Raw genomic sequence first — 954,743 nt, 5'->3', positions numbered from 1 at the left:
GTTGCTAAGATAGTTAACTATTAGGAAATAAAGTATTATAGTATCTAGTATAAATATACCTATATTAGTAACTAGGATAAATAGAATATATCCCCTTAATAGTAGCCTTAGAAAGATTTCTTATACTTGTATAAGCTTATACTTAAATTTTACTACCTTTACCCTTAATAGCCGCTACTACTATAGGAGTTACTTAATTAGGTAGATCCTAAAGATGCTATTAAGGATTGTAAGCCTTAGGCTTAAGGGACTTTACCTTATAGAGGGGGGGGTAGTGTCAGACCTCTACCTTAGTCTAAAGTTAGGAACTATAGGAATCCTACCTAGAGAGCTTAGGCTAACTAAGGAACTTGCTTAGTTATTAACTAAGTAAGTATATATATATACCTTTCTTTCTTTCTCTCTACTCCTTCTCTTCTTTTCTCCTTACCTTAGTCTTTTTATAGCTAAATGCTATATTGCCTCTTAAGCCTTATAACTATTAACTACCTTAGAGTAGCATATAATAGCCTTCCTAATATATACTTCTAGTTCTCTCTTTATATAGAAAAGCAATGTAAAAATCTATAGTATTACGCTTCTAAGTAGCGCCTAACATTATCTATAAGAAAGACCTCTAGGTAACTAGAAAACTATCTCCCCCTATTTTTTATCTCTCTTTTATTACTACTTTATCTTTTAGCCTTAATTATATAGGCCTAGTTATTTCGCTCCTTTTTATCTTGTATTAATACTTATTATAATCTAATAATATTCTCTACAACCTTATAGTATTAAGGAAGAAAAGAAGAAGGCTTAGAGCTATTACTTACTAACCTCTAGAACTCTACTAGTATATATAAAAGTAAGAGTACTTTTAAGTCCTTCTTTATAGTACCTTTAGCTATAGATATCTAGCACTTAAAGGCTATATTACTTATAGTCTATACCTTATCTCTACTAGCTATATTTTATAGTATCTCCCTAGGTACTTCCTAAGATAGGCAAGTACTAAAGCTACTTAGTAGTAGTAGTAGGTAGTACTATATAATACCTTAATCTACTATAATATATAACCCTATTAATAGGGATATAGATATTAACTACTAGGGGATAGTAATATATACCTAGGCCTAACCTACTTCTATTAGAGGTAGAATCTACCTTAATAGAAGCCTACTAAGTTAGCTATAGCTAGGTAGGAGCTATAGGCCTTAGGTCTCTTAGTATAATCTAGTATAAGTAGGTATAACCTTATACTAGGGAGTAGGTAAGGAGGAGGTAAGGTGATACTTCTCTTTAGATTCTATAAAGTATCCTTTACTAGTCTTAGTATATTTTACCAAGATATAGTAAGTATAGCTTTAATAGAATAAGTCTAGGGTACTAGGTCTTAGTAACTAAGTTAGTAGATAAGTAGAGAAGTAAAGAGTAGAAGTAGAAGTAGAAATATAATTACTACTAAAGAATTATTTAGAGAGAGAGAGTAAGCCTCTCTTATATATTTCTCTAGTATCTAGGATTATCTCTTATAGCTAATAATCTAGACTCTAGATCTTAGAGTTAATCTAAATCCTCTTAGAAGAATTATCCTAGCTCTATACTATTCTAGATTCTTTAAACTTTCTAAGTTCTTCTAGACTATAGTCTAGACTCTTAGTAGTTAGAGAGAGGCTTTATAATATCTAAAATATCCCTCTAGGGATCTAGCCTATTTTATATAGATCTAGACTCTTCTTTCTCTTTTAAGATTCTAAGTACCTTTTCTCTTTCTATAGATCCTAGCTATAGATCTCTAATTCTTTTTATATAGTCTTAATACTAGTATTAACTTCTATAAGAGGGAATTTAGTAGATAATCCTTCTACTCTTAGAATCTTCTATTCTAGCCCTAGAAGAGGCTAGCTAGGTAGCTTAGTCTAGGTAAAGATTTAGAGTAAGATCTCTAGAACTACTAGGCCTATTTCTCTAAAACTTATACTATATCCTAGGCTACCCTATAGTAGTCTAGGGGTAGAGGTAGTAAGGGGTAAATAATACTATTTACCTAATAGTTCTTCTAGGTCCTAAATAGACTAGGAGTAAGGTAGGGGCCTAGGGGTCTAATAGAGCTATTTAAGAGGTAACCCCTTAATTTAATAGTATTATTAGGGGCTAGATTATTACCCCTAGTTCTTTTTACTATTAGATCCTAGTAGATTTAAGTCTAGGCCCTTAAAGTATCTTTTTTTATACTAGGAACTCTAACTTAAATTTTATACCTATTTATAGTTATAAGGCATTGCTACTAGTACTACTAGAGAGCTTAATTTATACTCTATCTAATAGTAGTTTCTATTTTCTAAAAGGTGCTCTAGATCTATTAATATAAAGGTTCTAGTCTAGTCCCTTCTATAATATTTTAGTAGCACTTTTCATACTATAATATACAACTAAAAGAATTAACCCCTAAATTTTCTACTAAGACTAGCTCCATTTAAAAGAGTGTAGTTAATATACCTAGGGCACTAATTTTCCACTCTAGAAAAGCACGCGCTATAGTACTATAAGGGGTAGAAGATTATATAACTAGGGGTTAAACTTTATACCCTCTTTTTCTTAATAAATACCTAACTAATTAAGATAAAACCTATACTATTGAAAAGTATATACCTAAAAGCCTATAACCTAATACTTATCCTAGTAATATTAGCCTTAGATTAAGGGTAGAAGATAAAATTAAAAATCTCTAGGCTTCTATAAGGCTTCCTTATAGCTTTTAGCCTTAAAGAGCTATACTAGAGCTACACCTTAGTTCAACCTTAAGTTATATAACTTTTTCTAAACTAGCTAGAACTAGACTAGATTAGGATAATAAGACTACTATTTAAACTATCTTAGTAAGATAATTCTAGTAGTATTCTTAGAATAATTTTATTCTACTATCTTCCCCCTAAAACCCCCCTGTGATGCCATTCACACCAAGGATTCAGGATAGCAAGGTAGACCTAACTTAGGCACTAACTTAGGCAGGCCTTAGGAGCTATATAGGCAAGGCCTAGGTTAGTTATTATATACACCTAAGTAAGCACACATATAGAGTAGCTCTAAGTAAAACCTCTTAGGCTAAGGCTTTATCTCTTCTCTATAATCTATTAATTATCTGCTTAACTTAATCCCCTATAGCTTACTTATCTTATATTTAAAACCTTCTTTTTACTGCGGCCATATTAATATAAGTAAAATAGTTGATTCTATAAACCTATATAGCTATATATCTCTATTCCCTAGCACTAGTAAGGTAATAGGCCCTAGTAGGGATAGTCCTAGTAGCACTATAGATAGTAGTCCTACTGACCTAGTTATAAACACTAGTAGTAACCCCCTATCTAATAAAACTACTACTAGAAACTAAGCTTATAGAAGCAACCTTTAGAACAACCCTAATAGAAGTAATACTAACATTATTACTAACTCCCACGCGGGTAGCAACACTACTATTAGAACCCCTGCTAGTAGCACTACTACTATTAGTGTTACTATTAATAGCCTTTTTAATAATAGTATTAATCTATCTATACCCTATAGTATAGAAGACCTTAAAGTATAAATTATATATAATAGGAATATTATCTCCTAAGCTATTAAATAACTCTACTACTTTACACCTAGCTTAACTAAATATTAGCAGGTATAGGACCTAATCTATAACTACTAAGTAGCTAAGGAAATAGATAAAAGCCTACTTAAAGCCTAATAGTATATAGAAGTAGAACTAGCCCTACTAGGTAATAAAGGTAATAAAATTACTAACACTATAAAAGGTAAAATTAACAAGCTTAAGGACACTAAGGTAGAAAGCCTAGATAATTAGTTCCTATATATATATAACTAGCTATAGTTATAGCACCTTATAGGTAATAAGCTATAGATTTAATAACAGCTTATTAACTACCTCCCCTATACTAGAATACTTAAAACTAATTTAATAGGACAGCTTGACAAAGAACCTATAACCTAGGAGGAGTTTAAAAAGTACATCTCTAACTAGATCTATAACCTAGACTAGGAATAGTTCCTAGCCTATAATAATATCTACTAACCCTACTAGAAGGAGGGTTAGCTATTTAAAGAACTTATTAATACTATTAAATCATATATAACTTACATAGAACTCTATAATAAGTATAGTACCAGGCCTAAGGTAGTTAGCTTTTAGTATACTAAAGTCTACAATACTCTATAGAAGAAGATAATAGAGATAAATATAGAATTATATTTAACTATACCAGAGCTACTACTTACTAAGGTTAAGAAAGTTAAAGGTATTCTTAGATAGACTATAGTAAGCTCTTCTAAGAACTCTATAAAACATAGCTAGTAATAGTCTAGGGTAGGTTTAGGCTTATTAGAGCCTAATACACCTCTAGGGAAGTATTAAAATTAAAGCTATTCTAGCACCAAGCACACTTTAAATAAACTAGGTATAAACTCTAGTAGTAATAGTAACTAAGGCTAAGCTAGAGGTACCTTAAAGATATAAAGCAATAGTAATAGTAGAGGTAGCTCTAATAGTAGAAAGTTAGATAGTTATAACTCCTAGAATTAGGGTAAAAAGAACCTATAGGGTCCTACTAATTTAGGAAAAGAAGGGCTCTAGTTATATACCTTACTAGATTAGAGTAACTAGAGCTAGAGTAAGAGGTGCATCTATAGTAACTATTAATTATAGTAAGTATTAACTACTATATAGACTTAGGACTATATAAGGTCTTAGTACTACTTAATAGGGCTATAATAATTAACTTAATTAAAGAGGATATTATATATAAGCTAAAGCTCCTAAAAGCTATACTTTCTCCTAATTATAAGCAGCCTAATACTAAATTAGCTAATAGCTCTCTACTCTAACTCTAGGATCCCTACTATATTATAGTTACTATAAATAATTTATTAGGAAGGTGCTAGACTATAGGCCCTTAGATCTATTAGGTAATAGAGTCACCTCCTTACAACCTTATACTAGGTACCCTATAGCTATATAAGGGAGAGTTATAGATTAATTATAGGATAATAGAGTACATCTTTAGCAACTCTTAAAAAGGCTATAAGATTAAGGTAGTCTCTATAAAAAGTATACTTAATAAGCTTAGAGATAATAGGCTTATTTACTATATATAGACCTTAGGGTTTAAAGTAGAAACACCTAGGCTAGTTATAGTATCTACTATAAAAAAGTGACCACTAGTATAACTAGGAGGTAGTAGTAATAAAGTCCTACTATACTACTAGTCTACTAATAATATCCCTCTAGGGTTTAAAGGCCTACTACTAGAGTATCTAGAGTTTAAGGATGTATTTAATAATAAGCTTACTAGTATATTAGCCTAGAATACCAAGTATAACTATACTATTAAGCTAGAGGATAATAAGATACTACCTAACCTCCCTATCTATAATTTATTAACCTAAGAACTTAAGATTCTTTATAAATACCTTAAGCGGGCCTTGTATTTAGGATGGATCTAGCTAAGTAGGTCTCTATTAGGGGCACCTATCCTCTTTATTCTAAAACTAGATAGGTCCCTAAGACTATATATTAACTATTATAGCTTAAATAGAATTATAATTAAAAATCAATATCTGCTGCTACTAGTTAGTAAGATTATAGATTATATATTAGGCTCTACTATTTTTATAAAGCTTAACCTCTATAACGCGTACTATCATCTCCGTATTTATAGGGGTAATAAGTAGAAGACTACCTTTAAAACGCGCTATAGTTACTTTAAGTATAGGGTTATACCCTTTAGACTTACTAATATACTAGCATCTTTCTAAGTGTATATCTACTAGGCCCTTATAGGGTTGGTGGATATTACTTATATAGTCTATCTAGATAATATCCTAATCTACTCTAAGGACAAAGCCTCGCATATTAAGGATATTTAGAAGGTATTAGAATATCTGCGCAAGTAGAGCTTATATACTAAAATATCTAAGTGCGCCTTCTATATTAAAATAGTTAAATTTTTAGGTTTTATTATTACCCCTAAAGGGGTCTCTATGGATCTAGAATAGGTCTAGGCTATTAAAGAATAGCTAGAGTTAAAGAGCTTTAAAGATATTTAAGTCTTCCTTAGTTTTACTAACTTCTATTACTACTTTATCTAGAACTACTCCACTAGAGTTAGACTACTTCTTAAGTTAATAATAGAAGCGGCACAGCCCCCTAATAATACTAAGGTGAAAGTAAAGGGGGCTAAGCCTAAGAAAGGTCCTATAAGATAGTATAAGCTATAGACCTAGCTAGATAATACCTAGGAAGTATTCTAGTTACTATAAGTAGCCTTTACTATAGTACTACTACTCTAGCACTATAATCTATAGTATCTACTAACTCTTATTATAGATATATCTAACTATACTTATATAGGCATACTACTACAGCTAAAGGTTAGTAATAATAGTATAAGGCACTAGCACCCTATTATATACTACTCTAAGAAGTTTATAGTAGTAGAAATCAATTATAATATCTATAATAAGGAGTTATATACTATCCTTAAGTGTTTCTAGTAATAGTAGTAGTATCTTATATATATATAGGAACTAACCTAAGTCCTTATAGATTATTAGAACTTAAAGTACTTTATAACTATAAAGTTACTAACAGCTTATTAGGCCTGCTATATAGAGTATCTAGTAGAATTTAATTTTAAGATAGGCTATAGGCCTAGTAAATTAAACCTAGTAGATAGTATCTCCTATTAACCTAACTATAAGAAGGGTTTTAAGGAGATGGTGAAGCAGCTACTACTAGATATAATATTACCTATACTTTAAATAAAGCTATAAGTATAGGAGTAGGGTTTACTTCTTAGTACTATAATACTAACTAAACTAGTAGTAGATACACCCTAGAATAACCTTAAAGGTATATAGGACCTAAGTCTCCCTAATTATAAACTCTATTATAACTAGCTTATTGGGCTAGTATATAGTATAGGCTTAGTATAGAGCCTTTTACCTTGCTACACTATAGTTGCAGCTATAGTTAGTAAAATAGTATAGACTAATCCCCCTTAGTCCCTACTTAGGCTTATCCTAGATACCTAGTAGGTTAATAATCTTTATAGATGTATAGCTAAGGCTATAAGGGGAGAACCTAGTACTAGAAAGGTTAAGGACTATTATAGCCTTAACTTATATAGTCTAGTGTGCTATAATAGGTGTATTATAATTCTAAATATTACACCTATCTACTATAAGATCTTTATATAGAACTATAATAACCTAGTAGGGGGCTACTATAGAGTTAAGTATATAATAGCTATCCTAGTGTAGAAGTACTAGTAGTCCACCCTAGGAAAGGATATTACTATATATCTAGAAGACTGTAATACCTACCAATATAATAAGCTATAATAATATGTTCCCTATAGGCTACTCTATCCACTTAAACCCCTAATATAGGTATAGAAATATTTCTCTATAGACTTTATAACTAACCTCCTAGTATCCCTAGACTATTATAGATATAAATATAACACAATCCTAGTCCTAGTTAATAGGTTTATAAAGTTAGTCTAGTATTTCCCTGTCTATAAGACAATAAAAGTAGAGGAGCTTACCTTGTAGTTTTACTATAAAATTATTAACTAAACTAGTATACTAAAGGACTTAGTTATAGATTAGGGGAGCCTCTTTATAAGTAATAAGTAGAGCATGTTTTACTATAAGCTAAAAGTAATCTATAAGCTTAGTATAGTATTCTACCCCTAGACTAATAGCTAGATAGAATAGTAAAACTAGGAACTTAAAGTGTATCTATGTATATATATTAACTATAAATAGAATAATTAGGCTTAGCTCCTATCTTCTATATAGTTTATATATAATAATAAGGTCTACTTAATAATAAACAAGACCCTAATTTAGCTTACCTTTAGTATTTAATATGCTAACCCCCCTGATAGTATCCTGGAGCTAGATATCACCCCCCCTTAGAAGAGGGGAGGGGAGGAGGGTATAGGGCTGCTTAACCCTAATATCCCTAATAATAACTAACTATATTAGCCACCTATAATGGTCCTATCTACTGTGGAATAATATGTAGGCTAGATATAGGTATAGGAAAATATAGTAGCTGCTATTATATAAGCCTAAGAAATATAGCTTAAGTATATAAACTAGTGCTAGAAAGATATTGTCTTTAATATTAGTAAAAAGGTCCTCTTATCTATAAAGAACCTATATACTAAATAGCCCTGTAAGAAGCTTGATACTAAATAGCTTAGGCCCTTTAAGGTAGTAAAGTAGGTTGGTAAGAATGTATACTACCTTAAGCTACCTGACTCTATATTAAGGGTGTATCCTACCTTCTATACCTTGCTACTAGAATAGTACTATAGATATCCTAGTACTATACTAGAACTAGTCTAACTAGATAATAGTAAGGAATAGGAAGTTAAGGAAATTATTAACTATTAGGTTATAGCTTAAGGTGTCTAATATAAAGTTAAATAGCTAGGCTACTTGTATAAGTTTAGTAAGTAGGTGTTTAAGGATACCCTTAAGAACTATAGTAAGCTCTTAGACTTGTATAAAGTGTTATATAATACCTCCTATAATAGGCTGGTATAAAGGCGCGCTACTAGCTCCACTCTAATAGAGACTTGGTTAGTGCTAAAGAGAGGTTAAGGCCGCCCTAAGGGTGGACTTATAGCTGTAATTACTCAGAATAACTAGCTAATAGTAGATAGTCCTAAGTTAGATTAGGACTATAATAATAAGTAAGATTAGAAAATAATAGGGTGGGAACTAGGTGTTTAGGTTATAGAATTAAAGTGATAGATAGATAGGTATATGTAGAGGTTATAGACTAAATAGATTTATTTTATTCCCTATACTTACTCCCTAAGGGGACCTAGAACCACCCTACTACCTACCTGAAGCTGTAATAAGCTTAAAGGAAACTATAAATCCTTAGCCTATTAGCTACTATATACCTAATCTATAAAAAAGAGAAGAAGTACTACTGCTAATATGTACTAGATAATAATAACCTAGAGTAGACTATGCTAGACTATATTATACTTAGCCTTATCTATATTATCTAGCTAGGCAACCTTAATACTATAGTAAATAGGGAAGTTATTTAGCTTGGGATGACTATTATAGCTATAGCTAGCCTATATAGGTTAGTTAGTGTACTAGTAGTAGAATAAAGGAGACTTATAAAGTACTATACCTTCTTAGTATTATAAGATGTCTTGTAAGTGTACTTATAAATATTTTTATTAATTAATAGGTCCCTAGTAACCTTCTTTAGGTTATTCTTGTATGTGGTGTATATATATAAGAATTACTATATATAGGCAACCTACTAGAGTACCTAGCAGCTAAATTCCTTATTATTATTAATATTAGACTAGTCCTTAATATTGTTAGGGTAGAAGTAGTTAGTGCTAGTAAGGCCTAACTCTAGATATATACTAGCAAGGTCTAGGCTTATATTATACTTACCCTCCTTATTTATATACTCCTCCTCCTTATCCTTATTATATAGACCTACCTTATTATTAGAGTTGTTAGCACCACTATAGAGGTGGGGTCTATTAGGCTTATTCTTAGTAGGGCTGCTATATAGAACCTGATTAGTAGGTGCTACTAACTAGACCTTATTATATAAGCCCTTAGGGCAGCTATAAGGCTTCTTTAGTAAGCTAGGGTTGGAGATAACTAGCACTAAGAGTAAGTAGCTAGGTAATAGTAAGTAGCTAGGTAATAGATAAGTAAAAGATACTACTAAGTAATAATAGCTATAGGAGTGAGCTGGGATAGGAATATAATAGTAAGGCTTAAAGATATAACCTTTACCAAGGGTGCGCTTAACAACCTTGTAAAGGATCTAATTATAGTAGTGAAGAATTATATTATAAGTATATATAAAGTACTTATTAAACTATAGACCCTATTAGTAGAAGTAATACAACTATAATAATACTAGTACTTATAGTGTTATAAATATTGCCCTACTTCTAGTAATAGGTATAGAGGCTGATTAGTATATTATTAGTATAAATATAGTAAGTAGCTATACCCTTAATTAGGATATAAATTAGCTTAGAAGGACTGTTAAGTAAGGGTTAGATTATAGGCTATTATAATAGTAGTTTAAATAAAGCTTACCTAAGGTAGCTGCTTAAGGCCTTAGACTAATCGTAGATACCTCTAGGGCTAGTAGGGAATATAACCTAGTGAACCTAGGTATTTATATAATAGTAATAGGTTAGAGGCTGCTTTATTATAGGTATAGCCTAGAGGGCTAGAGTAGTCTTATTATAAAAGCAATACTTATTAATAATACTAGTGTGGGCTAATAGGAGCCTAGAAGACTAAGGTATATTACTAAGGGAGGTGGTATAGATAAAGAAGTAAAAGAGCAAGGATAGAGAGGTGTTGTAAAGGTGATAGTTAAAGTTAAAGTATAATAGCTAATAGCTAGACCTTTATACTCCTAGAGTAGGTGGTGTGCTACTAACCTAGAGTAGGTATATACCCTAGGGGGTTAGGTGCCTATATAGGTAGTAAGGTAGTACTATATAGTTAGTATAGGTAACAATATCTATAAAAGACATAGCTATTACTAATTCCTTAGTATTAATGGTATATATAGTAGAGGGTATTAACCTGTACTATATAAGTATATGCTATACCTAGAGCTATATATATAGGTACCTAAGGCTTACTAGATCTAGTAGGAAATAGTTTCACCTAGTATTATAAGCTTTATATTATAATTACACTCACTATCCTTACTATTACCTTATAACTATTAAAACTATTATTAATTACTTTAAGATCTATAATGTAAACACCTATAAATAATAATAGCTACTAGCGTCTACTATAAAGCAGCACTATAGTACCTTATACCTAGCCCTATCCTAATATTAGTTTAGGAAGCTTTTAATACTCTAGATAATACCTTTATTACTTTACCTAACTCTAGGGCCTACTAGTCTAGCTTTAGGGCCTATATATACTAGGTAGGTGTTACTATTAATTTTAATTTAATTATAGCACCTTATATAGTAGCCCTCTAGAGGGCTATCCACTGTATTTACCCCTATCTTATTAACCTTATAACTAGTTTCTATAAGCCTCTCTATAACTCCCTAAATAAATATAATAAGTATAAGCTCCTCTATCTATTCTAGAAATACTAGTTCCCCTAGCATAGCTAGTAGGGTAATAGTAAAAAGGTTATTAATAGGCTCTAGAACTTTACTAATATTATAATACTACTCCTCTACTACTCTACCTTAGGCTATAGGTACAGCAAGAACTATACCTAGTATATAGTAGATATCTTCCTTAGACTATATATATAGGTTATTAAAGCTAATATCTTTAAGACTAGCTAGATTATCTACTACTAGGAGGGTAAATATACTAACTACCTTAGGATAGCCTATAGCTATAGCCTTAAGAATTAAGGGTAGGGATCTAGGACAGACCCTTTTAAGGGGGGGGATAGTATAATACTATTCGCACCAAGGATTCAGGATAGTAAGGTAGACCCAACTTAGGTACTAACTTAGGTAGGCCTTAGGAGCTATATAGGTAAGGCCTAGGTTAGTTATTACATGCGCCTAAGTAAGCGCATATATAGAGCAGCTCTAAGTGAAACCTCTTAGGCTAAGGTTTCATCTCTTCTCTACAATCTATTAATTATCTGCTCAACTCAATCCCCTGTGGCTCACTTATCTTACACCCCCTAAAAGAAAAAACTAATATAAAAACTAGCTACTTTACTAGTTCTCTAAGTAACTAGCTTATACTAAGTAATAGTAGAGTTTATTTATAGCTTAGTTTATATAAAACAAAAGCTAGTAATTTTATATTAGTCATACTTCTCTCTTAGTTAATTTTTTTTTTAAAAGAAAGAGCATAGAAAACCCCCCCCAGCCCCCCCTAGGGGCACCCCCTAACCCAGGAATTAAATAAGAAATAGATAAGGTAGTAGATATTATTACTATTACCCCCCCTCTATAAGAACCACCCCCTAGGGTTATCCCTATATTAAAAGATTTTAAATTTACCCCCTTAACTACTAGGGGGTAAAAATGACTAAATAAGGACTAATAAGGTAGCTAATTAAGTAGGGTTAAGCCTAATAGCCTAACCTACCAAGACACCTTATTTTAGGCTAGATCCCTACTTATTAAGGCAGCAGATCTAGCACCTATATAAAGAGATTAAACTAAGGTCCTAGACTTTATAGGACTATTCAGGGAATTCCTAGAAATAGGGAATAGCTAAACAATTAGCTCTATACTATCTAGGAGTGCCCTGGATATTAAAAAAATAGTTAAAACCCTTAGGAATAAGGTTAAAAACTAAAACAACCTAAAATACTAAAAAGAGGTTTTATAGACAAAGGGATTTAAACCTAAAAAGCAACCTATAAAAATTTTAAAAATTCAAAACAATTCAGGAAAAATTCCTATAACTAATCCAACTATACTACCTACTTAGGTTAGTATAGCTAAGTTAGAAAACCTAGAAAAACTAAAAGAATTTATACTAGTAGCTAAGAAATTAAAAAATATAGTAAATATAGCAAAGGTACTAAAAATTATAGGTCCATTAAACTAACACCTTTTAGCCTATAAAAAATTACCTAATAGGAGACTAGTCCTAGTACTCTAGGTAACTACTTTTAGAATCCCTAATCCTAGGGAAATAAGGGATAAATTCAATTCTACTTTCTCTACTAAGGGGTATAAATGACTAGTTATCTCCTTAGTAGCTAAGTCCTATACTAAGAAGTTAATTATATTAACTACTATTAACTAATTTAACATAGATTTCCTATTAGCTAACTAAGCTATATAGGAAAATATCCTCCTAATCTAAAAAGCTTTAAAGGATAAATCCTAGTATAAAGTAGTAATCTATAGCCTTCCTATTACTAATTTTAATATAGAGGAAGGGCTACTACTTATCTATAAAGAAATCAAGACCTATAATAGCCTAACTACTATTAGGAGACTCTTTTAGCTTATATCCTAAGAGAAAAGAGCTACTTAGGCCTATAGATTAATAGTAGTCTTATTTTCTAATAAGACTAACTATAAAAAAGCCTTATCTACCTAGCTTAATATAGTAGGGTTAGGCCTACGCACTAAAAAGCTTATCCTTATACCTAAAACTTATAGGTGTAAGAACTACTAGCAATTTAGGCACCTAGAAAATAGGTATAAGAGATAGGCTACTTACTAAGTTTATATAGGGGCCTACCCTACTCCCTAGTACTATTATAGGACTAGTAGCTACCTAAAAGGGTAGACCTATAGCTATATAGAGCCTAAATATACTAATTATAGTAAAAACCACTAATTAAGCTATAAAAGGTATCCTAAATTCTTGGCAATAAAGAATAGCACCTAATAAGTATTAAGGAATTAAGAGTACTATAAATAAATATTAATAAGAGCTACTTAGCTACTAAAAGTGCCTTAGAAACAGCTATTAGGTTAAATATTAACCTTGTATTTATATAAGAGCCTTATTTAATTACTAATAATGTAGAAATACCCTAAAATTACCTAAACTTAAGGTCTATTAATTATCCATTATATAGTTCAATTCTCCTGGTTTATAGTAACCCCCTGGTTTACCCTAGGGTTATAATTTATAAGAGACGATCCCTAACCTTAGAAATTAACCCTAGGGAGGATATTATTAAAGATCCTGACCTAATAGTTATTAATATAATAGGCTTAAACTTTTAATTACAAGTCTATAATATATATAACTAAAAAGGTTAAGATAATAATTAAGAAACAATATAAAGGTATCTATATAATATTAATATAGACGCCCTAGCTATTATTCTTGGGGACTTTAATTCCTACTATCCTTGGTAGGACCCTTATAACCCTGAATTACATAATTTAGTAAGGCTATTTTATTTATTATTTTTTTTATTTAGTTTAACGTCCCTTTCTCAGTCTAAGACTATTAGAGACGAGAGTTTCCTCTATGTACATTGTGCTATAAAATTTAACCTTAAGCTTTTGTGGAACTACTAACTTTTATAGGTTAACCTATAAAAATATAGGGTCTCTATTATGGGTGTGTTTTTAATAATTGTAAAGTGAGATGATTTAGGCTAAACCCTTATAGTAAGAAGTATAAATAAGTGTAAAAGTGGGAACTAAAAAGCACTAACAAAGGAAATATGAGGGGTAGAAAATTCGGGAAGAATTTGCCAAATTTCTATTATTTTAGGGACTCCTGGTTAATATGCCACCTTTTAGTAGCAATATTAGTTTCTTTTATATAAGCTAAAGTAGCTTAAATTTTTTCAGAATTTTTGTAAATATTTTTATAGGTCAAATCCGCGTTTATAGCTTCTTTAAGCCTTTTTTTTTGTTCTTTGTAATCCTAGGAGTTTCTTTAGGAGTACCACACCTATATATACTATTATTAACCTTTTTAGTATAGTATAGGTATAATTTAAAATATCCATAACCTATTTTTAGCTAATAATAGGCTAATGCTAATTCCCTAGGAGTCCTATTTAGTATCCTAAGTTTATAGCAAGGTTTAGGAGTAAATAACCTTAAGTAAGATTTAGGAGATATAGGTTTAGCCAAGGCCTTACCTATAATCTTCTCCTATTCTATACTTATTAGGGATTTAACTTCTATACCTAATATAGCAAAGGAGGTAGGGTATTCCCTAGTCTTAGCTAGACTAGTAGCCTCCTTAGCTAAATCATTGGTAAGTTTATTACTGTATATTCTAGTATAGCTAGGGACCCATTCTAGTAAGATAGTAGCGCCCTTGTCTATGGCTATTTTAGCTATATTTATAGCCCGAATTTACTAAGACTAGCCTGGGTTATTAGAAGGTTTTATAATATGATATATTGCGGCCTGATTATCCACATATATATAGTATTTCTGGCCTTATTTTGCGTTTCTACCCGCGTATTTAAACACCCTTATAATACCCTCTAATTCCCCATTATAGACTAGGTTAGAAAAACCTATATTTAGGCTTTCTAACTTATAGTCTTCCTAGTTTTTAGGGATAATAGCAAGGCCTACTCCTATACCTTTACCTCTAGTTATACTAGAGGCATTAGTATATAGAGAGGTGGTATTAATAGACTTTCTAGCCTTAATAAGGTCTAGGTGTTCCTTCTTGGTGTCTTCTTTAGATAAAGGACTAATTCTATACTAAAATGGAATATTCTTAGCCTAGGGAGGAAAATATAGGTGGGATATAGGTTCTAGAGGTCCCCTACTCCCTATACTATTAAGAATCCTCTCTAGCTGGGTAGATTTCCTATTTTTAAATATAGATTCTTGCTTAGTCCTTCCTAATTTAATTAAAATAGGGTGGTTTTCTAGTAGTTTTAAGGCTCTAAGTGTGTATTTTTTTATACTAGTACTTAGCTAGGCCTTAGTAGGTAGGATACCTACTTTAATTTCTATTGCCCTAATATAACTAGTCTTAAAAACCCCTAGTATCTTATATAGAGCCTTATTTTGTAAGGCTTCTAAGGGTTTAAGAAGGTAGTCTATTCCTCTAGGCTTATACTATAGCTAGGAGCTATAATCCATTATACTAGTAACACAAGCTATATATAGCTAGTATATAGCATATGGACCTATCCCTAGCTCTATAGTAGTAAGCCTATAGAGCCTATAGAGGGCAAATCTAGCCTTTAATACTAAGGTATTAATATAGTACTTATACCGTAGTTTATTATTAAAGTAGATACCCAACTATTAGACTATCTCTTTAGGTTTTACTATAGTAGAATCTAGTAATTCTATACTACAGTTTTTTGCCTTTTTATTACTAGAAAAGTAGATAAGCTCTATCTTAGTAATATCAAAGCTAATACCCATTCTAGCCCTGTATTTGTATAGGTTTTTAGCCTCTCTCTCTAATATTTTAGTATTTTTCTTTACACTAGTAGATAATATAGTTAGACTAATATTATCTATATAGGAGAGAAAGGTAATAGCCTAGGATAGGAATAGTTCAGAGATATAAATTAGAAATAGAATAGGTGATATAGGACTACCTAATAGAATTCTAGTCTCTATAGGCCTAAACTCTTCTATTTGTCTATTAAAGGAGAGATATAATAGCCTATCTTTTAAGAAAGAATCTACCCAGCTAATTAGGCTTATAGGTAGTCCCTTATTCTTTAATAAAGATAGGAGCTAGTTCTTACTGATATGGTCAAAAGCACCTTTTATATTTAAAAATAGTATAGAGGTTATCCTATTAGATAGCTTATTCTCTTTAACTATATTAGATAATAATAGTACAGTATCTATAGCAGATTTTTTAAGATAACCTCCTATTTAACTAGGGTGTAGGAGTTTAGTTGTCTTTTCTACTAAGAATCTAAGCCTTTTAGCTATTATTCTTTTATTAATTTTGCCAAGGTAATTTAATAAAGATATTACCCTATAAGCTTTAGGACTAGTATAGTCCGGCTTACTAGGTTTCTTTAAAATTGCACCTATAGCTTATCTCTAATATTTAGGATAATAACCACTATTAAATAGTAGGCTAAAAACCCTATAGAAAATATTAGGGCAGGCCTTATAGGCAGCTATAATAATATCTTGGTTTATAGCATTAGGACCTAGTATTTTCCCTTTTATTTATATGGAGCAAGCTAATTTAAGTTCCTTAAAGTCTAATTCTAGCCAATCCCACCTATTATTAGGCATGTAATCATGCTATATAGGTGGGGGAGCTTTAGGGGGCTTAGGGAATAGGATATCCCTAAATATAGAATATTTTTCCTTAAAAGAATTAGCTAATACCTCTAAATTATCTTTAATTCTAGGGATAAAATTAACCTTTTTGTCCTTAGTATAGTCCATGGCTTTAAATATAGACTTTATATTATTCTTAGTAAGAAACTCTTACTAATACTCCCTTTTAGTATTTTTTATAGCTTAAAAATAGGCATTTCTTACTACTAGGCAGGCTCTTATACTTATAGGATCTAAGTATAAGACTTAGCTTTATTTTATAGTTTTATACTTATTTCTTAATCTAGTAAGGTTGTTATTCCACTATAGCTTAGAAATAAGCTTAGTAGAGAGTTTAGGTATACTAGAATTAGCTACTATAGTAATTAAATTACTTAGCTTAGTAGCTATATTATCTAGTTCCTCCTAAAGGATAGAACTACTTTAATCTAGTAACTCTATTAGATTAACCTCTCTACTAAGGTGTAATAAATTAGTAGGAGATAGTATTTCACTTTCTCCTATTAAATTATTAAATATAGTATAGAACTTGTTCCAGTCCACCTTATTAAGGTTAAATCTTTCTATGTAGGTGGGGTTTATTACTTAGTTAGAATCTAAGTTTTTAACTAAAAAGAATATACTATAATAGTTAGAACCTATATCTTTTAAGGTCTACTAATCTAGTATTTTTTCTTAGATATTTCCTATAGTAAAGGTTAGGTCTAATATAGATTCTCTTACTAGGTTAGGCCTATAGAAAGTGCCTTCACCTATAGTATTTATAAGAGTTAATCTATTAGATTCTAACCAATCTACTAACCTTTCTAAATTAGGGGATTTAGGGTTATAGGGATCCTACTAAGGGTGATAGGAATTAAAGTCCCCAAGTACTATAGTAGGAGAGTATTTCAATTTTATTATAGATCTCTCTAACTATTATTTCTTAATTATTTAATTAACCTTTCTAGTTATATATATTTAAGACTCTTAGTAGAAAGCTAAGGCCTATAATATTAATAACTAGTAGGTTAGGGTCTTTAATAATATCCTCCCTAGGATTAAGTTTAAGAGCTAGTAACTGTCTCTTATATATTAATACTCTAGGGTAAACTATAGGATTTTCTAATACTAGGAGAATTAAACTAAAGGAAGTATAATTAATAGACTATAAGTTTAGGTAATTTTAGGTATTATTACTATTAACTAGATACAGCTCTTATATAAATATAAGGTTAATATCTAGATTAATAGCTATTTCTAAGGCGCTTTTAGTAGCTAAGTAGCTCTTATTAATATTTATTTATAATACCTTTAATTCCTTAATACCTATTAGGTGCTATTTTTAATTTCTAGAAATTTAGGATATTTTTTATAGCTAGCCTTATAGGTATCGCTATAATTTGTGTATTTAGGACTTAAATAGCTATATTTTTATCCTTTTTTATAACTAGTAGTCCTATAATAGTGTTAGGGGATAGGGTAGTAGTTAGAGTACACCCTATATACTAGTTCCCTTTTATACCTATTTTCTAGGTATCTAAATTATTAGTAGTTCTTATACCTATAAGTTTTAGGTATAATAACTAATTTTTTAGTCCTAAGGCTTAATCCTACTATATTAAGCTTAGAGGATAGAGCTTTCTTAAATTCTTCTTCTATTATAAAGGATATAACTAGGGAGCTATTTTCCTAGGTTTCCCTTTTTATAGTAGAAGTAAGCTAAAAGGGGGTGCCTATAGTATTTAAACTATTATAGGTCTTAATCTCCTTGTAGATTAGGGCTAGGCCTTCCTCTATATTAAATTCCTTAATAGGAATCCTATAGATAACTACCTTATACTAAGATTTATCCTTTTAGGCCTTAGTAATAGGTAGGATTTTTTCCTATAATTCCTTCTTTTCTAGTAGAAAATTAAAATTGTATTTATTAGTTATAGTTAATATAATTAACTTTTTAGTCTAGGACTTAGTAATAAGGGATATAACTAGGTTAGTATACCCCTTATCTATAAATATAGAATTAAATTTATCCCTTATATCCCTTACTATAGGGGTCCTAAAAGTTATAGCTAATAGTATTAGGACTAGATACTTCTACTAGGATATTAGTAGAATTTTTCTAGTCTAATTTAGGGAACCTATAAAATTAGCCTTATTACTATATTTTACTATATTTTTATTTTTCTTAGCTACTAATTGGAAATCTCTAGGTTTTTTTATATTAGTATCTTAGGTTAGACTAGCCTAACTAGTAGTATTTTTCTTATTTTAATTAGATATCTACTAGGGGGGTGAGGAATTTTTAAATTAGGGGGTGGGTTGTGTTGCTTTTACTAAAGAGATGCTTTATAGTCTACTTTACTTTATAAGGTTTCCTACCCTATTTCTAAGGGTTTAAACTATATTTTTAAGGTCTAGTATAGATCTAGATAATATTAATCCTATAGTTTAAATTATGCCTTTTTCTAGGAACTCCTAGAAGAGTTCTAGAAAATTAAGAATTTAGGTCTACTAAGTAGTAGGAGCCATGTCTACTACCTTAATAAGTAGGGATCTAGCCTAAAGAAGGTAGTCCTAGCTAGTCTAATTATTAAGCTTTTACTTAGCTCCTAGTCTATACTCTAGTCTACTATATAGCCTTTTAGTCCTAGGTTAGTATTAAAATTTTTTATTTATAAGTTTAGGAGTAGTAGCTATAAAACTACTATTTTTAGCTTAGTTTTTAATTAGATTTAGCTAAATCTAAATAGTATTAACTTATTTAAGCTTAGTATCTATTAGTTCTCCTATCCCTATATTAGGGTGTAGATTAGGGGGTATTTTAGGTATTTTTTCCTAGCTCTTTCTATAAAGGGTAGAAAAATTAGGGGAAAAAATTTAGAAAAGACTTATATAGACTATAAAGAAAATACTAGCTTTTATTTTATATAAACTAAGCTATAAATAAACTATAGTATTGCTTACTAGGAGCTAGTTACTAAGAGAACTAGTAAAGTAGGTAGTTTTTATTTTATTTTCTAATTTTTAGGGGGTTTTTTAGTTTTTTTAGGGGTAGGATAGTAATATAAAAATTATCTAAATATACTATTAGATTTATCACGCCTAGATAAATAAAACAGTATTTTTTTCATCCTGATTAGATAAGGTTTAAAAGATATTATATAATGTGAGGTTAGATTAAGGTGTAGCTTATATAGCTCTACTTATATAATAGGGGTTTTATAGAAATCTATAGAAACTTATTTCGCCCTTTCCTACCTTAATTCCTAATATTTTTCTATAATACAAGTGTTAAATCTAGTAGAGTTAATACTTCTAGTTTAAATAAACTAGGTCTTATCTTAATTAGATAGATATTAGTAGAGTTATAGGGGGTATAAAGGTTATACCCCTTTCTACCCTACTTTAACCCCTTGTAGCACGACAGCGCGTGCTATAATCAAGGTGAAAGTTGGTAGGATAGGTATATTATTTTTACTAAGTTATATGGTACTGGTCTTAGTAAGGAAATCAGGGGTTAAAAAAGTTGGTCGAGTTTTTTTTAGTAAGGCTAGTAGAATAGTTAGAAGCTAATAGACTATCCCTAGTAAATACTATAGGTGAAGGGACCTTTTATAGGCCTAACCTAGTTAGGGAGTCTATAATAGACCTAACCTTTGCTACTAGGAATATCCTAGAACAAATATATAATTAGTAGACTCTTAGGGATATAGGATCTAACCATTATAGTGTTTTCTTTACTATCTATAATTCTAATCCCTTATTAGTGGATAATCCCACCTATATATAAAGATATAACCTTAAAAAGGCAGATTAGGTTAAATTTAACTCTAATCTAGTAGAATTAGTAGAGAATAGTCCTATACTAAACTCTAATAACCTACTAAGCCTAGAATAAAGAACTAGGACTCTAGATATACTAAATCAAGACCCTCTTCTAATAAGAGACCTTTATATATTAGCTTAGGAACTTAGTAATTTAATTACTACCTCTGTAAATAATAGTATACCTAAGATACCTAATAAGCTTATATCTAAGCTATAGTGGGATGATTCCCTAACTAATTTAAGGTTAGAATATAAGAGAAAGAAAGCCTAAGTCTTATACTTAGATACTACTAGTATAAGAGCCTGCTTAACTACTAAAAAAAAATATTTTCTAGCTATTAAAAAAGCTAAAAAAGAATATTAGGAGTAGTTCCTTTTAAATATAGACTACACTAAGGATAGTAAGGTAGACTTTATACCTTATATTAAGTCTATATCAGGGGAATTAGCTAATTCCTTTAATAAAAAATGCTATACTTTTAGGGATATGCTATTTTCTAAGCCCCCTACTACTCCACCTATTATATGGGATAACTACACCCCTAATAATAGCTAAAAATAGCCTAAGTTAGACTATAAGGAGCTAGAAATAGCTTATTCTATATAAATAAAAGGGAAGACACCTGTGCTAGATACTATAAATCAAGATATTATTATAGCTACCTATAAGGCCTGCCCTTCTACCTTTTATAAGGTATATAGTTTACTATTTAATAGTGGCTATCACCCTAAAGTATGGAGACAAGCTATTGGCGCAGTTTTAAGGAAACCTAATAAGCTAGACTATACTAGTCCTAGGTCTTATAGGGTAATTTCCTTATTAAACTATCTTGGAAAAATAAATAAGAGAATTATAGTAAAGAGATTAAGCTATTTAGCTAAAACTACTTATCTACTAGACCCTAGTTAAATAGGGGGTAGGTTAAAGAAGTCAGCTATTAATGCAGCTCTATTATTATCTAATATAGTAGAAGAGAATAAACTATCTAATAGTATTACCTCTATACTATTTTTAGATATTAAAGAAGCTTTTAACCATGTGGTTAAAAATAAACTCTTACTATTATTAAAGAAGAAAGGACTACCACTATCCCTTATTAGCTAGGTCTCTAGCTTCTTAAATAATAGGCTATTAAGACTATTATTTAATGGATAATTAGAAGAATTTAGGGATATAGAGATAGGGATCCTATAAGGAAGTCCTATATTACCTATACTTTTTCTAATATATATCTTAGGATTATTCCCATCTTAGGCAGTTAAGTTTCTATCCTATATAGATAATATTAGTCTTACTATATCATCTACTAGTATAAGGAAAAACCTTAAAATACTAGAAAGAGAAACTAAACAACTATATAAGCTTGGTGCTATAAAGGGTATAGAATTCAACCTTTCTAAGACCGAATTAATACACTTTACTAGCTGGAATAAGGCTAAAAATAGTTCTATTAAGCTTCCTAATAATAGTACTATAAAGCCTAAGGAAACCATCCACTAGTTAGGGATCTACTTTAATAATAAGCTAAATTTTAAACAACACATTAATATTTTAGCATCAAAGGCTAGATTAACCTTATTTAGGCTCAATAGACTTACTACTATTAATTTAGGCCTTAATCCACATGCTATAAGGCAGCTATACTTAACCTGTGTTATAAGTATAATGGATTATAGCTATTAATTATAGTATAAGGCTAAAAATATAGATAGTCTTATTAAACCACTATAATATATATAGAATCTAGCTTTATAAAAGATTCTAGGGGTTTTTAAGACTAGTCCTATAAGAGCTATATAAATAGAAGCTAGAATCCTACCTACTAAGGCACGCCTATTAGCTACTATTCAAAAGTATGCTTTTAGAGCCTTAAAACTCCCACCTACCTACCCTATTCCAAGAGAATTAAGTAGAATTAATTCTATAGAGAATAAGCCAAGGAGACCTACCTAGATTGAGTTTATAAGTAAAAGTATAAATAGAGAGATAGTATAATGTCTTAAACCTATAAAATACTATTACTTTCCACCCTAGGCTAGGGATATCCTATTCTCTTATAGAATTAGCTCTCTTAATAAGGAAGAGGCTCTTTTAGAGCACCTTAACCTTAATAGCTAGAGAAAAAGCTATAATACTACTTATATCTATAATAATACCTCTAGTTTACCTATAGGTAAAGGTATAGGTGTAGGATTAGTAGTCCTACCTAGTAATCTTTTAAATAGTAGGTAAGAATCCCTAAATATAGGGAAATCTAACCTAGTATATAATGGAGAACTAGAAGGGATTACTAAGGCATTTAAATATACTAGTAAAAATGTAGAAAATAACTATAAATTCTATGTATATTCTAATAACCAGTTAGCTATATATAGGTTAGTTAATCCTTCTGATAAACCTGGCTAATTATAGTAAATAAGGGCTATAGAAGCTGCTAAAATAGTAGCTTCTAAAGGTGCCTCTATAATATTAGAACGGGTCCTAAGCTATATGGGTATATATAGTAACGAATTAGCTGATTCCTTGGCTAAGGAAGCTATAAAGAAAGATCTAGGGAATCATCTAAAAGCCCTAGCACTTATAGGTATGGATATTAAAGATACTATTAATAAGGAGTAATAGGATATTATAGATAAGGCTAAGGCTAAGTCTAATAATTCCTCCTCCTATTATAGTATTTTTAATACTAAACCCAGCTATAAGCTTTTAATTCCAAGAGATATAGAGAGACCTATAGCCTCAGCGTTCTATTAGCTAAAAATAGGATATAGTTACTTTAAAACCTACCTATTATATACTAAAAAGTTAAATAATAGTATATATAGGTGTGGATATTCTAAAGAAACACCTATATACCTCCTACTATTATGTAAGGACTATAGGGAAGAAAGAAAATTACTTAAAAGGGATATCTCCTTATTAAGTATTAAAAACCTTTTTAAAAATCAGGAAAATATAAAGGCTACACTAGCCTTTATTAAAAATATAAAAATAGCTACTAAATAGTGGTATAACGACCGACAAGACACCTAGTAGAAGGGTTAAGGAGATAGGAGAGTATATAGGTTAACCTATAAATTTTATAGCTTTTGCTATAAAGTTAAGATTTCCTATAATTTTCCTATATTTAGCTCCCCTATCTATAAAATACTACTGTTTTGCTTTAAAATACACACTCACTTAGTATTTGCTTATTTCTACTTATATTACCAATTTAGTAATTTTGCTATAAGGGCTTGGCCCAAAATGTCCAACTATAATCATCAAAACTAAACATAAAAAGGGATTGCTATAAATTAGTATAACAGCCTACTATAGTTTAAACCTACTAGGCACTATCCTATATATAGCTCTAGACTACTAGAATAGCTATCCCTATCTCTTATAGTTGTTGACTTACAGAGGGACGTTAAACTAAATAAATAAATAAATAAATAGTAAGATACTTAAGGAGCACTATGAGCATATATAGAAGGTCCTAAAATACCTTTATAAATAGGGCTTCTAAGTAGATATAGATAATTGTAATTTCTATATATAAGAGATAAGGTTCCTTGGTATTATTATTATAACTAATAGCCTATATATAGACCCTATAAAGACTAATGCTATTATAAACTAGTAAACCCCTAAGTTAGTATAAGATGTAAGGAGCTTCTTAGGATTTATTAACTTCTACTAATAATTTATAGAAGGTTTTATATATAAAGCCAAGCCCCTTACTTGCCTTACTAGAAAAGATATAGTGTTTAAATAGGGACCTAAACAACAGTTAGTATTTAATAGCTTAAAGGAGATAGTTACCTCTACACCTATCCTATAGTATTTTAATCTAGTATTAGAAACTATTATAGAGACTAATACTTTAGATATTAATATTAGTAGGGTTCTCTTATAGAAGCACCCTAATAGTAAGGTCCACCCTATTACTTACTTCTCACGCAATATAATGCTAGCTAAGTTAAATTATATTATCTATAACAAGAAGCTATTAGCAATTGTAAAGGCTCTTAAGGCATAGGAGCCTAAGCTTAAGTTATATAAGTAGGAGCTATTCATAGTGCTTACTAATTACTAAACTCTATAATAGTTTACAACTATAAAATAGCTATAATAATGATAGATATAGTAGAATAAGGAGCTAGCTAGATATTCTTTTAAGATTATATACCACCCTGGCAAAGTAAATAGCAAGGTAGATACCCTAACCTAATATATATAGGATTATATAACCATAGATAATGCCTATTATAAGCATCTCTATTAAACAATACTTACCCCTAATTATTTAGATAAGTTGTGTAAGTAGTGGCAGCTAGAGTTAGTTATAGCTACTATATAATTAAAGGTAAAAGGTATAGGCTTAAGATTAGGCTAAATAGTGCTAGTAGTAACCATTACTACTAATAAGGAGGAGTAAGAACTAGAAATAACTAATGCTCTATTGCCCCTAGAAGATAATCTAATTAATAAGGCCTCTACCCTAGAGGTTAATAGTGATAATAAAGAGGTTAATAAGGATCTAATAAAGGTACCTAATAAGGTCCTTACAGCTAATTAAGCTGATTCTATAGAGATAATAGCTCTATATAAGGCTGTAAAAGACCCTAAGTCCCTATATAAGATGTAAGATTATCTTATTTATATTATAGGCAAAGTCTATATACCTAACTATACTAACCTTAGGACTTACCTCCTCTGCTATATATATAGATAACTAATGTTAGGCCACCTAGGCCTATAGTATATAAAGAAGGTTATTAGCAAACGCTACTACTTCCTAAAGATAGGAGAGATAATTACTTGATAGTATTATAATTATAACTTATATTAGAAGAGCTATATTATGCAAGGGATAAATAGCTATATAGAACCTCTCCCTATTAGTAAGTGCACGTGGTAAGACCTAACCTTGGACTTTATTACTAGCCTAGAGAGGACTATGAATAGTAATAATGCTATCCTTGTTATATATAATCAATTTAGCAAGGCTGAGTACTTTATTAAGTGCATAGCTTATAATAGTAGGACAAGTGCCCTAAATATAGCTAAGCTACTCTTAAAATAGGTATTCTCTCTATATAGCCTCCCGCACTCAATAGTATTAGACTAAGGACCCTAATTTATCTCTAAGGTATAGACTAAGGTAATATAATACCTTAAGATTAAGCTTAAGCTTACTATACTATATTACCTATAATTAGATAGGTAGACTAAGCGCGCAAATTAAGAGCTTAAGAATTATCTCTACTACTTTATAAATTATAAGTAAGATGATTAGGAGGATTAGCTACTAATTATAGAGATAGCTATAAATGTGCTTTATAATAACTCTACTAGTAACTTACTATTCTTTATCTACAACGCGTTTAAGCTGTATATAAGCTTTGACTATATACTAGTACCTAAGAGACTATGTACGCGCGTAAAATATATAGTAGCTAACTATATTAAAATAATTAAAGAGATATAGAAGCACATATACAATATTCTAACTCTTACTAAGTAAAATTAGGTATTCCAAGTAAATAAGCACTAACAGGACCCTAGTATCAAGGTAAATAATATAGTATATATAGACGCAAAATATATAGATATAGGTAGGCTATATAAGCTTAGCTATTATTAAGTAGGCCCTTACTATATAGTAACTATATAAGGTAATTAGGCTATACTAGACCTACCCTAGGGCTCTTACTATATTAATAAGTTTAATGTTAAACACCTTATACTTGCTAGAAATAACCCTCTACTAGGCTAGTACAAACTACTACCTCCACCTATATTAGACAACAAGCACTAAGAAGAGTTCTTTATAGATAAGGTGCTTAATATATATATTAACTATAGTATGCTCTAGTTCTATATTTAATAGGAGGGATACCTAGATAACCTAATATAGTAGGATATAGATTTTAGTAAGTTTAATAGTACTAAATTATAGATTAAGAGGTGGTATAAAGAGAGTAAGTATAAGTATTACTTACTAACTAGATAGACCTGATTTAATAATAGTTAGTCCTTAGGATAAGGACCTGAAGGGGAGGGGGGTAGTATAATAATTCTTAGTATAGATAGATTATTATTACAGGCGACGTCGCAGGCTTAGGCTATACAAGGATTCTACTAGTAATTCACTATACTGCTCTAAGGTAGTAGGGCATATAATTCTTACTTAGCCGCGCGCGCACCTAAGTCGCTACTACACCCTTAACCCTCTTGCAATACCACCTTTAGCACGTCTAGCTTAGTAACAATTATCGCTACCTTATTTAGCCCTATCTACTAAGTTCATAATATAAATTTTATAGCTCCTACTATAAGATTAAGGCTTCCTATAATTTTCCTATATTTAGCTCCCCTATCTATAAAATACTACTATTTTGCTTTAAAATACACACTTACTTAGTATTTGCTTATTTCTACTTATATTACCAGTTTGGTAATTTTCCTATAAGGGCTTAGCCCGAAATATCTAACTATAATTATTAAAAACAAACTTAAAAAGGGAATGCTATAAAATAGTATAATAGTCTACTATAGTTTAAACCTATTAGGCACTATTCTATATATAGAGCTCTAGACTACTAGGATACCTATCCCCGTCTCTTATAGTCGTTAACTTAAGAGGGATGTTAAACTAAATAAATAAATAAATAAATACTCCTAAAGAGACACCCTTTTACTTATTACTAAGTTATAAGGAATATAAAGAAGAATAAAAAAGTCTTAAAGAAGCTATAAATACAGATTTAACCTATAAAAATATTTATAAAAATTCTGAAAGGATTTAGGCTACTTTAGCTTATATAAAAGAAACTTATATTACTACTAAAAAGTAGTATATTAGCTAGGGGCCCCTAGAATAATAGAAATTTAGTAAATTCTTCCTAAATTTTCTCCCCCTTATATTTCCTTCATTAGTGCTTTTTAGTTCCTACTTTTATACTTATTTATACTTCTTACTATAAGGGTCCTAAATTATCTTACTTTATAATTATTAAAAATAGACCTATAATAGAGAGCCTGTATGTTTAAAGGTTAACATATAAAAGTTAGTAGTACTATAAAAACTTAAGGTAAAGACCTATAAATTTTATAGCACAATATATATAGAGGAAAATCTCATCACTAATAGTCTTAGACTAAGAAATGGACATTAAACTAAATAAATAAATAAATAGGGATAGGACGTCTTCCTATAGCAACATTCATGACGACAACAAAACACGACAATGACCACGGAACATGACGACCATAACAACCACAAATAGACGCGATGAGTATGGAGAATCGCGACGATGACAATGGTATGGTCCGATTTCCCATCTCCGCCTCTTATACTCTCGCTTGATGAGTCTTGCGCAATCTGGGCAAGGGTGTTTTGATAGATTCTTGCGCCGACCTACCTATGATCTATAATTACAAAGAGGGTTCACTGCGTACAGAGGTAGCAGTGTCCACCGTTAAATCAAGCATTTCTGGGCTTCAGCGTGGAGGGGGCGAAAAATATGCGTTGCGTAAGGCGTATCTGCGTGCTCCCGCATCCAGCTGACGTTGTTTGTGCACCCCAGGGAGCTTATCTATAGGTCGCCGCAGCACCTTCCATCCACCAACTCCATTCTCCCAACAACTCCATCTCCTCAGCTATGAATGAATCAAAACAATCGTACAGGCTCATATACCCAGACAGTCGTGGTAAACGGCAACCGCGGGCGCTTTTGCGCAGGTCCCGCGGTATAAAGCTTGTTGCTCTTGCTTGTCTTGTCTTTCTAGCTTATGCTCAATGGCGCCAGCTGAATGGCACTCGACCAGCCAATCAAGCCAATCGTGTCGCCCTTTCTGCCAGTCGCCTTCGAGACGATTTTGCCAAATGTCACACCTTACGCCAGAAGCCCCGTGACCCGAGCGGACCTCGAAACCGCAACGCTCGTGCCGTGCCCGGCAACAAACCAACGCTCATCAAGAACGCGACAGTATGGACGGGAGAGCCAGTTCCTGGAATGAGCGATGCGAACGAGGGGTTGAGTTATGCTTGGGTTGAAGCCGATGTTCTTCTGGAGGACGGGCTTATCAAAGAAGTTGGCGCTGATATTCCCGAATCCGACTTGCCCTCCGGTTGCCTAGTCTTCAACGCCAATGGACGCCAACTTACGAGTGGAATTGTTGACATGCACAGTCATGCTGGCGTTGATCCCCTCCCCGAGCTTGTAGGAGGTGAAGACACGAATGAATTGTCTTCGGATATTACGCCGTTTGTGCGATCCATTGACGGATTGGATCCATTGGATCATCAAATCCAAGTCATCAAGTCCGGTGGAGTCACTACGTCCCTGGTACTTCCAGGCTCTGGCAACAACATCGGTGGAGAAGCCTATGTAATCAAGCTTGCCGTGGGAAAACCAGATGGCCGCCCTGAAATCAGCGCGACAGACATGCTTGCTGACCCCGGGCGAACTTGGCGTTACATGAAGATGGCCTGTGGAGAGAATGCCAAAAGAGTGTATGGGAAGGCTGGGGAGCGTGGTCCGTACAGTCGACTGGGAGAATCATGGGAATTCAGGCATGCGTTTGAGCAAGCAAGCGCCCTGGTCAAGGCACAAGATGACTGGTGCAATTCGGCGTCAGTCCACGGGCCCGAGACCATGGACACTTACCTACCGCAAGAGCTACGGTGGGAGGCACTGACTGCTGTTCTGAGAGGACAAGTCCTTGTCAACACACATTGCTATACTGTCCCGGATCTGGAGGCCTTTGTGGACCACACGAACGAGTTCAAATTTTCTTTGCGGGCCTTCCATCACGCACACGAGACTTATCTAGTCCCCGAGGTGAGCTTTTTCGTCAGAACGTCTTGGAGAATATGCTGACTCCCTAGATTCTGAAACGGGCATGGGGACGCACTCCAGCTGCTGCCCTTTTTGCCGACAACATGCTTTACAAAACAGAGGCATACCGTGGATCCGAACAGGCCGGGAAAATTCTCTATGAGAATGGAATCACGCCCGTATACGTCAGTGATAACCCCGTGCTTAACAGCCAGCACTTGTTGTTCGAAGCTGCTAAAGCGTACCGCTACGGGCTTCCCTACCATGCGGCATTGGCAGGCGTCACATCTGCACCAGCGGAGCTTCTCGGCCTGGGCGAACGCATCGGAAAGATCAAACCTGGATTTGACGCTGATCTTGTGGTCTGGGACAATGATCCCCTAAGCGTTGGTGCTACCCCTGTCCAGGTTTGGATTGACGGTGTTGCTCAGTATGAAGATCCGTACATCCTGCAGAAGCCCAAGAGTGGACCAATGGATCCGAAGACAGAATCTCCCAAAGCCAATGGTCAGTCATTTGAGACTGGCTTGGTGGCTTTTACCGGAATAACAAAGATCTTGATTCCGGGATTAGAAGACGCGTTTGAAGTAACTGAAGGAACTCCCCAAAGTCTCGTTGTGGTGAATGGGACCATCACCTGCATCGGCGAGTGCCACTCGGAGATCTCCACCATGAAGACTGAGGAGGTGATCAATCTGGAAAACGGCTACCTGTCGCCATCATTTACGCTTCTTGGATCGTCACTCGGGCTCAATGAAATCGACGCTGAGGATGACACGCAGGATGGAAGAAATGGCAAAGGCGTTTTCAGTCGAGCAGTGGACGGGTTGCTCTTCCAGAACAAGCAACTGGAAGCAGCGTATCGACATGGGGTCACCAGAGCCATCACTGGACCAATGTTTTCAGGAGGCGGTTCGTATGGGGTGAGCGCCGGATTCCTCACCCACGCCTCAAACTCTCTTGAAGATGGCGCGGTGTGGGCAGACGAAGTAGCCGTGCACTGGACGCTTGGCCTTGGGGCGAAGGACGACGCGACTCCTTCAATATCAAGTGCCGTTGGCGCCTTGCGAGACAGTCTCCTTGGAGCCATCGATTTCAACGACACGATTTCAACCAAGTTTTCCGCGACATCCTATCTCCACCGGGTCGTGGCGGCAGAGATGCCCCTTGTCATCGCCGTCGACAGTGCCGACACCATCGCCTCCATCCTCCGCATGAAAGCCACTGTTGAAAAGGCAGCGAATAGCAAGATCCGCATAGCACTCGTCGGAGGCGCTGAATCGCATCTTGTTGCCAATGAACTTGCAGAGGCTGACGTGGGCGTTGTGCTCGCGCCTCTACTTCAGTACTCTCAATCCTGGGATCAGAGACGTTCTCTTACAGGCGCACCACTCACCAATGGTACAGCCGTCAATGTGCTCCTTGACGCAGGTGTCACTACCGCCATTGGAACAGCCGAGGACTGGGAGGCAAGGGACCTAGGTCTTATGGCTGGCATTGCCTTTGCAAATGGAGAAGGCAGGCTGAGCGAGAAGGATGCGTTGGCTCTTGTCAGCACAAACGTGTACAAGATGCTCGGATTGAGCAACCCTGCAATGCGCAGTGACTTTGTGGTTTACGAAGGTAGCCCTCTGGAAATTCGTTCGCGGGAGGTCGCAATCGGAACTGGCCAAGGGGGTGTCTCTGTTTTTCTTTAGGGGGGCGAAAAGCAAGAACCGCAGCATCACTGAACTCTATGGATTCGAGAGCATCTCGAAGCCATTCACCGTTACAAAACGCCTGAAATGCGTGAATTTCAAGATGTAGACTTCTCCGTAGTAGTAGGTACATCATGAGAGGACTTTCCAGCGTTTGAACTTTCGTGGTTTTCTCTCACAAGCGGTCCACGCGGGAAGCTTTTTTGGTAGTGGCGCGCCATTTGCAGCGCCCACATTATTTTCAGTCCTTCCGATGACATGAACCCCTGGAAGTTTCCTCCCACGGGCACAATCGGAGGCCGACCCGGCTTGCTTTGCAGCAGAATCCTCATTTCGACCCCTTGCAGCGCGTTTCCATTCTCTTGTTGCCCAGTTCCTCCCTTAGGAGACCAGAGTGCTTGCGGTGGCGCTCTCGTACCTCCAGGTAGGCGCAAGAACACCAACCTTCTTGTAGTACCGAGAAAGACGGTGGATGCGGGATTCGACGAGAATCATGCGGAACTTGGAGTCCTTGTCCTTACGCTGCTCGATCATATTAGCAAATCACAGCCTGACCCGTAGGTGCGGATGGGCGTATACGTTGCGTTCAAGGTGCTTCCTGATCAGGACAGCCTTCTTGATGAGCATGTAGAGACTGTGCGCAGTTAGCAAATGCTGGAGCCAGAGGTCAAGCCCAGAGACGCACTCTTCAGGGATCTCAGGAGCCAGGCCTGCATGAGCCCAAAATCATTCTGTCAGCCGAAACCGATCAGAAGCATAAGAGGTTTGTTTGTAATCGCCGATTGCATGCGACGAAGCAACGTGATTCAAACAGGGACCAAGTCATTCATAAGAGGCATACCGTTGCTCTTAAGAATCCGAAGGATCTTGTTGCCTGCCAAAAGTCAGTTTTTGCCAACCTGAGCCCGGATGTCCTACGCACCAGTCACGACCTTGACCTGAGCGATTCCGTGCGCTGTGAACGTCCATCAGTATGCGGCCATGGTCGTGCGCTCAGACGAATGAAGTATTACAGTCGCGCAGAGCGATGCCAATCTGCGAAGGCGTCGCGCCCTTGCGGGCGAGTTTGCAGATCTGCTCCCTAACTTGTTCCGGCGTTGTCTTGAGCCACGAGGCAGGACGGCGGCTGTACGGGATCGCGCTCGACGAAATACCCTGCGCGTGTTAGCTGGCAATCTTCACACCACAGTTGGAGATCCAGGTGCTTGAGCATACCTTGCCCTTGCTGTGAAGACGACCCATGATGTCAATTTGTCAATTGGAAACTCGGGGTAGGTTGTGGTGGGGCTGCTCGGGGCGGGTGCGTTGGTGGTTGCGATAATTTGGCGATGTCGTTGATGGAGAGACGAGCGAAAGGTCGGGCGTGTGGTTTGGCCGGAGCTTGTTCGCTTAATTGAGTGCAGGGTTATCTGCCTGCTCTCCGCCCCTCCTCCAGCTGCGTTTTCGCACACAGCAAATGCGCCAATTGATATTTTCCGCTTGTAACGCATCGGATGATAATCGCACAGGTTTGTAATGTCGTCTGATGTCAATGAAAATGAACGCGACTCGAGTGAACCATCTTTGGACCCTGAGTCATGAATTGTTAAGCAGTTCATATTGCATGTAAGCACACCACTTTTCATCGACCGGCAACGTGGCCGAGTGGTTATGGCGGTAGACTCAAGTCAACGACTTAGCAGCTGATTACAACAGCTGCCAGCATTCTACTGGAGCAATCCGCATGGGTTCGAGTCCCATCGTTGTCAATATCTTTTGCTTTTTGCCCTCGCTGAGCTTGCTTTGCTTTTGGTAGTTGACTGGAATGCGTTTTGCTGTTGGGATTGTTGCGTTGGCCGTTGGGAAGTGTGCGAGAATTGCTGACGGAGATCGCCATCCAGAGTGGAGAGCATCTTCATTGGTTACTCCGCGTACGCTAGACTTTTGGGCACGGAGACAAGGACAAGGTGAACGCTTTCGGGGAGCAGAGGAAATCACATTCAAATTCCTTTCTAATTTTCTGCTCGCTGGCACAGTTGCAGCATTCGGGGCATTGGAGCTGCTCAACGAAACGGCGAGACAGGGGTTGAGAGTGCCCCGAGATTAACTTTAGCCAGTAGTCTCTGCCAGTTGAAACACTGAGCCAAGCTTCAATTGAACGTGGTTGATAGGAATATTTTAGGGCTGCGCTCACGGTTGCGGCGTAGAGTGGCCGCTTCGACGGTCCAGATCACAGGCGCTCAACAACACATCTTTTAGAGTCCATACATGGTGTTGGGATATTTGAAATTTTGATTTTTGAGTAGGCGAATAGCCACTCATCTAGACAAAGATGAAGAAAGCCCAAGTGCTCTAGTTCTATAAGTTCTAGCCGTCTAACCCGCTCATTACCTCTACTTCTCCATGGTCTTGCCAGCCCAGACATAGACGCCCCGGGTGGCTCCCTCTTCGACCTGCTTGACCCACCTGCAGGTCTTGAAAGTGTGCCACAGGCTAACGAGGAAGTTGGTCTTGTCCTGGTTGTAAAACTCGCCGAGCAGCGGGCGGATGGCCTCGGTCGCCTCGTCGGCGTAGTAAAAGGGAATGCGAGGGAACAGGTGGTGAACGCTGTGAGTTCCGATGATGCCGTGGAAGAGGTGTTGGTCAATCCATCCAAAGTCGCGGTCGATGGTGCAGAGGTTGCCGAGGGTAAAGTTCCAGGTGCCTTCGGCGTAGTGAGGCACATCGGGGTGGGTGTGGTGCAAGTAGGTAATGGCAACGAGCCAGTGGTGCACCCAGAAGTACGATTGTCCGTACAAGAGGCCGACCATCTGCCAGCCGACCTTTTGCGCGGCAAGGTACAGGATGTAGCCCATGATGGCCAGTCCGAGGTCAGACAGGATGATGAAGATGGCCTGGCGCGGGATGAAGAGAACGCTCCACGGGTCAAAGTGGCTGCCGCGCTGGTTGAACCAGCTCGTCTTGTTGTTGTCGCGAACACGGCTCTGCTTTCCGGCCGAAACGTTGAAAAGCAGGTACGTCTGCCAGCCAAAGAGCTGGTGGAACAGCAGCTTCGCGGCATTGACGATCGGAGTGTCCTCGGCGAGTTCGTTCAGAGCGTTGACCGTGATCTTGAGCTTCGAGGCCATGTCCTCCTGCGTCTTGGGGACGAAGACGAGGTCCTTTTCAATGTGGCCGGTGAAGCGGTGGTGGCGCGCGTGCGAAAACTTCCAGGAAAAGTAGGGCACCAGCAGGAAGGAGTGACCGAACCAGCCAACCGTGTCGTTGAGCACACGGTGCTTGGAAAAGGCTCCGTGGCCGCATTCGTGGGAGAGGATCCAAATACCCGTAAAGATGAGTCCTTGGGTGAAGCCGTAGAGAATCCAAGCGGCAGCGCGAATCCAGAAGGTTTCAATTCGTGGAATCTGCAGGCCTGCCCATCCCAGGATGGCAACGAGAATGATGTCCCGCACCATATAGCTCATGGAAATGGCCACCGAGGGCTCAAAACAATGAGGAGGGATGGCCTTCTTGATGTCGCCGAGGGTAGGGCACTTGGAGACATCTCTCGTTGACTTGTCGGCCTTGACGGGCTGGAAAAGAGGTTAACGATGAACGTGGCCAGTTTGCGCGTGGTGAGCATACCTGAACCTCTTTTGTTGAGGTGAGGGTGACGGTCTGGGTAGCCATGGTGCCGGTCGAAGGGTTGTGGGCTGGCGGGCCAAATCAGACGGCGAAAAATGTCGTCTTGTGGATTGTCCGCTGGCGACGGCAGCGTGTCTGCGGTGTGGCGGGCTTTTAAAGCGAGCCACCAAGAGACAGTATCAAAGCTCGAGCTTAAAGGGATAAGGGTCTGGAGTGAGGCCCGTTCCTTTTCGGTGGGCTTTCAAGGAGCAGACTCTGCGCGCAGACGCTCCACCCTTAGTACCAAAGCTCAGCGATCTTGGTCGTGAGTGGACGCAGCGAAACCCGTGGGAACGCCTCGCGGGCACGGTGATTGACTCGACGAGACGGTCTTCATGGCGGATGGATAAGAGCAAATTTTTGGGCCCTCCATTTTTGTTAGGTACATGGAGATTGTTCCATACGAGATTGTGGTGTTGCGGCTGGTTGCACAGCAGCCGTGGACGCTAGTGAGCAGCGCGGACCGCGCTTGGAGGACAGTCTAAGCAAGCGTGGTGGTTGGCTTCAAAAAAGTCGTTTCTCACCTCTCTCTCGGTCCTTTTCCCATTTCGGCCCTTTTGCCCATGTTGTTCGGCGGCAATGCATCCAATCACAGCTGCTGGAGATGAAGGGTCTTGGGGGGTAGATCAGGGTCCCTCACCTCAGCCTCAGGGCCGCCGAGCACGTCCTCCATATGCATCAATGAATACGTGGTGTCAACATCGCCACGTAGCCATCTGCCCATTCCTCTTCTTCGACACGCAAAAGCCCTTGGCACACGTCCGCGGACAACTCACCATCTACTCTTCAGGGGGCATCTTTCTAGACAAAAAGACGCAAGAGCTCGGCTACCAGCATCAAATCTGCCTTGTCTTGTCCCTTGCCTGACTGAGTTTCAACCGATTTGCAACTCCTGTAGATCAGACAAGGCCAAGCCCCTGTGAGCTCCAACATCTGATTAGACCAGTCTGTGCCTAAACGGGCCACCCGAACTTGCCTCAAGGACATCGGGCCCTTCAGGAGCAAGATCCCACGACTCTTTTGCGCCTTTACTTCTCGGCCTTGGGGGAGGCAAGGGTACTACCAAGTCTTGCTCCTCGGCGCCAACGAATCAATCGTCCCTTTAAACATTTGGGATCACCCAAGGCCTAGCGGTGCTAATGTTCGCAGTGCCAGCCGCATGTCCGACGAGCGGGAACCACAGGAGGATGCAGCATGTGTAGATGCGCCATCCTGGTAAGATGCAAAATCTGATTCGTACATTGAATATGAAACAATCTCCATGGGCTTGTCCGTGAGATGGTCCCGGTCTGGGCCAGCTTGAGTTGCATGGAGGATTCGGGGTTTTCGACAACCCGGAGAAACTTGCAGTAGCAGCAGCAAGGAGGGGTGCCGGGAAGCAAACAAAACGAGATTTCAGCCCTACAAGTAAGATACATTTCGAACCGCTTTTCGACGCACGGTACAAATACACAGGTAGGGCTCCAGTCTGCCGCGAGCTGTTCGGCCGGTTCCGCTTGATAAGATGCGGAGTCCCGCGATCCCCGCAGCTTTTCGCGCAAGCCGTGGTCGGTGCGGCCCGTCGTGTGGCTAGGAGCAGGGAATTTAGCTGCGAGAGATCTGATAAGGGAATTGGTCATTCCTGAAATACTCGGAGATATTTGAGTGATGGGCTCGCTACAGCGGGAGAGACGAAACTCAAAACCTTTTGCTGTCTCATGGGCTCCAGGATATAAAGCTGAACCAAGGACCTCGGAAGACCAGCTAGTAAATTATTTCACAATGCCTTCTGCAATGCAGACGCCCGAGTTCCAGATTCCTGTCGTTGACATATCCGCGTACTTGGAAGATCCTTCCTCTCGCCAAGCCCAATCCGTCGTCGACTCTGTTCGTGCAGCTTGCATCACTTCGGGATTCTTCCAGCTAAAGGGACATGGAATTCCTGGAGATCTACGGGAAGCTCTATTCCAAGGCGCAAAAGCCCTGTTTGCCCTGCCATTGGAGGAAAAGAAAGCCCTGAAGAGACCCGGAACGAACAGAGGCTACGATGTCATGGGCGCGCAAGCACTACAGCAAGACGCCTTGCCAGATATGAAGGAGGTATTCAACCCATCTCTCACGCACTCCTTTCGGAAAAGCTCACAAAGAACCAGGGCTACTACATTGGCAAGAACATAGCCGTCGAGGAGGAGCAAGCTCGTCGCTCTTTCATGACTCCCAACATCTGGCCATCCGCACACCAGGTCCCCGAGTCCGCTTTCAAGAAACCAATGGTGGAATACTACGATGCAGTCGAATCACTTTGCCTTCGTGTCTTGGAGGTCGTTGCTGCAGCTTTACCATATGGCCCAGATGTGCTCGACGACTTTAAGAAAGAGCCGATAGTCGCTTCGATGCGACTGCTCCATTACCCTCCCCAAAGTTCGGCCACTGAGAAGCAATATGGCGCTGGCGCGCACACCGACTTTGGATTCATCACGCTTCTCTTGACCGACGGACACCCAGGATTGCAAGTTCAGAACCAGGGGACTGGACAGTGGGTACCCGTGCCGCCCAACGAGGACGCTTTCGTGGTGAATGTGGGGGATATGCTGCAGCAAATAAGTGGCGGCTATTTCAAAAGCAACATGCACCGGGTGTTGAATCTGGGGGACGCTGATCGTTACAGTGTGCCCTACTTTTTTGACGGTTGCCTGGACGCGAGGTTGAGGAGGCTGGACGGCACAGACGAGGAGAGGATCTTGACTGTGGAAGAGCATATGCTCGAGAGATTTGCGACGACATACGGTGCAAAGAAGGAGGACCAAGCCGCATAGTTCTCCGGTTCAGCGTAGGCTGACGTGCACTTCCAGCATGCTGGTATGCCTGATCCTAGTCTCTGGGACTTGGTCCTGCTCGTCATCTTCCTCGGCGGTCTTGTCGGATTTTTCGTTGACCTCTGTGCCTTGGCTGACCGCATTTGTGTCCTCGACGAGATCATCGATAGCATCCAGTGTGCCTGTCTCAAGCCTCACTCGGCATTCTTCCTTTTGTTGGAAGAACAAGGCTAATTCCATGGCCTTTTCAATGCTCCTCCCCGTGGCCTTGATGGTGACACTTTCGGGCCGTTCGTGACCGTCCACTGCTGCGATGGCGGCGGACATGATGGGGTCGTTGCGATGGTTACGCTTTTGGGCGAGGGCGCTCTGAGTAGCGCGCTTCTCTGCGACGCTCAACAGTTTCTGGACGCGTTTGACAGCAGCAAGAAATGGTGTTCGGGAATTGACATAGACAACTTTCTCCGTATCGGCATTCCGGAAAGGCGAGGGAATGGGAGGGCGAAGGAGCGGGCGCTTTTGAACCTTGGTATCTTGGAAACGTCAGCAAGCAATCCAATCTCTCGAGGCGGAATCCATACTTGGCGGAAGCCGAGGCAGCTTGGATGGCTTTGAGTTGCTGGAGTGCTTCGGAACATCGGCCATCATGAAGGTTGACGGTTGGCTTTTGTTGATGGAAAATGGAACGACGCGTGAACGAGACGCGCATCTCGCAGCCCGCAGCCAAATTCGTTATCGATACCGTGGCGCCCGTACCATCAATGGCTCCGTGCACTTTGTCCAATCACATGAATGCAGTATCAAAACACTTTCTGGACTTCAAATCCATTCATTTTCTTGGTCGACACGACAAAGTCGGCTACTTTTTCCAGGATCCAAGGAAATCTAAGTGTTGACCTTCAGCTGTGCCTCTTTGAATTTCGCATATCTTCCTCAGCTACATCATCTCAGCATGCGGTTAGGACATCTTCGCCTCGTAAAGCCGCAAAGACTTTGGCCTTACCAAGCTGTGTCCGAAATTCAAGACAAGGCAGTATCAAGATATTTAGCAGCCAAAGCCGACCCCTCTTTGACGCCTCCAAATCCTACCATCATATCCTGGGAATCCAAGCCGGTCTACACATGCGGTCGACGAGAAATCGGTACCGTCAGCCCGGAAACGAAGGCTGCTCTTCGCATGAATGGAAAGGCCGACTTTCACGAGGCTTTGAGGGGTGGTCAAACTACTTTCCATGGTCCAGGACAGCTTGTGGCATATCCCATAATCGACTTGAAAAAACACAAACTTTCGCCCCGGGATTACGTTTGCCTCCTTGAAAAGTCGGTCATCGACACTTGCGCTGAGTATGGTGTCAAGGCAATAACGACTGCAAATACCGGTGTATGGACTTCACCAACACAGAAAATATGCGCTATCGGCCTGCATATGAGGCGCAACATCACGAGTCACGGAATTGGGTTGAATGTCGCCACCGACCTCGAATGGTTCAGCCGCATTGTCGCATGTGGACTACCAGACACACGCGCCAGCTCTTTGCAAGAAGAGACTACCATTCCAGTCAGTGTCGATGACGTTGCAAAATTTTTTGTGGACAAGTTTTCTAAGAGACTGGGCATCGATGGTGTGGATCAAATGGACGACGAGGAACAATACATGCGCTACCTCGGGATCCCTCCTGCAAATTAGCGATTCGCCTTGCAGCGTTTATCAAACCTGGGGCGATGCTGGAATGCTCCTGTAGCTGTGTTCTCAGACTTAGTCATTTGGCGAGTTGGCCTCATGTGCCGAAATTTTGAAGTCAAGACACATATATGCAAGGAGTGATCAAACACCTGGCTCCCTCAAGACTTAGCTATTTGAGCTCTTGGAACGACATATCTACAGGAAGCTCCGAGTCTCCGGTCCTGGAGTTGCAATTTCTTTTGCGGACCCCTGTGGCCTCAAGCCTGGAATTAGCTCAGGATGTGATCAAGCAGTCCAATGCTATCTACACTAACGCCGAACTTTGACCTGGAAGATCTTTCGATACGAATCACAGTTCTCTGGCAAAAATGTTTGAAGATTCACCATGAGAAGAAAGCTTCTCGCATCTGCATTGGGACAAGATCCCATGGCTCGACCAGTCCAGAGTCACAACACATCTATTTGGATCGGCGCACGTATTCATACTGGCCTGTCACAGTCCAAATGGTCAAAGTGGTAAATAACGCCGGAATTGCCAATAATCGAGCTTGACCTGGATAATTTTGGCACCATTCTCATAGTCGCCGTGTCAGAGAGTTGGATGTGCACTGGCCCATATGGCAGGAGCTTGGATATATCCTTCTCCGCTGTTTCTCTCCTGACGCGTCCCAAGACTTGTCCGCCAGGGCTTGGATCTCACAATAGCGAGCACAGAGAGAGGCAAGCTGGACGGCGTGACGGGCAGCGAAAAGGCTCTGGCAGCGGCCACAGTAGCGCGAGTTGGTTCGCGAGGTGGTGCGCTAGGTGTTGCACGGATTGATAGTTTTGTGGAACGACATTTTCCAGTCGGTTCATTGAACGCAAGTCAAGCTGAGGCAGGTGAATGATCTTGTCCAAAAAGGCAGTTCAACTCCCCAGCACTTGCTTTGCAACATGCATTCGCCGTTTGGAAAGCGGCGTCTACTTGCCCCGATGCATTCCGTTCCTACCAAGTCAGTAAGGCGCCCCTGCCACTGCGCATCTAACAACGGCTGCTTCCACATTGGCAGTGGGACACTTCAACATCTCCAACACTTGGTCGGACCCTGATCAACACCAAGCCTTGATCTTAGGCGTTCGCACCACACCTTTTCTCGTCATCTTCGAGAGGCTGATCCAAGTCCAACTACCCCCTGTCTCTTTTTCCAGACCCGCATCACTACTCCCGTCAAGTCATCCTAACTCTAAGTCCATCTTTGACTTCGAATCATGGTCAGGGGACCAGCTCAGGACAAGAAGAGAGCATTTCGTGCGCAAGAGGAGCGTTCATCACGCAAATCCACCATTGGACAACCTGCCTTGAAAGATTACGCCTCCTCTGGGAAACGACGTCGCATACGGTGAGTAGGTCTCTGTAAAGTTGGTCGCCCGCTGACAATTAGTGAACAGGCAATTTGGACGGAGAGTCATGCTCATGGTCAAGTACTACTCTTGTCTTGGTAAGTCGCTTCGTACAAATTCCATGCTGTTACTAATAATATGGTTGGGCAGGTTGGCCATTCAAGAGCCAAGCTTCGGTATGGCAGCTATCCCAAGTGGACGAGTCCATGGTCCCTCAAAGCAGGCCTTCATCCAAAAACTCCGATCACAAGGAAGATTCGAGATGCGCATCGCCGGAATTTGCCAAAGACGCGAGTCCTTCAGGAGCCAAATGCGATGACGCTTCCAATCCGAGAGACCACAAGGAGGCTTCATCTGTAGCTTCGCCTATCGCAGAATCGAAGACAACGCAACTCAAATCCCGGAGTATCAATCTCCAGGACAAAGATACCCGAGACGGAGTATCTCGCAGCAGCCTGCCCAAAGGCGTGTCTACGAAGCCTCCCTGTCTGCCGCAGCCATGGATTGACACTTCAACTTTGGACGACATAGACCACACTTCATTCTTCAATCGTGAGACTACGGACTGTGTTGAGAAGGAAAGCCTCGAATCCATCCTTCTGCAAGCCATAGAAACACCTTTGCCAGAAATAGGTCCTTCCACCTTGAACAGCTTGTTGGACTGCCCTGGCGGGCAACTCGATTCAGAAGCATACATCGAATCCCTCTTTCAACAGGCTATCAGAACACCATTACCAGAAGAGACCGCCACATCTCGAAGTGCAATCACATCAAAGCCATCATCACCACGAGGAACCCTCGTTCTCCTACGGCCTCCTTCGTTGGACTTCTCTCCTCCCAATCATTCCGAGAAGAACACCATCTCCAGGGCTATGCATGCTACCCAAAGCAGTACCAAGACTGCCGGCAACAATCACACAAAATACCGTCTGCCTTCTCTACTCGACCCAATTTGCCTGACGCCACCAACAATCTCTTCATCAACAGAAGGTGCACTCCCCAAACTGGCGCACTCGGACACACGCCCCAGCGCCCCTCCGCGCATCTCCTCGCGTTACTCGCTCAGACTGCGCAGCCGCTTTGGCTCCAACAAGTCAACAAGATCAAAACGACACGACCAAGCAAGTCAGCCGAGTGACGGCGAGCCCGAATCTCCCCAAAGGCCTTGCGTGACGCGCCGCGACTCGGTCCTTTCTATCCAAGAGCAAGTCAAAGGAGCTTGGTCACGAAGCCCAACGCCCCTACCGCCAGTGGAAGTGTCGCGTGGACGGTACAAAGCATACGTGCCCGACTTTCCGCCCCTGGATCCATCGCTTTTTGCCCTGTCACCAAACTTCGACGACGAAGTACGCGTCGCAGCGGCGGTGCGTCTGCCCGACGGCGAGGACGACGACGACGACGACGAAGGCATAGACGACGAGGTGTACGATGAGGATGCGGATGTAGGTTTGGGCGTCTCTCCCACACCACCACCGCCTTTGCCTCAAAAGCAGCCAACTAAGCCGTTGGCTGCCCGAGCGCTGTCGTTGCGACGCCGATCCAGGGATGGTCTGGTTGCAAGTCTGACTCGATCTGATGCTGGTATTGGCGACGGCGATCGTATTCCGACTTCGACGTCAACGCCAGTGCTGGCACCAGTGCAAGTTGGGCAAAACATTCTCGAGGGTGTGTGCAATAGGTGTCGGGTCAAGTTGGCATCTGTCTGGCCCAGGAGCACAAGCGCGACAGTTGTGTGCGCTTGAGTTGTGATAGCTGTCTTTGGGTCATGGGTGTTGAAGAATGAGGTTCTGGTCGGGCCATGCTTCGTACTCTCGAGTCTTGAGGGCTACAGACAGATGGATTGCCGGCGTTGAAGGTCTTGCTTTTCGGTTATCAAATCCCAAGCAGCATCAAGCTCATTCTTTGACGAGCTAGCGACACTAAGCCGCAGACGATAGCAATGAGCATCATGTCGTTGATTTTGTCGTTGCTTTGGATGCCAGTCCCCGTTCTGATCGAGCTGGAGTCTCCTGTGAAATCTGTGGCTCATAAAACTCGGCACAAGGGGTCGCAAAAGATATGGCGAGTCAAAGGCAATATGAGGTACTTGAACGGCCCCTGTAGCGATCCTTGTACAAGGTCACAAACACAAGGAGCATTCGAGCACCCTGCAGCCCCTTGGAGTCGCCGTTTCGTATGCGACCTACTGTGCCAGTCTCCACTGTCATCGCGGAAGAATTCTTAGGATTTCACGCCACAAGAGACAAGGGCCAGCTGATTGATGCATGAACAAGGTTCCAAGTATGTATTAGCGAAGTTGATTATCGAGTTGAGGCCTTCGAGCGGTTGGTGGTGTTCAGCCAACCAGCGACCAAAAAAGCTGGTTGTCTGGACTGGCGACAAACACACAACACGCACCGAATGCGCAACCTCCACCCGACTGACCCATCATCCATCTGCCCGCTTGATTCAAAAACATATGTTCACTCGCCTCGACTCCACTCCGCTGGCACGCCATTCCAACAAAAAAGCGACCGACGACAGCGGTCCCAAGGCTCGCCGCTCCTTCCTTCTCCAAACGCCAAGCGCAAGACAAACAAATGGATGAGCAGAACTGCGCGAAAAAGAACGCTAACGCCACAGACAGCGGCTTTTCATGTGGAGAGGGGGAGAGAGAGGAGCGCGGAGGTGGTGGAACTGACGCAGTAGCAGCAACGAAAGAGAATGCCAAAGGCCAGGCAGGCTTGCAGAGACGACGGTAGTACATTGGGAGGTAGGTTGAAGAGAGGGAGCAGCCGAAAGCTTGCTTGGGTTTTCGTTGAGTCGGAAGCAAGGCTGGTGATCATTTTTCCTCCATCGGTCCATGCAAATCCATAGTACAGGAGTAGCCAAAAACGCATAAAAGCACAAAGTTCGCGTAGACCAAAAATCGAGCGGGTGGATTGACGGTTTGGCAGGACCAAGCAGAGAGAGAAAGAAAGGCGAAGGAGGAATTGGAAGATTCAGGGGCGAACGAGTAGCGACAGAAGTAAGGTAGGTGACGACAAAGTCAGGAGGGTATGGTAGGCGCCAAGATTCTACCCTACACTTTTTCCCGCCTTCATGCGATGGATGGCGACCAAACGACGTCCAATCAACTGTACCCTGGACCGGCGACTCAAACGACGCAACCCAACTTTATGGACTGAGAATGCGAACCAGGGAGAGCCCCATGACGCCGACCCCCAAATCAAAGCGCGCCCGCTCCTTATAGGCAGGAGACCCCAATGCTTGTGTTTCTTCTTCCCCAGGTAATACCCAAGTTCCCCGTGCCCGCATGTGTCTCGGATGCTATGAAAGTTGTTGGTTCGGCAGACGAAGATGAAAGCCAGATCCCGGGCACGGGCCGATGGGCTGAAATGACGAAGTGGAAAAAAAGACAAGAATGCATAATCACTCCTGCTCATGCTACAGCGGCAGCACCAAGTCTGAGAAGGAGAACCGGTCCGAAGCGAGGGTATTTGCGTTTACTCGTATTAAAAACAAATTTCGTATCCCAAAGGCAAGAATGTGGGAAAGGTAGCCGACGTGGCCTGCGCCTCATGGCAGCCGTCGATTGTCTTTGTGTTGTACATCAACCCCTTCATTGATTCATCTCGTGTGCTGTCTTTGACCGTCCAGGAGCCATTAGGACCAACGAACGCGGACACTGAGACGAGAACACGGTGTGAAAGTCTGGTGTGTCCAGAGCGAGTCGAGGGCAGTGTCTTGGCCTGGGAGAACCAATCAGGGAGGTCCTGGGTTCGTCCGATGGAAGGGAACGTTTGCCCATGACAGCGGGGTGCCGATGGCACAAGCATGTGTATCCTGCTGCAATGAGCGCAGATCGTTTCACCTCTCAAGCGGTTTTTGCCATCCGTTGATGTAGGCCATGATGCTCAGACCGAGAACCACAACTCCCACCATCGATGCATAGGGACCGACATGAGCAAGTTGCTCGCCACCCTGCGATTTGGTCGCCAACACCTGCGACCCGGTATCTTTGGGGTGGCCGTTTGTGTCTGAGACGGGCCGACCATTGGACAGAACCGACTGCCGTGCAGCCGCACCATGCTCTGCGACTTTGTCGCCAAGTACTGCTTTTTCCGCCCTGTCAGCAATGGTGGGATCGACAGTTCCGTCGACGCCCACGGCCGACTCGTCCGTGGCAGCACTTCGGTCTCCCTTTTCGCTGACTGACTTGGATAACCGCTTCGACTCGTCCTTGCGAATGCTCTCAACCATCTCGGCGAGCGTTTGGCGATCGCGGGCGCTGTCCTCCTCTGCCTTCTCAGCACGTAGCTTGTACGCCCCCATTTCCTGTCTCATGCGCTCCATTTCAGCTACCATGGAATCCAGGCGTTGCTGAAGTTGTGCAGTATGTGCGTCGGCGTCTGCCACAGGAGGCGGCTCGATGACAATCGTCTCTTCGCTGCGAGCGGCGGTCGCCGCATTATCTTCCTGGTCCGCATCTTTTGTACCGTTGGTGTAGGCCTCTGTAATGGTCGTGACTGAATCGTTTTTGTGCTCCATTTCCAAACGCTGAACGTGTTCCTCGGCGCTCTCTCGCAAGTGACGCTCGCGCGCCAACATGTCTTCCAATTCTTTCAACCTAACGCTTTGAACGTCAAGCTCCTTCTTTGCCGATGTGAGGGCCTCCACGAGGGAACTAATCTGCGACGATTGCTCTCCTTTGGCGTTGGGCAGTTTCGGCTTTTCCGTATCAATCCTTCGCAAAGACGGTTGTTGCGCGACGTCTGGCTTCTCAGGCAGGGGTTGCGATGGTGGCGGCGCTGGGGGCTCCGAAAACCTGGCCTTGATGTCGCTCTTGAGCGGTGACTTTGTAACGATGGGGGACGACTTGTTTGCATCCTTTTTGTGATCGTTTGCGAGTATCGATTCAATGTACTGGCCTGTCCTGTGTAGCTCCTGAGTCTGCTGCCGAGCTTGTTTCATCTCCGACTGTATTTGTGTCAGACCTTGAGATTAACAAAGTTCTTAACAGTACTTACGTTAAGCTTCTTGACTATTTGCTCCATGGTTACTGGTTGCAACCAAAAGTTGGAGTGCCGCTGTTGCGTCATGCTGATGTTGTTCGCAGCCATGTTTTGCGCAGAAGGTACGAGGCGCCCGTTGCTCATCAAAGACCCTGAACTATTGTTGCGCCCTCTCATTTGGCCTGGACCCAGGGAGTGCATGAGATTTCCGTTCCCCGCAGGATCAAGGTCCCCAAAATTCAAATCCAGTACATTGTTTGCGTTTGGATAAATGCCCGCGTGCTCGACCTTGGCAGCAACCTTGTGGTGAACGATGGTTTTTTGGTCCTCGCTGATGATGTCTATCCCAAGCTCGAGCATGTCCTGCTCACGGAGCTCGTGTGCCTCAGAGTCGCGGTTCTCCGGCGACAGCCGAGTCCCGTTGACAAATGTACCGTTGGAAGACTTGACGTCCCTGATCCAAACTTTGCCAGAGCGATCGGCCCAAACCTCAGCATGTTGTCTCGACAAGACCTTGGAGTCAAAGTAACCGTTCAAGGGAGTAGGTATGGTCTTGTTGTTTGTTTGGCGGCCGATGCGAAGGACTTCGGGAAAGTATGGAACGGTAATGGTCTTGCGCTCAAAGGTGCCGTTCAAAGGCACGAGGTGCAGTATGGCGGGAGGATCATTCTGCTGTCGGGGGGTGCCGTTGGGCTGTGCTTGCGACGAAGCACCGTGTTGCGAGGGAAGCATCGAGGAGGGCGTGTGCAGGGCAGATGTCGTAGAGGTAGCAGAAGGACCGGCCGAGGAGGAGGCCATGGACTGAGGACGAGCGGTGGACAAGCCAGCAATGGGTTCGGCCTTGAGAGCCGGCCACAGACCGCGAGCTGGTTTCTTTCTCGAGCCCCAGGAGGCGTCTGGGGGAGCGCTTGCAGGGATGCCGTTTGTCTGGACAGAAGACGAGGAAATTGTGGAGGATGAAGATGCGGTGGAAGCAATAGACGAGGACGAATTTGAACGTTGGACGCTTTTGCGAGAGGGCATAAACATCCTGGAGACGTCGTCGGCGGAGGAGATGCCGTTCTGCGGGTTAGGAGCGCTCCATCCTCCCGTTCTGGCAGTCGGCTGAAAGTTCAAGGGAGGAGCGACGGCCGTCATGGAGGAGGCTGCCAGAGAAAGAGTGCAAGTCGATGGGAGATGGGTGCAGCGCTGGAGCTCGCCTCGATCAATTGGCGCGTGTCGGCGTCAGACAGGAAGGATGGGGCAGGGCCCCCGTTCAGCGACGTCGGCGACGAGGAACGACAAAGAAGGTCGGGTGCATGGAGAGGCAAAGGCACAGCGAGGCAGAGACAGAGGAAGAGGCAGGGCGAGGGTGCAAAGTCGAGTCGCGGCGGCCGGGTCTCACGAAGGTCGTGTGCTGGCCCGTGTTGGTGTGCAGGACGGGACTCGGGGGCGTAGGTAAGAGTAGTGAGGAGGCACCAGACGAGGCGAGGCGCGGCGCAGAGCGAGCGAGCCTAGGGGCGGCAAAGGCAAGGCAAGGTATGCTGGCTCGCGCGGGCGCTGGACGGAGCACAACAAGAGTAGATGGATGGAGGAAAGGAGGAGAGATGAGATGAGGAAATGGTGTAGTGTAGCAGTAGACGACGCAGACAGACAGACAGGCGCAGACGCACAAGCACGAAGCCGACGGATGGGCGAGGCGGCGAGATGAGTGGTAGGGAGTGGCACTTGGGCTAGGGTGGGTTCAGGTTCAGGTTCAGGTGCAGCTTCAGGCTCAGGCTCAGGCTCATCATCAGCGGAGGCTTGGGCCGGGTTGAACTATCTACATGTACCTACATACAGCTACATCTGATGTGTTGTACGCTGTCTATTCGTGCAAATTCATGACTTGTCACTCTCTTGGTGGCCAGTCCCTTTGTCCTGTCACCCGCCCAGTGGGTTCCCGCGAGGGTCCCCATCACGTGACATCTCCAGCTCTCCCAAATGCTCCCGGTCCACCTCGAACACCATCACCAGATCGATCTGCGTCCCAGTCTCAAACTCCTCCACTCTCTTTGCAATCAATCCCTCCATCTGCCGCCAAAATGCCCGTCGTCGCCGGTCCCGCCATGCAAGGCCCCTCTACTTTTGACAAACGTACGCAATCCTGTACCCCGCGCCCAATTCTTCCTCTTGCTAACTTTCCCCAGTCAAAATGGGCGCCATGATGGGCGGCTGTATGTTGTCCTCCGATTCGACATTCTGATACTTGCTCCTACTCACGCTTTGCCCCGCGCAGCTGTCGGCCTCATCATTGGTTTCATCTTCGGTAACTACAATTGCGCCTCGGTCGCTTCTCATTCGAACGCGCTGTTGACGTAAATCGTTCCAGGCGCAACCAACATTATACGATTTGGTCCAGGCCCCAATGGCATGATGAGGACACTCGGACAATACATGCTGGGCTCTTCTGCCACTTTTGGGTACGTAGCAGCTCTCGAATCGCCGCGGCGCAACACTGGCCATCTGACGCTGCCCAGTTTCTTCATGGCAATTGGCACCACCATTCGCACCGACAGCGACCGCGAGACGACCGAAGCTTTCGCCAGGGCTCGCAGGCAGCCCATCATCATGCCCCGCTACACCCGTGTTCAACAGGAGGTCATGAGGAAGAGGCAAGAATAAAATCTTGAGTGGTTGCGGATGCTGCGATTTTGCTCCGAGGCATACTGCTTGTGAAAATGCATGGCGTTGAGGATAATGGCAAGTATGTATCTACGTTGCTCTCCCTAGTCCATATACCCTGTGCTCGGATATGGGAGGGCTTGCCAGTTGAAAAATATGGACTGCTTCTGCGTGGTGATACGGTAGCAGGGCATGTTGCACTCAGAAAAATTTGGATGGATTTGCGCAAAGAGTTTGGAGCGCACTCGCTGCAAGCTACAAACCAAGTGCAACAAGAGCACTCGCTCGATCAAATCTTGAAGATTGACAAGCCCTTTGGCATTGGACCTTGGTCTGCGGCCCTCTGCGCACCCGCCTCTGAACACCCACCGTGGCTTGGAATCAAAAATCTTGGCGCACAGCTGCTTTCGCTGCTCCCTGATCTTCGAATTGGGGTATTTGAATGCACTGGATGACTCTGCACACGGCACTCAGACACGCTTCAGCATGCATAGGATCCGTCAATGATCCCTATTCGCACGCTTTACAAGATGAATATTTTCCGGCACAGTCTCTCATGAGCCACGACTTTTGCTACCTACAGGCCTCGCAGATTGGGCCATAGCGCCCAAAGTGGAAGTGGCAGGTCTCTCTCCCCTTCCCTTTACGCCAGGTCATGCCACCACAGTCAAACCCCTCTCACTCCCACTGCGAACCTCTCTTCTCTCGTCTCTCACCTCTCACCTCATCTCTCATCTCTCTCATCTCTCAACCCATTTCACCCCTTTCTCCACGCTGATGTTCAACATACGAGCTATTATCTCTCGGATCTTCCATCATGACAGCCGTCCTTCTCGAGAGCCGGCCGAAGTCTCCATCCCTCTCATCCAGTTAATTGAGAGACAGCTCGAGGCCAAGGATAAATGCATTGACAGTCTAAAAAGCGAGCTCTTTGAATTGAGAACGCGAATGCAACTGCGGCAGATCTCCACCGAAGTCCTGGACACGACTGCCATGAGCGTTGACAGCACAGAGGACGAACTTCAGAACGACCACATGGAAGAGGTCGACCTCGTCCAGGCTCCTCAAGACAATGCGCAAGCAGAATCGTAAGTCATTATCTTGCTACTCCTCCATCCCAAAGCTAATGTATGCGCCTTTATTCAGGTATTCTGAAGCGAACCTCGAGTCAGACTCTCCTGATGGCTACGCCGGACCCTCTTCACCACCACGATTGCCAGAAGCAAACTACGCGGATTTTCGATCAGTGCCATCATCGAGGACTGTGGGACGTAGCGATGTCTTTCCCCCTCCTTCCAGCACAGTTGGCTTCAACGATTTCATCATCCGGTCATCTACTCTGACCTCTTCCCGTACATCTCAACCTAAGACCACGCAAATCATCCCCGGGAAAAGGCCCCACGACGCTGCATGTAAGGATGACCTGGACCTGGACCGAGACCGGCCGGTGAACAAGACGATCAAGAGGCTCCGTGATGGCAATGATTCGTTCCAGTTGAAGACACCCACCGCTTTCAAAAGACGTACGCTGTGGTCTCCTCCTGATGTCATATCTTCGGGCAACGAGGCGTCGACCCCCTTCAAGACCCCAGAAAACCGCCTCCTCGCAGTGAACATGGCCCCGCCTGCGAAGCCCAAGCCACAACACAAGTGCGGCAAATGGAGGCAGATTTCGAGTTCAGGTGGAGATCGCCCCGTTGAAATTTGAAAGGTTGTATCTGGCACTGTGTGTTGCGTTTGGAACAATGTGGAGCGGAAGAGCTACAGACAGTACACGATGTTCAATGGGTTCTGGCACAGTGCGTTGGTATCATACTCGCCCGTAGTATGGCAAGGGGGATTTGAAGAAGTTTGCTTTTGAGTTGCTCGAAATTTCTCTCGAAGAGGGTACCAAAGCTTTGAATGTAGAGAGCGCAAGTCGGGCAGGGAAGCACATCAGCCAAGATGAAGTCGACAAATGGAAGAGGTATTGAGTTGGCATCCTTTTCAAGATATTTATCAGAAGTAGCCTTTGGTGTTAATGGCAAAGAAAATCGCTATCAAACGATTCCGTCTCCAGATTCGTCGTGAAGCGCACGTGCCTGCGCATGTAGCTATGACGTCGTTTGGTGGTCATAACCCTGCCCGCAAGGTACAGGGAAGGATAGCTACATCTTGTAGCTCACCACCCTGCTTCCTCCGTTCTTCCCTCTGAACCACAACACTTTCCACTTCACAAAACACGAAGCTAGACCGACCATGGCCACGCGACTCAAGAACTTCGTCCTGGACGAAGCAACCCGTGTGCGACACTTGACCATCGGTGCCGCGCGCTCAGGAACCTACTTCTACCCCATTCGCGTGAGTTCTCCCCCCGCTTGTTGGCTGCTGAGAGCGCTTCGTCGCCGCACTCCTCCAGAACTAGACACTAATTCAAGCGAACACAGGGCATATTCTACTACATCTCGCACCGCAGCCTCTGGAAGCCGCTGACGTCGCACCTGGCGGCCATCATCAGCACCGGCGTGGGCGTGACGACATTCATGTTCTTCTTCACGTACCTGCCGCAGGCCGCGGTACTGACGCTGGTCAACGGACCACTGGCGGCGCTGACGACGATCCTGCTCGTGTTGAGCGAGAGCAGCACCATTTCCAACATTGTAGCGAGGGCGATGTGGGTCGAGGAAGCGGTGGTGGATACGTTTGATGGAGTGAATTTTCCTATTTTCCCGGGATGACTGCTTTGCTCCTGCCTGAACAACTGCTGACAGCATCGTTCTCTCAGACACTCGTCACGAAAGAGCAAACAGCACTCCTCTCCCACGGCCGCGCCCTCAAACCTAGCCGCGACCCCATCGGGGCGCTCGGCGCCGTCCTCAGCAAACCCTTCAAAAAGCTCTCGCCCACCTCGCTCATGCGCTCGCTAATCTACCTCCCGCTCAACCTCCTCCCCGTCGTGGGACCCCTCCTCTACCTCGTCGCACAAGGCCGCAAGCGCGGGCCCGAGCTGCACGCGCGATACTTCCAGCTGAAGGAGTGGAGTCCGAAGGAGCGGCGGCGCTTCGTCGAGGCCAACGAAGCGGCGTACGCTGGGTTCGGGTTTGCGGCTACGCTGCTGGAGATTGTGCCCGTCGTGGGGCTTTTCTTTTCGTTTACGAATGCGGTGGGTGCGGCGCTTTGGGCGACGGATTTGGAGGCCAAGGAGGGCACGGCGCCGGGTCTGAGGGCGCAGGCTGAGGCGGCGAAGAAGGCCGAGTAGGCGTGAGGGGAGTGGATTCTTTTGTGGTGGCGCAGGTGTTGCGGCGTTTGAAAAGTCAAGAAGGGCAAATATATGACGGCTTGCGAGCTGATCACGCAAGACGAAATAGGTCTCTTGAACGGGTCAGACGGAGTATGAACTGGAGGGTTTTCAATTCGGTAATCTTTGCAAACATTCTCACAGAAAGCTTTTTCTGCTTATCAGGCGAAGTCTCCGGGCGCCAATTTTCCCCTTTCTTGTCCACGCATGTTCTTGGTTGCAAAAACAGGCAGAAGACGCTCTACAATCAGCAGGCTCTCCACATGCTCAGTTTCTCGCATCTCTGGACCACGCCATCATGCCTGTAGTCAGAGCTCAAATTGTCAACCCGCCTCGCGGCGCGCGGCATGTCCAGCAATGCGTGCCTCACCCAGTATTCATTCCAGAGCCTGGTTCTCTCGCCGGCGGCTGTCCAGACAACGCCGATCGCGGACGGAGTATTCTACGCAAACAAACCAATCCAAGCAAAGGGCTTCCAGACGGGCAGGCAATTTTGAAAGTTGCAACGGCGGCAAGTCGTGCAATGAATGGGACATGTATGAACGCCGAAGCTCTCTCATGAAGTTCACCCACGCCACGAACCACGAGATTGACGACAGGGAGTGAGAGCGGTGGCGTACATGCCAGGCAGGTGAGCAGAATGGATGAGATGAATGCGGGAGTACGTGCCCCACCACCTCATACCATGTCGCGTCGATATGGCAACGGACGACCAACGGATGGATGGTTGGGAGAATGGGTCTATCAAGTCGCCCTTCTGCTTGCCAGCCACCTACCTCTCCTTCGTCTGCCACCGCCTTCTTTGCAGTGGTAGCAGCGTTCGTGGCCCTTTTTCTACTTCTCGTCCACTCCATTTCTACTTCTACGACCGACGACTGACTGCACCGGACCTCATCTTGTGACAAATCAACCGCCGACTAACTGGACTGGCCAGGCATTTTGAAGGACGAAGGACGTGGTCAACGTGTAGTGGCAACGAGGACCTCACCTCAGACAGTCAAGAGGTGGCACCACCCATGGAACGACGCACACAATGGGTTCACTTCGGGTTCACATGAGCGCATGACAAGCGGACAGGCGGGTTGGTTCAAAGAGGGCGCTACGCCCTCTGTTATATTTCTTTCCCGAAGGATGACAGCCTTCTACCCCGAGAAAGAGAGCAAAGGAAGTCTCCAACAACGGGTATCTGCTACGGGAGCAACAAGCAGGATGAGGTGAAGGAGGCGGAAGGGGAGGCAGCGCAGCCCCTGCAGTTGCATCTAATCAAAAAGCCCAGCCCAGCCAAACCACCCAACTCGCGCGCCGTCGTCTGCAGCTCGAGTTGAGCTCGGCAGGGCAGGTCTGACAACCCGAAGCAGCAGTATACAAAAGACAAAAAGGGGAACAAGCAAAAGAGGCCGAATGCGAGTGCGAGCGAGCAGTTGGCTACGCCGGGCACAACGTGCCAGTTCCATTCCATCGAAGGGGTGAATCAAATGTCAAGTCCTCCTCCCGACCGTCCGTCTCGTTCTGCAACAACCGCAATGACAACAAACAAGCGCAATCTGGTCTCGTTTTTGACCGATCGACTACCGATACCGGCCTCCGCCCAATGAAGAGTGTGGAACCGTCAATCATCTCATTAGGAGAGAAGAAAAATTGGAAAGGGAAGCAAAAAGAAATTGTAAGAACCAATAGTGACCCTTGCCTTATCCACAAATTAAGTTTGATCGCAAAGCAGGCGCAGAAGAGAAACAAGAGAAAGGGGTAATCATGAGAAAAGAAAAGAACCGACTGGCGAGTACAGATGACAAAATCAGAAGCAGGACGCATCTCAGACGAGCAGGACTGGCATGTCCTCTCGATATGGACAACAACGAAGAAAATACAGCAAAGAAACGGAATCAAGTCTACGCTCGATGGTGAGTTGTACAGCAAGACAAAAGAAAACTGAAAATCCACAGATGGAAGAGGGAGGAGGACCGGCTGCTTTTGGCGATCAGGTCGTCGTTCGAGGAGAAAAGAGGCCGGAAAGGAGCAAGGAAACAAGAGGGTATGCAAGAGGTTATCTGGAGAGGCTAACGGCAGGGTATCATCCGCGTGCTACCATCCGCCCAGACGAAGGATTGATGCGAAGAGAAAAAGGAGTTTTGGGTCAGCAGTGAGGTCCAGCTGCGGAATGGCCGCCGGAGCGTAGAATGGAACCCGCTCAAATACAGCAGAATTCAGGAACACGAACAAGACCCCCTTAGAAACGGACTTCGAATCGAGCCTGGATATCGCCGAGACATCGAGGCCATGGACATGACAGACTGCTGACGGACTTCCTCAAGTGGAGCGCCGTTCGTCCGTCATCCGGTCCGCCCGTCCCGCGCCGCGCTTACGCTCCTCTTTACAAAGCGCCAGGGTAACGACTGCCCCCGGCACCGCCAAGAGAAATGCCACCTGAAGCTGCTGCGCCTGGCGGCAATCCTCTGCCGCCGCCGCCGCCGCGCCCTCCTCTCATGTTGCGCACATCTCTGGTCCGGCCTGGGGCGGGGACGCCTGGCAAGCTGAACTCAGGGTTTGCGTCGAGGACGGCTTCTTCCGGCTTTGGCCTTCGGGGTGGTGCATAGCCGTAGCCGGGTCGCGGGCCAGTCATTTGTGGCGGTTGCCAGTTGGGGTTGATGCCGCGCTGGCTGATTGACGTAAAGTGAGAGGCGTCAGACTCACCGCCCGGCGAGCGCGGTCCTTCAAACTCGGGAATGTCATCTGCAGTCACCATTTGCGGTGGTGGTAGAGGCGAAGGGGGCGCGTTGCCGACGTGGAGTGGCGAGGGCACGGGAACCATTGGAGAAGCATTTTGAGAGCGGTTCGGCGAGAAACCAGCCATCAATGCGGACGGTAGGTTGGAGCTTTGTGCAGCAGCATTGTCTGGAGAGTTGTTTTCGGTAAACCGCGGGTCCATGTCCTCGACATAATTGTCGGCAGAAGGTTGTCTTGCGTGGCCTGGGTGCGGACTCGATTTAGACGTATTTGGCAGAGCGGCGGCCATCTCAGTAGGATGCTCGCTTATGGGAGAGGCGGCAATGGGCGAGAGCCCGCGAGCCTCTTGAGGACTTTCTTCGGGTGATGACTGAGAAGCATTGTTGGTGATCATGGGGTTGAGGGGAGGTGGTGACTCGCCCTCTTCGGCCCAATTGCGGCGTGGAGGGACGTAAACTGAGCTTGGATGAGACGGATGCGAATACTCGCTTGTGGGACTCATCTTGCCAGTCGACTGCGAGTCTTGTCTATGCGGCTTGTCGTCGCCATTGAAGTTGCCCTGTTGCAACCCAATCATACCCCTTAGGTCATCATCACTATCCCGTAGTCCGTAGTTGTTGACATCCCGTTTTGGAGTACCGGCCCGAGCGTCCATTTCCACTGCCTGGCCAATAGGCCCGTTTTCAGGACCGGCCATCATTCCGGGCTGTTCTTGTCCTTGATAATACGGGGGTCCATCGTATGCTCCTGGCGGCGGTCCGCGTCCGTTGGGCGCCGGGTAGCCGTAAAACCGATTTTGATACGGTGGGGGTCCTCCTCCTCTACCGCCTCGTGGTGCGCCCATGGCCATGCCCGGAGGTCCCATCCCTCCTCTGCCACCAGGACCGTTCCAACCCGGGGGAGGGGGACCGCGCATGCCTGGTGGACCACCTCTTCCCCTTGGCGGAAATCCTCCTCTTCCACGGGGTGGGTATCCTCCTCTTCCTCTCGATGGTGATGGGCCGTAGAATGGCGGCGGTCCACCTCCTCTACCCGATTGCATCGTTCCGTTCGAGCCCTGATGCCTCAGCGGGTGGCCGTACTGGTCTCGTGGTGGTCCCATGGGCAACGGAGGTGCTTCGCCGTAATATCTTCCAGGGTTGTTGCGATCATTACCTTCAGTGCTTCCGCTCCTGACAGATCCGTTCTTGGGATTCAATGGAGTGCGATCGTCCATGCTTGTCTTTTGCATCTCAAATGTCGCAAAGTCTGGACCTCCCTTATCCGAAGGTGACATTGAAGGCATCGGCGGCGGCGACTCGGCGCGGGGGAGGTTGGGGTCCTCGGTGATGATGGTGCCGGTGACGGGCGGAGGCTGCATACGGTTCGCGTAGTAATTTTGGCCATTCATTTCGGCATGCTCCTCAATTCGCTTTTTCCTGGCCTTTCTGCTGACCAGAGTACGCCTCATGGCACATGTCATGACTGCACCCACGGCGATGATGATGGTGGCAGCAAGGACAAGCCATCCTCCGTAAGCCATGTGCGGTACAAACAACAAGATGTCCACCAGGAACGCAAGAAGCGAAACCAGAAGCGTCGGGAACGTAAGGACGAGGAGGCCCATGAGGTATCGGGACGAGTGAGAGGGCGAGTGAAAGTGCGCAGCCACAGCGAGGACGAAGCACACCAGAGACAAAAAGGCCGCGACAGGGTGGACTACCAGAATGGCAGACAGGGTGTGGCGCGCGCCGGAAGGGAGGTCGAAGTCGCCATCTGTAGACGATTGGAAGAGGGTCGAGTCTGAGCCTATGAATCAGTATGTCGAGTCGCGTGGGGGAGATGGACGCGTCCATGTCAAGTTGACGTACCAGCGGTATAGCCAATGCCCATGCCACTGCAATCGCTCCCCTTGCAGTAGCCAAAGACGCCAAAGTCGATGCCATTGAACTTTGCCAGGGGAATGGCCTTGATGACGGGAGTGGTGAGGGTGCTCAGCAGCAACAGGACGAAGGCGGCAAAGAAGATGATGGACAGCGGCGTCGCCGGCCGTAATAACATAGTCATGGCCGGAGAGTGGCTGCTCGAGGGCCTCTCTGCCTATGGGTCAGGGCAGCAGAGAGGATCAGCGTTGGTGTTGGCGATCAGTCCGGCTGAGGGATGTAGAGAAGAGGTAGTCGTAGGGGTAGTCGAAGCGAAACGAAGAAGACGGGAAGGGCTCGGATGGGGCCGTATATCTCGAGCGGCGGAGGGAGGGCAGCGCTGAGACGGAGCCGCGACGTTAGAGTTGTGGGTGGCCGGTCTAGCAGGAACCCGGGGGTTTGGCAGCGGCGGAGGCGGCGGCGGCAGGTGTAGAGTTGTCGAACAAACGGCAGCGCGGCGCAATCATGTCATCCGGGTGATAGGGTGATTTGACGATAGGAGGTGGTGGTGGAGGCGTCGCGGAGGAAAGTAACGGGGACAGAAGGAGAGACGGTTGGCGAGTGGTTGGGAAGGAGGAAGCAAAGCGACGCAGTCGATTAGGTGTTGAGTGGTAGAAGGAGAGAGAAGCGAGCGTGATGATAGGTCTGAAGTGTGTCGTGGTACAGACGACCTCGGAGACGAAGGCGAATGGTGTGGCAGTGTTGGGTTGGTAGCGAGCAAGCGGAGGCCTGGCGCTCTAGGATTGCGGGGGGCCAACGGCAGCGCAGAGACCACCGACAAGTTCCTGATCGCCCAAAAGCGCATCCGCGACATGGCCCGTCCAGAGACCCACTGCAGACTATTTTATAACTATATGTACATGTACATGCCGTCGTTCGCCAGAGCTACAGTTCTCCACGCGCAGTCTTAGTACACTATCTCTACCTGCAGTGCCGCGAGTCAATAATGGGTGGTGGTGGCACTTTTGCAGTCAAAAAAAAGCCAACGGGCCCGAGAGATTTGACGGGAGCGCACGAGCCAATGGCAGCGATGCGAGTCAGAGGTCCTTGTCCGTCTCAGCCAAAATTGGTCAACACAAGAGAGAAAACATTTGTACGTAGCAGAGGGGCCTCTTTTTCTTCTTCGCTGTATCATGATGAGCTGTTTGACGGGTTTGTCGTGCCAGACTGCAAACTTGTCCATGACCTCAGCGACCCCGATTCAAATTTCCACATGCCCCCGGCCACCCACGCGCGCTGCATGCATGGCAGCAGTTCCTCATTCCCGTCACGACTCTCAGAAAAAGAGCCGCCGCATCCGCTGAATCAATCCGTCCCGCTCTAGCCAGCCTCTCGTCACGACGTCGCTTCTCTTTTCAATTTTCGCTGCTCGTCATCTCTTCAGGAACCACACAGGCCAACCCACTGCATCACTCTGTCTGCCGTGACCACGATGCGGCCACCCTCAGCATGTTTCACGGCGCCAGTCCCGTCCACTGTCTGGGCCGTCCGCCGCTGATGCTCATGCCGTTGTTGCTGGCTTGCTTCGCCGGCTGCTGCGCCGCGTCAGGACTCTGCGCTCTGCAGATGCGAGAACGGCAATGCTCCGGCACACATTTATCCAACTGCTACACTAGACATGGCCTCGAATCTCTGTGGCTGCTCGCCTGTTGACGTGCTTTGCGTGCAGCACTCTAGCAGCGAGCCTCCCTGGCCTTGCTCCTTGGCACCAACCCCCATCCTTCTCTCTCCATGGCGGTGAAACTGCATGCTGGAACCTTGTCCGTCGCCAGTTGCTCTCTTATCCGTCTGCCGTTGCTGAAGAGCGGAAAACCGCCAGATATCTCAATCGTCGGGGTGTGAGGGGTTCATCTCGAGCGACATGTAGACGACGCTGAAGACATGGATCACCAGAGCCGCAACCCAGGTCTACTTGTATCTTTTTCTACGCCATCTACAGTCTCCCGCACCTTTGAATCAGCTCCAACGTGCGCTGATCCAGCTACGTACCGTACCTCAGCTTAGCCTAACCACCAACTCCCTACACAGCTAGCTAGCCATCAACCGTGCCGCGCCGCTACCTTACTCCTGCCGCCGTCGGAATTCCTCCCATCCTCGTTCCCTACACATGTCCAAGTCGCCCCCCAGCTAGCGATTAGCTTCACGTCGATTTGCCGCGCCTCGTATGTCAGGCATGAATCCTGCCAGCAATGCGAACCAATCAGCCGCCCGCCAACATAAGCGGCGACCTCTGCTACTGCAGCATTTAATCAAGTAGACTGCCGATTCACTTTGGACTTTGGGTCTGCTACGGGAATTGGGGAAAATGCGGTCGGCCAAAGGACGCGAGACTCGTTTGGGATTTTCTTGCTGCGAACTAGCCACGCGAAACGGGTTGCTGTCTCCCCACTTGCTTGTTTGGGAGTAGGTTTTGCTGGAGGACGAGATGGATGGTTGGATGCGCCGGTTTGCACGTGGTTCGAGCGAGCGGTGCTTTGCTAGTTCTACTGCTTCATGTCTGGTGTGCTGGTGGCTGTGGTGTCTCGTCGCAGTCGTGGATAAAGCATTATTGGTGCTGGTGTAGTCGCGCTTGTGTTCTATATGAGCAATCCAACTCGTACCGTAGCAGCTTCAGATATTTTTCCAAAAGCAACACCCGCACCGTTGGAAAGAAGAAAAGGAGAACAACACAGAGCCATGTCTACCGGCCGGCCGCCGTTGGTAACTACTGTACTAGCCGCCAGCCATCTACGTCGACGGTACCGCAAGTGTGGTAGCACATAGTGCGTGCGTGTGCTCTATCTGTAACCCACACCACTCGAGACCGGCGGCCCCATCAACGCGAGACGTCCGGACTCTTGAGACACTGCGCACCCATTCTTCTCCACCGCTCTCCTCACGCCTTGCGTCAGGGCTTGTCGGATGCCTTGGTCAAGTCAGACATCCACGTGCTTGTTTGGTCTTGTCTCTTGTCTCTGTGTGTAGCCGACAATGGGCGGCCTTTGGGTGGAAGCGCCGCTGCATCAAGCAATTCATCCATTCGTCGCGCCGACTTGATGCAAAACTCGCCTGCATCACATCGAGCTGACGCACGCACGTCCATGCTCTTGGCTCTGACGACAATCGACGCAAGGAAACAGACTGAAGTCTCTCACAGGCACTTGGCAGCAGCAGCAGCAGTACAGATATCGGAAGTCAAGAAGCAAAAGCGCCTCGGGTGGTATCATGAAATTGGTTCCATTTTTGCATGGACCGCGTTGGTATTGAATTTTGTGGGCGCCGGCCCGTTCCTGGGCTGGCAATGGGCATGGCGTGGCTGCTATGGAAAAAGCACTCTGGACTCCTCCACTCCGACAGACCCTTCAACAACCTACCATCTCGGTTCTGGATATTTTCCCTCCTGCACGTCGTCGCAAGGCATTTACCTGGCAATGGCGGCGGCGCGGCGGCGGTCACGCTCCTCGGCGATGGTGAGCTGTGCGACGTGTTAGCATTTTGTTCGGCTGTCGACGCTTTTTGCGGTTTGTTGATTCGTACCTTGACACCCTTGCCCTTGGGCAGGCTGATCCAGGGCTTCTCCTTGCCGATGACGAAGACGTTGCTCTCACGGGTGGCGAACTCGTTGTCAACAGCGTCCTTGATGTGGACAATGTTGAAGCCACCGTCGTGACGCTCACGGTGGGTGATGACACCAACACGACCCATGTTACGACCACCGGTGGCCATGGCGATGACACCAGTGTCGAACTTGATGAAGTCGGCGATCTTGCCAGTCGCGAGGTCAATCTTGACGGTGTCGTTGACCTTGATCAGAGGGTCGGGGTAGCGGATGCTGTGTTGCGGCTCTGGTCAGTAACCAAAAATTCTCCATGGACTCACCAGACATCGCCCAAACTTGGTCCAACGTCTGATGGATGCGGAGCAACTCACGTTCTCGCATCGTGCGTAACCAAGAAGGGGATTCCGCCCTTGCCGAGCTGGACGCGCTTGACCTTGCCAAGCTTGTACTCGGCCTCCTCGTTGGTGATGCGGTGGACGGTGAAGCGGCCCTTGGTGTCGTAGACGAGACGGAAGTGCTCGCCGGTCTTCTCAATGGAGATGACGTCCATGAAGCCAGCGGGGAAGGTGACGTCGGTGCGGACCTTGCCGTCGACCTTGACGAGGCGCTGCATCATGATGGCCTTGGTCTCGCGGCCGTTGAGGGCGTACTTCAAGCGGTTGCGGATGAAGACGATGAGGGGCATGCAGTCGCGCAGCTTGTGGGGACCGGGCGAAGCCTTGGGAGCGTAGGCACCGGACAGCTTGTCCAGAAGCCAGTGGGAGGGAGCGCTAAGGCGCTTTTGGTGCTTGACGCTGTGAGAGGTCTGTCAGCCATGCCGCCTTCAAGGTGTTGACTCTGGCATCTGCTCTTCCACTCCGTCTCGCGTTTTAGCCGCGCATCTTTGCCGTGATCCACTTGTCAAAGCCTCTCGAGATTCCGACGATTCGTCTCAAGACTCGTCCTCCAAGCGGTATCGTCGAAATTGGCGCGGCAAAACGCGAGCGTTCGAAGCGGAGGCGGAATCCGGGCAGAGCGATGCCAATCGAGATCGGTTTGCGGAAGGACTTACGGTCCACGGGCCATGGTTGCGGTATCCTAGTTGACGGTGGTGAGGAGGGTGGTTGTCGAGTCGTCGCCGGTCGTGGTCGAAAAGATGGGTAGCGAGGCAGGCCATGGTTGATTTTCGCTGTGTGCGCTGACTAACGCGCTGGAGCCGATGATCACCCGTGGTCCGTGCACAAAAAGTGGTCGGCATGCTGGGGCAGGCTTTGGCAAACATTGCGGGGAACACGTTCTCTTGCAGACATTATTATGAAATTTTGGTCTTGTAGATGACTGAATCACTTGATTTTAGGTATCTTTGTTTGCTTTTATCTACCCTCCAAAATGTCCCAATCGTCAAAATTAGGCGTAGCCCTTGAGCACAGCAGCCTCCGCATTCAAGATGGAGGATCCAGCAGCACCAATGACGGCTAGATGATGGTCAGCTTTGAGAATTTCGTCCGTGTTTGCGGAAGGAACTTACTGTTGTGGCTGAGTGCGACAAACTTAATGTCAAAGATTCCGCTCTCATCCTCCCTTATTCTGCCAACACTGACGGCGTACCCTCTGTCCGTCTCCCTATCCAGCCTAGGTTGGGGCCTGTCGGGCTCGTCCATGACTACGATGGCTCTTTCAGGGGCACTGGGGCAACCCAGCTTCTGCGCCTCGCTGACGTACTCCCTCATGGCCTGCTTGACCTCTTCGGCGCTCGGCGCCGGCCTCTTTGCGAAGCGCAGACTGACGCAGGCAGTGTGGCCATCCAGAACTGGCACACGGTTGCATGCAGCCGAGACCTTGAGAGGCTGGTCAACAAATCCAGTGACGTCCCCGTTGACGGAACCCAGAATCTTCTGGGCCTCAGTCTCCAGCTTGTCTTCTTCTCCCGAGATGAAGGGCACCACATTGTCAATCATGTCCATAGTGCTGACACCGGGGTAGCCTGCACCCGAGACTGCCTGCATGGTGACGACAGAGACTTCCGATACGGGGCCGAACTTGGCCTGCAGCGCAGCGAAGGGAATGACGATGCCAATGACAGCGCAGTTTGAGTTGCACACGAGGAAGCCCTTTTCGAGGTTGTATTGCTTACGCTGGTGCTGGATGACATCAAGGTGGGGAATGTTTACAGTAGGGACGACGAGCGGGACGAGGGGGTCACGGCGGTAGTTCTTTGCGTTGGAAAAGACGTGGAGGTTGGACTTGAGGAAGGCCATTTCTTCAAAGCTCTTGTCAGCATCCATTTAGGACTTTCAAGCAGGAATGACCCACCAACGTCGCCAGCGACATCACTGTCCAGGCCCGAGAAGACCAAGTCGCAGTCAGCGAATTCCTCGGGGACGCACTTCTTCACGACAAGCTCGCCCAATTCCTTGGACATGGGCAGAGCCTGCTTCCACTTGACCGCATCCTTGTATTTCTTGCCGGCAGAACGCTCAGAGGCACCGACAGCATGGAGAGTGAAATGCGGGTGGAGTGCGAGGAGGAGGATAAAGCGCTGGCCAACGGAGCCAGTTGCGCCGAGGACACCTGTGGCCAATCTACGTCAATGCTTGCTCCAATGGGTGTCGCAATTTACTGACCGCACTTCTTCTTGGGAAAGTTGCGGTTGGTAGAGGTAAAGCTCTGAACGTCCATTATGGTGGTGTTGTGGAGGGTGATGTGTGAGGGGTGCGAGAAGAGTCACTGGCCGTTGTCGGCGGGCACTTTTTCTCGCGGGGCAATGACGCAGGGTCTCGCACGGGTGGTCTGAGATGAGGTGGTCCGTCCAACCACGAACAATTAGAAGTAATAATGCCATACTTCTACTGAGCCATCTAGCTAAAGGAAAGCCATTGTACTTTTGAATGCCAGTTGGAACTCATCGCATTCTAGATGCTGTCTTGAACCCATCAACTTGAAGACCAGAGCTCCATAATGGATGCATTTGAACCGAAACCATTCTATCCTCCCAAGTTCTCTAAAAGAGATCCCTTCTGTGGGGACGTCTACTTTTCGATAATTCGCTCTTAGTAGTCCATAATCTTTCCAGGATTGAGCAACCAGTCCGGATCGAGAGAACGCTTGACACTCTTCATCACCTCAATGGTCTCAGGACTCAGTTCTTTGACGAGATACGACTTCTTTCCAAGCCCAACAGAATGCTGGAAGACGTTAGCAAGTATGTTGACACACCAGTCGCAAACCTACCTCTCCGGTGCATGTACCATCCATCTCGAGCGCACGGTCGACCATGCTGTAAACACACTTCTCGACCGCTGCACGTTCCTTGGGGTCCTTCCTGTTGTAAAGGACGCCCATATGGAAGTTTCCGTCACCAATGTGGCCGAGGATGGTAGCAAAGAGTCCCATTTCGTCCATCTCCTTTTTGGAAACCTCTGAGACACGATTAACCACAGCCGGAAGAGTAGGATCTGGGGCACTTACCAATGATGTCGGGCAACCTCGACAATGGAACTGCCACGTCCGTCGACCATACCTCTTGATCGGCGGTCCTCAGTGCCAGCATGCTCCACAGACTTTCCTTCCTGGCCGACCACAGTTCGTGCTGCTCCTCGGTATTCTTCGCAAACATGAACTCTCCTCCCTTGTTCGACTTTGCAATGGCCTTAACAAGACCAATATTTTCATGCACGCCGGCCTTCGTCCCAGAGAATTTGAAGAATACCGTCGGCATCTCTTGCCACTTTCGTTTCGTAGATCCGACCCTGTTGATGACGCTCATCTGCACATCGTCCATGATTTCCAGCGCGGCGACGGGTATGCCTGCGCGCATGATTTTCGAGGCTGCGCTGGCGGCGTCGCGAATTGTCGGGAAAGTGACCACGGCCACGCTAGTCTCCTGGGGAATCACTGCCAGCTTCAGAGTGACTTCGGTGACAATGCCGAGCGTGCCTTCGGAACCAATGAAGAGATTGGTAAGGTTGTATCCAGCGGAAGTCTTCCTAGGTCGCCTTCGAGTCTTGATCACTGTTCCGTCCGCAAGAACAACAGTCAGGTTGACCACCCAATCCTTCATGGTGCCGTACCTTACAGCATTGGTTCCACTGCAGCTTGTGCCAACCATGCCCCCAATCTTTGCAGATGGTCCAGGGTCTACGGGGAAGAATAGTCCCGTGTCCTTGATTTTCGTGTTCAAGTCCATCCACGCAACCGATGGTTGAACAACGACATCCATATCGTCTTCATGGAGTTCCAAGATCTGATCCATGAAGGCAAAGTCGATGCTGAATCCTCCAAAAGGGGCGGAAAAATTGCCCTCAAGACTAGATCCACCAGAAAACGGGATCATCGGGATCTTGTACTTCTGGCATATCTTTGCAATCTGAGATACTTCTTCAGTTGACTTTGGGTAGGCCACGGCAACCGGTAACTGGTCAATGTTGATGGATGACCATTCCGAGTAGCCGTGTATCTTGAGGTCTTCGTCGTCTGTACTAAGCGCACTCTCCCCAAGAATTGACCTCGCCTCGTCAATTGCCTACAAAACGTTAGCCACCGCAACTTTCGGGCAATGCTGCCTATGGGAGAAATTTCAAAGGGGGTCCAATGTTTGTTGGTGATTGCAGAATTATGAACGACACGAAGGCCACATGCCAGAGCGACAGTACCTTCTCCATTTCTTGTCTCGTAGCATATTTGGGCGCCTTTGGTGTAAAACCTAATGACTTGAAAGAAGAGCCCGTCCCATTGAGTCCATACGCGTAGGTGAGCGACCCAGTCAAAGCAGTCAAAAGCAGCACGCGACCAGTGGTCCAGAATGCAACCTGGCCAGACTCCACCGAGGAACGATTTACTTTCTGTGCGGCGTTTCTCCGGGTCTGGCTCGAAAAAGACCCTCGAATTGAGTTGGTGGCAGGTTTTGGGAATCTTCTTGCTAACCTGAACATGGTGATGGAGCGGGCAGAGGAGGAAGGCAAATGGCGAACGAAGTGGAAGTTATTTTCAACAATCCATCAGACGGGGGAAAAGCTGCTTATGGCGTTATTGCTCGATGGAATCGATCGGCCTATTACTACTCCGTACAGGGGCGACTAGCTGGCGGGGTACGGAGCGTAAGCCATTGAAGTGGGGCAAAGTTGACAACCGCAAGGCGTATAATGGTGGATGGGGACTGATTGTGCCGGGCTCATGATGGCGTTGACCGGCAGATGACTCCGATGGAACAGACGAGCCATTGGCCAAGCAAAATGTAGATGGGTTGCGATTGGCCATGAGGAAAGCTTCGCCCGTGGCCCAAGGCGCGTGCAACACAAAGCAATTCCGCGTCTCGCAAGATCAGCCGCAGGGCAAAGGGCGGAAAAGATTGCGGGGAAGGTGATTGATGGAAGAGGCACAGCTCGCATTTTGGTCGAGGCCGCAATCGGATGACGGTTATCTTCCAGACTGCTTGTATTTGTAGTACTTCCAACTTGCTCACATTGCTTGGAGCCGACCATTCAATTAGTGCCGTCTGCTCAAATAATTTCAACCGTCATTGTCGTCCTAGGGTAAGGAGGTATCGAAAGATCGACCAGCTATCACATTGGAGGTGATGGCAATCTGCCGTGGTCCCTGGCTCGTTGTGAATGCGGCTATCGCTGCGTCATTCCGAAGGGCTTTGCACGACGGCGCCGCAAGCCAAGGATTCCGGTGTGACGCCAGCTCTGGCATTTCCCGATAAGAACAGTGGCGACGGTAGAAAGTGGGAGTAGTCGCGACGATGGAGGTCGGATGTGTTCCACAACAAAGATATGGAGGAACGATAGAAGAGTCGGATGATGAAAGAGAAGTCCAAGAGGGTGGAGAGCAAAAGTCCGAGGGGTCCGGATTTAACATGTGGTCCGTGCGTGACGGTTGCCGGGCAGGAAACTGTTTGGGTCAGGTCGGGTGGAAACCAACAACGCGACCGACGCGTCTCAACCATCTCGACACTCGCGACTGGCATCCCGGGGTCCCGACATCCGACAACCGATTCCATCATGGGCTCGTTGGATGTCTTGACCACCGAGGTCAATCGCATAGTTTCCTCTCCTTATGCTGTCTCCTTCAAGGTGTGTCTGTAAGGTCTGGACTGTTTGTTTTGCCCCCATGCTGACCTCTTACAATTTCAGAAATTACATGACATTCTCCTAGAATGCGACAGCGTTACCATACGTACCTGGGCTCTCAGCTCCAAGTGCGTTGTATGTCCGTTGGCAAAATGCGTCAGAGAAGCCTTGCAGCTCTGGCCGGATACCTTGCAGGTAATCCAGAAACTCGGTACCTAAATGATCGACCCTTTCTGTGTCATTCACCAAAAGCTGACATATGTTCAGCACTTGCGCCCCCTTTCCGAGATGAGTTTCTCACACAAGACCCTACCATTCTGGATGGGTTCCTTCGAGAAGCGAAAAGCTCTGGAAGTGCAGACATCTCTGATACCTGCATTTCTCTGCTTTCGGATCCATTGCCGGCTTCCATTCCACTACCCTACTCTGCCCAAGACTTTTTCATGCAAGTTTTCGAGAGAGCTGTCCAATGTACCAACGAGCAGAATGTTAGCAATGTGTACACGCTTCTGAACGGACCCTGTCACGATCTGCTCAGACTCCTGCCAACAGAATTCCTCGATCATTTTGAGGAAAGAAGCTACAGGTTTCTCAGAGAGAAGGGCACCACTGGCAAAGAGCTGGAGAGTTACCGAATGCAGATCCTCTACTTGGGTATCCTTGCAACGTTGCTGGAACCTCGTTCTTCTCGAAAGTCCTCGCACAGCGACCCCTCTTCTCAAACTTCACAGTCATCATCCCCCGGCCGCTCCAATCACAATGGATCCATGGAAGAAATCGTTCGAGTGTTCAAGGGCTCGGCCGCACACTCAACTGTCAACTGGATTACGACCATGGTTCTCAGAATATGCGCCACGGGAGCCAGAGACTTTGACGATGCTGCCCTCCGAAGCCTTAAGATAGCGATTGAGGTTCTTACGGTCATTCCTAGCGATGTCAGGCAGTCCTACGTGGAGCACAAGGAATCCTCAAAGTTTGTCGGAAAGCTGATCGAGAAGGCCATGAAACTCACTGCTAATCCAGTAGTGCAACTTCAAGTGAGTTATGACTGTCTTGAAAGATCAAGATTGATACTGACTTTGAGATGAGGGACTTGCCATGGTCGGGCTGCTCCACGAGAAAAAGCCGATTCCAAAACATGTGACCAGAGCATACTCCAAGGCCGTCCTAGCAGCCAGTCCCGCAATCAGCAACTTACGTCTGCTATGTGTTGCCTTGGATACGTCATGGTCACACTACGCAGTGAGCCTCGAAACTAGAATCTAAGAAATCAATTCTGACCAATGACAGCCTTATTTTGAAGAGGACTTTATCCGGGACCTTTTGCGGCACTGCATCAATGGGGCGATGGACTCATCAACCAGTGGCCTCGAGTACGGAAGATTGAGATTAATTGTCGACCTTTTGAATGGTGTACTCATGGAGTGCGCGCCTGTCCGAAGAGGCATCCTACTCGCCATCGCGGCGGACGACTTCCGACCACATTTGCAAAAGTTCCTGGCGCATCCAGCACAGCAGTCTGCCAAACCATCCAATACCGCCCATTCCTGCCCAAATTTCAAGCACGAGCAAAGCCAACGCCTTTCTCTCACCATTGCCTCCACGATCTTACGCGCGGCCCTCCTCTCACAGTCAGATGAGATTGGTGTAGAAGCGCAAATTGCGACCCAGCTTCTTCAAAAGCAGCTTGAACTCGCAACACCGATAGCCTCGTGCCGTCACGAACAAATGACCAGGCCAAACACTGGCACGCTTTCTCTGTTCCAACAACCGTGCACCCCTCGCACCCAACCTGAAAGCTACGACTGGCGGGATCGGCTTGCCGCAGAGCTGCAGAAGCAGGATCGCCTCCGTGTTGAATTGATCGAACGCCGAGTCGGTGAAGTGTGTCGAGACTTGGAGACAAGATGTGAGACCGTCGAAGAGCCACTTCGGGCAGAAAGAAGAAAGAACCAAGAGCTACAGGCAGAGATAGATCGGTTGCAAGAACAGAATCAGGATTTGGTGACACAAGCGAGCGAACTCGAAGGGAGAGAAATTGATCGAGAGCTCTGCATGCAAGGCCTCGAGAATGAAAAGTCTCAGGTGGAAGCGGAGCTCAAGACTGTTTGCGAGCGCAACGATACACTCGAGGAACGACTAGAAGACTTGCAAGGCTCTCTGGAAAAGGCGATTCGGGAGGCAGACGAGACTCTTGACGCTGCTCGTCGGGAGTTTGACAGGAAAGAAGCGGACCTTCGCGCACTCCTGATTACAACCGAAACTGCAGCAGAAGAGAAGGAGACCGAGATGCAGCGCTTGTGCACTCACACAGAGGAATTAGAGCAGAATCTGCTGGAGAAGACCCAAGCATTTGCAGAAGAGAAGACAGCCAATGTGGAGCTTGCACAACAGGTCGAGGTTGCTCTTAGCCAACTAGAAGAGGAGAGGAAAGCCAAGGCCGAGTCCGAGACCAAAATTTCGGAGCTTCAAGGAGAGATTGAAGCCTTCAAGTCGGACGGCGAGGTCCTGGCTCAGGCGTTGCGTGAGTCTCGCGCGACTGTAGAAAGCCTCCAAGAAGAGCATCAGAGCAAAGTCGCTGGCTTGGTCGAAGAGATGGAGGCTTTGCGTCGAACGAGCCAGGGAGAGCTGCAAAAGACCAGAGACGAGGTGAGAAACAAAGACCTCTACTCGTCTAGTCTATACCTGACATCTGCTAGGCACATATCACGCAAGGGTCACTCGAAGCAAAATTGCAAGCAGCTCAGGAAGAAATCTCAGGCCTCGTGCGGGGGCAAGAAGTTGGCAGACAAGAGCTTCAGTCTCGCGACGAGAGCATCGCCCAACTTCGGGAAGAGGTTTGTCATATTTCGCTGCATTGTACAAATGTCCCAAGCTGATGAGATTATACTTAGATCCGGATGTTCAAAGAGACGCTATCAGAAACCAAAGCTGATCTTTCCGCTGCTGAGGAAGAGCTCGAACAAGCCCAGGCCATGAAGGAGCGTCTGATGAACGCGATGGGCTTCGGACAGGAGACCAAAAGCCGCCAGTCCACTCGTCGCTCTCTTGCAAGAGCCTCGACTGTTAACGTCCCGAGTACACCCGGCCGCAATAGCCGTCGCCGGACATTCCAGGATACCGATTTCGGCTCTGAGGATGATGAGTACGGCGACATGGCTGCGTCGCAGCACTCGGATTTCCCGCTCTCTCCTGGAATGGCAACGGACGAGAGTGACAACAGGTACCGCAGCGGACCGACCCCCAAGCGCTCGAAGCCAAGAAGAGGACAGCAGGCGCAGCAGGCTGTGCCGCAGCAGCCATTCAAGGTGCCGACGCTGAAGCCCTCGATCACGGCACCTACTACGACTGCAGAGTCTCTTGGAGCCAGGAGACGATCCAGTAAAATTTCCCGCGGGAGGCCCTCGATGGCAACGGACTCAATGGTCCAGCGAAGAGCTTTGGAGGACGTGACTCTGCTCAAAGGCAATCAGTCGCCGCAACGAAAGCTTGCAGATGCAGGGCGAGGTGGAAAGAGTGTGGAATTCGAAGAATCAGATGACATGGGGAAAGCTAGAACGGAGGACATGAATATCGGCAGCTTTGATGCCAGCGAGCTCCTGGACGCTACACCTTTCACGCCGAGCGGAAAATTGGCCACTGAAAGACATGAGGAGTTCGGCGACGAGACTACCACTGAACTCTGAGTGTTTGCTTTGAGGGATTGGTTGTGATTCAAGTTTTGGGAAACCTGGACGCAAGAGCTGTGATACATACCCTGGATAGAAATGACCGATCGCAAGAAGCATTACTTGGACCTGATAGGGATGGAGGTGAGGTTTCTCCGATTTTAATATCCTCTGACATCTCGTACACTTTTCTTTTTGCCGTTTTGCGACTGCTTATGACTAGTCACATGCCGCCGACGCGTAGCGCGGTGCCGGTGCACAGGATCCACACCAGACTGGCGGATAACTGCATGGCAATGCCCCACGCGGACCTGCATTCCAGGATTTGGATGTACCTCCTTGGCAACAGCCAATCTCCTGATGTGGGCGTTTGTTTTGGTCAACGATCTTGCAAGGGGGCTCCACAAACCCGGTTCCGGGTAGCAAACGACGTCTAGCAGACACCGGGCCCCGAACAAACATCTTCATCCAATGCCAATCACACTCAAACGTCGATTTTCTCTGCAGCCAGTACAAAGCGCCGGAATCGCGTTCAAGGCTGGTCACTGGATTCTGATCTAGGCTTCGACAGTCGCTGCCGCACCTAGCAGAAGATTTAGAAAGAACACTGAAATCCTAAAAACTCAAACAAAGTATATTTGCCCCTCTTTGATACTGAGACGACACACTGATGATGATGGTTGAGCAGCACATCCGCTTCCAGAGCAGGCTGCCATGCAGACGCGTCAAAGTAATGGCGAGGCAAATGCGTATGCTAATGACGCATTGAGTTTTCGCGCTATAAGGCTGTCTTCTCGCAAAGTGCACCACGCCAGCAGAAACTTTCCACGAGGACAACCTAGAGGGAGGGAGCACATGGAGAGCATGAGAGGTAGGTAATCAGGCGAAGTGGCTGCAACACCAATCCATCCATTGTCCCTGATGGTGATTACTCGTTATCTTTCCTTTGAATTACCTGGATGCCTACAGAACCAGATTCACTGTTTGCAAGGTGTTGATGGCAGTAGTACATGGGCAAGGGAATTGACGATATGGTGGTATCTCGGCAGCAGACTCCAGGTCCTGAGGTCTTCCTTGTCCACCGCAAAATTGCTTGCATGCCATCTTCATCATCATCCTAAAACGCTCAACAGCAGCACTCCCAACAACACCGGCACCAGAAACATGTGGTCTTCAGCTTCAAACCAGAGCCCTTTAGATGGACAAGCGCTAAGTGCACGGACAGATGCCTGGGCTGCGGCTTCCCATCACGCAGCTGCCTCCCCGGCCATGTCTGCACCATTCACTCCAAACCGTTCCTTCCAAACGCAGCTGCCTCCATCTTCCACCACCCGGTACCCTGCCGACCTTCAAAAATCTTCCCCAGGACACCGCCGTGCGCCCAACCACCACCACCACTACACCACTCCCACCCCGCCATCGTCCAGACCCTTTTCGCGTTGGAGTTGCTCAAGCGCCTCAAGCAATATGTCTGGCTTTTCAAGCCCCAGGCCCCAGCGCGCCAAGATTGGTCCTCAGAACTGGAGGATATGGCACGAGCTCAAGATCAAGGTCGTTGACCTTCCCTTCAACACCACGACCTTGGATATCTACAAGGTGTTCGAATGCGAGGGTGAGATCTCCAGGATCGAATTGCAGAAGACCTCTCGCACCCATGCCAGGGCCTTTGTCTCGTTCAGGCAAGTAAGAACGCGGTGGTTCTTGACATACTCTAATCCCTCCCAGTCCTGTCCCAGCTCGGCCCTTTTGGGAGACTGATTATCATGCGTCGGACCCCCAGGGTATCCATCAGAGACTCCAGATTGAGTTGTTGGGCCCGCCGCGACAGCACACCTTGCCTAGCCCAGCGAACCCGAGCCAGATCTACGACGAGGTTATTGTAAGTCGTCTTTCCTAGAACCTGCACGCCCGCCTCTGCAACATTGGTATCCGATTGCAAGCTTCCAGCCAAATCACTTGCGGCGTCGTCCTGAACCTGCAGGCTCCAGCGCCGAAAACTTTGGAAGAGAACCTTCTTTGCATCAATTTGGTCACGCGCAGCGCCGAACATGGACAAGGCTGACAGAGAGATTAGAATCTCAGCGCGCAGAAATTGCAAATCGGCTTCATGTACTCGGCGTCGGAGATGATGGTGATGAGGGAAACCAATGCCGGTGGCCCACGGGGCAACGGCATCCGGATATCCGTCAACCTCCAGAGACGAGAGATGTCCATTCGCTTTACAATTCCCATGGTCAACGAAGGGAGGACGGAACTGGTGCCTCAGCAACTCTTCTTCCGACTTTCACTGGCTCAGATGGATGAAATCTTCGAGGAGACCGCTGCCGTGCACGGCTATGGCAATCAGAGGGCAACCCGTAGAATCTGGACGATTCCCCTCCCGCTTCCACCCCTGTGTTTCCGGAAAGTCGATGTGGATACGACTCACAAGCCCGAAATGGCGGTGTGGAACGAAAAGCAGTGCTGGTACCGTCAGACCGACGTGACCAATGCCCGCAAAGAGCTTAAGAATGTTCCAATCGCGCTCAGAAAAATGGATCCCGCCATCGACATCGGCCGTTGGACAGTATACCGATTGGAGATCAGTCATTTCGGGGACAACGGCGACAAGTACAACACAATGCGACGAGCGCTGATTGATTGGAACATCAAATTCAACGAAACACAGGTCATCACCACGATCCCGAGGGCGCCGTGCCAATTTTGGGACATGTTGAGCGCCAGTCGTTCAAACTCGCCTAAGTCCATGGCTAATCAGAGCCATCCGGCTGAGGGACCTATCAGTCTTCCGTTCGCAGTGCGCTATCAGCTCGAGGTCTGTCTTTCGAATGGCATCTTCAGTGAATACAACATCACCCACGAATTCATGGAACATCTGGCATCCATGGGTACCAACCGTGCCATTAGTACTCTGGAGAAGGCCGCAGAAAACTCCAGCAATCACTTCTACGATCCCATGGACATTTTTGACCTTCCTCTGAGTCGGAAGCCGGCTGATAGAACGATCCCCAAATACTGTGCCTATTCGCGATCGCTTACAATCACGCCGACGTCACTCTATCTGTCCACACCAACCGTCGAAATCTCAAATCGCGTCATCCGTGATTACGCTCAGTGGCAGGACCACTTCCTTCGTGTCAAGTTCAGTGACGAAAAGTACGAAGGCAAAATACATGGCACTGAGGGTGATAATGACAATGAGATCTACAGCAGAGTTTGGCGGACTCTGCGCAACGGAATCAACATAGCCGGTCGATCCTACAAGTTTCTTGCTTTTGGCAACTCCCAGTTCCGAGAGCATGGTGCATACTTTTTTGCTCCACTGATGGGCTGTGGCGAGGATAGCATGGAACCTTCCATCATCAGACAGGAAATGGGTGACTTTCGCGGCATCCACGAGGTGGCGAGGTTTGCTGCCCGGATGGGCCAGTGTTTCTCCACGACCAGAGCCGTCCACGGAATCGAAGTGGAAGTCAAGGGCGAAGAAGACGTTGTCCGCAATGGATACACCTTCACCGATGGGGTTGGGAGGCTGTCAATTTCTGTTGCAAAACACATAGCAGAAGACTTTGGCCTGCATTTCGCCGCCGAGGATCCTCCCTCACTGTTCCAGTTCCGCCTTGGGGGCTGCAAAGGTGTTCTTGCGATAGACCCGCGCCTCGAGGATGGCCAAGTCCGCGTGCGCAGGTCCCAGCGCAAATTTGATTCGTCAAACGACGGCCTGGAGATCATTCGATGGTCTCAATTCGCGCCTGCGACGTTGAATCGGCAGCTCATCATCGTGCTTGAATCAATCGGAGTAGAGGGCGACACTTTCATCAAAAGGCAGGATGAGCAAGTATCCGACTTGACTAAGGCTATGAGTGATGAGCTTGTTGCCCAAGATCTTCTTCACAAAAACATCGACTTCAACATGATGACTCTTACGATCGCCGAGATGATTGCAAGCGGTTTCATGGCAGCCAACGACCCATTTACCATGTCTGTCCTTCGACTATGGAGAAGCTGGAACACCAAGTACCTCAAGGAAAAGGCAAAGATCTTCATCAAGGACGGAGCCTTCTTGCTTGGTTGTGTGGACGAGACTGCTACCCTCAAAGGCCACTTCGAGGACCGGCTCGATGTTCCCGAGGTTTTCGTTCAAGTGTCTGATCCAGACAAGCAAGGCGACTACAAGGTAATCGAGGGTGTCTGCATCGTGGCCCGCAATCCGTCGCTTCACCCGGGAGACATTCGTGTGGTGCACGCTGTCGATGTTCCTGCATTGCACCATCTCAAGAATGTCCTGGTATTCCCTCAAACTGGCGATCGAGATCTTCCAAACATGTGCTCAGGAGGTGATCTTGATGGCGATGACTACATCGTCATCTGGGACAAGTCTCTGATTCCGGCCTACGTGTGCGAACCAATGGACTTTTCACCGCCAGACAAGATGTTTGTGGATGAGGTGCACCTCGAAGACGTTGCTCGTTTCTTTGTGGAGTACATCAAGAATGATAGTCTAGGGCGAATCGCTACACACCATCTTGCCCTTGCCGACTGGGAGCACCTTGGTGTCAAGAGCCCACGGTGTGTGGACCTTGCCAAACTCCACTCGACTGCAGTTGACTACCCCAAGTCGGGAGTTCCTGCCCGCATGCAGAAAGACCAGCGAGCTACCAAGTTCCCACATTTTATGCCCAATAGGAATCGGCCGGCAGACAAGATCTACCACTCCAAGAAAATCCTCGGCCAGCTTTTCGACCAAGTCCAGAAAGTCGACTTTGAGCCGGTTTATGACGCGAAATTCGATAGCCGTATTTTGGACGCCTATCAGCACTCTGAAGAGACCCTGATCACAGTAGCCGACATCAAGCAGGTCTACGATACTGCTGTGCATCGTATCATGGCGCAACACGGCATTGGCACGGAGTTTGAGGTCTGGAGTGTCTTCATCCTTGACCACAACAATCAAAGTCGCGACTATCAGATGACCGAAGAGTTTGGTCGTATTAGCGGTGCTTTGAAAGAGCGATTTCAGAACATCTGCATCGAGCAGGCTGGTGGCAGAGACTTCAAAACTCTCGCTCCTTTCGTCGCTGCCATGTACGTCGTCACTGCGACACAGATCGAACGAGCCAAGTCAGAGGCAGATCAGAGGGTCGACCGGGTTGAGATGCCTCTTATGAGTTTTCCTTGGATCTTCGCGCATATACTGGGCAAGATTGCCACCGGTGAACAGTTCGTCCCCGACTTCACTGTTCAGTCAGCTGCCGCACAACGCACGAAGAAGCCCAAGAACCCGGTCTTCACGACGAACGATTTGACCGCTGAAGATGAGATGTTGATGCGTGGGGACCGCAAGCACCACGAGGTCATGGACTTGTTCGGCGACGTACCAAGCGCAAGTCAGCACCCGTACATCGACACTCTCAAGGATGTCTCGACGATGCCGACAGAGCCTGTCTCGTATGAGGATTTCGTCAAGAGTGATGCTGCGAAAACGAAACAGGATTTGCTAAGCACAGAGAACCCGAATGTCGAGGATAACAAGCCAAGAGATCCCAAGAAAACTTCCTCATTGAGTGAGAAAGACACCATCGATGAAAGGAAGTCGCACACTGAGCGTCCGCTCTCTCCCAGTACCAAAGTCAAAGAGACTGGTTCCATCAGCACTTCGAAGGAGGGCATGGCTGGCAGTAACCAGCACATTGGAGGAATCTTGCCAATCAGGCCAAAGGATGCCGCTCACTCACCCCAGATTGGTGTCACTGGCACGCGGGATCTACAATATGTTTGCGAGGTTCTCTCTTCGCCTCAGAACTCTTCCTCTCGCGCTGTGTCTCCAATGGATCAGGACCACGCGGCAGCTGATAGGCCGAAGCAGTACATCCGCGACGTGTTGATACCAGGAGGACCAAACACGAAGCCCAAGTCGTTGATGGGCTCGGCTGGCGCAAGTTCCTTTCCCACTGGTCTGCCCATGAACACTCGACTGAACAGCGCATCGGTCAACTTCCAAGCCGGTCCCCCGGGAGTCCCCGCTGTTGGGATTGATCCAAAGTCTATCAATCCACCGAAAGATAATCGCCGCCGGTGGCCTGAGACAGCCCGGTCGGCCAGTTCGCCTGGCACCATTCACCAAGTTCTGTCAGGCGAAATTGACGTGTCAAGCCCGTCGACGCCTGTGACGCTTGTCGGTGATGGGGAGTTTGACCCGGTCGAACCTGCGGCGGCGGCATCGCGTCAGCCATTTGATGACTTGTCGCAGCTCATGAGCCAGGCGAAACGGCAGACAAAATCGACGCCTCAGTTACAGGCGGAGAGGCCGTTGGAGAGTGCTTCGGCGCCTGCAAACGTCTCTGGAAGCCAAGGAGGACGCATGTCCATGGAGAAGAAGGAGAACATGACGTCGTCCGTTGCTAGTCAAAGCAGGACATCAAGTGTGGCATCTTCGTCCACGCCCAAGACTGCCTTTGGAAGTCATGGAGGAGTCAAGCCCATGTCGCAAAAGAAGGACGTGACGCCGTCTGTCCATACACAAAAGGTGGATCGGATGTCGGCGAGCCCTGGCCAGAGCAGGGCACCGAGCGCGGCATCTGCGGCTTTCGATCGTTCAGAGTACATCAAACGCTTGATGGCGGCCAAAACCAAGACGAGCACGCCCACGAGCAACACTTCGACACGGGAATCATCTCCGGCTTCTGCAACTGGAGGAACGGCGGTCTCATCTGAGCAGCCTGCGTCGAAGGTCAAGGAGTCGCAACCTCAAAGCCAGAGTCAGGCAGAGGATGCAGTCAAGGGCACAACGACCCCCGAGGAGAAGAGAGACAAGATGGTGGATGACGACGAGGAGGATGATGAAGAGGTGACGCTCGAGGTGAAGCCCAACTCGACGCGCTCGCTGCTGTCGCGCTTTGGCTAGACGGACGGCGGCGACCGGGCGTTGAGATGACGGCGGAGGCGGCATGGGTACTTGCGGATGGTCAATTGGCAGACGTGGTCTCTTCTTACCCTCTCTCTTGCTTGATTTCTTGCACAGTGCCGATGGCATCATGGACGGTCTGATCAGAGGTTTTCCCTTTTCCCCTTTTCCCCCTTTCCCTTCTCTAATTTTGCTTGGAAGAACGGATTCAGAGTGACAGACTGACGGGAGTAACCTGTCGGGTTGGCTCGACGGGGAAGCTTGCTGGTCCTTCTCTTTTCCTCCTTCTCTTTCTTTGGTGCTATCATGGCACTCCACGAACGGCGAAATCAGAATCATGGATAAGGGAGCGGATATGCTTGGATAGGATTGGCGAGTGGACATGGGTGCACCACCAGATACCAGATTGCTTGAATGAATGAGTGGCATTTTGACCTTTTTTTGACCTCGTTCTGTTTTGAAGTGTACAGGTGCGGATGGAGGATACAAGTGCCTCGATTAACAACCACTTTGACGTACGTTGGAGTTGGAAGAAAAATGGCCATAGAGAGCTGCTCTACCACATAGTCGACGTTTCTTTTGCAGTCAAGCGCGGATGGGGCTTTCCAACCACTGCGAAGTGTCGATTCTAGGGCTCGAGTGAAGGTACAGGGAGCAAGCATTCAAACACATATCTCTCTTGCATTGAGCAGAATTCATTGATAAATATTTCCTTTTGCTCCAGGCAACCTTACTGCCCGCTGCTCCAAAACGCCAACGCAGCCCCAACCAAAGCAGACCTGCCAGACCCGGTATTTTGAAACGCCATAAGAGCAAATGATCCACATGATTCCGTACCACCACCACCGTCGTATCTACAATCCAGACCTACCTTCTCTGGGACTGCACACTCCCAGTCATCACGCCGCATCGTCTTCGGGCTCGCGTCCCATGACAATGTCCAGCGCCTTGCGGCTCAGGGCAAGGTGGTGCTCAAGCGCATTCAGCTTGGCCATGGCGGCAATCAGGTTGGGATCCTGACTCTCGACGCGCACCTTTTCGCGCACCTTGACCTGCCGCGTCACCATCTTGGTCCTCGCGCCGCTGCCGTCGCCATCGCCCTCGCCCTCGCCGTTGCCATTGGCACTGCCGCTATTGCTGCTGCTGGGCCGGTGCACAGGGACGGGCCCGTAGTCAAAGACCTTGTCGGCTTCGTCGTGGGCAGGGGCAGTGGAGACGCCCAGGGCGCCGGCGAGGGCGCGGCGGAAGCCGAAGATGGAGTTGTCGGACGACGAGGCGGGGTCGTGGGGCTCGAGGGTGCGCAGTTCGAGGATGATGGCGGCGTCTTGCAGGTAGATGTGGAAGGAGAGGTCGGCGGGGAGAGGGGGGTCGAATATCTGGAGGGAATCGTCAAGTTTCCTGCGCCGTGTCGTCGTCGTTTGTTTGTATCCTCACCTTTTCATCGACCGGATTGTTCCACCACTGCGGCCGCACGTCCGATGCGCCGCGCAGGGCCTGGCGCGCCTCTTCAATGTTGTCGTAGAGCAGGCCTAGCTGGCCAGAGATGAAGTTTGCATTCTTGGAGTCGCCGGTCCACGTCGTCACGTCGACGACATCCAGACACGAGTTGATGTGGGTGCGGGCGGCCGTCAGCTGGTGGACGACCAAGGTTGGGGCTTCGGGGGCTTGAGATATCAGCAGCGGGTAGCTGGCGGCGCCGCGCGGCGGAGGCAAGCTAGGCAGGCGGAGCTTGATGTCCTGAACAGCAGAGCGCGCAGGGTTAGAAGATGGTGGTTGTGGTGAAAGAGAGTCAGAGGCGCGAAAAAGCCACAGACGTACGCCCTTGACTATGCGAGCGCCCACGCGCGTCACGAAGCCCTTGAGGCTTTCGGAGCGCACCGTGGATACTACTAGCGTGGACCCGTTCTCCGAGGGAGCCAGCAGGGCGGCGCACTCTTCCAGACCGGCCTTGAGCACCTTGAGCGTGTCTCGCAACGACGACAGCAGCCATTGGAGTTCGCGGGCCTGGCTGTATTAGCTCGCGGGGTTTGGTGATTGCAGGCTATTTGGCTATCGCAAGTACCTGGGCCGCATCTTCTTCGCGGGTGAGCTGGTCGGGGGCGATGGGCGGCCAGACGGTGGTGGCCATTTGGGATGTACGTAGAGAGCTGACGAGTCAAGATGGTGTTGAGTGGCACCTTGGTGGAGCAGTTGTGAGTGGAGAGACATGGAGGCCCCGACTTGACTGGGAGCGGAAGCGGGAGCTTGGCCTTGAAGATCGACGGCAAGGGTGGTTTGCTTGTCCAACACTATTGAAGATGCACGTGGGCGGCATTACTCCATCCGGCAGCGATTCTCTGGTGACTGCGTTCCACTGGGCCCATGGCCATGGCGCACACACAGACGTCACTGTCGGTCGCCAGCCTCTTCAAATACTACCATTCCCTCATGTCTCTTACAGCTTGCATCTCTACCTAGTACCCTGACCCTCACCAGCATATCCTGTAACTTAGCGCCATGGTAGCCCGTAAGTTCTTTCGCTTCACCTAACCAATGCTCTCACTCACATTCCCCAGGACCAGTCCTCGGCCTGCTGGGCCAGCTCATCCTCGCCGGAGGCATCGTCATGCAGTTCCTCGTCATCCTGTCGGGCGGTGTCCATGGTGACCCTGAGAACCAGATTTGGTTCCTGCAAGCTTCCACCGACGGCGTCGCAAATTCGCCCAGAGACCCTTCGCGATGGACTTTTTGGTCCATTTGCGGAGTCGACAGCAATACCGGGCGCAACACCAACTGTGGTGCGCCCGTACCTGCGCTGCCCTTTGATCCTCCTCGCAACTTTGGCACCAAGCAGGGTCTGCCCGAAAAGTTCAATGGGTGAGTCGCTTTCGCCTCGCTTGTGGTCCTGGTCTCGGACTAACATCTGAATGCAGCACCCACCACTACTACTACCTCTCGCGCTTCATGTTTGCCTTTTACCTCATGGCCATCATCTTTGCAGCAATCGCCCTCTTCACCGGCCTGCTGGCCATGTGCAGCCGACTGGGCGGATACATCTCGGGCTTCAACACGTCGCTTGCACTTTTCTTCCAGACGATCGCTGCGGCGTTAATGACGTAAGACCTCGACCATCCTTCCCTTTTGCTGTATACCGCCACTAGATAACTAACCTCTGCCTCGTAGCGCCTGGACTGTGCAAGGTCGCGATGCCTTCCGGGGCAACGGTCAGTCGGCCAAACTCGGCGTCAAGGCTTACGCCTTCACCTGGGCCGCCGTCGCCTGCTTCCTCACCTCGACCGTCCTCTTCTGCATCGCCCCCCGCGAGACCTCCACCACAAAGGCCAACCGCGGCTTCTGGGTCCGCCGCCAGACGAGCACCCGCAGTCGCGGCAGCTTTGCCGACGTCCCTCCCAAGGACGGCTACGCGTAGACGATACCCGGAGTCCTCAGAGTTGGATGATTTTGCACGTGCCTATGATACCACTTTTGCGCCGCTTTCGAGCCTGCTTGCCATACCTAGTAGTCCTGCAGTTAGCGAGCCGTGCAGTGTCGATTGATGTTACGAAAGGAATGGACATTTACCTAGATAGCTTAATACTCACTTCTAAATCAAGTACTTGATTTGTCTCGTTCGCATTTGGTCGACGCTCTTTCAAGAAATGGCCAGCCTTGACTAGCCAGGAACCTGTTTGCAGAGACAAAGCTGTGCGAGGTGGACGTCGTCGAGTGAAACATGACAGCGACGGGCCGGGACGCAGCCCTGTGGAGAGCAGGTTGGGCCGCGGAGAACCTTGTCCCTGCCAGCATGCTTGCTACCTTGAAACCAGATAAAGATGATGCATCTTCCATGATTCTCCGCGGCACAAGTCTCCCTCTCACTCTCCTCCAACCTCCGCGGGCGGCTGACCAACCCTGTTGAAGATTTGTTATCGATAAGAAATTGCGCCATCGCCTATTCGCTGCCGTCTCCAAATCTTTACGCCGCCAGTCATTCGGCATCTACGGCCATGGCCTTTTTCCCTCTCTTTTTCCTCCCGTCTTCTGACCTCTTCTTATTTTCGCCCCAGAAAATTACATGGTTTGACATTGTCCCGTCCTGAGACTTGCCATTGTCTCTCGTTCTTTCAAACCTCGACTTGGCCCCGCCGCCATCACCTCTCCACCAATGGCCCCCGCCCTCCTCACGGCCGTCGACTCGACCTCCCACGTCCACTTGATCGTGGGATCCAACTCTCTCGCTGGCGCGCGATGCTCCAAAGCAGCTGAAGTTGGCGCAAAACCAATCCTCATCGCGCCAGAGGACTCGACCCTCCACTATGGACTCTCAAAGCGCATAGAAAGTGGCGAGGTGGAATGGCTCAAGAGAGACTTTCAAGACGGCGATCTGACGTCGCTGGGAAGAGAAGAGGTTGATGGTGTAGTGGATGCCGTCTTTGTGACATTGGGCGGCAAGAATCCGCAGAGTAAGTTGGACTTGAGGATTTACAAGAATTGGTGGCTAACAACACACCAGGCACTCACATCTCCACTCTTTGTCGCCGGTTGAGAATACCAATCAACGTGGCTGATGCGCCGAACCTCTGCACCTTTACGCTCCTGTCAACACACTCGGATGGCCCTCTGCAAATCGGTGTCACCACGTCTGGCAAGGGCTGCAAGCTCTCTTCGCGCATCCGTCGCGAAATTGCCGCTTCCCTCCCCACAGACCTCGGACAAGCAGTCGAGAGACTCGGCACCATGAGGAGGAGAATATGGGAGGAAGACCATGCTGCCGAGCTGTCCATGGACCCAGAAGCCGAAGAGGACGACACGGGTCAGAACGCTCAATTCAACAAGCTGGTCACCCCAGAGGACGCCGAAGCAGCTCGCGGCCGGCGCATGCGCTGGCTCGCTCAGATTTGCGAATACTGGCCGTTGCGGCGGCTGGCGTCGATTACAGACGAAGACGTCGAGACAGTGCTCCAAAGCTACGCCCATTCCGACTCGTCCTCCATCAACCCCAACTCCATCGATGCCCGCCGCACGCGCGGCCGCATCATCCTCGCGGGCTCTGGCCCTGGACACCCAGACCTCCTCACTCGCGCCACACACAAAGCCATTGTCTCTGCCGATCTCATTCTTGCCGACAAGCTGGTCCCCGCGCCCATCCTCGCCCTCATTCCCCGCCGCACACCCGTCCACATTGCGCGCAAGTTCCCTGGCAACGCCGAAGCCGCGCAAGAAGAGCTGCTATCTCTCGGTCTCGCCGGCGTCCAGCAAGGCAAGATCGTGCTCCGCCTCAAGCAAGGCGATCCGTACATCTACGGGCGCGGCGCCGAAGAATACGCCTTCTTCTCGGCGCATGGCTACGCGCCCACCGTGCTGCCTGGCATCACCAGCTCGCTGTCGGCGCCCCTCTTCGCCGCCATCCCCCCTACGCACCGCAGCGTCGCCGACCAAGTCCTCATTTGCACGGGCACCGGCCGCAAAGGCGCAGCTCCCACCCCTCCTCCCTACAACCCCACGCAAACCGTCGTCTTCCTCATGGCTCTGCACCGCCTCTCCTCGCTCATCTCCAGCCTCACCACGCCCAAGCCCGCCGAAGACGGCAGCGCCGCCGCCAGCCCGTACGCCGCGTGGCCAGTGACGACGCCGTGCGCGGTCCTCGAGCGCGCCTCGTGCCCCGACCAGCGCGTCATCCGCAGCACGCTGGGCGACGTGGTGGCCGCCGTCGAGGAGGAGGGCAGCCGGCCGCCGGGCCTGCTCGTCGTCGGCGCCGCGTGCGAGGTGCTGTTCAAGCCGGGCGGCCAGCGCTGGGTCGTCGAGGAGGGCTTCCGCGGGCTCGAAGACGGCTGGAACGGCGAGGCCGAGCTGGCGCGCGTCGTCGATGAGACGGAGGTGGGCAAGGCGGCGCCTGTTGTTGCGTCGTAGAGACGGAGGTGGCTGATGCGGAGTCGTGGCGTTGATCTGATCTTTTCGTCTTTTTGTCGAATGTGAATGACTGAATGGTGGGAGTTTATGGCGTTTTACAAGAAGCTGCTCAAAATGGGAACGTGGCGATCTACTTTTAACAGCGTGGCGCAGGATGGGAATCAGATACGGGGGGTTTATTCAACATATTACGACGCAGCACGATGGGGGGGAAAAAAAAAAAAAATCTTTTTGCACTTGTTCTGGATAGAAATCTTCGGCACTGTCAACAGAAGTCAGTCGCCATGTATAATCAAATCCAACACGCATGACTTCCAATATGACCAAAAGACCTTCAAACATCAGTGATTATATGGCGGGCAACTGAGCGATGTATGGAGCTGCAGCCGTCTCTGTAGTTTGGATGTTGGACACCAAATCGTCATCTCCAACTAATCACATCACAATCATCGACAAAGCCGCAAAGAGAAAAAGACTCGAATAGGTTTATACAATACAATCGCAGCGGCAGTAGCGGCTGACCTACGTACCACCTTTGCCGCCGATTTTTCAAACCACGAATATAACCCAATCACTGCCATCCAAAGGCCGCGGGCGGTGGGGGCGGCCGAGTAGTGCAAGTTCAACGACCAAGAAAATTGCCACCACCGCATACGCATATGCCCCTAGCCAACCACCATTTTTGCATCTCCGTCCATCACCTCGCGATGAGACGAAAGGGTGGGCGGAGAAGGGAGAGAGATACTTTTAGAACGACGTCGCAACTCTCAAAACTCGAACCAAAGGACGGCTTAGTCCTCGGTCAAATCGCCATACTCCCACATGCCCCTGCGGTCCGCCTTGGCCTCGTCCTGCTTCGACTGCAGCGCAGAGAGGATGTCGGTGGCGGCGCGCTCCCAGTTGCGGAGCTTGGTCGGCACGCGCGCCAGGCCCTCGGCGACGATTTCGGCATTGATGCTGCTTTCCTTGGCGTCGCTGTCGGGATAGAAGAGGGTGATGTGCCAGACGCCGTCGACGACCGTGTCGAGGTTGGCCACGAGCTGAAGGTTGTTGGTGATCTCCGACACAAACGACACGGCGTCGCGCATGTAGTCGGGCGTCGCTTCGGGGAACTGGACGAACGAGAGGACGGCTTCGAGGGCTTGCGGCTTGAGCGATGCGGTGCTGAACTTGGCGTCGAGGGAGCGCAGGCTGGAGTAGGGCAGAGTCTCCGAGTTGCCATAGTCAATGTAGACGACTTCGACCTTCTTGTTCTCGCGGTCGTGGCGGCGGACGCGAGCGCGGTACCAGTCTCCGTCCTCGCTAAACTTGGCCGACACAAAGTCGCCAACCTTGAAGTTTGACAGGGGCTGGTCGTTGGAGCGGTCCAAGTGGAAGTTGCGGAATCTGTTCATCAGACTGGTGAGTTCTGAGGTCCCGCCGCCAACCTCCTGCAGCCTCAGATGTCCGTTCTCGTCCACGTGCGTGACCATAACATCGCGGTAGTCTTTGCGGCGTTCTCCTGAGGTAGCATCGCCGTTGGTGCCGTTTGACGTCTGTACTGGCGATTCATCTTCAATGTCCTGCGAGGGATCCCAGCTGTGCCACATGCCCTTGCGTGCTTCCTTGGCCTTTTGCTCCGCAGCGAACAGCTCTTTTGCGTTGCCAGACTTTTCAGCAGAGTAGGCATGTACAGAAGCAAGACCCTCCTCAACGAGAAGCTTGGAAAAGCTTTCGCGATTGACGTAGAGGGTACCAATGAATCCACCGACCTTGTCGCAGTCCTCGACGTCAATCTCGACATCACGTTGCAAACACCTCTTGTTGGCAAAGTCGTGTGCCTCCTGACCGAACGGCTCGCTCTTCTCGTTGGGGTTCCTGGCAGACTTGGGCGCACGGATACCGGACAGCACAAACGTGAGTTTGGCATTCTCGCGGGGAACCAAGACAGTGAAGCGGGATCCGGACTTGACGAAATCGACAATGGCAGGGACCTTCTTTTGCCTCGAAAGGAGGGTAAGCTGCCTCTTGGCCTTTTCCAAGCTTTCGGAGTAGTCAACGTATGCCTTGGTAGAGGGAGCCTTTGACGACCAGATGCCCTTTTGTTCCTTTTGTGCCTGATCTTCAGCAAGGAGCAAGTCATCGTAAATGGAGCTGCGGTCCGCGTCGTCTGCGCGGTGCCTAATGACCGAACCGTAGCCGTTCTCGACCAGGAGCAGAGCGACGTTCTTGCCATTGTGCGTGACGGTCGCCATCTCGCGCTCGTCAAATCCATCCTGGGCCGGACGCTTTCCATCAATCACAACCTTGACATGCTTGCCAATCAACCTCTTCCTCAAAAACTCTTTCGCCTCGGCCTGCCAGGGAGCCTGCTTCGGGTCCGTCGTCTTGGGTTGCCTGACGCTGCTCAAGTTGATGCGCTTCTCGATGCCTTGCTTGTTGCGGAGATACAGTGTGTCCGCACTTTGCACTCTGCTAACAATCGCCTCAATCTCGCCAGCACTTGGCCTGGCCGTCGAGACGTGACCCTGGAAGACACCCAGCCTTTGATCCTTTGCTTTCTTCTCCGCCAGTCGCAGCTTGCCCATTTCTCCGCCCAAAAGTGTAGAGTGCTGATCCATACATCTTGCAAAGCCGACTTCGAGCAAGTAAGGCGCGATGTTACCGCGCAAGGGGTGCGCTACGGTTCCGATGAGCTGGTTCTGGGGATTCACGCCAAGAGGTGTAAATTTGACGTTGCGTTGCAACAGGCGTGTCTCGATGAATTGTTGGGCCTCGTCGCCAAAGGGTTCCGCGGGCTGCTCCTTTCCATCAGACGGGTTTACACGCTTCGTAGACGGCGCGCGGATTCCAGCGACAAGAGCCATGGTTTGGACGTGCTTTGTAGGCGACAGGAGTAGACGCGCAATTAGGCGATCTCCGCTGAGAACCTTCTCGACGATTGCTGTTTGAATTAGATGTTGTCCCAAGTGCCATCAGCGCCCATTGAATTGCATACCATTGAGTTCCACGCCCCTGTTTTGTTCGACAAACGCCTTGGGGTCTGGCAATTCGTACGCAGTCTCAAGATGTCCTCCCGTCTCAGCCCAGACACCCTTAGAGTCTGCGCGAGCGCGTGCTTCCAAAACCTCGAGCCTTTGCAGGATCATGGTTGATGCTTCGGAGTCATCTTTGCGGTCGGCGTCGCCGCGGAGCTTAACCCAGCCTTCAGCAACAGCAGTGTCGGGGAGCGTGAGGCCACCGGGGAGGGTGATGATGCCGTAGTCGCGCTTCGCACCGGTTGGGATGGTGTACAGGACTCGGAATTGCACAACCTTTCCGACGAGAATGTTGCGCAAAAAGTCTCGCGATTCAAAGGCAAAGGGCTGCATTCAAGCCTGGCGTGTTAGCATGGTGCACTAAATATTCAACAGAAGAGCCGGTCATGCTTGGAGACTTGGCGGAAAAAGTCGCAGCGATGCCCGGCATAATTGAATTGCCCACGAACCTCATCGCCCTCTCTCCTTAACCGCGGCGCAGAAACAAAGGCGAGGCTCAGGACGCGCTCTTGCTTTGGGTTATTGACGTTGTGCAGCACGACGGTGTCGCCTGAGAGAACGCTCTTGACCATTGCTTGGAACAACGCCATTTTGGAAGTGAGGTATCGTCTGAGGGAGTGTTCAACGTCAGCAAAACGCCGGTGAAGCATTGAGGAGCTTGTTTGGAGCTAGTTTCCGGGGTCTGATGATACTCACACGAGCTGGTTTTGGGGGTGATGCGGAGATGAATTTGCGACGGATGCGTTAGCAACCAGGTCCCTATTCTTGAAAGGGCAAGGTGCAGGGTTGCAATGAAAGGAGGGTGTAGAGGGATTCGGGGAGTCGATGGCTGGTGCAAGTGGAGGAGCTGTGCTGTGGGGTAGAATCTGGCCTTTTCGATGTGGAAGTCGTCACTCGGCGCGCCGAGGGACAGGAGGGTCCAAGCGGCGAACCTTTCGGAGGAGGTTGTTCGGTCCGGCGCCACTCATTCTCCTCACCTCACTGCTGCTGTGGCACGAGCTGTCCATCATTCATGCACCCTTTAAATTAAGTCCTCTACATATCACTTCACCCACGCGAATTCTTCAGACACGCTATTATTTTATTATAGCTACGCTAACCACCAATTTGTTCGTAGACCTCATTCACGTTTGTATCAACATTCCCCGTCGATTACATCTAGTTGGAGATGCCAATGACGCCTATGCATGTCTATATTAGCCTTCCGCCAACCCGGATCCACGACGAATATCCGCAACTTACCGCATGCGGGGCGGGGACCAGCGTTGCCAGTCTTCTTGGACTCCTCGTTGCCACCCTTGCCCAGGTCGTCGGTGCCGCCGTGGGTGACGACGGTGCGGCCGATGACGGACTCGGGACCAATGAGCTTGACAAGCTTGTCGGTGATGGAGCCAACGGCGTTGCCCTGGGCGTCGGTCTTGAGGTTACCAAGGTCACCGACGTGGCGGTCCTCGTCGGCGGGAGCACCGTGGCCCTTGCCGTGGGGGTTGACTGTGGCGGGCATTAGCAACGTCTCGTGGCGGCGGCTCCGGACAAAGTCTCACAGTGAGGGCCGGCAGAGGTGCAGCCGTTGGTGTTGTCGCCAAAGGCGTGGACGTGGATGCCACGCTCAGCGTTGGCGTCGTGGCCGGTGATGTTCCAGGAGATGGTGGTGGGAGCGGACTCGGACTCCTGCTCAAAAGTGACGGTGCCCTTGACGTTGGAGTCACCACGGAGAACAGCGACTAGATGTAGAGACGAGGTTAGCCGACTGAAGTGAGCACCTTGATGAGCTGCGGGAAGCTGCAGCCACCGAGCATCCGTCAATCATGGCCACCCCGGCCGTCGACGGCTGTAATAAACAGCGGCGGCCAACAAGGTGTTGGGTGATGGAGCCAATTGAGAGGGCACGTCGAGTAGGCAAGCCGCCAGGTGTCGAAAGAACATGCTCAAACGGCCTCGCAGCAGCCCCACCCTAGCCCAAGCCGGTGTGGCAATACAGCTGAGCTATGCAAAGTTACACGACTTACCGGCCTTGACCATTTTGGCGGATTGATGCGATTGGATTGGGATTTGAGATGTTGATGATGAGCTGGAAAGGAGGTTTGCGAGGTGAGAGAAAAGTCGAGAGGAGAGACGGACAGCCGACGAGAGTCTTGGACCAACTGACTGCGGGGCTCGATTGATGACGAAACTACAACGCCCGCCCCCTCCGGCCAATCACAGCAATTGCACGTGCCGTCAGCTCCATCTTCACCTCTGTCCATTCCTAAGCAGCGGCACTAGACCTTCCAATTCGGAATTAACAACATTTTTGGTATCCATCTATCTGCAAGAAATACGAACTACTAATTGCTGCATGAGACTATTGCATTCATCGTCAACGGCCCAATTCCCTAGCGCGTCCCTGGTCCCAATTTCGTCAACCCAGCTTTTACCCCGCGCAATCCGATATCGGATCACCCAATTTATGCCTTCTGGACCTTCTCTTTGATGATGTCCTTGAGCGTCACCGCGTCAGCAGCGAACTTGGAAATACCCTCGCGCAGCTTCTCGACGGCCATCTGGTCCTCGTTGAAGTGGAAGCGGAACTCGGGCTCGTTGTTGATGAAGGTCTTCTTCTCAATGTTGAGGCTGGACGCGTTGGCGGCATCGAGCTTCTTGGGGACGGGCGCGTCCGAGTTGTACAGGTCCTCGAGGAGGTTGGGCTGTTCGCAATCAATTAGCCATGTCCGGAAATACTATCCCGAGTCTGAACATACCGAGATGGTGAGGTAGTCGCAGCCAGCGAGCTCAGTGATCTCGCCAACGTTGCGGAAAGAGGCACCCATGACAATGGTCTTGTAGCCGAACTTCTTGTAGTAGTTGAAGATGGCCTCGACGCTCTTGACACCGGGGTCCTCCTGGGCGGAGTACTCCTTCTTGGTGGCAGCCTTGAACCAGTCGAGGATGCGGCCGACGAAGGGGGAGATGAGGAAAGCACCGGCCTCGGCGGCAGCAATGGCCTGGGTCTGAGAGAACATGAGGGTGAGGTTGGTGTTGATGCCGTGGTCCCTCTGGAGGATCTCGGCGGCCTTGATACCCTCCCAAGTGGAGGCGATCTTGATCAGGATGCGCTCCTTGGGGACGCCCTCGGCCTTGTAGAGCTGTGGACTTGTCAGATTTGGCTCAATTATCATTTAGGAAGAAAGACGTACGTCAATGATGCGGAGGGCCTTGTTGACCGAGGCCTGGGTGTCGAAAGAGAAGCGGGCGTCGACCTCGGTGGAGACCTTGCCGGGGATGAGCTTGAGGATCTCCTTGCCGAACTCGACGAGGAGACGGTCGAGGGCCTGGTCGACCTGCTGGTCAACGCTGCCGCCCTGCGTCTTGGCCCACGCAACAGCGTTGTCGACGAGCTTGGCGTACTCGGGCTTCTTCGAGGCAGCGAGGATCAGGGAGGGGTTGGTGGTGGCATCCTGAGGAGTGTACTTGGAGATGGTGGCGAAGTCACCAGAGTCGCAGACGACGGTCTAATCAATGGCAGAGTCAGCAAAGCTCAACAAGCCGCGAGGTTCCACTCCGAAGACGGCGGGGGGTAAAGTCGTCGGGTGGCGGAGGGGTAATGAGGGGCAAGGTGGACTCACGGTGCCGGCGGCCTTGAGTTGCTCGAGGGAGGAAGGCATTGTGAGTGTGTTTAGTGATGAGAAGAGTCAATTAGGGTATCGTGAACGTGTGGAAAGAAGTGAGAGATGGACAGATGAAGATGGAAGTTTGGGAGGAGTGGCGGGGTTTTCAAGGGCCTGACGAGGTATTATGTCATCGGTCGGCGCAGGGAGCAAAACGGAGGCGGAGCGCCTCAACGAGACAAAAGACCACGACATCGGTCAGATCCTCACCAATGGCTGCGGGCCGTGTCTCCCCTCGCGCCCCCCGTGCCCCCGAGCCTTCTCCAGATGTCCAGTCTTTGGCCAACCTCGCGTCAAATCATGCCCGTCCGAATGCGAGGGGAAGCTTTGTAACGGCTTGCCGCGGGGCGACGACTTCTTTTCCGTCGGCAATGTGCTACTTTCAACTATCGACATGCAGCCGTCGGCGACTGTTTTCCTGCGGGAATTGACCATGACCCAAGGGTGGATCTTTGATAACCGGTGCCGCCGAATGCGCAGTTCGAAACTTCATCGTCTCAGTTCTCTACACTTTAGACGACTGCCCCTCACGCCATGAAGACGATGTATTGCGGTATATTCTCTCAGGTCCTCAAGGATTAGTGAATAGGCTTCTGGCCCAGGGCTCAGTCGGTCCGAACGTGTCGCTCGCACGCTGCGCGAACATGGCCGAAGCCTAGCTCCCGTCTGCCGTCGACGTAGGTGGTGGTTGTTTGCGGTTTGCGCTTCTCAACTTTTCGATTGCGATGTTGAATCTTGCAGCTCAGTGCCCGCCGACTGACAAGCAGCGCGCACCTGCTGAAGCTGCGGCAACTTTCGCAGTCTAGCAAAATGCTCATGACCCATCGCTAGCCGTCGTCAGGACTACAAGGTGGTCAGTCAGTCGCGAAGAGCTTTGCTAGTCCCCCGCGAGTCAGCAAAGCTCAGCTTACATCATAGCCCAATCTGAACCCAATCTCCGTCTGCTTACCATCGGCCCAGAAAAGATGGACAGGACGCCGATTAGTTTCGAGGTCTGGACCTCTGTGACTGCGAAGACAACAACATGTCGCCCGCGACGTCACCGTCGCCACTCCTCGACGCTTCTAACCAGTACCCAAACCTTTGAAGCGACTCGTCTCGAAACGTAGAAGCTCGATCCTCGAACTCGACCCTCGATACTCTTCGGCTCCAATTGCGCGCCTCTCGACAAACGGGCGCGATGCCCTCAAATAGCCTCAAGATGCAGTCCGGAACATGAGCGCTCGAAAGGTCGCTTCGGCCGTCTGGCTGGAATGCCCTTGGCGGATTCGAAGTGTCAAGGTCGAATCTTTTCTATATTATGTGGTCGAAATGGTGCTTGTCAGAATCAACTGGGTCGGGTCGCGCGTCGTGGCCAGTCAAATAAAGACGACCAGGGCCAAGACATGAAAGAGAAATGTACATTTGTGGGCAGGGCTGACAAGGGATTCTAAAAACAGGCCGCGACAGGGGTGAAAGACGACAGAACCACGCGGCTGGGAGGCAGTGTCAGGTCGTGGATCCAGCCTCATGCAATCCTGCAAGGCAGAAACGTCGACACGTTGGGCTGGAACCGCCGTTGTCAACAAGTCCTTCTCGAAAACTTGTTGCAGGGGTGGTGATGGTGAGGCATGCTCCTGCCAGGGAAGAGACTCGGCATGACCGCGAAACCGCTCATGGGCCGTCCCGAGCCACGACGGGAAGCTTAAGACGATGAGTGAGCCTCGGGGCTGCAAATCCAGGCTCAGGACCTTCAACCGGGGCCGAATCGCAGGCACCGACTTTCCGGCGACTATTACAGCACCGCCCGGAAGCACTCCTTCAGCCACTGACAGTCGAGATAAGCACATTGCCCAAAGACACTTGCCGCCGATGCTCTCACCCGCAAGCTAACTTCCGAATTGAGCCAACACGCTAGTGACGCCATTCCATACATGTTCGCCTGCACGCTAGCTCGCCTCCCATTCGCCCTGCGAGGAGAGCGGTCAGCTAGAGATATCTCGGTTTCGTTTTGACTGTTCGTGGGCTGAGCAATATGGCTTGACATGACTGAAGGGGTTCCAGTGTTGGGAATCCTTCTGCTCTGACCGCAGAGACTTATTTCTTTGTCTCCCCCAGTCGCAAAGGTTGGGCCAGAACTTCGTCTTTGTCGTTATTTGGGCTTGTCAGGCTCTTACCTACCCTGCTTCACCTTTGCCTCGTCCGCACCCTAAAAGCTGTTGGCGTCCGTACATATTCTCATTTGTTTTGTACCTGTCTCAATCGTTACTTTTCAAAAACTTCAAGATGGGCCCACTTGCCATGTTCGCAGCTACTCTTCTCAAGAGAGCTGATGATCCCTCTAGCAATGGAACGTACCAGCAAGTACAAGACTACCGCGACAACTGCACGCTCTCGACATGTCCTCTCTCCGATTCCTTCTGGGCATACCGGCCGTCCCTTCCTGCCAATAGCTTCTTCCTTGCCCTGTTCGCATGCTCCACAATAGTCTTTCTATGCCAGGGCATCTTCAGTAGACGCTTCCTCGGCTTCACCATTGCAATGGTATCTGGAGACCTTCTCGAAGTCCTGGGTTACGTTGGACGCATCATGAGCTATTACAACCCTTTCAGCGAGGTGAGATACCCCAATTGAACGAATTGATCAACACTGACAATCTCTCGTAGGATGGCTTCCTCATGCAAATCGTTTGCCTGACCATCGCCCCCGCCTTCATGGCAGCCGGCATCTACCTCTGCCTCTCCCGGATCGTTTCAACCTTTGGCGCCGAAAACTCACGCCTCAAGCCCCTCTCCTACCCCCGCATCTTCATCCCCTGCGACATCGTCTCGCTGCTCCTGCAAGCCGCCGGCGGTGGAATCGCCTCGGGCGCCAGCCACTCGGACAAGGACCCATCGGCCGGCAACAACATCATGCTGGCCGGCCTCGCCTTCCAAGTCTTCACACTTCTCATCTTCATCGTGCTGGCCTGCGACTTTGGCGTCCGCACCTACCGGCGCGTGCAGCACCTGGGCGCCACGCAAGCGCTGGACCCCACGCACGCGCGTCTTCGCAGCAGCTGGGCCTTCCAGGGCTTCCTGGTTGCGCTGGCTTTCGCGACGCTGTGCATCTTCACCCGCAGCGTGTACCGCGTGGCCGAGCTGAGCGAGGGCTGGAACGGCCACCTCATCGAGACGCAGAGCTACTTCATCGGCCTCGAGGGCGCCATTGTCGGCGCAGCCATGGTCGCCCTCAACGCGTTCCACCCCGGTCTTTGCTTCCGGGAGGGCTACGAGGAGAGGAAGTGGTTTGGCAAGAGCAAGAAGGCTGCTGGTCCGCCGATGCCTTCGCTTGCCCACTATGACGACGTCACGGATGACAAGGCGAGCGATGTTTAGAGCGATGTCCGGGGTTTTTGTGCTTCATGGTTCTGCTGTTATACTTTTAATCCCCGCCTTTGATATCCAACGGTCTCGTAGATACCCTATGTAGATAGCAATGGAACATTTCCTTAGAAAGGCTCATTCCAAAATATCCGCGGAGGTGAGGTAGTCGAGCCATGGCGGGCCGCAACCAACATTCTCAAACAGATCTGCGGACCCGTACAAGCATGGGATTAGCCGCAGAGCGCATATACAAATTTGGTCCTTGTCCCCTTCGAACTCAAGACTGGCCTACCCTGCTTATCCTCACTCCTCTTCTAGTATCTTCGATTTCCGCACTTGGCCTTTCGGTGAAGTTTCCATCTTCACTCAAAGCGCAAGTGTGTAGCCCTGCGTCAAAAACGATCATATTTAATGAAAGTAAACCGGACGCCCGAGCGAATGAAAGAAGCTGCAACTAACTAATTCCTGTCAAACGGAAACCCCTGCCCAACAATCTCTATACCACAAAACCCCTTCGACCTTTTCTCTGAACGCCGATTGACATGACATCCCACAACGACACCACCTTCATCATCGTCACCGCCATCATCCCTCCGCTTCACCCTATGTCTCGTACCACGCCCCATGCCACTCTGCCGATCACTCCCTGAAAGAACACCTAAAGCCTGATCACGGGCTTTCCCGCCCGCCGAAATAGCCTCCTTGAGGTGGAACTTCCCCTTGTTCACGGAGCGAGTCCATCACTTGACGCACACGCATTATCGTATCCTCCCCGCGTGGCCAGGCAACTCCATCCACAACAGGCATGCTCAGTGGCCGCTCGTCCTAGTTCTGTTCCTGCTGCGAAGGCTGACCGTGAGGCCAGTGCATGTCTGACGGCGGAACTTGCTGCCCGCCGACGCCGCGCCGTATCTCGCAGGCCTCGGCGTCGTAGTAGTACCAGCTGTTGCTAATGTCGTAGCTGCCGTCCGAGTCGCTCTCGCCGTTGGCGTGCGACGGAGAGTTGGTGCTTGGTTGCGCATTGCCACGGCCGCGTGACGTGGAGTTGTCGTTGCTCTGTGCATCACTGTTGGCTCGAGGCGTGGAGGGTTGATTGCTCCCGGTAGCTGCGGTATTGTTGCTTCCACCGGCAGGTCCTTCGCCGTTCCTGTTCCTGACGGCACTTCGTCCGCGCCTCCGAAGACTCCCGCTGCTAGGTGTGCTAGGAATTCGGGTGGGAATCGGTGGTGGAGCCGGTATTCGCGACAGTCCCGAGGGCGGCGGCGGTGGCGTGTGAGATGGTTGAGACGGATGGCGCGTGGCCAAGGGGGACGGAGCCACAGCGTCTTCGAAGTTGGGGAGTGATCGGCTGCCTTGCCTGGGACTGGGAGTGTTGTTTCTACGAGTTGTGGCACTACCAAGCGCTGATGTCGATGTAGATGGCTGCAGCGCTGCAGGGCTCCGTGCGGCTGGAGTTTGGATGCCATGGTTACTGTAAACAGCCGTGTATCGCGGGATGCTTGACTGGGGAGGAAGAGGCGGGGAAGGAGGGGCGAAGTGCTTCAGCTTTGGATTGGGTGGTACGCTCAAACCAGGCGTCGATGGCGCTCTTTCGGGATTCTGGCTGACAATCGTTTCGCGAATGTTTGCTGAAGATGGCGTGACGCTTGATGTGCCTGGAGTGCCAGGAACCGAAGGGATTTTGGATTTAAAACTTTGGCTTTGTGTTTGGTCGACGACGCTGGCCTGTGGCTTTATCGATGGAGCGGGGTCTCTAAGGCTGTCCCCCTGAGAAGCCGGGGGCACAGCAGAAGTATCGTCAGGGATGGGAATGGAATCTTTCCTCGAATGCGATGGCACCTCTGCTGGCACGGACGTTGATTGAGAATGAGGGCAGCAATGCGACAAAGAATCCCGAACGCGTGGCCGAGTCAATGGAAGGTCATAATTCGTGGTCGGCAAGTGAGCATACTGTCGACAAACGAAACAATTACAATATGTGGGAGAATCGTGGCGGCGTGGTTGTTTCGGTGGGGGCTTATACGTCGTAGAAGGAAGGACACTATGCTCGCGGGGGATGTGAATTGCCGCGCTGCCTGGAGGCGACGTGGGTTTCGGTAACGATGGCGGCTGCTCACGAGGAGTCTCCAGACGACGTGGCTGAGAAGACCTTTTCGACACGGGCTGCATACTTGAGAGGCTGTGAACTTTCTGGGTTAGAGTATTTGCCCTTGCAACCAAGTTGGTGGTTGAGTGATTGTGTCCCTTGGGGCGTGGAATCTGTGTCTGCTCCCCACGTGGCCTGGTCTCATCTTTGTCGAGAGTCTTTTCTGGCACCTTTTGGCAAGCCTCTTCCAAGCCCGCGGCCGATGGCTGTGTCTGGATTTCTTCTGGGGCGGGCATTTTGTTGGTGTCACTCGTGCCCAAGGTCTGTGATCCTTGGGAGTCCTCGTCATCCGACTCATCAGGGTTGACAATCTCTGCAGATAAACCTTCCGCGTGAACGTGACATATGTTTGGCTTGTGTCTTGGAACTTCCTTGATATCTCCATTGGCAGCAAGTTGCCTCATCTGTCCGGCGGCAGAAGAATCCAAGATACTTTCGGCCAACTCCTCTATCGTTTGGGGGATCTTCTGGCTTCTCTTCGGGAGCTCACCATTGTCGGACATTCCAGGCGATCGTTGTTCCTATGAGAGCCATACTCAGCAACTCACTCTTGCAAATACGGTCACAAAAAAGAGCCGTGCTCACCGCTTCCAAGTATGCTTTGACCTTTTCGAAATATTCTTTGCCGCGCAACCCAAGATTTACAAACAGCTCGCAGTTGAGGTCAAGCTGGTTTTGGATATCGCGATGACTCTGAGTCTTTGCCAATAGTAGCTTTGCATGAGTAGACGCCATTCTAGCTATCGCTCCGGTCATGGACTTGAGGCGGACGGAGAATTCGGCATTGCATTTGGCGATAACGGTAGTCAGGACGAATTCTGATATGGTCGAGAGTTCCTCAAGTGGGAATCTCTTCTTGAAAATACGTTAGCGGAAGTTTGAAAACCAGGAGTCATCGGCCTACTGTTCGCGCGGCCGCCAAGTCTTCGACGACCGCCATAGCCGCCCACCACTTCATGTAGACAATTTGCAGTATGGTCGGATGGAGAAGATGTGGATCCAGGTACTCCTCGCATTTGATGTCTTGCACAGCTTCCCAGAGTTCTTGCCGCATACTGCCAGTTGCGTTGCAAATGTAGACCCGGAGCACATTCGGATGCGACCAGTCTGTCAAGATACCTAAAGCTTCCCATTCGAATTCGTTGAGGGTGGAGTCCCACACTGGCAAGGGTATAGATAGCCAGGACTCTGGTCGAAGGGTTAGTATGCGTCGAAGATGCAGCCAAAGAGATACACGCACGGTATAGAAGCTGCTCATTCAAAAGAGGTTGATCCTTCAATATGGCGAAGAGCCCCATACAATGATCAGATCCGGATTCGCCACTCTACTGCAACGCCGGAAGTTTGTCGACGCGTCCGGGAAATCCGTCCCTCGACGGATAAACCAAGCTTTGCTTTGATCAGCGATGTCATGCAAATTGCCAACACACATTTACATACCTGATGATGATTTCGGGTGGCCATGGGAGCTTGATTTTGATCAGACAATTGGATTTTGCGGAGTTGGATTCTGTATTACCTTTTTCAAATATTCTTCGATCGAACAGCGCTTTTTGGTCCATCCCGATGAATCTGGCTTTTGTGAGCTGTCGTCCCCCCAAAGACGAACCAGGAAAGGTACCGCAGGCATAAACCGTGGTAGGGAACATTTTGGTAGAGTTCTGATCGAAAGAGCGTGGAGCAAATGAATGGGTGTAAAATGTAAGCCGTAACGAATAGTTGATCGTGGTCTGAAATGGAGTGAATGGTGTTGTTCTCCGACAACGTTGCGACTTGCAATGCAGAAATGACTATCAGCGACTATCGTCGGCATCGCAATTGTCCGTTGTGGAAAGGGAGGCCCTCGTACTTGGCCACCGGTGCTGCTTCACACTTACGGACACTTCCCACGTCCACAGCTCGCGCTTTCCCAATGCAATGATTTATGGGCGAACGTGACCTGGACCGCGCTCTCAATCCCTCCAAGGATAGAGCCACGGTGGGTGAAGAAAGAAATTGCTAATCTGGGAATCTCTTTCACCAAGTTAAAACTTGCAGAGATGTGGAGTCCTCAAGCGCTTGGTACCTTCAACATAGAGAGAATTTTTCTCTTGATAGGTATTTACAGGGAGCATTCAAGCGCTTGCGTCTGAAGGTGCGACGGCAACATGAAGCTGGGCCTAGGTTGAATTTCTTTCCTCACCTACTATAGAGCCACTGGTGAGTGACGTCACAGATCACAGGCAGCTTGTCTTTCTCGAATCTCGTCTTCAACCTTTTGTGACAGGTTGAGACACTCGATAGTAAGGAGCAGGTATTTTCACACGGAGTTTTAGATAGTCAAACTCCGAGCCGAGTGCTCGATACCAATCACGAATGGAGTTCCATCGTCCTCAGCGGAATACCAAGCAAGGAGATCATCGGCGTAGTTGCCTGTAGAAAAACCCGATGGCATCCTGTGGCTCGTGATGTTGCACACGGAACTTGGCGGTACAAGCCGGCTGCGCTTCCGGGCTATACCCATTTTCCTGAAGTGATTATCGGGGCGCTTGCGTACACTGGATCCGTTCGGTGATAGCGCGGTATCAGTTGCTTCACTCTCAAATCAAGCCATTCAAGATGCTCTTCGGGCAGAGTCTCTAGGAGGACTTTTTACTCCGCGCGTGACTAGGAGATGTCATTGTCCAGGCCCCCATTGATAGGCTGCAAGTTTCGCGCAGGAGCGTTCGGAGCGCCGCCACTATGAGTGGATGACCAGGATGAGCAGAGCAGTTCTGCAACGCGAAGTTCGAATTGTTGCTGTCAGCCAATGTGGCAGGTTGTTCATTCGAGAGCAATGCTGGCGTTGAAAAATTGACAATGAAACTCAATACGCGCCCTGGAGGCGCGCGAGGATCCATGAGTGTAGAAACAGCCAGTTCGCATTGAGGTTCCGTTGTCAAGGATCGATCGTAGATTGTGCAACATTCATCAGCGGTTAGCCTCTCTACCGCATTCTCATCTGACCTCGGATTTGTGAAGTCAGCCGAGCGATAGAACTAGTGGCAGTATAAGAAAACAACAATTGTGCATGAGAGAATGATTCGGGGCGAGGATAGATGCGAGGTCCGAAGAGGCTCTGAGGTTTACTGTGTGACCACCAACAGCGGGGCGAAGGGCTAATCCTAAATAGGCATGGCCTGGCGAGACAAAACAGACGTCTTGCACTTTCTCAAGACGACCGACTTCATCCTGTTGCCTCAGCGTCTTCGGCATGGCGAACCACGCATCTTTCCCAGCGGAATGTCTGAAGACGCTTCCGAAGTCTTCACGACTAGCCGCATGCCGGCTTAAGAACACTTTTGATTGACCTCTGGATGCGAAATCCAGTCTGGGCTTAAGTTATCATTCAGGTACCTGCTCCAGGTAAGTCGTGAAAGTCGGATCAACCAGTCACAAGTCCCCATGGATAGAACGACATCTCTCCATGGACATTGGGCATAAGGCGTAATACCCCAGTCTCCTCGTCAAAGGGCTTCATTCTGTCAGCCATAAGCTATGATTCCGAGTTCAACAAAAAGAGGGCCTTGACATCAAGCTTCTGAATTTTCAAGTTCTCTTCTCGCAGTAAGTGGCAAGCTACGGCATCTGCACTTGCCTTGCATCCTAAACCCTTTTCTTTTCTCTATTCCATTCCCGCAGCTTGGGTGGAGAACATTTCCCAATCCATCGATCAACACGGATGTGGACCAGACGACACAAATTCAAAGATTCGGCCCTATCATCCTGTATTGTTCGGTCTTTCCTCTATGAATGAATGTAACCCGGACAAAAATTGGGTCGAGTGCTACCGTTGAATTTGCTACCGTGGCTGGTGCTAACTGCTAATGAGCTGCTCCAATGTATCCTTTGCAGAGCGAATAGCCGATCCCAACGTTTATCGACAAGTCTCGGTGCTTGCATAAATATTTTCTTCGGTCAACCGAAGCCTTCTTGCGGACGCATTCCATACGACTAGACTCGCATTGTGATGCGAGCCGGCCGAGTGTCGTCACCAATTTTTGGAAAATTACCGACGCTTTTGTTTGCGTGATCACTGACTATTAGAGTCGGAATGTCCGCGCGCTGTCGACTCCCTATGCATGCGCTATTGCGTTGATATCCGGTGAAAAGCGGATGTTAACCTGGCGCTTAGGTCTCACCAGGCACTAGCCTCGTCCCGCCCAACGCGGACAGCAACTAGATGGCCAGCCTCTCCACCAGTGTCCGCAGTAACAACCACGGCTACTCGCAATTTGTCCAAGGAGCAGTAGACCAATGCGCTCGGATGGTTTCCCCAAAAGGCGTATGATCTTCTGGAGGGATAGCTATGGACATTATATATGAGGGGGCCGCTGGCTCATGATCACTTCTCACTCTACCTTCAACAACACGTACAGATCCAATCTCAACGAAACACTTTCAATCATGGTCGCTCAAGCCATTCAAAAGCAGGACAAGCTCACAATCCTGGCGAACACTGTACAGTCTTCTGCTCAGGTGATTTCAGAACACTTGAAGAAGACGGGGCTCCCACAACCATCTTTTGACGCGAATGCTCCACAGACGCTGTTTCCCCCCGACACCACGGATCAAACCGTTCTCAATGCCCAGCACGAACTCCTGAGCGCAGCGGAGATGCTGCGTGCTTTGGCACATGGACCGGCGGAATATCTCACGTATCACCTCTTCCAATACTTGGAGATTATAGCATTCCGCTACGTCTACCGCTACAAGATTGCCTCATTTGTCCCTTTGGCATCGCCAGAGGCTCCACCTGGAACCGAAGTGCCCACCATCAGCTATGACGAGCTGGCAGCCAATGCAAGCGCAGCAGGGTACCCTGTCGCTACTTCGGACCTGAAGAGAATGGTCCGGACTTGCGCTTCCAGCATGATCTTCTGCGAGCCAGTACCGGGACGTGTTGCGCATACTGCGAGTTCGGCCCGGATGATCACTGCTCAGATGAACGATTTGGTCGGTCTCGGGATCGAGGAAGCCTTTCCTGCTGTCGAGAAAGCCATCGACGCGATCGAGAAATACGGTCCTGCAGCCCAGGAGCCTTCACAATCAGCATATGGCCTGGCTTACAACACCAAGGGAAAGGACTTTTACACCTACCTGACCGATGAGGGTGGCCCCGAGAGAGTCGCAAGGTTCTCACGCGCGATGAAAGCAATCAACGACAACGCAGGATATGGAACTCAGAATGTTGCGGACGCATACGATTGGGCAAGTCTTGGAAAAGCAAAGCTGGTTGATGTAAGTGTCTCATGCTCCGCTTTAAATGCAAACTGACAATCGATACAGGTGGGCGGTAGCCGCGGCCACAACAGCATGACGATTGCGCAGAAAAATCCAGAAATGACTTTTGTTGTCCAAGACCTTGAGTCCGTCATCAAGGAGGCCAACGCGACCGTCGTACCCTCCTTGCCGAGCAACCTTGCGGGCAAGGTCTCTTTTCAAGCCTACGACTTTTTCGGGGAGCCGCAGCCTGTTCACGATGCGGATGTCTATTTCCTCAGTCTCATTCTCCACAACTGGGCCGACAAGTATGCCACCAAGATTTTGAAGAGCATTGTGAGGGCTATGAAGCCCGGTGCTCGAATCTTCATTCTCGACGGGGTGCTGCCCACACCTGGAACCATACCGATTGCTCAAGACAGAGCGCTCAGGTAAGTGTCTGTGTTCTCCGGGGTCATCGTGGATGCGAGGACTTGAAGATGCGAAGAGCAATGTGCAAAGCACATCAACCTTATGCAATTGCTAACTGCTTTCATCTCACAGGAGCATGGACTTGGCCATGATGGTTTTGAACAATGCTCGCGAGCGAGACGCTGAGGACTGGGAAGCATTGTTCAAGCAAGCAGACTCGCGCCTGAAGCTAGAAACAGTGTCTGCCCTCCCAGGAAGCATTCTCTCGCTGATGTCTCTATCGCTGAAGGCTTGAGGCCCTGCAGCTGAGGCTTGCCACTGCATGCATGTTTCCTTGTCGCATCAGCACACGATAAGATGCAGCATTTTATCTCGTCCCTTACACAGTAATCAAACTTCTTCATTCGCTGGTCAGATGTTTTTGTCTCGGGAAGATCATGCCGTAAGACCCTGATTCGCCGGTAAACTCTGACGACCCTCCGGACATAGCTCCAGGTTTAGGCCCAGTGCCTACTAGTTGGTAACGTTTTCCGCACGGATGTGGGGAACACGCTCTTGACAGGTCATGTCGAAATTGGGGGCCGAGAATTCGCAGGATTCAGGGCTTCGACAAGCCTCTCGCTAATCTGCTCAATGTCAGAAATCCAATGCTCCTTTGACGCAGTTTTCGGGAAAGAAAAGTTTTGGGTGAGAATTAACCTCTATGAAGCCCATTTCTTCACATAGTCGCATTTCAGGGATTTTCACGTGGTGTTATCGCAGACAAAATGATCTTCGTGATGCTCCTCGGAGTAGACTGCCGCTTCCGTGTCTGTTCGCCTCTATTGCTAACGTATGGCCAATTAGTGAACATGCAATTCGTGGTATTGCTTCTGGACTCTGTATCAGCCCCCAAAATGAGGGAGTGGGGTTGCAGTATTGCAATATCGCCGATTGGACGTACAAAAGGGTACTTTCGTACTTAAGCTAAGAAGGACTCGCAAATGCAAAGGAGACTGCATTCTGGGATCTCTCTCCAAGAATCGCAGATACCAGCCGCGGTCTTCACGAATATATCTGGAGCAGCGCGGACGCTCCGGAACGAGTGGAAACCTTGAGCGGCATACCAAGCGCTGCAGCCTCCTATCCCCGACAATGATAGGACTCTTGAAGTTATTGGGCGAGCGCCCATTTGAGATTCTCGCTGCATCTGCGGTTGTCTACTTTGCATCAGTCGCAATCTACCGGCTGTACTTTTCCAACATCGCCAAATTCCCCGGTCCCAAGCTTGCGGCATTGACCTATTTCTACGAATTTTATTACGACTGGTGGCAACCCTACCGATTCCAGTTCAAGATCGCAGAGCTTCACAAAGAATATGGTAAGGAATACCCTAAAGTCGATGCCAGGACTTTCTTTGCATTCAGACGCTGATGATTGGAAGGTCCCATCATTCGCATCACTCCGACAGAGCTGCACGTTTCTGACCCTTCTTTCATTGACACTCTCTACGCGAGCGGCAACAGGAAGAGGGAGAAGTACCTGGCTGCCACCAAAAGTCTTAACCTTGGAGAGTCAGCCTTTGGAACAGTCACTCATGACCTTCATCGTATCCGTCGCGGCGCTATGAACCGCTTCTTCTCCAAGGCAAGCGTCGCCAAGCTCGAGCCGACCATTGTCCGGCTCTTGAACAAGTTTTGCGAGAGGCTAGAGCAGAACGCTGGCACAGGGCAGCCGATAGTCTTCGACGCGGCAATCAGCTGCTTCACCACGGACGTCGTGTCCCTGTACGCCTTTGGAATCGACACGAAGCTGCTGGACGTCGACGACTTCAGGAATGACGTGCGCATCACGCTCGAAGCTGGCTTGAAGTCGAGTCCGGTTTGCAAGCAGTGGCCCTGGGTTGGAACTTTTCTTGAGTCGTTGCCGGAGAGTGTGACCGTCAAGATGGCGCCTGAATTTGCAGAGTACTTCAAACTGCAGAACAATGCTATCGAAAACATCAAGCGTGTCGAGGCGGAGGTGGCAGCTGGTGAAAAGCCCAAGACCGATATGGGCACGACCGTCTTCCACGAACTTGTGGAGAGCAACCTTCCGGCGTATGAGAAGTCCGTGGAAAGACTGTGGCAGGAGGGCCAGTCAGTCATTGGCGCTGGTACGTGTTTCCTTAGATCCCCCTGAGATCGTTGTCGACATGCATTTTCTGCTGCCGAGTGCGAGCGCTAATGGGTCACCAGGAACTGAAACTGTTACCTGGACGCTGGCCGTCATCTTCTTCCACATCTTCACGAAGCCAAGGATCATGAAGAAGCTCATGGACGAGATTGTCCCCATCTTCCCCAATCCCGATGAAATACCCTCACAAGCATCGCTGGAGAGGCTCCAATACCTGACAGCGACCATTTTCGAGGGACTTCGCCTTAGCTACGGCCTTGTGACTCGTCTTCCGCGCGTCTCTCCCGTCGAGCCGATGATCTTCAGGAGTACAGACGGCAAGATCGAAAAAGTCATCCCACCAGGTGTGGCCGTTGGAATGTCTTCGCTGATCGTCCATCACGACAAGAACATCTGGGGAGAGGATGCAGACGAGTTTAGGCCCGAAAGGTGGCTGGATGAGGACGGCCAGAAGAGGAGAGATCTTGACGCCTACCTTTTGAGTTTCTCCAAGGGAACCAGGATGTGTCTAGGACTTCAGTAAGTGGACGGTCGCATCTTTGATGTTGTGGTTACTGATTGTTTGTAGGCTGGGCTATGCTGAGCTCTACCTTGCCCTTCCCACTGTGTTGCGAAGATTCGAAGGTCGGCTCGAGCTGTTCGAGACTGACATCACTGATATTGAGGTCGCAGCTGATATTATTGTCCCAAGACCCAGGTTGGACAGCAAGGGAGTCAGGGTTCTCGTCAAGCCGAAGGCGAACTAGAATGGAAGTTTGGGCAGGGGGATATCGTCTTTAGAGCCAATTATTTCAAAAATTGACATCTTTTGTTTCATCTCTCTCATCTACACGCTTTCCTGGGCAGCAAGGACGTGGAAATCGGGATAGACTAAGGGGTAAAGCCGAGGAGGCGGCTCGGTCCGTCCCGGCCAGACCCGGAGAGGTGAGGATTGCTGGTCTATTCGAAGATTTGGACCAATCTGATGTACTAACCATACCGCACTCGGTGTGATGGCAGCAGGTGATTGAAAAAGAAACGACTTGGGAAACAAGGCAGGCTCAGAGCAGTCTCCGGTGATTTGCAGCTGTGTCGAGATGCATGCATGAAGATACCTTCCGCAAGGACTGATCGTAAGATCATCGTGAAGTCAGGCGGAACGACGGTCGGCGGCGATTCGAGACCATGATCTTGCATTGGATTGCGAAGGTTGCGGACGAGTGCGCAAGAAAGAACGGCGATGGCGGAGCCCTGGAGCGCTGACCGCCCTCTGTAAGCGGCTAGCGTAGGGCTGGAATGACTGAATTGCCGTGGAATTATTTTTGTGCCATTACCACCATTGTCACTCGCTGCAGGCCAAACTCCACGCGACAAGCCTTTCTGGTTACCAGTATTCGACGTTCCACTTGTCGAATTCACAACCACCATCCGGACTCATTGGAATCGACCCTTGGCCCAAGGCTCTTCCAAAATCCCCATTCTACCATGGCCTCGGGCTCGCCACACCACGCATCGCCGGCGGCACCAAACGAACCCGCCTACGATTATGTCCCCAACCAAGGCTATGAGCGGGTAGAAGGCGGTGTCTCTCTGTCCGGAACTCAAACATCAGACGCTGCAAACGACGCCCCGCAAAACGAGTATTCCGAAGACGAAGATTACGACGACATCTTCGAAGATGAAGAGGTCGACGATGACTTTGCCGCCGACTCGCTGGGCGTCGCAAACCCAAACGACTACACCAAAGTCTATAACCGACAGCGTAAACTTCATGACAACTCGATACCCGAATCTCAAAAGCCCAAGACGAACCCACAAAAGCCGAGCGCAAACACGAAATCCTCGATTGACGATCAAGTTCGCTCGCTGAGCGTTCACGCAAGCAAAATCAAGCTTGACGATACAAAATATGGACGTAGGGAGAACACAGACAAGGACAAGTCCGATAGGGCGACGTCAGAGCAAGTGCTGGACCCACGGACGCGAATGCTGCTCTTGCAAATGATCAACCGCAACATTGTATCGTCAATCCATGGCTGCGTTTCGACTGGCAAGGAGGCGAATGTATACCATGCGCTGTCAACGCCTGATGAGGGCTCGCCTCCGATCCATCGCGCCATCAAAATTTACAAGACCTCAATCCTCGTCTTCAAGGACCGCGACAAGTACGTGACGGGCGAGTTCCGCTTCCGCTCTGGATACTCCAAATCAAACAACCGCGCAATGGTCAAGGTCTGGGCAGAAAAGGAGATGCGCAATCTGAAGCGTCTGCACGCAGCTGGAATCCCTTGCCCGGAGCCCATCTACCTGCGACTACACGTTTTGGTCATGGGCTTTCTGGGTGACCGTAAAGGCTGGCCAGCACCACGGCTTCGCGACGTTCCCTCAACATTGAATCTTGAGGACTCTGAAGCAATCGAGGCGCGCTGGAAAGCGCTCTACGTGCAATTGCTCGGCTACATGCGCATGATGTACCAAGTATGCCGACTTGTTCACGCTGACTTGTCCGAATACAACCTTCTCTACCACGAGCACAAAATCTACATGATTGACGTGTCGCAATCAGTCGAGCATGACCACCCGCACGCCCTCGAGTTCCTGCGCATGGACATCCGCAACGTCGGCGACTTTTTCCGCTCGCGCGGCGTCGACGTCCTGCCGGACCGCATCGTCTTCGCCTTTGTGACCGACTCGGCATCGCCCACCGATGTGCCGGGCATGGAGAAGACGCTGGAAGAAGCATGGAAGCGGCGCAGCGAGGGCGCGGATGCGCTCGAGGACGGTAATGGCCAAATTAAGGACGACGAGGTCGACAACGAGGTCTTCCGCAAGCAATACATTCCTCAGACGCTCGAGCAAGTCTACGACATCGAGCGCGATGCCGAACTCGTTGGCCGAGGCGAGGGCGCCAACCTCGTCTACGGCAACCTGCTAGCGACGAAGGCCAACGGTCACGATGCTGGGGAAGCTGCCGGGGCCGCCCAATCGGCCTCTGGCTCCGACGAAGAAGGGGACGACGATGAGGATGCTGGAAGTGACGAGGAGGACGGTGAAGGCAGAGAGTGGGTCGAAAAGGAGCCCCACCAGCCGCGTGGCCGCCGCTTCGAGGACAAGGAGGAGAAGAAGGCGCACAAGGCGGCGATCAAGGAGGAGCGACGCGAGAAGCGGAAGACCAAGATGCCCAAGCACGTGAAGAAGAAGCTTGTGGAGCGGGGCAGCAAGGGCAAGAAATAAATGGGCTGGGTTTTGTCCTTTTGGAAGGAATAAAAGCGAGGATTCAAATTTCTTTTTCATGCCAGGACTGTTCAAACGCATCAAGAAAATGCTGACCGAGGAATCTGATGAAACAGTGGCCTAAGGACGCGTTTTGATAGCATAGCGAGGGTTTCACAACCAAAAGGGACTGACGAGCCAATACCATGCTTTTTTGGTAAAAGGGGGGAAAAGGACGAGAGAAAGAAACAAAATACTTCAAGTGCTCAGTCGATCAGTCCATCGGCGCCTGCGAAGTGGTGAAGCCGCTAAAGACGGAAAGCCAGGGGGTCAGGGGTCTGATAGCACACATGAGAGCATCACCCCCTGACCTCTTGATTTATGATCCCCCCTGGCGACTTCTCACGCCTGAGGTCGCCACGACTCATGGCAATTCTCCTTCGCACGTGTTGTTGCCTCAGTCATCCCGAAGGAAAACTGCATCAAGAGCACCACGTACATTCAACGCAGCGCAGCGCAGCCCACACTCACTAAAAACCAAGAATCAAACGTCAGGTAGGCAAGTGAAAAGAAAACCCCCTTGCAAATGAAAGGGTCCGGTATGACGTCACAACTTTCCAATTCAGGACATGCGATCCATCCAACCAACCAGATCGTTTTAACCATCATCTAACTATCTCAGCCGGCTAACATGCTGGTGGTTGCATGCGGTTGAAACAAATTCGCGAGCAAAAATTTGCACACAGCACACTCGCCCTGGAAATAGAGTTGCCGTGGCCCACCTACAAAATGCTGCCTATCTTTCAATGAATCTCAAGTGTTTTTTTTTTTTTTCGTTATTTGAAGTCAGAGTCAATCCGCTTGGAATCTACCTGGTCCAAAGTCGAAATTTGGGCGGATTGATGCGATTACTCGGTACCGGCATAAGTATAACCACTCATCGATCCTGTTCCCGCAAATTTCAGATTGGACTGACCTGACCGTCCCCAACAACAGCGCCAGTCAGTGATCTGGACCACCGCCAAAACGTATATAATATCCCCTGCCGGTCTCTGTAGACGAGCTGCGTCCGCCCTGGAGTCGACATAAATTCCTACCGCCGCCAACCAAGATCATCACGGTCAACGATCCACCATCCATCTCAATCCTCACATCTTAAAACCACCACACATTTCCAAACCCGACGACACGACACGACCATGGGCCAACCCACCTGGTCAGCCTCGACGCGGCACTCGCTGCCCCCCGGCCCGCCACCCTACCACTTCCACCCTCTGGAACCCCCTCCCGCCGCCCACGGCCTCTGCATCTGCCTGCACTGTCAGACCTACACGCACGACGTCTCCGACGCCAAGGCACTGCGCGCGCATCTGTCAGCCTGCCCCTCCTACGACGACAGCGTCGAACAAGACAGCCTCCAGCTCTTCCCCGCCTACCTGCTGCAGCGCGCGGGCGCCAAAGCCATCGTCGGGTCCGGCAGCCCGTTCGACATGCTCGAGCATGACGCGTGGGTGCAGCTGTGCGAAAGACTCAATCCGGGAAATCCCACGGTGACGCGCCGGGTTGTGTTTGAGTGGCTGGATGAGGTGGTTGATGAGTTGGAGAAGGAGGGCCACAAGGTCAGTTATAGGAAGATTAGGGAGCAGATTTTGGAGGCGGATGAGGACGAGGTGCCGGCGCATATGTGGGATCCTGAGGGCCGGTACTTCAATTGTATGGAGGAAGATGAGGAAGATGAAGAGGAGGAGGAGGAGGAGGAGCAGGAGGAGGAAGGAGAGGAAGAAGAGAGAGAGTAAGCGCAGTCGGTGAGTAAATCGTCAAGGTTGATTGGTCTCCTCAGGGCTGCGCACTGACAAAATGGCAGTGTTGGCTATTGCGCCCATGAGGTGGAGTTGAGATATGTTGCAGAAACATATCGTGTCAATCTCTCGCGCGAAGGATAATAAAGGGAGGACAGAAGTTCGTCAGCTTTCCATCGGAGCGTTTAAGGGACAAGGCGTGGTCTTCGGAGTGAGTCCACGATGCTCTTTCACGTTCGGGGTCCTGGTTGTCCTTTTGATCGTAGCCGTCGCCGCCGAGGTTCTTGTACGGTTGTTGCTTTTCCTGGGGGTCTAGCTCTTTGAAAACGATTTGAAGTGTCCAACAGCCTCGTAGAACGACTCACAAACAAGGTGTCTCATTGATCCGAAAAATTCTAGGCTGCCCTTTGCTCTGTATATCCTGTATCTTCTCTAATAAGACCGTTGGGACCTTAGCCTCACATGCTTTGCAGTTGCCGCCAAAATTACTACGTCTCATCTCATCTTGTTTGTTCTGGAACTTGGGTCAAGAGCTTGCCCTCTTGTATGGCGAGCTTCAGATTGTCGAGCACCAGGATCTCCATATCGTGCTTGAATAATGTTCGTTAGTGCCGAATCCAGTGCGGAAAAGGAATAATGACGTACCTGAGTCTCTATCGTTGCAGTTCCAATGTGCGGCAGTAACACCACATTTTCGTTCTTCAACAAACCAGGGTGGATCTTTGGCTCTTCTTCAAACACGTCCAACCCAGCACTGTAAACCTTGCCATTGTCCAAAGCTTCGACGAGCGCGGCCTCGTCTATCACTGGACCTCTTGCGGTGTTGACAATGACGACACCATCCTTCATGTTGGCAAACTCTGGACGTCCAATGATGTGTCTTGTCGCAGGGGTTAGGCTGAGGTTCACGCTAATGACGTCGGAGGTGCGAATCAGCTCGTCGAAGGAAACGTAGGAAGCGTTTCCGCCAGCCGCCTCCAGCTCCAGCGATAGTCGCGACCGGTTGTGGTACTGAATCTTCATGCCAAACGCAGCGGCGCGCACACCGACGGCTCGTCCTATGCCCCCCATGCCAAGGATTCCGAGCGTCTTTTGACGCGGGTCATGGCCAATTCGAAAGCTCGATCCTCTCCATTGACCTAGGGCAAGTGTCAGAGAGGGCGTCATCTTAACAGGAAAGATTGCGCCAAAACTTGCCTTGTCGTACGGCGGTGAAGGGAATAGTGACGCGTCGAAGAGCTCCAAGCAGAAGGAAAAGGGCAATGTCGGCAGTTGCGTCGTTGACGGCAACGGGCGTGTTGGCGACGGAGATGCCTGATCCGCGTTTAGCCCAAAAGTCGTACCCTGGTTTAAGCTCCCGCATCTCGCTCACCTCTTGCGCTACACGCGCCTACGTCAATGTTGTCGTAGCCTGCGCCGTTGTGGCAGATGTATTTGAGAGACTTTGGAAGCGCGTTTACCAGCTCCGCATCGAAGGGGCCAGTATACTGTAGGCGATTTGATTAGTATGGGCGCAAGTCGGCAAGGTCCGAGGTCCGAAGACACCAAACGTACTTTGGTGGAATCGTTGCTCCTGTAGAGACCGACGACGTTGTCGTACTTTCCGCTGCGGAGGTTTGAGAGGAAGTCGTCGCGAGTGCCGTCGGGAAACTCCTGTATGGGAGGTCAGGGAGTTGGAGTGGGAGTTTTTGGCGTCGAACTGACCAGCAATCCGACCAATGAATTGAGCTCTTCCCACTCGCGTCTTGCGTGAACAAGATCGCCAATGAGTAGAGCTTGCTTCCCAGACGACATGGCGGGTTGGTGAGGGTGGAGAGGTGTTGGAGAGGTGTGAGAGGGAGTATGTTGAACAGATCAAGTCGGGGAATTGAATGGTATTTGAGCAGCCATGTTCCTGTCACCACGCGGGTAAACAATCGTGAAAGAGGGCATGGATCGGTTCATAGCTTGGCCGGGTCAGGCACGGCAGTACTCTGTAGCGGGAGGACGTGTGACGTGCTGCGGGTCCATTTTCAAAAGCCGGCGGGCGGCGCTCCGCTCACCAAAGCTGGGGAGCTGTGGACCCTGCCCATCACTCACCAACCACCTCTCCTCCGGGATCCACCACCCGAGTCATCCACAACTCCATCACAGAACAACAATTCAGCCGCATTGCGTGGAGTCTCGATTGTCTCGACCAACATCTCTACAGTTCCAATCCTCTTCGCGACCCATGTTGTTTTCACTCCCAAGCGCGCCAAACGCCATTAATCCCACGCTCCATCAACGCTAGCATCCCTACTTGTGGTTGAGTCCTCCAGCCACAATCAGTGATTGTCCGGTTATATACGGCGTCTTGCAAAACATTTCGACGGCATTGGCGACCTGACTTTCGTTAGTCTACGAGTCGGCGAATAGCAGTGGCCAAGATGCGTACCTCTTCCGGCTTTCCAAATCTACCCACGGGAATCGTCTTCTCAATCTCAGGAACAGTCTCGGGAAACAGACCCGTGTCCCCAATCATTGCCGGAGCGACATCGTTGACGGTGATGCCGAACTCGGCCAGCCTGGAGCTCAGGTTCTTCATCATGCCGACCTGACCTCCCTTGCTAGCGGCATAGTGCGCAGCGTTGACGCCAGCGCCGTACGCTGCAATGCTCGATATGAAGATGATGCGCCCCCAGTGTTGATCTCGCATTCCCTCGGAAACGCCCTTGGCCAGCAAAAAGGTCGCGCGCAAGTTTGTCGCAATGGTCAAATCAAATTCCTCGACAGGCACATCCCAGATGTGCGGAAACCTCTTTCCTCGGCCCGCGTTACTGATGAGAATTGACACCGGCTTGCCGTGCGCGCCGGCCGCGTCTTTGCACAACTGCAACGCCTCGTCCGTGGCCAGGTCGGCCTGGTGAGTGGTGATTTTGATGTCCGGGTAGTCTTTCTGGAGCTGGGCCGCGAGCTCTGCAACCGACGCCTTGTTGCTGGAGTAGTGCAGGGCCAGGTCGGTCCCGTATCCTGCGAGCTTCCGCGCGCAAGCACCTCCAATTCTATCCCTGCATCAGCCAAAACCAAATCGGGAGATCAGAACAGAGGGTGTTTACCCTCCAGACGCGCCCGTCACCAGCGCAAGACGTCCGTGCAATTCGTTTGGAGGAGACATGCCGTTGTTGAGGGAGTGCAATGGTTGGGGACTCATGATGGCAGTACCGTCGTCCTGTATTTCAACTTTGGATCTCAATCCTCTCACGGCGGAGCTCAAGCTCAATCGGGACGTGCGGGCCTAATAAGATGGATCGGGGTGCCGCTGCGGGGTAGAGAATCCGTGCAGCGCCGGGCTCCGTCGGCGAATATCTACTTCTGCTGTCGCGTCGGCCTTTGACTCTCCATCTTCGTCGCCTTTTTCGTTGACAGCATGGACATGCAGCCTCCGCCGCCGACGGTGCCTCCTTCGGAGCCTCTATCCCCAGAAAATGAGCCCGAAAACGAGGCCAAGAGCAAGAGAGTCAACCAGGCCTGTCTGATATGCCGGCGCCGCAAATCCAAATGCCACTTGTGAGTAGCACCATCTGCAGCGCGAGCATCCACTTTCGGGGATTGAAACCTCCACACAAAGGCCGACGACATGTCGAACGCCTGACAGAACCCCCATGACGTTTGCCAATCCCATGCCGACGGTCCTGCATCCGCTTAGATCAATGCCATTGTCTTGTATCCCGTTGGCGTTTGTGTCGAGGCTTGTTTCATTTGCTGTTCCCGGTTGATTCGTTGGCTTCTTCCAAAGTAGCAAAACTTAACAACAAACTTAGGGACTATAAGGACGGCAAGGCACAATTACCTTGCCAACGCTGTAAGCGCGAAAGTCTGGAATGCGTTCTCGGAGGATCCAACCGCGGAGGCCGCCGAGTGAGAAAGAAACCGCTGCCACAGATTGGAGAAGCACATCAAGCATCATCTGGAGTCTTTTCAGTGCCACCGCCCCCTCCACCCCCTGCCGCCGGCGACAGCAGCAGCAGTGTGGGATTCCACGGCCTCGGGACCATTGGCACAACGACAAACGGTTCGCCGACGGAACAGCGCCTCAACTTTAGGACCATTGAGACCAATAATGCTAGACCGCCACCACCTCAAGAGACGGCACCTCAATCCGCAGGAACCAACCCCATGGAGTTTGACAATTTGCAGAACCCCTCGGACGCGCTGGGCATCCTAGCCCGCGTGGCCGAGGAGGACACTCCTGTCGCGGCGCAGGACTCGACGCCCATGAGGGCCATGTTGCCAGAAACAACCCCCAGGTCCTCGTACCGGCTGCTGGCAGAAGGCAAGCTAACGTTGAATGACATGCTGCAGCTCATCCAGAGATATCGCACATGCTACCACCCATACTTTCCGCTCGCGCCGCCCCACGCGTTTGACGTTTCTAACCTCATCGAGTTTGCCCACAAGGAACCGCATCTGCTGACGGCGATTCTCGTCATTGCGACCAAAGACCTTGGCGAGGAGATGCACTTGTACGAGTCGACGTCCGAGTACATGAAGACTCTCATGTCGGACCTGGCGGCCGGAGGCAACGGCGGAGTCGAGGCCGTAGAAGCGTTGCTGCTACTTGCCGAGTGGGCACCGTTCACACAGAGGGTGCATGTGGGCAAAATCGGAAAAGGGGAGGAGGATAGAGAGGCGTGGAACTCGTCCGGGCTGGCCATACGACTCGCATATTACATGGGCCTGGAGAGATACTCGTTCAAAATCATCAACGACGGAAAGGACCCGCAGTTTAATCGCAAACTGCTTGTTTGGACAGGTGAGTCGTGTTGGGAGCTCTGTGTGCCGTGTTTGTTCGGAGTCATCTGTTCAGTCCATGTGCCGAATCTGCGTTCGTCTTGCTCAGTGTTGCGGTCCAAAGTGTCTTTTTGTGAATCAACTCGACCATCGCCTTTCCAGTGTTCTGCCTGATTGATTGTACGACGCCCGTATAGTACACTGCTAACGTTGAACAGCATGCTACATAGCAGATCGACAAATATCGGTTCGCATTCCAAACAGACATCCGGCAAGACGCAGCTGACGCGCGGCAGATTCGCATAGGAAAGGCGTTTTGGTCAAGAGGGTAAGTTGTACTGATGTACCCCAAGCATGATGACCAAATTGTCTGACAAGGGACTAGGCCTGGACCACTTACGACACTCCGCCGAGAAAACTACCCGTACTTGTTGCCGCAACGGCCCAACGAGGAGGATTATGCAAGCATTTTTCAGGTACGCGGCGCTCTGGAGCAGGCCCAAATTAATAATCGCCTACTAACACTTGAGCAGGCTACCCTGGAGTTGACGTCGCTTTTTGGCAACGCGCATGATGTCCTGTAGGCGCAGCGTCTCGCTGAGTTGACAGGTCTCAGGACTGACACGAAGACAGATACTCTAATGTCGGGACGAGCTTCCGGTCGAATCTTAGCGGCAGCTACGTCAAGTTTATAGACGACTTTCGAGCGGCGGCGTACGGATGGAAGGCAGTTTGTAAGTGGCAGGGAAAGCGTCGAGGACAAGAGGCTAATGCAACCAGGGGGCTGCTTGAGCTGCTCGCCCAACCTCAAGGCGATGCTGGTCATGAGCTACGACTACCTGCGGCTGTACGTGAATGCGTTTGCGTTTCAAGCAACGGTGCGGCGGGTGCAGGCCAAGCTGGCAGAGGACAAGGCTAGCAGTCCCATCATCCCACAATCGCCGTCGCGCGTCTTTTACAACAACGTGGGGGCAGTGGGCGACGCGCGGTTCATCTTCGAGGCGCTGGATGCGGCCAAGGCGATTTTGACGACGGCCAACAGCTTCATCCCGGCCGAGACAGCGCTACGGTTCATGCCCCTGCGGTTCTACTTGTACCTGGTGTACGGGGCCGTGTTCCTGTTCCGGGCCAAGATTGTGGGCGTGTTTGCAGGCGACGAGGAGCGCCTCATACGACGGCTGATTGACGAGACGATTGAGAAGCTGCAGCGCAGCGCCGTGGGCCCGCAGCACATGGGGGCGCGCTACGCAGAGCTTCTTAAGCTGCTCTGGCAAAAGGCAGACACGCATAAACCGCCGGGGTACATGCGCAGCAGCGGGCACCAGTACCAGCAGTACGGCGAGGGGGGCGTGTCGCAGACGACGCCGGCGCCGTCAGCTTGCAGCGGCAGCGGAGCAGTGGGCGAGAGCCCGCTGGGCGGCAACGACAACGGAGCAACGGCAGAGCAGCTTGGGGACTTTAGCTGGACGGATCTCAACACGATTGGCGAGTTTGCGACGAGCCAAGGACAGCTAACGGACGACGCGCTTTGGAGCGGGTTCCTGCCTTTGGAGGTGGACTTTGCTCAGTGGGATGCAGACATGGGCATGGGGTTCTGAAATGGGAATTAAGGTTGGCTGGACCCTTTTTGCAAGGAGGAGCGGAGGACAGAGTTTGGGGGGGCAGGGCGGAAAGGTGGAGGTGGAGGCCGACAATGGACGTTTGAAGCTGCGGCGACTCGTGCTGCCGGAGAACAAGTGCGGAGAGGGAGCCAATGGGAGGAACGTCATATGTGTGCCATGGCATGGTGTTGGCACGGAGGCGGGGAAGGGAATGCAGTGCAGAGCAGAGGCGCTGACATTGCGACCTCGAGGGTTCGCTGGTGCAGGTACCAAAGTACAGTAAGCGAGCCAATGGCCGTCGGGCTGTAGTAAAAGCGAGGCCGCTGAAAAATCAAGTCGGCTGCATTTGCCCGCATGCGGAAAGGCGTTGCGGCACCACCAAAAGTCGCCATGTCCAGAGGCAAAAATCCAGACGCTCTCTGCTTACAGAATGCGGGGGAACATGGGTGTCTGCGGATGGCTTGCACGCTAGTCGTCATGCTCTTCCTGCCAAACTCACGCTGCTCCTCGCTATAAAAGTCCTGTCCACGCCCCAACTGTTCGATCTTCCGAAAATCCCATTGCAGGCAATCTGAGACTGTCTGACGCCGATCCACTCCACCGTATCACCGCATATCTCACCATGGCTCCCGGCTACCAAGGTACCAAGCCCCAACCACCAACCTTCCCCTCCCCTGGGTCCAAATCTAACACACCATGCCTCCAGCTCACGCCGCCGACGGCCGCAAGAACGGCGACCTCTACCGCGACTACAATGACGACCGCGACGCCACCTCCGAGGACACCCTCTACTGCACTAGCAATGGCGTCCCCTACCCCCACCCTTACGAGACCCAGCGCGTCGGCGAAAACGGCCCTCTGCTGCTTCAAGACTTCCACCTCGTAGACCTGCTCTCCCACTTTGACCGAGAGCGTATCCCCGAGCGTGTCGTCCACGCCAAGGGTAGCGGTGCTCATGGCTTCTACCGCACCACCGACCCCCTTGACGACCTCTCATGCGCCGACATTTTCAAGGCCGGCAAGATGTGCCCCATCACCATCCGCTTCTCGACTGTCGGTGGCGAGTCTGGCTCCCACGACTGTGCCCGCGACCCTCGTGGATTCGCCATCAAGTTCCGCACCGATGAGGGCAACTGGGACATGGTCGCCAACAACACCCCCGTCTTCTTCTTGCGCGACCCAGCCAAGTTCCCCCACTTCATCCACACTCAGAAGCGCGACCCGCAAACCCACCTGTCTGGCGCCGACGACTCGACCATGTTCTGGGACTACCTCTCCCAAAATCCCGAGTCTGTCCACCAGGTCATGATTCTCATGGGTGACCGCGGCATTCCCGACGGCTACCGCTTCATGAACGGATACTCTGGCCACACGATGAAGTTGATCAACAAGAACAACGAGTGGGTCTACGCCCAATTCCACTACAAGAGCAAGCAGGGCATTAGGTTCCTTACCCAGGAGGAGTCTGGCACCAAGTCTGCGGACCACTCTCAGAAGGATCTTTTCTACGCCATCGAGGCTGGCGACTACCCCGGCTGGGACTGCTATGTCCAGACCATGACCCCCAAGCAGGCCGAGGATCTGTGGGAGACGCAGAAGATCAACGTTTTTGACCTGACCCACGTGTGGCCGCAGAAGGACTTCCCCCTGCGCAAGTACGGCGAGATGTTCCTCAACGAAAATGCAAAGAACTACTTCTCCGAAATTGAGCAAGTGTGCTTCAATCCGGCGCACATGCCGCTGGGTGTTGAGCCCTCGGCCGACCCGGTCCTGCAATCGCGCCTCTTCTCGTACCCCGACACTCATCGTCACCGCGTTGGCGTCAACTACCAACAGCTGCCCGTCAACGCACCGCGGGTGCCATACCGCTTCGCCAACTTCCAGCGTGACGGCTCCATGGCCTTTTACAACCAGGGCAGCCGTCCCAACTACCTGTCGTCGATTGAGCCCATCAGCTTCCGCAACCGCTCCATCGACCTCAACAAGGCGCACGGTCACTTCATTGGCGAGGCCGTCACTTTCCTGTCTGAGATCCGCCCCGAGGACTTCAAGGCGCCGCGCGCGCTGTGGGAGCGTGTCTTTGACGATGGTGCCCGCGCACGCCTCATCAAGAACATCAGCGGCCACATGAAGAACTGCCGCAAGGAGGAGATCATCAAGCGCCAAATCGCCATCTTCCGCGAGGTCCACGAGGACATTGCTGCCGGCCTGGAGAAGGCCACGGGCATCAAGGGCTACGCCGGCATCTCCGGCCTGCGCTTCAACGGCTCCCACAACGGCATGGCCAAGTCGGCGGACCTCCGCGCGGCCAACGGCATGCTGAGCAAGGTCTCGCTCAGCGCGACCAACAATAACGGCGCGCCGGCGAGGGGCACGCACAAGGAGGCGTTGCTCCACGGCAACGGTGTGCAGAATGGAGCATGAACAGGAGGTGGTTGAAGTAAAACGAAGGTTGATACGACGTTGATGCGATGATGCAGACGGGAAATTTCTCTCTTGGGTCGGCTGGCCTTTGTGTTTTGGCGTGTTGTTAGCCTTGTTTTCATCTCTCATTCTCTTCTTCTTTCACCATATCTACCATGCGCTGAATGAGAAATTGTCCTTCTTTCCATCTGTTCCCAAATCTGCGCTGTGCTCACCAACCAATCAACCAACTGTCAATCACAAGCTCTCCTTTCGCCCACTTCCAGCCCACAGCCTACCCACATGTATTCGTTGCCACACACCAACCCACCAACCCACCAAACCACCAACCCATCCACCCGCCTCGGCATCTGCTGCACCGAATCACGCGCCACCACAACCACCACCACCACCACTACCGCTTCCTCCCCACCCACCATCCCCATCCCCAAAAATCTCCTGGTCTACCGAGTGGAGGCTTCTCGGGGTACATGCGTAGACGTCCCTATACTCTCCACCTACCTGCCGAGCCTCCCAGCCGATCGAGTCCACCCTCCAGGCAGCCTACCTAGTACTCCAGCCCATCTGGTCCAACGAGTGAGCGAGCGAGCGCCGCCCAGTCTTCCAGACGCAAGCGATGGAGCGTCGCCACACGCCCGCCGCTACGCTAGTTACACTACGCTACGCCACGCCACGCATGCTTCCATCCCGCCGGACCGCCACACTTCCGTGCTCCTTCTAGTGCACCACCGTAGCACAGTACGGACCACAGAAGCCGCCAATGTCTCGTCTCAGTAGGGCGCTTGTTGTGCGTCATGACTTTCGCTACGCGCTTTTTGGCCCACTGCTTGAGGGCTTCTCCGCGGTGGAGCTACGCTGCGCCGCCACTGGACGGACACGGCGGTTTGAAGTCGTTGTTGTGTTGTGTCTTGGACATTTGGACTGAGTGAGTGGGTGGGTGGCGTTTGCCTTGCTGCAGCCACAGACGTATGTACATACCCACCACCTACTTGCATCGGACAAAGGGCGACACGACGTCATGACCGTTGCGCCTCTTGCGCGAGCGAGCAGTCTAGGCTGGCTGAGGACATCAATCTTTGAGCTCTGCTCTGCTCTGCTCTGCTCGACGCGTCCATGTACCTACACCTGACTGTGTCTTGCCCGTGTGTCCGTCTCCCCATCCGCCCAAGTACCCATCATCCATTGACGTCGAGAGAGACGAAACAAAGCACAGGCATGAAACAGAACCCCCACCAACCGACCAACCCACCAAGGCACGACAACATGCACATAAGCAAGCCGGATAAGACGGGAGACGAGACGAGATGAGATGAGACAATCATCAACGATGAGACAGATGTACGTGCAGAAAGAAAGCCCCCGACTCGCTGGACACGCATCCATGTGTCTCGGTGCGCACGCACGCACGCACGTCACTTCAGGTGGGCTTTGGATTCTCGCTACCGAACTGAAACTGAAATGGCGAGTTGCGTGGGTGGCTGCTTGCTTTCTTTCTTTGACAAGGAGTCTGGCCCGCCTGTGTACCTGGCCGACTGGCCGTACTGCAATGTCTGCCGTGTCTTTCAGCAGGCGTGTTGGAGCTGTGCGACGCGAGGCTGGTCTGGTGTTTGAATGGGCACCAGAGGATTTCAGGTGGTAGGTGTCGTACGTAGGTTCGTGTCAGTAGAAAGGTGGAACTGATGAATGGAGAATCCGTGTGAGGGGTGTCGAGTGCTGAAGCAGGGAGAGATGTTGGACTTGAGAGTCAAGTAGGAGAGCGAATGATGGATATCAGGGGGTTGTGATGGTGGGTAGGGACTGGATGCGAAAGGAACATGGATACTTTGCCGCCAGAACGGCCCCCTTTTGTGCTCCAGCCAACATCACCGCCACCACTCCACACCTCTTCGCAACCGCCGCCAGCAAAAATAGACAAAAGGCAGCCCTGTCTCCAACAATCAGCAGCTCCTCTCACACCTCTCTCCAAAATCCAATCTCATGCTCTTGACTCCCCCCACTCCACATCCCCAAAACCCAGCCAGGGGGTGGGTCCCGCCCAGTCTGGCCCCCCTGTCCAAGCTCTTCCTCCCCACCCAAAACAAATCACACCGTTACAACACGGTCACAAGGGGCAAAACGTTGCGTCCACTGGGACTCGAACCCAGGCAACTTGCTGGCTCCATCGTGCGATGATGGAAGGCAAGTATCATAACCCCTAGACCATGAACGCATGAGGGAGGTGGTTGAGAAGGTGGTATATGATGAAGAAGGGAAATGTATGGAGGGGGGGCCAGCGAGGAAGATGATGGAGGAAAGAAAGATGGATTGTGAGAGGTATGAGTGGGGGTAAGGCAGAGGGAGGCGAGGAATGTGGTTAGGAAATGTCGGGTTGTGGTGTCGAGACGATGATGGACAGAAACTCGCCGACGCGGGAAGCCACACGTGGAAGCTCAAGTAGGGGAACCGACTGCTGCGAATGAGACCAAAAAGACGGTGAAGACGATGAAAAAGCCATTGATATCGTTGCGCGTGCTGTCGCTGGATGCAGATGTACAAATCGTGGTCGTGACGAACTCGAGGCGGGCGTTGGTGGACTGAAGGAGATCGGCGCCGAGCTCGCGTAAGGATCCCGGAGCTGGAGCACAAGCTCAACGCCGCACCGCCAAGGTCAACCAACGAAGCGCAGGACAACCAACCTCATCAGCCTCGTCGCCCATCGCCAATTCTCCGCCACCCGTCAATTCGACAGGAGGCCAATTTGCGCCATGGCAGACTTTATCAACAATCTGCTGGGCACAAAGTCGACGCCCAGCGCGGCGCCTGTCGCCGACCACGACGCCGGTACGTCACGCCGCATGCCGAAGGAAACATCTCGAATCGTGGCCATTGGTTCTAACGCATTGCTTGTCCAGACTTTGCCGACTTTGCTGGCGCCCCCGAGCCCTCGCCGGCATCGATATCAGTGGCGAGCGCGTCGACAGCCGCCGCGGGCGTTGTCGCTGGCGCCACGGACGCTCCCCGAGTCCCGTACACCAAGTGGTACCGGGTGTGGGAGCGGACGCAGCCGTCCGACTTTTACCAAGAGGCCTTCATCTTGCCCTTCATTGTGCTGGTGGTGCTATTGCACGTCTGGGGCACGCGAGCCAACCGGCGCAGAGCCCACGGCTGGGCGAGAGCTCACGCGCCCGTCCTCCAGGAAGAATTTGCCAGCGTCGGGTTTGGAGGCCGCAGGGACAAGAAGCCGCCGACGGTCGAGGATGTCCAGGCGAGCGGGCTGGCGCGGCTCAGCGCCGAGGAAATGGAGGCCGTCGAGCCGGAGAAGCTGGTCAAGGAGGTTGCCCACAACGAGTACCAGTCGTACGCGACGGGCCGTCAAAACATTGCGTTTGTCGACGTCAAGCTGTCCATGCTGAAGCGCTACAACCCGCTGATTCGCTACGGCGAGACTGCCGCCAGCTTCTTCTTCGACAGCGTCTCGTCCCCCGTCGAGCGCATGGAGGCCACTGCCTACACGTTTGATGGCAAGGAGAAGGAGCTGGTGCCTGGCGCGGCCAAGGTCCCCAACTCGAGCTTCGACGGCTTCGTCTTTGCCATTGTCCATAAGGATCTGATGAAGCGCCTTCGCGACGACCGCTACGACCTCTCCCTGACCACCACCAAGGACCACCCCAAGCTGCCCATCTGGTACACCGTCATGAGCGAGTCGGCCGAAATCACTGACGCCTTGCTCACCCCTGAGCTCCTCAAGGTCGTCGAGCAAGCCGGCGACGCCCTCGAAGCCCTCGTCATTTCCGACCAACCCATGGACCGACCCAAGAAGTGCGTCGCTCCCCACCTCTCCCCTTTCCCACTCTCGACTAACACTCGCAGACTCGACGAAACCAACCCCCGCAAGCGCGTGACGCTCTCCATGACGCTCCCCTCGAGCGGCGACTACAGCGCCACGCTGCCGCTCTTCTCGTACTTCCTGCGGCTGCCGGACCAGCTGGTGTCGGGGGCGCACTTCCGGCCCGAGGCGCTGCGGCGCGTGCGGCAGACGCGCGAGGACGAGCTGCGCAAGCTGCGCAAGCTCGACGACGAGACCCGCGCCGAGGAGCGCAAGCTCGAGGCCGACAAGCAGAAGAAGCTCGAGCGCGAGCGCAAGCTCAAGAACATGAGCGCCGACGACCAGCGCAAGTACCTGGACAAGGAGCGCGAGAAGAACCTGCGCAGGAGCCAGCGCCAGAAGACTATGAAGGCGTAGTGTAGGTGCGCGAGGAGTTGTCGGATGCATGTTGTAGATGTTTTGTGGTGTTGAAGTCAATGGCGCGCCTACGAGTAGCATTCATGCGCGCGCCATGGATGGCTTGTAGTGTCCAAGTCAAGACAGGCGCACGCGTACAAGGAGCAGTCGTGCCGCGCACCATTTGACTTGGGCAAAAATCAGTTAGGTGAAAATTCATGAATTGTAAAGTGCCACTTTTCGCAGCTGAATCTGCGCCAAATAAATCTCTTGCGGACCTCCGAAGAAGTGCTTGCGAGCAGGGTATCCAGCGCCAATCCATCGAAACGTATCCGCAACACTATGCCATGCCATGCTATTCTGCGCTGGAAAAAGGGGTATCCATCCTCGAAACACCAGCCCTGGCGCCGCGGCCATCGGATGCTCCCTATAAATGCGCGCCAACCCTAATTCCAACTCCATTCAGTAAAGAGAGCACCTGTACGTCATGTTAACTCCTTGTGGATACACTAAAAGACATAGAAACATACCAAGCAAACAGACCAGCACATCCCATCTCAACCCAGACGCTCGTGCTTGCGGGACAGCTGACCGTCGCCATCGCCAGCGCCGTCTCCGCCCTCTCCTTCCTCGTCCCTGGCCCGCTTCACAGAGGCGGCAGGCGGCAGCAGAGGAGGGAGAGAGAGCGTCGACGACGCCGACGCGATCGTCGGGGCACGCGAGAACGGTGGTGAGAGCGGGAGCGGCGTCGTGGCAGCAGCAGCAGCAGCAGCAGCCATCTCCTCCCTCCACTCAGCATCAAGCTCCTCGAGCCAAGCCAACGTCTCGTCGGCCGTCGGGGCGCGCACGCGGCGGTCGAGGAGGACGCCGGCCCGCCCGCTTGTGGGCGCCGATGTAGTCGTGTCGCGCCAGCTGGCGTGGCGGCGGCAGCAGAGCGAGTACTTGACGCCGAGGCCGCCGCGGCCGCTGGCCAGGTTGGCGGCGAAGTCGGCCCACGTGTGCGCGAAGATGCCGTGCTTGGAGTCGTCGGGGACCCAGCGGATGGTGATGGGGACGCCGGCGGCGGCGGCGGCCCAGAAGTCGCGGCAGATGGATTGGGGCGTGTCGATGGCGGAGGAGGAGGAGGAGGGGGCGTCGCGGCGGCCGTCCCATTGCTGCAGAGCACAGAGACCGGGCAGGCAGTCGTTGAAGATGACGATCCCGGTTTGGTTGCGGAGGAGGTGCGAGATCGTTTGGACGGCGAGAACGACCGATTTCATCTCGGCCCACTTCGAGAAAATGCCGTCGAGTGAATGGTGGCTGTTGCTGGCATCCCACATGAACTCATTACCTTGGACTCGCCAGGAGACTGCCCATGCGGCTGGACTGTTTAGAGTTGGGCCACAGCTATCAGCATACAGGACAAGAGTGTCGTCTGTGTTTGTGAATCTTTCGCCCATCATGATAGCCAGCCGAACATCAAAGTCATACTCCCAGGTGATGAGTGGAGCCATTGTGTTCGTTCGTCGAGAGTGCCAACCGCCAGGGCACTGAGAAGTGTGCGAGCTGGGTGACTGCGGCGAGCAATTCGTGGCAGCGCAATGATTCAAGCCCCTGAATGATAGACTTGTAGAAGATGAGGGAATTTAATAACTGACTGTAGTGAGCTCTCAGCAAAATGAAGTGGGGTGCGATGCGATGTCCAGTCCTAGAAGATGTCCAGCTTGGATTTCACAACACCATGAAAACATCATGCGCTTAGGTAGTCGACGAAAGCACTGGCCGCGATCTGAGCCAGAATCATTCCCATTGGGGGTTCTCTGCCCTTTCTACACCATGACGGCCGTGCTCTTGAAACTCTACAACTATCCATGCTCTTTCACAGTCATCCTAGAGGTTAAATCGTTCCTGTTGGACACATGAAAAGGAAAGGACATCAGCTGACTTCACGACAGAAGGAAAGTGGATTGATGAGGAGATTGTTCATCATTCAAATCATCTATCCGTAGTCTCATAAAGAGCCGTTTTCGTTCCTCATAGCAAAGCCAGATCGGCAATCGTCAGTGTCGAAGGTCTATCGAATCCCTCCTTCTCAATTCGCCAGTGGTTGATCGCACCGGACCTCTAGGACTCCTCGACAGCCTTGAGAGCATCGAAGAACTCGTTCCAGTGCTTCATGACGTAGATGGCACCGCACTCCTCCTTGAGCATCTTGTACATCTTCTCCTGCTCCTCGCCCTCGTACGGGCCGACGTAGCCGATGAGAGGGATCTTGGCGTTCTTCGCGGCCGTGGCACCGCTGCGGCTGTCCTCGACGGCGACGGACTCGGAAGGCTTGACGCCAATCTGCTCGCAGGCGTACAGGTAGATGGCGGGGTCGGGCTTAGACGTCGGCTTGGGCAGCGAGGTGGCGGCGCTGTAGACGTGATTGGGAGGGAAGTACTGGTCCAAGCCGACCTTGCGGATCGAGGCCTGAACACGGGAGAGAGCAGACGAAGAGACGACAGACAGGCCGTACTTTTTCTCGTCGTACAGCTTCTGGATGACGGGCATGACGCCAACGCAAGGCTCGGCCTTCTTCTCCAGAGTCTCAATGACCTTGCCGAGCTCGCGGTCGACGTAGTTGTTGAACTCGTCCTCGGGCATGGTGAAGCCGTACTTCTTCTGGAGAGAAGTCATCATGCCGCGGAAGTTCTGGCCGACAAAGTCCTTCAAGAGTCCAGGGCCGGTGTAGCGGTCAGAGAAGCCGTACTTTTCGAGAATCTCGTTGGCGAGCTCGGCGCAAGCCTCGAAGGCCAGCTCCTCGGAGAGGACGAGCGTGTTGTCGCAGTCAAAGTGGATTTGCTTGATCTGGCATGGCGAGTGAGGTTAGCGGGGTCAGGCTGAGACGAGGAAGAGCAATTGGAACATACCGCAGGCATTTTGGGCAGATTCTGAAGCTTGGCTCTGAGAGGAATGGTGGTGAGTTTGTGTGAGGAATTGAGCAGGTGGTGAAGAGGAGTGAGGTGTGGAGAAGACTGGGGAATGGAGCAAGCAGGAAGAAAGTCAAGACTGGGGTTTAAGTAGACAGGAGCTCGGGCAACAAGTGACGTAAGCGGGGCACAAGGAACTGGAAGGGGGTGGTCCGAGCGGAGACAGCAGAAGCAGGAACGATGGGTACTGGCAATGAAGATGGAGTTGAACAGGTGTTGAAAAGGGGGAGGTGTAACGAGTCTAAGTAGACATCAGTAGACAGTGTATGTTAGGCTGGCGCTACTCTTGCGTCCGTCTGCCCTTGTCCGCTGCAGAGACGGACCTGTACCCCTGTTGATTGCTGCCGCGCGGGGCTGCCAAACCCACGACACCACCACGCAAATCCCGGCCTCCCACATACATCCCACAGACTTCCCTTCTCCCCGGCATACCGCTTCGCTCTCAACGCTCAACAGCCATGCCCCGAGCCGCAATTGACTGCTGTGAAACCGCGAGACATGTGCGTCTAAGCGCCGTCTGTTGCCCGGCCGCTGCCCGATCCCATCAAAGTGCGACGCACCGCTTCTGCGCCGACGCCCTTCTGGTCGCCAGCGCATCTTTTTTCGTCTCGCTTCTGCCCCTGGTGTTGGGCTGTCGTTTTTCTGAACCGTTGCCGCTGCATGCGCCATCTCTTCTGTGTCAATTTAGCCACGGCTAAGCTCGTTCTCAGGCTCTCAGGCATCTTTCTCAAGCAGCCAGTCTCTGGCCCACGTGCGCGGCGGATTCTGTCCTTTTGTGTCACCCATCCAAGCTCCTTGATGTGCAACTTCTCTCCTTGCTGCAGTCGACATGTCTCTTGCATCAAACCTCCGGTTGAGGTGACGATAAAGTGTGGACAGCCCTCCAAAGCCAAGTCAAAACAGGAAAAGCCGGGTTCCAAAGATGCCCGGTCCAACAACTTTATCTTGACGTCCGAGGTCTACTGGCAAGTTACCGTCAAAATGGAGCAACCAAGCGACCTACATTCTACTTTCATTCCTCTGTTTCCGATGATCTTGCAAGGCCACTCTTCCGGAATCCTGGGGGCAATGACGCACCCAAGTCAATATGGAAGGTTTTGACCTAGAAGGAAAAGTATCCACAAAATGTGAGTTTTTGAAAAGTCTTGACGAAAATCGCCCCCTCATCAAGTGCGTGGGCTTTCCGACCTGAGAAACCACCGACAAATCTCTCGGTTCAAATGGCGCGCCTTGGGACTCTTTTCAAGCCCCGGACTTTGGACGCAGGTGGTTCGAGAACTTCGGCATTCTTCAAGAACTTCGGCACTCTGAACGTGGGGCTCAAAATCACCAGGTCCAAGCCGAAATCCGGGGCAGAAGATGCCGAAATCCACCTTTTATCTGATACCGTTCGTATCGCTTTATCGTGCCCGGTCACCATGTCTTTTTCTGGACTTTGTCCCCCAGGACCCAATGATCTTCTTTCGCGAAGGTCGCTAGAAAATTGGGGTACGCGCGGAGAAGACCTCGTCCAACTCCCCCTACCAATCGTTATCTACAAGAGTGGGCGCGAAAATGAACGAGACAACAACACAACCCTAGTTGCCAAGAGCGTCTAGTATCTGTACGATAGAAAAATGGCCCTATCTGTTCCTTCATATTGACCCACAGAGAGTAGTGCGTAATGGCACTGTCTACAATGAGTAGGTCCATGCGGAGGAGCAGAGGGCAGCATGTATAAGAGGGGTTGTTGAAAGATTGTAATGCAGCATCAACAATTGATCTCCCCGAATTGCGACGGCGACGATGAAGTCGGCAATCTCGACCTTGGCGACTGGCTTGGCCGTCTTCTCTTTACTCTCTCATGTTGTCGATCAAGTCTCTGCAAGACCGAGTCCCAAGTCAAGCTCCAAATGGATGAAAGACAGCCGTGCAAGAGGGGGCCTGGGCGGCGCCAGAAAGAATCCCATCAGGCTTCGAGATACAGGTGCCTCGTGCTCTGCTCCAGTCGCCCAGTCCATCGTCGCACCCAAGAGCAATGTTTGGGCTGGGTTGACTGATGCTGAAGCTGCATCGGTAATTTCGTGGCTTTTCAGCCAAAAGGACTTGAATTTGACGACGACCGACGATGCTGGCGAGTGGGACAATACAGTCGTAAGTTGAATACTGGCCATTGAGTGATCCAGGCTGACATTTTCAGACTCTTGTGGAACTCATGATCCCCAACAAGACGGATTCTCTGGCGTACCTGGACGGCAATGCAACCGCCCCTGCACGATATGCTCACGTCCAATTGGATCATAGAGCGACTGAAGAGCCCTATTTTCAGGACATCCTAGTCGGCCCCTTGCCAATCAAGAACGGGACTACGCGGTACGAGCCGCTGACGTATCCCTACACAAGGAAAACCGACGGCCGAGTGCGAAACCTCGAGGCAGACTCTGACAGTCTCTCCGATTGGAAGCACAACGTCAGTGCTTCCATTGCTGACATTACCCTGGAACTCTTCAACGGCACTGCCACTGGACTGGACAACGACACGATCGACGTCTGGGGCCAGGATCCCTACTGGCAAGAAGATGGCATCGTCCAGTGGAACCAATTCTGGGGTCTTCCTACCGATGGCTTTGATGAAGGAACTCTCTTGCCTCTTGGCTTGTACTTTGCTGCCAACTTCACTGGTAGAGACCCAAGTAAATGGGCCTTGCTCGGCTGGTTCTATAACGACGTCTTCTACTCCTCGACGGAGGAGTTCAAAACAGCCTTTTACTCTGAAGGCTTCGAAAAGCTCAAGCCCAACATTGGAGGGTCCTGGGCGGCTACAGACCAAAAGGGTCCTGTGTTGCCCCTTGATACACTCTCACCACCCATGGCCGTGACGCCACAAGGCTCTCGCTACTTTGTCGACACTGAGCAAAAGTACATCAAGTGGATGGACTTTGAGTTCTACGTCGCCTTCAGCCGCGATACGGGAATGAGAATCTACAACATCAAGTACAAAGGAAAGCGGATCATCTACGAGCTCGGACTACAAGAAGCACTTGCACACTATGCTGGCAACGATCCAGTCCAATCCGGAACCTCTTATCTGGACACTTACTACGGATTTGGCCCCTATAGCTTCCAGCTGGTTGCCGGATACGATTGCCCCAGCTATGCCACATATCTCAACAGCTCATTCTACACGGCCGAGACGACTCATACGCACGTCAACAGTATCTGTCTCTTTGAAAGTACAGCCGACTACCCGCTGCAGCGACACAGCACGTCCGACTATGTCAGTGTCACGAAGAATACTTATTTCACTATCCGCAGTGTGGCGACTGTTGGTAAGTATCCAACCCAGAGATGCGTGGAGTCCTCCTGACACAGCGCAGGCAACTACGACTATGCCTTTACCTATTCTTTCCATCTGGACGGAAGTGTTCATGTCGAAGTCCGTGCCTCTGGCTACATTCAATCAGCATACTGGGCCAACAACGAAGACTACGGCTTCCACATCCACGACTCGCTCTCGGGCTCCATGCACGACCACGTCCTCAACTACAAGCTGGACATGGACGTTCTCGGCACCGCAAACACCCTCACAACAACCAAGCTCGTCCCGACAACCGAAACCTACCCCTGGTCCTTCGGCACCGCACGCAACACAATGAAGCTCACGCGCGGCCAAATCTCCAACGAAGACGACGGCAAGCTGTCCTGGGGCGACAACTCGGCGACCATGTGGGCCATCGTCAACACAGACGCACCCAACGAGTTTGGCGAAAACCGCGGCTACCGCATCATGCCAGCCACAGCGCCGATGCACCTGACGGTCCAGAACAGCACCAACCTGGCCAAGGCGGCGCAGTGGGCGACGCACGACTTCTTCGTGACGCGGCAAAAGGACACGGAGCCGCGCAGCGCGCACCCGGCCAATAGCCAGGACGTGCACGACCCGATCGTCGACTTCGACGCCTTCTTCGACGGCGAGAGCCTCGAGCAGGAGGACCTGGTGCTGTGGTTCAACCTGGGCATGCACCACGTGCCGCACACGGGCGACCTGCCCAACACCGTCTTCACCACCGCCCACTCGGGCCTGCAGATCCTGCCGCTCAACTACCTGGCCGGCGACCCGAGCCGCGAGACGGTCAACATGGTGCGCGTCGACTACTCGGGCGGCCCCAACGTCACGACCGTCGAGACGTTTGGCCAGCTGCTGCCGACGTGCGCCGTCGACCTGGCCGAGTATGAGCCAGACTTGCACAGTTATACGGGTGATGTTGTCATTCGCAAGTTTCCGTTTGATCCGAATGATCCTTATTTGGAGACGGATAGCATCGTTTAGGGGGGATGCTGCGGGCAGGGGGTTTGTGTTGGGCCATGTAGTCGGAGTGTTGATGGACACATTGAATCAAAAGGTGCTGAGGTAGGGGCAAGCTGAATCCATCGTGGTCTTGACAACAATCATATTCATCATCTGTGACAGCAACCCAATGCCCCGCAAAAGCTAACAATATCCATCCAAGTGCAAGAAAGTAAGAAACATTCAGAGACAAAAGCCACTATACATATGTCGTACAACAGAACAGAAAAACGCAAGAGCAAACCAACCTTGCGCCCAAAATATCCCAATGCCGACCTGATAAATCACAATCTGAGACGATTACCTTCAATCGCATTACCTCATCAAGGCGGCGTCACCACAACGACATTAAACACACCCGGCCCATGATTCCCACCGTTGCCGCCCGCTCCGCCATTTCCGGGGCCACCAAGCCCACCAAGGCCTCCAAGATTTCCACTGATGCGCTCATAATCCTGGAGCAGCCGATCAATGTTGTCCGATTTGACCTCCGCGATAGCGCGGATTTCACGATCATATGGCACGAGGAACGCGCCGTCGTAGTTGAGGCGGGCGGTGGGTGCGAGGTTGTCGCTGTCGTGCAGCGGCACGGCTTGGATGGGAGGGCAAAGGTTATGTTCGCCACGGAGGAGGCGGGGCGGGGAGGCGGTTGTGTAGATGAGGGCGTGTTGGCCGGCGTGAGGGCAGATGTCAGGGCGGGTCGTCCCTTTGCCTTGGTAGGTCTTGATGGCGCTGTGGAGGGGTTGGGTTAGTATTGTGTGCTGGAGGGTGGGTAAGGAGGGAAGGGGGAAAGGGAAAGGGAAGAAGGTAAGGAGACTGACAGGCACATGACCGTCTCTGCATCACGGTCGATGACAACTCCGCGGCGGAATATCATGTGCGGCTTTATCTGCTGGTTGGCGACCATGCGTCTGGTTCTTTCGTCCCACTCGTCGGGGTAGAGCCGGACTTGGATGATCTGGAAAGGAAGTACTGGTTAGCATCCAAGAGCTCCAAGGAAAGATGTACTCACTTTGCCGATGCTGAAGAAGCCATCTCGAAAGTTTTCAGATATGACTTCGTAAAGCTCTGAGTTGTGTCAGTCTCTTTCAGGTTAAGGGAGATCGACGTTTGAACTGAGTGGACGTACCGTCGCGGCTGACACCTCCTTGTGGCATTGCGGATCCCATGCGGCCAGATGGACGAAGAGGTGTAAAGTAACTGACTCCAGGTCTCACAGGGGTTACCACCTCGACTCGCTTGGGGGACCAGAAAGGCATTTTGTAGGTCAAAGGGTGAAGGAGAAGCGGGAGAAAGTGGGAGGTAAGTCCAAGAAAGCTGCAACGGCAAGCGGGCTTCTTCAAGCCATATTGAACGAAAAGGCGTCAGGCGGGTAGGGGGCGCGGACACTTTTGACCCTCTTCTCCCACGCTCCGCTCGCTCATGACCTCACTCCTTCGCGTCTCGAGTGCCAAGCCTCCACGATGGGAGCAGCCTGAAAGAGGCCGCAAGGCCCAAATGAGCCTCAGTGTGGCTAAGGTCGTTGCTGACGGACCATGACAGAAACGGTCCTCGTGATAGGGTTGCAGTCAGGTCTTGTGGCGGTGTTGGTGGTGGTAATGTTCTCCAAGACACGGGGCCGCAGCTCTCTGAAGGCGGAGGCGATCTCGACCAAAGAGCTCGACCAAAAGGAGCGTTGAGGAAAGCCATGGACAGGTAGACGGGAGTCGGCACAAAGAGAAGGATCATCTAGCTAGCCAAGGAATAAGATCAAAAAGGTAATGATGTTGACAGTTTCCCTGACAGCCTCCACCAGACTTGGGGACTAGACAACGCTGAAGCCCCTTCGTGTGTGGGCTCCAAGGCGACAGCTTGGAATACACAAAGGCGGTCTGAGCAATCATCAGTCAAAAGAGCCTCATTTCCCAATAGAGGAGGCGCAGTGATTAGAGGTGTGCGGGCGAGCGGGTGAGAAAAAGCAGACGCACAAAGTGCTGCCTCTGCCTCTATTTCTTCAAAGCCACACCTCCTAATCTCCAACATACCTCAGCCACTACAATGATCATCTTATAGAACCGACCTGAAGTCTGCGTGGGGTTTCTGCCTGACAAGGCTGGAGTGGCCAATTGTAATAACCGAATAGCTGCAGCCGTCGGTGGGCTGCAGACGTCTAATGACGCCACGGTCCTGCGAACACCCACGTGGAGCACAGCCTCTTCGAACTTCTCCAAGTAAAAACCTTGACGTAGTGTTCGCGTCGTCGGCCGAGGCTGCTGATGTCTCTGCAGGCGCAGAGAGCCGCTTCGGCTTTATTGTGCTATTGGTTCCGTTGAAAACGCTTTGCACAGTTTGGGCCTCGTCCGCCGCTCGTGTGGTGTATTTTTGATTGCGGCTCGTGCCGTCCCTGGCTGTGAAGATTGCGTGAGCGACTGGGGTTGAATGCCCTGAGAAATGGCGGGCGTCAGCTGAGAATCCAAGAAATCATTCGGCCCCCGAAGCCACACAAGCTGACCAACAATTTAGCACCTTATCGCAGAATCAATATTGGCTTGAAAATTCAAAGTCGAAATACCTTTGACGGTACAAAAGACATGCACACCAGCTGCGGCGAGGACAGGGCAGAGGCAACTAGCGGCTGCGTGACCTGGAAAGGCAACAGCGCCTGCCTCGTACTACCAAACGCCAGCTTTTAACGAGAACAACGAGAAAATGACACTGGCCCGTTTGTTTGGAAGGGCTCTCGGTTATTGTGTTCTTGAGACCATGGCAATGTAAGTGTGTCGTCAGTCTCATAAGCCGTCGGTGAGTCAGGAAGACATGGCACAACGAACGCTTTTGGTCTCCATGACTTTACTAATCTTGTAGCCACTGATAGGGAGCCCCGGATGAAAAGAAGCAAGTGGCTGAGTCCAAGTAGGTTTTAAGCCTTGTTGACCCTTGCAAACGGGGAATGTGTGTATTCGACGGAACATGGGACTTTAGTCAATTTAATATGGCGATTCGCCTGCAAACGAGAAATTTTGGATCTTGGGACAAGTGACAGATCTCTCTTCTGTTGAAGAGTACAGTGGTAGCGATTAGTCGAACCTTGTTGGAGAAGTGGCCTTCTTTGGGTATTGATATCCTATTTTCTAGTCAGAGATCGCAGCAAGACTCGGATGCATGCGAAATTCTCGGGAAGGCACGAGCAAAGTTACCCATGCCCAGCTCCACCGCCAGAACCTCGCTCAAAGACCTTCACGCCCCCGTCTCCAGCGACATGGTACAGGAGCTCCTTCTCCTCCCTTTTGTTTTCTTCTTTTTGCCAGCTCTCCTCAGCTTCTTGACCTTCCTCTTGATCGTCTTCGTCTTCATTATCTCCCCTCGTAATCCTAACGACGCCGCTGACATCTGCCGCAAATCCCGTGTCCAGCAGGCGCAAACTCAGCATCCAATCAGCCACATGCGCCAGACTCAATACCAGGCTCGCATGGCTTGTTTCAAGCGGTGTATGTTGCTTCGTTGAACCAATCCCTGCAGCGAAAGCAGAAGCATCTGCTGCAGCGCCCATAAGCGGTGCATCTGCTGCCACCGCCACCGTCACAGCATGGACTTGGGCGCGAAGGGAAAGGATTGTCGCGTTGAGAGTGGAGGGTGTGATTGCTGCAGAAGAAGCCGCGCTCGCTGTAGCGGCGAGTAGTAAGTCTGGAGAGTCGACGAGTAGGTGGATGCGACGGCCCTGAGCCGAGATGGATGCAAAGGCGGTGGAAAGGGTGGATTCCAGATGCTCGAGGGTAGCAGAGGTCAGATTGATTATGGGAGAAGGGGATGCTGTCGTTTTGGGTTGCGGGATAGACGCTTGTGTTGGTATTGGCTGGCCTCGCGGGTTTACAGTTCTTGGGCCGCGAATGGGAAGAGCTGCATTTGGAGCTTGCGCTGGTCCAGTCGTGGTCGCTCTTGAAGGGCCATCTTCAGGCTCTGAGGGAAGGAATAGACTGGAGAGACCATCGACGAATATGAAGCGATTTTGCTGCGCCAGGCGTGCGAGGTCAAGGCCCTGATAGTTGTGAGCTCCATGAATCTAGAATCCAACGGCTGGTGAAGTCATACCGCAGCTCTTCTCGCCTCTGTTTTCCAAAAGTCCCAGTCTCGCAGGAAGCTCACGAGGACGACAGCCGTGTCATCGCCCTCGAGCCCCGTCGTTGTGCCATCTTGATCATTCGCGCGCCGGCTGTTTGCAGGCTGGATCTCACCAAGGGCGCCGCATATGTATCGAATCAGGAGCCAGTTGGCGCTGGCACCGAGGACACTAGTCAGGAGGTGAAGAGAGCCTTGCGGCAGTCCTTTGATGTAAGGTTGGAGGAGGGGAGGAATGCGCAACGAGGATGGTGGCATGTCAGGCGTAAGTTGCAGCGTCAGTTTTTGGCGGGGCTGCGAGCTTGGGTGTGCTTGTGACGCGGGGATAGTCTTGGCCGACTTTCGAGCTGACCGCAGAGTAGATACTGGCAATGACTTTTTCAGGATTTTCTTCACCAATCATGTGGCTCATCCTACGTCAACACCTACATCGCAACCTAAACCCAGGCAAACATCATCACGACATTCAGAGGTATTTCAACCGTCAAAAGTCTGCTGCGCAAGACCCTCCTCCAGCCATCATGGTTCAAGATTCTTCGCAACACCAACCGCTCGCTCAGCTTCACGCACCCGGATGGCCTAACAGGCGGGACCACGCGATGTCGCAACTCCCATTGCTGTTTACCAGGAAGCACTACTCAAACAGCAGGTCCAGCATATGACTGAGTCGTTGTTTGGGAGTTTTGTCCTCGACTATCAAGTACATCAAGCTCAAGCAAACTCTTTGCTCCAAGTCCACAGATTGGCGCCTATCTTCTCGCCTGATTCTACCTTCATGCCTGAATGGAGAGTTGCAGGGTGGATAGAGAAGTTTGATCGAAGATTCCTCCAGAAGACGGCACTTCCTACGCGGGGCTTGATGACGAGGCCTTTGTGGGTCCCGGTGCAGTCCAAAAATCTGCAAAGCTCCGGGCTTTTGGGTTTTGGAATCTTTGGGAAATACGTGGCTCCTCCGACAACGTTCTTGGCCCGGAGGATCACGAAGAAACTGCTCTCCCGGTTACCATACGTTTGATTCAGACCGCCGAAAGCGTCGTAGTGGAGGTCGTAGTATTCCCCTTGGCCATATTTGACCAACTGTAGGGTCTCCATTGCCAGCGGCGACACGTAACCTTGAAATGCCGATGCTCGATCGACGACACACTCAATGACCGGATCGGAAAAGTTCTCACTCGGGCTGTCAGGCAGCTCCGCACTCCATGATTTGCGGTAGTCCACCGAAGCACGTTTGCTTGGATCCAACCCAACCGTAGAAGGTTCAAATTTTCTGATTTTGCTTTCGTCAATGAATCGACATCAAGATCCAATCGAGGCACTTACGCGAGAGATATCAAATGGTCCGCCTCATCGACAGTCACAAAGTCTTCAATGTAAATGAGGAGTGGATTCGTGGAAAGCAGGTAGGTGGTGAAACGCTTGGTTTGACAGGCATCATGCCATGAAGGCGAAAGTCCACCAAACAACGAGCGGAAAGCATTGAGTCCACGCTCCACCGGTCGGTTCAAAACTGCCGTGCTGATTCCCAGGACAAGAACCGCAACCAACAGAATCTTCCGAGACGTGGTTGGCAGCTTCCGATTCTGGCGGTTCCCCGCCTGGTGCTTGGTTTTGGAGTCCATATCTGACTCCGAGAGAGACGGCAAGCTTCGGCGGAGCTGAAGTCAAACGTCAGACACTGGGTACTCGAGTTGACAGATAATGTGTCTTTGACAGCACAACATACCATTGGGTTGAGTACTTGCTCGCAAGCTGTACTGTTATAGCCAGTATAGTTATCAAAAGACAATGGCCGGAGCCATGTGATGGGACGGCACCAGCCGGGAGAGGCACTTGGCGCAGCCGGACGGGACGGCTAACCCGTCCGAACAACAGGCTGGGCATGGGCGTAGAAGACACACCTCAATTGGCTCTTCTACACAGGTGCGGCGCAGGGTCATCAAACACAAGACATGCGGCTGATGCTGCATCCACGATGGTCCATCGTCAAAAGTTGCCAAAATCGCACCAAAAAAGAAGGCGGACCGCGGGACGCATTGACTATCATTCCTGAGGCAAAATTCACAGCACGTTGCAACGATGACATTACTGGTTACCGAAACCGGTAGAGTTAAGCCTCTTCAAAGTCATGTACGGCTCTTGAGAACTTTGGGTGACGGGACGTGCCCCGGTTCCGATCAACAGACTTCGTTCTGGCTTCGAATTTAGATGATGAGACGGAATGGGGGGCCACTGCCCCTCTACTTAGATCATCAGGACGCCATCCTTCTAAGTGAGATATATGCACCTTTGCCATCCAACACTCGTCTCTCAAACAAAATGGAAATGAACCAAGGCCCCGCCATATCAATCATCATAGCGCTTGTCGCTATTTTCCTGGGTGTAAAGGTTCTGGGTGCTCCAACTGGAGAAGGTGCGTACTTTCGTTCTTTCGTCGGCTTACGATTTCAATGACTTTCCTCTGTTTGTCCCCTTTCTTGCATCTTCATATCCCTATCGAAGAGTTTCAACAGACGTGCTCTTCATTTTCATGTCCTCAGCGTTTTGCCCCCGTGTCTGCGTTGGATTTCACCTCGTAAGTTGAGGGGCCCAACAAAACCAGGGGAATTTTCAGCCTTGATCATTACGTATGAACACCGGGAGTTATTATCTTCCATTCACACTTGACATCGAAATATCCTTCACGTTGATGCGTGCTCGTCTTCGCCATATCTGGCTTCATACAACTTCAGTTTGCAGTTTTCGACTCCATGTATCCGTCCCAAGCACTTTATCTCCTCTCAAATCTTCATCATTCTCTCATGATGTCGAATTTGCAACAAGATCCTACGTTAACTGTCACTGACATTTGCAGAACCTCAAAATGCACACCTTGAAGCACGCAACGCTCCCGAAAGTGGCCTCGCTCAGGACAAACAACCCCTAGAACCTCGCGATGCTATCCCGAACGCAGACGCAAACCCCCAACTACCACCCGAGTGCAATGTGCCTGACTTGGTGGCCGTCACTCTCAAAGGGAGATTCAAGCGTGACGCCAATCCAGACCCCGAGGCTCTGGCCGAGGCCCTTGCTGAGGCGGCTTGGTCACACCCTTCCTGTGGAATCGGCCACAGGCACAAGATGGAAAAAAGGGACGCAGCGTCTAATCCGGACCCTTTTGTGGAAGAGGCACTCCTTGAACGTCGCGCTGCTCACCCAAATACGGTCGACCTCGGCTTTTTGAGCCTATTCGAATGCGCCGTCGCCGCTGTCTCAGAGAAATTCAAGCGTGACGCCAATCCAAATCCTGAGGCTATGGCCGAAGCGCTCCTTGAGGCGCGTTGGTCAGGACCATCTTGCCGCGGAGTGGGTCACAAAGCGAAAAAGAGGGATGCTGAGCCTGATGCGGATCCTGTTGAGGAAGAGGCCAAGGGGATTGAGGAGCATCTGGTCGAGCACCTATTTGCTAGAACGCCTCCAAGTAATTCACGACCTGCCAGAAAGATGAGAGCAAGGATTGTCGAGAGGGATGGATGAGGAAAGTCAGCACGGGGATTTCCGGACGTTCTCATGGTTGAGACTGATTGCTGGAATCGTTTGCTCTGCCAGGGGGTTGATAAGGAGGCGCTATGGAAATCAGCGTTGGGCTTCAACTTGACACGGTCTGTGGTGGCAAACGAAGTCTCATAGAAGTTCTAGTTACGCGTCGAGGAAAGCAGAGGACATGTTCACTGACTAGAAGTCTTCGAATACAACTCTTTCCCTTGTAATCATTCCATTGTCTGCGCTACAACAGAAATGCTTCTATACCACTTGCCAGGGGCTATTGTGTCAACTGGGGCACACCAAGGTCAAACGGTTCGACTGGGAAAAAATTCAAATCGATTGATGCCATGATGTTCAATGTCCATCTCTCGCACCAAGATGTCGAGTACGTACCTCTTGGCCACATTTGTAAGTCCCGTCATGAATCATGAGGCTCTTACTCAGAACAACTAGCTAAGACCTTGCGGCAAATGCCAGCGATACGCACCCCCAGCAATGGGCCAAAATCAATCCTCCATGTTGCCGTCCAAATCGGCCCTATACCAATCGCCCCCTGATTTACCACAAAAAGTAAGCGGGCCTTGTGGCTTGTAATGTGTGAGATGCTGCTAAACGCTTTCAAGTGGAGTCGCGCTCATGCAGTCGACATCATGAACCTGCCACTTTCTAAATTCAGGCCTGACATGTAGCAAAAGTGAGTTGATACAATGTCCTGCAGAAGGATCCTGGTTGAAAAGCTCACAGACCAGCGGCTCACTCGCCTGTACCTACTTCGTGCTTACTTCGTACCTACTTCGTACCCCTTTGGACAGTGGCGCCAGAGTTTCCAAATAAGAATTGCTGGTAAGTTACCTTGGCTCGACCTCGCTTTTTTCGGATGTGAAGTCAGAGTCCGAGACCGGAGATATCGTGAAGCAATGGAGCCAATTTGGTGTTGAATCACCTAAACAGGACAATGAGCTCGAGTTTTTCTGGGCAAGACACTCCGCAATATCATAGGGAAGAGCCCCGCGGTACCGCGTGTTGACAGGCCAAGCCCAAAATGAGCGTGAAGATTTATCGGGTCAGGGGTGTGGCGTCGGGTCGTCCTGCTGCAGGAGAAGATCCTAGCCGAATGCTTCTACAATCTTCGAATCTTTCGGGGGTAGCTTGCGAGAGGAAATCACGCAGAAGTGGTGAATAACAGTCAGCCTATCCACCGTGAGGATAGCAACCCAAACCTCCTTCTCCATCTGGATTGCTCCTCAAAAGCAAGACCCAGGTCGACAGTCGACACCCATAAGTTATACCAAACGGGCCGGTCGCCGCGATTCCGAAAATTCCCTTTCTGCCTAGACTTTGTGAAAAGGCTGTGCATATGCCCAAAACAAGAGCTTGGTAAAAGTCTTGAGCTGCAACTGGTAAGGCTGTGGACCTGAGCCGCCCACTGAGTAATAATGATAATAATGCCATTGTGACGACAAGACTTGAACAAAGCTTTTGATAAAATCTTGGCTTGTTTGCTGCCTTTGTCTGTTGTGTCTCCATTTGTCCGCATTCATAATGGCCTGATTATCGGAAATGAGGGACTGTAATGCTGACCAAAGAACCCGAGATTCTAAAGCCGGCCTGCAACAGCAGTAACTGGATGTTGATTCTCCGGAAAATAAACAATGACTTTTGGCGCGGTGAAAGAAAGGGAGTGGTTCGGGAGAGACGGGATCGGCAGGCACGCCCCGGCAGACGGCCGAATCCGGGGAACCTTATCTTATCGTAGCTTGACCGTCTGCTCTACTCCGAGTCACCTGCCCTTCCTTCTCAACATCACTCCTCTTCTCCTCCTCCTCGTCAAGAACTCTCTCGTCTTCAGACGACCCCATCATGACGCCGCCCCCGTCCTCCGGCCAGGGTGGTGCGCCCCATCCCTCCCCAAAGCCTCAAGCCGCCCATGCCCGCACGCGAACCTCGTCCAACGCAGCTAGCCTTTCGAAACGCGGTAGCGGTACTCCGCTTGTGGAGCAAAAAGTACATTACACGGTCCTCATTCGACTTCCCTTTGCTCGTCGGGACTTTGTAGATCCTGCACAAGTGGATTGGGATCAGACCAAGGACCAGGCGCTGTGGAAGATAATTAGCAGGCCCAAGGAGGGAGCCCGAGATGACATCGACTGGCAGGACTTGGCTTCGAGATTTGGTTGCTCCTCTGGATTCCTACTCCAACAGGCTGCCTGGCTGTACGAGCGCCACTTGAACCATGTGAGGGCACAAATGCGCAAAGTTGGGAGTGGTGCTTCTGGTGGCGGCAGCGGCAGTGGCACAGGCAACGCGCCTGGAAGTATTCCTATGAAGAGAGGAGGTAGTGGAGGCGGGAATCCTGCACCGAGAACGGCATCTGCGCTGAGCATGAGATCGAGAGATAGCCCAGTCCCGCCGGCTAGAATATCTACTGCCGTACCAAGTGCTGGAGGTAAGTCAGGAAGAAGCAACGTTGACGGCCCTCGAGTCACACTTGCAGGTCAACTCTCTCGTACTCCATCAGCGACGACCATAACCCAATCCCGTGGTCCACAAACACCAGCCTCTCCGCGGCAGCCAGTTCGCTCTTCTTTTCGCTCCTCGTTCCCTCCTCCTCGTCGTGCATCTCCCACCCTCGAAACGACGGCAGAAGCTTCGCGTCCACACAGTCGCACCCTTAGTCCGACATCCCCGATACTTTCCGAGTCAGAGTCAGAATCTTCGAGCAGTGATGACGACAAGGACAACCCGATCCGAAGAAGCCAGCTCTTCAAGCGTCCTCCCCGCTTCATGGCCCGTCAGAATAAGCCTCCTCTTGAGCGTCTCGACGATGTAGATGTCGAGTATGACGACCCAACTGACTACGGTCTGCGTCCGGACGACGAGGATGAGGAGGAAGATGATGATGGATTCCTGCCCTTTGCGCACACTTCACGCCGCAAACAGCAACAATACCAAGCATCTTCCAGCGCAACAACCAAGGAGCAGCAACCCGCCGAGGCGAACCGTACCCGCAGTTATCACGACCGAAAGATGGACCCTTCCACAGCAAAGGCCAGCACAGAAGCTCGACGCGGCGGACGCCCGCTCAGTGAAATCGCGTCAGGCAAGCAGCCCATGCGGCTCGACTCGTCGGCAACATCGGCCTCTACCAACGACCCGCGGACCGACGACGAAGCTGTAAAACTGTCACGGCCTGGTACTGGCACGAACACTGGCAACGGCAGTCGCAGTGGCAGCGGAAGTAATCAACATCTCCATCGGCGCAGCACCCAGCCGTCCCCCTTTTCGCCACCCGAGAGCCGTGGTGGCCTTCGGCATGGGACTGGTGCGCTGAGTCCAGGCGGTCACCACCGTACGGAGCTTGCCCGGCTGGGCAGTCCACGGGGATTGGGATCGGCCCCGGGATCCAAGCGAGGAGGCGAAGGTGGTGGCAGTGAAGGCGCACCGAGCATGGGCAGCAGTTTCAGTGACTTAGACGGTGAGTCCAAGTGGACTTTTCTTGAATTTCCGTTTGAGTACGGAGATTAGTGGGCATGGGAGAGTGACGACGATGACGACTATTGGGTCGATGGAGAGACAAGTGCCACTGAAGTGTTACTCCCTCCTCTCCCTTCGACGTCGCACTCTTCTCATTTGTCCCTCTCTTCTTGTATCCTTTATCCACAACCGTCTATCTGCAACGGCATCCTACCTCTCACTTTATAGCAGCAGCTAATGAGTCATTCGCAAACAGATGCGAGCGTAACGCAGTCGGCGCTCGAAGAGCAGCTCCTCAGCCACATGCAGCACGCCGGTGGCCTGAGCAAAATGAGCACCATCAGCCAGGCGTTGAGGAGTCGGTATCTCTGATTTTTTAATTTCTTCTCATCTTGTTGCGGCTTCACTTACGTGGCGTAATTGCCTATATATTTACATACAGCTGCAGCAGCCAGAGACGCATTCTTATGAGAGCGAAGTTCAGCGGGGCAAGGAGTGATCAGACTTCAGGATCCCACTATAGCAGATATGGTACAGTCAGGGCTCCACTTATGAGCGAGGTCAAAGATGAAGGGTCACAACATTTCTGCCAAAGCATGAATCTGGTCTGGGAAGGTTGATAATGGGTCTCAGGAACGGTGCGCGCGTACAGGGAAGAAACATCATGGACCCTGAGACTAGTATCGGTGGTTGTCCGCGCATCTGCTTAGCTGCTACCCATCTGGCTATTATCAGATATGTGCATAGATTGTAAGTGGTTTGCGGTCGGCATAGTCATGTAGCTTTTCACGCATGGGACCGTTTATCTTCGCATCAACATCAATATATGCTCTTCTTGCTTCACTCTCTGGCCTTTCAGTGTGCGGGAAAAGTAAGGATCGGCTGGTGCTCAACTAGTCGTACATAATAGCGTGGAGCTTTCGTACGCTCGAACCGAGGCTTTGTAGGAAAAGTCGTGGCACACATAGGAGCTTGACCAAGAGAGAGCAATAAAGCAGAGGCGGCCATAGAGCAGTAGAAAGTTTCTATATTGAAAGAGATGTATGCAGGGAGCATTCAAGCGCCTTGCGCATTTGATATTGGAATTCACCAAGTCCTTTGCGTGGAGTTACAGGGAGCAGTCGTAGCTACGTGTGCCACGACTTTTGCTACCAGGTCTCTAACCTAGACGAGATGTCATGGGCAATTATTGAAGTTGTCAGTGTGTGGAGAGACATGAGAGCACAAGAGTCTCCGTGGTCACAGCCATTCTGAAATTTCAGCCTTAGCACGGAAGTGAAATCTGTGCATAGGTGGAGTCGTCGCACTCCTTAAGCGCGAGCGCTTGAATGCTCCTCGTGACTGCCCTTCAAGGGAGTATTATTTTCTCTCTATCTCCAAGGCGTCAGGAGCTTGATCACTCCCCATCCCCATGCTTTTTGACACAGCGACGCAAAGTCTCAAAGTGCCTTTGTCACCCATTGCGGAAGTGGAACTTGAAGCCAAAGTACGGTGAGGTGAATTCTCAAGATGGTATTTCTACGAAAAGACGAGGAAGCAACCTGAAAGTCCCGAACCTCAAGCAGACCACCTGATCAGATGAACCAAATGCCCCTGTCGCGGTCCGCTACTTTCTCAATCGAAACAACATTTACATGACAGACACGGACACCTTGACGCGAGAATTCCGAAAAGCCAACTTTTTTTTCTCTATTTTCAAAAGCCAAACTATTTTCCAAAGCCAAATTCCGCCAAAATACCAATCATCGATCCATCGGCCATCCAACCATTCTTGTGCCTCTGATCCGACTGCGAAAGTCGGGACTTCCAACTGTCGACTCACTTCCTTTTGCTTTGTCTAAGCACTTTTTCTTGCTCAATCCACTCACGTCCTTTTGCTCCATCCACTCATGTCTTTTTTCACCGGCCACTGACTCCTTTTTGCTCCATCCAGACCCTCGTCGAGTTCCACGTCCGTTCTCCATTTTCGCGATTGAAGTGAGGGTCGGAAAGGGTTGGCTGATGGTAGCGGTCGGGTGCTGTCGTCGCTGGCGGGTCACTCACTGGCCAACACAGACACCCTCGCTGGCCCTCTCCTCCTGCCTCTCTTCCTCCGTCGTGCGAGCGCGCTCATGCTCCCTCTCCATCTCTTGCGCCTCCCGCTCGCGCTGCTCCCGACGCTCCGCCTTGCGCCTGGCCGCCTCCTGGCGCTCTCTCTCACGCTTCGGGCGCGTGCGGGCGCGGTCGAGCTCGTAGGCGATGTAGAAGTTGTCGCTGACGAAGGCCATGAGGTCATCGTCGGTCATGGAAGTGTTGCGGTTCGTAAAAGTCGACGTCCACGGCTGCGCGAGTGATGTTAGTCTTGAGAAGCTCCTCGAGGGAACGAAGGAAACGCGGCAGTAAGGGGAGAAAAAGGGTGGGGGTAAAGGGGAAAGAGAGAGACTCACCACGAACTTCGCCTCGTCGAGTTCAGGAGAGTGCCTCAATCGCGGCATCCGCAGACCCGTGTGCTCAAGCTCTTCACCTCTGTGGCCATCACCCACGTCGCACTCGAATACCGTGTACCGGTTTAACGCTGTGACGTGGTGCGTGACGCGCTTTTCACCCACATCGCCCTCCCCACTGGCAGTCCCCTTCTTCCTTTGCAGTTCATTCCCCTGCTCGTCTCCGTTGGACTGCTGCCGCTCCTCCTGCTCCTGCTCCCGCTCGTGCTGCTTGATCATGTCAGGAAGCTCTGCCCTCACGCGCTCCCAGAACAGCTTCTCGCGCTGGGCCGCAGAGTTTTTGGCAACCACGGCGTAGTAGCGCTCTGCAGCGCCTGGAAACTGCGAAAGCGCGGCCGCGAGGACTTCGCTGCGTGCATCACCTGCTGCGTCTGCTCCAGTGTCGCGAGCACCACTGCCGTCGTTGGCATCGTCTTGGTGCCTTAGCTGATGCTGCTCGCTTCGCTGGCCTTGGTCATGTTCTTCTTCTCCATCTGAGAATGACAGCGTGACAGACGACGAGGCCGAAGTTGCCACTCGAGGACTGAAGCTGACCGTCATCGGGGAGCCCAGGACTGAATCATGACGCTTCAGTGTGGGGTGTCGCTCGGAGGGTTGAGAGTCAGTAGGCGACGGTTCGCTTTTCAGCGCACGCGCGAACGGGTCGTTCGGCAGGGTCTGAAGCGGCAGGAACTCCATGACGAACGTGTTCCACACCGATCGCTTCTTGGCCTTGTACTTCTCGTAACTGCCGGGTCTGCCTGACGTAGCTGTGTTGGTGGATGCTGAGGTTGTGTTGGATCGCGCAGAGGGACTGGGCGGGAACACGGCCGACTGTGAGGGCTTGGGGGTCAGTTTTATTTGTGAATTGATGGGGCATGGGAAGGTCAAAGGGAAGAAAGACGGATGAACTCCTGTCGGGAATAGGTGGAAGTAGGTGAAAGACTTACCGAGTCTTCTTCGTCTCTATTTACGCTAAAGTCCTCCCGCGAGAACCACTTGGACGAAACCGCAAACTCGAAAATCTCCTCCAAGCTGGCGAAACCTTCCTTCCACTTTCTGGGGTCTAGTCCCAGGAAGGACAGAATGGCGTCGACATCTTTGCTTAGAAAAAAGAGGCTTTTCTTGTCATCTTTCCAGTTAGTGTCCGGAACGCGCATCCACAACCCCGAGTGCCGGAACGACAGGCCAAAAGGGCGCGTTCCCGTCTTGAGAAAGTCGGCCAGATCACCGTAGGATACGTTGAAAAGGGCGTAAGGGACGAGAGATGGAGCAGCGCACATGACGATGTCGATTTGGACATAGTCCTGCTGCCTCACTTCATCTTCATCACCTTGAGATTGGTCGACAGCATCGCCCTCGGGGGCGTCTGCATCCTCATCACCGGCAGCCTTTGACATCGGAATCGCCAGAAACAGGACACCTTGATTTCCGAACCTTCCGAACCTTGCTCCCAAGCTCTTCTCAATGAGTTCCTTGCAGTCTGGCAGCAACGCTCCCTGGAGCTTCGGGGCGCGGGGACGGCAGACGACGAAGTCGACGTCACCGTGATCGAACTTCTCTGGAGCCTCGATGCCGACACCGGCGTGGTGAAAGAGGCCCAACAGACGCTCAGTGACGTGCGCTTTGACGCGATTGTACTGAGGCGTGGGCATCCTTGGGAACGCCATGGGTGGGTAGCGCCGGTTCAGAAAAGCGTTCCCGCCCATGTTGAGTGACGTATGAGGTAAAGATAGAAGTAAAGATGAGTGAGAATGGAGAGGCTGCTGGCCTCGTAGATTGATGATGCAAAGGAAGAGATCAAGATCAAACGTAGCCAGACTCCAACTCAAGACGAGAGTGGAAGGGAGCGCAACACCAGGTCGTAGGACCAGCCTGCTTTTTACGCCACCCTACACCAGTTGTCAGTTTGTAGAATCGCCCAAAACTGCGAGCGTCATACCAGTTTGAAGCAAGTTCGCTGCTTGTCGACGCTGAGGATGGGTTAGACCAAAGCAGCAGCGGTGAACGGTTGGCTGCAGATGGGTATGTGTTGGCGAGCGAGGTCGGCCGGTCTAGCTGCCGACGGTTTGGGTGGTAGAGGGGAGGATGTTTGGTGATAGTTGAGATGAAGTTGATTGGACTGAAGTTGATTGAGGCTTGATTGGATTGAGATGAAAAGATTGAGCGTAGTTGTGGTGGGAAACCTCAATTTAAGGCACACGTACGGTTCAAACGGAAGGAGCAGGGAGGCAAACGCTGCGGTTACTCTTTCTGGAGCCTTCACTCCCATTGGGAGAAATAGCCTTCCCTTCCGATGAGTCCAGATGGCGAGCACTCCACTAACCAATTCGTCAATACCGCGACTACATGTGACCTTGTTTTCAGGCCAAAACCACAAAGTCCATCAAAACTCAACTCATTGAGCGTGAAAAACTTTTTGATTGATTACCATTGAACATGAGTTTTGGTATCGGAACTACCGAGCGTCAGCGTCTTGAAGCAGCAACCAGTCAGTCCAACTCACCCAACAAGCAACACTCAACCACATGGAAAACAACAACCGCAAAGCTTTTGAGCCACAAACCCGCGAAAACCCGCTACAACCGTAGCGACGTCCCGTCCAGCACCCGCAGAAATGCGACGCACGACCCAAACCCAAAATGCATCAATCACCCATGCTCCAACGCTGCACCACTCCACTCCACTCAAACCAGAGACCAGCAGAGACGACGACAACAACGACGGTAATAACAGCAAAAACAAAAAGCAACCATTCCATTTGGGGGAAAAAAATCAATGCCAGCAACTCAGTCAGTTCAGTATGTCATTCCCGTCCGACCAGTGACCCACAAACCAACCGACCAACCATTTCGTAATGCACCCGAGCAGGCAACCAGCAACACCACACACACCGTTGTTCCCTTCCATCGTGAAGTCTGATTCGTTCCGTTTCACACCATTCTCAAAAAGGCAGATGACAAGGAGACAGAGATGATCTGGATCAAGGACGAAAAGAAAAAGGGAGTAGAGAAAAAGGACCTCCATCAATTCACCACCTCAACAATGCTTCCTCACACCTCTTTTCTTTCACCAAATATGCCCCCGCAATGCCATCATCCCATGCTCCAAACAAGTGTCGCATCTAGAGAGGAAGAAGGGGATCAATGAATCGGGGTATATTTTTCTATGCAGTGACAGGAGAATCCCAGCGTTCTTTTGCTTCTTTTTTGGTGGTCCACGTCAATGCTATGCCCAGTTCCCGTAACCATGGAGATAACAACGCATGCGCGATGACTCTTTGAAAATCGGGCTGGAGAAGGAAGAGAGGGGGAAAAGAGCAGAGCGAGAGGATGGAGAAGGTTATGTACGCCGTAGCTGCATCTGTTGGAAAAGACGCAAAAGAAAATCCTGATGTCAAGGGGAATTCAAGGGGAGTCTTCGTCAGCAATGAAAGAGTTTGTAGACGATGAAACAGGTTGCGGGTGCCAAGTGCTCCAAGACGAGTGAGGAAACGCCAGCCTTCGATGTCGTCTCGTATGGTAAGCTTTGGCAACTCGGCCCGTCCCATCACCTTAGCCTCATTCCGAAACAGGCTTATCGCAGCCAATGCGGCCAAGCAACTCCTTTCTATCACTGTGACCGGGGATGCTGATGCCACTCGTCCGTGGAGCGGTTCTCTTGTACAGCCTCTCGCTCCTCCGCCTCGTTGGTGTGTTGAAGGCCAGTCCTTCGACTCCAACCTCTTGCTCGAGGGGCTTTTGGTCGAGAGTCGCAATCTTGAGGGCCTCCGTGCCTGGCTTCTCATGGCGCCTCAGGCTGTCCTCAGGGTCGGCGCCATTTGGCCTGTGGCTTTCTTCCTCCTCGTCCTCGCCCTCGTCGTCTGATCTCGTGTCGTCTGCTCCTTGGCCCGCAAGAACCCTGTAGGCGACCTTGATGATCATGTAAAACCACAACACCGTAATGACCTGCAGCCCACCAAGAAGTCCCAAAAATGACATGCGGATCCGGTCGTTGAAGCACACGACGCCACCAGGATCGCGGAAGGGCTGCAGGATCTCCTTTGCGATTTCGCTGCCGCCATTCGCTGGAGTAGTTGGAGAGTCTGGCAGCATGGATCCTGATACAGAATCGTAGCACCCGTAGGGCATGACGACGGGAACGATTGACCAGATCGAGTGCATGACCATGAGGTACAAAACGTGGCGTGCAACGGTCCACGAGACGATAAAGATGCCAAAAGCAGTATCACAGGCCATCTGGTATCCGAGGTACTTGAGGATCTTGGCTCCCTGTGGATGATCAGCATCAAAACTCTCTAGCGCTTGTGGTGGGGTCTGAATTACCGAGAGGAAAATGTCCACAACGTCCATGAGACACAAAATGACGTTGCCAACCTTGGTCTGGTAGTAGCTGTAGCTCGTGAAGATGAGCGCACATGTGATGATGTGATGCGTGAACATTTGCCAATGGTCCTTTCGTCGTGCCTCCATGTTGATCACAAAGATTTGTTGCAGCCAAAAGGCGAATTGGACGAGGTAGTAGCGCTTCATGAGTCCGCTGATTGCGATCGTGGGGAAGTTGGTCCAGAGCTCCGTCAGGTTGAGCCAGTACGGTGAATGGTAGTAGATGTACTGCAAAAAGGCATTGTTAGTCAACCCATATACCAAGAAGCTCATTCGCGGAATTCATGTCCGACCCGTTGGGAGACCTTACCATGCCCACCGCCCAAGAAAAACTGTAGTAAATCGCCAGCCAGCCCTGCTCAGCGAAGCGAACGCAGGCCTTTTTGCTGCGAATTCCTCCAAGACGCGCCAGCGGCTTGAGCACATAGTCCATGGTGCCCGCTCTAAGCGCCGTGAACGCCACCACCCAGAAAAAGACGAAGGGAAAGTCGTCGTACCCTTGGAGATATCCATTGGCATTCTGATTGTAGTAGGACAGGTCGAAGAACTTGCGGGTGCTTTGGCGGGCGCGAGGAAAGCAAAGGTGGGTGAGCGCGAGGAGGAGCAAAAGGTTCATGGAAAGACCTGCGGGTTCGTGAGTTAAAGTAATAATGATTTTCGAGGCATTGATGTTGCATACCAATTTGATGCGCCTCAATCCACTTGCAAAATGTGCCAGCTAAGCCATCGTCCTTGGTGTTGAGCTGGCGCGCCTTGCGCGCCTTGACAACGTGGTCGTTGCCATTGACAGCGACCCTGGCGATCAAGTCATTCTTGTTGACCAGTTTGGGAGCCGAGGGCGAATTGACGACGGGCGCAGGCCTGGAGTCTTGGTCGAGCATGAGGAATTTGGCCTCGGTGGCGGGCGAGGCGAGTTGGTGTTCCATTGTGTTGGGGTAGAGCAGAGAAGCACACGGCGCGAGCCAAGTGTGTGCCGGGCGCAAGGAGGAAAAACGGTTGACTTCAAGGGGTCATTGAGATCAACTTGAAGCTCGAGGAGGGTTGTGGCACGGTCAATTGGTGGTTTCGAAATGTGGTGGGCTTCGCGGTTTCAGTTGAAGGCGGTGTATCTGGCCAGTAGTGGAGTGTACCTGTAGGGTAGGACGTGCACCGGGCCGCGGCCGAGGGAGCGACAAAGTGCAACGGCTGGATATCAAGGAGTGATCAGGGCTACGCCTGGTAAAGACAGATTGAGGGTGTGGTGTTGTTGTTGTTGTGGTTGCGGGGAAGCTGTTTGGGAAGCTCGAGCGCTGGCGGTGCGGTGCGGTGCGGCCGTGGAGCGAGAAAAGCACCGCTTCAGCGTACGGTACGAAACTGGTTGTGGGCAAACCTGATACATTGCATGTAATGTACACGCTGCAAGGGTTGAGCCCGCAGTGCAGCGAATGAGGGCTGCGAGAAAGCCATCGTGCCGACTCGCTTTGGATACAGAATCGGGGGCCTCGCGGCTTCGCCGACTGCTCCAACGCCACCTGTGCTCCCAACCACACGAGGCGCCTGTCAACGGCTGTCACTGTAGCAGTTCGGCGTCTGACGAGAGGAGTACAATGTAAAGCTATCTAGGAACTTCTATCCTACATCCAACGCGCAACCCTCGCGTTTCCTCCAGAGGGTATCAATGTGCAAGAAAGAAAATCGTAAACGAACGCCTGCCTCGTGACTTTACAATCAATCTCAAACAGCCGCCCAGGACCTTTTGCGTCCGGCAATGCCAACCGCTCTAACATGACCCAAACCGTCGGTTGCATCCCGCGCTACCCAATTTTTTGAACCTCTTGTACCGAAAGATGTAATCGTAACTCGTGAAAAGGAAAATAGTCGCCATGTGTGTTAAGGGAGTGAAAGATACCGGGTATGGTTACGCGGCTGTGTACGCAGGGGGCGCATCCATTTCGTCTTCCATGCGCCTGTCCCAGAATGATCCGGAGTCGCTGCTGCCAGCCCCGCGCGCCTCGCGCTCTTTTTCGTCACGCACCTTGCGTGCAATTTCGGTCGCCATCTTCATCATCCAAGCCTGTTCCAGAATGCTTCCAGAAGCTGGCATCTCGCCATATGGTAGTGCAGATGCTTGGAGGCGGCCGCTGGACGACGAAGGCGACGTGTATGAGTGCGCGTGCGAAAATGGTTTCTTGACATCGCGAAGGTGTGGGCGAATCGGAACGCTCGAGGTAGATGCGTGCGTGAGAGCTGGACGACTGGCGGGCTGCTCGGTTTCGGGAGTTTGTTGGACTTCTTGAAGCTTGGAACTCGTTGAAGTAACGGGAGCCTTTTCGATGCTGTTGCGCCTCGTCTGCTTGCCAGATTCCTGAGGCGGGGACTGGGGAGGCGTGACCAAATCCTCTTCCCGTTCCTCGTCAATGACGGACGAGCTGACCGACGCCTCGAGGGATGATTCGGGCATCTCAGTCGTGGTGCTCGCATCATCTGCAACCGTCTTGTCCTTGCGAAGATTGACAATCCTCCTCTTCCTCTTCCTCTGTGCATGTGCTCGCGACCTTCCACCGCCTAGACCCAGACTGTTGTATGTGGAGTTGGAGCTGGAATAAGTGGGTCTCGACGAAATGCTGCCGTCATCGGTGCCTTCTGAAACGCTGAGGGTGCTAGGCGTCGTGCTTCCAGCGAAATGAACGCGAGACAGCGAGGATTGGGTGAGAGGCGAGATGTGCGGGGCAGACGGCTCTGCTCGTTCGGCTGAGCCAGCCCACGCGCGGAAGACGGCATCGCGAATGGAAGGTGTAAAGAGCGAGAGTGTCCGATTCGAGTCGTTCAACGCAGCCAAACGCAGGAGATTCTTCTGGGAAAAGGACGCATGGATCTCGGCTTGCGGGTCGAGAGATAAGTCTGAAATTTGGCTCTCGTCCAGAGGATTTCCGTACGCGTCGATGGGATATTGCGGTGGGCTTGCAAATGGGTCGACTGGCGCCGGTGTGCTTGTTCCACTGTTGCTCTTTGTGTTCAAGACCTTTTCGTCCATTTCCCGGTACTCTGGAGACCAAAGCCGCAGCGATAGCCGGTGAAGAATCGCTGGCAAATCCTCCATGAACAGTACTCGCAGCTGCTTCTCAATTTCCTTTTGTAGATAGTCCCTCACGAACGGTATCGAGTCGAATGTAGACGAGACCTTGAGCGATTCCAGGGGATCGTTGCGGAAGACTAGTGTAAGGCCCTTATGCCGCGAGAAGACCAATATGACGAAGCCGGACAATCGAATGTCGGAGAGGGTGATTTGCAGCGGAATGGTCAGCCCGTCGGCGGCGGCGAGAGGTTGTGGTGATGCAAAGGAGGGCTTTGTCGAGAGGTAGGTGTTGAGCGGATTGGCCTGCACGCGCGTTTTCAAGGTCAAAAAGGCGTCGCCCGAGTATGTCATTTTGAAGATGCCGCGGAAGCGGTCTTCGGCCAAGTCTCCAATCTCCAAAATCTCGAGTTCTGGCGGGACGGCGCCGAGGTTGAGCTCGGTGACGATGATGTCGTCAACGATGATCGGCGGCTTCGGCGACTTGTTCAGCGCGGCTGTCAGCATCTCGCGGGCTCGCGAGGTGTCCGCGATCAGCGGCGACCAGTTGAAGTTGAATGCCATGTTGTGGTCGTCGCAGCGGTCGACGGTGGGGTGTTGGAGCGCTGGATCTGCAGACGAGACGAGCGGAGAGGTTGGGTGGTGGTTATCTAGTGTGTCGCGTGCCGCATGCCGTGGTCATAGCTAGGAAAGCCGAGGGTCTGGAAGCGGGTGGTTGGCGAGGTCGAAAATTCGAGGATGTGTAGGGTTGGGATGGCAGGGCAGCGAGGACGGTGTTTATGGTGTGACGACAAGACTGGGAGGACGATGTTTATGATGTGGTGACGGGCTTGTCAGTGCGGACGGCGGGCGAGCAAGGAATCGCAAAGGATTTCTTTGCAAACGGCGCATCACGTGCAAAGTCCCGCCTCCGGGTAAAATGACTTTCTTCGAGTCCAACACCGTCCACTCTGCGCCCCGTCTCCAGAAAATCCGCCAGCGCAACGACACTTGTGAAGTCACCCTGCAGACGGCTTCAGTGCCATCCTTGGTCGCTTGAGACGGACACGGTCGACCGCTGATCGCTCCATCGACAAGGCGACCTCGACCTTCCTGTGATGGCCCTTGGGACCCAACGCCGTCGTCCTACGTCAAACCCTGGACCAAATGAAGGCTGGGGATCAACATGACCGCACAGACTACAGCTTGTCAACCATGACTTGCCATGCTCCAGTCGGACCTCCTCGAATTCATCAGAGACAGACCCCACGCGTGCTTGTCGACTGACAACTAAGCCAGCCTCGGGTCACGCGCAAAAGTTCCGCCTCTCATTGCCTTTGCCCAGTCTTCAGTCTCGCCATGAACACGGAACATGGCCCTCACAAGCATCAAAACCGGCGTGGAGATAATGATTAATTCCAACAAGCCCCGACTCTCTGCGGCTATCCGGGAGGAAGCGGGCTTGCTAGCGCTTACCGGAACTATTGGCAACCTCCAATTCCTGGACTGCCCGGCGACGCCTCGTCGTGTTTTGGCCATGGCTGTGCCAGATTCGCTTTGAAGTGCAGGTCTACAAGGTCGTCCCTACTGCAAGTAATGATTGGGGATGTCAGGTCAATCTGGCAATCTGATGATCATGCGAGTCCAACGCAAGACTATCATTTTCATTCATTCGAATTTCCCCTGAAAACAGAAGCAACCCCATTTTCTTTCACCAAATATGCCATCCCATGGATTTGCAACAAAAGTCACTCTATCCCATGGGTTTTGCAACCTCCGAAGGCTCTTGTGTGCTCGACCCCAGCCCAGCAACAACCAACGGTCACGGCATCTCGAACAAACGTTGAAGCAAGGGATAACAGAAAAAAGGCCCGCCAACCAATCCAGAGCATGCTCTAGCCTGCCATCAATGGCACAGCATCCCGTCACTCGGCCACCGGGGCGCGGCGCGGGTTCCACGGGCCAACGCGGCCGGCCGACGGCTGGACGTCCCGAGCAACGCGGAACGCCCTCCCTTCCGTGCACCACCAAGGAACCCAGGCTCTCCGACAAGACAAATAATCCAAGGGTGCCGCGCCACGAAATTGCAGTCCGTTTGCTGTCGACTCACTTCATGTCCGATTGACCACCGTCATCCGAATCCGAACGGAGCGATTCCACTTGGTACCGTCCTCAATGCTGTTTTCCTCGCGTCGCGCCGGTCAGGGGAGCGCGTTTTGACACGCGTTTTGCAGACCAGCGGCGCGACGACTCGACAGCAATCAAGATCAGCAAAATCTTCCAGATGCATCGCGAGCAACCAGAAGTGCACCTCCTTCACAGCAATGCCAGAACGGCAGGCTGACATGGTTAGGTAGGCACGAGCGCTCGCTCGGCCTACCAGCCGAAACAGATCACCCATCCCTTTGCTTGTGCCCGAATTTCAGGACCTTTTTTCTGGCTCGTGCGAGACGTTCAATACGGACTGATCAGGTATGGTGAAAGCACTGCCCAACTCAACTTCAAGCGAGCAAAAAGTCGTGCCTCTTCCAACAGCCCAATCAGCGCCTGTACACTTGAAAGTCTCCACGCTCACCTAATCAACTCCACATATGATCGCTTGTCCTGAAAACAAGCAAAGGGATAATCCATCCTCGATAATCAAAAGGCCGCCAGGGAGCATCCCGATTCCTGCCGCGCCGCTTGGGGTTGAATGACTGTGAGCAGCCACGGCCAGCAAGCTGGCGGAGATGAGTCAATTGACACTCGGGTTCTCATGAACGCGTTTGTTTGATGTACGCGGAGCTGTTGCGGAAGGGAAGATCAGGGCAAGCAGAGCACAGCAGCATTACTGCTACGGTAGGTACTGGTACAAGCTGCGCGCAGTTGCAATTGAAGGTGCAAGCTCCATTGGCTCGAGCTCAAGCACAGCGCTCACATGGAGCCATCGTTTCTGTCCGACTGCCAAACCATGAGCAAGGCAAAAGCCACTTGACAACTCCCTCTACTCACACTTCTAGGCATACGCTTGGAAAAACACCCGGACTTCAGCAATTCGAGAGTCGCAGAGGGCCACTCCGTGGACGCTGCTCGCACACTTGTAGGGGCCATCAACCCCGAACCTTGGATCGACTGTTTTAAAAAGAGCCCTCCCTAATCAAGTCTCTGGCTAGGTACGAGGCACCCGAAGATGTAGTCGCCATGACCCGCTCTCCTGTTGGTCAAACATCAGACATGTGATTCGCATGCGAATCCTGCCTCTAAGCCCAAAGCTTCCTGTCCTCGCTCTTCTTTGATTCCTGCTGCCCGTGGCTGTGATTTCCTGGCTGAGCCTCCAGTCTCAAGAGGCTCTTTACTGTCTTGCAGCGGGCGACGAAAAAAAACAAAAATCGCCAACTCGAAGGCTTTCTGCGCGGCCAAGACAGACCCTGTGGAGCAGGAAGAGCTACGGAGAACCCCACTCACCAGAGGATGGCACGGTAGGTGACGAAAGAAATTGAACCAAGGCTCAGCCTCAAGTCGTCGCACTCTCAGACACAAGCACTTAGAGGCTCCTTGTGACTATTCATAGGAGAAGAATGTTCAAGACATTAAGCGCTTGAAGACTCCACGTCTCTTTGTATGTAGGTTCTGACGCAGTAATAGAAATTCTCGAAATTAGCAATCCCTTTCGTCGCCCACTGTGATGGTGACAAGGGTGCTCATGTATCGAGCTTGCAACGAAGCTCTCTGCCAAGGCTGGCTGGTCAGTATTGCCTTTTACTATTCACTGTTGGTATATCCACCTTCATGCTACAATGTGAGACCCAAGCAGACAGAACGTGAACTTCCAAAAGCTTCCACAGAAGCAACGCACCGGAGAAATCTTGGAAAAATTGCTGAGAAGAGAGAAAATGCCATGATAATCATTTGGTATGGAATAGGTATAAAAATCTACCTGCATCCATGTCCCCAAGTACGTACGTGACCTGAATGTGCCCAGAACCCCAACGCCATCCATCCATCCGCCCGGTCTATCACATCCTAAAGTTGAGTAAACCAGAACCAGCACCAAAAAACCGAACGACCAATTATGAACAGAACAAAGCGTTCGTGAATCCAATAGCCCGCAGCCAATCGACGACCGACGACGTACGTGATGTTAGCAGCCTCGCTATGTACGACTTTGTTCGAGAAAGTATAGGTGGAAAGATGAACAAGAGTTTGAATAGGCAGGGCAGTCGTCAAGTAAGCCCGTCAAATGGCCAATCCATCAAGCCCCCCGACCTTCACTCCTCGCCCCTCTGTTGGACATGACCACCGCCACCGCTCCACGTCCGCCTCTTCTCGGCGCGCTGCTTCATCGCCTCGCCGACGTGCTTGGGCGGCCGCACGCCCTCCTGTGCCGTCTTCTCCGCGACATCATCGCGAAGGGAAGCATCGGCTCCGGCGTCGCCCTCATCGTGGCCTTCGCCGTCCGCTGCGCGCTCTCCATCGCCCTCGGCACCCTCCTCGCCGTCGTTCTGCGTCGTGGCCACAATCTCGTAGCGCGTAGGCGGCAGAACGACGGCGGGGCAGATGTCCGAGGGCAGGTGTGTGCCCTGTGTGATGTGGAAAGTGTTGCGCGCGTCAAGTTCGTCTAGTGTCATGTTAGTTGCTGACAATCTCACTACGTGGGGTTTGAGTTGTCGACGCACCCTGATAGATCTTCTCCAGCTTCTTGGCCGCCTCGCGCGCAATCGCCTCCATCTTCCGCTCGACCTGGCGGCGCCGCTCCATCTCCGCGACGAGCCCGTCATACGCGTCCAAGAAGCCGTCGTAGAACTCGCGAAGCCCTTCCAGCGCCAGCACGCCCTCTTCGATGCGCGACTTTTCCTCGCCCCATTTGCCCTGGAAAGCCCGGCAGGCATCAAGGTAGGTGGGAATGTCTTTGCTAATGTCTTTCAAGAGCTTGTAGACGGCAAGTAGCGCCGTGTATGAGGCTTGTAGCGAGTCGATGTGGCCCGACATTCCGGACGCAAGCGCTTCCATGTCTGACACCCGGTCCCGTATCTCGGCGACGACGTCGTCGACTTCGGTCGCGTCGTTGGCTAGCACGGCGAGCATGTCGGCGCGTTCGGCTTCGGTCAGCGGTGCTGACGGGGGCGCGTCCGAGCGGAGACTGGCGACATCGAGGGACAGCTGATGCAGATTGACATGGAGATTCGGGTCCATGTCTGGCGGGAGGTCGGCGTCTGTGGGAATGGGCGATTCGGTCGATGTTGCGCGCGTCGCGGCTTCGTTGCCGCCCTCGGTGTGCTTGAGCGCCGTCACGCAGAGATCGTAGTGGCTGACGAGAGATTGGAGCAGGGAGGCGGTCTCTGTGGCATGAGACTCGAGAGAATGGAACGATTCGGGGAGCGGAGAGGGCGCATTGAGGACCGAGACTTCGGGGCATGCTGCTATGGCGTCTTGTAGGCGTCCGATGGATGCATCAAAGGTATCGATGGTGTCGCCCAGCGCCGAATCGGCTTCATTTGTGCGGTCGATGCACTGACGGAGTGACGCCTCGAGCTGGTCTACATTGGACGAGTCTATAAAGTCGAACAGGTATTTCTGGGAAGTTCCTGGTGCTTGAAGTTCGGGATGTATTAGGGTATCGCGGAGGGTCTGGAGCGTCGTGTGAAGACTATGGGATGATTCGTCGAGGTTGCTTAACAGAGCCTAGTAGAGTGATTAGCGTCAAAAGAGGTCGGGTTGGCAAGTCGAGTACCTTGAACTCGGCGCTCCCCTCCAAGCCGACAAGCTCGATTCCGTAGCGCAGAGCCTTGAGCGTCTTGAGCTGCTCATCTATGGCTTTGCGCAAAAAGGAGCTCTTGCTGCTGAGGACAGCATCATCCTCCAGCAGCTGACGGGCTTGGGTGACGACTTCATTTGCGCGCCATACGTGGTGAATGGACGAAAGGGCCCGCTTTGCGTTGACAAAATGAGTGACTAGTTGCTCTAGAGATGGCGGGCTCGCGTCTAGGCTTCCTGCCGAGGCGGCCGGCGACTGGGGCGATGCCATGACGGCGGCAAAAGATGAAGGGTCACATCAAGGAGAGAGGAGAGGGCGAGGTAGGTTGTGGAGTGCGTTCGGCATGGCGGGGTGTGGTTGAGGCGACGGGAGTGGTGTCGACGTTGGCGGTAAGCGGGCGGTCTTGAGCAACGGCGGAGACCCTGGTTGGCACGCGACTAGCCAGGACCAGCCTGGACAAAATTCGAAGACGAAGACGGCTTGTTGACTTCAAAGTTCAGCAACGGATGGTCAGGATTTGTTTGTGCTGCATATTCTATTCAGTGCTGATGAAATCGGACAGCAGAGTATTCGAGGAGTTGTCATGTCGATCTTCAATGCATCAAACTGCTGTGCTGCCCTCTTCCATGTCTCTAAAGCAAGCTTATCAAGGGGCAAGCAGTCTTATAGAGCAACTAACTCTATCTACAGCACAGCTGACACTTTTCACCCGGTGTTTGTGGCGACAGCGGTGGACTGGTCTTGTCCACTTGAATTCACATATTATTAACGAGGGATTTGTTATCGATCACGACTAAACGCAGGCAGACCATCAAGGTGTTTGCCACATTCCAGAATGAAGCGAGTCTGCTTGGTCATGGAATGAGGAGCTGAATCCGAGACTGAGACGGAGACGCAACAATTGCGAGATGCTGGTGTTGGGGGCACGCGCAGCATGTAAAACACCTTGAAGTCTATTAGAGCCCAAAAAAAGGTCATCCTTGCCTGGTGACGATGTGGATAGTGGCTCGTGCGGCTTCCCCAGGAAAAGGAACTTCTTGGCTCGATTGACTGTCCGGCTGCTCGTCCGATGCGGCACGGCAGGCTTGAATAGGAGATGATGGGAATGCCGGAGCTGCGCAATCGCCATGCAAATTCTGAGTTTGTAGAGCGGTGTCGGGATGCAAAAAGAGTTGTCAGAGAAGGAGTCTGGACGGTTGCGGAGACACGTGACCGGATTGCGTGCTGCTGCCCGGACGGACGCGCAAAGTCCCAAAGAGACGATTGCGCCACCACGTCCTCCCACAGGCTCATCACCACTCTCGACCAACGACTCGCCCGCACCTTGGCTATATCCTCTCACCTCATCCCTTTGCTCAGCACTGCCTTGCCGTATCCGTCCGCTCCCTTCGTACTGCTAGTCTCATTGCACCATCACTGCGACACATCCCAGCGCGCCTCCCCGAGCTTCCTCCAACACCCTGACCCTCCGCATCTCGCACGCCATCGTCTCTGCCAATCTCGACACTCGGACAGCGCATGGCCTGAACCACGGTCCACGCATCTCCTCCTACAAGACGACTCCTCCCCGGCCTCTCTTCCCCGCTCAATCCTCCCGACAACAACCATGACCAACAACTCGTCACCACCTTCGCTATTCCACGACCCTCACCACCACCGCCGGCGCCTGTCGCTGCGCCATCCTCCCCAGGTCACACCCGAACCTACCCACATCGACATGGACTCTCACGACCATGATCACTCCCGTCCGAGGACCCGACATGGTCAAACCAGCCCCAAGGCCGACAAGCACGCAGACGCCAAAGACGACTCGATATCAATATCTTCGACCAGCAAACAGGCTGTCGAGACTGTCCAGCCTTTCCTGGCTCAGCACATTCCCAACCAGTATAACCCTCTTGGCAACCATCCGCAACCACCATCCGCCGTGGACCGCTCCTCCAACACGAAATACTGTTATAGACATAGACCTGATATAAAGTGCAGACGGCAGGCGAATGAGCCGTCCATGGAGCAGCTCCAAAAGGTAAGCGCATGTCTATATTTTCCTCGTGAGGTGGCTAACAAGCTGTAGGAACTCGCCAGTCTCTCGCAATCCGACCAACAAGGCATCGCGCACGTTTGGTCTCTTTTTTCTGCCGCTCCAGCAAAGCACCGGCAGCTCATGCTGCAAGGCATTCTCGCCCAGTGCTGTTTTCCGCAACTCTCCTTTGTGGCCGCCTCCGTCCGCGATCTGATCAAGATTGACTTTGTATCCGCTCTTCCTCCCGAACTCGCCTTTAAGATCCTCTGCTATCTCGACACCACTTCTCTCTGCAAAGCCTCACAAGTCAGCCAGCGCTGGAGGCAACTTGCCGACGATGATGTTGTATGGCACAAAATGTGCGAGCAACATATTGATCGCAAGTGCACCAAGTGCGGCTGGGGGCTTCCACTTCTCGAGGCCAAGCGATTACGGACGGAAAAGAGGCAAATGCAACTGCGCGCCACTGGGCGGGGTTTGAACGAGTGGTCGCCGACCATCAGCCCACTTCCCGCCGATAACGAAGCGAACAGCACAAACCCAGCACCAGCACCCAACGCCGCAGGTGCCTTGAAGCGCCGGATTTCCGAGCAGGATGATGCTGGATCTTCAAAGCGCCAGTGCCAGGCTGGACCAAGTTTAAATTCGCAAGATTCGTACTTTGAACCGCGCACCAAGCGTCCATGGAAGGAAGTTTACAAGGACCGTTTCAAGGTGGGCACCAACTGGAAATATGGCCGCTGCACGACCAAAGTCCTCCGTGGACACACAAACGGGATCATGTGCTTGCAGTTTGACGACAACATCATTGCGACTGGATCATACGATGCTACCATCAAAATCTGGGACACCGAGTCTGGCAAGGAAATCCGTACTTTGGCGGGCCACACCGCTGGCGTTCGCTGCCTCCAATTTGATGAGAGCCGTCTGTTCAGCGCTGGACTCGACCGGAGTGTGAAGTTGTGGAACTGGAAGACTGGAGAGCTTTTGCGCACCATGTCGGGTCACAGTGGCGGAATCGTTACTTTGCATTTCGCAAACAACATTCTTGCCACGGGCTCCATGGACCACACCATTCGCGTGTGGAACTTTCCCGACAAAGCCACCTTCAACCTCAAGGGCCACACTGATTGGGTCAATTCCGTCAGAATCGACCCGGGTTCGCGCACCCTCTTTTCGGCCTCGGACGACTGCACAGCACGCATCTGGGATCTTGACACGAAGCGCTGTCTGAAGGTCTTCAAAGGACATGTTGGCCAAGTGCAACAGGTCGTTCTCATGCCACCAGAGTTTGAGCTCGATGAGGAAGAGACCGATCCGCACTCGGACGCCGAACAAGATCCTGAACCCGAACCCGAGACTCCGGATGATGTCTTTGGCGTCGCGACTCCTCCGCACAGCAGCGCGAGCGACGAAGGCCGACCTTTCTTCGCAGACCAGCCGAATCGTCCCCAGCCGCCGCGCTACATGATTACCGGCGCCCTGGACGGCACCATCCGCCTTTGGAGCGTTGCTACAGGCCGTTGCCTGCGCAAATTCTTCGGTCACGTCGAGGGTATCTGGGCTGTTGCTGCTGATACTCTGCGCCTCGTCTCCGGTGCTGAAGACCGCATGGTCAAGGTCTGGGACCCGCGGACTGGTCAGCACGAGCGCACCTTTACAGGCCATCAAGGCCCTGTCACCTGCGTCGGGCTCAGCGACTCGCGCCTAGTCTCTGCTGGCGAGGACTGCGAGGTCCGCGTCATGAGCTTCGGCTGTGGTGCTGATCACTCCCCGAGCGCGCTGCAGGAGTCAAAGGTCGAGGACGTGACTGATGCCAGCGGCGACGACAACGAACAGGCTGCCACGCCCACTGCCGCTGCTCCAGCAGCATGATTTTGATCTTTTGTTCCAACCACGATGACTCCTAGGATGTCTGTATTCCTTGTTTCTCCACATTTTCCCTCTTGAACAATTTTTGTAGCAAGGCGTTCCATGGTTGTTGTTGTATTTCCCTTACTCAAACTGGTGCTGGATTGGAACAGCAGGATTTCATAGCATGGACTGGACTGGACTAGGCTGGATTGGCACGACAACGGCGCGACATTTACGGCATTTGGATCTGGGGTTCTTTTCTTTTTCCGTTGTTTCCTCAAAAAGTACCATCATACTTGACTAAATACCCCTTTTGTTCTCTTTCTTTATTCTGAAAGTTTATGGGGCTTCTGTAGTAGGCGTCTCGGGCTTGTGGTCTTCTTGGGGTTGTCTAGGGCTAGCTACCTAGATAGCGTGGCTCACATGAGGAATGACTTTTGTCCTTCGCAATTGGTCTGCTTCGTGTCTCCAGGTGGTCTTCCTCGATTGACTTGGCCCAGAATCACGCGTTCTCGTCAACATTGGGAAATTGTACGTGTACCCAGCAGCTTGGATGGCTGGCTTCCTGAGAAGAATTGCAACTTCCGCACTCGGAACGCTGCTGCCGTCCGCGGTAGCTTTCAATTCTCTTCCCTCTTGTTTCCTTCGACAACCCTGTCGTCTCTCGCAATCGAGTTCTGGATTAGTTGGCCTTCCTCGGCTCCCCACGTTCGAAGTTGCAGTGTTCTCACATACCCAATTAGACTTCTTTGCAACTTCAAACGTCGTCGTCGAATAATTTAGCGCACTTTTTGAATAATTTAGCGCACTGACAGCAATCCCATTGCAGCATGGCCCAGGTTGTGGACTTGCAGCGTACCTGTGCTCCTGCAGGTACCTACCCAGGTAAGAATCCAATCGCGGGCGGAACTACGATATCTGGCTCGGTCGAGGATGGATGAAGGCCACTGCCCGCTCAACTTGGGGGAGGGTGCGGCGTGCGACTCGCTCCTTCCTCCTCCCTCCGCCACGCTCTCCCTCTCTCTTCTGCTCTGCGTCTCCTTTGACCAGACAACTCCGCCTAACACTCTTTGCCTGCAGCATCCGAATGCTCCTTGGACGTCCGTCGTCGGCTGCGAAACCATGACTATCTCTCTTGCAGCGCGGGTATGAGGACTCCTTGTCATCTCGTCTGTTTGGTTTGCTGACCGTCGACGAATACAGGCCTCTGCCGGGTTGAGGTGGCTTCCACTCTGACGCGTCGCCCTCACTCACTCACTTGTCGCCTCCACGGTCTCCGGTCTCGTCGAATTGGAGTTGGCATCACGCCGGTCCTCTCGTCATTTGTCCTGCTTCGTTGCTCCTCGCTATCCCACCAATTGGCCTCGCAGACCCATCAACTGGCCCCGCCCTACCACCCATTCGCCTCACCCCTTCGTCTCCTCACGCTCTCCGGTCTCGTTGAATTGACGCTGCGTCCTCTCGTCACCCATCCTGCTTCGTGGCTCCTCGCAGACCCATCAATTGGCCTCGCAGACCCACCGATTGGCCTCGCTCTGCCACCAATTCGCATCGCCCTACCACGAATTCGCCTCGCTGTCCCACCCTCATGTATTCCACCACCCCTTCCTGCCCTCTGTGGCGTCAACGCTTGGGCTGCTACGTCTCCACACGCTTGGGCATGGACTCCAAGCATTTTTACGTAGAGAGCTTCCATTTCCTCCAGAAGCACGACGCGAGTTTCTGGGCCGAGCAGCTCGAGGAGATTGCCGTTCCGGAGTTCAAGGACATCATGAATGGCGACCAAACCCCCTCCTGGGATGCACTAAGTACCCTCCCACCCGCCACCGATGTGGACCGGCTTGGTTGCTACGCCCTGCAGATCAGGAATCCATCCGACAACGAGCGCCATCTCTACCCAGGATCCGCCTCTGGAGTTGATCGCTGGATTTCCTACCGGATCTTTGAGCACGTCCACCAGGTGCATCCTTCAACTTCATTTCTCAACCGCCTCCTCGACGACCCTCTCAAGCCAAGGACCTGCACTCCTCGGGTTACAGGCATCTATCCCGCCCTGAAAAAGGGCGACCAAGAAGAGCTGGTTGTCATGCGTCTTGCTCTGCTCTTGTTCGAGGGATTCTCCATGGTCATGCTAAAGACCTTCTTCTCGGACAAAGCAGGTTCCACGAGACAGACTCTCCGTGAGCTCTGCCCCTGGTATGATGTTCAGCTCGAATGGGGTCCTACAAATCGTTCGATCCCTTTAGCCGGAAATTACCGTATTCCAAAGGCCCTTACAGAAGAGCGCGCGAAGTATGGCACCCGAATGCTCCTTGGACGTCCGTTGTCGGCTGCGGACCACGACCATCTCTCTCTCGCAGCGTGGGTATGATGACTCCTTGCCATCTCATTTGTTGTGTTTGGTTTGCTGACCGTTGACGAACACAGGCCTCTGCCGCCTTCACGGTCCCTGCTCTCGTTGCATTTCCGATCTCGTCACGCTGGTCCTCTCGTCATCTTTGCTGCTTCGCTACTCCCTGCTACGCCCTGCAGATCAAGAATCCATCTGACAACGAGCGCCATCTCTACCCCGGGTCCGCTTCAGGCGTAGACCGCTGGATTTCCTACCGCATCCTCGAGCACATCCACCAAGGCCGTCCCTCGACCTCGTCTTCATCACCTCCTCGACGACCCTCTCGAGCCAAGGACATGCACTCCCCAGCTCACCGAGTGCTCGGCCTGACGCCATGATTGGCAGCGCTTTGAACGACTTCTTTTTTCCTGATTCGGCAAGTGCTTTTTCAAGCTCAAGCGGGACCATGTTATACCCGTTGCATTTGTGCAGTACGACATGCGTCTGGCACTGCTCCTCTTTGAAGAGTTTTCCATGGTCATGCTCAAGATCCTCTTCCCATATGATTTAGGTTCCATGAGATAGACTCTCCGTGAGCTTTGCCCCTGGTACGATGTCAAGCTTGAGTGGAACGCCGCCAATTACTCGGTCCCTTTAGCCGAGAACTATCTCCCTGGACCCAGAAGAGCGCGCCAAGTATGTCAAGGCCAAACAGAAGGAGTACGATGCAGAGCGGCGCAAGGACCCCAAGTTCTACTCAATCCAGTCCTTGAACCGAAAGACCCTCCACATGATCGTTGATGCTGTTGAGGAGATGGAGGAGGCGGGAATCCCTCAAGCCCTCCGAGATGACTGGACCAAGCGAGCTAAGAAAAAAAAAAAAAAAAAAAAAGGGGGGGGGGGGGGGGGGGGGGGGGGGGCGTTCAAACTGGGTCCGTCTGCCCGATGATCAAAGACCCAAGCTCGCCCTACCTCCCATTTTCACGGACCCGAATGCTGCGCCAGTCCTTGGAACAAAAGGCACAGAGACCCGGCTCCCAGCCCCGTCGCACATCAATCGTGAACGGTGCATCTGCTACGCGGAAACCACTCCAAGGAGGTTAGAGGTGTTTGAATGCTCCCAGAGCACCTCGACCCGTCTGAGCTGTTGCCAGCTATGGATTGGCCCGACCTTCAAGAACGCTATCATCGCTCTATGGGGGGGAGAGGAATGAAGCCGACCTGCAACTCTAGAAAGAGTTTGCGGACCTGATTAACGTATTGTTTGTCCATCGGCCAGCTATAAGCTCTCACTAACAGCTGCTAGTACTTTAACATTTGGGCGCAAACTTCTACCATGATGAGACTGGCTGCTTATTTGCTCGGTATGATCCCATTTCGGCTTTCATGTTCACCATTAACGCATTGCAGGCTCAAGACTTGCTCCACTTACACGTAGCACTACATTATGAGGGTTCTATTGAGGAGACACGACAGCATTGTAAGTGGTTTGGTCCTGCACCAACACACGATACTAATAACCGGAACAGACCAGATGATTGTGCAGGCGTACACGGCACCAGTGGACGGCAAGTCATGGAAAACACAAGAGTCGCACACGCAAATTGGATCCAACAGAGATCTGCAGCATCTTCTGGAGTCCTCGTCAGCCTCCAGCTTCCCGAAGAAGTCCAAGGAGACGAAGTACATCGTCTGGGTCCTCGGGGCCACGGTGTGTGCTGTGGGTGGGCCTGTTGCCATGGGAAAATTTTCGGGGTGCGCCTCCCTATAAAGGGGCACCGCCTCGCCTTCACTGCACGCCATCCACGAGGCCCGCACTGGAAAAAAAAAAGATGAAGCGTTTCGTGACTCCCAACAGTCCCCCATCCGGAAAAAACAAGCGCCCAAAGAAGTCTTGGACGGAGTCTCCGACGCCACACTGCTCCCAACCTACCAGTGCATCAGTATTGCAATTTCAAAGAATTTCAGGCTGGCTGGATGAGGTTCCATTCGACGCGAGAGCAACAGTGAGCAGTGACGAGGGATCCAAATCGTCAGTAGAACTCGGGATGTGCTTCGCCCTGGCTGGCCGCGGCCGCGCCCCTGGCGGCGGCTGGCGGATCCAGGAGGGGCTTGCGCTCAGCCTGGAGGTCGCGCTCAGTCTGGTCGCCCTCGTGGAGCTGGTGACGGCGTGGTTGGCGGGGTTGGTGGTGGAGATGGGGGTGTTTTGGGGGGTGGGGGGTGGTAGATGGTGTTTGGGATAGTCTGGCCCTCTTGTCCTCTGTTTTTTCTTTTTTCCTTTATTTGTGAGGGTGGGCTGGTACGTAAGAATGAGAAGGAGGAGGAGCGCAGGGAAAAGGAGGATAAGGAGAGGGAGGAGCCGAGAGTCTGATCGACGAGATGGATAAATCCGAGTTGGGGCACTCTGAAGAGGATGATACCTGGGGAAAATTTGTTCGGAGCCCCCTCGTTCAGGCACAGGATACTTCGAATCATGGAAATTCTCACCACAATGCAAAGAGCGTGGCAAGACGCCTTCCGTCAGCCCCTTGTCACAAGGAGTCTTCGAAGCGCAAGAGGACGACGACATGTCTGAGTCTTATTTTCAGAGGGAAAAACAACAGGAATCTGAGAAGTGTGGTAATGAAGACAAGTTCGTGAAATCGGAGTGAGAAGAAGGGAAAGAAAAGAACAATTCGACAGAAAATGGTTGAGATTTCTCTATGTAGTTTTCTACTAGCGAACGTGTGAATCAGGATTTTTAATGAACTCGCCCTTTGAGGCCTGGTAGCAAAGTCATGACACGCGTAGCTACGACTGCTCCCTGCGACTCTACGCGAAGGACTTGATAAATTCCAATATCAAATGCGCAAGGTGCTTAAGAGCTCCCTGTCTATGTACCTTGTAATATGGAAACATTCTACTGCTCTGCGGCCGCTTCGACTTTTTTAGTTTCTCTTAGTCAAGCTCCTATATGCGCTACAACTTTTGCTACTAGACCTCACCCCCTCCTATTTTCACGAACCCAAATGCTGCACCAGTACTCGGAATAAAGAGCATGAGCACCTAACCTCTAGCTCCGTCGCATATTGATTGTGGACCACGGGCGAAAGTGTAACTCCTGCCCGCGCAAGTTTGCAGAGAGCGCCTTCTGGTGAGACCATGCGAAAAAGTATGGTAAAGTGTGCATTCTTTGCCACAAGAGCACAGCAAAGGCGAAGCGCCGATAGTCTCTCATCGATCCGGCCCCGGTCTTTGCGAAGGACAAGGTGTTTAAGTATGATAAGGCCTGCAAAAGAGTCCAGACCGCTCAGTTCATTCCCTTGCCGACGGATATCTAGTGGGCTCAACTGGAACACTCTGAGTCTAAGTAGAGGCTGCGCAGTGTCAGCCTTCTACCTCCTGATTCCCTTCTTGAGATCTTTTCTCTTTGTACTCTTCTATCTCTCGGGCAATATTTTTCCTTACGGTGGCATCTTTCTTCCCTCCGCTGAGGAGTGTCGTGCAAATCAACATGTTCTGGGTCAAAGCATCAAAGAAGTTTGCGAGTTTTTGAATGAAGCAGCTCAGTCCATTCATGCCAGCTATGTTCCATCGACTGAACTCACTGGAGACATTGAGACAACAATGAGTTTTCAGCAAACATGATGGTAAAGTGCAGTGCGTCAAAGTATGCGTCTGCGTTGCGCCAAAATATTCGTACAATGCGCTAAATTATTCGTTCTGGGTGTTCGGTCATAGACTTATAAGTGTTCAAAGTATTTGTTCAAAGCGTTCAAGGTTACTCGTTCAAAGTATTCGTTCGAAGTGTTCAAAGTATTCGGACATTGGTGTTGAGCGTTCAAAGTATCCAATCGAAAGGCTCAAAATACTCGGTCAAAGTATTCGGTCAAAGTATTCATCTACGTTCGAAGTTGCCAAAATCACCCATCGCCTGATTGGGCATGTCGGTTGCAAGTACAGACACATTTAAGAAGCATTCATACACCGGAGCGAGACATCAGCTTTCAAATTGCCAGACCGCCGCCAGTGCGCTAAAATCTTACTGCAGTGCGCTAAATTATTCATCGAGTGCGTTAAAATATTCGTCTACCTTTGAAGTTGCTGGAGTGCCTCATTGGGTATACACTGCAGCGTGCGTTAAAATATTCGTCCACGTTTGAAGTTGCTAGATTGCCTAATTAGGTATATACTGCAGAGTGTAACTTCAAACCTGGGTAGACCAGCAAAGTGCAAATTGCATGCATGAAGTCGGAGGTTGCTGGCTAAGTCGGGACGAGGGTCGCAACTTCGCCCACAGGTGTTGGAATCTGGCGAAAGGATGTATTTTCCGTGAGGTTTCGATTTCAGGGGATGGTATATTAGAGAAACGAAGAAAGACTACTCAACCTGGTATTTGTGAAGTCACCATCTGCAAAACTTCCGTTCAAACGCTTTCCTCACCCTTGGTGCCAGGGGCTTGATGACTCCCTGGCTCCGTACAGTCTACCTCAACCACTTAGATGCCTTGGGATGGAAGTTGCCCGGACCAGCGCGGTGTACAAGAGTTGAAACAAATGCTAAGAAACTTAAATGGTGCTTTTGTACGCAATTTGGGAATATGGATATGTAAATCACAAAGCGTCCATCCCATTCCCATCCTTCTTCCACCAGCGTGGCTTCTCCGCTCTGCATAAACACCATAAAAACACATTCAACCACCCTTCCCTACCATCTACAACAGCTTTTCATCAACACAAGCCGTCCGGTTCACTTTACAGAGGAACACGCATCACCTTATACCGGCGGCGCCTCCTCATAATGCTGCCGCAACGCCTGCGGCACTTCGTCATCGAGGCCCTGATTGGGCTGCTCAGGCACTGTGACGCCACCAGTCCACTCATCCCCCTCCTTGTTCCACTCGACCTGGCCGGTCGACACAGTGCGCAGGATATTGGCGGAAAAGTGCGACAGCTTGGGGCAAGTCTTCTCAAGGTCGCGCATATCTGAAGCCGAGGGGAAGGTCGAGTGGAGCGTCTTGCGCCGGGGATTCATGACCTAGAAAGTAGATTCTGTGAGCCAAGCACATTTGGAAAGATGGGTACAGGTTTTTGGAAGCTTACCGCCATGCTAAACTCGAGCGTCGGGTTCCCTACAATCTCGACTCGCTCGAGCTCCGGACACACCTTGAACGCCTCCATCAGCCGCGACTTGCACGCTTCGGTTGGCTCCACCTCGACCGTCGCGCTGATCATGAGCAAGTCCTTGTGTTTGCGCAACACCTTCTCCAAATCGTCCAGCGTAAAAGTGTACAGTGTGGTATTCAGCGCTCGCAACCCCTCTGGCGCATTCTCTCCCGTCAATGCATCAACGAGCGAGTGTGCCGAGCTCTTGTGGAACGCAGAGACGCCCTCCACCTTGGCCTTGAATTCTTCACCCTCCTCGGAAAAGTTGGTCGGGTCATCTGGGTCGTCGGTGACTTCGGGCGCCGCAATGTTGAAGCTGCACATGACCAGATTCTTGTTGATGAAGGTCGGAAGCTCCGTCGCGGGGATGCGCCGCAAGAAGTCCTCGTCTTCGTGCCGGAACGTGTAGTTGAATTGCAGAAACATGAGTTGCGACTCGCGTGGCCGTGCCGTCAGTTTCTCGCCTACGGACTGGAAAAAGCCGGGCCGTGCAAAGACATCGAGTAGGTGAATGGCCTTGAGTTCTTTGAGTTTGTCGAAGAAGGCGAGCGCATCTTCTTGGGCTTCTGTTGTGATGCCGCATAGCAACTGGCTGTAGGCGTCGAAGCTTTTGACGTGCGGCAGGGCGTCGGCCAGAGCGCTCAGAAAGCCTGCTGGATATCCCAGGCTGAAGAGCTCGAGGGTGAGGCTTTCAATCCCTTGGGGAAGCGCAGGAATCGGCTTGAAAGACTCGATTTCCTTGGTGTACTCGTCAAGTTTGATGTCCGAAGTCAGAGTCAGAGCCTTCAACCCCTGCGCCTCCGGAGGGAAAATAGGAAGCGCGAAGCTCTGGATAGGGATTTGCGCGCCTTGCGCTTGTGCAGGGTCAACCGAGCCTTCTGAGGCGGGGTGGTGATCGACGTCGGCCATGATGAATTCCTCGTCCCTTGATCACTTGGTCAGCAGCAAACGAAAATCACATACGCCCACCATGGCGGCAAATTGGGGATGATGAGGATTAAAAGACGAGTGTATTGCCTCCTCGACCATCCTGGCCCCACGAATAATCTAAGCGGGGTATGACGGAGGATGATGCGGGGAGCCTCTTTCTGGACCAACGCCCCGTTGGATGGAGGAACCGTCAAGCCTGATGTGTGCGGCGGGGACCCTGTCGAGCCAGTGCGGGGAAATGAAGAAATCAGGGTTCCGTCTGACTCGCAGTTTCCTGTCCACGTGGTGTACATCTGTGCCTGAACTAGTAACCAAGAGCCGTTGCAACCTGACGGCATGTTGCGGCATGTTTTCTGTGATTATCTAATGCTGATCAGCAAGAGGGAGCTTTGTCCCGCTGTAGAAATGCGAACCGAGTCTTGGGGACGCTGGAACCATCGAGCAGCTGGCATCAACTGCGCCGCACCGATTGGCAATTACGTTCCGAACGTTCCAGCAATGGGTATTCGAATTTGGTGACCGTCTACTCTTTGACTCAAGCTCTGTTCCAGGGCTGCCAATAGTCGGCAGCAGTTGTAAGCATCCGCTGCAGCCGCAACGCCAGATCGTAATCGCTTGATGCATAGGGCGATTCGGCTCAAAGCAACTCGTCTTTGCCCAGCAGCTTCGCCATGGGATCTTCGGCTTGAACTTTCTTTCGCCGATACTCTTCCATCTCTTCTTCTGTAATTCCATCCCGCATCTCTTCAAATGGGCGCTTTCTGTTTCTATCATCTGTGCCCCTGCGCTTGTCATCACTGCCCACAGCATTGGGGACATGCTTTTCAAGTGCCTTTTCTTCCTTCCACGCCTCGTCTTTGGATACTTCTTCATCCTCGTCTACGCCAGTCCGCATCTTCTCCGCCTCTTCAAAAGCCTTTTTGCCTTCTTCGCCAGTGCAGTAGCTGTTCTTGACAGTCGAGTGACAACATGCGTAGCCCCATTGAAAATTTGACCACCAGCTTCCCCATACCGATGTGTGGTTGTTGATGAGGATGTCCTCAGGGTACTTGGATTTCGCCTTGGTGACTGGGGCTCCTTTAATGCGACCTTTGGAGTCGTATTCGACATATCGCTCGTTCTCCAGCACAGCAGCGGCCTTGATTGGGTTGTCTTGAAGGTGCTCCTGGCCACCATACTTTGCCAACAGTTCCTTCTTCTTTGCTTGACGCTTTTGCTCGGCCTCCTCCGCCTCCTTCTTGCGGAAGTATTCGCCCGATGTCGGGTTGGCCTGGAGGTGGACCTTGTTCTTATCTCCACGTTGTTGAGACTCCCACGCCAACTTCTGGGCCTTTTCAAATTCAGCCGCGTCGCCTGATGCTCGCATGAAGCCTTCCTCGGCCACCAGTTGCGCCGTCTTGTCTGCGCTCACTCCGCCGTCCATCATTGTCCTAGTTTTTGGGTTGTACTCGGCCGAGTTCAGGTCGAGGCTGATGAGGTACTTTGCAGTGTCTTCTCTAATTCGGAGATTCCTCGTGCTCGTGGGTTGTTTTCTCCCCATGTCGGCCTCAGCCTCGTACTTGGCGTCCTCGTCGCCGTCTCCCTCCTCTTCATCATCTGGCTTCTCATCTTCCCCGCCTTTGAGCTTCTTCTTCATTTCTTCAATCTCCCTATGTTCCTCTACGACTTTCATGTATTCTTGAGGATCATATCCATTCCAACGATCTCGCTTCGCATCCCATCCCAGCGACACGTTTTGCACGACCTCATCCGCCTCGATGTTCTTCCCAGTCCAGCGTGCGCCTGCTTTTCGGGGCCGGCTGAGACACTCCTTGGTCTTGTGGCTCATAGAACCACAGTTCTCGCATGCGCCTTTGCGATATTTGGTGGCGGCTGGACCTGCCTTCTTTCCGCGATCATACCATTTCGAGTCTGTGGCTAACGAAGTCTTGTGGAGACGCTGATGCTCGAGGTAGTCGTTTGCAGAGGCGGAGGAGTCTTCGGCTTCGTCGGTGATGTAGAATGGCTTTTTCGCAATGAAACTTGGAATGTACTCGTTGCGCTCATTCTTTGCCGGTTCGGCGGGCTTGCGAGGTTGTGCGGGCGGCATGGTGGGCTGGATTGGGGTGATGATGTTGTTGGATGACGGAGGTTCGTTGCGGCGAGAGGTAGAAGTCGAGGTGGTCCGTGCGTTTACGACTCGCGTTGATGATCCGCGTCAAGGCCGTCAGGCTTCCAAACCAACAACACCAAACGCGTCCGCCGATTTCTCGCCACCCTCCGCTGATTACTCGCCAAACTTCCGCAAAGCCTGATCGCATGATGCTGGTAGTTCCAACAACCTTTGACAGACAGAAACTCAATCGGGCCTGGCCTTGATGGACGTCTTCCGCTTTCGTCTCAATTGCGTCGATCACTACCAGGCCACTACCACGAAATTCGACCCGCAGCTTCATCGCGGCCTTGGAATACCGTCGCAAAGAGAGCATGCCTTTCAAGTCCCTGTCATACGCGTCTTTGGAGCCACCGAGACCGGGCAAAAGGTATGCGCGCACATTCATGGCGCGCTTCCCTACCTCTACTTGGACTATGATGGCAGCCTGGAGCCGGACGAAGGTGCGCATTGATTTATTTGCCGTCGCAACGCATGCAGAGACTGACAAAGTGCTTTGCTAGTCGACGCGTACGTGAACTCCCTCCGCATCTCCATCGATCATGCCCTTGCTGTATCATACCGGCGCAACGCCTACGACGGCAAAGCGCTTTTCGTGGCGCACATTTCTTTGGTCAAAGGAGTGCCTTTCTTCGGATATCACGTTGGCTATAAATATTACCTCAAGGTCTACCTGCTCAACCCCTTACATATGACCCGACTGGCCGAATTGCTACAACAAGGCAATATCCTCGCCAAAGTAATGCAGCCACATGAGAGCCACCTCCAGTACCTTGCCCAGTGGATGTGCGACTACAACTTGTTTGGATGCGGATACATTGACTGCGCCAAACTGAGGTTTCGCGCTCCCGTGCCGGAGTGGGAAAGCTTGAGCCAGACAACACACAGGTGGCATGATCGGTCTATACCGTCAATCCACATCTTGCCAGATGATGAGTTTTCTCGCCAGAGTCACTGTGCAATCGAGATCGATGTCTGTGTACAGGACATCTTGAATCGCAAAGAAATCAGAGAGAGACCCCAGCATCATGATTTCATGGAACGGTTCAGCTACCTATCCCCTGACGAGAAACTCGTACATTCGATGGCAGGGCTGTGGAAGGATGAGACCAAAAGAAGAAAGCGTAGAATGGGTCTGACGGATCCATCAAGCAGTCCCTTTCCTCCGGAAGTCCTTGTTAGCATGACAGCCGATCCACGGGATACCAGCAAAGGTGGTTGGATACACGAGGAAGAATTCAGAGAGACGATGATGAGATTAGTAGAGCAGGAAAAGACCAAGGATAGAGACAGGAAAATCTCGTTTGACGGCTTTCTCAAAAACGCGACAGGGGAACCCAATGTCCGTACTGCCATGGAAAGCGTTGAGGATTTGTATCCCAAAAAGTTGGAAGAATATCAAGCAACGCAGAATCCCATTCCGTATGAGCTGTTGGATGACCTTTTGCCGACATTTGACGATAGCCTATCTGGCTTGCAGGACGGCGACAGCGCGTATGACTCCGAGGAGGACCAAGAGCTACCCCACCTCCCTGATGCAGAAGATCCAAGCGAAGAATGGCACGAGGACGATGGTGAATTTGGGAGCTTCAACGAGGATATACTGCACGAAATCGACGAGCAGCAGAGAAGGTTGTCGCCACATCTCCAGCGGCCGAAGAAGAGGGCAAAACTGGCCCACGATGACGTTGACAGCCTCCAAAATGGCGAACACGCCATGCAAAGTGCCTCATCTTCCAAGTCGTCCCGAGCCAAAGACAACTTCTCGAAGCGCGTTGCTTTTGAAGACAATGAGGAATCGGCACCCGCTAGAAATACCATGCACAAGCGCCCGAGCCAGGAAACCCCACTCAGCCAATCTTCCCAGAACAGCATCAAGGCACACGGAGTGAACGGGGCCAATACACTGTCGTTTCCAGTGGTCAAGAACCCAAATGATAGTGACACTGCCCTTCGCCTGAGTCAGAGAAGTGGATGGTCAAATTCGCAAAAGTCACCCCACACCCCAGCGAAACGCCAGGATGATTCTAACGCTAAAGAGTCTCCTGCAACTCCATGGAGCCACCTTGGGTCAAGCAGGACTTTTTCTGGAAGTCCTGTCGTTTCATCACAAGCGCGCGAACTAGCCTTTCAGCTACCAGAATCCTTCTATCAATCTACGGATTCGAAAATCCTCTGCTACGGGCAATTGCCACCAGCTGCAGACGAAGTAAGCGCAACCATGCTTGACCATGGCCGACCACCTGTAGTGTATCAAGATGCATACTACAGCGATGAGAAAGATGTTCCAGAGAGGCCTCGAGAGTATGCTGGACGAGAGTTCAAGCTTGAGAGCACTACCGTTCCGTTTCTACCTCCATTCGATCCCACGGGTAATGATCCAGCCAATTTTGGTGACAAACCCGGAGTTGTCATTGACAGGACAAAAGAAGACGCTAGGCACGAGCAACGCCAAAGACAATGTTCCTTGCTCCACTGGGAAATTGCTGCTGCTCCCCCGTCCTTTGAAGAGGTAGAGCAATGGCTTATAAACGAAGATGACAAACCAGTGCCAGTTTCTGAGGCTGGAGGGGCGAGTGACAATCATCGCCGCAACCTGGGTACAAAACAAAAAGGCAACATCTCCCAGGTCGAAGGTCCAACGCAAAAGAACATGCACGGCTTCAAGTACTCTCAGCGCCAGAAGTCGACCTCTGTCCAACACGAAACTCAGTACATGAGTATCATGAGCCTTGAGGTACATATCAACAGCCGAGGCCACTTGTTACCAGATCCTGCTGAAGACCAGATTTCGTGCGTCTTTTGGAGCATTCAGGCCGATGTTGATGAAATCGACGGGCCCCGAGTTGGCATCATCGCCTTGTCTAGCCAGGATGGTATTGCTGCCAGGATTGCGCGCCAAGTCAACGTTCAAGTCGACTATGAAGAAGAGGAATTAGATCTGATCAATCGAGTGGTTGACATTGTGCGAAACTACGACCCTGACATCCTCACCGGCTACGAAGTCCACAACTCTTCTTGGGGCTACCTGATGGAGCGGGCACGCCTCAAGTTCGAGTATGACTTGTGCGACGAGATTGCTCGTACCATATCTCATTCACATGGCCGGTTTGGGAAAGAAGCTGACCGTTGGGGTTTCACACACACGTCGACCATTCGCGTCACTGGCCGGCACATGATTAATGTTTGGCGGGCTATGCGGAGCGAGTTCAACCTGCTGCAGTATACCATGGAAAATGTCGTGTTCCATCTCCTCCATCGACGCATACCGCACTACGAACACCAGGATTTGACGCGTTGGTACACTTCGGAGAAGCCGCGCGACCTGGCCAAGATGCTCGACTACTTCCTTTCGCGGACGCAACTCAACTTGGACATTCTTGACGCCAACGAATTGATCCCCAGGACCTCTGAACAGGCACGGCTCCTTGGAGTAGACTTCTTCTCCGTCTTCAGCCGTGGGTCACAATTCAAGGTCGAGTCGCTTATGTTCCGGATCGCAAAGCCTGAAAATTTCATCCTGCCGTCGCCTAGTCGGAAGCAAGTTGGCCAGCAGAATGCACTCGAGTGTCTGCCTTTGGTCATGGAGCCGCAGAGCGCCTTTTACAATTCGCCCGTTTTGGTGCTGGACTTTCAGAGCTTGTATCCGAGCGTCATGATTGCGTATAACTATTGCTATTCGACATGCCTGGGACGAATCGTCAGCTGGCGCGGCACCAACAAGATGGGATTCACAGACTTCAAACGAGAGCCGCGCCTGCTTGAGCTGGTAAAGGACCACGTCAACATTGCACCAAACGGCATCATGTATGTGAAGCCGGAGATGCGAAAATCGCTACTTGCAAAGATGCTGGGCGAAATTCTCGAAACAAGAGTCATGGTCAAGAGTGGGATGAAGGTCGACAAGGATGACAAGACGCTGCAGCAGCTCCTGAACAACCGACAGCTTGCTCTTAAGCTGATTGCCAACGTCACATACGGCTACACATCTGCCAGCTTCTCTGGGCGCATGCCATGCTCTGAGATTGCAGACAGTATTGTGCAAACGGGGCGTGAGACACTAGAAAAAGCCATTGCCTTGATTCACAGTGAGCCGCGATGGGGTGCTGAAGTAGTCTACGGCGATACAGACTCGCTTTTTGTGCATCTCAAGGGGCGGACGCGCGAAGAAGCATTTACCATTGGCGAGGAAATCGCCGCCGCCGTGACGTCGCGCAACCCACGGCCAGTGAAGCTCAAGTTTGAAAAGGTCTACCACCCGTGCGTACTATTGGCAAAGAAGCGCTATGTGGGCTATAAGTACGAGACACGCAGCCAAAAGGAACCCGAATTCGACGCCAAAGGCATCGAGACAGTTCGGCGCGACGGTACGCCTGCTGAGCAAAAGATTGAGGAGAAGGCACTCAAGACCCTGTTTCGCTCTGCAGATCTGTCGCAAGTCAAGAGCTATTTCCAGCGGCAGTGTGCCAAAATCCAAGCCGGTCGCGTCTCCATTCAAGACTTTGTTTTTGCCCGCGAGGTCAAACTTGGAACTTACAGCGAGCGCGGCGTGGGCCCTGCAGGCGCCCTCATCGCCACGCGCCGAATGCTCGCAGACCATCGGGCCGAGCCGCAGTATGGTGAGCGCGTCCCATATGTCGTGGTCACAGGGGCTCCGGGGGCGCGTTTGATTGACCGCTGCGTCGCCCCTGAGAAGCTTCTTGAGGACGACCAGCTTGAGCTGGACGCGGAGTATTACATCACCAAGAACTTGATCCCGCCGCTCGAACGCATATTCAACCTCGTCGGCGCCAACGTGCGTGCATGGTGGGATGAAATGCCCAAAATCCAACGCATCCGTAGCGTCACGGCCGCTGCTGCCGCGGCACAAGCTGGCGGCGTCGAAGTCGCGCCGCCGGGCCCATCCAAGAAGACGCTGGAAAATTACATGAAATCGTCCTCCTGTCTCCTCTGTCGCTCCCCACTTCCTAAAGACCCCGTGATCCCGCTCTGCGTCTCGTGTGCTTCCTCTCCACACCTGTCTCTTACCACCCTGCGCGCGCGCCTCGCTGCCGCTGAACAACGCATTGCGGATATTGACACCGTCTGTCGCAGCTGCGCAGGGTTGCCTTTTGGCGAAGAGGTCCGCTGCGCGTCTCGCGATTGCCCGGTGTTTTATAGCCGTGTCCGCGAGGGCGCAAGGGGTCGGGCTATGAGGGCCGGTCTAGGGAGCGTCATTAGAGCGTTGGAGGAGCAGGTCGATAGGTTTATGGAGATGGAGGGAGGTGGCTTGGATTGGTGATTGGAACTCGAGTCTGGTGAGAAGCAAGTTGGTATCATTGTCATTAATGCTTACATTTGGGTGTTTGAATAGGTCACGAATATACCCTTGGTTTTGGGCGGCTGTTCGTTGCAAAGAATGGCTAGGGAGCGTTCAGCTCCCTTAATTTGTGTTTTTAACAGATATCCAAGCTTCCTCAGAGAGGTTGCTTTACATGAATTTCAAAAGTCTCCAAAAGTCTCCGCCTGGAACGCTTTGCTAATCCAACGATTGCTGCTGACCTTTCCAATTTAGACCTGGCACACGTAGCCGACCTCCATCTGGGCCCCGCATTAGCCGCTACAGCAGTCACTCGCCGAGGAGCAGATAACTCCAAGGAATCAATCTCAGCATCGCATATCAAACCAAAGATGTTTGTACTCACCGCCGTTAGCGGTGCACCTCTTGGCCTTGGCCTACGGCTTGCACACGGTGCCGACTTCCATCTGACCCTCGCACTTGCCGCTGCAGCAGTCGCTGGCCGAAGAGCAGACCTCTACAAGCAAAGAGATTAGTACTATCGATCAGGTCTGAAGATGGGAGCATATTTGAACTCACTGTAGTTGGCGGTGCACCTCTTGACCTTGGCCGACGCCGGCTTGCACACGGTGCCGACTTCCATCTGACCCTCGCAAACGCCGCTGCAGCAGTCGCTGGCCGAAGAGCAGACCTCTACAAGCAAAGAGATTAGTACTATCGATCAGGTCTGAAGATGAGAGAATATTTGAACTCACTGTAGTTGGCGGTGCACCTCTTGTCAAGACCGTCAAGACTAGGGGCCGCAATGGCCAACGCGGCAAAGAGGGAGACAAGAGTGAACTTGAACTGCATTTTCACAAGTGGAGGAGTTCTGGCGGTGGATGCTTTGTTGGAGAGTAAACGAAGGATGCTGTTGTCCTTCAACTTGACCTGACACTGGAATGGTCTTTATACCTTTCACGCCGGACCCGACCTGCACTCACGATTGAACTACGCACGGAGCCCCAAATCATTTCAAGATTCTCCGAAATCGGTCGTGGGGAAGTGAATGAGGATCATGTCTGGTCGTGGAACTAGAAAGATGCCAGATAGGAGGCGCATCGCGGTGTGCAAGCGAACCTGCGTCTGATGGACGACGTTTTGGGCTTCATCCGGAGGTGACAAGGAGCCTCTGCTACTCAAGATCTGCTGGAAACTGGACGAGGCACAGCTGCTTTGAAGCTGGATGGAACGAGACCAATGTCATTGCCCAAATATGCTCTTCGACAGGCCTTTCTGACACATCACTCTTCAACATACAAAGCAGGACTTAGACATGGAGGTCTCTACACCTTCACTCCAGGCTGCCGGACAGACCTCCGGATTGCTAGGACTACCGTACAGGCGCTCTTTGCTCATCCAGCGAGTCGCTGCGCGCCCAGGACCCACACAGCACGCCGTCAGAGAACTACGGACCGACAAGATGGGCAAATGCCCGCGTGCGCACATACCTAGTCTGGCAAGGCGTTCCTCCCGTTGGTGGCACCTTGGCTACTGCCAGCATAGTGGGTCGCAAAATAGGTGGCAACTCCAAGGTGGTGCGGGGTGCTCGAATGCTCTCTGTAGCTATCCTTTGACGAAAGGTCTAAGTCTTTGGGGAGCAAGGTGTTTGATCACTCCTTGTATGCACATGTCTTGGCTTTGAAATTTGGTTGAAGGAGGTCAACTCCCCAAACGACCAAGTCTGAGAACACAACAGGGAGCATTCGAGTACCCGGCCCTGAGTTGGCATTTCTCATGCAACCCTCTGTCTCAGTCTCTGCAAAAGAAACGGAGCCTTTGCTCCGTACGATTTGAACGAGGTTGATAGTCAGCCCGATTTGGGAAAGCCGAAGGTAGCTATGTCCAGACTGAGGTCAACTCCCCTTATCAGATGCTTAACCGAACATGCACAGGCACAGTGGGCCGCGAAAGAAACTTCAATCCCCAAAGCAGAGCAGGGATGCTTGGGAGCTCCCTGTTGTCCAGGCGTTATCTGATCTTGCTACACGAGGGCCAGTCAACCAGCTCAACAACCAGACACCGAACAGCGAGCTTAACGACCTCGGACATACGATCAATCTTTGCGATGGGATTGTTGCTGGAACTTATCATTGACTCTGCTCTCCGCTATATAGATTCCTTTTCTGTTCGCCCCTCGTATTTCAGCATTTTTTGATTACTTTCATCTGCCCGAGGAAGTTATTTGCGACCGACCAAGTCACCAAGACATAACACGTGAAGCGATTCCGGAAGGCCTCAAGGCCGCAGTCTTCTCCGTCCTTCGTTGCTTTCCACCGAACTGAAGAAATCCTTCCCATGGGAGTCTTTCCACCACTTCTCGCCTGCGCTTTTAGCTACGCTCCAACGCGATGGGCATTCAGACGTCTGGCGGCTACAAAGGGAAACAGTGTCAGTCAAAACGAACCACTTTCCCCTTTCCAATCCACATACCCGAATTGACCAAGTCCACATCCAAGGCCCGTCCCGAAAGCCCGCGCTTCTGGCTTCTTTTACCCCTCGTTGCCGTTTCTGCTCCCTTCACCTGCGGTCCAAATACTCTCGCTGGTGCTTCCACTGCCGCTTCCGGTTTCCTTTCGGCATCTTGTCCAGCCTTGTTCAAATCGGAGGCTCCGGTGGCAGCGGTGGTCGTGGAATCAGCTGCCAACATCTCTTTGGCTTTGTTGTCGTCCTGCTTTTCATCTGCCCTTTGCTGCTCAAGCTGCGGCTGCGGCACAGACACGGACATGGTCTCGGCGACTGCGGCATGTGGATGAATGCAGGAGTTGGCGTAGGCGTAGTGCGATTCTTGGTGCGCAAGGTAGCGGAAGAGCATTTGGAGGAGTTGTTTTTGTTCAAGTCTTTGGAAAGAGAAGAGGCTTGGTCGATTTATGGGTTGATCGAATTCCCTTGTCAGAGTAAGAGAAGAAATGTTGCACGACGTCGGCTGATGGAGAAAAACAACTCAGGGACAAAGCTCCAGTCAGTATATATACACTGACTACACTCCTCTTCGAACACCAGACAGACACTCGCGGCCCCATCCACCATCCGCACATCCGCCATCTGCCCGTTTCAGGTCCTCTCGTCCAACGAACAAAGGCTGCGGTGTGTCCTACGTGGGCGGGCTCAGCCCTACCCTAATTATCTTACCCTGCACCCCGTTGCATATGTCGCATGTGTTGCGGCGGTGCGTCGGCAGCGAGCGCCACGCCTGCTACGCTGATGCGCTCCCCTGGGCTGCCCTGTCCGTCTGCGTCAGCAGCCCCCGACATCACTGCGCTGGTAGCAGTACCTCAGCAGCTCGCACGCCTCACTCGCCAACTTGCTCTCGCAACGACTCGCTCGCTCACCGCAGAATCAGAATAAGCCAGCCTTCCCGTCCCGCAACGCCCCCATTTTGTTTGTGCACGAATAATGGAGCGCTGGCATGGACACAGCTGAGATGAGCCTAAGCCTGTGAGCATGAGCATCGGCTACCGCCTTTCTTCATTCACTTCTCCGCTTGTGTTTGGGGCCAATATCAGTCAGATGTCGGTGTGGGTGCGGTAGCGTTGGGGTTGAAAGAAACCTAAAGGGAGTGCGACTTGTCTCATTGGGCAAGCGCGGGGCGGGGAGGCAGCGAATCACAGTGTTCGCGATACAGAGGTGCCTGTCAACGATATCGATTGGGCAGGTACCCAGACACCATGGAGCTTGTGATGTTGGGCGTTGCTGCTGTTCGTGCTCGCCGGTCGGCATGACATGGAGTCAACGGCTCTGCATTGGCTGCTTCGTGGCTGCGAAAATTACTGGCACTTGCGTCTTTTCTTTCGGGCTTTGATGGAAATTGCTAAAGGTAAGGCAGGTGTGCATCGGGTTTCCCGACAGCCTACAGCATGTGGTTTGGTGGATTGGCAGGTGAGAAGTCGTTGGTTGTGCTGAGTCCCCCTTTTCTACCTCATGTTTGCTGCGCGTTGTTGCTGCGTTGGAAGGGGAGAGCGCCAACATGCATCGCTCCACGCACCCTTGAGACCCTTTCTTTTGTCTCCATGTCTTTTGGGATCTTCACCTGAATGCTCCTTAAATCCGCAGAGTATTCTGACATAACATAGATTCTTCACGAATGCCATCTAGTAGCTTCGCAGGTTTTGCTGTTGCAACAAGGCAAGCAGCACTGTTCCCCTTGAGCTACTAGACAGTGACTCAAATGCGACCAAAAAGCTCAACTCTGACCGGCACGGCCCCATATGCAACTCTCGAGTCGCTATTTGTCCAAGGAACGGCAATCGCACCCACCCATCTGCTCGATCAAGCAGCCAGGCCGCCGTCGTGCAACCCAGATGTTTTGTCCTACCAACGCTACCACAGCCTCAACCGCAGCCTCGATGCAAAGGAACCAGCCAATCGTTCACTGCTTCCCAAGCACTGCCTGGGGACATGTCTCAACTCGTCTGTTCGCTCTCCGATGGTGCGTCCGCCGGTCAAGTCAGGCCCCATGCATTCCAGCCTGGTCTCGCTGAAGTCTGCCAATAGCTTTCGATGCTTGGGAGAAAGAGTGGCGCACAATGACTGTAGATAAATGGCAAATTTCAATCTCACAAAGCGCGCTTACAGGGAGCATTCAAAACCACGGCTTGAAACAGCAAGAAGTTGTGAGTTGGGAACCTTCTCCATTCTGGGTATGTGACCTCTACTTGCCGATGCCATCTTCATGAGTCACTCTCGACCGCTTCGGTTGTTCTTCAAGGCCATTATCACCAACTTTTGTTCCTCCATACCCGCAATTACTTTCGATTTTCACCCCTGAATGCTGGCACCCAATCGCAACAGCTGCTCGCAAATATCTCATTTCTTTTCCTTGTTGGCCTTGTCCATCTGCGTGACCTTCTCCTCAAGAAGCGCCTGCTTGAGCTTGCACTCCATGGCATCAATCTTAGCGCGGATCTCGTCAAGGGACTTCTTCTGGTGGTTATTTTAGATGGGTGTTTTAGTCATTGGTATTTTTTGATTGACCTCCTGCTCACGAATGTTTTCGATTGACTTTTCGATGGCCGCAATAATCTTCGCAAGATCTACGACGTCCTCGGTGCGCTCAGTGGAGGTCTGCTTTGTTTTGGGCTGGTGGAGGTTAGGGTGAGGTCTGGACAACTCCATGAGGGACTTACTATTTGAGACATTTTACCAGTGATTGTGTGAGGTGCTTTGATTTGAGGGTTTTAAGGGGCTCTGTGCTATATGTTTGTCCGATTTCTGATTTTTGATTGTGGTAAAAATGGACTGTTGGGGAGAGAGATGTTGGGGTTCAAGATATTTTGTAGGCGCGCACCAGAACCGCCCGTGTGTTGGAACATTGTGAAGTGGAAGTGGAAGAGTAGCCTGCATTCATAATCACTTTACATTCAAAGATTTGGTAGAGGAAGAAAGTCTCCTTTTGAGTCTGTGGTACTTTTGTCTGTCCATCTATCCCTGGCTCCTCCAGAATGTTCCCCTCCAAATTTCCAATTTGGTTTTGCCATCTTCCATCTGAAGCAGTAATTTTTTCTTGTTGACGACGTCCGTGAATACGCCCCGCTCTAGAATGTCCTAAGGGCGGGGCCATTCGGTCGCTCACTCTGTTTTTTCGGTCTCGTACTTGTTCGCCTTTGCCTCGAGGATGCTCCTAGCCTTCTTCATGTTGATCTCGACAATATCCATATCTGTGCGAATCTCGGCGAGGGTACGCGTCTACCACCATTCCGTCAGTTCAACTGTCATCATCGGTCCCCTGGTTTTTGCACTTACCTGGTTCTCAACGTCGATGCGCAACTTCGCAATCGCATTGACGATAGAGGTCAGGTCGACGATCTCCTCGGGGTCCGCAGCGGGATAGGAGATGGTGTTGAGGAACTGTGCGAGGTGAGCATGAATCTGACCAATCAGAGGATGAACCAACAGGTGGAGACATGGTGGTGGGTATGATGGATCGAGTGGCGTTGATTATGGGGGGATATGACGAGTGATCCAGGGCCTGTCCGGCTTCGAACAGGTTTGGTAAGCCAAGGTGGATTGGAAAGCAGTCGAGTGGCGTGGATTGGAGAAGGAGAGGAGTCACAAGATATGAAAGGCATGCACATCAGGAGCATTCGTATCTTCACAAGTAAAAATGTGAAAGTGAAAGTAACTTAGGCACCTGTAAAAAGAAAGCATCTTTTGAGTCGAAATGTTTACATTTGCCTGTTTGTCCGTGACTGCTCCACAGTGGTGATGAACGAAATTGCTAATCCGAGAATCTCTATCGCCAAGTCAAAATACGTAGAGACGTGGAGTGTTCAAGCGCTCAATGCCTTCAACACAGAGAGAGTTTTTCTCTTCATAGGTAGTCACAGGGAGCATTCAAGCGCTTGCGTCTGAAGGTGCGACAACGTGAAGCTGAGCCTTGTTCTCTTCCGCCACGTTTTCAGTGCTTACGGTGGCCAGCAGATCGGTCATTGCCATAATCCACATTCCATCTGCGTCTCGAATGAGCAGATTGGCGTACTCAATGACGAGCTCCCGCCTGTTGGTCCGCCAAAGGTGAGCCCTAACTTCCACCGTGTACGTCGACGGGTGCGCCGACTCCTCAAACATGAAAACGTTCTCATCCGGGATCATGGTGTCCGGGATGGGCAGCTCCTCCTGGGGGACGGCAGTGAAAAGGGTGCCCCCTTTGGCGATTGGCACGGCCCAAGGGTGGACCTCCTCCACGTACTGCTTCTTTTTCTTAGGAATTCGGCCGGCGCGCCAGGCCTCCTTGTAGAATTGATAACTATATTCGCCCGCCAGGACGTAGGCGTCGGAAAGGCGGGCCCAAAAGAAGACCCTGTTCTGCTTTATGAGTGTGCCCTCGCCGGTAGGCCGTTGATGGAGCCCTCGTTGCAACCAAATGGCCAACATTCAGCCAGCTGCGTGTAGGCCAGCGAGCCGGCTTTTTTCCTGATGGATGGCGGCATGTGTGTAGCCGATGGCCTGAGAGGAGGGGTTGTCCTCGCCTACTGTGGCTCCAGATTCTCGTTGTCGAATATCCCCACTTTCCCATGCCAATGGAGTCGCTTATTTCTTGTCCACAATCCCGGCGGAGACGCCCGGTTCGACCATAAAAAACGGGCTCAGTCATTCGGCCGCGCAGAAGGTGACCGGAGCTGAGCCGAAGGGAGAGAACCGGTTGATGGGCGCGCCGGCGGGTGGTGGTGGAGGGATGTGCCACGGGCGAGGTGCGGTGGTGGTGGGAGTGGAGGAGAAGGAGATGGTGGAGGTCGGTACGGTGGTTCCGCCAAAACCACCGTACAGGAGGGAGAGGCCGGGGATCGAAGATGAAGCGCCATTCACAATGCGGGCGTTCCCGCTCTTTGGCAAGCAAGGCGCCATAGCTGCTGGTCTGAACTTCGCTGGCCATGTTGTCTGTCTTCGCCTTTGCTTCAAGTGACTCCCTCGCCTTCTTCATCTGGAGCTCGACCTTGCCCATGTCGGCTCGGATTTCAGCAAGGGTGCCAGTCTGCAATGAACGTGTCAGTCAAAGCTGTTCCCGCCCAGTTAAACTTGCGCTTACCCGCTCTTCGATTTGGGCACGCAATTTGGAAATTGCATTGACGATGGCCATGAGGTGGACGGCATCATCTGGGCCCGCGGAGGACGTGGAGACTGGGACATCGGAGGGCTGATTGAGATGAGCATGAGGTTTGATCAGCTAGAGGAGCAACTCACAAGAAATATGTTGGTGATGATGAAGGGAGAGGATTTGTGATAGGGTCTTGGTTGGCTCTGGATGAGTGGTTGATGGTGGTGTTGGTGGAGAGAGAAGGTTTCAGAGTCGCAAATATAAAAGGTCGTGCGCGCCAGGAGCATTCGTATATTCACATTTAAAGATGTGAAAACGGGTGTGAATCAGGCGGAGGTGAAAGTAATTTACCTACCCAATTAAGCATTTTGGCAACTTCAAACGTAGTAGATGAATATTTTAACGGCCTCTTCGATGATACGGTCCTGGATTCCCCGCGTCTCTCGCACATGGCTTTCCCAAGCAGCCTGGTCCTCGTCAAATTCCAAGGAAACTCCTGAAAACACTGCTATCATTCCAGGAGCGTAGTCCCATGACTTTCTGGGCGACTGGCGAAGCAAACGCCAGTTTGATTGTCAAGAGGTTGAAAAATCCGATGTTCGCGTCCTGCGCAACACCATGGACTGGCGGTGTCCGATGCATGGCAATTTCTGCGAGGGAACGGCGGCCGATAGTTCCTTTTCTCTCATCGACTTCGCTCTGGGCGATGTACGCGACCCGCGCGACTGGGCCATCTTCTCCGATCAGTGTCCAAGGCGAGCTTGATTTCAGGAACACTACTGTTCCTGTGCCGATCTGGACCGACTGAGGGCGGATCCTCTGCGCCGAGGCAAAATTTTCAAGCACACAGTGTGCGTCTTGAGTACTCTTGGGCAAGCTCGACCATCCCGATTCCCAAATTTCCAGCCATTCATCGACTTGTCCGAAGGTTTCGAGACTCGCGGATCCACTGACCGGTACGGCGGCGTGGATCATGCAACGATGCATTTTCTTACCCATGAGATGGGGGGAGGAGCCGAACTGACAAGTCTTCTCATTGCTTTGGTCCATCAAGGGAGAGGGGACCCATAGGAGCCGGTAGTCTTCGTCGTCTCGAAGAGAGACGCAGGTCTTCCACATCTCAATATCACCAGCAATGATCTGCTGTTGCAGGGAGCTCTGCATTGCGTAAAACACTCCGCCGCCCGTGAGGCCATTTGGGCAAAGGTCATGCCATTTGTAGGCATCGTACTCTTTCTTGAAAAGGCCTTGATGTTCTTGATGTTTCTGCAAAGTAGGTTGCAGAAAATCCGCAATGTGGATCCCACTACTTTTGAACTTGGTCGAATGGCTGGAGCGTGTTTTGTAGCTGCGAATCGTGTGTCTCAAAGCCCTCCGACTTAACTGCAGCCCCGGGTGCTGGAACCTTATTCTCAGTCGATGTGGCACAGAAGGTTGCGAGAGGAATGGCAACCAGGGTGGAGTGCTCGAATCTTTGTAGTTGCGTTCTCGGACTTTAAGTTGAAAATCAAAATACGTATATACAGGGAGTGATCAAATACCTTGCGCCTGAAAGACTTGGACGTTTGAGCTTGTGGAAGGATAGGTACAGGGAGCATTCAAGCACACCCCGCGCTGGCTTGAACTCGCCATTTGTTTTGCGACCCACGGTGGAATAGTAAATGCGACCAGGAATTCTTACTCCGTTGACTCATCGGCAGCCATTCGAAGGAGAGTGGTCCGATCGCCTCTTGTGAATTGCAGCAGAGGCCAAATCGTGACGGGATCCCTGGGAACCACAAAGCCGGGGCTAATCTTCAAAGCATTTGCGAGCAGGCAGAGATGGGTAATGCAGTCCACCCGAACCCAACTTGCAGCAGCATGGGAACTGACGCAAAGTAGATTGCAAGAAAAGCTTTTGTCTTTGTTCCGCAAGGTGGACCTTCTTAATTTGAAGGGAGGGGGGTTGTGGCCTTCAGCCTTTTTGGGGTGTGCTCGCTGGACAGCGCTGGGTGACGCCTCGCGTTCCTCCTTCATTTTCTCGCCAATCGACGAAACCATTTGCTGAGCCACGACTCACTTCTGGTTCTCTCCGCTGTTGTTTTTGTTGGCCTTTATGAGCTTGCGCTCAAGTCTTTCAATTCGAGCGCGGAGTTTGGTTGCATTGATCTGTGATTTTTGCATTAATTGTGGTTGAAAGCATAGTACCTTGTAAATTGTGTACTTACCTTCTCCTCAAGTCTCAACTTTTGGAGGCCATAGATGACATTGTCGAGCTCTCCATCGATTTCCAGAACTGAGAAGGCGCTGTTGCTAGTAGTGTCGCTCTCGGGCTATCGAAAGTCAGCGTGAGTCTCGGTAATTTGAAGGACTGCGTACAGTGGGAGGCATTTTGAAACGGTTGCCGCGAAGCAATGATTCTGAGGCGCTTTATGGGTGTTGTAAGGCAAGGGATGAATTGTTGTGGAGAGAGGGAGGCAGAGAGTAGCAAGTTGCTTTATAGCCGTGCACACCGGGAGCATTCGTGCGTCTTTACATGAGCTTTGTGAAAGTGGGCAAATGCGGGCAGCGTTCAAAGTGAAAGTTGATTTGGTCTCAGCAGAAAAAGGGAAAGAGGGAAAGAGCGACTTGGTTCTGCGCCTTCACACCGAAGAAACAGCAGCACAGCGCAAGAGCCGCCTTCCTTTGCGCAGGCAACCGCAACCTCAGGAGGCCCCAAATTTTTGCAATCTTTCGGTGAGTTCAAGAAGCATTCGTAGCCCTCGTCATCGTTTTTACGCGCGTCGTATAAGACAAAAACCCTGGTTCGGTTGCGGCGGCCGACGTCCAACTCGCATATAGTGGGTTGCAAGGAGCGTCTTATAGCGCGATGCGATTGTCGCCAGATTCGTTGCCAGTTTGAAGACAACAGTTGCGGCTGAGACGGCTACACGGAGTGATCAGCGGCTACTTGGTTTGGCAACTTAAGCTGTGGCGCACAAATTTGACGGAGCAATTCGGTCCAAGGATTTGCATCCAAAAACTTGGGTCGACGTACCTGGGAATCTGGTCGGCCAACAAGGGGTATGATTGTCGCTTCGGGGTCTCCGCATGCTCCCAGGAAGGGGCACGATGCGCCACAACAATTGCCAATTCCAAGATTTGAGACCAAAATTTGCGTGCAAACATTGACCAATCCAATTGCAAAGTCAAGATGTGTATGCATAGGGAGCATTCAAGCATCCCTGCTCTGCCTTGGAGTTGGCAACTCCCTGGCGACTTACTGTGTAGGCACCATTTGTTGCAGCGACCACCAACCATCTTTGAGGACTCTTGAGAGGGCACACAGGTGGAATCAAGTATGCTGTCTCCAATCAAAGCCTATCGGCATTTCTTCCAACAGCCATCATGGTAGATACTCGCGATGCAGCGGTCGCAACTCGTCCGCCATGCCAGCTAACGCTTCGAGCGAGACAAAGTTCATCGGTCACAGAGTCTGTCGCATCTTTGGGAAGTCGTTTGGCGGGAAAGCTGCTTGCCAGTCTGGTGCTTTCGAGATGCGTCGCCTGTCGTCGTCGTGGTTCTTTGCCGCGCGACGATCGTTGCCGATGTGTCGTTGACAGAACGCGATGGATCGTTCCTACCTCCACTAGAATCCGGTTTTTCTCTGCATTCTTTGCGGCTTCCACAGTGCGATCACAGAAGCGACTGCCTGTCGAGATTGTTCATCGCGTGGTGTCGCGTGGCTCGCGTGGTTCGCGTGGTCGGGCCCGTCCGCCCCACACACATGGCACCCCAACATTCAGAATCAAACATCGCCCGACAACAAATCGTGCAAAGAATGCTTCACGAGGCAGCCTGTGTGTATTTCAAGCATTCTGGGTGGCAAGATACACTTGCATACTGTCGAATATTGAGTTTTTCCATCCTGTCTCTTCTTGTCCTTCACTGACCCTTTTCTCATCACTTGACTCCCAAAACATCACCTGCACCCTTCCCAGACCTGAAAAGCAAAAGGACAAAAGAGATATGGCTCGACCGCGCATCCACCGTGTCTTTCGAGCACCTAAAACTACTTTTTACCATAAAAAATCACGTTTCCCACTTCTTAGCTTCTCCAGACCCCAAAACAACACCCTCGCCTCCCCCGTGCTCCAAAGTGACAAAAGCAAAAGAGAAGGGGCTCAACCGGGATTCGAACCCGGGGCCTGTCACATACAGGCATGTCTGCAGGACATGCGGAGAACCCGAAGCGACAATCATACCACTAGACCATTGAGCCAGTTGAACAGGTTGAGAAGCCCTTGTTGTTGATCCAGGAGCTTGGATCAACTTGTTGGAGGACAGAGAAACTTTGTTGCACTATATACTGCATTTTGCGTTGTGGGTGCGCTCGGGCTGGACTTAGAAGAAGGACCGGGCAGCCGGACCAATCAGAACACGGGAACGACCATCACACTTTCCAAAAAAACTGCCCTATCAAAAAAGTTCGAAGCCCATGGGACTTGTGGCTTGTATATGTGCTCATCGAGTCTCATGAGAGACTTTCAAGACGTCTCCAGCATGATTGCAGTTGAAATGGGACAAAATGATTGCGCAAGTTTATCATCGGAGTCCGCAGATATTCAGCGCGCTGACGAAACCACGGACTGAAAATTCCCACACCACGCAACACTTACAAAAAATCCATGACGCAAATTGTGGAAGTGCATGCAACACTTCTCTGCAGCATACTTATGTTCCAAATGCAGTGTCTTCCCAGGCGAAACTGACATCTTCCTGAATTTCGACAGCGTAAGAGACAGCGGAAAAGGGTCTCTCACTTTTCGCCTCGCACAGTTTTCATCGCGCAACGCAAAAGTCGCCAAAAGAAATGTGGAATTCTCGAGCCAGGAGCAAATCAGAGTACTCCTCACAAATTCCGAGGGCTTATGGAAGTTGGAGAATTAATGTCCTTCGCATTCGCATTCGCACCCAAGAAAGCCAAACATGTCATTACGTCACACCTTTTGACCACAATGGAAAGATCCGTCGGACCTCGCAAAACCAGATCAAGAGCCGTATGTGCAGGAGTTTACCACGGGGTGGAGCCGTGGAAAAAATCCAGTCGTCCTGTTGACCTGGGCGTCGTCGCAGAAATTGAAGTGAAAAGGGAGAAAATGACGCTTGAGTTTCGCGCATCGCGACAGACTTCCCGTGTCGACGGTCCTCCAGGGCAAACATTCAGCACATGACACACGACGAGCACTTCAATCACAAAGTCGAAACCAGTGTGTGCAGGGAGAATCCAAAGGCCTTGCCACGCGAAGACTTGGACATTTGAGCCCGTAGAAGGATAACTACATGCAGCCTTTCAATGCAGAAGGGCCTGAACGACATGTGCACCCCGATCACAGTAACTACAGAGAACTGACTGCTCACGCGGCCGCAAAGCGTGCGAAATGCAAGCAATCGACCAAGGCGTCAGCAAGAGGCTGCACTGCTCAATCCACGTTCGATCCCACATCACCACGTACGCAGCATTCGAAACCTCTCTCATTACCACCACGACCGCACCCCTCTCCTCGCTCCTCAAGCAATCTGATACGGATACCTCACAAAGCTCAACGAGTACTGCAAATCCTGCGAATACTTGTCCACCTCCCGAACCGCCTTGTACGTCTTATTGCGACACCTCTTCTTCGTCTTGCCCCCATCCCCTCCCACCTCCTCAAAGCGATCCCCAATCCAATCCAACCACACGCGCTGGCCCGCATACAGGACGGGGACATGGGCGACGCCCTCAAAGACGGCAAAATCCAGGTCCAAGTCCTCGCCGTAGGTTTTGCACACCTGCTCGACGAGCGCGACTGTCGACGGCGCCGGCGCCGACTGGTCCGTCGTGCCCTGCAGCACGAGCAGCGGGCCGCGCGGCTGGCGGGCGTAGTAGGCGGTTTCTTGCCTGAATATCTTCGCTGCGACGCCGTCGGGCGTCAGGAAGCTGTCGCGCAGCCAGAAACCCGCGGCGGGCGCGGTCGCAGCGTTGAACAGCTCGCCCAGCACGCTGTTGGCGCCGCGCAGCGCGCGCAGCAGCGTGTAGCGGCCCAGGCCGGCGGGGGTAAATATCTCGTCGAGGGGCGTCGGCGTCAGGATGGAGGCGGCGTGGCCCAGCAGCGTGCCGTAGGCGTTGACGCGCAGGAAGTCGGGCGAGCCGAAGAGCATGGGCTCGAGGAAGGGCGCGCCGCCGGCGGCTGCGGGAACGGCACCGAGGTAGTTGGACGTCAGAAAGTCGTGCACGGCGTTTGGTGGTTCGCCGTCGGGTTTGGAGACGGTCCAGTTTTGCAGCGTCGTCGTGGCCGCCCATGTCGCGGCGCCGCCCTGGCTGTGTCCGAAGAGCACGTATTCGGACGAGAGAAGCTCTTTGTACGCATCATGCGCTGCGTGGACGGCGTACAGCAAGTCTTTGCCGTGGGCATCAAAAGTTATCCATGGGTGCGGAATGTGCTTCCCATCGAACGTCTTGGACACGCCCAGACCGGCATAGTCGGGCGCTACAATGGCGTAGCCCTGCAGTGCAAGCGTAAACGGCGCCGAGTACTGGAACCAGAGGTTGCGAATGTGGGATGGAGCGCACTCGCTAAAGACGCCGCTGGTTCCGTGGGCCCAGCCGACCAAGGGGATGTTCTTGCTGGTGTCTTTGCCTTTGCCTGGTACCTCGCGGGGGTGAAATGGCCACAGGATGAATGCAGATGCGGGAACGAGAGAGCCGTTCCAGTCCAGGGTTTGGTACATGAAACGAGAGATGGCGATATTTGGCGGAAAGGTGTAGAGAGACGCGTTGGTATAATCCTCAACCTTGAGAAGAGAACCAGGGGGCAGATATGTGCTGCTCTCGGGCACGTCCGTGTAAAAGGGGTCGTCCTCGACAGATCCAGTGGCCCAATTTGTGCGTTCAAAGTTGACGGCTACGTTGACATTGTTGGCAATATTTTCAGAGATGCCTGCCGAGGCGATTTGCGATCCAGAGAGGCGGAATTTCGAGTTCCAATCGTCGCATTGTGGTCCTGGTAAGTTTTGCAGGGGCGGTATTGGCGGCATTGCTTGTCCCTGTGCAAACGGACTCGAGAGCAGCGCAGCAAGCGCACCGCATGCCAATGGATAGAGCATCTTGCCAGCCAGTGTCCCAAAAGAAAGACAGACGCTCAGTAATCTGGGAGGACGTCATTGTGATTTAAATGTTCAATATTGATTGCAACTCAGTTTTGCCAACTGCCGACAGTAGCTTTTTCACCACTGATGTCCGCACGCGGGGCGGATACTTACTAGCCGGACCAAGGCGGGAGGAATGAAGTCGGCGACGCCGAAAGCCGTGCCCGAACATGCTTTACTGAACCAGGCTTGACCTGGAGAATGGTATTGGCTCAATTAGAGGATACAGGTGCAACCAAGCGTACTGTAAGCATCAGTTGTGATTCGCGAAGAGATTAATGGAATAAACAACGAAACAAACTCTGAGAGATCGACAGCTAACCCCGCATGTTCAGCACCAGGGCGGATACAGCCGCACGCAACCAGCTGCCTGTTTGGAGCGTGTTCAATAATGTCATCATCGACAAGAACTTTCGGAAAACCCCTAAAATCTGTAGATGTGATGTGGTGGATCAGAAGACCCGCAAATTCATCCAACCTCTCGAGGTTTAACAGTGGTAAAGGGTAATGTTGAGTTGTACTCCGCCCCGCGGACGTTCCGTGGAAAGCTACAAGCTAGGTACAAGCTTTACAGCGGGAACCTCATGCGTGTGCACAACCGACCGGGCCGACGCGCATGCCGATATTGTGGAAAATGTCAAAAGATCCATTACTCAGCAAACATGCTTTCGCTCTCGGTTTGCTTGCTCAGGGGCGAGCGTCCGCAACACTGTCGTGTTTTTGCAACAAAGTCGAGTTCCGGCGTCATTTGCGAGGGGGAAAAGGAAATGGGATTGAGTTGTAAAGAAAATCGACCAGAGCCGCGTGCTCGACGGACAGAAAACAAGTACAGGGAGTCCAAGGAAAATTCGCAACACCAGTATGCGTGGGTATCTACCAAGACACAATGAAAATGCCCATTCTTACGGCACAACAACCACCTTCCGCCAGAAAAACGAGGGACGAATAGGAATGCAAAGGAACAAGGAGAGATGCGATCGGAAGATCAATCCTAGAAGAATTTCAGCCAAGATGCGTCTGCTTCAATCCTTCAACCCAAAGGCCTTCCTCAGCCCCGGAAACTTCTTCTTTTTGCCGTTTCTCCCCATGGCCACATCGGACGTCCTCGTGACATGCTCTTGAGAGCCATTTGCAGATTTGCCCATGGGCGACATGGCCGAGCTCCACCTCTTGCTCAATTTGGGCTTTCCTTGCGAAGAAAAGTCTGCAGTTGATGGTCTGCCCCGCGAGTTTTCCGGCTCTTCCTCATCCTTTTCCTCGGTAGGAGCAAGAGGCCATGATTCCTCGGCGTTGCAGAGCAAGGTGTGTCGACGGTGCTCGGTTGACGGCCGAGTCGGCGGATCAATGGCAAGCACCGCATCGTCGTTGCCTGCGAGCGTGGCACTGTTGGACGTTGCAGGCCGAGGCACCGAACTGTCGCGCTTTTTGCCTAGACCAAAAAGGCCGCGTTTGGTCTTCTTGGGCGGAGCTTCGGTGTCTGTAGCCCACTTGCTATCCATGAGGCCGCCTTTGCGAGGCGAACGGAGCTTGGCAGGCTCTCCGTTTTGACCAACAGGCGCTTCAGCCTTGGAACGCGATTTCACGTTCGATTTTTTGATCGAAGGCGGCGAGTTGGGCTCCCCAATGTCGCTTTCGTCTTCCAATTCTGTCGAGTCGCCATCGTCGTCTCGTCTCGGAATGCCCCTGACCGGCCTCAAGTCAGTTGGCATTGGCGGGACGTCATCTTCATCATCCGAATCAGCAATGCGCGACCGGAACACAGGCAGATCGGGTCCGTCTTCATCATCAGAATCAGCGAACCGGGACTTTTTGAGGGCGGACATCGGGGGCTCCTTTGTCTTCGCAGAACCGGGCTTTGCCATACGAGAGAATCTCGAGGCCTTGGGAGTGCTCGGTGCTGAGGCTCTATAATATTGTTGCTGATCCATTGCCGTGTTTTTCTTCTTGCCAAAGAATGAACCAGGAGGAGAGAGTGAGCGGATGCTCAGAGACTTGGGAGAACTCAAGGGTGGCGAAATGGGCCGCGTTGACTGCCTCGAAGGTGGTTCCATCAAGGAATCACGCATGCTTGACCGCATGGTGTATCTTCCTCTTACAGAACTAGGCGGTCTGCTGCGTTGGAAACTGCTTACTGAGACATCCGAATCGTTCGAGTTCGAGCGGGCGAGTGGTGGCATGGAGTTGATCCGATTCTTGGAGGGCGAAGGCAGTGCCGAGTTGGGACGTGGAGCTGATATAGCTACACCCATTGGAATCCTCTTCTTTTGAAGAGCCGAACGTGGCTCTGGCATGTCGACATTGGCATATCTCGATGCGGCGAGGCCTCCCGAGGGAGCTGGCCCCCGCAGTGAAGACCTCATTGTAGTGCGCATTTTCGCGCCTGATGGTGTTCGCTGCGGAGGCTGTGGCTTTTCGACACGCATCGTAGTTTTCAGCGCCGGCTTCTTGGGCTGAGCATTCCCTGCCCTCGGAATTGAACTGCGTCTTGCGGCTTTCGTCGCAGGAGACACGACTAGTGGCTCGGGCACGACTTTTGCCTTCTTTTTGCGCTGAGAAAATCCGGGTGGAACAATCTCAGGTTGGAACTCAGTAGCCGACTTTGAAGAGGTGGGCGCCTTTGTTTTTTCCATCTCTTGGCTGCGCTGTGTTTTGACCGCACTACCGCGTGAGTGCTTAGGCTTCTCATCCCCGTGTGGAGTGACTGCAGCGTTTAGACTAGCCGGTGTAGGCCCCTGGACAATGGCATCCAAAGACGCAAATCCTCCTTCAAGCTGCGAAAGATCCTCGGCAGCATCACTGTAGATGCTCTCTCCTTCTGAGCTGTCATCATCAGAGCCTTGCTCAGCTGTGCTTCCGCCTCCAAACTTTTCCAAATTTGATGCCGACAGCGGCTGATGCTCTGCTTCAGGGTCTTCCTCATCCACCGACCACGAGCCAGGCATGTCAAAAGCCTCCTCTTCCTCTCTCTCCGTGCCAGGAGTTGCAGGCTGGACTGCGATTTGGGGGACGTCCATTGGAGTTTCGACAAGAGGCTCTAGCGTAGATTTGTGCAACGTGCTAGACTCAAGACTTCCATTGCCGTATCCTTTGGTGATGGCATGGAATTGTTCCGAATCCGGAGAGCCCGCGCTTGAAAGCTCGTCCGAGGCGTAGCCTTGGCCTTCGACAGTCATCTCTTGAGGTGTAGGATGTGTTTTCGCAGTTTCGTAGCTCTTCATTTCGCGTTCGTCGTGCGGCTCGACCATGGTGTGGGATGAGGACATCGAGGACGGTACGTATTCTGTGACCTTCTCAGCGTGCTCTTCATCGCCATCCCGTCCTGCCCTCCGAACGCTTCCAAACGAAGGCAGAGTTGGTCGGGGTTGCATGGCGTCTTCCACAATTTTGTCCCTACCCTGTGCAGTCCGACCACTCCAGCGTGAATACCCAAGGTCGGGAGAGTTGGATGATGCAACGGAATCATCGTCTTTCATACCGCGATTGTCTTCAAAACTGACTCGAGCGCCCTTCTTCATTTGGCGAGAGCGTTGCAGGTCGAGGGAGCCAGAATCTGAGCCAGCGTCTGACGCGGCTTTTGCATGCGCTCTTGGAGAGCTTGTGCGGACCGAGGAGGAAGGTGAGTGTTTGAGGGCAGACTTGATTGGCGAGATGGATCTTGGCGGTGGTTGATGTCTTACTCCTTTGGAGACATCCACAGCATTAAGCGCAAAATGAGCTGATCGAGCGGGACTGATGGAGGCCTGTCTCTCGTGAGTGTAGTTGGCACCTGGCTGAAGTGTCAAACTGTCAACTCGCAGCCCTGAAAACGGCACGGGCTGACTGGCCGCCCTGGCCCGTTTGAACTCGGTGGAGGTTATTTTTCTGGCAGGCCCCACCCTGGTACGCGACCCTTCAGGGTCGTACGCCTTTTCCAATCGGGCATCCTCGGCGTCTTCAGCCTCTGGGGATTCTTCGACGGTGGATGGCTTTCTGACAAACCGCATGTTTTGTCTGGTATGTGGACTTGACAGGTCTGATTCCGCCGAAAGATCCGAAGCGGATGAGGAGCTTTGGGGTGTGGATGGAAGGTCGATGATCGGTTTGCGCGGTGGTGTCTTGGACTGTGCCGGTCCTTGCAGGTGGCCGCCCACCACATTCCCGGGCGTTTTTTCGACACTTGGGGTCATATCTCTTGAAGATCGTGTTTTCAACCCAGTCGTATTCGCAGGATTGTGTCTTGGTTGCGAGAGACCACCAGGAGCCATGACAGGCACTGATGATGTTCTCCGTACATTCCCTCGTGGTCTCACGTCATTAACGATTGGCCCGGTGAACCATCCACTGTGACTGACCCGGGCCGGCGGAGGACTGGACGGCGGAGTTGGACGAGGAGATATTGGACGCGAAAAGTTGATGGATGATCTCCTACCAACCTCGGCCTCGGGACTTTGCGACGCAGTCGAAGTGGCATCGGCGTCGACGGTTCCTTCGTCGATGCGTATACGTCTGCGCCCAGGCGCTCTGGGAGCCGGCGATAGGACCTTCATCGGGGAAGAGCCTGCGCTTTTTGCGCGCTTGTGGTTTTCGAGGTTTTGGGGGAGAGCTGGGACTGGAGGTATGTCAATGTCCATTGCTGATGACGCTCTGGCTCGCGACTTGTTCTGGACCGCGCTCGGTGAAGGAGAACGAAAGGTCCGCTCACTCATTGAGCCTGAACTAGCCTGCCTGCGGACACCCGGGGGACTGGCAGCTCCCCCTGATGTTCCCGACGCTGTAGAGCCCTTTCTCTGCATGCGCTTGGTCTGCACACTACCCACTGGGACCGGGGTGGTAGCATGCGACCGCAAGGCGGCGGCGGCTGCCGCAGATGAAAGATCGCCATTGGAAGATTTGCTCTTGAGAAAGGCCTGGCTCGCGGCGAGAGCGGCGTTCGGCGACGGGGTCGTCTTCTGCGGCTACAAGGTGCCAAGTCAGTGTTGCGCGCATGAGAGGAGCGGCAAGGTTGGTCGCATAGGTGAAACGTACCGGGCCTGAGACGGCGCGACGTCGATTCTTGAACATCTTAGCGATGAACGAAGAAGGCGCAATCAGGGTCGTCCAAGCATGAGGGGCTTGAAGGGGAGTAGATGGTAGAAAAGAGCAGGCAAGGGGTGTTGACAGTTGATGTCATGGGCCGCGGCGGATGATGCGGTGCTCGACGGCTGAGGCTAACAGAGAAGCTGATGGCTGCGCTCGAGCAAGCGCTGACAGTTGTGAAACACAAAGGCGCAGACAACCCACGCGACGGCGACGGCGCAGCAACAACTGCGGATGCGCTGGCAGAGTGTTGTGGTGTTGAAGTGAGAAAGTGCTGTGGTTGGAAGATGGATGTGCACTGGGGTGGTCCGGGAGGGTGGCGAAGCTTTCGAGCCGGCAGTCCGACGACTTGACTGACTCTTTGGATGGCTACGGCGCGTTGGAGAGCCGTCATTCCGGCCTTATTAGGTTGCTATTATGCGCACGCAGGAAGACTTCCTGTTCCAGACTGCTCGCGTCTCCAAAAACCATGAATTGATACAGTGGTTCACCAAGCTGTCGCTCCCAGAGTTTCTTAGCATGCAGATGTCAGCGGAAGCTCGGATCCACCCAGGCCTCCACCTCATCTACAGCCTTTGTCCCTGCAGCGTGCCAAGCGGGTGCTAGAGATTGCAAAATTCTTTGAGAGGCCGCTATACCTCAACATCTCAGATGGAACTCATATCAACAGTACCTCAGGTTGGTGCAGTTCCTTTCGGGCTGATGACTAAGGTACAATGGCTACCCGCGGCTATGACGTCGGCAGCGCCAGTCGCTTGGTCCGGCCTTCTGGCTCCCTGGTTCCCCGACACCGACCAGACCTCTCGCACACCATCGCCATATGGAACCGCCACTGACAGCTTCAAACCCTTCCCTTCTCGGGCCTCCTGTCCGGTCACACGACCTGATTTTCCCACACCATCTTTTGCAAATCTCCATGATCGCTTCCCCGCATTGTCATATGGCGCTCGGCTCGCGACAGTACTTGATTGCCTGGCGTGCCGCTCTGCAGCCCTGAAACTCCAAGGCTACATACCTTTTTTGCAATTGTCACGCCCTGCCTTTTCTTCTCGACTCACAATGGGGCCACCCTCAGAGGCCAAGGACCAACTTTTGCCCCCTCTCCCCCTGCCCCCTGGAATTACTTCCCGCGTCACCCAAAACACGGCCGCCGGTCTGGATATTCACATTCTCGAGGCTGGATACGATCCTTCCCGCACCAAGCCCTTGATACTGCTCCTCCATGGCTTCCCGGAACTCGCCTATTCATGGCGCAAAGTCATGTTGCCGCTTTCTTCCGCCGGCTACTACGTCGTCGCCCCTGACCAACGAGGCTACGGACGAACCACTGGGTGGGATACCTCTGGATATGCCTCTGTAGACCTCGGACAATTCAGCATGACGCGATTGGTGACTGACATGGTCGTTCTGGTGTCGGCCCTGGGGTACACAAAAGTCCGTTGTGTGGTTGGTCACGACTTTGGAGCAGTGTCGGCCAGCATGTGTGCGCTGATGCGGCCCGACGTCTTTGAGAGCACTCTGCTCATGAGCCATCCGTACAAGCCGCCCGCACCACTGCCATTCAACATAGCTCATGACGAATCCCAATCGCTGCAAAACCAAGAGACGATTGTCGGTCGAGACGTGCAAGGAGATTTGGCCAAGTTGTCGCCGCCAAGAAAGCACTACAAGTGGTACAACAGCACCAGCAATGCAGCGCATGAATGGGATAACCCAGCACAGGGCATGTCCGAGTTTCTTCGGGGATACTATCACCTCAAGAGCGCAGACTGGAGCAAAAACGAACCTCGTCCGCTGAAGGAATGGAGCGCAGAGGAACTAGCCAAGATGCCCGAGTATTATGTCATGCCGCGGGACAAGTCAATGCCCGAGGTCGTGTCGACAAACATGGCCGGAGAAGACGCAAAAGCGACGGAGCGATGGCTACCCGAAGAAGAGCTTCAAATCTATGTCGACGAATGGAGCCGCACGAAATTCCAGGGAGGGCTCAACTGGTACCGCAGTCAGACGGATCCAAAGAGAAGAGAACTTGACCTCTTCGCCGGACGGAAAATCGACGTGCCTAGCAAGTTTGTGAGCGGAAAAGCAGACTGGGGCAATTATCAGCAGCCGGGAGTGATTGAAAAGCTTCCCGAGAGCTGCAGCGACTTTCGGGGGGCGGTGTTTTTGGACGGGGCAGGACATTGGCCCCAGCAAGAGCAGCCCACAAGGGTGGCAGAAGAGATTCTCAAGTTCGTGACTGGACTGTGAGAGAGCCCATTGTGCATTGTGATGGTGTGGCTGGGATGGACGGCCTGAGGCTGGAGGAGATGATGCCGAATGGGGGCAATGTCTTGAATCAAGGGATGGAAATGTCGTGACTTGGGTAGCATTTGGCCATTTGTTTCTTGGACGATACCCTAGGCTGATGTAGACAATGGCACCGCCTGTTCGGGCCCATGTTTGTTTACTTTGGACGCATAAGTAGTGGCCGGCCATGTGTGGTCGCGAGTCGTGCTCCCAGTCGGTACCCGCGACTCGGCAGCGAATCGAAGAGGCTGGAAAGATGTGACTTTATACCAAGGCAGCACGACGGTCGACGAGTCGGGTGGGAACAAAGACAGAGAGGTGACGATTCTGTAGGCGTGCAGCTCGCAGGCTCGCACACGGAGCTAGGGAGCCAGCGGGGGCCAATCGCGGGAGGATCCGCCGTCAACGGGTGGTTGGTTTAACGGCTGCAGCGACACGAGCGGCGAAGCTCGCGAACCAATTGTTGAGCTCCACGACGGAGAGTGGAGCCTGGCCTGATATGGAGAGCTGGCGCTTACAGATGGAGGAGCGGCTGGCGGATTGTGCAGAGTACATGTAGGGGTGCACAAGAGTACGAGGATAATTTTTGTCACCGCCAGTCTGTCGTCGTTGAGACGTTTGTGGCCATTGGTGCTTCTTTCAATGATGAAGGTGAAGATGAGAAGATGAAGAGAGAAAAGACAGAACATCTCCCACTCTCTGTTGCTCTGGATACTTGCCCCAGGATCGCCGTGACTGCGGTGCCTGAACACATGCAAAGCGCGCCGGCAGCCCAGTGCACCAGCTCACGACCGGGGGATGGGCGCCCGCGACGGGGATCAGCTCAATCAAGACCAAAACACCCACAATTTCTCCCAGCCGCGCGCTTTATCCTTCGCATCATCGCATCCACTCCCAGTCTCCACTGCAGCTCCGACTCGCCCACGCCTGCTCATCGCCTCCGTCGTCAGCTTCCACCTCATCATCTGCACTGCACAATCCATCCTCCTCTTCCCACTTCCCCAGCCAATTGTGCGCCCACTTAAGATCCCCTCTGCCATTGACTGCCGCGCACTGCCTCGTCACCTCTTCCCTCTCTTTCTCTCCTCAATTACCTACCCCTACCCAAAAGGAGCCAAGAAGTTCTTTCTTGTCTTCCTTTCGAATTGTCCACGCAGTTCGAAAGGGCTTCAAGACAGGACGCACCGACTCCATTCAATCTGGACTTTGACGCCCGAGTCCCGATCCCCTTCAGTGTCTTCCCGTCCTCGTATCGGAGTGACGCTTCCACAGCTGAACATACAGAGGTCAAGGTAGAGAGCGAACTACACCTACCTGACCACCCTTCGCGCGTCGGACGGGAAGGTCACGCATCTGAAGCCGCCTACACCGTCCCCGACCACAAACATCGACGCGTCAAGGAAGAGGTTCGCTTCTACGAACGAGACCGTCACCGTCCCCACGTCCAAGAGGAAGAAGAGGAGGTCCGCATCTACGAAAAGGACTACGCCCGCCGCCCTCCCAGATCAGAGCGCGATCGCTTCGAGGTTGAATTCGAGAGTGCGCGGTAAGTGTCTAGTCAGTGCTTGCTTTCGTTTTTTCGTCCGGAGCCCATGCATAAACAAACGCACAATTCCTTTACGCCGCGGACCCGCATATACCTCTCACCTGTCGATCCACATTCGCCCACCGCCCCATGCAGCTATAACCTCGCCTCATGCCTCTCAGCCTCGATCCTCACTGACTCTTTTCCTCCAGCAACGACTACCGCCAGCCCTACCGTCGCTACGAAGAGGCTCAGATCAACGTCCCAGACCGTACCGAGTTCAAGGAACGCGTCTACGACAGCAAGTTCGACACTGTCCACGGTCCGGCCACCACCTACGCCGACTCTCAGATTGACTCCAACGAACGTCAGTTCCGCGAGTTCACCCGTCCCATTGTTGACGACGTTCGCTTCGAGTATCGCCATCAGTCAACCCACGGATCCCGTGCCGAGGACGTGAATGAGAGACGTCACCCTCACCAAGATCAAGTTCGAGTAGAGTCTACGACTTCTCGGACGACTGTCGACCCGCCCAAGCACAAGCGTGACATGGGATATTACGACGACGAAGGACACTACCACAGTCTTCGCCACGGTCTTCACAAAGCAGCCGATCGTATCCTGCACCCCATTCACGGCCACAGCCACCACTCTCACCACAAGCATCACGAACACCACGACCATCACGACCGCCCCGTCTCGGACCGCGAGGAGGTGATTATCAAGGAGACCCACACCTCTCCTTCCAAGCCTCGCGTCGCCGACTCCCACCACCGCCCCTCTCCTCTCCCATCCACCTTCGCCCCCGAGCCTAGGCGCGTCCGCACCTCCCGTACCTTCATATCCGAGACCCCCCGGACCAGCGCCATGGCTTCCTCCAACTCCATCACCATCCCCTGCCACCACATCCGCATCGGCGACCTGCTGATCCTGCAGGGCCGCCCTTGCCAGGTGATCCGCATCACGACGTCGTCGCAGACGGGCCAGCACCGCTACCTGGGCGTCGACCTCTTCACCAAGCAGCTGCACGAGGAGTCGAGCTTCATCTCGAACCCGGCGCCGTCGGTCGTTGTCCAGAACATGCTGGGCCCCGTCTTCAAGCAGTACCGCGTGCTCGACATCCGCGAGGACGGCCGCGTCGTCTGCATGACCGAGGGCGGCGACGTCAAGCAGGGCCTGCCCGTCAACGACCAGGACCACCTGCTCAAGCGCCTGAGCGAGGCCTTTGACGACGGCCGCGGCTCCATCCGCGTCCTCGTCATCAACGACTCGGGCTCCGAGCTCATCGTCGACTACAAGGTCGTCCACGGCTCGAGGTTGTAAACCCTGACCCCATCGGTAAGTCAGTCCCTCCCCCCCCCATCCAGCAACCATCACTTGTAGATCCTCCGACTCACACGTATCGCAGACAAGAACAACCAGTGGACCAGCCCTCTGCTCTGACAGTCGCGTCCTCTCACTCTACACACGTGACCGACCAGAGGTGCACCCGTCATCACTCTTTTCCCCCCATCTCTTGCTTTCCACACAACAGCACATGACGATTTTGAGATTTGACCTGCACACACCCAAACAAAAAGCAAAGCAACAATCATTGGAACTGGGGCAAACCTTCCTTTCGACCGGGTGGTGGTGGTGGTGGACAGGCGTTTTTTTATGTCGTCTTCCAGGTTTCTCTCCCGTGCTCTTCTTCCTTGCCGGTTCGCGTCGGCGAGGAAAATAGATAGCTGGTTAATCGATCGGATTTGAAGTGAGAGCATTGGATAGAGTCGTTGCTTTGATGTGCTGTGACATTTCCTCCACGCTGTATTGATGAGGGACGGCAAAGGCCCTCTGGTCTACGCTTGGGTGAGTGACTATTGCTTCATCGTGGGCTTGTAACCTGGAGAATCCAGACACGTCTATACCTTTGGACCTTGACGTCCAATGTCATCGCGTTGGAGGAAAAAAAACGCTAGTGGATAGATAGTATATGCTGTAAAGATTCTAGCGTCTAAATTATGCAGGAAACGAAACATGAGCATGCCACACGTGCAGCACCATCCCACCAAGAACATCACATCTTCGCCACACTCATCTCACGCCTTCAGGTCCGCCGCAGCAGCAGCAGCAGACGGCAAGACGTCCCTCCCCAAATCCACCTTCTCAATCCTGACCTCGTCCCTCACGGCAGCAGGGCCCTTGGCGTCCCTCACCGCCAACGCAACCATGTAATCCTCCTCGTACGCCTGAATCTCCATGCGCACGTCGTCGACGCGCGCGCCCTTGAACCACACGTCGACGTCGGCGACGCGCTCGCCCCAGGCGCCGTGCGTGGAGCAGCGGGCGACGGTGCCGGGGCGCGGCGCGCGCACGTTGCGGAACTCGAGCTCGCGCAGCCACGGCGCCAGCAGCGCCTCGCCCGTCAGCTTGACGTAGGCCTCCTTGAGCGCCCAGAAGGCGTAGAAGCGGCGGAGCTTTGCGTCGACGACCAGATCGGACGAGAAGGTGACGGCGCGCTGCTTTGCGGCGGGCAGCGGCTCGCCATTCTCCCCGATCGTTTGGGTTGCGGAGAGGTCGAGGTTGCGGCGCACGCAGCGGTCGTGGCGGCCCAGGTCCCACGCCGAGAGGTGCGTGCCGTCGAGGAGGGTGATGCCGTCGGCTAGGCTGAACTTCATGTCCCACATCTCGGCGTCGGAGAAGCAGTCGGCGTAGATGTCGACCCACGCGTCGAAGCCGTCGGCGTCGATGACGCGGTAGTCGTTGCGCTCGTTGACGCACACAATGTCGACGCCCAGGTCCGTCGCGGCCGCCGTCGTCCCCATCAGCGCCACCAGCCCCGCTTGGTGCGAGACGTTGAAGCTGATGGGTGGTGTGCTATTGTTGTTGTTGTTGTTGGCCGAGGGGAACGAGGATGATGGGGCGACCAATGTCGGCTTGCCGTGCACCGGGTCCGGTCGTCGCTCGAAGCGGATTGTATTCCAGGGCATGGAGAGCTCACGCGAAATGTAGGCGCGCTTGAGCAGCGCCGAGCCCAGGCTCATGCGCGCATCTTTGATGAAGTGCTTGCGCGTCACCGAGGCGAGTTCGTCGGGCGAGAGCAGCGGGAGGAGATCGGCGGCCTAGGCGGAGAGCAAAAGAGAGGCGGGTTCAGCGAGGCGTTTGTGAAGACGGGTGGATGATGGAGGTGCTACTGACTGCTTCGCGGATGTTGTCGCCAGCCCAGAGGCTTCGTGTGTCGAGAAGCCAGCACGTCACTGCTGGGGATGCCATGGTGCGGGGTGGTGGTGTTGTGAGAGAGTCTCGGACGCAATCCGAGCTCGTCCAATTCGTGCTGTCAGAGACGGCTACCGTTGCTCGTTCATGGGCGATTGAATGGAATGGCCCTCATTCATGTAGGAGCCGTGGTGGTATTCTTAGACATGAGGTCAGCTTCAGCTTTCGTGCCTGGACTCGGACGTCACCCCGCCGCGGCGTTTTTGCTCTCCCCCGCGGCCACTAGCCCAGGTCCCTTGTCAAAAAACTTCTAGGGCGCATTCGGCGCTCTGTTCACTCCCGCAATCTATCTCGCCGGCCCACACGCTCCCAACGTCATGACTCCCACTCCCACCGCACTCGAATCCCGTTCGAACAAGACACCAGAATCCAGATGGGACGGCAAATAACAATCGGCGTGCTGGCGCTGCAGGGTGCCTTCAGCGAGCACGTCCAGCTGCTGCGCAACGCCATCCGCGAACTGGGCCAGCGCGGCGTCGCCCACGACGCAGAGTGGAGTGTCATCGAGGTGCGCACGCCCGCCGAACTGGCGCGCTGCGACGCGCTGGTCTTGCCGGGCGGCGAGAGCACCACCATGAGCTTGGTTGCTGAGCGGAGCGGCCTGTTGGAACCGCTGCGTGATTTTGTCAAGTAAGTTGTAGAGTCATACCGGCCATACACTCAGTTGCATCCATACAGAAGCTGACGGGATTCCTAAAAGAGCTCATCGTCGCCCTACCTGGGGCACATGCGCTGGTCTCATCCTTCTCTCCGAATCGGCCAACCGCACCAAAAAGGGCGGCCAGGAACTCATCGGCGGCCTCGACGTCCGCGTTTCCCGCAACCACTTTGGCCGCCAGACCGAGTCCTTCACCGCGCCATTGCAGCTACCCTTTCTCCGCAGCGGCGACCCCGATGCTCTCGCTCCCACACCATTTCACAGCGTCTTCATTCGGGCTCCCGTCGTCGAGAGGCTGTTGGCACACAAGGACGGCGAGCAGGCCGAGGAGAAAGCGATGGAGGACACAATTGTGGCGCCAGCGAAAACGCCCAAGGACGAGGTCGCGCGGAGAGATTTCGATGCGAGAGTCGAGGTCTTGGCTCGCCTTCCAGGCAATGCCAAAGCCATAGGCAGCGGGGCCACAGCCAGTGACGAGGGCGAGGAGGGCGACATCATTGCGGTACGACAGGGCAACGTGTTTGGCACGAGTTTCCATCCAGAGCTCACGGGAGACGCGAGGATACATGTCTGGTGGTTGGAGCAAGTGCTGGCGGCGTTGGACAAGAGAAAAGACATTCCTGCTCGATGATGCCAATTCGAGGATAGAAACAGGCATAGACATAGACATCAATCAGCAGAATCTCATTCCCAATAATTTCAATTTGTGGTCTTGATAGGGGCGCACTCAAGCTGTGTGAGTCTACCGGCCCTTTGAAAATCTTTCCGAACCTTGATCTGCTCCTCCAAGAACCCGAGCTGGAAGCTGGAGATGCTGTCGCTCTCTCAGCTACTGCCAGCACCCTGCAAGCCTCGCCTCGAGCAGCCAACTTTTTCAAATGAACCCCAGAGTAGATACCGAATATGAGGGGTATCGATCGCATAAATGTGTTTGCCGGGATGCATGGAGCCTTTGGATGCCCAACCGCCTGAACGCCAACCAGTTTTTGGAATGCTGTTGAGAAACACATGGTCTAGTCCAGGGACTCAACGGTAGTCATCGCGGTACGGGTCGACGGCGCGTCCGTAGCCGCCACGTCCAGGGTCGTACTCGTCACGGTACTCGTCGCGCACTTGACCGCCCGACTTTCCACGTCTGCATTTTGTCAGCTCATAGCTCTCAGGTTGAGATTGCGATTGCGACCTACCCGTACTGACGGCCCTCGGCAAAACCCTCGTCGAGATCGGTACGGATGATGCGCTCGTCCAGCTTGGTACCTCCAATGTACTTCATGCAGTCAAGCGCGTCCTGGTGGCTGTAGTACTCGACGAAGCAGAAGCCGCACGGAGTTTTCTGGAAGCGGTCCAAGCCCATGACGAGGCGCTTGATCTCGCCGCACCTATCTCCAAATCAGCGCAAGTCTTGTTATATCGAGTCGCGGACGCACTTGGCAAAGAGCTCGTGGATCTGCTCTTCGGTGGTGTAGAAGGACCTTGGTTCCCATCAGCTCCTGTAGCCGTCTCACTTGGCTTGCGCGCTTACAGGTTGCCGACGTAGAGAGTGGTGGCATCCTTCAGCTTGTCCTCGAAGTCGGGAGTCCTCTCGCGAACGTTTTCTTCCTCGGCGCCCTCCGGAACATACTTGCGCTTCCTGTGCTGTGGTTGACAGTCGAATTAGACTTTGCGTGATAGCGCATTAGACGGGTAGGGGCGAGAGCAAACCTTGGAAGCAGCATAGGAGCTGGGCTTGTCGAGGCGATCGACAGTGTTGCGAGTGGTCCTCACTGGAGGCATCTTGAAGATGTGAGTTTGTGTTGAAAGAGGATGCCCGCGCAAGAAGCTTGAGGCAGCTGCGGCATGATGCGTCGGCACGTGCAGACTACAGGGGTCTTTATAAACCGAGATAATCCCGGGCATGATTGTCTTTGAGCTTCGCGCGTGCCCGCGTTTCCATGCACAAACACCAAAGCCCCGTCGCCCGACCTAGACAAATTGCTTCCGGAAGCAACTCGAAGCTCCCGCAGCACCACATGACCCGAGTGTAGCTGGCCCTGAGCTCTGCAGACTTCAAGCAACCACCACCACCGTCGCAATGCCCAAGGTCCTAAACCACACGCCAGCGTGGCTTTCGCGCCCAGCCCCAGGCTTTGAAGTCTTCAATCGAGCCCATGTCAAGGGAAAGAGCTCCTACAGAGCAGCAAATGACACTTTCAAGAGCGCGCCGGGCCCGAGGCGGACCATTGCCAACCGCGGCGATGAGATATTCGTGGCGGTTGGAAACGAAATCCGCTGGGCGAATCTTTTTCATTTGAGGGAGTCTGGGCGGAATCAGAAGAAGCAGCGCAGCTTTGGGAACAGCTGGGAAGGTAGCCAGGAACATGAAAACATGGACGGACTGGAGAAAGCGCACAGGGTACATAATCAGCTGTCTTTCTTTTTGACATCCACGAGCTGACAATGAACAATAGACCTTGAAAACAAATGTCTCGGGACAGATCACGGAGCTTTCGATTGCGCCAAATGAAGACTACATGGCAATTTGCACCTCCCACACCGTGCACATCGCCCTCCTCCCCGACTCCGCCCACCTCGCTTCCGACGATACTGGACCCATCAAGCTCAAGACCTTTCATCTCGGCCCTACATCACACGTTTTGGACTCGGCGCCGTTGGCTGCTGTCTTGTGGCACCCGCTTGGACGTCATGGGCGTTGCATTGTCACTGTCACCACCGACGCCAATCTGCGCCTGTGGGAGTTCAACCGCGACAACAGAATCTCCTTCAGCGAACCGGAGCTATCCATTGATTTGAAGAAGCTGGCAAACGGAGTTGATTCCATGGAAGATTTTCAGGCCGCGAGGATCGACGAGAAGAGCGGATATACTCCCGACTCTTTCGAGCTGGAGGTCGCGTCGGCTTGTTTTGGTGCATCAAGCCAAGTCAAATCGCGCGGATGGAGTCCTATGACTCTCTGGGTTGCAATGAAGAACGGTGACATTTATGCTCTGTGCCCGCTTCTACCCAAGCGATGGGAGTATCCAAGCCAGGGCAGGCCTTTTCTACGGAGCCTGGCTCTTCCAATCCAGGCGCGGGATCAAATTTCAGACCAGGCAGACGACGAGGACTTTGATCGGCAAACTTCTGACCAGCAAAGAGAATGGTTCGCTGGCATCAGGGGCGACTTGGATGAGAATCCAAAGACGGGCGAGCTCCTCGAGGTCTACACTCGCCCCGTCCATCCCGGACCCATTCCCCGCCTTCAAGGCCCGTTCATTCTTGACCCCGAAGTTCCGCTCGATGACTTTGAGGTCACAGACATTATCGTGGTCAATCCGGGCAATGATACTGATGCGGAAGAAGCCGATGAGGAAGCCCCTCATGATGATCCTCCTGTTTCCATCATTTGTATTGCTACAAACCGAGGGAAAATGCACGTGTGCCTTGAGTTTGAGGGAGTCGAGGGCGAATGGCTGCCGATGGACAGCGTAAGTAAATATCTGCGCAGAACTTGATTTTTGCTCACACCTCGCTAGGGTTCAGCAATAGTACCCCTCTACGACTGTCCACTGTTGCAGCTCTTCGAGACGGTCGAGTTCCAGACTGCAGATGGCAACGAGGTCTCATGCCACCCTGTTTTCACTGCGGATCCCAAGGGTGGTGCAACAGTTTTTGTTTCCACCGAAACGGGCATGTACATTGTCGGCATGAGTGGCTGGGTTCGCCCGCTGTATGATGAGCTCTCCAACCCTGAGCAGGGCGGTGCTGCTTTACGAATCGAAGCCATCTTGCGTGGAGCCGGCAGTCTGCTCGAGAGCATCACCCACTACCACCAGGACCAGTACAGAGATAGCTCTTCCCCCACTGCTGCCTGCATCGCCATTGCGAATCCTGAGCTGGGATACTTTCTACTCGCCTCGGAGGGATCTCAGCCTCACTCCGCCGTCATCGACGCCCCCGACTCCGATTACTACGCTGATGGACACCCCGTGGCTCCCTACCAGTGGGACGACGAAACTGGCGGTCCCGACTTCCGAGAGACTTGGCAACCGTACCAGCCCCCCCAAGAACTCTGGGAATTCCAAAGCAAGTTGCCCAAGATCGCGGACGAGGTGCCGGAGAGGCACAAATTTCTGCTCAAGGAAGAGATTCGCATGTCTACTGCTACTCTGGACATCTTGACCAGGGCGCACAGAGAACTCGTTGGCGAGACGCAAGTCTTGGGACAGGCGGCCTCGAGCTTGTTCACGCGATGCCAGAGACTGCAAGATGAATTGAGGGACCAAATACGCAAGGCCAATGACGTCGCCAACCGGATCGAGGACATTACTGGAGAAGATGAAGCTACAGTAGGGGGAGAGCTGACTGGCAGCAAGAGGATTGATGCAAGATTCGACAAAGTCAAGGCGACTCAAAAGGAGCTCGTCGAACGTACGGAACGCATCCGACAGAAGTTGTCCAAGATGGGGACCCGCGAGCTGAGCGACAAGGAGCGTGCGTGGTTTGCTGAAGTGGACAAGATGAAGGCAGCCTTGTTGGATTCATCGCCACCAGAAGAGGGAGAGGAGCCGACGCCGTCTCGGCGCCTTTTGCAAGTCAAAAATTTGAAGGATGATTTGCTGAAGCAGGTGCACGAGTTGAGCACAGAGGAGGCTGTTGAGAAGAGAGATGACGACAATGTCAAGGTTCCGGCCGAGTTTAGGAAGAAGAAGGTGGAGCAAATCATGGAGTTGCTGGACAGGGAGAGCGCAATGGTGGAGGCGGCTGCAAAGAAGCTGAGAAGGCTGACACTTGCAAGTGGAGGCTACTAATAATGGCATGTCTTGTCCGTGATCAAGACTTGGGTACTTGCAAAATCACTGGCAGTGCTGGTAAGTCGCAGTACATTTGAAAATGAAAACCCCGCAAAGAAGTTTGCCATGTCCATTTTGCTCAACGTTGGTTAGACACATGTCTCTCACATCAGCACCGCCGTGCGCTCGACTGACCTCATTGCTGCTCACAAGAGGCGGCAAAGCTGACCAAAAGCTGGCTTGGCAACGGCTGGCGCTGTCCATCTCGCGAGCATGGCGCCGTCTACGCCCATGGCGCGCGGCAAAGGCTGGATCACACCGTGGGGAGTGGAGTCGTACGCAGGTTGTCGGCCGTGCGTTGCGGGCGCTTAGAGCAATGCGCAGACAGGCCAGCCCCGTCACATCGCCTGCGAATCGCCTTTTATTTTCCAGGATGTCGGCATGCATGGTTTCCTCTTCGCGTATGGCCTTCCCGCACACCCATCACCGTCTTCTGACGATTCTGCGTCCTGAGTGGCCCATGCAAAAATGTACCTGGTTCCGCCTATCGCCAACATGAGAACGACAGGCGTGAGCTCGCCCGTGCTGACGGCTGCATGCCCGCCTGCACTCGCCCATTCTCATAGGCCTGCGCCTGCGAATGGGACGCGCGAAGCCAGTCGCACGGCGTTGGTTTGCCTCCATAAGGCGCCGCCTTCTCCGCGCCTAGCTTTTTTAAACTGTTCTTGACCTTCCTCTCACTCCATCTTGGCCCTGCGAGTCTCCGTGTTTCTGTCTGCACTTCTCAAACAAGCCCCCTTCCTCGCCTTTGGACTAATCCCGAAGCTCCAACTTGCCGCCCAGTCTTCCTTCTGACGCTTTCAAAGTCGCCGTTGCCGCCGCGCCGCTCGCCATGTCGAGGACTTGGACCTTGAAAGCCTGTGTGGCGGCGCTGTGTTGGACCTCTCTGGCTGCTGCCCACACCGTCATTACATATCCCGGTTGGAGAGGGAACAATTTGCACACAAATGGCACAAACGCGGATGGAAGCATTCCCACTGGCTCAATAGGGATCGACTACGACAATGGAACAGTGTCTTATCCCTATGGCATGCAATGGATGTATCCTTGTGAGTCGGCCTGGCAGGAAGAGCGATGAAATTTTATCAAGTCTGACGTGCTCTCCAGGCGGCGGTCTGCCAACCAGCACAAACCGAACCAAATGGCCGGTCAGCGGCGGAGCAGTTGGCGTACAGCCAGGCTGGTTCGCCGGCCACTCGACCGCGCTCATGTACATCAACCTGGGTCTGGGGACGGAGCCCTTGAACATGAGCCATGTCATGATTCCCGTCTTCCAGATCAACGGCCCGACGAACGAAGAGTATGGCGGCGAGTTTTGTTTCCCGCAGGTGCCGCTTCCTGCCAACATCAGCGTCAACATTGGCGACAATGCGACGATCCAGGTCGTTGAGGCCGCAAAGCACGGCGCCGCCCTTTACAGCGTGAGCGAAGATAATCGAGAATGGTTCCAGGAGGGTGTAGAGCTGACTTGTGCAGTGTGTCGACATAACCTTCGCGGACCCGGCAGACGTTGCCGAGGTCAACGAGACCAACTGCCGTAATACCACGGTGCCCGACCAGCTCATCACCATCGACTACGTCTTTGCGAGTTCTAGCCTGTCCGGGACCAACTCGATGCTCCCGGTGGTGGGTCTTAACACTCTGCTGCCCACGTTCGCCATGATGTTTGCAGCTTTCTTGTTGCTCTAGATTCATGTCACGAACCCAAAGGACTTTCGCAGACTCGACATGGCTCCGATTTCTCCATTCTTTTTCATTTGGGTTCAGGAAGTAGCGTTGGGATTTGATACCTCTCTCTTGCTGTTGTCTCATTGGAAGCAGACAAGTCGTTTGTTGTAAATACTGCCACGGGGCGCAAAAGGCCAATTTCGAATTGCCGCTGTCCAAAGGGCGACGTTGACCGTCTTAGTATTTGAATCGTAATGGAACGCACAAACATCCATTTCAACGCGTGGCTCCTTTTTGTTGCTCGGAATTGCCGTCCGATTCTTCCCACTTTTGGATTCAAATCAGCGGCAACGACATGATTAGCAAAGACTTTCGCGCTCACCACCACCAAGCGAGCGACGCAGTTGATATACAGTAAAAGACAGTCGGCCCGTTGCGAGTGGTCCCTCGCGAATAAACTCTGGCGCTCCGAGCGGGAGGATCCATACGACGCGTCTCACGTCCTGGGCGCTTTCCCGCACAGCCGCCCGCAGCCAGCGGCCAGCATCATCCCTCAACCACTGCAAACCGCCAAACATCACACGCACACGTTTTGGCCGGTTGCTGTCGCTTCGCCTTCGAGACGAGGTGCAGCCCAGTCGCTGCTAGCAAGGAAGAGCGCCTGAGCCCGCTCTCTCCCGCCCCAGGATTCTCGCACTCGACGCCTTCTCTCGTCTGCCTGCTCGTTGCCTGCAAACATGCCACCGCAAGCACCGAGCGGGACCAAGACGAAGGCTACGACCACGAACAACACCGGCCTCGACCACGCTCCACCTGCTCCAGCTCCAATTCCCACGCGCGAATCCGACAAGCCCAATCCCAAGACCTCGCGACCAAAAGCATCGCCGCAGCATCAGCAACAACCATCGCACCCATCGCGTCGTCACCGACAGCAGCACCACGAACAAAAGCAACCCCCCAGCAAATCCAAACCAGCCCGCATCCCGCTCGACGACGGCTGGACGCTCGTCGCAACGACGCATAAGATGTCGCGCTTCCGCATCTCGGACCTGGCCGCCACGCACACGCCCAACGGACCCGCCCCCGTAATGCCCGGCACCTCCAAGGAGAAGCTGCTCGAGCGCTTCGCAGCGTACCGCGAGCGCTGGCGCGAGAGCGTGTGTGTGAATGAGCTGAGGGAGCTGCTGGAGCGCGCCGATCTGGATGTGCAGCGCGACCAACGTCTGCGGAGTCGGCAGCAGCAGCAGAGGCAAGGAGGGGAGGGAGCCGAGCAGGGAGAAGAGCAAGGCGAGTGTGAGATGGAGAACAGCAGTGGCGCTAGAAAAACGATTGAGAATGCTGTGGTGCTGGGGCTGGGCAGCTTGAGCATCGACAACATTGCTGGCGGCGTGCGAAGTATGTGGCAGCTCGTATGCTTCCTCGAAATGGTAGCGCTGCTCAGCTCCAACAGCGAGGAAACATATGCAACAAAAACCGCAAGAATTGCAAGAGAGTCGGCGGCGATGCCGCGCGTCCACGTGTACGCCGAAGACCCCGTCTTCAATTCTCTGGACGAAGAGGTGCTGGCAGATCTAGGCATCGAGATAGTGCGGCCGCGCAAGGGAGGAGCAGGCGCCATCGAGGAAGAGGGCGGTTCGGCACAGCTGATAGGCTCCGCGTCGTTTGTGTTTGCGCCCTTCATGCCCAGCTTCGTCATGATGGAGGAGTTTCTGAGCGAGCGCGATCCGCTCGTCTACGTTGGCAACGACATTGCTGGTATGCTGGAGCTGGGCCGCTCGCAGTTGAAGTATAGCAGGTCAGTTTATCTCTATCTACCCATCATTTGCCAAATCCACATCTCTCAAAATCATGAAAAATCATCTGAAGAAAGATGCTGTGGTGACATCGACATTGTACTAAACCGTCTCTTTCCGACTAGTAGTGGTGCAGACGGAGATGCACACCGCACCCGCAAATGCATTGCCATTGCCGAAGCTTTTTTGAGCCCCAACCGCGGTGTTGCTACTATGCCCGAGTTTGATCTGCACCCGCATGCCCTGGCTGGCCAGATGATCTACTGGCGGAGGCCCGCTGCTGCCGCTGCTGCATCCGATGGCTGACCTGAAGGACGAGGGCGACGGGTCATCAGTGCTAGCTGCAAGACGCTCCAATTCGCGTCAATTCAGTGTGAAGACTGATGCGGCGTAGCGAAAATTGCAAGAGAAGAGGAGAGAGAATTCGCGCTTCAAAAGAAGGAGAGCGGCAAGGAGCCACATGCACCCTCGAGGAAAGAGAGACAGCAAGGACCGAGATCACTGGATAGTGGGATTGGAGCTTTCTGCCGTTAGCCAATTCGCTTATGGAGTCTTCAGTCTCCCAGGCCACTGCGTCTTTGGAAGGCTCGGGGGACCATGCCGCCGCGCGCGGGGGGCGTGTCAGCGGGAACGGAAGGAACGTGGACAGGACAAGGGCAAACGTTCGTAAGCTACCTACCTACCTACCTAGTTTACCCGGCCACTGCTCGTGGCTTCCTCTTCATGTTATATACCCAAAGATCATGCAGAGACAACTATTTTCATAGCACCAACCCGCATACGAAAATCACCACGTACGCCATTGAATGACGCGGAACCAGACTCCACCAGGAACCCTCCTCACCATGTACCAATTAACGCCCCTATCCACCCAAGCACACCCACCAACAACCCCACCGCCTGCACCTCGAGACTCCGTCCAGCCCCGGCAGTCGAACTGGCCGCTGCAGCACTCCCCGTCCCCTCTGACCCGCTGGCTTCCGTCGAAGTAGACCTCGAAGTGGCCATTCCGCTGGTACCAGTTGTAGAGACATTGCTAAACGTCACCGTTTTCCCATCAATCACGACGCCGTTTCGGCCCACGCTCACGCTCTCGCCATCCGCCAGCGTCGTCGCCACGGCTCCCGGCGTCAGCGTCAAAACGGCCGAGCCGTCTAGGCTCAGCGTCGCACCCTTGGTCAGGGTACGCACCTCGTCGCCGAGAGTGACGACGGCCGCGGGTGAAGGCGAGCGCGTGGATGCCGCGACGGTCGACCCGTCGACTACGACGCCCCCTGGCGCCAGACTGACGACCTGGCCGCCGACCGTTGTGTCTGGGCCGCCGACTGAAAGCGTCGTGCTGCCGTAGACAAAGGTCGACGCGCCGGGCGTGTAGGCATATGTACCGAGAGTCGCTGCTGCAGGTTTAGGGGCCACGGTTGAGCCATCAACGAGCACGCCGTCTGATGCCAGCGTGACGGTTTTGCCGTCTATCGTCAGAGCAGACCCGCCCACTGAGAGCGTCGTCGAGCCGTACGCGAGCGTGCTGGCGCCAGGTGTGTAGGCATAGGCCGATGAGCCACCGGAGCTGGACAGCACGACGACAGAAGAATCCCCCGATGGTGCCACGGTCGAAGCATCGACGACCACGCCGCCTCCCGAAGGCGCCAGGCTGATGGTGTGTCCGTCCGCCGTGATCGCAGGGCCTCCAGCCGACAGCGTGGCTGAACCGTATACAAATGTGCTATCAGCTGCGTCATAAGTGTAAGCTGCGGCAGCCGGTAGCGCGACGGCTTGAGATGTGGGACCTGCCGCTGTCGCTGGAGCTGTGTACGTGTTTCCATCAACAACGAGGCCGCCGGTCGCAAGTGTGACTTTGGCGCCGGATATCGTGATCGCCGCACCGCCGACGGACAGCGTGTTCGAATTGTAGACTACAGTTGGCGCGCCGGCCGTGTAAGTAAAGTCGTCTGTCGGCGCATTCACGGGGACGTGTTGTCCAGAGCCATCGTTGTTGTCGTCGTCTGCAGAATCTGCACCCCCTGACTGCGCCCCGTTTCCCCCTGAACCCGGCTCTTGCGTTGGCGCAGGCAGCGCGACTACCTGCGACTGCGCAGCACTCGTCTCGAGACAGTTCTTGTCCAGTCCACAAGCAATGTACGACCCGACATTTCCGCCAGAGCCCGCCGTATTCGAACCATCAGACTCATCGCCCGGCTGCACATATGTCGGTGCGCCAAGACCAGTCTGGGAAACCACGACCTTCGCCGTCGTCCGCACAGGAACTGTCGAAGGGAGCCCGTCGATGGTGGTCAGCTGGGACACGGTGAAGGTCGTCTCGCCCACCACCGCGCTCTCGACGACGCTCTTGGCGACGGTCGACGACGTGGCGTCATCTGGAACTGGCACGGGCAGCACGACCACCGAAGGCGAGGGCTCGGGGACGTCTGTCTGTTCCGGTGCTGCGTCGTCGCTTGAGGTCAGCGCAGGAAGAGCCGTGGCATCGTTATCGACCGTCTTATCCGTGATGATTTTTGGCGTTTTCCCACCTCGGCTGTCCGTCACGGTGCTCGTCCTGATGACATCTGTCCCTGGAGGTGGTGTCGTGGTCGGAGACAAGGTCGAAGGCGCAGTGCCATCTTCGACGACCGTCGTTTTGGCCTTGGTAGATGTGGTGTCTGTCGGCACGCGGCCTTGCGCAGTGGTTTCGGTAGGGAGCGTTATGATGATGGGCCTCGGAGTCGATGACGACGTTTCGATCCCGGGCAGTGTTGCTACCGTTTCGACTACAGACTTGCCATGGGTTTTCTGGATACTCTTTTCCGCCGACGTCGTGGTCGTCAAGGGTTCGTCAAGTGTTGGAAGCGCCGTCAGGCCTGTTTCGACGCTCTTGGGAACCGTGTACGATTTCGTAAAGCCTACGGGCGTGCTGGTGCTGGTGTTGACTGCTGTTGCCGCTGGAGTGGTAGGTGTCACTGGTACTGGTGTTGTCTCCGCGTCACCTGGATCTGATCGGCTGGCCACTGGAGATGATATGATGATGGTGCCATTAGTGCCTTGTATACCTGCCAACGCAATCATCAGCTTCTTCATCCTTATCCCCAGGCAATTTCAGATTCTTACTGATTTCCCCCGCAGCAAGCGAACATGAAGCGAGAGTCGACAGCCAAAACAGGCGATTCCACATGCTGGCGGCGGCGGCGTCCAAGCACACTACAAAATGAAGGATCAAACCAGAAAACGACCGTCCTGGCCCCTCGACCAGCGGCGCCAGCAGAGCTGACTAGGCAGTTATATGGCGCCCAGACAACATACCTAGCCCATCCACGACCGGGCGGACCGTCAGACATGCATAAGGGAAAAAGAGGGCTGAGTACCGAATGTACATGCTCTCAGACCAAGTCTCCATCGCCCACGCCGCAGAACTGGGTGCTGTACCACTCTAGGCTTGCGCTGCGGTAGTGCCAAGAGAAGCGCCACAGAAGAGAGGTGCCATGGCAGTCAGTCAGCGGGCCAAACCACGACAATCCAAAGCAGGGCGCCTTTTCCTCCGCCCAGCGAACGAATCGAGCAAAAGGTATCCCCGGGCGTGGCTCTGGCACTCGCGGATCTGGGGCCACGCCAAGGCTGCATACGAGACCAGTCAGCCATGGCCGTTACACGGATGCGTGCTTGGCGGGCTGGCATTTGGGGGGCCAAATCGCTCCTGACCGCCCAAATGGTCGCGGGACGGACGTGTTCTTGGAGGCGATTGGCTCGCTGCCCTATTCCCCATCCCTTGGATGTCCTTCCTGGCGTGCGGGTGCCGCGACTGATGGCGCTGAGGAGGGTGCCTCCCGGCGGTGGTGGCGTGAAGAGCGGGCGAGCGAGAGAGGATGAACATGGAGCTCGGGTTTCCCGCTGCAAATAATAGCGACTGGGGAACCCGCGGGGCTGAACTTGCTTGGGTTTGACGTCTGCGCAGACCTGGAGAGGTCTCGCAAAGGTTTCCCTCTCTCGTCCTACGTCTCTCCTTCTCTCTTTCACACGCTCTCTCTCTCGTGCTTACTCCAATCGCTCGAGGTTGGGTCGCTGTCGTTTTGCCAATGTTGGCGCCGCTACCGCTGCTTCGGCCGTGGGTACGCGCTGTGCTTCTCTTCCTCTGCTCAACCACCGTGTCCCACGCTCTCTCCAGCAATGGCGGCGGCGCAAAGTTGACACGGAGACAATCGTCTCCCGACCCTATAGTACTCGATCCGAGTCAATCATGGTGCGCGCGCCTTCAGGTACCCGCCTCAATTCTTTCCACGGACGGTGATTCTCATCATGCTGGACGAGCAGGGACGGCAGCGATGGAAAGTGGTCGACGTTTACGCTTCGAGTGGGCACGCCGTCGCAGTTGATGCGCGTCCACATTGCCATTGGCGGCCAGGAAACCTGGGTCGTGGCGCCCAGCGGATGCGTCGACTCGGATCCAAACGGCGACCAGTGTCCCTCGAAAAGAGGCGGTCTCTTCCAGGCCAACGAGTCGTCGACGTGGCAGTCGACCACGGAGATATGGGACAATACGGGAATATACGGGTTGGGAGAAGTGGTCTTGGACAGCCTCGGCATCAAAGGCGTAAGTCTTGAAAGTTTGGACATTTTCGTGTTTGCAAATGAAGTTTTGATTGCTGATGGACCTGCAGCAAGGCCAGTATGGATTCGACGTTGTGGGGCTGAATGCGGGAAAAGTGAATTTGAACCGGACCATAGTTGCGCAGATGAACACGCACAATTTTTATATGGGCCAGTTTGGAGTCAGCCCTCGACCGACCAACTTTACCACGGAAAACAACAATGCGTCGAGTATGAATGATCCAGTAAGTAGCAATCGCACTGCATTAGGAAGAGAAGTCCATAGAGCTTGGCCAAAAAAGACAAGCCACACGGGGAGCATTCGGGTACCGCCTCGCTTCAAGACTGCCCACCAAAATCAGTGAAGAACGAGGTCATGCCTTAGTCGTGGTTCCTTCCACCATCACCTTTTTTGCCCAGCTAGGAAAACTGACTGTGCCGTAGCAACCAAGTTTCTTCTCACTGCTGCGAGACAACAACTTGATACCCAGTCTGACGTACAGCTACACAGCCGGGTCGTACGCGCGCATCGGCACCCTCAAGAACAGCTGGGCGTCGTTCATCTTCGGCGGCTACGACGCGGCGCTGGTCGGCCCGGACGAGCTGTCCTTCGACTTCACTGCCGACGATGGGCGCGAGCTTGTCGTCGCCATCCAATCGATCCAGAAATCCGGGAGTAATGGCGAAGCCGCGTTGCTGCCAACCGCGGTCCTGGCGGCGCTCGACTCGTCGCAGGCCGCGTTGTGGCTACCATCCGAGGCGTGCGAGCAGTTTGAGAACGCGTTTGGCATTGCGTGGAACGACACGTTGGAAATGTACCTGGTCAACGGCACGGCGCATGAGGCGTTGGTGGAGGAGAACCCAAACGTCACGTTTACGCTGGGGAATGCGGTGGAGGGCGGGCGGACCGTCGACATCGTTCTGCCGTACAGCGCATTCGACCTGAACGCTACGTATCCGACCATTTCTGGGTCCGGGGAGGAGAGGTTCTTTCCGCTCAAGAGGGCGGCAAACTCGAGCCAGGTACGCTCGCCCGCTTCTTTTTTCCTGGCCCCTCGACGAGCGAGCTAGTAGTCTAACATTACCTCGCAAGATTACGCTCGGCCGCACCTTCCTGCAAGAGGCGTACTTGGTCGCGGACTACGAGCGGCACAACTTCTCGCTCTCTCAGCGCGTCTGGAACGACAGCGCACCCTCCGACGTCATCTCGATCCGGTCCGTCAACAGCGGGAGCGACAGCGGGCCAGCACTGAGCATCGGGGCCATCATCGGAATAGTCGTTGGCGCAGCAGCCATTGCGGCCATCGTCCTCGTCGCCTTTTGCATCGTGCGCCGGCGCTCCAGACGGCAGGCCGAGACGAGGAGGACGCAGCTCCGCAGCAACGACGCCTTGAGCCAGTTCAAGGCAGTAGAGGAGCTGCACGGAGACGACCACCGGCGCGAGCTAAGCGCGTATCAGCAGCAACATCATCGCTCGGAGCTGCCGGGCGATGGCGACAAGAACGAGATGCCGGCCAACGAGGAAATCAAGCGCCATGTCGAGATTGACGGGCTGGAGGCGCCGGCGGAGCTCAGTAATGAGAGGAGAAGCGTGGATCCGCAGGAGCTTCCGGGCGATTACCCGGCATCCGCAATGGAGCTCACGGAGCGAAGTCGGTCGACGCGGAAGTAATGCCATGTGTATGTGTAATATAGAGAATGAGATACCCGTCTACTGGACGTTAAGTGATTGCACGTACCAGCCTTGTTCGCTTCAAGAGCCAGGCGTGAAGGAACGAAAATTCATCTTTTTCGCATCCAAGCTGTCATAAAAAGGACTGGATTTCTCATGTTGGCCTGAATTTCCAAAGATCTGAGCGTCCTGACTTCTTCTTTCTTCTCTCTGCTCTTCTGATTTTTGGGTGTGCCACTTGCTTACCTGCTGCGAGACCAGATAAAAGGGAATAGAAAAATTCACTGCCTTGTAAAGCGGTGAAGCTGCTGACGTACAGAACCAAGATCCAGCCCACTCAAGGCCGAGAATGAAGGACTTGAGGTTGTTCAAAGAAGAGGGAAAAATGGAGGTGCTCGTTCAGGCATGGAAATTTGCCAAGACTTAATCAAATACAGCAGCTCCTTCTTTCACGTACGACCATAGCAGGTAGAAAACTCGGAACCCCGTCCGCTCTTCCATAGATAAGCTACCTTGCGGCCGATTAGTAGTTGCGTGGGTGACCAGCAGCGAATCCCGGCTGTTGTACGTTTTGCATTTTCTTTTTGTGCTGCTGTTCATTGGAACGACGACGATGCATCCGCAACCGGAAACGGTTGGCCAAGGGATGATGTCGGATCTTGCTTTTCGATGCCGTGCGAGCAGCACAGGATGTGATAGGGTTGAGGATTCTCGTATGCATTCTCGTATCGCAGAGGGGCGTGAAGATTGCAAAAGAAGAAAAATAGATGCCTCCATGCGCACGGTCGTCTTTTTGCTGAAGAGTCTGCAGAGTGCACACGAGAGGCAGATTCGTCTTCTAGACCTTCGCCGGCATCGGTGCATGGAAGCTCGCCAGTTGCCACGAGGCTGTTGACTGACAAGGCGAAAGACTCAGATAAATGAGGCTCCAGATTTTTAAAAGTGGCATGTTCTTCAGAGAGGAGGAGGCGAGAGAAAGCCTGGCAGGACGTGCGGGATATTTTGGCAGCCATTCGCCCAGACCGTTCTTTCTCAGGCGGTTCGATGGCTCGTGCTCTACAAACGAGACCCACCTGGTTGCGGTTGCGTCCGACCCAGCGTCGAAGGCAAATAATAAAATGACGGCAGCTAGGAATCCCAGCGACGATGATGGCGATGGGTTGTCCGCATGGTGGTTTGTTTGGCCTGCTGCTGCTGCGCTGGTTGGCCACGTGGTGGTGCTCGTATCAGAGAGGTCTCAAGAGGCCTGCATAGGGGAGGAGCGGTAAATGGTTGCAAGAAGCGTTGGAGCTGCCTGCAAGGAAGCTTTCAGGGGATGTCGAGCGGGTAGGGGTCAGTTGACGATTGAGAGCGGGGAGTTTGTTTAGGGGGAAAGATGGAGAGTGAAACGTTGGACGCAGGCGTTTCGTCGTCGCGATGGAGAAACAATGGCAGCGAAAGAACCCATGTCCTGGTCTCAAGAGAGAAAGGGAAAACGATTAATGAACGGCGGAAAAGCTCTTCCCACGCGGATAAGACTAGATGCGAGTATGATTCGATTGCTGATGCAAGGCGTAGGACACAGAATGTGACGAGTTGGTTATCTGAGGCGTTGTGTTTTCTGTTGGATTCTGATGTGCGCTCAGGGGGGAAACACAGAAAGAAGCCTCGTTGCCAACGGTCCTTGGTGCGACGGAAGTTTTTATGCTTCTTGCGCGAAACCCCCGCCGAAACGCGGAGGGACGGACATGCAGACAGCAAAGCAGGGAGACCAGAAAGACCCGATCAGGCAGACAGACGGTCGAAGCAGAGAGCACGCGGACAGACCATGGACCCTGAGAATGCAGTCGTCTTGTTGGGGCGACGAAGGATAGTACGGCATTCAGGCGGCCTACAGACGCCCGGTGGGGAGGACGCACGCGGGAGGAGGCGCCGCGACGAGTTTTGGCGGCTGAAACTCGACAGGCATGGTGGTGCCAATATTGGAGAGTCTTTCGGGCTTTCTCAGAAGAGGCGCCAGGGGCATGTCGTTTTGTCAGTATGTTTCTATGATGGCTGGCAGTGGTCAATGACGAAGTCGCAAAGCCCTCGTATGTGCGACGGCGACGATGCGAGCTGGCGCAGGCTCTATTGGCGCCATGAGTCGGCGGCTGGCGGTTGGCTTGGTGGAGTGCGAGACGGAAGCGGATGCAGGAACCTGCTAGAGGAGGAAGACTAGAGTTGAGTGACGGACGGGGATCGTCGATGATCTGGTGATGATTTTCTGCGGAGGTGGAGCGGATCGGCGAGGACGAAAGACGGTTGTCGGGACGGTACGGTCAGGTCAGGTCGGCGGATGCGATGGAATGGAGTTGTAGGCAGCAAAGAGAGAGGCACGGCAGACGGGAGAGAGAGGGCGAGAGGCCAGAGAGAGGCGCGGCAGTGGTGCAGTGGTAGGCTGAGCGGACGGCGGACGGCGGGCGTCGAAGGTGGTGGACAGGGGGCGTTCCTGGTCGAGCTTGCACGGTCGTGGAGATCTGGGGTTGCAATGGAAATCTTTGCGCATGGCCAGAACAGGAGTGGAACCCATGGCGCCCAGCACTGAAACCACATGCTGAATTATCCTTGCCCGCCCCGACTGCCTTATATCAGTCCTGTCCGCCCGTCCCTTTCTCTTCTCTCCAAACCCACAGTCATCATCCTCTACGTCTCGACAAAATGTTCTCTTGCGCCAACTACGAACGCGGTTGCCGTGGCCGCTGCAACTCTCCCAATGGCCGTTGCTCCTCTTGCATCACCCTCAACCTCCAAGCCCCGGCACGCTGCCCTAGCGCAAACGCCGCCTCTCCAGCAGTCACCTACTCGGCTCTGACCACCTCGTTTGCCTCTCTGGTCAACACTCCGGCATCAACATCGCCCAAGAGCAGATGAGCAACCAGACAAAGTTCCTTGATGAACAATGAACTGTACACCGACCATCGACGAGCTCTGGCCGACTCACTACTACCACTTCGACACTTTGACACCACTGTCTATTCACGACTTGACCACCTCTCCACATGGACCAATCCACTCAATCAACTACCCCGGGCTTCTATTTCAACCGCTCCCTCTTGACCAGGACCGCGACGCGCTTCCCCAGTAGCGTGAGGAGCTACTTTTTTCAGTCAGCCACGCTCAGCAACCAACCGAGCCTGAATTCGATTCGAGTCTGGGATCACGTCGGGCACCGCCACCAAGATCGAAAGAAAGAGAGAAAGAGGCCTTCTGCTGGTGGCGGTTTAGTCGGGAGGACTATGACTTAACGAAACAACTTGCGAGCAAAAGCATTCGGGACAGGCGCCAGGACCGTTCGATTCAACTTTCTTCCTCTTTCACCGGCACAGCACGAGGTGTTTGATCTTTTTTATTTCAGCGGCGTAGATCGTCTTGGGCCACTACTACAGACAGGGCCACTTTTCTTTTTACTTGCTTCTTGGTTCTCTTCGAGAAGAGAGATGATATCCCCCATTTGGCATGCGGAAAGGGCACTTTGTTTTTTCCTTTTTTAGCTACAGAGAATTCCTTTTTTGAGATTCTAATCCAAACGAATTGAGATGAGAGCGTCACACAAGACGCTGCTCTCTGCATCCCAAACAACCAACGCGCCCCAATATTTTTTGCTCGTCTCGAAATAGCCCACCCACGCACACTGCAGCCACTGTTGCCTAACATCCGCGCGATGCCAGCCGGTACCGCCGCCTCCTTCAAACCTCGTTGCTGGGACGCAAAATTTACGACGACGAACGTTTTCACAACTTGTGCACAATGCACAGCCATGTCGGACGGATGGCGGACCAACAGCTATCCAGAAGCCATCCCGCCAACAAGCTGCGGAAAGCTTGCGCCGCATCATTTTTCGTTCGCAGCCTGGGCATGAGCACAGCCGCAGTCTCTCCAGCGCGGCAGGGCTGTCAGTCAGCAACAAACCTATCGCATTCTGGTTGACCCTGCAGATAGGCCGGCCTACCTACAGCATGTATCCATACCCAAGAGACAGACAGTATTGCGCGGTCTTTCTGCAGCAACAAGCAGTGAGGTAGGCAGCTGCACCGTTTCGTCAAAAATCCCTCTTTCTTCTTCCTCAACGACGTCGGCATCATCACCCCGCCCCGCACCCACACAACCTACCTCACTTCAACCATACACAGCGAACAAAACAGCTTAGCTTGCAGCGTTTGGCTGTCACATCGGCCCTTTGCGCCTTGTCCGCGCATGCCATCTCTGATCGTTTTGCGCTCGGCGGGCCCGACGGACGGGAACCTTTGCCGCAGGCGCGCGTTGGTTCGCCCGCTTCAGCCAACTCTCAAGTCAGTTGAGTCGGAGTCGGGCAGAAGCGCCTAGACAGTAAACGGCCAGGTTGGTCGCGTGAACTATTCAACCGTCCATCTATCAGCGTGCGCTGAGCTGCAGCAAGCCGCACACAGCTGGACTGGGATTCTTTTATCGTGAGCAGCTTCGAAGGAGCGTTCGTTGGTTGGTTTGGTCGGCGGTTGGCAAGGGCGGGCGGCAAGGAAAGGGAAGGGAAAGGATGGAATGGTCAACGACCCGACTGGCGCGCAGCTTTTGGTTGTGGCGCAAACTCGCGCGCGTGCCGGCCGGGCAAGCTAGCAGACCACGCGAAGGGCGGAAGTCAATTGCGCAAAAGGTTTGAGAAGCGAGAGCGGGCGCGCGATGGAAATGGAAAATAGCTCGCGAGACACAAACGTTGTGTCAAAAATGCGAGCGAGCACCACGAGAGTTGTCGGGTCAGTGTTGTTCAAATCTTCTCAAGTCAGTGTGCTGGCGGAGTGCTGGAGGAGCTCACATCAGTCAATTCCAGCAGCTCCCTCGACAACCGAGCCGAAGATTCCAGACTTTGCGCGCTCACGAGCAACAATCCAAGCAAGCCATCCTTCGTACTCCGATCATTCGCTCTCAATCAGTCAGCAACATTTTGCGAACGTAAAACCCGGGCGGGATTAACGCTTCGGTGTCCGGCGTGTCGTTTTCTCGCTCTTTCCAACGCTGCTGACTTCGATGCCTGGCTGGCTCGTTGGCTCATAGCTAGGTACCGGCGTGATGGAAAAACACATCCACTACCCTACCTTCCCTACCCGTTCCTTCCCCATCGCTCGCACCCTTGATCCTTGCCAGGTCGAACCCCCGTGTCGGGTCGCCTCGGGTGCGGTGGGGGTCGTTCGCGGCCGCGCCGTAAAAGTTGACTGATGAGCCACACCAAACAACGAGCGGACGAGAGAACTCCGAGCGGATGCTTGCAAGGTATGTGTGCTCAGCACCCAGGCATCGCGGTTTGTGACTGGTTTGTTTCCCTAAGTGATGCCGCTGCCGGACCCAGTCTGTCGGCGCCCCACGGCCAGCCCGAGTGGCTCTGGTTTTCCTCTTGCTTCCTTGCCAGGCTGACGACGTCTGTCTTTGTGGTGAAGCAAGCAGCGAGCGCGCATGTGGGCAGGCGGCGTTGCGATGCAAGCACGTGTCATGGATGCGTACACTCATGGCAGGGTACGAGGGCGAGTTGGTAAGGCTGGGCTAGAATGGACTAGACACCTCGTTCTGGCTGTCTGGGTCGCTGACATCTGACTGATGGGCAGACGGCAGCGGGCCTTGACGTTTACGTTTGCCATTGGGGGTTGTGGCATAGCGCCAGCAAGCGCTCCTCTGCTCCCTCTCCGGGCGCCGAAAGAGATGGAAAAGAAAGATGGACGAGTAGCCAGATAATGGCCTTGGCTCCTGCTCGCAGGTTGCTGTATCAACTGGAACAGGAATGGGAGCAAGCGCCAGGGTGAGAAGACTGGACCTAAAGGCGGGCACCCAAGACGGTTGATTCTCCAACTGCAGCTCTGGCATTGAGACCACTCCCAAGACTGGCGAGAAAGGCGCGACGTATTCCCCAAACAAGCAAGTCAGCACACTTGCCGCCAGCCAGTCAGTCAGAAAGAGAGGGTTGACTCAACCCCGCGTGCGCATGTACGCCTTCGGAGTATTTCCCTACACCTCGGCGACCTTCCACGTATGGTAGGCACTCCAACACGTGCTCACCTGACTCTTACCCGGCCTATCCTCCTACTTCTTCTGTAGACGGACCTATTTCTCCTCGTGCCTTATCCGCAGAAGCAGGGAAGCGGGTGGAGTGCAGCAGTGAGTGGAGGAAACATGGTCGAGCGGGGTGGGGAAACCTGGTCAGCCTCTCTTCCCAAATGTGAAACCGGTTTCTGCACCCTTTCCCTCCGCGGAGTAGAATCACCTCGCAGTAGCCAGCCGGGAAAAAGACAGCGGATGGATACAGGATCATGTCGTCAGCGGGGCTTTTTGCGGCGCTGCGTGTGTGGTAGTATCCAGTGCCTCTGCCGCTTGTGGCTGGACTTGGCTTGTCTAGCTTGTGTGTCCGTCTTCGAACATACAGCTCAATTGCGTATTGCTTGAGTGAAGCGAGCACGGAAAATGGAAATAAAATGAATACGAGGATGGTCAAGGCATGTAAGAAAGCCGTCCAGAAGGAGGGAGAACTGTAGGCAAGGAAAAACGAGAGAGTAGACTGTGGTGCACCTGTCTCTCCGCAGGCGCATTCATGTGAAGAAGTTCATGATGGAAAGAAATTCGATGTATGGACGAATGGAGAACAAGAAAACGCTAATGGCACATGTAGCCCATCTCGACTGATGTCGAACTTCCTAGCGGACGAGCGGGACGGGTCGTGCCAGTAGCGCGCGTTGTACATGAAGTATACTCTGCAGTTCGTGCACACGCCTTTGTACACCAAGTTTACGCGTGATGTGAGTGTTGATGTCTGGCATCTGCTGTGTCCATCTGCTGCTGCCCATTGATGGCAGCACAGCAAGAATAGAAGAGTGCCGCGTTGCTACGTGGTGCAAATATTCCTGGTCGCTGCAATTCAGTCAGCGAGTCACCAGATGGACGCGCTTTTGGCAACAGCAAGGAGAGAGCAGACAAGATTGAAAGCATCGAGCAGACTGCCCGTCCGTCCCTTCGTCCGGTCTGGGAGTGCCACGCAGACAGAGAAGGGACAAGAAAGGCCAAGGCTGGCTGGCCAGAAGCTACACGTCGAACCGCGTCCCAAGAGTCGTAGTCATAGAGACTTGCCTGGCCATTCCGCCCATCTGACTTCTTAATGTTAGCCACAACGGTGTCGACACGGCCCGAGATGTGTAATCAGTTGCGGCGCAGTCATGTTGAGCATAGGGTTGCTTTGCTTCGGCCTCATCAGTGTCCGCGGGCGCACGCGCAAACGTTCTTGATCTCCCGCCTCTTCCCTGCGCCTACCGGAGCCGTGCGCTACCGCGTCCAGAATTCCGTTGGTGACTCTGCTTTGGCTTCCACGGCAACATTCGGGAAACGGACTTCGGTTTGCCTGCGCAACGGCAAAGGGACTGACTGCGCCCCTCCTGCCACGGAATCTGAAGGGACAGGAGGCCAGGCGCAAAGAGCAGCTGATGCCTGGCAGTCAGTGGGCTGCGCGAAACAGACCGTGTTCAGTGAGCAGCGCGCAAGACCAACCATCCATGCCAACCCCAAACACTGCATGCCCCTGCGCGTTGCCTGCCTGCCTCCGCCCATCTGCATTTTTTTTCTCTTTGCTCCCCACAAGGACCAACAAGCTGTCGTTGGATCGTATGTTTCAGTGGTGCACCTTGCCGGATCACGTCGTCTTGTTGTACATTTGCCCCAGCCTCCTCCCCAATCTGACCCCCTACCCCTGCATCTTTCAGCCTGGTACGTTGGCCATGGTGGATTTGCTGCATGGGGGGGTGCTGCCCCCTGTCATTTTCCCCTGCCCGTAAATCCTGGTCCCCCAATAGACAGCACAGGGATCTGGGGCCCAGAGCGTTCGAGAACGCGTCGGCCGACAGGGGTAGCAACCAAGCGAGATCCACTTGCGACGGAACGTGGTGGGGCCCACAGATACAACTGAGAGAGCAAGTGTGCACAATTTACTTGCTGCGCCGAACGGTGGCAACGTGCTGTTCACCGTACAAAGTCTAGCGGAGAGATTGGACAAACTGTGTGTTTCCATATCAATTGTGCCGTGCTGCCGCGGATATTGTCTTGTGCAGCGGAGCGGTGCCACGGGACGAGGGATCTCCGGGACGTAGGTGCAGCGGCATCGCAGGACGTGGCTGGCGGTTTTGGTTTAATCAATCTGGCGAGAGGATTGTCTCTCCTCACTGGTAGCTTGCGCAACAAAATCGGGGCGCCAGGCAGGAAACAAAGTGCTCAATAGCACGTCTCGGGCAGGCGCGCCGCGTCCGGCGTGTGTCCATCACGCAAGGCGGGTTGGACCGCCGCCGTTTGGACATGATTCAGACGTCGTCGTAGAAAGGGGATGGAGCAAGAAAGTTGATGGTCGTCAATATTGCTGGAATATTGGAAGTTTGACGTCAGCGGTATTGCCAAAGCTCTTGAAAACGAACGAACGAACCACGAGGAGACTGAGGATTATTTATGAACGAGTGCTCAAGATAGGCCCTCGTTCGGCTACAACCCGGAGTTCCACATTTTTGCGGATTCCACGTCGGCCTTTGGTGATGCGAAAGACTGTCTACGACGGAGACTTTCCACAAGTTGCTCTGCTCCGGACTGTGACTGTGGCTAGAGACATGTGGCTGTTCTCTTCCTTACTCATGCATGCGCGCGTTGCGGCGCAACCGCTGATCGCCCTCAATGCGCCACTGCACCTGAGATATTGGTGATACAAAACGGTCGACGTGCAGCCTCGTCAGCACACACCTGCGTCCTAGGATGTAGAACATCATTTCGGTGGACTCCATTAGCCCCATTTCCATGTCTGTCCTTCGACCCGCTCCTCTGTAGACCGCTTGCTGACTTTCTGCGTCAAGCTGGGGCGGATGGCAAGGAAAAGAGCAGGCCTGGCAGCAGGGAGGCTCCGCAAAGACAGTGGAAAGCCAATCACCGTGAGACTCGAGTTTGGCCTTGTCGGTTGTGGATTGCCCACGGGATCAATTGCAAGAGGGGCGGTCAACGCGTGCTCAAAATATCGCGGCGCTGGACGTGGTGCTATTCCAAGAGTTTCTGCGGTCCATGGCCCCTAAAGCGGTGACATGGTTGCCTGAAAGAAAGCTCCTGCGTGTGCTGGTGTCTTTCTGTTTCTCTGAAGACGTGGCGGAGGATGGTCCGTCGATTGTAATGTCGTGCCCATCTGAAGCGCTGCATCCAAAGTCCTTTGCTGGTGTTACCGAATGGCACAGAAAGCTCCAAAGTGGACGGCTTCTTCCTTGAGAGCTGGATACAGCCAATTAGACGTGCGATATGCAGCCCCAGATGCCCAAGGACGTGCGAAGAAGCGTAAGGGTAAGCCGGATTATGCATGTTCCTGTCTGTCCAGTCCATCGGACATGTTCCCCCACACCACCATTTATGTGGAAAGACGCATGCATACATGCGGGAATTCCATGGTGAAACGAAAAAGTCATCGGACCCTCCTTCTCGACAACAACAGCTGCGAGGCCGCCGATCACGGGTGGAGGAGCTCTAAAAGGTGCAAAGATTGGACGAAACGGGCATCAACAACTAGACGGTGATAGCTGCATCGGGGGTTGGCCCGGGATCGAATCGATTTGGCGGAGTGCGGGGCAGGGGCAGGGGCACAGGTAAAGACGCCTGTGGCTGTGGAGCCAGGTGGGCCGGGATAAATGCAGGTAGCAGCATTTGCGGCTGTCAAAATGTAAGGTTGAGTACTTGAGCGCTTACATGGTGTGCCAGACGCATATGTAGACTGGGAGGATGATATCTCATGGCTCTGAAATAATCTCGCTGCATTTTGGCATGTTGGCCGCCTGCTGACATGAGCCATGAATGACCAGAGGACAGGGAGCGAGCAGAGTCTGTGCGAGAAGGTCCTTTTGTTTGTGTCAAGAAAGCAGCTTGGGCCATGAAAGTGGCCTTTTGGTCCTCGTCTACTCGATGATGACTGGTGACTGACTGGGAAGCCATCCAGAGTGACATCGGGAAATGGGCCCCGGCTCCGGTCGCAGCCGGCGATGGATCATTTTCATAGCGTACACCGACTTGTTTAAAGTGGATGAGGTGTCGATGGTGAGACAAACTCGTGATGCCAAAGAGACTTCCGCGATTCAATAGAGTGGTCCGGTTTTCGCTGGAGTGGCCGTGGGCATCAACAAGGGCTGTTCTGTGCCGGTGCCCGACCGCCAAGCGATACGACGTGTAAGATGGCCGCGAACGATTTTCTGATGCTGCCGGTGGAGGTTTTGCTCTTTGTCGATGCCATAGCAAGTTGGTGTTGAGTTGTGAGGTACAAAGGCCCGTCGGGAAGGAAGCTAGGGCGAGCCTCGGCTCGGGCCTGCTGCCCGGTTCCCTGCCTTTACCTTAGGCTCACTCCAATGGCCCGCCGTGCTGCGCTGTCACTCTTCTCCATCTAACAGGCAACTTTAGCGGCATCGATGCCGACTTTGGACTGTCGCTTTCTGAGATCGTTGTTGAAAAAGGATGTGTCGAAGAATCGTCTCCAACATCGTGGATCTGCTCATCAACACCAGTCGATCCCGTCGATCATGCTGTCTTCCCCGCGTATGCGCCTGGTGCTCCGACAGTGCGGACGCGCTTCAAGATACGAGAATTTGGCAGAGGCCTCGACGACAAGATGCCCGTCCGGCCCAGATCATTCCAGTGTTGGCCTAAAAATCTTGCTCTTGGACCCTTTCCAAAACAACCCGCACGAGGCAACCATAAGAGCCTCAATTTTTAGAACGTGGTCTGATATCCTGGTTTCAAGGACAAGCTTCACAACCCAAAGCCACGCTTGTCGCGGGACTGACCCACTCGCCTCACGCATCTGGCGCCGAAAAATTGCTTCAGCATATCCCTACAGACGGTGGTGGAGAAAACGCCATCTTCCAGCAACACGACGAACCCCAAGCAATCATTGACTTCGACCGGATCTCATCAGCCAGGTTAGCAGCCATCCATCTCTTTCCACGGGAACTAGCCGCCGTTCGCGTTGGACTTTAATCCGGGATGCAAAGAAGCTTCTTTGCGGACTCCCACGTGCGAAAGCTTGTTGATCGCTCCCAGCGCAGAGAAGGGCAATTGTTGATCGCCACTCTTCCTGAATCCGGGACAATGGCCGGGACGCGCATAGAAATGGTTCACTCTTGAAGGTGTCATGACCTGGAGAGTACGAGCACACCAAATCATGCAGAGCGCAATGCCCGCATCTTACTGCTGGCATAGACCCAGACGGGCAAGTCGCTCGCCTCGAGTCGAGGATGCGGAGTCGGATCGCGCCGCCGATTGCTCAAGCTAGCCGTACTAATTAGACAAACTTTCCATGCTCGCAGGATAAGTATTTCCAAAGCCTTCTTATTTGATTCAAACGCGGAGCTTTGATAATTGTAGTCTTCTAGACTCGTCTTGCATGCTACCTCCGGCTGCAGCCTAAGCATCTGTTCCTGCATCAGGGATTCCCATTGTCATTTAATGCACCAAATCTTGAATGGACTCAAAGAACGTCGGAAACGAGGGCAATGAAATTGATCCGTCTCTCAGAACACCGACGACTACGGACGAGAGACCACCGCGGACTAGAGCCAAGTGGGCGAGACGCGTGTTGTCAGTAGGGACATGCAGACTGTTTCTTTGCAGGACTCATTTTCAAAAAGAAAGCCTAACGAGCGTGGGTCCAGCATTGAGTACACCCCCCCGCCCCCTCTGAGCTTACTGTGTATAAGTGGTGTCTGACTTCTTCATCATGCCGTTATATCGTTACGCTGTTGAGCCACGCAGAACTTGCCCAACTCGTTTGAAAGACTCGACTCGAGGCAGACAGCGAGTATTTGAGTCTCAAGAACACGGACCACGCAACCAGCGAGCGAAAAGGTCATAGTTACGTTGACAGACTTCTACACGTTCTGCTATGGTTGAGAGAAAATGGAACCCCACTGGGCAAGACTCTGACTTTATACCTCTTTCCTTTAGCTGGAGATCTATCTTGATCAAGTGATCGGGATTGAGGAAGGAAAGATCACATGTTCTGTGTCATCAGTCTTGTGGGCAGGCCCAGCTCTGATTCCGCTTTCTTCTACTGACTGTGGGGTATAAGATGCGTTTGTCTGCGTGTTCCTCTCTTCATCAGGCCTGCGCTCCCTCAGCACATACGAGCAGGCAAGACGTTTCTTGTACTCGTGCCTCAGCCATGATAGCATCATGTTCACACACTTCACTGCCTACTCGTCCTCGCGTGGTTGAAGACCTGCAATCGAATCACCCGTGGCCAATCTTGTTGAAGCAACAACACCACCCAATGATGGAGCTTACCATCGATCCAACGCAATACTGGGAGCCATCAAATGTCATGTAAACTTTCTGGACATCTTGAGCACTCAGTCACAGATGTCTCCAGTAAGCGACTGAACTACTTCAATGATCTGGAACTGCAGTCAACCATTGGATTTTGCGAAGTAAGAAATTGCCGAAGCTGCCTTCCAAATTATGGGGTAAGGGCTGTGGAAGCACAGTGGGTGACGAGAAAAGCTCAACTTGAGCTCAGCTTCAAGTCATCGCACACTCAGATATAAGCGCTTAAATGCTCCTTGTAACTACCCATCAAGTTCTCTATGTTCACAGTGTCATACGCTCGAATTTTCTATATCTCTACATGTTCTGACCTAGTGACAGAGATTCTTGCATTAGTAATTTTTTTTCATCACCTACCATGGAAGCAACCCATGTTTGCACCATTGCGGAGGGGTCATTCAGGGGGCAACATGAATTTTCTTCTAGCAATCTAACACGGGAGCCATTGACTGGAAGTGGGACAAAGTGCAGCGAGCAAACAGCAGATTTCATTATAGATTGCATGCTCCATTACTTACTCCTGTATCTCGCAAAGCAAAGATGGGCTGCTGTACGTGTTTGAGAACTGGTCATGACCCCTTAATGATCGAAAGTTGATCTGTCTGGTCTGCCAATTCCTACATGATACCCAAGAATTACTGTTGAACTTCTATACTGTGCAATAATGAAGGCTCACATGCTTCACAACGTGGAGCAAGCACTCTCTGGATAAATGTCTCCTTATACCTCCTGATTCTATTCACAATCCCCCTTCCTTGGAAAGCACCTTCCCAAAGGTTCCGGCACCTTCTATATGCACCTCCTGTATGCTACTTCCTCAGATAATTTCCGAGAAGCTCTCCCATGTCCATGATGCCGCAACAATCGTTTTCCATGCCTGAGGTTTCGTCCACTATCCACCGCAATAGACTGTACCAATACATTCTTTACCGTAGCCATGTCTTCACCGCCTACACCATTCGATAAACAATGTCACCCACGCTTTCTGAACTACATGACAGTGGGTGGCACCCCTCGCGAGTCGGCCGAGATGGAAGCCAGAGACGACCCCATCGCACCAAGTACTGGCCTAGTATGGGACGACGACAAGCAAGGGTGGGTGCTCCCTCGCCCGAACGCGTCCAATGGCGGCGGTTCGGAGGAGGTTCCAAAAGGTTTAGACTGAAGTTCCTGCATGGTCCATTGATCACTTCGTATGCTGACGGAACATGTCGTTGTAGAACTACCGATGACCGTCCAGCCCAGTCATAAACGCACAGTGCTTTTCCGCATTGGTAGGGTCAGTACTCCAGTTGGCGACGCGCTTTCCCATCTAAGAGCTCACCGGCCCGTCGTCTCATGCATTCTGGACAGGTGATCCAAACCAAGATATTCAAGCCGGGCCAAGAGAAAGAAGAGACGGTGTTCGGCGTCATCGTCTCGTCCAACAGCACAGAATCCAGATGCCTGTTCGTCTGCTCGTCCAATCCCTCAAACAAACAAAACAACAAACTAACCCCCTTCTCGCTAGCCTCATCGAAAGCTACAGCATGTTCGGCACGTGTCATTCGCACAAGACAGGGTACCCGCACGGCAAGCACAGCATGATATACACGACGCGCGATCCAACGTCACCCCTCTACGGCGAAACGATGCTGCACGCGCCCGTCTACGCCAGCAAGATGCGCTACCAGCACGACCTACCGCGGACGGCGCGTCTCAACTACAAGTACTCTTTTCTCGTCAAGCACGATTCCGCTGTGTTTGCCCTCGCGTCGGTCGAGGGCTACGAGTTGAAGACGCTGCACCAGAATTATGAGAGAATTACGGGCGAGAAGCTGGGGTTGAGGATCGGGAGACCAGAGGTGCCGCAGATGCCGCCGGGATGGAGTGCGCTTTTTTCGAAAGAAGTGCGGGTCGTCGAACAAGAAGGAGGGGGATCAGATGAGATGGTCGCGCGTCCTAGAGACGGCGATGAGGACGGGTATGACGGCTAAGGAGATGTGATGGCGGAGGCGAGACATTGGTATACGGGGAGGCGCCAGAGGCGCAGTCTCAACGTGGAGTTTGGAAAGCTGGAGTTTGCTTGGATGAATTGACGAGATCCAGATGGTCATCAATAGAGTAAAAAGGTCATTTTTGGTATTCAGCGCAGCCGCAGGCTTGATGAGCTGCGGCTTCCATGATGTTGTATCTGCGCCAAAGAACGCCGCGCCAGTGACAGTGACTAGATCCCATAAGCCATGTGATAAATCGCTCCAGCAAAGCAAAATGGTACAATCGCGCTCCGTCCCTGATACCCGGCCTTAGCCATACCAAACGCAGCATTGGTGCTATTTAGGTACTGAATAGCAGCGTACCCGAGAGAGGGTTCTTCGTCCGCATCGCCTTGTACTCGTCTGCGGCGGCGTCTCTCTCTCCGCGAACAAGCCAATGCCTGTTGTCGAGCAACTCCTGATTCAACTCGGCCAAGACTTGATCACTACTCTTGCCCTTGCCGCCACTCCAAGGCCACCACCAACTGCCCGAGCCCGCAGCCGCAGTGCTACCTCCATGCTTCGCCCTCCTCTCCTCTTCTATCCGAACCAGCTGCTGCACCATCTTCTCAAGGTTGTGCCGGCCTGCAAGCATGCAGTTGCGGCACTTGGCGCGCTGGTCATCGTCCATGTTGCCAATGTTGAGGGCAAGCTCGGCATCGGCAATGGCCTGGCGCGTCCATTTGAGGCCCTTTTCGCGAGACGATGGGGATGTCGCGTAAAGGATTTCGCCAATAAGCGTCATGACTTCGGCGTCGTCGCACAGGCTGGCCGAAGTGCGTCGCAAAGGCTCGTCGCCCGAGGGCGGCGGTGGTGGGTATGGCTTCTCGCGGATGAACCAGAGGAAGGTGGTGACGAAGTCACTGTCATCTTTGGCGGATTTGAGATCCGGCTCAGGGCCTTGCGGGGCTTGACGGCGTGCGCGCAGAATGGAAAGGAGGACGGGAAGCGCGCGATCAACATCACCACTTCGCGCTTTGTGCGCAGCAAATTCTTTGGCCGCGGAGAGGATGTTGTTGGTCACATATTTTGCCTTTTCTGAGATAATGCCGCTCTTGTCGATAATGGCATCGCCCTCAGGCACTCCGGATTTTGCAATGTCAAGCGCCAACTTGTACATGGTATCGGCGTCCTGCGTGCGACCCTTTTTGACGAAAAAGTCCGCAAGCCTGTTTGACGCCTCGATACGTTGGCGTGCGTTGAATCCCTTGGTCGTCAGTATTTTGATGTAGAAATCTTCCGGTGGAGCAAAAGCCGGCCGGCAGTCTTCTTCTCGTGGCGCCTCGGGAGATCCAGGGGGCACGGGCAGGGGATTGGGGTTGTTGGGTCCTATGACCATTGCGGGAGGGAAAACGATCAAACGGTTCTTGTCTGTCACCCAAGTGTCGAGCGCCTCGGCGCAACGTCCAAGACTCATCAGCACTTCGTGGTAACCGCGCCTCCAAGGTTCGCTTTTTGCCTCAATGTCCAGGCCCATTTTGCCCATCCCGAGCAGTTGTATAGGCATGTCATCTTGTTTCTCCACACCTTGGCCATCAATCTCCGGGTCCTCCAACCGTCGGACACAGTCCTTGTACCGCCGTCCCGCAACAACAGGATCACCCATAGCCAGCACCGACCAAGCTGGATCGTCCACCCCGCGTGCATCTCGGTAGATCCATCGGGTCAGCGACGACCATTCTCGCGGAGTTGGCCGATCGCGCTCGAGTCTCTCTTGGAAAACGCCGTACTGTGCGACGCCGAGGAACGCCGTAGCTACTACGCAAATGACGAGTGTGCGAGTTGTTATCCAGGCATTGAGTTTCCACTTGGCCTTCCGTTCAGTCGTCAAGTATCGAGACAGTTGCCATTGGCCTCCCTGTTTTCGATGTCGAAATTCAGTTGACGCGGGGTGGAGGAACGGTAGTTGCGGGCGTGGACTGGCGGGAGACACGACCAGCAGGAGCTGGGAGTTGTGGGTAAACGGACGCGGTTTTGGAGCTTGAAGCAGAGGAATGGGTGGACACAATGATTTCCGAGGAGAATGTAATTGGCGCACTGAAAACCGTACGGCCTGCATGGTTGGCAGGTGTGGCAGCGCGCAGTACCATGCGGAGAAAGCGATGGTCGTGAACAGAGCGTCGAGAGTTGGCTTGTGGGGAAGTGACTAAGCAGCTGCTGTCGAACAACTATTTCCTCTGCACAACACCAGACAACTCACTTCAGACATACGAATATCGTCAGTTCCTTCTGTCTATTTTTCTCCACGAGTAGAATTTTCAAATTCCCTTCGCTCGCGTGGATGTGTATACCACACGATTGGCGTCGTGCCTCAGGCGGTGTGTGAGAAGGCGGTGAGACTCTCTCTCGTGAATTATGCCAGCAAAATTATTTCTCGATTAATCTTGCGTCCCGACCACTCAACGCGCTCCGTTCCAAAATAACCCAACAACACCTTTCCGTCCCGCTCCCAACATGTCGAAATCCGAGAAGCCCGAGAAAAAGAGCAAGAAGGAGCGATCCGAAAAGAAGGAGAAAAAATCCAAGCGCGAAGAGGCTGAGGCTGCCGAGTCCGCTGCCGCGACGAGTTCCGCACCTCTCGACACCGGCGCCGACTTCGTCGCTCTCCCGACCGACGACCAGCCTGCCGAAGATGCCGCTTCTGAGCACAAGAATTCCAAGGCCCGCCGGAAGGAGAGGCGCGAAGCTGAGATGAAGGAGAAGGCGAAGGAAGAAAAGAAGGCCAAGAAAAAGGCGAAAAAGGAAGCCGAAGCGCAGGCTGCTGAGCAGGAGGAATCGGCTAGCAAATCCAAGGAAACGTCTGATAAGCCCAAGAAGTCGAAGAAGAGAAAACACGACGAGACCGACGACGAATCTGCGCCTGCGGAGAAATCGAGCAAGACCAAGGAGGCCAAATCCGAGAAGAAGGACAAGAAGAAACGCAAGAAGAACGACGGTGAATCAGCTCAAGCCGAGGCTCCGGCCGTGTTGAATGATGCTGCCCAAGAAGCATCGACTGGCGATGCACCAGAGGAGTCTACACAAAAGGGCAAGGCCGAACCCGAAGAGGGAATGTTGGATGAGAACGGCAAGCAAAAGACACGCTTCATTTGCTTCATCGGTAAGAATCCGGTTAATCTAGTGCATATCGCGTTTATGCTAATGCGGCTGTTAGGCAATCTCCCATACACTGCCAATGCTGAAGCTGTGGCCAAGCACTTTGAAAAGGTCCACCCCATCTCGATCCGGGCGCCCATGCGGGACGACAACAAGAAATCGAAAGGATTTGCTTTCCTCGAGTTCGACCGTTACGACTACATGAAGAGCTGCTTGAAGCTGTACCATCACTCGCTGTTCGACGCCGGCAAGGGCAAGACAAGAAAAATCAATGTCGAATTGACGTAAGCTCCCTTGATTCCAACATGGTGGACGATGGCGCTGACTGATGCTTTACTAGTGCTGGTGGTGGCGGCAACACTGAGGCTCGCAAGGAGCGCATTCAGTACAAGAATGAAAGGCTCAACGAGCAGCGCAAGCGTCGCTGGGAGCAGGAACAAAAAGAGGCGAAGCGCGCAGGCAGGAAGAAGGCTGCAGCTGGTGAGGAAGCTCAATACGACGGCGCCGCCGACGAGGCCGAGGCCGAGGATGCTGGAGAGAGCCATCATGCGGGCATCCATCCTAGCAGGTTGGCCATGATGCAGCGATGATTCCACATGAAAATGGGATGGTCTGAGAAAAAGGATAGGGCAACAACAATTGGATGGTGCTGGCTGGCTTTATATACCCGTACATGGACTCGCGGTCAGGGCTTCAATCTCTGGGATTTTTATTTGCTTTTTCCAAGGAGGTGTTGAAGTGGCTGAATTGGATTAGACATGGGGAGTGATGGTGCGCTATACGATGTTTGACCCGGAACTCTGATGTCAATGTAAGTCAATTGCCTTTGTTTGCTTGACTAACGGGAGGATGCAGATCAAGGGATTTGGCGCGCGAACGGGAACCCAGTGGAGGACATATACGAAGGAGATTGCGGTGTGTGCGGCGAGCGGCGAAGAAGTGTGGTTCAGCGGTAAATCCTCCGCGACACCGTTTCGGGCACAAGCGCCATGTTGCCTGGTGTTGTGGATGTTCGTCCAGGCACCATGCCCAAAAAGGCATGGTCCAGGGTCCTGCTGCCTGGAACGTCGACCATGATCGCCACACGTGATGCGCGTAGCCATACGAGTTGACCATCGCGTCCCCCGTCGCGTTTGCTATTTAACTGTTCTCTCTATCTCTCCCTCCTCGCCATCATCATCACCTCTCCTTCCCTTCACTTGAGAAGTCCACTGCACAAACAATCCACTCAATCTCTTCCCTTTTCCGCCCCCACTCAGCTCAGTACTCAATCATCCCTCGCCGCTCTTTGTCCGCAATGGCTGCAATCTCCGATACGACACTTCCTCAACTGCCTGTCAAACATGCCGACTTCATTTCGCATGTTACCGCCCACCCAGAGACACCCTTGTCCGAACTCCTGGCGCCGTACCAGCAGTATGATTCCAAGATCAGAGAGGTGTTTGCACAGGAGCCCACCAATCCGCTTCTGGCAGACAACCTCTTGAATGTCTTGCCAATCTTTGCGGGCCATGAGAAAGACCTCAAGGTCCGGGCACGCAATCCGCTCACGGAGTCAGATGAGGAAAAGGACAAGTTCCTGATGCCGCTGGACGACGATCAGCGCAAGCCAAACGGCGCACCTGCCGTAGTGCAGAGCTTTGAAGATTTCAAGACAAACTTCAACCTCTTCTCTGAGTCTTCTTTGACTGAGATGGACTGGAGCAATGTCGTTGCAGTGAGTCATCTCCAAAGCATTGGTCTCATTGGTACTAATCAGAGTCTAGGCTGGAAGCTCTGTCGTGACTTCACTTCTCCCAGTCCCCGAGCAATACGCCAATTCCAAACGTGCTCTCCGTCACTACTACCATGATGTCATTGCGCCGGCTTCTGACGTCGACCTCTTCATCTACGGTCTGGACGAAGCGCAAGCAATCGACAAGATCCGGCAGATTGAGGCCAAGATCAAAGACGCCATCCTGGAAGAGACGACCACCGTTAGGACCAAGAACGCCATCACCATCGTCAGCCAGTACCCTACCCGTCATGTGCAAATCGTGCTTCGCATCTACAAGTCCATTGCCGAAATTTTGACTGGCTTCGACGTCGACTGCTCTTGCGCTGCCTACGATGGCAAGCAGGTTTATGCCTCTCCTAGGGCATTGGCTGCGTACATGACGCAGGTCAACACCATTGATCTCACTCGACGCTCGCCATCATATGAGAATCGCTTGTCCAAGTACTCTCACCGAGGCTTTGAGGTATACTGGCCCCAATTAGACCGCTCAAGAATCGACCCCACAATCTTCGAGCGTCATTTCGCACGCACACTGGGCCTCGCAAGACTGCTGGTGCTTGAGAAGCTACCAACATCGACCGACCGCGACGCCTACATGGACCAAAGACGACAAGAACGTGGTCGACCTGCAATCAACCGTCGCAACCCGTACGCCAGAGCTTTTAGCGGCAACATCAAAGATGACCACGAAGACGAGGTTGCCGAATGGGTGGACGAGGAAGAGGTATCCAACTACCACACTTTCACGATTCCATATGGCGAGAAGTTCCATGCCCGCAAGATTGAGAAGCTCCTGTACACCAAAGACTTGCTCCTCAACGCTGAATGGAACAAGCCCAAGGATCGAGAAGTCAATCTTCACCGACACCCAGCATTCTTTGGTAATGTCGACGATGTCATCCACGACTGCTGCGGTTACTGTCCGAAACCTCAGACTATCGAGGAAGAGGAGGTGGCCGAAGAGGAAGCCAAGATCTACATTTCCGGCGAAATCTCCTTCATCAAAGACGACCCAGGTAGACAGGCAATTGGCAGTTTCAATCCCCTCACTGACGATGACTGGACCGAAATGGCCTACGTTGGCAACACGGCACGTCTCTGCCAGGCAATTGTCGACGAGGATCTTGAACACGTCCAAGACTGGCTTGCTCAGGAGGGATCAAATCCAGATTGCCGCGACTACACTGGTCGCACTCCTCTGCAGTTGGCTTGCATGTCATCCACTCCCGAGATTGTCAAGGCTCTTGTCGATGCCGGCGCCCGCATGGTTTCGCGTGTCGCCGACGGCCGGACTGCCCTTCACATTGCAGCTGCTCGCGGCAACGTGGAAATGGTCAAGATTCTCCTGACGAAGAGCGAGCAGAATGAAGAGGAAGAAGCTCGGAAAGAGGACCTTCGCAAGCAGGAGAGGCTCGCAGCCAAGGAAGCTAGCAGTGACCAGGCCTCGGTTGAAGAGGCTTCCGAGGAATCTGAAGAAGACGAAGAAATTGACATCGTCGATACCGACGACGAGGATGATGACGACGATGTGGAGATGAAATCGGCTACGACCGGGTCCTACGTCAAGTTGGACAAGCGTGAGGAAGCGAAGAACAGTGACAATCTGCCGGAAGACGAGGATGAAGAGGAACCAGACGTTTTCGATGTCAATGTCTTGGCTTGGGACACGCCATGCTCGCCTCTGCATCTTGCTATCGTCAATGGCCACTGCGACGTTGTCAAGGAGCTTGTCCAAAACTTTGGTGCGGACGTTCTCTTGCCTGTCAAACTCCTTCGCGACCACGATAAGGCACCTCGAGCTGCCATCCTCACTCTTGTCCTCGCTCATTGTCTTCCACTCGAGGAGGCTCAGGAGATGGTTCAACTTCTTCTTGACCTAGGAGCATCTCCTGCCCAAGCCGACTTGCATGGAGTCACTGCTGTGCACCGGTATGCCACGATTGACCAGAAGTTCCTGGACATGTTGATCAAACACGACAAACCCGGCGTACAGAGAGCTGTCAACCACATGTCGATCGAAAATACCCTCTGGAGGCCGCAACCCTACACGCCTCTGCTTTCTGCGATCGAGGCCAAGATTCCATCATCTGTTCTCACCTTGCTTGAGCTTGGCGCTTTCCCAGAGATCGAATTCTCCAAGTTCATGGATGCGTATCTGGCCCAGCATGACGAGGCCATCAACAACACGAACTCGAATTACTACAAGTCGCCTGAACAAAGCCAGCGCACCTACCACGAACATGTCCACCAGCCAATTATCATTGCCGCTCGGGCTGAGCTGCCCAAAATTGTCCTCAAGCTTCTTGATTGCGGTGTTTCTCCAAACACTCTTGATTCCAAAGGATGGCAAGTCGTCGACCACGAGCACGTGAGAAGGTACGACCATGGTCTTGCTTTGCTCGATGTAGTCCGCCAGAAATTGAAGCAGTTGAGAGACTACAAGCCCGAGTTCCCTCAAGAGCCCAAGGAACCGAAGCGCCCCTTCGAAGGCGACGGAGAGCAGTACATCATGCCTTTCAAGAGTGACGGCTATCAGAGCTGGACTGCCGTTTGGCAGGTCCAAACTGCCATCCAACGGTACGATGCTGCGATGAAACGCAAAAGCGATAAGCCCGAACCGCCGCAAGGTCTCGAGGAGAAGCAACAGGCCGTCCGCAGTCTCATCGTGGAATTCGAAGCAGTTGAAAAGGTTCTCCTTGAAAAGGGAGCGAAACCGTTCTACGAGCTCTACCCTGACATTCAGAAGCCTGAAGACAGGGGCAACCAATTCGGGCGTTACCAGCACGGTCACTCTCAAAAAGAGCTTCCCTTTGAGATCAAATTTAGCTTTCGAGTGCCAAACTTGACCCAAAGCATGACAGAGGGCTATATACAGCTGTAAGTGTCATTATTGCAACATAAATCAATGAAGTCGCCGCTAATAACTCTTCAGGTACGAGGCAGCTTGGAACGGTGATTTGGACACGATCAAGAATCTCACTTTGAGCTTTTGGGGTTCATTGGGCGAGAATTTCCCTCTCAAGATAGCCGTTCACGACTTCTACGGCTATAGTCCTTTGCACATTGCCGTGCTTCGCGGACATCTTGAGACAGCCAAAGGAATTCTCGAGATTTCCAAACTTCAGTACAAGCCCAAATCCGACGAAGTCCAGCAACGCTACGAAATGGCGGATGATGACGCCTCAAGCCAGGCCAGCGAAGACAGCGACAATGATGGAGGCAAGATCAAGCTTGATGTCAAGATCCTGGACGACAAATTCACCATCGAAAATGTCGGTGAAGTTGCCACTGCTGTCAGGAGCCACACGACCCCCCTCGAGTTTTTGGAATGGACCTTTGCGGTTCCGGAGATCAAACAGGGAGACGAGCCCTCCCTGCTTGGATTCTGTGAGCGTCCTCTGTCCGGAAAGTGGACTAGTTCTTCGATCAGTGGCATTTTCCAATGGGCTATTCACCAGGACGACCTTGCCCTGCTCAAGACTCTGTTGGCATGGGGCAACGAGTACGCCAAGCAGTACAAGAAGGTCGACGACGGAGAGCAAAGGTTCTTCAGACTTGATGAATCCGACCTCAGATTCGCCATCAGGCATGGACGGACTCGTTGCCTTGCTGAAGTCATCAAGCAGACCGGGACGGGTCTCCCCTTGGAAGAGCTTGTCAAGTCGAGTGGTGTTCAGATCACTGAGAAGCCAAAATTCTACCAAGGCTTGTCAGTCCATGGCAAGAAGCGCGCCGACTGGGCAAATGCTGGACGAGAGGTCAGCAGTCCAAAGGTCCAGTTCAGGCACCCACCTCTTCTGCTGGCGGCGAAAGAAGGCAACTTCGATGCCCTTGAATGCTTTCTGAGCGACAGCCCCGCCAGATGGTATCGCGAATTCGCCGAGGCGCACAAGGAGGACAAGAGGCTGAAGTATCTTGCCCAGGCGCAGGGAGGCATCGACAAGACCATCAAGAACTGGCTCGGAACAAGACACGATCTCGTCCTTCACTGCGTCGTTTTGGCAAACGTTCCTGTCAAGGAAAGCGTCAGGCTTATCAAGTACATCGTCGACGCCGTTCCCAAATCCTTGAAGACCAAGTCTCCGACAACTGGCCAGACTCCCCTCCACCTCGCCTTCCGCCTCGGTCACTACACTGCTTCTCGGACCCTCATTGAAGCTGGTGCCGATCAAACAACTCGTGACAAGGACGGAAACAATCTTCTCCACTCGATCTTGCGGAATGAAGATTACAGGCCTCACCAACTCTCCAAGATGCTTGGTCTTCTGGACCGCCGTCTGTTGGCTAGCCTGTTCACCGAACGCACCTCCGTCGACCTAGTTAGAAGCACCTCGAGCCTTCTCACCAGTGGCATCACTGTCGATCAAGCTGGAAGCACCCCACTTTCCGCATGGCTCCAGCAGCGTCTCCGCCACTCAGAGTGGGATGCAAAGATTCTCGCCATCCTCTTGGACCTGTCTCCAAATCTTGAGGAGCTCGAGATGGTCAATAGCGCCGGCGATACACCGCTCCACATTGCGATTAAGAGGCAGTACCTGCGCCTGGCCAACATGATTCTGGATCGCCGCCCGGAGTTGCTGCATCGCGAAAATGCAACAGGTCGCACGCCAGCGGAAATGGCCTGGGACGCACGCATGGCTCAGTGCTTCAAGGATCCTCCATATATTCCTCGCGATCCGTCAATGAGCATTTACGGGCAAAATGCGATCCAGGCCGCCGAGCGTGACCCGGTTGCCAGTCGCCCGCAGAACCGGTTCGTCAAGAAGGACAACGAGGCCAAGGAAGACGAGGACAGCATGAATGAGCAGACTCGGGTCCGGAAGATCTGGGACATGGTCAAGCAGCGTCTGAGCTTGGGCCAGGAGGCTGGTCAAGCGAAGAGGAAGCTTGTGTCTCTGAGCGAGGCGAACGAGGTTGCAAGACGCTTGGCCAAGAAGCAGAGGTCGGATCATTCGAGCAGCTCTGGAGACAACGGCGTTGATGAGGTCGAGACTTGGGTAGGGTCTGCACAGCAGTGGGTTGAGAACAGGGATTGAGAGGGCGAGGCTGGAGAGAAGCCTGATGACAAGAGTGTCAAGAAGGCGACGGGTGGAAGAGCACTTCGAAGCGCTTTCGGACGTCGCTGATGCTTTCAGTCCGGAGTGGGGTAGAGTGTTTGCTTTTCTATTTGATGAATTCGAATGTTGTTTTTCATTTGCTCTCTTTCCTAAAGTGGTAGCGCACCCTTCTCTTCTTTAGTCAGAATCCAGCGGTACAAGTCTTTTCAATTTGCAATCGAATTCTCTCTCGTCATCCTTCTTCCATATTACGAGTGGTTGTCCCGAGGTGCATTGCGACTCTGGCGCTGAAGTAATCTGATGTCTCCCTCAACGCTCACCTGAAATCTTGCAAAAGAAGAACCAGAGGAAGAAGACAGGTCACTTCTCATGCTTCCAAACATCTTCAATCACTCTTTGACAAACGAGCTCTTGCCACGCTACGAGAAGCTGCTGTCTATCGCTGCACACTACCATCTCGACTACAACGCCGCGTAAGCACAGTATTGGAAGCATGGGCCCGTCAACAGTCATTCGAGGATGCGAGCCGGAGAAAGATGTTTTCGGTCATGTTGCGATAGAGGCTAACTATAAAACGACTCGTGGTAGGCGCAGTTGTCGCGCGCTTGTTTTGTATGTAGGTAAGCTTCGCCTGACCAATAGCAGCGCCGTGTGGTGTTGTGGCGATGCGACTCAACCACCATCGCCAAAGTAGTTGCTAATGGTCATGTGTGGCCAGCGACTTGAGAGCAGAGGTTTTAGAAGAGCGTGGGTGTTGTACAGAAAGATATATTTGACTTGAGGTTGTTCACCGATGAGCAGTCACTACAGCAGCACCAACTTCATCCTCGTCCAAATTTTAACCCACAGCCATTCATCTCGCTCGCCAAATGGGTTGCCTTCCTTCTTTCATAGCACGCAGATCCAAAATCGAATCGAGTCCGCCATCACCATCTCTCAGCCGTTGCTGCGTTTCCCCTCCCATTGGCGGCCCCATTATGGTTCCTTCCCCTTCTCTAACACCTCCGCCCAATCCGCCAATTGCATACACCAAACTCACACGCAACACCCTCCTCCATGCCCTCGACCTAACATCCATCTACCTCGACCACCACCACAACCATCCCATCACCATCATTGCGCTCGGCGCCTCCCTCCACGTCCTCCACCTCCGCACGCGACTCACCACACCGGCGCTGCAATTCTTCCATCCCGATCCGAGCTCCCCAGACAACGCTGCACTGGCAGCAGCCGCTTCATTCGCCATTCCCGCCTCGCACATCTCAAGCTCTCCAACCGTCAAGGACGCACAAGGCGGCGACGTTGTCCAGCTCCAACCCGGGCCCGACTGGCTCACAAACACGGTCCTACTATCGCTGCCGCTTGCGCTGCAAATGCAGCTGGCGAAAGAGGCGCAGCGCCAAAACGACGTCGTTTACGCTTCGCCGTCGGGCTGTTTGCGAGTGTTGGCGCCGCCGTGGGAGTACGTTGTCGTGACGGCCATTGCACGGCTGGGGCTTCGATGCCAATGTGGCGACGAAGAGAAAGGCGAGGACATGCATGGACAAAGGAGAGGGCAAAACCAGGGAGATTTGGGCGATGCGATTGCGGCGTTGCGACGCTGTGTTGTGCTCAGGGGAGGTCGGCCGGTAAAGGGGATTGATGTCTTGGGTTGGGCAGAGGGGCTGTACGGTGTGCTTGTGAGAGAGGAGTGGGTCAGAGAGGTGGGAGGAGGGTATGAGAGAGCTTTTTGGGAGAAGGGCGTAATTTGGTAGTTTTTAGGATCGAGACTGGCGCGGCCAGAGAAGACGACGGGTAAGTGAGTGAGCAGTTTTTGAAGTATAAATTTCATTTGGATGATTTCACCTCCCACTACCTCTTCCCACTGCTAATCAATAGCATGTCAATCTTCGGTCCACGAACGTCTTGTTTTGCTTGTTGAAAGCTACTGTCGAACCCCTTCCTTGCTCCATCGGCTGTTGAAAGCTACCATCAGAAGTCAACGTTTGCTCCGTTGGCTGTTGAAGCCAGACCTTGCTTCTCCAAGAAGCGAACCTCTTCCTATTTGTGCTTGTTGAAAGCTACGGTGCCCAAACCTCCCACTCTGTTTCGAAAAATGTTGACGGTTAATACCTGCTTGTCCATCCAGCAAATTTCCTCCTCATTTCTTCGAAGTCGTCCGGCTCGCATTCTAGCGGTCAAAACAAGCGCCAACCGCCCCTTCATACGCTCCAATGCAGCCGGTGATACAAACAGCGATCAAGGGCCCTGTCTCGATGTTGACGCAGCAGGCAACGATGCAGCCGGTCATGGCCGCCGCATAACCAATGACGCACTGGTCGCAAGCGTCGCGATGGGGGGCGTCCTTGCAGGTTTTCTCATCGACCGATTTGCTGTACGCGAGCTTTAGTTTCCACCGCGCAGCCTGATCTGCCGTACAGACGTCATTTGGGGTCGCGTTCGGGTTTCCCGTGGGTTTAGGGTGGCTAGGCGTCTGTTGAAGATCCTCGTGGAGAGCTGAAGAGATTGGAAGGGCGGCCAGCCAGAAGACGCCCAGGAGGATTTTGAGAGGATGCTTCATTCCTGCGAGCATCCTAGTTGGGAGACGCGATAGTGTTGATGACAGATGAATGCAGTAGGTTTGGCCGGGGCGATGGTTCTTGTGAGGTTACCAAGATGGCTGGCTTCGACGTCTGGAATTTCAAGAGAAGAGGCATTCTTAAGTTCCACGATTTGGAGGAAGCATCGAGACTGTAGACGTGCTAGTGTCTGAGCCCCTCAATTGAACCATCGAACGCCCATCCATCATGAGTCGTCCTTTCTCCTACCAGCCATCAATCCACCGAAATGATAAAGCACAAACTCTTTTCACTGCTTCCAGCGCGGTCGCGAGTCGCGAACACATCGACTGATGCGCTGCCTCACGAGATAGCCCGCAATAGCTCGCAAATCACCCTCAATGTCCTCGACTCCTGAATTGCTCGCTGCGTGATGAGCCTTACGGAAACCGGTCCAATCGACAGCACAAAGAGCATTTCCGTGAGTGATACTACGGGTGTAGTGATGGACGAGGCACGGTGCAGTGAGCGTAGAGACTTGTGTGGCAGTGCTTGACCACGAGGATTTCTTCAGTGAGACTACCAGATCATACTGTGGGGTTGCATCTTCAAAAACAGCTTCCTGTTTGTGACAAGGGAATGTTTTCTAAAAATGGAAAAGAGGATACGGCGTCTCAATGCCAAATTCGCCTCCTCTTGCGAGCCAATGGTGAGCGGCGGATCACTTTACCCTCCCTTGCTATCTTTTCTCTCCTTCTCCTACACATAATCACACTCAACTTTTTCTTTCGGTTTGTCAACAATAGCCCCAATACTGTCTAGGCGCAAATCACAGTGCTCACTGAGTTTACATGTAAGAATATCGCGAGGCGGGGGTAAGTACGCCGTAGTACCACAGAAAATGGCACCGTAAAAGCAGTCTAGTCTTGCCGGTATGAGCGGACGCCCCCTTTCACACTCCTATTGTTATAACGATAATATCGAGTACGTTATCGCGGAGTATACGACTGCTCCATACGTAAGCCTTAGATTTGGTGGTCTTTCGGAGTCGCAGAAAAGAGTTGGTGGTTACTGGTTTGGCCCGAGCTATTGGTAAAGGGGAGAGATAGTTGAAGAGAGGAGGGAGTGATTCGCGTCTTTCGACGTGGTCAGATTCTGAAAGGAAAGATAAGAAGATATCTCGTATATCAGGGTAAAGTTAGCCGATAGGTCGTTAGTCAAGAAGTTAACTAGACAGGTGTGAGTACCATGGAGTCGGGGAGGATAGTTTTGCCTAATGCTACTTGATTGGCTAACTCCCCTTTCTCCTAGAGGAGAGGTCATATGCTATGCGCAGAGCTTATCTACCTGATGCCATCGAGATTTTTGAAAATATTCTGGCGACTCTGAGGGTGAAAGGTTACGTGTCCGGTAAGCCTCTCTTCTTATTTGCCTCTTGGTATGTAGTGTTTGTGGCTTTTGTGGCTTGAGGCGGGAACTTTCGCTCCAGTGTTTCCCCCTTCCTCCCCCTGCAAGCATCTGCCGATGTTCCGTTAGCGTTCCATCAAGCCCTGATTCTCAAAGTTCCGAAGTGCAGTGGGCAAAGAAAAGAATTTTGAACACAGGACGAAAGAGTCCAGCACCCTCAGAAGCACCATGCGGCTATCTATGAGAAGTACTCCGACAAGCGCTTCAAGCCCGCATCTCTGTTTGTAAAGTAGGAGATTGGTAAGGGATTCAAGTTCCTTCCGATCAAAAATAAGACGAGTACGAGAAGTATCACGGACCCTTCCCCACCGAATACCCGCCCGAGAGCCTTATGCACTACTCGCACATGAATGGAGACAAGTTAAAAAGCGGACAGATTTGCGGCGCTTTTTTCCTGGCACTGATTGTGCCTCTCCCGATATGATTTCATCATCTTCAAAGTAAGCGTGGTTTGTCGGAGGGGGTTGACGTGGGAATAAGCATCACTCTACGGGTCGGTCCATTCATCCTTGCCGACAAGGATTGGCTGAAACCCCATCTCTGTCCTGGCTTATGGTGAAGAAGTCGCACGCGGAGGTACACGCGCTTGAATTCTCGCAGTAACCATGCTTCAACGGTGGAGATAATCTCCATGTTCAGGGTATCGGAGGCTTGACAATTCCCTGCCTCCATGCGTCCATGCGTCCATACTAAACATCAGGAACTCTTGGAGTCGGCCATTCCATTTGTCAGTCATTATGGGAGCGTGAGGAGCGGTCGGAGGTGGAGGGCGCATGATACCAGGGGCGATTGCGTTGTTGCTCGGTTGCTGCTTGAGGGCGTGCGAACACGCGATCTTCTGCTGGAAAGACGGCGATGAAAGAAGAATCGCCAACTGGCATGCGACGGCGGGAGTAGGTTTGGGACCGCGGCGTTAGCGCCATCTCGTACCTTCTCCTTTGTGGTTGGTGACTGACCACACCGCTGCCATGACACGGAGACTTCAGCAGCTGTCGGTAGGATTGACAAAATGTCTGCAGATAAGGGCAAGCCGCAGGCTTCGATAACCGACAACGTGGTTGAGCGACAGGATCCTTGGATGAGAAAGATTGATGTTTTTTGGTTGCCGTTGATGGTGCCTGGAAGGTGAGTGAAGGCCAAAGATGAGACCTGCCCAAAAGAGCGCAAGCAGACGAGACGGGGCCTGCAAGAAAAAGGGATGGAGCGTCCGCAAAATGGTAAAAAGAATCTCGCTTAGCAAAATGGCAAAAGGACTTCGGTAGCGGCTTCGAACTGGGTATCTTCAGTCGTCGCTTGCTATCCTAGTGTCCCCCCGCAGAATGCTTTCACACCTGAAGGTGGCCTCTTTTCCCACTCAGCCACAGCGGCCGTGCTATAATCGGAGGTTGAAGGTAGGCTGACATTTTCAAATTATATCCTTGTGGCTCGGGGAGGTTTTCAGGCTAAGGCTATCCAGTCACCTTGCACTCTGCCTCGCTGTTGCCAGCCTGTTCACCAACCAGCCACCGTTGCCGTTGTGCGGTCAAGCCTCACTCATTCACCTACTCAAGCCACAAGTGTGTTGGTGCTGCGTCACCGCGAAAACAAGGTCAGCGACATCATGCTCGCACCTTCCCGTCACCACTTCACCTCCTTTCGCTCTCCGTACCCCAAGCTTGCATCTCAACTCATGGAGCTCAGACGACGCACATCATAATCTCAACCTTCGATTTGCTAGTTTCTTTCTCTTGCAATCGACTCAGCCACAACCTCGAATTTGCAGTGTCGCTGCCTATCATGGTCCTCCGACTCTCTCGACGTCTCGATCAACAGCAGCCAGCCGCGATCTCGCAAGCCTGCTCCATACACCCTCAAGATGAACGGTAAAGCCGCAATGCAGAAATCCTGCAAGAGCAAATCGATCTTGCTATTGGAAGCCAAATTACTGGAGTGTGACAGCACCGGACAATGGTGCTTGTGTACTTGCCGCAATGATGGCTACAGACTTTAATTGAAATGATTGGAGCACGAGGTCCATTCTAAGACACGAAGAGGTCGTGACCGGGTAAACAAAAGTAAGACACATGAGTATTTAATCGGCCATTGCCAGTAGAGAGTTGATTTCTGAAATAAATGCGCAGCTCAAAAGACTGACTGGCTTGCGAGCAGACGCTTTTACACTCACCTCATAGTCAAATCACATAAGTCTGCTGGGACTTTGGCTAAGGAAAAGCTCGCAAGATCAGTCAGCCCCCTTTACTGCCCGTGTGACCTCACCATTGCCGTCCAATCGGGAGCAAAATACCTCCAATCGGCGTTCTGCAGGAGGTTGCATAGAGTGTCTTCCAAATGACTCTCCGTTGCCCACGTGGCTGCGCACCTTCCGCGCCGGCTGGTCAGCTCAGGTATAAAAGGAACATGTTTCTACGCCTCAATCCTTACTTTGAATCGCTTGTATCAGAGTGGCAGAATTTTTGCATTGACACACGCGTGAATCCCACACTTTTTGCCTGAACAGGCGTAATCGACCTTATCACTGCTTCTCCGTTGGCGTCTTCGCGCGCGCAGTCAAGGCCCTTTCTTCGTAGACCCTCCTGCAACCGCTTTCAACTTGACGTGAAGACACGCTTAGCATCACGTGAAACTCACGATGCGATTCATCATCAACTAACGTCGCATATCTCGCGCTTTCTAGGAAACAGCTTCTCGTCAGGCGCCAAGCCAGAGAAATAAAGTCGAAGGGGAGAATCCGCTCGCTAGCGGTGCAGTTTTCTTGTCTTTAGCCTTGGATTTTTCATGGTTGAATCAACCAGCCGCCGCTTCGATGACGAGAAGTACAGCTCGGAAACGAGCGGGCTTTTACACCTGCGAGAGATCCAAGTTTGAGCGGTACGGGGCTCGAAATGTTCACGAGACACAAGACGCTGACTTCGTCACGAGGCAGACTTTCGCTTCATCAAGTGACTCGCCCAAGTGAGTCGTTTGATCGGGGAGTCCGGCTTCGGAGTACCTGTAGGCCATGCGGCGAAGGAGCCAAGAGGTATAAAAGCGCGTCGTCGCTCTGCAGACTGGTCTTCCTCACCAACCTCCTGAGCCAGCGTTAAAGACACAGATCATCAACGTGGAATGGACTCGCGCTGGCTGTGCCTGCATGCAAAAGTTGCTACTTTTCCTGCCGTCTTGCGCGTTGTGCTGCTTTCCCTTCACCGACGCGGCGACTTGTGACGGTTAAGAAGATGATAAGGCTCGTTTATGCTGGCGGACATCACTTTGTGATGATGCTCTCCACGATGATCGAAAGATGAAGAAACCCCCGAACCTTGACCCCTAACCCCTCGATTGACTTACCGGCCGTACAACTTCCGCAAAGAACGAAGTACAAGGTTCGCACATGAATGGACCCCAAACAACAAGTCGTACGGCAGGGGGTCGAGAAGAGCAGCAAGAGTGGCAGACTCCTCGTCGGCGCAAGGCTTGTGGTCTGCCAAAGACGCATCCGTGTCAAGGGATCGGTAAAGCTCGCCAACGAGTGTCTTTTATACCTTTGTCCTCGGGGGTTTCGCAAGCTGAAGCTACAAATCATAGACCACAGGCACACGCCACCAATTACAGTACCAGCTGCCTATCCAATCACTTGACCACGAACGACCACATCAACGAATCGCATGACCGTCTGCCATCTCCGGGGCGAGGACGGCAAGGCACGAGAGGTATAAAAGCACGTCTTTCCTCCGCAGAAGCCGGCCATCATCCAGAGCGCCCAGTTCCAATCAAGCTTTCGACGACCGTGTGGCTAGCTCACTGGCTCTGGTTGGCAACCTGGACAGTTTGTCACTTTTGCTTCTTCTACACCCTCAGGCAGTGACTTTGCGCCGCTCAAGCGGCTTGATTGAACCAGCGTTGCAGCAGCGTGACGATGAAAGAGAATTTATGATGAAGCTGGACACCATCGCTGGGTAATGCTGAGAATTGGCGACTGGAACCAAGGCCAATTGCCAAGCAGATCAGAGGGGGAAATGTCAGTTGCGTCCGCAAGAAGACTTCATGGTGTTAGGGGAAAGAGGGACTGGGCCCGCTCGAGGCATGCAGCAAGAAGGCGTACAGGAGCATTCCCCCAGACCCCAGCGTGCCCTTGATCAACACCGACTTCCTTGCCGGCACCGCAAGCAAGCTGAATGACGATACAAAATACGCAGCGATTGACTGCCTTGGTTGTAGAAGGGGACAGCAGATTTAAGAGACGATTATTACGAGTAGAAAGCTACCATGCATCTTCCCATGTGTGCTTTTCCCATCCCAAAATGCCAACGCCTTCAAATGCCATGAATCCTTTGCCTTTGCCAAGTCACAACCTATGAACAAGAGAAAGCCATACGGGGCAAGTGGGCGCAGTCTTCACGGCCCCTAAGCCAACACCCCATACGCCCACTTCCGGGCCCTGCCCCACACGCCCTCAAACTCTTCCCTCTCGCCAACCTGCCTCACCCGCTCGACAGCCCTCTGCGCCGCAATCATGTCCTCGGTGAACCACTCGCCGTGCAAGCCGTACGGCATGCGCTGCGGCAGACGCACGCGCGCCACCACGTCCTTCATTTGCGTCGCATCCAGAACCCACAGCTCGGAGACGGCGGACGGTGGTGCCTCGCCGTCGGCGTCGAGCTGCGCCTCATCGAACGCATAGAAGAGCAGGAAGCCGTCGTCTTCGGCGCGCGGCTCTGCTCGCGGGACGAAGCGGGCTTCTTGCGCGAACCAGCCCGTCGGCATGCGGAAGCATTGGATGGGGTCGTCGTGCTTGGCAGTGCCGGCGTCTTGCGCAGCCAGAATTGAGCCGATGGGGCGCATGTCGACGCAGCCGGTGATGGGAGTGGGTGGGTTGGCGTCGGCGCGGCGCAGCAGCGTGTGCACGTCGAGTTTGGCGAGGACGTCGATTTTGGCGGCTTTACCGAGGGCGGCGCCGAATGACGAAGTGCTAGTGCTGCAGCCGTAGACATAGCGCGCGGCCGCCATGGAGAAGGAGGGGTTGACGGTGGGAAATTCGAGGGGGATCGCCGAGAGCGCGAATTGATGTGAGATTGAGGGTTTATTCGAGGGGGTCAGTGGAAAGCGATAGTAGTAGAGCCGGCATTGTTCTTCCTCGTCAAGTGGAGAGACGGTGTGAACAGTTTCAATCATGGGAAAAGTGTCTTCTGGCTTCGACTCCAGGTCCGGCGCGGCATCGAATGCAGATTCGCGGGAGATGCGCGGGCTGATGGGCTTGTCTGTTTCGTCGAAGTCGTACTTGTCGAAGAACGACATTGGTTTCTTCTGTACAATGGAATAGTCTGCAAGACTAGGGTTTCCTAGGTTGCCCGCGGTATAGACCACAGTTGCCGAAGTCAAACGGCATGCCAAGAGGTTGACAGCCGAAACGTTTCCGTCCTTTTCCTCAGAATCCCATGCATTCGCGGTGTGGAATATGCAACATGCTGATGTTTCGAACCAGTGCACTTGCGACGGGTTCCGCCGTGGAAATACACCAAATCTGGAGGGTGCAGAAGGGTCATATGATAGGGTTGGTCGGTTCTTGAGGAGGTTCAAAGGATCCAAAGTCAGGGGCAGATCTAGAATTACCGTATGCTTTTGTGAAACGCCAAAATCATGCATCATTTTCCCGCCAGAGACTCCGCGCACTGGCTGGTTCAGAAGTTTGGGCAAACTCTGGGCCTTGGCTCCCGAACTTTTGGAGGCCGGGATGATGGAGTAGTGAACGTATGGAGGTGCGAATGTACAGTGGTAGAGCAGCATTTCTTTTGTCACAGGGTCGACTTTGGGGTGGCCGGTCGTCCATTCTTTCATGAAACTAAGCAGCCCGTCCCCTCCGAAACCAGCCTCCTTTTTCTCATCTTGCCGCTCTTCCTGGGATTCTCCGTCGGCGCTGTTGCCGTTGAACCAGCCAACGGTTTCCAGATTCGGAAGTGCGATTCGCATTGGCGGTCCGCTTTCACACGTTGCCAAGGCGCGGCCATCGTGGTAGTAAATGGCGGTATTCGCAACACTGATTTTCTTTATTGCTTGACGCGATCCGGGCAGGAAAGATAGTATAACGAGAAAGATGGTCCTCATGATACGCGAGAGAATCCTGATGAGGCCTGACGCTGGATTGACCAGCGTGGCGATGCTTGGGAGAATCGGGTGTCGTAATGACGGATTGGTTGTGGTTGCCAAAAAGAGGTCGGTGAGGATGTACTGCGCTACGAATTCGGGTTCAATGTCGCTGCCGCTGCCTCTCTTGAAGAGCACACCGGAAAGCATGCCGTCGCCGTCGAACCAGTGAGCATCGCGACCAAGGTCCTCGTTGGAGACGGGGTTGGCGCCATTGCGGACGTATTGGCCTCCGACGAGTTCTCGAGGAATAGTTCCAGTATATTTGCACGAGGTCAAGGGACGAGTCTGAAGGACTGGCGCATAGTTGCCAGAGAGATATCTGCAAAGAGTTGGTAAGTTGAATTGTGGACTCGTGGTTCCAATTGACTTACGGGTGCTTGTCGTCATGTCTCTTGAGAAGCTGCATTGCAATTCAAGTGTCGAAAAGAGGGCGAGTCAACGACACATGAAGACGGTGGGTGGCAGTCGCGAGGGGACATGTCGAGCAGGAGGGACAAGGAAGCCGGGGGCGGGGATGACGGTAGTGTCGACCAAGTTGGCACATGGGCAAACGGCAAGTGCATGGCGTCGATTGCGATGCAGTTTCGAGGAGCAACTAGGATTAGTCCAGCATGACATGACGTTGGCGGGCAAAGTGTGCGGGGACATTTGGTGAGCCGTGTTTGAGAGTAAAAGCGGCAGGGAGAAAGGTCGACAGCGATCGCCAAGATTGATTACTTAGCCGGGCAGTATTACCATACGCGCCTGGCACCCGTTGGAGCCGAACGAGCCCCGAACGAGCCGTTGGGTGCTGAGGTGCTGGTGGCTGGCAGCTGCTGGTACCTTGCTTCTACCTACTCAACACCATGTCGTCCCGCAGCTAACCAACTCAAAACTTTCCCCAATCCAATTCACCTTTTCCCAGCCGCCAATTGCTCTGCGCTCGCTGCGTCTTATCGCTCCAACGCCCTCTCTTCCTCTGCGCACGTTCCTGCAGCTCCCTCGCCGGGTAATGGCATAGTACTACGCACCTCCGTTGGCTGCGCAATGGGTTTCGACTATGCCCTTGTGTACGCTGTTTCACGCTCCCATCCCCAGCTCCTCTCTGACACGTGAGCTAGACATCTCAAGTATACCATCCCTCCAGCCATTGTCCTCTCGCTCATCTACCGTCCTCTGTTGACGCGCCTGGACCTGTACAAAATCGCCTTTCTTGTTGCGGTCAGTATGCGCCGCGCGCCAATTGCCACGCCTGTCTAACGGTCCTAGATCGCCGTTCTCTCCACGATACCTTGGGACTCCTACTTGATTCGCACAAACGTCTGGTCCTACCCGTCCAATGTCATCATCGGCCCAAAGCTATTCGATATCCCTGCCGAAGAGGTCTTCTTTTTCGTCATACAGACCTACAACACCTCACTCTTGTACTTGCTCCTGAGCAAACCAGTTTTCCATCCAGCATATCTCCACTCTGAAAAAAAGTCACAAAATGGCGGATACCTGCGGCTGTCTAGTTGGGCTTTGTGGAAGCGGGGAGGCCAAGCCACATTGGCCCTTGGCATTGTTACTAGCATTCGCATGATCAAAAACGGCGGCCATGGCACATATCTTGGTCTCATCGTATTGTGGGCATTTCCTTTCTTGCTGCTTTTATGGTATGTTCCAGAGCCACGACCCCGCGAGTAAGAGACAAAGCTAACAGCGCGCAGGAGTCTTGCATACCAGTTCCTCATCGGTCTTCCAAAGTACAGCATCGGTCTCCCAATCGTAATCCCCACCTTTTACCTATGGATTGTCGATACTCTTGCCCTGCAGCGAGGGACATGGGTGATTGAAAGCGGCACGAAAACTGGCCTTCACCTTTGGCCAGGCCTAGAAATAGAGTGCGTCACCATTTGACAAGCTTCCACTTTCGCTAACCTTATCCAGAGAAGCTTTTTTCTTCCTGGTAACCAATTGTCTCATCGTATTTGGTTTGGTTGCGTTTGACCACGCGAGCGCCGTCTTGAACGCGTGCCCAAAAAAATTTCCTACAGTTCCAAAATGGCCATCTCCGGTTTTGCTGGTTCAAGCCCTACTGCTTCCCACTTCCTACTACGATGGAGAATACCTTGATGCGCTGCGCGAGGCATTGGTCCGCCTACGCCAAAAGAGCCGCAGCTTTTATCTCGCGAGTGGATCATTTCAGGGCAGGTTGCGCATGGACCTGATATTGCTGTGGGTGGCTTTGTATCTTTCCTAAAAATGCGCTTGCTAACTTATCCGCAGTTACTCGTACTGCCGCGCCGCAGATGACCTGGTCGATGATTCTTCAGCTGGCCAGGCCAAAGATTGGATCGGGAAAATGCGCAAGTTTTTGGATATTTCCTATGCGACCAAAGGCGAAAAGGGACCTGCCTCTACTTACGCTGACGAGGAATTTCCTCCACGATTCAAATCAGCTTTCCGTTGTCTGCCGACAGCCTACCTCTCCAAGAAACCGCTTATCGATATGCTGGACGGGTTCGAGATGGACATTGCCTTCGAGTTGGCCCGCGGCGACGCATCCCAATATCCGATCAAAAGTGTTTCAGACTTGGACCTTTATGGCGCACGTGTGGCCGGGACAGTGGCCGAGTCCATCTTGGAATTGGTCTTCTACCACCTACCGAGCCAGGTGACGGCCGAAGAAAAAGCGCGGTTGTTGAAGGCAGGTGCGCGCATGGGGATTGCGCTACAGTATGTCAACATCAGTCGCGACATTGCTGTTGATGCGCGCATTGGACGCGTTTACATTCCTCTCGACTGGCTCGCAGAGCAGGATCTCACTCCCGCCGCAGTGATTAAGAATCCGGCCGGAACAAGGGTCGAAGTACTCCGATTGAAGTTACTGGCCAGGGCATTCCAAATCTACGAGGAGGCGAGGAGCGCCATTGAGGAACTGCCGGAAGATGCGCGAGGGCCGATGAGGGTGGCCGTGGAGAGCTACATGGAGATTGGCAGAGTCATCAGGGAGGAAGGGTATCAGGTGCGAGCAGGCAGAGCAACAGTGCCGAAAAGAAGACGAATTCGCGTCGCCTGGAGGGCGCTCAACGGACCTACTGGTGCGGTCACTGCTTCGTAACTATGAAGTAATGTAATGTGTACGGTGGGGATTGTAGTTAGTCTCGGAGATACCCATGCTGTTGCATACGAATTGTGCGGATCAGACGAACCACGATCAGCTGTTTTTCATCCAAAAGGAATTGTGAAGTCACCTCGCGAAGTGCTGCGCCGTCGGGTACGCGGATGGCGGGGAGGGACATGACCATTATCCCTGTCGTAGATCAATGTCTGGTGGCCAGTGCTTCTCGGCTCGCATCGGCAGGGATCCTTGCTAGACGTCATGCATCCCGTCCATGTCGTCGACTCCCAACCGCCATGGTGTTTGCACATCTTGCGGTATCCGTCCCTCGTCCTTTGTCATGGCGGAAAAAGGCAACCAAAAGACCGCCATTGTCGTTGGTACGTCACATTCCTCCAATTGCGCCCTCAATGGCTCAGAACTGATCTCCTGCAGGCGCGGGCATCGGCGGCGTAGCAGCATCGGCGCGGCTTGCCAAAGCTGGCTACAAAGTCACTGTTCTCGAAAAGAACGACTTCACCGGCGGTCGTCTCTCCACAATTTCGCATGAGGGCTTCGTAAGACATTTTCGCAACCCGGCCATCACCAATTGCCTAACAAGCTCCTCAACAGCGCTTCGACCAAGGCCCTTCGCTCCTCCTTCTGCCACACTTTTTCGCCGAGACCTTCCACGACTTGGGCACCTCGCTCGAAGCTGAGGGCGTGCGCTTGCTCAAATGCGAACCCAATTACAACCTCTGGTTCGGAGACGGCCAGTCATTCGAGCTGTCAACCGACCTTGCGCGCATGAAGACGGAGATTGAGAAGTGGGAAGGCAAAGACGGCTTCTCGCGGTACCTCTCGTTCTTGCAAGAATCGCACGCGCACTATGAGCTCTCTGTTGCTTATGTGCTTAGACGCAACTTTACGTCTGTGTTGAGCATGCTGCGGTGGGACTTTTTGAAGCATTTGATCGAGCTGCATCCGTTTGAGAGCATTTATGCCCGCGCGGCGCGATATTTCTGGACCGAACGGCTAAGGCGCGTGTTTACGTTTGCCAGCATGTATATGGGTATGAGTCCGTTTGATGCCCCGGGCACATACAGTCTGTTACAGTATACCGAGTTGGCTGAGGGCATATGGTATCCGGAGGGGGGCTTTCACAAAGTACCACGCCTTCTCCAGGTCAAAATGTCGCACGACCGGCTAACAGTCTCCAGGTAGTTGAAGCTCTTGTCACCGTAGGCCGCCGTCTCGGCGTGGACTACCGTCTTTCGACTCCCGTTTCTCAAGTCATCCTCTCCCCCGATAATGCCACTGCAACGGGAGTCCAGCTGGAATCCGGGGAAAAGCTCAGCGCAGATGTAGTAGTCGTCAACGCAGACCTTGTATATGCCTACAACAATCTCCTCCCCCAAACGTCATACTCGCGAGCCCTAGCCTCTCGGCCGCACTCTTGCAGCTCCATCTCCTTCTACTGGGCCCTGGACCGCAAAGTGCCAGAACTCAGACCACACAACATATTTCTCGCCGACGAGTACCGCGAGAGCTTCGACAGCATCTTCAAGCACCACCTAATCCCCTCGGCGCCGTCCTTCTATGTCAACGTGCCCTCGCGCATTGACGCATCAGCTGCGCCACAGGGCAAAGACGCCGTCGTCGTTCTTGTTCCCGTCGGCCACCTCCTCGACGAGTCCGCTCCCACGCCCACCCCCTCAACCCCTAATGCCTCAGGCACGCCCGCCACATCAACGCAGGACTGGCCCGCGATGCAGGCGCTGGCACGACGCACCATCCTCTCGACCATAGCCGCACGCACCGGCATCGACCTCACGCCGCACATCGTCCACGAATCGACCAACACGCCGCGCACATGGGCAACGACGTTCCACCTGCACCGCGGCGCGATCCTCGGCCTGGCGCACGACTTCTTCGACGTGCTGTGCTTCCGGCCCAAGACGCGGCATGAGGTGCCCTCGGCCATGACCACGGGCGTCCTGCGCCTGCTGGAAAGCGTGGGTTTGGCGGGCGGCCGCGTCGCGGACGTTGCGGGTGCCGTCGCCGCGGCCGTGGCACCGGGGCACGGCGTCAGGGGCTTGTATTTTGTTGGCGCGAGCACGCATCCGGGGACGGGCGTGCCGATTGTGTTGGCGGGCGCGAAGGTGGTCGTGGAGGGCGTGTTGGCGGATAGAGGCGAGCAGGTGCCGTGGAAGGGAAAGGGGGACGAGGTTTTTGGGAAGGCGAAGGGAGAGGGGGAGGGCATTGATCGCATTGAGGGAGGCGGGATGATGGTTGAGGGGTGGGTTTGGATGCTATTGCTTCTGGGAGGTGTTTTGGCGGCGGCTCTGGTTGTGGGCGGCGGGGGAGCAGGGGGCTTGCGGTTGAGTGCGGATTGGTAAGTTGGAGATACGTACATGTCGTCGGCATGGTTTGTTCGAAGGGGAGCACATAGTATCGCGCCGTAATCATTCGTGTAGTGCGTATTCAGCACACAAAAAACCTTCCTCAATTTTCCGTTGAAGCTCAATTGCTCGATTGCACGTGAGCCCTCCCTAAACAAAACCAGAAACATAGGGTTGGCGCGAGGACCTCCTTTCCGGCCCCCGTCAATCTTCCTTCCTTCCCCCTGCTTTTACCCCTGTCTCACGACGGACGGAGAAGGAGCCGGAGGATGGGGGTTGAGGGTGGGAAGGAGGTGCGGGAGCCCTGCATGCTCGTGAAACAGTTCATGAACGGGGAGGGGTGGGTGGGTGAGAGGGGAGAAGAGTAGAAGGGGGCACATAGGAAGGGTCACGACGAGAGGCGTGAAAGGGGGAAAGAGAAGAAAGTAAGAAAGACAAGTCCGATTTTACACTATCAATCTACCTTGTCCCATCCTATCCCATTCCCTCGCGTGTCACTTTCGCTCTGTACGTCGTGGACTAAAGCTTCTCACCCACCCACCCACCCACCCACCTGATCATTCCTCAGCACTCTATTGAAGGAGACGGGGGCTTCAGATTCAGATTCAGAGTCCCAACCCCAGCCCCCTCCGCTTCCCTCGAGCGGTACGAGCTGTCTGTACGATTGTCCAGCGCAACGCAACGTAGCGCATCACGACCGAGTGCCGCCGCATACACAATGCACGCTAGGCGGCACTGCTGGCTCAACTGCCAACAGTGTGGTGGCTCGATCGGGACGGGCCAGGCCAGAGGGTGTGGTAGCGCAGCCATTGATCTAGCGCAGCCGTGCCGCCTCGCTTCGCTTCGCTTCAGGAGAAGAGGGGAGGGAAGTGTCGAGAGAATAGAGAGGGGTGGGGGTCGTCGGGTCAGCAACAATGAAACGATGGCGGCGGGTGCATGTGGTGGTGTGGGTTGGTAGATAGGTGTGGGGAAGAAGGAGGCCACTAGCGCAAAAGTTGAAAGTGTGCGTTGGACGCTTTCTTCACTTTTCTTTTTTTCCTCTTGTCTTTGCCTTGCCGCATACAATCATTTCTTGGTAGCATCTCTATTCCTGCCTCTTTGGGTATACATGCACGCGCGAGACGAGATTGTGGGGTACATGTCTTGGGAGAAAGGGCAGCAGTGAAGGAATGAGGCTTTCATTGCGCGCGGTTGGGAAAGGATTTTGCCTGTCGAAAGCTAGGGGAAGACAAGAACATTGGCGAGAGGTGTGTAGGAAACGGCGAGCAGAGATAGGCAGGCGCGTGGTGGTTGGTCGGACGTTCCGACAAAAAGGTGTGGAGAGAGGGTAGGGACATACATGATATGCATGCAGGGGTTGCTTCGGAGGGAGAAGCCGCCCGCCGGTCGACGAGAGAAGCGAAATTTGATGCGTCTACCATCAAAAGTCCGCAATGCTGCAGGCGCGGGGAAAAAGGTTGCGGGACGGATTTCGAGGCTGTCAATTGGTGGTTGGCGAAGATGCAGCGTGGCTTTTAGGTGTGGCTGTAGAGGATCATGGACCATATCCACGGATTACTCGACTCGGCAGCCATGCAAGGTGCTTATACTGAAGTTGCAGTACAAGACTCTTGTGTTGCAGCAGCGGCAGCAATGCACGCGAGTAGTTAGCTACCGTTGTTGCCGCAGTGCATGCAGCAGCGTACTGTATACACTGCATAGCGTGCAGTAGGCCTGCTACCTTGGCTGCATCGTAGGTTCTAGCATACAGAGCGGCGCGGGGCGAGGAAGGACGACCTGCACAACCGACAGGTCAGAATGCAGGGATGCTGTCCTGATTTCCATCGAAAGACGTTGAAAGTCACCTGGGATGCCAGCGGTGAAGCATTGACCAATTTGGTTTCCGCTTTGGGTCATGTAGTCATGACTCGGGACAGCAATGTCATTGTTATTGCCCCAGGCACACGACCACGGAGAATTCGTGGACGCGGCCAAGGATCGGCAGAAAAAAGCCATGAATTGCATTCCTGAGCTGGCATGTTTCGCGGTGTTGTCGCCGAGAAAGGGGACGACGAGCAGTGAGTCGTCGCTCCCTGGGTTGTAGTTGTCGCGCATGCCGAAGATCCGCGCGCCCAGTGACGGGCCACAACCATCTCGACTGGCGGCGGCAGCGGGTGGAACGTGCAAGGCGGATTGGCGACAAATAAACAACAGGATCGTGAGGGGGAGGGGGTTGGCAGGTGACTGGATGCTTGCATTTTTCGCACGGCAACCAGGCGGGGAAAGCGGAGGTGGTGGTTAGTGATCTGAGATGGCTCTTGGTTAAGCTTGACCGCCATACAGGCTGGTGCATCAAATGCTCTCAGCTGACGGACTTTGTTTGTTTGGATTGATACTTTGGTGATACTTTGCCTGTAGCACGGGACGCGAGATGATCGGCGGACATTCGGGGCTTGTTGGGTGGTGACTGAAAAGAACAACATTTACATTTACAACGATATCGGACGACGTGACAATCTCGCCATGGGTGGAGAGACACGCTCAATTGAGAGGGGAGCGGCAAATCGGGAGCGACTCGGGGAGAGGAGAGAGGTGTCCGGCGACGGGTTCGGGTTGGGGCCGCAGGCGGGATGAGCAAGGAGCAGTGACCGGCCAGGAGATGTGCGGCAGGGATTCTGGCAAGCCTGGCGATCGCAGATGGAGGCGCGAAGGATCTGAATTTTGGGATGGCGGAATATATGCATATTGTTGTCGTTGTTGTGGTTGTTGACTTTGCGCAGAACAACAGCCCCCCTTTTGTCAATCAAGCAGTGCATTTGAACAGGAAGATGTTGTGCTATGTTGCCGCCGGGTGTGTCTGCAGCGCGAGGGCACACTGACGAAACGCCGGGCCCTGACTCGTGGCGTCCATGTCCAAAAGCTTAGGTCAGTCCTCCAAGGGGCCCGTGCTCAAGCTACCCCTGCCAGCCTTCTCGTTGCATCATAGACACCAGACCACCGCCAACTCTCCGCTACCGCTGGCGACCACTGGAAAATCTCTGCCCTAGCCATATTCTCTGACCATACCCAGCCTGGTCCTTCCAGCGCTGCCGGCGGCACACCCTTCCCGGCGCGCCACCATGCCGCCGCCGCCGACGTCTCCCTGTCTGGAAACATGGCCTTTTTCTCCACCTCATGCCTGTCTAAGCACCTCCAACGGCTCCTAACCATGCACCAGTTAATCGTGATCCATTGTCCAATGCGCTATGACACACCTGCCCAGTGAGGCCAGCGTCACAGCTATCTTAAAGCGGCCATAGACGTCACCTGCTAACCTGTCGAGCCCGCCCATTCTCCCCACGCACTCATATACCGTACCTGCGGCCCTTCTACCCACCAGGAACTCGTCGTCCCACACTCTTCCTTCTGTGTGCTACCCGTTGCTCGGCCTCCTCCCATTCTCTCACGGCTGCCCATCATGAATCAGCTCCACCGTAGAAACGACGCCCTGAACGTCAACCGTCAGTTCTCCGCCATTTCACCACTTGACATTGCTGACCCTTTCCAGCTCCCGTGGTCAATGGCAAGACTTCGGACATCAACATTACCGTCCGCGGTTCGGACTGGTACTGGGCTGTCTGCGCAGTCATGACAACTGCTGCGCTTGTCTTCTCTGCCTTGTCTCACACCAAGCCTCGCCCCCAGCGCCTGTTTCACTACATCACCGCTGGCATCTGCTTTACCGCCGCCATCGCCTACTTCTCCATGGGCTCTAACCTTGGCTGGACTCCAATTGATGTTCAATTCCGCCGTTCAGACTCCAAGGTGTCTGGCATCAACCGCGAAATCTTCTATGTCCGCTACATTGACTGGTTCATCACGACGCCGCTCTTGCTCATGGACCTCATGCTCACTGCTGGCATGCCCTGGCCCACCATCCTCTGGACCATCTTCATGGATTGGGTCATGATTGTTTGCGGCTTGGTTGGCGCTCTCGTCAAGAGCTCCTACAAGTGGGGCTACTTTACCTTTGGTAAGCCATCAAACTCAATTGGTATGGATTCATTTGCTGACGCGACTAAGGATGTGCCGCTCTCGTGTACATCATTTACCAACTCGCCTGGGAGTCCCGCCTTCACGCCTCGCACATTGGTCCTGACGTGAGCCGCGTCTATCTGATGACCGGCGTCCTGACCATCGTCCTGTGGATCTGCTACCCGATTGCATGGGGTGTCTGCGAAGGCGGCAACATCATCGCCCCTGACTCGGAAGCCGTCTTTTACGGTATCCTTGACATCTTCGCCAAGGTTGGCTTTGGCGCTGTTCTCATCTTCGGCCACCGCAACATCGACGCCGAGAGACTTGGCCTCCGCATTCGCGACTACGACGAGGACCCTGCCGTGCAGCCGTCCACCTCGGGAGAGAAGAGGACCAACGGTGGCTCCAATGGCGTGACCAATGGCACGCAGCAGGCCGCTCCCGCTGAGACTACCTCAACCAACGTGTAAAAACTTCGATAATGATTCCATCGATTTGAGGTTGACACCACGTCTGTCTGGTTTCCTCATCACATGATACCAAGCGCAGTTTTCTGCTCGCAACCCTTTTCTTTGGTCCTTGTTTTGCATTTGTTTTGGTCCTTCTCCAATCCTTTTTTCACCCAGCAATTCTTGCTAGAGAATGACTCAATGGGCTTACCATGTTTAGTCTGCTAAAGTTTGGATACTGGTTATCAATGCTAGGCAGGGGCAGCTAATGCGAACAACCTAATAATTGATACCCTCGCTCTTCAAATTTGCATGTCGTCGAGAGCTCTATGCCTTGAAACTGCCACGTCTCTGCGTGCCGCGCGCCATTGACCAGGATTCACTGATATGACTCCATCATGAAATTTGGTAAGTGTACATGGATGGAGTGGGTTTAGCGACGCTTCTCTCGGCGCACACGTCACTCGATATTCCATGAGGCGCACGGCACGAAAACGCCACAACGGACGAGAGGCACCGTTCCTGAAGAAAATGTCATCATCAAAGCGCGGCCGGTCAACGACAATGAGCAGCAAATCTTCGCAAAACACGCGCACTCCTGTCGCTACTCAATCCACCACATCACCTTAGTCAAAAGACATTATCACAAGCGCCAGAATTACCATTTCTGCCTCCATCCCCGCACCCAGTCCGTCGGCCTACCTAGCACGTGGACGACTTGCTCCGTCTCCGCCCAGCCTTAGCCGCACTCGCCTTCCCTGCCAGCTCACCGACGCCCTCCGAACTCTATCTCGAACAACATCATCCCCGATGACTTGACTCCCACCTCCACCGACCGGCGCTACCGAATTCGATCCGAAATGCAAAACGCGCCTGGCCCCGCTCCGCGCCGCTGTCGCTAGGCTCGTACTCTGCAGGGAAAAGTCAGGCATCCACCCTCTCCACGCTAACGGCCTTCACGGGAAGCCAGTTGCGCCTCCCTGGTGGAGTCTGCCGCTGACCGACCGGCGTGGTTTTGCTTGCGACAGGATGGGAATGCAGGGCGAAAAAGGGGTCCCATGGGCATTTTGGCTCTCCAAGACACGATTGCGATGGCCAGCTCACTCGAGAAGTTTCGCCCCCGCGTTTCACGTCGCCTCCTGCACACCGTAATGTATTGTACTTCCTGCTCGCCGCTTTCGTGATGTTTCAACGCGCCTGCATGCCCTCTCGTGTTGCGTGCTCGTTCACTGGTCCGTTCTGTCCTGTCACGTACATGTGGTTTGCTCTGGCTCTTTGCTGGCGACTCTGAAACGCTGCCCTCGATGAATGACTACATGACTGGGCGGCTCACACCTTGCCCTGCATCTTGTCTATCCAATTCTGCCCCCCAGCCCTGCCCAACCATCACTGAACCAAGCCATCTTCAGATACCTAGTCTCCTGTCGACTCCTGATGTGTTTCTATCGCAGTCAGTCGCCTCTTCAAACGCGGTACATGCCTATCACGTCACCATCGACATCCAAAGAGCCTCATGACGTCTGCTTGTTCGAGCCGGCGAATCTCCTGGTCGGCAGATCGCCTCGACATTCCCCGCCTTGCTGTTTCCTGAGTCGCGGTCAACACCAAATTGAATCCCCCCTGAATTCCCCAAAACGCCCCCTTGTGATCAACATGACTTACCCTGGATGCCAAGACATGAAATCTGACCTCCCCCTTTTCCCATTTCACCTCTGCTTTATGTGATCTCTTTCCATAGATTTCCATAGAGTACTTGTTTTCCTTTCAAAGGAGATTGCGAGCAACCAAGTCAATGGACGTCATCGTAGCTGTTCCTTCAACGAGCGTTCATGAAGGCCATCGTCTTCACGAAATCGGTTTCCAGGAGTACTTTGTGCCGCTTGAGCATGGAGGTCATGTCATCGGGCTCCATGTGCTAGACTGCCTGGCATGTGAGGAAAGATCTTGTCACGAGACTCCCGGCTAGTGTTCTCGTTCTGTATAAATATCAACTGCTGGTCTACTTGTTTCTGACCATGCTCGCAGAGGTGGTCTGTCTGCAAAACCCCATCGAAAAATCTGACTCTTTTGTCTGCTTTCTCTAAGCCGAAGACCACAACGACTGTGTGTGGGCGGCGCTCTTTGTCGCCGGACACCGCATTGCTTTGCAGACCCTTGGCTGCGGAATCAACCGAAGCTCCAATAAATTGCGCTGTTTGGAAGTGCTGCAGGGGACCATCATTTGGAAGTGATGAGAGGTTGTGTGTTCTTGCAGCTTTCTGCTCATACCCAAATCCAGACTTCCAAAGTGTCCAGTCGACTCCCCCTGAACAACCTTTGCCCTTCCACGGCACGCAAAACAAAACACCATCACCACTCAATCAAGCAACACGAAACTCGCTCGCTCACTCGTCTCCTCTCACGGTCCCACCTCCTCGCGTCGACACACAGACCGCGATCACCCTCCCCGAGCGTCGGACCCACCCACGCACATACCCACCCGCTCGTTCCGCACTCCCCACCAAAAATTTGACACAGCAAAACAAAACGCAAAACGTACAACAGGCGGGATTCGCTGCTGGTCACCCACGCAACTACTAATCGCCCGCAACGTAGCTTGTCTATGGAAGAGCGGACGGGGTTCCGAATTCTCTACGTGCTATGGTCGTACGTGAAAGAGGAACCGACAGTAATGTGTTATGAATGCAGGATCAATGAGGGAAGGAGCTGGGGATGGCCAAAAGCCCCATGCTGTTGTTGACAGGCTTTTGGGAAACCGGTGATTTTCTTCAGCATCGAATAATGGCTAGTCGTTGGGTTTGGTTGTTGAACTCCGGGAAGTGGCGGTTCGACTTGTGGACGGTTGCAGCTGGGAAAGGAAGGAGCGTTGACCCGCGACTCTCTCACACAGTGGATCGCGCACAGCAGGTGACTCGCCTGCGGTGTTTCTAGCCTCTGAAGTCCGCTAATCTTTGACTATGAATGGTTGCCCCTCTCTTCCACTTCCTTGACTTGAGCAGCCTTCATTTCAGAAAATTCTGGTTTGAAGAGTCCAACGAAGAGCTTCGACTGTCGGTCTCGCGGCAATTCACCTACCTTCAACCTACTTGCGGAGGGCTTTTGCATCGACTTGACAGCTTGAACTTTGCATGTCAGGGGCCCAGCGAGAAATCCCATGCGGAGCTGCATTATCTTCATATGGGGGAGGAATGCATCATTTGGAGATGACGGGAGTGCTGAATAACTTTACACCCCATCCGTCGATAGAGAAAGACTCTGTCGATCCAGGTAGCCATTTTCCTGAGACGGATGTTCGATTGGATCAAAACGGAAGCACATGCAAACGTTTGTCATGGGTTTTGATAGCAACAGGCCACAAAGCAGCTCACAATTCACAAGTCACGCGGGAAACTGCGGCCCTGAGTTCTATCGAGGGCTTAGATTTTGCCTATATATACACACCAACAAGCCCCTCTTGACTTCAAGACCGCAATAAGTGCTCAATGTTTGAAGAGCTGTGACAACGATGTGGACAGACTCTTGTTTGTCGCCGTTCCTACAAATGACGCGTCTACCCACTCCGCAGGGAATGGGATGTCGGCATGTGGTGCAGCTTTAAATTGTGGATTACGAAGGCTGCCGGGATGACTTAGTGTCGATTCAGTAATGCAGTGAAGATCATGAAATTGAGGTGATGAAGATGAGCAATTCGAAGCTCCACTGCTCTCAATCATCAACTCTAAAGCTATGTACTGTTCACTTCTGACTCTGAACTCAACGCAGAGTCCCACATCTGCCGTGCCTTGATTGTGGGCGTCGGAAACCAGAGAACGAAGTCGCCTCTTTGAATACGTCGCATATTCAGTCGAATTAAGTTGGAGTTGAACTGTGATGGATTTGGAATCACTGGCTCGGGTTGGCCTCAATTTATATGGCTTCCCCTTCAACAGAACTCTCCGATTGCGGCGGACGAGCCAAATCTGCCGCCGTAATGTGAGGCGTGACCTAGTTCAGTGCGCTTGTGACCCCTTTTCTGCACTGGCCATGGAACTCCGATTGATATAAATGCGACTACCCCGACCCTCAAATTGGTTGAGTCGCAAAGTCTTCTGCTTTAGCACGAAGCAATTCAACGGCGATTTCACTTGGAATGCAACAAGGACGGTTCGAGACCGTGCCCGGTCTCTCTTTGGTTGCTCTGGATTTTGGACTTTGGTATTCGTGTGAGGTCAGAATTTGCCCCTTTCCATACCTCGATGGTAACGCAGATCATTTTCAATGATGATGACGCTCTGAGCAGACTATCAAAGTCTTTTGAAAGCGATACGAATGACTCGAGGCTTTGCTAGAAAGCCCTTGGAGTGCTCCACGAATGTGACTCAAACTCACATCACTGACTTTTCCAACTTGCGGACTGCGTGTATTCGACTGCTCCACATGTCCACGCTCTCAGACATTGTGCAAACTCCCAACTTCAATTGCGACTCCATGAATGCTCCCTATGACCACAGGTGTCCGGAGCTTCATTGTGCCCAAGTCCTCGCGTGCGAAACACGAATGCTCCCTGGCGCTCGCCGGCAGCTGTTGTCAAGCCTCATCATTCCACAACGAAGACACGCACCACGCAACAAAGTGACGACTCGTAGTCCTGATACCTCCCCGTATGCCTGCCAGCCACAGTACGAGGCTTGCTCCAAAGACCCAACGCAGCCAGTCGTAGTCGCTGCGAAAATTGCCCCCCACAGTACCCGCACCAAAAACCCCGACTTTCCCCTTGCCTCCTGCTCCCAGGTGGCTTGATGGTCAAGTCACAGCAGAGCAGAAGGGCGGCAGAAATACTCCAGCAGGGCGGGCAGTGCACCGACATGTGCCGATGATGTCGTCGTCACATGTCGGTTGCGCGGCCTATGATGTCGCCAGGCAGCGCAGCCACAGGTCGATGCCTAGAGCGGTCATGTGGTGGAGAGCTTGGACCGATTTTCGGAGGTATTTAATGGCTGTCTGCCTCTGTGATGCAGAAGCCATGGATGGGGTGTGCCTGAGTGCATTTGGAGGGCATCATTTCTCGCACTACTGTTGTGGCAATGGTATGATTGTGGCACTGGGGCTGGCTGCTCCTTGTGTGCGCCAGGGGTGACATTGTGGTTTTGGCTTCCCTCTTTGTGCGCCTGTACAGAAAATACGAGAGCTCAACATCATGTCGTTGTACTTTTCCGCGACATCACGGGGAGGTATCGGACCACGACAGCAAGCCTCAACAGTGAACCCAGCCGAGGAGGGGGGTGGGAGACACCAGAAGAAAAACGAAGCTTCCAAGATTAGTTCCCCTGAGGAAGTTTGCTGTCTAGTCGCTCCTTCCACCTTTGCCGAAAGCGCACCAAACCGACTTGCTGAGAAGCAGCGACGACCCGACAGTCGCTGCCTCTGGAAACTTGAAACCCTTTGAAACAGATTCAGGTGCGCTCAATTAATACCAATGCTGTGCGAGCGAGTCCTTTTGCAAGCCCATCCAAAAATCCAAGTGCAAAACCAACAACGTGCGAGCGCTAAAAAGGAGACCGAAACCAACGTTAGAATAAGGGTATACTAAACTAATCCAAGCCATGACCGACCCAGCACAAGGAATGCCACCAAAAAAGCAATAGCTCAAACACGCGGCGCACGACTATTGCACCTTGCCCGCCTTGAGATCTTCGACCCAGCCCAAAAGCGCCCTCTTGTCATCGCACACGCGCGCAAACTCGAGGATCAAGCGGTACACGTAAATCTGCATGTCCTCCTTGCGCAGCACCTTTTCGGCCCAGTGCATGCCGTCGAGGGCAATCTTCCTGGCCTTGTCGTCGCGCGCGCCCCTGCCCGTGCGCCCCGTGCCCAAGAAGTATTGGATCAGGCCGTACATGTCGGCGTAGGTGTTGTCGAGCGGGACGAAGTGGATCCACGGGAAGAGGCGCGAGTCGTGCCACTCGCGGTAGATGGTGGCCTTGAGCGGCAGCGAGCTGGAGCGCAGGAAGCCGCGGTAGCGGCCCGAGAAGGAGTTGCCGTCGACGTCGGGGAGCAGCTTGTAGTTGTACTGCAGCCGCATCGGCAGGTCCGGCACCGGGTTGTAGTACGGCGCCGTGTACGAGCAGCGCGGCCCGTCTTCGTGCGGGAAGCAGAGTAGGTCGGTGAAGCCCGGGTCGGAGATGTGGGAGAGCCAGGAGCCCAGCCGGTGGTGCCGGTGCGCGTCGACGTTGTAGAGGTGCGGCGGCGGAAGCACAAAGGTCGTGCTGTTTGGGTCCGGGTTGTAGATGTGCGAGGGTAGCGGCTTTTGCTGCTTGTGCTCTTCCTCCAGGTGCTTGTACTGCTGCTTTTCGGCGATTGCCACCGTCGTCCCATTCATCATCGACATGAGCCGATGGCGCTGGAAATGCGGCCAAGTGTGCTCACGGTTGCGTCCACCCGTTCCGGAGCCTCGCCAGACAACCTTGGATATCTTCTTCTCCCATGGAACTCCATGTTCGATGCCACCCGAGTAGTGCTCGTCGTCGCTCCAGTACATTGCTGGTGGTATCAATATCTCGTTGTTTCTAGAAAGCTTGGAGCCGCCCATCAAAGGGATCAGTGTCTTGGTGATTGACGTAGATTGCGGCTCGACAAAGCTTCCATGGAGGCCGCGCAGATGGGCGTGCGTACACGGGTCCGTGGCGGTGGTCCAATTGTAAATATAGCCATAGTAGGATGACGGCGGAAAGTCCTTGCTGAGACCATTCAGGTACTCCACGGCCGGTATGGAAAGATCCAATTCCGTGTGGTTTCGACGAGCGGGACTTTCAGGGGGACAGCCGTCTCGAAAAGCCGGCCACATCTGTCGAAAGTCTTCAATCCATTCCGCGGGCGGCGCCACCGGGTCCTTGAGGTTGGCAAGTCCGCTGAAGCTCCGGACGACTTTGGAGGATTCCGGCATGTCTTTAGTCGCGTTTCCTTTGGCCACGTACTTATTAATGTCCTCCCATGGCGCAAATAATCGCGACTCATCATTGACGTTCATAGGCAAATCAACATCCGGTAGCATCTGCGTCTCCGCTATGCTGTTAACAAGGTCGAACCACAAGTTCATCCAAACACGATCCTCGCCATCTTTCTTAATTGCAATGCCGTTGCGGACTGACACGGCCGTTGGCTGAAACGCCGCCGCTGCCTCGCGAGTGTACTTGGCAGGTAGTCCCCAGAACGGTTCCAAATCGTGGTATATTTGGTCAAAAAAGTCTTCCACGATGATGGCATTGCGGGTTTGCGCATACTCGTACCACGCGTCGAATCCCGGCGGTGGATGTCGTCCTCGTCTGATGCGATAGCGCGCCGCGGCGCTCCGGACTGTGTTCGAACGACCCTCGAGGACCTGGGCGAAAGTTGTTTGAGCTTCCTCGATGAGCTTGTCTATCGGACTCGGGCCATTGTTGCTGCTAGAAAGGATGGGGTCCTCGAGTAGCGAAGACCACAGGTATAAGGATAGTGCCAAGTAGGTTGCGATGAAGAGATAGCGGCCTCTGCGTCCAATCGGCCTCCAAACTTGTAAACAACGTGGAAACATGGAGTTAGGTGAAGCGGTCACGGACGTTTCATGGCAGTATGTTGCCCTTTAAAGTTTTTGGGCGCGAACGTGGGAGCTGGGATGCCCTTTCTTGCACCCAACGCTATGTTGCATCTGCCGCCCGGACCCATGACATCGCACGCAAGAGCAGCGTTGCCGATGCCGGCCCGTGTGCATGGCAGGACTAGCGGTGCGGCTCTACCGTTGTAAGCAGCCCTGTATTTATTGTAGATCCTTTTACAACTTGCCTCTGAGGGTGTTGACGCGCCTACTCGCCTTTCCTTTCGTCTTGGGAACTTTTAAAAATTGACAGAAAGACCGTCGACCTTTTTTATCCCTTTCAAGACTTACGGCTTAAAAGAGCCGCCTTGCTTTTGTGCAACCAATGGGATCAATCATAGCACACGATAAGCCGATCGTGGCAGTAAGGAGTTCTTTCCGGAAATTATGATTGGCGCAGAAGACCTGTTCACGACGGCAAAATGCCATTGAGGTGTGAGGGGGTTGATGATGATGGTGTTCTCGTCGTTGGCCCAATTTTCTGATGCTTGACGCGCTGAAGCAATGGGCCTTGGGTTCCTGAGGGTCTGGCCACAGAAGGAGAAAGGCAAACCACGTCGCTCCCTGAACGAGGAGCGCAGGATTCGAGCTGTTTGTTTCGTATACTGTACCACAACGTCACTGGACAATTCTGTCAGTTGACAAAGTGGTTTCCATGACTCCTGAAGACTCCAGCACAGAAGAACATTTCATTCGTTTCGTTGCGCAATTTTCTTGCCTTTGCTCTTGAAACACCTGAAGAATGAGGCAACTCACTCCCCACGCGGGCCGGATCGACAGCATGACGCCGAAGGCCCGAGCTTCATCACTGCCGATCCGGACGGTCTCCGGACTCCTAATCGAGAAGCATCATGCAATGCTGCCGCAATTAAGAGGCCGTCCTTGAAGATGAAATAGTGCATAGAGATGACCAACCGACACCTCCAACTTCGCAGCGACAGCGACCGGAGGATCAGCACCTCTGCCACAGCCAAATCTCCCTTGCCTCCTCAGCGTCCGACCATTGGCAACACCTGACAAACCACGCACGCAGCAGCCATGTTGAAATTTTCCCGCGGCACGAGCTGTCTCTCAAGAATTATTATTCCCCAGCCCGCTTGCGAAGAAGCGCGAAGGAAACCAGGGTCATTCCCGTCGGGCTGGCCCGCGTCCGTCGCAACGCGGATCCAAGCACAACCTAAACGGGGCACCAAGTTGCTCGTTGCTCTGGGGCAGCGATGGTTTCAGACCAGGGAAGCAGAGAGCAACACTCGCTGGATGAGGCGGCTGATCGACGTAGTGGCGTGCTATTTTTGATGGTCCTGAGGTGTGCTGAAGGCGCAATTCTGTGGTGCGAATATTTAGAAGACGCGATTTGAACAGTCAGGGTTGACGAATACTGCATCTCAAACATGCAGTCTCATTCGAATGTGCTGCGATTCGGTCTACGTGCGTACTCCAAGACTGACTCGCGCCATTCGAATGAAAAAGTTCTGGGCGCATTGCAAAATCGCGGCACGCCGAAGACGAAGTAGAGACGCGGTTCTCAAAAAGGAGGCTTATCTGGTACTAGCCGCGAACGCAGCTTAGCCTTCCCGCCGGCAACAGCTGTATCCAAAGTCCCGGAAATCCAGAACTTTGGGGACGAAAATAGACGGAAAGCGCGCTCTTTCCTGTTTGGAAAACACTTAAGGCGTCGTTGCCGCTCACGCAACATTTCCTTATCCTAACGCGATATGAAGCTTGAGCTGTCATTGAAGAGAGAGAGTTGACGACGATGTTCGAGTGCGATTTGTGAAAATGTAAAGCTTGGGCGCGACATCTGGGGTTTCCGCGGCGGGCAATGCTACACCGTCACGACTGTAAGCGCTAGCAACCTGTCACTGCTAGTTGAACGTCAGCACTCTATTCCCGCGCCATTCGGCGCGTCAGGGGCAAGGGTACTTGAAGGCATGCATGGGAATGGGCGGAACCTCGCACGCGATTGTCTTCGTCGGCGCGCAAGTCGACATGTCTTCTTCTGCAACACACCAAGTGCTCTTCACGATCGAGTTGCTGGAAAACGTCCTTCTTCACCTTCCTTTTCAATCCCTCATTGCGGCACATCATGTTTGCCATCTTTGGAACGCCACCATTCGCCATTCGACCGTCTTGCAACGAGCCCTCTTCCTGACACCTGCACCCTGCCGGCGAGCAAAGAGTCAAAGTGCATCATCACCCGGTGATGAGGCCGTCAAATGTTGCGATGCGAAGAAAGTACCCAGGTCCATCAAACCGAAGCTGAACAAAGTGCTGGCCAAAAAATTCAAACTTGGCATCTTGAACGATCCGGAAGAAGGCTACGACGGGGGCTACATGCCCATGGTTTCCTACGGGGGCGATGCGATACTGCGCGGCGACAGGGCACACGACCCCAAGGAGGCCTCTTGGCGAAACATGCTAATCACCCAACCACCGGCGAGACGGGTCGAGATTGCCGTCTTCCACGTCGAAGACGGGTTGACGGAGAAGGATTGCGTGGCGGACGAAGCAGGTGTGCGAATGGGCCAGATGGTGGAGTGGGTGCAGCGAAGACCTTGGAGAAAAGATTTGAAAAGGAGGAGCATGGGATGGTACTTCGAGTTGTGAACTGCCAAAGAGCGAAAGTCCAGCGGTAGGAGCGGTTGCAATTTCGATTACATTAAGGTGTTGGGCGTTGTATGTTGCCTTTTCTCTGTAAAACATCCGCTGCATTGGAGGGCGTTTTCCTTTCTCTATTTCTCCATTCTTCCATCCATTTCAATATTCTCTTGCATACCCCATCTCTTTGTAACCATTTCGACAAGGAGGCTCACAGGCCCATCTTGACCAGACCCGGCGTCTTCTTCTTGGTTATGTATAGCGTATCCGAGTCCTCGAAAGATCGACCAAAAGCGACCGATGTTGGACCAACCAGATCCTGGCCTCCGGTGATCGATTCCCATGTTCCGTTGACATGGTACTTCTTGACGTCGTTTGCAGCGTTGCCGGCAGCGTAGATGTACCCGTCGACAGTCACCGCAAAATCATCCGCGATGAATGAAGTGGCGAGAATCTCAAAGGGCCCGGTGGCCATTCCACTGTCCGAATTGATGGCGACCCGGCAAAGTAGTTGCTTGTTCGTGTTGGAGTAATAGACATATCCGTTTTTGACTTTGATGCCATTAACCCCGATCGGGGTGGACGAATTTCCGAGTGGTGCCATGGTTTCGTCCTTCAGTGCGACGACGCGATCTCCAGTATCGGCCCCTACGCGCCAAACGACACCGTTGACGGAATCTGCCACAAGCAGGATACCCGATTTAGGATTGAGCGTCGTGATTCCATTCAGCCCACCGGCTTCTGGGATCTCGGTGATTTGCGAGGATTGGGACTGGCCATCGGACGTGAATTGCACTTTCCAGATGCTGAAGGTACCCGGCACCCATTCTGTTACTTCCATGGAAAAGTTTCCCCTGACGACGGCAAAGACATCTTTTCTGTATTCTGCAATGCCGAGGACGCTTGCGCAGCCATTAAACTGATGCGCCAGTTGGACGTTGTAAGGAGACGTGGCCGGGTCGATGGAATAAAGTTGAGGCTTCGATAGTAAAGAAACTAGGACGGTTCCATCTTGTCGAACGGCGAGGTTCTCGGCCCATGTGTTGTCGTCAAAGTGGTGGATCGTTTGTACATTTTTGCTGACGGTCCGGAGCTTTGTTCCGTTGCCTGGTGGCGGGCCAGGGGCCACTGAAGATAGTACTGGGAGCGCGAAGAGGGCCACTTTCAGCAGCAACATCGTGGCGGGAGGATTCTGTCTCGCTCTTGGCGATTCCACCCATGGCTATAAATCAGCGACGAGCGGATCCGTTGTCTGCCATTCTGATGCTTGAGCACCGGAACTTTCGCAAGTGCGCTGGTTCAGTGGCATACAGTGCGTCGAAAATAGAGGTCCTTGAAACGTTTGCAACGGTTCAAAACTTGGACACGGCCACGGCGTCGGGATCAGCCAATCGAAGTCGCGGTGGAAGAGCTCTGCTCTGATGCTTTGCCCGGGCTTTTGGCAATCACGGCTTAGCGAAGTGTCGACTGTGAAACACCAATCGTATTCACAAGTGATGAGGAGTCTAGCGGCTTAGTGATTTGTGAACGGCCTGCCTTTGGCACGAGTGACGTTGTTAGCAGAAAGCTTAGCAGGGCACAACGAGTGTTGAGGATTTTGACCGGACAAGGTCAAAGATCAAAGGGCCGAGCCGTTCAGGAGATTCAGGAGTGGAGCTTGGACGGCGCGGAGGTTGGAGAGACATGGAGTTGAGGCTTGACCTCGGTTTCTGACCGATATCATTGGTCCTTGTTCGGCACTCGGCAGTCGTCCTGAAGCGAAACGACAGCCGGGCGGGACTCATCGCGTGATGCGAAGCAGCTTAGTGAAAAAAAAAAACGGCTTTTGCATTTGAGCATCCCCATAAAGCTTCGACAGACAACATTAGGTGGACCGGAGTTGTTATGTGCTGCAGAGAGACGGGAAAGAGGTGACGGGACAGGACCTGGGATGGAATTTCGGATCCATTGTCCAGGTTGTGACGTCGGCAAACTCGGCACCGGCCCGTCCTTTCGGCTTGCCCTTCCCCGGGCCAACCAAACCGAAGACGAACAGCAATCAAAACAGTGACAACTCACCTCATTCGCATCTCAACTTTCAGCCATTGTGTTGGGCATCCATCCACGATGATCTTCTCTCCGTCTGAGGGAAAATTCCAGTTGCCAATGCCGCTGACTCCTTGAAACTTCTTCAGACTTCGACCAACCGCCCGGAGCTGTCGCCGTGATTGAGCCTCAACGAGAGGAACACGTCCAAGAATATTCAAACGCAGTGAAATGCAGCTTACCGCCGCTTCAATTAGCGATTTGGCTGTCACCACTGCATCAATGACCAACAGCTTGTCGATATGGTGGTGGTTCCCGAGATGATCGACTTTGATGTCGCGCAACACCATTCATTCCGCAGAGATTTCGTACCTCGTTCTCCAGCACCATCGGCCCGTTGCCGAAAACGTCTAGCGTGGAAATATGCACAGAATCTCCGGATTAGAAGACCATCTTTCGCTCATGGGCTTTTGCTCTTTCTGATGTCGTATGCTCCATAGACTCGGGATGATCCCGACTGCGACCGCTCTCATCTTCCAAAGACGACTGCTTCTAGATGCATTCTCAGATCTTCAAGACTGGCATCATCTCTGCAATCGTCTGTCCCGTCGACTTTGATGCCCAAGCTGTGGTCCAGATCTTGGCTTTCCCATCAGCTCGAGCGTCCTCTCTCGAGGATTCCATGTCTTGCCAACACTGACTTTTCACATCTTTCGCAGTGTTTCCATGGCAAAATTTCAATGGCGCAAGCCATCAAAAGCTTGAGTTGCCCTTTCTTGGAGATGGAAGTTGCTATGGGGATTAGGTGTTGAGCGTCCCAGCCGCCAGCCATGATGTATAAAACTAAGCATGATATGCTTAACTTACTCTTGGAAGAGTTTCCTTCGCTGCTGACAAGTTTTCCAGCATAACCGTGTTTGCAAAGCAACCTGGGAGTTTTGATTTCTAGTGAGCATCAGCATATCGAACCGTCCGCCCATTCGTTGAAATGCCTGGCAGCAATTCTACTCAGTACCAGTCTGTTTACGAACGTTTTCGCTCTGCAAATCCTTACGAAGTCCTTGGTTCTCAGCAAGCCAACTCCTTACCCAGCTCTCCGACAGCATCAAAGTTTGTTTTTCATTCTTCACCGTCAGAAGGCCCTCCATCAGGTGAGAGGCCAATTCCTCCTCGCTCAAGGGCAAGAGAGTACGTCCATGGAAAGGATCGAGACGGACCACAACATGGACAAGCCCAAGAGCCCAGACCTCCACCTCCATGGACCGGCAACCGCATCACGCCGCAGCGACCCACACACTTGAGGATCCCTAGAGAGGGAGGGCCGAGAAGCCACGAAGACGCCAGGCCCTCTCGTCCTGGTCCGGACCAAGCGCGGCCGAATGCAGGTTTTGTACACCAGAGGTCAACCTCCAACAGCAGCACGCTCAACGCCAGAGACTCGGTAAATGGCAACGGCAATCTTAGGAAGGAGCCCGACTCGGCGGCAAAGGAAGTGCGCACCGGCACTCAGTACGACCCCTTCATTGAGCCTCCTTTGGCCAAGTACCTGAGCCGACTGAATCACAACGGCCAGCCGCTCTCATTTTACGACATGAAGGAGCGCGAAAAGCGAGAAAAGGCCGCGAGCATGTCCGCCAATGATTCTCCTCGATCCAAACAAGGCAGAGACTCGTGGAGGGATTCCCGCTGGATGCCCCTTGGCCACAAAGATGAAGGAGGCGACAGTCCGCCCCCACCGCCGCGATACAAAGAGAAAGATGATCTGCTGCCAATGCGGCTCCCGTGGACCATGTGGATGAATACGAATTGCAAAAACCACTTTGTGGCCAGCCTTGGGGAATTCGTCGGCACGGCCATGTTTCTTTTCTTTGCCTTTTCAGGCACCGAGGTAGCCAAAGCCAAGGCCTCGACGCCCGCAGACTCGAGGCAGGTGGAGGGAGATCCGGCATGGGATCCGACCGTCTTCATCTACATTGCTCTCTGCTTTGGTTTCAGCCTCATGGTCAACGTTTGGATCTTCTTTCGCATCTCGGGCGGCCTTTTCAACCCTGCGGTAAGTCGGCGGATCCCCCACTGCAGTACGGACCCTCCGTCTGAAGCTGATGAGACGCTGATTAATGTCACACTGCAGGTGACGCTGGCGCTTTGGGTGACACGAGCGTTCGGGGCGTGGCGTGCGCTTTGCCTGTTTGTGGCCCAAATTCTGGGAGCCATCGCCGCTGCCGGCATGGTTCTTGCGATTTTCCCGGCTCCACTCAACGTGCAGACGACGCTTAGCGATGGCACGTCGATCGCACAGGGCTACATGATTGAGATGTTGATGACGGCAGAGCTGGTCTTTACGTACGTTGGTGCTCCTCCTTTGCTTGGTCGCGTTGGGCTGACATGGGGGTTCGGCAGCATCTTGATGCTGGCCAAAGAAAAGCACAAGGCTACGTTTATCGCGCCCGTAGGAATCGGCCTGGCGCTCTTTGTGGCTGAGCTCGCGGGCGTGTATTACACCGGAGGAAGTCTGAATCCCGCCCGCAGTCTCGGACCAGCGCTTGTGACAAACACGTGGGACTCTCACCACTGGATATACTGGGCAGCTCCAGCAAGCGGCGCAGTGATCGCCATAGCATTTTACTTTCTCATCAAGACGCTCGAGTACGAAATGGCGAATCCAGGACAGGATGGAGACGAGGCCAACGACCCGACCAAGAACCCGTCGCACGAGGTGCGCGAGAGGCAACGTGCGAAGACGGCGCGCATCCTGGCGCGGCTAGGCATGGACACGTCTCAGCAGGCGGGAGGCTCCTCGACGCCACAGATGAACGAGGTCGAGTTGTTGGGGACCAAGGACGCCATGTTGGACGTGGAAAAGGGCGTTGGCACGCACCCGGGATACATGGCCTCGAGCGCGTCAGTGGGTGGTGAGCACGACAGTCCGACGAGGCCTTTTGCAGCGCGTGGCCGCATGTCGCCAAGGCAGTCGATGCACAACGAGCCTGCGTGATGGGCTAACCAGGGCTTCGGATAGGCGCAAATCCGGGGGCGAGAGCGAGCATGTTGGTGGTGTTGTAGCAGAGATGTCGCGTTTCTTTTTTGCTTGGGTTCTTGGGCAGCGAGCGCAGCGCGATGGATCATTAAAGTTCGTGTTGGTAGTGGCGACGGCGGCGAGCAGAGATAGTCATCGGGTACGTAGAATTGAATCTGGTGGATCGGCCGCAGTTGTGATTTCTTCAGCGGGGCAGCGATGAAGTGGCAGCAGCCGGAGACGGAGACATTGACCCAAAGAGTGCCGGCCCGGCGCTCCAGCTTACATTCAATACGCACCCACCAGACCACCCCCGCGCCGCACGCCCGGACTTAAAGAACCAAATGTCTCTCCTGGGCCTGTCTGAGTCTCTTCTGCATCTGCGCCTGCCTGGTTGCTGTCACCACCTTGTACCATCGGCAGCAGCTCGCAGCTACCGCGCGCGCAGACCCACCCCCGACCCTCTCTGACCCTCTCTCCGCCTCCTCCAACTCCATCGCGACAATGGCTACCGCTCAGCCAGGTTCCTCTCCGCGCTCCCAGTCCAGCTTCGGATCCCAAGGCCCAAACATCGCCGCCTCGCCCCAGGATGTCGCCGAAGCCGCAGCCCAAGCACGTACCGAGATCGAGGCGCACGAAGACTTTAGCGACGCCGGCTACGACAGCGACGACAATGGCAGCATGACGACGAGCGTCAGCTCCTCGGTCCGCGACTACAACTTTGAAAATGGCCGCCGCTACCACAAGTTTTGCGAGGGTCGCTACATTTTCCCCAATGACGAGCAGGAGCAGGATAGGGAGGATATGAAGCACGCCATGACCGTGGCCGTCTGCGGCGACAAGCTGCATTTTGCCCCGGTTGGCAGCGACCCGAGTCGCGTCCTCGACCTAGTACGGCCATTGTCGACTTTTGGCGTGCAAAGATGCTGACGGCGCAAAGGGAACGGGCACTGGCATCTGGGCCGTCGACATGGGAGATACTTATCCCAGCGCAGAAATCATTGGCGTGGACCTCAGCCCAATTCAGCCCAGCTTCGTGCCACCCAATGGTAAGAAAGAGACGGTGCCTGAACGTGTTGAGCGTGGACGAATGCTGATGTGGGAAGCGCGCCAGTCAGATTCCTGGTCGACGACATAGAGAGCGAATGGGTCTACTCGGCTCCCTTCGACCTCATCCACGCGCGCGCCATGGCGCCAGCCATCAAGGACTGGCACAAGGTCCTCACCAGCGCACTCAAGTAAGAATTGCCCTGTTGGTCACTGACGTGCAACGCTGACAGCCTCGTCTCAGCTGGTTGAACCCTGGCGGCTACATTGAGATTCAAGAACTCGACTTCATGCCCAAGACGGACGACAACAGTATCCCGCCCGACTGGGCCTACCTCAAGTATACGGCAGCGGTACGTGACGGTCTCAAAGAATTTGGAAGCGATTTCCACGTTGGCGGCAAGATCCCCGAAAAGCTACGGGCCGCGGGCTTCAGGAACATCACCACGCACCAGATCAAAGTCCCCATCGGTCCTTGGGCTAAGAACCAGTTGCTGCGGACGGCCGGCCTATACATGCAAGCAGCCGTCATTGACGCCTTCAATATGGGGTTGAACGGGCCGATCACAAAGGGCCTTGGATGGTCCCGGGACGAGGCTGAAGTCCTGTGTGCAGAGGGAAGAAAGGCCATCAGGAATCCCAAGGTGCACGCGTACTATACCCTCTGGGTGGTTTACGGGCAAAAGTAGTGGCGGTGTGTTGAGGAGTACTTTTTTTTCTTCTTCCATTGGGTTCCTGTGGCTGGCTGCATTGCTTTGAATGATTCCCTTGCATCAAAAGGTGCGTTTCGGATCGTACGTAACTCATAGACCTAGCGAAGCGTAAGCATGCTGGCGGCGCTCCAGCGAGAGACTGAGAATGAGAGGGCTTTTTGTGCTGTCGATGACAGGTCATCCGCCATCCCTGACGAGAAGCACAACGGCACGTCATTGGCTGTGTCGCCACTGGTTGGAATATGTCGGTGATGCCGCGTCCTGGGTTTTTTCGTTGCAGCTGAGACTGCATATTTGCTGCAGCTGTGATGAAGAGGATCGATTCCAGGTTTTTGGCCAGCGACCGACAACGGCCTCGACGTGCAACCAAGGCCAGCTGGGGGCAGCACCGGTTCAAGTAGACGTGCACTGGCGCCAAAAATGGTCGCATTCGTACCGAGAAGCGCGCGGAGCCAGCGTGAAGCTAGCGCGCTAGTTAGCCGTTGACCGAGAACACGATGTTGCTTTGATCACCATGGTGGTATCATTGTGCATCGCATCGAGTACGAGGCGACACTGGGAAAGACTCGGCCAACGTCAGACCCGTCGGTGGCATCGAGGAGAGAAAATATGCAGCAGAGCAGCAGCAGAGCGCCCCTCGCTTTTCTTCAGCTCAAGGTTTTGCCAAGCTTTGGTGTTTGCGTCTGCTGCTTCGGGTCTGGCGCCCCGAGTGGAAGGGCAAAGGGAAAGCTTCCATCGTATTGGCACGGCCATCGCGCACCCCCTGTCTGTGTCTCTCCCTTCCGCTTGGAGATGTCACCCCCTCGTGCTCTCCTTGCACACCAATTTTTGGGGGATGGAAAAGAAAAAGACACGGGATGACCGCTCGTGTTGAACATGGCTCCTTGCTGGAAATAGCCCTGCAGATCCAGGGTCCCTCGTGTTGACGGCTGGCAGGCAGGCCATTGGCGAGCGGATGCGCTCGCCGCCTTTTTTTTCTCCGACCATACTACACCACGCCAAACTGCCAACACCACGCGCTAGCCATGGGCGCGCCGTCTCCGCCCTTTCCTGTCACACTCCCGTCATTCTTGTCATTGACGTGATCGCCACAGGCGACGTCTGTTAGACTCGGAACCGCCTATCGGGGGTTGCGCTGGGACGGACGGCGTCCCGTCCCTTCTCGACAGGGAAATTGCTCACGGCCGTCCCTATTTGATGACCACATCTGTGCAGAGCAGGGATCGCCAGACACGATGTTGCGGAATGACATGCCTTGGGGCGGAGGAGGGTCGGGCTCGACTGCTGCTCTGTTTTCTGTTTTTCTCACGAGAGATGCCCTTCAGCCCTGTGGCGGAGTCTGCTTCGATTCTTCTTCTTCTCCATATATATATTTCTCCACGCGGAGACGTCCCCTGTTAGTCCCATGCGCTACAGATACCCTCGTCCTTCAGTCTCTTCCCTTGTGTTAATCCTTTAATCCTTCACGATGAAGTTAATACACGCCCCCTTCATCGTCGCCTTTCTTTCTTCCGCCCTCGCGGCCCCCTTGAGCATTTCGCTTGGCGAGCAAGACTGGACGAAGCAAGAATGGGACGCCATCGTGGTTGGATCAGGACCTGCTGGAATCATCGTGGCCGACAAGCTGAGCGAAGCCGGCAAGAAGACGCTCTTGCTCGAGGGCGGGGGTAAGTCGTATGGCATCACTGGCGGGACGGAAAAGCCGGATTGGCTGGCGGGAACCAACATGAGTCGTGTCGACATTCCCGGTCTCTGTAAGCTTCTTTTCAACCTTCAACCTTGATCGAGCGACTGGGCTAATCGATCAACAGACAAGAGTATCTTTTCTGACCCTGGAGACTTGACGTGTGGAAGCACTGTCAACGCCTTTGGAGGCTGCACGATTGGTGGTTCTAGCGCAGTCAATGCTGGAATGTTTTTCCAACCGCCTTCTTCCGATTGGGATACTTACCACCCTGATGGTTGGAAGAATGCAGACCTCGAGGATGCGACGGCGCGGCTTTTGAGCAGGCAAGCGACCGTCACGGACTACTCTGCCGACGGCAACTACTACCTCCAGACTGGCTACGAGGCGGCCAAAAAGTGGCTCGTCGACGGCGCTGGCTACTCGAATGTAGTCATCAACGACCAGCCTCACGACAAGACCAAGGTGTTTGGCCGGCCTGCATACGACTACAACAAGGGGCAACGCGGGGGACCCGTCACGACCTACCTGCAGACTTCTCTTAGCCGCTCCAACTTCCTTCTCCAAAGCGGCGTTCGTGTCCAGCGCGTTGAGAGGACGGGCTCCAAGGCTACCGGCGTCGTGGCCACTTTCAATGGCACGACGGTGACGATTCCCCTTTCTTCCAACGGCCGCGTGGTCCTCAGTGGTGGTGCCATCCAGTCGCCGCAACTCCTGATGATGAGCGGCATTGGCGACCCGGCTACGCTCTCGCAGCTTGCTTCGTCCAACCTGATCCCCACCTCCCTGAACCCCTCGGCCTGGATCAACAACACTGCCGTCGGCGCTGGCCTCTTCGACAACCCTAATACCTTCATCGAACTCACTGGCCCCAGCATTGCATCCTACACCTACTCCTACAAGTCCCCCATCACATCCGACACGCTCATGTACCTTAGCTCCAAGAGCGGCCCCTACACCTTCGCCTCACAAACGTCCGTCTTCTGGACCACGATCCCGCACAGCGACGGCACTCCCGCAACCGGTGTCCAGGGCACCATCGACAGCGCGGGCTACGGCGACTTCGTCGACGACCGCACCATTACGCTCAACGTATACGGCACCAGCGGCCTCCTGTCCTCGGGCCGCGTAGTCATCGACTCCAAAGGCGTAGCCGGGCCCTCGGACGACATCTATTACAGCGACGCCGCCGGCCGCGACGCCAGCGACATTGCAACCTTCATCCACGACCTGTTTCAGGCGCTGCCCGGCTCGGGGCTGACGCCGCTCAACATCCCGGCCAACGCGACCAAGGAGGAGATTCAGACGTACATCACGACGCCTTCGCAGTACGCCAAGGGCCAGGTCAACCACTGGAGCTCCAGCTGCCGCATCGGGTCGTGCGTCGATGCCGAGGCGCTGCGCGTCAAGGGCACGGACAATGTGCACGTTGTTGATGGTAGCGTCGTTGCGCCGTTGACCGTCAACCCCCAGTTTGGCATCATGGTTGCGGCCGAGAAGGGCGGCGAGTTGATTGCGAAGTTGTAATGTGCCTGCAGTAATGTTTTTATTCTGGGGAGGAAAAGTTTCGTTGTCGTCAAGGCCCCGTTTAAGTGGTCTGTATGATTTCATGTTGGGAGGTCCATCTGTTGTCTTGTTATGTTGTAGACTGTCACATTTTTTGTTGGATACCAACTTATTTCTATTCCTCTTGGGAGGCTCGATATGGGGAGGATTCGGAGCTTTATTATACCCTCATCCTACCTGTACCACAATTCCATCACACATCCACCACCTGTTTCCATGTTCTCCGTCGCTTGCATCATCCCACCTATCCATTCTCCCTGTCCAGCGTCAAATCTAGGCAGCACGGTGCAAGTCGCCCAAAAGTCATGGACTCCTTCCAAGTTTTGCTCCTCGTTGTCGCAGCTACCCGTGTCGCGGTGCTCGGAGTGACGCAAACGTGTGCAACGGCGAGAAATGCCCCCTGGCCACCAATGCAGCGGAGTCAGGGGTACGGCGCGAAAGCGAATCAACAGGGTCCTGATGACATTTTGGCAATGCTAAGTAGTTACTCGCATCTTCGCGAAATTGCAACATGATGGTTAATGGTAACAGCTCCATTTCCTTGAGACCAGCGGCATTCTATCAGCAACTTAACATCTCACGATCCCCATGAGCTGCGATTGAGGCGATGGTCCACTCTGCCTACATTAGTCCGAGCGGGCCCTGCTGCGGCCCTGCGGGTGATCCATCGCCAGACGCTGGACTTGACGCGCAGCGAGCGGGTCCAGTAATTGGCCGGCGCACCCCTGCCACACATCCATGGTTCCCTGCGCGGTGACGTCGACGTGCGGCCTCACGCGTCCTACCCGAGCACCCTAAAGTGTTCAGAAAACTGGCTCACAAAACTTGCTGAGCATGATGATGCTGATGTCTGAGGCCAGCCAGCAGCGGCGGGGAGGCGGCAAGCCTTGTTCCATGCTGGGGTGCTTTGCCTGGATATAAAGATGTTGGCAGTCCGCCTGCCCCGCTCGTGTTGGTTCTGATTTATACCCACCTGTCATACCTGCCTACCGCTACGACGATTTGAACGACTCCTCTTTCCTACAGGCGAGCGACTCTGTCGAAGAGCTTCAACGAAACAACCAACGGAATCTACCTGCCTCTCCAACACAACGCCACCAACACCACCACTCAAGACCACCACACCACCAGCACATCCGCACCATGGCCTCCTCAACCTTTCCCATAATCTTCACCATCGCGGGCTCCTCCTCTCGCCACGAACTCCTGCTCATCTCCTCGGGCACCAAGCTGTCGGACCTGATCTCGCAAATCGAAACCGTCGTGCCGTCGTCGGTCAACACGCAAGAGTTCCTGGCCAAGTACGCAAAGAAGACGGCGGCGGACCGGGTCGAGACGGTGCGCGTGCGCTGGGCCGGCGCCGGCCGCGACACAAAGACTTTCCCCGCGACGACCGTCTTGACTGAGGATAACGTCGAGGCCGCCCTCCGCCTGATTGAGGCCAGTGGTGTGGGCAAGGATGTCCTTGAGGTGACGCTGGCGGCGGCGCCGGAGGCGGACAAGAAGGAGTAGGTTGGTCTGCGCCGCGTGGAAGTTGGGGAGCGTTGCTCATTGTTGGACAGGTTGCCCGAGCGGACCAAGTAGGTCGTTGATTAAATCGAAGAGAGTTGGTGTCGACTGAGGGGTATTGCACTGTGTTTGCTGGCATCGGATTTGGAAAAGCGAGCAAGTATCCTAGCGTCTAATATTCATCATTTCTACAACACCGCTCATCCCCTCATGTCCGTCTTGACCACCATCGCACGAGGACACGCGCCCCCGGCAGCTCCATGGCATCAGGCTAGTGTCAGTACGCCTTTAAAGAGCATACCTGAAGCCAGGATTCTCGCGGTCCGTCAGATCCATAAAGCCATCTCTCGTCGCCTCGTCCACGACTGTGCTGCTCCCATCACGCCTCCGATTCTCCCACCACATGAGCTGGCGCAACACCAACGCCGCGACGATGATGCCAGCATAGCACACTGATAGCGCGATGATGGCCGAATGGTACCGCGGGGCCTCTCGTGCCAAAAACACCTGTGCGCCCGCGACGTTTCCCGCCGCATAAAACACAAACCACAGGCCGGTGGCCAGGGCGCGTTTGGAGTGGCCGGCGACGTTGGTCGTCAGCAGATTCCAGGCGAGTATGATGGCCGCGCCGAAAATGTACTGCAACCAGCTGCAGCCGACGAGCGTCCAGCGGTGCGCCAGGCTCGTTAGCTGGATGCCGATGAGGCCGGCGAGCGGCGGCAGGCAGCTGACGACGAGCCACAGGGCGCGCGTGTCTTTGAAGCGGCTGGCGGCCAGCCCGCACAGGGGGACGACGCCGGCCTCTATGGCGCCGCTGGGCAGCTGCAGCAGCGTCGCGTTGAGTCCGGATAGCCCAAAGCCTTCGAGCAGCGCCGACGAGAAGTTGGACACGCCGCCGTTGATGATGCCGCAGGCCAGCCCGATGAGCGTCAGACACCACACCTTGGGATCAGTGAGGGCTTCGAGCGACTGTTTGGTTTGGAAGTGCGCGTTCTTGACGCCGATCATGTTTGTCGCGATGCGGTTGATGGCGACGACCTTCTCCTTGTGCGTGAGAAACTTGGCCGTGCTGGGGGAGTCAGGGGTAAGGATAAGCTGAAGATAGTCAGATGAGAACAAGGACGAAAAAGGCGGTTAGCCAGGGGTACTGACAAACAAGATGCCCCAAACAACATTCAGCGCACCAATGACCAGAAAGATCAACTGCCACGTCTTGAGCAGACTGCCCGTCGCATTGCCCAACCCGTAGCTCAACAGCGCGCCCAGCATCGTTGCGACGCCGTTGAACGCCAGGAACAGGCACATGCGAAACGGCTGCTCGTCGCGCGCATAGAACATGGACGTAATTGTCATGATGAGGGGCGAGATGCTGGCCTCAAACATGCCCATGACGAAGCGGAGGACCAGCAGGCCGGCATAGTTTTTGGCGGCGACGTGGCAGACGAGCACGACGGCCCAGCCGAGCAGCAGAAACCCGGTGAATTTGGCGACGGGCAGCTTTTGGAGCAGGATGTTGGCGGGGATGGACCAGAAGAGGTAGCCGAAGTTGAAGACGGCGGCGGTCCATGAGTAGCGTTGGCTGCGTCGAGTAAGCTATCGGTTCTGACACAAGTGCAAATTGGAGGATATTCACCCCTCGAGCCCCAGGTCCTCCTTGAGCGTGTAGGCAGAGGCGTAGTTGAGGGACAGCTTGTCCAGATAGTGAAGCATGCAGGTGATGCAGATCTACCGACAAATTTCAGTGTCTACCTCAAACTTCCCAGGTCCCTTCTTGTCTTACAACTGGCAGTATGACTTTGTCAATCTTCCGCAACACCTTCTTGCCTTCTGCCTCTAGCTCTTCTCTTGGATACTGTTGCACCTCGAGGTACAGCTCTCCTGCAATATCCCGTAGCTTTTGCTCGTCTGGCCCATACTCTGTCACGCCTTCGGTGATGTCCACCTCTGGTTTCTCCAGACTATCTCTCTTCTTTTCTATTTCTGACATTTTCGGTTGCCAGGAATGAAATCTCCTTACGGTACCAAAGTCTAGGAGGCGGATAGAAGTATTTGGAGACCTATTGTCCCTTCGAAACTGAAGCAGAATGGGGGGTGCTGCACGTTTATCAAGTGATAGGGAATTCCCGCAAACTTCGCGCCTGTAGCCGCCGCGGTACTCCACACGATCCCCGCTCTGGTGGCCAAACCCATCTTTTGACTGGCAGCACGGAGCGACAGCGACTTGAAAGTGCCATGGTGCGCGGCCCGGGGATGATAAGCTTATCACATCCCCAGAGCAAGCACGCAGCAGGCGTGAATACCCCGGATCGTCAGCAGTGGGTCACATTGTCGGGAATTGGAGCGTTTGGAAGATAGATTAATTGATCAAAAGAGTGACGATGTAGTAAAAGAAAGCCATCGAGTACCTCTGGATTGCGCGCCGTGAGAATATGATGTTGAATCATCGGCCGCAATCATCAATGCTCGATTTTGCCATGGGCATCAATTGCGAGCGCAAGCAACAGCCAGCGAGTTTCGCCGAACTACTTGTCGTAGCACAAGGGCGAAACCATGACGTCCACAGGTGGCATCGTCGTCCATCATTCCTTCACTTTGGCTTCCAGCTTTCCCTTGACATTTTCAATGAGTTCATCCAGCGACTCGAGCAGCTCGATACCAAATCTGTCACACACAACCTGGACGTTTCCACGCCTCCAGTATCCATCAGGGCAGGCAACGACGAGCTTTCCGCTGCCTGCGTACAGGCCAAGCTCCATCAGAGTGATTGGTGACATGGTTTTCTTGTCGAAATTCATGGCGATGACGTCGGCGCGGTCCTGGCAGTCGAGTTCCCAAACAACTTGTTCTTTGAAGCGCGGGTCCGAAATGTCTTGCTTCCAGTCGTTGTCCCAGTCGTCGCGCCGTGGGTTCATAATGGTCACCGGAAGATGGCACAGGTTCTTGGTGATTTCCGTCTGCCAGTCTACAGCCTTGCCCATTTCGATGCTGCCGGCGAGAAAGATTGAGGGGGTCGAAGTCGTGATCTGGTGAGGAGCTTTGAAAATGGAGGCCTTTCCAGCATTGATCTGCGCCTCAACCTCGGACGCGGATTGTTCAACCTTTTGCTCAGCAGCATTGGAAGCCACTTGCTCTTGAGGGGGAGAAGTCGTTGGCTCAGACATATTGTATAGTGAAGAAGAGAGTATGAAGAGGCTGGTTGGGAATCAACGAGTATTGGCCAAAAGGCTAAAAAGTGTTTGGATCTTGTGGATATGCTGCAAGATGGTGATGAAGGTCGAGAGTCAGTCCAGTACTTATAGACCCTGATGGACAGGATCGTCAAAGAGTGGAGATGCTGTAACAGGGCGGTGCACCTCAGCGAGGCTGAACAAGAGCTGGCGAGCCGCGAAAGGCTGCTTTGCTGCTGACGGCACCATACGACCACGCCTTTCCACTAAATCACCAACACGTCCATTTCCAACATATCAATCCAGGGAGTAGGCAAGATGAGACATTCTCAATGGTTAAGTTTGTGACGACTTTGGCGCGCGGCTGGTGGAGGGGGAGGCGCGGAGTCATCCAGCTCACCAACATAGCCCAAAATCGACTTCATTTGTTGCCCAAAAGACGCACCTTGTAGCTTTGGGTTGTTGGATTTAGACTGTGCCTCGTCTCTTGCCGCGGCACAGAGTTGTCGCCTTGTTTCTGGCGTTGGTCTCGCGGGCATATGGACGCGTTCGTGTAAGACCTCGGCCCGTTTGATGGACGCGAGAAGGATCAGAGGCACAGATGGACAATCTTGAGGTTGGTGGAATTGAGCTTGCAGAGTCGGTGACGGCGTTGAAGTTGGGGCTGGGGCTGGGCTGACTTCACACGCATGAGTCAAATCGCGGCGGGCGGTCAAGAAATTTTGACGCGCAGCACCTTTTCCGACTGCTTCGCGACCCCGCCACGGCCAGCTTCCTCTGTCTGCATGCGATTCCTGCGGCTCATCCACCGAACGCCCTTCGAAACCGCCGTACTCAGTCGCTGCTCCAGACCCCAAGGCCTGCCGCGCGCCTCAATCGCTCACCGGACTCGGTCCTTCCACACCCCATCTCGCGCTTTGTTGCCAACCAACCTATCACGCAAGCCGTTTGACCCAACCATCATGGCCGCGGTCCAATTTCAAGATCAGTCCATTGAGGACGTCGCTGCGACACTGAAGAACCTTGGTATCTCCGAGGTCCCCAAGCAGCAAAATACTCACCCGGAGGTCAACCCAGTCGACATTTTCCGCTCACACATTGCCGAGCTCGTGTCGCAAGCAAGCGGCGTCGATGTCAAGATCATCTTCCCAGTCATTCAAACGACTCAGACTCTGGACAAGGGCGACTTGACTCTGCCTGTGCCCGCACTCAGACTGAAGGGCAAGAAGCCCGACGAGACGGCAAAGGAAATTCAGGACAAGGTATTCCCACTACACACGATTTCGTCATTCTAGGGCTCACCCTGGCAGTTCCCCGAGTCTCCTCTTGTTGAGAAGCCCGTCGCGAACGGACCTTTCCTTTCCTTCTTCTTCAAGCCTCAAGCGCTTACCTCTCTGGTCCTCCCCACCATTCTCAAGCGCGGCAGCAAATACGGTCTCAACCCCTACGATGGTCTCAAAGACCCCTCGGATCCTTCCAAGGGCCGCAAGCATATTGTCATCGAATTCTCCTCCCCCAACATTGCCAAGCCCTTTGGCTACGCGCATTTGCGCAGTACCATTATCGGCGGTTTCCTTGCCAACCTCTACAGGGGCGCAGGATGGGATATCACCAGGATGAACTACCTGGGTGACTGGGGCAGGCAGTACGGAATTCTTGCAGTCGGATACAAGAAGTATGGCGACGAGCAAAAGCTCCAGGCGGACCCCATCAAGCACCTTGTCGAAGTTTACCAGGCCATGTCCAAGGTCCAGAGGGAGGAAGATGAGGAGATCAAGGCCAAGCAAGACAAGATTCAGGAGTTGAAGAAGGAGGGCAAGGACCAAGAGGTTGCAGAGCTGCAAAAGGAGGTCGACGCCCTGGTCGCCAAGAGTGTCAGCCAGCAAGCTCGTGACTACTTTAAGCGCATGGAGGACGGCGACGAGGAGCCCATGAAGTTTTGGGAGTGGTGCCGTGAGGTGTCCATTGAGGCGCTGAAGAAGTCGTACCGTCGCCTCAACATCGAATATGACGTTTACTCTGGCGAGTCGATGGTCAAGAACGAGTCCATGGAGGCTGCAGCGAAGCAGCTCGAGGAGACTGGCACGTCGGAAAACAGCGAGGGTGCCGTCATTGTTGACCTGACCAAGCACAACAAGAAGCTGGGCAAGGCTCTTGTCAAGAAGAAGGACGGCACATCGCTGTACCTTACCCGTGATATTGGCGCTGCCGTCGAGCGTTACAACACCTACCACTTTGACAAGATGATCTACGTTGTTGCCACGCAGCAGGATCTACACTTGGCACAACTGTTCAAGATCATTGAGCTCATGGGCCGCAAGGACATTGCCGACCGCTGCGAGCACGTCAACTTTGGTATGGTCAAGGGCATGTCGACGCGTCTTGGAACCGCAAAGGCGCTGGACGAGGTCCTCAACATTGTCGGCGAAAAGATGCACGAGGTCATGAAGACCAACCAGGCCAAGTACGAGCAGGTCGAGAACCCCGAAAAGACGGCAGACATTCTTGGTATTGCCGCCGTCATGGTTCAGGACATGAAGGGCAAGCGCATCAACAACTACGACTTCAACCTCGAGCGCATGACGTCATTTGAGGGTGACACTGGCCCCTACCTCGAGTATGCGCACGCCCGTCTGTGCAGCATTGTCCGCAAGGCTGGCATCCCCGAGGAGGAGCTGGTCAACGCCGACCTGACCCTGCTTACCGAGAAGCACGCTGTTGATGTCATCAGGATGCTATCTCAATGGCCAGATGTCTTTATGGACACGCTCAAGAAGAAGGAGCCCACCACTGTCCTTATGTATCTGTTCAAGATGACCCATGCCATTAGCAGCAGCTATGAAGTCTTGCAAGTCATTGGCAGCGAGGAGCAGGTCAAGAGGGCACGCATGGCGTTGTACGTCAGCGCTAGGCAGGTCCTTAGGAACGGCATGGAGCTCCTGGGCTTGACACCCGTCGACCGCATGTAAGCGCAGGAGTCACCATGACTGCTGTGTTTTCATAACCAACATTTCGGCCATGTTTGGATCGCAAAGTCGGCTGTTGAATCTACGTGCTTTGTAGAGTGACATCATGGCCGCCCAATGATGAAGATACCACCACGCTCGAGCGACTTGGGAGACCAACGAAGCAAATGATAAGGTTACCAAAAGAGAAGACCATCTCAGTAGGACGAAATGAATGCAAAGAGATTTAAAGTTCAGGTTTGAGCATTTTTGTACCTTGTTTTGATAATATGTCACTATACGTTTTGCGATTTCCTATTTGGGAAAAGTGTTTAGCGAGAGCATGCTCTGGCGATGGTGTTGGGGAATCAGGGTGCAAGTGATGCTCCTAATAGCTGGAGAGACAAACCCACCACGAACTTTCCAGTACATCGACGCATAGATCCTCGCAGTTGGAGCAGGTTCAGTCTGGCGTGTCGTTCAACCTCATTCCTGCCCCAACTATCGCCGAGCCGCCCCATTTAGCAACTGCGCAGTCCGCGCAGTCCGCGCGGGAGCACCTTGCGAATTTTTCATCCCTCTGTCAACTCAACTTCATCACCTTTTTTCCGTCCGGTCTTGATCGCATATTGGTTTCCTCGTCATTCTACAGCTCGCATTCATCAGGATGTCTGAAAACGGGGACCTGGATGTATCCGCTTACAACGAGGCTCCTTGTCGGCTCCCTTCCGGTGAACTATTACGGTTCAAGACTACGTTCATCAAGGGAAAACGCTGGGGAGAGGTCGACGTTACGGTTCAGTACCAGTAAGGACCAAGACATTCAATTAGGAAGAAGACTTTCTGACCCGTGTACAGAACGCCCAATTTGACCGACTGGGTTGATATCGCCTGGAGCAGAGGCTTCTTCTTCAATCGCGACGCTGGTCTCTTCAGAGACTGGAACTTTTTCGGTCCCAACAGACAACCTATTCCACAACATGTTCGAACCTTTCTCAGGTGTGCTTTCGACGGCTCGGGCAAACTGAAAGATGCCATTGTCGAAGTGGAAGATAGCGACTCTGACGGCTCTGAGGGTAATGTCCGAGTCATGCCTGGAACAGGAGCTGGCGAACGCCATTTGGGAGATGCCGCCAACAACACGCCTCAAATGAGCACTACCTCGACCAATAGTCTCCACCGCAGCAGTCAGGCAACAAACCTACGCTGCATCGGCGAGTACAGCTTCCTCATGATATTGCATCTTACCGTCGACATCAACTGGCGCCGTAAAGCAATCGCAACGAGAATCTGCAATGTCATGAACCGACTCGCGGTATACCGTTATCCTACACTCAAGTTCTCTGTAGTCTGGCCCCTCGGCTCGCCTGGCGACCACGAACTGACACCGGCCATGAAGGCTGCAAACATGGGCCCTGACCAGCTGGGACGCATTGCACAAATGACGGCTAAGGGCTTCTATCGTGCCTTGGGATTTGTGCCGCTGGGCACCTCCAGATGGTACGTCCGGAATCTCGACGACTACCGAAGGATGATCCAGATCGAGGCACAACGTACGCCGCAGGAGCGTGCAGAACGAGCCAGACGTTTTGGCACCAACGCGGACCTCGCTGACCTTTACGCGGTGGAGATGGCCCAGCTCCCCGTCCAGCTCCCTGTTCAAGACTATACGCAGGAGCAGGCGCAGCCCATGCAGGTAGCTCCAGTGGTGGTCCAACAGACGAACCCACCGGAGAGGGCGAACCCCCGAGTGACATCAGTGGCCCAGCTCCTCAATCATGACCCTACACCGGAGCAGACGCAAATCGTGCAGGCTCAGCCAGCGAACAGGACAGCACACCAGTCGGCGAACTTAACACAGCATCAGACGCAAAGCTTGCCAACTCAGCCAACGGACTACCCAGGACAGCAGTTGGCCCAGCACGACAATCATGTCTCGCAACAGCCCGAGACGCAAAGCATGGAGACGCCGTCGGAGAGCCAAGTAGCAGTGCAATGGATAGAATTTTTTCAGAACGAGATTCATCTGAACGAGATGGAAGCCATGCAGGCTCAGCCAGCCACGATCCAACAACAGCAGTTGGATTTCGATGATGAGCAGCTGGCAAACACGACACAGAACATAGAGACGAACTTTCAGTTCGAGGCGGACCTGCTCGCGGCCCAGCAATTGAATTCAGTGCCCCAGCATCGCAACGATGATTTCTCCACCCAGCAGCAGATGCAATTCCCGCAGACCCAGCCAGCGATTCCGCCAGAACAGCAGGGAAGCAACGTCAACATGCCGCAGGAGACGCAATCAGAATCCCCGATGCAGTCGGACGAGTACGTCGAGCTGTCAGTCGATTCTGACATCGACATGTCGCAGGAGCCGCAGTCGGACGAGTACGTCGAGCTGTCAGACGATCACGACATCAACATGCCGCAGGAGACGCCGTCGGGATCTCCGTTGCAGTGGGGCGAGTACGACGAGCTGTCACTCGATCAAGACATCAACATGCCGCAGGAGTCGCAGCCGGAATCCCCAATGCAGTCGGGCGAGGACGACGAGCTGCCACTCGATCAAGACACCAACATGCCGCAGCAGGTATTCGTAATGTTAGGTTTGGGTGAGCACGACGACGATTTCATCACGCTGGAGCAGCTGCATCCGGGAGGGTATGAAGAGCTGCCACTCGACGACAACGACAACATCCCCATGACGGAAGACGGACAGCGCATTTCCCCGATTCAAGCAGACGAGCACGGCGACCTCGTGCCACTCGATTACAATGACACTTCGTCCTACGAGTCGGCCTTGGAAGAGCACCGCAGCACCTACCACTCGCTGATGAACTCGGGGGAGCCGGACTCTAACGATCCGAACTCCAACAATCCGAACAACGTGTTTTCGGATCCCGAGGAAAGGCGCTTGGCTAGCATTGGAGATGAGCAGATTTGGGGAGACTTTTGTGCTGATGTTGATGTCAACAGAGACTGGGGCGATGAGTGGTCTTGAGCATCGCGTGGTCAGTCATTGGGTCGATTGTAATGGGAATTGGTGCTGGTGAGGATTGGGTGGTCAGTCATTGAGTCGATTTTGATAGGGACTGGGGACGGTGAGTATGAGGTGGTCAGTCATTGTTTAGATAGCGACGTTAGCATGCCATTAATGTATTCTTGTTTCACAAGACGAAGAAGTTCGCCATGGATATCAAGAGTGGTCGTCCACACGTGATTACATAAGCCTCAGCCCTACCGTCAGTGGCTACCGCGTCGCGCAGCGGGAACCGCATCTTTCTCACAACTTTCTGCAATTCGTTCTCTTCACGCCACCCGCACCTTTCATTCGAATTTTTGCTCCCTCAAGCTGCAGCAGCATGAGACGGTCTTGAACAATACATTGAACACGAAAAAAGGCCCGCGTAAAGTTTCGAGAAACCGCAGCAATCATGAACACGATTCGCTCCATCAAGGAGCTCAACAAGCGCGAGCTCGAAGCCGGCATTCCACCTGAGGCTTCGTGGCATGCTGATTATCGGGACACGGTACGTGACTCTGCGTCTTCAGCCCGGTTTAACCAGCGTCGCTAACCAATCCATCAGGCATACATCTACATTGGCGGCCTCCCCTTCAACGTTTCGGAAGGCGACATCATAACCATCTTCTCGCAATACGGCGAACCGGTGCACATCCACTTGATCCGCGACAAGGAGACGGGCAAGAGCAAAGGGTTCTGCTTCCTCAAGTACGAGGACCAGCGGTCGTGCGACCTGGCCGTGGACAACCTGAGCGGCGCTGAGGTCATGGGCCGCATCCTCCGCGTCGACCACACGCGCTACAAGAAAAAGGAAGGCAAGGAGGGCGAGGAGCCGGCTGGGGGCATGGACGTCAGCGTCGAGGCTCCACAAGACGAGGACGAGAGCAGCGAGGATGAGAGGCCCGTCTTGCCCGAGGAGAGGGAGCTGGCCAAGCTCATGCACGACATGGAGGACGATGATCCGATGAAGGGCTATTTGGTGGAGGAGAAGCGAAAGGAGGTTGAAGAGGCGGTCGCGCGGTGGAAGAGGAAAAACGGTGCTGGCGCATCGAAGAAAAAGTCGCGCGACCACGATCGCGAGCGAAGACACAGACACCACCACCGGTCACGGCGCGAACAAGACGCTGAGAGCGAGTCGGACGAGGACCGCAGGCGCAGGCGCAGAAGGCATAGAAGTCGCACTCGCTCGCCGGAAGACGCTGCCTCGGATGCGGATAGACGGCATAGACGCCACCGCCGCCGTGATGAGGACGACAAAGATGTTGAACGTAAGACGTCAAGACGAGATGACGAGGAGCCACCACGAGAGCGGCGGCGCGCTCGCGACTATGACGACGAAGAGGATAGGGACAGGCGGCACCGACGGCGTGACACAGAGCGAAGGGATCACGATGACGAGCGAGACAGACAGAGGGAGGATAGGAGGCAACGTGAGCGGAGAAGATATGACGACGAGGACAAGAAAGACGATCGGAGGGACCGGGACAGGGAGAGGCGAAGGGAGAGAGACGATGCGCGCAAAAGGTCGCCGTCATGAGGCTGATCCAAGGCGCAAAATGGTTACGCTCAAGGCGAATTAAGACATGTTGCGATAAGGTGAGAGGACTCGTCTGTTGGTATTCTAACATGATCAACTCGCATGGCTAGCAAGCAATACCATCTTCGCGTCGATCTTCACTGCATTGGCAGCCCGGTAACTCCTCGTTGCGCCTTCCCTGGATTTCTAGTGCAAATTCTCACGTCTTGCAGCTTCGTCACCATGCTGTCAGCTGCTCGTGGGGGTTGCGAAGCAAGGAGAATTTACAGTGTCGCCATTTGCCCCGTTGGCAATCGCATTGCCTACAGTAGGCCGCCAAAAAAAGACAAATCACCAGATGGAGGTGCGTATCATCAAGAGAGCTCAGGTGCCTGTTTGCTTAAAGACTTGGATATTTGATCTCAGAAGGACAGCCACAGGGGGCTTTCGAGCACATCTACCCTGCCTGAGTTGACATCTTTCGGCTTGCTGCGCATCGGTCTGGGCAACGGTTTGCAGTGCTACTCCCCTTCTACAATGGGCCAGTCGATGGACAAGCCCCTATTGTCTTTCTTTTCTTATGCAACCCCAGATTTTTGCTCCTACGAGGATGGCAAAGCTGGGTCAACATGTGGCATGCGCCATCCAAGTTTCTTGAGAAATTCAAGTGCCAGAGTGCCTAGTCAAGGTGTGCGCTCAAGTCTTTTATTTGTAGTTTTGAGATCTGCAGATACAAAGGTTGGTGTTGCACAGCAGCAAAGAGGTTGGAGGTGAGAAATGACAGGCACGTCAGCCCACGCCGGGCTAGGCAGGCCTTGCAGAAGGTCGCTAACGCAAACGCGGTGGCAGGGCAACCCAAGCCACACGGAGCGGGTAGGGCCTTTTCGGTTGACGGCCCGTAACGTACAGATACTACATGGATTATTGCTGCGTGCCCGATCGGTCAATTTTTTGGTATAGACGTCGCTGATGGAGTTGTTGACCAGAACCAAGAGCCGCTGAGAGCACCGCCGCGGCTGATTTTCATGCGCATCTGGGGATCATGCGGAGAGCCCGAGCAAAGGCAGCCCTGGCCAGGGGCTCAAGCGAGCGCTCCATCAAAGGTCAGCTCGTTCCAGTTGCCACCCAGGCAGACCAAAGAACAGCAAACGGGACCTTGCAGCTGCACCGCCAACCACAACAGCTGCGTATCCGCACAAGTATCCGTAGCCGCCGGGAGGACACATCCGGGCGCCCTGCTCCTTCGCCCCAATGGATAGGCACCGGCGCCACGACTTGGCTATGGTGACGCCGACGGACCTCGCAGCAGGATGCAAACGACAGGCGACAGGCCTCCAGGACCCATTGGCCCAGATGCGCACAGTCTCCAGTTTTCCCAAACACCATGTTTGAAACGCTCATGCACCCTCTGCACTGACGGCCAAAATGCTACCGTACATCTACTCGCTACTCCAGCCCTCCTCGTGATTTCTTGTAGCTCCACCTTGGTTGCTGGTTGCCCCGGTGTCTTTCCTCACCATCACCACCACCACACTTCCTTCGTTCGCTCTATTCCCTTCTCGATACGAGCTCCGAGGCTGGCCACCTCTCTTTTTGACCAACCTTTTCTCTTTTACATATCTCGCTTCTCTTCTCACTCTCCCTGGGCTTGTCTCTCCCTCGACGCTCCTGGCAGCTGTCATATTTTCTCTCATCACTCCTTGTATCACTCCACCAACCTTGAATTCCACACTGCTCCATCACCATGCGCTCCGCTTTCGCCGCCGCTGCTAGCATAGCAGCTGCGCTTCTCCCATTCGCCAGCGCCCAGACATACTCGGACTGCAATCCCATGAACAGTTCCCAGTTCCCCTGCAAAGCCAACACCGGTCTCAACACTGCCACGTACGAAATCGACTTTACCAAGGGCTCCAACCAGAGCTGGAGCTACATTTCGCCCGCCGTCAAGTATGGCGCCAATGGAGCCGAGTTTACCATTACCAAGCGCGGCGAGGCGCCCACCATCAAGACCGACTTTTACATCTGGTATGGAAGGGTCGAGGTCACCATGAAGGCGGCGCCTGGCACGGGCATCATTAGCAGCATCGTCATTGAGTCGGACGACCTGGACGAGATTGACTGGGTAAGTTTGATGTCTTTCACGCTTGCCATGACCAAGTCTAACACTGCGCAGGAGTTCCTCGGCGGCGTCAACAGCGCGGTCCAGACCAACTACTTTGGCAAAGGCAACACGACCAGCTACGACCGCATGCAGCAGTTCGACGTGGCTACGCCGCAAACAACGGCACACACGTACGCCGTAGACTGGACCAAGGAGCGCGTCCAGTGGATCATTGACGGCACCGTCGTGCGCACCCTCAACTACGCCGATGCCAACAACGGCATCAACTTTCCTCAAACTCCGTCAAACGTGCGTCTGGGTATCTGGGCCGGCGGCGACAAGGCCAACGGTGCCGGTACCATTTCGTGGGCCGGTGGCCAAACGACGTATGATTCTGCTGCCGGCATGCCGTGGTCCATGTACGTTGAAAAGGTCAAAATCACCAACTACAACCCGGGCGCCGCATACAACTACTCGGACACGACGGGCAGTCCGGATTCGATCAAGATTGTGTCGAGCGCCGCAGCAGACGCGGCGGGCGCTGCCGCATCGCCGGCTACAAACTCCTCTTCCGGTTCTGGCTTGAAGCCAACCCCCAGCGGCGGCGCGGGCATTGGATCCAATCGCCAGGGTGAAAGCGGCAGCTCTCTCGCGCTCACGGGCTCTCTGCCCTCGTCTTCCTGCCCGCCCATCGTCAAGACGCGCACCGTCACGCTCGCGCCGGGCGAGACAGCCCCGACGACGACGCTGACACTTGCTGGAACGCCGACGCCCTCTCACACGCTCCTCGCGTCGGCCGACTCGAACCAGAACACGGGCTCCTCGGCCATCAGCGTCGGCACGGGCATCCTCACGCTCCCCATGCCGTCGACGGGCAACCCGGCGCTGGCGCCCACGCCTCTTGCCGATGGTGGCAGCAGCAGCGCCATGGTGGACGGCTCGACCATGACTCCTGGCTCTAATCCGCCCCCGCTGGCGACCCCCACGCCCCAGACGAGCCACTACACGGGCGCGGCGGTGCCGCGGTTTGCGCGTGCGGGTAGCCTAGGGGGTGCGGTTGTGGCGGTGGCTGCTGCGGCGTTGGTGGTGTAGATGGGCGGTTGTGTGTGTTGATGGCACGCCCCGTCTGTCCGCCTTGCGCGTTGTGCATGCACAGCCTGGCGGGAGAGCAAACAGAGAAGGAGGGAGCTGTGGCCAGGTGTGGTTTTGATGGCTTTTGACAAGCCGCCCACCTTTCCCCACCCCTCGTGCTCCTCCCTCCCCCTTACCCCCTACCCGCTCCTCCCCTTCTCTTCTTGACTTCTTCTCGCCTCGCCCATTGCATCTCGCGTTGGACGTAGCCTTGGACTTAATGATTCCCCCTTTCTTTTTCTTCTCTTCTCTTCTCCTCTTCAGGACGGATGGACGGACGAACTCGACCTACCAAACTATTCGTCCATCCATCCGTCCAATTTTTACATGGCGAGCGAGCATGTGAGCGTTAGAGCGTCAGCGCGCGCAAAACAGCCCGCATTGATGAAGTGGCATCGTACGCGGTGGTGCAGGGATGGATGCATGGGTGGAGTGAGAAAGGTAGATGAGAGAGTGACCCTCTGATAGACTGGTGGTGTGCATCACACGAATCAAACAAGATTTACTTGAGAAGGAGAGTTTGTATGTGCCTTTTGGGTGTGCCTCTTTCTCCTTTGTGTGACCGGTAGACAGTCGCACTCTTTCGCTGTAGCTGACACAACGGCCACCGGAGTGGTTGGACCGCAAAAGCCATGTCAACAGTCAACTTTTTGGCGGGACGGGAGGGGAGCTCGGACGCTCCCTCCCTGTATCCGTAGCTGCTTCTTGTATCCTTCTACTCATTCTTAATCGTCCAAAGTCTTTTGGCAGCAAGAAAATCCTTGAGTCAGAATGGTCTACATGCATTTTTTCTCGACTAGATGGTTCTCCTAAACTCGCTGCATGCCAGCCATGCGACTCTAGCTCTCGTCAACCCCCTGCGTTGTGCCGCCTCCTTTTTCACATCATCAAAGAAATGCGACATGATACTAGACTTGTGGCGCTGCCCATGGTCAGCCAAGTTTTGATGCGTCGTAGTCTTTTGCTACACACAACACAGATGATCGTGAGGAGATGAGAAAGGGAGAGTTGATGGGTTCTTCTCTATCTGCCTGGAAGCCCCCCCCTTGCGCGCAAAGTGACGTGTGGGTAGGGCGCATCCACCCACACAAACTACCACAAATATCCCCACAGAGACAAGCTGCAAGCGAGCGATCAAGCGGCAAGCCATTAACGTGCCATCAAGAGAAAGCCCCGCAGTCGCGGACGGCCAAAATCCAACCAAGCAAGACGGAACCTCAAGCAGACTGGCCGAAGGGGAGAAGTTGAAGAGATAGTGGTCATTCTAGCAGGCATTTGCAAACGACCTCACATCCCAATCACAATGGCAGGTATATTCAGTCGTCCTCTCGACCTCGATCTCACCTCTTGCTCGACTCAACGGCCAAGTTATCTAGACACCTACCTACCTGCTCAACCAACAGACGAGCGCGCGATTGAGTATACACGCACCATCAACACCAACGTCTACATCTGTACATGTGCATCGAGACAACTAACCGGCCCCCGTTGAGATGCCCTCCATCCCACCCACATACATACCTACCTACCTGCCATCAACAGCACCAACAAAACCAACAACAACAACAACAACAACATTGCGCCACCTCACGCACTCCACTTCATCCACTCGACAGCCCAACAGCCCAACACCGACACTCCGCGTCGTCGTGATTGGCGCAGATCCACAAACAGACGCTCGTTTCTGCGCATCTCAAGGCGCGCATGCATGCACGCACGCATATGCAGAAGACTGACTCGAACCCTTCCCGCCGGCCGGTGCATGCATGCAGTGTGGATGGTGGACGGGCGGGCCGTGCTGGGGGTAAAAAGGAAAAGGAAAAAAAAAAAAAAAAATGGGAGAAGACGTGGGGAGGTGGGGGGTGAGGATAGGGGGAGGAAGGATATACAGCAAAAATGTAGAGTCGAGCGAGAAAAGGAGTTGGGGAGATTGCGAGGAGGGCATTTGCAAAATTGGTTCTAGGCCTGGGCCTGAGACTGGATGGTGGTGGTGGAGATGGTGGTGGAGATGGGACTGAGGTGGTGGTCTTTTGATCAGCCACCTTGGTACCTACCTACACCCATGTGTATCTTTTGGGTGGAGCCGATCCGACCTCAATCGAGAGAGGACGGGGAAGAGGAAGTGAGAGGGCGAATTCTTGCCTACTACTACATACCTTGAGTTCCCCACGACGATCAATTGTGCGCACAATGGCCATCTATCTGGGTGCACAGCCACAGCTCTCCTTTTACATGGCCGTCGCATCACATGGGCTTCGGCTTCTGCTCTTCTTGTCCTTCTCCATCATACTCCACCCCTACCCCCTCCCCCCCTCCCCTACCCCGTCTTTCGCAGTCATCTACCTCACCTTCACCATCACCAACATCATCCAGCCTCGCCTCCCTCACCGCGCACCTCCCAGCCATCATCGCGGTACTCGCACCCCGATACATGGCCTCCAAACCGCTCCTCCCCACAGCATTCTCCACTTGCGGAAATCGAGCGACCATCACCAACCAACCAGTCAAGCAACCATGTAGAAGCAAGCCAGAGGAGCACCGTCCGTCCGGTAGGCCGGTTGGCCGGTAGGTAGGCTGAACAATGAACGCTGGGCTGGCTGGCTGGCTGAATGCTGCACCGGTAGATGGGCAGACGCCAGCGCCCCCATGTCGTCATGCCGCAGCGCATCCGCATCCGCATGCCTGCCGACGGTGGTTGCATGCGGGGTGGGATGGGAACATGGGAACCTGGGAGGGGCAGGCGGGCGGGAGAGGCGAGCGGGCGGGCGGCCGGGCGTGTTTGTGGTTGTGGTGTGGTGTGGTGGCATTGGAAGATGAGTGATGGGGAGGGGATTTGATTGGCGAGTGGGTGCTGAGGATTGGATTTGTAAGGTGGATGGGGCTGGGGATGGGGCATGCATGGGTAGGTGTGTGAGTAGGCAGGTACTAGATACATGCTCCGAATAATTGGAAAGTCCTAGTATGCACGAGAGCAACTCTAGCCAGGAGATGGCGATTCTTCTTTGAATCTGTGTGTGTAGTCAGGGGTAATTCAAATATCGACGATGACGCGCAGAAGATTCGACGAGCAATAGTCGCAATTGTGAATGCCACGGCTTTTGCTCCAAGGCCTCGAGACATGTGCCTGTACATGTTGAAGTAGACGGAGGCACAATGTCTGTTGTCCTTCTAGTTCAGGAAGGTCGTTAGTACAATGACTCAGATCAGGGCAACATCGTCCTCTGCGCAAAGGCCTTGGCGCTTTGCCGGTTGTCAAACAGCTCTGCTCAACAGTACCACCAGTAGGTATAGACATGAGTACTGTGAGCCAAGGTCGTCATCAGTCTTTCTCCGCGCTTCGGCCGACCTCGCGCCGCCGCCACTGCACTCACAACGCTCATCCATCAGACGGATATCCCCAAGAGACTGTCATGGGATAGGTAGGCGACACGGCCTGTCCGTCTGTTGGTACGATGCGAGAAGCAAGTCAGCAGCGGGAAGGCAGCAAAGGCAGTGGCAGCGGCAGCGATACGCATCGTTCGTCCACTCATCTGCCAGCTGAGTGCGTTCGCAGCAACGGTGGCGCCAGTGGCAAAGCGGGAAGAATTTTTTTTTCTCTCTTCCCCTCTCCCCTCACGTTGCTCGTCTCGGCAGCGATGATGATGATGATGATGACGATGATGTTGAAAAGGCTTGGCTCGCTCAGTCATTCGCCGGTGCGTCGAGAGAACAGGCAACGGAACGCAAAGAGAAGCAGGCAGCGGCGCGCCTGACGACAAGCAAGAGAGGTCGTCGGCGCTGACGGCGGCAACGGATGTTGTCTGTCGCCGTTGCAGTCTCGTGCCTCATTCACATATTTTGCGGTGCCGGCTCGGGCCAGGGACGGTGCACGGACGGCGTTGCAGACATGCTATGACGAGCGATGACGGATGGCGTGTTTGGCGGAGGGCCATGATGACGATGATGGAATGGAAGAGTGAGGGGGAGAGGAGACGAACGAGGAAAAGGGACATGTGCGGCCCCTTGCCTCTTTGGGCGCGCCGTTGCTTCGCTTCGTGTTTGCGAGCTTTGCTTTGCGCGGTAGGGATCCGTGTCTAAGAATTTCTCGAGGTTTGAGCAGGAGAGAAGCGGATGCCGAAAATACTCAAGTCGTGCTCTTCTTCTGGTCAAATGCCGAGGGATTCGGCCAACCCTGGGGGCTTGCATGGTGGTAGCTATTTTGGTGTGTCGACAACCATTGCAGAATGCGGCAGGGATCCGCTGCAATAGCACGCGAAATGAGGCAGCGGCATGTTGTTGCTTTTTTGCGCCAAACGTCAACAACCACTCGCACATGTTTGACCGGCCGAAGCTTGACGTCGAATGGAATGGGCGGCTGGGTGAGTGGGTGGATTGGACGTGTTCCGTCAAGCTCCGTGGGAAATGACCAAGGCAGAGAGCGTCGAAGCAAATGGAGTCGTCTTGTTGTTTCGTCTCGCCGGGCTGGGCTGGGCTGCGGAAAAGAGGCCCGCTCCCGTCCAAACACCGGACGGACTGGACCGAACAACACATCCGACAGTCAGTGTCGGGCAGAGGTGCAAATGGTCGAGGCGACGAGCAGTGGGGTTTGCTGCCGTGGAGCCGGCCTCTATCGATTCGCCAGGACGTGGTCCAACAGGCACGCAGACCGGACGTCTCAAGCATCGACAGGAGACTGGCTCCATTATGGTGCTTTGACAGCAAAATGCAAGACGGGCCGCTGTGGTCGGACAGAGGCAGCCTCATAGCTGTGCAGAAGCGGCTGGCGGCATACGAACATGCTGTGATGCTGGTGCTGCTGCTGTGGCATTTGCTTACAGGTGGTACCAGATGCTGAACAATTGGTGCAGTGCTACTGGATGGTATTCACACGTGGAAGAAAAGTCAGTGGTGCAATGAAACCAGTGATCCACAAATACTTGGGCTTCAAGGCCGACGAGTTTTGCTGTGGTTGACCAAGGGATGGCCCAACTCCTAGGTTAGGTGGGGCATCGATGACGGCGGGCGGCTAGGGCTGATGGGCGAGGGAAACCTTGCGGATGACTAGACAACCAAGACTACATTGAATGTGTATAGAGAGGGCGCAGGGCGATCCGACTTGCAGCGCGTCATGATCGTCAGTCCAAGCACGTGGAGATCAAGAGGGCGGTGCGGGGGATTCGTCAATCACGAAAAAAAGAAGTTGAGAAAGACAACAAGATCCACGGCCGAGGGCCTTGTGCTGCGATCGGGACAGGAGGACAGACCCTTACAAGTCCCAAACCAGGATCAACTTGGCGCATGGCTGCCTCCCGTCTCAGGGCGCACTTTAGAGTAACATCGACTGCTATCTCTCTGATGAACAGAGGAGTTCGTGGAGAGAACAGGTCAAGTGCGAGAAGAGTGCAGTAGTACTAGCAAGAAAAAAAAAGTGATGTGGGTGGCGCGTCATCGACTCTGGCTGTCAGGCAGGATTAAACACCCTCCTCCGACTTTGACCGCCCCCAATCCCATCCCAACATCGCCTGCAGCCCGTCGCCTCGCATCGCTTCTCTTCTTCCTCCCGACCGTCCGCTTTTTTGACTCTGCTGCAACTGCACAACCCTGTCCACCTGCCTGTCCTGCATCTGCCGCACTGTTACCCTCGACCCACGCCCTCTACGGAGTAGCTTCAGCCCACTTGCACTCCAAACACGCCCGCGACCCTTTGCCCACCGTGGCCTCCCAGGGTGTCCTTGAAACCATCCACGTCTCCTCAGCACTAGCCCTCCAAAGCTTCGGCCAGCTCAGCGTTTTCCACCGACTAGCGTTCTGAATAAAACCTGTGAGCTCCGTCGCCCGCCGCCATTCCCCAGCCTGAGGCTCTGACGCTGACCCTTCTGCTCACCATGACAGGAGTCCTTGCACGCGGGCCTACGCCCGTTTCTCACCAAACCCAGCCTTCGAACCATCTGAACAGGCGTCTGTCCACCTCGCCTTATACTCATCCCACTCCTCAACACTATCCGTACTCTCGTCCGCGCGCCCAGAGCAACTCGCTTCCCCACGTCCCCACCTTGGCCTACTCCGCCCCTCAGCCGCGACCCATGGACTCGAGGCACTACCACCGCCCGTCTTCTCCTGGCGGGAGGCGCATAGTTGACCCAGCCCGGGCCTCGACTGGTACCTTTGGCGCCTACGACTCTTACTACAACTCGGCCTACCGTTCGCCCAGGTCCAGCGGGGACAGAGTCAACTATTCCACGGCTCCGAGCGCCGCGACCCGGGACGCAACGCGGAGCAGCTACGATGTCTATTCCGGGAGACCACGTCGCTCGACAGTCGACGCCAGAGAACGACCCGCGAGCACCTTGAACGTCCCATTGCGAACTTCCCACTATGATCGCTCAAGCAGTCCATCATCTTCGGTCCACACCTTTGGCGATACCACCAAGAGCACCTACGTCACTACATCCGTTCCCAGTGCAAGACCCTCGTCCCGACAGGGCCACCACGGCCACAGCCATAGCCATCGAAAGGTGTACAGTATCGATCATGGCGAAGCTGTACGAGTCGATCCCAGAGAGGTGGACTCGCGGCGACGAGATAGCGGCCGGGATAGCGGCCGAGAGGACAACTATGTCACACAAACCAAGGCCTATCACACGACCACCCAGCGCTATCCAGTCAGAGAGGTCAATGATAGCGAATACTCGTACACCGACCCCGCCAGCATGTACAAGGATACCGAGCCAACCTGGCGGGGTCGGTCCAACAGCATCGATTCGAGGAACCGCCGACCGACCAGCATGATGGATAGCTACGGCCCTCGGACGTCGGCCCGGGACCTTGGCGGTCCACCAGTCACCACTCGAGGCTTCGACAAGATCAACGGCCTGGCTGCGGCTGCAACTGTTGGGGCCATGGGTAGGACAAGCAGCCTTCGCGAGCGAGGTCGGGACTCTTCTCGCGAAAGGGCTCACGACAGGTCCATGACGGCCGATTCCCACTATCGCGATTCGGACTATGTGCATCGAGCTTCTACTCGGCCTGAGAGCGATGTACGAGACGACCGCTACAGCCACCGTGACTATGAAGAGCGCAGTGGATATCCCCCCCGACTTGACGACCCCGACGTTGAGTCGAGAGGATTTGGCATAAGACCCAGCAGCGTTGGACCAGGCGCTGACCCCTACCGCACATCCCATGACAGCATTTTAGAACGCCGAGCGGTTCCTCCAGTCGCCGCGTACCAGGTCGAACCAACCATCCCCATTCCCAATGTGAGCGACTACGTACCCCAATCCAAACGCGACGAGTACCGGGAACCAGCCAGGCACGATCGCGAGCGAGACTATGACCAAGATCGTCTGCGGGACAGAGACTTGGACAGGGAGCGACGAAAGGACTACGACCGGGAGAGGGAGCGGGAGCGACCAAAGGACTACGACCGGGAGAGGGAACGGGAGCGAGACCGTGACCGCGACCGCGACCGTGATCGTGACCGCGAGCGAGATCGTGATGCGGACCGGTATGACCGCGAACGTGACCGGGACCACCACTCGAGCGTTTTGCCAACTGCTGCTGCGGCAATGGGTGCAGTCTACGGTGCCCACCAGCTGGCAGAGCATCAGGGACGTCAATCCGAACGCCGAGAAGAACGACGCGAGGACCGCCGCGAAGAGCGCCGACACCGAGACCGAGACAACCGGACGGGTTCTGACGAGGAAAAGAACTATCGTCGTCACCAATCTTCCGATGACAGTGACGTCCCTCGGGAGAGACACTACGTCGACAAAGAAGGAACCCGAGACCGGGAGGAACGCCGTCGCGAGCCACGGGAAGAAGCGCCACCTGCTCTGGACCCCGACGAGGAATACCGGCGTCGTGTGCAGCAAGAATTGGAACGTGCCAGTGGCGCCAAAATGGAAAGGGAGGGAAGCAATTCGGGCAGTGACAGAGAACGCCGCCGGCGTCGCGAGCGTGACGCTGAGCCCAGGACGGAGCCAAAGGTGCCTGCGGAACGAAGCAGCAGCGTCTTTGGTCAAGGCATGACTGACGAGCCTGGCCACATGTCTGCCAATGAAGACGGCACATCTCGCGTCCGCATTGTGTCCCCACCAAAGCTGGACAAGGATGTTGAGAAGCCCAAGGGAATCCTTCGAAAGCCAACCGAGAAGTTTCCCGAAGACCCCAACCCCATCCGCGAAGGCGTTGCACCAATGAAGGACGCGAAAAAGGGAAAGGATATTCCCCCGGACGCCCGCTGGACCAAGATTGACCGTCGACTCGTAAACCCCGAAGCCCTCGAGGAGGCCAAGGAGCGATTCGAGGAAAGAATGGATTGCGTGATTGTGCTCAGGGTTCTCACCAAAGATGAGATTCAAGTCCTGGCCGATCGCACGCGGGAAATTCGGGAAGGCAGAGGTAAACACCCATCCGATGCTACAGAGCATTCAGCACCTAGAGCCCCCTCACCCCATGAGGTCGCTGCGGCAAAGGCAGACAAATTGGCGTATCGAATCGCATCGTCTGCCCGCTCTTTATCAGAAGAGACGGTCGCGACAGAGGCCAGCGGCGACCTCGAGCACAGCAAGCACAGTAAGCGCCACGGCAAACGCCATCACCGCCGCAAGCACAGCAGCGAGCCTGCGTCGAGCAGCGGTGACAGCGACAAGACTGTGGCGCCAGACGTGGCGGCAGTATTAGCTGCAAAAGAGAAGGACAACGACCCCAGCAACAAGCACAAGAAAGCTTCACTCAGCACCTTCATCACCCCCGTCCTCACCACAGTCTTAGACGCGCTAACGCAATCTGCCCATGCAAAAGAGGACGATCAGAGCCGCAGCGACTTTTCGTCTGCAGCCAGCGCCCAGCAGCTACCAACAGCGGCGGCGGCAGCAGCAGCAGCAGTGCCGTCCTCGCGCGACCACGAACGCCACCGCCGCCGCAAGAGCCGGCGCCACCAGTCGTCCTCGGCACAGCATAACGACGACTCGGACTACGACAGCGACGAGGAGGAGTCGGAGAGGGAAAGGGAGAGAGCACGCAACAGAGAAAGAGACCGAGACAGGGACAGGGAGAGGAAACCGCGCATGATTGAGCCGCAGCGAGAGCGGGAGCGCGAGGACTGGGAGAGGGAGCGCGAGCGCGAGTACTATGTCGATCCGTCGAGGAGGTGAGGTGCGTCGATGTAAAAGTACAAAGACATCCAGGAGAGCGGGGTTTGTTGGATAGAGGAGCATTCGCTGGTGTACTGGATGGATGGATGGAGAGCAAGTGGATGAGACGGGCCGGGGTTGGATTGGATGCGAGAAAGACGGATGCACGCGAGAGATACCACAGATACCACATTTTGCTTGCTTGCTTGTCTGCCCCTGGGCTCCTTGCGGAGAGTTGATGCGACGCGTGAGAAGGCATCTGTTGATATTAAAAGCAAAAGGAGAGGTAAAGTCACGCGAATTCTTCACGTCAAACCAACTCCAGTCACTTTCAAGCGCCCCCTGTTCAAAGTTCAAGTTCGCATAACAAATTATCCCCTCCCTACCACCTTCCTCCACTTGGCCACCCTCGTTCTCATCTCACACCAACCTCGACCCTCTCTTCTCTTCTCTTCTCTCTATCTATGCTGGCACCAATCTACCTACCTTCCCCGAATTCCTTGCCTGCCCCCTGACACTCCTATTCGCACGCTCTCCTCCCCCAATCTTCCTGACCAACCAACCAACCAATCAGTCAAACTACTAGCATCTCGCCCATGCAGCCACCATCATCTACACTCTGCCGGGCAACTGACCGCCGACTTGGTGGTGCTCACTCAAGTCCAACGCCTGACCGATTTTCTCTTCTCCTTGCCCTTTCCTTGGTCATGCAGTCAAATCGACCTAGACCAAATCATATCTAAATCAGTTACCCGGTAAGACGACATCAAATCATTTAGGCGGCGGCGTTTAGAAGCCTCCAAACCGCAGCTAGTACCTAGGGAATTAGGTGATGGTTATTCTTCCTCTCTCTGTCCTTCTCTCTGTCCTTCCTTCCCTCCTTCCTCCCTCTTTCTCTCCTCCTTCCCTTCTCAGAATTCAGGCCGAGACAGGTTGGTGGGGTAAGTGGCAACCAACTGCAAACGTCACAGAGAGCCAGAGAGAGAGAGAGAGAAAGAGAAAAGAGTATTAGTAACAACTACACCTGTGCTATATATACCATAATTCATTTACACCACCTTACCTACCTAATATATATAAAAACAGGGAGATGGATAATAGTTCACAGTTAATAAGTTAAATAAGGTATATACCCCCAACACACATGTACTCTCAAGTAATGAAAACAGGTATGGACATACTAAAAGTACCCAACTAATTAGATATGCTTTATCTAGTGACTAACTAGATCGGCGGGAGAAAGACAAGCGAGAGCGACGGACGGACAAAGGAAGAGAGGTGCGTGTTGAACGTACGATTGTTGTATTGTTGATTGAGTGTACAGTACATGCAACGGTAGGTTGAGCAACAGACTGATTGCCTACACCAGCCCAGACGAGAAAAAAAAGCGTCTTTCATTCCGTCCTGTATCGACTCGACTCGTCTTTTCTGACTCCTACTACAGTCGACCCAACCAACCTCTGCACTTCCACTCCCACCACCACCAGCTCCTCCGTGTCCCATCAATCCGACTCGACTCACTACTCCACCAGATGCTCTCTCCCCCTACCGCCATCCAACCGAGCAGACCAACTGCCACCATGTCACTGCCTCAACCTGCCAATCCTCCCTCTCCTTCTCCTGCCGCCTGTTGCCCATCCCATCCCTTCCCTTCCAAGCCCCACCAACCCATCATATATGCAATCATGAGTGATTTCGTATTCCCTCTTCGTAAGCCCCGTCCAATCGCCGTGTGTGTGTGTGTGGTGTATGCTTCGCGCAGGCTATCCAAAATGCGAGTGAGACCATCGCCAATGCCAAGAGGGGAGAGGAGAAGAAAATGTGCGGCCTACACACGCCCTTACCACAGGTCAAATAGAGACCATGTGGACGAGTTGAGCATGTGAGCTTTCCAAATGTCCGCACCAAGCAAAAGCAGAGGCCTGCTTGGCAGGAGAATTGAAAACGTAATCCAAAAGTAGCATCAAGCAGCCGTTGCAAAAACCAAAAGTCGTAAACGCCAGGGGAATGCAAGACAACTAAAAAACGCGCAACAAAACAAGAATGTGAGAGAGTGATTGACCCTCACCGATCAAAGACTGCACTCACACCCCAAACAAACAGGGTCGAGTACGCCGACCAATACCATCGTACAACGAGCGCAAGACCAGCAAATGACAGCATGCACCGCACAAGCCCGGTCTTTGCCCGTCAGATGCCATGGACGGCATTCCCTTCATCTGGGTTGCCAGGAGGAGGACCGAATTCGCAGCTTCCCAGAGCATCTCCAGTATCTACGCCTTGATCTCGCGTTTGTATCCTGGTATCTGGAGGCTCAGAGGGCGCGGGAGGGGGTATGTATCCGGCATCAACATCGGAACCGCCATGCGGAGGAGCGCCGTCGTCGAAGTCGTCTTCGAAATATTCGTCCCCTTGTCCTTCCATGCCATCGTCGGGGTGCAATTGCTGGTCGTCGTAATGGCCGTGCTGCTGGGCATGCTGGCTATTTGGGGCAGGTGCTCTTGGCTGGGAGTTTTTGCACATTTTCTTGCCCTTTCTGCCCTTCATCTTTGCCTTCTCCAACAGACGCCTCTTTTCAGCCATTCGCTTTTGCTCCTTGCGATCTTTAATCTCATATTGGCGAATCAAAGCTCGCGGTGGCTCGCCAAAAATGTCCTCGTACTCGCAAAACTCGCATATCCAAATGTCGTCGCGTGAGGGCGGATGGTGGTAGTTGGTGTACTCTTGCTGCAGCCGTCGACGACGCGCTGCTACCGCGTAGATTTTCTCTGGTTTGCGGCGGGGTTTCTTCGGCGGCTGCTGCGGGGCAGGCTGTTGGGCATTGGCTGGTAGAGGAGGCTGCTGGCCAGTCGAACCGGCTTGCGTCGTGCCATTCATCTGAGGACTGGTTTGGGTGGCGTGTGTGGTCACGCCGCGGGTCGACTGTGCAGGAAGAGGAATGCGGGAAGCTGGCGGCCCCGCGGATGATGAGGCTGGGGGAGGAGCACGGAGATCGGTCCCGCTCGAGTAAGAGCCGTTCTGGCCGGGCCAAGTCGGCTGATTCGGCGAACCGCAAGTAAAGGTAAACTGCGTCTTCTGAGGAGCCGCTTTGGTAGCTTCCCGTTGCAATAAGCTAATATTTTCCTTGCCTTTGACAGTTTGACCAGCAGCTTGAGCGTTAGCAATGGCCGTGGAGATGATGCCGTGGTCTACAGTGGAAGCTGTCAAAGGTTAGCATCCAAGTCGCGCTTGGGGTTGTCCAATGAGGGACTTGCCTTTGCCACCAGCACCTACTCCATTGAGTCGGGCCCTGCCAACATTGCCGTTAGCATAGGCGTTTAGACTGGAAGTTGAAGCTCCAAGGGGCCGCCGCTCGTTCGAGGACCGCGCTGCTGACCTGCCATACCGTCCTCTTCCGGCTCCAGAGATGCCGGTGCCTGAGCCAGGCACAGGCACTGCAGAGGATCCGCTGCCGTAGTATTGGCCCACAGAGTTCTCGCACTCTTCATGCGCAGCGCCGCCGCCGTGGTTGGAGATGCCCATACTGGCCATCTCGGCCGTCAAGTTCCCGTGATGACCAGCGCTGCCTGAAACCGGAATTTTTCGCTTCTTCTTGTTGTTTGTATTCTCGAAAGATTCGTAACCGTCTGCTGACGAGGTCGAGCCCGGCGGAATCGATTTGGTCCCCGCACCACCCGTGGCTGCGTCAGTTGTCAGAAGACCCTTGGCAGATATTTTGCGCCGAGGCTGGAACCAACCAAGCCGCTCGTCCTCGTCCTCCTCGCTCTCCTGCTCCGAATGATCTGCTCCACAGCTGCACTTGTGGTCCTTCTCGCCCCTCTGTTGCCGCGTCGACAGGCTCGCGACCTTGTCGGGATGCGTATACGGAAAATCGAACACTGGCGGCGAGCTCACCGGGGGCGTGGGGTAGGTAATTGACTCTGCTTGCTCGGGCGAAAGGCGTGAGCGCAGGCGGCGCTTTGGGAGCGCTGTGATTCCAAGTTAGCGTCCAGATTGTGGGATGAGCGATTTTTGAGAAGCGCCATACGCCTTATGGGACGGTCTGGGTATAGCGGAGAGACTGTGTCTGGGGAGGAGTGCCGGATTGAAGTGGAGCGCCAATCGTAGCCTGCCCATGAAAGTATACACATTAGCGAATACGTCGCAAGGCGTATGAGGTCCTGGAGCAAGGCGGCCATGGTTGAGAGGTGGCGGGTGGGCAGGGTTGAGTGGAAAATGAGATGGTGGTTGTGGCAGGTGGAGGCAGCAGGAAGGGAATATCAGGGCAAACGAACCGGAGCCTCGATATCCATCAGTAGCAGCTGCCATGGTGGACACTGAATTGCTTCCGGGCGATTTGCGGAGAAGCTGACGATGGTGATGCTGGTGACTCGTTGCGCTTTGCAATGCAAAAGATATGCTGCGACAGTGACGACGTTAGCTGAAAGATTCTCGCTGGCAGCCGTCGCAGTTGGGCGGGCGCTGATAAAGACTCGGCGATGCAGGCTGGAGCTGCTGGAGCTGCCGAGATATCGAGGAATAAAGATGTAGAGGAGCACAATGACGGTGGGCGCTGATGAGGACCTTGCAATGGCTGCGGCGTCGTGTGCAGTGGAGGACGAGGTGGAAATCTCTCGGGCGTGGCCCCAACCAGCGGTAGCGAGAGCGAGCAAAGGGAAGAGTGTTGAGAAGAAGCAGAGGATGCTGAGGACGACTTACTGGACGGTCGACGTCGAGATGATGTGTGCTGCTGGCTGCGCTTGTCACTCGGCTACGTTGCGGGCATGGGGAAGAGGTCCCAAGTCAGTCGAAGGTCCCCGTCGCAGGTGGCTAGGCCGCTTTGGGCATGGGGCTTAGAAATTGGTCCGGCATCAATCTTCCCGCCTCCCAAGTCCCAACGCCAATCCCATCACTCGCAGAACCGAACGACGCTCGAGCTTCGCGCGTCCCGTCAGGCTGGCTGGAGCTGGACGCCTTCGACAATCTGGAAACATCAGTCCAGGGTCTGCCACCAGGGGTCTCATCGACATCATTGCCGTTTAAACTTCTCGCTTCCGCTACCTACTCGCTGTGCCACCGTATTCTGTACACTGCCAATGTCGACTAAACTCCCAGAGTGCCCCTGTTCCAGTGCCGCCGACCTGACCGTGGCCAACGCCAAAGACAAGATTCCAGCCATCGCCCTGATACTGCCCCAACGCCAGAAACAATGAGACCCTTCAACCCTGCAATCCGACGCCAAAGACAATGAAACCGCAACTCGTCAAAGAACATCGCCCTACTTGTCTCGATGCTCGCCAAAGCTCTGCTGCCACAAGACGAGGTTTCTTGTGAGCACGTCCATCATCTCCAGGCTGTTCAGTCCATCGTAGTTTTCTTCTTTGCCGGTAGCAGCGGGGACCACCGCAGCCTTGCTCGCGTCTCCAGACGAACTCGCGTCTGAGCCACTTCCGCTCTCGCCGTTCACGACTTGCAGAGTCTTGACCACTGCCACGGCTGAACTGGTCGTGTTGGTCTTCTCGCAGGCCATTTCCACCTGGACGCGCGAAATGTACTCCAGCATATGCGCCGCCGTACCGTTCATGTCCTTCCAACTAATCTTGTCAATCTTGGACACTCCCGATTTCTTGTTCTTGGGTCCTCTCGCAGCAATTGGAGCATCGCTGCCGCTTCCGTTTGCCGATGCTTCGGCGCCATTTCCATGAGGCTCATCATCTCCTTTGTCCTTGAGACCTCGAGAGCCTGTGCGATGGGGAGACGCTGCCTTGTCGTTTGAAGGGTTGTCTCGATCCCGAGTGTATTGGTTGCGTCCGACGCGATTGCCCCCGCGCCTCTGACCACCTGCCTTGTTCCCTTTTCTCGACGGAGGCGGAGGTGCCGATGACGTGGTATCGCGGGTTGGGTTCGCTGGAGCCTCGGATCCGTGTTGCTCCGTCTCCTCTCGAGCTTCTCCAGCAGGCGGAGCTTCAATTGATTCTGCCGACATGTTAGCCTCGTCTTCAACATAATAGGCTTCAGATTGCGCACCCTCGGCTCTCCTACGCTCAGCCCGACCCTTTCGCTTTCCAACGGCCTCGGAGCGTTCCTTCTCCCTCTCCTTTTGCTCTCTCAGAAGACGTTCTTGTTGACTCCTGGCAGCAGCACCACGCGGCTTCTGCTTTTGGCTCGCCGAATTCGACTTGGAGCGGCCTTCTTCATCCGAATCCACGAGTTCCGAAGGTGCGGGGGAACTGGAAGATCCAGAACCGGTCCGTTGCCGTTTGATGCCTTGCTTCGCACTGCTCGGAAAAACGCCTTGGTTAGCCGGGACAATTACTCTGGGATTAACACGGCGGCTTACTCTTCACTTTCGTCCCGGCTTCTTTTGCCCTTTCGACTGTTTGTCTCGGGCTCTGCTGCACCTCCGTCGCCTTTGCTTTCTTCAATGACCTTGCGCAACACTTCGTCGTCGTCATACGCCGCGCGACTATTCATGGTCGAACGGCGTTTGGTATGGGCCTCAACACTTGCCCTCGACTTGTCCTTGTCCCTGCCGGCTTTCGTGTCGTGTTCCTTGGAAATCGAACCCTTTCGGATGTTTGTCTTGGGAGGCGACTTGTCACCAACGACGGGAATGTAGTGCGAGTACTTTTGTCTGTTTGTCCACGTTGTCAACAGGTGATCCAACAATCCGGGAAGCCGACTGAACAGAGCGTTTCCATTGGCGCCGGTGGCGCCTGCATAGCCGCGTCTGCGATACCGCCCCACTCAAAGGGTTGCAGAGAGCAGCGATGCTCTCCAACGGTGGACACGAGTCGGGATGAGTTGCTGTAGAGGTGGAAGATGATCACGTACCCTTTCGGACTCGACAGGAGCTTGTGGAGATCCTTACGACACTCCTCGCAAAAGTAGTTCTCTGGGACAGCCTTTTCCTCCATGATCCCGACACAGCCTCCGTGTTGCCAAACTTTGCATTTATCGCACTGGATGAAGAGACCACCGACATCTTCGGCTTGGAGGTCAGAGCCGACCGCCAGATCCTCATCGTCCGACGGCGGTCCTGGATACTCCTGATAGCCACAAATGCAGCGGGTTGTCTCTTCCTCGTCGTCTCCGATATCTTCGTCCATTTTGGCAGCTTCGTCTTCCTCAATGTCTTGGGCGCGTGTGCGACGTCGAGTGTGAAGCTCTTCGCTCTGACGATGACGGGCTGCGTCGTCGCCCTCTTCCGAGGAGAGAGAGCCAGGAGAGGCTGACTTGTGAGGAGAAGAGGCCTTGTTGTTTGAGCGGGTGGTGCGATCGCGGGAGGAGAGGGACGAGGACGAATTGCTGTGGACTGGCGGTGGAGCGCGCGAAGAGCGGCGAAGCGTCATGGTGCAATTCGGTTGCTAAAAACGCAGCAATCAATGCGGTATCGAATCTTCGGCTGGTATCGAGACAGAGGCAATCGAGGGAGAAGGATGGAGGGTTGGGGCGGCGAAATGGATGGAGACGAGTGTGGAGAGCGAGGAAACTGGCGGCGGGAGGGCGGCGGAGCTTCAAAGAGAGAGGCGGATTGGCTCAGTAGAGTCGAGGAAGCAGCCAGCAGCGGGCATTCTCTTTGCAGATTCGACGGGACGAGGGGCTGGTAGCCGTAGAGTAGCAGGTAGCTGGAGGAGTGGGAGCGGAGGATGAATCGAGTCTGCGTGCGGGCAACTTCACACAGCAAGTCGCGGCGAGAAACGCATTGGCGTCCAGCGCCAGACCGATGACCTTGCGCTCCAGGTCCGAAGAGGGCGCTTTTCCACTTCGGGACTAGTCCATCTTTGGCCCTAGCGCGACGTCAGGGCTCGGCGGCCATGTCACGGGCGGGCACCCGCTGGCTGATCTCAACTCCAGATGCGCCATCGTGGACGTCGTGAGCAGATTCGACTCTCGGGGGCTTGCAGCGCTGCATCATATCGTGTCGAAACGGCACCAGGCTTTGCGGGCGACCTGCGAGTTGCGAGCACTCCTTTGTCGAGTCGTGGGATGTTCGTGTTTTGGTGCAGGCAGGCTTTCCTAGCGACCTAAACTGGCGGCGAAGTCCGTGCCACCGTAAGCGAGGCCTCATCACGTGTTGATGCACTCACTTCCCCGCAAACCGTCCATCAACAATTCATCACCCTTCTCAAACTGTTTGAACTTCACCAGTCACCATCTGTGGACCACAATCGACTTCCATCATTATCCATTTGTCCCGGGCTCAACTCAATTGGCCCTGTTTCCTAGCTCGCTAACTTTCCTTTGCCTACCTCTTTTGCCTCGCACATGCCGTCCCCCTTGCTTTAGGGTATGCTTCATTTCCAAAGATCTTGATTTGGTTATGCTTGAAAGATGAAACCCACAATGCCAAGGTCCTTCAAACACCTTTGCAAAAACAAAATGTCCCCTCGTTTTTATTTACATCATCCAAAAGAAACCAAGAAAAAATCGCAGAGGGGAAAAGAGGATTACAGAAGTTAAAGTGTTGACTCTTCTTGCTGATGAAATTACAAAGATATCAATGACGAGCAAACTCTGTTCGCTCGAGAGAATTTCGAAGCGGTGACGAAAGAAACAAGCAAAACTTTCGGGAAAATGCTCATGTGTACCCGCCACAAGTCGACGAGACCAACAAGACGCGCAATGCCAGTTTTGTCAAGCCAACTTCAGACTCAATCCGCGTAGCGACTTCTCGCCCGGACAATCTCGCCGTATTTCCAGAAGATTAGGGGCGCCGGTATCAGGACCACCGAAATGGCACCAACGGCGCTTAATGCCCACTTGGGTCCCATGGACTCGAACATGGGCCGTGCCGCCACCTGGACCCCAGCCGCCACCATGAACCGTAGTAGCGAAATGGTTCCCAGAGCGCTCGCGGCATACGTTCCGTAGCTGTCCATGATGTATTGGTAGCTCGAAACGAGAATCGAGAGGAGAGCGTAGCCGAAGATGAAGCACGAAGCGCAGCCCCACCACGGACTTATCGAGGGATCGTTGGTCCAGGCAAGCCCGAACAGGGAGATGGCGAGGAATGGAGCCGCAATGATGGCGGGCCACAGCCGCATCTCTGGCGGGAGCTTGGCACGAGGCCCATCCTGTCGACGTCGGCGACGGAGCGTTTTGTTCTCGTTGTTCATGAAAAAGGGGGTTAAGATGAGGCTGAAAATGCAGCCAGCGGCAATGGCGAGGAAGACGGAGCCCGTCAGGCCGGTGTTGAAGCCGTATGTCCGAGTGAACAAGAACTCAAATCCAGACTGCAAGGTAAAGATGAGAACATTGAGAAGCATCAAGTAGATGCCCAGAATGATGATTACGGGCTCTCGGGTGAGGAAAATGACGGGGCGAGGCAACGCCTCTTTGAGTCGTTGGCCGAGCGTACCGCCCGTTTCGAGCGCGCTCATGTATCGGTTGTCGTGAGTGACTCGGCGAAGGTGCTGGGCCTTCCACTTGAGTAGAAGGGGAGAGTATGTCTCGGGGAGGAAGAGCAGCGCCGCAAGCCAGGGAGGGAAGCTCATGAGAAGGGTGATCCAGTCGGCCCAGTGCCAGTTCCAGCCTGACTCGACAATCCAACCACTGGCTACCGGAGCGAGAGCGCTGGCTATTTCGAATCGTCAGAAGCGATCAAGAGCAAGGGATATTGGTAACTTACGCAAAACGCCAGCTGCACACAAAAGGGGAAACGCCCAACTTCTCGTTCTTGCGTTGAACATGTCATCAACGCTCGCACCGTTCGTAGCAATCGTCGCGCTGGACCAAAATCCGACCATGAATCGGCCAATGACTTGTCCTGCAAAGGTATCCATCATGGCAGTTTCGGCAACAGAGAACATGTAAACGACTGTCGGACAGAGGTAGATGGCGTTCCTTCCAAAGGTTTCGGATAACGGGCCTGCGAAGAGTGATCCAACTCCTTGACCGACCAAGTACAGACCTGTCGCCAGAGACTCGGCAGTTTTCGAAACGTGCAATTCTCTTGCTGCTATCGACACGTTCATCGAATCGGCTGACCCGGCCCAGGCCTGTGAGAAAACGACGCACATGATGATGAACAACGACCAATATCTCCTTGAGTAAGGCCACGTGTGCGGATTTGCTGGATCGTCGGGCTTGTTTGACAGACAGTGCAGGTTGAAGTCGTCAACGATTTCGGTAGAAGACTGACGTACTGGTGTTGAGGTGGGAGGGGTGACGAGGTCGTGCTCATTGTGCTCGAGCAGTCTCACTTGTTGGAGTGAGGATGGGTCGTCTGCTTTTTCGAGGTCCGAAGACGACGACGAGAAGAAGCCGGTGCCATCGCTGATGGAGGATCGGAGCGTCGCGTCAGAGTCTTTTCGAGAGGTAGGCCACTCCCTCTGGCCATGAGTGGCCTCGACATATGCGCCAATATCACGATACTGGCGTAAGGACTGCATTGAGTTGGTGTTTTGGGAGAAGAACCTCAATGGCAGAACAACATCTGGAGGAGGAGCAACAAGTGGCTTCTCATGAGACAGTGGGGTACCCTCTGCATAATAACGGAGCTGCGAGTGTGGCCATCGGTCGTATTGAACAAGTCAATGGCCCCATGCGCTCTTCCAAGGGCATGGCCCTGACACAATCGAAACCGCGCATATCTGGGAATGGGGACAGCATTAGCTTAGGCCCAGCCCAGACGTCTACATGACGCGCGATTCAAGGCATTTTTTTGATCGTCTGGAGGATTGGCACTGATCGGACCAACGGTCTCCCGCTTCAATGTCCGAGTGCCAACATCTTGACCCTGGGAGTGGTACTAGTTTGGCCACATGGTAAGTCTACCCGGGAGGTCCTGCCCAGAATCCGGCTTCAAGGAGACAAGACTGGAACATCGTCCACGTCGGTACTGCTCCGCAGCAAGCTAAGAGATTGGCCCAAAAAGGGCGCAGCGAGGTAACTCAGACGGGCATGATTCCGTGCAGTACACACCACGGGGATCCTGCAACGAAAAGTTTTTGTCCTGGGCTCATCGATGCTTCCTCCCTGGCTCCAAGTACACCTAGTACAAGAATCGAAAGAGTACCGCTCAAGCGAGTCGGGCGTACATAGGGGCAAGTAGCTACGCCCCAGCTGCATCCAGCCGGAGAACATGGCATGCTTGTACCGTGCATGTTGCCCTGTGGGCAGGCAGGAAAAAGGTACATTCAACCCTCGATCTAAATTAGCACCCACAACTGATTCCTGGGCAGGGTCTTGATTGCTTACCATTTGACATCACATATGTCTGCCGGCCTGATGGAGATCCGGTCCCAGCCGAATTGGTCAACTTCACCCACGAGCCTACGTACGTGTGAGTCGACCTCCTCATCGACGTCAAGCTGCCTGGGCAAGGGTCCCCTCCTTGCATGCATCACAGCCTCAGATCAAGCATCGTCAGAGGCGCCGGCAAGCTACACTGACTGGATGTGATGGGTTGCATGCAGGGCATCTTTGCCAGTCAGAAAAAATTTTTGAATCGTCACAGATTCCAGACCAGACTTTGCGGTTCCATCTCATTCTGATTCCCATCCTTTTCACTGTTGAGTCAATACGTAAGACTTTGCTGCCGGGCACCAATCAAGCGTCAGTTGTCGAGGAATGAGATTCACGATAGCTTCATGTCTCGTTCACATTCCACACGTCCTGTCTCTTCCTCCCAACGTCATATGATGACATTTTTACCTTAGCGCACGCGCCCATCTGAGACCGACTTGGAGCCACTGCGCAGGCAGACAACTTGCACCCACACTTGACAAGATGACAAGACGACTAGCGCTGCATCGCGATCACCTCACCACTGCTCGTCGAGCACTTGATAGCGCTGTGCCGGCACAGCCCAAGGCCACCACGACAACGCATCCCCAATACTTTGCGGAACCTTATGGGGTGTACACTTGAGCGCCAAGGGCGACGCAGTCCCCTTCCCGAGGCTTCAGAAGTGGACATTCTTTCCCCATCGTCGGCGTTCGATCACGGCGCAACTTGGACCCTTGGATATGCACGCACGGCTCTCCATATTAAGAGCTGAGCAGAGATTGAAAAACCACGCTACAACCGTTTTGGTGGCCTGAGAGGTACCGTGGTGGCCTTGCATGGGGGTACACAGGCCGCGCAGTCTTGATGTACCTTTGCTGCAGGAGCGGTAGAACAAGTTGAGCGTGCGGTCGAGATGGGATTTCCAAAGGGCAAGGGCAAGCGATAGTTGGCCAGCTCGGCAGACGGGATTGCTGCAAGAGGTACCTTAGTCCCGTTTTGCGAGCGCGGCTGCTGCGGCGCGCGGGGGACCATCAAGAAACATCACAACCAGACAAGAGAGATGCAGCAGAGGATGCAGAGACAGAAGCAGGGACTGCAGCAAGCAGAATGGGGAGAAGCAGGGTCCGCATACTGATATGGCACGGCATGCGAAATCTGGCTTCGTCTTCAGGCCGGCATGCCAGATGACAAGATTGATCACAAACACTGTGCGTTCACAGGGCAAGAGAAAGACGCGCTGATGAGAGAGGCGCTTTGGCGAACTGTCGATTCATCGACAAACCCGTTTTGGTAGATGCTATTGGGACTTGGGAGTGCTGCTCTAGCGGCTAGTTCGACAGACGGCGGCCAACTGTATTGCGTACTGCCATGCAACCTCACATGGCGGCCCGAGAGGTCCCAACCGATCAGACGTCGATGGGAACAATCTACAGCAATCGCTCAGATTGCCTTGTCGTCGTGTATCGCTCTACAACGGTGCGGCGCAAAGACAAGAGGACTGGTGTTCCAATAATATCCTACACGCCACCACCACCTCTTCCTCCATCACTCCCGTCACTCAGCTCTTTACTCCCAATCGTCTCCCGACGCCGACTTGGACGCCGAGCGGCACTCCCAGATCTGCCCGACTAACCCCAGACCCCAGGCGGCCTTGCAGTAAGCGTACACTGTACCCACCCACCATCAGGATCCACCGTACCTACAGCATGCCGAACCTAGCCGCCGTCATCCTATCAAACCACCTCCCACAGAGACTACAAGAAATTTTTTGAAAAAAGCTTCCTCCCACCAACAATCCAGACCTCGCCGCAGACGCAGATTTTCTTTCGGCCACCAACCGGCACTTTCACCACCCAATGGCCTCCAAGTCGACTCCACCCGCCTGCTGCACGGATGGCAGAAGGTGCGCATGCTCGACTCACACCGAGCTCCAAGCAACCAACCCACGCTCGCACGCACGCCGTGCAGTCACAGGCTCAGCTCAGCAGCTCAGGGCACCCGCAAAAAGCAAAACTTGCCCATGCCACGGCAGAGGACGACCTCAAGCTTTCAGCAATCACAGACACCAAGCCCCGATCCCGTCACGTCATGCCGCAGCGCCATGCGCTACGGCACGCTAACGGCGCAGCTAAGCTCCGCCAGCCGCGCTTCCCCACGGCTGACAGCCCGGGTCCTCCATGCTAGCGGCGAAAACGGCGGACGTCTTCCGATCCTTTTGCAGTCGTGCGCGGCGCGCGGGGGAGGGGAGACGAGACGGAGGAGGAGGGGCTCTGCCGATGACGGCGGCGCCCGTCTAGCCTCGTCTCCTCTCCTTTCTCTCCTTTGGTGGCCGACGACCGGGACGTAGCATGCAAGGCCGACCGAGGAAACTCTTTTGCTCCTTCGCAGCTTGGGGGTTGAAGCTTTTCAGGGTCCAGAGGGTCCAGGTACGTATCCAAGCGGTGAGCAACGACATGCGATCAAGAGCGCCATTTGCCGATTCCAATGTCAATTAATCGATATCGATACAGCTGCGAGCTACTAATCTACCCAGGTACATGGCAGATGTACCCGTTTACCATGTTACCTCGTCATGAGACGCACCCAAGTACGTATCTTGCCAACCATTCCAGTCATATGTGTTGGCTGTCCGTTCGTCTGGTGCATGCCAATGATGTATTGCCGCAGCAGCAGCAGCAGAAGCAGCACCAGGAAAACTACTGACGACGTCCTGTAATTATCACTACTGCGACTACCGACACTGTGCCTACAGGAAGCTTGCATACACGTACGCAACCCGACCACTCAGCAGACCCCCTCAGCAGGTTCCCTCTACGCAGAGCTGCCCGCACGTGCGAGCCAGTCTAGCAACGTCTACCGACCTTTGTCGACCTCATGTGCACATCAACCATGGTAGCTGGGTAGCGTGTCGTGACTCGAGCCAGCCACAGCCTCTCGTCTCGTCGTCATCACCGTCAATCGTCTTCGCATTTCCCTGCGTCCACCCACCAACGCATTTCTCTAAGTAGCAGTAAGTAACGACGCCGGCGCCTTCCTCTCGCCCTCTCGCCCTCCACGCCACTGTGACTGGTGACGGCGTGGCTTCACGCAGAGAAGTGATGTGACAGCTTCCTTCGCGGCGCTGGTTGGCCCGCTGCGCACCCCGTGGCTGGCAGCCATCCAGCAAGCCAGCCGGATGGCTGCTGCCGCCGCCGCGGCCGTTGATCCGCTGGTAGGTGCCGGCGCCGTCGGGTGGTCCGTCGTCGCCGCGACCATTGCTCGCTTCGGCATTTGCAAGCGTGGTGGTGACGACGGTAGTGGTGGCTGGGGGCCATGATGATGGAGTATGTACTTAGGCGGGTGTGTGGGTGTCATGGACTATTCTAGACAACCCGACGCGCGACTGACCAACGTGGATGAGACGGACGGATGCATCCGGATGGTGGTGGTGGTGATGGCAAGAAAGCAACCAGTGCTAGCGACAGCGGCCCGCCGGACGCACCAGCCAGAAACCAATGTGCCAAAAGCAGAAGCGAGCGAAAAAGCTGTAAACAGGTATGTGGTAGTCGGTAGTCGTAGTTGCAGCAACCTAAGTGCATTGGCAATAATAGGTGGGTGTGGGTCGTCGCGCATATGATATCTGAGGTACTCGGCATTGCTACCGAAGACCTAGGCATTGATATTGGCAATGGCAATGGCACTGAAGACCTGGGCATTGGTACTGAAGACCTTGGGAGGTGTCGAGGTCAGGAGGTAAGTACCTATATTTGCGAGAAACGGCAGGATCAGGACGACAATTGGCTGGTGAAGATGAGGGAGACAAGGTGAGTTGCTTGGATGGTGGTGGCGAAAGTCGGGACCGAGGCTTGGTTCAAAATATCATGACACCACGCCGAGTATCGTGGTAAGTGAGGGAGCATCATTCAAGATCACTCTCTCTTCATGGCACAGCCACAGGGAGCAGTCGACTCGGCCGACAGGTGCATCCAACAACACCTTACCACCCAGGGTCAGAAGTCTGCCCGTCTTCGCACCGTCTACAAGAGAGCAGCAACACCCAGTGCCAGCATGTCCAGCAAGTACATTTCCGCAACACCCAATTCCTCAAGCGAGCAAGTGAGAAGAGCAAAACGAGACAAGCAAGCACCTCAGCAACGGTTCCCGTCGTTCGCTTCGCCTTGGCGCGCTTGCCGCCGCCGCCGAGCGAGAGAGCCCATGGCTATATCACACGGCACCCTGAGCTATATCATGCAATGCGACCAGACGATGCGTTTGGCACTCTGGCCACCTAGGCAAGTAGGCAGGTTGTTTGGTGGTGTCGCTGCAGCGGTGGATAGTGCGGCGACAGTATGCGTCGGTGGCTGCCTGGCTGGATGGATGGGCCATCTGATTGACGGACTACATACCTGTCTACCTAATTACTTGCGGACTGCGGGCTTCTCTGCAGTGCCGACGTGCCGAGTGAGTCCAAGATGTCCAGTGGTGTGGGCAGGTGAGCGAGTGGGTGGTGGGGTTCTACGGGTTGTAGCCTCCACTCAGGAGACGAGGGAATTATGCGGATGCGAAACGAGTGAGATTGTTCCAGACGAAGCAAGACGACGCAACAAAAAATGCGCAGAATGAGAGCCCAGCAAGTGGGTGATGCGACGCGCAGGCGCGGTAGGCAGGGCAAGAGCGTCTTTTTTTGCTGCGTGGGGGAACGCAGAAACGAGGGACAGTCCATTATTTCTCCGTCTGCGTTCGCCGCACATCTACCTAGTGAGAACATTGAAGGTGGCAAATTCGAACCCCAGATCGACCGGCAGAGGAGAGTCGGAGGAGGGGAACGAAGAGCGAAGAAGAGTGGGTTGCGGGGGAAAGAGCGACAGAAGGAAATGCGCTCATGAGGTGACGGCGGTGGCGGCGCGCAGCTCGTCAGTACGCGTCGAGTAAAGCACAGCAGCAGCAGCAGCGGGTACATGAGCGCGGCTAGAGTGAGTGCTTTGGATGGGGATGGTCGAGACTGAAGGGGTGGGAGCGGAGATGTGTGGGATGGGGTTGGCACAGCACCATGAAATGAGATGAAATGGAACGGGGGTTTGGTGCTTCAGTGGGAGAGAGATAGTGGCGAACTGTCGCCAACAAAAGCCCGCACTGCAGACTGAGAGGTGGGATTAAAGTCGAGGTCGAGGTCGAGCTCTCCTTTCTGCATAAGTCTACTCGGCTGCGTCTCGCCCTCTACTGCTGCTGGCTACTTGCGTGGGCAGCAAAAGCACCGAACGGGCCAGACCTCTGCGCAGATCGTCGCCATACCCCTTCCAAAAGTGTCTATTTCTGTGTTTCTGAGGGGGAGTGGGCAAGACATGAGAAACAAACCACGCAGATCGCTCGCAGATCGTAGGCAAGTAGGGAGATCTGCAGGCAAGAGGGGAGTGAGTGGTTAGCAGCGGCAAGGCGAGGAGTGCGGCAGCCGCGGGCTTGTTTGAGGCGAATTTTTGCGCAGTATTTAGGTGGCGTCGGCTGCCCTCGGACTCCTGTTGTTTTTGTCTTTCTTCCTTTCCTCTTCAGATTTTGGGGATGGTGTGAGAGGTGTATCATAAGAGGTGTGCGTGACAGGAGATGGTGATGTGTGTGGTGAGTAATGGAGTGACTGATGAATCAAGCAGCTCAGCAGATAAGTTAGCCACCATCTCCAATCCTACAGAGCTAAGCGAGAAGAAATTCTGACTCACAACCATAATAGCAGGTAGGTAGCTGGATAGTAGGCACAAGAAGGCATCCCTTTTGGATCACATTCACCGACTTGCTGACCTTGGCATGCCACCCGGTCAACTAATTACACGGCTGGGTGAGTCACCCCAAAGAACTGCAAATCCAATCTGCTTACTCCTCAAAAGGTCTTGCATCAATCGACGAGTCATCACTGTGTACGTCCAGGTGCTCGTGGAGATGTATGCTGAGACCACCTAAATGAACCGCCCGCCGTCAGTACATATGCTCAAAGAGAGGAAAGTGGCGATTCACGGAGCGAGAAATCTACAGACTGACACTTGAGCCAATTCATCCCCTCCTTCACCCCCTGGCCCCCTTATTTTCATCCACTCTCTTCCCTATCCAGTATCCTCCTTCCGTCCGTCCCCCATCCCCCACTCCATCGAACCTGAACCGCCTAACAGACAGCGAGTTTTCCAACCCCTTTTTCTGCTGCTACCTCATTGGAACATCCAACTGATACGACCAAATTACGCACTGGGACTTTAGCGCGACATGGAGGGAAAGAGAGATAGAGCCAATTTTATGGAAGGGGGTGAGATTTCCGTGAGCAGCGTTGTGTTGCGTAGTTGAATAGAAGTGAAGGATGTCTAATAAAAGGGCGCAAATCAAGAGAAAGCGCAGTGAGTTTCGGGAGAAAGGCGACTGACCCCCCTTTTTGAATTACTGATCCCTCCCATATTTAGTGTGTTGGATCAATTACATCGCTTGGGCCATAAATTGTCATCGCAAATTGTTCTTTGATATCTTGACTGCTCTAAAGTCTCGCAGTTTACCCAATCGTGCAAGGTGCCAATGATCTATGGTAGTTTACTCACTTTCTGCCCCTACCGCTAGCCTCCACGACCTCTACCTCTTCCCTTTGTAGTGCCTCTGCCTGAAGCCCTGCCCCTGCCTCTGCCAGCAGTTGGCTCATTGTCACTCTCAATTGAGAGCGAACAGGTCGTTGAGGGTTCTGGCGGCGCTTCACCTCAACAACAACACGCAACGTTGATCGTAGTCTTGACGCTGCTACCGTGCCTACGCCGCTTTCACCTTTATCTTGTAGTCCGCTCAAACTCTTTACAGTGGGCGCTGAGGTGCCTATGCTTTCGTAGCCCGCCCAGGCCATGGCATCGCCGCCTGAACCTTTACCTCGCGACCGTATCGCCTCCAGCACAAGATCTAGGCATTCAAAAGTAATGTAATGAGTAACAATCACGCCACGCCTGAATGAAAGAGAAAAAAGAACATGACCGCCAGTAAATTTCGCTTACCACACACACCATCCTCATCGCCAAAAGGGCAAAAAAGAGCAAAAAAACAAGTTGGACCTTGACGGACTCGAACCGGGATCTAGTCCACGCAATGGTCAAATCAAGCACCTTGTTACTTCAGTGTTGCAGAGCAGAGCATTTTCCACGCGGCCAAGCGGCCCAACTTGTTGAGAGCAGACTTGCGAAATCGATTTATAGAGTGGTGTCCGCAGTGAGAGCTGCATTGTCCTTGATCATGAGAGATTTGGTGGAGTGGACGGCAGGATTCGGGCGCGGAGCAGTATGTGATTTCGACATCGCCCATGAGCTCACCTGCGCGGACTGCAGTGGTGGGCTCAGAGTCGCTGGAGCCGTCGCTTGGTGGGCGCCATTGTTGCAACGTACGGTGGTGAGGTTGGTAGGTGGTAAGGTGTTGGTGGTGCAAAAGGCGCGCGAAGGTGCCTACCTTGAGGAGCACCAGCAAGCAAGCAGTGACGTCACTTACCCGATTCGGCAGTCAACTTTTGAAGATCGAACGTCGCATTTCGGCGTGCAGGCGCGAGCGCACGGGCCACTACAACAAATATGGCAGGGGGGTCAGAAATTCAATGGCCAAAAGAAAGGCGACTCCAAGGCGGTGCGGTGCGTACGAGATGCTTGAATGCTCCCCATAGCAATCCTTCTACGAGCTCAAATAACCAGGTCGTTTGGGAGCAAGGTGTTTGATCACTCCTTGTATACATATCTTGACTTGAAAAATGTAGGCACAAGAGATAAGGTCAACTGTCAACTTGCTGAACAACTCAGTCTAATAATAGCACAACCACAAGGAGCATTCTAGTACCCTGCGCCCCGGAGTTGCCATTTATTTTCGCAACGCACTGTGAAGGATGCAAAGAGGAACGAGATGGGGCACATAGCCAGCGGAGAAGTGGTAGGTTTGAGCCGCCTTTCGCAAGTGACATCATGATTGATTGGTGTGGAGCAGCACATACATGGAAAGTTACTACACAAACTCGCCACAAATGCATAGCTATGTACGCGAAGGAAGATGCTCTGTATATACAGCCCAGTACATCACCAACCCACCGCACCCTCTGTGCAAGTTTTCTGAACAGTATACACAACAGCACCCAGTCCCCTTCCCTTCCACTTGTATATCGACAGACAGGAAGACAAATCAGGCAGACAGAGCAGCAGCGGTGCTCCTCTTTTTCGCGCGCCGCTTGCACGACTTGCCCTTCTTGGAGCTCGTTGCAGACGCCGTGGCGCTTAGGCTGGGAGAGGCAAGAGTCTCAGCAACAGAGGAGGAGGATGAAGGAGTGGCGATGATGGTGGCTTGGAATGAGGCCTGGATGCTCGCGGTTTGGGGGGTTGTGGTGGTGGTGTTGGCAGAAGGAGTGGTGGTGGTGGTTGTGGTGTTTGTGTTTGAAGAAGAGGAGGAGGCAGCAGACGTACCGGAGCCGAGAGCCGACAGGATGCCGTCGTAGGCGGGCTTGGTCTCGAGGTTGTCGTCCCAGGGCAGCGCGGCGCCGTAGCCGGAGAAGGTCTTGGGACTGCAGGAGACACGCGTGTCAGCATTGGTCCGTTTGTCAGGGGTGCAGGGGGAGTAGAAAACTTACACCCAGCTGTACTTGTCTGTGTAGTCCCAGATGGTAATGCCGATGCAAGCATCCTTGGCCAAGCAAGCATTGACGACAGTCTGGTAATCGGTGCTCTGCTGCTGCAGCGTGTCGTCGCTGGCGGGCGTCTTGGTGCGGATGTCGAGCTCCGTGATGGCCACCTCGACGCCCAGGTCGGCAAAGTCCTGGATGGCCGACTCGAGCGCGTCCTGGGTGACGGTCTGGCCAACCGTAAAGTGCGCCTGCATGCCCACGCCGTCAATCTTGACGCCGTACGACTGGATCAGCTTGACAATGTTAACGGCGTTGGTGTGCTTGGTTGAAGACCACTCGATGCTGTAGTCGTTGTAGTAGAGCTTGGCCGAGGGGTCGGCGGCGGCGGCTGCCGCAAACGCTATCGGGATGTAGGCTTCGCCAATGGTGTTGTAGAAGACGTCGTCGCGGTAGTTTCCGTCGTCGTCGAGCGCCTCGTTCACCACGTCCCAGTGGTAGCAACGGCCCTTGTAGTGCGTCACCTCCTTCGTGATGTGGTTCTGCAGGATCTCGACAAGAGTCGCGTTGTCGAATCCGCCGCTGCTGACCCAGCTAGGCAGCTGGTTGTGCCACACAAGGTTGTGGCAGCGCAGCTTCTGTCCGTTTGCCTCGGCCAGGTCGGCAATGGCGTCGCCCTTGGTGAAGGAAAAGGTGCCGCGCGAGGCTTCGATCGTGTCCCACTATTGTCCCGATTAAGCTGCCATCCGCGCCATCACCACATTCCGATACCGCGCACCTTCATCGAGTTTCCAGGTGTGATCTGACCAAATTGGTCCGAGTTGTTTAGAATGGCCATGTAGTCAGAGTCGCTCAATTCCGGGTTGTCGGTGGCAGAGCCAAAGTACTCCAAGCCGGCGGCTTTGCCTGCCGCGTTCAGACCAGCTGCAGCGCGACGACTGTTGTCGTCAGTCAAGTAAAAGATAGAAGATGGAGGTGCTCACGAAATAGGGCCAGCCTGCACCGCAGACGCGGCGAGGAGCGAGGTAAGAGCGGCAGAAATGAGAGTCATTGTTAGAAGCAAATCAAGGCGGTATAAACGAAGGACGCAGGGCTATTGTGGCACCAGGCTTGAAGAATTGCATTTTGAAGCGCAAGATAGCGACCTATATAGTCCTTTCTCTACCGCTGTGGAGAGCTCTTGTAACAGGGACGAGTTCCGCATAGAACGCAGAGGCGTTGGCGGAGCGAGCTCAGAAGCGGAAAAACTTGAAATAGCGGCCAATGAAGAGGGATTGTAGAGGGTATAAAGGCCGTGATACAGACTGCTTTAGCTGGAGCAGGCAAGAGTAGCGCGCTCGTTTGCTCAAAGAAGCAGGTTGAAACACGCACCGACGCGCCACGCTCTGTAAAAATTCGGCAAAAACTACCAAACGGGCCTCTGGTCGGCTCCATCTGGCGTTTGATCGCCGCAAGCGAGCACTGATTCTCCATCCAATACGACAGTGGTTAAAAAGGAGGCACGATGTAAAGGACCAGCGGCGCGCAAGTCCGGCGGAGAAGAGGGGAAGGGAGATGGATATAAGAAAAAGTACATCCGCACTAGCACCTACCCAAGTAGGGACGGACAGGACCGTACCGTAGTGGATGCACACCGAATCCCTCGAGGGCCATGATGAAACAGGGCCTGGGTCCAGATGGCCGGAGGAGGTCGAGTTGTCGGCAGCGAAACGCGACGGTACGCTCGAGTAGTCGAGAGCAGTCGGCAGCTAAGAAAGTCAGGGCATCTCAAACGCGGGACCTCGAGCGACCTAGAGCGAGAGGATTTGGAGAAGATTTGAGCAGCTCCGCAGAGCAGAGGGAATCGAAAGGCGATGGCCGTGGCCAGACGGACGGCATGTCGGCCCTGTCAGGCGTCATGATGCGAGGGTCGCCAAAAGAAGCATGGGGTCAATGTGATTCGCTTGATGTGAAGAGTCAGCGAGAATGAGCACGGGATCGAGTGCATGCGAGGTGCAGCCGGTCATGGCAGCCAAGACATGGTGAGTGTTCAGGAGCAGTTGCCAGTTGTCGACTCGATACCGTGGCTCTTGGTGTTTGGTCAACGTTGGACACCGGCGACGGAAACCTAAGGCAACCACCTCCGCCTAATAGCAGCCGGTAAGGTGCATCCGTTGCAAGGAACCGGTGGACGGCAGACGGGCGGGATGGATTGTGAGGATGTGAAGCTGCCGAATGGTCGAGGCCAGATAATCGACGATGATCAAGGGACGAAAGCAGTCGAGATTGTGATGGTGAGGGAGAAAGTCGAGCAAGAAAGAGAAGGACAACGGCACTTCAGGCACCCATCGTCGCAGTGAAAGGGAGCACGGACCGCTTCACCGGAGAGCCCGTGGGTCCGTGCTTCAGCCCTGGCAGGCAAGAGCGACGACCCTCAGCCCTAATTGCCTAATCGAGCACGACCCTCGACCGCCAATGCCATGTCCTTCCCTCGACGCAATTCTATATAACAAGTCGTTGTCCCCCTGCTTCAATCGCCATTCAATCACTCCTGATCAATTCGACTACCAATCACTCAGCAACAATCACTCAACAATCAACCAACATGTCGCGCACCTTTTCCCAATCCACCACCTCGACTGGACCCTTGTCCGTTGACGCAACCTCACAAACCCGCTTCATCAACCGCCAATCTCAGCGCTCAACACCTTCCGCCGAGTCAAACTTCTTCGGCGCCCTCAAGCAAAAGATTCGCTCTTCCTCTCGCTCGCGGAGCAGGTCGAACAAAACCCAAGACCACTCCAGCACCATCCTCCCTCCCACCTCAATGCCAAGGGACAGCTCGCAAAGTCACACACGGCCGCGCGTCCAGCGCATGTCGTCAACCCTGAGCCGCGAATCTGGAGCATCATCGACAAGCACCGCCAACAAGCGCCACAGCACCACCAGCAGCTTCTACTCGGGCCGTCACTCCAACGAGTGGCTCTTTGGCGGCTTCAGTGTCACCGACACGGTCAAAGACGCCTACCATTATCTCCGCGAGAAGCGCGAGTAACCAGTCAGAGACTCGGGAAATTCTTTTTTTCAATTGCAAACCATCGCGGTGCCGGAATGCTGCCTTGAAACCGAGAGGATTGGATCCTCGCTTCGAATACATCGACGACGCTACAACCAATCCAGCCGGGGTCTGGAACGATAAGAGTTGATGCATAACGATCCAACGATACCAACCACCACCACTACACCACCAAAAGATTGCATTGGATGCAAGCCTGTGGACCAGGCCTGGCCGTTTTTCTCAGGAGATTTGCGCTCATCTTTTCCTCTTGTCGACCGAGACGAGATTGTATTTGCTGCCATGTCTTATGTCGTCTAGCGGTTGTTGGAACCATTATACCCCCCATTTTCCAGTTTCATGTAGCGATAGGTAGTCTCTGGGCTTCGTGCCCCGTCAACTATTAGATTTGTTGGAATCTGTGTCCTGCGCACTGTTGCTTGCGTGCTCTCTGTCGAAATTGCTCACTTTTAAATGTCTTGGTCGATCATGAAAACAGCTTTTCAATGATATTTTTGGTAGCCAGCTGTAGCCAGCTATAACATTACAGGTCGATCCATGGCCACTTTTCCAGTGCCGGGGGACCGACATGCCGACCGAAGAAGGTGTCGCTGAACTCCGGGTGCTGGCGCTATCGCCCCGAACCGAGTGACGAAGAGCGGATCCATTTCCTGACGACCGACATGATTGGGGCATGAATACACGATTCGCCGTGGAGCATAAACACCATCTTCCCATCTGACACTCGCACCGTCGAGGACAATCAATCCCATCATCTCCTGGGCACGGCTTCCTCGCAATTTCCTACTTGGCAATAATTCTCAGGGACCTCGACTGTCGACGCGTCCAAGCTTGGCTTGCCCCACCATCATGGCCTCGACCTCGTCCTCCTCCAACCCGGACCCCTCTTCCTCCTCGCACAGGCCTGCGGGGCTACCCGTCCCCAACTCGACCAAGTCCTTTTGGCACAGCGAGCCAAACCAATTCCTCCTGGGCCACCGCACGACTGAGGACCTGCCCGCCGAGGCCGATGTCGTGATTATCGGAAGCGGCATTACGGGCACGTCGGCCGCGCGCTTCCTCGCCGAGGATGACCGCGCCAAGGGCCGCAGCGTCGTCTTGCTCGAGGCGAGAGAGGCCTGCTGGGGAGCCACGGGCCGCAATGGAGGTTTGTCCTTGGGTCGAAACTCACCATTGAATTGTTTGTGTTGCTGATAATAGCGTGCTCCAGGCCATTGCCAGGTGCTGCCCGTGGCGCGTGACATCGACGTAACGCGCTTCGAGGTGCTCAACTACAACGCAGTCAGGTCGTACATCGAGACCAACAACATCGCCTGCGAATGGCGCAGCCTGGCGGGCACGCGCGCCTACTTCGACGCAGCCGCCTTTGCCGTGGCCAACGACGAAGTCAAGGCGCTCAAAGAGAAGGATCCCGAGCTTGGAAAGCTGGTCGAAATTGTGACGGACAAGGAGAAGCTGGCGGCCATTCGCATCCCCAAGGCCGTCGGGGCGACGCTGACGTTTTCGGCTGCCAGCCTGTGGCCGTACAAGCTGGTGACGTTTATCCTGGAGAAGCTGGTCAAGGAGGGCAAGCTCAACCTGCAGACCAACACGCCCGTCCACCGCGTGTCGTTTAGCGAGGACGAGGATGCTGAGTTCCCCAATACGCTGCACACGTCGCGCGGCTCCATACGCGCAAAGAAGCTCATCGTCGCCACCAACGGCTACTCGTCCGCCATCCTGCCGCCCTTCGCCGACCTCATTGTGCCCGTCCGCGGCGAGATGAGCGCCCTGCTCCCTCCCAAGGGCGCGCCGCGTCTACCCAACTCGTATGGCCTCTGCGGGCAGCCGGGGCAGCCGGCGCACAACGACGACTACCTCAACCAGCGGCCGTACGAGGGGGTGCCGAACCCGGCGGGGCACTACATGTTCGGGGGCGGCGAGGGGGGCGGCAAGCACGAGTACATTGGCGTGTGGGACGACAGCGCCATCGACGAGGGCATGGCCGCCTGGCTGCGCAAGACGCTGCTCCAGAGCTGCGACCTCGGCGGCGAGACTGAAGGCCTCGACGAGCTCACCGCGACTCACCAGTGGACCGGCATCATGGGCTACTCGCGCGACAATGTGCCGTGGGTGGGCAAGGTCCCCGGCCTCCGCGCCGCCTACATCTCGGCCGGTTACACCGGCCACGGCATGCCCAACGGCACGCTGTGTGGCAAGGCCGTCGTCGACCTTCTGCTCTCCGAAGAGGCTGGTCTTGACCCTGGAGCTGCCCGCGACAAGGTCGTCAAGGACGTCGGCCTGCCGCGTAGCTACCTCGTCACTGACGAGCGATTGACTGCTGCGCGCGCTCTGCCGACTGTCCACGAGGCCGAGGCCATGGGCGCCATTGGCAACCATGCGAGACAGGCGCAAGAGATGGCGGAGAAGGGGGCGAGTGCGGCGGCGGCGCATTTGTAGGAGAGTCGAGGTTGAAGAGTGGATATCATAGGTAGGTTCATGAGGTTCATAGACGTAGTACATGAAATGTGATTCTTTGCTGATGCTTGCACTGAATCTGTGCCATTCATCATCTAATGCGCTTTGAATTTTTATCATTACCAGTGCTGGAATATACAACACCAAGGTGGCGGGAGGAAGCCAGGCATTGCCGTCCATCAAGTCCGCCAGCCAACCAAACTGGAAGAGAGACGGGGACAAACAGGCAGACAAACCCCTGACACCCAATTCCCACCCCCATCCTCTCTAAAACAACCACGCCACAAAGCGGTTATAAAACTTGCCACCATTATTCTCCTGCCTCCACGCGCGCTCCCTCTCCAAAAACTCCTGCTCCTCGCGATCAATCTCGTCCTTGCCGCTCCACAGATCGGCCGTCTCGGGGCGGACGCGCTCCGTCTTGCCCCACCATTTGGCGCCAAAGATGAGGATGAGGTAGAGCGGGATGCCCAGGTATCCGGTGATGAAGTTCTTGTAGTCGAACTCGCCGCCCGTAAACACGGAAAAGTTCTTTGTGAGGGCAATGAGGATGCAGAAGAAGAGGGCGGCGTAGGAGCCCGCGGCGCCGCCAGGGGCCACGTATGCGAGGGAGGATTTTTCGACGCCCTGGGCGTTGCGCGCGCGCACGAAGAAGATGTGCGTCACCAGGATCGAGATCCAGGTGAGGAGGCCGAAGATGGTGACGAGGTTGACAAAGTACGAAAAGACGGTCTTGGCGTCGTCGGCGACGTTCATGTAGGCCAGCAGGCAGAAGAGGGAGGAGACGCCGAGCGCGTAGACGGGCACGCCGCGCGAGTCGGTGCGCGCCAGCCGCCGCGGCGCCTTGCCCTGCGATGCCAGGCCGTAGATGGTGCGCGAGGCGATGTAGAGGTCGCTGTTGCTGGCGCTGAAGACGAAGAGCAGGATGCACGCGTTGATGATGCCGGGGAGCGCCTCGATCTTGGCCAGCCGGATGGCCACCACGAAGGGAGACGCGGCGGCGCTGTTGGACTTTTTGGTCGCAAAGGCGAGCTCCTCGCTGTCGTAGGGAACGATCATGCCGAGCAGGAGGACCGAGAGGCAGTAGAAGAAGAGGATGCGGTAGAATGTCAGCTTGATGGCTTTGGGGATTGTGCGGCGGGGGTTTTGCGCCTCTGTATGCGTCGTGATTAGCCTCGTGGAATCACAAAGGGTTTGGGAACCACTTACCGCCCACAGTCACACCGACAAGCTCAGTGCCCAGGTATGCAAAGACAGCGTTGATGAGCGAGTTCCAGAAGCCAAGGAATTTGCCTTCGGCGCCATCTGTTGCAGTTTGTCAATCAACTGTCATAGCGAAGCAGGGAGAGGTTTTGCTCACCAGCAATGTACGGCTTGAATGCGCCAGGATTCTTCCAATATCTGAATCCTGTCCTGTCGCCCGTCGGCCCCCCGCCCAGCGCCAGAATCAACGAGAGCAGAATGAGGCCGACAATGACGACGACTTTGAGACTGCTCAACCAAAACTCAAACTCGCCAAAGAAGCGGATGCCAAAGTAGTTGATGGCCAAAATGGCGACCAAGAACACGGTGATGAAGACTCCTGGGTTGATCCTTTCGGCCGGTACCCAGTACTGAATCACCAGTGCCGCAGCCGTCAGCTGGTTTGGCGTCGTAATGAGATATTTGAACCAGTACGTGTAACCCAGAGCTGTTCCCAGCGCGGGATCCACAAAGCGCGTCGCGTAGCCCGAAAAACCGCTGGCAAGCGGCAGCCATGCCGCCATTTCACCTAATGCTGCCATGACGGCGAAGACGAGCAGCCCCACAAACGTGTAGCCGATGAAGATGGAACCGGGTCCGGCTTGTGCAAGTGCTTTTCCCGTGCCAACAATCAGACCAGTACCTGTGTCCTGTCAACAACGGATTCTGAGTTTTGTAAGGGGGTCCATCTTACCGAGAGCACCGCCTATGGCAATCATGGTAATGTGCCTGGCCTCGAGACCACGATGCAGCTTGTCCGCCGGCTGGGCCTCGCCCACAACCGGACGCTCATGAGGCGCCGCATACTGCGTCGAGTCGAACTCTGCCTTGCCGCTTTCCGAGTCGCGGGTCGTGGTGACGGTCGGCTTTTGGTCGTCGCTGGCGGACATGGACCGATCTGTCGACCAAATCGCCATGGTGGTTGGAGGAGTTGAAGATGAGAATCCCTTGCGCCCAAGTGCACCTTCTTTTTATCCTTGCTCTTCTTCTGCTTTTGAAAAGTCCACTCTACGTATATGACTCCAAGCAAAGGGATTGTTCCGCGTGATGTCGCGAGAGGTGGTCGCCGAAGTCGCCCTTCTCTTTGCGGTTTCCCCGCTAACTCGAAGCGGACGTGCAGTGTCCGCGAACAAGGTGTTCTTCAGCCAAACAATCTCCTTGGCCGAATTTCGATGTATGCTCGTGGACGATTTGCACAGGGTCGTCAGAAACGAAGGAGAAACACAACGTCTGCTTGGCTGGCGACTGGCGGGCACGTTGCGATACGTATACCCGCAGCAGTGAGCAAGGACCAGGGCAAAATGACGACAAGCACGCAAGCGCAGGCAAGCTACGCGATGTACGCTACGGCGCAGAAAGCTTTTTATGCTAAAAGGCGAAGCATTCGGGGAGACGGGGGCCAGTGGTGGCGGATAGACTCGGCCTTGCCAATTCTTACCTACCACAACAGTACTGAGGCGACGGTGGTCTACAGGCCAGGACCCAGAATGGATCCACGCATGGAGCAGAAGAGAGACAGCCAGATAGGAAACGGCTTGGCGGCGGAGACGGCGGCGGCGGTGGCACAGCTTTCCCTCAGCTGAGGAAAGGTTTTGTCTGCAGACAGCCAGCACCAGCACCAGCACCACCAAAATCCTACCTATCATCAATCACGCATGGCTGCTCTGCCCCGGAGAGAGCCAAGATGGCCAAGCGCAGACCCCAAGACCAAGGCCGAACTCGTCATGGCGGCACGCCCTTTGATTTGTCGAGCAGGACGGGGGCTGATAAGGCTTCGGAGCGGATATCTCTTAGCTCGTGGCTTCTTGTCACGATAAGCTCGCTCGACAAGGCGCCTTGAGTGTTGTTCAGTTTGATGGTGTTGTGGTCTCTGCTGCCTGTCAAGGCGTTGTTGGCAATACGAAGAGGAAGAGACATGAGCGACGTCGAAGTCGAAACAAACGCAGCGCGCGGCTGGGCCCGATTGCAACTGGTGGTGCCATGCGGGGAGGGCTGGTTAGCGGCCTGGCCTGTGCTTCCTGTGCGGACGCCCGCGGTCTGCTCGTCTCCTTCTGGAACTCTTCCGCTCCTTCTTTTCTGCCGGGTGCCACAGCGTCCACGAGACGCGCAATGTTCCGATCAATGCCAAGATGGTTGTTGGAATAAAATGAGCAAACAGAATTCTTATCACAGCGACTGACTGACGCCATTGACACTACACTCGGCAAGCATGTCGCTCCTGCAACTGGCACGCTTACAGACCGACGAGAGGAATTCGGCCTTGTCGTCTTTCTGCTCGGCCTTACTGCACCTCTCAAAAGCCTATATGAAATTGGGGTGCACAGACTGGTCACACAGATGCCTTGTGCGAATTGGCAGCCATTCTTTACGAGCAAGGCAGAACTCCGCGCTTGCGTGGAAAAAAGAAGCCGATGCTTTCTTTTGGTCGGCGTCGACTCCGCGGCAGCTTGGAGCATCTGCACATGTACTCGATCGAGTCTATACCGGGTCGGGAAATCTCTGTCAATAGATGTACCTAGCTATCCAGAGCAATGGGCGCTACTGCTAGCAGTGGTGTCAGAGAAATGAAAGATGCAGTCTCTGTTGGGTCCGATTGCTTCTCTGTCGACAATGCATTACATCGGAAATTGTTGCAAAATCAAACATGCATCCAGCAAAGACGACAAGTGTCCAACATGAAGACTCTCAGCAGCCTCGTCGAATACCGCTTTGGGCATAGCTCAACGGGCTCGGCTAAGGTCGCTGCACGTGATGTTGTCCGCGGCTGCACCGACGTCAAACGCTGCGTCATGGCAGCACCACCAGCCTCATTTTTCCCAGTTCCATGTTCCCATCAGCCCGGATGTCTTCGTCTCAGGTAATGTCTTCTCTCGATCCAAGACATGCAAGCTTCGACCTCCTGAAACCAGGCTGCACCTCGAACCGCCGTCCTGATCGTCGTTCGGACGTCGGTGTTTTCCATTCTGCTGGATTCCTATGACCGACTGTGTTGTCATTGAGCCAGAGACAGCCGTCAAACTCACATCCATGGATCAAAGTCGACAGGAAACTCAATGCTATTGTATCTCTGCTCTATCCCTAGGTATTGTGCTTTTGAAAAAAGGCTAAGACAGATTTCCGCCGTATATCTTCTCAAATCAAGTATGCCACCAAGGAATATGCCTTACAGGTCCCAAAATTCGTACAATGCCGCCGTAAAAGACAACGCTCTCGGCTACCCAATTACGGAAAAAAAAAAAAAAAAAAACTGCTAACTGATTGCACCGCCGATTCTTAACTCCGATAAAGACAGACAGGAGAAACTCTGCATCAAGGGTCAGCCGCAGTCCGGACTTGTGCCACAAGGAGACATACCGTATTCTTGCTTTAGCTCCTGCCCACAACAATGGCCCGGCTATCCACAACTTGCATGACCTCGCCTTGGCCGCCGTCGACCTTGATCAGGTTGATCCGGATCAGATACGTGCCTTCTTGTCTGATTGAGAGTTCAGAAAAAGAAGCGTAGCCGACGTCATCGTTGTCGTCTGCGATTTGGATCGAGCTGGCAAGACCGTGTCGCCCTCTCAGGACATCGGATCCCACAGGAGCATCTGAGCCGTCCGATCCGCGGGTGATGAGACTGACAAAGGCAACCAAGTGGCCGTCGTGGATGGATGCGGCAGAATTTGAACGACTGCGAAGACGGATTTGAATTGGACGGAGAGCCTGGCCCAAACGGACGCTGCTCGGGGGCTGATCGATGACGTCCATGACGAATGCTGAAGCGTCGTAACCGTCCGCTCGACCGTTGGAGTTTTGACGAATGGCACGAGGGTTGTCGAGGCGAATTCTCCGGGACTCAACGGCTCTGGCCCCGAGGTTGTCGTTGGTTTGCGTACGGCGAGCAACGTATGCCATTGTTGGAGATGATGTTCCGTTGACTAGAGGAGTGGTGCTGGTTGAGGATTCTGGAGCTGCTGAGGATGATGAGCGTTCTGCGATGCGGCTCGACCGTCTTAAAAGAGCAGAGGAAGAGGTCAATGAGCTCGTTCCTTGTCGTGAAGTTGATCTAGTCGAGACCCTGGAAGCACTGGCGTCGCTGATATTTCTTCTTCTCCCTCTACCTCTGGGCATCTGACGATGGAATGCTTCTGGAAGGAATCAGCCATGGGGAACAGGCCAACGACGCCCAATATCGAGTGCATGGTCGTGTTTGAGGGAAGAGCAGGAAGGCGGCCCGGCAAAAGAAACAGCCCAAAAAGGAGAAACAAAAGCACCGACGCTCGTGCGTCTCAGCCTCGACGAGATGAGCTTTGGCCCAACATGGCAGCCAGAAGATATATCAACATGTCAAGGCGTACCGCGGTCAGCCTCAGCAGAAGAGCCATCTCTTGGTCGACGGCCTCGAAGCAAGGCAGCGCGCAAAGTGGGAAAAGAAACAAGAGCAAGGGAGAATGGTGCGCCGCTGCCTGGGCCGCGAATGATCCCAGGCAGCACGCAGACGAGCAGCAGCCGCCGGATGCGGGGGTTGGATCGCGATACACGATCTCATCCGTGCCAACACCATAGCTCGCACGCTGGAGCAACCATTCAACGGCTCGCGGTGCAGGATCTGGAAGGCCGTGGAAGCACGCAGCTTGAAACGGCCTGCCTGGACCAGGGCAGACCCGGTTGCCAGACGCGACTCCTTGCGTGCGCCGCATGCTTCCAAGACATGTCGCAATATGCCTGATGGTGACAGGGAACGGGGCAGGGAGCATGCATGGTTGAAACGTAGCGAGATTGTCTTGGGCTCACCTTTTTGCTGGTCCCCGGCCCACGCGCACAACTCTTCTGGATTGGTTGCGCCGCAGCCTCTCGAGGCAATTCCACCAATATCAGCGCCTACGGGCTCGGCCGTGCGCGGATGAAGATTGGGCGAGTGGCTTGCTCCGGAGCTCGCTTGTCTGTTGGGTGCGACAAGAGGCGCAAGTGACGTCGGTATTTGCAGAAATCGACCGGCTCACGTTGTACAGGGGCGGGATTTGCGAGCCTGGTAAATCGGGTTTCCCACAGCCACGGTTCTTTTTGCTCGAGGCGCTGGGGTATGCCTGTCTCGCGGATCCCGGACAAGTCTTGGGTGCCGTCAGCTCGATGTTCCTGGACCTGCAACAGAGACAATGGTCAGCCAGTTTTTCCAAGTGGTGAAGAGGCCCGTCCTCTCGCTGCGCCGGGCTGTGCTGTGCTGGGGCTTCCAAGAACCCGGTTCCCAAAACACCATGTTGGCGTCGTCGGTTTAGAGAGGCGGGCCCCATGTTCAAACCGGCTAGCGCTGGGGACGGACGCGCGGGACCAACCTTAAGGTACGATAGCCGATGCTCCCGCTAGCGCTAGGAGCAGATGGAGGTCGAGTGAGAGATGATGGGGAGGAGGAGATGATGGTCCCGTCTCCAGCCCGGCCTCATGCCCCGTCTTATACGTCTGCTCCGGTCACAGCTGCGTCGTCTACGCCGGCCGAGTTTGTCCAAAGGCGCTCCGCCCTTGCGCTATTGGACTCAGATTCTACAAGACCATGTACGGAACTCGAGGCGACACGTCTGCTCTTCGAGGCTGCGATGCACCCGAATAGTCGATGCATGGCACGGCACGTTGCCACGATTGCGCAGCGCTACAGGAATGGGAGAGCCACGAGGCTTGTGGCGTAGAGCCTGCAACCTCGAGCCCTTCGATCATGTCCCTCTTCCGTGGGAGCGGGCCCACGCCGCGGTACAGATCTCAGCAGGCGCATGCGAGATGGGCTGGAGGACAGCCATGCGCATCGAGCAATTGGGCCATGGTTGATGCGCCACGGTGCTGAGCCGATGCCCCCGTGGCCTGGTGGCTGGGTCGAGCATGCCCGTCATGCTGCAAACATGAGCGCCGCCCTGCTGGCGCTGCGCTGCGGCTGTCATACGAGGATTTCCACCGCGACAGCGGCTCGTCGCCTGTGTGTCCAGTGCTTCGCATCCATCGCGGCTCAAGGCCTGCCTGCAGTTGCCCGCGGCGTGGCCTGCTGCGCTGCACCCACCCCCTTTCGGAAGGCGCGCTCGCGCCCCGTCGCACGCCTAAAAACAGCTCCATGTGCCCGTTGATGCGCTCTCCCCTCGCCAACTGCGTCCCTGAATGGCGCGCCGCGAAGCCTGTTCCTGACTTCATTCCTGTCTGTGAGACACCCGCGCGCCCCGGCCAACTGATGTCACCCTGGACCCAAGTTTGGCCCGCCGTGCTCCCTGGTCATTCGTTACCTCGACTATCCTCAATTGAAACAGTCTCATTCCTTCTGCATGGGTATTCCCCTGCTCGTTCATGTCTGTCCAGGTCAGGAAGGGCTACTTTGTCAAGGTCCGCAGAGGATGGGTTCCCGCCGAGTCCAAGCGTGGCCAGAAGGAAATCAGGAGAAAATGCCCTCCGGCCGATGATTGGGAGCGCCTGAATGCCTGGCGCCGCGATGTCGCCAGTTCAAACAACATGAGCACCAACAGCCTCGACAAGCTCATCAGAGATGCTTACGAGCAGCAAAAGCGTCACTGGCCGCATCGTTGGAAAAGGAACAGAGGCCACCTTATGCGTTCAAGCCCTTACGCCACGGCCCAGGTTGACGAGCGTACGGAACCACCTGCCGATGCAAGACGGGTCGGCGGATACTCAGATCTCACATCCGCGGCGTAATCCATGCCCCAGTCCAGACCACTTCAAGCCACTTATACTAATATTATGTTGTCAAACAGAACTAGCGATACACGTGACCATGACGCCAGACGCTCCGCAACCACCCTGTCCCCTATCCTCGAAGTAGAGGGCTCCGGCGGCACCCCTAACAACTCCCTAAACGAAACCCTCAAGCCAAAGCAACAACGCCAAGCCTCTGGATGCACATGCAAGCATCATCATCACCGCGAACAAGGAGAAAATGGCCAAAGCCATCACCACCACGGCAGCCACCCTTCCAGCCGCCACGGCAGCCAACACGGCAGCCAGCATTCGGGACACCACCACTGCTATCATCATCATCACCACCATCAGCACAGCCACACCAACAGCTCGAGACAGTCGCCCATCTCCCCTAGCACGCCCAGACGCGCCGGTACTCATCTTCATCCAGCAGACGCGAGCAGAATCAACCGCCGTAGAGAAAATCAGTCCGATCCCACGGATGAGCATGAGTCAATTCAACGTTGTAATCGCTGTGGAAAAAGAGCCCGGAATTCATTCTCACTTCCCACAACACCAGGCCAAGTTCTTCCTTCAAGATGTAGCCATCGCCACACGCCATCTTCTTCTCGAGCACCTTCAAGACAGTCAAGTCAAAGCTCGCTAAGGAGCGGCAAGTCGGCGATTGCGGCTTAGGCAGCGGATACGGCCGCCAAAGCTAGCGGCTATTCTGGGCCAGAGGAGTGGGAACGAATCGCACAGGCAAGAAAAGCGCGCAGAGAGATGATGGACGAGGTAAGAAGAAAGGAACGTCGGCGCATTCCTTCTTCCCATTCTGGCTTTACTTTCTCCGGGTTCTGAGCCAAAAAGAAAGAGAAGACTGATGGTTGGTCGAAAAAAAATCTTGATCCCTTCATCACACTGACCCCTGTCCAGCCCTAAACGAGATCTCTCTCGCCGCCCTTTGCAAGATTACCGGGTTGCCTGCACTGCGCATCGTCGGGCCTTGGGCCATGGTGGTGCTCGGACGCGGAATCGGACAGCGGCATCATCTTCCTCGTATATTGCTCGAGCACGTCCGGACATCGTCCTCTTTGGCTCGCCTCGGACCTCGACGACTTTGCTTTGTTTTCTTTTGTCGAGTTTGCTTTTTTGCTTCTAGAAGGCGGAAAAGTATCGCTGCCCAATTTCCGAAGCGTCTCCACCCTCGCCCTGCTCCTCAACAACGGTGAACAGGTCCCGGTCGGGGGCGCGCCACGAGTGCCGATATTTCCTCCTCTTGCTCATGCGGCCGTCGACGAGGTCCTGGGCACGTCCCTTGGTTGGCTCGCGGACGACGGTTCTGTACGGCGACATCACCAGGGGCTCTGGTCCAGGCCTCTTGGGCCGCTGCTGCGACGTCTTCCTTTTGTCCTGGGCGACGCCTCCGCTCGGGACCGTGGTGGAAACGACCTCCTCGCTCATGTATCCCTCGTCGACGGCCATGTTGCGCTCCATCTCGCGCTCCATGGCGCGCGCTTCCTCCTCCATCTCGGCGTCGCGATCCTCGTCGATCTGCTGGAGCCGTGGCGACGACGACCCACTTTCCGGCCTGTCTCGTCTTCTACTTCTTGTTCCTGCCCCTGCATCCCCTTGCGCAGCCGCCCTCTGCATGTCTTCCCCTGCGGCTGTCTCGTCGCTGCCCCCTCCTCCACCTCCTGCATCACCTCCACCTCCCCCATCGCACCACCGCCCCACATACTTGGCCCACCGCCGCGCCAACCGGCTCCTCAATCGATCTCTCGTCACTCCGTCTCCCCACAACCCTACTGCCCCTTCAGAAGACTCCCCATCTCCCATCATGTCCCCGTCCTTCGCGTCCCCAACTCCCTCGTCGTCCGACACGATGATGCCCGCGCTAAACGCCAACCCGTCGTCGGCGTCGTCAAACGGACTGCTGAACTCCTCCTCCGTCATGGGGCTGAGGAAGTGCGCAAACGGGTCTTCGTCGATGTCGGGGAGGTCTTGGTCGCGCTGGGTGTGTGCTCGTTGGCGCGAGGAGGACGATGAAGAAGAAGATGAGGAGCTTGTCGTCGTGCGAGACGACGACGATGACCCGGATGAAGAGGACTGTCGAGAGGTGCTTTGCTGCCTTTTTCCCGTCGTCGTCGACGCCGCGAGGTGGAAATGCACGGGCGCCAGCGAGGGCAGGTGGCGCGTCGACATGGGCGGCCAGGAGGCGTTGCGCCGCAGGTGCGTGGGGAGGATGAAGGGCGTCGCCGGCGTGAACGAGGCCATTTCTATTGCGTTCTGCGTCTTGTTGCGGTTTTGCGTGGTTTTCGTCTTCTTCGTTGTTCTCTCCTATAACGTCGTGGTCTTCCTAGTCGATGATGCTATTTCTTTCGTCTCTCCGTCTCGTTTGATTGTTCGTTGGTGTCCGTCTTCGTCTCCTCGGACGTTGTGCAAGGTGAGGTATTAAGATTACTCCCGAAGTAAGACAAGCACCTAGCTCGTCGGCCTTTCGTTCGTCTCGTTGCGGCCCGCAGGTAGCGTGGCGCGATGAGGGGGTGTTCGTGGGGTGTAAAGCTGCCAGCCGAGTCTTTTTCAAACAGTCGGCTTCGTCGTGGTCGGTGCGTGTGCAAACAGAAATGGCGACGCAAACAGGCAAGGTATGATGATGCTGATACAAGCAGACCGACCGACCAAAAGACGATTACAATACAGCAAGATGATAGCGAGTCTTTCTCTCAACGCGAAAGTGTCCTCTTCCCCTTACAAAAAGAGTATCGTACAAGGACAATGAGAAGAAGCGAGCGAGTGAGCGAGTGTACTGCCAAGACAGCACTCAACAACACCGCAGATAAGAGGAGGTAGAGAGGAGGAGAGGGGGGAGAGAGGTACGTCGTAGTTGAGAAAGAAGAAGCGTGCTCGAGTATGCGCCGGGGGGGGAAAGGGGGGCGCGAGTGAGGGGGACGTCAAGCCGATATAAGAAAAGGCAGCAGGCCACACACCAACGGCACGCGCACACCTTGCTCTCTGGAACCCGGGCACACTGCCACCACCGATGACGATGACGATGACTACAACGAGACGGCGCAGCGGAGGCGACGACCGTTGATTTTACGCGAGCGAGCGTTCGCAGCAGACGGCAGTAGCAAAGAAAAGAATTTTTTTTTTTTTTTTTTAGCTAGCGTCGTGCCTGCAGCATGCCCCGCCGCCGCTGGGTGTGGCAGCAGGACAGGTCTGTGGATGGGTGGCCGCGCTGGTGGCGTAGGGCAGATGGAGGCACACCTTAGACAGACGACCGATGGCGGCGCTAGGATGCGTAGTAGCAGTTGGCGGAAGGCGCGCGCGGGCAGGGAAGAGATGGCTTGGGTAGAGGTGGGGAATGGAACGAACGGCAGATGGTCTACCAACTGGGGAGGGGGACTAGGACCAGACAAGACAAGACGGAGCGTGATGATGGTAGTGGTGGTGATGGGGGAGGAGAGGAAGCGGAAGAAGCGGCAATGAAAGAAGGGAGTGCGGAGAAAGGGTTTGTGTGTTTTCCTCTTCTCTCGTAGTCTGTCCTTCTCTCCTTGATCTGCTTCTCCCTCGTTTCGATTGACTTGGAAAAGGAGATACAAAGCTCTAGCCAGCCCTCTTTGCGAAGGAGCAAGAGACGGGCTCGATGGCTGATGAGTAGTGACTGACCACTACACCGCTCTCGCGCGCCACGAGCGCCACAAGGGTAAGAATTAAAAATAAGCGAGCAAAAACGCTTCAAGCGCTTGACGAGGAGGTATCAAAGAACAGACAAAATGACGAGGGGGGAGAAACAAGTCCGCCGCGTGCACTCTTGATTTGAATTGCAAGAGACTGGATGACACGAGGAAACAAGAGCGAGAGGAGGACGGGTATCCGGATTGGTAATACGGCGCCCGTGTCTTTTTGGGACTGACGGTTATGGTGGTGGCAGATGCCGGGCAGGTAGACAGTAGGAGCGCTGAGTCTATGTACCGAGTGACCTCGGCATGCGGCTCTGGCGGGCGTGCCGCATGATTCGGCGTCGGCGGCGGGTGGGCTAAGTCTGGCACCAAGGACCCGCGCCGTGGCCAGGTGGGTTGGTTGATAGGTGGTGGTGATGGGAGGCAGCAGAGACAGGCGACGACTTGGGGCGCAAGTCGTTGGTGGTCTAAAAGGATGCGAATAGATTGCCGTAGTGGTGGGGTGGAGGTGCTGCAGGATGCGCGGGATCGTCGGGTCGAAAGCCGATGGAAAAAAATTCAATGGTGTGCTCGTAATCAGGCCTGCGAATGGCTAATGCAGATATGATGGTCGTCGAGGTGGTGGTGTTGAAGAGAATTACCAGTTGGTGGAGCAGAATGGACTGGACCGTCAGGCCGGCTGGAGCGGTGGTGTTCCTTGTGACGACGAATCAGGTAATGGGATTTGAAGATTTGTGAGCACAAGGAAGGTGAGCATAAGCTGTGAGTGGACCGTCGCTGCGGATGGCGCAGGTGTATTACCACGATAGGCGTCGTGATGGTGGTGGATTCGCGTCAAGGGCCATCACATGGCCCACACCAGATCGTCAGGTCGGTGGGGCTGGTGGTCTACATGTTTAAGTATTGTCTTGTTCATTGTCGAGCGCTCCGAACACGGATCAAAATAGCCCACGGTACGAGTCGCAGCGTGGGCGCGTCCGTGGGGGACGGCGAGATCGATGATCTGGATTTTGTCATTGTGCAGCTGGCAGAGGTTGAGTTGATGGAGGATGAGGTTGCTCCGGGCGAGCTGATTGCGGGAAAGCGCGCGAGTCAGCGGGTGATCGCTTCTTCGCAGTCGGTCCCGTGCACCTGTCAACACCACCCTTCGGCATCCTCCATCTGGTCCCTTCATGCGACATGGCCCTTAGGTTCCTGTCCTGATGTGTCTGCGTGACCTCTCAGCTGCCCAACCCAATATCATCCTTCCCGTCTCCTCTCATGCTTACTCGTCACGAACTCTTTTCCCCTTCCTCCCTCGTCGTCCACCTGCATTAGCCCAATCTGTATCTGTACCAAGACTCTCACCGCCATCCGTCTTTCCCCTGAACAAAACCATCGACCCCTTCTTTTCGACGTCGTTGACAGAGCCACCACCGTCATCGCCGATATTGACGTGCAGCAGATGAGTCCAACCACTCGTTACCTGCATCGCCGCTGTCTTGTCTCTCTCTATTCAGCCACCGCCACATGTTACTCCTCGGTCCTCATGTCCATTTGTCTTTTTCACAAGGACGCTCTCCTGTCAAGTCGGCATCACATCCGATGGCGTCACGTCAGATAGCCTTCTGCCACATTTCTCGAAGATGTGCCGTTTGCGCCGGGCCTTGCATGAGCGTGGGCTGAGGTGGGACGGCTGCTCCTTGGTGTCGGTCATCTTTCGCGGCAGGATCGCCGACGACCTCCGCCGAGAGAAGGAGTAGGTATGTGATGGTCCAAGTCGATGATGCTTTGAGAGCGCGCCTCAAGTCGCTGATGGTGGTACACTCAATGCCCTCAAAATCCAACCAAGACAATTGATTTTCTGTATCGCGTTCGTCCCCCCTTTTCATTACCCATTCCGTCAAGTACAACATCCCCGCAAAAGCCACCTCGACGGACTCGATGCCAAGGCGAGACTTGATCCTGATGTTCGCCATGATGTGCATGGCTGCATTCTCCTGCCGCCGCGCGCCTGGCCTTGCGCGCGCAAAGATTCCTCTCTCTGGTCCGAATTGCCGACCGAACCAAGGCAAGTCCAGCGGGCATGGCAGGGCTGACTGTAATCAGTCAAGCAAGCAGCCTTTTCAGCGCATGTCGCGCTTCGGCCGTTCTCCTATCTCGACACGGATTTCGATTCCGCATAAGCGAACTTGGTGGAGTTGCTGAGCTGAGAGCTTTGGCGTGTCCCGTGACAACCAAATTTGTCCTCTTTGCGCCTCAATCCGTATCATCGATGAGCCAGCCAGCTTCACAGCATCACAGGAAATTGTACCGACTGGTCCATCAAAACCAAATCCATCCTCTTAATCGAGCCGAGGTCCTCATGCGCCGCCGTACGTCAGTGACTGCTGCGGCCTCAAAGTTACACTTTGCCTGTCAGTGCAACAGCCCGTAGTCCCTCTACCGGATTTGAACTGTACCACGGCTCAAATGCAGGTCCAAACTTTTGCACTCACGCAGGTCCACCACGTTTTGTCGCTCGTCCCCAATTTCGTTGACCGGTGCAGAACAAGCAAAAGGCATCGACAGCCGCATCCCAATCCATCACATCTTCTTGCCCTGTCGTAGCGCTTCAAGGCCATCCCCCTTCTTTTGTTGCTGCCGGCGGCCCTAAAGCCAGCCTGCATGCAAGCGCAGTACGGCACCCACAAGGCCACCCAATCGCTCTTTTTTGCTGGCGCTTGTTTGCCTGGCACAGCAGGACCTGGGCGCCCCTGAAGCACAAAGCCTACTCTTTTCTTTTCTCCGAGCCGTCGTGTTTCCCGTCATGATCGACGCCCCCGGCGGCATGGCTTTTGGTCGCTCAACCATGGACGCGGCGAGACACTCTGTTCCCAATGGGTCACGAGAGGCGCAGCTTGGAAACTGGGAGTTGGGAAAAAAGGAATCCGCGGCCACCCGCCATGCCGTGGGACGCTGGCGACGCTGTCAGGGCTCCCTGCCGTGCAATCGACTCCGAGCCGAGGTTTGATGCCTCGATAGATTCTGTCTCGTCACTTTCCAGGCAAGGTGCTGGCGCGGACAAGCACGCAGCCCGCCCTTTTCGCAGGGCGTGGTGTGTTCAAGCCGCGCCGCCTCCTCAGGCGAGGGAGGTCTGCTAACTGGGCTGCTGGAACCAGCGAACCCGGGTGCTGGAAGGAGGTAAGTCATTGTGTCGTCGTGGACTGACGAGCCAGTGCGTGCAGTGCGTGCTGTGGCGCAGCGTCTATGCAACGTAGCCGATTCTCGCGCCTCGTTTCGGTTTACCCCTTCATGTCTGTTCATCCCTTCCGGGTATCTGAGGTCGACGAGCCTCATCTCTTCATATTGCTGCGTTGTTGAGGATGCATGTTGACTCGTCCGTCTCGTGGGCTTTACGAATACGACTTTTCAAAGAGTCAAGCATGTCGCTTTCTTCCCGCTTGCACTTCTGATTGATGCCGTCAACTCGTCAAGGTAGTCTCATCCCATCTCAAATTCTTCTCTCTCTCCCCCTTTGAGTCGTGACTTTTTGGTCAGTGGCTGATTTATTCTATACGGGTTCCTGACCGAAGCACGTGGTAATCATTCACCAATCCAGACGAGATTGGATGTCAAATGCGCCGGACTACTCACTCAGGCTATCCATAGCCAAGTTTTCCGCTTTTTGCTTCGATTCTAAGCGTCCCACTACCAAGCTGCGGAACGGGAATGGTCGAACGCGAATGATCGAACGGACGGCTGCTTCCGAGGCATTGGAGTGAATCGGGGACAGCCAGCGAAGAAGACCCGCAGATGCAAAGGCTTGAATTGAATTATTTGGACTCGTGCCATATTTGGAGAGGTACTGGATTGGAACCAACAGCGCGCACGAACAAGCAACCAAGGGAGAGAGACTGAGAAAGCAGTCTAGAGAGCGACCATAGAGGCGCGGAAAATTTCCAGCTCAAAGCGCACACATCTAGGAAGTATTCAAGCTCTTGATACACTCGAAACTGGAGTTCACCAAGTCCCCTCTAAGGTTCCGTCATATCAAGTGTGTCACGACTTGCTGCCGGGCCTCGATTGGTGTTGAGCGACAGCGGCAACAACTTTCTATGGACCCTTGTCGTCCCCCGCAAATCAGGGCGATCATCTACCCGCCGGGGCCCATGCGTTTCTGTGGAGATGCGTGTTTACCATCAGACGTCACTGCCAACCACCAGCCACCATCCCAGCCTCCCACTACATGTATTCTGCCCTGTCCCAGCCACCAGGGACCCAAACCCTTAACTCTCCATCCACACCTGCCACCGTTAGTCTCCATTCTTATTGTCACTACAACAATTCCATTGTGCGCTAAAGCTTCCATCCAGATTCTCCAAACTTTTCCATTCCACGCGCACGAGCGCAGCCGAGACCATTTTCAGACCAGACGCCGCTTGTTAACAACTACGAAATTTGAGCTGCATTGAGCAGCACAGCTTTCGACTGAGCCCCGGCTCAAGCTCCGCACTTCCAGACGGCAGGCAATACTTACTCAATCATGGCGCCCGTCCGCGAGATTTTCAAGTCGCTGCTTCGACGCGACGATGGCAGCACGCTCGCTTCCACACCCGTGGCCAAGGTGGCCAACAATGCAGCCCACGAGCTGGTCAAGCGGTCCACATCGTCTCCCAACTTCGGTGCAGGCTCGAAGCCCGCCTCCTCCTTCAACAACCAAGGCTTCTTCGCCCTCTTTGCGCTCATCGGCGCCGGCATGGTCCTGGGCAGCCTCTGGTTCTTCTTCTGGGCGCCCAACGGCGGCTTCAAATGGCGCCAGGGCGACTGGGACGACTACAAGTCGACGGTGCTCCGACGCAAGGGACCGGACGGACGGACGCTGTCCAACGCAACCAAGAGCACCAAGCTGGGCGGCGGTAGCGTCGTTCACAATGGCAGTTACGGCAGAGCGGCGACGGAAGCGGGCGACGACGAGTCTTACGTCGATGAAAAGGCGCCATCCATCTTCGGTCACCTGCGTGGCGGCCGCGGCAAGCGGTCAAACAAGTCGTCGTCCAAGGCGCGCGACCCCGAGCTCGCCAACTATCGCCATGAGAAACCAGCTCGTGTCGGCGGGTTGAACCGGCAGTCCGACGGGACCTTTTTTGACTACTCGGCCACCGATCCGTCGTCCTTTGGCTCCGAGGTCTCGCAAAAGCCGCTCGTCAAGGACGCGGGCAACAAGGACAACAAAAAGGCGACCAAGGACGCCAAAAAGGAGGCGGCGGCGCGGCAGAAGCAGCTCGCGCGCGAGCAAAAGGAGGCCAGCAAGAAGCAAAAGGAGCTCGCGGCGGCCGACAAGAAGCGCGAAAAGGAAAAGGCAAAGGCGATGAAGAAGTCGTCGACCACCACCACCACCAACAACAAGAAGGATTCAAACAGTCGCTCTTACTCCCCTGCCAAATCCGGCCCCGACACCCCCGAGCGCAACCGCCGCTACGCCGACGAGATGCGCTCCGAGGTCAGCTACTCGACGTACTCAGGCGAGACGGTGACGGAGGATGCGTACACGGACGTCTACACGCAGGCCAACACGGCCAGCAACGCCTCGGAGAGCTACTACTCGTCGTACCGGCCGCACGCCATGCCAGCGCGACCGCCGCCGGCAGCGCGTGCTGCCGATGGTCCATCCACAGGCTCGCCGTCGCGCAGCAATCACCAGCAGCAACAGCAGCGTCGCCAGAGCCGGCAGCGGTCGTCCAGCGCGGCGCGCCACAGCCGGCGCCAGAGCAGCCATCATGCCCAGCAGCAGCAGCAGCAGTCTTCTTCGTACTCCAACAGCAACAGCGACGACACGGGCACCAAGATCTACTCGCACCACATCCCCGGCCTGAGCACCGGCGGCGGTCCCGGCACCATTGTCCCCGAGGAGAGCGTCAGCAATGTCGGCGTGGGTCCGAGGGGTCGCGCTGGTGGTGGTGGTGGTGGTGGGGCGCGCAGGGGTCGCGATGTCATGGAGGGTTATCGCAGGAGTGCTAGGAGCCGCAGGGACAGCCTGAGTGACTCGGATTAGGAGCTGGATGACGTGGAGGGACGAGCATTGGAGTTGATCTCAGCGATGGATTTGGGAAAGCGGACGAGGCTTGATGAGGGGAGCGGTGGGCGATGGTGACTGCGCTCTGATGGTGTGTCTTGCCCACTAAACAATTACTTGGGGATTTGACGGCGTGTGTTGATTGATGGACAGGTACGAGTAGATGACTCTTCTTCTCCTTCTTCTTTCCCATATTTTTACTTCTTCACCATTTCCTTTCTCAACCACTTGGACAAACAAGCAGGCAAAGCTCAGTTTTGCACTTAGGACCAAATTGCTTCAGGGAAGGGGACAAGCGGGAGTTGGAGCATGCATGAAAATAGATCAAGGGCATTGAAGTATTTACTTTGCCTTGCGCTGCCACTGCAGGAGACTTTGTGTGGTTCAATCATAGAGTCAGTGTGATGATTGATGACGCAGCAAGTCGACAGGTTTCTGAGAGCATGACATGTTGGCGAAAGCGAGGACCTGTTCGATGCTAGTCGAGTGAGCAAAAGATTGATAAAAGCGTCCCAAGTCCTGGACGTGGCTCTAGAGGAAAGGAAAACAGTGATGGAAGATTCTATCTCTTTGGTATTTGACTCGCGCAATGCAGACAGCGGCATGGAGTAATTTTGGGCTTGAGGCCAACTTCAGACGCAGAGTTTTGCAACGTTGCGTTGCGCTCGTTGCCCAGTCGCCGCACCACATCTTCCTCACTGCTCCCCCTTCCTCTTTCCCCTTTCCCCTTTCCCCCTTCACACACCCCTCCCCCTCGTCCTCCTTCCCCTCTCCAGCCACCTGACATCCCCCATCGGCCAATGCCAACCCAACATCTCTTCAAAAAAGGCACTGCCCACGGTATAGAATCCCGTCAAGCCGCTGACGAAGCCACAGGCGCCGCCCGCTTGCTTGAGCGCGACCGAGGTGGCGGCGTGGCCGTCGGCGGCGGCGAAGTAGGAGGTGCCGACGAGCAGGAGCAGGAGCTCGAGGGTTAGGTAGGTTGCGATTGTGACGAGGTTTCTAGGAGAAAGGGGGGTTAGTTTGGGTGGGTGGGTGGGTACGAGGAGGTTGGGTAGGGGGAATCCAGGGGGATGGGGATTGGGAACGTACACGGCAAACGAGCCGACAAGGAAGATTGTGTTGAAGACTGTCCAAACTGTGCGCGTATAAGTCGTCGGTCATTCTAAATCAAGCTCTCTTTGGCAAAAGAGACGTCTGAGACGACTTACTCGTCATGTAAAAGCCCATCGCGTTGTTATACTCGACCGTATCGTCGCCGCCATACGCAGCAGCAACGCCAAAGGCCGGCGTCACGACGGCGCCGAAGCCGGCGTAGAAGAGTCCTGCGCATCGTCAATAGGCGTCAGAATATCGTGAGCAAATCAAAGGATATTGAGACCCATGACCGTCCGGATATTGGTGCCGGACAGACAGACAGCAAGCCAACAGAACTCGTTCCCAACCCAAAACCAAAGACCGAAAGAAGAATAGAAAACTACTCACCATACGCACTCAACGTCATGTACCCCCAGGTATTCCCGCGTGCCATCTCCCACTGCGCCGACACAACCATGCCGACGCCCGCGAGGAACAAGAAGTTGCCGACAAAGGCGTTGGTCGTCGTGACGCCGCGCCACTCCATGAGCGAGCAGGAGAGCGTCGTCAGCGTTGTTGCGAAGGCGCCTATCGCAAACGGTGTATGTAGCGTCGCTTCATGTTGGCTTTGCTCGATTTTGCGTTTTGAAAGGGGTGGGCATGGCACGTACTGCGTTGCGAATCGCTGGTGGGCGATTGGGAGGAGATTGCATGGGCGTCGAGGGTTGCTGGAAGTGGTGGAGGTGCTGTGGCAGCACTGGGGCTTGGTGGGATGGAGCTGTTGGACAACTGGATCCGCATTGTGAGGGCGCATCCAGTGCTGCCTCGACGTCGTCTTTCGACGCTGAATGACACATGTTGGGTTGCGTTGAACAGGAACGACTTTGAGACTCTGATGCAAAGGCAGGAGTAAGAGTCATGCGAGGAAATACCAGAGTTCTAGAAAGACCGTGCTGTGCTCATGGGTATTAATGAGGGCAAAGAGTTCTACTCCTATGCATTCATTGTCGTCGTGGCGTGAGCCCCTAGTTACGACCTCTGAGCTGCCGCCCCCAAGTCTTCAGCACTGTTCGTCATGGCAACTCCAGACAAAGCATGAAATTTCTGCAAAACATCTGAGCACTTCAGACTGCCTACAACCATCCAGTACCGTTTCCGTGGTGCAGTGTCGGCGGCAAGGCGATGTTTCGGGGAGTCGTCCTCCTCCTGCCGAGCATGCCGATTGTTGGACTTTTTCGGCATCTTCGACTCCCGGCACGGCATCCCTATGCCGTGCGAACTTGGAAACCCTCGGGGCAGTCGAAGAACAATTTGATTCATGGTCTCACCTGATGTCAATGGAGTGGTCGCTGCCAGTCGCATTCAGACCGACGACAGTCTACCGAACGGCACGAGTTTGAGCGACAGGATGAGCACTCGACGGGAGCTGGAAAGGCGTAAGAAGCTCAGCGTACTTCAACCCTTGGAGTCTACCAATCGCCGTGTTCAGGCGCATACGGAGAACGGGGAAACCCACACTAGTGCAGAGGAGAAAGTGATTCTGCCTACACAAAGTCAGCGATCAGACAACATTTCTCACACAATGAACGCAGTACGTACCCGCAGAGCCTCCCTCCTCACATTCACCAAACGCGCGCCAATGCGAATTGACGTACCTTATGTAGTCGCCAGAGGCCCCACCCTAGCATCTCAAGGGTCTTATCTCATTAGTAGACCCCACGCGTCATCCGCGATATCTACCCTTCAGCAAGCATCTTATCAGCGGCAACAAGCTTCCCGCTCCGTTGGAGCAACAGAGGAGGTGAGCGCTTTGATGCCTGTGCACCACGATCAACAAGCGCCACTTGCCTGATTAGGCAGTGCGGGGGGATGACGACGTGGATGGCCTGCAGAGCAAGCCGATGGAGAATCAGCAAAAGACTGAGGGAGAGCAAAGTCTGAGGAGAAATCCAGGAAACGAGAAGGTCTCGAGAAATTGGATGGGTTGAGGATAAGCTTATTCGCGGAGAGCTTGATAGCTAGCCGAGCCGAACCAGTGTGGAGGGAATTGGGCGACGGCGACGGCGACAGAGGCGCAGATAGCAATCGAACGAGTCTTTCCCCTCATAAGACGATGCCCATGGCGCTGTTCGATATCTAATGCAGAGCTGACTTCACTCACCGTGCCCAAAACTCTCCACACCTCGAGCTGCGTAAACCGTTGTCAGCATCTACCAAAGAAGCAGTTCAATTAACATGGGCGAACACTCCACGATGGCAGAGACCAAGAAGCAAATTGCGGCGGCGATCCCGTATGCTTGGCCACACGACGCGTCGCTATCGCGCGAGACGACCGCGTTGGTCATTATAGACATGCAGAACGGCAAGCATTGGCACGAATACCGACCAGTCGATATGTCAGACTGACATGGAACAAGACTTTTGCACAAAGGGCGGCTACATCGAGGCGCTAGGATACTCAGCCGAGCCTGCCAGAGCCATCATTCCGAACGTCAAGCGCCTCCTTGACGCATTTAGGAAGCTTGGGTGGCAGGTGTACCACACGCGGGAAGGTTGGGGAGTCATCGAGGTTGCGAAATGTGTGGCGGCCTGCTGATTTGGGCATAGGTCATCGTCCCGACCTCTCCACGCTTTGGTCCCGCACGGCATTCCGCGCTGGCAACAATCCGGGCGGCGCGTCCATTGGGCAACCGAGTCCGCTCGGAGGTCGGCTTCTTGTACGTGGCGGCAAATCGCACGACATTGTCGACGAGCTGTACCCGATAGACGGAGAGCCAGTGATTGACAAGCCGGGACAAGGTGCATTTGCGCACACAGACTTTGAGCTGCTGCTGCGGAACAGAGGGATCAAAAATCTGGTCATCACGGGAGTAACGAGTGATGTATGCGTCTCAACGACAATGAGAGAAGGTAGCGACAGAGGCTTCGACTGCGCCATAGTAAGAGACGCGACAGCTTCAGCAAAGGCGGAGTATCACGACTCTCACATCAAGAGTATGACGGAGGAGGGGGGCATCTTTGGCGTCAACCTATGCGTTGCGGACGTGCTGGAGGGTTTGTGTGTCGAGAGTGTCTGAATTTGGACCGCGGTTGGATCGCGGAGGGCTCAAAGTCCATGGAGGCTGAGAATAGTGCTCTGAGTCGAGATATGCTTTGGCGGGAAGACGGTGACCAGCCTACCGGAGATCAAATGCTCAAAAGACGATGGGCCTAATAACCTACTTCCCAATTTAGCGTTTATAGCCTTGCAGTTGCTGAAATGGTCGCATCCAGCTGGAGTTGATGGAAAGAATTCCCAACATGCCTTGCAGCGGCTAGCACAGGCGAGTGGTTGGGCCAATGATTGACTTGGGTGTGATACCATGCGCACGGGTCGACAGAAAGCTTCAGTACGATCGTCCTGGTCGAGCTCCAGGAATGGAAGGTAATCTGATAGACCCTAAAGTGCATGCGACTCCACGAGCCAAACGGAACGGCGGAAGAACCAACGTGATGTCTCAGCTGCTGTCACTCGAACGCTGAAACCCTTGGTTCTATAACAAGAGCAGCAAGAGCACCGGTCGAGACGAACACCGGTGACGACGGCTGGGCATTTGAGAACCTGACGCGGGAATTCCGTCGTTCTGGGGGCGGAGAGGTGATGACGCAAACCCTGCGAGAAGAGTGCGACGACTGGACAATTATAGCGGAGGGAGAGTTTGTAGTCGTAAGCTGTGGCGGGTGGCCAGATGGTGATTGGGGCGCAGCGGGAGGGGCGGCGGGCGATTCCAGGCCGGTCCGCGTCGCCGGCATCCTCCCGATGCCATGATGCCCAGCAAGGCCCTAGTGAACGTCATGGTGTAGGAATGCTGCGAGAGAAGAGAATCGCTGTGGGACGGGTGCCATTTGCCAACCATGGGTAGGGCGTAGGCTGGGAGGTCAAGCTCAGGCGGGCAACGGCTAACTCTAATCGTGGTGCTTGGAAGCCGACGTCACAGCTGTTTCGGGTTTCTTGTCATGTCGGATCAGATGCACATGGCTCAATGCTTAAAGATGCAGGAGAAGAGTGGAGCAGGAGTCGATTGCGACGATCTGATGACAGCTGAAGTGCAACGCGATCGATTGAGGTGAAGCTGAAGAGCGAGCCCGGTGATGATAGGTTTGCGGTGAGGATGATGCTGGAGCGAGTTAATAAATTTCTTTCGTAGTTCACTGACAGAAGAAGTCAAAATTGACGGGCGGCTGTCATGTCTCGCATTAGGGTGTACCCGCCGGGTGGTCAGTGACGGGGCGGGAGCTTGGGATGGTGATGCGAAGGACGTCGAGGGCGATTTGAGGTGGTTGCGCAGACGGCAAGGAAGCTGACGTGCGAGAGCCCGGGGCAGGCGAGGGTGGTGATATTGTGGTGGAGTGGTAATTGGAGATGGCATATCGCTGAAACGTAGGCCAGCGCACCCTGCCGAAGCGAGGGGAGAGAAAGAAGGAGGATATCTATCACCAACTCGCCCTTCTTGGCAGGAACGCTGTTCGGTACAACACCAACACTATTCACTAGCACATTCTCGCCGTCTGCACGCGTCCAGGCCACACGCGTCCCCAGCGCCCTCGATGCGCCCTCGCTCGCTCTACTGCTAGTACTGAGTCCAGCACCAGCACCGCCCGCTCGGCTTCGTAATTTGTCCGCCGCGCCCTGTCCTCTCCCCGGACGGTCCCCCTGACCACCACCTGCACCCAGCCGCGAATACCAACACCGTGCTCACCTGGCCACGTCGCTACGACCGCCTTCGTCCTCTTTCCTTTTTTTCTTATCACCTTCCCGCCCGCTCCTCATCTCTCTTCTCCGCCATCCTTCGCCTCTCACCGCTCCTTCGAAACCCCTCTCACCCCCGAGGGCCGCCGCTGCCCACCATGCTCTCCTTTCGAAGAGCCCTCATCGTCGCCGCCGCTGTGCTGACCCTCTTCTTCCTACTGCGCTCCACCCATTCCGAGCCCCAATCCCAGCTCGTCGTCCCGGCCGCCGATCCAGGCTCCCAAAAATCTCAAAAGGAAAACGCTGGCCAAAAGCCCAATGCCGCCCCGGCCAAGGCATCCTCTGGTGCAAAGGCAGACAAGTCGATAGAACGTCCGATCCCGAAGAAGCAGAGACCGCAGATCGCCCTCGAAGATCTACACACCAAGCCTTTACGCGACCAGCTCGAATACCAGTTCCCCTACGACCCTCAAGCCAAGTTTCCCGCCTACATCTGGCAGACATGGAAAGCAACGCCCGCATCTGGCGACTTCGACGAGATATTCCGCGAGCCCGAAGCTAGCTGGACAATACTACACCCGACATTCGTACACGAAGTCATTACAGACTCGGTAGCCGTCCATCTCATGCGCCACCTCTACTCTTCGGTCCCCGACGTCCTCGAAGCCTACAATGCCCTCCCAATGCCTGTCGTCAAGGCCGACTTTTTCAGATACCTCATCCTCCTGGCGAGGGGAGGCATATACACAGACATTGACACGTCCGCCCTGAAGCCGGCGACGGAGTGGGTTCCGGCCGAGGTGCCTCGCTCCTCGTACGGCCTGGTCATTGGTATTGAGGCGGACCCCGATCGCGAAGATTGGCACGAGTGGTATTCGCGACGGGTTCAATTCTGCCAGTGGACCATTCAGGCCAAGCCAGGCCACCCGGTCCTACGGGAGATTGTCGCAAACATCACCGAGGAAACTCTGAAGCGCAAAAAGGCCGGCAGAATCCTTAAGGACTACAAGGGCATCGTGGAATACACTGGTCCTGCCATTTGGACCGACACCGTCTTCAACTTCTTCAACGATGGCCGTTACTTTGACATGCATGCGAGCAACGGCAACATCACCTGGCGCAACTTTACAGGCATGACGGCCGCCAAAAAGGTCGGCGACGTAATTGTGCTTCCAATTACGAGCTTCAGCCCAGGGGTACGGCAGATGGGCGCAGGCGAGCCGGACGATCCCATGGCATTTGTCCACCACAATTTCGAAGGTTAGTTCCGCCACCATCAATAGCCTCTCGAAAAATTTCGTGTCGCCCTATCACACAACACGAACGCCGTTGGCTAACCTTATCAAACCAGGAACATGGAAACCGGAGAATGAGCGCCACATTGGGGAGTAAGGTTATGTGGATCGATCCGGCGTCTTCCTCAACGACCGACTACGAATTTCCTTGCGCGCCGCATATTTCCTCGAACCACAAAAAATTCTGGGATTGCATTCGCATCGCGAGGCATAGATCATTGCACACGTCCAACCACCAGGAGGACAGCTTGGGTACGCTCGACTATTGTCGTACCTTTTAATGGCTGCACAGGCACCACCTTCATCGAGTCCTGTCCTGCCTGACTCGATTTTTCTTCGTCCCACATTTGTGGGAAACCCAATTTTTTCCGGGGAGGTATCAATCTTACATGATGATGCCGATTCAGCCGGAGCCTTGGACGACTCCTCAGCTGCGAAATTGTTCATTGCATCCTCTTTACCAATTGCAGTGGGGTGGCCCACATCACTGCCGCTGCAACAACGGTACCACCCCGGCTTTTTGAGCTCGGTCACAAAACCATCCGAACAGCAGCAGCAAGAGCAGTAGTAGCGCGCGCCAGGTGCGAGTGCTCAAGCGCTGAGCCTCGCGGCCCACGCCGCCGCTCTGCCTGCTCGAAACTGGACAAATCCTGCCCTCGCATGGCAGCTAAAGCAGGTCCAGGTCCATGTCGTGGACCTGCCACCATTTGCCGGTGTTGGGGCGCCTTTTTTCTTTTCTTCTTTCTCACTTTCTTGAAAGGTGTGGGGAGTTTGAAGTTTTGCAAGCGCGTTGGCTTCGCGACTGTGGAAAGGGGGGAGAGGTAGGAGGGAGGACGGAAAGTAAAGAGTGAGGGCCACTTTAGCCCTCCTACTCCCCCTTTTTTTCGTCTTTGGTGTGTTTCTCATTCTCTGTATCTATCTATCCACACTACTGTACACGAGTGTCCAATTCAGGCGACGAAGGGTGGTGGGCTGATAGACGGGGGCGGCGGCGGCAGCACCCTCCAAGTGGAGGTCAAGTCGACGCAGAGAAAGCGATCGCTCATGCGGAAAAGGGCAGCTGAAAATGTTTCATACCATCCATCATCAAACGCCACTTTTTCGTCTCTCTCCCCCTCTAAGAAATGTGGACATGAATGTTTTCAATGATACAGATACACAAGCCATCAAACTCGACTGCTGACTAGAAAGTCGTCCTCGCGGGCGGGCTTTGCGGGAGCGTGGGTCTATGTACTTGAAAGCGTGCACGTATACAGGTATGTGCTACGTGCCACTACTTGCTGCGCACGGCCAATTGCCACTACTAGTCAGATGTGTACCAGAGAGAGCATGCAAGGTTTCCTTTTTCTTATGCCGACCGACTGCACGGCTTGGCTTGGCTTGGCTCGTGGACGTGCCTATCGTGTTGAGATTGATGATTGATAATTGATGATTGATGGTTGATGACTGCTAGCATTAATCTCATCACACAACTACCTATGTACTTATGCATTACCACATTCACTGAGACCTTCCTTTCAATTGCCCCTGCCCCTGCTCGTCCTCCCATTCCTGTTTGTCCACTAATTGGCTGGCTGGCTGACTTGTGCTGGAGAAAGGAGGAAGGAGGGTGGTGGCAAAACCCATCATTTCCGTAACCCATGCCAGGTTCATGCAGCAAGAAATCCTCTTGATTATATATACAAAGATGATTACAGCGGAGAAGTGAAGAAAGGAGAGAGGGAAAACAATCCACGACAGACCAGGCGTAATCGGGTCTGCTGGCTGGCTGGCTGGCAGGCTGGCTGGCTGGGCTCGTTTGAATGTATTACGGTGTGGCCGTAGAGAAGGTCCGCCGCGTATCGTGTCGTGAGGCTCGTTGGCGAACGTATGGGTGGATGCGGTGGATGCGGTATGATTTGATTTGATGCCGGGCGATGCAATTTGATAAGCGCGATGCGATGCGATGCCTTCCAACATAGAACGAGTGCTGAGGAGAGGAGTGGTCGAAAGCAGAAGACGGATGAAAGAAGGTGTGCCCGTTGACAGCTTGCCGTCGAGACTTGCTTGCTGAAGGTCCAGCTCAGCTGCGTGTTATGGCAGCGGCTGATGGGCATATCATGCCGCAGGAGACAGGAGAGATGGCGTGGAGAGTGTCGTTCGTTGGAGCGGTGGACGTCGAAGCTCCCCTTCTTCAGTTGACCGGCTCGTTTCCAGGGAGGCCCAAGTTGCTCTGAGGTAACCTCTACCCATCTGAATCCCACACTTCCATCTCAACTCCCAACCAAGCTCCTCGATCCTTTCTCGCTCACCTCCTCCCGGACGGCGTCTTGATAGCATCAACGACAACCCTGATGATCATGACCATCGTATCACCCAACGTGGGCCTATGCTCTTCGTATCCCCGCCTCTTCGCGGCCTTGGTCTTCCTCGCCCTCGCACCTCCTCCACTCTTCCTCCCCTCACTGCGCCGTACCGGCGCGCGTTTGCCCCGGTAGTACGCGTCGTCCTCCTCCTCGCGGTGCACGGCGGGCACCGCAGGCGCAACGTATGGCGTCATGCGGCGGTCTGCGACGTGGTGCGGCGTCGACGAGTGGCCGCCGCGGTAGATTTGGAGCTGTTGGTGCTGATGGGCCTGATTGATGGAGGCAGCAGTGGTGGATGGCGCGCTTGGAGCGCTGTTGTATGCCGCAGTGGACGGAGGAGGCGTTTGCGCAAAGGCCGAAGGGCGGTACTCTGGATGAGTTGGTGCTGGGGCAGCACGAACGGGACCAGTTCCGTATTCGTAGGAGCTGGACATGGTGGCCGGTGCGTCTGGATGGAGATGCTATGTCGTAATGATGGACGAATGTTCAAGTCTTTCTATTGCGTATGCTGCTCGACTGGTCTTGGCAATGATGTAGGCGTCTGTGGAAAGATGTCCGAGGACTGTCCGTCTGTGGTCCGGGGGACATGGAGTTTATAAGAGCTGGCTCTGCAGACGCTTCTGATGCACACTCCTCTTTTCGGGCTGCAAGACTGCTGACTGAATGTGATGGACGAGGTCCTAGTGGTAGACTCATGCAGTGACTGGCAGGGGAGTGAAGGACAAGTGTAGCAGGAAAAGGTAAAAGACGATGAAGAGAGTTTTGGATGGGACGGCAAGACGGGTGTGTCAAGAGAGAACCGGGGTAAAGTCCGACAGCGACAGGACAGGCCGCTCTTTTTGAATGATGGATGGAGCATTTCGTATATGGATCCTGTACAGGTCAGCAGTCGTAGTCATCTCAAAGTCGGCCATGTCTGTATGCTGCATGTCAATTGGGCAGGTAGCAGCATGCAATAGGCAAATAGCGCCAGACTGCAAGACTAAAACAGAGCACGTGGTTCGCCAGACAGCGGCAACGGTGCAAGGGTGCAAAAGACTTCCTGGCACCCATGACGTTTCGTATCTGAGAATGCTGACAAAGTCGAGTGTGTGGTGGTGGCAACCATGGTGGAGTGCGCAGCCTGACTGAGAGCTAGCGCGCAGGGCTGACTGCGAGGCTTGGATCGTCGGCACGGCATGCCGACAGAGTTTGGAGAGGCTCTCGGTGTGCTCGGTGTGTACCGATGTTGTCTTGACCGTTTGACGGATGGTGTTGACCTGATCGACGTTGAGAGGGCGGAAATGCTGTTGCCTTAGATGCCTCGGCGCTGAGCCTCGCCCACGCGACCGATGTCGTCCGGATGGGGAAACCCAAGCGATCAAAAGTAGACGCCTTCGTCCACTCCGCCCGCTCTGCGCCCCCATATCACCACCTGCCAAGCAAAATAAGCCACAGGTTTTCGTCATTGTCGCCCTCGCGCAACCATTACAAAGTCTCGTCTCTCTACTTATTTCCTTGCCGCTGTGCCCTCGTTCACTCCGCAACTTCTCACCAACCATCAAAGGATTCCCCGGCAAGCTCTGGCCATGTCATACTACGGACAACCTCCTCCAGGCGGCTACGCGCCACCATATCAACAGAACTGTGAGTTGCTGCGCAATTGCCTAGCACTTGGCGCTAGCTGACCGTCGCCATAAAAGACTCTCCGCAACCTGGATACAGTCAGCCCCCACCACAGCACCTCCATCATCAACCCTCATATCCTCAACAACAACAACAACAACAAGGCTACAATCAACCGCCCCCAATGCAGAACCAGTACCCTCCACAAGGCTATCCGCCCCAGGGCTACGGTGCCCCTCCGCCGGGTCATTGGGGACCTCCTCCCCCGCAAGGTTACCCGCCGCCCCAGCAAGGCTACGGCGCTCCCCCGCCAGGCCAGTATGGCTCTCCTCCGCCTGGCCAATACCCTCCTCCACAGCAAGGCTACGGCGCACCGCCGCCGGGCCAGTATGGAGCTCCCCCGCCACAGCAATACGGTGCTCCGTACGGCGCGCCCGTTGCGCCAACACCGCCGTCGCTCGGCTATGCCCCTCAACTGCCATTCGTGGACACGGCCATGCATGCCGAAGCTCTGCGCAAAGCGATGAAGGGGTTCGGCACAAATGAGAGAGAAGTCATCCGTGTCCTGTCCAAGCTGGACCCGGTCCAGATGCATTCCCTCCGCCAAACATACAACCAGCGCTTCATGAGAGACCTCTTGAAAGACCTCGAAAAGGAAACGAGCGGTGACTTCCGCAATGCGCTTTTGGCATGCGCGCGTGGGCCGCTCCAGCATGACTGCTACGTGTTGCATAACGCCATCAAGGGAGCGGGAACCAAGGAATCGGATCTCAACGACGTGCTTTGCAACAGGAGCAACGCGGACGTGCACGCCATCAAGAACGAGTACCGAAGAATGTTTGGGCGCGACCTTGACAACGATCTGAAAGGAGATCTTTCTGCCGGCACCGAGACACTGTTCCTCATGCTCACGGGCGGCCGCAGACAAGAAGATTCGGCGCCTGTTATTCCCCAGCAGATTGAGCAAGCAACGACGGACCTCCAGGGAGCATTCGGCAGCGGCGTGGTCGGGCTCAACAAGAACGGAATCCGGGCTTGCGAGGTGCTCACGTCGCAAAACGATGCCCAGCTGCGGGCCATAGACCAGACGTTCCAGCAGCGGTACCGCAAGTCTTTGCTCAAGGAAATCGACTCGCGATTCAGCGGACACATGAAAGACGCGCTGCACCTGCTGGTGGCCAGAGCGCTTGACCGGCCCAAGTCTGACGCAGAAATGCTAGAGGACGCCATGGCTGGTGCCGGAACTCACGACCGACATTTGATCGACAGAGTTGTGCGAGCCCACTGGAATAGGAGTTACATGGCGGCAGTAAAGCAAGCGTACCAGGCTAGGTACAACAAGGATTTGATACGCAGAATTCAAGGCGAGACGAGAGGCGACTACGAGAGGATGCTAGTGGCCATGGTGGAGTAATGTGTAATATGGACCCCTGCGAGTGGCGGGACGGGAGGATACGACGATCCTGTTTTTTTGATTTGATGTTGGCAGACGGAAGGATTTTGGGCCCATTGGCGTTGGTTGTTTTGGTGGTTCAAGGTTGGACTTGTATACCCCCTGCATTTGGTTAGGTCGCGAAACATGATTTCGAAAGGCATTGGTGCGCGCTAAGCCAGTGAAGATGTTTGAAACCGAGACTGATGAAACTGGCGCGTGTGAGAGACGATTGGGGGGCAGGACAGCAATGCGCTGGTGTTGTTGACCGTGAAAAGGGTCAATAAACGACGGCAGACGAGATGATGGACTTGGATGGTCAGTGCGGCGGATCTGCGAGTTTGATCTACCGGCACTTTGACCACGACTGCTCTGCGTCGTCTGCGCCTGAAGAAAGCAGGTTTTCCACCGTCTTCCCGATCTCTCTGGCTGCCCGCTCTCTGCAACTGTGTCTGCCCCCCGTCTATCGAAGCCCCTCCGTCGTCCTCCGACTGGCACAATACCTACCTACTTTGACAGACAGCCCGACGGCGGATTGGCCCAGACTGGCGGAAACGGCCGGTGACGTAGTAGCGCCCGAGCCCCGTGGCCAGGCCCTCCCAACCTCCAGTCTCTGTCCGGGGTGGCTGCCATTGACTCCCGGCCGTCAGCCCTCTTCCTCGCTCTTTTCATAAACACCCAACTTTTACGAGTCTTCTCCACCGAACATCTCCATCCGCATGGAGTCCTCGAGCCAATCTCAGGGCTCGCCGCCCGCTGCTTTACCGGGCCGCCGCCATTCCTCTGCAACTCCTGAAATTGTACAAGCATCGGCGGCAAGCGACCGATCCCCGTCGCGCCAGAGCAATCCCTCTCCATCTCCTCGCCGAATCCCAGCACGACCCGACCTGCTACGTCCTCAAACCATTCGCCTTCGTCGCCTGCCATCTGCCTCGATCCCACGACTCGAGACTATTCAGAGCCCCGTCGACGGACAACAAGCGCAGGACGAAGAGCAATGGCAATCCAACCGCCGCCGCAGCAGCTCCGAGCCGCAGCGTCCGTCCTTCAACCCGGCAGACTTGCCGCAAACCACACGGGCCCCGATGAATAATATGGCCACTGTTCCCGAGTCCACTGTTCCCGAGTTGCCCCCGAACCCTGATGGTCAAGAAAATTATGAACCCGTCGAAGAGCAGCGCCCGGCCACGGCCAACGCGCCTCCTCGTCCGCCAGGCCCTGGCCGGTTTAGAAGAATGAGCACTGCCGCTCTTGGTCCTTTTGCTCGCAATCGCGGCGGCGGCGGCGCTCCTGGCCAAATGTCTCAACTCCCACCGGAGCTCGAATACGATCCACGGATAGTGGACCTCCTCGATGTCATTGGTTGGTTGCTCAAAGCTCTTGGTCGCGTGCGTGCTGACGATTGCCAGATCCCGAGGTGTCTACTCTTACGTCGCTAACCAATGTCCAAAATTCCCTCTTTGTTCCGGACCTTGGAAGGTTACTCAACCGAAGTTCTGTATACCAACTATCGCGACATCCGACGCGCAGTGGTGAAGCAGGCCAAGGGGAGGAAAAGGTCGGCCTGGCCTCGATACCCCAAGAACCTCCTATATCAAGGCAAACAACTGCTGCAACTGCGGAACCACTCCAGACGGCTGAACGGCCGCAATTGGATCGTACCTTTAGCATCACATCGGCGCTGAGCGAAAATCGCCATGCTGTTCTTCCTCATGGCCTCTCCCTCGAAGGGTGGTCCGAAGACGAAAAACGCGAGCTCGACGACCATGTCCGACACATGCTGCATTCGCGCAGGTCCAGGATAAAACGATCTTTGAAAGGATTCGGAAAGTACGTCAGCACGCCGCTTGGATTTCTCGTCACGCTATACGCCACCCTCATCACCCTATTTGGATTGGCATGGGTGCTCTTTCTCATCGGCTGGGTCTACGTGGGAAACAAGCAGCTTTATGTCATCAACGTCATTGACAATGTGCTGGTCGCGCTCTTCGCCATTGTTGGAGACGGCTTGGCACCGTTCCGGGTTGTCGACACGTACCACATGATCTTCATCGCCCATTATCACCATCTCACCTGGAAGCTGCGCAAAAAGAAGCACTTGCCAAAACTTGAAAACAAGAACGATCTCCCCGAGCAGACCGTAAATGAAACAGACGTCGAGGCCGGACGTCTCGAAAAAGAGGAGCTGAGTGTCCTCACGGAAAAGCAGCAAAAGAAGCTCGAGCATCACGAAGCCAAGTTTTGCAAATCTCACACGTTTTACAAGCCCCACGAAACAGAGACGCACTACGCATTTCCAGTTCGCCTCCTCATTGCGGTCGTAGTCCTGCTAGACTTTCATTCAATTTTCCAAATAGCCCTCGGCGCCTGTACATGGGGCATCGACTACAGGACACGCCCCCAGGCTCTCACAGCAACCATCCTGTCCTGCTCCATCACCGTCAACATCTCCGCCGGTATCGTCATCAGCATCGGCGACCGCAAGTCGCGCAAAAAGGACGTCATCGAGCGCATGTTCCGCCAAGAACTCACCGAAGAGGCCATCAAAAAGATGGAAAAGAAGCAGGAGAAGCAGGAAGAGCGCATGCGCGCGATTGAAGAAGATCCCGAGGGCGAACACGACGCCCGCAAGGGTCGCATGTCATTGGACGTGTTCCGCAAGAGTCTGGATGTCACGCGCAGTCGCAAGAGCATGGACAAGCGTCGCTCGCGCCGGCCTGGCAGCTCGAGCAGTGGCAGTGGGAGTGGCGAGGGCAGCTTCAGTCTCAAGAGTCCAGTGCGCGAGACGCCTGAAGACACGACGCAGGAGAGTGACAAGGACAAGAAGAAGGGGCTTTTGGCCGAGACGAGCGAGCAGCCGCACGCTTCGAGTAGCCGTAGCTCCATGCCGCAGACTGGCATTGCGGGCTCGTCTTCATCGGGATGAGATGACAGGCCGTTGAGGCGTGGGATCGCCAGACTGCCCGATCCTCGTTATGCTACGAAAGCGATGGACGACGTCAAGCTAGATCTTTAAGCAGACGACCGCTTCAACCCCTCCTCGTTGCGCACTCGACCGACCCTTCGCCAAACCCGCCGCCATGTCTTTCGCCTGTCAAACTCCACGCATCGCTCTGCCAACAGCTGGAGCTCTCCCACCGCGACGAGCCTCTCGTCCATCACCACAATCCCCCTCTGTTTCCCCTCCCCTCCGCTCCCTCCCCTTTTCTTCTTTTCATGTCTTTCCATAATTCACACTTATCTACACTTTGTAATCACAATTGCACAACAGAGGGCGGACGAGAGGGGTAGACAAGGGGAAAATTTCACACCAGCGACATGTCGCTTTTCCGGCACGGACATGTGGCTCAAGAGAGCTGTGGCGCGCTTTCCTTATCCATACACGGTTCGATTGGAAAGCGGCATCCAGAAAAAATGGAAGTAATAGAGCCCTTTCTTCTTATCATGGAGGAGGCTACGAAGGCGGCGCAAGCACGTATGCATGCCCCATTTTGTCATTAGCATTGGCATTTGTATTTCCCTTTTGGGGATGTGGTGAGCGAGCTCATAGGCTACGAGATGGAACTGCTGGACGTATATACGTGAAGGCATCGACCGAGGCATCATCTTTGCCGAGCTTAGGGTGAAGGTATAGGGTGACGCATCGGCATAGAGAGAGATAAGGGGAGGATAAGGGGTGGTGGCGGTGGTAATAGACACGATATGATATGACGCATGGCATTTCCATACTCACTTTCCATTTCCTCTTTCTTTCCTCCGTCTCTCTCTCTCTCTCTCTTTCTGCTCTTCCCTGTCTACATGTCACATTTCGCTCCCACCTCGTCGTGCGCACCTTGTTTTGATTTTTCCCCTTCTCCATGCCGGTTCTCCCAGCCCCTCCTCCCGTAGTGCTGTGGACGGCTCCTCTGCGTTCCGAGAAGTTGGGAGGAGATTTTGAATTTCCGCCGCTGGCCCGTCCGCTCGGTACCGTACTCGTCGTCTCGGTAGCTGCTGCTACAGGTCGTCCAGGGTCCACCACCGGATGTCGGCTGCTTCCGGTTCCGCTGAGCGAGCGCAGCCAGCGAGCGGGCACTTGAGCAAAAAAGGAAAGAAGAAAATCCAGCAGCACTCTCGCACTCAACACACTTCCGTGAGAGGATGATGCGAACGAACAGCCGCTGAATCGCTGCTGCCGTGGCTTGCTGGATGTTCCTGGAGCTAGCTCATGCTCGCTCCCTGTCTCTCTTCCAGGGTAGGGAAGGGTAGGGTGGGTGGTGTAAGGTGTTTTGGCATTATTGGCATTTGCATTTTTGCCAGGCCAGTCCAAGGCTCGTTCTTCCACTACCCTATCTATCATTGGCGCCTGGTAAGTAAATCAAAAAGGTGAGACGAAGGCTACTCCTCGCAATTATGCAGTTACCGAAGACACCCGTGGTTCAGAACCCGGAGTGCATAGCGGCGTGAAGGACGAGGAACACCACCTGGCGTGTCCGGGTAAAGCAAAGTGGATTCTTCTTGTGGCAAGACAGAGAGTTGTCTGTAAATATGTATGCATTTCCCCAACCTATCGACTTACTTGTCTACTAACAATGTCCTCTGTCACATTCACCTACTGATCCCATCGTGGGCCCCCCCTCATGTGAAGCCGGTTTAGTGGTGTCTCCACACGCCATGTTCTGTCTAATATCCTCCTGTGCCATTCCAAAAGTTACTCTTTCTCCACTCCGAGCAAAGATGATGTTCTTTTTGCTTTCGTTTGTTTCCATGTCGAGGTCTTGCGCAAACGCCCCTTCGCTTCTCCGCGAGCGTCCTGTCTGCCTGTCGACCCAGCCAACCAACGGACTCACCATAACCACCACAACAGCAAAGCTACATCGCGATCCCACTATTCAGCCCACATGCTCCTGTCCTCCTGCCCTAACCTCCTCACAACCCAAACCACTTCATATCATCCTCGCCCCTACAAGGCACCGTATGCCCCGTCTTATCCGCAAAAACACTCTCCAACTTCTCGCCATAGCTCGTCGTCGTCCATCCCTGCTGCGGCGTCTGCTGCTTCCTGCTCTTGGGCTTGTCGTCCTCGTACCCAAACACGCCGCACCACTGCTTGACCTCCTCCTGGAAGTTGCTGGGGTTGAGGATGGCGTCGTCGGCGCCGTGCAGGATCTTCATGCGCGGCCGCTTGCTGTCCGTCGTCGCGCCCGCGTCCATGGTTTTGGCCGACGCCGCCCATCCCGAGGGCGACTTGGTGATTTGGCCCTTGGCGCACGCTTGCGACCATTCGTCGACTTTTTCGCTGTCGCTGCGGAAGCAGCCCGCGGGCACGCCCGAGTAGACGGTGCAGGCGCTGATGAGTTCGGGGTAGGTGGCGGCGAGGACGTTCTAGAATCACGGAAGGTCAGCTTCATCCTTCTTTTGTGTCAATCGTTTGGAAGGGTTGGGCTCACCGTCATCATGGCACCAGAACTGCTGCCGAGGACAAAGACTTTATTCTTGTCGACGCGGTACTTGTCAATTGCGTACTTGATCTGATTGGCGATACTGGTACTGTCACCGCCGCCATCGTGGCGCAGTGTCTGTGGTGAACTGACGTCCCAGCAGCCGCCCTGGTGTGGGCTACTTGGATAGACGACCAAGAAGTTCTTCCTTTGCTGTGCTAACCGCTGGTAGGGTGTTCCGTCGGCGTACCCCTGAGCGGAACCTTGACACCAGTGGCTGTTGTTGAATTGGATTAGAAATGGATGAAGAAGTGGTAGGTAAAAGGGATGTATTCAAAGGGCATCTCCCATCAATGCGGACGGTCTTGGAGGTCGACATACATTGCAACAACGAGACCAGGATTCTGTCTCAGCCCTGGCGGTGCGTATACAAACATTGAAACTCCTGCCGGATTGGGTCCATAATCCTTGATCTCCTGAAGTGGAGCGCCACGCCTTTCGAGGGCTGCTGCTTGCACCACAACGCCAAACAGTAAAGCAGTTGCGAGGATTGAACGGAAGAGCCGCACCACCAGCATGATAAAGAGTGTATGAGTGAAAGATCGAACTTCAAAAGCGACTTGAAAGAGGGTCTGGTAAAGAGTGACCGAAAGAATGACGATGCTTGGCAAAAGCTGGCGGGCGTAATGTCTGGGGAGAGAAGAGCGCTATAGGCAAGGTAAATAGCACTCGACACAAAGGATTACTACTTATCGGTTAGCACCCCACTACTACTGCTCGAAATGAAGCAACGGAGCTAGCCATCGCAACGAGAACCGAGCAGCACGCCCAGAATCCATCAATATGGCGCGGAATATGTCATCAATCAGGGACTTTCCCAACACCCCGGCTTGCGCAAAAGCAACGGTAGTTGGCTCGCCGATTGACCTGGGCTGATTTTTGCAACGGCGGCCCGCAGCGAACGGCCGTTCCGTGTCAGGAATAGTCATTGACCGAGGCCGAGTAAGGGTCCAGTGGGCAATGCTGCTTCTTGCCTCCATCGTCACTCTGTCTGAATGAGCATGGTATAAAGAGATACAGCGGAGTTATTCTTGAAGATATCTGGAATCTGTTGCCGGTCGAAGCGCATGTTGGACCTCTTCGAAGCCATCTGCATCATGTTTCTACGCTTCGTTCACGACGTCAGCGCCTTTTTCCAAAAATGGTCGGACAATAGTCAGGGAAAAAAGGAAAACTCCCCCCTGTTGCACAGCACCCCCGTGCATCTCGGCAGAATACTTGTTTACCAAAGCCTCGGTATCAGGTCGCAATGATAGCCAACGGTCGACAGATCCCTGACCGATTGCATGGTTGCGTGTGGGCGATTGCAGAATCCGAGGCAGATTCTAGCCCATTCACCAAACCTGAGGCGCCCGCCTGTCTTTCGGGTTTGCCTGGACAGGCATGCAAGCAGTGGATGGAGCGGAAGTGGCTGATGTGGAAAAGAGGCTCAGTTGTCAAACGTGATTTGCGTCGAGCACTAGGTGTTTCGGGATACGCCGTATTTGACGGTTGGGGGCACCAGGGGTATCGCGGGGATGTTTGGGGTTGGAGGCATCGCAATCGCAACACGATACGAGTTTGAAGGTTTGCGTCTCGCTTTTGTGGGGAAGGTTCTGAAGATGCTTACTGCTTTGTAGATATGCTTGAATTAGTGGATGCGCTTGGGAAAATATGCTTACCTTCCAGCTACGCCGAGAAGTCCTCCGCTAGAGAAGCTCTCAGCTCTTCCACAGCAAGGAGAAAGCTCCAGGCCTCCGCTTGGCTGCTGTTGGACGCTTCAAGCGAAAACACCTCGATGCCGCCTTACAATACGTTTGGCAGTGCCTTCTTCTGTTTCCAATTTCCTCCAACCACCGATCCCGGCACAGTATCCCAGTATCCAACCGGAGATTGTCGTCCAACGCTTGCGAAAATCCGGTAAACACGACCGTTACGTCCAGGAATCGGATTCGATAGATCAGCCCTACGGAGCGTTTGAGCGGCTAGTGTCAACGGTGGACAAGCAGTCGTTCCTGGATCGAGGATTGAGGCGTAGGAGAAAGGGGGGTCATCCTGGTCGACACCTGCCGAGGTGCTGGATGAAATTAGAATGAGCAGCTCCTTACCCGTCAGGCCACTAACCACTATCGGGATGCAGACGTCATTTCACGGTCGGAGGGGAATCGATCTAGGGCTCAATTGCAAGTCGGAGGCTGAGGATGCCGATTGACCGTTGTAGTTTCGATGCACTGCACCTTTGATGGTTATTTTCGCTGGCAGACAGAACGTAATGTTCTAACAGAGCCATATCGTCTTTTTGTAAACTCTGCCTGTGACTGGTCAGTTGAGCCGTCGACCATGTGCAGAGTATCGCTGGCAAGTAGGTTGTCTCGTTCCCTCTGCTTATGGAATTCGGTTGGACTGACGACGTCGCAGACGCTTGAACATGTCGCCCCTAGATGTCTCCATTCTCAAAGCACTGCGGGTAAGTGACGCCGGTGGAAAAGTGGTCGCCTTCCACTGAGTCGAGCTCGCCTGCATCGTCTCCAAGCGAGGTGGTTGGCGACGCGCAGCCAGCAAGATGTTTCTGGTGAGAATCAAATTTGGGCTCGCATCGGGCAAAGCCGAGCCGATGGTTGGGAGCGATGAAGAGGAAGACAACTTGGTTGGTAGTTCGGGACGTTGGCATGATGTGCGCAGGGAGTTTGAAGGAAAAGAGGAGAGGAGTGCATCTCCTGTGTGGGTCCGCACGTCATCACTAACAGCTTCCAGAACAGGAAGGCACTTTCCACGAAGGTGTGGCCAACATTTTCATGTCAGAAAACGAGCGCCTGAAAAACAACAGCGCTCAGAGGTACTCAAAAAGCCACCCAGGTTTTCAACGCGGGACTGCATATCCTTTCCGGAGGTTGCGTATAATTCCCTCATGTGAACAAGCGATCAAAACCAAGACCGGCGAACCAACATCAGGCCCACTTCCATTCGCAATGTAAAACCTCCCAGATTCCAGCAGCTGGCTACCAACGACCAGTTCTATACTACTCGCGCAAGCTGATCAGTTGGCTTCCGGTGCCATAGACTTTTTGGCACCTTGGGCAATAGAAGCCGGACCTCATCCCAAGCAGGCTCATTGAGTTTATCTTGTTTCGGCAATTCTCACCAGGGCAACTGTAGTTGAGGTCCGTCTCTTTTCCTTTTGTAATCATGTCCCGGAGCTCGAGAATATGGGAATGAACTCTTTTGGCCGAATGACTCATGTGCGACGTGAGTTTCGTGCGGAAAGACTCGCAAGTCGTTATCACGTCCAAAAATGCGGGATCCTGGAGGAGTTGACTCAAATGGTCGGTTGAGAATTCCGTAAGGACATCGTGGATACTCCGGTCATGGCCATCCATTGTGTATGGGATCAACTGGTGGAAGGTAGACACAGCCTGAGGTACTAGAGGCAAGGCCACTGAAGATTCAAGCCGGTAAAGGTGGTGAGTGAACCAGTAGGTCGCTCGGCGCCTAAGCGGAGCGACGTCGTAAAGACTTCCAACGTGGTAAACGTCCAGATGGAAGAGACAGTCTTGTTGGTATTGTCCGAAGCACAACTTGTCATAGTCTCCCGTGTACAGGAAAAGGAGGAGCGCCGCAACAGCGCTCGATGGATCGTTTTCCATCACGATCACGCCAGAAAGAGCTTCCTAGAAGGAGTGTCAGAGGAGTTGAGAGTAATTCAGGCTTTGTCAGGCAAGTGCATACCTTGAAAGCTCCATTGGCTGCTGCTTCGAAAAACTTTGAGCGGTGGCAGATGACCTTTTTGTGGACATGATACTCTTGTCCATCGCGAGTGCGTATGACTAAGTCAGAGGGTCCACGGCGCGCAAAGACACTACAAAAGAGTGAGTAATGTGTGCAATCAAGCGTCTTTTGTATCAGTCTCACTCTGCCAGATCATTTTCCGTGACTGCTCTTGATGCGTCGCTGAAGATTGTGGATAGTGAGCCGCTGGAGGGTGACGGGGCCAGATTCGGCATGTGCGGTTCACGCACATCAGTTTTATGGCTCGGCATGTTTTGGTGTCGTGGTGTTGACAGGAGCAGGCGTCGCAGCCCTCGACGAGCCCTTCACACCTGCAGCTACGTCTTAAGCGAGCTCTCCCAAAACAGGAAGATACTTGCCAAAAGTGCATGCTCGCGGGACTCTGGGTAAAGTGAAAAATCTCTTGTCTTTCTTTCACACGGTTCACAATCTTCGCCTGTTCCCAACATCGCGCAAGCCGTGGTTTGGCTGCATCGATGCCACGGTCCTTGCAATCAACCTCAACGCCTGCCCTTTCCTTCCCACCGTGAGCACGCAACAACCTCTGCTTCCGCGCAACGCTTGCTTCGACACCCGATAGACGCCCGACACAACGACTCCGATTCCCTCGCAAATAATGCCCGCGCCATGGAGATCGACTCATTGACCGACCTCACGTTCTCTCTCACACTTGAAACCCGCAATTCTGCCAGTGTCCCGAGCGCTCAACCTGCTGACCCTCATCGCGCCGCGGCTTCTACTTCGTCAACAGGCTGGAACCCATCCTCAAAGCTATGGGGTGCTCTTAACCCAGACCCTTCAACGGCTCTAGCAGAGTAAGGACTGCCGCACTGCAAACAACGGCACCTCATGCTCATCTTTGCAGGATCCTCTCGAGCTACGGCCCCTCCGACCTCAGAATCCGTACCAGCGATGGTGGAGAATACCACGTACACAAGAAGATTGTTTGTGGGGGCAGCGAATTCTTCGAAAATGCAGTCAATGGTCCATTCAAGGCGAGTAGGATGTGCAGCGCTCATGCGCAATTTACAAAGTATTCTAACATTGCCACAGGAGGCGCAAACCGGAGTTGTTGAGCTGCTGAATGATCCTCCTGCCGCCATCAGATTACTTCTGCAATTTCTCTACACCGGCAAATACAACTATTTCGTCAACGACAACGATGAGCCCAGTGCACCGCTTTGCCTATTCCACCTGGACGTCTACATATGCGGAGTGATATACCAACTGTCGGAGCTCCAAAAGTTGGCAAAGGCCTCGTTCCTCACGGCTCTCTGCGAGCGCAAAACGATGGCGAACTGCGTCATGCCCACAGCGATCGCGACACTTTACAAATCAACTCCCGAGTCCGACAGAGGTCTTCGAGACTATTTCGAAGACTATTCAGTCCGCCACATGCCGATGCTACTTCAAAATCCTTCATTTTTGGAGTTGATGCTGACTTGCAACTCCTTTCGGAGGGCCGTCGCGCGGGCCACGCACTATCAGCGCACAAGAGTCGCAAGACTGGAAAATCACATTGCTGATCTTCAAGTGCAAATCAAGATTCCGGAATTTGAGGCCAAACAGACTTCTCAAAAGTACCGCTGTCCAACAAAAGGCTGTCGCGTGATGATGAGATCTCGCCGCTTGATGGCTACGGACGACGTCTTCTGTGTCGGATGCAAGACCATTTCGGACACTTCAGAATGGAAGGAGGACAAGTCCAAGAAGGGGCGGGCCAAGCTCAAGAATTAGTCGCTGCATTTCTCATTTGACGAGGTCTTCTGGAGACTGGCAACAACTCGACAAGACGAACGATTTGAGGCTTTCGCCAGTGGTGCGAATCGCTGAAACAGTTGCCAAGCATGTCTGCAGTGCTGGATGGAGAGCAAATAGTCAGCTTGGCAGATCTTCTCGCTGCGAACTCAGGAAAGGAGGAGGGGATATCGGGCGAGCGGTTCATTGCAGGTGATGGAGGCCTGGCTTGATGTCTTCTGCGGGAGCGATCAGGGATTCCTTGCTCACAACGGTGCTACTCATGAAAGAAGACATGGCGAATCCTCGTCTGCAGATAGGCGAAGCGAGGTCTTCTCGAATAGGAAAATGCGTGCATCACCCCACAGTAGGCGAGGAAAGAAATTCGACCTAGGCCCAGCTTCACGTCGTCATCGCACCTTCTGACACGGGCGCTTGAATGCTCCCTATGACTTCCTATTAAGAGAAAAGTTCTCTCTATGTTGAAGGTATCAAGCGCTTGAGAACTCCACGTCTCTACGTATTTTAACTTGGCAACAGAGATTCCTAGATTGGCAATTTCTTTCGTCCTCAAGCTACGCAAACTTTTGCCTTGTCAGTGATTGCACTTTATGTTGGGAAACTTTTCAGAGTCTTGCTTTGCCAGGTATTGCACCACAGTGGGTGATGAAAGAAATTACCAATCTAAAAATCCCTATTACCAAGTCAGAGCGCGTAGAGATATGGAGTGTTCAAGCGCTTAATACTTTGGTCATAGAGAGAATTTTCTTTCAACTGAGGTAGTCCCAGGGAGCATTCAAGTGCTTGCGCCTGAAGGTACTGTGGCACGAAAAGGAAAATCACTGGTCAGGTGAGTGCGTGGGTGCATCGCGGGAAGCTGCAGCTCACGGGTTCTTCCCTGTCGCGTCGCACTCTTTCGCTCCAAGACCAAACGCACTCCTCCACTCATTTTGATGAGCAACACTCTCCACTCCACCATTCACCATGGCGTCCGCGTCACAGCAAGGGAAGTCTGTGGCTGTCAAAACCAGTGCCAGCCCCAGCCCTGAGACTTTGGAGGTCCTATCTCAGTAAGGCAATCCTTCCTTCAGCACCACCTGCGACTTACTTGGCGCAGAGCTTTTTCGAAATTTGGACCCTCCGACCTCACAATCCGGACAAGCGACGACAAAGAATTCCACGTGCACAGGAGAGTGATTTGCTCAAAATGCAAATTCTTCGACAAAGCAGTCAATGGACCATTTAAGGTGAGAAATATCCTGAGCATTTGTACAATGTCCTCGCCTGACTTCTGCACAGGAGGCAGCATCCGGTGTCATACTCATGCCAAACGATCCACCTGCGGCCATCGCGGCACTCCTCCAGTATCTCTACATGGACAATTACTGGTACTACCCCGTCGACGAGAAATCTCGTTCGCTGGATTACCTCTTTCACCTCGAAGTTTTCATCGTCGGTATCATTTACGATGTTGGCTTTCTCCAATGGCACGCACACCAAGGGTTCATGATCTGCTTCAAATTACACGGAAGACCGACTCTCAGCAAAATCCCAAGGGTGATTTCGAAGCTCTACGAATCGACACCAGAATCTGGTCGCAACAGCCTCAGAGATTAGTTCATTGAGTATTCGACCGATAAGTTCGAAGCTCTCTTGAAGTACCCCGAGTTTCTGGAGGTCATGATTCGCTTTCCAGACTTTCACAGGCCCGTTGCCAAGGCCGTCAAGGAAAGATCCAAGCTGCTCCATGAAGGCATTGCGGATCTTCAAGCAGCGGTTGATGTCCCAAGACAGCCAAAACAGATGCCTCCTCGCTGGTCACTCTGCCCAAGCTGCTCCAAGTCAAGAGTCTTTCGGGGTGTCTGCGACATGGAAAAAATCTATTGCACCAACTGCAAGAGAGTCCACGACGCCGAAGAATTTCTCGACAATTTCGATATGGCGCCGATGATGCCTCCGACCGAAGAAGATATCGCCAGGGAGTACTCGTGAGACAGTACGGTTTGGACTTGGGGAATCTCCGATCAATAAGTGTTGTTGAAGATCGTCAAAGTCTGAGGGGTCTCAGGGGGGGAATTCAGGCTGGCATTTTGTCTTTTACATGGCTAGGTCAGCTTGCTCATGGCGCTGATTTCTTCGACTAGCTTCTATTGAAGTGAGCATTCCACTTCTCCAGCGAAGTTCTAGAGCTTTCCCGGCTGGCGGCAGTTTGAGTCCGCTTCACTTGTTCCGTCTGCTACAAAAACACGTTCGCAAAAACACTCCTCTGAAACCTTCCCACAATTCGTGGGACTTTTTCCAATGTCTTTTTCCAGCGTATCGACGGCATCAACATCTCTCGACATTGATTGCGATGTTAGTAGGGCGGTGTCTACGAGGACGCGGCAGCAGATGCAGGAGTAGGCTGCACCTGTCTACCGACAAAGAAGTTCTTTACTGAAGATTGCTCAGACTGTTTCTCAAGAATCACGAAGACAAAGGACCACCCGACATCACCATCCGCACGAGTGATGGAGGAGAATGGCACGTCCACAGAGAAGTACTCAGCGGATGTCCATTCCTTGACAAGGCAGCAAACGGTCTGTTCAAAGTGAGTCTCATCCAATTTCGCAAAGCCTCCACCAGCGCTCGTGTTTCCCGATTCTTGACCACCACTCTCACAGGAAGGAACCTCCGGAGTCATCGAATTGCCAAACGACCCACCTTCCGCCGTCATGATCCTGCTCGAACACCTCTGCTGTGGCTGGACAAAAATGCGCCACCCGGACCTGACAAACCAGCGCGAGCAAGCTATGAGCTTTTTCTACCTCGAAGTGTTCAATATCAGCATCACATACGACATGCCACAGCTGCGCAAGCAGGCGCGCGCTTGCTTCGAGCCCACAATGGTCGGGCTGGCGCACAAGGGCTTTATCGATGTCATCCCGCGTGCTGTGACGGTCGCTTGGCAAAATCCGCTCGAGGACGAGGATGCTATGAAACAGCTCCTCATCGACGTGTCGGCGGATCGCGTAGAGCTGTTGCTCAGGCACACCGAGTTCCTGGAGGTCATGCTGGCTTTTCGGGACTACCGCATGGGAGTCTTCGAGGCCAAACAGAATGAGGCGACGCTCACGCACCTCCATATGTGGGAGCTTCAAAACTACCGCAAGGTGGTCCGTATGCGTACAACGGAGATGAAGTGTCCGAACCGACGGTGCCAGGTGATGCTGTGCTTCCCCTACTGGCCGGTCACACATCACGTTTACTGTATCGGGTGCAGGAAAACAACAGATGCCGCGTTATGGAGCATTAGAAGGAGCTCGGCTGTACTGACAGGTGGTGACGTGAAAATGCTTGATGACTAGCATTGTGGAGAGGACCCTGGCTCGCCACACTGTATTTCCAAGGCAATGAATCAGCTCAAATATTGGTAGTCTCGCGAATGAGAGAGAATGACAGTGGGGATTTTCGGGCGTGACTCGGACAGTCGTTGCGGGGATGTAGGCACAGTGCAAAGGACAAGAGAAGCCATTTGTTGGGGAATCTATCAGTGAAGTACGTCATCTTGGTAGCCCACGAGAGTTCTTCCGCTGCATCTGACCCTGCTTGCTGGTTGCTGCCTGGAGAAAAATGGATGACCATTTTTGCTGGAGGAAATCTGGAAGCCACCTTCGCGTAAAATCGGACTTTTTTGACGACCAACCGTCCGTTTTGTCATTTTTGACGTGGCTTTGGCGCTGCAGCTTTGCTCCTTGTTTCGCTTCAAGGATCAAAGGGACTCCTCCTGGAACCACCCAAGATGTGATTCCAAGTATCTGGAGAGGGTAAATTGTTCTCAACCCACAGCGAAACACACATCTCCTTTTGATTTGCGATAACAGCTGTCAAAATCCAGTCTCGCCCTCGACGAGCAGCATCCTTGGGAACCGACCAGGGGAAAATGTTGAGTGAGATTCTGAGTGCGAGGAACATAAATACTTTAAGACAGAGCCTTCCCTCGTCGACTTGGCAGATCATCGACTCACAACCCGTCCACCAACGCCATCTGCTCCGCTTCTCTCAGTCTCTTATCCCACGCACCTTTGACACCCTTCCAACATGAACGAACCTGGCGGTGTACACAGGGACAACATGAAGCAGTAAGCTTCCCGCCGCTCCCAACTCGAACAGTCTTCTGACCTTTCACTCAGCCTCTGGGAGACGGGAACGTTTTCGGACCTCGCAGTGCGTGCCTTGGACAGGAAGGGCGATGAACGCATCTACAAGGTCCACAAGGTGGTTCTGTGTGGGAAAAGTGAGTTTTTCTTCAACATGTTCTGCCGCGTCAAGTGGAAAGTGGGTATTTGATACGGGTTGAAAGGCGTTCATCGAGTCGCTGACGAGATACTGACTTGTCGCGCAGGAGGCAACAGAGAGCATGGTCGACTTGATGGAGGACTACCAGGGAGTCGTCGAGGCCATGCTCGAGTTCATGTACGTCGAAAGTTACAACCACTGGCCCGAGCTCTCGCACATCGACTATGATGATCACCTCTTGTACCACGCCCGGATCCACGCTGCGGCTATCAAGTACGGCATCAAAGGGCTCCCGGAGCTCTCGAATACGTTCATCGGTTGCGTCATCAACGGACAACCGAAAGCAGAACAGCTCGAAGCCCTCTATTGTCTCCTCCCCTTCATTGAGGAGGAGATCCCAGAGGCCGCCGACTCGGGCGTTGGGAAAACCCTCCAGAGGTTGGTTGTCGAGTCCCTTGGTGACTTCCTCGACGACAAGGACTACCACCAGCTCCACGCCGAACATAGTAGCTTTTTTCTTGGTGTTCTCGCCTCATTCCGGGAAGATCAGAACCCTTCTGGTGTTGTCGACTCCAAAGATCAGGAGTGGAACAAACCCAGCACCTGGACCAGCGCCTGGACAGCCTCGGACGATCCAAATAACCTATGGTAATCGGGTCACGAGTGGATTGAGAAGCTAGGGAGTCTACCTCAAGGGCTGATTCTCTTCATGGGCGTCATCGTGGACAAGGGAAGCCCCGCATGGAAAAGCGTAATGCTCTCTGCATGGACGGAGCTTTTTTGGAGTCACAGGGGTTGCAAAAGGAATGATGGCTCCAAGATGAGGTTGGGTGCTTGAATGGGCTATCTTTTTGAAAGCTCAAATGTCCAAATCCTTATCGAGTAAGGCGTTTGATCACGCCCTATACAGATACATATTTTAGGTTTAAGATTTGGGCATATAAGACGGGGTTAACTCACCACCTGACGAAGTCCAAGAACACAAACACAAGCATCATTGGAGCACCCGCACCGCCGTGGAGTCGCCGTTCCTTTTGCGACCCACTGTGGGGTCAATTCCGTGCTTCGATCTTCTCGCTGGGAGTCATCAGGGGAGGATCGCGTCTACAGGCGCAATTAGTTTTGCATGGGTTGAGCTCTTCGAGATTACTATTTTGGCATTAGTTTTTCTTCCTGGAGCTCTGACGTGATACCTTTTCTGCCATGGGCAAGTGGTTTGGTTGCTCTGCAGGAGTCTTCGGAATTGTTTTGTTGGGCCAGGGAGGCGATAGACGCATCCTTCTGTGCCCCCAAATTATTGAGACTGGATACCGCGATGTAGGAGATAACACGATGTACAAACCTTTCGTGCGGAGCAGTGGTATCAGAAGGGATAATACTAGTATGGCGCTTACTGCATGTGAAGATGTGCCATCATAGTGAAAGGATCGAGGATTCAAGGGGTATGATGTGTTACGAATAGTTGTAGGCAAGGCGGTGGTTGCCAGCAAGGCTGTAAGACCGGGAAGGCCTTTGTGCCATGATCAAAAATTTGGAAGCGGCTGGGTCCTGATGTAGAGCTGGTTGGTTGCAGGTATCTCTCGGTCCACTGAGTCAACAGCGAGGACGTGCAAGGCTTTTCAGTGGCAACTGCTCTCTTCCCTTGGTAGCTGAAAATCCCCGGTGATCTGGCTCAAGACTTCGGGCAGACGATACAACAGCAGTCCCAAAGAGCGAGGACCCACGTAGTAATCACGCTGAAGGAGGATCTTTGCAAATCGCTTTTCGTGTGCTGAAGAAAGGGTCGTGGTTGTTGGGAAAAACACCGAGACCCTTGATGAATTCAGAGCGGACTGGCCAATGGAGAACCCAGTTTGGCGCGCTGAGACACATTTGAACAGTGCGACAGAGTTGATACGAAAAGGGAAGCGGCTGGAGCGGGACCAGTGAAACGCATCTCACGGCCCGGAAACCTTATTGCTCATCTTCTCTGCCAAGACACGTAGATAGGCGGGGTCCTGGCGGGCCTGTGGGGAAGTCAGTCAGCTGAAGGACTAATAGAATGACGCTGGGATAGAAAGAACCATTGTAGTTTAACGAGGCTGGACGTCGAAGCATTTGTGGGTATGGAGAATTCTTTGAGCACGAACATTGAGCCAGTGAGCCAGCACTGAACCAATGAATGAGATGGTCTTTGGTAAATATTATTGGACTTGTCAGCAGATGAACAATGGGTCTGCGTCATTGAGCCGTAACGGCCCATGAGGGCGACCGGCCGCTGGAGCTTGGCAAGTGTGGCAAACACTCACCAGAGGAGTTGATTTCAAAGACGTGCCACGTCTGCTTGTCGATCTTTTCGGGCTCCTCAGCATCGAGCTGTGTGGGTGACAATGCATGTGTACCCAATCAATGTCGAGGGAAGGTCGAGTCATCACATAGCAGGAGGGGAGGTTTGGTCAAGGAGTTGTCGTTGATCTCCGCAGTCGCACTCCATCAAATTGGGCGCAGGCGACCAAGGTGTTGCGAGTTCGGACTCGAATCATTTTTGTGTAAAAGTTCCTCGCCTGATTGTGCTCGAAGCTTCTCTTTCAAAGCCTTGCAATTTCTGAATCCGTTCGCTCATGTGATAGAAGTCCTTGTTGGCTGTTGTTGACGATGGATGGCAAAAAGATAGAAAGGCGCAAATGATTGGCGAAGCCATAGGATTACTCAAGAACCAATCAAGAGTTTGAAGACTCCAGCTGCGGCATATTTGTCCGCACAATGATGGGGTCAGCTTGCCGTTGCACAAAGGACAACACTGCTACAATTTGTTGGTGGAGAGACGACGAGATCTTCGGGGACTAGGAAGGCCAGCCGAGGGTTTTCATGGTTGACCCTGCTGTGAAGCAGGAACAAAGTCAGTCTTGCATTGAGGTTGTGATTCTTTTTGGAGTCCAAATTCGACGACCATTCCGCCACGCCTTGAGCTTGCCCAAACCGTAAACTAGGCGTGTAGAGTTTATCCCATGAAGAGGAGGACTTTGACGACCGCATGGTAGGCGCCAAATCTCAGTTGGGCTGAGCCGTCTCCATCAGATGGAGATACCGTATTTTTTCAGTCCCAACGGTCATGCCGCGGCTCGGAAGATATCCTGCGTTGATCTGCTGACCAGTGACGCATTCTCAAATGTGGTTGGCACCATCGTAATCGCCACTGTCGAGATGCGAATAGAATTGGCATTTGTCGATCTACTATCATGGCTGTCCGTTTGCTGAGTCATTGAGCTAAGCATCTGCAGTCAAGCTCGTACTGCAGGTTGGGTACGAATGGAGATGCAGGATTCCCTGAGGTTGCTGTGCATGGATGAAGTCAGGACGGAGTTGGCCATGGATCCAATGATGGCAGCTTGGGACTCAGAAAACGAGGGCGAATTGCGACGTCGACAACGACAACAAGACCGGAGCTGCAAAAGCGCAATTGATGAAGAGAGACGAATGTCCAGTCAAAGGGACTTGCAGCTGGTGGCGAGGTCTGATGGGATCCGGGGTTGCGAAGTGTCGGCAGGGAAGGTGGCAGCCGGCAGATCCCCTTGTCCCCGCACTCGCCGGATCAAGCTCGTCACTCGTCAACTGTTTGCTCTGCACAAGCTCCCCCCTTCAACATCACACCAATCCCCATCGACCGCATGCATCCAGAGGCGTTCGCATAACTTAGTGGCTGAGCCGCTTGACAGGCCAAGCCTTTACCACCAACTGCTTTGACTTGGTCTAGCCAGCCCTCCGCATCGACTTTGCGGAAGACTCGGACATGTCAACTACTGCCTGATGTCGATGTACTCCTTGGGCTGGGAAGGGGATATCAAGTCGATATGACTGCAGATGATACGCAAGAGACTGGCAGGCATTGGCTAGGTCGGGGAGCGTCGGGTACCCACTCATCAACTGCACGTCTGCGTCCAATCCGATGAAAGATCCGAAATTCGCAAGGTACATGATATCACTGAACCAGTGCTGGTAGCAGAGAAACTGACAAACCCTGAGGGCTTAGCTCCTTCAGCTCTGGCTCTGCCAATCGCGCGGTGCCGTGCGGCCGGGATGCTTGCGTCTTTGCTTCAAAGCAACCATGGCTGGCTTGATGTCTGAGCACGGACAACACCACGGCAGAGGCTAACCTTCCACCTTGTCTATTATTCTAGCGTCTATCGCGCCAGTCTTCCAAAAATATGGGCTGAGGGTCCACAGCAGCAATCGGAACCCCTCTTACTAGGGAGGGCCACTGCTTCGGTCCACGTCGACTTCCTTGCAAGGGCTATCCGACACTGTTGAACAGGATTTGCAAACTCTCCCTGACTAGTCAATGTTCTCTTTCTACACTCATATACTACTTTTGTTAAGAATATCTTCTACATCTAAGACTTCGCGTTGCGTTTGTTCCGCTATTTCAATTGCTTGGATTGTCCAGTGAATACTCAACTCTCGAACAGCAATGGCTCCCCAGGAGAACATCCCCAAGGTACGAAGCCCCGCCAAGACTTGAGAAGCTCCCTGACATTTTTCGTCGCTGACCTATACCACAGTCTGCAGAGATTCTTGGAGTAAGTGCTCCAAATGATCTCGTGCAAACAATAACTGACCGCGCGGGTTGAAGAGTATCGGTACAGGTTAGTGGTATGTACAGCTTGAAAGCATGGACTGACAGCACTCAGTGTAAGACCCTGAACACAGATTCTGCAATCTCCTCCTAAAATTGCTGGTTTCCTAGTTGCTGGTGTATTCAGGTAGAATATCACCGCAGTTTTGTCACGATCTCAAGCTAATAGCCGGAGGCAGATCATACCTCAGTACGCAGTCCTCTGTTTGGCCTCGAATTGAAGAGAAGCTCAAAGATCCAGAATATGGTCGAATTGGAGATCCAAAGACACTGATGGCTTTGATGCCATATTCCCACTCCTGTGGGCTATTGGTCAGAACATCCTCTCTTATCTTGTGGTCAGCACTGACACGTTCAAGCTGCGGTTCCATTTGGCGTCTACAACATTGCTCAGGTTTGCAATATGGACCAAGCGTCGACCTTTTCACTGACTTCCAAAGAACTTCAACATTGGCGTTCAGATCCAACCGCAAATTTTCTGTGCGCTAAGCTATATTTGCTGGGCGCAGTGCAAATACTACAACGAGTAAGGCCAGTTCCACTGAAGAGTCAACACCTACTGACAACACAAGCAAATGGTCCAAGTTGAAAACTAACCTGGCCCTCCTTGTAATATGCCTGCTCTCGGCAGGCATCGAGGCCGGGCTGATCGTCGGTCTTCGGGTAGGGAAGAAGCCAGCCATCTGTCAAATCGATCGCTAACGGCGCCAACAGCCCGATTACCGTCGCGGAAACGAGACGCCGCTCACGGTCATCGGCATCATTGCCGCCATCCTCCTTGCTGTTGGTCTTTTGCCCATCCTCTGGGGCCAATGGGGCCGACAAGGCAGAGCCAAGAACCTGAGTGTGCTTCACGGCTCCTTCACTTTCAGAACATGACTTGCTGACCGCGAACCCTGTAGACTTCCTCTTCCTCTCCGTCGACTTCTTGGGCGCTGTCTTCTCGCTCATGTCGCTAGGTAAGAATCGAGCCCTTTGAGCCAAGCAGGCAACGCGGCATGGCGTCTACCCATGTCAACCAGTGGTAACACTCCTCAGTGGCTCAGCGACACTTTGACATCCTGGGCGGGATCTTGTACATCGTATGGTACGTATGGGTACCCTTTTCCCTGCATGCAACCAGGATCTTTCCTCTACCTTCCCTCCCCTTCCATATCTGGACCATTCTCCCCGCCCACCGGCGAATGGGAGAACTTCCCCACTCCCCCCTTTGCCGCTGTACGCTCCCGCAACTGTTCTAACCGTCTTTGTCCCTTGGCCTTGCTAACCCTGTCTCCTTTCTACCTCCCTCTCCCTCTCTCGTCTTCCGTGACTGACCAACTGCGCCAGCATGATCATCGAAATCTTCATCTTTGCATACCACGGCCTGTGGCTCTACCGCTCCCGCGCCGTCCGCGCCGCCGCCAAGCGTGTCGGCATGACGTACGACGAGTTCATCGCTCTGCGTGATAACGCGAAGAAAGACGCCCTATCGTCGAATACGAGTTCAGCTTCGTCGGGGGCTCCGACGCCGACGCCGACGAACGGACGGATTGATGATCTTGAGAAGTGACGAGTAGTTGTAGTCGAAGAGGTTGGCGTTCGAGAGAAGAGAGAAGACCCCGGTTCTTGAGGTGGACGTCGTGCAAACCAGGCGGCGAGACGTGCCACATCGAGCTGATTGGAGGAGCGACAAAGGGAGGTATGGACGACGCCAGTCTTCTAGCCTCGCTGACCGCCGTGGCCAAGAGTGAGTTGTTGGACCTCACTCGTAGCCCGTCGGGGGCACCACGAGCAAAAGTATGGCGTTGATAGATGGCGTCACGCCCGGGAGTTGTGGCACGAGATTTGAACAGCCAAAAGACTGTAAGAAGGGGCACGGGAAAGGTGGTAAGCAAAACATGGCTTGGGTTTGACATATGGCATTCCAGGAGACGGCGTCAGCTTCTTTCTTGCGCTATTCTCACTCACTTTTCCCATTCTCTTTTCTCCTCTCAAGCAGGGAGCGCGCTGCACTGTCTGCTTTTCCCTGCGGCTCCTAGATATAGAAAAACGTGAACGAAGGACCTAGTCATGAACTAAGAAGAAGCCGTTTCGAAAGCGATCCATCACCATTGATTGGCAATTTACGCCTGCCGACATGTTCATGATTCCTCCTGTCCAGAAAATGATGATCAAAGATATATGGAGGCTCGAGGCGTATCTTGCCCCTCTTCTAAGAGAACATCTTCCCGCAGAATAAGAAGCTTCATGGGATGTGAACGAACAACTTAACAGCATCCGGGAGAACGAGTGATTGACGCAAAGTCTGAACGAGGCGTGAGGCAGACTTGAATGAGGTCTGATGTAGGGGTTTCCAACTTTCCATTGGGGTTCGTTAGTCGGTGCGCTTAAGTGACTGAGACAATTCGTTTCCTGGCACCTGCGCTTAAGCATGCAAAGACCGCTTATTCCTTGACCTGCGTGTGGGCGGATTTGTAGACGTCGCGGGTTGCGTCACACGCGGCATTGAAGGTGAAGTTAAAATCTCCAGGCCCCAGGAAAGATCTGAATTTAGAAGCCTCGTTCGCTTTGCGTCCCCTTGGCGCATGGCCCAATATGCAGCCAAAAATCAGCCAATTGAGGTGAAACTTGAAAGCCTTTCCAGGTTCCAAGGAAACTGCCCAACTTGTTCTTCCCTAGCTCCTCAAACTTGTGTTTGTTTAACGTCTTGCTCAAAGTCACGTCTTCTCCGCGGCATGTGGAATCGATGGCACTCCGGATGACAAATCAGGTGCAGCATTCCTCTAGTATGGCCTGTGGTTGTTTGGTATTCCAAGGCCGATTCGTCTAGACTGTACAAAATCCGAAGTTCAATCGCGAATCACCTTCCCGCCACTTGACCACGCTGAGAATCCATGCGCTTAACCCCACCAGGTCTTCTTGCCCTGTGTAACCTGTCAATGTATGGCCTTGGGGAGGGCGGATGGCACCTACGAGAACGACACGGCAGGACATGTACATGGCGGCGCCGAAGCTGCCCCAGAGCATGACGTAGTAGGGGTAGAGGAAGAACTTGCTGCGAGGAGTCTGCAATTTACAGTCAGCTGGGTCCTAGATGACACACGCGTGGTCCCGAGCAGCCCGATGTAGAGATTGTAGAGGTTTTCGAGCGCGGGAGGGAGGATTTGACGGACCTTTTGCCACTGCCTCAGGCCATCGTGCTTCTGGAAGAGGCGCTGGTAGTGGGGAACGTTGTTCTGGCGAAAGACCCAGCTGCGGAGACGTCAGCGCGTTGGCTCCATGTTCAGGGCAAGTCGAAGCTTTGGGATGAAGGATTGGTAGCGCGGAGCTTGTGCGCGGCGGCGGCATCCTCCCGATTTTGTGCGATCGAAACGTACCCGGCCATTTTGACGTCGGTTGCGAGAGCGAAGAGGTGGAGTGGATGGGATTGGGGTCGGTTGCGCGGATAGAGTGGTGATGAGGTCGGTGGTACGATACAAGGACAGGGCAGGACCTGCCAAGAGTGTTATGTCAGCGAAAAACGGGCAATGGGCGGACCAATAACACGGCCCGAATAATTGCATCGCGTTAGTGAGGCGTGTGTGGAGGACGCCGCACACACGCACAGCCCACGCTGGAGCTGCTCACAACCGTGTCAACACCATTCCGAATGCCCTGGCGTCGCTGTTTGTGATGACCGGGTGCCAGCGCCTCTCAATTGATCGCCCCAGGCAATGCGCACGGCATTGGATAGGCTACTCGCCAGGCCATCGACATTGCGACTGCTCCGACGCATTGCAGCCACCCGCGAGCTTCCCCGGATAGCTCCACGCCGACATCTCTCCGCACGGTGGCCCACGCACGACCAGACGCATAATGGAGTGCGTGAGAAGCAGGAAAGCGAGGACGATGCAATGGTATCGAAGGACAAGTTGTTGCGGGACAATATCAGGAAAACCATTCAGGAAAAAATGCACACAACATCCTGGCAAGAGAGTGACACGCAGCCCAAACCAGACGCTGCCGGAGAAGACCTTAGAGTGTGGATTGAGGTTGAAGCCTGGACTGAGATCCTACAACGTATGCAAAGAATCCATGGAAGCGATGGCGTAAAGGTGGCCTGGGAGATGATGCGAGAAGAGCAGGTTGACATTCCTACCGCGGGACCTCACGCGGACGCAATATGGGGACTGCTCATTGCTGAAGAAGGTCTTCTCGACAGCGTGGTCTCGTATGCTTTTGATTTGAAAGCCAGGACAGGTCAGGCATATGAGAAGCTGTATGAGGGCATTATTGCCTCATTCTTTGCGAGGCAGCAGAATGCACCGATTTACGAATGGCATGGCAGATTGATTCAAGACTTTCCTCCTGGCCCCGGTGGTCTCAAGATGATTGCATCTCACATCATTGCCAGTAAAGGGTCCTACTCTGCTTTTCGGTGGATTTACTATCGCAACAACCAGCGCGACGTGTATGACACAATCATACCCGCCCTGCAGAAACAAGGGAAGCTTAGCATGGCTCGCAACCTGCAAGTCTGGTTGTTATCTCGCGGCGACATTCCTAAAGGTTCCCGTCCTGTCGAAGAATTGGTCGACATGAGCAAAACTCCATCGCTTTCAAGGGGCCGCTATAGCAGAAAAAAGACCGCTCAAGATGCCTTGGACCCTTTCGATACGACCGCAGTCTACGTGCGCCAACTCGAGACCATTGGAATGAGGCCAAAGAAAGTGGACGACGAATTTTGCGCACGACTGTTTGCGACAAGGGCGTTGACCATCAATTTTGCCACCAACTGCATCTTGATGATGGATTGCGACGAGATTGGGCCATTGAGCATGAGGGAAATGGCCTTTCGCTCAAGCGACTGCAAAACAGTCGTTGAAAATATTGGCAAAATCGTCGACGCCGGCATGGCCATCAAAAACACCACGTATTGTCGGGCGATCATGAGATTCGCTTTGCAAAACAACCAGGACCTGCTTCAAAGCCTGCTCGAGACCGATCAACATCCGGATAACTTTGACGATGAAGTGCTACAACACAAGTTGCTCAAATCGTACATCCGAGCAAATGACAGGCCTGGAATCAGACGCACTTTGGCCATGCTTACCATTTCGAAACTAAATGCTGAGAGTGAGGGGTGGAATATCATGGTACGCACCGTTAGCGACGGCGAAACTGGTCCGTGGAATAATCGCATGGCGGCGCTCAGTCATCTTCTGGAGGAAGGGGAAATGAGGGGCTTCAAAATTTCAAGAAAGACTCTTGGTGTTCTCCAACAGCAGCTCAGGCCGAGAAAGCCCGCCCATGCGCCGCAAACTCTCCCAGAGCCTGGTGTCCATGATGACATTTGGTTTACCAACGTCTGTTGCCTGGCTCTGAAGACCGGGACCAAAGTCGAGCCTTTCCGATGGCGAGAACTCTTCCGCCGCTTTGGCATGACAGAGCGCTTCGACCATGTCTACCACCTGGCACTCTGGCTTGCAAACTTTTACATGACGACCCACAACCTTCCAGAGGACCTGCTACGAGACTTCAACCATCACTTCAATCCAGACCGATACTGCCTCGCCCTCACCAACTCCGCAAGCCGAGGCCCCGAACCGCGTCAACCGACTGACCTGCGCCCCTCGCAACCAGGACACCCTCTCCGCGAAATTTTCAACGGACACCAATTGCGCGCCTTTGTCGCGTGGTCCATCCGCCGCGACTTCATCTTGCCGCACAACCCCAACAGGAAGCGCAAACATTTCTGGGCGCGCGGGCTCGTCCTGCTGCGCATGTTGCGCCAGAACGACGTTTGCGTGTCGGTACACGACGTACGCAAAGAGCTCAACACGCAACTTGTTCGTCTATTCGGTCGTCACGACCCTCTCTTGCGACGGAACCTCGGCCAGTATCATCGCGCCAGGCGCAACAATCCATACACGTTGGCCGAAATGGTGCAGCAGGCTAATGAGGCATATGGAAGTTTCCCTGAAGGAGTTTCTGAAGAGCCACTGCTCGACTTGGATAAGACGAGGAAGCTTGTCCTGGCGGCATATAAGCCGCCGCTGTGGAGGCATCAGCGCTGGCCGAGGCGGAAGAAGGCGGTTGGACAGACCGCGCCACCGAACATGGACTTGTGGAGCCAGTTGAGGCTCTGATGATATTGATGATGCCGATGCGACGCGTGTTTGAAAACTGTATATATGCTCAGTGGGGCTTCGTGTTGTAACATTGTGGAGGAAACTTGGACAGCCTTCGGCCTCGATTTAGATTTTTACAAAAGCTGCAGAGCGCGGAGTTGGGAGCCAACATGACGAATGTAAAGACCTGATTCAGAAATCAAAAGCGCGTAGTTTGTGCGAGCATTCTGGGGTGATTATTCTCAGAGCACAGTGAGTGAAAGCATTCACCAAGTCAAGGCGTCTTGGTAGCTGAGGAGGGCCAGGAAGACAGGAGAAACATTCAAATTCCTAATTGCCAGCCAGACTTGGAAGATGGACATGAGGAGCGATAGAGTACTTGGGTCTTTCGCGGCCTTCTGTCATACACTCGAGGGGTCGGCAGGCCGCGATTAGCCGTCCGCTTGCGTGGCTCTGTTCAGGGGCTATGAAGCGCAACAGCAGCAAAGTGAGGCGATTCGAGATTTCCAGGCAGGACATCACGATGGTTCAGCCGTGGGACAGACCGATGGATCAACGGGTGCAAATATCAGAGCAAGCCCTACTGCGATGTTCGGCTTCAAGGAGAGCAAACGAGGCCCCTGTCATAATAACCGAGCCAGGACCGCCGAGCTCATCTCCAACGCATGCAGCACCATTGGAGACTGGGTCTGGCCACACGGCGAAGCCGTTGAAGGCTGCAAGGAGACGGGCAGAGGGAATGATGCATGCAAACACGTGACAAGTTTTCGTATGTGGAAAAAAACGACGGACTGCTACAGCTCGCATCTGCATCTCCACTTTCTCAAGACCGAGTCGATTATGACAGGACCGGCAGCAGGGATGGGGAGCACCCAGGGCAGGCAGCCTGGAGGCGGCTCATGCGCAGCGAGGAGGTGGTAGTTACGCGTTTTTTATTTGTCCTGCTCTAGGAGGGCCTGCACCTTTGCGACCTTGTCCTCGAACGACTGCTTCTTGTCTGTCCGGGTGCCAATCCTGATGTCGGACTGGATGCGCACAACCCCGTTTTGGTGAAGCATGGAGTGGCATTGGCCGATGAGGCGCATGACGTCGTCCCAAGAGCCCTCTGGAAGATGCAAGGTGAGATTCTGCCTGGTTGACGGACTTACATGGACCGCGTGACGACGGGGAGTGACGGCTCACCGACAGTTGTTCCGGCAGAGTGCATTGAAAACTTGAGGCCCGATTTCTGGAGCAGGCGCTGGACGGCGGCGACCTCGTTTGAGACGGAGGCCGTCGGAGTGCCCAGGGGAATGAGACAAAAGTCGGCCGTGCACGCAGGAGGCGTGGAGAGGGCGGAGGGGGGAGTGTCAGAGGCGGATTGGGACATGGTGGCTGGTGTTGAAGGGGGCGAAAAGGGGGACTCGAGCAGCGGCAGAAACATTACGACTCCATGATGATGAGTAAGCGGCCGGCAGTTGATCGTCGCAAGGCTACAATCCCTGTTCTGCGTGGGGCCGCTCGCTGGTCACACCTCGACACCTTCGAGTCGCACTGTCCGCAAAATACGTCTTCTTCTCCGCCTCTGTTGCGTTGCTGCCACATATAAACCATCTGCATCTTCAGTCCCGCTGTACACCTTTCTCGTCGTCGTGCCTTCCCGCTGCCGCCTTGCATTGCATTGCCTTACCGCGCCAACCCAACCGCTCCGGCTCCAACAATGTTCACTCTTTGGCTCCCGATCACTCCCCATCCACTACACCCACAGCATATCTTACACCAGCATCACCCCACTGCGCCTCCGTCCGCTGCTCGCCGAAGTATCCGACCATGGTGAACAGGGCCTACATCTCCCGCGCGCCGCTTTGTATGTCCTCATTTCTACCTGCATGTCTCGACCCTACAGAAGTCGACCTCAAGTTCCTGGCCGAGGTATGCTCCTCCTCAAGCTCTTTTCCAATCGCAAGCGCTAACCACTGGTTCCAGGGCAACGCCAACGTGATTTACAGAATCGCCCCCGTCCGCTCTCGCCAGACCAGTGTCTCCCAACCCGATACCTTTGAGCATCTGAGAAAGCTCGATGCCTACAAGATCCTCGAGCCCGATTGGCGCTACAGCTCTTGTCCAGCACGACAGCGCTCCTTCAACCGGGAAATGGCCAAGGAAAAGCATTCGCTTATCAAGCCCTACAAAGATGCCGGCCTCATAGGCGCAGCAACAGACTTTGTGACCAAGTGCACTCGGGCCGACTTGACGGGCGCGAGTAAGGACATGTTGCTACGTCTCAAGAAAAAGGTTCCCTTTTATCAGGACGACAAGACGACGTACGACTTTTACGTGAAGACCATTTCCGATTGGATCCCGCAGCGCCATCTTGTCCAGCAGGACTTCATCAGGATTGACAATGATATCATTGAGAATTGCAACAAGGAGCTGCGCACGCAAGAGAAGAGCGGCCAAAGGGAATCCAAGCGACACGGCACCTACCTTCATGCCACAGATGCGGCCATTATCATGAGGGACATGAACAGCTACGACGCGGAGAAAAGTGTCACGCTTGAGTTCAAGCCCAAGTGGCTGTGGCAGTCTCCGACTGCTCCGCAAGATGCCACCAGGTGTCGTACGTGCGCATTGCGTGCGCAACGCAAAAGCAAAGGCGAGAAAGAGTCCAAGACGCACGGAGTCCTGTGCCCCATGGTCATTGCTACAGGCATCCAAGATTTGATCCGGGAGGTGGTCACGCAATTGGTGGACAATCCTTCCAATTACGTAGGCACTGCTCTGCCATGCTGGTTGGCGGACGGACATGCCACAGATGGAACCAACGGTCAGACGCACGACGATGGTCCGAGGTCCCGGTCTGACCTCATAGAAAAGCTTTGTCGCCATTTTTCCGCGTCGCATTACGACGAAAAACACGGAGACGGTTATCATGTTCTCCGGGGGCTCAAGAATATGCAAAAAGACCTCGACAAGCACGGGATCCTGGATCGAGAACCAAACCCCGACTTTCTCCTGGCTATGACATTGCGCGACTGCTCCCTGTATGTCCAAGTACACTGGGATAGTCAGCGTGTCGAGTCGCGATTGGGTGACCTCGACCCAAAGGTCTCCAAGGGGGGCAAGCTGGAGCAATGGCGAGAGACGGAGCAAAGCTTGCTTGACGGGCGATGGTACTACGCAGCGGAGGGGGATGAGACGTGTCTACTCAGCAGGCAAGCTCGTCCAGTCGTCCCTGCGTCCTCCCGTCGTCCGTCATGTGCACCCACTTGAGCTTATCCACTCGTCTCACCCTGCACCAACCCCCCCTCGACAATGTGACTCGTCGCACCTGCTACCGGCAAATCCTGCCACGCGCTGCTGCTAACTTGGTCGTGGCAGGCCGTTATTCAAGGACCACCCCCAAGGGTTGGTGTTCGACTATCTGGATCAAATCCCCGTATTAGAGTCAGGGGAATTCGAGAACTTCTTGTACACGGCTGAAGGGCCTGGCCCCTTTGACACGGCTGAAAGCCCTGGGCCGGACGTCGATTACCGCTCGGACACAGCTGGAGTCCCTGAAAACGACGTAGAAGACTCTTCGGACACGCCGAAAGTCCCCGACGAGAACGTCGATGACTCCTCAGGTGCGACGCTTGAGAAGTCCGACAACGACGTGGACAAGTCCTCGGACACGGCTGAAGCCTCTGACAAGGACGTTGATGACTCGGACGCGACTGAAAGTCTCAAGAACTCCGACATGGACGTCGATGATTCTTCGGACGCGACTGAGAGTATCCAGAGATCCGACGAGGACGTGGATGGTTCTTCAGACAGGACTGAAAGTATCCAGAGGTCCGACATGGACGTCGATGATTCTTCGGACAGGACTGAAAGTATCCAGAGGTCCGAGAAGGACGTCGATGATTCTTCGGATGCGACTGAAAGTATCCAGAGATCCGACATCTTTGTTGGTAACTCTTCAAACGATACCAGTAATGGCGAAACTGCGTACAAGTTACCCAAAATCGACAGCCGCCCCCTTGCTTCCGCCATGAAGGACGCCATAATCGGCCCAGGGTTCCATTTGCCGCCGCCAGACTCTCCGCAATCTTCAGAGACACCCTCAGAGACATTCTCAGAGTTCGGGTTAGGTGTTGAGGTTAATCGCGAGCTTATGGAGACCCATCGCGAGCTTATGGAGTTCCGTCTCGAGGAGGGAGTTCAGGGAGTTCAATTTCAGAGAGCTCTCGTAATAAGAGGCCGCCCGAGAAGACGCCCCCCGAGAGACCAACCGTACGCCGACGTGTTCGCCGACGCCAGCGCACAACAACTGGAGGCGCAACAAAATTACATGGACGACCTGATATTAGAACAAATGACGCGAGCCCGTCGTACCGGTGACTTCCAACATCCCTGGTGAGGGTTGGATGTCTGCCGACTTGGGCGCGCGTGGCCTTCTTTCGCTTGGCGCTACTGGCGCTTTTTGTCCGTCTTTCTTTTGACGTTGGAGACGCTCCGAAGAGCAAGCGTGGGATGTCATTCGTATAGTAGCGCTGAGAAGCACTGTAGTAGTGTGTAATGCATCTTTCCTGCCGTGTCCCGATTTCGGGAGAGCGAAACTCAAGTCTTGCTGGTTCGGTCGCTTTGTGTCCACATCGTAGTGATAAGGTGTTTTGAGTCTTCCTTATGCATATACAGCTTTGCGTGGTGATTAGGATAGGTGCTCTGTGGCTTCTGCGCCACGTTCTTGATGCCGAGCCTTGGATTGAATTTCCTCTTACGGCCCACTCACTGCCACTCATTGGTCGGACAGCTAGGTGACGAAGAATACGGTCAGCAGGAATGGAGATTTTGGGGTCGTCTAGGCGCCTCGTGTCCAGATGATGTCGGATTTACAGCTAACTGCAAAGTTTGATAGAGGGACTACTGGGGAGCAGGGTTGCGCTCGCTGAATGCTGAGCTGGCGTTTGAATTTTTTGTCACAGTCTGCTGAGATGGAAGAAGCAAGCAGAATCACACAAACCGAGAGTCAGGGTATTTGAAGTAGGAGAAGAAGGAAGATGCAAAATGCTCTTTTATGGCTGGTCCGGCCACTATGGCCAGATGCTACAGCTGCTGTATGGCTTATATATCAAAGTCAATCCATCCTTTGCAATGATCGCTCGCTCAGTATTTTTCATTTGCGGTCGTGACCTCCGTCAATGCGCAATGCTTTTCAGCTTCCCTCCCTTGCATTTCTCAATCGCAGCAATGCGGTAGCAAGGCGTCTCAAATCGCCAAACTGTCCCCGTCCATGCAGATATCCCGTTTCGGCAGCTATTCCTTGCCCAACATGGCGGCTACGTCGTCGTCGATTCCCTCGAATTGGTCGCTGCCAGTCGCAAAGTCCCGCTCGCCATCGCCCAGGCGCCTCTTCTTAGGATTGCTGCCATACTCCACACCATACCCATTTGTAGCACCACCGATTCCGTCATTGTCGCGCTCGCGCGTCTGCGGCACGATGCCGTGGGCAAAGTCTTGGACGTTGGTGGTAGTAGCGACGTCGGCGGCAGAGTTGTTGAAGGAGGACGGCGACCCGACGGGGGTGATGGACTCCACAGGCGGAGGTGTGAGGCCCTCGACTTCCGGGCGCTCGGGCTCTGGATAGGCGGCAGACGCTTGGAAATGACCGGCCAGACCGTCAAACGCTGCGGGTTGCTGGTCCGGTTGTGGTTGTTCGGTGAGACCGCGCATGATGTTGTCTTCGACCTCGCGCTTCTTGTTCTCGATATTCTGGCGACGCGCGCGAAGCTCCTCGTGCTTCTCTTCGTCTGTCGTCAGGGCCGCCTTGTTCGTGGTGAGCATCTTTTCGAGCTCTCCTATCAGTTCGCGGCGCGCCTTGAGTGTCTCAGCCACGGCGCCTTCGGCGGTCGCGAGGTTCTTGAGGACTTGGGAGAGGCGTGCGGCGTGAACCGGAGGAGTTGGGGTCGGGGTCGCCGGGTCGGTGATTTTGGTATATTCATCGTCGGCAGTCGTAACAGCGGGCTTGCGCGTCGTCTCGGCCTTGGTGAGAGCATTCTGCAGAGGCACGAGCTGCTGGAGCTCCTTGGGCGTCGAAGAGCCACCGAACAGGGAGCCTCCCAAACCAGCCTTCTTGCCCGGTCCGCGACTCTTGTCCAAATCTGTGCGCATTAGCTTTGCGCTGGGGTCGCGGATATCCATAGCTTACCATCAAGGCTCTTCTCCACCTGATCCTGAACCGCTGTGTCGAAGATTTGACGCTGACGCCAAACTTCAATCACACGTCGGATCCTTTGTTGTATATCATAGGGCGCACCTTTATATGCCGCTGCCGTGCCTTCGGCCATGATCTGGAGAACATCAGAGATTGTAGTTTTTGAAACGGAAATGAACGACTGACTGGCGAGAATGCTTGAACGAATTCGTTCCTCCGACGGGCTTTGGATTGTTGCACGACCTCTGGAACATGTCAGTAATAGAATCGATCGTGGAGACGCAGGAGAATGTGTACCATTGGCAAGATATATCAGACTCAGTCTCTTGTTCGGAGGAGAGTCCTTGACGCGGTTCATCCACAGGTTGACAGTGCGCTCGGCGTGACGCCTGTCGGGCAGAGGTCAGTTTGATCCACCAGAGGATTGCAATCAATCGCACCTATGGAACATGATCCATTGAGCAACCGTGACAATGCCTTCTTGCGTCTCGTTGAGAGCCGACAGCTTCGCCTGGACGGCATCGTCCGTATAAGCCATGATGACGGGCGATGATCAACAGATGCTTGCAGGATGCAGACAACAACCGCTTCACACAACGCAAGTGGATATGGGGTTCACGGCAGGGTGGATGCGATGGAAACCACTGAGAACAGCAGGGGCGCGACTGTTGGTGAAGCAGCGCAAGAGAGATGCGGAGGAGAAATGTCGTCGAGCTCTACCAAGCTTCCACTCATTCCGCCTCTAGCGCGGGTGCGGGCCGAAAGGCGCCAACGTCGGTTGCTGACTACACGCCCTCCTGTGCGCCGTACCGTAGCTCCAACTTCCAAGTCCGCAAAACACCAAGTTGTCCACCTCCGAAAGCTACTCTATCTCGCACTCCAACCCAATCCGTTTGCTCCTCATCTCTCCCGCCTCCGCACCATCGCCTTCCACCACCATGGCCGACAGATTCCCGTCGCTGGACGAGATCGACGCTGGTAAATACACCTTGCTCTCTCCCTGACGCCTGCCCTTCTACCAGCTTGCATCCTCTGACGCAATGAACCCCCAGGCCAGACTGAGACTCGTGGAGAGGCCAACTTCGACCTTGTCGGCGACTCTGCAGACACTTCCGACTTCCTCAGCCGCGAGCGTGCTCTCCTTGGTGAGGATGCCAACCAATTCACAACACCTGGCGACAATGCGGCCACCGTCGAAGACGACCTCGGCGATGACCTGCTTGCTGCCGGCGGCAACTTCTCGGGCGCTGACGGTGCCGACGAAATGTCTGGCTTTGAGAGCGCTTTCCCTGCCATAGACTCCCAGAACGAGGTCAGCTTCCAGCTCCAGCTTCATGGCCAAGCCTCTGCGCCCAAAACTCATGCTAACCAACCAATAGCAAATGGCACCTGGCGGCACCATCACCGGCAGCACCGCTCCTTTCCTCCCCGGCGCCCCGCAGACCTCCTACGCTCCTCCCCCGACTGATGAGCCCGAGCCCGAGGTGATTCGCGAATGGCGCGAGCGCCGCGACCTTGCCATCCAACACCGCGATCAGATTTCCGACGAGAAGAAGCAGGCGACCATCAAGGCCGCGCAAGAGGCCATTGACGACTTTTACGAAAACTACAACAACAAGAAGGAGAAGAGCATTGCCCAGACGCGCAGGGAGGCGGAAGAGTTCCTGTCCAGCCGTGACGACACCACTGCAGGCGGCACCAGCTGGGAGCGCATCGCAAAGCTTGTTGACCTGAGCGGCAAGGGTGCGCGGGGTGGAGGAAGCGGTAGCGAGAAGGCAAGGTTCCGCGAAATGCTTCTCAGTCTGAGGAAGGATGAGAATGCTCCTGGTGCCAAGGGTTTCTAAGCGTATTCTCTACGGGGGCTGGAGTTGCGGGATTCTTCCTTCATGCTCGCAGTTTTGGCGCGAGTAAATGACTCAAGATACCCCGAGCCAAGAACGTGCATACCACCTTCGACTTTCCTGCGTTTTTGTAACATACATGATAATTTGATGACTGGGTACTAGGGGCGGGAAAAAAGTTCTCGTAGCCAGCTGCTGCTCAAGACAAGTCCTTTCCGGTAAAAGCGACGCGGGAAGTAGTGCTTCCTGCATAGATGGGAATGGAATTCGAGATCCACCGGCAAGTTTTGTTTCAGATGTCGTCAAACGCCTTTTCGCCCATTGCTCCTCCCTTCAATTTCCTCAAAGTCGTCAATAGCGAAAGTGAGTTTTATGCCAAACTTCATACTGTTACCCTATTCGCGCTTTGTTGCGACAGATTGGGTAGTCCTGACATGTTTAAGGCATATCAAACTTAGTCAGTGCCTGCCTATAATACTTGAAGGCTGACTATAGTATGTAAGAGCCTCAACACCTTTTTAGATATCGCGACGATATTGCCCATTACAATCACCAACTACGAAATACGCCAACTCAGTCTTGCGTTCCTACAACGCTGATATGAATCCTGTAACTCTCCTCGTTATCCTGATCCCGTCAACTGCGCGAAGTATCGTATACGCCGTTTTTCTTCGACCGAGCCGATAATTCTGAAGATTGAGCTACCGGCATCCCTCGAAGTCACTCCCGCTAAGCACTCTTGCCTGAAAATTATCCCTTCACACGGCTACACTCGGAACTTTGGCAGCGCTTTGGGAGTGCCAAGTCCCTGCGAACAAATTCAAAATGCTGAAGCTAGCGATCTGCGCCCTCGAGTCCAGGCGGATTCCGCTGAGCGTCGCTGCTTGTCATTCAGGCTTACAGTCCTTTCGATTGAAAGAAGGCTGAGAGCTTCTGAAATGCGATGCTACAATCGCTTCAGGCCTCTTCGATCACGCAGCTAGTGACGCTCCGCATCTTTCAGAACAGGGTCTGTCTCGTACTCCTAAGAATTGCAAGACCGCTGAGTCTTGGAATACTCAAATGCCTTCGGACAGGACGCCTTTTGAGTTCTCTACCCATATTCAAACGCGTCTGGAGGTGCTCCGCATCTGCCGCAGCCTTCTTTTCTCAGAATCCTTCTACCTGCACCAACCTGAATCGAGCTGCTGCCGCTGGTATACCAATTTTCTCCCTCTCGACTTAATTCCTTTGACAAATCTGCCGCTAGAGGACGTTCGCTCCCAGCCGAAGCCGACGCTGCTTCCACGGACCCGAGCCTACGTTCCTGAGAGATCGTGTTCCAGAAATGCGTAGCGCTGGCGGGACCCGCAGCGCCGCGGAGGCGGAAGGCAAGGCCGATGGAGCAAACACTGCGCGACGGCGCTTGGGATTCGTGGCTCTAATCAGCCAGTATCCAGTTGGACACCAATACTTACGCCGAATCGAATGACGACGCAGACCGTGATCGTTTCTCGCCCTGTAGAAACCTAGATGATAACCGTTCAACCAAACGTCGCTTTCGCATCAGCTTGGCAACAGGAGAGGGGATCCATCGCGATACTTGTTTCTTGTAGTGACGTTGGCACTGACGCCAGCTGGGAAAACTTCAGCTCCTTCAGCGTGAAGGAGTTTCGCATCAACTTGATGCCCGGTATTCGGATCGGTTGCTGGACTCTTTTTTGTGGACTTGTCTTGGAAGAGGTCCCATCCGAGCAACGTCTGGTCACTTCGGTGACCCTCCACATGCAGATAGAAGAGCTCTTCCGGTCTCACTGTCCACAATCAACGGTGGCCCGCTGGTATTGTGTGCTGCTTGTACTGGAATTTCCAATCCGCTAGGGACGAACGGTCGCGATTGATTCGGGATGCGGTGGAACGGCAGAGATGCAAGCGACATTGATGGCGGCAGCGTCTGGGAAGCCCGCGCCCTGAGCAAGCCAGCTGGTTCTGCTGAGAACTTAGATACGACGATGACTGCGCCCGATTCGGGTGATGCCTTTGGGAGAAGTTTCTAGACGGGACACTCTGGGCTGTTTTTCGTTCCTTCTCAATTCCCACGGTGCTACCAACGCCTCCATCTTTCAGGGCAGACTGTTTGGTCTCTTTGAAGCGCAACGACCGCAGACGGATTCGGCAGAGGAGCTTCATTGGTTTCATTCGATCGGAAGCAACCGTCGAAGAATTGGGTGTGGATCCAAGCAGGTCGAAACTGCTGTGGCGGTGGTCGTGTTCCTCTCGCGCGCAATGTTGTCGCCCTACTCCCATTGTTGACAAAGCCCGAAACCCGACGCGAGGGTACTGGAGACTCCATCAAGAGCAGTGCTGTGTCCCTACCTGTCAAGATTTCACTCCGTTGTCCAGAATTCAGCAGTCGACGGCTCACTGAGACCGATGTTGCGGCGGAGTCGTTTCCGAGTCGTTTATCTGGTGCTGTCACTGGGCAACGGCTCTTCCGTCAGACACCCAATCCGTCTTTCTGCAGTCGACGTGACGACCATTGTCCTCCAGTCGGTTAATGTGCTGGTCTGATGAGTCGCTCGACACTCAGTCTAAAGCGGGTCACAGCAACTGTCCGTCAGTGATGTAGATGCAGACAAGGCGCAATGGAGATGACCAACTCGCCTTTCTCCGACAAAAACGGCTCTCGAGGACGACCTGTAGATTCGTTGGCAACAGCTCTTCAAGAGAAGGCGCGTCCTCTTTCGCCAGATGGAGACGTGTTCCAGATGACAACGAGCTAGTCGCGGTGCTCAATGTCTGCTTTTGGAGTGAGCTGGACTTCAATAGAACGACTTTTGAAGCCATCCTGCAGCGAGGTACCGTCATGATTTCAAGTCCTACCAGTGCGCGCACCCGCTGTTCCGGTCGCGCCCTGATTCAAGGCGAGCCTAGCAGTTTTGGACAAGTTCCAGCGAATCAGGCCGTCCATCCAGCTTCAGGTACCTTTTCTGGATAATTCCAAAGACGAGGCTGTCGACGAGCGTCTTGTAATTTCGTCTCTCGTGTCCCCAGGGCGAGGCCGAGACCAGCTGACAGTTTGGTCAAATTTGCAACAGAAGAGTGTAAGAGTGATGTTTGCAACTCCTCTGAGGTTCGTCGGCCGTATGTGGCTGATGAGTAAAGTCAGGGGATAAGGTTATGGCGTTGAATATCATGGTTTTCCGAGCCCCGACGCCCGTACCCAGAACGCTGCTGAGATGTCCCCCTGACTGGCGCCTTAGACTCGAGCAACCGGCGGGCATATCAAAGGCACCGTCGTTCCAGCGGGGTCCTCCTGTCATTAATACCAAGTCCAACTAAATAAAAGCAAAAGGTGGAAACACTTAGCACCACCAACTACCCAATGGCTCGGAAACGACACGCGGAGAATTTTAGAAAAGGGAGAAAATGGGAACAATCAACACGGTGCAGTTTGCAACTTGGCTACCCCACAAACGTAGTCCGCCCTTTGTTTACACGACGACGCCGAACATTATTCTGTCTGAGTAATGTCCAGAACGGGAAGGACAAGGAACCCCTAACGCAGCACCAAACCACGACAGCACGACGACGAGCGAAGCATTGAGCCCGGGGATGCGCAACTCGACCGGCGGCTACGGACGAGCATTTAAGAATGGAAGTTCAGACGTAGCAAGACGAAGAGCTAAACGAAAGGGGTAAGATGGCATCGACATTGGCGTTCGGCCGCTTGATTCAGGCCGCCCTGGCCCTGGGTCCACGGTTGAGGCGGGATGCCCAGGTGTTTCGAAAAAGAACTTGTCAGAAGCATCCGCTGCCGAAACGGATAGCATAGAAAAGCATGTTGCTGACCGTTTAGGCTTGGTACCAAAAATGTTGGTCAAACTATCGGGTCGCTGACGCTCTGATTTGTCAATGGCCTCCTACTGCTTTTGGACCTTGTCGCCAACCTTTGCGCAATCCCTGCCTTGACACGTGGGGCTGCTGTGCTTTTATTCATGGCATGCCTGCGAGGAGTTGTCGGGAGTTCTGACACTTGGCCGGTAGTTTGAAAGCCGTTTAGGCAGGGAAGGAAGAGTATATACGACCCGCCAGTCTCTAACTGAACAACATGCTAAAGACCAGGTCCCGCTTCAATACGAACTCCAGTGTCGTAAACATCCAAGGTTGAAAAAGCACTACCCAAACGCCCACGAGTGCTGGAAAATGTTACGCGCCTTACAGCACGGCCTTGCCCAAGTTGGTCTCGAAGTTGGCGTCCTTGAACGGGACGTTGGCCGAACCGAAATCGGTATCCGTCAGAGCCGTTTGCGCCGCAGTTGGAAGACTCTCCCAAGCGATCAATGGCTGCTCGCCGCCGACGGTTGAGGTGAATCCCAGGGAGTGATCGACGGGCCAGATGCTTTCGTACTTGATCAACGGACGGGTACCACTGAGGTTGGGGCTCGTGGTGGTGCTGAAGTCGCCATGGGCTGACGCAGCAACTCCGAGGATGGTCGGGTTGGACGAGGTCTCGTCATCAATCCAGACGACAATCGCTTCCCAGTCGTGGCGGTGGCCAATTCCAGTTGACGGCTCGTCCTGATATAGGTTAGTTGTCGAGGACTCCTTGTGGGTTAAGGATTACGAACCTTTGGCCAGTACCACGAATACTTTTGACGTCAGTCTTGCTCACTTCTTTTCAGCAGTATTTGACACTCACCATTATCGCATACGCGTCGTTGTAGCTCTCGGACCGCACATAGACTTGTCCAGTAGAGCTATCACAGTCACCCGAGGAGTCTCCAGAGGGCGCAAGGCCACCGCTTCAGGCCTGGTCAGCAAAAGATCTAGACAAGCCCATGAAGTGAGACACCCCACAGCGGGTTTTGCTACTCACCTGGTGTTTCCATCCGCATCCACGGCAGGGAACGGAACGCATCCATTCACAACCTTCAGCAACGGTTTATACTTGAGGTAAAGCTGACCAATGGAAGTGTCGGGGACCGTCTCGCTGAACCCAACAACCGCGTCATGGGCAATGACAGCACGGCGCTCAAGAGGCGCACCCGCAACGGCACCCGCCGCGACCAGGAAAGACAGACCAACGGACAACAAAGACATTGCGACGACGATAAGAGAATGAGGGAGCGCTTGGAGTCTCCATTACTCTCTTCAAGCGGCGCCGCTATTTAAGGCAGATCTAGACATCGCTTCCATCGCACGGGCAGAAGAGCCACATGGTGTTCTCGGATGGCTGCATTCCCGTATTCGCCCTCTACTCAGGTCTCCCTTCAAAAGAGATGATGCGCCGGAAAATCGGGGTTCGTGATACGCTGTGGTTTTAAGGGGACCGGGCATGTTGCGACAGCGTGGGATGCGCAAGGTACACGATTGGCCGAAGCTCGCCTTTCGTGGTCGGTGCGTATTTCCTGAAGAGGCAAGTGATTAGAGTAACTGCCAGATCTACAGAGCACGCGCATTTTGGCGCTCTGGTACGACGTTCGAGAAGAACTCTTTGTACAGGTCCAGGACGTGGCTGTGGACCAAAAGATCTGTGAATTGCAAGAATGCGAGCCTCGGTGACTCCTTGCGCATACGTTTGACAACGAAAGAAAGAGATGTGGTGCAAACAAGCATACAAATAGTGAAGGGGATCAAAAGGCAATCTCGGGGCGATATCGGTCAGGCCCTACGGATACGGAAATGCCCCTGCCGACAACGCCCTGGCACTTGCAGACCTCGCGATGCGGGGTTCAGCACGCTCTCAAATGGTGCGCCTTGAGTGGACGGATGAAGTTGTAGAAAAGTCGCCGGCTTCCGGCTCGAGTCGTCCAGTTCTCACCATCTCTCAAAAGTACATCCCAAGGACTCCTTGGCACCACAACTTGACAATTGATCTCGAAGCGAGGAGGCTTGTGCCTAACCGAGATACCGACCGTCGTCAAGACATGAAAGGGAGTCTTCATACACACGCTGCAAAAGAGATGGCCACGAGTCTACACTCCATGATGGACGTCTGCGGAGCATTCGGGTGCCGGACGTCGAAAGAATTCGAGTGAATTGATGGTTTGTCTGGTTCAAAAGACACGCACACCCCTAGCTAATGCTCGCTCCTTCCCAACTGTGAACATCTTCACCGAGTTCCTCGACGCAGGTACTCTCCATTCCCTTCCGATAAGATACCGGAACGTCATGCCCACGCAACGGTAAAGACACACAAAGATGCTCTCTACTTGCAGGTCTCCTTGATCATGGGTCTCTTTGCAAAAATCTCTCACAGGTCTCTCCAAGTCCTTCGCGGCAAAACAACAAGCTCCTCTTCTCTCCCAATCAGGGTGAATGTTCTGCGCCTGATCCCAAACCTTGTGCAACCCCAGGAGATGGTCCACCCGGTCGCGATAGAAAATATTACGACGTAGAGGACTCCATGAAAGAAAAGACGGGTCATCAAAACAAGGAGAGGGAGTTCCGTGACGGCGATGTCTGAGACTCTTATGATGGCTGGGCATGCTGAAAATCCAGAATCGGAGAGGTCCCAGCACGACCTCCATGAACTTGAAGTATGTCGAAACAAGAGGTGGTAATACCAAATTTTCCCTCGTTCGTTTCTGGGTCGTCACGTAACATCCTGCCTCGAGATCCAGTAGCCCCCCTTGATCGTTCGAAAGGTTCTCGTAGATGCGCGGCAGATTTCCATCCATTCTTCTTAGATATGCCGCTTCGCTCCTCTCGTAGCGAGGACAGTAGCAGTGCTGTCCATGATCCAGAATGTGCGATTTGGAAAAGCGACGCTCGAGAAAAGTGTCCAGTAGATCTTCCAAAAAAATCATGAAGTTCGAATTTGTGGTGAATTGATTTTCTTTCTTCAAGCGGTAAGTTGTTGGACTTATGGTAGTCGAGTGGCGTCTCTTTCTGGCTTTGTGTTCGATGGTTGCAGATATGCGAGCCATGTCAGAAATCAACATGGTTGAATATCTGAGGGCCAGACAGTCTGCTGTTTGGGGACAACTGTTGAGGGCGGCCATGCTGGTGTGTTGGATTATCGGCAGCGCAAGCAAGTCCGAATCCCGAGTATTTATACAGCAGGAGCGTGGCGCAGCAGAGCTTTTGTCGCCCTTCTCAACACCGTAATTCTTCTGGTACGCCTTCCTCAGATCATCCCTTTTTGTCGGCGCCGAAGCGGAGCACAGAGACTGCTGCTGCGAGGCTTGATCACAAAAGCCGATTCCCATGGAGCGCGGACAAACTCGTCGACAAATCTATGTGATGATACTTGATTGGTAGGAAATGTAGACGTCGCATTCTAAGGAAAAGCAAGGAAAGAAAGCCGGGCTTCAATCACGTCTTCTCGTGAGGATGATAGGGAAGTACGTGTGGGCGTTTCATCGCTAAAGGCGTTGTAAGTGCCGACGAAGCTCTACACCACCTTGGATTTCACACTTCTCTTACGACCCACTGTGAGGCGACATGATTCAGTCATGTTCAGTAGTCATGCCGCAAACTATGGCTCAGCATGCCTTTTGGTATACCCTCCTTAACAATTGGAGATTGGTAGGGTCTTCGCAAAAGAGCGCAATCTTGGGGTGCCAGATTCTCAAAGTGTATTTTTGAAATCCAAAGAATTCAAGGCTTTCGCGTGAAGAGACATAGGGAATGGTCGGACTCATGGAAACTTTGTTGGATGAAATGCAGAGAAGCGGCCATTGTTGTGCGCTTAGTCTCTGAGCGCTGAGTGGTTCGCAAATCATCCCTTTTGAGGTTCTACCGGCCCTCGGACGTTGGCGCAGACATTTGTGCCGTCTCCAGAGATCTATCTATCTGCCGAGTCTCATCTTTTGTGCCACTAAGGCAAAACCCCTCATCGTCCCGTCCAACGTTCCTGACGGCTGCAATGAGAAAAAGAAGACATTGAGAGAAGTATAGGACCAGAAACTCAGAGCATCAGAAATCCTCTCAAGGAATGAATGTGAAGCTTACTATTGATTCCAAGATGCCGATAGGGGAATTTTGACCGCATCTGCACCAACCGCAACTGCCCAGATGCGCGTAATGGGCTCAAAGACCTGCAACAACTCGGCCGTCAATTTCCGGTTATAAACGGAGCACTTTCAGAAGGGACGCGAAACTCTAGCCGGCAAGCATTCTGCGACGAAGTATCTTTGCATTCTTGGGGATTATCAATGACTTGGTAAGCCAAGGAAGAAATTGTTCTTTTCTTGCTCAGAAAGGTCTTGGGATCGAGGGTTCAGTCAGGGGCTGATCCGGAACGGCCCGCTCGCTCATCTTGGCCCACAACCCCCGATTCCGAGGCTCCCGAGCCACCACCAGTTTCTCGATCATCAAATTCAACTCTAAACCCGATTTCTCGCTCCGACCGCTTACGAACGCTCTGGCGTCAAACCCGTCTCTCAGACTCAAAAATCCGACTAAGTTGTATGACTCAACTGGCTCAGTCTTACGAACGACGAACGCGCGGACGCGCGACACAACCGTGGGTCGATTGAATGTGGGCATCTCATGACCAAGGTTCGCCAACAACCTTATCTGGACAGTTTTCTTGTCGGATCACCTTTATAGATAGAAATCGAAGACAAGCTGTGTCTCCAGCGAATTTGGAATCCTTTTCCCGGCAGAAATATTTATCCGACCCTGTGTTAGAATGTTGATTGACCAGCGGCTTCGAAGTTGATGCACTGCGGCGGGGATGCTTCGCTTTGGAAGATGGTCAAGTCTAATTGCACTGGCCAACAGCGTTCCTGAGCTGGCAACCTTATAGCTCTGAAGTGTTCTGCCACTTTTGCCGACTGGAGCATAAAGAAATTATTGGTCGGCCTAAACCCTGTAGCTCCCGCACTATATTATCACTTGCATAGTCCAGTAGCTGCCCTACGAAATTCAGGTCTGTTAATTGTTCATCATGCGCGCTTTTCAAATTCTCGTCCTCCTCGCTTCCTTTGCCATTGGCTGTTTTGCCTTGGCTGCAACGACTCCGAATGACGACGTTGATCGAGACAAGAACGGCGTGCGTTTCATACCATCGGGGCGCTTTCGCGAATTGAATTGAGCTGACCATCTGCAGAATCCCATTTGTACTCCAAAAGAGTGCAGCATCAAATGCACCAATGACGACCCTTGCAAGCAGCCTTGCAAAGACCCAGCAACCACCTTTCTTGTAGGCAACTGCATTCACATGGAAGGGGGTGTAAGGGGTTGCTTCTGTAGCGTGCGTAATCCCCAAATCCTCTGATTTCCTTGGGATCTCACGTTGATTCCTTTCAGTGCGTAAACGACGATCAATGCAATGGCGTCTGCGGCGGTCTCACGTACAACAGCAAAGACGCAAAGTTGAACAAGGCCTTCCAGCTGTACACCGATATTAGAACTTGCATCACCAAAACGCAGCCCGAAAAATTCAACAACGCTTACGCCGGATGTCTTTGCGATGTAAGCGCAAGCGCCAATGCGCATTGCCTCCTGCAAGAACTCAGCTGACTGTCATCGCAGTTTGGATCCATCGACGCATGCACGAAGTTCTGCACATACCTCAATGGCAAACCTATCAAAGGCTACCCTAAGGATGGGTCTTGCTCTTGCCCTCCCCCAAAGGAGTAAGGCTTTGGGCAGTTTCTTCGGGAGTCACCGTCTGCTGGTTGTATACATGTGTACGGCTCAAAATATTCGTCTTCAAATAAGAGTTAATGCACCCATTCTGTCGCCTAACCCCAATTGCCTCCGTTCTTGACGTCATGCTTGGCCAAGTTTGCGTACGGGATAACGGATACTCCCGGCGGTTTGGACTTTTTGAGTGCCACGCGACTTCAGGTGTGCGATGTTTTCGGGAGCGTTTGCACCACCCACGCCAACTTCAAATTGCGGCTCAACACTCTCCTCCCCTTGCTTTGTGACAACGAGCGGAAGCCCCTCCTTAACATCGAAGACAGATCTCACACGAAGCCTAGACTCCGTGTTCATTGTCTCCCCTCTGTAAGACTGGTCTTCAAATTGCCCCATTACGCAAAGACACGCCTCCCTTTCACTTTAACCCTCGCAACAACCTCCTGGGCGAATGAAACTGAACAATTGGCATAAATGAGTCAACGTCTCTCCGCCCACCTCTTGCCAAAACCCCCCAATGAAACCCCCTTCTCCCACCAGCCACCCCCACCGCACTGAAAACCATTCCCGGATCTTCGCCCGATTCCAAGTTGACATGTTCATGAACCTAAAAACAGGCGCCCAATAACTCTACTACTAGATATCCTATAAGCAAAGCTTCTTTGAAACAAGATGAAATCTCGCTCAAACCAGAAGAATTGGAGCGATTTCATTTAGCTTGGGCCATGCGGTCATGTGGAAAGTGCCTGCAATCCGGCAAAGGGGGAAGAGTATGGGCGGCGACTCGCCGATGGTTCGCTTGCTCTACTACCAGCACATCCCTCTTTTCGATCTTAGATTTGCCTGTAGTCGCAGAGATAAATCTAGATCTGAATCTTCCATGTTCGAATGTGCGCAGATGAAGACTATTCGCACTTATGTGTCAAGTGGATGCGCCGGTGGACGTGCAGGCGGATTGGCCATTGGGAACGACTGAAAGACGATGGAGTGGCCCAGTTGGCCGGAACAAGTACAAAATCACGAGTGCTCCACGCACCTATTGGGAAGTACGGCAGCGTTCGGGAACAGCGGCCGGTCGTCATTGAGGAAGGAGCAGTCTTCGTGCGATGCAACTGACGCCACAGCTATGGGTGAAAGAGGCACGAGCGAGGTACAAAGACATTCATCTTGCTTTGAGTAATGGATGGGCGATTTGAGGTGGCCATGTCGAAAAGCAAGCAGATGAGGAGAATTCGAGCTCTCATGCTGCGCCACTGCACGGGCGGTCGTGACTGCTAAAAGCAATCGGAAAGCGTTGCATTGAGTTGGCAAGAGCCGGGAAGGAGCGGTGCAATGCGGCAACCCCATCGTCACTTCAGACTCCTCCCATCTCTTTCCACTCAGCTTCACTCCACCCATTCCAGTCCTCGTCCCAAGAATTCGAGCCTCATCCTCCAACGAATCTGCCTCTCCGAATGAAACGCGTTCATCTTGCGATCCGCCTCCTTGTTCACCTTCAGCGTGGTGCTTCCACATCAACGTACGTCATCCTTCCCTCCTAAAACCTTGTACTCAAGCTCTTTACATGCCTTTTGACTGCTCATAACAACATCTTTCCCCAAATTAGAAGTTGAGCTAATGTACGAGTCTATGGCAGATCGATCACGATCACGGTCATCTCATCATATCGTCGACGTCGCTTTCCCCGTCCAAGTACCGCTTCCGCCTTTCTTTGGACCGCCAACAAGTCCGATACCTGCCGCAGCTGATCCCTCCATGGATACGTACCTTTGGATTTTGCCGTACTGTTTTCTCTGCAACACTCCGCGACACAATAGACTTCCTCGTGCCCAGGAAGACACGGCGAGCATACAATGGTCTGGTCTCTCACAAATGGACAACATTTTCCCTGTTGATAGAATTTTACAAGGAGCATGCAAGTGCTTGCGCCTGAACACTTAGAGCCACTCCATTGTTGAATTTCTTTGTCATTACTGTACAGCGAACTCGTCTTCCAAACGCCCAGGTCACAATGCTCGCCGCTTGTCCTCCAGGTACCTTGGAGTGAAATCGAGGGCTACCCCGTCCACGACCGTTCCCGAACTAGGTGCGAGTCACATCCGCCGGAAGCTCAACAGGGATTGAGTAGGGGTTTGAGAAGACATTTCCGGGATCATACGCGCGCTTGATCTCGACCAGGCGAGCCACATTATCGCCATAGTAAGCCTCAAGGTGATCCACGGAGATGGTTGCGTCCATGTATCCAGAGTAGGAAGCAGGACTGCATCAAGCAAAGAAAAGCGCGTTAGCAATGACATTCGAAACTTAGAATACGCAGGGCAATGAAGATAAACTTACCCAACGGCAGGCCTCAGCACCGATTCCAACTCTGTAAAAAGTGTCTCGTAAGTCTCTTGTTGCTTCGTGTCATTGCTGCCATGGATCTGGAACTCGAGATGCGCGACCGCCGTCTCGCGCCACGGGAACGCGCTGTTGCCCGCTGGTGCTGCCGTCAGATTCCACGCGTGCCATTCGCCCCAGATTTGCGAATCGTCGTCGGCCGAACCGATCAGCTCAAGCACACGCGACAGTACGGTGTCGTTCAGGGGTGCGTTCTCAAGCACGAAGAACGACTTGCTCATGCGGAGGAAGCGAGACCAGGGGTCTGCTTGCGTGACGGTTGAGGACTCGGTGACTTCCTCGTAGCTGAATTGCGGGTAGGACTCGTACTGTGAGAAGGGGTCGGGGACGACGTTGAGAATCTTCTTGTCGACCTTGTCATCGGCTTCGCAGGCGAAGGAGGTGTAGCCGCTGAATTGGAAGGGTAAGTCAGCCCACTTTCTGTCATAAGCATGTCTCTGGTCATGCTAACTTACAAAGTGCGCATGTTATCAGTGCTGCAGCCGCCGAAAACGCCCACAGTAGCGTTCCCAAGCGAGGTCAGTCCCGAACTATCAACGAGCGCCTGAAGCTCAGCCTGACTGAGTCCAAGACCGACACCAACGATGGAAATGGTGTCTTTGTACACATTTATCTGCGAAGTGACTTCCTTGCGCAGGGCAGGACCCCATTCAAGGAACCGCTTGGCAATATCAAGACGAGTCTGGGCATCACCAGCACTCCACTCCAGGCTCATGGCAGCAAAGCGAGGGAATGTGACAAGCTTGACAGTGACCTCAACGACGATGCCATATGTGCTACCGCCGCCGCCACGGATCGCCCAGAACAGGTCGGAGTTGCAGGATGGCGAGGCCTCGACAGTTGTGCCGTTGGCCAGCACCACTGTGGCTGATGCAATGTAGTCGGCACTCAAACCCATGGCGCGCATCTGCATGTTGAAGCCACCAGCGGACAAGAGTCCTGAAAGGCCAACGGTAGGGCAGATACCGCCGACAAAGGTAACATCATGCTCGTCCAGCGCCATGTACAGCGCCCCGAGACGGATGCCACCACCTACCGAGGCAGTCGTCTTGTCCGCAGACACATTCACATGATTCACGTGCGAAAGGTCAATGACCAACGAGCCGTTAAGCGATGAGTAGGCAAGGAAGCTATGAAGAAGACAAGAGTCAGTGTTTAGACAGGGGTAAGGGGCCGAGGCCCAGGGGAACTCGTGTGAGTGCTCACTGATGTCCGCCGGACCGTGCCACAGGAGGTACTCCATATGCGACGGCACAATTGACCAAAGGGGCGATTTCCGACACGTCTTTTGCGTACGCAATCAGCGCGGGAAACTCTTCGAATCTGTTGGGTTCCGTCAGTCAAGGACTCGGAGGACGATGATGGCGTTGGAGGACTGACTGAATCTTCTCCCCCAGGCGTGCATCTGTGTAAGTCGCATTCTCCGGTGTTACGATTCGCTGGCTCGGGTCCGACGCAGCAAACACTTGGCTCACGCAAGAAAAAAGACTGCTGCTCGTCGCGACAGGAGACGCCACCGCCGCCGTCGCGACAAGCACACTGCAAGCAATTGAGCGGACAAACATGACTTGCAGCAAGTCAAACTCCTTCCAAATGCACAAAGACTGAGGTGTGTTTATTGAATGTTTCCTTGGCTACTTGACCATTTTCGACTATTTGAGAAGACGACCATCTGCTGCGACGTCGACATCAGCGCTTTGTCATGTGGTCGCCTGGTGTGGGACTCACCTGACTGGATTCCATGACTTTGCGGAGGCCCGCAGAGCCTCCGTCTTTACGCGGAGCCGCGAATGCCGGCAGTTGCCGGCACTTTTTGAGCCTCAATCGTGCCATTGGTGGATCTTGCGCTACTCATGCGCAGTCGGATTGTTCTATCGCCGGTGTCACGACTTGTTGCAGTGGAAGCAGGAGCGTCCGAAGAGATGATGGACGCGCATCCCTCAAACGAAAAATTGAAGCGCTCGTATTGCCACGTCTAGACCTCTACCTGAAGATTGAAGGAAAACATTGTGCTCATTAGCAATTTTTAGAGATAATGAAAGATTAGAATGCGGCCATCAATCGTTTCTCGCCCTTGAAGCGCGCCCAGATGGCGAGCAGGGCACCAAACAAGAGGGATGCGGCGGTGAAGCCCAGGAAACCGTCCCAGTCAGTCCTGTCGGACAGAAGTGCTCCGCCAAGTGGGGCTCCGGTGAGCGCTCTTTAGAAAATTAGCAAGTGCTCTGTTGGAATCGTTGGAGAAGGCTCACCCGAAAGAACAAATGGCGAGCATGAGGCCAATGCGGAGACCAATCACATTGAGATGCGGAGTGATGCGCGTCACGCAAGTGGCTTGGAGCGAAATCAAACCACCAGAAAACAGACCAAAGAGGACAGAGAAGGTGACGGTTCCCGCCAGGCTGTAATCCTCTTGGTTAGCGTAGAGACCCAAAGCAAGGACTCCAGCAACCACAGAGCAAATAACAGTGATGTTGAAACTGGAGAAGATTAGCGACGTGCCAGACAGCCATGCAAACACTTACGGTCCAATCTTGTCTGCCATCCAGCCGGAAAACAGACGACCAAAAAACGATCCTGCATTCAGGTACGCCAGGAGGTAGTTTGCTCCGTCTTTGCTCATTCCGTGGCTGAGGCCATAGGTCGGCAGGTAGTAGAATGGAAGAAACATTCCCCAGAAAATGAAAAAGAATGAAGCCGTTGTTACAAGATACTTTCCATCCTTGAACGGGGAGCTGAAAGCATCCTTCGGAAGCGGAGGCTTCGGGCCCGAGGTCTTCTTCTCAACAATAAACCACGAAGCGGGGATCAGAAGTCCAAGGCAGATGAAGGCAACAGTGCGAACCGTCCATGCGAATCCAATGGTGTTGAATAGTTTTTGGATGATGATGGGCCACACAATACCGCCAATGGACGATCCGGAGATCACAATGCCCGTAGCCAACCCTCGTCGGTGGCTGAACCAAGACTGGATGGTTGAAATAGTCGGGTAGAACCTTGAAGATGACGTGCATCAGTCAAACTTTGCGCTTATGAGTTTGAAGCATATTGAAGTCGACTCACAACATGGCGTTCGCGATTCCGTAGAGAACACCCTGGGCAAGAGCGAGCTGGTAATACTCTTTGCACAGGCTGGTCATCATGAGCGAAAACACGTAGAGCACTCCCCCGGGAATGAAGACTGCGCGCGCTCCAAAGGCGTCGAATGCTGGACCAGCAAACATGCCGCCAATGAACAGGAGGAAAAGCTACCATGGTCAGCTGTCTGTCCTGACAAAAGTCTGAGCTACTCGTACCTGGATCGACCCAATCCATGAGATGGTACTAGGGTTGTACCCGTGGAGAAGCTCATCGTGATAGTAGGTTTCAAAGGTTCCAAAAGTGTTGAGCAACCCTAAGCATCGAGGACATTAGCATCCGTCAGTCTCCAGAATGGCGGAAGCTTTACCAAACGTGACGAAATAGGCAATGAATCCACCCGCAACCACTATCGCAGCCCGAACACGATTGGGTTTATCCGCAGAGCCGTCATGCGCGTCATCTGCGGTATAGGAAGGAGGCAGAGCCTCCGACGACGAGTAATTAGACTCGGAAACGTCAACTTTCTCGCTCATGGTTGACCGTTGGCGATTGAACTCTGATGGTGCGGCGCTCGCATGATAATTGGCCTCTATATTCAACTCAAACGCCTGGTTGGCCTCGTGTCCGTCCTCCCGCGCAAAGTCCCCGTCCGCGCACGGAGACGCGGCGCGAGCAAATCAGGGCAGCCAGTGCCGTCACTGTTATAGCCCAGATGCTGCGAGAGCCGCAACTTTGAACGGCAAACATGGAGACCAAGGCAGTTTACATTCTCTTTTGCACGGTGGTGGTGGTTCTCGTGGCCGTGTCCAGGGCCAACGCGTCGAAAAAGCTGAAGCGGCCGCGCCTCGGTGGACCTCCGCTGCTTGGAGATGCGGCTGCGTTTGCCAACAATCCGGTTGCTGCCATCAATCAGTCCGAGTCGCAATGCGGTCCCATTTTTGCGGTGCGCATGCTTTTCCGCGACAATGTGTGGCTTCGGGGAAACAAACTGAACAAATTCTACACGCACGTCAAGGAAGACACATGGTCATTCGGTGGTGGAATGGTGAGTGCCATGCAATTCTCGAATCTGTCAAATTTCATCTCCGCTGGCATTTTGCTCACATTCGTCCAGGGATTGTTCTTGAACAAAGTTGTTGTGCCCGGCTATTTCGATCATCTCCGCACCCTCGTCGGCTCGCTGAACCGCTGCATCAACAAAGCAGAAGCATTGAACCACTATGCTGGTGTTGCGCGCGAAGAAGCCGCCAAGTCTGTTGACGACTGGGCTCGCTCTGGCACGGATATTGAGCTCTTCGAGTCAGTGTCCTACCTTGTCCACAAGATCATCGTCCGCTGCCTCATGGGTCCCGACTTTTACGAGAAGAATGTCGACGACTTGTACCACCTCCTGCACGCCGTCGAGGCCGACATTGGAAACATGCTGCACTTCCTTCTGCCAGACTGGGTTCCGCATCCCGCCGCCCGTCGTTTGTGGAAGAAGCGCGATGAGATGCAAGATATCTTCCGGGAGCGACTGAAGGAACGCGAACAGAATCCGGAAAAGTGGGCGAATGCTGAAGACTACATCTCGCACACGCTGCGGGACAAGGTCGCTCTGCCACTGAAGGAATTCTTCCCGGCACACCACACGCTCCTCATGTTCGCGGCGCACACGAGCACTGTTGCCAGCATCTCGTGGACAATCACCGAGGTAAGCTTTTCTTCCTGGACCAAGATCGGCCGGCGCGGGAACTGACGATCTGCTGCACAGCTTCTTCGGAATCCCGATATTCTCCAGAAATTGCGCCACGAACTGAGCACGGTTGACAGCGTCCACTCGTCGCCGCTGCTGGTCGCTTGCCTCAAAGAGACTGGTCGTCATTACTCTGGCGTCAACATGCTGCGTCTTTCGCACGACCAAGTCACTCTTCCCGAGTCGAATGTTGTCGTTCCGGCGGGCTCCATCGTCTCCATTTCCCCATATCTGACGCACCACGACCCCGACAACTTTGCGCGGCCGTACGAGTGGCTCCCCGAGAGATGGATCGACGGCAAGGCGCAGCTCATCGCGCCAAAGGCAGCGGACGCATCGGTCTTTTTGGGCTTCGGGCAAGGGTCGCACAGGTGTCCTGGAGAGAAGATGGCGGGGTTTGTTACGCGAGAGGTGGTTGGATTTTTGGTCAAGGAGTGCACGTTTGACTGGGGAAAGCACGGCCGCCCCGCAAAGTTTGACCTCGACTTTACCAAGATTGGCAGTCCGTGGTTGAAGGGCGACGCCTTGGTGCGTGTAGCGCGCAAGTCGGCTGCTTAAGCAAGCAAAATAGTTCCGTAGTTGAGGATCAGTAATAGAGGTTGTTTTGACAATTATGGTATTTTGCTCCAATCGCTTCGTCTCCCGAAACTCGTGGCTGAATTGCCCAAAATCATCCTCGAAAGGCAAGGTTGCAGGGATAGCCTTGCAATTGTTATCTCTTCACATCCAGAGTCATGGGTCACTTACAGCTAATCATTGCACTTGGCAACTGTTGTGGAAAACTTCTTCTTTTCATCTCGTTCTCGAATGCTAGCCATTGCAAAGCCCAACGCCGCCCATGTGTATCATGATCCAAGGAGACAGTAAAACATGAATCAGGAGAATCCAACCCCAGACTCCAGATGGCAACGAAAAAAGAAGAAACAACCCAGCCGAATCATGCTGCCCGCCTCTATGCATGCCACCGCCCCCTAGCCAGCCTCAAAGTGCAGAAAGAACACGCCTAAGGATTTCCGTCAGTTCACCGACATGGTGGCGGTCGAACGCCCCGTCGTGATCCCCGCTGAAGTCGATGACTTGCAGCCCACCATCAAAGTCACTCGACTTCCACCCCATGGTTCCTTTGTGCTTTGTAGGAAGCGCACGCCTATATGGTGGTTTGAACGTCGTACACCGTATGAGGACCGCCCCCGTCGAGCACTTGCGCCGCAGGAAGCCCTTTTGGCCGGCCTCGGAGATGATTTCCAGTCCGTTTTTGATGTGCTGCCGCATCCTGCAGAAAATGAGGTCTCGGTCAAGCAGGTCGATTTCGTCGTCGAGGCTCTCTTCAGTCCCGTCTTGCGAGTAGCATGATGATGCGCAGGAAGAACAGACGGAGCAGGCGCAGGAGGAGCCATCGTAGTCGAGGTTGGAGGGTCCCGTGGTCATCCGACTGGCAATCGCTTCGAAGAGCCCATTGGCGCGCTTCTCGAGCTCGGGAGACTCTCGCAGCTGGCTCATCGTCTCTGGATTTGCAGAGTCGACCATGATGACGCGTTCCACTCGTTGCCCCATGGCTTCGAAGATCTGAGCCATCTTGACGGCAATCATGCCGCCCATCGACCAGCCCCCCAGCAGATATGGCCCTGTTGACTGGATCTCGCGGCGGATTCGACTGACATACTCAGCGGCGAGCTTGTCAAGAGACGCTGGAAGCTGGTAGCGGAGGTCGCTGTACGTCGGCGATGTGATGCCGTAGACTGGGCGTGCCAGGTCGCTGGAATCGAGAGGGCCGAGAGCAAAGTATGGAAGTGCAAGCCCGGAAACCGCGTGCACCAGGAAGAGAGGCGTAAGGTTAGAGTCGGTCCTGCCCTGCAGAAGCTCAATGGTCTCCATGTTTCTCTCCCTGTATGCGGCTGACTTGTGGTAGCAGGACGGTGAAAGAATAGGGTTATTCTTTGAGTCGCAAAGTTTGAGGCTCTTCAAGGTGCCGTACCAGCGGTAGTTTTGATATCAGAGAAAAACAGAAAAAACAGGCTTCCATGCCTCGTAAGGGGCGTCGTTCTGAGTCGCGGTGCTGTGCATCCCGATGCGGCTCCGCCCGCCGCTCCGTCTGCTCCGCTGGCGAGCGGACACACCCGGAGGCTACTCAACTTCGTCAATTTTGTATGGGGTTGATAATGAGCTGGAATTGGAACGCGATGATGGCTGCAATTCCAGGCAAGACTCGCAATATCGTTCGACCATGAAGCCACTCAGCATCTCCTTCCAAGCCCTCCTCGCATTAGGCGGTCTGGGGCGTGTAGCAGCCGCGCCTACCCAGGCAAGGTCTTGGGAGATGCCACTGACTTGGAATCATTTTGGATTCCTAGCGAAGGACACCATCACTGTCGGCACGCCGCCGCAGAACGTTACCGTCTTTGTCGACTGGACATGGATCAGCCAGTACCTCATTACAGAGACTTGTCACGGCACCAACAACACCAGCGCCTGTCTGAACAAGGAGCAGTCGTATTTCCGCACGAAAGACTCGTCGACGTTTCGAAACGAGACTGTCCTATTCCCGAGCAGGACGTGGAATCCAAACCACTTTTTCTTCGATCTGGACCTGACTGTCGACTACGCCTCGGATATCCTTGCCGTTGGTCCTTACGGGCAGCGCACCGTCGTCCAGGCCGCCGATTTTCAGTTTGACCAGGGAGAAGACTTCTATCCCTTCGACGGCGTTTTTGGACTGTCGCCTGTTTTCGCCAATGACAATGGTAAGTTGTGCACATGGCCCCCAATCTGCTCGCAGATCACACACAAGCATAAACTTACACATCATGCCACTCACAATTAGCCTCGTACCAATCGCCCTTCTTCCAGGGCTGGCAGGCGGGTACCTGGTCGACTCCGATCGTCGCATTCCACTATTGCTACAACGGCTCAGTCGACACGCTCAAAGGGACTTGCGGTGGCGCCGACGGCCTGCAGCAATTGGGTGGATACAACCCGGCGCTTGTAAAGGACGAAATTTTCTGGTACGACAACATCGTGTTCCCCGAGGTCAACAACGTCGACTTCATCTACACGCCGCCAGTCATCAACTACTGGGCGCTTACTCTCACGTCCCTGAGCATCGGCAATGAGTCGCAGGCGCTAAACACCACTGTCGGTTCTGGTGCCATCTTCGACCACGCCAGCTACGGGCGCGGAGCTCCGCTGTCCGTGGACGCCTACACGCGCCTCGTCGAACTGACCAGCGGCAAGCCAATCACCATGGCAGAGCCGCCCAACAACGGCGAGCAGTCCTTTTACGAGGTGGAGTGCGGCCAAGTCGGTGCCTTCCCTACGCTTTCCTACACGTTTGCCGGTCACGACAAGGTGTGGGAGATCTTGCCGTCCAATTACGTCGAGGATTTTGGCAACGGCACCTGCGTACTCAACGTGCGCACGCTGGGCTACGGCGACATGGTCGCCGGCAACTTTGGCGAGACGTTTTCCAAGGACAAGTACGTCCTGTTTGACTTTGAGACCCTCAAGGTCGGTCTCGCCGATCTTGCCTGGTAGAGCACTGCGCGACTTTGCAGACCGGTCATGGGAGCAGAAGATGGAGCAGCTGGTGGAGGCATTACTCAATTTTCTCATTCTTATCACCCTCCGCGGTGACTCCATTGTGTACATTGAAATTATTACGCCGAATAATGTGTGGGGGATCTGTTGCTGGACGCTGTCAGGTACTGTGGGTTCATAGTAGTAGCTCGTAAAACGTACATGGTTTCGAATGACTGGCTCACCGCACAGCTGTGCGCACGGAGCCTCCCCGTGCAACGGCCTCTAGTTGAATGCTCAATACAGCGATTTTTCTGATTGGACGTGGTCCCAGGCCGGTTTCGTGAGGTACTTTTGGGATGGACATTGTCTCGGTACGAATAGCTGTGGGGGCTAGTCTGCCGGCGTGAAGGGTGGGTCACAATGATGGTCTGTGGTTCCGCAACACGATGGCCATCTCAGCATCTGCGGCGTTGATGCTGAGGCAAAAATTGACCGTTGCTCCAGTGTTTGTTGAGAAAATCCTCCACATGCGGGCGATGGTGGAGGTCGGAGGAGACTTCCGATGTAGGGAGCGTGCCCTGTCGATCCAAAGTACCCCGGCTCGACCAGACTCGACCCTTGCGCCACGACATGCCTTTAGGTTGTCCGCGTGTCGCTAGCACTCGCGAGTCAAGCGAGAACGTGGTCAGCCACCACCAGCACTTCGGCGCGATCCCCTGCCATATGCATGGGCAGTTACCAGACAAGAGATATAAGGTTATGTTGGGGGACTATGGGCTTGCGGACATGTGCGGCTAAGTCTGTAGAGAACCAAGCTCAACATGACGACCACCACATCCACAGCCAAACAGTCTCTCCGGAGGAGCTGCCGCTTTTGTCGCGCCCGGAAGATCCGTTGCTCTGGCCATGGGATCTGTGATGCTTGTCGCGAGCGCGATATTGACTGCGTCTACGACTTCGAAGTCCCCAAACCAAGAGCCGAATCTTCGGACGCAAACGCCTCGACACCGTCACCTTTGACCAGCAGTACACCATCGAGTACCACGACCGTCGCTGCCGACCTCGAAGCAGACTTCGCCGCTTCATATCCTCCGCCTTCGGCTGCTGGACCTTCGCCTCCTCCGCGCGCCACCCGCGAACACCTCGATTATCACGATGTTCTGCCTCTCCTGGTCCAGGATTTTGTCGGTCTGGCAGCGGTCAAGCTGGGCAGGCTTGGCTGTCAACACATCGTCAATGGCGGCGGTTCTCTCTGCCGCCGTGGCATTGCTGAAGATACGACCGAGACAATGTTCGATCAACCTCCCGTCGATCCCCCGCTTGCTCGCTATGAGGTTGGGAGCGGACGCCGTAGTTCTCAGATGATCGACATCTGGTTCTCCATGCACCCGCTCACAGTCATTGTTTCCAAGACACTTCTTCTCCGCGGCCCCAAGACAAAGCCAATCGACGAGGCTCTGTTGGCTGCAATTCTGGGTGACGCAGAGCTTGCTCAAGAAGATGAAAGTGCCAGGGAATGCGGACGACAACTCCTCGCATGGGCTGCTCATCAACTTCGGTCTCGTCCTTCGTCCACCATTGATCTTTCCACGGTCCAAGTGCTCCTGATTCTGGCATGGCACGAGCTGTGCCGGGGCTCGTTGCGGAGAGCTGCGTGCTATGTGCGGTATGCTGGTCGAATGATGGCAACGGTGAAGGACAGCGCACCAGATACCCACAGCAGGATAAACGGTATCTCAGTTGCAGAGGTAAGTTGGACGAACCAGGAGGTATCAACGTCGCTGACGAATTGCAGATTGAGGCGGAGCTCCTGGCGTACGCCTGGTGGACGACTTTTGCCTTGAGCCTCTGGTCCTTCATGCAGGATGACCGTCCATTTCTTCCTCTTCTGCATTCTTTTTTGCCGCCCAGCTTCCTCCCGACAGAAGGCTCAGCCTCGGTCTCGATCAAACTCGACATTGCGTCGGAGAACCTTTCGACGCTGCCGGCTCAGCGACGCATGGTGCGCCAGATCTGGTCTCTGAGCCACATTGCCTCGGCCGTCGCCCACGCCTATGCCTCTTGGCCACAAACCTCGGAAAACCTCAACAACGTGGCTATCTCAGCCAACTGGCAAGAAAGGTCTCTTCACCAATTCCGTCGACTCTTGAGGTTCAGTCAGAACCAGGAAGCTGCTGAGGTCTGCAACACAGCCCGCCGCGTCTTCTCTGACTGCATCGCGCTGTTTCAGGAGCAATCTTCCAATCACGTCACATCGGCGGTAGTCCTGACGTCGTTTTACATCCTCCTCATTCACTTTGTCTTTCCCCGGAATACGAAGGAAGACACCTCGCCTGCGATATCCGATCCGGTTGAGATCCACCAGATGTTGCGGGATTTTCTGTCCTTTGCCGACGCTCTCCTGTCCCTGATGGAGAAATCAAATCAAATCAACTTTGCAGGATCCAAGACCGGTTACCATTCTTGCTTGGCAGGACTTCATTTGCAAGCTGTCGACGCCTGCAGCCGCGGTTTCGAATTTTTCGCTTCTTGCGCACAGAATGGCTTGTTCCCCATTACGAGGACGATAACTGCGCATGCCGATGGGCTCTACAGGGCGGCTACTCAGGTCAAAGGGTTCGCCCAGGACAAGGTTGAGGCTCCGGCCAAGTCTCTCCGGCCCGTGATGAAGCGCCTCAAAGCTTCGCGTGTCTTCTTTTACGCCTGCAGCAAGCGGGACAGGGTCGAGATCGAGCAGCCGCAGCCTGGCCAGGCGGTCGGAGAATGGGTACCAACTCCAGTAATCACCCCGAACGGGTCGGATGACTCGAGCAGTAGCGAGGAGTCGACAACGCCCATCAGCCGCTCTAGGAAGCGCTCACCCGTTCAAGGCCTGTCACGATCTCCAAAGCGTAAGATGGCCGAGTTTTTGGCTGACTCCTGGGACAACATGGGGTACATCGCCAGCGGGTGCGGCTCTCCGATGCTGCAGGGCCTGGACGATGGACCGATGCTGCCGAACTTTGCGCAGTTTCCGCTCCGAAAGAAGCGCTCCACGCCAGACGGGTCAGAGCCGGTCGGCCTCAATGGCAATGGCGACTTTTGCTTCACGCAGGCCTTTTGCAGCGCCACGTCGCAACCCATCACGGCCACAACCGCGGGTATGGCGACGCCTTCGCTGACACCCAACGCGAACCCGGGTTCAGGAACCAATTTTGGATTTTTCGATCCGGCTGGCACAAACAAAGACTTTGATGTGCCTTCACTGTACCTCGGAACATCCGAAGCCGACTTTTCCGCCACGCTACTGGCAAACGAGCCACAGATGACACCGGCCAGCCTCTGCTCGTCCAGCCTTAGCAACGCGTCGGCGACAACAAGCCCGCAGACCGACTACTTTGGAGCGACGGCGGCAGGGCCGGGAGCGACCGCTTGGGATTTCCAAAAGAGGCGATGGCCCAGGTACGATGATCTCTTTTTCGGAGAATGATGCGCTACGAGAGCCATTTCCTTACTCTTGTCTCCTTTGTCATGTCACGGTTTCTTGCTTCATCGTTGGAGAGATTGCTCGTTTGCTTCCTTGGTAATTTGTCACGTGAATACCCTTGGTAGTTGTTTGCTCGTTTCCTATATTGCAGGTAGTCAGAAATAGAATCTTTGGCAAATGGAACACCACTTCCTCAATGCACGTGTTGACTGCAAGCTACGAGAGACCATGCAGGTGACAACAACGTGCATGCAGTGAGACATCATATGGAGCGTACCTAGCGTCATTGCGATGCGGAGCATCGTCATCTCAACGGCTTCAGCATCAACATCTCGCCATCCACCACCGCACCATCTCCCAATGAGAGGCTGAAGCGGCGCGTCGTGAGCCAATGCCACGCCAGCACCATCCAGGTGTGCGGATTCAGAGTCATGGTCCTGGTACTATGTTTCGCCCGGAGCAGCATTGAGCCGCGAGCCGGGATTGCGCGAGCCCTCAGGCAGACAGGAAGACGACGGGTGTGGCAGGCGAAAAGGTCGTCCATCTCCCGGCATGGCAGCAACAGGCGAGAACTGCGGCGATCCACGCCCCCTGGCTGCCGGTAAGTGTCGGACAGGATGAAGGGTAGGGCATGATAGATTAGGGTAGGGCAACAAAAGAGGTGTCGGGAGAGCAGGTCTGGGGTCCAGGACGTGAGGTGAGAAGTTTGCGTGAGGTGCAGGGGCGGGCCCGAGCCGCACAGCGCCAGTACCAATGGGGCTAGTGCACTTAGGGAGTATATCGGCCCGGAGCGCTAAACCCCTGCCGGCGCATCAGGACCGAAAGTTTATTTCTACCTGCCACGGCCTTCATTCGTCCTCCATGCGCTTCTTGACTCTCCTTAAGACCGATCCGAGTCGGCGACCTCTCTCACTTGACACCCAGGCGCCCCCTCAAGCCGGGCTGGACCGCGCTCTTGGCACCGTGCCCTGCTTGACTTGGAAAATACGATTAATGCGGCTCCCGCGCACACCATGGGCTAGGTACCAGTCAGTTCGCCCGTGATCCTGTGGTCAAGTGGGGACTGGTCACAGGAGCCATGAAGTTTGAAGCTTTTTTGACTTGCACATCTCTTGTTAAGCTTTGTTGGGTCGAGGCCTGACCTATTGGACGACGGCGAATACCGACACTGCGCTCATTATGAGGTCTTCAAAACGGAAAACCGGTACCGCAGTGTCTTCTCTACGAGACGCAAGGCCTGTCAAGAAGCAGACGAACCGGTGTACCCGCGAGCTGGTTCCTCGTCGTAGCCCCGCAACGTGTCCCGGATGGATGGACGGATGCCTTGAGAACAGAGCATGAGCCTTCAGAGGCACCGAGACGCGCTTAGCTCCACCAACTGCCGGCCGTTGAGTGCGATGGTACGACTGGCAGAAGCCGAAACAGCCTGAGTAATGGGGCATCAAGGCTGAATCTCAGCCAAAGCAAACTACTCGTGGCAACAAGACCCTTGCCAGAGTGATCAACCCCCAGAGATTGACATCCGATGTGCGAGTCAAGCCGCCACTGCCGCCATGATTCGCATTGTCGGGCTCGCTCGCGCCACTCAGACTAGCCGGTACGAATAGGCAGGAGAACACGACAATTTACTATTGTGCCATTTGATTGTCTTATGGGAATCAGATTGAGACTGCATTATCCAAATTACCTACGCCAACAACATGAAGAACTCTCCCTCAGGCCATGATTCAACTGCTTCTCCGCGAAATGCTTGCATGACGTTTCTCCCGCCTGTCATCTCCCGCACCTGTCATCTGCACGGGATACTCGTCTCGACATCCTGCACCTGACCGACCTGGCGCTACGCCTGCCTATTGCATCTTCTTGTCCCTGCCTAGCGCGTCAACGGAAGGCTGATAGCCATACAACCACTTCAGGTACCACATCCAGACCCAGGCAGGTGCATAACCGTAAATCAGCTTTCGAATGAACGGGCCAAATCCCAACGGCAGGTTCGCCGTGTGCACCTTGGCGTAGCTGGCCGAAAAGTCGGCAACGGCTTTGGCTCGGTCCTCACGCTCCCGCGCATAACTCTTCAACACATCTGGTATATTTTTGGAAGACGAGGAGGAGGGGGAGTAGTGTCGGTGCAGCATGTTGGCCAGGATCGTGGCGTCTTCGATGGCTTGACAGGCTCCTTGGCCGAAGAACGATGTCATCGAGTGGGCAGCTAATAAAGCAAGGATCAGACTCATGTCGTAGTGGCTGATAGGGTCTGCGGGGTAGGAGCAGGGGGAGCTGTGGTGTCCAAAGGGAAGGCGGGGGTATCCAACACTTACCATCTCCAAGCAGCGCGACACGTCCACTCGACATCGTGGGAAAGCTGAGCTCCGAAAACACATTGCTTGCCACAAAACGCTCAGATTTGTTGACGACTGGACAAGAAAAGACGTTAGCGTCAAAGTTTCGGTTTCAGTAATCGTCTTTCTCGCTTTCGGCTGCACTGACTACAAGCCGAATTGGTTGCCTGCAGCGCGTAGCCGACCTCGAAGCTCACGATGGACCCAACTTACTTTCTTCGAAACGGCCATGCTCCGCAAACGGGTGGAACTTCTTGCCGTAGACGTCGTTGATGGTATCGAGAGTCGTATTCTCCCACACGGAACGGTCACTCCTGACGGACGACGGATCGACAACCTTGACGCCAATGTACCACTGTCTGTTCTCAACGCACGGCCAAGTGGTGAGGACCGAGTCGTCGAAAAACAACCAGTTGCCCACGCCCAGGTCGGACTGGCTGAGGTGCTCCAGCGGCTGCGTGTAGCCCGACATGTGGACGCGCCCGGTGAAGCGGATAGTGTTGGCGGCATTTTCCATACCGCTGTTGCGCGCCAGGATGCGACGGACGACGGATCGAATGCCGTCAGCCGCGACGAGCATGTCACCCGTGAATTCGCGGCCGTCCTCGAGGCGCGCCCTCACCACCTCATCCTTTGGCGCGTCCAACACATCGACAACCTTGGCGTCCAAGACGACGGTCTCGTCGCCGCCGGCTGCCTCATACAGCATGTGGTGGAACAAGTGGCGCTCAATCGAGTAGACGGGGTACTTGAACCAGGGCTCCATGTCGAAGTCGAGCTCGCGCCAAAACGTCGTGTTGTGGTGGATCTTGATGCTGCGCAGCTTCTGGCCGTGCTTCTGGATGGCGCCGTACAGCCCCATCTGGTCCAGCACGCGCAGCGCATTGGGTGCCAGCGAGATACCGGCACCTGCGGGTGTCAGCTCCGCCGTCCGCTCCAGCACTTTGCACGAAATGTTGATCCGGCGCAATATCGCAGCAAGCATCAACCCGCCCAGTCCACCGCCCACGATGAGCACCTGTGTGTCGGCCGCGCGTTGCTTCTCCTGCGTCGAGTCCATGGCCGGCATCTGTGAAATCGTAGCTGACAATTCGAATTGGAAGGCTTTCTGTAGTCAATACAGCCGGTCAGACCAAATAAACAAACAAAGCAGGGGCGGTATAAAAAAAGGAGCTCTTCAACAAGTTCGTGCGTGCGTGCAGGACCTACACCATCATCTCACGGCAACTCGTCCTCATAAGGCTTGTCTGCCAGCGCCGCCTCCATCACTGCATCACCACGTCGACCGTCCAGCCGTCTCATCGTGTCTCCGGTGCCGCCTCTCGCCGCGCCGTGTTGCGGCGCCGCATCCGCGTCGGAGCGGAGCGCGGAGGTGCCCCGCCGCAGCTCGGTCGCGACGCCCGATAACGTGATATCCGCCACTTTCTAACCCGTTCGGATCCTTCGAGAAATCAGCTGGAATTCAGCTTTCCTTGTCCTTGGTGTTGTTGCCTGGGCTGAGTCGACTGACTGGCTGACAGATTGGTAGATTGCCTGCCATGCCTTCCCTGTCACATGGTCCCCTTGCGCCATTGGAAACGAAATGTCAACTCCATCATTTAGTGCCAAAGTGTCGCAGTGAGCGGCGGCACATGGCGAGTATTCAAATGACCAAGTCGAGAGCTCCGTAAATGCAGAGCATTCAAGCATCTTGAGCTTAAAGTCTTCGACATTCGAGGTCGTACAAGTAAAGCCACAGGGAGCATTCAATCATTCGGACTTGGCTTTGAAGCACTCGGACTTTATCGTTCAGCACTCGGACTTCCTCGCCTAGGAGTCGACGACTTTCTCGCGGTCCGCTGTGCCTTCGGTTGGTGCGGGACCTACCTAAACCTACCCAAACTCAAAATGAAGCCCAGGGACCCAAGAAGCAAAGTTTATGCACACCGGGAACGCGTAATGCCGTCCATGCGAGAGTTTGGTTTTTGGTTGGTTAAATGAGGTCCACGGGTCTCCCTGGTTGGTTGAGAATTCTAGATTAGTGGTCTGTCGGCTTCGTCGCCGCCCTCTGAGTAGGCCAATTAAGAATTGTCAACAACAAGATGGAGAAGGGTTGCTTGAATGATTCCCAGGAATGCGTATCTTGACTTGGTGTACCTTGAAGTTGTCGTTTCTTTTGCGTTCCACTGCATCCTTGCGAAGTCGTGCATGTTGGATCAATTGTACATATATTGTATGTGAATCGGTGTGCTACCGACATGTCCGATATTGTGTGTGGGTTGACGTAAAATGGATTTGGCCGAAGCTGGGAGGTCAAGACGCGTAGAAAAAGGAGATTTCGCGCCACGATTTCGTTGCGAATCGAGGATGCCGGTGGTTTCTTTGCTGCGCTCAGGGGAAGTCGAACAAGAGGTGCAGGAATTCGGCTACTGAGTGGATTAGCGCAACCACCAAAAACCAGGACACGTAAAAGAAAGAATATTGCGGGGAAGAGAGAGCAATTGGGAGTCATCATCTTGATCCAGTCGATGGCTTCGTAAAATTGTCAAAGTGCCTCACCTCGCCTTGTCTCCTGCAACGGCTTGTGAGATGGCCTCGATGCCCTCTCTCACCCACATCCGTCCTGCTCCTGCGAATTTTTGGTGCATCGGAGGACGGCTGGAGGAGTGAATTATCCACTGAGACGCGCCCATGTCGTTTGCAATTACCACACGCCTTGATGCGCCATCATTCTTCTAGCCCTGTTGGAGTCTTTTACGGTCAGCAGAGCGATATGGATGGGCGAGCGTCGAGGTGAGGTCAAGCGGTGCGGAAGGGTTGGGGCCGATGAGTGAGCGATGGGGTAAGATTGAGGGCGGGAAAGACGCAAAAGTCGTGCCTGCCCACATGGCTGAGGTAGGAAAGCAGCCGCTGCACCTGCCTACATGATGCAGACAGAATATCAGCCGTCGTGCATGCCGCAGGTAGGAAGGTAGAGGGCGACTGCCACGGTGTCTTGCAATGGTTCTTTGAATGATCGCATTGGAAGATAAGGTACTCTCAGATATAAGCGCTTGAATGCTCCTTGTGACTACCCGATCAAGAAAGAAATTCTCTCTATGTTCAAAGCATCAAGTGCTTGAATGCTCCCTGTGGCTACTCATCGAGAGAGAAAATTCTCTCTAAGTCCAAAGCATCAAGCGCTTGATCGCTCCTTGTGACTACCCATCAAGACAGAAAATTCTCTCCATGTTCAAAGCATCAAGCGCTTGAACACTCCTCATCTCAACGTGTTCTTACCCGGCAATAGGGACTCTCAGAATTGGCAATTTCTTTGGTCACCCACAGTGATACCGTCATGCGCTGAAGTTGAAGGAAAGACACAGTCACTGGGAGAAAGTCTGTCGGAAATCAGAATCGCCACAGAAGTTTCACAAGAGAATTGTTGGAATCGAATATGAAATGAACAAGTAAATTAAAACAAGTCTACAAAACATTACCAAGCCAAACAAAAGCCAAAACAGAGAAACAATTGCCAAAACAGGTCGAGCACTTCCAAATCCAACACCAGGAAAAACAGAATGTACAAGAACTATTTACATGAAAAACAAGACAAGGGCGAAACGAAACTGGGCACTACTCTGCGTGCCTCTCCCAGACCTCACTCAAGTACTTGCCATCAACAGGAGGACAAGCGACACTCTTTCCAACCTTCGCCAGCGCCTCATCCGTCTTCTTCCTGTCGAGCGAGAAGATGGTGTGACCGTTGTTGAAGTAACCGCGGAGGACCTCCCACTTGAGCTTGCCATCCTCGTCCAGGCTAGTGGCGTGCTTGTTGAGCCACTCGTCGAGCGGGATGAGCTGGCCCTCTTCCCTGCCCGGGTTGATTTGCGGAATGACCTGCGCCAGGTCCTTGAGCTTGAGCGGCTGCGGGTTGCCGATGTGGAAGATGGAAATGTCGTCGTGGGACAGCTGGTCGTGCGTTGCCAGCGTGTGCATTGTCGTCGCGAGCGTGTCGACTGGGATGAAGTCAATGTCCCAGGCCGGCTTGTTGGGCTCGTCTGCGGGAATCAGCCCCGTGTCGACCATGCCGAAGATCATGCGGCCGATGAAGCCGTCAGAGGGCTCGGGAACTTGAGTGGCGGAACTGGCTGTGACTGCTGAGGCGCGGTAGATGGTGACGGGGAATCCACGACGAGCCGCCCGACTGAGTAGGCGCTCGGCCACCCAGCGCGTCTTGAAGTAGCCAAAGTCGTCGGTGGGCGGTGGCGAGAAGTGCTCAACGTCTTCTTCAGCGATAGAGATTGACTTGCGCGTGAGGTTGGCGTTGACCCAAGCCTGAAGGTGTGGCACACTCCAAGTCGAGAGGTAATGAATCTCTGCCAGGGAGTCTCCAACTCCAGACAGCTCGACGAGGTCAAGAATAGGGCCCACGTTGGATTGCTTCAGGTCCCGGTAATTCTTGAGCAAATTGACATGTCCGCCGAGGTGGAAAATGGCGTGGACCGATTTTCCGAGAGCGGTGAACTGTGAGTCCTTGAGACCGAAGTGAGGCTTGCTGAGGACTCCTCGGACTGATCGAACGCGAGTGAAGATAGCCATTTCCATTTCTTCGCTGAGCAGGCCATAAGTCTTGAATTCTTGGAGAAGGACTGCCTTGTCACAGATTTCTTCGGACCCGAGGACGTGAACAGTCGTATTTGGCTCTTCGCTGAGGATGGTAGCGAGGAGATGGATTCCAATGTACGACTCGGCACCAGTCATGAGGATGGAGCGGATCGCAGAGCGCGCAATGGCAGATTTGGCGATGACCTGGTATTGCGAAGCCGAAGGCAGAGCAGACTCTTTCTCCCAATCGATGACCGAATCGTCTGATTTGCGAGACTTGGAAGGAGCCGACTTGCCACCAGATTGGATGAATGAGCAGATCGCTTCGGCCGTCGGATTCTTGAGGAGTTGCTGCATCGAAGGAGCGGTCTTGAAGGTACGCTTGACCTTGGATTGGAGGCGCAGGAGAAGAATGCTATTGCCTCCAATCGCAAAGAAATTGTCCTGGAGGCCGATTAGAGTATCTCTGCCGACGACGTCTTGGATCATTTGGAGAACCTTGAGCTCATTCTCCCCGAGACCCTCATTTTGAGTCGCAGCTTCGGTGGTCGACGACTGCTGCACTTGAGTTCCGGGGTAGACGAGATCCAATTGCCGGTTCAGCAAGTTCTGACGGTCGACCTTGCCGCCGATGGTGACAGGGAGGGAGTTGAGGAACTGGTAGCCGCTGGGGAGCATGTAGGGGTTCAGGTTTTTCGCGATGCGCTCGTGGAGCATGGTGACGTATTGGGCGCGTTCGGCAGGAGACTCGATGGGAATCTTGGTGACGATGAACGCGACCAGCTTTCGGTTGTCAACCAGGGAGGCATCCAGGGAGTCATCGTCAGTGCGCGCAACGACGGAAATGTCGACCAAACCTTGCGAGCCCTCAAAGGATTGCTTGTAGAGTTGCTGCTCGACCTCTCCGAGATCGATACGGAAACCCCTCAGCTTGATTTGCTTGTCTCCAGCGATGCGTCCATGGAATTCAAGCTGAGAGTCGGGGCGGAAGCGACCCTTGTCACCAGTCCGGAACATTCTTGTCCAACCTCTCTCGCGGTCATCGTCGGAGCACCATGGGTCGAGCACAAAAGAGTGTGCATTGGCGTCTGGGCGGTTGAGGTATCCAGCACCGACCTGGGCACCTCCGACCACGATCTCTCCAATCATGCCGGCAGGGAGTGGGTGAAGACGGGAATCGACAATGTAGTGGCGGCAGTTGGACATGGGATATCCGATGGGAATGCTAACGACGTCTTCAGCGGGATACTCGACTTTGTGGATGGTCGTTTGGACGACGAGTTCGCTGGGGCTCCATGTGTTGTAGGCAGTCGCAGGCGTTTGGAGGTCGTAAAATGCCTTGGCGACTCGCACGGGAAGGCGCTCTCCAGCAAAGTAGGCGACTCGGTAGTTCTTGCACTCGCGCAGCGCCTCTGAGTTGTGCTCGAGAAGCAGAGCGAATTGAGTAGGAGTGAAGTAGGTCACCGACACTCCTTCATTGCGCATGAAGTCGGCCAGGGCCGCGGGGTCCTTTCGTGTGTCGGGAGACGCGACGCAAACAGTGGCGCCAGTGGTGAGCGCCGAAAAGATTTGGACAATGGAAAGATCGAAACAAATTGAGGACTGGTGCAAAAACGTGTCGGAAGAAGAAAATTCGTAATCTCTTTGCAGCGTGCTCAGCATCGCCTGCGTGTTGGACTGGGTGAGAACGACGCCCTTAGGCTTTCCGGTGCTTCCCTAAAATCATGGCGTTTTAGCTTTGGTCCATGGTCGTGGCTGACCGTCTTACCGATGTGTAGATCATGTAGAACGGATCTGAAGGGCTCGAGACGGGAGACTGACCCAACTTGCTCGCCTCTGAGGCACAGCTTGCAATACCAACAAGGCGCACCGACTGGCCCGCCTTCTTCACAACCTCCTCTCCAACAGACTCCAATCCTTCGCCAACCAAAATCACCTCAGCACCAGAATCGGAAACCATGAAAGCCAGACGGTCGACGGCAAAAGTCGGGTCAAGTGCGACATAACCGTTGCGTGCGAGGAGCACTCCCAGCATGCTGCTGATCGCTTCAACACCGGGGTTCGACAGAATGGCGACGCGCTGAGACGGCTCGACACCAGATTTGGTCAGGACTGCGCCGATGCGCTGCGCCTTGTCCACAAGCTTCTCGTAGGTGATGCTGTCGCCGTCAGAAGTCTTGATTGCGGTGGCGTTGGGGCTGTCTTCCGCAGCACGCAAGATCTTAGTCAGGACGCTCTCTTCCTTCCAAGCATTCTCGGTGTACTGCGTGTTCCAGTACTTCTCCTTGAGGTGAAGTAGCTCCTTGCAGCCGGACATGTCAATTTCCTCAATCGGCTGACGGTGGTCTTTGACACAGCTTGCGAGGAAAGTCAAGAAGTTGTCGAGGAAGCGCTCCATGTCTTCTGCGCCGTAAAGATCAGTCGAGTACTCCAAATTGAGGTTCAGACCGTCAGAAACCGCCAAGGCTTCGAGCTGGAGATCGCAGGCCGTGGGAATGTCGCTGGATTCTACGTTGTCGATGTCGAAGTCGCGAGCGGAGAATGTTGGCATCTCTCCGTGAATTTGGTAGTTGACTGCAATCTGACCGATCGGGAAATGGCTCGAAGTCTTCTCTGCCTGGACTACCTCAACAATCTTGTCGAAGGGGACGTCCTTGTGGGACATCGCATCAAGGGTGCGACGGCGGCAGGAGGCGAACAAATCGTCGAAGCTGGTCTCGCATTCGTCACGGCACCGGATCGGGATCATGTTGACGAAGAAGCCAGTCACATCCTCCAAATCAGGGTGAGGACGGCTGCCGTCGATCATCAGGATAGTCATGTCCTTGTCTTCGGTGTACCGGTAGTAGAAGGCACGGAAAGCCGCCAGCAAGAAATGGAATGGGGTGGCGTTGGACTGCGAGCAAATGCGCTTCATGCGGTTCAGGAGGTTGAGGTTCAGCTTCGTCTTCAGCAAAGCCCGTTCGCGGCTGTCTACGGCCGGTCTGTTGCCCTTGGCAAAAGGCAACAGCCTGGATGCCGCGGGCGCATCCGCGAGCTCCTCCTTCCAGAAGCGAATCTCGGACGCGAATTCGGGAGAGGCCAAGAGGGCGTTGTGCCAAATGGCGAAGTCGGCGTAGCCAATCGATGGCCATGCAACCGTAGATAGGTCCTTGTTGCTCTCGATTGTGTCGTAAATGGAAACAAGGCGCTGGAGCCACGCCTTGGAAGAACCGCGGTCCACCGCGATATGGTGGAAAATGTGAACGACAGCAAATTCATCCTCGCCGAGCTTAACCATGGTCGCTCTCATGTTTTCGCCAGCCTCGATGTCCAACTCCTGGCTCTTGGACTCTGCGATGAACTTTTCCAGTGCACCTTCACGGTCACGGTGGCTCGACAGGTCCATGAAATCCATCTCAAAGCCATTTTCTTCCAACACCTCTTGCTCCGCAAACTCGTCTCCTTCGAAGTAGGAGGTGCGGAGAATCGCGTCGCGACGGACGATTTCGCGGTAGGTTTCAGCGAGGGCAGAAATCTTCGGGCGGCCCTTGAGATGGAAGACGGTGGAGAGGTTGAGCTGAGACTTGTCTTCCGCGAGGTTGTGGACCCACCACATGCGGCTCTGGAAAGTGGACAGCGGCACGGGTTGAGACTTGTCAGCGACAGGAATATCACCCAAGGTGGATTTCGCAACAACCTGGGTGTCTTTCTTGCCTTCAGTCTCCTTGGAAGCCTCCGACTCGCTGGCAGCAGCGGTACTGGTGCTCTTGGCCTGCGTAGCAAGCATCTCAGCAACCTTGGTGACCAAAGCGTTGATCGACTTCGCGCTGAGAACGTCAAACAGAGCGATGTCAACACCAACGGCTTTGCGGAACCACTTGCGGAATTCGACGGCGACGATGGAATCCAGACCATAGGCAGAGAGAGGGTTGCTGGCTTGGATGATTTCGACTGGAGTAGCCAAAACTGCAGCAACCTTGGCAATGAATGCCTCGAGAAGAATTGCCGTTCTCTCCTCGAGAGTAGTCGCCGCTTCCAACTGAGCCGTGAGGTTCTTGGTTGCCCCAGAGGTGTTGCCGGTCTGGTTGAAGTCGTGGTTCGCGTAAAGGTTGCGTTGCAGTGGCTTGGTAGCCCAGTCGACGTCTTTGCGAGAGAGGTTGAGTCCAGTGATGATCTGATGCTTGTCAACTCCTCGGCTGTCAACCGTCTCGTTTTTGTTTGACTTGACGGCTTCCTCGAGGAGGTACAGCAGCTCTTCTTCGTTGACGAGGTCCATGCCGATACGCTCCATATGCTTCTGGAGCGCAATGTCCTCTGCAACGACACCAATGCCGGTAATCGCTCCGACATTCATCGTCGTACCAGCAAGACCGTGCTCGCGGCGCTGGCGCATCAGCGAATCCATGTAGTTGTTTGCAGCCGCGTAGTTGGCTTGAGCCTTGCTGCCAATTACGCCAGAGACAGACGAGAAGCAGACGAAGAAGTCGAGAGAGAGACCAAGCGTGGCCTTGTGAAGGTTGAAAGTTCCGTTGACCTTTGGCTGGACACACTTCTGCCATTGTTGGAAGGTCATCTTTTCAAGAGGTGCGTCCTGCAGAACCATGGCGGCCTGGAAGATACCGCCGAGCTTGCTTCCAACCGACTGCACGCAGCCCTCGACGTCAGCGTAGCTCGAGACATCTCCGCGGTACACATCAACAGCGACATCCCGCTTCTTCAACCAGTCGATGGTGACCTTGGCTTCCGGGCGGTCCGCGCCAGATCGAGAAAGGAAGACGAGGTGCTTTGCGCCCTTCCTCACCATCCACTGAGCCAAAGTGCGACCGAGACCGCCTAGTCCGCCGACAAGCAGGTAAGCCTTGGAGGGGTCGAAGATGCTGGTGTTGCGGTAGCTGGGAGGGAGGACGGGAACGACATCGTCTTTGTGGGGAACGAGCACCACTTTGCCCATGTGCTTTCCCATCTGAAGAAGACGGAAACCGGCCTGTGCATCAGCGTATGATACCTCCTTGACTTCAGGAAGTTGAATCTCGCCTTCATGCACAAGCTCGCAGCACTTTCGGAAGATGCGGGCGCCAAGAGTCTTGTTGAGCTCAAAGATGGTGATCAAATCGACGCAGGCAAAGGTGACGTTCTTGCGGAAGGGGTCCATATCGAGCTTTGTGTTTTCGTGAATATCCCTCTTGCCGATTTCGACGAAACGACCGAATGGAGCCATGCTGTTCCAGGCAGCGTGGAGCAGCTTGCCAGCAAGACTGTTCAGGACAACGTCGGCACCCCTGCCATCCGTTGCCTTGAGAACACCCTCGACGAAGCTGTCGTCACGAGACGAGAAGATGCAGTCGTCAGGAATGCCGTACTTGGACTTGAGAGCATCGCGCTTGGCCTGAGATCCGACAGTGGCCAGCACTTTGCATCCGGCGCGCTGAGCAAGCTGCACCGCCATCTGACCAACACCACCCATGGCTCCGTGGATCAGAATGTTCTCGCCAGGTTGCATGTTTGCGACGTCAACCAGTGCATAGTAAGCCGTGGTGATGATGAGCGGCAGTGCAGTCGCAGCAGAGAACGGCATGTCCCCGGTAAGCTTCCAGCAGAGAGAGGCCGGGTTGCGCACGATGCCGCGGTGAGCACCCTGGCCGGGCCTCCATGCCACAACGCGGTCGCCAGCTTTGAAGTCGTCCGGGTTGACCTTGGATCCAGTGCGCATGACGATACCAGCGCACTCGTCGCCCAGCTTGTAGTCTTCGATGATGCCCATGGCCGACGCGATGTCTCGGAAGTTGATGGCGGAGGCCTTGTTCTCGATTTCGATTTCATCGTCCGCGAGTGGGTTGTCTAGAATTTCCTCGTCCTCTTCGAAGTAGAGGGTTTCCAATAGACCGACCTTGCCGACCTTGAGAGCAAGTGGACGCCTTTCGCCGAATGGTTCCAGCCTGGGCTCATGTCCAACGCCGTTGCGGAGCTTCGAATTCAGGGAGTCATCAGCCTCCACGCGAGGAATATAGGGAACGCCGTTGCGCTTTGTGAGCTCGTCCTCATTGAAGCCGGGGTTGAGTGCTTGGGCGATGGTCTCGACAGCCGAATCAGCGGCAAAATTGTCTTCGAGGTCAACCACAACAAGACGAAGTTGATCGTTTTCCATATGAGCGACGCGAGCGAGACCTATTACCATGGCGTGATCTGGGTTGGTGCTTTCCATCGTCGCTCCATGCGTGAGCCACACCGCGTTAACAGCTTCCTCCTTGAGCAGAGCCTGCGCGCCCTCGTAGAAAGAGGGCCTGTCGAAGCTGTCGCCAAGGCTGGAAAGAACGATGAAGTTACCGGCAGGAGGGGCGTCCTTGGCCAGAATTGGGAAGGTTGTGGTGGTGATAGGAGCTTTGAGGCTCTTGCGCAGACCAGCGAGGATAGCGTTGGCGACGTCTGACTTTTGCTCTGGCATGATGACATTCACAGCGCCATTGATTTCGGGCTTTTCTTCGGGCTTCCGCAAGACAGTGAGGTTGCCAGAGGAAAAGACGCTGGTGAAACCGCTGAGCTCTGCGCTCTGTCCGTCGAGAATCGCAAATCCACCTGCCTTCACCAGAGAAGCAGCGTCGAGATCAGCCTTCCCGCTGAGAACAATCAAATCGTAATTGTTCTCCGTGGGCTCAGAGAACTCCACTAGACCGGAGCGCTCCTCCTTCAAGCCGTCAAATTGTTCGGCAGAGAGAGAAGGAGAGAACACATCAAGCTTCTTGAAGCGGCGGCGCTCGTACTTTGTGCCACCAAGGGTCTGGAGCACCTGTTGAGTCCTTTTAATACCCGAGGTGAGATGGAATATCTGAGTGTCCGGGTACTGGTGCGCAAAGAGATCAACAACGTTTGCCAAGCTGTCCAGGCCAGGAATCTCCATTCCGGGCTTGATGAGCTCGAAACAAGGCTGCCAACGCTGTCTGAAGAAGAGGGAGCGCTTGGAGTTGCCGTCATCATCGTCCTTGCCCAAAGATGTGACTTGGAGGCCTTGGAGTTCAACCAAGAGCTGATCAGCATCCGGGGAGTATACCAAGAGGTCGTTGATGGCAACTCGGGCAGTGGGGAGCTCGGTCAAAGAGCACACCTTGAACTCCTTGTCCTGGAAGAGAGGGGCGTTGATGAACGTGCCCGAGAGGGTCAGCGAGCGGACAAAGTTGGGGACGTAGGGCTCCTGGAGCGGGCGACCAAGACGCGATTCGATGGCGTTGAAGATGACGTGGAAGACAGCGTCCAAAAGACTCGGGTGCAGAATCGTCGCGTCATAGGGCTCCTCGCTTCCGACAGCAAGCGGCTTGTACGTCAAAGGCGCAATGGCGTATCCCGGAGCGCTTTCCAAATCTCCGGAGATGAGGCGGAAGTTCTCCCCATACGAGAGACCAAGCTTGTCGAGATGTCTGTAGAACGCATCGCGACCAACAGAGCGAACAGTCTCTTTGCTCAAAGCTTCGAGGCTCGGGTAGGAAGCCAAGGTTTGGACAGCACAGGGCTCGCCATTCTCAACGGAGACGATACCGTGGCAGTGCTCAGTGCAACGGCCAGACTCGTCGTAGGAGGAGACAATGAACTCGTGCCAGATCTCAGAATGGCTCTTGGAGGACGTTCTCAGGGGCTTGAGCTCAAGAAGGATCTCCGAGCCCATGGTGGTGTCGCTGAGAGTCAATGCCGACTTGATGACAATGTCCCGGAGCACCACAGACTTGATGGAAGACAGAGGTTGGTCGTTCAGGCGGATTGCAGCCTCGATGGCCATGCAAACGTAGCCAGCACCGGGGAAGATGGTCTTTCCGTCAACAACGTGCTCTGTCAACCAGGGCAGCTCGTTCAGGTGGAGATAGTTCCTCCAGCGTGGGTGTCCCTCGACAGAACCTGGCACAGGAGCTCCGAGCAAAGAGTGCCTGTGCTTCCTCTGGCGATGCTCCTTGATGTACCTTGTCTCGGCCCAGTATCGCTTGTGGTCCCAGGCGTAGGTTGGCAGATCGAGCAGCTTGGTGCCGGTAGGGACGCTAACACTTGGGCCCATTTCGGACAAGAAGTGGTCCCGGTTGACAGCGTCCAAGTCGACAGGGTAACCGTGAGCGAAGAGCTGACCTGCAAGCTGGAGCAGGCAGTTGTAGTCGGGCTCGTTCCTCGTCAAACTGGCCAGGTAGGGGACCTCAAGACGCAAGGACTGGATGACCTGACGAGAAGGTCCCTTGAGAGCAGGGTGAGGACCAATTTCGACAAGCAGGTCTACGTTCTGAATGTCCTCGTCGTCCAGGAGAATTCCAGTGAGAGCGTCAGAGAATCTAACAGTGCCCTTCATGTTCTGGGCCCAGTATTTGCCACCCATGTTCTGCCAGTCGGCGAGGCGAGCGGTGACGGAGCTGAACATGCGGCAAGACGGTTCCTTTGTCTTGAACTGTGGGCATGTGTTCAGGGCACGCTCGTACGCGGGAGCCAAGGGGTCCATGTGATGGGAGTGGAAGGCTTGGGCGACCTGGAGCTGGCGAGCAAAGACCTTGCGCTCGGTCAGCTTCTCCTTGATTTCCACAATAGCGTCCTCGTCGCCAGAAAGGGTGATGCTCGACATGCTGTTGATGGCAGCGATGCCCACGCGACCCTTGTATGGCTCAAGTTCCGCCTGGCATTCGGCTTCAGTCAGGCCGACTGCCATCATGGCACCCTTCTTTTGAACAGCGTCCTTGACCTCCGTCGTGTTTGACATGTAGAGACCTCTGTAGTACGCGGCGATGATGGCGCTTTCAAAGTCAAGGACGCCAGAGGCATAGGCTGCGCCCATTTCTCCGGACGAGTGACCAATGCAAGCAGAAGGCTCGATACCCCAAGCCCTGAGCTGGTCCACGATCGCGAGCTGCAGAGCCGTGCAAATGGGCTGAGAGAAACGAGTTTGGCCCAGTTGGGAGTCTTCCTTTCCGCGAGACAACTCCTCAACGACAGACCAGCTCGGGCGGTCAGGGAGTGATCGGAGCACGCGGTCGCACTTCTCCAGAGTTTGCTTGAACAGGGGCGACTCGTGGATCAGCTGCCTACCCATGGCGAACCACTGGGCACCCTGACCGGTGAAGATGAATCCTAGGCGCGGGTTGGTCGTGTTTGCGTTTCTCCAGTTGGCGACTGGGGGCGGCTCGCTCATGTCCTTGATAAGCTCCTCAATGTCCTTTCCGATGGCGAAAGACCGAGCCGTGTGACGAGTACGGCGCACAGAAAGGCTGTGCACGAGGTCGGCCAACTTCGCGCCGGGATGCTCTCTCAGATATTCAATGAGCTGTCCGACCTGCAGTTTCCCAGCCCTGTCGGTGTGGGCTGAGAGAGGAGCAATGAAAGGCCTTTTGGCGACCATGGGCGCCAGGGGTTCCGGGAGGAGCGGCAGAGATTCAACGATAGGTTCAGGCGGCTGGTAATCTTCAAGCACCACGTGCGCGTTGGTGCCCCCATACCCAAACGAACTTTTGTGTTGTGTTAGCAAAGATGGCTATCACAGGGGAAGGGGGAAAAGGGGGTGAGTTAGGACTTACTTGATACTGGCCCTGCGGGTGCCGTTTGGACCAGGCTTCCAGTCCATGAGCTTTTGAGGTACGGTGATTTTCCAGTCGCTGAACTTGATGGCCGGGTTGGGGTCCTCGAAATGCATGTTCGGCGGAATCTGTGCCTTTTCGAGGGCCATGGTCGTCTTGACGACGGCTGCAAGACCAGAGGCACCCTCCAAGTGGCCAATGTTGGTCTTTACCGAACCGACAATGATGTTGTCAGTTCTGTTCGGGGAAAACACTGCGCCAATGGCCCTAGTCTCGTTCGGATCTCCCGCTTTGGTGCCCGTACCGTGAGCCTCGAAGTACTGGGTTTCGGCGGGATCCAGCCCGGCATTCTCGTAAGTGGCCCGGATAAGCGCCTCCTGGGCGTCCGTGTTGGGGTAGGTGATGCCCTGTTTCCGACCATCGTGGTTTACTCCAGTGGTACGGACGACCGCGCGGATGCGATCTCCGCTCAATTCCGCGTCGCTGCGGCGCTTAAGCACGACAGCGCAGATACCTTCGCCACGAACATAACCTGACCCCTTCTCGTCAAAAGCCCGGCAACGGCCGTCGGTTGAAAGCATGCCGAGGTCGGTCATGGTGATGAAGATGTTGGGATCAAAGTGAAGGGAAGATCCCACGACGATGGAAATGTCGGCCTCTTTGTCGTGGAGAGAGCGGTTGCCCAGGTGAAAGCAGACCAGGGATGAAGAGCAGGCCGTGTCCACTGTTACGCTGGGGCCGTGCAGGTTGTAAAAGTAGGAGATTCGGTTGGAGAGGATTGCGTTACCCGTACCGGTGACCGTGTACTTAGGGTAGTGTGCAAGGTCTTTGGTGGTCATTGCGTTGTAGTCGTTGGTGAAAGATCCGCAGTAAACAGAGGTTTGGGTGCCGCTGATTCCGTCGAGCGTGATTCCGGCATCTTCGAGGGCCTCGTACACAACTTCTAGGAGCAACCGCTGCTGCGGGTCCATGGCCTCGGCCTCTGCGCCGGAAATACCAAAGAATCCAGGATCAAAGTTTCCAATGTCCTGCTCGAGGAAGTAGCCCCACTTGGAATTTGTCTGCACGGCGTCAGTAGATTTTGGTGTTGATCTCAGGCAGATACTTACAGTTCCCTTGTTTGCGCCATCGGCATGAAAGAAGGTGTCCACGTTGAAGCGGTTCTCGGGCATCTTGCGCCGCATGTCCTTCTGGGCGACGATGTGGTCCCATAGCTGGCGATAGTTCTGGGCGCCAGGCACGCGGCAGGCCAACCCAACAATGACAGAAGGGTCCTCAGAAGGAGGCGCTGAGCTGTGCGAGGACACCGAGGCGGACAATCTGGGGCTAGAAGCCTCGCTAGATGCTTTAGGAGTGCTTGAGGTAGACATTATTAGAGACGGGGCGGAGGAGCAGGTTTGGACGAATGGCAAAAATGGATAACCTGCAGTACGAAGGAACAAGTACTTGAATATAAAAAAAGTTAGATTTACCTCTGGTCTAGATAATACCTGAATTGGCATGGTGGTGTCCGCGGTGCTATCCGTCAGCAGGCGGACTGCAGGGTATCTGGCCGCCGCTGCGGAACGGAGCGCCGACTCGTGGAAGCGACGTGCAGCGCAGACGAACACCCATTGCTCCGCCACTCCGAAGTAAAAGACGCCCTCACGCACGAGCAGGATTGGACCTCTCCGCAAGATAACCTGATTGTTGTTGGTAAACATGGCGCAACCTCTCCGTCTCGCCTTTTTCGGAGCCACCGGCGGCTCCATCGCGGCGAGCCTCGTTCTCGCGTTGCAAGGCGGCTATCAATGCTCGACGCGTTTGTGCTTTGGCATCCCAGGACCTGACAGTTAAGCGCTGATTTCGAGATTGCAGTGGTTCGTAGTGAGCAGAAGCTACTCGGCATCCTGAAAGAGCGCAACGTTTCCGACGCAGCCATCGCAAGTCATCTCCGCATCGTCACTGGCTCGGTCAAAGATCCCGAAGCTGTGTACCGCACCCTCGAGCCAGCCGTCGACATAATCATTTCTGGAGTCGGAGGCAAGCCGCAGTTCACACCGAATCCTCTGAAGCCGACCTTGGATGACCCGTCCATCTGCCAGGACGCAACTCGTACAATCTTCGATGCAGTCCGTCGCCTCGGAGGGGCGCGACCTCAGCTGGTTGTGCTCAGCACGACTGGTATCAGCGACAGTGGTCGAGACATTCCCATCGCCATGATGCCTCTGTATCACTGGTTGTTGGCGGTTCCTCACAAGGACAAAAAGGTGATGGAGGATATGATTGTGGCCGAGACACAGAAGGCTGAAGCGGAGCGAGCCATCGACAGCGCTCTCATCATCCGGCCCAGTCTGTTGACAAACGGTCCCATGACATCGATGGACAAGATTCGGGTGGGTAGCGACAAGGAGCCGCAGATTGGGTACACAATCAGCAGAGATGATGTGGGCTTGTGGCTCTTTGAAAGCATCAAGGACGGCAAACGCGGGGCGGGCGCTCGGATCGTCTCCATCACTTACTAAGCAACAGCTGGTGGAGAGACGGTCGATGGAGGTGAGCGGCCATGCTCTGGTTTTTGTTTTTGTTTTTTCTCCTCTTTCTCGTCGTTGGCAAAGCAGCTCAAGTGTAATCTAATGAATATGAATTTTCATCCCTCGTTTCACTTCCTGCCTCCGATGCCTCCCAAGCCGACCAACAAGTTTTTGCGATAGAGCTGACAGAATGGAATTAAATAGCCAATCAGGGCACGGGAAGTGGAAAGCGCATTCATTGAGGCCGCTCGGCGAGTACGCGACAAATCCAATACGATAGATGCATTGACAACGCCCGATGTAGACGCCTTGACACGTGACTGCGCGATGCTCCTCCGGAAAGGTGCTTGACGGCGCCGCTGCCGTGCGCCACACTTCAAAGAAGGAAAGATGCCTGACAGAGAGTCGCAAAAGAAATGAGAGTTTGGGGGAAAGGTGCTCGACTTCTCCTTGTGTTCTCGGACTGTGTGCATAGGGAGTGATCAAACACCTCGCTCCCTCGAAACTTCGACGTTTGCGCTTACAAAAGGATGGCTTTAGGGAGCATTCAAACGCCCCGCACCGCCTCGGGGTCGCTGTTTCTCTTGCGACACTCTGTGACCTCTGCCGCAGTACGCACCATACATGATAATCAAAAAAAAAGAGAAAAAAAGACGAAAAAGAAAACAGAAAGGGAGAAAACCGAAAGCAAAAGCCATGAACCTGGCACGCCAGCCCTGGGTATTCCTTTTCCAGACTCCTTTACTCATGGAACTCAATGCAGAAGGAGATCAGACAGGTCAACAAAGAAGAAAAAGAGAGAAAACACAAACTTTAAAAGCAATGGAGCATGTTGTAGGTCGCCTCATGCTCATTGCAAGTGAAGGCCGGGAGTGACCGTGAGATCTCTTCGAAGGGCTCACGGCGCAAATTTCTTTCTGAGAGCCTTTCCATCATCTCAGAGAGCCCGGTTTCGGGTTGCGGCTGTTCTTGCAACTCCAGGTGCCCGTTTGCTGCTTCGAGGGCCTCACGGCGCGCATTTTCTTCTGCGAGCTCTTCCATCATCTCAGTGAGCCCGGTCTCGGGTTGCGGCTGTTCTTGCCACTCCAATTGCCCGTTTGCTGGCAAGTGCTCTTGAGCTTGCCCTATGTTGGGGTCCAGGGTGTTTCCCGCTTCCGTATTTTGCGCCCCAATGAGGTAGCCGTCTGTGTCATACACGTAGGGCTGACTACCAGTATGCATGGGGGTTTGAACGTCCATCGGGGGTTGACCATACGGCGGGTATTGACCGTGAGTCTCGGCTTGCGCGGACATGGCGGCGTATGTGTCGTGTGGGGTTTGGTTGCCACCGTCCTGTTCTGTCCAATTGTGCATCCCGAGATCCTGGTGCCAGTTTTGTCCGTTTTGGTCGTGGACCTCCTGTTCTGGAACATTCCACATGCTTGAATTCAGGTTTGAGTGCGGAAACCCATTGTGCACTTGTACTTCGTGGGTGCCGTTATCCAGACCTTGGAAATTACCCATGCTCTGATGCTGATTGAGGTTCAGCTGCGAAAACTGCCCGGTCAGAGTGCCGTCATCCTGTCCTGTGACATTGCTCATGGCATAATTCTGGTTGAAGAACGGGTTCCAAGGTTGTACGGTTTGGTTCCAGCATTGTACGGTTTGGTTGCCGTTGTACGGGGGCATGTTCTGCCCCGCGTATGCCCCCGGAGCCATCCCGCCAATATACTGGACGGGTTGCGCGACAGGTTGCTGGACGAGTTGCGGGATAGGTTGCTGGATGGGTTGCGCAACCGGCTGGACAGGTGGCGCGACTGGCCCACACATGGCAGGCCCGGGGACCGTTTTCGACTTCCTCCGTTTACAATGCGGCAGGCCCTCGCCGAGATTTTCATCGGCTTCGCGACTCCTCTTGTTCGCCTTGGTGTCTTTATGGTTGTCTGTAATGAAGACGGGGGCGGACACAGCTTGTGCGACCATGAGCCCCTGGTCTGTCTTGAGGGTAAATAAGATACTAAATCCGTTAGTCAGAAGTTCTTGGAATGAGCAATGACCAAATACTTACCGGTACCCGGGTTTCTCAACTTTGTGATGGCGGCAGTAACAGGCAATGCGCACATGAAACTTCATCTCCCGAGCGTTCCTCCCGGGGCAAATGTCCCAGTTTCTGTACTCGTTGGAGTTGATCATCAGTGCGCGATGCTTGGCGTACGATTCCCAAATGGGGTCCTTCTCGGTGCGACCTTTGTCGCTCTTTCGCCCGGCGCGCTTGTTTTCACGTTTCATGCATGTTGCGCATATTCGGGCCTCTCCTCCCTCGGACACCTCGCTCTTGGGTTCGAGGCCGTACTGAGCCCTTCGCAGGGTCTCCCGCCGGAGATCCTCTCTCTCCATGGCCGCAGAGCTTACCAGCAAAGCCTGCAAGGTGTGTGTAGCTGACTCTGCTTTCTTGGCAAGACTCCTGCAGTTCGAAAGCCGTTCCCGAGGCATGTGCAGACTTCCAATCCCAAGGGGTCCGTCGGCCAAGGTCAACTTGACCTTGATTTGGGTTTCGGCACGCGAATACCCCTCGCAATCCATCTCAATTGTGAGACTTGGCTGGGGCGGCTGGTTCTCTGGAAGCCCCTCAAAGTTCTCCGGGCCCTGTGTGTTCTCAGGGACATGCTTCTTGCAATTAGTATTTTGTAAATGAATTGGGCTCTGTATGGCTTGCACTTACATATTGGGCCTGATTGGCAGAATAGTAGCCTGGGTTAATGACTTGCGACATTGTGAATTTGGAGCTGTAGATTTGGTAAAATTTGGAGACGGGTATTACAAGGCTGAACCTTAACTTCTGGCGTCGGCGCTGGTGGTCGCTGGCGTAAAGTGCGTTTGCTGGCGGTCGAAAGGTGAGGGTGGAGTGGACAAGAGCGGCTTCGTGTGCTGATCTTTGGAGTTTGATGGAGGATGTCGGCGGGCTCCGCGGCTTTTTGAAGACTTGATGCCTCGAGCTAGTGATGTGTGGTAGAGCTGTAACCACTGTTTCCCATTGAGAATTCGAGTTCGGACTGCCTCTCGAGCCCTTGTGATGCGCCTGGTACGGCATGTTGGAGTCACAACCAACGCAAGACTTTGGGACCGCGGTGAGTTCTGGATGAGCGAATATCGGTAGGCCATGTAGAATCGCTAAAAGGCTGCCTGGTTGAATGTCCCAACCCATCAGCAGAGTGGAACAAATTTCAAGCAACCGCGCCATGTCCAATTGTCGCCTAGCCCACATGTTGTATCTGAAAGTTGCAGCACGGTTCCCTCGTCCAAATCGAGAGATCGCCTGGGTTTCGGCTGTGGCCGAGCGATCTGCGGGCCTTATTGCTCCATTCCCCGCAAAGTTGCGGAGATATCGTGGTTAACTAATGTTGAGCTTCATGTTCGAGGTTTATGCCCACATTTTTTTTCTGCTCCATTAATTTCCTCACTTTACATTTCAACATTAACCCTTGCGCTGAAGGGTTTGAGGGAATACTTGAGGAGACTTTTTGATGCTCCTCCTTTGCGTCTCTGGTGATGCTCAGTACTCCGTACACTCCGCCGACAAAAGGACCGAGTCGTTCCAAACGTGAGTTCCTCACCAGTGGCTCCATTGACCTATAGCAGCTAGTCAGTACCAGAGCAGGCTTTGATTCGCGTATCGCCCGCGAGCGCATGGGCATACGATTCATGGAACCGAAGTGGACCGGGGGCATGCATTGAATAGATCACACTGAGCAAAACTATGGACCAGCAATCTGATGGTACTGGGTCCAATCTACCAGCGGAGCGCCCGGAGGTCGTGTGATGGGATAACTTTTCGCGTGTTGGGAGGACTTGCCGGCCGTGGTGTCGAGCGTTAGTCGAAAGAAACGTGGCTTCGAGTGGCACTGCTCAGCTAGATGCTGCTCTCTCATAGTTTTTGCATTTGCAGTCTTCGCGCGCAATTTTCAATGGAAGTCAACTCTCGAGTCATCAACTCTTCCATGGCCGCGTATTGCAAGTGCGATCGTAAGCCGATGGTGGCCGAATTGTGCGCGTTGTGCCATATACACAACTATCCCTTTTCAAACGATTCGTCCTCATTCTGCATGTCCAGCAGCATATTGTGATCCGGTTCGTCTCGAATACTCATGATATGGCATACCAGGATGCGCATGCCCATCTCCAAAGCGACCGTGCGCAGGGTGGTCCACTCTCGGACGCGCTCGCGCAGCGGTGCCTCTGTGCTGCGATGACTGTCTAATCTTGGATCCTTTGCCGCCAAACGGAGAAAGAAATACAAGAAGAATTCTCTTGATAGTATTGCGTCCCTTCCAGGTATGGGCGATGCAAAAGCACATTCCGAATCCAGTCCTTGGTCGCCTCGTTCTGGTTGGTTGTCGCGTCCGTGCTTGTAAACGCGTCGCAGCGCGTTGATGCACACGGCGGGGTAGTTTCGCGCTTGGCCGGGGAAGAAGTCCACCTTTTTGGGGTTTATCAGTTAATGGCCATATCCAGACGCGAATTACCTTGATGATTCCATCTCCTAGCAGTCCTTTCGGAAATACAATCTCGTCTCAAAGTCCTTCACCTCCAGATACTCTCAGTCTGGCTAAGAACTGCTGGACATGGCAAGTGTCCCCAGGCCTTGGTGTGCTTCTTACAATTCCAGGATTGTTCTGAACAAGAGCGAATTTCGAGCCTGCGTGAATGTATCATTGATGTCAGCTCCGGAAATGTCGTGTTGTTCAGACAGTCTTGCGTCGCATTCATTTGGATCAATGTGGCTACAGTCCTTCACGTTCCATGTTGGCGAATCGAGAACTCACTGAGAAGCTCTGGATAAGACTGGGCGTTTTCGGCGGCGCCCAGCTGCAAAAGACGTCGCCCATGCCAGATATAATTTTTTCGGAAGTTTCGAAGCCATGGTGGATCATCACTGGCGACAGTGTGGCAAAAGGATCCTTTGGTGTTTCTATTCCGTCTTCATCCAGTCGTAAATCTTCCTCTGACGTCGGCAGTCTTGATGGCACGTCCTTGGTGTTCTGCTCAAATATGGGACAAGGGACTCATGACAGCTGTATCCAAGCTTTGCTGGAAAGAAAGGGCTGCACAGTTTGGGACACCTTTGCGCAGCAAAATCCCTGGCCTCAGGATTCACATCGTCCAAATTGAAGTAGATTTGCCGGCAATGCTGCGTGTTGGCGTCTGTCATGGCCCAAACACAGTGCACAGCAACAAAACATTCATTGGTGCGTCTAGCGTACGGAGCGACGAACGCCAGGTGCTTCCAAAACCTGCCATAAGCGGTTAGTTTCTCTGTCCAATCTAGCCCAAGAATGGTGCGTTCGAAACTGGGGCTCCGCTGCTTGACTCTCGCCACTTGATAGCTGGGCTTGTGATGCTACGGTCTGCGGAGAGACAACTCCCCAGGACAAGGCTTTCCACGCCCTGAACATTTTGCAAGAGCTTTCTGGGACAAGCGACCTTCCCAAACGCACTCGTGGGCGAGCAGCAAATCGGCTCGTCGGTTTTCATTCCATGATAATCTGTGTGAGCTGCATCAACCGCTCTCGAAACTGCTTCGCGAATTACGTCTGTTGGTCGCTGGTAGGCCGCCTGAAGTCAGCATCGGTTTCGGCTCTCAACAGCGCGCGTGCGACTGGTTTGCGCATCTCGCAATTCAATCAGCTCCTCATCGTGCAAGGAACCACATCATGCGAGGGCGCGCTCGTCATGTTTCAGTCGGGCCGTGAAGATGTTGGTGTGGATTTTGCCCTATAGCACGATTTGTGTGTTGAGGTTGTTTGCCAGCGTTACAGGCTTACTAAGCGCCTGAGCTTAGCCTTTTCGGGCTAGTCCGCAGTCTGTGCCTTCTCGCCGCCGGCCTGTGGGCCTGCTGCAAATTGTCAGTCAACAAGTTCGAACATGCAGCCTTTTCCAAAACGCTTCCAGAACCGCCCCAGATCAAAACAAAAGCAAATGGCATAGTTATATTCTGTCAAAAAGACAAAAAGAAATGCGTCGGCCGGGAAAACGCAGTCGCTCATACCGTGGCTGCGTAATTCAACTTTTGCGCCCCCTGCCCCCTGACGACCCCTTTTTGACCCCCTGAGACGGGATCCTGGTTTCCACAACAGCCCGGAAAGCTTCCCAAATAACCGGTGCGGTCGCTGTACATCTGTAAGCAAGAGAGCGTCGGCTCGGCCGTTTCTCAGCCTTCCCTTCACCAAAATTGCTGAAAAAAAGCCAAAAAGTCTCGAAACGCTCCCAAACCTTCACCAACTCATTCTAGAGCTTTAAGATGTTAAAATTAATGCTCTAGAAGAGCAAAAGAATAATGCGTCGGCCGGGAATCGAACCCGGGGCTGATCGAGACATGAATTGCAAGCCCAGTAAATACTCGTAAGCCTTACTTCGAATGGCAACGATCAATTTTACCACTAAACCACCAACGCTGTTTGTGATTGATTTATGAAAGCATGGCCGCTAAATGTATTTATATACCTTTTTAATATCCACCAGACCATAAACAGCCATTTGATTGATTGATTGATTGATTGATTGATTGGTAGTTTTACGTCCCGGTTAAGCCCTAGTGGCTATTCAAGGCGGATCTATCTACAGGAATTGCCGTAGTAAACGTGTAAAGAACTTGGGGTTTTCGCTGGAGACGCTCGTGCGCGGAGTAAGGTCGAGAGTGGTTGGCCGAGGCTTGTGGCTCGTTGCGCCTGTCGTCCGAGCTGTAGTTCGCCCTTAAGCCACCCCTTTTTCGAGAGATACTCACAGAGGGTGACGAAAGAAATTGCTAATCCAAAATTTTCTATTACCAAGTCGGAACGCGTAGAGACATGGAGTATTCAGGCTCTTGATGCTTTGAACATAGAGAGAAATTTCTCTCTTAATGTGTAGTCATAGGGAGTATTCAAGCGCTCACTTCTAATTATGTGACGACTCGAAGCTGAGCTCAAGTTGAATTTCTTTCGTCACCCACCGTGTACTCAAGCTCCTGGACAGTTTTGGATGATTGGAAGTTTTCAGAGTGGGCTGAGCCCTACAGCTTTTGACTAAGCGGAGTACCGACATGTTTCGAAGTTGTTGGAGTGGTATCTCTTGCGGCAACAAAATACCAACACCCCAACATCCAAGATCAATTTTTGCATCAAAAGACACAAATGTCTGCTCGCGCACTTGGACAAAGAAATCTCGCGGTCTCTTCAAGTTACATCAAGTTGTAATACCAGTCTCACATGTTAGCGTGCAGCATTCGCGGAAGGAACGACATCACCGCGGACCTACTTCTGGCGCCGAACTGTGACACCAGAAAAGAGACCAGATGAGACAACCACTTTGCGTATCTAGACTACTGTCGTGTTTCGACTTCTTCAAATCAAACTTCATCGCGCCACTACTTCCTTCATCGTCGCAGTCTAAGCTCAAGATAAAATGACTGCGCCGCTGCTGGACGTGCAGTTGCTGACAAGCCTCTTTCCTCACGACCCACGAGGGCTGGAATACAGCCTCGCATACGTTTACGCCGCCGCAGCGCTACTCGCTTTTGCAGCTGAAAAAAGAATCGCAGAGCTCTGGCAGCAGATCGCAGTTTCCCATGCCGGAAACCCATCGGCGCAAGCAACGGCAGCGCGACGCGTCCGAGAAGCCTTGTTGAAAGCAAGCCCGCTGGTCGGGTTTCCTCGAGTATGATCATTGCAGCCATGAACGCTGAATTCACAGCTAACAGTGGTTCAGGGTATCAACGGCCTCGCCATCCTCCGATCCGCCATCCACAGCACCTGTCCGCGCGTCGCAACAGAAGTCGAACGGGACCAAGAAGCTCGAGAACAAGTACCAGTGGCCAAGCGACTGAAGCGTGGAAAGGAGTTCTTTCGTCGTCTATATGCGCAACACACTGAGCGCGTGCTACGCAATCTGAATACTTCTTCTGGCGGCGTGCTCGGAGACGTTGCAGTTTCGTGCGTCTACGGGGACTTGATGGCAGACGAGCGCATTTTGGACGCAAAAGAGAGCGCACTGCTCGAGTTTGTTTGTTGCTACGCCGTTTCGGCGGCGCTGCAGGCCAAAGGGTAGGTTTTCGCTCGATGCTTTGTGATTGCCAAGATATTTCTTTCCCCTTGCAGCTAACAGTGGTCAGTCACATGTACGGCGCGCGCAATATGGGCAACTCGGGAGTTGAAATCGACGCCGCAACGAAGCTAGTATCTCACATCGCAGAGGTTTTGCAGAAAGACTTTGACACAAGAGAGATGGATTTTGTAGAGCGGGTAAAGGCATGGTAGACGGGTAATGACGTATCTACTTGATGTCAGGTCGTGTAACGTCGCATAGACAAGAGATCCTGTTTCTAAAGCCAAGAGGACTTCCATAACGCTTACACAGCAGTGATAGTCGGCACATGAGTTGGAATACGGTAGATCTGCGAGTTGATCCTCCTGCCAAGATGCATGGCGAGATAAAGGATTAGATATTAGAGCGAATGGGACGTTTTGCGGACCAAATTTCCGGTTTAGATTCTGGTCAAGCTTTTGAAAGTAGGGACATAAGTGACAGAAGCCCTGAAACGTGAACGGCTAAAGAACATGTTTGGTGCTGGGCTCAACGGCGGCCGTTGCGTTGCTTTAATTGTAGCCACTAGGAGATGCGCGACCGGGATCTCCGCCTACATTACACGGCAGGCCCACGTTAAGTAGCTCAATGCGGCGAAAGGTTATCTAACCCATGCAAGGTAGCCAAGGCCAATTATTCGCCGAACCACTTTTTAACAGCTGTTGTCGCTCGCATCTCGCATTCGGGATCCATGTCAGACTAGTCTGGGTTTGCGGCTCCCGACTTTTTGGTTCAGCATGCGCTTGTTCGATTTTTTGTACGTTGTTGGTGTTGGAGTGCCTGCGCTCGCCTGCGAAGACTGCTATGGACCGCAGAACGACGTCGTCATGACCCGCAAGGTCAAGCGGATGCAACCGGACGCCAAAGAGGCACCGTATCCACCTCAAAGACCACTTGAATGGGGTCAGATCAACTTTCTGCATACGACTGATACACATGGCTGGCTCGAGGGGCACATTAAAGAGGAGAATTATGGCGCTGATTGGGGTGACTTTGTTTCGTTTGTGGCCGCCATGAAGCAAAAGGCCGAAGATCTCAAAGTTGATTTGCTCCTGATTGATACTGGGGTAAGACAGCCCCCTACTGGAGAAAGCATCACTGAGGCTTGTAGGACCTCCATGATGGCGCTGGTCTTTCCGATGCAACGGATCCCAACGGTCAGCTTTCGAATCCCATCTTCCAAAACATCGATTACGATTTGCTCACCATCGGGAACCACGAGCTCTACGTGACAGAGATTGCGTATGAGCACTTCAACCAGTTCGCCAAGGTGTACGGTGACCGGTACTTGACGTCCAATGTCCAGATACTCAACCCAGCGAATGGCCAATTTGAGTACATTGGCAAGCAGTATCGGTACTTTACCACGGAACGAGGAATGCGCATCATGTCGTTTGGTTTCATCTTCGACTTTGACAAGAACTCCAATGTCTCCAAAGTCATCAAGGCCGATGATGTGATCAAGGAGCAGTGGTTCCAGGATGCTCTGAACTTGACGCCGGTAATCGACTTGTTTGTCATCATCGGACACAACGCGGCGCGGACCACCGACAAGACCAGCACCATGGGAAAGTACTTCCGCGCTATACGCGAGAAGTATCCGTATACACCCATCCAGGTGTTTGGTGGACATACTCACCAACGAGATTTTGTCGTCTATGACAACAAGGCCACTGCGTTGGAGTCCGGGCGGTATTGCGAGACCCTGGGATGGCTTTCGATTACAGGCTTCAACGAGTACCAAGTGGAGCCGCCTAAAACAGTTCCACTTGCTTCTCGTCCAGCTAAACGGGTCGAGGGCGCTGACCGTGACTCGTCGCTTCCAGAGTCCGATTCTCCGTCTTCGCTGCTCTACTCGCGGAGGTACCTCGACTGGAACCGGTTGACGTTTGCCTATCATGCCGATGGCAGCCAGGACACTGATTTCGACACCCAACAAGGCAAGGCCGTGACCGCCATGATAACCGGAGTCCGGAACCAGTTGAATTTGACCAAGGTCCTCGGGTGCGCTCCCAGGACGTACTGCATCAGCTGCAAACCGTTTGGAGAAGAAGGCAGCATCTACAAAGTGCTCGAAGAGGCCATGGCCAAAGTTGTGGTGAACGAAGAGCGAAAGGACAAACCTCGCATCATCTTCACCAACACTGGAAACATCCGCTTCGATTTGGTACAGGGGCCATTCACCTATGATGACTCCTTCATCGTTAGCCCGTTCGAAAACACCTTCAAGTACATCAAGGACGTACCATGGGACGAGGCGAAGACCGTGCTCGCAACCATGAACGCTGGACCCTACCAAAAGCGTTCTCTGGATCTTTCGACGCGCGACTTTCACTTTACTCCCCTGACCTTTGTCGACCAGGAAGAGTGTCTGGATCCTCCTGTCATACATGACAGTCTCAGGAAGCGTGGCGAGCCTAACAGCGGGCTCGTCCGCCGTTCGGATTACGATCCCACGCCCGGATACGTTACCAAGGATGATTTCGGGGAAGACGGAGACGATACGCCGCACGTGAATATCACGACTTACGAGCTGCCAAACGACGTCCAGGCGAATGCATCCTTTCCAACGGATGGCAGTGACCCTGACAAGGTGGATGTCATATACGTCAGCTTCATTGAAAAGTATGTGATTGATGCGCTGAACAAGGTCGGAGGGAAGTATAGCTCAAAGGACTCATCGTTGTACCTCCCCGAGTCTTTCAAGAGCAATCAGGTCATGCCCAAGTTTGCGGAGCTGGAATGGCAAGCAAACATCAACAACTGCCCGGTCGGCAAAGGCGTTGGATATGACAAGCGGAAGGCATAGTCGGGGGATTTGGGATCTGGTTTCGGCAAAGAGGAGGATAGATTGATCAATGTATGAGGTTCATTGGAGCCATTCTTCAGATGTTGGTAAAGTGTTTGAGTTGGAACACCTTGAGGGATGGACTGACCTAGCGTGCCGCAGTGCGGAATAATTCCGCAAGAGCTCCCCACCCTAGCTTGATGCTAAACAACGGCTCTTCCAGTGCATCCGGCTCGACCTTTACAACTCCCAGTGTCCAACCGATCTTTCCTTCAATTGATGCTTCTTGGTCGTGCGCGAACACAGCTGATTAGAACTTGTCGACCTCGCAGCGCCCCCTCAACACCAGCAACACACGGCCGCACCTGGGTCGGAGCAACCACAATGGGCACCACCAACCCCGACATCCACAAGCCAGGAACCGACGATGGCTGGCATGGTAGGATTGCTCGGGGCAGCCAATTTCCACCAGAGTTGGACCGCTACCACCTCTACATCGGTACGCCGCGACAGCACGACAGCACCCCGCAAGCCCCCGCCCGCTAACTACGACGCAGGCCTCTTTTGCCCATTTGCTCACCGCGCGAACCTCGTCCGACACATCAAGCACCTGGAACAATTCATCGACATCTCCGTTGTTGCGCCGTATCCAAAGGGAGACGCCAAAGGCTGGCCCGGCTGGCGATTTCCCGAGACCGACGACGAATACCCCGGCGCGACGGTGGATAAGCTGTTTGGGAGCAAATACCTTCACGAGGTGTACTTCAAGGCGGACCCGGACTACAAGGGGCGATACAGCGTCCCGCTCCTGTGGGACAAGAAGACTGGGACGATTGTAAACAACGTACGCGTGGGATCTTTCTTGAGGGGCAGATACAGCACTCACAACTTGGGCAACAGGAATCCGCCGAGCTGCTCCGCTGGCTTCCTTCAGCATTCAACACACTCCTTCCTCCACATATCGCCGCTATCAACCTCTACCCTGAGCCGCTGCGTTCCCAAATCGACGCCATCTCCACCTGGCTACAGCGCGACCTCAACACGGGCGTCTACAAGGCGGGCTTCGCGCCAGACCAAGCGACATATGACAAGAATGTGATACCGGTCTTTGGGGCGCTCAACAAGCTGGAGCGGCTGGTGCACAAGAACGGCGGGCCGTACATTCTGGGTAAGGAGCTGACGGAGCTGGACATACGCGCCTACGCGACCATCGTGCGCTTCGACACTGTCTATGTGCAGCACTTCAAGTGCAACCTGGGAACCATCCGTCATGAATATCCCGTGCTGAACGCATGGCTAAAACATGTGTACTGGAATGTCGAGGGCTTCAAACAGTCGACGGATTTTAAACACATCAAGGAGAACGTGAGTGTCTTAGAAGCAGAGGTCGTAGAGAAATGCTGATAAGCGGCAGTACACCAAAAGCCACGCCGATATCAACCCCAAGGCAATCACACCAATGGGGCCGTGGCCGGACGTTGAACACGGACCCTCGGAGACGGATTACAGCAAATTGACGCCCGGGGGCGTGATGGCACCGGAAGTGTTGGAGTATGAGGCGAAGCTGTAGGGCCGACTTTCATTTGACCCGGCTGCTTTTGTTTGCGTGTGTTTCGCGAGAGTGTTGATCTTTTGAGTTCTGACTGGCGTTATCTGGCTTAGGGATCGCGAACAAGACAAGCCTGTCCAGACGCGGGGCCAGGAGTTCTCGTTGGATCGGTTGTAATCTTTCTAGGAATTTAGCAGGCGACGGTTTACAACAAGCAGGTGAAGGACACGAAGTTTCGAGCAAATAAAGTCGCAAAATGGTGGTTGGTTAACGTGTAAAATTGAGGTAGGTCAGGGAACTAATGAGCCCCTTCCCCCGTAAACTGATATCATAAAGTGTCCATCATCTTTCGAACATGAAAAAATCGTGCCAGTGTCCTTCCTCCACAGCGCCAACTCCTTCTTGGTGGTTCGGCAATGTGTCAAATGTCCCAGTGACCAATGACAGTGGTGACGTCGGGGATTGCTTGTCGCATTTGCCGCATCCGAGACTGGTAGGCTGGGCGCTTATTGGACGACGCACCAGCAGGACTCCTCGCAACCGCAGCAGCCGCACTCCTCGCCGCACTTGACGGGCTTGGGCTTGATGATGGAGATCTTGGAGGAGGTGCTGCCAGGCATGGTGGTGGTGTTGTGTGGTGGTTGAGGAGGTGACTGCGGAGAAGCTGTCAGCAACTGGTCGAGAAGTAAATTGAAGGACGCAGGGTCCTGTCAAGGAGAGCAAACTAACAGTTTGAGATAGGTTGATAAGACGGAGAGGGTGTAGAGCGCGATTGGAGTCCGAAGATGCTGATGTGAGGAGGATGGAGTTAGAAGAGCGAGGAAACAGGACAAAGCAGTAGTATTTAACCTCGCCGGCAGCGCGCCTTGGAAGTGGCTAGAAGACCTATCATCCGCGCAGCCTGGATCGGAAAGCTCAGCCCGGCATCAGCGACAGTGTGAGCGACAAGCAGGCATGGGAGCAACCTACGCACGGGCAGGGCAGCCAGATGGCGTACCTTGTTCGTTGGCTACTACGCGCTACTACCGGGCTACCAATCAATCCTAGTGGCAAGCACCACGACTGCTCCCTGCCTAATGTACGGGTCCAGTCCAGAGTCAGTTCTCCGGCCACTCAATCACGTATTCGGCCATGACATGGCTAGCCTGCTCCGAGTGCAATTTGCAGTCAATGGCGACTGGTCGACATGGTGTCCACACAGCTACTCCCAGTCACCACGGAGACGGCATTGGATGCCCGCGCTCCGTCCTGTACTTCCGGTGGCTCATGAGACAGCCATCTGTGATGCATGCTGAAGACCTGGCCGGTCACTGAGATGACGTCGCGGTGCAGCGCAGAAACGCTGGGATCCCCAGCAGGGCTGCCCGCCTAGTGCCCTCGCTATCGGGCTGACGATTGGGGGAGTGGTGAGGTGTGCGGCAGCGGCAGGTTTGATCAGGACCTTGAAAGACGGGAGCCACGTCAGCCACGAGCTATGTCGCTGCGATTCGGTGCGGACAGGAGGTTGTGCCGCCATGAGGCCCAGTAGTGGTGGCTGTGGCTGAATTTTGGAAAAGACCGGCCGGACCTGGGAGCGTCCTTTTGTCTGTCTGACGGGCACTCCGCGTTGCTGTTCCCCCGTCTTCAATCTCCCAGTTCTGCTTTCCGGGTCATTCCCAAACGCCAGACATGCAGATTTTCAGGGGCTCCAGTCTCTCATTTTCCCAATCAGCCCGGCGTCAATAAAATGAGACGACGCAGCGCGGCGGCAGCAGGATTCTTCGGTTGGTTTCGACAGCGGCTGCGGTTCCGTTTCTCTAACCCGAGCTGGGTTCGGGTCAGGCCGGCCAGCCATAAGCTTCGCCAAGGGTGCCCTAACGCACGACAAGCTTTCTGCCCAAGGCTTAGCATTCGCGGGGCAGTCAACACCGAGCAGGGTCGATTTCTGCACCGCCTCCTCTGTGTCCCGGGCGTTGCTGATGCTGCGTTGTCGATGCGCAAGATGCGCCACGGCTTGTACTGTATTACTCTTCGCACCTTTCCTCTGCTTGCGTGTGCAGCTCCACCGCTATCGCGTAGTTGTCGAATTCAATAGAGGCCGGGTCGATCATGGACAAAGATCTTCTCTTGCAGTCGTTGCAATGTGGCTTAGCTCGTTGCTGCGTCGCTGTCAACCACCCACGGCCAGTATTCCGACGTGGCGCAGGTGCGAAGCAGGTAGGCTATGCCGAGTAAGATTGGGCGAGTACGATAGGGCAGACAATCAAACAACGGATCAACGCACCTTGCACTGCTTCTTTGCCCTCGCACACTGACCTCTAGCCGCGCTCGAGCGCTACTGTAGGCAATGCATACCCGCACACCACCTCGAGCCTTGGTCCGCTCCCATTGATGTCATGGAAGTGTCTAACGCACCACCTCGGACACTGACACTGACAGGCGACAACAGGGAGACGAACATTTACTTTGGCTCAAAGGCGGGCGTTGCGGATTGTCGTCCAATGGAGTCTTACGCTGCCCCTTTCTCCAAACTGCATGCACTTCACCACAATGTGGCTGTGATCCACAACTTTCCCGTCCACAGTGTGCAGTTCTGGGGCGGGAGCGAAGCCTGGGGAGCCGCCGTCGAAGTCGTCATTTGCCCTGTTGCTGCCTCGGTTCAATCGCTGGTTCGCTCAGCGCTAGTTCGCGCAGCGGCAACGGAAACGACCTAGACCGCGCGACTTTCTTTCCTTGTTTGCCGCATCAACGAGGGCGTTTCGTGCGTTCTGGAGTCGCAGAATCACGGAGGAAGCGAGCAAACCTGACGCTGGAGGCTGTGTTTAGGCGGTTTCCAAAAGTCGTATCATCGGCGTTTGTTCACCCAGCAACCAACTAACTCAGGGTCTCCCATCTTCCCTTCTTCGCAGGGGACCCTCGGCCTGTCCAGTATCTCTGCAGCTCGCGCAGACCAATCGCTTTGACCATGCTCACTCCCCGAGTTTTGCGATTTGCTACTCCTGCACGCGCTGAATCGCCCGCCTGCAGTCCTTGAACCAGCCTTGCACTGTGCAGATGGAAATGCAGATGTCAATGTGGCTCAGCAGCGGCAACAGATTATCATCGGAGTCCGATGAAAATCGCTCATTCGTCCCCGCGGGGAGTGACCGTTGGATATTCGCGCACTCTGGACTCTTCCGGGAACGCCCTCCCGCACTTCCTCCCCACCGAATAAACTACAACGGACAGGGCGTCCAGCTTCGCCCTATTTCAAGAACCGGTCCCGCTGTGGATCTGGTCTGGACTTGGACCCTGGCGACAAATCCATGCGCATCTAGGGCTGAGCCATGAGCACTGTATTTGAGTTGACGCTTCGAGACAGGGGTATTGTGTAGGTCGCCCTGTTTCGTCAGCCCTGCCATCACGACCCATCATGTGGTTATGGGAGTGGTGAAGTGTTTTGCAACCGTTCAAGATATCGAAGCCGGCACGGGCGCTGGATGCCGCTGCACACAACTGCAGTTCAGGAAAGCAGTGGAATTCTCCTTCAATCCTTCTGCCGAAAGGCCCAAGCTGGATTTGTCGCCTACAAATCAGGGGGCAAGAGGATACGCAGCACCTTGCTCGGATCACAAAAACATCGACAGAGAATCGGCGCACGGAAGTTTCATGTGGATTTCGTCTCGAAGGCATGCCATCTGGGCGGGAAGTCGTCAGATCTAGAGACGGAGGCTACGTTGGTATGATCGATTCTTGAGGTAGCGTGGAAATTTCGATACGGATTATCCTCTTTCTCGCTCTGTGAGCTAATTCCTGAGCAGAACAAAGACCAGGCGCTTTCCAAACAACTCCAAACTCTCCTCGGCATTGTGTAGAGCGGCGATTCAGCACGAGCTCGCTTCACCATCTCGGTAGACCATACACGAATCGCTGGTATCTTTCAGGCCTTTGTAAAGTTCCAGTAAGTCGCCTCGCTGAATGTGATGGTAGCGTTGTCCATTCGCAGGCCAACGTTTAGCCGCCCGATGGTCGGCCAAAAATTCGGATAGTACTCGTCCCCAACAGCGTTGGTACCGTTGGCCCCAACATCTCCCTCTCCTTGGTCCATATCGAACACTCCCAGGGTAGCACCGTCGGTCGACTGACCTGGGACTGTCTTGGCCCAGTAATCGGTACCTGGTAGCTCACCATAGAAGCCATCGTCGGGACCGGCGGGAAGAGGAGGTTGGACCAAGGTAGCGTCCACGCCCAACCATTTGTACAGATCCGTGCTGAATGGGACGTTGTTGACCAATGTTGGGGTAAAAGTCGTTTGGAACCATGGCTTAGCGGCTGGCTTGGATTCGGTGGAATCTCCCTCGGTATCGTATGGGTAAATCTTTACAGTCGTGCTCCCGTCCGAGTTGTCGGTCCAGTCGAATCGGGCAAGGTGCTTTGGAATGTCCCAGTCTACGTAAGTTAGCGACATGTACTCCAAAATCCAACAAGAGGCACACGTACTAAGTCGTCCATTGTAGCACGTGTACTTTTGGCTAACGTAGATTCGCGAAACACGGACATTCTCCTGCTGCTGGCCTTCCGCGTCATCGTATTTCCAGAAGCCGGGGACCAGGAGCAGTTCGTCGTATGGTCCCACAGGACTGTCGGTGTAGCGAACAATTTGAATGTTGCCCAAACCACCGATGAACTCGCCTGCGTCGGTGAACGCCGATGAGGTGCGCTCAAGCGGCGGGTACGCCTTGGTTGGCAACGGCCCTGTCAATCCTAGGTCGAGCAAGGTAATGACATAGACTTGGCCGTGGAGAGTCCATGGTGCAGCGACTTGAACGATGGGGTCGGTCGAGTTGTTTGTACAGTCTTGACATGCGCTCGCTCCAGACGTCAGAGCCAGGAAAGCCGCCGCACAGGTCGACACAGCGTTCGAAAAAGGCCGCATGTTGGCAAATCCGAATTTGGCGCGCGGTTAGGGGATGCATGGCGCGCGCAGGTCTTTTATTCTTTCCATGACAGTCTTTCATCTCTGCGTTTTCAGCAAGACGTCCTCCGGAGGCTTCAATCCGTTATCCGCGCGAGTAATGTGCCCCCTTACGAGCAGATCGGCCTACCGGCTTGCCATTTCGGTGCTATGCGATATTGGGAGTTGGGGGCCAAGCTGTGCTGTCATCCTTCTCGGCATGTTCGGGCACTTGGCGACAGGTTCAGTCGAAGGCTTCATTGGTGAAGGAAACAACACAACGCCTCCTGCAGCGGACGCGCCGACAATGTGGCTTTTCCAGAGATCAGACTGTCTGTGAGAGCACGACTTTGGACGCGCAGTTGAAGTAAACAAAGCGGTCGACAAGTCTTGCTGAGCGATCAAATCATTGGACCGCGATGCGGAAGGTCAGACGCGTTGTTGAGATGGAGTGCGATGGCGACAGGTTAGCGGTCGGAGGAAGGAACGCTCGCTCGCTTGTCGCGCCTGTTTCGGTTGGCGCGCCGACCTGCTGCTTCTCAAGTCCAACATCTTCTTGAGTAAACAGTATTTTCGTGACTCGCCATCAGTAGGCTTCTTTCTTTCTTTTTTTGTGTTCGTTTTCTCAATGACCTGTATCTGTCAATTGCGCCACAGCAGGTGAGGAAACAAATTCAACCTAGGCCCAGCTTCAAATCGCCTGTCGCACCTTCAGACGCAAGCGCTTGAATGCTCCCTGTGACTACCCATTAAGAGAAAAATTCTCTCTATGTTAGAAGGTATCAAGTGCTTGAGGACTCCATATCTCTATGTGTTTTAACTTGGCGATAGAGATTCTTGGATTAGCAATTTCTTTCGTCACCCACTGTGGCGCGAGTTCTTTGAAATCTCTCCGTTTCCACCGTCCACACATTTCTCGAAACCCAGAGAGCAGACTTGGGACCCATCAGCATTCCAATGGACTGTTCAGACGTACCTTTATGATCGGAGCCTTCTGAGTCTTCTTGTCCGCCATTTCTGAAGATGCTAGCTCCGCCTGCTTCTATTCTCTTGGTCAACCGCTGAGTGAGAGTTTTCAGAGAGTCAGCCGCAGAAATGAAAAAGAGCGAGCAATATGTCAGCTTACAGCATGTCGTCAAGCAAAGATTTGGGCTGATGAAGACACATGTGGGGGCGCATTGGGCCCTATCGCGTAACTTGCTGCACAAGGTCATGATCCACCTACAGTGCACCCCTTTTGATAACGGTGTGGGGTCCGAAAAAGATCGCAGTCCACTCACAGTACACGCAAGATAGGGACCTGGAACAAGTGGGGCTTTGAACAGGACTGAAAAGCGAGAAGTCGTCGCTGAACGTGGACAGTGACCGAGTGCTTCGATTCCCGCATTTCAAAAAAGGGCCCAACATGGCGCCGTTCACTCTTCCTTCGTTATTTTCCAAAGTGTTTGAATACGAGCCTTTGGAAACACCAACTTCAATCCGATTGGTCACAATTCTACCAGAATCAAATGGCCTCGCCGAACCTACTATTGCCGGGGCCGATGTCATTCACTGCACCCTGGAAACGGTTAATCTCAACGATGCTCCGATATACGACGCACTTTCCTACACATGGGGGAGTCCGTTTCCCGCTGAAGAAATCAAGAAAGCAAGACGCTATAATGCGATGCATAAATGGCCAGTGACTATCAATGGCACCCTGGTATTCATCACAAGAAATCTATACGAGGCGCTGTCACGCTTGCGTCATTCTTCCTACAATACCGACGACACGGAGAAAGAGCAAGAGCCATCATTCGGATTCGAGATGGAGAATGTGGAACAGAGGATAGAGTACAACAAAACCCCATTGATCAAAGCCGCCGAGCAGGGAGTCCACCTATGGGTCGAACAACTTCTGAAGAGCGGTGCAGACATGAGAGCTCAGGATCAGTTTGGAGAGACCGCACTGCACTATGCCGCTCAAAACGGACATTTGGAATGTGTAAGGATTCTCGTCCAGGCAGGCGCCGACCTCGAGCAGAGAAACAAGAGGAACATGACTGCCCTGGACTGTTGTGAGGATGCGAAAAGAAGACAATATGAAGAGGTTCTCCGGATTCTCAAGACGCCAGTCGAGCAAGCTGCCAAAGTTTCAGAAGATCCAGGATGTGAAATCCGTCCGTCCCGACTCTGGATTGACGCTATTTGCATCAATCAAAACGATATATCCGAAATGTCATCTCAGGTTCAAATGATGGACAGAATCTACGCGTCGGCGAGGTCTTCGATTGTATGGCTGGGTGTTGAAGACGATAGCACGTCCGAAGCAAAAGATGCTTTGCATTTGTTGATCAATTTCCCACGATTTTTTGGCATGTACAAACCCAATTGGAGCCGGTCCTGGCACCTAAGCGACAAAGAGCGAGAATCAAGGCGCCTCACCTGTGGAGCCAAGCTTGTCTGGCTTCGAGACCTGCTGGAACGATCGTGGTTCAGCAGAGCGTGGGTAATTCAGGAAGTGCTTTTGGCAAGACACGTCAAAGTCCTGTGCGGAAAGTACGTTCTTCCTTGGAAAGGATTCCTTTTGTTTGCACAATTATCATTGGACATTGGCCACACGGGAGAAAGCTCTATGAGAGATTACGTTCGGAAGACCAGAGATCGCCCACCTAGCCAGCGATTCAACTTGGGGGGACAGGCACGATTAAGATTTCTCCACCAGTCTACGGCCGGGTCAAGTCTACTGTCCTTGTTGTTACTTGCTGATCACTTTCGCGCGTCAGACCCAAGAGACAAAATATTTGCTCTCTTAAGTTTGGTTGGGCAAGACTCCACCGGCAAAGTCATCACAGCGGACTATAACAAAACGACCAGAGACCTTTTCATGCAGCTTGCATATGACCTGATAAAATGCGAAGGCATTTTTTCAACGAAAGAAGTCGAAAAAGAGGCACCATTCCGTGAGCCTCTCGAAGGATTATCCTTTCTTTGCTGGTCGCACAGATCCAAAGAAAATCCCTTGGGAATTCCATCCTGGACGCCAGATTTCAGCCGCATTTGGAGCGGAGTAAATGAGCGCATCTTTTTGAAGGATTTCGAGGCGAGTATGTCTGTCCCTCCAGTCATCGAAGATTTGCCACACCTCGGACGCATTGGACTACAAGGATTTAAGTTTGACCACATTGAAGTCGTTGCTCCTCGGTCGAATGATCCTGCTTGTCGACCAGGGACCTGTATAGATGCCACCGACCTTGGGAGTTGCAATTGTGAGAGCAAATGGAGGAGCACTCTCACGCAGTGGCTGAAATTCGCATCGTCTCTCGATCGACCATACCCTTCTGGCCACACCCTTTCACAGGCGCTCTGGTGCACCTTGATGGCAGGCGAAGATCGGTGTTACGAGTTGAGCAGTGAAGATGTCCATTGCAAATCCCGCTTATTTTATAAGTGGTTCGGTGAAGAGAATGGAAGGGAGCGTGACGCTTCGATCATCAGCATATTTGGCAGACTTTCCCATTCTGTCCCATATAAGTTTGAGGATGAATGGGCCAGAGAAGCCACAATAACAAAGAAGTGCAAGAGGCGGAACCTCTACAAGACTCGATTAGGATACTTGGGCCTCGGGAGACTCGAGGTTGAGCCTGGCGACGAAGTCTGGCTCTTTGCAGGAGCGCGCACTCCATTTGTTGTTCGAAGATTGGACCCAGATTCCGGCGAAAACGTCTTTCAGTTCAAAGGCGAGACGTACGTTCATGGTCTCATGTTTGGAGAGGGTTTCAAGGGCAGAGAACAAGACTTGGTCGAGTTGCAGCTTGCTTGAGGCTGCCTACATGTAGCAGAACTCTGGAGGGTTGGCATCGCGCCACAGTAGGCGAGGAAAGAAATTCAACCTAGGCCCAGCTTCATGTTGCCGTCGCACCTTTAGACGCAAGCGCTTGAATGCTCCCTGTGACTATCCACGAGGGGATGAATTCTGTCTATGTTCAACGCATCAAGCGCTTGAAGACTCGTGACTATCCACCAAGAAAAGAACAGAGCTATCTAAACCTTCTTCATGTAATCGTATATTGAGCAACGAGTTAGTACCTCCTCAGGTCCCTCTTTTCAATTCTCGAAATCTTCGGCGACGAGGGTGTTTCTATTTTGGATTCCCAGGCCTGTGCCTCCTTTCGTATCGCTGATGAGGGCCCAGATATCCATTAGCCTACACATATCATCGACCAGCTGCTTCCTCACAACACCATCATACAGCTCTTGCGCCGTGAAAACTACGACTGATCCCAAGCCACGTAAAGGTCGACGGCGCGTAATTTCAATGTGCTCATTGACGATCGAGTACAAGATCATTACCTCCATGTAGACATGGCTAGTGAAGGCCTTTAGGAATTTGGTCCAGCTGTCCAGGTTTACTGATAAGGTGTCGATAGACCTTAGGACTACAAGAAGACCTTCACCTTTTTGTATGGACTGGATGAATGTCTTGATGTCTTCAACCATCTTACACTTCTTGCCGCCCGTTTTGATCCATGTGGAGGAAGTTGCTCTAGTGGAAGGTGGGCTACCCGTGCCTGCCCCTTCTAGCTGTTTCTTCCAAACAAGAATCCGAGATCCGCGTCACGGTGGGTGATGAAAGAAATTGCAAATCTGGGGATCTCTGTCGCCAAGTTAAAATATATAGACATGGAGTTCTCAAGCGCTTGGTGCCTTCAACATAGAGAGAATTTTTCTCTTAATGGGTAGTCATAGGGAGCATTCAAGCGCTTGGTGCATTCAACATAGAGAGAAACTTTTTCGGAAAAGCAGTCTGCAGCCATTTCAATCAACACTTTCTCTGCATCATCCGTTTCTCTCAATCCAGCGCGTACGCGGACTTCTCAAACGCCCCGATTTTGTCGCAAAGCCAATCATTGTAGCAGAAGACGCAGTCAATTCTTGTTTGCGATTTGTCTGTCTGCCCAAGGAAACCGTCCATGACAATCAAGCGAGCGACTTCGTCATCCGCAGCTGAGCATCTCCCCCTTCCACTTCTTTCTGATTTGCTTTCTTCCAACATCCTCCCTCAGCGTAGACCTCCTCCACCTTCGTCCGACTCCGTCATAATCGCGAAAGAGAAAAGGAGAAATCCGAAATCGCTCTCCCCCGCCTCCTCCGGTTCCTCATGCCCACACACTCGCTCACTCATCAGAGGGCGGCCCTTCTGGCTTCGGCCCCTTTGGCTTCGGCTCATCGGGCTTAGGCTTCGGCTGGTCAGGCTTCGGCTCCGGCTTCTTGTGGTGCTCGTCATCGCGTGCTTCGACAGGAGGCTTGCCATCAGGCTTGCCAGTAGGCTTCGGTCCCTTTGGCGGCTCAGGCTTGCCAGTAGGCTTTGGCCCCTTGGGCTTGGGCTCTGGCTTCTTGTGGTGGTCGTCATCGCGTGCCTCGACAGGAGGCTTGCCATCGGGCTTGCCGGTAGGCTTCGGTCCCTTGGGCTTGGGCTCAGATTTTGGCGGCTCAGGCTTGTCGGTGGGCTTCGGCTCTGGCTTCTTGTGGTGGTCGTCATCGCGTGCTTCGACCGGAGGCTTGCCATCAGGCTTGCCGGTAGGCTTGGGTCCCTTGGGCTTAGGCTCAGACTTTGGCGGCTCAGGCTTGCCGGTGGGCTTCGGTCCCTTGGATTTGGGATCAGGCTTCTTGTGGTGCTCGTCGTCTCTGGCCTCTACGGGAGGCTTTCCCGTCGGCTCTGGGCCCTCGGGTTTGGGCTTCGGCTTCTTGTGATGGTGATCATCGTCCCTCGCCTCGACTGGAGGCTTACCAGGGGGCTTTCCAGTCGGCTTGGGTCCCTTTGGCTTTGGCTTGGGTTTCTTGTGGTGGTCGTCGTCCCTAGCCTCGACAGGAGGTTTGCCAGGACCCTCGGGCTTCGGGGCGCCGTGCGGCTTCTTCTTGTGGTGGTCGTCGTCACGAGCCTCGAGGGCAGGCGGATGGTGCTCTTTTGGCGGCTCCGGGTGGTGGTGATGCTGCTCGGAGACTTCCCCTGCCTGGGCGGCGGTGGGGAGGCCGTTTACGGCGACGCTGGTGGAGAGAGTGAGTTGGTGAGATGAACAGGTGGGAGAGGGGGAAAACTTACCTGGTAGAGGCGAGCGTGAGAAGAAGAGTGTTGGAAAAGCGCATTTTGGCAAGTGTCGTCTGTCTCAATGGATGAATTTGTTGAAGTGATGGATTCGACTGATGTCTCCTGAAATCAGCCTTCCAACAACCAGTACTTATACTCCCCCTCCTCCGTACATCTCCAGACTGTAGCACCCAAATTCCACTGCTTCCTGCTCGCCACGCCCATCCAACCAGCCACACCAGTTACCAACCCTCCCCTCACGTGGAACTTTGCGAAATGAGGCCAAGCAAGCAACGACGCTCCATTCCACACCACAATGTCGTCATGCGGGTCCACGAAGGCACTCAAACTGCTTCGTTCGTGCGAGGTCAACTCATCAACTCAACCCCCGACCCCGCGGCGTCGGACCGCCCAGGCGTGCTGTTTCCCACGCTATTGCTTTGTCGACGACGACGACATTGCGGGCAATGCTCTGCAAACGGGAGGGCGGCCATTGTGACGGGTTGGCCTTAGGTACTCGTAACACGGCGGAGGAGTTGTGGCAGCAAGGAAGCGCGCGCGGCGGTGTCCATCCATGGCAGACTGGACTGCAAAGAAAGGCGAAGGTGAGGGTGCTGTTGGCTGGCTACCTAGCTGGCGATGGGCCGTATGCCGTCACACACGCCCGTCGTCGTCCAACAACACCACGACACCAACAAAAAACACAAACGCTAGCTAAGCTTTTTCCTCGGCTCGTAGTAGCCGCTTAGTAGTGGCACGACGATCTGGGGTCGCAGAGCGTTTGTTGATGGGGGTGGGTGGGTGTACAGTGTGCCTGCGCAGTAGCTGCACTCCGCAGAAGAGCTGACGCGGAGGCTTACGACGCCCAGGGGCACCTTGTGCGACCATACAATGCCATGTCTGCAACCATTCGGTCTGAAAGAAACTTGGGGATGATTTGAGTCGTGACCAATGGTTGGTGCGGAGAGGCTAGATGGGTTGGATGGAGGGATGGATGGCACTCGATCGTGCTTGCCTTGGATGGGTGGTGATGATTGATGCTCAATTGAGGGTTCGGTGAGCGTACCTAGGGGCGGGCATATGAGGATACCTATGTTCTAGGAACCTACATGTGCTCCGACTGGCATTCGCTGCGGCTGTTCTTACCACGAGCAGCAGGCGGACATCACCGCAGACCCACAAACCTTCGTTTCTCCTCCAAAAAGCTCCCAGGCATTTCCATTCTCCCATCCCAACCTTTGCGTGGTCTCAAACCAGAGGCGTCACGACCCGAGCAAACAACAAGGCCCAGCCAAGTCGTCATCTCCGTGGCTCGCATTCGTCATCATCGCCTGTGACATACTGTACTCCACACCGGCAGACGGCCGTGATCGTCAAGGCCTTAATTGCTCGCCATCTCTCCATCGATGCATGTGCTGTGCAACGAACGAACGGCATAAGGTATTCATTCCTCCGCAACGGCAACGGCAACGGCCCGTGCTGCTCTTGCTTTTGGTGATTGATTTGATTTCGCAACGGCCCGCTCAGATCACGTTTGAGGGTCCTTGTGGTTTGATTGATGCTTTGATTGGCTACTTGCTTACACTGGAGACGAAACTTGTGGCGGTGTGTTTGTTGTTGACTTAGCACTACTGCTGCGGCTGCGTGACGATGTAGAGTGATGTGCTGAACAATTTGAGATCATTTTCCCGTCGTTATAGATGGGAGTGTGTTGAATCATAACCAACAGCAATAGAAACAGCGAGACAGCAGCACACTTCGGCCCAATGTATCCCCAAACACGCGCCTTCCAGTATGCCTTGAGCAACAGCATCACAGCATGCCAATATCCAAGGAGGAGGCAACGTTAGGCCGGCGGGTGCCAACACAGACAGGCAGCCTGCCGTGAATGACGATGATGAGGCAATTCCAAAGAATTGCGAGTGGGCCTGGAGGACACGCACGCCACCCACCACTTCCCCTACCTCCAAGCATCCGACAGGCAAGGAGACAGAAAGTAGGTTGGCAGCCCGTCCACAAAGCCGGAGATGGATGACGCACGCGGCATTGCACTTCCGTCTGTGCACTTGCTTGTCCACCTCATCCATTCTTCACATTCCCCCGCCCTTCCTCTCCAGCAAGACTTCGATGATGCGTGAGCGCGTGCCACGGATTGATGTGCTGGACACCATCGGTCTAGTCTGACCAGACTTTCTACCCTCGACGCTTAAGCCCGAGCGAGCACTGTGACAACAACCGACAAAACCGATGGGGTACGTGGACGCGGCCGGTCACAGCGAGAGAGTGCCTGCTGCAGTGTTGGCAGTAGTCTTGTGTGTACTACTCCGTGCTTCCCCAGCAGCGTGTTTCCATCCAGCTGCATCGTGCCAGTCTTTGTCGATTCTCACCACGCTCTCACGATGGTCTTGTAAGGTGTCTGTCTTACTTTGACTCGGCCGACTCGACTGACTGAACGGCGGGCGAACTCGGCGATACACGAGCAAATGCTTGCTCTTCGAAGATTGGTGCCACGTGGGCACGTCGACCCCATGAGACCAAGGACCTTTCCCATTCCCAAGACTGCTATCGCGTGAAGAAAGGAAGGGGACAGGCCGAATCAGGGTCTAGGCGAAGCCCACGGCCCAACTAGGCCGTCTCGAGACCCACGGATATCGAGAGCACTTCTCTCCACTGCCCATGCCAGCAATCCGCAGCTCAACCCTTTCCAAAAGCCAGCTTCATCTGCCCCTTCTCCTTGGCCCTATTCGCCGCACCAGGCGGTCGACCACGCCCACGCGCCGCAGGCTTAGCCGGGGGACGAGAAGATGGCGCTGGCGCCGGAGCCGGAGAGGAAGAAGAAGAAGCGGCCGGGGCGGAAGCAGAGGCAGAGGCAGAGTTGCGCTGCTCTTCGGCCTGCATCTCACGAGCCAGATCCTTGGCAAAATGCCAGTCATGGTGCTCAGCAAGCTCGGCGAGGGGGATGGGTTTGTTGTTGCAGCGCGGACAGGGGGAGGAGGTGGCGGTAACGGTGTCGGCAGGTTCGGGGGACGGTGAAGACGAGTCTTTCGGCGGTGGCTGCGCTGATGGTGGGAGCGGGTCGGGAGGGAAGGGGTCGCCATCGTGGATGTGGTTTCGTGAGGTGGTTGATTGCTCAAAATCTACAGGATGTGGGGATGGTTCATCGCCACAACGGAGGTCTTGCGCGAACGAGTCTATTGGCGACGGCGACCGAGGAGACGGAGCCCAGTCTGATGGGAGGAGCTCGTCAGGGACGAAGTTTGGGTTGTCCGCTGGGTCGTCGGTGATGGCGTCGTCGTGTTGAAAGGGGTCAACCGGTACATCTTCGTCTTGCGGTTCAGTATGGCTAGTTTCTCTGCTCATGCTTGAGCTCGAGCCCCCGTTGCTGTCTTGCCGCGATGATGCATTCCTATCATAGTTAGAATGACCCAATCGTTCGATACAGCGTCGACTCACATGGGCTGAAGAAACGACACGAGGCCGCTGGGAGCCTTGGCTTCGAGCTTGCGCCTTTTGTTACGTTTGGCATCACTACTCTTCATTCGGATGATTTGCCCAGGCTGCGGAGCCGCACTCTCCTTCATGGCCTTGGCCTCCGCACCGCGGACCAAAAACCCTCCGATGCCCTTGTTGTTGGTGATGCCATCTTCGAACCCACCAACGCTGAGCGACAGGTTGGAACACGGCCATGCCCGTCCATCCACCACAACTTGCGCGAGTAGGTTCTTGGCGAGATTGAAGAGCATCTCCTCGCTGAAAGCTTTGCCCGCGGGGATTGGTGCCTGCTTTGACCGCGTCTTCATGCCTTGGCGATGGTGCAGATTGATGGTCTTGGGTCTGCGTCTGTTTTCCAAGACGCCCTCTTCGACGCAGCGCGAAAAGATGTCAGCGCAAAAGATGCGGATCCAACGCACAGCTTGCTCCATGCTGTCAATGGAGGGCCGAAACGATTTCGCGGATAGCATGCTCTTGATCTGTATCCTAGGGTTTACTTCGCTCGAGTCGATGCCTCGCGCCGTGTTGTACAGCCACTGTCCAGTCTCGTCCCCAAGCTTCTTGAGTTGCTCCAGCGGCACCTCGAGAAGCTCCTTAACGAGGTCCGTGTTGAACATGGCGACGACCTCGTCACCCAGCTTCCCGCCCAAGTTTCGAATTTTGGTAAACTTCATATCTCCAAGAAAGCGATGGACGGCGCGATTTCGCACAACCGTCTGCTGGTTCGGCTTCTTGTAACCCGATCCCAGCTTGGCCAGCATCTTGTTGCGAGCAATTCCCGCAGAGCAAGTGTATTTCAACTTGGCGAAGATGGCAGCCCGCACGTCACGCACGATTTCCGACGCGACAAGAAGCGCAATGTCATCCCAGTCTGGGTCATCGTCCTCCGTCTGTTGTGAGTCCAAGTCGATCAGATGGTCCGTCTGCCAGTCGAGCGCCGCCGTCGGCGGCCTGGGAAGATGCTCCGTCGGGTCGTCGTACGGCGGTGGGCCTCGAAGTTCTGAGTAGCGCTCAAGCAGGACGCGGTGGACGTGGGCGCTGAGGTCCATAAAGACCTCGTCGATGCTGGCCTTCTCGACCCTCTGCGCGTCGGCGGGCAGGCTCTCCTTGATCAGCGCGAGAATCTTGCGCGACTGGGAGCGGTACGGATCCAACGAGACCTTGTGCGAGCCCATGTTCTTGAACGAGTCCTCGTGGTATGCCCAGGTAGCCTCGCCCTCCTTCCACGTCGCGACGTGCTGCATTATCAAATCCGGACAAAGCTTCTGCGCCTCCGCCGACGTGATGTGTCTATTGAGGCCAAACGCACGCGCCGGGTAGTTGATGGCAATGAGGCCCTGCCACTGCTGCACAGCCAGCGGCTGCTCCGCCGGCACCCCGAGCCGCACCATCTCGCATTGTGCATAAAAGGCATCCAGGTCGATGTGTACAATCACGCGGAGCGGGGTGCTGGTCGAGTAGCTGCCGAGCTGGGCGAGTTGCTTGAACGTGAATTGCGACTTGCGCGAGCGGCCGTCGCCACTGGCGGAGAGCGGGGAGGACTGGAATGCCGGCGATAAAGACATTACGGCGGGTTACGGATTCCGGTTACGAAATGGTCGTCGGACCTCATGATTTGCGCAATGGGCCGGGTGTGGGCTGGAAGATGTTGTCGAAGATTGAGAGAGTCTTCGCGTCTCGCGTTGACGAGTGCGCGTGCGCACAGGGTCCCTGATCGGAGCTAACCCAATACAGCAGGCGGTCATTCGAGGAGCCTCTCAACACCATTACGATCCAAGTTTGGGAGCATATCTTGAAATCACTACAGAGACAGGATTGCAAGCTGTTCATCCAACAGACTTCTCCAGAGGACTACCAAAATCTCAATCATCGGTCATCGTTCCGGAAGTCTGAACGGATGGCGGGGAAGAAAAAGCAATGTTAGCCGGGGCAACTATGTACTGAGCAAAGACGGCTCGCAGACCTCAACTCAAGATCCCGCACCAGAAACCTGCTCGCAAGTCCTTGCTTTCCCTCTGCGGCCTTTCTTTTGTTTTCCCCGCCAAAGCGATTCACGGCACACCAGCAGCGCTGCGAAGACTATGGAGATCATCGCATTAAGCGGCACCAGCGGCATCTTTGGAGTCTCTTGCTTTTTGCTGTTCACAGCTGTCAAGTATCCGGCTGCCGGATTTCATCAATTGGATGTTGTCATGTTCCAGCCGTGCGGTAATTTTGAGGACCTGTCCTGGCTGGTGGGGTACCTGGCTGGTTTCATGTCCGTCTTGAAGGGTGTCGCGTGGTCTGCGCAACAACATCCATCTTGAGTGTCCTGCATTTTGAAGATGCCATTGTTTCCTGCAAAGGTCTTTTGTGAGCTTTCGCATCTTTGCGTGTTGGAATACCATGGCGGTTGAAGCTTAGATCCTGGAGCTCGAGGTACGATCGATCCAAACATCTGCGCAGTGAGATCGAGTGGCGTATTTGTACATATCGCGTCAAGAGGACAGCGTTATCTGTGGACGATGATTCACGACCCCATCCAGCGTGCCCGGTAAAGACGGACTTCAGGGACTAGACCAACCGAGGTAAAGGCAGCAAGCTGGGGACATCCCCACCGGACGCGAGACGTCACTCGACAGCTGCGTTACAGCCCCCCAGCGTCGCCCTACCGGTACAAAGCCTCCGGGAACCAAGCTTCTGACTTTTCCCTTCATCCTCCGGAATTTCTCGATTTACGGTTTTTGACAGACGCTGAATTTTTTTTTTTTTTTTGCGCAAGCCGCCCAACCAGACGGAGCGAGACATATTGCGAGTCATGGAAGCGCCCAACGGCATCATCATCTTTCACTACCCCTTCTCCCCTTACGCCCGCCGTGTTATCAGATATCTGCAGCTGCGCGGACTGGCCTACGCGGAATGCGTGCGTCTTCCCTCTGTCCGACCTCTCCCGCACCCGTACCTACATGCTCCCACAGAAAGGGTCAAGATGTGCTGCGCGCGGTGCCTGATGTCGATCCCTGAACGCTGACCAGAATGCGTACCTTATGGCTGACTGGCGTGCCCGATGTGCAGATGCAACCGCATATCATGCCGCGTCCCGACCTCAGCGCGCTGGGCGTCGCGTATCGGCGCATCCCGGTGATGGCCATCGGCCGCGACATTTACTGCGACACGCGGCTGATGCTGCGCAAACTGGAGGAGCAGTTTCCCCAAGGCGCGTTGGGCGCGACGGGCGGCGAGCACAAGGCTATACAGCACTTGTTGAATCGCTGGGTCACCGACGGCGGCGTCTCCATGCGTGCCGTGGGATTGATGCCTCCAAGCCTGCCGATTCTGCAGGACCCCAAGTTTTTGAAAGACCGACAGGACTTTCTAGGGCGGCCGTTGTCCAAAGAGACGATTGAGCAAGGAAGACCGGAAGCCATTGTGGCGCTGCGCGACGCGTTTGAGCTGCTGGAGAGCACGCTGCTTGCCGACGGACGGTCATGGGTGCTCCAGACGGAGGGTCCAAGCCTTGGTGACATTGAAGGTGCGTGCCATGGATACGTCCCGTCCAGGGAAGCATGGACACGGGTAGGCTAGCGCAGCCGCTTGAGGACGGGAGGGGTGGCGGGCACTAACAGCAACATTACGATGGTGGCCATGCTAACCAACGTCTTCCCGCAGCCATCTGGCCGTTTGATTGGATCTTGGACATGGCAGGCGCGTTGCCTCCAGAAATCATTTCGGCAAAACAGTTTCCAAAAGTATTTGACTGGATCCAGAGGTTCCGCGAGAGCGTGGAGCAAGCGCAAGCCTCGGGCTCCAAGGCAGTAAAGCTTGACGGAGAGGCCGCGGGCAAACTTATTTGTGGTGCCAGTTTCGCGGAAAGTGGCGGCAAGATTGATGCGGCTGACCCGTTGGGCCTGGAGCTGGGCTCAGAGGTTGAAGTTTGGCCACTCGACAGTGGATCTTCGCATCATGACAAGGGCAAACTGGTGAGCCTAACGTGGGACGAAGTGGTACTGGCGACCAAGGCGGAGAAATGGGATGCAGAGGTCCGTTTGCATTTTCCTCGACGAGGATTCAGAGTCGCGAGGGCTGCGAGCGCGTCGGCCAAGATTTGAAAAGATGCAACGCGGCCGGCGTCTCAGAGGTCGAGGCGAGACGCGGTGCAGTGTCACTTTCGGAGTTGGTGTTGAAGAGCGAGTGATGGCAGTGGCTGCTGGGGATGCATGGAGGGACCTGGAGTTGGTTGCTTTGTGCAGCGATGCAGGCATGCCCGAGCCCAAGGCAAGGCCAAGCACGCGCGTGCCCGAGACTTTGTCCAGCGTCGTCGCTGCGGCCTCTCCCGCCAGGGTCAACAGTAAACAGTTACAGCTAGACGAGTAAACCACCATTCAGAAATTCCAGTGGAGGAGGAGACAATCAAGTGCTCGCAGCAGTGGCCGGCCGCAGCAAGTCAGCCAGCGCCAGTCTTGGGCCTCGATGTGTGCAAAAGGTGATGCTGAGATTCATTCATGCCCGACGGGCGATCCACTGGCGTCGCCTCCCAACGAATCTCAGGCAGGACAGACTGGACAGGTCCATGTGAATAGAATACAGAAGCAATCCATGCGATATATGTGGCAATCCGCCGCTTCGTTGTCGCTCGTCTCTTGTCCATCGTTTTGCTGCTTCGTCCAACCCGCGCCCCCTGTCCACTCTGGCCTGGCGCCGCTACCTACGCCGTTGGAAAAAACCGTCATCACCAGCGGTCCATCACCACCGTTCGAAGATCAATCTTCTATTATCGGCCAGCAGACCGTGGTGTTGCTGAGCCGACAGTCGCCGCCGTCCGCACCGCACCGTAGGGGCCACGATATTCCTCCGCTGAGGCCAAAAAAGCCCCGCACACCCACCCACCCACCCACTCGCGCGCCTGTCAGCCAGCCAGCCTGTTTGCCCTGCTCGCGCCAGTCGTTGTCCTTTTTCCTTCTTCTCTCTCTCCTCTCTCTCCCCATCCATCCTCTCGCAGCTCCTCCCACGCTCGCCACTCGCTCGCCTCTCCTCGCCTGCACCTAGCCACCGGTGCATGAGCTGCTTGCGACCCCTCCACACTGCTCGGGTTACCCCGGCGTCGACCCTTTGCCCTCGCACTTGACAACTACCAGGGCCCGCCCGCCGTTCTCAGCCTCCCATCTCAACCTTCTCTCTTCGCTGCTGTGCCGCCTTTGCCTGACCCATCGACCATGCCAGCCTCCACCGTCTCTCGCGCCACGCCCACGAGGCAGTGGTTCCAGCCTGGCGAGGGCATCGCTCGCGAGGTCATCACTGCCGACATCCAGCGCTACCTTGGTCCTGATGCCCTTGTCAAGCCGGGAATCGGCACCCACGAATTCGACGTCAGCTACCCTGGTTTCCACTACCTGTGATGGTCCCTTTGCTGACTTTTTCCAGGGAGTCGAGGGCTACTGGATAACCGCCTATCGGACCCTGACCTCGGTGAGTCGCCTCCATCCCGTCACAATTGTGCAAAATCTAATGTCTCGCAGCAAATGGTTCAGGATCTCAAGACAGACTCGGCTCGTTGGCGCGCGGAGGTCCAGCAGGGACGAGGTAGCCCACACGCGCGAGACGCAAAGTTGTCCAAGCCCCCTGACAAACCTGTAGTTGCATATCAAGACTCAAGAACCCATCAGTCCAGGCAAATCTATGGTCCCAGCACTCCCGGTCCGGATGCTTCGTACGGCGCACCACCGCCTGCCCAAGGATATGCAGACCACCCTGCGGCTGCTGGATACCGTGCTCCTGCCCAGAATGCCTATGGAGGAGACTACACATACGCACATCCGCAGTCAGGATACCCCCAGCAAGGAGCCCCTTATGTGCCGGCCCCGGGATATGGACAAGGCCAAGTCAGGACTGCCCCGGCCTATGGCTACAGCCAGCCTTCTGGCAGGGAACCGGATCCTCACTACCAAGGTCACCAGGACTCTCCCAGATATGGCTATCCGCCGTCCACGTCGGCGCCGCCTGAGCGCGTCTACCCTCCTCCCCAGCCAAGGTATTTCATGGAAGACCACATTCCCACGGATGTATTGGATTTGGCTAAGTTTCCCGTGTGTAGTACATCCCAGTCGTACTACTACCCGGACAGCAGAAGCAGTAAGTTTGCCCACACCAATCCATAAGATACGACACCTGAACTGAGCAAAAAGACTGACAGTGGCATCTTAGCTCCGACGCAGCCTCCTCCGCAAGCTAATGATCGCCGGCGTCGTCAGTAGACTTGGGGAGTGCAAAATAAAAAGTCAATGTCTCACTTTCTAGGCGTTTTGTAGAATCGCCTTGAACCTGCTGGCTGGCCTTTTTCCGGATTTCGAGTTTTCATATCCCGGATTTGTTCTGTGGGCCGTTGCTTCAGTTACGATGGTTCAAATCTGCTCTGGCCCGGATTCAACGCTTGGCTCCTCCGACCCGGCATCGGCCCACCTGAAAACTTGCAAGGCGAGATCCAAGGCCTGGATTTTCATCGCCTATGAAATTCTCATGGAGCCCTTTCTACTTTTCTGGATCCTTATGAGGCCGGACTAGACTTTGCCACCGACTCGGATTGCCATGATTTTCCTCTCTGGTCTTGTTCCACGGATTGATAGCGCACGGCGCGCAAAGGTGGAGCGACGGGGCTTTTTTTGCGACCTAATGTTTTTCACGGGGCATGTTGGTTTCTCAAACTTCTCCTTCTCCCTGTCTATTTTGCCACTTGTGGGTATAACAAGCGACCGGCGTTTCGCATAGGCGGTATGTTGCTTCGAAACAGTCCCAGGACCACCATCTTTTTTTTTTCTTCCGGCTACTGCTCTCTGCGCGCGCACGCTTCTGCCCGCCCTTCGTGCCCCCTCTGCTCCCACCACGTTTCTGGCTCCCTTTTTCTCCTCCTGCTGTTATTTTAGCGATTCTGGATGACTAGCGCCCCCCGTGTCCGTGGATTGTAGTGGCATTCGCACCCTACTGCGTTGCTTTGTTTTTACAGCTGCTAGGATCAAAAAGCGCTAGGCCGTGCTGCCTAGCATATGCTTCCATCGCCGTTGTCCTTGTCGATCTGGTGCTGTTTCTGTTGCATACTGAGCTATTCCAGACCGAGTCGATTGCCTCGAGCGAGATGGAAAGATGGCGGCGCAAACTTGCGGAAATGCCTTACACGCCCATCGGCATCTGCCACTGTCCGTCCATTGTTCACGGCGAGAGCGGCTGTTGTATTGATATAGCAACAGTAGGGCGTCTTGTCTTGGATACGACAGCAGCCGTCAAACTCTGTTTCCTCTTTTCTCACCAAATTATAACCTCCTTTGCCCTCCTCCTCTTCCCAATCGTGCGTACTGACGGGAGTGTCGAGCCTCTGGATGGGTACCACTCGATCATTGAATCAATCACCATACTTGCATCAATCTCTCTGCGTCTCCGTCATTGGCACTAAAGCCAACCCAACCCGCCTCAGCAGCAGCCAGCCAGCCAGCCAGCCAACCCATCTTCTCCTCGTCGACAGCCGATCTTGTATATCAAGACGTTTAATTTTATCCCCCCCCCTCCCCATCGTCTGATTTCTTCAAAACGGCCCAACACACTCACGAGGTTCCCGCCCATATCACGCAGTAAAGATGAGAGAGAGAGAGAGAGAGAGAGAGAGAGAGCTGTATTCTCGTCCACCTCTCCGTTTCCTGCTCTCTGCTCTGCTACCAGCGTATCAACGTATAGACATACGAGAGCCAAAACGGAGACGAATACATGCTACTATGCTGCGAGGACGGGAGGTGGAGAAAAACAAAGAACGACCCAACTCTTCTTTTTTCCTTTTCCTCCGCTCTGATGCTACCTAATTATATACTCCGATGCTGATGCCGATGCTTCTTCCAATGCCCTCTTAACTTCTTCTCCCTCTGCTCTCCGCTTCTCCTCTCTCTCGACTCGACTCCAAAAGCCAAACGCAAACGACGACGACGACGACGACGACGAAAGAAAAGCCCGCTGCATCAGACAAAAAAAAAAAAAAAAAAAGATATCCATCCCCTCGCCTCTCTTTCCTCACGTTCCCTCTCACTACCACAGCCCAAACCGCACACTATCACCACAGCTCCCCCACGCCCTACATAAACGCCGGACTACCCGTGCGACTCCTCGTCGAGCCCCTATCCCTACTCCTAGCACCGTGCTGCTGTCCCACCACCTGTCGCGCACTCAACCACCTCTCAGCCAGGCGCTGGCCACCCGTGACATTGGCAAGCGACGCAGGCGTAGGGGTAGGAGCGCGATCATGATCCAGTGGATTCGGCCCAAAAGGCACAGTGGCTCCACCATGGCCGTTACCCAAGCGACTCAAGCTCCTGCGCTCCCTCAACGAGCCCGTCGACTGCGCATGCTGCTGGTGGTGGTCCGCCGGCATCGGCATCGGCATGGCGCCAAAGCCGCAGACGCCCGCGCTTCTTCCACTTGCACCTTCGTGGTGGAGGCTGTTGCGGCCCCGCCAACCATCATCACCTTCCTCACTCACGCCACCACCACGCTCCACACGCTCGGCGTCAAACGCGTCGATGCTCGCACTGGCACTGGCAGTCGCGCTAGCACCGGGGCCGCCGCCGTACGGACCGCGCATGATGAACGCCATGGTGTCACAACTGCCGCCACTGCCCATGGACAGTCTAGGGCCGCCAGGCGCAACGGTGCTCATGCTCGCGCTGGTGGGCGGAGGTTTGCGTCTGAGGCGGGCCGTCACCGACGACGACGAGCCGGGAGCGGCACTGTGGGACAGCTGCGGTCTGAACGACGGTCCAGAAGACGCATTATTTGCGCTCGCAAGTCCCATGTTGGCGTTCGAGTTTTGGGCCCTGAGATCAAACGCCGAGCGCGCGCGGCCGAAGCCGGTGGGCGTCGCATCTCCGTACTGCGACTTTGCGGGGGAGGCGGCGCCGGCAGAGGAGAGGGATGGTGACGGCGAGGCCGACGAGGCGAGCGCGGCGCGGAAGCGGAGGGGGTTGATATTCGTGGGCTTCGCTGGAGGGTGATTGAAGTTGGGCAAGGGGGGAGCAGGAGGCGGTGGAGTGGGAGGAGTTGGCGTGGCTCCAGCTCCAGCTCCAGACATCGAGCTCGACGTGCCTGTCGGAGGCGTGCCAGGCGCGGAGCACATGGTGGTCGTCGTCTCCTGCGCGCTAGTCGTGTAAGGCGCAAGGCTCGAGTGCGAGGTGCGCGGTCGAGGCTTTTGCGTCGTGGCAACCTTGGGAGAGATGTCTGACGGTTTGCCGCCAGCGACGGCTACATCACGCAGGCGAATCGGGCGGTTCTCTTTTGCATGCGTATGCAGAGAAGCCGCTTGATACTGCTCAGGGATGCTGGGCTGCAAAGGCTCGCGCGACTGTGATAAAGTCGGATTAGACGACTGGCGCGAGGCATGGAAGCTGTAGTTGCTGCTCGACTTGGTGCGCCAGCTGGTGCCGCTACTCTTGCGACCGGTCTGGATTATTGGAAAGCGGTCGTTCATTTGCGTCGACGGACTCTTCACCAGTTGGGGACGCTGCTGTGGCTTCAAGTCAAGATCTGGGAAAGGCGTCGCGCCGTTGGATAAGCGCACATCTGACTGCGACACGGCGCGAGGAGCAGGAGTTGAGCGTGATTTGGGGATCCAGCGGTGCCTATAGTCATCATCATCTTCGCTGATTTGAGCATGCTCGCGCCGATGGCCAGCCCCTGGCCTGAGCAGCCACTCCTCCGACATGCTGACGTCGACATCATCTGTAGGCTCAAAGTCGGCTACCTCCTTGCTGAGCCAGTCCTTCCAGTCGCGGCTCGTCTGAGCCGAGCGTTCTTTGCCGGCTTTCGATCTGTCGGGCGAGGAGCCAAGCGTGTAGCTTTTGGCCGAGTGGCTCGACACAATGACGGCAATACCCGGAGGACCATTGATTGTCGTCGTGCTTGCTTTGCGATCAGGCGAGTTGCCGGCAGAGTCTCGAGAATAAACGCTTGGTGAGACAATTGACGCCCTGAGCAGCTCTGCCGCGTCCATAGGCCTTTTGCTCGACGTACGCGGTGGTGTTGGAATCGTCTTGGTCGGACTGGGCGGAATGCTCGGTGTTAGCTGGTATGGATTTGCTGGAGCCATAGTCCTGTTCAAGTTTCCGGGGTAGGCATGGACTTGGCCATGTTCAAGAGGTGTCTGCCAACGGCTCTCGGCCAAATGCTGCCGCTTCATCAATTGCTCTTGCGTTGGCAGAGCCGCCTTGACGAGACGCTGCGGCTGACGAGTGCGACGAATGGCGAGTTCCGGCACTTCGGCCGCCGGATCTGACTCTTCTGGCTCGTGAGACTTTCGTGGTGGAGGTATACCGAGCGTCTCGTCATAAGTCGGGACTGGAGCCACTTCCGGTCTCTCCTTGGAGCGTGAGCGGAAACCACGCTCAGGGGTTACCGCGCGAATAGTGGCCTTGGTGGCACGGGTCAATCTCGAAGCCGTCGAGCTCATTCGGCTCTGAGAAGGTAGCAAGTCTCTCTCATTATTGGAGGTCGCAGGCTTGTCTGGGTGATGCAAGTCTGGATCAAGATTGCTGTCCAACCCAGCCTTCTCCAGCCTCGACTTGAGCGCCGAGTAAACGTCAAAAGTATCGAGCTCCCTGTTCCCAGGCTGAGGTGAAGCATGCAACGGTCTCCTGAAAGGGCTTTTGCCTAGAATAGACGAGCCACTCCGCTTCTTCGTCGACCCCGTTCCGTTTTCAGGAATGATGGACAGTCTTCTTGGGTCGCGAGAGGTGACGCTGCCAGGAGCCGAAGAGTTGGACCAGCTCGTGACACGAGACTTGCTGACGTCGTTGTCGGATCCTCCGCCGCTCGAATGATGGGACAGGGACAAAGACGCACCAGAAGCTGTCCGCTCATGCGAGGGCACTCTCACTTGACTGCGGTCTGACATGGAGTCAACGCGGTCCGTCGTAGCAGAGACTTCACGCTGAGACGTTGTAAATGAATCGCCATAGTAAGACCTCGAAGCCCTCACCTGCTGCACTGGCAGATTCGGCGCCTTTGGATTCGAGTTTTTGCGGAACACGCGCTTGAACTTGTTTCTGAAAGAGTTTGAAAACGACCTCTCCTTCTCAGGCTTCGCGGGACCGTCCGGTGGAGAGCCAGTCTGAAGTCCGGCGTCGATTGGAGGCGAAGTTGATTCATTGATAGCTTCCGTAAGAACCTGGTGTTTCTCCTTGTCCTGGCGCTTCTTGAATGGTGTCAGAATGAACGAAGGCCTCGTCTTCAACTTGCGGCTCTTGTGAAAGTCTTGCAAATACTTGTCCCGTGCGGTATTCACATCTTCCACACTCGACTTGCCGGCCTCGTTGGGATTGGCGCTTTCAGGGCTGAGGCCCGACTTCATCGGCGGCTGGTTTTCGAGGACACGTTGGCTGGTCGAACGGCGGAGGTCCATCGACGCATCATGGCGTCCTCCTCGAGGTGTCCCCAATCCAAGACTCCAAGAGCTATACATCGAACGAGACTTGCGGACCTCTTTCGGTGCCGGGGTCGCCGGTGTAGAGTTGTAAGGAACAGAGGGCATAAGAGGAGCCACACGCGAGGGCGGAGCAGGCGAAATTGGCATCCTAGGATCTGGTGCCAAAGAGAGTCGTGGAGCTGTGGGTGGAGGGTCACGAACAAGCGTATAACGCGGAGGGGGAGGTTCAACGATTTGCGGCGGCCGCAGGTTCTCGTCACTGACTCTGCGCAACTTTGGCGACGCTCGTCGCCTCGTGGCGCTGGCTTCGCCTGCTTGCCGGAGACTCGATGCTCTGGCGGGGAAGTGAGAGCCCTGGGATCCGCCGTGAGACCTTCGACTGGCGTTGCTGCGGTGCCTGCAGAGTTCCAGGTTTCGCTGCTCCTCCCTCATCCGCGCATGCTCCATTGCACAGGCTCGCTCGTATGCATGAACAGCGGCCGTCGTGGCTTGCTCGCGGACAATGAATGGATCAATGTTGTCGACTCTGGTGGAAGTCACTGGTGGCCAGCCTTTCGAGTAGGCCGACGAAGACGACTTTGCATGACGCAGGCGGGTCCCGGCGTCGCTGTTGGCTCGCGACAGCATCGGTGGTGCAATCGGTCTGTCGTCGAAAAGGGGACAAAGCTGTGATTTAGACGCTTCACTCGGTTGCGTCCAAGGGGCCAAGAATATCCAAATAGAGAATCAGGCAAATGATGTCCGGTCCAACGTGAGGGAGAACAGGAGACTGACTTCCTCGAGAGGAGGACGGAACGAGGCATGGCAGAATGAGACATGGCCTCTCCCTGATTCATCCGAATCAAGAAGTGAGTACATAGGGCGAGGTTGCCGTCGAGGATGGGCGAGACTGCCGCGATGCTCTCTCAGCGGCCATGACATGGAAGCGTGTATTGTGCGCAACGAGACTGCCATTTTAGAAAGCAATCCAAAGCGTTGTCTCTCCCCTGATCTCCACCATGATCCACGCTCTTTGAAAACTCGAAAAGATAGATTCAAAAACAGAACCCCTTCATGACCTACCAGCAAAACGAAGATCCCCGTACAACCCGACCCTCCCTGGAGTCCCTCCAGAAACCGAACCACGGCGGCCCGGGCCGACCACAAAGTCTATTTCGGCCAGCCAACGGGCAGCAGCACCGCCATCATCCGAATAATCCCTCCTTCTTTCTTTTTTCGCAGCAGTCCGCCTGGCCGACCGACCGACCGACCGCCATCGCCTTCCGGTCATGCTTTCCGCCAAGGCAATCCAGCAAGGTGCTGCGCGCGTGATGCAAAGTTGATGATAGGCGCCTTCCTCGCCCACCAACGCGTACCTCCCAATGTTGGCTGTGGCAAAGGCAAGTCCTGCCTTCCTGTGCTGCTCATCTATGATGTTGTGGCGAGGGTGTAGAGAATGGAAGGTAGGTCGCGTGCATCTTGTGCCTGAGGACAAACTGTCCCATGTCTCGTGGTCTCGTGCGCACCGTTGTAGCTCCGCTCTCAACCCACCCACCCAGACAATGGCATTTGCTTCTCTTCACCTGACCGACTCAAAAAAAAATAATGGACAAGGTGTGTATGCAGGCACGGCAGGTTGACCGTCCGTCCATTTTTTGACCGCCCAACTGCTTGGGCTGCAGCACGCAGGCGACCGAGTCATTCGGTCAGTCAGGTATCGAGGGTGGTCTAGCAGGCACTGTACTGTAGTTAGCTCTTGGTTGGTCGGTGAGGAGCAAAAGCAGAAGCAAAGAAGCACGAGACGGGCGACGACGCGAGAAGAAGCACCTGGGAGGCCGTCTTTGATTTGATTCATTGTCTTAAGCAACCGCCGCGGGAACGCCCGTGGGAGATGGGGAAAAAAACCAACCACCTCGACGCGACCTGACCGGACACCCACCCACCACCAGAGCACGTGCCGGCGTGCCTGAAGGCAATTTTGACTCCCTTGTCTCACTCTGCGCGCTTTTGGTTGGAATTGACTTTTTGTCGCTTACCTAGAGCTGGTGGCGGTCAGGTTGGAGAGGATGGTGGTGATGGCATTCAGAATACCTATGTAGCCATGATGTATGAAGCTTGAGCACATCCACAGATTACTGTTGAGAAAGGGTGCATACGCGCCGCGTCTATCCGTTCCTACGCAATGGAAAGCACCTTAATTCCGTCACACGTCGGCGATAAGGAACTCCTCCTCCAAAGTGCTGCAAGCAGTTCGACAACGTCAAGATAGACTTTGGCGCAGACACCTAACCAGATAACCACCATGCTCGACTCAAGAAGCCGCATGCGCAATCAATATCCACCATCAGGACAGCATACCGCGCGGGTTGACCGAGGATGTCGAGGAGCGATAGCACTATCCGGGGAGCGAGGCGGTGCGACACGGGCAACGATTGGACGCCGTCTTATCTGCGCTCATGCAGCTGCCAGAGCTTGCCACTGATGATCGACCAGCACATCATCATCCTACATGGATGTCACCACTTACGCGGGCCGTTAGAGTTTTGTCGTGACGGAGCAATGATGGGGGGACCACGAGATGAATGAGACTGGGCTTTTCTTGCAATTTCTACTTTCTATCCATAGTGTCAAAAAGCAATGTGCATTACATTGCCTGACCACAGTGAAAATCTGTGGAGGCGTTGCGTGCTACTACTGCCCTGTCTATGCTGCCAAAGAATGCCATGTACCTGTTCCAAAACCTGTGAACCCTTCTCCAGACCAAAAAAGAAAACCCAGTACCCAAAAACTTCTCTGTGCACCATGACCGTACCAGGGAATCACAACCCTTACATTATCCGTAGATCAATGTGGACTACCTTACTCCATGTGCGCCTTGCTCATGCGCTGCTTGAAGTCGGCAAAGAACTCCTCCATCTCGTCGGCGACAAAGTCCTCAAACTTTTCGGTGAGCTTCTCGAGCTTGGCCTGCACCTTCTTGGAGCCGGCCTTGGCCTTCTCGCCAATGACCTCAAACTCCTCCTCAACGTCCTCCATCGAAGGCAGAGAGACCTCGACCTTGTTGTCGGCGCGGTTGAGCTTGTAGCCACCCTCGGAAATGATGGACGAGTAGTTGGACTTTCCGCCACCGTTCCAGGCAAGGACCTGCATCTTGTTAGTTGAGCCGTGATTTCACTGGTCACAAAATTACTCACGTTGGTGGTATCGCTGGGGACGTCGGAGAGGGCGCCCTCAGTGGCGACGCTGATGAGCTGCTTCTTCAGCTTGGCGGGCGTAATTTCAGCAACCGAGTAAGCCGAGTCAGAGGCAGGCTGGAGAGAAAGGAAGTAGGCCAAAAGACCAGCAATGTGGGGAGAGGCCATCGAGGTACCCGAGATCTTGTTGGTAGCGTACTTGCTGCCGATCCAGGTGGAGAGAATGTTGAGACCAGGGGCAAAGATGTCGTTGCACTTTCCGTAGTTGGAGAAGTAAGCACGCTCGTCAGCAAGAGTCGAAGCACCGACAGTGACGGCCTTCTCGGCACCAGCAGGAGAGTAGCGGCATGAGTCGGCGTTGTCGTTACCGGCAGCGACAGCAAAGTGGATACCGGCATCGACGGCAGCGTTGACAGCAAGGTCAAGAGTGGTAGACTTGCCACCTCCCAAGCTCATGTTGGCGGCGGATCCCTTGAAGCCCTTCTTTCCCTTACCAGCCTTGGCGGCCTCAACATTGGCGGCGTGCTGCTCAGCGGCGTACTCAACACCCTTGACGACGTCGGACATGGTGCCGGAGCCGTTGGAGCGGAGAACCTTGACGGCGTAGACATTGGCCTTCTTGGCCACACCAAACTTCTTACCAGCGACAGTGCCGGAGCAGTGGGTGCCGTGACCGTTGCCATCCTCGTCAACATCGCCAGCGGGGATGGTCTTGCCCCAGTGAGCACGGCCTTCAAAGTCGACGTGCTCGGTGTTGGTGCCAGTGTCAATGACGTAGACGTCGACGCCCTCACCACCGTCCGCAGAGTATAGGTATTTGCTGAAGGTGCCGAAGCTCAGGCTCTCACGGTGAGAGATACGGGCAAGACCCCAGGGAGCGTTCTTCTCGAGCTCGTAGTCTTGGCTCTGGGTCTGGACAATGGAGTCCTTCTCAATGTACTCGACCTGGAAACGGGGCCGTCAGCATGGTGTGGTGAGACGCAATAGTGTCACGTGCTCAGGAGATGCGAGTCGTAGTAATGGAGGAGAGCTGCAGCTCTGGGGAGAATGCCGGGATGGTTGCAGTATGACCGAAAACGGCTTGCCCGTGTGGTTGGGCGGATATGACACTTACATCGGGATGTCTCCGGATCTGCTCAATGACCTCGTCGTCAAAGTGACCGGAGTAACCCAGCAGGCCACCGGCGACGTTGTAGGTGTGCTTGAGACCCTCAAAGAGATCGTTTGCAATGGGGAACTGCGAACGCTTGCGGAGCTCGGTCCTCTGGTTCTGGCTGGCAGTGTGGATGTCCTGGACCCAGGCGTGGTGGGCGGACGTGTCGGCGTGCTTGACGTGCTTCTTGAAGACGACAATGTACGAGTCTGGAATCTCTTGGGCGTTGACCGAGGAGATGACGGGAGCTGCGTCATTGTGGATGGAGCCGGCGTTGAAGACCGGGGAAGCTGCCGCGAGCAGCGGCAGCATCGTGAGGACGGCGGCGGCCTTCATGATGGGCCAAAAGAAGGGAGAATGAAGCGGGAGATGATTCGAAGATGGGGAGATGGAGAGCAAGCTGGTATGGAGAGGGGGAGAGGGATGGGGAGGAGTGGTGCTTGGATGGTGGATGGAGCTGGGGCGAGCTTTATCAAGAGCCGGCGGCGGCAAGGCGACGCTATCGGCGAGTGAGAGTCATGCGCCCAGCCTCTCCGCAGCTAGCGGCGCTGCCTTGTCCGACCCCCAAAGGCCAAGCACCCATTAGAGGGCGTTCCTCGCGCAACGGCATGGGGATGATGCGCGAGGATGGCGTCAGAGTGGATATGAGGAGCTACAGCTAGACATTGAGCTCACTGCTACATGTCTTGTTGTTTGTTTTCACGATGCCGACACCTCATGCTGGAGCTAAGCTTTGCTGCGCTGTACCTGCCTCAGCGCGTCAGCTAGGAAGAGCTCCTGCTCCTCCCGCGTCGAGTCTCTGAACGGAAATACAAGTGGCCGCACACGTGACAGCGCCCGCACCAGAACGCGCCCGGGACGAGGCTCCCGACGGCCATGACTTTTTGGGTGCCTGCTGTTGAAACGGGACCACAGGCATTTGATGTTTATCGCCTCCCGTCGTCAGCTCGACTTGAGATGGTGACCGTCAGGCACACGCCCTCCTCCGCCTGACACCTCCACCAAACTTGCTTTCTGTATTGCCTCTCTCGCTCTGCAAATCTACCGCACCCTATCGTCGTCCAAGCTCCACTCATCGACGCTCCGCCTCCGCCCCACGCGAGCTGTTCCCGGCCCAGCTCCACCTAACCCTCACTCTCTGACACGCTCCCACATGCGACGTTTCTCCCTCAGATGACCCTCTCCTCGCCCAATTCGACCCTCTACTGCTGCCACCGCGCCTCTGCAATGCTCGTCCTCCCACGCCCACGCCAACAACGAGGACCCTAGATTGCGCTGTGCTGGAGCAGCGCCATCATGCACCACCCGGCGGGCCCGCGCCTCCCTCCCGCATCCGCCTCCGTCACGCCTCGCGCCGCCAGCCCTGCCCTGAGGGAGCTAAATACCCTCGTCGACTCTCTTCTGGGTGCCCATCCGCAGAGCTCCACCTCTACCACGCTCAAATTCATACAAACACAATGTGACTGTCTGCGTAGGATACGCCAGCTCCTCATAGACTCGCCCGACTCGCGCCAGGTCAAGGATGCTTTTCGCCAGGCAAAAGGCTTCCACGCTCTCATCGCAACCTTGCGCTCAGTCTCGGGCTTCTACAATCCAGCCACCCTCTCAAAGGACGAGCAGACCGACTTCTTCGAGTTGCTCAAGGCTGCGTTGTCCGTTCTTTCAGATGCCCTCAATGATCACCCTGGAAACCGCAGGTTCTTCTCCAAGAGGGTCGAAGATGATGGCTGGAAATCCCTGGAACAATCCGTCGTGAGCACCGGCGTCGGCGGAGGCTATCAAGATGCCAGCGAGTTTGATCATGTGGGACAAGAGCAGCTTTTCGGCTGCCTCGTGGCTTTTGCGCTGGGCGAAGAGGACATGGCTCGCATATTCCGCGGCATAAGAGATGTTGTAGCATCAGCGTCCAGCGGTGTTGAACAGACCGAGCCCATCGGGGGTGACGTTGTCCACATTACGTCAGAAGATCCGTTGATCAGTGCTCTCCGGGAGCATTTGCATGGCTTCTTCGGCGGCAAAGAGATCCTCCAGAATGCAGACATTCTTCCCGTCATCGTCAGTCTGTGGTCCATGCTATTCCAGGATGGTTTGTCTGGCTCAAGAGCACCGCGGCTGTCCATCTCAGTCATTTTGGTCCTGGATCGTATCGTTGCGCTGTCCGAGTACAATAAGCTGGCTGCGCATGGGACGGGTATATTGAAGACGCTCCTGCGTTTAGTTTTCCAAAATGCTGAGCCCTCCGCCGAGCGGTCTCTTCTGAAAAGACTGGCCGAAAGCCTCATAAGCTATGGCATCAACGACCTCGAGGATGCGCGTCTCCTTTTCCGCGGCGCAGCCGAGTCTGAAGAAATGGCCGAGTTTCTTTTGGAAGCCATAAAACTTTCCAGACAGCCCCCATTTATTCAGCTTGACATGTCCTTGCATGGTTATGCCTCCATTGAGCTGCCGGAGCTCGGCCGGCCCTTCCCCCCTACCTCGCAACACGGCGGTTACACAATCAGCACTTGGATGCGCGTGGACAAGTACGACGACAACTACCATACTACAATTTTCGGCGCGTACGAGACCACTCAGACTTGCTTTGTCCTTGTGTATCTGGAGAAGGGCTCCCGTAATTTGATTCTACAAACCTCAGTGACTTCGTCGCGGCCGAGCATTCGCTTCAAGTCGACCGTGTTTCAAGAAGGTATATGGTACCATATCACTATAGTGCACAGGAGATCAAAGCACGTTGGCTTGTACGTCAATGGAGAGATTGCGGACCAAGCAAAATGCAACTTCCCTTCCAACCCTCCAAACCTCAACACCAGCGCAGACAGCTTCAACGCCTTCTCCCAGAATCGAATGGGATATACTCCCATCGAAGCCTTCATTGGCACACCACACGCGATTTGCTCTCTCATTGGGAGAAACGTCGTCACAACCAAGCTGTCACTAGCCTCCTTCCACTTGTTCCAGGAAGCGCTTTCGGACGAATTGATCGCCGTGTATCACAAGCTGGGACCGCGATATCACGGCAACTTTCAAGACTGCCTTGGTTCTTTCCTCACATATGGCGCCTCAGCCGATCTCAACCTCTACAATGAGGGCCTCCACCCTACCAAGGAGGAGAGATCTGAAATCCTGTCTGCCATGCGGCACAAAGCTGGCGCCATACTCCCAGAGTCCCGCATTCTCATGAGCATTGCTCCAACTTCGGTCATGGACGATGATGACAGAAACTTCATCGACGAGTCGCAGTTGGTCAAGTCATTATCCAAGTACGCCGGCAGGAATTTGAGAGAATATACCCGGAACCGCGGCCACGCCATCGCCATCAATGCTGCCGTGCCCTCTATCAACGACGCCCTTACCCAGCGAAGCGGTGTTGCCGTTCTCACAGGCGAGCCTGTTGTCGTTGTGCCTCAATCATTGGACAATGCAATCTGGAGAATAGGAGGTTGTGCTTCAATCGGCCTCAAGCTCATTGAGCGAGCTCGGACTAGAAATGCCCTCATCACTGCTGTGCAGATCATGTTTGAATCGGTTCATGACAACTGGCGGAACAGTGAAGCCATGGAAAGAGAGAATGGATTTGCCGTCCTAGCAGCCCTTTTGCGCGACAAGCTGGGTCTGGGCTCTATTTCTGGCAAATCTAGCGTGGCCTCGATCGAAGACGCTGACATTGAAAGCCTGTCTCATGACCTTCTCCAGGTCGTTCTGCGCTTCATTGGCTACGACGAGATCCAACCCTATGAGTCCAAGATTGTCAATCCTCTGGCTTACAGAGCTCTGTTGATAGACTTTGACCTTTGGAGACGATGTCCAGCTGATACACAAAAACTCTACTATCATCAATTTGAGGTTTTTGCAAAAGACTGCAAGCATCACGTTTTTAACGCCAAGCGATTGACCCGCATGAGTAAGCCTCACCTGCCATTGTTTTTACGGCCACTGACGACGACAGGAATCATCAAAAGGCTCCTCGATGCCCTCAAGGGCGAGACCTTTACGCATGACGTCTTTCCACACTTCATGAACGCCTTCAAATCGCTACTTCAATGCAGCGCCTCGTCTGACATCCTACGCTCAACGGCCTTGTTCATAACATATGCACTGCAGGAGAGCCGCACTTTGGCGAATCGACCTCTGCGTTCCCGGAGCAGCGTGAAACACATGTACAATGCTACACCTACCCTTTCGTCTGGTTCAAGCGCTTCTTCTGTTCCTGCCCCCTCGAAGAGCACGCCGCTGCCGACAGGCAAGTTGTCAAGACAAGAACTGGGAATCAAAGTTTTGGAAGCTTTCTCGGCATTCCTCTGCGATGATGCAAGTGCCATTGCCATTGGGAGATTCGCCAAAACTGTCACCAACAAGGTACGGGAGATGTCCGTGTTTCCAAGCACTACTGATTTGATCAAGTGGCTCGTTTACCTCCTGGCCGAAAATGACGCCCGCGTCATTGTCAACAGCTTTAGGATCCTCGCCCGACTGTTGGTCCTCCAAGGTCCACACTTTGTCAAGAAATTTACCAGGGATGGCGGCTTCACTAACCTCAAGCACCGCTTAAGAGCATGGTGGAACACGCCCGCAGTCTGGACAATCTGCTTTGCAATCCTCTTTGGCGTCGACGTGGGCAAAATCAACTTTGAGAGAGACTTCGATCTCTTCAACCTCATGGATTCCCTCTCCGTCAATGGTGGTCAGATTGCCATTTCTTACCCCGATATCTTTCCCGTCATGACAGCCATGTTGGAGACTGGTCTGCGGGAGATTGTTACACAACAAGAACCCAGTCCCAGGCCTGCAACGAGTCAGGGTGAGACTGAGGGTGGCTCCAAACAATCTGGGCCATTGACTGGAGGGTCGACGCGAAAGAGATCCATGTCGGTGGAGAATGAGCTTGCAGCGAGAGGTACGTGCACCGACTTTTCCAGAAAGAGCGTCTATTCTTACATGTCTCCAGAGCCAAAACAGCCATCTTCGCGGCAAAAGGTCTTGGACTACGCGGCGATGCTACACACCATCATCCAATTTCTGGCAGACGTGCACATGAAGTCGGCACACTTCCGAGAATATGCCATTGCTTCAAACTACATCCAGGATCTCATTTTCGTTCTCTACCCGGTCATTGTCACGTCGGATGGTGTCTCTGCCGAGACCGAACTGCATTCTCGCGGTTCCGCTCTGACTTTTGAAGGTCAGGATGTCCTGATCAATCCCCACTCGGCTACCGCGGAACAACCCTCTATCGTTCGAACCACGTCAATACAACCGCCTCGCAGCCCCAATGCGAGAAAGGCCACTCTGCGTCGCGGCAACTCCTTTATCCTGATTACCTCCGACAAGGCAAAATATCCTTCTGCGGCCGCTAGACTTCATGGAGTCATGTCGCCCAAAAAGTCTGCCTCTGTTGACCTGAGGGTGGGCAACGCTGTCGTCCAATCGCTTCTTGAGCTTGTCATTGGAGTCTTTTTGGATCAATTGCTACACAAGAAGGAATTTACCGGGTTTGGACTTTTCCTCAAAGTGCCACCAGGGTTCCAGGAGCATCAGGCATACTTTGAATCTTACGTGCTGCTCCACACAATGCACGCCATTACGAACGAGCTCCAACTTCGCCAGGAATTTCTCTCCGAGCCCAGAGTGCTCACAAATCTTGCACGGTACACACTTCACATGGCCGAGGCCATCTTCGAGGGTTGGTTCATGAATGGAGCAGAAGCCCTTTTGGATTTCATTGGGACTGTGTTGGATCACCTACATCGACCCGAAATTGCCAAGCACAAAGGTGTTCGACTCTGTACCCAGGCCATCGCTACGATCCGTACCGTCTTTTTCCGAGTCGCCCTGCTGAGGCTCTCTGAATTGGATGATCCTGAGTCAGAGGCAGAAGCCATTTCGTTTCTCCAAAAAATGACTTACTGGCAGACCATTATCCTTTCCCCCGAGAGCCTCGAGGGTAATTACTTGCGCCTAATTTGCTACCTCCTCTACGCAAAACTAGTCTCGTCTAATAGCCGGGTGCGTGCAGCAGCAGCAGATTTTTGGAGGCTCATGCTCGTGCAAAAGCCAGAGGAGACATCTCAGATTCTCAACCAATCCAACTCCAGTAGCGATCGCGAACTTTTTACGAGTTTCATGAAGCTGACAGAGATGGACAATGACGCATTCTTTGACTGGCTAGATAGCAATCGGTCGAATCTCGATAGCTTCTTCCTTGGCGCCATGTCCAAGACGTGGGAAGAGTTCGTAACGGACGAAAATCGCAAGACGGAAGAGAGCGCAAAGACTAGAGTCTCGAAGCGAAAAGAGCGCCTCCGACAATGGCAAGTGGAGGAATCAGCAGCGGATACCGTGTGGCATCGTCACGAAGTTTCGACCACGCACTGGAGGGCAAACATTTTTGCCGCTGAGCGCTTGAAGCACCAGAGGGCCTTGCAAGATCAACAGGACAACCTTGCGTTCCTAGCATCGGCATTGGAAAAGCTCGACCGCACCCTTCGCGCACCTTGTGAGCTTTTTGAGGAAGAAGTCGTGACGCAATGGCAATTGGACGAGACCGAAGGCCGAAACAGGATGAGGTTGAGAATCATCGCCGACAAGACCACTGGCAAAAACGAAGAATACCAGCCAAAACGCAGGGACACGGACTTCGTACCCAAGAACAAGCTCAGTCTGCTGACGAATGTTCCTCAAATCGACTCGCCTGAAACGGCTGGTCCCACACCTGCAAGCGCGCACCCAACCTCCAGCAACGGAGATGGCGGCAGAAACCGTTCGGTCAGCCAGTCATCAGCCGTCTCAAATGGTGATGACGACTTTGAAATGGTGGCCGATCCAAACGAGGGAGAAGACGGCTTTGAGGATAAGAACCGCAAAGTGATGCGATCTCTTCAACAAGGTGATCAGGTCCAGCACGTCTACAACGTGTCTCGCATTGTCGGCCTCGAGGCATGCGAAGGCCTGCTCATCTTGGGTAAAGACTCCTTGTACCTCTTGGATGACTTTTTCCAGCGTTCTGACGGAGAAATTATCCGTGTATGGCAGGCGCCGCAAGAGGAGCGGGACAATTATGTCCAGATGATTTCAGGAAAGGAGACTACCGAGAAGAGATCGAGGATGAATGGCGAGCAAAGCACTCGCCACTGGAAATGGTCCGAGGTCATCAGCATCTCGAAGAGACGGTTCCTGTTTCGCGATGTGGCCATCGAAATCTTCTTTACGGACGGTCGAAGCTACCTCCTCACCGCCATGGCACCAAAGCTCCGGGATGACTTGCATGCAAGGTTAATCTCAAGGGCCCCTCAAGTCACCAGTCCATCAGCTTTGCAGTCAGAGGATGCATGGCGACTCGAATCTTTGCGGACTCCGGAAGAAGCCCCGCCGACCATTACCTCTAAGTGGGTCAATGTGTTCAATCCAATGGCTACAAATCCCGCAACCAAAAAGTGGCTAAAGGGCGAGATTTCCAATTTTCACTACCTGATGCTGGTCAACACCATGGCTGGTAGGACTTTCAACGACCTCACGCAGTATCCCGTGTTTCCCTGGGTTCTCGCAGACTACACGAGCGAGGAGCTTGACCTGAATGATCCTAAGACCTTCAGAAATTTATCAAAGCCCATGGGTGCTCAAACGGCCTCAAGAGAAGCTGAGTTCAAGGAGCGCTACCAGACGTTTGCCGAGATGAGCGATGGCACCCACCCTGTCTTTCACTACGGCACGCACTATTCGTCGGCCATGATTGTGACTTCTTACCTCATTCGATTACAACCATTCGTCCAATCGTATCTGCTTCTGCAAGGCGGCAGCTTCGACCACGCAGACCGTCTGTTTGATTCGATTGAGCGAGCATGGAACTCGGCTTCACGAGACAACATGACCGATGTCCGAGAACTGACGCCCGAGTTCTTCTATCTGCCGGAGTTTCTCAAGAACATGAACGGGTACAATTTCGGCGTGAAGCAAGGCTCTGGAGAGAGGATTAACAATGTCGTGTTGCCTCCCTGGGCCAAAGGAGACCCCGAGATTTTCATTGCCAAGCATCGTGAGGCTTTGGAAAGCCCGTACGTCACGCAGAATCTGCACAAGTGGATCGACCTTGTCTTCGGATTCAAGCAGCAGGGAGACGCCGCTGTCGAGGCGACCAACGTCTTCCACTACCTCTCCTACCACGGGGCGAAGGACCTCGACTTGATAGATGATCCCGTTGAGCGATTGGCTACCATTGGCATCATCCACAACTTTGGCCAGACTCCTCACCAGGTGTTTCAGAAGGCACATCCTTCGCGTGGCGATCCGTCGAGATTAAGGAGACTGGACAGTGCTGCCGAGTCTCTCATTAGGCTACCGATGACTCTGCTCGATTCCCGGGAGCGTGTCGCCAGCTTAACACACCACCCCAAACAAGACCGCATCCTGTGCTCTGCGGCGCTAAGGATCAATGTCCCGCCTGTCTATGATCGCTACATGGAATGGGGCTTCACCGACGGCAGTGTCCGCTTCTATTCAACAGACAGCAAGCGCTTGATTGGGCTCTGGGAGCATCTCCACCAGGGACAAATATCCTGCGCTACCTTTGTCGATGGCAAGACCCTCATCACCGCCGGCAGCGATTGCACTGTTGCTGTGTGGAACGTCATCTCGCACTCCAAGACCGTCGACCTCGTTCCAAAGGTCTGCTTCTTTGGCCATCGGAAACCGGTCAACGTCATTGCCACCTCCCGCGCCTTTAGCACATTTTTGTCTGCCGACTCGAGCGGTCGAGTTTGTCTGTGGGACTTGAATCGAGCCGAGTTTGTCCGTCATGTCGGCGGCGGCGACAGGCCGATTCAGTGTGCGCGCATCAACAATGTCAACGGACATGTCGCCCTCTGCTCAGGTTCCAAAGTGCTATTGTACACGCTCAACGGGCGACTTTTGCTCGAGCAGGATGTCTGCGACACCGGCGATGCGGAGGACATTGTGCATTCGTGCGCATTTTACGAAGGTGTAGGCAACGAATGGCTGGAGAGGGAATTGCTCTTTACAGGGCATCGGAGGGGCCTTGTAAACGTAAGTGTCGTCGCTGCTTGCTCTGACCTTCGAGATGCTAATGAAATCAGATTTGGTCCGTCACCTTCGACGGCGACGGGCTATGGTCGCTCAAGCTGGTCAAGCGCCTCAACCACATCGATTCGACGCGCGAGGACGGCATCAACATCAGCGCACCCATTACCTACGTCCTCCCCATGGCGCAAATGGCCTACACGGGCGACGACGACGGCAAAGTTGTAAGTTGGCAAGAAAATCATGATCATCTCCTTCCGCATGTTCATGACCCCGTGTAATCAATCCCTCGATTCCTTCCCCCGCTTCCCTTTTGGCGCTCGTCGGCGTGGATAAAAAGTTTCCTTTCCCTGCTCTATTCTCCTTGGAAAACACAGGTGTTTGGGACATTGGCGTTCTTGGCTTTTTGTCTGCTCTCTTGCGATTTTTTCATTGTGTAGTACTGCGCACCCTCCCCCCTTTCAAAAGCGTTCAATCTGTCGAAAGCGTTATACTAAAGACCGATTCTTGCTTAGTATGAGTGGGATTGCGTGCAGCGGGCCTGAGAGGCGTAAAGAGCATCAACAGCAGTAGCGAAAGCAGCAACGCCAGAGTCTACATCGACAACACGATACAGCCCTGTCCGATCCGGTCTTGAAGCGACACAGCAGCCTTCCTGCCGTAGGGTTTCGGGGAGCAATACGACATCTCGCCGCCCCCCATAGCTCGTTCTTAACCTCCTCTACGCCTGCACCTCCCTCGACCATTTGCTCCTTCAGACCCACGCTGTCGATGTCGGGATACTGGCTGTTCGCTGCTCGCTGCGACTGGACTGGACTGAATTGTGTTGGGCTGTCGAACTGGCTGTATTGCTGCCACGGAAAAGGGAGCGAACAAGTAAATCCTGTCACATCATTGGTTCGCTGTTTATGGCGCCACCTCCCATGCGACGGTGGCTGTCGTTGTACTCGAGCGCCGCAGTTGTGATCTTGGTTCAATGGGGGCAGCTCGTCTTGGTCCGTTGGCTGGTGGCGACTGCGCTTCGCCTCTTGGAGCGAGTCGGGTGGGCTTTGGCTGTGGCTGTGGCTTTGCGCCGAATAAAAAACTAGCTGTTTAGGTAGGCAGACAGGCAGGCGTCCGTCGGGTATTCATATTCTTTTGAACTGCTGGGTCTGTAAGGTGCGGTGGTGTGGTGTGTGATGACTCCCTAGTTGCTGTGAGAGTTGCTTGAGGTGGAAGAGTTGGAGCTGTCTCCACGCTGATGTAGATGGTGAAGAGAGAGTGGAGTGAGCAGTTGATTGACCGCCGTCATGGTCACCGGTACGCTGCGTCTGCGGCTGATAATTCCCTTGTGCTGCTCTGTGGATGACAGATAGGCAGGCGGGTAGGCGACTGGCTGTCTGGCTGGTGGGTGAGGTGAGCAACTTGACCCGGTACTGCATGCCTCTTCTGGCGGCACCTTACTCCTTCCACAACTGCCTTGCTCTAGATGAACGCCTTAGAAGATTCCACTCTTTGTGCTCTGCCCGACTGTCTCACATGGTCTGCTGATTCTGGCACATTCAGGCAGAGATCTCTCTGTTTTGCTCCCATAGATATACGCGCCTTACGCGCCTGATCAATCAATCCAAAACTTGATTCTCGCCTCATCACCAGAGCGACACGACAAGTAGAAGACGAAAGGAGTCTGCTACCCAAGCATCACAATGTCGTCGCCCCTCGAGCAGCTTGACGCCATGGAAGCCGCATTCTACGAGTTGCTAGAGATGTACGACGCTTTGGAAGCCGAGAATGCTGCCATGGTGAAATCCATTGAGGAAATCGGGCATGACCTCGAAGCCATTGTTGGCCAGCTGAATGAACTCCTCCGCGCAAAGACGGCTGCCACGTCCCCTCGCCGTGCTGCGCCAGGAGATGGAGACGAGAAGCTCCAGAACGGAGAAGAGGAGCTCAAGACCAGCTGAACAACATATTCTTTCTGCGCACACTGACTCGACCGTGCCTTCCTCTTTTTGTCTCGGCTGACTGAACAAGATCTTCTTTCTGGCGCACACTCGGTTGACCGTCCCTTCCTCTTTTCGTCTTCGGCCAAAGCATGTTAGGCGCAACCCTGCTGCTTCCTCCTTCCTACCTTCGTGCCTCCAACTTTTCCACCCCACCCCACAACTCGATAACCGCTCCAACCATTTCACCCATACTGTCGCCTTTCACCGCCTTCACTTATTCAATATGGCAATGCCGCCGGGACTGAAAGAGGCTCGCGCCAAGTATCGAGCAGCACAGAAGAAGTTCCCAAACAATCCCGAGATGTGGGTGCGTCGAACGCAATCAATGATCTTACAATCGAGGAAACAACTGGCTGACCAATGGGACAGCCAGAGAAACCTCACGGCAAAGGCATGCCCAAGTGGCTCCGTCGGAAGCTGGACCGAAAGAGAGAGGACAAGGCGAAGATGGCGCGCAAGTACGTGGAAACTTGGCAGGAGGGGACTGGCCTCGATTGATTCGTTGCTAATTGTGTCTCCAGGGCCGACGGTACCGCGATAAAGGCTGAAAACAACGACACCATCCCCAAGGCACGATACGACCACGACGAAGACGCTCGCTTCATCATCAAGGCAGAGTCTCCTAGCGACGACGAGGCTGAGTGGTCTGACGACAGCGACGAGGGCGTGCGCGTGAAGACTGAAGAGCAGGACGGCGATGACAATGACGGTGGTGGAGCGGACATCAAGAAAGAAGACGGCGGCTTCGTCTCGCGCGCAGAACCTGGTGCGGACCGCGTGTAGCATACCAATCTGGTTCACCGTCCGCGCGCACAAAACGAGGCGGTGCAAGCCAATCAATCCACCCAAATCGCCGTGGAGCAAATGAAGCTTTCCTACCGTCCGCGCCCGGATCCCTCTGGGTGAGAGGTCGAACTTCAATGCGAGACATCTGCAGTAGCTTCCTGTAGTTAGATACATTCGCAGGGGTTTGCCGGGACTTCAAAGCCCCAAATCAATCATTCTATTGATCAAGCAACATCGTATAGTGAAGAAGGATTTTGAGGAGGCTGACGCGAACCAGAGTGCTTTCTTTTGGCCATCATTATGACTGGCCGGTAGACGACTGGGCAATGTTTTGCATCCGAGACATCTGTAGGCTTGAATCAGTAATCTGCCATGTACTCTTGCGGGAGGCATCTAGAAGGAGAACCCGCTGCAGAAGCCTACCTCCTATCGGATAGTTCTCACCGGGTCAGTCGTCCGTGTCGTTGCCTTTTGGTCGAACCTTGGTCTGCCCCGGTACGTCGAGACGTGCTTGGGACACATGAGGAATACCAATATGACGGCGCATAGGTCTGAGCTGCGCCGTAGCTCCTGCTCGTTTTCCTTTTATCAGACATCGTGATCGGTGGTCGGCCGTTGGGAGCGCTTTCAACTGACGATGGACTGACTTTTGAGGTTTGCAATTGCACTTTTTTCGCGAAATCTCCATCCTGTCAACTATTCAAACATCATTCTCTTCCTGTTCCAATCCTTCCCCCTCGATCTTCCCCGCCTCCATCACGCCTCCAAAACCTCTCAAGCACCCTTAAAACCCACCAATCGACCTCTTTCACATTCCTCTCTCACCCACTTCGTATGCTCTCATTTCATAAACTAACATAACATCTCGACATTCCATCAATGGCTGCTTGGCCGAGTGGTTATGGCGCTAGTTTCAGGACATCTGAACAGAGTTCCGAATTAAGGAACCAACTTACTAGTTGGGTTACCCTTCGTGAGTTCGAGTCTCACAGCAGTCAACATTATTCTTTTGTCTTTTTGGCTGGGTAGTGTGTGTGGTGGAGTTGATGGGGGGCTGTGTGGTGTTGAAAATTTTTGAGGGGGGGTCCGGGTGGGGACGTGCGGGCGGGATGGTGGGGCGGAGAGGGGCGGATACAAGTGATGCGCGGGACAGGGTGGGACAGGACATGGGCTTGGCACGGCGGGCGGGGACGTGCTGGCGACGCGTTTGTTCTCCCGTCGATTTTTTCTCTCTTCATCTAATGCGAGGAATTTGGATTCCCCTCGAGTCGACTTCTCGAATACAGAAACTTTTTTCAAGCCAACAAACCCCTTGAACTTATCTACCCCTGAAACATCATCACGAATCCAAGATGCAGTCTCAACACCGCAGCAACAAGGTCTATTCCATAAAACTACAAGAGAGATATGCCAACAAGCCACAAAAAGGAGTGTACGAAAGGAAATCGCAAACGCTGCCATACCATCCACCGCCTGTCCCGTTACTTGCCCCTAAAGTGTATACATGTATTCGATAATATACACCACCATCTGTCCAGCAGCAGCGTCACCCCCGGCATATGTACGTTGGTGGGCAGCGCTCGCCCAGCAAGCCTGGCCCTCACTGATGATCCGCCAAACCAACCCTTTTCCGGCGCAACGGCAACGTGTCGATGCCCTCGCAGCGCTGCTTAGTACCCGCTGCTCAACCCGCTGAGCCCACTGGATCCCAGACCGGAGCCCAAGCTCGAGCCGCCGAGGCTGGAGCCGAGTCCGCTGCCACTTCCCAGGCTGCTCAAGCTGCCAAACGGCGAGGTGCCGCTGGAACCGCCCAGGGAGCCAAAGCTCGGCGTCGAGAGGGAGCCCAGACTGCCGGTGCCGGAACCGAGACTGCCCAAGCCGCCCAGGCTGCTGAACTGCGGGTCGCGGGCTTCGAGCGTCGACGTGCCGATGCCGCTTCCAGAGGAACCACTGAGAGAAGGGAGACCACTGGTGAGTCCACCAAGACCACTGCCGGTACCAGAACCACCAAGCGACGGGAGACCGCTGGTGAGACCACCGAGACCGCCTCCAGTGCTCGATCCAAGACCCGATGGGAGGGCGCTGGTCAGACCGCCGAGGCCGCTGCCAGTGCCGCTGGGCAGGCTGAATTGGGGGTCGCGCGCCTCGAGCGTCGTTGCGGTGGCCTCCAGGCCGACGAGCTCACGCCTGGAGCTCGAGCCGACGGCATTCTTGATGAAGGTTGCCGCCGTGCCCGTGTCGGCGCTGTAGCCCAAGTGGCCGGATGTGCTGGCCGATGTGTCGCCCCCGGAGGAGACACCGGAGGAGCTACCGCCCAGGCTGGTGCCGCAGACGGAGTCGCCCTGTTTGTCAACGTGTTAGCAAGGCCGCCATATGCGAAGAGCGAGAACGTATGCAAGAAGAGGAGAGCGCGGTCCTACCGAAGCGCAAAAAGTCTTAAACTTGGAGGCCGAAATGCCATCCAGCTTCTGGCTCTTGAACGGATCGCCAAAGGTGACGGCACACGCAACGCTCGAAGTCTTGCTGCCCAGCTTGGTCGCCGTGTGGTGGACCAGCATGGCGCCCTGGCTGTAGCCCGTTAGGATGAGCTTCGTGTCCGGGCACTTGGAGAGCCACGAGTTGGCCAGGTTGGTCATGGCCGTCGTGCCCGCGCCGCCCGTGCCCATGCTCTCCGACATGATGCCTGCCGCGTCGGCCGCATACTGGACGCCCTGTTTGGTTTGGTGTGTTAGTGTCTGGATTGCTTGGGGGGTTGGAGTGGAGTAGGTTTGAACACTTACCTCGACGTTGACGTTGTTTTCTCCCAGAGCCGACTTGACCTTGGTGGACAGCGACGGTCCGACGACGGAGCCCATGGTGCCCATTTCCGTGGTACCACGAGCAAAGAGCAAGGTATAGCTCTTGCAGTCGGAGGCACTTGCAGCCGGGACGGGCGCGGCGACAGAGAGAGCCGCGTAGAGAGCGGTAGAAAGGACTGCGGTCTTCATGGTTGGTTTTCTAAGAAGAGATGTCCAAGGAAGGCGTGGTATTTCTTGCAGGGGCAAATTCGAAGGACAGGCGAGTAAAGATCGCGGAGCAGCTCTCAGAGCGTGCAAACGAATGAAGCAAGACCGAACGACCGAGCGAAAGGCAGAGGCAAAGGAGTGCTGCTGCTGTACTGCTGTTGATGCTGATGTCCCCCAAAGCACACCGTCTCCATCTCTCTTCTTATACCATCTCTTAACCGTTCTCTAAACCAGCCTGCAGTAGCACCCTCGGCACCGAATGTCCCAAAAGACATTCTACTGGTCCACACCACGACTTTCAGGACAACCATCCAACCACACCACCTGGATCAGACCTTTTCTCAAGTAAGTTGAGCGTGGCTTCGAGACGGTTGCACAGAGGCAAGGCATACAGGCCCTCAGTCCACATCGTCGCCGTCACCACCCTCTCTAGTCCCCTCTCATGCTGTATCGTATTCGGTGCTGAGCTCGCATCATGTTTCTTTTTCTCAGCCGTTAGGATGTGCCATCGCCACGCTATATCTTCGACGCACGTGGCGGTCCCGCGTCGGTGTGCCTAAACGCCATCGCGGGCGCGTGCGTAGTTGCCGCGCAGCCACAAGGCGCTCGCTAGCCCGATACATGTACGATGCGGGGTACCTGCGTCGGTAGCGGCCTTCTGGAAGGATTTCGATGATGTTGCGGCTGCGGCTGGAGCTTCGTGATGTGAGACAGGGGCCAGCCCTTTTTCTCCTTGAGCGCTGAGACATGCATGCATCGAAGCTTCGTTGAAGCTTAGGAGTTGTTTTTGGATGAATGGTTAGAGAAAAAGTAGGCGATAGAGATGGTGATGTTTTGGTGTGTCTGATGTGAGTGGTGCACCTAGGAATGATGCGAGTGGTTCGACTCACTGCGTGTGATATCTTGATCTGGTTAGCAAAAGCCCTCGACCGTGTCCAATGGATCGCGTTGGAGTACGTGCTTGTTCACGCCCTCAAAAGACGGACACTGCAGCAAAGGAAAAGAGTGGATATGAGAGGAGAAAAATCGCGTAATATGTACAAGTGTTACAAATTCAGCCTTCGTTCAAGACCTTGCCACGTGCGGCCAGAGCCGACAGTTCGTAAACAATTTGAGACAAAAGAAAACGTCGTTTAGAGCTTGCCACCGTACTCCTGGGGCACCTTGGCGGCGTCGCTCTGCTTAGCGACGCCAACGATGCCACCGTCCTTGGGCTTGGGGGCGTCAAGCGGCTGGTCCAAGTTCAGGCGCTTGCGGGTCGAGTAAGTGGCGATGCTGCCGTCAGGGTCGGCCTCGGTGATGAGCTCCTTGCGGCGCGTGTCGACCAGCAGCCTGATCAGGTCAGGGCGCATGTAGTGGCCACCAAAGTCGGCAAGCACCTTGGTGAGATGAGTCTCGTTGAGGTCAATCTGGACTGCGTCAGTTGCTGGCCTGTGCTGAAATCGTGGGCCCTACTCACGTCGACAAACATCAGACCGTCAAAGTCCTTGTCAGGCTTAGCGACAAGAGTACCGTCGGGCTTGTAGATACGGGCGTGGCCGTTGTATGTCGAGGGGTCAGTCTCGGGCTCAACACCCTCGGGGGTGTTCTTCTTGAGACCCTCGACAGAGAGACGCTGGAAAGGAGCCAAGGTCCAAGTGCCAGTCTCAATGGCGTAGGCAGGAGTCACAAGGTCGGAAGCCGGGTCGGCGACGTTGGTGGCAGGGTCAGGGTACTTCAAGGTCTCCTTGCCGGGGTAGATAGGCCAGGCAGCGATGCTAAGGACTGTTAGTGATGGCCAAACAAACCTTGCTGGGAAACTCACTGGATCTGCTCGCCCTCGGCAACGTTCATGGACTTGAGGAAGGGGTTCATGTTCTCCCAGCAGTTGAGCTGACCAAGACGTCCAATGTCCGTCTCCGTGACCGACTTGAAAGTGTCACCGGAGCCGTCACCGTAGACAAGCTTCTCGACGTGGGTAGGCTTAATCTTGCGGCGGTGGTTGAGGACCTCACCAGTAGGGGAGATCAGGACCTGAGCCAGGTAGAGGGTAGCGTGGTCAATCTCAGAGAAACCCATCGAGACGTAGCTGTATGCAATTAGCTTCGCAGGCTGCAATGCCGGAACGGTGCATACATGGAGTTGTCCCTGGCAGCGCGGCGGATGCGCCTCATCTCCTCAGAGTCGACAGCCAAGCTGTTCTCGCGGTACTTCTTGAGCATGGGGAGGGACTGCTGGTAGGTGACTTTCCACATCCAGTAAGGGTAGCCAGGCATCCCTTGAAAAGGTTAGAGGCCGTCGATCAAAGATGTACACAGATACATACAAACTTCGGGGAAGGCAACCAGCTTGCAGCCAGCAGCACCAGCTTCATTGATGAAGCTGATGGTCTTCTGGACACCGCCCTCGAGGTCGAACCAGGCGGGCTCGGAGGTGACCTGAGTGATTGTTAGCGTTTTTGCATAGGATGCGTGAGGGATCTCATCTTACCGCGGCGGCCTTGTACTTGGTGATGTTGGCAGGCATCTTGATTGTTTGGTAGAGTGTTTAGAAACTGAATGTGTTGGATCTGTTGCTGGTGGAGAGGAAGAGCTGGATCTGTCTAAGTCTTAAATAGACTTTTGAACTTGTGCTTGAATAAGTCCTCCCAGGCAAAATGCACCTTGTCGTCCGAGCCTGCCCGAACAAAGGCATCTTGCAGGCCGAATAGTTTGCCAACTGTCGAGGCCTTTCCATCACACAAGATGTACAGTGGGGAGTGGAATGATGTTTGGCAGCATGTGGCCAATGGGAAGGATCGATAAGCTCTAGATTGCGTGCGGAGAGCCGATAGTAGGACCCTTGGACGGAGCAGTCAGTCGAGTCTACCATCATGCCGATATTGCCAAAAGCGTTCATCGGGAGATGTGCCGGCGGGTTGCCGTTGAGCGCCAGAAGCGGAGATGCCGAACATGCCGAAATGCGCCGCCGGCTGCCGCGCGGTCGGCATGATATCACCGCTTGATGCCGCGAGAACCGCAACCCTGGCCGCAGCGATGTGATGTTAAACTCAATAGGTTCTCGTCCGGTGTCGCACGCATTTGACAAGTCAAAGTCGGTCGATGCAGTTGTGTTGTCTCAAAGTGCGGGGCATACGCAGGGGCAGACTGCCGATTCTGTCATGTCCACTACTCCCAACTCCGACCTGGAATATTCTCCAGAAGCCTTACCTGTTATTCACTTCGACGGCGACGGATTCCGGTCAGACGGTTTGTATGAGGAGAGAGATGGCACCTTCCAGCTCATAGACAAACGACGCGCTGCGAGATCCAAGGTGTTGGCCAATCCATAGCTAACTCGAGTTTCACAGTGACAATGCGAGAAGCGAGTCAATGCAACGTCCGGGGCAAAAAGATGGCAAGTTGCGACTCCAAGGCAACTGGTTCATCATTGGAGGGCCACAGTGCTGGTCACAGCCGCGTCATCAGGCCTGCAGCTGTTCCATCTTGGATGATTGGACTGAAATCGCTTTTTCCCTCGTCGGCCACGCCTTGAAGGTTGTCCAGCGAAATATTTGCAGCAAGTTCGAGCTGTGGTGGTCGCGGTGAAAGCAAGCCTTCGTGGTTTGTGATGGGAATCTCAAAGGGCGGATGCTATTGATCAGTGTTGCAGAGTTGTTGCCAAGGTGTTTTGAGGGGCACAGCAAGCAGAGAGTCGTCGCGGAGTTGTGGAGACTGGAGACTGGAGACGAACAACAAAAGACGTCGAAGAACAACACAACCAAAACAGCAAGGCTGATGTCATGACCAACGGGCGGCGCACCAAAAACTGCCCAACTGGGAAAGCCAAGCGGGACAACAGTCTTGGCTGCTGTCAGGGTCTGGATGGGCCGCGGCGATGAACCCATGGCTCTGGTGAAGGGAACAACTGACAGCTCCCTTGGTTTCCCTTGATTTTTGTTTGAGTCCTGACAATGGACGAAGGGTTTTACTGGCAAAATGTGACTGTGAGGTGCGAGAGCGAAGGAGCTCCCGTCGCTTCGACGGCAACCGGCAGTAGACCCGGCGATAACGATAAGCAATGGATCGGCGTCAAATCTTCCCCTGGAGCTCTGGCCGCGCGTAAGCGCCCACCAGCCACGACGACGACGACGATGGAGAAGTGTTGGCCATTGAAGAAGAGAGAAAAGACAATTATTGAACGGGCGAGCGCAAAAAGACGACGCTGCGCACAGCTGCATCGTCAGGGAAGACAAAGTTGCAGGATGACTTGGAGCGGGTGAAACGGCTGGGTTGTCCGTCGTTGTCGGGTTCGAGGTGGTTGGTCGTTGGCGTCCGCTGGCATCCTCTGCCATCCGTGACACGCGGCTGTTTCACGTGATGATGACCAAGTGCCCTGTCCAGCCCGAGGGGCTGAGCACTTGAAGAACAAACTAAACTCTACCTCTTTGTCCCGTCTCTCAGACATCTCCTTAGCCTCACTCTCAATCCTGTCCTCCACGAAATTCTTCTCTTCAATCAACACATTGATCCGCCCATTCTCACCTCTCCCGTATCTGGCGCACATCATGAAGTCTCACATGCTTGGCCTCAGCGCCGCCCTCGCCCTCTCCGGGCCTTCCGCCGCATTCCTGTTGCCCTCCACCGCTGACGGCATCGCTGGAACCGTACCCGACCGCGAATTCAGCCTCGTGGACCCTACCTCCCAACTTTTGACGCTGGACTGTGCCGATTGTCCTTTTGCCCGCTCCCTCGATGAAGATCTTGTCTGGGTACATGGCATCGAGAACTCGCTGGTAAGCTCAGGCCGCAATACACATGTACGACATGGCTAATGCTCACGCCACTTGCACAGCTCCTCAACTTTTCTGTTGTCGACGACCACGCTGTCGAACTCAACGGCGTCCAACTCTACCCTCCTACATTCGACACCCTCCCACAACCTATTCCAGTCTATCAAGTCCAGGCCGACGTCCCGTTGACCGACATTCGCGCCAATATCAACAAGTACACCAACAAGGCACTTCGAATTTCCAGCTATGCTCTCGAAATCGACCCCTCCGTCACCGCTTCCTCCGGCAATGAGCTGGTCCCCATGACCCTGCAGTTGTCTTCTCTCGAGGCTCAGCACATTGATGTCCCAGCCCTGTCCATCAAGCTGATGAAGCACCCCGAGGGTCAGGTCTCGATCCTGCCTATCACGACGGCCGCTCCCATTGGAGAGTCGACTCCTCAGGCCAATGACAAGGAGTGCAAGAATTGGCCTGTCCTTTGCAAGTGGCGGTCGATCATTGCGGACCGTATCCAGAGCATGAAGGGCCAGATGGGCAAGTTCAAGCCTGGCTGCATGAAGGGCCGTCCTCACGGCATGATGGTTCCCAAGCCCGGTCGCCCCCAGACTCCTCCCCCCGAGATGGAGTCCGACGACGAGCGTCCTCCCCACCGCTCTGGCAGCAACGAGCCTTTCCACGGACCCCACGGCATCATGCGCCACCACCGTCACGGACCTCTGGCCCGCTTCATCCACCTCGTCAGCCGTATCATGGTTCCCATCGTCATTGGCATTGCCTTTGGCGCTCTTACCTATGCCACCGGTTGGCTGGTCGGCAGCCTCATGGCCTTTGTCTGGCTCAAGTTCAACCGTCGCAGCGGATATGAGTCAGTTGCTCTTGACGAGGAGGAAGCTGCCACCAAGGACGGCGTTCCGGAGGAGGCTCCTCCAGTTTACCAGGAGAAGGAGGTTGTTGCTGAGGAGCAGGAGCAGGAGCAGAGGCAGTAAGCGGATAGACAACCGCTTGATTTCTTCGTCGTGGATCCCAAGCCATTGCCAGATCCATCCCCAATAGTCCAACAGGTTACGGGCAGCCAAGAAGCCCAGAGGAGGCAGGCGTTTCATGGAGTTTACGAAGCTTGGTTTGGGTTGATTGTTTGACCAAATGTTCTTTCTGTTCTAGCGTTTGTTTTGACGTACGCTCGCTCCTCGTAGATGTTTCCTCCAAAATCATTTCTACATGTCCTAGGTTGCTTTCAACGGAATGGATCTTGCAACACTCATCGAGAATGCCCATGCATGCCACGTGAATCGTCAAAAGCAAGTCTCGTCGCTATTCTATCCAGAGTTGAACCAACCAGCTGTCCTCATCGCGCACTCCTCGTCCGTCTGACAACGATCAACAGAGCCTCCCCGCATTTCCCTTGTCGCCAAGCATTCACTCCCTTATCAAGCGGCGGCCTTTAATCTTAGCAGCCCTGCGAGACATGGACAACAATAGAAACACCCGACCCTGCCGAAAGCCTAAAACATATGCCGGACGACCATCTTGCTTGTGCTCGCTCTGGTCGCTGTTGTGTGTAAGAAGAAGCGCCGTCGCCACGCTGACGGGCTCTGCATCGCCTGCGGACGAGACTCGTTCGTGCGAGGCTGAATGATGGACGACATGGGATGGGATGGCGCGAAAAGCTGAGCGTCGGCGCTGGCCGTGGTCGTCCAGGTGGCATGGTTCTTGCAAGGACTGTGGTATTGACTTTCATGTGTCCGGTAAATTAACTTGAGCTCGACAAAAGCTTCCCTTTCGAGCTGATTTAGGCAGCTTATGCTCACTCGCTCATTTGCCTGGCATTGCACCGCGGCGGCAGCGTACATTGTGTTACAACAGCGTCCCCAACGGTCCGAAGCTCTGGATTTTGAATGCTGTGCAGCTTGAGTGCTGGAAGCTCATTGTCGATCGCTCGCGACCGGCTTTGGTCCTTGTGGTGTTCAACCATCTGCTGTAGCTCGTTGTCCACGCGTGTAGCTCGACGTTTTCAGCTCATCAGCTCCTGCTGTCAATGACATCTGCTGTCGACCTCTTCCCACCGCATCATAGAGCGACATCAGCCATCATCAATATCCGCCCCGCCCTCACTTCAGGCCCGCGAGCAGTCGATCAGCGAGCGCGCACGCGCCCAGCCTCGCCCTGTGGTTCCGGAGCGGCAGCGGGAAACGTCCGCCCCCACAGGCGCGCTAGCGGATCCTGCGCTTGGCGCAACGCAGGGGCTACCCTGGCCTAGCGGCTCTTTTTCAACGTCAGGTCGTCAAGACCGAGACGTCTGCTGGCTGTGACCACCCCGACGTTGGGTTCGTGGGTATTTTGGCGGGCTTGAAGGGTGTCGAAGGTGGAGACGATGGCGTATGGGTGGGAGGGCGCTCGATCGTGCGTGGGTCGTCGTCTCGTGCGGCTTTGGCTGGTCGACAGTTTGGACGATGGAGGAGGGACTCGATGAGAGGTGAGTATGGGGTCGCTTTACGCTGCTGGCGGCTCGAGGTAAGTCTTTCTTTCGTATGACCGTCAAGTCGATGATTGCTTTGGTTTGGACGTCATGCTTGCGATGAAGAGATGGCACTGTTTCGTCAACGCGGGACTACTTGCCAGTCGGCCGGCAGCGTGCCCATCGGACTGGTAGGAATTAAAGATTGCCTTCTCTTTCATACTCTTCGTCATTTGATCTTTCCGTTCATGTCTCATTTCCATGGACTTTGCCCGGACACATGCTGTCAAAGTTGGTGTTGCAACTAGTATGAGAAGGGATTGCGCGAGGACATGAGCAAGGAAGGGTGCCGTTTCAATCAATTGCTTTCATTATTGTCAGTCATCGTTCTCTGAATGCGATCTTTCTCTTATCTTGGTGGAAGAACTTGCTGCTTTGGTGCATCAGCACGTGGTATTCCTTTGTCCTGTCCATTCGCGTGGTCAACACCAAAACGGGCTATCATGGCCTTTGTCTGTCCCATCCCAAGCCTACTCGAGCTTCACAGGGCCGCACAGTGAATCTTCTGCTGCCAAGGCCACTAGCTGGTGAATAGTGGCTGGTTGTGAACGGACATTCACTTCACACTGCGGCACTAGTGGAGCGTAGCCAACCAGAGGGCCGCATTTGGGGCTGCTGGCCCTTCTGTGGAGCTCCAGATGGGAGGAAGCGTAGGTTGAGCACAGACCGCTTGCGCAGTAGATGTCTTTCACGACAAAGGATTCCCTCTCTTCCTTTCTTCCTTTCTTCTTCACACCACCATTCACCTCCTGCTGCTCCGAGTCTCTCTTTGTTAGACCAGCAGCTATGGCGCCATGCTTGCCAAAGGGCGGGAACGCCCGCATTGTGAATGGCTCCATTCCCGGCCTCTCCCTCCTCTACGGTGGTTCCGCCAAAACCACCGTTCCGACCTCCACCATCTCCTCTTCCTCCTCCACTCCCACCACCACCGCACCGCCCTGCTCCTCCGGTCTCTCGCGACCGTGGCACATCCCGCCACCACCACCCGCCGGCGCCCCCGTCAACCGTTTCTCCCCCTTTGGCTCGGCTCCGGCCACCTTCTGCGCGCCACCACCGCGCAACGCCTTCCCCGTCGCCCGCCCCGTCCCTCCGCCCGCTCCCACCGAGCCTCCTCCCGTCCGCGCCCCCGAAAGCCGTGACATTGAGCTCACGGACTTTTACGACGAGTAAGTTTCTTCAAGTGACATGAACACTGTTGAGACCTGAAGCTAACCCGACGTAGCGACGAGCATCTCCCCGACGCCGAGGCCGCCAACCTCGACGTCAAACAGCTTCCCGACGCCGTCGAGGCCGCCAACCTCGACGACGAAGGTGACACCACCATCCCGGATTCTCCGGAGTAAGTCTCTCCAAATTGAACGATTCCATTGGAGACTCCAAGCTAATTCAAGCCAGTTTTTTCCTCTCCTCGCCCCCGCCCTCGACCGACGAGGGTTTCCTCTCTGACGCCCCGTCGCCTGTCCCGCCAAGGCAGGCCCGGTCCCCTCGCCGCCAGCGCCCGTCCCAGCGCCGACACCTGGCCGACATCAGGATCCGTCAAGCCAGACGTTTCCAAGACAAGATGTCGGACCGCAACCAATCCCCGCTCTCCACCGAGCCCACTGCCGCCTCTTCGGAGGTCCCCACCGGTAGTGACTTTGACCCATCGCGTCCTGCCCACCGTGGCACGCGTGGTGGTAAGAAGAACAGGCTCAGGTTGGAGAAGCAGAAGGTGAACGCCAGCCTGGCTGCCGAGGAAGCCGCGAGGTTTCAGAAGGAGTTGGAGGAGAAGGAAGAGAAGGAGAGGGAGATGGCGGACCTGAGAGCACAGGTCGCCAAGTTTGAAGAGGAGGACCGCGCCCGCCGCCAGGAGTTCGCCAACCTGGAGTCCCGGCTTGAGGAGGAGAGGAAGAGGGCTGAAGAAGCCACCCGCGGCCGCGACGAAGCCCAGGGTAAAGCTGCGGAGCTCACCGTACAGCTGCAGGCCGCTGTCGACGCCGACGAGTCGACCAAGGCCGAGCTGGTCCGCGTCCAGGACGAGCTCCGCACTGCCCAGGGTGTAGTCAAGGCCCGGGACGAGCAGATCGCGCTGCAACAAGCGCACTTCGACAAGACGTCGCGCGTCCACGCGCACGAGATCAGCAAGAGGGACCAAGACAACACCGGTCTCTCGCGCCAGGTTGACACCCTCAAGGGTCACCTGGCAGAGACCGTCAGCACCCTCGAGCGTGTGCGGGACGAGGCGGCCGGGCAGGAAGAACTTGTCGAGCTCGCCAGGAAGAACGAGAAGACGGCGCAGGAGGAGCTCGCCGACCAGCGCCAGGTCGCCGCCGACGCCCAAGCCGTTCACGAGAGTGAGCTCGCAGCGCAGCGCCAGCATGCCGCCAACGCCGAGGCCACCATCCGCAGCGACCTTTCTGCGCAATTTCAGCGCGACCTGGCCAAGCAGAGCAAGGCCCTGAAGGACGAAGCCTCCAAGCAGGAGCGCACCACGCAGGACCTCGAGATCGCCAACAAGACTGCCGACGATCTGAAGCAACAGCTCGACCACGCCAATGGCGAGCTTGAAACAGCCCAGCGCCAAGTTGCCGACCTGGAGAAGCAGCTTGCCACCTCTCAGGCCGCCGAGCAGACCCTTAAGAAGAAGAACCACGACCTCGAAGCCGACCTCGACGCCCTCACTGCCCAGTTTGCCGGCCTCTCGATTTCTTCTAACACCAAGGAAGCCACCCTCCAGAAGAAGAACGACGACCTTCAGCGTGAACTCGACGAGCTCACTGCTCAGTTCGACGCCTTCAAGATCAGCACCGTCACCACGCCACCGGCCGTCGCTCCTCCACGTCGCAACTCGTTCCCTTCGCAAGCTCGCCCAGTCTTGCAAAGCTCTGCTCCACCGGCTCCTGTCCTGCCTCCATCTTCTTCCTTCGTTCCAAAGCCGCTCACCTCTCCTTCGGATGGCTCGCGCAAGCACGCCTCCACTCAGACTGAAGTCTCGACGCCACCTACTACCTCGACTGCTGTCCAGACCAGTCCTCTGGATGAAGATGCCCCTACCTCTCCTCCTCAGGCTTCGAGCTTGCCTCGCACCGTTTACACGGCTCCTCAGTTGCAGTCGTCCACCTCACAGACTGCCGCCTCATCGCCACCTTCGGTCCCAGTGTCCTCATCTTCCACGCTGGACCCAGCCTCGATTCCTTTGCCAGCTTCGCCTACCACTTCGCTAGCTGACACCGCACCGCCTACAAGTCCTGCCTCCGCCGCAGGCCCTCAGATTGCTCGTCGTCACAAGACAATCTCCACGCAAGCTTCAGGCTTGCACACCACGTCTCCGACGGCTCCAGACTCGCAGTCCTCCTCTTCTTTCGTCTCGCCCCCGTACAAGGTCATCCTTCAACAGCCTTGGACTCCGCCATCGCCACGACGCCGTTCGGCTGCATTTTTGCGCACCACTCCGCCATCATCTCCATCTTATGCAGCTGCGCTTCCATTCAGGACTGCTCCCGCCGACCTTCCATTCGCTGCAGCTGCTTCCGCCAATTCTTCATCATCATCGTCTGATGCAGCAGCGCTCGCCGGACCTTCATCATCAGCCGCTGCTCCCGCCGACTCATCATCATCGTCTGATGCAACTGCGCCCGCCCAATCGTCATCTGCTGCTTTGCCAGCTGGCTCGCCAGGCCAGGCCCTTCTGGACCGGATCGAAGAAGGACGCATTACGATGGATGCCGCCTTTGCCGCATTGGATGAACGGCATGCTGCACTTGAACAACAGCTCGCTGCCGCCAGACCTCTCAGCGTCGGTGATGTTGCCTCAAATATTGGCAACTCCATTGCCAGCTTGCCGCGGGCTATTTGCAGCTCCATTGCCAGCTTCTTCCATCACTACGTCTTCACCATTCCTCCCCGACGCTACATCCCGGCGTGGCTCATGATGCTACCCTACTTCTTCATGGTCATGTTTATGTCGATCACCACCGCTTACGAGGAGATTCGCTGGCACAATGCCAATGACATCCACATGGGATTCAACTTCTTCCCGGTCATCGCATCCGTTTCTGCCTTTTGGCAGTCATTGTGGTGGCCTTACTTCTTACTTCTACGGTGCTGGTCTAATTAAAGACCTGGCACCTCCCGCGGCTGCGTTTGCTTTCGAATTTGCGCCTCTCCATCTAGCCGACCACTTTCTTTCGACGTTTTTCCCGACAATCCTCCCACCATGATTCTTACTCGTTGTCATCCGCAGCAGTAACTGAACCACCCTAGTCGCCATCTCGACCTGCCTCGCGGCGGTCTGGACAGAGCGTTAGGGTTGGGCATGTGGTTACGTGCAGCAGCGACTTGTTCGAATCTTCTGAGGGTCAAACGTCGACCAGGCTCGCGCATTTTTCGTCCCAGCACACACCGACAGCCGCAGACGCGTGTTCCACCGCCTTCATTCCCGGATTTGCACCTGTTTCCCAGTCATTGATTCGACCGCTTTACCCACTTCATTCCGTCTCTTCTCGTCCCGGTAGCCTCGTCTGGTTCCAGCTCGTTGCCTCCATCCGCTTGCAGATTCTGGACCATCATTACTCCGTACGCATTTCAGCTGTCTTCGCCTGCCCGCATCATTGGGACTGTGGCGAGGGCAGCGAATGAAATTGCGTAGGAGCAACAGTTTCTGGCAGCACTTCGAGCAAGCGAACCTCGGCCACCGATGACCCTCTTTTTCACGAGTTTGAGCGGACGCCACGGCGATCGATGCCCCTCCAGCAAGTCCTTTTCCGGAACACGAACTTTTTTTTCTTGAGAACGATGCACACTTCTTTTCGCCTTTTGCATGGACCCTCTTTTTGTCTTGCGTCCTCCGTCCTCCAGGACGCGCGATTGCATCTTACGGCCTCGTCATCGGTTTCTTCTCACGACCTCCGACCTCCAGGACGCGCGAACTTTTCTCACGGTCTCGTCATCCGATTTCTCTTCCGTCCTCCGACACCCAGGACGTCGAATTTCATTCTACTGGCCATACCGTACCAACGGATGGTTTCAGCAGGGTTTGAGCGAAGTCTCCCCTGGGACGACCACGGCTTTGCCGGGCGTTCGCTGGCCGTACCGCATAGCGGACGGTTGCAGCAGGGTTTGGGCAACTGTAAGACGACCACTCGAGTAACGGTTTGGCAGCCGTAAAAGAGGGCGCATGGTTCCACCCTTTCGATCTCACATCACTTTTGGACACTTGTCGCTGGCCAGACCTTACGGATGGTTACAGCAGGGTTGAAGCTTTGTCTCCCCTTTGATCACGTCCGGGAAATCCTTTGGGCAACGGCGCTCGGTGGCTCGTGGGGAGCTGCCTTGTTGCTTGCGTTTATTGGATCGGTTCGTTTTCATCAGTACCAGCGAGTAGATCTTGCGTCGGAGTGCGGGTGGCGCCGCCTTCGAGGGACTCTCGACTGTGTCTTTATTTTCCCTTTGGTGAGTGTAACTTGGTCGCCTGGCAAGCTTCCTCGTCCGCCGCCATCGGTTGATCCATTCCCGTTGGACAGAGATGCGTTCCGCTTCGGTTTTTCTTTTTTATTTTCCCTTTGGCAGAGAGCAACTTGGTCGCCTTGGCAGCTTCTAGGTCCGCCGTCATCGGTTGATCCCATTCCCTTTGGCAGAGAGCAACTTGGTCGCCTTGGCAGCTTCCATGTCCGCCGCCATCGGTCGATTTCCTTTGGACAGTGACACGTTCCGCATCGGATTACCAGTACCAGCGAGACGATCTTGCGTCGGAGTGCGGGTGGTGCCGCCTTCGAGGGACACTCGACTGAGTCTTTTTTTCATTCCCTTTGGCAGAGAGCAACTTGGTCGCATTGGCAGCTTCCAGGTCCGCCGCCATCGGTTGATTTTGCAGTATCAGCGGCACACACAGTCCAGCAAGCACGTCGTCAGTCACAGAAGCAGCAGCAGTCACAGCAGTCACAGTCACAGTCATTGAGCACCCTCTCATCACCTCCTCGGACACGCTTTTGTGGTGGAAGCCTCTGTCCCTTACTCTCAGCTCTGACTTTCCGCACGCGATCTCCCATCTCTCTCTCTCCATCTCGCGATGCTACCTCTCGACGACAACTCCCTGACTGCACTGCACGCTCCTCTCTACGACTTGCGTCCTTTTTCTCGACTGGCACGTGCCCAGCAGCTCCGGCAGCATGCATACGACGACCGTCCATCCTCTTGCATGCGAGCGACACACACCCTGATCACTCCCGGGCTCTCTTTTTTATCCATGGACTTTTCGTGCCAAACGGGCTTAGCGGCCGGAATGGTACACCCCCTTTTCGCCAAACGGACTTAGCGGTCGGGATGGCGAGTGTTTCTGCTCTTACCTCTGGCGCCAAACGGACTTAGCGGTCGGGATGGCCATTATGCGGAGGAAGGGTTTATTGTGTGCGTTTTACGGGATTGCGGTGGAGTTTTCTTACGGAGTTTTTGAGGTTCTTTTTTTTTTTTTTTTTTTTTGCTTTTTCGTTCACGGGAGTCGATGAATCTCGACGTCGGGCCCTGCGGGAATTGTCCGACCGTTGTTGCCCGGTTATGTAGCCTTTGTTTTTTGCGAATACCCCCCAATTTCTGATTTTCTTGAAAAGCCAAAAAACACGAGGTCTTGAGGACTACCAGTGACTTTGATGTGATGTGATGGCGTGAAATGGCAGAGTAGAGCAGTGCTGCTGCTGCTGCTGCTGCAGGACACATATGCTTCACGATGATGATGATGATGATGACAGCACTTACAAAAACCAAACCCATCAAATTCTCTCAAAACTCATCCCCCCCCACCGTCGTCGCAAAAGACCAGCTCAAATCCCCAACCATGGTGCCGCCCCTGAAATCCCCGTCTCCTCGACCTCATCACATGACGTCCGTTTCGGGCGGAGGACCCTTGGGTCGAGCAGCACTCGCACTTCTCCCCCTTTTCCTGGTCTGCCTCCCTTTCCTTACACAGGTCATGTGACGGCCGCTTTGGGCCGAGGACCATTAGGCGATTTCGGTGCTCGAGGCAGAATTGTGGAGGGAAAGAAAGCGTGGAGGTGGTCGGGCGACGCTGCCGCTGGCTCTGTCGTGAAGTCAAGGCCGCTGCGCTTCACTTGAGTTGCTGGACGGCATTGTGGGCTCGTTTTTTTCTTCTTCTTGCACATATGAGCCGTGGCGGCGTCGACTCTTTCAATGTCCCCCCGTCAACACCAAATTCGCCAAAGAGCGATTGATTGCCCGCATACGACCTCGTTCCGACCACCTGCGCATCCGAGCAGATGATGGATAGACACGCACACAGATCACATGTTTGCAAAGTCAATATGAGGCAGAGAAAAGGGCACGCAGATCATGAGTGGAAAAAAGTCTTTTCGATTATCAAGTAGCAATAGAGATGGATGGGGTGGATGCAATGTGATCCAGTGGTATCAAGTCAGACCCATCGCGCCCATGCACAACGAACGCCCTGCGCGGCGCAAAGAGCGCGCGCGCCAGCCAGCCAGCCAGCCAGCCATATCCTCCCGCCGTGTCGATATCCTCCATGCTCCTCCTATCGGCGTATTCACATGTAGATCACCTCGCTCACTCCTCACGCCTCAGACCTCGCTCTTGCCCTCGGAGGGAAGGAGGCGGGCCTCCCTCCTCGCGCGGAAAAACGCAACGGTGCCGTAGATGGCGGTCGAGGTCCACAGCAAGAGGCCGGTGAGGTCGACCCAGACGCTGTTCTTCATGCGCTGGACGCCGGCGTCGCCCTCGGGGTTCTCGCCAATGTACATCTTGCCGAAGATGCCGAAGAGGACCAGCCAGAGGAGCCATAGCGTCCAGTCCCAGGCGAAGAGGGTGGCGCTCTTGAACAACGGGATCGTGTAGATGCACACGGTGAGAGCCGACAGCCCGCCCGTCGTCACGGCAAACACCCACTTGGAGTCGGCGTAGGCGTGCGCCTGCTGCGCCGCGTGCAGGTCGCGCCCGTAGAGCCCGCACACCGTCAGCCCGATGACGAATTGCAGCAGCCGCGTGAAGATGCGCAGGTACAGGCCGAAGGCGCTGCCGCCGTTCGCCGGCGTCGGCATCCTGCTGCCCAGGTTGAGCATGGTCGAGTGGTTGTACGAGTGGTGGTAAGGGTACGAGTCGGTGGTGTGGGCGGGGGCGGGAGCCGTGGGGTGTTGGTGGAGAGTGCTTGGGAAAGCGTGGTCGTGTTGGACGTAGTGTTCTTGGGTTGCTTGGTCAAAGTGCTTTTGCTGCTGGCGCTTGTTGTACGCCTTTTTGCCCTGCTTAAAGGCGAATTTGAGGACAGGTTTGGCGAGGACTGTTGCCATGTGGTCAGTCGCCGGCGACCTAGAGTGAAAGAGTGTTGGTGATTTGCAAAAATACAGCTTTTGGGGTCGGGGTACTTCGAGCGCGCTCTTGGTGGTGCTGGGGAGTGGAGACTTACTTGGATAGAAAGTTTGAGAGTGGTGAAGTTGAACCTTGTCAAAAGGTGAATGTGCGGTTGAGTTGATAATGGGATTGTCGTGCGTCGAGGTTGGGCGCGCTATTTATCAAAGGTCGCGCGCGAGTGGGAGTCGAGGTAGACAATGTGATTGTGAAGGAGGATCAAAGCGGGGTGAAGCAAAAATGGAAGCGGCGAACAAAGAAAGTGTGAAAGAATTATTTCTTTATTACCGTGGTGGGCGTGGTGGAGGGGCAGGTCAACTGCCGGGAAGAATGACGGACGGGGTGGATGGATGGAACGGATGGTGGCAGGTATCGCGGGCACGAGGGTGATTTATAGCGGCTCGCACAAGGCCACGAAGGCACTGGCGGACGAGGTCGCGAAGTCGGCGATGGAAGGTGTGCAGAGCATTCCTGAAACTGGCCTCCTCAAAGTTGGACGTGGGAATGTTGGCGGCGGCGGCAAAAGAGACAGACCCTTGCACCCGCGCCCTCACGTCATGGCCCCGTCGATTGGCTGCCATCAACACCACGGCTCTCAACTGCTGCTGCCCATGCAAAAATCGTGTCGAAACATGTCGCCTTGTCGCAAACAATCGTGTTTCGTATGAGCCATTGGCTGTCGCTGTGCGCCTCTGCCTGCCGCTCCGTACGCGCGCGGTTCCTTCGCCCGTCGGCGCATCGCCGTGCTACCCTCGCCAGGTCCCGACTCTATTCCCGGCTCTGGCGATTGCGCCGCGACTCCTCAATTTAGTAGATGAATTTTGTAGAACGCCTTCAGACGCTCCTCTCTGTTTCGAATGCTGCTGTCCTTCTGCATCAATTCAAGAAGCCTCGTGTTGCATTGCGACCGCTTCATCAGCGTTCCGTGCTCCTCCATCACGTCTTGGACCGCTTTTCTTGACTCGATGCTCGCCCACCATCTCCGCACGTTGGGAAACTGCTCGAAAATGATGCCAGAATAGTGCGCCGTGTTGACCCAACAAAAGCATGAAATGTCGGCCATGGTGTATTTGCCGCCATCAGGTCCGACCAGGTATTTTCGGTCCGTCAGTAGCGCGTCGAGTTTGCTGTAGAGTTGCTCCGCCTGCTGGACAGGATTCTGCCCTGGCTGTGCTTCATCAGAACCCCCTCTGTAAAAATCGATAGCCTGCATCTGCTTCTCGAAGAGATGGAGGCGCTCCCAGGCCAGCCACGTCTCGACCTCTGCTGCCTTTTTGCGGTCGCTGAACGAGAAGCGGTTCTCCGGGTCCATGAGATGCTGCACGCTTGCCATGAGACTGGCATGCCGCAACTGCTCATGGGGCACGTTCGACACACCGCCACCCATGGCCGAAAGCTCGACTCGAATGGCTTTGCTGTACCCAATGGCGATGGGAAACTCATACAGGAACTTGTCGGCGTCACCTCTTCGTTTTTCGAGCGTACGCAGCCGCGCTGCACCTTTTCTCCTGGATTTGACCTTCTGTTCCAACTCATGCAGCAACTTGTCGGCGTCACCTCCTCGTTTTTCGAGCCCACGCAGCCGCGCTGCACCTTTTCTCCTGGATTTGACCTTCTGTTCCTGAACCCCTGCCGTGGGCTGCGCCAGCCTGGCCTGCATCTCGGACACGATGGGCTTGACCATGTCGACGAACTGCGCCTTTCCGTAACTCTGTCCTAGCTCTTCAAGTAGAATTAGAACTTGGGATATCCGGGGTCGCTGCCAGTCCAGGCCCAAGTCTGCTGCGTGTTTTGTCCGTTGTGCCATGTCGGCGCAGAGCCTTTGGGCTGGCCCCAGCAGACGAGGTAGCGTGCGAGCAAACATATCCCACGTTCAGAGAGACGGAAAAGCTGCGGAGTCAAAAAGTTTCGTGGCGTGGACAGATGGATGCGATGAAAGTCGTTGGTAGGCCCGAGCGCCATGTCTAGTGCGGAATTGCAGACAAGTGGCCGCGTCTTTTCGCTCTGTCGATCAAACACGGCCTTTGGCAGGAACTCATGGCCGCTCACAGACATCTCTCGTGCCATCTTTCTCCTTTAATCAAAAGATCACTGCAAGCTTTGAATGATGCACTCGAATGTAATCGCGATTCAATACAGATGCCGGTCCATAGATTTCCACAAATATATACACGAAAAGCAACACGCCCTCCCCGCCTCAGTAGAGATATTCATTAGGAACATAAAGTGGCATCGAGTCCTCCCACATGCTATCCGTAAGCATGGTCTTATTCGTGCCATCGGCATTCATGCTCATAATCTGGCCGTACGGCTGGAAAGTGTCGTCGTAGACGGCGCACTCCTCGCGGAAGCCGTACATGCCGCTGTTGTACAGGATGCGGCCGTCATGGGACCAGACGGCGTGGGCGTCGTTTGCGCCGCTGGACGTGAGGATGCGCAGGTCGGTGCCGTTGGGGCGGATGGTGCACACGTCAAAGTTGGTCGCGTTGGTCTTGCGCGTGAAGACGATGTGCTCGCCGTCCGGAGACCAGTACGGCAGGTTGTCCGTGGCGTTGGTCAGGTAGCGCATGCTCTTGTCCGTCAGGTCGATGACGCGGAGCCCGAAGCGCACGCCCCACTCGCGGAAGACGATGTAGCGCCCGTCGGCAGAGTAGCTGGGGAAGCCCGAGTGTACCGTGCCGTCGGTGAGGGCTTCGTAGTAGGAGCCGTTGGCCGTCGTCCGGAAAACACGAGCTTTTTGCGTTGAGCGCTCTTGGAACCACGCGCCCAGGCCAAAGGAAATCCATTCGCCATCGGGCGACCAGGAGGGTTGGAAGGCACCAGCGAGACCTTGAACGACGAGCGAGGCATTGACTTCGCCGGTGGTGTATGTATCGAACGCGAGGAACATGTTTTGTCCGTCTGGGTCCATGGTCACGACCGACGAGTTACCAAGTTGCTTCTGCGTGATGGCAAGGCGCCCCTGGTTCGAGAGTTGAGGGAAGACGTCGGTGAAGCGGTATTCATAGTCGCCGTCCCAGCTGTACAACTTCTTCTCCATGGGGCGGTTCGGCGTGAAGCTGGTCACCTCGTACACTACCTGCTTGCCGTCGGGGGACCACGAAGGCGAGCGCATAGATGTCTTCTTGAACGGTGTAGCGCCCGAGGTGTAGTTGAGACCCTCATCGTCACCAGCCTTGATGAGGTAGCCAATGTTGTCGTCAGATATCCACTGCGGGAACATCCTCAGACCCGAGCCAGAAGTGTGCTCGATGCGGTCTCCAGTGGAGAAGCCAACAGAGACGATCTGTGCATCAACAGTGTTGACATCCTCTGGGCGATGGGCACCCCAGGTATTCTCCCTAGTGATTTCGTAGTAGACAACACGCTCGCCATCGGGGGACCAGTTCGGCGAGCCAAGAGAGTATCCAGACTTGGTTGCCAACTGACGAAAGTCGCTGCCGTCGGGACGAATAACGTAGACGGACAGTTCCTGCGTGTGCTCCCAACCCGTGCCATTGCCGTGACCAATCCACTGCGTGTTGCGGTCCGAAGAAAAGGCAATCCACTGACCATCCGGCGACCATGCAGGACGGAAGTGGCCGTCGGGCGACCATGACTCGCCTGTGGTCTCAGGGGTGTTGGTCAGGTTGCGCGCTTCTCCTGTGGCAAGATCCATGACCCAGATGTTGGACCGGTATCCGTTGGCTGTCGAGACATATGCAAGCTGTTTCCCATCGGGCGAAATCACTCCCGCATCCTCAAAAGATGGCGTAGCAATGAGCTTCTCCAGTCCGGTGCCATTTGTTCTCACGCGGTAAATGTCCGAGTTGCCGTCGCCACTGCGCTCGCTGGTGAAGGTGATCCACTGGCCGTCCGGCGAGAAGTGGGCGTGGTAGTCGTATGTGGTCGAGCTGTTTCCGAACAACTTCCGTGCATTGCTGCCATCTGCGTTTGCAATCCAAAGTGTCGAGACACTTGGGGCAATTCGGTTCATGAAGAAGACTCCTGTTGGACGAAGTTAGCCCCTGATCAAGCTGACGGTCAAGAAAAGCAATTCGTACCCTTCTTGCCCTCAGCGGGCAAACCACGCGAAGAATGGACATTGAACCGCGAGTTGAACTGGTTCGACAGGTCCATGTGGTTCAGACGTTGAGGAGCAGCAAGGGCTGTGCCTACGCCGAGGCCGAACAGAGAGACGAACGACAGCCTCATGTTTGATTTTTCTTTCCCCAGGACAAACACAACAAATCTGACGCCGTGAAGACGCAGGAAACGAAGGAAGAAGAATGAGAATTTTCAACTGATAGAATGGAAGATGCCATTTGGTGCTGTTTATATCCGGGTTACGGATTCTATCAAAGGCCTCGCTCGCCTCGGGAACCCGTACGTGGAGGCATGAGAATCTTTTGCCAACTCGGTGCCACCCACGCCGGAGAGCTTTTGCGAATAAAACGGTGCCTGGAGTCAGCGTCCTCGGTCTTTGTATGGGAGGAGCGAAGTAGAGGACTGAAATATCGCTCGGAGATCTATATGATGCTCGGAGTTAGCATCATCATCAACGCTTGGTCCCCCATCTGGTTCATTTTAAAGCTTGGCACCACGGCCTCGAGACCTCAAAAGGCAGGTTGACGGTGCAAGCTTCGCTAAGCACTGCCTTGGCGTTGATGCAGATGCAGATGGAAGGGACGGCACGGTGGACATTTCGCAGTAAACGACCGAACGAATCATGAGCTGTGGATTTGTGCGAGGTTCAGGCGAATCCTTGGTGTTGAGAGGGCGAAGTCGGCCACACCTGAAAGGCGCCTCGCCTCTCGAAAAGCAGGGGACCCTGGCGCCAGAGGCCTCGACTCAGCTGCACAAGGAGGCCTCAACCCTGAGATAACCAGAGTCTACCTGGACGTCAATCTGGACGGTATTTTGGACTGACATGGCCTAATAACTTGAAGAGGTGGCTGGATTGGTTTCCTGTGTCTGTGGTAATCCTGGTATTGTCGGAATCAATTGGAAATGCTCTGGGTAGTCATAGATGATAGAAGCTCGTCAGTCGATGTTGAAGCTATCCTTTGAGAACCATCCCCGGATCTTTTAAGCATCTTTTTAAGCATGCGGTTCCGCCGAGTTTGAAGGATCGAATGTCTCAGTTCTCAAGCCTCCAGAGCACGGTCAAGATAGCGGAAGGACCCTCTTGTTTTCCAGAAATCGAGTCTCTATTCGCTAGTGTCATGGATACAGCGCGAGCAAAGGGCGACTCCACTCGGGCAAGCAATTTGTGACACTCTGTCGACCACAACTGGCATTAAAGCATCACGCCACTTGCAAGACCACTGAGAAAACAGTCAGCAAAACAAGTCTACTTTCCTCATTTCAAAGCCTCACTGTTTTCATCCAAATTCAACACTTCCAGAGACCATTGACGTTGTAGCGAAGCAACCCTCTCCAATGCAGTTGAATTTAGATTTCGACCTAGCCCTGTCAGCCAGCAGCAACCGAAGCCACCTACGTTCGTCAGCGTCGGGTGCTATCCGTCCTCGTGTCCGCTTAGGTCCCCCAGGTCGTCTTCTGCAACAGCGCCACGCTTACGAATCTACGCTGTACTCCGCCTCCACTGCCACGAATCTGGGGAACGTGGAGCCGTAGCGTGGGTTGTTGGTCGCCAGTCAACCCGTTCGTTTGCAAGAAGGGACCGAGAGTGCAACCGTAGGACGACAATGGACAACTTTCAGAGGAGAAGCTGGCGTGGCTCGGCAACGTGTTGCCGGCTGGAGCCTTGGGCTCGTAGCAGGCCAGTTGACAGTTGACAAGAAGAGTCGACCTCAAACTCGACCTCGCGCTCGGTCTCAGCAGCTGAATGGGACCCAAATTTGGACGAGACGACCACGCTCCCAAACCACGGGAAGCAGACGCAGGAACGACGTAGATCTTCGTCAAAAAAGGCCAGGAGACCCTGAGACAAACAATGACAAGAACACATGGCCGACAAGAAGAATCGAAGGAGAGCGTCAGCGCACAAGAACAACAGAGTCGACGGCAACGAATAATCCCCAGCGGGGAAGAGGGCGGCGGGGCGGGACCGTTCCGCCCACCAACAAAGCGACGTCAGCCATCGGATGTCGGATCTAAGCCGCCCCGCGATTTTGATGATTGTAAATCCGACACTTGCTTGCTCCAAAATACACTACGAAGAGCCTGAGAAAAGATGACAAAGAATTCGGTGTTGGCGGTAGTCATTGAACACCGACAGCGATTGATATAAGCAAAGAAGATGCGCTGAGAGGACGCCGGCGTTTCCAGCATCCGTCTCCGTCTCCGTATCCGTACCTGCAGCCACGATTCCGCCATTGTACGATCAAGATTGGCTATTCGACGCTGTTCAGGAGCATTCCATCACGCAAGCTGTAGCGCTTCTTTCACGATAGCTCTCTCGAAAGGGAAGGTTTCAGGACAGACATGGCCGCCCCACCGCAAGCAGTGCTTAGGAAAGCCTTACCAATGCTGTCGTCGCGCATCGGGGGAGCAGCAGGTCCCGCACGGTGGTGGACACCTCGATCGCAGACGTACAAAAGCTGCTGCTTCGGCGCTTTTGGAGGCAGTCGTCATCCAACCTTCTCTCCAGCTTCCTGCCCCTCCACCGTGATACCCCGCGCTTCATTCACCACCTCCGCCGCAACCATGTCCGCCAACAAGAGCTTCATCGACGCCGTCCAGGACCGCCGCACCTACTATGCGCTCAACAAGACCGCCCCCGTCTCCGATGACCGCATCGTCGAGCTCGTCAACCAGACCGTCCTCTCGGTTCCCTCGTCCTTCAACAGCCAGAGCACCCGCGTCGTCGTCCTGCTCAAGGCCGAGCACGAGAAGTTCTGGGACTCGGTCAAGGAGGTCCTGAAGCCCCAGGTCCCCGCTGAAGCCTTTGCTGCCACCGAGCAGAAGCTCAACGGCTTCAAGGCCGGCTACGGAACCGTAAGTCTGTCACTTCTCTAATCAATTGACCCAAACTGACATTTCCTTTCCCCCAGATCCTCTTCTACGAGGACCCCAAGCCCGTCCAGGAGCTGCAGCAAAAGTTCGCCCTCTACGCCCAGCACTTCCCCACCTGGAGCGAGCACACGAGCGCCATGCACCAGTTTGCGCTGTGGGCCGGCCTCGAGGCCGAGGGCTTCGGCGCCAACCTCCAGCACTACAACCCCGTCATCGACCAAAAGGCCTCGACCGAGTGGAACATCCCCGCCGACTGGGCCCTGCGCGCCCAGCTCGTCTTTGGCGGCCGCGCCGGCGAGCCCGGCCCCAAGACCCAGAAGCCCCTCGAGGAGCGCGTCTTTGTCCACGGCAAATAAGCGTGCATTGTCTTTGAAAGCGTTGGCGTTGAGGTTGCACAAGAGAATATATATGGTTTAGCCATTGGGATAGACAAGATTTACACATGACGTCTCATGACGAAGAATTGACTTTTGGAGGATATGTGCTTTTGACTAGAGGTCTCTACAACGAATAAGAAAATATAGATTCATATGCTTTGGTTCGTCCATGGTCGTGATATTTATGCATCATCTACAGCTTTTGCCCATCAACAGGCACCTCGACCACCTGGTCAATGCCTTGGTATGGGGGGATATCAAGGCCGTACTTTTCCGCCACGCTCGCGCTCAAAAACCTAGACCACCATCAGCATTTCGAATCAACCACACAGGAGCCAGGGGAGCAGCATACCGACCACCCAAAAAGTGCCTTCCCCTAAAATGCTTCACCAGCGGCTTCGGCGCCGTCAAGCTAATGAGCGCACCAGGCATAAAGCCCTTCCCCGGCCCATCGCTCGGCGGACCACTCTCAATGTCCCAACTCGAGGGGGCGTCGACGGCCAGGATGGGCACCTTGGTGTCGCGGAGGGCCTCGATGACCTTGGGGAAGGGCTCGCGCACCTCGCCCGAGAAGCTGAAGCCGAAGATGGCGTCCACCACCAGGTCGGAGGCGCCCAGCGCGGCGTCGAAGTCGCTGGTGAAGGGAACGGAGAGGTCCTCGAGTTGCTTGCGCAGGCGCGCGTACAGCTCGTTTTTGGATTGCTTGGGGGAGTAGACGGTTGGTTCGTAGCCGTAGTGGTGAAGGTGCCGCGCTGCGACGAGGCCGTCGCCGCCTGAGAGAGCGGTGCGTGAGTGGTGTGCTTCAATTACGTGCAGCTGGTATTGGGCGTGCGCGTACCGTTGTTTCCAGGCCCGCAGGCGACGAGGATGCGTTTGCCTTTTGAAATTGGGTGCAGTTTGTAGACTCAATACTATTCTCAGCTCTCATGATCGCATCAAGAGGGTGAAGGCGGTTGCACACCAGCTTGGGATACAGAGAGACCAGCGAGCTCCATAAGTTGGTCAATGGAGAAGGCGCCGGAGCTCATGAGCTCCTTGTCAAGCTCGGCGGCGTTTTTCGCGGAAAGAGTCTATGTTCATGTTGTTAGCAGGAAGTTCATGAAGTCGACGAGGATTGAGAACACCTTCAATGCCATCATGAGCTTGGTCGCAGTCTTGAACATGAGATCTGGTGGGGGAGAGAGAGTGGTTCGTCCAGTTGAAAGCTCCCGTCCCGTCAAGCTCGACCCAAAACCCATTACATCACCAGCACCTTACCACCACGCTCCGCCTACCCGACGGCACGGCGCCGAGCGGGCGGACACGCAGCTCCGTCCCCGACTCCCGCCTGTGCACGTCCATCAAACGAACCAGACGACCTCGAATCGCCGCAACGACCTCCGCGGGCGACCTAGGTGTACGGCAGTCCAACTTGCGCCAAACTCCACCTCCCAACACCACCGCCATGGTTCTCAAGATCCGGCTCGCGCGCTTCGGCAAGCGCCATCAGCCCATCTACAACATTGTGGTCGCGCACGCGCGGTACGAAGCAGTCCTGCACCTTTCCCGCAATCCCAAAAAGTTGATTTACCACGAGCGAGCAGATGCTGACGGACAATGAATGGCACAGGACCGCGCGCAACAGCAAGCCGCTCGAAGTCCTCGGTACGGCACCTGTCCACGCAACCCCTTTTCCGCATTGAGCTGTGGCCATCGTCTCGCGACTCGACCCAGCGCAGACCACCTTCGTCCACCCACCACCACACCAATCCGAACTGCCGACTGACAGAGCTCATGAACAGGGACGTACGACCCAATCCCCAAGACGCCCAAGCCCGGCGACGCCGAGACGCGCGCCTTCAAGGACATCAAGCTGGACCGGATGCGGGCGCAGTACTGGCTGGGCGTGGGCGCGCAGCCGACCGACACCATGTGGCGGTTACTCTCAATGGTACATCCTACACCCTCCAGCCCCACCTCAAGCCCACCATGCGCCTACTCAAATCGCTCGTTCGTTGCGAAATGGGGGGTGGCCGATTCCATGTCCCAACAGACTGACTGACACGGCGCGAAACCACAGGTCGGCATCCTCGAGCCGCGCTACCGCATCCAAGAAATCGCCGAGAGCGCCAGAGACAAGGAGATGCGCGAGAAGGCCGAGGCGCGCAAGCAGGAGCGCGTCGAGATGGAGAAGAAGAAGCAGGAGGAGGAGGAAATCACGCCCTATGTCAAGTGGGATGAGCATGGCCCGATGGCGTCTTGAATGCAAGAGTTTTTGAATGTGTGGTGCTGGTGTCTGTGTCTCTTTGCTTGTGGTGTGAGAGGGATGGATGGGATGACGGGGAGAAGGGGCTGGTGATTGTGGAATCAAGAGCTCAAGTGGGCGCGGAAAGGTGGTTGCGCATTGGACATGGCGTTCAGGTTGGGGGAAAACTACTACTACGTCGATTCAATCCAGATCAGACTCGAATTTACTGAGCATCTGAGCTCGTGTATAATGAATCAAAGCCAAAAACCAAAACACGGCATTCTAGCCTCCTCGCATTGAACTTGTCGTGTTTGGCATGGCGATAAGAATTGACATATCTACAACCTCAAGACACAATGTTATGACTCCTTTCGAGATCTGATTCTCCCTCGACATCTGGTTCTCGACATTCAATTTTATTCGTCCATTCAATCAGCCATCCCATCTGTTTCCATTCTATGTATACCAGCCGAATGTATATATACTCGAGTCGAAAAAAAAAAAAAACCAAAACCCTCGATAGGGAGAACCCCCCACCAACGCAAAACGCCAAATCACGCACCGGCCAAAGACGACGACACCTCGAACGACCAACGCTGCGACAACAGAGAAGCAAGTGCAAGCCGGAAAAGAGAAAGAGCATGACCCAGCCAAGAACAGAAAAGTCGAAAGCAAGGATACATCATCTGCCAGTCTCGAGTGTGATCGTCTCATGTGATTCCTCCGTGGATGTCTTACCAAGGGACTCGGGAGCGGTCGATAGGTTCCCCTGCTTCTATTCCAGGCACGAGAGGGTCTGGAAGCGTCAGGCGTGGGGTGGAGTTGGACTCGGGCCACTCGCGTCCAAACGGCGCCGCTTGGCTGCTTGGTGGTCTGATGGCGTGTGGGTGGCGGACAAACAGACAAGAAAAATGCAAGAAGCTTGAAAGAAAATAGCAAAGGTAACTCGAAGGAAAATTGGAAAACGAAGAGAGAAAAAGCGAAAGCAACAAAAGCAGTCTTTCTTATCCAGAAACTAGGTAGTCTAAAGGTATAAAAAAAAGCACTCAATGCGCCGCAATCAAAAACGTGTTTGTCGCCAAGCAGACCACCATGACGACCAAGCCGTATATGGCGAGGGCGGCCGCCAGACGCCGCAGCAAGCCCCTCCGCCACTGCCGCGTGCGCCGCGTCATACTGCCCACGCTGCGCTCCAGGAACCCGCTGCCAGCCAAGGCGCCGTCCTCGTGGTGGCCGTCGGCACCTGCCCCGCTACTGCTGCTGCTGCTTCCGCTGCCCGTGCGGTGCGGCGCGTCGTCGTAGTCGTCGTACGCTTCCTCGTCGTCTTCGTCTTTGAGCAGGCGTTGGTGGTGGGGTGAATCGGGGGAGGAGATCTTATAATAGAAAATGCCGGGCAGGATGAAGCTGATGGCGGTGGAGCCTGTGGAGCCGACGTAGGCGAGCACCTTTTCGAGGGATGACACAGTCATGGCGACAACGTAGCTGAAGACGATGATGACGGTGGTGATGACGGCGAAGCGCAGCTCGCTCATAGGCTCGGCCTTTGGCGGTTGCAGGGGCGAGCTTCCAACGCCGCCATTGCTCGGTTTCGGGGTCCCGAGAAGCGGCGCGGAGAGGTGCTGGTTGTTGCGAGAAGGCGAGGGCGATGCGTTACGCGTGCTTGACTTGCGGATAGGTCTCCAGGAAATGACGGCATCGACAGAGGCGCGGCAAGGGTGGACTTGGAGCGGGTAGGAGAACATGACGAGAATGACAATGGCAAGACGGCCAATTGTCGACGATGCCGAAGGCTCATACATGGACACAATGTTGCCGGTTACGTGGTCGCCGTAGGAGAGGTAGCCGGTGATTCCAACAAGGATGTAGAGAACGCAGGCCATGCCGATGCTGGCGCCAACAACAGCCGTCGTGCGGAAGTGGGAGTTGTCAAAGATTTCGTTGAGAATGGAGAACATCTGAGAAAATTAGAAACTGCAATATGTGGACTCAAAATACTCACGTTTTGATGGCACGTGTAGGCAAAAACAATGACTGGAAATACTGAGAGGGCCGCAACGGGTCCACTCCAGGCTACGACCCGAATGTCCCCACGTTCGTCCATGGTGTCTCCTTTGATAAAGTGTGCCAGAACCAATATCACCAGGTAGCTGATAGAAATAAGGGCTATGATGCTGGTGTATTTGAGCGAATCGATGCGGCGGAGGTACGAGAGTGGGATGACAATCAGCCTTGTCAAACGTTAGCTACAACTTCGACACAACCACGTCTCTCAACTCACATGAAAGCCGTGATCCAAAACTGGCGATCAATAAGGAAGCCGGGCACACTGCCTTCGCTGAATCCCTTGACAACGCCTGGCATCAAGTCCCCGATGATGATCAAATAGCTGACTCCCACGCCAAAACATTTTATCGCAATCGCGGCATCGAATACGACGGCAGCATTTGGGTAGGTGATTTTGGATAGCGCGGCGAACGAGGAGGATCCGCGGTCGAGGTATTTGGCGCATCGAGTTTGAAGATATAGTCCAAAGCCAGCGGTCAAGCCGGCCCATACGATGACGATGACGCCGAGCAAGATTCCCATTTGCGAGAGGGCATGAGGCATGGCCAAAAGGCCAGCGCCGAGAACTGCGAGGGCTCAGCATCAGCACTCGTTTTTTATCCAAGTATACGGCAACGGAAGAGCTCACTGGTGTTGACCAAGTTGATGACGCTGCTGACCCACGACGCTTGACCGACGAAGCCAACATCTTTTCCACCGCGACGGCCACTGTTGGGCTGGTGGTTAGCGAGACTGGTTTGCGCTTCACGAAAGGGTCTACGAACCGTCGGCCTCTAAAGGACGCGGCGCTGGCAGGTCTTGCCTCGTGGTCGGAGGGGTCCGCGCCTATGGCGGAGTAATGCGCAGTGACAGCCATGACGGCGAGGTGGTTGCTCGGGGGCGCTGAGCTGAGGCTGGAGAAGACAGACGGGCTGAGTACCGTGGATGACTCTGGAACGGGCGGCAGCGAGCGTCGCAGGCCTCACTATCGACTCATCAAGGAGTGACAAGAGTGAGAGTGGGCTGTGTGCCTGCAATCAAGTGAAGGACCTCTTGTCGGCACGCATCGAACTTATCAGTGGGTATGATGTGCAGACTTGCTGCTCTCGCGTGCGTGCGCAGGTGCGGAGATGGCGGCAGGCCACCCCCGTCTGCCGGCCATTCACGTGGAGCCTCGCGGTCCCTTCCCCGTTTGCATCCATAACTCGAGCCTACCGCCAAAACAACTACATACCCGCCGACAACATGGCCGACGAGCTGGAAGAACTGTTGCTGGAAACCCTCGACGACCTGGAATGGCGTCTGCGCCGCATTGAATTCGTCCTTGGCGGCAATCTGGCCCTCCAAGACGCTGGCCGCTCCGACGCGCCTGTTACGACGCGTCTGCAGAAGCTGGAAAGCTCCCTCGCAAGTCTCGCGTCCAAGTCGCGGGCGGTCAAGGACGTTCTACAGCTTCGTATGATTCTGGATCAGCTGCGTGTAGGAATCATGTTTCTGACAGCGCGGAACAGAGTCCAAACATCCAGACATTTTCACCCCGGCGGCACGACCCAGCGAGCTCATCTCGTCGCGCGATAGAAACGTCGAGCCTACACCTGAAATCAAACTCGCGACCGTCCTTACTGAAGCGCCGGCGTTTCCTGCTACGGCCTCGCAGCTGACTTCGCTTCAAGACCTGCCGCTGCCACCAACAAGCTCCTTCACATCGCTGGTCGCTCTCTCGCCGCGCATAACGCAGTTGGAACAAACGCAGCTGAGTCAGGCGCGTGAGATTTCAGAACTCCGGCAACGGAGCGGCAGGGCAGTTCTCCGGTGGCATGAGGTCATGGTGCTTGGCCAAGGAAGATGCTGGGCCGAGTGGGATCAGAGAGTTCGACAGGCGGAGAGAGACGTGCGGCGGAAAGAAGTCAAAATGGAGCAAGAGTCGGGCTGAGGGGGTAGAGCTGACTGCACTGGCTTGAAGACGAGAGAGCAGACAATGGGCGCTGTTTCACATATGCGCGAGGTCACGACGGCAGTTTTAATGATGGCATACGACGTGCACGAGACAATGCAATTAGGAGTTGCTGCAGGCTGCAACTCGATTGGCGACGGATGGCGGACATGAGGTTCCACGGAATCGGTAGCTGTGTGTGGGCAGAGGCAAACGCGCGCTAGCGGTACAGTACGCGGGCATGATTCCTGTCGAGTGGCTCGTGTTCGGCCGGTTTGAGGGCTGGTGGAATGCTGTTGTGGCTGTATTGGGACTGAGACCAGCGAGGTATGGGAACAGCGTCATTGGTCGGCAGGCTGGATCGTGGAGTCGAAGAGAGTCGACGATGCGGCTCTCGAGACTTGATGGACTGATTGATTGACTGCGGTCAGGCCGAACAGCGGGTAGACGGGTCAAGGGCCGGCGCATGGGCATGGGCAAGGGCGCGGGCGTCGGGTGCCTTGAGCGTGGCGGCCGGCGGGAGGACCTGAGGGAGACTATGTACTGTATAGTTAGTGGCATGATCATGGCTGATATAAGAGACTGTAGAGTTGGCGTCAAGGGAAGTCCGTAGTTGTGGTTAATTTGCACAGCCCTGGGGCCCTGTCGCTGTCACTGTCAGGTCAAGAAGTCTCCCACCTCTCTCCTGCGCCCGCGTACGACCACCGCACCGACACAGACCGACCAAACCAGGACGAGACAAGCAGCCGAACTTCATCTCTCGACGATCCGGATCCTGCCAGGCCCTCCATCTCCATTCCCGACCGTCGACTGTCAACCATCAAATTCTCCGCCCCCCAGCCTCCCGCGACAATCGCCCTCTTCGTCCATCGTCTCCTTGCCGTCGTTCTCTACCACACTACCGCTTTCGCTACACACTAGCCAGAAGCCTCGCCCGTTCCTTGCCCTTCGCTTCGTTCACAGGCCCGGCGCCTAACCACCCTCATTCGCTCGTCAACGCCCTTGAACCACAACTGACGCCTTCCTCCCACTCGCTCGAACCCTTCGCCAGCGCATTGCCCGCGCCCACGGTACCGCGTCCACCTTGACATATCCACCAGCCCTCGACCGACAACAAAGCCACCCACAACACCATCGCCGCCGTCCTTCATGCCCTCCCCCTACGGTTCCCCCGCCTCTCCCAGTCTGAACAAGATGAACAACGGCGCCCCCTACGGCAGCCGAGCCCGCTTCAGCTTTGGCAACATCCTCGGCGATCCCTTTGCCCTGTCCACCATCTCCATCAGTCTGGTACGTGTTCGAGACATTGACGCGCGTCTCAATCGCCATGCTAACAATATCACCAGCTCGCCTGGATCATCGCCTTTATTTCGTCCATCGTCGGCAGCTTGCACGGCAACTTTCCCAACTATACGTGGTGGGCCCTTGTTTACATGTTTTGTTGCATTGTCGGCATCACAATCACTGTTGGCGCTCAGGTCGAAGACACCTACCATGTCGCGGTACGTCCATTCTGGAACGCGAGTCGCTCGTATCTAACAACCCGCAGATTGCAAGCTATCTGGCCGCGGGCCTCGTCTTCACCAGCTCCGCTGTCAACAACACCATCTACGAGGGCGACCCTGCCAAGGAAGCTGCCGCGGCAGGCTACATTCTTTTGTCAATGATCGCAGTATGTGCAGTCGCGCGCATTGGGAAAGACAGGCTAACACGCGTAGATCATCTGGATCTTTTACTACGGATCCCAGCCGTCCGCGTCGCACCGTACATTTGTTGATTCTTTTGCGCTCCACAAAGACCGGCACTCAATGACGCGCAGCTCGAGGCCCATGTCCAACAACTACAGTGCGCGCCCACAGACGTCTGTGACCAACCAACAACCGCAAATGTACACGTCGGCGCAGTTGAACGGATTCGAGACATCGTCACCAGTTTCCGGCTACCCCGGTGGACCTGCGGGCGTTGATCAGCGCAACTCCGTGCAGCCGCGCTTTGGCAACGGCGTCGGCGGGGCCCAACCAGAGTCCGACGTCAATGCTCCCACGGAATACCCTTACAGAGCCAAGGCCATTTACAGTTACGAGGCCAATCCTGATGACGCCAACGAGATCAGCTTCTCCAAGCACGAGATTCTCGAGATCTCCGACGTCAGCGGACGCTGGTGGCAGGCCAGGAAAGCCAACGGCGAAACTGGAATTGCACCAAGCAACTACCTCATCCTGCTGTAAATGCACAGGCATTGATGTTGACGACCTTTTCTTCTCTTCTGCACGGACGCTGGGTTGGTTTGCTGCTACTTCGATCATCCCGGCTCTCCGCCTCTGGTTACCATGGCATCGCACTCTGGAAAGCTGCCGCTCGCGGCCCCGCCAACAAGTTGACAAATGCTTGTTTGATCAAGCGAGGCGGATGGTGCTTTCAGTTCGCCAGAGCTGATGAGCCAGATTCTTTTCGCCACTTGATACCCGTTCAAAATACCTCCCCACCGGCTTGGGCTTTGGCAAAAACTCGATTTAATTGTTTGCCTTCCCTTCTCTTCACGACAAGACTTCGGCTACGAATGAAAAATCGACACGGATAAGCATTCGACGACCCTAAAGATGCTCACGTTTTAGTTGCGTCGAGTCCACTGCCTCGGCAGTCAGCGAGCGCGAAACCACCGTCAGATTCGAGCGAATCTGAGGCAGACGACACTTGGATTTCTCGACCGAGGAGCTTGTATTCTCCGCCGTCCCTTTTTGTCTCGCGTTTCCTTTTTTTCCTTTGACTTCCCCTTTCCTTAATTTCTCTCGTGGGTTTCCAGAGTGTGCGTTACGGAATCGGTCAGTTTTGGCTTTTGCCTGCTGTGCGACACTGTCCAAGAAAGGAGCTTTGAGTATTTGAGTTTTTTATTGGCCACAAAATGCCGTTTTGCTTTTGCTGCTTTGATCATGCTCTTTCCCCTCAAGCGCATCTTGATGGCGTTTTCTGTCGTTATGTGACCGGTATCGTCTCAGTATTTTGCCCATGGCGGCACGCTGAGACTGGTTTGTTATGGTGGTGTGGTTTGGCACGAACAAGGGTCCCGCTCCGGACCCAGATCGCCGCTGGGATCCGATCGGGTCGGGTCAGGGAGTCGAGGGTTTCACACGTGCAGCCGCGGCTGCCACGACCACGGCGGTCGTCGCTGCTCTCTGGCCAGCGTCATGATGATTGGGGGGATTCGGTCCGCCGTATACGTACGAACAGGCTGCTACTACATCTGTCCGTCTGTTTGGCTGTTGTCTGCCTGTTCTTCGTATTTCGTCTCGTACTTTGTTGCGTCACACTACTACTACCCCATCCCCCCTTTCCCACTATACGTCGACCCTCCCCTGTTCACCCTTCCAGTCCGCCGCCACCCACCGCCACATCACCGCTTGTTTGTACCGCAAGGTAGCTAGGTATCAATGATCTTGGTTAGTGCCTGCCTTCCTGCCTTGCCCTGCGTGCGCGCGTCTGAGTGTCCCTCTTGCGCCTGAATGAGAAAACTGAAGAAGAGAGCTAGCCCGCGGGTATCTTTGTCTCCGGTCAACCTCGCCGACTCTGGCGTGCTGCTAGCCAGTCTGCTTAGTCGACTTTCCCTTCTGTTAGATTAATTTGTTCACCACCCGCTTTTCCGCACGCGTTTCTTCCTCCTTGCCTTGCCTACGGGGTCGCCTGCCACTTGGTCGGCTGCCTCTGGCCTGTTCTGGCCAGGTCGCCCATCCACCTCTACTTTTGTGGCCGTATCTTTGTCTTTGCCATTTCGTCTTTCTTGTCCACGGCTGAGAACTGCGTCCGGCGAGCGATGGCGTTGTGATCAGCGGAACTTGATCCTCGTTGTCGTGTGATGATGTTGTGTTGGTGCTTCGGTGACGCGATGGCGGGAAGAGGTGAGTGAGCTGACGACAGAAACACAGTAGGTTGCGCCTCGAAGTGGAAAAGAGAAACCAAAGTAAAGGTTTATCCGCTGCCGATTGTCGACACAGTCGATTGCGTCGTATCTTCCGTTCACAGGCTGCGCGGCCAGCACTGCTTTGGAGATTTCGATGACCGGATGGGGAAGGGGGGATTTTATACTTGGTCAAGTCCGCGGAGCAGTGGTCAGGGGCATGTGGACTTGGCTGGTGACTCACACGAGTGGAGTTAGTGACATGGTGACCAGGACACACATGACTACTCTAACGCTGCGGATTTGTCCTTTCCTCCTTCCACCTTCACATGAGGCTGTTTGTCGTCAACGTTAACGCACTATGCTGATCCAAAAGAGGACAACTCCGGGACTGAACACGCGGTCTATCGAACCGGCTCCAAGCGAAGTAAAGAGGCGGCCTGCGAACAGGGCAAGCGAGAGTGCTATATGTAAATGCAGCACGATACTCCGAGTCCAGTAATTATGGCTCTTGTGGTGTGGAGGGAAGACGAAGCAGGTGGATTAGGCAAGGTTTTGTACCTTCTCAGGGGGAATTGGCGGACATGTATGGAAGATTACGGACATCCAAAGCGATTTTCACGAGTTCAAAGGCTGCACGTGGGCAGTCCGTATGAGTTGGAAGACAATTTGGAAACCTAACTTCTGGTTTCATTCCGCAATGTGCGCCATCATGCAATGATGCAGGTCGACAATTCAGGGGTAAAGGAGGGTAGCAATAGCAACGAGACCGCAGACAAGTAAGGTGCAGACAGACGGAGGGACGCGCCGACAAAGACAAGTGGGTTGCGGTAATGGTACTGCTCTGTCCGGTTGACTGAAGTTGGACAGGCGTAAAAGATGCGGACGAGGAGGGAAGACTGCTCGCAAGAGGGGCAAGCCTTTTATAGCTTGGCCCCACCAGAGAGACTCCTCGAGTGACCTCAGCAATCACATGGTTCAGGGGGCATAGCTCGTGATTGAAACAAGACTAGAAGTCAGCCTGTTCTACATGAAGGAGGGCACAGGGAGACTTTGGCGTACGTGTCTGCCCTTTTCTGAACCCATTGCGGTTTTTGTGGATCTGATTTGCATAAGAAACGCCCGAGATGATCTCCTTCGTCATAACGAAAAATTGGTGCTAACCAGAAAAAACCAACTACAGTTGTGGGGGAAGACACATACTCCAAGAGGATGCCTGCCACGACGGAGAGGCAGGACAAGAAGTGTACAGATCGCAAGTTGGTTTCTCCTAGTATCAGAAGTCCACACGTCTACATCCGTAACCAGAAAGATTGGTTATGCAAAGGAACGAAGCGTTGCGAGGGCGAGAGAGGTCTATATACTTAGGCCGGGAGCCTCCTCCGTGTCAAAGAAGCTTGTGACTAGAACATCGGTGGATGTCACACGATAGGAAGTAGGAAAAAAGTTTTCCAGCCTGGCATGTGATTGTTTCTGGATTTCTGTCAGTCCAAATTGGCTTGCAATGTCGTCGTTGACCATACGATGAATGCTCATCGTCATTCAGAGATAGTAATGCCTGAATGCAGGAGGGTTCACGAGATTTGTGTTTGTGTGTAGGGACAGGATAAAGGCAGAAGACAACCAGGAGCAAGACAGTGTCACCAAACCGCCATGAATACCACACCCAGCCTGCACAGCTCGCCCGTCGATGCAGTAGAAAATTGTGTTGGGAGTGGTTGAAAGGAGGAGTTTTATACCCCCTTGTCCGAGAAGTGAGCACGTGCAGTCGAGACAGCCAATGGAACCACGCAAAGGTCTGGCTGAAGTCACGGAGGATCTGCCCACCTGTAAACGTGCGCTACAGGATTAGGAGGTAGATGCCAATGCGGCTTCTCCCTCCAGACCAAGTGAAAAACGAATCGGAGCCCCTGGATCTATCCAAGATCATTCTGACTTTATAGTGACTATCATTGTTGCGCAGCCACAGATGACAACGTTTGAGCTGCTTGGCCGGCCACAGGATAAGTCAACAATGGCGATCGAGTAGTGAATCAACGGAATGCGAATAAGACGCAGGAACAGGAAACGAGAAAGAAAAAGGGCCCCGAAGTATTGTAAGTCCACAGAGCTGGTGCTCCCAAAACCAGTGAGATCGACCACTGTCCCCCTTGTAAATCCAACAATGAATAGATGGTGCGGAAGGGAGAGGTCTGTTGCCAGAGGAGCGGGTCTTTTATACCCTTTCTTCCGACGCGAACACGTGCGCTCAGACAGTATGACCAAAAGGTGTGACTTACTATTCGGCCTTAGGTCTCAATCATTCGGAAGCAGGTGCGGACCAACGGCATTTTCAATTAAAGCAGAGCTACTGAGCGTGTCGCTACCACCGGAATCGGGGTAGGCTATCCATGACTTGCCAAAATATCACAACGCCAATATTCGCGCCAGATCAATGATGCATTTCTACGTCGACATTCGGCAATGAAGGAGGGGCCATGACATGAGCAAGAGGAAAGAGCTGAACCACCACCCAGTTTGTGGTCGGTCATGTTGTCTTCGCTTCGGTGCATTTGGCGACCGAGGGGTCAAAGATACAGGTGCACAGGTGAGGAAATCGTGGGTTTAAATAGTGGCAGGTGCGGAGCAAAAACGGCGACTCGGCTTCCAACGATGGGAATGGAAGCGGAAGGCATCCATGTGACCATTCCCGAATCTCTTACACTTCAATTATGTTTCCCACTCTTCATCATCATCCAATCGCGTCGCTTGTGTTTTGCAGACCACTGAAGAGTCATAAGACAGAATGCGACAGGTTTCCCAAGGGTATTCTGTTGGAGAACTCGAATCTGCGGGAAGGCGAACAAAGAAAAGTGATCAACTGCTCGAGTTTTTAAGGGGTCCCACAGGCCATGGAAGCTTGTCGAGTATGTCAATGCGATGAAAGACGCAGGCTTTTACACCTCCTCACCAAGGTCACATGTCCAAAGGTTATTCTGGAGCAGCCCTTCGGCCCAGCATACAAAAAGCGACATTGCATGGAGGTCGCCTTCAAACTCTTCCTCCAAAATCACGTCGCTTGTTGGACGAGCAAGGAGATCGGCAGGGTACACGAAGAGAACCAACCACTTTTGATGCACTTGATCGCTGGAGTTCAAGCACCGCCTGCGACACTTTTTTTCTCCATTCTCATTCGCTGCTGCTCATCACCATCATGTTGCGGAAGCAGAGTGGTAAGCAACGCAACTGATTGCTGAAGTTGCGCAATTGAGTTGCGCAACGCAACGCAACGCAACGCAATTGAGGCCTCTAGTTGGGCAACGCAATGCAATCAGGGGGTCAAATTGTGTTGCTGAGTTGCTAAGTTACTACATTAGGGAATTTAGGAGCTTTATACGCACTTGAGGTCTCTAATAAGCTAATTATATCCAATTATAGCCTTATCTAACCCAGCTATATCTATACCAATCTTAATAACTACTAAGTCCCTACTTAATTGATTGCTTACTAATCAGTCTAAGGGGGGCTGTGGGGGGAAGCCCAAAAATGAACCCCTTTACAAAATAGCAATTAAGGCAACGCAACGCAATTCAACCCCTAGTTGCGCAACGCAATCGGGGGCCCGATTGCGTTGCGTTGCGTTGCTTACCACCCTGTGCGGAAGAGCGCAACTGCCTGTGAACCTTGTTTATAGAGAAAGAGGACACAAGAGAAGATTCGGCGACCAAAGACGAAAAGACAGGAAAGAAAAGGCAGTAGAAGTCCACGAGAGTTGACCAAGGATGAAGTCAGAAGGCTTTATATTGACCCGAACAGGCCGCAGACTAGAAACGTAGGCACTCGTGACCCATCCAAGACACGTCTTACTTCATATTTAGATATTCAAAAGTTCAGTCTCCCACGGACCTGGTGGTCGAGTGCGCAGTGGATTAGTCTTGGCGGCGTCCGTTGGTGGTGCATGGTGCTGCCAATACCTGCCCCCTGAGTCTCGCTGCGACCATGCGTTTGGCTCCTACCAAACCCGGGTTGTATTTTTCTCTTTTATGCCCTCTCTTTCTCCTTCTCCCCTCGTCTAGATGACCAGCGCTGCGGCGAATGAAGCCATGACAAAAGACCAGCGCAGAGCAAAGGAGACAAATTTTGGGCAGAGGTTCAAGATCAGGTATCTCTCAGATGCCGTGTCGGTCTTTCCTCCTCATCAGCCAAACCCCGCCCTTCCGGAAGCCCAGGCGAAGGCCTGGTCTTTTTGTGTCCCTCTACCGAAGTTTCCTCTTCTACGCCATTGCGCCGCCTCGATTGTCTTCCACACTGCAAGGAAGTTTCGTCAGCAGCCAAAGAATCGAACACCAGTGTCGTGCGTTAGAGGACTTCGAACAATCGTCCCACGGGAGGCAAAGCGCGTAAAGAGCAGAGGAGGACAAGAGAACTAGTGGATAATTTGATCTGCAACTAGACCAAGTATCCTGTCGCATAGTCCCTGAATCGCATCCAGGCAAGCGAGAGTGACTTGCAGAAGCAGCGTTCGCCGCGAGGAGAGGCAGATTTTATACCTCGCACACCCGACCAGTCCCCCAAAAGGGGCAAGTGACCACCGAAGCCACGCCAAAGACACATGACCGGCTGGGCGGCGGCAACAGCCTCCTGAACTCTTTGGAAGACCAAATGCAGTTCAGAATCACCAAAGACACCGTCCGGAACCTTGGAATCTGCGCTCGACTTCGTAATTGATTTGCGTGCCATTTCCTCCATCGTTGAATCACGATGCTGATTTTCGTCATCGTCTCCAAGAGGCGTGAAACACTGCGAGAGAAGCGAGGCGATCAAAGGCACACAAAGCAAGGCTGGACTCCCAAAGCGCGAAATTGAAGAGCAAACGAGAGAAAACAGACAACACAAGTCTGGTCTTCCGCGTGGACTCCACGCAAGTCCGTATGTACGAGGGTCTGATACTCAAGCGGATGTCGCTCACATTGATGGTTGACAGAACGATTGCTGCCAGCCAAGAAAGGGGCTTTTATACCCATCAATCTCTCCTTCTTATGAGTCTGCTGGGAAATTCCTGCGAGAATGATCCATTAGGTAAAGCATGTGGTTCAGCAGTCACGAGGCAGGGCGAGGTCGCTTTGGGGTATAAAAGCAGAGATCTCGACCAGACAACCCTCTGATTTCTTCGGAAGAATGACTGCAAGTCAGTCACAACACGCGCAGCTCCGTGGACGCCATGGACTACAGCCTGGCAGTCGAGGCACTTCGAGGCGTTTCACAACTCCCTGCTTGCCGTGTCAGCAATGGACATGTTGCTCATCATCACTGCTTCATCATGATGAGGAAGGAGGTAGATCCGCCAAACTCCATCTCCACAGCCAAAATTCGATCAAGTCACCTACAGTGCGTGCGTCTAGGGAGCATTCATCTGCCGCGCATCTCCGTACCAACCATTCAACCAAGTCACAATCACCGCACCTAGGGAGTCCTCATCAGCCGCGCGCTTCAACCCTCACCCATCACAAGACCTCACGCTCTTTCCGCTCTCTTTACGCCCCTATACCCATTCAGACACGTGATACACGTGATTACGCTGAGTCGCTGCGTATAAAACGCACTCTTTCTGCTGCTTGTTCCTCCCGAAACTTCCATCAGTGGACTCACTGGAGGAGAACGTCCTCGGTGTACCGATCACTGGCGAAGTAGCAATGTGTGGCCTGACTTGGGAGGGAGGAGCGTCGCTTTGCTAGGGATGCGGTGGGCTGGCTGTAGATCTACCCCTGGTCTGGGGGGAAGGCGTTTGAGTCGACAGCATCAATGCATGTGGCGTTGCTTTGATAGACGTCTTGACGTCAGGTAGCATTGGGCGAAGACGATGACGCAAAAGAGAGTTGGAGAACCCACAGAATTGCTGATTTAGCAGAAAGAAAAGCCAGAAGACGGACCAGTGGATAAAATTTCGATGTACGTCAGTCACGAAGCAGTCGACGTCGAGCTTGGGTAAAGTCATAGGACATTACAAGCGCCAGGATGTAGAAGCAAGCGTACCATGAAGAGCCGAAAATTTATACACCCCAGGAAGACCCACATGATGTCCTTCACGTGAGTTTGAAGGCAAAATGGTCGTACCTCAAGCCAACATGCTCAATCGATAGACAGCAAAGACGGGCACGCCTCGACTACCAGAGCAGATGAGGCTCAAACAATGAAGCCAAAGCAAAGTGACTCACCCAACCCGACCATCCACGGCGACTCCGACGACAGAGCCGCACTTCCTCTACTCAGACACCGAAAGTTCCAGCCTTGCAGTCTGGCATGCAAGCCGCATCTCCACACCCCCGTGCCATCTGCCTCCTACTCACCCGTACCCGCCCGATGCCATGCCAAAGGCCAACAGAAGCGCTTGCTCGAGGAGGTCACTGGCGGTGTCGGTTTCCGCCAATCGCCCGCCGGTCATCCGTGGCAGCACCGCATACGGAACCTGGCGACGAGGCGGGCGGCGGGGAGCGGATGGCGGACGAACAACAGCACAAGCGGCACAACGTCAGCAGCAGCAATCCGGCGGCCAGTGAACCAGCCAGCGCCAGTACAGACTCATCGGTTCAGTGCGCTTGGCATGCGCGATTGCCCGCCAATTTAGTTGGTCTGGGAAAGAAACGCGCACGCAAGCAGGTGACGGGCAAGCGAACGACGCACGGCATCAATCAGGCAACAGGAGGAGCGGCGCAGCAGCAGCGGCGGCGGGTGGCCGGCTGGTGAGCCAAGCGAGAAGGAAAAGTTTAAGTGCGCCGGGGGATGTGGACAGGACACAGGATGTGATGAGCAGCAGTGCTCGTGCTTGCTGAGCTGTCACTTGGTCTTGTCTCTCTGGCCGGCTGTCCGTCCGGTGCGCGAGGCTGATGTGATGTGATGCAATCATCAGTGGGTCTGGAATACTCAGCATCAGCTGCAAGTTTCAAGATGGGTCTATCGGTTGGAATGGGTGCGATGAACTATTGGTGTCCGAGTAGGAGGAAATGGCGGAAGATGAGGCTTACCACGGAAGTGTTGCCGTGTCATGATGGGCTCGATTTGGGCTCCATCATACTCGGCCTGTGTCATTGTGGCGGCCAGTAGTGGCTATTTTGGTTGGATTGCTTGCTTAGTTCGCTGCTCTTGGACGGGGAGAGACGGGGCGAGCCAGACAAGCAGCCGGCCAGAGAGGCGGACAAATCAATCCAGGTTCGGCTATCTTCAACCAGCAAGTCAGAGTCTGGTGTAGCCTCTCCATGCGGACGTGATGCGTCGTCTCATGCGTCTGTCGGCAGGAGCGGTACGTGCAGATCATACGTTGTGGGTGTGCCCAGAAGTGGATGCGGCGTATGTTGGGCATGTGGAGGGTGGCCGAAAGGGCTGTGACATGTCTAGGCTGCTGTTGGCAAAAGGAACTGGCCTGTCATCGTAGTCCACGAAGTGAGCGTTTTCGTGTCCTCTTGCACCGGTGAGGGAAAAGGGGTCTCGCGGCGGAGGGAAAGTCGCTGGTCATCGACACATATCCATTCTGACGACTTGGGGCACGACTGTTGAGGGACAATCGAGAAGCATGTTGCGTTCAATACCCGCCCGCCTACCGCAAATGCGGCTGATTGCCTGGCCAATGTTGTTTGGGATGGTCAGCTGTGAGCGATGCTGTGCATGATGTTTGCCACCATAGAATCAAGTTTGACCGCATCAGATTCATCCGGCTGTCCTCAGGCGAGTCGACGGATCCACTCGAGCCCATGCATCTGCAGCTCGTCGTTTGAGCGGGAGCGTCCATGATCCACAAGAGATGATTGTTGGGCAGGTCCGCCTTGGCAGTCATCCTGAAAAAGTATCCTCTGCTCGAGGCCCATGCGCGTCCGAGGCAAGACAGCACCCTGCTCGTTCGCCGTTCAGCCTGTCGTCAGTATCCTACCCTGTTGGTGTTGCTCGTGCTGGGTCTACCAGGGGACCGCTCGGCGCGGGGTATCATGTCCGCATGGTACCAGGCAGCTGCAGAGCATCTCAGTACATTTTCCCATTCGTTTCCGTTGCACAGGCAATTTGATAAGCTCTATCCAGTCGGACCAAGGTGCGTTGTCGACGTGCCGGCGCTCATTCGATTCAGACAAGCGTTCGTATCTTATGGAATTGAGCCGCCTGCAAGATCCAAATGCCGGAAGAGTTTTAGTAGACCAATAATGGAATGGAAAGACTGTAAAAGACGATGAAATGGAATTTCTTTCTGACAGCATGAAGCAATGGTTTCCAGTCACGTGATGAAAACAAACCAGCCATCACACGATCAGGCACCTACAGATTTTGTGTATACTCCCAGAAGCTACAGTTTCGAAACGAAGGAGGCCAGCTCGCCTGAGAATACGGGCCATACAGATTCTTCAAGTTGTCTGTTGTGGATCCTGCAAGGTGGTTACCGTGGACACTCCCGATGGTCGTACGGCAATCCACGTAGCCTAGAGCTCATGCAGAGACCTTGTAGATGCGTATACGTTTCCGGAATGTGGAATGGCCTGGAGTTGAGACACGATCGGGACCAGGAACTTGATGCTCTCACCGAAACTTTTTTTTCCTTTTGCACACAGAGTGGTTGTTTATACGCAGGGTCTGCGCATAGCATGGACAGAGGGCGTCACAAGGAGTTGCGGCTCTGGTGACGACGGTTGCCATTGGCCGTTGGCCGAGCTCGCTTGCATGCCTCAACCCAAGACTCTCGGCCTGCCCAACGGGGTTAAGCCAGGCACTGACGACAGAGAATGAAGCCCTCGCGTTGCCTGATTAGTAAGAATGGAAGCGGATGTGGCCAAGGTCGAGCGTAGAGGGAGGATGCGAGAACGTAGATCTTGTGTGCAAATGTTGGCGGACAGATACGGACAACGGCCTGATGGAGCAGCGAAGCGTGTGGCAATCAGCTGAGGAGCGCGGCGGTCGATTCCCGAGGGCTCCTGTACCGTGGTGATGCACGAAGCTCGAAACAGGCCAGGGCGGTCAAGGACGGCAGCCGAGGGATTGTGGGATGGTTGCAAGCGTGGGAGCGGAATCCGGAGTAGGTGGAGAAGCAAAGATTGACTGGTTGGGACGGGGGATGGTCGTGACTCTGATATGCAGGTCGCAGGCCTGGCAAAGTTATTACTCACATGTGCAGCAGCCGACGCGGACGCGTACGGGCGAGGCGACGAGGGTGACGGGGGCCATGGGCGCAGAGAGACGGACGCGTAGATGGAGGTACAATTAAAGTAGAGGTGGTGATGAGGAACGAACGTGGTGTTCATGTAGTGGTGGAGGTTGTCGGGATGGATGGGCCCCCGGCAACGGGCGAGGCACCGGCAGCTGCTATTTCTCCCTCGCACCTCGCCGCTGGACTCGTCCACCATTGTCCTTTTCCACCCTCACGCCCTCTTCCAGGCAGCGGCGAGCACAATCCCACGCCTCGTGCATCCAAACCGCCCATTGGCAGACTCGCCAACGCCATCACTCGCACTGGGCTGCGACGCGACTGCCCAACAGCCCAATCCCGGCCACAACCCGTCAATTTATGCGGTCCGCCCCCGACCTCCATCCTCGACCTCTTCCTCTTCGTCGTCTTCTTTGGCCTCAACCATGCCAACGCCCTCTTCGCTGGCCTCTTAAGCTCCTGCCATCCTTGCCTACCACCGCTACCAATTCTCGCGCTCGCACCCCTCCGTTGCCATTGCGCAAGCGATTGTCGTCCGTACCGACACCCGACCTGACCCACCACCACCGCACGTCCATCGCCTCCGCATCCCCAGACCCCGCCATGTCGGCTTCGCCCAAGCGTCGCAACCTCAACCCGACCGTCGAGGATGATGACTCCTCCGACGAGAAGAAGAACGGGTACGCCAGATCCAACTGCAATGTCGCCGTCAAACGCTCCACCGACCTGGGCAAGCACAAGCTGCCCGATCATACCAGCGATTCAGGGTATTCGAGCCGTACTGCCACGTCCAAGCGCAGTGCTGATTCCACAAAAAGCTCCAAGGACAAAACCCAGGATCCCGCCGCTAAACCGGAGACCCCACCCCCTGCCGAACCCCCTGTAGCCGAGGCCAAGGAAAAGAAAAAGACTTCCAGGGATACCAAGAAGCCTACAAAGCCAGTGGTCAAGCAGGAGTCCAAAAGGGAAGAGCGGCCAGCGCGAGCCGAGTCCAAGACCAGGAAATCTCGTCGAGACAGTCTGCCTGTGGCTACTGCCGAGACTGACCCAGACAGGCGGCGAAGGAAAAGACTGTCTGTAGACACTAGAGTGGAACGCCCCTCAGGCCATGGATCTCGATATCACCCCTCTTCTAGCCATGGAAGGACCCCTGTCGACCATGTCGCAGAGTCAGGGGGATCTCGGCCTCGTCTCCAACCGGCCGGAGGTAGGCCAGTAAGTTATCACGGTTCCTCTTCCTCGGGCTACATGAATGGCAGCCAAGGATACTTCAGTGGAGGACCACCTCCCGCTATGTTCAATTCTCCCTACTGGATGCCTTCTCCCGTTGCGGCGCAATATTCTCCTTATGCCAGGCCCATGGGCCTGCCGTCTCCAATGACGCCGCATGTGGATCCTCGTTTCCCAGGCCCAGTCATTCACCAAGGAAATCAACCAGCTGCCAGGGCCCAACCGCGTTACAACCCCCGCTACGGACAGCCTCAGTCAGCTATCTCGTCTCCACGCCAAGAGGAGTTCGACGATGAAGATGCCTGTGATCCCTGGGACCAGTATGACCGGTATGACCAGGATCGCCAGGATAGCCAGGATATGCCTCCGCCATCGTTTATACCTCAAAGACGACCAAGTGCTCCAAAACAAACCAGGACCGCTCCGAATATAATGCCCAGCATGTACCCTCGAGTTGCATGGGAAGACGAAAGACAAGACGACGCGGACGACTACTACGAAGAAGACCCACGTCTTGCTCGCCAGTTTGCAGGACTTTCCATGGGGACCACTCGCCGTGGAAGATCTGCCACCAGCCCCGACTCAAGGAACACTGGGGGCAGAGCCCAGGCAGTGATTGAACCTGCGCAGTCCAAGGACAATCGCCGCGATCACCTGACCAGGCGCAACACGGTGTACAACACTACCGTACCATCTCAACAACAATCCAACAATGCGCGTCGTGATAGGGCCGATGAGAGGAGAAAGTCCCAGATGGATGACAAGGAGCGAAGGGTCGAAGAGTACGTGCGTGGCATGTCTCTGGAGAACCCAATTGACAGGCTTCGAACGGGCAGCGGCCGACGCGCGCAAAGTACTGCCTCGCCAAGGACCAGGACCAACGTCTCCTCTCGTCATGGCGAAGATGGCAAAAGCCGTGTCAGCGATTCAGGAACGGCTCTGAGTCGCAAGACTAACAACCTGATCATTAAAGTCCACGACGACAATGACATCGTCGAGATTCAAGGTGATGTCTCTGGCAAAGCGATTCGGTTCGGCAACGGCGAAGATGGCGGAAAGCAAATCATCATTGCCGACGCCCGGAACAAGGAGAAGTATTACATCAAAGATAGCAGCCACACGACGGAGAACACCAGTAGCAGCCGGTCTCGAGGCGAGAGCGATCGCCGAACCAAAGTGAGCAATCGCACTGAGCGCGAGCGCCGGCCGAGACAGACCGAGCAATGGGTCCAGCAAGATCAATGGCGACAGCCAGATCAATGGAGAGGCTGGTGATGTCTCTTTGATCGCTGGACTCGGATCTTTTCTGACGTCTTTTTCTTCCCTTCTCGGATTCCTGTTTTTTATCGGTCTGATTCCTTTGCCATCTGATACCTTGTTTGTATACGTCATCTGAGCGCGCTTTCTCTTTGTTTTTCAGTACGTGTTTGTTTCTGTTCAGGGCGGCGCTGGTTTGCCAAAAGAGCCATTTTACCCTGTGTACTGTCTTAGTCCAGTAATCGCTCGCACGGGGGGCAAAAGTTTGTAATGACGGCAAAAAGGTGGTCTGCGCTGGAGTACGGACAGGTTCTCTTTCTCCTCTTTTCCAACATAATGATTCCCTTGGGAGCACCAGACGGATGGGCTGGAGGAATGGACTGCATGGTATTGGATATGGCTGGCGCGAACGTATCTTGGACTGGGATTTGATTTGGGTTGGGTTGATTGATGACGACTTATGATGATGATGACGACTGTTTACGAAACTTGAAAAGCCTTTTATATCTTGCTACCCTCCCCTCCACTCTACTCCTGCTGCTAGTATTGGTTGAGCGCTTTTACTCACTGTACGATTTATCTCTACCGCTTTGCATTCAATTAGCGTCGCGTTGTCTACTGTCCTTTTCCGAAGTCATGGCTCTTTCCCTATTGGGATGATATTTGGACCCAACTTTCTGATGAATGAGTACGCCGGGAGACAGTCAATTGAGATGGCAGTTCACCCAGTCCGCCGAGTTCTGCGCCTATTTGGAATATTGTGCCCTATCTGTTGTAGTGTTACACACAAGCCCCTCATCATTGTGAGGCTTGCAGCGGTGGTCTACATTTCGCATCGATGAGAGTCGAAGACAAAACGAAATATTGTAGCATCAGCCCTCGAAAATGGGACAAAGTGGAGCAAGAAAGCTACACCCGAAGGCAGTGAATTTTTCGAATGGGAATTTACGAAGGTTCAAGGTCGGTCCCCTTCGATGGACTGGCAGTGCCGCTCGACTTGAAGAGCAAGGTCTTGGTGGTGAGGAGGTGGCCTTTTATACCCACTAGATGGCTTGTCCGTTTGCTTCAGCACCGGCGCGAGTCTGTGACATGAGCACGTGCAGTCAAGAAGAGTACACGTGCGACGGTTTTGGCGCTGCTGCCTAATGGGCAGATCACAGACATCACGCCGTTGTCTGCGCGTGGAGGGTTTGGCTGTTTGGCACTGCGCTTGCTGTCGGAGAGGCAGTATAAAAGCTGTCCAGTTTTGACGCAGCATCTCTCGTTTCTTCTCCAACAATTCTTGAATTCTTCGAATTGGGTCACAACATGATATATACATGCCCCACTCGCTACCCCCCGAGAAGGGAACCCCACTTTCTTTTGTTTCCTCTGTTTCCACCATCCTCTTCATCGATGCGATATCCACCCTGCAGTTCACAGTGATCATTCTTGCTGTTTGTCGAAGTCAAGTTTCTTTGATCGTTGACATCATTGCTTGGATGTGGTGAACAGTGGCCATGCTTTGTTGGGACTCCAAAGCTCTCCCGAGAGCACGGAGAGGAGAGACACGAAACAAAAACAAGTACAGTTGGAACATTTGAACGGGAAGCACCACAGTAATCGGGTAGTGTTCCGCTGGGGCCAAGTTGCCGCGCTTTGTGGAAACTGAAGTGAAGAGCTCAAGAGCTTCCAAGCCGTGTATTTATAGAAGGGGAGGAGGCTCTTGAGCCGGGGAAATGCGATATCGCGCAGCCTAACATGCAGACAGTGTCACGCGCAGCTATCGTGTGTTTGCTAGCCTGGAGTATGATTCACGGGAGACGGCGCTTGCCGCGTGGCCGCGTGGTTGGTACAGCCGTGGTGGTCCCTGCCCCCCTGACCTGCCCCCTGAAGGCGGCTTGAAGACTAGTACAAAAGAAGGAGCTTGACAGGCGCACTCCTCATTTCGACATCTCCTCAGCTCGATCCTTAGAACAACAAGCCTTGGAAAGGCTTCGACTGTGCTTCTTAGGGATGACACGACAAAGCACACTGCTCTTTTTCCTGTATCGGCCGTTCTAAAGGTTGGGTCTTAGCCACCGCGCGGGTGCTTCGGGGAATATGCTGAACATTCAACTCCACCTGCCGTCAAGTTTTGAGGGAATTTGGACTATTAATGTTCATCAGTACTGACCTGGAATGCTGCCGAACACCATCATAGCATCGTAGCCCCTGTTTATTCACGCCCTGAATGGCTGGCGTTGATGTCTGATTCCTTTGGGCTCGCACAGGAACCACCCCCAGTAATTTCCCTTTTGTGGGCTCGACAATGACGTCCACAAAGTATTGACTTGTCGGTCAGAGAAGGCTGTTCAAGGCACCCGTTTATACGCGCAACCTCCGCAGTCAGGGCGCGTGAGTTGCGGCCACTCGACGTCCCCCTGAATGAGTCAGAACACTTGGAAAGTGCTGACTGGCTGCTTCCCCTTGAGGAACGATTGACCTATTTCCGCATGTGGAAGTATGACATCCGCTGAGTCTATAAAAGTCAACTTCATCGTCGTCCCTGAGTTGCTTGTGGGCATCGAGCTGCGCAGCAGAGAAGCATTTGGTCATCTACGAAACTGAGTACTCACTTTTGGCCCTCTGTCAGCCTCCCTCATCCAAGCCTGCCGCACTTCCGCCTCGAGTCCTGGATTCTACGGACTTTGGGACATTTTTGGTCCAGGTCATTTGAGCTAAGCATCGCTGCTGAAGTGTATCCGTCGCTGTTGTTATGGGATAGCGGTAGCTGATAATACTGTATTTTGGTGGAAGATGGTCCTCTGAGCCCCTGATACTATCTCACGCACGCAATATCCTCTTCATTCTGCGTATCTATACGATTACCCAGAGACAGTAGGTGAAGCTGATGAAAGTGTTATTGGAGCAGCTTGAGACTCAAGAAACGGGGCAGTATTTCAGGAACGAAGTACGTTTGGAGAGAATGAACCCCCGTATATAGCCCCTGAGTAGCGAAATCAGATGACTTTACGCGCGATATTGGAGTCGTTAGTCACGTTTGCATCCCCATCAGTCTTGCGCCTTTTAAGATTTTGACAATCACTACATACGAAGCCGCTCTTCTAGGACACCTCCAAAGTCCCGCAGTAGATTGATCCACAAGGTTGGAAATGAAAAGCAACAAATGCGACAAAGCGCACTGTTTGTTTCCCTCGCTGCTTTCGCACCCTCAGTTCCCCTCACGTCCCTCTTGACTCTCTCTACAATCCCTAATCCACAAGGACTCGGTTCATAACTTCTTGACCGGACATTGTCGTCCGCCAGCATTGTTCGGAAACGATTATCGGACGCGGAATCTTCCCAAATGATCCATGCGACCATGACACGTCTGGCTTCCCAAAGAGGCCTCCACCCTCCAGAAACAGTGTTCGCTTCCTGAACATGCGACTTCGCAGTTCGTTCTGGGCAGCGAAGCGGTTGTTACGAAATGGAGAGTTGATCAAGAGTCCGTAGATTTATACTCTCATGTACAGGTAGCGCGAGCACAATTGGTTCTGCTCAATTCAGCGCACACGGTCGACAGTCCGCGGTCATGTGGCCTTCAAGTTGGGCTTCTTTAACTATAAAAGCAGCTCGAGTCTTGCTCCAGATTCCCCCGAACGCAGAGATCTTTTGAGCAAGGCAGCAGCGAATACTCCATTCCATGAGCAGCACGTACTGTGGGCTCTCGATACGTCGGGAACATATCACTTTTTGTCTTCGTGGTTTCTTGCGCCCTCTGTCATGCCGATTCAAGTCCTGTTCAGTCCCCGCAGTCTCTCCAGGGGAGTTCAATGGTCTTGAATTCAATCGCTTGTTCGGAGTCGACAGCGTGGTCCAGCAATGATGATTCTGCGTACTGAATCAACAGTATCCGAGTTGGCGCACGCTTTCAGTGATTGATTTGGGCATCCAAAGGGCGGTCAAGCAACTCGCGCGTTGCCTTCATGCCCGCCCAGTTTGAGGGACTTTCATGACGGCTAGTTGCAACCTGGCAACTGTCAGAGTCTACAGTGAAGCTTGATAACCGCTCCCACTGAACAGTAAGAGGGCCACGATAGAGTCATTTTGGTGATTAGCCTTGTCTCGTCACTTTCTTCAGTTTGGATTGGAACCCTATTGGTCAAGTCTTCGTTTTGGGTACCTCAAAGTCTTAGGCCCAAATAGGTAGAGCAATTGGAGTATAGGTCTAGAATGAACGTGAACAGGCGCGGATGTAAAATATACGCATATGAAGTCGCTCGCCAAAGAAAAAATTAAAAAAAAAAGGAAAAATAAAAAATCGGACCTGACGCGGATCGAACTCATGGTTATGACGCGCTCCAGAAGGTAGATCAGGTGTCGCGGAACACCTCTCCACCTCCCCGACCAGCACGCCACCAAGACGTACCCATGCGACACACGCCAGCGCCCGATAAAGGTAGACTGTAATTTGGGAAATATAAATATGGAGGGAAGATGGTGGTGGGCTGGTGCAAGGGGCAAGCCTGGCGCCTTGACGTTGTCACAGTGTCTTCAAAATCGCTTCCGTTATTTGATCATGATGCGAAAGTTTATTAAAGCACACTACTGGACTATTCGCATGCTGGAATGTCATTCAGGGGTAAGTTAAAGCGCGGGATTTCTGGATGTCAGCCGGCCTGCTGGCAGTAGGTCTGGGGTTACAGCTTTGAAAATACAGTCAATCGTCCTCAGAGCGAGTTTCAAGATACATCAAGAGAAATGCGTCCTGACCAGGATGACGACTCATATATACTCGCGCCCCGACATGAGTCACATGTCGTCGAGCCTGGCCGCCCATGGGAGATGACGCGCACATTTTGCTGTCTCCTGACTTTCAGGGGCTTGGTCAATCTATAAAAGGCCACGTAGAATTGGGCAAGCATCCAAATCCAATCCAGCAGGCTGCGGACTGTTGGTTTCAATCGACAAGATCAAACAAGGTTTTGTACTGTTGCTCGTCTTTTTGTCGAGTGTCCTATCATGCTGGGGCCATATCTTTCTTTGGCTCCTTCCTGTAACAAATTGATCAGCAATTGATTCTGTATTTTGACTGCTCTCTGCGCTCAGCGACATCGCCCAATGATGATGAGCAAAGCTCACAAACCACAATCACGGTTCGTCCATAGGAAGCAGGACTTGTGGTGTTGGACAGGCAGACAGTGGCTGGCAGAAGTGCGGTCGTCCCGGCGGACAAGGAAGTACACGCCCACGATCACTCCAATGACTGAGCTAAGATGGCCTGTTAATCCGTGTCACAAGAATAACTACCAGGTTGAGAAAAACGCGGCCTTTATATCACTGTCGCAACACCTTTGTGCATGTCACGGGCACAGGGACACACGTGAAGATTCCGTCGACTCTTGACTTTGCGCACACCAAGTCGTGGGTATTAAACGCATCCTTCTGGCAGCCTAAGTTCCTCAACTGTCGAGCTGGACGACACCTTGAACAAGAAAACAGATCTCGAAAACAGAGTCATCCGGAAGACACCACACTTCTTCTCGGCGCTTCTCACATCCTATCTATCGCGCCCTTGGCCTCGCTTTGGCCAGTTTCCTTTCTCATACCTACATTCCCGACATGAGCCACGCAGCATCTGGGGCTTTGCAACATCACCGCTGCTTCATGTTGTAAGCTGCCATTAATGTGCAACGACAACAATCAGAACAGAAACGACGCAGCAAGGCGCAAAGCGATGAGTGTCTTGAACCGAAGGAGACTGGGAAAGTCTGCTTGTCCATGCACCGTTCTGCCAGAAAACACAACAGAACGAGGAGTAGACTTTGACCCACTGGTCGTAGACAAGAGGTCCGCAGTGCGGTGCTTGTCTCAGTCGAAGCGACAGAGACTGGTCTTTTATACCTCCCCAGCGGCCAGAACAGCAATGCTGGCCACGTGAGGAACGCGCCTGCGCCTTCCCTCGCCTTCGACTACCTTCCCGAATCGAGCCTCATCGCCGCACGGCCTCAAAGCCTCGAGCAGCGCTCTCTATAAAAGGCAAGCTGCTAGCAACGTCGGACTCCTTGTGTCTCTTCATCCTTTTCCTTGCTCCCTTCTGCGTTTGAGCCAGTCATGTACTCGTGCTCGAGACACCGAAGCGACCTAAGGTACTTCCTTCTCTGTGTCTGGCTGCGGGAATTGGATAGCCAAAATCCAACACAGCCGAGTAGCATGTTCATCTGCGTTATAAAAGCACGAAGAGTCAATGGTGCAGCGCAACATCACCCAGAAATGGTGTCCACCACCACCAGCCCCCCTTCGTGCAAGCGATCTGCAATCATCCTCTTAGACACTCGCGACGTGCGCCTTGTCCGCCAAAAGCAACGATCGCGCTGACTCCACGGGAGCAAAGAAGTGGATTGTGAATCTGTGGGGGAGAAGCCAAGCAGTGTGTGGTTGGTGAAGTATTTACTCGCAGTTTGTTGATTTTGTCGAGCAAGAAGGCTGACGACTGCCAGTTGCTGATGGAGTTTGGAGGGCGCAGAAGAGGGAGTGTTATATAGCCGGCTAAGAGGACATTGCACGTGTGGCTGATCACTTTTAGGAATTCAGGGGCCGACTAGCGCGTGATGGCTTTAACAGGTAGTGTGGAAGGAGCAAGGCAAACACTTCGCCACGTGCCCATCTGTCTAGACTCTCATAGATTAGTATTTAAACACCTCACCCCCTCATAGTCAAACTCCAGTCTTCCAAGTCCGCAGTGCCCGGAAGCTACCGAAAGAAAGAACGATGGTACACTGGGAGTTTGGAAGCACTATCCAATTCGCGACTTTGTGGCCCCTTGTCGCATCTGCATCCATTACTGCCGCGCCGTGCGTCGGATGCGTCGATTTCCAAATGCCACGAGAACCGGACAAGAATTCTTCATCATGGTTGGTGGATGCTGCAGGCCTCAGCATAGATTTGCTGTACGTGGCAACAGGAGTTCATTGAGTAAGTCTTTGCTTTTGCATGATGATAGAGGAAGGACTCGAATGTAAGGATGAGCTGCCGCTTCCACGCCGCCCTCAACTCAGGAAGAGTAGAAGCGTCAATAGTGTTTGGGAGTAGAGGCAGGCCAACAAAAGACAGTACCCCCGTACGGAAGTCGTGCATCCCTCGCGGTGATCCGCAGCCTGGACAAGAAGTCGAATGCCAGTTGAAGAGTCAGCAGAGGTTCTTTTATATAGAGGAGAGGAGGCGCTCAAGCAACGCCACTTCCCAAAGTGGACGACCCAGCAAACCTGTCAGAGGAGCGCGTGAGCAGCGCGAAGATCCGACTGATTGCCCAGCTGCTCAACCAGTGCCTGATAGACAGCCAGGCAACCGTCAATCCTCGCCACGTGCCAGGCCCTCTGCAATCGCGGGCGTCCAGGGCCTATAAAAACGCCCCTTCTTCTCGTCTCCATGTCCTGCATCGCACAATCGAGCCACCCAGTCTCCAAGAAGCTGATAATCATGACCCGCCAACGCACTTTCGGAGTGGGAAAGCGCGCTTCTACTTACATGTGTCTTTCTTGTTGTGCAAGGACAGGGAATAGGACCTTGCCTTCGTCGTCCGCTCGTTGCGGTGGACTGAGTGAGAGAGTGGAAGTGGTGTTTTGATGCGATGCTATGCCGTGGCATGGATGGATGATGTTGATATGGGGTCCGGATGGCGCAATGATATGACGGACGAGGAGAGTGGGACGATTGAGCCGTTGTGGGATGATGACGAAGCAAGAGAAGACTCGCGACAGGGAGTAGAGACCGAAGAGAACGCAAGAGCAGCAAAAGATGGGTTTGAGAGACTGTACACATTGGCTACCTAAACGCACCTCGACATCTCGCAAAATCCGGGGGGGGTATTGAGCACCTCACCTCACCTCACCTCCTTTCCACCTCCATCCCACCTCCATCCCCCTACCTCTCCCTCTCGCCACCAACGCCCACATCACAAAGCGCAATACAAAACTCCCTAAAATCGCCCTTGGTCGCATCCTCGACATCGTCTTCCAGAAAGACGCCGTACTTCTCCACGTACTCCAACTTGACGCGTTGGAGCAAGCGGCGATCCCAGTGCAGACGCACCAGGCGCGAGATGAGGAGTTCGTAGCGGTGCTGGCGCGCCTGCTTGGAGAGGAGGTTGTGGTTTTTGTTGTTGTCGGAGTGGTGGTGGTTGGTGGTGGTCGCGGGGTCCGTGTCGATGAGGTCGAGCAGCGCGTGCCGGAGCAGCATGGCGTCGCGCGCTGGCCGGTTGATGACGCCGTTGAGTATGTGGGCGCAGATTTCGCCCTGGGGAAATTTTGGTCAGCAGACTGTACATTCAAAGTCTTTGGTGTTTGTGAAAAGGGGAGGAAAGATCTCTGGACAGGGGTTGGGGATGCGGACGTACCACAAGATTACCACTCTTCTTCAGCACCTCGCGGGCAAAATTGCCGCCATACCTCCTCTCGTACAACCGCAAACACTCGCGCAAGTGCTCATCACTGCGCGTCGTGACGATGCGCAAAATGTCGCTCTCACCGCCATCCCTAGCCCTCACAGCTTGCGCCAACACGTCGACATCGCGGTCGCGGTACTCAGGAGGCCAATAGTCGCTCTCCTCCTGGCGGCGGGCCTCCAGGGCCGTCAGGATGGCCATGCGGAACTTGTCCTTCTTGAGCTCCGTCTCCATGCAGCGGATGAGGTCGTCGCCGTAGCGCTTGTCCTTGAAGGCGGCGCGGATCTCGCGGATTTCAAAGTTGGACCGCCCCATGAGCGCCTCGATCAGGAGCTCGCGCTTCGTGTTGCCGCCCTGGTAGTACCAGTTTGCCCAGTAGGCCTCGCTCTCCCACCGTCCCAGCGCCGTGACGTAGCAGATTTTGGAAAAGTAGGACCCCGTGGGCAGCTTCAGCTTGATGTGCTTGGCCAGATTGACGCCCTTGCCCTGGATCTTGCAGATGCGCTTGTACTCGGTGCGCAGCTCGAGCAGCTGATCATGCGTCAGGGCGGGCAGGATGTCGATGAGGACGTCCGTCTCGACTTCCTTGCGCGCCGTCAGCGCGTTGAGAATGTCGGATGCGTCCTCCTCGGCGTCGTAGATCTTGACCCGCTTCGGCTTGTGCTTCTTCTCGCGCTTCTCCTTGTCCTCGCGATGCCGCGATCGAGACCGCTCGCGGTTCTTGTCCTTGGGCGCAAACAGGCTCCCCAGCCCGCGCGAGACGTTGGAGCTGCTGCGGTGGCGCTCGGGCTTGCGAATGACGACCTTGCGGTCATCGCTCGACCGCAGCTCCAGCGGAGGCAGGTTGTCAATGTCGTCGTCTCGCGGGGCCATTATGGGGCTTGGCATGGGGCTGATGGACTGGTACGTCCCATGATACGCCTCCAGAAGAGGGCTCGCCGGAGGGAGCGCGCCACCTGGGTATCCGCTCGTTATGTTGGTGTCGAGATGAGGTCTGCTCCCGCCCACGGAAAGCCTATCCAGACGTGGCGTCAGTCCCGGAGATGGTGGCGCCAGTTCAGGCCGCGATCCGTGAACTGATAGGCCATGCGGACGCAGGCCCGGCGAAGGTGGTGCGCCATGTTTCTTTCCTCCAGGCTTTACTTCGACGACGCGCGCGTTGTCTACGCCATACGCGAGGTCGGGATCGTACTTTTCCGCCTTTCTCAGGCCCGGTGAGGGCGGAGGAGGAAAGAACTCTTGCGGCTGGGGCATCGCCGTCACCATTGGGCTGGGCGGGGACGCGGCCGTCGTCACCTTGTGGTACACCGGTGGTGGGGGATGTTGTGCCTGTGCCTGGGCCGTGACCGGCCTGGTCGTGTACTTGATGCCCTCGGGCTGGGCATACTGATAGGTGCCTGGCTGGTATCCCGCCGAAACATTTCGGGTGGGTTGCGGTGGTGGCTGCTGGCTGTTGATGGGCGCCGCCGAGTAACCCCACTGCGAAGGCTGCGCGTATTGTAGGGCCGGCTGCTGAGCTCCAGCTGAAGATGGCGGCACGTACCCGGGACGTTCGTGAGGCGGTAGATCGGCATAGCCGCCCATGGTGTACTCTTCCATCCTGGCTGGCGGACTCGCTACGTGGTGTTGGTGGGCGTTTGCGGCACCACCAAGGACCTGCCCGGGAGTTGTTATGTACGACGAAGACCCCGGCTGCCTAAGGTCGTATTGCGGGGTTGATGTCAACGGCTGCGATTGGGCGGAAGCAAAGTCAGGCGGAAAGATAGCTTGATCTTGGTCTCGGCGGGACGACCTGTCGCGTGTGCGAGAAGCTCCAGGTGACTTGGAGCGAGAGCGGGCTGCGCGTCGGTCGTCGGGTTGTAGTGACATCTGAGGTGTTGTGATAAGCCGCGGCCCAGTGAAAACTGGGATTGGCGGACGGGATGACAGGTTGGTGTACTTCACGTCAGCAGCGCGGGCACGTAGACTATAAGACGAAGAAGCGTGACACAAGGGTATTCATTTTGCTAGCAGGAATAGAAAAATGCGATGGCTGGCAGTCAGGATGAGGCTAGACGAAAGCCATTTTGGACCCCATTGACGGACATGCCGTGGCACGCACGACGAATGAATGATTGGACGAGAAGAGAAACAGCAGACTGGAGACAAAGAGGAAGAGGAAGAGAGGCCAGATGAGATGTACCGGCAGGTGTCCGTCGCAGGTGTCGAGGAGCGAGTAGTGTGGACGTGACGCCGGGAATGCCAAAGGGCTGAAACATGAGCTAGCGGGCCGGCATCAGCAGGCCAGGAATGGAGCCAAGCGGCGAGACGGATGGATGCACATAAGCAGTCATCCAGAAGAGAGGAGGGAGGTCAAGATGGATGGATCCATATGGTTTGCGAAGAAGAAGCGGTTGGTGCAGGGAGAGACAAAAGCAGACGGCCGGCTCGGTCCTCTTGCGGTTCCGGGACTCCCCCGAACTGCAAGTCTGCCGCCGCCGAGGAAGCACCCGACGGCGGCTTATCAGCCTCACCGCCCGCTGGGGTTTGGGCTTATCCTTATCGGATGCAGGGACGAGACATGGGTTCGTTTGCCATGCACCTGATGTGTACATCTGCAAATTGTCACTGACCACCAACATTGCACACTGTGGCAAATGCATGTTTTGACAAAGCACAAACAGAGACAGACGGTATGCCAGAGCTAGACACGTAGACAATTTCATCTCTCTCTCGGAAACGTGGTACAGGTGCAACAGAGCCACGCTGATAGGGTAGGGCCCCAGACATCTGCAAAGACCCTGACTCCCTGAAAATAAATCAAAAAAATGGAGTGCAGCACTGGACCAACACCGACACCGACACCACCTTCTGGCCTGCGCTTCGACCCTCCCTCGCTCACACCCTCTCCCCCGCTACGGCCCTTTTGTGTCTCCGTTGAGCCCTGTGTGCCTGGGGTTTGCGACAAAAGGGCCCTCGTTTCACTCGGCACTCAAAGCCCTTTACTTCTTCTTTCCTTGCTCTCTCGACTCTCCTTCCTTCCTTCGTCCTCATCTTGTGCGAGACACGAGAGTGCTTCATCCATCCATCCATCCATCCACTCCTTTGACCACCGCAAACCACTCATTCAGTCTGACAGCTACACCCACCCACCCACCCACCCACCACCACAAGCCCAACATGAGCCCAACCACAACGTCCACGCACCAATCCCGCTTCCTCTCGCTTCCCGGCGAGGTCAGGAACCGCATCTACGACCTGGCCCTGACCACGTCGAGTCCCGTCACCGACGCCCTCTTCCCCAACAACACCGTCTCGTTCCCCAAGAGCCCTCACCACTCGATACCGCTGCTGGGCGCCGGGCTGCTGCGAACGTGCCGTCACATCCACGCCGAGTGTCCAGTGCACATCCTGTACCAGAACAACGTCTTCCGCTTCACCTCGGCCCAACACTGCCACGCCTTCCTGACCTCGCTGCCGCCATTCCTGCGCGCCGCCGTGCGCACCCTCGAGCTCGACATTCGCGACGTCAGCCCCTGGAGCACCACGCACGTCGACTCGCTCGGCCGCACCGTCCCGCGCCTCGAGTGGCCCAGCTACTGCGCCTATCCCGCCGGCACCGCCTGGGCCAAGACCATGGGGTGCCTCGCCGAGGACGCCCCCGCCCTGAACACCGTCATCTTGAACTTTGAGGCTTGGCCCCACGTCCGGGTGACGCGCCGACACCTGTGGGACATTCTGCGCCGGTTGCTGTGTAACATTGAGGGCCTGGACCGTGTGGTTCTGACCGGTAGCTATGCGTCCGGGACGGCAATGGAGCGCCGCAAGCCGTGGGATGCCGTTTTCTACACCGGAACCGACGACGTACCCACCGACGACATTGTCGAGCGTATGTGGGGTATGGTTGCGGGGTACAAGGACCACCGCGAAGGACCCCTCGGCGAGGGCAAGCTGATTCGGTGGGAGAGGGACCAGCAACATGGCAAGATTGCTCTGGAAGTGGTTTCGTTGCGCCACCTTGCCAAGCATGGCGCTCTCCGCGACGTCGAAACTGCCCTGAAGCTCACGCCATCCGACACATGGCCCGCAAGCGGCGCTTGCACGTTTGAGGATTATCTGCAGAGAAAGGAAATGCCCTCAACTCCATGAAGAGGAACAAGATCAATCCCACCGCCTACGGATAATCGGCTGCGCCGGATCCCAGGGCCCGTGAATCTCGTTCTTGTACTTTTGCAGCCCAATCAACCACCAGCTGCAGATTCCCATGACCAAGCTGGTCAAGAAGCTGCCCAGAACCACGCCCGTGATGGCAGCCTTCCACGTGCCGCCTGAGACGGCGAGCGAGAAGCCCGCTCCGGCGCCCATCACGAGGAAGATGGTCAGGGTCAGGTGGCCACGCCAAGAGACGAAGCGCAGATGGCGGCGGAAGACGGGGAAGAGGCCAAAGACTTCGATCGAGAAGAGTAGGAACGAAAAAACGTCGGTCGTTGACTCGAGTCGCGAGGCCAGCACCGTGGCAGCCATGATGGCGGCATTTGTAGAGAGCGAGGCGGGAAATCTGCCAATCATTAGAGCTGAAATCTGCAAAAGAAATCCTACATATAGATTAGACCATAGACATAGAAGAATAGACTTACTTGGCACCAACTCCACCACCGTAATCAAAAAAGCATACATTAATACACATTAGCACACTCGTCATGGCCCAAATGGAATCACTCGTCGTCGACTTGGTTAAGGACTTGAGGATCGGGCTCAGTCCTAGCAGCGCGCAGTAAATAAGGACGGCAGACTTGATGGTCGCAACGCGCCTCTGATTCCGCGTTGACCACGACTCTAGAGGCGGATGGTGCGAAGGCGAGGCCAAAGTCGAATTGTCGACGCCTGTAGAGTGGCCGGCAGAGTTTCCCGACACAGCGGATCCATTGGATACTACCGATGCGACGCTGGCTCCACGCGAATGTCCGTTGCTGTCCCTTCCGTCGTTGTGGGAGTTTGAATTAGAATGGCGGTTCGAGTTTGAGTTCGAATTGACGTTGGAATTAGAATTGGCATTCGAGTTGGAGTTCGGCAGCAACAATCCCAGTCCCGTAGCCGCCGCAGCAGCAGCGGCTGCCGTCTGTCCCCCGGAGCTTGCAGAGCTGATGCTACTCGCGACATCTTCCTGCGGTGCGCCGTCGAGCTTTGCGGTAGCCGCTTCGGTCAAGTGATTCTTTGTAGTTGTGTCGGCATCCGCGTCCGCAGCGTGCTGCTCCTCCACTGCCGCCATGGCCTCCGCATCCTCCTCTTGTCCCACCCAAAGATCCCACAGGGCCCAGCCGAGAATGGTGCCCAGGCTCCCGCAGCTGACAATGGCAAAGGGCGTGACGCGCTCCTGGACGATACCTGTAAAGCAGCAGATGAAGATGACGACGGACATGACGTGCTGGACGATGACGGTGCTGTCGGCGACGAGGGGCCAGAATTCGTAGGGCTGCAGGCGCGGGTTGCGTTGGAGGTGGTCGAGAAACGTCTCTTCGTCGGTGTAGTTGTCGGGGTCTTTGAGCGGAGCTCTGTTAGCTATTTCTCTTTCCAATGGACATGTCGCAAGTGTTTTGGCAGCCAGTGGCCGTCGAGGTTCAGGGCGGATTGTACGTACATGCTTGCTTTACCCACAACAGCTTCTTCCACTGGCCCTTTCGTCGCCTGCTACCACTTCTCCCTCTGTCTCTTTCTCTATCCCTCTCCTTTTTCCGCCGCGCCTCCAGAATGCGTCCGGCCGCTCCACCCACCGCAGCGCCGTTCGCAGTCATGTCGCCAAGCAGAGGCACGGCCGTCGACGACGAACTATGCAGACGCGGACGCCGCGCAGTCGGAGGCGGAGAACGCGAGTGGGAGCGCGACTCGGGCTGGGAGAGATGGCCGTGGCTATCGTAGTGATGGTGCTGGTACAGAAAGGCGTCTTCTGGAGCCAGGCGCGAAGGGTCGGGACTGGGACCATGTCGACCGCCGCCGCCGCCCGCGGTGCCGATGCCGTTGGGATGTTTCATGGCGGGACCCTGCGACAAAAGGTTTGGGCTGGGGGTTGGGCCATTACTGGCGTCGGTTTGCGTGGTCGTCGTCGCAGCATCGTAGGGGGGAGGCATGGATGGTTGGAGTTGAGGGCTGTTGGAAACCTAGCTCGCAGCAGCAGCGACGGCGCTGTGACGCGCCTTGATGCTAGAGAGCGGCCCCACTGCACATCCTGGCCAATGGCGTGGGGGAGTGTTGATTCAATCCGCAAGAGCTACCATCTGCCACGACTCGACTTTTGAAATTCTTTTGAAGGCCAAAAAGTTCTCCCCTACTAACGCGCGGTCGACATAAGCTCAGCAACGCGCAATTGACAGCCCGTGGCGGCCAGAACCGCCCCCAAGCGGTGCCGTTCCGTCCCGGCGATCACCGACGCTGCTCTCGCCAACAACCAACATCATTTTCCACCTGTAAACAATCAACCAACCCAACTCCCAGGCGAACAATCTGATACAGCTTTGCAGAGCAGTTCCACAGCTCGTACACAGGTCGATAGGCGTGCCCTCGCCCCGACCAATCAGGCCCTCTCCAGCACTTCGACTTGCCACTTCCGGCGGTGAAGGTCCGTGGCGCCGCTCTTGGCAAGCCTGCACGGGCGGCGGAATGAGGGTGTGATTCGCGGGTCGAGGAGATAGCTGTATGCGGATGTTTGCTGTCAGGTACCCGCGAGAGTAGGAGGAGCGGTCGTGGTAGTGGAGGAAGAGCTGGATTGGGCGCGCTGCGAGGAGGGAGGGCAGCTGTCCAACGGCCGGTAGTAGCAAGTGACAGGCGAACCGCGAAGCAAGCAGGTAAGCGAGGCGAGACAGGCACCGTACCCCAGGTACCGCGTGGATATCTATCGCCTCTTCGGTCAGACCAGGTGACGGGCGACGGGACCAAGCTGTCCAGCGAGCCATATATCTATACCTGTGTTCCTAGAGCATTCGTGCCTTTTTCTTCCTCCTTCGCGCTTCCATCTCTTGTCCCCTTCTCTTGTACCACAATGCCTGCCCCACGCCCTCTCTCCCTTCTTTCCCTACTGCCCCTTTGCCTCCTCTCTTCCAACGTCCACGCTTGGGGCTACCTGGGCCACGAGACTGTAGCATTTATTGCCCAAAACTTTGTCTCCCAGGAAACTTCCACATGGGCCCAAGGCATCCTCGGTGACGACGGCACCAGCTATCTGGCGTCCGTGGCCACGTGGGCGGACAGCTACCGCTACACGGACGAGGGCGAGTTTACTGCCGGCTTCCATTATATAGATGCGAATGATGACCCGCCCGACACGTGCAATGTGGATCTGGAGAGGGACTGTCCCGAGGAAGGCTGCATCGTCTCAGCGATTGCCAATTACGTATGTATTTCTCTGTCAATGCTGGAATCAGTGAGCGAACGGATGCTGCCAGAATTTTGGAAAGTAAAACGGAGAGAAGAGCTTGGGCAATAGGGGATGCGGAAGCCACAAAGGATGCAAGAAAAAAGATTTGGTACTCACTGCCTACCAGACCTCGCGCGTCCAGTCTACGACCATCTCTTCCACTGAAGTCCAAAAGGCTCTGAAATGGGTCATTCACGTACGCTGCCTCTTGACCAACCCCCGAAACCTAACCCTGACCACGGCCGCAGTTCCTGGGCGACATCCACCAGCCGCTGCACGACGAAGCGCTCGAAGCGGGCGGCAACGGCATCGACGTGACGTACGACGGCGAGGCGACCAACCTGCACCACATCTGGGACAGCGATATGCCGGAGCAGCTGGTGGGCGGCTCCTCGCTGTCGGACGCGCAAACGTGGGCCGAGAACCTGACGACCGAGATCAAGAGCGGCAGCTACGCGAGCAGCGCTCCCAGCTGGCTCGACGGCATGGACGTTGACGACGTCGAGAGCAGCGCCATGGTGTGGGCCACCGAGACCAACAAGTTTGTTTGCAGCACTGTCATGCCGGGTGGTAGGGAGGCCGTCGAGACGGGCGATTTGAGCGGCGATTACTATGAGAGCAGCATCGGTGTCATTGAGGAGAGAATCGCGCGTGGTGAGTACTTCCCCCTTTTTCGTTGCCGTCGTCGATGGATGTTGTCTTCTCCTGCAACTTCAGCTTCATCGAAGTCGGTTGTCTTCCATTCCGGGCCGGCTATAGCCGTCCACCCCGGCCCCAACCGCAGCAACGTGTGCGGCTGAGGAGTCTTTCTGAGCATGACATCGTGCTTCATGAACATGTCTGTGTGTGTGTGGTTTAGAATTGTTGCTGACTGGTGGCTTGCACAGCCGGGTACCGCCTCGCGGCGTGGTTGGACCTAATCGCGACGGGCGAAACCACTCTGGGAAGTTCGAAGATTAAGAGGGACCACTCGGCTAGAAGCTTCGAGGCCTACACCTTCCCCAAGCCTGGCATGGCCCGAAGCCAGGCCGCGGTCAAGACTCGCGAAAAGAGGCACGTCATTGGATGCACCTGTTGAGGTTGTCGTGCGGGTGGAGCTTGCATCCGGAAGCCATTTGGAATCTTCCGCTTGGCCAGGCAGAAGTCGTTGAGCAGGCTTTCTTGTTTACAGCGGAGAGGAAGCTGGGCGGGGATGGGAGCGTGTGTCAAAGTGGTTGAGGAGACGGGAAAACAGAAGAGGCAGGCCCTGTATCCAATCACCTAGCTTGCAGTCAAACAGAATCCATGCAGTCAGAATGACAAAACCTGTCGTGTGCAGCTTGGTCAGTCACTTAAGGCTGCGGAAATTTCACCTTTCCTGTGCATCAGAGTCCTGTGGTTGTACTCCTACAGATTGTCCCCTGAGAGAGAAGCCCGTCCAACTGCAGTCGGCCATCAGTCATGAAGGCTGTCCGCTCAGAAGGAAGAGCGCCGGCAAGGGTCTGACAGATTCTCTTCTCAACCGGGCCGACGAAATCGAACCACCGAATAGGCAGTGAAAGACAAGGCAGCCGAGAAAAGGGATTATCTTTCATCTACCGCTGTCCTTTGTTCCCTTATCAAGCCCCTCGAGACCTCTTTGTCAATATCCTCGTCCCTACCTAACTCAAATCCATGATGAAGAGAAATCAGCAGGAGGAAGAGATGATGTACTTGCAGGGCTTAAGCACTGCATAGAATAGCATTGATGCACTTCTTATGGAAGGATAGAAGGGTCGGTGTAAGCTGTTATCACCGGGATCTCCGCACCGTATCCCCTTCGTAACTCGATTGGTTTGCCCATCGTTTTTGTGTTAAGTTTCAACATAATCAGTATCTGTGGAACAAAGACCTCTCGGGCCATTAGCATCCAATTGGTTAGATGGACCGGATGTCTGTTCGCCGACCACTTCGGTGACCCTTTTTACGAATAAGCTTCATCGGGAACTGTTGATGTCTGTGGATGCGGTCTCTGAAGGTAGCTGGGCCACTTCGTAATGCATATCCAATTGGGTAGATATAAGGAGTCACTTGAACAAACAGTAGCAAGAAGACCAGTGGTACAAGTAAATATCTGACCGTAGCAAAAACTGGTCGTCCAGTAAACAAACCAAGAAAAAAGGGGGTTGTCTCGTGAGATTGCTGGCGCAGTTAGAACTGCAGGCCGCCAGCCTGTTCACAGCCACCAAGTTGATGCCTTTCGCTTTCGCATTCAGAGGATTCAAAGCTTGTGGGTCTAACAAGGTCGATTAGACGATGCTGAGCCAGGCCACCGTGGCAGATTGTTTTTTCGTCACTACCAGACCCTGGTTGATGCTTACCCGGCAGGAGCCTCCATCTAGCGTGACGTAGATAAACATGCTCGTATTGCGCAACAACGGGGAGGCTGTGCTGACTGTCAGAGGCTTCTTTGGTCTGCCCATGGCCTGAAATGGACTGGTTGCGCGACGGTGGCTGGGCTGACTCGAAACATCTGCTGGGTAGATCTGGAATCAGACGCAGAGGAGCAGCGGGTGCATCCACTCCGCTGTGTTGCATAACTTTTGTGGTGTGAGCTCCACCCCGCTCCGCCCTAATCGTAGCGGCCAAGACTCCGCTGTACCTAAGGCCAATACCTTTGGCTGAAGTCCAAGCATTGGAAATACATTGCCTTGGGAATGCCAAACTCTCAGATTCGGTACTTGTTCAGCCCTGCGCCGGCATCAGTGGCAGCCGTGGTGAACAATTCCGCCCTCGTCGTTCAAGGAAGCCAATGATTGGACACCTAAACGCAGACGCGACCAAGCATTAGCCAAGAGAATGTTTTACGGTAAGATTCAGCCATCTAGCGGCAGTGAACAGCTTGTGATTGGGTCGAGGGCTAGTTTGAGCAGTGTTGCCGAGCCCGATTTCTCTGTATTGAAGAGTATCACCGGGCCGTGTTCCATCCGTGCCGAAGTTATGAAAGTGATATACATCTTCACCACCAGCGCGCGTGGCAGCCTAGAAACGGCACTAATCGGGAAATTTTCGTGGTGGGCTGTGTTGATGGTTGTTGCTGCTGCGGTTCAGCGGTCCACCAGCCTCTGGTTGCGCACAGGCTCCGGGTTGTCTGGGTGCCGGGGTCAGTAAAGAAAGAAGACTTTCTTCCTGATAGCATGCCGTCGTGCGGAAACATATAAAGAGAATTGAAAGTCTTCTAAGTCAGTTCCTCACCTTTTCAACGGCATCAACTGCTCCCTATTACCGCACTCAATTCCGGAAACCGAGAACCGAGCATCATGGCAAACGACTACTACAAATATGAGCCAAGCAAACCGGCTGCCGTCATTTTCGTCGTCCTTTTCGGCTTGTCATCAGCACTCCACATCGCACAGATGCTCAAGACGAGGACGTGGTACATGACGGCTTTCATTTTCGGTGCCTTGTGTAAGTAAAGCGACTTTTCTGCTGAGCGCCACGCTGACTGTTGTTCTCAAAGTCGAGGTCTTTACATACGTATTCCGAGCCATCAATACCTTCGAGGATCCCGGATATTGGTCAAAGCCGCCATACATCATTCAGGCCGTGCTCTCCCTGGTTGCGCCATCTCTGTTGGCTGCTTCGATCTACATGATACTGGGGCGGGTCATTCTCTTGACTGATGGGGAGCATCTTTCGCTTATCAGGAAGCGTTGGTTGACGAAGTTCTTCGTCATTGGCGACGTCTTTGCTTTCCTGATCCAATGCCTCGGTGAGACAGCGTTGACGTCCAAAGGAGATATATCTTGCTGACAATGACAGGTGCCGCCATGTTGGCAAGCGCTGAATCCAAGTCCAAGCAGCAGACTGGCGAAAACATCATCATCATCGGCCTGGCCGTCCAGCTTGCCTTCTTCGGATTCTTTATCATCGTGGCAGCCATATTCCACATGCGGATGAACAAGAGTCCTACGGATGCGTCGTGCAGACCCGAGATACGCTGGAGGTACTACCTCCTGGCACTCTACGCCGCTAGCTCTTTCATTCTGGTCAGGTGCCTTTTCCGCCTGATCGAGTACATCCAGGGAGAAGATGGGTACCTTTTGACCCACGAAGTGTTCCTGTACATTTTCGACGCTCTTCTCATGTTCTTCGTCTGCGCCTGGTTCAACTGGTGGCATCCCAGCGAAATCGGACTCTTGCTTCGCGGCGAAAAGGCTGCGACCAACGGATTCACACTGCTCAGACCCCAGGAGAAGACGCTTTCTGAAGCCGATACCGAGATGGGCCAGCTGCCCCTGCACGAACTCCGGAGTCACCAGAATAAGTGAGGGGCATGTCAAGAGTAATTGATGGTTTTGGGATCATTTTTCGTTGAGATTGTTGGAGAGATTGTTGGAGAGAATGCTGGAGACGCAAGGGCCATGGCGCATGAGTGAGAGTTGGAGTGATTTCTGATGTCAGTAATGCAAACGGCGTGGCGCAACGGAATAGAAGGTCTGGCGTTCAGAAATGGATTTTGCCGGCGGTTTAGCAAGTGTACTGATGAAGAAATGCTGGCACTGGTGCAGTCGGACGCGTAGTGACAAGTGACAATAGTGTTTCGGATTGAAGAATTCCGGGCATGGTGTGTGGTGTTCCGGTTGGCACAAGCGGGCCGTCGCGGGAGAACCGGCGGGTTGCGCTTTACCGAGCGAGTACGAACCTTCGATTCATATATCACACTTCTTCTCTTTCTCATCCTCCGCTGCGCACCTCTTCGAATCGCTTCTTTTTCCCTTGACCACAAATCTCCTACCTGTCCGTCGCGTCTTGTCTCTATGCATGAATACGCATCGTCTGGGGAGCATGGTGCCGTCCGGCGACGCTGAGAGGAAGGTCGCGTCGCGCCGATCTCATCGCAAGTCGCGCCTCGGATGTGCCAATTGCAAACGCCGGAGAATCAAGGTAAGCCTTTCCCTGTCGTGTCCCTCGCTTCTTTTCAAGGCGTCCATTCTTTGCTTTGATGCTTGGTCGATTTTGGACGTCGTCTCTTTGTTCTCGTGGATACACGGCGTTGGAAAGTGCAGCTGTCACGGGTATTTCGCTGCTGCCTAGATCCCTGGGCTTACCCAGCATTTTGAGACTTTTGTTGTGCCATTTGTCATTTCCACTGTCGTCTTACTAGCTTCATGTCTGATATATTCCCGTACCAGCGCTCCTTTCATTGGTTCCTACGCTCTCTCTAACTTTATGCTAGTGCGATGAGAAAAAGCCGGCCTGCACCAACTGCGTCCGCCATGCGATTCACTGCGATTTCCTCCTTCCAGCATCGCAGACATCTCGAGCTTCGGCTGGACCGTCAAACTCCGCCAGTCCAAGCGAACAATTGACTCCAACCGAACCATCTTTGGCCGATGCTGCGACCCCCATGTTGCCCGGAAGCACCCCCAGTCCGTGGATGGACACCTCTACAACCCCTAGCTCGACTCAGGGACCCTCCGGCCTAGACGTCGCCCAATTGGAGCTTTTTCACCACTACTGCACGTCGACCGCTTATACTCTGTATTCGCTTCCCGGGCTCCAGAACTTTTGGCGGGTGAATGCGCCCTCGATTGGATTCTCCCACCCGTTTGTGCTCCATGGCCTCTTGTCCATGGCAGCCAGCCATCTCTCCAGGTTTGACGACGAGCGACGGGACTATTTTCAGCGCCAAATGGAGCACCACTGGGGCATTGCTATCCGGACCGCCACATCAGTGATATCCCACGTCGACAGCGAAAACGCACCCGCCCTGTACCTGTTTGCCGTCGTCGCCAGCTTCATCGCGCTTGGTCGCGGCCCCAGACCCGGCGACTTTCTCATTTTTGGTGACAAGGGCGTGTGCGAGCACCGGGTACTGTTCCACACCATCAAGCTCCTCGTGGAGACGTCCAAGCTCGATCTCATACATGGCATCCTTGCACCCACCATCTGCCCCGGCGGCCGACGAGTTACCATGGTCCTGGAGCACGACAAGATACCAGAGGAAAGCGAACATTTAAAGGAATTGCGGCTGTTACTGCAAGAAATCGAGGTTAAGAAGGATCCCAATTGCAAACTTTACCGCCAAGTCGCTACCTCTTTATGGGTCAGCTATGCGCTAGTCTTCGACGTCGATCACGCCGAGGGGCAGCTCCCGACCCATGGTGTGTTTGTATGGCTGTTTCGTCTCCCGGACGAATTCGTCGAATGCGCGCGGCAGCGCAAGCCTGTTGCGCTTGTTATCTTCGCGCACTTCTGCGTTTTGCTGCACACGCTCGAGTCCAGCTGGTGGATGAAGGGTTGGGTCTACCACCTCATGTCGGGCATTTACAAGTCCTTGGATCGCGAGTTCAGAGTATGGGTGCAGTGGCCGATTGAGCAGATTGGATGGGTTCCACCGACCAGATGAGAAAGAATGGGCTATCTTGGATCCTAAAACTCTTTTCGAGGCCGTTGAAAGTCCGTGGAGCAACAGGCCCGCCAGGGTCCATGGCTTCTGTAGCTATGCCTTGGGACCACATTACCGGAAAGTGCGAAAACGGGCCTCCGTTAGGAGCAAGCTTCCGACGCCGACTTGCGGCATGGCTACACCGAATGGCACATACCCTCCTGGCTAAAGGCTTAGTCACTCCGAGCACAAAACCGGACGCTGTCTGCCGCGGCCGACTGAGCGCTGATCCGATTCAAGCAGAGCATTTGGAGAAAACCAGCGGTCTGTCACGTTTGGACATGTGCGCTTGTCACCGCACGGCGCTGCAGAAGTGGATGTCACAGTAAATGCCAATCTCGGACCTCGGTGCCAAAATGTGTGGCACATGAAAGAGAGCAGCACAGGAGTCATGAAAAGAAGAGTGGACTGGAAATATTGAAGATTCTCATGGCCAGCGAGAAAAGAGGAGGCCAAAGTGAGCAGAGCAGAACGAAGCAAAGCAACGCAGCGTGCAGGAGACGCGAGTCTGACCGCCCATTTGGAACTTTGTCTTGTAAACAAAGCCGTCGAAACAACACAGTCAGAAGCAAGTCATCGGGCGTCGATCCATAGGTATCGTTACTTCAGCGATGAGTGCCAAGTCTCCTCCGGTCTCGCCGCTGTCTCTCTCAACCCTGAAACCGCTGGAACCCTGGACTGAGGACGCTTTGCGTTGCTTCCACGCATGAGCAAGATGGCAGTTGTAGTGGGCATCGAATGTGATGATTGGCTGAAGAGATGGCTGTGGACTTGCGCGGGGCTACGGTGGTTTGGATGTTGGAGGAGCTTGGAGTTGAAGTTGAAGTTGCGCTAGAGTCGTGAGGGGTATCCAGAGACGAAAGCGACGTGGTTTGCGAGAATGTGAGGGTCTTTCAGGCACTTATCAGGCTTCAGGCATGTACACATTCAATTTGACTCTACCCTCTACCTCTTGATCCTTTCCGCTGGAGAGGCCTGCGGAGAGCATCCTATGGCCGTTCTGGAGTATGTATTGTACATTCCGGATCCTTTTCTCTCTAGTCCCTGTGCCCCCGACGGTCACCTTCATGGTCCTCGCTTTCTCTCGTGTCCCTTTCTCTAGTCCCTTTCTTTCAAGTCTTTGTCCCGGCTGGTTAGCACACCTTTCCCTCCCTTGACATCTTTAGAGCAAATTCTCAGCCACCCGTCCCTCCTCAACATCGTCTTGACTTCTCATAACTTTTTCCCCAATTCAAATTGACCCCGTATCATTCAGACATCGACACGTCGCCGTCCGCGTCGCCGTCTTCGCGCCTGACCTTTTTGCATTTGCGCGGCAGGCATTCCCTCGTCCCTCCCCAGCATCCGTGCTTGACCAGCATGTCGAGTAGGTCGTCTTTGTCTTGTTGGTACGCAAGATCGACAGCGCTGCGCCCCATTCGCAAAGATGTGTTCGTGCCGTTAGGGTTGAAGTTGCGGAGGAGAATTTGGAATATGTCGGTGTTTCCGGGCGGACTTCCAGTCTTGCTGGTCCTGACCACTTTGAGCTCTTCTCTGCATCCATGCTTGGGCATGAGCTTTGTCAAATCATAGGATAGTCTGGTCTTTCTACTATATACGTCCTCGCATTTCTTCGGTTTCGTTATACATCTTTAGTCTGCTGGCGGTCTTGGTGAGTGTACATGTCCCTCAATCTTTGCAAAATCCACCTGTTCCTTGCCATGTTCGCTCTTGCCCTCTCCTTCTCTGCTTCCATCGCCTTATCTGTAGTCGCTTTGTCTCGAGTTCCCTTCTCTCTAGTCCCTTTCTTTCAAGTCTTTGTTCTCGGGGTTTCAATGTCTTCAGATTTCTTCGCTTTCAATGCTCTGTCTGTCCGGTTACTTTACATGCATTGTCATCTTTGATCCCGCCTTCTTTCCAGCCTCTATCCTGTCCTGCGAACACATCTCCCCCTCCCCGCCATCTTGGATAGCAAATCCTCCAGCTTTCGACTGTCCCTCATGTCGTCTTGATTGCTGATAAGTCTTTCCGAAAAGCGATTGAACCCATATCATCCACAGTCCAAAGTCGTCTTCATGGTCGTTTACGTTTGCACCACAGACGTTTCTGCACCTTTGCTGCGCATCCGTGCTTGAATAGAAGGTGCGTAGGTGTTTGCAGTGCGTCCGTCAAAAATCAGGGTCCAACTCAACTCCACAGCCATGATCGACCAACTCATTGATGATCCAGCTGCGGTTCAATGAAACAGCAAGCGCCGTCAGTTCGCGAGCACGTTCCATGTCGCGCGCCGAACGTGTTGGCTTGAAGCCTCAGAGGAGAAGTCTGAGTATCCGAACGCAGTCACTGTCTCGTGCGGCCCTGACAGCAACGAGTAATGCATTCATCGCCTGAGCTAGCTACCGGTCCTGGTGAAAGCATACCGTTTGCTTTATATACATGGCCATCTTTAATCCTGCCTTCTCTCCAGTCTCTGTCCTGTTTCGCGAATACATCTGTCCCTCTGCAGCCATCTTGAATAGCAAACTTCCAGCTGGTCGGTTCCTCTGCACACCATCTTGGCCATTTTCCACGTCTTTCCGAAAAGCAATTGGCGTCAAATCTTCCACCGGCCGACATCATCATCACGTCCGTTTGCACTTGCGCAACGGACGATTCTTTAGCTCTACTCCGCATCCGTGCTCGAGCAGCATATCGAGCATGTCGTTCTTGCCTTGTTCGCGAGCAAGCTCAACGGCGCGGCGCCCCTTTCGCACCGAGGAGATTGTACGATTCGGGTCGAAGTCTCGGAGGAGGATCGCGAGCATGTGGGTGTTTCCGGGAGGGCTCTCTGTTTTGCTGGCCCTGACAGCTTCGGCAAGCGCATTCTTGCAGGTTCTTGTCTCCCACGGTCTGTCTTCCAGGAGTATCTCCAGGGCGTCGGGCTTGTTGTATTCAATCGCTATGAGGACAGGGTCTATCCATTGTACGACCCCTCCATCCCATGGGCAGACCTCTCTTGCTCGCTTCCATGCACCATCTTCGATCAAGGCTCGCAGTAGAACTGTTTTTCCTTTGCGAATCGTGTTTTCGATGGGCGTGTCTCCCTTGTCAAAGCAATAGTTGTGCGAGTCGTCGGGCACGGCTCCGGCTTTGATAAGTACTCTGGCCATCTCTGCTTGTTCTTTCCTTCCAGTTCCGTACGCACACATATACATCAATGCGTCGTTTGGTTCGATTTGACTGAAGCGCATGTCAGGAGACCAGAAAATCTTGGCCCATTTGATCCTGCCAAACTCAGCAATATCCCTGGCTATGTCATGGCGTCTTCTTTCTCCGTCAAGACTCTGTAATATCAGCTCGAATGCTGGGGCCGTGTCGTCGCGCATGGCAGCCTCGAGAGGGTCATAAACCTCTGACTCTCCGAAATCAAATCCCATGCTCAAAAGGTATCGAATTGCATCACACTGGCCTTTGTATGCAGACGCCCATTGAGGAGTTCCCATTGAGCAATAGATGACATTTCCCAGTCGCTCCCGTGGAGTGTGTGCGATATTCTTGGATCTGAGGGTGCGCAGCAAGGACTGATCACCTTCCCAAGCAGCAACTACCCAGCAGCTGTATTCGATTTCTCTGAGCCGCGCTTCTCCTGAATAGTAGTTGTTGTGACGTGAAAGGGTTTCACTCATGTCAAAAAAGACTCCTTTGGTAGTGCAAGAGCATGCAGCATGAAGCCACTTGTTGTGATTGTTTTGCGACCAGTCATCTTGTAGACTCTGGATTTTGTCGACAACATGACGTAAATTTGCCAACGGGGACGTGTCATTTGGCGATTCAGTTGTGATAATGGTTTTCAAGAAGGTGGCCTGGAGGGAAGAAGGCATGCCCCACTCCTCGATCCATGAAGTAGCGGCGCGGTGTTGCTTGCGAGCTTTGACAATCGCCAGGATGATTTCATCATTGAATATCCCTACAGACGTCAGATTTCCAGTAAAATCAATGTGGGGAGCCACATGACACGGCATGATCGGTGCTTACTGCTGACAGAGCGCTTTGTGAGTATTTTCGACAGCGTCTCGCCCTTGGATGGATCAATGGTCTCCTCAATTATCATCCTGAAAAGCTCAAGAGGTAGGGCTGTCAAGAGGCTTTCCCCTTCGTTGCTCACTCCATGGAGCACGTTTCCATGCACGTCTGTCATAGCATTCGACTCTTTACGGACCTTGGTAGGAGGACCCTCCTCTGCGGAGGTAGACGACATGATCGCTTCTAGAGCCATTCAAGTCGTGAGGCGACGGTCTTTGCCGGAACTTCGAAGGGAAGTGAGGTTGCGCGCCGGAGCTGGTGCGCTCCAAGTGCTCAACGAATGGATGGTCGCGATTAGATGGACAAGATTTTGCGAGCCTCGTAGCGAGGATTTCGATGTGATTGAGGAAGAGTGAAGCACCACTGCGCTTAGGATGCGGTCGGAATTGAGGGCCACAATCGGGGCAGCAAATCTGAGGTCGTCGACGAAAAAGGTGGAGCTGAAGTGAGAGATGGTGACGTTTCCAGTGGCAGCAGAGCACCGGCAGATGATGTAGCAGGCTCAGAACTCAAACGTGAAAGAGTGCTAGTCAAGGCGACGCTGGGATGCAGGTCAGCAGAAGGCCGCTCGCTTGTGTGGTTAAGGTGTGTCGGCCGATTTGGTGTGCGCACTTGAACCGGCAAAGCTCTTTTGGACGGAGGATGCAAAAACGTAGGCAGAAAACACGGTGTGAGCACTAGCAGACTAATCGGCTCAGATGATGTGTGGTGTTGGCGAGGTGCGGAAGTCGTGGCTGGGCGAGGAAGCCAGGTGTGGAGGGAACGTGGAGTCAGGTGTACGGGGTCTGTCTGCTGCCGCCTGTCAACGCGACGACAGACCTAAGGTGATCTTAGGATTTCTTTCCTCCGTCCTCTTTCTATTATAGTCTTCTCTGAACAGCACTGTCTCTTGCACATTGCGCATGAAACGAAGAGAGTAGATCTTTGAAGTTGGAGGCGTCGCTCCAGTGTTGCTGCAATTCGTGGCTTGTAAAAGGGAACCATCAAGGCACATGTGAAAAAAGGACGGCAGATCGCATCAACAGATAGAGTCTCCAGAGCACCCGCATTCATTGAAGCTTCTGAATTCAGCTGCTATGCTCAGGGGGCCAACTGTGTAACGAACATGGCTTTCTTAATGGTCTGTTGATTCTACCCCTGGATCGTCGGGGTCGGCAGCGGCAGTTGGCTCCGGGGTGGCTTCCGGGAGCCCACCAAGGTAGGAGAAATTTGACGGTCCTTCAATTGTTTCCTTGGCCTCTTTATCGACCTTCCTTCCTGTCTCCCCCATGATCAAATATTTACAATCTTCCATCCCAAGACTGACGTCCATGATCCACAAGCACGGTAATCAGCTGATTTCCCCCTTCTTCCCGTCTGCTCGGGCACGCTTGACGGCGCCCTTTCCCATTTGCGCAAAGAGTTTGGAGCTTTCCGGATTGAGATTTTCCAGCAGACGGCTCAAGCTCCAGGATTCCAACGTCTCCTGGTGGGCGAGCTTGTCTATGGGAATTGTCCGGGAGCTGGTGTTAATGGTCGCGAGAAGTTCATTATTCCTGGTCAGTCTTTCCCAAGAGTTGCACTCCAGCAAAATCTCAACTGCTGGTAGATTCCGGGTCTTGATCGCGATGCTCAGCGGATCAACAATTTGCCCAGATCCGGGATTGGCCTCGTATTTAGCTGCCCGTGGATACGCTCGGTGCTCGATTTTGGTCCGCACTAGGGATGGTGGGCCATATTTGATTGCAAGCGTCAGCGGGGTGTCGACTTGGTTGGTGCCGAACGCTTGATTGACTTTGGCACCAGCTCGGAGGAGGAGCTCAGCAAACTTGACATAGTTTGAACGTCCATTGTGATACAATATTTCAAGTGCTACAGTGGCACCTGTACTTGTGCTGTAGTGCCGATGGGGATCAAATAAGAGCTCTGCCATGCCCAAAATTACCCCTTGAAGTCTTGTCGTCGTCCAATACTCTTACTACCCCCTCCTTCTTTATACAAAACTGTTTATTCCTCTTCTAACGCAGCTAAGCATGTATACATCACAAATAACTTACAGAAAACAAGCTTTTTGAACCAGTGGCCTCCCTCCATCCTCCAATCCTTCCCCTAGTAGCCACAGCCATTATCGATCAACAAGTCGTTCATCTCCTTTCTCATATCAGCTCGGGCGTGGTTGGACGCACCTCGTCCCATTGATGCGGCTGTGGTCGAGCTCTCAGGGTTGAAGCCTTCGAGCAGAAGCTCGAGGATGCGCATGTTTTCTGGAGCGCGAGTGTTGACAGCAACCAGAAGCGCGTTGTTCCTCGTCAAATTTTGCCAAGGTGTCTTCTCCAGCATCATCTGCACTGCTTGGAGGTTCCCAGTTCTGATGGCGACCATGAGTGGGTCAGCAGTTCCGGTCGTGCCCGATTCCAGTTTGTATTTGCTGGCGCGCATGCGGGCACCATGGTCGATGAGGGTTTGGACAAGATTCGGTGGTCCATAACAAATCGTGAGTGTTAAAGGGGTTTTGGTCTCTCCTCCGCTGTAGGCATAGTTGATGTTTGCCCCTGCTTGGAGCAGGAGCTTTGCCATCTCGACTTGCTAGGAATTCCCCTCGCGAGACGAGGTTGCTAGCGCCGCGGTAGCCGTTGCAGCCGTACTGAGTTTTCTTTCTGAGTCCCACAAGTTTTGGGCCAACCTGAGTCGACCTTCCCTAAAAATAGCCTAGCTGACTTTTCCAATGTCGTATATATCATCCTCGTCCATGGTGGAGAGAGCAACACGGAACGCCTTGAAATTTCCCGTTTCCAATGTGGCTAAGCTTTCTTGTGGCTAAGCTTTCTGGAGTGTATCCCTTGAGCGCAAGCCTCCATTTGCGCAGCAGCATTTCATCTCAAACTTTCCGTCTTGAATATTCCTGCTAGCATTTATACACGTCTTGTCTTTGTCTTGTTTGTCAGCTGGGGTTCTAGGATGTTTCTTTTGGTCTCTCCAATTGATCTCCAGCTTCGTCAACGAGAGAACGAGGATAACATCTTGCTGCGCAATAGTGCCAGCCCAGGCTTTCCCTATCTTCCCGTATCCCTCTCCAATTTCCACACCCGCAATGTCTCAACATCCTCTTTCACTGCCTCGTCCCACGGGAGCTTCTTATTCTGAGTACGCCCCTTTAGTTCACTTCCGTCGCACATCACTTGGATGCCATCCTCATGGTCCATTTTGGTCTCCGCACCTGTGGTCGAGTAGCATTGTTAGCATTTGGGCCTTGCCGTCGGCTCGGGCGCGCTTTACCGCGCCCCTTCCCATTTGTGCTGAGAGTTTAGAGCCCTCTGGATGAAAATTTTCTAAGAGAAGCTCGAGTATATCGGCGTCCCCAGGGTAGCGAACTGATCCATTTGGTAGCGTCTCTGCAACTCCCGCAACCACTGCGGCGAGCAGTGCATTATGGCGAGTTAGCTTGTCCCATGGTTTTCGCTCGAGCAGAATCTCGACTGCTTCTGCGTTCCTTAGCTCAATGGCGATGCTCAAGGGATCGATTGTATGAATGGAGCCCGCTCCGAGCTCGTACTTTCCCGCTCGAATTCGCGCTCCGTTCTCGACAAGGCTACGCACCAGAGATGCTGGGCCATGTTGGATGGCCAGGGTAAGCGGGGTGTTGATGTGGACAGTGCCGGATGCCTGGTTGACCTTGGCGCCGGCCTTGATCAGAAGCCGGGCCATGTCGTTATGGTTGGATGTTCCTTCACGGCAAAGTGTTGTTAAAGCTGCTGTTGCCGTTGCTGTTGACTCTGTTTGGCGACGAAAGTTGGCATCCCAAAGGAGCTTCGCCCAGTCAAGTCGGCCGGCTTTGGCAATGTCTGAACCGAGATTGCCAATGTCGAAGTCACCCTCCTTCCTCATGCCCGAGAGCACCATCTGCAAGGCTGCGAACGAATTGGTTTCAAAGGCAGCTTTAAGGGGATTGTTGCGAGCCGAAGCCCCGAAATCGAACCCTTGCTTCTGGAGGAACATAATGGCGTTCAAGTTGTCTCTGTACGTTGCCGCCCATTGGGCAGAGCCCATATGACGTGGGCTATCCAGCCTATGGACAGGAGCAACGCCGAATGCACCGTCGTTGGCCATGGTAAGAATTTCCAAGTTATCGTCCCACGCAGCAACTGCCCAAACGCTGGTTCTGACGTTTTCGTGAAGTTTTGCTTGGCCGTCATGGCTAAGGTCAAGCAAAACATTCAACGAGGCGTTGACGTTGATTGCCTTGCTGTGCGCGACGCACTCACAGGCAGCTTTCAGCCACTTGCGTCGGTTTTTCTCTGAGAGGTCTCCCTGAGTCTGGGTTATCTGATCCACAACCTTGTTTATCAAAGCGAGAATCAGGACTGGGCTCTTGGGGTTTGCTTGAATGCTGTTTTCCAGGAGCGCGGCGCGTAGAAAAGGGGCGCCTGATCGGTCCCAGATCCGAGTAGTAGCAGGCTGGTCATGGAACTTGACAATGGCATTGACAATCTCGTCATCAAACAGCCCTGAGCCAGTTAGTCATCATGTGGGTCAATCAAAAGAGACTCGAATGGACTTGGAGAAACTTACTGCAAGTTGTGCGCTTCTTGAGCAGCCTTTGTATGGAACGAAAATCCTCAGGGTCAATGCAGAACTCCATAATCATCTTGAGTAGTTCCAATGGTAATTTCTCGAGCCGGCTCTTGCTTCCCATGCTCATAGTGCTGGAAATAGACATTTCGCCATCATTGATATAGGTTAGAAGCTTCCGCGCCTTCAGTGGAGGTGTTCTACCAGCGTGAGCCATGACAGGGCGCAAATGCTAGGAAGACTTTCAATGAGAATACTGAATAGATTTGAGGTGGAATGTCCATACCTGGAGTTCTGACCAGAACGCGAGAGGGTGAGAGAGAGAACGGGATGAGAATGTGCAGGAAAGGTAGGATGAAGATTCGAGCGGGGGCAGTTGGCTTCGGGAATCGGCTGGACGAATGTGATTGAGTGTGAAGCGCAGGCGTATGGAGACTCCACGTATGCTTCGCGACGGGCGAGGGTTGATTCAGATGAAGTGTCGAGGAGACGCGCTTGTGGGCCTTGAAAACCTCAGTAATTGAAGAGATGGCCGACAGAGAGGATGAGGGTGGAGACGCGTCGAGTGGTGCAGAAGGTAAAATGTGCACGTTGTTGTGGTATCGTCAGACACGCAGGAGTTGCAGTGGAGTGGGCGACGCAAGTGTTGAAGAACAGAGTCGCGTCCATGGAGTTGAGTGCCCGCTGCCGTTGCCAGCATTCACCGCAGCGGGCACCATGCGCTGCCCTTCTTTCTCATCTGCTCCAGCAGCTATATACTCCATAGAATGAGCGACAGGCACAACTTGCGTCGAGCTGCAACGCTTCGACGGGCCAGTATTTATAGTGTTAAAATCGCAAGGTTGACACACTTCAACAATTTGCTTGCAGCAACCCGCAAATGACACTCAGTGTGTCACTTCATCACAGAGACATATTTGATCGCGGGTTTTCATCATCTGCTTCATTGGAAAGCTGGTTCTGATTTGGCTACGTAGAAGTCATCCTTCCTGAAACCACCTTCCCATATCCGGTAGCAAAGCTTCTTGGCCCTTCCCACGCCACTGTATTCGACTCTTCTGGCGCCACAATTGCTTCGAGACTAGAAGTAGCGCATTGAAAGGCTACTTTTGGCAATCCTCATTCAGAAGCAACGAACCTCCTGGCGATACCCCCTTTAGCACCAGCAAGCCTTTTAAGTTCAGAATGTCCGTCTGTCGCCCGCTCCACCCGTGGTGATGTTGGAATAACTCATTCAGATTTTGGAAACCTTTTTTGGAGTGTATACTGTGCTCTTATTCGCAGCCGTGGGCAATGAGCACGGAGAGAATCTCGGTCTTGAGATCGGCGCGTGCCTGTCTCACAGCAGCTCGTCCCATGTTGGCAGCACGTCTCGAGTCTTTTGGATCAAAGTGGACCGGAGACACAAGAAGCTTGACCATATCCAAGCGATCCTTGTTGACAGCTTCGAGGAGCACATTCGCTTTGGTTGCCGTCTCCCATTTGCAGTACCGGAGAAGTACTTCCATTGCCTCAATTTTGTTCAAGTCGAGAGCTTTGAGGATCGGGTCCGAGCGGTATTGTTTTTTCTGCCTCATGTGCCAGTTGTAGGGCATAAGAACCCGTTCAACAACAGCAGCATTCACGTTTCCACCGCTCTGAAGAAGCAGCTCCAGGAATTCAGGTGGTCCAGCTTCGATTGCTGCCTCCAATGGAGTGCGCTGTCTCCAGTTGGAGTATTCGTTGATAGGAGCACCCATCTCAATCAAGATTTGGGCCAAAGTTGTTTTGATTTGTCGCTTATCAAGACAAACATCTATGAGCCCTTCACAGAGGTTCTTCTTGGGACAAGTAGGCTTGTGAGTCCAGAATGCCCGAAATATTGCTTCTGTGGTTCCGGTGGTGATTTGGTGACACATATCATTCCATTTGTAGATGTAGTTGCCAGTACCGCCAGTCCTGAAACAGTCATAGGCCGGCAAGACAGCTTGGAAAGCTTGGGTGTGGTTTCCTCTCAAAGCGCCTAGCAATGGGTTTTTGGAATCGGCCCATAGATCTTCGGGTTTGAAAGAGATCCCCATTCCTTGGAGGTATTTGATTGACTTCATTTGTCCATTTCGAGCGGCCGCCCATTGAGGAGTACCCATGAAACGGGGACCGGATCGTAGGAAACTCGCACTGGGTTTGGGTTTAATTTTCTCCAGCAGCGAGATATTACCCATCCAACATGCGACGACCCAGCAACTTTTGACGACGTCATCGTCCATGTTAACATTGTAAGGGTTACCGGCGTCATCGTACGTCCATTCGAGTCGACGTCTCAGGTTGAACACGATTGTTCGGGGGTGAGATGACTTCAAGACACACTGGCAGGTGGCCTCGAGATGTTCTTGCCGGATAGTCTCTGATTCAACGCCTTGCAATTGCATGAGTTTGTCAACAACTTGATGAATCAGAGCCAAGAGACTGATTGTGCTGTTGGGTCTGGCTTTGACCTCTGCCAGCAACAGCCGGTCGACCACGAAAGGTTTCGCAAGAAAGTCCCAAAACGTTGAGTTTGTCACTTTCAGGGGCCGCGCCGTTGCGAAAATTGCGTTGACGATTTCCACGTTGAAGAGTTCTGCGTGGGTCAGCTGCGGAGTGCGGACTCAGCCAGGATGACGGGTAACTCACTGCACACAAAGCGAAGGTTTATCATCTGGTGCATTTCAAGCGAGTGTAGCTTGCGCTGCTTCCAACCATACGGCTCTTTGGCAAGATCCGCCACGAACTCCTCCAAGATCATCCTGAACAGCTCCAAAGGGAGGGCCGTCAGACGGTCGACTTTCTTTTCCTGGGCAACGCGGCGGCGAGAAGCTGCCTTGGGTTTTGCCGGCGTTTTGCGAGCGGCCGTCTTGTCTGGAGGTTTGGAGACATCGGACGGAGGCGGATGTTTTCCCCTCGTCTTCGACCTTGTGACTGCCATGCTGACTAGTTGGTGGTGCTGTCAATGGTAGGCATAGAGTCTCGTGGCTTGAGTCGGCTCGCAGGACGATGGAACGCTGGGGGCGTGTTGCGCAATCTGGTGATGGGGTCTCGGAGCCCGGTGAGAGCAGCACGGTTGGAGAGTTGGGTCGTCAAGGCTCCGGTCAGAGTGCAGGTGAGGGAGAGAGTTTGCGAGGCGTCGTGAAGGAGCCGGGCGTAATGTGCGGCGAGCCCGTCAAAGCGACCGCGAGTGGGAAGCACGAAGTAGAGTCGCCGGCAGCTTGGCGGATGTTGTGTCTTGGACTTGACGGGTGAGAGGGCAAAGAAAAGATTTGGAGGTGTTGCGCGAAAGCAAAAGGCGTGATGGGCAGGCAGGTGCCGACGCGCCTGGTGCTAGCCCGAAAAGGAAGGCTGAGGGTCGCGAGCTCCTTCCCATTGCCAGACCTCCTCCTCATGGTTTGCACGCGCCCGACGCAGGGCCGGGTGGATTGCTTGAATGCTTCTGAGGTACCTGATGTGCCGCGCGATTTGGCGCTCGACCGGACAGTCAGCAAATATCTTGCGGCCTGTTTTGCTGCAAGCCTAGAGCGCGAGATGCCGGAAACCTTGCCCATGTTTCCCTTGTTTTGGGCTTTTCTGCAACTCCACCCAAATGACATGTATCGGCGCAATTGCAACCCATCTGGCTGACTGTCTGGCTAGCAGCCTCACGGAGAATCCAGTTGCCTGCCCTTCTGACTCCCAACAAGGCTTGTCTCGCAGGAGTTTCCCACTTAGCGCTTCAATTGTTCTTGGAATGCCTGCACCGACTGCTAGAACAAACAACAGGAACAGATACAAAACACAAGCTGCTAACCTTTACCCAGCATCCTCTTTGCAGTCACCAATGACGGAGCTTCTCTTCAGAGGCATTCAAAGGTGTGAAAAGAGTGCGATGTATCCGGATTTCAATCGCCCTAGGTCGTTCGGTACGTACCCCTGAGAGCTATTGAGATGGTTAAGTAGTTTTGTGTCATAATTCGTCTGTTTCTGTTTATCAAACGCCAATCATGAAGGAAGAGAAGGTCGACTCTGTCGATCCGCGCAGTCCACGGCGTCGTCATGTCGCCCTGTGCTTTTCGTCGACCAACTGTGTGTTGTGAAGACGACATCATAAGCCCACGGAACTTCATGGAGTCACAAAACTTTTCCAAAGCCCAAGATCGCGTCGTTCCAGTCACCTTCGCTCCAGATTCTTCCAGCAAGCCGAAACCATGGATGGCTACGAGAACAAAGCCCTCCTCTGGTTCATGCTCAGAATGAACTCGCTCCTCCTGGCTCTTTTCGTCTTCGGAGTCGAGGCCCACTACCTCTTCGTCGACGACACCTTCACACCAGCCGGAGTTGCGCCCGTGTCCAGCCCCGGCAAGCTGGGAATCCAGATGGCGATGTGGAGCGCGCTCATCTACTTCGTCCACATGGCCGTCTATGTAAGACGATCATGAATTCCACATCTGACATCGCACTAACATTCCATTCCGGTAGACGGTTGTCCCTTGTCGTGTGCAGGAGCACTACCACGTCGGTCCACAGAAGTTCTTATTCGCCGGTCTCTGCTTGTCCACTCTTGCTCTCGGTTCGACCTTCTTGGAAATGTTCATGGAGCTGCCTGCTTCGTATCCCTCTGGCACAACCGCAGATAACCTGGAGACCGAATTCTGCGCAGAGGCCAAATCGCGGGGAGCGAAATGGACTTGGGGATGCTGGATGCTTCGAGGTGCGCGTGTCTGCACCATCATCCTGTTTGTTCTCGTCCTCATCCAGTTCATCATCACCTGGTGCATTTTGCCTCAAGGCTGCTGGGAGATTCCACGTGCGCCAATCCGCGACCATATCCGCATGCTTTTCCATTGGGTTCTTTGCTTCCCTTTGAGCCAGCGCCGTGGAGCCAACGAAGACATTCCCTTGGAGACTTTGGAGGATGCCGGAGATCGTCCTGAGAGGAGACTGAATGACCCGGCACTTGAGAACATGCTCTTTGGCCCTTTCAGTCACGCGGAGCGGCAGAGGTCTCCGCAGCCTGAGAACCGGACGCAGGGTAAGTTTTGTTGCTTCCCAATTATTCCCTCCCGTTAGGGTGCTCTTTCAGCCAGACATTCGTGTCGGTAGCTAACCCGACTCGAGGTCAAGTCTTGCCTACCGTAGACGAGGAGCCGTCGACCCCGCCGCCAAACCGCCACCGCCGCCACAACGACCGCGCCTCGAGAAGCAGCAGCTTGGCTCCGCGCCCGGAAGGCGAGTAGCTCTCCACAAGTGCAGGCATAGCAGTTCCTCCGCCGCTCTATATTGCGGGGAATGCGCAGCGAGTCAGTTTTGAAGCTACCTTAGACACCATCTAAACGACTAACCGAGCCGGGTAGTGCAAATAAACGAGTCTTGGTCTTTTTCCCTTTCCGCCACGGTGCTTGGCACGGGTGCTCCACACGCCGAGTTCCAGATTTGGCGCAAAAAAGTTCACTATCTCGTCTAATCGTAGTGCGGAGAATCATTAGGAAAAAGCTGGGGTAGTTTTCGCGTTCGGTGCGTCTTCTTCCGTTTTGCCGAGGGTATGGGCTCCTTTGGGCTGCAGGAACATTCGCTTTCGAGAAGGGTTTGTGGGTCGGGACCAGAATGCAGCGATTCTGCAGGCTTGCGTCAGGTCAAGGTCGCAATGCCGTCAGTGGGGTACTTTTTCTTGCTTTCCTTAAGTCTTCCCGAGTCCTGGTTGATTGTCGTTAATCTTCCATTTCATTTCCAGCAAAAATTATTGCTTGGCAAATGGCAAGACCACTCTTCTCGCTCATTGTTTTCTTGTTGTCTTACAGTCTTTTTAGAGGCGTTGCAGGCGAGGGAAAATGCTGGCGCGACACTGTTTGTACAGGCCCCTCCAGCGCCGCATTCCCCGGTGAATGGGATTCGTACATTTACGCTCCATCTTCTCGCAATGTCGCTCCTAAGTCGATCCTGTCTCTCGAAACCGGCGCTGTCATATCCAGCTATCCCGGACCAGTTGTTCTCAACAGCGCGACTCCGGCTCTGGTTCTCGACTTTGGTGTCGAAGTTGGCGGCATCGTGTCGCTGGCATTCACCAGCAGCGGAAACAGCAAAGGCCCAATGGGCCTTGCCTTCACCGAGGCCAAAGACTACATCGGCAAAGTGTCAGACTCTTCCAATGGCAATCACACGCTCGGAGACGGAGCCATCTATGCCAACTTCAGCGGGCCTGGAGACCACTCCTATGTCATGCCAGACCGGAACCTGCGCGGCGGATTCAGATATATGACGCTGTTCCTGGATGACGATGTCACTGCTGCTGGGGTCAGCGTTGATGTTGGCAGCATTGAGCTCGAGATTGGGTTCCAGCCAACATGGTCCAACCTGCGCGCCTATGGTGGATACTTCAAGTCGTCGGACGAGCTGCTGAATCGCATTTGGTACGCAGGTGCTTACACGCTGCAGACCAACTGTGCGCCTGTGAATACGGGACGGGTGTATCCCCTGGTTCCATACGGGTGGAGGAATGATGGACTCCTTGGAAACGGCACCACTATCATCATGGATGGTGCAAAAAGAGACAGAACAGTTTGGCCCGGAGACATGGGGGTTGCGGTTCCAGCGGTCGCTGTGAGTACCGGCGAGTTGGAGAGTGTGAAGAATGCGTTGCAGGTCATGTATGACCACCAGGTAAGCCCCTTCAAGGCGCACCGAAAAGAAGCATTGCTGAAGTTTTGCAGGCCGCCGACGGGAGTCTGCCAGAATCAGGACCACCTCTCCTGCAGTTGGAGAGCGACACGTACCACATGTGGACCATGATTGGAACGTACAACTACGTCCTTTTCACCGATGACATGAGTTTTCTCGACAAGAACTGGGATCGGTATCTGCGGGCCATGGAGTATGTCTATGGCAAGGTCGGGGAGAGCGGTCTGCTGAATGTGACCGGCACTCGGGATTGGGCAAGGCTGGGACAAGGGTGGAACAACAGTGAGGCTAATATGATGTGCGTCCGACCCTTGTTCCGATGAGTCATTGTATACGCAATCCGCTAACGGTCAAAAGACTTTACCGCACGCTCATCACTGGAGCCAGTCTTGCTGACTGGAAGGCGAACTCAAGTCTGAGCGCAACATACACGTCCCGGGCTGCTTCGCTTCGACCGGCCATTAATAAGTATCTCTTCGACGAGGGCAAAGGACTTTACCGGGACAACGCCACACTCACTACAGTGTACCCGCAAGATGGAAACAGTCTTTCCATCATATTTGGCGTCGCTCCACCAGATAAGATGTCAGATATCTCCTCAGGTCTGACCCAGAATTGGCGAGAGCTAGGGGCGGAGACGCCGGAGCTGCCGGGCAACATTTCTCCATTCATTAGCTCCTTCGAAATAGAGGCGCATTTTTTGGCCGGGGAAGCTGGACGCGCTCTTGAACTCATCCGACGGACCTGGGGCTGGTACGCCAACAACAAAAATGGAACCCAGTCGACCGTCATCGAAGGCTTCCTCACGAATGGATCGTTTGGCTACCGCAGCTACCGTGGATACGCTTACGATTCGAGCTATCCGAGCCATGCACATGGATGGAGTGCAGGCCCCACGAGCGTTCTGACGAATTACCTCCTTGGATTGAGCATCACCAGCCCAATTGGAAAGACCTGGAAGCTTGCGCCGTCTTTTGGCGACGTGGAGAGTGTCGAAGGGGGTTTCAGCACTGCGCTTGGAAAATTCCGGGCAAGTTGGTCCAAGAGAGGCTCTGAAGTTTCGCTTCAATGGGAAGTCCCCGCCGGTACCGAAGGGACTGTTGTACTACCGGCTGAAATTGGAAAAGAAGCTGCGCTGTATCAAGATGGAGAGAAGGTTGAGGTTGACTTTCAAACAAGCCTGGAAAGCGTCGAATTCGGGGTCTCAGCAACCACGAAAATGTACACACTCAACAGTAAATTCTGAGTATGAGAAACGACATGCCGAATCATAATGTCGAAATGTTGACCTACATGGAGCACTCAATTCTGCCTGCGCTCCTCAGAATCTCCAAGGGCGACTGTGGTGTATACAAGGAGGCTTCAGGGGCGCGTCCGTGACATGAAGCTTCGATGGCGTCTACAACGTAGAGACAAGGAGTTGTCATGGATACGTCCACGCAAAGACTTAATAACGCTTACATCATGAACACAAGGAGTCTTCAACAGCGTACTAATGAGGAGCACAAGGAGGTATCATGGGCATCAGAAACCGAAGAAACTTGTCAATTGTAATGGCATGGTTGCAGATGCGAAATGACTTCTCATTGGGCCGATTTCGGATCGGAATAACTACATCCCGTCCCGAAGTATCCCCGACCGGAAAAACTATATACCGAGGCACGTGAAAGGCTCGTGCGTAGGGCTGATGATGTCTTTGCTGCTCACCCAGCTTCACCCACGACTCTCCATCACCAATTCTCAACCATTTGCACGAGAATGGCGACTCACAAAGCTGCGCCTACGGGCATGGACTCTGCTACACCTGACGCGACGTGCGTGGAGCAGTCGAATAACGCGCGCGACCTCATTCAGAAAAGCTACCTCCCTGATGAACTCATCCTCGACATCTTGAGCTACATTCCGCATGGCGGCAGGCACTCACAGTCCACCCTCTGGGCCTTCTGTCTCGTCGCAAAGCAGTGGTACGACTGCGGTATCAAACGTCTTTACGAACAGCCGTATCTGTACGGAAGGAACTACGACTTGTTTGTCAAGACAATCTGCCCTTCTGTGAATCTTCACGTCAAGAAGAGCGACTTGGCTGGTCATGTGCGGATCCTGGATTTGAGGAAGATCGTTCATCAGAGCAGCAAGTCTATGACGGCACGCCTACTCGGACGCACCAAAACCAGCCTTGAAGCGTTTGTTGCACCCCAGGCCTCTTTCGCAGTCAATTGTCTTGCCGCCTTGTCGAAATGCCAGCAGCTGCAGACGCTCGACCTCTCTCTCATTTCGGAGGCCATCAGCATTGCAGAACTTGCAAGGGCCCTCCAGCGCCTGCCACGGCTGAAGGTTCTCTACTTTCCACGCTCATCCAACGACAGCCGAAATGTCAGCGGCTCGATCAGTTGGCCGCCACTCGAGGAACTTCATCTGAGTGGACCACTTGACAGAGCATTTATCGATCATCTTGCTGGTGACGGACCAGGACAAGGCTCACTGCCGTCGACTCTGACAAATTTGACAATCGAGCACTGCACTCGTCTGCCCTTACTGAGTATTCAGGAGCTGCTGATCAGCGCGGGTCCCCAGCTCGAAAGGCTCAGAGTCTCCAACATTCCAGGCCTAGCCCAATCCAACATCGACTTTCTTCTGAAGCACTGTCCCAAGCTGAAGTGTCTCGAGATTTCCCTCGATTACATCACCTCACGATTCGTTGAGCTTGAGCGATGGCATCTCTCAAGCCATCCGCTCGAAAGACTGGATTTGCTGCGAGCCTCAGACGACCAGTTCATGTCAACATTCGAATTCGAGCCCAGAGAACTCCTCCCCGAGCACTTGAGTGAGGCCTTGGACAATGAATACTTCCCCAACCTCCGAATCATTCGCGTCTCCAAAGCTGCTCACTGGCACACGGACAAACTTGATGAGGTGCAGGAGCTGCAGGAAGCCCTCGAAGTCAACCAACTGACGAGCCAAGGCACAGAGTCTACGAGTAAGAGGATCGGTGTGTGGACAATCGATGATTGATCTCTATTCCCCCTTGAACAGAAAAAGCTGCTCATCTTCGCAATAGAAATAGAGTCCCTCTTCAAAATCTGCAATAACCAGAGATTCGTGGTCTTCCTGGGCTTCCCAGACCTACTCTCCAGACTACATCGATTCGTGGATCTCCAAAACAATTGCTCGTCTCACCGCCAGGAAAGAGTAAGTTCCCCCACTCATATGCAGCGATGAGGGATCTGACCAGTTTGTTCGTAGTATGACTTCTTTGAACTCTTTCACTTCGAGGCAGGAGAGGTTTCGGCTTACTCCCGCTATCACTCCGAGGATCACTTGGACGAGAAAAAGAACGGCCCCTCGATTCTCGCACTGCCATTTTCGGGTTTCATGGTTGACGCATGGGTCTGCTCTCATTGCGTCTGGAAAAGCATGATCATCAGCGCCCAAGAGTCGGGAGTTGTTGATCTTCCCACCGATCGTCAGCCGTGTCCATTTGCTCCATCCACCAAATGGGACATCCGAGGCTACGGGCCCCTAAAAGTCTATAACCAGGAGGTGACCAGTGATGAGGAGACGGATTCTGATGAAGAGACGGAGTCCGGGGAGGAGATGGATTCCGAGGAGGAGACGGATTCCGAGGAGACGGATTCCGAGGAGGAGACGGATTCCGAGGAGGAGACGGATTCCGGGGAGGAGATGGATTGTGATGATGAACAATCCGACTCTGATGAGCAGACAAATGGTGCTCACCTGGAGTCCTCGGGCGCGGACGCGGATGACTGGGAGATGTGATTTCAGATCACTCGCGGGACTCAGGACTCTGGTGGATGAGGTTTTCTTGTAGTTTTAGAAAGGATGATACCCCTTGAATTTCTTTACCTCCTACCTTGGCCTGCATCTATAACTTCGAAGTCTTGCTGCATGTGTTGTGAAGCGTGATTTCCTATGGCAGTATGTACATGAAGGTAGAGTGCATGCACGGAGATTAGCGTCGGATTTAGCGCCCGTAAAGATGACCATCGGCTTCCCTGCCTCATCTTCTACAACTTTCCCTCTAACATCAGCCTTAGCCCTACCGTGCCAATCGCCCCGATGCAACATCTCAAGCGCAAGCTAGAGTCCGCAAGCGCTTTGGGAGTGATCGAGACCAACAAGCGCGCGCGCCCAGAAGAAAATGGTACGCTACATCCACCTGCGACACTCCACGCTCACTTCATTCCAACTGACCCACTTCTAGAAGCTCCATCTGAGTCCCCAAGTTGCGCCGATGACAGCGCTCACTACTCCGCTGCACCTGCAACCCCATCATTCTTTTCGCTCCCAGCAACGACGGCAGCTTCGGATTCAGTAAACGAACGTGAGCAATCGCCAGAACACGAGCCAGGAACACACTTCGGAACGTTCACTGAGTTCGCAAAGGATAAAGCAACAGCCCAAAATCCACGCGGGTCGAAGAACAAGCGCAAGCCAAACCAGGAAAACCAGTCGCAAGGGTCTCGATTTGGACAGTCGGCAGCGCTGGACATTGATCTTGCGTCTGAGACCAGCGACCAAGAAGCGTTGGAGGCCGCGCTGTACTTGCAAAGCGTCAGGTAAGGAAGCCATTGTCCCTTGGCGCCATGCTTTTCTGCTGGTCCGCCGTCTCTGCCTACCGGTGCGGTAGCTGACAGAAATCCTCCAGAACCGAAGCGGGCGATCTTCCACATCTCACCAGGCTCCAAACCGAGACCGATATCTACGAGAATGGGCTTGGCGACTCTCGCGGCTACTATTCAGGCGGTGCATTCGTCTCTGCACCCGTTGCTGGGCCCACATTACCACCTGGCTTTGCCAATGCAGTCAGCGACAGATCATCAGACAGCGAAGATGTGCCAGGGTGAATATGATCGCTCTGAACCTGCAAGGCAGTCCGCTGACCTGCGTACAGATTGAGGAGGCCGCCAATGATTCTCCCTCAGAAAGCTTACAAGGCAGGTCTGATCGCGCGCTATAATCGAATGCACGCACTCTTGGGCTCCCCGCAATCCGATGCTATTGCTCGCACGTTTTACAAAGAGGAATACCTATACACCTACCCCCAAAAGTCGCAAACGGCAGGAAGGGCGCGCACTATGCGCAATTGGTTGGACAGATTCATTACCCGCCATCCAGCGCCAGCGCAGATTGCATGCGGGAGTGTGGAGAACATCCTCGAACTACTCAGCATGATCCGATTCATCCTCAGGCCAGGCATCAACCTGCATGCTAACACAAGCGCCTGGCTCTGGGCATTACTGTGCAGGCTTGACTTGTCCGATGTGCGTGGATCTGAAGAGATGCACATCATCAGGGAACTGGCCTTCAGAGCTCTGTGGGTTCGCTGCGGCTTCACGGGCGAAAAGATTCCTGAGGTCGAGATCAAGGCCCGAGACTTTGCATTGGACAACATGGAAATCTTTGAGTGGCTGGGCATGCCGTTGAACAAGCCACCTACCAAGGCCACGCGCAGAAAGATTTTGGAGGCAGAAGTAAGTCGATGCACCGGAAAGCTAATTTTCCAGCGCTAACAAAGTCTTAGAAAGAAGATGAGCCACAAGTTCCAAAGGAGGACGGGAATGGTGCGAAGGTCGACGCTCAGCCACCGTCAGAGGACCAGTCGCAGTCGTACGATGTGGACGCCGAGCTCAAGGATTTGATCGCGGCCCGTGTCGAGGAGCTTCGCGACAAAGAAAAAGATCAGGATCCTGCCTCTGTCGACGCAGCGGACAAGAAAGAATCGGCCCCGGCTCAAGCGGAGACCAAGCCTGGCGCCGAAACGAACGCGACAGATGCAAACGTTGAGGATGAAAGCAAGCCCACAGTCAATACGCGCACGACTCTCGACATGATCCTGGTGGTGGTCAGCGAATTGTTTGGACAGAAAGACTTGACCAAGTACTGCGAGAATTGGGATTGGGACTTGTACCACTTGGCCGAACTCGCAGAAGATGGAGAGGGAGAAGAGGGAGAAATAGAAGATGACGACGAGGAGATGGGAGAGTAGGGAGGACCTCCTGAAAGCCGCCAAAGGCCTACCCCTGCTGCTTTACTTGGCTTGGAGTAATTATCGAGGGTCAAAAGCTGCTTGGTGATGCGAGGCCGGTAGCTGAACGGGACATGCGGACAAAGTTGAAGATCCCGCCTTTAATGAGAGCATCCGTAGGGACAAAGTCATCCTTGATAGCTCAAATCCAGACGATGGTCTGATTGTGACGGGGAGGATTGAAGTTCCCGAAAATCGATTTGGTGATTTTTGACGGATGCTGAATCGCAGCCTCTACTGATTCTAGCCCACAGCCAAACATTTTGCATCATTGAAGGCCACAAGTCTGCAGTGGAGCTTGAGATAGTCCTTGGAAGAGAGGTGACTCTAGGTATTATGGCCAATTCACTTCAATGCTCGAGAATGGAATTGCCAGTGCGATTGAATTGCTGCGTAACCAGTGCTCCGGCCAACAGTCTCAAAGTAAAAGGGTATCATAAGCCACAGGCTTGCTCTCCAAGAACCACATGTCGCCACTCCTGCACCTCTGCTCCCTTACTCGTATCCGAAAGTCTGCGGCGCCGCCATACTCATCCTCAACTGCCTCTCCCTCTGCTGTGCCTGCAGCGTCAACCGATCAACGGCATAGCTCAACCTCTCCTTCTTCTGCCGCAGCTGCTTGACCCTCAGCTCCTCCAGTGGCGCCAGTCCGCCCTCCTCAGCTCTCGACTTTCCTCTGGATTCGCCAAAGCCTCCTCGTTCACCGGCCCTGCTTGCACTTCGTGATGCGCCCGCGCTCTTGCGTCCACTGCTCCCCGCCGCCGCGTCGTCCGACGACAGGCGCCCTTGGTTGAGCTCGTACTTGGCGATGAGCGACTGCTCGCGGCGCTCCAGCTTGTCCAGGTGGTTTGACACGCGCGAGAGGAGGTTGTCGACTTCGGGGCGGATTTCGGAGAGCAGACTGCGCTGCGCGGCGTGCAGGTCGGGTTCGGAGATGAGTTCAAAGTGCTGTTGTCGAGCGTTAGTTTATCAATTCGAAGCTCTGGTGGAAGGTGGAGAGCCTTACGCGCGTCGTTTGTAGAACCTTGGAGAGGCGGGGCAGGTCGTTGACGCCGGAGTCGAGGATGGAGATGGATGAGTCGAGGAGCTGCATGCTGCTGCGCAAGGAGGAAACGCAACCCTCGAGTGCGTCGGCCATTTTAGCAGTGACTTGGATTTTGAGTATGCTCCAGTAGATCTTTTGAATGGGTCCGTTGGATTGCGAGAGCTTGTCGAAAACGCGTGTAGAGCTTCAAGTTTGGAGTTCCTGTTTACAAACAGCGATCGTCCCGCCCCGCTCCGCCCCGCCACATCTTGGCGCGGGCATGCTCCGCTCCGACTTCGAACGAACCTCATTGCCGAGTCGTAGCCGCAAGGAACGCGAAGCAAAAGCTCACCACCACCGCCCTCCATCACCCACCCGATCCCCCACGACAACCGGAACTCCGTCTTCACCTCGGTCAACATGTCTTTCCTCGGCAGGAAGTGGCCCACGCCCGTCGGTACGTGCTCCGCCTCGGAGGCAAGCAATCAAAGGAAAGAGGGTCGTGAGGAATTGCGCTGACGGTTTGAGTGTACAGCTAAGCCTATGACGCCTTTCTACGTCGCTGGTACGCATTGAACTTCCCCTGCAATGGATTCGAGGTTTCCGCGTCCGCCCAATTGGACGCAAAGGACGGACGCGAGAGATTGCAAGAGCTAGGACCGTGAGGAGCTAACTTGAGCCCTCCAGGCATCGTCATCCTCTACGGCATCAACGCCGGCGCCAACGCCTACCGCCAGTGTACGTAGCCCTCTCGATTTCTTCCCAATGTCTCTTGTCCATATGGCCCCGTCATACGCCACGCTTCGTCTCATACTCCGCCGACTCCGCTCTCCATTCGGCCTGCATTCCTCCAGCCCTCCCCGCATCCATACTCGCGCCGGCTCCTGGGGAGACAAAATCGCACATGTGGACTGCTTGACTGACCTGCCTGTCTCATAGCCGCCGAGTTCAAGGACGACCCGCGCAACGCCCAGTTCGCTGCCGCCGCCGCCAAGGCCAACGGCCACTAAACGCGCTCCTCGAGCTACGGATTGGAAACAGTGATATCAGCATGATAGAGGAGGGCAGCATGGGAGTGTAGATATCGGAGCTACCACTGCTAGCGAGCTTGCAATTGAGCTGTTCCGGAGACCTTTCGTGCAATGGTTGTCCCTGTGTCGGCATCCCATCCTTTGTGTTTGCTGATCGCGGAGAGGAGATGGTCGCCATCTTAGACGGTCTCCTACATACGTCAAGAAGGAAGTAGACTTCAGACTTTTGAAGCAGTGCTCATGACTCTGTTCTTTCCAAATCTTTCCAGTCCATCATTCACACCTAACATTGCGAATCCATGCCCCTCCCAGATCTCGTTATGAAACTTTGGCTCAAGACAGCACGTTGGGACGCTGCATGGCACCAAAAAAGCAGCCACAAGGAGCAATCTCGCCGAGCAATCCATCGGCGCAGCTCCCGCTGCTGTCCCATCAATCCAAGCAACAAGCACGCGGTCTACCATTCATCCAATTGAACGTCAGAAGAGATACGTATATGCCCATCTCTGCCGCCTCTAGCGCTTGCCATGATTGCCCCTCTCCGCCGCCTCCTTTCCCCTTCTCTCCCTGCCGTCTCTCCTCGGCTTTTCCAGCATGTCTTCAGTCAAGAAAAGAGACCAAAGACACGTGCGACTCCCGCCCGCAGGGAGCTCTGTTGATGCTGAAGGAAAGTCATCGTCAACGCATAGCTGCTTGACTGTCTCCTGTGCCATGCCTCTAGAAGCTCAAACGCCAGTCCTCCAGCTAGAAAACACCTGAACACAACCCATGTCCCAGCCCTCACCCTCTTCCCATTTACTTCTACCACAACCTTTCATCCGATGCCTTGCCCCAAAATAACCCCCATCCCCATCACCATCACCGCACAAAGAAGAGCGACGGAAGGTCTGCCCACACGCAACTAGATCCCTTGCCCCCCCCCCCCCCCCCCCCCCCCCCCTCTGGCCCACCGGTAAGCAAGTCAATCAAGCAAGCGGACGTAGGACATCCATGGCACCTCCTCCTGGCTCCCTCCAGCATGTCGTGCATCCAGCGCGCACGTGGGCATGGTTGGTGTGCCATCCATGCGATGGAGCTACTGCATGTGCATCTGGCGCGCCCGGCCGGCCACCCGCGTTCCAGGCCAACTAGTAGGTAGGTAGACGACTGACTTGCGTTGTGTTGTAGATTACCGGGTAGGTAAGTGGGTCGGGTCTGGGGTAATGTGGTACGTCGGGGTACCGACTGTGCAGCAATGGTGAATGATTGGGGTAGAGGTTGGGGTGATGGGTCGGTTTCTTTGGTGTTCGTTTGGTTGGGTTGGATTGGATTGGATACATAGGTAGGCATGGGGGAGAGGGAGGAGCAGGAATGACGTCGATGGAGCGTCGGGTGGCAGGTCTGGTGGTCGGTCATGCGAGGACCCCATGTGCGCCCGTACGTGCCTTAGCTGCAGTCCAGTACGGATACTCCTAGGTTTGTTGGTTGACGGACTACTACCTCCTCTGCGGGTTTTGGGCACGCTGTGAATATGACAGCAATGTTGCGATATGGGCGACTCCATAAATCTTGTGTGCCGCATTCGGTAATCATGTAGCGGGTGCAGAGAAAAAGGAGCATTATTATACGCATGTCAGCAGGCACGGATAGAGTAGTTGGGTCGCAAAAGAAACGTCAACTCCGAGGTAGTGCAGAGGCGCTTTCATGATCGCTCCCTGTGGAAATAGACACATCTTGATTCGGCAATTTGGTGCCATCCACCTCGGAATGTTTTGCTGCCTGAGACAGGACCGACCGGTCTTGAAGCTCGTACGGAGACACTTCGCTTACCGCACATGTCGCCCCCGGTGGTGCAAGGCGCGAGGAAGAGGCTGCGGGAACGAGATGGCGAGCTCGACGGCACGCCGATGGTGGAGGAGGGTGGGTCGGGTGACTTGTGAGGTGAGCGAGCGAGCGAGGCGGGGAAAGGCACTCCGCATCCAACAGACTCTCCACCGGTTTGCAAAGCGAATAATCGTGATGTCGTCGTGGTATTGCAGGATTTATGCTGCTGATGCTGCTGGATGCTGCGCGGCGAGGCGACTTGGAGACGGCGTACTGGCGCGTCGTGAGGAATCTATACATCTGGGACGTCGCCTAGATGCGGAGCGTGGCATGCTTGGTGCAGCAGGGCTGGGGCCGCGTGAGGCGTGGCTGCCGGGGAATGGACGGTGGGAGAGCGCCACCACGCAGGCCGTTTGACTGCTTGCTGCCATTCCATGGGTGGTCGAGATTCTCTCATAAGGGCTCAGGGCAAAGGGGCAGGGAGTGAGCGGGCGTGTTTGCTTTGTGTTTGCTGTTTGGCAGTTGGAGGTCACTTGTCAGTCTCGGGCTGTGGAGACGATCAAGGGTCCGGGGGTCCATCCGGTGCTCGTGTGGAGAAAAGAGCAATTTAGCTGGGCTGGACTGTGCAATGCCATCATCAGCACAAGACGAATGGTAGCCGCAGCAACGCCAGCATTTTTTTCATCGCCGGAGCAGATTCTGCGAGGTCGGCAGGGAGAATTGTGGGCGGGCTCGGTGGATAGCTTGCAAAAGGGGAAGGTCACGATGGCAGGCAGATGAGATGCGATGCGGCACAAACGGTCGACAGTGGTCGAGGGCTTGATGAGTGGTGTTGTTTGGAGCACGGCATGGGCGCCACGATGACCATCTACGGCCCGAAGGGGCTTGGGATGGGGCACGGCTGAGGCTCCGGGCGGCAGCATGAGGACTTGTTTGGGACATGTCGTTTTTTTGTGATATAATGGTACAGCTACGTCGGGCTGGCTACTTAAGTTACTGCTGTCCCCTAGCTGCTGTCCTGGAAACTAAAAGAGAGAGACGGCGCGTGGCTTCAGCTTTGAGACAGCCGCGCCGGACAACGAGAGACATGATGCGCTGCAAGCGAAGCGCTGACGCACAAGTGATCCAGGCCGTGGTTTGCATGCGATGGACTTTTGATATTGCCTGTTTGGATGCCCAGAGCCTGGTCGGGCGGCTGCCTGAGTTTTCTTAGGACCGGACGTCGCCCAAGGCGGCAATAGTTGAGTGCCTGACGGGGATAGCAATAAGATGTTTAGAGAGATTTGTTGATGGGAGATGGTTGGTTGAGTGAAGAGTTGACTTCATGTTACTTTGTATAGATCTTCGCAGAGGCAGCGCCTGGGCAGGTCGGCGGCTCCCAACACCACCAATGGCGAGTCCCAAGGGGCCAACGCCAACGCCTCGTTTGTTGGTTGCAGCAAGTAGCAAAGACTGCCGTGGATCTTAGGCGCCAAGACCCTCTGCCATCCCGTGCCACTGACCACTGTACAAGTGTGGGCAGGAAGGTGCGCCGCCTGCGCCTGCATCTGCGCCTGCACCTGCCGAGAAGGCTCCCTACTTCTACCTGTGTGAATCTACTTCTCCTCCGACCACCACAACCACCACACCTCTCCCCTCTTTGTGATCGCGACGGTCTTCTGCTGTTGCGATACTTCTTCTCCCAGGCTTCGACCACCACCGCCGCCCGGGCTCCTTTTGGTTTGTCCCTTTTTTTCTTCGCCGCCCGTCCCACCCCCTTTGCCACGGCCCCGCCCGCACACCCAAGCCCAACATCCAGCGTTGCCGCTCGTGTCGGGCTGCAGTCTCATCGCCCTTCTCCACCACGACAAGACGACGGGCGTAAGTGACTCCTCCCCACCCACGCAACACAAGCACCTACCTGCTCGACCACCACGCTTTCATTCCTTCGCTCCCGCGCGCCTGCCTCCCCTCTCTCTTTCCCACTCGAGGCCGACAAGTCACAACACCTCACGCACGCCCTTTACTGTACATCTCTCTCCGGTCCATTGCTCTAGCCAAGCCCCGGGCCCTTCTTTCTACTTTTTCTTTGTCGCGCTCTTCTGCCCGCTCCCGCTCAACTCTCCTCTCGCCCCTTTCAACTCTCTCCTCAACGTCCTCATTGTTGCGTCGGCCCTACGCACACCGCCTTGCTGCCAAAGCCTTGCTGACCGGCCTTCTCACCCGCGACAGTTTAATAACCCTACGCGTGTCCGCCACCCTCGACTCGTCTGCAACCCAGACCACCCTCCACCAAACCACCAACTCGATCCTTTTCTCCGACTGCTTCGCTCCTGCGTGCAGTCTCGACAACAATGACGACCATGGTATGTGGACTCAGCTTCGATTCGCCTGTGCCGCCGCACCCGCCTCAGCCTCATCCACCTCGCTCGGCCCCCTCCGCGTCTGCAAACAACACCCCAAGCTGACACATCTGGCAGGATTTGCGTGTCGGTAACAAGTACCGCATTGGCCGCAAGATCGGCAGCGGTTCGTTCGGTGACATCTATCTCGGTTCGTGCTCGCTTTCCGTTTCGGTCGCTCGAATTCCTTCTGACAGCTGCACCAGGCACCAACATTATCTCGGGCGAGGAAATTGCCATCAAGCTCGAGAGCGTCAAGGCCAAGCACCCCCAGCTCGAATATGAGGCTCGCGTCTACAAGTCCCTCGCCGGAGGCGTCGGTATCCCCTTCGTTCGCTGGTTCGGCACCGAATGCGACTACAACGCCATGGTCCTGGACCTACTCGGTCCCAGCTTGGAGGACCTCTTCAATTTTTGCAACCGCAAATTCTCGCTCAAGACGGTCCTGCTGCTGGCCGACCAGCTCATCTCCCGCATCGAGTACATCCACGCCAAGTCCTTCATCCACCGCGATATCAAGCCCGACAACTTCCTGATGGGCATCGGCAAGCGGGGTAACCAGGTCAACGTCATCGACTTTGGTCTGGCCAAGAAGTACCGGGACCCGAAGACGCACTTCCACATCCCGTACAGAGAGAACAAGAACTTGACCGGAACTGCCCGTTATGCGTCGATCAACACCCACCTGGGTGTCGAGCAGTCTCGCCGCGACGACATGGAGTCGCTCGGCTACGTCATGCTGTACTTCTGCCGTGGCTCCCTCCCCTGGCAGGGACTCAAGGCTGCCACCAAGAAGCAAAAGTACGACCGCATCATGGAGAAGAAGATGACCACTCCCACCGAGGTCCTCTGCCGTGGCTTCCCCAACGAGTTCGCCATCTACCTCAACTACACGCGCTCGCTTCGCTTCGACGACAAGCCCGACTACTCCTACCTCCGCAAGATCTTCCGTGACCTCTTCGTTCGCGAGGGTTTCCAGTACGACTACGTCTTCGACTGGACCGTCTACAAGTACCAGAAGAACGCTCAGGCCATCGCTCAGGCTGCCAACAACCAGGCTGCGCCCGAGGACGAGGACAAGACTCGTGGTCGTCACGTCACCGGCACCGCCGCGGCTACTGGCAACCAGACGGCTGCTGGTGGCACTGTCACGGACAAGCGCCGTGGCCCGGTCAACCCGCGCGAAGGAGGTACCGGAATGTGAGTGCTCAGACATTGTCCATCCTTGTAAGGGCTCTTTCCTCTGCGGCTTTAGTGCGAAGACGCTTGGCGCGGGGGGTGTTTCGGTACGTTACTAACGCCCGTGTCCAACCGCAGGCAATTGCGTTCCTCTAAGCGTGGTGGTGCCGACCAGTACCAGTCGGGCTACTGATGAATGAACGAAACGGCCCTAGCTTGGCATACAACTCTCATCTCATATTGTGGCACAGTCGGAAGGCACGCAGTCCGATGGCCTCGTCAACATCGGGAAACGCGGCCTCGCCGTCCGCTCGACTCCGACATCAATGGACGGCACAGACTCTCTGCTCACTCTCAGCTCACGTCATGTTTTGTCGGTTTGCAACAATTAGACCGATCATCGGTTCTGGTGGAGGTTTCGGCCTTGCCATTATATCCGGCAGAGGACTCGGTCAACACCAGTGCTCCAACGGTCTTTCGGTTGATTTGCCTGCGTCATTCTACGCGCTGGCCTCGAAGGCGGTTCATGGGTGTTGGCCGAGGTTCCATCACGGTCCGCATCTGACATGAAATCGGGTTGCTTTTGACTGCAACACCGATCGACAGTCTTCCATGGACACAAGCGACCAAGGTGGCGGGGACACGACTGCAATGGGATTACCAGATTGATTGTTTTGTCTGCTTCCGGCTCATCTAATTTCCCCTTACCCGGTTTCCTTTTCCTCCTGTTTTTGCTTTTTCTCCTTTTATTGCTTTTGTCTTGTTAGGGTTTTCCTTCGCCTCCGCTCGCGTGCATCACTTCCGGCACAGTGTCTGCTTCTGGGGAGGTTTTGCGTTTTATCAGGGGACGATTCCAGACAAAACAAATTGCAAACAAGTGCCCGGCCGCGGCTTCGGAACGGGGTTAGCACTGGGTACGGGGATGGAGAGCGGGACGCTTTGAAGCAGTGGCGGCGAGGAGTAGAAGTGAAGACACTCCTTCGAGGTTGGAGCTCTGCACAGTCACTGTGAGCTTGGCGGGCTGCTTGGGAAGATGGGCGGTGCATGGACGACGGAGGTGCTCTTTTATAGTTGCGTAATCAGGTGCAACTCGACTCTCCTTAACTGCTGCCCTGTATTGTGAATGTGAATTCTCAATCAATCATGTACTGATACAATAAACAATGCCACAAGAACCGTGAACTAAAGGACCTGAACACAGTGCTCGTCCCTGCCAAGGTGGTGAGTCGAGGTGTTGAGGGTCCAGTGGTGGAGATGCCTGAGTCAGGCTTGTTGCCGGGATCTGCGTCTTCGGCATGCGCTACGCAAATATCAAAGCGCTGATTTGCCGCCCAGCTCCAAGAAATTCGCAGCCATCGCGCGCAATATTTCGACCACAACTCCCAATCGACAAATACGCAAATCGGTCTTGGAAGCGTGCCCGCTGCTAGCTGGAGCGCTCGCATCTGGACGAGTAGCCGCCCTACATCATGCTCACAACGCGGCCACTCCAATCTTCAGTGTGCAGAGCATGCCGCTCGAAGCTGCGGGCAAATGCCACGACCGTTCTCGACACCAGTAGCCGCTCTTTGTCAACCTCCAATGCCCCAAGACTTGCGAAACGCATACGATTGACTCCCACGCCGACGCATTCACACCGCGCTTTTTCCACGACGCCAGCAAGACAGCAAAATCCCTCGAGCAATCGCCACGAGAAGGCAACGGACGAAGAATCAGGACGCTACCAAGAAGAACCTCTCGATGGAGAAGAGTTTGACGAGGTTCCGATTACGGTCGAGCAGGCCGCACGATCTGCGAAACAAATCTTTGGCGACGTCCTGCCAGAAGGGCTTCTGAATGAAGAGGAGTACCGCTTCTACAGGCGGCTATACGGCGAGCCCATTCGCATAATATCTGCGGCAGAATACTTTGCGGAGAAAGAGGCAGAAGAATTCGAACGGGCGGCCAGGGCTGCAGAGGCCTCAAAGGACAAACTGTACAAGGAGGACGCTTCTGGAGACCTGCAAGAAGTCGACTACTATGCAAATGCACCGGATGGAGGCAGAGTGATTGAAGAAGGCGAGGTCTTGGAGGACGACAATGCTGAGCCAGAAGAGGACGTTGAGGATTTGGAAGAGGGCATGGAAGAGCTGGACCTCGAGGACGACGAGGCGGGGGTCTCCGGAGAACACATCAGAGCACATCCATATACTTACCTTGGACGCTTCGCCACCTCTCCTTCAACGATACAATTGCCAAAAGCCGAATTCGTGGACCCAGTCAAAGACATTCTCTCGTCATCAAATAACAAGCATTTGCGGCAAACCGCCGAGCGTCTGTTTGGTGGTCACAGATTACCACACTCGACTTCTACGCCACGGCCGCGCGGAGGAGAGCTCGTGCAAAAGCCAATTCCACTAGAAGCATCCATGGCTAGGATGGCCCCAATGGAGAGCGATTCGTTCCTGGCGGCCATTATGCCCGGAGCCTATGCGTCTGCCATGAGCGTGATGATCGAAGTCCGCAAGCGTCTTGGGAGTGCGTGGTTGGAGGGCCTTTTGCAAAAGCCAGGCGGCCCCCTGATCCTGGATGCTAGCTCCGGAGGCGCCAGTGTCGTTGCCTGGCGGGAGGTGTTGAAGGCCGAATGGGCACGCATGAAAGAAGACGGCACTGTTGCGGACGCTCGCGCTCAGCCTCCTCTCGGGAAAGCCTCCGTCATTTCAGGCTCGGACACGCTGCGTAAACGCGCCTCTCGCTTCCTCGATGATACGACATTCTTGCCTCGTCTTCCGGAAGCCATACTGTCAGGGGAAGAAATCGGGCCCCAGCATCGAAAGGTTTACGACATCATTGTCGCTCCGCATCTACTTTGGGGAATTGAAGAAGACTACATGCGCAAGAACACTGTCCAGAAACTTTGGTCGCTACTCAACCCCAAGGGTGGCGTCTTGATCATTCTTGAGAAGGGCATCCCCCGCGGCTTCGAGGTTGTCGCTGGTGCCCGCGATTTCATATTGAAAAGGCTCATGTCATCCCCCGGTTCAACTCATACCTCACCTGCACTAGACGACCTGCTTGGTGAACCGATTGAAAAGGACAAGGGCATGATTGTTGCTCCGTGTACCAATCACCTGGGCTGCCCCATGTACAAGGTCCCTGGCATTAGCCGGAACCGAAAGGACTTTTGCTATTTCAAGCAGCGGTTCATCCGCCCTGGCTACCTTCAAAATCTGATTGGAGCCAAGGATCGGAATCATGAGGACGTGCAGTTCAGCTACTTGGCCGTCATGAAGGGTCAGGATTTGCGTGCATCTGAGGGTTTCATGCTGGAGAACGATGCCACAGACGCCGCCTTTGTCGGACACGGAGACCGCAACCGCAATCCATTTGAAGCTGAGGAGCTGGCCGAAGCCGCTGCCCAAGAGGAATTGATCGCTAAACTCGAAGGGAGAACAGGGCCTACTGAGCAGGATGGCGAGGCGGCTTCGCCACAAGAGAGCGCAGCCAACAGCACAGCAGGGCAAGAAGCGGCGTCAGCAGATCTCCAACTCCAATCAACCACGCCCTCCGAAGTCCAACACAGCACGCTCGCCCCCAACCTCCTCACGCTCACGCTCCCGCGCGCCATCCTGCCGCCGCTCAAACGCCGCGGCCATGTCCTGCTCGACCTGTGCACGCCGGCCGGCAACCTCGAGCGCTGGACGGTGCCACGCAGCTACGGGCGGCAGGCCTACCGCGACGCGCGCAAGTCGCGGTGGGGCGACCTGTGGGCTCTAGGCGCCGCAACACGCGTGCCACGCAGCGTGCGTCTCGGCAACAAGGAGCCCCCGTTGTCACTGCAGGCGCTCAAGGTCAAGGCGGGCACGAACCAGGGCAGGCTGAGCAAGCAGGACAAGAAGAAGCTCAAGGCGATTAGAGGCAAGCATGATAAGAAGGGCAAGATCTCGAGGAGCATGACAAGGACTACGAAGACGGACGCGGAGCTCTTGGAGGAGGTCTTTGGGTAGGCTGGAGTGACCATCATCACCTTGCCTCTGGCGGTTGCTGTATAGATACATGCGGTGTTTGTGGATGTAGATGCCTCTCCCCTTTACCCGAGACCAAGTCTCCTCTCTCAACCTAAAGCCAATCCAAAAATCTCGACTTGCCTATCTTCTCCCCCCTTGGAAAATATTCCAAGCATCGCTCCAACAAAGACGATGGTCTACTCTTTTCCCCACCCCTTGCCCCAGCTTTGTCTAGCGTTCTTTGAGCTTAAGAACCACAGCCTGTCTGATAGCGATCATCGCTCGCTTCTTTTTGGAAGACAGACATGCCCGTACCCGAACCCTCGGATACGCTGACGTACAGCAGAGGTCGCGATAAGCTTAGACGTAAGCTCGACGTAGTGCGCCACCACTACTTCGGACGACAAATGTCTTTGCGGTGTGAGACTTTGGTCGTCATCTTGTGCTGAGAGTGGCGAGCGTCCTCATTCTTCCCCGCTTTCTGTCGTAGACAATTCCGGTTGTCTCACTGTGACTGCAACTTTCACACCTCCATGCCCTTGACACCTGCCGCTTCAGAGCAAGTTCCTTGCATGACATGCTTTGCTTTTTTCCCCGTCCAGAACCCGAGAACGCCAATTGACTCCCGGTAAATGCGGGAATAGATGAAGCCCTCCCAACGCCATCCACTCCATTGCACGGTGGAGGGTGAAGTTTTTACAATGTCTTCAAGACCTTGGCCACAACCTCGTGCTGGCCGTCGACACCCAAGCCCTCGCGATCCGCCTCTTGTAATGCCCTGCCCACAGCCAAGATGACCTTGACACCCTCGTCGCTGTCAACCCACACGCGGCCATTCCGGCCCACAGCGACCTCGAACCTGACGCGCTCGGCCAACGCCTCCAGCACGACGACCCTGCCAGGACCGCCCTCCTCGCCATCCTTTTTCCCCGCGGGCATCAGCAGCCGGCGCGCCATGCCCGCGCTCACGTCAAACACCATGCCGCCCTTGAGCGGGCCCAGGCCGTCGGCCTTGCCCGTCGTCGCGCTCAGGCATTCGAGCTCGGGGTCCATGTGCTTGGAGGCGGCGGCGACGCGGGCGTAGACGATGGCGCCGGACGCGAGAATGGGGCGCGTCTTCTTGGTTGCGTTTTCGAAGGCGAGGTGCGGCAGCGTCGCGAACGGCGTGTGCGGGGAGAGGGCGCAGTGGTAGGAGTCGGTGCTCGAGTGGTGCACTTGGGCGATGACGAGGTCGTTGGTGTGGGGGATGTACTGTGGACGGCAGATTAGACGAGGTTCTTTTGGTGTAGCAGAATTTGGGGTCTCGGAGCTTACGCGACCGCTGTTGTATTCGACCCAAATGCCATTCTTCCTGTTGTCGACATTGAGCGTGCCCGCAACGGTCGAGGTGATGGTCGACGGCGGCGTGTGTCGCAGCCCTGGGCCGAGTCTGAGGGGCTTTTCCGGATTCTTGGACGTCGGCAGCAGAGACTCGGGAATCTCCTCTCCCGGAAGAACAACTTGGACCGCCATCTTCAGAGCCAATCTGCGGTTTGTTGTAGGAGGTAACTTTTTCGATTGGCGCGCGGAGCAGTTATGATGTAGTTTATCCGGCGTTCAACCGGCTGTTGCGGCCAAAAAATCGATCAACGACTTTCTCAGTTCTCCACCACCTTTACTCGACCTCGCCGTCCCTCCCCCTCTTCCCGCCCCGTGTCGAGTTGGATTCCTTTCGATCGACGAGTTCCGAACATACAATCGTTTCCGAAAAATCTTTCAAAATGAGCGCCGAAGAGAGCGGTCCCTCCAGGGTTGTCATTGGTATCTCCTTTGGCAACTCCTACAGCTCCATTGCCAGCGTCAGCCCTGTACGTATCTGTGGTTGACATGGAAATAATTTGGGACGATTTCTGACTCTTTGCAGGAGGGCAAGGCTCAGGTCATCGCCAACGAGGAAGGAGGTAAGTCTAAGGAAGTCCCAGAACAACACGACCAGCGGCCGGCGCAAAGAACGCCCAGCTAATCCAACCTCCTCCAGACCGTCAAATCCCTACCATCCTCTCCTACGTTGCTGGTGAAGAGTTCCACGGCACCCAGGCCAAGGCGCAGTTGATTCGCAACCCTAAGAACACCGTCGCCTACTTCAGAGACTTCCTCGGCCAAGAGTACGGCGCCGTTTCGACTTCTTTCAGGCCGAAGAAGCTAACATGCTTGACAGCTTCAAGTCGATAGATCCCACCCACAGCCACCAGTCGGCACACCCCAAGGAGCATGAATCCACAATCGCTTTCTCGATCAAGGACACCGAGGAGGACCAGGAGAACACCCGCACCATTTCCGAGATGACGACCAGGCACCTGCGCAGGTTGAAGAACTCTGCTTCCGACTACCTCGGAAAGACTGTTACCGCCGCCGTTGTCACCGTCCCCACCAACTTTGGCGAGGCCCAGAAGGAGGCTCTGGCCAAGGCCGCAAAGGACGCCGAGCTTGAGATTCTGCAGTTCATCAACGAGCCCACCTCTGCCCTTCTGGCCTACGACGCCAGGCCCGAGGCCAAGGTTGAGGACAAGGTCGTGGTTGTTGCGGACATTGGTGGCACTCGCTCCGATGTTGCCGTGATTGCTTCAAGAGGAGGCATGTACAGCATTCTGGCTACCGTCCACGACTACGAGACCGCCGGCGCGCAGCTCGACCAGGTCCTGATGGACTTCTTCGCCAAGGAGTTTATCAAGAAGCACAAGGCGGACCCCCGCACGAACGAGCGTGGTCTCGCAAAGCTCAAGATGGAGTCTGAGGCCGTCAAGAAGGCGCTTAGCATCGGCCAGAGCGCCAACTTCAGCGTCGAGAGCTTGACTGACGGCATTGACTTCACTGCCACCGTCAACCGCTCCCGCTACGAGCTGCTTGCCAACAAGCAATTCGCCAGCCTTACCCGTCTGGTGACGCAGGCCGTCGAGAAGGCCCAGCTCGACGTTCTTGACATTGACGAGGTCATCCTCTCTGGTGGCACCTCGCACACCCCCAAGCTCGCCCGCAACATCCAGCTTGCCTTCCCCGAGAGCACTCTCGTCCTTGCCCCCGCGACCTCCACCGCCGCCATCAACCCCTCGGAGCTGGCCGCCCGTGGCGCTGCCATCCAGGCGTCGCTCATCCAGGAGTTTGACTCGGAGGACATTGAGCAGAGCACCCACCCTATGGTCACTCTCACCCCCCACACCAGCAAGGCCATTGGCGTCCTCTGCATCTCCGAGAACGCCGAGCACGGCCGTTTCAGCCCTCTCGTCGAGGCCGAAACCCCCGTCCCCATCCGCAAGACTGCCGTCATCGCCACGCCCCGCGAGGGCGGCGACGTGCTGGTCAAGATCTGCGAGGGCCTGCGCGAGATCAAGGTGGAGAAGCCGGAGCCCAAGCCCAAGGAGAACGGCGCCGACAAGGACGAGGACGACTCGGACTTTGACGACAGCGACGACGAGCCCGAGGAGATCCGCAGCAAGGTGTGGAAGGCGGGCAGCCCGCTCGCCGAGGCGGCGCTCAAGGGCGTCGCCAAGGGCTCCAAGGTCGAGGTGCAGCTCAACATTGGCGCCGACCTGGCCGTCAACGTCGTCATCCGCGAGGTTGGCGGCAAGGGCGGCATCAGGGGCTCCATTGAGAAGCCCGCCGTTGCCGAGAACGGCAGCGCATAAGCGCTTTGATCGTTGGAGAGAGGTAAAAGGTGGAGCAAGCGTCGTTTGGGTGGAACGTCTTTCACGTGCGTGGCATTGGAGCGGCATTCTGAACGGTTGTCAGTGTGGAAATGAGCATCATGCGTGGGGGAGAGAGGAAGAGCAAGAAGAAGAAGTGGTAGACGAAGAAGAAAAGACAAGGTGAGATGGTCAAGACAAGCAAGACACAACAGACAGGATAGCTTGGTTGGTCAACACACAAATGTATGAGAACTGGCGTTCTAGCGGGGGTTTTTTAGAGATCTGGATGGAAAGAGATATTGCGGACGATCAGTCACTTGTTTTTTTCCCGTTGTTTCCTTCTCATTTCGTAGTGGCAGAGACTGCATCGGTGCTACTGATAGATCATTGGGTTCAAGAAAATCATTTGCACTGAAAAATCATTTGCACTGCTCTCTATCATGTTGTCTGCCATGTGTGACGCTTTCCTTCTTCGTACCGGTAAATGAAATACGACAGAGCTATGCAGAATACCAAGTGAGGAGCGCGCGCGCACACAAGGAGCATTCATACCCCAGTGCGGCCGGACATGGAAGTTTGACGACACTACTAGGCGGAGAAGCGCGCGCTCAGGGAGCATTTATACACAGCGACGGCCAAACTTCCTCTGATCCGCCAAACCACCAAGTCCAGCAAGCAGCACCAGCCCACTTCCACGTAACCCACCCGCACCGCATACATATATAACCCCAAACCCCCAGAACCCAATCGTGGGGCGGAGGTCGTCTCCCGAGCCGACTCGACTAGCAGCGCGTCAAGGTCCACCAACGCGCTGCTGATCAAGTCGGCTCGGGAGACGACCTCCGACCCATTTCTTTTTCTCTTTGACGCACTGCCGGATTGGGAAGAGAGTGGGCGAGCGGGAGACCGGTGTTCGAAGCTGTTAGGATGCAGGTGGTTGATGGGTTGTTCTTTTTAGAAGGTGGAGAGTGCTCTCTTATTTAGACGTGCTCTCTTATTTAGAAAAGGGTTACAGGGAGCATTCAAGCGCGTGCATCTGAGAGGACGGGGACTTGGCAGCATAGATGGGTTAAATCTCTTTCGTCATCTGCTGCTGCCTGGTGACCAAGATTGTGAGCTCGCGTAGGAAGGGGTGTTTTTCGCGTATATAGCCCCAAACCCCTAGAACCCAATTATCGGTTGGACGTTGTGACCCGAGCCGACTTGACTACTGGCGCGTTGGTGGAGCTTCTACGCGCCGGTGGTCGAGTCGGCTCGGGTCACGACCTCCGACCGATTTCTTTTTCTCTTCAATGTACTGCCGGATTGGGAAAGGAGTTGAAGGGCGAGAGACCGGTGTTCGAAGCTGTTAGAGCGCGTGTAGTGATGGGGAGTTCTTTTTAGCTAGGTGGGCTGGGTTGGATGGGTGACTAGCGACGAAAGAAATTACCAACTCTGAGGCTTTTTGGTGCCAAGGGAGAGTGTGTGTGGAGACAGGGAGTCTTCATACTAGCGGTGCCTTGAAGATGGATAGTGTTTTCTTGCTTGGGGAAGAGTTGCAAGGAGCACGCAAGCACTTGCCCCTAGATTTATGATGAGTTGGGACCATGCCCAGATTAGATTTCTTTCGTGATCTGCCGTGACCTCTGCCTGTTGCCCAGATTGTGAACGTTCATTGCTTGGCATAGGATGGGAGTGTTATGGAACATATCGCACACATGTCTCAAACAGCACAAAAGGGGCAAGTAGAAGCCGGTGTTAGTTGGGAGCATTCAAATTCGAATGAAGTTAATCAGGTGTACTTTGTCAAAAGCCCTACAGCTGACCTCAACCCTTCCCCCAAGGCTTCACAAGGGACCTGCCCCAGACGAATCTAGCACACGTGCTCCGGCTCGCCGCCAGCGTCCTCGCGGGGTCCCAGGTCGGAGCGCAGCGTGCGGTTGAACAGCTCGAGCAGCATCTGGAAGCAGATGCCGGAGATGGCGGGGTCGTAGCGGCCCTTGGAGAGCTCGTCGCGGATGAAGGCGTCTGGGAGAGGGGGAGGCGTTAGTGGGTGGATCGAGGAGAAAGGGGGAATTAGTTGCGAAGCAGGGGGCTTACGCTGCGCCCACTCGGGCTCGTAGAAGCTGAACTTGACACCTGCGTCGTGCATCGTCTGGCGTATCAGGTCGCGGCCGGCGGGCGGGACGTGAGTGTCCTTCTTGCCGAAGATCTAGGTGGGTTGGTGGATCAGTCTTCTGCGGGGGAAAAGGAAGGAACGATGTGAGAAGGAGGCATGCACGCTCTTTCCTAATGTCATGGCTGGACACTCACCATGACCAACTCGCCCTTGATATCCTTGACCCTCTTCAACGAATCATCATTCTTGCCCTTACCCAAGCTATGGCTATGAATGTCCGTCGCAAAATAGCACACGGCAGCAGAGACACGGCTGTCAAGGGCACAGCGGTAGGCCAAGTGGCCACCCAGGCACATGCCCGTAGCGCCAACACGGCCGTTGCACTGAGGATGCGACAATAGGAGAGATACAGACAACTCGGCGTCCTCGTCGTACGCCGAAACCTCCTTTTCGATCTTCCATGCGTTGCCCGCGTCCGTTCCGGGTCCGTCGTAGGCCAAAGGCGCGGGTCCCGTGAACTCGTGGTAGGAGGAGGGTGCGGCGACGATGAAGCCGTGCGAGGCGATCTGGCGCGCGAAGCGTTGGACGGGGCCCGTCACTGGTGGAGTTGCTGGGTCAGAGGGGGCTGGGGTTTTGATGTGTGGAGGGGGTGTGCGTGGGTGGCAGAATGCGATGAAGGGCGCATTTCGAGCATGGAAGGAGAAAATTCGACGGCCAATCTTGCTTGTTGGCCATATTCGTCCCGAGAGAATGCTGTGTGGACCTCCTCTTCAATGAAAATGGCAAAGACAGAATTGAGACGAGACAAAAAAGACAGAAGCATGCGGACAACGAAACACCATCCAGACGATATGGAGAAAGCCTTTACCTTGGTAAATCTCACTGAAGACAACAACACCAGGAAACTTTGCCTTTGGGTAGCCAGGAACGACGGGCTTGAAGAGGAAGACGCCTACAAAAATACTCAGCACGTTTGATCTCGCTTGAGGTCACGGTCTAGTGGGAGGCGGGGCATACGCATGTCACCACCGGCCTTGGTGGGCACATCCTGGTGACTTTCTTCAATGAGCATCTTGAAGTGCGGTTGATGTGTTGCTGATATGCTGATTGTTTTTTCCTTGATTGAGTTGTTGGTGGAGGTTGGGTTTGGTCGTTGGAGCAGCGTCATTTATTTGGCCCGACGTCCACCGAAGCCGGTGGCAACGACTTTTCGCTGCCCGCATCGTCATCGGCCAGCGTCAGTTCATCTTTCATGAGGGCATTGATTTTGTTTCATGATTTAGTTGATGAATGTAGGCTTTTACCTCGCATTCGAAGGTGATTGTAACATTTCAAGTTTCCCCATCATTTTTGGTTGTCGTGCTACATTTGATATATTTTCTGTGTGTTAATGCACGAGTCGCTCTGTCTAAAAACTGCATTCAATATCAAACGATTTCCATGCACTCCAAAGGCCCCAAACTGAAACTTACAAGGAGCTGCGGCAGAGACTCTGTAAAAATCCAATTTTTCAAAAGGAGCATGCCAATAGGATTCAACTCCTGAAGGCCAAAAGATTCGTTAGTATCTAAGCTCCGTGAGAAAGCATCGCATAGAGCATGGCGAATAAAGATGTCGTAAAAAAATCACGAAAAAGGCCTCATCAGGCAATCTAGGAGACGGATTCGTCAAGTCGCGCGACCAGAGCTCGTTTTCCTGGTACTCCAGCTCATTCGGCCCAGGGACACCATCCAATTCGACCCGACCAGCGGAGCAACGGCATGGAAAGGGTCCAACCGGAGAGACCGATGCGTGGCAGCAAAGATTGAAGCAGACAACGATGACTATTCTCTGTGACTTTACACAAAGGACTTGGTGAACTCTAGCATCAATATTGTAAAGGCGACGCTTGAATGCACACTGGACACGTACGTCATGATATGGAAATTCTCTGCCTTCTCTTGGTCGAGCTCCTCTGAGCCTTCGGGCCAACGAGATATGACGACCGAACGTGACACAATGTATCCAATTGGGCATTGCCGAAGTTCTAGATTGCAACATCAAACACCGCAGAAAAGCGTATTGAGAATGAAACCACACTGCAGGCCAATGTGAACGCATTGGGCAGTCACAAGTCTGGAAACGAAAGGAACAAGGGAAATCAAAAGTTGATACTCCAGATAGTCTGGTGGCAGTGAGATAATGCAGGATCGACTCGCAAAGACCGAAGCATCATTGTCCAGTGTTACTTTACCAATTCGCAACGTATGCTGGAGTAAGGAGGTTGCTGGGTTGCTGAAGCAGCTGATCAGGAGCGGCAAGCTGGGGATTCTCGGCTGGAGCGAGTATTGTCATGTCAATGGAAGTCACTGGGCGCCGCTAGAAAGTGGTCTGCCTGGTGACAGCGGCCATAGTAGCACAGCGTTTCGAACAAGTTAGTCACATCGTCAAACTGGCTCGAGGCACCGGGAGTCCATGCAAAAGGGGCATCAAATATTTCCATGCGAGGATTAATTCGCCAATTGTCGTGGGGCTTTGCGCGAGGTAATTCGATCGTACGCGTGCGAACGTTTGGGGTGTGATTCGGTCAATCGATTCGCAATTGGCGTGCGGCTCAAAACGGATGGACGAGCAGTGACGGGTCGAACTGATCGTACCGTGGTTGAGGCTCCGAAATTCATTCAAGGGCAGGTCAAGACACACTCATGACAGATGCGGTGACCCCGAATCCGAGTTGAATTTGACCGTCGAAGGTGGTATCTCGCGCTCTCTAATTTTCCGTGAACAAAATCCTTGTCCGAGGGCTGCATGGTATTTTTGACGCGGAGGAGCAATTCCATTGGGGGCGAGGCAAGTTTCTCTGATCTCTGATCCCATCACATTGTGAGAATCAAGTAACCTCTGGACGTTTCCATAAAGCCCAGAAAAAAGGAAGAAGCATGCGACGAATGCCCGCCCAGAGAATGCTCCGATTTGTGAAGTTTAACCCTTTGTTCACAAATCCATCGCGCCTTTTGGTAGTTTCACCGACCTCGTCCCGCCTACGACACCATCATCCCGAAGACCGAAGAGGAGGAAATTTACGCCTTGGTCTGGCGCTTGGCGACACCAGACTGGAAACCGTTGGCGAAGCGGCGGGGGACGTTCTTCAGGTAGCGCATGCGGCCGGAACCGGTGGTGTGCCTTCTCTTGGCCTTCTCGCCCCAGTTGACTGCATCCACCTGGTCAGTGTTGTTCTCGAAAAAATTCCTGATTGCGAATGTTGTTCCGGATATTCGAAGGGTATCGGGGTCATCGGAGGGTGAACGTACAGCCACGGGTCTTGGCCGCAGGGTAGCCGCAAGAAGCGCAGGTGTGCTTCTGGATGTGGAGGGAGCGGCGACCTGGAATCATGGCCATGTCAGTCCTCGTCCTCGCTCCCACTCGCTCTTCTCCACCACCGAGCCTGTCTTCAATTCTTGAGGGAGCACTAACCGCAACGCCTGCAGAGCGTGTGCGTCTTGTTGTGGCGCTTGCCGAAGCTGGAGGTACCCTTCGCTGTTTAGGCCGTTAGTCTCGTGTGTTGCGGTCGTGGTGGTTGGCGCGCGGTTGCGGACGGCGACGTACTCATTTTGAATTAGGGACTGTGGAAAAGAGGGTCAGCAATTTCGACGGGAGCGATAAAGTAGCAGGGCTACTGACCGTTGGTCTTGGTTGTCGTAGCTTCGAGGTGTCGTCGGTGATGTCGTCGTCCCGGGCGGATCTCGAAAGGCGAAGATGCGATTTCGTCGCGGCGCTCGCTTAAGTGTGGTTCACGTGACGCGTGCCCGACCTTGCTCCCGCGACAACCACCAACCAACTGAACCCAATCAAACGTTTACTGTCGAAGCAGGTTTAAAAGAGGTTCTTGTATTGCGACGAAAGACTGTGTGGGCTATCACTTTTTGCGTTGATGCACATGCAGCGGAGCTCGTCGCTTGATTCAAAAATCTGTTTTAAGACATCCGTCGAGGTTGCAAAATGGTATTATGTCTCCGCCCCAGTAATGCGAAATGCAAGTATCTTCATGCTAGCAAAATAGTCCTCGAAAATCGAACTTGACACTTCATCCAAAACCAGGTCAAGCACGGCAGCAAGTCAGGTCCCCTTAAGCCTTCCCCACTCCGCTTTTAGATCCACGAATCCATCCTCTCCAATCACCTTGCCTCTGTCCCATTCTCTTCCCTCTCCTTTCTTTCTCCACCTGACGTCCTCTTCTGATTTCTCTTTGCCACTGGCCCACTTCTCTATCTCCTCGTCGGTAAACCCAGCAGCCTTGAGCCTCTCGGCACCTTGCTGCTTCCACTTTTGCCTATCACGGAGAGCTTCCAGGGCCATGTCCCAGTCGTCTTCCTCCTCCGAGTCAACACGAACATCTTGCGAAGGGTCGTAGTCTGCTGAAAAGTGCTTGTCCATGTTGTTGTTGAAGTTTGTGGCTCCTCGGCCTCGCGGTCGAGTCACTGGTTCAGCGGGTGGTGGAAGAGGACCCAGAATCTCCTCGAGGGGATCAGTATCCGACTCGTCGCAGTCATATCCTCGGGATGCATGACCGTCAGCTGGTGGAGCCTTGCTCCTCCTGTCGCCAGCTGTATGGTCTTCCCGGGTTGTTGAAGCCGATGGGGAGTGTCGCTTTCGATGTGAGCGGTGTCGGTCTCTGGATCTGTTTCGTGGCCTGTCGGACGAGGATGATCTTGATCGCCTCCTTTTACGTTCGCGAACCTCACGATGCTGCCTGCGGTCCTCTGGAACATCCCTATCCCGCCTTGAATGGTGTCGCCGCTCTCTGCTGCTACCGATCGATGTGCTTCGTTGCCTTTCTCGTCGCCTACGTTCGGTGCGGTGCCTTTCCCTCCTCCCATCTTCTGATACGCTTCTATCACGGTCCCGGTGGCTTCTTTGGTGGTGCCGTGAACGGCGCTCGTCGTGTCCGTCCTCGCTGTCCGACTCGCGGTGTTTGCGCCCTCCGCTACGATGATCGCGGTCTCTCGTGGACTCGTGCCTCGACCCATGAGAGCTTCTCTCGCTACCGTGTCGCCTCTTTGGACTCTTGACTTGGTGTGATTCCTCGTCACCACCATCTGTCCGCTGCCTCTTGGACGGCCGCTCTTCCCGTCCCTTTCTGCTCCTCTCCGCCTCCCTTAGATCTTTCCCCAATATTGACTTTGCATCTCGAGGTGCCCTCTTATTCTTAAGCGAGAGTAATCTTGCCTTGGCCTCAGCTTCCTCTTTGGCCAGCAGCGCTGCATTATGACTGTCCGTTTCTCGGAGGATGTTTCGTAAAAAGCGAGTGTTGGGTTTTGGAGCTTTGCCTGAAGGTCTTGAGCGTATTAGTATTTGTCAAGACGAAGGAGCATACTTAACACACCTCTTGGGTAGAACGGCCTCGAGACCTACAGTCGCGTATCGGCTGGAGCTCGCTTTCGCGTCTTGCTTTAGAAGCTCAGCGACATAGTCGTCGGTCGGGTCGTCGGTAGGCATTGCGCCGCAAGATCTTCAGCGACTTGACGCACCTCCACAACAAACGAAGTCGGAGGGAGGAATGCGCCTCGTTGTGTTAAGCAGAGAGAGGGCAGATGGTCGCAACGACCATCGACATGGAGGCACTCGGGGCAGGAGTTGAGCATGACGTGGGGGCGGAGAATCGCCGGAGGAAATCCCGGCGGCCATCTTCGTCCTCGGCGAAACCAAACCAAAGCAGTAAACAAAGCAGACAACACCGCAAGCGACATGGCAACCGCACCGGAAACAGCAATTCAGCGCCTCCACGAGCTGCAGAAGAATCAGAACATTTCGATCATCGAGTTGAGCAACGATTTTGGCCCGAAGCCATCCAGCGATGCGACAAAGCGCAACTCGACTGGGTCAGAAGCGTCCGCCGACGATGCGGATCACGCAACTTCGCCAGCGACTTTGCAGGCCGACTTGATCCACTACAAGGTATCTCGCTGTCATACAAAATCTGCACTCCAAGAGTTTAGCTAATTGTTGCAACAGGAACTCTTTTCCAAGCTCCGCTTCAGCTACGTCGAGCAAACCACCAAAGAGAAGTTTCTCACGGCCCTCACGACCGACCCGCCGGAGTTTGTAGAGCCGCAAGAAAACCTCGAATTGGAAGCGCAACTGGTCGAAGTCAAGGCAAGCCTCAAGGCGCAAAAGCTCCAAGTCGCGGAAACGCTCGCCCAGCTCGAGCGCCGCGGCCGCGAGCTCAGCCAACGTGAGTTTCTTCGCGTCAACCACCAAACAAGTGAGCTGAACATGCATCTAGGCTACGAATCCATACAGCTCCGCACGTCACAATTGTCCGCCCTCCCTGCCCAAATCGCCGACCTCGACGCCACCATCTCCTCCCTCCGCGCAAGCTCAGCTCCCGACCCCGCGAATCCCTCCCTCTCCTTACCGCTGCCCGAAACCCTCAAAGTATTGCAAGAGCGAGAAGCTGAGGCCGCCGCTCTGGATAAGCAGTTGGCATCGTTACAGGCGGCGGTTCCGCGCAAGACGCGCGAGCTGGAGCGGTTGGAGGCGGAGCTGAAGCCATTGGAGATGCAACGGAATGGAACGGTTGCGGCGGCGAGAGAGGCGCAGCGGCGGAGAGAAGAGGGCGAGGCGGGCATGGGCGATGACTTGGAGGAGAGGGGGAGGTGGTTGACGGCGGTGGAGCAGGGGATGAGGAGCATGTTGGAAGTGGAGAGGTGAGCAGCGGCTGACAATCTTGAAATTACCTTTGGGCGTTCATAGGACTAAGGAGGTTGGGATGGTGTGTTTCTGTTTTCAATGATACCATGGGTAGGCTGAGCCGGTCAACAAATTTTCAATCACAAGGTTATTACTACTTTGTCAGTGACTTCCGACACTGGAGCGATTGAAACGACGATAGCAGGTTGGGTGGAGCTGAAAGTTAAAGAGAACCTTCAAAAATGCTGGCCATGCTGGGCGCCAGAGTGACGCCAGTACCCATGTTTTGCGTAGTGCATAGGTATTACCACTGCTCGCACCAGGGGAAGTGGCTGGAAGGAGTAATCGCGGAAGCTGCAAAATCGAACGTCTGCATCTTCAAAACCCCAGCGAAAACCTCAAGCAAAACCTCAAGCAAAACCTGAGTAAAATACTCTCTAGACGTTTGACGATAAACAGCAGGGCGAAGCAGAATTCCCCCCCTTAACGTTGCGAACGTGAAGGGGTACCGGCAGGCTTGATTTAATGTTAAACGTCTAGATATTGATGAAAGCTCTACCAAACCCTAAGCCAAAACCTGAGCCAAAACCAGAAGAGAAACCTGAGCAGAAACCTGAGCAGAAAACCCGTGCGAAAAGCCAGAATCAGCACGTTCGATGATAAATAATGGAGGTCCGATTACCCTTTTCGGCATTGCCGACTTGACAGAAAACAGTGGGGGGGCCATCAACGCACCTGCTGGATGCCTTTGTTGTCCAAGTATCTCGCTGAAGAAAACCAATCAATCTCGAGGTGCAATCGCGTTCCCTTCGTTGCACACGCACTTGGCACGACAGATGAACCCCCATACATAAGACATTTTTACCAATGCCACGAACCTCTACCCGAATCGACAATTGCCGCACGATCACTCTCACGTCACCACTCACTCACTCAGCCCATGACCGTCTGCCACCCCTTCTCCAACATGACATCGACCCAAAACGTGTCGCCACCCCTCCTCCACACCTCCTCGACCAGCTCCATCATGCGCTCCAGCGGGCGGCGGGGGAGGCGCTTCGAAAACTCGCGCAGGCGCTCCATGACGAAGCGGCGCGCGTGCCGGACGGCCGCGGCGCCGGCGTCGAAGTCCCAGTAGTCGAGCGACGTGACGTGGCGCAGCTCCGAGGCGGCCGCCACCAGCAGGATCGGCTGCGTCGACATGGTGCCCGAGCTGCTGGGCAGCGACTCGAGCATCGACAGGATGTGTAGGGCTAGGCTGTTGAGGAAGCTGCGCGCGTCCGTCGCGCTGGTTTGCGAGGCCGTCGGCGGCGGCGCCGCGCTGCTGTGCGCGGTTGGGTGCCCGCTGATGCCGAGGGAGCTCTGCCAGGCGGTTGTGGCGGTGGCGAAGTCGTCGTGGTCGTCGAGTTCGTCGGTGGTTGCAAGGCGTTTGGCGGGTGTGTTGGAGTTGGAGTTGGAGTTTGTGGTTGATGCAGTCGTTGTCGGCGGTGGATGAGCTGCGCCCAACCGCTTGCGCAGCAGCGAGGGAAAGACGCGGTACAGCTCGAGCAGCCCGGCGCAGCGATACGCCTCGCCGATGGCGACGAAGTCTGCACGCGTGGTGTTGACGTCGCCGGGATCAATCAGGTCCTCGGTCGTCGGGAGCGAAGCGGAGAGCAAGTGGTCCTCGAGCACCGTGGCCCAAGCCAGATTGTCGGCGGCGGCTTTGGCGCGGCTGGTGCGGAACGACGACGCTGGCATCATGCCAAAGGTGGTCGACCTGTTGGCTCTGTCGCGCGACTTGGAGAGCCGCTCTTGCCGGATCAGCCGGCCCACTTCGGCGAAGATGGTTTGCACCTTGGGCGCGATACCAGTCCAGGGATGCGGGAGGAGCTTTCTGGCTTGCGCGGTTGGACTGTCACTGTTGCCGCCGAGGAAGGACGAGGCAAGACCCAGGGGTCCGATGTTGGACGAGGTGCATTCCGGCTCGACGAAGCCGATTAGCATTTCCCAGTATATCAATGCCTCCTCAAAGAACTGGTTCCGCCTGCGCAGCAGATTGTTTCCAGGAGGCACTGGAGCAATGAGGCGTGGATATATGAGCGCTCTCGCGGCTGAAAGATGGGAGAGACCCAAGTCACTAGAATCGTGCCATGAGGCTGATGGTCCCAAGAGCAACAGCGTGAGCAACGCCCTGTCACTGCTCTGGCACCCTGCAGTCACCAGCTGCATCTCGTCCTGGAGGCTCTGATACGCCTTGCGCTGCATTTCCAAGCCGGTAAAGATCATCTCTGGATAAAAGTTGGCCAGCTGAGCGGCTGCCATGGATTGGATGGCGTAATACACGGATTGACTGCTGTCCCATATCTGACCAACTGCGCTCCTGAAGGGATTCAGGGCTGAGTCGAATGCCGAGTACAGCGGACAGACGTTGCTGAAGTAATAGTTGACTAGCTTCATTGCCGGATCGACCAGTGAAGGACCAGGAGCGCTGTTTGCTCTCGTGTAGAAGCTTATCATTTCTTCTGGTTGGTCGTTGAAGTGCAAGGGCAATTCTTCCACGTCTCCTGGGTCATCGATGCCATCCGCGCCGGAACTTGGAGTCTGGAATCCCATCTCAGGGATGTCGAGATCAGTGAATCCAGCATCGAGGTCAATGTCCAACATTCCCGGAGTAGGCATATCGTTTGGCGCATCATCCGCGTGGGAATCTCCGCCATGCGAATCAGGCCCTCGGTCCACCTCCTGAATGCTTGTTTCTTCGTCACCACGACTCCGGGCCTCCCCAGGTCGATCTTTGGCGCCGTCAACTGGAGCCACGCACTCCACGACCCGCCTCAAGTGCATCCCAACGGCTTGGTTCCAACCGCTCGAAGCCGATCCCTCCTCTTCCACACTTTCAGCCTCCTCTCTCCGTCTCTTCATCCCAGCCGCCGCCCTCTGTGGTTGCTCTTCACTGCGATCGGCACGCTCGTTGGCATTTTCAGTCGACCCCTGCTCTCCATCTCCACCTCTTTCAGACCGATCCCTTCCTTCATCTGCGTCCTCCTTCCTCTTGGCCCTCGTCGTCAATGGCGTCGATCTCCCCGAGTCTCGTCGTCTGGCAGCCAGAGTCTGGCTCTGGACCTGGCTCCTGCCGGGCCGTTCGCCGGCCAGGTAGGACTGGTACTTGTCGCACCATTTGAGCAGCTTGCCGTAGCCGGGGCAGTCGATGTGGCGGGCGACGCAGTTGCGGCAGGAGGGCTTGGTCTCGTCGCATTTGAGCTGTTTGCTCGGAGAGAGCGCGAGTCAGAAAAGGGAGGGAATGAAGTTGTTAGGGGAAAGAATTGAGAAATGAAGACGGGCAAGCCGTCCAATGGAAATGAAAATAGAACTGCAGAATTCCGTAAAGGCAAACGGGATGAAATGAAAATGGCAAAAGCTCGTCCAGCAAGAATCGCCAAGATTACGTCGTGTACGCATCACACACGAGCTTACTTACCCTCTTGAGCTTACACCGCTGACACCCATTCTTGCTCTTTGGCCTCTTTCGCGGATTCTCCTTTCCGCCGCTACCACTGGGCGCCGTGGTCGATGATACATCGACAGCAGCAGCAGCCGCAGCGGAGGGAGGCTGAGCAGTGACTACACCCATCTTTGCCGCCTTGGCCGCCGTTCGCGCCATGGATGACTGATCGTCGGTCGTCAACACGACCACTCAGGTAGAGAGAGAGGGAGAGAGGTATGATGATGATGTGCTCGAGGAGGATAAGCGAGACGAAATGGGCCTTGATGAGATGGGACGACGCCGCAACGTGCGCGACGGACGGCTGACTGGCTAAACTCCCCCAGATCGATCGTCCAAAGTGGCCCTGGAAAGTAGGTACGATTCGCCGGTTCTCTCTTTTTCCGACGTGTAGTTGTGTAGGGCTCTTATCGGTCTTGTCCTAGCTCTTTCTGCGCCGAGTAGCTGTCCGTCTGTCGCTCGATGAACCAGAGAAGTGCCAGAGGGTTTGGCTGTTAGAAGGAAAAGAGCAGGAGGAAAAAAATTACAAGCGCTCGCCGGTATGATGGTGGTGGCTTCGCAGTCGGTGTGTGATCGCCCCGCGACGGTATCCGGCAAGTAGTACGCACGCAGGTCCAGTGGTCGTCAGGACCGTCGGCTAGGCCAAAGATGTGACAGTCAGGCAGCGTATTATTATCTACAGCGCGCCAACGACTGGCCAGCAGCGAGCGAAAAGAGCAGGGCCGGCCTGTCTGCCTGTCCGCCCGCGGGCCTCTGACCCTGACTCTTGCTGGATCTTGTTGCGTGGTTGACGGTACATGGAGCCAGCGGCAGGGCGCTGTGGTTCGTCATAGATAAGAGAGAGCACGCGCCGATGCGCTACTCCGCCCGGCCGGCCGTGTACCTGGCTCCACTCTCACTTTTCGCTCCCACACGAACCCCAGCCTTTCCTGACGTTTTGTTTTTTGAACCGTGGGCCAGATTTAAGTTCGGTGGAGACGGCCGATAAGGGATGGGTCCTGGACCATTGAATTTGGAGATGGAAAGGTCTAAGAATTTGGACATGTTCAACGAGATGGACCCTGACGACAGCAATGGAGCAATAATGCGGGGAAGCGAGCGAGCGAGCGAGCACTACCAGCAGTGCAGCACCGCTCAACCACCGCCACCAGACGGCGACTGGAAGCAGATGCTTTTACGTCATGGCATCGACGGTTAGCGGCGGACACTAGGCCACGCGACAAATGTCGTGTGCGGAGCCAACCAGGGTAAGCCAGAGCGAGTGATTGATTAATAGTACGAGATGTGTGGAGCAGAAAAAGAATGAGCAGACACGTCTCGAGGAAGGGCGGCAAGGCGAGATGGTGCATTCGACTCTGGATTACTTTTCAACCTCGGCCTACTCGTCAACTCTCTTTCTGCATACCCACCTACCTGATTGTGATGCTACCCAGATCCATTGGCTACCTAGTTCATACCCGCATACCCATCATTTTTTGTACAATACATACTGCTACATCTACAACACCACACATCCGCCTTCCACCTCTATCCTACAGTAACCCCCTGGATTGATGTTCATGTACAGCGCCAGCCAGTCAGTCATTACCTCGTTCCAAAAAGGGAATGAATGAAAGAAAGATCGCAATCCACATCCAGACGTCCGCGACCAAAATGATACGGAAAAAGGAAACCACAGCCAGCCGCCGCAATCTCAAAGCTTCCCATTACCTGGCTGCTCCGTCGACCTCTTACGCGCCGAGGTTGCTGTGTCTGGAAATGCAGTACCACCTCTTCGTTTTGCGTCCAATCGCCTGAGTCGCGTGGATCGGTCCAATCTGCGCGTCCCCTTTTACCACCATACATGAATGCGTACTTTCGCCTCTTCCTCTTCTCAAGACTACCTCAGCCTTCAGTAGCTCGATTTCTGCTCACCGCGACCTTCCTCGGCCACTCGACCGCGCACGGGCTTAGTTGCTCTTCTTCTCCTCTTCCGTCTCGACATACGGATGCTTGATGGTCAAGCACCAGATGTCGAGGTAATCGCAGATGGTCGTAATGACGTCGTACACGAAGCTGCCGTGGACGCCGACCGCCAGCCCGACGCACATGAAGACAAACGCAACCTGATAGACGCCGTCGCCGAGGGCGCTGGGCCAACCCAACTTGGCCAAGCCACCGAGGTAGATGCCGTCGAGATGCATCTTCAGGAGGGTGTTGCGAATGACAGGGCCCGCGGAGTCCACAACGGCGTAGAGAAGCGGCAGGATGAGGATGTTAGTGCGAGGGAAGGCCGACTTGGTCAGGTGCGCGGTGATCATGCGGCCGACGCTGAAGGCGTTGATGAGGCCGACGTAGAAGATGAAGGGTACCAAGTGCGCATTGAGGATGACGGGTTGCAGCCACAGGTAGGCGACGATGAGGACCCAGGCGGTGAAGAAAGGGAGCAGACCGAGGAGCGCGATGCGACTGCGCTGGCCACGCTCCCGCCGAGCAGCAATGACGTTCTGGGCGCTGTTGTGATGTTAGCTGGAATGTGGTTTGAGATACGGTGTGCGGTGGCAATGCAAGGGGGTTGCCGCTGCAGATACTGACCTCGAGACGGTGTTGAAGACGAGCATGATGGCGCCATACACCATGTACCACTCGGTCCATTCCATGTTGTAAACCAGCTCTGGCAGCCATTCGGGTCTGTTGATACCGAGCGTCGCCAGCATCCCCTGATGCCAGAAGCTGCCGCCGCCCAAGTAGCCGGTCAGGGCGTAGACGACGCAAAGGGTCAGGATGCCCTCGACTGGGCCGGACACAATTCCCAGGGTCAGCGTGTGCGTGTGATATTCGTCCCAAGTTTGCACGTAGAAGGTGAGAAGGCTGGCAAACAAAATCATGACCGTCTTCCAGCCCTGGCCGAGGTTCATGGCGGCCGCGAACAGGAGCACCTCGAGGCTGGTGTTGACGGCATCTACACCATGGTCGAAGAGCTCTCCCAAGGGTCCACTCTGCCTGGTCCGGCGCGCTTGCGTCCCGTCAACGGCGTCAAAAGTCTGGTACAGGAAAAGACCCAGCGCCCAGGAATAGTAGACCCACTGCGGGCAGTCGACGTCAAGACCGGGCGAGTACCAGAGCATGGTAAGGAAGTTGGCGACGACGAAGCCGAAGCCGGAAAGCGTGATGGCGTTTGGCGCCATGCTCATCGGAAACATTTTGATGACGACATTGGTGTAGAAAGGCTTCAAGATGTAGCGCGAGACCAGAGAGTGGTCAACGCCCGAGTACTTGTACTCTTTGAGCCGCGGGAGCTTGTCTTGCCGTATGTAGACCATCTTGAATGTGGATTTGCCGCCTTTTCTTCCTCGATCTTGCCCTCGCTCTTTTCTGTCCTGGAGATGTCTGGCCTTGACGTGGCGGGGTGGCGCGTGTGCGGTGAAGAAGGCAGTGCGCGTGTACTGGTAGCTCAAAGAAACTTCAACGTGGCTCGCTTTTTGTGTCGTAGCTGGCTGCGTAAACGAGTCGTCGCGGTCGTCAGGTCATTAAAGCGAGGTGAGAAGGGCGAGTGGGTGAGGAGAAGGAAAAGACGTTTCGGAGTGCATGGTTCTTGTTTCGACGAATTTCTTGATCGGACGCGTTCCATCGCCGTCATCGCTCGGGCCACGCGACTCGAAGACATGTGCGCTCCATGATAGGCTGCTGCTGCAAGACCCAACCCACGCCGCTACCAAAGCTTGACTTTTCGGCCACCAACTACTGAACTATTGTCAAACGGCACGGCTCGTACGCTTTTACAACGGGTGCTTTGCTGGCATCCTTTTAGCAACTATACAGCTCTGCATTGCCTCGGATGTGCGAGTACGAATTGATTTCTTCCATTTTCGTTTCTTCATCCTCGACCAGGAACCCTTCAGCTACCCTGAGTACCATACAAAAACCGTTTGAAAGTCCGCCTGCTCAAATGCCTTTGGCCACGCAGATTGACCACACTAGCAACGCGCGGAAAATGCACATCAGCCATCCTTTCTTCCCGTCCAATCCACCGTCCGAATCGAGTTTCGCTTGCAGAAGAAGTACAACTAGCAATCATCCGTCGTGAACCTCTAGCGCAAGCTGTCGAGTTATGCTACCGGGCTCCATGGCATGGGGATCATGATTCGGCTCTTCATGGTCTGAATCAACGGCACAGTCTTGTGGACCGTCTCGCCCCATCCCTCGACACTCCAGCTCTGCTCTCGGCGAATCTTGCGCTCTTCGAGGTTGGCAAACTGCCACAGGTGGTGCACCGTGTTGAGGTCTCCGATCTGAACGAACCATGCGCCCACGCCCTCCATGACCTCGCGCCGGGCCTTGAGTCCCTTTCGCCAGTGTGTCTCCCACTCGAGCAAGTTGCCAGGGTGCAGCGTGTACGAGCGGAGTTCAAAGATGCCACCCAAACGGCGGGGCGGAGTAGTCGGCCAGAATGAAAACTCCTGCATCAGCGACGATCGCTTCGTGTTGATGAGGGTCTTGAGTTTCCTGTCGAATTCGGGGAAATCGGGATGGAATTGGATCGAGTGGAGCGATTCATGGTAACCCTCGTAGCGCTGGTATTCCCAAATGTGGACTGTGTTTACTGCGAATCAGCATTTGATCTTGTTTTGGTAAACATGCGGGAAAAACTGACCGAAAGTGTCGCAATCTCCAACCTCTGTTCTCCAGCTGCCGACAAGATTGACCTTGTTCTCGGGCGATGCGGCCATGCGAGGGTACCACTTGCCGACGAGCTCGACGTACTCGTCCACCTTGTCGGGCTTGACCTCGTGGGTGACAATCGAGTGGACGTACTTGCCGCGAGCAAGCACCTGCGAGAAGCTCCTCTCCATGTCGCGGTCCAGGTTGCGGCCCTCGTGAGTGCCGTAGATGAGGGTGGAGAGCTTGCCCTTGGATTTGCCGCCATCTTGGGCCTCTTCGCGCTCCTTGGCTTCTCCTGCAAGCACAAAAGGAAGTGAGTGAACGGCTTTGGCGAGGGTTGAATCAGACGCAGCAGATGCAGAGGGACCAGACGCAGACACATGACCGGCGGCTGGGGATTGGGAAGGTAACCCACTCTCTTCTCTCTCGCGCCTCGCGGCCTGCTCCTTCAGCTGCTGTCGAAAGGCGCGCTGCCTCTCGTCAAACTTGGCGGCTCCATTGGGCTCGACGTCTGCGAGCGATGGAGAGCGCGAAGGTTGACGGTGGGCAGCGAGAGCGGTGAAGGAGCGCAGCGCTGAAGGCCCCGTCTGGGTGCGAAGAGCCGGTGCAATGCGGGGAATCATGGTGCAAGGTTATTGGAGGTGTAGGCGAAGAGTCGCGGATGAAGGAGGAGTGAGGGTGTAGGAGAAGTATAGGTAGATGGAAGTACAGTAAAGGCGAAGGAGTAGGAGGGATGACGTTGGCTGTGGATCGGCTCAGGCGAGTCGAAGGACCAAGAGCCTGTGCCGTCGCCTCAGGTCGCCGGGTGGTGCGAGGTGCGCGAGATGAATGGTGTGGATGCGGAGAGGGAGGGGGTGTGTGAGTGGGAGGGCGAGAGGGGAGCGTGGTAGCCAAGCGGGTGGGTGATGGGTGAATGCGTCTGCGTCTGGTAGTCGATGGAGGTACCTCTGCACTGTGCTGGCATTGGAGAGTGACATGAGACGGGAGGGTCGCTTTAAAGCTTTCCCCGCAAATTGTACGTCAGCAGCATGCACCAATCACCTCCAGATCTGCTGTTCTGTGTGAGCTGCCTCCACCGCCAATCCGTCGTCGTTGTCCCTGAATCCCTTTGTCCATTACCAGGTCAATCGCCACGCCTGTCATTGGCCTCTCTATACGCGTCGTTGTCAACGCCCCCAAGCCCAAGTCCAGACTCCCGCTGCTCCTCCACCCCCACAACTGAAGCACGGGAGCTTGGACTCCATCCCTGACACGACCCTGTCCTCTTACATCAGTATCCGACACTAGCCGCTACATCTGCATACCGCGATTTTTGTGGAAGCCATTAAGTACAGACACACGGAAGCTACTACTTCTCTTATTCCAGTCGTCATGTCTGGATGATTTTCATTGCTATGCTAGAAATTCGCACGAGCCTCCTGCCTATCTTGCCCCAGCCCATCTTCTCCACTACAGCTCCCCACATCTTTTCTGTGACGTCTCTCTCCACATGGCGTCACAATCACCTCAACAACGCCGTCGTACCTCCCGCTCTCTATTCTTCGCCTCCCACACTGCTCCCACACATAACCCAGAGAATTATGCTATATACAATCCTCCCAAAACCCATCCTTCTAACACCAAGGACCCTCATTTTTCCGGACCAAGCCTTGCCCGCCCGATCCCATAAGTCTTCGAATCATTCCCAAGTCGACGCCGCCGCTACTCCATCTTTTTCGTCGCTTGGGACTGCCATCTTTCGTCGTCAGTGGCTCGAAGCCGTTGTGATCCAGGGGTCTATGACCTGACCCGCTGGTAGAAGAGGATGTAGGCCACCTTGTCTTTGGCGCCCTTGTCTTGCATCGGCGTTCTCTTGCCGCCCGACGATGGTGTCGCCGTGCCATTGACAACACCCATCCACTTCTTACCAACTGCGCTTGAACTACCCGAGCCGTTGACTTGGCTCCATCCTCCTTCTGCCTGCGCCTCTTCCTCATCTTGGTCGAAGCCAGCCTGCTCGTAAATGTTCTTGGTTGCGCTTGTTTCGTGCTTGTGTTGTTCGAGGGCCTTTGCGAGTACGCGCGGGTCCTCCTCGCTGCCACCTTCAGCCACGTCTTCTGCGCGAATGCGGCGGAGGACCGTGTCGTCCATGCGAATCCACTCCCTGCCATCTTGACGGCGGACGTCGACGGTGTAGTGGCCACCACTAGCTGTCTTGCCGTGGTGGTAGACTACTCCCGTCAGACGATACTTGGGTTGGCCACCCTTGACGGCAAGACCAGGGCGCGAGTGCGGCGGGAAAACCTCCTTCGGAATCTCAAGGTCCAGCGGGTATCCGACCTTCTTCCAGATCTTCTGAGTGCCCCCTGTGTTGTCGTACTGGAAACGCTTGAGATGCAGAATGAGGACCGGTGGTAGCGACTCGATGAAAACTTGCTTTGTTGCCGATGTGCCGGGACCACGCGGGGAGTTGAAGTCGCCTTGGAGAGTCTCGGGCCGAGTGAGGCCCCTCAGTGCGTCAACAATGTTGTTTACGTTAGGTGCCCCAATGTCAAGCTGGAGGGGTTGATAAGGTTCGAGCGTGACCGAGGGCTTCAGACCAGGGACACGAAGTTCCGAGCGAAGCTTGCCCCCGAACAGCTTGGTGATGGGAGTTTCGAAATCCACCATGCCAGACGACCTGGTGATTGCTGCCTTTTGCTTTGGGCCGACTTCCATCCAGCCGTCGACCGTGTTTTCTGTCGCTGGTGACTGGGCTGTGGCTTCACTGCCAGATTTGGCATCCGACGAAGCCTTCTTCATCATGTGTACGCATTCGTCGTGAAGACCCGCCAGAAGGAAACCCAAAAACTCCTCAGCATCCTGCTGATGTCCGCGCTATAACCAGTTAACAATTGCTCCGTTCTTCAGGGACGGACGGCTTACCCTCATGGATGAAAATCGAGGAAGACTTTTGATAACGTCGTAAACAAACTCGGGAGTGAATGCATCGCCGTACTGCTCCAGCTCCATGTCCTTGAGCCGGAGTTTCAGTTGCTCTTGTGAAACAGCAGAATCAATTATGGGAAATTCTTGCATGAACAGGATCCTGAATTTTTGTCAGCAAAGCATTCCTCGGCATGTTCCTTTGTAGCTTTTCAAAACTCACATGGCGTCAAGCAAAGGAGTCTCGCTTTTAAAGCTGTACGCTGCACGCTTGCCAACCAGATCGAGGAACTCGTAAAACGGGGTACAGAAAACAAGTGTTTGAAGAATCTTCCAAACATTAGCAATGCAGCACTTTTCAGGCCTAGAATGTCAACCTACCGAATTCATATAGCACATGTTGCCAGTATTCACAAGACCACGCGGCTCGATAAAAGCAATCTTGCCATCGTTGCTCGCCTCGAATGTGCGGAGGACGTCAACAAGGGAGTTGCTTTTTGGCGGCGCGAAGCCATTGGGGGCAGATGCACCATTTGCTACTGTTGGAGGCGCGGGACCGGCAGAATTTTTCGTTCTTACCAGGTCAGCCCAAGACTTTGGAGGAGCTGCCTTGGGAGGAGGCGACGTCGCAGTCGCAGTCCTCTCAGACACGGGAGATGCCGAGGTCTTTGCTGCCGCGCTCTCATCCTCTTGCTTTGATTCCCCGACAGCGGTGGCTGGGCGTTCGGCTGTCGACGCGGTGGCACTGCTCTTCCTTCGCGATGCAGGTACAGCAGGGACGACCGGCTTAATTGGTATGAGGGGTACCGCCGGGACAGTGCCCTTTCGGTTATGAGTCGGAGGAACTTGCGCGCGAGGAGTGGACGGGGGAAGCGCCGATGAGGGAGTAGTGGGGTGCGTCGAATCAGTGTCCGATGGAGGCTGAGAAGTACCAGGCGTGTCGAGCTCAGAGGCCGCAATCGCGGGGGCCTCTGGCGCGTCCCTTTGCTCCTCTTGCTGCTCCACGCTCTCAGGCTGAGTCGCCTCTGCCGATTGTTCCCTCGCAGGCAGCTCTAGCAAAGGCTCGTTCGATGCAGGTTGGTCGCGCCTCCGTCTCCGTTGTCGCCGCGCTTTCGGTGGAAATGGCTCATCGGGGTGAGTGTACCAGGGTAGCTGTCAAAGTGTCAGCAGGTTGCTCAACGTCAAGCTTCAAGATTCTCGTACCGGTGGATAAAAAGGCATCCTGGCTCCCTGCGCCAGAGGCGCGTGTCTTGACGAGAAGGATGGCCGCGAGGAGCCCGGGATGGGAGGCGTGGTGGAGGTGCTTTGTGCGGTTGTTGGAGTTGAAGGTGATACCAATGGCTGCGAATTAACCGAAGGCGTGGAGGGCGCGGGCTGCGGCGTGAAGGATTGTGCAACCAAGGCTGCCGGAGGCGTGTGAGTGTGGACAACCGGCGGAGTGCGGACGTGCTGGCGGTGCATGGGACCAACGGAATGGGCGTGGGGATGAGAGGAAACCACGACCGGCGAGTGCTGGGGCGGCGGCGGCTGCTGAGGGTGGTAAGGCCGCGGCGGCAAAGGGTGTTGATACTGGGGATGGGCATTGTATGCCGCAGGATAGTAGTGTTGAGCATAGTATGGATGGCCGGCGTGGAAATGGGCAGGATGGTGGTAGCCAGCGTAGACATGCATCGGCGCAGGCGAGTGGGCCTGGGGCGGCATGTGGTAGAAGTCGTTCTGTCTCCTCATGGCAGGCCCAGAAGGCATGCCGGCGTGAGGGCCGGGCACCATGGATAGATGGGAGACTTGTGCCTCACGGTCAGCGCTGGCCGGTCAAGGACCTAGCGACCGACGTGAGGCGGCGTGAGGAGAAGATGAAGGCCGCCAAGACGCGCCTTCAACAGCGGGTGGGGGATGAGGGCGGCGGACTGCGCCGGGTGCGCTGTAAAGGGGGGACCTTTGCGGATGGAGGAGTGGGTGTCGGGAGAGGTGGTGGTGTTGTTTGAGTTGGCCGAAGGTTGGCGGGTTAGGTTGGATTGATAATTTGCTGCGGGTGCGTGGTTTGAGGTCATCAAGGCAGCGTGACAAGCAACGAGAGGGACAAGCAGCCGGAAGAAGGCCGACGATCGCGTGGCTCAAGGGGACAGCAACCAGACGAGACCAGACGAGCACATGTAGTGCTTTGCTTTGGCAGTCTTTTGTATTAAATCCATCACTTCACTTCCTTGCCAAGCAACAAACGCGCGCTTCTCTCGTTTGCATGTCCAAGGCCGTGTTGGTGATGCTGAGGCGTCCACGGTCCAGCAATCAGATGAGTTTTTCTGCTGAAGACAGCAAATCATTCGACTCCACCCTGTCCTGTGTCTAGTTCTAAATCGGACTGATTCTGTTGCTCCCTGTGACTGCTTGGGTGCAGAGTGAAGACGGCCTCGACTTTTCTTCTTCAAGTACCGCCCCCGAGGTGCCCTGCAAATGTCGGCGCCTGTCTGTCACAAAATGCGTCATCTTGCAATCAAGACTTTGTGAAATACAAACACTCCGCCACTCAGCCGCCTCGACAGCGTCTGCTACAACAATCAAACGCCACTCGTCCTTTCTCAATTGCAGACTCTGTCCTGTGGCGCTGATCCAGATCCAGATCCAGAACCGACTTCGCCCGCTTGCACGTGATTCGCCCGCCGTCTCTGTGTGGTTGCGCGCGCAAGGACCTTAGTAAAGCTGCTTAGCTCAATGCACGTGCATGCAAGGAGTGTAGTATTAAAACTTAGTAAACCCTAAAAATAATATAAACAACTTTTTACTTAAATCTACCCTAATCCCTATTAAGATACTATATCTAGTAGCTAAAAGAGGCTAGCCTTTAGGCTAGAAAGAGTAGTCTCCTACTACTCCCTCTTAAGGTTAAACTATAGAATTAAGGATATTTTTATAAAGGGATAATTACCTAGTAAATTTAATCCCTTCTAATTACCCTTAGTAATATAAGACTTGCTTAGTCTCTCCCTTCTAATAATATAATCCCTTAAGGTAGCAACCTTAGATATACTACTTAAGAAGAGATTTTAAGTCTTTACTTAAGAACCTACTTATAATATATTTAAGATATAATACTAGTAAAAGAATTATTTAACCTCCTCCTATACTTAATTTTTTTTCTTAATATAGCTAACTCTAACCCTAAAGCTCTAAAAGTTAAGGATATACCTCCCTCTCCTCCTCCTCCTATAACCCTAGTAGCCTAGTCTCTAGTAAATTAGCAAGCCTAAGAATAAAAGAGATAGGGTAAGAAACCTAGAAAAGCTAGCTCCTCTAGCTCTAATAATCTATAAGCTATTAGCTCTAATTCCTTAGGCTCTAATAATTCCTAAGCTAATATAGCTACTCCTAGTAATATACTTTCCCTAGAGTACTTTAGGATCTTAATAGCCACTATTTAATACCTAGACTAAAAGGTTAACGCTGTTATTATCTCTCTAGAACTTTTAAACTATATTATAACTCTTAAAGTATCAATAGCCTCTAACTTGGCTACTTTTATACTAATAGCCTCTAACTTAACTACTTCTATACTAATAGCCTCTAATATAACTACTCCTATACTAGCTCCTACTTAAGATACTAGCTAGAATCCCTAGTATAGTACCTAGTAATCCTTAAGCTTAGAAATATCTAGTCTTATAATAGAAAATCTAACTCTATAAGAAGTTCTAGCTAGGGATATAAATATAATAGTTACTACCCTTAAATAGCAGCTTACTAATTTAGAGAATTTATAATCTAATTAAGCTCCCTCTAGTACTAAGTTATATATTAGCAACCCACCTATCTTTAGTAGAGAGCATAGAGAAGCATTTAATAAATAGACTTATACTATCTTTAGTTAGTTAAATGCTATAGAGACGCATAATAGAAGAAAGTTTACTAATAATAAGAGGATCTTAGCTATTAAAACTTACTTATAAGATACTTCTTAGTAGTACTAGGAAAGCTAGATATATAAGGTAGCTAATAATATTACTACTTTAGACTAGTTCTTTAATATATTATAGCCTCTTTATATCCTAGTAGATATTAATCTTTAAAGATGCTATTATTAGCTAGAATTACACTAAACTAGATTAGTATATACCTTTATAAACAAGCTCTTAGACCTTAATACTAACCTTATTATTATAAACTTAGAATAAGCTATTAAGGACCGCATCTTTTAAGGTCTTAAGGCTAAATTAAAGGCTATAATTAAAGCTACTCCTATATAAAATATTCTAGTTAACTTGTGCGCCTATATAGCTTAGGTAGCCTCTATTAATAAATCTCTATATTAAGAAAGTAAAAGCAAGGTCCTGCTACTAATTCTACTATATAGTTCTAAGCTATATTACCTTCTTAAGAGATATATAGACTAAGGACCAACTAAAAGAGGTACCCTAAATTAACTAGTAGAAGAGAACCCTAAAGAACTTATAAAGTAACTTAAAGATTAACCCCCCTTAGACTCCTCTTCTAAGTTATAAGAAGAAGAAGAGCATAGCTAGTTAAATATAGTTATAACTATAGATACTATCTACTATAATTATAGCAGATATAGCCACTTTGCCTACGATTATAACCAAGAGAAATAGCTAAAGTATTTAAAAAATAGGTATAACTAGTAGATCTAGAAGCCTCTACTAGTATAGGATTTCTTACTTTCTTGCCTCCCTCTATACCCTTCTAAGGACCTTAGGCCTAACTTAATAGCATTAGTTCTTATCTTATTAAGCTTATAGGCAAGCTTAGACCACCTAATTATACTAAGAAAGCCTACTTTATAGTTAACTATAGTGCTAATAATATTTATACTAGCCTAGAGTTTACTTTATAATAGCCTTAACTTATTAAGAAGGCCCCTTAAAAGAAAATCAAATTACTAAATAGTATCTTTCTTATATTAGACCAATTGCTTAAGATTCCCTATAAGATTAGGACTTTATCTTTAACCTTAGAAGCTTATATTATTCTAATAGAAGGCTTTAATATTATCCTAGGCCTAACTTAGCTTATCTAGTAGAATCCTATAATTAATTAGAGGACTAATATCCTTCTTATTATAGAATAGTAAAGCGGCAATATAAATATTCTACCTTTTTAATATATCTTAACTAGTTCTTATCCTAATATTATTAAGCTTAAAGGATAAACTCTTCCCTTAAGTCTCTCTAGTATTAAGGCTGTTAACAAGGTAAGCAGAGAGAAATTTCTTTTTATAATCTATAAGCCTAAGAAAGAGAATACTTCCCTAATCCTAGAGGTATTTTAACCTCTTATTAGCTACTTTAAGGATATCTTCTAGACTACTCTCCTAGACTATCTTCCCCTAGAATAGGCCTATGATTATTATATTAATACTAGAGATACTAAACCTAAGAATTACCCTGCCTATAAACTCTCTATAGCTAAACTATCTAAGCAATTAGACTAAATTAAGATACTCTTAGATAACTACTTAGTTTAAGAGTCTATTAGTAAGTAGGGTAGTCCTATCTTATTTATCCCTAAGCTAAATAGTAAATAGAGAATATATATTAACTACTAAGTATTAAATAATATTATAGTTAAAAACACCTTCCCCTTACTACATATTTAAGAGTGCCTTAATACTATAGGTTAAGCTTATTACTTTACTAAGTTTAACTTAACTTTAGGGTTTTAGTAGGTATAAGTAAATCTAGTAGATATCCCTAAGACTATATTTAATACTTAAGAGGGAAAGTTTAAATTCTTAGTTATACTATTTAGACTAACTAATGCTCCTATAACCTTCTAAGCCTTAATAAATAAAGTTCTCTAAGGATGCTTATATAAATTTATACTTATCTACTTAGATAATATTATTATTTACTCTAAGACTTTAGAAGAGTATAAGTAGCATGTTAAAGAAGTTCTTAAGTATCTTTAAGAGTAAGGCTTATATGCTAATCCTAAAAAATATTAGAGTGCTTAGACTAAGATTAAATTCTATAGGTATTAAATCTCTTAAGGTAAGGTCTCTCCCTTAAGTAATAAGTATAGGGTTATTAATAATTAGCCTTAACCTATAACTATTTATAAAGTTTACTAATTTATAGGACTTGCAGCCTACTACTAGAGATTTATTAAAGGATTTATAAAGCTTACTACTCTATTATATAACTTTTTAAAGGAGAATAATACTACTAAATATAAGGATTATAACTACCCTATTATTTAGACTATTTAATATACTTTAGCTTTTAAGGTAATTAAGGTAGCCCTCATCTTATATCTAGTTCTAGCCTAAGTTAATAAGACTAAACCCTTTTATATTAAGATAGATACCTTAGAATAGGCTATTAGAATAACCTTGTCCTAGCCTAGAGATAATAGCAAATAGCATCTAATTGCTTTTAATAGATATAAGTTATCTTATACTAAGTCTCATTACTCTATGCCTAAAAAGGAACTCTTTATAGTTAAGAAGGCTCTTTAATTCTAGAATCACTATATATATAATAAGCTAATTACTATTATTATAGATGCTTTAGCTTCTATATATATAAAGACTTGCTAGATTCCCTCTAAAAGACTTATATGTTAGATTAAGGACTACTAAACTTATAATATTACCTGGTAATGTTAAAAGGGAACTAATAATATAGTCCCTAATACTATTAGTTAGTGCCCTAACTTTGTTAGTAACAGGCCTGCTAATATAATATCTAGTTAATTGTTTACTATAGTAGCTAGTCTTCTAGAGGATAAGTTTATTACTAGATTAATTAAAGCTTTATATACTAACTCCTATCCTACCTCTCCTAATTCTTTATAAAAGAAACTTTTTTAGGCCTTTCTCTCTAAGTTCTTGCTTAAGGAGGAATAAGAGGATAAAGTAAGAGAACTTAAACTTTATAAGAAGCTTACCCTATTTAAGGATATAGATGTAAGAGTAGATATCCCTAGAGCTATAGTACCCTATATTAAGCTAGATGCTTATTAGTTTTAGCTTAAAAATATATATTAAGTATATAGACATCTTAGTTATCCTGGCTTGCTTGGAGCCATTAAACCTTATAGTTAGTAGCCTTTAATAATATAAGATATTAAGTAAATAGTAAAAACTTACCCTGCTTATTAACTTGCTTAAGCACCTTAAACTAACTAGGATGAAGAAGTAAGATTCTATTATATCTATTAAGTTAATCCTTTTAATAAGTAGGCTATTAATATTGTGGGATAATTGCCTACTATAAACTCTAGAAACTCTTTTATTATTATAGCTATTAACTATACTACCTTATAGCCTGTAGCTTTAGTAGTTCCTAATACTAAGGTATCTATAGTTATAACCTTTCCCTATAAGCATATCTACTATATATATAGTACTCCTTAAAGCTGAACCTTAGATAATAGCACTAACTTCCTTTCTTAAGTTATTAGCTACTTACTTAAGCTTTTAAAGACTTACTATAAGTTAAGCTCTCCCTATTATTCTAGAGCTAATAGGAAGGTTAAGTGCTATAATAGCTTACTAGGAGATATCCTTACTAAGATATATATTAATAAGAGTGTCTTAAAATAGGACTTATATATTTATATAGCTATATTTATAACTAGAATTTACTAATATACCTCTACTAGAGTTTCCCCTTTTTACTTGGTCTTTAGATAATATCTAAGACTACTATTTAATAATCCTAAAGGCTCTTAGCACCTGCCCTCTTTAAGTAATTATACTTAATACATTAAGAGTATTTAGCATGCAAGACTCTTAGTGTATTATAACCTTATAGAGAAAGCTAAGTTAGTAGGATTATAAGATTTAAGTAAGTTTCTTAACTCTCCTAACTATTATTAAGCTTGCTTTCCTATAGGGTCATAGGTTCTATTATACAATAAAAAGAAGACTAAATTTAAATCTAACTAGCTTGGTCCTTATTAAATTATAAAGTAATATACCTTAGATATATATACCCTTTATACTCTAGGATCCTCTCTCTATATACTTAAATACCTTATTTATAGTAACCACTTGGTAGCTACTTATTATAAAAGTATAGAATAATTCTAGAATCCTAGGGATATTATATAAATATAATAATACCTTTAGTAACAAGTGGAGCCACATTTAGATAAGATTAAATAAATCTTAAATATAAGTGTTAAGCCTCTACCTAGTTAGAATAAATTATAGAGTATTCTAGAGCTATATTAGTATATATTATAAAGAGAAGCTTAAGGAGCCTATTACTTTATAATTAGAGAACCTACTAATTAATCTATATAGAGAGCTATCTAATAAGCCCAAGGTTTATAACCTAGGATAAGCTGTTAAGGGGGAACATTAAGTTTACTAAGTATATAATTAAATTAAGTAATTATAAGTTAAGTTTTTAATTCTTAGTAATCTATAAGGTAGAGTTCTACCTAAACCCTACCTTATTCTTCTACTATCCTAATCTTTCTTAAGTAAGTTGAGTTAACTATTACTTAACTTAATATAGTTAATCTTAATCTATTTAATTACCTTCCTCCTTAGCCTCCTTTATATCCTTATCTTAACCTAACTTAGTGCTTACCTATAACTTGCCACCCTAGGATTATCTACTAAGAGATATCTATAAGACCTTCTCACTTAAGGACTTAACCTTATAGCTAAGTAAGGTAATAGATATATTTTAGTTATAAGTAATATAGGTACTCTCCGCCTAGCTAGTAAGGAACTACTTATTCTACTCTAAGAGCTACTTATTCTACTTAATAAGGGTAGATAATATACCCTTAATGCTCTTACTATTACCTAAGCTACTAGTAGTAGAAGGTCTAGTAAGAGGACTAAGTATTATAATAATATTAGTACCTAATACTACTTTAGCCTTACCCTTGCCCTTATTAATATACTTTAGCTAGTTATCTAACTTATCTAACTTATCTAACTTAATAGACTTACTATAGTGCTAGACATAGTTAGTACTTAAGTAATTAAGCCTAGAAGTAACTTACTAGGTTAAACTTAGAGCTTAAGGAGTAAACCTTAGGATCTAATAAGAAGATATAACTAGTATAAGCTCTATCTATAGCCTAGACCTACTCTTCTCTATTATACTTATAGATATAGTAACACTTCTTAAACGCGCCACCCTTCTTATAGTAAGAGTAAGTATCTATCTTATAGGTAAGCTAGTAATACTATATAAGTAGGCTAGTAGAGTAGCCTATAAACTTACTTATATTTAAGGGTACCTTACTATCCTTCTAGTCTAGGGTGTGAATAATATTAAGGCCTAAAGCTAAGAGCTTACCTAACTTAGAGCTATCTTAGATAACTAATAAGGTAATAGCCTAGTGCTCTTTAACACGCTCCTAGGTAATCTTATTATAATGTTAAATAATAATAGATAGAATCTTAGGTATCTATTAAATAAGTTAGCTTACTACTTAGATTATAATCTTATAGACTTACCTTAATAGCTTATTGGAAGAGGAATTATGTATTAGAAGAATTAGTAAAGTAGAGGTAGTTAGTAGAGGTATAAGTAGAGTTAAAGAAGGATAAAGGATTCTAATTAAAGAAGAGTCTTTTATATATACTAGTGAACTATATAGTTACCTATTTAGTTAGGCTATATACTTTCCTTTACTTAATACTACTATATACCTTGGTTAGCTATCTCTAAAGAAGGTTATGCTTATGAGTAAGTTGAATTACTTATACTAATTATTTCCTTTACTTAATTAATTTACTATCTTATTGAATTTGCTTTTATCTCCTTCCTTCTAAGCCTTCTAAGTTACTTACCTTATAACCTCTTGCTCTCTCTCTTAAGATGCTCTAGGTGTAGTACCTCTATAAGGGGGAAGATATAGTTATATGTACAAGGACCTTAGTAAAGCTACTTAGCTTAATATATATGTATGTAAGGAGTGTAGTATTAAAACTTGGTAAACCCTAAAAATAATATAAACAGTTTTTCGCTTAAATCTACCCTGATCCCTGTCAAGATACCACATCTGACAGCCCGAGCATCAAACGTTCGACTGACTCCCGCTCTCCTTCATCCCCCAAAGTCCACCTTCGGGGGACCAAACAGCCAGCACTCGCACTGTCCCCACCATATTTGCTCCCTTACAACCATCCTTATCCGCAAGCCCTTGGTCAACTCTGCTGCAATCTCCCGGCGAGTCCTCGAGCGGGCACCTTCACTCCCCCGCAGTTTCGTCATTGGTGCGCACCGCCATGTCTGCGAATCAGTCCAGCATCGCCGCCTCCAAGTCAACCAACGCTTCGAATCAAACACCTCCAGTCCAATCGCAGGCTGGGTCATCCGCAACTGGAGACAACCACGGCGTACGGCGCTTTGGAGGCTCTGGCAGTTTCGGTGCAGGTGCGGCTTCGCGCTCCAGTCCCTCGCCACGAAACAGCCAGACCTCGAAGAAGAAGCACAAGAGTTCCAAGCGCTTCGCCGGCGCGGATGAGGATGCTCTGGCAGAAGCTGTATGTGCATCCCCATCTTGAATCTTGGCTTCCGACATGACCTGACCAGCGCAGATCGCCATGAGCTCCACCAACAGCCGGAAGGGCCAGACTTCAATCACTCATTTGATGAACTTTAGCCTTCCACCGCCTCCCCGAAACCATCACTACGGCGGCCAAAGTCATGGTCGTAGTCACCGAAGGCCAGCTTGGGGCCTTGGATCCGGCTACCACGCTGTAGACAAGGCTAGGTACGGCCAGTCCTAGTGGATTGTTGGTCGTTCTCTAACGCGACTTCCAGATATGTTCATGCCAACTACCGATTCATTGTCGACCCCCGTGCCGACTGCCATCCACAAAGCACTGACGCCGACATCCATCTGGACTGGAATAATGTCTTACAGATTCTGGCCTCGGCCCAGTCTCAGTCTGCCTCTTGCCCGATTTGCCTTGGTACTCCGGTAGCACCGCGAATGGCAAGATGCGGACACATCTTCTGCCTGCCGTGCTTGATTAGGTTCATGCACTCTGAGAACGAAGATGCCAAAGTACCAGAAAAGAAAGCAAGGTCGAAGAAATGCCCTCTTTGCGAAGACAAGATATATGTATCCGAGACACGACCAGTGAGATTTTACTGGGGCCAAGAAGGAGAGCCTCCCCGAGAGGGTGCAGACGTTGTACTCCGGTTGATAATGCGTCCAGCGGCTAGCACACTTGCGTTGCCCAGAGATGGGGCAGACATGCTGCCCAAAAACCAAGAGGTACCTTGGCACATTGCTGCCGAAGTCATGGACTACGCTCGCATCATGAAGGGCAGCGAAGACTACATGATGCAGCAGCTCGATGAGGAGATCGAAGAGGTACAAAGACAGGGACGCGAAGACGAACTCATGTTTGGCGAAGACACCTCCTGGACGCGAAAGGCAGTCAAAATGATACAGGATGCCAAAGAGAAGTTTAGAGGCATCGGGAATCCTCCAGCAATGCCGGCCAAACCTTCCGATACCCGGTCAAGAAAAGCAACGGCTCAGACAGAGACTCCAGCGCTGGGCGACATCCCATCAATTCCAGAGAATGCCGAAAGCAACGAAGCTCAGGCGACGCAGTCAAATGCTGCTGAACCAGCAAACTCGGCGCCTGCGGCTGACTCTGAAGTCCTTCCCGCTGCCGTTCCATCGGAATCTTCGAATGCTTCTGCTGGACAGTCGCAGGCGGTGAGCAACCTGTCGGCGTCGCTCGCCGAATTCCGCAGCCGACAACACGAGCATCAACCCCCTTCTGAGTACTTCTTCTACCAAGCCTCCCTGCATTATTATCTCTCGTCACTTGACATCCGCATCTTGAAGACGGCCTTCGGCGACTTTGCCTCATTTCCCACTACGATTCTTCCGAGAGTAGAGCGAGTCTCAACAGGGCATGTCGTAGATGACGAGCTCAGGAAACGGACCAAATACCTAGCCCACTTACCTTATGGCTGCGAGGTAGCATTTTTAGAATGCGATTGGACAGACACCGTCCCTTCAGAGATTTTAGAAAAGTTCAAGCCCGAGATCGACCGAAGGCGGAAAAGAAACCGCGAAAAGGAAGCTAGAGAAGAGAAGGCACGGGTACGAGCAGAAAAGGAAGAAGACCAAAAAACCTATGCCCAGGCCCGGCGCAAGCGGCCAAGCGCATCAGACAATCGCTTTACAGCGGATGACTTCCAGCCCCTAGGCTCATCAGAGACTCATGGACTGGACGGTGACAACACATCATCTTCGCCTCCTTATGCGCCAAGAAGGCAGGGTTCTGCCTTTGCATCTTTGGCATCGCCTTCAACCAGCCCCAGCGCCCCTCGGACTGTTTGGGGAACGACAGCTATCGCTCCCACGACCCCACCTCTTCACCCTTCGTCCCAAGATCAAGAGGTGCCAGGCGACGGCTGGTTGCAAGACTGGGAGAAGGACTTTTTCCCGGAAGATGAAATGATGGCTCAAGTGCAAGCCATGTCGCTTGCGGAGGGCGAGAGCTCCAGAAGCGGAGCAGCAGCCAATTCAGGCGGCGGGGGAAAGAAGAAGAAAAAGAAGATCACGTTGATGAGCACCAATGTAAGGAGAGGGGCGTAGTCAAGGATTTGCGGAGGAATGCTCACTTGGTTGGCTGGTCTGGTCTCGGTAATCTTGCAGCGGCATGTGGATTACAGGGGTAGAAGTAAGCATGAGGCGAGTCTATGAACCGACTTTGCCGTAAGCACAATATCTAGTTTGGGCAATGAACATTATCGAAAGGCCCCTGAAGAGGTCGCATTCGCATTGCTATGGAACATTGAGGTCAAGGCGCCTTTAAACGGGCGGGAATGATGTAATTGGTTTTGCCGGGCGTTGCCCGAGCGGGAGGCGGTACCGGGAGCCTAAGCAAAGTTTGTCAACACGCCGAGGGCGGCCAACTTTCCTGGGGACTGCATCACCGAGTCTCTCCACCCGGCTGACATCTACTGCTCATCCTACAAGGGGCCGTCGGTCGCCGACACGCGCGCGCATTTTCCCCATCTTTTCTCATCCCAAAGCATTGTTTCCATCACCACAGAAAGCTCCTTGATCTTTGTTTGGTTGCTCCCGCGAGTCAATCATGTCGCAAAGAGTAACGCGCTCGCAGACAGGAGCTACGCCGAGGTAAACAACCTCCACCCCGAGAAGCATTGAGCTGGCGCATAGTGCCTTGGCGCACTCTCATCGACCAAGAATCTCAACCACGCAGACAATCAACTGACAGCCATGTAGGAAGCCCACCAACCCGGGTTATGTCGAAACTCCTGGCCGCCAACGGCGCACCACGCGCAGATCGGCTGCTCTGAGCGCCGATGCAGAGTCTGGAGAGGAAGAAGCTACGCCTGCGCCCACGTCCAATGGCTTCAGCACCGCATCGGAAGCCGTGAACGGTAACGGCCAGGGGCACACATATGCCAATGGAAACGGAGTCGCCGAAAAGCCGGCCCAGGAAGTGGTGGTGGAGAAGAAGGTCATCGATCCTACACAACTACAGACCGACCACAAGGAATTTGGTGGCTCGCTTGGTACTGGAGCATTGATGATTGGATTCCCGCTGTTGATGTACTACATGTGGGCGGGCGCGACTTACTACGATGGAGGTCTTCCCCGGCCTGCTGAGGGCCAGAGCCTCACCGAGTTCTTGCAACACCTGTTCCAGCTGTGCTATGATGGCGCGTACCCTCATGCTCGCGCCTGGACCATATACTGGACGTTTTTGGCCATCCAGGTCGTCTTCTACCTGTTCATGCCCGGAGTCTACGCCAAGGGCCAACCCCTCCCACACCTGGGCGGCAAGCAGTTGGACTACTACTGCTCGGCTGTATGGAGCTTCTACGCTAACATCGTCCTCGGAGCTGTCCTGCACTACACCGGTTACTTCAAGCTATACACGCTGATTGACGAATTCGGCCCCCTCATGTCCGTCGCGATCATGACCGGCTTCTTGTTTAGCATCTATTTCTACGTCAGCGCCCATGTCCGCGGCGTCACCACGAGGATGACTGGGTCTCCGGTCTACGACTTCTTCATGGGCTCCGAGCTCAACCCCAGGTTGTTTGGCTGGCTCGACTTCAAGATGTTTTTCGAAGTCCGCATCCCTTGGTACATGCTGTTCTTCATTTCTCTCGGTACTGCCACCAGGCAATATGAGCAGTACGGATACGTCAGCGGAGAAGTCGCATTTCTGGTCATGGCCCACTGGCTGTATGCGAATGCCTGCAGCAAGGGTGAACACTTGATTGTCCCGACCTGGTAGGAGATGTCCAAATTCGAATTGAAATCGAGTCACTGACTGAGCACCTCCAGGGACATGTACTTTGAAAAGCTCGGCTTCATGCTTGCCTTTTGGAACTTGGCTGGAGTACCGCTCAGCTACTGCCACTGCACCATTTACCTCGCAAACCACCATCCGTCAGAGTATGCGCACCCTAAGTGGGTTCTCGCTCTCCTTTTCGTTGCCTACCTGTTCTTCTACTGGATCTGGGACACCACCAACAGCCAAAAGAATCATTTCCGCCACACCGAGGGAGGCAACGGGAAGGTGCGCAAGACTTTCCCCCAGCTGCCGTGGCAGTACGTCAAGAACCCCAAGACCATCCAAACAAAGACTGGCAAGAACCTCCTGTGCGATGGCTGGTACGGTCTGGCCCGCAAGATTCACTACACGTGCGATCTTTGGTTTGCCTTGAACTGGGGCTTCATTACTGGCTTCCGCAGCCCGTTCCCATGGTTCTACCCTGTGTTCTTCACGATCATGATCATCCACCGCGCGACGAGAGACATTCAGCGCTGCCGCAAGCAGTACGGCGAAGCATGGGCGGAGTACGAGCGCCAGGTCCCCTACCTGTTCATCCCGGTAAGAAGTCTTTCTCTTCAACGTGATGCTTTGGTTGCTGACAGAATCTCACGTAGTACGTCATCTGAGCGCCTTGGCGATAATTTGCAAGCCTTTGGCTTGGTCGACAGGCGTTTCAGGGCGCAAAATCCTCATGAGTTTGGATTTCCTCGAGGGCGTGGAGAACGTCATGCGTCTATGCACCTCATACGGCTTCTGCTGCATGAGAGACAAAAGTTTGGTGGGTTCATGCGAAGGGTACATAGGTGGGTGGCTGTGTTCATATGATTCCACCCTGCGAGCGAGCATTACTCGATACGGACGAAGACACTTGTTCTGTAGAGGTCCGGTGCTCATAGAGTAGACGCGACTCGAGAACGAAGCTATGGACCTGCAGGCGAGTGATGCTGCATTTTTAGGGCTGGTATTGACGTTAGCAGTTCCTTTAGCGGCGGTGGCTGTACCTTACTGTAGCTTGTTTCGAAGGTAGAGTGGTTTAATACCCGAAAAAGAAAAGCACGGTGACCAGTTGCGCAATGTGGCTGGTCCGGTTTCAAACGACTTCAGACTTTTGGGTTGCACCCAGCGTTGCACGAAGCGTGCGAGCGCGTGGGACTGAATGGCATGCGATGACCTCATCTCCCGAGACATTGAACAGCATGAGTGAAGTGCGTGTGGTGGGATCGCGAACGCGAATCGGATTCACGGTAAATTGGCTGGCCGACTGTTGTTGAGTCGGGATACCGCATCACCCCTAGTCGCCCGGCCTTCTGAGTTCGCCTCGATTAGCTTCGCTTTGTCTGTTGGGGCTGATGGATTTTAACCCTTTCTCGAGAAAAACAACCCGGCAAAGTATCGCATGGGCAAATTTGCGTCAAAAGGTTTGCAGCTTTATCCAGAGAACTGGGCAACCGTAATAACTTTGTTTAGCATCCGCAGCAAACTTGGCCCCAAGACCCTGGACAGCTGGCACCGCGACGCAGCAATGGGCAAACCATGTGGATGAGTCCCGCAAACAAAAAAAGAACCCCACGAAGAGCGAGCATCAAACACGAGACGAAACGGTCGATTCTCTTTGGCCACCGCCGAGGTAGCATGCGTGTGGAATGATTGGTCATGCGCCCCAAACACCAGCGTGAGAATCCAACTGCTTCGCGCTCCTCCTCTCGTCGGCGTCGTCGACAGCACGTTAGCACAAACGAAGCCTCCCTCTGACCTGACCAGCAGGGATGGCCGACGCGGTTCGGCTGCAGGACACACCATGGGTCCCCCTTCGTCCATGTGAGAGCGACGTGCTCCTTTCCCATGATGCCGACAAGGTGTTCGCTGCCACTCGCTCCCCACACTTTGGCAATGACCGCCTCCGCTCTTGGCCTCTGCCCCCGCTGCCGCCGTCGCCCTTCAAGGTTACGGTACCGTGTGCACCGTTAGGCGGCGTTGCCGCAGTCGTTGCTGATCAGGGAGGGCCCCGTGGCCATGGTGCCTGGTCCGTCGTGTAGTGCGGACATGGGCTGCGGGAGGAGGCGACCTTGCCCCATAAAGTCCAGTCTGAACCCAAATTTATAGTCGACGAGCGCTCCTGCAAGTAATCGTTTCGACCCTTTGTGTACGACTGCAGAATGCCGTCCGGCAAGAGCATCCTGTGGCATGCTGGCCTCCTCGCGGCTGGCGCCAGTCTTGCCAGCGGCTTGCTTGAGAAACCAAAAGTCCAGGGTGTGCCGCAGTATGTCATGGATTATGGTAAGTTGAGTTGTGTTTGTATTGCTTCTTGCTGCTACGCCTCGGTTTTTGGGTTGTGCGTTTCTGCTCCGGTCTTGTTCCGCCATCAAGAAGTTATCATGCTGTCTGGTTCCTCACGTTGTGGTTATCACTAACTGACGTCGGTCGCGCCCAGCGCCCCTATGCTACCTCCACCACCAAGAGCTGTATTTTCCATCCGACCTCCAAAAGCATTTGGACAACACGACGCCAAAGGATGACAATTTCAACAAGATCGATGGCGCACCTTCGCCGTTGTCCCTGACGAATTTAAACAAACTAAACGACTATGGAGACGGTGGAAAGAATGTCTGGCTAACAGCCAACGACGATATCACAAAGGACCCGGAATGGATCAAAGGGGCTGCCCCTGATTGCGACGGCAAAGCATCGGATGCGATCGCAGTCGCTGTTATAATGGTCGACAAAGGAGACGACAACATGGATGTGTTTTTCCAATATTTCTATTCTTACAACTGGGGTGGAGTCGTCCTGAAAGCCTTCAACGCAGGCAACCATGTCGGGGATTGGTGAGTTGCTGTACTGTCCGAGTCCAACAGTCTTGGACACTGCCTGGCGCAATCAAGGATCAGGCTAACACAGGCCAGGGAACAAAACATGATCCGCTTCGAAAAGGGCAAACCGACGTACGTATGGTACAGCCAGCACGGAAACGGGCAAGCCTTCGCCTACGACATCCTCGAGAAAGACAAGGACGGCCAACGCTTCATCAACTACGTGGCCAACGGCTCGCACGCCAACTACGCCGTCTCGGGTTCGCACGACCACACCATCCCCGAACTCAACCTGGGCAAAGGGATCCTGATGGACTACACGGACGGGCCCAAGGACGGCGCCAAGCTGTGGGACCCGCTGCAAAACGCCTACTTCTACACCTTCAGCAACTCGACCGGCAAGCCCACGTTCACGTCTGCCGAGCCCGGCAAGTATCCGACCGAGTACCTCGACTACCTGGGCAAATGGGGCGATAAGCAGTACCCCAAGAGCGACAAGCGACAGCAGGAGATTCTGGGTGGCATCTCATACAAGTTTGTCGGCGGGCCGACGGGTCCGATTGACAAGCAGCTGGTGAGGAAAGACGTGTGTCCGGATAATGGGAACCCATGTATCCTGCGGCACATTATTGGACCTTGAGGTACGGACGAACCGGGGGCGCAACGGCAAGGGGCATTTTGGATCTTTGTTTCGTTTTTCGATTCCCATGGCTGCAGGCTCCCTGTCTCTGCTCGAAACCATCATCTGCATTGTCGTGGAGTTTGCAGCACATTCCGCGTGCTATTTAATATGTACAGCTGTAAAGACATATAGACATGAGGTGATTACTTTTGTAAATTCTTTCCCCGAGGCAAACTGCGTGTTTTCCTGGAAGCCGTTTCCTGCGGTGGCTGATGCTCGGCGGCTGGGCGTGAACTATGGCTCGTCCCGGCTGGCTTCCGGTACAAAGGGAAGTACCAGCAAATTTGGCAGTTGCTTTCGCAGTGCATGAGCTGAGCTGTGTGATGTCACTGGCAATATGATCGTACTCGTGTTCAATTGAACATTACCCGAGCTCCGACTCTGTACTTGAGACGCTATCATTTATCCAGCTTTTGTTAATTGTTTAATCCACATTCAGATTCATAATATTTACTGGAAAATTCATTTTATGTGAATAGATTCTCCATCTTCCACAATCAACCACAATTACGGAGCTTTGCATCAAAACTCTGCACAATTCCCCATTGCGCACGAAGTGTTTTGATCCAGCCATGTAGTACCAGGCCGGCCGTGAAGCTACTTACCGCATTGGGCAGCCGGCGATATGATAAGACTACCTCCGATAAGAGCTCGGGCGGCATTGTTCCTGCGCGGTAGCTCTGCAGCACGCCCCCGCTACCATTACAGACCACTCCGCTTCATTCGTTGCTACTATCGCTATGGATAATGAAGTAACAAATGTTGTGCGACATCCTCTCCATGCCGACCGGCGCTGACCAAGCCACAGTTCAAAACCTTGCCCGACGAGCTTGTCCATGCCATCTTCGAGTACTTGGACTACGGCGAGCTTGCGCGAGTGGCGGTGACGTGCTCGTGGGGCTACGAGCGCGCAACACCTCTTCTTTGGAAAGACTTGGAGCTCAAGGACAAATGGACGCTGCACCCAAAGGAAGAAAGAGCGCAAATTGCCGCTCATCGCTGCAAGGACAACCGCTGCGACGAGCACGATGATACTCCCATAATCAAGAAGCTGCTCGTGCTCGCAAGGCGGGTGCTCCTACATGGCGCTCTCAATGCAATTAGTTACTAACGAGTTGTAGTAAGCCGGCGATTGCGTCTCTTGTCCAAACCGTCCTCCACCGCTGCCACCTCCCTCCTCCGAGCATATACCATGACCTGCCCAAGTTCTCGTTCAAGTCGATGGTCCTGTCGCCAGATTCCAGGACGCGCAACCTCTTGATCCTGGCCATATGGAATATGCAGAACGTCCACACCTTGCGCATAGTATATGGCCACTATAATCTAACACATACGTTGATCTGGGGCTTTTTGCACCCAGACCGTCCAAGGCAAATACCCTTGAGGCGACTATGGTTGGAGAGTTGCTCTCTGGCTTTGCCGTCGCCAAAACGCATGGGCGACTCGTATTGGCCAGACTTGACTGGAATCGAGAGTCTTCGCATCAGGAGACTAACCTTCTTGAACGACAAGACCCGCGCTCTCCTGTACCGTGGCATAGCGCCCTCGCGCGGCAAAGCATGCTCAACACTTCAGGATGGTGTTGGCGGAGAGTACAGAACATACACATCACCAGTCTTGAAAAACGGGGACGTGTCCCTGGAGACGATGGAAGATGCCTGGTTCTACGACTCTATCGCATACAGGGAGCTGCCACAGGCGCACAAGGTGCTTAAGGATGGCGAGACGTTATTGAATGGAACCGGAATGCTCACAGGTCAGGAGCCTGCGCCTCCGGTTACGTTTCTGCGATATTTGCTATGGGACACGACGCCGACGCTGACCTCGTTGAATCTGGACATGTTGCTCACCTTTAGTTGCTACCAAGAGCGTGATGAGTCGGATGTGCATGACCTGCTCAATACGTTGAGTACGCTCCGCTTCCCACATCTGCGCGCGTTCCAAATGCGCAATGCAAATACGCCATGGTCCAGGTATGTGTGGTGGTTTTGGCCTCTAACCCCGAAGACACCGGCATGGTAAAGCATCTCGTCGAGGCTAATTTATCACAGTCTGCCAAAAGGAACGTATCTCCTCGATGCGCGCGAATTTGCGGCCGACTTCCGCACGCTATCGTCGAGTTTTCTGGATTTCATGGAGGCCCATCCCAAGTTGCAATGCTTGGCTTGGCCCATGGACAGATTCTTCAGCCAGCATAGCCAAAGCCCACAGATAGTCGAAAGACGCGAGCGGATCATGGCCAATCTAGGTCGAACACTTGTTGAACTGCGCATCGACATTTCTTGCTCCGAGGACGCAATGGAGGAGGGAATGGCACCCTTCCAAAGCGCCTTCGGATCAATAGCACGCAGACGCCGGTTCATCTCCTGGTTTGCGCCGCAGATGAAGAAGCTTGAGGTTGTGAAAATTGAAGGAGCTATACCGCGCGCCGAGAGGCGAGAGATGATACGAGCACTGTACGCATGCCCTCTGAAGAAGATTGTTATGATAGGAACATCATTCCCACTTGGGAACAACTGGATGAATGACGACCGCCTTTCGAATCCTCTGGGCGGCTTTGGGGGGATGAACGACTTTGAGGTCTGGGGTCTACACCACGAAGACGAAAAAGCATTGGCCTTGACAGCAAACAACCCTCCTCCTCCCCTAAGTCCTGGCTTCAAATTCGAGCCCGATTTCGATTGGCCGGCTCCCTGCTCCATGGCTAATGAGATGGCATCTTTCCATGCCCAAACCATCACTGAGCTCAAGTTCTGCGGCTTCACGGGCGCCCCCATTCTCTACACTCCCACGCCGCTCGCGGAGACGCTCCTCAAGCCTCTGCGCCATTTCCACGCGCTCGAACGACTCACCGTCGCCATGTGGCTCGATACCAACTTTGAAGGTCGCTACCGCGATGAGGAGGTTGTGTCGTACTGGCTCGACGCGCGGTCTCCGTACTCGACCGCGCTCGCCATTGTCCCATCATCGGACGCCACCGCCGACGACGACGACGCAGGAGACGCAAGAAGGGAAGACGACGAGGGCGTGGCAACCAATCCGGACGATCAACACAACACCAACGACGCTGACGCCGACCCCAACGTCCACCACGCCTTCCCCCCCACCCCGCCCTACCCCAACCACACGCTCGCGAGCGTGACCGTCGACCCGCTCACGGGCCCCGAACCCGTCATCGCCATCCCGGCGGCCGCCGCCTCGTCGTCGCCGTCCAAACCCTCGCTCGCCACGTGGCCCAACCGCCTCGCCGCCCTCTACCACCCGCGCTCCATCGCCGCGCAGGTGGTGCGCCAGCTCGGGCCCTCGCTCAGCAACGAGGCCAAGAGCCGCCCCGGCGGCGTGCTTGTGCGCGCGAGCTTTTGCCTCGGTGCCCAGATTGGGTGTGGCGCGGTGTGGGATGTGGATGTGAGGGTGGGCAGGGCCAGGCGGAGGAGGGCGACGAAGGGTATGAGGGGTGCGGATGATGGGGCAGAGACAGCGGCGAATGGAGAGGAAGGGAGTGGTGGGTATGGCAACGAAGAGAAGAACACGGCGCAAGCCAAGCAAGACGAAGAAGGCGTTGATGTTTTGTTAGACTTTGAAGGGCCGCGGGAGGAGGCGGAGCCGGCGAGGTGGTGGGGCAAGATGAGGGAGAGGCGCTGGTTTTGATTCCGTTTCATCATCGCAGCAGACGGTGTTGCTTTCGTTGGGTTGGCCTGAGTGATGCTGCATTATTCATTCTTGAGCATTGGATGATAGATACCTATAGATCACTGATCAGCCCGAGTTGTGGGGGCAAATAAAGTCGATTACGGACCACCGCTGGCTTTTTTTTTATTCGACGCATTCGCCTAGAAATATGGTTGAATTGTTTTGGAGCGTCATGTCAGAACAGTTGATTGAAGAAGTGTTTTTTTTTTTTTTTTTTTGTCTTTTTTGTCAGGACGCTGTGAAAACGTGGAAAGAAAAGGCACCAGGTCATCCAATGGTCTTTGTCCTCGTGTCTTCATTTAATTTTTCCTCTTTTTTGATATACGCATCTAGGTGGGCAGACAGACGGCAGGGTAGCAGTTGGCTCAAAACACGCATACGCTATGCTGCACTCTTATTTCCAATTCTCCCGTCCTCCATCGAAGCAAGCGCGCCCCCTTCATCCCAGGCCTCGTTCGCCTTACGGCATGACCCTCGACGGGTCCCTGGGGAACAAGCTCGCCAGCCTGACGTTGCCGACGCCGGCCCAAAAGCTGACGATGCGCTCGAGGCCGAAGCCGCCGCCGGCGTGGGGCGGGCAGCCGTAGCGGAAGGCGTCGACGTAGTCCTTGAGGCCGGGGCCGTCGGGGTTGACGGGCGGGTCCATGGCGGTGCAGCGCTTGACGAGGAGCTCCGGGTCGTGGACGCGCTGCGCGCCCGACATGATTTCCTGCCCGCGCATGAACATGTCGTAGCTGTTGGACAGGTTGGCGTCGTGCGGCGACGGCATCGTGTAGAAGGGGCGCACCGCCAGCGGGAATTGGTCCAGCACGTAGAAGTCGGAGCCGTACTTTTCCAGGACGAGCTTGCCTAGGAGCTTTTCTTGCGGTGTGCTGTAGGGAGCTTGTTAGTAGTGTTCGTGTTGAGAAAATTGAATGCGTACCTCAGGTCCTCGTAGTCGCCAAGCTCCTCGCCGGCCTCCCGCAGCATCTTGACACCCTCCTTGAAGGGGATGATGGGCACCTTGCCGTCGGCCGGCAGCTTAAAGTCCTCAATTGTGTTCTTGCCGCCGCTGGCCCACTCGCGGATAATGTCCGTCTCCTTGCTGTACCTCTCGCGCAGGCCCTTGAAGATGAAGAGCAGCATCTCAACAATCAGGTCGACAACCTCGTGGTAGTCCTCCTCAAACGCCATCTCCATATCGAGACCGGTGAACTCGGTCAAGTGGCGCGCCGTGTTGCTGTTCTCGGCGCGGAAGACGGGGCCGATTTCAAAGACGCGCTCGAAGCCGGCAGACACGAGCATCTGCTTGTACAGCTGCGGCGACTGCGCCAGGTACGCCTTGCGGTCGAAGTAGGTGCACTCAAACACGTTGGATCCACCTTCCGAGGCGGCGCCCAAGAGCTTCGGCGTCTGGATCATGGTGAAGCCCTTGCTCTGCATAAACTCCGAGTACAGCTGGCAAATGCCGCTCTTGATGGTGAAAATGGCCCTGTTGTGCGTCGCGCGGAGGTCGAGAACGCGGTTGTCCAATCTCGTGGCCAGCGCAACACGCGGCCTCTCGTCGTCCTTTTGCGGCTCCTCGGCGGCGCCCTCCTCGGGCAGCGGCCTCTCGGCATCCTCGACCTGCAGCGGCAGCTGAGGAATGGCCTTGGAAATGATGAAAAGCTTCTGGATGTGGATCTCGAGGTTCTTGATCGTCGCACTCTTGATGGGCTCCTTGACGTCCTTGACCAGACCATGCACCAGCACGATGCTCTGCGCGCTGACGCTACCCGCAAACTTGACCATCTGCTTGCTCAACTTCTCGCTGGCCGCAACCACGGCCTGGATTGTCTCCTCGCCCTGGCGCAGGTTCAGGAAGGCGAGCTTGGCGGACTGGGAGCGCGCATTGATGACGGTGCAGCGGAAGACGGCAGGTTCCTCTTGTGCCTTGAGCTCGGAGAACTGGATGCGCTTGTCGCCGGAGGGCGTGTAGGGCGTCGAGCCAATCATGGGCAGCTCGCCGTAGTTGTCCTTGGATACATCGGGCTCGTTGGCTTGGTTCTTGGTGCGCTCGGCCAGCTCACGCTCCTTTGCGGCAGCCTTCTTTGCGGCCTAGATGAGGGTGTGTTAGCAATTGATTGGAAGTACCATGCTGTCATCTGGGTTCTGCCAACCTTCTCCGCCTCCTTCTGGGCCTTCTTCAACGCGTTCTTGGAGGGCGCAGCGCCTTCTGCGGGAGGAGCTTGGTCGGCCATTGCGTGGACTTATGGGTATGAGGGTGAGCTCAAGAGACGGGAGAACGGGTTCTAAAGAGATGAGGACCCAAGACAGGAAGTGGCTCGACCTGGGGTGGAGTGGTGGCTGTTGTTGTTATGAGTCGAAAATTCAGGTCGGCGGGGTTGACGTCGTTCCTGGTGGGGTGAGTCTTCCCCGGCCAACAAAGTGGTTGCCGCTTCGTTCTGCATCCTCATATCCACGATGGGACTCGACTTCTCCACATTCGCTCGAAGCCACCGCATAGGAGCCACCCACCGCGTCTCAAGTCTGATCACCGAATTTTGCTAGTCGATCGATCGCAATAAATTGGTTTAGGGAATCCATCGGTCATATGAAATACAGTCCCTAGAGAGATTTTCCAGCCGTGCCCTCAAGGGAAACCAAGCCATGTAAAGTTCCCACTCCACCATGCCTTCCTCCCTATCATGATTCCATTAAGAGGTACCCAACCTAGAGACGCCATCGCTATGATATATCGCCGATGCAACATGCAACCAACCCTGAAGGGACTCCACCTCGAAACTCAAAATAACCGCCGACCCAGAGCAAGAAGTCAAAAGGTCATGTCTGTCTGTACTAGTAATATCAATGGTAGAAGTTGAACAAGAATTGAGGCCCGCAAGTGGGGCTCTTTAGGAAAATCAACCGTCTTGGCCGATGGTCTAGAAGTCGGGGTCGACTAGTTTGATCTGATCATTGCACTCGTAGATGTTGATGTGCGAGTCGGAAAGGGCAGATCCAGCAACCATCATCCTGTGTGGATGGAAAGCCGTCGTGGAGATGGGCGTGAACCTCTTCTGATGCAAGAAGCCCGAATATGGCTCAAAGCTCGAGAGCTGCTTGCCGGTATTCAGATTGAAAAGCTTGACAACATGGCGCTCAGAACCACTACGACGCAATCAGCACAGTGCATCAGCCGGAAAGAAGGGATTACTTACGCAGCAAAGACAGGCGCGTGCTCGTGAACGCTCAAGCTCCTGAGGGTGTCCTTGGTGGCCTTGATCGTTTTGAAGCTGCGATCCATGCGCATGTCCCACAACTTGACCTCGCCGTCGCGGCAGGCGCTCACCAGTTCTCGCTGACCACCTCGTTGAAGGTGGATGTTGGTGATCCACTGCTTGTGCTCTTTCCACACCTTGACCATCTCTCGCTTCTTTTCCATGCGCTGGTCGTAAATACGAACTGCACCATCTCCAAAGCCTGCAGCAAAGACTTGGCCTTCGACTTGGTCAGACGTGAGAGAGGTGATGCATGAGCCAGACCTAGCATTGATATCCTAGTCACAAAGTTAGCGCCAGATTGTGATTCGCCAGATGATTTTGCTTACCCTTGTACACGTCTCGCTGCCAGCATTCCATACGCGGATGATGCGCACGTCGCCAGCTACCAGGATGTGACCCCGACCCTGTTGCCAATCAAAGACGAGGCCAGCATATCTGTTGCTGGGGACCAAATCGGTCAGTGCCCTGAAGGATGTGACAAGCTCAACTTTTCTGGAACTCTCGTAATCGCGGAAGATTTTGATCACTCCATCAGAAGAGCCCGTCATGAGCAGAGCTTGGTCATCCTCGTTGATGAACTTGACCTCGGTGATTTTGGATCCCACGGGATTGCCGTTCGAGAAGCGGTTGAGACGGGTGTGGCGTTCCCAATCCCAGATGCAGACAGTGTCGCTGTCATCAGTGACCACAAGGTGTTCCTCGAACTGGTGGAAAGACATCTTCATGGGCTGAGAGCCGTTGTTGAAGAATCCTTTGGCTTTGTCCCAACGGTTGCTGCCAGCAATGTCCTTGAGCGGCTGAGTCTCCGCAATGATTCGGTCATTGCGGTTACGTCTCCACAGGCGCATGTTGTATTCCCGACTACCAGGCTCGTCGGCCTCGAGTGTCTTCATTTGGGGCTCACGGAAATACTCGGTGGACCACTCGAAGAAGCGGCTCTTGAGAGGAATGACCGGCTTCTGGTTGAGGCTGCGAGGCTTGAAACCGCGGGAGACTGGCACCTTGTCCGCAGATCCCGACTGCGTCGTGTTACGGACAGGGTCTCTCTCATCCGGAGGGCGATTCCACTCTGCCGGAATCCGCCCACGGGCACTGCTCGCGCTGGACTTGACCGGGCTCTTGAGAGACGCAGGCGGCGAGTCTTGGCTGTAACCAGAGCCAAATGCAAGATTCTTGAGTGAAGCAGCAACACTGGCAGTTCGGCGCATGCCAGCAGACAGGAATCCGCCATCGTGTTTTGTGGGGGTCGTTGGTGTTGACGGTTGCGTAGACTGAGGAACAGAGTGCAACTGGTCGGCGTAGGAGCTCCGCGAGGCCTTGTTCTTCGCCTCCCCACTAATTTGAGCGATCTCGTCAAGGACCGGCTGTGCATGAGGCGCCAGAGGAGACTCGAGGAGCGCGCTCACGACGTGGTCAACAATGATGCACGCGTTCTTGGCAACCTCGGGGTGGGGGTCGACAGAGAGAATCAACACTTCTTTCCACATGGCCGAGAAGACAGTATTTTGGGTCAGGCTTGGAGAAGCTTCATCCCCTTCTTGAGCGTTCGCGCGCAAGGCTGTCGAGCTGAGATCGCCGTTGGTTTGTTCGGAACGCTCGTGGCCTTTTCGAAGAGTGTCTCGCTCTTCTACTAGCTGTTTGAACGCAGCCACGATAAACTTGTTCTCGTAACGAGCAACAAACGTTGAGAAGAATACCAACAGCTCCTTTCGAACCATGCTGTTGCCGTCATGTGCCATGTAGAGGAGATTGCCGGCGATGGATTCCTCGATTTGAGCGACCTGAGCGGTGACGTCAGGGATGCCCAAAAAGGTGGTCAGAGCATGAAGCATGGCAGCCCTGACTTCAGCTACTGGATCCGTCCGGAGAAAGAGCAACCGCTGATGTGCTGAGCATTGGATGCCGGTCCATTTGGCATCGGGATAATCGACCCATAGCATACTCAAGCAGAGACATGACCATTGGCGCAAAAGTGGGTTGTGAATGTCAGCAAGGTGACCGAGGCAGCTCTCAAAGACATCCGGGCTCAGAGATACAACTTGGCCTTGGTGGAAATCCTTGCAGAACATGGCCACAATGAAGGCGCACATGGCACGATGCTCACTTTGATTGCTGATTATGGGCATGCCGGAGTTGGGGTTGAGAATGCTGATGAAGTAAGTGTATCCGTTGTCTTTAAGCAAGTCAGTCTGGCAGGATTGGTCGACAGCCAAGATTCTTGCCCAGATGAAGACCATAACAGGCTTCAGCTCCATAGCTTGAGACTGCAATAGCTTCAAGACGTAGGGGAAGATGCCTATGCTCAGCGCTAGATTCACTGCCCAAGGGCCGAGGTCGAGAAATTTACTGAGCAGAATGAGGGCGCGCAGGCGATGTACTTGACTGAGAAGAACCTGCAGCACGATTGGCAGTTGTTCCGGGACTCTTTGCTCCATTGCGCCACCTTGGTCCAGATAGACTTCGAAAGCAGTAAGCTGTTCTGCAAAGAAGTTGGAGTGCTGGTACTCGTATTGTATTTCACCGCGCTCTGCCCTAATCAGATTAGGAAGCTGAGCCAGGATCATCTCAACGGCGAGGTCCCAGCTCTTCCACAAGGGATGGTCGTGAGTTTCAGGGATCTCGGGGTAGCACTGTGGGTGGCAGTGATAGACTCGCATTATCCGTTGGGCCAAGAGGAAGTTGCGGAAAAGAGCGGCCACCATGAGGTCCTGACGGAAGAGCTTCTTGAACAGCGGCTTGGAGAGCGAATTCCAGGCTATCGTGTCGGTAATTGCTGTGAAAATCCAGTTAAGCTCGCCAATGGGCGTTCTACGCTCCGAAACACGGCCAGGGATGTTTGCGGCATCCTGAAGTGTAATACCCGAGGGCAACGGGTTTTGTAATATGAAGAAACGGACAGCCATTTCGATCGGGGTGGTGAGACACGAGGTGAAAACATCGGCGGGGAGATCTGGATTGGTGGGGAGGGTTTCCTTTTCTCTACAGGCCGCGAGGTGGATGCAGTCGCTAAAGTCCATAACCTCAGCATTCGGCTCTCGTCTGAGAACTTCGGCATTCTCCTGCTCGTGCTTCTCAGCAAACTTGTTGAAATTTTGAATGATGAGGCCAGCGTCGGAGCAGTCGTAGACGAAGAGACTGGGCGCGCCAATCCACGACTGCAACTCGTACAGCGAGATGGGAATATACTGGGTGTAATTCCTGTTGAAGACCCAGATTTCTCCCGATGACGTCGGCCTTGGGACGCCGTGTCCATTGTAGTGGAAAAGCACGCGCTCATTGCGCGCATTCTTGCGAAGGGTCGAGCAATATCTCCGCGTCTCGTCGACGGTGGGATCCAGGCAGAGCTTGTACCTCGTGCGCATACTAAGCTGCTCATATTGGGTCTGAAGCGCTTTGCCAATATTGTTCATGGGTGTGTGACCCGAGGTACCAGTCGAGATGGTGGGATCTATCCAACACTCGAGTTTCGCGCACGGATTTGTCTTGATGACATCTGGGGGATCGACGCCAATGTTCAAGCACAGCGCAAGAACTGCCGAGACGGTCTTGAGCCTGTCCTTCATGCGCCATTCCTGCAGGGGATATTTCTCGCTGTCATCCTTTGGGTTGCCGTTGGTCTCGTGCTTCTTGTCGGTGAAGTACATGAAGAAGGTCGAGCTCAGAAAGTTTTGGTATTCCTCCGAAGTGAGCTGCGTCTCCCAGCCATGGCGAATGGTCCATTCGGCGTCGCTGGACCTGTCCTCTTGATCATTGTTCTGCTCTTCCCAGCGCGGACCAAAGTCGCTCTTTGCGCGCAGCAGTCCGGGGCGGGCATTGTCCGGGGCATCTGCGCTGTCGAGGCGGCTTCTGTCGGCCAGAGTAGAGCTCCGGCGGCCGCGCATTGCGGAAGCGGATGAAGGGCGCGGGCTTGGGGTCGAGTCTTCGCGATCATGGTACATTGGGACAAGGCTGTTGGCGCGACGAGGGTCGGGGTGTTGGTTGGAGGGGGTGGTGGTGGCGTCGTGGTCGGTCATGGGTAGTGGGAGGTGAGGGAGGTTGGCCCTTGAAGGCTGGTGGATGGCGGAGGTTGAGTTGAGAACCCTCATGACGGAGTGAGCAAGTCCATTTGCAAAGGGAGTGGGATGAAAGGGACGGGAGGGAAGGAGGGGCCGAGTGGAGGGGGATATAGACCGTCGCAAATGGCACCGGTGAAGGGTTGAAGATGTTGCACAGTCGACAACCCAAGAGCTTCTTGACCGGTTATGTCAGCCTGGTGAGATGCGGGCCAAGGGCCGGCACCACGGCTGCTCTCACCCACTCGATTGCGATGCATCTGGGGAGCAGAGCAGGGATGCCGCCCAGATGACAGCCGCCGCTGCTGCAGGGCTGTTCATCTTTTTTGTTTTCTAATGGAGTGGATGCTGACGGGATGGATGCGACCGGACAACCTGAGGCACATACAACAAGCACATTTTCCTACGGCGCATGGCGTCTCTGGGTGTTTCCAGTGTCCAGTGGCACAGCGACAGTCAGCATGTGGTTGGCCATTTTTTGGGTTCCGTAAGAACTGGATGCCCGCTGTCACAAGAGCTCTAGGGGTCTGCGCGCACACCGGAGTACCTGGGTGGTAGTCTGGGGAAGCACAGAAGACACACAGACTGCTGGTAATTATCTCCATAGCAGCACGCACAAACCAGACGTCTGCGCACATGTAGGCACTCTTTTGGCCTCTATATACCACAAAAAACAGGTGCGCTAAGCCAGGCCATCTTTTTGTGGCAGAAGTGGCAGCGGTTGTCGCAGCCTCACCCCTTCCCGTGTTAAGTTGGAGACCAGAACCCGCACCTGCGCTGTCTCCGTACTGTACACCTTCTCTTCACTCTCCTCTCCTCTCTCCTCACTCCCGTACTGTCCTGTCCCCTTTCAGCGCGACTCTGTAAACACCAACATTCCTCAGTCCTCACCTCCCTCCAGCCTCAATATCCTCTCTCCCCCCTCCCCGCCACGCGACTTGGGCCGCCCTGCCCTGTGCTGCGACCCTCGACTACCGCACAGACCCTGCAACCCGTCTCCCGTCCAGTCGCTCACGACATCTGGTCCATGATCCCCGGCCGCTACAAACAACCGACAACACCTCCTCGAGAGCCCTGCGCGCGCGACTGGATGAGCGCCTAGCCAGTCCTCCGCCGGCTCCTTTCGCTCGCTCACATCCCCCCTCGATCCGGCGCAATCGTCCGCCATGTCCTTCCTTTTCAAGTCCAAGAAGCAACAGCCGTCGGCCCTCCCTGCTGCCTCCCGGGCCATCACTTCGTCCGACGGTCCGCAGTCCTCATCATCTAGTCCCGCCGCCGCCAATGGCAACAAGCCCCCGAGAGACGACGGCAGTCCAAAGACGGGCTCGTCCTCCCAGACGCCAACTCCTGGCACCAGCGTCAATAACTCCCTGAGCTCGCTGGGTGGACCTGCCGACACTCAAAGCCCGGAGCCCAAGTCGACGCCGCGCGAGAGGTCCGATTCGGAGCTTCAGGTAATGAATATCCCCACACCGTCGTCGTTGCGAACATGTCTTCCAACTCTCTTTGCTGCTGGTCGCTGGGTGCGGCTTCGCGAGATTCTTCAATGCTGACCAGCCGCCGCCAGAACGGACGTCCTGTCCAACCACATCCGCCGCGCGGCGCGTCCGAATCGCCTTACCCGTGGTCACAACGTCGCCTGAATTTCACGACCGGCGCAAATCCCTTTCCACGATATGGCGCCGCCGTCAACGCTGGCGCCTCCAAGGATGGCACAATATATGTCATGGGAGGCTTGGTGAATGGCACTACTGTCAAGGGCGATCTTTGGATTGTGGAATCTGGTGGTGGAAACATGGCTTGTTTTCCCGCTTCGACCACTTCAGAAGGGCCAGGTCCAAGAGTCGGCCACGCAAGCTTGCTTGTTGGCAATGCCTTCATTGTGTTTGGTGGTGACACCAAGCTTGACGAAGGAGACCTTCTCGACGATACCCTTTATCTTCTCAACACCTGTATGCCCTGTTAACCCCTTTCGCGCTTTGCCTACGTTGCTGACATGGATATAACAGCAACCAAGCAGTGGTCGCGCGCTTTGCCGGCGGGACCTAGACCTTCTGGTCGCTACGGCCACACACTGAATATTCTTGGGTCCAAACTCTTTGTATTTGGTGGTCAGGTTGAAGGAACCTTCTTCAATGACTTGGCCTGTTTCGATCTGAATGCGCTTCAGTCGCCAAGTAACCGATGGGAGGTTCTTGTCAAAAACAGCACTGAGGGTGGCCCTCCAGCTGGTCAAGTCCCACCAGCCCGGACGAATCATTCAATGGTGCAATGGAACGACAAGCTCTACCTGTAAGTCTCGCGCTTGATACATCAGGGCAAGGATTGACAGTGCTGCTAGATTTGGCGGTACCGACGGGATCAACTGGTTCAGCGACGTGTGGTGTTTTGATCCAAAAACAAACAGTTGGTCCGAACTTGATTGTATAGGTTATATCCCACTTGCACGCGAAGGCCACGCCGCCGCGATTGTTAACGACACCATGTATATTTTCGGAGGCCGAACTAGAGAAGGAACCGATCTGGGAGACTTGGCCGCATTCCGAATAACCTCTCGTCGTTGGTACATGTTCCAGAACATGGGCCCATCTCCATCTCCCCGCTCCGGACACAGCATGACCGCCTATGGCCAGCGCGTTATCGTCTTGGCAGGCGAACCCAGTTCTTCCGCACCGGATCGTAACGAGCTCAGCATTGCGTACATTCTGGATACGTCAAAAATTCGTTACCCCTCGAGCGAAAACCAAGCAGCCGCGGGTGACAGGGGGCCTATGCGAAAGCTAAGCGGCGGAGGGGCACAGAGTGGAATCCCGCAAGCCCGCGGAGGTGGACGGGAAAGCATGATGGGAGGACCCCCAAGGCCAAGCGAAGGGCCTCCTGGCGCAGCCATCGGCCCTGCGAATTCAAGGTTGCCTCGAGCATCAGGACCGCCTCCACAACAACAGCCGCCGCAACCTAGACCCAACGGCAACGGCCCTCCCCCAAGGCCCGGAAGCAAAACACCGACCAAAGCAGAGCGTGGCTACGGTTCGCTTTCGGAAGCCCAGAAATCTGCTGTAATGGACCGAGACACCATGTCCCCTGTTCGCAGAGACAGTCCATCCACAGATGCGAACATGCAAGCTGCACGCGGATTGCGGGAACAAAGTCCCAACATCAGGAGCCCACCTGGCCAGCAGGTTCGAAGTATGGCTCACCAGCACAAATCTTCTTCTGATTCGATGCGAAACCCTCCCTCTCGCAGCGAATCGCGCTCAAACAAACACAAGCCATCCGTCGACAGTATTGCGCAGTCCTCCCCTCGCACATCAGCCGCCGGCGATAGCAGTGCCACCCCAACTGCCAGCCGCGAATTGGATCAAACAGCACAAATCGACAGTGGCGTTGGTTCTTCGCCAGCGATCAAGCAGCAGAATGATGAAATCGTCAAAGAATTGGAGGCGGCTAGAAACCGCAACGCATGGCTTGCATCTGAACTTGCTCTTGCCCGCAAAGCTGGCTACCAAGCAAATGCTTCACCGAGCCAATTCTTGGACGAGCGCGCGGCCGAGGCCTTCGGAGATGACGATCGCCCATTAGTCGAGGCTCTCATCAAGATGAGAGCTGAATTGGCAAAGATCCAAGGTTCCATTGACGCACAGGCCGTGGAGGCCGCGAACAAGATTGCTCAAATCGAGAAGCAAAGAGACGCCGCAATCAGCGAAGCGGTCTATGCCAAGACTAAACTTGCCGCCCATGGTGGAAGTCAGGCCGGCACCCCTCAGCCTGACAGCGCGAGGGGTAACATGACCCCTGATATTGACCGAATGAATGAACTGAACAGGAGGCTTGCGTCATCGTTGAATGCCCAGAGCGAACTTTCGTCGAGAGTCGACAGCCTCCTGGTCGAGCTTGAGGCCGAGAAGAGGGCTCGCAAGTTGGCTGAAGAGACTGCCGAAACCGCCAACAAGCGGGCTGGCGAGCTCGACTCATTCCGCCAGCGAAGCGTCATGGAGGTCGAGTCTCTGAAGGCTGCCTTGCACGAAGCCGAAAAGATGGCCAGGGAGGAATCTGCAAACGCTGCTGAAGCGAGTGCCAATGCGCGGATGCTTTCTGTCGACAAGAACGAGCTGGCCGAGAAACTTGCCAGGTCCTCGGAGGACATTAGCAACCATGCCAATGTCTTGCAGACCCTGCGTGAAGCTGTCAATGCCTCTTCTGAGAGGGCTACTCATCTTGAAGAGAAGCTTGAAGAAGAACGGACGCAGCGTGCTGAGTATGAGCAACAACTCGCGCGTTTGCGCTCGGAGCACGAAGAGCGCAGCCGGGACTTGGAAAGCTCTACCAGACGACTTCGTGATGCCGAGGAAATGGCTGCAAAACATGCTGCTGAAGCTGCTACCCACCGCCAAGCTGTCCTGTCTGGATTGTCCCAAATTGCTGACCGAAACGGCGAAGGCGACAGTGCTACAAATGAGCGAATCAAGATTCTTCAAGAGCAAGCCGAGGCCGCCAATGCCATGGTCCGGAAAAATCAGGAGGCCGCCGACACTGCATCGGAGAAGTTGCGCCGCGCAGAGGAGCGGATCGCGGGCTTGGAGACCTTTCAAGAGCAGGCCAGCCGAGAAGGACTCTCGGTGCGCAAGCAGCTCCAAAACGCCATGCGCGAAATGCAGCAGTTGCAGGCCGAGAAGGCCGAACTGCAGCAGCAATTTGAAAGGCAGCTCTTGGAGACCAATGCCCATGAAGTGCAGCTCAAGACTCTCAAGAATCTCTTGGATGAGCGAGGAATCGGAACGACTGCCGAATCCCATCGGCGCTCGCGAGCCCTTGACAGCCCCATCTCGAGGTTCAGCACCCCAGAGCTCAACCGTGTCCGAGAATTGGAGCAACAACTCGAAGCTAGCCTCAAGGCGCACGATGAAATCCGGTCCAATTTTGAGAGCCGGGAAGCCGAGATCAGCAAAGAGTGGGAAGAGAAGATTACGGCCCTCCACAACGACCACCAGGCTGCGGTCAAGTATCTCCGCGGTACCGAAAAGATGCTTGCCAAGATGAAGCAAGAATTGGATAAGTACAAGGCTCAAAACGCGGAGCTCGAAGAGAACTTGAAGTCGCAAAGAAATGGCACCTCCGAGGGCGAATCATCCGAGCCCATGCGCCAAGAGATGGAGAAGCTGCAGACGAAGCTCAAAGAAGACGTGTCTAATCTTGAAAGCCAGATATCGTCTCTTCAGTCTGATCTGGCTACGGCACGTAGCGAACAAGAGACTGCTACGCAAAACGCCCAGCAACTCGAGGTTACCATGGCTCAAAAAGCCGTTGAGATTGATACTCTCCGCCACGAACGGGCCATGCTCGAGGAACGAGCCCGCGAAGCCGAGCAACGCGTTCAGATGTTCCTTGATCAATTCGAGACGAGTGTCGACAGCTACCGCCGCCAGTCATCAATGGCCATGCAGCCTCACGGTGACGAAGGCAACAACCACGGTCACCGCAAGAACAATAGCACTGGCGAGAGCGTATATAGCCAGACGACAGACGTCACCCAGCGTACTCCAACCCCCGACGCGGCGGCTGCCAATTCTGCCAACTCCGCCAATTCGGCAGCTCAACGGAGCTCGATGGCTTTGGACAGTCTTGCCACAGAGCTTGAATCGTTGCGCAGCAACTGGGAGAGCACGAACCGCGCGTACCGTCTCAGCGAACGCTTTGACTTTGACCGCACGCCAACCAGCGCAGCTGGCGATCTCAGCGAGAGCCTTTCGCAATGGCAGAGCCGCATCAACTTTGACGATGACGACGACGACAACCAATACGGGCAAGCCCTGGGCAGCCCCAAGTTGGCTCAGCAGAGCAAAAGCCCGACGCACGCGCGGCAAAGCAGCGGAAACAGCATCAAGGCGCAAACCGTTACGGCGCCATCGACGACGATGAACGTGAACGGCGAACAGGTTGGTTCCCCCAAGGGCCCGGGTCCGGGCGGCGCGGCCATGATCTGATTTCTCAAAAAGTGACGGAAGGAGTCAAGTCATGAAGAATTATAGGACATTTCCATTTTCTTTCTTTTCTAGGTCCGGAGGATCACGAACCTTTTCTCTCTTCGATCAAGCAACAGCAGGAAACGAAAGTAGCGACACGACGCGGAGCGGAGCGTGACGAGGATCGCTCTGCAATGAAGTGCCACGGATATGATTTCAGGTCTCATTCTCTACGGTATGGAACGCGATGACGCGCGAAGAAAAAAACGTCTTCAAACCGCTCTACCCACCCCTGTCCGAGTAGATTTGCCTTCCTCTCCCCCCCAATTTCTCTCTAATCTCTCTCTCCTTCGGACAAGACCGACTGGATGACGGGGCCTGGTTTGGTCAAGGGCAGCACTGGAAAGGGAGAAAAATGGCCTCCGCATTTGTTGCGTTCTTCTTCTCAATGTCTTATTGCCAAATGATGGAAAAGGGCTTTGGCGTTTTCTTCCTCTTCTGATTTTTCAAAAATCCTTACTTCCCACTGGAGCATCGGCGGGAGGGGGGTCCCTTACACTTTTTTCAACCTTTTAACTGTTTAGTAGCCAGTCAACCGCTGGGTCTTTTTTTTATTTTCCTTTGGCTTGTTCGTTTCCCCCCGACGCTGCCTGCTGTTTCGTCCAGTTCAGAGCCTGTCGTCGAGCTTTATACGCACCCTATGTAGTAGTTTGCTGTCATGCTTTCTTCTTTTTTTGTTGCGTAGTTTTTTCCGGTTTTTTTAGTTTTTGGACTCCATAGTTTTGGCGGTTTAGATACCTTTTCTCTACTACCTACCTACCTACGCTACCTACTTACTCACTTACTTACCTACTTTGAACGACTTTGGTCCCTCTTTTACGCATGTGCCTCCTGGTCGGTGTATGCGTGTTGTTTCAAAATGTTTAGATGGGGAATCCGTGTGGTCTTTGCTGCTTTTGTCTCCCTCGATGCTTGCGCTGCCGGGTTCGGAGGCGCAGTGTTGTTGGCATGTTGGCAGGACGACGCAACCACCCGCTTGCTTGGTCGGTCTCCTGGAATGCCACCAGGTCCGAGACGCCGCCGTCGAGGACGTCTAAGGCTGTCGGAGCGAGCTTGCTTGCTTGTTTGCTACGCAAGTCGTCGACGCAGCTGGACCCGTGCGTGCATTCGCTGGACTAGTAGTAGTAGCCAACAGGCAGCAGGCCTCGAAACCTCTTTGGTTCTGGTGTCGGTCTTGCTCCCTCCTCCGTCTCGTCCTCGGTCGCGCTCACCATCGTCGCCGCCCATCTCGCCCGCTCGTGGCATCATCTAGACCTCGCAATCCTTTGGTCTCCATCGCATTCCTCCTTTTCCGCCCTGTTGTTCAAGTGGTGGTGCGCTTGAGGGGACACGAACGCAATGCGATGCGGCAGCCGTCTCTTCACGCCCGTCTTTGGTGCTAGACTGGCCTTTTTGGAGGAGGGATTGAGCGGGTGAGCGTTCACCGCATCGTATGACGCGTTGGAGACGGAATGAAGTGACGAAGTGACGAAGAGATGAAGCCGGATGAAGCGATGGGAAAGAAAGCGAGCAGTCGGGCGTTGGGCCGGCCAGTGGTGTTCTGATGAGATGGAGTTGGGCGTGGTTTTTGCCGGAGTGGAATGAGAGGCGTCCAGGGTCAGAAGAGGAGAGAGGTGGCGGCTTCCTCGCCCGAGGAGTGAGCTGTTGTGTCTTGGTTTATGTTGTGCTGCTGTCGTTGTTGTTGTCAAGCCTTCTCTTTCCCTCTCTTGCCATTGTTTGATTGGTCGTGCGTCTTTGTCTAGTAAGAAAGGGGAGGAGGTGTGTGTTGGTTTGGGTCGCTCCACCTGCAGGATCACCTGTCGTCTTGTACTATTAGCTGCTTGGATGATTGAGTTGGTTCTTGTTTGATCAAGCGATTGACTTTCCGGATAGTGAGATGGATGGGTGACTACAACCGCGGCGGTGGTCGTGGATGGTGGTCGGCGCGCGAGTGAACGGATGGAAGTGATTCTACTCGCCGAACGCAGTACTTGTAGGTCCCGTCTCTTGTGATTCGAAGAGCAAACTGACCGAGCTGGCTTGCTGGCTTTGGCCCTTGCGACTGCACACCTAGAGCTTTCCGTGACGTTTAGGCTGTTCTGATCCTGTCTATTTTTCCGTCTGACTCCTGCTATATCTGATCATCCAAAGGAAGAACGGCAGAATTGCCCGAAGAGGTTGCTATAGAGCGCTCATAGGGGTGGAACACGGGTGAGGACAGGCGCGTGTAGAATCATGATATATTTGCTTCCATAAAAAAACACAAGGGGCGGCCTCTGGAAATTGAAAAAGTAGCTGCAGTGTTTATCCACCTCCAGGGATTTGAGGGGGCCAGACCACTGTTAATAGAACACACGTTTGATTTCCCCCTGCTATCGCCTCTGCTAGACGTGCACTGACGTCAGCACCTCCAACGTTCTGGCATAGTGATACAGTTTCTTCGCAGGAGAAGACCGTCAAGATGGTCTAGGAAGAAATACATTGCGTGCTATCATTTTTGTACAAGTTTTGTACATACGTCCATCCGTAAATGCAGGAGTAAAAGGCATCAAACCTTCCCCACGCACACCATCCCATCATCAAAATTGACACGCAGTGTCGGAACGAAGTGAACCAAAAGTGTGTATCAACAAAACACCTCACATCTCTCGTATTGAAGCAAATGATTGGCTTCATGACAGCTTTACAACCTGTAGGTCGAGTCCAAGTCACCCGAGCGGATGTTGGAATAGACGACCTGCGCGTTGGGTTGCTGCTGCTCAACCTCCGAGGGCTTGCCTCCGTCGCGGGGGCAGGTGCCGCGCTTCACCCCCGGCTTGTCCTCTGGCGCGCCACGCGGGTAAGCGCCGTCGAGCCACTGCATGTTTTGTTCGTGGTCGTCCCTACACGTTGTGAGTGATGGCGGTCGAGTCTTCAGACACAGGAGACATACCACAGAGACAAGACTAGGACCATACCACGATCAAGGGCGTCGCCCATGCGTGGGATGCCACCCTTCTTGCCAAAGTCGTTGGGGTCGCCAAACACGCGCTTCTGGTCGGCACAGAAGCCGTCGCTGATCGAGTCGTAGGGCAGCAGATTGGGAATGTTGGCCTTGGAGTTTTCGATGACCTTGCCGTTTTGGATGTACTTGCGGCGAATCTCTTTCAGAGGCGTCCTTTCGGTGCCGTCTATCGTGAGGAATTGCGTGACGACGGTGAACTTGGAGTTGGTGTCTACAATCTTGCGCTCGCCATAGAAAGAATCGTTACCCATGCGGTAGCTGTTGAAGTCGCAACCATCCTTGTCACAAACGCCACCGAAGCGGTTCTGAGGGTTGTCGCCACACTCGAGTCCCTCGCAGCGGTACTGCCCCTTGACCTTCTCTTCGCACACGTGCGGAGTGTATGCTGCCGACACCTTGTTGGCCTCCCAAAGGTCCATCTCGTTTGCGCATGTTCCAAACCTTCCAGTGCCGGCGTTCGGGTCGCTTGGAGACGGCACCCAGTTCTCGCAGTTGGCCTCGCCACCAATCCACTTGATATCGTGCGTGCACTGAGCGTCGCCGTATCCAGTGCCGTATGCGGCGCCACACTCGTTGGTCGGGTATTTTCCTTTGCCGCCATCCTCATCCATCTGAACCTTGGTGAGTCATTTGCAGGGGAAACAGGAGGGCTCTGCTTACCTCTGTAAGATACAACGCTCCGTTGGTACCGCATCCAAGCTGAGAGACGTCCACGTCGAAAGTAAACTCCTTGTTCTTCATCTTGAACATGTTGTACTTGTCATCACTGTTTGGAGCCAGAAGATAGACACGCCCGCCCACGTTCTTCTGCTGACCCTGCGTGACAAATTTCATAGTGAGGGCATCTCCCTTGGTCGAAATACCATAAGTACTCTCATAGTCTCCGGCGCCATCGAGCCCACATTGTGAAGTGCAGGACTTGGAGTCCTTGCATTTTTGCTCGTTCCATTTGTTGCCTGTGTAGCAGTTTGATCCACTCCCGTCGTGGCACCAGCGCCAGTTCGAGTCGAGGACGATGGCAGTGTCTTGCTTGACGCAACCCTTGTCCTTGGTGCATGACAAAGTCGGAAGCTTGGGGTGGTTTTCGGGCTTCATCATGAACTTCTTCTGAGCCTGAGCCCCCGCGAGAAGCAAAGAGAGTGACGAAATGATGTGCAAAGTATGCATATTGAAAGAGTGACAAGAAGCGTGAAAAAACAAAAAAGGAATGTCTGTGGATGAAGATGGAGAGAAGGCTTGGTCTTCAGCTTAACTATATCTCTATTGAGCTCGCCCTCGGATTGCTCCCCCTGCCGGGATGCGATTCACAGCAATGTCCACACAGCTGCTGCACTTTTTCCCGGTTGGCTCCCGCATCAGGCGACGAACGCCTGGAGTCTCATCTCAACGGGAGCTCCATCCCTCCACCAGCCCCGGCTGTTGGCCGGCTGTTAACCGTGCTGCTGTGGTACATGCATCCCATGCCACAATCGCGGCCTCTTCCGTAAGCTTGAGATTATGCGGTCCTGCTAGACATGGGTACAGTGCTGGCACACCACTGTCGTGTGGCGATGGCGCTAAGATTGAGGCTCATTCTTGCTCGCACCTGCGCTGATGCTGTGGGAAAGCTGCTCTGGAAGCGTTTCAACCCTGCGCACGACGTCGAAAATCCGGGGAACAAGGGTCCAGCAGGTCGGCTTGGCGATGTAGGGCGACCAGTTGGAAGATTGCAGCCGTTCTCACTGCTGACTGTTGAAACAATCTACTTGGAATGCGAATATTGCTTGACTTCCCTAGAATGCATCAGCCACTGCCCAAATCGTAGAACATTCTTCGCAGCTTTCCATTCTCCGCAGCTGGGCATTGGGGCGATTTTGATCATCATACTTCACGCGGGAGCTGGTATGAAACCGCGTTGTGAAGCCGAATGGATCGTCAGCTTGTATCTGGACAAGAGACACTTGTACTAAGGTGTCACTGCGGGGATTCTGTACAGCCAGAATAGGTCAAGCAGAGATGCCTCGCTCCAACACGACATCGCGCGTGCGCTCGACCAACCAGAAGCCGGAATAACAGATGTGAGATATTGGAGGGTTTCGAGGTCGAACAAACAGCAGGGATCTCGAGTTGCGACTTCGTCGACGTTGAGTGACGTCGATTTTGAATTTTGAGCCTTGCAGGCTCGACGTCAGAGAGCATGCCTAAAATTCCGGGCATCTCGGCAACAATAACCACCACTCGTATCTTGAGATTGGCGAAGCAGAACGATAGATGCGGCTCAGTTGATATCGACTCACTGCTCTTACCAACGCGGGGGACATGGAGGGAGAGTGGGTCTTCGTCCATCATTCGGCTATTCTGTCCAGTAGAAGGCGAAGCCAACGAGCCTCAAGGGTAACACGATAGCGAAACTCAGCAGAGCTGGTTTTCTGACACGGGCGTTGAGAAGCAACTGGTGTCTGTTGACATCTTTCGCACACACTGCGCGAGTACGTGGTGTTGCGGCTGTGGCTGTAGTACGTTTTTGTTTCCAAGCAAACCTGATCAATGGTGAGCTTCGGGTGAGGCGGCAAAATGGTCACTCAAAGTAGGATGTATTCAACGTCGGCGGCTTCTTCAGGAATTCGATGGTGAGGATTGGCATCCAGCAGAAATTTCGTTCGCGAGACCTCGTCGGATGCAAGTCGAAAGAATCTCGAATTCGGCCTCAACGTGCTCCTTTCTTGAGCGAGAATGGCGAGGTTTCTGGTAGAAACTGAATGACTGGAGTATCAACGAGCTTGGTCCGCACCTCATCACGCCCTTGCCTTGAAGCCAGGGTTGTCAGCGTGACTGATGTGTGTGAGCGAAGGAGCAGTCGCGGCGAAGAGGGCCGGGGATAACAAACGGATACCAGGAGCTTATCGCCGCCCGCGCTGCCGTTACCTTGGGTTCGACCGTCCGCTCCGTCGCCGTCATCGATTTCACACTACCAGCACTTCTTCCCTGCCTCCCGCGTTCATGTTCACCGCAAGATTTCATGTCTTGAGGACTTCGCCGAGCGTTGCTCATTCTCATATCCACAATTCGTAGCCGTCATGCGCGACACTCCCCCGGGACTCAACGGCCGTTCCGCGACGTCCCCGCCCGATGACAACAATGCAGGCGATGTCTTGATCGAGACGGGTTGGATGGATGAGACCGACGCCGATGATAGGGACTTTCTTCCAGCTGAATCAGGAGAGGACGACGACTTGATGGACGAGGATTATGATGACGGTGACTTTCATGGTAAATACACTCCACGTCGCCACCGAATTGGTGGATGTTGCGATTGACGAACGACTCCCCAGATGCGGAGGAGAGTCTGAGCAATGCGACCATTGATTTTGAAGTACTTGCGGGAGACGACGACGGTGAAGATGAGTCTGACGAACACGGCGCACAACCAATCCGAAGTACCCAGACGAAGCTGCCTGGACATCATGATCCTCGGCTAATAGTTACCAGTTTCGAGGGAGCAGATAATGCAACTGCTGGGTCATGCGGGCCTCCGTCGTATATTCGCCGACCATACCTCAGGAAGGCGTGCGCAAGTGGATGATGATGAGGATTCCGAAACCGACAACACAGGCTACGGAGGTCTTTGTGCAAGGAGAAAGCGCAAAGGCCGCAAGGCATTTGAGAAACCACCCAGCGCAGAAGGACGTAAACTGATTGCCTCGGGGACTTTTGGCGCAAACGAGAGACCGCTTGACTCGTATACAAGAAAGAAGAAATTGGCATACAGACTGATTCACCGAGAGCTTGGGCTGGGATGCTCTGGACGCCAAAGGTTGAGGAACAACATCATTTCTCAGAGCCTGATACCATCGTCAAAGGCCGACACCATCATCCATTACGACGCACGATGCTACTCTGGGCAATTCTCCAATGATGGCAACTTTTTCTTCTCCTGTGCTCAGGACTTCAAAGTACGGATGTACGACACATCTAATCCGTACAAGTGGAAGTATTACAAGGTTTGCGCAGCACTCAGTCATTTCGACGGCTCAGATCCTAACTGCTCATAGACCGTGGACTATCCCTTCGGCCAATGGACGATTACGGATGCCTCTTTGAGTCCTGACAACAAATTTCTTGCCTACAGCTCGATACGCAACGTTGTTTGTTTGGCACCGACAGACCCCAGTGACAACTCCGATCCACATTTGCTCGACTTTTCCAGCTCAGGCTTCAGGGACCGACGAGGTTTCCACGCACATCGCTACTTCGGTGTAAGCTTTGCTGCAGAGATAAGCGCCGCTGGTTGCTAATATCAATGTTCAGATCTGGTCTTTGAGGTTCTCCGGCGACGGTAGAGAAATCGTGGCAGGCACAGGCGATCGATCCGTTTACGTCTACGACATTGAACAGCGAAAGTCGATCCTCCGTATTCCAGGTCATGACGACGATGTGAATGCCGTGTGTTACGGCGACCCGAACTCGCCGCACATTCTCTACTCGGGCTCTGACGACACGACCATCAAGGTGTGGGATCGTCGGAGCATGGGAGACGGCAAATGCGCCGGCGTTTTCCTCGGCCACACTGAGGGTATCACTTATGTTGACAGCAAAGGTGACGGGCGCTACGTTCTTAGTAACGGCAAAGATCAAACCGCCAAATTGTGGGATCTACGAAACATGATGAGCGCGCACGACGCCCACAACATTGACATCAACGCTTATACTACCGGCTTCGAGTACCGCACCAGCTCATACGATGAGACTGAGTATCGTCCTCACCCGCATGACCGCTCCCTTGTCACTTTCCGTGGGCACAGTATCCTCAAGACGCTTATTCGCTGCCACTTCTCTCCCCCTGGTAGCACGGATTCGCGATACGTCTACTCCGGCAGTTACGACGGCTCGGTCCACATATGGAACATGGACGCCACGCTGGCTGGCAAGGTTGACGTGCTCAACGCAACCCGCAACTCCAGGCCACGAAATGCAGACCTTTTGGCCGAGACCTACGACTTTATTGGCCGAAATGGAGGGCAGTGGCAGACTTGCGTTAGAGATGCGAGTTGGCATCCCAACGCTCCTGTCATTGCTGGTGAGTGCTTTGACAATCTTTTGAATGACCCTATGCTAACTCCTTTCTTCACAGCAACTTCATGGAACGGTTGGGGCACCTCGCTTGGCACTTGTACGGTGCACACTTGGAACGATGGAGTAGAAGAAGATGAAGGAGAGCCAGCCATGGGCCAACGGGTAAACGCCGAGCTGAAGCATGATCCCGTGCTTTATGGCTCAACTGAGCGGAGGCCCGCGAGCTTGTTCAGAAGGTCGAGAAGAAGGATGGCGGACGACGATGACTTGTGATTTACGCGGTTACATTTTTTGAAATTTTCGCAAGAGACGGGTTTGAATCGCTCATTCTTGGATTGGGTTTCCTTTGGCGGCTGGGATTGATAGCATTACTGGTGGATGTTTGTGGATTGGTTCGGTTCTCTCACGGCGTTGGTATCGGACTGGAGGTGCAGTGAATAAGGTGTATAGCGCCAATCGACACGATTTTAGAGCAATGGCCATACTCCCCGCAACGGATGTGCTATAGGACTGTGTCGGACTTGCATAAGTTGACTTGTAGTAGACAGATAGGTTGACCCTGGCCTGTTGTGACTTTTGAATCCATTGTATCCGAACTCCACCATGCCAATTGCGTTTAATTTCTTACAAAGTTCGCCTTCCTCCCGAGCGAAATGGTATCATCAGACCTCCCTTCTTCCCGACCACACCGGTACACGCAGCATTTTGAAGTTCCAAAAGGTCGCTGGTATGCTCATGCGCCTCCGACGAGGATGTTGTTTACAGGGATGTGTACTGCGGACGCCGTGTTAGTGTGTCGCTGAGTGTTGACGGAGGGTGGGAGAGGTCTACCTAGCTTGACGAGGTAGCCAATGGCGCCCATGACGACGAATCCAATGCCGACGGCTTGCGAAATCTTGATGAACTCGCGCTTGTCGGCTGCTTCAGCGTTAGTCCATTCCGTACGTGAAGCAGAGAAGGCGCATGCAGTTGATCAGACACGAGAATCGAAGGAGAGAGACATACGCTTGGTGCACCTGGAATCAAGTCAGTATAAGTTCTCCATGAATCGTGCCAAGGGGGAGCGCACCTGTTGATGAAAAGAGTGCCGTCCTTGATAAAGTCCTTGGGGACATCGGCAATTTCCTTGAGTTGGTCGGACATGGTGACGGCGGGGGAAGAGAGAAGAGGCGGGAGTGGGTGGGAAGGTATCGAAGATGGGGTGCGCGTGGGACCTTTTGGTGTTGAGTCTGGGGAGAGGAGGCCAGATTGCGGAAGCAGCCCGCCCGAGCGAGCCCTGCCGCCAGCTGATCGCTGCCAAGGCGCGCTAAGCTGAGCACCCGAGCTCTGGCGCCGCTCTGCCGCGTCCTCCACTCGCCTCGCCCTCCCTTCCCTCTCATCAGCCACCAACTGTCGAGGTATCGTCGTGTCCTCGGATTCGGCTCTGCCGTCTAGCTGACTCTCTGCAGAAGCTCCCCAAGCTCCCTCTCACCCCGCTTGTGCCCTCTCTCTCGACTCTCGAATCGAAGCTGCGGCGCACCAAGCTTCCCACCACGCACGGCACCTTTCTACTGACTACGGCAACGTCCGCGAAGATCGCGGTGTCAGGTGGACGGCGCGGCTCCATCAGCTCCTCTTGGTTCCTGTGGACGCATTTGAGAGGGAAAAGACGCGAGCAAAGGAAGTTGGCGTTGTCTTTCCGGAATTCAAGGGCTGCCATCCTGTACCTGTCTGAACGCGAGGACCCGCGCATCATCACAAACATCAGGCCTGTCTCTTCACTCATCACACCTCCAACTCTTTCTGTCTCCAGCGTCTACCACAGAGGTAACCGGAGATCAAATTCTGTCACACATTGAACCGATTTCGATATTTGTTTCTGCCGCGCACGATTGGGAAGTGTACGTATGACCATCTTCGCACCGCATGTACCTCGCTCCTTCTCCTTCTTGCGCTTTCTTACTTCCAAAAACTCTTGCTTCTGGTTCTCTTCGGGGGGAAGGTACAGGACCATGGCTGTTCCTGCCCTCTGTACTTACGTTGCTGATCAAACCTCAACGTCTGCAGACATACTCTCTGTACTTCCTGTGCACGTCGAAGCAAAATCAAGTATCTTAGGACAAACTAATTCGAACAAGAAAACTCAAATCAAGGGCTCACGGTCCTTCTTGCACTCCGACGTTCACAATGGCCGACGACGACAACTTCGACATCGATATTTATGGCGATGACGCGCCTCAAGAATCTTTCCAGCAGGAGAATTCCAGCACCGCCCAGGAATCCAATGCCGAAGGTCATACCGAATCTATGCCAGACGCCCATCAAGCAACCGAGGAAGATGCTTCCAAGTCCAATGGCGCGGCACCAGACGCAAATATCCAACAAGGGGACAATAAACAAACAAATGGAGACGAAACTCAACAAATCTCTAGTACAGGAGGCTCGTCGCAGAATCAGCTCCAACCACCAAGGCAAGCACCGGTTGCGCAGGGCACCAAGCGTAAAGAAGGCGCCGATGATCGTCATGTGGACAACACTGCTACGACCGCGCTACTAATCAGCGATCTCCATTGGTGGACCAATGAAGATGACATTCGCGGCTGGACAAACCAAAGTGGATGCGAGGACGAGCTCGTTGAAATCACGTTTAATGAGCACAAGGTCAATGGCAAAAGCAAAGGGTATGCCCTCACCATTTCGCTTCCGCCTGGATTTAGTGTTAACAATTTGCAGCCAATGTTTCGTTGAGCTCTCCTCTCCGCAGGCCGCTACCGCTCTCAAGCGAACGATTGAATCATTCGGCCAGGGCCAACAATACGCCAAGAAGCACAGCGCGTCCTACCACTCGCCCCACATCAACCCTTACCGCACACTACCTAAGGATGTTCCTAACAGGAAAGATGGTAATCGCAGCGATAACCGCTCGTCATCTGGATCTTTCACCGGCAGCTCGAGCATGAGCATGGGCTCCGCTCCCGGCGGCGGCTTCCGCGGCGGCCGTGGCGGTTTCAATCGAGGAGGCATGAACAACATGGGATACAACCGCGGTGGATTCAATAATCCCATGAGCGGAGGAATGGGTCCGACTGGCGGCTACGGCAACCCCATGGGTGGGTTTGGCGGCAACCCCATGGCCATGAACAACATGGGCTTCAACAACAGCTTCAACCGAGGCGGTATGATGGGAGGCATGCGCGGAGGCATGGGCGGTCGCGGTGGAAGAGGTGGCATGAACACCGGCATGAATCCTGGGATGATGGGGGGTATGGGGCCCATGGGAGGCATGGGCATGAATCCCGGCATGATGGGGGGTATGGGAGGCATGGGCGGAAACATGAACATGGGCATGGGCGGAATGCAAGGTCAGTACATCTACCAAACCCGCGGAGTTGGAAGCGGACTTGGACGTGGACTTGGACGCGGCCGTAGGACGCCGCCGCCGAGATCATGGACTTCGCCTCTATCACGGACCCCAGATACAAGACCTGGTGACAGGGATCGTCAACTGGCCAGCAGTTTCTGGGGCTCAGCGCTTATGCGAAGTTCATTCTCCATCCTCGGTGAATCTAGAGGCTTGTTGCTGACATGTTGATAGGTGGCTTCGGCGCCGGCGGCCAAGGACACTTCAACCCGGCCTTCTTCAACCAGCAGTCTGGCGGCGACGGCACTTGGGGTAACCCTCACGGTGCGAAGCGGCCGCGACCTGAGTAGACGATTCCTCCCGACTCCATTTACAACTCTCCCGAATTCTCGCCCGATGGAATCCACGGCGGCTTGCCTGAGATGGGTTACTCGAACCCCCTCTCAGCCCATTTTTTGACTGGTTGACGGGCGCAACTCCGTCATAAGAAGAAGACGGCTCCGATTTGGCGCACGGTGTTTGGCAGGCGCAGATGCAAGTACAGGCTCTTTATCTCCCTTTTCTTTTCAGATTTCCTTCCAACTTTTGCTCTTTCTCTCTCCCTCCGGCAGTAGTGGTAGCTTCCCCTTGCTTGCCCCTCTTTGCCCTCTTTGGCTTTTTCTCATTTCCTCAAGTTTTCTATTGCTTTCATTTTGCTTGTTCCCGTCGTAGTCAGTAGTCAGTAGTCAGTCCTACCTACACTTTGTGTATCTTACAAAAATGAGCCGTTAGCAGGCCACACAAACGGGGTTTACTTGCAGAGGACATGACCTCTTTGCCTCTTCTCTTATCCGCTCAAAGAACACGAATGATTATTACAAACAGAAAAGTTCTCTCAGCGTCCAGGTTTCTTTTTCTCTTTGCTCCTTTTCTTTCAACGGGCTATGTCGCTGATGATGACGATGATGGTGCTTTTTGAAGGTGACTCCGGATATCACGAGGAAAGGAACTGTGCGTATCTATCTTGAGCTTGTTGTGGTCTGAATGAGGTGGTGGGTTGTGAGGCGCGACGGTTTGATTTTGATTTTTGATTTGCACGGCTTGCTTACTTGTTCTGCCCTGGAAGAAAACCGACGGCTACGATGATGATGCCATGAGGGTGCTGATGATAGAGCGGGGGATCTCTTTATTAGACGACTGGATGATGTCGACGATAGCTGAGATGATATGATTTTGACGTCATTGCTGGCTGCTGCTATGCCTATGGAGGTGATCTGATGGAGGGACTCGTCTTTGAATTTCGCAAGCTAAGTCTTGCTGGCATGCATGATTATCATTTAGTAATCCACAAAGAGGTGAACAATTTTGATACAGGCCGCACTTTGATTCTGATGGTCTTTTCGACAAAACACAAATCTCAGCCCTTCACCAATCCAGATGATTCAACACAGCAAAAGGCACGAGCATCGGCGAGAATAAGAAAACGGTCGAAGCATCGCCTACTGCTGGTGCTCGTATCTTGATACAGGAAAGCTCGCTTGGCTGGTATAGACTGCATTCATAAAAGCAGCGCGCGCGCATTAGTATTATTGGGGCAACGGGGAAGGAGGGTGGAAGGAATGAAGACTCTCCGTCAATTGCTATCTACATGTCCGCATGGTCATAGGGTTTTGGTGGTCTTTTGGCGAAGGCGAGGTGCGTGGGAGCAACGCTTTACTAAACCTTGTATGAAGAGATAATACATAATCCTTGAGGATCACACAATGTCCTATCCCATGGATAAACAGCAAAAGCGGCCCGTCGAGCCTCTCCGCATGCCAACCCATCCACTCGCCTGATGCTCACACCCATGATCAAGCAGCTTGGATGTTGCTCGCTTGGATTGCTGCCCTGGAAGCCACGGCCGTCACCTCACCTCGCCTCGCCTCGCTTCGCTTGTCCAGCAGTCAGTCCCCACTTCGCACCCGTCTCATCCCCCCATCCCATCTGTTTCAAACAGCATCGCGCAAATGGGCTCGCGAGAGCCGCCACCCGCGGGGATCACCCCTGCCCCGGCCGCAATAACTCTAATGTTGTGCTTAACGGGCCGGACCATCCACATTCTTATTGCCGCGAGTGCTCGAGCGCCGCCGCTGCTGTCATTACTGGAGGAGTGTAGCAGCAAGGCGATGAAGAGTCAGGCAGATGATGGTGCCGCGGGAGCGCTGGTTGGTGGATCTACCTTTCGTGAGTACTCCGGAGGAAATGTGCGCGCGTGAGTAGTGAGAGAAATGATGGAAGGGAAGAAAGGAGGACAGACAGGCTGGCTGCCGGTGGATGTGCTTTTTTCGGAGAACCGATGGGCGCCTTGGAGGGCATGTGGACCACGACTGTAAATAAATTGAGAATGCAGGCACATCGCGAAAGAGCGATGCCAGCTCCAATCCCCTCATTCATTTCTGCTCTGCGTTGCTCTGCTTGATTTCTGCTGGCCGTACCACTCCTTTGCGTCCAGCATGAAGCCGTCCTTCCTTTTCCCCTTCATCGCGAGCGCGGCCACCACCGTCTCTGCGCGATCTATTCCGCCGTACCCCTTGAGCAATTCGACTGCTGCTTCCAGTCTCGGAGGTCCCTCCAGCTGCAACGGAACGGCGTCGTTCAAAGACATCTCGGCACACGACTTTGTCGAGGCGCTGAACCCGGGCTGGAATCTGGGAAATACGCTCGACGCAACTCCAGATGAGGGGGATTGGGGTAATGCGCCAGTCGTCGCCGAGACGTTTGGTTACGTGAAGGAAGCTGGGTTCAACAGCGTCAGGATTCCAGGTGAGTTGGCATAGGTAGTCTAGGAGTAGCCGAAAGAACAAGAGAGGCTCATAATTGGCGGCAGTGACCTGGGCATACCACTTCAAGACGCAAGCGCGCGACTACACGGTCGATCCAGCATGGCTGCAGCGTGTCTCCGACGTCATCGACATGGTGACAGACCGCGGCCTCTACGCCATCGTCAACGTCCACCACGACAGCTGGATTTGGGCGAACCTTGACACGCCCGCCAACTACTCGTCCATTGAGGACAAGTTCTACAACCTCTGGTTCCAAATTGGCACCAAGTTGGCATGCAAGTCGGAACTCGTTGCTTTCGAGCCGCTCAACGAGCCGGCAGGCTCGACGGCTGAGGCGGGCGCTGAAATGAATCGTTTGAACGACATTTTCCTAAAGGCAATCAACGATGCGGGTGGATTCAACAGCAAGCGCGTCGTCACGCTCGTCGGACTCGGCGAAGATGCGGCCAAGACCAGCCAGTGGTTCCAGCGGCCAAATGGCACCTACAGCAACCCCTGGGCGCTGCAGTACCACTACTACTCACCGTATGCCTTCATCTTCTCTGCTTGGGGCAAGACGATCTGGGGATCGGACGACGACAAAGCGGCCCTGGAGACCGACATTGGCGGATTCCGTCGCAACTTTTCTGACATCCCGGTGCTCATTGGCGAGTGGGCTGCTTCGACGACCAACACAGAGACTGCGGCGCGCTGGAAGTATTTTGATTCCTTGGTGTCGACGGCGAAGAAATACAACACCTCGACCGTCCTTTGGGACAACGGTCAGGACTTCTTTGACCGCAATGCCAACGTGTGGCGGGACCAGTCGGCGATCGACATTTTCATGGGTGCCGCGGCCGGAGTTGCAAATGCGCTGGCGGATAGCACCACGGACAACCAGACGACGACGCAGTCGAGCTCGGCGTACATCTGGCAGAAGGGAAACGACACTGTCAGCGATCAGAAGATTCCTTTCCTTTTCAACGGAAACCAAATTAGCCGCATCACCAAGGGTGGTCAGGCCTTGGCCGAAGGCACCGATTTCAGCGTCGATGGCTCCAGCGTGGTTTTCAAGAAGAGCTTCCTGTCGACCATCTTCGCCAACCGCGCGCCTGGAATCAAGGCCAACTTGACGCTGGAGTTCGACTCGGCCGCCGCGCCTCTCACCATCCAAGCCGTGCAATGGGATGTCCCAACCATCGGCAACAACACGATATCGGCAAAGGCTGCAGGCTCGGGAGAATACAAGATTCCCGTCACCTACAAGGGCCTCAAGAAGCTTGCAGCGGTGCGGGCGCTCAAGCAAGATGGGTCGATTCTTATCGACGACTACACGCAGTGGTTCGGCGCGCTGGAGAAGGGCCGCATGACTTATTCGAGCCAGTGGACGTGGGACGACAGCCATGTCATACTCGAGAACGCAGTTGCGCAGGCCGTGAGCAGCGCGAAGCAGCCGGTCGTCTTGACGTTTGAATTTTATCCGCGGGTGCCGGGCAACTCGTTGAATGTGACCATGACGCCGTGAGCAGCAGGTCTTGGGAGATATGAGGAAGAAGTTGGAAGAGGAGAGAAGTTCGCTTCCTGTTCATAGCTTTGAGTGACCAATTAGAAGGGTGAATTGAGTGATGTTCCGATTGCGAGCGTCGGCAGCGATGATTATCGGGCAGAAGCACATTTGAAGCTGCGTGTTGTCGGTGGATTGCAAGTGCCATTGGCGGCGGCGGCGACGGAGGCGACGTCATAGGACACGAAGGTGGTGATATTGTGCTTGTATGGCTGCCTCGAAATTGAGGGTTTGGGCATGGATTGGGTCGTCATTTGTCGAGTGGTAAGAGGAAGAGCTGACGCACGTCCGTGGCGCCGCATCTTGGCGACGATCCAGTCGGCTGCTACCCCCAAGGCCCCAGCAAGAGAACACCAGAGCTTCATCCACCATCGTCAACCTTTCTCTGCTTGTTTCTTGCCTCTTTGATACCCTCTTTCACTGCTCCCAGTGCTATTCTTTTCGGAATCTCCCCCAATTCCCGCTTGCCCGCGTTCCGGCTGCGTGTACATCGTCACCTCCCCGCCGACCACCCCCGATTACTGCGCCTGGCTCCGCCGCAGGCAGCCGACACCGCCCAACATGTACAACTCGCGAAATGTTGATATGGGCAAGCAGGTAGGCTTGGGTCCTCGCTCGACGACTTGTGCCCAAGCGTCAGGCCGCATCTTTGCGCGAGCGCGTCGACTAACGGAGGATAGGAGTCGGAGCTTGCCATCAACATCCGCAAAGCTACCAGCATAGGCAAGCTACCTGTCTCTTCCAAGTCTACCATCAGAGCGCTGACTTACTACCTTTTCAGACGAGACCGCACCGAAACGTAAGCCTGCGCTCCGCTGCGTCCGCCCCGAGCTATATTGATGCGTGCCAGGGAAACATGTCCGCGCTGCTATCGTCTACACATGGGACCACAAAAACTCCGACTCGTTCTGGGCGGGAATGAAAGTGTAAGCATTGGCATGAATACCTTCGCGCAGAGGCTTGTCTCTGATGCTTTACGCAGGCAGCCCATTCTCGCCGACGAGGTCCAAACATTCAAGGCACTCATTACGATACACAAAGTACTTCAGGAGGGCCACCCTATAGTCCTCAAGCAGGCTCAGGCGCACATTGGCTTCCTCGAAAGCTTGCAGAGAGGCGTGGCCGGTGGAGAGGGTCTCAGGGGTATGTCATCCTCATATTTGGTTCAAGATATTCTTGCGAATCGCCTCCAAGGGGGCACGCGACACATCTTTTCCTGGTTGCGGGCAATGAGATTGACTGCGGATTCATAGGATACGCCCCACTCATCCAGGAATACGTCTACTTTCTCCTGGCCAAACTCGCTTTCCACCGCCAACATCCCGAGTTCAACGGCACCTTTGAGTATGAGGAGTACATTAGCCTAAAATCCACCAACGACCCCAACGAGGGATACGAGACGATCTCCGACCTCATGACGTTGCAGGATCAAATCGACTCGTTCCAGAAGCTCATCTTCTCACATTTCCGCAATGGTACAAACAATGAGTGCAGGATTTCCGCGCTGGTGCCACTCGTCCAGGAGAGCTATGGCATTTACAAGTTCATCACGAGCATGCTGCGCGCCATGCACACGACCCTCGGCGACGACGAGGCGTTGTCGCCACTCCGCGGGCGCTATGATGCCCAGCACTACCGTCTGGTCAAGTTTTACTACGAGTGCTCTAACCTAAGATACCTCACCTCTTTGATTACCGTCCCGAAGCTTCCCCAGGATCCACCGAATCTACTTTCCGAGGATGAGGACAGACCCGCGTTGCCCGCCAGGCCAAAGAAAGAAGAGGAGCTTCCCCACAAAGTCTCTGCAGTCGACCCAGAGCCGATCAACGAGTTTTGGAAAGATGAGCAAAAGAGGCAGCAACAGGAATACGAGGCTGAACAACGTAGACTGCAGCAACAGTGGGAGGATGCCCAAAGGCAACAGCAGCAGTCTCAATTGGAGGCGCAGAGGCAGTTTGAGGAGCAGCAGAGGATGGCAGCGGAGCAAGCTAGATTGGCGCAAGAGCAGCTTGCTAGGGAACAATTTGCTCAACAGACGCAAGGTCGCCTGGCTGAGCTTGAGCGCGAAAACCTCAATGCCAGGATGCAGTACCAGCAGGACCAGCTGATGTTGCAACAATACGACCAACGTGTAAAGGCTTTGGAGGGAGAACTTTCGCAGATTCAAGCGAACTTCTCGCAGCAATCTCAATCCAAGGACGACCAGATTCGGGCCCTGCAAGAGCAGTTGAATACCTGGCGGAGCAAGTACGAGGCACTCGCCAAGCTCTACTCTCAGCTCCGTCACGAGCATTTGGAGCTGCTCCAAAAGTTCAAGTCAGTTCAACTCAAGGCTTCTTCCGCGCAGGAGGCGATTGACCAGCGCGAGAAGCTCCAGCGGGAGCTCAAGACCAAGAACCTGGAGCTTGCAGACATGATCCGCGAGCGTGACCGTGCGCTGCACGACAAGGACAGAGTCCAGGGCGGCCACAAGGACGAACTCGAGACATTGAAGCGCGAACTCAGACTTGCTCAAGACAGAGCGGACCAGGCAGAGCGCGGCAAGGGCTCCGAGCTGTCTGCAATGCTTTCGAGGCACAATCGTGAGATTGCAGACCTCGAGGAGGCTTTGCGCAACAAGACTCGCCAGCTTGACGACATGTCCATGAAGTTTAGGGAAGGCGATTCCGACCTGGAGCGCCAGCTGCGTGAGAAGGAGGACGAGCTGGAAATTTTCAAGGCCGGCATGGACCAGACCCTGTTGGAGCTGAATGAGCTCAAGATGAACCAGCACGAGACTGACCACGCCACGGACGGTGTCATTGACACCGTCATTCTCGACAACCTGCGCAAGATCAACGACATGATTGATTCGGTGTTGCAGAGTGGAATCCAGCGTGTGGACGACTCCCTGTACGAGCTCGAGTCGTCGATGCAGGCAGGTAACCAGAATGCCACGGGAGCTTATGTTCTGTCGCAGATTGAAAAGGCTTCTTCGTGCGCTATGGAGTTTTCGACTGCATTCAATAACTTTATCGCGGACGGCCCCAACAGCACGCATGCGGAGATCATCAGAACGGTCAACAACTTTTCTGGTTCGATTGCCGATGTTCTCAGCAACACCAAGGGTCTGACTAGATTTGCTTCGGACGAGAAGAAGGCCGACCAGCTCATCTTTGCCGCAAGACACGCTGCCGAATCGACGGTCAACTTCTTCCGCTCGCTGCAATCGTTCCGCCTCGATGGAATGGAGGACCTGCAAAAGACGGATATCGTCCTCAACGGCAACAGCGAGGTCCAGCTCAACCTCCAAAAGCTCTCCAAGATTGCCGATGCCTTTGCGCCGAAGACCAAGATTACCAACAACCAGGGCGACTTGGGCGACCTCGTCGACCGCGAGATGACCAACGCAGCCAATGCCATCATGGCAGCAGCAGATCGCCTCAACAAGCTCAAGGAGAAGTCCCGCGACAGTTATTCGACGTACGAGCTTCGCATTCACGATGCCATCCTTGGCGCCGCTATTGCCGTCACCGATGCCATTGCACGCCTCATCAAGGCCGCAACCGAGTCGCAACAAGAAATCGTGCGTGAGGGCAAGGGCACGTCATCCCGCACTGCCTTTTACAAGAAGAACAACCGCTGGACTGAGGGTCTCATCTCAGCCGCCAAAGCAGTCGCCACGTCGACCAACATGCTCATCGAGACGGCCGACGGCGTCATTTCTGGCCGCAACTCGCCAGAGCAGCTCATCGTCGCGTCCAACGATGTGGCAGCAAGCACGGCACAGCTCGTCGCTGCTAGCCGTGTCAAGGCCAGCTTCATGTCCAAGACCCAGGACCGCCTCGAGGCGGCGTCCAAGGCCGTCACTGCGGCGTGTCGTGCGCTGGTTAGACAGGTGCAGCAGATTATCCAGGAGAGGAACAACGGTGGCGAGGAGGCCGTTGATTATGCCAAGTTGTCTGGTCACGAGTTCAAGGTCAGGGAGATGGAGCAGCAGGTGTGTTTCCCTTTCTTTTTTCATTCCACGATTTTGCGGCCGCTGACAATGGTTTCAAGGTCGAAATTCTCCAACTCGAAAACGCTCTCAACGCCGCGCGATCAAGGCTCGGCGAGATGCGCAAGATTTCCTACCAGGAGGACTAAGAGCTTGTTTGGGAAGTCACATGAAGGCACGGCATAGTCTTTGGTCGTTCTCTTCCGGAAGTGCACGGGGCAGTCTCTAGAACCCAAGTTGACCACCTGGCCGTCGTAGAAAGAGGAATATCGCGGTTTAATTTGTACTTGTTCATACAATGCTGCTAGGGTAGTGGGATGCTGGGGTTCAGATGCGTGCTGGCTATGCTGGGTTCGAGTTCGAGTACGAATTACGTGGGCAGGCATTTGGCATGCATCGGTCCGGCACTTGCGTGTTGGTAGGCGCTGAAATGGACAAGTTTGTTTTGTTTTGAAAAGGTCTCAAGAAGGCTCTTCATAAGTCGGCACTGCTTTCGATGTCGAGATGTGCCTGACTGCGTTGAGTGATGCCGCCTTCACATGCAATGGGGATTCTCTCCATCACGCGGTGTTGATGCGGAGCTTCGTTTGGGAAGGGAGCGTTGTGCGTCCCTCTTCCAACCCCCTACACAGTGGCCGACAGACTCCACAAAGAAAACAGTGGCACACTCGTCCACGAAAAGACAGCACAGTCGATGTTGTCTCTGTGCCTCATGTGGGCGCTGGTCCCACTGCCTTGTCCTCAGCAAATCCCCCGGGAGTAGAGGGGTTTTTATACCTCTCGGAAGTCAGGCACATGCATGCAAGGTGGATTGGTCAGTGCTCCGGCGCTTGCACGTCTGCCTGCCTGCCTAGGTACATCACGAGCGGCTCGATGCCAGCACAGTCACGCTGAACGCAGGTCAGGAGACTGCCACGTAGGGGTGGATATGGAAGTATATAATCGACGACTGCTATGGCTGCTTTGGGCCTGTATCACTCTCCCAGCCGGCCAAATTGAAAAGGTTGCTTACATTGAGAAAACTCTCTGTTCCGACGTGAGGCGCAGAATTAATTTCATGGGACGGATCCTGGATCTGGGTCTGACTGGACCTTGGGCTTTTGTCGCTGCAAGCCGAAGAAGAGCAGGGCGACACTGAGGCGTCATGAAAGAGGAGTGATAGCCTCGAGTATGGCCTCAAAGTGATGTGTAGCAGCTTGGAGGATATCGCAATTTGGTGGGCCTGGCAGCCACTTTCCTCGAGTCCAGTGTCGAGGAGGCGGAGGCGCGAGATACAAGTGAACGTGGTCTCGATGTGCGTTCTCAGGTGGGCTATTTGCTCGGCACTGCCACTGCGTGAACTTCGCGCTGATGCTTCTTTGCGACTGCTGCGATTCGGGCTGCTTTTAAATCACCCTTGGCTATCCGCACGGCCAATGGGGCCCAAATCGATTTGCGCATGCCTCAGGGCAGAGCTGACGTATGGGGAATGAGGTCCTTGCTCATGTGTCCGGGTGACTGCCACCAGACTCCAAGTCCAAGAGCACGGACGCCGCTGAAAGGTATTTAATCCACGGCCTGCCACCCTCTTCTGAGGAGACAAGTCGCTCGTTTTTCACGCATGCCGTGTGGCTAATCGAGCCGGAATTACCTGGAGCAACTCCGACTTGTTCTGGGAGCGCCCTGAAAGAAGACGAAGGAAAACTTACTTTTGGTGGAGGTGTTGCGAGGTTGCAAGACAAGTCGCTCGCTCTGTTGAAGTAGATTGTGATACAATCATGAAGGCATGGTGCAGGCAGATATCACCAATGATCTACAGATGTCCCTCAACACTACCCAAAAATAACGGGGGAATTTTCAGGGGTGTTGCCATTTACCCCTGAAGTCAGGGCCGCCTCGATTCTCGAGCCACTGCTTTGTGGCACATCTTCAGACGCAGCTCAGGCGCAAATCCAGTCCGACGTTTTTTGACCCTGCGTCTTGACAGGATTCCTTAAAGCAAATGCTTCTTGCTGTCGTCGTGAACGCTTTGTTGCTGCTTCGGTCTTCTATAGCCAACGGAGTTGGTTCGCACACGCTTTGTCATGAGACCATCAGAATCAGGTGGGTCGCTCTTGCACACTAGAGACTTCGAGGCTAGACCGGAGCATGGAGGCTATTGTGGGGTATAAAGTCTTCTCCCTCCTCCACACTTGAATGACATGTTCCGCATGTTGGTGCGGGCAAGATTTCGTGCTATCATACCAGCAATGACACACCTGTTTGTCTCGACGAAGAACGTGACTTTGCTCCCTTTGAGCGACCAATACCGCATCAAATACGGGACGTAGATTCATTCAAGCATGGTTTCTCCCGATGCTGTTCGAACCCATTTCTGGGTCTTAATGATGGAGCCATCCAGACAAAGATGGTGTTGAACTGACCATGGTAGGCAGAAGAAAAGGGAGTGTGGTTTGCTTCCAGACCGTTTCGAGAAGCAGAAAGAAGAGGTGAATGGATGTAAAGCGAGAGGAATCGCAGGAAAACAGTTCACCGTGAATATGTGTTTGTACGCCCTTTTGGGCCTTTGAACCATAGCATCTATCCGAGTCAAGAGTGGGAGTGGGCGGGCCTTTATACAGGCAGCACCTCAAAAAACAATTGAGTGGATCCCATGACCGCCGAAACAGGAACTGTCTGGCGTCGGCGGGAATCCAACGCCAGGCCAGGCAGAATTCAGGAGGCAAGACGCAGGAGCACCCAGACCACCAATTCCACGCGTCATGGGCCCTCGACACGGATTTATCCAGATCCATGCTAAGGAACTGAAATTTTGGAATAGTAAAGAGGACGTAATTGACTCTAGCTCTGGTTGTGCTGCTTTCTCTGAGATCACGATGAGCGTTTGGCAAGTAAGCGACAGTAAACCCCTGTCCGGGAACAAGATCTTCAAACCATCCTGAAATAAATCAGCATTGGCCTGGAATGATGAGTCGAAACAAAACCTACTCATGACGATCTGCTGGGAGTTTTGAGGCCATGGTCGCAAAGCAAGAGCACCGCCAAAGTGCAAAATTTTTGATGATCTTTTGATAACCGACCAGCGAAGACAGTGTGCGCTTCTTAGTGGTGAGTTCTCACTTTTGTATCCGAGAAGCCGCGCTGGCACCTTCTTTTCGACAAAAGTATTGACCCCAGGAGGGGGGTTTAAATAGCTATCGGTGCAAGACAGGCCCATCACATGAACAGCGTGTCCAACGGAAAGTCTTGTGACTGTTGACTGAGAATGCGGAGAGTCTTTTCCGCGTGCCCGACGAACCTTACCAGCTCTTTCCTCGTTCAGGGGTATATAAGCCCAGTCTTTCTCACCATTCGAGCACTCCTCATCAAGCCTCCGAATGGCAGCTTTGTGCCGCCAACGGAGTCGGGCCACTTGTGGCGGAACCCTCAATTCCGACCATTATACTTCTCTCTCTTTCTCTTTGGGACGTCGATTGCATGCGGAGATTTTGCAAATCTGTCGAATGCTGACTGTGCTTGAATGACGGATGATACTCCTTTACCAGCCGCTGCAAAGCTCAAGCATTTGGCTTCAATAATGAGCGAGACTCTTGCCCCTTGATGATGACAACAACCTGATTCTGAATAGGGACACATACAGAATCCACCCATTTGAAGGTGCCCCGTTACAAATTCCACCCATAGAAAATAAATTCACCCATTGTCAGCGAGTTAGTCATCCGGAGTGTAGTAAGGCTGAGAAAATAAAAATTTTTACCTTGTCTAGGAGTTGTTACAACCTTACTCTGTAACTTATTTTTGGTGTTTTAGACTACTACCTCTACTATCCTTTAGCCTTGCTTTTGAAACACTACCTCAAGTCCTTAACTACCTATTAGTAAAGGTAATAAGATGGGTATATTTTATTTCCTTAGAGGCAAAAATAATTAGATGGGTAGACTTAGTTTAAAGATGGGATTATATAATTGCAGCTGGAAATACCGCAGATACGCCCAATTAGGAATAATACTAGGGGTGGGTGGATTTATTTTAGATGGGTGGATTTTGTAACAGGCACTTTAAAATGGGTGGATTCTGTAAATAACCGTTCTGAATATTCAAGGTGCGCTGGAACTTGGAGTGAAAGAGGTGGATGCTCCTGGTAAGCAAAGAGACAAAACCAGTCACACTTTGTGCATTCTGCTTCTAGCCACAGTCAGCAGAGAGAATGCCATTGATGCGACTCATCCATACCTCCAAGGCCGGACGTGACCTCCAAAGCTTCGGGAATCGGGAGCTTTTATACCCCTTGCCAACTGAAGTGAACCACATGTCTACTTGGACAGCTGTCACGCTGCCTAGCGCGCTGCTCTTGCTTATCTAGGCATCAGCCCGCGATCCATCTATCACATGAGCAGGTGATTTGCGCCAGGTAGCTGGAATCGACGTTCAATCGAGGTATAAATATGATTCCGAAGGCTTATGTCTCGCTCCACAGCTCCATGAAGCAAATTAAAGACCGCCACCAGGTCTCAGCGACACTTGTTTCGTCACCTATTCTCGTCGCTGTGGACTTTCCGTTTGTTTGGTGTCGGCGCCGAGCACTCGTGTCAGACTTCCAGCAGCTGTGGTACGAAGACTTGCTTTCGATGATGTGTTTTGTCATCATGGTTGGAAAGTGACGAACATTGTCATGCACTAACTTCTATTTCTCGGACGAGTGAAAAGCGCATTCTATCCACCAGACTACCAAGTCCAAGATGTCGAAACTTGATCCCATGCCCAGCTCGACGTAATCAGGAGACTCCGCGTGACCCTCAACAAATGGTATAAAATGCCCCTCCCTCAACTCCCCAAACCTGCGTAAGTTGCCCAGGACCAGTGGATTCCAAGAAAGCGACAAAACGTACCTCGCAACATACTGGGAAGAACATGGCAATCCATACAACGACTCTTTTGCGCGTTTCCGCGACCTCAGCAGTCTCCTGCAAACAGACTGAGGGGGCGGTCAGGGGTAAACCGCATTCGAAAGATGAGAGCAGTCAATAGAAGAGAGAAGCGATGAAGATTCCCATCGCTCAATCACGACGAGCAGAAATTTGCCGCTGCCGCCTTGGCTGCATGCGCAGAGTACGTGCATGTGCTCTTTGCGCAGGAGGCAAGAGTACCCCATCTCCACGCCAGCAAGACCACAGTTGTTCACTAGCTTGGGCCTTGTCAATCTCTTCCTGGCAAGACAAAGATGTCCAGGTTGATAATCGAAGGCCATAGCCTGTCCAGGGCAGTTTTTATACATCACTGGACTGGTCCAAGCTCCTGTCACGCGACCCCTGACAGGCAAGAAGGTACGAGCAACGCACTTGCCGTCAACTGCAGTGGCTCATCTGACGCAGACGGTCAGATGCATGTGCACTTGAGCTTAATGCTGCGTGATCAGGCTGCTGCCTTGGGGGAAAGAGATATAAAGTCTCCTAGCCCGCAGCTTCTCTTGCTTTCGACATTGAGCAGTTCCCATCTTTGGTTTATGGCAGCAATCAGACATTTCACTGTTTGTGGCATGCAACATGCCGGATTACCAAACCGCGTCGTGCGGCCATACCCGCACGCCACTGTACTGCTTGGGCCGGCGCGTCAGTCCTCATTCCACATAGAGCGCAGTGCCACGGGATCTGCTTCTATGCAACCTGGGAACAGCATTATGCAATGGTGATGGAAGGCATCAATTGCATGATGAGAAGAATGATGTGATCGACCGCTATCGGTGCTGAATTTCATTGCTGTTGCTGGCTTCTTGTTGCTCGTGACCCCGTATGTGCCGTTTTAAAGTAATTTCTACGCTGAAGGAGAAGGCAAAGAACGGAGAGTGTCAGATAAAAGTTGGGGAGGTGGTCCAGGCAGTACGATGGTGGCTTGTCTTGTAGGATTGCGGTAAGAAGGCTCCGCGTCTGCGTAGTGGACACTTGTGTCGAGGCCTTCCTGTACGCAGGGCCTCCTTTTATAAGGTAGTGTCCATGTCGGCAGGAGGTGGAGCGAGCGCGAAAGGTGCGCACCAGCCTTGCGGATACTTGCGCTGTCCCCTGGCATCAGCCCAGCCAGAATGGGCTGCATCCGATCGAGACCAGGACTCTCGAATCCAATCCATAGGAAGGAAAGACCGATCGAAATGTAGAGAAAGCTCTTCCACATCCCAAACAAGATTCTGTCCCCTATTTCTTCTTCGGCGGGGATCCTTCAAATCCAACTTCGTCTTCAAATCGCCCGTGCTCTTAACCTGCATCTTGCGCTCCGCCGCCTCCTCCTGCGCCTTCCTGACCTCATCCGGCAGCGGGCGGCGCTCCAAACTACACGGGAGGACCCTCTTGCCCCCCACCAATTTCCCCTTGGCCAACTTGTCGTCCCAGCGATCATAATACAGCTTCCACCGCAACCCGTCGGCTGCGGCGCTCTCCTCGTCGCTCACTTCCACCGCAACGAAGCCCTCCCACCCTTCGAGCGTCACCCCGCTCTCGTCATCGGTCCAGTCCCACGGGCCCACGACGTGCGCGATGGACTGCGTGCGGTTGCCGTAGGTCAGGGCTTGTGTGGACTTGTCCACGTAGATCCAGTTGAGCATGGGCGGGTCCGTGTTGAGCGTCGTCACGAGCCCGCGCTCGCGCGGGTTGCGGTCTTCGTCTGGGTACATGATGTAGAAGCCGGTGAAGGGGTGGAGGGGCTGCTGCGGATTGGGCGAGATGGGGAAGCCGTCGTCGTTTTTGCGGCAGACCCAGAGCTTTTTCTTGCTGTCAGTCTACATGCTCGTCTCTTTTTGTCTTGTGCTGCCCATGCAAGCAGGATATCAAACTCACCGCATCCCGATGCACGACGACAACACCCCCATCGACCTCGCCCGCCTTGCTGCTCTTGGCCTGGCAGTAGACGTCAATGTAAAACTTGATCATGCGCGTCTCGTTGGCCGCCTCCTTGTTCTGCTCCTTCTGGTGGTGCACGCCCTCGGCCACGCCCGTCACCACCGGGATGCCCGTGATGACGCCGCCGTAGAAGACGCCCAGCCCGAATGCTGCCATGATGTTTGGCAGTTGATTGGGGGAGGTGGGAGGGAGAAATAGATGATGGCAAGGCAGATGGTCGCGTTCTAGGATGGAGAGCCGGCAGGCAGGTAGGCAGGCAGGCAAGCCTCAAAGTCGCGCTCGCTGCGACTCGAGGTGTGCAAGTCGCAAGAGAAAGATTCGAACAACAACGCGATGCGAGCGTGCGCTTTCTTCTAATGCCTCTCCTCTCGCCCAAAAAACCAATTAAAAAACCCCCAAGCTCTTTCTTGCTGCGCCCACAATCGCGTATGCGCGCTACCGTAGTCGCGTCCTCAAACAGCCCCGTCCAGCCGGGAACTATCCAGTCTGTCAGCCCGTCGATCGGTCGGTCGTCGAGGTAAAGTTTGCGCTTGCAAAAAAAAAAACGTAACGTGCGTGCGTGCGTGTACAGCAGTAGTAAGTACCTATGCAGGCGCTTTGATGCGTGCGTGCGGCGCCGCCGGGTCGAGTATGTAGGTACTAGTAAGGTAGCGGGATGCAATGCAGAAGCAGGCAAGCAAAGCAGCCAGCGGTAGTACACGCAGTACTAGTCAGGTAACGTAGGTAGCCTTGCGCGCAACCTTGGTTTTTTCCCTCTTTGATATGCAGGTGCGATTTTTTCTGACAGAGACTGGAGAGGCTGGTCCAGCCCTTTCTTTCTTTTTCAGCTTGGTGTTTTCTTTTTTTTTTTTTTCTCTTCAGCTGCGCGTTTTGGTCAGGAGGTAGAGCCGGGGGTTATTTGGGAAAACGCAGCAACAACGTTGGGTTATGATGACGGAAAGGTGGGAGGAGCTGGAGGTGCTGGACGAAGAAATGCGGTCGCTTAACATACGTCATATGCAGCCGGGATGCCATGCCACCTCAAAATGCTGGGGGCTCCCTGTCACCCACCGCTTGCTCCATGTTCCTTGCACGTTCTCCATGTCTGCACGGACGACGGACGACTGGTGCCTTGATTGCGAGCGCGCTCTGTTCGGAGACTGCAGACCCAGAACAGCAACATCTCGCGGTTGTAGACAATATGTATATGTGATATTTGAACATCTATGCAGCTCCTCCACCGCCTAGCTATCCATCGACTCATCCCCTTCCTCCGCATCGACACTCTGCCAATCCAATCCCATTCAATCCAATTACCCACGTCGACCGCTTCGCAAAATGGTAAAGTAAGTGCAAGCGCAACAACTTTTTAAAAAGGCTGCTGCCGCAAAGACAAGAAGTAGAAGAGATAGGTGAAGAAGATAGGTATCATCGTCCGTCGGCACCAAACACACCGATTCTAATAGTCTGCAAGCAACAAGAAGAAGACGGAGAAATAGACGACAAGAAGATGAAACCGAAAAAAAGGTAGCCAAAAGGGGAAGAGGAGGGCGGAACAAGGTAATTAGCAGATGCAAACTTTTTGGGCATAGGAACATCTTCAAAGGGGGTGGAGTGGTGCGAGGAGAAAAGGCAAGAGGGAAGGGGGAAGCAATAAGAACGAGATGGAATCAAAACCATGTCTCCACCACTCCGTCTTCCAACATCAAGGCCCAACTCACCATTACCCAAGTTTCGTTCGACACACACACACACACACACACAAGACCAGAAAGAGCCCCATTTCCACCAGAAATTAAGAAAAAGAGTCAATGACAAGAGGGTTGAAAAAAGAGAAATGAGGAAATCTATCATACATAGCATCATGCAGCATCCCCCAACCCACCAACCGACCAACCAACCAACCAACCAACCCACCATCCTCATCTTTCCTCTTTGCCTAACCAAAGTCCCAGAACCGAAAAAAAAAAGTGCCCAATCAAAATTTCGTCCCAAACCATGCTCAACCCAAAAGTAGCCTCAGTCCGCAGACCAAAGGCGATCGAAGCAAAAAGAGGATGGACCTGAGCCCGCGCCACAACCTCCCGACGCAAGAAATATCGGCATCGGATGCGTCGATTAGCCAGTATGCATGCAGAGAGTAGTACAGTGATGGACAATGGCAGCAGAAGCGCGACAGTAGGATCAGCAGCCAAAGCTAGAGGGTATCGAGCGACAAGACTGATGAAACACCAAGCAAGCTCAAGCAAAAAAAGGGGGCATGCGTACCAAGGAGCATGGGAAGCCGGGGACAGGCGGGCCAAGAAGAGAGGATACAAAGACAACCCAAAGAAGCGGAAGAGGTATAAAACGTTCGACCCCAAGAAACAAAACGATTAAACGAAGAGAGAAAACATGAATCTTCATACGTGACTGTAAGAAACCCCGAGTCAATCATGCGCCGAACTGGTCGTCGGCGGCTGCGACAAGCCCAAAACACGTACTTGCTCGCTTTTGGCGCAAAATGCAATGCCAGGGGCACCTAACTTGGCCCCCAAGTTCCAGATAATGGGTCTCCCTTGCCTAATAGCTCAGACCCCTGCTCGCCTGGCTCGCGCGGCTTGGACTCGTCCTGCTTCTCTCATCCTCTTCCAAGACATCGCTCAGTCGCGTCGGATGGTGGTGTCGCACGCTGGACCACTCGCTGAAGCCGCTAGGCATGCCAGTACCACCGTAACCGCTGCCAGTGTAATCCGGCGGGGTCTCTCCGCTGGGATAGCCCGACGACGTCGCATAGCTCGGCTCAGGTCCAGCCGCCGTCGTGTAGCCCTGATGAATGGTAGGACCAGACGTTGTGGCAGGGATGCCATAGCGAGCCGCCAGTTCGCGCTCTCGTGCAATGTCAGCCTCATAATCATCACCTTCCTCTTCCAAGTCTTCCTCTTCGATGCGCTCGCTGATGCCGACAGCTGGCTCGGAGGCGCTGTCCGCGGTGGGACTGCGCATGCGACCAGGGCCACTGCTGGCTCGGCGGAATGGAATCTGGCGGCCTTGGAGGTCGAGAATGTAATTTCCATCATTGTCCATCAAGTACTCCTCTTCGGCAATGATGCTTTCAGTGTCGCCTACGCTGGATGGAACGTAGGAGCGATCGTCTGCAAGACCAATTGAGCCCTCAGGTTCCCGACCACCTGGAAGATAAAGGCCTCCATGTTGATAAAGGTTGCCTGGTGGTGGCATGGCGGGTTGGGTCCGTGGGGAAGAAGCAGACGGCTGGCTCGCCCCAGAACCAGTGCGCGAGTGCGGTTGGAGAGGAGCGGGTTGTGCTGCAGTGCGCGTCATTGAGGCAGCCATGCCGGCGTTGGTCACAGCCCCAGTTGGCTGATATGTGCCCTGCGCCAAACTTTGAATGTCAGGCTCGTGACGAAGTCCAGAGGGAGTTTGGCGGCCAGTAAAGGGATCCGTGTCAGTTGGACTCTGCGGTTCTTCGTACGTGTAACCGCCTTCAATGTTGGCGGAAAGGGGTTGGCTGTGGCTGCTGATGGCCTGAGACCTTTGACTGCCGTGTCTGCTTACCATGCCAGCGCCCATGGGTACCACCTGGACTCCCCCAACAAGTGTGGGCTGACCCTCGCGGAGGGAGACGACCCGCTCGCGTTCTTCCTGCTCGCGCCGCCCAAGCTCTTCCCAGGCTCGGCGAGCCTCGTCCTTGGAAATGGCAAGTTCGCGCTGCATCTCGGCGACCATCTTGTCAGCCTTGGTGCTTCTGGCCTTTTCGATCCGGATTTGGCCTTCCATTTCGGCGCGGGCCGCACGCTCTGCCTCGACAGCCTTTTGTAATTGGCCAATGTTTTCTTGCTGGCGCTCTTGCTCGCTCCTCGTCTCGTAGAACCAGCGCTGAAACTTTCTCTCCGAGGAAGCACGTAATCTCTGCAGTTCAACGACGGCGTGGAAAAGGTTGGCACCAGCCGCGGAGAGATCGGTGATTTGACGTGACATTTGCTGAGTGAGAGATTGGTTGGCCATTTCGTCCTGGTTCTGTTCAAGGCGGCGGATCCAGTACGACGTAAGACCCTCCCAGTGCGAAGAAAGCTGCTCCCAGCGTTCAAAGGCGTGCGGAAACGTCGAGATGGTGGGGTCGCGCTGTTGACCGTCGCCAGAGACTCTGCTCTGTAGTCCGGCCGATGCACCTGGGCGAGCTTGCGGTGCAGTCGCAGGTTGTCGTGGTTGGGGTTGCGGCTGCTGGGGGATGCGAGAAGAAGCAGCCGCCGTGGGCTGCGGAGGAACCCGTGGCTGGCCCTGTGATAGTGATGGTCCCCTGGGTCGCACACCCGCTGCGGGGTCCATGACACGCCCCGACGATGGCGAGATGACGGGCCCCCCGTTGCCAGCCGTCTTGTCTGCTGGCCGAGGCCCTGCCGTCGTGTATCCGGCAAACCCGCCATCTCCCGACGTCCTTCCAAATGGTTGAGTCTGACCAGCAACGCCAGCAGCAGCAGCTCTTCGCTCAGCACTCTTCCTGCGCTCTTCTTGTTGTGCTCTTTGCTCTTGTACCGCGCGCTCCTCGGAGGCTGCCATCTCTGCCTCGCGCTGCCGTCGCGCCTCCCGATCTTGTCGCGCCCGCATGATTTGCTGCGGCGTGCGCAAGGGCGCCGCTGTCTGTTGTTGCTGCACGGGGACAGGACCCGGCGCAGAGCGTGCACCAGAGCCGCCGAGCAGGTCCGACATTTGCGCGTTTTCCTCTGCCAAATCGGGGGTGAATTGGTACGGAGCTCTGAGAGCTTCTTCGAGGGTGAAGAGGATGGCTGCTTGGGTACGACGCGAGATGCGGAGGGCGGAATGGGGTCCTGTAGGCTGGTCCGTCAGGTACGCAGAGTCCCTGGGCGGATTGGCCAACTGGCGCGCGGATTCCGACGGACGTTGGGCTGGCGAGGCACTCCTACCGCGGCGAACGTCGTCAAAGTTGGGCGTACGACGCAGCGAGTGGGTTATGCTGCCCGACGAGCTGGACGTGCGCGAGAGCGGTTCGTGGAGGCGGTAGTATTCCTGGGCCTGCTGCTGGCGTTGCTGAAGTGAGGTGGTGTAGGTGTCGTGAGGATCGTGGGTCTCGTGAGGAGCGGGATGCTGGCCTGCGGCCGACACGTTGGCCGACTGCGGAGGACCTAGGCTCGTCCCTAGTGTCGTCAACTCGAATTGGAGGGAGTCTGGAGGCTGGGTGCCAAGGTGTCAACGACGGCGGTCGTGTAGCGTGGAGGATGGAGGGATGCCGCAGGAACAAGTCGAGCTTGGCGGGCGGGAGGGAAAAGAGGTCGCAAGGAATCCTGAAGAAGACAATGGCACAGTCAGTGTCTAGTGAGGACTGGGAGGAATCCAGGAGGGCGCAGGAGTAGTGCTAGGAGTGCAGGCAAGAGGCTGGTATGTAAAATGGGGAGGTCGGACCAATACGTGGAGGTTGGGGAGCACGCACGGAGGGCGAAGCGACGCGCCCAGAGCGGACTCACGTCTGTACACATACCACGAATGACGAAAGGGCTGCTGCGGGCTGCTGCGGGCTGCGTGCGCATCACGGTCTGATGTTGCGAAGAGTGGGCGGAGGACAACAAGGCGTGCAGGTAGTCGTGTGTATCGTCAAGGGAGCAGTCGCAACCTGGTGGCTGCCGGATGGAATGGTCTCGAGGACTCTGGCGGCAGCTTGTGACGGGTTATAAGGGAGCAGCTATGAGCAGCATCGTGAGGCGCTGGAGCAAGAAGAGGTCGTCGCAACGGAGTGGAAAAATGGGTCGACTTGGCTGGCGGTGCGGCGCCTGGTCCGGACGGCGGAGACGGTGGGCGTGAGTGGGTGTGGGCTCTATCCAGAGGCTAGTCAGTCAGTCAGAGCCAGTGCAGTGCAGTGCAGTGCAGGAGGAGAACAGGTTCAGGAGGCGGGCGTGGAGCTGGAGCCGTTGGAAGAGCAAACATCGGTGAATCAATCGACAAGAGATTGAATCCAGTCGTGCCAACACATCACGCTCCCTGTCGACGTCTGTGTCTCTGCCGCCGTGCATCCATCCATACCATCCATCGCGGGCATCCCGGCCGGCGCATCCCGAGCGAGAAGCGTTTCGCATACAGGTATGGATGCCATGAGACTGGACGAGTCTTGTCTTTAATGCGAGTCCATCTCATCAACACCTAAACGGCCTCCTCGTCCTGCCACTCCCACGGCCAATCAGCGGCGCCGCTCGATCAAGGTCCCGGCCGATCGGTCTGCCCCATCGATCGTCTAGTCACCACCACTCTCGCCCTTTTCTGGAACTTCTCACCATCATTCAGGTACTCAGGTACCATTATACAGAACACCATCATTACAATTGTCGTCCTCAATGACCTCTACATCACCAATTCCTCTCCCGTCCGTCCCGTCTGTCGTGTCCCGCTCTCCCCGCCGCCATGTCAAACGCCTCCTGTCGTTGATTGCTTTTGCCAGACATGACCCCACCAGCCCTGCTGCCCTGCTCCCGTTTGTTTCCTCGTCAGCCCATGCGAACCCTCTCCATCCCATCCATTCCCCTCCAAGACATCATCACAATCCGCGACCCTTGTACGCTTGCTGCATGACACGTCTTCCCTGTCAACTCCCATCTCGCGTCTTTGGAGAAAAAGCATCGTGGCGGTGACGCGATCCGCGATCCACTCCATCTTCCTTCATTTTATTTTTGGACCTCACCGCCATCCTCGAGCTTCGATATATCCATTGCTCATGCAGCTATCGGTGCTACTCCACCTCCCCAAGGATTTGCCCCCGCTATCGTGAATCTCGCCAATTAGCCCACCTCAGAATAAAGCAAACATGACCGTTGCTCCCCGCTGCTCAGCCGTAATGTGTAAAATGAAAAGTGGGAGCAGAGGAAAAAATGTGAGAAAAAAAAAGGAGAAAATCCTTTTCCTCTCTCCCCACCAACCGCGAGTCCATCTATCGCTTTCGCTTTTGCTTCTTGCCACCATCGTCACTGTCGTGCGCCGCCTCCCTGTCCTTCTTCTTGGCCTTGGTCTCCAGCTCGTCCCAATCCTCGCCCTCGCTGACTTCGCTCGCGTCTTCGTCCGAGCCGCTGGCTTCATCCGACGCGTTCTCGTCAAAGTCGCTCTCCTCGTCACTCTCCGACTCGGATTCCGCCAGTTCGGAGTCGCTAATCTCAAAGTTGGACTCTTGCTCCTCGCTGTTGTCTTCCTCTCCAGAGTCCGAGTCGGCAGCAATGAAGTTCCAGCCGCCGTCCAAGAAGAACTGGTGAGGATCCGCCTGCACCGTCTTCATGATCGTACCCCAGTTGAGGTTGACCGTACCCTCCGAGAATGGGATTTCGACGCTATCGAGCCAGTCCTTGACGGCATCGAGCGACTCGACTGGGATTGTGTTGATGTGCGTAGGAGCCTTGGTGAAGTCTTTGAAGACGACCACCATATCAAAGTTCTTGAGACCGTACGACACACGTTCAAGATGGACGATTTCGATCTCGCTGAGGGTCAGTACGAGGAACGGCGGCTCGGTAAGCTGCACGAGACAGTCGGTCGTGGGTTGAATCCAAACACTTGACCGAGAAGGCACACCGTTGAATCCAAGATCGCGGAAGGGGATGTCGACGCCCACGTTTTCATTGCGCCCGGCGTCGGCAATCTTGTCGGCAAATGCCTTGAACTCCTTGTCGAGCTGGGCGCGGCGGCGGCGTTCTTCCTGCTCGGCTTCGAATTCTTCTTCGTCGCCAAACCGGTGCTTGCGTTTGCGGTTACCCGTCTCGTCGAATTGCATTTCTGTAGCCTCCCTGTAGAACTGCACATCCTTGGCCTTTCGCTTGCCAATCATGATGGGGTTCTTGAGATGGACGTGGATGATGACAATCAGCTCATGCTGGCAGGGCTGGAAGAACAGGTGCTTAATGTTGCTGAAGAGAATGTCAATCTTTTGGCCGCCGCCGTGGACGTAACGGAGACCGTTTTGTTGAATTTCGACTACGCCGGGCACACGTTTTCCATCCATTGCGGGACGGACGAAAATCATGTCCAGTATTGCCGGCTTGCGATCTGCAAATCATTAGTTTGAGAAGTTGAAATGGACCCAGTATACTCACTCTTGACCGTAATGAGCTTGTCTTGCTCAATCACGTCCTCCATTTGCTTCTTCTCTTGCTCACGGCGTACCGACTCCTTCTTCAATTCGGTAATCTGCTTAGCAACGTGCTCCATGCGATCAATGTCACGAGACCTGAATGTCAAGCTCCTGACAAAATGGGCAGTCGGGTCCTCGAACGGCTGGTCATCCTTGCGGCCGACACCCTGACCGGGCGAGAGGAAGTTGATGCGCAACGAGGTGTATTCGCCTTCGGGACTGTTACTCGCGTTTTTGATTGTGTTGATGTGGAAGGGCACCGGACGACCCATAATGGGCAGAACGACAGTGAGATTCTTCTCGTCGACAACAACAACCAAATCCTTGACCTTGACAGGCAACTGGTTGTCGCGCTTGTACGACTCGAAGCGCTTGAACTTCTTTTCGGTGGCGCCATTGAGATTTCCAATTTCGGCACCATATCTGTCCAGGCCCTCGCGACGCTTCCTTTCGTGCAGCTCCTTTTGGTGCTCACGTCTTGCTTCTTCCTTCTCAGCATGCTGATTGGTCTGGCGCTCATGACGAAGCCTGGTCTTGGTGATGTTTGCTGGAGCGACTGCGCCAACGCGAGCATCCTTCTTCGCTTTGGGCTTGACTGCCTTTTCTTCTTCTTCGTCCTTGAAGAAGAACGAGCACGACTCCAAATCAGAGGTAGAGTCCCGCGTGAAGATGAAGGCATCCTGGGCAGTCACGCGCACAGTGTCGGCGATGATTAGCGAGTAGGTGGCACTCTTCTTGTCTTGTGGGTTGGGGTTGACCAAGTCGCTGAAGCTGGTGGTGACTTGCAGCGTCATGCCGTCCTTGAGCTTACGGCCGTTCTTTGCGCTGAGGACCATCTGGGTATCCTTGAGCTCGATGCCGATACCGTAACCAACGTTCTTGGGAAAGTGCTTTTCCAAGTCTGGCTTCTTCGACTTAAGCAGACCCAGCGCCTTGTTGTAGACGTCCTTGGCAGCAACACCGTCCTTGATGTTCGCAATGACGGTGTCGTGAATCTGGTGCAAAAGCTTGTAGTTGGCTTCTTGGGACTTGTTGGGATCGACCATGTATGTGCGCGCAATCATGGAGGAATAGCTTTGGTACCGGAGTCCGAGTGCAGCAACGATGATTCCCGCGTGGAGGTTGTTCTTGTCCGAATCCCTCGTGAATCTGAGATCGTAGTTTCCGCCACTCTGAACGACGGGTTGGAAGCTCCAATCCAAATTCATCGGGTCGAAATTGTTCGAGACCTTGAGCTTGTCGAAAAACTTGTTGTCATCCAGCTTTGCCGCGACCTTGTCCGCAAGGGCCTGGTGAGTAATCTTCTTCTCGGCATCGAGGATCTCGGACATTTCGTCGACAAAGTAGTTGGCGATGCCGCTCGAAGCCTTGGCCGCGTCTCGAATGGCCCTCTGTCACAAGTGTCAGCAGACGCAGTCTCAACCTACCAGTCAACTTACCAGCTCCTTCTCGTCCTTTACGGAGAGCGCAGCTGTGGACAGCGCCGAGGCAATATCCACCTCCTCAAGGTCCTTGGAAACTTCCTCGTACGCCTTTTTCCATTCGTCCACAAACGGGCCAGCAGACTGATCCTTAAGCAACACGCCGACCTTCTTGCCCCCATTCTTTATGGCATCGAGACACTGCTGGAACTGTTTCGCGTTCTCGTCGGCATCCTTGCCTCGTATGTGGAGCTCCACGGGTACTTTGCCACCCTTGAGCGGTTCGAGGTAAGTAGCTACATTGATCAGCCTAAATGCGTACCACTAGCGGTTGCCAGTCTTACCCTTCTTCTTTGTAGTGACAATGTGAATTGCATCAGGAGTGAGGACGAAAAGAGTGGTCGGGAACTCGTAGCCGAGCAACCAGAGCTACAAAGTCTGCAGTCAGCGCCTTGTAGAGTCTCACGGGAGCAATGGGAAGCTCTCACCTGGAAAGCCACGTTCTTGGGGTACGCGGCGGCGTCATTGGCCTTGCCCACCATAATGACTATGGACGAGACGCCGCCAAAGATGCCATCGCCAGAACGCTTGTCATTCTTCCACTGGGAAAGAAACGAGGACAGGCGGTCGTGGAACGAGTTCTTGTCGATTGTAATGTCGGCCATGGCGAAGATGCTCTCGACACCGCCGGAAGGGCGACGACGACTGTTCCGGAGTGTTGCGAGAACCGGCGACGGCGCAGGTGAAAAGGTGGATGTGCGGGTTGGGCGGTGGTGATGGTGGAGCTGCGCGCGCGAGTGTTGGTTTAATGGAAACGCGCCTTCCAGATTCACGCAAGGTCTTGGCGCGCGCGCCGGCTGAAGGTCGGACCGATATGACGTCGCGTCGCGGGAGCTGTCAGGCCTCAGCTCGGCGTCCGCGTGCGTGGGCCCTTTGACCCGACTCCAGATGACCTTGCGGCCTTCTCTCTCGCTTCTCACTTCTCTTCCATCGACCACGGCCGCGCAGATGTCGGCGTGCTTTTCCTGCAATCGCCTCTCTCGTGGACGATGACCACGGTCTCCGATGGCCAAATCCTGGACTCTAGCCCGCAGGATATCGAAGAAATCCAAGATGGGAAGAGGAAGAAGCAACCTACGAACAATGCCGCAACGGGTGCCTCTGCCGCCGGTATGCGTGCAGTAGCTGTGCAGTTCATGACCTTTTACTTTCGAGCTCCCATCAAGGCATTTTTCCGCTCCCGTGTAGAGTATGTTGAGCTTTGCCGAATCAAAGAAGAGCATTTACTAACTTTTGACAGCTACATGGTAAGGTCTTTTGGACAACCAAGACATCACTTTCTCATTGCGAACAGGCCTATGCGCGAGCCATAAACCCCGCCGTACAGTCAAATTTGCCGTGGTCGTGGCGCTTGACCTCCCCCGCGATTCTTGCGTACGCCGTGAAAGAGCACGGATGGGGCTTCATACCAAACCAGGTCCTGCCGCCGATGCTGGCCAACGTCAGGTAATTTAGCACTCGTATGCTGAAAGCTGAGTGCTAAACAATGTCAGTGTCGGCGCCGTGCTTTACACGGCATACCTACAGTGTCTCGGCCACCTCCACGAGCCCTCTTCCCACGCCGCCAAACGTGTCTATCCCCCGGCGCCACCCGCGCACACATTTGCCGCAGGCCTTGCCGCAGGAGGTATCCAATCACTCGTGGCCGCTCCGCTAGACGCGCTTCAAGTACGCTTCCAAACCTCGGATATGCTCGAAGGCCGCTACAAGACCATGTGGCAATATGCAGGGCACAAACTGCGGGAAATCGGGCTTCGCGGCGTCTTTGCTGGCTGGTCCGTCTCCCTCGTTAAAGACAGTCTTGGAAGCGGCGTCTTCTTTGCCACCTTTGAATACGTCAAGTCGCAGTCCTACTACAATTTTGTCAGACGGTACTACGGGGACTACGACTCGGTCTTTGACTTTGGTCCCTGGGCAAAGACAATCCACTGGATGGATGGCGAGCGGCCAGTCATCAAGCCACATTACATGATGGAACCGGCCTTCATTCTGTGCGCAGGAATCGCTGCGTCTATCGCCCAGCAGTCAATCCAGCATCCCCTGACGGAGATTCAAAACGTCCACTATCGGCGTCTCGAAAGCCTCGACTACGCGGCCCAGCAAGAGCATCGCAAGAGGTCCATCTGGCGCATGTACTATCATGCGTACGAAAAGACTTACGAGCAATGCTGCATGCAGGCCAAGCGCACAGGCGGTTGGCGTCGATACCTGTACCGCGACTTCCTCTCGAGCACGATTCGCCAGGTCCCTAGCACTAGTGCGGGCTTGATCGTCTTTGAGGTTGTGAGAAGAAAGTACGGCTTGGCAAGCGACCCGGCAAGGATTGAGAAGGACGGTTACGATATTTTGCTCGACTGATGCTATTAGAGCACCTAGACTTGGCATGTGCGTGCAAGAGCGTGGGAGAGTCGGCATTTTGAATTGCATTGTTGGTTCGCATTGGGAGGCGTTTGGCTGCATGGCTTAGAGTACTGAAAGGCGGAGACGCATGGTTTCGGAGCACGTGCAATACAGAAGTTGTTGGTGGTTGATAGAGTCCGTACATAGCTGTCTCCCATCACTACGGGATATCGGAACTTAGACTTGTCTTCCCCTCTCATCATCAATTTAGGTACGTTCTCCTCTTCTATCATTCTCATGCATCACTCCTTCCTGAGTTGTGTAGGTGACAACATCCTGGGTGCTGTCCGTTTCCTCGGCTGTAAATGTCCGGGTAGAATTTCTCATGCAAGCATTTGGGCGGATCCAGTCGACTCGCCTCTGCAAATGCGAATGGCTATCCAAGCAAATGCCGTTTCTCGCTGTGAAGCAGCCCACCATTTCTCGATGGCAAGTATTTTCCTCGGAATTATGGGGCCGTCCGAACTGTTCTGTTCTTTACCCAAGAGCACGCAGTACTCCAGCGGCAATCCACAGCAGAACCCCCCGTCGTTCTCCTTGTCGGAACTGCAACCCTGAGAATTGTAACCCAACCAGCAAACAACCCCCCAAACGGTCGTCGTCCCATCCATTCCATCACGCGAGCCTGTCACCAACAAACGCAGCAAACGCCACAAACCCCAACCCCATGGCCACCGCTACCTGGTACAGTCCGTAAACCATCGAAACCTCCACCAACGCCAACGCCGCCATGCTCATCCCGATCCCGACACCCCAACGGAAGGCCGTGTTGTTGGCAGCGTTTGCACCGTTTGCGCCTGCCGGGGCCTGTGCGGAGGCCGATGCTGCGATCCACACGACGAAGACGGCTGTGGCGATGCCAATGAGGCAGATTATGAGGGCAGAGGGTAGTGAGAGCAGCGTGGAAGAGGTGGAGGTGGAAGTGGAGAGGTGTTCTTGGTTGCTGTGATTCTGATGCGGCGATTGTTGCTCCGGCATGGCTGGCGCGGAGGCAGTGTCTGCTTCAGCCGGTGTCGTCAACAGCTCAGAGATGCTGCGGGCGTCGTGGTTCTCGGTGCCCATATTGCTCAAGAAGAGTACGGCCATGTGTGAAGTTGCTCGAGGTGCTGGCGCTAGCACGGGAGAGCTACTCCGCCGTGTGGATACGGGGGCTGTAGGAACAGATTGGAGGCGTGGTACCGGTGATGGCACTGGCGTGGTACGATTTGAATGTGATATTGCTGCGAATGCTACTGATTCTTGTTATTTTGGATAGACGTGGGGAAGTGGAAATGATGGGAGAGATACCGTTGGAGAGCTCGGCTGCGATGGTGGTTCTGGGGAGGCGTGACCCGCCGCGTGCGACATCGAAGACGAATAGCGCGATGGTGAGGATAAAAAGAAGCTTTCGCATGGCCTCGAAACAAATGCGGTCTGTGGAATAAGGCGAAGAGGCGGAAATAAGATCTGAATGCAGAATGATGTTTGAACCGGAGGTGAGTCTGTCAAAAAGAAGCAAGATCGCAAAGATCGGAGAGCAGAAAACATGCAAAGACCGAGACAGCGAAGACGCACAGGGAGTTATCGACCACTGAAAGTGCATGGCTTCGCCGACGGCGCATTGCACTTGAGCTCTTGCCATTTCCTTCGGTGTAAAGTCAGAGGACATTGTTGATACAGCATGCAGCGCGAATGAGAGCTGAGTGGCGACATCGCAACATTCTTACTCTCCTAGCAGGTACTTCTCCAAGCGACATGATGAGCACAGAAGAAACGAGCCTTCCAATAACTTCCACTATCTCTGCTATCCAATTTCTTGCCTAGACATGGAGTCCCCATCTCAGGTTGTAGCTTCCAAAGCCTTTTGAGCTATTTGATCCAAAGCAGAGCTCCAGCTGATCGACGGAACGCTATTCGCCAGTAAACCATCTGTAGAAGACGTATACTACAAACGACGCAATGAAGTAGAAGCTTCCAAAGTAGACGTAGAATCCGATCGATATCAGAGGCAGAGCGACGATGGCGGAAATCGAACGAGCCACTCGCTGGCTGAGGCCTCCCTTGCGGTGCAGCACTTTTTTGAGCCCCTCCAACGTGCCATACGTCTGCAAGACAATAAGACTCAAGCGCGGTGTTAGCGCGCGCATCAGCGGCAGGAGGAATTCGACCACCAGAGTCTTCGCGTCGGAAGCCAGCATCTCAAGTACGGCAACTTTGAACTCAGGCCAAGTGGGCCGTATGCAAGTACCGTTTTGGAAGTAAATTTCCCATTTGCACACGAGAACTATAATGGGCGGGTCTGACGTCGGCGGGGTAGGAGTGTCGGCAATGTTGTTGGCGCGCAGTGGTTCCGATCCGGTAGGACTTGAGGCGGACGCGGATTCAAGCGTAAGTAGATCGTAGGCTGCTTTCTGATCGAGATTCGGTGCGAGTCTACTTGTATTTTGCTGCGTGGAAGAAGAGGCCATGATCGGTGAGTCCTGAGCCGTGGGCGTCGAGGCGAATGCGTCGGGAAGCATGTTTGCAATCAGCTGCTTCCAGGAGCTTGGCGTGGCAACCGATGAGGTGGTATTTGGCATCATGAGCATCGCGAGCGAGGTCTGGATCTCCTCGAGTTTGCCATGGAGCTCGGCGATTTCTGGATTGACGAGATTTTCTAGACCTAGCGGGCGAAGATCGTTAGAGATACGGCTCTACTACACAGGCAGATAGAGGGCTAAGCTGGAGATTGTGAGGACGTACCGAATTGTGCGAGCGTGGCGACAGGAGGAGAAGAAAACGTGGGAAGTGCGGCGCTGCTCTCATGATGGTGACCCGTTGGCGATGCAGCAAAGCCGAAGCCGAAGTTGACGAACGCGAGCAGCAGATGGATCAGTACAGGTAAGGCTGCCATGATGGGCGTAAATGTGGTAGTTTCGACAGTAGAGGGGTTCGTGGGATGTTTTTGTTGTGGTGGCGCTGAGAACCTAAAGCAAAAGGTTCAGAGTACCCGGAACGCCCACTCCAAATCTTGATCTAGCTTATTTGGGAGCAAACGTCTGTGACAGGCTGTAGAGCGTAAAAGCGAACAAGAAGCTATCAGGAACTACGGTGGTCAGATCTCAATATATTGAGCCCGAATGGCAATTTGAGTTGCTTCAATTGTCTAATAATGTCTCTATCCTCACTCCACTTGACAAAAGGCGACGCCGCACTGATGCGACTGGGATCTGAAGCTATATCCTCCAACACCACTTTGTATCTTTCTTACGTCAAAGACGCCTTTCGTCATGTCGTCTCTTGGTCAGGCGCGATGATCTGAAGGTTCCAGGCCAACGCTGACTAAATGCGACCCATCTGTCCTCTATCGAGCAGTCACGTACTCGAGACGCAACTTCCTCCAAAGCCCTGACATCTCGTCCACGCCTTCTTCATCCTCATCAAAAGCGTGCCAGCAGCATAGCCAAAAAAGCCGCAAAAGAGGACCATCAACATTTCCCAAACCTCTCCCAAGTCATCCTCCAGTACGAAGTCGTTGAGTCTCTCAAGGCGCTCCGCGATCAGAGTTGTCTGCAAGAAGATTTTGTCCAAATACGTCCGCTTGGTGCTTTTGGCGGCATCTGAAAGACGGGCCCAATTGCTTCGACAAGTAGAGGTTGGGCAGGCCGGGCATGGAGTCGTGGTCGGGGAAAATTTGTTGACCGTGCTGTGAGCGTCCTGATTTTCCAACGGGCATGTTGTGGCGGCAGAGCTTGTAGTCGGCATGGCGAGTAGAGAGAAAATCTCATCTGAGCGGGTCGGTGCCGACGGGCATGTTGACATGAATGTGCTTGGAGTCGTAGGCGGCACGATCGAATCTTTGGCTACGGGTAGAACGCTCCATCCCTCGTTTTCCGTATCACGAAGGTAGTGCAGCTCTGGTGCGATAGAGATTAGCAAAGATGTTTATATTGAGGATTGTTGCGAGGAGTCCTCGGGCCTACTTGGTACATGTGTGGGTCGGGAGGAAAACGGCGCTGGCAGTGTAAGATACAGCGTCGCAGTGACGGTCAGAGGAGAGTTGCCAGCGCTTGAAGGGTAGACAGTGTAAAGCGCATAGCTGGAGAGGACAGCGGCGTCGCTTTCGGGGATTTCGTAGCCAGATACCAGAGCAAAGCAAAAGCCAAACTGGATGAGGGCGACAAGCAAGTGGATCAGCGCTGCAAAGCACGCCATGTTTGTTGCAGTGTGATTGTTTATGGGAGAGGTGTTTCGAAGAGAGTTTGCTTTGTGGTTGTTCGAGAATCTGTGAGAAAACAAAACAACCCGATTCCATCAATCGGATTGTCGCACCAATTTCAAGTCAAGTCAAACGTCGTTTGCAAGCCGTAGAGAACACAGAAGCCAATTATGCGCAGGAGCTGTCGATTGCACCCCTGTCCAACCTCCGACCTCACCCTCTCCTCAACTCGCAACCAATTTTTGACATGTCAACCTCCAAAGGCAATCCTGACAGCCATCCTGCGCTTCTCCTAAAGCTGAAATCCCAATCTCCTTGCGCAAAAAAGGCCAGATTGGACGCCAAATCCATAGGAAACCAGCAGTCCGTGGAAACCCATCAAGCAGTAAATGACGCCGCAATCGTCTACAAGTTCTGACACAAAAGCATTGTATCTTTAAGAACTCATTGCTGCACTCAAAGCAGCTCGATTACAATCATTTGGGCTTCGCCGCGCTGCTTCGTCCCTCAGACAATTCCTGCTAACCAAGCACGACCAATTAGCCCCTGAAACCAATTCAGTCTGCACTCAGCCAGTACAGTCTCCCATCTTCGCCCCATTCCAGGGCGTGACTTTTCGACCTCCCACGCCACCACTCAGAAGCACCATAATCCAATCCAACCACCTCCTCAAAACCTCCGCATAAACACGGACATACTTGCTCCGACGCCAGCCATGTAGACAACGAAGGCAGCCCAAATCAACAGTACCTTGACAAGCCAGCCCAGCCACTTCGCACCCTCCCAGACTGATTGCAGCGCGTCTCCCGCCACCGCAGAACAGGTCCGAGGAAGGCGCGCGTTGACAATGTCGACGGCGTCTGAGACGGTCGATGGACACATCGCAGCAGCGAGCGTTGAATCGACAGTGAGATTCGCGGACTGCGTGTGCGGAGCCCGGATCGAGCACATCAGGCTGCAGAGGCCGTCAATCTGCGCGTCGTCGAGGCGGCGGAACTCTAGCGCGGCTGCATACTCAGCACGAGTGGCAGTAGCCCAGAAAATGAAAGCATGAACATACCAAGTGAGCTCTTGTAGAGAAAAGAGGAAAGCGATGGAGTAGGCAGCAAGACGAGTGTTGTTGCCGTCATGTCCTGCGGACCGGACTTGTAATCCCTGGGGATGACGGGGAAGACGTACTCGCTCCACAAGACAGCGGTGGGTTGGTGGTTGAGACTGTCGTCGGTGGGCGATGCGGCCATGCTGGAAGCGATTGTGATGAGGATGAGGAGCGTGTGGAACGTCCGAGGGAGGGGTGGAAGAAGCGCCATGATTCCCGTGGCAGAGAAGGGGTGAGAGTGGTGTGAAGGTGATGGAAGGATTGTGGGAACAAGATCGAGAGTAAGGAGAGAAAATTCGGAAACTGGTACGCCATCATGCTGGGAGAGTTTGGAGTCACCTCCCAAGAAAAGTGATTGAACTTCTGGCAAACCAACGAACCAGTCACCTATGAGCGGCAGAAGCACGTCAATTCAGGAGCGGAATACGCACCCCTTATTCCCCTTCCACCCCCAAAGCCTTCCCACCACCAGGCAAAACCACCAAAGCCCATCATGCCTGGCAGCAATTCCATCAACCCCTTCACCCCTCCTACTCCTGAACAATCAAAACCGGCAAAACCAGCAGCAGCGAGACGACAAAGGCCGCATACCAGCCACCCCAGGCATAAGCTCGCTCGACGGGCAAGAGAAGCAGCTCCACCACGCGACGAACCCAACCGCGGAGCCAATGGTAGAAAGCGACGATGCGCTCGCCCAGGTGGAGGTCAGGGAAGAGTGGGGACGCGGTGAGCCGCCTTTTGATGCGCGGGTGCTGCAGCGCGCTGCGGGGGTCGGTGTAGGGGTCTTCCTCGTTGCCGTCGCCGTTGCTGTTGTCGTTGTTGGTGTTGTTGGTGGAGTGGGAGTCTTCGGTGTCTGGATGGAGATGAGTTCCTGCTTGGAGATGATGAGAATGAGAACGAACCGTGAGGCGAGGAGGCGTTCGCGCGCGGGATGTACGAGGAGTTGTCGAGACCGTCGGGACCAAGGACCAGTGGAGCGTGCGAGGAGATGTCAAAGCCATCGACACCAAACATGTCGAAGACGGTGGTGACGTTCTGTCCATGCAGGTTTTCTTCGGGCGAAGCGCCAGTGCCGAGGGCGAGGGCGAAGAGGGCGAGCAGGAGAAGGATATGGAGAGCCGGAGGCGCCATGATGGCAGGCAGCTTCACCAGCGTTTTTGCGAGGGGTGTGGTTGTTTTGATGGTGTTGAAAGCTCTCATCGAGGCAGGCTGGTTGAGGAGAGGGAATCGAAACTCTTGTTGTGGTCTGATCGAGGCCGAGAAGAGAATATCCCCTGGCGACTGCAGCGCCGAGATCAATCGACGAGTTGGGAGCCGCAGGCATTGTCGTTTTCCCTGAGCGGATGGCCAGAGCAAGATAGTGAGAAAGCGACGCGAGCTTCTGAAGCAGGACGAACAATACAGCACACTATAGCCCTTCGATTACCCCTGAGACCTGGCAAAAGACTTGTCGTGGTTGTCTGCGATGGAAACAGGCAAGATGAGGTAGATGATAAGAGAGACGGTAAATATCAAGACTGCATTTTGAAGGAATTGGTGCTTTGTGTATGCAGTCGCTTGGTCTCATCATAGACGACTGGATGGACCAAGTACTGCAGTGGGTATGGCCGCTCGAGTCTGACATGTTCGCACTGGAGGGAAGAGACCGAGTCTTCTTTTGAAAAGCTGAGACGAGTCAAAGAAAGCAAAGGTAGAGTGGAGATAGCAAACCTCCCACCACCCCCTCCCCTCCCCTGCCTTCACCATCATGTCCAACCGCGCCCTACGCACCGCCCTCCTTCTCCCTGCCCTCCTTGCTATTCAAGTACTTGTTCCTCTCAATGGACCAATCCAGCACCAAATACCCCAACACGAAAGGCGGGACCCAGTACAGCACCTGCGCCTTGCTCCGTCTCCACGTGTTGAAAAAGGCGCGGTGAAGGGCGCCACCAAACGCGCGCTGCCGGTTCGATGCCAGCCCGTAGGCGACGATGCCGCGTTGCGGGTTCAGCACGGGGGCGGCACCCCAGGCGGGCTTGTGCAGGTTGTAGATTGTGTAGCTAGGTTGCGGGAGAGGGGTGTTAGTGAGGGGTGAGCGAAGAGGGGGCCCGTGCTGGGCTTGGGTGGCACAAGGGGGTGGTGCGTTGGCGGCAGGGGGAGGGGATTGAGGGGTGGGATTTCCTGAAGGGGTCAACACACTCGCCGGTACGACTGCGCTCGACTATCTGGGCTCCATCATTGCCACCCATGACGAGAACTTTTCGAGCGTCGTCTGCTTGTGGTCAAAGTTCTTGGCTGCAGAGATTGTGTTTGCGTTCCTTGGTTTCAAGCTGCGAGTGTCAAGGGGATGGTCCAAGAGTCGGGGGTCGTCTTCTTCCCACGCACCAATTGAAAAGACTATGTCGTCAACAGAGGACAGTGAAGCCCGCACCCGCGGCAGCGCAGTTGCATACATGGCCCTTTTATATGAGAGGTGATCTCACTGAGGCTGCTCCTCCCTTTCAGCCGCCTGCCCTGTCCGCATCCATGCATGCAGGGAGCCTCTCCCATCCGGCTTTGTCTGACTTGCACCCCTCCACCTAGCCCTAAAAAGACCAACCTTTGCGTTCTCCCGATGCCATGGCGTGACAACAAAACAACCTATGACGACGCACACACCAAAAATGCCGGTCCCTGACTGGCTGTCTACTTCTTCTTTTTCTAATTCACTTCGCACCTCCAGTTCGGCGCCGAAGAAGAAGATTCATGCAGGGCCGCGGGAAGGGCTACCGGTTCGCCCCGTCGGCACCGCAACCTGGAGCATCCGGGCCAGCAAAAACGGGCGTGTACGAACGGCTACGAAAGCCAAGTCGCGACTGTGCTGCTCGTTTTGGCGTAGGACAGCATGGCGGGTGCCACGGCGTGGCTTCCTCTTGGCAGCGGGGGTGGGGCGGAAGAAAAGCAGCGGACTGTAAAACTGAAGGAAATGATGTTGTGTCGGAGAGGAACGGGTGAGATACGGCGGTTGTCGGGGTGGGATACTGCGTTGTTCTATGAAGTTGTACCCTTTTTTTTTTTTTTTTTCCTGGCCCCGTGATTGTGAGATGCGGATAATGGTGTTTCTAATGGCGCTCGGAGCGTGTCTGATGCCGGATGACTCTCGTCATCCCGAACTTTCAGTTGGACCAGGTAACGTGCCAAGGCCTTCTCTTTCGCTTTCGCTTTCAGTGTAAACAAAAGACAGGAACGGCATCTTGCGCAGATCCAGTGACTTGATCTATGCACAACACATTGAGCGAACACATTGAGCGCAACAAGAATTGACATGGCTGAAATGAGTTGCAGACTGCAATCGAGCAAACGATGCAACCTACTGCATGCACTTTGCACACACTGTTTCTGTGATCAAAGATGGACCCAAGGCAACGGCGGCGTTGGATGGACGAGAGGCAGGGAAGGGGCAGCAGTGGCAGGCAGGTTTGGAGCCGCGTGACGTTTCGGGTCAGGCTCCCGATAGCTCCATGTTCCCCTCCTGTGCGGCTTGCAGGCAGCCAGGCATATGTCGGAGATTTCTTTTTTCTTCGCAGAATCCAGTCATCTCAAATCGATCTGGCCCCCGACGAACACCATGGCGTCATGTATCGTGAAGGAGAAAGCCGTTGTGCTAAGGTCGCGGTAGCTCTTTACGGAGTCCAGCTGAGAGCCACGACAGAGGTGAGCCGTTTTCCCACGCGCCAGTGCGGAGGTCTAGGCAGGCGCTTGAGAGAATCCAGAACAGGCGACTTGGGAGCTAGTGGTTGTTTGGTTGGGACTTGGGAGGCTAGAGGGACGGCGTCTGAGAAGCTACCGAGTATCAGTCCACGGGGACCCATCTGAGGCGAGTCGACCGAGTGTGCCGGGCCGCGCCGAATCCTGGGCTCGAGTGGTGCAGCAGTTGGACTGTAGCAAGTGGATCCAATGTGTGTAGCAACCGCATCTGGGAGAGACGGCAGGATGCGCCATGCCGAGCGGATCTGGGGCACGCGAGAGATGGGTTGGGAGGAGCCACGGCACAGTCAGCAGGGTTAGCTTGGAGCGAATACGAAGAGATCAATTGATATGGCAGAGGAAAAGACGCGACTGGCCAGACGAAGAGCACAACCAAACAGCTCAGGGGCAGCAGCAGCAAGCGCGCGCCATTGATGATGAAGAGTTGACTTTTGTGAGGTGTTGGCGGCGGCTAGCTTCCGGCGGTTCCAGTAGTGCACGGACTTGGTCGTCGATGATCCTGGTCCCTCTCCCGTCTGCCGTCAACAATCGTCTCCCGTCTGCATCAACAAGTCCAGCGCCCTCATGTCGCGCCAATCTGCGACAATCCTCTGGTCTGTATCTTGACAGCTGCACCTCTTCATCTCCTCAACCGCGTCCACGATGCGCGTTTCCACCAACTTTGCCCCCGCTCCGTCTACTCCACTTTGTTGCTGCGCCTGCCCACAGCCCAAGGCCGCGGTCCACCAGAGCTTGAGCTTAGCCAGCGCCTATAAGAGCCACCGCCCGCGCTGAGTCACCTGTTTGCTCCTCCAGGATTTTAGTCTCTGGAATTGGGAAAAACCACACCAAACTCCCATCCAAAGCAAGGGAGCCCCCAAATCTCTCTTAACCCACCGCATTCTTCCTTCCGAGCTCCGACGGCCTACCCTCTCAAATATCAACATACGCCTCACACCCCACCATCGCTCTACTCACCATTACCACCACCGCCCAACGACATCATGAGGGGTCCTGTCCCCTCTCATAGGGCCGTCGCCTTCATGGCGGCCCTGCTATTCCTGTCTCCCTCTGCAGCAGCGCCCTTGGCCATAGCTCCACCATCCACTCCTCAATGCCGCTGCGCTCTTATGCCAGCTTCGACTCCCTTCTTCCCGCCGCAATCCCCCTCGCCCTCTCGCACCGGCTCTTCGTCATTCGTCGACTCGTGCACTGCCCTCGGTCCCCGTCTTCAATCATGGCGCGAAGCTGCCCCCGAGGACGCCGCTTCGGAAGCCGCCAAGCTCGAGGCTTGGGTCCTCGATCAGGACGAGAGGACCGCAAAGGCGGCCGCCGACGTTCTCTGGGGAAAGCGCCCATTACCAACCGGAGTCATGATGAAGACGGGAGCCTCGGGGAACAAGGCCAACGCCGAGGTGCTGGACGCCTTACGGACCGGCAAGGACAAGGGCAGAGTCGTCTGCCGGAGCGTTATTGTCGTCGACGAAATCAGTCCGGCCGACAAATGGCGGGGAAATGAAGACGTCTCGTGGCAGAGTGCCGGTTCGGAACAGTGGCAGCAGGGTCCAGTCAAGACCCTGTGGACCGACATTGAGGACGCCCTGCGCTCTTCAAAGCTGTTGATTCCTATGCGAGTGGTTGTGATCTTGCTGGTACTGCTGTGCCTAGTTGATGTAGGCGAGAATATTTTCAAGTGGTGAGCTTATCTTCTTGGATTTGCGAGCAAAGCTGACTTTCTCCAGTGTTCAAAGACGACGCGGTGTCGACAGGAAAGGAAGCAGCAGAGATGAAAAGTCCTGGTTCAAAGACTTGCCGCGCATGAGAATGCCGGCGCTCGAGCCCATTATGGAGGCGGACGAAGATGATACCCCACTGCTCTGAGAAAACTCGAGCAGGTTGTCGACTGGACCAAAAGACATTTTATACCATGTATGATATTTACGAAGTCAAGATTTTATTGCCATGCGAGCAACGTCTTTCAAATAAACCCGCCGCGCCGTATCTAGGGGTGGTCTGTAAGGACCTCGACTCGACTCCCTGCAGCGAGAACAATCGGCAAGGCCGCGATGACTAGCCAGGGATGACTTTGTACTTGTGACCTCGCACCTGACGCTTTCCAAAAACTATTTCCATTTACAATGCGATTCATCTGAGCTGACTATCCTAACAGAATCAAGAACCTATAACGGAGCTACATCCTGAGGTGTTGAAACATCTTGTCGCGCAAGGCGTCATCAGTGGGCAAATTACCTCCAGCAAGGAATTCAGCACCTGGCTTGGCAGCGTTACACGCTCGTCCTCACCACCTCTGAGACCTCACAAGGTCGAGTAAAAGCTGGGGATGACCGTTTAGCGTCAGCCCAACTTGCTTCGAATCGTCTCCTCACGTGTGCTATTCTGTCATTGCAATTTCGTCTCGATTTCGTCTTTTCACTGACTGGTTTTCGCCATGTTCTCCGCACCTGTCCCAACGCTAGGGATCGTGTTTATGTCGAGTGTTGGAATGGAGCAACCAAGCATTCAAATGATGACCCGCGCGCCTCTCTCTCTGCCTTCTCCCGCTCAACGCGTGCCTCGTCCTTCGCGAAGCTTTCCCAACTCACCTTGTCATTCATTCAATCTTTTTCTCGGAGCACAGGTATCCCACTCATTCAGTCGTCATGCATCCTTTGATTGCGCTCTGCGCCCTTTCCATCATTGCTGCCAATGCCAATGGCGCCGCTCATCCCAAGATCGGGCGGCATGGTTTGCAGAAACGCCAGCTAGTTCCCGGGTTCCCCTTCTTTAGTCCATACGATGACTCTCCCACTTCGACTGATGATGGCGATTCCGGTGCATCTGCCACTACTACTGACGTCTCAGACTCGACCGGCGTCAGTACCAGCTCATCCTCGGGACGTACGTACTCGTACTTTATCCCGTCTCCGTTTGCTTTCCCCATACCCGTCACTCTTCAACACCAAGTAGCAACGACGTACATCCCGAGGTACACAACCTGCAGAGAGGGACCAGAAGCGACACCTGCACCGGGACCGCCTTATCTCAACGTCACGTCCACGGCCGCTCCCACTTCCTCGACACCATGCGAGACCTTTTACGACGCGTCGGAGACGACGCTCTGCCACACGACGCTGATCGGCCTTGCAACGCGTGTCACCATCACCGATTGCTCGCAAGAAATCACCTTTTCTTCCGACTTTGGCGCTACGTTTGTGACGCCTTCTCCGACGCGCGTGGGTTCCGGGTCGCTGCGATCGACCATCACGCCCAGTCCATCAACGCAGCTGCAGACAACATACTACATTTCGCCATGGCACTCGTTTGTCGACAACCAAGGACGCATCCCTGAGCATGTTGATGTCAAGGTCTGCCATGCGCGTGCCGAAAACGCAACCATTGAAGACTGCATCCGCGAGGAGGAAGTCTGGACTGCGGTCCCGGTCGTCGTCACGACGCACTTTACAACGAGCGTTGACATGCTGGCGACGCTGACGGACGGGCCCGGCACTTACTATGTTGGCACCGTCCACGGTCACTTTGTGGGCAACCGCACTACTGTCAGCGTCAGCACGCAGATGGTAATGCAATGGGTCTATGAAGCAGAGACGATTTCGCGCGGTCCCCGTATCTCTGCCACTGCTGCCCCTGTCCCCCTGATATCCGAGGCGCCGCTCCCCGCTGAGACGGGGACTGATCCGTCTGCGACCATCAGCTCGACGAGCACCACCACGCGCACACGCACTGTGGTAGGTGTGTCGACTGCGTCTGTGGAAGAGGAGCCGTCGACGCTGTTGCCCGAGGAGGAGACGCAGATGTTTTCGATCCTGCCGTACTTTCCGACTGTGTTCCCGACGCCGACGGAGACTGAAGAGTAGGTTGACCCATGTGTGTGTGCGCAACGAAGCAGCGCTGATAGCAACGCAGCCCCGACGTCCCTGATGTCACCATCAGCCTCTCGCCAGAAGAGGAGACGCAAATCTTTTCGATCCTTCCATACTACGAGTCTACGACCACCGACGTCCCTGACGTGACTATCAGCCTGTCACCCGAGGAAGAGACGCAAATCTTCTCCATCTTGCCATTCTACGAGTCCACCACCACCGACGAGTAAGCCCCTCGTCTTGGCCCCTCGGCCCCAAACCAACTCACACATTTTCCCACAGCTCCGCCTCCTCCTCCGCCGAAGCAACCACCACCTCGACGTCTAGCTCCACAACCACCCTCTTCAGCGGCACAACGACCATTTTCGACGAGACGACGACCAACAGCACGGATGCCACTTCGCTTGCGCCAATGACGACGACGCCGCAGGTCCGCCCCTCGTTCCCCGTCTCGCTCGGCAGTTTGTCGTTTAGGTGGGCCAATTCGACGACGTGAGTGTTTTCGGTGTTTCTATTTTGGTTGCGTTGATTTTTCGTTTGGATTTTTCGTTTGTGGGGGCTAAGTGGACGTGCTGACAATGGTTTGGATGAATAGGCAAGCGTGATTGATCCACGCTCTCGCGTCTCCCCGTTCGACCTGCTGGCGAAGGGGGCTGAGGACGTCGCCTCGACTGCGGGGCTGACGACGTCTCGCCTGGCGTGCTTTGATCCAATGTGTGCTCGGCGGAGTGCGTCCCGTCGGCGCTCGGACTGCCATCCTAAGATTGAGTGTCTTCTCAGGTTCTCTTCTTCAAACGCATTGTAAAATTGACTTTTTCTTTCCCCCTTCTTCTTGCCATCTTAGTCCCTTCCGAGTTTTCTCTTTATTCGTCCCTTTCCCACTTCCATTGCATCCTGCTTCGTTCAATGCACAATCAATCCATCCTCTTCAACCACATTACCAAGAAAACAAAATCTGAAACCCACAACACGTCGTTCTGTCATCACATCTTTGCCCCTTGCTCTGTTCCTCCAGCATAGCGCACGCAGTACGCACGCACTGTAAAATACACAGAAAAAACAGGAAAGCAAATTGGAAAAGGAAGAAGGAGAAAATATTGGCCGAGGAGCATTGTTTTGTTGCATTGCACTTGCATCTAGATAGAAAAGAAATCAGAAAACTACTTTACTTACTTTCGCTCGTCCTTCCTAGTGGCGGTCAAGGCTGCCGGACAGCGGACAGACAGGAACATGCTTCAATGGGATGGGATGAAGGAGAAGACGGGTCAAGGTGGGTGCCGTGATCACATGTGCAGTATTGGGGTGGAATGAGAACTGCTGAGAGAACTGTTGATTGAAGCTACTACTACAGCTGAATTGTATACAGGTCTCCAGATATCCCATCACCCCACTCCTGACCTGCAACCGAGGCTGACTGCCGAGACTCACGATATCGGAGCGTGGTGTTGCTGCCGGTATGTGGAGCCGTAGGAGCCGCCTGTACTTTCAGGGGCAATAGGGGACATCAACAAAAAGGAGAACAATGAACTCTTGACAGACAGGAGCATGATTGGATGTGACAGGAAAGGGAAGACGGGCCGAGATCGGTGCCGTGGTCACATCTGAAGTCTTTAGTGAAGCGTGTCGCGGTGTTCGTGCTTGAGGAACGACCACATCTCTTCGAGTTCCAAGAAGCCTGCGAACGGCACCACGTTCCCGTGGCGTGCCTCGTGACGGGCCATCTCTGCCTCGATACTCTCGATAATTAGAAGGGCGCCTTTGATAGGAGCCCAGTACCATCCTCCTCCGCGGGCCGTGTTGGCGGGGAGCGAGGCAATGTAGCGGTTGTAGATTCTGGCGACCGTTGCATTCTCCGTCATCGGGAGGAAATGGCGGATTGCCGCCACGTTGACATACATGTCTTGAATGCGTACAGCTATGCACTGCGCGCGATTCGATTGGAGAAGGTGTTGCCTTGGGTGGTGTTGATATTGGGATAAGGATCTCCGCGGTCGTCGACGAACGCCTCCGCGGGTCGGATGGCTCGGAAGAGGCGTCTGGCAACTGGACCTTCTTCGTGTTCCTGGCGGCGAGGCAGAGTTCGCAAGGCGGGCCTTGGTGACGGCTGCCTCGGGGGCGAGGTGAGGTAGCGGAATTGAGGCCTGAAGGTGGTCGTGGAGCGCTCGACGTGGCCTTCAGCGGGCTCCTTGCGCTTCTTGGTCGTGCTGGAACGGCCAACGTGAAGGTCCGACGATCGAGTGGTCATAGAGTGCTCTCTGGTGCAATGGTTTTCCGCGAGGTCGATGATGGGAGTGACCGACCTGGCCATGGTGTGGGAACGAGTGGCCACGTTGGACCCGTTGGACGTTCTAACGAAAACGATTCGGTGGCGGCAGCGGCAGGCGTCGTCGACGGGTTGGTGTTGATGGCGGCGAGCAAGGCGACATGGAGGTCGGAGATCTTGGTGTCGATGCCGTTCTTGAGGGACTCGATCTCGCCCTTCAACTCCGCGACCTGGGAAGCGTAGTCCGTTTTAATCTGCTGACGTCTCTCGGTCTCCTTGATCTGGTAGGTCTCGAACTCGTGATGGAAGGCAGCCTTGGCGTTGCGATGAGCCTGCTTGGAGGCATTGGATTGCATGCGCTTGGCATCGTCGATGCCCTCGCGGTAGCCAGTTGCGAAGTCCCTGACATATTGGACTCGTGGCTCGTTGAAGGAGACGATTCCGCGGTCACGGAGCATTTGCGTAAGGTCAGTGATTGCCATGTTGAGAACGGCGTCGTCTTGCTGGCCCTTGAACTTTGGAAGCGGTTCGAAATCATTTCCGAGTTGGCCGGTGACCGAGTCGAACGCCTGCGAGCGGAACCTGAATGAGCCTGGCGAGACCAGCGGCACCAGGAACGAGCGCAGGAGCATATTGGCGCATTCTAGACGGGCAGCGTTTTCGAAAACCCTCGCGGGCGCGGGAACCTGCTCGACGGTTAGTGTATGGCAGAAAGAGATTGACGATTGAGCTTACGTCGTCCCGGTCAGGGGGATGGTTGGGGTCATCGCGGTGAGGTGGATTGTCTTCCATGCTGGATCAGAGGAGCGAGCGATTGATTGGAGTAGAGGCGCCATCCACTTCATCTTTTGCGATATTTTCGCATCGACGGGTGACGAAGAACGGGCAATGGAGGAGGAGGGTGGTTGGGGAGAGTGGAGGAGGAAGAAGAGAGGAGATGGGCAGCTTGACTCATCGTTCAGAGCAGGCAGGCGGTTTCCAAGGAAGCGGCGGGCGCTGACCAAGTTCAGAGAGTGCGACAGAGATAGAAGGTAGGCACTTGAGGGGTCGTACCACCAGATAGGCGTCGACAGAACCTGGAAGGTGCCCACTGGGCATACCTCGAGAACTTCAGCAACAAGACGACCCCACAGTGGGCGAGGAAAGAAATTGCTAACCCGTGAATCTCTGTCGCCAAGTTACAACATGTAGAGACGTGGAGTTGTCAAGTGCTTTATGCCTTGAACATAGGGGGATTTTTTTTTTTCTCTTAATAGGAAGTCACAGGGAGCATTCAAGCGCTTGCGTCTGAAGGTGCGACGACGTGAAGCTGAGCCTACATCTAGTTTGAATTTCTTTCCTCACCTACTGTAGCCAGCTCAATTTTCCCATGTCATCGAGAGGGATGGGGCCCTCGAGGAGCTACAGATCCCGACTTGCCGCTTTACACCGACGAAAGGCGTAAAGACGCATCGCATCGTGGTCTGTCCGTTTTCTGCAGCCTCATGTCAGTCGTGGTTGACCCATTGGTCCACGGGCGGCAGGTCTGGTCTTGCGGGTAGACTTGTTCTAGTACTGCTTTCCTTTCCTTACCTCTCAACACCTTTTCCGACGTCTGTTCGCGTTCCACCTCGCTGAGGAAAACATACTCACCGCATTGTTTCTAGCGCACTTGATATTGGAAATTTGGAATTCACCAAGTCCTTTGCGTCGAATTACAGGGAGCAGTCGTAGCTACGTGTACCAGGCCACTTGTTGCGTGGCAATAAGGCACAAGGTCTTTCAAGCTGAAGATAGTTGTTGATTCCATGCCGTCCCGCCCAGGACAACGACTAAGACTAGCTATGTACTTGGGCCCCATGGCCACTACCACTTTCGGCATCCCAGTACCGGACCCAGTCACCGCGCTACTAACTGATATGCTTAAAACCTCATCAATGGTGGCTGACTGGTGGAGGTGTCCTTACTGCGCTACTATTCCTCTGATTCTATTGTTTGGGTCTGTTGTACTCGCGCCACTTTTCGTTATCCCGCCCAGGATACTCACTCAGGCCCAAGCCATTATCTCCAGAAACACCTTTCTCCACACGTAACCATTGTTCTGGACGGTCGCACCTGCGAGTTGCAAGAGCACAAGCAAGCAATTGCATTGAACCAACTGCCTTCCCTTCTATTCCAACCGACGTTGTCGGTGTTTCATCCGGCACCACATTTCGCCTCGCTTCGCCAACTGTATCTTTCCACCTCCTGCTTAGCGGGCGCGTCCAGCAAAATGAGGGAAGCGTCGCAAGCGTCGCCTATATTCGTATGAGGTGGTGTTGCCGCTTTGGGAGGTTATGAATGCAGACGTGGTCGGCTCTCCAGCCTGGCTGATTTGAGGCCATGTATGTACCGCAGACTCTGATTGATTGACGTTTTGCGGAAACAGTTGACGAATCATCGTCCATGCCGTTCCTGGCACCTCGTCGCACCACTCTTGGAAGTCGCCCTCTCTCTCGGCGCGCGCGAGTCTGTGCGAGCTCTGTAAGTGTCTTGTTCAAACAAAAGAGGGGCGAGACTCTCACATTGCTCAGGTCGGGGGAGATTGGGGCCGCGGAGGTCGTCAAGTAGCTGGAGGGTCCACTCGATGTAAAGCTTTCTGCGCCTCATGGGGATGCTCGTGTATGCTCTGTTCTCGAGTAGGCGGAGGAGACGAAGGATGTCGCGGACTTCCCATTTTGTTAGCTTCGTCAGAGAAGAATGATGCACAGTACTCACTGAGACCCCACTCAACAGCGGGCGGGTGTCGTAGCATCATCCACTGGCGAGCGTAGACTTCGTAGTCTTGTGCCGCCTCCCAATACCATTCAGAAAAATCGTCCCACGTCAGTGCAACGAGGCGGAGGAGACATTCTCGAATTGGCATGGTAGTGGGGGAGTCCATGACGAGGTAGGTTGTGGTTGAGGGAAACTCGCGGTGTTGTGGTTGAAGAAAAAAGCTCATGGTGTTGTGGTCGGCCGGGTGCAGCATCGCGCCTACCTCGCCGCGCCTGCCTCGATCCGCCCTGGCACACTGGAGGGCGGTAGACTGCACACGTTTGATCGAGGGGAACTTTGTCACTGAGGCCTAAGCAATTGAAAGAAAAAACCCCCGGCCTTCCCTGGCACCCAACTCCATTTGCTCCATACCGCTCATCGTGCGAACAAGCCTGGCCGAATTGCCGCGTAGCTGCGCAATGGCCATTCTAAGGGCCAGCAGCACGCACAACATCCTGGTGCGATTCAAACCTCCGTGGTGGTGAAGTCCTCCCACTGGGACTCGTTCGGGTCGATAGGGAATCGCTTGTTGTCGGGAATCTCGACCCTGTGCATAACGTTAGTGTCATGTGGATATTTTATCTATTGGACCATCTTACACGAAAGTCAGGCAGAGGTAGTTCCACTGGACGATGACGCCGCCCACGTCGGTGCACTTGATCGATGCGGCTCGCATGCGGGAACCTGCCATCTCAGGCTTCTTGAAGCTGCGGTACTGAACCTATTCACATTGTCAATTGCCGCGGCGAAAGGGCACGATGGGCATTCTTACTTTGTACCAACGACCTTTGGGTGGGTCGGCCACAAGTCCCTCTTGGTTGTTTGAACCAGGCATTTTGATGGTCGCTATACGAGGAGAGTTGGTGCTTCTAGGGTGATGAGGCAGATTAATTGTTTGGCGATTGAGATGATTGGGACGTGGAGGAAGGACGAAGGTTGGTGGAGAGTTGATGTGGGCTACGCGTCCATTCGCCTCAACATTCACATCCATGGTCGCCGCGAGCAGCACTACTGGCGCGCACTGGCACGTCCTCTCGTCACACAACAACACCATTCACAACAACGACCTGCACTCCCACATCCTGCTCCAGACAATGCCCTACCCAAGCAATGGCGCCACCTTCTTTTTACTACCGCGACGCTGTGGGAGAAGACGAGAGCGGAAAATGTTACATTTGTCAAGTCGAAGTGGATGCTGGCGACCGCATTGAATGCCACATATGCACGTTCCTCGCTCATGTCGAATGTCTGGCCCAAGCAAGGCTTTATGAACCCCAGGTTTCGGTACACAAATGCGGCTGCGGCCTTATGGTTGCCAAGGCCAGGCTCCCCATTCAACGCGGAGATGAGTTCGAGGAGCCGGACTTCGAGGCCATGATCGGTGCCAACGCAGAGAGTTACAACGACCGTGGCCGGTTCAGGTACGAAGGCGATGGCCCTCGACGCATCATGCTGGAGATGCATCCAGAGAACGCTCGAGAGCTGTATGTCCTCGCCATGGAGCAGGAGTGGCGCCACCACATCTAACAGCACCAGAGCTCTCTTGGCTTCCACAGGATCGAGGATTTGGAGCTCAAGCGGCAGCTGGGTGGCACATTTGACGAGGCGTGGAACGGCTTGTACATCGACACCTCCCCAACCACCAAGGTCTGCGACATGATGCTTAGCAGGGGCACAGGGGTGTCATCGGGATGACTCCGCGTGAGGCTCACCTCCGGAAGATCAAAATTCTTTATTTCTGGCAGCGCAAGGACGGACTCTTGACTGATACGGTGATTGCGGCGTGCAAGATGGCATACAGCCAAGAAATAGAGGACGCTTCGACGACAAGCCTGCTAGCGTAAGCCATTCCATGAATTAGTATGCAGCAAGACTCTCCTAATTGACAATCTTAGCACTACATCAGTCACGGCAGCAGCTTCTCACCTGGCAGGGACAACTTCTACTAAAGTTGAGATGCAACCCCCGGCTTTTTTCAGCCCTCGACGGATCCTTCTCAATGGCACATGCGCGGGAACTTCTTTATGCCCGGCATCTCGGACGCGTTGATCATTAGAACGGTCAACCTGCACACACCAGCTTTGTTAGACACGGATTTGCGACATGGTAAAAGGTCTGGTGGGCGTGGCAATTGCCGGAATGCATACGACAGAGTACTCGGGATAACGGGCCCTCTGCAGAATCATGATTTGCCGAAAAGTGCCTCGTCCCAGTGGGGAAACGTCCTGCAGCTTCATATGTCTTGGCCCTCCTTTTCCCATGCTTGATGTGATGTATCTCCCCACCTGACAGCGACGGTCCCCGTGCCATCTCGACCCCTTGTATGAAACTTTAGTGAATCATCAATCTGTCTTATATTAAAGGAAAAAGAGCTATTTGCGGCCGTAAACAAATCAACTTTTCTGGGGAATGAATTGGTAGGGACGCGCTTTAGAAGCGGGGTTTGAATGAGCTGAAGAGGAAAGAAAAGGGGCAAGCATAGGGAAAAAAGGGAAACGCAAAGGTGAACCAAAGAAAGCCGCGCCAAATAGAAAGCTGAGTGCCAGAACCAATCAAATCGTAGTGCTGACTTTTGGAATAGCCCGACTTATCCGAAGGGGATTTTGAGACTGCTGCCGTTGTCCATTCAGTGTTGACCGTCCTAATGGTCAGGGATAGGGTGACGGTGAAGAGTCCACTACTCCCAAAGGCCTTCTCGAGCAAAAGTGGTCGTATGAGCGACCTGGGGCCGTGTTTAGGCCAATGATGCGAATGAAGAAAAAGGGAATCAAAAGCTGTAAGGGCCTTGGTCGTGACTGTTTACGAGCGGGAATGTCAGTATCGACAGTCCAGCATTGACCGGTCTAATGGTCAATGCTAGACTTATGGCACTGAGGTGTGGTGGTGTATGTATAGGGCTGTGTCCATCAAAATCGACGCCGACCCGTGAACGTAGGTGGGAGCTCCTCTTCGAGTTCTGAGTCTGGCTGGTATTTGCGCTTTTTGGCGCCGCGGCGTGGTGTCTTGGACGCGACAGGGGACGCGACAATGACGGCCGCAAGACCTTCTGCGATGGCTTTCTGGTCGTCAAAGTGCTTGCGCACCACGTTGCGCAGCTCATGATGAATCTTTGCCGGGTTGATTGGTATTTCAAAGTTCTGTGCGCTCGTGCACGTATCATGCGCCCGTTGGCTGACTAGCTTGGGACGAACATAATTTTTCCAGCTCCAGTAGCAGGCAGTGGCGAATATTTGAGTCATAACGCGACCCATCTGGCCATTCTTATAATTCTGGGCAATGGGGATGGTCGTGTGCACTAAAGGGTGGTGGTTAGAAATGGAGATTTCAAGCAAAGATTGAACACTTACAAGGCCACCAGACGGTGGTTGCGACGTCGATGTCGAAGTGGTCGAACCAAACGTCATACTGCTTGCTCTTCGTGAGCTGGTCGTACGTCGGAGAAACCGGGGGTACTACGCCTTCGACCAAAAAGGCGGGCTCGATGTCATCGTTTGGCGGGATGCGGGCGGACTCGGGGATGCGTGTCACTTCGATCTTGTTCTTGAGTGTCTCGAGTCGAGACATCTCTCTTTCGAAAGATGCCTTGCGCATGGCGGGGTCTGAGCAACGAGCGCCTCCGCTCTCCTTGAGCGCGTTGATGCAGCCAATTATGACAGTATCCAGCTCGAGTTTGAGCCTGTTGAACATGTCCTCCAGCTCTTGCTGCTGACGGCGTCTTGCTTGTTTGTCCGCCCTGAGTTCGCCATGCGGGGTCTGGCCGGTCATGATGAACTCGCGTCGAAAGTTGCGTAGGATGGCAATATTGTCGAAGAAAGTCACAATGGACCTAACAAACTTCAAGAGAAAGGGCCATTCGGCCCATGGCTTCTTGTCACTCGGAAGCAGCCACATTTTGGATTGTAAGTTCTTTTCCGTGGCCGCGCATGATTTCTCATGGAGGGCAAACTTGGGGGCTCCCGGGTGTGTTCCAGAGTCGGCGCACTCGGCGACCGACTGCGGAGTCATGCAATTATGACGAAAGTAATGCAGAACGACTGTTGAGATATTAGTGCTTTTCAAGAGAATGAGGTACAGAAGTGAGAGTGGAACATACGTTGCGTCCGGCGGCGCTGGTCGGTCTGCAGAAGGTCATCATGGTCCGAGGCCGTTGACTGGCCCCACTTTGCCGTGATTGCATCGACAAATTTCATGTTCGCAGCATGCGGCTGCTCGTAGGCATTTATTGGGGGGACGGGGTACGTCTCGTAGGGAAGAACAGGGCACTTGCCCTCATCGAAGAAGTATGCGCTAGGGACAGTTGTCAGCCATACTTCCAACCGAGGGAACCACAGAAGACTTACCCAAAGAATTGACGCGTGGACGCCATTGTAGCGGCGATGAGTTTGGGTGAGGTTGGCTCTTCTAAGAGCCAGCTCGAACGCGAACGTGGTCTACGAGGAGCATGTAGTGGGTGGCGGAGTGATCCAGGCGACCAAGTGAGGCTCGGGTGATGTGATTGTCGCTGTAATCAGATCGACTGCGCAGTGGCCAGCGGCGAGACGTTGAGGATGCGGCCACGAGGATTAGATAGAAGATTGCGAGGATGTCAGCCGGCGGCGAGGTGCTGATGATGGTCCGCGGGCACGAGGGTCGGAGGGAAGAGAGAGATGTTGGTGAGGATGGAAAGAGGATGGTGGAGGTGGTGGTTGGGTGGAGGATGTGATCTGAAGGTGGGCGAAGTGAACGTGAAGAAAATCCACCGTGGCTGCCTAGGTTGGCTCGCTCGTCCCTCCTTCCTCGTCCCTCCTTCCTCGTCGTAACTAAGGCTGCTGACAGTGGAAAGGTGATGATGCAATTCCGCTCGTGCAGATGTTTTTGAAGGGGACTCATATAGTATTAGATGCTAGGCTAGGCCTATTAACGCACCCAGCCAGCTTACAGTGGCCTGCCTACCTAATATGTATGGGCGTCTACAAGCTAAAAGGGCTCATGGAAGTGGCAGTGTTGAAGCAACTGCCCTTCCCTTTTATTCTAGGTATTTAACATCCTTGGTGTTTGGTGCGGCTGTATGTACGTTTGGCCTCGCCCATCAGTATGCCCACCCACCTGACAAACGGGCGCCTCTAGCAAAACAAAGGAAGCGGCGCAAGCGGCACCTGAACAGGAGGAATAATGGAAGCCCGCCGCTTAAGTACTGCACGGACTAGGCAGCATCGCCGCTTTAGAAGATTGCGAATGAAAACCTAGGCGCTTCCCTGACCTGGCTAATTCAAGGCTATGCATGTACTGCAGACTCCAATCAATTGGGGGGTTCTGCGAAAGTAATCCAATGGCCTGAGGTGCTGTTCAAGCGGCCGCAGAGGAGCCTAGAGTTTCCATGTCAAAAGGCACGCAAACGGGGAGCATTCAAGCGCCTTGCGCACTTGATATTAGAATTCGCCGAGTCCTTTGTGTTGAGTCACAGGGAGCAGTCGTAGCTACGTGTGCCACAACTTTTGCTACCAGCCCTTCGACGCAACTGCCAACCTCGTGCCTGGTGGACCGGAAATCCGCACCGCGCCTACACCAGCGAAGTGTGCCGAAGCTGCGCCAACATGCTTCTCATAGACTTCATCACCTCGCGTATACACACGCACTTTCTCATGCGCGCAAAACGCTTAGGACTGACTGGGTCGAATGCCACCGCAGCGCGCCTTCATTCTACTACCGCGTATGCTATCGAGTCAATAGAAGCCAAGTCACCATAATCCCACTCAACCATACCCACACGCAGTCGCGAAAGAAGTGTATCGAACAAAAGTCTATTGATTTTGCAGCAAAGAGATGCAAAGCAGTATATATACAGTTGAAAGAGTACAGTATAATACACGGCGTGATCTACATGAACAGGGGACAGAGTAGTGAAAAAGACGAAAAGGACGAAAGAGAGGGAAGGAAGGAGTGGAAGAAGAAGAGTGAAAAAACAAACGCAGCCCAGGAACCGTGAAAAAGCCAGAAAGATACAGACGTAGCGAGCGTGGATGTGTGTACGCGCGGGTACATCACCGTAGAGTACAGTTAGTTTGTTCATGGACAGACGGCCAACCAACTCCTGACCCCTGACCCCTGAATCCCACCATCACCTCCCCACTTCACCACCACCTCAACAAATCATCCACTTACAACAAGAAGTACGCAGCAACAACCGCCGCGACGGCACCCGCACCCGAGACACCGAGCTTAACCGCCGCACCGGTGAACTGGAGCGGGGTAGCCTTGGGGGTCTGCGCCAGACCCGCCACGCTGCCGACAACGCTGGGCTTGGGGGTCGAGACGGCGCTGGGGTAGCCCGAGAGGCCGGCGACGGCCGAGCCCACGCTGGGGACGGGGGAGGCGTAGACGGGCGCGGCGACGCCGCTGGCGCTGACGCTGGGGAGCGCCGACAGACCTGCCACCGCCGACTTGACGCTGGGGGATGGCGAGGCGTAGACGGGGGCCACGGCGGGTGCAATGCTGCTGCTGGGCAGGGCTGAGAGACCGGCGACGGCCGAGTTGACGCCAGCGACTGCTGGGGGCGCGGCGTAGCTGGGGCCAGCGGGCATGGCGCTTCCGCCATTGACGGCCGGGGCAGACGCAATCGGGGCAGAAACACCGCCACCGACAGCCGGGGACGAGGCAATCGGGGCCGCAACACCGCCGGCAACTTGAGTGGACGTGGCGGGCATGGGCTTCACCTCGACCGTCTGCATGACGACGCTGGGAGTGATCGTGGCGACAATAACTTGGGTCTTGGTGCCGGTGACCGTCGTGCGCGTGGTGACGTACGCAGGGGCAGGGGAGCCGGAAACCACTGCGGAAACGGGGGCCTTGTTGTCAGGGGCAGCGTACGAGGGGGCTTGGCCGACGGGAGATTCGACCGGGGCGTTGTTCACAGGGGAGGGGGCTGAACCGCCACCGACCTGGGGAGCAGTGTAGGCCGGAGCGGAAGGCTGAACGGCGTTGCAGTTGGGTCCGACACAGCCAGGGGCCGGGGCAGATGGCGAAGGAGCAGCACCACCTCCAATGATCGAAGGCTGAACAGCGGGCATCGAAGGCGAGGGAGCAGCTCCACCGCCGATAATGCTGGGTGCGACAGCGGGTTGCGAGACAACGTTGCAGTTAGGACCAACGCAGCCCGGGGCGGGAGCAGACGACGAGGGGGCAGCACCACCTCCAATGATCGAGGGCTGAATAGCGGGCATCGATGGCGACGGAGCAGCACCACCACCAACGTAGGACGGCTGGACAGCAGGCTTAGAAACGGCGTTGCAGTCAGGGCCAACGCAGCCAGACGGCCGGGGGGCAGCACCACCACCGATGATCGAGGGCTGCATGGAGGGAACGGGGATTCCAGATCCGACGGGCTTCGAGGGCAGAGGAGCGTTGCCGCCACCAATCATCGAGGGAGAAGCAGTCGGGTACGCGATGCCGTTGCATTCGGCGTCAAGGCAGCCGCTGAGAGTGGGCTTGGGGGGAGCTCCACCGCCAATGACCGAGGGGATGACAGAGGGAATGGGAATACCGGATCCCGCGGGCATCGAGGGAAGAGGAATGCTACCACCACCGATCATGGACGGGCTAGGGATTGCGATCGAGTTGCAGTTGGGGCCGACGCAGCCAGTGATGGACGGCTTGGGAACATCACCACCTCCAATGATCGAGGGGATGACCGAGGGGGAGGGAATGCTTCCAGATCCAATGGCCAGCGAAGGCAGGTTCATGGAAGGCATACCACCGGAGGGAAGACCCATCGACGGCTTGGGGATAACGGCAGACTCGCAGTCAGCTCCAACGCAGCCAGTGACCGACGGCTTGGCGCCACCAAAAGGAGTCGAAATGGCAAGAGCCGGCTTGGTCAAAGTGATGGAGGTAGGGGCACCGTTCTCACCGCAGTCCTTGCAGAGAGTGACGGAGGTCGTGAAGCCAGGGAGCATGGCACCGGGAGTCTGCTCCTCGGGGCAAACCTCGGTGGTCATGGTCGTGTGGATGGTGGTCAGACCGCCAGTGGGGTGGAGGTCAACGTACGAGGTGGTGATGGTGGTAGGAACAATGTTCTTCGAGGGAACAGCCATGGACGGCGCACCGCTGGGGAGAGCAAACGAGAGCGACGGCTTGACGTCCTTGGAGACGGGAGCGGATCCAACAGGGGAAGCGCCCGAGATAATAGGGGTAGGGGTAGGGAAGAAAGATCCAGAGAAGATCGGGGTCTTCACACCACCGCTGGGGTGGGACGGGGCAGGGTAGCCAGCGCCGCAGTCCTCACCCTCCTCGCACTCAGACTCATCGTCAGAGCAGTCCTCATCGCTCTCGTCGCACTCGCAGTTCTCGTCACCCTCCTTGCACTCCTCGCCAGACTTGGCAGGGAGAGTACCCGTAGGGTGAGCAGGGGTGACGATTCCAGACGGGTGGGCAATAGTGCCGCTGGGGAAAGGAATCGAGACCTCCTTGGAGGGAATGGGGATGCTTCCGCTGGGAAGAGCACCGCCAGCAGGCTTGGACAGAGCAATGCTGGGGATGGCACCCGTAGGAACAGCACCCTCAACGCCCTTGGAGACGACAGGAATCGGCATAGCAGGCGTGGGGAACGCGCCGCCGAATCCAGATGGAAGACCAAGGCTGGGGAGGCCGATGCTGGGCAAACCCAGGCTGGGAAGACCGCCAGAGGGGAAAGCACCCTCAACGCCCTTGGAGACGACGGGCAGGCCACCTGATGGGAGGCCAAGGCTCGGGAGGCCGATGCTGGGAAGGCCAGGAAGACCGCCAGTCGGGACAGCACCCTCAACACCCTTGGAGACAACAGGAATCGGCATCACAGGGGTAGGGAAAGCACCGTTGAATCCACCAGATGGCAGACCAAGGCTCGGGAGACCGAGGCTGGGGAGGCCAGGAAGACCACCCGATGGGATAGCACCCTCAACACCCTTCGAAACGACGGGCAGACCAGATGGGAGGCCGATGCTGGGAAGGCCGGGAAGACCGCCAGTCGGGACGGCACCCTCAACACCCTTGGAGACACCAGGCAGACCCATGCTCGGGAGACCGAGGCTAGGAAGTCCAAGGCTGGGAAGACCACCGCTGGGGAAAGCACCCTCAACACCCTTGGAAACAATGGGCAGACCGGCACCCTCAGACGGGATCGGCATCACGGGCGTGGGGAACGCACCGAGACCGCCAGACGGAAGGCCGAGGCTTGGGAGGCCGAGACTGGGAAGGCCGGGAAGACCACCAGTCGGGACGGCACCCTCAACGCCCTTGGAAACAACCGGCAGACCGCCAGTCGGGAGTCCAATGCTCGGGAGTGAAAGGCTGGGAAGACCTCCCGACGGGAAGGCACCCGAGATGCCCTTGGAAACAACAGGCAGGCTAGGGGTAGGGAGGGATCCAACACCGCCAACTGCGGGGATGGACAGGGTGGGCAGACCACCGCTGGGGAAAGCACCAGCAATTCCCTTGGAGACAACGGGAAGACCCATGCTGGGAGTGGGGATGGAGAGGCCGGCAGTCTTGCTGACGGTTCCCTCACCCGGGACGAGCTGACCGCACATGTGGCCGCTGGGGGCAGAAGAAGTGCCAGAGACAGACTTCTTGAGCTGGCAGTTGTTGTCGGTAATGGTGCTATCGAAAGAGGCACCCATGCACTCCGTAGTCTCGCCGCAAAGGGTCATGCAGTCGTCAAAGGTGGACTTGCTAGAGAGGCCACCCTCGAGCTGTAGAGTATTAGTTGAAGTTATTCAGAGAAGGCGAATACACTTACATCATCGCCAGTAATGTCGGAACCGCAGTTGATCTTGTAGACGTTGCCAAGAGGGCAAGTGAAGGTCGTGCTGTCACTGTCGGGGCAGGTGACGGAGCCAGAGACAATCTTGGAAATGGCACCATCGAGGTCACCGCCCTTGGTGGTTGCACCAACAGGCTTGGAGATATCGCTGGTCATCGACTTCAAGGGATTGGTAGAGTCCGAGGACACACCCTTGGAGCCTCCGATCGAAGACTTGGAACCACCGAGGATGTTGTTAATGTTGTTACCCATACCTCCACTAACGCCGTTCTCGTCGCAGTCCTCGTCAGCACCAGCCGATGCGATCGACTTGCCAAAGGTCCTCTTTTCCATCGAGTTGCCTTCGGAGCGGGCGACAATGGGGCCAGCAACCGAGCTCGAGACGAGCATGGCCGCGATAAGGGTCTTGGAAAGGGGCGCCATGTTGGAGTGAGTGATTAAGGATTAAACACAAGACGAAGAGAGAGTGTAGGTTGTTCTAGCCGGTTTGTGATGGGAGTCGTGTAAAGGGCGAAGCTTTGCTTCGTCAATGAAAGGACGCGAACTGAAGCCCGCAGTTGTAATGAATGCAATGGAAAAGCAAGTGGAGAGTTGGTGTTGAGTGCAGACAAACGGTGCCCGGCTTTGGTCCTTATAGACTGCCATTGAAAGGGGCCGCGATGAACGGTTTGAGCCTCATCCACCCTCCATGTTGGGCTGCGCCTCGGCCGACTGCCGCGAGTAGGTAGGTGGAGCATCAAAAGCGCCCTCAGGATCACCGCCACCGAGCCTCCAATTGCAATGTCCCCAGGAAATAAGCATAGCGGGTCCACGGAGCTGGCCTTGGAGGGCTGATGGCGAAGCCGTTGCTTGGACCGGTAAGAGGCAAGGGCACCGAATAGGAGAGCGACGGTGTTGGCGGACCATGTCAGACCTTTGGACGCCACGGCGAACAAACTGAAATGGAGCTTCGTTCCAGAGCAGTGCAAATTGCTGAGGCTGAAGCCCGGGCCTAAATATGGAGCGCTAGAGGAGTCGAGGTGCTTTTCGAGTAAGCGGCGCGGCTAGTACATGAGGCCGTCGTGAACTTTTGGCGGATGCGGGAGCGCTAGGCAAGAGACGTCACTTCCGCTGGCTTGCTTGCCCGAGCAAAGTCAGCGTGTCGAATGGAAAGCGAGTACGAGTGACATTGTTCGCTCAATTTCCTGCATAGAATGCCAACATGAGCAATGCAGACGAAATGAATCAATGGATCCTCTCAAGTCCTGATGCGATAGTAGAATAGTAGTCCACTATCGGTTGAAAGCAGAGTCTTCAAATGGATATTGAGGTCGAACGTGATGGGTCAGGGCAAGATGCGTAGAAGTCGGCTTCTGCACCGAAAGAGGCAAGATGATCGACAGGAAGCAGAGCGAGGGCAGGGAAAGGTCGGGTCCATAGTCCGTCAAAGCGTTCCCCACACGCCAAACCAAGTCCACACGCGTTTTCGGCATTCGGCACCCCTGTCTGCGAGGTCGACTCTGTCATTTGGAGATAGATCAAGCTGACGAGTTTTTCTCATGCTGCAGTGGCGATGGAATGGGCGAAAAGTGCAAGGCAATTTGCTGATGCCGAAGCTCATATCCAAGCCATCGTCAGACGAGTGATTGGCCACCCACGAATCCAAGATGCAAGTCGATCATGACGACGATTTTTGTCTGAGAACTCTCCAGGTCGTCCTCAACTCCGGGGCCGTCGCGTTTCAGAGCGTTGGTGGAGCTTTTTAGCCTGAGGAAAAACGCCGTGGCGGGAACCAGAGACTCAGGATTCTAGCACAGTGACAGTCAGCCAGCCGCTGAACAAAGTGGGCGACTTGTCGAGCGTCTTTGCGCCACTCTGCAATTTCCCTAGAGCGCGCACAACTTCAAACGTCGTGAAGATGGTCTCTTGGGTCCAGAGCATGCGCGAATGTGGTCTTGGGCCTCACCGATGCTTTTCTCACTGCAGGCCAAAAGTCTTGGCCGATGATTAAGAAGAGGTCTTGCCCCGTCGAGGCATGTGGAAAGGCACGCGGGCAATCCCGTCAAAGTCGTCGAATTATTCCCGAAAATTCTGTGACGACACTCCAGGGATGGGCGAACGGTCATAACTCTGTTTGTCGCAAGCTTGGCGCTGGGTCGTGAGGCTTGAAGAAATCGGTGATTTCATGGAGACGATGTTGTCGCAAAATCCGATCTTCTAACGAACCCCGCATCTTGTATACCTGATTGGTCAGAGATGCTTTGTTGCCGGTGTTTCAGACGAGCAGAGTGTTTTGACAGTGTCCCTTCTCCAAAACCTTCTTCGGCGAGAGCTGTACAACTTGGCAGACTTGATACCGTTGCGAGTCAGTCGGTCAGCCATGGGACTCCACCCAGATACAATGGAACCGGTTTTGAGTGCCATTTTTGCTTGATTCAGCATTGATGCTTCGGTCGATCAGGACAACGTGTCTAGCTGTGGTCTGATGGCTGTTCGAGCGCAGATCTATGGCGACATTGATGAGGAGAGGTTGAAAAGAAGATGGCGAGGATAGGCTGGCCAACGCAAGGCAGCGGAGCCAAGACGATGGCGGGCACGAAGCTTTCTCCGCAGAGTGACAGACTTGGCGATGAATGTTTCAGAAAAGGCAGATGGTGAATCAGGCCATGAGAGACGACCAGTCGTTTGCGCCGGGCGCACCGCGTAAGGCCGGACAACGAGGGACCCGAGGCCGAAGAGGATGGATGCGTGGTTGCAAAGCACGTGGACCTGCGTCTGGCAGGCATTTCAGGGAGTGTGATGTGCGTCAAGGCTTTTGGCTGCAAAGCTTGATGTGCGGACCCCGGCTGCAGGGGGTCGAGGCTGGTCATGCTGCCGGAGAGGTGCTCACGGGGCACGCGCTGACATGAAGAAGCGGTGTACGCGTGATGATAACTCGCAAAAGAAAAAATGCCGTTATCGTGTCGAACATGGCAGTAGCAATGATTCTGCGGGGTTGAAGGCCTGAGAAAGAAGCAAGGAGAGGCAGCTTGGCTGGCGTCATGTTCGGCTCGTCCTTTTGCAAACGGGCTGGGGAAGCACAGGCAGGGTCCTGCCGCCCGGACACCTTGTGCAGCTCCCCAGCTCCCGCGCACGCCGTCATGCATCTGATCTGATCCTGAACACGAACTCGCCGCGCCCGTCATAGAGAAATCCTCTCGACGTGCTCTTCTCCCCTCAGGCTCTCTCCCACCGACTGTCCGACATGCGTCAATCCCCGACGCCTCAAACGCCTACTCAACCAGGCCCACGGGACGCCTCATCCTCCGCGCCATCGTTGTGCTTTTGACCGCATCTCCTTCGTTTTGCAAGCACAGGTACGCTCATCCTAGGACCCACTCTTTTATGAGTCTATATACTCGTCCGTCGCCCTCTTCCTCTCACCTCACCTTTCATCAACATCTCCCACAACAATCATGGTCCGGTGGCTGCCCTCCAGGACAAAGGGAGAGCCTCCCTCCCCCAATCGGGGCTCCGACGACTCTGACAGGTCGGCGGATAACAGGCCAGCCAAATGGTCTTTGGGCATTCTGAACGATAAGGAAACCGACGAAGTCCCGGGTATGTTTCTCAACAGCTCAACCATTTCAATCTGCTAATGTCTCACTAGGATCTATTCTTCTCCTCTCCAAGGTTTCCAACCGCAACGAGCCTCTGGGTTTGAAAAATGTCCCCGCTAGAACCTCTTCATCCTCCCTCCCCTCGCCGCTGCCTTCCTCGATTCGGCGCAGCTTATCGCAGACGCGCGAGGAAAAACGAACACCAGACGGCAAAATCATCCTAAATCCACAACCAGACGAATCTCACAACGACCCCTTGAATTGGCCTGCAATCCGCCGCGATGCTGCGCTTTTGTCTCTGGGATTTTACTGCATGCTGGGCGGCGGCATGACTCCCATCCTGGCCGCTGGTTTTCAAAATGTTGCCAGTACGTACGGTGTTTCCGTGTCAAGAGTTGCTCTTACGACGGGATTGTACATGATGGGAATGGGTGTGGGTGGTGTTTTTGCATCTCCCACCGCCATTTTGTACGGAAAAAGAACCGTGTACCTTGCTGGTGCCGTTCTTTTTGTCGTCTCGGCCATTTGGTGCGCCCTGTCGCCCAATTACTCATCCCTGCTCGTCGCGAGAATCTTCCAGGGTATTGCAGTCTCCCCGGTCGAATGCCTACCGTCTGCCACCATTGCCGAGATTTTTTTCCTGCACGAACGCGCTTATCGCTTGGGCATTTACACGCTGCTCCTGCTCGGAGGCAAAAATTTGATTCCATTGGTGAGCGCCGCCATTATCAACTCTCTGGGCTGGAGATGGGTATTTTGGTAAGTTTGTGTGTTGCAATTTTCGAACTTCGCTAACTTTTCAGGATGGTGGCCATCATCGTCGCATTTGGCGGAGTTTTGTTGTTTTTCTTTGTCCCCGAAACCTTTTGGGACCGGACACCACGGCCGCGTCGCAAAAGCCGCCGCTCCAGGAACCCATCGCCTGGGCATTCACGCAAACATTCCATTTTCGGCCACAGGACGCCCAAAGCATCCGAACCAAATTTGAATGAACTGAACGAAAAGCTGGCAGACCACCATGATAAGCGCCGCCAAGACGCTCATGTCGGATTCGTTGAGCCTGAGCATCATCACCACGGCGGTGATGCTGAAAAGCAGGCTGCCAGTGGCACTGACGACACTCCGGATATCACTGTCTCGGCAGCACCTGAACCACCCAAGGAGGGCGACTATTTCAACCACAACGCATCGTCCGAGCACAAGCACAGGGAGACTGCACAGGAAACCCATGGCACACCAAAAGAAGGGGACCCCGGACACCTACGTCCTGCCCTGAAAACATCCCAACCCTCGACGCCTGCTGGCGAAGGAACACCCACAGCTGGTCGTCATGTCTCCATATCCCCAGCGCTTTCTGAGAAACCCTCCATGAACCACCTGGACCACGACATTGAGACTGCGTCCCAGATTTCAGCTGCTCCGTCCATGACCCCTTCGCACAAATACACTGAGCGCCATAGAGAAGCTCCAAAAAAGACTTATGCTCAGACTTTGGCCATTTTCAACGGTCGCCTTAGCGGCGACAATTGGTTCAAGGTTGCGCTCCGCCCATTCATTCTCTACGCATACCCCGCCATTCTCTGGTCGAGTCTTGTGTACTCGCTCTCCGTCGGTTGGCTGATTGTGCTGTCCGAGAGTGTTAGCGACATTTACCGCAAAAGGGACACCTACAACTTTACCTCGTTGCAGACCGGTCTTGTATACCTCTCGCCCTTCATTGGAGGCGTCCTGGGAACTGCCGTCGCAGGCAAGGTCTCTGATGTCATCGTACGCTTCATGTCTCGACGCAACGACGGCATTTACGAGCCAGAGTTCCGCCTCGTCATGGCCATTCCGGTTGCCATCACCACGGCAATGGGTCTCATGGGCTTCGGCTGGTCGGCCGAAGAGCGAGACGCCTGGATCGTCCCAACCGTCTTCTTCGGCATCATCAGTTTCGGTTGCTCCCTCGGCAGTACTACAGCCATCACCTTTGCGGTCGACAGCTACCGCATCTACGCGGGTGAGGCGCTCGTGACGCTCAACTTTTCCAAAAGTAAGTCCTCCCCATCACCATCACTCCGCATTCTGCCAACATGCCGCTAACACGCTCCTGCCAGACATCTTCCACGGCCTCGTCTTCTCCCTCTTCTTCACCCACTGGCTGGAATCCGACGGCCCAAAGACGGTCTTTTTGATCATTGGCGGCATCCAGGTCGCGTGCCTTTTCGCTACGATACCCATGTACATTTACGGCAAGAGAGCGCGCATGTGGACGGTGCGTAAGAAGCTCATGGAGAAGTTTTAGATGAAGTGGTTGTCCGACGCTACGTCGAAAGAGGACGAGAGAGTGAGGGTAGGGGCATGTTGGGGGAATTTCCTTTCTTTTTTGGGGATGGCGACGCCATGTGCCATGCGAACGAATCAACAATTAATGTCGCTTACGATCTTGGTTGGGATCATTGGATTGGGGGGATTTTTTTTTTTTTTTTCTGGATAGGATTGGATTGGATTGGCAGGTTAGGTACCCGTGGCGTTGCATTTGTGGCTGGCTTGGCTAGGTCGACCCGACTGCGGCTTCTGCCGTGCTGCCAGCTATGTCTCATTTTCTGGGGGGCTATTTTTGGGGTGCGTGTGGTTCATCTTGGCGGGTTGGTGGAAAGCAATTTGACAATTTGATGATTTACCACCGACTACCGGCCCGGGCAGCGCTCGGGTGGGTTGGTTGGTTGGGTTGATGCATCTGAGTTGAAAGTCTTTCGTTTCATTTTTGACTACCTTTCTTGTATATCCACCTTTCAGAACGACTTGTTGGCTTCATTGTTTGTAGGTGTTGGCTGTGTCTGGGTTTGGTGATGTTCATTTTTTTCTTTTGGTTGTTGTCGAAAGGGGGGTGTTGCGTACCCCTGAATTGACCCTGAGTGTCCGTGTCACGCCTGCCCGATGTGGAACAAGGAAGTATCTCTCCACGTGCATAAGGTCTGCTTTTTTGGGCAGGTAGACGCACATGATGACCTTGTGGCGCCTGATGGTAGATCTGGAGGTATAAAACTCGCTTCCTTCCCGCAGTCTCTGTGCTTGTTCAACAGCCTGTCTGCATCCCCTTTGGCTTAAGGCGGATGCCGTGAACGAGTTCACTGTGGTCTTGATGGTATACAAAGCCTTCACTTGTGTAAGACCCTCCGGCGCGCAAATGCTGAGAAAGTTGCGGTGGGAATTTTTCAATTGTTAGGAGTGTTTGGCTGTAGAATGTAGACGGGAATCAGCATTGTGCAACAGCGACGCACATCGCCAACAACTAACCGCAGCAAAAGACACGTTGCGGAAGCCACTGTCAAGAGAACAAAGTCCTCCATTTCCCTCACGAGGTCACCCCAGCGGCGCCAGAGACGGACAGCAACAAGTGTGAAGCAACGATTTCCTTCTCGCCAAAGTGAACAGTTTCAGATGCTGCGTTTTCCCAGTCTTCAGGAGTCATGGCTGGTGATGCGCAGGTCGACGTCGTGGATGAGGGAGAGGAGGAGGGGGTTTTTATAGCCTCCACTCTGAGCCCTCTGCGAGCCCCACGCCTGAAATGGCTGGATGATGTGGTCGAATCTCTGTCACGCGACCCCTAAGTCCAGTCTATTGGCCGGAGCTTTTTGCGTATTCGCATGGCTGGCTGCGGAGTCGGAAGGCCGCATGTGGCGCGAGCGTCGAGCTGGTGGTATAAAAGCCGTATCATCTTGCTGTCGCTCTGCTGTGTCCATTGCATCTTCGCCTCTGTCTTTGAAGACTCCGGTGACAAAAAAAACACTTGCTGCTTTGGGGACTTGTTACAGGCCAGAAGACTCGTATCACTTTGTCTGCGCGTGTGGATGCGCAGATTTGAGGAAATCTTGCAGTTGTCCGCGAGGCAATCATTCGACAGTTGTGTCTCCGTCGTCGTGGGAAAATGTTGATGCTGGCGGTCGTATGCTGTCATTGAAAAGCATCGTCGTGCGGTGATGATGCCGAAGAAGCTACCCTGTCTTGGCCGTGTTGAGGATGCAAGGAAATGGGGGAGAGAAGACACCGGAAACAGAGTTCATGTTTAGTATGATTTGGACCGCAGTCAATCGCCCTCTTGGGTGACTGCTATTGAGTCGGTGTTCCCACTGTGGTGTCGAGATCGAGGATGAAAGGTGAAAGGCAGGGGCTTTTATACCTTTCCTCATGTCCAGCGCCCCGTACAGAGACACTGTTAACCGCTGCTCCAGCTGTCATGCACGCCTACCGCGACGGTCACGCGCTGTTACCTACAGCTCAATATCTCGTGAAATTCCGGTCCCTCGGCTGCTGACCAAATGGGGAAGAGCAATGGGTATAAAACGCGGCTCTCCAAACCTCCAACCGTTCCTTATTTCATCTACATCAAGGTTTTCATGTCAGAAAGCATGTTTCCGGAGTCGTTTACCGGAAATGCACTTGGTGTACACCGCTATCAGTTGCACTCTTGTCTGCGGAGTGTTGCTTTTCGCAGTCCTACCTTTTCAAGCTGCAGGGAACTCAGGGGTTCGATGATGCGTGATGCCGCTTCGTAACGCGAGCGATATGCGATGGAGATCAACACTTTGAGATGACGCTGATAGAGAAAAGACAAAAGAGATTGTTTTTCTGGTGGCTTCAAGAATAAATCAGCGCCACGGACCGAAAGCAAAAGAAGTGGATGCGAATAGTTCGGGGACCAGACAGTATGCGGCATGTCAAGCCACGTGCATTCTCAGAATCAAGACCTGCCTTGATGAGTGAGTTCAAAGATGCGGGAGTTGAAGAGTTTTTAAAGTCGAGAACTGAAATCTAAGGCCCCAGGTTTGGCTCGTGGAGTCGCTGTCGCGTGATCTGGTGGCGCGGTCAGGGGTTGCGCCGGAGGGCTGGAGCTCCGCTCAGTGGAGTATAAAAGCAGCCCAAATCCCTCCTTTGCGACCTCAAGCAGAGCCTCCAGATTTCTGTGCAAGAACACACGATTTCGGGGTCGGGGACAGACTCACTGCGTCCAGACACACTGACCGGTTTCACTTTTGCGTCTGCGTCTGCGCAGTCAGTCTTTCTTCCTGTCTCTCAGGGGACTTCAAGGAACGGCCAGGGGCGCTCGATGTTACAAGTTGTCCGCATTAATTGATCATGACGTTCGTCCTGCCATAACAATTGTGACAAGATTCCGCTAAAGACCAACATGAGGTTAATATAGTACTTAAAACACACCTCAAGGCCCTGAAAGTGTCTGTATAGCAAGGTCCAGGACCAAACAAGTAGACCCGGTTTTTTACAGGCCACTTTGTGTACGAAGTTGACAAGCAGAATGAGTGATTTGGTCCAAAAGAAAGAGCAAAGAGGAGAGGACTTTATAGTGCTGCGACTGTAGAAGGTTGTGAATAGAGTCCCCTCTCAATTCCACGTGCCCTGATCACACGACACAGGATGCAGCATGAGGCTTCGGCTTTTTCCTGTTCAGAGGTATAAATGCAGTGCGGAGCAGACCATGAACGCCTCTATTTGTGGTCCAAGGCTGATCCAGCGACCTCGTAGTGACAAAACGTCAAGCAAAGGATACACTGTGGAGGAGTGTGTCACAGTTGGTAGCAGTGGCTGGGCGGTTACGATCTCTTGTTTTTGATGTGAAATCTGTTGTTCCAAGATGATGACAGACGCAGCTAAGATTTGACATTGACGACTGTTATTGAATAATGATGGTGAAAAAGAAAACCAGAAAGCCGCACAAAGTCTTGGGATTGGTAGCGCGTGAGGCTTCGGCGATGAAACTGCAGAAGAACAGTGCATCGTCAGAGCTTTCCGGGTCCAGCGAGTATGGTGTTTCCGAATCTTGCATTCGTGACGCTGGAATCGTCGGACTCACTTGAGCAATGACGCTTTCGGGGCGACGAGTGGAACCCTTTTATATCTCTTTCAACTCACCAGGTGCCACTTGGTCCTGGAAAATTCCATGCGCCAGCAAACCGTGCCCGTCGCGTGATATGGGCGATTGCAAAAATCGGCAAGGACTTCAGGCAACTCATGCCATACGCGGAAACGGTGAGAAGACAACCAGCGCAGCGGGACGATGACGTTCGCCGTCTCCAGTCATTTTTCCGTATTGCCCTTTTCCGCTGATTCGGGCGGAATTTTGCGGGCGGTCGTCTAAACGGTTTCTTGCGACGACCTATTCGCTTTCCAGGTCAACTGAGAGCGGTGAGTGCAACAACTCGTACGGACAGGCGGAGTTTCGGGAGCAAGTCAAGAATTTTCTTGTGTGGATTCGGGGCTCCTTTTCTCGATGGGTTGAAGCAAGCAGGGGTCGAGCAAGCCAGGTAGACCGGGGAGCTGGCAGCTTTAGGCGTAGTTGGTCTGAGAAGCAATTCTGATGGGAGAAAGAGGTCTGGACGCGCCTGCCGGTGCGGTCACGAATGACGTCACTGGCAGTGCGGCATATGCCCGTACCTACCTTGCAGCAAGCAACCGTCGAGTAAGCAGGGCGTCTTGCAGGCGCGCGCACATTCCAGCAGAACAACAACAAACGACTTCCTGCTTTTCGAAGAAACTGTACTGCAATTAAGCGACTGCTGGAGATGGAAGTCTGCGCGCTCTAGGTCCAGCGCAGTCACCCATGACGTCACTCATTGTTGTTCCGGCAGCACACAGGCGCGCCCGTCCTCTGGCGCGCGTCCTGCTTGGCAAAACAACCAACTCGCTTGACCATTGTCAGAAACAGATTTTCGATCAAATGTTCAAAAGTCAGGAATTCGGCCACCGGATGACAGCAGTGCGCACGTCAAGAATCTTCAACATGCAAGCAAAGCAGTGCTCGCGCAACTTGTCAGTGCCGTCGTCGCATACTTGAAATATCGCGTCACCACCCAGGCACAAGACCGGCATATCGACTTTGTGTTATTTACCCAAGGCCGAGTCTCCTTTGCGTCCATCTACACTCATACAAGGTTAGCCATGTTGACCGAGAGACTTTACTTGTCTGTCCAGATTGAATGCCATGGTTCCTTCAAACCTGCAGAGCTCTAACCCAATCACCGACATGAAGCGCGCTAACATATGAAGATGAGGAGGGAAAAAAGGGCCCGCTAAGCTTTTACCGACAGGGAAGGACCTTTCGATTCCCGCCCTGCATCGCCTTCTCTTGGTAGGCCCCGCGTCTTGTAGGGATCTATGGACTAATGATCTGCTGTAATTTCTTTTGAATGCACCACACTAATCGGCCTTGTAGGGGGATGCGGCTCAATCTGCCTATTTCATTCGGCTCTTTTTAAGCCTATTTTAGAGAATTTGAGCACACACCAGGCCCAGAGCAAGGCGTAGCAGAAGGTCAACCTGGACGCTTCCAACAATCGACTCAAGTCATGTCTTTACACCCGATCCTTGTCATCTCATATCCTCGTCCAGTGTTAAACGTCAACCGCCGTGTCGCCGGGCAAGCAAATCGGACATCCTTTCACATAGCTTACCGATCCGACAGACCGTCCTCCCGCTTTAACTGATAAAGAGGTGAGCAATTCCGACGGCAGTTCGTTGGGCTGCGGACGTGCGAAGGTATTTAGAGGTAGCTTTGCGCCGAGTTTGACTACACAGCCAAAATTTAAGCATGCACATGCTCCCTCCACATCCACACTCTCTTCGAACAATAGGAACACGCTCTTTCGCAACCCAAAATGAAATCCCTCCTTTTCATCTTCTTCATGGCATCGATCCTCTCTCTCGCTGCCGCCGACTGCAGTGGCATCGTCGGCTTCTTGAAACAGACCCTCACTGGCGACAAGGTACGCCAAACCAATCCTCTCTTCCTCCCCTTCCACGCCCAACTTCTACAGCAAAGGCCAAAAACTGACATCATCCTCAATCTGCAGCCTCAAAATAAAGCCCTCCCCAAAAACAAGCGCGTCCTACCGACTCAATGCGAAATCTGGAACGCGGTTCAAGGCTGCAAGAGCGGTTTGGGGAAGAACTGCGGTTCAGTCAATTGCAACCTGTACGACGGCTCGTGCGGCTTCTCAGGGACAAAGCTCGCCGACGCGTACACGGAAAACGATCAGGGCGATTCGGTTTTCTTTGACCCCTATTGCAATTACGGTCCAAGCCCTTGCAAGAATGGTTAGAGCGGAGAAAAACTAGAATGCGTTTGGCTTCTCCACAAGGCCTATTTCGACAGTGTGTCGAGCAAAGAAGTTTTAAGTCGATCGGTACGCGCTCGAAGGAAACCATGGACGGCGAACCATAGTCGTAGCGGTGTTGTAATCGCCTTTCTGAGATGCGAACTCCGGAGTAGCGCTCAGTCGTTCCGTCGTTCAATCATTAGTAGACGCAATAGAATCACGTTTCCGAAACCAAGCACATGGCACCGGCTTCGACGACCTCTCTTGGATAAAGAACTGTCCTGCGCTGCACTGACCTCCCATGAGCCATATCGGCATGGTTTGAACGACGCCAACAGCCAAAGAGTCCTCACAATGGCAAATCGATACTTTCTGTGGGGAGTGTGAGGCAGGTCCAAGGTTTCTGTGAGTAACCTTAGAGAAGTTTCCATTTTCGGAGGCAGCGTGTGAGTACGTTGAAAAACAATCTGTTGCCACATGGGGCACAAACTCAGTGTTCAATGATGATGATGATGATGACAATTCCGCAACACGTCCCTGGGGCAGCTTGAGTAATGTATGAGACACAGGAAAGACCAACCACGGAAATAGTAATTCTCTGAAAGGCGCGGCCGCAAAACCAGTGATTGACGTGTAGGGGCCCGCTCCATCCAACAAAGAGTAGTTTTGTGCGATAGGAATTTCCCCAGTGGTTGTTGGAATCGTTACAGAGCTCCAGCGTGCGAAGAAAGGAGGTTTAAATATGCTCAGATCGCCGGTCAGCAGATTCGTCGCACCGACACCCGGACCGCCGTACCTGCGCCCACGTGGTACTGTTCCTGTGCCGCTTACGCCAGTGCAACTTCTTCATGTGAGACCAGCGTCAGCATATGCTACTCGGTCAGAGCCATGTATACAGATATAAAAGGAAGCGACTCACGGTCTTAATTGCAGAGCAAGCAGTTCGAGCGTGACGGTTGGACACCAAGATAAGGACTTCGCGACTTTGGATTTGCTGCGTCTTGAATACCCCACTCTTTACTGTTGTCTTGCTTTCCTCGAAACAGGATAGACACTGGAAATTCAGGTGGAGTTCATCATTAAACTAATTCGCTGGTAATCAACGCATTTCAGTGATCTTTGCAAGCGCTTATCTTGGGACTATTTCTGATGTGCGGCAGAGTCGAGGAGCGGACAGTCACATCTTGCCTTGTAGATCTTTCTGTCTAGCGCGAGTAATCTCTGACGCTTTGGCGATGAGGAATTAGCAAAGGAAGGTCTCTGTTCTTCAAAGATTTGGCCGTAGTTGGCTTGATTTTATAGGCGAAAAAGGCTGCACTTGAGACTCACCTGATCACGAGGCACCACCGCGACTTCCCACTTCCTCCTACTCCAAGCAACAAAGCCTATTGACAAGTATTTGAAAACAGCCCGGAAGACGAAAACCACCAAATGACCCTTGCGGCTGCACTCTGCAAGCACTCTCCGCTATGCCGCGCCGCAAGCCACGATGCAACAACACTGGTTGCAGACGAGCGATAGTCCATGGTTCCTGCACTTGTGTTGGAGTGGCTTTCGATTGTCTGATAACGGCGGGCATTATCGAGTAGAAATCGTGGCTGGCGACCGGACAGAAAGTGAGCCCAAGCCAGAGCCCGGTCTCTTTTCTATTCGCGACACAGGCAGACGTGGGCAAGTGCCAACGGGCGGCAGAATCCCAAAAAAAGAAGGAGCAAAGAACAAAACAGCAGAACAGCAGCAGAAGCCGGGAGTTGAACTCCCGACCTCTGCTCCATTCCCCCGCCCACGCGCCCCCGAAAGAGGTAATTTGTAAATTACCGAGCACGTTGAGAGGTCGGCGGCGCTTTGAACTGACCAGGCAGCGATGTACAGCTCGTAATGTGCGCGGTTCTCTCACGGACGAGTTCCTTGGGGGTTTGGGCTGGGGTTTTGGGTTTATATCCTGGCTGGAATGGGTGAATCGAACCTCTGACTATACCGCAAGTCGCGCAAGTAGTCAAAACGGCTCCGCAGCCCACCTGACCCAAATCCCGTGCCCGACAGGTCCCAGAAGGTATTTAAGAGGCGGACAGTGAAGCTGAAATGAGCGACCGTCCTCACCACACCACTCGGAGCTGCTTCAACTTCGACTGGGAGGAAAATGGACTCTGTCTTTTCGAGGGAAGAAACGAACCTTACGACTTGTGTCCTCCTTTTCCTACTTCGCCCCTAACAGCTCGATTACTTGCTACAGGGATTGATGTACCACAGGGCTAGGGCACTGTTGAATGCAAATTCTCGAGCCCGTCAAGATTTTACACTGTTGGTACTCATTGTTGATGAACCATGCTGGTAAAGCAAAAGCTCAAGGAAAAACGTGGCTTAGAGGTTTGTCGGAGAGTCGTGAAGGACTGATTCTACGAAGTACGATATCAAAATGAACCGTCGCTCCTTCTGCACTCCAGCTTCTGAGACGCTGCAGCGCAACGAACATCGACATGACCACGTGCCGACCTCTTCATTTCAAGTCCCCAGAGCAATTGACGTGTGGATTCAACCGCTCCTGAGCCGTGACAACAAGAATATGCAGAGCATAAAGCAAACGCAACAGCGTTGACGTACGCCCAAGCATTCGTCCCGCAAGATAAGCTCAGCCACCGTACACGCCATCCACACCAAAGAGAGCCTTTGACAGCCTTTTAGACTCCAAAAGAAAAGAATCATGCGACGCGAAGTGCACAAGACAGCCGTCGTCCTGCGCCCAACTCTTCAAACCCGCGCACTAGACCGGCTGGTGCAATATGCAATGCGAGAAACCAAACATACGCGGCGGCCATCCAAGAAGCACCGTGACTCCAATGCAATGCTATAAGAAAGAAAGATCCACATCTGCATGAACAGTGCCGTTTCATCAAGCCACGTGCGTGCTGCAGGAGAAAGGGCATGAAAGACATGGATGGCATGCAAGCAAGCAGCCTGTCCTAACGGCAACCAAATTAGCGTCCGCACCGTTACAAGCTGCACGAGACGAATTGACGATTTCGACTTACGACACTGATGCAGGGCGAAGCAAAACATCGAAAGGGCCAGCGGGATGCGGGTTCCGTGAACAGATGGTGGCCCCCAATCCAGTCGGAAGGCCCCAAAAAGGAAGGAAACAGCGTCGATCAGGCGTACTCGCGCGACTCGTGCCAGAGCTCTCCCACAAAAAGGGCGACAAAGAGCAGGAACGTGACGACGGCAAACAGCGTGATGCGCCTATTGCGGCGCTGCGCCTCGTCTGTCCTGTCGATGATACACTCGTAGTCGGCGCGGGACGGCGACGGCGTGGTCGCAGCATGCACGTCTTGGACGTGTCGCGGGAGAAGCGGTTGCATGGTGACTGCAGCGGGCGGCGGCCAATTCGGGAGACGTCGACGGGCGATTGATGCTTTGGGGTTGCAATTGGAGCTGGAACAGATGGCGTGATGATGTCGACTGGCGATGTTGGATTGTTGTTCTGCTTGAAAGTTGATGGAGTGGGCAAATGCAGTGGAGCAGATGGCGTAGCTGTTGCACATTGTGCGACGTGGAGCCAACCAGACGGATGGGGTAGGTGTGACGCAACGCTCTCGGAGAGGCAGGCAGCTCGAGACGAATAATGGACCAACGGCCATGCCGCGGGCATGCTTCGACCTTGAATGGTGCCCGGCGACTAAAACGCCGCACCATGTCGCGGCTCCGTCGAAACTTTGTTCAAAACGGCGCGTTTGTTTGTTGTTTTGTGGGACTAGCCCTCCCGAACCTTATGTCGAGACCATGTCCCGAATTCGTCAAGACCCATTCCGTCAACGGGAGATTGACGACACGAGAGAAACACGGAGCGCGTCCGCTAGCTTCGGTCGACCTTACGCGTGTGCTCCGATGGGCAAGGCCGAGGTGGTCGGCCGGGTTGAGTGCTTGTGTTTGGTCGTTATTCTAGGCATGTTGACCTCGTACGATGTCTGCAAGTATGAGTGCATGCCTTCAACTGGGTGAGCTATGATTTTCAAGTAGTTTTGAACATGTTTGAGCATTCCAACTGGCACAAGATATAAGGGTTTATGTACAGGGGCGAAGTGAAGCTTCAAGCGGTACAGTGTCAAAGAAGAAATGCCATCAGGATGAGGAGATTCCAATAATGAAATAGAATGAAAAAGTCGAACCGCCACAACCTTCTCCAACAACCTCAAGTTCTTTCCCAAAGAGGCTCAACCTATATGCATGTCGCGAGGTTGTTTAGTTGGAGGGTGGCAAATCCTTGAGGGCAACGGCGACACTCGACTCGTCCCTGGAGTCGTCCGAATTCCACCTGAGAATCCAGCTGCCCTCAGTGCCCTCGACGGGAGTGGCATAGAATTGCGAAATCATGGTGCCCGCGCTGCTCCACCAAAAGACAACATCACCGTACAGCTGGGCGCCGGTGTGGATGTAGTCGGGAGCGCTGTTGACAATCTCGACCGGGTCGTAAGCACCAGCGTCGGGCTTGATCGACAAGTACTTTGTGTCGGTCCAGTCCGCACCACCGACGGGGTGGGCAGTGAACATGTTCTTGTCATAGTCAAAAGACACTGCAAGACCCGTCGTCAGCACGGTTCAAGGAACCCCTTTTGGGCTAAGCCTATGGGGCCACTCACCAGTCATATTCTGAGCGTCTTTTGCGTCGGAAGGGGCGTTGCCGATGTAGGCGACACCTATGACATCTTGTCAACCTTTTTCCAGTATGATCGGTACACGGCTCAGAATCTAACCATCAACGTAAATCAGCTGGACACCGCCTATCCCCGGGCCGTACGCAAAGAACGGCGAAGGAGAGGACGTGTCACGGCCCGTAAGGGGAGCGGCGTAAGCCAAAGGCAAAGCGGCTGCGAAGAGGAAGAGCTTGGAGAACATGGTGGATTGCTGGATTTCTGTCGCTGGATGTCCGGTCGAGATCGATGGGGGCGTACGCCGCTTTGTAGTAGATCAGTGTTTGGTAATGCCGAAGCAGACGCAAAGCTGGTTTCGCACTGTGCAGCAAAGTCGCCGTGGTCGTGATGTTCGCAGGCGGGTGTTGCCCGGTGGCCGCCACGGGCATCCGCCACGGGCATGGTAGCGTGTGCTAATTTCACTAGCAACACTAGACCCACGATGGATCACGCCTCGCATTGCCTCGAACAGAGCCTCTGGATCCTTCGTTGAAACACCCAAACATGCTAGATGACGCCCAAATTGACTGCCAACAACGCCCCCAGGTACTTCATCGGCTGCCGCGTCATGACAGCCGAACTGCAATTGATTTTGCCACGTACCGGGAAGAGCCGACACTTTACGGCGTCATGCTCCCATGGTTCTCGTCTCGTTCAGCCTCTTCTGATTTGCCGAATGGGCTGCTCAGCCTTACGCCCAGTTATTCTTGGACATCGTCGAGCGTTGATCCAGCTGGTTGGAGCAAAAGGGGCTGAGATTGGCAGAGCAAGCCCCAGTTTGCCATCGAAATGATCCCTTTTGGACCATGATCCACCATGCTTAAAATGTAGTCAGAGCCTTCGTTGCTGTGCTTACCTTCCCTCACAACACCGGTCTGACACTCTTTAAGAGACCGCATTCAGTCTTTTTTTAACGTCTTTTACCCACCCCCCGAGTTTTTTGCTTCCAAGTCCTAGCCACTCATCTTCCTCCCGGAGTCCGGTCTTCGCCATGATCGTCCCCTCCTGGTCTGCGCCGCTCCTTGCTGCGCTCCCCCTTCTTGGAGGTGCGAATGCGGCTGCCGCCAAACGTGCCGACTGCAACTCTGCCTTGACCTTCAGCGGAGCGACGTACAGTCTCGGCGTGGATTCTGCAGCTCAAACCCCCTACGCCGTCATCAACGCCCCCGGAAGTTCTGCAACCACCGTGCCCCTGCCGGTCCCAACCTCGTCCAAGGCCACCATCGTCGACCATGCTGAGACGGGTACTGCGGCCGCTCCCTCTTCGACGGCTGCTGCGAATGGAGTAAACAATGCAGCTGCTGGTGGCAGTGCCGCCCCAGCAACGACCACGGGATCTGGTGCCAATGCCGGTTCCGGTTCTGCACCTGCATCGTCTGGCGTCGTCAACGCTGCCGCGTCGGGCTCTGCCGCTGCAACCCCCAGTGTTTGCGCAGGAAACACTGCCACCACCAGGGACCAGTGGTGCGACTATGACATCAACACGGATTACTACAACGAGGTTCCGGATACTGGTGTCGTTCGGGAATACTGGCTGGAGTTGCTTGACATGACTCTTGCCCCTGATGGAATTCCTCGTGTCGTCCAGACGGTCAACGGTACCATCCCGGGTCCCATGATTGAGGCCAACTGGGGTGACACTGTCGTTGTTCACGTCACCAACAACCTGAACAACAGTCTCAATGGCACTAGCATCCATTGGCACGGTCTCCGCCAGTCGTTCAACAACCAGAACGATGGTGTGTCGTCCATCACCCAGTGCCCGACGCCTCCTGGCCAGTCGTACACCTACACCTGGCGTGCTGAGCAATACGGTTCCACCTGGTAAGTCATGTTAGCCATGATCAATAAGCGTCGCTAATGATTTGAAAAGGTACCACTCTCACTTTGCTCTCCAAACCTGGGAGGGTATCTACGGTCCCCTCGTCGTCCACGGTCCTGCTACGGCCAACTATGACGAGGATCTCGGATTCATGATGCTCAGCGACTGGGGCCACCGCACCGTCGATGAGCAGCACGACTACGCCAACACTCAGGGTGCTCCTGTCCTCGACACTGGCTTGATCAACGGCATGAACACTTGGACTTCCAACACTACCAACCAGACCGTTGGCAAGAGGTTCGAGACCAATGTTGTTGCCGGCAAGACTTACCGCCTGAGGCTTGTCAACACTGCCATCAACACCATGTTCAAGTTCATGATTGACAACCACAACGTGACTGTCATTGCCAATGACTTGGTTCCCATCAAGCCTTTCGAGGCCGACATTGTCCCTATCCACATTGGTCAGCGTTACGACATCATCTTCACGGCCAACCAGGACTCAACTGCTTCGGACTTCTGGATGCGCGCCATCCCCCAGGTTGCTTGCTCGCCTGTCAAGAACGCCAAGGACATCAAGGCCATCCTGCACTACGGCAACTCGACCAAGACGCCCACCACCACCGGCTACAACTACACCGATGAGTGTACCGATTTCCCCATGACTGACCTCGTCCCCTACGTTCCCATGAACGCGCAGTCGGGTGTCACTCTCAGGGATGCCGCCACCATCGCCAAGAACAGCGACGGCTACTACAAGTGGTCCCTGAACTCGACCACCATGGTTGTTGAGTGGGATAACCCGACGCTCATGTCCGTCTACAATAACGAGACCAACTTCACCCAGAGCAACGCCGTCATTGAGCTGCCCCAGGCTAATCAGTGGGTCATCCTTGTTGTCGACAGCACGCTCCCGCTTCCCCACCCGATGCATTTGCATGGGCACGACGTAAGTTCCCTTGCTCTTTCTGGTAGCTCTGTTTCTCATTGCTGATCTTTTGCAGTTCATGGTCCTTGCCCAAGGTGTTGGTACCTACAACAGCAGCATTCCTCTTGAGATGACCAACCCGCCGCGTCGTGATGTCGCCATCATGCCTGCCTCTGGCTACCTCGTCTTCGCCTTTGAGACTGATAACCCGGGTGCCTGGTTGATGCACTGCCACATCGGTTGGGTAAGTTCAAATACTGCTCAAACATTCAGTCGGACAACGCAGCTAACAAATCGACAGCACGCAATCCAGGGTTTCGCCCTTCAGATCCTTGAGCGTTACGACGAGATCCGTCCTCTCATCGACGAGGATCAGCTCGAGGGCAACTGCCAGAACTGGGATAGCTTTGACCAAGTTCACGACCTTGTCCAGACCAACGACTCTGGCATCTAAAAGATTCGTCGATGTTGAGCTGATGAGATATCCTGAAGCGGAGCGTTTTACTTCTTCCCCGGACTTTTTGGTTGGCCTGATTTCCTTGAAGATGAGACTTTAGGCGACGGATCTTTTTTGCATCGTTATAGCAAATCATGTTGATGATACGTACGCTACGGCGCATCGTAAGATTTGGATTGGATGGGTGGCATGGTTTGGCGCGATTTGACCGACTTCCTGTACTGTAGATAGTTGCATCATTCGTTTTTGTTGATACGCTCAGTCGATTACAAGGCGCAGCGATAATGAATATTGCGAATAGAACACCCTTTCATCGTTGGACATGATCCCCACTGGTGAGTGTGCTGTCGATGCGTCAGTGCTGTCAGCAGTGCCCAGATTGCCATGACGCTTTGATGGGCTGAAACATTGATTAAAGGCTGTCAACGAGGGAGCCAAAAAGTGATGGACGGTCACAGTCAGTCTGGCGTCGATGGAGTGAAGTTGAGTTGCGACAGGGAGCATCCCAAGAGCGGGGAAGGGAGCAAGCGGGAAGCGGCGCCACCCCGGCCAGAATCAGGGCGACGGTCGATGCCAAACTTGACAACAACTCTTCGCCTTTCCCATGTCCACGGCCCAAACAAATCCGACGACGCTCCATCGCTTGCTGCCATCGTCTGCTGGACTTCTCGTGCGAAGGGAGAGGCCGTGTAGCAACCGACTTGGTGCTGACGTTATTCTCCGGGCAGCGCTTCCCTACTACCTAGGCGCCCACACCGCTCCCACTCTTTGGCAAACATCCTTCCGCCCAACAAGACGCCTCGTGTAAGCTGCTCCCGCTGTCACAATTCTTGGGCGCTTGGTTGTGTGTCTTGGGAGTGTGATTTGTAGCCCGCTATGCGCAAATCAAATGGGCTTCCGCCAGGCTCGTGGCTTGGCCGTTGGCCAGCACCTCCAATGTCCAACGATCTAGAATATCTCGAGTTGTACACAGTCGTTGCTCCGAACATCAGCCAGAGTGAGGCGCCAGGGCGCGTATTCCTCTTGGTGCTGGCTGACGACGACGCCGCATCTCGTCACCCCAGACGGTGAGATTCCCAGCCACCTCCAAATGCCCATGTTGCAATGTTGCAGGCCGAATGACCACTCTCCACCACATCCACCGCCGAGCTATGCCGCACTGCGTTGGCAGCCTGCCTGTTGGAGCAATGTGCCGTGCTGCACTTGTCGTCCCTGTTTACGTGGAGCGCGCCTCTTCCAGCCTCCCGCTTTATGTCGTCTATCAAAATCATCATGTTGGCCGCTGCCTGTACCCTGACTTGAGGCTCTTGCCTGTTGCTAACGCCACTACCGCTGCTGTACATACCTCACACTACACGACCTACAAATTTTCACATGCTCTACTACTCTCTTTGCATTCTTGCATGAGAGATCCCGCGTCCCCTAGAAAATTCCCTCTCTTTTTTTCTTTCCTTCTCAATTCTTCGTCCTTCCTGTCAATACGCCAACATGCGCCTCAAAACTTTATCTGCTCTGGCGCTTAGCGCTGCGATACCCTTGAGCTCTGCACAAACCTACAGCGACTGCAATCCCACCGAAAAATGTACGTATCCACGTCCGAACCCCTCTCTAATTCCATGCTAACTCTGCACTCTAGCCAATTGCCCCTCGGACACTGGCCTCGACTCCAAACAATACACACACGACTTTCGCTCCGGCGCAGACAAGTCAACATGGAGCGCAACCTCGGAATCAATCCAATACACGAGCGCAGGCGCCGAATTCACCATCAGCAAATCGGGACAAGCACCGACCATCGAGAGCTCCTTCTACATCTTCTTCGGCTCGGTGAGCGTGATCCTCAAGTCGGCGCCGGGAACGGGCATTGTGAGCAGCGTGGTGCTCGAGTCGGACGACCTGGACGAGATTGACTGGGAATGGCTGGGCGGCGCCAACCAAGAGGTCGAGACAAACTACTTTGGCAAGGGCAACACGACGGCCTACGACCGCGCGCAGTACCTGCCCATGGAGGACACGCAGAGCTCGTTCCACAACTATACCGTCCTGTGGACCAGCGACTACATCGAGTGGATCATTGATGGCAGCGTTGTCCGCACCCTCAACTACGCCGACGCTGTCGATGGCCAGAATTTCCCCCAGACGCCCGTCAAATTGAAGATTGGCACATGGGCTGGCGGCGACAGCAACAACGATGCTGGCACGATTGGATGGGCTGGTGGTACTACCGATTACTCCAAGGGCCCCTTTACCATGACGCTCGAGAGCATCAGCGTCGTCAACTACAGCCCCGCAGACAGCTACAGCTACAGCGACACGACGGGCGCCTGGCGCAGCATAAACGTCCACGGTGGAACCGTCAACTCGAATGAAGGTGGCTATGCCTCGACGTCTGGCGGAACTAGCGGCACCTCTTCCTCCTCGGGCTCGTCCAGCGGCACCATCACCGGCACGGGCATGTGGTGGACCGCGAGCGCGGCGGCTGTCAGGGCGTCTTCAGCAGCTGCTCCCATGGGCGGCCTGGGGGTTGCAAAAGCAGCCATTGTGGCAGTCACGACGGCTTTCGTCCTGATGATGACGATGTGACGGGCCGGGGTCGGCAGCTTGACGACGACTCTTGCCAGCAAACAACACCGCCACGGTTGGATACGACGAGACGACGCACACACACATGTACGATATGACCTGTTTGCCAATGTACCTAGAGCCAGCGAGCACCAGCCAGCACTTGAGCGACTTCTTGGGCCTTTTTGCTTTTTTGCCTGCTTGATCCCGCTTCCCCTTCCCAGCATCCAGCATCCAGCACACAAAACACATGGCATCCACACTGCATTTGCAAGGCGCCCTTGGCTTCTTTTTCATTCTCCTTAATGAGCGGCTTTCTCTTTTCTCTTTTTCCTTTCTTCCTTCTCCGCTTCTCTTCGACAAGGGGCATCCCCCCCCTTTTCAGGCGTGGCAATGCTTTGTACAGTACACCACATAAACCCACCTGCTTCGTGCGTAGATAGTTGCTCTTTGTAGGTAGACCAAGCAATCAACACCACCTGACGAGCAATCATCCGCTTGCTGCAAGTTTTCTGCGACTCAAACCGTGATTTCCGCCTTGGCCGGAGAAAACAGCATGCAACCACCGGACGCTTGTCATCCGCCACCGTTTTCAGCAATCTAGAGCAATGGGGAAGTGTGAAGTGTCAAAGTGCAAGGCTTGGGAATCTAGTTTTGCCTAGCATTGTCGCAAGCGACGAGCACACATTACCGCAAGGCCATCGCGTCTTCTTCCAGAGTACAAAAGGCGCCCGCCATGCCACTTACCTTGGAGCGCTTTCTCGCCCTCGTCATTGTCGAACCAAGCAATGTCGCACTCACAGTCCTCCGGCGCTCTCGCGCAAGACATGCGTCAACTCTCCCTCTCCCCCGACAGCGACGCACACGGCGAGACTCGCACATCAACGCCCAACGCTATCCCCATCTTCTACCGCCTCGCCATGCCGCCCTCGGATCATCCTCATCAGCAGCAGGCGACAAACATCATCTTCGTCTACCGCGTCGTCTTCAGCAAGGCGCACGCGCCCGGCAGCCCGGATGGCGGCACCACTACTGCCATGGAGAACGCCAGGCTGTACAGCAAGTCGTTGCAGCGAGCGCTCATGCCGCTGGTGTTTGAGCACGTTGGCATTCCGGCGGACGGATGCGGCGCCACGACGAACGGGAGCGATCGCATCTTCTCGACGCGGCGGTTGGCTTTGGGCAAGGTGGGTGTGGAGGGCAGGAAGGAGGAGGAGGAGGAGGAGGAGCGAGAGGATCGTGTCGACTTCGAGCTCGACGCGCCGAGGGGTTCTGGCGGCCGAGTCGGCGTCGTGGTTGAGTTGATCGACGAAGCTCTCGCACCGCCCGCCACGCTTGGCCCCGAGGCTGCTGCTGCGTCGATGAGCGCGAACCAGTCTCAGTTTCTGTCGAGCGCGGTGCAGGCGTTTGCGCGGGCGCAGGTCTGGGAGGGGAAGGACGCCGTCGGCGGCTGGCGCCTGGTGGGCAAGAACATGTACTTCGACGCGACGCCCGAGCAGTGTCTGGGGTACGGGCCTTTCCAGGCTCGTCGCGGCGTGGCCGTCCCTTTGACGCGCGATCCACAGTGTCTCTTGAAGCTTGCGCCGCTTTCGCGCACTTTCGTCGTCGAGTCCCCTTTTGTCGAGTTTGTGGAGCGCTTGGTGGCTCCCGGGGAGATGCGGGCTGTCCATTCCATTCCGGGTGATGTTGTCGAGTACGTCAAAAAGGTCTTCACGGGTTCCAAGGTGCGCTACAGCTACGTGAGCGCCGCTCAGAGGGAGGATGGGGAGAGCCGTAAGGCGATGAGGCTCCAGAGTTGGGAGGTCCAGAAGGAAGGCATCTTGCGTCGCATCTGCGGGTTTGGTGGAAATGCGAAAGATACCAAGTTTCAGCACATTCGCAAGACGGCCGGAGAGGAGGAGGAATCGTTGAGCGTGCAGGAGTACTTTGAGAATCGTAAGTCCTCGCCAGGTTAGGGCGTGAGATTCAGACTGATTTGAGAATTCAGACGTCTTCCCGGGTACCAAGCTCCGCTTTCCCAAGTGGCCACTCGCCAACACTGGGAGCATCGAAAAGCCTACATGGGTCCCTCTTGAACTGCTCTGGATCGAAGCTGATCAGATCGTCGACGAGCTGCCCGAGCGGCTTCCCCTGATTGTTTCCAAGCTCTTCACCGAGAAGCATGCAGACAACATTAGAAAATTTGACCCGGAGTCCTTCACCAGCCTCCTGAAGCTCGATCAGGTCACCGTGGGTCCTTCAACACCCGAATTTGGATGAGTAGTTGCTAACTTTGAATTAGGCTCACTACAGAATCCAGCTGGAGGAGGTTCGTTCCGTGAACAAGCTCGTCCCTAGTCGTCCAGTGGCATCGCTGAACGGCATCAGACAACTTCATGAATCCCACGACCTGCGTCTCCTGCACGTCGAAGGAGCCTGCGCTGCGCAGGACGACGACTGGGACTGCGGCGCGACGTTCGGAAAATTCCTGGGCGCTCTCCAGAAGTTCGGAGCGTTGAAGAGCGACACCACCCACCTGCCTGTGTGCAACTACATCACTTTGTCCCAACTGAGCGACCAGGCGCTCTCTCGATTCACCGCGACACCACCCACCCTGCAAGACGACAAGAAGCCGCTGCTCTTCGCCTGCCTCTCGGGCGAAAAGCACGAACGCGATCACGCCTACCAGGAGATCAAGAGGTGGGGCGACGCGGCCAACATTCCCACCATCGTCGTTCAGGCAAACAAGTTCCGCGAGCACATGGATGCATGGTCCAAGGACTTGCCCAGGCCGTCGGACAAGAGGAGAAGGGCGGCGGTCGGATATGCCAGGTCGATGTCCAAGAAGATTCGGGCTAGGTGCGGATGCGATGGACTGGCTACTCAGCGTGTACCAAAGAGCTTTCGCAAGGAGCTGTCGGAGGACGTTGCGGAGGATGCTGATGTTCCGGTTTTGAGGTTGCTCTGAGAGTTCGCTGTCACAGTTGGTCCTGCAAGGAGCGCATGAGTAGATATGGCAGGATTTGGTAGTAGTGACTGGCTACATGTAGTTCGCATTTTGATGTTAGAACAATGTCAGAACGGAAGCATTTGAATTGAGTAAATCTGTCTTGATGTCAGCGTGCAAGATTGCAATCTGCCCACTGCACACCGTGCACCATCAGGGCCGAAATGGGTCTGCGATGTCTCATTATGGAGATTCGACGAGAGAGTGACGAGTGTTGATGAAAAGATTCTGCCACTGGAAAGAGTACGGAGGGGGAGGATGGTGGTGCACGTGAACAGATGACTAAGCGCGCAGCTCCGTCGGGGAGGCGCGCATCATGGCATAGCTCCGACCTGGACGGCAACATCATCATCCAGCTCGACGAACGCATCGCGCTCCAACCCAACCCTACCACGCCATCCCCTTGACTTTCTCGCCAACCACCTCGCAGATCACCCGCTCTAGATCCTCACCGCTGAACTCCCACTTCCAACAGCCAAAATGTCCGGCGAAGTCCTCCGGGCCGAGAAGGACTTCTCGAAGGAAGTCGACGCGGCGCTTCCAGAGGCTGAGACGATTGCAAAGGTCGGCCTCTGGCTCACCCTACTTCGATGTCGCACGCTAATATAACATCAAGACAAACCTTCAAGCTGCAATTGAGAAGCTGCTTGCGTTGGAGAAGCAGACGCGCCAAGTACGCCGAATTGCCCACGTCCCACTCGCGACCTCGTGCTCACGATTTCCAGGCATCTGACCTCGCATCCACCTCCCGTATCATCGTTTCAATCGTCACACTATGCAAGACCAAGGGCAACTGGAGTCTCTTGAACGAGCAGGTCCTGCTCTTGTCCAAGAAGCACGGTCAACTCAAACAAGCCATCACCAAGATGGTTCAGGTGGTCATGAGCTTTCTGGACGACACTCCCAATCTGGAGACTAAGCTGTCTGTGATCGAGACCCTGAGGACGGTCACGGAGGGAAAGGTAAACAGGCTGGCCTGCATCAACACAACGTCCGCTAATGACGATTGAAATAGATCTTCGTCGAGGTCGAGCGCGCGCGAGTGACCCGCATCCTCTCCGACATCAAGAAGAAGCAAGGCGATATCAAGTCGGCGACAGACATCTTGTGCGAGCTGCAGGTCGAGACGTTTGGTTCGATGACGCGAAGGGAAAAGACCGAGTTTATCCTGGAGCAGGTGGCGCTTTGCATTGAGAAGGGCGACTGGACGTCTGCTGGCATCCTCAGCCGCAAGATCAGCACAAGATATTTTGCCAGGAAGCCCAAGAAGACGCCGGAGCAACTCGAAAAGGAGAGGAAGGAGCGCGAGGAGCAGGAGAAGAACCGGAGCGTCGACGACCCGCCCGTCGAGCCGGAAGATGATGTGACGGATCTCAAGCTGCGCTACTACGAGCAGCAGATCTTGTTGTCCAAGCACGATGACAAGTACTTGGAGGCATGCAAGCACTACAGACAGGTTCTGGATACAGAGGCAGTGGAGGAGGACCCGGAAAAGCTGAAGGCTGTGAGTGGATTGGCGCATGATTGGGAATCTGAGCTGACAATTCTAGGTTCTTCAACGCGTCATTTACTTTGTCATTCTCGCGCCCCACGACAACGAGCAATCAGACCTTCTCCACCGCGTTGCCAAAGACTCCCGCAACACACAGATTCCTGTCGAGGCTCAGCTTCTGAAGCTCTTCACCATTCCTGAGCTCATGAGATGGCCAATAATTGAGCAGCAATTCGGCAAACACCTCTGCTCCACCGACATCTTTGATGAGAAGCTCGGCCAGTCCAGCGATGCCAAGGCGCATCAAAGATGGCAGGACTTGCGCAAGAGAGTCATTGAGCACAATGTGCGCGTGGTGGCCAAGTACTACACGCGCATTCAGATCCCGCGTCTTCGGGAACTCCTTGACTTGAATGAGGACGAGACGGAGAAGTACATCAGCGACCTCGTCACGTCCAAGACCATCTACGCCAAGATCGACCGCCCGGCAAAGATTGTCAACTTTGCCAAGCCTCGCGATGCGGACGATGTTTTGAACGAGTGGAGCGGAAACATGAGGAGCCTGCTTGGTCTGCTCGAGCGGATCGACCACCTGATCACGAAGGAGGAGATGATGGCTAGGATTCAGCCTACCAAGGTTGACAAGGGCAAGACCAGCAAAGTGCATTGAACGCTTGCATGAGACTTGCTTGTAGCTAGCTACTCAGGAGTTTCGGCGGTGCATGGTGGTCACGTCTAGATGGCAGAAAATGAGCCTTTTATGCCTACAGAGGCGCTACACCCGTGAAGGGGCAACACTTGTAATGTACCACCCATAGAGTCCAGCAATTTGAAGCGTGGCGCGTGACCTATCTGTGGCCTGAGTGTCTGGTGATTCTAGGTCTATGTCTAACGTTCTGTACATCTCTTGCTCTATGCATGCGGTCCTCAAAAGGGCACGTCCATGCCCTCGACGCTCTCTTCTTTTTTGGGGCCCTCGGCCTCAGCCATGATCTCCCTTATGAAACCGACTAATGCACTGACTGGCTGCTTCTGACTGGGAAGGAAATGCCCACCAGGGTGATATACGATTCGGCCCTCCTTCTTCTCGCAGGCCTCCGCTAACCGCAAGCTCCTGCTCTCTTCCACGACTGTGTCTAAGCTTCCGAGGAAATGTAGCATTGGCGTCTTGATCTTTGGCTCATAGAATGCCTGGTAGAGCTCGTTTGCGGCCGGTGCGAAGCCAGAGAAGCTCACGGCGAACTTGAGCGGCGGATGGACGCCGTCCATGACCTGAGGATACGGCATTCCGCCCTTTTCCTGTGCCTTTTCGAAAGCCTCTTTCCTCCCAGGTTCGAGGATCGAAGCCAACATGCCAGCCGCAGCACCGCCTTGCGAGAAGCCAATCACGCCGTCGAATGGGCCCTCCTCCTTGAGCACCTGGGCCATCTTTGCGAAGCCCGTCTCGAGGCCCTCGTAGGAGAAGCCCTCGCCCTCAACCTTGCCATTGCCCTGTTCGATCTTGTCTTTGCGCACCCACCATGCGTACGCGTCAGGCTCCTCCTCCTCAGTGTCATCTGCCTTGACGCCGTCGGTGTCAAAGGTGGGGATTTGAGCGCGCGAGAGCCGGATCGGAGCAGTGGGGTACGAGAGGGTTATGCCGGCGGGGAAAGCTTTCGCAAGACTCTTTTCGAGAGCGCGCGTTTTGTTTCGGAAGAGAGGTCCAGTTTGCGTGTAGCCATGGAGCATGAGGATCTTGAGTGGTTTCGTGGGATTCTGCGCCATGTTGTTGCTTTCTTCGGCTGGAGCGGTGGTGGAGGATGAGTGACGAATTAAATGGCCGCGGAGGAGGTTGAGACGGGCGATGGAAGTTTGCGCAGACCTTGCGCGGGCGAAGAGCGGCCTTAATAAATTATCATAAATCATCGAGCAGCAAAACTGCGAGTCGCAGCTCCGACGATGGCCGACGGACATCAGACGATGCGTAGGGCTGGAAGGCGGTGACGCAAGTGGGAGACCGATTATTTTGCGAGAGAGCTCCGCTGAAATTTCCAAGACGGACGGCTTCCCGTCTTCAACACCTCACGATACCCGCGCCTAGCGCACCGCCCTCTCGATATGTTGACCGAACACTTCATTGCCTCAATCGACGTGCCCAACAGGAAACCGGACACCTCTTCTGCCACCAAAGACGCCGGAATATTCGTTTACGAGCATCAGCCTTTGCTTGCGCACCGCCATGCATTCAAGAAGAGCGCCGCAGCCGCCAATTGCGTCGCAGTGAGCAAAAGCCATGTCTTTGCGGCACAGGTGGATAAGGCGGTCGTGCATGTATATAATCGCGACAAGGGCAATCAAGAAGCTACCGTGCCTTTTCCGGAGAAGATCTCGAGTTTGGCGCTTGCCCTTGCTGATACCGTGCTGTGCCTGGGAACGGATGGTGGCCGCGTGATACTCTGGGAGGTAATTCAAATGCTCAAGAATCCATGAGTCTGCGGTGCTGAGAACAATCTAGATATGCACAGGCAGAACCATCAATGGACCGCAAGCCCATCTTCAACCCGTCACTGCTCTCGCCGTCGACCCAAGCTCCCACTTCTTGCTTTCTGCCTCTGCCGATTCCAACATCCACGTCTGGTCTCTCCCAAGCCTTTCGTCTTTCATCGCGCCCGCAAATCCCTCGCCTGTCCACACTCTTTCGAATCATCGCGGCGTGATTACCTCTCTAGCCATTGGACATAGCAGCACCGCAGCCAACATTGTCGTTTCCGCCTCAAAAGACAACACAGCGATAGTCTGGGACTACAAGGCAAACGCGCTCCTGGCGACATACCTTCTGGGGGACACGCCTCTTGCGCTCGCTCTTGATCCGGCTGACCGCGGCTTTTTCGCAACGTACGAGGATGGAAGCTTACAATATGTCGATTTCTATGCCTCTCCCGACAATGATGCCCCACTGGGAGCGACCGACACCCTCCGCGACCCCGAAACGTCATACACCCCAATAACACCTCCTTCGAGTAGTAGGCGGTCACCGGGACTGGATCTTGGCGCAGGCCTCTCCATCACTCTGAGCTGGGATGGCACCGCCGTGCTTACAGGCCACTCGAGTGGGAGGGTGGTAAGATGGTCTGCAAGCGGAAGCTCCAGTGCGCAAGGAATCGCAACACTACCGGGGCCAGTGTCGAATCTTTCTGTCTTGGCGCCAACTGGATTTTCATCGGAGTCCGATGAAAAGGGATTCAAAGTACACACCATAGTCAAGCCCCGGCTGGACCTCAAGGCCAATGTATCGGAGGGTGAGATCCTGTCCCCAGTACCGCAGGCCTACGTTTTCAATGCGCAACTGGTTGGTAGCATCTCGAACCCCAATGTTTCGGCTCTCGAGTCGCCGCGCAAAGGGCAGAAGAGTGCGTTTGAGGAGGCGCTCACGCACACCTCCTTTCCATCGAATTTCCTAGAGCGGTCACTAGCGGAGCTTGCCGCGTTCACAAGTAAGCCTTCGACTGGTGCCTCTGCCGCTGCGGCCCCTGTATCAGCGCCAGCTCCCGCCGCGGACGACTACATGGTAATCGACTCTGGTGCCTCGACGAACCAGGATTTGGAGGCGCAGAATGCCGAACTCAAGGACCAGATTGCCGCTTTGCAACGCGTGCAAAAGGCGACGTTCAAACAACTGGCCGATTTGAAGGAGGAAAAGAAGACCTGGCAAGCCGCATCTGGCAGCGGCGCCACCAAGGACGACAGTGAGGAGAAGAGGAAGCGAAAAGAAAGAATGGCAAGAGCTCTCAAGGGGCTTGGGGATGATTGAAGACAGTCTGTCAACAAAAGTCTTGTTTTTCAGCATGGCATGGCGTTGGTCCTGGGTCATGTTCGCATTTTCAGATCTAGAGGGCGAACAAGGGGCGCATACGAAAGAAGGGTGGCGTTGTACGGTCAGAGGCCTCAAATGCCTCTGATCAAAGTCGATTCTTAAGACTGAAGAAGAATAGTGGTTGATGAAGGTCAAAAACGCTATCCGTTATGGAATCTGGAGACCAAATCCCCTCGGCCAAGTAATTGATCTCCTCGGTTTCTTTTCCGTACTCCATTCCCCTTCTACAATCCCCGCTCCGCTCTCGGCCCGCAACCTGCATCACGCTTCGCTTGCTTTTTGATAACGGCTTAAATAATTGGCCAACGATATGTAGGGTTACAAGCGTATTATTGACCGCGTCGTAGCGGGGAAGCCCGACGTTGCAACGAAGGATTATCCGGCAGAGTTCGAGAACTACCAGTCGGCTAACATGAGCCGGTCTTTGCTGACTTCCAAATGATTCTGATAGGATTCACAAACATGGCTGCTCACAGGAATACAAATGACCTTCTCGAAAGATCACAGACAGCCTGCAAGGCACCAAGCATCTCGTCCAAGTCGCGGCCAAGCTCGTTGTGGAAGCTTCGCATATCATCAAGCCTTATCGGAAGCCGTCCCCAGATGCCGATCACGAACCAATCACGCCTCGCAGACGGCCATTCGAACTATGCGAGTCGTTGCTTATCGACACCTCGCCGCAGTCGAACCACGCTCCAATCCAAAACTGTTCGGGAGCCCGTCTGGCTGCTCAATGTTGCCGTTGCAGGCGCTAGCTACCGACCGCCGTGTCTGTCTTATCGCCAGCCGGGATGTCAATTTTTTGGCGGCCGCCGCGCGGCGACATTTTGGTCTTCCGTATAACATGCGGCCCCAGTCTCGTCGCGGAGAGCGACGATCTGTTGTCGCCGTCTTGTCTCTTGCTGTGGTGTGAGCCATTGACTCACGTGCGCCGCTCAACATGTCCCTCAGCAGCGCGGAGATGCCGCAGCCAATTGACGAGAAGAAGGAGCCAGTCGTTGGGGGGCAGGAAAAAGATGTGGAGCATGGCGATGGCCATTTGCAAGAGCTGGAGGTGGACGTTGCAGTGGTCTTGCAAGAAGATGGGGAGAAGTTTGACCTCGACTCCGACCATTCGCCCTACCCCGAAGGTGCAACATAACATCCAATGCGCAGGAGGCTTCAACTGACAGAATCTAGTGCGGTCTGTCGTGCCCGAAGTAGACGACCCCAGCATACCCGTCAACACCTTGAGGATGTGGATCATTGGCGCCATTTTCACCATGCTTGGAGCCGGAATCAACAACTTTTTCTCTCTCCGATATCCGTCTGTACACATTGTTGCTCTGGTCGCCGAACTCCTGGCATACCCTTGCGGATGCTTTCTGGCTGCAGTCTTGCCTCTGTGGACAATGGATCTAGGCCCCCTTGGCAAGTGGTGCATCAATCCCGATCGTCACTTCAACATCAAGGAGCACACGCTCATCACAATCATGTCAAATGTCTCCATCGGATTCGGAAATGCGGATGCGACCAACATTATCCAGGCGGCCACCAAATTCTACGGCTTCGAGATGTCTGCGGGTTTCAGCGTGCTAGTGGTGAGCATTTTGCGCAACATGCCATCACCAAACGATTTCTAACAAATAGTTTAGGTCCTCTGCTGCCAGCTCTTGGGATTCGGAGTTGCAGGTCTCTCTGCGCCGTGGTTGGTGGAGCCTGCGAACATCATTTGGCCTGGCAGCTTGTCAATTTGCGCCTTGCTGAGTACTTTGCACTCGCGAGCCAACGCGACGGCCAATGGATGGAGAATTACCCGTCTCCGTTTCTTCCTCTACGTCATGGCTGGCGCGTTTGTCTTCTACTGGTTCCCGGGCCTGATCTTCGTCGGTCTGTCCTACTTCTCCTGGGTCTGCTGGATCGCGCCCCGGAATAAGGTGGTTAACCACATCTTTGGAATGCAGACCGGTCTGGGTAAGTTTTGCCCGGATTCTCAAGCTGGAAGACATATAGACTAATGATGTTGTCAGGACTTTCTCCAATCACCTTTGACTGGACGCAGATTGCCTACAACACCAACCCTCTGCTGTCGCCATCCTGGGCTGCTCTCAACGTCTTCTTCGGCTTCGTTGGCGCATTCTGGATCATTGTGCCTGCCATCTACTACACCAATACCTGGTGGACTGGCTACCTGCCTTTGATGGATGCCTCAGTCTACGACAGATACGGCTCGACTTACAACACGACCAAGGTCCTCAACGCCGACGGATCCTTCAACGAGGAAATGTACAAGACCTACAGCCCGCCGTACCTCGGTGCATCCTTTTCGTTTGTCTACGGCCTTTCTTTCGCTGCCCTCACCTCGGTCCTCGTTCACGTGGGTCTTTGGCACGGCAAGGATATTTGGAGGACTCTGCGCGGTGGCACGCGCCTCGACATACACGCACGGCTCATGAAGGCATACAAGAAGACGCCGTGGTGGTACTACGCCATCTTGACGGTTGTCACGGTTGCGCTCTCCATCGGCATGGTCGAGGGCTATGACACTTTGCTGCCCGTTTACGGCGTCTTTTTAGCGCTTCTGATTCCGGCAGTCTACATGATACCTTGTGGTATCATTCAAGGAATCACGGTAAGTGCTTTTGGATCTTTTCAACTCCAGACTCCACACCCCCTGATCTCCTAGGGTCAGAAAAGCCCCGACTAACACGCCCTCCAGAACGTCGACGCGCAGCAGCTCAACGTGCTCAGCGAATTCATCGGCGGCTACATGTTCCAAGGCAAGCCGCTGGCCAACATGATTTTCAAAACGCTGTCGCAAGACGTGGTGCAGCAGGGCATCTTCTTCGCGCAAGACATGAAGCTTGGGCACTACATGAAGCTGCCGCCGCTGCTCGTCTTCTGGGCGCAGGGCAGCGCGACGGTGCTGGGCGCGCTGACGCAGGTCGGCGTCACGACGTGGATGCTGGGCAACATCGGCGGCATCTGCGACTCGGACCAGTCGAGCGGCTTCACGTGCCCCAACGGCCGCACCGTCTTTTCCTCGAGCGTCATTTGGGGCCTGATTGGCCCCGCCCGCCTGTACAGCGCTGGCAAGATTTACTCGGGCTTGCTGCACTTCTTTTGGATTGGTGCCATCACGCCCGTTATTACGTGGGCTGCGTGGAAGTACACGGGCAAGGCCTACTGGAAGAAGGTCAATTGGCCATTGGTACGTTCGTTCCCTCTCCCTCCCTCCCTATCACATTCTCTCAATCTCCCCAAACCACCAAACCACCCACTGACACATCTCCTCAGATCTTCGTCGGGACATACAACGTGCCACCGGCCACGGGAATCAACTACTCGTCGTGGGCCGTGGTCAACTACATCTTCAACCACTGGATCAAGCGCAAGTTCTTTGCGTGGTGGGCCAAGTACAACTACGTGCTGGCGGCCGCGCTCGACACGGGCACCGCCCTGGCCGGCATCGTCATCTTCTTCTGCGTCAGCTACCCCGGCGCCGTCTTCCCCGACTGGTGGGGCAACACCGTCTACGCAAACACCGACGATGCCGACGGCGTGCCCTGGTTGGAGATGCCCGCCCAGGGTTGGTTTGGCTATGCCAACGGCACGTGGGCGTAGTAGTCGGGGCGGCGCTTTGGATGGATGGTGTCGTGTGGGACTGTATGTAGTGTTTTACGTTTGAATGCAAAAGTTGAATTGTATATCAAAAGCATTCGCAAATGTCTCGTCTCCCCTTTCGACCACTTGTTCAAGAGACACCTGGCAATAATATCACATCACACACATCATCTGCTCACACCTACGAACCCATGTCATGATCAATCCACGTCCATTCGATTAGATATGCAAAAAAGAGGTCTTGCTCTGCTGGAACGCTAAGATATAACTTTCAAGAGCACAAAAGAAAAAATGATGAAATAAGGGAAAGGAAAGGAGAAAAAAAGGAGACCAGACCAGACCAGCAACTCCAACTCCCACGCGCCAGATGCACCAACCACCCACCCAACAACGCATACACTCCATACGCGCGCTGAACCATGAATTTGAAGCGATGATACGAGAACAGAAGATAGTAAAACGGGTAGTGGTGGAGAAGAGGGGAAGGGGGGCGAGGAGTAAAGGTTGAGGAAACGACCAGACCAAGGGAATCTTGCTACCGCACAGGACAAGGAGATAGGAGAGAGAAGAGAGAAGGGAAAGAAATGGGAAAAAGAGACACAAAAAGGAGACCCAGAGACCCAGAGCTGCCTGCCCATGCGCTTGCTTGCCTGCCTGCACCGTCACTACAGAAACGCCACCGACCTGATTTTGATGAGCGCGCCACTGCGGCCGAAAGTGCCGGGGACTGCGCCATCGCTGTCATCGCTGTCGTTGTCATCGTCGCCGTAATCGTGCAGGTCGTCAAGCTTCGTGCCCAAGTCGTTCATAAACCCACCCCCGCCCCCAGCGAAGTGTCCATGCCGTGCGTCGCGCAGCCAATCGTCGTCGTCGTCGTCGTCCTCACCACTCTCTTCCACCACGACGCCAAGGGCGGAGGTCCAACCTACAAAAAACTGTTCCTGGTGCCGTTCGAAAGTTTGCGCATCGACGAGCGGAAGCTGCCCGCGGCGCTGCCTAGTCCACCCAGCCCCTTGAGGTGAGGTGGCGGCTGCAGCTCGCTCAGCATTTCGGCGTAGCTGTCACGTCGACTGCCGGCGTCGCTTCCTCCTGCAGGGCGTTCTGGCGTTGGTACACCGAGCTGGCTGCGACGCTCAAGGCGCAGACCTTTCCAGCCCTCGAGTTCGCGCTCGACACGGAGCTTCTCCTCGCGCACTTGAGAGAGCTCGCGTTCGGCGCGTTTGGCCGCAAGCTGATGGGCCGAATCCGAGGTTTGTAGCTCGTCGATGGATGAGAGGAGGGATTGGATCTTGTCGCGCGACTTTTGGAGGTCGTCGGAGAGCATTGCGCTTTGCTTCTCACGTCGATCAATTTGATTTTGGAGGTCCTTTACGGTGCGGTCGATACTACGAGCCGCGCGTGATTCGGAGGACCGAACGGCATGGGCTTCTTCGAGAGACTTTTCGAGCTATGGGAAACAATTAGCTACATGCAGAGACTAGTGTGAATGGATTGCTTACCTCTTGGATACGACCGTGAAGATACTTAACATCCTGGCTGGCGGATGAAAAGCCCTTGGTCTCAAGGTCGATAAGGCGGAGCTGGAGGTCCTTAGCCTTTTTCTCCAAGCTGCCCTTTTCTTTGTGAAGTTGGACATTGGCCTCGCGCTCGGCCACAATGTCCTTTTGAAGCTCCTGTGTCAAGGCCTCTGCGCGACGCATCTTGCCCACGGCAGCAGCGGCAATGTCTTCTTGCTGAGCGAGGCCGCTCTTGAGCTCAAGCAGCTCTCGGTCCATTTCTGCGGCGTTGCGCAAGCTAGGACTCTCGCTGTGGGCGAGTTCCTCAAGACGATGAGCCGCGTCAGCCAGGCGAGCCTCGAGACTCTTCTTTTCCAGCAAGGCAGAATCGCGCTCGGCAGCAACGTCATCTACCGAAGTGCGCAGAGTGCGGACCTGGGACAAGAGGCTCACAATCTTGCTCTGGGCCTCGTTGTGGGCATTTACGGCCTCGTCTCTGGAGTTTCCGAGATCTTGGAGGGTGATCTCCAGGCGGGCCTTCTCTTTCGCCCAAGTAGAGCTGTTCAGGACTTCATCGTCCCACTTGCTGCGAAGCTCCTCGATTTCTTCGTGCAAGCGACCATTCTCTTCCCTGACGCGAATGACGTTTTGTCTTTCAAACTCCAACTCTTGAGTGACGCTGGAAAGCTCGGCTGAGTACTTCTTCCTCGTCTGTTCCATGTTGGTCTCCGTGTCTTCAATGTCCATGGCTCGTTGGTTGCGGTAGTCCTCCAACTCGTTCTGCAACCTCTTCTTGGCCTGAAGTGCGCCTTCCAGATCTGCAGACAGATCCTCGATGCGCTCCTCGTACTTTTGAGCAGACGTCTGGAGGTCCTCGATCAAACCGTCCATCTGTTTTCTCTCCGCCATTATGCTGGCACATTGCTCCTCGGCCTCGCGGGCTTGTGTTTTGGCGAATTGTTCGGCGCGGCTAGCTTTGAGCACCGCAATTTCGGCCTGCTCAAGCTTGCTAAAGTATTCGTCCGCGCGACTCTTGTACAAGTTGAGACTGGACGTGACGTCGAGCAACTTTGATTGCTCATTGTCCAATCTCACATGCAAGTCGCTAAACTCCTGCAGCAGCTGAGCGTGGTTGGCAGCCTCCTGCTCACGCTCATATTGGATGTCGGTCAGCTCGGAACGCGCATCTCGAAGCTCGACCTCCAACTCACGCTTCGCCTGCTTGACATCGTCAAACGCAACTTTTGCGTCTGCGAGCTCCGTCACAATGCCATTGTGCGACTGGAGAAGTGACTTCCGGTTTTGCTCTTGCGAATTGAGTAGGTCGTAGAGCTCCTCGTGGGATTTGGTTTGGACTTCCTTGAGCGATAGCTGGCCAGTGCGGAGGCTGTTTTCCAGAGCAGAAACCTTCTTTGCAGAGTCATCGAGCATGTCGTGTAGTCTGAAATTCTCCCGCTCCAGTTTCTGCACACGACGCAAGCTCGGGCTCTCGTCCTCCCAGCGCTTGGTCGGAGATCGTTCGAGCTGACCTTGCAGATGTTTGTTCCTCAGCTCAGACATTTGGAGCTGATTCTGCAGAAGCTCGACTTCCGAGGCAAGATCCATGTTCTTCTTCTGGGTGACGGTGTCGGTGGTCCTATCTGAGCGCACAGACTCGGCGTTGCTCATTTGACGCTGAAATGGCGGAGTGCCAACAGGGGTGCTGAAAGCACTGAACGGTCTCCTGTTCTCCATCTTGCTATCCAAGTCTTTGCGGAAAATCGAAGGATTACGGGAGTTGGCTTGGTTGAGCTGGTTCTGGTTCATTTCTTCAAGAAGAGCGCGCTTGTTGCTCGAGTGGCGCGCGTCCAGATCACTCAGCTCGCCATCATACCGCTCTCGAAGCTCTTCTACCAGAATCTCAGCATGAATTGCCCGCTCGTTAGCTTGACGTAGGGCCAGCTGAGTTTGGTCGAGCTCTTTGGCAAGATCAATGGCCCTGTCGATGTCAGCCTTTGCGGACTCGTACGTCACAGGCTCGTCGCCGGATCCCTCAGGATCGAACACCTTCCGAAGCAGTAGCAGTTGACTTCTAGTCTCTTCGAGTTCTGCGTTCGCATTATCAAGGGCAGACTGGATCGTGCGGATGTTTGCTTGAGCCTGAGTCCTGAGCTGACGCTCCGTCTCAAGCTTGCGGTTCGAGTCGGCAAGCTGAAGGTTCGCGGTCGAAGCTGCCTTCTCTGCATTGCGGCTGGCCATTTGCTCGCGTGTGACTTCGTGGTTGACGTCTTCCAGACCGAGAGAGAGCTTTTCCTTTTGCTTCTCGAGGGAGTTGATCGTGAGCTGCGCGTCCTCGACTTGGCGATGCAGCTTCTTGTTCTCTTCCTCCAGCTTGGTTTTCTCGCTGGACAGCTGCGTGATGCGGGTCCTCTGAGTGTCACCAGCTCGCGAGTTGGAACGGGCAATGTCGAGGTTCTTTTGCTGAATCTTGTTGAGCAGCGCTTTGTTATCGTTCTCTGAAGCTGAGAGCCGGCCTTTGATTGTGACCAGCTCTCGCTCGAGCCTTTCCTTGTACTGGTCGTTGTAGGCCCTGTAGGTGTCGGACTCGGAGATCATTTGCGTCAGGCCTTGGACCTCGCTGGACAGACGATCGCATTCCACCTTCAACTCTTCTGCCTCGTTCTCCTTGACATCGAGCTGTTTGCGCAACACAGCTTGCCGCTCGTTGGCAAGGCGGACAACATTTGCTTCAGCAGATGCTTCGGCTTCAAGTTTTGCCTCTTGCAATTCCAAAAACTTTTGGCGCAAGCTGCGAAGCTCCTCCTGATACTCTTTGCGCTCTTTTTCTGCAATTGTCCGGGATTCGGTGGCACGTCGAAGGACATCTTGTTGGACGTACATCTCTTTCTCGATGTTGATCTTGGCTTCTTTCAATCCATCAAATTCCTTCTTGAGTGCATTGAACTTGTGGTCGCTAAGCATCTGGACGTCATCACGGGATTGTCTCTCGCGGCTGAGGTCAGACTGAACTTGGTAGAGTTCCTGTTTGAGGTCCTCCATCTGCTTTCGCAGATACTTGCGCTCCTCGACAGCATCGGCATCTTCGGAGAGCTTGGCCTCGAGCATCGTTTTGGCATCCGCGGCTTCTCGCTCGAGTTGAGCCTTGGCAGACTGCATGGCCTCCATCTCTGCCTTGACTTCCCGCAGCTGAGACTGGATGCTATCATGGCGAGTCGACAGCGTCTTCCGCTCAGCCTCTAGCCTTTGGCGGTCAGACTCGTGCTCTCGGTTCTCCGACTTGAGCATGGCAAGCTCACTGTCCTTGCGTCGGACAAGATCTTCGTAGCTAGTGGCACTGTTTGACAAATCCGACATCTGCTTCCGAATTTCGCGGTTCTCGTCGACAAGGTCTTTGATTTGTTTCTTGGCAGAGTTGAGGTCGCGCGTAGCTGTCGCAAGCTTGACGTCCAGGTCCTGGTCGTTCTTGAGCATTTTCGCTTCGAGGTCTTTCAGCTTTCGCTCCTTCAATCCGAGATGGCTGTTGAGCATATTGACTTCTTGCTGCAGCTTTTCCTCGGCGGCGGTCGTTTGATTGCGGGAGCTTTCCAAATCGGTAACCTGAAGTTCGAGCTCGGTGATTCTGTTGAACAGGTCTTGCTTCTCCGTCTCCAGAGCACCGATGAATTCACCGGCTTGCTCAAGCTCCTGACGCCACTGCTCGGCTTGATCCTCCGTTTGCTTCTTCGCGATCATCAACGCCGACAGCTGCGACTCGAGATTTTCGGAGTCGGCCTCAGCTTCGGCAAGCCTTTCAGTGAGCTCCGCTTCGCGTTCTTGAAGGCGCTTGAAAATCTCTTCCTTGTCCAATGCCAAAGCTCGCTCACTTTCAAGAGTCTCCTGGATGCGTTGTACTTCAGTCTCAGCACGACGCCGCTCTTCTTCTACTCGTTGGCGCTCGGATGCCTCGTCACGTCTCTGATTCTCGAGTTGTTGAATCATTTCATCGCGCTTCTTGACTTCCTGTGCCTGTCGAGTTGCACCCAGCATTGGTCGCATGCGAACAAAGAGCTTCCACCATGGGTTATCCTGCAGATCAAGATAGACTTGGAAGTTGTGATGAATAACGCGAGTGGCCTCTGCTCGGTAGAGACGTTTGTGTGCAATGCGCCTCTGGACATATCCGCGTGCAACTGACTGGAAACCACCAACAATCTTGCTGATTAGGGCATCGCGTTGCTCTTCCAACTCGGCCAAGACACCGGCACGGAAAAAGACCTTGGTCAAACCGACGCGATAGAACGAACGGTCCATGTTGAGCTTCTCCAAAATCATCCTGGCCGCAGTCTGCCCCTCCAGATATTCTTTTGGTATATCGCGGCAGAGAATCTCGTATCGTTGGCGGAACTCGGCAAATGTCAGTCTGTTGGGGAATCCAGTGCGAGCTATCCTGATGCCTTCCAAGACACCATTACAGCGAAGCTGGTCTAGAACGAGCGGGGCGCTAAAGACTTTTGGACGTTTTTTGTGATTCGGCAAGATACAGCGGACGAAGTGCGGGTGTGTCGAATGCAACTGTCCCATGAGCTTGGACAGATTCTCCTTGTGCTTTTGTGCGACAGTCCTGAAAAGGCCCTTCTTGACCAGACTCCGCGTAGCACCGGAATCCTCATCAGTTTCCGCGCAATCTGCGAACAGGGAAGAGACATGTCTATCGCTTGACTGAGCGAGCAGACGCGTCACATTGTCGTTCATGGGATCCTTGTTCTTTTCCAACCAACCGCTGGTAGAATATTCCACCTCGGCAGCGTAGTGGGTAAGAATGAAACCATCTGTCATAATGGAGCGTCTGTACTTTGGCGTTTTGCGGTCCCAGAGTTGATGCAACTTTTCGGTGAAAGACTTGTCGGTGGCCTTGGGCATCACCGAGTCTTCATCCAAACACGAGAAAATACCAATCGGATTTGACAGTTCGATGAGGTCGATGGTGGGTTGGAGGTCGCGTCCAAAATCGATAAATTTCCATTCGATTTGTTCTCTGGCATATTCCTCTTGCTCCAAGACGAACATGTGGTGGTTGAAGAATTGCTGCAACTTCTCATTGGTGTAGTTGATGCACAGCTGTTCGAAGCTATTCTCCTCAAAGATTTCGAAACCAGCGATATCAAGCACACCAATGAAGTGGGAGTCGTCGGCACCGTTTCCGGTCAACTCGAGCTGCCGGTTGATTCGGCTGACCAGGTCACCGAAGCCTCGTTCATAGATGCCCTTTGCTAGTGCGTCGAGCGCGAGCCGGACCTGATCAGGCGTCTGTGTTTTCACCACCCATTCTCTGCCCGCTTTGACACGGGGGTGCAACAAGGCTTTGATGAATTGTTCTCCAGGAATTCCCAAAAGGCGACAGACTTTTCTTGCTTGCTCCTCAGAGTCGGAATCCAGTGCAGCCTGGTCGCCGCGCAAGCTTTCTTTGACAACGGTGATGTTTCCGAGATGGAGTACGGCGGCAACCGTTTTAAGGATCATCTTTTGCTCTTTGTCCGAGAAATTCATAATGTGAAAAGCCTCGATCAGTGAATTCCATTCCTCGACGTCCGAAACGCCAGTAATGGTGTCGTTGCCGTTTCTCGTGTAGTCGAAATCCTCAAAGTCCAGTCCGTTCAACATGAACTCCTGCTTCATTTGCGAATCTGCTCCGCGAAGAAGCTGGTAGAAGACGTGGTAGTTTCGCTCGTTGGAGTTCAACCGGACGACTCTTGATTTCTCCAGGAGGTACCAATCGATGTAGGCACCAGCGATCTGGCCAGCGCGCGTGAACTCGATTCTGATGAACTTGCCAAATCTCGACGAGTTGTGATTCCGGACGGTCTGAGCATTGCCAAAAGCTTCGAGAATTGGATTGGCGCGGAGAATCTGCTCCGAAAGATTTGACAGATGACGGCTACCGGACTTGACTCTTGGGGTATCGGTCGTGGCGACAGCAGCCAGATACTGAATGACCTTTTTGGTGTTTTCCGTCTTGCCAGCACCAGATTCACCGGTGACAAGAATGCTTTGATTCTTGCCTTCGTCGACCAGGTTGCGGAACGCTTCATCGGCCATGGCGAAAATATGAGGCTTGGTATCCTCCCGAGTCCGTCCCCGATACATGTTGACATATTCCCGGGAGTATATCGGAAGGGGGCAGTACGGGTTGATGGTGACCAAGAACAGCCCCGAGTACGTCTTTTACTTGTTAAAGATGCATAGCAAATGCCAGACGAAGTACTTACGTATATCAGGTCCGCTTGATATCTCATGTGGAGATTGTGGATGACCGAAGGCTCGTTCAAGTGCGTCAACTCTGCCATGTCGTCGGCCTTGTCGAATTTGGCAGGATTGACTTTGTCAACACTGTCGCTATCGACGGTTTGTTGCTGCGTTAAAATTAGCCATTGCCTGCACTGCATGCCGTCTAGGGACCTACATTTCCACCGTCACACTCTACTAGCAGCTGGTTGTCATCCAGCTCTTCCACTACCCATCCTCGCACAAACGCCTTGTCCTGGTCTTTGAGCCAGACGTATCTCTTGCCCGAAAAGTCATTTTCGCCTTCAATGCCGCGCACCAGCTGCGGCGCGTTTTGCATTTCGTCCGACTTGATGAATTTTTGGGCAAAAGTTCCGCCAGCAGTCGCATTTTGTCGTTGTGAGTTTGAGCGCAGACGCGTCGTATTACTTCTTGCGGGTATCAATGCATTTGTGGAGTGGTTTCGGGAATGGGCTGGAGGTTGCGAAGGCGGCGGCGAAAGCGAGGAGAAGTTCATTGATTGAGGTCTAGAGGTATTCGAGGTAGGAGTCGGGGATGGTGAAGAAGAGCCTCTGTTGAAAGGGCTGGCGCGCCATCGTGGGCCGTTTTGCGCGGGGGCGCTCATGGTCGCGCAGCAAGGTCAAGGTGCTCAGTCGAAGAGGGTATCAAACGGAAATGGCATGCCGCGAGCAGGCGGAAGAGAAGCAGCGAAGAAAGGCACCTGTTGAGTATGTACAGCGCATGGATTGGGGTGGTCGCAGATGGATTGAGAGGGGTTGGAGAGAGGCGGGCGTCTATCTGATGTGTTGTTTACCGTCTGCCAGTCTGGCAACCCGGGGCAACAACTAACCCCAGCCGCATATGTACCATCCCGATGCGGTTAGCGTGGCTTCGCCTGCGGGTCGATCAAATGATTGGCCCATCCGCCGACATTTTCCCATGAAGAGCGGCTTTGCCTTTGCCTTGCGTGCCAGTTCGAGCACCTAAACTCCGCGCAACATCTCGTCGCCCGTCGGCCTCCCACCACTCGACATCTTCTCGCCGCCGCTGTCATCTACTGTACCCATCTGGTATTGTTCTTCGGCGCCTTCAGCTTCGTCGCCGCGCGTCTCAACCGCCTTCCAAGCTTGCGCCGCGCGAGGGCGACACTGTCTGCTCTGTCTGCTCCGCTTTCGCCGCCCCCTCTGCATGACCAGAACGCATCCTCACTCCTCCTCTTTGGTTGGACAGTCTTGCGCCTCTGCTACTCATGCATTATCGGCGTCTCAGATCATCCATCTCAGTTGATTGCCTTCGTGACTTGTAGCTGCTAACGCGCAGACGCACTCGAGAATCAATATTCAACCTGCCATGGCCAACTGGCCGCCTCCTCCACCGTCTGCGCCGCCTCATGGCCTGCCATTTCACCCAGGCTATCCGGCGCAGAATGGCCAGTCGATGCCGAGCAATGGCGCCTCTTTCCAAAACCTGCCGCACTTTCCGCCGCAGACTTCGCAGCCGACTCCCAACGCTCTTGCCTTTCAGCAAAACGCGTCGTTTCCGCCCGTCAACCTCGCGGACATAGATCCTGCCCACGTCGCTGCTGTAGTCCAGCAAATGTTCAACGGGAGAGGGCAGTTTCCTCTTCCCCCGCCCCCTCCGCAATCGGGATTTCCACCGGTGCCGCCTCCTCCAATCCCATTTGGTTTTCCACCGCCTGCAAACCTTCCGGTGCCGATCCCACCGCAGCAAATGCAAACGCCGCTCGCTCCCGCAAACCACCACCCATTACCCAACACTCCAGTTCCCAATAACCGAGTCATGGAGATTGCCAACGGTGACAAGGAGGAAGGTGAGCTCAGTGATGAGCCGGAGCCAAGCGGACGCGTCGCCGACTCGCGTCACTCGCTTTCTGCTCCACACGGCCGAACGCGCGATGATCGCTCTGCTGCTGGAGGTGACTTTTACCGCCCTGGAAAGGATGGAGTTGCGCCAATCGGTTCTGATTCCCTCTGGACGCGCAACAACAGACCTGTCGAGCATGTTCGGACTGACATGGAGCATGATGCAGGCTTTGACAGATATTCGTCGAGTACAAGGCCTCGATCGCCCCGTTTGTCAACGTACGGAGACGCGTACTCGTCGACGAAGTCGAGAGGCAATGATTCGCGTCGCCAAAGCCGGACCGACCAGTGGCGTCGTACATCCGGCCAGCACGAGTATGCTTCGCAGCAACACAGAAACGGTACCGACTCGCGACCTGATGAGCAGCCTCGTCAAAAAGCTGCACCTGGCGTGCAATCCAGCGGGACTGATTCTGCGCCGGCACAAAGCAACAAGCAACAAGCCGAGCACTTTCTAAGAGTGTTGAGTGCTTGCGGCTTCAGTCTCAATGACGTGAAAATCAACTCTGCTCTTGACCCCGAAGCCCTCGAAGATGTTTGGCACTCTTTGGGTCTACCTGTCAACACAGTAGAATCCGCAAAGGCCCAAGCTGGACTCCCACATCCGCCACCAAAACAGATCGACACATCAAGCAGAGCCGCAAACGTCAGTCTGCCAGCCAAGCCGCCAGCAAAAGCACCTGAGACCAAGTTTACCGCGGCGCCTCCAGCTCCTCTCCCGCGACCTGTTGTCCCTCCAGCTCAAGGGTCACAAAAGCCCGAGGAGAAAACTACAGTAGGTACCTCGGTGAGTAGTCGGAACAGCAATGCGAGCGTCGCGTCTCCACCCGCCGATCGCGCGGCGTACATAGCACGCTTAATGGCGGCCAAGAAGAACACAAGTGCGTCTGCAAACAAGACGGCGACTTCGGCAGCGACTCCGGCTCCTGCACCCGAAAGTAGAACAGCTGCTGCTGTTTCCACTCAGCCAACACCAGGCCAAACTTCTGCGGCTAAAGTTGCTTCCAATACTGCCACTCCCAGTCAGAGTATGCTCAGTCAGACGGCTCCACTTCCGTCCATGGCAAGTCCGGCTGCTCAAAGTCAACCACCTGCCGCTCCGACAACACAGACATCCACATCACAGATAAGTTCGGATCACCCTGCTCAAAGTGCTGCTCCGTCGAATTTCGCGACATCCGGGGCACCTTCAACGTCACAACAATCAGTAGAGCAAAAGGAACCTTCAGCCGTGGACCCCGCCGTTCTTGCGGCCCAGAAAAAGCAAGCACAAAATGAGCTTGTCAGAAAAAGGATTGAACAGCTCAAACTGCAGCGTTCAAAGGCAGATGCTGAAGAAGCAGCACGTGCAAAAGCTCAGGCTGCGGTGGCTTCAGCCATGCCAAATTTGCGTGGAGGTCCGGCGGCGACTGGAGCTGCTCTCTCGCAGCAAATGCGCGCTTCAGCGAATCTCCCTGCCAGGCCTGCGCCATTGCAAACCGCTACGCCCATGGAAATGGCGAAGACGCCTGTGCAGGATGCCCAAGCGCCTCCTTCGGCTGCCTCTCCTGCTGGCGGAATCCCTGGCTTGATGTTGACTGCGCCCTCCGTCTCTCAGCCTTTCATTCCAGCATCAAGCACCCCTGTATCGGCCGGTACCCCTGCCAAAGGTCGAAAGCGTCCCGTCGCTGCCGACTTTGACGATGTGAAGCCAGCAACGCCATCGGCCTTTAAGAGGCCCTTTGGGCAAAGCCGCTACGAAACTGGTACCGAGATGATGATCATCGAAGTCAGTGATGATGAAGGTAGCATCGACGATACCAATGAAGCTGATTACCAGCTGCAGCATCCATCTCGAGTCCCGACGCAGCCGCAGCTAGATTCGTCGAAACAAAATGCCACCCCTGGTCATTATACACCAACCGCGATAGATCTTCCGCGACCAGGGTTCGGCCGCGTCAATTCTGCGCAACCTACTCCTTCAGCTTCACAAACACCAGGCTCAATTGCCCATGCCGATTCTCTGCGCCGGAAAGAGGAGGAAATTGCTCTTCTGAAGAGGAAACTCGAGGAGCGTCAGCGCAACCTTAAGTCTAAGAACCAGCCGAGCAGAACTGGGACTCCGGTCAACTCCGGACCAGCCACGCAAGTCTCGACCCCAGCGCGGGTGGCAAGTCCCGTCACTGCTCCTGGCTCGGCGAATGGGGCTGCGCCGTCGACCATGAGTCCCCTCACAAGGGCACTGGCAGACCCTCCACCTGCTGCGGGAGTCCGGGAGCGTAGCGGCTCGCTGCTCGTTGACAGCAGTGCCAACGGTTCACCAGCTCCATCAGACTGGAAGACGCGTAGAAGGGCCGAGATAGAGTCCGGTCTGACTGCGTACGATGCCGACATGAGTAAAAATATGAGCAGGCTTGAACAACTGCGGAGGGAAATGGAGCAGTTGGAGGAGGAAAATCGAAGACGACAGAAGGAGAAGAACGATCTTGCGAACGAGCTCGAAGGCCTTGGTATCGACACCGAAGGAATGGCGCACGAGGAGCTTCAGGCGAAGAAAGATGAGATCATGCTGCAAAAGGAAGAGGAGAATCGGGAAGCCGAAGCAGCCGCAACTCAAGACGTTCAAGAACAGGAGACAGTTCCTGCTGAGCCACTGGACACTACGGGAGAAAATTCCCTTGCGGCTACTGTTGAGAACGTCGTTGAAGAAAATTTACTCGCCGCAAGTCCTGCAATCGAACAGTCTCAAGCCCCGGGGAAGGAGCCTGTCCAAGATACTGAAGATCGCCCTGACTCCGCGCCCTCGGATACGAAGATGTCAGAGGGCGAATCTGAGGATGAGCCTGACAAGACCGACGCTGAGATGGACATGTCCGACAGCGAAGTCGAAGGATCTGCTGCGCAAGAACCTCGAGAGTCTACTGAGAGCGGCGAGGTCTCTGAAGACTACGAACCCGAGCAACCGACGGAAACCAAGCAACTCGAAGAGGGCGAGGACTCCGAAGACTTTTACTCTCCAGAGCCTGTTCCTCGCGCTCCAACTCCCGAAGGCGCGGATGAGGCGATGGACATTGCCAGCAACTCCTCATCCGACGAATCCAGCGACGAGGACGAGGAAGAGTACACGCCACCAGATACTGCCCCTGCTCTGGAAGAGCATACGTCGCCGCAGACGACTACTGCGCAACCTGTCCAAGGCCATGTCTTGACCAATGGCGACGATGCTTCGTCGGAAGCCATGGATGAGGGTGAGGACGATGATTATGAACCTTCCGATGCTCTCCCAGCAACGGCCCAGGCTCCGTCTGCTTCCTCGCCCTCTGAGGGTTCCGAGTCCAAACTTGAAGTGGAGAACCCGTCATCACGGATTCTACGCCTTTCGGCTTCAAAGTCTGGCTCTGAAGCTCCATCGCAGACCCCCGAGGTGACAATCATTGCTGACGATGTTGCTCCAGAGCTGCAGTCGCGACCTGCTGAACAGACTCGCGACAGTGCCCAGGTATGTAGCTCTGTCTTGGAGGCTCTGTAACTAACTCTAGGGTAGGCTCCCTCTGTCAGTGACATCAAGAAGCAAGCGTTCTTCACCCCCTACGACAGCCCTCTCAAGATGTTCAAGGCCTATCGCTACCACCCAGCTTATACAGACAATGTTTCTGGTGGATTCAAGTCGCTAACGTATAGCCATGATATCGATCCCATGAAGCCAATCTGCCCATTCGAAGCAGCAGGGGGAATTTGCAACGATCCCGAGTGCGACGGGCAGCATTTTCGCGGCATGGGTATTAGCGGTGCGTCACAATGAGTTTTCATTGTCTCCACTTTACCTTGCCCCCGTCCACCAGCTGATATGAGGCTTGCTCACCCTACAGAAGACAAGATTCTCCTACAACTCGGGATCGTGAATCCCGGGCGGACTCAAGAAGACCAAGATCTGTGGCGGGCTGGTCTGAGGCAGATTCTCAAAAGCCTGCGTGAACAAGGCGTCAAGAGCGGCGAAGCCGTTGCAAAAGCCATCGCCGACTACCGCCGCGAATTTCTCCGGGATCCCACTCGAGTGCTCAACCTCTAGAGTGCTCAATCTCTCAAATCGAGGGCCAATGCTTCGGGATCATGCCTGTGCTTTGCCATCCCAGCGAACACGAGTTCGACTGTTGGCTCGCCGTCGTGGTCTACTGAGATGTTGAGTCCCGATTTGCCGTGACATGCTCTCTGAAGATATCGGCTCTTCTTTTCCTCGACTGCCTTTGATCCCCTATTCTTTACGACTTTTACGTTTGACCACCATCCCAGATGATGGCGGCAAAGACTTCGAAGAGAGAAGAAAACAAAAATCAGATTCAAGACGAATGGTCTTTTCAGCATGGAGGCATTGAACAAGGCGTAAAGTGGCGGATTGCGAGCAGCGAGATACCCTCTTGCATTGGCAAGGCGTTTATCGTGTGCCATCACACGGACTTTGACTTTCGGCCTTTTACTCTCTGGACGCGCGCACCTAATCGGACTTGCGCCTGATGTTGATGTTCGGTAAAAAAAAAAAAAGCAAGGCATATCGGAGGACGGCTTGCAAAAAAAGGAAGGCATTGGACGGACATAGGTAGTAGTCGTCTACATTCTTAGGCTCGTAGAAATCGAGCTCGGTCGTAGAAATGAAGCTCCTGGTAATTACAAAGCAAATCCCCCGATGCCGGTCTCGGTCTGCTTCTAGGTGTTGGTTGAAAGAGATAACCATGAGCATATAGGATTTCCATTTACGGCCATCAGGTAGCTTATCCGAACCACAAAAATGGAAATCGTTGACGCTATTTTCCTACTCATGGCATGGTGGGCAACTGTGCCGATTGGTCCGCTCACATCCCCGCGTCGACGACCTACCCCACGCCCCGCCTTCAACGACCCACTGCTTGCGTCTTTCGCGATGATACGACGCACCATGGCGCTGAAGGAAGATATAAGACGGCGCTGGCCACGGTAGAAATCTTTGATGTCCCCCTCCAGCCTTCTGCCAAACTTCGCCTAACAGACAGTTCAATGGCTTCTCCGCCAACTACATCAGCTCCCTTTTCCGTCAATGGAAAGACAGCAATCATCACGGGGGCTGGGTCAGGTGCGTGAGCCATCTTACTCTTGGTTCCACACTGACAATCTCAGGCATTGGTCTCTGCTTCGCCGAACTGCTCCTCTCCAAAAACTGCAACGTCGTCATAGCCGACCTCTCCCTACGCCCGGAAGCGCAATCTCTCGTCTCCAAATACAGTGACGCCTCCAAGTCTCCCCGCGCGGTTTTTGTCAAGACCGACGTGCGCGAATGGTCAGCACTCCAGCGCATGTTCGACGAGACGTTGCGCCTCTTTGGCGACTTCGACATCCTGTGTCCCGGTGCCGGCATCTACGAGCCGCACTGGAGCAACTTCTGGCACCCGCCCGGCCACCCTGAGGCGCGCGACCCGGCTGACGGCGGGCGCTACGCCCTGGTGGACATCAACATCACGCACCCGATCCGCGCGACGCAGCTCGCCCTGTCCTACTGGCTGCACCCACGGCCCGTATCCGTCACCCGCGGTGACGGCAAGACGGCGACCGTCACGCCGGCCAAAGCATCGCCCCTGAACCCCAAGCGCGTCGTGCACATCAGCAGCGTCGCGGGCCAGTCGCCCAGCCTGGCGAATCCCATGTACATTGCGAGCAAGCACGCCATCTCGGGCTTCACCCGCTGCCTGGGCCCGCTGGAGCCGGCGACGGGCATCCGCGTCAACGCCGTCGCGCCCGGCGTCATCAAGACGCCCCTGTGGACCGAGCACCCCGAAAAGATGGTGTACACCGAGGGCGAGGACGACCAGGGCTGGGTGGACCCGTCCGAGGTGGCGACGGCGATGCTGCGGCTGCTCGAGGACGAGGTTTTGGGCCTGGGGGCGGTGCTTGAGGTGGGCAAGGGGAACACGCGCGTCGTGACGGCGTTTAATGATCCTGGTCCCAATCGCGATCCGAAGAAGGGATTGGTGCCGAAGCATGTTGCCAAGGGCTTGGAGAATGTGTTTGGTTGGCTGGCGGAGGATGGGTGGGGGAGGCCGAAGTTGTAGATGTAGAGGGAGTGGTTTGTAGATGGTTTGGAGACTGGTGTGGGCGTTGTTGATGTCACTAAACTATGCAGACTGTCATTTTTGACTCGAATGCTTTTGATCGGATTCTCTTACTCGGCTATCTAGGTCGAGCCCCTGACTTACACAGCGATGCCTGGCTAACCAAAGATGGGATTCAGAGCTGCAACTTACCAAGTCCGAAGACTACAAGCAAACTAGAGGAGCAATCAAGCCCTTTTCGAAATTGTTGCGGGCGAAGCGGCGGTACGCGAGAGGATAGCTCCTGGGAGCTTGTGGATAGGTGCTGCACTGGTCGAAATTCGACGTGGTGTCAACGATCGATCCAGCAGGGAACACGCTTGGTCGATCGACATCCAAGGGAAAGGAGACAAGGGCGAGATGAAGCACGCGGACCGAGCAATGCGAGGCGCATGGGGCTCGGTTTGGGGCTTTTAGGGACTCTTCATGGTCTTGAGCAGTGATAGCCTGCAAACTCCGCTTTCAGATTCTGTCGGTGAAGCTCTCAAGGAGTCATCGTTGTCGGTACGCGTACTGGTGAGTTAAGAGCCAAATTCCAGCAGATGCGCGGACAGGGAGCGGTCGCACTCACCAACAGACTTCGAAAGATCTGTCGCAGCCTTGAAGTGAAGTTGCAGGGAGTCATCGTGGCCCTCTAGCGTGAATGTTACAGAGCGGGTGTACGCCTCAACGGACGCCGTCAGGGAGCAGTCGTAGTCCTCAACAGAGGCCTTGGAGAGGTGTTGTGGTGTCGAAGTGAAGCGACAGGGAGTTGCCATGATCCAGCAGACCGGCGCCAGGAAGCGGTCGCAGTCTTGCGTGGGTGCTTTCAAGGACCTTTCATGGTCAATGAGCTGTATAATCCGTGCGATTCGCCGACTTCAAGTCATGCTAGTAGTACGTCTCGTAATCTTGCACTGATGTTCTCAAGATCGTCGCGATCTCGGCACGAAATATCTAGGGAGTGCCCGTCATCTTCCAGTGGCACTTGTAGAAAAACATTATGTTTTGGAGCTAGCGTCCAAAACAGCTCCCATAGTGTTGGTGTTCTTGGTGTTGAGTGGCCTGGCTAAACTCCCCCCTGAAAGACTTCCCCCTGAAAGACACACATGTTCTGGACTCTCCGATCAGACTTCGGTCAGACTTGGCATTTGCTAATGTCGAGGTCGCAGTTTTCATGATCGCTGTTGTGGTTTCGTAGCCTGGAGTGTCGTTGTTGTACTGCGAGAGCTCTCCGTATACACAGATCGCATTATGCCCTCGCACTGTGGCATATCTCCACACCCACTCTATACGTGACGACTCTTTTGGACCAAGGCCCAAGGGGTTGACGATAATCAATGAGAGCTGCATGTGTATTCCAGACTTTCTCTTATTATGGGTCAGAGTATTAGCCATGAATGACGAGAGCTCCCTGCGCGCCTGCTCGCGTCACATGTTCGCGCGGTTACATATCTTCACATCCAACGTATACGTAATTACTTGATTAGGCCGTAGCCTGGAAAAGAGTTCAAAACAGCGAGAGCTGCCCGTATAGACTGCTCGTTTTGGCTCTGTAGCCTAGAGTTGAGCTCGAAATGGCGAGAGCTTCCCGTGAATGTGACCACTTCATGACGCTCGTGAACAACATATAATCCCTCCCACCCTTCAACCACCTCTCCTCTTCAACCTCTTCCCGTAACTACGACAACTCCTCATCGCCTCCTCCTCGAGCACTAGTCAAGTACCCCATCTCCGCTCAAGAAACGATCTCGGCGCCCACCCTTCCACTGCCTTCTTTTCAACCTCTTCCTCGCGTCAATACCCACGAAAGCTCCTCATAATCCCCTCGATTACCCTCATCACCTTCTTGCACACCACATCTCCGCTCACAATTCGATCTCGGCGCACAGCGATGGCCTCGTCTTCGTCTGACGAGGATGGTTTCCCGCAGTACGAGAACGCCGATGTGCAAATTATGCTCAGTCCAATCCGTGTTCTGCGTCTCCACTCTGATGTCTTGAAGGGCACGTCCAGTGTCTTCAAGCAGCTTTTGACCAACGAGAATGCTGCGGTTCTTTCCAACAAGACCAAGGCCGCCGGGTTCAGACTTCGCCACCACATCGAGCTCGTCGGCGCCACACCTGAGCTTATTGGCCGTCTCAGAGCAATTGTAAGGCACCGAGTATTCGACATGTTCCCAAGCTCTTACTAACCCTGGACGCAGAGGCTGGACACCAAAGGACGTACGATTGACGACGGTGGACCTCGCGCCAACATGGCCCTGGACGGCAACGGCAGGGACCCATCCTGCCACATTCTGGACGACTGGTACAACGTCATGGCTGCCATCTATGGCCAGAAAATCGAGATTGGAAGCGCAGAGGACGGCCTTTTTTCCCTGCTCAAACGAACCGACAACATCATCGGCATTTGCAGTCATTTGAAGCTCAAAAAGAGCATTGTCTTCTCTCCCGTTGAAGTGGCTCTCCTGAACACGAACCAATACCTCTGGGACGCCATCCAAGGAGCCCCAATCGAATGGCTTGACGTTGCCGTGAGCCTGCAGTCCGTTCCCATGTTCCGGGAAACCGTGATCCACCTGGTCGGTCAGTGGGACCGCCTCAGCTCGAACGACAAGAACACGCTGCCTCGGAAGGTCTACGAGCTGTGCCATCGCAAGGCCGAAAAGTTCAAGCAGCACAAGAAGACCATCGAGAACAAGATTCTCGAGTACAGGCCGAAGGAGATAAGCTACACCAAGGGCGAAGATCCTGCACTCGGTAAAAGGAACCTGCAGCCCAAAATCTTCAACTGGATTGCGTTCTCGGGCCTCCAGCTCTGGCTCATGAAGGCCTTTCGTGATGGCAAGGGGGTCGATGGCCCGGATGGTGGATTCGACCTGTTCTCTCGCCTCTTTGCTGGCCACGAGGAATACTACGATAGAGAGGACCAGACGCGGTACGTGGGTGTTTCGCAATCTGGCAGGGCTGTGGTCACTCAGTGGATCGACGATATGAAGAAAGACCTCAAGAAGATGGTCGCAAGCACCATGACCAGCTCTCTTCGCATGGACACTCGCAGCAACAAGATCGACTACTTTTCTTGCTTTGAGGTCGAACTCAGGCACTGTCCCTGGGTCGAAGAGGATGCGGGACCCCAGTATGATGACGATGTGGACTTGGGCGACCTTGAGGAGGACATGAGCGATGAAGAGATGTTTGACGAGGACTAGGATGGCGATTTACTTGAGCGAACACAGGGAGGTCTCGGGATCGGCTGCTTGCGGGTTCGATGTTCGATGGCCTGGTACGGCACAAGCGACAGAAAAAAGACAACGAAAATTATGACCCAAAGTAAACGACACATCTGGGAATTGGGTAGCATGGGACAGAAGCCTCGGCTCTCAGGTAGTCTTATGCAGCAGAATGCCAACTCCTAGACTCCAATTTCAAAAGCGCCTTGAGGTATAGTACCGGCTTAAGCCTTCAATTGCTTGGCCTGCTCTTCATTCATCCATGAGAATTGTATCAGCCGGGTATGTCTTTGCTCTCTCAAATGCCTCTCATGTCGCGCATTGACCCCGAACCCACATCGACCTCACGCTTTATTTAGGATCATCGAAGCCCTCGGGAAACTTTCTCGGGCCCGGAGGAACTAAGACAAGGCACCATGTTAGCTCACGCTTTCACAATCACCGATTCATGCCAGCTCCATTATTTCCTCAAGCAGCTCTTGTCTTGTCTTGTTTCAAGGATCGCGCTCCACTCGTGGGACTCACTGGGGTAGTTGTGAGGAATCATGGGCCTGCCGGGCTCGTCGCCGAAGAATCTCCTGATGGGAGGCGCAACGATGGGAATGATGGGAGCAGAGCCGCCGAGCACAATGGACCAGGTAATAGCGGGCTTCTCGTGGAAGGCCCAGCGCATGTAGCGGACGGGCTGAGCCCAGAAGTAGGGCTTGGACATGGCGGACAATTCGTTGAGGACGAACTGAAGTGAGCAGCAAAGAAGGCGCGATGGCGTGGGGAGCTCAATGGACAGCAGATGGGAGCTTGGAGGTCGGTGCTGATTGAGGTGTCGTTGATTGGAGAGGGCGGAGGAGGGCGGCGGAGGTTTGGATCTTCCGCCAGAGCTCGGGGACGGGGACCTGAGCTCCACGTCTTGGCGCGTTGCGTATGCACCGCATCGGATACGTTTCCCCTACAGCTCCACCTCACAACGTCGCCCATCCTCTGCCCGCACAATGAGGTGGTTATTCTCGCTACTGTTACTTGGCTTGCTGGGCCTCGCCCAAGCATTGAGCTACACTGGCAACCGCCTGCTCGTTGTCCTCGAGGAGGCCGCTGAGAAGGACAAGTATTCGACCTTTTGGGCCGATCTGACCTGTAAATGCTCCCCGCGCATTCTTTCATGGCTTCAAAAATCGCTGACCACTCTGCCTACTGCAACAGCTCGCGGCTTCTCCCTCACCTTTTCCTCGCCCAAAGACGAAAAGCTCGCGCTGTTCAAGCACGGCGAGCGCGCCTTCGACCATGTCATTTTGCTCCCGCCCAAGTCTAAGGGCCTTGGTCCCAACCTGAGCCCTCAAACGATTGTCGAATTCATCAATGCCGAAGGAAACATCCTCATGGCTCTGTCCGGCGAGTCTGCCACTCCGACTGCGATTCAGTCGCTGCTCCTCGAGTTTGACATCCACCTGTCGCCCGACAGGAATTCCCTTGTTTTGGACCACTTCAACTACGACAAGGTTTCGGCCGCCGACAAGCACGACGTCCTTGTCCTCGACAGGCCTCAGGAGTACAAGAAGGGCGTCAAGAGCTTCTTCGGTGGAGATGGCGTGGTCGCCGTTCCCCGCGCAGTCGGCCAAGTCTTGGGCAACGAGAACCCCATGTTGGCCCCGATTCTTAGCGCCCCGGATACCGCCTACCCCTACAACCCCAAGGAAGAGGCCGAGGGCGTCGATGATCCATTTGCCGTTGGCACGCAATTGACTCTCGTCACCGCGTTCCAGGCCCGCAACTCTGCAAGATTCACCGTCTTGGGAAGCGTTGAAATGCTGCAAAACCAATGGTTTGACGCGAGCGTCAAGCGTGGTGGCAAAGAGGAGAAGGCGGCCAACAGGGAATTCGCCAAGCAAATCACGGCTTGGACGTTCAAGGAGGTCGGCGTTTTGAAGGTTGGCCGTCTCCAGCATTGGCTGAATGAGGGCGCTGTTAAGGGCGGCATCAATGAGACCGGTCTTGATGTCCCCGAGCACAACCCCAAGATTTACAGGATCAAGAACGATGTGGTAAGTTGTGTCAAGAGAATCGGCATGGATGTAAACTCACAGTACGCAGTCTTTCGAGATTGAACTTTCCGAGTGGGACCACGACCACTTTATCCCCTTCGTCCCTCCCGCGTCCGACGTCATCCAGCTGGAATTCACCATGCTGTCTCCTTTCCACCGTCTCCCGCTGAAGCTTCTCGCGCCCTCGCCGACCCACCCCGACTCCTCCATCTTCGCCACCAACTTCAAGCTCCCCGACCAACACGGCATCTTCAACTTCCGCGTCAACTACAAGCGCCCCTTCCTGACCACCGTCGACGAGAAGAGAGAGGTCACCGTCAGGCACTTTGCGCACGACGAGTATGCGAGGTCATGGGCGATCAGCGGTGCATGGCCCTGGATCGCGGGTATTTGGGTCACGGTGGCTGGTTGGTTGGCCTTTGTTGCACTTTGGCTGTATAGTGCTCCTAGTGACAAGGGCAAGAAGACGCAGTAAGCTGTGTCAGGATGAGTTTTATAGATGCATGTAGTGCCGTCTAGATTTTGGATGATATGATTAGGTAGAGAACGGAAAAGGGTAAAAAGTCCTTTCATCGCTCGTCTTGCAATCAAAACCTCATATACTGAAGGAAGGGGACTAGTGAACCTATGATGTGCCTTTGAAGTTTGAAGAGTGCAATTCTAACATGTTTCTAGCGCCTTGGGCGCAACCAAAAATACAGCGAAACTGCAAACTCGCGGACTTGCTGTGACACTAGAACAGAGCGCGCACAACCACTACTCACTCAGTATAAATGCGGACTTTGTGCGCAACCGTGGGTTTTCGCACGCAATAATAGACTTCCCATATTTTCGTAGCGTCCGCGGATCTCGCGGGAGAATGGAAATCTCTAGAACTATGAGGTTCCTCCCGAAAATGCACATTTCGTCCCTTTCGAGCGGAATTGAGGACTTCCGGGCGCAACTGGTGACTTTCGCCACATTGTATCGTCAGATGCTCGAGATAACCTTATTACTAATTGAAGAATGTTCTCCTTCCACGCACAGCACAAGACTTTTTGATAGCTTAAAGCTTGTTCACTCTCGCTATTGAGTCTGGACGGTGGTGAAGGACTTATTCGGCGGACGCTTTTTGTTGTCGCTGTTAAGTGTTTCTTCTTCAGCCGGTTGACGCATCTCTTGAGCAATACAATATGGTCGACGAGGATGACAAAGTGCCCCGAGAGGTCAACCGCCTGCGACAAGCCGAGACTAAAGACCTCAAATCATGAAAAAAGCTGGCAGGTTTGACATGTTTGCAGCCGATTCAAACTCCTCGATCATCCCCAAGCAAAGATTACCCGTTCGAGAGTCTTCACTCAATAGATGCGACGTTTGAAGCTGGACAGCCAGCTGCGAGAGCCAAAGCCAAAAATTCCCTAATCCGGCGAGCATCCTCAATAGATGCTACGTCTGAAGTTGGACTTAGCTTCCTGGAAAAGTTGCCTGATTCGGCGCCGCTCTCAATAGAATGCGACGTTCGAAGCTGGACTTAGCTCCCAGGACTTTCCAAAAGATGGCCCGTTTGGGAAGCCTTTCTCAATAGATGCTACGTTCGAAGTTGATCGCAACCGACCTATCACGGGCTGGAGTGGAAAGTTTCCTGTTTAAGCGCCGCGCTCAATAGAGTGTAGGTACGTTTGAAGATAGAGCAGGTCGATTGACAATTTCACTTCAGCGAGCTCAGCTCTTGAGTTTTGGTACCTGCCCCTGAACCCTCCAGGCTCTGCAACGTGTCACTCGTTCGCCAGACGTTTGAAGTTGCATCTGGATCTAACGACTACAAGTCCTCCTCTGGCGGCCGCTACAGGCACTCCAGCCGTAGACGAGTGACCCGTTGGCCAGACGTCCGACGTTGAGCTCGGCCTATAGCACTTCCTCTTTCGGCTTTCCACCACTTCGGATTGCGCTCAATCATGGAGGCGAGCGCTTACGCTTACACTGCCATCACCAACAGTGCTCAGCAAAAGCTACCCTGCTCCCTAGCCAATCACACACTCCACCTCTCCAATCATCCACCCATCACCCATCCATCATCCAGCCGCACGTGGAGCAGCCGGAACAACACAACAGCGAAGACGCAGCTTGGCTGGGTGCCTCGCGCCGACTTCGCACACGACCGGCCAAGAGTGGTGGTGTCTGCGGGGTGGGGAAGGGAGGGGAGGGACATGAGGGACATGACACTTCATCATTCCACATATCCGCCTGTCCGGAAAGATGCACGCATGACGACGTTCAGGCGTGATGTGGTGACGCCTGGCGACAAACCGGAGACAAGGTGCTTGATTCAAGGCACCCTCTTCGCACCCGTGGGGAAAGAGCGGCGCGGCGACATCCACCACCGCCCATCATAGGCAGGCAGGCGGTGAGACTCGCCACTTTCCAAGTCTATCGACTTTGCAAGATCGGCGGCTCGTCACATCTCAGGAGACAGCGAGGGCAGTGCACGTAGTTGACGAGAGGACTTCACCCTGAGCATAGTCCCAGATCGTGACACACTTCGACGCCTTTCTCTCTTCCGTCACCCACCGCTGCCACGACAGCAAACACCTTCAGTAAAAAATCTCAATAAGTCTAACTAGCCGGCTATACAGACGTGAAGAGCGCTAAAATCGTACATGTATTCGTATCTTGACAGTCGTTAAAGAACTTTTTTGAGCCAAAAGGAAAAAGAAAAGAAAAGACGTAGATCGTAATATGAAATGGGTATACAAGGAGACTGCTCGCTTGTTAGCCATGGACTTGTGCCGGAGATGCTGGCTGGTGGCTTACTGAAGAAGATTCCGAAAACGCCTCGGCGCGAAGAACTCCAATGGGAAGAAGGCAGTCCAAGCTGCTTTCTGCGGCCGCGATCGGACGGGTTGGGCGGAGGAGATCCTGAGATTTTCAGACATCAGAGTGAAACAGTGTTGCTTTGCTCGCTCGCTCGCTCGCCGCTCACTGCAGGCCAGCCATCGGGTCGACCTCATCAGGAGGCGTGAGCAGGCCGCCCTCGCCCATGACAGCGCCCATGCCGGGCTCCTGGCCCTCTTCGCCCAGCAGGAACGTCATGACAATCTCAGCAACCCACTTTGCGTCGTCGTCGCGCTGAATCATGTCCTGGGCCGCTGCCATCATCTGCGGGTCCCAGTGCTCGCCAAAGACCTTGACCGTCTCGGCGTTGACGAAGCGGTCGAACTCAAAGTGGCCCTGCAGCGTGAAGACGCGGCCGGGCTGGTGCATGCCCTGGACGTGGCAGAGGGCGCTGCTGCCAATGAGCACCCAGTCGGGAGGCAGCATCTCGGCGCCCACGCCGCCGCCGCCGCCGTAGCCTCCAGCCGCGGCGCGCTTCTTCTGCTGGCGCTGCTTCTGGCCGGGCAGCACGACGTGGTCGGCGTGGACAAACTGCAGCTGCATCACCAGCTCGTCGGCCTTCCTGGCCGAGGGCAGGTGGTGAACGTCGACGGGGAATGCGGCGAGGAATTCGGTCGTGATGCGGACGGGCTGGACGCCGACCTCCCATCCGGCGGGGGACTTCTCGACGAAGCCGCCAAAGGGCTCGAGGAGCGCCTGGCACAGGATCTGGTGGCCGAAGCACGATCCGTAGAAGCGAACGTGAGGGTGGTTGGCGTAGACGTCCTGGATAAAGGCGCGCAGGCGGTCGATCCAAGGTTGAGACTCGTAGACGGAGGATGCTTTAATTCAAGACGTGTCTGTTTAGTTTAGCTTTATGATTCTGAGCCGGGTTGGCACTTACCGGATCCCGAGATGACAATGGCGTCGAGCTCCGCGGGGTTGGGTGGGTATTCGCCTAGGACGACGTTGTAGGCGCTCCACTTGAGGTCAGGAGTGGGAGTCTTGTGCGAAGACGAGGCGGCAAGGCGCTGGGCCGCGGCCGAAAGTTCATGTTGGAAGATGTCGCTGTAGAGGCCGCGCTTGTTGTGTACAGCAGGCACCGTAGGGTCGGTGTTGAAGGCGGCAATGTTGAAGTTCCTCTGGGCAATCATTTTGGTGGCGAGAAAGGAAGGGGTATCAGACTTTGCTGGAACAAGGCGCTAAGTAAAACAGAAGGAACAGCAGACAGGCGAAAGGCAGAAGGACAGAGGAGAGAGGCAGACGACTCTGGCTTTTGAACCCGTCGAAATTGCAAGCTGGAACTTGGTGGAGTAGTGTTTCCGCCGTTTAGTCCGACGCATCCTTCTCTTGCCATTACGAGACAATATCTCTAGTCTGGCCGAACATCGCACCTCGCTTCCGTCTTCTCCCGATGATCCAGAGCATCATGGCCTGCCTTTGTCCCTACCAGCGTAGAGCTGAATCTCAGCTGCAGGCGCCTTTTGGTTGTTTCCGAGTATTTGTAACGCCCACTATCTTGAACAGATCTGATAAACAACAAGATGCACTCATTCCCTGACCTTTTGTGGTTCTTGATAGGGTCGGCTGGGGGCAAAAGTCCGGAGATCGGCCATTATGTGGGGCCCCAAAGTCCGACAACGGTTGTGCTCGCTGCGACTTCATTCGCCCAGGACTGTAGACGTGTCCAGAGAAGCGTCATAGCGACGGGTGGATCGTTGACGTACTTTGCAATTTGGAGAAGGTTACAGAAATGCACCTCTTCTGAGTGGCGGTCAGCGTCGTGGCAATGAAGCACGGTCCCCAATTAGAAAAGCTGTTGCCACAGAGAAAAGAAAGAGATCTTGTTGATTGTTTTCCCGAAAAGGCAATACCTAAATCCGTGGCAGTGCTCGCCTCGCCGAGGCGGGGAAAGGGAAGAAGAAAAGAAGAAGAAAAAAGCGAAGGCTCGATTCCCATTGGACGCTGAGCTCGGAAATAGGAAAGTGAAGTAGGGGGATTGCCGTCCCATCCCCATTGACCTCCATTGATTTTCGCCCTTACCGCTTCACTGATCCAGTGGTGCTCCCACCGTCAACCACGAGGTTTTGGCCCGTGAAGTGGCTTCCAGCTCTGCTGCAGAGAAAGACGACCGTGGCAGCAAAGTCCTCACTCTTACCCAACCTGCCATTGGGCTTTGTCTTGCCCAGATTTTCCTCGCCGCCAAGGTTCTTGATCAGATCGGCAGCCAATTCGGTGTAGAAGAAGCCCGGAGAGATGGCGTTGGCCAGGACATTGCGTGGACCCAGCTCGACAGCGAGGGATTTGACAAGGTGAATGACTCCAGCCTTTGACACAGCATAGGGAAAAGTACCGTCGTCACCAGTCAGAGTGACTGCAATTCCACCGACGGAAGCTGTCACGATGAGACGTGAAGGGTCCGCAGGCGTGGCTGCCTTGGTAAGGAGTGGGGTGAATCTGAAATGGTCAGGAAACGTAGATATTAAATTTCTTACAGAGAAACTTACTTTTGCGCAGAAAAGAAGACGGCCTTGAGGTTCAGGTCCATGATCTGGTCATACTGGCTCTCGGGGGTCTTGTCGAAGGGTCCGTTGTGAATCACTCCGGCATTGAGCAGCAGAATGTCAACGTGATCCGTTGTCTTGGCAATCTCATCAACGAGCTGCTGGATGCCCTCAGTGGTCGAAGAGTCTGCTGGAACGGAAATGATCTCGGCATCGGGACGCTTGTTTGGGACTTGAGCAAGGGCATCGCTGGCCTCCTTGAGTCCAGTAGCGCTGCGGGATGAAATGTAGACCTTGGAAGCGCCTGCTTGAAGGATGCCTGAGGCAGCAGCAAGGCCAAGTCCTCGGGAGGCTCCAGTGACGACGGCGACCTTGCCGTCCAGAGAGAAGATGTTTTTGAAGTCGAACAGGTTTGCCGCCGAAGCCATTTTGATGAGTGTTGCGATGAGGAGGTTGATTGGAAGTTGACAGTTGCAAGTTGAGGTTCGCAGGTCCGAGTCGGTTCAAGATTGTAGGTGGGTAGCTTCTTGCGCTTTTATGGTAGCTGCAATGGCTCGCTCTGCCGCTGAATTGAGTGAGTACTGAAGTAGCTGTTGTCGGACTTTAGTTAGCTCCGTTCTTGTCCTACTTTAAGATCGCGTTTTCAAAGGATGACATCAGCGAACCGGTTGGAAGGCTCCCGTTCTCCGTTTTATCTCCAGTTCTTTAAATGCGCCCGCGTCAATGATGGGTTAGAGAGAATCACAAACGCCGGATGCACGTCCGGGCTCTCAATGCCGTCTGACAAGCTACTTTGCTGCCCAACACCAAGCTCGAGTCGTCGACAACGTTAAGCACTTAGAGCGTCTGCGAAAGATCGATCGAAACTACAGAATCCAAGTGGAATCTTGTCTAAAACTCATTAATTCATGAAATCATAAGGATACATACTAAACATTAGGTGGTGCGAGCGAGCAGCCGCTCTATTAACCCCTCAACACGGCCATTACCTCCAACAATCAATCTCTCCATCTGCCGCTTGCGCGACTCTCCCAGCTCAGTCCTGTGCACCGCTTTTTCGACTTGTCCGTCTTTCGAAATCGCGATCCGCGCTGCGCTCCCATCTTTCCACAGAATGTTGATCTCTCTTCCAGCAGCATCTGTAGTCTTGATGTCGACGATACCCAGCTCGCCGGCCTTGAGTCGAGTATCATTTTCGCTGTCGCCGTCCGTGGGCAGGCGAGCATCTTTGCGCAACTTCGAAACAGCGTTCAAACGAAGATGATAAGATACCAGCTCTTTCCGCAACTCGCGAACCAGAGTATGCAAACTCTGTGCAGGCCCAGGCTTTGGCGGACCTTGGTCATCTGCCGAATGAGACGGCTCTGGGAGATATTTCGCGCTAAGAGCCTTGAGTGGGATGCATGGGGGAATCGTGTGTTTGTGGATCCGAAGGGCGTCGCTCGTAGGAGAAGCCTTGTTTAAAAGGAGATAGTAGGGGTCGATAGGTTGGCCTTTGACATGAACATCGATGCAAACACCGAGAATTTTGCCTTTGTCCACAGCACAAGGGTCTGGGTCTTGAACTCGAAAGGCGGTAGCTCCCGCGCATCTGCGATAGAGGCTCTCAAGGTTGCGGTTTTGTTGTCTTTTGCAAATATCTACAGCTTTAGAGGTAGGTGACGATGGGGACTGGTCTCTAGTCTTCGCGCGCTGGATTCGGTCGATGGTGTGTTGGGAAGAGAGGAGGGTTGCAGTGAGAGCGGAGCGGCGGCGTTCCAGAGCCTCAACTGGAAACGATGAGCGAGAGACCCACGCGTCGAGATTAAGAAGAGCAGTTACCTTGTTCGCGTAAATAGGTAATGTCGTTGTCAAGCTGCGAGTCGGGTATGACGGAAGTCATGGTGCTAGTACAGCGAGGCCGAGACGAGAGCCAGCGTATCGGTGCGAAGAAAGTGGTGCAGATTGTAGGCCCAGGCGCAGACGGAGGACAGGAATGAGATCCAGGCGATGGCGGCGATGAGGAGCGAAGCCAGCGATTGGACTTGTTGTTTGCGGTCGGGATGGGGCGTGTCGGAATTGAGGTCAAAGGAAACGCGCAATCCCGTGCGCATCTTGGCGGCGGACGGAGGATTGGCTCGAGACGGCGCCGAATAAGGGGACCACCAACTGGAGTGAAGGCCGTGAGAAGCTCCCTTGGAGCCTTTGTGTGCTTCTTCAACCTCAAGAAAGAGAGACTGAGAGTTGGATTTGGGCCTCGTCAGAACCTGAATCTTCACCGCTCTCACCCCCGGACCTCCACGCCTCTTGCCCGCCCTGTCCGGCCCTGTCCTCCACTCTTCGACTACAATTGTCCGTCAGCGCCGCCCCAGAGTGGACACGTTCCGCTTTTGGTGAGGGAGCTCCAGCACCAGACAAAACCCGCCACAGCTTCAGCTTCAGCTTCAGATTGTTCCAACTACTGCTACATGGATGCCTACCACACCAGGTGATTCTTCTTCGCGCCCGTTCTATTTCCCCGGAGTCCACAGTCTGTCCGATACGGCCAACCTCCTGCCTCTCCACGTCGCCAACCAACACCAAAACTCCGTAAGCCAACAGCGACCCAATTCGCGACAAGACCTCGAGCTGAACGACGTACCTTCATCAAGCCAATCCGGACAGCGCCGCCATCTTCCGCGCATCCGAACCGACGACCTGGGAACTAGCTCTGTCCTTGCTTCTGACGACCCCGACCTTGATTCTCCGACCAGCGACATTCAGATGTCCCGTCGAAAGAGCAAATCCCCCAATCCAATCCGACCTGCGAGCTCAAGAGACGACTCGATTGATTCTACAAGAAGCAACGGCCATGCGACCGGCGCAATGGAAAACTTGCTCGAACACCGTCGGAAGCATGCCGCCGCGGACGACAACTCGCCGCAGTCCCAGGTTGCTACATACATGAATACAACTACGTTCAGTCTGGATGAAGATCCGGCAGTCGGGGTAGCGCAGGACCACGGCGCGTCCAAGGGCTTCAGCGAGCTCCCCAAAAAGGACCAGAGGAATTTCCTTCTCCTGGTCCTCCTCTACTTCTTGCAGGGCATCCCGACAGGCTTGGCTTCGGGATCCGTACCATTCCTCCTCAAGTCCCATCTTTCTTACAGCCAAATCGGTGTTTTCTCTCTCGCTTCGTACCCGTACTCCCTGAAGCTCCTCTGGAGTCCCATCGTTGATGCAATTTGGAGCCCCAAGGTCGGCCGGAGAAAGAGCTGGATTCTCCCCATCCAAACCCTGTCTGGCTTCGGCATGCTTTGGCTCGGTAGCAGAGCTGAGCGCATGATGGAGCAGGCCGGTGCAGATGGCGGAGCGGGCATTTGGGCATTTACTTGGTGGTGGTTCTTCCTTGTCTTCATGTGCTCCACCCAGGACATTGCAGTCGACGGTAAGCCGCAACTTTGGTTGTATTCTGCACCACGCTAATGTACCCTAGGCTGGGCCCTGACACTCCTTTCAAACGAAAACCTCTCTTACGCGTCCACGGCGCAGACAGTTGGTCTCACGGCTGGTCAATTCTTGTCCTACACCGTGTTCCTTGCGTTCAACTCGCCGGATTTTGCCAACAAATGGTTTCGCTCGACCCCGAAGCCTGAGGGTGTGATGACCCTGGGCGGGTATTTGACTTTTTGGGGTTGGGCATACCTAGCCGTCACCTTTGCTCTCGCGGTCCTCAAGCGCGAGGAGAAGACGAAAAACAACGACGGGATTTTGGAAGTCTACAAGGTCATGGGTGGCATCTTGAAACTCAAGAACATCCAAACCTTTATCATTGTCCACTTGATCGCAAAGATTGGCTTCCAGGCCAACGACGCCGTCACCAATCTCAAGCTACTGGACAAGGGGTTTAGCCAAGAGGACATGGCGCTCACGGTCCTCATTGACTTTCCTTTTGAGATTTCCCTTGGCTATTATGCAGGAAAATGGTCCCAAGAATACCCGCCCATGCAGCTGTGGTGCTGGGCATTTGTCGGCCGCCTCGCGGCTGCCGCGTTTGCCCAATTCGTCGTCATGATTTTCCCAGCCGGCGGGGTGACAACATGGTACCTGCTGACCGTCATCGTGGAGCACGTGTTCTCGACTTTTATGAGTACAGTAATGTTCGTTGCGATTTCGGCCTTCCACGCCAAGATTGCCGATCCGGTCATCGGTGGTACCTACATGACGCTGCTCGCTACGTAAGTGTTGCATCTCCACGTTTTGTTTACGGGCGTTTGCTGATGAATATCGAATTCCGAACAGTGTCTCGAACCTGGGTGGTACGTTCCCCCGCTTCTTCATCTTGAAGTTTGTGGACCTGTTCACGTCAGCCACGTGCGTGCCGCCGAGCTCGCCTCCAGCGGACAAGAGCAATGCCATCACGCAGGCCTTTTCGTGCGTGGCCGAGTCCGAAAAGCATCGATGTATCGAAGGGGGCGGAAGCTGCAATGTAGAACACGACGGTTACTACATCGTAAACGTGCTCTGCATCATTGTGGGAGCGGTAACCTTCTGGAGCTTCATCAAGCCAGCAGCTCTGAAGCTCAACTCTTTGCCTCTTCGGGCATGGAGGATTGCGGAGGGGTCTGCCACAGCGTACCGGTAGACAGATTTACTTTGTAACCTTGATTGTTAGCGCAGCCTTTAGACTCGCCATGGTGTACAGGACAGGACGGAGCCAATAGAGGGGTTGGATAGCTTCAGAGCAAGAGTTCCTGGTTGACTTTTTTGTGTAGTTGAGGGACGGTAGCTTCGGTTTCCGGTTTACGCTTTCGGGACGAAGCATAGAAAGCTGGGGAAAAGCAAAATAGCCGTGGGAGGATTTTGGGTTTATCCAGTGGTTGCAGCGCGCACAACATGTGAAGAAGAAAAAGACACGGGCTGGTGTTGAATGGCTTGAAGCTTGCCGGGAAATGTTTCAGCAGCGTGCGTAGCGTGGCAGCCGATGTCATTCGCCGAATCGGGCGTTTGAGGGTACCAGGCCTAGCAGCAGGGGATGGTGTCAGTGGCCATAGCTTCACGACAGCGGAAGTGGGATGCCGCGATGATGGTACTCTATGCGGGCAGTACATGTAGTTAGATGGTTACTTGGCGACCATGATGGAGATCCGCGAGCGGCGTGCAATGTGAGACTGCTGTGGCCACCGGTCCAGGCCCGGGTGCAGACAAAGCAGAGAGCTCTCGTAGATGGATTACAGTTGCCGCAGAGAGCAGCGAAGACGTCGGCGCGCGGGCCGATATTCGACGATAGCAACGTCGTCGACCCACAATTGCCCTCTCCCTCATCGATTACGCCGTCAGCCCGCGATGCTGAAGTAATGCCGGCGTTCTGGATTTGGGCGCGCTCTTGAGGTAGGTATATAATCTCTCGCGAGCCCAAGGGGGAGACAGGGTCCTGTAGACTGTAGAACTACTATATCACCAACCAACCCTATCACTATCAACCCGGTCTCGGACAACTTTAGGTAAGCCTGCCGCCGTGGCGTCACTTTTTCTCTCCCAACCATCTTGACACGAACGCCCATTTAACGATCGCGTCCGCCCGCTGAGACGTCCACTTTCCCTCTTCCATCACCTCGCTCAAGTCCGCAGTCCCGAAGCTAATCGCACCTCGATCCAGCTACTTCTTTGTCAATCCTCCTTCAACCTTCAACCACATCTTCAAAAATGGCTTTCGCTGGCAAGGTTCGCGTTCAAGCGCCCGCTCCCGACTTCAAGGCCACCGCTGTTGTCGACGGTGCCTTTGAGGGTTAGTCTGCCTCCTGTCAAACTTGGCGCCAGGGTCCGGCGAGCTCGAGCTAACCCACCACGCCCGCTACAGAAATCTCCCTCTCCGACTACACCTCCAAGGGCCAATGGCTCATCCTCGCCTTCATCCCCATGGCCTGGACCTTCGTCTGCCCCACTGAGATCATTGCCTTCTCCGACGCCGCCGCCGAGTTCCAGAAGCGTGGTGTCTCCGTTGCCTTTGCCTCGACCGACTCCGAGTACTCCCTCCTCGCCTGGAGCACCGTGAGCCGCAAGGACGGTGGTCTCGGCTCCATCAACATCCCCCTCATCTCGGACAAGAACCACTCCCTCAGCAAGGACTACGGCGTTCTCCTCGAGAACGAGGGTGTCGCGCTCCGTGGCCTCTTCCTGATCGACCCCAAGGGCATCGTTCGCCAGGTACGTGGAACAAACGGCCCTGTCCTACCGACTCGGCAGCAATGCAGTCGCAAGTCTCAGAAGTGTGCATGAGGCTGATGTTTCGATTGTAGATCACCGTCAACGACCTCCCCGTCGGCCGCAGCGTTGACGAGTCCATCCGTCTTGTCGACGCCTTCCAGTTCACCGAGAAGTACGGCGAGGTAAGCTACTCAACACCACTACCATGCGTCACACATAGCCTAATCACGCAATAGGTCTGCCCCGCCAACTGGAACCCCGGCCAGGAGACCATCAAGGCCGACCCCGTTGGCCAGAAGGAGTACCTCGACAAGAAGTACGGCGGCGATGCGATGACCCAGTAAACAAAACCCTTGATACCAAGCCGGGAGGTAGATGTGTAGCGATTTGATTGCCGTGCGTGCCCGGCGCACGGCGAATAGACGGAACGTTATAACGCTTCTTTGACTGTTGACACGCACGCTTCGTCTTTGCGAGGATGCTTTCGTTGCAATTCTCTGCTACCTGGGCGGGCAGTCTGCTTGCTTGCGTCTGCCCCGTCTACTTTGATCGCGGATACCATTAGTGCGTAGATATAGAGCAAAATGTTAGTAGCTCATGATGGGCACGTTAATGACCAATCATCAATTGACCGAGAGCTTCGGGCCATTTACTCGTGTTGTTGCTGTGACGAGAAGCTGCGTCGGCAACGTCTTAATCGGTGCAGTGTTCCTGGTTGATGGACCCCTGGATGTGTCTTTGGTGGACTCCGGTAGAACAATGACGAAATTGACAGGGAGAACGCATGTTGTAAAGGAACCAAACGTTGAGCAGCTCCAGGTTGGTCAATTCAACAATCATCCATTGTTTTTGAGATGTCATCAATACCAACTTTGGGTCGTGGTTGATCCGCGTCGACAGCTTGCCGCCAACCTCGTCTCGGTGTTCGCTCGTCCTTCGGCCAGACTCTAACACAACCTCACTCAACACGACCCACCCATGTAAAAATCGAATCGGTGTCGGATGCGCACTATGAAATGGAACCGCGCATCCCATCACTCCTCCTCGATGACACCTTTTCGATAGACCGGCTTCCACCAGAACAGTTGCCCTTCCCTCTAGGGGCCTTCCAAACACCGCAGCAACATGGCTCGCAGGCGCTGCCATCGACGCGCCCTTCCAGACCGGCCCCCGTAGAGCCCAGTGCGCCCTCTGCAAACATTTCGCTGAGGGACATTTACAATCCTGGGGCAAAGGATGTACACCACGGCCATGGCCACGCCGTCTTCAACGGCCAACTCTCGAGGGCCCTCTCCTGCCAGCCTGCGCCCGACTCGCAGCCCCCTTCATCGGCCCAGCCGCCGTCTGAACCGCGTCCGAGTCGGCCTCACCAGCATGCCGCGCGCCCTCCAAAGTCGGTTCCTCTCGCCGAGGTCCTGAACAGCACCATCACGCCGCCTGCCGACTCTGTGCAGCACCCCAGCGCGACGGCCTCGCACTTTAGCGGTTCGGTCTCGGATCTGCTCCTCTCGCCCCCGGCCGCGGCCAAGTATGCGTCGCCTACAGTTCTGCCAAGGAAGAGGAGGAAGATGGATGTGGGTAGCGAGATGTTCACACTGCCAAAGCCGGAGGCGATGAAGAAGAGGCGGCCGAGGATACCGCCGCTGCTGCAGGGACTACATCAGCCTCCGCCCGACGCTGGGTTGTTCCCGCCCATTACAAGCGAAAGAGTCGGCGCGGACAGGAATAGGGAGGTCAGCAAGGAGGGGGCACGCGTCATCCATGAGCCGCCGCCTGCGCAACCGGCTGCTGAGAAGCAGAAGGAAGCGATTCCGGATACTGAAAGGGCTGTGCAGGGCGCGAGCCTTGACAAGGAAAAGGACCAGCCAGAGCCTGGTAACTCGGGTGCGCAAAAGAAGCCTGGCAAGCCTGCTCCCAAGGTCAAGCGCAAGAGGTGGACGGAGCAGGAGACGACGCATCTGCTAAAGGGCGTCGCCAAGTTTGGCATTGGGAACTGGAAGAGGATTCTCGAATGCGACGAGTACTCGTTCAACGAGAGGACGGCCGTCGATCTCAAAGACCGGTTCCGCACTTGCTGCCCTGATGAGTATCGCAAGTTGAAGGCGCCCGCATCGACGACGACGGAGAGAGAGAAGCGCCTGTCCAAGAAGCTATCTGACCCTTCATTGAAAGATGGCCAGGGGAAAGAGAATCAGTCTTCGGAGCATGCCAAGAATGATGCCAACGCGGTGGCATTGACTGTTGTCAACCAGGACGGCCCTCTTTCAGCTTCGTGGCCGCTCGCCAAGGTCACTGCGGGCAAGAAGCGGGGGCCCAAAGTGCACCGCAAAGGCTCGCAGGAACTTGCGTCAATTGGCATCGAAGCCCCGTTCACCAAGAACACACGGCGAGAGCCGCGCAAGTTCAGTGACGAGGAAGACGACGCGTTGCTGCGCGGCGTCGACAAGCATGGCCCGAAATGGCACCTGATCAAAAATGACGAAGGCTTGGGGCTGGCACATCGACATCCAACCGACCTGCGTGATCGGTATCGCAACAAGTGGCCGGAGCGGTACAAGAATGCGGGATACAAGATTAATGGCAAGGAAAAGGGCAAGCCGCTTTCGGACGAGGCCAACGACGGGGTTGACGACACGGAGAAGGACAAGGCGATGACAGAACCGGCGTCAAGTTTGCAGCAGCGGGAAGAACATCATGCTCCAGCCGCCGCCGTCGTGACGACAAACGAGCAACCGCACTTCAACCTGACTGCTCCTTCGTCGTCATCCCGTCCCCGCGCCTCGGACCTCAAGGCCCTCCTTTCAAACTTTCCATTCCACGAACCTTTCTCCGAAGACGACGACTTTACGACCGATCTCCCCCTCGAGGGCGAATGCAGCCCCGTCATCCTGAGCAGAGAGATTTTCTCGTACGCCAATCCTACCAACGGAGGCGGTCAGTTGCAACCGTCGCAGCAGCAACAGCAGCCGCCGTACGACTCGACGATGAGCGGCTCTTGTGGGACCGCCACAAACGACCACATCAACCCGCTCGACACGCTCAAAACCTCGCAGCGCCACGCCGCCGCCAACACGGCCTCAACCAACCACAACCTGCCGCCCCTATGGCTGCCGGCCCCGCTCACCACTGCTGCCGCGGCTGGGGCTGGCGGAGGTCCTTGTGCGAGCAACACCACCACCTCCTCCACCACCTCCGCTGACCCGAATTCTGCCGTCCGGACTGCGAACAGGTCCACCACCAACGGGACAGCAGCCATGTCCACCGCTTCATCTGCTTCTTCTTCTGCTCCTCTGGCTACAAACGCGACGACAGCGGCCGGTGGTCCACCCGTCGGCGCCGTCAGCCTCCCCGGCCCGGCTGATTTGCTTATGGGGCTCGACCTCGATGGCCGCAACGACGCCATGGCCATGGGACACGGCTCGAGCTGGTTCAACCTCTTTGATTAGCGTTGTGCTCTGATTTGCTTGTAGGTCTGTATCGTTGAACAGGAACGACAGCTGTTAAAAAATACTATACCACTACCACCAGGCAGGCGCTTTGGGGCCTTGTGCTTGTCGCTCTCCCCCGATGCCTCTTTGTCCGTCTTTTCTTCTCCTTATTTCGCCATCATGCTCGCCGTGACATACACATGCACACCTACCCTCCTCAGTATACGTCGTCCTCCCATCTCCCATGGAAGACTCGTTTGTCACTGGAGGCACATCAAACCCCCCTACTTCATCACGCCAACTATCTAGACTTTTTTGACCAAATGCTAGGGTGTCCGTCCGGTCTGTGGACGGGTGCTGGCTGTGCGTGTGTGGGACATGTTGTTCGTGTGTTGTAGAAGTTGAAATAATAATTTTGGAGATGAGATGATGGATGCTTGTATTGATTGAAGATGAAGAGGCATCAGCCTCGTTCGTGTGCCTTGCTTGTGCCAATCTTTAATCAAAGTCCCCCAGAATTTACATATATGTAGAAGAGTCATCTTCAAGCAGGGAGGAGGAGTCAAGTCGCCTCATTTTCAGAGCCTGCTCAATGCTCCCCCAAAAGACTTGGCCAAACGTTTATGACCTCCCTCCCTTGAAAACATTGGACGGCTAGCGAGCTAGCTAGCTAGCTCTAGGTATCCAATGTCATTGTCGGGAGGCATTCGAGCACGTACAGTACGTCCTGCACCGCAGCGCCTCACACACGCCACGGACGGCTCTAGAGAGAGTCGCCATTGCCAATTGTCATTTCCTTTTTCCGGACCCACTACAGCGAGTGAGTGCCCCCTTCAGTCGTCAGATCGGATCGTCGGATCGTCGGATCGTCAGGAGAGTTCTCGCAAGGGGGAACACGGGGGGAAGTAGCGTCGAGGTGACGACAAATCATCATACGCAGCCAGCCAGCCAGCCAGGACCACCATACAGTTGTTGTAGTAGTCAAGACTCAAGAAGAGCGCCGCCCGCCGCCCGCCGCCGGCTTGAGAGAGAAAGAAACGAAAGGCTAGAAAGAGCGAAAAACGGGCAGAAACAATATATATACAACAGACGACGAGGGCAAATCAATCAATCAATCAATCCAGCGACGACAGATGATGAATTCTTCCTTGGTTGGTTCCACCGTTTACCTCTCAAAGGAAAAACAAGTGAAAAACAAGTAAATACAAAAACTACCAACCCAGCCAGCCAGCCAGCCACCCCTGATATGCACATACACATGTACCCAAGAATTTGATTTTGCAGTGCAGCTTAAACCAGCGACCAACGACGAGGTAGTGAAATCGCCGGTAGCGGGCAGTGAGATGGGGTAAAAATCTCAAAGACGACGCAAAATGCCCCAAAAAAAAATTTCCAAGTTGTTGAGATATGCTTGCCCGACATTGAAGAAGATGTCTTTGAATTTTTGTATAAGAAATGAGGTTCCGAGTCTAGAGAAGAAAGATGGCAAAATTGTTGTTTTGAAAAAAATAATGCGGCACAGGGGGGTTCTGCAACTGACTGTCTGACAAATTGTCAAACGACAATTGTCCAACTAGGTATGGGGCGGGATGGTGCTTGAATGCTGCTCCCGGTAGATTGCATACTCAAGACTCGGGGCGCATTCGACAAGTTGACCTGTCCTCTCATATGTCCCCAAAGTCAAACATCGCAGTCAAGCCGTGCGGCATGGCACCCAAGGAGTGGATCAAACACCTTCCCACACTCCGACTTAGGACATTCAAGCACTCAAAAGGTGTGGCATCAGGGAGCATTCAAGAAGTGCCAACTCCACACTGTCAAACAACAAAGATAATGTGGCATGAAGAATAATTTCACCTTGATTCAACAAACAAGACATACACCTGCACCTACGCCTAGCCTACCCAGCCCCCCGACCTGACCTGCTGTGCCCCCGCCATCCATCCCATTGACGTCCTTACCTTACACTCCAAATGCTACACTACACACCCATGGCATGGTGGGTGTTATCGAAAGAAAGAAAGAAACTAACAAAAAACAACAAGGAATAGAGGAGGAAGACGAGAGTGAAGAGTTGGCAACAACCTACGTACGCACCGCAGCAGACAACAGGACAAGATGATGCAATAGTTATGGATGATGATTGAACAAACGACAATTATAGCAACATTTTTCTGTTTTTTAAAAAAGAAGTGAAAAAAAGGACGCGACGCATGCAGCTAGGGAGTCATCAGACCTACGCTCTACTGCTTCGTCGCCTCCCTAGGCTCGCTGGCCGGCCTCGGCTTGCCCTTATCCTCCTTCTCGACGCTCTCCTCCTTCTTCTTGTCGTCGCTGACCGGGACAGCCAGGGGCTCCTGGCGCGCGCCGTCCGCCGGCGGCTTCTCAATCGTCTCCGGGTTTTGGCCCTGGACGTCGGGGTGCGGCGGCGCGACGCCACCACCTGCGCCTGAGGACTCCTTGTTGACATCGTTGCCTTGCTGGTCGACGAGGCGCGTCCGCGTCTCGTAGCGTGTCTTGAAGCTGACCTTGCCCTCCAGCGCCTTGACCTGCTCCTCGTTAAGGATGTTGCCGTTCTCGTCGCGGTACTCGACCTTTTCGTCCACCACTTGGCCGTCGACGGGGGGTGGCGGGCTCATGACGGGCTCCTTCTTTTCGCCCTGCGGTACTTCGACGACTTGAGGTTGAGGCGCGGCCGATGCAGGGGCGCCTGTCTCGGAGGGCTTGGGGACCCAGAGCGGGCCGTATTGGTCGTACTGCAGCACGTTAGAAAAGGAAATTTAAATCATAATGATGATTACTTACCCGGTCGTGGAAAGTGTTGCAGTCCCAGTCCCACTTGTCAAACAGCTTGGCCGACTTGCAGTGGTCCTTGGTCCAGGGGTTTCCATAAGTCAGAGGAGCGTAGATGGTGAAGACGACGATGCTAGCAGCAAGGAAAAGAACGGCACCAGTCTGACCAATTACGGGGCGCTCCTTCAATCCGAGGCCAGAGAAGCGGTTGGTGACAAAGTCGTAGGTCAGCGCCAACCCCATAATGGCGAAGTAGAGCGCCGGGAAGTAGTGGTGTAGGAACAGCTGGCGCTGCATGAGGTAGAAGGGGAAGTAGTGGAAGAACCATCCCAAAAGAATCATGCCGACTTCGTAGTCAAAGCGCTTGATGGTCGTGTTGCTGTAGTCTTTGTATCCACGCTGCCAACGAATGACAGCAAGGCCCTTGAAGATGATGTAAAAGACCACAGCAGCGGTCGATGTCCACCAGATTAAGGGGTTACCAATCAGGTAGATTTGACGGTTGTTTTGTCCCCAGAAGTTGATACCACGTTGTAGGATTGGCCAAGAAGGAGGACGCGAGTCCCAAGCATGCGATTCAACAAGACCGGCATTCGTCTTCCACATGACCTTCTGGAGCTCCCAGAACTTGCCGAAGAATCCAGGGTTCTTGTAGTTGACCTTTTCGGCATCGGCACCAAGCTTGGGGTGCACGTTTTGCTCAATGTACCAAATGCTGTTGGGAAGAGTTCCGCCCCTCGCACATGTGACCTCTTGCTGCTCGTAACCCCAGTCTGGAAGTTTGACCTTGTGCGAGAAGAGGGTGCAGCCAGTCATGATGTGAACAAGCTTGAACTTGGTCTCAATGGTTCGCAGTCGCTTCTTGGCCTGTTCACCATCGGACATCCAGGGGACAATCTCGACCTTGAACAAATCGTTTGCGTCTCCCTCGAAGCCTTCGTAACCATACGCAGATACCTCATTCTGCCAATCAGCTTCGGTAACCGGGGCACGAACGTCGTGAGAGTGGACACGGCGATCGGTGGTAACGTGGTAGAGCTTGATGATGGAGCCATCCTCGACCCAGGCAGGGTCCAAAGCATCCCAGGCAGTGGGGCCAGGAATGGACCTGTTGTTGGGAAGCATTGGCTGAGTCTGGTTCTCGATGAGGAACAGGTTGTTCTCGTCCTTGTGGGGATACAGAGTAATCTGCTGCTGGTTGCTTCCTCCAGGATACATGTGCGGGTGGGAGTGCAGGTAGCCTCCCTGAGTGGCATGGTGGCGAATCGAGACTCGGCTTCCAAAGGCGATATCGGCAGGAACCTCAGCCATTTGCTTGGTGTTGAGCGTGGCCTGGAATTCGGCGGACATGAAACCGTCGCCCTCGCCCGGGTTAACAAGGCAGATGAAATGAATCGCAAACATGCCAACGTAAAAGGCAATTGGAATCACAATCAGACAGAAGACGCGCGCAAAGAGGTGCTTGAACCAGAGGCGCGGCGTGACGTGCTGCGGGTCGCCCAAAAGAACCCACATCTGGACGGCAGTCAAACTGCCCACCCATGCGATTGTAAACAGACCAACCCATTTTACGCTGACAGTTGCGCCGAGACCAAGACCAGTAAGTGCGAGATAGGTCCACCAGGCGGGCTTGAAGGCTTTCGAGGGGCCTTGCTCGTGCTGGTTAACAAAAGATGCCCAGCAAAGTGCGGTAAATGCCGTGAAGATGACCAGAGGAGAGTCGAGCAGAATCAGACGAGATTGGGTGACGAAACCGTTTTCTGGAACTTGTCAGCCGCGCATTCTGCAAAGCCGCGTCATCGTATCCCCTACCGAAAATGAGCAGACCAGCCCCAAACGCCGCAATGTTGGATTTGCAGCCGAAAGACTTGAGAGTCAAAAACATGGTCGGAATCGTCAAGACACCCATGATTGCTGGAAGCAGGCGCATAGCAACGTATGGAACGCCAGGTTCAATGTAGTCCTTTCCAATGTCCTTAAAGTCGAACTCGCCGTCGAATCCGGCCAACCATCCGGCCAGTGTTAAGAGGAGTTTCGCAAGCGGAGGATGTACGTCCATGAAGAACTTGCCCTTGATGTATTTCGATGCGAAGCCACCAAAGCTGCGAGGCCGCGGTCAGTCGTGGTCTTTTTAGAAATCGCAAGGCTGAACTTACTGGACTTCGTCGAATACAACGCTGCCGGGCTGGTAGATTCTGAATAGCCTGACGCCTGCGGCGACAAGCGTGAGGACACCAAGCAGCTGCCAGTCCGAGGCGGGAAGCTTGGTGAGATCGTTGTCCTTGACGCCTTCGGAGGCATAGCTGCGCGACTTGACTTTGCCATTGCCGTTGGCCGAGGGCGACTTGCTCCGGCCGCGGGGCGGCGTGTCTGCTTTGAGGTAGCCCTTTTCTGCTCCCATGACGTTGGTCGGATTGGAAGCTCAGAGATTGAGTTATAGTTGAGGCTGAACCGAAACGACAAGCATGCTACGGCTTGGCGGTGGCAGCTAGGAGAGGGGAGCGGTTGTGGTGGATGTCGCAGCCGTCGAGTTGTCGGGCGCGCTCGACGGGAGAAAAAGAGGTGAAAAGAGGGACAAGAATGTTGAAGAAGGACACTTGGCCGCGCGGAGGAGTCGCGATGGAGGGACGCGAGCCTTCAGCTGCTAGGGGTGGAGAGTTGTCTTTGGGCGAATGGGGCCCTTGCTTTTGAGCTCCACAAGGGAGGCCACCTTGCGCGTCCCACCACGTCCGTCCGAGTCGTCCAAAAAAATAGTAATGGCCGCCGCGGCCCAGCAACTTGACGAGCGGGGGCGTAAGGTATCGTTGCAGTCGATTAGAGAGGGGGCGTCTGCATGTGAAATCGGCCGGTGACGTTGACAAGCGGTTGTTGTTTTTTTGTTTGGCGCGTTGAAACAATGGCAGGAGAGAAAGGCGTTTGTTTTTTCCATTCCAGCATGATTCCTGGTAGGGCGACAATGGTCTCTGAAGCAAACAAGGCACCAAGGCATTTAACAACTACGCGGGCGGACAGCGGACCACGGACTCCCGAATCCCGACCCCGATCCCGACGCTAGCGCCGGCCCGCGGCTTCGATGCCGCCTGCAGCATCGACTGCAACCATGGCAGCCATCTCACGAGCCCATCTTTCATCCCACCGTCAACATCACCCTCGACGCGCCCGCCAGCTCAGCTACTCCCCTCCGCTAGCTGCGCTTCCCCGCTCCCCGCTCTGCCCCAGCCGTTGGCTGATCCCGCCTCGTCATGGACGCCAATGCCAAGGAGTCCGCCATCCTCGATGCCGTGCGCAAACCGCCCGAGGGCGTAATTCTACCTCCCATCGCGGTTCGCGGAGTTCTCGAAAAGACTGCTGGCTACGTAGTCCGCAACGGGACCGTCTTTGAAGAACGTATCCGATCCAAGGATCCCAGCAGCAACAAGTTTTCTTTCCTCGACCCCAAAGACGAATACCACCCATACTACAGATGGCGTGTCGAGGAGATCAAGGCCGGCCGCGGAACCGACGTGTCGGCAGGTCGTGTTGGCGAGAATGGTGTCCCGCAGGCGCCAGTACCTCAAGGACCCAAGGAACCGCCCGAGTTCCACTTCTCTGCACGTATGCCAAACATTAACGCGCAGGATTTGGATGTCATCAAACTAACGGCTCTCTTCGCCGCCAAGAATGGTCGCTCCTTCTCCACCGCCCTCGCTCAAAAGGAAGCCAGCAACTACCAATTCGATTTCTTGCGACCGCAGCACAGTCTCTACCAGTTCTTCAACCGCTTGGTTGAACAGTACAAATTGCTTCTTGACGGCGAAGGCGAGCAGCAGCGCAAGGCACAATTGCAGGAGAATGTCAAGAACAAGTTCAACATGTTGGAAAAGGCAAAGGCCCGCGCCGAATGGGTCAGGTACCAGGAACAGCAAAAGCAAAAGAAGGAGCAGGAGGAACAACAGGAAAAGATTGCCTATGCCGAGATTGACTGGCACGACTTTGTCGTCGTAGAGACGGTTCTCTTCACCGAGGCTGACGACCAGACTGACCTCCCCCCGCCCACTTCTCTCGCCGACCTGCAATCTGCTTCGCTCGAGCAAAAAGCTGCCATGTCTCTCCGCCCGTCCAACATGCGCATCGAAGAAGCCATGCCCGACGAAGACTTCTCCCAGTGGAACAACACGCCCACTGTCCACACGCTGCAGCCGCCGCAGCTGCCAGTCCATCCTGCACCGCCAGTCCCAATGGCAGCCGCATACCCCATGGCGCCCCCACAAGAAGACGAAGAGGAGCGTCTCATTCGCCAGAGACAGGAAGAGAGGGAGCGTGCAAAGCAGGCTCAGGCCGCTGCCAAGGCTGCCCCGTCACAGATGCGGATCAGGAGTGACTACGTCCCTCGCGCTCAGGCGAAGCGCAACACCGGCCAGACGACCAAATGCAGCATCTGTGGCCAAATGATTCCCCTTGACGAAATTGATCAGCACATGAGGAGTAAGTACTAACCAATCTTGGCCGTGATGGTTTCTGACCTTGTCTAGTCGAAATGCTTGACCCGCGCTGGAAGGAGCAAAAGGCCAAGGCTGACGCACGATACTCGACAACCAACCTCTCCACGCAAGATGTGGCAGACAACCTCAAGCGCTTGGCAAGTCAACGTGACGACATTTTCGACCCCATGACTGGCGCCCGCATCAGTCCCGAAGAAGAGGCTAGGAGGAAGCGGGTTGCTTCTGGCTCGTACGATGGCCAATCGGCTCCTACCCAGAACTTGCCCCTGGAGGAGCAGATCAGACAGATTCATCAAAAGTACAGGCAGTGAGCAAAAGGCGGTTTTTGGGTTCGCATGGACGGAGGCGTTGAAGGCACGGGGGTTCGTTGCGGGTATTCTAGATGCTTTTTGAACTTTAGGCTAACGAGGCCACTGCGGATAGTGTACGTCGGCTTCAAAAAGGTGCTTTGCAAATACCACGGATCGCAGTTGTCAAAGATGCAAAGAAATAAAATGGTCTTGATGTCAGATCTTAACTCCGCCACGCACGTTACCTCCGCGCGCTAGTGCGCGAGCTCTTTTAGGTGCCCATGACATAAACTGCTGCGACCTCCGCCACATCTTGTCGCAATTCCGCCCCAACCTCACAACCCTGCCATTTCACGACTACTTCTCTGTCGACATGGCTTCCGTTGCAACAGACACGGCGACACAGGCGCGATCATTGGTAAGTCCAGCAAGTGCCCGACCGCGACGAGCAACTGTGACTCCAGCCGTCATCTTTTCGCGCCCAAGCTTCCCAGACGTCATTGAAATTAGAACTCTGCAAACTTCTATTCTCTCGGTGCTCTCCAGCTAACCCAGACTTCGCGACAGTACCGCTCCCTTCTCCGTCAGGCTCGCCAGTTCGCTGCCTACAACTTCCGCGAATACGCATTACGCCGAACCAAGGACGCTTTCCGCGAAAACCAAAAGTTGAAAGACGAGCGCGCAATACAAGAGGCGATACAAAAGGGTCTGAAGGAGCTTCAAGTACTGAAGGTACGCATTTCTGCGGTTTTATGCCAGGAGCTTCCACATTTTTTTGAGGATGCGGATGGTGCAAAAAGAGCCACGGGAGCATGAGGCTACACGTCGAGACGACCGGCGAGATGAGAGTGAGAGCCGACGGCATCCGGCATCATGAAAGATTTGCCGCATCGCTGCATCGCAACAGACTTGGACCCGGCGTGTTGGCCACCATGCTTGTCAATGAGCAAATGTCTGAACCACGACTGATCGTTTCCATCACAGAGACAAACCATCGTCAGTCAATTTTTCCAGTTCGACCGGTTAGTAGTAGAGGGCGGCAAGGCCGGCAAGCAAACTGGCAAAGATGGGGGGATTGTGAGGCAAAAGGATACGGGGTATGTCTTCCCGCGCTCCAAACTGATAGCGCATGTCACTGCCGCCGTGAACAGTCGCTGACCAAACAAACAGATGGGACTGAAGTTGGACATGAGCAAGCGGGCCTTGAATAAAGGGCACCTGATTTCTACATCCCCAAGGCACCGATTTTCTGGAGAGTGTGCCTTTCGACGGAGCTCGGTTCATGCGCAGGGTTTGTTGACCTCACCAATGCGGACTGTATCAACATGGTTCAGCTGGACGGCGCGGGAGTATATAGGTTTTTGATTAATACATGCATGGAAAAAGTCCTCTCTCTCTTATATTCCTCGAAATCTAAAGTGAAGCCATTGCTTAAAAGTGCCTCTCTGAAGACAGGCGTTTCTTTGGCCGCGCGGAGAGCTGAGTCAGGGCGCAATGCACGGGCCCTCGTCGCAGCCTTCGAGCCGCGAGGCCGAACCGCAACAACATCTCCAACGACACGTGCAATCAACTCCGAGTTGCGCCCACCACCCATCTCGCTCCAGCGCATCAGCAGCCATTATTTTGCTCGGTTTGCATCTCTTACGTCACCCAACACCGCGCCCAAAGAGGCCCCACTACTCCTCTGCGTTCAGCAAATGGCGCCAGTAAGTCTCGCCCTCTCCATCTCGCTCCTTCCTTCCCTTGCCTCTCTTGCCGTGCCGAGGGACATGGCGCGCAATGGTCGTCGACCTAAATCTGGCTCTACCTGGATCGGCTTTCCTCCTCTGGACTGGACTGGATGCTTTTGCCCTGGCTACATATCGTTACGCGCGCCAGCTTTGAATGCGCAGTCATTTGCTTTTGCGCCATCTGTTCAAAAGTCAACATTTCACCGTCTCTTCTCTCTCCCTTGTTGAGCATCAACTTTCCTGGAACGTGCCATTTCTGTGGTCCCGAATTTCCTCAGTCTGCTGTCTGCTGGCGTGGCTATTAAAGTCGTGTGATTCCACGTCAACTTGTCACGCGCCCTGCATTGCAAGACACCACGCCGTCTCTTAGTTGAGAAGCGGCCCATCATCTGCAGAAATGGTACGTGGACTCGAAAGTCAAGCGGATAGTTGCCTCGAGTGATGGCCTTTGCAACACTCACTCGAGGCCGGCATGGAAATACCGCGATTCGCGGACTGTTACTGTTGCTCGTCGTCTTCCTGTTCAAGTTCCCGGTTTGGGTGCTTTGTTGAGTCGACTTCCTTGCAACAACCACCCCGGACCAACACAGTTTCCTCCAATTCGTCTTTCATCTGGACACTGCAGCCCTCCTGGAGCATTGCCAGAATGAGCAAAGATGGAGAATTCCGGTCCTATCCTGTTCAAATCGCCGGATGGATCAGATTTTTCCAGATTGAGAGCAAGCCATTGCGATGAGCCCTCGTCCCTCGAGCAGATTTTACGGCCAAAATACAGTTGCATGCGTATGCTAACTTTTCACAGTTCCGGCCAAGCGGTCGTTCCAACCGCTCAGGTCGTACCCAAATCGATCATGACGTGTTTGAGGGCTTGCCAATTCGTCAGTGGCGACTGGTAGACACCGTAATCGACCCGTCAACCGCTGCAATTCAAGAGGCACAGTCAAAAGACGGATGGCCGGAACCTCCGATGCCGCGTGAATCAAACCAACTTCCTGAGCATTCTCAATTATTACTTCGTGCAGCTCGTGCAGGCACACTGTACAAACTTCCCACCCCACCCGAGGAGGAAGAAAAGGAAAAGGAGGGCGAGGAGGGCGAAGAGCCAAAAGAAGCGCGCGTTGGCTTCGTTGCCAAGAAATGGTCACAAGTTCCGCGAAATGTCGAAGAGCCCGAACGAGAGTATCTTGCGAAGCGTCGCAAAGGCCTTCCCTCTGCATATACTGGAAGCACCACCAATGGAGCATCCTCAAATGTCCCTATGCGAGAAACCAAGGTCAAGCGGACTGACGCCGATGGAAGCATCCATGTCTACAAGGTGCTAGTGCCAGAAGGACACCGGGTTGAAGGCGAGATTGTCGAAGAAGACGTCGAGATGAAAGAGGCTGCCCCTGAGGAAGCTACTCCTGGCACTGTAGTCGAGGGCGTTGGTGTAGTAAACTCAGAAGGCGTTGTGGTAGCCAACGACCTCCTGCAATCCACACCTCCGCGCCGACGTCCCCCGCCACCTCGCAGAAAGCCCAAGAAGGGCCCCGGTCGAGGTCGCAAGAAGGTCATGTTCCAGCCCGGCGAGTCTGGCACTGGCACAGCATCAGGCACCGAAGGCGGCGAGGGTGGCGAGCCGCGCATCAAGCAAGAAGGCACACCAGCGACTGGCGAAGACACGCCTATGCACGAAGGTGATGAAGAAGGCGAGGACGATGGCAGCGAAAGTGAAGACGATCGCGACGAAGGCGAAATGTCACCTACCCCCGCTGTGGCCAACACCCCGAAACCTGAAGACAGTGCCGCCCCCGCTCCCTCAAATGACAATCAGGATCAACAACAACCCACTCCCACCGCTGCTACTGCCGAACAAGTCGTTCCCTTGAAGCGCCCTGCCGATGCCCTGGAAGCTGAACAAGCTGAACTGCGCGGTCAATCCAGCTCCCCCGACTTACCCCTGGCTTCCTCCGCCCAAGTTGGCGCGTCAGGCAGTGGTCAGGGCTCTGCGTCCGCGTCGCGTCAGGAGTCACGCGCCATGGAAACAGAAACCGCAACCCCGCCGCCAGCCAAGAGGGCCAAAAGTCGCAGTACGAGCGAAAAGGCCGACAATCAAGCACCAGATCAACCCCAAGGTGACGCTCAACCCCAAGAGACGACAGAGGGCACAAATGGCGGCGTCGGGGAGGAGAAGGCTGAGACGAGCAATGAGCCGACTCAAGATCAAGGCGTACAAGATGTGAAGATGGAAGAGGTCGAAGGCGAACAGACGTCTGTGCAGCCGCCCGCCGAAGCTCAGGAACCTACCCAGGCGCAGAATGAAGACGTTGCGGCGGGCGAGGGCGAAGGTGGCATTAAGGAGACGACCGAGACTACTGAATTGCCTGCTGCACCTGCAACCGAGCCTGAGGCACCGTCCGAACCAGAAGTTGCAACCACGACCGAGCAGCCGCCTCCCGCCGAAGGGGAAAGCGAGGGCGCAGAAAATGGAAGCGCTGCCGGGCAGCAGCAGCAAGAACAAGCCTCGAAGCCAGAGAAGGAAGGTCACCACGACGAGGTCGATCTCTTCGGCAGCCTCGAAGCGCAGCTGGAGCGCGACAGCAACAGCCGGGGTTAGCCGCTCCGTCGTCGCAACGTCTGCCACTGCTTCTTCGAGCACAACGACTCTGAAGACGAAGGTTCCCCTGCGGATGAAGGAGATGTTGGTGGCGCGGTAGGAGGGGAGAATGTGCCCAACCAGCTTCATGCGGCAAATCAAGCGGCGCCACTGCAAGGCAGCTTACCAACAGCCGCGCAGTACCAGTGGGCTTTTTGGTCCTCGCCTACCCCCCAACAGACCTGGGAAGAGCACGAATACCTGGACAGGCGCCGGAGGGAATATTACTCGTATTGGCCGTGGTGGTAGCAATGGAATCAAAAAGTTTTGGCTGCCTGCTGTTGGTTGGGGCTTGACTCAGATCGGAGTGTTTGGGATCTTTGGGACGTTGCTGACTCGGGAGTCGTGGTCGCGTCTTCTGCTTGCTGCTTGGATGGATGGATGGACGGAACGGCAGGAGGGTGGATAGAGATGGTGGGATGGGGAAAGGAGAGGCGGTTTCTTTTCTTTCGTTCTCTCCGCATGGCTGTCGCTCGCGCTTTAATCTCGTATTAGGTAGTCAATACACACATATCCGTACTGTCTTGTGTACATGCCTCTTTGCACGGAGTATCACAGGCACACCATCCAGCCGCTACGTATACCTAGTACGTACGATGGGACAAAGCAGGTGATTGCTGGGCTTGCTCGACGTCTTTGTAAACGGGCACTCAGGGGCAGATTTGTCAATGTTTCACTAAATGAATTGTATCGATGGCAAGTGGTGTTTGTAGCAGATAGGTCTGATGTATTTGAATGAGTGTGTCTGCTGTTTGTGTGATTGTATAGTAGTGATCTCTCAGTCGTGTGGTGGAGGAGAAGAAGCTCAAAAGAGAGTGTGTGAGAGATAAACCGAAATTGAGCAGCGACCAAAAAAAAATCGAGATGAAGAACAACCGCGACGCCAACAGCCCAAGAGCAAGTGTGTGCGAGGTGGTCATCGTACCGAAGCGCGAGACAAAACGCCTACTCTACTGCTTGTTGTCGGGTTTTTTCCAGTTATCGCCCCAGTGGAAGTAGCGGCAAGACGGGCAGTAGCACTTGTTGTCCGCATAATTCGAGATGAATTTGTCAAAGCCTGTCGGGTCTCGGTCTCGGTATCTCTTGTCCTCGGCGAACAACTTCACCATTTGAACGAATTCAGAGTGAAGACGCTGAAGCCATTCGTTCTCATCTCGCTCGTTGCGAAACCAACAACGCCCACGTTCTTCAAATGTTGTCAGTAATTGAGAATGTCCTCGATAAGCCGGGGGTAACGCGTCCGGGCTTCGTACGCTTCCGGAAAATTCCAATAAAATCGATCGTACTTGGGGACGCAGGCCTTGACCAGCAGCTTGTGGAGGGGGAAGTCTCCCTTGTAGCCTGCTTGAGGCTCCTCTTCATCGGGCACAGTCTCCAAGATCTCCAGAACCAGACGTGGCATTCCACACGGGTTAGTCTCCACTTCGTGACGCAGGTCCATTTCGATTTTGTTGACTGCAAATTTTTCCAGCGCCCCGATCTCGTGCTTGCGCGCAAAGGCGTACACATTGGTGTTGAACAAGATTCTTTGTTCGTATTCTTTTCTGCTTGGAATAGGGCTGCGTCTGTAGGGTTCATCGTATGTCATGTTGTAGATGAAATCCAGACCGCAGTACACGATGGCCGGATGGGTATCGTGGATTTTGATGGTTTGGCGCGCAGGATCCTGCACGTAAATTCAGTCAGCGGGAGTTTTGAGGTGATGGTTTATTTGCACACATACACCTGAGTCTTGAAGCAAGGATTGAATCGTTTTTTCGAAGAAGGGGCTTGCTGCACAGAGGACATGCCTGTGAACGAGGTGCTGATTGCCAGAATCGTCGACGAGAGTCAAGTCCGAAAACTTGCTGGAGTTGGAATAACTGTCATCTGGCAATCAGCGAATTCTGCCGGTAATAAAGGTAATCACTACAGAAGGTATGTCTGACCCTCCCATATATCGAAACGGCTTTGGCGGTTCGCCTCTATCCCAGCGCAATGGATCGCCTCTGTCGGATACGTCTTCGTCGAGTTCGTCTTCGTCGAGTTCGTCTTCGTCGAATCCATTTTCGTGGGCAGGAAGGAGAGGCTTGGCCCCTTGCAACATTTCATTCAAAACGCCAGGCAAGGTTTCATCCATTTTGAATGGGTTCAACGATACACCGATTTGATTTCGTCTGGGTGCTGGTGTTGCAGGCTACCTCGGGGGCAGGAGACAGAACTTAATACCACCAGCAATGTTGTCTACATCACAGCGCTGGCGCCACCCCAAACACGTTCACCCACTCCATTAGCTACACTCATCAGCGCACTTTCCAATGGAACCCCCTGACTTACCGCGACTCGTTGCCACCAAAACTGCCTCATTTTTGGCTGACTGACATCGAATTGTCCCCCTTCTATCACTGTCTTTTGCAACTAGAGGAGCGGCTTTTACCATGGTTGGTTGCCTCGAATCAGTTGAAGGTGGTATGTGTTGGCTTTTGGCGCCAAGGGTAAGTCATCTCGGAGATGGTCGATGGGTTTCCACATTTCCACGCCGGCTAGTTTCACTTAATTGGCCAATGTGTGTGACGGATCAAACGGTAACGGCAGCAGCGGTCTTTGTAATGGAAAGCTCTGATTTATTCTAAGGAGTGTATCTGCTGTCTATTTGATCTCAGAGCAGTGGCCTCTTAGTTGTAAGGCGGGAGTCCAAAAGAGCGTGTGAAATCAAACCCGAAATGGAGCAGAAACCAGGAAAATCAAAGGAGAGGAAACCACCATTTGAACCAAAGGTAAAAGGCTTCAAAAAAGGCGTGCAAGACAACCACTTGACACTGAAGTGTCAGAGCCAGAACTCCGATGACCTGTTGTATTCTTCCAAAATCCTTCTTGTCTGCTGGTCTTGCGTCGAGACCCTCGAGTCGCCCCAGTGGAGATAGCGGCAAGCCATGCACCTGCAGAGTTTGTCCGAAAAGCCCTTGATTAGGCCGTGAAACTCGGCCTGATTTCGCTCTCGGAATTCCCTGTGCTGCAAGAAGAGAGTGACTCTCCTTGAACACCAGAGCTGACTCTCTGAGTAAATAGGACCGGTGATCATGGTTCTTCCTTGGTTATGGCGACATTCAAAGTGTACGAAGTTCATGAGAATCTCCACGGCGTGGTGGAAGAGCCACGGATAGCGCACGCGGAACGCGGTGGGTGACTCCTCCTCTTCCAAGAAGGGTTGGATTCTGTTCGCGCAGGCGATGGCCATCATTGTTTGTAGACCGCAGACGATGTATTCTGGCCCTTTTTTTTTGCTCCTCGCCCGCGGTTTCTTCGCGAAATTTGTCACACATATTTCTCAGAAGTTCCGGAAACTGCTTCGGGAAGTAGATTGCTTCATACACCAGATCCGGGGCGATTTTTTCCAGGGCCTTTTGCTCCAACTCTTGGATACAGTACGCGCGCGCGAAGTCGTAAACCATCGTGTTGTGGAGTATGCGTGGGCGGGCGTCTGCGCCTTTGTCTGGGGATCGTTTGGACAGATACTCGCAGGTGCAGGATGGCTCGGTGTATGACCTGTGGTAGATGTAGTAGATAGCCTGTTTTACAACCGCTGGATGGTGAGTGAAGATGTTCATGTTCAGTGCCGTGGTATCGACCTGTACAGCGGATTTCAATCGTCAGCGGAAGCCACATGTGGAGAATGCCCCCTTGGGTGATGGGACGCGCGGTTCTTCCAGACTTACTCTCCTATGACGGATCTTCTCCTGACGGATCTTCTCCTGACGGATCTTCTCCTGACGGATCTTCTCTAATTGCTCTATCTCGAATCCCAGAGCGTAACTTGTGGCACAGAGTATAGCTTTCTGCAACTTATACTGCTGGCCGTCGGACAGAGTGATGGTCATGTCCGAGTACTTGGCATCATCGAAGACGCTATAATTCTAGCATGAGCGACCTTTTCACTACCACACGAATTGCAGCTTGCAAGGGCCCACTAACTATTTCATGAACCTGTACGGCTGGTACTCCTGTTGTGATACGATTCCCATCAGACTGGGCAGTCCGTGTTGTACCCACATGTCTTTGTCATCTTCTTTTGGTGCGTCTTCCGGGGGTATGAACACAGTTCGTTTCGAGACTGGGTGAAAGGTCTCATTCTCCATCTTGGACAAAAGGTCTAAGAGAATCATTGACATCCGGGACTGCGGTGAAAGTCTTGCGAGGAGCAACACCACCTTAAACTTATCGTAGCGTCTGTCTACAGCCCTGATTAATCGCAGCTCTTGCCACAAGAGAAACATCCACAGCAAACCTCCTCTTGTTCTGCTACCGGCTTGCCTCATTGTCTTGTATCCCTCGTCGAGAGACTCTACCTTGCAGCACGGTTGGCTGCCTTGAATCGTCGAAATGCGGTATGCGTTGGCTTCTGGCGTCAGGGGTAAGTCATCTCGGAGATGGTCGATGGGGTTCCATGGCGGCGAGACGACAGCGTATAACTCTGGAAAACCAGGCCCTGGAGTTATCAGAAACGTCCAAGTTCCAACTTGGCAGCATTCCAACTTGGCAGCAATCAGCAGTAGAATCACCTCAAACGCGACGTCGAAAGTCCTGGCGGCTCTTTAAACGCGGCCCTTCGACTGTTGGATCGATCAGTGACGCCAGTCTTGCCGCGTGTTGATCCGCGGAGACTACTTTTGGAGTTGGGCTGACAGAAGCACCAAGGGTTCAACTGCCCACCACTCACACGTCTTTTGCTCAGATGTGAAGCGCCGGAGCAAAAGCAAGGCCGGCATGCGAAGCACAGGGAGGGTCCTCTGGTGCCTGATAGACACCACTGCAGCAACACTTGGAAGAGCATAGAAATTCGAAGACAGCATCATAGAGAAGAGGCAGGCTTCCACAGTCTCTCTTCCAAATGCTTGTCGAGTGTGGTGTGGTATCTGGTGTTGGTCAGCTCCACCGACCAACTCCGAGTGCTAAACCAACCCCCTGTTGGCCAACACCAACAACGCCCTGCCCAGCCGCTCGATTGATTAAGGCATCCACTCATGGCCTTTGAAACAAGAGAGGCTTCTCCAAATGCATCAGGAGATGGCTAGCTCTGCCATGTGCTTCCTGTTCATAAGTCGCCCGAACACATCTTCGAGCGGTTGTCGTAATGATAAGGGCGACAGGCGTATCGTAGACTCAACTGCATGTGAGGGAGCTGAGGTGGCAAAGATGTCGTTGCATGTAGCAGAAGAAACGCTCTTGATACTTAAAGCAAAAGGCACCGCTCAAGAGGAATTGTGAGTCGTTGCTTGTCCAAGGCGCATTCAGCTCAAGTCGAAACTGATCGCTTCAACACCACCGACTCAGAACAACTGACGCGTCTTTCTGGCAAAGCCCAAAATGGCTGCTCCCGGCACAAACAATCCAGCCTATCCAGAGAGATATGGGCAACCCCGACCGCCACGCACTGAACCTCCTGGGGTAGCCGTGGCCCAAGCCCGCCTCGATCATCTGCGCGAGTGCGTCTCTCGACCCCAGCCTGGCGCAAGAAATCGCACTGACGAGAGCGTATCAGGTCCTTCACGCCCGACGCTCCCTTCGATTTGACCATCATATATGCCAATCACAGGTGTGCTCTAGCGCACAAAGACGTCCTTAAAGCACACAGCTCGGTGTTGGCACGCGAGATCAACGAGCTGACCCCCTCCGACAATCCTTGCCTCGACATGAGGCACGTCGCCCCAGACATTTTGTTGCAGGCTATCACCTTCATGTACCACACAGATTCGGACATCGACCTGGGCCCTCGGACCACCGATGACGCGAACGACGTTGGCATCGACCGCAGGCCGCGCATTCGCTTCACCGCCGACCTCTATCTCTTTGCGGACAGGTACCGCATGGAGCTGCTAAAGGCAAGGGCCCTCGAGCAAACGTCCCGAGACATGATTCTCCAAGCCAAATACTTCCCAGAGGACTTCCCGATGCTGATAGATCATGTGTTCGGACCACCTTGGAACAAAGAGCCGACGACGTTGCTCAAACAAACGCCGCAGGTCATTCGCGCGCTGTACCTCCTTCCGAATGAAAATAGACGGGATCTCTGGGCGATTTTGGAGCCAGGGATGAGGCGCAATTGGGAGACTCTCGGCTTTGGGCAAGTTGCGGTCTACCCGAGTGAAGAGTTTTGGTGGGCTTGCGTGCGTGTGGAAGAGGAAGGAGCATTTGATCAAGCACTTCGGGGACTACTGGCCAGACTGGGCTGATGGTGACTGTAGTTGATTTGGGTTGCCGGCGTCAGGAAGACGAAAGTCTTTGCGAGGCCGCCGTCTACTCATCTGTCAGTCTGTTGGAATCTCCTCCTTTTGTTCTGACCACCCACCCCTTTTCTTTCCTTCCAGTCCCCTGCATACACACGCTCTTTCAAGTTCCGTTTCCTCTCGGCATCTCTTCCACGTCCCACGAACACGAGACCAATTTAGAAACACGTAAACAGCAGACACACTCTTTGAAATATACCAGACCTCTCTGCTGCCACAAGCGCAACACTGCTCTCGACCAAGTGAGCGCCATCACGCATCCAGCAGCGCATCGCTGCCATGCTCAACAAAGGCGAAATTGTTGAGATTCGCCAATCTGATGGCGAGAAACGAGAGCGAGGTGCCACAGTGTCCTTCCAGACCCAAGGGAATAGGAAAGACCGCCAGAGTCTATCACAATGGGTCGAAAGTAAAGTGGGTGTCATATATTGTGGGAGATGTTAAGTAGGTAGATGCAAGATACTCACATCTGAAAGTGAGACAGTTTGTAAAAGTCAGAAATGACCACCGACGCCTCCCGCTATGCCGTCCGTCCCAGTACGTACAACTGTGATATATTGCAGACCCATATCCAATCCCTGAAGTTTGATCCAGTCCAGTAAACGCCTGCTGTACGCCAATCTCTATGAAACGATTCGAAAGTATTTGCGTGAATCCCGAAAGTGTGGGCCAGGTCCTTGTTGTGGAATGGGCGTCAAAGCTCACTCCATAATCTTCTTCCATCCGTCGCGGACGACGAATCTCTTGCCGTCGTCTGTGAGGCCGATTCTAAAGCGTTCCCACCTGGCATCCTGTCCGGCGCCAATTACCAACAACTCGTAGTCGTTGAGCCAGCCGATGACGCCCTTGGGCGGACGTCCGCCGGCTACACCTTGAATCGGGGTGTTCCAATTCAGAGTTTTGGCGCCAGGTGCGGCCGATGCACTTCCCGCAACCGCAGAAGTGTTGATATTGCGTCTTGTGTGCGTCGCCCATAGTTCTGGCTCTTCACCAATCTCGAATGCCGTCTTGGCGGAGCTGTACGTGTCCGAAAAGAGGGTTGGGAGTAACGGGATTTTGCCCAAAATGCCCCATTTTGAGCCCGCAGCCTGCGGATCTGCCGCGCCATTACCAGATTCTAGGGCGCCGGAGAAGTCGCTACTGATACTGCTAGGACGACGCGGGGTGCTCGGGTCGGAAGATGAGGTCGAATTGCGTGGACCTGGCAGGTCGAATATGTGCAAGGTGCCTTTGTCCGAGGTGACGGCCAGGAAGGCGTTGGTAGGAGAAAGCGCAATCGAGAAGATGGTCGCGGCGTCGATCCCGCGCCTAAACTCGCCGAGCCTAGCACAACTGCCGACGGACCACAGGCGGATAAGCGTGCCCTGTTCGGACGCGGTCGCGATGATGGTGCCGTCAGGACTCAGGGAGAGGGCGCGCAGCGCTGACGAGTGGGCGGGGATGATGCTCACGTTGCGCGTCGCGAGCTCTACAACCTGAACCTGGCCCGGGGTGCGGCCAGGAAAGACCAGAATATCGTTGCCCAGACAACAAAGACCAAAAGGGTTGTTGCTTGTCTCAAACTCTTTGATTTTCTCCGGCGGCGAAGAGAACTTGTAGAGGTGGACGCTGTTGAGCAGCACGGCGACGATGTAGGTGCGCGTCAGACGGATGCGCTGGACCGGGGTGCGCTGCTCGAGCGTGAAGACTGCCTTGTGTTTGCTCTCGTCCCAGATGATGACCTGGAAGAGGTCAGCGAGGTTGTCTGGATGGCTGCGGAGAGACATACCTTGTTCTGGGCGTATTTGGGACTCTTGCCGCCGCCGACGAGGGCGAGGTAGTTCATCTTGCCGAGCATCTCCGCGCATCCCAGACCTTGGCCGAGGTCGCGGGCCTTGAGGCACTCGCAGGCGGGGGCGCTGTAGACGCGGAAGCCATTTTCTAGGGCGACGGAGAAGCACGAAAAGTCCTGGTTGAAGGCGACGGAGAGGGCGGTGGGACAGGGAGAATCGTCAATGGCGGCGCGGGTGTTCATGACGAAGTTGTCGGAGAGCTGTAGAGCGCACAAGCCAAGGAACGTGCATGGAGCGCGCGGCGATGGCGTGGAGAAGGCTTGGCCTAGGCCTGTTGTGGTTGGGCGCGGGGGTTGAGGTTGTTCCGGCGCCGTCGCGGCATCCCTGCGGCTTCCCGGACGGACCCTTTGGAAATTAGGGGGGAAGGAGGCGCCGACTCGTCCACCTCCACGCCTTTCCATCACCAACCACACCTCCACGGCCAACTCCTTCCCGCCCAGCCCCAATTGTCTCCCTCTTGACCATCACCACCCTCAATCGCAGCCGACAGTCGCTCGCTCGCTCAGTGCAGTCCTCGGCTCATTGACATTCCTCTCTTCGATTCCCCCCATTCCTCCATTCGGGCCAGCTCATGTCATCGCCCAGCATGAACGCCGTACGACTATCCCTGCTCTCCACCGGGAGCTCTCTCTCTCCCAACATACAGAATCCGTGTCGCTGACGTCTGTGCCATCCAGATCAAGATCCGCAGAAAGAAGAATGTCAAGAAGGGTATCCAGTTCTGCCTGATGGTCTGTGGTGCATCGGGCACCGGTACGTCTGCCCGCGTCGCATCTATCCATGCTCCGTCTCGACCAGCTTCTGACACGCTCTCGCGCCTTTAGGTCGCACCACCTTTGTCAACACCCTCTGCGGCCAGAATGTCCTCCAACACAAGGACGTCGACGACCCGACCAATGCCCACATCGAGGAAGGTGTCCGGATAAAGCCAATCACTGTCGGTCCGTGCCCATCGCGTCCCGCCCCTGCTGCTCCCCCTTCGAATGATTCCCGCTAAGCGCATCCAACAGAGCTCGACGAGGAGGGCAGCCGCATTTCCCTCACCATCGTTGACACGCCCGGCTTCGGCGACCAGATTGACAATGAGGCCAGCTTTTCCGAAATCGTCGGCTACCTCGAGCGCCAGTACGATGACATTTTGGCCGAAGAGTCGCGCATCAAGCGTAACCCTCGTTTCCGCGACAATCGCGTCCACGTCCTTCTCTACTTCATCACCCCCACCGGACACGGGTAGGTTGGCTGCACCCCGCGTGCTAGCGCGTTGCTAACCTCGTGCTTAGTCTGCGCGAGCTCGACATTGAATTGATGAAGCGCCTCTCCCCTCGCGTCAACGTCATCCCCGTCATTGGCAAGGCCGACTCGTTCACCCCTGCGGAGCTCGCCGAGTTCAAGAAACTCGTCATGGAAGACATTGAACACTACCGCATTCCCATCTACAACTTCCCGTACGACGTCGAAGAGGACGACGAGGACACCGTCGAAGAGAACGCTGAATTGAGGGGACTGCTGCCGTTTGCCGTCGTTGGCTCCGAGGACTTTGTTGAGGCGGGTGGTAAGAAGATCCGCGCGAGGCAATACCCTTGGGGTATCGTCGAGGTTGAGAACCCTCGGCACTCGGATTTCCTGGCCGTTAGGAGCGCTCTTCTGCACAGCCATCTGGCAGATCTCAAGGAAATCACCCACGACTTCCTCTACGAAAACTACCGTACCGAGAAGCTGTCCAAGAGCGTGGAGGGCGGTGCTGCTGCGTATGTTTCCAAAGGTCCTTGTTTTGATGCAATTATTAACAGCATTCCTCAGCGATTCGTCCATGAACCCCGAAGACCTGGCCTCCCAATCCGTCCGCTTGAAGGAAGAGCAACTGCGCCGCGAGGAGGAGAAACTCCGCGAAATCGAAGTCAAGGTGCAACGGGAAATTCAGGAGAAGCGGCAGGAGCTTCTGGCTCGCGAGAGCCAGCTCAAGGAGATCGAGGCACGGATGCACCGAGAGCAGAGCCAGGCGCTCAGTACATCCGAAGTCGACGTCACCGAGGAGGCCTAAGCGGCAATGTGCGAGTTGTAATGCGAGGGGTATACCAACACTGGCTTTTTCTTTGGCTTTGGAGCCGCAGCACTACTCATTTGAGGCTCGGTGTTCTCTTGAACACGACAAAACTTTTCTAACGCAGCGGAAGGAGCAAGGGGCAGCTTTTTCATCAGGATTTCTCATCTTCATCTACTCTTTCATCGGGAGAGGAGGGTGGTCTTCCACTTGCTTATCACGCGTCTATTAGCAGAAACGCTGGTCCTTCCTTTCCTGTTTCATATGTCGGCATTCGTCCAGCCTCCTTTTTCTCCACGCCAACATAGACACACACACACATCAAGACTCCCTACTACACGCGGGGTTTGTGTCGCTGTCTGCTTTGTTTCTCCTTTTTGTTAACCTTCTCAAACTATTCCCCGACTTTTCTTCCCCCTTAGTTCAACATGTAGTTAGTTACTAATTCGCTTGGAGCTACCTCGACGTCGTCCTGCCCTGTGTGAGTGAGCCCCAGCCGTGTCCGTTTTGTTTGACGAGCGGGTCGCCCCATTTCCCGCTTGGTCGTCCAGCCTCCCTCGACCAAACCTCTTGGTTTTAACCTGGACGTTTTTGACTGGGCCCGTTGTCGGCAAAATGTAGGCTGAACGCGTTTTGATATCGTGAGCGACGTGCCTGGCCTAGACCGACCTCTCTTGTTACTGGTTGGCTGGCGTGACTGGACCCTGTGCGGCTAGGTACTGCGCTGGCTCGAGGCTGGGCTAGTCTCCTCCATTCCCGTCTGCGTTCCTCGAGCACGGCCCCACAACAAACCAATGGAAACCAAAACTGAACCTCAAATGTACCTCCCAACAAGCTAGCCTTCCTACCTACCTACCTGTCTACCCGCCTGGCTTCCACCCTCAGTAGCCGACATACAGAGCAGCGCGCGGCATTGGGTAGGGCTGTCTACTGTCTGTGTGGGGCTGCCGGTTTGCCTGCCCGGTTGTTGTTGTTGTTATCGATGTGAGTGAGTCAACGTCGTCGCTACTCAGTGCTTTTGTTGTTTGTTTACCATGTTCCTGATGGAGGTGCTTCCTTTGGGGCTCTTGGGGTCTTGTTATTTGTGCATGGCTCGGTAGCTCTTGTCTGTCTGTCGCGACGGTCAATGGTTTGGTTTGGACTTGTCTGGTCTGGTCTGGTTGAGCAGCGAAATACCGGGGAATTTAGCAGTCACTTAGTCGGCCGGGCTGTCTGGATGGCAGAAGTAGTCTCACACATTGACGTCGGTCTTGGGAGCTAGACGCCCACAGCACGACCACCGCACCCAAGCGAGCAAGCAAGCACGCAGTCTCGTCCGGCCGTGCAGTCAGTCAAAGAGATTGAAAGTGAAAGGTGAAGTCGTATCCATATCGCGACAAGGTAAATGAAACCCCCACCCATCCTATCCCACCATCCCATCCATCTCTTCTTCTTCTCCTTCTTTTCCGAACCCGTTGATCTAATAAGAGACTCGTTTTTCCGTTTATGTACAAGACGTGATCATAACAACAGCGACAAGAATGGCAGACGCAACGTGGCCGACGCGACACGGCGCGACGCTTTGCTTTCCTCGGGTGACGGTCTTTGCTCGCTCGCTGGCTCCGCTGGGTCTTTTCGCCAAGCCTGGTTGATGGTGGGAGTCGAGGACCGGAGAGGAAACGACGACGGACGCGCCGCGTCGGGTTGGGAGAATGGCAGCGAAGAGAATCCAATACGTGCGTGGGGTCGTAAGTAGGTCAGCGGTATAGAACAGGCGGGTGGTAGAATGGGAATGGCAACGTGACAAGAGAGGAAAGATCATAAGCCGAGAATGCAAAGGAGAGGGAGAGGACGGGAGGGTGGTGGTGGTGGTGGTGGCGATGAAGAAGAAAATGGTCTGTGAAGGTGGAAAGTGGGAGAGTCGAAGTAGAGGTGAGGAAGTTGCGGTGATTAGGGGGTCCTCGGGGACCGCCCGCCCATACTTAGGAGATTTTGGGGGGCGTTTTGCGCACATTGGGACGGCGTGGCAAGACGATGGAAGAGAAGAGCTGGAGAGATCGGTTTGAGGTAGAATGGACAGAAAGATGGAGATGTTGAGTGGAAACGTGGTCGTCTTGATAGATGAGGATGTGAGGGGGCGAGTCGGAGCGGCCGAGGCTGCATGAAACAAATGACCAGTGCTTCGGATTTTTTTTCGAGACGCAAAGATCGAGAGTCGTGACATTATTTCAGCTGCGAGTCCTGGAATCTGTCGCATGGTTGTCTTCTGTGTCGTCTGTAGGTGTCGTCTTCGTCGTTTTCTCATCCAAGATCAACCCTGCAGCGCCCAGCTGAACCAACATCGTCTCATCGGCGACGGATTTATTGCTTCAGCTGCGCACCGAGGCCCTTGAGAAAAGAACACGCGTCCGCCATCTCCTGGCCCACGGCCTCCATCTCTGTCGGTGGACCATTGTGGTCGGTAAACAGCAGGCGCTGAATGGCCGCATCGCCAACCAAGCCGGCGCCCTTGTACGCCTTCTCCCACGTCGGCGAGCCCTCTTCTTTCTTGGTGTTAGGATCCAGCTCAGTGATGAACGAGACCCAATACGCGTGCACCTGCTTGCGCGCGGCGTCGTGGTGCTCGTCCGTCTTGGGCGGCTTGGTGCCGTCGGCGTTTTCAGAGGGCCCGTACCAGATGGCATCCGTCTCGGAGGTGTGCGTCGCGGCTCCCACATCCCAACGGTAGGCCCAGATGGGCTGCTTTTCGTTTTCGCGCGCTGATGCTACGAAGAGGTTGGGGCATGCGTAACGAATATCGCCATAGAGCCGCGCTGCAAATTCCCGGTATTTCTTGTCCTTCAGGAAACCCTTGTACCTGTCAAGGGTGTGAATCTTGTCCAGATCCTTCTCGGTGAGGCCTGGGTATTGCGCTTGCACGAACTCGTCTCCCGCCTTTTGAGAATTGATGGAGTTGGGGGTGAAGCCGAGACCGTCGAACCCGTCATTGCCAATGAGGAGTGGCTTGTTGATGGTGGGTTTGTCGAAATATGTCCAAGGGTTCTCTTTGATGAGCCCGTCGTCGACAGCCGGACTGTACATGAAGAGAGGTTTGCCCTTGCCACCAGGGAAGGGGAGGATGAGGTTGCGAATTCCCTCTTGCATCTCCTTCGTATCTTTTCTGCGCATACAAGCCAGTTTGTCGCTGTCCTTGTCGCACTTGACGGCCTTGGCGATCTCGTCGTACTGATACTGGCCGTCTTTCTTGTTGTAAATGGCAGGCCAGGCAGCCGATGAGGTGATAGCTCCGGCAACCAAATTTTGCGTGTCCGGGTCGATGAGATGGTGAATGACACACCCTCCACCAGCACTGGAACCTCCAATGACAATGTGGTCCTTGTTCCCCCCAAAACTCTCAATATGATCTTTCACCCAATGCAGTGCCTTGGCCTGATCCTTGAGACCGTTGTTGTTGCTCCAGTGATTTTTGCCCTCGCCCTTCTTGTCGACAGGCTCTCCGTTGAGAAATCCGTACGCCGCCACGCGGTAAGTCAAGGTGACAACAATCATCCTCTTGTCGCTTCTCGTAACCAAGCTCGTACCATTGGGAGCTTGCCCCTGGTTGCTGAAGCCGCCGCCTTGGATGTAGAAGAAGACTGCAAGCTTGGCATCAGGTTTGGCGTCTGATGGAGCATAAACATTGAGGTAGAGGCAATCTTCCGAATGTCCTGAATCTTTGGATTCGTTTTCTACGCCAATGCATGCTGGCCGTCGCTGTAGAACTCAGTACCAGCCTTCACTTTGAGACTCTTGGCCAAACATACCGTGTCTGCTTGATATTCTTTGTTTTCAATGTCGATGTCTGCGGGTGCGGCGAACCGGAGATCTTTTTCTGGATTGGCCGCATAGTGCACCCCCAGCCACTGAGTCACGCCATTTTTCAGAGGCGTCCCCTTGTATGAAGCGTAGTTCAGTTTGACCAGTGGGTCAACAGCGAGAGCCTGAAGCCCGAAAAAGGCAAGCCCCGAGAGCAACGAGGCTCGCATCTTGCGAAGTGGTGTTTTCTTTCTGATGTGTTTCGAGCGAATGTAAGGCTAGAGTCTCTACCAACGAGAAGGAGAGCTCCAGTGAGATTTTTCTCAATTCGGCGACCGCTTGCTCACTGACGCGCCAGCGCAAGTTTAGGCCGGACCAGAGGTGGAACGTGAATGAACGACTTGGACCAACAGCGGAGCGGGCGACGACCGCGTGGACAAACGATTGTAAATGCGTTTAGAAGATGGAAAAGAGTCAAATGGAAGCGACAGGCATTGCACGCGCGGGAGTTAAAAGAAGGTTGGGTATCCGCGGTGACGAAACGCGGCTTTTTACTGCGACGTGATGGAGACCAGTCCAAAGCCGAATCCCCAGGAGGCGGCGGCTCTTTTGTTGAAGCGAATGATGAGAGATAGGAGAACAAGCCACTGCCAGCTGCCAGATGGTCTTTTGATGAGAGGTTGAGTCAAGGAGCTGAAAGACGACGATCCGTATAGAAGTGGTAGAAGAGGCGGGGTGCTGAACTCTCCTGACAAAGTTGACCGATCTCCCATAGCCACCATGGAGTAAGCCACATAGCGACCGTGGAATCGCGGGTAGCTGCCGTCATAGAGATTAACGCAGATAATGGCAATGACGGGGAAGTCCCGCCCATACCAAGAGAACGAGGTGATGTTGCAATGTTGCGATCTGGGAGCTGCAGGTCGGGTAAAATGACAGGGCAAGGCATAGGAGCTGCAATCCTCGTAGGGACTATTTTTGTTCTTGCCCTGAACGCGCTTGATGCTGCCTTGAACGGTGAATTTGGGGACCACTTCTGGGCGGATGCTTAACCTTAGAGGCTCTTGGCTGCGATCGCCGGCAACGTACCCCGGAGAAGATTCCCCAACGATGCAGCTCTTTAGTGGATGATGCGCATCTCCAGTCCCTGTAAGAGTCTTAATAAAAGCGGTTAGTGTGGGCGTCGGGGAACTGCCGCATGGTAGTTGTTTCCATCCCGACCTCAACATGTGTCCAGAAAACAGTTTGCGGGTATCCAAGCGCAACCAGATGGTTGATTCCCGAAACCATTCCGTGGGACACCATCGCGCGAGGCATTTGCTCTCCACGGAAACCGGAGGCAACGGAGGTCGTTGGTCGACCAAAGAACGACGTTCAGTCATGCGGTTCGGAACTGTAAAACGCTCCGCGGTTTGGCACCTTGTCAGTTCGCAGGGCTGGGGAACCATGTCCGAAACTCGACCAACGCATCGTATATAGGACGTGCTCCTGATGTTCAACTTGGCATCGAAGCTTAGGCCGAAGGGTGCTTCCGACGAGTGCTAGAACAATTCTAGCGCCGACTCAACTCGGATACACTCAGGGCGAATCCGATACTTTTCGGATGCACCTCTGAGGATGGGAACTGGCAAGCAACGACGAAAAGTGGCATGGCTTGAGCACTTTTAAGGTTATTTTAAGAGCTCAAAAACTAGCGGGGCGAATCAAGCAGAGCCCAAAAGCATTACCTGCCACCCGAGCGGTTCCTCTGTGCAGCCCGATAGAGCGACGAGGGTGTAGCTGACATTTGGTGCTGCATTTGGCAGATGGCGGAGTCAGATGAAGAAGTCACCTGCCATATGATTTGAAGCCATATGCGCCCAAGGTTGCAAGGAATATCTTCAACAACCTGGTGGAACCAACCGTTGTGGAAAATCGTTGCGGGCGAGGCGCAGGTACGCGAGACGGGCGACCGGAGCCAAGTGAGCTTGTTGAGCTTTCTCTCGAGTCCTCAGGAACATGGAGAATTCTGTTGGTGTGTTGTCGCCGAGCGCCGGGACAAGAGGCGGGAATCGAAGTTCGAGAAGAAAGATGGTCGAGGTTGTGTCTTGGGAGGTGGTCGGAGAGGCCCCATGACGCTGATTGGCCGGCGGGAGTAGTCATCGGCCCGCTCTGCCCGCCATGGAAGACGCGCTGCTTCTCTCGCGACGCGTCCACAGCTGCACTTGGTCCGGCCTTACGACATCCGTCGACCTGCTCTGCGCGTCTCAGCCATTTCACCCAACGTGCGAAGATGAGCGCATGAAGCTCTGGATCCCACAAGACTCTGCCAGCTCCCCATACTTCCGCCATTCCCACACGGCCACCCACGCGCGAAACATCAGCTCGTCGACGCAGCGCGCGCGCTGTAGCCCACCATGTACATCAAGCAGATTATCATACAGGGCTTCAAGAGGTGCGGGTGCTCTCTGCAATGTGCAAGGCTGAAGCTAATTGGTCCCCAGCTACAAGGAGCAGACGGTCATTGAGCCCTTCTCGTCCAAGCACAATGTCATCGTCGGTCGCAATGGCTCGGGCAAGAGCAACTTCTTCGCCGCCATCCGCTTCGTCCTGGGCGATGCCTACACTCAGATGGGTCGCGAAGAGAGACAGGCCCTGCTTCACGTAAAATGACCACACAATCGCACTACATTCAATTGCTGACAGCTGAATAGGAAGGTTCCGGCTCTGCCGTCATGTCCGCGTACGTAGAAGTCATTTTTGACAACAGCGACGACCGTCTCCACACCGGAAAGCCCGAAGTCATCCTCCGACGTACAATCGGTCTCAAAAAGGACGAATACTCGCTCGATCGCAAGAACGCCACCAAGTCTGATGTCCTGAATCTTCTCGAGTCTGCTGGATTCTCGCGCTCCAACCCATACTACATTGTGCCCCAAGGTCGTGTCACGGCTCTGACAAACATGAAGGATACGGAGCGGTTGAATCTGTTGAAAGAGGTCGCGGGTACTCAAGTGTACGAGGCAAGGCGCGCGGAAAGTTTGAAGATTATGCAGGAGACGGATAACAAGCGCTCCAAGATTGACGACCTCCTCGCGTACATCCGGGAGCGTTTGGGTGAACTTGAAGAAGAGAAGGAGGAGTTGCGGGCCTACCAAGAAAAGGACCGCGAACGCCGATGCCTGGAGTACACCATCTACCACCGGGAGCAGGAGGAGATTGCCAGAGTCTTGGAATCCATGGATGAGCAAAGAGACAGAGGTGTCGAGGAGACGGACGACAACCGAGAACGATTTGTCCAGAATGAGCAGCAAATCGCCGAGATTGATGCTCAAATCGCCGAGCTCAAGCAGCAGGTTGAGTTTCTCAAAGTCGACAAGCGACAGCTTGAAGACGAGAGGAGAGAAGCAGCGCGAGACAAGGCCAAAATTGAACTTGAACTTAACGAATTGACCGAGGGACAGTCGGCTGCCAAACAAGCCAAAAACCGGCATGACACGGAACTCCGCCAGATTCAAGCGCAAATTCAACAGCGCGAGCAGGAACTTGCGCAGATCATGCCACAATACAACCAAATGAAGCAGCAAGAAGCAACTCTTCGCAACCAGCTCGCAGAATCCGAGGGAATACGACAACGACTTCTTGCAAAACAAGGTCGCTCATCACAGTTCCGCTCAAAGCGCGAGAGGGACGACTGGCTCCGCAAGGAAATTGAAGAAGTCAACGTTTCGTTGGCTACCCGCAAAGCAATCGCAATGCAGACCACCGAAGAAATACAGGAATTGGAGTCTGAAATCCAGGGACTCGAAACTAAAATTGCTGACCTCCGCTCCCGCATCGAGAACAGAGGAGACAACATGCAAAACATTTCCGAGGAGTCGCAAAAAGCAAAGGACGAGCGCGACCAGCTCTCGGATCAACGAAAGGAGCTTTGGCGTGAAGAGGCCAGACTGGATACCATGACTAGCAATGCCAAGTCGGAGCTGGACCGAGCGGAGCGCAAGCTGTCGCACATGATGGACCACAACACTAGCAGGGGTCTCGCTGCCGTCCGCAGAATCAAGCAAAAGTACAACCTTGAGGGTGTCGATGGCACTCTGGCAGAGCTCTTCGAGGTCTCGGACAGATACAAGACTGCTGTTGAAGTGACAGCTGGAAACAGTCTTTTCCACTACGTTGTCGACAACGAGGAGACAGCAACCCGCGTCCTTGAGATCCTTAACAAGGAAAAGGCAGGTCGGGTAACCTTTATGCCCCTGAACCGACTCCGATCGAAACCCGCCAACATTCCCAAGGCTAGCGACGCCATTCACATGATCTCAAAGCTCGAATTCGACCCCAAATACGAGGCTGCATTCAACCATGTTTTCGGCAAGACAATCATCTGTCCTAATTTGCAAGTAGCATCTCAGTATGCCCGCAGCCACGGAATTGGCGCTATTACTCCTGAGGGAGATCGTGCCGACAAAAAGGGTGCCCTCACTGGTGGTTTCTATGACCCTCGTTCGTCACGCATTGATGGCGTCAGGAGTGTGGCCAAATGGCGGGCCGAGTTTGAAACCCACAAAGCACGATTGGCTGAGCTGAGGAGTCTCAGCGAACAAAAGGACCAGGAAATCACTCGTGCAATGAGCGAATTGACCAAGATTGAGCAACGGCGCCAGCAGCTCGAGAACAGCTACGGTCCCATGAGGCAGGAGCTTCGTGGCAAGATGGCAGACCTCCAAAACAAGAGGGAAGCTCTTGAGACGAAGAAACGGTCGCTCGAGAATATTGAAGCCAATGTGCGGGAATTGGGAGAGCAGCAAGAAGCCTACGAGGCCGAATTGGCATCGGACTTTAAGAAAGCCCTTTCGCAGGCAGAAGAACGACAATTGGAGTCGCTTGCTGGTCCGATCCAAGACTTGCGCAAGCAGCTGTCGGAGCTCAGCACGACTCGCGCGGAGCTTGAGGTGCAAAAGACTACCATCGAATCACAGCTGCGGGAAAACCTCCGGCCGCGTTTGGATCAGCTCAATTCATTTGACGCAGAAACCGGAACCGACTCGGCAGGTGGCAGCGCTTCTCGACTCAAAGATTGCCAGCGGGACCTCAAGCGGGTGAACAAGGCCTTTGAAAGTGTCGAGCAAAAACTTGAAGAGAACGAGCGCAACATTGAGCAGACCAAGTCTCAATTGCTTGAGCTGGAGAAGAGCAAGGCCGAGAAGCTGCAGGAGCAGGAAGAGGTCTCCCGGGCTCTTGAGCGCCACCAAAAACGCATGGAAAAGAGCATGGCCAAGAAGGCGTTGCTCAACAGCAAGCACCAGGAGTGTCAAAGGAACATTCGCGACCTTGGCGTTCTACCAGATGAGGCCTTTGACAAATATCAAAACTTGGAGTCGAACAAGGCTCTGAAGCGTCTTCACAAGATCAACGAAGCCCTCAAGAAATACTCCCATGTCAACAAGAAGGCGTTTGAGCAGTATGCCAACTTCACCAAACAGCGCGACACCCTGATGAAGCGTCGCGCTGAGCTCGACTCGAGTCAGAAGTCCATCAATGATCTTGTCGAAGTGCTCGATCAGCGGAAAGATGAGGCCATTGAGCGGACCTTCAAGCAAGTTAGCCGTGAATTCGCCATTGTCTTTGAGAAGCTCGTGCCGCCGGGCAAGGGTCGCTTGATCATTCAAAGAAAGAGCGACAGCCAAGCCAGAGCTGCTGCAGGGGAAGAGGACAGCGAAGATGAGGAAAGGAGACAGAGCGTCGAGAATTACACTGGTGTCGGCATCAGTGTCAGCTTCAACTCGAAGCATGATGAGCAGCAGAGGATCCAGCAATTGAGTGGTGGACAAAAGAGTAAGTTGTGAAATCTTCTTCTCGGAAACAAGCTCACCAGGACAGGCCTTTGCGCTTTGGCTCTCGTCTTCGCCATCCAAAAGTGTGACCCGGCTCCCTTTTACCTGTTTGATGAAATCGACGCCAACCTCGACGCCCAATACCGAACTGCCGTGGCAGGCATGCTTCAAACACTATCCGAGGATGCCGAAAACGGCGGCCAATTCATCTGTACCACGTTCCGTCCTGAAATGGTCATGGTGGCTGAGAAGTGCTACGGTGTTAGCTACACCAACAAGACGAGTAGCATCGACGTTGTTGACCGCGAAACCGCCATGAAGTTCATCGAGGGACAACAGAAGCCGGGTGCGTAAAAATTCTAATCGAGATGTGGAGGAGTAGTGTTGTCTGTCCCATGAGTGCATTCTTCGTTCAGGGTCCAGGCACGGTTGTTTTTGCATTGCAATTTTCGGCGTTAGATAGGCAACGGAGTTCCGCGCATGAGGTTCAACGGTCTGGTCCGGGCTGAGGTGGTAAGATCTGCGGCAGGGATTCAACGGAGATCTTCAGCGGGGGCTTGCTAACGCAATCATCCATTCCAATGACGAATTGTTCCTACATTCTCTTGAATTGTGTCTTTTCTCTGAGCACGCTATCGTCGGCTGCGCGCTCCAACACGCCATGTTGGCCACGGACATGGCCGTATCAAGCGGTTTCTCCAACGTGGGGCTCGCCGCGCGTGCGGGCAAGAGGATACGGCGACGGCTACACGGGCCGAACGGTTGCTCGGGTATAAAGCATGCCTTGACGGCAAAGTGACGTCTTGCGGCTACTTTCTCGGTCTCTAGTCCAGCTCACATTGCTTTTGGGAGGTTATCTGACACCTAGCATTCGGTCCCAGCATTGAACAATCAAACCGTCATCCAGTCGACAACCAACGTTGCATCCATAAAGTCCCGAGCTCCGACTCACCATGGCGAAGCGGCCAAATTTCCTCGTCATCCTCGCCGACGACCTAGGCTTCAGCGACGTGGGATGCTACGGCGGCGAGATCCAGACGCCAAACATTGACGCGCTGGCGAGCGAGGCGGCCGGGACTCGCTTTACCAACTACCATGTGGCGTCCATGTGTTCGCCGACTAGGAGCATGCTAATGACTGGTACTGACAACCACATCGCTGGGCTGGGGTCGCTTGCTGAACTCATTCGCGCGTCGCCCGCCCATCAGGGCAAGCCGGGGCATGAGGGGCATTTGAATGATCGTGTTGTGGCCCTGCCCGAGTTGTTGACAGATGGCGGTTATTACACTGTCATGGCTGGTAAGACTGACCGATAATGTGAATTTATTTGAAACCAAACTCATCTTTTTGAATAGGCAAGTGGCATTTGGGTTTGAAGAAGCAGTATAGCCCGCAAGCAAGAGGCTTCAAGCGGTCCTTTGCTCTGTTGCCAGGCGCTGCCAATCACTACGGTAAGTATCTTTCAGGGGTGATAGGCACAGAAGCAAACTAATCAAATGGTGACAGGCTATGAACCGCAATATCAAGACCCCATCAACGAGCCCGGTCCCTTCTTCGACTCCGTAGTGACAGCCCTCCACATGGAAGACTCAGAGTACGTCCCTGAGCTGCCCTCCGACTTTTACTCCTCCGACCACTACGGCACCAAACTCATCGAGTACCTCTCCAACCGCGCCCCTGAGGACGAGGGCAAGCCATTCTTCGCGTATCTGCCCTTCTCAGCGCCGCACTGGCCGCTGCAAGCGCCTAAGGAATCCATCGACAAGTACCGCGGCTTCTACGACGACGGCCCCGCGGCCCTGCGCCTTCGCCGCCTAGAGAGCCTCAAAAAGCTTGGCCTGATCGACCCCAGCATCAAACCGCACGACGTCGTCACCGTCCTCGGCGATCCGGCCGAATGGGAAGACATGGACGCGGCGACGCGCGCCAAATCCGCGCGCGCCATGGAGGCCTACGCCGGCATGGTCGACCGCATGGACTGGAACATTGGCCGGGTAATCTCGCACCTCAAGCAAACAGGCGAATACGACAACACGTACATCATCTTCCAGTCCGACAATGGCGCCGAAGGCGCCTCGATCGAGGCGCGCCCTGTCCTCGGCGACAAGATCCTCGAGCACCTGGCCAGGTACTACGACAACAGCCTCGCCAACATTGGCAACCGCGATTCGTTCGTATGGTACGGCACACGCTGGGCACAGGCTGCAACGGCGCCTTCTCGCCTGCACAAGCGCTTCTCGACCGAGGGCGGCTGCCGCGTGCCGCTCATCTTGAAGCCGGCCGCGGGCCCAGCAACGTCGACGCCGCCCGCCCCCGGTGGCAAGATCTGCCACGCCTTCTGCTCCGTCATGGACGTCGTGCCGACGTTCCTCGAGCTGGCTGGGCTGCAGCACCCCGGGGCGGAGTACAAGGGCCGCCAACTCGCGCCTCTGCGCGGCGCCAGCTGGGCGCGCTTCATCGCTGCCCTGCGCGCCAACCCGGACACGCTCGTCAAGGAGGCGCTGCACCCGGCCGACTACGTCATGGGCTTCGAGGTGGCCGGCAGCGCGGGCTTGATCAAGGGCCGCCACAAGCTCACGTACGTCCCGTTCCCCAAGGGCCCGCAGCGCTGGGAGCTGTTTGATTTGAAGGAGGATCCGGGCGAGACGAGGGACTTGCGCGAAGAGAGACCGCAGTTGTATGAGGAGTTGTTGGGCGAGTGGGAAAGGTATAAGAAGGAGGTGGGGGTCGTGGGCCTGGCGGGAGACCTCGACGGCATTGCGGCTGATGAGGATAAGTTTGAGGATTCGACGCAGTGGACGCGGTGGATTGGGAAGAAGGATATTCCGCCAGAGCTGGTCGGGAAGGTGCCGTCGTAGAGCGTGCTGCAAGGTGCTTGAACCTCGAGAGTCATCCAGCCTCAGGGGGTTGGGTCTGTGTGTAAGTAGATGTGTCCACTTCTCGGGCGCGTTGCAAGCATAGAACATGGGGTGGAGTCGTTAAGTCTCAGTCACAGCCAAGCCGCAGTAAAGCGAAGCCTTGAATTGAAAACGAGCCTTGCATTCATAGTTCCATTCTCTTCTTCCCCATCCCCTTGACATATCCGCCTCTCGATTGTTCCTTGGTCCTATCCTTCTTTCGCCTGGTCCTGCCAATTCCGCCAATCCTTGGCTTCGAAGCAAGCGTCTGCGCCCTTCGCGGGCCATGAGAAATGCAGCAAGCTTTGCCAGATTCTCCCTCCTTCCTACTTCCAGGTTGCGCCTTTGTTTCGAAAGTAGTGCGAGCGCAGCAAGAGTCTGCTGAACGCTAGTTCCAACACCTTTGAAAACATCCTCAGTGAGTTTTGGCTTTATCGGAACTCGCGGTTCGATGAAGTCGGAGAAACTTTCGGAAGTTATACGTACCCGTGCCTAATAGTAAACTCACTGAAGTGAGGCACCCAGCGTGTGGTGGTAACCCACCGCTATTAGGCACGGGTAGGTGACTCAGTGAATCTCTGAGTGCTTCCTCTTAAGAGGAACCCTTTCAACAACCATATAAGGCAATCTCATGACGCGGTGGCAGCAAGCCCTACCTATGAGATAAACAGTCAGTCCCTTATTCTCTCGTCGTTGCCGCTCTGTCGGGAAGTCTTACATTTGCGCCCCGTATCAACCTTGACCAGCGCATTGGCGACGTCCTCCCTGAAGGCGCTGAAGGTAGCCATCAGATTGCCAAACATGGGCTGAACGAGGAGGCCGGGCAGGTGGATGGCCGACATGCACGACAAGAATTCTCTCATCCTCAGGCTTGTGTCCGTGTCTGGCAGCGCCTCGTATATTCTCTTGACGATGAATGGGGCCATGCCGTGGCAGAACACTCCCTTAGACAGCCAGAGCCTGACCAAGCGTCTGTATGCCAGCTCTTGCAGACCGGGCACGCAGTATATAGCGCCGATAATATACACTTCAGTGTGCATCATCAGGAGCTGGAGGCCGTAGAGGCGCGGGATGCTGTAGTCTCCGACGTAGAGATACTCGAGGAGCGCATTGATGGCGGCCGGGTCGTCGTTAACCATCTCAATCACGTTCGTATGCGTCTCCTGCAGCCGGTCAGTAAGTATGCTGTCTCCGTTGTTAACAGGGAGGCTCACCTTGAAGTTGCTCATGACGGCGTGGACAAAGAACTCGCAACCCTTTACGACAACGGCCTTGTGGACGGTCCATTCCCTAGCATTGGAGGCGCGCATTGTGAGGTCGGAGAGAGTGCCGCGTTGGAAGTCCCTGAACGTGCGTGCGCGTCAGTGCGATGTGCAGTCCTGCTTTTTGTGCCTGAACCTACGAGTAATGGCCAATGCCATGGAAGGTTTCGATCTTTCCTCTCGTGTCGTCTTCGTCGCCCACTTGGGTCAAGAAAGCAAATTCTTGTGGGTGCCGACTCATCAGAACCTCTACCTTCGGCTGGCGAAGTGACCCCTCGCGAAGGGGATCCATGTCGATAGAAACGGCACGCCAGGAAACTGCGACTTCGGTGAATGGAGAGTTGGAAAGTTGAGATCACGAATAGGTGGAGCTCTGAGGTTGAGGTGGCAAGGTGCTTGATTGCCTTGGTTATAAGCGAGAGATGAATGCACAGCGCAGCCTCTACTATGGAAAGAGCTTAAAGCCGCAAACACCGATAATGCAAAACCAAACCGAGTCTACAAGTCGTGTGTCGTGTGTCTATCAATGAGGCTGGAACTACTTGGTTTCAACGGTGGCTTAACTATATGTGAACTATAGCCGTGGGCAAAAGCTACTGTGGTCTGCCCTGTGCTCAAGCTTCCAGCATCTTCTGACATTGCAACTCATTTCCTTGTCACGTTTCCTCGATTGCGAAATTCCTGCGAACTCTTCCATCCCTCAAAGCCGTGAAGCAAAGCAAGCCTCGGCGTGAAGCACGACAAGGCCATCGAACAAGTAACCTTTCCTATCTGTACCATCTCGATTCACTGCCGATGTCCTGGAGCGGCAGTCAAGCAGATCTGAGATCGTTCTCACAATGTTGGCCTTCAAGAAGTCAGTTCCAACTTCTCAATTTCATGTGATGGAGGGGTTGACTCTTACATCGAGCCCGCTCGGTTCCACATTTGTCGTCGTTCTTGACCATTGACTTGGCGATATCAATGCTGAAGGCTTCGAAGTCGGCCATCACTTCGACAAATTCCCTGTTCAGAAGCAGGCCGCGAAGATGGACAGCAGCCATGTCGGCAATGAAGCACCTGATCTGTTTGTCGCTCACTAGCGTGGAGTTGTAGACTCTCCTGGCCACATCATTGAAGATTGGGCAAGGGCACCATGCAGTGAACCAGTATTTGACGAACCGTCGATAGGCAAGATCCTGTAGCCCCGGGATAACATAGATTTGTCCGATGATGTAGACTTCGAGATGTTGCAGTAGGACCTCGGGCTTCCGTGGAGTGTCCTCGACGATGCTGTAATCCTCGACATACAGATATTCCAGCAGCGCCTTGACGGCAGCGGGATCGTCATTTGGCATCTCAACGACGTTTCTTCGAGACTCCTAAGACTTATTAGTCGCCGTGTACGATGACTCCTTGAGCGCTTGGAAGTACCCTGAAGCTTCCACTGAGGGCATTCTTGAAGAACTCGCAAGTCTTTGTCACAATCAATTTGTGAACTTTCCATTCAGCTCCATCTCGATCGCGAACAATGACGTCAGAGTGAACTCCAGTCTCCAAGGCACTGAGAATTGTCAGTATGGCGCAAGCGGAGATTTCTGTTTCCAAACCTACTGGTAGTAGCCCACTTTCCTGAAAGACGCTGTATTGCCATACTTGATCTCCACATCCTTCACGTCGTCCATGTATTCAAGCTCCACTGGGTTCCTACACTGTCTTTGGGTCTCTTCTGGCTGAGGTTGCGGTTTCTGTAATGGTTGCTGCAAGGCCGCTGCTGGCGCGACCCCTGTCTGGATGGACTGGGGTTGAGCCTGAGCGTTTTGTTGCTGAGCAAGCTGTGGCTGTTGATGCATGAAGTACTGAGGCGCGACGTGTGGAGGCATCACGTATTGCGGTGGCTGACTATATCGAGGCTGTCCGAACTGGGGTTGAGCGTATGGCGGCGGAACGTATAGCGGTTGAGCGTACGGCGGCTGACCGTTCTGAGGCGGGGCTGGCAGTAGTGGCACCAGCCCAGAGGCCTGTGGCTGATTCATAGCGATAGGTGGTGGTGAGGCGGAGAGGCAAGGTGCAGGAGTTGAGGATGGAGGAGGTTGAGGTTTTGTGCGCGTCGCAAACGCAGAATGAGAAGGAGCCACGCGCGCCTGCCCGATACGCAGACCACTCCCCTCACAGATGCGCAAGAAAGAGACAGTCAGCTGACAGACAAAGTGCTCTTGCCAGACGGCTTCTTTCCCACCATCAAGACCGTCGAGGAAAGAGGGTCCCGATGACTCCCTGGCAAGCTGGAAGTTTCTCCTGCCTCATTCCCCTAGTCTTTCACCTGCACTACTCCAAGCAGCCCCAAGAAGCACGCACGGTACCTGACTGCATCGCCTACTGGGACATAGAATCCTCACTCACAGCGAAGCAACCCCTGAAACCGACGTTTGATCCGTTTCGCAAACAACCTCCTGGCTTTTCGGCATCTCACACTGTCCGCGAGCTCGTCATGTCAGAGTCACCAGCAGAGATGTCCGATGGCCCTTGTGAACGCATGATTGTTCTCGACGAAGTTTCAAACACTTTGGCGGCGAGCGTTCCACGTCCCGACTTGAAGACGTTCCTTCACACGTAAGTCTTGAAGCACAAAACCTCCTCGTACGCCCTGCTAATTCATCAAGCATTCTAAAATCGCAGGACTATTCGGACCTCAAGATCTCGCTGAAAAATGGCAAAGAGTATCTTGTTCACAAGGCTATTGTTTCCCAGAGCTGCAGTACTTTCCAGGACCTCCTCGTACAAGAGGCGGAGGTGAATCGCATAACGGGGCTTGATGTTGGTTGATCATAACGCGAGGTGAAGGTCATCTTGACTGATGACGGCCAGAAACAATCTGAAGGCAACCGAATCGACGAGATCCGATTGGATGCCCCTCCAAACGCCTGCTATGCGCTCATCGAATACCTCTATACGCGAGATTACGACTTTGACTCGGTCGAGGACAATCAAATACAGGTCTTCTTTCATCTTGATGTCTTCCTGGTCGCCATGGAATACAAAGTGGACGGTCTGAAGCACCTCGCGGAGCTTCGGTTCAACAAGGCGTTGCGCTCCGAACACCCCGATGGCTGGTCAATCTGCGATCTGGTCACAAAGGTCTACGATACCCCTTCTGAGCCTGAGTACGAAGGGTTGAAAGTGGCCGTCTCCATGTACTGTGCCGCGCATATGCCGGTCCTTTTCTCAGATCAACAATTCCGAAGCCAGCTTTCTGCAGTGCCGGAATTTGGCAACGATTTCGGCGAGGCGACGACAAATATCGATGGCAACGTTTTGAATTGTGCTTGTGACTGGAATCCCAATTGACGCCTGTTGGTGGACACAGGGGGTGTTCGTAGTTGTCGGATTCAGGAGTCAGGGGGGAGGATGGGGGTTGATTGTTGATGAGCCATCCATAAGGACGCAGTTTTTCTTTGGATAGGATTGGGATAGCAGTCTATGGAGATAGTCACAATGACAGGATAGAATCAAACTCCTGACTTGACACAACATGAAAGACTGATTATTTGTTGTGAAGCAGACAATTGATGACAAGCCAAGCCACGGCGATTTCAAGGCACTGATGACGATCAATCGTTCCTTGGGCACACATGACGTGAACTCATTTAGCAGCCCTTTGTAAAGAGAAACCGAAAGCTTTTCAACTACTCCGCAGTACTGCATTCGATAGCAAGGATGCCGCAGTGATGCAATGCGCCAGAACGCCGCTCATGGTGGTAGACTAGCCCCCGGCCAAACGAAGACCTGAATGGCTGCTTGAACGCAAAGTTTGATTTGGCCGCCTCCGACCAATTTCGAGTGCCGCTTCTGACTGGTGCACCAACTACTGCTTGTACCCTTTCCAACAATTCCAACCAGACGACTCCAACAAGACGACTAGTATCCGGTTCCTGTCCAAGAATTATGCAGACTGATGCGCTGTGGAGCTTTGAAGGGTGGTCCGGTTCTGGCGGAGAGTCCGCCGAATGATGATCAAGGCCAACCATGATTGCGGTCGATTCAATAGGACGTTTCGAAGGGACGTGATCATCGCTTGCGTGACCTTCTGGTGATATAGTCACAGCCATGGCCTTGTCAATGATTAGCGGTAGACTCTTCAGTTTTGCAGGCGTTGTCATAATTCTTACAGTCGATGCGCTCCTGGCCCTGAAGCACTCCCTGCGCGATGCCTCTTCTGAATGCAGGGTACTCGACCATCACATTTAGAAACTTCTTCATCACGAGAAGGCCGTGGATATGAGCAAAGGACACGTCGAGCAGAAAATCTCTGATCCTGCGGTCGCTCTCAGGTGTGCTTTCGTAGATGCGTTTGACAATGGGGACGACCATGTAGCAGCCCGGCTCAATGCACACCATCATTCTGACGATATGGCTGAATGCCAGGTCCTTGAGGTCGGGCATGTTGTATATCTCGCCGATAATGTAGACCTCAACGTGGAACATGAGGATGTAGTTTAATTCGGCAGCACGGATGATGTTGTAGTCTTTCGCGTAGATGTATTCCAGCAGAGCCCTCACCGCTGCAGGATCATCGTTGGGAAGTTCGATCACGCCGGTCTCAGCTTCCTAAAGATAGTCAGTACCCTGGACTCTTACGGATGAAGGAGAAGTAGATGACGAGTCCGAGGTGTGATACCTTGAAACCGCCCTTGATCGCGTTGGCAAAGAACTCGCACTCTGAGCACACAATGATTTTGTGGACCTGCCAGCGTCTGCCTGCCCTGTCAACAATGGTGAGGTCGGAGTATTGGCCGGACTGCAGATAGCTGCGATGATTCAGTAAGAGGCAATTACTGGATTTGTTGTGGCCAGACGTACGAGTAGTTGCCACGATTTTCAAGACGCGGTTCAACATCCAAGAGTGGCGCGGAAGAGACTTGACCGTCGGAGCACTCATCAACCGCCTGTGTTGAGAGGCTCTGGTCATCGCGCTGTTTCTCCTCATCCATGGCTTGAAGACAGCGTGCAAACTGGCAATGACATTGAGCGCTCCAAATTTCAAGGTGGTGATGTTGCGATGTTGCGAGGTCGAGAGGTTGCAAGGTTGCGAGGTGAAGAAGTGTGGGAAGAAAGTGTGTCGCCCAACGACCCAAATCGACACGGCGCACTTGAGCATGTGCGAAGGCCTTACTAAGCGACTCAGCTTTTTGCAAGCAACCAAAATTCTGAGCAGTCTTGGAAGTGTTAAAATCAGCCTGGCTATTGTTCAAGTGATGTTTACGTAAGCAACAGCGCTGCCCCCTGAAACCCCTGATCCCCTGATTGGAAATGAACAACAGACACGCATCGAACTGAAGATTCTGAGACGGCCAGCTCTACTCTTTCAGTCCCCTTCATCACAGCCATCACTAACAGAGTCAGTAAGTCCAAATGGAATATCTTCAAATGTCTCAAAGCTTGTCGATTGAGATTGACGAGGGTTTCCAAAGGACTCCGCCCCCAAAAGACCTGGTTTCTAGTCAGCGGAATTTTCAAGGCTCACGGAGGGGGAAATATAGCCTCCACGCACGCGATGACTCATTCCAATCGTCCTCATCCTTCCACATCGCATTTGCGACGCTGTCGTAAAAGTCCTCCACCTCCTCCGGCAGGGATAGAAATCGGAGTCTGGAAGCAAATCAACAAAACGCTGGATGCTGTTCTCAACGAGTCTTTACCTATTTGCATGTTCTGGCTATGAGAGTCTCTGCTAGAACGTCCCGGTAAGCCCGTATGACACATTGCCGTCGAAGTGCCGCAAGCACAGGAAGCTTCGCCTCCTTTTCTCAGCGTCAGCGGCCAGAAAAGAGGTTTTTGTGTCGAGCTAGGATTTCCCACCTTGAATTGGCCGCTCAGCGCCTTTTCAAAGATCTCGCAGCGCTTGCAAACGTCTTCAGAGACACGCAACTCTTTGTCATCTGACAAGCGGATGACTACCTTTGACTTGTTTTGTTTGCTAGAGCGCCTTAGAAAAACCTGCTTTCCAACACGTTTACTGAGACTTACTCGCAGAGCAGTGCGTCCAACTCATTTTGTCTTTCCACTGCGTAATAAGCCAAGGCAGTGGCATGCAAATGTCATTCATCTTATCATCAGAAGAGGACGACATAGACGTTGCGCAGGACATTTGGAGCCTGTCAAGCCAGTGGAGAAATTTTGAATGCGCGCTAAGACCCTTAGTGTGTTGTACACAAAGGGTTCGGGGCGAACAAGCAAATTGATCATGTCCAGCAGAAACGCAAACTCAAACACTTGACCCAAGAGGAGTAGTTAGAAGGTGGAATCAAATTAGGAAAGTCTCATTCAATATGCAAGCAAAGGATCCATCCATCAAAGGATCTTTGTGCCGTAGCATCTCAGGAAGCTTCCAAGCAGCACTCGATCGATGGCCTGCTTCCCAGGGCTTGCTTTATTCCAGGTGATAGCAACCTGAAATTCAAAATCAAAATCGAACCATCCAGAAACCAGGAAAATCAAAACTGTCCATCCATGTCCGGACCCCTTTTTTGTGACCCAACTGCTCGCATATATCTCATCGCACCCATGGCACCTCCCCAGTCCCCGTTTTTGGTCTCAGTCGCAAAATTTGATGTCCAGTCGAACTCGCAATATCTGTCTCTCGTTCCCATCAGTATTTGGTGTCGTAAATCCTGGTATGTCGAGCTGCAAGTGGCAGCCGTTTGGTGCGCACGCTCAGGTCTTTCCCTCAGCCTTGTCCCTGCAGGAGACGCCTGCGATTCCGGTCAGCTCTCATGTACGTAATGTGTATTGAAAGCAATCTTACACTTGGAAACCTGTTTGCGATCCAGATGCAGAATCGCTTTGCCCAGGTCTTCGGCGAAGGCGGGAATGCTCGCCATCTTGTCAGTGAAGTCAGGGTCTTGCAGCAAGCCGGAAAGATGGATCACTGAAGCCATGGCGATGCTGGTCTTCATCTTGCAGCTGGGAACCACCTCCGGAATCGACTCGTAGATTCTCTCCACGCAGAGAGGGATTGCCGCGGCAGGGCAGAGTGACTTGTCAGTTGCAATGATCTTGTGGAAGGCGGCGCGGGCAATGGCCTTGAGACCTGTGACTCCGTAGATTTCGCCGATGATGTAGGCGTCGAGGTGAAGCATGACGGTGTCAAGGCTCTTGCTGCCGTAGGGGTTGGAGTAGTCGTCCGTGTACAGGTACTCGATGAGCGTCTTCAGGGCAGCGGGACTGTCGTTGTTCATCTCAATGAGGTGGGAGACAGATTCCTGTTCGCGGTCAGTCTCGCTCAATCAGGAAGTGAAGATGAAAAGATCTCAAAGTACCTTGAATCCGCCCTCAACTGCCTTTGCAAAGAAGTCGCAGCGAGTACAGACAATGTGCTTGTGAACACGGTACTCCTTGCCATCCTTGTCGCGGATGGTGAGGTCGGAGTAGGCTCCCGTCTCCAAGTTGCTGAGTCAAGTCAGTAGGTTTCAAAGTGAGGTGATCTGAGCCGGTACGCACGACAAGATGGTCTTTTGGATATTTGGGCCGTCCGGCTGGCCGGCGGTCTTCTCGAGATTGTTTGCATCCATGTCTGTAGGGTCGTTGGCCAGGGCTTTGCGTCTCTTAGGTGAGCGGGTGTTGTTGGTGGGAGGAGCTGGGCGCTTGACGTTGGGGTTGGCTTTATACTCCATAGCGCGCGGAGCCTTCCTGCCGTCTTCTTTAGGAACTGAGGCGAGAAGTCTTTGAAGCGAGAAGCGCAATCCCCTTTCTGGAGTATGCATGTCTAGATCCCAGTCCGCCATTTCTAGTAGTGATGGTTTGTTGAAAAGTTGTGGCGCCGAGAGGTGGTCGAGGCATTTAAATACACTAAGTCCACCGCAGTACGTGCAAGGAAGGATCAACAACGCGTCGCGACTGCCTTGGTTACATAAGTTGCCTGAGCTGCTAAAAAATACTAAGTCCATTGCGGTGCGCGCAAGGAGGTATCGACAACATGTCGCGACTGCCTTAGTGACAAAGATTGCCTGAGCTGTTGAAATATACCAAGTCCACTATAGTTCGTGCAAGAAAAACTCGACGACTCCTTGCAACTATTTTGGTAGTCTGAAGCCACTGAGCTATCTAAATACACCAAGCCCACCACGGTGCGCAAGAAAGACTCAACGGCTCCTCGAAACTACCTCATCGCCCACATTTACCAAACATTAGATTCTTCGCGCATTGATTCCTATGTCAGATTTAAGTTGAAGTGTTCAGTCCATTTGCGTGAGGATGACAACGAGCAAACAGAATGAGTACATCACAAATATCATCCCTGGAAAACATAGACGGAGATGGATTATTTTGAAGAGACGGCGGAGTGTTACCATTGGAAGTATTAGTTGGTAACGCCACCATGTCTTCAGTATCAACGCGAATTTCCATGCGATCGTTCCTCTCGCCCGTAGTAGCATCTCTTGGAGAATTAGCCAGTGTACCCGCGTCGCCAACTATCTTCTCCCATTTCTGTGGTCGAATTGTCATCGGACCAGTGTCATCCCTCCCGTTCTGTTCCACCAGACAACAAGATTCCCTGCAACTGACCGAAATTGCAACGCTTCCAGTGCCTCTCCTCATCCAACAGCCAGAGCTTTCACTCTGCACCACACTTGCGGTCAATTCAGAAACCATTTCCATACCTCGTAGCTCCGCTGGCACTCCAAACACTCGAGAAAGTCTTCATCAAAGTCGTTTGGAACGTGATCCTCGTGACAATTGACGTTCGGGCACCTGAAAACGGTGTTCTTGCGATCAGGGCAGGAGTGGCGTTGGGCGACATCAAGCTGGCCTTGGACACGGGCGAGCTCGGCGTCACGACGCTTCAGGTTGTCAGAAGCTTGCTGCAGGGTAGCTTTGGTCGTGCTCAGCGATTGCTCAAGCTGACGACGAGCGCCCTCGGATTTCTTGAGCGCAGCCCGAGTCGCCTCCAACGCCTTCTCAGATTCCTCGAGAGCCTCAGCATGACTTTTCTTCTGCTGAACTGCTGCCGCCTTGGCGATGTCGAAAGCGAAAGTGTTGAAGCGACCCAGCAAAACCGGGAACTCGTCGCTTTGCGTCAAGACTTGCAGATTCTCGGCGCACTTGGTCGTCAAGAGCTCGCGAGCCCAGATATGCGCGCTCGAAGCTTTGTGGTACGCCAGCTCCACTCCCTTTGGAAGCATGTCGATCAGGTTGAGACATTCGTGCATCAGGGCCTTCTCAAAACGCTCCTTTGCAATGGTTTGCAATGAGGGCAAGCGGTACTTGTCACTGATCAGGAAGATCTGCAGGTGACGTAGAGTTTTGTCCGACTCGTCTGCTGAAATGATCTCGCCGTAGTCGCCAATGTAGAGAAACTGCAACATCGCTCTCACCGCGGTCGGTGGGTCTAAGAGCATTTCGACCACATTCGATTGGTCGCCCTGGCTCTTGTCAGCACATGCAAACCTTGAGAATTGGTGCGTATGGAAGTGGCCTACCTGGGGAATGTTCGAGACAGCATGACGGAAGAAGTCGGCTCCTCTGCACACAACGGCCTTGTGCACACGCACAATCGCGCCATTGCTGAGCTTGACAGCTAGATCGGAGTACTCTCCAGAAGTGAACATTCTTGAAACATCAGCTGTGATCTTTGCTTTGAGGGCATTGAGCCTACCTGTTGTATTCCAGCTTGAGAGAAGTTGGCGCCGCCGCGATTGCAGGCGTAGGCGCTGCCGACATAACTGGCGGCGGCTCTGCGACCTCTGACTGCTGCATGGTGCGAGACCTCAGAGAAAGTGACGTGCCCGCCGCCGCGAACGCTGGCGCAGGCGCAGGCGCCGCCGACAGAGCCGGCGGCTCTGCATACTTCGACCGCAGCATGTTGCCCGAGCTTGGAGACCCTCAGATGCTGGTGTTGAAGCGATGCGCGGAGAGAGATCTTGAGGAGATGTTTGGGCTGAGGTTTGGGAAGGAATTTTGAAGAGGTTGGTGGAGTGTGGGTGCGGGCACTCTCGCGAAGGTAGAAGAAGGAAGGCACTCGGCGCCCGCTGCTGCCTCAACTCGTCCATCGCACCTTCCAAGCTCGTCGCGTGAGTCGCTGTCTTGCACATGGCAGCCATACATAGGTCAGGGGGTGATGATAAACAAAGAACAATCAACGTGCACCTCACCTCAAAGCGTGGATGCACTTTTTTTGGGGGTTGCAGAGCAAGGCGCATCTGTCTCTATTTTGGCATTGGAAACAAAATCAAAATACGCTGTGGCAGATGTGGGCTAATGCATGGAGACTCTCGGAAATAATGACTGAATGTCGAAGGAGCTGGAACCGCACAATGCAAGAAGTCAAATCCATTGTTCTTTGACACTCTTTGTGTCTGAATCGAAAGCTTTCAGCGCGCGTCCAGGCGCATATTGATTCAGAGAAGACCCGCGACTCCGCACGCTGCGAAGACCACCTCGGTATTCTCGAGCTTTCCCGTAACTGTCTCATCGTGTCTTGCCTTGTGGCCCCTTCTCCCCCGAATGCCAAATTCTCTCCCCAATCTCATCCGTCAAAATTGAAGCACCCCTCCTCGGCCAAGTGCGCCTTGAAATCATCGATCGTGACAAAGGCCAAGTTGCACTTGCAGATGCGGAAGACCAAGTCCTTGAAGGGTATGTTACGACCATGCTTGCAGTGCACCTGTGACCAAAAGCAGAAGGATGTCGTCCAGCGGTCGTATCGCTGCCTACAGTTGCCACATCGAAGTGGTATGTACGTCCGCGCTCGGTTGCGTACCGCGTGGAAGAACTGCCGGCAGGTTTCGTAGATGCCAAGGTCCTTGGAAAGTTTCTCGGCTTTATCAACGTGCAAGACGTTTACCGACTTGAAGATGGAGTACTGCCGGCTTAGCTCGTGAAAGACATCGTTGGGGATCTCGGCGGATGGCGTATGGTATTTGTATCCGGCCAGGTTCAAGAGGCCGGCGAGTCGTACGTATTGAAAGCGTGTTATAGAAGCCAGTCGAGCGCTCTTGATGGGATCGTCCGCAAGCCGCATGCAGATGTCCTTCTCGGTCATGTAGATGATGTTGTCTGGGCGGTTGGCGATGGGCGTGCCTCCGGGCTTTCCCAAGAGCTTGAAAACATCAAACTTGTCGCTGTTTGTCTGCGTCTGCGGGTCTGCCGCTACATCGACTTGTAAGCAATGCAATTTCGTGTTTGAAAGGTTTCACTAACCGTCTGCATTGGAGGACGAGGTTGAAGGGTCGGCTTCAGTCATCTCCGGAAACTGAGGGAACGCTGGCCAGTTGCGGCGTTGATCAGCGCGGATGATGGTGTAGATGGCCGAGGGTGAGGGCTATCGTCTGCTTTGGGTCGGTTTGATTTCCGGAGAAAGATGCCCAGGAGGTATCATCCATGGATGGTGAAGATGGCAAGACGCAAAGTCAACGGCGGCTGACAAAGATGGAGATTTCATCGCGCAAGAGTTGCGCGGACATTTTGCTTTCACCTTCGCTCATCTTCCCGTCGCATACTTGGTGTGCCTGATTTTAGAGTCGCATCCTATTCACCGTTTGGAGAAGAGCTAAGCAGTCTTCCAACCACTGTCTCCAGTCCACCGAGCTGAAGCTCTTCTTGCTCGGTCTGAAAGCAACTATCGTTCTCACCAAGTCCGACCCGGATGCCTTGTGATGCTCGACTTAAACCCTCCAAACTCGATCCAACCAAGTATTTGAACTGCCGTGCCGCCTGATCATCTTGTTAGTTCAGTAACGTGGGTTGCAAGGCCTTGGAGCCCACAGATCCCATCGTCCATCGAGCTGCTCAATCGTGCGGCATCCTAGCTCCAGAGCTCATGTGGGGGGCTCATCCGGTGGGCCCCTTTGCCATCCCTCCAGCACTCTCAGGTACTCCCTCATTTCCACCACGACCTGCTTCAAGTCCTCAATGTGATCATGCTGAAAGAATACGATGAACTTCTTGACTGCTGCTTCACGTTCCGCTTTGTCCCAGGGTGTATCCTCTTCTTCATCCGATTCCTGCGTGATGATGGACAAAAGAGTTCTTTCTTCCCATTCCTGCGTGATGACGGACCAAAGGCTTCTGAACCCCTCGATTTGATCTTCGGCCGAAGACTTCGACCAGGCTTCTCTCTCACTGACCGTTGCATAATTGTTTGACTTGTCGATGAACGGCTCCAGGTCGTTCTCCAGATAGTGGCTGATTGAAGGCATTTTTTCTTGAAGCCTCATCAGGCACTTTGTGCCCATGGACAAGCTTCTGTCGATCATGTTGAGTCTGTGAAGGCGGGTGGCGTCTTTGGTATCGAGGCTGATCTTCTTAGCAGGAAATGGAAGCATGTTTCCGATAGTTTCGACAATATCAGCGTGTCCCTCTTGCATGAGTCTAGAGAGGTTGCGCGGTGCCCGTAAAAGGCCTCCGATGGCAGTCCGAAGCAAGTGGTCGTAGACTCCTTGCAAGTCGCCGTCGAGGAGAAGATCCCTGATGACGGTGTGGATTGGCTGGTCTAGGACAGTGGCAAAGACTTCCAGATCATTCAAGTACGGCCTTGACCGCCGCTTGTTTACCAGGAGAACGTCGGTTCCATGTTTGGTCATGTTGTGGATGAAGATGGTTGGACTTCGGAGGATTTCTTCGAGATTCGTGAGGAGTGCGAGGAAGTAATCGTGCTTCATGATGTGGTACTCCTGGGCGCAGACTCTACGCATCGTGGGATGGATGTTGTCGGACATACTTCCTATGACCAGGGTCAGCTTTGGGTGATCGAGTTGGATGTCTGACAAACCTCGAGCATGGATGTGGAATATTGTGGGCAATGGCGCTGACGAAGAAGACGTTGACGTCAAAGTGGGTGACGAAAGAAATCGCTGATGCCGAGAATCTCTGTTGCTAAGTCAGAGCACGTACAGACGGGGAGTGTTCAAGCGCTTGATACCTTGAAGATAGAGAGAATTCTTCTCCTGATGGAAAGTCACAAGGAGCATTCAAGCGCTTGTGTCCAAGTGTGTGACAACTTGAAGCTGAGCCCAGGTTGGGATTGAATTTCTTTGTCGCCTACTGTGGCTGTGGCGTGTCACGGATTGTGTTGTTTGCCTCCAGATGATCTACAAAAGTACAAAAACAATAGACAACAAAGCGAAAATGTTTTACAGCTTGGACCCGAGGGAAGACCTGACATCCACTTCTGTTTTATGGGACCAAAAGTGCCATTAATAGACTAGGTATGGTCGTTGACTCCAGACTCAGAGTGTTATCGACGTCACAAAGACGCCATTATCCTTCGTAGGGTTTCGCGCCCTACCTCTCAGCCTGTAGCATCTTGATCGTTTCCACCAGAGACTCATGTAGCCATAAGGGCACTCTCAATCTTCGTAGGGCTTGCCATCAATGACCTCTCCATGCAAGAACTTGAGGATCTCCCTCATGGCGAGGTCACGGTTAGCCTCCTGCTTGAGCTCGTGGATCTTGTTGAAGTAGGTATCCTCCAAGAGGCTCTGCTTGGCCTCTTCACCCTTCTTGAGGGTCTTGCCCACCTTTTTCCAAGCGTCCAGCTCCTTCTCAAGTCGCACAATGTCTTGATTGAGCTTGGCGGTTGAGGCCTCGATGGCGACACGCTCGGCCTTGATAGCGTCGTACCTCTCGACCTTCTGACGAACCCTCTCCTCTGCAGCCTCGGCCTGCTATCCTCGTCAGTAAATCATCGTGAGGCGCTTTGTTCCGGCTTTACCTCGCGCTCAAGCTCGGCGATCTCGGCCATGATCTTTTTGTATTCTTCGGCTTCCTCTGGAGCGACGGACGAAGGCACCTTGGGCGACGAAGACTCGGGGGGTGAGCGTGCGGACGACATGGCGTTCTGCCTTAGTCAGATGGGGACATGGGTCTCTCACGATACGGATGGATGACCTACCTCTGATTCCAAGTGAAGGCGGGCGTTGGAATCGGTGGACGACATAGCTTGTGATATCCGACGAGTGTCTGAAGGCAAAGGTGATGGGCAGAGGAGATGGGGGTTAGGTGGTGGATGTTGAAAAGTGTTCGTCCAAGATCCCCGGCAGCTTGAGGTTTGTGGTCGAGCGTTCTAAAGGACTGAGAGTGCTGGGTAAATGATTCTTCGAAGTTGGGATCTGACCGTAAATTGGGCTGCGCCCAATCATGCAAAAACCTTGGGTCCACGTGGAGAGGCTTGTGGATTGCGATGGCTGGAGTCGACGATGATGGGTGAAGGAAAGGGCTCCGGGCTGGCTTTAGGAGGCGATGGCTGCAGCTGACAAAGATGGGCGGGTGCGGCAGAGGAAATAAGAGAGAACTAGGTAGATTCAAAGAAGCATGGAAGAACGACGGGGGCGTAGATCATCCAAGACGATTCACTTCACATTCACAAAAAGAGTAATTCGGTCGCCTGTGACACCATCCATTCTTGTTTCCGCCTACTGCGGCATCCGTTTAATCCACCCGAAGAAGAAAGCCTCAACCGAAGTTGAGATCGAGGCCGGCTTCGCTGCAAGCTTTGCTGATGAGCGCAAGGCTCACCCTTCCGTGTAGCTCCCTGTCGATTTCTTGCATTCGCTGTCCTCCGGCAGGCCAGAGCACGTCACGCTTGACCTCAATGGCTTCCTTGATGGCCTTGACTACCTTCTCCCAAGCCCACACTCTGTCCTGAGCATCCTTGAGACGTGCCTCGTTGGTCTCCAGCAGGCTCTTTTGCTTGGCGTAGTCGCGCGCTTCAGACTTGAGTTGATCGAGCTCGGTGGTGGCACTTTCAATCTGCGTGATGTATTAGCCCATGGTCATAAGACATGAATCCAGAGCCTTACCTTCTTGTTGACTTGGCGAATCTTGCGAACAAGATCGTCCACGCGCTCTTGGTCCGCCTCTTGCTGGCGGCGTTTCTCAACCTACGATCAAGTCAGATAGATAGAAATGAAGCCAAAAACATCATACGAACATCGTCATTGTCTCCTTCGTCGTCAGAGTCGCCCATCTTGCCAATGTGTCTTCGCAGCGATGGCGAGGACATGGTGGTTGTGGATGATTGGGCGGATTGGATGTTGGATGTTGCAGGATAACTTGACGAGTGTGGGTTAGAGGGCGAAGTACAAATCTCGGAGTGCGCGCGGAGCTGGGTTTCGATATGGCGCTGAAAGTGAAGTGAAGTGAATGGTTCGCCTTGTGACAAGGAGCGTGTGACAAGCCAAAGACACTACGAGCCCTAGAGCTTTGCGCACCAATCCAAGAGCCTCCGCCCCAGCTTTACTTGTCCTGCGTCTGTCGTCCCCGAGCCAACACTTCCGACTTTCGACCTGCAGAGGCTTGTCGTCCGGCGGCTTGAAATACTCACGGTTTGGCGGATATTTCGCCTCTCTCTCACCCGAATCACTACGCGCCAACATCCTCAGCTTTTGCACCAGAAATCCGCCAGGAGCCTCGCGCGTCTTCACCTCTTGGCCTCACTCGAGCGTAGGCAGCGCTCACACGACAGACCACCGTCATCCAACTCCCGTCTTTGACCTCTCGAGCCAATCTTCGTTGACCACTTGAGCACTGTCAAGGTACAACACAAGGTAAGATGGATGATCTGCCGCGTACTCATACGTATGCTAATGCATGATCGCCTGGTTGACAGTATGGGCCACGCCGAGTCAATCGACGAGAGGACCAAGGTCGTATATTGCCGGACTACGAAAAGATTCGTGTGTGCCGAAGACAAGGCAACCAAGCGCAGGGCATGGTACTTCAAGATCTCTCGTCAGACGGCGCCGTCGAGCGCCATTTTCGATTGCATGGTCGGCGGAAAATCGTCTCCCCAGCACCTCAAAGATACTACGTTTGTCGAATACTTCGGATACCTCAACGAGCTTTCGCGGGACACGGTCAATTGGCACACCCGCGCATGCCCCGACCTCAGTCGACTCTGGGATGAGTTGTTCCTGGATGCCAAGGATCCTGAACCTCCCAAGGATGACAAAGATGATGCCGAAGATCAAAAGACCATGCAAGAAGAAGAATGCCGGGCTGATCCCTTGGAATTCCTTCGCCACTCGAAGGGGGACGTCCCAGACCATGTTCTGCCCATCATCAGAGCGGAATTCGAAGCCATCTGGGAGCTCGAGCTGCCAATGAAAGAGCTCGAGGCCATCTGCCTTCAAATGCGCGCGTTCAAGACGTCGGAATATGAGAATACAAGGCTGTTCTGGACTTGGTGCCAGGGCTCTCGCACCCGCACCAAGAAGCGTGAGAAGAAGGACGAGAAGAAGGACAAGAAGAAGGACGAGAAGAAGGACGAGAAGAAGGTTGACAAGAAGGACGAGAGAAAACCCGAAAACTCCCTCAAGCCGACGCCCGCAAACCGAGCTGGAAAGAGAATCATCCCTCGAAATCCAAAGGCAAGCTAACATCATCAAAACACGAGTCTTGGATTCTGACTTGTCATTTGTAGCGATCGACCATGGCCACGGATCTGCAGAACCAGATCAAGGAGCTCGAGACCCAGCTCGCCGCGGCTGAAGCCCAGCACGTGTCCATCATCGCATCTGTTGAAGAAGCCGAAAGCAAGGAGCATACTCTGAAGAATGAATCTGCGGCAGTCGAGCAAAAAAACAAGAAGGTGCACGAGGAGCTCAACGTCATGACGAAGACTGAGGAGGAAGTTCGCGCGTCATACGAACAGATCGACATGAAGGATTACGTCAAGCTCTGCAAGCTCAAGACGCACATGGAGCGCTCTGCGGCGTTCATCGAGAAGGAGATTGAGGACGGCACCATCAAGAACAAGGACCATGTGCGGGCGCTCATCGACGAACTAAGGCAACTCTGGGAAAATGGAAATGGCCACGAAGCTGGACCTCCCAAAGATATCCACGATGCCGTTATGTCCAAGCTAGATAAGATCGAAAAGGATATCGCCAACAGGGGGGTCAATCTGCCTATTCGACTTGGACATCCATGATGGCGGGATAGAGCATCTGTGGGGAAGGCTTTTGACGAAGGTGCGGCTGAGGATGGAGATGGATTTCCTTGGATATCCATGATGCAGATGGAAGAATTAAAGAGGATGGTCTCTCAGATGCATATGGATGATGGTTTCATTCAGAAAATGACACTGTGCATCATCATATAATTGCGAATGACTTCTTTCGACCTCTTGGACTGACGAAACTCAAGCGGCCTTCACGTGTGAGCTCCATGTCTTTGTAACCCTCAAAATGCTCGAGGAGATTTATTTGATCTTTCAGAAGCCTAGTTGAGATCTATAACGACCTTCGATCACTCCTCATGGACCTGGAGAAGCTCCTGAAAGGCCCGACCTTGCAGATACTTCAAGCAGAGGTGTCCTTGATCAATCGGCATGTGGAAAAGACCTGCAAGCATTCATCTACGATTCGATCTCAATTGCTGCCGTTGACCCTGGAGAATGGGAAAACACACCATTCGCTGATCGGCAAGCGAGCTACAAGAGAGTGGTCCGACTATCACAGAGGAATGGAAGGGCGAACAGAAGACCGAGACTGTTGGGTGGCTGCTCGCAAGTTCCGGGGCTCGAATGCTTCCTGTGGATTCGCGTCGAAGACTTGGTCCTGTGAGCGCGAGCGGCTTGAATGCTCCACGGCTGCACGCGTTTTGAGATGAAAATTTTCAAGTGCTTCCAGTCCAGCCGCAACCTGAAACTCTACGAACAAGGCTTGGTAGACTCTAGACGTCATTCAAGCCATCAACCATAGAAAGCTCCGGCCCATGAAGCAACAGCACGCGTCTTTCGGCACCAATCCAAGAGTAATCACCTTCTCCCATTCGACGAGCGCTAGTACTACGCAAACCCCTTTTTTATCCATCAGCCCTCTCTGTGGGACCTCTCCCGCGATGCCTTTTCCACTTCAGTACTTTTGAGACTCCTTGAAAGCTGATCCAAATGCCCAGCGCCTCGCTTGCATATCAATTTCGCGATGCCAACTGCTTCTGTCCTCGCACAATTTGAAGGTGCTCTGCGGTGCATTACTCGACGCGCTCAAGCCTGACTTGTTCAGGTAAACCGTCTCTCCATGCTGCCAACTTGTTGCGATAGCGCTCGAGGTGTATGTTGATACGCGCAACGTGCTCGACGTGTTTCAAAGAAAAGTACGTGATGAACTTCTTGAGGGCTTCTTTGTGCTTCTCCTCGTCGAAATCTTCGTGCTTCTGGTCACCGGTCGATTTGACGGTGGTCCAGAAAACTTCTAGTCTCTGACGGATCGCCGCGGTGTCTTGCGGGGCAATATTCCACTGCGCCAGTTCGGTGGCTGTCAGATTCCGCTGTGGCATCGCTAGAAAAGGGCCAAGAATATCCTGCTGATGCTGCTTGATGGACTCCAGCTCTCTGAGCAATCTTTCGATGCAGTTGGCGCCGCGTTCCAAGCTATCGCGAATGCTGTGGTCCTCGTCGTAGAGATGAAAGTCTGAAGTGTCGAGGTCCTGAAACTCGAATGGCTGCCTCATCATTTGAAGCGTGCTGCTAATGTCGTAAACTGACTTTCCTACGGGTGATCGGAGGCCTTGGACCGACCTGATGGCTTCTTGGATCGCAAACGCTCCAACGCAGCGGTAGGCAGCACCCGCGTTATCATAAAGCAGGCGATCCATGGTGTACAGCTCGAGGGGCATTTCCTCTTCGTTTGGAACAATGTCGTCCAAGCACAAAGACGTAGGAAGACGCTTGATCGTCATGGTGGCCCTGGTAGAGGAGTCAATCAATTCGACGAGACTTTTGTGAAGGGCTCTTGTGACGACGTCGAGGTTCGCGAGGACCAAACGACAGTGGTTGTGTGACTGAATCAAGTTGTTGGCGACGGCGGCGACGGAGGTCTTGGTGAATTCCGGGCACGATGAATTGGATTGACTGTCAAGTACGACCCCTTCTGCTGTCAGACTCCCAACAAGCTCGTCAAAAATCGACCCGATCCTGGTGGAGGAGAATGACGATTCCGATGGCTTGTTCATGGCCGCGGTCGACTTCAGGCGCTGGAAAGCACAAGCGTGATCTTCGGTAACAACGCGATGTTTTGTTATTGAAGATTTGGATCGTGATTTTGGCGATCAGAGCTGGCTACGCTCAGAAGGAAGGCAACGAACAGATCGCTGTGGCATAATTCGTCAACCCCAAGGAAAGCTCTTTTGGTGTTTTATTACGTACCTGATTGGTGTCTGGCTAGCAGCTCAAACCCCGCATGAAAAGTCCGTTGGCAAGTCTGTTGGTGTTGCGCAAGAGATCGTGGGGCTTTAGGTAAATATTGGACAGTGTGAGGTCGCAAGGTGAATATCCTTCAGTGATGGGCGTGGACAGAAGACGAAGTTCGTGCAAGACAGTTGGCGGCTTCCACAGTGCACCAAAAATTGCGAGTCGGGTCGTCGGGGAAGGTCGCTTGGGGACGAGGAGCGTTGGCGTTGAAAGAGACGGAGCGTCGTCCCACGCGCCGAGTTATTTCACGCGCACCCAGTGGGAGTTCTTCCAACGAAAACAGCGACCAAACCCTCTTCTCTTCTGGCGCGTCGATTCACCACACCTGTGAAAGCCCCCGCTTTACTTTTCTTCCGCAGCGAGGGTCAACCAAAGCTCTTCGACTCGCCGCCGCTCATCCTCGACCATCGCGCAGGCCTCACCATCTACCACTCATCCTCCAACCCCAATCGCCCAGGATGCCTGCTCACGCTATCAACGCCGTTGAAAAGCCGGCCACTCGCAAGTTCTGGCGCTCGCTCATCAACAAGCTGAAGCCTACCAAGAAGCGTGACTGCACCTGCGCCGTTTGCCTCTACCGCGATGCAGTCAACATGGGCGTTGTGAGTCCACTGTGTAGAGTCGTCTCCTGCGCTAATGATCCCAGCCCAAAATGACTACGATGTCACCCGCCGAGCAGTACTACTATGCTGAGCAGGGCTTGCAGGTTCGGAAGGCCATGCTTGAAGTACATACTCCGACTCCCAATGCGCGAAGGGTCGCTGACGTAGTATCCAGGCGAGGACGTACCCGGAGCTCAGATATCTCCAAGCACTCGATGGATATATCCAGGCGATGTTCGCGGTCCACGAGCAGAGGGCCGAGGCCAACTACCTTGCGAGGGATGTCGTGATGGTCAGAGCGATGTACGCCCCCATCATGGGAATGCGACGTTGAAGCGGTCGAGGTGGGGCCCGCCATGCGCAAAGCTTGCCTTGGATGGCTCTCGACACATTGAATGGAGGCAAACATGAGGGCGAGACATGGGAAAGATCAAAATCGACGAAGCAATCGCAACGGCCAACAAGGTCAACGGCAGGGAATATCTGCAAAGCGTTTGAGCTTCTTCAATGAGTAAACCGTGGAAACTTCGAGACCGTAGTGATAGTGGTTCAGAAATTCAACAGCATGGTTCCTCGCAATGCCCATTCGCATGCCTGAACTTGTAATGCAAGTCTCTCACCTTGTTGACACTCATATTGAATGGCCGGCGGAGGGAAATATCTGTCTTGCGCGGAGCACCGGCTTCGACATGCTTCATCCCAATGTCCTCGAGGGTGCACTGATGATACCAGGAATATCCGCCCATGGCGTGTCCTTGGTCAATCCGTGCTAGAAAACGAAGCTCGAGGAAAATAGCGTGCGGCGCCGCGTGCAAGTCTATCTGAACCTTCACGTCAGCGACGCACCATATTCATCGGATCCATTGAGCCCACGGTATCGGCGTTTGATGCTTGCCTGGGGGATTTGAGAGCGTGGTGAATCGTCCGTGCCGTCCGTCATGACCCGTCGAGACGCTTTGGGGAGTAACACAACGGCTCTCCATCATCGTCAGCACACCGGTCAAGTCGAAGTCGCTCTTGCTCACTGCTCGCCCGATTTCTCGCATCGCTCAACCACCAGAAAGGTGTCGCCAAGTCGTGGACACGTTTGGATGTAGAGGGACGCGCGCCGCGGTATTCCGGGAACGACAGACATGTCAGCTCACAGGCCTAGTGCCAAAAGCTTCATGATCACAAAGGAAGAGCTTCAAGAGATAAGGGGACTCCATATCATCAGTCAAGAGAAGAGGGTTGCATTCAAAGTGCGCATGGTTATAGTGAGGAGGTTTCGTGGCAGTTCCATTTGAGTTGACGCCTTCGGCAGTGGCTGGGCGAGTGGCTGGCGGCCCGCTGCGCCACAACGTGGCCGAGGGGCACTCCAAACCGAACCATTGGTCGCCGCCAACCAACAGCCTCCAACAATCAGACCTTCTCCGAATAGCTTCTTTCCAGATGCCTCATCAGAGCACGCCGGCGCTCGAAATCAATGTGGGACCTGTGCCACATATACTCACTCGACCTGATCGAGCTGATTGGAAACTCCAGCCCCCTCCAAGACCAGTCCCTTCCGGCAAGATAAAGGAGCGTCATCCAGCTACAGCGTAGAAGACATGTGGAAATGCTCTCAATGCGTATCGCTTTGTCGCAGCCGTATTCGGAGGGTACGGATACGAAAGAGCGGGCTCTCTCTTTGCCCTGTGGAAAACAGCAGCTGCCGGCCTTCTCCAATTCAGCGGGAAACCCAAAGAATTCGTCAAGCGTCTTGTGCAATCCTACTAGATGATTTTGCTGCGTCAACCACCGGTCGATAATACTCCTTTCAGAAAGCGAGACCCGCCGCCAGTATTTGCGCTCAACCGTTCCCATGCCGAGCTTGGCGAGGGCAAAGGGTATGCGGACTTTGAGAAGCTTTCGCAGCGGACCAGTGGTGACTTCGAAGAACTTTATAGCCAGAATTATTTTATGTAGTTCTGGCGGGTCTCTCCCTGGTTGTTTGTTTCCTCTTGGAGAAGGTCCAAGATTAAGTAGATCGCACAAGTTGTTATAGTGTGGGTCCATTCCCAGTTTTCTGGTCAAGTATGCGTCTTCACTCCTGTCGTATCGAGGACAGTAGCAAAATTGGCCGTGATCTTTGATGTGAGCTTTTGCGAAGCGGCGCTCAAGAATGGTGTCGAGAATGTCTTCAAAGAACAGAGCGAAGGTCGATGGGAACATTGATAGTTCCTGATGATGGATAAGCATACAGCAGTGGAGTCATAAGGAATACTGACCTCTTTGGTATAGGACTCCTCAGCATAGTCCGATTCAGTATCGTCCATGTTGTCTTGATATCTGGCGATGATGGCCGACGTCTTTTGCTGACGAGTGGTGGATCAAAAAACAAGGTTCTGGGCCACGAGTATTTATACTGCATCGGCTGGTGCAGGACAGCGCTTAGCCCTCTTTCCCCAACAACCATGCTTTCCGGTACACTATCAACCGCATGACCCCTTGGTTCCTCTTGTCAAGCGGGAACCAAAAGCAAGATCCAAGATAATCCTGGCGCAGCAAAGACCCCAAAAGAAGCAGCATGACGTCCGAAAGACCCGCATTCAATGGATTCAAACTCAAATCGTTTTTCTCGGATCATCGAAATTGTTTACGGGCAAACCTACGGTGGGTGACGAAAGTAATGTCAACGCCCAACTCAAGGATTGAAAAGGCTTTGATGCTTGACGTGTACCCCGCGGCCTTGGCATCAATTCGAAGCGTGGGTGTAAAGGGAGCATTCGAGTGCCTTACTGCCTAAAGACTTGGATATTTGAGCTTCAAGCAGAATAGCTCCGGGGAGCATTCAAGTACCCCGCCCCGCCTTGGGGTCTCTCCATTTGTTTTGCGGCTCTCTGTCGGTGTGCTACAGCTTGATTACCCAGGGTCGCCATTTCCGACTCCCGAGCAGCTGCCAAAGCTCATGTCGAAGCTTCCCTACTACAGCGTGCAGGTGGTGTTGCTACAGGCCTGTGGCGCCAGTTCCTGGGCAGCGGAGTACTTCTATCACCAAGGCATCCTCCAATCTCTCCCTGTAATTTACTGGAAAGACATGCAGACGAAACGGTAGAAGTAAATGATGTTGAAGTTTCGAGGAATACTTACTTCTCCAGAAGTCTCCATCTTGTCTTGATGCAAAGTGATGATGTTAGTGGGCTTCCACTGATAAGTGAGAATCAGGGTTGCAAGCAACGCAACGCAACGCAATATCGTCGTCGATTGCGTTGCGTTGCTCTGGGCAATAGCTGATAGTGATTGCGTTGCTTGGAATTGCTCAATATAGGTCTTGATTGCGTTGATTGCCTTTATTGCTTAGTTGCTTAGATCTCTAAAAATTACCCTTTTCGGTAGGTGCTCCCCTGTAGGTGACATAAGGGGATAACTAATAATACCTAAAATCTAGTCTAAATTGAGTCTATAGCTAATCAAGTCTTATTTAGTTGTATACTTCATTATATAGGTAATAGAAGGTATAGGATTGAGCTGATTCGCGCCTAAAACCTACCCCTAATTACCTAATCTGGTAATTCTGGGCAACTCAGCAATTAGAGCAACGAAGGCAACGCAACATCACCTCCATATTAATTGATTGCCCAATTTGGTAAGGTCTGATTGCGTTGCGTTGCGTTGCGTTGCGCAATAATATTGAGCAATTAGAGCAACTGGTTGCGTTGCTTGCAACCCTGGTGAGAATTTCTTGCAGGCAATGGCACTGAATCGAGAGCGAGGTCCTGAGCCACGAGTATTTGTGCTTAAGGGTGTCGCGCAGGAAAATGGTTTGTCCTCAACAAGGATGCATCTGAGGGACGTTGACGATCAGATGATCCAAAGTCCAAAGCGAATGAGTTGATTGCCATGCTGCAGGGTGATGGAACTTGTTGTCCTGGGTCCATCGTGTTGGATGTCCGACGATGTCAACGAAATTTGGCCCAGAAACCTTTCGCCGGTCGCTTTACCGAAGCCCCGACCGCTGCGCGATAAAGCCGTGGACAGGGGATGATCAAGACCCTTCTGGATGAGAACTCGATGTGCAGGTCCTGGATATTCCGAACACAATAAGGAATAGTGGCCAAATCTGTGTCTGTTCTTTCGGAGCTGACTGTCGGCTCCACTTCCACGAAAAGACTCGGTTCCGCCGGCGGTTGCTGTTCCAAACGTGAAAGTACTTCATTCAAGGGTATATCGTTACTTAAGTATGCGTCCGTTCTTCTGCGAGGCTGCCACGCAGCGTCTGCCTCTGCCGATTTGCAGCCCCCGGGATCCGCCCACTCTGGACCAACTTCGAACCCCCAACGCTTATGCAAAGAAATAAGAAAAGAAAACATCGTCAAGGCAATCATTCCTCATCGCCCATGTTCTGCCGAGGCTTCTGGAACGTAAAGACCTTGCCCCACCTGAAGGCAAGCAAATCGGCCGTGGTTTGCTTGACGTTGACCCAATTTTCAGCCACAATCTCTCGAGTAGGCTTCTGGAAGATGAGATCAATCTCCTCGAGTGTTTTGTCCTTTGTTTCTGGCATGAACAGCATTTGATAGCATAGTCCCAGAATTGCAATGCCGCCGTAGAATCCCAAGGTCAAGCCAATTCTGTCGAACCAAATTAGCTGCATGTCATCCAAGAGACTATTTATATCGACTCGCCTGGTCATAGCTGCCATCATGCGCGAAAAATTATAGGTTACGATGAAGGAGCAAAGGAAGAGCAAAGACGCGGAGGTGGTCATGCCGTAGGACCGCAAATAGGTGGGATAGACCTCGGAGGGGACCACTATGGAACAGAGGGTTAGTTTCTTTCCTTTATCGCGTCTATAGAAGAGAGAATGGAAGGAAAGTAACGTATGAATGGTCTTATGGGGATTGGGACGGGAGTTGTTGGAGTGGTGGGAGAATGTTGAGGCAAATTCGGGTGATGGTTTTTATTCTTTTTCCCTTTTTTTTTTTTTTTTTTTTTGGCGCGACTTACCCCAAGTCAGACAGGCGTAACTGCCAAAGAAGCCATTGTAGAGGATGATACCAGTGAGGTACATTCCCTGCTGTCCCATCAATGTCTTCATTTCGTAACTGACGCCGACCAGGATCAGGCCGATGAAAAAGCACGGAAGCATCGTCATAGCCCAGAAGCGACGGCCGGCTCTCTCCATGTAGAAGACAGCTGGAATAGTGCCAATAAGCAATGCGCCGCCGCCAACCAGCGACATGTAGTTTGCCTGGATGTCGTCGAAACCGATTTGGGACATGAGGACCTAAGGCATGTTAATCTATCTGAACTAGCGACACCATATCCCGTGCTTACCGAAAGATAGTACATGACAGCATTGATTCCGGTGAGCTGTCCCAGCACTGTAGAGGATATTAGCATCATTCTGGTTTGCCCTGACTTTGAGGATAAACTAGGATTCCGGATGGGGGATTCAAAGAGTGAGCGCATTGACCACCCACTCCTCTTTCAAACTTACTGATCATGATGTTGGCGTAGACCAACGCCCTCCTGGCACGGGGGTTTGTGAAGAAATCCATCCAAGGGAAGCGCTTGTTGCTGGCGCCGTTCGCAATCTCGGCATCCTCCTCTTCTTGGGACGCCTTCATGACGAAGAACTCCTCGCGAGCGTCGGACGTCTCGATTCCGCGAATGCGCTTCCACACTTTGAAGGCTTCAAGAGTCTTTCCCTTGTGCATCAGGAAACGAGGGGATTCCGGTAAGAAGAGCATACTGTTGACCAGTTAGTGTCATTCGCCGAAAGTGTCTAGGAAACTTACCCGATCAGCATGATTGTGGAGAAGACCAGGGACGATCCCAAGATGTAGCGCCAGTTGCCCTCAACTTTGATAAACATGGCTGCGACAGCATAACCAAGGACCTCACCCAGCGCAATGTTCAATTGGTACAAACTGACCAAGTTTCCTCTGAGGCGGCGTTCGACAGTCTCAGCAACATAACTGCCGAAGTCAGCGAAATACCATGTTATGACTCCAAGTTCCTTACACAGGCACTGTGCCACCCTCGAGACCAACGCCAATGCCAAGAATCAGACGAGCGGTAATGATCATTCCAAAGTTCATTGAGCCAGCGCAGAGAGCTCCACCGATAGTGTAGAAGATGCAAGAGATGATGATGGACATTTTACGACCGAAGTATTCGTTTGACGGGGAGAGGATAAGAGCACCTGCGACGGCACCGAGAGGCATTCCGGCATTTACGAGGGAGTTTTGCGAGTCAGAGAGTCCAAGATCCTCAGGAAGGAAAAGGTTCGCTCCAGAGATCAAGGACTGGTCGAGACCGCTCAGTAAACCTACCCAGAAAGGTCAGTCAATTGTTGTCTGGGTTGAAAGAGAGAGAAAGACGTACCGCCCATGGACGCGAATATCACGAGGAGCACCGTGAATAACTTCGGATTAGAGAATTGAATGTCAAAGAATCCCTTGCGATACCCTTCGGCCCTGTGTTCCTCTTCCAGTTGGTTGATCAGGGCGTCAACCTCCCAGCTGCCTTTCTTGGCCATTTCGAGCGCAGCCTTCTCGTCGGCGACATGAGGAATGCTTCCAGCGCGCACCGCATCTTCAATTTGCGCATCTTGGGTCACTGCGGCTTTTTCGACGTGCGCCGCATCAGTCTCCAAGACCTTGTCGGAGGTTTTGAGGTCGGCCATGGTGAATTCGAGATTGCAAGAGACAATGGCAGTGTATCACTGCCGGGGTATCAAAAAGAGAAGACTCAATGGCAGTGGAAAGGTCCCTTCGTTCCTGGCGGACATTGCAGCTCTTTATGCTGGCGCAAAAAATCCTGGTGACACAAGTTTGCCCCGCTATACGGCTGACTCTGGAGTACTGGGGACGACCGATAAAGGCCCCGGGCCGATTATTTGGGACAGTGCCCCGGGTCCTGGGACGTCAGGACTGGGGCTAGCTCCGGAGAAGCAGGTAGAGTGCCATGAAGAACGCAAGGTCCTCTTGTCGAGGCTTGCCCCCGTTTGTCAACACTGAATCCGTGCTGGCGCTAGCGCCCCACAACGACGCCTATGACGGGCCAGGACCACAGAGTCTTTGCCTCTCTTTCAAAGTTTGATCAGAGCAATGGTCGCGAGGGTGCCATGCGGCGTGGTGGCGGAATGCCTGAGGGGTCTTGACCACGGCTCAACCTGCCAGTAACTGCAACGGTGCCGATACGCGTGACTGCTGCCCGACATACGGCTCTACAGCATCGCTGAGTCGTATCCGACCGTGCCAATACCGGACCGGCCAGGCTTTCTTGGGAACTCTTGCAAACGCACTGATCGGCGCGCCAAGGGGGCGAAGCGTTGAGGAGACACTTGGCCAACACTGCCAATGCAAACCACCATCTCGCAAGTATCTGTCAGTGATAGCAACAGAAATTTCAGGAGGCAAGGCGCCGGGAAAAAGAGTGGATGAAGGAAAAGTCCGGGTTGGAGAGGCCTCGACCCCAGGCCCCACCTTCAGACCGGGGCGAAATGCGCGCAGCGAGTGTGAGAGTGGAGCATTCCCCGGGGCACATTTTTTCGCGAAGTGCGGGCGCCCCCCATCCCTTTCCACATTTTCTCCGGGCCCCCGCGCTTGCTTCCATGCACCATTCCGCTTTTGGACGACGACGACGAGTGTGCTCACGATGTCTTGGAGATTTATCCGGACACCAACGATGGACCAAAGACGACTCGACTTCAGCATAAACTCAAAGAATCAGCCTTACCCGCCCCTAAGAAGATCGCCAAGCAGGCTTTCCGCAGCCACTTACCCTGAGCGCGGTGCTTCTGTGCCTTCTAGAAGCCCGTCATCCTTGGATCGTTCCAGGGATACCTCGTGGTCGCAATACAGCGCCCTGAGCCGTGAAAATGGCCAAACGGCTGTCCCAAAGCAAACTGGTCGATCTTTTTGCGCGTTTCCATCAATTCTTTTGGTGTTGATACTTTCAAATGCCCTCCGCACTCACGTGACTTTGCCCCGTGGGGAATCTGCATCGACCAGCTGGGGAATTTGTGGTCCCCCTGCCGCTCATCACCAGTGCGGACCACGCTGTTGTCAAGCGACATATACCGTTCACGCCTTCTTCAAACAGACCTCTCGCCAACATCACACCATGTATCGCAAAGAATTCGACGACTTCACGCCTCCCACGGCCAAGAGTCAGACGGCCGAGCTTTGACCGCCATCCTGCACGACGGCGGTTGATGCCGACCGGTGGTTTTCGGGGCTTTGCCTCGAAACGGGTCACCTCCACGAAAACCCCCGGTCCCCGCCTCCCACGATTTCCGACGTGCCCATGGGGACGGGGAATACGCACGACTAGCCAAAGCCCAGAAATGACGCCTTGGATACGTCTGCGACTTACGACGACAGCAGGTTTTGACTTTGACGCTCCGGCTCGACCGTTCCAAGTTGCGACCTTGCATTCGCGGCGATTTCTCGATTTCGAGCAAAATTTTCCTCGATGGCGCCGTGAGAAGTCGGAACTTGGAATCCGCTCTGCTGTCTTTGCGACACGGCCACCGTGCCTTGCGCTTGGACCTGACTCGCGCCCAAAGGACCAATTGAAACTGGACAACACTTGCCAAACACGACGCACTGGCGGACGGACTCTGTGAAAGTAACGCTCTGGTCGAATGCCCGTGGTCAACATTATTGCCGCATCACCGCGTCATCGCTCCCAAGTCTTCTGCTGCAGATCTGTACTTCCACTCAAAACAAGTCCAGCCAAATGTCGCGCAGACAAAGCAGGTATTATTCGCAACTGCAGAGCGCAATTGGGGGCCGAATCATCTCCTTCAACGGTCTCCTCTCATGGCTTCCACACGGACAATATGTGAACAAAGTTTGTCCAGGGCCACTCCACGAATTCAACGGCCCCAAATCTCTCATCCGCTTCTTTGAACAACTTCCTCCAGTCTCCTTTGGTCCTTTCCTTTCCGTTATGAGCTGAAAGCATGGTAAGGTCCGCGAGTCTACGAGATTTTTCAGTATCTTTTTCCGGAGCACTCCTGGTGCGCGAGACTCACCTAATAAAGCGTTGAGCGTTCTCTGCTCTCGCTTGTTCAGGAACCAGCCACTCATTCACCACCACCGTGGACCCTTCCTTCATCGCTGGGATCAAGTTGCGCAGAATCTTGATGCAGTACGCGTCCGACCAGTCGTGCATGATCTTCGAAAAGAAGTAAACATCGGCGCCTTTCCACTGTTGCTCAGTAAAAAAGTCCTGCGCCTGGCACTGGACGCGCCCTTCGAGTTCCGGCGGTATTTCTTTCTTGGTGATTTCGACCGTCCCTGGCAAATCTTCAACGACGCATTTCAAGTGCCGAGTTGCTCGAGCAATGGCCATCGCAATATGCCCATGTCCTCCGCCGACATCAACCATGACAGCTCCCGGGCGATCAATCTCTTGCCATATGGATCCGTCATCCGTCGTGTTGTGCACCGCGCGGAAGGCTTTGCCAGCTCGCATGGCAATTTCGGGATTCTTTTCAAAGTGGAGAAACAGCGGATCCTTGGATTGGTACGCAAGACTGAAGCCGCATTCCGTTGGCTCTGAAACGGCTGGCCACTTCTCAATCGCATCAAGCGCCCGAGTGTGGAATTTGACAAGATCTTGAGCGACAAATCCCATAAACGACAGCCAGTACGGGTCGAGCAACGAGCGACTGATGGCATTGTGGGCGAGGACTCCAGGAGAAGGCTCCTCAAAAATTCCCAAGGTGACTGCATTGCGCAGGATGCGAGCCAATGGTTCTTCAGGGACCCCAGCCTGCTTTGCAAGGTCTGTAAAAGTCGTTCCAGTCTTCTCATTGACCTTGGGCGGAATGTCATACCGATACAGAGCTTGAAAGCTTATGTTGTCAGTTCCCTACGCCAAGGTCAGTTTCCACCAATTTCGGGCCACAGGAGTCGCAAAAGGAATGTCAACTTCCAGTTTTGGTGCTAAAGCCGCGGGCACATGGCGAGCACTCAAATGACTAGGTAGACATGCCTGTGTCTGGAGTGCATTCAAGTGCCTTGCCGCCCAAATATTTGGACAGTTGAGCTTGTAGAAGGGCAGCTTCAGGGATCATTTGAAGCACCCCTGCTCTGCCTTCAGAGTTGACATTTCCTTTGCGGCCCACTGTGGTGTCTTCAGGAAGATGAACGCTTACGCTGCTTAGTTTCTCTCGGACGTAATCCCTCGGACCGTATGCCTGCCTCAGGAACTCATTCGCTGTGTTGATTGCCCGCTCTCGGGACTCTTTGAATTGCACAACAAAGTTCTTGTGATCCGGGGCGCCAGCCGTGGTCGCCAAATTGGAAACGTCTCGCCCTGCTGCCACATGGGAGTCTAGCTTCTTCGCTTCCTCCAGAAGCTGCTCTGCAAGAGCTGTAAAAGACATGTTGGATACAACCGTATTGATTGAAACAAGGTAACAGTCAGAAAAGCGGAACGCTGAGGAAGCTTTCTTTGCTCTCCATCTGGATGCAAGCTCGACTTTATACTCATGACAACTCCCAAGACTCAAGCTTTTAGGCACAACTACCTGAACCACACAGCCATCTCGTCACACATGCTCAATGGTGAGTCAACACATGTTTCCGCACTCAACGTCAACTCAAGTTGGGCCACCATGTATGCCGCTCTACCAATCCGCGGAGTCGCCGCGGCATCAGTGTATTGAGGCGGAAAGTCTTCCGTCGCGATGTTGCTGGCTGACAAACGTCGCTCTGGCTTCAATGTCCGCCGTTGCGGATAGGGCGGCAGCGACGGACCAGCTGTGTTGGCGAGGTCGAGACGATCGAGGTAGGGCTATCCCTGCGAGACGCGAGGGGAAACTGGTGTTGATGTTTAGCGTCACGAGTTGCCCGGCAAACCGAAATGCTTCGGACGGCTTGCTAAAACTCGTGGCAGTTGCATGCTCCTCACCACCACCAGATTTTGCTCTCGTCATCCAAATGCACACAAATCTAACCCGTATTTCCCCCGCCCCAGAGCTGCCATCTCCACAGGGTTTGCGCACACTGCGCAACCGGCAAGAGCGACGGCAACGTCAATTCCGCGACAGCGCGGATGAAATTCCTCGACCTCATCTTCATCCTTGCCATCGCCTTGTCGGTCTATCAAACACTTTGCTCGGCAGCATTAGTGTAGTCTTCTTCACTGATCCCACGGGTTGCGCTCGTAGCTTTTTGCCCTTTCGATCGAAGAGGGGCTGGGAGCCTGCGGGTCCAATCGTCACTTGCGAACCCGAACGCGAGCTCCTTTCCGCACGGCCTCATCCGAAAGGTCTTTAACAGCTCGAGTGTCTTGGATGCCGTTGATGCAGGAGAACAGAATGCGGGAAAGCGCAGAATGCTTACGCCTTTCAGCAGTTGGCTCCAAGAGATACGAGTCTTGCATGGTTTACTCACACAAGCTTCAGGACGAGGCCCAAGCTGGTGCCAAAGCCGTCAGACATGGCTGCGATGTGTATGAAATGCGCTCTCAATTCACGATGCATTCAAGCGCGTGGGAGTCTGACTACTTCGCACCCCTTTGACGCCAAAGCCCCGATTCTCCTAAATTACATTACCCTGATTCTTTCCGAAAAGCTTACAAGTTGACAACGACCGACAAAGACAGAACGACAGCAAAAGCAGAGATAACGCGCTCCGACAACACATCTCCTGGACATCAATCACCCGCAATCCGGCAAAAGCTCCTTCAACAAATCTCTCCATCCATCGATACCTTTTCTTCTCATCTCCAGCTTCCTCTCTTTCTCCAGGAGCGCCCACTTCGTTGCCGCCGTACCTTGGAAGCACCAATGAAGACATCCAAACACCGCCTCTTCGCCGTGAATGCTGCAAGCATAAGCTACCGAGTCGAGGAAAGGATCAAGCTTCCAAAACAGGAGAGTACCATCCTTTTGAGTACTAACCTCGCCAGTGGCGTACGCAGGAGTCGGGAAGTAGAAACCAATGTCGCGCGCAATGTGCTCGGGATTAGTATGGCGCTTGGCCACCAGGGCCTGTTGGATGGCGGACACGCTGTTGTTCAAGGCGTCGAGGCGCCTGATCATGGACTCACAGTCATTCCCGACGGTCTGTACGGGTCCTGTCTGTCGCACCTCCGCCTGAATCCCACGGGCCTTTCGACGTTCATACAGCTGTCTTTCCCTGGCCATGGCTTGGTATACCTCCCTTGGAAGTCCCTCTTGTCTGTACCACTGTCCAAAGGTTCCGTTGATGAACTGCTCGCCCTGTTGGAGCAACAATGCAGTGTTCAAAAGACAGGGGTCAGACCGATCGAATGGCTGGTTGAGGAGACTGACCCGTAGGTACCGGCCTTCGGGGTCGTAGTGGTCGATGAAGAGTCGCAAGTTTGCCAGCTCGGCCAGGCCCATCATTTCCTCCGGCGGACGTCTGGCCTTGAGGTCCTCGTAGATGTGCTGGAGACGGTAAGCCTCGGTGAGTAGGACGTCCATTTCCTTCGCACTGTACGAGCCGTACCCGGATTCATCGCGCTTTGGCTGGCGGGTGTTGTAAATGCTTTGAAGAGTTGGGGGTGTTTCGCCTGCCATTTCCGAAAGGAGGGGACAGATTGCACGGCTTTTCCTAGTGCGTCGTCCTTGTCTCGGGCGCGAGGTGTTCCAAAAGAGATGAATGAGGACGCAACCCCAGAAGGAGCATTTGCTTTCACAAAGAAAGGAGCTCAGCAAACCAATGGCCGACGCTTTGAAGCAACACAAGACTTGGGGGAGAAATTTGGAACCCGAAGCAATCGCGAGCGAAAATTTTACGTTGAACGACGATGAAAGCAAGGATGTGGGCATCACGACATTTGTCAGCAGGCCCCCGCAGCGGCTACTTCTTGGGTCGCAACAAGTACGCCAACTGACCAAACAAGGATCAAATATCAATTTACTGTTGACCGAGGAACCTGAAAGAAAACTTCTACATTCGTGGCATAGACTTGTAGCAAGATTCAAGTAGATCGTTCGCTGGAGGATTGTAGTCAAAAGGTGGTTTGAACGTCGGCTCTGGAAATACCCTTTGAAACATTCTGGCCACATCCCAAGCAAAGTCCGTCTCTGGTGACCGGAACGATGTATTGATTTCGGTTTCTCTCACGCAGATATAGAGAGTGTCGATGGCGTCATACACGTCGAAGTAGTCCTTCTCGGGGATCTCGAGAACCATCTTCCCGTGTCGACCGTCGTGCTCGTCAACCTTCGGATGCCAGCGGCGACTGCGATTGCACACCTCTTTCTCGGTGTGACGCAGCAACAGCTCGAATGAGTCTCGCACCCCAGCACCCCAGGCTGATTGGTCTTGTTTGTTGTGGAGGAAGTTGAACCACGGCTTGGCCCATAGACAACAGAACTCACTCCGCTCAGCCGTGAACGTCTTTTCGTTGACCGGGGGCAAGTCAGACATCTCCGTCCCAAGGCCGGACCATGAGGCGCTGAGAAAGGTATTGAAGTAGTACCCTTCGCCGTCGTAAAAGCGAAGGAAATACTTGATCTTTTTGTCATGGCTTTCATTGGAGAGATGCTTGTTCTGTGGCATCTCGCGGATGAAGCGCAACCGGTAGGCTTCCTGGAGGAGCAAAGAAAGCATGTCGTCGCCATAGTCGGGCAGGCCAGCGGCGTTGAAGTTAGGATAGGCGTTGGCGTCGAAGGTCGGGACTTTATGGTCGATCGTGAGAGCGGCCACTGGGTTGCGGTTAAGGATAAAAGTCGGCGGTGCCATTTTCTGTGAGGAGCCAAGTGGAAAGTGCCAGGAAGGAAATGGAAGCGGTGAGAAGAGCAGGTAATTTGCCCTGCACGCGAAGTTAGCAAACCTTCCGAGTATTTGCATACCACGTCGACGCGTTTTGACGCGTCAACCACGAGAGATGACTTACACTTGGTGTCGGTTGGAGTTTTGGCTGACTGGTGCTCGATTTGAATGGCCAACGCTGAACGAGGGTCAGGATCTGGATCACGAAGGAGGCTGATGGCAGAAAAGTGGGAAAGATGGAGAAGGAAGAAGCAACGGGAGAGCAGAGATAGAGCGTGTAATTATACCTGCGCCAAGCTGTCCTCCAGTCGCGTCACCAGCGGCCAGTGAGATGCATGAACGAGACCCATGAACGAGACCCGTCAACAGAGGATGGCCGAGTCAGGAGTCACTCCGCACTTGCAGGCACCACAGATATTCCGCATCTCAATGTCTACTATGAATTCGCTCCAGAATCTACACTGATCATGAAGACCAGTGCAGAGCAAATGAATGCTGTGTGAACATTGCGTGTTTTGACATGGCCGACATTAGAGGCCAAGATATAGCGCTTGGGCACGTCCTGAACGCGCTTTGATGCACGACGCTTGCTTGGTCACCAGCGGAAGAAGGCATTGTCCGTCCATCTGTCCAGTGATCCATTTTCAGCTAGAGTCTTGCGCGAAGGCGCCACAATTAAGGAAGAATTGGACGGAGTGGTAAGCCATTGAATCCGTCCATGCCCCCTTTCACTTTGGCGTATTGCGCGAGTGACAAGCAAAGCATTCATGAGACACAATCCGAGGGCTTTTGCGACATCCCCGCGTGCAGATAAAGCAAGCGCACACAGTACATCTCTTCATGCGCGCGCCAAATTTAAGTTTTGACTTGAGGGTTCGGCAACGATAGGCAAAAGATTTGCCGCTGCAAGTTATCCTCTTTTGGAGACGACACCCTCAGCAGGCGAACACTTACGCGTCAAAGACGCGTCAAGGGTGAGAGGCGGACGCCATGGCGGGGGTGTTGCGGGGCAAAGATATTTTAGGAGTTGTAAAGCTTAATGTCGAGCTACTTCAAGATTCATGCGGGCCACACCAAAAATGCATGTTCCCACTGAAACCTGAGCGCTGGAAAACAAGGAAGTGATTAAAAGCAGACAGACAGTCTCAGGATGATACTTATCAACTCCCCAGCAATCTCCAAAAGACGGTAGAGAATCGCGATGTTGACCGCTCACTCGGACATTCCTGTGAACAAGTCTTGCTCTGGCTGGCTACTCCCATACAGTAGCAGTCGTTCAAGTGGTTGAAAAAAGACAGCACCGAGCTCCGAACCACCAAGGCTGCAATGGACGCGCTACTCCCAGAAAAAGTGCAAGGCAACAACATCACAGCCTACCCTCGGGCCACGGTTCCGGTGGCATCAGCACCAGCAGCAGCAGCAGGTGCCAATCACCGCTTCTTTCCACCTACGTCCGCCCAAAACCCAAAGCTCCACCGCCCCAAAAAAGAAAAAGCCAAAATCCAAAAAGAAAAAAAAAGATGGACCTGACGCGGATCGAACTCATGGTTATAGCATGCTCCAGAAGGCAGATCAGGCGTCGCGGAACACCTCTCCACCTCCCCGACCAGCACGCCACCAAGACGTACCCATGCGACACACGCCAGCGTCCTTGGTAGCCGAGCGGAACTTTGGGGGGTATAAACATGAATAAAAAGAAGAGGGGGAGGGAGGGGTGTGGAGGGAGGGCCAGAGGGGTTTGGGCCGTGTTGATTGATGTCTACGAAGATGCTGGAGCGGCGGTGGCGATGGTATTGTATTGTGCATGGGCGGTTGTTGGTGATGATGGAGGGCAAGGTGGAGGAGGGCTGGGCGCGGAAGTCTGGCGCAGTCAGCCATTAGATATTCGTCGTCATCGTCGCAGCAGCAGATAGGCGCGTCCTCTGCGCGTCTTCCATAGAACAACAGCCTCATGGCCATCTTCATTTGACTACAGACAGCACTGCACCCACACAACAGTCCTCCTCCCTCCCTACCTACCTCCGCGACTGCGACAGCCGACCACCAAACAAACAAAACACCCTGAAAATGCCGCGACCGGTCCGTCCGCCAAAGGGCGCCGCCTTGCCTGATACTGATAGCATACCGAATGTAGCCCACCAACAACAACAACAATAACACGAACTACCGCGCACATGACATGTAGCAAGCATGAACAACGCGCGCACGTCCCATCATCAAAAATGCCCAACGCCTGTCTGCACCGTCAGCTCTCTCCCGTCATGCGCGACCTCGGCAGACGTCGTCAGAGCGTTAACTCCCCAAACGAAGTCCTCGATTTTGCGCAGTCCGTATAAACTTTGGAACCAAATAAAATGAGCAGTTGTGAAAAAATTCCGTGGGTATACCCAAATGCAAAAAGGGGGGAAAAAAGATCAAGCGGTGGAGAAAGGTCCAAAAGTGCCGCCCCGCGCGGTGCGCTCCGTCGACTGTCTGGCTGCCCATTCCAGCGGTCCAGTCTGCTGTCCGGATGGCGATGTTGCGCCGTGTTGCCCAAAGTCTGGATTCAGCCGTTGCTCCGGCCTCAGGCTCGAGGTCATTTGGGGATGCTCATCTCGTAGCCCAACAAGACTTCGGTCGAGTTGCCCTCCCATCCGCGATTACCGCCGGTCGAAATCATAAACGTGCATGTGGGGTCAATGTACAGCTGGGAAATGACGCCGGTTCGGTGGCCGGGAACGATGAGGTACGGGACAGCAGAGTGCTTGGAGTCTTGGTCGTTCAGTTCGTACAGGCGCAGAATATCATACGATGCACTGTCAAAGTGTCAGCGTCCACGTGCTTTGTAGGTGGTAGACAAGTTTCAAACGTACCAGACCAAGTGTTTGCCGTTGGGCATTGCCCTGACGGCGCTAACGGCACCGGAGACAGAGGGGAATTTGAATATACGCGAAGGCTCGCGGAGGCCTTTGTGGAGGCTGTATTCGTCGACGGTGCCATTGCGACGCCCTGCGTAAATAAAGTTGCCGTCGGGCGACCAGCACGCATTCATACACCATGGAACACTACCCGTGATACGCGCAATAGGGTTTGGCTGTCTTCGATCCCAAACACGTAGCGTGCCGTCGATTGAGGCGTCCATAAAAGTGGTGTCCGACGACGGCGGTCCATCATCATGAGCCTGAGGATTTGTGGCCTGCGCGCCGTCTGAAGGATCTTCCGCATGTGGGAGGCCGTTGGGCGGAGGAGCCGAATCTCCTTCCGCTTTGGTGGCATTGGTCTGACTGCCGGTCACCAGTTGAGAAGCTCCATCGTCCAACCCTTCGGTGGCTTGCACAGGACCACCTGCGTCAGTCATGTCTACATCTCCTTGTGCGTCTTCTTCTTCAGCTTGTCGAATTTCGTTGGCGATGGCTCGCGAAAACTCGTCATCCTCGTCATCCCCGAATCCCGCAGCCGCGGTATTTGCACCTGCGGTATCGCCATTTCCGCCAAATAGAGAGTCATTGTCGTTGTCGCCGAATAGCGAGTCATTGTCTGCATCCGCATCTTGATTACCAGACGGCGGGACACCATTGGGCAACACGCCGTTTGCTAGGGGCTTAGAGTCGTTGTTCGAACTAAAGGTACCATTCGTCATCAAGGGCAAACCAGCCTCCTCTGGCACCGGGAGCGTTGAGAGTGGGCGCGGCTCAATGGCTGATATTTGTCCGCCACTAGTCTCGAACCGCCTTTTGACTTGGCCTGTGTTTAAATCCCAGTCGTTGATGGTCTTATCCCAACTACCGGATAGAACAGACTTTTCGTCTTGCGAGAGACAAAGGACAGATACGGCAGAGGTATGCTTTCGTAGCGATGTTATTCGATGGCCTTCCTGATGTCGCACAGTCTGGAGATTGATGGCGCCAGACTCGGTGCCGGACAGCAGCCATAGGGCTTGGTGGTGAACAGCAAGAGAATAAACGGGAGAAAGGCTCGTGGAGTCATCATTTGTTGCAGATGAGGATCGATCTTGTGCGCATTAGCAAACTTTCTGCAAGGTGGCTTCCCAGATTACCTGGTGAGTCTTCATTTTCCCAGTAGCTCAGCAAGACACCAGCTTTGGTCACGCTGTCCACGAATGGATGCCGTTGCGCAACGGTCAGCATTAGCTTCCCGTTCGCAGTATCCACCCAATTGAACTTGCGGATATAGCCATCGGCCCCACCACTAAATACCCATCGCATGTCTGGTGTTGCTGTTATGGTGTTGATTGAGGTACTGTGAGGAGCGGCAATTGTGGGTACTATGTCGTAGGTCGATGCAGTAAGGGCTTCTGGTCGCACCGAGGGGCGCCAGGGTAGAGTCGAGGTGGACGGAGTTGTTGAGCGGTGTGGCGAGGCTGAAGCCAGGCGTATTGTCGGCTGGGATCTGGGGGCATCCTGCGCGGAGGTCGAGCCGTTTGTTGCTAATTGTCTTCCTTCGCGCTGGGCGCGTGAAGGCGAATCTGGCGTGTCGTCTTGATCTTCGTCCTCTTCATCGCCATCCTCGTCGTCGTTGTCTCCTTCGGCATCGTCCTCGCCTTCTCCGTCACCGTCGGCATCAGCGTCAACATCGGCGTCGCCGTCCGCGTCGCCGTCGTCCATGTCCTCCATGGTCTCGTCAACGTCGTTCTCGGAGCTCGACTCTGCAGAGGAATCAGAAATTGATGCGCGAAAAGAGCTTCTAAAGCAGTACCATTCTCGTCGTCGTCTTCGAAGCTCACCATCTTGGGCGCACTTTCAGTCAAAGGCTGAGCACCGGATCGGGGGAGCTGGTGGGAGGTTCCAAAAAGTCGCGCGGGAAGCTCGACCGGGGGAAGCGTCGAAAAGGCCAAGGAGCAAGAGAATGGACGCGGACCCGAGAGACAGCAAAAAGTGGTGATGGCAGAAATAGAAGAGCGTGGTCTCCGGACAGCTAGGGCACGCGCTTGGCGTCGCGGTCCAGTACCAGCCGTCGCCTTGGGCGGTGAGCGGGGCAGCGGGCCAAGCTTCCCCGCTGCTCCACGGTCCCTGTCAATCTGTTGACCTCTCGCTCCCCACGCGAGCCATCTGCAGGTACCGTCGTCCATAACAAACCCATCTTGATTCTGATTTGTAATTCTGAGTCTCCCAGCGAGAACCGATAGCACTCAGATGTCGTCTCATGGACTGATTATTTCCGCCCGGCCTCGTCCGTATCAACTTGAGATGAGCCCCGGAAATCCTGGCGCAAGTGCATCTCCAGAAGCACGGAGCCACAAGCACTACCCAAAAGCGTTGGACAGCCTGGCTGCTTCACGCCTTCCAGAAAAATGCTTTGGACCATCCGGTTGAAGAGTGTTTGTCTGGTGTTACCCGAATTTAGTACCATGCAGGCGCCCGCGTTTGCGTCGGAAGGGTTGGTTCTGTAGGTACTGGATGGAGCTGTATGTACACTGTTGACACCAGCGGGAAAAAAAGTCATCTCAAATTCGACTGTATTGGACTATCACCCAAGAGCACCGCGTCAGCGTAGGTACATACCTCCATCTTTTCTGTAGACAGATGCCTGTGGGAAAGCCTGTGGTGATGAGAAGCCTGCAGCCAGCCACCTAGACAAGCAAGCACAAACGAAGTGGTTTGCTCGCAAAATCTCAATCATCGCCATGACGATGAATTTGTTGTTGTGGGATGGTTGAGTTGGCTTCCATTGGACCTGCCACTTTGAGGTGCTCCTTCCCGCACCGACAGCCGCTTACCTTTAATCACCGCGCGGCACATCATCCATCACCAAACTACTGCACTCGATTCTTCTCGTCTGCTCCCATTTTACTCTCATCTTCATTCTTCACCTGCTGACCATAGCGCCGCAATCGTTGAGGCATCGCAAGCTCTTTGGTCACTCCTTCACTTTGTCCAGTTTCGCACAAGCCGCTTCCACTTTTCCAAGTTGTCCTCTCGCAAGTCCAAGGCTTGAGCTTCTGATAGAGGCACCATGTCTGCCTCCGGCCATCAGAGGCCGAAGAAGCCGCTCAAGAGCTACTTCGGCGACTCCACCGAAGCGTCTGAGAGCTCCATCGGCGAGGGCTGGACTCCGGCTCCTCCCCAGCGCCGCAGCAGACCAGCAGAGCAAAGCAATCGCCCGCCCTTGATGGACAACTCCAACCGCCGCTTCATCCCAGGCCCGGAAGAGGAACCTGAGGAGGAAGAGCTCAACCCTGGACTTTCTGAGCGTTTTACGCAGCAACGACCGCAATTCGATCCATCATCGAACTTCCACGCCCCTCGCAACCGTATCCAAGCCACTTCCGATATCAAAAAATACCTGACCGACACCGAACTTTCCGTAAACGCTTCGTCGTGGCTCTCAAAGCCGGAAATCCCCACTACGGATGAGATTCTAGACGAAAATCAAGATGGCGAGGAAGAGGTTGGTTTGTTCCAAAACAAGATCGAGGGCGCATGGGATTCCAAAGAGCACTATCTCGAATCCCATTTCGAGCTCATTCGTGAGGATGCCATGTTGCCTCTTCGACAAGCCATCGGCCGCATTCGACGCGATCCCTACCATCCAGAGGAGGTGTACGGCACCACCGTCGGACTTTACGAAAAGGTTCACATTCTGGGAGTCAAGTTTTCCAACAGAGGCATCGCGGTCCAAGTCGAATTCTCTCTCAAACGTGTCGGCAAGCAAGTGCGTTGGGCGCAATCAAAGCGGCTTCTCACAGGCAGTTTGGTTGCCCTCACCACTGAAGACGACTGCTTCCGAACAATGTGTACAATGGCGACCATCGCATCAAGAACAACTCTAGATCTCGACCAAAATCCTCCCAGGATTGAGCTTTTCTTTGCTCGCGCAGAGGAACTCGAAATCGATCCTAGCATGACGTTTTTGATGGTAGAGGAGCGCTCTAGCTTCCTCGAGGCTAGCCGTTACACCTTGCGCTCACTTCAAAAGCTCATGAGAGAGCCTTTCCCGATGCAAGAGCACCTCGTTGAGGTGGAGCAGGAAGTCTCGCCTCCCAAGTACGTCGACGAGAATCCACTCACGAACTTGAAAACTGTCTTTGCGAATGGATGCCCCGAGAGGATCGACATTCTCGGAAATTGGCCCGAGGGTCTTGAGACTGAACTAGACAAGACGCAGCTGAAGTGCCTCCAACGCATGTTGACGAAGCGTCTGGCGATTGTGCAGGGTCCGCCAGGAACCGGAAAGACCCATGTTTCTGTCGTCGCCTTAAAAGTACTGCTTGAAAACATGGGCGACGGACCACCAATTATCGTTGCTTGCCATACCAATCACGCCCTCGACCAGCTGCTCCGTCATGTAGCTCAATTTGAGCCCGAGTTTGCGCGCTTGGGTGCTCGCTCAAAAGACCAGGAGGTCATCAAGAACAGGACCTTGTATGAATTGAGGCAGCAAGAGAGATTCCCCAACATCCCTGGTGGCTTGAAACTACCTGCAATCCGTCAGCACGCGGAACTTGAAAAGGAAATGAAGGAGGTGCTCGAGCCCCTAGCGATCTACAATGAGATTCTCAGCCCGCGGACACTGCTGCAGCTGGGCATCCTCAATGAGCGGCAAGTCGACTCGCTTGAGAACCCAACTAAGAAATGGGTTGAACATGGCGCAACGGAGGACGACGAGGAAAATGCGAATCCCCTCGAGCGCTGGCTCGGGCCCAGTTCTGAGCGTGTGGAGCGCAACAATGAGCTCGATGCCTTTGGATTTGACTATGAAGAGGTCGACCTTGAATGGGAACAGCTGAGAGAGATTGAAGCGGAAACCGGAGTCAAGTTCGACGATGACGAAGAAAAAGGGCTTACCGGAAGAGATTTCAAGTTGGGCGACGCGATCAGAGGCAAAGAGAAGGATCACCTCGACGATGGACAGGCTCGCCATTTGCTCAATGAGAAAACCGACATGCATCGAATCCACAAAAAGTACCGCGGCGCTGTCTACAACTACCTCAAGCGCCAGGTCAAGAGTTGTGTGTTGTCCAAGGCTCGCGAGATTGCAAAGAAGTACCAAGATGCAGCCATTCGACGGGTCCATGGATACTGGGAGGAGGACCTTTTCATCCTGAAAAAGCAAAAAATCATTGGAATGACAACGACTGGATTCAGCAAGTACCGCGCCCTCGTCTCCGCGCTCAAGCCAAAAGTTGTCCTCATCGAAGAAGCGGCGGAAACATTGGAGGCTCCTGTTGCTGTGACTTGCGTCCCCTCTCTGGAGCATCTCATCCTGGTCGGAGATCATCAGCAGCTGCGGCCTCACTGCCAGGTCAAGGATCACGAGGATGAGCCATACAACCTCAACATGTCTCTCTTTGAGCGTCTTGTCAAGAATGGCGTGGAGTTCGACACGCTGCGCAGACAACGCCGTATGATTTCCGAGGTTCGGCGCTTGCTCCAACCCATCTATGGCGACCTCATTGCCGACCATCCCATTGTCAGGGATTTGAATTATCGACCACCTGTGCCGGGAATGGGCGGCATCAATTCCTTCTTCTTTACACACGAATGGCAGGAGACCAGGGATGTGTCCATGTCGGCATGCAACAACGACGAGGCCAACATGATCATCAAGTTCTACGAGTACCTGTACTTGAACGGTATCGCTCCTGAGAACATCACGGTCTTGACATTTTACAATGGCCAGCGCAAGCTCCTTCTTCAGAAGTTGCGTTTGAATCCAAACTTCCAGGGAGCTGGCCGGTATTTCAAGGTCGTTACCGTCGACTCGTACCAAGGCGAAGAAAACGATGTCGTCATCCTGTCGCTTGTCCGTAGCAACGACTGGGGCTCCGTGGGTTTCCTCAACATCAAGAATCGCGTCTGCGTGGCCTTGTCTCGTGCTCGACGTGGCTTCTACCTCTTTGGCAACGGCGAGCTCCTCGCTTGTGAAAGCAAGATCTGGGCGCAAGTCATCACCATAATGGCAGGCAAAGCAGGTTTCAGGCTCAAGAACGAGCCTCAGATGCGGCTGGGTTATTACTTGCCTCTTATGTGTGAGAATCACGGTAGGAAGACGTTTCTCGCCGAGCCCGAAGATTTTGAGAGTCTTCACGGAGGCTGCGAGATTCGGTGCACTGAAAAGTTGCCCTGCGGCCATGCATGTCATCTCCGCTGCCACCCGTAAGTCACATTTTAATCAGCCGACTTATCCACACCCGCTAACAGTCCACAGCTTCCCTCACGACAGCGTCGTCTGCGCCCGCCCTTGCAACCGTACCCTGCCATGCGGACACCGCTGCCAGGAAATCTGCAGCGACCCATGCCAGTGCCAGATATGCGTCCGCACAACGGGCAGCTCGACCGCGTTCCTCAAGCCCGGCACGCATTTAGGTCTCGATAAGAAGGAGACGAAGCCATCACCGCCTTCACCCAAGTCCTCGCCAGGCCCTTCCCCTAGACAACGCATCGCCAGCCCCGCCGAGTACGAGGCCCCCGAGGCCGCCGGAGCATACGCAACCGCCTGGCAGCAGTTCCCGGCTAACGTCCGTCAACACGATGCCGATTTTGCGGCGGAGCGCGCCCGCGAGCATGAGCAGCGCGAGGCGGAGGCTGCGGCCGAGGCCGAGAGGGACGAGCTTGAGCGCGCGGTCGAGCGCATGGTCTTTGGCGATGCTGACAATGTGCCTCCTCCTACCCCGGCCGTTCCCTCGCCCAACCGTGTCGTCCACAGGAAGACGGGTAGCCGTGTCTGCTACACTGACACGTGGGGTTCTGCTCGTGGTCCTTCTGGTGGTCCTGGTGGTGCTGGTGGCCCTTCTGGTGGTGCCGGTGGTGCAGCTGGTGCTAGTCGCAGGGGCAACATGAACAACAGCAGCCAGAGCGAGAAGAGTCTGCTGGACTGAGGAGGGAGTGATCGGTCGTTTGGGCGGGCAGATGGATGGAAGGAGATGCCACAGTGGATCTGCAAAAGGAAATATCAACTCCAAGTCTTTGGACACGGATTCTCGAAGACTCCCCGTGGGTACATACGAAGAGCATCCAAATCTCCAAAACAGCCCAGAGTTTGAAATTTCCTTTCGCCATCCACTGTGAAGGCATTTGAATGGGCGCTTTGCTGCGTTGCTTGGGTCGTAGGTCCGTTCGATCCGCAGTGCAGTCCGTCGGTCACATACGTAGTAGCCTAGATTTCACAGTGGTGAGCTAGCTGCAACTCGTATCGCAGCTGGCACTAGGTAGAGACACAGATGAACAGACGGATAGGTCGGCGGCAGGTGGGTGAGTGCCTCGCCTCCGGCTGCGCGGGCATGGATGACTTTATCTTCTGAACATTTTCTGTCCAATTGTGAAGCATATGATGTAGGCATGTACCCACCCACACGTATCGATGACCTCCCCAGTCGCGGCGCGTATGTACAATACTCTGACTTGAGAGTTGAGAGAGCACAGATTGCCTTATGCGCGCCCTCGTGCAAAAAAAAAAAAAAAAAAAAAACCAGGGGCAAACGGGGCGGGCCGGCATTCGATTTGCTCGTCAAGTGGTCTCTGGTCTGGTCTGGTCATCAATGTATAATGTAGTGGAGCCCCGTGAGCCGCATAAGAGTAGGTAGGTGCTCTCTAGAGCTTCCAGGTCTGGTCAGGTCAGGTCTCCAATCCCGTTTTCTTCGCCACTACCTAGGTGATTTTTGCCTGTGCTGTGCTGCTGTGCTGCTGTGCTGACTACTCGGCAATCAAGGCCATGCGTACAGCAGTCGAGTCGATCTTGTACTTCTTGACCTATGTACATGTACTCAGTGGATGAGATGTCTCACACACCTAGTCCTGATGGTTGATGATGATTGATTGGGCCCTACCTACCTAGCAAATAGGTCTGTCTGTAGGTGGCAGGTCCTATAGGCCCTGCAGGCCATGAGCCTGGCTGGCATCACAACTCGCCAGTCATTCATTGATCATGTCGTGTTGTGTATAGCCACTGATTGCATTTAGTGCATTTCTCTCCTCAAGACGTCATTTGTGTCATTTTGTGCTTGCTTCCCCTTTGCTCGTCCGTCGCCCTCTTCCCTAGCACCTGAAAAGGCTCGTTTGTTCCTACGTCCACCACTCACACTACTACCCAACCACACTACCCACCCCCTTACCCCCTTCGACTTCCCGTACCCCAAAGAGAAAAGCTGGAAAAGAATACATATGCAAAAATAATACAAGCATGCATGCAAGAAGTGCCCGCTCGAAAGGAGAACAGTGCAAACCAGAGAAGAAACCCCAGACAGAAAAAAAAACAAACGCCAACGCTTGTCCAAGTTCAAAAAACCAGTTTCAGTGCTTTGCCCTTTGCTTGGTACACTTCGCTTTAGCCCCCGACTCCACACCCTGCTCATACGCCTGTTTGGAAAGATAAAAATCTCATATGCAGAAAAACCTTCAAGACCGCCCGCCCACCCGTCCCGCAATTCGCAAGAAAATGCCACCGTTCCATCCACCGCTGCTGCTACCCGCTACAAACCGCCCAATGGAGAGAACTGAAATTCGTGTACGTGTGAAAAAAAGGTTGGAAAAGGCCAGAAGAGGGAGAAAGGGCATCTCATCAAGTCGGCTCGTGTGTATCAACGTATCGACGTTCCGCGTAAAGACGCAGTGGCCAGCCAGTCTCTTCCTCGCCACTCACGCCGCCGCGCCAACCCCATCGTCAACCGCACTCTCCGCACCTTTGATTTCGTCTGCCGCGCCATCCAGCAACGACGTCGGGGGCGCCTGGCCGGCTTGCGCCAGAGCGACGTGCTCAGCAGACGGGCTGGGGAGGTTGCCGGCCGGCGAGGGCGTGCTGGCGCTGAGGCGGGCGGTCGAGATGGAGGCGCGGTTGGCCTTCTTCTTGGGCTTTGCTTTGGCGGCGTCGGCGCCGGGCAGCTGGTCGTCGGTGAAGGTTTTCCACTTGCGCCAGCCGTCGTAGTCGATGAGTGCTTGCATGCAGCCCCATTCCTTGACTTTGCGCTCCAGCCAGACGAAGTTGACGGGCTGGGGGTGAGGTTAGCTTGTCATCTCGAATGTGTGAGTGCGTTCCTTACCTTGGTCAAGAAGTCGTTGCATCCTGCTGCTAATGCCTCGTGCCTGTCGCTCTGCAACGAACTGGCCGTCAAAGCCACGATGATGACTGGGCTCTTGAAGACAACGCCTTCCGACAACTTGTCATTCTCTGTAACTCCCTCGCCGTCGCGCTCCGGACTGTCGCTGTTCTTTCTGTCGCCCATGGACAAGGGATTGCTGAAAACACCAATATTGTTCACTCTTTCCAGTCGTCTGATCTCTTTCGTGGCTTCCAAGCCGCTCATGATCGGGAGCTGGATGTCCATCAATACCAAATGAAAGCCACCTGCTCGCCACTTGGTCACTGCGTCTCGACCGTTCATGGCCGTCTGCCAGCGCACCTTTAAGCGCTTCATAAAGGCTTCGAGCAACTTCAAGTTGATGATATTGTCTTCGACGATAAGCACGTTGATTGGAGGAACCGACCCGTCGAGGAGGCCAGAAGGTAGACTGGGCATGTCAACGTTGTCGGCTTTTTGGCGCTTGCTCTTTTTTGGTTTGCGTGGGTCAGGAGATTGCACGCGCGGAGCCGGCGGCGTCGCAACTTTGGCAGGGGCTGCCTCGGGCGCTGGAGGTGTCGGTAGAGGCGGAGGATTGGGCACGGCATGCTTGGTCTCTGAAGCCGACGAATCGTGGCGCGGACGGCCAGTCCTCGGGGGCAGTTGTTGAGAGGCCGCAGCAGGTGCCGCCGGGTGGACCAATTGCGTGGGCGAGGAAGTGGGATGGCGATGATACTTGGGACGATGTGTGTGACCTCTTCGAGTACCCGGTGAAGGAAGAGGTGGCACCTGACCAGTGGTGAGAACCGCGATGGATCGATCCCGTTCTTGCGCAGCGTGTGATTGTCGACTCTCGTGGGATATCGAAGTCAGCGAACCTGGAGAGGGGACTCCCAAGTTGACTGGCATTGGCGGAAAATAGTCAGTTCCATTCTCGACGGGGCGATTGTGGTCGTCATAGTAGTGGGCGACGTGCGGCGGGTACCCATGTCGAGGCGACGGCTTTGGGGTCCTCCTCTGTGGCACGTCTATGATCAGGGCCTCGTCGACCGTCTGACCGCCAGGAAAGTAGGCATCGAGGGTGCGGCACATTTCCTCCTCGGGACCCAGAGTCCTCTCATTGTGTTTTGTTGCAGCGTCGCGGGGCACAATGCGCAGCGTGACGTCTGGCGCATCAAAGCTCTTGCCCAGCGAGTTTTTGTATTTTCCAAGAATGACGTCGCGCACGTCGTCTACCAAGTCGTCCTCCCTGATCTGGACCAGAGTGGCCGACGCGCCTGGTCGCCTCACCCAGATTTTTCGGTGTATCATGTTGGGGCTGAGGGGGCTGGCGGGATCCTGGGCAAAGTAGTCGTCTTGCGGGTTGGGTTTGGAAGGGTCCAGCAGGGTCTTGATCAGACGGGCATTCGAGTTGTGGACGAGGCTCTGGCGCCGCGGGACAGCAGGACGGGACCTGGGCAACAAAGCGTCGGGGGTGGGCAACGGTGGAGCGTCGTCGGTCTCGAGATGGATGGAGTCGTCGGCGGGAGGGTGCACAACGGAGGGCTGTTCGGAAGCCGTGGGCGTGGGCTCCTCGAGAGCGACAATGGGGGCGGTGGTGGTTTGGTCTTGTTGCGCTTGCGGAAGCGGATGGTGATGGTTTGAGGCCAAGCTTTCGGACCGGCTGGCGATCGTTTCAGCAGAGGGCTGCCGCGATTGGATGGTCCCGTCGCCGTGTCTCTCTGCGTGGTGGCCCAAGATTGGCAGCGAAAGTTGGGTTGCTTTTTCTTTTGCCGTCGTCGAAGATGTTGAGCCCTCTCGGCGGTGATGGCGAGTGCTACGAGAGGCAGGAGATGGGCGGCGTCGACCGTCGAGCACGAGGCCAGCCGTCAACGAGCGAGGGTGGTGCGGGCTGGGGGCTGGCGGTGCTAGTCCGGGTGAGAGAGGCGGTGGTGGCGGCGTCGCAACCTCTCCAGGCTCGCAGGACTGTGATGCCGTTGAGCCTCTCCTCGTGAGTTTGCTCCTCACGCTTTCGGCCAGGCGCAGCTTGAAGGGTGGCATGGGGAGAGAGGAGGAGGGATGTCAGATGTGGCTCGAGCAGCGTTTGCGCAACGAGCTCAGCGGCAGCTCAGATCATTCCGATGGAGCGACGAAGAGGGAAGTGGGGTGAGCAGATGGTGTTGAGGACCTGAGGTGAGGGACAGGGAAGCCTCGGCTGGTTGGACCTTTGAGAGCAAAGAGCAGTCGCAGTTGCAGTCGCAGACAGTCCGTTGTCTTTTCTCTGGTTGGACTATAGTTACCACATACCACGGCATGCTGCTCAGGTCTCCTATCCGGATGCCACCACAGTTCCGAGCACGTTCCTAACCACAATAGGCGCCTCTAGCGGGGCTGGCTCCCTTCGAGCCCAAGACCCACTGCTACAAATCTCCGACCACTTTTACTCACTCCAGAAAACCTACCAAGCCTCTGGTTATCGCAGCAATCCCATTCCGCGGCATGCCGAAAATACTCGACCACTCGGCTCTTTGCCCAACTCCAGTCATGTCCGAAGACTGATTTCCAGGAACCTATATTCAACATTCAATGCAGTCTCTTCATACGACGACCCAATTCAGACCGGAGATAACCCCGGTACATGGCTATTCGAACACGGCCGTCTCTGCATGACCTCCTCCGTTGACCAAATCATGCTTGGCTTTGCACAAAAGACTGGTCATGATCCAGAACTTGTCTCGGCCGCGGCTGGTTGCAGCTACCGACCACCTCCATCAGTCAATCTGAACGCAGGAGAGATCGATCATCGGGTAGTCTGACTGCTTTGTCGGGTTGACCAGAGGGTCGGATACATGGTGTTTTGTACTCGGATAGTTGCTTGGCTCAAATCTCAGTTCGTCATGCATTTTCAAAACCTCCTAGATAAACCTCCTCTCTGAGAATTAAAAAGAAGCCTTCTCTCGCTCCTCTTTGTACCAATGCTGTAGTGTCTCTGACCTTTATTCACCTCGCGGGATGCTCCTGGTCGGTGATTGATAAGATAAGACCAGGAGCTAGCCGAGACGAAGCGTCATCGCGGTGCTTACACGACCTCGTCTTTCCTCGCCGCCATTGCTCGACATGTAATCCCACTTGCAGCCTCTTCAACATCTTCACTCCACGGCCGCCAAGGTCGACACTTCCAGGAGAACCATCGGCCGCCGACTTTTGCAAGCCATCCACGCCGTCCATCTTACGCCAGCCCCATGCCCAAGAAGCGACAGCCCACCTTCAATACCAAGCCAAATTACGTGCACCCTTCGTTGGCCTCGTCGCGACCGTCCGGCTCGGGGGGCTCTCAGGCTGGTCCTTCTGCCTCGCGAAGCGTGAATGAACGGCTGAACCAGTTGCGCCGCGAACAAGCCCCAAAAGCGGGCATTCAGCAGCGCAATGAGCTGGCCGAGGGCCTTACGCAAAAGGCACTCCACCCTGCCGTGAGAAAAGTCCTCAACCTCCCCGCAGTCGCCGGCCCTAGAGTAAACACTCCGGCGAGACTTTCAAACGGGAGGCGCGTGCCGGGTCCACCTCCACCACAGAGCTGGCTGGAGGGAAATTCCCAGGGAGAAGAGTTGGAGCACGAAGCGACCTCTGGGCCACCTTCGCGCTCGGGACAGGCTCCAGCATTCTGGCCTGAACGCTTGCCCAAGGCTGGGTCTTTGGTCGATACGACTCTGAAGCATCTTGCTCGGAATTGGGATTTCATCGTGGAATATGAGCAATATCACTTGGCAACGCTACCAATACCTCTCAAGGGCCTGCTCTTGACATATATTGCTGTACATGGCCCTGCGAGTGGAGTCGGACTCGATTCTTTAAGAGTCATATTCAAAGAGGAAGATGAGCTGCCTGGCGCAACTGGTAGCGACGAGCTAAGGCACCTGGACCTGACCACTTTTATCGGCGATCGAATGTCTCTTGCAGAGTTGATCAGGTTCACGACCCGCCCAAGAGCAAAAAAAGAGGATGCTTCCGTGGCCCTTGAACGTCTCAAAATCTCTGATGAGGTTGCGGAATCTTGGGAGGAAGCAGCCGAGTCAGGGGCACCGCAAATTCCGCAAACCATGAACAATGTCCGGTTTCCATGCCTGACACACCTGTCACTTGCACATCCTCAGACGGGTTCCTGGGCACAACTTCTCTCCCTGTCAACCCATCTGCCAACGCTGACACATTTGTCTCTGGCGTACTGGCCGACGCCGACTCTGACTCCCAACGCCACAACATCTTCCATTTCGGCAGGTCATGGCCGAGTGCAGGCCGGCGGTCGACATTTTTACTCGGAACTGGATAACGACTGGCAAGAAGCATCCAACATTCTACGGCGCCTATCCCAAAACACATACTGTCTCAAGTGGCTCGACGTCTCCGGTTGCGAATGGCTGCCAGCGCTCACATGGGGCTGTCCGGATCGATACGAAAGGCTGCTGAACAGACCACGTAGCGAATCTCGCAAGAACGATGACTCGTGGGAGCTTGGTCAAGGACCGTGCGGACCAAGCTGGACGACAAGCTGGCGACAAGTATCATACATCAACGCCTACCAAGGTTGGATCCCACGAGATGTCGACTCGGTTCGGCAGCTTCCTGCCGGATTGCTAGGATGCGAGCTGTTGGGCTACCTTCGGAGTGATGAGGCCCAAAAGCTGCCAGAGAGCCCTCTCAAGGGTCCAGAGTCGGGCGTGCAGGTGAGGAAGTGGCTCGAGAAGGAAATGGAGCACAGGAAAATTGCACAAACAATCCGCTGGCTGAGAGATGTCGACGGCGGACCGTATTGTACGTTCGACCACGGTTGGAGATGGGAGCCCATGAGACCCAAGTATGCGCCAGAAGTCGGGGCAAATTGAGAAAAGGGGGTTGTGCCTACCTGTTGATAGACCAGACATGCAAGGCTGGCGGATTACTAAGATTCCATGTTGATACTAGACAAGATGAATCGATTGGTCAACGCCCACATCCGTTTTCGTATCCTGGTTGGTGTTGGACAAGACGGCGAGCCGATCCGGGGACCCCGCACAGGGATCTTCGGCTAGGCTCGGCTCGGCCCAAGCTCCATAGCTCACCTCCGCGTCTCAGTCGACAGCTACCACTCACCTGTCCATGAATCGACAACAACGGAATAGCAATGGCTCCTCTACCTCGCTCAGCATGTCTTCCCCTCTACCGAAAGCCCCATAGCAATTGTACCGCATGGACACGCGCTATCCATACAAACCGCCGCCCATGCTACCCCTCGCCCTTCCTTTGTACCCGCCCACGAACACGCCCACAACCAGCGACACTGTCCGCCATCTTCTCTTCTCGTTCAATTGCATCATACACGCCTCAATCCCACGCCTCGGCGCTCTCCATCCTCCCCAACAACGTAGATCCGTCGTCCGAACTCTTCCAATCCAACGCCGCCGCCTTCGCCGAGGCACAAGAACGCATAGCTGCTTTGCACCAAAAGGTCGCACTGGGCGGGCCCGAAAAGGCGCGCCAGAAACATGTCGAGAGGGGCAAGATGCTCGTGCGTGACCGCATCACGGCGCTGGTGGATCCCGGGACGCCTTTTCTGGAGCTGAGCGCGCTGGCGGGCGAGGGCGTGTACGAAGGCGAAGAGGTGCCGGCGGGCGGCATGGTGACGGGGCTGGCCAAGGTTGAGGGCGTTTGGTGTGTGGTTGTGGCCAATGATAGCACGTAGGTGTACTACTTGTCCGCAAAAGACGAGGTGGGGAGGAGAGGAGAGTGCTGATGGCGCGCAGTGTCAAGGGCGGAACATATTACCCCATTACGGTCAAGAAGCATTTGAGAGCGCAAGCCATTGCCCAGGAAAATCGTGAGTCTTTCCCCTTAATTTTTGAGAGCAGGTCCTGATCTGGTCTAGGTCTTCCTTGTATCTATCTTGTCGATTCTGGTGGTGCCAATCTGCCCCATCAAGCAGATGTGTTTCCAGACAAGGAGCATTTTGGGCGGATATTCTTCAACCAGGCAAACAGTAAGTCTTACAGTCACCCCAACCATCAGCTGCTTGCTAAGCATTTCAGTGTCCGCCATGGGCATCCCTCAAATCAGCGTCGTCATGGGTCCCTGCACGGCCGGCGGTGCCTATGTGCCTAGCATGTCTGATGAAAGCATCATTGTCGCCAAACAAGGCCACATCTTCCTGGCAGGGCCTCCGCTCGTCAAGGCCGCGACGGGCGAGGTCGTCAGCCATGAAGATCTGGGCGGCGGCCAGCTCCACAGCGAAGTGTCGGGCGTCACCGACTACCTGGCCGTCGACGACGCGCACGCCCTCGTCCTGGCGCGCCGCTGCATTTCCAATCTCAACTATCCCAAGGCCGAGTCCCCAGTCCCATCATCTTCATCTTCTCCTGCTACGTCCCACAAATCCTACGACGAACCCCTCTACGACCCCCTCGAACTCCCCGGCATTGTCGGCACCAACCCCCGCCTGCCCGTCCCCGCCCGCGACATCATCGCGCGCCTGGTCGACGGCAGCCGCTTCTCCGAATTCAAGCCGCTCTACGGGACGACGCTGGTGACGGGCTTCGCGCACATCCACGGGCACCGGGTCGGCATCCTGGCCAACGACGGCATCCTGTTCACCGAGGCCTCGCTCAAGGGCGCGCACTTCATCCAGCTGTGCGAGAAACGGGGCATCCCACTGCTCTTCCTGCAAAACATCAGCGGCTTCATGGTCGGGGCGGCGGCCGAGCGGGGCGGCATCGCCAAAAACGGGGCCAAGCTGGTGACGGCCGTCTCGACGGCGTCGGTGCCCAAGTTCACCGTCGTGGTGGGCGCGAGCGCCGGCGCGGGCAACTACGGCATGTGCGGGCGCGCCTACTCGCCGCGCTTCCTGTGGACGTGGCCGAACGCGCGCACGTCGGTCATGGGCGCCGAGCAGCTGGCCAGCGTCATGGAGAGCGTCGGCAAGCGCGACGAGGGCCTGCGCCAGCGCATCGAGCGCGAGAGCGAGGTGCTGTTCGGCACGGCCAGGGGGTGGGACGATGGCGTCATCAGACCTGAGATGACGAGGGGCTGCTTGGGTGTTGCGTTGGAGGTTGCCATGGGCGGTGTCAATGCGGAGGGTAAGCAGAACAGGGAGGATAGGGGACGCTGGGGCGTGTTCAGGATGTAGGTGGGTGGCTGTTGTGATGGAGGGGTGACGAGGGGGCATCAAGGGGGTCGGCAAGGGGGAAGACAGACGTCTTTTTTTTGTCGCCATTTGCATTGTAAGATGGACATGGACTCGGCTTGCGCATAGCACGGTGGAATTGATGCTTTTCCAATCCAACTCATCCATCATCATCTCAAGCTCACTTCTTGCTTGCCCACTTGAAAGTTTCGAGTCAAGATCATCTCTCACACTTTCCTCCTCCTGCCTCCCATCTTCTTTCGGCCGCTTGCCTCATCTGCAATCCAAAGCTCACAATACCATGGCCAGAGAGAGCGAGATAAAGAGAGAGGCCAATCCCAACCTCAACCTCAACCTCAACTTTTCCAACCTTCCCGCTTCTCGTCAATCGAGCCCATGACAGCCCACACTTTTCCGAACTGCACCAAATGCCTCATGCTAGAGCTCAAGAAGAGAGAATAATAATAATAATAACGCGGAGCTCGGCACCACCTCGCAAACTCATCCAACTTCCTCTTGTCGCCGTTTTTGACTTTGCCCAACAAGTGTCGATACGATGTGTGTACCTACTACCTGCTGTACAGTGTACTTACTGTACCTGCAGTAGCACCTCAATGGTTCGGAAAAGCAAAAGGAACGCCAACGCCAACGCCACCGTCCCGCCAAGTGCCGAGCAGCCCAGCCCAGCCCGCCAAGCGACGCAAGGAAAGGCAAGCGAAAGCAAGCAAAGCAAAGCAAAGCAGAGCGGACGGTTGCCAAGAAGAGCAGGGGAGGGGACGGGGGGAGCGCCGTGGCCAAGAGCTCGCCTCGCCTCTTGTGTATATCACCAGCACCCACCACAGAAAGACGTCGTTGGTTGGGTCATGGTGGAATGAGGATGTCTACCTACGTATGTCTTGTGCAACGACGACATGCACCATCAGTTCGAGACGAGCACGCACGCACGCACCCCAGACGACGGGAACGAGACGAGACGAGACGGGAACGAGCAGCCAGTCCGCCAAATGTTCGAATATGTCGGAGAGGAAGGAAGGAAGGAAGCGGCTCCATCAAAACTGAGTTTTCCAACACTTGCAGTACGTCCTCGACACGGCCACGTCTCGACACGAGGCACGCAACGCAAACCTTGAAGCTTCTCCCCCATAAAGAGGCAAAACGTCAGGGATCACTTCGGAGCCGCCCGCCGCGGCAGTGTGGAGTGTGGGGAAACCTTGTCACGCATCACCGTGTTTCGTGCGAGCGTGCGCAAAAGGCCAAGGCGCAGAGAGCGTCGAGGTTGTACATCTGCCAAGGAGAGCGCGATTTTTCTGCCGCCGATTGCATGCACATGTGCGGGTGGGTGGTGTGAGGTCGGGAGAAGTAGGAATGGGGGGAGAAGGCTATTATGGGGGGTGGGAATTGGGGGATACGGATTACGGGGACGAGGGGGTTGCGTGGAGGGATGGGATGGGATGGGATGGGACGGGGGGACAAATGAGGCGGAGGTTCTTGGTAGGTGCGTGGATATTGATGTGATTTTGAGGTTGTCGTGAGGCGGAAACAGCAACGAGATTGTTGCAAATGGGAGAAGAAAAAGCGAGGTAGGTCTCATTGTCGGCGTCGTTGGAAAAGTTGCATTTTGGTATATTGAGAAAAGCAATCGTAACATCGTCATTAGTTGAACCAACTGCTCCATCCAACTGCTCGAATTCCATCTGCCACTTCCATCCACTTCTCAATTCCCCGCAACCAACAACTAAACCGCGCCCCTCTCGCTCGGGACCCTCTCGACAAACTCGACGGCGCCCTTCTCCCTCCTCGCCGCCTCGACCAGCTCGGCGTCCTCCATCTGGGCAAAAGTGCGGCCGTTCCTGCCGATGCGCCACCACTTCATCTCGAAGAGGCGATCCAGGCCCTCGAGGCTGAGCTTGCTCGTCTCGGGCAGGAAGAAGTAGACCCACACCAGGCCAATGGCGGTGACGGCGACGAAGAAGAACATGGTGCCCGCGTTGCCCATGTCGTTGAACATGGACGGCACGGCCTTGGAGTTGCCGTACTGGTTGGCAAAGTGGACCGTCATGGCGATGGAGCCGCCGATGGCGCGCAGGCGCAGCGGGTAGATTTCAGAGTTGATGAGGTACTGCACCGAGTTCCAGCCCAGCGCCCACCCGAAGCCGCTGAAGTAGATGAAGACGATGGCGCCCAGCGCGGCGTGCTTCTGCGACGGGCTCTGCGACGTCCCCTTCTCCGAGGCGCCGTCGTCGATGGCCAGGAAGAGCGCCATGTACAGCATCGACACGAGCTGCAGCGTGATGCCGATGCCGAGCGACCGCTTGCGTCCGATGAAGTCGACCAGGAAGAGGGCGCACGTCAGCGCCGAAATGAACTTGACCAGTCCGAAGATGGCGGTTGCGAAGAGCTTCTCCGATTGCCCCGTCACGCCCATCATGCGGAAGTAGTTGGGCGCGTAGATGGTAATGCTGTTGGCGCCGCTCCATTGAGCCAGCAGTTGCGACATGAAGGACAGCATCAATCGGTAGCGGTTGGCCGGCAGCATGACGAGCTCGCGCAGCGGCCCGCTCCACGTAGTGCCCATGGTGGCCTCGGCCTCAGCCTCGATTTGCGACACAATGGCGGACAACTCGGCTTGGATGTAGGGGTGGTCCTCGGGGAGGTTGCGCAGGATGCTGAGGTTGCGGGACGCCTTTTCGTTTTGCTTGACCTTGATGAGCCAACGGGGAGATTCGGTGGCGAAGAAGCTCATGGAGAAGATGATGGCTGCAAACATGAGATGCAGCGAGTTGGGCACGACCCATTGCGCCTGGTTGTTGTCCCCCATGTGGATGGAAGAGCCCCATGATGCAAAGTAACCACTGTAATAAACGGTTAGAACATTTTGGCGCTGGGACGAAGCGTACTTACAGCATGATGCCCAAGTAGACGGAACCAGCAAAGGCGCAAACGCATGCACCACGCAGAGGTGGAAGCGAGATTTCAGCAAGGTAGGTAGGCGCAACCACAGTAGTCTGACCAATACCCACACCAGCTATGAAGCGGCCCGCGTATACCATGCCAATGCTTCCGGAGGAGGAGGCGCCTAGGTAAATGGAGATGCCCGTGACCCACACAAGACACAGCTGTCTTGTGGCCCACAAACGACCAAGCTTGTCGGTGAGGTAGAAGGCGATGATGGCGCCGAGGATGGATCCAAGCTGGACCATGGATGTAATGTTGGAAATCTTGTCTGCCTGCGTAGTCTCGCTGAGGGACGCATCGTCGAGGCCAAACTTGTGCATGAACGAGATTTGTTCAACAGTGGTTCCGGAGAGTCCCTCGTCGAGACCTCGAGCCGCGCCCATGAAGCCAAACACTGCCTTTGTCAATATAAGCAATCAAGGACGTTCAATGGCACTTACCAAACACTCCATACCAAAGACGCCAGTTGAGCGTCTCCCTGGGAATGTCCTCCAGCCCCTTCTTCCAGATTTGGTCGATCCTCATGATTGCGCTCCGGGGATGGACTCGAGGAATTGACTGACGGCGCAAGACAACTAGACCGCAATGGCACTCTAGACCAACACGCGGTGATGGGCGAGTTTAAATATGGCCGCGCGAGGCCAGCGATGGCGAAACTATGCGCGGAAATATCCAGTGCCCGCGCGCCTCCTCCCCTCCTGCCGTGCGATTTTCGTTGCGGGTGGAGCCACAGATGGAGAGTAGCTCCCGTTGTTACCCACAAGAAGGCTCTGATCCGACTCGTGCACCCCTCGGGCATGGCCGATGTGGCCGGCTAAGTTGACATGTCTCCATGACTTTGCGGGGATGTAGGGCTGAGCTGGACCAATCCAACGGGGTTACGACGTCGCCAGCGAGCCATCGTGGTCACGGGTAAGTAGCGATACCAGGCCACAGATTCGTTTGACGTTGCATGGGGCGTCCGCTGCCGAGCATCCAGCTGGGTTTGTGGCGCATGGGGAACATTCTTGGCCGGGGCTTGTTTCGATTCGCAGGGGGTTTCCGCTGCCTCTTGTCGCTGAAAAGCACGCTGAGAACCAGCTTGCGCGGGCTTGGGGGCGCGTAACGACTTGGCAGTCTGCAGTCGGTCAATCATTCTGCGAGCTGCATGAATTGTCCCGACCCCGGATTTCCATGTCTATCGAGGGCTCCGCTCTCCACTATTTTGGCCCGCCGAACGGGACAAGTCTCCGCCAAGACGTGGGGAAAATGTCTGGGCACACGACCTGGATTACTGTCAAGACGTTGAAGTATGCCTCTTTTTGACGATTCGGTGAGATATGCTTCAAGGCTCCCGGAATCTCCCTCGGACGCGAAGATTCTGGTACATGTAAATGGAAATGATTACCGGACATCGTCAGAGGCTCAGGCCATCAGCCTCAGGTCAGCCGCTCCAACCATTTGCGCCTCTTTATTCAGAGCCTCTATCTCCGCCTCCACATACGGTATGCCGCTCTGCTGGCGTTCTTCCTGCGTCAACTGCTCAATCTCACCGGGAAAGAAAATCCGCTCCACCCCGGCCATTTTTTCGCACCCGACAACGCGCTGGTAGAGGTAGTCCATGCGCTCCTTGAAGTCTTCCAAACTCATGAACAAGTCGGGCTTGATGGCGACCAAGAAGTGTCCAACGTCGGCGGGCCTTGACGGGTCGTACGGGTTGGTAACATGACCCGCAAACGCCGAGCCGGAAAAGACGCCGGAAAACACGTCCATCATGATGGACAGAGCGGAGCCCTTGGGACCGCCCATGGGAAGCATGACTCCTTGCAACGCGGCTGCAGGGTCGTCGGTGGGCTGCCCCTCGGCGTCGAGTGCCCAGTCTCGAGGTATGGCTTCTCCGCGCCTCAGGGCCTTGTAGATTTTGCCTCGAGCGGCAACACTAGGCGCCATGTCGAGGATGAAGGGCTTGGTATTGCCAGCGGGAGCGCCGCAAGCCAAGGGGGAAACACCCATCAGCTTCTCGCGACCACCCCACACGGGCAGGGCCGGGGACGAGTTGGTATAGACGAGCGTCATCATGCCCGCGTCCAGCCCCTGCTGCACCACCCAGGCTGACATGCCGAAATGGTTCGAGTGCTTGACGCTGACCATGCCGATCCCGAATTCAGAGGCCATCCGAATTGCAGCCGACATGCCCAGGTGGGCTGCTACGAATCCAAAGCCATTCTTGCCGTCGACTTGCGCCACGACCGGTGTCACCTGACTGAGGGTTGGGGCGGCTTTCCCATCCAGAACCCCTTGGCGGATTCGGGTCATGTAGGAAGGGATGCGGTTGATGCCGTGCGTGTCAACGCCTCGCAAGTCAGCGGCTACGAGGCACTGAGCGACTATTTGGGCGTTTTCTGCAGGAACTCCGTTGCCGACGAGGACATCCTGGACGAACTTTTCGGCGTCTGCGGCGCGGACGTGGATGCGCTTTGGCGGAGCCTCGGCGTCCGAAGTTGGTGGATTGGCAGTGGACATGGCGGTCAAGTAGGGTGTGAAGCCTGGAGGATGATCTCAGTTTCAATAGGTTAGAAGTGAGAATGAAGAAGAATAAGGAAGAAGAAGAGTCAATTCCCTCAGAAGAAGGGCTATGCCCGGTGACTCATCGCGACGGATGCATTGCCGAGAGAGAGCTGCAAGCCGTGTAAAAATCGCTTACCTTTTCAAAGTACATCTGCAATGGTGGAGTGTGCGGAGGCGCTGTACCGTACCCCACACAGGGGACGGCGGGGCGGTTGAATCTTTGTCAGCTCTCGAAACCCGACGCACGTGGTTGGCTGGAGTACAAAATGTTAGTCTTGAGGTTTGGCGAAATGCAAGATTGGCAACTTTTTGCATATTCCAAGAATGGCATGATCTGGACATGTACCCAGCATGTGGGAACCCTGGGGTCTGTCAGACGCCGCGTCCTAAAGTGGAGATGGTTAAGTCCGAGGGCTGCACGGCCAAGATGACGACAGCGCGTTGCAGCATCAGCTTCGCCCTCACAGACGCGAGACTGTATACTGCATAGTTATCAGCAACCATGTCGGTGCTACAGACAAACCTGTCACAACATGTCGCCCTTGTCACAGGTGCCAGCGGTGGCATTGGCAAAGCGACCTGTCTCAAGCTGGCCGAAATGGGCTGCACCATTGCCGCTCACTACAACTCCAATGTCGACGTGGCCAAGGCCCTCATCAAGAGCCTGAAAGAAAAGGGCGTCAGAGCCGAGGCCTTTCAGGCTGACTTGAACGACTATGAAGAGGTGTGTAGTCCTGATGTCTTTTCTCGTTCTCAACAAATTGACCCTTGGCAGGTTCGTCGTCTGCACAGCTCCGTAGTATCAGCTCTTGGCCATCCTTCAATTCTCTTCAACAATGGGGGAACTACGCTGTCCCAGCACGGTCTCAAATCGGCAAGCGACGTGAGCATCGAAGACTTTGAAAAGACATGGCGCTCAAACTGCGGTTCGGCCTTTCTCCTGACGCAGTTGTGTGCCCCTGCCATGGAAAACGGCGGATGGGGGCGCATCATCTTTTGCAGCAGCGTCGCCGCCTTTAACGGAGGAGTAGTTGGTCCGCACTACGCGTATGTTTTTGGCAGCCTTGTGCAGGGACATTGCTAATCTGCCGGTCAACAGATCATCCAAATCAGCCTTGCACGGCTTGATCCACTGGCTGGCGGGTGCGTACAGCCAAAAGGGAATCACCGTCAATGGAGTGGCTCCTGCTCTTATCGAAGAGACAGCGATGCTGCCCGGGAGAAACGATGAGTTGGCCAAGAGTATGTGACCGCTCCTTGGTCAACGAGAGAGAAGCTAATCAGTCGACAGAAATACCAATAGGTCGTCTCGGCAAGCCGGAAGAAATCGCAGAGACAGTCATCTGGATGGTCAAGACGGGATACGTGACGAACAAGGTCATTGGTGTTGACGGAGGATTTTTTGCTCAATAACGTGAGCGAAGGCGGAGGATTAAAAGGGTTGACGAGCGCCTGTGGAGACTGCCGAAACGACTGCGCCTTACCCTCGGCGTTGCCGACAGTCGTCGTCGCTCAACAACCAAGCTCCACAGTGTACATGCGTCAATTACGGAGACTTGGGTGTGAAGTTGGAATTTGGTAGGTTGTCGGCGCTGGCTTGTCGCAAGTGGTGCCTCTTGGCAATGGCAATGTTTCGGGGGCCGAAAAATATACAAACATTCCAACAGGTGGTTCCTCAATTGTCCAAGCGGGACGGCTGACGAGAGGTGATCAATCTGACTGAATAAAAGTCCAACCATAAAAGACGTCGAAGGATAGAAGGTGGTGAGATTGGGGCGGCCATACCGGCGAGTGCTTGGACGGTGGTGTACAACTAGAAGTAGATTGAAAATACGGAAAGGAGAGACTTGGACGCAGAATTGTGGAGAGATGGAATAATTCACATGGCGAAGCGCCCAATGGTTGTTAGGCTTTGGGTTCGGACAAGAGCTTGGCGTGGAGAAGAAGGCGGTGCAGCAAGCGGAACGAGCAGAGGGTGGTGTTGCAGTCATGGCCGTGGCACAAGTCATGGTCGTAAAGCAATTTGCTGCGCGACTGCGCAAAAGCAGTGGCGATGCAATGACATGGTTGGAAGACAAAGGGTTGTCATAAGGCAAATGGAGGACGACATGGCCTAGCCCAACATCAGCACCCGAGCTACACATCATTGGCGCATATCGGAGGGAGGCTGCCGCAGCCCCAAACCACCCGTGAGAGCAGCCCTAGACCTCTCTCAACTCCACTCGTCTTCGTCCATCCCTCTGTCCTCCGACTACATAGTCAACCTCTGCACCTTCATCGGCCGGGCGCGAGCCCATCCTTACGCCGAATCGACTGGTTTGACGCCCAACCGTCGCATAACCTCGCCGCCGACCCCGTCACCACGACTTCTCCGCTTCACGGCCACGGCCACGGCCACCACCTCGTCCGGATCCGGCCCCTAACCGTCAATCTCTACTTTTACACCTTGCGCGACATCATCCCACGCCAGCTTGCCCCGACGCCTACACCGCCGCGCCGCCCGCTACGCTGCCTTGACGCTCTCGTCGTCTGTCCATGACCGCGCCCTATACATAACCCTCTCTAAACCACGCTCGTTGGCCTTTACATTCTTATTCGATATTTGCGCCCAAAATGGCACACTACCCCAACGGTGGCCAGTACTATCGGCCTGGCTCTTCCCAGCAGGAGCAGGGCTCAGCAGGATACCAGACCGCGAGCTACGGTCGCCGGCCAAGCTACGACACCACCGACGAGGCAGCTTTTGCAATGGACGGAAGGGCACATGGCTATGGCAGTATGGGATCTGCGCCTCCGCGCCCTCCTAGGCGGGGTACTAATCCTGTGCGACAAGACCCTGAGCTCTTCATAGGAGGAGATCCAAGCGCAAACCCTCCGCTGGACGCACCGTCGACGCCTCAGAGAACGGATTTCGGGCAATATCATCCTGCGCCTCCCACTCCAAACCACCGCTCTGCTTACAATCCCCGCCAATACTCTCCTCCTGTCCAAATCCCGAATCCCCAGCAATTTGGAGGCGTCAATCGAACGCAGTATAACCCCGTTGCGTCACAGCCGACTTACAATCCAGCTGCGTATGCGGATCCAAGCCTTGGGAGGGGATCTTCAATCGCTAGCCGCGGCTACGGCCACTCGCCGACCACCTACTCGACTTCCCCGACTGCTCAGTTTCCCTCGCCATCTGCCCATCGTCCCAGCACGGCAGATCCTCATCTTTCTCCTACAACTCCTGCGTCTCGGCATGCCGGCTACACACCGCCTGCGCCGCCTCCTGTTCCTGTACCACCACATGCCGACGGGGCCATGATGCAGAGCTGGCACGATCCCTCGGCCATGGCAAGACGACCCTCTGCAGCCCAGATGCACTCTCTGCATAACAACCCGCTACCGTCTCCTCCTGTCCACCAAGGCTACCACCACGGCGCCACGAGGCACGATGAGCGGAGGTCCCCCTCGCAATACCATTCGAACCCTCTCCCTCCTACCCCCGGCGCAATCCCCCCGCAATACTCTCCCCAGAGGATGAATACCGTTGGAAGACACCCACAATCTCGGCCTCTGCCAGGTCCACCGTTGGAGGAAGAGGAACACCCCGGATATTTCGACGAGACCAACGGACTTCAGGCCCCGTACAACGAGGCGCTATTCGACGAGGTTGAAAACGCCGTCATGAATGCTGGAGGATCTCCAAGAGTTGAGCCGCCGGTCAATGGAGATCGTGGCGAACCACCCTTTTACGCTTCGCTGGCTGGAGGCCTTACTACAACGAATGGACACCCTCCGTATGAAGACTATGGCGTTGATAGTGATCCCGAGGCTGCATACGGTGTGGCCATGTTGCAGGAACAAGACAATGGCTTCTTCACGAGCTACATGCCGCAGGTCCCCGCCCAGCCCGGTCTGGAGTCTGATCAGCAAAGCGACGGTTCTTTTCCTGGTGTAGATGTCAGCACGTTTGATGGAACAGGCACCGTGGCTCTTGGTTCTTATGGCATGACCCCGACGGAATCTGCATCTAGCACTGCGTTATTGGATCGGTCTCAAAGCCAGACCCACACAATGTCTTCTTCGGGTTCCATGCGTCAGTCAGGTGAGACAAGCGACGCCGACTACGATCCTTACATGAGGGTTTCTGGAGCTGCCAGGACTGACACCTTTGGAACCGGCGGCTTTGCTGATCCTACAATGAGCAGACGTCGCAGTTACGACGAAGGTGATGAAATGAGTCTTATGAACCAAGCAGCTGGCGAGCCTCCGGACATGTTTTACCACCCTGGGATGCCGACAAGGCCTTTGCCTCCTCCACCAGTTGGCGAGCAGCAATTCCACCAGGGCTTGAACTACCAGTATGATGCGAACCGGACCCCCTATCCTCCAAGTCACGACTACATGTCCACTCCCGCGGGCGCAACCGTGCCCAGATCAACATCTCTAGTCAGCCACAGCACTACGCAGCAAACCATACCGCCCATCAGGTCCAAAACTGACGCCGAGGAACGCAGGCTGCGGAGCATGCAGATGCGGACACCTGCCCTGTATGAAAAGACTGACTCGAGCGGAGACAATTTGACCCCTCCCACTGGAAGCACCATTACCCTGGACCTTCCGGCACTTCCTGCTGGGAAACGTTTCAGCCCGAGCAAACTGACTCCTCGCGACTTTGCCAAGTGTACTGAGCCATGGGCTCTCAGTGCTGTGATTTCTTGGCTTCGCATGATGGCCGAGGGAGAGTCGGATCTCAAGGAGCACTTGATCACGGATGGTCTGGTGGCGCTCTTTACGCACAAGGTCCCGACGATGAACGTGGCAGATGCTGAAAATTTGGCTGCGCAAGTTGTTCAGGAGATGTACAGGGTTGGATCTCTCGAGCACGTCGAAGAATGGCTCAAGTTCAAGCCTGCCACGACCTCTGGTGTTATATTCCAGTTGACCGGAAGCGGCTGTTATGCGCCGAAGCTCCATGACGTCCACACTGCAGGACGATGCTACGCCCATCACTGCCAGAGAACGTTGAAGAAGATTGACCTTCGTGCACAGCCGTCAGTCAAGCAGACACCTGACTGGGCCACGTTCTACAAACTCAAAAAGGAAGACGTGGACGGGATTAACCAGAGGGAAGTGACGAGGCAAAACATGCTCCACGAAATTGTCACAACCGAAGACAATTACATGGAATCACTCAACGTGCTCCGTCTGGTATACCGCGACAGTCTGATGGGGATGCAGCCTCCCGTCATTCCCCCGAAAAAGCTCAAATGGTTCATTCGGGATGTGTTTGGAAAATTGGAGCCAGTCATTCAAGCTAATGAAGAGCACCTCCTGCCCCAACTAAAGTATCGCCAGCAAGAGCAAGGACCGTGGATTGTTGGGTTCAGCGACATCTTCCGAGAATGGATCCGCAAGGCGCGCAGTGCCTACATCGAGTATGCCGCCGCATTCCCGTATGCGACGTTTCTCATCCGCCAAGAATCCGAGAGGAACATTTTGTTCCGCAGCTTCCTTGACCAGGCGCGTGCAAACAAAATGTCCAACAAGCTCGCGTGGGACAATTACCTCAAATCTCCAATTACCCGCCTGCAGCACATTGGTTTGTTGCTGAACACGGCGCTCAAGAAGACGCCCGATGGCGAAGAGAAGAGGAATCTCCAGACGGCCATTGACGAGATTAAGGCGGTGACATTGGAGTGTGATGGAAGAGTGGCCGACATGACGCGCAAAGTCGATTTGACTGACCTGCAGACCAAGCTGATTCTGCGACCTGGCATGCAGCGCGTGGAACTTAACTTGAACCACTTGGGCCGTGAGCTGATCTACAAGGGTGACCTGCAGCGGATGGGCGGTACACGTTATACCTGGCTCGAGGTGCATGCGCTGCTCTTTGACCATTATCTGGTTCTCGCGAAGACGGTATTGCACAGGGAACCCGAGGGAGGTCCCAAGCAAGAGCGATATGACGTCTCGCGCCTGGTAAGTGCTCTATCAGTTAGTCGACTGAACTCATGCTGACAAACCCCAGCCTATTCCAATGGACTTGCTGGTTCTTGAAAGCTCAAACGACGACCCGGTCGTGAGATCATCTGTCAAGGGCGTGGCCACAGTGTCTTCAACCTCTGCGAGACCCGAATCGAGGCTCCGCGCTGGATCCAACGCAAGCCCTGCACCCCTATCACACACTTCTACAAGCTCATCCCTGAACTCCGGTCTGACGAGCTCATCGACAAGCAAGGGCATGGTCGTCAATACGGTCCTCGAGAGCCCCAAGGACGAGAAAATCATGTATCCGTTCCGGATCAAGCATCTTGGCAAAGAGGTCTACACACTCTTTGCCCCAAGCGCTCAAAATCGACAGGACTGGTGTGAGAAGATTCTCGAAGCCAAGACCAGGCATGCGGCTTCATTGTTTGTCCAAAATGCTGAGCCCTTCCGCCTTCGCGTAATGGCAGACGCAGCCTTTGCGTACGACGGTGGCTCGGCTGGTTCTTCTAGCATCACGATCAAGGGCACTCCCCTAGACCGGGCCATTGACGAAGTGGAGAAGCGCTATGCAAACACTGGCCGGCCTGGTCCCATTTGTCGAGCCAAGGTTAACTGCGCGACAGCCTTTATGCAGCCCAACGGCAAGTCGATGGTGGCTGTTGGAACAGACTTTGGCGTCTTCATCTCGGAGGTGGATAACCCTCGCGGCTGGGCAAGGTCGATTTCCATGTCCAAGGTCACACAAATCTCGGTGCTTGAAGAGTTTAGCATCATGTTGCTCATCGCGGACAAGGCTTTGATTGCCTACCATCTCGACCTGGTCTGCCCTGTTGGGGGTGTCCCTCCCAGCGACAGCTCACGGCGAGCGCCTCAAAAGCTGTCTGGCTCCCGCGATGTTGGCTTCTTCGCGACAGGCAAGATGAAGGACCGCACGCTGGTCTTTTACAAGAAGCGTGAAGGACTATCCTCAACCTTTAAAGTGCTCGAACCAGTCTTTCAAAAATCGACCGAAAAGAAGTCTCGTTTCCTCCGTAGCGGCCGCACCGATTTCTTCCGCGAGTACGACGACTTTTACATTCCGACCGAATGCTTCGGGCTCAACCTCTTCCACTCGTCCCTCGCAATCTCTACTTCCAAAGGTTTTGAGGTCCTCACCCTGGACAAGAAGCAGCCTTGGAGCGTGCCCGACCTCCGCCAAGCGCACGTCGCCACCATCAACCAGCGCCTGCAGAACCTCTCACCGCTGGGCATGTTCCGCCTCTCAGATGCCGAGTTCCTGCTGTGCTACGAAGAGTGCGCCGTGTACTGCAACAAGCACGGCGACGTGTCGCGCAGCGTCATCATGGAGTTTGTCGGCAAGGCGCGCTCGGCGGCGCTCTACGGGCCGTACGTGCTCCTCTTCGACCCCGACTTTGTTGAGGTGCGCAACGCGCAGAACGGCCGTCTGCGCCAGGTCATCCCCGGCCGCGACGTCAAGTGCCTCGACGACGGCGAGGGCCTGGGCGGCACGTGGGCCGCCGCGGGCGTGGCCCCGACGCCCGCCAACGGCGCCAATGGCACGGGGACTGGCATGGGCAGCGGCGGCTACCTCGATCAGAACCAGTCCGGCGCCCCCGGTGCCAGTGGTACGGGCGCGCCGCGCCGCACGGTCAAGTTGGCCATGCAGCATCCTCGCCATGAACGCTGCCAGATTGTCGTCGAGTTGCTCTTGAACGAGGGACAGCGGGATTGAGGAGCGGACGAGAAGAGGTGAGGTGAGATGGTAACGACTCGGGCTTAGGTTTGGAAAGGATGAGAGATTCGAACGCGAAAAGATGGGGGGGGGGGGGGGGGGCTTCATCATGGCGGAGGATGAGGTGGTGGTCTGCAGGATCTAGCGACCGTTTTGCGACATTTGCCTGTCGATGTCTTTGTAATCTCGTGTGCATGTTTTTTTCTTCTTTTGTTCCGTTTGAGAGGGCGTTGGGTCCTCTTTATTTCTCCTTCTTCGAGAGACCTTCTCCTCTCTTTTGATGATGAAGCAAGCTATGTAGGTGTTTGTCACGGCACCCATTTGATTTGGCTGGACAACCCCATTGTATCCCCGGGGGTCTTGAAGGGAGCGGCAAAGGGGAACGGAGCGAGAGGGAGAGAGAGCATGGCCGGCCATGCTTTGCATGCATGCGTAGGTCGTTATTGTTGTCGTCGTTGATGCGGTAACTATGTAGAAGAGGATGGGAACGGCATGCATATGGATGATGGTTTGGACACGATGCACGAGTTTTGTCGTTTTTGTTGCCAGTGCTGCTGTCGTCAGACCTTTGCGCTGGTGAAGCAGCAAGCAGGTGAGCGAGTGAGCTAGCTAGCGAGCGAGCTGGCGAGCTGGTGTGTAGTGAATGAAGCACGTATGGAGAGACAATCTTGGCAGTGCGAAGATGTACGTACGTCAGGGGAAGACGGAAAGTAAGGTAAAGTTAATGATTAAACGAAGCAGAAAGCGAGTGAACAGTACATAGCCGCAGAGGTATCAAACCCAAGTAAGTCTCCAAATGAACTACCTGCCTCCGCACCTCCTAGGCTCCTACTAGTAAAGGAGCATGCTGTCTTGGATGTTAAAGTTGGATTCTTTGCGCGGTTTGGATGAGTTGTGATGCCGCACCCTGCCCTGTTCATTGATTTCTTTTTGCTGCTGCTAGTCTCACACTTCCTTCCTCCCTCCTAATTGCGGGTAGTGAGTTACTAACTGACTCACGGACCAACTGACTAAGTGAACGACACAACAGCATACCTACAGCATCAGAGCCAGCTTTCCAGCCACTCGTACAAGCGAGTAAGCGAGCAAGCAACACACCACCACCTTGTCGTAGCGGGACAGGCTAGAGAGAAAGAGATTAATCAAACGGCAGAAAGATAGATCAAAATAAACGACGTTTGGCAGTCCATCTCACTTGGTCAAGGAAGGGAAGAAGGGAACGAAGGAAGGATTGGAAGGATTGGAAATAGAGCGTGATAGATTTGAAGTCGAGCAGTCAGGCATCATATCATGCCCGGCGTTTTGCGCGCACGCAGTACATGTTGGTTTGAGGCTTCTGGCTTGAGAAGGAGGAGGAGGAGGAGGAGAAGGTTCTTGTGATAGTCAGTGGAGGAGGACGAGGTGCTAAAAAGAAGGGGGGCTTGAAACGTTTTTGATATTTTTGATGAATGGGATGATGGATGAGATGTGATGCTGCCCCCCAGCAAACCGAATGCTCCCCCCACCCCTTCATCTCTTACTACATGTGCTCTCTTCTTGATCTGATTGTCTCCTGCATCTGTATTTCACAGTGCACTCCACTGCCCCTCTCCCAATCTCGTCTCAACCCATTAGCGGATGGTAGGATGGATACATGACGCGAGCGTCAACGCCAGTCGTTCAACAAGGACACCAGATGTGCTCCACTTCAAGTTTCAAATTTCAAGTTTCAATTGTTTTATTTTTGAAAATGCTCAAGTCAAGGTATTTGGGGGTGGGGGGAATCTCTTCTCTTCATACATGCAGATCGAAGTTAATGGCCGACCGGCTCAGCTCTAGCTCCAGGGTGTTATAACACACCACCACCACCGCAAGCACACGGCATTTTTGCACACTCTACCTAGTTCCTCCGCCCTCTCCAGTCCACGACCCTGTCTGCGACAGAACCAGATTCTAACACGCAGGCCCGTGTCCGTCTTTCTCTCTGCTCCATCCCTCTTCTTTTGCTTGGCTCGGAAATTTTCCCCAGCATCTGCATAATGGGCGGCACGCACGAACGCACGCCTCCAGCCAGTGTGCCTCCTTTCCCTCCTATGGGGTCATCCTCGTGACGTTGCTTGCGCTCGTCGCCGGGGCTCGGTGATGATGCCAGTGGTTGAAAGCAACCGTGAACCCGCTCAGGGAGGGGGACCAAAAATTTGGCGAGGGACTCAGGGGATGTCCACAGATCGAAGATCTCTGTATGCCACATCAGATCGATGCGCAGACATGGACGCTGGATCTGACAAGCCGGGTTCGATGACTGCTCGGTTGCGTCCTTCCCGGCCAGTCACGTCTCTATTGAGACCGCGCCGTCGCCATCGTCGTTTGGCCAGGCCTGGAATCCGGGAGAGTCCGTCATCGTAAAGTAATGAAAAGGTGGGAATGAGTAGATAAGGTAGTAGCGAGTGTCGGGGGTTCGATATTCGATGCCACAGAAAAGTGGTCGAGTGCTAAGGGGGTGAGTAGACCAGGATCGTTTCGTGGTTGTGGTCATGATCGGTCCAGGGAAGTGCGTCGGTAGGATTCGAAGAGGATGAAGTAAGAAGAGGTGTGAAGGTGTTGAGATCGTCCGTCATCATTCAGGTTGTATGTGGTCAGTGCGTTAGGTGGTCATCATCCATCGTCTTTCTGTGGTCGCGCCGTCAAGGACGAAGCCCGTCCATTTCGATATGCGCGGAACCGTGGCCTTGGGCCCAATCTTGCTGTTTCGCCGCTGAATTTCAGCTCTTCATGAACGCGGGCTGCTCGTCTTCTTCATCAAGCCCGCGAAAAAGTTTGCGAGTCGCTCGTTTTCTGTCTTGCCGTCGTCGATTGGACTTGTGACACCGTCGTCCCCGGCGCTGGCATCTCGTGTTGCCTCGCGATCCTGTGAAAACCGTCAGCACCTTTTTCGAAAATTTCTGCGCAGCACATACCTTAAGGCGCTTGAGCATGTCGTCGGCGTCCACTTGGATTCCGCCCATGTTGAATTGTACAGGACCAATGTGCTCCTCAACCACGCCAGAACCAGTCTCGCGAGGCGTGACCATGCCGCTCTCGTTTCCGCTGCCTTGGTGCGAATGGCCTGGATTCCTTGCCTTATCCTTGCTGCCCGCATTCTTGCTCTTCTCATCCTCCGCACGCAGCTTGTCGAGCACCTCCAGTTGCGAAGTAAGGAAGGCTTGATTGTCTTGAGATTCGATTTCGATGCCGTTGGCAGCGTTGAGCTGTTGCACTGGAAGACCCTGGGCGAGGAGAGAGTCCCGAGTCGGATCATGAATGGTTTCTTCGTACACGGCAACCGCTGGCGACTCTTGTTCTACCGGAGCTCCGTTCGTCTCGCCATTGGTGATTTCTTCGCCATCCGCCTCGCCATTAACCGGGGGCGGCGTGACGACTCGCGGGGCTTGAATATCAACGGACCAGGCCTGGGATACCGATTCAGCATCGAAGCCATCGCGCAAAACTCGAATCTTGCCCCAGGAGTCCCAGTTTGGCGGCACCAGAACGCGGTCTCTGTCAATGACATTGTGCTTGAGTTGCTTCTTTTGGAGCATGGACTGGATACCCAAGCTAGAGTGCACAAGCGTTTGCAGCGAACCTGGTGCCTCGGGCATTGTGTAAATCAGACTCGAGCCGTGCTTTAGAAGAATCGTGCGCATGTACTGCAGCACGAAATCAAATTCCTCCTCTTTCCAAGCCCTTTCGCGCTCCAGAGTCTCAATCTTGTCCGCATTTTGGCACACGACGCACAGAGGAATTCCCAGCGGCTCATCCCACTCACCGGGACCAATGGGGATGGAAACATCCTCAGTGGCAGTCCCAGCCGAGCCATCCAAGTTGTTCTTGCGACCACGCTCCCGCCATGCATTCATATTCTCTTCCATGAGGTCTTTGCAATCGTCATCGAGAGAGACAATGAGGGAGCGCAGGACGCGGATCCATTCTCGTAGTTGGCGCACCCACAGCCAAGGTTGCGACCAGTCTAGGAGGATTACGATGAGCATGTTGGGTAGCGTTCTGGGGGTAAGAAGCGGCTTGAGCAGCGGAGTAAACGACGGAGAAGGATCAGTGAGCAGGTAGAGCGACAGCCGTGCGAGAATGTCTGATTTGGTCAACATTGGGTTTGCAACATTTTGCGAGGCCACGCAACATACCATCTTGATCGGCATCCAAAACATCCTGATAGGTATAACCTAGCGCAAACTGGTTGGCAACAGGAGGCTTGCGACCACGGTCCGGAGGCCTCCTGCGGCCATTCTCATCCATTGTCAACGAGTCGAGAAAGTCCTTTTGCGTCTCGGGCGTACCGCCTGCGAATGTCATTGTCAGCCCAAGCTGTACTTTCTAGGCGGTGTGGTGGGCGCGGCGTACCCAAGACCAACAAGCTCTTTTCCGGTAACCGCTTGCCGCTGGAGACGCCATCCAGCATGGAAGACCATATGTTCTTCTTGGACTCATCACTGCTGCGCGGGCGCGTGGGCGAGTTGCTGCTGCCGGTGGACCTATGGCTGTAGGTGGATATGCGGTGTGAAGCCGACATGATGAGGGTGTCGGGCAGCAACGGGCGGAGGAGGGACACGAATTGACGCGGTGAGAGTTATGGAGCAGAGAGTTCAGAGGTAGCTGGTCATGGCGCGGCGGGCGGTGTTGACGGACGTGGACGTGGAGTGGGGGGTTTTGGTTGGCTTTGGTGGCCATGTCCTGTCGCGGTCCCGGCGTCGCTGGGGGGAGACGGACGGGGGACGCGCGCAGCCCTGAGCTGAACAAACACGGAGGGCCTTGGCGCGGGCTGCTCTGCAACGACGTCAAACAATTAGGAATAAAGTACAAGCTGTGGTCTCCTGTCGATTTGCACGTGCTTAAGTTTTTGAATCATCGCGACGCGAAAAGGTCGTGTTCCAGCATCTTCTGGCGCCCGTGATTTGCCTCAAGGCCCCGCGCTGCGCCATACATTAGACAAAGCTACGGCGCATCCCGCCGTCATCATCCCGCTCCATCTCCCTCTCCGCCCTCGTTCCTCAACCTTGCATTACACATCCCAACACCTACTCTCCACCTTCACGAATGACCGACCATCCCAACTACAACACCATGGCCGCCAATACAAAATTCCAGCCAGTGCCCCAGCGCGACTCGCTCGAGGACCAGCACCACTTTAGCCAGCCGCCACCGGCATACGAAGCCGAAGCCTCGACCAACGCAGCACTCCTGTCCGGCGTCGCGCGCGGCGAAGATGACAACCTGCCCGATGATTTCAAGGTAGGCGACTGCTTTCCAAAGAATGCCCACGACTTGTGCGCTGACTTTATCAGTTTGGCGGCGTCGTCGCCGAAGCGACCCTCGACATCCGCATGGCCTTTGTGCGCAAGGTCTACGCTATCCTGACAGTCCAACTGCTCTTCACCGCGGCCCTCAGCTCCGTCTCCTTCTTCAACGCCACCTACCGGAACTGGATCCAGACAAACCAGTGGGCCATGTGGGTGTCGCTGTTTGGCGCCATCGGCTTCATGCTGGCAACCTACTGGAAGCGCAAGTCGTACCCAACCAACCTTCTGTTCCTGGGAGGATTCACCGCGCTCGAGGCCTACAGCATCAGCGTCATCACGTCCTTTTACGAGAGCAAGATTGTCCTGGAAGCCGTCATCTTTACGCTTGCCATCTTTGTCGCCCTTACGCTGTTTGCCTGCCAAAGCAAGTATGACTTTACTGCTTGGCAGCCATACCTGTTTGGAGCCTTGTGGATCCTGATCATGTTTGGCTTCATGTCGGCCTTTTTCCCATACAACGACAAGGTTGAGCTGGTTTACGGCATCATTTGCGCCCTCATCTTCTCCGGTTACGTGTTGGTCGACACGTCGCTCATTATGCGCCACTACCACGTTGAAGAGGAGATTGCGGCCGCCATTTCGCTCTACCTCGACATCATCAACCTGTTTTTGGCTATCCTGAGGATTCTCAACAGCCAAAACAACAACTAAGGTGCCCAGACTGCGCAGAAGAACATCCTAAATCGTTTTGTAAACCAGGCATGGACAGACTGTAGGCACAGAGGCGTTGGATAGGATCAAGGGTTCCACGGGCTTGAAAAGCGTTTTCGTTTTGATTTTTCCTTCGTTATCGTACCATATTAACAGGGTCGAAAGAACTCGTTCGTCTTGACATCAAGTGCCCCTTGGCTTTTGGTGATAATGACCTGTCTCTACGTCGAACTCATCATTCATGATGGACCGGACAGTACTGCCGATCCAAATTCTGATAACCACGACCCCAACTTACGAGATGCCCAAAGCGTCAGCATGAGCGCTCACCGGTATTGCATTCTCTGTCCACCTCTCTTTTCCATCTTTTGCTGCCTCTTGCTGCCAGTCGTGTGGCCCTCGTCCGGAGAGCCTGCCCCAGCCAGACCCGCCATGCTTTGTCTTGCGCCGGTAAAAGTCGTGTACGCCAGGTAGGCCGAGTAGAGCGGAATGCCAGCCTACATGCCCACATTAGCAATCACCTCACCGCAACCAGCCCATGGCTGCAAAACAACATACCCAAAGCCACCATGCGCCCTCTCCCACAACAGCCACCAACACCAAGCATCCATATGTCCAGTACAACACATCCCACATCCACTCGGTCAAGCCCTGGGCCTCGAGGTCTTCCCCAGCACGGCGCAGCTCGCCCGTCTGCGCATCAAACGTGGGCCGGGACATGCGCTCGAACCAATATTGAATGAGCCAAGAAGGCGTCGACAGAAGAATATACGTCAGGAGAGAAGAGCGCGTGAAGGGGCGGAAGATGAGGCGCAAGAGAACGAAGGAAGCGTGGATTCCGAGTGTGAGCATGAGGGTGCGATTCAGCGTCGCCTTGTTGCGCGCAGCGAGCTGCTTTGTTGCTTTCTAGGATCAATCAGCTCGAGTGTTTCTATTCAACTTGTCGAGGTGTGCTGCGAGTTCTGGGAGTTTCCGAGGGCAGGGAAGAGCTTACTTGGGCCATGGTGGGGGTGGACGAGCTGCAAAAGAGCTCTCAAGGCCGGTCAATTGGTGGGGAAGGTAGTCAAAAGCAGACTGCAAACAGATGTTGCAACGCAGAAGAGAAGAAGACCAAAGCCACGCGACGATGGAAGAAATAATGCTGGTGACGTGCCTTTGGGTGGATGGATCGCTGGGGCACGCGGACTGTGCTTGGGCTGTCTTTCTCGGCGGGATCAGCAGCCGACGACAGCCACCCTAACAACAGAACAACACAGGCGCCATCGATCCATCCACAAGACCAACTGCCTGCCACCTTCGACCCTCTCCAACCACCCTTACCGCCCGACCTCTTCCGCCCACGTCTACACTCCGCCGAGACCCTTTGCCCATGTCTTCGCATCTCTAACTGTTCTCTGGGCCCCCGTCGCACCAACACGATCCGCCTTTGTCGCCCCGACGCAAGCGTATACCACAACCACCATCCCGGCTCGACAGTCGACATTTTCATGGCTTGATCTGGCCCACCACCTCTGCACCTATCAAGGACGCATCCCAGGGGCCACAGCAACCCAAACCCTCCCTTCATTGCCGCCGCTCCAATCCAACTCGCCATGGCGCCATCCACATCACACGTAGCCACCCAGCTGCGACAACTAGTCTTCTACCACCTCGACAATGATCTCACCCAGAATGCGCTGTTTACAGCCGGCCGTTTGCATGGACAGGACCCGCGGAGCGCCGACGCTGCTCACCTTTTTGCCCTCTGCCATTTGCGACTTGGCAACCTCAAAGCCGCCTACGACTACAGTAGAGAAAAGGGCTTCAGAGGCCACCATTTGGGGTGCGCATACGTATTTGCGCAAGCATGCCTGGGGCTGCAACGATATCACGAGGGCATCACGGCGTTGGACCGCGCTCGTGGGTTTTGGGGCGGCAGAAACCACTGGAGTGAGTCTTCTCCCTTCACCGGTATCCATACGTTGTTGTTGACGCACGCTGGCAGATAAACACTCTGAAGTTGCAAGGAGGCACGTGCCTGATGCCGCGGCTGTCAATTGCCTTTTGGGCAAGCTATGGCGCGCGCATGGTGACGTTACAAAGGCTATTGCGTGCTACACCGAGGCGCTCAAGTTGAATCCCTTCATGTGGGATGCCTTTGAAGACCTCTGCGACACGGGTACGAGGTATTGCGTTGTATGCTTCCGGCAGAAGAACTAACTCTCTGCAGGCGCCGTGATCCGCACTTCAAATATTTTCAAAATGACGCCAGAAATGTCTGCGTTTTTCAGCACAAGCTCTCTCAACGCGGCGTCCTCGGACATGCCGCCTGCAAACTCCAACCTTCCCCCGCCCGGGCAAAATGGCTTTTTCACTCCCGGCAACGACCCCTTCAACTCCTCAATACCAACCGGTACAAGGAATGGTGGCGGTTTGTTTTCCAAGTTCAATGGCTTTAACATGACAAATGGCAATTCCGCTCACGCTGTGGATGCAGAAACGCCCGCAGCAAACGGCGGAAACCACGATGAAGACGTCATGATGGGCGATGCGGGTGGCTCGGGTCTTGGCAGAGCTACCACAGAGCCGCCTCACGCGCCGGTGAGAAGATCACGGCAAGCGCCGACACTAACCGACTCTGGTGTTGACGTGCCAAAGATGAAGGCCATGACCACGCGGAGCCGCGTTCGGTCAGGGACAGATACCAGTGGGAACGACGAACCAGTCAAACCGGCGACAACCGCGCAAAAGCGCACCGTTTCTGGCAACATGGCCCAGCCCAGCACAGCTTCGACTGCACCCACGTCGCAACCTAGAAGGAGCCACCGCCTGATGCAGTCTGTGCAAGATCACATTCGCCCCTCCAGCAGCCGGACGTTGGCAAGTTCAGCAAGAGACGTGGAGTCCAAGGAGAGAGAAAAGAGGGAGCTGAGGAGAGCAAGACTGCCGACTGCGGCTAGGAGTAGCAAGACCAGTACAAACTCGGGGGTTGGCCGGGTCATTAGCGGCAACAGGAAGCCAATTGACGCGGTGGACCGCGAGAGGAGTTTAAAAGAACCACGACCAGCAAGCGTTGCCTCCGGAGTCGCTTCCAAAGCGCCAGAAAATGAGTCTCAGGCTCAGCAAGAATTGGCCAAAGAAAGAGAGGCTTTGCAGTGGCTGTTGGAATTTTTTGGGAAGCTGGGAAGCGGATACTTTCACCTCAGCCGGTATTCGATGCTGGCTGCCTTCAACGAATTCACCTCGCTCCCTTCGGCACAACGAGAGACTCCCTGGGTGCTGGCCCAAATCGGCAAAACGTGGTACGAGCGTGGGCAGTATGCCGAGGCTGCTCAAGTCTTTGAAAAGGTCAAGCAAATGGTTCCGTCACGTATGGAGGACATGGAAGTATATTCGACCGTGCTGTGGCATTTGAAGCGCGAGACGGAGCTGGCTTACTTGGCACACGAGTTGATAGAAGCAGACCGCCTCTCCCCGCAAGCCTGGTGTGCCATTGGAAACTCGTTTTCGCTGCAACGGGAACACGACCAGGCCATCAAGTGCTTCAAGCGGGCCACACAGCTGGATCCCAAGTTTGCCTATGCCTACACACTGCAGGGCCACGAGCATGTTACCAATGAGGAATTCGACAAGGCTCTTTTGGCGTACCGCAGCGCCATATCGGCCGACATTCGTCACTACAACGGCTGGTACGGTCTTGGACGCGTTTACGACCGGATGGGCAAGTACGAAAATGCCGAGAAGCATTTCAAAAATGCGGCACAGATCAACCCCACAAACCCGGTCCTCATTGTGTGCATTGGCACAGTACTGGAAAAGACGCACAAGCCGCAGGCAGCCTTGCGGCAATTCAGCATTGCGTGCGAGCTCGACCCAAAGAGCAACTTGGCTCGCTTCAGAAAGGCGCGCGCGCTGATGAATATGAGGCAACCTCGAGAAGCGCTTGCGGAATTCGAAGTTTTGAAAGAATTGGCCCCCGACGAGGCCAACGTCCACTTTATGCTTGGTCGCCTGCACAAAATGATGGGAGACAAGACGAGTGCCATTAGGCACTTTACCGTGGCTTTGAATTTGGATCCCAAGGCAAGTTTTGGCATGGCCAAAGTAGATGGCTCGTTACTGACAGCTTTGTAGGCTTCACAATACATCAAAGAGGCGATGGAGAGCCTCGAGGATGACGAGGACGACGATTATGACGAAGACGACGGCGTGTAGAGCTCGTTGCAGCGGACTTCCCAACCTTACATCTCTCCTCACACGCCCGGGTTATTGCTCACTCCTCCGCTTTGACCCCTTTTACCCTCTCCTGATAGCATCCGGCATTTCATCTTTACTAGCAAGGCCACTCCTCGTGGGACGGGACTATGTCGACGTACGAATGACGCGGCAACGCACGCAGTCAGACGGCTGGGAGTGTTTTGATACCATGAAAGCGAGCATCTTGGCGTTTTTGCTGGTTTTTCTTTTTCCTCTCTTTTTCGGGTTTCGCCTTTTTGGTTACCAACAGCACCCGCATTGGGCGGCGTTATTAGGGGGAAAAGTAGGGGTGGACCAGATGGTGCGGTAGCAGCATCATCCTTTTTCGTGGGCCGGATCGGTGTACAGTGCTGGGAGTTGGAAAGACCTTTTTCCCTTGGAGCGACGGCGGCAGGCTATGGTGGCCAATCCCTGCAAAGTGGTGCAGTGGCAGCCTCCTCGGGCGTTAATGCAGCATTGGAATGCGTACAGGAAGTGATCAGTCGTTGTTGTCAGATGTGTGTAGCCTCAGACTGGGCATGTGGTCGAAACGTTTGACCAAACAGACCAAACGGAACGGCGGAGCGCGGACCGCTGTCACTCTCCAATTGCCGCCTCACGCCCGACGTCAACCATTTTCCGAGGTTTGGATGCGACAGTTGCGGAGTGATTGGAGAATCTCCATCTGATGATGCACACGAGGGGAATTCAAACCTCTCAATAAACAGGACTTGAACATTGGAGAGTTGCAGGGAGCAGTCGTGGTCGTGACCAGCCCCGCGGACGTCAACCACCTGCTCGGGCTCCCGTGGCCGTGCCCGTGCCCGCGTCGGCGCCGCCAAGAACCAGATGCCGACATTTCTTCCTCAACACCACCCCACACTTTGGCCTGCCTTGGTTCTTGTTCTCTCCACCTCCTCGCTTGCCTCTGTCCAAGCTCTGCTTGGTCTTGACTCTTGACCTCCGAATTCCACCTCTCATCATCTCTTTTAGATCTACCTTTCTTCCCACCACCACATCTTAAATTCCGCTCCCACCACTTCCCCGCCAACCTCAACAACCAAGTCAACACAAGGCAGCCAGTCGCACGCCCCTCAAAAGCACCGAGCTCCTCCGATCCCGCAAACTGCGCCGGCAGCCAAACTCGCAGCGGAACGCACCTACCACAAAACACGAGCGGGCACCACCCAAGAGCCATCATCGGCGCGCCGCAACGGAAAATTGAAGAAAAAAAAAAAAACGAGAGCCTGGCAGCATACCCTTCCCCGGCGATGGGCGGCCTTCTCAGCACCACTCTCCTGGCCGTCATCCTCTCGCCGCTCCTGTTCCACGTCCTCTCGGCGGCCACCTCGCCCGTCGCGCCGCCCGTCTCGAGAATGCTGTCGTTTGTCGCGCGCGCCATTGCCAGCTTCACGTCGCTCATAATCTGCGCCGCCTATGGCGTCGTTGCCAGCGCGGTGCTGCGTGTGGTGGGCTACGGCGGCCTGAGCCAATACGTCGTGGCCAGGGCGTTCAAGTGGACAATGTGGTTTTCGACGGGCGTCACCTTCAAGGTCGTCGAGGGCGAGGAGTATCTGAAGACGCGCCCCGCTGTCCTGATTGGAAATCATCAGACGTGAGTGGCCAAATTTCTTCTTCTGGGTGTGTGTGGGGTGTGGAGAAGAAACTATACCAAATCTAGGTTGGGATGAGCTTGCGGCTCTAGTAATGGCTGCATAAGGCGTGGGAGTACGCATGATTGTTGAGTATGGTTTGGCTGACGTGACGCTGTGCAGAGAGCTCGACGTCCTCATGCTTGGCTGCGTCTTCCCGCCCTACACGTCCGTCTCGGCCAAAAAGTCTCTGAAATACGTCCCCGTCCTCGGATGGTTCAGTAAGCTCCCCACCAAGTCCAATCCTCCGGCTGCCTTTGCCATTATCTGACCACGCTGCGCAGTGTCCCTCTCCAAATCCGTCTTCATCGACCGCGCCAACCGCACCAACGCGCGCGCTGCCTTTGACGGGGCCGCCAAATTCATGCGCGAGCACGCCCAATCCGTCTACATCTTCCCCGAGGGCACGCGGTCCTATGCCGAAGGACCGGAGCTGCTGCCGTTCAAAAAGGGGGCCTTCCACCTGGCGGTGCAGGCGCAGGTGCCCATCATCCCCATCGTCGTCGCCAACTACAGCAACGTGCTCAACATCAAGCGGCGCGTGTTCGGCTCGGGCGTCGTGCCCGTCAAGGTGCTGCCGCCGGTGCAGACGGCCGGCCTCACGACGGCCGACGTCGACCGTCTGACGACTGAGACGCGCGAGGACATGTTGGTGACGCTGAGGGGCATGGCCAAGTCTGCGAATGGCGCGCCCATGGCTATGAAGGCCGATGGCGGCGTCCCGCATGAGCCCGTCAAGAAGGAGTTGTGAGGACCATGTACGGTGGCTGGCTGGCTGTGGCGGTGGCATCGTTTGGTTTGGTATGAGTAGTAGTAGGCAGGGCATGCGTTGGTTGGCGCTCCCATCACCTCCTCCTCTCGTCATCCTTCTCCCCTTTTCTTGCGATATTTCCTTGTTCATGCGCCGTGCGCGTATCAAAGACGGCGTCATCGACACACGCATCATCCACCAAAGGATGAAGACGGGGAGCGGGCAAGAGAGGAGTGGAGCAGCAGGAGTGGAGCGCGGATTTCAGGAGACAGATAGATCATGAGAAGCACTACGGTCAGCGTAGCATTTGGCTTCTCAACCATCCCATCATCACATCATCCCATCAATAAAAGATACTCCAATACTGTTCAAAGAAACAGATATCCGCGCTCAGCCTCCCTGCCACCCATCGCTGACTGCATTTTGTACAGCTGGCCGCCTGCATCCTTGGGCCTGGAGAAGAAAGAGAGATCTGAAATGGAACTCCATACGTGTATGCCAGGATGCCGCATGGCCTGCTCGCCAGCAAATCCGTCAGTCAAATGCTGCGATTACTCTCCATATCTGTCCCTCTGTCCCTCCCTCTTCCTCTCTCCATTGACCAAAATCCCCATCCTACCTTACCATCAAAATCTTTCCTCCTCTTCCTCCCCCCCTCCTCCTCCCCTCTCATTCTTCTCTCCCATCCCATATTCTCTCATCTTATTTTGCCCCCCTCAATCCCATCCTCTCTCATCCCACCCCATCCCATCCCATCACCCAATCCAAAAACCTCGCCACATCCATACACAACAACACAACCGATCAATCAAGCCTGTCTGCCTGCCTGCACGCTGCCATCGTCGCGCGGTCGTGTCCCAACGGTGTCTTCGTGTCGCTGTTCGCTCGCTTACTTATTCACTTGTGCTGACTGACCCCCTGAGCGGAGAGAAAGGATAAGGTTGAATAGGTGCGTGGGAAATGGCGTGGCTTGGCGAGGCGAAAATGAACGGATGGGATTGACTGCTGACTAACTTAGTCGAGATGGGAAGACGGGAAGAAAGGAGGGAGGTAAATGGTAATGAGGTCTTTAAGAGTGAGGGTGGTGCAACGAATGGTACCGGGCATATGTATATGCTAGCTTCACAGGGGGTTGGAGAGAGCAATTTCAATGGGATAGTGGATAGACCACAAGACGAATAATCACTGAGGTTGCGTCGAGAGGTAATGGAAGAAGATGCCTCCCTAATTATTCCTAAAAGACTGTCTCTTTTCCTTTTCAGTAAATATGCTGTATCCACACGATTGTAAATGTAATATATCTACTTTTTCAACAGCTCGCAGCTCTTGTGCCTAGCCCTGCCACACCAATGCCGATGCTATGCCGCCCCAGTATCGCTCGCTCTCTTGTGCATATGCTGCCCAGCCGTCCTTGTACAAATGGATGCTCTAAAGTATCGCGAAAAACCAAAAACCAAAACACAAAACCAGAAGAAGCGCCTTTGCTATGCCAAACTAAACAGAGTAGCCCGTCCCACATACAATACAGCATGCATCCACCGCCAGCCACCTGGCTATGTTTTGAGACCCATGTTGGTCTCGATCCAATTTGTACAGACAACAGACGGAATGCGGGAAGAAGATGGAAGGGAAGATGGAAGATGGAAAGGAAGTCGTGACGTCGTGAGGGAGTGGTGGCGTCGGTTGATGTTGTTGGCGGTGGAGAAGTGGATGAGGAACAGGAGTGGAACAGATGGATCGGGGAGAGGCGGGGAGGGGGTTTGGAACGTGTAGAGAAAAGGAGACAAGGACATGGGAGATGAGACAGACGGTGATTCGACAGTTCGTAGACAATGTCGATGCCTCCCCCTATTTCGCCTCGGTGTCTTGATGTCTTGGAAGAAGCTAGCGGTCTTGGTAGCCCAGGCACGCACGCACGCACGCACGCACCTACAACACCCAGACAGCCGTCAGGGCAACAACGGCCAGCGCCAACCCGGACACGCCCACGCGACCAACGGCACCGCTGCTGTTGCGGGTGACCTGGGCGGTGCTGACGTTGGCGCGGCCCTGGGGGTCGGTGACGCCGTTTGCGCGGTCGACGCTGGCAATGGCGGGGCCGACGTTGAAAAAGTCGACCAGCACGCCCCACGGCTGCGAGTCGTACGTCGCGGCGCAAGTGCTCATGGCCTCGCCCAGGCTGCCCGTGCCGCTGAGGCCGTTTGTCGTGTTGAGCGCGGCGCGGTTGGGCGACTCGATGCCCAGCCCGTCGACCGAGTACAGGAAGTGGTTTTGCAGGAAGAGCCGCCCCGAGTCCTTGGCCTGGGTCGGCTTGTTGGCGACGGACGAGGGCCGGTCCGGCTCGCAGGAAAAATTGCTGGGCGACGTGTTGTCGTAGTTGTTTTCGTAGAGGAAGGTGAATTCGTCCAGCAGGTATGGCGCCTCGGTCGTGTTTGAGAGGGACGCGACAAACGTGATGAGCCGCGTGTTGTTGGCAATCAGCGAGTGCAGCGTCGGCCAGTTGGACAGCGGCTGCGTCGTGTCATCGGGCGTGTACGCGTACGTCGTGATGCCGGAGCTGCGGAATTCGCCATTAAGGTCGGATGCGCTCGCGTCATCCGAATTTACCAGCAGCAGCGTCACCACATCATTGGTATTGGAGTCGAGCCACCCCTTGATATTTACCAGCCAGTCCGAAAGCTTGCCCGCATCGAGAAGCGCGCAGCTGCTGTGGCAAAGATGCCACTCGTTCGTGCTGTCATTGTCGTAATTGTGAACTTGGGCGGTAAGCAAGCGCACGCCGGCATCCAGCTGGACTGTCGAGTTGTAAAATTGGTTTCCGGACGTGCTGTAACCAGTCGACTTGTCCGAAATGAAGGGCGAGTCGTGGGCTCCCAGAACCGTCACGTTGCCGTAAGATTTGGAGCAGAGGTCGGGCGAGTTGTTGCAGACGGTTTGCGCCGACGCGGCGGAAAAGAGAGAGCCCAGCGCAGCCGCGCGGCCAAGGTTTTTGAAATTCATCTTCTTCCGTTCGAATTGATTGGCCCGGATTTTTGGAAAAAGGTTGCAGCCGTGGCGGGAAGCAGGGAAGCTTTCTGTTAAGCTTAACGGGCGACTGGGAAGCTGCTTGCTAGCTGCCAACAGAAGTAGACGACAGAGAACTCAAACGACAGGGAGACTTTGACGGAAATATAAGTATATTTTGGGAGCGCAGAGACGGCAAAGGGAAATGAGAGACGAGCAAGATGAGCAGAGGGCCAAGCAGACGCTATATGAAGAGGTCGTCAGCGAATGTAGTGAGAAAAGCCTGGCCCAACCACTCCAAATGTGGAGGCTGCTTATATTTTTGTAAGGTCATGGATGGATGCACTGCCCCATTTACGCAAGTCTCGCGCGTCGTCGTCAGCGCTTCCCGAGGCGGATTGGGCGGCCTGGAAACCGCGGCCTGAGACGACATCATCGGCCAAGACAGACTGGAGATAGGCGGCGGTGCGCTGAGACGGACTTTGTTCCTGCGGACGTCATGGAGAGATGGGATGGTGTTGAAATGAAGTTGTGAAGAAGATGGTTGTGTGGTTGCACAAAAGCGCGTCGGCGAAATTGGTGGCCATCATGACGATGGCTCCATGTCAACACCTTGATCCACCTTGAATGAAGCATCTAGACTCTCCATGTCACCATCCACGACAATGTCAGGCACCTCAGACCCCCCGCAGGCCACCACTCCCCCAATAACCCTACACGCGCCCTACACCACAACGCCGTCCACAAAAACACCCCCTTCATCTGTCGCCTCTCCTCCAGCCCCCGCTCCCCCGTCCCCCGCCTTTCTCGCCGGCACCTGGCACGTCACGCACTCGACGCTGCCCATGTGGTCCTCGAAGCGCAACGTCACCATCACCTACACTCCACTCGAAGGCTCCTCGCCGGCCAAGCTCGACGACCTGGTGGAATACGCGCCCGCCAGCAAGCCCGCCGACACCACCAAGCGCAGCTCCGTCCGCGGCGTCGACACGCTGGCGCAGCTCCCGCACGGCAGCGGGTGGGCCTGGGACTGGCGCGGCAAGGGCTTGCTCAAGATTGCGAGCAGTCGGTGGGAGGTGCTTGGGTACGGCGACGAAGAGAAGGGGAACCAATGGGTCGTCACGTACTTTGCGTCGACGCTCTTCACGCCGGCCGGCATCGACATCTACAGCCGTGGCGCAGGCGGGCTGCGGCCCGAGACCGTCGGCGATATCAAGAGTGCCCTGCAGGGCTTAGGAGGAGAGGGCGACGGGGATGGCGGCCGTGTTGCGCTGTTGGCGGAAAAGCTGTTTGAGGTGCCGCGCTGAACTTTTGTTGTTGTTGTTGTTGCCATGCTGCCATGCTCCGAGTCTACAGTTTGTGTTTTCGACATGATCTGCAAAGACGACATGGGCAGGTAGCCAGAGAGATGTATTTTTTATCTGTGAATGCGCAGCAGCAGACGTCTCCACAACCGCCACCACGTTATGTGGAGAGTTCCCTGGCCACAGCCCCAGCCAGTCGGTCACTCCACAGTCCACAGTCACCAAAAAGGGAGGGTGGACAAGACGAACATGATCAACCACACAGCCAACCGTCCACCCAACCATCCTCAACCCTTTTCCAGCGATAAAAATAAACTACCCGTCATCGTCGTCGTCGCCCTGCATGACGCACATATACATGCAGTCATCCAGACCCTGCATATCGCTCGCTCGCTCACTCGCGCGCTCGTACTTCAGCCTCAATCATGCACCTCAGCCTCAGCCGCAGCCTCTCGCCGCAAATGCGAGAAACATGGCACATGTCATCAGGAACAATTCCAGTATTTGCTCGCGTGTTTGTACAGTACTGCTTTCGACGCCCGTGTCCGCCTGCCTGTTCCCCCCACCACCAACACCACACCATCCTCGTGCTCCCCTTTCATCCCGCGACACATCTCTATCCTGTAGCACTACCCTCTCCCCGCAACACCGCCAAGCCCGACCGACGACCAAACAAGCATCCGCGCGCGCAGGAAGCGCGCCGATGGAAACGCCAAGGCTGACGCTGCTGACTGACGCATGACGCATGACACACGTCGCGCCTACTAGGTGTCTCGCTCGCTCGTAGGTTGCACCAAGGATTGGACTGAAACGAAACACCTTTTGATGCTGCAGCAAGCAGCCAACCGACGGCTGGCTGGCGTGCGTAATGCGATGAGGTGAGATGGTGGGATGGGATTCGATTGGATAAGTAGGATTGGTGTGGTGTGGTGGTTGAGGGTTGTCGGTAGAGAGAGAGAGAGAGAGGTGGTGGCGCGCCGTTATGGAGACGCTGTCCGGTGCTGGGTGTGATGTTGATGTGTTTGATTAATTTTTTTTCTTGTCGGTTGCACGGTCGTCTGGAGCTTGCTGGGTTGCTTGCTGCGAATGCAGATGAGTCGTGAGGAGGATAGATGGAGAGGATTAGTTGTTGTTGGTACTTGATCTCAATTTGCTCAAACGCCTCTTTACAATCGAAAAACATTTCTCTCGCCCTTTTTGGCTTTTACATCTCTCCTCGACCTGCTCGTCTGAAAGAAAAAAAGGGCCTGAGACCTTCGTGATTCGTCTAGCATGAGAAAGCGAACACAGAGAGCGAATGACAATAGTTGAGAAGGCAAGAAGAATCTCACTGTTTGCGGCAGAGACAGCAATCTACACAGCGTCGTACGTTCACACCAGACGAAACCCCGTAACTTCCCCTGTTTCCTCCATCCCCGACCCCCCCCCCCCCCCCCCCCCCACCCCCACCCCCTCCCCTTCTCCCACCCCTGAACCCCCTACACCTCGCCCTAAGCCAACAACGCCCCGCCATTCGTCCTCACGACCTCGCCCGTGACGAAGCGGTCTTTGATCAACCACAAGTACGCCTCGACGACCTGTTCAGGAGTCCCCGCCTCACCCGTCAACAACCGCTCACCAACGCTCTTGATGGCGGCCTCTAAGTTGTCGCCAACCAAGTCCTTCGTCCACAGCGGGGTGACGACGGCGCCGGGCGCGACGACGTTGACGCGCAGCGGCTTGAGGTCGACGGCCAGCCCGCGCGCCATGCCGAACAGGCCGGCGGCGTAGCCCGCGACCAGCGGCCAGTGCGCCATGGGGGGCTTGTCGCCCGCCTGCCCGGAGGTCAGCGTGATGCTGGCGGCGGGCGACGCGGGGAGGGCGCGCGACGCGTGCTTGGCCACGAGCAGCGGCGCGAAGAAGCGCACCGTGCCCATTGCTTGCGCCTGCGCCATGTCCAGCGACTGCAGCGGGACCGTCTTGAGCGGCTCGCCTGCCGTGAAGACGACGTGGTTGAGCGGCGCCGTGGCCGTCACGTGGGCGAAGAGCGCTTCGATGTTGGATTCGAGCGTGGCGGCGTCGCCCAGGTCGCATGCGTGGCTGTGGATGCGTTTGGCGCTCGCGGCAGAGGGGTAGCTTTTGCCGAGTTGCTCGACGGCCGACGAGAGGCGCTGGGGGTTGCTGCTGGAGATGGTGACGCGGGCGCCGAATTCGAGGAGCGCTTCCGCGAGGCCCAGCCCGATGCCAGAGCTGCCGCCGATGACGAGGATGTGCTGGTCGACGAGCTTGGTTGTGTATTTCTTTTGGTCCGTCATGGTGATGGGAGAAGTTGTGTTTTGGTTAAAGATGTCTGGTTGCTTTCAGTAACGTTGTAGAAGCTGAGGATTGGATCGAATATCTCAATGTCTCCATGAGCCATCTTTATACCTACTCATTTGCATGCCTGCGAGATACACAAGATGGAGGTTTGTCAACTTCCATTGGCCAAAGGTGGTACAGCTCCTTGAGGTCGACCGGCGTTTAACGGACTTAACCACTGGCAGATGGTAGCCCCCAAAATCATGGCCAGGCGAATGCAGTGGCTTCGGCTTTAGACCGGCAACAAGGCTACCTGCTGCAAGTTAGTAAGATATCACCTGGAGCTGCGGGGCGGCGTTGTTGTTTACCGTTCCGTTCCTCTGTAGTGTCGACCAAGCTGAAGCTTGGTAGCCGATTAGAAAGCCGCAAGGATAGCTTCGTCGGATGGCTCCAGCCGGCGCTCCGGGATCGTGGATCGTTGCGCCTGCGATTGGTCATCCATCTTCTGAAAGCAATTTAGCATCTTCGACATTCAAAATAATGGCTTCGGGCACTCGAATGGAAATGATTCAACTTCTTCATTATTTTTACACGTCTCTGTCGACGCTTCAATGATCAACATGTCTCATGATCTCATTCTGTATTCTATTCAATCACAAAGACTGCCACTGCGCATTGATTTGCTTTCTGCGAACCTACTCAAGCATTAGCATTCATCGTGTAAACAAGCAGCGTCGACTTACCAAAGGCGCCACAAACGCAACCGCCGCAGCCAAAGCCCCCACAGTCAGCACCAATTGCGGCTTGTTAAACTCCTTTCCCAGAACATCAAACGCAGAGCTAGGCGCCACACGCGTGCCAAAGACGTCTAGGCCCAAGGCCAGCACCAAACTCGTGCTCTCAACGAGCGCCGGGCTCGTGACAACCTTCTTGATGCCGAGCACCTCCCGCTTGTGGTTTAGGTACTGTCGCGGGTCAAACTCGATGACAGGCGTGTAGCGCATGAGACCCTCAACCTGCTCGTCCGGCGTAGGATCACGACCGACAGGACGACGTGGGTCCAGGAACTGGCGCGGGACACCAATGACTGAGTTGGATTCGGGAAGCGTAATCAGCAGCCACTTTGAAGTAATGCCTTGAATCGTCTGCGTAACAGCCATGTGGGAAATGGGCTCAGGAATATGGTAGGTCTGGCTGAGAACTTTGGGCTTGGCCGACTCGCCAAGCGCACCAGATGATGGCCGCAAGCTCGAGTAGTTGGAGGCAGATCCAAAGGGGCCACGGTCGTTGGGGAGAGTCGACTCGAAGAACTCGGCCACGACGAGGAGGTGGCCCTTTGAAGGTGCACTCGAGTCAGTGCTCAAAGAGTACGAGTACGTTGCCCAGTTCTCGGAGAGCGCGGCAGGGATTGGCTGCGCAGTGTCGACGCTGTCGTGAGAGGCCTCGTACAAAACGGCGCCGGATACAGAGTCCAAAAGATAGATCGACAGAGTGCCCACAGCATCATTGACCGCTGTAACAAAGACCAGGTTGGGGTTCAAGTACTTGTATAGCACCCGGCGGTCTCCAAGAACTTTGCCAATAGAAGCCACGGGATCAGGAAGTGGCCGAGGTGTGACGCTGACGATTCGCTCTCCACGGACGGGAGCGAATTGCCAGGCTTCTTCTTTTCCTGTCAAGAGTCCCTTGATTTCATTGTCAAGAACCTTGTAAGAAACATCCTTGGGGCCCGTTTGGACAGTCTCGAAAGCAGACTTGTCCTGGGTTTGAATCAGCACTCCAGTGGTGGCATTGAGAAGGACTTGGCGATCAATCTGGGGAAACAACGCAGCGATCGTGCCATTGACAAACTTGACATCGACTTGTTGGACCTTTTCACCGGTGGGGAGATTCAGCGCATCTTGGTTCCAGATGATGGCGCCAGCACTGAGTGCAACAAAGCGTCCAGTCTCGGTGACAACAACCACGGGCTTGTTGAAGCCGAAGCTATCCCTGCGCAGCTTGTCCAGAGTATCCGCAGCTTCTTCGGAGCTGAAAAGGCGGGTGGGAAGAGTTTGGAGGTAACTGGGGAGATGTTCAAGATCCCTGAGATGTCTCTTGACCCGATGAATGTAAGCTCCCAAGACAGTCTGGTGAGTCTCAATTTCCAGCTCATGGGCAAGCGACTCTTCAGGTGGCAGTTCAACCCAAACGGCGTCAAGTGCTCCTGCTAGAGCCTCAGGACGAGACCAGGCGAAATCACCGTTGCGAAGCATGTCCCAGTTTCCGTCTGCAAGAAAGACAGCAGCCCGTACAGCCGATGCAGTATTTTCACGAACAGCGACCTCGGAGACCGCATGCAGAGGTTGAAGGGGACCTTGCTTTGATGCGTCGCGCTTGACGGGCCAGCGGCCGAGGATGCCATGAGACGTCGAATCAACCACGATGACTTCGTCAGGAGTGATTCTGGTAAAGTATACATTGGCGTCGATGGAGCTTGTAGAAAACGCGCCCCTTCCACCAAGTTTGGGCAGGCTGTATGCTTTGGTCACTGCACCTGTCTTGACATTGGCGTGGTAAACCTCAGCCCAGTGGCTTTTGGCGGTTTGGTAGTGAACGAGGAAATGCGGGACGGAGTTGATGCGGTGCGGCGCATGCAAGACAACTTGCTCGATTTCCTCGCCACTTGCATTTTCAATGTTGAAAGAGGAGGTGCTCTTCGATCCAATGACATTAACCTTGAGCGTCTTGAACGCTTTGTCAGTCCATGCGAGAAGAGGCGAAGCAGTGTTGGCGCCGACGAAGAGAATGTTTTCCGCGGAAGATATGTCGCTGTCTGAGGCTAACGTGTACTGGTCGAGCTTTTTGCCGGTCAGAGGATCGATGGCCGTGACTTTTATCTTCAAGCCGCCAAGCATCGAGGAAGACAGGGAAACGGAGTAGACGGCTGTCGCCGAGGTCGAGACTTGATACGGAGTGTCGCCGCTACAATGGGCGTTAGTGGAGCACTTGGAGAATCGCAATTTGTCTACCTCGTATCCTCAAACTCCCACTTTACAGCTCCCGTCTGGCCGTCCAGCCTCTTGACTGATGGAGTACTGCCGCCACACAGAACGATGGCGTCTTTGGCAGCATTGGAGGCATCAGGAAGCTCCATTACTTCCAGATCCTTGACATGAGCGTCCTTGAAGTTGGCACTCCAGGCCAATCGGCCATCTGTGGCATCCCAGGCGGCAACGTAACCATCCACTGCGCTGACTACTGTGTCCTGGTCCTCCCCAGCCCTCAAGAAGCCCGGGGCAGTGTTGCTACTGGAAGATAGGTTTTGGCGCCACACGAGAGATCCGTCGCGCGGGTTGATGGCGCCGAGGACAAGCTTCTCGGAGAGGGTGTAGAGCAGCGAAGCTTTGGAATCGGCGCGCGGTTGGTGGAAGAAGGTGGCATGCTGCTGAGGCGCGCCTAGCAGGGCGTAGTGGTAGTCGACTTGGTATGCATCATCAGCGAAGACGGCGAGGGCAGAGGGGATCAGCGTGGCCGTCAATGCCAGCAGCGAAGGGAGTAGCATGGTTCACTGATGGAGGTCATTGCAGACGGGCGGCGGATGGAGGTGACGCGGAAGCTCAAAGGCGGTGAGCAGGCCAAGGCGGTGAAGGGGCTGGCTTGGGGGCAATAAAGTTTATGGGCCTGAGGCATTGAGGCATCTTCCTGGCATCAATCTAACAACCCCGGGAGCCGAGGCACAGGCACCAGACCTGATGAGAATAGACGAGACGTCACTGGCACAATCAAGAACAGGGAGCTGAGGGCGAGTCCCTAACCCTACCTAGACCAGTGTTCGTTGGCAGCAGGGACACACCATGGTGTTTGCTTTGGCTGTCTGGTGACGCAGAGGAACGCAGCGCTGGGCCAGGGCTGATCCGGCGCCGTGGACACTTGGACTAGAGAACGATCAGTATCAAAAGAAGAAGTTCAATTGTCTTTTATGCTTCCTGCAGGGCCCGGGCCACAACCGATCTTGTTACATTGCCCGTCGCCTACCCATCACGGCGGCAGCTGTCAGGGCAAGCTCCCGCGAAATTATCTCGACCGCCAGCGCCCAAACTTGGACAGCTTCCTTTTAACCATGCCTGCCGTCCCTTTGCACATCATCCACCACCCTCGCCCGCCCCGCCACCACTACAACCATTACTATCCGCCCATCCTCCATCCATCTCGACATCATCCGTCCGCTGGTACGACCGTCCTATCCCACCGCACCGCCGCCGCTTGCTGGGCGCCTGTTGTTGGCGTTGGCTCCATGGCTAACAGCTGTCTAGTGATCCCTGGTTCTGCTTGCGTCGTCCCTCCGCTCCGCATCTAGACAACTCCAACCCGCGCCATCCTCCTGCCCGTCAGCGCGCCTTCGTCCTCTACCTCTTCCTCCTCCATCTGGCGCGAGGCTGTGTCGAAACGCCTTCAGGTTCCCGTCTGCCGAAAACGCGCCTCGGCTTCCGTCGCGTGGCGTGTCCTCTCGCGCCATCACTCGGCGCGCTGCCTATCTTGAGCCATTGAAGCGCCTGAGATTGCAATACGCCTTTTCTCCGCCGAGCCCAGCTCCTCCCTCCTCACCCTCCGTCCGTCAAACCCCCGCGCAGAGGCATGTCACAACGAGAATACCATATTGTTGTCCTGGGATCTGGTAGGGACCCGTGCCTTGACGGCTGTCTGCGCAGCGCTGACGCCGGCGACATTTAGGTGGTGTTGGAAAGAGTTGTCTCACAGGTACGCTCGTGCACCTCTCCGGGGGCCAAGACGCTGACGCTAGTAGCACAATTCGTCCAAAATGTTTGGATAGAATCCTACGACCCAACCATAGAAGACTCATACCGGAAGGCCATTGATGTCGACGTACGTACCGCGGCGAGATCGTCGTAGATTTGGGAAGCTCACGCCATTTGGGTTGCAGGGTCGGTCCGTCGTCCTTGAAATTCTCGACACTGCAGGGACCGAGCAATTCAGTAAGTGGGCCCTATTCGTCCAGTTTCGCGACCATGAGTCGCTGACCTAGCAGCAGCTGCGATGAGGTAAATTGAATTGAGGCCGCCTGGCACTGCGCGCAACGCCGCTGATTCACCAAAAGAGAACTGTACATGAAGACCGGCCAAGGATTTCTCTTGGTATTTAGCATCACATCCATGACGTCGCTCCACGAACTCGCTGAATTGCGCGACCAAATCATTCGAATAAAAGACGACGAACGCGTCCCCATAGTGCTTGTGGGCAACAAGTCAGATCTCGAGGAAGACCGCGCCGTTACGCGATCACGCGCCTTTGCCGTCAGCCAGGCATGGGGAAATTGCCCGTACTACGAGACTTCGGCACGACGGAGAGCCAACGTTGACGAAGTTTTTATCGATCTTTGCCGGCAAATCATACGTAAAGACATGGAGCGCAGTCGAGCATACGACGCCCGCCTAGCCGCCGACCGAAAGCAACTGGAAGCACGACGCGGATCGACAGGACCTGGAAAAAGGCGGAGTCGCCGCGACCACCGATGCACAATTTTGTAAAGCACCACTTTTGCCGGATCAAATTTGTTTGTTTATTGTGCAGTATTTTCTTGACATGTCCATCTTTTCTTTTTACGCGTGGCCGACCAAATCTGGCGCGACGCAGCAGTCCACTACGCCATGGGATTCTTGTTTACTTTTCCCCCAATGGCAAATACCTTGGAATAGACGCACGACATAGAATGAGCAGCTCACGGCTGATGACAGGGCTGTTCCCCGATTTGTATCGCCAAAATCTTGTTACTCTAGCTTGTTTCCTTCTTCTTTGGGATGGTCTTTGCCTGCATAGGGCAAATGGTAATTTCTATTTATAGTCCTGTTCCTGTATCCCAAAACTCTCATCACGCTTAGGTTATTGAGCGCAGATCAAAAGACTGGGTATTTCCACAAGTCTGCTGTTGTCCATGGTGCCACAACGAGCCTCACGGACCCGCTGCGGCGGGATCCCAGCTGTCGCTACCCTCATCCTGGCCCAGATTACCTTTTCCGAGGAGCCATTCCGGCAAATACGAAGACGAGTCAGATTGTGTGCAGATGTGGTAATCAACTCATCTTGCATGTTGGACGAGCTCCTTTGCGCAGAGGAGTCGCCTTGCATTGAAACGCTGCCCTGTCGAACCCGTCACCCTGTGTCGCTACCGGATGAACTGCGGAGAAATTCGGAACGGTGGGCCCTTGAGACAACCCTATATGCTGCGGTTGCATGCTCCATTCTTTCTCCACACCAAATCTTCTCGAGTCCCCTGATTGACACTGCCAGCTCTGAAGAAATGCCCGCTGTCGGACTGGCACATCGTGCAAACTCGACACTGAATGGACGAACGAAAAAAGCGAAGAAAAAAAAGTGAAGGGGAACGCCTAGAGTGGCACCAGATCGGACTCCATATTGGGATCAGACCACTTCTACGCCGTGATGGCCCAGATCCGCCTCACCTCTCGCACCAAAAGCAGTATTTCACCCGACAGCTTCCTCGAGCCATTTCTTGGCTCGAGACGCCGTAATTGTCTGTTCCAAGACCTGGGCTCTCTAGCCACGCCAGGCAAACGACGACATATAGGACATGGGGATAGCGGCGCGCATTGACGCTTCAACCCAACTTCCTAAAAGATGCTCGTCTAGGCCGGGCTTTTCACATTAAACAGACGGCACGGGACAACGGCTCTTTGAACGCAACCGCTGCGTTGAGGTACCCAGCGACCTGGCTGTGCTACCCCGGCTTATGCCCGCCCATCCTTGATGTTCCAATACCACGGGAGGGCGACCACGCCGCGCGTACGCGTGGACGGGTGCGTGGGTATCACCAATGCCGCGGACGCGGAAGCCAAGGAGCGTACAGTACATGCATGTCCGACAATCGCAAAAAACCACGCCTATGGCCTGGATTACCACATAGGTACGCACCAATCCCGTCTTATGCATATCAAAGCAGGTTTTCCGCAGGCATGAGAGAAAACTTGGCGTGAGGGTTATACATATGACCGACCATTTTGCTTCTCGTCCTCTTCTCGCTGCAGCCCACGCCGCCTTTCCCAAGACCACAATCCGATACGACCTGCCCCCAGAGCACGGGGAATCGTCGTCTTTGCGACCACCCACGCTTTGAAGCCCCACCTCTCCTCTGGTTTCCCGCGCCTCTTGAGCCTCTGCACATCGTCCGCACCGGGCCTCTCCTGTCCTCTGCGCGCCGCGAACACTGTACGCCTCCCGCCACCTGCCCGCTACGGCCGCGATCGACGGCTGGCTGGCTGTCAATCATGTCGGTCCATCGAAATCAAGCCTTGCGTGCGGCAACTTTTGTCGAGCGGGACGGACGGACGGACGGATGGATGGGTATGCGCATGCGGTGTGTATGTGGAAGGGGAAGGGGACTTGAGCTTGTGCTTCGGCTTCGATCACCATGATGGTTGATACGGAGGGCTGCAGAGTTGAGACTGCGCGCTGTCCTTGCAAGTTGCAACCGGCCGTCCAAACCTACCTACCTACCTACTGTAAGGGCTTCCTGAGGTGGTGCTTGTACCCGAGAACGGGGTCCGCGTCGTGTCTGTGCACGGCGCACACACCACCCATCTCTCCACGCCGCTGTGCCCGCCAGGAGCCAGGAGCCAGCCAGCCTCCCAGCCAGACCTGACAGCCACCGTGCAGGCGGCGCTCGGGGTCAGGGTCGAACGAAGGCAATCTGGAGGGCGTCAGGGTGTATGTATTGTACATACACATGCGTTGGGCGGGCAACGAGTGATGGGCGTGGTGTTTATTTGCTTGCTTGCTTGCTTTCGCTGCTCGTCCTCCCTGCGCGTCGTGCGTGTTGCTGTCATTGTTGTTGTGGGTTGCCGCTGAGGTGATGCTCTCGCTCTCGCTGCCCAGCTGGCTTTGCGTGGCGGAATTGGCGTCGGCCGACGACTATGTACATGTAGCAAGCACCTGGGTGTCTTTTCGAGTCTTGAATCTTGCAGCCATCTCTCGGATCGAGAGTACAAGCTACCTACATACCGTTTGAAACCGCCGTCAATTGTCTGACTGGTTGCCCTGGGTCTGAGAGATTGTCTTTGGACAAATGCAAACCAGAAAACTGACGCCGCAGCCAGCCAGCCAGCCAGCCAGCCAGCCAGCCAGCGGTCGCACTGCTCCTCTCTCTCCTCCCTCCTTCCTTTTTCTCAACCACCGCACAGGTCGGGTGGCCAGGCCAGCATCCAATGTTTACGTGCGCTAGGTAGTTACGCGCGGAAGAAGCAACGAAGGGACGAAGTGAGGCTGCCGAGATGACTACTGGCGAGATGATGTCCGTCTACGCCGCTTACGCGCGCTTGCTTGCTCCTGTCGTCTCTTGTCCGCTTTGACGCCGCAATCTTGCATGCGCGGGCTGTTCGACTTGGGGCTTTGCCGAAGCGTGCATGGCGAGGGTGGTTGCTGAGTGTGGACTCCAGCAGGTGTGCGAGAAACGAGGACCGATGGGGCGTGTAGACTGAGGAGGGAAAAGCAGCGTGTGGGCGGAGCGTGGGATGACTGGTTGGTGACGGTCATTTGACTGCCCTTGGATAGCTGTGTACCCGCACGGACATTGGGTCTGGTTTGTCTGTTCCTGCATTAGTGCTGGCCCGCATGCATGCCTGGACAGCACCCGACCTCGTCTCGCAGTGGGTGGAAAGAACTTTTTGAATTTCTGGGCTCCTGTATTGTCAAGGGCAGCCTCCAGGGGGCTACGGAGCATTCAAGCTCATAGCACCTAGTGGGTAGATGGCGAAAATCTATCCGTACCAGCCAAAACGAGGGTGACAAGGAGTCATTAGAGCTTGCATCCAACTCTTATGACCTACGACGAAGCGTTGGTACTCAGCATTTTCTTTTGTCGCCCACCGCGATCTTACAGGCCGGGGTTCATCGCTCCAAGATGCCCCTGACAGTGTGGGTTGCAGAAGACATGGCGACTTTGGGACGGGCTGGGTGGAGGTGCTCGAATGCTCCCTGTAGTTGTGCTTCTAAACGTGACTGATTAGCAAGGAAATTGAGATGCGTATGCTCAGGGAGTGATCGAATGCCTTGTTGCCTAAAGACTTGGATGTTTGAGCTTGAAGGTGGATGGCTACGGGGAGCATTCGAGCACCCCAGGCGCACCGCCGCCTTGGAGTCGCCATTTCTTCTGATACCCCCTTTGCCCTTCTACTGTGCTCTTTCCTGCAGGCTGCCAGAGGGGCACCTGCGATGTGGTGGAGTAAGGTAGTGGGGATACCTCGGCCGTTAGCGTCGCTAGGGCGCGGCGCTAACGCGATTAGGCAATTTTGCTGGCGTGGATGGGAGGATGGAGTTGGGTGACTGGAGGGAACGAATGCGGTTGTTGCTGTGAAGGGGGGTGGATGAGTAGGTGGTTTGGGTGATTCTCATGTGTCGACTTTGACTTTGGCCTCCTGTCACGCTGCTGTTCCACATGAGCTTTTCTATGGAAATCTGCCTCGTTAGCATGAGCTCTTTCGAACAAGATGATGTTTCGAGTTATGGCAGCTTACTCGGACTGCCGGAGGCAAACACTGATGAATCTCTCCTCAGAAGTTAGGCACTCATGTCTCCTGCGACGCTAACGCAATTAGGCAGTTTTACTGGAGTGGAGTGCAGGACCGTGAGGTGACTTGGATGGTTACGTAGCTTGGGTGTCTCTTAGCGTCTTTGACTTCATTCACTCTTTCCTTAAAAGCCAGGCAACGACGACCTTTGTGGCGCTAACGCGATTAGGCAATTTTCCGCGGCTGGGGTGCGCGATGGGAAGGTGGGCTGGGTGCTTCGCGCAGAGTCTTTACCTCCGTTCACTCTTTCCTCAAAAGCCAGGCACCAACAACTCGCACGGCGCTAACGCAATTAGGCAATTTTTACTGGCGGGAGGTGCAGGATGGTGAGGTCTATCGGATGATTGGGTAGCTTAGGTGTTTCTTGCATTGATCTTTAGCTCCATCTCCTCTTTCCCTAAAAGCCAGGCACCAATAACTCACATGGCGCTAACGCAATTAGGCAATTTTTGCTGGATTGAGGTGCAGGACAGTGAGGTGATTGGCCTTGGTGTTTCTGGGATCGATCTTTGGCTCCATTCGCTTTGTTCTACCTGATTATTTTCCATAGAGTCCTCGCAGTACATTCCGCAGGGACTTTGATTTCGGCCCCAGTGCGAGAGTCAGCGCTATCCAAGACCCATGCGGAACAGGAAAGCTCAGAGTGTTCCGCCATGCAAAGACCAACTGCCCAACTTGTTTCCCTTGTCCAACCGATCCGCTCTTGGTCCAGATCCTCTTACAATTGTGCAATGCTCATCGGGTTTCTCATTCTTGGTAATCGTAGCCATTGGTCGGTACTCCCGGTGAGAGAAGGCTCAGAGCTTTTCCAATGCTGATGCTTGATTCTGAGGCGCTTGGATGTGCAGATTTCAAGAGTTCTCAGGCTTTCGGGCCGCAGCTGCCTTGCAACCTTCGCCTAAGAGGAGTGTCATTAGTTATATACAACTTGGAAATTGATAGAATGGAAGTGGTCCTTACAAGTGGTCGTGAGGTCCATGTTGATCATGCGTCTTGCGATGTCTTTGCGCAGGTCATCGTACTTCACGAGGACTTCGAGAAAGTTGGATTGACTGCCGAGGAGACCCGCCATGTGGACAATTGACAAGCGCGCGACAAAAGGTCTCAACAGCTTATCACTGTCCCTGGTGTTCGCATAAGCTGTAGCTAGCAAGCTCACAAGGGATGGCGCTGGGCATGTCTTGGTCATGAGAAGTCGGACGAATCGCGCAAAGGCCATCAGCCGGAGGCTCTGGACCTCGTAGATTGTGGCGATGATGTAGACCTGAAGATGGAACTCCAAGACGATATCATTGTCTGTCGCAGTCATAATGTCGTAGTCCTCCACGTAGAGGAACTCTATGAGGGCCTTGAGGGCGGCAGGGTCGTCGTCGGTCATTTCCACGACGTTGGTGACGGATTCCTGGAACCAGTTAGGCTGCGCCGCATAATCATTTGACTGGATTATCTTGAGAACTGTTTACCTTGCAGGGGCCCTTTAGCGCGTTCTCAAAGAAGTTGCAAAATTTGGCTACAACGACCTTGTGGACGTTCCATTCGTGGCCATTCTTGTCGCGGACTTTCAGGTCCGAGTGGAGTCCGGTTTGCAAAAACCTAAGGTTTGTCAGTAAAAGTCTTGTCATTTTGGACCCAAATTACTTGTAAAAGCCTTTTCCTTCAAAGGCCGCAGCGTTGCCGGCACCATCATTCTCCCAGCCCACATGCTGGATGGAGTAAGTCTCCCAGGGGTGGTGCGAGTCCTTCTCCTCCGGCTGGAGCAAAGACAGTTGCCTGCGCGCTTCCTCGACCATGGTTGCTGTTGTCTTGTGGGGATGGCGTGTGGAGGTGGTACTGTGAGAATTTCGGCTTGCAATGAATTTGTGGCCGTGGGAAAACGGATGGTGTGGACTTGCGAAGCGTGGAGACGGCTCTTTCCCGCTTGCAGCAAGCACCTGCCCGCCTCTGCACTCGAGACGCCCAACCCCAAATCTCTGCAGCTTTTCAACTTTGTGCACTCGACTTTCCCAGTCAGCTTTTGAGCGCTGCAACTCCTCTGTCGTCCACCTTCTCTCACAACTTATCTCCAGACGCACTTGCAGTCGCGTTGAGGCGCCATGACCACGGAAATTGATGTCACACGCCTCTGGCAGACGGGTCAGCTTTCAGATGTCCAAGTGCAGTTGCGAGACCGCACATTCAAGGCCCACAAGATCATGCTTTGCAAGCACTCATCCATGTTCCGTCGAATCATTGAACGCGTGAGACCTCTTCTGCCAAAATCGAGTCCACATCTGCTTACCAGCGAGCGCTTAGAACCCGGCGACGGACAAGATCAACCTCAAGCTCGACGAAGCCGCCATTTTTCCAGACGGCGAGATCTTTGCGGTGTTTCTTGAGTCGATTCATACGCAGAGGTTCGACCGCGACCGGGGATACTCCCTGCTGGGCAACATCATCTTCGCCCTCCAAGCCTACCAGGCTGGACAAAAGTCTGGCTCACCTCTGCTGACCGGGGCAGCTGCCACAAATTTCAAAATGCTCCTCTTCCACTCTGAGCGCGATGACTTTGGCAACGCGGCCACGGGCGACGCATTTGCCCGCTTCATTCAGATGGTGTACAACAGATCGACCATCACGTCTGCTTGCATCCACCCGGCACGGGATGAGTGCGGCCTTCGAAAGTACTTCATGGAATTCTATTCTCCACGCATGAGTATGTACTTGTCCCGTAGGCAAATGGACTGGCTCACCAGGTGGATTCCGGATTTCGCAGGTAAGGCGCGCATTTGCACCGCTTGCTCGTGTTCCAATGCTGACGCGTCAAAGTCGACTACACTTTCTCCCACCGATCGCAGAGTTGGGGAGCAGCGCCCATCTCGAGTCAGGCCCCTACGCATGCGTGCATCTTTACGCGTCCGTCCCGTTGCATCCACTTCGGCCCATTCTTCATCGGCCTACCGAGCCAATGCAGCGATGCCAGTGACTACAGCAGAGACAGCGGCGAAGACAGCGACGAAGTGTGAGAGGACCGCCTGTTATTCGCCCTGAACGAGCGAGTCTTCAGCTCATGCGGGGCTTCCATGCTACTCCCTGATCTATGCAAGGAGTACTACAGAACAGGTGGAACAGGTGAAACAGGCACATATTCATGGGATTGACGGAGACATAGCTTTGAAAATCACGAGCTGCGACTTTCTTTCTCTGGCATCTTCTCAGGGACATTCTGGATGCCATTTGCTTTTACTGGGGGTAGCTTACGGGATGTGCGGTTGAGTGGGATTTGCTTTATCTGGGGAAGATGGTCCGGGGCGATATTCATGGAGCAGATAGCATCCTGCCGTCTACCAAACGCAGAAGTATACGATGAGTTTGAGAGATCATAACAAAAGTTGTCAAACACATAAGTACGTCGTGCTCTTGTTGACTCTTTGAAGGATATTTGGAAAAGTTCCCTTACTCCAGTGCTCGATGCTTCAGTTCACTTCATTTTGAAGCCCTGTCAACTTTTGCATCTGTCTGACCCGGAGTCGTGTTAAAAGTCATCTGGGCCCCTGTGACTAACTCCCCTCTTCAAATCCCCACCAGTCACGCTTCGGGAACCAACTTCGACCTGCACTCTCAACCTTCGACCTTCCGCATGGTCTGAGACACTTCTCCGCTCCCTCACCACCTCTCTTGCACACGCTGCGCTCTACAATCTCACCACCGACGCGTCTGCAGTCACCACGACCAGCCATATCATCCGGACGCGCCGTCTGGGGCTTTTCGTTTGATACCTCACCCCGCTCGGTCCTTCGAACTTGACGGCTCATCCCAACGTCTTCCTCAGCCAATCTCAGTCCACACTCCCCAGTGCATCTGAACCCGCGCTCACTTCAAGTTCAGCTGTTGCTCGGGACGCTCAAGTCCTGAGTCACAGTCCGCCAATATGGTTAAGGGTGGCTCTTACACCTTCCTCTCCGCGTCCACCCATTTTCAGGACATAGAGATCTCCTTCGAGGGCAACTCTTACAAAGCCCACAAAGCAATTCTCTATGAGCACTCGGTCTTCTTCCGCGAGATTCTCAAAAAGGTAAGTTCTGACTTCGGAAAGGAGTAAGGATGACTGAACCACTCACAATCCCAATTTTGCAGGATCCCGCCATTCAACGCATTGAAGTAGACGAAGACACTATGTACACCAAGTTCTGGGGTTGCTGGAATTACTTGGAAGAGACGATCACTGCCATTTACCACGGATCCCTCGGCGGCAGCTATGCAAGCATCGCCTTGGATGTTCTCTACGCGGTCGAGAACTACGACACAGGCCTTGCCACCGGCACTCTTTGCATGATGGACGCCGCTACTTCCCTCTTCCAGCGGCAATTGGCCGCGTTTCTTGCACCGGGTGACAAGGAATGGGATGAAGAGGAAGCAAAACTCCTTCTTGATCACACAATTCCTGTCATCTACAGCCCGGATCGTGCCGAAAAGTTCCCAATGAACGATCCCGCTCGGCGCAAGGAGTTCGTCGACGTTGTATTCCCCTTCCTCTTGAAGCATGGTGACGCGGGCGAGCTCGAGGAGGCTCTGAAGGAGACTCCCAGCTTTGCAGGTAAGACGAACAGCATCGCATCCAGTCCGGTAGCCACTAACAGGTAATAGTTGACTTTGCCGTCTTCCTCGCGAAGAAACATTTCGAACAGACCAAGTGAGCGGAACCCGGCTCAGTGGCTCCGCCGTTACGACCAAACCTCCGATGATGTTTTTGACGGGACCGAACATGAACTTTCCCTCCGTGTTTTGAGCCGGAGTCACACAGCCCATGGCGACAAACAGAAAAGATTGAGAAGTTGGCGGGACCAAGTTTGCGCCAACCCGTAGGGCGACTGTCTGGATTTTTTGATTTGCGGTGTCTTGGATTGCGGGTGGCACAAAAGTTTTGACAGTCACCCAGCAGCCATAATCTGGATGAACCTGTGTTTTCATCCCCCAAAAGCAAGAGGAGCGGATTTGATTTCGGGCAGATGCGGCAGGGACTACTAAAAGGCTAAAGGTGTCGAGTTCGAGTTCGAGACTATGAGGCACAGGGAGTGCAGAAGTCTGTAGAGCGAATGAACAAAAAGAAACGGAACCTTCATGCAATCAATTGCCTGTCATTGTGTGGAAGCTTTGATAGGCGCAAATGATTTTCAGTTGAATCTGGGTCACCTTTAGCAGCCGTGGTCCCTCTGTTTGAGAAGATGATTTCAGAGCCGAAGTTCAAAACCTCGAGGCGATCAGCGGTTGTAAAAGCCGCCCACACACAACTGACTATCCTCATGTCCTTGAACTCAATGGATGTGGATGTTCCGTGGCACCCTGCCCACATTCCGCGTCTTCTACGCTCGAGAGGCTTGAATGCTTTCTTTCTGTGCGCTCTCCAAAGAGAGCTTCGGCTAGCATGTGGTATTTGTGGTTCTACTTTGATCGGATTTGTTGGCTACTGAGTGACTGTTTGATGTGCTCTCTCTCTTGATGAGAGGCATTACAAGCGCCCACCTAAGAGGTCACGAGAGAATGCTTTTGCAGAAGAGCTTTGCAGCTCCGTCCAAGGGATGGGTCTGATTGTGAGAAGTTAGCTCTTGAAGGCAAACTATGTGGACCAAATCTGAGTTCAACCGAGCATCTCAGTGATCATGAATGGTTGATACCGGCAGGATGCGAAATTTCTCGGGGCTTTGAGGTAGAGGAGATGATCTGGACAAGAAAGTGATTTGGTTGAATTTCGCGATGATCTGAACTTGATGATGAACTTCCATAGAGTGCACGCGCTTACCGCAGGAAAGAATCTCGGCACAAGACTGCCTTAATTCGAGTCAATTCAGCTCACTTCACTCTTGAATCTTATCTGATTCCGTTAACTTCGTCTTCCAGATCCTTGCCTCCGCTTCTGCGCTGGGCTCTGCATCGTCAACCTTCCACCCACTCCACCACCAAATCTTCACTTCCAAACTCACTGGTCGACCTCTACTCCGCTCACGATCTGCTTTCGGCTTCCAAGCTCAAGCGTCTCCCCAGCTTCACGATGGCCGAAGAGCTCGACACGACATGCCTTTGGTCGAGCGATGCCTTCACGGATGTAGAAATCCGGATTTGCGCCCGCTGGGGCTCGACCCAGTCAGTCAAAGTCCACAAAGCGATTCTCTACAGTCGCTTATCGAAGTTCCGTGAAATCATTGACAAGGTTCAACTACCTGGGGAAATTGCGACAGTCAGCAATATACTGACCGTTATCATAGGACCCTGACACAAAAGAGATCATGCTCAGCCCGGTGGAGTTTGGTCTCACTGTGGCCCCACCAACGACTGCAACTCAGTCGCTGAAGAGCTTCGTGCAGGCGATATACACGGGAAGCTTTGACATCGACAATACAACCAGTCTGCACACCATTATCGGACTTTACGTGATCGGCAACGTCACAGGCACCCCCATCCTCCAGCAAGCGGCTGCCACAAACTGCAGGAGGATTTTCTCCTCGTTTTCGGAAAAGGTTGATGATCAGGAAGTGCTCGGCGTTGAAAATCTCAAGAGATTGGTCTTCATTTTGTATGGACAGCCCAAAGGACGGTTTTTCCCTCTCGACAAGGAAGTGGACAAACACGGACTTCGGGACTACCTTTCCCGGACCGGTTTCCCCCTCATCCACGAGTACTTGAAAAAGGATGAGCTCGAAGGATACATCAGAAAGTACCCAGACTTTGCAGGTAAAGCCGATCTTGTTTTGTGCGGATCTCCAGCCTTGGTATCAAACGCTAATTCACCCTAGATGACTACGCCTTCTTTCTTGGATCCAAGCTCCAAGAGCTTCGAGCAAGCTCCAAGCGTGAAGAGGGAGCTCAGCTCAACCTTTGATCTGAAGTTCGACCATCCAAGATAAGCGCTCCGGGATGCACTAGATGGAATCCATGGAAAGAAGACGGGGAATTTTGAAGAGACTTTGATTGAAGCTCAAGGAAATGGAGAGGATCTCAAGTCGGAAAAGGGGAATATTCAAGATGAGACTGCCGTCGGTGATGGGCCGGAGGGTCTGGATCCAGAGACAGATCCGGCTGGCTACTTTTGCTTTATTTGCTTTTGAATCACAAGTTTGGATGGACGAGATGGGTAGACAGAATCAAGAAAATCTGCATGGACTTGGGAGTCAGACTGCCAACCTTCGGAGCTGACTCTTCTATGTAAACGCAATCATTCTCTCGAATCTTCTTCAAGGCCATGTGACAAGTGGTCGAACGCTCAGCGGCGAGTAGAAGCACCGTGCTATCAATTTGTCAAAAGGATAATCACATGATTCGATGACCACTTCACCTTCGTTGTACATTCTACCCTCGCTCCATCTGCCTACTTCCCTACTTAACCTCCATCTCTCAACATCTTCCACAACATTCCACCAACACCTTTCATCATTCATCTCTCCCTCTCTGTCAACGAACCTCGCATACCCTTCCCGAACTCATCGACAGTAAAGTCGCTCCCCTTGGCAGAGTACCCACGCTGCTAGATCATGGCTCCACCTCCGGATTCAGAACGTCCCTACAAAAGACGTGACTTTTGCAACACACAAGTTGGCTTTGTGGTCGAAGGACGACTGCATATCTACGTTGCAAACCCAGCTGACATCGGCAACCACGCACCAGGCCTTCGCAAGTTCATCGACAAGGTGAGAATATCCAATGCACTACCGCCATGCCTGGCTCACTTCGCTAATGTTGTGATCTAGTACCTCCAGACTGGAGAATGCTTCATTGATCTCGGCGAGTTTGTCAGCATTTACGCCGACGAAAAAGCAATCATCGAGGCCTTGCTGAGCGCCATCAAGAGCGGAAAGTTCGAGACACCGGAGCCAGACGTCTACTTCGTTCAGCACATCATCGCCCAGATCATCATCTACAACTTCGCGCGCGAGATTGGCTGTACACGGCTGCAAGAAGCTGCTGTCTCCAACTTCAAGCGTCTTCTCGACGAGATGGACCCTGAGGAGGAGCTTTGCTTTGATGCTGGCGACGACATGGTCAAGTTTCTCTACGGCGCTGCGCCCGACAACTACGCCAACCTGCCTCCGGAAAAGGATCAGCACGGACTTCGAGACTTCTTTGCGAAGAATCACCTCCCGAAGGCGCACAGGTATCTCAGCCGCTATCGGACTGAGAAGCTCATCAAGAAGGTCCCAGCTTTTGCAGGTAGTGTGGTCTGCGAAGCATTTCTGACGAGGATCCACTAACGTTTTCCGCAGTTGACTTCGCTCTCTCCTGGAAACCAAACTTTCCAGAGTACAGATGGCTTCAGGACGACGGTCTTAGCAGTGACGAAGAAAATTCTGGTCCCGATGAGGAATCCGGTTCTGAGGAAGATGTCAAAATGGAGACTTGAAGCACAAGGGTCATGTGGAGCGGGCGATACGGAGTTCAGTTCAGACTCACAATGAGGCTTTGACATGGCTACTTGCCACTCAACAGGGATACAGTGGCCGAGGAACAAATCAAGAGGGAACGAGACATGGAATTATGACACAAGAAAAGAGACTAATGGTGCGAAACGGGTTGGATACAAGGGACTTCTGGCTCGTGAGGGTACTTGGCTTGCTCATTGACTTCTTTTTTTCTTTTTTCCCTCCCTTTCCCTTCTTTGGTCAGAATTGCGGACAACTCGAACGGCACTCCAAGGACAGCAAGGGAGGCCGCAAAAGCTTAGACAGCACTAGATACGAGTCTATGAGAAGATCATCTTGATTTGAGTTGCCTCTCAGGTTCTTGTGGATTCCGTGATGCCAGCCAAACTCAAGTTCCGGATGTCTCGGCGAGACTAATTGTAGAAGACAGTGGAAGATAACAATACAAAGGATAGGAAAACACAATGCCAAAAACAGCCAGAAGAGACAAGAAGCTCAAAGACGTTCCAGTGACAAACGCGTAACGCAGAGAGCCAAAACGCCACCAGAGACATGAGCAAAATGGATGCAGCAACAATGACGAGACATCAGACAATCAGGTTCAGCAGCACCTTGAAACGCAGCCGCTCCTGATGTTCCAACCTGAATCGGACCATGCACAGTTCTGTGGGGCAAAGGACCGATTTGGAAATGCTATATAGACGTGGCATCGAACAGGCAAATAACTTCATACTCAACCTACCATCCAAATCAGTAACAATCTCAAAGCCAAATCATGTCTTCACCAGAGCTTTTCGCAGACGCCAGCAGCCAGGAGCTGCACTCGATCATCTTCCGCCTGCTGCAGCAACATCGTCGAAACGGCGATCGCCTCCGCAACATTGCCATTCGATACCACAACACGCATCCAGACGCCAGGCTCGATAAATCGATTCCCAAAGACATGCGGGCAGAGGCGTTTGCGAGATTTTGTCCAACCAGGGGGACCAGCCAGGCACGGCCCTCAGACTCCGAACTCAACAATGGACGAGCGGTGCTGGAAAAGGCACGAGGCATGCTCCGCGCAGACGCGCACAGCGCAGCCAACCTCCGGCGCGCGCGGCAGCTGCTCAGACAGGGCGCGGTGCCGCTCGTCAACGCGTGCGCAGCAGTCGACAAGCTGGACGCGGCGACGGCGATGGTGGAAGCGGTGGCGGCGGAGCGGTGGCGCCACGGGTTGGACAGGCACGTCGATGCGGAGCGGCTCGAGGTGGCGCTGGGGTGGGCGTGGAAGTATGCGGTGGCGACGTTGCCAGAGGCGCAGGCCATGCTGAGGCTGGGGAGTCATTGGAGACAGATTACCGTGTCTTTGTTTTATTCGAGACAGGTCTGCGGTGCGTTGCCTGAGTACGCTTTGGCGCGGAGGTTTGGACGGTGGGATGGTTCGGGGCGGGATGGCGAGGTTCCTGCGTTGGGAAGAAGCGTGAGGGGGATGCGAGCTGGGTAGAAAGTTGATGTCCAGAATTAAGATCTTGGAAGAGAATGGTGTAGAGAATAGTGTCTGATTGACCAATACGCTCAAAATAATTCCTTGGTGGCTTTCCAGAGACATGGCCATGAGACATGGCTCTTCGAGTTCGGGTTCCTGTTGAGCACAGACACGACCATGACTACAAGACGAGCAAGACAAGGCACTTACCATCGAAGTTGTGATGCCATTGCACTCGAGACAGTTGGGCATATATGAATGCCATATCAATGCTGTCCGTCATCTGCCGTAAGTTGCTCTACCCCAACCATATCCGCATACATAGAGCAAAATGGTCATGTGGCCGTGGGATCCATTGGAGCACTGGAGTCCCCAGACTTACTTGAAAGATTTGAACAAGGACGATTTCGACAATCGAATCATAACGGCCTGCCATGAAATTGAACTTGAGATGCGCTCTTTTGAAGAGTACCGGGACGAGGTGGTTGGCTACTCGGAAAAATACGAGTCTGCAATGCAAGCGTTGCAGAAGATGACCAAAGGCGGATGGCTGGACGACGAATCGCTTTCTCGAGCACAGCGGATTTTTGCAAACGAAGCAAGAGAAGACGACGTACCGCCGCTGCCGCATGATGACATTAGGCTTGCCATTGAGGCCCTTGGAACGCGAACGACTGATCCGGATATTTTGGAAGTCAATGACCGGATCGCCTTGGCTCAGCAGAAGAATTGGGAGCTTCGCAAGTTGATGGAGGACCTGAATCGGGTGACTACAGCGGTTTCAGTACAAGGTATGTGTTCGAGCCGAGTGTTGACAGCATGGTTAATGACTTGCTGTAGCCACGAGAGAGGCCGGAGCTGTAGGAGAAAAGAAGCGCGAGGAAGAATACGAGAAACAGGGGACGTGGTCGAAGATCTGTGCGCTCCCCAGAAGGGCACAGTCTTTGCTGCTGAGAAAGTCCAGTCTAAGAAGCTTTGAACTCAAATATGTCAACATGTATGGCAGGGAGATACAGTTGGAAAACAACGAGAAGTCTCCGCCGCCAAAATCGACCGATTTTACGTGGTGATGGAACTGGTAGAGGTTCGAGAAGGAGGATATCAACAGCTGGCGAGAGTCTCCATGAGAATGATGAGCGGCCCAGGGGTTTGTCGTGTTCCATGAAATGGGGTCGAGGTGACGTTCAGATGCGGTGCAACATTTGGCCGGGGTGGTGGTCGGCCGGGGGCGGTGAAGCGGCCTGACAACCGCGCGGAGGTGACGCCCTGGCACGAATCTAATCCAACCAACCCACCCGTCCGTCTCTCCACTTGCAACGGCTTCCGTTCCCTCTCAAAGCGTCAAGAAAGACGCTGCATCGCCTCTGCTCCTCCGAATCCTCGTCGCCTCTGCCTTTGCAGAATGGATCGCGCATTGGACGACGTCATCTCCGATCGACAGGTAAGCGCTCGACTACCCTTTTCTGGCAGAATAAACCGTCTTGGCTGACACCTTTGGATAGCAGAGACCTGGGCCCAGACGCGGACGCAGAGGCCGTCCTGCCGACGACTACCCTCGAGATGGCGTAAGAAAGGTAGCAGATTCATTGCCTCTCTCCAAACCTCCGCAGCTGACCTGTGGCAGGTTTTACCTCCTCCCTCCTAAACCCATGGCACGCCGCAACCGCAACGATCCGGAGCATACCTCAGAACTCGATTCTTCGCAATTGCGTGGATCTGCTGTTCGCCGATGATACTGTGTTTCAGGCAGCCATGGTACCCGTGAGACCTCTGCTAATCTAGAATTCCTCTCTGCAATGACAGTCGAGCCAGAGAGACGACTCCAGAAATCTCGAACGGTAGAGTCGATCTTGACAATCATCGGGGAAGCAGGCACTGACAAGCTCTAGTGATTGGGTCCACGACCGTTTCGAAGACGACGACTGTGCGTAGCCCTCGCATCTCCCCAACGACAGCAGACTGACGCATCCAAGCCCGTCACGCGTCCCGTAATCGCGGCTTCCGCTCCGACCGACTTTCTTCCCGCCGTAGCCCTGAATATGAAAGGTTGGACAATTGAAAGATCTTTTGACATGACATGTCGTTAACCAAGAGCAGAGAATCTGGCTACAAGATCAGGGTTGAGAACCTTCATTATGAATTGACAGAGGACGACATTTGCGTACGCACCACAATGTCGCAGTTTTGGCCTTGCATTGCTAACTTTCTTTCAGGAGCTATTTGAGCGCATTGGCCCTGTAGACAATGCTCGTCTTATGTACGACCGCCACGACCGCAGCGAAGGCGTCGCCATTGTCACCTACCGCAGCCTCGCAGACGCGCGAGTAGCCTGTCGCGAGTACGACGGTGCAAATGCACACGGCCAGCCCATCAGACTGACGCTCGTGCCTCCTGGCCCTGCGCCGCGTCGGAACCCCTTTGACAGTGCTCAACGACCAAGCCGCAGCCTCTTCGATCGCATCGAATCCCGCGACCGAAGCCTGAGCCCCGAAGCAGGTGGTCGCCGAAGCGACGTGACCAAACCCCCGCCCGCTGGAATCGACCGCTACGTGCCAGGCCAGGACTCTGGAAGAAGGCGCTCGCCTGCGCCGCGTCGTCGCGGTGGTGGCGGACGTGACTCGGGCCGCAGGCCTGGAGAGAGGAGGACAGGTGGACCCCGCAGGCCTAGAGCCGACGATGATGGAAGGCCAATGATTCAAGGCCGGCCGAGGAAGACTCAAGATGAGCTTGATGCTGAGATGGAAGACTACTGGGGCGTGGGCCACGATGGTGCCGCTGACGTGCCTGTTAACGGGGCTGGAGAAGCTCAGGTTCAGGGGGCCACCACGACCAATGCTATGAACGACGACATAGACATGGAGGTCGAGTGATTCAAGTCAAGAGTGGGCTGAGTATTTCGCTATGGAGGATTGATGTGGGCAAGCATCTGAGCTGATGTTGAAAAAGTTACTAGTAATTGGGAGCTGGGTTTGAACGTTGAATGGAATCCAGGGGGCCTCTCCTTTCTTTTTTCTTTCCCCAGTCTCTATAAAGCACGTGTCCACACGTCTCTAGCATCATATCCATGCCATATTCTGTGATAGTTTTTGAATTTTGAAGAACCAATTTTGTGCTCGCCGCGCGGCTTAGTCGTCGACTCTGGTACCCTCTTTAAAACCTTTCTTCGTTCTTCCTTTTTGACATCCCGCACCCATCCAAATCACCATCCCCCTGAGCGAACAGCGATGCCTGTTCCAGAGAGCATGCCGCAGTCACTGCGCCATTTGACCAAATGGGACTGGATCCAGTTCGCTGAGCTGGTGAGTACTTCCATGCACTCTCACCCGGCCTCCAAAAGCTTTTCAACCTAACCATTTATCTCCAGACCTGGCTCTGCCACATCTTCCCCCAGCTTCAGCAGTTGAAGACCATCCATTCCGGTCTCGACATCCCTCACAGTCCGTACCGTTTCGTCTGGGGCAACGAGCGCTACTCGATTGTGGAGGCGTACAGCGACCAATTTTTTCTGGGCGTCGGCCTCATTGAAGCTGTCGAGCTTGTCTTTGGCCATGAGAATGAGCACGTCGCTGCCCTCTTTGCCGAACTCAACAAGAAAAAGTCCGGCGTTGACGCTTCTGCTGCCAATGAAGCCTCCGCGGTCAACGATGGCTCTGCAGTCGACAATGCTTCTACAGTCAACAATGCATCCGCAATCAACAATGCCTTCGCAGTCGACAATGCCGCCGCAGTTAACAAAGCCTCGCTCACTAAAGCCGCCGAAGCTGGAGATGACAACACCGAAGTAGCGGCCGACGACAACGGCAGCGACTGGGAAACGGACTCGTGCGTCTCATCGGACTCGTTCTCCTCTCCGTCCCCAAAGCTGGCCCCTGAGCCCTTTGTCTTTGACCCATCAACCCACTTCTCCTGCGTCGACGAGCACGTCGCCTACCTCTGGAACAACATCGCCACCAACGCCGCCCCCCTGCGCGATCTCTACCTGCGCAACCTCCCCTCCGGCCTTGACGCGCTCCCGCTCTACCAGTGGCGCTCCGAAGACGTCCTGAAGGCCGCGCTCGTCGGCGCCTTGCGCATCTTCTCCCGCCTCGAGCATTTCATCTGGCGCGTCTTTCGCCACGGCCGCTGGAACGGCGAGTGGCTGTGGAGCCAGGTCTACCTTGCCGCCGAGGCCTGCGACGCTGACCATGTGGTTGACGAGGGTGGTCGTGCCAGAGCTCTGGCTGAGTCCACTCTGGGCAGAGTCCTCCTGCTCTGCTGTCCGTGGGACCCGTTGCACTCCTCCGGAAGGCGCTGGGTTGAGGTCGTCGTCGGTTGGATTGATGCCTTGATCGAGCATCAGATCAGGATGGAGTTGGAGAGAGAGGCCTCTGGTGATGGAGAGGAAGTCAACAGCGACGCGGAGACGGAGGTTGAGGCCCGCGGAAGCACGGAGAACGATGCTTCTGGTGGCGATGGAGTCAGCAGCGAGGCTGAAACGGAGGTTGAGGAGGGCGGAGGAGAGGATGGTGACCAGATGTATCGTTCGGACGAGGGTTGAAAACCTGTCTTCATCAGGTGGATGCTTGTCTTCTTCAAGACTTGTATCTAATCCTCGAAGCGACGGTACTTTCACAAAATCGGTACCTATAGCACATCCCAATCTGGAACTGGGTAATAATTCAATGGTTTCGAAAGGGTATCATTATGCTTATTATTTATGCTTGGTGTTCGTCCCTACCGCCAAAGTCCATAGGCGCCTGTGGTGAACTTCCACAACTTGATCGTGCCATCCTCACTGCCCGTGGCGTATATCTTGCCATCAGGCGAGAACATGGACGTCCATACCGGACCGTGGTGACCCTTGCCAACTTCTGCAATCGTGTAAGCAAAGTGGAAGTGCGCGCTGAAGCAGGATGAAACTTACCCAGGCATTGCTCGGTTTCGAAATCGAACACCCGCACCCAAGTGTCGCCGCTGCTGCCAGCAACGAACTTTCCCTGGCCGCTGTGAAGAGCGACGCTGGCCAAGTCATAGTCGGTCTTGATGCTCTTGATCAACCGTGCAGGCTGCCTTGCGTCGAAGAAGTAGGCCGTTTTACCGGCTGCCACGCTCAGGATTCCGCCACTTGAGCCTCCGTCGCCGCTGATGTTGTCAAGCTCACAGCTTCCCAATGTGCCTTCCACCGTGTATTCGCCAATTGTGCTTTGCGTCCTCAGATCCCACCACCTGATTCTCTTGTCTTCCGAAGCCGTAATCAAAATGTTTGGGTCATTACCCCAGACAATTGACTTGATAGATCCTTGGTGGGCGCCAGCGCCGATCTCGTAGCTCGGGGTGGTCGAGGAGGTTCCGTTTACGCCTGTCGGAGAAGAGCTGGCACTGCCGCGGGAGAGATCAAAGATGCGCAGTTTCTTATCCTGGCTACCCGTTGCGAGAATCTGAGGGTGAGGCTGGTTTGGGAATGCGACGGCGCGGACAATGTGGGGATGATCGAGCGTGTGGAGCGCTTCTCCGGTTTGCGTGTCCCAGACCTTGGCGGAGAAGTCGGCGGAGCCGGTAGCTGCGAGAGTCGCATCGGCGGAAAGGCGGGCAGACCAGACAGCCCCCTTGTGACCCAAGAAAGTTCCTATCCAGTCACCAGTCACACCGTTGCGGAGCATGGGGTTGTTGTCTTTCAATCATCAGCTTTTTGAAGCAACCCATTGACCCGGAAACCCGCACCTTTGCAAGCCGATATGAGATAGTACTGGTCATCATGGTCCACCGATGAGAAGCTGATGTGTGTGATTGGACGGGAGTGACCGTGGCAGGTCAACGGCACGACTTTGACAGTCTCTGTGAGCTATGTGAGCAAACTGAGGCATGGTAGGCATCCGATTGGCGGCCAGACGGGAGATTTGCCAATGCACCACGACGTACCAGTAGAATTCATTGTTCCTTGGCTCCCCGCCAGTCGAATCGCTGCTCACGCAAAGCGAGAAAAGCACACGTCGATTCGGTTGCTTCAAGCACCTCTGGTAGACTTCACTGTGCGAAGAAGTATGCGTAGTATCCGTGGACGCCGGGGTTGAGAATGAAGGTGGTAGATTTCCTGCTGAGATTAAGGAAAGCAAGGAAGAAGGAATAGCCCGAGAGATCGTTAATGGTCGTCAATTCATCAGCAGCATCACGACGAGCCCGACTTGGGCTTGGTATTGAGGAGCGGCGGCGGAGGAGGAGGGGTGGTCGGAGGTTTCTTTATTTGCGGAAAGAGCGACTTCGTCCTGACCAGCGGGCGGAAAAATGCCGGCCCGCTCCCTCTACCAAACTAGGTACCCTCTATGTCTCCAACACCCATTCACTCACCTTCATCCAACATCCAGCTTCTAGTGCTCCTGCAAATACATTTCAGCATTGCTCAACAGTTGCCTCAGGCCTCACCAGCTTTCCACGTCTCCTCACCATCGTTGTCAGATCTCGCGTTGCTCGCCGAGGGCTCGCAATCGGCATGTTTCCCGTCATCGGACCTCGACTGCTTGTCGCGTTCTACATCATCAGGAGATTCTTGCTGTAGCCTTTATCGTCAAGCCTCTCGAAGGCTTTGTGGTGCCAGTCGGGAAACTGGCCACGCCTTTTCGGCCCTCCACAAAGCTACTTGCTAAGCAGTACTCCGATTGTGCCCCACCTCACCATCTTGCCATTGGACAACTCTTGGGCTTCAACATGTCTAGCGTCCTTCGGCACTCGATCCAGCGTCATCGCACCAGTGAGAAGTTTTCACTGAAGGTTTTCGGCTTCTGAGTCCAAGCGAATGCTTGAAACCCAATCCACCCCAGTCGTCGATCAACCTTATCCCGAGCTCGAAGCCAAGAGACGTTCGCAGAGACGTACAGCTTAACTATGATGGAAACCTTCCCCACTCTTTGTCAGTCCGAGTCGGCTATGTCACTCCATGGATCGGGAGTCGCTTCATTCCGAAACTGAAAACGAATACAGTATCTTACTCAACGGACTGTCATGATTTCTGGGCGCGACTTTGGAATGTCAAGACAGTTGAACGAGCGGCGCCTACTCCAAACAGCAGTACACTGACCTCAGAGCGCTGGTCTCTGCTTGGGAGGCACCAGCAAACACTGTCACCCCGCTGCCGATCACTTCACATGGCACAGTCGATTCTGTTTGTCGTCGACCAGTGTCGGATCCCCCTTAGCAGAATGAGGAGCCCATCCTGATGTGTACCGCGACTTATGGAGTATTGTGAGCAAAGACGTCACCTGCGCCCAAGGTGGATTCCTCAGGAGCTGTCTCCTGAGCTCGTTCAGATACCGAGTGCTGCAGCTTCATGACTGCTCCTTGCATGCACTGATCCAGACTTAGGAATCTCTCCACAACGGCGTCGGGCTCCAAGAAAAATACACTCTCCGTCTCTTGAAGCGTTTGGTATATGTGTTCAGCACTGATATAAAGCCAACCTTCAACTTTGGAATTCTAGATCACCCGTTCAGCTTGAACACCAAACTTGCTAAATACTCTCAATCATGCCAGGAAGGAGACAATTGCCCCCTCAAGAGCACTGCGATGCGTGCATCGAGCAATTCGACAAGTGTATCCAGTACCGCGTACAACACATTCACCCAATCATCATCAATGACTGGATGAGATGGTGCCTAAAATGCAGCGAACAGCTCTCCCGAAACACGAACATTGAAATCCGGGCTGTATGATACGCCTTAGTCTGGATTTCTCAGTTCTCATGGATCGGTGAGCGCCTTTGCATCTGGGCGCCTGTTACGTCAGTGGAGAGCGTTGTTTTCTCTCCGGGCGAGCGCTTGTGGTCTTGGGTTGGTTGGTCAGCTTAAACTCACATCCCGCCAAACCCATGACATTCTCAGAAACTCGACCAATCGAATTTCTTCCAATGCGGACTGCCTGATTCAGAATGCTTCGATCTTGGACTCCGCTGTCGATACTACCAACATTATTATGCGCTGGCGAATGAATTTTTTCCATTCGCCGTTTCAACAACAGCTCACCGATCTTTTTTGCCATTTCGCAGCAAGACCCAGACTGCAAGCACAATTTGTCTCATCAACATTGATCAGAGCCTGCAAATCCGGCGTTCTTTCCCTGCCATCCCGGTCCCTGCCAAGCTTCGCGGCACTCGATCCACCCATCCGCTGGACCATCAGGGACCCTCCCAGCGAACAATCGCAGAGGCGAAACATCTTTATCTTAGCGCGCAGCTTTAGGCTCGAAGCCGCTGCGTCAGTGACTTGCAGCGAGCCAACGAGCGGCCGTTTGTTCCTGAGCTCTCGTCCTGGGTCCCTCGACATGTGTTCTCCATTCGCAATTTCCAGCGCGCTTTCTCGACCAGGCGTGAGGTTGCCGCAATGATCACCCCGCCGGTCTAGGCGCGTGGCGTCGTAATTCCGGAGCGCTCTAGGCATGGGGTAGTATAAGTAGGCAGTGTGCTGATGATGTTGCCAGGTTGTTCAAGGCTCCCTGTCCTGCTGCAAACCGGTCTTCATCGTTGCGCGTTGCTTCAAGTCTTTGCGTAGCGCCCCTATCCTTCAGCTTTGGATATCGATCCGTTCACTCTTTTGACCATCTCGATCATTTTTACATCAGTCTCTCGTTGATCAAAAGTCGAAGCGAGTCTCCGCGCCTGGTGCTAACTTCAAAAACGAAAAATTCGACACTCATTATCTCCTCAGGAGTAAGAATAAAAAAACCAACAGTCATTGCGACACCTTCCATCTGTCGTCATTCTGGACCGTTCATCGACCACTTATCTACGATCGACCAACTTCACAACCAAAATGAAGCTGAGCACTCAACTCGCCTCGCTTTTCTTCCTCCTCCTTACAAGTGGCCCCATGCCTACCGCTGCGACCAAGACCAAGATTATCAATATGTGCCACTTTCCCATTTACGCGAAGACGACCATGGGAGGCGGCTACGACAGCGGCGACAAGAAGAAAATCGATAGCAATGGTGGCACATATGAGGCGCCCATCTCGCCACGCAAGAACAGCGCCGACGGCGGCCTTTGCGTCAAGCTGCAGCATGATGAGGAGGGCTCCTTTGACGGCGAAATCTACCAGATTGAAGTCAGCGAGACCGATGGCCCAATGGGCATGAGCTCTGGCACCGGCGACGACAAGGACAAAGGCGGTCACATTTGGTACGACATGAGCACCGTTAACGGCAAGCCGTGGCGCGAAAGGTGGAGGCGTCTCGAGCTCGAGGGTCCGCGCGGCTGTCCTGTTCTCGAATGCTCTCCCGGCAGCGATGACTGCGAGTGGCCGACGCCAAGCAGTACAGGGAAGATGGGCGATTGCAAGGGTGGCGAGGAGGTGACGGTGCTTTTCACGCTGTGCAGAGGCAACGGCTTGATCGGGATCAATCGATGAATCCTGATGGTGGCTAGGGCGACTGGTTGGCGAAAATTACGTTCGAGCATGACGGGATGAGGTGACGACCTTCCTTTTTTTCCCTTTTTCCTTTCTGTCGCTCCTTCTCGGGGCTTCGATTCGCTGTATCTACTTGTTGAGTGGCTTGTTGACAGAGCAATGTTGATCATGAGCAAGCCATACGTACTTTTATCTACACAAAAGAATTGAAAATCTCATTCGAAAATACCCACCACGTACCACCACCACCGCCACATTGTCCATTATAGACAAAGCAATCAAAATTCCGGGTAGCATCGAGAGCATGCGGAAGCAGCACTGTCACTCCAACGACCAAAGAGCAGCGCAAGCTTTCTGCACAGAACATTCTGCAAGATGAGTATGGCACCATCAAAAAAGCTTGCCAACAGTCAACTGATCGCCCCGGCACTTGCGTGCTCCAAGAGCCCAAGCTGTGGCGCATTTAGGCTCGCCCTGTCTGTAAAGTTACCTACCCGAAAGGTGCTTAAGCTCGATCCGACGCGTATGTCCTTCCTAGTCGGCAACGGCGGCGACGAGGCGAGGAAACCACCGCTTTGGTTTCTCAGGAAGAAGAGAACGACATCTGCGTCTTCCGCTTGTTGCGGCCCGTGGGCGCGGGAAAGCAATCGATGCCACTTTCTCACATTGCCCACCCACAACGACCAATCTTGCAGCTTTATGGAGAGCAACACCGTCGTCGCATCACGCAAGCCGTGAAAAGCTCAAACCGCATTCCTTGAGGCCACAAAGAACCAGCCGCAGTCGAGAAACTCTGCGAAATCAAACGTAATGTACGTTTGGCACGATGTTGTCTGTTGATGGGGCCTCACTACTCTACGATTTATACCTAGGACGCTCAAGGAGTGATCACGTGCGTGCGACGTGAGAAAGATCGCAGGGTGAACCAAAGCGCAGTTAAGATACTAAGAAGGTCAAGTTACCTCGTGTGCAGTTGTAGCGGAAGCATCATTTGTCTCCTCGTCGTCTTAATTCGCCCAATAGCTTCGCACGGCAGGGCATAGTGCACACGAGAGAAATGTAAGATTCCTTTGTAAGTCGTAGGTAGTATTCAAATTACAGCCCACGTCACCATGGTGTCAAAGTGCGGATCAACAAGCTAACAGAATACTTCTCCAGGCCTGGTGGTTCTTGGTAGCAATGCACAATGTCTTTTCGTTGCTAAACCAAAGGATATGAAAGCAATACACCCACGACTGCCAAAATCTATTGCTTTTTTCTCAACGTCGCTGGTGCTCCTGCCACGCCATCCACTATGCCTCCTCCTCATCCCATCATTCCTACCCCTCTCTTGCCTTCCCCTTATCCGCAGCAAACCCAAGACGTCCCAACCTCAACGCCAACTCGGTCGTCCTCGGATCTCCGGCGCGGCCCGCAAACCGCGGCGGCGACCACTTCTTCTTCATTTGCTCCCCATCCTCTCCGCTCGTCGCCTCCGCCGGCGTGACCGTCGCCGCCGCCTTCATCTGCGCCAGGGACGCAGCCAGCATCGGCGACGGGGGAGGCGGGGCCGGCGATCCCGTTGTCGACCGTTGGCGGCGAGCCCGATTTGGCGTTCTCTTGGACGCTGGCGACGGGCTTGGTGTTGGGCTTCGGATTTCAAAGTTGCCCTGCCTGGCGATGAGGCGCCAGTTCCAGCTGTGCAGCGTGGAGACTGAGGTTTCGAAGTCTGAGGAGGATGAGGATTCCCATTCTGAACCAGTGTCGGCAATGTCCGCATCTTTGCTTCGCGAGAAGGACGTGTCCATATCGGCAGCGGCGGTCTGCGTGGATTTGGTGGTTGTTGAAGGGGGTGATGGCGTTTTAGGCGGAGAAGGGAGGATGGTTTCGCTCGTTTGGGGAGTGGAACGAGTCTCGTTTGAGATGGTTGGTTCGACAGCCGTGCGTGGCCTTTTGTCTTCTTCGTCTGCTTCATCTTCCACATACGGCGATGGAGGCTTCGAGAATCTCGCCTGCCGCGGCGGATGTGTGTCGGTCTGGCATGATGTGGAAGTCGTCTTTCCGGACGTTCCGGAATCGGCAGCGGGCTTGCGAAGTCTTCGCGGCGTTGCTATCGGGCGGCGCGGTCGAAGAGTGTTGCTGTCGTTCTCAGATGCAGGAGCTGCGGACTGTTGGTTTGGTTTCGATGCAGGCTCCAAAACCACTTTCTCGAAGTGGCCACCTGGATTCCGTACACCAACCCAGGCCTTGCCACGACCGTTAGATGGGGATTCTTGTCGAGATGACTGCGGCAGGACATCATCTCCCTCAGATTCATCCGAAAAGTCGATCCCATATCCTTTTTTCAGCCCGTTTGCATCTTGTCCGCCGGCGGTCCCGGGAGTGGACGTGTTTGCGTTCTCATCTGGCTCATCGGTGCCCTTGGTTGGCGACGGCGAGAAAGTGAACTGCGATCGTGTAGGTAGATCAAATTTCGTTTGCGGAGGCGTCGGAAGTTGAAAGGGCGTCGGTCGATGTGCTTTTGTGCCTTCGGAGCTGCCCGATGTCTTGGACGACTTTTGCTTTGAGGTTTACGAATCTGGAGTTTGAGGATACATGCCACAAGACTGAAAAAGAGTGCGATGAAAAAATGTTAAGAAAAGCTGAGTAGTATTCTATGTTGGAGCAATCCAGGGTTCTGTCAAATATTTTGAACTGTGAAGAGGCAGAAGAAAATATGACACGATGGTGTCACGTCCAGGGGTCAAACGGTGCTAGTTGTCTTGCAGGTTCCCGAGCCCCGTGCACCGCCAATCAGGGATTCTCCCGTGTCTACAAACTTGCTTGAGGAGAACCAACTTCCGTCTTGTCCGTCTCAGCCCTCAAAACGCCGTGGTAACTGCATATAAATCGCATCGTCCGTGTGTGCGTACTACACATTCGCCAAAAACTGGTCGCAATGGTTAGCTTGTCTTTAGTAACTGGTTCGTCAGTTCAAACCACTCACATGTCCGCCAGCATCCACCAGTTCTTGTGTCTCTTCGGAGTGAGTCGTCAACGCAGCCCTGACCGCGTCGTCTTTATTTCGATGTGTGCCACAAGTCAATGCATATGGTCTGCGGTATTTGGAGCATTGACCACGGTTCTTTGAAAGATTCACACAACACCGGGGCCTCTCTCTCCTTGGCGGAACGATTCGCGCTGGTTCCGCCGGCGGTGGCGACCGAGGTGGCGTTGATATGGGTGATATGGACCGTCGTGCTCGTGTCGAGTCACCGTCACTGCTCGATGTTGGCGGAGGAGGCGGTGGTCCCAAGACGTCTTCGTCCAGATAGGCCGAAGGGATGTAGCCCAGGGCTCCATCGTTGTTCTCGGCAAGGTACCAGCCTTTTCCTTGTCTAATCACCCCTTTACCTATTCACACTTTTGCTACATCTCTGCTAGGAGTATGAAAGTACCGACTTACCATCGTCAAATTGACGTCTCACGAGAACAAGCTCCCCTGATCTGACGCTCAAGCCGCTTGGTAATCCTGTGTGGTACGCAAAACGGGCTTTGAACCTCAGAGCTACCAATGGAACAGGGCGTTCCTGGTGCAGAACAGGAGCTTCCTGGTCCAGTGACGGAGCTACAGTTGTAGAAGACATGGAGAACGAGTAAAGTGCGATTAAATAGAGGAGATTAAAGAGTAAGGAAGATGGTGCAAAGAGAAAGTCGCGACCTTGCGGGCTACTCTATGTACAATTATAATCAACGCGTATGATTTCCTAGGCTATATTAGAACTTTCCCCAACAAGCGACCAAAAAATGGAAAACGAAGGAAGGCATCGGGAGACAAAGAAATTTTCGAAATGCAAAGCAAAATCCATGTGCGTGCGAGATGCTCCAGGCAGCACAGTTCTCAAAGCGCTTTGTTTGAGATGCATGGTGATTGGTGACTGAGAGGTAAGATGCGATTGCATGGCAAGCACGGGTACACGCAAAGTTGGAGTTCAGTACGAAAAAGACGTTGCTGAAAGCTGTTTGGATAGATGAGACAATTCGCAGCAAAATCGATACATGACCAAATCTCCCCCCAAAGATGCAAGCTCTCACTCCGAAACAGTCTCAGCTTCCTCGAACTCAACAAGCGCAGTTCCCGCCTTGCAAAGGTCCTATCGCGGGCATCAGCATCAGGGGCAAACGGCGGAGAAACAAACGGCGACGAGACATGACTTACGCCTTGACCATGCACAATCTTCTTGACAACACCCTCCACAGGGCTCTTGATGACCGTCTCCATCTTCATGCTCTCGATGACGACCAGCGCCTGGCCGACCTCCACCTTGTCGCCCTCCTGCACCTCTACGCGCAGCACCTTGCACGGCATCGGTGCCACGACGCTGTTCTTGGCCTCCTTGACGCCGAGCGCCTTTTCTGCCCACTTGGGCATGGGCAGTTCGAGACGATACTGCTTCCCCTGCTGGAACAGGGTGAGCGAGGAGCCTGTCCGGACGAATCGGGTCGCCAATCGCGTGTGCGGGTAGTAGGATGTGAGTGTCGAAGTCTTTGGGTCGAATTGCGCCTTGATTGACGAGAAGGACGTGTCCCCGATGGTGGCGCTGAATATCTCTGGCGTCTTTTGCTGCAACCACACTGCAGTCGTCGTGGTATTTTCTGCATTTTGCGTAGTTGCAGCTGCTGACGGGTCCTTTTCCAGTAGCTGTATTTCGCGAGCCGCGTAGCTCTCCGTAAAACCAAGAGTTGTGCTCGGGAAACCAATGGCCTGTGGTGCCTTGAGTGATTCGGCCTCTTGAATGAGCACTGCGATAGCTGCTTGAGCATAGACCTCGGGTGGCGTCGGCAGTCTTTGGAAGAGCTCATCGTGGTGCTTCTGAATGTAGCCAGTCTCGACATCGCCAGCTACAAAAGCAGGACTGACGGCAAGACGCTTGATGAATTCGATATTCGTCACGGGGCCAGCAACCTCGTATTCCTCGAGCGCCGCACGCATCTTGTTCAGAGCAGCAAGCCGGTCAGGGCCGTGAATAATGAGCTTCGAAATCATGGGGTCGTAGTGTGATGACACTTCATCGCCCTCAACAAACCCAGCGTCTATTCGGACCTGCGACGATGGCTGAGGCGTCTTGAGATGGACGAGCTTCCCTGAGTCCGGAATAAAGTTTAGGTCGGGATTCTCCGCGTATATTCGTGCTTCAATGGCATGGCCGCGGCGTTTGATCTCCTCGTGGATTTGCTCTTGCGTCATTGGCAGCTTGCCGCCTCCAGCCACGAGCAGCTGCCACTGCACCAGATCTTGGCCGGTGACCATTTCGGAAACGGGATGTTCGACCTGGAGCCGGGTGTTCATCTCCATGAAGAAGAACTCGTTGGTGTCATTGTCAAAGATAAACTCGACAGTGCCGGCTCCTTCGTAGTTGACGGCCAGAGCAGCTGCCCTTGCTTTTTCCCAAAGATCCTGTCGGACAGACTCGTCGAGGTTTGGTGCAGGCGACTCTTCCAAGATTTTCTGGTGACGTCTTTGGATGCTACAATCTCTCTCTCCCAAGGCCACACAATTCCCGTGCTTATCGGCGAATACTTGGACTTCGATGTGCCTGGGCTTTGTAATGTACTTTTCAACAAGCATCTCGTCATCACCAAACGAGTTTGTGGCCTCGGATTTTGCCGACTTGAGCTGATCCATAAATTCGGCTGGCGTCTGCACGATACGCATACCTTTACCACCACCACCTTTGATTGCCTTTAGGAGGACAGGGTGGCCAATCTTTTCGGCCTCTTTTTTCAAAAATTCCGGGTCCTGGTTACCGCCGTGGTAGCCGGGAATACAAGGCACTCCGGCGGCATTCATGATTTCCTTGCTCCTACTCTTGCTGCCCATTGCGTCGATTGCTTCCCACGGCGGACCAATGAAGACTAGACCGGCTTCGGTACACTTTTTGGCAAAGTGTGGGTTCTCGGAAAGGAATCCATAGCCGGGATGGACGCCCTGGCAGCCATTTTCTTTGGCAACTTGGATGATGCGGTCTCCGTCAAGGTAGGCGCTTGGTTGGCCGAGATTTATTGCCCACGCAGAGCTAGCAGCATGCTGAGAATTTGCGTCTGGATCAGTGTAAATGGTGGTAGTGCGAATCCCATATTTCGAGGCAGTGCGGCCCACGCGGATAGCTATTTCGCCGCGGTTTGCAATCAGAATGGACGTCAGCGGCTTGGGGGCATTGGACAAAGATTCAAAACGCCGGGTCGATGCAATGCGGTTGTTCCGAGCAAAAGCAGCAGGCCGTACACCAGAGAGACGTCGGAGATTATGCATCGTGATATACCAGAGTCAAGGCCATGAGGAAGAGTGTTTGTGGAGAGGTGAATCAAGGGACGCTCAGACGGGGTTGGAAGAGCTTCCCCGGATATGGAAGCGGGCCGGTCGATGGGCCGAGGATAGCCGACGTGGGGGATGCGTTCGTCGTCGAGTCAGGCACGTCAGTCTTTTCTTCGCGATGATGAAGTAGCAAGAAAGAGTCGTGGTCGCGGCCTTGTTCTTTTCGCGCCGGTACTCCTCCCACCATGAGCGCAGGGCCATGCGAAGCTACCGTTGTCGTCGCACCTCTCCACCTGTTCGCCGCCCAACCAATCCCTACAGAGCACACCTGGGATCCCTGATCTGACTGACCTCCTCCATCTCTCCTGCGCCTCCAAGCTCGTCTGCCTGTCCGACACACGCTCCAAAAGCACCGTTTCTTTTGCTCTGCATCTTCACCCTCGTCGCACCCCACTCCTCTGGACGCCATGTCCTGATTTGAGGCGCGTCTGCCCGCGTTCCATTCGTCCAGAGCATCCGCTCAGTCGCACAACCCGCCGCCGCCTGCAACAGCTAACCAGAGCTCGCCACCATGTCGGATTACGGCTACGATTCGGACGAGTTTGAGCTTGTCGACGACGATGCCTGGCTGTACATTGCCGAGGACGACCAGCTTGCCGTGAGTCTACAGTCCCCCAAACCTGCCCGCCAACTGTGCTGACGAGCTTGCAGGACGATTTAGCTGAAGGCGCTATTCCTGACCCTCCTTTCCTCGACAACCAGCTCGACAATTTGGATGGCGACGACTATTACGAATACTGGATCGACATTGAATACAATTCAGACGGCTGGAACGACGTTCATGGAAAGCCAAAGATTGGTCAATCGACTGCACCAGGCAACAAGAGAAAAAAGGGCACACAGGGCGGGCCGCCGCAAAAGAAAATAAAGGTTTCTCAAGACGCCACGGGCAGCGTTGCCGTCAATTCACTGGACGCCCCTCCTGTCAGATGGATCTCCCTCGAACAGCGCATGGACAAGGTCTTGGGGCTAAACTTGCCGTTGGCAGAGCCTCAAGAGTCGTTCGCGTTGCTCCAAGACTGGCGAACGCGTTTCGTTCCTGCCGCTGCTTCCAAGGCAAGCGTCGACGAAGAAGAGGGCGACTGGGCGACGGATTCGGAAGGCGAATCAAGACCACCACTTGACGCGGATGCTGGCGGAGGTGATGACGCGATGGAGCTCTTGGCTGGCAGCGGCCTCGATCCTCAGGCCTTGATGCGAGCACTCCAGGAAAATCTCTCTGTTGCCGGAGGAGCACCGGCCGGTCTCGACCAAAACACGCTTCTCAAATACGCGCTTCGGATGCTAAACGGAGAAGGACAGGCGGACGACGTTGCGGGAGACATGGCGGACGACCTCTTCGAACAAGTAGACGAAGATTCCGATGGCAACGAGATTGCCGAATGGGTATCGAAGCAAAAGAATGGACAGGCAGACGTGGCGGCCACCGACGACGCGGAGCACGGCAGCTCCCAATCCAAAAATGTCGAACTACCTCCGACTCCCCCAACCGCCGCGCAATGTGCCGCTGAAGATGCCTCGGCGTCCAAAAAGACTAGAACAGCTGCCGGGAACGCCGCGACTGCTGGACCATCCGGCTCCCGAAAACGCAAAGCAGAAGACGCGGCGCCCGACTCGGCGCCCCCTCCGACCAAACCCAAGAGAGCTGCTGGTCGGTCCTACGCTGCTGCGACGGCGAGCAGCAAAGCCAAGTCCAACGGCAAGGGGAAGAAGTAGGCCCGCCCCACTCATCATGGAACTGGCAGCCCATTGGCGTCAGTATTCGACTTTTCTCTTGATTTCTCTTCGTTTCCCACCACGTTCATCCACCACGTTTTTTGTTCTTGGGGGGGTTCCCATTCTTTCGATTCGACTCACTCGGCATGGACCATGAAGAATCCCGTCATCATACCTCAAGGACTGGCTGGAAGGAAGGAAGGAAGCATTTGCGGAACCATGGGCGTCACGGATGGGGCAGTGTTGGACAGAATGAACAAAGTCGGTCGTTGCGGCGTTTTTTCCCCCTCAACCCATAACCAATCAAAATACCCAATTCTTGCCTTGAATGGATGGCTTTTGTCGGCATTGTCACGATGCGAACGTCATTCACTGCTTGCTTACAAAGTCCTCTCCCACGCGAACACGTGCATGTCGACTGCCTTCACTACAGCGTCGGCGGGTTGCAAGAGAAAATGTAATCTCAAAGGCTGTGCCGGGGTAGTTGGAGGCTGCCTGTAGCTGTCTTCCAAGGAGCTCAACATCCAAGTCTTACGGAGCAAGATGGTTGAACGGTCCCTGGCCACACCTATCCCGACATGGTTATTTGGTGATTTGACCTCGCATGCCCAAGTTTTTTGAGTCCGGGAGAACAACTGCAGGCAGGCAGGGAGCATTCGACCACCCGCCAAGAGTTGACATTTCTCCCGCCACCCAACTACTGCAGCGCTCTCGTGGCATTCTCACTCAAGTCACAAACACCACTCGCCACTGCGTACATCCACCCCTCCCCTCACGACCAGCAGCTGCAAAGGACGACGCAAATAACGACAACCACAACCGCCAACTACCTAACCCACCTTCCCCTCCCCATCCCCCTCCCCACCCATCTGCCTCCCCACCTCCTCCCTGACAACGCCCTCCAACGTCTCCCTCTGCACGTCCCCCAGTACCTCATTATCCCTTCCCCCTTGCCCCTCATACAGCGTCCCGCCACTCGTCCAGATGCGGCGCACGCTGAACAGCCCCTTTTCCGGATCGCCGCGCTCGTACGCGCGCCGCTCGCGCGCTTGCAGCTCGGCGAGGTCGACGTGTCGCACCGTCCATGGCGTGGTATTGTCGTTGTTGGCGGTGTTTTTGTCGTTGGCGTTGGTAATGTTGAGCTGCCGCCGGAACTCGCGCAGAATCTCGCGCGGCGACGTGACGAACGAGTGCACGCGCAGCGCGCGGTTGTGCGTCGCGCCGGGCAGGCGCAGCGAGGCGACGAGGAAGCGCCCGACGTCGCGCATGCCGGTGAGGGCGATGCGGTCGTCGGCAACATCATCCTTGCCATTGTCGGTGCCGTCGTCGTTTACGTCGTTGTCGTCGTTGTCGTCGGAGGAGGAGGAGGAGGAGGGAGATGGGGAGGTTTGGCACAGCAGCGTGGCGCGGCGACGGCGCACGTCGAAGCCGCCGGCGCGGTCCCAGGCCTGCTCGGCGTCGCGAGTGACGAGGTCGCGCCCCGTCATGCCGACGTACATGTCGGCGTAGGGGCCGGTGACGAGGTAGGTGTAGCTCAGGCTTCTCAATCTCTGCTGTCCATGCCCACCCCCTCCCCCTGCCTTTTTCTCTCCCTCGCCGTCGCCGTCGCCGCCGTCGCCGCCAGCAGCAAGCCCCTCGAGCAACGCGCGCGCCTCGAGCTTGAAGCGGTGCGGCGGCTCGGCGTGCGGGTCGGGCGTCACGGGGTGCAGGACGTCGGTGCCGTACTCGGAGGGGAAGACGCGGCGGATGGAGGAGGAGCGCGAGGCGGCGAGGCGGAGCAGCGTGGTTTGCTGCGACAGGATGGAGCGGCCGAGGCAGGAGACGAGCGTGTCGAAGTCGTGGTGGGAGTCTGCGCGGGTGGTTAGTGGTGGTGGTGTTGGCTGGGGGGACAAGGCAGAGAAGATGGATGGAATGACGAGAGGGAGTTGGATGGGATTGGAGAGGATGGGCGGACATGCAAGCAACCAAGCATCAAAATAGACACACGGCAGCCAAAAACACAGCTCAAGCACTTCACATACCTTTCCCCAAGACCTCCCTGACCCTCTCCTCGTCCGTCAGCTCGCCAACCAACACTTCGACGCCGCGCTCCTTCAGTGCAGCGATGTGGGCCGCCTTTGCCTTGACGGTGCCCGGCGACGTGTAAATGGCGACGCGCGCAAAAGGCGGCGAGGCACTGGCAATGGCCGATGTGATGTAGGTTCCAATCTTGCCTGTTGCGCCGAATATGATGATGCGCTCGCTGGGCGGTGGAGGGGACGACATTTGCGTCGAAGTGAAGACGATGTTCTGGCGATGTGTTGGTTTGTTGAATTGGTCGAGGGTGGTTAGAGCTTTGGTCGAACTGTATGGATGGATGAGATAAAAACATGGGCGATTAGAAATAGACAGCCAGACTGAGGGGCAAGAGAGGGGTAGTAGTTCGGCTGCAGCGTGGTCGGCCGAGACCCTGAAGCGTCATCAGTGCCGTTCGTGGTACACGCGAAGCAGGATAGCGGGCACTCGAGTGTTGTTGGTTAGAACGATTCCTGTATTCCCGCTAGCGGCAACGTCTACTGTAGCCTACATCAGTCACGAACGTCAAATCAAAAGACGCGTCAAGGAAAGTGTGCAGCATGTCATTCCGATATTTGCTGGTTCCTTCACCATGTCGCGAAAACCATAGTCATCGCTCAGAAACACAAGACCTCATCCCGAAAACTCCGTACCGTCCCGATAACCACAAGTAAACCATTCCCATAGTTGAACCAAGAGTCCGCGCGCCCATCGCCCCCAGTTCCGCCGGTTCAAAGTACTTGACGAAGAGCGACGAAGAGATTTGAACGAGAGCAACAGTCGATTGGAGGACCACGAAGCGTAGCGTGGCTGGTTGCTTAACCTCCGAAACCGTAGAGGGTGCGGCCCTGGCGCTTGAGGGCGTAGACAACGTCGAGGGAGGTGACGGTCTTGCGCTTGGCGTGCTCGGTGTAGGTGACGGCGTCACGGATGACGCTCTCGAGGAACGACTTGAGGACACCGCGGGTCTCTTCGTAGATCACTGCGAGGTGTTAGGTTTGACGCGATGCGAACGTGGTGACGTGACTTACTGGCAGAGATACGCTTGACACCGCCACGGCGAGCGAGACGACGGATGGCAGGCTTGGTGATACCCTGGATGTTGTCGCGCAAGATCTTGCGGTGACGCTTGGCGCCGCCCTTGCCGAGACCCTTGCCGCCCTTGCCGCCTGTAGGAACGTACGTGTTAGCAAAATTGCAAAGAAGAAGTGTAGACGGAGGCAGAGTGTTGGAGGTCGTTGTGGCTGGGGTGGTGCGCTCGGGCGCGGTGGGGTTGGGTGTCGCGACGCGCCATGGTCGGTCGAGCGCGACAGGCTGCAACGCGACGAGCGACGGCGACGACGACGACAACGACCAAGTCGATGCGATGCAGGTGCAGACAAATTTAGAGAGTACTTACGTCCAGTCATGATGTTTGTGAGATGTGGGATGGGATTTGTTGATGAGATAAGCCGAGTGTAGTGGGTGGAGTTGATGTCACTCGAAGGCGGATGGAAACGGTGGGAGGAGGAGGAGAGGCGGAGGAGAGGCAGTGGTTTAAATAGGGAGGGCGATGATTAGGGTGCGACTGCTGGCAGGACGGAGTCGAAAGTCACGCTAAGCTGTTTTTGGGGCGGGGCGGCCAAGCGCGGCGAGCGAGCACGACCACGAAAAATGCAGGCAAAAGGCGTTCAGAAACCAGCGTGCCATAAGGTCCAAATACCCCAGCGACTTTCTGCGAGCTGCGCCTGCTGCCCGACTGCAACCACTGCCCGGCCCGCCCCAGCCTAGTCCTGATTTGTCCCGGATCAACTATTCTTCCGGCTCCCAGGAACACCAAAACTGCTGGCAGTAACACACGACGACACGACGACGCCAGCAACACCAACTTCTTCTTCTTTTCTTCGTTTCATCATGGATTATGTTGCATCTGACTCTAGGAACTACTGACAGAACATCATGACCTTCATCTGGTTCTGCAGCGCGTTGACGTCCTCTTTTTTTCACCACCGTCTTGCTTGTCCTCTTCCTCCTTAAGATGGCCATCTGAACTTCTTTGTTTCCTCCTATTTCAGGGAGACAGAGAGAGTCATCTGTCAATACGTGGTGCATTTAAGAGTCAGAACCACAATGCTGGAACGAGAAAGAGTAGAAACTATGCACGATTGCAAAAGTGGTTTGCTCTTGTCTCTATCTGAAGCTGCGCAAGACCGACGACCTGGCCCCCTTTTCCTTTATGCGTCTTTTGGATGCTCACAGCCGCCGACGGACCATGTTCCTCGATGCACATAGCGACGCGTCCAGCGTCTCTCAAATGGTCCGTGGAAAGCAAGCGGGGGCCATTACTTTGGACAGCGACATCTCGGACGTGACGCGAGCAAAGTGGCGTCTTGAAAATTGCTGAGACAGCGGCCACCTACTTCGCTGCTTCTGGAGGGATGAAGAGTCGAATGGGTTGACGAGTCTGCAGATTTCAGCCCCAAGATTTGAGAAAATGGGATGCTATCATGCTGAATTGAGCTATGGACCACCACGTCTCGGCTCCTTCCACCAGGTCAAAAAACTACCGGCAAGACATGATACAAAAAGGCCAAGCCATGAGAAAAGGCATACGAGACGAAGGTCAAAGGACGCTTGACGCGGAGCCAGAACCCCCATTCGAGCTGGCAGAGCACTGAGACCAGTCATCTCCATCGCCCTCCTTCTAACCATAGGCCAGCAGGCAGCAAAACCTCCAAAAAAGAATCGCTTAGCCGAACAACGAAAGGACTTCCGCGACGGCCTCGAACTGGGTATCTTCAGTCTCGGCCTGCCATTCGTAGTGTCCTGCTGCATAATGTTTTGTAGTAAACACATGAAGCTGGCCTCTTTTCCCACCACGCCACAGTGACGATCGCGACGCGGCTATAATCGGAGGTTGAAGGTCACTTGGACTTTGCGAAATTTGAAGATGAGAAAGGTTTGCTACAGACTTGAGCTCGACTACCTTGTGTTGGAGGAGTCGGCGCTGTCAGGCATTCTCCAACGCGCAACACATTCTATCGCGGTGCCAGCTCGAGCCACAGAAAAGGCCGCAACCAAGTCCTAGCGATACGTATACTGCATGTACGAGAGGCCAGGCGACCGGGTACGCTCGAAAGGTTGCGGCATCTGCTTGCTGCCCGCGTATTCGCAGCACTAAAGGATTGAATGGGCTCTACAAAAGTTTTCAGAAGCATGCTTGACCAGCGACAGTGTCACAAGGGCGACATGTAGGGAAGTAGAGTCAGAAAGCACTCCTCTCTCGGCGTCTACCGTCACGTCACGGGCTCTTTCGCTGCACGACTTTTTGCTCTTGGCTTCAGGTTTCGTGCGATCTGGTTGCTGTCTGCTGCTGCTATGGCTGGCCACTGAAGAAATCAGGAAACCTCCCACGAGCCGGTAACGAGGCCCAGTCGCTAGCTCCATCTTTGCTCCTGGGCGGAAGAAGAGACCGACGCGGAGCGAGCGAGGCAGGATAGCAACAGAAAGACAAGACAGTGGACGGCGCTGCCACACTACAAGACGAGAGTGACAAATGCTGCAATGGGAGCGCTCAGAATGCTCGACGATATGCACAGGCGGGCTAACGCCTTTGTCGACATGGCTGACGACAGACAGGTATCTGTTGCAGCAGCGGCGGTCAGAGGCAAACGACAGGTCTTCCGCATTTGCAGCGCCCCATCTTTTCAAAAACTAAAGGTAGAAGTAGAACGGCGATGGACTACGAGACTGCGAATGTGGTTGAGTGGTGGAATATAGACGTGCTCGCTCGTCGCCTGATCCAATGCTCTGTTCCAGATTTTTTCCAATGGGCCTTCGGTCACGAATCTGCGGGGTCTGACTTGGACGTGGGTACTCAACGTCATCTCTCCGTCGCTCTCTCTTTCATTTGTACCCTTCCCTTCCCGCGTATCGCCTCGCCTCTATATATGCAAGCAGACCAAGCTGGGCGCTTCCCCTTCGGCAAAGGGAAGTAGGCAAGTGAATATATGTCGTGTGCCTGTAGCATCTCGTGGTCGAGGACGAGAAACAAGCGATATCTACGAGACAAATGATGACGACTTGGCGCAAATAACGGAGGCAGAAATGCAAAAAGACAGACTCGGTGCTCGATCTCCGGGGGGTTCATTTGCCGCAGCACGCGCAGGACATGGATAGAGGGGCCGCGACTTGAGAAGGAAAAGAAGAGGCCGTGAGCCAAATTGATAGAGGAGAGACTGAGTGCAGCGCTGCAGATCCACACGGCACCATCTTAGAACAAGCAGGAGCTTCCCCTACATCTGACTGCTGAGTAGTACCATCGAAAAGTGACCTTTACCGTGCATGCTCATCACTCCTACTCCATCTCCTTGGATCAGCTCTGAAGACCACAGCCCGCTCAATCGCAAAGTCCAGCCAGCTCAGCTACCAAGCGTTCAAATCCATCTGCAGACCTTACGCCCAGCATACCTCCATAGCATGATGCTGCTCCTAGCCAGCGCGCAAGCCAACCACATCCACATCGGCCTCTGCTCTTGGACGCAAAAGCAGAAGCGTCGCAAGAAAACAAATGTATCACAAAATGGGAAAAAGGGAACAGCGGTCTGCGGTCTGCGGTCTGCGGTGTGCCTGGACACAATTCCCAGCATTGCCTTCACGATCGGCACGGCTTCACACCAAGCAAACCGGACAAGTTGGACCGACCATGTCGAGCGGTGGGTGCCCCATCCAGTAACGCACTATCGGAACGCTACCTCCCTCACACTGCCCGTCTGATTGCGCCGTCTTGTAAAAGACAGACTTGCAGGCAGGCAGGCAGGCAGGCAGGCAGCAACATTGACAGCACTCGCATCCATTCGCCAGCAAGCAAATGAACGAGCGAATGTGATTTTGAGGAAAAGAGAGGGACGCCAACTGGCGGCGCACAACAGCGGCGCCACCGTCAGTGTTCCGCTTGGGGAAAACAAGTACGCGGGCGATGGATAGACGATGGACGATGGGTAGACGACGGGTTGACAGAGGCGCTACACACAGGACGACCCCAAATTCGGCGGCAGACTCGCCCACTCACGAACCAGTCCGGGTGCAAACGTCACGAATCCAGCGATCAAGCACCAGACTTGTGCCCCGCCCTGGTCTATGGCCCGACTGACTTTGAAGCGTAGGTGCACAGAAGCGGAAAACGGGCGACTCTGGTTGCCAAATCCATCAATTGACCTCATCCAACCCAACTATATTACAAACAGACGGACGCAGTTCGGCAAGGCAGCAGCGTCTCTTGCTCCACTATACCACGGCGTCGAAAGGGCGAACGCAGCAACAGCGGCGATGGCGATGCTGCTGATGTCAAGCGACCGAGGTTACGCAGCACAAAAGCAGCGAGCTGAGGCCGAAGCTCACGCCGCGCGCACGCGAGCCGGATTTCTATTCTGGGAAGAATCAGCGGACCCTTGGACCGTTGTCGACCGTGTGTGGGGGGCGAGAAGGAACGGGAAAGGGCTAGAAGTAGTGGGAAGTGGTTTGGCAAGGGATGCAGGGACCAAAGGCAGCCTGCAGCACCATGATGGGAACAAAGGGATGGCTCACGCTCGCTGGAAGCAGGAACCGGTTGGCTAACGGCGTTGACGTGGATTTGACGTCAAGGAGTTGATGGACCTACCAAAGGACCATTTTTTTTCTTTTACAGATACGTGGGACATGTCAGACTCGGACAAGGGGAAGGAGGGGAAAAGACGGGAATACAGGGCTAGAAGACCATTGGAAGAGCGAGAGATTTGACATGACAGAAGTGAGGTGTTGGGAATTTGCATCCGGGGAGCTCGGAGGAAAAGGAGGTAGAAGCGAATTTATCATTGGTCGATTGGCGAATTGGTTTGTCGATGCGCGGAGCAGAAGACGATATAGCGACATGTGACGGCGTCGTCGGAAAGAATCTATTGAAAGCTTGCTGTGCGATGCGCTCAAAACGGTCTTGATAGACAGCTGGCAGGCGAACGAAGCATCGCGTTGTGGGCTGTTGGAGTTCAGTGGCAATAGACACAGAGACGGATTGGCAACGGCGGCCCTACGCCAAAGCGCGTCCGGCACAGTTCAGTCCCTTTCTTTCGACATGGAACACCACCATTCCGACACACCCATCAAATTCGTGCCTGAGCCGTAGCCGGGGGCTGGCGGCGGCCGAACAGACACATACCGTCTTGTCAAGTGTGAAGAAGCGACTTGGCCGCTGCCAGCGGGCTGCGGCTACGGGTGTCAGTAAGTGCCACCCTCTGCCACCGCGACGGCATCGACTGCCAGGGCGGACGCGGGAGGGTCACTTCCGGGCCAGGCGCGGCAAGAGCTCGTGTGCCGCAGACTGACGGGAAGGCGCAATGTGGGCCAAATCGGGATGGATGCGGCACTCTTTCTGTCTTGATTGGAATCCTCCTTCGTCGTGAGTGCTGTAACAACTGACTCCGCTGTAGAGTGCGAGAGCTGCGGCGGGTGACGGTCCGTCG

General features: G+C 54.0%; 352 protein-coding genes and 5 non-coding genes across 357 annotated transcripts; 178 read left to right on the top strand and 179 right to left on the bottom strand.

Moving 5' to 3' along the window:
- Positions 1-27,966: 27,966 nt before the first annotated feature.
- On the top strand, positions 27,967-31,120 carry BKA78DRAFT_287914 (uncharacterized protein; the record flags this gene model as incomplete). The annotated part of the gene is made up of 2 exons (XM_066885739.1): positions 27,967-29,426; positions 29,474-31,120. The coding sequence occupies exons 1-2, from the start codon at positions 28,245-28,247 to the stop codon at positions 31,118-31,120; spliced, it is 2,829 nt and encodes a 942-aa protein (XP_066740664.1). The 5' UTR covers positions 27,967-28,244.
- Positions 31,121-31,249: 129 nt separating this feature from the next.
- BKA78DRAFT_33485 (40S ribosomal protein uS15) lies at positions 31,250-32,599 on the bottom strand. The gene is made up of 7 exons (XM_066890205.1): positions 32,336-32,599; positions 32,134-32,275; positions 32,043-32,075; positions 31,962-31,994; positions 31,806-31,830; positions 31,700-31,754; positions 31,250-31,642 (listed from the first exon to the last, which is right to left on the bottom strand). Exons 1-7 carry the CDS (start codon positions 32,360-32,362, stop codon positions 31,502-31,504), a joined length of 456 nt encoding a protein of 151 aa, XP_066740663.1. The 5' UTR covers positions 32,363-32,599; the 3' UTR covers positions 31,250-31,501.
- Positions 32,600-32,750: 151 nt separating this feature from the next.
- Positions 32,751-32,868, top strand: BKA78DRAFT_t163. Its single transcript has one exon. It is a non-coding gene; the product is annotated as a tRNA-Leu (tRNA).
- Positions 32,869-33,372: 504 nt separating this feature from the next.
- BKA78DRAFT_287906 (fatty acid desaturase-domain-containing protein) lies at positions 33,373-35,231 on the bottom strand. The gene is made up of 2 exons (XM_066885738.1): positions 34,724-35,231; positions 33,373-34,671 (listed from the first exon to the last, which is right to left on the bottom strand). Exons 1-2 carry the CDS (start codon positions 34,766-34,768, stop codon positions 33,493-33,495), a joined length of 1,224 nt encoding a protein of 407 aa, XP_066740662.1. The 5' UTR covers positions 34,769-35,231; the 3' UTR covers positions 33,373-33,492.
- A 268-nt stretch (positions 35,232-35,499) lies between these two features.
- Positions 35,500-36,528, bottom strand: BKA78DRAFT_323946 (uncharacterized protein). Its single transcript, XM_066889245.1, has one exon. It carries the CDS (start codon positions 36,379-36,381, stop codon positions 35,899-35,901), a length of 483 nt encoding a protein of 160 aa, XP_066740661.1. The 5' UTR covers positions 36,382-36,528; the 3' UTR covers positions 35,500-35,898.
- A 7-nt stretch (positions 36,529-36,535) lies between these two features.
- Positions 36,536-37,728, top strand: BKA78DRAFT_360914 (citrinin biosynthesis oxygenase CtnA; the record flags this gene model as incomplete). Its single annotated transcript, XM_066892430.1, has 2 exons — positions 36,536-36,841; positions 36,895-37,728. 2 exons carry the CDS (start codon positions 36,536-36,538, stop codon positions 37,555-37,557), a joined length of 969 nt encoding a protein of 322 aa, XP_066740660.1. The 3' UTR covers positions 37,558-37,728.
- Positions 37,562-38,239, bottom strand: BKA78DRAFT_33471 (Rpp20 subunit of nuclear RNase MRP and P-domain-containing protein). Its single transcript, XM_066890204.1, has 2 exons — positions 38,139-38,239; positions 37,562-38,090 (listed from the first exon to the last, which is right to left on the bottom strand). The coding sequence occupies exons 1-2, from the start codon at positions 38,203-38,205 to the stop codon at positions 37,567-37,569; spliced, it is 591 nt and encodes a 196-aa protein (XP_066740659.1). The 5' UTR covers positions 38,206-38,239; the 3' UTR covers positions 37,562-37,566.
- Positions 38,240-38,407: 168 nt separating this feature from the next.
- BKA78DRAFT_323943 (uncharacterized protein) lies at positions 38,408-39,639 on the top strand. The gene has a single exon (XM_066889244.1). It carries the CDS (start codon positions 38,510-38,512, stop codon positions 39,242-39,244), a length of 735 nt encoding a protein of 244 aa, XP_066740658.1. The 5' UTR covers positions 38,408-38,509; the 3' UTR covers positions 39,245-39,639.
- Positions 39,640-40,337: 698 nt separating this feature from the next.
- On the top strand, positions 40,338-42,621 carry BKA78DRAFT_33464 (uncharacterized protein). The gene is made up of 3 exons (XM_066890200.1): positions 40,338-40,620; positions 40,670-40,719; positions 40,772-42,621. Exons 1-3 carry the CDS (start codon positions 40,490-40,492, stop codon positions 42,361-42,363), a joined length of 1,773 nt encoding a protein of 590 aa, XP_066740657.1. The 5' UTR covers positions 40,338-40,489; the 3' UTR covers positions 42,364-42,621.
- A 1,849-nt stretch (positions 42,622-44,470) lies between these two features.
- On the bottom strand, positions 44,471-46,752 carry BKA78DRAFT_333353 (uncharacterized protein; the record flags this gene model as incomplete). Its single annotated transcript, XM_066890075.1, has 2 exons — positions 44,471-45,580; positions 45,631-46,752. The coding sequence occupies 2 exons, from the start codon at positions 46,750-46,752 to the stop codon at positions 44,471-44,473; spliced, it is 2,232 nt and encodes a 743-aa protein (XP_066740656.1).
- A 926-nt stretch (positions 46,753-47,678) lies between these two features.
- Positions 47,679-48,258, top strand: BKA78DRAFT_256974 (reactive mitochondrial oxygen species modulator 1-domain-containing protein; the record flags this gene model as incomplete). Its single annotated transcript, XM_066885144.1, has 5 exons — positions 47,679-47,730; positions 47,784-47,810; positions 47,873-47,902; positions 47,966-48,056; positions 48,114-48,258. The coding sequence occupies 5 exons, from the start codon at positions 47,679-47,681 to the stop codon at positions 48,256-48,258; spliced, it is 345 nt and encodes a 114-aa protein (XP_066740655.1).
- Positions 48,259-48,874: 616 nt separating this feature from the next.
- BKA78DRAFT_33438 (uncharacterized protein) lies at positions 48,875-50,084 on the top strand. The gene is made up of 2 exons (XM_066890193.1): positions 48,875-49,346; positions 49,405-50,084. The coding sequence occupies exons 1-2, from the start codon at positions 49,036-49,038 to the stop codon at positions 49,964-49,966; spliced, it is 873 nt and encodes a 290-aa protein (XP_066740654.1). The 5' UTR covers positions 48,875-49,035; the 3' UTR covers positions 49,967-50,084.
- Positions 50,085-50,436: 352 nt separating this feature from the next.
- BKA78DRAFT_323934 (uncharacterized protein) lies at positions 50,437-51,892 on the top strand. Its single transcript, XM_066889243.1, has 3 exons — positions 50,437-50,598; positions 50,685-50,948; positions 51,023-51,892. Exons 1-3 carry the CDS (start codon positions 50,497-50,499, stop codon positions 51,494-51,496), a joined length of 840 nt encoding a protein of 279 aa, XP_066740653.1. The 5' UTR covers positions 50,437-50,496; the 3' UTR covers positions 51,497-51,892.
- A 1,018-nt stretch (positions 51,893-52,910) lies between these two features.
- BKA78DRAFT_33373 (uncharacterized protein) lies at positions 52,911-53,626 on the bottom strand. Its single transcript, XM_066890124.1, has one exon. The coding sequence runs from the start codon at positions 53,345-53,347 to the stop codon at positions 52,961-52,963; it is 387 nt and encodes a 128-aa protein (XP_066740652.1). The 5' UTR covers positions 53,348-53,626; the 3' UTR covers positions 52,911-52,960.
- On the bottom strand, positions 53,627-56,464 carry BKA78DRAFT_33372 (SUR7/PalI family-domain-containing protein). The gene is made up of 2 exons (XM_066890121.1): positions 56,110-56,464; positions 53,627-56,041 (listed from the first exon to the last, which is right to left on the bottom strand). The coding sequence occupies exons 1-2, from the start codon at positions 56,303-56,305 to the stop codon at positions 53,907-53,909; spliced, it is 2,331 nt and encodes a 776-aa protein (XP_066740651.1). The 5' UTR covers positions 56,306-56,464; the 3' UTR covers positions 53,627-53,906.
- On the bottom strand, positions 56,465-57,116 carry BKA78DRAFT_33371 (uncharacterized protein). Its single transcript, XM_066890117.1, has one exon. The coding sequence runs from the start codon at positions 56,972-56,974 to the stop codon at positions 56,624-56,626; it is 351 nt and encodes a 116-aa protein (XP_066740650.1). The 5' UTR covers positions 56,975-57,116; the 3' UTR covers positions 56,465-56,623.
- Positions 57,117-59,560: 2,444 nt separating this feature from the next.
- On the bottom strand, positions 59,561-60,763 carry BKA78DRAFT_356160 (40S ribosomal protein eS4; the record flags this gene model as incomplete). The annotated part of the gene is made up of 4 exons (XM_066892020.1): positions 59,561-59,614; positions 59,677-59,971; positions 60,070-60,492; positions 60,750-60,763. The coding sequence occupies 4 exons, from the start codon at positions 60,761-60,763 to the stop codon at positions 59,561-59,563; spliced, it is 786 nt and encodes a 261-aa protein (XP_066740649.1).
- Positions 60,764-61,013: 250 nt separating this feature from the next.
- BKA78DRAFT_323927 (uncharacterized protein) lies at positions 61,014-62,409 on the bottom strand. Its single transcript, XM_066889242.1, has 4 exons — positions 62,302-62,409; positions 61,991-62,248; positions 61,206-61,937; positions 61,014-61,152 (listed from the first exon to the last, which is right to left on the bottom strand). The coding sequence occupies exons 1-4, from the start codon at positions 62,354-62,356 to the stop codon at positions 61,085-61,087; spliced, it is 1,113 nt and encodes a 370-aa protein (XP_066740648.1). The 5' UTR covers positions 62,357-62,409; the 3' UTR covers positions 61,014-61,084.
- Positions 62,410-62,514: 105 nt separating this feature from the next.
- BKA78DRAFT_323923 (D-lactate dehydrogenase mitochondrial precursor) lies at positions 62,515-64,647 on the bottom strand. The gene is made up of 4 exons (XM_066889241.1): positions 64,330-64,647; positions 63,146-64,199; positions 62,909-63,096; positions 62,515-62,862 (listed from the first exon to the last, which is right to left on the bottom strand). The coding sequence occupies exons 1-4, from the start codon at positions 64,606-64,608 to the stop codon at positions 62,728-62,730; spliced, it is 1,656 nt and encodes a 551-aa protein (XP_066740647.1). The 5' UTR covers positions 64,609-64,647; the 3' UTR covers positions 62,515-62,727.
- Positions 64,648-65,633: 986 nt separating this feature from the next.
- On the top strand, positions 65,634-69,664 carry BKA78DRAFT_382722 (uncharacterized protein). The gene is made up of 7 exons (XM_066893044.1): positions 65,634-65,751; positions 65,812-65,959; positions 66,016-66,785; positions 66,838-66,990; positions 67,039-68,397; positions 68,448-68,585; positions 68,643-69,664. The coding sequence occupies exons 1-7, from the start codon at positions 65,680-65,682 to the stop codon at positions 69,432-69,434; spliced, it is 3,432 nt and encodes a 1,143-aa protein (XP_066740646.1). The 5' UTR covers positions 65,634-65,679; the 3' UTR covers positions 69,435-69,664.
- Positions 69,665-71,712: 2,048 nt separating this feature from the next.
- Positions 71,713-74,631, top strand: BKA78DRAFT_257072 (RNA dependent RNA polymerase-domain-containing protein; the record flags this gene model as incomplete). Its single annotated transcript, XM_066885151.1, has 1 exon — positions 71,713-74,631. A coding segment is annotated over one exon (2,919 nt), but the record flags the coding sequence as incomplete, so codon positions are not given.
- Positions 74,632-76,058: 1,427 nt separating this feature from the next.
- BKA78DRAFT_323917 (uncharacterized protein) lies at positions 76,059-76,755 on the bottom strand. The gene has a single exon (XM_066889240.1). The coding sequence runs from the start codon at positions 76,747-76,749 to the stop codon at positions 76,123-76,125; it is 627 nt and encodes a 208-aa protein (XP_066740644.1). The 5' UTR covers positions 76,750-76,755; the 3' UTR covers positions 76,059-76,122.
- A 227-nt stretch (positions 76,756-76,982) lies between these two features.
- BKA78DRAFT_323912 (RAVE subunit 2/Rogdi) lies at positions 76,983-78,532 on the bottom strand. The gene is made up of 4 exons (XM_066889239.1): positions 78,383-78,532; positions 78,139-78,324; positions 77,755-78,057; positions 76,983-77,696 (listed from the first exon to the last, which is right to left on the bottom strand). The coding sequence occupies exons 1-4, from the start codon at positions 78,446-78,448 to the stop codon at positions 77,220-77,222; spliced, it is 1,032 nt and encodes a 343-aa protein (XP_066740643.1). The 5' UTR covers positions 78,449-78,532; the 3' UTR covers positions 76,983-77,219.
- A 196-nt stretch (positions 78,533-78,728) lies between these two features.
- Positions 78,729-79,932, top strand: BKA78DRAFT_323911 (SUR7/PalI family-domain-containing protein). The gene is made up of 4 exons (XM_066889238.1): positions 78,729-78,826; positions 78,876-79,176; positions 79,233-79,415; positions 79,483-79,932. The coding sequence occupies exons 1-4, from the start codon at positions 78,817-78,819 to the stop codon at positions 79,727-79,729; spliced, it is 741 nt and encodes a 246-aa protein (XP_066740642.1). The 5' UTR covers positions 78,729-78,816; the 3' UTR covers positions 79,730-79,932.
- A 532-nt stretch (positions 79,933-80,464) lies between these two features.
- BKA78DRAFT_256418 (tetrapyrrole methylase) lies at positions 80,465-82,209 on the top strand (the record flags this gene model as incomplete). The annotated part of the gene is made up of 2 exons (XM_066885085.1): positions 80,465-80,762; positions 80,813-82,209. The coding sequence occupies 2 exons, from the start codon at positions 80,465-80,467 to the stop codon at positions 82,207-82,209; spliced, it is 1,695 nt and encodes a 564-aa protein (XP_066740641.1).
- Positions 82,210-83,000: 791 nt separating this feature from the next.
- BKA78DRAFT_356152 (uncharacterized protein) lies at positions 83,001-85,816 on the bottom strand (the record flags this gene model as incomplete). The annotated part of the gene is made up of 3 exons (XM_066892019.1): positions 83,001-85,132; positions 85,187-85,553; positions 85,676-85,816. 3 exons carry the CDS (start codon positions 85,814-85,816, stop codon positions 83,001-83,003), a joined length of 2,640 nt encoding a protein of 879 aa, XP_066740640.1.
- Positions 85,817-86,384: 568 nt separating this feature from the next.
- BKA78DRAFT_333344 (superoxide dismutase) lies at positions 86,385-87,248 on the bottom strand (the record flags this gene model as incomplete). Its single annotated transcript, XM_066890074.1, has 4 exons — positions 86,385-86,407; positions 86,469-86,717; positions 86,771-86,950; positions 87,236-87,248. The coding sequence occupies 4 exons, from the start codon at positions 87,246-87,248 to the stop codon at positions 86,385-86,387; spliced, it is 465 nt and encodes a 154-aa protein (XP_066740639.1).
- A 233-nt stretch (positions 87,249-87,481) lies between these two features.
- BKA78DRAFT_33276 (transaldolase) lies at positions 87,482-88,970 on the bottom strand. The gene is made up of 4 exons (XM_066890013.1): positions 88,832-88,970; positions 88,403-88,717; positions 87,968-88,351; positions 87,482-87,913 (listed from the first exon to the last, which is right to left on the bottom strand). The coding sequence occupies exons 1-4, from the start codon at positions 88,868-88,870 to the stop codon at positions 87,674-87,676; spliced, it is 978 nt and encodes a 325-aa protein (XP_066740638.1). The 5' UTR covers positions 88,871-88,970; the 3' UTR covers positions 87,482-87,673.
- A 2,168-nt stretch (positions 88,971-91,138) lies between these two features.
- Positions 91,139-92,346, top strand: BKA78DRAFT_333342 (RTA1 like protein-domain-containing protein; the record flags this gene model as incomplete). The annotated part of the gene is made up of 3 exons (XM_066890073.1): positions 91,139-91,468; positions 91,519-92,164; positions 92,324-92,346. The coding sequence occupies 3 exons, from the start codon at positions 91,139-91,141 to the stop codon at positions 92,344-92,346; spliced, it is 999 nt and encodes a 332-aa protein (XP_066740637.1).
- A 952-nt stretch (positions 92,347-93,298) lies between these two features.
- Positions 93,299-94,026, top strand: BKA78DRAFT_323892 (uncharacterized protein). Its single transcript, XM_066889237.1, has one exon. It carries the CDS (start codon positions 93,713-93,715, stop codon positions 93,986-93,988), a length of 276 nt encoding a protein of 91 aa, XP_066740636.1. The 5' UTR covers positions 93,299-93,712; the 3' UTR covers positions 93,989-94,026.
- A 4,762-nt stretch (positions 94,027-98,788) lies between these two features.
- BKA78DRAFT_346633 (O-methyltransferase-domain-containing protein) lies at positions 98,789-100,422 on the top strand (the record flags this gene model as incomplete). The annotated part of the gene is made up of 3 exons (XM_066890534.1): positions 98,789-99,622; positions 99,671-100,035; positions 100,148-100,422. The coding sequence occupies 3 exons, from the start codon at positions 98,789-98,791 to the stop codon at positions 100,308-100,310; spliced, it is 1,362 nt and encodes a 453-aa protein (XP_066740635.1). The 3' UTR covers positions 100,311-100,422.
- A 598-nt stretch (positions 100,423-101,020) lies between these two features.
- Positions 101,021-103,037, top strand: BKA78DRAFT_323887 (oxoglutarate/iron-dependent oxygenase). Its single transcript, XM_066889236.1, has 4 exons — positions 101,021-101,375; positions 101,439-102,149; positions 102,232-102,688; positions 102,738-103,037. Exons 1-4 carry the CDS (start codon positions 101,150-101,152, stop codon positions 102,913-102,915), a joined length of 1,572 nt encoding a protein of 523 aa, XP_066740634.1. The 5' UTR covers positions 101,021-101,149; the 3' UTR covers positions 102,916-103,037.
- Positions 103,038-103,497: 460 nt separating this feature from the next.
- BKA78DRAFT_323885 (RIO1 family-domain-containing protein) lies at positions 103,498-105,703 on the top strand. The gene has a single exon (XM_066889235.1). It carries the CDS (start codon positions 103,634-103,636, stop codon positions 105,380-105,382), a length of 1,749 nt encoding a protein of 582 aa, XP_066740633.1. The 5' UTR covers positions 103,498-103,633; the 3' UTR covers positions 105,383-105,703.
- An 857-nt stretch (positions 105,704-106,560) lies between these two features.
- Positions 106,561-107,157, top strand: BKA78DRAFT_298993 (uncharacterized protein; the record flags this gene model as incomplete). Its single annotated transcript, XM_066886996.1, has 1 exon — positions 106,561-107,157. The coding sequence occupies one exon, from the start codon at positions 106,561-106,563 to the stop codon at positions 107,155-107,157; it is 597 nt and encodes a 198-aa protein (XP_066740632.1).
- Positions 107,158-107,483: 326 nt separating this feature from the next.
- On the bottom strand, positions 107,484-109,195 carry BKA78DRAFT_33081 (uncharacterized protein). The gene is made up of 6 exons (XM_066889816.1): positions 108,865-109,195; positions 108,715-108,813; positions 108,533-108,647; positions 108,358-108,474; positions 107,806-108,299; positions 107,484-107,750 (listed from the first exon to the last, which is right to left on the bottom strand). Exons 1-6 carry the CDS (start codon positions 108,952-108,954, stop codon positions 107,661-107,663), a joined length of 1,005 nt encoding a protein of 334 aa, XP_066740631.1. The 5' UTR covers positions 108,955-109,195; the 3' UTR covers positions 107,484-107,660.
- Positions 109,196-109,437: 242 nt separating this feature from the next.
- Positions 109,438-110,296, bottom strand: BKA78DRAFT_256267 (uncharacterized protein; the record flags this gene model as incomplete). Its single annotated transcript, XM_066885072.1, has 3 exons — positions 109,438-109,524; positions 109,577-110,183; positions 110,238-110,296. 3 exons carry the CDS (start codon positions 110,294-110,296, stop codon positions 109,438-109,440), a joined length of 753 nt encoding a protein of 250 aa, XP_066740630.1.
- Positions 110,194-113,929, top strand: BKA78DRAFT_33086 (uncharacterized protein). The gene is made up of 8 exons (XM_066889824.1): positions 110,194-110,688; positions 110,943-111,934; positions 112,131-112,159; positions 112,209-112,240; positions 112,298-112,388; positions 112,446-112,492; positions 112,546-112,646; positions 112,693-113,929. The coding sequence occupies exons 1-8, from the start codon at positions 110,549-110,551 to the stop codon at positions 113,508-113,510; spliced, it is 2,250 nt and encodes a 749-aa protein (XP_066740629.1). The 5' UTR covers positions 110,194-110,548; the 3' UTR covers positions 113,511-113,929.
- Positions 113,930-114,135: 206 nt separating this feature from the next.
- On the top strand, positions 114,136-115,937 carry BKA78DRAFT_356140 (CAT1 catalase; the record flags this gene model as incomplete). The annotated part of the gene is made up of 2 exons (XM_066892018.1): positions 114,136-114,154; positions 114,220-115,937. The coding sequence occupies 2 exons, from the start codon at positions 114,136-114,138 to the stop codon at positions 115,935-115,937; spliced, it is 1,737 nt and encodes a 578-aa protein (XP_066740628.1).
- A 2,119-nt stretch (positions 115,938-118,056) lies between these two features.
- BKA78DRAFT_t158 lies at positions 118,057-118,146 on the bottom strand. The gene has a single exon. It is a non-coding gene; the product is annotated as a tRNA-Gly (tRNA).
- A 447-nt stretch (positions 118,147-118,593) lies between these two features.
- BKA78DRAFT_346625 (DUF1682 domain-containing protein) lies at positions 118,594-120,382 on the top strand. Its single transcript, XM_066890533.1, has 3 exons — positions 118,594-118,757; positions 118,829-119,735; positions 119,787-120,382. The coding sequence occupies exons 1-3, from the start codon at positions 118,682-118,684 to the stop codon at positions 120,157-120,159; spliced, it is 1,356 nt and encodes a 451-aa protein (XP_066740627.1). The 5' UTR covers positions 118,594-118,681; the 3' UTR covers positions 120,160-120,382.
- Positions 120,383-121,631, bottom strand: BKA78DRAFT_346624 (uncharacterized protein; the record flags this gene model as incomplete). Its single annotated transcript, XM_066890532.1, has 2 exons — positions 120,383-120,616; positions 120,669-121,631. The coding sequence occupies one exon, from the start codon at positions 121,629-121,631 to the stop codon at positions 120,696-120,698; it is 936 nt and encodes a 311-aa protein (XP_066740626.1). The 3' UTR covers positions 120,383-120,616; positions 120,669-120,695.
- A 124-nt stretch (positions 121,632-121,755) lies between these two features.
- On the bottom strand, positions 121,756-123,350 carry BKA78DRAFT_287838 (putative HAD superfamily hydrolase). The gene is made up of 2 exons (XM_066885737.1): positions 123,030-123,350; positions 121,756-122,967 (listed from the first exon to the last, which is right to left on the bottom strand). Exons 1-2 carry the CDS (start codon positions 123,036-123,038, stop codon positions 122,242-122,244), a joined length of 735 nt encoding a protein of 244 aa, XP_066740625.1. The 5' UTR covers positions 123,039-123,350; the 3' UTR covers positions 121,756-122,241.
- A 1,524-nt stretch (positions 123,351-124,874) lies between these two features.
- BKA78DRAFT_287835 (putative membrane copper amine oxidase) lies at positions 124,875-127,491 on the top strand (the record flags this gene model as incomplete). Its single annotated transcript, XM_066885736.1, has 3 exons — positions 124,875-125,222; positions 125,269-126,397; positions 126,446-127,491. 3 exons carry the CDS (start codon positions 124,875-124,877, stop codon positions 127,396-127,398), a joined length of 2,430 nt encoding a protein of 809 aa, XP_066740624.1. The 3' UTR covers positions 127,399-127,491.
- Positions 127,492-127,501: 10 nt separating this feature from the next.
- Positions 127,502-128,451, bottom strand: BKA78DRAFT_323866 (uncharacterized protein). Its single transcript, XM_066889234.1, has 2 exons — positions 128,238-128,451; positions 127,502-128,148 (listed from the first exon to the last, which is right to left on the bottom strand). The coding sequence occupies exons 1-2, from the start codon at positions 128,321-128,323 to the stop codon at positions 127,740-127,742; spliced, it is 495 nt and encodes a 164-aa protein (XP_066740623.1). The 5' UTR covers positions 128,324-128,451; the 3' UTR covers positions 127,502-127,739.
- A 2,006-nt stretch (positions 128,452-130,457) lies between these two features.
- Positions 130,458-131,812, bottom strand: BKA78DRAFT_323862 (uncharacterized protein). The gene is made up of 2 exons (XM_066889233.1): positions 131,485-131,812; positions 130,458-131,431 (listed from the first exon to the last, which is right to left on the bottom strand). Exons 1-2 carry the CDS (start codon positions 131,767-131,769, stop codon positions 130,589-130,591), a joined length of 1,128 nt encoding a protein of 375 aa, XP_066740622.1. The 5' UTR covers positions 131,770-131,812; the 3' UTR covers positions 130,458-130,588.
- A 143-nt stretch (positions 131,813-131,955) lies between these two features.
- Positions 131,956-133,130, bottom strand: BKA78DRAFT_287832 (uncharacterized protein; the record flags this gene model as incomplete). The annotated part of the gene is made up of 2 exons (XM_066885735.1): positions 131,956-132,787; positions 132,832-133,130. 2 exons carry the CDS (start codon positions 133,128-133,130, stop codon positions 132,223-132,225), a joined length of 864 nt encoding a protein of 287 aa, XP_066740621.1. The 3' UTR covers positions 131,956-132,222.
- A 631-nt stretch (positions 133,131-133,761) lies between these two features.
- Positions 133,762-135,238, top strand: BKA78DRAFT_382697 (uncharacterized protein). Its single transcript, XM_066893043.1, has 2 exons — positions 133,762-133,921; positions 134,363-135,238. The coding sequence occupies exons 1-2, from the start codon at positions 133,828-133,830 to the stop codon at positions 135,022-135,024; spliced, it is 756 nt and encodes a 251-aa protein (XP_066740620.1). The 5' UTR covers positions 133,762-133,827; the 3' UTR covers positions 135,025-135,238.
- A 1,590-nt stretch (positions 135,239-136,828) lies between these two features.
- BKA78DRAFT_323855 (uncharacterized protein) lies at positions 136,829-139,350 on the top strand. Its single transcript, XM_066889232.1, has 2 exons — positions 136,829-138,508; positions 138,764-139,350. Exons 1-2 carry the CDS (start codon positions 136,894-136,896, stop codon positions 138,877-138,879), a joined length of 1,731 nt encoding a protein of 576 aa, XP_066740619.1. The 5' UTR covers positions 136,829-136,893; the 3' UTR covers positions 138,880-139,350.
- Positions 139,351-140,142: 792 nt separating this feature from the next.
- Positions 140,143-142,678, bottom strand: BKA78DRAFT_382695 (uncharacterized protein; the record flags this gene model as incomplete). Its single annotated transcript, XM_066893042.1, has 3 exons — positions 140,143-140,828; positions 140,934-141,803; positions 141,920-142,678. The coding sequence occupies 3 exons, from the start codon at positions 142,676-142,678 to the stop codon at positions 140,547-140,549; spliced, it is 1,911 nt and encodes a 636-aa protein (XP_066740618.1). The 3' UTR covers positions 140,143-140,546.
- Positions 142,679-144,529: 1,851 nt separating this feature from the next.
- On the bottom strand, positions 144,530-146,235 carry BKA78DRAFT_256820 (TLC domain-containing protein; the record flags this gene model as incomplete). Its single annotated transcript, XM_066885129.1, has 4 exons — positions 144,530-145,240; positions 145,295-145,582; positions 145,665-145,978; positions 146,034-146,235. The coding sequence occupies 4 exons, from the start codon at positions 146,233-146,235 to the stop codon at positions 144,530-144,532; spliced, it is 1,515 nt and encodes a 504-aa protein (XP_066740617.1).
- A 689-nt stretch (positions 146,236-146,924) lies between these two features.
- On the bottom strand, positions 146,925-149,247 carry BKA78DRAFT_323841 (uncharacterized protein). The gene has a single exon (XM_066889231.1). It carries the CDS (start codon positions 148,968-148,970, stop codon positions 147,252-147,254), a length of 1,719 nt encoding a protein of 572 aa, XP_066740616.1. The 5' UTR covers positions 148,971-149,247; the 3' UTR covers positions 146,925-147,251.
- A 2,996-nt stretch (positions 149,248-152,243) lies between these two features.
- Positions 152,244-154,484, bottom strand: BKA78DRAFT_323836 (autophagy protein Apg17-domain-containing protein). The gene is made up of 3 exons (XM_066889230.1): positions 154,096-154,484; positions 153,041-154,046; positions 152,244-152,982 (listed from the first exon to the last, which is right to left on the bottom strand). Exons 1-3 carry the CDS (start codon positions 154,387-154,389, stop codon positions 152,633-152,635), a joined length of 1,650 nt encoding a protein of 549 aa, XP_066740615.1. The 5' UTR covers positions 154,390-154,484; the 3' UTR covers positions 152,244-152,632.
- A 1,352-nt stretch (positions 154,485-155,836) lies between these two features.
- Positions 155,837-158,052, top strand: BKA78DRAFT_333330 (putative sulfur metabolite repression control protein SconB; the record flags this gene model as incomplete). Its single annotated transcript, XM_066890072.1, has 3 exons — positions 155,837-156,145; positions 156,194-157,901; positions 157,982-158,052. The coding sequence occupies 3 exons, from the start codon at positions 155,837-155,839 to the stop codon at positions 158,050-158,052; spliced, it is 2,088 nt and encodes a 695-aa protein (XP_066740614.1).
- Positions 158,053-159,584: 1,532 nt separating this feature from the next.
- Positions 159,585-160,726, top strand: BKA78DRAFT_298975 (uncharacterized protein; the record flags this gene model as incomplete). Its single annotated transcript, XM_066886995.1, has 2 exons — positions 159,585-160,361; positions 160,424-160,726. 2 exons carry the CDS (start codon positions 159,585-159,587, stop codon positions 160,724-160,726), a joined length of 1,080 nt encoding a protein of 359 aa, XP_066740613.1.
- A 988-nt stretch (positions 160,727-161,714) lies between these two features.
- Positions 161,715-162,099, top strand: BKA78DRAFT_356124 (uncharacterized protein; the record flags this gene model as incomplete). Its single annotated transcript, XM_066892017.1, has 2 exons — positions 161,715-161,808; positions 161,858-162,099. 2 exons carry the CDS (start codon positions 161,715-161,717, stop codon positions 162,097-162,099), a joined length of 336 nt encoding a protein of 111 aa, XP_066740612.1.
- Positions 162,100-165,002: 2,903 nt separating this feature from the next.
- On the bottom strand, positions 165,003-166,480 carry BKA78DRAFT_32871 (uncharacterized protein). The gene is made up of 3 exons (XM_066889615.1): positions 165,410-166,480; positions 165,083-165,344; positions 165,003-165,021 (listed from the first exon to the last, which is right to left on the bottom strand). Exons 1-2 carry the CDS (start codon positions 166,379-166,381, stop codon positions 165,084-165,086), a joined length of 1,233 nt encoding a protein of 410 aa, XP_066740611.1. The 5' UTR covers positions 166,382-166,480; the 3' UTR covers positions 165,003-165,021; position 165,083.
- Positions 166,481-166,904: 424 nt separating this feature from the next.
- Positions 166,905-168,516, bottom strand: BKA78DRAFT_32859 (pre-mRNA-splicing factor SLU7). Its single transcript, XM_066889609.1, has one exon. The coding sequence runs from the start codon at positions 168,489-168,491 to the stop codon at positions 167,040-167,042; it is 1,452 nt and encodes a 483-aa protein (XP_066740610.1). The 5' UTR covers positions 168,492-168,516; the 3' UTR covers positions 166,905-167,039.
- A 107-nt stretch (positions 168,517-168,623) lies between these two features.
- On the top strand, positions 168,624-174,051 carry BKA78DRAFT_287814 (uncharacterized protein). The gene is made up of 2 exons (XM_066885734.1): positions 168,624-168,997; positions 169,058-174,051. The coding sequence occupies exons 1-2, from the start codon at positions 168,760-168,762 to the stop codon at positions 173,833-173,835; spliced, it is 5,016 nt and encodes a 1,671-aa protein (XP_066740609.1). The 5' UTR covers positions 168,624-168,759; the 3' UTR covers positions 173,836-174,051.
- BKA78DRAFT_32846 (uncharacterized protein) lies at positions 174,030-174,734 on the bottom strand. The gene is made up of 3 exons (XM_066889594.1): positions 174,588-174,734; positions 174,412-174,525; positions 174,030-174,349 (listed from the first exon to the last, which is right to left on the bottom strand). Exons 1-3 carry the CDS (start codon positions 174,682-174,684, stop codon positions 174,270-174,272), a joined length of 291 nt encoding a protein of 96 aa, XP_066740608.1. The 5' UTR covers positions 174,685-174,734; the 3' UTR covers positions 174,030-174,269.
- A 1,037-nt stretch (positions 174,735-175,771) lies between these two features.
- On the top strand, positions 175,772-176,936 carry BKA78DRAFT_32819 (uncharacterized protein). Its single transcript, XM_066889578.1, has 2 exons — positions 175,772-176,260; positions 176,331-176,936. Exons 1-2 carry the CDS (start codon positions 176,170-176,172, stop codon positions 176,849-176,851), a joined length of 612 nt encoding a protein of 203 aa, XP_066740607.1. The 5' UTR covers positions 175,772-176,169; the 3' UTR covers positions 176,852-176,936.
- Positions 176,937-180,019: 3,083 nt separating this feature from the next.
- On the bottom strand, positions 180,020-181,020 carry BKA78DRAFT_32786 (uncharacterized protein). The gene has a single exon (XM_066889558.1). The coding sequence runs from the start codon at positions 180,742-180,744 to the stop codon at positions 180,205-180,207; it is 540 nt and encodes a 179-aa protein (XP_066740606.1). The 5' UTR covers positions 180,745-181,020; the 3' UTR covers positions 180,020-180,204.
- Positions 181,021-181,591: 571 nt separating this feature from the next.
- Positions 181,592-182,650, bottom strand: BKA78DRAFT_323822 (uncharacterized protein). Its single transcript, XM_066889229.1, has one exon. It carries the CDS (start codon positions 182,567-182,569, stop codon positions 181,883-181,885), a length of 687 nt encoding a protein of 228 aa, XP_066740605.1. The 5' UTR covers positions 182,570-182,650; the 3' UTR covers positions 181,592-181,882.
- A 1,678-nt stretch (positions 182,651-184,328) lies between these two features.
- BKA78DRAFT_323819 (uncharacterized protein) lies at positions 184,329-184,571 on the bottom strand (the record flags this gene model as incomplete). Its single annotated transcript, XM_066889228.1, has 1 exon — positions 184,329-184,571. Exon 1 carries the CDS (start codon positions 184,550-184,552, stop codon positions 184,331-184,333), a length of 222 nt encoding a protein of 73 aa, XP_066740604.1. The 5' UTR covers positions 184,553-184,571.
- A 972-nt stretch (positions 184,572-185,543) lies between these two features.
- BKA78DRAFT_t157 lies at positions 185,544-185,645 on the bottom strand. The gene has a single exon. It is a non-coding gene; the product is annotated as a tRNA-Pro (tRNA).
- A 991-nt stretch (positions 185,646-186,636) lies between these two features.
- BKA78DRAFT_32763 (Alpha/Beta hydrolase protein) lies at positions 186,637-188,859 on the bottom strand. The gene is made up of 3 exons (XM_066889534.1): positions 188,853-188,859; positions 188,666-188,795; positions 186,637-188,552 (listed from the first exon to the last, which is right to left on the bottom strand). Exon 3 carries the CDS (start codon positions 188,507-188,509, stop codon positions 186,935-186,937), a length of 1,575 nt encoding a protein of 524 aa, XP_066740603.1. The 5' UTR covers positions 188,510-188,552; positions 188,666-188,795; positions 188,853-188,859; the 3' UTR covers positions 186,637-186,934.
- Positions 188,860-189,507: 648 nt separating this feature from the next.
- BKA78DRAFT_32773 (uncharacterized protein) lies at positions 189,508-193,890 on the bottom strand. Its single transcript, XM_066889546.1, has 3 exons — positions 193,556-193,890; positions 193,233-193,485; positions 189,508-193,139 (listed from the first exon to the last, which is right to left on the bottom strand). Exons 1-3 carry the CDS (start codon positions 193,589-193,591, stop codon positions 189,574-189,576), a joined length of 3,855 nt encoding a protein of 1,284 aa, XP_066740602.1. The 5' UTR covers positions 193,592-193,890; the 3' UTR covers positions 189,508-189,573.
- Positions 193,891-194,665: 775 nt separating this feature from the next.
- On the top strand, positions 194,666-195,856 carry BKA78DRAFT_256578 (Alpha/Beta hydrolase protein; the record flags this gene model as incomplete). The annotated part of the gene is made up of 1 exon (XM_066885099.1): positions 194,666-195,856. One exon carries the CDS (start codon positions 194,666-194,668, stop codon positions 195,854-195,856), a length of 1,191 nt encoding a protein of 396 aa, XP_066740601.1.
- A 200-nt stretch (positions 195,857-196,056) lies between these two features.
- Positions 196,057-196,692, bottom strand: BKA78DRAFT_32732 (uncharacterized protein). The gene has a single exon (XM_066889504.1). It carries the CDS (start codon positions 196,582-196,584, stop codon positions 196,258-196,260), a length of 327 nt encoding a protein of 108 aa, XP_066740600.1. The 5' UTR covers positions 196,585-196,692; the 3' UTR covers positions 196,057-196,257.
- A 1,595-nt stretch (positions 196,693-198,287) lies between these two features.
- Positions 198,288-198,743, top strand: BKA78DRAFT_256341 (eukaryotic translation initiation factor-like protein 5A-1; the record flags this gene model as incomplete). The annotated part of the gene is made up of 1 exon (XM_066885076.1): positions 198,288-198,743. One exon carries the CDS (start codon positions 198,288-198,290, stop codon positions 198,741-198,743), a length of 456 nt encoding a protein of 151 aa, XP_066740599.1.
- Positions 198,744-199,609: 866 nt separating this feature from the next.
- On the bottom strand, positions 199,610-200,660 carry BKA78DRAFT_243378 (uncharacterized protein; the record flags this gene model as incomplete). Its single annotated transcript, XM_066883954.1, has 2 exons — positions 199,610-200,521; positions 200,598-200,660. Coding segments are annotated over 2 exons (975 nt in total), but the record flags the coding sequence as incomplete, so codon positions are not given.
- A 388-nt stretch (positions 200,661-201,048) lies between these two features.
- Positions 201,049-201,964, top strand: BKA78DRAFT_256973 (pyridoxine; the record flags this gene model as incomplete). Its single annotated transcript, XM_066885143.1, has 2 exons — positions 201,049-201,305; positions 201,376-201,964. 2 exons carry the CDS (start codon positions 201,049-201,051, stop codon positions 201,962-201,964), a joined length of 846 nt encoding a protein of 281 aa, XP_066740597.1.
- A 58-nt stretch (positions 201,965-202,022) lies between these two features.
- Positions 202,023-203,128, bottom strand: BKA78DRAFT_323797 (nuclear cap-binding protein subunit 2). The gene is made up of 5 exons (XM_066889227.1): positions 203,035-203,128; positions 202,856-202,968; positions 202,761-202,805; positions 202,521-202,712; positions 202,023-202,468 (listed from the first exon to the last, which is right to left on the bottom strand). The coding sequence occupies exons 1-5, from the start codon at positions 203,104-203,106 to the stop codon at positions 202,360-202,362; spliced, it is 531 nt and encodes a 176-aa protein (XP_066740596.1). The 5' UTR covers positions 203,107-203,128; the 3' UTR covers positions 202,023-202,359.
- Positions 203,129-203,404: 276 nt separating this feature from the next.
- BKA78DRAFT_236678 (uncharacterized protein) lies at positions 203,405-206,096 on the top strand (the record flags this gene model as incomplete). The annotated part of the gene is made up of 4 exons (XM_066883862.1): positions 203,405-203,628; positions 203,683-203,725; positions 203,781-204,797; positions 204,846-206,096. Coding segments are annotated over 4 exons (2,535 nt in total), but the record flags the coding sequence as incomplete, so codon positions are not given.
- Positions 206,097-206,994: 898 nt separating this feature from the next.
- Positions 206,995-207,851, top strand: BKA78DRAFT_256280 (uncharacterized protein; the record flags this gene model as incomplete). Its single annotated transcript, XM_066885073.1, has 3 exons — positions 206,995-207,211; positions 207,270-207,583; positions 207,639-207,851. 3 exons carry the CDS (start codon positions 206,995-206,997, stop codon positions 207,849-207,851), a joined length of 744 nt encoding a protein of 247 aa, XP_066740594.1.
- Positions 207,852-208,209: 358 nt separating this feature from the next.
- BKA78DRAFT_32642 (uncharacterized protein) lies at positions 208,210-210,049 on the top strand. Its single transcript, XM_066889432.1, has 2 exons — positions 208,210-209,625; positions 209,749-210,049. Exons 1-2 carry the CDS (start codon positions 208,568-208,570, stop codon positions 209,927-209,929), a joined length of 1,239 nt encoding a protein of 412 aa, XP_066740593.1. The 5' UTR covers positions 208,210-208,567; the 3' UTR covers positions 209,930-210,049.
- A 41-nt stretch (positions 210,050-210,090) lies between these two features.
- On the bottom strand, positions 210,091-212,980 carry BKA78DRAFT_32603 (uncharacterized protein). The gene is made up of 5 exons (XM_066889408.1): positions 212,726-212,980; positions 212,585-212,667; positions 211,642-212,531; positions 210,303-210,529; positions 210,091-210,143 (listed from the first exon to the last, which is right to left on the bottom strand). The coding sequence occupies exons 2-4, from the start codon at positions 212,650-212,652 to the stop codon at positions 210,411-210,413; spliced, it is 1,077 nt and encodes a 358-aa protein (XP_066740592.1). The 5' UTR covers positions 212,653-212,667; positions 212,726-212,980; the 3' UTR covers positions 210,091-210,143; positions 210,303-210,410.
- A 707-nt stretch (positions 212,981-213,687) lies between these two features.
- BKA78DRAFT_298957 (aspartic peptidase domain-containing protein) lies at positions 213,688-215,870 on the top strand (the record flags this gene model as incomplete). Its single annotated transcript, XM_066886994.1, has 5 exons — positions 213,688-213,851; positions 213,923-214,202; positions 214,270-214,443; positions 214,643-215,221; positions 215,292-215,870. 5 exons carry the CDS (start codon positions 213,688-213,690, stop codon positions 215,868-215,870), a joined length of 1,776 nt encoding a protein of 591 aa, XP_066740591.1.
- A 1,465-nt stretch (positions 215,871-217,335) lies between these two features.
- Positions 217,336-218,294, top strand: BKA78DRAFT_323760 (uncharacterized protein; the record flags this gene model as incomplete). Its single annotated transcript, XM_066889225.1, has 4 exons — positions 217,336-217,397; positions 217,428-217,529; positions 217,608-217,887; positions 217,912-218,294. Coding segments are annotated over 4 exons (600 nt in total), but the record flags the coding sequence as incomplete, so codon positions are not given.
- BKA78DRAFT_298956 (uncharacterized protein) lies at positions 218,064-218,441 on the bottom strand (the record flags this gene model as incomplete). Its single annotated transcript, XM_066886993.1, has 1 exon — positions 218,064-218,441. One exon carries the CDS (start codon positions 218,439-218,441, stop codon positions 218,064-218,066), a length of 378 nt encoding a protein of 125 aa, XP_066740589.1.
- A 105-nt stretch (positions 218,442-218,546) lies between these two features.
- On the top strand, positions 218,547-218,759 carry BKA78DRAFT_256925 (uncharacterized protein; the record flags this gene model as incomplete). Its single annotated transcript, XM_066885137.1, has 1 exon — positions 218,547-218,759. The coding sequence occupies one exon, from the start codon at positions 218,547-218,549 to the stop codon at positions 218,757-218,759; it is 213 nt and encodes a 70-aa protein (XP_066740588.1).
- A 2,113-nt stretch (positions 218,760-220,872) lies between these two features.
- Positions 220,873-221,691, bottom strand: BKA78DRAFT_32292 (uncharacterized protein). Its single transcript, XM_066889155.1, has one exon. The coding sequence runs from the start codon at positions 221,361-221,363 to the stop codon at positions 220,914-220,916; it is 450 nt and encodes a 149-aa protein (XP_066740587.1). The 5' UTR covers positions 221,364-221,691; the 3' UTR covers positions 220,873-220,913.
- Positions 221,692-222,643: 952 nt separating this feature from the next.
- On the top strand, positions 222,644-224,104 carry BKA78DRAFT_32340 (uncharacterized protein). The gene has a single exon (XM_066889202.1). It carries the CDS (start codon positions 222,997-222,999, stop codon positions 223,795-223,797), a length of 801 nt encoding a protein of 266 aa, XP_066740586.1. The 5' UTR covers positions 222,644-222,996; the 3' UTR covers positions 223,798-224,104.
- A 1,851-nt stretch (positions 224,105-225,955) lies between these two features.
- BKA78DRAFT_32378 (uncharacterized protein) lies at positions 225,956-226,921 on the top strand. The gene has a single exon (XM_066889226.1). The coding sequence runs from the start codon at positions 226,304-226,306 to the stop codon at positions 226,787-226,789; it is 486 nt and encodes a 161-aa protein (XP_066740585.1). The 5' UTR covers positions 225,956-226,303; the 3' UTR covers positions 226,790-226,921.
- A 2,183-nt stretch (positions 226,922-229,104) lies between these two features.
- On the top strand, positions 229,105-230,191 carry BKA78DRAFT_382671 (uncharacterized protein; the record flags this gene model as incomplete). The annotated part of the gene is made up of 3 exons (XM_066893041.1): positions 229,105-229,494; positions 229,569-229,663; positions 229,726-230,191. The coding sequence occupies exons 1-3, from the start codon at positions 229,411-229,413 to the stop codon at positions 230,189-230,191; spliced, it is 645 nt and encodes a 214-aa protein (XP_066740584.1). The 5' UTR covers positions 229,105-229,410.
- A 106-nt stretch (positions 230,192-230,297) lies between these two features.
- On the bottom strand, positions 230,298-232,457 carry BKA78DRAFT_323730 (uncharacterized protein). The gene has a single exon (XM_066889224.1). It carries the CDS (start codon positions 232,287-232,289, stop codon positions 230,532-230,534), a length of 1,758 nt encoding a protein of 585 aa, XP_066740583.1. The 5' UTR covers positions 232,290-232,457; the 3' UTR covers positions 230,298-230,531.
- A 227-nt stretch (positions 232,458-232,684) lies between these two features.
- Positions 232,685-233,916, top strand: BKA78DRAFT_356101 (uncharacterized protein; the record flags this gene model as incomplete). The annotated part of the gene is made up of 3 exons (XM_066892016.1): positions 232,685-233,330; positions 233,385-233,610; positions 233,667-233,916. The coding sequence occupies 3 exons, from the start codon at positions 232,685-232,687 to the stop codon at positions 233,914-233,916; spliced, it is 1,122 nt and encodes a 373-aa protein (XP_066740582.1).
- A 707-nt stretch (positions 233,917-234,623) lies between these two features.
- On the top strand, positions 234,624-240,139 carry BKA78DRAFT_356100 (ankyrin repeat-containing domain protein; the record flags this gene model as incomplete). Its single annotated transcript, XM_066892015.1, has 3 exons — positions 234,624-235,043; positions 235,093-237,980; positions 238,036-240,139. 3 exons carry the CDS (start codon positions 234,624-234,626, stop codon positions 240,137-240,139), a joined length of 5,412 nt encoding a protein of 1,803 aa, XP_066740581.1.
- A 952-nt stretch (positions 240,140-241,091) lies between these two features.
- On the top strand, positions 241,092-241,914 carry BKA78DRAFT_360817 (uncharacterized protein; the record flags this gene model as incomplete). Its single annotated transcript, XM_066892429.1, has 1 exon — positions 241,092-241,914. Exon 1 carries the CDS (start codon positions 241,138-241,140, stop codon positions 241,912-241,914), a length of 777 nt encoding a protein of 258 aa, XP_066740580.1. The 5' UTR covers positions 241,092-241,137.
- A 416-nt stretch (positions 241,915-242,330) lies between these two features.
- BKA78DRAFT_298949 (uncharacterized protein) lies at positions 242,331-242,732 on the bottom strand (the record flags this gene model as incomplete). Its single annotated transcript, XM_066886992.1, has 1 exon — positions 242,331-242,732. One exon carries the CDS (start codon positions 242,730-242,732, stop codon positions 242,331-242,333), a length of 402 nt encoding a protein of 133 aa, XP_066740579.1.
- A 4,658-nt stretch (positions 242,733-247,390) lies between these two features.
- BKA78DRAFT_32238 (uncharacterized protein) lies at positions 247,391-248,163 on the top strand. The gene has a single exon (XM_066889117.1). It carries the CDS (start codon positions 247,535-247,537, stop codon positions 248,006-248,008), a length of 474 nt encoding a protein of 157 aa, XP_066740578.1. The 5' UTR covers positions 247,391-247,534; the 3' UTR covers positions 248,009-248,163.
- A 361-nt stretch (positions 248,164-248,524) lies between these two features.
- On the bottom strand, positions 248,525-250,938 carry BKA78DRAFT_32236 (putative carotenoid oxygenase). The gene is made up of 2 exons (XM_066889114.1): positions 250,659-250,938; positions 248,525-250,606 (listed from the first exon to the last, which is right to left on the bottom strand). Exons 1-2 carry the CDS (start codon positions 250,691-250,693, stop codon positions 248,548-248,550), a joined length of 2,094 nt encoding a protein of 697 aa, XP_066740577.1. The 5' UTR covers positions 250,694-250,938; the 3' UTR covers positions 248,525-248,547.
- Positions 250,939-251,121: 183 nt separating this feature from the next.
- BKA78DRAFT_272441 (Squalene/phytoene synthase-domain-containing protein) lies at positions 251,122-253,470 on the top strand. Its single transcript, XM_066885532.1, has 6 exons — positions 251,122-251,336; positions 251,388-251,487; positions 251,536-251,921; positions 251,976-252,149; positions 252,196-252,483; positions 252,535-253,470. The coding sequence occupies exons 1-6, from the start codon at positions 251,314-251,316 to the stop codon at positions 253,367-253,369; spliced, it is 1,806 nt and encodes a 601-aa protein (XP_066740576.1). The 5' UTR covers positions 251,122-251,313; the 3' UTR covers positions 253,370-253,470.
- A 210-nt stretch (positions 253,471-253,680) lies between these two features.
- Positions 253,681-255,747, top strand: BKA78DRAFT_287777 (uncharacterized protein; the record flags this gene model as incomplete). The annotated part of the gene is made up of 4 exons (XM_066885733.1): positions 253,681-253,749; positions 253,805-253,926; positions 253,982-254,515; positions 254,569-255,747. The coding sequence occupies exons 1-4, from the start codon at positions 253,710-253,712 to the stop codon at positions 255,745-255,747; spliced, it is 1,875 nt and encodes a 624-aa protein (XP_066740575.1). The 5' UTR covers positions 253,681-253,709.
- Positions 255,748-258,936: 3,189 nt separating this feature from the next.
- Positions 258,937-260,502, top strand: BKA78DRAFT_287774 (uncharacterized protein). Its single transcript, XM_066885732.1, has 3 exons — positions 258,937-259,229; positions 259,277-259,741; positions 259,792-260,502. Exons 1-3 carry the CDS (start codon positions 259,187-259,189, stop codon positions 260,214-260,216), a joined length of 933 nt encoding a protein of 310 aa, XP_066740574.1. The 5' UTR covers positions 258,937-259,186; the 3' UTR covers positions 260,217-260,502.
- A 3,789-nt stretch (positions 260,503-264,291) lies between these two features.
- On the top strand, positions 264,292-265,161 carry BKA78DRAFT_323715 (uncharacterized protein). Its single transcript, XM_066889223.1, has one exon. The coding sequence runs from the start codon at positions 264,504-264,506 to the stop codon at positions 264,972-264,974; it is 471 nt and encodes a 156-aa protein (XP_066740573.1). The 5' UTR covers positions 264,292-264,503; the 3' UTR covers positions 264,975-265,161.
- A 378-nt stretch (positions 265,162-265,539) lies between these two features.
- BKA78DRAFT_338439 (uncharacterized protein) lies at positions 265,540-267,875 on the bottom strand (the record flags this gene model as incomplete). Its single annotated transcript, XM_066890266.1, has 2 exons — positions 265,540-267,590; positions 267,770-267,875. The coding sequence occupies 2 exons, from the start codon at positions 267,873-267,875 to the stop codon at positions 265,840-265,842; spliced, it is 1,857 nt and encodes a 618-aa protein (XP_066740572.1). The 3' UTR covers positions 265,540-265,839.
- A 1,918-nt stretch (positions 267,876-269,793) lies between these two features.
- Positions 269,794-270,411, top strand: BKA78DRAFT_298944 (uncharacterized protein; the record flags this gene model as incomplete). Its single annotated transcript, XM_066886991.1, has 1 exon — positions 269,794-270,411. The coding sequence occupies one exon, from the start codon at positions 269,794-269,796 to the stop codon at positions 270,409-270,411; it is 618 nt and encodes a 205-aa protein (XP_066740571.1).
- Positions 270,412-270,613: 202 nt separating this feature from the next.
- BKA78DRAFT_298943 (uncharacterized protein) lies at positions 270,614-271,579 on the bottom strand (the record flags this gene model as incomplete). Its single annotated transcript, XM_066886990.1, has 1 exon — positions 270,614-271,579. The coding sequence occupies one exon, from the start codon at positions 271,577-271,579 to the stop codon at positions 270,614-270,616; it is 966 nt and encodes a 321-aa protein (XP_066740570.1).
- A 2,643-nt stretch (positions 271,580-274,222) lies between these two features.
- On the top strand, positions 274,223-275,422 carry BKA78DRAFT_256214 (aquaporin-like protein; the record flags this gene model as incomplete). The annotated part of the gene is made up of 3 exons (XM_066885065.1): positions 274,223-274,480; positions 274,559-274,770; positions 274,828-275,422. The coding sequence occupies 3 exons, from the start codon at positions 274,223-274,225 to the stop codon at positions 275,420-275,422; spliced, it is 1,065 nt and encodes a 354-aa protein (XP_066740569.1).
- A 263-nt stretch (positions 275,423-275,685) lies between these two features.
- Positions 275,686-277,448, top strand: BKA78DRAFT_32130 (S-adenosyl-L-methionine-dependent methyltransferase). The gene is made up of 4 exons (XM_066889013.1): positions 275,686-276,334; positions 276,384-276,492; positions 276,558-276,681; positions 276,735-277,448. The coding sequence occupies exons 1-4, from the start codon at positions 275,948-275,950 to the stop codon at positions 277,177-277,179; spliced, it is 1,065 nt and encodes a 354-aa protein (XP_066740568.1). The 5' UTR covers positions 275,686-275,947; the 3' UTR covers positions 277,180-277,448.
- Positions 277,449-278,671: 1,223 nt separating this feature from the next.
- On the top strand, positions 278,672-280,414 carry BKA78DRAFT_256445 (cellobiose dehydrogenase-like protein; the record flags this gene model as incomplete). The annotated part of the gene is made up of 2 exons (XM_066885088.1): positions 278,672-278,957; positions 279,015-280,414. The coding sequence occupies 2 exons, from the start codon at positions 278,672-278,674 to the stop codon at positions 280,412-280,414; spliced, it is 1,686 nt and encodes a 561-aa protein (XP_066740567.1).
- An 844-nt stretch (positions 280,415-281,258) lies between these two features.
- Positions 281,259-282,133, top strand: BKA78DRAFT_32068 (uncharacterized protein). Its single transcript, XM_066888966.1, has 2 exons — positions 281,259-281,965; positions 282,016-282,133. Exon 1 carries the CDS (start codon positions 281,597-281,599, stop codon positions 281,963-281,965), a length of 369 nt encoding a protein of 122 aa, XP_066740566.1. The 5' UTR covers positions 281,259-281,596; the 3' UTR covers positions 282,016-282,133.
- A 117-nt stretch (positions 282,134-282,250) lies between these two features.
- Positions 282,251-283,949, bottom strand: BKA78DRAFT_256666 (allantoin permease; the record flags this gene model as incomplete). The annotated part of the gene is made up of 4 exons (XM_066885109.1): positions 282,251-283,057; positions 283,115-283,541; positions 283,596-283,687; positions 283,743-283,949. 4 exons carry the CDS (start codon positions 283,947-283,949, stop codon positions 282,251-282,253), a joined length of 1,533 nt encoding a protein of 510 aa, XP_066740565.1.
- Positions 283,950-284,562: 613 nt separating this feature from the next.
- BKA78DRAFT_231567 (uncharacterized protein) lies at positions 284,563-284,967 on the bottom strand (the record flags this gene model as incomplete). Its single annotated transcript, XM_066883778.1, has 1 exon — positions 284,563-284,967. A coding segment is annotated over one exon (405 nt), but the record flags the coding sequence as incomplete, so codon positions are not given.
- Positions 284,968-286,091: 1,124 nt separating this feature from the next.
- BKA78DRAFT_333309 (uncharacterized protein) lies at positions 286,092-288,098 on the top strand (the record flags this gene model as incomplete). Its single annotated transcript, XM_066890071.1, has 2 exons — positions 286,092-286,391; positions 286,440-288,098. The coding sequence occupies 2 exons, from the start codon at positions 286,092-286,094 to the stop codon at positions 288,096-288,098; spliced, it is 1,959 nt and encodes a 652-aa protein (XP_066740563.1).
- A 643-nt stretch (positions 288,099-288,741) lies between these two features.
- Positions 288,742-291,072, top strand: BKA78DRAFT_356084 (uncharacterized protein; the record flags this gene model as incomplete). The annotated part of the gene is made up of 2 exons (XM_066892014.1): positions 288,742-288,881; positions 288,933-291,072. 2 exons carry the CDS (start codon positions 288,742-288,744, stop codon positions 291,070-291,072), a joined length of 2,280 nt encoding a protein of 759 aa, XP_066740562.1.
- Positions 291,073-291,505: 433 nt separating this feature from the next.
- On the top strand, positions 291,506-292,630 carry BKA78DRAFT_298934 (uncharacterized protein; the record flags this gene model as incomplete). The annotated part of the gene is made up of 2 exons (XM_066886989.1): positions 291,506-291,601; positions 291,659-292,630. The coding sequence occupies 2 exons, from the start codon at positions 291,506-291,508 to the stop codon at positions 292,628-292,630; spliced, it is 1,068 nt and encodes a 355-aa protein (XP_066740561.1).
- A 1,723-nt stretch (positions 292,631-294,353) lies between these two features.
- On the top strand, positions 294,354-295,802 carry BKA78DRAFT_356082 (concanavalin A-like lectin/glucanase domain-containing protein; the record flags this gene model as incomplete). The annotated part of the gene is made up of 2 exons (XM_066892013.1): positions 294,354-294,731; positions 294,783-295,802. 2 exons carry the CDS (start codon positions 294,354-294,356, stop codon positions 295,800-295,802), a joined length of 1,398 nt encoding a protein of 465 aa, XP_066740560.1.
- A 2,337-nt stretch (positions 295,803-298,139) lies between these two features.
- On the bottom strand, positions 298,140-298,905 carry BKA78DRAFT_31978 (uncharacterized protein). The gene has a single exon (XM_066888889.1). The coding sequence runs from the start codon at positions 298,774-298,776 to the stop codon at positions 298,207-298,209; it is 570 nt and encodes a 189-aa protein (XP_066740559.1). The 5' UTR covers positions 298,777-298,905; the 3' UTR covers positions 298,140-298,206.
- Positions 298,906-301,239: 2,334 nt separating this feature from the next.
- On the top strand, positions 301,240-305,393 carry BKA78DRAFT_323674 (uncharacterized protein). The gene is made up of 2 exons (XM_066889222.1): positions 301,240-304,223; positions 304,626-305,393. Exons 1-2 carry the CDS (start codon positions 301,706-301,708, stop codon positions 304,976-304,978), a joined length of 2,871 nt encoding a protein of 956 aa, XP_066740558.1. The 5' UTR covers positions 301,240-301,705; the 3' UTR covers positions 304,979-305,393.
- A 1,754-nt stretch (positions 305,394-307,147) lies between these two features.
- On the bottom strand, positions 307,148-309,135 carry BKA78DRAFT_298931 (uncharacterized protein; the record flags this gene model as incomplete). The annotated part of the gene is made up of 3 exons (XM_066886988.1): positions 307,148-308,157; positions 308,227-308,925; positions 308,985-309,135. 3 exons carry the CDS (start codon positions 309,133-309,135, stop codon positions 307,148-307,150), a joined length of 1,860 nt encoding a protein of 619 aa, XP_066740557.1.
- A 1,079-nt stretch (positions 309,136-310,214) lies between these two features.
- Positions 310,215-312,288, bottom strand: BKA78DRAFT_256675 (uncharacterized protein; the record flags this gene model as incomplete). The annotated part of the gene is made up of 5 exons (XM_066885111.1): positions 310,215-310,346; positions 310,404-310,781; positions 310,941-311,214; positions 311,277-311,570; positions 311,771-312,288. The coding sequence occupies 5 exons, from the start codon at positions 312,286-312,288 to the stop codon at positions 310,215-310,217; spliced, it is 1,596 nt and encodes a 531-aa protein (XP_066740556.1).
- Positions 312,289-313,590: 1,302 nt separating this feature from the next.
- Positions 313,591-315,330, bottom strand: BKA78DRAFT_298929 (major facilitator superfamily domain-containing protein; the record flags this gene model as incomplete). Its single annotated transcript, XM_066886987.1, has 2 exons — positions 313,591-314,516; positions 314,568-315,330. The coding sequence occupies 2 exons, from the start codon at positions 315,328-315,330 to the stop codon at positions 313,591-313,593; spliced, it is 1,689 nt and encodes a 562-aa protein (XP_066740555.1).
- Positions 315,331-319,480: 4,150 nt separating this feature from the next.
- Positions 319,481-319,769, bottom strand: BKA78DRAFT_323656 (uncharacterized protein). The gene has a single exon (XM_066889221.1). It carries the CDS (start codon positions 319,744-319,746, stop codon positions 319,531-319,533), a length of 216 nt encoding a protein of 71 aa, XP_066740554.1. The 5' UTR covers positions 319,747-319,769; the 3' UTR covers positions 319,481-319,530.
- Positions 319,770-320,090: 321 nt separating this feature from the next.
- BKA78DRAFT_323655 (uncharacterized protein) lies at positions 320,091-321,115 on the top strand. Its single transcript, XM_066889220.1, has one exon. It carries the CDS (start codon positions 320,216-320,218, stop codon positions 320,768-320,770), a length of 555 nt encoding a protein of 184 aa, XP_066740553.1. The 5' UTR covers positions 320,091-320,215; the 3' UTR covers positions 320,771-321,115.
- Positions 321,116-323,910: 2,795 nt separating this feature from the next.
- Positions 323,911-325,849, bottom strand: BKA78DRAFT_323652 (glycoside hydrolase superfamily). Its single transcript, XM_066889219.1, has 5 exons — positions 325,730-325,849; positions 325,525-325,684; positions 324,756-325,468; positions 324,592-324,689; positions 323,911-324,410 (listed from the first exon to the last, which is right to left on the bottom strand). The coding sequence occupies exons 1-5, from the start codon at positions 325,795-325,797 to the stop codon at positions 324,406-324,408; spliced, it is 1,044 nt and encodes a 347-aa protein (XP_066740552.1). The 5' UTR covers positions 325,798-325,849; the 3' UTR covers positions 323,911-324,405.
- Positions 325,850-327,330: 1,481 nt separating this feature from the next.
- Positions 327,331-327,780, top strand: BKA78DRAFT_298926 (uncharacterized protein; the record flags this gene model as incomplete). Its single annotated transcript, XM_066886986.1, has 1 exon — positions 327,331-327,780. One exon carries the CDS (start codon positions 327,331-327,333, stop codon positions 327,778-327,780), a length of 450 nt encoding a protein of 149 aa, XP_066740551.1.
- Positions 327,781-328,650: 870 nt separating this feature from the next.
- BKA78DRAFT_256350 (FAD dependent oxidoreductase) lies at positions 328,651-330,240 on the top strand (the record flags this gene model as incomplete). Its single annotated transcript, XM_066885078.1, has 2 exons — positions 328,651-328,948; positions 329,012-330,240. The coding sequence occupies 2 exons, from the start codon at positions 328,651-328,653 to the stop codon at positions 330,238-330,240; spliced, it is 1,527 nt and encodes a 508-aa protein (XP_066740550.1).
- Positions 330,241-330,525: 285 nt separating this feature from the next.
- On the bottom strand, positions 330,526-332,390 carry BKA78DRAFT_256601 (dicarboxylic amino acid permease; the record flags this gene model as incomplete). Its single annotated transcript, XM_066885102.1, has 4 exons — positions 330,526-331,412; positions 331,468-331,563; positions 331,619-332,143; positions 332,195-332,390. 4 exons carry the CDS (start codon positions 332,388-332,390, stop codon positions 330,526-330,528), a joined length of 1,704 nt encoding a protein of 567 aa, XP_066740549.1.
- Positions 332,391-333,263: 873 nt separating this feature from the next.
- On the bottom strand, positions 333,264-334,087 carry BKA78DRAFT_31784 (uncharacterized protein). Its single transcript, XM_066888739.1, has one exon. The coding sequence runs from the start codon at positions 333,954-333,956 to the stop codon at positions 333,381-333,383; it is 576 nt and encodes a 191-aa protein (XP_066740548.1). The 5' UTR covers positions 333,957-334,087; the 3' UTR covers positions 333,264-333,380.
- Positions 334,088-334,746: 659 nt separating this feature from the next.
- BKA78DRAFT_323642 (uncharacterized protein) lies at positions 334,747-336,084 on the bottom strand. The gene is made up of 2 exons (XM_066889218.1): positions 334,855-336,084; positions 334,747-334,804 (listed from the first exon to the last, which is right to left on the bottom strand). Exon 1 carries the CDS (start codon positions 335,611-335,613, stop codon positions 334,867-334,869), a length of 747 nt encoding a protein of 248 aa, XP_066740547.1. The 5' UTR covers positions 335,614-336,084; the 3' UTR covers positions 334,747-334,804; positions 334,855-334,866.
- On the bottom strand, positions 335,693-336,287 carry BKA78DRAFT_31763 (uncharacterized protein). Its single transcript, XM_066888732.1, has one exon. It carries the CDS (start codon positions 336,237-336,239, stop codon positions 335,772-335,774), a length of 468 nt encoding a protein of 155 aa, XP_066740546.1. The 5' UTR covers positions 336,240-336,287; the 3' UTR covers positions 335,693-335,771.
- A 1,329-nt stretch (positions 336,288-337,616) lies between these two features.
- BKA78DRAFT_31755 (uncharacterized protein) lies at positions 337,617-339,164 on the top strand. The gene is made up of 3 exons (XM_066888721.1): positions 337,617-338,162; positions 338,226-339,034; positions 339,085-339,164. Exons 1-2 carry the CDS (start codon positions 337,804-337,806, stop codon positions 338,842-338,844), a joined length of 978 nt encoding a protein of 325 aa, XP_066740545.1. The 5' UTR covers positions 337,617-337,803; the 3' UTR covers positions 338,845-339,034; positions 339,085-339,164.
- Positions 339,165-339,209: 45 nt separating this feature from the next.
- BKA78DRAFT_31752 (uncharacterized protein) lies at positions 339,210-340,821 on the top strand. Its single transcript, XM_066888717.1, has 2 exons — positions 339,210-340,757; position 340,821. Exon 1 carries the CDS (start codon positions 339,434-339,436, stop codon positions 340,604-340,606), a length of 1,173 nt encoding a protein of 390 aa, XP_066740544.1. The 5' UTR covers positions 339,210-339,433; the 3' UTR covers positions 340,607-340,757; position 340,821.
- A 5,517-nt stretch (positions 340,822-346,338) lies between these two features.
- BKA78DRAFT_356070 (uncharacterized protein) lies at positions 346,339-347,847 on the top strand (the record flags this gene model as incomplete). Its single annotated transcript, XM_066892012.1, has 1 exon — positions 346,339-347,847. One exon carries the CDS (start codon positions 346,339-346,341, stop codon positions 347,845-347,847), a length of 1,509 nt encoding a protein of 502 aa, XP_066740543.1.
- A 758-nt stretch (positions 347,848-348,605) lies between these two features.
- On the bottom strand, positions 348,606-349,866 carry BKA78DRAFT_360786 (GPR1/FUN34/yaaH family-domain-containing protein; the record flags this gene model as incomplete). Its single annotated transcript, XM_066892428.1, has 4 exons — positions 349,354-349,866; positions 349,080-349,193; positions 348,961-349,006; positions 348,606-348,870 (listed from the first exon to the last, which is right to left on the bottom strand). Exons 1-4 carry the CDS (start codon positions 349,757-349,759, stop codon positions 348,606-348,608), a joined length of 831 nt encoding a protein of 276 aa, XP_066740542.1. The 5' UTR covers positions 349,760-349,866.
- A 1,332-nt stretch (positions 349,867-351,198) lies between these two features.
- BKA78DRAFT_256609 (isochorismatase) lies at positions 351,199-352,022 on the top strand (the record flags this gene model as incomplete). The annotated part of the gene is made up of 3 exons (XM_066885103.1): positions 351,199-351,285; positions 351,335-351,497; positions 351,553-352,022. The coding sequence occupies 3 exons, from the start codon at positions 351,199-351,201 to the stop codon at positions 352,020-352,022; spliced, it is 720 nt and encodes a 239-aa protein (XP_066740541.1).
- A 1,810-nt stretch (positions 352,023-353,832) lies between these two features.
- Positions 353,833-355,066, top strand: BKA78DRAFT_257117 (nucleotide-diphospho-sugar transferase; the record flags this gene model as incomplete). The annotated part of the gene is made up of 2 exons (XM_066885157.1): positions 353,833-354,934; positions 355,026-355,066. The coding sequence occupies 2 exons, from the start codon at positions 353,833-353,835 to the stop codon at positions 355,064-355,066; spliced, it is 1,143 nt and encodes a 380-aa protein (XP_066740540.1).
- Positions 355,067-356,434: 1,368 nt separating this feature from the next.
- On the bottom strand, positions 356,435-357,133 carry BKA78DRAFT_31664 (uncharacterized protein). Its single transcript, XM_066888633.1, has one exon. The coding sequence runs from the start codon at positions 356,926-356,928 to the stop codon at positions 356,470-356,472; it is 459 nt and encodes a 152-aa protein (XP_066740539.1). The 5' UTR covers positions 356,929-357,133; the 3' UTR covers positions 356,435-356,469.
- BKA78DRAFT_31665 (uncharacterized protein) lies at positions 357,134-358,008 on the top strand. The gene has a single exon (XM_066888634.1). The coding sequence runs from the start codon at positions 357,338-357,340 to the stop codon at positions 357,911-357,913; it is 576 nt and encodes a 191-aa protein (XP_066740538.1). The 5' UTR covers positions 357,134-357,337; the 3' UTR covers positions 357,914-358,008.
- Positions 358,009-359,103: 1,095 nt separating this feature from the next.
- On the top strand, positions 359,104-360,333 carry BKA78DRAFT_298915 (uncharacterized protein; the record flags this gene model as incomplete). The annotated part of the gene is made up of 1 exon (XM_066886985.1): positions 359,104-360,333. The coding sequence occupies one exon, from the start codon at positions 359,104-359,106 to the stop codon at positions 360,331-360,333; it is 1,230 nt and encodes a 409-aa protein (XP_066740537.1).
- Positions 360,334-361,649: 1,316 nt separating this feature from the next.
- Positions 361,650-363,277, top strand: BKA78DRAFT_256343 (uncharacterized protein; the record flags this gene model as incomplete). The annotated part of the gene is made up of 2 exons (XM_066885077.1): positions 361,650-361,713; positions 361,761-363,277. The coding sequence occupies 2 exons, from the start codon at positions 361,650-361,652 to the stop codon at positions 363,275-363,277; spliced, it is 1,581 nt and encodes a 526-aa protein (XP_066740536.1).
- Positions 363,278-363,737: 460 nt separating this feature from the next.
- On the bottom strand, positions 363,738-364,996 carry BKA78DRAFT_31643 (uncharacterized protein). Its single transcript, XM_066888616.1, has 2 exons — positions 364,936-364,996; positions 363,738-364,877 (listed from the first exon to the last, which is right to left on the bottom strand). The coding sequence occupies exon 2, from the start codon at positions 364,685-364,687 to the stop codon at positions 363,896-363,898; it is 792 nt and encodes a 263-aa protein (XP_066740535.1). The 5' UTR covers positions 364,688-364,877; positions 364,936-364,996; the 3' UTR covers positions 363,738-363,895.
- On the bottom strand, positions 364,801-366,346 carry BKA78DRAFT_360776 (acetyl xylan esterase; the record flags this gene model as incomplete). The annotated part of the gene is made up of 3 exons (XM_066892427.1): positions 364,801-365,712; positions 365,778-366,045; positions 366,150-366,346. The coding sequence occupies 3 exons, from the start codon at positions 366,344-366,346 to the stop codon at positions 365,257-365,259; spliced, it is 921 nt and encodes a 306-aa protein (XP_066740534.1). The 3' UTR covers positions 364,801-365,256.
- Positions 366,347-368,244: 1,898 nt separating this feature from the next.
- Positions 368,245-369,808, bottom strand: BKA78DRAFT_356062 (uncharacterized protein; the record flags this gene model as incomplete). Its single annotated transcript, XM_066892011.1, has 4 exons — positions 368,245-368,324; positions 368,950-369,475; positions 369,534-369,663; positions 369,717-369,808. The coding sequence occupies 4 exons, from the start codon at positions 369,806-369,808 to the stop codon at positions 368,245-368,247; spliced, it is 828 nt and encodes a 275-aa protein (XP_066740533.1).
- Positions 369,809-370,442: 634 nt separating this feature from the next.
- BKA78DRAFT_360772 (uncharacterized protein) lies at positions 370,443-371,330 on the top strand (the record flags this gene model as incomplete). The annotated part of the gene is made up of 1 exon (XM_066892426.1): positions 370,443-371,330. The coding sequence occupies one exon, from the start codon at positions 370,443-370,445 to the stop codon at positions 371,328-371,330; it is 888 nt and encodes a 295-aa protein (XP_066740532.1).
- A 984-nt stretch (positions 371,331-372,314) lies between these two features.
- BKA78DRAFT_360770 (uncharacterized protein) lies at positions 372,315-373,455 on the top strand (the record flags this gene model as incomplete). Its single annotated transcript, XM_066892425.1, has 4 exons — positions 372,315-372,400; positions 372,448-372,577; positions 372,630-372,887; positions 372,948-373,455. The coding sequence occupies 4 exons, from the start codon at positions 372,315-372,317 to the stop codon at positions 373,320-373,322; spliced, it is 849 nt and encodes a 282-aa protein (XP_066740531.1). The 3' UTR covers positions 373,323-373,455.
- Positions 373,456-373,631: 176 nt separating this feature from the next.
- Positions 373,632-374,677, top strand: BKA78DRAFT_298909 (uncharacterized protein; the record flags this gene model as incomplete). Its single annotated transcript, XM_066886984.1, has 3 exons — positions 373,632-373,729; positions 373,782-373,920; positions 373,994-374,677. The coding sequence occupies 3 exons, from the start codon at positions 373,632-373,634 to the stop codon at positions 374,675-374,677; spliced, it is 921 nt and encodes a 306-aa protein (XP_066740530.1).
- A 733-nt stretch (positions 374,678-375,410) lies between these two features.
- BKA78DRAFT_298908 (uncharacterized protein) lies at positions 375,411-376,260 on the top strand (the record flags this gene model as incomplete). The annotated part of the gene is made up of 3 exons (XM_066886983.1): positions 375,411-375,451; positions 375,503-375,647; positions 375,715-376,260. The coding sequence occupies 3 exons, from the start codon at positions 375,411-375,413 to the stop codon at positions 376,258-376,260; spliced, it is 732 nt and encodes a 243-aa protein (XP_066740529.1).
- A 3,464-nt stretch (positions 376,261-379,724) lies between these two features.
- Positions 379,725-381,893, top strand: BKA78DRAFT_31417 (uncharacterized protein). Its single transcript, XM_066888444.1, has 12 exons — positions 379,725-380,082; positions 380,147-380,164; positions 380,218-380,230; positions 380,332-380,347; positions 380,400-380,410; positions 380,462-380,532; positions 380,661-380,746; positions 380,793-380,883; positions 380,935-381,064; positions 381,123-381,179; positions 381,259-381,307; positions 381,550-381,893. Exons 1-12 carry the CDS (start codon positions 380,056-380,058, stop codon positions 381,770-381,772), a joined length of 792 nt encoding a protein of 263 aa, XP_066740528.1. The 5' UTR covers positions 379,725-380,055; the 3' UTR covers positions 381,773-381,893.
- A 1,209-nt stretch (positions 381,894-383,102) lies between these two features.
- On the bottom strand, positions 383,103-383,958 carry BKA78DRAFT_356057 (uncharacterized protein; the record flags this gene model as incomplete). The annotated part of the gene is made up of 4 exons (XM_066892010.1): positions 383,103-383,126; positions 383,176-383,268; positions 383,376-383,454; positions 383,924-383,958. 4 exons carry the CDS (start codon positions 383,956-383,958, stop codon positions 383,103-383,105), a joined length of 231 nt encoding a protein of 76 aa, XP_066740527.1.
- Positions 383,959-384,152: 194 nt separating this feature from the next.
- BKA78DRAFT_356056 (uncharacterized protein) lies at positions 384,153-386,330 on the top strand (the record flags this gene model as incomplete). The annotated part of the gene is made up of 1 exon (XM_066892009.1): positions 384,153-386,330. The coding sequence occupies one exon, from the start codon at positions 384,153-384,155 to the stop codon at positions 386,328-386,330; it is 2,178 nt and encodes a 725-aa protein (XP_066740526.1).
- A 643-nt stretch (positions 386,331-386,973) lies between these two features.
- On the bottom strand, positions 386,974-387,782 carry BKA78DRAFT_323544 (cell wall biogenesis protein-like protein Ecm15). Its single transcript, XM_066889217.1, has 2 exons — positions 387,495-387,782; positions 386,974-387,417 (listed from the first exon to the last, which is right to left on the bottom strand). The coding sequence occupies exons 1-2, from the start codon at positions 387,733-387,735 to the stop codon at positions 387,245-387,247; spliced, it is 414 nt and encodes a 137-aa protein (XP_066740525.1). The 5' UTR covers positions 387,736-387,782; the 3' UTR covers positions 386,974-387,244.
- A 153-nt stretch (positions 387,783-387,935) lies between these two features.
- BKA78DRAFT_31326 (inositol-pentakisphosphate 2-kinase) lies at positions 387,936-389,797 on the top strand. Its single transcript, XM_066888360.1, has 2 exons — positions 387,936-388,223; positions 388,278-389,797. Exons 1-2 carry the CDS (start codon positions 388,122-388,124, stop codon positions 389,562-389,564), a joined length of 1,389 nt encoding a protein of 462 aa, XP_066740524.1. The 5' UTR covers positions 387,936-388,121; the 3' UTR covers positions 389,565-389,797.
- A 286-nt stretch (positions 389,798-390,083) lies between these two features.
- BKA78DRAFT_323540 (uncharacterized protein) lies at positions 390,084-391,307 on the bottom strand. Its single transcript, XM_066889216.1, has one exon. It carries the CDS (start codon positions 391,073-391,075, stop codon positions 390,467-390,469), a length of 609 nt encoding a protein of 202 aa, XP_066740523.1. The 5' UTR covers positions 391,076-391,307; the 3' UTR covers positions 390,084-390,466.
- A 35-nt stretch (positions 391,308-391,342) lies between these two features.
- Positions 391,343-393,184, bottom strand: BKA78DRAFT_323539 (RNA polymerase II-binding domain-containing protein). The gene is made up of 5 exons (XM_066889215.1): positions 392,928-393,184; positions 392,785-392,876; positions 392,674-392,732; positions 392,482-392,623; positions 391,343-392,434 (listed from the first exon to the last, which is right to left on the bottom strand). Exons 1-5 carry the CDS (start codon positions 393,023-393,025, stop codon positions 391,590-391,592), a joined length of 1,236 nt encoding a protein of 411 aa, XP_066740522.1. The 5' UTR covers positions 393,026-393,184; the 3' UTR covers positions 391,343-391,589.
- A 38-nt stretch (positions 393,185-393,222) lies between these two features.
- On the top strand, positions 393,223-394,764 carry BKA78DRAFT_323537 (clathrin light chain). Its single transcript, XM_066889214.1, has 3 exons — positions 393,223-393,465; positions 393,540-393,799; positions 393,867-394,764. Exons 1-3 carry the CDS (start codon positions 393,426-393,428, stop codon positions 394,329-394,331), a joined length of 765 nt encoding a protein of 254 aa, XP_066740521.1. The 5' UTR covers positions 393,223-393,425; the 3' UTR covers positions 394,332-394,764.
- Positions 394,609-395,234, top strand: BKA78DRAFT_323535 (uncharacterized protein; the record flags this gene model as incomplete). Its single annotated transcript, XM_066889213.1, has 2 exons — positions 394,609-394,691; positions 394,832-395,234. Coding segments are annotated over exons 1-2 (163 nt in total), but the record flags the coding sequence as incomplete, so codon positions are not given.
- A 731-nt stretch (positions 395,235-395,965) lies between these two features.
- On the bottom strand, positions 395,966-396,761 carry BKA78DRAFT_31284 (uncharacterized protein). The gene has a single exon (XM_066888334.1). It carries the CDS (start codon positions 396,612-396,614, stop codon positions 396,132-396,134), a length of 483 nt encoding a protein of 160 aa, XP_066740519.1. The 5' UTR covers positions 396,615-396,761; the 3' UTR covers positions 395,966-396,131.
- Positions 396,762-398,332: 1,571 nt separating this feature from the next.
- BKA78DRAFT_31264 (necrosis inducing protein) lies at positions 398,333-399,495 on the bottom strand. The gene is made up of 4 exons (XM_066888321.1): positions 399,187-399,495; positions 399,010-399,112; positions 398,939-398,959; positions 398,333-398,888 (listed from the first exon to the last, which is right to left on the bottom strand). The coding sequence occupies exons 1-4, from the start codon at positions 399,408-399,410 to the stop codon at positions 398,526-398,528; spliced, it is 711 nt and encodes a 236-aa protein (XP_066740518.1). The 5' UTR covers positions 399,411-399,495; the 3' UTR covers positions 398,333-398,525.
- An 871-nt stretch (positions 399,496-400,366) lies between these two features.
- On the bottom strand, positions 400,367-401,314 carry BKA78DRAFT_298901 (uncharacterized protein; the record flags this gene model as incomplete). The annotated part of the gene is made up of 1 exon (XM_066886982.1): positions 400,367-401,314. One exon carries the CDS (start codon positions 401,312-401,314, stop codon positions 400,367-400,369), a length of 948 nt encoding a protein of 315 aa, XP_066740517.1.
- A 1,691-nt stretch (positions 401,315-403,005) lies between these two features.
- BKA78DRAFT_31239 (uncharacterized protein) lies at positions 403,006-403,967 on the top strand. The gene is made up of 4 exons (XM_066888297.1): positions 403,006-403,311; positions 403,369-403,512; positions 403,569-403,733; positions 403,794-403,967. The coding sequence occupies exons 1-4, from the start codon at positions 403,207-403,209 to the stop codon at positions 403,899-403,901; spliced, it is 522 nt and encodes a 173-aa protein (XP_066740516.1). The 5' UTR covers positions 403,006-403,206; the 3' UTR covers positions 403,902-403,967.
- A 2,019-nt stretch (positions 403,968-405,986) lies between these two features.
- Positions 405,987-407,869, bottom strand: BKA78DRAFT_333295 (uncharacterized protein; the record flags this gene model as incomplete). Its single annotated transcript, XM_066890070.1, has 5 exons — positions 405,987-406,164; positions 406,242-406,694; positions 406,760-407,434; positions 407,511-407,627; positions 407,685-407,869. 5 exons carry the CDS (start codon positions 407,867-407,869, stop codon positions 405,987-405,989), a joined length of 1,608 nt encoding a protein of 535 aa, XP_066740515.1.
- A 340-nt stretch (positions 407,870-408,209) lies between these two features.
- BKA78DRAFT_272368 (major facilitator superfamily domain-containing protein) lies at positions 408,210-409,931 on the bottom strand. The gene is made up of 6 exons (XM_066885531.1): positions 409,750-409,931; positions 409,598-409,695; positions 409,365-409,549; positions 408,827-409,297; positions 408,554-408,781; positions 408,210-408,504 (listed from the first exon to the last, which is right to left on the bottom strand). The coding sequence occupies exons 1-6, from the start codon at positions 409,913-409,915 to the stop codon at positions 408,348-408,350; spliced, it is 1,305 nt and encodes a 434-aa protein (XP_066740514.1). The 5' UTR covers positions 409,916-409,931; the 3' UTR covers positions 408,210-408,347.
- A 196-nt stretch (positions 409,932-410,127) lies between these two features.
- Positions 410,128-411,675, top strand: BKA78DRAFT_298897 (cytochrome P450; the record flags this gene model as incomplete). The annotated part of the gene is made up of 3 exons (XM_066886981.1): positions 410,128-410,427; positions 410,497-411,075; positions 411,136-411,675. The coding sequence occupies 3 exons, from the start codon at positions 410,128-410,130 to the stop codon at positions 411,673-411,675; spliced, it is 1,419 nt and encodes a 472-aa protein (XP_066740513.1).
- Positions 411,676-412,014: 339 nt separating this feature from the next.
- Positions 412,015-413,228, bottom strand: BKA78DRAFT_31218 (Alpha/Beta hydrolase protein). Its single transcript, XM_066888282.1, has one exon. It carries the CDS (start codon positions 412,990-412,992, stop codon positions 412,099-412,101), a length of 894 nt encoding a protein of 297 aa, XP_066740512.1. The 5' UTR covers positions 412,993-413,228; the 3' UTR covers positions 412,015-412,098.
- A 113-nt stretch (positions 413,229-413,341) lies between these two features.
- On the top strand, positions 413,342-414,648 carry BKA78DRAFT_356045 (aspartic peptidase domain-containing protein; the record flags this gene model as incomplete). Its single annotated transcript, XM_066892008.1, has 2 exons — positions 413,342-413,858; positions 413,939-414,648. The coding sequence occupies 2 exons, from the start codon at positions 413,342-413,344 to the stop codon at positions 414,646-414,648; spliced, it is 1,227 nt and encodes a 408-aa protein (XP_066740511.1).
- An 806-nt stretch (positions 414,649-415,454) lies between these two features.
- Positions 415,455-418,102, top strand: BKA78DRAFT_356044 (uncharacterized protein; the record flags this gene model as incomplete). The annotated part of the gene is made up of 2 exons (XM_066892007.1): positions 415,455-416,381; positions 416,429-418,102. 2 exons carry the CDS (start codon positions 415,455-415,457, stop codon positions 418,100-418,102), a joined length of 2,601 nt encoding a protein of 866 aa, XP_066740510.1.
- Positions 418,103-419,634: 1,532 nt separating this feature from the next.
- On the bottom strand, positions 419,635-421,763 carry BKA78DRAFT_31155 (FAD binding monooxygenase). Its single transcript, XM_066888223.1, has 3 exons — positions 420,652-421,763; positions 420,418-420,513; positions 419,635-420,308 (listed from the first exon to the last, which is right to left on the bottom strand). Exons 1-3 carry the CDS (start codon positions 421,505-421,507, stop codon positions 419,950-419,952), a joined length of 1,311 nt encoding a protein of 436 aa, XP_066740509.1. The 5' UTR covers positions 421,508-421,763; the 3' UTR covers positions 419,635-419,949.
- Positions 421,764-423,877: 2,114 nt separating this feature from the next.
- On the bottom strand, positions 423,878-435,796 carry BKA78DRAFT_272365 (uncharacterized protein). The gene is made up of 4 exons (XM_066885530.1): positions 435,626-435,796; positions 434,517-435,577; positions 426,773-434,447; positions 423,878-426,720 (listed from the first exon to the last, which is right to left on the bottom strand). Exons 1-4 carry the CDS (start codon positions 435,698-435,700, stop codon positions 424,033-424,035), a joined length of 11,499 nt encoding a protein of 3,832 aa, XP_066740508.1. The 5' UTR covers positions 435,701-435,796; the 3' UTR covers positions 423,878-424,032.
- Positions 435,797-435,916: 120 nt separating this feature from the next.
- On the top strand, positions 435,917-437,355 carry BKA78DRAFT_323514 (uncharacterized protein). Its single transcript, XM_066889212.1, has 2 exons — positions 435,917-436,317; positions 436,374-437,355. Exons 1-2 carry the CDS (start codon positions 436,218-436,220, stop codon positions 437,018-437,020), a joined length of 747 nt encoding a protein of 248 aa, XP_066740507.1. The 5' UTR covers positions 435,917-436,217; the 3' UTR covers positions 437,021-437,355.
- Positions 437,356-437,784: 429 nt separating this feature from the next.
- On the bottom strand, positions 437,785-440,099 carry BKA78DRAFT_382617 (uncharacterized protein; the record flags this gene model as incomplete). Its single annotated transcript, XM_066893040.1, has 3 exons — positions 437,785-439,025; positions 439,077-439,675; positions 439,731-440,099. 3 exons carry the CDS (start codon positions 440,097-440,099, stop codon positions 437,843-437,845), a joined length of 2,151 nt encoding a protein of 716 aa, XP_066740506.1. The 3' UTR covers positions 437,785-437,842.
- A 3,244-nt stretch (positions 440,100-443,343) lies between these two features.
- On the bottom strand, positions 443,344-443,460 carry BKA78DRAFT_t156. The gene has a single exon. It is a non-coding gene; the product is annotated as a tRNA-Gly (tRNA).
- A 988-nt stretch (positions 443,461-444,448) lies between these two features.
- On the top strand, positions 444,449-445,299 carry BKA78DRAFT_256867 (uncharacterized protein; the record flags this gene model as incomplete). The annotated part of the gene is made up of 3 exons (XM_066885132.1): positions 444,449-444,700; positions 444,752-445,086; positions 445,155-445,299. The coding sequence occupies 3 exons, from the start codon at positions 444,449-444,451 to the stop codon at positions 445,297-445,299; spliced, it is 732 nt and encodes a 243-aa protein (XP_066740505.1).
- A 972-nt stretch (positions 445,300-446,271) lies between these two features.
- On the top strand, positions 446,272-448,094 carry BKA78DRAFT_31068 (5'-nucleotidase). The gene is made up of 2 exons (XM_066888144.1): positions 446,272-448,017; positions 448,077-448,094. The coding sequence occupies exon 1, from the start codon at positions 446,505-446,507 to the stop codon at positions 447,933-447,935; it is 1,431 nt and encodes a 476-aa protein (XP_066740504.1). The 5' UTR covers positions 446,272-446,504; the 3' UTR covers positions 447,936-448,017; positions 448,077-448,094.
- A 204-nt stretch (positions 448,095-448,298) lies between these two features.
- Positions 448,299-449,484, top strand: BKA78DRAFT_257038 (glutathione S-transferase; the record flags this gene model as incomplete). The annotated part of the gene is made up of 4 exons (XM_066885150.1): positions 448,299-448,413; positions 448,472-448,758; positions 448,815-449,279; positions 449,329-449,484. The coding sequence occupies 4 exons, from the start codon at positions 448,299-448,301 to the stop codon at positions 449,482-449,484; spliced, it is 1,023 nt and encodes a 340-aa protein (XP_066740503.1).
- Positions 449,485-453,361: 3,877 nt separating this feature from the next.
- BKA78DRAFT_256920 (uncharacterized protein) lies at positions 453,362-454,357 on the bottom strand (the record flags this gene model as incomplete). Its single annotated transcript, XM_066885136.1, has 2 exons — positions 453,362-453,870; positions 453,922-454,357. 2 exons carry the CDS (start codon positions 454,355-454,357, stop codon positions 453,362-453,364), a joined length of 945 nt encoding a protein of 314 aa, XP_066740502.1.
- A 1,354-nt stretch (positions 454,358-455,711) lies between these two features.
- Positions 455,712-458,317, top strand: BKA78DRAFT_323495 (uncharacterized protein). The gene has a single exon (XM_066889211.1). It carries the CDS (start codon positions 455,781-455,783, stop codon positions 458,175-458,177), a length of 2,397 nt encoding a protein of 798 aa, XP_066740501.1. The 5' UTR covers positions 455,712-455,780; the 3' UTR covers positions 458,178-458,317.
- Positions 458,318-459,531: 1,214 nt separating this feature from the next.
- BKA78DRAFT_298883 (uncharacterized protein) lies at positions 459,532-460,501 on the bottom strand (the record flags this gene model as incomplete). Its single annotated transcript, XM_066886980.1, has 2 exons — positions 459,532-460,402; positions 460,458-460,501. 2 exons carry the CDS (start codon positions 460,499-460,501, stop codon positions 459,532-459,534), a joined length of 915 nt encoding a protein of 304 aa, XP_066740500.1.
- A 2,635-nt stretch (positions 460,502-463,136) lies between these two features.
- On the bottom strand, positions 463,137-465,499 carry BKA78DRAFT_356035 (uncharacterized protein; the record flags this gene model as incomplete). Its single annotated transcript, XM_066892006.1, has 2 exons — positions 463,137-463,848; positions 463,896-465,499. The coding sequence occupies 2 exons, from the start codon at positions 465,497-465,499 to the stop codon at positions 463,137-463,139; spliced, it is 2,316 nt and encodes a 771-aa protein (XP_066740499.1).
- Positions 465,500-466,526: 1,027 nt separating this feature from the next.
- BKA78DRAFT_30805 (glutathione S-transferase) lies at positions 466,527-468,203 on the top strand. The gene is made up of 3 exons (XM_066887907.1): positions 466,527-466,836; positions 466,989-467,445; positions 467,583-468,203. The coding sequence occupies exons 1-3, from the start codon at positions 466,732-466,734 to the stop codon at positions 468,020-468,022; spliced, it is 1,002 nt and encodes a 333-aa protein (XP_066740498.1). The 5' UTR covers positions 466,527-466,731; the 3' UTR covers positions 468,023-468,203.
- On the top strand, positions 468,204-469,099 carry BKA78DRAFT_30741 (uncharacterized protein). Its single transcript, XM_066887861.1, has one exon. It carries the CDS (start codon positions 468,384-468,386, stop codon positions 468,957-468,959), a length of 576 nt encoding a protein of 191 aa, XP_066740497.1. The 5' UTR covers positions 468,204-468,383; the 3' UTR covers positions 468,960-469,099.
- Positions 469,100-469,126: 27 nt separating this feature from the next.
- Positions 469,127-470,068, top strand: BKA78DRAFT_256422 (uncharacterized protein; the record flags this gene model as incomplete). The annotated part of the gene is made up of 4 exons (XM_066885086.1): positions 469,127-469,279; positions 469,335-469,379; positions 469,430-469,477; positions 469,520-470,068. The coding sequence occupies 4 exons, from the start codon at positions 469,127-469,129 to the stop codon at positions 470,066-470,068; spliced, it is 795 nt and encodes a 264-aa protein (XP_066740496.1).
- A 1,952-nt stretch (positions 470,069-472,020) lies between these two features.
- BKA78DRAFT_360734 (uncharacterized protein) lies at positions 472,021-476,293 on the bottom strand (the record flags this gene model as incomplete). Its single annotated transcript, XM_066892424.1, has 1 exon — positions 472,021-476,293. Exon 1 carries the CDS (start codon positions 475,987-475,989, stop codon positions 472,021-472,023), a length of 3,969 nt encoding a protein of 1,322 aa, XP_066740495.1. The 5' UTR covers positions 475,990-476,293.
- A 1,549-nt stretch (positions 476,294-477,842) lies between these two features.
- Positions 477,843-480,128, bottom strand: BKA78DRAFT_323474 (serine protease). Its single transcript, XM_066889210.1, has 3 exons — positions 479,650-480,128; positions 478,536-479,480; positions 477,843-478,485 (listed from the first exon to the last, which is right to left on the bottom strand). Exons 1-3 carry the CDS (start codon positions 480,022-480,024, stop codon positions 478,201-478,203), a joined length of 1,605 nt encoding a protein of 534 aa, XP_066740494.1. The 5' UTR covers positions 480,025-480,128; the 3' UTR covers positions 477,843-478,200.
- Positions 480,129-480,984: 856 nt separating this feature from the next.
- Positions 480,985-488,999, top strand: BKA78DRAFT_257012 (uncharacterized protein; the record flags this gene model as incomplete). The annotated part of the gene is made up of 5 exons (XM_066885146.1): positions 480,985-483,589; positions 483,635-484,044; positions 484,090-484,582; positions 484,634-488,724; positions 488,775-488,999. The coding sequence occupies 5 exons, from the start codon at positions 480,985-480,987 to the stop codon at positions 488,997-488,999; spliced, it is 7,824 nt and encodes a 2,607-aa protein (XP_066740493.1).
- Positions 489,000-492,370: 3,371 nt separating this feature from the next.
- Positions 492,371-492,487, top strand: BKA78DRAFT_t164. The gene has a single exon. It is a non-coding gene; the product is annotated as a tRNA-Leu (tRNA).
- A 370-nt stretch (positions 492,488-492,857) lies between these two features.
- On the bottom strand, positions 492,858-494,720 carry BKA78DRAFT_382608 (cutinase-domain-containing protein). The gene is made up of 3 exons (XM_066893039.1): positions 494,270-494,720; positions 493,910-494,200; positions 492,858-493,831 (listed from the first exon to the last, which is right to left on the bottom strand). The coding sequence occupies exons 1-3, from the start codon at positions 494,474-494,476 to the stop codon at positions 493,160-493,162; spliced, it is 1,170 nt and encodes a 389-aa protein (XP_066740492.1). The 5' UTR covers positions 494,477-494,720; the 3' UTR covers positions 492,858-493,159.
- A 583-nt stretch (positions 494,721-495,303) lies between these two features.
- BKA78DRAFT_272342 (cyanide hydratase) lies at positions 495,304-497,097 on the bottom strand. The gene is made up of 6 exons (XM_066885529.1): positions 496,964-497,097; positions 496,800-496,911; positions 496,610-496,751; positions 496,299-496,562; positions 495,954-496,251; positions 495,304-495,903 (listed from the first exon to the last, which is right to left on the bottom strand). Exons 1-6 carry the CDS (start codon positions 496,997-496,999, stop codon positions 495,628-495,630), a joined length of 1,128 nt encoding a protein of 375 aa, XP_066740491.1. The 5' UTR covers positions 497,000-497,097; the 3' UTR covers positions 495,304-495,627.
- Positions 497,098-497,439: 342 nt separating this feature from the next.
- On the bottom strand, positions 497,440-498,847 carry BKA78DRAFT_323464 (uncharacterized protein). Its single transcript, XM_066889209.1, has one exon. It carries the CDS (start codon positions 498,804-498,806, stop codon positions 497,937-497,939), a length of 870 nt encoding a protein of 289 aa, XP_066740490.1. The 5' UTR covers positions 498,807-498,847; the 3' UTR covers positions 497,440-497,936.
- A 172-nt stretch (positions 498,848-499,019) lies between these two features.
- Positions 499,020-500,230, top strand: BKA78DRAFT_356027 (uncharacterized protein; the record flags this gene model as incomplete). The annotated part of the gene is made up of 2 exons (XM_066892005.1): positions 499,020-499,247; positions 499,307-500,230. The coding sequence occupies 2 exons, from the start codon at positions 499,020-499,022 to the stop codon at positions 500,228-500,230; spliced, it is 1,152 nt and encodes a 383-aa protein (XP_066740489.1).
- Positions 500,231-502,545: 2,315 nt separating this feature from the next.
- BKA78DRAFT_360727 (uncharacterized protein) lies at positions 502,546-505,998 on the top strand (the record flags this gene model as incomplete). The annotated part of the gene is made up of 3 exons (XM_066892423.1): positions 502,546-502,925; positions 502,982-503,098; positions 503,155-505,998. 3 exons carry the CDS (start codon positions 502,546-502,548, stop codon positions 505,853-505,855), a joined length of 3,198 nt encoding a protein of 1,065 aa, XP_066740488.1. The 3' UTR covers positions 505,856-505,998.
- A 1,214-nt stretch (positions 505,999-507,212) lies between these two features.
- On the bottom strand, positions 507,213-508,117 carry BKA78DRAFT_323460 (uncharacterized protein). Its single transcript, XM_066889208.1, has 2 exons — positions 507,553-508,117; positions 507,213-507,306 (listed from the first exon to the last, which is right to left on the bottom strand). Exon 1 carries the CDS (start codon positions 507,924-507,926, stop codon positions 507,645-507,647), a length of 282 nt encoding a protein of 93 aa, XP_066740487.1. The 5' UTR covers positions 507,927-508,117; the 3' UTR covers positions 507,213-507,306; positions 507,553-507,644.
- Positions 508,118-509,312: 1,195 nt separating this feature from the next.
- Positions 509,313-510,299, bottom strand: BKA78DRAFT_30616 (uncharacterized protein). Its single transcript, XM_066887750.1, has 2 exons — positions 510,164-510,299; positions 509,313-510,066 (listed from the first exon to the last, which is right to left on the bottom strand). Exon 2 carries the CDS (start codon positions 510,045-510,047, stop codon positions 509,325-509,327), a length of 723 nt encoding a protein of 240 aa, XP_066740486.1. The 5' UTR covers positions 510,048-510,066; positions 510,164-510,299; the 3' UTR covers positions 509,313-509,324.
- A 608-nt stretch (positions 510,300-510,907) lies between these two features.
- Positions 510,908-511,912, bottom strand: BKA78DRAFT_356024 (glutathione S-transferase; the record flags this gene model as incomplete). Its single annotated transcript, XM_066892004.1, has 1 exon — positions 510,908-511,912. The coding sequence occupies one exon, from the start codon at positions 511,910-511,912 to the stop codon at positions 510,908-510,910; it is 1,005 nt and encodes a 334-aa protein (XP_066740485.1).
- A 390-nt stretch (positions 511,913-512,302) lies between these two features.
- Positions 512,303-514,299, bottom strand: BKA78DRAFT_256865 (uncharacterized protein; the record flags this gene model as incomplete). Its single annotated transcript, XM_066885131.1, has 2 exons — positions 512,303-514,092; positions 514,149-514,299. The coding sequence occupies 2 exons, from the start codon at positions 514,297-514,299 to the stop codon at positions 512,303-512,305; spliced, it is 1,941 nt and encodes a 646-aa protein (XP_066740484.1).
- Positions 514,300-516,756: 2,457 nt separating this feature from the next.
- Positions 516,757-517,421, top strand: BKA78DRAFT_333282 (Nitroreductase-like protein; the record flags this gene model as incomplete). Its single annotated transcript, XM_066890069.1, has 2 exons — positions 516,757-517,047; positions 517,104-517,421. 2 exons carry the CDS (start codon positions 516,757-516,759, stop codon positions 517,419-517,421), a joined length of 609 nt encoding a protein of 202 aa, XP_066740483.1.
- Positions 517,422-517,545: 124 nt separating this feature from the next.
- On the bottom strand, positions 517,546-518,633 carry BKA78DRAFT_323452 (YjeF N-terminal domain-containing protein). Its single transcript, XM_066889207.1, has 5 exons — positions 518,567-518,633; positions 518,404-518,512; positions 518,281-518,346; positions 517,795-518,215; positions 517,546-517,738 (listed from the first exon to the last, which is right to left on the bottom strand). The coding sequence occupies exons 1-5, from the start codon at positions 518,603-518,605 to the stop codon at positions 517,636-517,638; spliced, it is 738 nt and encodes a 245-aa protein (XP_066740482.1). The 5' UTR covers positions 518,606-518,633; the 3' UTR covers positions 517,546-517,635.
- A 253-nt stretch (positions 518,634-518,886) lies between these two features.
- On the top strand, positions 518,887-519,555 carry BKA78DRAFT_226694 (ribosomal protein S16 domain-containing protein; the record flags this gene model as incomplete). The annotated part of the gene is made up of 4 exons (XM_066883695.1): positions 518,887-518,963; positions 519,052-519,086; positions 519,224-519,372; positions 519,502-519,555. Coding segments are annotated over 4 exons (315 nt in total), but the record flags the coding sequence as incomplete, so codon positions are not given.
- A 248-nt stretch (positions 519,556-519,803) lies between these two features.
- Positions 519,804-520,655, top strand: BKA78DRAFT_30491 (uncharacterized protein). Its single transcript, XM_066887662.1, has one exon. The coding sequence runs from the start codon at positions 520,128-520,130 to the stop codon at positions 520,593-520,595; it is 468 nt and encodes a 155-aa protein (XP_066740480.1). The 5' UTR covers positions 519,804-520,127; the 3' UTR covers positions 520,596-520,655.
- Positions 520,656-522,715, bottom strand: BKA78DRAFT_30490 (transmembrane amino acid transporter protein-domain-containing protein). The gene is made up of 5 exons (XM_066887659.1): positions 522,498-522,715; positions 522,362-522,441; positions 521,948-522,299; positions 521,669-521,897; positions 520,656-521,624 (listed from the first exon to the last, which is right to left on the bottom strand). Exons 1-5 carry the CDS (start codon positions 522,587-522,589, stop codon positions 520,716-520,718), a joined length of 1,662 nt encoding a protein of 553 aa, XP_066740479.1. The 5' UTR covers positions 522,590-522,715; the 3' UTR covers positions 520,656-520,715.
- A 242-nt stretch (positions 522,716-522,957) lies between these two features.
- On the top strand, positions 522,958-523,645 carry BKA78DRAFT_256686 (uncharacterized protein; the record flags this gene model as incomplete). The annotated part of the gene is made up of 2 exons (XM_066885114.1): positions 522,958-523,168; positions 523,224-523,645. The coding sequence occupies 2 exons, from the start codon at positions 522,958-522,960 to the stop codon at positions 523,643-523,645; spliced, it is 633 nt and encodes a 210-aa protein (XP_066740478.1).
- Positions 523,646-524,503: 858 nt separating this feature from the next.
- On the top strand, positions 524,504-526,210 carry BKA78DRAFT_30482 (high osmolarity signaling protein SHO1). Its single transcript, XM_066887650.1, has 4 exons — positions 524,504-524,935; positions 524,992-525,147; positions 525,195-525,317; positions 525,364-526,210. Exons 1-4 carry the CDS (start codon positions 524,795-524,797, stop codon positions 525,871-525,873), a joined length of 930 nt encoding a protein of 309 aa, XP_066740477.1. The 5' UTR covers positions 524,504-524,794; the 3' UTR covers positions 525,874-526,210.
- A 7,454-nt stretch (positions 526,211-533,664) lies between these two features.
- BKA78DRAFT_30429 (uncharacterized protein) lies at positions 533,665-534,451 on the top strand. The gene has a single exon (XM_066887613.1). The coding sequence runs from the start codon at positions 533,817-533,819 to the stop codon at positions 534,258-534,260; it is 444 nt and encodes a 147-aa protein (XP_066740476.1). The 5' UTR covers positions 533,665-533,816; the 3' UTR covers positions 534,261-534,451.
- Positions 534,452-536,904: 2,453 nt separating this feature from the next.
- On the top strand, positions 536,905-539,415 carry BKA78DRAFT_30401 (uncharacterized protein). The gene has a single exon (XM_066887593.1). It carries the CDS (start codon positions 537,055-537,057, stop codon positions 539,197-539,199), a length of 2,145 nt encoding a protein of 714 aa, XP_066740475.1. The 5' UTR covers positions 536,905-537,054; the 3' UTR covers positions 539,200-539,415.
- A 5,797-nt stretch (positions 539,416-545,212) lies between these two features.
- Positions 545,213-545,667, top strand: BKA78DRAFT_323430 (uncharacterized protein). The gene is made up of 2 exons (XM_066889206.1): positions 545,213-545,591; positions 545,646-545,667. Exon 1 carries the CDS (start codon positions 545,260-545,262, stop codon positions 545,521-545,523), a length of 264 nt encoding a protein of 87 aa, XP_066740474.1. The 5' UTR covers positions 545,213-545,259; the 3' UTR covers positions 545,524-545,591; positions 545,646-545,667.
- A 1,278-nt stretch (positions 545,668-546,945) lies between these two features.
- On the bottom strand, positions 546,946-549,569 carry BKA78DRAFT_323427 (uncharacterized protein). Its single transcript, XM_066889205.1, has 2 exons — positions 547,541-549,569; positions 546,946-547,440 (listed from the first exon to the last, which is right to left on the bottom strand). Exons 1-2 carry the CDS (start codon positions 549,455-549,457, stop codon positions 547,069-547,071), a joined length of 2,289 nt encoding a protein of 762 aa, XP_066740473.1. The 5' UTR covers positions 549,458-549,569; the 3' UTR covers positions 546,946-547,068.
- Positions 549,570-550,747: 1,178 nt separating this feature from the next.
- Positions 550,748-551,627, top strand: BKA78DRAFT_356013 (uncharacterized protein; the record flags this gene model as incomplete). The annotated part of the gene is made up of 2 exons (XM_066892003.1): positions 550,748-551,526; positions 551,594-551,627. The coding sequence occupies 2 exons, from the start codon at positions 550,748-550,750 to the stop codon at positions 551,625-551,627; spliced, it is 813 nt and encodes a 270-aa protein (XP_066740472.1).
- A 101-nt stretch (positions 551,628-551,728) lies between these two features.
- Positions 551,729-553,359, bottom strand: BKA78DRAFT_333276 (phosphatidylinositol N-acetylglucosaminyltransferase subunit C; the record flags this gene model as incomplete). Its single annotated transcript, XM_066890068.1, has 3 exons — positions 551,729-552,125; positions 552,205-553,105; positions 553,206-553,359. The coding sequence occupies 3 exons, from the start codon at positions 553,357-553,359 to the stop codon at positions 551,729-551,731; spliced, it is 1,452 nt and encodes a 483-aa protein (XP_066740471.1).
- Positions 553,360-553,839: 480 nt separating this feature from the next.
- Positions 553,840-554,901, bottom strand: BKA78DRAFT_30359 (uncharacterized protein). The gene has a single exon (XM_066887553.1). The coding sequence runs from the start codon at positions 554,512-554,514 to the stop codon at positions 553,915-553,917; it is 600 nt and encodes a 199-aa protein (XP_066740470.1). The 5' UTR covers positions 554,515-554,901; the 3' UTR covers positions 553,840-553,914.
- On the top strand, positions 554,438-556,318 carry BKA78DRAFT_323418 (S1/P1 nuclease-domain-containing protein). Its single transcript, XM_066889204.1, has 4 exons — positions 554,438-554,951; positions 555,103-555,171; positions 555,224-555,629; positions 555,863-556,318. The coding sequence occupies exons 1-4, from the start codon at positions 554,601-554,603 to the stop codon at positions 556,051-556,053; spliced, it is 1,017 nt and encodes a 338-aa protein (XP_066740469.1). The 5' UTR covers positions 554,438-554,600; the 3' UTR covers positions 556,054-556,318.
- A 1,879-nt stretch (positions 556,319-558,197) lies between these two features.
- BKA78DRAFT_272306 (RTA1 like protein-domain-containing protein) lies at positions 558,198-559,704 on the top strand. The gene is made up of 3 exons (XM_066885528.1): positions 558,198-558,401; positions 558,454-558,721; positions 558,775-559,704. The coding sequence occupies exons 1-3, from the start codon at positions 558,254-558,256 to the stop codon at positions 559,262-559,264; spliced, it is 906 nt and encodes a 301-aa protein (XP_066740468.1). The 5' UTR covers positions 558,198-558,253; the 3' UTR covers positions 559,265-559,704.
- A 77-nt stretch (positions 559,705-559,781) lies between these two features.
- Positions 559,782-561,345, top strand: BKA78DRAFT_256426 (putative C6 transcription factor; the record flags this gene model as incomplete). The annotated part of the gene is made up of 3 exons (XM_066885087.1): positions 559,782-559,880; positions 560,173-560,287; positions 560,423-561,345. 3 exons carry the CDS (start codon positions 559,782-559,784, stop codon positions 561,343-561,345), a joined length of 1,137 nt encoding a protein of 378 aa, XP_066740467.1.
- A 1,286-nt stretch (positions 561,346-562,631) lies between these two features.
- BKA78DRAFT_298857 (uncharacterized protein) lies at positions 562,632-562,937 on the bottom strand (the record flags this gene model as incomplete). Its single annotated transcript, XM_066886979.1, has 1 exon — positions 562,632-562,937. The coding sequence occupies one exon, from the start codon at positions 562,935-562,937 to the stop codon at positions 562,632-562,634; it is 306 nt and encodes a 101-aa protein (XP_066740466.1).
- Positions 562,938-563,984: 1,047 nt separating this feature from the next.
- BKA78DRAFT_360698 (uncharacterized protein) lies at positions 563,985-565,618 on the bottom strand (the record flags this gene model as incomplete). Its single annotated transcript, XM_066892422.1, has 2 exons — positions 563,985-565,309; positions 565,378-565,618. The coding sequence occupies 2 exons, from the start codon at positions 565,616-565,618 to the stop codon at positions 563,985-563,987; spliced, it is 1,566 nt and encodes a 521-aa protein (XP_066740465.1).
- A 1,137-nt stretch (positions 565,619-566,755) lies between these two features.
- BKA78DRAFT_356007 (ankyrin repeat-containing domain protein) lies at positions 566,756-567,981 on the bottom strand (the record flags this gene model as incomplete). The annotated part of the gene is made up of 2 exons (XM_066892002.1): positions 566,756-567,288; positions 567,591-567,981. The coding sequence occupies 2 exons, from the start codon at positions 567,979-567,981 to the stop codon at positions 566,756-566,758; spliced, it is 924 nt and encodes a 307-aa protein (XP_066740464.1).
- A 615-nt stretch (positions 567,982-568,596) lies between these two features.
- Positions 568,597-570,190, bottom strand: BKA78DRAFT_298853 (uncharacterized protein; the record flags this gene model as incomplete). Its single annotated transcript, XM_066886978.1, has 2 exons — positions 568,597-569,909; positions 569,974-570,190. 2 exons carry the CDS (start codon positions 570,188-570,190, stop codon positions 568,597-568,599), a joined length of 1,530 nt encoding a protein of 509 aa, XP_066740463.1.
- A 725-nt stretch (positions 570,191-570,915) lies between these two features.
- Positions 570,916-573,145, bottom strand: BKA78DRAFT_323408 (uncharacterized protein). Its single transcript, XM_066889203.1, has 2 exons — positions 572,626-573,145; positions 570,916-572,572 (listed from the first exon to the last, which is right to left on the bottom strand). The coding sequence occupies exons 1-2, from the start codon at positions 572,915-572,917 to the stop codon at positions 571,248-571,250; spliced, it is 1,617 nt and encodes a 538-aa protein (XP_066740462.1). The 5' UTR covers positions 572,918-573,145; the 3' UTR covers positions 570,916-571,247.
- BKA78DRAFT_30299 (uncharacterized protein) lies at positions 573,015-573,723 on the bottom strand. Its single transcript, XM_066887503.1, has one exon. It carries the CDS (start codon positions 573,573-573,575, stop codon positions 573,081-573,083), a length of 495 nt encoding a protein of 164 aa, XP_066740461.1. The 5' UTR covers positions 573,576-573,723; the 3' UTR covers positions 573,015-573,080.
- A 446-nt stretch (positions 573,724-574,169) lies between these two features.
- BKA78DRAFT_346510 (uncharacterized protein) lies at positions 574,170-575,542 on the top strand (the record flags this gene model as incomplete). The annotated part of the gene is made up of 3 exons (XM_066890531.1): positions 574,170-574,385; positions 574,441-574,993; positions 575,032-575,542. 3 exons carry the CDS (start codon positions 574,170-574,172, stop codon positions 575,196-575,198), a joined length of 936 nt encoding a protein of 311 aa, XP_066740460.1. The 3' UTR covers positions 575,199-575,542.
- A 110-nt stretch (positions 575,543-575,652) lies between these two features.
- Positions 575,653-578,215, top strand: BKA78DRAFT_338404 (Six-hairpin glycosidase-like protein; the record flags this gene model as incomplete). Its single annotated transcript, XM_066890265.1, has 4 exons — positions 575,653-576,618; positions 576,669-576,934; positions 576,994-577,773; positions 578,125-578,215. Exons 1-4 carry the CDS (start codon positions 575,713-575,715, stop codon positions 578,213-578,215), a joined length of 2,043 nt encoding a protein of 680 aa, XP_066740459.1. The 5' UTR covers positions 575,653-575,712.
- A 144-nt stretch (positions 578,216-578,359) lies between these two features.
- Positions 578,360-580,533, top strand: BKA78DRAFT_30287 (uncharacterized protein). Its single transcript, XM_066887489.1, has 3 exons — positions 578,360-579,625; positions 579,695-579,825; positions 579,880-580,533. Exons 1-3 carry the CDS (start codon positions 578,395-578,397, stop codon positions 580,411-580,413), a joined length of 1,896 nt encoding a protein of 631 aa, XP_066740458.1. The 5' UTR covers positions 578,360-578,394; the 3' UTR covers positions 580,414-580,533.
- Positions 580,534-580,664: 131 nt separating this feature from the next.
- On the top strand, positions 580,665-582,860 carry BKA78DRAFT_346508 (uncharacterized protein). The gene is made up of 5 exons (XM_066890530.1): positions 580,665-580,798; positions 580,859-581,213; positions 581,303-581,497; positions 581,549-582,128; positions 582,179-582,860. Exons 1-5 carry the CDS (start codon positions 580,714-580,716, stop codon positions 582,641-582,643), a joined length of 1,680 nt encoding a protein of 559 aa, XP_066740457.1. The 5' UTR covers positions 580,665-580,713; the 3' UTR covers positions 582,644-582,860.
- On the bottom strand, positions 582,861-583,895 carry BKA78DRAFT_346507 (DASH complex subunit Spc19). Its single transcript, XM_066890529.1, has 2 exons — positions 583,689-583,895; positions 582,861-583,630 (listed from the first exon to the last, which is right to left on the bottom strand). The coding sequence occupies exons 1-2, from the start codon at positions 583,818-583,820 to the stop codon at positions 583,178-583,180; spliced, it is 585 nt and encodes a 194-aa protein (XP_066740456.1). The 5' UTR covers positions 583,821-583,895; the 3' UTR covers positions 582,861-583,177.
- Positions 583,896-584,042: 147 nt separating this feature from the next.
- BKA78DRAFT_323397 (F-type H+-transporting ATPase subunit J) lies at positions 584,043-585,184 on the top strand. The gene is made up of 4 exons (XM_066889201.1): positions 584,043-584,163; positions 584,242-584,271; positions 584,394-584,444; positions 584,646-585,184. Exons 1-4 carry the CDS (start codon positions 584,127-584,129, stop codon positions 584,714-584,716), a joined length of 189 nt encoding a protein of 62 aa, XP_066740455.1. The 5' UTR covers positions 584,043-584,126; the 3' UTR covers positions 584,717-585,184.
- Positions 585,185-586,276: 1,092 nt separating this feature from the next.
- Positions 586,277-587,017, top strand: BKA78DRAFT_30005 (uncharacterized protein). The gene has a single exon (XM_066887142.1). It carries the CDS (start codon positions 586,421-586,423, stop codon positions 586,955-586,957), a length of 537 nt encoding a protein of 178 aa, XP_066740454.1. The 5' UTR covers positions 586,277-586,420; the 3' UTR covers positions 586,958-587,017.
- A 1,604-nt stretch (positions 587,018-588,621) lies between these two features.
- Positions 588,622-590,209, top strand: BKA78DRAFT_30053 (kinase-like domain-containing protein). The gene is made up of 3 exons (XM_066887217.1): positions 588,622-588,885; positions 589,000-589,072; positions 589,128-590,209. Exons 1-3 carry the CDS (start codon positions 588,874-588,876, stop codon positions 590,123-590,125), a joined length of 1,083 nt encoding a protein of 360 aa, XP_066740453.1. The 5' UTR covers positions 588,622-588,873; the 3' UTR covers positions 590,126-590,209.
- A 1,660-nt stretch (positions 590,210-591,869) lies between these two features.
- On the top strand, positions 591,870-593,900 carry BKA78DRAFT_229177 (mitochondrial small ribosomal subunit Rsm22-domain-containing protein; the record flags this gene model as incomplete). Its single annotated transcript, XM_066883743.1, has 2 exons — positions 591,870-593,435; positions 593,577-593,900. Coding segments are annotated over 2 exons (1,890 nt in total), but the record flags the coding sequence as incomplete, so codon positions are not given.
- An 882-nt stretch (positions 593,901-594,782) lies between these two features.
- Positions 594,783-595,598, bottom strand: BKA78DRAFT_256461 (exosome complex exonuclease-like protein Rrp40; the record flags this gene model as incomplete). The annotated part of the gene is made up of 2 exons (XM_066885089.1): positions 594,783-595,337; positions 595,401-595,598. 2 exons carry the CDS (start codon positions 595,596-595,598, stop codon positions 594,783-594,785), a joined length of 753 nt encoding a protein of 250 aa, XP_066740451.1.
- A 144-nt stretch (positions 595,599-595,742) lies between these two features.
- Positions 595,743-598,210, top strand: BKA78DRAFT_323373 (chaperone protein dnaK). The gene is made up of 4 exons (XM_066889200.1): positions 595,743-595,933; positions 595,990-596,026; positions 596,104-596,230; positions 596,284-598,210. The coding sequence occupies exons 1-4, from the start codon at positions 595,847-595,849 to the stop codon at positions 597,746-597,748; spliced, it is 1,716 nt and encodes a 571-aa protein (XP_066740450.1). The 5' UTR covers positions 595,743-595,846; the 3' UTR covers positions 597,749-598,210.
- Positions 598,211-599,396: 1,186 nt separating this feature from the next.
- Positions 599,397-600,991, bottom strand: BKA78DRAFT_323372 (Alpha/Beta hydrolase protein). The gene is made up of 5 exons (XM_066889199.1): positions 600,864-600,991; positions 600,715-600,798; positions 600,041-600,444; positions 599,828-599,939; positions 599,397-599,755 (listed from the first exon to the last, which is right to left on the bottom strand). The coding sequence occupies exons 1-5, from the start codon at positions 600,916-600,918 to the stop codon at positions 599,601-599,603; spliced, it is 810 nt and encodes a 269-aa protein (XP_066740449.1). The 5' UTR covers positions 600,919-600,991; the 3' UTR covers positions 599,397-599,600.
- Positions 600,992-602,905: 1,914 nt separating this feature from the next.
- On the bottom strand, positions 602,906-603,360 carry BKA78DRAFT_256561 (60S ribosomal protein eL37; the record flags this gene model as incomplete). The annotated part of the gene is made up of 3 exons (XM_066885098.1): positions 602,906-603,036; positions 603,137-603,208; positions 603,300-603,360. Coding segments are annotated over 3 exons (264 nt in total), but the record flags the coding sequence as incomplete, so codon positions are not given.
- A 332-nt stretch (positions 603,361-603,692) lies between these two features.
- Positions 603,693-605,438, bottom strand: BKA78DRAFT_346502 (uncharacterized protein). The gene is made up of 2 exons (XM_066890528.1): positions 605,209-605,438; positions 603,693-605,160 (listed from the first exon to the last, which is right to left on the bottom strand). Exons 1-2 carry the CDS (start codon positions 605,319-605,321, stop codon positions 603,942-603,944), a joined length of 1,332 nt encoding a protein of 443 aa, XP_066740447.1. The 5' UTR covers positions 605,322-605,438; the 3' UTR covers positions 603,693-603,941.
- A 101-nt stretch (positions 605,439-605,539) lies between these two features.
- Positions 605,540-606,754, top strand: BKA78DRAFT_323361 (uncharacterized protein). Its single transcript, XM_066889198.1, has 3 exons — positions 605,540-605,780; positions 605,838-606,057; positions 606,109-606,754. The coding sequence occupies exons 1-3, from the start codon at positions 605,571-605,573 to the stop codon at positions 606,534-606,536; spliced, it is 858 nt and encodes a 285-aa protein (XP_066740446.1). The 5' UTR covers positions 605,540-605,570; the 3' UTR covers positions 606,537-606,754.
- A 222-nt stretch (positions 606,755-606,976) lies between these two features.
- BKA78DRAFT_382576 (fungal-specific transcription factor domain-containing protein) lies at positions 606,977-610,158 on the bottom strand (the record flags this gene model as incomplete). Its single annotated transcript, XM_066893038.1, has 2 exons — positions 606,977-609,758; positions 609,976-610,158. The coding sequence occupies 2 exons, from the start codon at positions 610,156-610,158 to the stop codon at positions 607,449-607,451; spliced, it is 2,493 nt and encodes an 830-aa protein (XP_066740445.1). The 3' UTR covers positions 606,977-607,448.
- Positions 610,159-611,948: 1,790 nt separating this feature from the next.
- Positions 611,949-613,301, bottom strand: BKA78DRAFT_333267 (uncharacterized protein; the record flags this gene model as incomplete). Its single annotated transcript, XM_066890067.1, has 2 exons — positions 611,949-612,492; positions 612,574-613,301. The coding sequence occupies 2 exons, from the start codon at positions 613,299-613,301 to the stop codon at positions 611,949-611,951; spliced, it is 1,272 nt and encodes a 423-aa protein (XP_066740444.1).
- A 462-nt stretch (positions 613,302-613,763) lies between these two features.
- Positions 613,764-615,592, bottom strand: BKA78DRAFT_323354 (NIPSNAP family protein). The gene is made up of 2 exons (XM_066889197.1): positions 614,633-615,592; positions 613,764-614,572 (listed from the first exon to the last, which is right to left on the bottom strand). Exons 1-2 carry the CDS (start codon positions 615,261-615,263, stop codon positions 614,088-614,090), a joined length of 1,116 nt encoding a protein of 371 aa, XP_066740443.1. The 5' UTR covers positions 615,264-615,592; the 3' UTR covers positions 613,764-614,087.
- Positions 615,593-616,416: 824 nt separating this feature from the next.
- Positions 616,417-619,245, bottom strand: BKA78DRAFT_256634 (uncharacterized protein; the record flags this gene model as incomplete). Its single annotated transcript, XM_066885106.1, has 5 exons — positions 616,417-617,496; positions 617,545-617,707; positions 617,768-617,874; positions 617,926-618,696; positions 618,748-619,245. The coding sequence occupies 5 exons, from the start codon at positions 619,243-619,245 to the stop codon at positions 616,417-616,419; spliced, it is 2,619 nt and encodes an 872-aa protein (XP_066740442.1).
- An 8,322-nt stretch (positions 619,246-627,567) lies between these two features.
- On the top strand, positions 627,568-630,453 carry BKA78DRAFT_272263 (uncharacterized protein). Its single transcript, XM_066885527.1, has 3 exons — positions 627,568-628,012; positions 628,067-628,242; positions 628,293-630,453. Exons 1-3 carry the CDS (start codon positions 627,755-627,757, stop codon positions 630,094-630,096), a joined length of 2,238 nt encoding a protein of 745 aa, XP_066740441.1. The 5' UTR covers positions 627,568-627,754; the 3' UTR covers positions 630,097-630,453.
- Positions 630,454-630,480: 27 nt separating this feature from the next.
- BKA78DRAFT_29819 (ergosterol biosynthesis ERG4/ERG24) lies at positions 630,481-632,666 on the top strand. The gene is made up of 4 exons (XM_066886874.1): positions 630,481-630,642; positions 630,751-631,770; positions 631,825-632,374; positions 632,431-632,666. Exons 1-4 carry the CDS (start codon positions 630,599-630,601, stop codon positions 632,440-632,442), a joined length of 1,626 nt encoding a protein of 541 aa, XP_066740440.1. The 5' UTR covers positions 630,481-630,598; the 3' UTR covers positions 632,443-632,666.
- A 1,306-nt stretch (positions 632,667-633,972) lies between these two features.
- On the top strand, positions 633,973-635,266 carry BKA78DRAFT_333262 (uncharacterized protein; the record flags this gene model as incomplete). The annotated part of the gene is made up of 3 exons (XM_066890066.1): positions 633,973-634,093; positions 634,248-634,641; positions 634,720-635,266. 3 exons carry the CDS (start codon positions 633,973-633,975, stop codon positions 635,264-635,266), a joined length of 1,062 nt encoding a protein of 353 aa, XP_066740439.1.
- Positions 635,267-636,048: 782 nt separating this feature from the next.
- On the top strand, positions 636,049-639,167 carry BKA78DRAFT_338391 (uncharacterized protein; the record flags this gene model as incomplete). Its single annotated transcript, XM_066890264.1, has 5 exons — positions 636,049-636,072; positions 636,315-636,376; positions 636,430-637,281; positions 637,360-638,688; positions 638,809-639,167. The coding sequence occupies 5 exons, from the start codon at positions 636,049-636,051 to the stop codon at positions 638,954-638,956; spliced, it is 2,415 nt and encodes an 804-aa protein (XP_066740438.1). The 3' UTR covers positions 638,957-639,167.
- Positions 639,168-639,458: 291 nt separating this feature from the next.
- On the bottom strand, positions 639,459-641,217 carry BKA78DRAFT_298832 (aspartyl-tRNA synthetase-like protein; the record flags this gene model as incomplete). Its single annotated transcript, XM_066886977.1, has 3 exons — positions 639,459-639,870; positions 639,921-641,074; positions 641,137-641,217. The coding sequence occupies 3 exons, from the start codon at positions 641,215-641,217 to the stop codon at positions 639,459-639,461; spliced, it is 1,647 nt and encodes a 548-aa protein (XP_066740437.1).
- Positions 641,218-641,500: 283 nt separating this feature from the next.
- On the bottom strand, positions 641,501-646,427 carry BKA78DRAFT_323341 (raptor N-terminal caspase like domain-containing protein). The gene is made up of 3 exons (XM_066889196.1): positions 642,567-646,427; positions 642,178-642,515; positions 641,501-642,127 (listed from the first exon to the last, which is right to left on the bottom strand). Exons 1-3 carry the CDS (start codon positions 646,323-646,325, stop codon positions 641,902-641,904), a joined length of 4,323 nt encoding a protein of 1,440 aa, XP_066740436.1. The 5' UTR covers positions 646,326-646,427; the 3' UTR covers positions 641,501-641,901.
- Positions 646,428-647,652: 1,225 nt separating this feature from the next.
- Positions 647,653-652,368, top strand: BKA78DRAFT_29788 (uncharacterized protein). Its single transcript, XM_066886826.1, has 3 exons — positions 647,653-648,244; positions 648,302-648,584; positions 648,634-652,368. Exons 1-3 carry the CDS (start codon positions 647,782-647,784, stop codon positions 652,271-652,273), a joined length of 4,386 nt encoding a protein of 1,461 aa, XP_066740435.1. The 5' UTR covers positions 647,653-647,781; the 3' UTR covers positions 652,274-652,368.
- Positions 652,369-653,133: 765 nt separating this feature from the next.
- Positions 653,134-653,715, top strand: BKA78DRAFT_323336 (uncharacterized protein). The gene has a single exon (XM_066889195.1). It carries the CDS (start codon positions 653,172-653,174, stop codon positions 653,562-653,564), a length of 393 nt encoding a protein of 130 aa, XP_066740434.1. The 5' UTR covers positions 653,134-653,171; the 3' UTR covers positions 653,565-653,715.
- A 1,038-nt stretch (positions 653,716-654,753) lies between these two features.
- On the bottom strand, positions 654,754-656,465 carry BKA78DRAFT_360638 (cellobiohydrolase I; the record flags this gene model as incomplete). Its single annotated transcript, XM_066892421.1, has 3 exons — positions 654,754-655,173; positions 655,224-655,906; positions 655,956-656,465. 3 exons carry the CDS (start codon positions 656,460-656,462, stop codon positions 654,975-654,977), a joined length of 1,389 nt encoding a protein of 462 aa, XP_066740433.1. The 3' UTR covers positions 654,754-654,974.
- Positions 656,466-658,447: 1,982 nt separating this feature from the next.
- On the top strand, positions 658,448-660,810 carry BKA78DRAFT_360634 (WD40-repeat-containing domain protein). Its single transcript, XM_066892420.1, has 3 exons — positions 658,448-659,275; positions 659,327-659,530; positions 659,583-660,810. The coding sequence occupies exons 1-3, from the start codon at positions 658,781-658,783 to the stop codon at positions 660,618-660,620; spliced, it is 1,737 nt and encodes a 578-aa protein (XP_066740432.1). The 5' UTR covers positions 658,448-658,780; the 3' UTR covers positions 660,621-660,810.
- A 270-nt stretch (positions 660,811-661,080) lies between these two features.
- Positions 661,081-661,490, bottom strand: BKA78DRAFT_256774 (translocation complex subunit Sss1; the record flags this gene model as incomplete). The annotated part of the gene is made up of 4 exons (XM_066885122.1): positions 661,081-661,121; positions 661,179-661,265; positions 661,353-661,363; positions 661,417-661,490. 4 exons carry the CDS (start codon positions 661,488-661,490, stop codon positions 661,081-661,083), a joined length of 213 nt encoding a protein of 70 aa, XP_066740431.1.
- Positions 661,491-662,287: 797 nt separating this feature from the next.
- On the top strand, positions 662,288-664,128 carry BKA78DRAFT_29693 (uncharacterized protein). The gene is made up of 3 exons (XM_066886681.1): positions 662,288-663,007; positions 663,060-663,688; positions 663,922-664,128. Exons 1-3 carry the CDS (start codon positions 662,514-662,516, stop codon positions 664,035-664,037), a joined length of 1,239 nt encoding a protein of 412 aa, XP_066740430.1. The 5' UTR covers positions 662,288-662,513; the 3' UTR covers positions 664,038-664,128.
- Positions 664,129-666,161: 2,033 nt separating this feature from the next.
- BKA78DRAFT_256226 (glycoside hydrolase superfamily) lies at positions 666,162-667,995 on the top strand (the record flags this gene model as incomplete). Its single annotated transcript, XM_066885068.1, has 2 exons — positions 666,162-666,471; positions 666,536-667,995. 2 exons carry the CDS (start codon positions 666,162-666,164, stop codon positions 667,993-667,995), a joined length of 1,770 nt encoding a protein of 589 aa, XP_066740429.1.
- A 600-nt stretch (positions 667,996-668,595) lies between these two features.
- BKA78DRAFT_333253 (ANTH domain-containing protein) lies at positions 668,596-672,159 on the top strand (the record flags this gene model as incomplete). Its single annotated transcript, XM_066890065.1, has 7 exons — positions 668,596-668,631; positions 668,715-668,757; positions 668,816-668,833; positions 668,885-668,960; positions 669,017-669,177; positions 669,288-672,013; positions 672,073-672,159. The coding sequence occupies 7 exons, from the start codon at positions 668,596-668,598 to the stop codon at positions 672,157-672,159; spliced, it is 3,147 nt and encodes a 1,048-aa protein (XP_066740428.1).
- A 4,781-nt stretch (positions 672,160-676,940) lies between these two features.
- Positions 676,941-677,820, top strand: BKA78DRAFT_29642 (uncharacterized protein). Its single transcript, XM_066886619.1, has one exon. It carries the CDS (start codon positions 677,211-677,213, stop codon positions 677,676-677,678), a length of 468 nt encoding a protein of 155 aa, XP_066740427.1. The 5' UTR covers positions 676,941-677,210; the 3' UTR covers positions 677,679-677,820.
- Positions 677,821-677,963: 143 nt separating this feature from the next.
- Positions 677,964-679,032, bottom strand: BKA78DRAFT_355979 (uncharacterized protein; the record flags this gene model as incomplete). The annotated part of the gene is made up of 2 exons (XM_066892001.1): positions 677,964-678,737; positions 678,814-679,032. 2 exons carry the CDS (start codon positions 679,030-679,032, stop codon positions 677,964-677,966), a joined length of 993 nt encoding a protein of 330 aa, XP_066740426.1.
- Positions 679,033-680,193: 1,161 nt separating this feature from the next.
- BKA78DRAFT_29618 (uncharacterized protein) lies at positions 680,194-680,872 on the bottom strand. The gene has a single exon (XM_066886585.1). It carries the CDS (start codon positions 680,779-680,781, stop codon positions 680,284-680,286), a length of 498 nt encoding a protein of 165 aa, XP_066740425.1. The 5' UTR covers positions 680,782-680,872; the 3' UTR covers positions 680,194-680,283.
- Positions 680,873-681,417: 545 nt separating this feature from the next.
- BKA78DRAFT_333249 (uncharacterized protein) lies at positions 681,418-684,398 on the bottom strand (the record flags this gene model as incomplete). The annotated part of the gene is made up of 4 exons (XM_066890064.1): positions 681,418-682,380; positions 682,411-683,133; positions 683,164-683,963; positions 684,350-684,398. 4 exons carry the CDS (start codon positions 684,396-684,398, stop codon positions 681,418-681,420), a joined length of 2,535 nt encoding a protein of 844 aa, XP_066740424.1.
- A 1,388-nt stretch (positions 684,399-685,786) lies between these two features.
- On the bottom strand, positions 685,787-689,060 carry BKA78DRAFT_256387 (FACT complex subunit-domain-containing protein; the record flags this gene model as incomplete). The annotated part of the gene is made up of 5 exons (XM_066885082.1): positions 685,787-686,889; positions 686,937-688,365; positions 688,414-688,691; positions 688,740-688,824; positions 688,884-689,060. The coding sequence occupies 5 exons, from the start codon at positions 689,058-689,060 to the stop codon at positions 685,787-685,789; spliced, it is 3,072 nt and encodes a 1,023-aa protein (XP_066740423.1).
- A 102-nt stretch (positions 689,061-689,162) lies between these two features.
- On the top strand, positions 689,163-691,240 carry BKA78DRAFT_323303 (mitochondrial carrier domain-containing protein). The gene is made up of 4 exons (XM_066889194.1): positions 689,163-689,644; positions 689,696-689,702; positions 689,750-689,901; positions 689,949-691,240. The coding sequence occupies exons 1-4, from the start codon at positions 689,445-689,447 to the stop codon at positions 690,811-690,813; spliced, it is 1,224 nt and encodes a 407-aa protein (XP_066740422.1). The 5' UTR covers positions 689,163-689,444; the 3' UTR covers positions 690,814-691,240.
- A 230-nt stretch (positions 691,241-691,470) lies between these two features.
- Positions 691,471-691,941, bottom strand: BKA78DRAFT_346480 (uncharacterized protein; the record flags this gene model as incomplete). The annotated part of the gene is made up of 1 exon (XM_066890526.1): positions 691,471-691,941. One exon carries the CDS (start codon positions 691,939-691,941, stop codon positions 691,471-691,473), a length of 471 nt encoding a protein of 156 aa, XP_066740421.1.
- BKA78DRAFT_323299 (uncharacterized protein) lies at positions 691,939-692,612 on the bottom strand. Its single transcript, XM_066889193.1, has one exon. It carries the CDS (start codon positions 692,501-692,503, stop codon positions 691,982-691,984), a length of 522 nt encoding a protein of 173 aa, XP_066740420.1. The 5' UTR covers positions 692,504-692,612; the 3' UTR covers positions 691,939-691,981.
- Positions 692,613-692,744: 132 nt separating this feature from the next.
- BKA78DRAFT_355974 (uncharacterized protein) lies at positions 692,745-693,727 on the bottom strand (the record flags this gene model as incomplete). The annotated part of the gene is made up of 2 exons (XM_066892000.1): positions 692,745-693,496; positions 693,577-693,727. The coding sequence occupies 2 exons, from the start codon at positions 693,725-693,727 to the stop codon at positions 692,745-692,747; spliced, it is 903 nt and encodes a 300-aa protein (XP_066740419.1).
- A 127-nt stretch (positions 693,728-693,854) lies between these two features.
- Positions 693,855-695,028, bottom strand: BKA78DRAFT_355973 (uncharacterized protein; the record flags this gene model as incomplete). The annotated part of the gene is made up of 3 exons (XM_066891999.1): positions 693,855-693,919; positions 694,197-694,730; positions 694,797-695,028. 3 exons carry the CDS (start codon positions 695,026-695,028, stop codon positions 693,855-693,857), a joined length of 831 nt encoding a protein of 276 aa, XP_066740418.1.
- A 487-nt stretch (positions 695,029-695,515) lies between these two features.
- On the bottom strand, positions 695,516-696,342 carry BKA78DRAFT_382558 (uncharacterized protein; the record flags this gene model as incomplete). Its single annotated transcript, XM_066893037.1, has 2 exons — positions 695,516-696,039; positions 696,093-696,342. The coding sequence occupies 2 exons, from the start codon at positions 696,340-696,342 to the stop codon at positions 695,702-695,704; spliced, it is 588 nt and encodes a 195-aa protein (XP_066740417.1). The 3' UTR covers positions 695,516-695,701.
- A 100-nt stretch (positions 696,343-696,442) lies between these two features.
- BKA78DRAFT_382557 (uncharacterized protein) lies at positions 696,443-697,515 on the bottom strand. Its single transcript, XM_066893036.1, has 2 exons — positions 697,034-697,515; positions 696,443-696,984 (listed from the first exon to the last, which is right to left on the bottom strand). The coding sequence occupies exons 1-2, from the start codon at positions 697,329-697,331 to the stop codon at positions 696,662-696,664; spliced, it is 621 nt and encodes a 206-aa protein (XP_066740416.1). The 5' UTR covers positions 697,332-697,515; the 3' UTR covers positions 696,443-696,661.
- Positions 697,516-697,589: 74 nt separating this feature from the next.
- On the bottom strand, positions 697,590-698,537 carry BKA78DRAFT_323295 (cytochrome b-c1 complex subunit 8). The gene is made up of 3 exons (XM_066889192.1): positions 698,496-698,537; positions 698,310-698,440; positions 697,590-698,170 (listed from the first exon to the last, which is right to left on the bottom strand). The coding sequence occupies exons 2-3, from the start codon at positions 698,357-698,359 to the stop codon at positions 697,894-697,896; spliced, it is 327 nt and encodes a 108-aa protein (XP_066740415.1). The 5' UTR covers positions 698,360-698,440; positions 698,496-698,537; the 3' UTR covers positions 697,590-697,893.
- A 1,867-nt stretch (positions 698,538-700,404) lies between these two features.
- Positions 700,405-701,881, top strand: BKA78DRAFT_323290 (uncharacterized protein). The gene is made up of 2 exons (XM_066889191.1): positions 700,405-701,532; positions 701,579-701,881. Exons 1-2 carry the CDS (start codon positions 700,841-700,843, stop codon positions 701,715-701,717), a joined length of 831 nt encoding a protein of 276 aa, XP_066740414.1. The 5' UTR covers positions 700,405-700,840; the 3' UTR covers positions 701,718-701,881.
- A 615-nt stretch (positions 701,882-702,496) lies between these two features.
- BKA78DRAFT_355968 (uncharacterized protein) lies at positions 702,497-704,213 on the top strand (the record flags this gene model as incomplete). The annotated part of the gene is made up of 3 exons (XM_066891998.1): positions 702,497-703,707; positions 703,761-703,943; positions 704,000-704,213. 3 exons carry the CDS (start codon positions 702,497-702,499, stop codon positions 704,211-704,213), a joined length of 1,608 nt encoding a protein of 535 aa, XP_066740413.1.
- Positions 704,214-705,327: 1,114 nt separating this feature from the next.
- Positions 705,328-706,772, bottom strand: BKA78DRAFT_360614 (uncharacterized protein; the record flags this gene model as incomplete). Its single annotated transcript, XM_066892419.1, has 4 exons — positions 705,328-705,617; positions 705,641-705,970; positions 706,018-706,666; positions 706,716-706,772. 4 exons carry the CDS (start codon positions 706,770-706,772, stop codon positions 705,328-705,330), a joined length of 1,326 nt encoding a protein of 441 aa, XP_066740412.1.
- A 1,623-nt stretch (positions 706,773-708,395) lies between these two features.
- On the bottom strand, positions 708,396-709,590 carry BKA78DRAFT_298813 (uncharacterized protein; the record flags this gene model as incomplete). The annotated part of the gene is made up of 5 exons (XM_066886976.1): positions 708,396-708,667; positions 708,717-709,065; positions 709,227-709,302; positions 709,355-709,476; positions 709,528-709,590. 5 exons carry the CDS (start codon positions 709,588-709,590, stop codon positions 708,396-708,398), a joined length of 882 nt encoding a protein of 293 aa, XP_066740411.1.
- A 275-nt stretch (positions 709,591-709,865) lies between these two features.
- On the top strand, positions 709,866-710,599 carry BKA78DRAFT_298812 (uncharacterized protein; the record flags this gene model as incomplete). The annotated part of the gene is made up of 3 exons (XM_066886975.1): positions 709,866-710,239; positions 710,312-710,402; positions 710,423-710,599. The coding sequence occupies 3 exons, from the start codon at positions 709,866-709,868 to the stop codon at positions 710,597-710,599; spliced, it is 642 nt and encodes a 213-aa protein (XP_066740410.1).
- Positions 710,600-711,661: 1,062 nt separating this feature from the next.
- Positions 711,662-713,121, bottom strand: BKA78DRAFT_298811 (uncharacterized protein; the record flags this gene model as incomplete). The annotated part of the gene is made up of 4 exons (XM_066886974.1): positions 711,662-712,050; positions 712,103-712,789; positions 712,849-713,042; positions 713,096-713,121. 4 exons carry the CDS (start codon positions 713,119-713,121, stop codon positions 711,662-711,664), a joined length of 1,296 nt encoding a protein of 431 aa, XP_066740409.1.
- A 4,180-nt stretch (positions 713,122-717,301) lies between these two features.
- On the top strand, positions 717,302-718,108 carry BKA78DRAFT_323283 (uncharacterized protein). The gene is made up of 2 exons (XM_066889190.1): positions 717,302-717,484; positions 717,704-718,108. Exons 1-2 carry the CDS (start codon positions 717,355-717,357, stop codon positions 717,799-717,801), a joined length of 228 nt encoding a protein of 75 aa, XP_066740408.1. The 5' UTR covers positions 717,302-717,354; the 3' UTR covers positions 717,802-718,108.
- Positions 718,109-721,736: 3,628 nt separating this feature from the next.
- Positions 721,737-724,623, top strand: BKA78DRAFT_29507 (major facilitator superfamily domain-containing protein). Its single transcript, XM_066886430.1, has 4 exons — positions 721,737-722,109; positions 722,159-722,867; positions 722,912-724,143; positions 724,208-724,623. Exons 1-4 carry the CDS (start codon positions 721,965-721,967, stop codon positions 724,393-724,395), a joined length of 2,274 nt encoding a protein of 757 aa, XP_066740407.1. The 5' UTR covers positions 721,737-721,964; the 3' UTR covers positions 724,396-724,623.
- On the top strand, positions 724,206-724,809 carry BKA78DRAFT_29504 (uncharacterized protein). Its single transcript, XM_066886427.1, has one exon. The coding sequence runs from the start codon at positions 724,452-724,454 to the stop codon at positions 724,764-724,766; it is 315 nt and encodes a 104-aa protein (XP_066740406.1). The 5' UTR covers positions 724,206-724,451; the 3' UTR covers positions 724,767-724,809.
- Positions 724,810-729,763: 4,954 nt separating this feature from the next.
- Positions 729,764-730,207, top strand: BKA78DRAFT_298808 (uncharacterized protein; the record flags this gene model as incomplete). Its single annotated transcript, XM_066886973.1, has 1 exon — positions 729,764-730,207. The coding sequence occupies one exon, from the start codon at positions 729,764-729,766 to the stop codon at positions 730,205-730,207; it is 444 nt and encodes a 147-aa protein (XP_066740405.1).
- Positions 730,208-731,693: 1,486 nt separating this feature from the next.
- On the bottom strand, positions 731,694-732,131 carry BKA78DRAFT_360608 (uncharacterized protein; the record flags this gene model as incomplete). Its single annotated transcript, XM_066892418.1, has 1 exon — positions 731,694-732,131. A coding segment is annotated over one exon (438 nt), but the record flags the coding sequence as incomplete, so codon positions are not given.
- A 444-nt stretch (positions 732,132-732,575) lies between these two features.
- BKA78DRAFT_323274 (uncharacterized protein) lies at positions 732,576-733,723 on the bottom strand. The gene is made up of 2 exons (XM_066889189.1): positions 733,234-733,723; positions 732,576-733,159 (listed from the first exon to the last, which is right to left on the bottom strand). The coding sequence occupies exons 1-2, from the start codon at positions 733,521-733,523 to the stop codon at positions 732,904-732,906; spliced, it is 546 nt and encodes a 181-aa protein (XP_066740403.1). The 5' UTR covers positions 733,524-733,723; the 3' UTR covers positions 732,576-732,903.
- A 484-nt stretch (positions 733,724-734,207) lies between these two features.
- On the bottom strand, positions 734,208-735,319 carry BKA78DRAFT_29452 (uncharacterized protein). Its single transcript, XM_066886362.1, has 3 exons — positions 734,953-735,319; positions 734,839-734,895; positions 734,208-734,772 (listed from the first exon to the last, which is right to left on the bottom strand). The coding sequence occupies exons 1-3, from the start codon at positions 735,092-735,094 to the stop codon at positions 734,441-734,443; spliced, it is 531 nt and encodes a 176-aa protein (XP_066740402.1). The 5' UTR covers positions 735,095-735,319; the 3' UTR covers positions 734,208-734,440.
- A 267-nt stretch (positions 735,320-735,586) lies between these two features.
- Positions 735,587-738,317, top strand: BKA78DRAFT_29478 (Cupredoxin). Its single transcript, XM_066886400.1, has 3 exons — positions 735,587-736,713; positions 736,763-737,660; positions 737,716-738,317. Exons 1-3 carry the CDS (start codon positions 735,881-735,883, stop codon positions 738,091-738,093), a joined length of 2,109 nt encoding a protein of 702 aa, XP_066740401.1. The 5' UTR covers positions 735,587-735,880; the 3' UTR covers positions 738,094-738,317.
- Positions 738,318-739,584: 1,267 nt separating this feature from the next.
- Positions 739,585-740,679, top strand: BKA78DRAFT_257093 (concanavalin A-like lectin/glucanase domain-containing protein; the record flags this gene model as incomplete). Its single annotated transcript, XM_066885153.1, has 2 exons — positions 739,585-739,678; positions 739,733-740,679. 2 exons carry the CDS (start codon positions 739,585-739,587, stop codon positions 740,677-740,679), a joined length of 1,041 nt encoding a protein of 346 aa, XP_066740400.1.
- Positions 740,680-741,446: 767 nt separating this feature from the next.
- Positions 741,447-743,605, top strand: BKA78DRAFT_298802 (uncharacterized protein; the record flags this gene model as incomplete). Its single annotated transcript, XM_066886972.1, has 3 exons — positions 741,447-742,593; positions 742,646-742,887; positions 742,940-743,605. The coding sequence occupies 3 exons, from the start codon at positions 741,447-741,449 to the stop codon at positions 743,603-743,605; spliced, it is 2,055 nt and encodes a 684-aa protein (XP_066740399.1).
- Positions 743,606-743,988: 383 nt separating this feature from the next.
- BKA78DRAFT_323260 (PCI domain-containing protein) lies at positions 743,989-745,983 on the top strand. Its single transcript, XM_066889188.1, has 5 exons — positions 743,989-744,208; positions 744,261-744,317; positions 744,370-744,606; positions 744,660-745,148; positions 745,195-745,983. The coding sequence occupies exons 1-5, from the start codon at positions 744,125-744,127 to the stop codon at positions 745,804-745,806; spliced, it is 1,479 nt and encodes a 492-aa protein (XP_066740398.1). The 5' UTR covers positions 743,989-744,124; the 3' UTR covers positions 745,807-745,983.
- BKA78DRAFT_323259 (serine hydrolase-domain-containing protein) lies at positions 745,984-747,150 on the bottom strand. Its single transcript, XM_066889187.1, has one exon. It carries the CDS (start codon positions 747,087-747,089, stop codon positions 746,064-746,066), a length of 1,026 nt encoding a protein of 341 aa, XP_066740397.1. The 5' UTR covers positions 747,090-747,150; the 3' UTR covers positions 745,984-746,063.
- An 83-nt stretch (positions 747,151-747,233) lies between these two features.
- BKA78DRAFT_256406 (WD40-repeat-containing domain protein) lies at positions 747,234-748,926 on the top strand (the record flags this gene model as incomplete). Its single annotated transcript, XM_066885084.1, has 2 exons — positions 747,234-747,578; positions 747,631-748,926. The coding sequence occupies 2 exons, from the start codon at positions 747,234-747,236 to the stop codon at positions 748,924-748,926; spliced, it is 1,641 nt and encodes a 546-aa protein (XP_066740396.1).
- Positions 748,927-749,950: 1,024 nt separating this feature from the next.
- Positions 749,951-752,592, top strand: BKA78DRAFT_256677 (small oligopeptide transporter, OPT family; the record flags this gene model as incomplete). The annotated part of the gene is made up of 6 exons (XM_066885112.1): positions 749,951-750,119; positions 750,169-750,569; positions 750,624-750,942; positions 750,999-751,600; positions 751,688-752,179; positions 752,266-752,592. 6 exons carry the CDS (start codon positions 749,951-749,953, stop codon positions 752,590-752,592), a joined length of 2,310 nt encoding a protein of 769 aa, XP_066740395.1.
- A 197-nt stretch (positions 752,593-752,789) lies between these two features.
- On the top strand, positions 752,790-754,091 carry BKA78DRAFT_323256 (uncharacterized protein; the record flags this gene model as incomplete). The annotated part of the gene is made up of 1 exon (XM_066889186.1): positions 752,790-754,091. A coding segment is annotated over exon 1 (433 nt), but the record flags the coding sequence as incomplete, so codon positions are not given.
- A 7,608-nt stretch (positions 754,092-761,699) lies between these two features.
- Positions 761,700-766,280, top strand: BKA78DRAFT_298796 (uncharacterized protein; the record flags this gene model as incomplete). Its single annotated transcript, XM_066886971.1, has 3 exons — positions 761,700-765,710; positions 765,756-765,999; positions 766,054-766,280. 3 exons carry the CDS (start codon positions 761,700-761,702, stop codon positions 766,278-766,280), a joined length of 4,482 nt encoding a protein of 1,493 aa, XP_066740393.1.
- Positions 766,281-767,239: 959 nt separating this feature from the next.
- On the top strand, positions 767,240-768,288 carry BKA78DRAFT_256552 (short chain dehydrogenase; the record flags this gene model as incomplete). The annotated part of the gene is made up of 2 exons (XM_066885097.1): positions 767,240-767,315; positions 767,360-768,288. The coding sequence occupies 2 exons, from the start codon at positions 767,240-767,242 to the stop codon at positions 768,286-768,288; spliced, it is 1,005 nt and encodes a 334-aa protein (XP_066740392.1).
- Positions 768,289-768,492: 204 nt separating this feature from the next.
- Positions 768,493-769,704, bottom strand: BKA78DRAFT_298794 (uncharacterized protein; the record flags this gene model as incomplete). The annotated part of the gene is made up of 4 exons (XM_066886970.1): positions 768,493-768,758; positions 768,899-769,160; positions 769,208-769,320; positions 769,416-769,704. The coding sequence occupies 4 exons, from the start codon at positions 769,702-769,704 to the stop codon at positions 768,493-768,495; spliced, it is 930 nt and encodes a 309-aa protein (XP_066740391.1).
- Positions 769,705-770,250: 546 nt separating this feature from the next.
- On the top strand, positions 770,251-771,755 carry BKA78DRAFT_29338 (uncharacterized protein). The gene has a single exon (XM_066886210.1). It carries the CDS (start codon positions 770,564-770,566, stop codon positions 771,518-771,520), a length of 957 nt encoding a protein of 318 aa, XP_066740390.1. The 5' UTR covers positions 770,251-770,563; the 3' UTR covers positions 771,521-771,755.
- Positions 771,756-771,892: 137 nt separating this feature from the next.
- On the bottom strand, positions 771,893-772,253 carry BKA78DRAFT_355947 (NADH-ubiquinone oxidoreductase 9.5 kDa subunit; the record flags this gene model as incomplete). The annotated part of the gene is made up of 2 exons (XM_066891997.1): positions 771,893-771,942; positions 772,067-772,253. The coding sequence occupies 2 exons, from the start codon at positions 772,251-772,253 to the stop codon at positions 771,893-771,895; spliced, it is 237 nt and encodes a 78-aa protein (XP_066740389.1).
- Positions 772,254-772,475: 222 nt separating this feature from the next.
- BKA78DRAFT_323248 (Dolichyl-diphosphooligosaccharide--protein glycosyltransferase subunit WBP1) lies at positions 772,476-774,228 on the top strand. Its single transcript, XM_066889185.1, has 3 exons — positions 772,476-772,672; positions 772,739-773,577; positions 773,627-774,228. The coding sequence occupies exons 1-3, from the start codon at positions 772,531-772,533 to the stop codon at positions 774,050-774,052; spliced, it is 1,407 nt and encodes a 468-aa protein (XP_066740388.1). The 5' UTR covers positions 772,476-772,530; the 3' UTR covers positions 774,053-774,228.
- Positions 774,229-776,532: 2,304 nt separating this feature from the next.
- Positions 776,533-777,581, bottom strand: BKA78DRAFT_298791 (class I glutamine amidotransferase-like protein; the record flags this gene model as incomplete). Its single annotated transcript, XM_066886969.1, has 2 exons — positions 776,533-777,269; positions 777,332-777,581. 2 exons carry the CDS (start codon positions 777,579-777,581, stop codon positions 776,533-776,535), a joined length of 987 nt encoding a protein of 328 aa, XP_066740387.1.
- An 885-nt stretch (positions 777,582-778,466) lies between these two features.
- BKA78DRAFT_355944 (oxidoreductase) lies at positions 778,467-779,359 on the bottom strand (the record flags this gene model as incomplete). Its single annotated transcript, XM_066891996.1, has 2 exons — positions 778,467-778,884; positions 778,935-779,359. The coding sequence occupies 2 exons, from the start codon at positions 779,357-779,359 to the stop codon at positions 778,467-778,469; spliced, it is 843 nt and encodes a 280-aa protein (XP_066740386.1).
- A 508-nt stretch (positions 779,360-779,867) lies between these two features.
- BKA78DRAFT_298789 (Cenp-O kinetochore centromere component-domain-containing protein) lies at positions 779,868-780,813 on the bottom strand (the record flags this gene model as incomplete). Its single annotated transcript, XM_066886968.1, has 2 exons — positions 779,868-780,700; positions 780,753-780,813. The coding sequence occupies 2 exons, from the start codon at positions 780,811-780,813 to the stop codon at positions 779,868-779,870; spliced, it is 894 nt and encodes a 297-aa protein (XP_066740385.1).
- A 962-nt stretch (positions 780,814-781,775) lies between these two features.
- On the top strand, positions 781,776-783,534 carry BKA78DRAFT_256257 (acetyl-coenzyme A transporter 1-domain-containing protein; the record flags this gene model as incomplete). The annotated part of the gene is made up of 3 exons (XM_066885070.1): positions 781,776-782,337; positions 782,386-783,127; positions 783,192-783,534. 3 exons carry the CDS (start codon positions 781,776-781,778, stop codon positions 783,532-783,534), a joined length of 1,647 nt encoding a protein of 548 aa, XP_066740384.1.
- Positions 783,535-784,337: 803 nt separating this feature from the next.
- On the top strand, positions 784,338-785,752 carry BKA78DRAFT_323236 (thioredoxin-like protein). Its single transcript, XM_066889184.1, has 5 exons — positions 784,338-784,393; positions 784,549-784,677; positions 784,750-785,096; positions 785,189-785,278; positions 785,333-785,752. The coding sequence occupies exons 2-5, from the start codon at positions 784,596-784,598 to the stop codon at positions 785,438-785,440; spliced, it is 627 nt and encodes a 208-aa protein (XP_066740383.1). The 5' UTR covers positions 784,338-784,393; positions 784,549-784,595; the 3' UTR covers positions 785,441-785,752.
- Positions 785,753-786,112: 360 nt separating this feature from the next.
- On the top strand, positions 786,113-788,542 carry BKA78DRAFT_355940 (uncharacterized protein; the record flags this gene model as incomplete). The annotated part of the gene is made up of 1 exon (XM_066891995.1): positions 786,113-788,542. The coding sequence occupies one exon, from the start codon at positions 786,113-786,115 to the stop codon at positions 788,540-788,542; it is 2,430 nt and encodes an 809-aa protein (XP_066740382.1).
- Positions 788,543-790,606: 2,064 nt separating this feature from the next.
- Positions 790,607-793,839, bottom strand: BKA78DRAFT_29131 (dolichyl-phosphate-mannose-protein mannosyltransferase). Its single transcript, XM_066885874.1, has 4 exons — positions 793,474-793,839; positions 793,130-793,419; positions 791,330-793,077; positions 790,607-791,280 (listed from the first exon to the last, which is right to left on the bottom strand). Exons 1-4 carry the CDS (start codon positions 793,716-793,718, stop codon positions 790,768-790,770), a joined length of 2,796 nt encoding a protein of 931 aa, XP_066740381.1. The 5' UTR covers positions 793,719-793,839; the 3' UTR covers positions 790,607-790,767.
- A 720-nt stretch (positions 793,840-794,559) lies between these two features.
- Positions 794,560-796,109, top strand: BKA78DRAFT_298784 (Pre-mRNA splicing factor PRP21 like protein-domain-containing protein; the record flags this gene model as incomplete). The annotated part of the gene is made up of 2 exons (XM_066886967.1): positions 794,560-795,781; positions 795,829-796,109. The coding sequence occupies 2 exons, from the start codon at positions 794,560-794,562 to the stop codon at positions 796,107-796,109; spliced, it is 1,503 nt and encodes a 500-aa protein (XP_066740380.1).
- Positions 796,110-796,399: 290 nt separating this feature from the next.
- BKA78DRAFT_323225 (uncharacterized protein) lies at positions 796,400-797,484 on the top strand. Its single transcript, XM_066889183.1, has 4 exons — positions 796,400-796,506; positions 796,656-796,820; positions 797,073-797,185; positions 797,259-797,484. The coding sequence occupies exons 1-4, from the start codon at positions 796,462-796,464 to the stop codon at positions 797,266-797,268; spliced, it is 333 nt and encodes a 110-aa protein (XP_066740379.1). The 5' UTR covers positions 796,400-796,461; the 3' UTR covers positions 797,269-797,484.
- A 287-nt stretch (positions 797,485-797,771) lies between these two features.
- BKA78DRAFT_323220 (uncharacterized protein) lies at positions 797,772-798,117 on the top strand. Its single transcript, XM_066889182.1, has one exon. The coding sequence runs from the start codon at positions 797,786-797,788 to the stop codon at positions 798,044-798,046; it is 261 nt and encodes an 86-aa protein (XP_066740378.1). The 5' UTR covers positions 797,772-797,785; the 3' UTR covers positions 798,047-798,117.
- Positions 798,118-798,550: 433 nt separating this feature from the next.
- Positions 798,551-800,414, top strand: BKA78DRAFT_298782 (uncharacterized protein; the record flags this gene model as incomplete). Its single annotated transcript, XM_066886966.1, is given in 2 exon segments — positions 798,551-798,601; positions 798,621-800,414. The coding sequence occupies 2 exon segments, from the start codon at positions 798,551-798,553 to the stop codon at positions 800,412-800,414; spliced, it is 1,845 nt and encodes a 614-aa protein (XP_066740377.1).
- Positions 800,415-801,651: 1,237 nt separating this feature from the next.
- On the bottom strand, positions 801,652-802,572 carry BKA78DRAFT_298781 (uncharacterized protein; the record flags this gene model as incomplete). The annotated part of the gene is made up of 3 exons (XM_066886965.1): positions 801,652-802,119; positions 802,177-802,315; positions 802,382-802,572. The coding sequence occupies 3 exons, from the start codon at positions 802,570-802,572 to the stop codon at positions 801,652-801,654; spliced, it is 798 nt and encodes a 265-aa protein (XP_066740376.1).
- Positions 802,573-803,539: 967 nt separating this feature from the next.
- Positions 803,540-804,748, bottom strand: BKA78DRAFT_298780 (uncharacterized protein; the record flags this gene model as incomplete). Its single annotated transcript, XM_066886964.1, has 3 exons — positions 803,540-804,061; positions 804,149-804,338; positions 804,405-804,748. The coding sequence occupies 3 exons, from the start codon at positions 804,746-804,748 to the stop codon at positions 803,540-803,542; spliced, it is 1,056 nt and encodes a 351-aa protein (XP_066740375.1).
- A 2,669-nt stretch (positions 804,749-807,417) lies between these two features.
- On the bottom strand, positions 807,418-808,730 carry BKA78DRAFT_298778 (WD40-repeat-containing domain protein; the record flags this gene model as incomplete). The annotated part of the gene is made up of 2 exons (XM_066886963.1): positions 807,418-808,437; positions 808,485-808,730. 2 exons carry the CDS (start codon positions 808,728-808,730, stop codon positions 807,418-807,420), a joined length of 1,266 nt encoding a protein of 421 aa, XP_066740374.1.
- Positions 808,731-808,792: 62 nt separating this feature from the next.
- Positions 808,793-810,589, top strand: BKA78DRAFT_333230 (Septin-domain-containing protein; the record flags this gene model as incomplete). Its single annotated transcript, XM_066890063.1, has 6 exons — positions 808,793-808,795; positions 809,232-809,301; positions 809,373-809,489; positions 809,559-809,778; positions 809,829-810,296; positions 810,349-810,589. The coding sequence occupies 6 exons, from the start codon at positions 808,793-808,795 to the stop codon at positions 810,587-810,589; spliced, it is 1,119 nt and encodes a 372-aa protein (XP_066740373.1).
- A 2,340-nt stretch (positions 810,590-812,929) lies between these two features.
- On the bottom strand, positions 812,930-814,593 carry BKA78DRAFT_257036 (triacylglycerol lipase; the record flags this gene model as incomplete). Its single annotated transcript, XM_066885149.1, has 2 exons — positions 812,930-814,321; positions 814,372-814,593. The coding sequence occupies 2 exons, from the start codon at positions 814,591-814,593 to the stop codon at positions 812,930-812,932; spliced, it is 1,614 nt and encodes a 537-aa protein (XP_066740372.1).
- A 1,982-nt stretch (positions 814,594-816,575) lies between these two features.
- On the top strand, positions 816,576-820,786 carry BKA78DRAFT_323202 (chromosome segregation protein sudA (DA-box protein sudA)). Its single transcript, XM_066889181.1, has 4 exons — positions 816,576-816,797; positions 816,847-817,006; positions 817,057-820,177; positions 820,223-820,786. Exons 1-4 carry the CDS (start codon positions 816,760-816,762, stop codon positions 820,528-820,530), a joined length of 3,627 nt encoding a protein of 1,208 aa, XP_066740371.1. The 5' UTR covers positions 816,576-816,759; the 3' UTR covers positions 820,531-820,786.
- Positions 820,787-821,126: 340 nt separating this feature from the next.
- On the top strand, positions 821,127-823,034 carry BKA78DRAFT_256929 (arylsulfatase; the record flags this gene model as incomplete). Its single annotated transcript, XM_066885138.1, has 3 exons — positions 821,127-821,475; positions 821,532-821,627; positions 821,683-823,034. Coding segments are annotated over 3 exons (1,797 nt in total), but the record flags the coding sequence as incomplete, so codon positions are not given.
- A 606-nt stretch (positions 823,035-823,640) lies between these two features.
- On the bottom strand, positions 823,641-826,350 carry BKA78DRAFT_355929 (uncharacterized protein; the record flags this gene model as incomplete). The annotated part of the gene is made up of 7 exons (XM_066891994.1): positions 823,641-823,729; positions 823,792-824,236; positions 824,288-824,417; positions 824,476-824,536; positions 825,240-825,696; positions 825,749-825,878; positions 825,929-826,350. 7 exons carry the CDS (start codon positions 826,348-826,350, stop codon positions 823,641-823,643), a joined length of 1,734 nt encoding a protein of 577 aa, XP_066740369.1.
- Positions 826,351-826,583: 233 nt separating this feature from the next.
- On the top strand, positions 826,584-827,662 carry BKA78DRAFT_355928 (uncharacterized protein; the record flags this gene model as incomplete). Its single annotated transcript, XM_066891993.1, has 3 exons — positions 826,584-826,927; positions 826,978-827,131; positions 827,183-827,662. 3 exons carry the CDS (start codon positions 826,584-826,586, stop codon positions 827,660-827,662), a joined length of 978 nt encoding a protein of 325 aa, XP_066740368.1.
- Positions 827,663-828,382: 720 nt separating this feature from the next.
- Positions 828,383-829,305, bottom strand: BKA78DRAFT_355927 (uncharacterized protein; the record flags this gene model as incomplete). The annotated part of the gene is made up of 4 exons (XM_066891992.1): positions 828,383-828,426; positions 828,484-828,922; positions 828,993-829,122; positions 829,175-829,305. 4 exons carry the CDS (start codon positions 829,303-829,305, stop codon positions 828,383-828,385), a joined length of 744 nt encoding a protein of 247 aa, XP_066740367.1.
- A 378-nt stretch (positions 829,306-829,683) lies between these two features.
- BKA78DRAFT_323197 (uncharacterized protein) lies at positions 829,684-830,403 on the top strand. The gene is made up of 3 exons (XM_066889180.1): positions 829,684-829,802; positions 829,864-830,058; positions 830,353-830,403. Exons 1-2 carry the CDS (start codon positions 829,727-829,729, stop codon positions 830,034-830,036), a joined length of 249 nt encoding a protein of 82 aa, XP_066740366.1. The 5' UTR covers positions 829,684-829,726; the 3' UTR covers positions 830,037-830,058; positions 830,353-830,403.
- A 625-nt stretch (positions 830,404-831,028) lies between these two features.
- On the bottom strand, positions 831,029-831,987 carry BKA78DRAFT_355926 (uncharacterized protein; the record flags this gene model as incomplete). The annotated part of the gene is made up of 4 exons (XM_066891991.1): positions 831,029-831,066; positions 831,120-831,576; positions 831,634-831,763; positions 831,815-831,987. The coding sequence occupies 4 exons, from the start codon at positions 831,985-831,987 to the stop codon at positions 831,029-831,031; spliced, it is 798 nt and encodes a 265-aa protein (XP_066740365.1).
- Positions 831,988-832,950: 963 nt separating this feature from the next.
- BKA78DRAFT_355925 (uncharacterized protein) lies at positions 832,951-834,070 on the bottom strand (the record flags this gene model as incomplete). Its single annotated transcript, XM_066891990.1, has 3 exons — positions 832,951-833,736; positions 833,794-833,923; positions 833,970-834,070. 3 exons carry the CDS (start codon positions 834,068-834,070, stop codon positions 832,951-832,953), a joined length of 1,017 nt encoding a protein of 338 aa, XP_066740364.1.
- A 769-nt stretch (positions 834,071-834,839) lies between these two features.
- On the bottom strand, positions 834,840-835,556 carry BKA78DRAFT_298767 (uncharacterized protein; the record flags this gene model as incomplete). Its single annotated transcript, XM_066886962.1, has 2 exons — positions 834,840-835,462; positions 835,514-835,556. 2 exons carry the CDS (start codon positions 835,554-835,556, stop codon positions 834,840-834,842), a joined length of 666 nt encoding a protein of 221 aa, XP_066740363.1.
- Positions 835,557-836,130: 574 nt separating this feature from the next.
- On the bottom strand, positions 836,131-837,030 carry BKA78DRAFT_298766 (uncharacterized protein; the record flags this gene model as incomplete). The annotated part of the gene is made up of 1 exon (XM_066886961.1): positions 836,131-837,030. The coding sequence occupies one exon, from the start codon at positions 837,028-837,030 to the stop codon at positions 836,131-836,133; it is 900 nt and encodes a 299-aa protein (XP_066740362.1).
- A 630-nt stretch (positions 837,031-837,660) lies between these two features.
- BKA78DRAFT_355922 (uncharacterized protein) lies at positions 837,661-838,250 on the bottom strand (the record flags this gene model as incomplete). Its single annotated transcript, XM_066891989.1, has 3 exons — positions 837,661-837,975; positions 838,026-838,151; positions 838,206-838,250. The coding sequence occupies 3 exons, from the start codon at positions 838,248-838,250 to the stop codon at positions 837,661-837,663; spliced, it is 486 nt and encodes a 161-aa protein (XP_066740361.1).
- Positions 838,251-838,765: 515 nt separating this feature from the next.
- BKA78DRAFT_355921 (uncharacterized protein) lies at positions 838,766-839,315 on the bottom strand (the record flags this gene model as incomplete). Its single annotated transcript, XM_066891988.1, has 3 exons — positions 838,766-839,062; positions 839,113-839,193; positions 839,244-839,315. The coding sequence occupies 3 exons, from the start codon at positions 839,313-839,315 to the stop codon at positions 838,766-838,768; spliced, it is 450 nt and encodes a 149-aa protein (XP_066740360.1).
- Positions 839,316-839,922: 607 nt separating this feature from the next.
- On the top strand, positions 839,923-841,244 carry BKA78DRAFT_298763 (uncharacterized protein; the record flags this gene model as incomplete). The annotated part of the gene is made up of 2 exons (XM_066886960.1): positions 839,923-840,588; positions 840,735-841,244. 2 exons carry the CDS (start codon positions 839,923-839,925, stop codon positions 841,242-841,244), a joined length of 1,176 nt encoding a protein of 391 aa, XP_066740359.1.
- Positions 841,245-842,142: 898 nt separating this feature from the next.
- Positions 842,143-843,740, bottom strand: BKA78DRAFT_29002 (uncharacterized protein). Its single transcript, XM_066885779.1, has 2 exons — positions 843,462-843,740; positions 842,143-843,406 (listed from the first exon to the last, which is right to left on the bottom strand). The coding sequence occupies exon 2, from the start codon at positions 843,266-843,268 to the stop codon at positions 842,288-842,290; it is 981 nt and encodes a 326-aa protein (XP_066740358.1). The 5' UTR covers positions 843,269-843,406; positions 843,462-843,740; the 3' UTR covers positions 842,143-842,287.
- Positions 843,741-844,531: 791 nt separating this feature from the next.
- BKA78DRAFT_29000 (uncharacterized protein) lies at positions 844,532-845,350 on the bottom strand. Its single transcript, XM_066885777.1, has 3 exons — positions 845,134-845,350; positions 844,982-845,085; positions 844,532-844,925 (listed from the first exon to the last, which is right to left on the bottom strand). The coding sequence occupies exons 1-3, from the start codon at positions 845,241-845,243 to the stop codon at positions 844,666-844,668; spliced, it is 474 nt and encodes a 157-aa protein (XP_066740357.1). The 5' UTR covers positions 845,244-845,350; the 3' UTR covers positions 844,532-844,665.
- A 159-nt stretch (positions 845,351-845,509) lies between these two features.
- BKA78DRAFT_298760 (uncharacterized protein) lies at positions 845,510-846,405 on the bottom strand (the record flags this gene model as incomplete). Its single annotated transcript, XM_066886959.1, has 2 exons — positions 845,510-846,310; positions 846,358-846,405. The coding sequence occupies 2 exons, from the start codon at positions 846,403-846,405 to the stop codon at positions 845,510-845,512; spliced, it is 849 nt and encodes a 282-aa protein (XP_066740356.1).
- Positions 846,406-848,367: 1,962 nt separating this feature from the next.
- BKA78DRAFT_28940 (uncharacterized protein) lies at positions 848,368-851,138 on the bottom strand. The gene is made up of 8 exons (XM_066885767.1): positions 850,460-851,138; positions 850,097-850,403; positions 849,871-850,050; positions 849,570-849,823; positions 849,407-849,453; positions 849,077-849,356; positions 848,755-848,881; positions 848,368-848,700 (listed from the first exon to the last, which is right to left on the bottom strand). The coding sequence occupies exons 1-8, from the start codon at positions 850,758-850,760 to the stop codon at positions 848,451-848,453; spliced, it is 1,746 nt and encodes a 581-aa protein (XP_066740355.1). The 5' UTR covers positions 850,761-851,138; the 3' UTR covers positions 848,368-848,450.
- A 31-nt stretch (positions 851,139-851,169) lies between these two features.
- BKA78DRAFT_28976 (uncharacterized protein) lies at positions 851,170-851,914 on the bottom strand. Its single transcript, XM_066885771.1, has one exon. It carries the CDS (start codon positions 851,791-851,793, stop codon positions 851,245-851,247), a length of 549 nt encoding a protein of 182 aa, XP_066740354.1. The 5' UTR covers positions 851,794-851,914; the 3' UTR covers positions 851,170-851,244.
- Positions 851,915-852,901: 987 nt separating this feature from the next.
- BKA78DRAFT_257077 (O-methyltransferase-domain-containing protein) lies at positions 852,902-853,954 on the bottom strand (the record flags this gene model as incomplete). The annotated part of the gene is made up of 2 exons (XM_066885152.1): positions 852,902-853,064; positions 853,119-853,954. Coding segments are annotated over 2 exons (999 nt in total), but the record flags the coding sequence as incomplete, so codon positions are not given.
- Positions 853,955-855,556: 1,602 nt separating this feature from the next.
- BKA78DRAFT_323180 (uncharacterized protein) lies at positions 855,557-857,353 on the bottom strand. The gene has a single exon (XM_066889179.1). The coding sequence runs from the start codon at positions 857,130-857,132 to the stop codon at positions 855,756-855,758; it is 1,377 nt and encodes a 458-aa protein (XP_066740352.1). The 5' UTR covers positions 857,133-857,353; the 3' UTR covers positions 855,557-855,755.
- Positions 857,354-860,416: 3,063 nt separating this feature from the next.
- BKA78DRAFT_298755 (WD40-repeat-containing domain protein) lies at positions 860,417-862,567 on the bottom strand (the record flags this gene model as incomplete). The annotated part of the gene is made up of 4 exons (XM_066886958.1): positions 860,417-860,636; positions 860,694-861,831; positions 861,878-862,486; positions 862,537-862,567. The coding sequence occupies 4 exons, from the start codon at positions 862,565-862,567 to the stop codon at positions 860,417-860,419; spliced, it is 1,998 nt and encodes a 665-aa protein (XP_066740351.1).
- A 1,226-nt stretch (positions 862,568-863,793) lies between these two features.
- Positions 863,794-868,067, top strand: BKA78DRAFT_360511 (P-loop containing nucleoside triphosphate hydrolase protein; the record flags this gene model as incomplete). Its single annotated transcript, XM_066892416.1, has 3 exons — positions 863,794-864,031; positions 864,101-866,936; positions 866,989-868,067. The coding sequence occupies 3 exons, from the start codon at positions 863,794-863,796 to the stop codon at positions 867,656-867,658; spliced, it is 3,744 nt and encodes a 1,247-aa protein (XP_066740350.1). The 3' UTR covers positions 867,659-868,067.
- Positions 868,068-868,508: 441 nt separating this feature from the next.
- On the bottom strand, positions 868,509-869,193 carry BKA78DRAFT_323176 (uncharacterized protein). Its single transcript, XM_066889178.1, has one exon. It carries the CDS (start codon positions 869,129-869,131, stop codon positions 868,736-868,738), a length of 396 nt encoding a protein of 131 aa, XP_066740349.1. The 5' UTR covers positions 869,132-869,193; the 3' UTR covers positions 868,509-868,735.
- Positions 869,194-869,272: 79 nt separating this feature from the next.
- BKA78DRAFT_28897 (uncharacterized protein) lies at positions 869,273-872,033 on the bottom strand. Its single transcript, XM_066885757.1, has 2 exons — positions 869,816-872,033; positions 869,273-869,765 (listed from the first exon to the last, which is right to left on the bottom strand). Exons 1-2 carry the CDS (start codon positions 871,871-871,873, stop codon positions 869,415-869,417), a joined length of 2,409 nt encoding a protein of 802 aa, XP_066740348.1. The 5' UTR covers positions 871,874-872,033; the 3' UTR covers positions 869,273-869,414.
- Positions 872,034-873,054: 1,021 nt separating this feature from the next.
- Positions 873,055-874,692, top strand: BKA78DRAFT_257102 (uncharacterized protein; the record flags this gene model as incomplete). The annotated part of the gene is made up of 1 exon (XM_066885155.1): positions 873,055-874,692. The coding sequence occupies one exon, from the start codon at positions 873,055-873,057 to the stop codon at positions 874,690-874,692; it is 1,638 nt and encodes a 545-aa protein (XP_066740347.1).
- Positions 874,693-874,849: 157 nt separating this feature from the next.
- Positions 874,850-877,098, top strand: BKA78DRAFT_287482 (carboxyl transferase domain-containing protein). The gene is made up of 4 exons (XM_066885731.1): positions 874,850-875,524; positions 875,590-875,663; positions 875,712-875,822; positions 875,872-877,098. Exons 1-4 carry the CDS (start codon positions 874,971-874,973, stop codon positions 876,963-876,965), a joined length of 1,833 nt encoding a protein of 610 aa, XP_066740346.1. The 5' UTR covers positions 874,850-874,970; the 3' UTR covers positions 876,966-877,098.
- A 1,599-nt stretch (positions 877,099-878,697) lies between these two features.
- BKA78DRAFT_355908 (general substrate transporter) lies at positions 878,698-880,442 on the bottom strand (the record flags this gene model as incomplete). Its single annotated transcript, XM_066891987.1, has 3 exons — positions 878,698-879,814; positions 879,864-880,311; positions 880,358-880,442. The coding sequence occupies 3 exons, from the start codon at positions 880,440-880,442 to the stop codon at positions 878,698-878,700; spliced, it is 1,650 nt and encodes a 549-aa protein (XP_066740345.1).
- Positions 880,443-880,586: 144 nt separating this feature from the next.
- BKA78DRAFT_28847 (uncharacterized protein) lies at positions 880,587-881,186 on the bottom strand. The gene has a single exon (XM_066885748.1). The coding sequence runs from the start codon at positions 881,050-881,052 to the stop codon at positions 880,732-880,734; it is 321 nt and encodes a 106-aa protein (XP_066740344.1). The 5' UTR covers positions 881,053-881,186; the 3' UTR covers positions 880,587-880,731.
- Positions 881,187-881,321: 135 nt separating this feature from the next.
- BKA78DRAFT_256200 (Malate/L-lactate dehydrogenase) lies at positions 881,322-882,419 on the bottom strand (the record flags this gene model as incomplete). Its single annotated transcript, XM_066885063.1, has 1 exon — positions 881,322-882,419. The coding sequence occupies one exon, from the start codon at positions 882,417-882,419 to the stop codon at positions 881,322-881,324; it is 1,098 nt and encodes a 365-aa protein (XP_066740343.1).
- A 547-nt stretch (positions 882,420-882,966) lies between these two features.
- BKA78DRAFT_256784 (3-oxoacyl-reductase) lies at positions 882,967-883,877 on the top strand (the record flags this gene model as incomplete). Its single annotated transcript, XM_066885123.1, has 4 exons — positions 882,967-883,188; positions 883,240-883,511; positions 883,564-883,706; positions 883,756-883,877. The coding sequence occupies 4 exons, from the start codon at positions 882,967-882,969 to the stop codon at positions 883,875-883,877; spliced, it is 759 nt and encodes a 252-aa protein (XP_066740342.1).
- Positions 883,489-884,578, bottom strand: BKA78DRAFT_323156 (uncharacterized protein). The gene has a single exon (XM_066889177.1). It carries the CDS (start codon positions 884,471-884,473, stop codon positions 883,871-883,873), a length of 603 nt encoding a protein of 200 aa, XP_066740341.1. The 5' UTR covers positions 884,474-884,578; the 3' UTR covers positions 883,489-883,870.
- Positions 884,579-884,614: 36 nt separating this feature from the next.
- BKA78DRAFT_346432 (CNH domain-containing protein) lies at positions 884,615-890,278 on the top strand. Its single transcript, XM_066890525.1, has 2 exons — positions 884,615-888,431; positions 888,481-890,278. Exons 1-2 carry the CDS (start codon positions 885,078-885,080, stop codon positions 890,170-890,172), a joined length of 5,046 nt encoding a protein of 1,681 aa, XP_066740340.1. The 5' UTR covers positions 884,615-885,077; the 3' UTR covers positions 890,173-890,278.
- BKA78DRAFT_323153 (uncharacterized protein) lies at positions 890,257-890,974 on the bottom strand. The gene has a single exon (XM_066889176.1). It carries the CDS (start codon positions 890,668-890,670, stop codon positions 890,314-890,316), a length of 357 nt encoding a protein of 118 aa, XP_066740339.1. The 5' UTR covers positions 890,671-890,974; the 3' UTR covers positions 890,257-890,313.
- A 1,953-nt stretch (positions 890,975-892,927) lies between these two features.
- BKA78DRAFT_239232 (dynein light intermediate chain-domain-containing protein) lies at positions 892,928-894,649 on the bottom strand (the record flags this gene model as incomplete). The annotated part of the gene is made up of 4 exons (XM_066883897.1): positions 892,928-893,059; positions 893,109-894,277; positions 894,330-894,485; positions 894,547-894,649. Coding segments are annotated over 4 exons (1,560 nt in total), but the record flags the coding sequence as incomplete, so codon positions are not given.
- A 371-nt stretch (positions 894,650-895,020) lies between these two features.
- BKA78DRAFT_323150 (inhibitor of apoptosis-promoting Bax1-domain-containing protein) lies at positions 895,021-896,327 on the top strand. Its single transcript, XM_066889175.1, has 2 exons — positions 895,021-895,434; positions 895,488-896,327. The coding sequence occupies exons 1-2, from the start codon at positions 895,240-895,242 to the stop codon at positions 896,151-896,153; spliced, it is 861 nt and encodes a 286-aa protein (XP_066740337.1). The 5' UTR covers positions 895,021-895,239; the 3' UTR covers positions 896,154-896,327.
- On the bottom strand, positions 896,328-897,331 carry BKA78DRAFT_323147 (DUF788 domain protein). Its single transcript, XM_066889174.1, has 3 exons — positions 897,148-897,331; positions 896,712-897,059; positions 896,328-896,650 (listed from the first exon to the last, which is right to left on the bottom strand). The coding sequence occupies exons 1-3, from the start codon at positions 897,154-897,156 to the stop codon at positions 896,480-896,482; spliced, it is 528 nt and encodes a 175-aa protein (XP_066740336.1). The 5' UTR covers positions 897,157-897,331; the 3' UTR covers positions 896,328-896,479.
- A 72-nt stretch (positions 897,332-897,403) lies between these two features.
- Positions 897,404-900,790, top strand: BKA78DRAFT_360499 (uncharacterized protein). The gene is made up of 4 exons (XM_066892415.1): positions 897,404-898,082; positions 898,138-898,311; positions 898,363-900,215; positions 900,267-900,790. Exons 1-4 carry the CDS (start codon positions 897,746-897,748, stop codon positions 900,345-900,347), a joined length of 2,445 nt encoding a protein of 814 aa, XP_066740335.1. The 5' UTR covers positions 897,404-897,745; the 3' UTR covers positions 900,348-900,790.
- A 452-nt stretch (positions 900,791-901,242) lies between these two features.
- On the top strand, positions 901,243-903,148 carry BKA78DRAFT_323145 (uncharacterized protein). The gene is made up of 3 exons (XM_066889173.1): positions 901,243-901,983; positions 902,144-902,241; positions 902,305-903,148. The coding sequence occupies exons 1-3, from the start codon at positions 901,640-901,642 to the stop codon at positions 902,769-902,771; spliced, it is 909 nt and encodes a 302-aa protein (XP_066740334.1). The 5' UTR covers positions 901,243-901,639; the 3' UTR covers positions 902,772-903,148.
- Positions 903,149-904,700: 1,552 nt separating this feature from the next.
- BKA78DRAFT_355899 (PLC-like phosphodiesterase) lies at positions 904,701-905,771 on the bottom strand (the record flags this gene model as incomplete). The annotated part of the gene is made up of 1 exon (XM_066891986.1): positions 904,701-905,771. The coding sequence occupies one exon, from the start codon at positions 905,769-905,771 to the stop codon at positions 904,701-904,703; it is 1,071 nt and encodes a 356-aa protein (XP_066740333.1).
- Positions 905,772-906,511: 740 nt separating this feature from the next.
- BKA78DRAFT_242035 (uncharacterized protein) lies at positions 906,512-907,000 on the top strand (the record flags this gene model as incomplete). The annotated part of the gene is made up of 1 exon (XM_066883926.1): positions 906,512-907,000. A coding segment is annotated over one exon (489 nt), but the record flags the coding sequence as incomplete, so codon positions are not given.
- A 498-nt stretch (positions 907,001-907,498) lies between these two features.
- BKA78DRAFT_323141 (uncharacterized protein) lies at positions 907,499-908,485 on the bottom strand. The gene is made up of 2 exons (XM_066889172.1): positions 907,920-908,485; positions 907,499-907,861 (listed from the first exon to the last, which is right to left on the bottom strand). Exons 1-2 carry the CDS (start codon positions 908,259-908,261, stop codon positions 907,517-907,519), a joined length of 687 nt encoding a protein of 228 aa, XP_066740331.1. The 5' UTR covers positions 908,262-908,485; the 3' UTR covers positions 907,499-907,516.
- An 83-nt stretch (positions 908,486-908,568) lies between these two features.
- On the bottom strand, positions 908,569-909,444 carry BKA78DRAFT_360491 (uncharacterized protein; the record flags this gene model as incomplete). Its single annotated transcript, XM_066892414.1, has 1 exon — positions 908,569-909,444. The coding sequence occupies exon 1, from the start codon at positions 909,370-909,372 to the stop codon at positions 908,569-908,571; it is 804 nt and encodes a 267-aa protein (XP_066740330.1). The 5' UTR covers positions 909,373-909,444.
- A 564-nt stretch (positions 909,445-910,008) lies between these two features.
- BKA78DRAFT_256870 (uncharacterized protein) lies at positions 910,009-912,899 on the bottom strand (the record flags this gene model as incomplete). Its single annotated transcript, XM_066885133.1, has 3 exons — positions 910,009-910,050; positions 910,099-912,319; positions 912,367-912,899. The coding sequence occupies 3 exons, from the start codon at positions 912,897-912,899 to the stop codon at positions 910,009-910,011; spliced, it is 2,796 nt and encodes a 931-aa protein (XP_066740329.1).
- Positions 912,900-913,833: 934 nt separating this feature from the next.
- Positions 913,834-915,085, top strand: BKA78DRAFT_28714 (putative ras small monomeric GTPase). Its single transcript, XM_066885726.1, has 6 exons — positions 913,834-914,012; positions 914,069-914,095; positions 914,142-914,221; positions 914,280-914,331; positions 914,388-914,397; positions 914,454-915,085. Exons 1-6 carry the CDS (start codon positions 913,973-913,975, stop codon positions 914,881-914,883), a joined length of 639 nt encoding a protein of 212 aa, XP_066740328.1. The 5' UTR covers positions 913,834-913,972; the 3' UTR covers positions 914,884-915,085.
- A 4,702-nt stretch (positions 915,086-919,787) lies between these two features.
- BKA78DRAFT_355894 (uncharacterized protein) lies at positions 919,788-920,726 on the bottom strand (the record flags this gene model as incomplete). The annotated part of the gene is made up of 4 exons (XM_066891985.1): positions 919,788-919,834; positions 919,897-920,338; positions 920,400-920,529; positions 920,575-920,726. The coding sequence occupies 4 exons, from the start codon at positions 920,724-920,726 to the stop codon at positions 919,788-919,790; spliced, it is 771 nt and encodes a 256-aa protein (XP_066740327.1).
- Positions 920,727-921,029: 303 nt separating this feature from the next.
- BKA78DRAFT_355893 (uncharacterized protein) lies at positions 921,030-921,938 on the top strand (the record flags this gene model as incomplete). Its single annotated transcript, XM_066891984.1, has 3 exons — positions 921,030-921,173; positions 921,229-921,688; positions 921,742-921,938. 3 exons carry the CDS (start codon positions 921,030-921,032, stop codon positions 921,936-921,938), a joined length of 801 nt encoding a protein of 266 aa, XP_066740326.1.
- A 905-nt stretch (positions 921,939-922,843) lies between these two features.
- BKA78DRAFT_298736 (uncharacterized protein) lies at positions 922,844-923,609 on the top strand (the record flags this gene model as incomplete). The annotated part of the gene is made up of 3 exons (XM_066886957.1): positions 922,844-922,987; positions 923,050-923,509; positions 923,560-923,609. 3 exons carry the CDS (start codon positions 922,844-922,846, stop codon positions 923,607-923,609), a joined length of 654 nt encoding a protein of 217 aa, XP_066740325.1.
- A 1,352-nt stretch (positions 923,610-924,961) lies between these two features.
- BKA78DRAFT_346422 (uncharacterized protein) lies at positions 924,962-926,199 on the top strand (the record flags this gene model as incomplete). The annotated part of the gene is made up of 3 exons (XM_066890524.1): positions 924,962-925,147; positions 925,176-925,641; positions 925,834-926,199. The coding sequence occupies 3 exons, from the start codon at positions 924,962-924,964 to the stop codon at positions 926,013-926,015; spliced, it is 834 nt and encodes a 277-aa protein (XP_066740324.1). The 3' UTR covers positions 926,016-926,199.
- A 239-nt stretch (positions 926,200-926,438) lies between these two features.
- Positions 926,439-927,304, top strand: BKA78DRAFT_298734 (uncharacterized protein; the record flags this gene model as incomplete). Its single annotated transcript, XM_066886956.1, has 3 exons — positions 926,439-926,594; positions 926,655-927,114; positions 927,168-927,304. The coding sequence occupies 3 exons, from the start codon at positions 926,439-926,441 to the stop codon at positions 927,302-927,304; spliced, it is 753 nt and encodes a 250-aa protein (XP_066740323.1).
- A 794-nt stretch (positions 927,305-928,098) lies between these two features.
- On the bottom strand, positions 928,099-929,213 carry BKA78DRAFT_360477 (uncharacterized protein). The gene has a single exon (XM_066892413.1). The coding sequence runs from the start codon at positions 929,041-929,043 to the stop codon at positions 928,327-928,329; it is 717 nt and encodes a 238-aa protein (XP_066740322.1). The 5' UTR covers positions 929,044-929,213; the 3' UTR covers positions 928,099-928,326.
- Positions 929,214-930,079: 866 nt separating this feature from the next.
- Positions 930,080-931,951, top strand: BKA78DRAFT_323119 (uncharacterized protein). Its single transcript, XM_066889171.1, has 7 exons — positions 930,080-930,232; positions 930,294-930,365; positions 930,595-930,629; positions 930,681-930,715; positions 930,765-930,837; positions 930,889-930,952; positions 931,005-931,951. Exons 1-7 carry the CDS (start codon positions 930,194-930,196, stop codon positions 931,659-931,661), a joined length of 975 nt encoding a protein of 324 aa, XP_066740321.1. The 5' UTR covers positions 930,080-930,193; the 3' UTR covers positions 931,662-931,951.
- Position 931,952: 1 nt separating this feature from the next.
- On the top strand, positions 931,953-932,882 carry BKA78DRAFT_323114 (uncharacterized protein). Its single transcript, XM_066889170.1, has one exon. It carries the CDS (start codon positions 932,340-932,342, stop codon positions 932,574-932,576), a length of 237 nt encoding a protein of 78 aa, XP_066740320.1. The 5' UTR covers positions 931,953-932,339; the 3' UTR covers positions 932,577-932,882.
- Positions 932,883-933,452: 570 nt separating this feature from the next.
- On the bottom strand, positions 933,453-935,087 carry BKA78DRAFT_323113 (serine/threonine kinase receptor associated protein-like protein). Its single transcript, XM_066889169.1, has 4 exons — positions 934,690-935,087; positions 934,492-934,605; positions 933,695-934,441; positions 933,453-933,641 (listed from the first exon to the last, which is right to left on the bottom strand). The coding sequence occupies exons 1-4, from the start codon at positions 934,700-934,702 to the stop codon at positions 933,505-933,507; spliced, it is 1,011 nt and encodes a 336-aa protein (XP_066740319.1). The 5' UTR covers positions 934,703-935,087; the 3' UTR covers positions 933,453-933,504.
- A 2,481-nt stretch (positions 935,088-937,568) lies between these two features.
- Positions 937,569-938,162, top strand: BKA78DRAFT_298728 (uncharacterized protein; the record flags this gene model as incomplete). The annotated part of the gene is made up of 1 exon (XM_066886955.1): positions 937,569-938,162. One exon carries the CDS (start codon positions 937,569-937,571, stop codon positions 938,160-938,162), a length of 594 nt encoding a protein of 197 aa, XP_066740318.1.
- Positions 938,163-939,268: 1,106 nt separating this feature from the next.
- Positions 939,269-941,767, bottom strand: BKA78DRAFT_360471 (uncharacterized protein; the record flags this gene model as incomplete). The annotated part of the gene is made up of 3 exons (XM_066892412.1): positions 939,269-940,696; positions 941,128-941,534; positions 941,587-941,767. The coding sequence occupies 3 exons, from the start codon at positions 941,765-941,767 to the stop codon at positions 939,482-939,484; spliced, it is 1,803 nt and encodes a 600-aa protein (XP_066740317.1). The 3' UTR covers positions 939,269-939,481.
- Position 941,768: 1 nt separating this feature from the next.
- BKA78DRAFT_323104 (3-methylcrotonyl-CoA carboxylase subunit alpha) lies at positions 941,769-944,474 on the bottom strand. Its single transcript, XM_066889168.1, has 2 exons — positions 942,340-944,474; positions 941,769-942,274 (listed from the first exon to the last, which is right to left on the bottom strand). Exons 1-2 carry the CDS (start codon positions 944,431-944,433, stop codon positions 942,212-942,214), a joined length of 2,157 nt encoding a protein of 718 aa, XP_066740316.1. The 5' UTR covers positions 944,434-944,474; the 3' UTR covers positions 941,769-942,211.
- A 533-nt stretch (positions 944,475-945,007) lies between these two features.
- Positions 945,008-946,212, top strand: BKA78DRAFT_355883 (uncharacterized protein; the record flags this gene model as incomplete). Its single annotated transcript, XM_066891983.1, has 2 exons — positions 945,008-945,094; positions 945,148-946,212. The coding sequence occupies 2 exons, from the start codon at positions 945,008-945,010 to the stop codon at positions 946,210-946,212; spliced, it is 1,152 nt and encodes a 383-aa protein (XP_066740315.1).
- Positions 946,213-946,955: 743 nt separating this feature from the next.
- On the bottom strand, positions 946,956-948,834 carry BKA78DRAFT_28527 (uncharacterized protein). The gene is made up of 2 exons (XM_066885700.1): positions 948,234-948,834; positions 946,956-948,061 (listed from the first exon to the last, which is right to left on the bottom strand). Exons 1-2 carry the CDS (start codon positions 948,475-948,477, stop codon positions 947,043-947,045), a joined length of 1,263 nt encoding a protein of 420 aa, XP_066740314.1. The 5' UTR covers positions 948,478-948,834; the 3' UTR covers positions 946,956-947,042.
- Positions 948,835-949,085: 251 nt separating this feature from the next.
- Positions 949,086-949,561, bottom strand: BKA78DRAFT_333206 (histone-fold-containing protein; the record flags this gene model as incomplete). Its single annotated transcript, XM_066890062.1, has 3 exons — positions 949,086-949,249; positions 949,299-949,407; positions 949,559-949,561. The coding sequence occupies 3 exons, from the start codon at positions 949,559-949,561 to the stop codon at positions 949,086-949,088; spliced, it is 276 nt and encodes a 91-aa protein (XP_066740313.1).
- Positions 949,562-954,743: the final 5,182 nt, after the last annotated feature.

The sequence above is a fragment of the Phyllosticta capitalensis genome (genome assembly GCF_038381095.1).
Source record: "Phyllosticta capitalensis strain CBS 128856 chromosome Unknown BKA78scaffold_10, whole genome shotgun sequence".
In the NCBI taxonomy this organism is placed as follows: Eukaryota; Fungi; Ascomycota; class Dothideomycetes; order Botryosphaeriales; family Phyllostictaceae; genus Phyllosticta; species Phyllosticta capitalensis.
The sequence above is the reverse complement of the archived record's forward strand: the minus strand, read 5'-3'. Positions and strand labels throughout refer to the sequence as shown.

What these genes read in the sequence shown, in the direction of transcription:
- BKA78DRAFT_33485 (XM_066890205.1), bottom strand. Translation starts at nt 32,362, where the DNA reads ATGGGTCGTCTTCACAGCAAGGGCAAG. An exon ending in TCAGGTCAAGGTCGTGACTG is followed by an intron (nt 31,995 to 32,042) that starts GTGCGTAGGACA and finishes GACTTTTGGCAG; the next exon opens with GCAACAAGATCCTTCGGATT. An exon ending in GCTCCTGAGATCCCTGAAGA is followed by an intron (nt 31,755 to 31,805) that starts GTGCGTCTCTGG and finishes AACTGCGCACAG; the next exon opens with TCTCTACATGCTCATCAAGA.
- BKA78DRAFT_287906 (XM_066885738.1), bottom strand. Translation starts at nt 34,768, where the DNA reads ATGGCTACCCAGACCGTCACCCTCACCTCAACAAAAGAGGTTCAG. An exon ending in CCTCAACAAAAGAGGTTCAG is followed by an intron (nt 34,672 to 34,723) that starts GTATGCTCACCA and finishes CCTCTTTTCCAG; the next exon opens with CCCGTCAAGGCCGACAAGTC.
- BKA78DRAFT_323946 (XM_066889245.1), bottom strand. Translation starts at nt 36,381, where the DNA reads ATGACCAATTCCCTTATCAGATCTCTCGCAGCTAAATTCCCTGCTCCT.
- BKA78DRAFT_33471 (XM_066890204.1), bottom strand. Translation starts at nt 38,205, where the DNA reads ATGATGGCCGATGTTCCGAAGCACTCCAGCAACTCAAAGCCATCCAAG. An exon ending in GCTGCCTCGGCTTCCGCCAA is followed by an intron (nt 38,091 to 38,138) that starts GTATGGATTCCG and finishes GACGTTTCCAAG; the next exon opens with ATACCAAGGTTCAAAAGCGC.
- BKA78DRAFT_323943 (XM_066889244.1), top strand. Translation starts at nt 38,510, where the DNA reads ATGCGGTTAGGACATCTTCGCCTCGTAAAGCCGCAAAGACTTTGGCCT.
- BKA78DRAFT_33464 (XM_066890200.1), top strand. Translation starts at nt 40,490, where the DNA reads ATGGTCAGGGGACCAGCTCAGGACAAGAAGAGAGCATTTCGTGCGCAA. An exon ending in GGGAAACGACGTCGCATACG is followed by an intron (nt 40,621 to 40,669) that starts GTGAGTAGGTCT and finishes ATTAGTGAACAG; the next exon opens with GCAATTTGGACGGAGAGTCA. An exon ending in CAAGTACTACTCTTGTCTTG is followed by an intron (nt 40,720 to 40,771) that starts GTAAGTCGCTTC and finishes ATGGTTGGGCAG; the next exon opens with GTTGGCCATTCAAGAGCCAA.
- BKA78DRAFT_33438 (XM_066890193.1), top strand. Translation starts at nt 49,036, where the DNA reads ATGTTCAACATACGAGCTATTATCTCTCGGATCTTCCATCATGACAGC. An exon ending in GACAATGCGCAAGCAGAATC is followed by an intron (nt 49,347 to 49,404) that starts GTAAGTCATTAT and finishes GCCTTTATTCAG; the next exon opens with GTATTCTGAAGCGAACCTCG.
- BKA78DRAFT_323934 (XM_066889243.1), top strand. Translation starts at nt 50,497, where the DNA reads ATGGCCACGCGACTCAAGAACTTCGTCCTGGACGAAGCAACCCGTGTG. An exon ending in CCTACTTCTACCCCATTCGC is followed by an intron (nt 50,599 to 50,684) that starts GTGAGTTCTCCC and finishes AAGCGAACACAG; the next exon opens with GGCATATTCTACTACATCTC. An exon ending in TGGTGGATACGTTTGATGGA is followed by an intron (nt 50,949 to 51,022) that starts GTGAATTTTCCT and finishes TCGTTCTCTCAG; the next exon opens with ACACTCGTCACGAAAGAGCA.
- BKA78DRAFT_33373 (XM_066890124.1), bottom strand. Translation starts at nt 53,347, where the DNA reads ATGCGTCCTGCTTCTGATTTTGTCATCTGTACTCGCCAGTCGGTTCTT.
- BKA78DRAFT_33372 (XM_066890121.1), bottom strand. Translation starts at nt 56,305, where the DNA reads ATGACTATGTTATTACGGCCGGCGACGCCGCTGTCCATCATCTTCTTT. An exon ending in GGGCATTGGCTATACCGCTG is followed by an intron (nt 56,042 to 56,109) that starts GTACGTCAACTT and finishes TCATAGGCTCAG; the next exon opens with ACTCGACCCTCTTCCAATCG.
- BKA78DRAFT_33371 (XM_066890117.1), bottom strand. Translation starts at nt 56,974, where the DNA reads ATGTCGCGGATGCGCTTTTGGGCGATCAGGAACTTGTCGGTGGTCTCT.
- BKA78DRAFT_323927 (XM_066889242.1), bottom strand. Translation starts at nt 62,356, where the DNA reads ATGGACGTTCAGAGCTTTACCTCTACCAACCGCAACTTTCCCAAGAAG. An exon ending in CTTTCCCAAGAAGAAGTGCG is followed by an intron (nt 62,249 to 62,301) that starts GTCAGTAAATTG and finishes GATTGGCCACAG; the next exon opens with GTGTCCTCGGCGCAACTGGC. An exon ending in TGTCGCACTCAGCCACAACA is followed by an intron (nt 61,153 to 61,205) that starts GTAAGTTCCTTC and finishes ACCATCATCTAG; the next exon opens with CCGTCATTGGTGCTGCTGGA.
- BKA78DRAFT_323923 (XM_066889241.1), bottom strand. Translation starts at nt 64,608, where the DNA reads ATGTTCAGGTTAGCAAGAAGATTCCCAAAACCTGCCACCAACTCAATT. An exon ending in GAGGTTGCCCGACATCATTG is followed by an intron (nt 63,097 to 63,145) that starts GTAAGTGCCCCA and finishes ATCGTGTCTCAG; the next exon opens with AGGTTTCCAAAAAGGAGATG. An exon ending in ATGGTACATGCACCGGAGAG is followed by an intron (nt 62,863 to 62,908) that starts GTAGGTTTGCGA and finishes AACGTCTTCCAG; the next exon opens with CATTCTGTTGGGCTTGGAAA.
- BKA78DRAFT_382722 (XM_066893044.1), top strand. Translation starts at nt 65,680, where the DNA reads ATGGGCTCGTTGGATGTCTTGACCACCGAGGTCAATCGCATAGTTTCC. An exon ending in CTTATGCTGTCTCCTTCAAG is followed by an intron (nt 65,752 to 65,811) that starts GTGTGTCTGTAA and finishes TTACAATTTCAG; the next exon opens with AAATTACATGACATTCTCCT. An exon ending in TCGCCCAACTTCGGGAAGAG is followed by an intron (nt 68,586 to 68,642) that starts GTTTGTCATATT and finishes GATTATACTTAG; the next exon opens with ATCCGGATGTTCAAAGAGAC.
- BKA78DRAFT_323917 (XM_066889240.1), bottom strand. Translation starts at nt 76,749, where the DNA reads ATGCCACTCATTCATTCAAGCAATCTGGTATCTGGTGGTGCACCCATG.
- BKA78DRAFT_323912 (XM_066889239.1), bottom strand. Translation starts at nt 78,448, where the DNA reads ATGGCCACCACCGTCTGGCCGCCCATCGCCCCCGACCAGCTCACCCGC. An exon ending in GCGCTCGCATAGTCAAGGGC is followed by an intron (nt 78,058 to 78,138) that starts GTACGTCTGTGG and finishes TCTGCTGTTCAG; the next exon opens with GACATCAAGCTCCGCCTGCC. An exon ending in ACAATCCGGTCGATGAAAAG is followed by an intron (nt 77,697 to 77,754) that starts GTGAGGATACAA and finishes GATTCCCTCCAG; the next exon opens with ATATTCGACCCCCCTCTCCC.
- BKA78DRAFT_323911 (XM_066889238.1), top strand. An exon ending in CTGCCCGAAAAGTTCAATGG is followed by an intron (nt 79,177 to 79,232) that starts GTGAGTCGCTTT and finishes ATCTGAATGCAG; the next exon opens with CACCCACCACTACTACTACC. An exon ending in ATCGCTGCGGCGTTAATGAC is followed by an intron (nt 79,416 to 79,482) that starts GTAAGACCTCGA and finishes TCTGCCTCGTAG; the next exon opens with CGCCTGGACTGTGCAAGGTC.
- BKA78DRAFT_33276 (XM_066890013.1), bottom strand. Translation starts at nt 88,870, where the DNA reads ATGCCTTCCTCCCTCGAGCAACTCAAGGCCGCCGGCACC. An exon ending in AGGCCCTCCGCATCATTGAC is followed by an intron (nt 88,352 to 88,402) that starts GTACGTCTTTCT and finishes ACAAGTCCACAG; the next exon opens with CTCTACAAGGCCGAGGGCGT. An exon ending in GCGACTACCTCACCATCTCG is followed by an intron (nt 87,914 to 87,967) that starts GTATGTTCAGAC and finishes GATTGCGAACAG; the next exon opens with CCCAACCTCCTCGAGGACCT.
- BKA78DRAFT_323892 (XM_066889237.1), top strand. Translation starts at nt 93,713, where the DNA reads ATGCTTGACTGGGGAGGAAGAGGCGGGGAAGGAGGGGCGAAGTGCTTC.
- BKA78DRAFT_323887 (XM_066889236.1), top strand. Translation starts at nt 101,150, where the DNA reads ATGATAGGACTCTTGAAGTTATTGGGCGAGCGCCCATTTGAGATTCTC. An exon ending in AGAGCTTCACAAAGAATATG is followed by an intron (nt 101,376 to 101,438) that starts GTAAGGAATACC and finishes GATGATTGGAAG; the next exon opens with GTCCCATCATTCGCATCACT. An exon ending in CCAGTCAGTCATTGGCGCTG is followed by an intron (nt 102,150 to 102,231) that starts GTACGTGTTTCC and finishes ATGGGTCACCAG; the next exon opens with GAACTGAAACTGTTACCTGG.
- BKA78DRAFT_323885 (XM_066889235.1), top strand. Translation starts at nt 103,634, where the DNA reads ATGGCCTCGGGCTCGCCACACCACGCATCGCCGGCGGCACCAAACGAA.
- BKA78DRAFT_33081 (XM_066889816.1), bottom strand. Translation starts at nt 108,954, where the DNA reads ATGTCGTCTGGGAAGCAAGCTCTACTCATTGGCGATCTTGTTCACGCA. An exon ending in ATTCATTGGTCGGATTGCTG is followed by an intron (nt 108,814 to 108,864) that starts GTCAGTTCGACG and finishes CCTCCCATACAG; the next exon opens with GAGTTTCCCGACGGCACTCG. An exon ending in CTGCAACGATAGAGACTCAG is followed by an intron (nt 107,751 to 107,805) that starts GTACGTCATTAT and finishes ACATTATTCAAG; the next exon opens with CACGATATGGAGATCCTGGT.
- BKA78DRAFT_33086 (XM_066889824.1), top strand. Translation starts at nt 110,549, where the DNA reads ATGGACATGCAGCCTCCGCCGCCGACGGTGCCTCCTTCGGAGCCTCTA. An exon ending in AAGGCGTTTTGGTCAAGAGG is followed by an intron (nt 112,241 to 112,297) that starts GTAAGTTGTACT and finishes ACAAGGGACTAG; the next exon opens with GCCTGGACCACTTACGACAC. An exon ending in GGCAACGCGCATGATGTCCT is followed by an intron (nt 112,493 to 112,545) that starts GTAGGCGCAGCG and finishes ACACGAAGACAG; the next exon opens with ATACTCTAATGTCGGGACGA.
- BKA78DRAFT_346625 (XM_066890533.1), top strand. Translation starts at nt 118,682, where the DNA reads ATGGCAGACTTTATCAACAATCTGCTGGGCACAAAGTCGACGCCCAGC. An exon ending in TGTCGCCGACCACGACGCCG is followed by an intron (nt 118,758 to 118,828) that starts GTACGTCACGCC and finishes TTGCTTGTCCAG; the next exon opens with ACTTTGCCGACTTTGCTGGC. An exon ending in CCCATGGACCGACCCAAGAA is followed by an intron (nt 119,736 to 119,786) that starts GTGCGTCGCTCC and finishes TAACACTCGCAG; the next exon opens with ACTCGACGAAACCAACCCCC.
- BKA78DRAFT_323866 (XM_066889234.1), bottom strand. Translation starts at nt 128,323, where the DNA reads ATGGTCGCCAACCAGCAGATAAAGCCGCACATGATATTCCGCCGCGGA. An exon ending in GCAGAGACGGTCATGTGCCT is followed by an intron (nt 128,149 to 128,237) that starts GTCAGTCTCCTT and finishes ACCCCTCCACAG; the next exon opens with CGCCATCAAGACCTACCAAG.
- BKA78DRAFT_323862 (XM_066889233.1), bottom strand. Translation starts at nt 131,769, where the DNA reads ATGCCACCATCCTCGTTGCGCATTCCTCCCCTCCTCCAACCTTACATC. An exon ending in CAGAGGCGAGAAGAGCTGCG is followed by an intron (nt 131,432 to 131,484) that starts GTATGACTTCAC and finishes CACAACTATCAG; the next exon opens with GGCCTTGACCTCGCACGCCT.
- BKA78DRAFT_382697 (XM_066893043.1), top strand. Translation starts at nt 133,828, where the DNA reads ATGGAAATGAACCAAGGCCCCGCCATATCAATCATCATAGCGCTTGTC. An exon ending in GGGTGCTCCAACTGGAGAAG is followed by an intron (nt 133,922 to 134,362) that starts GTGCGTACTTTC and finishes TGACATTTGCAG; the next exon opens with AACCTCAAAATGCACACCTT.
- BKA78DRAFT_323855 (XM_066889232.1), top strand. Translation starts at nt 136,894, where the DNA reads ATGACGCCGCCCCCGTCCTCCGGCCAGGGTGGTGCGCCCCATCCCTCC. An exon ending in CAGTTTCAGTGACTTAGACG is followed by an intron (nt 138,509 to 138,763) that starts GTGAGTCCAAGT and finishes ATTCGCAAACAG; the next exon opens with ATGCGAGCGTAACGCAGTCG.
- BKA78DRAFT_323841 (XM_066889231.1), bottom strand. Translation starts at nt 148,970, where the DNA reads ATGGCATTCAACTTCAACTGGTCGCCGCTGATCGCGGACACCTCGCGA.
- BKA78DRAFT_323836 (XM_066889230.1), bottom strand. Translation starts at nt 154,389, where the DNA reads ATGGCATCGCCCCAGTCGCCGGCCGCCTCGGCAGGAAGCCTAGACGCG. An exon ending in AGGGGAGCGCCGAGTTCAAG is followed by an intron (nt 154,047 to 154,095) that starts GTACTCGACTTG and finishes TCACTCTACTAG; the next exon opens with GCTCTGTTAAGCAACCTCGA. An exon ending in GCTGGAGAAGATCTATCAGG is followed by an intron (nt 152,983 to 153,040) that starts GTGCGTCGACAA and finishes ACATGACACTAG; the next exon opens with ACGAACTTGACGCGCGCAAC.
- BKA78DRAFT_32871 (XM_066889615.1), bottom strand. Translation starts at nt 166,381, where the DNA reads ATGGCCGACGTCGATCACCACCCCGCCTCAGAAGGCTCGGTTGACCCT. An exon ending in CGCTCGAGTTTAGCATGGCG is followed by an intron (nt 165,345 to 165,409) that starts GTAAGCTTCCAA and finishes TCTACTTTCTAG; the next exon opens with GTCATGAATCCCCGGCGCAA.
- BKA78DRAFT_32859 (XM_066889609.1), bottom strand. Translation starts at nt 168,491, where the DNA reads ATGCCGCCCGCACAACCTCGCAAGCCCGCCGAACCGGCAAAGAATGAG.
- BKA78DRAFT_287814 (XM_066885734.1), top strand. Translation starts at nt 168,760, where the DNA reads ATGGACGTCTTCCGCTTTCGTCTCAATTGCGTCGATCACTACCAGGCC. An exon ending in CAGCCTGGAGCCGGACGAAG is followed by an intron (nt 168,998 to 169,057) that starts GTGCGCATTGAT and finishes GTGCTTTGCTAG; the next exon opens with TCGACGCGTACGTGAACTCC.
- BKA78DRAFT_32846 (XM_066889594.1), bottom strand. Translation starts at nt 174,684, where the DNA reads ATGCAGTTCAAGTTCACTCTTGTCTCCCTCTTTGCCGCGTTGGCCATT. An exon ending in GAGGTGCACCGCCAACTACA is followed by an intron (nt 174,526 to 174,587) that starts GTGAGTTCAAAT and finishes CTTTGCTTGTAG; the next exon opens with AGGTCTGCTCTTCGGCCAGC. An exon ending in GAGGTGCACCGCCAACTACA is followed by an intron (nt 174,350 to 174,411) that starts GTGAGTTCAAAT and finishes CTTTGCTTGTAG; the next exon opens with AGGTCTGCTCTTCGGCCAGC.
- BKA78DRAFT_32819 (XM_066889578.1), top strand. Translation starts at nt 176,170, where the DNA reads ATGGGAGTCTTTCCACCACTTCTCGCCTGCGCTTTTAGCTACGCTCCA. An exon ending in GGCGGCTACAAAGGGAAACA is followed by an intron (nt 176,261 to 176,330) that starts GTGTCAGTCAAA and finishes TCCACATCCAAG; the next exon opens with GCCCGTCCCGAAAGCCCGCG.
- BKA78DRAFT_32786 (XM_066889558.1), bottom strand. Translation starts at nt 180,744, where the DNA reads ATGTTGGCCATTTGGTTGCAACGAGGGCTCCATCAACGGCCTACCGGC.
- BKA78DRAFT_323822 (XM_066889229.1), bottom strand. Translation starts at nt 182,569, where the DNA reads ATGCAGAGCTCCCTGCAACAGCAGATCATTGCTGGTGATATTGAGATG.
- BKA78DRAFT_32763 (XM_066889534.1), bottom strand. Translation starts at nt 188,509, where the DNA reads ATGCTCTATCCATTGGCATGCGGTGCGCTTGCTGCGCTGCTCTCGAGT.
- BKA78DRAFT_32773 (XM_066889546.1), bottom strand. Translation starts at nt 193,591, where the DNA reads ATGTTCAAGAATCGACGTCGCGCCGTCTCAGGCCCG. An exon ending in GTCGCGCCGTCTCAGGCCCG is followed by an intron (nt 193,486 to 193,555) that starts GTACGTTTCACC and finishes GGCACCTTGTAG; the next exon opens with CCGCAGAAGACGACCCCGTC. An exon ending in GGCTAGTTCAGGCTCAATGA is followed by an intron (nt 193,140 to 193,232) that starts GTGAGCGGACCT and finishes ACATACCTCCAG; the next exon opens with TCCCAGCTCTCCCCCAAAAC.
- BKA78DRAFT_32732 (XM_066889504.1), bottom strand. Translation starts at nt 196,584, where the DNA reads ATGTTCTGTCTTTTCTCTCTTCATCTTCTCATCTTCACCTTCATCATT.
- BKA78DRAFT_323797 (XM_066889227.1), bottom strand. Translation starts at nt 203,106, where the DNA reads ATGCCTCCAGTGAGGACCACTCGCAACACTGTCGATCGCCTCGACAAG. An exon ending in ATCCACGAGCTCTTTGCCAA is followed by an intron (nt 202,713 to 202,760) that starts GTGCGTCCGCGA and finishes ATTTGGAGATAG; the next exon opens with GTGCGGCGAGATCAAGCGCC. An exon ending in GCCGAGGGCCGTCAGTACGG is followed by an intron (nt 202,469 to 202,520) that starts GTAGGTCGCAAT and finishes GACAAAATGCAG; the next exon opens with ACGTGGAAAGTCGGGCGGTC.
- BKA78DRAFT_32642 (XM_066889432.1), top strand. Translation starts at nt 208,568, where the DNA reads ATGCCACCGCAAGCACCGAGCGGGACCAAGACGAAGGCTACGACCACG. An exon ending in TCGCAGTTGAAGTATAGCAG is followed by an intron (nt 209,626 to 209,748) that starts GTCAGTTTATCT and finishes CTTTCCGACTAG; the next exon opens with TAGTGGTGCAGACGGAGATG.
- BKA78DRAFT_32603 (XM_066889408.1), bottom strand. Translation starts at nt 212,652, where the DNA reads ATGGCACCATCATCATATCATCTCCAGTGGCCAGCCGATCAGATCCAG. An exon ending in GTGACGCGGAGACAACACCA is followed by an intron (nt 212,532 to 212,584) that starts GTACCAGTGACA and finishes CACCAGCACCAG; the next exon opens with CACGCCCGTAGGCTTTACGA. An exon ending in AAACGGGGCGCAGTCAGGGG is followed by an intron (nt 210,530 to 211,641) that starts GTGCAGATTCTG and finishes CGGAGTCTCGAG; the next exon opens with GTGCAGGCGGTGGGGTTGTT.
- BKA78DRAFT_32292 (XM_066889155.1), bottom strand. Translation starts at nt 221,363, where the DNA reads ATGAGTGTACGCATCCATGACACGTGCTTGCATCGCAACGCCGCCTGC.
- BKA78DRAFT_32340 (XM_066889202.1), top strand. Translation starts at nt 222,997, where the DNA reads ATGTTAGCCACAACGGTGTCGACACGGCCCGAGATGTGTAATCAGTTG.
- BKA78DRAFT_32378 (XM_066889226.1), top strand. Translation starts at nt 226,304, where the DNA reads ATGCCGACTTTGGACTGTCGCTTTCTGAGATCGTTGTTGAAAAAGGAT.
- BKA78DRAFT_323730 (XM_066889224.1), bottom strand. Translation starts at nt 232,289, where the DNA reads ATGCAGGCCGTACGGTTTTCAGTGCGCCAATTACATTCTCCTCGGAAA.
- BKA78DRAFT_32238 (XM_066889117.1), top strand. Translation starts at nt 247,535, where the DNA reads ATGAATGGACCCCAAACAACAAGTCGTACGGCAGGGGGTCGAGAAGAG.
- BKA78DRAFT_32236 (XM_066889114.1), bottom strand. Translation starts at nt 250,693, where the DNA reads ATGCAGCTTCTCAAGAGACATGACGACAAGCACCC. An exon ending in AGACATGACGACAAGCACCC is followed by an intron (nt 250,607 to 250,658) that starts GTAAGTCAATTG and finishes AACTCTTTGCAG; the next exon opens with ATATCTCTCTGGCAACTATG.
- BKA78DRAFT_272441 (XM_066885532.1), top strand. Translation starts at nt 251,314, where the DNA reads ATGGGTTTCGACTATGCCCTTGT. An exon ending in AAATCGCCTTTCTTGTTGCG is followed by an intron (nt 251,488 to 251,535) that starts GTCAGTATGCGC and finishes TAACGGTCCTAG; the next exon opens with ATCGCCGTTCTCTCCACGAT. An exon ending in CCTTTCTTGCTGCTTTTATG is followed by an intron (nt 251,922 to 251,975) that starts GTATGTTCCAGA and finishes AACAGCGCGCAG; the next exon opens with GAGTCTTGCATACCAGTTCC.
- BKA78DRAFT_287774 (XM_066885732.1), top strand. Translation starts at nt 259,187, where the DNA reads ATGAATCAGCTCCACCGTAGAAACGACGCCCTGAACGTCAACC. An exon ending in CGACGCCCTGAACGTCAACC is followed by an intron (nt 259,230 to 259,276) that starts GTCAGTTCTCCG and finishes GACCCTTTCCAG; the next exon opens with CTCCCGTGGTCAATGGCAAG. An exon ending in GTGGGGCTACTTTACCTTTG is followed by an intron (nt 259,742 to 259,791) that starts GTAAGCCATCAA and finishes GACGCGACTAAG; the next exon opens with GATGTGCCGCTCTCGTGTAC.
- BKA78DRAFT_323715 (XM_066889223.1), top strand. Translation starts at nt 264,504, where the DNA reads ATGACTCGAGGCTTTGCTAGAAAGCCCTTGGAGTGCTCCACGAATGTG.
- BKA78DRAFT_32130 (XM_066889013.1), top strand. Translation starts at nt 275,948, where the DNA reads ATGGCTACCGCTCAGCCAGGTTCCTCTCCGCGCTCCCAGTCCAGCTTC. An exon ending in CGAGTCGCGTCCTCGACCTA is followed by an intron (nt 276,335 to 276,383) that starts GTACGGCCATTG and finishes GACGGCGCAAAG; the next exon opens with GGAACGGGCACTGGCATCTG. An exon ending in CAGCTTCGTGCCACCCAATG is followed by an intron (nt 276,493 to 276,557) that starts GTAAGAAAGAGA and finishes GAAGCGCGCCAG; the next exon opens with TCAGATTCCTGGTCGACGAC.
- BKA78DRAFT_32068 (XM_066888966.1), top strand. Translation starts at nt 281,597, where the DNA reads ATGGCCTCCTCAACCTTTCCCATAATCTTCACCATCGCGGGCTCCTCC.
- BKA78DRAFT_31978 (XM_066888889.1), bottom strand. Translation starts at nt 298,776, where the DNA reads ATGTATCTAGTACCTGCCTACTCACACACCTACCCATGCATGCCCCAT.
- BKA78DRAFT_323674 (XM_066889222.1), top strand. Translation starts at nt 301,706, where the DNA reads ATGACAGGAGTCCTTGCACGCGGGCCTACGCCCGTTTCTCACCAAACC. An exon ending in GGAAATTCGGGAAGGCAGAG is followed by an intron (nt 304,224 to 304,625) that starts GTAAACACCCAT and finishes CCCATGCAAAAG; the next exon opens with AGGACGATCAGAGCCGCAGC.
- BKA78DRAFT_323656 (XM_066889221.1), bottom strand. Translation starts at nt 319,746, where the DNA reads ATGCACTTAGGTTGCTGCAACTACGACTACCGACTACCACATACCTGT.
- BKA78DRAFT_323655 (XM_066889220.1), top strand. Translation starts at nt 320,216, where the DNA reads ATGTCCAGCAAGTACATTTCCGCAACACCCAATTCCTCAAGCGAGCAA.
- BKA78DRAFT_323652 (XM_066889219.1), bottom strand. Translation starts at nt 325,797, where the DNA reads ATGACTCTCATTTCTGCCGCTCTTACCTCGCTCCTCGCCGCGTCTGCG. An exon ending in GTGCAGGCTGGCCCTATTTC is followed by an intron (nt 325,685 to 325,729) that starts GTGAGCACCTCC and finishes TGACGACAACAG; the next exon opens with TCGTCGCGCTGCAGCTGGTC. An exon ending in ACAGACAAGTACAGCTGGGT is followed by an intron (nt 324,690 to 324,755) that starts GTAAGTTTTCTA and finishes TGTCTCCTGCAG; the next exon opens with TCCCAAGACCTTCTCCGGCT.
- BKA78DRAFT_31784 (XM_066888739.1), bottom strand. Translation starts at nt 333,956, where the DNA reads ATGCTCCAAGCTGCCGCGGAGTCGACGCCGACCAAAAGAAAGCATCGG.
- BKA78DRAFT_323642 (XM_066889218.1), bottom strand. Translation starts at nt 335,613, where the DNA reads ATGCCCAGAGGTAGAGGGAGAAGAAGAAATATCAGCGACGCCAGTGCT.
- BKA78DRAFT_31763 (XM_066888732.1), bottom strand. Translation starts at nt 336,239, where the DNA reads ATGCTCCCTGCCCCGTTCCCTGTCACCATCAGGCATATTGCGACATGT.
- BKA78DRAFT_31755 (XM_066888721.1), top strand. Translation starts at nt 337,804, where the DNA reads ATGTCTGTCCAGGTCAGGAAGGGCTACTTTGTCAAGGTCCGCAGAGGA. An exon ending in TCAGATCTCACATCCGCGGC is followed by an intron (nt 338,163 to 338,225) that starts GTAATCCATGCC and finishes GTTGTCAAACAG; the next exon opens with AACTAGCGATACACGTGACC.
- BKA78DRAFT_31752 (XM_066888717.1), top strand. Translation starts at nt 339,434, where the DNA reads ATGCGGCCGTCGACGAGGTCCTGGGCACGTCCCTTGGTTGGCTCGCGG.
- BKA78DRAFT_31664 (XM_066888633.1), bottom strand. Translation starts at nt 356,928, where the DNA reads ATGTTGGAAGGCATCGCATCGCATCGCGCTTATCAAATTGCATCGCCC.
- BKA78DRAFT_31665 (XM_066888634.1), top strand. Translation starts at nt 357,338, where the DNA reads ATGCTCTTCGTATCCCCGCCTCTTCGCGGCCTTGGTCTTCCTCGCCCT.
- BKA78DRAFT_31643 (XM_066888616.1), bottom strand. Translation starts at nt 364,687, where the DNA reads ATGATAGATAGGGTAGTGGAAGAACGAGCCTTGGACTGGCCTGGCAAA.
- BKA78DRAFT_31417 (XM_066888444.1), top strand. Translation starts at nt 380,056, where the DNA reads ATGGCTCCCCAGGAGAACATCCCCAAG. An exon ending in GGCTGATCGTCGGTCTTCGG is followed by an intron (nt 380,884 to 380,934) that starts GTAGGGAAGAAG and finishes CGGCGCCAACAG; the next exon opens with CCCGATTACCGTCGCGGAAA. An exon ending in GGGATCTTGTACATCGTATG is followed by an intron (nt 381,308 to 381,549) that starts GTACGTATGGGT and finishes CAACTGCGCCAG; the next exon opens with CATGATCATCGAAATCTTCA.
- BKA78DRAFT_323544 (XM_066889217.1), bottom strand. Translation starts at nt 387,735, where the DNA reads ATGTTTCTGCCGCTGCTCGAGTCCCCCTTTTCGCCCCCTTCAACACCA. An exon ending in CTCTGCCGGAACAACTGTCG is followed by an intron (nt 387,418 to 387,494) that starts GTGAGCCGTCAC and finishes TGCATCTTCCAG; the next exon opens with AGGGCTCTTGGGACGACGTC.
- BKA78DRAFT_31326 (XM_066888360.1), top strand. Translation starts at nt 388,122, where the DNA reads ATGGTGAACAGGGCCTACATCTCCCGCGCGCCGCTTTGTATGTCCTCA. An exon ending in ACCTCAAGTTCCTGGCCGAG is followed by an intron (nt 388,224 to 388,277) that starts GTATGCTCCTCC and finishes CACTGGTTCCAG; the next exon opens with GGCAACGCCAACGTGATTTA.
- BKA78DRAFT_323540 (XM_066889216.1), bottom strand. Translation starts at nt 391,075, where the DNA reads ATGAGTGGCAGTGAGTGGGCCGTAAGAGGAAATTCAATCCAAGGCTCG.
- BKA78DRAFT_323539 (XM_066889215.1), bottom strand. Translation starts at nt 393,025, where the DNA reads ATGGCTTATACGGACGATGCCGTCCAGGCGAAGCTGTCGGCTCTCAAC. An exon ending in CAATGGATCATGTTCCATAG is followed by an intron (nt 392,877 to 392,927) that starts GTGCGATTGATT and finishes TCTGCCCGACAG; the next exon opens with GCGTCACGCCGAGCGCACTG. An exon ending in TCGTTCAAGCATTCTCGCCA is followed by an intron (nt 392,624 to 392,673) that starts GTCAGTCGTTCA and finishes GATGTTCTCCAG; the next exon opens with ATCATGGCCGAAGGCACGGC.
- BKA78DRAFT_323537 (XM_066889214.1), top strand. Translation starts at nt 393,426, where the DNA reads ATGGCCGACAGATTCCCGTCGCTGGACGAGATCGACGCTG. An exon ending in GCTGGACGAGATCGACGCTG is followed by an intron (nt 393,466 to 393,539) that starts GTAAATACACCT and finishes ATGAACCCCCAG; the next exon opens with GCCAGACTGAGACTCGTGGA. An exon ending in CCATAGACTCCCAGAACGAG is followed by an intron (nt 393,800 to 393,866) that starts GTCAGCTTCCAG and finishes ACCAACCAATAG; the next exon opens with CAAATGGCACCTGGCGGCAC.
- BKA78DRAFT_31284 (XM_066888334.1), bottom strand. Translation starts at nt 396,614, where the DNA reads ATGGGAGTAGGGCGACAACATTGCGCGCGAGAGGAACACGACCACCGC.
- BKA78DRAFT_31264 (XM_066888321.1), bottom strand. Translation starts at nt 399,410, where the DNA reads ATGTCTTTGTTGTCCGTTGGTCTGTCTTTCCTGGTCGCGGCGGGTGCC. An exon ending in ACGACGCGTATGCGATAATG is followed by an intron (nt 398,960 to 399,009) that starts GTGAGTGTCAAA and finishes TGACGTCAAAAG; the next exon opens with TATTCGTGGTACTGGCCAAA. An exon ending in ATTCGTGGTACTGGCCAAAG is followed by an intron (nt 398,889 to 398,938) that starts GTTCGTAATCCT and finishes AACCTATATCAG; the next exon opens with GACGAGCCGTCAACTGGAAT.
- BKA78DRAFT_31239 (XM_066888297.1), top strand. Translation starts at nt 403,207, where the DNA reads ATGCGCGCTTTTCAAATTCTCGTCCTCCTCGCTTCCTTTGCCATTGGC. An exon ending in TAAGGGGTTGCTTCTGTAGC is followed by an intron (nt 403,513 to 403,568) that starts GTGCGTAATCCC and finishes GATTCCTTTCAG; the next exon opens with TGCGTAAACGACGATCAATG. An exon ending in ACGCCGGATGTCTTTGCGAT is followed by an intron (nt 403,734 to 403,793) that starts GTAAGCGCAAGC and finishes CTGTCATCGCAG; the next exon opens with TTTGGATCCATCGACGCATG.
- BKA78DRAFT_272368 (XM_066885531.1), bottom strand. Translation starts at nt 409,915, where the DNA reads ATGAGCGAGAAAGTTGACGTTTCCGAGTCTAATTACTCGTCGTCGGAG. An exon ending in GGAATCGCGAACGCCATGTT is followed by an intron (nt 409,298 to 409,364) that starts GTGAGTCGACTT and finishes GTCATCTTCAAG; the next exon opens with GTTCTACCCGACTATTTCAA. An exon ending in CTCGCCATTTGTTCTTTCGG is followed by an intron (nt 408,505 to 408,553) that starts GTGAGCCTTCTC and finishes AATTTTCTAAAG; the next exon opens with AGCGCTCACCGGAGCCCCAC.
- BKA78DRAFT_31218 (XM_066888282.1), bottom strand. Translation starts at nt 412,992, where the DNA reads ATGGAGACCATTGAGCTTCTGCAGGGCAGGACCGACTCTAACCTTACG.
- BKA78DRAFT_31155 (XM_066888223.1), bottom strand. Translation starts at nt 421,507, where the DNA reads ATGCCGGCCATGGACTCGACGCAGGAGAAGCAACGCGCGGCCGACACA. An exon ending in GCATGGCCGTTTCGAAGAAA is followed by an intron (nt 420,514 to 420,651) that starts GTAAGTTGGGTC and finishes TTTCTTGTCCAG; the next exon opens with TCGTCAACAAATCTGAGCGT. An exon ending in TGTCGCGCTGCTTGGAGATG is followed by an intron (nt 420,309 to 420,417) that starts GTAAGTGTTGGA and finishes TTGCTTTATTAG; the next exon opens with CTGCCCACTCGATGACATCG.
- BKA78DRAFT_272365 (XM_066885530.1), bottom strand. Translation starts at nt 435,700, where the DNA reads ATGCGGCGCAAGATGCCCGAGAACCGCTTCAACGTGGACACCTTCTTT. An exon ending in ATGGCGCAAACAAGGGAACT is followed by an intron (nt 435,578 to 435,625) that starts GTAAGTATCTGC and finishes GACGCCGTGCAG; the next exon opens with ACAAATTCCAAGTGGGGCTA. An exon ending in ACCCGCAGGGCCAGTATCAA is followed by an intron (nt 434,448 to 434,516) that starts GTAAGTCCTAAC and finishes ACAACACAAAAG; the next exon opens with TTCGTTTGGGTATGGGGGCA.
- BKA78DRAFT_323514 (XM_066889212.1), top strand. Translation starts at nt 436,218, where the DNA reads ATGGCGCAACCTCTCCGTCTCGCCTTTTTCGGAGCCACCGGCGGCTCC. An exon ending in CGGCTATCAATGCTCGACGC is followed by an intron (nt 436,318 to 436,373) that starts GTTTGTGCTTTG and finishes TCGAGATTGCAG; the next exon opens with TGGTTCGTAGTGAGCAGAAG.
- BKA78DRAFT_31068 (XM_066888144.1), top strand. Translation starts at nt 446,505, where the DNA reads ATGCGCATCATGTCGTTTGGTTTCATCTTCGACTTTGACAAGAACTCC.
- BKA78DRAFT_323495 (XM_066889211.1), top strand. Translation starts at nt 455,781, where the DNA reads ATGGCGCCGTTCACTCTTCCTTCGTTATTTTCCAAAGTGTTTGAATAC.
- BKA78DRAFT_30805 (XM_066887907.1), top strand. Translation starts at nt 466,732, where the DNA reads ATGGAAGCGCCCAACGGCATCATCATCTTTCACTACCCCTTCTCCCCT. An exon ending in GACTGGCCTACGCGGAATGC is followed by an intron (nt 466,837 to 466,988) that starts GTGCGTCTTCCC and finishes CCCGATGTGCAG; the next exon opens with ATGCAACCGCATATCATGCC. An exon ending in AAGCCTTGGTGACATTGAAG is followed by an intron (nt 467,446 to 467,582) that starts GTGCGTGCCATG and finishes GTCTTCCCGCAG; the next exon opens with CCATCTGGCCGTTTGATTGG.
- BKA78DRAFT_30741 (XM_066887861.1), top strand. Translation starts at nt 468,384, where the DNA reads ATGTGTGCAAAAGGTGATGCTGAGATTCATTCATGCCCGACGGGCGAT.
- BKA78DRAFT_323474 (XM_066889210.1), bottom strand. Translation starts at nt 480,024, where the DNA reads ATGAAGGCCGCCGCCGTCCTCACGATGCTGCCGCTGCTCGCGGCAGCT. An exon ending in AGATCCGGAGACATCCCGAT is followed by an intron (nt 479,481 to 479,649) that starts GTAAGTGTCATA and finishes CCCCGTTTCCAG; the next exon opens with GTCGAGTACATTGAGAAGGA. An exon ending in TCCCCAGCGATACCACCAAC is followed by an intron (nt 478,486 to 478,535) that starts GTGAGTAATTTT and finishes AACAAGATGCAG; the next exon opens with GTCCTTGCCTGGAACGGTGG.
- BKA78DRAFT_382608 (XM_066893039.1), bottom strand. Translation starts at nt 494,476, where the DNA reads ATGAAGACCGCAGTCCTTTCTACCGCTCTCTACGCGGCTCTCTCTGTC. An exon ending in AAAACAACGTCAACGTCGAG is followed by an intron (nt 494,201 to 494,269) that starts GTAAGTGTTCAA and finishes CAAACCAAACAG; the next exon opens with GGCGTCCAGTATGCGGCCGA. An exon ending in TTAAGACTTTTTGCGCTTCG is followed by an intron (nt 493,832 to 493,909) that starts GTAGGACCGCGC and finishes GTTGACAAACAG; the next exon opens with GGCGACTCCGTCTGCGGCAC.
- BKA78DRAFT_272342 (XM_066885529.1), bottom strand. Translation starts at nt 496,999, where the DNA reads ATGCCTGCCAACATCACCAAGTACAAGGCCGCCGCG. An exon ending in GGTTGCCTTCCCCGAAGTTT is followed by an intron (nt 496,752 to 496,799) that starts GTATGTATCTGT and finishes AACCTTTTCAAG; the next exon opens with GGATGCCTGGCTACCCTTAC. An exon ending in GCCGAGGGCGAGCAGATCCA is followed by an intron (nt 496,252 to 496,298) that starts GTGAGTTTCCCA and finishes AACAGTCCTTAG; the next exon opens with CATCGCTGCCTGGCCTATCT.
- BKA78DRAFT_323464 (XM_066889209.1), bottom strand. Translation starts at nt 498,806, where the DNA reads ATGGCAGAGGATGCCAGCGGACGCCAACGACCAACCACCTCGAACCCG.
- BKA78DRAFT_323460 (XM_066889208.1), bottom strand. Translation starts at nt 507,926, where the DNA reads ATGGACGGTCGTCGTATGCATGCTGCCGGAGCTGCTGGGCACGTGCCA.
- BKA78DRAFT_30616 (XM_066887750.1), bottom strand. Translation starts at nt 510,047, where the DNA reads ATGGCAACAGTCCTCGCCAAACCTGTCCTCAAATTCGCCTTTAAGCAG.
- BKA78DRAFT_323452 (XM_066889207.1), bottom strand. Translation starts at nt 518,605, where the DNA reads ATGTTCAAGACTGCGACCAAGCTCATGATGGCATTGAAG. An exon ending in AGCTCATGATGGCATTGAAG is followed by an intron (nt 518,513 to 518,566) that starts GTGTTCTCAATC and finishes ACATGAACATAG; the next exon opens with ACTCTTTCCGCGAAAAACGC. An exon ending in TCTCTCTGTATCCCAAGCTG is followed by an intron (nt 518,347 to 518,403) that starts GTGTGCAACCGC and finishes AATAGTATTGAG; the next exon opens with TCTACAAACTGCACCCAATT.
- BKA78DRAFT_30491 (XM_066887662.1), top strand. Translation starts at nt 520,128, where the DNA reads ATGTATACCAGCCGAATGTATATATACTCGAGTCGAAAAAAAAAAAAA.
- BKA78DRAFT_30490 (XM_066887659.1), bottom strand. Translation starts at nt 522,589, where the DNA reads ATGGCTGTCACTGCGCATTACTCCGCCATAGGCGCGGACCCCTCCGAC. An exon ending in GCGTCCTTTAGAGGCCGACG is followed by an intron (nt 522,442 to 522,497) that starts GTTCGTAGACCC and finishes CCAGCCCAACAG; the next exon opens with TGGCCGTCGCGGTGGAAAAG. An exon ending in TTTTGGATCACGGCTTTCAT is followed by an intron (nt 521,898 to 521,947) that starts GTGAGTTGAGAG and finishes ACGTTTGACAAG; the next exon opens with GCTGATTGTCATCCCACTCT.
- BKA78DRAFT_30482 (XM_066887650.1), top strand. Translation starts at nt 524,795, where the DNA reads ATGCCCTCCCCCTACGGTTCCCCCGCCTCTCCCAGTCTGAACAAGATG. An exon ending in CCACCATCTCCATCAGTCTG is followed by an intron (nt 524,936 to 524,991) that starts GTACGTGTTCGA and finishes CAATATCACCAG; the next exon opens with CTCGCCTGGATCATCGCCTT. An exon ending in TTCTTTTGTCAATGATCGCA is followed by an intron (nt 525,318 to 525,363) that starts GTATGTGCAGTC and finishes TAACACGCGTAG; the next exon opens with ATCATCTGGATCTTTTACTA.
- BKA78DRAFT_30429 (XM_066887613.1), top strand. Translation starts at nt 533,817, where the DNA reads ATGCAAGCCGCATCTCCACACCCCCGTGCCATCTGCCTCCTACTCACC.
- BKA78DRAFT_30401 (XM_066887593.1), top strand. Translation starts at nt 537,055, where the DNA reads ATGCGGTCCGCCCCCGACCTCCATCCTCGACCTCTTCCTCTTCGTCGT.
- BKA78DRAFT_323430 (XM_066889206.1), top strand. Translation starts at nt 545,260, where the DNA reads ATGTACTCGTGCTCGAGACACCGAAGCGACCTAAGGTACTTCCTTCTC.
- BKA78DRAFT_323427 (XM_066889205.1), bottom strand. Translation starts at nt 549,457, where the DNA reads ATGTCACTACAACCCGACGACCGACGCGCAGCCCGCTCTCGCTCCAAG. An exon ending in AGAAGAGTGGTAATCTTGTG is followed by an intron (nt 547,441 to 547,540) that starts GTACGTCCGCAT and finishes AAATTTCCCCAG; the next exon opens with GGCGAAATCTGCGCCCACAT.
- BKA78DRAFT_30359 (XM_066887553.1), bottom strand. Translation starts at nt 554,514, where the DNA reads ATGGCTCGCTGGACAGCTTGGTCCCGTCGCCCGTCACCTGGTCTGACC.
- BKA78DRAFT_323418 (XM_066889204.1), top strand. Translation starts at nt 554,601, where the DNA reads ATGCCTGCCCCACGCCCTCTCTCCCTTCTTTCCCTACTGCCCCTTTGC. An exon ending in CTCTGAAATGGGTCATTCAC is followed by an intron (nt 555,172 to 555,223) that starts GTACGCTGCCTC and finishes CCACGGCCGCAG; the next exon opens with TTCCTGGGCGACATCCACCA. An exon ending in TGAGGAGAGAATCGCGCGTG is followed by an intron (nt 555,630 to 555,862) that starts GTGAGTACTTCC and finishes TGGCTTGCACAG; the next exon opens with CCGGGTACCGCCTCGCGGCG.
- BKA78DRAFT_272306 (XM_066885528.1), top strand. Translation starts at nt 558,254, where the DNA reads ATGGCAAACGACTACTACAAATATGAGCCAAGCAAACCGGCTGCCGTC. An exon ending in TTTCATTTTCGGTGCCTTGT is followed by an intron (nt 558,402 to 558,453) that starts GTAAGTAAAGCG and finishes TTGTTCTCAAAG; the next exon opens with TCGAGGTCTTTACATACGTA. An exon ending in CTCGGTGAGACAGCGTTGAC is followed by an intron (nt 558,722 to 558,774) that starts GTCCAAAGGAGA and finishes CATGTTGGCAAG; the next exon opens with CGCTGAATCCAAGTCCAAGC.
- BKA78DRAFT_323408 (XM_066889203.1), bottom strand. Translation starts at nt 572,917, where the DNA reads ATGGCAGTCACAAGGTCGAAGACGAGGGGAAAACATCCGCCTCCGTCC. An exon ending in AAACCTTCGCTTTGTGTGCA is followed by an intron (nt 572,573 to 572,625) that starts GTGAGTTACCCG and finishes TGACCCACGCAG; the next exon opens with AACTCTTCAACGTGGAAATC.
- BKA78DRAFT_30299 (XM_066887503.1), bottom strand. Translation starts at nt 573,575, where the DNA reads ATGTCATTTGGGTGGAGTTGCAGAAAAGCCCAAAACAAGGGAAACATG.
- BKA78DRAFT_30287 (XM_066887489.1), top strand. Translation starts at nt 578,395, where the DNA reads ATGGCGACTCACAAAGCTGCGCCTACGGGCATGGACTCTGCTACACCT. An exon ending in GTCTACGAGTAAGAGGATCG is followed by an intron (nt 579,626 to 579,694) that starts GTGTGTGGACAA and finishes TCTTCGCAATAG; the next exon opens with AAATAGAGTCCCTCTTCAAA. An exon ending in CGTCTCACCGCCAGGAAAGA is followed by an intron (nt 579,826 to 579,879) that starts GTAAGTTCCCCC and finishes GTTTGTTCGTAG; the next exon opens with TATGACTTCTTTGAACTCTT.
- BKA78DRAFT_346508 (XM_066890530.1), top strand. Translation starts at nt 580,714, where the DNA reads ATGCAACATCTCAAGCGCAAGCTAGAGTCCGCAAGCGCTTTGGGAGTG. An exon ending in CGCGCGCCCAGAAGAAAATG is followed by an intron (nt 580,799 to 580,858) that starts GTACGCTACATC and finishes ACCCACTTCTAG; the next exon opens with AAGCTCCATCTGAGTCCCCA. An exon ending in GAAAGATTTTGGAGGCAGAA is followed by an intron (nt 582,129 to 582,178) that starts GTAAGTCGATGC and finishes ACAAAGTCTTAG; the next exon opens with AAAGAAGATGAGCCACAAGT.
- BKA78DRAFT_346507 (XM_066890529.1), bottom strand. Translation starts at nt 583,820, where the DNA reads ATGGCCGACGCACTCGAGGGTTGCGTTTCCTCCTTGCGCAGCAGCATG. An exon ending in AGGTTCTACAAACGACGCGC is followed by an intron (nt 583,631 to 583,688) that starts GTAAGGCTCTCC and finishes GCTCGACAACAG; the next exon opens with CACTTTGAACTCATCTCCGA.
- BKA78DRAFT_323397 (XM_066889201.1), top strand. Translation starts at nt 584,127, where the DNA reads ATGTCTTTCCTCGGCAGGAAGTGGCCCACGCCCGTCG. An exon ending in GACGCCTTTCTACGTCGCTG is followed by an intron (nt 584,272 to 584,393) that starts GTACGCATTGAA and finishes TGAGCCCTCCAG; the next exon opens with GCATCGTCATCCTCTACGGC. An exon ending in CGCCAACGCCTACCGCCAGT is followed by an intron (nt 584,445 to 584,645) that starts GTACGTAGCCCT and finishes CCTGTCTCATAG; the next exon opens with CCGCCGAGTTCAAGGACGAC.
- BKA78DRAFT_30005 (XM_066887142.1), top strand. Translation starts at nt 586,421, where the DNA reads ATGATCGCTCCCTGTGGAAATAGACACATCTTGATTCGGCAATTTGGT.
- BKA78DRAFT_30053 (XM_066887217.1), top strand. An exon ending in GTTCGGTGACATCTATCTCG is followed by an intron (nt 589,073 to 589,127) that starts GTTCGTGCTCGC and finishes CAGCTGCACCAG; the next exon opens with GCACCAACATTATCTCGGGC.
- BKA78DRAFT_323373 (XM_066889200.1), top strand. Translation starts at nt 595,847, where the DNA reads ATGAGCGCCGAAGAGAGCGGTCCCTCCAGGGTTGTCATTGGTATCTCC. An exon ending in CATCGCCAACGAGGAAGGAG is followed by an intron (nt 596,027 to 596,103) that starts GTAAGTCTAAGG and finishes AACCTCCTCCAG; the next exon opens with ACCGTCAAATCCCTACCATC. An exon ending in AGAGACTTCCTCGGCCAAGA is followed by an intron (nt 596,231 to 596,283) that starts GTACGGCGCCGT and finishes CATGCTTGACAG; the next exon opens with CTTCAAGTCGATAGATCCCA.
- BKA78DRAFT_323372 (XM_066889199.1), bottom strand. Translation starts at nt 600,918, where the DNA reads ATGCTCATTGAAGAAAGTCACCAGGATGTGCCCACCAAGGCCGGTGGT. An exon ending in CTTCAGTGAGATTTACCAAG is followed by an intron (nt 600,445 to 600,714) that starts GTAAAGGCTTTC and finishes CAACTCCACCAG; the next exon opens with TGACGGGCCCCGTCCAACGC. An exon ending in CGAGCCCGAGTGGGCGCAGC is followed by an intron (nt 599,756 to 599,827) that starts GTAAGCCCCCTG and finishes CCCCTCTCCCAG; the next exon opens with ACGCCTTCATCCGCGACGAG.
- BKA78DRAFT_346502 (XM_066890528.1), bottom strand. Translation starts at nt 605,321, where the DNA reads ATGCCTACCGACGACCCGACCGACGACTATGTCGCTGAGCTTCTAAAG. An exon ending in GAGGCCGTTCTACCCAAGAG is followed by an intron (nt 605,161 to 605,208) that starts GTGTGTTAAGTA and finishes AATACGCTCAAG; the next exon opens with ACCTTCAGGCAAAGCTCCAA.
- BKA78DRAFT_323361 (XM_066889198.1), top strand. Translation starts at nt 605,571, where the DNA reads ATGGCAACCGCACCGGAAACAGCAATTCAGCGCCTCCACGAGCTGCAG. An exon ending in CCGACTTGATCCACTACAAG is followed by an intron (nt 605,781 to 605,837) that starts GTATCTCGCTGT and finishes TTGTTGCAACAG; the next exon opens with GAACTCTTTTCCAAGCTCCG. An exon ending in CGGCCGCGAGCTCAGCCAAC is followed by an intron (nt 606,058 to 606,108) that starts GTGAGTTTCTTC and finishes ACATGCATCTAG; the next exon opens with GCTACGAATCCATACAGCTC.
- BKA78DRAFT_323354 (XM_066889197.1), bottom strand. Translation starts at nt 615,263, where the DNA reads ATGATTCCCCGCATTGCACCGGCTCTTCGCACCCAGACGGGGCCTTCA. An exon ending in TGGAGATTGCGACACTTTCG is followed by an intron (nt 614,573 to 614,632) that starts GTCAGTTTTTCC and finishes CAGTAAACACAG; the next exon opens with TCCACATTTGGGAATACCAG.
- BKA78DRAFT_272263 (XM_066885527.1), top strand. Translation starts at nt 627,755, where the DNA reads ATGTCTGCGAATCAGTCCAGCATCGCCGCCTCCAAGTCAACCAACGCT. An exon ending in AGGATGCTCTGGCAGAAGCT is followed by an intron (nt 628,013 to 628,066) that starts GTATGTGCATCC and finishes TGACCAGCGCAG; the next exon opens with ATCGCCATGAGCTCCACCAA. An exon ending in CACGCTGTAGACAAGGCTAG is followed by an intron (nt 628,243 to 628,292) that starts GTACGGCCAGTC and finishes CGCGACTTCCAG; the next exon opens with ATATGTTCATGCCAACTACC.
- BKA78DRAFT_29819 (XM_066886874.1), top strand. Translation starts at nt 630,599, where the DNA reads ATGTCGCAAAGAGTAACGCGCTCGCAGACAGGAGCTACGCCGAG. An exon ending in CAGACAGGAGCTACGCCGAG is followed by an intron (nt 630,643 to 630,750) that starts GTAAACAACCTC and finishes ACAGCCATGTAG; the next exon opens with GAAGCCCACCAACCCGGGTT. An exon ending in CACTTGATTGTCCCGACCTG is followed by an intron (nt 631,771 to 631,824) that starts GTAGGAGATGTC and finishes GAGCACCTCCAG; the next exon opens with GGACATGTACTTTGAAAAGC.
- BKA78DRAFT_323341 (XM_066889196.1), bottom strand. Translation starts at nt 646,325, where the DNA reads ATGAGGGTTCTCAACTCAACCTCCGCCATCCACCAGCCTTCAAGGGCC. An exon ending in GCAGCGAGACGTGTACAAGG is followed by an intron (nt 642,516 to 642,566) that starts GTAAGCAAAATC and finishes CTTTGTGACTAG; the next exon opens with GATATCAATGCTAGGTCTGG. An exon ending in CACGCGCCTGTCTTTGCTGC is followed by an intron (nt 642,128 to 642,177) that starts GTAAGTAATCCC and finishes ATTGCGTCGTAG; the next exon opens with TGGTTCTGAGCGCCATGTTG.
- BKA78DRAFT_29788 (XM_066886826.1), top strand. Translation starts at nt 647,782, where the DNA reads ATGTCTTCCAACTCTCTTTGCTGCTGGTCGCTGGGTGCGGCTTCGCGA. An exon ending in CCTTTATCTTCTCAACACCT is followed by an intron (nt 648,245 to 648,301) that starts GTATGCCCTGTT and finishes TGGATATAACAG; the next exon opens with CAACCAAGCAGTGGTCGCGC. An exon ending in TGGAACGACAAGCTCTACCT is followed by an intron (nt 648,585 to 648,633) that starts GTAAGTCTCGCG and finishes CAGTGCTGCTAG; the next exon opens with ATTTGGCGGTACCGACGGGA.
- BKA78DRAFT_323336 (XM_066889195.1), top strand. Translation starts at nt 653,172, where the DNA reads ATGTTTAGATGGGGAATCCGTGTGGTCTTTGCTGCTTTTGTCTCCCTC.
- BKA78DRAFT_360634 (XM_066892420.1), top strand. Translation starts at nt 658,781, where the DNA reads ATGCAACTGCTGGGTCATGCGGGCCTCCGTCGTATATTCGCCGACCAT. An exon ending in ACAAGTGGAAGTATTACAAG is followed by an intron (nt 659,276 to 659,326) that starts GTTTGCGCAGCA and finishes AACTGCTCATAG; the next exon opens with ACCGTGGACTATCCCTTCGG. An exon ending in ACGCACATCGCTACTTCGGT is followed by an intron (nt 659,531 to 659,582) that starts GTAAGCTTTGCT and finishes ATCAATGTTCAG; the next exon opens with ATCTGGTCTTTGAGGTTCTC.
- BKA78DRAFT_29693 (XM_066886681.1), top strand. Translation starts at nt 662,514, where the DNA reads ATGGCCGACGACGACAACTTCGACATCGATATTTATGGCGATGACGCG. An exon ending in GTCAATGGCAAAAGCAAAGG is followed by an intron (nt 663,008 to 663,059) that starts GTATGCCCTCAC and finishes AACAATTTGCAG; the next exon opens with CCAATGTTTCGTTGAGCTCT. An exon ending in GGGCATGGGCGGAATGCAAG is followed by an intron (nt 663,689 to 663,921) that starts GTCAGTACATCT and finishes ACATGTTGATAG; the next exon opens with GTGGCTTCGGCGCCGGCGGC.
- BKA78DRAFT_29642 (XM_066886619.1), top strand. Translation starts at nt 677,211, where the DNA reads ATGTCCAGGTTGATAATCGAAGGCCATAGCCTGTCCAGGGCAGTTTTT.
- BKA78DRAFT_29618 (XM_066886585.1), bottom strand. Translation starts at nt 680,781, where the DNA reads ATGAGGATGGTGGGTTGGTTGGTTGGTTGGTTGGTCGGTTGGTGGGTT.
- BKA78DRAFT_323303 (XM_066889194.1), top strand. Translation starts at nt 689,445, where the DNA reads ATGACCACGGTCTCCGATGGCCAAATCCTGGACTCTAGCCCGCAGGAT. An exon ending in CCGATGCTGGCCAACGTCAG is followed by an intron (nt 689,902 to 689,948) that starts GTAATTTAGCAC and finishes AAACAATGTCAG; the next exon opens with TGTCGGCGCCGTGCTTTACA.
- BKA78DRAFT_323299 (XM_066889193.1), bottom strand. Translation starts at nt 692,503, where the DNA reads ATGTCCTCTGACTTTACACCGAAGGAAATGGCAAGAGCTCAAGTGCAA.
- BKA78DRAFT_382557 (XM_066893036.1), bottom strand. Translation starts at nt 697,331, where the DNA reads ATGAGAGCTTTCAACACCATCAAAACAACCACACCCCTCGCAAAAACG. An exon ending in GAACGCCTCCTCGCCTCACG is followed by an intron (nt 696,985 to 697,033) that starts GTTCGTTCTCAT and finishes ATCTCCATCCAG; the next exon opens with ACACCGAAGACTCCCACTCC.
- BKA78DRAFT_323295 (XM_066889192.1), bottom strand. Translation starts at nt 698,359, where the DNA reads ATGGGTGGCAATGATGGAGCCCAGATAGTCGAGCGCAGTCGTACCGGC. An exon ending in GAGCGCAGTCGTACCGGCGA is followed by an intron (nt 698,171 to 698,309) that starts GTGTGTTGACCC and finishes CCCGCAACCTAG; the next exon opens with CTACACAATCTACAACCTGC.
- BKA78DRAFT_323290 (XM_066889191.1), top strand. Translation starts at nt 700,841, where the DNA reads ATGAGGGGTCCTGTCCCCTCTCATAGGGCCGTCGCCTTCATGGCGGCC. An exon ending in GGCGAGAATATTTTCAAGTG is followed by an intron (nt 701,533 to 701,578) that starts GTGAGCTTATCT and finishes GACTTTCTCCAG; the next exon opens with TGTTCAAAGACGACGCGGTG.
- BKA78DRAFT_323283 (XM_066889190.1), top strand. Translation starts at nt 717,355, where the DNA reads ATGGAAGACCAAGGCTGGGGAGGCCGATGCTGGGCAAACCCAGGCTGG. An exon ending in GGGAGGCCAAGGCTCGGGAG is followed by an intron (nt 717,485 to 717,703) that starts GCCGATGCTGGG and finishes ACCAGATGGGAG; the next exon opens with GCCGATGCTGGGAAGGCCGG.
- BKA78DRAFT_29507 (XM_066886430.1), top strand. Translation starts at nt 721,965, where the DNA reads ATGGTCCGGTGGCTGCCCTCCAGGACAAAGGGAGAGCCTCCCTCCCCC. An exon ending in GGAAACCGACGAAGTCCCGG is followed by an intron (nt 722,110 to 722,158) that starts GTATGTTTCTCA and finishes ATGTCTCACTAG; the next exon opens with GATCTATTCTTCTCCTCTCC. An exon ending in GGCTGGAGATGGGTATTTTG is followed by an intron (nt 722,868 to 722,911) that starts GTAAGTTTGTGT and finishes CTAACTTTTCAG; the next exon opens with GATGGTGGCCATCATCGTCG.
- BKA78DRAFT_29504 (XM_066886427.1), top strand. Translation starts at nt 724,452, where the DNA reads ATGTTGGGGGAATTTCCTTTCTTTTTTGGGGATGGCGACGCCATGTGC.
- BKA78DRAFT_323274 (XM_066889189.1), bottom strand. Translation starts at nt 733,523, where the DNA reads ATGCTGCGACCACGCCGTCGCCGTCCCGCGCCGACTACGAGTGTATCA. An exon ending in CTTCGCCCTGCATCAGTGTC is followed by an intron (nt 733,160 to 733,233) that starts GTAAGTCGAAAT and finishes CCGTTAGGACAG; the next exon opens with GCTGCTTGCTTGCATGCCAT.
- BKA78DRAFT_29452 (XM_066886362.1), bottom strand. Translation starts at nt 735,094, where the DNA reads ATGTTCTCCAAGCTCTTCCTCTTCGCAGCCGCTTTGCCTTTGGCTTAC. An exon ending in CCAGCTGATTTACGTTGATG is followed by an intron (nt 734,896 to 734,952) that starts GTTAGATTCTGA and finishes AAGATGTCATAG; the next exon opens with GTGTCGCCTACATCGGCAAC. An exon ending in AGACGCTCAGAATATGACTG is followed by an intron (nt 734,773 to 734,838) that starts GTGAGTGGCCCC and finishes CGGGTCTTGCAG; the next exon opens with TGTCTTTTGACTATGACAAG.
- BKA78DRAFT_29478 (XM_066886400.1), top strand. Translation starts at nt 735,881, where the DNA reads ATGATCGTCCCCTCCTGGTCTGCGCCGCTCCTTGCTGCGCTCCCCCTT. An exon ending in GAGCAATACGGTTCCACCTG is followed by an intron (nt 736,714 to 736,762) that starts GTAAGTCATGTT and finishes TGATTTGAAAAG; the next exon opens with GTACCACTCTCACTTTGCTC. An exon ending in TGCATTTGCATGGGCACGAC is followed by an intron (nt 737,661 to 737,715) that starts GTAAGTTCCCTT and finishes GATCTTTTGCAG; the next exon opens with TTCATGGTCCTTGCCCAAGG.
- BKA78DRAFT_323260 (XM_066889188.1), top strand. Translation starts at nt 744,125, where the DNA reads ATGTCCGGCGAAGTCCTCCGGGCCGAGAAGGACTTCTCGAAGGAAGTC. An exon ending in TGGAGAAGCAGACGCGCCAA is followed by an intron (nt 744,318 to 744,369) that starts GTACGCCGAATT and finishes CACGATTTCCAG; the next exon opens with GCATCTGACCTCGCATCCAC. An exon ending in ACCCGGAAAAGCTGAAGGCT is followed by an intron (nt 745,149 to 745,194) that starts GTGAGTGGATTG and finishes TGACAATTCTAG; the next exon opens with GTTCTTCAACGCGTCATTTA.
- BKA78DRAFT_323259 (XM_066889187.1), bottom strand. Translation starts at nt 747,089, where the DNA reads ATGTCCGTCGGCCATCGTCGGAGCTGCGACTCGCAGTTTTGCTGCTCG.
- BKA78DRAFT_29338 (XM_066886210.1), top strand. Translation starts at nt 770,564, where the DNA reads ATGGCCCTGGACGGCAACGGCAGGGACCCATCCTGCCACATTCTGGAC.
- BKA78DRAFT_323248 (XM_066889185.1), top strand. Translation starts at nt 772,531, where the DNA reads ATGAGGTGGTTATTCTCGCTACTGTTACTTGGCTTGCTGGGCCTCGCC. An exon ending in CTTTTGGGCCGATCTGACCT is followed by an intron (nt 772,673 to 772,738) that starts GTAAATGCTCCC and finishes CTACTGCAACAG; the next exon opens with CTCGCGGCTTCTCCCTCACC. An exon ending in ACAGGATCAAGAACGATGTG is followed by an intron (nt 773,578 to 773,626) that starts GTAAGTTGTGTC and finishes CACAGTACGCAG; the next exon opens with TCTTTCGAGATTGAACTTTC.
- BKA78DRAFT_323236 (XM_066889184.1), top strand. Translation starts at nt 784,596, where the DNA reads ATGGCTTTCGCTGGCAAGGTTCGCGTTCAAGCGCCCGCTCCCGACTTC. An exon ending in CCAAGGGCATCGTTCGCCAG is followed by an intron (nt 785,097 to 785,188) that starts GTACGTGGAACA and finishes TTTCGATTGTAG; the next exon opens with ATCACCGTCAACGACCTCCC. An exon ending in TCACCGAGAAGTACGGCGAG is followed by an intron (nt 785,279 to 785,332) that starts GTAAGCTACTCA and finishes ATCACGCAATAG; the next exon opens with GTCTGCCCCGCCAACTGGAA.
- BKA78DRAFT_29131 (XM_066885874.1), bottom strand. Translation starts at nt 793,718, where the DNA reads ATGGGAGCAGAAAAGGGCTACCTCAAAGCAGACACGCCGCCCCGCGGC. An exon ending in GGCTGGTCTGCTCATTTTCG is followed by an intron (nt 793,078 to 793,129) that starts GTAGGGGATACG and finishes GACAAGTTCCAG; the next exon opens with AAAACGGTTTCGTCACCCAA. An exon ending in GCAACACTTTCCACGACCGG is followed by an intron (nt 791,281 to 791,329) that starts GTAAGTAATCAT and finishes AACGTGCTGCAG; the next exon opens with TACGACCAATACGGCCCGCT.
- BKA78DRAFT_323225 (XM_066889183.1), top strand. Translation starts at nt 796,462, where the DNA reads ATGGCTTCCGTTGCAACAGACACGGCGACACAGGCGCGATCATTG. An exon ending in CGACACAGGCGCGATCATTG is followed by an intron (nt 796,507 to 796,655) that starts GTAAGTCCAGCA and finishes ACTTCGCGACAG; the next exon opens with TACCGCTCCCTTCTCCGTCA. An exon ending in AGGAGCTTCAAGTACTGAAG is followed by an intron (nt 796,821 to 797,072) that starts GTACGCATTTCT and finishes TTTCCATCACAG; the next exon opens with AGACAAACCATCGTCAGTCA.
- BKA78DRAFT_323220 (XM_066889182.1), top strand. Translation starts at nt 797,786, where the DNA reads ATGGCGCCAGTAAGTCTCGCCCTCTCCATCTCGCTCCTTCCTTCCCTT.
- BKA78DRAFT_323202 (XM_066889181.1), top strand. Translation starts at nt 816,760, where the DNA reads ATGTACATCAAGCAGATTATCATACAGGGCTTCAAGAG. An exon ending in AGAGACAGGCCCTGCTTCAC is followed by an intron (nt 817,007 to 817,056) that starts GTAAAATGACCA and finishes ACAGCTGAATAG; the next exon opens with GAAGGTTCCGGCTCTGCCGT. An exon ending in ATTGAGTGGTGGACAAAAGA is followed by an intron (nt 820,178 to 820,222) that starts GTAAGTTGTGAA and finishes TCACCAGGACAG; the next exon opens with GCCTTTGCGCTTTGGCTCTC.
- BKA78DRAFT_323197 (XM_066889180.1), top strand. Translation starts at nt 829,727, where the DNA reads ATGGAATATCTTCAAATGTCTCAAAGCTTGTCGATTGAGATTGACGAG. An exon ending in AAGGACTCCGCCCCCAAAAG is followed by an intron (nt 829,803 to 829,863) that starts ACCTGGTTTCTA and finishes TAGCCTCCACGC; the next exon opens with ACGCGATGACTCATTCCAAT.
- BKA78DRAFT_29002 (XM_066885779.1), bottom strand. Translation starts at nt 843,268, where the DNA reads ATGAACAAGCCATCGGAATCGTCATTCTCCTCCACCAGGATCGGGTCG.
- BKA78DRAFT_29000 (XM_066885777.1), bottom strand. Translation starts at nt 845,243, where the DNA reads ATGTCTGTCGTTCCCGGAATACCGCGGCGCGCGTCCCTCTACATCCAA. An exon ending in TGCGAGAAATCGGGCGAGCA is followed by an intron (nt 845,086 to 845,133) that starts GTGAGCAAGAGC and finishes ACGATGATGGAG; the next exon opens with AGCCGTTGTGTTACTCCCCA. An exon ending in AAGCATCAAACGCCGATACC is followed by an intron (nt 844,926 to 844,981) that starts GTGGGCTCAATG and finishes AGGTTCAGATAG; the next exon opens with ACTTGCACGCGGCGCCGCAC.
- BKA78DRAFT_28940 (XM_066885767.1), bottom strand. Translation starts at nt 850,760, where the DNA reads ATGGCCGACCTCAAAACCTCCGACAAGGTCTTGGAGACTGATGCGGCG. An exon ending in CTACGCCAACATCATGATCA is followed by an intron (nt 849,454 to 849,569) that starts GTAAGTTTGAAA and finishes TATCCTCTACAG; the next exon opens with TGCTGGGACAGCTCACCGGA. An exon ending in CTGTCATGTACTATCTTTCG is followed by an intron (nt 849,357 to 849,406) that starts GTAAGCACGGGA and finishes AACATGCCTTAG; the next exon opens with GTCCTCATGTCCCAAATCGG.
- BKA78DRAFT_28976 (XM_066885771.1), bottom strand. Translation starts at nt 851,793, where the DNA reads ATGCTGAAGTCGAGTCGTCTTTGGTCCATCGTTGGTGTCCGGATAAAT.
- BKA78DRAFT_323180 (XM_066889179.1), bottom strand. Translation starts at nt 857,132, where the DNA reads ATGTGGCCAGAATGTTTCAAAGGGTATTTCCAGAGCCGACGTTCAAAC.
- BKA78DRAFT_323176 (XM_066889178.1), bottom strand. Translation starts at nt 869,131, where the DNA reads ATGAGCAGGGTGTGGAGTCGGGGGCTAAAGCGAAGTGTACCAAGCAAA.
- BKA78DRAFT_28897 (XM_066885757.1), bottom strand. Translation starts at nt 871,873, where the DNA reads ATGCCACCCTTCAAGCTGCGCCTGGCCGAAAGCGTGAGGAGCAAACTC. An exon ending in GCAACGACTTCTTGACCAAG is followed by an intron (nt 869,766 to 869,815) that starts GTAAGGAACGCA and finishes CCTCACCCCCAG; the next exon opens with CCCGTCAACTTCGTCTGGCT.
- BKA78DRAFT_287482 (XM_066885731.1), top strand. Translation starts at nt 874,971, where the DNA reads ATGGCTCCTCTACCTCGCTCAGCATGTCTTCCCCTCTACCGAAAGCCC. An exon ending in AGCCATTGCCCAGGAAAATC is followed by an intron (nt 875,664 to 875,711) that starts GTGAGTCTTTCC and finishes GATCTGGTCTAG; the next exon opens with GTCTTCCTTGTATCTATCTT. An exon ending in ATTCTTCAACCAGGCAAACA is followed by an intron (nt 875,823 to 875,871) that starts GTAAGTCTTACA and finishes TAAGCATTTCAG; the next exon opens with TGTCCGCCATGGGCATCCCT.
- BKA78DRAFT_28847 (XM_066885748.1), bottom strand. Translation starts at nt 881,052, where the DNA reads ATGATTGACCGACTGCAGACTGCCAAGTCGTTACGCGCCCCCAAGCCC.
- BKA78DRAFT_323156 (XM_066889177.1), bottom strand. Translation starts at nt 884,473, where the DNA reads ATGACTTGTGCCACGGCCATGACTGCAACACCACCCTCTGCTCGTTCC.
- BKA78DRAFT_346432 (XM_066890525.1), top strand. Translation starts at nt 885,078, where the DNA reads ATGGCACACTACCCCAACGGTGGCCAGTACTATCGGCCTGGCTCTTCC. An exon ending in GATATGACGTCTCGCGCCTG is followed by an intron (nt 888,432 to 888,480) that starts GTAAGTGCTCTA and finishes GACAAACCCCAG; the next exon opens with CCTATTCCAATGGACTTGCT.
- BKA78DRAFT_323153 (XM_066889176.1), bottom strand. Translation starts at nt 890,670, where the DNA reads ATGCATGCCGTTCCCATCCTCTTCTACATAGTTACCGCATCAACGACG.
- BKA78DRAFT_323150 (XM_066889175.1), top strand. Translation starts at nt 895,240, where the DNA reads ATGACCGACCATCCCAACTACAACACCATGGCCGCCAATACAAAATTC. An exon ending in ACCTGCCCGATGATTTCAAG is followed by an intron (nt 895,435 to 895,487) that starts GTAGGCGACTGC and finishes TGACTTTATCAG; the next exon opens with TTTGGCGGCGTCGTCGCCGA.
- BKA78DRAFT_323147 (XM_066889174.1), bottom strand. An exon ending in AGGGCGCATGGTGGCTTTGG is followed by an intron (nt 896,651 to 896,711) that starts GTATGTTGTTTT and finishes GTGGGCATGTAG; the next exon opens with GCTGGCATTCCGCTCTACTC.
- BKA78DRAFT_360499 (XM_066892415.1), top strand. Translation starts at nt 897,746, where the DNA reads ATGGCGCCATCCACATCACACGTAGCCACCCAGCTGCGACAACTAGTC. An exon ending in GGGCGGCAGAAACCACTGGA is followed by an intron (nt 898,083 to 898,137) that starts GTGAGTCTTCTC and finishes GCACGCTGGCAG; the next exon opens with ATAAACACTCTGAAGTTGCA. An exon ending in TGAAGACCTCTGCGACACGG is followed by an intron (nt 898,312 to 898,362) that starts GTACGAGGTATT and finishes AACTCTCTGCAG; the next exon opens with GCGCCGTGATCCGCACTTCA.
- BKA78DRAFT_323145 (XM_066889173.1), top strand. Translation starts at nt 901,640, where the DNA reads ATGGGCGGCCTTCTCAGCACCACTCTCCTGGCCGTCATCCTCTCGCCG. An exon ending in CTGATTGGAAATCATCAGAC is followed by an intron (nt 901,984 to 902,143) that starts GTGAGTGGCCAA and finishes GACGCTGTGCAG; the next exon opens with AGAGCTCGACGTCCTCATGC. An exon ending in CCCCGTCCTCGGATGGTTCA is followed by an intron (nt 902,242 to 902,304) that starts GTAAGCTCCCCA and finishes CACGCTGCGCAG; the next exon opens with TGTCCCTCTCCAAATCCGTC.
- BKA78DRAFT_323141 (XM_066889172.1), bottom strand. Translation starts at nt 908,261, where the DNA reads ATGTTTTTCGATTGTAAAGAGGCGTTTGAGCAAATTGAGATCAAGTAC. An exon ending in GCCAGCCAGCCGTCGGTTGG is followed by an intron (nt 907,862 to 907,919) that starts CTGCTTGCTGCA and finishes GGTGCAACCTAC; the next exon opens with GAGCGAGCGAGACACCTAGT.
- BKA78DRAFT_28714 (XM_066885726.1), top strand. Translation starts at nt 913,973, where the DNA reads ATGTCACAACGAGAATACCATATTGTTGTCCTGGGATCTG. An exon ending in TATTGTTGTCCTGGGATCTG is followed by an intron (nt 914,013 to 914,068) that starts GTAGGGACCCGT and finishes GGCGACATTTAG; the next exon opens with GTGGTGTTGGAAAGAGTTGT. An exon ending in TGGAAAGAGTTGTCTCACAG is followed by an intron (nt 914,096 to 914,141) that starts GTACGCTCGTGC and finishes TGACGCTAGTAG; the next exon opens with CACAATTCGTCCAAAATGTT.
- BKA78DRAFT_360477 (XM_066892413.1), bottom strand. Translation starts at nt 929,043, where the DNA reads ATGCCCAACTGTCTCGAGTGCAATGGCATCACAACTTCGATGGTAAGT.
- BKA78DRAFT_323119 (XM_066889171.1), top strand. Translation starts at nt 930,194, where the DNA reads ATGGATCGCGCATTGGACGACGTCATCTCCGATCGACAG. An exon ending in ACGTCATCTCCGATCGACAG is followed by an intron (nt 930,233 to 930,293) that starts GTAAGCGCTCGA and finishes ACCTTTGGATAG; the next exon opens with CAGAGACCTGGGCCCAGACG. An exon ending in CGTAGCCCTGAATATGAAAG is followed by an intron (nt 930,838 to 930,888) that starts GTTGGACAATTG and finishes AACCAAGAGCAG; the next exon opens with AGAATCTGGCTACAAGATCA.
- BKA78DRAFT_323114 (XM_066889170.1), top strand. Translation starts at nt 932,340, where the DNA reads ATGAGAATGAGCACGTCGCTGCCCTCTTTGCCGAACTCAACAAGAAAA.
- BKA78DRAFT_323113 (XM_066889169.1), bottom strand. An exon ending in TCTCATATCGGCTTGCAAAG is followed by an intron (nt 934,442 to 934,491) that starts GTGCGGGTTTCC and finishes GATGATTGAAAG; the next exon opens with ACAACAACCCCATGCTCCGC. An exon ending in CGAAACCGAGCAATGCCTGG is followed by an intron (nt 933,642 to 933,694) that starts GTAAGTTTCATC and finishes ACACGATTGCAG; the next exon opens with AAGTTGGCAAGGGTCACCAC.
- BKA78DRAFT_323104 (XM_066889168.1), bottom strand. Translation starts at nt 944,433, where the DNA reads ATGCATAATCTCCGACGTCTCTCTGGTGTACGGCCTGCTGCTTTTGCT. An exon ending in AGATTGTGCATGGTCAAGGC is followed by an intron (nt 942,275 to 942,339) that starts GTAAGTCATGTC and finishes TGCCCGCGATAG; the next exon opens with GACCTTTGCAAGGCGGGAAC.
- BKA78DRAFT_28527 (XM_066885700.1), bottom strand. Translation starts at nt 948,477, where the DNA reads ATGTCGTCCCCTCCACCGCCCAGCGAGCGCATCATCATATTCGGCGCA. An exon ending in CAGGGAGGTCTTGGGGAAAG is followed by an intron (nt 948,062 to 948,233) that starts GTATGTGAAGTG and finishes CCACCCGCGCAG; the next exon opens with ACTCCCACCACGACTTCGAC.